This window comes from Ceratotherium simum, chromosome 15 (assembly GCF_057802395.1).
Source record: "Ceratotherium simum simum isolate JZ-2026a chromosome 15, ASM5780239v1, whole genome shotgun sequence".
NCBI lineage: Eukaryota > Metazoa > Chordata > Mammalia > Perissodactyla > Rhinocerotidae > Ceratotherium > Ceratotherium simum.
Window position 1 is genome coordinate 17,697,907 of NC_141914.1, and position 1,153,433 is coordinate 18,851,339.

At 38.4% G+C, this 1,153,433-nt stretch overlaps 2 protein-coding genes and 1 pseudogene across 6 annotated transcripts; 2 read left to right on the forward strand and 1 right to left on the reverse strand.

Moving 5' to 3' along the window:
* The first annotated feature begins 117,993 nt into the window (after window positions 1-117,993).
* Window positions 117,994-217,270, forward strand: GAP43 (growth associated protein 43). Of its 2 annotated transcripts, XM_087439640.1 has the most exons (4): window positions 117,994-118,185; window positions 175,118-175,730; window positions 177,987-178,077; window positions 216,584-217,270. In XM_087439640.1, the coding sequence occupies exons 1-3, from the start codon at window positions 118,156-118,158 to the stop codon at window positions 178,052-178,054; spliced, it is 711 nt and encodes a 236-aa protein (XP_087295766.1). In that variant the 5' UTR covers window positions 117,994-118,155; the 3' UTR covers window positions 178,055-178,077; window positions 216,584-217,270. The 2 variants fall into 2 exon arrangements, with proteins under 2 accessions (XP_087295766.1, XP_004436609.2); XM_004436552.3 differs by lacking the exon at window positions 177,987-178,077 and having other exon boundaries at window positions 117,999-118,185.
* A 57,156-nt stretch (window positions 217,271-274,426) lies between these two features.
* On the reverse strand, window positions 274,427-877,463 carry LSAMP (limbic system associated membrane protein). 4 transcript variants are annotated; one of them, XM_014792226.2, is made up of 9 exons: window positions 876,852-877,461; window positions 552,073-552,305; window positions 486,593-486,718; window positions 322,357-322,491; window positions 312,823-312,943; window positions 312,190-312,338; window positions 305,329-305,364; window positions 288,367-288,399; window positions 274,427-282,494 (listed from the first exon to the last, which is right to left on the reverse strand). In XM_014792226.2, exons 1-9 carry the CDS (start codon window positions 877,004-877,006, stop codon window positions 282,397-282,399), a joined length of 1,086 nt encoding a protein of 361 aa, XP_014647712.1. In that variant the 5' UTR covers window positions 877,007-877,461; the 3' UTR covers window positions 274,427-282,396. The 4 variants fall into 4 exon arrangements, with proteins under 4 accessions (XP_014647712.1, XP_004436608.1, XP_087295768.1 ...); XM_087439641.1 differs by lacking the exon at window positions 274,427-282,494 and having other exon boundaries at window positions 288,254-288,399; window positions 486,569-486,718; window positions 876,852-877,463; XM_004436551.3 differs by lacking the exons at window positions 288,367-288,399; window positions 305,329-305,364 and having other exon boundaries at window positions 876,852-877,457.
* Window positions 877,464-914,832: 37,369 nt separating this feature from the next.
* On the forward strand, window positions 914,833-915,643 carry LOC101401689 (alpha-1,3-mannosyl-glycoprotein 4-beta-N-acetylglucosaminyltransferase B pseudogene; annotated as a pseudogene).
* Window positions 915,644-1,153,433: the final 237,790 nt, after the last annotated feature.

The following is a 1,153,433-nucleotide window of genomic DNA, read 5'->3' on the forward strand; positions in this document are numbered from 1 at the left end:
GTACCCAGGTAGGAGCTGGCCATTTATCAGAGCTTCTAGAGAAGGAATGCCAGCATTGCAGTGCCATACCTTAGAAGACTGATTCCTCCCAGATCCCTCCTGATTCCAAGATTTCATCATTCAGAGAGGACTTTTTCAACTTTTCTTCCCCATCCTCTTTTCTAAGTCTAAGCAAATATTAAAATAAAATAAAATAAAATAAAACCCCCATGCCATAGCCACCAAATTAACATCTTCAGGATGATTACATATCCCCTCTCTCATCCCTACTTTGACTTCACACTTTGCAATGTTGGAGGTTGTTCCCACTTTTCCAATGTATGCATCCCTGTGTGTTATTACTAGTGCTGTCAGCTCCCAGGGCAATGATTAGTCTTAGCTGTGTCTCCAAATCTCATTGTTTTCCACTGTTTTTTTATTTAGTATGAATTGATATGAAAAAATAAAGGACCAGAGTGCCATTAAGAGATTAAAGGGAAGTCTTGCCATATCCCCATAATTCCTCAAATTTCTTTTCCTATCTATCATTTGATCAAATTGAAATACACTTTATCACATTATCTCTACAACTCAATTGAAATACTACATTATGTCGTATTTTTGTATTGAAAAAAGAATCCATTTTGTCAGGTTAAAGGGTTTTTCTTGATTTAAATCATCTGAATATATTTCTTACATCCCTTTTTTTTGCTATGTTCAGCTTACACAATAGTCAGCCATTTTCCAGCCCTCTGAGAATGCTCCACTATGTTCAATATCTTAACATAAACTCTGCTGGTCTAGCCAGACTTTAAGCTCAGTGTGATTAAATTCTTATTCTTACATCTAATATCACATAACAAAAGACAATATAAATTCCACCCAAGTAGTAGAAAGTGTAGGAGTAACACTGAAGTGGGTTTAAGATTGGCCACCTTTGAGAGAAGCGTTATTACTGTCTTGAACTTAAATAAATGTAAAGGTTTCAAGGGTGGAAATTATGTGCTCTTGCAAGGATTTAATGTGTGGCATGAGAGAGCATATATGACCTAGGATAATCCCGATGAGCTGAGAGAAGGTGCTTGGCCACTCAATGTCAGAATGACCTCAGTTGTTAATTAGCCACATAGGATCTGCCCTGGATGTTAAATGTTAGAGTCATAAAGGCTTTCATGGCTAATGTCACATCTAGATTGTTATTGCTAGTACATAGTTTGTGAAATCATGCACGCTCTTTATCAGCCTAGTATTTCCAGGATAATGGGTTATCGTGCATGCAAAATGCCAATGTAGTAACAGGCACACCATAGGCACTCAAAACAAGTCAGGCCCTTATCCCTCTCATCCCCTCAACCCACTCACTAGCTTTCTATTTTTGCCTAAAATCTACAGCAATAAATAACATACCTGGGCAATAAATAATATACCTCTCACCATTTCTATCTTTTTAAGGTAGAAATCTGGAATTGAGCCTCTTTCTTTCAATAGGCTTATCCTGCATTATCTGTTTGAATGCAGGGCCTCTGAAGGGGCTTGCAAGACAAAAATGCTACATCAGCCTTTTATATGGTTTTTGAAAATCATTAAACCTGGAAAAACCTATTTGGCCTATCAAATCTGCATTTGCCTCATTCGTGTTTTGCAAGGTTACTTTCTTTCCCAGAAGTGAAGTTTACTTTGCTCTATTAATGTTTCTGTGTTAAATGAAAAAAACAACAAACATACACATAACACCATCCCCCCATCGTCACCACTACATACATACCTAGACACACGTTTCCACATCTCTCTGTAGATTTCCCAAGATTATTTCATACTTGATTTCTTTTATACCCCCACTAAATCAGCATGTTAATTTATTTTCAAGGCTACTTATGTGATTGAATAGATGAAAGCTTGAGAAAAAGTTGTGATTTATATGTATGTGTTGGCAGAGTGCAGAGAGGCTATAATCAGCCTTGAAAGAAGTTAATGGCACAATACATACTAGACCTCCACAATCTCCAATTCCATCAAATTTCTAGTCTCATGATGGCTGCAAATCTTGGTGAAGTTTAGTCTCCGGCCCCCGCCACCCCGAGCAGGGAGAAGACTTGAAAATGAACTCCTGAGCCAAGAGGATAAACGGCTGCTAAATTATCTCAAGGAATATAGCAACAATATGTGCCTGTTGAGCAATCATTTTGAATAAGTTGTTTCTCCTCTCACTCTAATCCAGTGGGGTAAGAGTGTAACATCTTGCAAAGGGTAAAGATATAAGAGTTCTTTGGGGGGAATTCTTTTAGTGAAATATAGTAAACAATGAAGTCTGGGGAATATAACAATGAGTCAAAATAACAAGTGAGAGCAGTTGCTGAGGAGGGAGAGAGGTAAAGAGGAGATGGTTGTCTAACCTTTAGCAGGTACCCATGCACACTTGTACCTCCTCTTCTTTCTTCCTTTACTCTTACCCAAGTGGAGGAAGATTGAGCATTGGAAGGACAGACACTAGGCTGTTGAAGGGATGGGAGAAGGAGAGACTGAAATCCCTGATATCTGGGGGTCATTGGAAACCTAGGGTATAGGTCAAGCAACTTTCAGAGGCTTCTTTGGGGTCTTAATTTTTTTTTCAAAAAAGAGAATTTTTTGTGCCTCTCTTTTACTCATTTGGGCTGATTCCTCTCCGTTTTCTCAAAACCGTTGCATAATTTTCAGCTCTTACAGAGTCCCCCTTGAGATGCCCCACCCAGGTCCCCTGCTATCCTCTGCCAGTGCCCAAATCTTCAAATGCACTCTCCCTTTCAGAGTACATCACAGCTAACACCCAGATCAGAATGCAGTTCCTTTCATTTATACAGGTATTCAATTAAACTAATTCCCATGAAATTATAAAAAATGGGATTTAACAATTCCTGGATTTCTAGTTTTTTAATCTAAGCGAAATACTAATCGATGATCTGGGTCCAGGATGGATGTCTGGAGGGAGGGCTTTTCCGAAGGTTCTGGCCTCTCCCCACCTCTACTCCTCTCTCTTTAGTGAACCATCTTTAGGATGGTTCAGCTTTGCTTCATCTGCCCACCATTTTGAGCCCTTGTGAAGATTTCTGCATTCCATGGAACTTATAGACAACTATGAGGGTAGGCACATTTTCAAACAGGCAAATCCCAAATCCAAAAGTGGAGAGTGTCCTTTTTTTATATAAATATCTGGCTATTAATTTACTCACACATTACAGAACTCAACTTTTAAAGACGGTAGGAACTTTATCATACCTGTTTAATAAATATTCTTTATTTATGCTGATAATTGAAATGCACAAAAGAGCTTAGCAGAATGTTTTTAAATAATAGTTAAGTAAAAGTAAACAGGAGCCATTGTCTTCTCTCTTCTGTACCTCGTTGTACAGATGTTTGATTTTAATTTTATTCTTTAAATGTATTTTTAACTCTCAAAACTGCAATCTTACAGTAAATGATACTATACACACTCAAACATGTTATATGCATTAATACATTGAAGACCACACCCAGAATTTGTGTTGTCAGGTGAGCTGGGTTTTGTGCAAACCTCAGAATAATACTTTTCCTGTCATCACTCTGCATATATTTAAGCTTTGTGTAACATGTCCTAGATTAGGAAAACTCGAGTTCAATGTTAGTTTTTTTTTTTTAAATTCACACCTGCATGTCTCTGCTGCACATATCTATAAAGCTCATTTAAATTCCAAGCAAGGCTCAAGCACATCTGTTTGGTGCATGCTCTACTTGTGGCTTAAAAGTCACTCATGTGCACAAACACGTGAATATGGAAAATGTTATGTATTACTTGTAGATTTGGAACACATTATAGAAAAGACCTTTAGATGTTAAAATGAATTTCTTTTGAGCCCCAAAAAGTCAGGGACAAAAGAAAGGTGGCAAATTCTGAATTCATAGTCCAAAGTGAGGTGATGAACCATCTTTGCAGGATTAGCAAAGGAGGCTTGAAAACACTGACCCCTGTCTGACCGCATACTTTTAGCTTTTAAAGGGGGACACAGAGGCCTAGAGAAGGGAAGTTGAGAATTTGAGAAAGGTTTTCCTTAGAGAGAATTTTAAATCAAATCATGTGAATTCATCACCTTCACCCTGCCCAAGGTGGAGGATAGGGAAGGTGAGGCTTCATCCTCACTGTACAGGTGTGAGGGACTTGAGTGGGACCAATCAGAGAGCTTAAGTAAGTTTCCTGTAGTTTAAGATGAACTTGTGAACTTGTGTCTGACACACTCTTGAGAATTGAGCAAGAGGCCATGTACGGAGCTGCTTGCTCTCATAAGAAGCAAAAAGAGAGGCAGCTGTGGCTGGGCCAATCTGCATGTCCAGACTTTGGTGCGCTAAATATCCACAAATGTTTCCCCTGGAGCTGGGTGGACTGTCTAGAGAAACTTGCTTGTGGTTGTCTTAGATACAGCTTGAGAGAGTTGTCTAGAAGAGCTAGGAGACCTAAGCCAACAGGCCTAGGGTTTATGGAGGAATAAAATAACCAGATTGGGGAGATGCATTTGTACTGTAAAGAGAACTTCTGGTGGATCTCCAGCAATTAAGAAGAGGGGTGTCTGAGCAGTCCACAACGCACCTGATGAGAGGAGCCGCCACTAAAGTACCACAGCCAGATGAAACCAAGGGCAGATTACAAGAGGGCTAATAAAGTAACACCTTTTCTATATAGCCACACTAAACACACATACACATATGCGCGCGCGCACGCACACACGCACACACATACATTCACTTCTACCCCCAGTGGAGCCAAGAGCCACAGCTAATGACTACTTTTTTTAACGGAGATAAGAACTTTTTTTAATAGCCTTTATCTTTTAGAGCAATTTTAGTTTCACAGCAGTATTGAGCAGAAGGTACAGAGATTTCTCACTTACTCCCTACCCCTACACATGCATAGCCTTCCTCATTATCAAAGTCCTCCACTAGAGTGGTACATTTGTTACAACTGATGAACCTACATTGATATATCATTGTCACCCAGATTCCATAGTTCACATTAAGCTTCTCTCTTGGTATTGTACATTCCATGGGTTTGGATAAATTTATGCTGATATGTATCTATCACTATAACTTCATACAGAGTAGTTTCACTGCCCTAAAAATCCCGTGCTCTGCCCAGTCATCCCTCCCTTGCCCCTAATCCTTGGCAACCACTGCTCTTTTTACTGTCTCCATAGTTTTGCCTTTTTCAGAATGTCATATAGTTGGAATCACATAGTCTATATCCTTTTAAGATTGGCTTCTTTCACATAATAATATTCATTTAAGTCTCCTCTATGTCTTTTCATGGTTTGATAGCTCATTTCTTTTTAGTGCTAAATAATATTCTATTGTCTGAATATACCACAGTTTATTTATCCATTTGCCTACTGAGGGACATCTTGGTTGCTTCTAAGTTTGGGCAATTATGAAAAACGCTGCCATAAACATTAATGTGCAGGTTTTTGTGTGGACATAAGTTCTCAGCTACTTTGGTTAGATATCAAGGAGTGTGATTGCTGGATCATATGGTAAAAGTATGTTTAGTTTTGTAAGAAACTGCCAAACTGTCTTACAAAGTGGCTATACCATTTTGCTTTCCCACCAGCAACGAATGAGAGTTCCTCTTGTTCCACATCCTTGTCAGCATTTGGTGGTGTCAGTGTTTCAGATTTTGGCCATTCTAATGGGAACGTAGTGATACCTTGATGTTTTAATTTGCATTTTCCTAATGACATATAATGTGGAACATCTTTTCATATGCTTATGTGCCATCTGTAGATCTTCTTTGGTGAGTTGTCTGTTAAGGTCTTTGCCCATTTTTTTAATTGGATTGTTTGTTTTCTTCTTGTTGAGTTTTAAGAATTCTTTGTATATTTTGGATAAAAGTCCTTCACAGATTTTTTTCTCCCAGTCTTTGGTTTGTCTTCTCATTCTCTTGACAATGTCCTTCACAGAGCAGAAATTTTTAATTTTAATGAAGTCCAGCTTATCAATTATTTCTTTTATGGATTGTGCTTTTTGCGTTGTATCTAAAAAGTTCTCCCGAATCCAAGGTTATCTAAATTTTCTCCTATGTTATCTTCTAGTAGTTTTATAGTTTTGTATTTTACGTTTAGGTCTATTATCTATTTTGAGTTAATTTTTATGAAAGGTATAAAGTCTGTGCTTAGATTCAATTTTTTTGTTGTTGTTTTTGCATGTGGATATCCAATTGTTCTAGCACCATTTGTTGAAAAGACTATCTTTCTCCATTGTATTGCCTTTGCTCCTTTGTCAAACATCAGTTGACTATATTTATGTGGGTCTATTTCTGGGTTCTCTATTCTGTTCATTGATCTATTTGTCTTCTTTCACCAATACCACACTGTCCTGATTACTATAGCATTATAGTGCATCTTGAAGTCAAGTAGTGTCACTCCTCTAACTTTGTTCTTCTCTTCCAACATTATGTTTGCTATTCTGGGTCTTTTGTCTCTCTATATAAACTTTAGATTCAGTTTGTTGATATCCGCAAAATGGCTTGTTGACATTTTGTTTGGGATTTTGTTGAATCTATAGACAAATCTAGAAGTGACATTTTGAGAATAATGAGTGTGCCTATTGATGAACATGGAATATCTCTTCATTTATTTAGTTCTTCTTTGATTTCATTTATCAGAGTTTTGTAGTTTTCCTCATATAGGTCTTGTAAATATTTTGTTAGATTTATACCTAAGTATTTTATTTTGTAGAGGGGTGCTAATGTAAATGGTACTGTTTTTTAATTTAGAATTCCACTTGTTCATTGCTGGTACATAGAAAAGTAATTGACTTTTATAAATTAACCTTGTATTCTGCTATCTTGCTATAATTGATTATTAGTTCCAGGAGTTTTTTATTGATTCTTTCAGATTTTCCACGTAGACAATCATGTCATCTGTAAAGAAAGACAGTTTTATTTCTTTCTTCTCAATCTGTATACATTTTATTTCCTTTTCTTGTCTTATTGCATTAGCTAAGACTTCTAGTACAATGTTGAAAAGCAGTGGTGAGAGGGGACATTCTTGCTTGTTCCTGATCTTAGTGGGAAAGCTTCAAGTTTCTCACCATTAAGTATGATGTTAATTGTTGTTTTTTATAAATATTCTTTACCAAGTTGAGGAAGTTCCCCCTCTATTCTTGCTTTACTGAGAGGTGTTTTTTTTTTTTTTTAATCATGAATGAGTATTGGAGCTAATGACTTTTTACCTCATGAGATACATAAGGTTTGGTAAGAAAAAAATTAGCTTTTAAGAAGCATATGTCTTAGAAAACCTGTTATTTAATATAAGTAAATTATACAAATTGGTTAGAAAACATATGAAACAACTGTTGTACTTTCACATCCATCACAACCATGTGGGGTTTTTTTGAAAACAAAACTATTATACAATACCTTAAATTTTAAACAGTTAATGATGTGATTACAATAAATTCTTCTGCCTATCAATTCTGCCAAAAATCAGAATTTATAATGACCATTCATTTCCTAATCATTATAAAAAGTGTCATGCAATAAGTTTTTAATGGAATTTCTATTTGTTGAAAAATCCTTGGTCTGTATATTGGAGTGCACCAAAACCATTTACATTGGTTATACTCAGCAGAAACCAGAGGAGAGGATTACGTAAAAGTCCTTTGTAAAAGGTGAGACAGAGCATGTCATGTGCTTGTTCTTGCTCTAACTTTCCTTATTGTGCCTATCTTTTAGTTGCACAAGAGAGCCATCTCCTTCCCAGCAGTAAATCACTTTTGTTCCATGAAATGCAAGTGATTTTCACTGCCTCTGCGAGAGTAATTTTTGATTCGACCATTACTGATTTAGGCCATCCAATTCAATTATATTTGATTGAGCCCTGCTCACTGAAGAGCCAATTGCAGAATCACATCATCAATATGTGCCACGCATTATAGCGAATGGTTTTTTAAACTGTTACAATAGTATGATTATTAAGAATGGATAATCATTCAAATAATTTTAGGACAGTTCTATTGTATGGATAATTTTAGTGTTTATACTTCTGTATAAAAGATTTTCCATTCATCTGCTTTCAAGTTTCTGGATAGATTTAATTGAGAAATAGTCTGATGAAAAAGAAGCAATCTCTAAAAAACAACTATTGTTCTTTGTTACTTCTTTGCCTTGTGAGTCAGATTTTTTCCTACTTCCACATACTAAAATAAAATATGGAAATAAAATCTATTGTCGAGACAAAGATTTTATAGTTACTAATTAATTTTTTTGTGTGTTTTCATAAAAAGCCTTGTTCTCATTAATGGAATTTATAAGTTGTTGTAAATCTAATATTATGAAATCTGGTAATTATCAACTGCCAAAATTATTAAACAATCTATTGTTTTCAGAGGAAGCTACCTAATCTATTCCATAAATTGTTAGATGGAGGAGAGTTCCATATATATTCTTTAAAATGTACAGAACATCCATTTTGAGAATTCAACTCAGCTTTATTTTAATTTACGTGTTTTGGTGACATCTCTTACATAAGGCATTCCTTGAGATACAATGCATATTTCAGTATGTTAAATCAGAATTTATGCATTGTTAACATAACATTAGACTCTCAGATACATGGTCTCTTTTGGTTCATGTGACAAGAAGAGCTAAGAAAATGTGACTAATATGAGAGAAGAGGAGGACAAAAAAGGAGATTTCTAATTTTTGTGGATTCCAGGTTGAATCTAAGTTTTTGAAGTACCACACTGTAGCAAGTAATTGGCAATGAGGCTATGAAATGACAGTAGTGTTGGTGGTGGTATGGAAGGGATATTGGTTCCTTTAGTCAAGGATTTTGAGCTCAGAGTCTTCCCATCTCTTTGCTTTCCTATTCTAATTAATTAGGATGAAGCAGCCTCTCCTTCCCTCTTTCTCCTCCCCTTTTCCCTTTCACCCTGCCAAAAAAAATTCCCTGATTCTTGGGGTAAGTTTCTGTTTCCACTACTTTCTGTGCTGTGTTAATATCTCCTCTGAAGAATTTGATACTGGGACTCAGGGTCTTTCCCCATTTTGTATCTCTTGAGATATCACTGTCTTATGTTGTCTCCCTCAGTATGACAGATTCTATTGTAATGGGCATGACATGACTGTTCTACTTCAGTGCAAGGGAATCTGAGGAATGAAACTATAATTGAATCAAATAAGTGACAGTTATACATTATTCAATTACTAAGTCTATCTTCTTAGCTTTGCAAGCTAAACCTCTGGTCACAACCATGTCCTCCTCTCTGTTTTGTTCAATAAATAACTCCTTTATGAATCCACTTTTACCCCACAATTCCAACATTTCAGCTTTCAGTATTAATAAATTTAAATAATTATCCTTCAAAATATGCATACTGCAATATGATTATAGTATGTACTATATGATTTCTATATGATTACTGTGTAATCTTAGAGATGTCAAGAATATTAGAGATTGTCTAGTCCACCTCTTTGAATATAAAATAGGATGAGAAAATTCAGACCCGGAAAGGCAATAATCACAAAGAAAGTGGTAGTACTGAGATTTGGCAAAAGTCACCTAGCTCCAAACTTAATACTTATACTTACTACTTCTTTTGTCATCAATATACTTGCATTTTCCTTTACTGATAGTATTAAATTTTATAAATTTCAATAATTACTATAGAAAAACTTCACTGCTCTAGCCTGCAGTAAGATTTTCAGAAGTCTGGTATCAATTCAGTCTGGTATTTTGTTGTTTTATCAGGTAATAGAAATTTAAAACGAAGATGTGAATAGCCATTCTGTAATCATTAAAAATAGGTTTTCTTGATTCCATAGTAGGTTGTTCTGAGATTAGACCTCAAAACTTCTGAATCATTCCTAGCTAGAAGCAGGGATAAAAAAGTTACTTTAAAATTTCCATACACTTGCCTCCTCTGGGCCTGGGATGGAAGCAGGAACTTGGTGAACACACATATATACTTGTTTGGTGGAGTGGAGTAATCATCAATAGCACATGTCATGGTTGCTTAGAAAAATACCTTTCTTTCCTTTTCTTCCTTTTCTATAGCTTCCATTTCCCACCAGCTCTGGCACCTGCCTGCCATTTCCTGAATGCCAGTGTGACAAATGAGTGCCAGGGGCAGCAGATGGGAAGGTAAGTTTTCCCTGCCTGCACTCTTATATGAGCCAGTAGGATTTCTTGTTCCTTCCCACAACATTTTATTCAGTTGATCACCAAATAGTCAGATACAATGTGAGAGGCATTTGGTACTTGTTCAATACAAGGGTCTGAATCAGACATTTCCCAGGACTCAGCTGAAAACATGGTTTTGAATTTATTTACTAATCTCATTTAAACCTCAGTCATGAAAGTACTTTTGAGCTCCACTTGTGATGCAGTGCATCCATAGCTTACCTCGTATGTTTTGCCCCAGACCTGACTATTGGAACTTTGTTAGAGCTGCTGCAATTTTACAGTAGATCTACCCTAACTCTGACCTCAAAATCAGCTTCATTATGCTATAGGCCATATTAAATTGCTACCAGATTCATAAAGGAATCCATCCTTCCAATTGTCTGAAGGGATTCTGAATTGTCACTTCCTGATACAGTCAGCTCCTAATTATTCAAGGACTTATTTTCAAGTCAGAGGATCAGTGAGGTCTTTAGAATGTTCTTCTTTTCCTTACAATAGTAGCTTTCCTTTTGGTCATTTTGCTGCTCATTAGAACCCCCAGTAGGGGGTCATAGAAAAAGAAGTAAAAATCAATTCTGTCTATTTTGGTGGTAGTGGATAACAAAATAATCTATTGTGACAACGGAGAGGATGTGGCAGCTACTGGTTATAATGAGACTTATGGATTATCTGCACATCAGTTATGGAGGTTCACCTTATAGCTGTGGGAAAGTGGGAATTGCTTATACAGAAAAAAATTTCACTTTTGTCCTAACCTATATTTACTATCATCTTCATTGTTAATTTTTTTATCATAAAATCAGTGGTAATAAAAATCTAAGCATCATATATGGGTATAAAATAAAAGCAAATTCTCTTTCCCCCTCTCCCACGATCCCACTCCCAAGAAGTAACTCATTTTGAACATATTTTATTTTTAGATCTCCTATTGGTGAGCGCCACCACTCTAAATAATATACTTATAGCTCTATTGTTTTAACAACTCTAAATAATTATCTCTTACCTATCAACTATGAAAGATAAAGATAAAAAAATTAGTCCATTTATACTATCTCTTCTCCCTTCATGCTCATTTTAATGTTTTTAGAACTTCTATTGGTTACCATTATAACTTCAAACAGTCGATTTAAAGCTCTTTTTAAATGTATATGATATATATGCTGTAGCTGTCTCTCATCTATCTATCATCTATTTTCTATATATCTGTCTATCTATCTACCTATCTATATCTATCTATTTGTACTATTGATATTATTTCTTGATTCTTCACCATGTATGGTTAAAAATTAGTGCACATTATATTTCTGTTTTGTTTATGGGGTTGATTTTAAGAATTGAAATTCAATAAATTCTGTAAATAGTATTCATTTAAGATGAAGCAGTGTGAATGTACCAGTGGAGAAGGTAATATTTTCTTTGAGTCAAAAACCAGAGCCTCTTGAAGAATATCTCTAGTGCAAACTCTTTTTACTCTCCATCAATTGTTCAAAATCATGCCACTTTTTAGTTTACTTCATTTATATACTATGACTTTTATATATAGTTTTGTCTCAAATTTTTAATTGTTTTCCTACTTTAATTGTTGTTAAAGAATCATGTAATTTCACTTTATCCCCACATTTCCTAATTATACTGTTTGTTACACAGAATCCATTTTCTTCTTGAAAACATTTTTTTCAGAGTTCTCTAATCTCCTAATTTGGCACAATTACTTTCCAGTTTATTCCTCAGCAGCCATTCTGGGATTTTCCCTACTCATACCCTTGGTTTAATCCCATGGTACTAGAAGCCCATGCCCTGCTCCTTCTCGGATTCTCTTTCAGTTCGCTCTTGTACTTCCACAAGAATTATTTTTCAGAAGTGGTGGATAAAAGATAAAGAGTATTTGCATGCCTAAAAATATTGTGACTTTGCCTTCATGCTTTGCTGATATTTTGGCTAAGTATTGTATTCTATGTTTATGTGGCATTTGTGTGTGTGTGTGTGTGTGTGTGTGTGTGAATTTGAAGGCATTTGCTGCATTGCCTTTGGGTATCCAATGATATCGATTAGGGGTCGGATGGCAATCTGTTTATTATTCTATGTTAGTACCACCTTCCCCTCTTTTTTTCTTGAAAGCTTTTAGAAATTTTTTCCTTCTGTCTTTGAAGTTTGAATTTTTCATTCTCCCTTCTTGGCATTCTACCAGCCCTGAATTTGAAGTCTTGGATCCTACTTCATCTCTAAATAATGTATTTCATTATTTTAAAACTCATTCCTCCCTTCCATTTTCTCTACTCCTTCTTTGTAGAACATGCATTAGATATAAGTAGGATATCCTGGAATGATTTCCTAACTTTCAACTTTTCCTTTAAATTTTCTGTCCTTTTACCTCTTGCTTTATATTCTGGGAAATTTCTTCAACTGTTTGTCACAGCCCTTTTATTGACTTTTTTAAAAAATTTGTTGATTACATTCTAAATTTTCAAAAACTCTTTCTTATACTCAGATTTCTTTATTTTGATATAGCAGCCTATTTTCATTTTATGGAATCAATATCTTCTTAAATCTCTCTAAGCATACTAAGTAAAATATTTTCAAGTTCTGAATTATTCCTGTTTATTTTGAGGTCAGTGGTTTTGTTTATTTTTATTCCTCTTTTGTGGTGTGTGCTCCTAGTTTTCCTCAAATTCTGAATTTAATCAATTCTAAAATGCTCATTCTTTTCCTCCAGATTTTAATAGCTCTGAAATCAGGATGCATCTTAGAATCAACAGTACATCACAGTTTAATTGGCAGTGTTTTTTTTCTTTAGTGGTATATAAAACAATGTGTTCTACAATTGTTACTATCTTAGTTGAAATGAAACAAATGATTTGGTCATCTGTAGTTGGTTATTAATATTCATAGGGTTAGGTCAGCTGGCATAGGTTTCTCATATAGTTATCTAGGCTCATTTTCTCTTAAGGCAATTGCATTCTAGGTAGTTGTGTGAGTGTTTTGGTTGGCAGTCTTCATTTTACGCTGCGCAAGTAGAACAAACAGACAGGTGTGTATGGCCTATCCCCCTTACCCTAGTACCAATTTGAAGAGAGCTTTACTCTGGGGTGTGGCACTCACACCTAAGAGCCTGGCTTTTTCCAAAAAGATTATTCATTTTTTTAAATGTAGTTTTGAGCCTGAAGATAAATGCTTCCACTATTCTCAGGGACAGGGGGTCGAAATTAGGCATTAATTTTCATCACTATCCTCTAGAGAGATTATCATGTTGATTTTTGCCTTTCTTCTCATTCTTCATGTGTATACCATCTAATTGTCCTTAGAGGTTCTGAATTCTTCCTGATCTTACCTGGGTGGTGGCATTTTCTTGTTAGCATTTTGACTCTGTTTTCTCCACTTTGATTTGTTCATCAATATGATCATATTGGCTTGTGGTGCCTCTTCATTTAGGTCTAGATTGGTAGTTCTCATCATAGTCACCTGGGGAGCTTTATAAAGGGCTGATCCCTGGATCCCACTCCCTGATTCTGAGTCTTAGGTGTGTGTGGACTGGCTAAATCTAAGGTACAGTCAAGGTTGAAAGCTATTGGCCTAGAGCAATTCTGAAATCTAAAATGTCAAGGGGAGGCAACATAAAGTATTGATTACCAGTACAACTTCTGTAGCTAAATTGCCTGGGTTTAAATCCCAGCTCTACCACTTAGTATCTGTGTGATCACAGGCAAGGAAATTTCTCTGTGACTCAGATTTTCACATCTGTAAATTGGGGGCTATAACCATAATAACGGTTTATACGGTGCTATTTGGATTCAATAAATTAAATGTTAAACAACACTTAGATCATAGTGTTACATAAATGTAAAATAAATAAATACACCAGCTACTGAACATTATTCTCCTAAGTTTTTAGTTTCTCGTGGTCCAACACTTTGAACACTGCCTTTTCTCTGAGTCCATCATTCCATTCACAGTTTCATTTACTTCCACAGGTACACTAGACTCCGTAGTCCATCACTTAGTTCCTGTCTTGCCAATGTCCTTGATTTTGTAGCCCTATTGTCATTCCAATGATGCAAACCACCCATTGAGTCACCCCTCAGTTCTTCTCCACTCCACTCCTCATTTGGACCTCTGAATGCTGTTGAGAAAAATGATGTCATCTCAAATTCACGATCTGATACCCTACTTAGATTCTCAGCACCGCTCTGATTTTTTTTATGTGTCCCCAGTGGACTCTTTCATTCCTCACAGTAATTCCTCCAAACTTTTCTCTCTGCAAACTATCTATTGGGTCTCTTTTCCATCTCAGCAAACAACTTTGCCTCCTACTTCATTAAAAAGTTAGAGGCCATCAATTGTGGTCTTCTTCACCTTTCTACAGATGGATCAATTAGTGCACTCAGTCCTACTTCTTTTCCTTTGAGTCTCAAGGAAGAGATGTACCTCCTGCTCAAAGAGAATTCACATGTCTGTGCTCTCGGTCATTCTCATTCTCTGTCTTTGTTTCTGTCTCTCTGTCTCTTACTCTCTTTTCTGTGTTTCAATCTCCTTTACGTGGATTCTTCCACTTGACTTATAAATATGTTTAGCTGTGCCATGAAAAAATCCTTCTCTCTAAAAACCACAATCTTATGTCCTTCATTTCACAGCCAAGCTACTCAAAAGAATATTGTATACTTTCCTCCTTTCCTGCCTCAGTTCCTCTCACTCTTCATCCCACTGAAACTAAATGTCTGTCCTTCATGCTTCAAGAAAGCTTTCTGATGCCCTAACTGCCAAATCTAATAAATTCTTTTCAATCCTCCTCTTGTTGGGCTTTTCTATGGCAGTAGACATAATGTACACTTCTCTCTGAAAAGGAGCTTCTCCTTTGACTTCTGAAATATTGTTTCCCACTCGTTCTCCTTTGATAATCTTTTTCAGACTTATCTCTGGGCTTCTTTTCTTTATTCTACTCATTTAGTATTGATGTGTCACAATTATGACCTTAGCTGTGTAATCCTGGCTGTCTCCTCCATTGCCGTGTTCAGATACCGCTAGGTATGAGCCATGGCTCATAAATCTTTATCTGCAGCCTAGAACTCACCCCTGGCCTCTACTTCTCTAGATACAGCTGTCTAATAGAACTTTCCTATCTGAATGGCCTAAGGAAACTCTAAAATTGAGCAAATTTTCTTTTCCCCAATCTTGTTTTCCTTCAAATTTTACTAATTTTAGTAATTAGTGAATGACTAATTTAGTGAATGACTTCCAAAACAGATATCTAAGAATCACTCTTGACATCACCCTCACTTTCACTTCACGCTCTAGATGAGTTTTTAAGTCCAGTTGCTTCTAGCTCTATAACCTCTCTCATCTGCCCCCCCATTACTACTGTATTAATTCAAAATTTGATCTTTTATTGGCCAAGCTTACTATAATTGTCTCCTGTTTTTCAGACCTTCAAGCTTGCTTCTTCTAATGCATCCTTCATAAGAGAATTCTTCCCAAAACTCATGTAGAAAGAAATGAATGTTTACTTGTCTTAAAATGAAAATTACACTTGTTTTGTCTTATTCTTTACCCCATTATAAAAACTGATTTGACCCATTCTGTGGGAGAAGGTGAGACCACTTCATCTCCCTGGGGATGGAGATCAACCGCTTACGTTTTTTGAAGATACAGTTTCATCCTGCTCTGAGGAAAAGAGAAGTTAGCTTTCCTCAGGCTAATAGATTGAACTATTGAACTCCAGTTTTAATGGGCAACTGAGGTTGCTATTATGACAGGAAAAAAAAAATAATATAATTTTCAGGAGAATAGAGATCTTTCTTTTTTTTCTTTTTTTTGTAAGTAGAACAGAGGTTTTCAAGGTGTGGTCCCTAGACCAGCAGCATAATTATTACCTGGAACTTGTCAGAAGCATATATTATTGGGTCTTACCCCAGATCTACTGAATCAGAAATTCTGGCTGTGGGATGCTGGCAATATATACTTTAAAAAGCCCTCCAGGCAGTTCTCATGCAAGATAAAGTTTGAGAACCACTAGCCTAGATTAATGTCTGCCATAGAGTGGGTATTGAGTAATCATTTATTGAGAGAAAGGATAAATATTGGTATAAAGGCATAAAATGCCCTTGGGGTTGCTGAGTTGCTGTGAAAGGCACTATGGAAGCCCCCAGGAACGTTGTTGAGTCAGAATTCTCTCCAGAGAACTGCTGTCTTCCTGTGAGAGGGACTTTCAGATTGCCTACACCTAGGACCTGAGCCCCTTGACGGTCTAGTCTTTAAAAGAGTAGACCTGTCTCTTCATCTGCACCAAGAACTTTCCTTTGCAGTGAGTCTTCCAGAACAGCTGGAACTCCAAGAACAGCCCCTGGACACTAGTCAGGGAGGTTGCAAGGAGTTTTGGCTCAGGGGTGGTGTGAGTAGTCTGAGCTGGGTCAGTAAGGGACAGATACTGTCAATACCTGTGGGCACCATTTGTGATGGTGTTAACATGTGAGTCTGGCTGCAGCTTTGTTACATCACAGGCATCATGGCACACAGACTAGACCCAAACATTTTTTCCCCGTATCACTCTTCCTTAATTCTGGATGGGACTCTTATCACCAACAAACAGAGTGGTTCAGGAATAAAGAAAAAAAATGCTTCCTAAGTGCTTGGGATGGTAGAGTAACCAGCAATCTGTTATTAAGACTAGAAGATAGCAGGCTGATGTAACAGCTAAATTAGAATCACTAAAGACATGAGTTCCTCCTGGCTAATATACCAGCAGGGTAGTGACTCTGATGTGATTTTGTGTTTTTTTTTTTTTTGGTGAGGAAAATTGGCCCGGGGCTAACATCTGTCGCCAATCTTCCTCTTTTTCCTTGAGGAATACTGTCCCTCAGCCAACATCCAGGCCAATCTTCCTCTATTTTGTATGTGGGACACTGCCACAGCAAGGCTTGATAAGTGGTGTGTAGGTCCGTGCCTGGGATCCAAACTTGCAAACCCTGGGCCACCAAAGTGGATCGTGCAAATGCAACCACTACTCCACTGGGATGGCCCCTCTGATGCGATTTTTGTAAGGTGCTCCCATCTGTTGACCCTAATTGGTTTTCCCAAAGGCCATGAAACATGATTCACAAATCCAGCCTTCTTGATTTAGCTTTCTTAAAAAAAACGATGACCTCATTTCTAAAGGGAAAGCCACGGACCCTGGATGATATAGTAAACATAGTATGGGAAAAGGGCTGTATTTGCAATCAGAAATAACCCCCCTCCGCCACTCTTCAGGAAAGTTTTCCTCTTGTATCTGAGGGAAATAATTATTGAAAGTTGAAGTTTGAGGGGGAAGTGCTTTTCTAGTGCTAGTGAGGAAGCAGGTAAACCTTAATTAGGGAATACCTACAATGCTTCAAGAACACCAGGTTCATGAGCCCAAGAAATGCTGAAGGCAAATGGGATGTCTCAGAGGCGCCCGCTCCCACCCTGTGTTGAGGTCATCAGCATCCCCAAACTGATTTGCACTTCAATCTTTGTTCTTAATGCCTGAGCATTGTTGAGCAAGTCTTTGGACAAGATGAGAATTGGAAAGCTAGGCAAGTCACCTTCCTGAATGCCTGTGAGGTTAGTGAGAAGGGTTCTGCATATACCCTGATGCTGGAGGCCTGGTTCAGAGAACACTAGCTAAGGCGGATTTAAACATAGGTGGTGTCAGTTAGGTTCACCTGGGATTGATGTAGGCTGGAGTTTCTAAGTGAGCTTTACATTTTAAACTCAGCTTGCTAAAAACTGAACAGTATCCCCAAGTCTGATAAACATTGGCCTATGTAGAGGGAGAGAAAGTGTAGCTATGTCCTACAAAAAGTTTTTCCCCACCCACCCAGCCACAGGAGCTGATATGGAGAAAAACTAGAACAATAGCTGAAATCCTCAAACAGAGCTCTCTGGACTTCCTGGGAGTCGGCTGCTTGTGTACTTGCCTACAGGCTATCAGACAGCTGCTGGGGCAAGTGGATCCCAATATTCCACTGAGAGGGAACTCAGCCTGTTCTCACAGGCATGGTCCAGAATGCCCACAGTGGGACTGTAATAAGGAAGGTACTCTAAGCCCAATATCTCTGGGGAAGGTAGGGGCATGGGGGCAGAGCATGAACCTTTCCTGACAACTTCAGAAGAGGTCCAAGCTAGGCTGTCTTTGAAGCTTAAATTTCTTCCAGGACTACTGGGGCCTCTGAGGGGAAGTGGTAGGGCAGGGAGAAGGAAGTGGGCTTTCTTAGTGGGTCACAAGAGACCATTGTATTCAAATTGTTCCAGGGAAAACATATGTATTCTGAAGGATAACTTTACTGAGGCCAGAATTAGGTGACTGTTGGGCCAGAATTTCTTGAAGAGAGTGGCTTGTGGTCAGTGTTTGAGTCAGTGAATTGTAGCCAGAACTTGAAAGCAAGCAGGGAGTCTCGCTGTGAACTGGAACCAAGTGTAACCTGTTTGAAATGCTAAGCCCACGCTCTTAGAAGCATGCAAACTTGGGGGCCTTCATGTTTTCTTGTTCACATTCTGGTTTAGATGCCTACAGAGAATCCAAGGTACACGTTATGAGATGTTACCTCTTTTCTACGGGTTGTAACTCCCAGACCACTCAAATTAAGCTCCAAGAGCTTTGGTTTCAGGGACTGCCCAATACCCAAGGAGTGGAAAGAAATGGAGAATGGAACTTTAAGCCAAGGGTAATGTTTTCTTTCACCATGATTGAAATGCGGAATGTGTTCAGAGTGAGAACACAAATAAAACTGAATGACCCTGACCATTTGAAAAAGGTCCAGAAATATCTCATTGTATGAAGTTAAAGACCTGAGATTGAATAAATAAAAGAGCTGCCAATTAGTGGCATAACCTCTGAATCTATGTCATCCTTTTGTGTCCCCCACGATGGCGGTAAGAAAGCAGTTCTGAAAAAATGATCCTGTGACTCTCTGCTCACAAAGTCTTCAGACATGAAGGCCAAAATCCATGCACAGTATACAAGACCTTCTAAACCCTAACAATCTCTGCAGCCTTGGCTTTCATCACATCTGTAGTTGCCCAAACAGTGCCCGGCCTATGGTTAGCACTCAATATAAAGGTATGTAAGAGAAAGTCTTCTGTCTGGATAATACCTCATCTTTGAAGAACCATCCAGGGCTATGGAACCTTTTCTCACTTTCCCCTTTCCCCAGATATAACAATTACCATTATACGCTTTATTCTGTAATAGCAGCCATGAGACTTTGAGCTCCTTATGCAAGAACTATATCATTCGCCTCTGTGTCTCCAGAACCTAGCATAGTCCCAGGTATTCAGGGCATACACAATAAATATCAGATGCATGAGTGAATGAATAAATAAACAAGAAGCTGAAGTAGAAGGATGTGTAGTGCCTTAACCAAGAACATTTTGTAGAACCAAGAGCAGAACTGAAAATTAATATAAAAATTTTAGGCCCTGCTCCCCTCAAAACCCACCACAAATTCTGTTACATGAATCCTTTTTTGCTTTGTTTTGCATTGAATGTCTATACCTATATATAAAGTGAACGCCTGGTGAGTGGGCGGTTGGTGGTGTTCACTCTTATTTAGTGAAATGTGAATATGTCAGAATTACAGAAAATAGAAAGAAAGAGTTTTATGCAAAGCTGTCAGTTCTCGTGTCTGTTTTTTTAATCTGAGATGGTGCCAAGATGGTTCAAACTTAATATTCACATCCATTTTATCACATCAAATTTGATCATTAGCAAACAAGGTTTGAATGGTAGCTATTTCCTGATTGACAATAGCCATCCGGTGGTACCCACTTTCCCATATGCCTGGGACTGATACAGTTCAGAGAGCCTGGAAAACAGTGGGAGGAAGGAAGTAATTAAAAATGAAGGGGAAACTGGGGGCAGGGGATAGGCACCAATTTTATCTCACACAAGAATATCCCTGTACCTATTCTCTTGAAAGTTATGGGTGGGACAGAAATACTATTTTTAAACCTATTTCATATCCTCAAGTTGGCATGCAGTCTTGCCCATAGGATGAGTGTCAGGAAACACTGAGGGTGGGCGCTAGTGTTTAAAATAAGCTCAGGCCATAGACTAAGAAAACAGGAAGAAATTAGCTCTAGAATACTGTGGATGTGGAAGAAGCTAGAAAAGTGGACAGTGGTAAAATTATAAATTCAGTGTCTTAAGCAATATTTTATTTTATTTTTTTATGTAAGTTTTTGTGTTTTTTTAATTGAGGTAACATTGGTTTATAACATTAATATAAATTTCAGGTGTACAACATTGTATTTTGACTTCCCTATAGACTATAAGTGATTACTTACGCCCCCCCACCCTGTGCAACACTTCACTATCACCAGCTTTATCTTTACCACGTTGGTGGAGAGTGGGGTGCTGAATGGGTGGGAGGGAGGCCCGGCCCTCAGGGTTTCTAAGCACCGCAGAGGCTTCTTGGGCTGCAGTGTCACCCAGAAAGATAGAGAGAACGAAAGTGTTTGGCAATCGTTTGTGAACACTGAGGATCCAAAGTGAGGAGGCTTTAATTGCATTCTTAATTTTAGGACTAGCTGGTTGCAAAAACTGACTAGCTGTTCACTAAATTCTTGTCCTGTTCTTTCTAATGTAATAGATTACATTACCCAACCTTTCCCCACCTCCAATTAAGTGGGGTCATGTGGTGAGTTCTGGCCAATGGAATAGGGGCACAAGGGATTGATGCCATTTTCCAGGCCTGGCTCATAATCCACTATGTCTGTTTCCTCACTCCTAGCCTAAATGGAGAGAAATCTGAGCCTCTAGAGGAGGGAGGTGCCCCCAAACAGATAGGATCTGGGACCTCATATGATCTACTCATAGGGTAACCTACCAAACGGAGCATCCCCTCCCCGCCAGCCATTTGTATTTTATGTCATTCTATGAAGCCACTGAGGTTTGGGAATTTATCCTTTACAGTAGAGATATAGCTGCTGCTTCCAATCTTTTCACAAAAATGACTCAAATGGTCTCATATCCCTTGTCCTGCCATGTTCTTTGTCACTCTCAGAAGCGTCTTCTTGACATCTCCCCTCCCATTTTGGGCATGCAAGCAAACTGTTCATTCAGAATGTCAAAAACTCACCTGTGGCTAGAATAATAATGACATTTAAATAGCCAAAGAATCAACAGAGTGATTTTTTGGAGAAAAGGTATAAAGAATTGAAGGACTTGATAAGCATTGCTTTTAGTCATTGTGGCATTCTGTATTTTATTGATGCACACATATAATTTCAATTAAAGTGCCAGGTCCAAATGCATGCAGCCTTCCCCATGGTTCCTGAAAGCTCTGGGATTTAACTAGAATAATGGGGCAATTTAAACAGCTTTGAGCTCTCAATTTAAAGCTAGGATGTTGAAGTGAGGTTATTAAACAAATAAATAGACAAATAATGAATCACTGTCTATCTGGAGTGTAGTCATAGGAGACTGGAAGTTGGACAGGGACTGAGGAACACATAAAACTCGAGATGCTGGTGAGCAAAGAATTTCCTCAAGGTCCTGTTGCATATTTGCCTCTTAATCTAACTGCACAGTCCTCTTATTTACCCAAGTGATGAATTAGGACATAGTACTCCAGGTGAGGGCAAGAGTAACCTCTAAGGACTGATGGCTCCCCCACGTGCATTCTGCCCATCACTTGCTCTCAGTCTGACTTTTCTCTTGTGTCTACTCAAGGATAAGAGGGAAGTTCTTTTTTCCTCAAAGATGACCCCCTGGCTACTACATTTGCATACTTTTCTGCTTCTCCCTTGGCCCTTATGCTATGTAGTAAATATAAATATAAAAGTTCATTTAAGGGCAGAACTATTCATGATTACAGAGTGAAAGAAATAGGTGTACCAGCTCAAGCAGTTGAGGGAATCAGAATGCTGGGCTTCAGGAACACAGCCAGCTAAGAGTTCCCTGCTAGATGGCTGGGACAGAGGGAAAGGGATTCTGTCTACTCATTCTTGCCTGGGGCAGCCAGTGAACTGGTAGGAACAGAAAAACAAATTGTTGGTGCCTCTTCCCTGCCTGATTTATAGACAGGTGTCTCTGAGTGTCTTGAATGACCCAACCCACAGGGCACCATGGTCATGGTCAGCAACTTCTAAGCCATGCCTTTGACCTGTACGTCTTCCCTCCTTTGATGTCTTTTTTTGAACTTGCTTTTGGATTAGAAACCTCCCTTCCCCGCCACACACATCTCTTTACCATAGCTTTCTAGCAGGTTTCCTGCCAGTTACTTTTCTCTCTATCTTAGAGAGACCCTAGACAATGGTGCTACCCTAAGATGGAGGAAAGATCCCTGAGTGACAGTTTGAAGGAGTATTCCCGAGAAAACTACTCATCATACGTTATCTTCTTGTTTACGAGTATATCTACTTTCCTATAAGAACTCCCACCTACGGATGTTAAGCTCAGCTGTATGAAGCACTTGAGGTAAAGGAACGTGAACATACAGGATATAAGCTACCACCTTCCAGAAGATTTAGGAGACATTGTGACGTTCTGCCAGTTCTTTTGTTTCTGCCTCCTGCCATGAAAATGGTCCATCCCACACAGAGATTTCTTCTTTAGCCTGGGTCCAGGAATAAAAAGACACATGGATCAGAGCCAGATGGAATCAAGCAGAGACACAGCATCTGCTGCCAACCTGCAGCCACCAATGTATAATGTGCTCTGCTGTTGTAAGCCACTAAGATTTTGGGGTTGTTTGTGGATGCAGCAAAGCCAACTAATATACCACCTGATTAGGAATGGATTTTGTGAATGAGAGATGAAGTTTATTGGATTAAACCCCTGTAAGGTTTTTGAGTTGTTTGTTATAACTATAAGTAATTACCGTAATATAATAATCCCTCCCCCCTTTGAATAGCTTTGACACTCATTAGTCCCAGAAAAGAAAGGGCTAATGAGGTAGAGGGGAAAGCCGAGATCCTCAAACTGGGTAGGATTAAAAGGAATCAACTTGATATTTCTCCAAAAAGCTGGGACAGTGGTGAACATCCACTCCCCCTCATCTACTGTAAGTCAGTAAATTACAAGTAGAGTGTGGTAGCTTTAGTGTATATCTTTGTAATAGCTACAGAGAGAAACTTGGCTTTTCTTTTTTATCTTTATCCTATTTTACTCCCAGATTTGCTAGGTACTGTTTCTTAGCAACGTTACTTTGGAAGCAACAAGGTCCTTTCAAGCTGGCACTGCAACCTGAAGAAACTCTTTCCGATGACCTCTATATTCCCTAAGAAGCTTCTTAGATTCTCTGTTTCTCACTCAAATCCTTTGAGTTATTCTTTCTCCATGATTCAAGCATATATCAACCTTTATACCTGCTCTTCTCTAGCTCCTGCTTTTAATTAGATCTAGGATTTCTTTTCCCAGCTATGTTAGCTTTATTTTTTGGTATTTGCCTTTGTCAATTTACTCCTCCTTTTTATCTCCTCCTCTTTATGTATCCATGTTAACTCTAACCTGTACAATTATACTACCGGGAGACAGTTCTCCATGAATCCCTTGTGTTTCTGCACATCTCATGAGCAGAGGCACTGACAACTTTTTATTCTGGACTATCTTTTCAAGGGTATTTATAGTAAGCAGCCTTGGAAGATAGAGGTAGTATCTTACTCCAGAGAAGAGGGCAGGTTTGTATGCTGTCCTGTACGATAAAGATAATATCTTCCTCCAGGGTAAATGTTGGGTGAGTTTGCTTGCAGCCTACTATAAAAGATTGGGGTTTCCTAAGCTCAGGGTCTCTCAGCTGGTGATTTTTGGTGACAAAAAACAACTGTATCACTCCACAGCATTCATCTATGCCTACCTGTGTTACCATTGGGGGTTTTAGAGGACACGAGGAACTGGCACAAACATGAAGCTCATGCTACCTGCTGTGCTGTGAGTAATAAAGCCCTTTGTCTCTGACCCAGGAGTCTCATTTCTTCTGGTGGCATCCAAAAACTATGGCAGGCTAATTTTTTCTCTTGCAAGTTGAACAAAATCTTGAGCCCTTCATAGATTTGACATATATCACCTCCTATATAATTACAATTTAAATTATGATATATAATTTATCATAAATCAATATCTGTAGGTATTCATGTTTATATTTATTATATATAAGATACCTCTTCCTTAAAAAAATAGTTGTAAAACAATACACCCACAACACACACAAACACAATTATCGTTGTATCTCCAAATATTTATCACAGTTCCTTGCTTTTGTAAAAGGCTTATTGAATGAATGAATGAATTGAAAACTGGGGAAAGAATTATACATTATTTGCTTTAGAATTAATAGCCCATTTATACCTCTAGTTACTACTAAGTCTCTCAACAGAATGGAGAAAAGTCAACATTGACTTCAGGTCTCCAAAACAGCAACCCAAATATATTGATATCTCCCAGAAGTGAATACATTGGCTTTATTAAGAATGTATGGAGGCATCTCATCTCTACCTGTCAAGCATAGGGTTGGGGCTTTGTCCTTCCCAGTAAATGTTTTTGACCCTCTAGCCCTGACCACACGATATATGTACTATGTACAGCACTGTAAACATTGGTTCTTGAGTACCTCATTCAACATTATTTTTTGAACATCTGTTCTTTGTAAGGAAGTACTAGGCCCTTGGGATTTAAGCATGTAAATAGTCAAATTATAATTCATAAAGTAGTGAAAGATATAATATAATTAAAAACTCTGCAGAACCACAGAGAGGGGCAACCAATCCAGAAGAGAGAGGAGGGCAACCAAGCCTTAGGACTGAGGTAGGGGGTATGCACGGCACCAATATTTGTAACTCAACCCTATTTGGGGGCCTCATCCACTTTTATTTTACTTCTGGCTTCTTAGACCCTGAGTTTACCATATTGATGCAACTATCCATTTCTTTTTTCTCTGTCCTGACATCCTACTTTAGCTTTTCCTACCAGCCTTTTGCTCGTATAAAAAGTCCTTAATTTGGTTTTTATCGTTCACAGAATTTCATTCCAAGTACCTTATTTTCCTTTTCTGCTCCGGCTTTCCATGTGCTGACCATACAGGGTCACCCCTGCTTGGTTCTAATGCAGTCTGGGGCAGGGCGTCTGTGTCTCTAAAAGCTCCTGACGTGTGTTCCAGGATCTCCTACAGCTCCACCAGTTCTGAACTGAATTGGATTATGCATACCTGTGAGCTCGTCCCAGTACCTGCTTTTTGCCCAGTAATTTCTCTCCCCCTCAGCCTAGACTCCCTTTCCTCTCACTCTGCATTTTGACTTGATGGAGACTAGAGGAGCCCTGGCCAAGACTGTGTGTTGTTCTGATTAAGGGTTAACAATGTAGTTCCAGAGGTAGAACTAGAATCCAGGTGTTTCTTGTCTCTATTAGTAGGATTTGTACAAAGTCTCACAACGTGTTGAAAATCACAGGCAGGATTTAGCACTAGCCTCTGTCTATCCTAGACCCAGGAGAGAAGAAAAGAGAGGGGGAGAGGGAAGGAGAAAAGATTACAACTCCCCACCTCTCCTGGTAGAATAGCATGCACAGAAAGTGGAGAAAAGACTGGGAGTTGCCATGGCAGCCTGAAGCTCCCCACAGAAACCAAGACCTTCCTTGTCCAGCTCTGGGAGGAAGAATACATTTCTCAGCAAGTCTCAGCAGATACTATGCTGGCTTCAAGGACTAGGGGTGTACTGCTGCTCCAGAGAAATAGCTATAGAGATGGGCCCTCTTTATTTATACAGCAAGTAGCACATTCCTACCGAGTTTGACCAGACATCCAATGGCTAGGATGCCCAAACATAAGAAACCAACCAATTTCTTAAAAATATGTAACTATAAATCAACCACACTCTTATATTTCAAACATTTTAACATGTAAAGTCAAGCAGCTGAATTATAATCATGTTGCAGCAGTCAACAAGATTAAGTCTTAAGCCTTCTAGCCAATTTAGGAGATAATCCAAAAACCAGAGAAAGTATCATTACACTACAGTATTTATTTGGGTATCCGGGCACTCTTAAAAGCATTGCCTTGAGGATTCCTTCCAATTTAAGTTGCTGGCAGAGTATCAAGTGGGCTGTGTCCGGGGATCCCTATCTTCATGCCACTATAATCTGAGACCTGGGGGCTGCTGTTTGATCAGTTGATCAACAAACTGTCATTTGACTCATTAATTCATAAAACATTTATTGAGTGCCTATTATGGGCTAAGGGCTATGTGAAGTGGTAAGGATGTAGAGATAAATAATAAGAAAAAAATCACCATCTTAGTGAGCTTTCAATATAGACAGCAGTTACAGTTTCAAAACATTGTGATAAGTGTTATAATCATCAGAGAAGAAGTATATGTATATATAAAGAAGTACAGGTAAGGATAAAGGAGTGACTACCCCCTCTCTGCTGGGGGTGAGGAAAGATTAGAGTCAGGGGAAAAGATATGGTGTCTCAGCTCACTTTTGAAGGATTTAGTAAGAATTTATCGGTTGCAAAATGTTGGGGAGAGTGTGCAAGCAGCAAGGATTACACAAGCTAGAGAAGTATGAAGCTACATGGTACAAATGATACATATAGTTCTGAATACATGGGTGAGGAGGGGACACTCGTGAGAAACAGACAAGAAAGAGAGTCAGGGCCAAATCAAGTGGGCATTTGTCACTTTAGCATGGTGACTATTCTGAATATGATACAGAGGTTTTAAAACCAGAGACTGCTTTGATCAAGTCGTGTGTGTGTGTGTGTGTGTGTGTTTCAGAAAGCTTTCAAACATGGGGTGTGGTAGTCATCGAGGGGCTCTGGCATGATTGCGGACAGGGAGCCCAGTTAAGAGGTAATAGATGATATGATCATGACATATATCAATCATAGGTGTTGGAGAAGTGAGAAGATATTTCTGAGAATTGACATGACAAGATGACTATGAAATGTGGGAATGAGGAAAGGAAGGATTTTTATGTTCTGGCTTAGGTACTTGGGTAAAGAAGTTGTTGTTCACCAAAACAGGAAACATGAGGGTGCTGGAGATGATTAGTTAGTTTTGAATGGGGTGAATTTAAAATGCGTGTGGAACATCTAGAGAAAAATGTCTGATGGATAGCTCTATATACAAAGAGTGATATAGGTTGATGATATAAATTTGGGGCTTATGCCTAGAGCTGGAGTAGTAGATCAGATCTTCCAGGGAGTATATTAAAGAATTAAATACAAAATTCTAGACTGGTGTTTCTTAGGCTTTAGTGTATATAAAAGTCACCTGGGGATCTTGTTAAAATAAAAATTCTGATTCAGTAGCTCTGGGGTAGACCTAATATTCATCATTTCTAACAAGCTGCTAGGTGATGCTGATTCCACAGGTATGCAGACCACATTTTGAGTAGCAAGGCTGTAGAAAACAATGGTGTTTAAGGACAGGCAGATGACATGAAGTCCACAAAAAGGATGGAGTAGAGCAAGTCAGAGATGTAGGAAGAGAATGGAGGAAAAAGGAGTATTGTCTTGGTATCCGAGAGAAGACAGAGTTTCGTGAGGATGAAAACGTTCAACAAAGTCAAAGGCTGCTGTCAAGTAGAGTTAAGAACAGACTGATAAATGTCAACTGAAATGGGCCACTTGAAGATAATTTTGAACTTGGACAGGACAGTTTTTGTATCATGAAGGGAGCAGAAACCTGTTGTAGTGGAGAGATAAGTAAATGGTAGGTGAGGAAATAGACATAGGGAATATGGACTAGTTTTTGTAAAAAACAAAACAAAACTAAAACTTGGCTGCTATGGGAAAGCGACAAATTGGGTGATAAATTAAGAGGGACAAAAGGTTGAAAAATTTTTAAGATAGAAAAGACATGCAGCAGTAGTAAGCCAAATAATGGTCCCTCCAAAAGATATTCATACTCTAATCCCCAGACCCATGAATATATTACCTTAGATGGCAAAAGAGACTGTGTACATGTAATTAAATTAAGGATCTTGAGATGCAGAGATTATTGTGGATTAGCCAGGTGGGTTTAGTGTAATCACAAGAGTTAAAAAGAAGGAATCAAGTGGGTCAGAGCCAGAGAAGGAGATGTGACCACAGAGGTGGTTTTAAAAAGGGAACAGGACTATTAGCCAAGGAATGCAGGCAGCCTCTAAGAGCTGCAAAAAGCAGAGAACAGATTCTCCCTTGAGAGCCTCCAGAAGGGACGAAGCTCTGCTGACACCTTGGTGTTAGTCCAGTGAGACTTCTGAGGTCCAGAACTGTAAGGGAATACATTTGTGTTGTCTTAAGCCAGTAAGTTTGTGGTAATTTGTTACAACATACCTAGGAAACTAATACAAGGATCTTTAATATGCTAAGGAAAAGAACCAAAGGAGAATTGGGATGTGTTATCTCAAACAAAAGAAGGGCAAATGGAGATCCAGCAAGATACAGTTACTCTGGAGGTCAAGTCTTCTCCAAGACTTTACATCAGATGTGAAGCTGTGGACAGTATAACTATCCACCACCCTCTCACGTGCATCATTCCAAGAGTTTCTCCCGGAGTACGCAACATCAGATCCACTCTTGGCACTATTGTGGAGAGGTAATGCCATTACAACTGTCCCCAACTCAGTCACTTCCAGAGCTTCATGAACCTCACCCAGTTTTCTTGGATGTCCACTCTAGTCTCTTTGTGAATAGTTGTCATGATGGTTACTTCTTTCCAATGAAGAACCCGGAGAGATTCCCTTACAGTAAATTCTTTAGGAAACAAAATATAAAGCCAGGAAGTTTAGACTGTAATTGGAAAAGAATCTGGACTTTGGTGATCACAGATCTGTGTTCAAATTCCTGCTGTTACTAAACCTCAACTTGGAAGAATAACATAGCTGAGCCTGTTTCCTTGTCTGTAAAATAAAGGTCATAATGCCACCTTCCTGAGGATAAAATGGGGTATCATATGTAGAATGTCTAGGTACCCTGGAGAAGTGCCATGGTGTACGTTCCCACACCCATTTTAAGTGCTTTCAGGGAGGTGTTTTGCTTGAGTAATACGCGGTAGCTGCTTCAATGTAACTAAACATAGAAACTGATTCCCCTAAATACTCTTCACATGAGGCTGAGCTCTTTTGGGTACATGAGAAATAGAGTAGTGGGAGGACCCTGGGATTTCTTGGACTGTTTCCGCTCTGAGGGTTTCTACTGCCGGGGGAAGAGAGAGAATCTCCCTCTGCCCTTTCCCTTAAGGTTCTTCTGGCTGGCCAAATAATCAACAAGACAGGTTAGCAGGAGAAAATAATACCAAGTTTAATAACATGTATACATGGGAGAAAGCAGGGACACTGCGTTTCTTAACACAATAGCAGAAATTCTCGTCTTAAATATCATTTTCAGCCAATGACAAAGGAGGATTTTGGGGGTGGGGGGAGTCAGTAACTGGAGATTACCACTAAAGCACAGTAAACAAGAGTAAGGTTTATTATGTAGCTCAAGGCCTCACCTTCCACATTGATAAGTCGCTAGAAACGAGCTCATCCCCCTCTCTTCTCCAAACAGAGAGGGAGATACCTTTACAAATGGAGATTTCCCTTATAAATGTAAATGATTGTCTGGCAACTCTTCGCAGGGTCATCCAGAGAATGTGGCCAGAGAGACACAACTTCTGATAAGAGGGGCTTGTTGGTGCCTTTCCTATTGTAACATTTACCCTACATTATCTTTACAGCCATCATGATAGATCTGTTCCAGGAAGGAGCCACCATGTCAAATTCTTTAGGCAGTTAGTGGGGGAGGTCAAATGTCCCTAGAGAAAACAACCAAGGTAAAGAGATAGATTTCAGGGTGGCCAAATCTTGATCTCCCACACTGGGCTGAAAGCAAAATTGAAAAAGAATCTTGTCTCTTAGCCCTTTCTGTTTCTACCTCATCTTATACCCTCTCTGCCTGAATGCACTTTATTCCTCACCAGGTTCACGTTAATATTGGGAAAGTCTGCTTGCTGCTCCCCAGACCGTGCTGGGGCTGCGGGAGAACGAGACGCCTCCCGGTTTCCATGGAGACCCTACTTGACGTCAAAGGCAGCTTGGTAGCTGGAGGGAAACCTGAGCGTTTGTATTTAAATGAGGGAAACTGGGGCAAGGGGAAGTAAAAGAAGAAAAGAGGAAACCGGAGTTGGGAGGATGGTGGAGGTGAACCTGTGGATGTTTAAGGACTCACATGGGGGAATAGAAAAATCCCGTTACTCAGTCACCTCACGCTAGCAGGAGAAATCAAAGAGACGGCAGCAGGGGGCAGAGGGGTGTTTATTTCATGTGTGAGAAATATCTTCTCAAGTCTCATGTCTGATTTCAGATCGTAAGGGACAGAATTACCCAGGCAACTGGGAACCCCTTGTCCTTTTAGGGGGTCTTCCGGCTGACAGTGTCGCTCAGTTTCACTTCTAAGAAGCAAGGGAGAGTTTTCACTGGCCCAGGATCCCTTAAAGGTTCACTACTGGTGTAGGAGGCGCCACACCTCCATCTTTCACTCTCCACCCTTCCCCCTACAATGTCACTAAATAAAAGCTTTGGGCTCTGGATTACCTTCTATTTATTGGCTGAATCCCTAGCAAAATGTTGAGAGAGGAGGAGGAGGTAGTGGTTGGGCAGAATATATGCTAAGACTGAATTGCACAAGGGTTCAGATGATGTCAGCTTGAATCAAGGTCTGACCTACTGAATGTTAAATGTGGCTGAGTGATGAATCCTCAGAGGGGATCGATGACAGAAACCTCTGTGAAAGGACTATGCCGCTTCTTTAAAATATTAAGCAGGTGGCTCTGCTGATCTCTGGCTGTAACTCCCAGAGCACTGGTGGAATCTCAGCTTTCAGCTATAATCACTTGAACATTACTTACTGCCCTAGATAACTGTGGGTCACGTGGAGTTTGCACCAAAAAAGGAAGTGTTTGAAAAAAGAAAAAGCCATTATAAGCCATCAGAGTGCCTCCCAGTCTTACAAAGAGAAACCAATTCAATTTAATAAAGACTTTCTCAGGTCTACTATAAACCAAGTGTGTGCAAAATGAGTGAGTTGGTCTTTGCCTTCAAGGTGCGTACACTCTGACTGGGGAGGCAGATACACTCACAAATGACTGACAGTGCCAGGCAGCAGGTAATAAGTACCATGGGAATTCCAAGGAAGGTGAAATTAATTTTAATACAGGAAAGAAAAGAACAGTTTATATTAGATGCCTCTGAGATCTAGCCTTTTATAATAGGTACAAAAGAGAGAAGTACAGGGAAAACTTCTGTAGGGATAGAATAGAAAAAGAAGTTTTATAAATTGCCTGATATAAAATGCCAAATCTGTAAAATTGTCTGTCAAGTGACATAGCGAGCTAATTTTCCAAATTTTTTCTCTCTGATAACATTATTTCTATTGCTGCAATTTATAAGGGATTTCGTGTTGCTCCTGGCTTGGCCTCTATTCCATTTTTACCACTCACTAAACCACAATATTCTGTTATGAGAGGTTCAAGGTTTAATAGTTTCATTTTAAAATAGATCCAGAGGCTAGAAATGAGAGAAAGAATGCTTTAAAAAGTGGATGGGTTCGGGCTGAGTAAGAGCTATATGAGGATGAAGGGCATTGAGGAGCTTGTGCAGTTGAGATGGGACCGAAATAAAGGAGGTATTTATGCCAGTCAGAGCTCCTTTTCAGAGTCACGGTACGTAGGAATGAAGAAATGAGTAACAGCATCACAAATGCTGGAGAAATTTTTGAAATACATGCTGGTTACTTATGGTCTGAGTTTAGCACATGTTGTTCTGTCATGAGCCTTTTAGTTTTCATTCCAAAATTAGGATAAATTCAGAAATAAATTAAAGCACAGGAAGCCAACCCTAATTCTTGGCTTTAAGCCTTTGGATGGCAGATATTAGGAGGTAATGGGATTAAAGGAGGGCAATTATTTCTTAGAAGGGAGAGAAAGAGAAAGCCATATGAGCTGAAACTAGTCATAGTTACTGTGTCATTGTGATATTGGTTATTAAGCGTTTGTTTTTTAGGTCCTACTCCCCGTTGGTTAAGGAACATACCTATACTAACATCTCCCCAGAGTTTTGGCAATGTAGCAGAATATTAGCAATTTTCAGATGAAAAATAACATAGAAGCACTGAATGCCAAGAGTCCACTTATTTTCATTCTTTTTATTTTTTTATTCTCAGTCATATAGTTTACTGCAGAATCTTTGAACACTTGGTTTACTTCCTCTAAGAACTTTTTGCCAACCTTCTGGATAATTGAATAAAACCCTCTGGCTTCTTAACTTCAAATAAACACCCACAGACTTTTGGGCACCTCAGCCATCCAAACACAGTCAAAGGTATTTATATAGGATGTTTTTGCAGTGGTGGTCGGTGTGGCATGGCAGTTCCTAAAAGAGTTTGTAATTTAAGGAGTGCCCATTTGACACCACTAATAGCTGGAAGCAGAGGCAGTGGAAACAAAATAAAATCATAAAGGAGAAAATGAGCCATAAATAACAGAAAGATAGAGAGACGGAAAAAAAAGAAGTAGAGAAACAAGAGATTAAGGGAAAAAACTAAATAGAACAGGATGTCTTAAGCACTTAATGAATAGCTTATGATCTTCAGTTTACTCTTATCTTGATTTAAAGATAGAAATTTTAGAGCTAGAAAGGATCTGGTGATCGTCCAGTCTACTTTTCTATTTCACAGATGAGAAAGCAGGAGTCAGGAGGAGACGAGCGACTTGTCTATCAGAGTTGATTAGAGATGAAACCAACATTAGCACCCCGGTTGCCTGACTCCTGGTCCAGGGTTAGTTCTGCCACATCATTTCCCAGACTTGCAAAAGCTAACTATATCCAAAGTTCCTTTAAAATTTAAATACTTTCCCATTTCTCCTTGAACTTCTGACAAAATTTTTACCTTTATAATGTTGCTTTACAGCTTACAAAGGGCTTTATGTGACTTAACCTTTGTACCAGTTCTGAAAGAAGTAAATATCAGCTATAAAATGACCCACATGGGACTTATCTAATTTCAATTTATGATGTTCCCCCCCCCCCACCAATACTTACCCAGTTCTTATTTGTGGAGTACTGGTGTAAGTTGAAAATAAGTAGACCATATTGTTCTTACCTTTCTCCACCATATCACCAACTGGAACTCACTGTGCTTTAAGACAATGAAACATATAGAAGTAGAAGGATGGACACCCTGACAAAGACAAGCAAGAAAGAAGTAATGATGTAGATGGTAAAAAAATATTTGCAAATTGGTGTTATGGATGATAGTGGTTAAATCTGCTGATGATTCTAGATATTTATGATAGGGGAAGCACTATGTCTCATTGCTTCTGTAATGGCGATCCTTGTTGTTTCAAGACAGTTGTCTTTGAAGCTGATGGATTCAGTTCCCAGAAAAAGACCTAGGACTGATGTTGGGGAATAGCAGCACCTCCTCCCCACCACGAACTGCACTTTCCAAGGCCCAACCTTCCAAGGCAGGATGGTTTCAATCACTCTTGCCATCCAGTCATCGCTGACACTACTTGGCAGCCAGCCTGCCTCTAATGGAATGTGTCCTGCAGCTGGGAATTAGGTCATCAGTAATTCACTTAATAGCATTTTATGAGCTGGGCTCTGACACAAGAGAGTGATCTGGTCTTACCAGCAAGAGCTTTCCTTGATGTGAGAGGAAGGAGGGAGGAAAATATACCATCCTGAATAATCAGATGCTACATTCATTTCCAGAAAGTAATGGGTGAGGGTAAGAAAACTCAGTGTTTCTTCAGACTTTCTACATGATCTGGCCAGCTACCTGATCTTGGGCCAGTCACTTCTCATTTCTAGACTTCAATTCCTTTAAGGTCTCATCCAATGCTGTATACCAACATTGTATACTTCTGACTCTAGAGGACTCTATGGAAGTTAGAGTCTGCTGCTAGTGTGCTTGCAAAAGGAAAGCCCTGATTTGTAGGGTTTGCTAATTTCCATGATGTATTCCCAACATGGCTGGTTTCAAGCTATCAATGATTTAACAACTGGCTGGCAACATTTCTGAAAATTGAACAAATGGCTTTCATGAGCTGGTATGAGCCACTCCAGTACACCCCTGGTGCTCCCCCAGCTAGAAAGAGCTGCATCAGTGAATAGCCTTTCATGCATAGACACATGGCTAGATTGTCCACACACCAGTGTAGCATATATATCCTTGTTTTGGTTTTGGATGAAAAGATATTCACAACTTCTCCTTTTGATTCTATTCCAGCTGCCATTCTTCATTTATCTGAAGTCCTCTCAGATATATGTAGAGAATTCTCATTATAAAATATTCACACTCATACAGCTCTTCACATGAATTCCCATTTTGCTGCCACATATTTAGGGAGCCATTTGACTTTTCTTTTCTTTTCTGACCTCTAGGACCCCACATCCTTCTTGTGGAAAAACCCAATACCTATCTCATGAATTGTTCAGAAGGTTCACTGCTGTACAGGGCTTAAAAGTTGAAAAAGTCACTAAAGCCTTTCCTCCTTTTCACTTCATGTGAGAGAAGCCCTTCTTCTGGGTTCTGGAACATTAGTGCACAAAATTTTCCAATTCCAAAAAAATTTGTATGATTGAGGCTGAAATCAGCACCTGGAATGGTGATGAATAAAAATATGAATCAGTTCTCTTTTATCCCTTCAACTGAATAGTGTATGTAGAAAATATTCAGTTAGCAACTATCTGCTAAGCATTTGCTACATGGACTCAGCACTGCAAAGTATTGTGAAATACGAGAGAAAGTAAAAGTTGTGATACCAGCCTTCAAATTTATAATGTGGTTGGGGAGATAAGATTAACATGCACCAATTAATGAAAATCAATTAAAAACATTTTATAATCAAGTGTTTAATGATGTGGCTCAAATTCTAAGTGCAGTAGGAATATAGAGAAAAGTAAAACTACTCAAAGCAAGTGTTAACCAAGAAAACTTAATGAATGCCAATGGGGCTGAAGCTGTTCTTTTTTTTTTTTTTTTTAATTTTTTGTTTATTGCAGTAACATTGGTTTATAACATTGTATAAATTTCAGGTGTACATCATTATACTTCTATTTCTGCATAGATTACATCATGTTCACCACCCAAATACTAATTACAACCCATCAACACACACAAGTGCCAAATTATCCCTTTCACCCTCCTCCCTCCCCTCTTCCCCTCTGGTAACCACCAATCCAATCTCTGTCTCCGTGTGTTTGTTTATTGTTGTTATTATCTACTACTTAATGAAGGAAATCATATGGTATTTGACCTTCTCCCTCTGACTTATTTCACTTTGCATAATACCCGAAATGTCCATCTATGTTGTCACAAATGGCTGGATTTCATCGTTTCTTATGGCTGAGTAGTATTCCATTGTGTATATATACCATATCTTCCTTATCCATTCGTCCCTTGATGGGCACTTAGGTTGCTTCCAAGTCTTGGCTATTGTGAATAACGCTGCAATGAACACAGGGGTGCATGTATCTTTACGCATTGGTGTTTTCAAGTTCTTTGGATAAATACTCAGCAGTGGAATAGCTGGATCATATGGTAGTTCTATCCTTGATTTTTTGAGGAATCTCCATACTGTTTTCCATAGTGGCTGCACCAGTTTGCACTCCCACCAGCAGTGTATGAGAGTTCCCTTCTCTCCACATCCTCTCCAACACCTGTTGTTTCCTGTCTTGTTAATTATAGCCGTTCTGACGGGCATGAGGTGATATCTCATTGTAGTCTTAATTTGCATTTCCCTGATAGTTAATGATTTTGAACATCTTTTCATGTGTCTGTTGGCCATCTGTATATCTTCTTTAGAGAAATGTCTGTTCAAGTCTTTTGCCCATTTTTTAATTGAGTTGTTAGTTTTTTTGTTGTTGAGATGCATGAGTTCTTTATATATTTTGGAGATTAACCCCTTATCAGATATATGGTTTGCAAATATCTTCTCCCAATTGTTAGGTTGTCTTTTCATTTTGTTGATGGTTTCCTTTGCTGTGCAGAAGATTTTTAGTTTGATGTAGTCCCCTTTGTTTATTTTTTCTATTGTTTCTCTTGCCCGGTCAGACATGGTGCTTGAAAATATTTTGCTAAGACCAATGTTGAAGAGCATACTGCCTATGTTTTCTTCTAGAAGTTTCATAGTTTCGGGTCTTACATTCAAGTATTTAATCCATTTGGAGTTAATTTTTCTGTATGGTGTAAGGTAAGAGTCTACTTTCATTTTTTTGCATGTGGCTATCCAGTTTTCCCAACACCATTTGTTGAAGAGACTTTCTTTTCTCCATTGTATGTTCTTGGCTCCTTTGTCAAATATTAGCTGTCCATAGATGTGTGGGTTTATTTCTGGGCTTTCAATTGTATTCCATTGATCTGTGTGTCTGTTTTTGTGCCAGTACCATGCAGTTTTTGTTACTATAGCTTTGTAGTATATTTTGAAATCAGGGAGTGTGATACCTCCAGCTTTGTTCTTTTTTTCTCAGGATTCCTTTAGCTATTTGGGGTCTTTTGTTGTTCCATATAAATTTTAGGATTCTTTGTTCTATTTCTGTGAAAAATGTTGTTGGAACTTTGATAGGGATTGCATTGAACCTATAGATTGCTTTAGGAAGTATGGACATCTTAACTATGTTAATTCTTCCAATCCAAGAGCACGGAATATCTTTCTATTTCTTTGTGTCTTCTTCAATTTCTTTCAGCAATGTTTTATAGTTTTCGGTGTACAGATCTTTCACCTCTTTGGTTAAGTTTATTCCTAGGTATTTTATTCTTTTTGTTGCAATTGTAAATGGGATTGTATTCTTAATATCTCTTTCTGCTACTTCGTTGTTAGTGTATAGAAATGCAACTGATTTTTGTACGTTGATTTTGTATCCTGCAACTTTTCCATATTCGTTTATTACTTCTAAAAGTTTTCTCATGGATTCCTTAGGGTTTTCTATATATAAAATTTTGTCATCTGCAAATAGTGACAGTTTCACTTCTTCCTTTCCAATTTGGATCCCTTTTATTTCTTTTTTTGCCTGATTGCTCTGGTTAGGACTTCCAGTACTATGTTAAATGGGAGTGGTAACAGTGGGCATCCTTGTCTGGCTCCTGTTCTTAGAGGGGTAGGTTTCAGTTTTTCACCATTGAGGATGATATTAGCTGTGGGTTTGTCATATATGGCCTTTATTATGTTGAGGTACTTTCCTTCTGTACCCATTTTATTCAGAGTTTTTATCATAAATGGATGCTGTATCTTGTCAAATGCTTTCTCTGCATCTATTGAGATGATCATGTGATTTTTATTCTTCATTTTATTAATGTTGTGTATTACGTTGATTGATTTGCAAATGTTGAACCATCCCTGCATACCTGGAATAAATCCCACTTGATCATGGTGTATAATCTTTTTGACGTATTGTTGTATGAGATTTGCTAGTATTTTGTTGAGGATTTTTGCATCGATGTTCATCAGTGATATTGGCCTGTAATTTTCTTTTTTTTGTGTTGTCCTTGTCTGGTTTTGGTATCAGGGTAATGTCGTCTTTGTAGAATGAGTTAGGGAGCTTCCCCCTCCTCCTCAATTTTTTGGAAGAGTTTGAGAAGGATAGGTATTAATTCTTCTTTGAATGTTTGGTAGAATTCACCAGGGAAGCCGTCTGGTCCTGGACTTTTATTTTTGGGGAGGTTTGTGATTACTGTTTCGATCTCCTTACTGGTGATTGGTCTATTCAAATTCTCTACTTCTTCTTGATCCAGTTTTGGAAGGTTGTGTGATTCTAAGAATTTATCCATTTCTTCCAGATTGTCGAATTGGTTGGCATATAGCTTTTCATAGTATTCTCTTATAATCTTTTGTATTTCTGAGGTGTCTGTTGTAATTTTTCCTCTTTCATTCTGATTTTACTTATTTGTGCCTTCTCTCTTTTTCTCTTGGTGAGTCTAGCTAAAGGTTTGTCAGTTTTGTCTATCTTTTCAAAGAACCAGCTCTTGGTTTTATTAATTTTTTCTATTTTTTTTTAGTCTCTATTTCATTTATTTCTGCTCTGATTTTTATTATTTCCCTTCTTCTACTGATTTTGGGCTTGGTTTGTTCTTCTTTTTCCAGTTCCTTTAGGTGCATTGTTAGATTATTTATTTGAAATTTTTCTTGTTTGTTGAGATAGGCCTGTATTGCTATGAACTTCCCTCTTAGACTCGCTTTTGCTGTATCCCATAAATTCTGCCATGTTGTATTTTCATTTTCATTTGTCTCCAGGTATTTTTTGATTTCTTCTTTGATTTCTTCATTGACCCAGTCTTTGTTCAGTAGCATTTAGTTTAATCTCCGTGTATTTGTGGCTTTTCTGATTTTCTTCCTATAGTTGATTTCTAGTTTCATAACATTGTGGTCAGCAAAGATGCTTGGTATTATTTCAATCTTCTTAAATTTATAGAGACTCGTCTTGTGGCCTAATATGTGATCAATCCTGGAGAATCTTCCACGTGCATTTGAAAAGAACGTGTAGTCTTTGGTTTTTGGATGGAATGTTCTGTATATTTCTACTAGGTCCATCTGTTCTAGTGTGTCATTTAAGGCCAATGTTTCTTTATTGATCTTCTGTTTGGATGATCTATCCATTGGTGTAAGTGGAGTGTTAAAGTCCCCTACTATTATTGTGTTACTGTCTATTTCTGTTTTTATGTCTGTTAATAATTGCTTTATATATTTAGGTGCACCTACATTGAGTGCGTAGATATTTACAAGTGTTATATCCTCTTGTTGGATTGTAATGCTCTTCTTGTCTCTTTTTACAGTTTTTGTTTTAAAGTCTATTTTGTCTGATATGAGTATTGCTACCCCAGCTTTCTTTTCATTACCATTTGCGTGGAGTATCTTTTTCCATCCTTTCACTTTCAGTTTGTGAGTGTGTTTAGGTCTGAAGTGTGTCTCTTGTATGCAGCATATATATGGGTCTTGTTGTTTTATCCAATCAGCCACCCTATGCCTTTTTTTTTTTAATTCTTTTTTATTTACTTTTTCCCCCAAAGCCCCAGTAGATAGTTGTATGTCATAGTTACACATCCTTCTAGTTGCTGTATGTGGGACTTGGCCTCAGCATGGCCGGAGAAGTGGTGCATCAGTGCACGCCCGGGATCCAAACCTGGGCCGCCAGCAGCGGAGTGTGCGCACTTAACCGCTAAGCCACGGGGCCGGCCCACACCCTATGCCTTTTGATTGGAGCATTTAGTCCATTGATGTTTAAAGTAGCTATTGATAAGTATGTACTTACTGCCATTTTTTAACTTTTTTTTTTCTCAGTGTTTTAGTAGTCCTTCTCTGTTCCTTTCTCCTTCTATACAGAATTGATGGTCTCTTTAGTTTGACCTCTGTCTGGAAGCTCTACTCTTTAACTCCCCTCCTCCCTCATTTTATGTTTTTGGTGTCATATCTAACCTCTTTTTTGTGCATTTGTATCCATTACCCTCTTATCATGGAAATAGATAATTTTTCCTATTTGTAATCTTCTCTTTTCCCCTTAAATCAGTCCCTTTAACATTTCTTGTACCACTGGTTTCTTGGTGACAAACTCCTTTAATTTTTGCTTGTCTGGGCAATTTTTGATCTCTCCTTCCATTTTGAATGATAACCTTGCTGGGTAGAGTATTCTTGGCTGTAAGTTTTTTCCTTTTAGCACTTTAAATATATCGTACCACTCTCTTCTAGCCTGTAAGGTTTCTGCTGAGAAGTCAGCTGATAACCTTATGGGGTTTCCTTTGTATGTAACTTATCTTTCTCTTGTGGCTTTTAGGATTCTCTCTTTATCTTTAATTCTGGACATTTAGATTATGATGTGTCTTGGTGTGGGCCTCTTTGGGTTTATCTTGTTTGGGGCTCTTTGTGCTTCCTGTACCTGGATGTCTGTTTCCTTGCTTAGGTTAAGGAAGTTTTCATCTATTATTTCTTGAAATAGATTCTCTGCCCCTTTGTCTCGCTCTTTTCCTTCCAGGACACCTATAACATGGATGTTAGTGCACTTGATGTTGTCCCAGAGGTCCCTTAGACTGTCCTCACTCTTTTTAATCCTTTTCTCTTTTATTTGTTCAGCTTGGGTAATTTCTTCTAGTCTTTCATCCAGCTCACAGATCCATTCTTCTGTATCCTCCACTCTGCTTTTGAGTCCCTCTAGTGAATTTTTCATGTCCAGTATTGTAGTCTTCATTTCTGATTGGTTCTTTTTTATATCTTCCATTTCTTTGTTGACATTCTCACTGAGATCATCTATTCTTCTCCCCAGATCAGTGAGCATCCTTAACACTCTTTGAACTCTCTGTCAGGTAAGATGCTCATTTCTGTTTCACTTAGTTCCTTTTCTGGGGTTTTGTCCTGTTCCCTTACTTGGAATGTATTCCTTTGCCTCCTCATTTTGCCTCTTTCTCTGTGCTTGTGTCTACATATTAGGTAGGTCAGCTACATCTCCTGTTCTTGGATAGGTGACCTTATATAAGTGATGCCTTAGGAGGCCTGCAGTGTGCTTCCCTCAGTTCTCAATGTTCCAGGGGTGACCCCTATGTGGGCTACGTGTGTCCTTCTGTTGTGGCCTGTTTGCTCTCCCTGTAGGAGCCCAGGGAGGCCGAGTTATGCTCTTGGCCAGCTGTTGTAATGTTCAGCTGCTTGTAGTTGTTGTGGGCCCTTCAGTCTCTTTATCAGGTATGGGGAGCCCCAGCACATATGGCTGCAAGTTCTAATACCACATTTGTGTTGCAGTATTTCTTTTAAGTGAGTAGGTCCCCAGTGTGGCAGGTTGTTAGGCTCAGGGGCTTACAATTGCTATAAGCCTCCAGCCTTTAGGTCTCTTGTCAGCTCTTTGAGGATTGCAGCTGGGTGGGGCTGGCCTCAGCCACGGGAGCACCCAATTATTTCAGGCCTTGGAAGGTGGGGCAAACCCCCTATGTGGGTCTTTGAGAAGCATAAGTCTTCTGCATCTGACAAGCCCTGCCACCCACAGGTCCACACACACAGTCAACACAATCCTGCCTGGTGTGCAAGCCCCGACCTCCTGAAATGGACCCAGTCTCTCCACGGCGGGAGCCCCACACACTCCGCCACCGCCCCACACTCTCCACCCACTCCTTGTGCACCCCCTGCCCCACTGAAGTGGGCTCAGTTGCCAGGCTGCAGAGAATCCAGTCACCAATCTATGCAGGCCCACACGTTGCCTGAGGGCTTGTTGTTGGGTGGGGCCAGTCTCTAGGGTGGTCTGCCTGCCCTGGCTAATCTGGATTAAATCAGTGCTCTAGTGGCTGGGGCAGACCTGGGCTAGCAGGCCCCAGGGACAACTCCAATGGCGTCTGTGTCAGCACACCTACACCATGCCACAACAATGGCTGCTGCCAATGTCCCAGTCCCTGGAGAGGTCTCACCTCTCACCAAGATGCACTCAGGGCCTATCAGGTGAGTCTCTTTTCACCAAAGCACTGTGCACCTTTCTTTTTGGTGATTTTAGGTTGCTTTCTGAAACGGGTGTGTTTGCGCATGGGCCCTTTAAGAGCCCATTTTAATTTCTTTGTGAACCAGCTTTTCTGGGGCTACTCCCCAATGTTTTAGTAGCAGACAAAGTCAGATATTATGTGACTCATCTCAACTGTGCTGGGTCCACAAAATGCCCACAGCGGGGGCACTCCCCGGCTCGGGACCCGCGCCTCCAGGGAGGGTTGCGGACCTATGGGCTGCTCCCGGCTGGCTGTGAGGGGCTGCGGCTTGTGAAGGAGACATTTTTTCCTCTCCAGAATGGAGTTTCTGCCTCTTCTACCTCAGTTATGATTGTCTGTTGTTGCAGGAGTTCCTCTTATCCAGTTTTCAGTTCTGTCTCAGGGGTAATTTTTCCACGAGTAGTTGTAAATTGACTGTATACATAGGAGGAGGTGAGTTCAGAGTCCGCCTACGCCGCCATCGTGACTTCTCCGCCTGAAGCTGCTCTTGAGATGAGGATAGGGTTCACATAGTCAGGTGAAGGTCCAGGACTAGCTAGGCTGGGGGGATTGTATTTAAAAGGCTGGTGGCAAAAAACAGGGAGGCAGTAGAAACAGGAGGTGGTGCAAAGTGGAGAAAAAAGTGAAATCCCTGGCCTAAAACTGGGTCGTAGTATGGGTGTGTGTCAAGGGGAGAAGAGTGAGAGACAATATACAAATGAACAATGGCCAGATCACATATGATTACACAATTCTGATCTACAGGCTCTGCAGCAATCAGGGAAGGAAACCAAACTTCAATCTCTATAGCAATCAGTCCCGAAGGTTCAGGAATTGGTCAATGACCACCACCTTCCCTAATTTTTCTTCCCCCACTCCCTGCTTCCAATTCAGGACCAACGAGAGAGAAAGCCAAATATGCTTCCCAGACCAGTCACATAGGATGCCTCCCTAGTCCGTCTCCAACTTCCCTATGCCAACAACCTCCAACCAGAGCACACCTGGAGTCGACCCCTTTTTTCACTATAAAGCTTTCCCATTCCCCTGCCTGCCTTTGGGTCTCTGCCAACTGTAAGTGATGGTGGCTGAATCTCTTGCTTTGCAACACACTGAATAGATAACTTGTTTGTTCTCCTTCTCATTTGAATGGTCTTCATTTATTTCCACAATGGGAGAGGAGCACACCTATAATATTCTGTCTCCTATTACTACATGAGTGTGTGTATGCATATTATATGTGTGTGTATATATATATCTTTCTATCTTCCTATCACCCTTCCTCCTTCCCACCTGATAGCTATACTTTATATGGGCTTTCTTACCAATTTCTTAGAATGCCCATAAAAAAGACAGGTGTCAAGGGAGCTATTATCTCCATTTCAGAGATGAATAGAATGAGGTGTTCAGAGTAATCTATGCTGAGGACATTCATTTATTTCCTTTGGATCTAAAGTTAGGGCTGAATGCCTCAACCCCCTCCTGCCTTTTGACTCTGGTTAACCCTTTTCTCAACAAAAGGCCCTTTAGTTATTATTCTTTTAATAATAGTCCCATGTTGTAAAAAGTTCAGTCTAACAATAATTAATGTTTATCTACTATATTTTAATTTAAAATGTCTAAAAAGGTTGATCAGAATTTCTGATCAACACAAGGTAACAAGCATTTCTGTTATGCTAGACAATGCATTTTTAGTCAAATAAAAAAATAAGTGTTTTAAATAGTGCAACATGTTCTCTGATAAATAATGGATTCTATTAGGGCTTTCTGAAATTCTGAAAATAGCCCCCATTGCCATTCATACTTCTGAGAGGTTGTTGTGATTCTGAGAATCCCAAGTTGGGAGCAACCCCTTAGTGATGTTATAATAATTTTGTTATGATAAATTTACTAATTCCTGGAAGCCCAGCCCTTTACATCATATTCTAAAACTCTAAGGCAAATTACCTTCTGGGTTTTATGGGTAGAAATTGATCATTTTGGATATTTAAAGGAATTTGACACTCCTACCTAATGTACATTAATGGACTGGAAGTTGACATGCAGCTAGCAACTAATTCTTCTGAGTAAAATTGTTTTCTTCTCTACCATATGATCAAGGAAGTGGAGGTGGTGAAGTGGGCAGGAAGATTTAGCTTTACCATGCTAAAGCTCTCCATGTCTGTGCTTTACATTTAAACTCTTGGGTCTGGATCTCAGGTTTGTAGACTTAGACACAGTTTTTCAGCTCTTCCTTGAGCAATTATGCTTTGGTTCATTTTATCACACCCCTTAGTTAGATGTTCTTATCTTACCCTGAGTGTTTCCTTCATTACACTTACTCCCAGCACCTTAGTGACACCAGCAAGAAGTCTCTATGTCACTCTTGGATAGGGGGGATATTACTTTAGAAAATATCTCTTATTGATGATGACTCCCTGCCATAGCATGTATGACCTTATTAAATGTAATCATAGAGGCTGGGACTTCCTCACCAAGGGATCCTCTCTTCTTCCTGAACTTTGCTCAATCATCTCTTATCGTAAGTCTGAGGGATGGATTTCAAGGTATGTATTAGTTAGGATGAGCTAGGCTGTTGTAACAAACATATCCAAATTGCATAATGGCTCCACACAACAAAAACTTATTTCTTGTTCCTTCAATAGTCCAAGATCAGTATTCCTTGTCAGCACCTGGCTTTCTCCATGTGGTAATTCAGGAACCAAGACTGCTTCAATATCATGGCTCTGCCATCCTCTAGGGCTTTGCCATCTTCCATTGGCTGAATACAGATGGGAGAGAGAGTATGGAGGAAGCACATCTGCTTCTGATAATGCCTTGGCCCTGAACTGGCACATTTCTACCATTCATGTCTGTTTGTAAGAACTAATGCAAGAGAGGCTAAGAACTTTAGTCTATCTATGGGCCAAGCACAAGAATAAACTAAAAATTTGGTGAACGGTTGGCAATCTGTGTCTTAGGTATTTGTAGCCTCTGCCTACTTTTGCTACCCACTAAAGATATTGGAATATGAGTAGAGTTGCAAAGAAACCATCATAAATATAATCTTCCTTTCCCTCGCCTCGCTAAGTTATTCAGCAGGCAATCATCATTGTCTTTTATCTGGAAAGAGAATTACAGTTGATCAATCACTTCTAACTTTTTTCTAGTTTGCCAGGTTAAAAAACGGATGGATATCTCTGGTGTAAAACGTCCTCAGCCATTCTTTCCTTGGTGAACTCCCAGTGGCTGCTCTCTGCTCCTGTGACAGCTGCTCTTGGCAGAAGCTCCTTTTGACTCAAATCTGCTTGCCCTGAAGTTCCTCAGCGGGGGAACAGCTCAGGGTTATGCCTTCAACTCTACTTCTTGAGGAACAACTCATGACCTCTAGGCCTTTAGATCCTCCAAGACCAGCTACAGTTGGGGGCTCTACTTTAATTAATAATGAAAGAAAGGTGCAGTCAGAGTGTCTGTCCCTGATTCTTCTTGGAATCATAGAATCACAGACCTATCTCCCCCTCTCCCCTTCAACTCTCTTACTGTAGCCATGCCTCAGCTAACAGTCTGGGCAGAAAGAGATTTGATAACCAGATTCTCTCTAAGTTCTAAATGATTGCCAAGAGTCTAATATGTCTTTGCTAGTAGAGAGATATTTACTATTTAAAAGCAGACACTCTGTAATGATGGGACACAGGCAATGTGAAAGATGGATAACATACAATGTTTGGACAAAAGTCACTTTTCTTTATTCTCAGAGAGTAGCTTAGGGTACCACCCATGTTTTCTATATATCAAGAAGACCTTGCATGTAATCATTCATTCAATGATTCATGTATTTTTTCATTCAACACATATTTTGAGCACCTACTATATTTCATATGCTGGAGATATAATAGTAAACAAGACACAGATACAGTCCTAGTTACTTTGTATGATGTTGTTAACAGGGAGCCCTGGACCCCCATAAAATGAAAAGTTTCAGGAATGTGTGGATTATCCAGGAGCTTGTGAGCAGCTCCATCTCTAAGCTGGGCAGGTTGCTCTCTCCTATCTCCTTTGCATCCCTCTATGCTTTGTTGCACAGACTTTAGAGTAACCAGTGAATTACTTTCCTAAGGAAACGTCGCTTTGGTCTTGAATAAATCAACGTATTTAAAGCACCTAGAAAGCTCCCAAAATAGTAGATAAGACAATTAAATGGTAGCTATTATTAATGGTAGCATTATGCTCTTTAGAAAATCGTGGGGGGAAAATTGGTCCAGCTGAGAATTTTAAATTGCTTTTATTCCTATAAAAGCATGCTCAGGGCTCAATAACTCTCTTGTGTGTCTAATGGTCTCTGCAAATGACTTCTCTAATTCCTTACTTTGGGTAGTAGTCACCAGTTGCTTCTGGACAGAGGCATGAGGTCGGCAGACTTGAGTTGATGACTCAAATGTTACAATGCAGCTCAGTCAGGCTTGGATATTTAATGAATCTTATAGGAAAGAATGGTGAAGATGTGTGATGGGAGCTGACAACATAGTATAAGGATGCTGCTGGCCTCTGGCAAGTGTGGCCAAGCACTGCCCTCAGCAGTCTAATAATGACTCTGTAGGACACAGAAAAGGACAGAGGTTCAGAGGCTGGGAGGTGGGAAGGTTGGAGAATGAAACTGTTGTGCTACTATTTCTACATGCTTCATCTTCCCCTCCTACATTACCTGCCACCGTACCCAAGGAGAAGAAGGCCTCTAAATGCGTGATTCATGAAGATTACAACCTCAACATGAAGATGCTATGCAATTATCACCAGGGATCAGAATCATGGATCAATCTAAGTATGCAGTGAAGTTTCTTTTGTGTCCAGAGCTGCGGGAGGTGCTGTGAAAGGAGGCTAGAGAAATTTATGATGCCGTCTCTACCCTTAAAGAATTTATAACCTCCATGTGGAGACCAGACAAACACAAAACACATTTACAGAACAATTCCTAAGCTGTTTGGAACTGACTAGAATGGCAATTTTAAGCGCTAGCCTGGTCTTCGCAGCCACCTGCAGGCAGGCACTGTGGGACAGAAGAGGAGCACAGGTTTGTGATCCAGCACATCTAGATTCAGTCTCACTTGGCTGTTTAATGAACTATATAACCTTGAGCAGTTTACTTAATCTCAGAGCTTCAGAGCCTTCATCTATAAAACAAAGAAAATGCTTCATCCTAGGGTTTGAGTGATCATTGAGTGTGTTAAAATACATCAACTACCTGGAAAATGGCCAGCCCTGTTTGTCTAGTAGTTCAAGATTTGGTGCTCTCACTGCCACGGCCCAGGTTTGTTTCCAGGTCAGGGAACCACAGCACCCATCTGTTGTTTGTCATACTATGGTAGCTGTGTGTTGCTGTGATGCTGAAAGCTATGCCACCAGTATTTCAGATACCAGTAGGATCACCCATGGTGGACAGGTTTCAGCAGAGCTTCCAGACTAAGACAGACTAGGAAGAAGGACCTGGCCACCCACTTCCGAAAAAATTGGCAATGAAAACCTTGTGAATAGCTGCAGAGCATTGTCTGATACAGCACCTGAAGGTGAGAGTGGATGCTCAGGATAGGTCTCCTCTAGACCAACCATGGTAAAAAAAAAAAAAAAAAAAAAAAGTCAATTTTCATTGCTTTTTCAACATAAAACCTCCAAAGAATTTCTTTTTATAAAATCCAAGATTGTTAACCAAAACTCCCAAACTTGCAGCAACTCACTGCATTCCTCAGCAGATTTGATAGCCTAGAGTAGACAGTGTTTGGGTGTCCACTTAGTTGTGGAGCCACTCCCCCTTCTCTGAGAATGTCCCTGTCTACCTCAACACGCTGAGATGGGCCACCCACCAGCAGCCATATTTGCACCATGCTACCCTCTCTTTCTCGATCTTGACTGATTGGACAATGAGTGATACTTGATGCACCCTGAGTCAATCCCATTCCTTCCCCAGACATTTGGAAATGGAAGAGAGGGGTTGTGAGCCAGGCATGACATGCAGCTGGAAGTCTAAGATGTAAGTACCAGGAGCTGTTAAAAGAATGCAAATAGCTATTCTGCAGCCAGAAAGAAGAAAGAAGCAGATAATCTAAAAAAAGTAGAGATAAAAGAAAACAAAAGTGTTCTGATGTCTTTTCAGTTCCTGGTTTCAGACTTCTCAGGAGTCTGGCTCCCTTCCTTTCCTGGGATCTCTGAGAGACACTCCTATACCTCCCCTTCCCACTTGGTGTCTCATACTGGCAACCAAGAATCCTAACTAATACAATAACCTGATTCCAGACTGATATTCTATATGCCTTCCTTTCTTCCTTCATTCAACACACATTGATTGATCATCTATTATATGCCAGAGACTGTTAGCCTGCCTGCAGGAGCTTATAAAGAGAGACAAAGAAGTAATTATAACATAATAAGAGAAATTCTCTGTCAAACATATGTACACAATAGATAGACATGGCAAATAAAGGGAGATTGAGGGGAGGGAACATAGATATTTTGAAAGTAAATGGTGCCTTAACTAAGCCTTGAGCCAAGGCTTTATCAAGTGAAGGAAGGAAGGGTGCCCAGGCAGAGGGAACAACATGTGCGAAGGTGTGAAGGCAAGCAGAGCTTGATCTGCAAGTCACTTCTTACATTTGGAGTCTAGGACTGTGTATGCACATTAGACTTGTCCATGCAGAGAAGGGTGGCAAGATAGTAAGACCTGGGCCAGACGTGGAGAGTTTCGTCTGCCATACCATGGATTCTCTCTTTAGGTGATGGAGGAATTACTGAAAATTTTAGGCAGCAGATTTAAGGTCTTATTTACAATAGCTCAAGCATACCAACAATGGATGGCATGTTCTAATATCTTATCAAGTGCAATCATGTAAAATAGTTTTTGTTATTAAATGCCTTTGGATGCAGGTGTAACTATGCCTGTGTCTTTCTCTGGAGTAATCATTTTAGATACATGGGTAAAATTCCAGTTCTCCTGTATTTTACCAATAGTTAAGTTTATGATTTCCTCTTCAACATGTTCTACCTCTTTCTCTCTCTATTTCTCTCCATACACACCCATATCTTTTCAGTCATTTTTATAATTCTGTATTTTACTATCTTTCATGATTTCTCTCTTAAATAATTTTCTAATTTATTTTTACAGTTATTATTATAATTAAATTTTAATAGTAACCACATAGCAATTAATCTCATTACAATTAAAAATGACGTAAAGCTGGGAAGGACATACAATATTTTGCATATCAAGTCAGGACCCACCCAAAAGGATCAGCATAAACTAGAATGATTACTGGACTGTAAGAAAATCCATGTAGCAAGGATGAAATGTAAGGTCCACACTTGGGTCCAAAAAAAGCAAGCACCCAACAATAACATAGAAAGTAGCCCAAGCAGGAGAGCTTTTAGTTATCTGTAAGCTCGATGTGAGTCAGCAGCATGCTGTGGTCTTCCTTTAAAGCAACAACATCGTGGAGTCCACCAGCGGACATATCTGTCTTAAACACAGGGGCCAATGGTTCCTCCATTCTTGATACTGGTCCTATGACATGAAAATTGTTGGGCTCATTTAGTCTCATCTCACTTTTAAAAAGATATAGAAAAATCTTTACATGTTCAGAGAACAGTGACTGAGATTAGGAGGGGATAAAAAACACAGTGGGGGGTTATGATATTTAGTTTGAAGAAAAGAAGATTCAGTTGTTTTAAAATATGCAGAGAACTTTCATGTGGAAGAGGTAAAGGGGTCAGATTGTTCTTTATAACCCCAAAGGGAAGAAGTAGGACTAACAGGGGGTAGGAGATATATGTAGACAGACTTTGGTTTAGAATAAGGAAGAATTTTCTAAGGGCTAAATGTGCCTAATGTCAGAATGAGCTGCCTCAGACAGGGTAATGATCTCTCTGTCTCTAGGAGTATTCAAGCTCAGGATGCATGACTCCCTGTAGCAGTTGCTACAGAAGGGATTTGAACGTCACCACTATTTGTGCCTTAGGTTCCTAACATTTCTTTGGGATACTTGTTTCACTGACAACAATAACCTCTTACACCATCTTCACTCTTAAAAATCTTTCTATCGTTTGAGACAGATAAAATCCTCCAAATAAGCTTTCACTCTGTGCAATATAGAATCATCCTTTATATAATATAAATTCATATTGTACTTATTTCCCCTTTCTTTTAATATTTTTCACATTGTTTCATGTAGCAGTTGTCAATGTGTTTTATCACCTCTCATAGACTATATATTCCCTAAGGGCAGGGAGCTATCTTAATCACTTGGGTATCTCCTAAAGTGCTTTGCACAAACTAGATACTTAATAAATGCTTGCGAAATGAGCAAATGAATGAGTGAATGAATGATGTTGATTAAAGACAAATAAAGGCAAACATATAAAGAACTTTTATTAATTTTAGTTCTTTAAATTATTTTGAAATAATTTCAAACTTGAAGTATAGTTCAAAGAGCACCCATATTCCCTTACCCAGGTTTCTCCCTGTTAGCATTTCACTACATTTGTTCCATCTCACTCTCCCTCCCTCCCTTCTGCTCTCTCTCTCCTTTGCTTTCTCTCTCTTTATGTGTATATACATTTACATATATATACATTTACATCATATACATATATTTACATATATATACACATACATATATCATATTTCCACTATCATTAGTCTTTTTTTAACCATTTGAGAGCAAGCTCAAACAGTATTCTCCATCACCCCTAAATACTCCAACTTACCCAAAACAGGGACATTCTCCTATGTAACCATTGTATAAGCCTTTAAGTCAGGAAATCAATAATGATACCACACTTCTGTCCACAACACAGACTCTATTCAATTTTGCAAACTGTCCCATCAATGACTCTTGTTCCTTCTGGTCCAGGATGGCCTCCAGGAACTCAATGCATTTGGTTGTCATGTCTCTTCAGTCTCTTGCAATCTGTGTACAGTTCTTCCTTCTTTCCCTTTTATGTTCTCAACGGATAATGGAGGGTCTATAGCTGGGCTGTTTATTATATTATGGCCACTAGCCACCTATGGTTATTTAAATTTAAATTAATTAAAATTAAATAAAGTTAATAATTCCACTTCCCGGTTACACTAGCCACATTTCAAGTGTTCAGTAGCCACATGTGGCTCATGGCTACCAAACTGACAGCGCAGCTATATGATGTTTCCATCATTGTAGAAAGTTCTATTGGACACCACTGGCCTTCAGAATGACCTTCAACCTGGGTCTCCCTAATGTTTCCTCATCACCAGTCTCAGGTCATGCTTTCTTTGCAAGAGTACCACAGAAATGATGCCATGCTCTTCTCAGTGCATCACATCAGGGAATATTCTCTTTAATACCCCTGTTTAATTTGACTCTTTATTCCATAATACCATCAGTAACACTTAACTGAGTTCTGCTCTGTATATGACAATATAACATTACAACCAAGCACATAATCCAGTCCTTGATATCAAGGAACTTGTCAACTGGGAAGCTAGATATAGTGTAGTTGCTACGAGTCCAAGCTTCAGCCACAGAGAGATCTGTATTTGAGTTCCAGCACTGCGATTTTACAGAATAATCTCCCTGTTCAATCAACATGCATGTATTGATTGCCTAGTTCTGTGTAAGCCATTCCAGGAAGGAAGTTTATTGAAGGCAGAGACCATGACCTTCTTGATATCCTTTGCAGCACCTAAGTTAGGTAAGTCTCTCAATAGCAGTGGATTGATAGAATGGAAGAATCTATAAATGCTGTGATGATTTGAAGACTACATAAAGTTTATTTCACAAATAAAGTTTAGGAAAGCTGTGTTGTGTCAACACTCTTGGTAATTTTAAGTGGAAGTTGTATATTAATGGAAAGATTATATTGAACTCATTCATCCTGACTGCAGACCTACTTAGAGCTGACTAAGCCCACCCAGAGTCACCCATCTCTCAGTGTGCAATGAGTCTGGTAAAAAGAACTAGAGGGTTAAATATTTATGTCCTTCCAAAGTGCAAGAGAAAGGAAGGGAAGGATATTATATAGTTACACAAATTAGATTTCCTTATAAGAAATAAATCATACTATTAATCTATCATTAGTACCTACATGCTATGGGCTAAATCTCCATTTTCAGGTTGCTGTTCAACACAGCCATCTTTTTGGGATTGTGATTATGTGAAATCCGAACAGAGCTGTGATTCAAACATGCAAACTCCTTAGTCAGACTACCTCTGAGAACTTGCCCAAATTACTAATCAATCTGCACCTAAGTTTCTCCATGTGTGAAAAGAGATAGCAATAGTTTCTAGATCATAGAGTTAATTTGAAGATTAAATGAGAAAATGACTGTAAAGACCTTTCTTAGCCTGGATCCAGGTGCACAGTAAGGCTTTAATACATGCTTACTGTTGTATTTTATGTTTTATTTCTTTTTTGTCTGCCATCACCCTACCTCCCTCACACTTAACATAAAATCATAAAACTTTGGAACTGAAGATATTACATCACCAAGTGACCCACTCATTTTTAGAAGAATAAACTGAATTTGGTTTATTGGTACATGTGTTAATTGAATCTACTGCTCGGGGGCAGAGCCAAGGATAGAACCACTTTCTACGACATCATAGTCACTGTGAACAGGAGCTATATTCTTTGGTCTGCATGTTTATTAAATACTATTATATGCCTAGCACCAGGCTAAGCCCTTGGGATTAAAAACAAAAAATGATGATAGAGCTCCTTCTTGGGAAGCACTCACAAGGGTTGGGGGTGAAGGGGTAGGGAGGGAATGAAGGTATAAATCCATTAAAATGTTGTAAGATACAGCGGCTAATATAGAGGTGTGCAAAGGGATCTGTGAGACAATTTGACTCCCTTAGATAGTCTGAGTTTTGACAAATCTTCTTTTTCATAGATCCATAGATTTCAGGAGTTCTTTGAAAAACTACCCACAGTCATCTTTTTCAAGCAAAATACCCATTGATACACAAGTAGTCAGTCCCCAGCTAGGACTCAACTCATTTCTTCTAGTATCACACCCCCTCTTATCAAGGGCTGTGGGTCAGTTTACCAATATGTATCTATGACCTCTTCAGTTTCAGCCTAAATATAGTTTTTAATTTGAGAGAGAAAACAGATGGAACAATGACCTGAGGGCATAGATTTGTTTGGGTGAAATCTAATTGTGCTACTAACATGTTGTATGACTTGGTAGGAATTATTTGTTCATGCTACTTTTGTCTACTTATTTCTATCAACATCTCCTACTTTCCAGGGCTACTGTGGGAAAGATTTTTCCCAAATGATGTGTGATGATATGTAATTATGAAACATTTTGCAGTAAAAACACTGATTCTTATGTCTGTCTATTCTGTTTGATACAATTATGTTTGAAAATATGCAAATATACCAGGAAAGAAAGTAATGAAATAGTATTTGAAGGAACTTTAGAATCCCCTTTGTGTCTGAATGAATATATTTAATCTTTCTGCAGGTGAATTAAGAGTTTTCTTCCTAGACGGCTTGGAATGTATATATTCAGCATGATTTTAGCTTAACTTTTGAGGCAAGAAAAGATGGAAGTCCTCAGGATTATGGACAATACCAATTTTAAGGAGCTATCCTCCTGAATCCTATGATGAATTGCTGAATTCACCTTATTCATTTATTCATGCTTCTGTTCAAAAGCAGTGCATTGAATTCTTATATGTCAGTTGCCAGACCAGGCATAAAAGATACAGGGTAGAATAAACACCTTGTCTGGCAGTTAGTTAATGAATAAATGAATAAATGAATCTATGAATATCTGTCTATCCCTGCCCCATAGAGGTCCTCACATTCTAGTAGGCAAGACAGAAATATACATAGCTAACTATAACACGGTGTGATAAATACTGAAACAGAATGACGTCCAGAGTGCCAGGGAAGGAGACATATTAGTTCTGTCTGACTGCTGTGTCAGGAAATGCTTCATACTGGCGATATTTAACTCAGATATTTAAGAATTAGCCAACTGAGACAGCCCCACAACCAATTATGAAAAGTCCATCATATACTGATTTATTTTAATATTTAAATTTTTCTTATTTATCTATAGCATTATGGCTACATGGTTCAAAATTCAAACGCCACAAGAAGGTATACAAGAAAAGTCCCTATCTCGCACTTGTCACCCAGCTATCCAGCTATCCATCGTCCATTCCCTTCACTGGAGGATCTAATGTTATCAGAGTCCAGGGATACTTTATACAGAGATAAGCAAATATATATATTCTTTCCTATGTGACCTGTTTTACTCTTGCAAGCTTTGAGGATCTTGTTTTTACTCCTAATGTTTGAATTTTCATGATGAAAGTATCTTTTTTTCAGTTACTCTGCTGGGGATTCAGTGGGCTTGAGATTCATGTCTTTTGGTTCCAGAAAATGTTTTTGTATTACTTCTTTGAGAAATTGTTCCTCATCATTTCCTTTTTTCTTTTTCTGGGACTCGTACTAATTAGATTTTGGATCTCCTGGTGTGATAAAATGAATGTGGACTCATTCACCAAATGCTGACCTAGATGAATTACATTATTAAATTTGAAAATACTGTTTTCATGAGAGGCACCCAGAAACAGTGTGTCCTATTGTAATAACATGGAGTTTGTTAACACCAAGAGGTGGCTAAAACTGGAACTGTTGATATGTATGTTTTAAGGGTTTTAAATGTATACAGGTCTTACCCATAGTGGTTTAATCAGCCATGCAGGCAGACTGGTCTGGGTTAGGTTTTGGCTCTACCCCTTACTACCTACTTAAATTCTCTGAACCAGTTTCCACATCTGAAAAATGGGAATGATAATGGCACTTATGATATTTAAATGAGAAAATGCACTTAAAGAACTTTGCACAATGCCTGGCATATAGCAGGTACTCAGTAAATGTTATACGTTGTTACGAATGGGATGGGTATTAAGGGGAAGTTGACAGTGTTCAGAATACTTTGCCTACTAGAATTTGGTTTCATAGAGAGCTGCCCTGTGTTTCTCCAAACATCCTAATGTTACTTTGTAAGACATGAACATTGCATGAAATGGGCCATTTGTCTGACTCTAGAGTAGCATGTCTTATATTCTCGTATCCCAAAAGGCCCTTTTTGTTGCCACGCTCATGAATAGCTCAAGAAGTTCTGTATCAAATTATGTGATTTAGTCCCCTAGTTAGATACTCACTAACCTGTAAAGGAAGATGGGCAACCGAGGAAGCAAGAGAAGTGGGCCCAAACAGAAAGAGGTGGTGTGATCAGAGGAGGAGAAACAGATATAAAGGGAACCAAGACCAAAGCAGGAAGTGAGAATAAGAAAGAGAGACCTGAAATAACCAAGGGGTTGAGAAGCTGTTTTAGTGAAATGGTCTGTCGGTGTGATAAGTGGCCTTCCCTGGAATATTACCAGAAGGAGTTTCATGGGTCAATCTTATTAGAGATAAAAATAAGAAGGTTGTTGGAGATGGAGGCACAAATCCATCAGAAGAGTTTTGACGGCCAAGGCCATCCCATGTGCAGCTAAAACCAAGAGGGAGATACGTAAGCTACTGCTGGCTGCTACCTCCATGGAGCAATGGTTTTTCTGGGAAAGCATCTTGCTGACAGCAACAAATGTTACTTTTTATGCAGATGGTCCATTTACTGCCTTGATTCTGTCATCTGGTCTTCTGGTGCCCTGGTTTATCATGTTCTCCCTGAAACCAACATTACAAGAAAGGAGAGACATGAACCAGAGAATTACCTCTGGCTCCTGATTTAGCGTGGTCTGATGTTGACTTTAGCCCACCTGATCATCCCTGAGGCCCCTGTTATGAACTGAATATTTGTGTCCTCCTAAAATTTGTATATTGAGATCCTATCCCTTAATGTGTTGGTATCAGGAAGTGGCCTTTGGGAAGTAATTAGCTCATGAGGATGAACCCTCATGAATGAGATTAGTGCCCTTATAAGAAGAGATACAAGAGAGATCTTCTTTGGCTATGTGAGGATACAAGGAAAAGATGGCCATCCGTAAACCAGGAAGAGGGCCTTCACCAAGAGCCTGACTATGCTGGCACCCTGATCTCATACTTCCAGCTTCCAGAACTATGAGTAATAAATGTTTGTCAATTAAGCCACCCAGTCTATAGTATTCTGTTATAGCAGGCTGAATTGACTGAGATAGCCCCTAACGTACTTAGTTTCTGCTAGAGTTTAGGGACAAAAGTGGTGAACTGGGCAGGGATAGAACTGTTTCCTAGTTGTGGTTCTGCCAATTGTCCTTGGGAAAATCTCCTAACTTCTCAAAGACTTTACTTCCTATATCTGTAAAATCATTTTATTCATCTAGTTAGGTGGTTCTTAAACCCTTTGGGTCAAGGACGCCTAGAGAATCTGATAAAAACACAGACCATCTCCTCAGAATCGTGCATATTGCAGTATTACAGATTAGCAAGAAGTGGCCACACATGCAGACATCCTCTACAAAGCTAGACTGGAATTCTAATTTATTTATCCAAAAATACAAAATATTTGGGGAATGAAGTGCCACACGGAGCAGGAGCAGATGCAGTTGATCCCAGTGTAATGTCTCTCGGGCCAAGGTGCCTAATAGGGGGCTGATGACACTATTTATGCAAATGAGGATCTTACCTGATCCAAGAAGGGGAGTGCTTGCCGTGCCACTTCCCTTTTATGTTCAGGGCTTGCTTCACCGGTGATGAACTTACACTAACCGCCTGTGAGCTTCCAATCAGGGAAATTTTTACAAAGAACTCTTCCTTTATTCTTGAGTCACATGGCATCAGTTCGGCCACATCCTCATGTAGGGAGAAATCAGAGTCAATGCCCTGATTTCCACCTCCAGCTTTCCAGCATCCAGAAAGCACACACACACTCTCTCTCTCACACACACACACACACAATTTGGCACATAATTTCAGAGGGTTCACAGATCCCCCACCGCACCCCATATTTATCCTGTGGACTCCAGGGTAAGCGTCTCTGATCTGGATGATCTTTATGATGTTTCTGACCTCTAAAATGTTATCATTATAAGCAAGACATTTTACTCATCAGCAGTATTCCTTCAGACTACAGTGGGAGGGTTTGGGGGTGGAATAAGCGACTTTCATCTTGTAGCTTTCAGACCAGCAATATAACATTTTCTTTTTGATCCATTTCTTTTCCTATTTTAATGGTAAAGTTGACAGAGTTTGCAGCTATCATGAAAAGTTCAGAACAACTTCGTGTCTCACTCTTGTTTACATCAGAGATTATTGTGTCCCAGAATATTATGTCTAAAATCCAAGCTGAAAGATTTTGGGGAGTCATTCTGTGCTGACTTCAGCTGAGAGTGAAATTAATGTCTATGTCGCAGTTTATATCTCAGCTTAATTTAGCCAACTACTCTGTCTTGAGAGAAGTGAGATATCCTACCCTTCATGTTTCATCTGAAATTTCATCTCTGCAAATTCTTATTTAACAAGAAATTGGTTTCATGTTCATGGTGACAATCATTATCAGTTTGTTTAATATTGTTTAACTAAACCTCCAGTAGAGCCCTTTTTGACCTGTTTAGTCATTCATTCCAAAAATAATTTATGGGAATGGATAACATTTACTGAGCATTTACTGTGTGCTGGACATGACCCTAAGCACTTTGCAAACACCATCTCCTTTAATCCTATTTTGATTGCTTCTTTTCAGGGATCTGGAAGTCATATGCTGCTTTCCCACAGTTTTGGACCAGCAGGTCATAAATTTTTGTGAGGAGGATATGCTTTTCATTTCCCTGAAGCCTTGGGGTCACTCCCGCTGCTGCTGCAGCTACTCCTGTGGTTAGTAAGAAAGAGGAGGTAAGGAGTAAGCTCCCAGCAGCGGTGTGGGAGCGGGGAACCCTGGGCTTCTGAGTGCTGCCAGGAGGTGACACCTAACCTCCACCTGAGGATCCTGGAAAACCTTCGAAGTGGAGAAGGATCAGGGAAATAAAGTGTGCTAGCGCCTACTGAGTATCATGCTTAGAAATATCTGCTTTACTGCATTCCATCCTCACTTCACTCTGTGAGATGGGTGGTAAGTACCTCGCTCTGCAGAGGGGCCTGAGGCTCAGACAGGGCACGTGGCTGATGCATGTGGAGCTGGGGTTCTAGCTAGGCCTGTTAGCCTTCAAAGCCGACCCTCTTTCCACTGTCTCACAATGAGGAAGAGAGGAAAGAGGAGAGAAAGCAGCATGGACCCCAGAAGTTGAGACTGACAGACGAAACCTGATCTGCTGCCCAGAATTCCTGATTTAGATGCTGGGTCGACAGGAGGCTGGGTTGACTCCCTGATAGGAAACAAAGATGTTGAGCAGTGAACAGACAGATAAACAAATAATACGTACACTCGTTTGACTCATTTGAAATGCTCCTGTTTCAATGAATTGTTTTAGCCTGTGAGCCACGTTTTCTCACAATATATGCTATAAACCATTTTGAGCAGCTAATCATGTTTTTTTTCAAAATGCATTTGAGTCTTTTCCTACTTTCCTACTAGACTTAAGGGCCTAATCACATATATCCAAGGGATGATAAAACCTAACTGAGCTAGTTTCTGAAAATTCTTTTGCCCTTTGCAAAGGAAGTCTTGCGAGGGAGGGAGACTCTTCGTATCATAATTTAGGGTCTTTAAATTAGAGCGATGAGAAATCATTTTAATTAAGGAAAATCCCTGTGTCTTCCCCAACAGCTGGTTTGCTTGCAAGTAAGAAAGCCTAAAAATGAATCAGAGAAAAAGAGTTTGCACAATTTCTAAAATAACTTGATATATTTAGAAGTGTGATTCTGTGTGTGTGTGTGTTCTTGTGCAAATGTAGAAAATCAGTAGAGCTTGTGTGAGAGACAGTCTTAACTATGTTGCAATTTTTGGAATCTTCAAATATCACGTGAAATACACAGCATAGTTGTTTAGTTCTCCATGTCATGGTTTATTATGCCTGGCTGTGAGCTCCATATTGCCACAACAGTGTGTGAAAGTATGGATTGAATATTTCTAAATTCAGGAAATACAGCTGCTGAATATGCAGACTTGGTAAGGAGGTTATCTTAGGTATATGATAGTGTGCACCTAAACGTCAGTGAGCTATAGCACGTAAGGGAAGTACTATTTGTAGACAGGTGTCTACACCTGTTTTTTCCTCTGTAATCTGTGATGTTATTCAGTGGTTTGTCCACAGAACAACAGGTGCCTAATGTTAAAAGCTGAAAAGCAGTTACTATGGAAACCAGATGCAAATTTAGATCTGTGCATCCACTGTTTGCTGCATATAGAAAAAATGTGTTATAATAGACGCGAAAAAAACTGAAATATGATTCACATCCATGTCTTCAGAGTCTTAAAATATCTGAGAAATACTGTCAAATGTTGAGTAAGTTACAACTTCTCAGCCTTAGCTTCCTATAAAATCTATAAAAATGACAGAATTAGAGAACATTTCTAAGATTCTTTACATTTCTGCATTTTTCTAAATTCTCTTTTCTAAGTATGTGTCTAAAATAATATCCAATCTCTTTTTTAGAATATATAAAATTCTATGAATGTACACACAATGAAAATTAACATTTAAAATACTAAATACTTATTGTATATGATTTACAAAATAGAGAAAAGTGGAGAGAAATTTAAGTCACTCATAGTATCAAGACTCAGAGAAAACAGCTACTAATATCTTTGTGTCTTTCTTTCTAGTCTTCTCTTTATATAATTATTTAATGTACTTGAGATCATATTGTATGTACATGTACTATAAATACATGCTATATATTCTGGGTTTTTTTTTCATTTAATATAACATCATAAACCAATACATTAAAAATACTTAATGGGCATCATTTTAGTAGAATAACATATGACTATATAAATCGGCCTTAAGGTACTTAACCTTTCTGTTCTTTTGGACAAATCAGGTGTTTTAATTTTTTTGTAATTATAAATAACAATATAATGATTGTATTTGTGCATAAATTTCATCCACATTTCAGATATATGCCTATAAGTAGAATAGCTTGATAAAGAGTACAAATTCTAGATTAATGTATACTTTTTTGAGATTTTATATACATATATTTACATGTATATGTATATAGAGAGAGACTTTTTCAATTACAAGTGATAGAAAACTAATTAAAACTGACTTTAACAGAGAGTTCAAACAATGTTAATAACAATAATAGCTAACATTTATTGAGCACTTTCCATATGTCAGGCCCTGTTTAAGTACTTTATACTACAAATTCATTTAACTCTCACAGCATTCAATAAGAAAAGTCCTATTGTGATCCCTATTTTACGGCTCTCTCTCTCTCTCTCTCATTTGTCTCTGTTCTCCTCTGTATGGCTTCATTTCCAGGCAGGTCCCAGATTCACGTCCTCCTGGATAGAGTCCCCAAGATGAATCTTGCCTATTTTCTGGTTGCTCAGGCAAAAGTTCCAGAATTAACTCTGTTTAGACCTGACTCTTGGCTTGGCCTTGGCCCCATTCTCATCCTTGATCCAATCCCAGAGGACTGCGAGGCCCTGATTGGCCAGATCAGGGGGAAGTTTAGCTTCCTCCCACTGCCAGCCCTGGAGCTGAGAATGGAGTAAACGACACCAACGTACTGGCCTTGGAATGGGGATGGAATAATTCCCCCCAAGACAAGCCAGGTAGTGTTGTCAAAAGCAGAGTGAATAGAAAACAGATGGTCAATTCCACTACAGCAGCAAATTCCACACAATGAGGACTCAGAAATTTTGGCTATATTTAGAGAAGGGAACAGTAGCAACAAACTATCTGGAAGAAAAAATATCTTCCTGGTTCCAGTTTCTGAGCAGAAGTATTATTACTTTTCACATTTACAGTAGAGAGGACTAATTTTAGTCTGAAAGAACTGTTCAGATGCCAGACACACCTAAGATAAATGTGCTTATTCTACATGCAATATTCAAATGTATATAATAATATATATATATATAAATAAATTTGAAAAAAACCCAGTAGATTCACTCCTTCCAGCTTAAAGAACATATTATCTTCCTAAACTTGTGTGGTATGTTCAAGGAACTATCTAGGTAAAGGGCAGTCTTCCCAAGCATAAGACAGAATATAAGATTTCTTTGCTGCTTTGCTCGCGTTTGGGGGTATGACGTAGACTAACTATTCTGCAATTAGAATCTTCAGCCACAACTTCAGTGACTGCAGTAGCACATTACATTTACCAAGTATGTCTGTTTATTAACCTTGGCATTCTTTGCTATGTAATAGAGGTAATGTAGGATAAGCGAGAAAAAATGTCTGAGCTGTACATGGATCGCCATGGAAACAACAGCTGACCAATCAATGGTGAGTACTCAGAATATACACCTCCTCTGCTCGACAGTCTTGATGAATTGATGTTCTGACATTGCAGTCTTTCTGGCTCTCATGCCACTTGCAGTGACAGTTTTTTAACATCTAAATAGACGACAAACACCTGTTATAAAAAAATCAGATGCATAAATTCTTAGTCTTAAAATTTTCAACCTCCATGTATATATACCCACACAGGCAGTTATTTCTCCCTCCAAAATATTCCCTAAATTTCTTACACATTCTCTTCCTCCAATCATTTTAGTCAACATTTCCTCACACCATCCGCTTGTCTTCTCTCCCCTTTGTTATCCCAAACCACCTTAGACTGGTTGGCATAGAGCAATTTTCACAATATGGAGAAATACGTAAACATGAGATAATTTAAAACTGTGTTCAATTTTAGACTGAATAAGAAGACGAAGTGAAAAATATACTCAGAAGAACTACAAAAGGGTCAACCACTAAAAACATGAAAAAGCCAGTTTCGCATTTCCCTACTGAATTCAGGAAATAAAAACAGATCTATTTCTCAGGAAAGCTTGAGAAAAAACCAATGAAGAAAAAAGTTAGAGCCTTTAGGGGCATAGTCTAATTTATAAAAATGAATAAATTATATTTTGCAATAATTTGCTGGTTGTGAGACTAGTCCCACTGATTAGAAAAGGTGGCTGTAGATTTCTCTCAGGTAGTGAATCCCTGATCTGCAGAAAAGTTCAGGCTCTCTGGGCCTTAAATGAATCTCTAGTGGAGTGACATGTTTTCTACAATAGCTTCAGTGAGCAGGAAGGAGTATGTGCCTTGATGATAAAGACAAAATCAGGCCCTCTGGTCTTTGCTATTGTTGTTGCATAAGAGAGTTAAAGGACTGACTTTCACTGAGCAGACTGAACAACAAATAACGCTGGCTGACATTTAAACCTATCTCCAGATCACACAGTAAATCTGTGGGGATGATGGAGCACAAGTCTTAAAAACACTTAGTGTTCAACTGATTCACTGGTAGAACAATAGCTGATTTGATAATATAGTAATGCTCTTATTGTTTGGGTCACTAAAGAATTAAGTGTTCTGAAAAATAATTCTTTTTTTGTAGAAACCAGGGCTCTAAAACTTGTCAATACTTACCTCCTTGACTTTGTTCAGGAATTGTTCTAGGAACTTGGGATCCATCAGTGAATAAAGAAAGATTTCAGGACCTCATGGAGTGTATATTCTAGCAGAAGAGGTAAGCAATAGGGATAAACCTATTAATTAAATAAATTATATAATATGTTAGAAAGTGAGTGTTCCTGTTAAAGGTAGCCAGTAGCCTCTTAACTACTAAAACCTTATCTTTCTTGATTTCCTCAGAACATTTGTTACTGTTGAACCCATTCTCCGTATTCTTTCATCTTTCATCCCGTAGATGGACAAATGTTTTTTGAGTGCCTACTAAACACTAGGCATTGTGCTGGGTGCTGGGGACCCGACAAGAGTACACAGCATGTTTTACTTGTCCCCTTCTCTTCTAGTAGTTTTCTCTATTTTCTTAAGCCACTTTAATAGGCCCTTTCTCTTCCATCTGCTCCATAAATATCAGATTCTACTTCTTCAGAGTTTTACCCATAGTCCTCTCCTGGATCCACATGCTTTTTTTGTGATCTCACTGACTTTTGAGCCTTCAATTATTACTAATATGTGAATGATTCTATCTCTATATCTTGTCACAATAATTCATTCATTCATTGATCATTTAATAAATATCTATCAAGCATTTAGTATTTTCCAAGCACTACTCTAGGAGCTGGGAATTCAAGAATACATAAGAAGGACATGGTCTCTATCCTCATGGAGATTACAACCTAGTGGAGAAGATAGATAAAAAACAAGTAAAGAAGGAAATGAATAAAAATAACTAAACAGTTCTGACAATTTCCATGAATGAAATAAACAAAAAGATAAGAATGAGAATAGAGGAGGCCTACTACTGCTAGATAGGTTGGTTGGGGTGGACTCTCTGAGGAAGTGACATTTGGGCAGAAAGAGAGTCATGAAAAAGAACAAGCCTTGTGAGAGTCTTCAGAGGAAGACCATTCCAGGTGAAGGGAATAGCATGAGCTAAGGTCTTGAGGTGGGAAAATCTTACTGACCTTTGTGACTGGATAAAAATGAACACAGGAAAGAGTGGTGTGAAATTGTTACCGAGCAATGGGCTTGCTCTGCTCGCTGCGATCAGAGCCAATTAATCACAACAAGTTAGGGATCAAGAAAAAAAATTTTAATTTGATTAGCCGGCATAACCGGGAAGATAGTAGACTGATGTCTCAAAAAACCATCTTCAAAGATTACAGAATCTTGAGGCAGTTATATAAGGAAAATGGGCAGTAAGGAGGGGGTCCGGGGATGTTGTTCCCCAGGTGTGACAGGCTCCAGGCATCAACATTTTTCCATTCTTCTGTCAGCTGTGATGGATACCTCGTAGGTGTGTTTCCCACCTATGAGTGGTCAGCCTGTTCCTGGAGAGAAACTCACAGAACAAAGTTTTTAATTTATCAAGCTATTGGGATGTACATACATAAGCGGAGGCCATAAATCAGGAGAGCATGTGAATTTTTCTGGCGTACGTGCAGAGCAGCGAGTAGTCACACAGAGAAGGGGCTGGGGCCATTTAGTGTAATAAGATGGACTCACTTACAAAATTAGTTTGGGGAGAAACACAGTAGCTCGTAATGCAGCATCTTGAAGTCCTGAAAAAGAAATTGGATTTTATTCTAGGTAGAATTGGAAGTCATTGGATTATTTTAAACAAAGGATTGGTGCAATCTGACTCATTTTTTACTATTACCCTTGCTACTAAGGAGAGAGTGGAATTATAGGTATAGAGGCAAGAAGAAAGCTCTCACTGAAAACACCACCACCCAAAAGTCTCTCCTACCTGACAATGATTGCCTCAAACTCTTGTAATAGGAAACACAACTTTTCTCTAAAAATAGCATTAAAATCATCACAAAAAATGAAAATAAGAAGGAGTAAAAAAGGAAGGAGGAAAAATAACCTACTAAATTCCTGGTAGCATGTTAGGTACACTCCTAAATTATCCATATATTATTTTCCCATAAAATGCAATGTGAATATTTTATTCTAAAATTCATGTAGAATAAAGTGAGATTCAAAAAGAATTATTATTATTATTGTCCTAAAGTTATTTCTTGTCCTAAAGAACTGCACATATTTGTATTTTTAGTGAGTGCTGTATGTATCTTTTCTAGTGCTCTATGTATCTTTTCTAGTGGTTTATCGGCCTGAGTAGTGGAATAGTGACCCAGACTTGGTCACTTGGAATCCAATTATCCTAAAACCATTCTAGTTACTAAAGGTAGAGATTAGAAATAGTGGATTGCTTGGGTACATTGTGGGCAATTAAGACATCTGGGTAACCATGGATATTTCTCAATTAATCAGGAATTTTTAGTCTTGTATTAGATTAATAACCTCAGAATTTTCTGGAAAAAGCATCTGAGGTTGAGATTTTCCTTATACTCACAAATTAAAAATATGTTACTCAAAGAAAAACACCAGAATTGTACTTCATTTATTCATTCGCTATATACTTATAGGGACCTAGAATGTTAGCCCTGGGCATGCAATAGTGAACAAACCACAAAAATTTCCGGCTCCCATGGAAGTTACATTCTGGTGAGGATATAGTAAACAAAACAAATAATAATAAATAGTATCAGAGAATGATAAGTACTATAAAAAAAATAAAGCAGGAGAGGGAAATGGAGATGTCAGAGGTTGCAATCTGAAAGGGGTCAAGAAAACCTAAGAAGGTGGCATGGAAGATAAAAGCAAAAGGAGGTGAAGAAGTAAACCATGTTACCTAGAGGGAAGACTGTTCCAGGCAGAGGAAATAGTACAAATGCCCCAAGATGGGATTGACTGGAATGCTCAAGGATTAGTTGAGTGAAACAATGTGGAAAATGGTAAGAAAGAAGGTTGAGGATGTACCGAAGGGCCTTGTAACCATTGTAAAGAACTTTTGTTTTACCTGGAGTAAGATGAAAAGCAATTGGAAGATTGTGTGCAGAGTGATATGATCCGACATATTTTTAAATGATTGCTTGGCTGTTGTGTTGAGAATAGACCATATTTGGTAAAGAACTGAAGCAGGGAGGTCACAGTTAAAACACTATTGCAGTAATCCAAATGAAATCAGTAGAAAGCAGTCAATAGACCATAGTGGGAAGTGGTGAGAAATGCTCAGATTCTGAATACATTCCAAAGGTAGAACGAAAAGGATTTGCTGATGGGTTTGTTGTGGGGTGAAAATAAGAGGAGTCATGGATGACTCCAAGGATTTGAGTCTGAGCAGGTGGAAGGATGGTGTTTGTTGTCATTTATTCAGATGGAGAATTCTGTGGGTACTTAAGTTTGGGGGAAATGACTAGGATTTGGGTTTTGGACATGTTGAGTTTGAAATGCCTACTAGACATCCAAGTGGAGATATTGAGTAGGCAATTAGATATAAAAGCCTGGGATTCAGAGGAGAAATCCAAGCTGGAGATAAAAATTTAGGAATCATCAGTACATACATTATATTTAAAGTCAGGAGACTAGATAAAATTACCAACAGGAGAATGAATGTAGATGGAAAAGTGAAGAGGTCCAGGATATGAGCCTGGAGGCTCTCAAAATTTTAGAGTTTGGTGATGTGAGATGAAACTGGCTAAGGAAGTAGAGAATGTGTGCTCAGTAAGATTAGAGGAAAACCAGGAAAATGTGGTATTCTGATAACTAAATGAAAAAACTGTGTCAAGGAGGAGGTCAAATAACATGGAAATCACTGGCGGCCTTAATAAGAATGGCTTCTGTACAAAGGTGGGGAAAAGCTTCCTGGAATGAGTTTTAGGAGAGGAAGTTAGCTAGAGAGGGAAATGGGGCCAAGAGACATGATTTTGATTTTTTTTGTTTTTAAGATGGGAGGAATAAGATCACTTTTGTAAGCTGGTGGGAATAATCTATGAGCAAGGGAAAATTTGACCCTCCAGTAAAGGGGGAAAAAAGTGCAGTAGTTGATGTACAAATGGAGGGTTAACCTTAGGAACATGGATCATAGTACAAAAAGAAAGTAAGAGTGTATGGGCACAGGTTCTGAGAGATTGGTTAAACATAGTGATGGAAGTTCTCTGCTGATTACTTCTATTTTTTCAGTGAACTGGGAAGCAAGGTCATGAGATGAGATTGAGGATAGGGGAAAGGTGGTAGAGGTTTTAGGAGAAGAAGGTATAAAATAACCATCTTAGAGAGTGACAGAGTGAACAGATCAGGGAACTAGGGGCAGCTTGACAGACCTGTTTGCAGACAGTGATCAAGCAGTTTTTGTGCTTTTCTCCAGTCATATTTAGCTGCAGGAGTGCGGATGACAGGTAGATGGAGAGTTAGAATTAACCAGCAGTGTAATTTTGTTCAGTTGCTGTCATGACAAAGAAAGGGGAAAATGAGTTGAGAATACATGCAAGTGTATGTCTTCTAATGATGGACTATGGAATTTAAGCTGTGTAAGGAGGGAGTATGGACTCGAGAGTGGTGAGAGACAGTCAGAAAGTGGTATGATCCAGTGATGGCCAAGGATTGTGGTAGTCAGGGTGCTAGAGGCAATGAGCTGCAAAGATAAAAGGGATAGGATGGGATCTGAGGGTGAGGTGAAAGGGGGTCATTCAAGGAACTGAGATGAGACAATTAGAAGAATTGTCTATGTGAAAACGAAAATTGTCAAGAATTATGGCAGGAATAGTGTGGAGAATAATAACAGTAATCCAAGAACTAAGATCTCCAAAGAACTTGTTTTGGAGGTTAAAGTGGGTGGAAGAGAATGAAATCTGCCATTCTGTTTTTGTTTTTCTTGTAAGTCTAAATCTGTCCTGAAACTTTTGAGGCGCACTAAGACAGGCTTTATTGCTTTCTCCTTATCCAGATCCCTGTCTTGCCCCTCCCCTGCTTCTCCAGGAGCAGATGACCCTCTCTCTGACCCTTAGTTTCCCTACCTCTTGCTTTTTTTAAAAAAATTTTCCATTTTGGCACCAGCTCTTCTAACATTCCAGCACTCTCTGTGCCTCTCCTCTATACTAGTTCCTCTGCCCATATTTCAAGACTCATCACTCAATGGGAGACTAAATTTTGGGGAAGTCAAGACCAGAAAGAAGGTTAGGGCCAGAGATAAGGAATATGAAAGAAAAATTGGGCTGACCTATCTAATCTGTATCACCTCCTAAAATCTACTCTGCTCAACTACCCACAAAGCTCTGTTCAGGTGTGGTCATGGTGTATTTACATCTTGGACACAGTGGAAAGTTGCATGCATGAGGCTCAGTATCAAAGCATTACCTGAATAGATACAAAATGCTCTATGATATGTGCAAATGGGTAGAGTAAATGTGATTATACCTTCTGAAAATGTACCCAGGGCTTCTAAAATGGATACCTGTCTACAGAATAGCAGCAATAATGATGATTACTATGGCGTCTATTGCAGTAACAACAAATGAAAAATCAGTTCTTTTCACGACTGAATTGAGCCTTTAGACTTTTGACTGCAGCACAACACTGCTTAATAATCAGTAAAACCTATTATTACCTACCTTACCCATGGTTTGCATAGCACAGAGCATGCCAATTAGCATTTTAAAATATTTAGGGCATAGACAGTGACCCTAATTGCAAAAGATTATTTCATGAAAAGTTATAAGAGGTGACTAAATAACAGCTAATAAAAATACTTCTCTAAATACAACGTATGTAGGTTATTGATCTTTGCACATGAAATAAAATATAGGAGAAACAAGATACATTTTTAAAATATTATCTACTCTATAGCATGATTATATCTAAACATTATATTCAACTTCTCCTTGGTCCCAAGACTTTAACTCAATTCAGTTAATTTGACATTCTTTGGTATTAGCAATAAGACAATTAAAGAATGAATATTGAGCTGATCTCTCACATAGCACGGAAAGGTTTTTTTTCTTAATCCTCTTCCAATAGCCAGAAGTCTTCGTTCCTATTGGCAATCTTCCTGAACAATTTCTCCCTGGCCATTAACGTTATTGCCTCTTTGTCATACATAAAAACTTTGTGTCAACATCATTAGTTTGATCTTTAAATGGCAGACTCTCTCATCAGACTTAATACTGAAGCAGAATTAGATTTAATTAATACTTATTTAGCAGGTCTCGATGATGGGATATTGGTAGTGCTGTTTTAATAACTGTATAATACTCATCTTCGTGCATACAGCTTTAGTGCCCCAGGATCTCCTTCTCAAGAGACTGGAAAGTAAAGATCTTTAAACACATTTTATGAAAGGCATGTGCTAATGTTCAGTGGTAAGGATCAATTCAAATGTGGAAGCCCTGTATCTTTTATGGGCTTGTCTATATCCTTGCTGCTGAAAATGTGATCTGTGAACTCCCTGGGCATCACCTGGGATCCAGTTAGAGATGCCGCACCCACACCTAATGAATCAGGCCCCACCCCAGAGCTACTGAAACAGAACCTGCATTTGAACAGGATCTCCAGGTGATTCACAGGCACATTAGAATTTGACAAGCTTTGATCTGTGTGATTTCCTAGGTAGATGTGGAAGAACGGAAGAGAAATATGGGGAAATCATGCAATGAACATTCATAACACTCATTCATCTACTTAACATGTGTTTTTGGGTAATTTGTATGAGCCATTCCCTGTGCTTGGAGCTAAGGACACAACAATGAATAATTCAGACTATGTCACTGTATATATGGGGGTTTCCAGTTGCATAGATACTAGATACTTTCCTATGTGTCCAGCACTGTATCAGGTAATATAGTATTGCAAAAGAAGTGTAATTCATTTTTCCCAATATTTATAAGCAATTAGTACATGTGCAAATACTGTAGGAGCTACAAGGGTTTATAAAGGTATAAGTCCTACCCTCAAGGCGTTTACATGTAGTGGCAAGACATATTCCCAGCTCTTATAACCCAGTTAAGCCATAATATTTACATATGCAAAACAATTTGGAAATAATACAAATATAATAAATTACATGATGTGAATTACTAATGATATTGTAATTAGAACAGGGAAAGTATAGTGTTTGAAGAACTGTTTGGATTAGGTTTCAGGGATGGTTGTTGAAAAATACAAAGAATATTCATGGTGGACTTCAGGAAGGAAGCATTTTCAAATGGATAGTTTTAGAAAATAAAAGAAAAATAAATAAAGCTAGATTTGGAAATTAGGGAGCCATTGAGTTTCTTTATAAGAATACATGCTATTAGATCTATTAGAAAATAAACTGAGATACCTGTACCCAGATTATAGCTTAAAAGATCAGCAAAAGGGAATATAAAGGGCCAATAGCTCACTCCTTTACAGGGGCCCTAAAGATGCCCCACCAACATCTCCAGGTGTAGGAAGGGCCAGTCCGGTGGAAAGGCAGAGGCCAGAAGACCTGAGGTTTTGCTTCCCAATACCTTGCCCAAGTTAAAATGTGATAATGGTTATCATGGTCCTCACTTCCTTTACTGGTGAGAGAATAAATTATTTCATTTCAGCTTCTATCTCAGCAAGCATATGATGATCCCCAGGCAGTGTCTCTTACTCCTCATGCCATCCCAAAAGAATTTCACACATCCAACAAGACTGCCTCTCCTGGAGGTTGGAAATCGAGACAATGTGTCTCTCTGGTATGTTCTTTTATAGTTCTCACAAAGCACATGCAACAACCATAAGTCATGAATTTTCTGAGATAATTATGTTTTCAAATATTCTGTTGCAAAATCTCCCTAAGTACGTGTTTGCTCAATGTAATGAAGTGGGGAAAAGTTGAGCTTTGAAACCAAATGGATGAGTTCAAATCGTCAGACAATTCACCTGTCCTCTCGAGGCGTAACTTCCTGGCCAGTAAAATGAAGATAATACTTACTTTATAGGAATTGTTGTAAAGATTGTGGATAATGTATGTAAAGCCTAGCACAGTACTACACAAGGAGTAAGCCCAAATAAAAGGGAGATTATAGGGGCCGGCCCAGTGGCATAGTAGTTAAGCTCATGCATGGCCTGGGGTTCACGGATTTGGATCCTGGGCACAGACTTACACACCACTCATCAAGCCATGCTATGGCAGTGTCCCACATAAAAAATAGAGGAATATTGGCACAGATCTTAGCTCAGGGACAATCTTCCTCACATACACACAGAAAAAGGTAGATTATATAGCTATATATAGCTACATAGAATACACGCTTCATGTATATGTATACATATATATTTTTCCCCTTAACCACTTTATCTATGTTAAAATTTTCCACTTAGTGGTGCTCAGTGCCCATTCACTTTCACCAAAGCCTCTATTCACTTTTTAACACCATTTTCTTCACCCCTTTTCATTCTGTACCGTGAAATCTGTCATGGGATGAAGGTAAAGAAGCCTCTGTAGCAGTATCTTTCCTCCCCTAGCCATGACCATTTGTGCCCCAAAGAAAGAAACTAAAGTCTAAGCATAATTAAATTAGCTTGATTCTTCCCCTACTTCTCTTTTTTATGGGGCACGGGAATGAAATTATATTTTAGCAGGTGCTCTATAAACCAAACAGGTGAATGACTAAATAATACCATCTTCATGTATTAATTCATAGAGCAAATTTGGTCTCCTACTGTGTGTCAGTCACTGTAATATGCACAAGGTAGCAAAAAAAAAAAAAAACAGTTTTAAATACCTTTGAAAGCCCGTATTCCAGTGGGAGAGACAGACAATTACAGCAATGTGACAAGACCTATAAGAGAAATATACAATTAAGCTAATTCTAGCTTCTATAACAAAAAAAGTACATAATGGTTTAAATATGATAAACATTTCTCATTCATATAAAGTCTGAAATAGGTGACTGATGAGTAGATGAATTCCCCTCCAAGAGACACTTCAGGGCACCAAGCTCCTTCCTTCTTCTAGGCTACACCATATCCTAGGTCTAGTGGTTACCAGCAGGAGGGGAAATGGACAGTGGGAAGGGGCCCGTATTCCATTGGCCATAACTCAGTCAAATGGCCATACTTAACTGCAAGGGAAGCAGGGAAATGTAGTTATGCTCTGTGCTCAGGAAAAGGAGGCATGAGATGCGACAATCACTTAGCCAGACTCTGCCGCAAGAGGTAAGTCCAGAGTGCTGTTGAACCAGGACGTTAAAATTGTGTAACGCTTTTAAAGTCCGTTCCAGGAGTGGGGGTGGAGGTGTGGTGGGTGGAAAGTATCAAAAGGTTAATTTTATTCAAAAAAGATACATTAAGTACCTACATCCTGCCGGTCACTACATGAAACCTTCAGAATCAGCTGCTGCCTTCAGGGAACTGGTAGTCTAGGATCTTGGACCAGCAACTTCAGCATCACCTGGGAGGTTACTGGAAACCCAGAACTACTGAGTCAGAATCTGGATGATTCATATATACATGAGATGTTGAGAAGCACTGGTCTAGGACATCTCATAGGTGCTTCTCTCAGAGAACATTGTTCTGAGGCCCAGCGATTTGAAAGACCTTAAATTCCACATGGAGGAAAGCCTGCAGGCAGAAGGCTGATGGGCACCGGTAACGGCTGCTGGAAAGAAAGGAACTAACTGGAAGCCCAGGGTAGATCCCTGAGGATAGGCTAATGGGGCTTTCTGGACAGGGCATCAATATCCACCAACTTCCACACTACAGACTTATCAATGTCCTCACAAAGATCTGTGTTACACATGTCTACACTCTACCACACAATTACTTATGTGTGCCCAAACAGAATGTTATAGCCAAACCTTTACGCACTTGAAAGTTATAAGCACTAATGAAACTGATTAATTAAATACACTGTTTTCTGTATATTGAGGGGGAAAAAAACCCTCTCATGCAAAGCGGTTACTCAGAAGTCCTGTCCTGCATATTTTGTACCTGAAAGCAAAAATCAAAAACATAAATGTTGGACCAAATCTCATATTTTCTAGTATATACATGTGAACAGAATTTCTCAACCTGCTCTGACACAAATACACTTATAAATGCTTTTAAAATCTGACAAATTTGGACTGAAATTTATACCAGCTCTACTAGGTTAGGACTTATGACTTCACTTGTCTTAGAAGTGTGTTATGTTTTAACCACTTCACCATTACCTTCTTTTTCGCCCAGCCTCTCTCTCTTTTGCTCTCTTTTCTCTCCTTGCCTCTGCCTCCCTCCAGAAAAGCGCTCTTGCTATTCTGATATCTGCAATATATGCCTTGGTAAACAGAGAATGACTGAAAGACTGAGATCTAAGCAGACAGTATAACCTGGTACAAGAGGAGATGACTTAGAATTTATAATTAGAAGCCTATTTCAGCTTCCTTCGTAGGACTGTTGAAATTCCTTTCAGGGGTGTCTTGACTGCCTTGAAATTGAATGTCATTGAGGATTTTTTTTGCCCTCTCTTGTTTCCTTGGCAACAGGTTGGTGATGCAGCAGCTGAAATCCACTGTCTCCCGAGAGATACTGATGTGGGCGGGTCGCAAACCACTGGTAATGCCTGCAGTGGATACTGAACTTGACCAAATCTTTTCATTGCAGTCCTACTATATGCATTATAGAAAGAGATCAGTCTAATAGAAGAAGGGCTTTACAATATAATTCTTGGCATGACTATCAGTGAGGGAGGTATTCATCCTGCTTTTAAAAATAGCTTACCTTTGCACATAAAACTTAATACTGAGTCTTGAAATGCAGAAGTTTCAGGTAATTGTATACATCAATTCAGTGTCAGAGTAATATATTGAAAAAAAATTGTTCTGTGTTAATATAAAGTCTGAGAGAAGGGAGCAAGGAATCAGGGGTCAGGACCCTTTCCTCTGGATTTATGTGAAGCATATGGTCCTCTTTGGGCAGCCACATCCAACAGCCGCTCTCCATTCCTTGAATATTCTGAAACAAATCACGCCTGTGATTTGCAGAGAAAGCATGGAGGGACTGTAATGGATGTCATCTGTCGGTGTTCTCCTCTGGAAGACAAGGAAAAGGGAGCAACTAGAGAAGAAAGGTCAGCTGGGATGGGAGCACCACTTAGGGAAAGCATATAAGATGGCTAGAGGGACAGACAGACACGGCTACTGGAGTCTCAGATGGACAAGGCAGCTGGGATACAGATGGACCTACCACCAAAGATAGGATGGCCCTGACACCAGGGACAGATGAACAAAGGCTTTATGCAAACATGACAAATGGAGAGAGACCCAGGTAACAAAACCAAAGGTTAGTGCAACAGGTGAGCAGAGAAGATGGAATTAGAAGAGGTAAAAAAAAAAAGTTGAATTCAATTAAAAGTAGAGTTTAGGGGCCGACCCCGTGGCTTAGCGGTTAAGTGTGCACGTTCCGCTGCTGGTGGCCCGGGTTCGGATCCCGGGCGCGCACCAACGCACCGTTTCTCCGGCCATGCTGAGGCCACGTCCCACATACAGCAACTAGAATTATGTGCAACTATGACATACAACTATCTATTGGGGCTTTGGGGGAAAAAATAAATAAATAAATAGATAGAAGGATTGTTCCATCTTTAAAAAACAAAAAAAGTAGAGTTTAGGATAGAATTTGTTTCTTCTTTAAATAATTAAATCCAACCAACTGCTGAATTTATGCTGAGAATAGATTCAGAGAAAAAGAAAACAGTAAAGAGAATGTGTTTAACCTGAGGAGTGTGCAGAGGAAAAGAATGCTGAGGAAACTCAGTGAATGTGAGTGTGGGGCTGGGTGGTGTCTGAGAGAGAGATGGGTGAGATTATGCAAAGGAGAAATAGGAAAAGGAAAGATGAAGTCAGATGAACAAGAATACTGATCACAAACTGTCCAAGGAAAGCGAATACCTACTATGGGCAATTCAGCTGAAGGAAAATACACTAAACATATAGCAAACACATTTAGTAATCATGTACACTATACAGGTAACAGTTATTATGAAGCATGCTAAGAAGTATTATAAAAAAGTATACATTTTTCATTGCTCATATTGTGGCTTGTGAATATTCTGGGTAACAAGTTCTTTCTGAAGTCTGGAAAAAATATGCAGGTAACTTGCTTTTTGTCCTCTCAGTGCTGGTAGTCAGTTCAGATACTAAGGAATAAATATCTTGGGAAAAGACATTTTTGTACAGTATGTTTTTTTAAACATGCTCATTGACCTAACCTTTGCTCTCTCCATTGACATAAGCAGCACAGCCCAAATGAATCAACACTGTAGTTTTCCTTCACAGTAAGGCAGAGCACATCGTGTAGGAATATGAAGAATAAAAAGAAAGGGCCATCAGAGAATTCTCTTACTGATGCATTTAGTGATTAATTGCATTGGCTTTGGAATCAGGTAGCCTGAGTTGAAATCACTAATCTAGCTTTTAACAGCTGGGTGACATTGAGAGATAATTAATTTTTCCAGGCATCAGCATTTCTATCTCTAAAATGGTGATAATAATACCTACCTAATAAAGCTATTCTTGGATTAAATCAGGAAGTGATGTAATGCTTTTAACACAGTTCTTGGCACATAAAGAATTCTTAGCTATTATATTTTATGATGGTCAACATACTTGATTAATCAAACTAATTTGAAACCCAAATTCACTATTAAGTTTAACATCTAGATTGGGCAGCTCCGTTGAACAAAATGGAGTAAATGTCTCGTTTCCAATTCTTTACCTGATAGTACCTCTGATTCTACTTTGTATGTACAACTTGGGTTGCCAATGCCTTCAAAATCAGTCAACTTATTAATATTAAAATGTTAGGCAATGATACACAAATTATTTTTCTTCTATCTTCCTTTGGATCTTTCCCTTTTAAAAATAGTATTTAAATTTGCTTAATTCAGTGAATCTAAGTTATGCTAGATTTAGAGAAGCTCTATCTTTTTAATCAAATGATGATTCATTACATAGATTCACTGACAATTTTCAAATCATCATTTTAAAATGCTGCCTCTGATGTTTTTTCTCTATTTTCTCTCTCTCGCTGGTGGTAACCTATATGGATCTTTTTCAAATGAAAAGGGAATAGAATTAAGTCAATCTTAGCCAAGTATCTTTTAATGCAGAACAGATGTCAGATACTTGATAAAATAGGGGTGAATGTTCTAGGTCATGCTGGCACCATCAATGGCAATAGAGCCTGAGGATAAAGCAGGATATTTGAACCAGGAAAGCCAGGCAGAGCCGACAGGATAGTGAACAGACCAAAAAAGCAGTGATGATTCTACAAGAGAATAGAAATGAACAGAACTAGCAACTGGGTAACAAGGGAGCTGGACTCTCCCTACCAGAAAGGAAGGGCAGAACATAAGGATAGCTTGTCAGATAAGTGGACCAAAACCAGGAATCCAGGCTGACACGCAGGTGTGAGGAACTCAGGAGTGGAGCAGATTAAGAAGTGGGTCAGGAAGCCAAATAAACAAGGAGCAACATCAAGTTAGGCCCAGCAACCAGGGAACCATTCATCTCTCCGTTCTATAGAGGGTTCTGTCCCACCCAGGAATTTCTTAGAGATTTTGGCTTGGAATGAAATCTATGGTCTGGACAGCACAGAACTGTGAAGTTTGAAGAGGGAGGTCAGTCACCTCACTAGAATGAAAGAAAGAAGAGGTTACAGCTCAAGACAGACACCGACCCAAAGCTTGTTTGATGAGCTAAATTCAGATAAATCACCAGGATCAGATGGCATCCATCCAATAACTTTTAAGAAATTTGAGGCTGCAGCTTTGGAACTCGGGTTTAAAAAGACTTGGGACAGCCTGTCTTTAGAAATCATTGCTGTGAGGGAAATTTTTGTTCTGTTTTTTCCCAGGACTCTCTCCAACTCTGGGCAAAATACCTTAAAGGTCTGCTGTATTTTCAAACTTGTATATTTCAAGCCAAAGGAAAGTCTCTGGGGGGAAGCAATGCTTGTTAACCAGAATTGCAGGGAGCCAATGTGGGCCATGGTCAGGGGGCCCTGAGGAGAGTGACCTGACCTAAGCCTGCAGGGGGGGACCGGGCCACAGCTCACAGGGACTGAGGGAACCAAGGGGGAATTACAGGAATGAATCAGTACTGTGGAGGCTCTTCTTACAAAGCTTGTTAAACACATGGCTAGATAGTTAACCTTCTTCAAGCTTTACTTGTTAATACATAGCCTTTATTTCCTTCCATTGACTGTGTACTTCAAATGGCTTGGTGAATATGTCCTGTGTGGAGAGGACTCCATGAAGAAAAAGGGTAAGACATGGTCCCACAGGCAAAACCCCTGAGCCCTCAGTTAATGGGAAATAGTGAAGCAAAAGAGCTGGAAAGTGTTTGGTGTGAGGGTGCCTGGGATAGTTCCATTACATGTGAAATTTCTTGTTATATTTTTATGTATGTCAACTCTTTATTTAATCCTTTTAGTGCATTTTAGTCCTTTGGGGCACTACATTTGACTTTAAACCCATTCAGCAAAATTTGTGTGTTCTGGCATTTTTACATTATGTTCCAGCTGAAAAATCAGGCTTTGACTTTTTTTTTCTAAACCTTGATAGAACTACAAAGAGCTGAAGTAGTTTTCTGTCTTATAAGAGAAAGGGACTTGCTCCTTTAGGGCAAACTGGTCCCTGGGTCAACAAAAGCCACCTAAACAACTCTGCAGTTACAGAAATACAAAGGGAGAATCTATGCATTGTTCTTAAAAGCTGAGAGAAAGATGCGAAGGAAGCAAATCTTCTCAGTGAGAAACCAAGAGTTCAGTTTGGTGATATAAATTATGATATGGGTCTGAGCCCAAGAAATATTGCTTCAAATGAGGCTGCTTTGGGGCCAGGTCGGATGGGGGTAAGGAGGATATTTATTTTCTCTACAGAGATTTAGACTACACTGTGCCTATAAATTCTTGCTTAAATTTCTGAGGAATGTGTATATATGTAAATGTGTGTGAATGTGTGTTCCTGGGTGCTTGGGTCATTGAGCTGAGTCCCAGAGGGCTAAGATGAACTACAGGTTGGATTTCTCACTTCTCACAGTAAAAACCATTTGAAGGAAATAACTATAGCAAACCGGTGGAAATTCCATCTAGACTGTGCTTTTGATGACCTGTATTTTGAATAATTTAAAACTGATAAACAGAGTTACCGATAATTTCACTGCTAGATATATACCTAAGAGAAATGAAAACATACGGCCACACAAAACCTTGTACATGAAGTTTCATAGCAGCATTATTCATAATAGCCCAAAAGTGGAAACAATCCTAATGTCCATCAGCTGATGAAGGAATAAACAAAATGTGGTATAGCCATACAGTGGAATATAATATGGCAATACAAAAGAATGAAGTTCTGACACATGCTACGACATGGATGAACCTTGAAAATATTATGCTAAGTGAAATCAGCCAGTCACATAGGACCACATATTGTATGTTTTTATTTATGTCAGATGTACAGAATGGGCAAATTTATAAATACAGGGTAGAGATAGTGGTTGCCAGGGAGTACAGAGAGAAGGGAGCAGAAATAGGGAATGACTGCTAATGGATATGAGATTTTTGGGGGGATAATGAAAATGTTCTAGAATTTGATTGTGGTGACAGTTGTGCAACTCGGAAAATATGCTAAAAAACCCTAAACTGCACACTTTAAATGAGTGACTCATAGAGCATGTGAATTAAATTTCAAAGAAAAAATAAAAACAACACTGAATGACTCAGAGTTTGGGCAATGCACTTCTCTTAGACATGAACCGATCTGACGTACTGGGTAACAGCATGGGCTCTGGAACCACACTGCCTGGATTTGAACACCAGCTCTGCCACTTAACAGTTTCGCGATCTTGGGCAAATTACCTAACTACCTGGTGCCTCTATTTCCTCATCTATAAAATGGAGAAAATAATTATGCATAACTCATGAGCTTGTCTTAAAAATTAGATAAATTAATAATGTAAGTGCTTAGAACAGTACCTGGCACTTAGCACAATATAAACATCTGTTAATATTATCATTATCATCCTTACAGAAGTATTGCCTTATCGAGACCTGAGAACAGGGTCATACTCTGATAGGTAGGAGGTGACATTTCATTTATAAGAAGTGGTTATTCCGTTGGCAGTCATCCCGGTAAGTCGCTGACCTTTGTATAGCTAATGAGATTTTGGAAGGTAAGACTTAACACCTCACCAAGATCCAGCTTCTTCTTCTCTCTGGGCCTATGGCTGTTGGCATCAGAAGTCTAAGGATTGTAGACTTGAGCAGATTCCTGGTGATGGAGTTATTGTCAGTCCCTGCCTCAGAGAAAGGTTTTGAAAGAGGCAGGAAGCCATATAGCTGGTCAGGGAATGATATAAGTAACCTGTGAATGTGCACCTGACCCTTGAGCTCTGAGAACAGCACCTCCAGAAGCAGTCGTAGGTAACTCTACTGATTGTGATTCCCTTTTGTCAACAAGGAACTTCAGTAAAGCCCTATTAAAGGGCACAGAATGGATTCAACTAGGCTTGGGGAGTGGAGAGAAGGGTGCACTCAGTGTTTTCAATAGAGAAGAACAGCCTCCGGCCCCATCTCCATCTAACCCCAAGGCTAGTGGAATGGTTACAGATTCACTGGAGAGGTCAGAAGTCCCAGACTCACTGGAGGAGATCTGCAGAGGTACAATCCGTAGTCCTTCGATGGAGTAGAGATGGGTAAGTCCAGAGCATGAGTTTTGGGGAAAAGACAAAAGGCCAGACTGCCAGAGGAGCCCTGACACTACCTGCAGAGGGCTAGATGAGGGAAAGTGAGGGACTGATGTCTTACCACACTGGCAGGTGTGGCTTAGAACAACTATAATTCAAGCACTTAGGTTACTATCATCTCACACATACTTATGATGCCTAATATTTATTACACAGGAAATAGTCAAACTTGCAAAACCTAAGTGTTGAATTAAGGCAAAGTCTTCCAAAATCAGCTCCACATTATTTTCCATAAGACAAAAACTTCTTGGAACTCTCAGGGTTCTATCTACCCCCAACATTCTGTATTTGCCTTTATTGCTGTCTTATTTACACAATTTTATGGCTATTTTACACTAATTTATGACTGTTTGTCATTCTCAAATACGGGGTTATGGGCTTCTTGAGGACAAAGCCTGGAATTTTTAAATTTTCTTCTCTCTTTTTTTTTTTTCCCTTTTGCTTGTTAGTTTCTGGGTCACCATAACTTAGCTGAGCTCTTGACTTACATTAAGCACTCAGGAAATAGTTGGTGAAGGAATGAATCACCAGTTGAGAATAATTTATATATGAGAATTGTATTAGTCAGATTGAGACCAGCCCTTGATGGTAAGGTGTGATCCAGTCACGTTTCTTCTGTTCCTTTCCTTTCTGTGAGACCCACTGAGCTGTCCACCTTCAAGCTTCGGTGCAGGTCAGCCCCTCCCATTGTCATACCCATTCCCCACCCATTCTCTGCTCCTTTGTGCCTTCTGAAACTCCTGTTATGCTACCAAGAACATTTCAGCTATGCTCAGATCTTTTCTAAGGAACTCCCTCCCATCTCTGCTTGACTAATCTTGGACATTTTACCTCCAAGATTGCTGTTTTAATCCCATGGCCTGGCTTCTCTTTTTTCAACTGACATTAAAATGTTGATGGTTGCAGGGGCCAGCCCGGTGGCGCAAGCGGTTAAGTGCGCACGTTCCGCTGCGGTGGCCCGGGGTTCTCCGGTTCGGATCCCGGGTGCGCACCGACACACCGCTTGTTAGGCCATGCTGTGGCGGCGTCCCATGTAAGGTAGAGGAAGATGGGCATGGATGTTAGCCCAGGGCCAGTCTTCCTCAGCAAAAAAGAGGAGGATTGACATTGGATGTTAGCTCAGGGCTGGTCTTTCTCACACACAAAAAAAAATGTTGATGGTTGCAGAATTGGATCATTTAATTTCTTCTTTTTTCATTCTATTTCTGCTCTTCTTGGGTGAACTGGGGCCGTAGAGCAGGATGAATGTTGGGAGAGTGAGAAGATAAGGCTGGAGTGCTTAAGTTGGGAAGCAGATTGGAGAAGGATGTTGATGCCATACTATAGAGTCTGAATTTTTTTTTTTGAAGGGAGGGTGATGGGTTAAATTTTTAAGCAAAGGAGCCACGCAGTAGAAGCTCTGATTCTGAAAAAATAGTTTGTGGCGTGTTTTAAATGGGCTGTAGCTGGCAGAGTTTGTGTCAGGGAGACCAGAAGATACAAGCTGACCATGGAAAATGGCAGTCGGGCAGGGGCCGGCCCTGTGGTGTAGTGGTTAAGCTCAGTGCGCTCTGCTTCAGCAGCCCGGATTCTTGAGTTCGATTACTGGGCATAGACCTACACCACTCATCAGCCATGCTGTGGTGGTGACCCACATACAAAATAGAGGAAGACTGGCACAGATGTTAGCTCAGGGCTAATCTTCCTCAAGAAAAAAAAAAAAGAGGAAGATTGGCAACAGATATTAGCTCAGAGCTAAAAACAAACAAACAAAAAAAAAGAAAATAGCAGTGGGTATAGCGTGCGGAGATGGATTTAAGACATTTCCAAAGAAGAATGTATACGATTTAGTGACAAAGATGACCAGAGTTTCTGGTTGGGATAAGGCACAAATGGTGACAATGTATTAACAAGTAGGGAATAGAAAAGGACAAGAATAACTAACCATGATCTTACTTCGTGGTATTGTTGAAGCAAGTAATGTCTGTGGGTCTCTCGTGGTCAGTGTCTCACATGGATGGGTGGAAGCTAATCAGTTTAATTGGAACAGGTGTAGGCAGGGTCTCAGGTGACAAACGACAAAAATATATCAACTGACAACATTTTCACCAAAGCTTCCTAGGTCTTTCCACATTAATCAGGATTACCACAGACACATAGCATAAGAGAACTAACATGAAAATAGAAATAGTTCAATCTCAGTCCAAGTTATGCCAGTTACCAGCTGTGGAATATAGAGTATTTCACTTCTTTGAGCCATAATTTTTCTAATCTGTGAAATGGAAAAACAATACTTACCTCAGAGGGTAGTGATAATGACTAAATAAAGATATAGAGAAATTAATTTGTGACTCACCAGACACAATAGCTGGCTTGAAGATATATAACGCCAGTCTGAAGAGTCATTTAGACTCAGTGTTTGAACAGGCAAGATCCAGAGTTAGGAGGATAGTCCAACACTCTGTCATAACTGCATGTCTAGAACTTTGATGGAACTTGGGAAGAAAACCCATTCAATAATCCAAATGTCTTTATGACCTATGATGTTACATTCTCACACTTCATACACTGCAGGTGTGTCTGAGAAGGAAGAGACCTTAAGCATCACTCAGTTTTATTTTTCAGGTTATGAGTCTGAGGCCAGAAAGTTTATAAAACTTGTCTGAGGTCACAGAGACCAATGGGAACCTGGAAAGACTCCACGTTTCTCAATTTCCAGCTCAGGGTTCCTTCACCATATTACAAGCCCTTTCTATTGTTGTTGAAAAAAATACATCTTGGGCCGTCCCCGTGGCTTAGCAGTTAAGTGTGCACGCTCCGCTTCTGGCGGCCCAGGTTCGGATCCCGGGCACGCACCAACGCACCGCTTCTCCGTCCATGCTGAGGCGGTGTCCCACATACAGCAACTGGAAGGATGTGCAACTATGACATACAACTATCTACTGGGGCTTTGGGGGATAAAAAGCAGGAGGATTGGCAATAGATGTTAGCTCAGAGCCGGTCTTCCTCAGCAAAAAGAGGAGGATTAGCACGGATGTTAGCTCAGGGCTGATCTTCCTCACACACAAAAAAAAAAAGAAAGAAAAAATACATCTCATTCTGGCCAAAGAATCATCTTTAAGGGCCTACTTTTTTTTTAAGTTTCAGTTTATTGGAGCGAGAATGATATCTGGTCTAAAATTTATCTTTGCTGGCCCATCTGCTTTACCCTAATTGTACTTTCTTTGGTCTTTCCCTTGAAACTAACATTTTTTTCTCTCTTCAAAAAAAAAGAAAAAAGTAAAGCAATGGATGGAAAACGTCTACACATACTTCAGCACTTCTAAGCCCTGAGGAAAAAACCCCATAGAAGTAGATTTACACTGGCAAGGGAGTGGTGCTAGCCGGCGCTTTCCATATTCCTTCAGTAATGGAGAACTTGCCTTGTTTAAGGTTTCAAATCCAAAGTGATGGGAAATGCACTTTCTCCACTTTTCATGCCATTCCTCCAACCTGTCATAGCATATGTTGAAATCGCATTTTAATTGTTTGATCCTTAGCATCTCCATTCCTATAACTACCACTTCCCAGTCCCTTATTAAGGAGACTCTTGACAGGGGCCACCCAGACATCAGGCTGGGCAAGGAAAGGAAGTGGAATGGGAAAGGACTTCTCCTGGGTCCCCTGGTGGCTAGAGGGTTATCAGGCGATCCAGAGAGAGGAAGCTTGCATACCCTTCTTGACACTGACTCATTCAAGCAAGTTCTCCTTTGAGAGCTGCTGTCTGCTCTAGGGATGTGTTGGATGGTGAGTCAGGACACTAACTAAGCTCGGATTAGCTCCCATTCACATTCTAGGGGCAGAAACTGGGCTTTTTTTGCCTTAGTATCCCCTGCACCTATCTCAGTGCCCTGCACAGACAAGAGTGCACGATACAGTTGTGTGTGTGTGCATGTTTAATTTATTGAGGTATAATTCCTGTAGCATATGTACAATACAGTTTTGCTGAATGAACAAATTCATTCAAAAGCTAGTGGTGTTCTTTCAGGCAAGAACATTAATTGAGACCCCTGCAAATTCTCATCCATTTGCTTGCTGACATTCTTAATAAAGAGTTTTATTTATTTTTCTAAAAGTTTTAATACCTATGAAAATACAAATGTTCCCAAGACTAATAATAACATAAAGTTTAACCTTTAATGAATGCTTATTGTGGGCCATGCTCTGCTAAGCACTTTGTGTGCCTTTTCTCATTGACTCATTACAACGTCCCTTTGAGGGAGGCACTATTATTAACTCCATTTTATAGCTGAGGAAACTGAGGCTCAGAGAGGTCACACAACCTGTCCAAGATCAAAGAGCTAATAAGGGGAAGAGCAGGGTTTGAATTAAGGTCCAGAGACTCCAAAACCTCACTTGTTACACTGCATCAAGAACTTTCTACTTCTCCTCAAGATGGTCATTTACACTTTAGGGAAAAAAAGTAATGAAAAAAGTATTTAAGTACTTCAGAAAAAAACTTTCTTCAGAGTTGAGGATACTGATGTTCAAGTTAGATCAATGGACCAATCAACAAGAAAATATTTGCGGAGCTGAAGGAAAGCGGAGAAACTGGAGCCCAGTCAAGTATTTGTGTTCATGGTTTTCCCAATCCTGCAGGCTGAGATCACGTAGACTGGGACACTGACGGATTTTCTCTCCCTGCCTCTCTCCAAGGTTTTAGGATACATGACATGACTTTGACATAACCATCTCCAAAGCATTTTTCTGACTGAGAGCCAGTAAATAAAATCCTTGCAGTTTCTATTAGAAATAGTTTTGATATAAGCGTCATGTAATATTGGAAGTTGAGGGTGATAGGTGGACTGGAAAGAAAAGGGCTGATGGGGCCGGCCCCGTGGCGTAGCGCTTAAGTGCACACGCTGTGCTGCTGGCGGCCGGGGTTCGGATCCTGGGTGGGCACCGACGCACCGCTTGTCAGGCCATGCTGTAGCAGCGTCCCACATAAAGTGGAGGAAGATTGGCCCGATGTTAGCTCACGGCCAGTCTTCCTCAGCAAAAAGAGGAGGATTAGCATGGATGTTAGCTCAGGGCTGATCTTCCTCACAAAAAAAAACAAAAGAAAAGGGCTGATGGCAAATGTACTTACTTTTAAGATTTTTGGACTGTGCATCTATTTTGTGTATATATATAAATATCTAATATATTTATATATAAATATATAATATATAATAGATCTATTATATATTATATATTTATATTACCTGTAATTTTATGTACTCCCCAGTAGGCCCCTTAACACCGACATAATTTGGATACACCAGAGAATCCACAGGCTTCACCCTGGAGATGAATGGACTTAGAGAACCACACATGGAAAGAGAGCAATTTTTGCTCTAAGTAGACAGATGTGCCCTGAGTATTTTTCCAAAGGGAAATAAAACAAGAAAAGATAAGATTTGGTGGTAGGAGCCAGAGGAGAACAGCATGGACAGGAGCACAAAGGTCAGTGGAGTCAAGTTGAACAGGCTGGTGGGACGGACAGGTGAGGAGATTCACCCCACCCTTGTCTGTGACTTCTACACATTCCTCCCTTGTAACAGTGGTTCCCAGCAGCATCATTATCTAGAAACCTTTTAAAAATTTCAGATTCCTGGGCCCCACTCATGGCTTGGTGAACCCGACAAAGTCAAGTTGTTTCTCAGTTGTGCATCACTGAGTAATCAGAGCACATAGGAGCTTGGGAAGCCATTGCATTTTCTGAATATGAAAAAGAATGCTATCTTATGTTGTGAAGGTGGTGAGTCTACTTGCTAGAGACCTGCACCTGCTAGCAACTTGCTATGTAATGTGTGGCAGATTGAGCAATAGTTTTTAACTTCTCCATCTCTAAAACTGAGACACATAATTCTCAATCCTATGACAAAAGAAAGGGAAGAAGAAGCATATAAAGCAATTTGAGCGTCTTCGTAGGAATAAAAAATACAGATACAATGTGAATTCCACATTTTATTTAGGTAAACCAAACGAATAGGCCAGTTTTGCCTACTTTCCCTGGTTTCCAGAACTGTGTACCTGAAAGGGGTTGATATCAACTTGAGGTATCTCTCTTGTAGAGTAATGTTTCTTAAAGCTTCCACAGGATCCTCGCATCAGTTCTCTGGGGGTACTTATTAAAAATACAGGTTCTCAGGCTCCATTCTACACCAAGGGAATCATAACCTCTGAGTTATGGATCCTGAGTGTCTGGTTTTTAACAAGCTCCCCAGAAGATTCTTATGCACAATGAAGTTTAAGAACTACTGCTCTGGACTATAAATTCTCTGAGACAGGAACTGCATTCATCGCTTAGCTTTTTCAGTGTATTGAATATAATACGTGGTCAAATAACATCTGTTGAATAAACAAAGCCATGAAGAAAGAAATTATTTCATCCTTGATCCTTCTAGTAGCACGTTTTCATAATCAGAGGCCTTGGTAGGCTGTGTATAGAGCGGGTAAGGCAAGCTTTAAGCTATATGTACTTCCTGATGGGGAGGGAGCTTTATACATAGGAAATACCCCTTTCAAAGTGATCCAGAAAGACTTTCAAGAAAAGGCTCTGGGGAGCTCATTAAAGAGCCAGAGGCAGAGAGGCTACTGAGCTCCTTGGTAAGCCCCTGAGCTCAAGGACGAAAATCCCAGAGCAGGAATAGCCACAAAAATCTCTGAGGCCGAGGAGATATACGCTGACAGCAAAAGGTCAGACAACAGATTATGGTCAGTGAACTGGTCGCTAGAAGGGACAAGCCAGCCATACATCCAGTTTCTAGAAAGCATTAGGTCTCTATACAGAGCAAGAGAGAAAATTAGGACTTGAAACACTTCTGAGTCTACCTTTAGTGAAGCTTGGGTGGTGGGGGTGGGGACAAGTGTGGTTGGGGTGGGGGAAGTTAATGGAGCAGAAGAGCTGCCTGAGCAGTAAAGCACAAATCTCAATGTTGCTGGTTCCCCGGTGTTAAAAGGACTTTCACAGTTTGTGGGTTTGGTCCCTTTGAACAAACGCCTGAGGCTTCTGCTGGGCGAGGTGCAAACAGGTCTCTTTGAAGAGTTGTTACAAATTGCTTCTTATGATGATGGTATAATTACATTTTCTGTCCTAATGTTGATATTTTTTAAGCCACATTGTAGTGTAGCCCCTAGTGAACTATGTTCCTTGCCGTTATCCTGCGTGTCCCAACACGCGTTAGCATTTTCCAAATAAAGAATTCCTTTCTCTTCCAGCTTTTAGTTAGCTGGAACCTTCAGACCAATCAATTTAGCAGGAAGAACTTAGGAGATTCTCCCAAGAGTTAGTAGTGTGGATGCTAAAACTTCATAGGACAAGAGCTGTGCAAATGGCAGGGGACTGTGACAGTCTAATCACGCATACTGCTTCATCCACAGCTTCACAGGACGTTGCAGGAGCCCAGCCAGAGTGAGTGATGTAATTACTCTGAAATAGGCAGTAGAGTCCCGTCTTCCTTCCTCTGCACGCTAATGGATCGTCCTTGACCTCAGTTCTCTAAAACCCTCGAATAGCATGAAAGAAACCCTAGAAAGGGGTAGGGCTTCCCCAGAATTCCTTTAAGATGCAAACAATCTGGCCCAGTCCTCCAGACAGATCACAGCCAACTACTGCCAAATAAATTGGCAAATCCCTCTAATTAGAAAGGCCAATTGAGGAATTCAAAGGGAAATGGCGAATCCCTTATTGTGGAAGATGAAGGGTGTCTTCTCTCCTTTATTTAAAATGTTAATCATCTGTGCAGTATTGTCCCAGGATAAGCACCCTCAGGATGGCTTATGACCAGCATTATGACAGAGAGTGAATCATGCAGGAGCCAACACAACCTGAGAGAGCAGGGCCACCCAAATCCTTTGGGTATGTGTTCTTTTCTCCTTTTCTCTCCTCATCTAGGGCTCAAAAATTTTTGCTCAGTCTTCTGAACCAATAGCTCATGTGAACTATGGTTTTCCTATACATGAGAGGGTAGTAGATGAGGAAAAAAAGGATGGGTTAGGCAAACTATGACCTGCTGGCAGTGAGCCTATTGAAGAGCTAGACAACTAAACCACCAGGGGTAAGTGACATGTCCACCTGTGGTGCAGCTTCCCTACTCATATTCTTGACTTAGAACTTAAGAAGATCCTTCCTACTGAATCCATTTAGGTTCTCAAGTAGGGAGAAAATACTAAATTTTCTTATGACGGACGTACAAAGGAAATGTTTCCATTTGAGATACTAGAATGACACTGACCTCTGTCTTTGATCTCCTTCTTTATTAGCTAACATTTATTGAGCAGTTTACTGGATACCAAGCACTGGTCTACACACTTTCCGTGAATCCTCTCATTTCATCCTCACAATGACATTCTGAGGTAGTACTGCTATTATCTTCCTTTGACAGATGATAAAACTGAAGCCTAGAGAGGTAAATTTGCCTAAGGGTACAAATCCAGTAAGTAACAGAGACAGGGAGTGTACTGGGGAAGTTAGATTCCCAGCAGGTTCTCCTAATTAGTTAATGCACTATGCTACCCTTGATGAGATTGCCCTTGCAAAGTGTTTGTTAACTATAAAAATCACATTCATACATAAAATATTCTTGTTATTGTTATTAAAATCCATTTAGTTTTCTGATTCATTGAGATGATGTAATAGACCTATTAAAATTTAGCATATGAGAAAATGTGGTACAAATCAACATATTTCTAGTGAGAATATATCTTCTTTAAGCTCAATCATTGAGGAATAGAAGATCTGGCTGTGATTTCTTCTCATTTTTCATGTATCTGTGAAAAATAAAATAGACTCATCTGGCCTATCCCCTATACTTTTATTGCAACCTAGTGAAAGAAAAAGAATGTATAGATAAGGATAATCGGAGAGTGAAGAAATATGAACAAAGCAGTTTATAACATTATTTAATGCTTTCCCTAAATCATTTGAATGATTCTGCATGGAGCCATAATGATATGCTCTTCTTTAAGACAAATTGCTTGTTTTCTTGATTCTAAGATGCAAATTTTTTCATATCTTGATGTTTTTGAAATTAGTAGATGCCTTATAATCAATGTGAACACTTAATGTAGAATTCTTTACCCTCCTTCCGCTCTCCACGAAGCTGTTATTAAAATTACAGTGCATCTTAGAATCTTAAAATAGAAGAAATACACAGTACTTTAGATTTTTGTTAAGATTTATAACACGAGGTCAGCCAACATTGATTGCCCACTGTTTTGCTCTTTGGACACAGTTAGCTTTGCCCGAACTCGCACTTTAGACCTAACAGAAGAAACACTGAATATCTATCGAAGCATATGTTTTAAAATCTAGTGTCTGCCTACATTTGGAATTCTAAATACCATTCCTCTACTAAAAGGGACTACAGCTGATTTCAAAACTGGAGCAGAGAAAATCCAAGATAAGCTTAGAACATCTTGCTCTGCTACAAAGTAAGGAAATGATTGAAAAATGATGAGGATGTGTCAAATGGACACAAGAGCCGACTTGAAAGGGCTCCATCTGATCAAATTTATGACAATTTGTGCTTTGAAGTGAATAATTACAGTAGTTTATTATAACCCATTGAATAAAATAAGAACCCATGGGTTCATATCGATAATAAATACATAAATAAATAATAGGGGAGAAAGGGAAGCTCTTCTTATAGTAGAATGTTACATCATAAATGTAGAAAGAATGATAGAATTTTAAAATCACCATTTTGCAGTCATCCATAGTAATCGGGTTAAGAATCATCATGGGACGATATAATGATTGGTGAAAGTTTGATGAGAAACAGGATATTTGTATAGTCTCAAAGTATCTTGCCACAGATTTCTTGTTAACATAAAATGGTAACCTTCCAGTGGGGAAACCTGACACATAATACCTCAACCAAGTGATCAAAGTTAACATCACCAACAGTGGGACAACCTGACTTCATGTGCCTCCTTATGGGATGCACTTGGGAGGACACAGCATTTCTCACATAACTATACCTGTTGAAAATGCATAACCTGCATGGGAACAGGAAGAAATATCAGGTAAACTCCAAACTGTTGGTCTGTACTCTTTTAAAAATGTCGATGTCATAAAAGACAATAAAAGCCTGAGAAGCTTTTCAGATTAAAGGAAACTAAAGAAACATGACAACTAAAGGAAATGTGTTATCTTGGATTAGATTCTGAATTGGGAATGGGGGTGGGGAGGATTGCCATAATGGACATTACTGGGACAGTTGGTAAAATTTGATAATGAACCTTCTATTAAATAATAGAACTGTGAATATTAAATGTCCCCTATTAAATAATTATGCTATGTTTATGTAAGAGTACGTCCTTGTTCTTAAGAAAAATTCAAGTATTTAGGGGTAAAGAGGCATCATTTATACAACTTACTTTCAAGTGGTTTGAGATAATACATATAATGACAGAGAAAGAGAGAGAAAGCAAATGTGGCAAAACCTTAACAATTGATGAATTTGTATTAAGAGAATACAGGAGTTATTTTTATCATTCTTGAGACTTTTCTGTAAGTTTGAAATTATTTCAAAATATTAAGTTAAAAATTTTAGATCTATTTGTATTCTGTTTGAATGTATTTTTTAAATTAACTTTTGAAGCTTAACATTTGAAGCGTTTTTTGTCAATGGGTAAAAGGCCAAGCTGGAAATTTGTTTGTAACAGAAAAGTAACAAATAAGTAAACAATATATAAATTGATGTTCCGCCCTAGATTTCAAAAGAGGTTCTTGGTGAAAGAAAAGTTGTTGGATGAAGAAAAATCTATTTGGAAAGAGAATTTTACATGGGACTTGAGAGAGTCTTGTTGTATGACTGTTCTTATTACCAGCTTTTGGAATTTTAAAAAAACACCATTTTGAAATTTAAAGAATTTAAAGAGTAAGAAGAACAACTGAAATATTAGATGGTATAGTCCCCAAGCAAAATGAAATAAAATTTCTTATAAGGGTCTTTGATGAAAAACCATTACACTGAAAAGCAGAATGTGAATCCTGAAATGTTTTTGTCTCTAAGAAAAAGTTCTAGATAAATTGTTTTACAATCTTCCCAAGCTAGAACAAGAATTAAATTAAGTATGCATTAATAACAGTTGAGAGTTATACATTGGTATCTTATTATAATATGTATTTCTATTTCTTTAACATATATGTGCTTCTATTCCTCCAAGTAGCCTATCTTTTTTTATACTGTTTTCTGGCTAGTTCACTGTTCAACTCTGCTCTCGTGATAAAGTTTAATTTTAAAGGAAAGGCAAAGTTGGCTGTAGCATGCACTATGGTCTAGGCCCTCAATTATTTGTGGTCATATTCCATGGAGCCATGTAAAGATACCAGCTTTTGCTATTAACTAACACCATAACTAATACCCTTAACTAACAGAAAGTTACCTGATTTGTATGAAAGTTGCAACATGGTTTGCTTTGGAATCCAAATCTACATAACGGAGGGGAAATGCCATTGATGTCTAATACAGTCAGGCACTGCATAACAACATTTTGTTGTTATGGATGTACTGCATATACGACGGTGGTCCCATAAGATTAGTACCATATAGCCTAGGTGTGTAGTAGGCTATACCATCTAGGTTTGTGTAGGGACACTCTATGATGTTTGCACAACAACGAAATCGCCTAAGGAAGCATTTCTCAGAATGTATCCCCGTCATTAAGCACACATGACTATACATGTCTGGTACGTGTCTTGCTCTGTCTAGTATATGTCTCAGGGTCACATTCAGGTTTTTTTTCCTTCTTGGAGAGGAAGAATGACCCTGAGCTAACATCTGTTGCCAACCTTCCTCTATTTTGTATGTGGGATGCCGCCACAGCCTGGTTTGACAAGTGGTGTGCAGGTACGTGCCCAGGATCTGAACCCGCGAACCCTGGGCTGCTGCTGAAGCAGAACGCGCGAACCCAACCACTACGCCACCAGGCTGACCCCTCATTTTTAACTAAGATCTTGAAAGACCAATGCTAGTAGATACAGGAAGACTTTTCTTTTGGTTCTTCTCAATAACCAGTGATTATGGTGGGTGTCTATGGGGCCTTTAAAGAAACTGACTTTTTTTTTTAACAATATGTAAGGTTATAGAAATGCGTTCACCTCCTACCCTCTTAGCAAAGCCATTTAAAGCTGCAGTTTTGTTATTTGAATATCTAGACTCATAAGAATATCAAAATACTTGATAGGATAATGAGGCTGACCTTGACACAAGCATTAATTAGGCCTGAATTAGAGAGCCCAAAATTACAAAATCATCAGTCCACAAGTAGTTATTGAGTTGTTAGCTGCTCTAGGGGAAACACAATTAAAATAGTCGCTCTGTGCTCCTGGAGCTCAACTGTACTTGGAAGATGATATATTCAGAAAAGTAGCTACAATACTGGCAATGTCTTCTAAGGGTCATGGGAGTGGTAGAGGGTGAGGACCAGAGAGCAGCAGGGCCATCTCTCATATCTCTGGATCCAGACCCATTGTTAAGGAAGAGCCAAAGACCACAGCTCATCAGCCCTGGAAGGAGCTCTCTAATAACACAGATGCAAAAGCTGGACTCAGAGAGTTTGTTATTTGATAAGAAGGACAATGTTATAATTCAAGTCTCCTGCTTTTTCTGAAGTGAATAGAAAGTTTTTCTTAGTCTGGTTTCTTAAAGCAGCTGGGGGCGGGGTGGGGTGGAAGGTGGAGAAGTTGCCAAAATGGGTTCTCGTTAATTACAACTGTGGTGTGTAATCATTTCCAAACTCAATTTTCTAATTGTAAAAATGAGGAGAATACTACATGCTTTGCATCTTGTACCTGGCGGGTTGGTTAGGATAATCATGTGAAACTATGTGAAAGTACTTTGAAAGTAATTAAGTGCTATAAAAATGTAGAGGATTATTAATAGCATCTGACATTTATTAAGTACTTATTATGTGCCAGGCATCGTGCTGGCACTTTGTATTCATTATCTCAGTTAACCCTCTGCAACCCTCTGAGGTAGATACTATTATCAACATTTCACTGAGGAAGAAACTGAGGTTCACAGTGATTAATTGCACAAGAGTCAGTGCCCCAGAGAGATTTCGGGTTCAGGCGACCTGATTCAAGAGTCCCCACATAATCACTCTTCTTATCAGCTCTGAATTATTATGGGAGAAGACAAAATGGATGAATGACCATTGTCTACAGCTGAACAGGAACAAATCCTGCTCACTCTCCTAATGAAGCCCAGATTTTGGCTTGAGGTCAGTGTGGGGTTAAAATCGTGCACCTTGCCGGGGGAGCTAGGAGTACATGGAAAAAATAAGTCTTGGGGAAAAGAGCATTTCTCAGAAGACTCACTAAGTCTCTTTGCCTCACGTATGCAAAGGCATGCACACTCCAGCTCTGGGTGTTTAACCAAGCTAATTTCAAACTAATATTCAGGGCTTGCAAAGAAGGCACTGATTAATCTATTAGCTGCCCTTGGTAATGAGCTGAGGAATTATTGCTTCAACTGCTCTCTTCCTGCTCAGAAGCCCAGTGGGGCTGCCTCAAGTTCTCTTCATAGCCACGGGTTTAGTGGAAGCCCCAAGTCAGTGAGCCAAGCCACTCAAGGACAAAGTTTGAGGCCTAAGCAAAGAGAAGCCAGGAAGACAGCAGCTGATTCCGGGGATCTTGGCTTCTGTTTATAAAGGTGAATTGAAGGCTGCTCTCGCTCCCCAAATCCTTGGCAAAAGCCTGAAGCTGAGAGCAAAAGGTGAGGTGAGATTTGCACATAGAACCCCTAGAGGAAATGTGGATGTGCCTGTGTATTGTGCAGAAGCAGGAAGGAGGCCAGACTAGACTGAAGGCTGACCTTCAGTGAGGGAGGGGGCTTTATATTTGTTGTTGGAGAGAGAGCGTTTCCAACTCTGATGGAGCCTGGCTGGCACCAAGAAAGCTTCTCCGTCACAACACTCCTCTGTCCTCACCTGTACATCTCTTCCTGTTCCAGGCCCCAACAAGAGATAGCAATCATGCCGAATTGTGTGCTGGCTGGAGAAAGAGCAGCTAGAGATGAGAGTCACTGTGCGGTGAGATAAACACCTCAGTGTCATCAGTTTGGAAGAGAAATCTCTGCAGGTTCTAGCCAGGCAGCATGAACAATGAAAGCGCGTCACCTATGCTTCCCTGCCTCGCCCCTCCCTCTCCTTCCTAATCGCTTCCAGAGGAACTAGGCAACAGAGGTGATGATGATTTTCTGACTTCCCTCCTACAAGCCAAGGAGCCCTCCCAAACATAGCCTGGAGCTCACTGCCCTTTGATTTGTTGTATGTCAGGCACTGTGCCAGTCACTCGACATACAGCATCTTATGTAATCCTCACAAGACTCCTAAGAAACAGGTGTTATCCTTTTTTTTTTTTTACAGATAAGCAAATTAAGGCTCAGGGAGATTCAATAACTTGCAGGAGGTCATACAGATAACATAGAAATGAAGTCGGGGTTAGAACCCATTTTGTCCAACTCCAGAGGCTGAGCACTTACCCCATAATGACCTGCCGAGCTGCCACACCTCAAGGATGTCCTAAGCAAGAACAGTGAAGGAGAAGTTTGGCTTTGGTGATCTCGGGTTGTGTGCACATGTGTGTGCAGGTGCGCGTGTGTGTGTGCGTGTGGTAAGTGTTGGCACCCATACTCATTTTTATTCCCTTTTCTTTCTCATTCTCCCACCTTTCTGCACCCTGTATACACTTTTTACCCATCCTGGCGCTTTTCTTATTCTCAGTTCTCTTTGTCACCTACCTGAGAAATTAATTCACATGGATGTGTTAGGAACTTAGTAATTTAACTCTTCCTTGAATATTTACATTTTAAGAGGAAATAAAGAGTGAGACACTGATAAAAATATCCCTAATATCCCTAAAAATAGGAGGGAAAATGATATTTTGGAGACCATGAACTCCATCCCTGGCACAGAATGGGCAAGCACAAAACTCACACTCAAACTTACATCAGAGGCACATGTACTGGCGGGAGGAGACACCAGCCTGATCCTGTTTGAGATTGCCCAAATAAGCACATTCAGGATCTTAAAAAAGAATCTTCCTGGTCCCTAAGGAACAAGGATCTCCTGTGTTGCTGGGGCAGGGGTGGGCCTAAAGAGTGAGCAAGGTGACACACGTGGTCTTCCCTGGCAATGCCACTTCATGCTACCCGCCCGCCCAGGGTAGGTGGGCACAGCCTCTCTCCCTGCACATGCGACTCATTCCATGGCAGCCTCGACGCACAAGCTTAGAATTTATGTGTCATCCAAAACACAGAACCTGCACTGCAAGCTTCAGAGTGAACAGAAAACACCCTTTCTATCCTCATTTTCAGTGTAGAAATGCAGGCTCCAAAGGCAGAGGGGGATGGGCAGAGAGAAGGAAGGGGGAATCTAGAGTATCACCATGGTAACATCCTTCCTGGCATCATTTTTCTCCCCAGTCTAAGCCCATCCCAAATGCAGCCCTTTTAAGAGCTGTAGCCCTGTGCAAGGAAGGCCACACACAGTGAACTTTCTCCTGTATCGTGCTCAGCTGGTCTCTCCTCTCTCCTCTAATCCGTGTGCCTTTGATGTTGGTCTGAGTGTTGTGGTTACCTATTCTCTTCTGTTGAGCAGACCCCCGTCATGGTCTTTGTTTCCTTTTCACTAGCCACTCCTTTCTCCCAAATAGAATATAATAAATTCTATAAGGACTAGGACTTTTGGTAATGTTGTCAATTGCTGTATTCCCAGTGCCTAGAACTGTGCCTGTACATAGTAGGTGCTCAATAAATATTCGTTTAATGAGAGAAAGAAGGACTATATAGGTTTATCAGAAATTACATAGCTTAGCTTTAATATGTGTAGATACCTATAAGCATTTGGCCAAATATTCCTAGTGAAGCACTTGAAATTCCCATTCCTGGGCCACACACTGGGGCACAGCTGTAGCTGTGTTGCTGACTAAGTTCAAAGCACAGAACAGAGGTTGACCTCCCATCTAGGAGGTCAACTTTCTCTTCCTGGAACTTTTAACCCAGACCTTAGCTATCCTACATTCTGAGTTTCTGTTGAGACCCATAAAGTTAAAATCCAGCTTGTTCCTCCATTTATTCAGTTAACATTTAGGGAGACCTGGTGTACCAGGCACTCGTCTTGATGCTGGAGCCCGAACAGTGATGGAAACATAGACATGGAATGTACACTCTAGTGGAGTCATTTATGAAGAAGAAAGGGCTTTTGCAGTAAGACCTCTACTACTCATTTTTTTCTGGAAGATATTTGGGTAGGTGTGTAACCAAAGAGGTTGAATTTGCCTAATAACAAACATGCCAGAGATGGCTGAGGTGGAAAGGACACTGGCCATCAGCCTTTCATTCTTTGGTGCAAAGAATTGGGAGAAATAACCACATAAAGGAAACTGGAAAGAGAGTGAAAAGGAAGGAGAAAGGTACTTCTGAGGGGTCCTGGCATTGAAGGTTCTGAAAAACAGGGGATGGCCAGAGGGTAGATTCAGGGACATTCAAGTATATGAAACCTCATGTGATGTTTGTTAGTTTCTCGGGCAGGTGACTAGAAAGCAGATGTGAGCTCAAATCCTAGTTCTACCTTTCCTTAGCTCCTGGTCTGGACAAATTCCATGAATGAACCTCAGTATCCTCAATGAACCTCAATATCCTCACTTGCAAAATGGTGGGACGATACTATTACTTATAAAGTAGGACTTTGTGAGGTTCAAGGCCCGGTGCCTGGATCATAATGGAAACTGGACAAGGGACAGTTTTTGTTGAATTATTGAAGAATGAGAGGGAGCAGAGATGGAAGGGAGATGAGAAGATCTTCAAAGACAAATCTCAGTTATGAATTTTGCCAAAATCATATCTTGGCCCTCTTCTCAGAAGCCAAACATAAATATTACTTAACTTAGGTTGAGTCGCACATCCTATTTTTGTCTTTCCCTTTACAGCAGTGATTCTTGAACTTTAGAGGGCATGAAGTGAACATGGATCCTTGTCAAAAGAATCCAGTTTCTTGGATTCAATCCTTAGAAACTCTGATGTAGTATATCTGAGGCAAGGTCCAGGGATCTATATTTTAAAATGACACTTCAAGTAACCTCTCAATAAAACAGCTATCAGTTTGGCTTTCTCTATGTGATTTAAAAGCCCAAACGTCTTCCCAAACATAGATATTTGATAGATAGTAGCCTGGATATCCCCCTTTTATCTCAATGATTCAGACTCATGTAGATGACCTTAATCATCTAAGTATTTACAACAATTCTAGGCTTAAGTAAGTTATTTCTGTAATCAAGTAACTATTCACAAATAACCAATTCCACAAAATTAGCAAGACAGGAAACAAGCAAGAGCTGACTGCCATAAGTAGCACATTTCCATGTGGATAATTGCTGAGGACTATCTCTTCTCAGAATGTCAATGTAACCAAAGAAATCTATGTAGGAAAGAGGGACAGGAATAATGACAGCCACGAAAAACAAAATTTAAGTAGAAAAAAATCTCATAGTCCCAAATAGAGTTAGCGATAATTGGCTTCTTTCATAGTAATGGGGATATCAATTAAACAAAAGCTTACTGGCAGTGTAATGCCATTTAATCCTAAATCATGTTCTAGGAAGATGAAAGTTTGTGTCTCCAGAATGCCAACATGTCTAGTTCAGTAGTGAAAACTCAAATCCATCAGGATTGTCTTGTCTACATCCATGTTTTGCAAACCTTTGTCTCCACCACATCACAACATGCATACGTTTTCTGCTATACTCCTTGGGCTATGCCTCAAAGTAAAAAGAAACTTGAAATGGCATTATCATAATAGTGTGGTAGACTGTTACATTGATGGCCACAGAAGACCCATACCTTTTTGTATTCAGCCCTTGGGTAGTCCCCTCCCACATAGAGTATGAGCTAGCTGATGGTTTGGCCAATGAGATATTAGCAAGCATGACTCAAGCATGATAAATATTGATAAATTTGATAAATCTTTGCACATTGGGGATTGTCTTTTGGAATGTTCACTTTTAGAAGCCAGCTGCCATGCTATAAAGAAGCTTAGTCTTGACTACTGAATAATGAGAAGACAAGTAGAAAGAGGCCCGGGAGGACCATCTTGGACATTACACCCTCAGATGAGCTCCCAGCTGAATGCAGCCGATTGAGTAACCTCAGCTTCACCACATGGCACAGAAGAATGCTCAGCTGAGCCAGTCTATCCACAAAATTGTGAGAAATAGAAGATCATTGATGTTTTAAGCCACCGGGTTTGGAAGTGACTGTTATGTAGCAATAAATAATTAATATAGAAATTGGTACCTAGAAGTAGGGTGCTGCTATAACAAAAACCTAAAGCAAGTGACATTGGACTTCTTTAAAATATGCCTAGGATTTTGCTTTTATTCAGGTATGGAGAGGCCAACAGATCAGGAAATGATTGCCATTGAACAGATAGTTTCTTCCCTCACAGTTAGCAAGAGGAAGAGGCATGCTACACTACACAGGGCCACGTGGGAATTCACCAGGGTCTTTCAAGGGACAAGAGTGAGGGGAACGTGTGGGCAAGAGCCTTTATTCTGCTTTTCATGGGAAGGAATGGGCAAGGCAGGTAATCAGACTAAGCAGGTTTAGGATTGGTGAGTGTGAAGAATTTCAGCAGGTGCTGGAGTGTAAAGACTGTCTTGAGTTGTGCGATACCTGGCTCTGCGGTGATTAGGGCAGTGAGTGATGGGTGAGAGCTCAGTAGAGGAGGTAGTTGAGGGATATGGGCTCTGAATTAGTTGCTTTCCGTAATGAAAGTTACACTTGCAGGGTAGTTGTTTGCTATCTCTAGGAATTAGTTAGCCCTGGGCAGGGCGGGGGCAGTCTCTTTTGGGTCAGCAAGGCCCCAAGATGTCAAAGCATCAGAAAATAAAAAACATGATTAATACAGGATTTGGGACTGGATGGAAGACGGAGGCCTGAAAAGTGAGGAGACTATGAGTGGAAGCTGAAAGAACACTAAAATTTCTATAGAGCACTGGAGAAAAAGGGATCTTATATATTGGTAGGAGAATGAACAAAATAGTTACTTCTGGTAACATAGAAGATAGAAAGATTAGATACCTGATAAAGTTGAGAATTTAGCTAAAGAGATTTCCAAGCAGAATACTGAATGTGCCAATTGGTGCTTTAAGCCAATTATGGTAAGATACTGCAAGAGAAACAGAAAGAAACTAAAGAATGTACTGTTCCATTTTTAAGCAAAATTTAGAGGAAATATTTCCAACTCAGGACTTTTTGGATTAGATAAGATAACTGTTTCTTATTTTCAGTCTCTACAGTGGTTAAAATATTTTAAAGTAAGAATTTTCCTTTGGGGTAAAGATCAACTCCAAGATGTTGTCAGTAAAATGAGGCCTAAAGGTAAATATGAAATCAAGGTTGCAGCTGTTTGAGCCCTCATTTAGCTCTCTGAAAGACTGAAGACAATACTTCACAGATCCTCTCACCTAGACAAAATCACTTCTGAGAATCTCAAGGGCATTTTACCACAACACACTTATTCTCAGTTCAAACTAAGGAGAGGCCTATATCATGATACTTGTGGGTGTGGGCTTTTGTCTAATGGAATGGATTTGATAATATAAGAAGACCACAGCATTTTTTTTTTTTTTTTGGTGAGGAAGATCAGCCCTGAGCTAACTTCTGCCAATCCTCCTCTTTTTTGCTGAGGAAGACTGGCCCTGGGCTAACATCCAGGCCCATCTTCCTCCACTTTATATGGGAGGTCACCACAGTATGGCTTGACAAGCGGTGCGTCGGTGTGAGGCTGGGATCCGAACCAGCGAACCCCGGGCCACCGCAGCGGAGCGCGCGCACTTAACCGTTTGCGCCACTGGCCCGGCCCCAGGCCACAGCACTTTTAAAGGAGTTGTATCAGCTTGGACTCAGAGGGATAGGTCAAAATGAAAAGAGATCTCTGAGCCACCAACTTACTATGGGCCAGAAGCAGTCTGAGAGTGCTACTCAGCTGCAAACATAAGACATTTTTATGAGAAGGAAGGCCATCTCAGAAAGTGGAGCTAAGAACACAGAAGATCAAAAAGTTGAGGAGAGGAGTGGATTAAGGAACCACTCTCAGGGAGCACAATAGCCATTCCCTTCCCCCAAGTGACATGGATGGATTACAGAATTGCTAGGGAGCAACAACTATGCACCCTCCGCCGCCTCCTCTGATGCCATTTTTGAAAAGGCAATGTTTACTGCTGTTATCTTTTCTTGTTTTCACCATTGAGTGTTGCATGTGTGGGGCAGAAAACTTGTTTTAGTTCATAGCTCTCTTAACCTGAAGCACCACACCCAAGGGTCCTCAACTACCCTTGAGACTGATTTATATGACAAGATGCTGGACATCAAACCTGAATCTGATACTGAAATGGGATAATATTATGTGGGCCTAGGAAGGAGGTGAGTTTATTTCGAACGTAAGAGAGACATAAATCATTGAGGGCCAGAAGGCAGATGGTGGTTTTCTCTTACATTGGTGGCCCCCAATGATCCATGATTTTGAGTATTCACACCCCTGTGTATCCCTCTCCCACATTGTCTCTGGAATTGACCATGTGACTTGTGTTGGCCAATGAGATTTTAGTGAAATGATGCAAGCAGAGGTTTGATAAGCACTTTTACTCTGGAACTTGACCTTTTGGTACACTCCTTCTTGGAAGCCATATTCCACGCTATAAAAGAGCTCAGACTAGACTACTGAATAATAAGAAGCTATGTGGAGAGAGGATCTAGAGGATGAAAAGCCATTTTGGATGTTTCCTCTCCAGTTGAACTACTAGCTAAGTATAACCACATGAGTGTCCTCAGTTACACTGTCTGGAACAGAAAAAGTGTCCTACTGAGTTAATCAACTCATACATTATAAGAAATGATAAATCATTGTTGTTTTAAGTCAAGGATTGGCTAACTACAACCTGCAGGCCAAATTTGGCCAACGACCTATTTGTAAATAAAGTTTTATTGAGACACAGTCATGCTCATTTGTTTACATATCATTTATGGCTGCTTTTGTACTACAATGGCAGAGATCATATGGCCCATGAAGCTGAAATGTTTACAGCTTTTACGGAAACAGTTTGTTGACCCCTGTTTTAAGCCACTAACTTCAGCAGTGGTTTGTTATATAGCAGTAGATCAATGAAACAGGTGTCTTATCTAATGAAACTAGAAAAAAGTGTAAGTTTGTGCTGAAAGTGAGTATATGTTACAACGAGAGAGGAGAATAAAGGAAGAGAAATAAGGATAGAAGAGAGGACAAAATGCCTAGAAAAGGAGATGAGATGTAGGGAGGAAATTTGATCAGAAGAGTGAGAAGAACAGAGGAAAGGGAAAGAAAAGAGAGGAAAAAGAATAAGTTTCCTGTGAGTGGATATTATAGTCAAAAGTAGAGTTTGAACCTTGGAATTTCTTGGTTAATAGCTATGAAGTCATGTTTTGTTTTGTAGATGGTCACTATTTATATTACAATTAGTGAAAGCATCAGTGCTAGTTACGAGCACAACATTCATTTTCCCTTAATCCATGCCTCAGAAATGTGATTTTGTTAAGTGTACAATATGCTCAGCTAAAATACTAATGACCCCATACTACCTTTAGCAGGGAGTGGTCATGTGTCTTAGTCCCTTGAGGCTGCTGTAGCAAAATACCATAAACTGGGTGGCTTATAAACAACAAAAATTTATTTCTCACAGTTCTGGAGGCTGCAACGTCCAAGACCAAGGCACTGGCAGATTTGGTGTCTGGCAATGGCCCGTTTTCTGGTTCAGAGAGACATCTTATAGCTGTACCCACACATGGGGGAAGGGCAAAGGAGCTTTCTCAGGCCTCTTTTATAATAAGGACACTAATTCCATCTATGAGGGCTCTGCCATCATGACCTAATTGCTTCCCAAAGGATCCACCTCTTAATACCATCACTTTGACATTAGGTTTTCAACATAGAAATTTTGAGGGAACATATTCGATCTATACCATCACGTGACTCAGTTCTGGCCAATGAGATGTAAGTGGAAATCACTGGTAGGGACTTTAGAGAAAGCCTTTTAAACAAAAGACAACTGGTTTATTGCTTCCTTTTGCCTTTGCCTTTTGCCTTTGCTTTTGTCATTTTCCTCATTCTCCTGCCTAGAATGTGGATGTGATTTGTGGAATCGTAACTATCATCTTGTAACCACAAAGATGGAAGCCCTGAGCTAGGGATGGTGAAGCAGGAAGATGGCATGGGTCTAGGTCCCAAAGAGTGCCACTGAATGGCCACGTCAGCCTTGGACTATCTACCTACATACTTTTTGTTATGTGAGAAAAATGAATCCCGTCTCTGTTTATGCCACTATTTTTCAGTTTCCTGTTACTTACAGCATCAATAAATCATACCTAATAGAAATAGCGTCCTACCTTTTTTTGGGAATCCAGACCTATCTTCAAAAAGTTGGCAGATCGAAGGGTGAAGAGGCAGGCTACAACGTGAAAGCTGCTCTCATTTTCTCTTGAGCTGTAATTTAGTGTAGATCAAGCAGCCCCTACTTTTATCATTTTGTACAATTACAGTCTTCTGATATTTTGGCTTGTTGGGAGTGAGAAATAGAAATTAAACTTAGGGCCAGCCTGGTGGCATAGTGGTTAAGTTTGCATGCTCCTGCTTTGGTGGCCCGGCGTTCACAAGATCAGATCCTGGGCATGGACCTACACACTGCTTATCAAGCCATGCTGTGGCAGGCATCTCACATATGAAGTAGAGGAAGATGGGCACAGATGTTAGCCCCGGGCCAATCTTCCTCAGCGAAAAAAGAAGAGGATTGGCAACAGATGTTAGCTCGGGGCTAATCTTCCTCATCAAAAAAAAAAAATTAATTAAACTTAATTACTGGCAAAATTATATTACACTGCTTAGACTAATGTATCATAAATTTCCCTTAAATTGCACATTCCTTTTAATCCATTAAAAAAGTAGATGGAAAATTTTTTCAAGTTTTAGTATGGAAAGATCTATGGTACTGTTAAAACAAAAACTCTGTCCCTATTTTACTTTTTTTTCTTACCTATGAATTGACTGATTGAATTCTGCAATGACCTTCAAACTAATCTTTTCCTACGGGTTTTTTTTTTCTGACCCCAACAGATTGTCCAAGTCTCTGACAGCAACTTGGTGTCCAACAACTCTATTCAATTACGACATTAACTATCCAGAGTTAGCCCAGACTCCACAGGTTAAGTGCTCAGTCCCACAAAACTGCCCCCACTTCAGACACCAGTTGAAAATTCTGGGCCACCAGTACTTCTGACTGACCAGCTATAAATTGGGGTTGCTATGACTCCTTCCTTGGGTTTGATAATTTGTTAGAATGACTCACAGAGCTCAAGAAAATACTTTACTTATGTTTACCAGTTGAGTATAAAGGAAAAAATTCAGAATAGCCAAATGGAAGAGATGCATAGGGTGAGGTTTGTGGAGCTGAGGCACAGAAATTCCATGCCCTCTCTGGGTGAGTCACCGTCCCAGTGAGCGGATGTGTTCACCAACCCAGCAGCTCTCTGAACCTCAATGTTCAAGAGTTTTTATAACCCAATCTCTAGCCTCCCCTCATCTCCTGGGAGGTTGGAGGGTGGGGCTGAGAGTTCCCACCCTCTAATGACATGTTCAGTCTTTCTGGTGACCAGCCCCCATCCTGAGGATATCTAGGGGTCCTACCCTAAGTCACTTCATTAGCATAAATTCAGGTGTGATCAAAAGGGGCTCATTATGAATAACAAAAGACACTCCTATCACTCAGGAAATTCCAAGAGTTTTAGAAGCTCTGTGCCAGAAACTGGGGGACAAAGACCAAATGTATTTCTTATTGTACCACATCCCCCATTCCTTTTTCTTCCTCTAGCTAACCATAACAATGACATATACACAAAATCTATATTTTCACAAGCAGTTAATGACATGAGTATGGACTTCATAAAACCCTCAACTCTTACACCTGTTAGAGGAAGCAATGGTAGCCAATTTTTAAACTCTGTAGATAATCCTTGAGCACTAGTTGATAAAAGTCACATCTGCCCTGTCTGACATTTCCACCACAAGCTCTCCATAATGTCCAGGTTTTTCGCAGGCAGATGGAAAACATTTTGTATAGAGTAAAGTGCAAACATCCTTAACCTGGATCGATCTACTCAGAGAGACGGATTCCCTGAAAGATGGATCGTCTGTATATGATGAGTCAAATTCTCCCCTTCCTCAGCTTATCAAACCTTCCAGAGTCTTTGACATCTCTGAATAGCCCAATTGAGTCAGAAAAAATGGTATTTCTGTCTGACATGGAGATCGACCGCTCTACTATCTAGACCGAGGTTCTACTATCTAGAAGAGACAACATCGGAAGTCTGAGACTTTGAGAACAAAAGGCCTCACAGGACCTTGAGTTTGTTAGAGCTGCTTCACAGGAGCTGCCCAGACTATGGGTAGTTTCTGTCTGAAGCGCTCTCTTACTCACATATCTAGAGCCCACACACCTGCCCCATTGCCTTGCCTGGATGGAACTTTGTGTCTCTGACTTGAAGTACCCTCAATAGCAGCTGTCTACCCTGACCCCATCACACCCTCACCTGCCCACCATTAATCCTTATAATCAGTTCCCTGCTCTAATTGGCTGGACCTGACCTCACCTGACCTCAACTGCCATCTGTTCCTGTAGCAGAGCCTGAGGCACATGCATACTATATCTGTAATCCAGTTATTGCAGTGAGTCCCCCACCACTACCATTTAACAATGATAATTGCCAAGAAAAAAATAACATGGATCCACACACATGCACTCATGTGCATGCACACACAACACACACACACACACACAACTCAACACTCAAAGCTAACTATCAAATTGTTGTAAAGCTAATTCTTGTAAAGTAGAGATGATTCTGATACTTTTCCTTTTTTTTTAAAGCTATATTTTTAATATGAAACTTTCTCTTCAGTCAAAAGCTCTTTCAGGAAATAAGGTTTTACAAAGTTATTTTCTGTGCCTACATCTAGGAAAGCATTTAGTCAATTCTGATTTCATTAAAGTAAAGAAATCAGTAAAGAAAAGACGTTTGGTTTTTTTTTTGCCATATGCATACAAAAAAAACACAGCTATTAGATTCTCAAATATTTAACTTCTGTTTGATGAAGTGTTGTGTAGACCCAGCCTAGAAAAGCTAAAGAGTTCAAAGCAATGGTAAAACTTAGTAGAATCTGACCTCCATAGAAAAATGGGTAAATTAAAGCTGCATGTACAGTTATTTTCAGAAGGAATAAATAGATCAATTCATTTGCAAGATATGAACATGATATATCTAAAGTAGATGGTCTAAGTATTTGGATGTGGATTATAGCTAATCCAAAAACACATAGACAGAGATATATATAAGCTAAATACATATCTAGGTAAATGTTAAAAAAAATGTATCTATTATATTTTTTCTTTTATGTAAAATATAAGTTATATAAGTGTTCTGTTTGAGTTAATGCTTTCAAAGAGAAGTAACACAAATTGGAAGGCTCATATAAATGTAGCAGAAAAAAATGAAATGGAAGAAAATAGTTTTTCTAATAAGGCATAATAAATAACTAGGGATATAAAGTGAATGATGACTAAAATAATGAAGACCCAATTGCTTTAAAAATATGTCACTAACAAGATAAATTGAAGAAAGTAAAGTAAACAGAAATGAATGGCAAAGAACAAGCTGGCAATAAACATTTGGGGAGTTGAATATTCCTAAGTAATCAGAATGGAGGAAATACATCTTGACCACAAAAGGCATAAACTAGGAGCCAGCATATGCTTGCCAATCTTGTCTGTGTAACTTTACTGAACTGACCAGAACACTGCCCATTTGTTTTGTTTTGTTTTCTGCCATCATAATGGATGGTTACTGAGCAATTGATTGTATCATTGTGCAGTTGGTTGGATTTGGTCATTAAGATGGATGAAATGATTGGACCAAGTGTTCATGGTCTGGTGATCTTGGTCACCTTAATGACTGGGTTATGTCGACTGTGTAGAAACCTGACCGCCGTGCATTCTCTCCATCTCCAGTTGATATAGTCTTCTAATCCGTATACTGTACTTAGAGCTGTTTCTATACTGTCTCTATTTTGTGAAAGTCTCAGAGAACTAAGGCAGTACTAAAGAAGATCCAAAATTAACACAAACTAACAACGTAACTATATTAAGGCACGCGAATCTGTAAACATATTGCAGATAATGAATTCATGAACACCACCTACTACTAAGATGCTTTTTTAAAAAGCTGCAAGATAAACTTTTGCTATGGAATTATTAAATTAAGGTTTCTAGATCCTGACATGCCTTCTTCCATCCCCTGCCCCAATATAATTTTAGGTCAAATGTTAAGTGTAAATTGGATTCTAGTAACTGCAGGATGTGGCCTTGATCTCCTGACTGCATTCACTAGTGCTGCAAACCTGCAGGCTTGGTCCTCTCTCCCATCCCGAGCCAGTGTGAGGCTGGGGACGCCTTGAATGAAATCCTGACCCCTAGACCTGAGGTGTGAAAATTCAACTGTGGCTGTTGTGTTTTCTTCATGCCTTACAAATATCCATTATAAGTGCTGGAATCCCTGGATGAGCCCTGGGTGCCCATGTAGCCCATGTCATAGTACTATCCCTGATATTAGCCCTGGTCATGTTATCTCACTTCTGCCTAACTTCCTCCTTCTTGATTTGCAACCAGTCATCCAGAGACAGTCATCCCCTCCCTGTGACCAGGCCCCCACTCTGAACTGCAGTACATCTAGCTAGGGCCTGGGCACCACTGGGCAACCTGTCAGCTCTCCACTCCAGGAACTGGAGCCTTGCCCAAACACAGCCTTCTGGCTGGGATTCTGCAACATATGGGCACATCTCCCAGAATCATGACTGCCACCTGTCTGGCTCCCAAGGGCTCACCCACTGCTGTGCCCTGTCCTACCAGATTGGACCTTGTGCCCAAGATTGCTTCAACCATGCCTGAGCTTGCTCCATGATTTCGAGCTGGGCTTTGTCCTCGCCCTTTCTGGGACTAACTCTATAGTCCATCTCCTTGGCTCTGGCTCCACTAGCCCACTGTTTCTAATATCTAACATTTGTCTCATACAAAACCCACTCACACCTCAGCCTAGTGGAGGAAACATCAAACTAGGGGCCAGGAAACCAGAGTTGCTAGCATAGTTTCAAACACTAACTAGTCATTTTGACTTTGTTGGTCTCTGGCCTATAAAATGAAGAGTGTTGGAGTACACAATGCTGGAAACTCCTTTTAGTTCTGATCTTCTTTAACTTTATGAAAGGCTTAAGATTTGGTTTAGAGTTGTGAAGAAATTATAACATGAGCATGTATACAGTTGGTGAGCAATATTTCCATTAGGATGACTCAAAGGTCAATATAGATTCTGATTTCATTCTATTTAGTATTATATTCATGACCTAGAAAAGGAAGTAAGCAGAACACTAGTGAAATTTCCAAATTACATTAAATTTTGAGTTATTTATCAGCACTGGTAAAGACAATATAAATGGGCTTAAAGAGGTTAGAAAGATGAGTAGAAAAGATTAGATTTTTGCTTACAAAAACTGCCAACAAGTATATCAGGGGAGAAAAATTATTCAAAACAGATGCTGTGCTGGTGGGAAAGGCAGCAAAAACATTGTCCAAAGTATCCAGAGACAAAATCTGTAAAATTTTTGGATTAAGAAAGCAATGGAGTGATGTAAGCTAAAAACCAATACAGACTGGGAAACACAGAGCAGTGATGAGACAATGACACCTGATCTCATCCCCAAGGCAGACAGGTGTTGGTTTCCAGCCACGTTCTCCCTTAGTTTTCTCCCACTATGGAGGCTGAAAAAAAAAAACCCAAAATATTTACTTTTCCAGTCTCCCTGCTCTCTAGGTGTGATCATTCAATTCAGTTCTGGCCAATGAGACATAGGGAAAAATCTGCCTGGAGGATTCTGGAAAAGCTGTTATTTTATTATAAAAGGGATAGATATCATGTGTGCCCTTTCCCCCTTGCACCTGCCTGGAAAGCATCCATAATACCTGGAGCTGCAGCAGCCATTTTACCACCAGAAAGCGCACGTAAGATTGGGGGGGGTGGGGAAGAAGGAGGTAAAGATGGCAGGGAATAAGAAGGAGCCCAAGTCCCTAATGATTCCATTCATGAGATGAATGAATGCGAACAATCACCTATCACCACATTTCTTGTTATAGAATACAGCTCAATTCTTATTTTTAAGTCATCATTAGTTGAGTTTAGTTAGTTACTTATAGCTCTAAAATCTTCCTGATATGCTCCTTTGTCCCTGGTTTTGTATCAGCACACACATACATACACCCCAAAACATTTCACCCAACAATGATGACTCTTACGTAAATGGCAAAGTTGTATCTATAGTACCTTTTCTGGGACAGAAGAGTTGGATTTGGAAAAATTTTATTTCTGCTTTCAAAAATTAAAATGAAGGGCCAGCCCAGTGGCGCAGTGGTTAAATACACACACTCTGCTTTGGCAGCCCGGGGTTTGCAGGTTAGGATCCCCGGCACGCTCCGACGCACCGCTTGTTAAGCCATGCTGTGGTGGCGTCCCATATAAAGTAGAGGAAGATGGGCACGGATGTTAGCCCAGGGCCAATCTTCCTCAAGGAAAAAAGGGGAGGATTGGCATTGGATGTTAGCTCAGGGCTACTCCTCCTCACAAAAAAAATAAAATAAAATAGGAAGAAAAGAAGTTTATCCCATGAACTAACAAGTTTAGCATTGATGCATTTATCTAGAGTCGGATAGTATTGAAATTCTGGATTAAGAATATAGATGTAAAAGTACTGATCTGAAGGAGTCAGCATCAATTCACCAAGAATAAATTATGCTAGTTTCCACATTTCTTTCTTTGATTGAGGTATAAAATATTAAATAAGGGAAAGTTACTCATTCAGTGGAAATATACTGACTTACCAAGGATGTGCTGGGTCGTGTGCTAAGAAGTGGAGATACAAAGATGAAGACAATTCAATTCCTTCCTTTAAGAAATTTGCTATTTTCTTAGTTTCATATAATGATAGAATTAGACAGGTAAATAAATACTGTCAATAACGCGTAATAAGTGCTTTACAAGGACCTGAACAGGAAAGAATATTAACATATAAGAAATGGTGGCATGGGGAGTGTGATCTTGTTTCACAGAACGGAGTTTATTTTAGCTGTTACTTGGAAGAATGAGAATTATATCACTAAATAATGGGGAAAATTATTCTGTGAATTGAAGTCAGCATGTGTAAAGGCACAGAGACAATTAAGGCATAGACCTCTTTGGAAAATGCAGTGAATTCGGTGTTCAGGAGAGATAGGCAGGCAGGCTGTGTGATGGTGAGGGATTTGGACTTTTTCCTGCAGTTAACTGGGAGTTATTGTGGGATATTAAGTATAGGAGGTCCATGATCTGGTAAGGTTGTTTTAGAAAGATGACTCCAGCTGTGGGTATAGAATAGATTAAAGTGAGAGGCTGCAGATAGGAGAAGTAATTAGAAATCCATCACAAAAAAATTAGACAGAGAAGTGAGAACGTAAAGTATTGACATCGAGAGGGTTTCATGACTTACTGTATGTGGGTAAGGAGGAAGAGAGAGGTTTCCAGCACATTTTTGCCCTGGGCAAGTGGGTAAGTAACGGTCCTATAGACCAAAATGCTGCTTACAGAGGGAGGTGCATGTACTGGTGAGAGAAGGCAGAAGGAAGATAAAATGTTCATTTTGGGAGAGCAAATCACGCCTATGGAGACCTGCATTTGAAGCACAACTCCAGCAAGTTCTGGGCTGAAAACACAGAATTGGGAGTCATACAGAAAGATGTGGTGGTGGTGGAAACTGTGGGCAGTGCTGAGAATGCTCAGGCTAGTGGTGATTGAGAAAGAGAAATCTGATAAGGAGAAAGAGAAAGGATCTAGAGATGGAGAAGGAAAATTATATTAAAGAGGTATCTCTGAAACAAAAATAAAAAGAAATTGAAGAAAAAATTAAACAGGAGTGGTTAGTCTTGAAGCCACAGAGAAGTCTTATAAGGTAAGAAAAGATGTGCATGTATGCGTGTGCGTGTGTGTGTGTGTGTGTGAGAGGAAGAGAGAGAAAGAGAGGTGACAACTATGAGGTTCCTAATGACCTAATTAAAGCCAATGGATTGGTGAACAAAAGGCAAATTTCCAAGAACTGAGAATTAAATAGGAGGTGAAGAAGTGAAGGTGGTGGGCAGAGGGACACAATAAGATGCAGAGCTAGGGTTGAAGGGGAATATTTTATTTATTTATTTACGAAGAAGCTAGAGTCTTTTAAAAGATGAAGCTAAAGATTCAGTTGAGAGGAAAGCAGTGAAGATATAAGAGAAGAAATAGGAGGACTCAGGTCTCTGAGGAATTATGAGAAGATGGTATTCAAAATATGGAAAGGAAACTTCCACCCCCACTTTGCCAGGTTTGAGTGCAGATAAGTCTGAAGGTGGCAATGCAGCAAATGGATGGAGTCTCTGCCTGAATGCATCTACTTTCTAAGTGGGAGCAAAGTCATGGTATTGGCAATGCTGAGAATAAAGGAGAGAGATGGAATAGTAAGCCCGGGGAAAGTGGAAAAAATTGAAATATGCAATATTCCAAATGAGAAAAAAGCTGAGTGGAGAAACAAAGATTTTCAGGCACTGCTTGTATGCTATGTTTATATACTAGGGGGTGGAGGTAGAAGAGGCAGATTGAAAAGACAAAAGAGAGGAGGCATAACTGATGAATCCTGGAGAAGGTGATCACCTTTGCATGGTGGAATGTATATAATCTTTTTCTCTGACATGGGAAGAAAGAAAGTGAGAGCTTCCGAACTTTAGTCATGCACTTCATAAATAATCTCTCAAGTGTCTGATGGACAAGGTGGAGAAATTTGGACTGGATGCAAAAGCAGTTCAGTAGACAAATACCTCATTGAATCAATACTGATTAATGGTTTGATGCTTGTGTGGAAGGAGAATTCTATTTGCATGGCCAAGGATTCTGTCCTTGGCCCTGTCCTATCAGGCATTTTTTTTTTTTTCAATTCAATGCCTGGGATAAAGATATATAAGACTTGTTCATCAAATGCATGGATGACGTGAAGCCAGAAGGAATAGAGATGACAGAAATGTGGGATGATCTAAAGAGTTATTCACAGGGTGAAATGATTGGTTGAATCCAACAAGACGAAAATAATCAGATGGCTTCACTGTGAAGAATTTTAATGTAAAGAAGAGTAGATTTGAGTTTCAGACAGAACAAGACCAACGCTATTAAGCTCAGTTCCATACTTGACACAATCACGGTGGAGTGGGGAAAGGAACAAGGAGAAAAATAACCCAAAAGATTGAATTACCCTCTTTAAATGATAGTTGAAACCAATAATGTTTAAGTGAAATCTATCAATGCTTCAAGCCCAGATGAGCAAATCAAGTAATATGGAATTATATATCTGAAATTTCTTTTACTATCCAACTATAGATTGTATAGTATACGAAATCTGCCAACACTGCCCCAGTCTATAGAAAATAGTGCATTTTAGAAGGAGGTATCATCAAGTATTATAGTAAAAGAAGTATCATAAGACGTGGGAGGAGATAAAAGGTGATGAGGTTAGGGATAGAATCTTTGGAGGAGGACACCTCCCTGATTCCCCATGTGGTGGCAGTTAGCATTTAATGGAACCCAAAAGCGGAGCGTCATGTTTGAAGCCCACCAGGAAGGCTGCATTTTGTCATTTCTCCAAGCCATGTGCGTTCCAGAAGGAAGTTTAGTCTGGGATATATTCAACATAGGAGTGGAAATGGCAAGAAACATAGTCATATCTGTGTAGAGCAAAATAATAATTGCAGATTGAAATAATTGGTGATCCTGAAAGTCAATGTTTGAAATTTAGTTCAGTCTTCCTGCCTCCCTTTTTCCTTTCTTCCCTCCCTTTTTCCCTTCTTCCCTCCTTTTTTCCCCTTCTCTCCCTTTCTCGTACCTTTCTATTCTTCCTTAGCAATTATTTATTCAAGACTTATGGCTCTGTACTAAATACTAGAAACCAGAAGCAAATTTACCAAGAAACTAATGCAGCTTAAGCATCAAGGCTCCTCACTTGCATGGACCATGTGCCACATATTTGTACATTTGTATAAAATTTGAAATAGTAAGATATTTTAATAGGAACCCATTAAGACTGCTATGTCTTTCCACTCAAACTTCCCCTCTGCAACACTTCCCCTCATGTCAGGTTGTGCTAAATGGCTGTGGGCAGTTTTGGGAACCAAGTAAGATGAAGTTGTGTTGGTGTTACATTTTGATTGGGTTTAATGGCATATATTTATGTTGCTTCTAGGGGCTTTTATGATTTAAGTTATTGCTAGCCATCCGTGGATTCAAGGAACACAGTGTGCCAACCCACTGGGCATGGCAACCTGAAATGCAGGACCAGAGGTTGAGTTACAATATAAACATCACCCGGCCTACAATATGTGGCACCTGAGTCACGTGATAAAGATGAGAAACAAGGTTTGAAATGTATGAAGCCAAAAGCTAGTCTTAGGAAATTCTTCCAACCATCAGCTGTGCAAAATTTTAAGTGGGGGTTTCAGTTCTCACCAAAGCCTGACCAAAACCCAAGTTCTTTTCTGTCAGGAATAAATTCAGTAATGCCACATAATTCAATTATAAATGTATAGTACATATTATTTCTCTTTCCATAGGAATTGTTTGAAACAGAAGTTCTCACAATTCCTGTGCTTTTGTATTACTGCTAGTGCCCTACACTGAAAATACATCTGTATGTGAAGTTGCATGTTTTAAGCTTCCCAACTATCAATAGTAAAAACAAATCCAGCCAACGGTGTTAGAGGAAAGACTAGAATATCTCTCCATTCTCCTTTAGAACATTATGTTACAAAGTCGTTGTCATACAAAAAGATGATCAGGGAACAGGTAGCCAGAAAGAGTAGGAATTACAGAGATGTGTCAGGCAGTTATTTAAAAATATTACATTTATTTTTCTGAATTTCATGATATTTGTGGTATATATCAAATTTTTAAATATATAACTTGCAATTTCTTATTCCAAATAGATAATCACTTTTATACACTGATACAACCTTTTTCTTAAAGAAGGACCCCCCCATCCCCCCCGCAAATCATATAAGCTTTGGGTCCCATAGAACACGTATATGCCCCTGCTGGAAACACCAGAAACAAAAAGACTAAGACATAGTACTTACTATGTACTGGAAACACCAGAAACAAAAAGACTAAGGCATAGTACATGCACATGCCTTCCAGAAATGTGCATCCCAGGGAGGAGATAAGTTGGTAAACAAATTGTCACAATACTTCTGGGAGAATAGAAAAGAGGGGTGTGAAAAGTTCTATGATTCCTACAATGACCAAATTAAATGAAATGCTCTAATTTCAGCCTCTGATGGCATGTTGGTGGTGGAGGTTTGTGTAATCTGATGGAATTTTTCACATCAGCTGCTTAATACAGTCAGTGCGCCACTGAGTTAGATTTGTTCACACAGGCAATCTCAAGCTTTCTTGAGAGCTGCATGGCTACTGAGTCTTAGCTTATGGGCTACATGCCTTTCACCTTCTCTTCCTGAGCCACCAGCACATGGTTCGCTCCCTGAGATGTCCTTGTTCTGGGCTATTGGCTATTCAGAGATTCAGATGGCCTCCAGGGGGTGCTGGAAAGAGAAACTCTGAGAGGATTTGAATTAAGTCTGGAAAGATGGACGGAGATTTAGAGGGTCCTAAAAATCACCCAGGTCCTGGCTTCAGACTCTTGTCTGCCTGCTGGAAGCAGGACGAATTCTGGCAGTGAGGCCGTACTGAAATGCTATCAGCCTAATTAATATGATGACATCATATCATAGAGGCTCGCCTTTCCCTGGAACCAGATGCAGCCATGTCTGCCTGGAAGACTTTGGCAGGCTCAGACAACTTCTGAATCTTCTTTCTTACAATCTGATCCTGTGTGGCACGTGAACATTTCAGTGCTTCCATAAAATGAACACTTTCAAAACTGACCCATCTCGTCCCCAACAATACCAGGTCTTTTTCTGGACCTCCTCACATCTGCATTTTATATTCTCATTCTCCAGGCTGCTCAGGTTCAATCTCCAAACCACTTTTGGTTCTTCCATTTTTCTCTTCCCCCTAGATATTCTTCTGTGAGGTAAATGAGACAGAATATGTAAAGCATAAAATATGTGATACCTGGAATATTCTAGGCACTCAACAAGTGATAGTTCGCTTTCTCTTTCATCTTCCCTTCCTGATCTAGGCATTAGAGCAATTCCATGTTCCTCTCACTGGGCCCCTTTGGATCCTTCTCTCCATTCCGTACTATACACCATTACTGTAGGCCTTCTCTAAAATGTTCCCGCTCACAAACCTTATATCTAATCCCCTGTGGTGGGTTGACTTGTGTTCCTCAAAAAGCTATATCCAAGTCCTAACCCCTAGTACCTGTAAAGGTAACTTTACTTGGAAAAAGGGTCTTTGCAGATGTGATTAAGTCAAGGATTTGGAGATAAGCTCATCCTGGATTTAGAGTGGACTCTAGACTCAATGACAAGTGTCCTTATAAGAAGAGGAGAAGACCATGTGAAGAGGGAGGCAGATATTGGAGTGATGCATCTTCAAACCAAGCAATGGCAAGGATTGCCCACAGCAACCAGAAGCTAGGACAAGGATATGGAATGGATTCTCCCTCAGAGCCTCCAGAAGGAACTAATCCTGCTAACACCTTCAATTCGGACTTACAGAAGTGTGAGAGAATAAATTTCTACTGTTTTAAGCCCCCAAGTTTGTGGAAATTTGTTATGGCAGCCCTAGGACACTAATGCACTCCCTTTGACTGATCCTTAAGGTCCTTCTTAATCTGCGTGTAGCCTACACTTCCAAGGTTCTTTCTTAATACTCTCCTTTACAACTTCCCCTCTTCTGCATAGACAGTCCCTTGATGATGTAGTATGATTATTCGTGCATTTTGCCTTTTCTAATGTGATCTCTTTCCCTTCTCTAAAACTCATTGTATCTTGTTAAAGTCCTAATCATGAAATGAAAGACCTACCCTAGCCCAGTGATTTCTTTCCTATTCTGAATTCTTGTAACACACATTTGACATTGAATCCTGTTTTGTTCAAACAGCATTTGTTTTGCTTTTCACATGTGTGTGTATCTCCTGGAGGGCAGGATGTTTTTGCAACATAGAAAATGTTGAATAAGTGAGTAAAGTCAGGAAATAACTGATAGAGAATGCAAGTGTTAAGGACTGAGTTATGTCCCCTTAAAAGTTGTATGTGAAGCTCTAACCTCTGGTACCTCAGAATGTCGACTGTATTTGAGATAGGACCTTTAAAAATGTAATTAAGTTTAAATGAGGTCTTATGGGTGGGCTCTATTCCAGTCAGACTAATGTCCTTTAATAAGAGGAAATTTGGCTACAGAGACACCAAGGGTGCATATGTACAGAGGGACCACTATGTGAAGAGACAGTGAGAGGGTGACTGTCTGTAAGCCAAGGAGAGAGGCCTGGAATAGATCCTTCCCTTGTGGCCCTCCGAGGATGCCAACCCTGCCAGCACCTTAATCTTGGACTTCTAGCCTCCAGAACTATGAGAAAATAAATTTCTGTTGTTTAAGCCACCCAGTCTGTGGTATTTTGTTATGGCAACCCAGTACACTAATACAGCAGGTAAAAGGCTAAGACTAAAAGTTAAAAAAATAAACTCCTAGAAGGAGGAGGAAAAAGACGAACATATTTTCTTCAGGAATTGATGACACTCTTCTCTCAAGCATCAGTCGTAAACTGGCAGACCATCTGACAGAGCCCTTAGTAAAACCCGTTGACTTCGGGTTTGTTATGGAAAACAATATCACTTTAGTATGAGGTTCCAAGGTATCTGAGAATGGAACTGGCACCTGGCCTCCACCACTCTTCACCTTCTTCTAGAATGATGTATTGCCTAACCTATAGTCAGGAAATTACCTGATAGTCTTACGAGTTAATCTGTTAATCTAAAATTACATAAGGTTCAATCATAAGACTTAAGCTTAGGCATTTTCTGGGACTGGTTATAAGGGTATATGGATTAGTGGATCCATTGAATAGTTGGCTGGTGGGGATCAGGACTACATTGGTTATTTTATTTATTTTTATTATATATATATATATATATATATATATATATATATATATATTTGCCAAGATCATATCAGTGTGTACTTTTCTCTTCCTCATTCCTTTGCCATCTGATAACATCCATTGCTTAGAGAAAAAAATGTATTGGAGTTGATTCCATATTATTCAAATTAAATCGGCAACCTTGAGCTCCCTTCTGGGAAGTAATTTTTAGAGGCTCATTGACAGAGTGTAGTATGTCCAGAGGGAGGCATCCAAAAGGATGAGGACTCTAAATACTGAGAAACTTGAGGGTGGTTGAAGTAGCTAATATTTGGTCAGAAATATATGGATGGCCCGCTATTGGATGAGGGTATTGGCTTGTTCTCCAGGGCTCTTGAGGTAAGGGCTGGGCCTAATAGGTGGACCTTTCAGAATGCTAATTTCATTTCAACGCAAGAACTTTCACTACATTGTCTAATTTGCTAAGGACTGGGAGCAACGCGGTGTAGAGGCCCACTGAGTGGCAATGTATTTTAGTGGTTAAGAGGGTTTTGGAGTAGTAGCTTTACCTCTTACTAGCTGTGTGACCTAGTCTAGGTACTTAATTCACTTAGCTTTAGTATCTCCGTCAAAATGGGATTAATGATTGCACCTACATCATTTTGAGTAGGACATGAAATAACGTACATAAACTGCTCAGGAAACTGATGCTAAGAGGGGTGGTTTAACGTATTTAGTCATAAAGTTCATCCCGGCCTATGCCTGGTTTTGAGCTCTAGACTCTGATTTCATTATGCCATGTTGTTTCCAAGTTTCTTTCCCACAAATAAAAGGATAAAGAAGATATAAATGGGAGAGCTGGGAGAGTGCATTGAGAGGGAAAGGACTTGGCCATTTTCAATGACCAACCATGTTGTCTTAAGTTAGGCCATGTAATTGATAACATGATCTCATCTAGGAGTCTGTTTAAACAACAAAAGAAGCAATTTATTCTCCCTTTCCCCCAGTCCTCACCTCCATTGTGTCCTCCCGTTATCACTCTCCAGATCCTACCAGGCTAGGTAGGGTGATCCTAATCCAAAACCGGAATGTCTCTGATGAAGCCATTTCTCACTCATTCTTTGCCCTCTTCTATCACTTAAATACATAGAAAGTTGTTTTTGAAAGCCTGGCTCTGTCTGGGCTCATTACAACATTAAGAAAATATTAAACTCAGAACCTAATCCTGTTTTTTATCATTAGATACGAAAACTAAGAAGCAAACTGAGAGAAGTAAAAGACCGAGTAAGGCTGGATCTGAAGCAGGTCCTGCTCAGGAAGACCTCTGGGGATAATTTATAACCATTGCCCCCTGCGTATCTCTCTGAGATTGTCCATTCTGAGATGGGTGTACCTTGAATTTTGTGATCCTGATAATGTGTATGATAATAAGCTGTCTGGTTGACACCTATTAACTAGGCTCATGTCTAAGAGGAACCAGAAAGAATATGAGCTGTTTAATTGGGGATGCTTGTCATCACTAATGAACAACAAGAAATAGTTTGAAAAGTTCTTTAAGATATTCACTTGAAAATGTCACCAAAATTTCTGAAAAGTACAGTCTCTGAGGTAAAGCTACTGTGTATTGAGAACGGCTCCATTGTGCTTTGTATACATTATATTATTTGGTCCTCATGTGTTGGCAAGGTTGGCATTATTATTGCTATTTTACAGATTAGAAAATTAGGTGCAGAGAGGTTCAGTAACAGTCTTAAAATCACACAGCACTATATATCTAAAAATTGTGTTCTATACTCCTTTTTAAAGATTTTATTTATTTATTTTCCCCCAAAGCCCCAGTACATAGTTGTCTGTCATAGCTGCACATCCTTCTAGTTGCTGTATGTGGGACGCGGCCTCAGCATGGCTGGAGGAGCGGTGCCTCGGTGCGCACCCGGGATCCGAACCCGGGCCGCCGGCAGCGAAGCGCACGCACTTAACCGCTAAGCCACGGGGCCGGCCCTATACTCCTTTTTAAAGTAATGTTTTCTTCTACCCAAATTATGAAAGACCACACAAGGAATTGAAGACGTTGGTTTCATGATATATCTTTTCTTCTCATAAAAGATGAGTTTACTTTTATTCTTCTTGCCCAAACTGTAAAATATCATTTTGGTCACCATTTATATTACACAGACTTATTGTTCAAATGTGGTCAGATTTTCAGTAAAATTAGAAGAAATCTCAATTTTCAAACAGGTGTATGTGCAGTAAGAAAAAAACTACCATGTGATTTTAGATATGGATGCTAATTCCTAAACATTAGTTATTATTTCTGAACTCGAGTGCTTAGAATGTTTAAAATGCAATATATTCATGTGGATTTTTTGAGGATATTGGAGAATATATAAGATACGTTTGTGCATATCTAAGCTTATATGTATGTTTTCATTTTAGATTACATGTACAAATACTGAGTACAGTATATATAGAGTGTATGATATTTAATGAAATTTCATTTTTTTGAGAAAACAACCCTCACAATTATTAACTGTGCATAAAATTTAAATAGCAAATACAACATATTGTATAGGTCTGACTACTCATTCAGAATAGCTGTTCTTTGCTTTCAAGATATTGGGAAAAGAGAAGAGTTAGTAAAGAAACACAAGCATTCTTCAAGCCCGTCTTCCCTAAAACACATTCCATCCAGTCTCCTGAACAGGCTGGAATATCCTTCTCTGCCCCCACCCCACCACCCTCTCAATGCAGTGGGAAAGGCGGTGGGTAATTGGGTCCAGATTGGAGATGTTTAAATATTCATGAGGCTGGCAGGGGACTGGGAGGGGGGGACTGGGAGAAGGAGTGGGGGGGGACTGTCTAGAATGAGAGTGGGGGCTGGGGGAAGTGATTAGTCATTGAAAGCTAGTGAACAATTCTGAGAAAGAGATTGAGAGAGAGGGAAGAAAGAGACAGACAGACAGAGTGGGTGGGGGGAAAAGAAAAGAGAGGAACAGGGTAGAGGAGAAAGTGAGAGCCAGGGAGAGAGAGCGGGGGCGGGGGGGGGGGTGGAGAGAGAGAGGGAGCATGTGCGATGAGCAATAGCTGTGGACCTTACAGTTGCTGCTAACTGCCCTGGTGTGTGTGAGGGAGAGAGAGAGAGGGAGGGAGAGAGAGAGCGCGCTAGCGCGAGAGAGCGAGTGAGCAAGCGAGCAGAAAAGAGGTGGAGAGGGGGGGAAAAGAAAGAGAGGAGGAAAGGAGAGAAGGCAGGAAGAAGGCAAGGGACGATACAACCATGCTGTGCTGTATGAGAAGAACCAAACAGGTAGAGCTAAAGATTTTTACTTCTTGCTGCTGTGAAATTACCAGAGTACAATATTTCCCTGTAAGGGCAGAAAAAATATTTTAACTGCTTCTTGCTCTGGCCATGGTGCTCGCGTTTCCTTAGCATGTGGTAACTGATGGTTGCACCCCAGCTTTTATTCTCTTCTGTCTTTCATGCTCTGGTTTTGGAATGCTGCTAGTAATTAGGATGAGGTTAGAAAAAATACGCCTGTTTGGCTAGAAATAAGATTTCTTTTGGCTATTCGTCAATGTTCGGGGTTTTAGGTCTCTGATTTTGCGGATGTGGATATAGAAAGGAGCGTGGGGAAAAGATGTGGGCTCTATCCACGAGGTGGGGAAGCAAGTCTTTATATTATTTGCAAAAAGCGAGGTTAAAGGAATAACATTCAGTAATGAGTATTGCTTGTTCTGTCGTACAATTTTGTCACATGTGCTGCGGAAGAAGCCTTATTTCGTACATGCATGAGCTTCAAATGGGCGCAGGTATTAAAGGAAAAACATGTGAAGCTTTTATTTATTTAATTATTTATTTTTCAAGGAATGAATGAAACTGTGATTTGGGAGATGTTTTTTAAAAAAGAGAATCTAAAGGCAACTGAGGCTGGGGGAGAAATTGGCCTTGTGGAAGGAGAAAATCCCCTCCCCGAGAGCAGTAACCGATTGTGCACCAGCTGGTCGGAGGAGAGGGTGGACCACGCCCCTAGGAGCTTTGAGCTCTGATGGGATGGGAAGGACGAGCCGGGTATTACCTGTTGGAAATCAGGTCTTTTCTCTTCTCCCCTTCCGTTGCGTCTTTCCTGGGATTGTCCGTGACCAGAGACGGGCTAATGTTCTGGGTAATAAGCATAGTGACTCATTTTCATCAGGAAGAGGGATACATACAAGATTAGCAAGAATCCGAGTCCCCTCCTCCCTCCTTCCCCCATTGCCCAGGTTTTTCTTCCATTTCAAATTGCTCACTTATTTCTTGAAAGGCATTTTGGAAACTTGATTGGGATGAGGGCGGGGAGGAACGACAAGTACAGCATTCCGCAGCAACCGACAGTGCCGCGGCATTCTCCAAATGAAGCTTTCAAACATTGATTGGAACACGTTTGAGTGATTTTGGTGAAGGTTAAGGAGAAAAATGGGTGTGGGATATGGGCCAGTGTGTGCTTGTGCATGTGTGTGTGCGTGCCCGTGGGAGGGGAGGCAATCTTGGTCAAAAAAGCCCTTTGCAGATTGATTGCCTTAGGGGTGGGGTGCGAGAGAGAGGATTTGGGCATTATTCCTGTGCAGGTATTGGATACTGGGCAATTTGTAATACACTCGCTGAATCCGAAGGGGGTGGAGGGGGGAATGGAAACAGCCTGCCAGCTTTGCACATTTAGCCAGCGCCCTGGAAGGAGGGGTGGGGAGTGAGGATGAAGGAGAAGGAAGAGGAAGGGGAAGGGAGACAGAAGCAGAGTATCAGAGCAGTGGGCGTAGCGGGTGGAGAGGCATAAATATAAATGAAATAAATAAATAAGTAAGTAAATAAATAAATAAAGTAGCAGGCACCTGGGGTTTTGTGTGTGGTTTATGTAGGTGTGTTTGGGGAAGAGCATGAGAGTCCTATATGCAGCGTTTCCCTAAACTCCTCTATGGGTCCAGAGATTGATGCTTCCATTGGCTGGTTTTTCAAACCAGGACATTTCCTCTCCTTGTCTTCCTTCATTCTAATACATAAACGCAATAGATACAGGTGGCTGGGTTAAGCACACTGTCAAGGAAATGTTCTGAGGTTGCCCCACTGGTGAGCTGGGGAAATAAAATTTAGGAAGGCGGAGCCCTAAGGAAACCAATGCTATTCATTAAAAAAGCCTTAATTTTGGAAAAGAAAATATGCTGGTGTATGACTTTTGGCCACCCTATGTATACACATACATGTATACACAGCCCCTTCGATAAAGGAAACCAAGTACGATTTTTAGAAAGGGAAATGAAGCTGAAGGAATTCCCTTCTCAAAAAGGGGACAGCTGCCTTCACGTGGGTCCTATCTCACTGACAGCCCCAAGCGTTCACTGGGATGTGTGCAAAGTGATGAAGCTGAAATTGTGTGTTTAGGAGTTGTAGAAATTTGCATGTAAATGTGTATAGCATCCACATACTTCATGTACAACAGTCACGCATGTACTCTGTGTGGTTTCCACATGCCTGCATGCGTTTTAGCATAATTTATATTCAAGAAAGAAAATTGTCCTATTTTGCCCATTTATTTTATACATCTGTACTTTTGTGTGAAATTGTCATGTCCACTATTGACCACCGTTATGTATCATTCACATAAGTCAGTATTTAGGATACCATTAAATCAGACTGAAGGAAATGGTGTATTCAGGGCGTGGACTCCACACCACACTGACTGGCATTTATATAGCATGAGAACTTAGGTCTCACACAGGATTCCCACTTGTGGGTGAAATGATCTATATCATTCCGGTTGTGTTTATCCTTCTTCTGCTGTCTGTTCATCATCCTAGTCCTTAACAGGGAATAAAACAAGGGCAAAACCCTGCAAAGGTCTAAACTCCGCCACACCCATGAAATCCAGCAGAAACGTGGGAGGGGGCTGGAAGGATTGCACTTCCTTCCTCTTCCACTTGAGCTGCATAAAGAAGCAATCTTGGATTTCTGAGTTGTAGTACATTGCCCATGGGTGAGAAGAAAGCATAAATGATCTTTAGTAGCCATTAATTACCACTATAGATTATTATGGCAGGAAGAAGAGAATGGGAGTGGGGTGGAGATGAGAAGATAGTAAAGGAGTGGGCAAAGGAGGAATAAAATACAAGAATCCCTGAGATTTTACTGGCTTATAATTTTCAAATATCTTGGGGCTAACTTTAAATAGCTTAATTACCATGCATATCACAGATGATGAAAAACTTGCAAGATGTGATCTGTGTCCACAAAGCAAGAAAACTGAGATGTTTCCTTTGTTTAAAAATAACGACTTTAATTTGTAATTGAAATGTAAAGAATATCTACGCAATCAAGTAGAGCCCCTACACCCACACCCCTCACCCCACCAACATCTGCCTTTTTCTCCATGCAACAAATAATTCTTATCTTAGAGAGTGTGATCTGTGGTTTAGAATTCCCACCTCGCTGCGCCTGTCCTTTGCAGTGTTGGAATGGTGTGGAAGGATGCTGCCTTGCTGCTTGGTGCAGACGATTCCTCCTGGTGATAAATTGGATTCCTCCTAAATCTCACTGAACCACACCCAGTGTCACCCAGGGACTAAGTGAATTAATTAAATGGAGACATTCTACTTAATATAATTGAAACCGTTCATTTTTTTTAATGGTGATTTCTACCATACATTTCCAAATTTAAACAGAAGAAGAAATCATTTAAAGGGCTTTTTTTTTTTTTCTTCCACATTATCGGGACTTGCAAAGAATCTTAAAAAATTCATGGTGAACCTGGAAACGTGTTCATTTCTGGTGACTCTGTAATTCCTTCTCCCAATGCCAGGGTGCATACACAATGAGCCCTGTTCCCTCATGCTGACAGTCTGTAACTCTGGTCCCCCCTCCTTCCACCCATGCTGAGGCAGTGGGATAAGAAAATCTAGGGTTAATTTTCTCTTTTGCTGAGCTGGCATAACTACAGAAACCTCCTTTCATGTTCTATGCTAAAGGGCAGTGCTCCTGTTCACTGAGATGGAGAGTGGTTTAAGGTCTCCTTTGCCTCCCTCATAGTGAAATTGTCAGTATTATGCCTGGGGCTAATTAAGCCACATACTCCAGTTTTACCTAGCCCCATAAGGAAGGGGGGCAGGTTCTTTCAGGCAATAGTAGAGCATGTATACTAACTAAATGTTCCCCTTGTTCATACTGATAAAGTAAGACAAGTCTAAAATTTTTCTCTAATATTAAAGGAGCATTTCAAAGGATGCACAGATCCAGGTCATCTCAAGAGAAGATACAGCATTTAACTAGTCACTTCCCTATTAGCTGTGATAGGGGCATGCAGGCAACCAATCACGTCTGTTGTCAATCAAAGAAGTGATTTTGGGCCAGAATTTTTCCTTTTGAATTTCTGAAGTGTGGTCAGGGTATCTCTGCACCACTGTATTAAAGTTTTCACAACATTCTCTGAGGTGTTGGGAAGAGCACTGTGCTGAGAGTCCTTAGCTTAGGCCACTTACTGATTCTGTGATCTTGAATGAATCACGTAATCTTGGGCTTCAGTTTCCTCCCACAGGATAGAGACTAAAAAACAAAAACAAAAAACAAACAAACAAAAATCCCACCCTGCTTACCTTTAAGGGTTTTTGTAGGGATTAAACAAAATTGATGTGAGAACAAAGATCAACACAAATACAAGAAAATTTTCTCTCCAAGTTTGGCAATGTGAGGCTTGGCTTAGAATTGCCAGTTTTTTCAGGATTGTCAAGTGTCTACTACACAGCCTTTTGCTGTTAGCGAGTAGTTCCTTCTGGTCATGGATGATTCCTCCGCTTCATTACTCCCCATTCACTGTTCCATTGACTTTAATGAGGCTTCTGTTCATGTAATTCCATTGAAACATATTCTGAAAAAGACACCGCATCCAGTGACTCTTCAGTTTACATCTTATTTGACATCTCTTTGGTGTTTTGTATTGTCCCTCTCTCTTCCTGAAACTCTGTCCTCACTTGGCCCCATGATAGGACTCCTCATTCTCCTCCCTCTCAGGTAGGTCCTTCTTAGCTTCTTTGCTGGCTTCTTTCACTCTCTTCTCCCCAGATATCAATTACCTCCTGGTTAATGATCTTGATCCACTTCTCTTTTCATTCTACACACTAATTCTAGGTGATCTCATCCATGTCTAGAGTTTTAACTACCCACGTGAGTCAATAGCTCTTACATGGACTCCCTACCTCCATCTTGCTCTCCTTCAATTCTCTTTGCAAATAACATTGCACTTATCTTTACCTAACATAAATCTGGTCATATTATTTTCCTTGTTAAATCCTCTAATGGTTCCCTGTTAACTGTAAGCTAAAATACAAACTCTTCAGCATGGATGACATGATCCGGCCTTGCCTACCTTTCCAGTGCCATCCTCAAATACCTGCTCCTCTCACTTTATGACATCACATCAGTATTTCAGGCCTTGGTGCCTTTGCTCAAACTTTACTCTCTGTCCACATTACATTTTCCCCTCAGCATGGAAAATTCCCATTTCCCCTATAACAGTTAGCTTTTTGAAGCCATTCTTGACCTCCCTTTTTTTCTACCTTCTTTGTGACGATGCTATATTTTGCATTACCACTATTATATCACTAGTTGCACTATATAGCATTTCTTTTCCACACACTAGTGTCCATGCTGTGAGCTGCTTAAGGGAAAGGGTGGAATCTTAATTACTTTTCTATCTCCAGTGCCTACCACAATGCTTGGCACATAAAGTAACTGGTTTTAACTGAGGATAATCTATTTGCTAAATGAGTATGGAACTAGGTTTATAGTCTTTTCATAAGTTGTGGCATATCTAAACAGATGGAACTACTAGCAGGTTTTTTTTTCATCTATTGGCATCAAATTTTGAAGTGGAGCTGATCATCATTGATTCTTGTTATTGATTCCTAGACACAACAACCATCAGTTTTTAATGAAAGCAGGCACTAAATGAGCCCACTTATACTGTGTTTCTCCAAACTATCAAAAAGTACCATATTATCTGGAAACCTCCCTTCAGTGTCCTCCTACCCCACCAACAAGCACACTAGCCCCACCCTTTGAGGTTAGCAGAGTCCCAGCTTAGACACATGGTTACCACACTCTTGGATCTTCTTGTGCCCTTCCCTTTGGGCCCCACCTCCTTACACATGTTTCTTTGCTCCACAACTATTCCAAATAAACTCTGACTCAATCTCTCATTTCACTTAGTTGATTTATTTCATTATTCACACAAACTTCAAAAAATGCACATAGTATTGGCCCGTGCTCAGGGGCCTGTGTTCAAGAATTAATTTTACCTTCATTTGGGGTTCTTTCCTTCACAATGAAGTATCCACATAATAATAATCCACAAAGATAAATCTTGCATGGAAGTAAAAGGAGATTGAATGGTAAGTAGTCCCTCAAATGTCTGCTAACGGAATGAAAATCAGATCAAGTTTATCTTTCTTAAGTTTGAATAGACTGAAGGGATTTGGATTCTGAAGTAGGCCTATTGTGGCCAATATGGGGCAAACCGCAACCACAGCTTTCCATGAAAATACTCTTTGCCAGACTTTAAGTAGTATATTTTCTCTGTCTGAATTGGCATGGCCTTGAGAAGAGCAGCAAGACAAAATGATTTATAGGTGAAGTTTATCCTCAACTGCTAACATTGGGTAGTGTTTCCCAATCTCCACACCCTTATTCTGTGTTGCTCATTGGTCTCAATCTATTTCCTTGAGTTTTCCTATTTTTCTCTCCTTCCCTTAGGTCCAAGTGGAGTTTTTCTGATTAAGTAATACCAGCTCTTGCTAGTGTTTAGTGGGTGAGGCCATGAAAGGAGGACTTTAAGAAAAGTGTGTCCCTTCCAACTTTCCAAATAGGCATTTTAGACAAAACAGGTATTTTAAGTTATATCTGATACACAGTAGCTTCTCAATAAAACATATTTATGGAGGGAATAAAAGTAGGAAGGGAGGGATCATCATGATGGACCATTGGGGGACAGGTTTTGGGACAGAAGACCATTCCTATGTACCTATTCAGAGCTGGCGCTGTGTAAATGCACACTCAACTCTTGGGCCACCTCACAAAGTGGTTGTGCTCAAAGTTACAATTCCCTCTCCTGTCTGCTGAGATCAGAATGGTACACTTGCAGTGAGTTCAGGTTGTGGTACGGGAGTGTGACCCTCCATATTCCCTATCCTTAGTCATTTACAGATCTTATTTTCTTAGATGTTGTTTGTTTAATGTCCTATTTCATGTCTTTGTAGTGGAATAAACCCTTCCCCTGGGTTCTAGACCTGGCTCTACCAATTGCTTGTCATGTGACCTTGGGTAAGTAATTTAATCTTTCTGAGCCTCAGTTTAGTCGTCTATGTAGTGGGCACATAAAAAAAATACTCCAAATCCTGACTTGCCTTTTCTACTAGGTTGGTGTGAGGCTCAAATAAAGTGATAAAAATAAAAGTGTTTTGCAAAGAATGTGTTTTTCAAGTGTAAGGTATTGTTAATTGAGGAATTCCACATATTGAAACCTAAAGCATTTATGGTTCTATGCAAAGAAATACCCTACTGTCCGTATAGAATATATAAATATCTTCCATTCCCATCCCTTCTCTCCTATTCTCTGCAGAGTAAATATTCATCATGCTAATGGATGGGAGCATAGTATACCTTTATCATTTCCTTCAAAAATTTCAGTGACAGAATTTAAATAAGCAAATATTTAACTTGTCATGAGACCCCAAGGATCAGTTCAAATGCATTCAAAATATCCACTATTTTTCTTTATATCTTTTCCTGTTTTAGTCTTTTCTTCACATCTGGATTTCTTCTCTTCCCCGTTTGCTAAGTTGGCTACCTCTCCTCCATCCCCATCCCCACCCCCACTTCACTTCCAGCCCAAGTTCTCAGCACTAAGATTACCAGGCCTGCTGTGCTCACATCCATCACGTGAAGGCCCAGTCAGGCAGAAGAGTTGAGAGGGAATTTGGGGCTGGTTGGGAGACTGAAACTGGGGATGAAGCGTGATGGGGGGAAGCACACTTTAAAGATTATCACCTGAGGACCATTTCCATACAACTTCAGAGTTCCTCAATGCATCAGGAATTAACCTTGATGAGAAGTGATATATAATCCTGAACTTTTTCCAACTCAACTCTAAATGCCATAAACAATCTTCTAAGCTCTCGGTATCTCTACAAAAGACATTTCAGTTCTCCTGGGTCCCTGGTTGATGGGAATAAGTTACCAATTTAATAAAACAAAATGTATCAAATTCTCATACAAGCAGTGGAATTTTGCAACTCAAAGAATCTGATTTCTTAATATATGGATAATGTTTGAAAATATTTTAAGTATAATAACTGGATCAAGTTTGTCCAAGAGATTCCATTTTTCCTAGAAGCCAAAAGTCTAACAGAAAAATTAATATCATGCATATTTTGAAAAATAATTTTATATGAGAAGCTTATATAGAGTTTAATAGCAAAGTATACTAACTAGAAATTTGGAAATAAGCTGGTGTCCAGAGAGAAACAATTATTTCTTTAATTATATTTATACTTTGTTAATGGTCAGTATCACCTTTAATTCTTCTGTCTAGCCACCTCTGTCTCTGTCTCTGTCCCTCTCCACACACACATACACACACACACACACGCACACATGCACACTTCTATTATTTATGTGTCCTTTGATTGGGCACAAGTAACTGAAATCAACTTTAAGGGTTTATAAAGGGATCTACTGAAAGGAAACTAGAAATTGTATGGAATTAAGAAGTTGAACAACCAAGCTTATGGGAAGCCGAGTAGATCTGGGAACCTCCACAGCAGGAATTCATAGACTTTCTTTCTGGAACCCTGTATTTAAAAGACTCAGTTACTAATAACCCCAGCTTCTCTGTCTCTCAATTCAAAATTCTAAATGAGAGCTGGAAATATCTATCTATGTCTATCTATATCTATATATAGAGGGAGAATATGAGAGAAAGAATGAGAATGAATGAATTTGATTGGTCTTACTTGGGTCAGCTAGTTAGCAATAGACCAATCATCTCTGACTGGAGGAAGGGCCAGGTCACATGGTTTAGACATAATTTGTGGAAGCTCACACCTGTGAATCCAGTGTGAGAGTAAATTGTCTGAGAAAGAGTCTCTTACGTATATACCTGTATGTCCATAATAGGGTAGCTACCCAGATCAGGAGGGACTTACCTCAAATGTGGTGGATCACGAATTTTTCCCTTTGGTTATTTTCAATTTAGTCTGTATTGCACATTCTTGTTGGTAGAGTTATCACCACTAATGATTCTAAAAGGAAAGCCACTGTGGCAGTAGCCACACAGGTAACTGATCCCATGAGCTTTTACACCTAAAAAAGAAAGATTAAGGCAAATCTCCACATCTGGAGTTGACAAGTGCTGGGTTTTCACTGTCTTCCAGAAGCTTAACTCTGGCAGGTACCTGTCTAAGAGGACACTAGCTACCATATATTCTTGCTAATTTGGCATGGTGTAGCTTTGCTCTAACTTTTCTTCTTTAGTTTGTGATATCTCTTTCTGCAAAAGGATTGGGCAATAATGGGTGTAAAACTTCTCCCTTGGATTTATATCAGAGAAATGCTACTCCTTGATATTAGTCATCTCATTTTGAATGTCCTTGAATTAATTCCAGCAATAATCATCATATTTATCTATTTTTAGCAAATTGGCACTTGCTAAAATATTGAGCTGTTGTCTCCATATGCACCAGTTTGCTCTAAATGTAGAATTTTGGTAATTAGCCTTACATCCATTATTTGTAATCGCAGTTCCAATAACTATTCAAAAAGTGTTATTTTTAAATGAAAATTTGAAAGACCCTAATATCTTCCCATTAATGACATATAAAAGAGCTGGATGAGGCAAAGAAAAAATGATCTCCAAAGTTTAAGGAAACTCAGGAATTGGCTGCTTTTCTAAATGGCTTCAGAACTTCTTAATCAGCACAACTAGCCTACGAACTAGATTAGACTAGAGAGCTGTTAGAATGTAAATCCTTTTCTCACTCTTACTTTGCTTTGGTTCAGAAACCAATTTACTTGCTTGGAGTATAAGCCGAGAAGTGAAAGCTCTTCTTAATTGCCAAACTAGATCCTATGACAGCTATTTTCAAAGGATGCATTCCACAGTTCTACTCAAACTCCAGTAGAGGCAAGTGTCTCCATTATTTACCAAAAAAAAAAAAAAAAAAAAAAAAAAAAATCAAAGCAGAATTTCTTTAAACAGGAAATTTTCAGTTTCTAAATAATTAACTTGCAGTTAGATTTCTAGGTACATGCTGTATTGAGGGCAGCCCACTTTGGCTATTCAGACTCGTACAAGGTTCTAATGGGGGAAAAGAAATAGGCTTTGAGTATATTTTGGGTGGATATTGCATTTCAAAGTCCTTTCTCTTTAAATCAGTGAAAAAAGAGTAGTATTTTGTTTAAGAGATATAAAGGAATAGTAAGACTTTATAAGTGATCCACAGTAAACTCCCCCCATTTCATCTTTACTCAAGCACTTGGAGAATTTTTCTTCCAAAGTTATCGGATTAATAGTTCCAAAAGTTTCTGAGATTTTCAAAAGGAAGTGGAGAATGATACTATCTCATTTAAAAAATTTTTGACTCTTACTTTAGTCATATCTAACTTGGAGGCTTGGTTTTTTTCAAACATTTTTTTTTCTGAAGAGTAAGTACCATTTGCAATCTTCCCTAAACCCTTGCATCTCAAGGACTTTTTTACTTCAATGAAAGAGAAGGTGATTCTGTTTTCTCTTATTACCTGGGAAAGCTACTCTGGAGAAATCAGGTTGGTATTTAGTATTTATTTGAATAAGTCTTTCATGCTAATCTTCTTAATTCAATATTCCTCATGGCTTTGGTTGCCTTTAATTGAAAGACACAGGGCAATAGCTTTTGATATGTCAGCCAGATTTGTGCTTCGTACATTTGGCCAGTTAACTGGAGAGCTATAGAGAAAACATCAACAAGCCCTGGTTTCTTGCATATTCTTTCTCCCATCTTGAACTTCATACCTTATATCTCTGGAGTGAAACCAGTATAGAGGAGGAAAGGAAGATTACCATAATTTAAAAGTGAGGAGGAATTATAAAATAGAATTACTCAGTTTGGAATTGGTTCATAACCCTCTAGTAAAAACTGTCATGGGAACGTTAATGACCACAGATGGCTCAGACTTCACTTCTGAACGTCATCTGGAAGACACAATAAGCCCAAGAACAGGAGTATTCAGGAAAGAATCCAAGAAGTATGGGCACTAGTATACTTAAGCATACTTAGTCCCAAATTCAGTTTTTATCCTCACTTAGCGGGAAGAAGCTCTTGATTCTTGGCTAAAGAAAAGAAATGCCAATTTTGACATTACAAATATTGTCCTATTTTATGCTAGATTATATCTTTCAGTAATTAAGGGTTTTCCTGCAAGCCTTTACAATTCTACATTGTCATTCTAGTGTCATTGGAAACTGATTGGTTTGTGTAGGAACTGAAATATATTTTGTTAAGTATGTCTTATCAAAATTTTTACTTTTATTGAACTTGGCTATATTGTTAAAATCCATCCATAAAGAACCAACCCATGAGAACCATAGGAAAACCAATAGAAAAATTAACTTTTCCATAATCCAAGATTTCCAGATATTAAAAATATTATTTTTCCTTTTATTCTTTGTTGTCACCTCAGAAAGTATCATGTTAAACTAATTATTTTCTCCCTAGGTTAGACCTCTGACTCCCCTAATCTTGACAATACCTTTTGCAGATACCAGCACATTCCCAGTTTCCCAGCTCATAACATGGAAATAACTGATTACTCTTCCTTCCCTCATGAAAGCCATACTATCAGTTACCAAATTCTATTTGCGGTGTCTTTCCCATCTGTCCTTTCCTTCCCCTGCCAGCCTTTCTCAACTAGCATTCTAGAAGAGAATCAAGCCCTAACGCCCTCAGGCCCTAATGCTCATAATTGTATATAATGAATTAACCTCTTTCCTCTGCATCTAGATTGGTACTAGTTACATACCATCCTCGTGAGAATGGAGAAAACAGTCACTCAAATCATTTTTTTGTCTTCTGTGGTTCAGCTGAGAAATCCTAGGTGAGAATGGCTGGATAGTCACTAAAATTCCTGCTTTTGCATCGCCTTTGCACACTGCCTGTTGGTTAATCTTACATTTCACTCCCCTTTTCTCAAAATTCCAATGTTTTTCTTTGTTTACAGGGTTAATTCTAATTTATTTATTTATGATTGTTTTTCAAGGCTCCTCAGAGTCTGATACCAATCTCCTATTTTTGCCTTACCTCTTACTGGCTCTGCCATTCGCTAGGCTTGTGATTTAAACAAATTTAATATCTCTGGGTTGTCATTTCTTTTTATATACAACAAACGTATTGAGCTAAGTTGTCTCTAAGGCTTTCCAACTTAAAATAACATGTTTTATAGCCAAGATCCTCCTCCACGTTTGCATTTTGTCCCAGCCAGACTTTGTGTGAATTTAAGTATTAGTTTCCATGTACTTAGGTTCATTATCGTTCCCACTGCTTGGAAAGTCCCCTTTCTGCCTAGCTCTATCTCACCAAACCTGAAGCAAAGTTACCTCATTTGCAAAGTCTTCCTGACTACAACATTTCTCTGTGACTTCTCCTCTTAGATCTTCAGTAGCATATACTACCTTTGGTTTCTTTGGTATTCCTGTTTCTTTGGTATTCATTAAACAGATCCTTACTTAATAATCCATTTGTGTTTGTATGTACCTGATTTCCCCCAATTAGTTTGCAAACTCTTCGAAGATAAGGTATACAGTTCAGTGCCTGGCTCAAGAAACACATTGATTGACATATTGATATCTACTCTATAAGAGCTCTGTATTAGACTAGAGTGTACAAGACAAATAGAAAGCTCCAGAAACTCTCAGAAAGACAAGTAGCACCATCTTGCATGACCTTTCTGGGACATTTGAAACCATGAAACATGCCTTCTTTCTCAAATCTCTTTACTTTCTTGGCTTCCATAACACCTATTTCTGCTGGTTTTTCTCTCCTACATCTTTGCTTACACAATCTTTTTTTCTTCCTTCTTGGTTCATCTTTCTCTACTAATCTCTGAAAAGTTGATGTTACCTAGACTTTTGTCTTTATTCTTGTATGTTCTTACTCAACAGCTCCATGGATAATCTAATCCATGCCTACGACTCTCACATGGACCTGTGAGTCTCAAATTCTCCAGGCTTTCTAATTCCTGGGCTCTAGAGCTGTGTATATAATTCTCTACTGGAAATCTTTTTCTGATGATCCACATGAACCCCAATCTCAACATATCCTAAAACTAAGTCATCATCTCTTGTCCCTAAATCTCTTCCCCTTTCTCATCCAGTCGTCTAAATGAAAATGGAATCCTGATTCATTCCCCCAGTGTTCCTTTTATCATTAGACACTGCTACTTTTTCTAGTTTCTATATGTAAAAAGCAAAATACCCTTTTGTTTCTCCTTTTTCCTCACTCTCTACCTTGAAAGTGTGTCTTGACTCTGTCCACTTTTCTCAATCTCCACTGTCATCTCTAACCCAGTGGTCTCTCATGGAGACTAAGGCAATAGTCTTCCCTTCTAATCTCCCTTCTTTTGCCCTCAACCTCTTACAATCATTCTCCCCTTAATAGCCAGAGCAGTCTTTTTAAAACTGTGTATCAGATCATGTGTCTCCACTACTTAAAAACTTTTGATAGGTTCCCATTCCACTTAATATCAAAACCAAACTCATTATTACCAAGGCCTATAAAATCCTATGTGATCCAGGCCTTGCTCCTTCTCTGACTTCTTCTTATAATCATAACCCCCTGGCCACCAATCTACTGGCCTCCTTTTAATTTACTGGCCTCCTTCTCTCTTCAAGGACTTTGCATGTATTACTCCGTCTACTTGAAATTCTCTTTCTCTGGGTCTTTATTTGAGAGGCCTTCTGTGACAAATGCATCTGAGTGCTGTCCAAGTCACTTATATTTTTTTATTTGCTGGGAAAGATTCACCCTGAGCTAACATCTGTTTCCAATCTTCCTCTTTTTTTTTTTTTTTTAACTCCCCAAAGCCCCAGTGCATAATTGTATATTCTAGTTGTAAGTCTTTCTGGTTCTTCTATGTGAGCCACTGCTACAGCATGGCAACTGACAGACAAGTGGCATGGTTCCATGACCAGGAACTGAACCCAGGTTGCTGAAGTGGTGAGAACACTGAACTTTAACCACTAGGCCATCAGGGCTGGCTCCAGGTCACTTTTTAATACATCATCTCACTTTTATTTTCTTTTAGGATTGCTCTCAATCTGATTTTTCTTTTTTAGTATTTACTTGTTAATTTTCTGGTCCCCGCCTATCTCTCTAAACTTCCAGATTTACCCCTCTTCACATCCCACAGTCCATTGCAATGGTATAATTTCTTGGAATAACCCATATTATTTCATCCTTTCTCCCTTTCTTTTTTTTTTTTTTTTTTTTTGTGAGGAAAGTCAGCTCTGAGCTAACATCCATGCCAATCCTCCTCTTTTTTCTGAGGAAGACCGGCCCTGAGTTAACATCATTGCCAATCCTCCTCCTTTTTTTTCCCTTTTTCTCCCCAAAGCCCCAGTAGATAGGTTGTATGTCATAGTTGCACATCCTTCTAGGTGCTGTATGTGGGATGCTGCCTCAACATGGCTGGACAAGTGGTGCATCGGTGCGCGCCAGGCATCCGAACCGGGGCCACCAGTAGTGGAGCGCACGCACTTAACCGCTATGCCACAGTGCCGGCCCCATTTCTCTCTTGCTAAACTCTGTTCCTTTTGCCTGGAATGTCTTCCCTTCTCTCCTTTTCTACATAACACATTTCCAATTTATTGCCACAATGTGCCTGGAGTTTTTTTCTTCTTTGTGGAAACTCCCTGATCCTCCAGGCAGATATGATGATCCTCTCCTTTGTGCCATCATTGTGTCAAGCACATACCTCTACTACAAACATTCAATAGACTTTATTATAAGTATTCATTTACACATCTGTCTCTTGTGTTATAGTAGGAGCTCCTTCAGGGTAGGAATTATGTTTCATTTATTGCCTATATATAGCTTTAGTTCAACGCTGTGCACATAATAGACTCCCATTAAACAGGAGTTCAGTAAATGAAGCCTACACAAATGAACAAATATCAGTGTCCAGTGAGTAGTATGTGATGGCAAAATTTGGTTAGGTCTAAGGCAAAGGTTGCTCAGTTCCCACTGATCATTCATGGAACCTGCCTACTCTGGCACATTTTATAACTGGGCACCTCATAGATATCTCACACAGAGCTAAGACAACACAGACTTGGATTTCACCCAAGTGGTGCCAGCTGGTTGCTTCAGCAAACAGTCACCATTTTGTAGAGAGAGACTTTAACATGAACAGAAAGATGGCCATACTTGACACAATAAACTTCTTATGATCTGGACTAAGGATGAGTAGCAGTTTAAAAGATATAGCTATTGTCTTCTTAGCTCATTAATCTGCTTCCTAAGCCTGGTGCTAAAGAGTCAGCCCTTTCCTAACATCTAAAACAGTATCTTCTGTGGTTGCATGTACACGCTCTGTCTCTCTCCTTTCACTCTCTTTAATTTCTAGCTAGAAAAATTATGCACTATGAAGTTTAATTGTTGCTGTTGTTTTTCCTGGTTCCTGTATATGTGCAATGGAAGCATCCATCTGTCTGATGTTGTTGTATCTCTCCTCAAACTGATAAACAAAAGGAAAGATACTAGTAGATTTTCCTACAAGGGAATGAAGAAACAAACGGCCAGGTAATCATTGACTTAACAACATCTAGTGTATGTTTCTTACACACAAAAATTTGAGTCCTTCTGGGGAGTGGGGCTGAGAAGGAATGGGCTCCCATTTGGAATTCTGGAGAGGGAGAATATTCTTTAATTTAGTCTATTTCCTTTTTAAGAATACTTAATGAGAATCAAGAAGGGAGAAGAATGGTCCATGGTCATTAGGTAGCCAGGTCTCTTTGAACAAAAGCTAAATAACATAGAGATTACATGTACTTTTTTGGTCTGGATGGGAAACTTAAACTCTCTTAGATTTTTTTCTTCAGGAAATGATATTCTAAGTTTCAAGCTGCTAGCAAAGCAAACTTTGGAAACACATCTCGTTTATAGTTTTGGGGTAATGCTCATTCCAAAATCAAATTTGGGAAGAACCAAAAGAATATAAGTTTCCTGTTTAGGGAACGGATGAGCATAAGGAAGTCAAGATGAAGCAGACTTTAGCTGAAAAAAATGAGTCACTTTTCTCAGTTGTACATTTTTTATTTCGGTAATTATGTGGGAGGTGGAGAAGCTGCATGAGTAGTTTGGGTTGCTGAGAAAGTAGATGAGAGAAACAAGTATTCAACATTGGAGAGGATGGTTTGGTGGAATATAGTGGAACTTTGAAAGACCCACCAGACACAGGTGGAACCCTTGGAGCCATTTCTAGAAGAGAATTCATTTTCCGTCCCAGTGATCTAGCCATACAGTCCTTTGCTTCCACTTTCCACAAATTTTCCATAGGCTGTTTTCTCAACAGAATCCTTTAAAGAGTGGAAAACCATCTTTCACATCAAGGCTCGGAACTTAATTGATGTGTATACCCAGACACACTGCAGTGTCAGACCACTGTAAATTTTAAGTTGCCAATAATCTTATCATACTCCAGGAGTAGCCAACAAATCTGGTTCTGATTAAACCAAATTTCAGCCAAATTCTCTGGAACTAAGAAGGGAGTTTTCTTTGGATTCCAGTGGAGGGTCAACAGGTCAGCCCTGTGTTGGTACAAGAAGATTGCAAACTAGACTAATCAGACTAGAGGATAACAATTTTCTGGGCACTCTCCATACATATAAGCTTTTATTACCTCCTGACATTAAGTGGTGCTATTTTCTCTACCTGAAATGCTTTCTTTCCTACATTCTGCAAAACCATGTTTTGCTTCTAAAAATTCTGCTGAAAAATCACCTCCTTTATAAAAATCATTCCAGACATTTCCTCATTCCCCATCTGGATCCATACTGTAATCACTATAGTAAGCTCCCTAGTAATTCCTCCTTCCCCATATTGTTTATGTATAAGTGTGTGTGTGTGTGTGTATATATATACTTTGTGTATGTGTATATGTATATATACATATACATATGTATATATACACACACATACATACATCTACACACACATACATAGAGAGCATTTATATATGTTTTATACTTATATGTATTGTCCTTTCCTGTTTCCCTAGACACTGTGTAAGCTTCATTCCCGAGTTCTCTTCTTTTTAGGTTTCGCAAGGCACTACACAGTGCTTGCACATACTTGGTCTACAGTTTAAGGCAATACCTTTTCATTTAATCTCCTAGAGAAAAGTTGTCATCATCTTTCACTATACGCCTTATGGTGATAATTATCATTGATTAGTAGAACTAAAGGGATCTTAGAGATTACTTCATTTTTTTTTTTTTCAACTTTTTTTAGCCACGGAAACTTTGTCCTAGATGTTACTCAAAATCCAAATAGATAAAACAGATAAAAAGTGCTGTTGTGGCTAAAGCAGAGTTTGGTGGCCCAAAGCTCTGTCTGGTCAGCCCCCTCCTCTCTCCCCTGAAGCCCCTCGGAGCCTAGGATCAGAGTTTGGGAAACGCTGACCTACATCCAATCCTTCATGGTGCAGATGTTGGGAAGTTCTGTGCTCAAGGTCATTCAACTCAGAAAGGGCTGAGCTGGAATTCCTTTCTGTATCAGTGCTACCTCTTTCAGAGAGGTGAAAGAGGGCCATGCTTTCAATTTCTGGATGTACATATCCCTAAATATTCTAAATTTGTGAAGTCAGCATTTATGTGGTTCATCAGTGGGCAAGGTTTTTTACAAATGAAGGCTAAAAGTTATTTTTCTGTTTTCTACCTTTTGACTCATTCATCTTATTTTTCAATTGGTCTTTTTCATCAGGACTAATTTTGGGAGACAATATTTTTCTCAAATATTATAAGGAAGCCATTTATTCATTCAAAAAACATTTATTAATCATCTGCTGAGCTGGAAACTATGCTGAATACTGGAAATGCAGAAATAGTTTTTTTTAAAAAGAAACATTTTCTACATTCAAGTAGCTCACAGTATAGTGTGATAGAACTATATGCGTCTATTTAAAATCTGTATTCTAGAATGTGCTCTTAGATAATTTTATTAATCTCAGATGTATTTTTCTAATTGTTCAAGGATGTTTCCCATTATAAGAATACACTAGTGTTTCTGCTCATGTAGATGTGACTATTCAACCTGCCTTGGAGGCCTGGAGGGTGAGTTTTGTGAATAAGAGAACATTCATAGATATTAAGATTTAAATATCACAACTCCAAAGGATTTTTAAGGATTAAATGTGTTAATACATAAAAAACACTTAGCACTATACCTGTCATATAGTACGCACTTAGTGTTAGCTATTGCTTGTTCTTGTTGATGTTGTTGATGATGATGATGTTGTGTCTATGTTAAATGAATCATATGTCTAACTATCTTTTGGTAGTAATTCTTCAAGAACTAGTTTTTTTTTTTTTTTTTTGTGAGGAGATCAGCCCTGTGCTAACATCCGCCAATCCTCCTCCTTTTTTTTTTTTTTTTGCTGAGGAAGACGGCCCTGGGCTAACATCTGTGCCCATCTTCCTCCACTTTATATGGGACGCCGCCACAGCATGGCTTGCCAAGCAGTGCGTCGGTGCGCGCCCGGGATCCGAACCAGCGAACCCCCGGGCCGCCGCAGCGGAGCGCGCGCACTTAACCGCTTGCGCCACCGGGCCGGCCCCAAGAACTAGTTTTTGGACTTTAGGTAGTGTGTATGTGTGTCTGTGCATACATGTCTGAAGTTTAATGAACTGGTTAACTGAGAAATGAGATATTAATGTCACTGCTTTAATTTTGAACACCCTGTGCTCTCAATGCTCTTTAGGGCTAATATATATCAGTTCTTAGAGTCTGGAACTCAGAGATATAATTGGCCCATCTTCTAGATGTGGCTAATAAAATAGGAATAGAAATTTGAGCCTGCCTCACACTTAGAAGCTGGAGAGGCCCATCACTTCCAGGCAACAGGAATGTGAGCATCCCAAGACCTAGACTCAACCACTTTGAATCTTCAAGGAATGCTGCAAAGATGTAGTACGATTATAAATTATCCTCAGTGGTGGTGGCATCCAGGGTCTGGTGGCTGTGGTGCCCATGGACTGATGTCCTAACCAGTTGGTGGTCTTGCCTTGACTGTGTTTCCTGGGCCCAGCTTTTCTTGGTTTCTGCCTATTTTTTGAGCCTCGTTCTCTGGCCTTCCTATCAATAATGTGAGCTCTGATATTATCCTAATCCTAATACTATCCTATTGTTTGCACTCAAGAATCTGACCAATACAACTCTATACCCAAGAAATCAGGCCTAAGCCAATTATATTTTTCACCTGGATTATTGCAACAGCCACAGGGCTTTTGCACTCGCTGTCCCTTCTGCCTGAAACGCTTTGTTCACACCTGTTTTCACGACTTGCTTCCTTATTTTCTCAGGGCTCTGCTCAAATCTTACCTGTGTAGATCTCATCAAGAAGGCTTTCTCTCATCACCCTATGTAAAGCAAAACCCCACCCCTACACTCCCTTTCTGTCTCCTTTTATTCTCTTTCATTTTTCTCTCTAGCCTTTGTATCCACCCAAGATATCTAATTTCTGCTCACACCAGTGGCGTGTAAACTCCATGAGGGCTCCCTGACTCTTTTAGTCACTAATATTTCCCGGCACCTATTACAGTGCCTGGCACATGTTAGATGCTCAATAAATATTTCTTGAATAAACGAATTAATTTCAATTCTGCTCAGATGCAGTAACAACAACAAGCTAAAAATGTGCTATAGCTAATTCATCCATCCCACCTTCTTTCACGTCCTTCTTGAGTCCTGTTCCTGCATCTTGACCAGTAGCATCCCATATATTTCTTTCCGCCTGTCAGTCTAAGACATGTGATGCAGCGGATTTCCTAAGAGTAATGAGAGAGAAATTTGGTCCTGCCTCCACTACAAAATGCTTATTTATTTCTCCTTTTACATTTTAATTGTTTAAATATTTGGGGAGGATTTTCCTGCTGTGGTAAATTTATACTCATTAAATTGTCAAACATGACAGTATTATTTATTTATTTATTGCAGGCACTGTAAAGGGAGATGCTTGCCTTTGCCACTGGCACCATCTGGCTTTGACTGATTATTGTATTTCACCTGATAGTCTTTGGACAGGACTATCAGGGTGATGAATGGGTGAGAATGGGAGGAGTTCAGACACTGCTTGAGAAGGGATAACAAACCTGGAGCAATAAGTCAGATACCGTAAGGCATTCTAAACACTGAAGAAGATAGAACATCCATCGCATGTCCTATTTGCATTCCCGGTTAATCTTCAAAGAGTCAACATGGCAAAAACATTCCAAGATAAAAATAGCAAGATCTTCTAGAAAAGATTTAAGTTGCACTGCAAAAAGAAAACCCTTTATGGTTACTGAGTACGCCATGATTACATATGATTGTGGTTGCAGATAGAATTCTGCATATATCTTTTCTCAGTATCTGTGACTTATAATCTTATGGAGATTTTTTTAAAATGAACTTTTTCAATACATTCTGAGAGAAAATTTGATTTGAGAGAATTGAAGAATAAAATGTATAATGGCAAATGATGGCAAATGGCCAGGCACTGGGATCTGTGGTTATAATCTGATCTCAAATCAAAACCTAATCCCCCTGGCATTCTCAAAACTTGATCTTCATCAGAGGCTTTATTGCAGACAGAAGTGAAGTAATAGCTCTGCTAATGTGGGGCGTCTTCAGCATGTCTGGATCCATCTGAGAGTCTTGTTGAGGCAGGAAGCCTAAAGAAGCTATATTCAATCTTTCATCTTTCCCCAGAGAGAGAAATCTTTAAGGTACATGTATGGCTGGCCCCTATATTATTTTGGTTTATCAATAGATCACCTATCACTTTCATAGTATCTCAAAGTTAGAAGAGATTTCAGAAGTCACCCCATCTATGAGTCATTCATTTATTCGTTAGGAAATATTTATTGAGTGCCTACTATAAACTAAAGGATGTGCATTGAAAATATGAATGAGATATGGTTGTCCCCTCTACAAGATGCATTAATTTCTCTTCGTGACATTCTTGTTAGGTTGGAGTTCAGCCTTTGCTAGAGTATTTCCAACATTTTGTGTGTTATTGCTATTCATTTACAACACTCCTCAAATGAGATAAGGCAGGTTAACCTCACTTAAACGAGTAGTGAGGCCCAACCAAAACTTTGCTTACCCCTCATCATTCAAAAATTCAGATGCAGAAATCAAAGTAGAATCCTTGAAGCTCTGAACACTTAATTTAGTGCCCTCTTTCACCTTTGTCTTCTTGGCTCAGTCTCTGTCAATCTTCTTTGTACCCTGCCATTCTCCCTGCTCATCCAGAGGCGGGAGCTAAATACTAAATTTGGATATTGTAACCCAATCAGTATTAGTCGCTTGTTGTCACAAAAAAAATCCCAAAAATGCATTTCAGAACACTTTTCATTTCTTGTTGAATGACGCCTCATCAACTCAGTTTAGTTTTGTTTGCATCCAAAAGTCAAGCTTTGGAATAAATCTAAAGTATTAAAATGAAATTCCCACCACTGTAAAATGCTTAGAAATATCCAAAAACATTTCTTGAGGCTTTTAAGCATTGGCCTTGGCAAGAATTTAGGCATTAAGAGCTCTCACATAATGAAAAATAAAATGGCATGCAAACACATACATATACGCACAAAACCTAAACTATGGAATTTTAGGGATTTTTGAGATTTCTATTTTGGACCTAAGGTAATGGTTAATTGTCACCTATCAGAAATTTAGTTTTAATAGTTTAATAATAATTTTAATAAATTAAACATTGGACTAACCTTTAAAATGTGCTACTAAAACCAAAGTACATTAAATTATGCCTCTTGATATGATAATCCTCAAACCATGATTTAAGATTCTCCTAATATTTCCTCACTGTCAGGGTCCAGAAACTCAGGGCCAAGGGTAAGTCAGCCTTAGATAAACAGATTGTCTGGCCTAGGCCACCAATCTGTCCAACATTTGTGACCTATAAAGATTTTTCCTGTAAGCAGTTCTGCTTATGCCAACTGTTTATATGCACAGTGGAAACTTCCAAAGCTGTCATTTCCCAGATTTGCTTTGCTTATACAACTAATTACTACGGTGCAGGGTTATTCTTCCTTTCTTTCTTTTTTTGCTATTTATTGGAGCTAAGAAAGCCTCAATTACCCCATGCCTTTTGGTCAAGGATAGAAGTCAAAGGAGAAGACCTCAAGATTATAGTGCTCAAGCTTTGTACAGTGTGCTTTGGTGATGTAGCGGGGACTCAGGGATGGTTGCTATAGGTGGAGATTCAGAAAAGGTCTAACGAAAGAGAGAGAGAGAGAGAATGCATGGTTCAAATCATTTTGAAGAAATGGAAAAGAGTAGCAATAATCCAAGACAAAGGAGGGGAAGCTCAACAGGTGTCCCCAATTAAACATAAGCCCTTAGAAATATTTGCAGTGCCCTAAGTTAATCGATTACCATTTCTCATAGAGAAGATATAATTAGGAAAGACCTCAACCACAAGAGACCTCTCTATTGAGACTCTTTTGCAGTTTGGTGCCATATTATGTGTCAGAAACCCACGTCTCACCCTGTTTTATAAATTAATTATCTCTTTCTAGGAAACTAAACAACCAACTAGTATTTCTTGAACCTCTACTATAGACCTAACTCTGTTAGGTACTATGGGACATGTTGTGATGGGCAAGGGAAGGTACACTCCCCATCAAGGAGAGGAAAAAGGCTGATGTTTAAGAAATATGTACAAACTGAAGAATAACATTCATGAAAATAGGAAAACAAGGTAGTCTGTAATTAAAGAATACAGGTGCTATGAGAGCTCAGTGAGGGATCACTGGAGGTACAGGAACATGACGATTTTAAGGATGGGAAAAGTAGGAGAATGTTCAAGATGAGGGCGAAAAGAAGGTATTCCAGCTAAGTGGGATGACACAGGGCATGCTTGTGGAGCCTTGAGGGGACCATCCTGAAAAAAGTGAAAACTGTTTGATGGTAAGAATTAGAGGAAAAAATAGGTGTGTAGATGAGGGCTAGCCAAAAAAATTTAGCCTGCTGTGGTAAGAAATTTGTGCCATTAGCAGCTTTTGGCTAAGAAAGTGACATGATGGAAAGAGGTATTTATGATACATATGCATGCTGGATTGCATGGGGAGACTGGAGACAGGAAGGCAAGTTAAGAGGTCATTATTTAAAAAAAAAAAAATGATTGAGGAAATGAAATCTTGGACTAGGATGTTCACAACTGGAATTGAAATATAAAGCTAATTGTAGATATTTTGAGACAAATGGACCATTTTCAGTGCCTAGGGAACATGAAGAAAAATCTCTGTCAATACATATGGTCTGTGACCCTTCCAATGCCTCTGACCAAGTGACATGTGGTATAGGCAATATGACAAGGCAAGTCATAGAAGCCCTCTGGGCTCTCAGTCCTACTGTCTTCTTTAGCCTTGGACATCCTCTAACATTGAACTCCATAACCCCATTTCAAATCTGCTGAACCCCACAAGCCACACCAATTCCCCTAACTTGCCCTGTGATGGATAAAGAAATGAAATATGATTGTAAGATTTCCAGCTTAGAGAGTTAGTGGAATGGAAATACTATTAACAGAATTCATAAACTTGAAAGGAAGAGCTGGTTTGGTAAGGAAGATAGTGGTTTTGATTTCCAGCATGGCCAGTATGAGGGAGGCATCCAGAAAGAAATGCCTAACTGAAGATTCAGAAGTGACAGGAGAGGAAACAAGTATAAGTGACTCAAAGGATGATTGAAAGCTTATTTAACCTCATGGCCTTCAGTTGAGGGAGAGTTAGATAGAAAAGAGCTAAGTGAAGGGTTTACTCTCCCTTCAGTGGCAAAAGATACATCATTAAAAGAAACAAAAAGATTAGTTGGTAAAGGATCTAACATATGGAATCAGACAAGCCAGTAAGGAGAAAGCTCCAAAATAGAATAGTCAACACTATTAAATCAGAGTGATCAAGAAGGATGAGAATGGAGAATAGACCATTGAATGTAGGACCATTGATAACCTCCCAGTGGCAATTTAGTAGAGTGGCTACCGTGAAAGCCAGATTGTGGGGGCTTAGGAGGGAATTGAGGTAGGAGAAATAAAGGCAATTGGCAGAGACTACACATTCAAGAAATTTGGCACTGAAAGGAGGAAGAGAAATGAGATTGTGGTAAAAAAGTGCTATTTTTCAAGCTAGAGAGAGACCTGTGTTAAAGCAGAGGGAAGAATAGAGAAGAGAGGACTGAAAGGCTAAAAGAGGAAATAAATGTGACATCAATGAAGGAATGGGTTCAAATTCTTAGATTTCAAGAGGGTTCCTTGTGGAGAAATGATATCACTTTGAAATAGAAAGGAAAAAGAAGAGGATGAGAGATGGTGTATATTCAGGGGATCCTGTCAAAATGCTGAATCCTCTTTCCTTTTTTTCCTCAGTGAAGAACTTTGGTCAGCTGCTCAGAGTAACAATCTCTTCAAGGGAGTTTATTAAGCAACAAAAGTGAGTTAAGGAGCATATTTCCAAGTGGTTTATGGATCATCTGACTTAGTATCACCTGGAGAAGCTTTTAAAAATGAAGGTTTCTGCAGGAGGTACTTCATTTACAAGCTCCTCCGATGATTCTTATACATGTAAATTCAGGAGCCGGTGCCTTATTGGGAGGTGGAGCCATCTTAGAAACGCTGTCTAATTTAGGAAGCTAACAAGAAGCTACAATATCTCTCATCCTGTAGCCATTTAAATCTTCACATCCCACATAGTGCTCCCTTCACTAGGTATATTTCCATGGGAAAGAGAGTGAAAATCATTTCAGCATACACTGGCATGAGCTCTTGGTTAGGTCCATACCATCTGGGAAAGCATTAAGGTATGTCTATAACCAAAAAGAAAACCTCAATACTGACCATGGACACACATGAAGTTTAGAGGATGATGCACTTATTTTTTCCACTGAATTTCCTTTCAGTCTGTTAAGAATTTACTTCAGGCAGGCATCTGAGAGTCCCCTCTCTCTGGGCTACCTTTCTGTTCTCTTTCCCCCAACTCCATTTTCTCTCTTTGTCTCTCCTCCTCCTCCATCTCAGTTTCATCCCAGACTTGAGGTGGGATATTAGATCTTTCTGGTTCTGTTCATTGCCCCATGTTCTATCCTAGAGGATCAGCATTGGAAGCTTTAGACATTTGGTCCCCAGAGCTTTCAAAGCTGCACGTGTAGAAGATCAAGTGACATTTGCTAACCTTGATCACTTCTCTTAGTGTAACTCTGATATGTATTCAAAAAGTCACTGTTTCTTAATCTAGTCTTATTCCTCATAAAGAGTAAAGGGGAAAGAAAAAGTATGGGGGAGAAAGTACAATCCAATTCTGCTACACTGGATACCTTTCATTATTTGGAACCCATATGCCAGGAGGCCCACAACTGGGAAGCATGGACATTAGTGGTGGAGTTTTGTGAGTTGTAGCATTCTGAGTTTCCTGCTAAGTGAAGTCTCAGTCTCTCTCTCTCTCTTTCTCACGTACACACACACACACACACACACACACATAAAAGAGCTGTTGTTTTATTCTGTTTGAAAAGTTAGGCTTGGTGTTTGAAAATTATCTTATTAATTTTTACTTTGGTTGGTTGGTTGGGGTTTTAGTTTGTTTGGCAGAAAAAAATTTACTACCAGTTACCTTGGATGAGAGGGAGTCAACATTGAATGTCTGAACATTGAATTGGACCCTGTCATCAAGAGTAAACACAACCTAAACTCATTTCATATGTAAATTCTATGTTTTTCTTTCCTTTCTCTACATTCCGTTTTATTTACCAACGCAGAAATAGGAGGTTTTAGGTTCTCTATTTCCTTCTTCCAATATACCGATATACTCAAAAGAGTATAGTAATTTCCTCCATTTTTGCCTGGCCCATGCTTTTCTTAAACATATATCTGTCCTCCCCTCCCTCCCCCACTGATCTAAAATTGCTCTCTCTGAGGTCCCTAGTGGCCTCTTCATTTCCATTCCCAAAGACCATTTCTCAGTCTTCATTTAACATTTTCACTGCATTGGGCTCTGCTGGACACCCCTTCTTGGGATTGATTCTCTCTTCTCTTGGCTTCTATTCTGGCCTTTTTCAATTCTTACTCTCCTTGTCTAGGTTGGCTTTCACTGGATCAACTTTCTCCTTTTGTCTTCTAAATACAGATAGCTCCCAGAACAAGATCTTAGTCTTTCTGACCTTTTATCTCTAATTTTCTACATCAGAAATCTCATCCACCTTCATAGCTTCAACTGTCACTTTTCCATAAATGACTCTCAAGTTTATATTTCCTGTACTAAAATGCTTCTTACTGGATATATCTAGTTGGATTCCCCCTTCTAAACATTTATACGGTAGCCTCCTCCCTTATCTGCGGCGGATACGTTCCAAGACCCCCAGAGGATGCCTGAAACTTTGAATACTACCGAACCCTGTATAGACCATGTTTTTTCCTGTACATACACACCTATGATAAAGCATAATTTATAAATTAGGCAAAGTAAGAGATTAACAATAACAGCTAAAAATGAAATAGAACAATTATAATAATACACTGTAATAAAAGCTACTGTAGATCTTATTAACCTCAGCATACGATTTTTTTCTTTCCTTATTAAATCAAGAACTCCCACCTTTTCACTTAAAGGAAGCACTTTACTGCGTCTCTTTGGCATATCCAAATTGCCAGCGTCGTTACTCTTGCACTTTGGGGCCATTATTAAGTAAAACCAGGGTTACTTGAACAGAAGCACTGTGATACAAAAAAAAGACAGTCGATCTGATAACCAAGATGGCTAGTAAGTGACTAACGGGTGGGTAGGATATACAGTGTGGATACGCCGGACAAAGGGATGATTAACATCCAGGGTGGGATGGAGAAGGATGGCACAAGATTTCATCATGCTACTTAGAACAGCTGGCTGGCAATTTAAAACTTATGAATTGTTTATTTCTGGAATTTTTCATTTAATATTTTGGACTGTGGTTGACCCCGGGTAACTTAAACCTTGGAGAGCGAAACTGCAGATAAGGGGGGACTACCGTAATTGAAACTGAGTCCATCACTTTTCTCCAAAATCCCTTTTCTCCTTTGAATCCTCCCCTTTCTGTTAATTCTTCCGGTCTCAGTGATGATTTTCTCATCTGAATTTCTAAAGTATATATTAACTACACTAACCATTCAATTCTGAATGCATGCTACTTCACTATTTATTTAATTCTTTCACTTATTTCTTGTTACCAGACCTAAATAATAACTGTTTTAAGGGGAAGAATAGTATTTTCTACATCTCTATGTTTCTGATTCTGATCTAGTGTTCAATAAATGATTTTTATTGTTAAGATGTTTCAACTAAGTTGCTAATATTTTGCATATATTTCTCATTGTGGTCATTTTTGAAAGAGTTGATAGATTTTGATGAAAATTATTAGATGTGAAGATTTAATTGTGGTTCAGACTACCCTCTTGAGACAAAATGGCAGCTAATAAATTTGCTGATAGGAGAATTTCTCCTAATAATAATGTCTCTAATAAAATATTATTAACAGTGGATTCTGTACAATTTTGTACATGTTTGCACTGAATCCGTCGTGCTATTCAGAACCTGGGATAGAGCAAGCTACCAGTCAAAACATCCACCAGACAAGTTGAAGGATCTCCATGTAGGCCAGGTTAAGCAGACACCCAAATGAGAGGTAAGGCTGAGCTAAAAGTCAGACTTCTACACCTCATTTGGGAGAATACCGACATCAGGGGATATGCATTTTTCTTGTCTTTTCTTGACCAAATTATGCGTCAGTTTTTCCAGTATCAAAAGAGGCTAGAAAAAATTTTGAGGAATCGTTTCTGCTCTTTGAGTTTCATACCATTAGTTCACCAAGGCTAACTGCTTCCTCTTAATCTCCTCTTTCTCCTAGGATTAGGTTTACAGATTCTTAGAATTAATGAGTTGGAAAGGACTTGACCATCTTGTTCAAACCCCTTGTTTAGAGATAGGCGACCTGCTTCCTCTGGGCGTTATCTCTGAAGCCCCAACTTTGTACTGGCCTAGAGTTTAGGTAACTCCATTCGAATGAAGATATTGCTGTTATATTAAAGATAACATTTTTGCCCTGTTCGTGTTTAATGGATTTTCCTAGGGAAAAGTAGATTCACTTCTCACTTTTCAGACACTTAACATCTGAAATTTAAAAACTAGTCCTAAAGAATATTTCCAAAACATATGGAACAGCAGTAGGGAGGAAATATTACTCTCCATCACTCTCCTGCTCATTCCTCCCTCTACCTCAAATCCACTGTATGTAAGCATTTACACATTGCTACTGCAGTAAGATCATCCTGCCATCCTGCCGGCTGGAAAACTCAGGTCAATTGACTCTCATTGGTTTGAAGTTTTCTTCTCTAGGATAAAATAGTCTATTTTACAAGTATTCCATTGTTTTCATTTTAATTTATCAGTTGGAAACTACATGTATAAAACAGAATTGGTACTCCAAGTGAAGTATCAAGTGATTCAAATATTGACTATAATATTCAATTTTAATGTGACCTTAAGCAAGTCACCTACTTGTTCACTTAGCCACCTATGGTAGATGAAACAGCACACTACAAGAGTTTATCTGAAAAGTTCTTCTCTGGAGAAAGAGACTTAGGAAATATAAACTCTCCTTATTGAAGAGCCCAGCTCTTCCCAGGAAGATCTGAGATGTTGAGCTACTTCACACACCTCTCTCTCAGTCTTTTTTAACAAGCCCTATTTATTCGAACACTACATTCCCGGTCAAAAGAGTGCTTCAGCAAAATCTGCCTTCCTGGGGGCAAAAGCAGTCTCACACAGTCACTCTCTCACAAAGGCAGATACTGCTGAACATCGACTGGACAAAAGATATTGTTTTCTTCCTCCAGCAAAAATTGCTCAAATTGCTTGAGAAAGAGGCACAATATGATGTTTATCCCTGTTTACAGATGTTTAACCAGTGCCCCTTCAGAGGGTCATGTTCCTCCTACAAACAGCATCGTGGTAATTATATCCATTGCTGCAAAGAACAGATGTGTAAATTGGTGGTTTCTTGGGGGAAAATAATACCAAGTCCACTTTCCAGAAATGTACACAGTGCAGTGCAGCTGGAACAATCTGTGCAGAGGTCTCTTGAGTGCCTATGGCTGCATGTGCTAACATTTAAAGAATATGGAAGTTCAGCGGGGTGCCTAGAAGTCCAGGGGTACCTACAAAATGATTCAGATTATTCAGTATATTTAAAAATTTCTAGTGATATTTGACAAATCTCTATATCCAAAGATGGTAACCAATAAATCTTTGACTCTAAAGTTTTCTAGGCAAGAAACATGTATCAAGTAGAGAGTGGAATTAGGAAACCTCTGATGCTCCATACACCTCTGTGCATCTTAGATATAAACAAGACTTCAGTGAGGCCAGACTGCATCAAGGTCATCATACTTTTGACCTGTGAACACCAAAATATTCCTAAACTCACCGCTGCAGGGTCTCGCAGGGATGAGATTCCCCAGGTCCTCTCCTGAAAACTAGAATTCAATAGTTGCTTATTTTAAAGTCTATGTTACCTTGGACATAACAAGAAGAATTAGATGAAATCATTTCTTCTAATGAATTAATTGTATTGAAGATACAGTAGTTCCCCCTTACCCCTGAGGATACGTCCCAAGACCCCCAGTGGATGCCTGAAACCGTGGATAGTACCAGACCCTATATAGATTATGATTTTTCCTATACATACATACCTATGATAAAGTTTAGTTTATAAATTAGTCATAGTAAGAGATTAATGACAATAAATAATAAAAAAATAGAACAATCATAACAATATATGGTAATAAAAGTTAAGTGAATGTGGTCTCTCTCTCTCTCAAAATATCTTATTGTATTTCGGACCGCAGTTGACTGCAGGTAACTGAAATCGCAGAAAGCTAAATAGCAGATATAATGGGGACTACTGTACATGCTTTTCCTCGGAATATATATCTACGTGAATATATGAGAATCAATATTATCCCTGAAAATTAAAAGAAAACAACCCTAACCAAACAAGGTGAGCTTATTGTCTTGGAATAGCTTATTTAACAGGTCTGATATCACAAATATGTATATCACTATAAGTTTCACTACCTTCTCTCTATATAAATCCTCTTTTCCTCTTAAACTATGTCAAATATTGTGTGCAGAATGTTATATGGTAATCCAGTGTCTGCCTAAAGGATGAGATTTCTCCTGGACCAGGGATATGTGTGCCTTCACACGTACCAAAACTTTGCAGAAGATCAATATGTATCCTATGACTTAGTACATGTGATGAAACATTGGAAGTTAATTTGCATTTGCACTGCATACTACAATATGCAATGACATTATGCCTAGCTTGGGAATTTTGCTTCTGGGACCGAAAAGCATAATCTTCTTTTTTTGGGCTATGTTTTTCTGCTTTTATGATTCCATGCAAACTACCCAGCAGCACCAAAACATGTCTCTATGACTGAAATGTAACAGAGGAACAATCTAGTCTGCTAATCTGGATCTTTCAGGCCCAGAGTGGAAGGATAATAAATGAGACCTGCCAATTGCCTTAGGCCAAAGCATACCTTTTGACAGTAATGATCTAATTCAACTATCTACCTTGTCCCAAATTCAGCCCTCTCATTCTCTGTGGCCGTGGGGACTCAAATGAAAACACAGGAGGTGATGAGGACTAGACCCAGCTCTATCGCTGCCTCACTCTCTAGGCCTCAGTGTCCACGGCTACGAAATGACACGGTTCGATGGTCTCTTCTAGGCCTTGTGTCTTATGTTCAGTATGCATGTTTGAATTTAGAAAAGGAATTTTTGGTCTTATGTGTGGGATAACTCCAATTGTCTCTAAAATCAGGAGGCAATGGGGTAGGAATAGAAAATTCTGACTGTTGCTTGATATAGACATTTTCAATAAAATCAAGGAAACTATTTCCAAATGAGAGTGTGGTTCAGGTTATAGTCCCCATTGTGTCTAAGCCCACTGGGGTACTTATTAAAATGCATTTCAGGCACTCTACAGCTGCACACCAGACTCCCTCAGTCAGCATCATGGGGGGTGGGGCCATGAATCTCATTTACACAAGCACCCCTGGTGGTAAATACCTACACTGAGGTTGGGAACCCCTAATCTAGGTGAATGAGCACTTTTCTGCTAATCTGAAATTTGGTTGGGAAGAGATCATTTAATCTACCCTAAACCTCAGTTTTGTAATAATGGAAGCATTATGTGTCTTTCCCTATTTTCCAGAAAGTAAAAGTATTAGTATCTTAGTGGAACAGCCTCTTAGAAAACAGTTTCTTAGAAAAGCAAGCAATTTCCTAGTTTCAAATGGATTGTATTTCAAAAATAAATTGTTAAACTTGAAACTTAAAATGCTTTCCCCGCAAAAATAACATAAAACGGTGTTAGGATTTTCAGATCTGACTATAAAATTCAGGTAGATCCAATATGTAGCTGAAATTCTGTGCATTTGAACGGGAAACATAGGAGAACACAATCACGTTATTAGGTTTTGGAGAATAAGAGAACCAGTTCTTTACATCTAATTTCACACACACGCACACATAAATCTTCCTTTTTCTGATCTATATCTGCTTTGGTAGCCACACTCAACCAAAGTGAGAATGGAAATTATAGCAAAGCTCTTGTTTATCAGGCGCCTTTTGGTTATAATGGGATTCTCAAGAGGAATGAAAAGAGGGATGGATAAAAAGGAAATTTCCATGCTGATTGCCAAAAGTTAGAATATCTTTGTGGGGGGTGAGGTCAGGGCAGAGAGAAAACAGAGGAAAAGAGGATTAAAGAGGCAATGAGTGGTTTATGTGAGCAGGTGATGACCTGAAGTGGAAGGTAGGAGAGGTGAGTTGCTTAGGTCTAAGGAGAAAGACTTATTGGGTGTACATTCACCCCCCCAGGCAGAAGGAACACCGCACAAGAGATTTTGTTGATTATCCATAGTTACCACCAGATGGCAAAATTGATCCAGGGCCTCTTGGGTCCTGGTCAGTTTATAGGGAGGAGGGGAAAATATGTGCATCCCTTTGTAATTTATTGATTTACTCCACGAATATTTATTCAGTGCCCACCATGTCCCATGAACTATGCTAGGAACTGATGTTGAAATGGCCAACCAGACAAAGTCCTTGCCCTCATTGAACTTACAGTTGGGTAACCGCACACAAGAGTGGCCCTAGAATATCAGTTAGCATTCTTAGTGAGGTACAGGCTTGCTGCTTTGGTGACATGCCTCAATGTCAGCCCAGACAAAACCAAAGATAGGCCCACATTTCGGTGGCAGTGCCTCATGAGCTTCTACTCCACCCACCTCTTGGTCTTTCAGGATCAAGTCTTCAGTCCTCCCTCAAATAGAAACGCACTAGCATTTGGCCCCTTGCCTTCGAAATGTTCATCTTGGCTAGGTGACCTGTATTAATCTGACTAACCAGAGCGGAGGTGTTACAGAATTCCTCACCCCTGGTATCATTTGCATTTTAGGTGGGGACTTTGTTTTTTGTATTTTTCTTTTCCACAATACCGAAGCCTAGTAACGTTTAACCTGTTTTGGGTAATGGACACCCCTTACATTCTTAGTCAAGCTGTGGCCATTCGACAGAAAAATAATCACACAAACACAATCATATAAACAAACTCTATTGCGTACTACTTCAGATTCAGGGACACCCTGAAGCCTATCCTTGGACCACGCCAGACTTTTTAAAAAATTATATAATTGAATGAACTAACACAAATGGTGGGAGTTTGTCGAACAACATGATGGGGGGCAGCGGAGAGGGTTTAAGCAAACTTTTTTATTTTTCCTAAGCAGGGCTGGTTCCGACCGGTCTCCCCCACTCTGTTTCTCCCCAGCGCAGACATGTGACAGCTTGGTCTCCTTCCCCAAGTCGGCCGTGGTTTCTTAGCCTTTGTCTCGCGGCCCCCTCTCCCTGCGTTCCGACTCCGCTTTCCGTCCCCCAGCTCCTCTCCGCGTCTCATTTTCTGCCTCCTTTAGGCGTTCCCTCCGGCCTCTCTTCAGGGTGACCTCATCCCTTTGTTTCTCCTCGTCTGCCACCCGTCGGCCCCTCCCTGCGCCCCCACCCCGGACTCCGGGCCGGGCTGCGGGCGGGGCCTGGCCGCCGGGACCCGAGGGAGCGCAGGGACCGCAGGGGGTGGCTCGGGGCGCCGCCTCCAACGCCCCAGACCTCGGGGGAGGCTTCTCGCTCCCCCGGAACGGCGGGGAGTTTTCTTTTATTTTAACGAACCTCCACAAACTCTTGTTTGGGAGATAATTGCTTCTGTCAGTGGCTCGGCGAACAAAAGCGTCCGCCGGTGCCCCAGGCCTGTCCAAGGTGGAGGAGCGGCGAGGGGCGAGGAGCGGGCTCCCGCCTGCGCCCTGCATTAGTCTGTCGGCCTTCACCTTCCGCCTGCAGCAGCAGCAGCAGCCTGCTTCCAGGGACAGAGCCCTCTGCCACATCAAGGTTACACAGCGGGAGGGGAAGTAAGAGGAGAGAAAGCTGGGTCAACTGGAAGTCGCCTTCTTGTCCCTCCCAGTTTTTCTTGCTTGGAGGCTGCAAAGAGCACATTTGTATTCCTCGGGCTGTTCGCGCTGTTTCTCTAGCATGAGAAGGGGAGATGCAGAGCAGAGGGCAGGAAGACTTTACGTCAGCAGGAAGAGCCCTGTGGCAGCTAAACAGGAATGCCTGGTACCATATAGCAGAGGCGAGAAAACCAGCAAACCAGTTAACGTCAGGGTCAGAGCCAGAGGCAACGATCTTTCACTAAAGAAAAGTTATCTGGGCTTCTTCATTTGAGTTTTCCATTTCCCATGATGAAATGCAGCCTCCATAGACAATTGCAAATGAGTTTCTTTTAGCAGGGAAGGAAGGCAAATGAAGCAGATGGGAAGAAATGAGATGACTTCTGTAGGTGTGGCAGAATCTAGACTTGCTGTGAGATTTTTTTCTTAGCCTGAAAACACATGGCACCAGCATGTATTCATTCATTCATTCGATAATATTGTTTAAAAAGTGATTGAAGAAGACATTTTAGGTGATACAAACAAATTTTAACAATTCATGAAATGGGCAGTCTCTGTTTCCAAGGGTCCAGAGAACAGCAAAATGGGGCAGAAGGCAGGAAGCTTTTATGACAAAGAAGAAGGAACAAGGAAGCACGTACAGAGGCCAGAGTTGGCTTGTGGTTTGGGGATTGGCTGACTGGATTTACCGTGGTTCTGGTCAAGCAGAGCACTTAAAGGGACATGAAATTTTGGTTGACTGACGTGGCCCCCTGGGCAGGAGCAGCTCCATTTTGGGCCTAGAAATTTATTTCAGTAATATGTATTGAACATGGAACTCTTACGCTGTGATGCACTTTGTCTTGGGCTGTAAATGACCTCAGGTCCACTTGAGAGGATAGCGGAAAACAAGAGAAGGAGAGAGCCTAGGGGCCAGGCATTGAGCTACTTAGGGCATGGATGGGCCCCTGGCCCTAGACTCTCATGACTGTGAAAGGACCTGGGAGAATGGAGGAGCCACAGAGGAAGACCAACTGCATTTGCAGGTGCTGAGGGTCGAAGCTGATGGGAGTTAGAGCTTTCTCTGCCTGTGTTCTGACCTCTTTTTCTTAGTTAAATAGGTTGAAACCAACTGTGGCAGAGGATGAGTGATTTTCATATCTTATTTATTTATTTTTAGCAGTCTTGGTCTTTTTCCCCAACTAGGACAGTAGATTTCATTCAGATTTTCCACAGACTGACAACTGGGCTTTAAAAAAAAAATTGTCAAGTAAGGCATTCCTTTAGAATGCCTTTGCTCTCTCCTCATGAAGGCTTTGGGGAAGGTGGGGAGGGTGCAGCTCTTTGCTGACTGGTGGATGATGTGTTCCTGCATTCTGAGAGGGTTGCAATTAGGTGCCTAAAGGAAGGCGGTATCTGCTTTCCTGATCCGGTAGGTCATTTATAGTTCATACAAGCACAAGTGACGTCATCCTGAACTGTGCAGAGTCAAAAGTCTCAGCGCATGGGAGGCTGGCCAACAGACAAATTCTGTGCTCGTGCAGTTTGGTGATCCCCTCTGGGGACTGGCACATTGAAGAAAGTTCTTAGTGTCATGATATGTTCAATGTGTATAACTAATTTTAGAAGGTAAATGACAGTAGAGGCCAAAGAGTGTTGGGGAGAGCCTGTCCATTCTAGAGTAGGATTAGATCACAGTCAACTTTTCTGATGCTTTCCTTTTTAGGGAAATAGGAAAACGGAACATATATACGTTTACACACAATTAGGACTTTGATACTTTGAATGCTTGAGTCTTCAATCTCCTAGTCAACTCCCTTAATGTACAGTCACAGAAACTGAATCCCAGAGACGTGAAGAGACTTCCATGAGGTTGCAGTTAGGTTGGGGCTGGTCAGGTTTTCAGCCCTGGTCTCTTGATTGCTAATCCAGGGTTTTTGCTAATTTATCTGCCACTTCTTATTTCTCTGAATTTCGTAACAGAGGCATCTCTGAAATTGTACTTTTGTTTGAAGAGGTATTCAAAAGGAACTGTGGCTTTTCCAGGACAGGTATATTTAGTCTGAGTGTTGTAGGCCAGTACATTTCACACTATGATGTGCAAAAGATTTATTAAAATGCAGATCCTGATTCAGTAGATCTGGGGCGGAGTGAGAGTGCATTACCACCTAGCTCTCAGTGGTACAGATGCTGCTGGTCCATATGTTGGGTGGCAGAACCGGTGATAGCATCTCTCCTCCTTGCTTTTCCTTTCTCACTGATAGAACAGCCCTGGGGATTTCAGGAGCCTTTTTTTTTCCTGTTAGCAGGTCACTGTGCTCCCTCAGCTAATCTAGATGGCTTTCACTGCTTCGTCCTCACCCAGACCTGAGATTGTTAGAAATAATCCCTAGAGACAGGTATCTCGAGCTGGAGGGTGTGATCTTTTGTCTAGTGACTTAGCACCAACTAACTTGGTTCCACAAAACCTTTCACACATAAGCAACTTGCTCAACTCTGATGGCAAAAAAAAGTCTTTTTTCTCTCACACAAGTGTCCTCCCAGCTGCAGCTCATTTCTCTCTTTCTGGGAGCGCAGCTGGCATGCTGCTGGCTCACAGGTGTGGCCCTTCCCCTGGGGCTCAGCAAGTCTCTTTATGCATTTTCCCACCACTCATTCTGTCCTGCACTTCTCGAGCTGCGTGTCATACCCTGATTCAGGTTTGAGGGCCTCTGAGCACCATCTGAGTTGAGCAGGCAGCTCAATGGTGACAGGGCAGGGGCCCTTCTAAGGCAAACAAGCTTCAGGGTCACCCATTCTCACTTCTCTAAAGCTTGCCTGCCTCCTAGGTGCCTCCACTGTGGCTCTTTATGTTGCCCTGTGAGCTCATTTTCAATCTTTCTTATTATAAGCTGTTTTCAGGAAAGAAACAGAATTGAATCCCAACTATAATACACATTTACCAGGCATGTGTGAAAGCCTTATGATGTGAGACAGTGATAGAGAGACCGTAGAGTAGAATGGTAGAGAGGGTAGGGTCTGGAGTCAGACTGCTAAATAGTCAAATCTAGCTCTGCCACTTATTAAATATGGAACCTCCCCAAGTACTAGTTTTGGCATCTGTAAGAATAATAACACCTACCTCATACATTGTAATTATAATAATACCTACCTCATGCATTTGTTATGAGATTTTCTAGGCAAAACTCTTAGCTCAGAGCCTGGCACAGAGTGATCAATGAGTGTGACCGTCCGTTATTATTGTTAATAAGGCAATATTCCTGCCTTCAAAGAGGTTATAGAGTAATGGAGAGCTTGGAGAATAAGTACTTCAATGCAAAACAAACAAACAAACAAACAAAAACAATAAAACAACCAAGGACGCAGTGGGAGTTTGACATGAAGGTATACTCTGCTCCAGAGATCGGCAAACTACAGCCTGTGGGCTAAGAATGGTTTTCACATTTTTAAATGGTTGACAGAAAATCAAAAGAGTAATGATATTTTGTGGCATCTTAAAATTATGTGAAATTCAAATTTTATTGTTCATAAAGTTTTGTTGGAACACAGCCACAGTCATTCATTTATGTAGCATCTATAAGCTTATTTTATGCTACAATGACAAGAGTTGAGTAGTTGTGACAGAGGCCATATGGCTTAGAAAACCAAAAATATTTACTATCTGGCCCTTTGCAGAAAAAGATTGCTGGCTGTTGACTGTCCATTTGGGGCGATGCGAGAAAACTCTCCAACCAAGGAGGTGAAGATTGGGATGAGTTATGAAGGGTGTGTGGGGTTTCAGCAGACGTATAAGACAGAGAGATGCTTGAGGGGCCACATCATAAGTGAGGTCACAGAGCTCGGGGAGTGAGGAGTGTGTTCAGCGAGCAGCATGTGGATCTACTTGGCTGAAGGAAAGGGTGTGCTCACAAGAGAAGTGGGAAGGGCAGACTGGGTCCATTCCATGAATTCCTTGAATGCTAAAGCAATGCACGTCTTGTTGATAAGCAGTGGGAATATTTAATTTCTTTTTTCTAGCTAGGGGGTAGGGATTTGGGGTGAAGAGAGGGCATGTTATGATAAAACCATAGCTCTATTTTAGCTTAATCTGATCCAAATATGTAGCATAAAGTAGAAGACAGACTAAGTAAGAGAGCTTCCATAGTGTTCGCTTTCAGTGTCAGTTTTAAACCTTAAAATCAAGGAATGATGAAGCTCCAAGGTGGTATTTCAGACATTTGGTAAAAGGAGAATCTTTGTCTAGGTCTTCCCTGCACACCCCCTCCTCTCCCCTATTACACTGATTCCCCATAGTGATTTAAACCTTCTCTGGTATGTTTCTGGGATGCCTCTGTACCATGGCACAGCCAGACTGATGTGTACCCATTTGTCAGAGGCTGCAGAGGTGCTGGGCAGTTTCATTTTGTTAAGCTCACATTGGCTTTGATATGACTTTAAGTGTGAGTTTGGCTTGGGGAGAAACAAGGGAATTATTCTAGCATGGAGGCATGGAGCTGCCCCAACCACAGGGGAAGATGGTTATTGGATTGCCATGGGAATCTTTTATTCCTAGTCTTGCGTCTAGTCCTGAGCTGAGGCAGGAACATGGGGAATCACTGACTTCGGAAAGTAAGTCAGAATTATAGGAAGAGTGTTTGCATCATCCTACCTTCCTGGAACTCTCAAGCTCAAGACAGTCTCCACGGCTTCCCCATGTTATGACACATCTGTAAAGCTCCCCATTTTTTCAGTTTCACAGTGCTCAGCCCAGACTTGGCACTCTGTGTGGCTCTTTGGGTCACATGACATCGCTGATGAGAGGGTTATGGCACATCTCCATAGTTGGCTGTGCATCAAGAAGAAAGGAGGGTAATTTTCATTGACCTCAAGACCTCAGAATCAGACTTAATATTTCCTCATTTTTACTCAATTCAGCCTAATTGTTCTGGCCCAAAGATCAGGTTATCTGAAATCCCTGGACGGCAAGTTCGTATGGATTAGTTCCGAAGTTGTAGAATTTGCCTGCCTGGTTTCAAAAACATTACAATAAGAGGGAATTTTCTCTCCTTGATGGCTCCAAGGGTCTTTCTTGGAGTGTTTCTCCCTGCAGAACTGCAAAGTGAGGGGTGTGCTAGTCCTTTGTACCACGATGAACACTGTCATTGAATTCCTCCAATGAGCTATGAGGCATAAATAGTATGATATTTTTGAAAATATAATCAGAGCAACAAGTATGCTGTCCATGAAAGAGTTCTAGATGAATTTCTCTATCTGCCCCACTACAGTTGTGAAAAAAATAGGAATTATTGGTTCAAGGAAAAGGTACTTTAATTCAGGAACTCTGGCTGGACTTAAATGCTCAGACTGGGGAGTAAATCATAGAAACTGCTCTTACCACCTGCTCAGCCCCTTCCTTCTGATAAGAATGCAGAAGGGTGACTCCAGTTTATCCATTTGCTTTTCTCACTCAATTAAATAGCCCTAATTCCTGACCTGAGGCCTCCTCCTCCCACTTCCTCCAGTATTGCTTCCCCAGCTATCTGATATTTTCTCTCTCCTGCTTTCAGAATTTATAGGAAACCTGGTCTCTGGGCTGTTCTCCACATCTCAAGTGTGAATCTTCCCTGTCAAAAGCTTCACAAGGAGAATGAGTCACAGTATCACCTGGGTGATGAGGTCATGATGCCACAGCCCCTGCTTTGAAAACTTATTTGTACTTTTCTATGATAAAGAGATTTTGACAGGGGAAGATGAAATTGGGGTGACAGCTCTGAAGCCTGGTCCTTTAGACACTCGGAACCAGCCCAGCGATGGCAGGCACTGCCATGACAAAGTCCTGCTCTGGACTGTCCCACCCTCCATTCTACTTTCCCTTTGCCTGAGAACCTTGAGGAAAAACCTACTGAGTAGATCAGCCCTGTGTTCCTAGGGTCATTTTGCCTCACGGGCAACTTATACAAGTATTTTGAGTTCAAATCCTGGCTCGCTGTGTCATTTTGAGCAAGTTACTTAATGTCCCTGTGCCTCAGTCCCTTCATCTCTAAAAGAATATTACCCATTCCATAGCCTTGTTAGAATTAAATTAGTTAATATATTAACTAATTTTGTGTGTGTTTATTTATATATATAAAACATACAACAAAGTGCTTAGAAGAGTGCTTGGCACATAGTACTATGTAATTTTTCCATTTATTATGAGTATTATTTTCTCCAAGGGTCTAAGGGTTTTTACGTCTTTACCTTTAAAGAATTTTTTTTTGGAGGAGAGCATTTATTATTTTTATTAAATGTGCATAGTCCTGAAAAATCCCTCCAGGAGCTATCAAAGAGAGAAAACTATAAAATATTTATCAAATAATGTCCCCAATCCCTTGTCTCCAGAAAGTAGCATTTTTCATTTCATTTGTATCGTCGTCTTCCAAGAAATTATTTATTCAGTTCTTAAGTACCAGGCACTTGACAAATACTATCTTCTTTCATCTTCAAGAAATTCTGCATAGTAGGTACTAGAATCCCAATATGAGGGATAAAGAAATTGAATTCTAAAGAAATTAAGTAGTTTACTCCAGGTCATACGTTTAAGCAGTGGTTGAGACAGGATTTGAACTCAAATTGTTTGACCCCAAAGCCATGCCAGGGAACATGTAATCAATGAGTGTCAGTGACTGATGACCGAGAGAGAACTGGATGCCAGAGATGAAGGAAGAGTCAAGAAAGGAAGAATGACAAGGACAATAACATGAGCAAATTTAGACTTAGTTGTGATTTACAGATTTTTCTAGTGTCTTATGTATTTGCCCTTAAACTGTCTAGCAGCTTGGGGATAGAAATCCAGGTAAAATGAAGTCTATTTGTCTTCAAGCTGTGTGCCCTTTACCTGACACCCAACCCCCCCCCCCAACAAAAACATTCAATTATTTTTCCCACCACGGAAGAAGACAATGATATATCTTCTAGAATCAGAGAGAAAACATTTGCTCTTTTTTTTTTTTTTTTTTAGATTTCTCAAGTACTGTTCTAAATGGGCAATCACTTACCTGGTGATTGATATAAAACATTAAAGCATGTGCAAATCATTGCTGATAGCAGTGTCCTTGCAAAATCATCCCATGGGCCACCTAATATAAATAAGTGTACTGTTTATTTCAAGTGCAGTTTCAAGAAAAATCACCTAGCTCCCCCTTCCAAACACGTTCCTGACCCTAAATCCTCCTACATAGAGATTCTGGCCCCACCTCTGTCATAAGATCTGAAATGTAGACCACTTCTGTTAATTAAAAAGTACTTCAAATAGTCTTAGTGCTGATATTAGGATTGCTACATATTCAGTGACAGTTTTTGAGGGTTCAGTATTGAATTCTTAGATTGAATTCTGTTAGGTTCCTTAAAATGAAGAAGATTGGAGGCTTAGGTTTAAGACTTATTCTACCATTTGTAGGGCTTTCCACCAACCTCTTTCAATTTCTTCATTTTATAAAGGAAATAGCATACTTGCTTAGCATATTTCATTTTGATTCTTTGAGGAATAATTTTATTAATTTGAACATACTTCATAACCTGTAATATAAAAATTCAAGCTACTGTCTTTTTTTTTTATTTAGCAAATGGAGTCCTAAGTTCTTTTCCAGCTCGCATCAACTAGGCTTTAAAATGACACGCACTCTGATGACACGTATTATGTACCCTCATTAGATATTAGTCACAATGACACTCAGTACATTGGTTAGAGTTGGAAATCCCAAACCATGATGCCCCTCTCTCCTCAGGACCAGATGCTTCTAAGTTAATCCCCCACAAAATATCGGGCAGCTGCATTCACAGCTTTCACTAGACAAGAGTATCGTCAGACATGAGTAAGGTTCTGAAGCTCTCAGAACCTTCACAGGCAATAGTTTTACTGGATGTGTAAGGGATATATTAGGTCAGTGAGATGATAGATAGATAGATAGATAGATAGATAGATGCAGTAGAAGGTAAAAGAGATTTTGTGTGTGTATGTGGGATGGGGGCTTGTCAGGTGAAGGGCATATATTTTGAGAATGAATAGACTTCTAGTTTAAGTGAGTTTCCATCAACAAGATGCTGGACCATGTGGAGGTTTAAGGATGGATAAAGATAAAGATAGGGATAGATAGAATTAGTGTGTGTTAGGTGGTAGAGAAGTGGGATTATGATTTATCTTGACAATGTGGAAAGATTTGCCTCCTTTCTAAGGATAGGAAAGACTGGATTGAGTATTGTGGCACATTTTGGACAGTTTGCTGATCTCTTTGAGGCCAGATTGCTCAATAGTACTATAGAGTTAAGGAACTGGACTCTCCCCTCCCGCCCTCCCATGACTCCTAAAAATCACAGAGATGAATAAGGTGTCATGGCAAAACCTCCTCTGGTAGTTATCTTATTAACATGTCTTGACTTAGTCTAATGATAATGTAGAAATTACTCTGAGCTGATAGTGATGATGACAACGATTATGATGATAAAAATAGTACCAACTCTCCCTTTTTTAGCATGTACAGTGAGTCAGGGACTGTGCTAAGAACTTTATATATGTTAACTCATTTAATCCTCATAACAACCCAATGAGATAGCCCTGATATTCCCCCATCTTACAGATGAGGAAACTGAAGCTGACTTGCCCAAGGTCAAGAGCTGGTAGTTAAGTGGCAGAGCTGAGATTCACACCTACACACGTCTAACTCTGCAGCCTGTGCTCTTACACACCAGGGGATATTGGCTTCCCACATTCTATCTTTAAAAGCACTAGATGAGGAGTAGGATTGAGGGCCAGCTCTGTCGTTTAGAAGCTGGATAATGCTGGGCGCCTTTCTGTTCCCTCAGTTGTCTCAATTATAAAACAGACACAGTGATGTGGTCTTCACATGGTTATGATGAGGATTGGATTGACAGACTAACTGTATGTGCTGTACACTCATAAATGTAAGAGAATAGAGGATATGACTGTGGGAGAGTGGCTTGAGAAAGACCCCAAGCACTAGTTTCCCAGAGAGAAGTAGGGATACCCAGCCTGTTAGCTGGGTACTGCCCATTTATTTACATGCTCTCTGATCACTAACATTGTGTGGCATGTGGTCACTTGACAATTACAAATAAATATTTTTGGATCCTCAACCATGTGCCAGCATTATTTTAGCTACCAGGGCTTTGAGGATTGTACAAAACTGACAAGGTCCTGCTCTCAGAGTTTATAGTCCAGGGGAAGGTTTATTTAATAATGAAATAAAAATGTGTATCAGGTGATTATAAGCACAAAGAAGGAAAAACAAGGTAAGTAGACCAAAAGTGACAATTTTTGGGTAAGAGTGCATATTAGAGTGGATGAGGAAGATCTCATTCATTTATTCATTGAACAAAATTTATTCAAGTACTACTGACTTAGAATGTAATTTATGAAAGAGGTTTAATTAAGAAAAAACAAATCAATAATCATTATTCAGTATAGTAGGAAGAATATAGTAATTTAAATAAATACTTATTTCATCGTGTCCTGTATTCTTGAGCATTCAGGAAGAGACATTTTGTGGAGGCTTACCTGGAAGGAAGACAGTTTTCTACCAGGTTCCCTGGGCTTGGGCTTCTCTTCCTGCTGGTTGGCTCTGAGCACCTTCTCCAGCAGCTAGGGTGTGGTTTGCTCTTGGGAACTCTCAAGTGAGAGGAATTCACCTGTGATGGTGGTACGAGGGGCCGTATGCTGGTAGCCGGCTTTTAGGTCTTTCCCCAGATGTACTGACTGCCTGCTGTTCTCTCTCTTTCTCCTGTTGTGAGCAAAGAAGCCTCATGGTCCCTCTCATGGTCCGGTGTGTGATTTCAGCCTTTTCAGCAGCCTGATGGGGAGTCCCTCCCTTTTGTTCCCAGCTCAGTGGCTGCGATAGGCGCAGAGACCTCTCCAAGAGCAGGGTTTAGTGTCTCCCTCATTTTGCCCACCTTTCCCTCCTTTGAGCGTGCCACTTCTAGTGGTAGTGAACACTTGTAGAGGTGGCAAACACTGGTAGAGGTAGTGAACTGCAACAGACAATGCTAGTCACAGGATCTGCTCCTGCTGCTCAAGAGTGGAGCCCCTTCCTCCCAGAGCTGACTCTCAGCAGGTGTTTGCTTGGGCATCAGTGACTTTGACCCTTGATTCAGTCAGCTGAGTTACACTTATGTCTGCCATACCCAAAGGTTTTCTGAAAGAGTTTAGTGAAATTATCCTGTCCAGCATATGTCCATGCCATACCCAAAGGTTTTTGGAAAGAGTTTGGTGAAATTATCCTGTCCAGCTCATGCCTTGTGGACAAGCATAAGTGTGTGCCTCATCTCAGCGCTGGGCTCTTCCCAGCCCTGGTTTGAGGAGAGGGGGCTTCCTTCTTTGAATAACTAAGGGGCTTGTTATCCCCAGCCTACAACCTTAGGCCCTGGGGCTCATTATACAGATTAAGTATAAATTGAGGGAAGAGGAGAGTCTCCAACAATCCCCCATGAATATTTTCACCTTGTTTTACTAATAGAGAAGCAGATATATATATGACAAATAATTTGATTGATATGACTCCAGCCAATCTATAGATAAGATAAATATGTCAGTTCTCTTTATCTTAGATTTATTACCATTTCAAAGTGCTTTTTAAAATTATTATTATCAATGCCATTTCTATAGCTTTGTGATGTCTCTTCTTGTCTGACCCCTGCTCATTCATTTCTATAATTGGTTTTTGGCTTCAACCTCAGCATAGGAAGTCAGTTATCCAGTTAGCGACTGGGGAAACATATTCCTGTCTTAGTCAGATGCTCTTGAAGTCCATCCCTGGGAAATGAGAGATTTTAACAAAAGTTGGCAAAATGGAATCCCAGACTTCTTTATCTGTCATCGTCTTCCTGAAATGGCACTAAGTGAGATGTTAAAATTTTGGATTCATTCAACAAATATTAATCAAGCATCTACTATGTGTCAGACACCATTCTAGAAACTGAAGATTCAGCTGTGAACAAAATGGACAAGGTCTTTCATATGCTGACTTTTGTCTGTGAGAAGGTGTCAATTATAATATGCTCTTTGCCTCTTCTCTATCTATCTTTGTGGAACAAATAGAGTTACAAATATACAAAATAAAAGATAACACTTTTGAATGGAAACTGAGTTCTTCTCAATTAGTGCTTTATACTATGATGAATATGCCATTTCTTATTCTTTTGGAAGCAGGGAAGCTGTACATGTTAAATAAATAATATATGAAATTAAGCTGAAGACCCATGTCTTAATCACCAGCTATTACCTGAAAAAGTTAATATTACTATTCCAGTTTCCAATACAGGATATTTGGTTTTGTTATATAGCGAGTCACTCAATGAGTATTTCTTGCCCACTTATTCTAACTCTGGAGCTGTAGCAATATGCTGCACCCATTTGGTGGAAAAAAGAGAGTTCCCTCACTACCACTCTGCCAGGATTTGCAAGATCACTCGTGATGTCTCACATTCTCCTAGGGAATTACCTAGTCATCATATATTTGTGCTCCCACCTGCCCCGGAACTGAAAAAGGACTTTTCACTGGACTGAAAATCAGAGTTTAAAAAAGTGATGGCAATTGCTGGCAAAAGCACATAATTTCATTCCTTCTACCTGCATCCTGCTCCCCATCCCTCACACACTTAGTTACATCTTCAAACCTGATTGAGTGTTGAGGAAACCTTATGTATCCCAGCTGTGCTGATTTATCTTTTAAATGGCACCTTCTTCCCTACAATGGCCCAGAAACCTGAAGATGCTTCATCTAGAAACTGGAGGAGGTTGACTCATTCTCCTTTTTCTCCTCCATAAGGGGAATTTCACTGGATTTCTGATCTTTGACTAGGTTCAAAGAAAGTACAGAAGCTCCATTGTGAACTCCTTTAATACGTGGACATTTTCCCTAAAGTATATGCTATCAATTGTGTTTAAAATCAGCTATTCTTAATAATAGAGTGAAATTTTCTTATGCGAATTGCACCTCAATAAATTATCAATAAAAAATAGAGTGAGCCATAGTGATTTCATATGTCCTCAACACTTTATTCTGCTTCCTTTATGAGCTGCATAAGATTCTGTTAGGAATGAAAACTATAGTGTGTTAAAGAAAACTTTGCTTAGGATATTTCTGGCCCTTCAATTTTGCTTCTCAGAAATAGCTTTTGCTCAATCAAAATGAAAATATTTTGGTTTACTAAAGATGTTGTTATAAAGAAGAATTGCTGTATACCAATGATTTTTTTAAAGCATTTAAATTTCGATCTTGTTTAAGAGAAAATTTGAAGTATTATTATAGTAGTATTTATAGCTGACAGAAGTAGATACAGGGCCGAGTTTTTCTGTGCTCAGAGGGATGAGGTAATCCTATGATAATTGGAAAACATTAAAGGAATCAAGGTGTCCCAGGTAAATGAATGATATTATGTTAGTTCTGAAAGTCAGGCATTCATAGACCCTTGCCTAAAGTTCCTTTGTAACATAATGAATGCAAATGTTTGGACATCTTAGAATGAATGCTAAGTTGTCCACCTCCCCTTCCCCCAGAACATATTGACCAAAGCAACAATGTCGGGTATTAAATAACTACTGCTTATATTTGACTTTTTTATCTTTAATTCTTAAATATTGATGAAAATTATTGCCCTTTCACCAATGGATTTAGAAATTTGATTAGGTTCCAACAAATTAGTATAATGGTACTCTTCATCTTCTTCAGACCAACATTCATCCGAGATTTTAGCCTTGGTTAGAAAGTAATGGTTTCACGTACACTGGTTTCCTTTAAAACTTCATAAATTACAGAGCTCTCAAACAAATTGGTCAGTAAAAATACAAAGCTATAGAAATGAAGATTCCTGAAAAAGTTATTGCAACTTATGGTGATATTCTTCCTACATATAATGCACTACATTGGAATGGCCTCCTCAGTTAATTCACAGATAGCAACAATCCTACGTAAAAATGAAAGAATTTCATCAGAGCTCAACACAAAGCTTATTTGTGGCAAGACTGAGTTTAAAAAAATAGATCTAAAGAGACTTATGAACCAACTTTTTAGCCATTAAATAACCAGGATCCTCTTTTTCTGGGTGTCCTTCATCTATACCCACATATTTAGACTATTGACTTTACTTTATGAGTGTAAGATCAGATGTCTACTGTAAAGTTATTGATTTTTAAAGTATTATGAGGGCATTTTAAAAAAAGTATATTTAAGAAAGAATCCTGTGTGGGTAGATATAGTTTCCCTCTGCTCACTAGTGTGTCTATAGTGCCTAGCATAGGCACTGGGTGGTATTGTTAAATGAATAAATGAAAGAATGTGACATGATGCTTTATGGATTATCTGCTACAAGAAAGACTAAGCTATCCCATGTTGTCGATGCAATAAAATCGGACTTGGGGTTGGATGGGAGGGGAGAGGACCTGAGTTCAAATACAAGCTGGGCCACTGACTCACTCACTCAATGAATTTAGGTAAGTTGCTTTTTTTTTTAATTTATTTTTTTTAATTTTTTGTTTATTGCAGTAACATTGGTTTATAACATTGTAAAAATTTCAGGTGTACATCATTTTACTTCTATTTCTGCATAGATTACATCATGTTCACCACCAAAATACTAATTACAACCCATCACCACACACATGTACCGAATTATCCCTTTCACCCTCCTCCCTCCCCTCTTCCCCTCTGGTAACCACCAATCCAATCTCTGTACCTATGTGTTTGTTTATTGTTGTTATTATCTACTACTTAATGAAGGAAATCATACGGTATTTGACCTTCTCCCTCTGACTTATTTCACTTTGCATTATACTCTCAATGTCCATCCATGTTGTCACAAATGGCTGGATTTCATCATTTCTTATGGCTGAGTAGTATTCCATTGTGTATATATACCACATCTTCTTTATCCATTCGTCCCTTGATGGGTACTTAGGTTGCTTCCAAGTCTTGGCTATTGTGAATAACGCTGCAATGAACACAGGGGTGCATGTACCTTTACAAATTGGTTTTTTCAAGTTCTTTGGATAAATACCCAACAGTGGAAGAGCTGGATCATATGGTAGTTCTATCCTTGATTTTTTGAGGAATGTCCATACTGTTTTCCATAGTGGCTGCACCAGTTTGCACTCCCACCAGCAGTGTGTGAGAGTTCCCTTCTCTCCACATCCTCTCCAACACATGTTGTTTCCTGTCTTGTTAATTATAGCCATTCTGACGGGTGTGAGGTGATATCTCATTGTAGTTTTGATTTGCATTTCCCTGATAGTTAGTGATTTTGAACATCTTTTCATGTGTCTGTTGGCCATCTGTATATCTTCTTTGGAGAAATGTCTGTTCAGGTCTTTTGTCCATTTTTTAATTGGGTTGGTAGTTTTTTTGTTGGTGAGATGTTATATATTTTGGAGATTAAGCCTTTATCAGAAGTATGGTTTGCAAATATCTTCTCCCAATTGTTAGGTTGTCTTTTTGTTTTGTTGATGGTTTCCTTTGCTGTGCAGAAGCTTTTTAGTTTGATGTAGTCCCATTTGTTGATTTTTTCTATTGTTTCTCTTGCCCGGTCAGATTTGGTGTTTGAAAAGATGTTGCTAAGACCGATGTCGAAGAGTGTACTGCCTATGTTTTCTTCTAGAAGTTTCACAGTTTCAGGTCTTACTTCAAGTCTTTAATCCATTTGGAGTTAATTTTTGTGTATGGTGTAAGGTAAGGGTCTACTTTCATTTTTTTGCATATGGCTATCCAGTTTTCCCAACACCATTTGTTGAAGAGACTTTCTTTTCCCCATTGTATGTTCTTGGCTCCTTTGTCAAAGATTAGCTGTCCATAGATGTGTGGGTTTATTTCTGGACTTTCGATTCTATTCCATTGATCTGTGTGTCTGTTTTTGTGCCAGTACCATGCTGTTTTGGTTACTATAGCTTTGTAGTATATTTTGAAATCAGGGAGTGTGATACGTCCAGCTTTGTTCTTTTTTCTCAGGATTCCTTTAGCTATTCGGGGTCTTTTGTTGTTCCATATAAATTTTAGGATTCTTTGTTCTATTTCTGTGAAAAATGTTGTTGGAACTTTGATAGGGATTGCATTGAATCTATAGATGGCTTTAGGAAGTATGGACATCTTAACTATGTTAATTCGTCCAATCCAAGAGCACGGAATATCTTTCCATTTCTTTGTGTCTTCTTCGATTTCTTTCAGAAATGTTTTATAGTTTTCAGTGTACAGATCTTTTACCTCTTTGGTTAAGTTTATTCCTAGGTATTTTATTCTTTTTGTTGCAATTGTAAATGGGATGGTATTCTTAATTTCTCTTTCTGCTACTTCGTTGTTAGTGTACAGAAATGCAACTGATTTTTGTATGTTGATTTTGTATCCTGCAACTTTACCATATTCATTTATTACTTCTAAAAGTTTTCTCATGGATTCTTTAGGGTTTTCTATATATAAAATCATGTCATCTCCAAATAGTGACAGTGTCACTTCTTCCTTTCCAATTTGGATCTCTTTTATTTCTTTCTCTTGCCTCATTGCTCTGGCTAGGACTTCCAGTACTATGTTAAATAGGAGTGGTGACAGTGGGCATCCTTGTCTAGTTCCTGTTCTTAGAGGGATAGCTTTCAGTTTTTCACCATTGAGGATGATATTAGCTGTGGGTTTCTCATATATGGTCTTTATTATGTTGAGGTACTTTCCTTCTATACCCATTTTATTCAGAGTTTTTACCATAAATGGATGCTGTATCTTGTCAAATGCTTTCTCTGCATCTATTGAGATGATCATGTGATTTTTATTCTTCATTTTATTAATGTGGTGTATTACGTTGATTGATTTGCGAATGTTGAACCATCCCTGCATGCCTGGAATAAATCCCACTTGATCATGGAGTATAATCTTTTTAACGTATTGTTGTATGAGATTTGCTAGTATTTTGTTGAGGATTTTTGCATCGATGTTCATTAGTGATATTGGCCTGTAATTTTCTTTTTTTGTGTTGTCCTTGTCTGGTTTTGGTATCAGGGTAATGTCAGCTTCGTAGAATGAGTTAGGGAGCTTCCCCCCCTCTTCAATTTTTATGGAAGAGTTTGAGAAGGATAGGTATTAAGTCTTCTTTGAATGTTTGGTAGAATTCACCAGGGAAGCCGTCTGGTCCTGGACTTTTATTTTTGGGGAGGTTTGTGATTACTGTTTCGATCTCCTTACTGGTGATTGGTCTATTCAAATTCTCTACTTCTTCTTGATCCAGTTTTGGAAGGTTGTATGATTCTAAGAATTTATCCATTTCTTCCAGATTGTCGAATTGGTTGGCATATAGCTTTTTATAGTATTCTCTTATAATCTTTTGTATTTCTGAGGTGTCTGTTGTAACCTCTGCTCTTTCATTTCTGATTTTACTTATTTGTGCCTTCTCTCTTTTTTTCTTGGTGAGTCTAACTAAAGGTGTGTCAATTTTGTTGATCTTTTCAAAGAACCAGCTCTTGGTTTTATTAATTTTTTCTATTGTTATTTTGGTCTCTATTTCATTTATTTCTGCTCTGATTTTTATTATTTCCCTTCTTCTACTGATTTGGGGCTTTGTTTCTTCTTCTTTTTCCAGTTCCTTTAGGTGCACTGTTAGATTGTTTATTTGAGATTTTTCTTGTTTGTTGAGATAGGCCTGTATTGCTATGAACTTCCCTCTTAGAACCGCTTTTGTTGTATCCCATAAATTCTGGCATGTCGTATTTTCATTTTCATTTGTCTCCAGGTATTTTTTGATTTCTTCTTTGATTTCTTCGTTAACCCAGTCCTTGTTCAGTAGCATTTTGTTTAATCTCCATGTATTTGTGGCTTTTCTAATTTTCTTCCTATAGTTGATTTCTAGTTTCATACCGTTGTGGTCAGAAAAGATGCTTGGTATTATTTCAATCTTCTTAAATTTATGGAGACTTGTTTTGTGGCCTAATGTGTGATCAGTCCTGGAGAATGTTCCATGTGCATTTGAAACGAACGTGTATTCTTCGGTTTTTGGATGGAATGCTCTGTATATATCTACTAGGTCCATCTGTTCTAGTGTGTCATTTAAGGCCAATGTTTCCTTATTGACCTCTGTTTGGATGATCTATCCTTTGGTGTAAGTGGAGTGTTAAAGTCCCCTACTATTATTGTGTTACTGTCTATTTCTGTTTTTATGTCTGTTAATAATTGCTTTATATATTTAAGTGCACCTACATTGGGTGCGTAGTTATTTACAAGTGTTATATCCTCTTGTTGGATTTTTCCCTTGATCATTATGTAATGCCCTTCTTTGTCTCTTTTTACAGCTTTTGTTTTAAAGTCTATTTTGTCTCATATGAGTACTGCTACCCCAGCTTTCTTTTCATTGCCATTTGCGTGGAGTATCTTTTTCCATCCCTTCACTTTCAGTTTGTGAGTGTCTTTAGGTCTGAAGTGTGTCTCTTGTATGCAGCATATATATGGGTCTTGTTGTTTTATCCAATCAGCCACCCCATGCCTTTTAATTGGAGCATTTAGTCCATTGACGTTTAAAGTAGCTATTGATAAGTATGTACTTACTGCCATTTTTTAACTTTTTTTTTTCTCAGTGTTTTAGTAGTCCTTCTCTGTTCCTTTCTTCTTCTATACAGAATTGATGGTCACTTTAGTTTGACCTCTGTCTGAAAGCCGTACTCTTTAACTCCCCTCCTCCCTCCTTTTATGTTTTTTATATCATATCTAACCTCTTTTTTGTGCATTTGTATCCATTATGTTCTAATCATGGAAATAGATAATTTTTCCCATTTGTGGTCTTCTCTTTTCCCCTTAAATCAGTCCCTTCAACATTTCTTGTAGCACTGGTTTCTTGGTGACAAACTCCTTTAATTTTTGCTTATCTGGGAAAATTTTTATCTCTCCTTCCATTTTGAATGATAACCTTGCTGGGTAGAGTATTCTTGGCTGTAAGTTTTTTCCTTTTAGCACTTTAAATATATCGTGCCATTCTCTTCTAGCCTGTAAGGTTTCTGCTGAGAAGTCAGCTGATAGCCTTATGGGGTTTCCTTTGTATGTAACTTGACATTCTCTTGCGGCTTTTAGGATTCTCTCTTTATCTTTAATTCTGGACATTTTGATTATGATGTGTCTTGGTGTGGGCCTCTTTGGGTTTATCTTGTTTGGGGCTCTCTGTGCTTCCTGTACCTGGATGTCTGTTTCCTTCCTTAGGTTAGGGAAGTTTTCATCTATTATTTCTTGAAATAGATTCTCTGCCCCCTTGTCTCGCTCTTCTCCTTCCGGGACACCTATAATACGGATGTTAGTGTGCTTGATGTTGTCCCAGAGGTCCCTTAGACTGTCCTCACTCTTTTTAATTCTTTTCTCTTTTACCTGTTCACCTTGGGTAATTTCTTCTAGTCTTTCGTCCAGCTCACAGATCCATTCTTCTGTATCCTCTACTCTGCTTTTGAGTCCCTCTAATGAATTTTTCATTTCCAGTATTGTATTCTTCATTTCTGATTGGTTCTTTTTTATATCTTCCATTTCTTTGTTGACATTCTCACTGAGTTCATCTATTCTTCTCCCCACATCAGTGAGCATCCTCAACACTCTTAGTTTGAACTCTCTGTCAGGTAGGTTGCTCATTTCTGTTTCACTTAGTTCCTTTTCTGGGGTTTTGTCCTGTTCCCTTACTTGGAATGTATTCTTTTGCCTCCTCATTTTGCCTCTTTCCCTGTGCTTGAGTCTACGTATTAGGTAGGTCAGCTACGTCTCCTGCTCTTGGATAGGTGACCTTATGTAAGTGATGCCTTAGGAGGCTTCCAGTGTGCTTCCCTCAGTTCTCAATGTTCCAGGGTTGACCCCTATGTGGGCTACATGTGTCCTTCTGTTGTGGCCTGTTTGCTCTCCCTGTAGGCACCCAGGGAGGCTGAGTTATGCTCCTGGCCAGCTGTTGTAATGCTCAGCTGCTTGTAGTTGTTGTGGACCCTTCAGTCTCTTTATCAGGTGTGGGGAGCCCCAGGACAGTTGGCTGTAAGTTCTAATACCACATTTGTGTTGCAGTATTTCTTTTAAGTGAGTAGGCCCCCAGTGTGGCAGGTTGTTAGGCTCAGGGCCTTACAATTGCTGTAAGCCTCTAGCCTATTAGGTCTCTTGTCAGCTCTCTGAGGATTGCAGCTGGGTGGGGCTGGCCTCAGGCACAGGAGCACCCAATTGTTTTAGGCTTTAGAAGGTGGGGCAAACCTCCTATGTGGGTCTTTGAGAAGCACAAGTCTTCTGCAGCTGACGGACCCTGCCGCCCACAGGTCCACACACACAGTCAACACAGTCCTGCCCCTTGTGAGTGCCCCGACCTCCCCAAGCGGACCCAGTCTCTCCACGGGGGGAGCCCCACACACTCCGCCACTGCCCCACACTCTCCACCCACTCCTTGTGCACGCCCTGCCCCACTCAAATCGGCTCAGTTGCCAGGCTGCAGAGAATCCAGTCACCAATCTATGCAGGCTCACAAGTTGCCTGAGGGCTTGTTGTTGGGTGGGGCCAGTCTCTAGGGTGGGTTGCCTGCCCTGGCTGAGCTGGATTAAATCGGTGCTCTAGTGGGTGGGGCAGACTCCGGGCTACCTGGCCTCAGGGAGAACTCCAATGGCGTCTGTGTCAGCACGCCCACACCAGGCCACAACAATGGCCGCCACCAATGTCCCAGTCCCTGGAGAGGTCTCACCCCTCACCGAGATGCACTCAGGGCCTATTAGGTGAGTCTCTTGTCACCAAAGCACTGTGCACCTTTCTTTCTGGTGATTTTAGGATGCTTTCTGAAATGGGTGAGTTTGCGCATGGGACCTGTAAGAGCCAGTTTTAGTTTATTTGTGAACCAGGTTTTCTGGGGGTACTCCCCAATGCTTTAGTAGCAGACAGAGTCAGATATTATGCCACTGGTCTCGATTGCGCTGGGTCCACAGAGTGCCCACAGCGGGTGCTCCCCGGCTCAGGGCCCTGCGCCTCCAGGGAGGGCTGCGTACCTATGCGCTGCTCCTGGTGGCCGTGAAGCTGGCGGCTTGTGGAGGAGACGTTTTTCCTCTCCAGAAGGGAGTCTCTGCCTCTTCCACCTCAGTTAGGATTGTCCGTTGTTGCAGGAGTTCCTCTTATCCAGTTTTCAGTTCTGTCTCAGGGGCAATTTTCCCACGAGAAGTTGTAAATTGGCTGTGTCCACGGGAGGAGGTGAGTTCCGAGTTTGCTTACGCTGCCATCTTTCTAACCAACTAGGTAAGTTTCTTAACATTTCAGGACCAGGCTTTTCCTTTTAGAAACTGAAAGGGTGGTGCTGAATGTACTGAGCGATCTCTTGTTTCTCTGGGCTCAAATGTTCTTTTTCTTAGGTAAGCTCTTCTATTTTCAGTTGAGAAAAAGTCTATGTGGCCCAACACCTTGGGGTTACCCCACACCAGTCTTGGGAAAAGTTCTCTTCCTTTTTGTCTCCTCTCCCAACAAAATATACTCCCAGTCTGACTACCTCTAGTACTGTGAAAGGAATTTTACCAGAAAATAACCTGTAGTTTAAGCCATATTAATAGAATCCATTACAAGTACACACACACACACAAAGACACAAATGCATTCATAAGCCAGGACTGTCTAGCTCAAGATTTGGTTTTTACTTAAAATATTTTTGTTTCTGGATATCTCTGTTCAGTCACTTAAGTCTGACCTGATCTTAGGCTGGTTTCTCCCCTCCCTTCCCCTCCTTCTTTCCCTCTGCTTCCCTCCTCACTCCGCTCTCCTCCTCTCCCCTTCTCTCCGCTTCCCTTCCCTCTCTGTCTCTTTTCCTCTGACTATCTGAAAAATTTGTATTAGTTGTCTTTTTTCAATGAATCTATAAAATCCAGTTTCCCTAAATCTTTAATGATATTAAATGGTCCAGCACTTCCTCCAGAATGAGCTGCACGCCCATGGAGTACTTTGAGCACCTCTTTGGATGTATCCACCTATCTGGGTACCTAGCTCCTGTAAGGTTGTCTTCATCTCTCTCTCTTAACTTCGGTCTTCCATGATTCTCTCCCTTCCTGCCCATCCCTTCCTCTCTGGTGTCCCTTACCCTCCTGGGTTGTTGAGGTGAGGCTGGTCTGACAATCTTGGCATCCAAGTCTAGTCTGAGCCATTCTAAATAGTCATTTTAGCATTGATGCTGTGTACAGAAGCTTAAGTCCTGATAACTTGCATTTGGAAAGTTAAGGTACCAGGTGATCTGAGAAATCGAGAGAGAGAGGTGGGTAGGAGGGAAAGAACTGAGAAGAGCTCTTGCTTTATCCAAGTAAAGTTTCTTTCTTTATATCACGTAGACTCTCAGCTTCCTTCTTTTTGTATTTTTCAGCTTTTTGAGAGTTTTATCCCCCTTGCTTTGTGTTCTTAAAGAGAAAAGGGGGCTCTAAAATTGTAGCTTTTTTGAGTCATCAGAGGGTCTTTTCTGCACACCTGCCCACTCTGAAATAAACGATTTGTCTGCTTTCATACGGAGCAGTATTGGTGTTAAAGAACCACTTGGCATCAATGCCCAAGTGCAGAGGTCCTGTCGTATAAGATGGTGCCTCATTCAGAAAACTCAAGTTAGAGTAAAATATATTAACATCATCTTGGCTCCATGCTCCATTCACAACTGTTAATTTAACAGGGTTATGCTTCCATCTCTGAGCAGAGAGCTCCTGGCAGGGACAGCTGCTCCTGTGCCCCAGATTGTGCTGTGTTCATCCCAGTAGGAGTCATCAAGAGCAGCGGGATAGAGGGAAGGTGGGAATGCATCAGAGACCTGAGCAGTGTCGTATCATGGCACTGGGAGGAGGGCGCGGAACGGAACGGGCTTCACCAAAGTGCTTTTCATCCGCTCCTTCATTCTTTGTATGGATACATGCGGTTCACTGAGGAAGGAGAAAAGCTCATCTTGAATTTTACTGGAAAATTGTCAATCCAGCTTTTACTTTCACATGTAGCTAATTTTCAAAAATACTTTTGTACATCTACTAGCATGTAGATGGACCTACATAGCGACAGGCCCATATGCTTGTCCAAAGAATGTCAAACAGGCCAGCATCATGATTAGCAGGATCTGGGTCACTGGGGCAGAGCTGGTATGACAGGTGGAAAACGTACCCTTGTGTTGGTCTGCTGTGGCTCACCTCCTAGACAGAAGCAAAGGCCAAGACCAGGCCAAAGTCAAGATTGGGAACAAGCACAGGATGTGGTACATGATAAGCACTCTTTTACTATCAGTCTTTTGAAGGAAATTTACTGCATTGTTCACTGCTGTATTTCCCCCGTGCCTAGAACGGTGTTCAAAAGAGTGAATAAAAGCTAAAATGCTCCAAAGTTAAAGGAAGAAATGAATGGAGACTATAAGTAACCACATCAGGGCACCATGATGAGCAATGGAGCTACAGAGAATTTTGTATACTTGCCTGTACATTTCTTTCCATGGCTATACCTTCTATTCTATCCTCTGATTTAATTTCCTTGTGGAAAAAAGTTATTGCAGCATATATTATGCTGTAAATGTTGTGAGCAAATTGTAAAAATTTTGTATTCTGGTCTCTTGCCTTCCGTACTAGGTTGGCTCTATCAATGATACTATAAAACTAATTTTAGGTTTAAATTGCTTTGAGAATAATAAATTGTGATTTAGTGAACATATACCACTCTTTCAAAAGTGGAAATGGTACTTTCCTTTTTCTTTTTTTAAACTCAAGGATAATGGCCATTTTCTGTATTCAAATTTTGAGAGTCTGATATGTTGATTACCGATGTTGGACCACACAGAGGGGAAAGTAGATGTCATTTTGTGACAAGCATTCTGAGTTGCCCCTTTCTGAACAAAACTTTCAAAGTCCTGCAACTCATTTGCATTCTTTACAAAGCACTAATGGAATTTGTTGTCTAAACCTTTATCATACTATTTGCCCAAAATCTATTGGTTTCCTGACCAGACTTGAAATCTTGGGTAAAAAAAAAAAATCTTGGCTAAAGACTTTTCCATAATATTTTTTAAATCTTGAAGTTTTGTGCAGAGTCCATCTCAGACACTCTGAAAAAACAATACCTTTCAGAGCTCTTTGATTAAAACATAGGGCAAATGTGATTTGAATTGTCAAGGTACATTTACAAAAAGGGTGGCTTAAGTTTGGCAATAGGGAGACATTGAGCTGGGGAAGGAAATACGTATAAAATAATGCCAATGATTCTGGAAGGCCCAAAGGACATTAGTTTTCCCATAAAATAATGTGTTCTCTACTCAATTCTCCACCACGGAGAGAAAGGAAGCTTGATTTGAATTTCCATAATATTGTTGATTTCTGTGCCTGGCACAGAATAAATCATTGAATAAATATTTCCAGAATGCTGTGGTTTGAAGGAAAAGAATATTACTCCATCTCTCCTTTTTCCCCCTTTTATCCACAAAGGTTGAAAAAAATGATGAGGACCAAAAGGTCGAACAAGATGGCATCAAACCAGAAGATAAAGCTCATAAGGCCGCCACCAAAATTCAGGCTAGCTTCCGTGGACACATAACAAGGAAAAAGCTCAAAGGAGAGAAGAAGGGTGATGGCCAAGCTGCTGAGGCTGAAGCAGATGAGAAGAAGGATGAAGCCCCTGTTGCTGATGGCGTGGAGAAGAAGGAGGGAGAAGGTCCAGCTACCACTGAAGCGGCCCCAGTCACTGGCCCCAAGCCTGAGGAGACCGGCAAAGCAGGAGAAACTCCTTCCGAGGAGAAGAAGGGGGAGGGTGCCCCTGATGCTGCCACAGAGCAGGCAGCCCCCCAGGCTCCTGCCCCCTCAGAGGAGAAGGCCGGCTCTGCTGAGACAGAAAGTGCCACTAAAGCTTCCACTGACAACTCGCCGTCCTCCAAGGCCGAAGACGCCCCAGCCAAGGAGGAGCCTAAACAAGCCGACGTGCCTGCTGCTGTCACTGCTGCTGCTGCTGCCACCACTCCTGCTGCAGAGGATGGTGCTGCCAAGGCAACAGCCCAGGCTCCAACGGAGACTGCAGAGAGCAGCCAAGCAGAGGAGAAGATAGGTGAGCAAATGTGAGGGTCAGACGCCATGGGCAGGTGGGCCAGGCATGGTGGGTGAGCAGAGGGGCCCTATGTGGAAGGCCAGGCTACCTGCACCACCAAGGGAGAGGGAAAACGTCTATAAGGTGTTTTCAGGAAATCAAGGGACGCTATGCTTAATTCCCCAAATTAAGCAGGACTAAGAGCTAACTCTAGCCACTTACATTCCCAAATAGCTCCAAGCCTGAGAGAGAACCCAGGCAGGTCTGTGTAGCAGCCAGTACTAGAGAGATCTGGCAATTATCTTGTTAATTGGATTGGCATAAACAGTAAAACTAAATAATCCTGGTTTAAAAAAATATTCTTTATGCTGGGTAGACTTAGTTTAATGAGTAATTACTGAGACTACATATATTTTATGGATGGGAATTAGCTAATGTGATTATTTGGCTCTAAGAAGTGCCTGGTATAAATACAGCCAACTCCCTATTGATCCAGATGATCTAGTTTGTGAATTGCCAGCAGCAAAAACATAATCTCAGACCACCTTTCCCTATCCCACAATATGTTTCTGGGCATTCTCCCCACCATCATTTGGTGAGTAGTGTGCGTATGTGTGTGCATGCTCAGAGAATGTTAATTGTGACATTAATTGGGGTCAAACTAATTAGGAAAATAAGTCTGTTAATATTGCCAAAAACAAGAAAAAACCCAAATATAGAACATGTTGTGAAGTCAAACATAAATTATCATTTTATTATTGAAGACACTACTTTCTACCATATGCATAAATAATTGAGGGTTGACTATCATTACAAAAAGGTACTGGTTTGGAGCTCTAACTTGAAAGTTGGAGTGTTTTCACTATTATTGCCCAAAGAGCCTGTGTGGAATTGGAATAGAGCATTCCCAGAGCAAGAGAAATTGAACAGACCCTCACCCCTGGAGACTGGACCTGTCCCTCCCCACAACCCATCCATAGTGGTGAAGGAGGCCAACAGTCTCCAAGCTCTTTCTCTAACCCCATATGACCCATGAATACCTTCCAACCTTAAAGACCCTGAAACATGAAGTTTCTTCTGTGCCAGGTTAAAAGATTAGTTTTACTCCTTTAGACTTCATGGACTTAACCCATGATGTCCAAGGACCCAAATTAGGACTAGACCACATCGTACCCTTGGGAAAGTCCCTGCTCCATGAGAATGCTATGGGAAATGTTTTGGCATCTGACCATTAGATTGAGAAAATAAGTATTGGACATTTGCCTTGATATACATTTCTCCAAATTAGATACTACAGGATGCCAGATGATTATTCTAGATATTTTCGGGTCTACTTCTTTCATCTTACCCAAAATTCTGTGAGAAGCCAGGCTTTATTGTTTATTATTGTTATTAGTATACTCTAGCTCCAGATAAATCACACTCCTCTTTCTACCAGTGGCTCATTTTAAATATTTATTCTAACTACACACCTGCCCCAGAGGCCAGACCTTGAGTTTAAGAAGATGGGAATATTTCCCTGGAAAAGGTAAGGTGTATGATAAACAATGGGGTGTTGGTTTTAATTTACTCAGCAAAACAAACCTTGTTAACTACTTCTCTTTAGGTTGAAGATTCTAGCCTCAGATATCATGACTAGAAATCACTCTGCTTATGACAGATTACCTATTGTGGCATTTTCATAAATCTTAGAAATTAATCATACTTTTAAATAGAGAAAATATTTGACATTGCTCAGACCATATTTTTTAACTGGGATTTTTAAAATTGTGAGTATAGACAGAAAGACACGATGTGATTTTAGGTATATGCTCATGATTTGAGTTAATAGAAAGGACTGCTTAAATCAACGAAAAGTCTAAAATATAACATGTTTAAGGAAATTCAGTTTTATTATTTTTAAATTTATGATAATTCCAAATAAATTAATAAAGTATTTTACGCAATATGTGCTCAATATATGTCAAACGTTGAATGAGTGAAAATTGGCCAGATTTAATTTATAGATAATAATTTGTTCATTCATTCACATATTCCTCCTGCAACCTTGCTTGTTACATTCGTTTATTTGATTAAAAATGTGTCTGGTCAGTGAAAACAAATAGAAATTATGCTCTGTCCTAAATTTTACAAATTCCAGCTGAACAATGTCTCAATTAGGCTGATTTTATTACATGCATTGAAAGTGTAAGTGAGGTTCAACTTGAAGATAATCACAAAGGGCAATTTATTGTACATCATTTCTGAGCTTTGAGTAGGTATTGTCCTCTTGGTTAGATCCTGAAATGCTGCCTGTACTTTCCTTCTGGACTGAGGTATCTATTAGCCTTGCCTGCTGTATGTGACAAGCACAAATTACCCAGATATGGTGAGTCTCCTGGAATCACAGAAACTAGAGGTAACAAGGAGATCTATCACAGCATATCAGGCCCAAATTCCCAGGCGCCCTGTATCACATTTTCCTCTATCTCCCATTGGATTTAGTTCTAATCCAAGTTAAAATAACAGTATTTCCAATTGGGTTCTACTGTTTAGAAATACATGGCTACTCTGGGTTGCTTTGGTATTCTATGGCTGCCTGGAGGGGTGTAGAGAGACAATCTGAGAGGGCAGAGTGGGGTTGGGGGCAGAACAAGTCAAAACGAGAATTTAAGACAGTAATTTCTATCAGTGAGAGGGTCAAAAATGTTGGATCAAAACTGATCATTGCTTATTAATACATATGGAAATGCTTTGTAAATTATAAGTATGTTGTTTATTTTACTTCTTTTACTATTTATGGGTTTATTACAGGTATATGCCATTTGCATTACAACCTTTAGAGTTGGTTAGTTTTTTTCCTTTAAATCCTGCAACTATATCTCCCTCCCCTGCTTTGCCACTGCCTGCCCATTTCTTGATATGCCTATGACCAAGAGATTTCAGTGCATTTCTGACAATGATTCCTTTATAGGAGGAGGAGTGTTTAAGTCTTCTCTAAGACATTGCCCTCCTTCAGCCATAAAGGCAAGAACTTTCAAGCGTCTTTTAGCAATTCTGTCCTTGTGGTCTCCTGCTGATCAGGGTCACTGTACTCATTAGGCTCTCAGTTAAGGAATTTTCTGCTATGTCTCTTCTTCTCCATGATATCCTATTGAATTTCCCCAATAGATGACTGCAAAACTTCTACTGTGGCCATGTTGAGTGATGTAGTATTACCAAGGTAACACATCCAGGTGGCTAGAAATCAGAGATGTTGACTGGGTGGCTGCCACGGGTACTTGAATGATACTAGTAGGAAGTGTAACTCTGAGTTATTCTAGATTTTCTGTATGTGGATCTAGCCTGCATTTTATTTTCATGTTCTCAGGACCTCTGTCTAATTGGGGGCATCAATAATAATCCAGGAAAGAGAGGAGTTTTATTTACCATTCTCTGAATAGAAAAATTAACTTAGTGTCTCTCTACCTCTCTTCCTCTCTCCATTTCTTCTTTCTTTTATTCCTTCCATTTATATTAACTTTCTAATGTGCTAGGCATTAGTGTCACAAAGATCTATAATATATTATCACTGTTCTTAAGGAGTTCTGATTTGGTAATGGGGGTGGGATGAAATTTAGGGAGTGGTGTTGAAAACAATCACAGTAATAATCTCAACTCAATTAAATTCTGCAAATAGGTATGGAGTACTTCCATATGCCAAGGCACTGTGGGAAAAAATATGAATGAGACAGTGCTTCGTGCAGTTTGATATATGCTATAAAAAGTTTTTATATAATGTGGGTCTCTTTAGCCAAATTATTAGCACAAAGAGTAGATGCAAAATTTATTCTTTCTGGAATGATAATTGTGTGTGAGAAAATGAATACCCAGCCCATGTTTCTGGATTTGGGGAAATTATTTTTCTCCCCACAACTAAATTTTCCTAAGGCCCAAGCTAACCATCCATAGTATTTTTATCTCTCCCCAGCATACATCCACTTCCACCGAGCTCTGGGTTAGATGTGAGATTTCCCAAGGATATTTACACTTATTTGGCAGGGGGCCTCATAAGCGGTTTTGACTTGAAATGTGGTTTCAACCACTTCCCAAAATTTATACACGACTCATAAAGAGTGAAAATTTGGGTTGTGAAAGTCCGTAAATGTTGTCTATAAAACATGGGCACCCTGTCAGATATTCAGTGGTGTGCTGCTTAAATACTGTTGATTATTAAGCTTTTATGGTGCACTTTTATATTGCTAGAGTAATCATTTTTATTGGCTTTTCTTGACAACAGTCCAGTGGCATTTGATAATATTTTCCTTTCTATTTTTACATTCTGAGAATAGGGGCAAAGTAAATGAATATTCTGCCCACGGAAATAGTCAGTGACAAAACAGGGGTCAAATTGATAGACCTCTACATCCTCACCTTAACTTTAGCCCTGCAGTTCTTTACCTCTCTCTTCGGGTGCTATGTTTTATCTCAATTCCTACATTTTCTCTTTCTTTATCTTAGCAGTTGTGACAATTTCTAGTTATTGTTGGGAAATACCAACCAGGGCTTTCCTAGGGCACTCTCTGTTCTGCTTGCTTGGTAAGATAATACAGTAGAAAGAACACTCAACTGGAATAAGGAGACCAGGGTTCTAGTCTTGGTATTTCTACCTACCAGCTGTAGGATCTTAGGGAAGGCACTGCTTCTCTCTGGGCCTCAGTGGTCTCATCTTTAAGGGGAGGGGCTAGGAGAATTGGTTTTTAAAGTTTGTTTCAAGTTTTAAAATGCAAAGTTTCTGTAATAGGTAGCACTTCATGAGCATGTATTAAATGTCAGGCTCTGTGCTAAGTTGTAGGTGGGGATTATCCCATGTCATCATCATAATCACTCTGTGGTGTAAGTGCTATAATTCCCCTTCCCCTTTTACAGATGAGGAATCTGAGGTTTAGAGGGATCGTGGCACCTAATCATTGTCAACAGCTAGCAAGCAGCTGAACCAGGGGCTGAACCCTGACAGCCTAAGTACAGAGGTCACGTACTGAACCCTGAAACCCCTGCAAGCACTATTCTGGAAGAAAGGAAGATGAGAGGGATATTTAAGAACAACAACATCGTGTCCTAATCTAAGAACATCCCCCTCATTTGAATAATTGCATACTCCAGACTCTTGTCTGAAAATCGTTGGTGATCACATTTACAGATGGGTATCCAGTAACCAGCCATACTCCCTGGTCATAAGTCCCTCACAGCTCCATCACCCCAGTTTATTGGGAATATTAAACTAGTTCTGAGTCTTGGGTTCTTAGTTTGAAAATGCTTCAAGTTCTGTTTTATTAGGCCTAAGAGAGCTATAAAGATCAATTGATCTTTATAGCTGAAATTGATTGCTCTTAACAGGAGTACTACTGACTCCATCAAATATGCCACGAGGAACTGGGTATTAAAAATTGAAATTTTCAGATCTCAATCGGATGAAAGTCATTTTATGTATTGTAGGAGATTCCTATTAGAATTAGTATTTTTTTTAAATTCTTGTTCACATCTTTTTTCTTCCCCTTTTGGCAAGTGCATTTCCAAAGTACCCGATACCTTTATGTTTATAACTAAAATATTGAAGAACTTAATAATAAGGACAATTAGAGAGCAATCACTATCTCTTCAATTTAAAAAACGTAAGCAGACAAAAGATAAGAAGAGATGTGTGTTTTAGAGTCAAGAAACTCATATTGTGAGGTATTTTATCTATTTTTTTATATTAACTCATATTAAATAACTACTATCACCTTATAAAAGAAGCTAATAAACAGAAAGGCGTTTGAGTAAAGCCCCTATTTTCAAGTTGTGGAACTATATTTGGAACTGGAAGTAAAACAATATTTCTTAAAATACAGAATATTTTTCAGGTATTAAAGCATATTAATCAAATATTTTTTCTCTTTTTTCTCCACACACACACGCGTGCACGCACACATGCACACACAATCCCAGAAGGATTAAAAGGAGGAGGAGGAAGAACCAGGAGCAGCAAGGGTTACAATCAGTCCATTTGGCTAAACATGGAGAGAGAGCAGGGCACTCAGTCTAATGGACGAGAAAGCTCTGAGTGGTCGTTGCTCTCATTTTGTTCTCACAATCACAGCTTCATTAAATAAACAATAAAAAGCTCTCTATAACCAGACATAAAAGGAAGGGAAGAAGGAAGCCAATGATGCTGTTTAAAGCTACAAGACCTGAGCCCTTGAAAGTCCCCCAAGATTATATGGTTTATGGCATGCATGAAGAAGAGGGAAAGGTTTGAAAGGATGTGTAAGTTTTGCCAGCCCTCTTAGTCATATTTGAATCATAAGAAAATGACTGAATCAGGTGCTGAACCTCAAACCAATTCATATAATCAAGAAAATTTGAAGCTTTAGACAGTCCAAAAAAGCTTTAGACACTTACTGATCTCACAGCAATAAAGCTTGGCTTTCTAAGCAAATAATTTATTTCTGGACTTATTTAAGAGAATTGCTCATAAATTGTTTTCATAAGAATGACGAATACTGTCATCTTTTTAATAGATCCAATATCTTATAGGATGTATACAGTACAAATGCTCTGCATTTTCAGCATAATAGACTAAACACTGCCTAAAATCAAGAGACCCGGGTTCTTGTTCAGACTCTGCTGATGATTTCAGGCCAGCTCTTCTACCCTCTGGACTTAGTTCCAGTATCTGTAAAGTAAGTGCATTCAACTAGGTCTTCTCCGCCTTTTAGCTGCAAAAGGCAAGTACGCAATGGTGGGCTAAAGAGGAATCTTTGAAGTATGGGCATATACTTCTCACTCAAACATCCTTGCTTTCCTGTAGTTCCTTATTTTCTAAACTATTAGTTAGTGGGTTTAGGGGATAAGGCTGATAGTAGAGAAGTCTGGACAGAGGGGCAAAGAATACAGGAAGAGTCAGCTCTAAGAAAGCTTATGGTTACACTGGAGCCCCAGGAGACTGCAAGGAATCTCAGTGGAGTTTTGTAACCCCACCTTACCCTTCAGATTAAAAATAAAGAGTTGACAATGATGTTTTCTGATATGCCTGGACTCCTGCTTGTAGCCTTCCTAACCCTGTCCCTGAGATGCAAAACTACAGCTATAGTGGCCATAATTTGCTGCAATAGTTTCACGTTCATCTTAGACTTAATACGTTATTAATTTATTTTTATACCCATCTTAGTTCATTAAAGTACTTAAAACAGCTTCAAGAGTGCATAAAGCCTTGGATTCTTGTGTAGAGCAATGGATGCATCTGACAGACAGTTATGGTTGACACAATTTTTAAAATTTAAAATTTGTAAAATTACAATAAAACATAAGAATTATATGGATAGCCCTAATACAACTTTGCTCCCATTCTTTTATTCACTCTACAGTCACAGTAATTGGATCTTTGACCATTAGTGAAATTGGCTCACAGGCCTAAGTGTCTGGAATTGGGCTATCAAACATCCCGAGAAAAGATTGTGCAGATGATTTGCAAGTTGGATGTGATTACTCAGCAATTCTCACACGTATTTTCAATCTTCAAATCACAAATTAGTGGATTGAGGAAGATGAAGTATCAGTTTGATCATCTCACACCATTTCGTTTAGAATGGAAACTACAATTCTTAAGGTATCTTCAGAGGGAAAAAAAAGTAGCTTTCCTAGGGTACTTGCTCAATACTCTAGGTCATGCTCAATATTTATATTTCTTCCTGGTGCCATATATATGGTTAAGTAAGTTTTAAAGCTAGATTTTTAATTTTTTTTTCCAGTATAAGTTGGTAGGCTCTTTTGAATTTTGGAATAGAAACGAGAAACCATTCATCTAAAATGGTCCCTTCTTGCTGGTGCATGGTGAATGTGTGTGTCTTTCAGATACGGTGGAGATAAAAATTTTTATAGCCATTCAAGAATCTTCTTTTTGCCTTGGGGTATGAAAAAATGAAGAACATAATTTAGAATGTTTATCTGTATCCATGGCTGCAGCATACACTTCTGCCAACTCACAAACACATATGTACATACACACACACACACAGACAGATTCAGTATATAGGGAAAGGCCTGCACGAGAGTTCAGGCTGTCAGAGAAAATCCAGAAGAACAATGACCTACATATTTTCTTCACTCCTCAAGCCAACAAGAAGTGGAAAATGGCTCCAGGAACATCTCTCTGTCTCTCTGAGGTATGTGTGGAGAGTAATGCCCCTTTCTCTGCTGGTTGTGTTATTGGGATGTGTTTGTATTTCTACAATGAGATGAGGAGAACTAGAAGTTAGGATTAAGGCCATCTAAGATGAAATTTGTAGTGTCTAAGAATTAAAATCCTGCTCAGGCTAATTAGGGGAAGATAGTCTAAGAAGATTTCTTGATGTAGAGGTTACCTCAGCTGAGTCTTGAAGGACAAGATATATTAATGAAAAGAAATATCCTTTATTTAAAAAACTCGAGAAACCCCCTTTCATTCAAATTAATGCAAAAATACAAATAATTTAATTCAAGTCATAATTCAGCAGCAGCTATTGAAAATTAACGCTTGGTGGAAAAAGTGGCTCCATGATATGTTTTGTTTACTGTTGAATCCTTGCACCTATAACAATGATTGAGAAATACAAGGCAATCAATACGTATTTGATGAATGAGTTAAGAATAAACAATGTTATTATAGTAGAGAAAACCCTAAGCTGACGCCAGAGACTGGATTCTAAACTTAGAACTTTGTGCAGGCAAATTCCTTGAGCTCTGTGGGTGTGAGTTTACCCTTTCAAAACACAAAAATGTTGGACAGAGGATCTCAAAATCACCACCATTTCTAAACTAGCTTGACAATGCCCATGTTATGACTCATCCCAACCTTATGCAGATTTTAAGTGACTAGGGGAGGCAGATACTGGCTCAGACAGAAAGCTGCACTGCTGTCAACCTTTCTGCTATTTTGGAAGCTGAATACAGAAGCTCACTGGACAGTTTTGTTGCTACTCAGGGAGTACGTCATTCCTGAGGTAGCCAGCATTCAAACCAGTTAGGGCTTCATAGACCAATGTGAGCATTTTGCATTAGGTTCAGAACCATATTGAGAACTAGAGGAGACCAAAGCTGCCGCCTTCTGAAAGCAGGTGATTAATCTCATTCCAGCCCCACGAGTGACCTGTGTGTGGCTCTTGCCAGTGTGTGACAGGTACACCCAGGGAAGGAATGATCTGCCAGGTTCCTTGGCTCCTTTTCCTCATCTGACATATTTAAGTAATTGTTGCAAGGTGTGTAACAGTCTACTGCACCTGCTGTGCCCCACTATAGGATGAATTGTGAATATGTTTCCAAACCAACAGTGTTGGGACAGAGACCAGAAAATAGGCTTTCTCACTTCTGTTTCCTATTCTCCTTTCCCACAGCGGTATCAACATAATTTGTGTGCAGCTTGTGAACTGTTCAGACTACAGACCATGGGGGACATCGGAGTGGGAGGTTAAATAGATTTTTCCCCACATATAAACCATAACTTGAAGAAATTCTCATATATTTGGTAAAAAGACAGACAGGGCCTTAGTTTGTCAAACTGTTTCTAGTCCAATTTAAAGGGCTGAAAAAGCCTAGAGTTTAGCGATGTGGTTGCCACATTATCCCCATTGGTGTAATCAGATCCTTTTAGAAAGAAAAGCAGCATTGGAAGATGTTTTTTCCCTCCTTCCTTCTCCTTTAACACAGATGGCTTAACCATAGTAGGTTGATAGGAGAACCTGGCTTCTATTGGAAGATATGTCAGTTTCCTTTTACTTGCCAGTTTTTAAAAAAGGAAAACAGGGTAAAAAATGAAGCCAAACCTTGTCACTTTCTGATTAGCTATTTATTTATGCTTTTCACCCTAGCAGAAAAGTAGACATTTAAGATGTCTATATTTGTAGTACATGGATAGTGGTCTAGATACAAGGTTGGTGCAGTTGTCAAATTACACATTGCTTTTGAACTTCTGTGAAGAGAAACTCGTCTCTATTTCCCTAACATCCTGCTAAAGCAGGTTTTTACAAGAGTACCATACAATAAATGAAGAAAGTGTTTTTCATGTTCAAGATTAGGCTGGAACTCTGGTTACATGTTTATCACATTAGGAGTCTCCACCATAGGGTTAGTTTGAAATATGAGTTAGAATGAGCATTTATCATATTTTCAGGAATTATTAAATAATATTTCTCTTTCCCACTCTCTCTCAATATTCATTTTAGTCATTGTCTGGCCATTTGCCTTAAGGTGCATGATTGCACATGGATATATGTTACAATGCAAAAAAAACAAACAAACATAAGTAATGTATGATTAATGGTTTTATCAGATATTTTCAGTGATGTGCTGGTAAACTGGCTCTCAAAAAAAAGAAAAAAACAAGCTCAAAAAGCCCTGACCTGCAGCGTTTGCCAATTTCTGTAGTCATTGTCACTGAACACACAGTTGGGAAGTGATGCTAACAACTAGCCCTCAGTAGCCAATGTGAGCCAGCTCCATCATACCCCAAATCAATATATTTTAATAATTTAATAAAATTGACTTTTGGTAACTCTAAAATACTGGAACAGTACTTATCAGCTCCCAAACAATGTATCAGTATGGGAGCACATTCATGTCTATTGATGACACTCACGTACTTATACACACATGCGTGTGATGCCGTGGGAACTAGTGTTAACATTCACAGCGATTTATGTTATGCACTGTGCACTTATTAAAGGTTAAAGAAGAGGGTAAAATTTAGAATTGTACCTGCTATTCAACTAGGAAAATAATTGCTACTGAAGGGATGGATACATTGTCCTCAAAGGTATGAGCTGAGCTGCATCTTTTTAATTGAAAGGCTTATCTTTTCAGAGATGAATTCAGAACTTGGATTGAATTGCGACCATTGCCGACTTTTCTCACCTCTAATATGGAAGAAGGATTGTCTCTTTCCTTTCCTCCTAATAATTTTTACTGAGAATGATGCTTTTAATTCTAGGTGGAACATTGTGAAACAATGAATTTACAGAGGGTAGGGTAGGATCAGATTAGTGAGTAATTATTGAAGGCAGAAGTTTTCAAAATTTTTAGCCTGGGCATCATTTGTACAAATGAGTTTCAAATATCTATATTAAACCCCAAAACAGAGCTGATCTGGTAGGGGGAATGGTAGGGGGAATGGAGGTGGCTGGAGAGGCCCAGAGCTCCTTTTCCTCTGCTTCTATCCCTGCCTTCTAAATGGACCTTCTCTGGGCTCTGAAGTATAGTTTGAAAAATACCAATTTAAGGAATTTCTCTGTCACTGACTTTCTACACATGGCCAGCAAAATGGTCAGCATTAGGTCTGAACCTGTCAATCTCACTCACTGCAGCTGATCTTCACCATGACAATGGATAACTGCAGCCATATTGATTAAATAGTAGATTCTGAGTATTATTTAGAAGGTCAACAGAAACCTCCCCCCAAATTACAGTCCGATTGTTTAGTCACAGATAAGATTGGTCTGAGTAACCTCTAACCGTGACGTTAGGTACATTAAACAATGTGCTATTTTATTTTGGTTCCAAATAGTATTAAAGCCATGCAAAATTTGTTTTATAAATAATAAACCCAAGGAAAATTTATTTTCTAAAATCTTGTTTTAAAACCAGAAATCAGTGGATTTTGGATTGGGTTCCTTGGAGCCCTGAAATTCCGTGGAGTAGCACCTCAGAAGTGGTTTCTGGGAATTGGCAGAGGCCAGTTGGCAGACGTCTGGGTCCTCCACCATACCATAATCCCCCGTTCCTCCACTGACTGTTTCTGGATCTTGGTAAAACTTTGACATTTTAACTAATAATAATTAAAAATTACTGTTCTAAACTTAAGGCCAATTTCAAAAGTCCTTGAATTTTGGCACAATTAAAACTCATCTGAACATAATTCAGAACTCATCTTTTCATGCAGGCATCCACTCTACACTTAGCTTGAATTGGTGGTTTTATGAACAGATGATCGTACCAGATATATTATAGGAATGGCTCAAATTCTAATTGTTCAAATTCAAATAGGAATTGTTCAAATTGTATAAGAATTTGCTTATGGTGTAAACTGTAAACAAATGGAAGATAGAAGATAGGTGACTCACCCAGGGTTGCAAACCAAGGCTAAGTAAAATCACTTCCTCCATAGCTCTGGGTCTTTAAGAAAAAGAAACAGACTAATAATGCAATAATATTTTTCAGTTCTCCAATTTGCAACATAATTGTATAAACAAAACATTATGTCTGATGAGATACCACTTAAGGAATTCCATCTATGTAATTTTGAAATATTCACAACAATGAGATTTCCCGAAAGCTAAAGTCCAAAGTCTGTCTCAAGAATTCTAAAAGTCTGTCACTTTTCTTTCTTTCTCTCCTCAGCCCGAGTGGATGATAGCTGTTTGTGCCTCTGTCTAAAAGGATGCCTAAAAGGGAAACACCCATGGGCAATGGGGCCAGTTCTTATTCAACCACAGAAATTAATATCCTAAATGTCACTTGAATGATTAACATCACAACAACCCAGCCCGGTAAAAGGAGTAGATCCAATAATCTTAGGCTTAGGGTTTGGGGGCTTTGACTTCTTATAATTTCTAATAGACTACTCTGAGACCATTCATACAAAGCTACAAACTTAGACCTATCCATATAAATATTTTATGTAAAACTTTCCAATGCTTACCTTTGGAATGAAATCTAAATTATTACCATGGCCTACGAGGCCCTAGATGATCTGACTTCTGGTTCTCTCTCTGATCTTATGTCCTTCTCCTCTGCCCTTCCTCACTCTTCTCTAGTCACACTACATTTCTTAATGTCTCTTGAACATGCTGAGCTTGTTCCAATCTCAGGGCCTTTCTCCTTGACCTTCCCATAGCTGCCTCCTAGCCCTTAGGTCTCCATTGGGATGTCACTTGCTCAGAGAAGACTTCCCTGACCATTCAACTAGAATAGTGCCACCCCCGCCAGCCCCATCAATTCTACCACATTACCCAATTTGTTTTCTTCATATCACTCTCAGTGCCTAAAACGACTGTATTTATCTATCCAAAATGACTTATTTATCTATCTAAAATGACTTATCTATATCTCACTAGACTTGCTGTTCCTTGAAGGCAAGGACTTGGCACCCTTCAGTACAGTATTCCCAGTGCTCAGAATAGAACCTGGCATATAGGTAGCCCTCAATGGACATCACTGATTGACTAATACAACTAATTTCACCTATGGAAAGATTTCTCTTCACAAGCGGCTTGAGAAAGGGAAAGAATCATTTCATTTTTCAAATTTAAAGACCCACAAAAAAAGCTCAGAGTGTTTTAGGCAAGAGTCCAACTTTATTGCTTGCAGCCCAACTCCTTTAGACTTTATAAATCAGCAACCTCCTTTCTGCAACCTTCTTCTGAACATTACCTAGGCACCCAGACACTCTGCATCTGGTTGAAGGTGTTTGGCTCAGAAGAAAAATTGGTCAGAATGTGAACACAAGTGCAGGCCCCTAGGAAGAACCGGGTGGGGTGTGGGTGGGGACTCTGCACTGAATAAAGAGGAAAGAGGAAGTAGAAGGGAAGAAGAATGGGGTAGAAAATGGGAGAGGGATGAGAAAGAAGAAAAGTAGAAGAGGACCAGAACTGAAAGTATCAGAGGAGGCAGAAAGAATAAGGAAGAGAGTAGAGAAAGAAGAGAAGGTAGGCAGAAAAAGGAGGAAAGCATGAGGCATGGGAGAAGCAGGATGGGAGGGGCAGGAAGAACAGAGGAAAGGCCCTGAGCTGGGTACCAAGAGATGTGGGTTCTCTGCAGCTCTGCTGCCATCATGCTTTCCGGCGTAGGCAGGACAAATTTACCTTCCTCTCTGGCAAAAGGATATGGTTTTTAAGGTGTCTTCCATCTCTAGCACTCTCTGTTCTTGACTTCACAAATAGCAGGCCCTAAAGGGCTCTGATTTTCCGTCTCTGAGCAGATCTACGTGGCAGATGGGGCTCGGCTCCCCAAGGAGAGACCCCGCCCCCAGGCTCACTATTGTCAAAGCCCTTCTGCAGCCTCAGCAAACCAAGAGATGCTACCTCTGCTTGCTTCCAGGCAGGAAAAGAAAAGACGAGTTGAGCTTCATTCCCCTGCAAGTTTAAACATAGGTCTATTTTCACACCAGTAACTTATGGATTCCAAGGCATGTTTCGGAAACATTTTTTACTTAGAACACCACATAGGGAAGCAGCGTTGGAGATGAACAGACCTGGGTTCAATTCCAGGTTTCTCATTGTGTGGCTTTCACAAGATGTTTAATCTTCAGTCTCCTCATTCATGAGGTGGAGATAATAATGCTACCCTCAAACAGTTGTTGTGAGGATTTAATAATGTAACATTTAAAGAACCTGGTACAGCCTAGGTCCTCAGTAAACCTCATTTTGATTTGCCTTTCTTCTGATAATCTGAAATAAGTAGTTCTCATCCTCCCCTCTCCCCATATGGAGAGCCTCTGGGCAGATCTTCAAGCTAAAGATGGTAAAAGCAAGGACTGTCTGTCAGCATTCCACAAGTAAATAGTTAGTAGAAGAAATTCTTTCATCCAGTAAATAAAGAGAGCCTTTATTTGGGGGGAGGGGGAGTGACCCAAAGTACAGTATTTCAAAGAGTATAAATTATTACAAAAGAAAAATGTATTACTTAATGGATACTGCAACAGTAGACAGAGGATTGCAACAGCCACAGATTTAGCCGACTCTCTTCCTTGGAGGCCTGCCTTGCTGGGGAAAGATCACAGGTGTTGGAAGTGGCCCTATCTATGTTTGAATCAGAAGCCTGGGTCCCTAACCACTAGCTCAGCATCGGCTTTGTCATCTGTGAAATAATATAATATCCTCATTGCAGAACTTGGTGGTTATTAGTATTAAATAGATCACATGTAAAGCGCCTACTATAGTATTTTGTTGAACACATAGTAAGTGCCTAATAGAAAGTCTCTATTGCTTTCGGTTCCTTTCAACTGAAGCTATTGAGAAACTTTTTTTCCTTGGCACTACACTTCTGATTTTATTAAGGAAATTAATGTGCAAATAGGACGTGTTTTATGGCCAACAAGAGAGACACATAATCATTTGCAGTCTCTTTTGGGAGTCAGAGACTATTCTATTTGGTCTACCTTGCAGCTCAGCAAGATTACCAAGTTCTTACATTATCAGTAATGATTGAGCCTGGAAGTCAGCCAAGGCCACCAGGTAGTGATGTTAGGATTAATTTAGCCTCCATGTAATTGGTCCCTTGGAAACTACGATCTAGGGATTCAATAGAAAATGTTTGGGTCCCTTAAGGGAAATATCTAATGCACTCTTTCTAGGTAGATACCAGCTATAAACTGTCATATCTTGGATTTCAATCTTATAGTTTTAGACCTAAAAGGAAACTTAAAAATTGCCTAGACTTGAGAACTGGGTGGGCTTCAGGGGGGTCCTTTAATCTCTTGAGATTATTTGCAATGTGTTCTACTATGTGTGTTTATGCATGATATTCTTGCGTCCTTGTCTTTCATCAGATACTCAGCTGGGACCAAGACACAAAAAGATTCAGATCCACTGTAGTTGAGCACTCTCCAGGAGAGGTTGTGTAGATGTGTGTTTTAATGAAAGATGAAACATGGTGTTCAGGTGCATGGTCTGTCCATGGTCACACAAGGAGTTAGTATCAGAACAGACGACATAAACTGAGATGTCCCAGTGACTGTATTTCTCTGTCATTCAACTCACCTTTATTTATTAATACATATAATTTCCACACTGCACTAGGCACTCTGGGGGATATAGATGTATAAAAGTGAATATCTGTTGTCATGGAAGCTACAATCTGGTTGAGAAAAAAAGTAAGAGTCTTAAAAGAAAGAAAATCCAAGACCAGTAAAGAACAATGTAAGGGCATGCCTGCTTGCAAGCTGCAGTTGTAATTGTAGAGAAGGAATTCAGAGGTCAGGGTGGTGGGCAGGGTCCAAAGGAAAGAAATGAACACCACCATGGGGTATCGGGGAGGATACTGGCCCCAGGGGCTTGTGTCAGGGTGGGGAAGGTGGGATATGCTGGACCTGCTTCTTAAAAGCCTTCAAGTAGTCAAAGGACTTCACTCTTAGTGCGCTAGTGAATAGAGGGTGGTTGAAGTTTTTACTTTATTATATTATTTTTGCTTCTAGAATGTTCCTACAAGGTCTACACAAAGCACAATCTACACTTACTAGTTCAGTTCTAAGACTAATCATAATTTTAATTTACTGGTTAAAGCATTTTCAATGAACAGTATTTAGACTGAGTTTTTAATCATTTCTGAAGGACTGAGAAATAAAAATTAATTTCGGGACAGTTTAAAAGTAGGACCCAGTCACAATAGGCTGTCCCAACCCTGTTGCATCCCTTGCCTGGAGTAGTTTCTTCCTGGAGAGCGATTCCTGACTGCCTGCCCCCCCCCCTCCCCGCCCCGGGCTCCACTGCTGGGAATGGAATTACGCTGGTGCCCTCTGCTGGGAGGAGATGGGAAGTTTAGCCGGAAACAATGGTGTGGTCTTTGCAATGTAAGGGCTGAGTCCCTCATTCCGGGCCCACAGCAGCCTCCAGGCTGGATTCATTTAGTGCTCTTTACAGGCCTCCCCGTCAGGTATGCTCTGGCATCGTGCCTGAATTCATTAACCAGAAGGAGTAATCAGATTTTTATTGTAAGGAGGTTGTCAGCTAATTTTTACAAGTAGTCCAAGAAAACAGTCCCCTTCTACTCTGACAGTTTGAGAGCTGGACACTCTTTTCACTGAACACAATACCATGACTCGTGGGTGGTGGCCATCTTGCTACAGAACAATACCTCTTGGGAGGTCAGTGAGAGACTCTGAGGCCATTTTTTATCCTGTTCAATTATTGTTTTATTAATGGTGGGGAAAGCACATTGGTATTCATAGCTGATTTCTTGGCTCAAATTATCAGACTGAATGCTATGGTGTTAAATTAGATTTAGAGTGTCTACTCTGGTGTTCCTGTGGTACCTTGCCCAGCTGATTTTTTGCTAGAGGTGAAAAAACATTCAGTTGTAATTAAGAAAGGGGTGGGTAGTGCTGAGAAGAAACTAAAAGAGATAAGAGTTGTGAATTCTCATGTGTGCAAATTGGAGGCGAACTTCTAAAATAAAATGATGGCTAGGGAGGGGGAAGGAGAGGATGAATTGAAATAATCCTTTCCAAAACTCCACTTTTATTTTATTTTATTTTTTGGGGATCAATAGTATGGACATGGACGTCTGCCTCTGGTTTCCATAACAACCTGGCTTATTGAAAGACTGCAGGCTCCACAAATCCCCAATTATCAGCCTTGCCGGGCTTATTAATGGAGCTGAGGATCCCAGTGAGGTAGGCAGCTCATTGCTGGCACGTGCCTGGTGGGCTGTCGGGAGGGTGGAGGAGAGGGGAAGGGGAGATGTGTGGTGAGACAGCAGCTATTTGTCCCCCTGTCACTTCAGGGGGGTGCAGTCATTCAGGAGGCTGTGTGAGCATCTCTTGGAGAGTTGAGTGGTTGCGGCTGCTGTTGCAGGCAGCCTAGAAATTGAAGTGGAGATTGTTTTTACCAGCCCCATCCCACAATCCATGTGAATGTATCACATGTCCAGTATGTTTAGTGAGCTCCTATAATTACTTGAGGCTTCCTCACAAAGACAATGGTGACTCTCTATTTCTAATATTAACTCAAGCCTTAATTAACATGTGAAGCCAAACTAATGTGTATTTGATAGCTTTGAATTACTCAGTCTTTGGTCTGTGTTCACTTATTAGGTCCTCATCACAGGATAACTGAAATAGCAACAACATACTGATGATGATAATCTAGATAACATTTATTGTCTTGTGCCAGGCTCTCTGTTAAATGCACTATACGGAGTCTCTTGTTTAAACCTCACAATAACCCTATGATGAGGGGTATCATTGTCCCTTTTATGGAAGAGAACTTACACGACTCATCTTCAGTCACATGGCCAGTGAGTGTGAATACGTCAGGGTCTCATTCCTGCTCCCTCTACATAATTACATTTATTCTCCCTTTATTATTTAACTTAGGTGTCCTCAAGATAGAAAAGGAGCAACACATTTACAGTAAATTCTGTGTTATCCAATGTGATTGGAGAATAGAACATTCTGGTTAATCAACTGTTTTGATTAATAATTGCCATCCATGTCATTATTGGATTTCCAATTGGAAAAGGTTTGGGATGTAATAAAATATACACAACATTAGAAGTATAGCAATCATAGTCATAAAATGCTTCAGGACCATTATACAAATGTCAATTTTTATGGTAATGCAGAAGCATTAGTTGATAAAGATGTCTGTTTGACAGAATGTCAGGTGAACTGTTTTTGTAGCACAGAAATATCAATGCTTTAACACTTTGAATTTTATGTATTTCAAAGTACTTTATGTGAACTGCCGCTGAAGCGCAATGTGATCAGAAAAGAAATCTTTTGGGGTCTTTCAGAGTTCAAGAATATTGGTGCTTAGAAAACCTCAAACTCATTAAATACTCTGGATCACTAGAATGTGTTTTTATTAAACCAGAACCTTACACTATTATAGAGTATGAAATATGACACTCCCTTGAGGTGGTTCAAGCCAAATCTGTCCTAAAGCACTGTGAGAGTAGATCAAGGTTGGCAGAATTTTCATCATAGCTGCTTAAACAACAATTTTAATGATTTTAGTCTACAGAACCGATAATTGAATTTGTTCATAGGACTCTATCTTTTTAAGGATTAAGAGAAGTGACAATTTGGACTGTTTTAGTTAGTACTTACTGAGCATATCATTTAAGCATTTTATATGCATCATACTTTACAACAACCCTATGAGGTAGGTACTATATCCCCATTTCATAGATAGAGAAATCAAGGTACAGAGAGGTTACATAACTTGCCCAAGGTATCACATTTGGGAAGTGTTGGGTTCCAGATTCAAACTCAGGGAGACTAACTCTTGAGTCTATATTCTTTTTTTTAAAATTTTTTTTTTATTTTGTTTGGTGTGGAAGATTGGCCCTGATCAAACATCTGTTGCCAGTCTTCCTCTTTTTGCTGAGGAAGATTGGTGCTGAGCTAACATCTTTGCCAATCTTCCTCTATTTTGTATATGGGATGGCGCCACAGCATGGCTTGATAAGTGATGTGTAGGTCCACTCCCGGGATCCGAACCTGTGAACCCCGGGCCGCCAAAGTGGAGTCCGTGAACTCAACCACTATGCCACCGGGCTGGCCCCTTGAGTCTATATTCTTAACCAGAGTTGTCTATGCTCCCTGTCTCCAATTTGTTTCTTCCTATTCTCTCTTAAATCTGCAACAACCACACCTACCCTCCCACCCTTCACTGAAACAATTTTTCCCAAAGTCACAAATGACCTCCACGTTGCTAAAACTCAGTGGCCAATTCTAAGGCCTCGTCTTCTTTGACGTACCGATGGCATTTGATAGTTATTCATTTTCTTCTCTTTGAAATACTTTTGTTACTGATCTTCAGCATATTACCTAGTCCTGATTTTTCTCCTAACATGCTGGCTGTTCCCTTTCAGTTGCCTTTGCCCTTCCTTCATCTCCTGGTTTCTAACTGCTGGAGTACCCCACAGCTCAGTCTTGGACCTCCTCTTCTCTATCTACATTCACTCCTTTGGTGGTCTCTCTCAGCTCATGGCTTTAAATGTTGTCTACAATCTGACAAATTCCATCTGTAGCCCAGACCTTTCTCCCCACTCCAGATATCTGCTTCCTCTACATCTCAACTTTATATCTAACATACAGCTCAAACTACACATTTTGAAAACCAAGCTTCCTGTCTTTTCTCCATGAATCTACTTCTCAGCTCCTCCCCATCTCAGGCAATGGCAAGTTCATTTTTTCCTGAGGCTCAGGCCATATATCTTAGAATTATCCCTGATGCTTTTTTGTTTTACCACATTAAATCTGTCAGCAAATCTTGTTGGCTCCACCCTCAAAATACGTCTAGAATCCGGGCACGTCTCAGTTTCTCTAGCACCCATCTCACTTCAATAAAAGCCAAGTTCTTAAAATGGCCTCAAAGCCCTCCATGATTACCTCTCCACTAGGTCTCTTGGATTTCATCTTCTTTTAGTCTCCCTTTCTTGCTCCATTCTAGCAATAGTGATTTCCTTGCTACAACCCCAACAACCACGTGTGCTCACTTCTAGGGCATTTGCACTTACTGTTCTCTCTGCCTAGAAACCTCCCTCCTCTAGATGCTCATATGGTTCATTCTCTTTCTTCGGCTTCTGTTCACATGTTACCTTCTCAAAGAGACTTTCTCTCGGTTTCAGATTGTACCTCCACCCTCATCCCAGCACCCTCTATTCTCCTCAACATTATGTTTTTCATAGCTCTTACCACCACCTAATATGCTATACATTTTACTTATTTACTTTATAAGCTCCATGAGGACGGGGTATTTTTTGTTTTATTATTGTTTTGTACATTGCTGTATCCCCAGCAACTAGAACATGTAGTTAATGCTCAATAGACGTTGTTGATTCAACAAGTGAGGAAGAAGATAACCTACTTAGTCAAAGAGAGTAGCTGAATCAATCCTGATGGTCAAGGCATAGGTGGCAAAGGTGACCCCAAAATACTCTCACATTCAATTGGTTTACTTTTTATCACCACTGAAGAAACCTCCCCTCTGCCACCTGGGCAGATGTTCCCCCATCTTCCTTTGCCCCTGCAAGTTCTTTGGTGACTCACATAGTTCTTACATGTAATGCTACCCCTCCTAATGACCAGAAGATGTTGGCAGCTGGACAGTGACTGTAACTGGGCTATGTCAGTGGCACCAGAGGACCAGATCATTGTCCTAGTCTCACTGCTTTGTGGTCACTCCCTCCATGGAGCACAGGTCATAGGGAGGAAATCGACTTCATCTCTCCAGGCAAAGGCTACGTCTCTAAAGCAGAGAATCATTCTAACAACTTCAGAACCACTAGATATTCTGCCCTGACTGGAAATAGAGGCAAAAACATGCCTTGGCTTATCAACTAGCTGTTTTTCTCTCGTATTAAATCATCAAATCAAAGTCATGGAAGCTTTAATGTCTAATAAAGAGTTTCTGGTGGATTAAAATGTTCTACTTATCATAAATTATAGTTAACTCAGCATTTACCTATTACTAGCCCTTTTTTAGTATGTTGAATTTGCCTACATGTTGATTATAGCTCAATATGATTGAGACATTTTTTCATACAAGAGCATTTCTTCAGAAAAAGCACTGCATAAAAATCCACAGACTTTGTGTGTGTGTGTTTGTGTGTGTGTGTGTATCTCCAGACATCTCTGTTAGTTTTGATCAGAGTCCAAGAATTAACTCTTACACTATCTATTAGCTTTGCACAATTGGAAAACAGTTTTGTGACTCAGATAACTCCAGTAAAACTAGGTCTTCTGTTGGAGTCTAACCGTGGTGGGTAAAGCTGCCTAAGCAAAGGTAAAACTCTATAAGAGAGACAATAAATTTAGTCTCTATGGCTGTAGGCAAACTTTGGTAAGAAAGGACTGCCCGGCATTACCAAAGAGCCTGGGTGTCTGTGGGGGTGTGTTTGTATGTGGTGGCACTTAGTTAAGGAAGTGGAGTGGAGAGATGTGGGTAGGGGGTAGGAATGGGCACACAATTAGGTGATGAGAAGGGTGGGAGGTAGGTGTGCCCCTGCTCCCTAAAAGTCCCAATCTAAAAGGAATGTGTAGTCAGAAGGGACCAGTTACAGCAAGCAACTGTAATGCTTTAAAATCTATGGATTGGAAACCTCTGATGATAGGAATGATGATGATATGAATAAGAGAACAAAATACGTAAATGATAGATGATTTGGCCCTGAACTGGCAGCTCTTCGTTTCTTACTCATTCCCTCAACATTCCCACCGCCATCCTCTTTATTTGAACAGCAGCCTAACACTTGTATATGACAAGGGAAAAGGGGAACAGCAGAAAGGGGGGATTTTTTTATACTTTCGGTATAAAAAGCCGTGATTAATCTTCATTGTTGAGTGTTTGTAAAAGTGGCAGCCATTTGTGGGAATTGGAATTTCCTACTCCTGAGACTTCTGCAGGCAATTGTTGACTGTCTGTTTACCGTGGACAGCTTTGGTTTACTGAGGAAGTACTTTGGCACTGGCGGGAGGTTGATGGGAATATAATCTTTCCAACTCAGCTATTCATCTTTAGCAGCTTGTGTCCTGACACCTGCTGGGTATGGCAGATTTGTACCTTGTCACCCCGTGTGTAATGTGCATGAGAAAAATGGTAACAAGGTCAACGCCACCCTTTCACAAAGAGAGTTTTGTTTTCTCTTGCTCTCTTCCATGTTACTCTAACAGTCTCTGACATCACTCCCAACCTTCCTTCCTCTGCCCCCACCACCATGCTCCCACCCAGATCTCCTGAGAGTCATTACTCCTCAGCCCATCAGCCAAAGTTAGTGGGTTACCATGGTTACCAGGCAGCTGGTGTCTAGACGCTCTGAGAGATGCCTTGCAATTGAGCTGCAAGTCTAGCTTCTATCACACACACTCTGTCTTCCCTCCTCCTCTTTCCTCCCATTTCCTCTTTATTTACAGCAGGAATTCATGCCAACACAGGATGGAATTTCCCTTTGACAGGCCATTAAAGGAAGGAGGGGAAGAGAGAGAGGGTGAAAAACCCAAACTTGCTGTCTTGTCATATCAGTAGAGTGAGGAAACCATTGAGGTGACAGACCCCAATCTGTCTCATTCTTTCTTCCTCATGCAGAATTTTATTTAATTAAAATATTTTAAATTAGAAAGCAGTGCCAGTAGTCCACTGGGAGCCATAAGCATCTTTAAGAGCCCGTAAAAGCATTTTAGGATAGGGCTTCAGCTGGTGGCTCTAGGTTGAGGTAGAATCTTTTCACTGTCTCTGGGCAATCAATGTAATTTCTTTTTCTGTGATGCTCAGGGGAATCACACGTCCATAAGTATTACTAGACAGAAAACTTTGGAGTGGGATACAGGAAAATACAAGGGAGGGCCTTAAAAGTCAAGTTTAATCTCCCCTATTTCTCCTGAGAAAGAGAAAAGCAGCCCCTGACAGCCAGGAGCTGGCCTGGCACTCAAGATAGGTCTTAGCGTTCTCCTGTTAATGTAAACCATTTCATAGAACACCAACATCAGGCTTTGTGTGATGGTTCAGGATAAAAGACCACCATAATCATGTCTGAAAACAGACTAAGTATGAACATTGACTGAACCATTAAAAAGACCAAATAGTTCCCTAGCCTGGTTAATATGAATGCTGATGCTTGCCTCACTTCTCCTTCCTTCTAGATAATATTTATTGAGACGCCTAATCATAAAATGACACCTGTTTCATGACAACATCCAATCCAGAGCAAAGCTCTGCTTCCTTGAATCCACCTCCAAATTACCTAGCTCAAGCCCAAATAAGCCCTTATAAGTCCCTCTTACCGTGATGCTTGAGCATTCCCACGGTATATGTTCTTCCTTATGGGTTCCCGTGGTATATGGTCTTCCTAGCTGCAACATGTCAATAAACCCAACTTTGTTCGACTACAGGTATGTTCCTGTAGTCTTTGGCTAGAAAGTGTTCAACACTCCACAGAATTTCTTTCTACATTATTATTTATACTCAAGTTAACTTCAATAAAAAATCTTTTTCTCGGTGCCAGCCTGGTGGCGCAAGCGGTTAAGTACGCACGCTCCGCTATGGCGGCCCAGGGTTTGCCGGTTCAGATCCCGGGCGTGCACCAATGCACCGCTTGTCAGGCCATGCTGTGGTGGCGTCCTGTATAAAGTGGAGGAAGATGGGCACGGATATTAGCCCAGGACCAGTCTTCCTCAGCAAAAAGAGGAGGATTGGCAGATGTTAGCTGAGGGCTGATCTTCCTCACACACACACAAAAAATCTTTTTCTCATTTTCCCCCACATCTTCTGAATATTTTCAATACTATCTTTATCCCCAAATTTGTTACTACATCTCCCTGAATTCACCAATTCTCCTTCTAAGATCTCATAAAAACCTAACTTAGAAAACAAAATTAACTCCTAATTTATTTTTCCTAGCCCTAATATGTTCTTCTTTTTGGTCTCAATATTAGACAAGATGGCCCAGGCCCAAGGATGAGTTTAAAAGCCTCTGTACTACTCTTTGGGAATTCTATGACCTGATTCAGCAGTGATGGCAAAGATACGTGGGTCAAAGAGAGAGCAGACATTAGACATGTCCAAGCAAAATTACAGTAAGACTATGACAAAAAAAATTTTATTTAGTACACTTTCATTTAAATCACAAGGAAAGCCAGGTGCCCTGTTTCAGACTCAATGATGTCAGACAATTTGTTGGGGCAGCAACCATCTCCTCTCCCTTTTCACATTGTCATCTGTCAGCTTTAAATAACTATTTTAGCTACCATTACCAATGACAGAGAGGAAACTTTCAAGAAGGCCACCTTGGAAGCGGAAAGACATGTTAAGAGATGACTGCATTCGTTCGGACGTTAGTGTCTGCACCACCCCCTGAAATACCAGCATGGTGTCCTGCCATATATCCCTGTAGGCCCCGCTGACGGGGACACTCACCATCTCTCTTTCAGGTTGAGTTTTATGCCTGGTTCTGGAATCGATGTCATTCTCATTCCCAAGACTAAGATAATTTAAAGACCCCTACACACTATTGGCTCAACATCAAGTCAACTTCTGCCCAAACCCCAATAATTGATCTCTTACTTGGGAGCAGTTCACTAACTAGACTCTACTTGGTTTGCTTTACCTAAATCCCTGTCTCATTCATCTCATTTGTGCTTTGGTTTCTCTGAGACTAAGGCCCTGCCTTATTCTCATGCATCCACTTAGAGATGGGAATCTTATTCTTGGACCCGTGATTAGGGGGCCTTATTGCCGGCTGACAGACTTCCACACATGTCCATGATCTATCTATACTGGTCTCTTTCTACCTCCACCACTTGTTGACTACTCCTGCTTTAACCCCCTATTTGACTATTGCCCTTAATGATGTACTTCAGATATTGTGTTATCCTTACCCACCTGCACTGCCTTCCATTGCCTCTTCCTGGCTCCATGCCCAAGTGTTAGTAGTATGTATGGCTAGTCTCTATTCCCTTTGAGTCTGGCACATTTTTCATCAAGTGTATCCAGACAGTTCTTATTTTATTTTTTTCTTTCCATTTCATGGCCTCAATTAGAAAGAAGTGTTGTTGAGAAAGAAAAATCAACAGATACGGATAGGTGCATATGGAGAGAGAAAATTTTAAACTTGGATCATTCACTGAGAGAATGATAAGGGCAATCTGGTTATATTTGTAGTGAGAGTGGTTGTATGATGTTCAGTACAGATTGAGATATACGATTGGAGCCAGGAGTAGAGTCAGGGATGTAGAGAAGTATTTGGCAGTAGAAATTGGAATTTGATATATATGAGACCAAGAGTCATTAAAGTTTTGTGATAAAGAAAGTAATACGCTTACAGTGATATATAGGGATTAACAATATGACAGTGATAATATAAATTTGGTGGTTACCTGGTTATGGGGTCAGGGTTGAAGTCATTAGAGAGAATGAGTTTTCTGATACAGAGTCAACAAAAAGAATGTAGAATTGAATCTTGGGTTGTGGTCATCTTAGGGGACAGGGAATAAAAATTAGACCCACAATGGCAAAAGAAAAGCTAGGAAATAGCAGAAATAATCCAGAACATGGTCTTCATTGAAGTTAAGAAAAAGAAATATTTTAAGAAGATGTCAAAGACAAAATGCACCAACAATTAAGGAGATGATTTCGTTCACGCTATTGCAATACGGACCCCAGGTCCCAAGATCATAGTGTCTTGGTGGGGTGGTTTTCCCTTAGACTTTTATAGGGGGAAATAGACAAATTACAGGTGGAGTGATTTACAACTAGGGTTGTTTTGCAGTCAGAGGAATTCTAGTCAGTTAGCTGAACAAAGTTTATTTATCTCTGTGTCTAGCTTGTTTCAAAGAAACAAAATTCTAGTCTTAGCTACTCATTCATGAGGTAAAGAATGGGAAGTTGAAGGGTCTGTGTCGGGCTTCATTAGCAGGTTCAGGCAAAGGGGGAAAGATCTGTGTTTGGCCTTGTTACAGGTAAACAGGAGAATCACCTATGAGTCTTCTGGAAGTTATGAGAAAGAGCGGACAGCACATCACATGAAGAAGGGTGTTCTTTGCAGTAAGCCATTTCTTCGAGCACAAAAGGGTGGAGGGACTTCAGAAAACAAAAGGTTGGGGGAATTTCTGAACTGTCGCCCTTTTCTGGAGCATAGAGCTCAAGTAAAGGTCAACACTGTCAAAAGACAGAGTAGTCAAAGAAAGATCAAGAATAATGGTAAATGAGAAAAGCCTTAGGATTTGGAATATAATTTTTTCTGGTGAATTTGAGGAGAGCATTGTTAGAAAAATTGTAAGGTTAAAGTTAGCTCAGAGAGAAATAAGGAAAGTGAAATGAAGAAAAGGTGGCATAATTATAACTTATTCTTCATGAAATTTGTTGATTGAAGAGGAAAAGAACAAGTTTGCAAAATTCTTGAGGAAAGAGGCTATAATCTTTGCATTTTTGGACTGTCTTGTACAAAAGAAAATATTGAGGATATATTTTGGTGTGTATTATTCTGGAAGAAAGAACTCCATAAAAGCTTAGGGGAGGTAGATTTTAGCTGAATATCAGTTAGAGCTGGAGTGGCCTGTTGAAACAGAGGCTGTCCATCTGCTAGGAGTGTTGTAGGGGATTCCTGTATTAGGTGAGGCATTGCTGGAGGATCTCCAAGGCCCCTTTCTACTCTAAGGTTTCTGTACGTAGTCTGATTACTTTCCAATAAGTAGGGTTTTGAAAGAAGGAAGACAGTAGGAGGTAGATACTAGACATGAGGTATGTCTTGGAAAATATGATATGTCTGGTATGTTTGGTATGTCTCTTTACTAGAGAACAAAACATTGAGTAGAGAAAAGAGAGAAAGCCTTCTGTGGCGTGATTTTTATTATGACAGTATTACATGATGGGCAGAACATATATGATTCTACAGTTCTATCCCAGATAAGCAACAGAATCAACAGGAATCATTATTCTTTAACTGCTTATTGTCCCAATGTCCCCAAATAGCCAAAGCTATTATATTCTTTGCCACTAAATATAAATAAAGAGCTTTGAGATCTTTGACTAAAAAGAGAAAAATCAGTACAAATACGAATATTACTTTTTCAATATAGTTCTGGTTGTGTTCCAGTGAGTGCTATTGATTCTTAAAGCAATTTTTCACTCAAAAGCAGTGCTGTAATTTGACAGGCCCCAGGAAGCCAAAACACACAATGAGTACAAAATGAATTGTCCCAGTAAGAGATGGGGATTGCATTTATTTACCCACATGCAAGCATATAACACAAACACCTTTTATAGGACTTTCTTGTTACAATACTATTTTTTTAAATTAATTTCAAAATTGAGTTAAACCTTCTCAGTTGGTTTTTTTTAACATTCTGCTTTCATTGGACAGTGGGGGGGGCTGCTCCATGGGGGAATGACATACAGTTTTATTTCCTCTTCTTCAGGACATAGTAACGATCTCTTATAGATTCCTAGATATGACAGCATTTGTAGTAATTTTAGCTACTTCTGGACTTTCATTATCCAGTAACACTTTAATGATTTAGTTTATGAGACCTACCATAATTGATGATAACTATTCAGCCTAAGTTACTAATTTTAGAGGTCCCCACTTTTTTTTCCTCTTTGCATAGGATATCCACTTCCTCTCTCACAATCTGTACATAATATGTTGAAGTTTGATACAGCAGTAATCTTCAGCCCTGGCTCTACAAACCTCCAGAGTGTCTAAAATTACTTCTGGTAGTCCTTAAAGCAAAGTTATATTGAGTTTACCTTTTATTACACAAAGAAGAAAAGAAGGGATGGGAGACAGGAAGGGAGTGAGGAAGGGAGGGAAGAGAGAGGGAAGGAAGGATGGAGGGAAGAATAGATTTATACAGTTCATTTAGGACTACTGGGGAGAGATGCCAGTTAGAATCAAGTAGTAGAATCCACTCATCCCCAAAGGCTGTAAGAGGCATTATGGTGTGATGGGAGGGTCACTGAAGTCTAATGAGCTGTGTGACTTTGGGCAAGTCACAGAAACTCTCCATCTTCAGTTTTTCTCAGAGGGAATGAAGGGCCAAGATCAGATAATCTCTAAGATCTCCTTCAGCTTCCACTGTTTTGCAATTTAAGAACAATTACAAACCGACTCTATGACAATATACACACATTTTGTATTTTTGTCTTAAAATATGTGGTTTATCCATTTGTATTGTTAAAATTAGCAAGACAACTGCCAAGTCTTTAGTTTTCTTTGTGCTGTGTAGATACAACCATAAAGGAAAATTAAACAATGACCAATAATTGTCTGACTAATCTCAAGTACTACCCAAACATATCATGGCGAGTCATGGCAAGGCGTCAGCTGAATATGACTCATAAGTGTAATGCTTTTATTTTAAAATTTAAATATTACCCAAGGAATAGATATTCATAAGGAAGACAAATTTTTAGGCAGCTGTAGTCACTATTGGAGTGACTCTTACAGAGTTAGAAGTATGTCTAGTTTGGGTTTCTGTATTTTAACCCTGGAGTCAGATAATCAAATCATTTAATCATCAGATTGTGGGATTTGACAAACCTAGATCTGCTTTTGCTTTTCAAGACAAATGTTGAAAACACAAGCTTTGTAATAAGGCATAGTAACTCAATATATGTTAACTCCACGTATGTTAAAACGTTACAAATGGTTAGTTAACTTTTTAAATGAAAACCAGTATAACCTAGGAGATTGTTCATTAACTTTCTCAATGTCTGACAGATACAAATTACTACACTTTTGTAACGGATCACTAGATAAGATCTATTGTGTGAAAACAATGAGTATAACAGAAATAAGTAAGGAAAACCAAACTTGAAATGGCTGGTACAATGCCTAAGCAGCCTGTTTCAAAAAATGTGCAAAACTATGAGAAAGAAAAGCTGAAAGTGAAATTCAATGAAAAAGGACCAACAAACATGATTAGCCTGTTTGATTTTTCCTCATCTCCTAAGTACGGACCCAAATAATTAACTCAAATACCCGAGGTCTGATTTTTTGAAAATTATTAACTTTCTCCAAAATGCAACAGGAGAAATTATAAATAATCCTTAGGGGGGAAAATTGCTAATTTCAGTCATGTTTTAACAAGATTCCAAAAAAATATGGTATTTCTTTGCCTGGAATTCTTTTAAGAGAACAGTCACTCCCTACTCCATCTTTACTTTCTTTACTCTTCAAAGTCTGCTGGAATTCCTTGCTTCAGAAGACCCAGAGAGGAGAGAGTGTTGTGCATAAGTAGAAAGAATGATCCCATCCGAGCAGTCTTCTACACAGCCCCAGGGATTTCTCTCTCAACATATACCCTGTCCCCAGATCACTGCATGTCTTCTTAGAAATGAAAAGATCTTTTTTATAATGAAGTTGAAAAATCTCACTGTATCTGATTGTTTTCCTTAAGAATAGGGGACAAGAAGTCTTAGGTCTCTTTCAAGTCTTGTATTTGATAATAATTATCAAATAAGGAAATTTTTCTTAAAATTGGATATGGTATCTTAAGCCTGGAGAATTGCCATTCCCCCGTAACGTGCCTACTGGACACAAGATTTACGACACAACTGAGGGCAGGAGGTGACCCGGTTCTTGCTCATTCAGTACGGTAAATTTTTGCTACAAAATTTAGGGAATCAAATGGAGCTAAGGCCACAGATAAAGTTATTTCCTTTTGAAATCAACTGGCTGCTCTTCTTTGGGCATGAAATAGAGAAGATTGTTTTGTTCTTAAGGAGAGACAATAGCGGAGAAGTTCTTTGAGACATTACTGTTGAGCAGTCTTGATTCTTGCAGCACAGAATCATGCCTTCAAGTTTAGTCAATGGTCATCTTTGCCCTTGCAATCGTTTCTGGACTTTGGCCCTTGACTTCAAAGCCTTTTTTCAAAGAAGGATTTTTTCCATTCTACAATCAAAAAGTTCATGTCACAGACTTTTCTTTCCCTTTCTCGGGATCTTTAAAGAAAGTTTCTCTTCAGCTGTAGACTAAGATTGGATAGCATGGATTTGTGAAGAGAGAGAGAAATGATGACTCTCATTTATCAGGCACATAGGTAAGCAAGGTAGTGGCACTGTGTTCTTTTTTTTTCCTCTCATGTAATGCTTATCACAAATCTTTGAGGTAGGTATTATTATTATTCCCACTTCACTGATAAAGAAATGGGAAAGCAGGGAAGATGTGTATTGAATACCTATATGTGAAACCCCTTAGTACAATGCTTGGCACATAGTATGCATTAAACCGATGTTAGTTCCCTCCCAGTCACTAATAATAATTGCCAACACTTACTGAGCACTTGCTGAAATATGCCATTTATTGTTAAGTACTTGAAATAATTAACACATTTAAATCTGATAATGACCCCATAAGGTGGGTACCATTACTACCACCAATTACAGATAAGGAAAATAAGGCAATAAAAGGTTAAGTGACTTACTCAACGTCATGGTAAGTGTCAGAGAGAGAATTTAAATGCAAATAGTTTGGGTCTAGAACCAGTTCTCTTAGTCACTACTCGATGCCATCTAAAAATAGTTAGGCTTATAATAGATATCTATTTTTTACATTTGGGTTTTTTATATCTGAGTAATTTGTAATAAAATTAGAAGATAGACATAAAATTAAAACTATCAAAAAATGGAGGATGATGGAATAATGCTTTCCATGGCTGTGACCCAGATTAATATTGGAGTTCTTTTTTATAATCCAACATTCTAAAGTTCAGACAAACCTCTGCCTCTTTGATTGTGGTAACATTACAGTTCCATGCTTTTTCTGCTTGAGGAAATTGAGGTTTTTATCTACATATCACAAAGAAAACTTGGGCTTTTCCCCTTTTTCCTTTACTTTCTTTCCTCCTATAAATATTAAAGCCTATCTTGTGATAAGCATGAAGCTAGGAGTTGGGGGTAACATAGATGAAGTGATTCACTAAAACAATACATAGTTGCCAGGCACTCTTCTAGGCATTTGGGATTCATCAGTGAACAAAATAAAAAATCTCTGCCTTTGTGAAATTTAAATTCTGGCAAAAGTATGCCGTTCCTTTGAGAAGTTAGTTCACAGTCAAGAAGACTAGAAAGGATGCCACAAACTAATATATAAAGTAAGGAATATAACTTTCATATAAATAAAGAGAAGAAAGTGATTCATTCTGTCTGGGATAGGTTTGGAGGTGTGGAAACAACATTTGAGCTGGGTCATGAGGGATGATTAAGTAGTACTTGCTATGTACATTGACTAAGGTAATTGACTGGCCTGCCTCCCAAATCCAGTCTTTAAATTTTGGTTAACGGAATGACTCTGGTCCCAATCCCTAGAATCATAGCCTGAGAAGGGAATCTTGTGCAAATGCTTTATTGGTGGAAATCTGTGAGGTAGTGAGGAAAGAGGACAGGCTAGAGGAAGAAGAGAGGCAAAGATGCAGGTTCAGGAGAAGTATGGTCTCAGCGTGATTCTACAGAGAGCTCTGAAGCACAAATTGAACCACAGAGATTGTTTTGTCCAAAAATAAGGTCACTAGAGTCATGGAGGGTGGGTAGAGAGGGCATCACCTCTCAGGCACCTCAGGTGATGTGATTCACAATTCATATCCTCTGCTCAAGGTGCAGGAGTGGGCCATTGGCAGCCAACATCTGCAGCAGCTGGGAGATGGGCACATGGGCCTGGTAAAGGGGATCTGAGAGGGTATCAACAGCATCTGCAACAAGGAGCATAGGGCACCCAGAAGGCACAGGTAGGGAAGTAGAAATGTAGGGAAAATTTAAATGGCAAGCAAAGTGAGAGATAATATTGAGAACTGATTTTTTGCTATCTTTCTTTGCTTTGATAGACCATTTATAAAATCTGAAATAGGCATTATTTACTTTTTACTTCATTTGCTAAAAAAAATCTTGAAATATGAGTAATTTAAAATTAGCAAAATGGAAAAGGCAGCACTGTTATTCATGACTCCTGATTTGAAGTTAGTCCTTGAAGACAAATATGACCATCTTTTATTCTGATTAAAGGGAAGCTCTTCCATTTTGAAGTCAGAGTCCACAAATGTATCTTCCTGGTACAATTGAAGACTATTACTCCAGACACCTACCTGCTTTTATTTTTCCAGTGAGAATGTTTTAAAATTTTTGAATGCGTTTTGATCCCACCACCTGTTTTACCTGTGGCAAGATTTTCACATTAATGTCATCTGCCTGGCCTCTTAGACAACTGAGTTTGTAAAGGCTAGAGAGATGCAGCTAAGATTTTCTCCTAGCTAGGATTCTCCTCACCTGGGATACTATGAAGTGAAAAGGAGAGATGCAGAGTTGAACTCCTGTCAGATGGGATTTTAAACTTTTTAAAAATTATATAATTCTACAGAAAAGAGGAAAACAAACAATTTCTAGGCTGAACTGGTTCTGATCATCACTGTTAGCAACACTCAATATCATAACATTACTTTTCTATCTCTGAAATGGCCCTTCTCAAAATTTCTCAGTGTCACAGGAACCATCGTTGTTTATGCTGACTCCCATTCTTCCATTCCTCCCATGTACTAACAGTAAGCAATGCCTCAATAGATCTATGGATTCATCTGCCAGCTCTGCACTTAATTTAGCGAGGGGGAGGAACGAAGGAGTGAGTCTACTTGACTGTTATGCTAGAGTGAAAAATACCTGCCAACTTTTTTTTTTATTTTAACCTTTAAAAGTTGACTTATTCATTGTGATAATGGTAAAAAATAATGTTACCATTTAATTTTATATATGTCTCCCATCTTGTTCCAAAAATGATTTAGGGCAACTATGCAAGCCACATAAATTATAATTTTTGATCTTTCTGCATGTTTCTAATGGGGAAAGAAGGTAGAACACTAATTTTTGATGGTTTGGCAGGCATTTTGTATAGAGACTGGTTAAGAAGTTTTCCAGGCCAGTCAACTTGTACCTTCTTTGACTTTATTTTAATTTAAAAAAAAATCTCAGGGTCATTTTTCTCTTTCAGAAAAAAACACTAACTTTTGTTCCAAAGATCAGCAATCCTAGATTCTTTCCCAACTTCTGTAACTAAGTAGCTCTATTTAATTAATAAGTCACTTGTATCCTTATTTTCTGATCAGAGTCAGAGAGTTTACAGGAACATTTTAGAGAAGTCCTCTTAATTATTTATCTGGGAAAGAAGGGGTTTTTTCCTTTGAGAAATTGTTTTTTTCTCCTGGGACGAGAATGTTCAACTTGATGGATGTTCTTTACCCAAATCCCATAGGTTGTATTAAAATATCAACATAATAACATTCTACACTTTAAATTATATAAAGTTCTTTCAAATACCTTTCTTCAACCGCCAAAAACCATGATAAGGAGGGGCAGTCATTATTATCCATATTTAGTATAGATTAGAAAACCGAGACAAGGAAAGGAAAAGTAACTTCTCTGAGATCATATGACTAATTGGTGGCAGAGCCAAGGCTAGAATACACATCAGCTTGGTCCTAGGCCTAAACATTTGAGAGAAGTAGGCACGTGTATGTGTGTTTCAGATATCAGTGGACCCTGCCATGCTGCCTCTGAGTTTCCTCCTTGGTTAAATTGTTATTTGTTACTCTTTGAAATCCTCCAGTGAGTAGTGTTATAAACAATAGGATTATTCGCTCTTTCAAAAGCTCAGAAAGCAAGGGGTGGGGGCATATTTGCACCATTCTGCTGACATCAAAATGGTATATACGGGCTTTGTACTTTGAAAGGAACTTAAAATGTAAAACATGGTGAAAAAAAGAAAGAAAGAAAAGAAAAGAGCAAATTGTGGATCCCAGTGACCACCAAAAGCCGTGATCTAGGCTCCAGATTGACATCTGGTACACAGCTCAAGAGGAAGACCATGTAAGTAACAAAGGGACATATGTGACTTAGCTACAGAATTTTTTATTACTTTCCTTTGAGCCTTTGAGGTGATGATGCTTAATATTCAAGAAAAGTGAAAATAAAAAGGGAAAGGAAGCAAACACCCCAACCCTCTGGTGATTGGAAGAGTAATTGTGGACATGGCCCCAGGATGATAGCAGCTTCTATTTAATCAATGTTGACAAGGCTGGGGAGAGCTGGGCAGGTCCCAAGAGGTAATGTTTCACTCGGAAATCCACTCAACCTAATTTCAGTAATGTAGGGCTGTGAAGGGGCCTGGACCAGAGCCAGTAAACAGGGCCATTATAGCTCAGTGTAGGCGATGGCAGCTGGGAACACCGCCATCCCTCCAGCAGCATTGCAGCCGGGCTGCCTGGCTGAGCACACAAGCAGCCGCTGCTGCATATGCTCCTGGTATTTGCTCACCAACAGAATGCACAGACATGCTATTCTCACCCTTTCGAGGAAATGAATAGAATGCATAAAGGCAAGAGCTGCATCCAGAATCTATTTCAGCAAGGTTCAGGCAGCCAGTTCGGCATACATCTTTCAAAGGCCACTCTGAAATCATCCACTCAGGACCCCTTACTCTTTTAAGGCTACCACCGCACTGTTCCAAATGGATATAGAAATGACTTCCATCTTTATTGGTATCTTAATGTGGTCTTGATCTTTCTTGGAACGGTGGTTGTGGATCAAGAATGTGAAAACTAATAGGGTTTTCCATATTTCAAAACTCGTGAGATTCATTAAAGATACTTAACTTTGCAAATCCAGAAGTGGCCCAGGAGAAATTATGCCCCTCTGGGCTGAGTTCTTGTCTAGAAAGTACTTTTTTCTTTACCACTTCTTCTCCAACAAACAATACCCATGACAGTAATTACTAGCATTTGAATATATATGCTATATTGTATTTATATATAAATAGTAATTTATATTATATTATATATGCTAGTAATTACTAACATATAAGTTCCAAAAAGGTAGAGATTTGTGCTTAGTGTTTTCCTTGCTATATCACTGCTGCTGTATTTGTAGTGTGTAGAACAGTATATGGCACATAGTAAAGCCCAGGGCCTTTCACTGAATAAATAAATGAATGAATGAACATATTTTTTGTTTCTCTTTTGAAGCATCCTTCAACTCTAGACTATTAAGAATACATAACTTTACTGTCTATGATGTCAACTTTCTCTTTTTAAGCTAATGCAGAAACGATGAAATTCATGGAGGTTGCTAGTGAACATGGTGATTTCTAAGAGGTCTTTGGGTGTGGAAGAAGTGATGTTTGTGTCAAGGCTAAAATACCAAGGCCAGGGAAGGTTACTACTCTTTACTAGATTCTGACATCATCTGTTCAAATTAACTGAAAGTAATTTTTAAGAATTTAAATATTTAATATAAATAATTATTATAAAAATCACCCAATTTAATTTTTAAAAAAACTTTTTTCCCCCTTTTAGACCAAACTGCTAAAATGCATCATCAGTTTTAGGTTTTGGGGGATTTTGGAGGGCACATTCTGTCTCATAATAAAATTGGATTTAGGGGGTTGATTTCCCTTGGACAAGACTGATCTGGGGGGAGAACCATCACTAGGTAGAATAATAATGATTTTTAGTGAGGATAAGTTCACTGGTGAGATAGATAGACAGAAGATAGATGATAGATGATAGACAGATGATAGAGAGAGAGAGATAGAGAGCTAGCTAGATAGATGACAGACAGATAGAAAACACCTGTGATTCATTTAATCTTGCTTTTCTTGTAATATTTTAACCATAATATTAGAATTCCATGTTTAATATAAGCAAAAATACTGTTCAGAGCCGAAATGAAAAAAAAAAAGAGCATTTTCTACTCTTTGTCTTGCTGGATTTCACCTGTCACAGCAACTCCAGGCTTTCCTCCTTTGCCAACTCCAGGCACATTTACTTCCACTCACTTGTTCTGTGTCAATTGGTACCGAAAATCGCATTCAATCTTTAGCTTCTACAACCTCTTCTTAAGCAATAAGTGTCTCAGAGGGAGGTTGATCCTCTAGATGGGGAATGTGATTATTTACCCTAATTGGATCATGATCATTGAAGTGACCAGCTGGCCTCAGCCATTCATCCAGCTTTAACACTCACCATGATGATCAAAGTTTTTGCCCAAAATACTAAAGATTACATACTAACTCAGCTCTAGCATTTACAATTATATGACTAGCACCAGAAAGTGCCAAAACCAGATTTCATATTATTCAAGGCTAATCAAGATTCTTCCTTCCATTCTGAGCTGCTTTTATCAAGACCAGTTTTTAGACCTGGTAGGCCCCAGGCCTGCATAGCTATGGACTCCCTGTTCTAGTTCTCACTCTAAGCCCACCCATCCTTCTTGGGCAAAGATAAAGTAGAGAGAGCAATCTAAAATAGAAGCTGCTTAGATGGCTCTGCCCTAGGTTGAAATTCACTGCTGCCATTTACAAACAGTATGGCCTTAAGTAAGTTGCTTCATCTTACTGTGCCTCAGCTTCTCCAGCTGTAAAATGGGATGGTTAAAGTAGCTGTGAGGATTAAATGAAGTGATGCAATGACACTTAGAACTGTTCTTAGCATATAGTAAGAGCTCAACTATGCTAGCTATAGCTAAACATTTTATACAAGGGATTAGAAAAGTCATAATTTCTGGTTCTTTCCGGCAGTGAGGCTACTGAATAGAACAGCTAAGAAAATGTAGACATACAGCTAAATGGTCAACATGATTTATTAACCACGGTGACTTGTCTAGAGTTGGCATCAGTAGGAGAAAGAACAAGTTAGCAATATGCAGAAATTCTCTCCGCCATTTAGGCTCAAATGGACCCATTTATACGTAACTTGGATTCTGTTCACAGTAAGTTCCCCTTTGTCTGAGGTTAAAACCTTTCCCAAACTCATACACAGTCTCCCATCAACGTAGATCTAGCTACAGCAGGTATGTGGTCCACATCTGATTCCCGTTTCCTTCATTTGCATGTAGGTTTATTTTTTCAGTATTATTGTGGGTTCTTAGCTTACTCACTTTTGTTGTTAAGAAAGATTGTTACTTTAGATTATTTCCTTCCTCCATATGTTTTCTCCCCATAATTTCCTGGAGACCTATAAAAATTTCACTGACGTGACACATTTTATTCCTACTAACTAGTCATCCCTTCATCTAACACAAAGATGACCCCAGAGTTCATTATTCAATAATATCAAACAAATAAAAAGTTACTCTCATCTCTTATAAAATATAATGTATATATTATTGTATGTGTTTGGCTTAATTGGGCTTCAGCTGATTGACATGTTCCCTTTTGTGGTCGTCTAATTGAACTTCATCAGTTTTGATTTTATGGTTTCTATTTTACATTTTGGATCCAACAATTTGTTTTTAGTCTCAGAAGGTTTCTGGGGTACTAAAGCCTGTGGACCCTAGCTGCTTAATTACTAGTGCTGAATTGATATGATAAAATGGATTTGACCTTGACCTCTTCTGGTCAAGCTTGGCCACCTGATTTAATGAGAAAACCTGGACAAGTTGAAGACCTAGGTTCTAGTCCACTCTTGGTCATGAGCAAATCTTATGATTTAGGAAAAATATCTTTATGTATGTGGACTTCAGTTTCCTCATCTATGAAGTGAGGATGTCCATTCATTCTTTCATTCAACAAATACTTATTGAGGGCCTTCCCCTCCATTAGGTTCTGTGCTGGACGCAGGGGCTTCGAAGTTGAGCAAAAATAGATATGGATGTTACCCTTGAGGAGTTATGGTTTCGTGACTGGAAGATCTCAGAGGTCCCCCACATTGCTAATATTTTATGGTTATGAATTTCATTGTCTGTTAAAGGTATATTTTGAAAAGTTTAAATGAGAGCGAGGATATTTTCTGTTTTTTCACTGCTTCTTCTTAATACCTAAAAGAATGTCTGGCATGTTGCAGGTACTCAATAATAATTTACAGAACAAGTAAATGAGCAAAGAATTATATTTCAAATACTTCGAAGCATTTGAGGGAAGAAATGTGTAGCTATTGAAGCTCTTTTGATAGAGAATAGACAGCAATAACTTATTGTCACAATACAGAGATGTATGCCAAGTCTTACCTGTTCTCCTAAGCCCAGGCAAAGGATAACAAGAAGTGGGAGAACTTGGGAGGATTTAACCTGATTCCACTCCAACAAGGGACAGAAAGTGTGGTGACTTCTCAGAATTATCTGAATCTTTGTTCTCTTGTTTTTTCCTTTTTCTGCCCCCTTAGTCCACAAATACACAATTCTTCTCACTTCACTCAGCCTACTTCCACCTGATCTCTTGAGTTTCCTAATCTCCCTCAAATCTGTATAATAGCTCCTAAGCTTTTATTTTAGGAACAGAGGTTTGAAGTCTTTTCTTCTCCTACAGTTGATCCTTCTATATGCTTCTGGGCTGTTTAAATCAATATTCTGTTTCTTTTGCAGTTTGAAGAGGGCAGTAGATGCGTTGTTTCTTGGAGCTGATAAGGATGTGAACCACTTTGGGCATTCCTGTGGTATCCGAAGGTTTGGGCAGGGCTAGGAAACTAAGTGAATTCTCTGAAAGACTTCCAAATTGCTATAAAAGGACCTCACTGAAATAAATCTGAAAGCTTTCTTCTGGCAGAAAATTAAACAATTCACTAGTGCACCAAAATTCTGTAATCCACGAGGAACACTGCTGGTACGTAGAGTATTATGGTGATCAAAATTTAGTTAGTTTCATCCAAAAATTTTTGCTGAAAAAATGTGATTAGTTTGCTGGTTCTTCAAGAGTTAATAATGGTCACCTTAGAAGGCTATAGCCTTAAAAAAATCTTTATGACAAGTAGCAGGTAGCCTCTCTGGAATAACTACATTTTGGAAATAATTTACAGTCAGTTGCAAACCTCCCAAATAAGTCAGACTTAAAAACTTTGGTCAAGAATGAGTCATTGTAAGATAAAATTACTTATTGTAGCTGCTACCTTACTTACCAGACCAGCCTCATTTAATTCTAGAAACCAAATGTATTTTCAAAGAGATAAGCATTTTCTGCTGCTGAAGTGATTTAAAATAATATTATATAGGTGTTCCAAAGAAGGAATTCCAAAAATATGGTTTGCAGTGGTGGTCTTATTTGGATATAAACGTTCAGCTTTATCTGAATATATATATGTATCTGACTGATTTGAAAGAGACGTACATTTTTATGAGCTCTTCTAATGGTCGCTTAAAAGGCCCCCATTTCTCTAATCTCAACATCTCTCAGTTCTTAGAAAGGCCTGCTTGTTAAATTGACCCTTGGCTGACATCTGGGAAGTTGGATTTTGAGAGGGTTCTCAACATTCCCTAAATAAGAGTGCTCACTGTGCCTAAACTCTTTGTGCAAACAGTGTGGTTTATGCTGGACACCTGTTTTCCTTCTGGGAGTCTGGATTTGGTACATGCTAGGTAGAGGGTACCTACATGATCAGCCTCCAATAAGCTCAACTGAGCTACCCTAATAGATGACATCTCATACATGTCACAATTCATTGCTGGAAGAATTAAGCACATCCTGTATGACTCCATGGGGACAGGACACTTGGAAGCTTGTGCGTAGTTTCCTCCAAACTTCACCTCATGCAACATTTTCCTTTGCTGATTTTGCTTTGTATTCTTTCACCGTAGTATATCATAGCCATGAGTGAGACTATATGCTGAGTTTTGTGAGTCCTCCTAACAAAAAACTTTGAAGCTTGGGTAGTCTTGGGGACCCCCGACACGGGAAGGTTAGGTTAGTAGCAGATGATTTCAGGGCAAATGAATTCTCTTTCCACTAACTGTCATATTAGTAAACTATCTGTAGCATGCAATCAGTTGACTGACTTCTATCAGGAAACCAGGCAGAACAGTTATAAAAGTCACCTCTTGCCTGAGGATAAAATGACCCTTTAAAAAGACACAAAGTCTTCCTTATTAAGCAAAGCAAAATTGCCTTATGGATAAGTGTATTCATTAGGAATGTTTTGGATGCAAGAAACTAAAAACTACTACAATGGTTTAAAGAAGTTATTTGTCTCAAATAATAAGAAAAAGTCCGAGGAAAAGGTGTCCAGGAATAGTATGGTCTCTCGATAATTAGTTTTTTCCTATCTTTCTGCTCCACCATCTTTAGTGTATAGTTTTTGTCTTCATGGTCACAAGATAGCTGCTACACTACCAAGTATTGTTTAATGTCTTAGTCATCAGGAATAGGAGAAAGAAAAGAGTGAACACCTCCTCTGGAGTCTTCCCCAGGGAATTCTGTCTATTTAATTGGCCATCACTGTGTTACATGGACACTCCTAGCTCCAAGGGGAGGTGGGAATTCAAGAATTTCACTTTCCAGCCTTTATAATACTAGAAATAATGGGTGAGAGAGTTGCAATGGATGTTCAATGATCCACATGAAGCTTCTGTCACATTATGTCTGACATTGTGGAAAAGAGATAGATTGTTGTCGCTTCCCGATGGTAAGAGCCTGTGTGTGGATACCTTGATTGTAGGCCTGAGAGATTAAAGACTGTGGTCATTTCCGCTTAGTGGACTCCTTGCCCACAATCTCATAGCTTCGTTCCCCAGCTCTTCCGTGTGTCACTGAACAACCTCCTGGAGGTAAACTCTTCTGAACTTGGAAATTACGTTACTGAGATAGCAGTAATCTCTTTTTTATCTTAAATCTCGTATAAGATGATATGAAAAGAAGAAATTCATTGCACTATCATATGAACAAATGAGACAAAATACTAACTGTCCTTTTCTCCCCCCATCCCATCTTGTTTTCTTCCTCAGAAGCTGTAGATGAAACCAAACCTAAGGAAAGTGCCCGGCAGGATGAGGGTAAAGGTGAAGAACGCGAGGCGGACCAAGAACATGCCTGAACTTTAAGAAATGGCTTTCCACATCCCCACCCTCCCCTATCCTGAACCCTGTCTCTCCCTACCCTCTTCTCAACTCTGCTCTGAAGTTTCCCTTCCTGTCCCGCTCACGTCTGTGAGTCTGTCCTCTCCTACCCACTAGCCCTCTTTCTCTCTGTGTGGCAAACATTTAAAAAAAAAAAAAAAAGCAGGAAAGATCCCAAGTCAAACAGTGTGGCTTAAACATTTTTTGTTCCTTGGTGTTGTTATGGCGAGTTTTTGGTAACGATGATCCGATCATTTTGGGAAATTCTTGCACTGTATCCAAGTTTTTTGATCTGGTGCGTGTGGCCCTGTGGGAGTCCACTTTCCTCTCTCTCTCTCTGTTCCAAGTGTGTGTGCAATGTTCCGTTCATCCGAGGAGTCAAAAATATCGAGTGAATTCAAAACCATTTTACTTTTCCTCCTTTTCAATGTGATGGAATGAACAAAAAGGAAAAAATTCAAAAACCCAGTTTGTTTTGAAAATAAATAAATAAAGCAAATGTGCCAATTAGCGTAACTTGCGACTCTAAGGCTCCTTTTTCAATCTTAATATTAATAAATCATGAGAGTAATCAGACTCCAATGGCTCTGTGTTTCTGTTCCACCTTCTCGTTAGTTGGTTTGACACTGGGGTCTTACATTTCATCTTCTCTCTGGCCTCCCAGTCTGACACCAACAACTGTAATAAAGAGAAGATGGATGAAGCCTAAGGCCCCAGTCAGGAACAATGGTTTTGGTCCTTGATGGGATTGTTTGGTGCTGTATTAGCTTGCTAGGGCTGCTGTAACAAAGTACCACAGACTGGGTGGCTTAAACAACAGAAATTTATTGTCTCACAGTTCTGGAGGCTAGAAATCTGAAATCAAGCTGTTGGCAGGATTGGTTCCTCCTAAAGATTGTAAGAGAAGGATCTGTTCCAGGCCTCTGTCTTTGGCTTATAAAGGGCCATCTTCTCCCTATGTCTTTTCAGATCGTTTATGGATATGTCTATATCCAAATTTCCCCTTTTTGTAAGGGCACTAGTCATGTTGGATTGGGGCCCACCCTGAAGACTTCACCTTAACTTCATTACCTCTGTGAAGACCCTATCTCCAAATAAGGTCACACTCAGAGGTACTGGGGATTAGGATTTCAACACATGAATTTGGGGGAAGAGAGGCACAATTCAACCCATAAAAGGCACTAAGACTTGCTTTTACTAAAATTACCTCAAGGTATTTTCATGACTCAGGAGAAATATCCCATGGAAAGCTATTCTAGGCTTTGCTAACTTAAATATTATAGAGCTATGCATAACTCTTAGAAACGCCCAGTGTTTAGATAATTTAGTTTAACCCAAGTATTGACCTAGTCCATTCTATCTTTTTCAGCTATTAACTTCTGTTAGACTTATCCCCACCCAAGGCAGCTGTCAGATTCTTGATTAGTTATCATCATTGTTTCTGCCGATGGTGATAGTATATAAACAAAAGGTTTACATTTAGCACATCTGTCCTTTTCAAATTTTCTTCCAGTTCCTGTTTTCTAAGTACCCTCTAATAGAAGATAAACAGTTTCCATGAGAAACAAAGTGATGTCCCTAAATCCTGAAGTATCTGATGCCATTCTTTTTCCCTCTAAAGTTCCAAAATCTATCCTGGTGCAAATTGCTAACAAGTCATACTTTGTCCTGAATCCTTCCCATAGACAAGCATGGCCGGTGGACTCCCCTCAGCTTCCTACACTCATTTGCACACAGAAATTCCTAACAAGGAAGAGAAAATTGTGTCAAAGCCTTCAAAATAATGAAAATCATGGAAAAATTGATCTTATGAGGTACAACCTACACCTTGATAACTCTACTCAGCTCTGTGCAGAGCTGGTGCCTTGTTAAACCTTTGAAGAAAGCTGATGTCACAAGAAGGATGAGTCCTTACCGGATCAAGGGGTCTTTCTTTGTCACTGACACTAAGTGGAATTTTCATTGGGAGAAACAACACCCCCGAAAAAGATCAGAAAGCATCAATAACATATTAAAACAATTTAAGAGTTTGACTTCATTCTAAGTTTGTGTGATTTCCACAGAAGACTTTGGAGCAAGTATCTGGGACTCAGTCATGATCTGATAAGGGACTCCTTAGATGTGAGAAAAGGTGTTGGAAAAGGTCATCCATGGATTGGAACCATATTGGCAGTATATTGCTTTAGGGATTCTATTTTGTCTCAAAGTTTTTTTTAGAATAAATGCTTTACTTTCTTTCCCAAATCTATACTTCAAAGCAAATTCTATGACATGGCACAGTTCAACTTCATCAAAGTATAATTCTAAACTTCTTCCACTAAATCCATAGTCATAATGAAAACAATAGCATATGATCTTTTACGTCTATATTAATATACATTGTTTAGTGCTCTTCTAGTTGTGTCAAAGTTGAGATTTTGTCTTTTACTTATGAATATCTACTTTTGGTTTATATAGTCTTGGCTCCTCCATAGAATTTTAAAGATAAGGGAAGACACGTCAGAGAGGACTATGTTGATCCTAAAAGGTGTACCAAGAATAACTGCACCCCTCACACTGATACAAAACAATGTGATTCAAACTTACACACAACACACACAAAGTCATGTGATCCTGGGAAACATGTTTACAAAACAAATACATTCTAAATTCTGTTCAGAAAGTAACATAAATGGCTGGATTTCATTGTTTCTTATGGCTGAGTAGTATTCCATTGTGTATATATACCACATCTTCTTTATCCATTCGTCCCTTGATGGGCACTTAGGTTGCTTCCAAGTCTTAGCTATTGTGAATAATGCTGCAATGAACACAGGGGTGCATGTATCTTTAAGCATTGGTATTTTCAAGTTCTTTGGATAAATACCCAGCAGTGGAATAGCTGGATCTTATGGTAGTTCTATCCTTAATTTTTTGAGGAATCTCCATACTGTTTTCCATAGTGGCTGCACCAGTTTGCACTCCCACCAGCAGTGTATGAGAGTTCCCTTCTCTCCACATCCTCTCCAACACATGTTGTTTCCTGTCTTGTTAATTATAGCCACTCTGATGGGCGTGAGGTGATAATTCATTGTAGTTTTGATTTGCGACAACATGGATGGACATTGAGGGTATTATGCAAAGTGAAATAAGTCAGAGGGAAAAGGTCAAATACCGTATGATTTCCCTCATTAAGTGGTAGATAATAACAACAACAAACAAACACATAGAGACAGAGATTGGATTGGTGGTTACCAGAGGGGAAAGGGGGAGGGAGGAGGGCCAAAGGGATAATTCGGCACATGTGTGTGGTGATGGGTTGTAATTAGTATTTGGGTGGTGAACATGATGTAATCTATGCAGAAATAGAAGTATAATGATGTACACCTGAAATTTATACAATGTTATAAACCAATGTTACTGCAATAAACAAAAAATTTTAAAAAAAGTAACATAATTCTTTGATTCTAAAACATCTACATCTGGATTACTTTTTAAAAAATAAAAACTAGGTTGAGGACAAGTGAAAAAACCCTCAACCTGGACAAGTGGTTCTTTCAAATGGTAATAAGATCACATTCTGGGCACCAGATCCAATATCACGTTGATAGGAAATCATGGCCATCTCTGCATGAAGTAAAGTCTTTTGACCAAGCTGTATTATTTGGGTCTAAAATGTTCAGTCATGATGTAATACAATTTGATCTCTTTGAAGATGAAAGTATTTCTAAAATAGAACCCTTTATTCCCATTACCCTATTCACACTTTGCTCATCCTTCAATCTTTTCCGCCATCAGTGGCTTAGTTCAGAAATATAGAAAGCAGCCTGATTCCTCTTTTCCTCCTATAACATTTAATGCATGAACAAACCTGCTGATGTGGATTCCAGAAGAGAATGAACATAAAAGCCTGCTGCTCTGACCAAACCTTCACTTTCCTTGGTCAGTTTGAGGTGACCTAACGTCTTTAACAGTGCTCCATTCCCATATTCAGCAGATAAGAGAGAGTAGAGAGTAAATACCAGACTCTCTGTCTCAACTCACTAGGGAAAATGCTCTTTGGAGCTCTCAAAAATGCATTATTCCCAACATCAGCCAGCCCCAGGAAAGCCAGTCTGCAGTTGGCATGGAAGCCTGAGTAATGAGAAAATCAGATTAATGAATGATTTCCATAGAGCATTATTAAAATCACCACAAATTCCATTAACTTTTTTTTTTTACCTTCCCATACATTGTCTGTTGTCATGGAAATACAGCTTCTGCTAAGCTTGCCATAAAAATAATCTAATGATTGGTGACCCTTCTAGCTAAATGTTAGCTAATGAGCATTGGAAATGTGGGCTTTCTTCACTAAAAAAAAAAAAAAACTCACCTAACTTTTTTTTCCTGGGACATTAAAACTCACGCCTGCCTATCATGTAGGCAAGGCCTCCATCCACACCCACTACTTCCTTCATTCACATATTTACTCCTATATAATTGCAATGTGTCCTTCCTTGAAAGAAATTCATAGTTATTGGGAATGAGGAGAGGATTATACCTATAAGAATGATGGGTCATTAAAAGCTCTTGGAAAATACTATTAACCCGCCCAGGATATTTTGAATGTACACTTTCTAGCAGATTGGTTACCTGATTTGTTTTTTTACAGGTATATGTCACTGTTGGTAATTACAGCATATTTAGTGTCACAGATGGTACCATGCTAAGCACATTTTTGATGAAGTGAGATGCCTCTACACAAAGAAGAATGTTGCTGGTTAACATTGCATCAGTATGATCAGGCTACAAAATCACATGGCATTGTCATAAGAATCTGAAAATAATTTTATTGTTTAACTACCCAAGTAATACTGTTTCACTGTAGAAAGGTAGAAAATATAAATAAGTAAAAAGAACGTAAAAATAATCCACAGTTTACCACCCAGAATTAAGCATTTTAACTTTTAGAGACATAGCTTTACATAGTCTGTCTGCTTGCTTTTCTGTCTTCCTCCCTTCGCATATCATCTGCTTATCTATTTTCATGCGTATATATGGATATATCTATGTTTAAGATAAAAATGGGATCATGGTGTACATACTATTTTGTAAACTGCTTTACACTTTGCAGACATTTTCATACAGATTGCCAAAGCAGAGACAGAAGACTCTAAAATTCGTGGTTTCCATTGCTGCTTCCCAGTGCTTTATGGAAGCCTGAGACAAAAGGAAAAGTGTGTAGCTCTATATACAATTATTAAAATATTACCCCATATTTTGAACTAAGTGGGAAAGTTAATAAAAGCTGTACAATCTAAAACATGAATATGTATAAAGCCCCACATTGGCAACCTGTTGGCATGCCGTCGTCAGCCCTCATAAACCTGCCTGCCGGTGGACATGGGTGTGCGGCCTTGCCAGGCCAGGGATCTGAGGGCTGATTGGAAAGGACGGATACCATTGCACAATATTGCAGAGTCATGAAACAAACAGTGACCTGTCTTTATTTGAAATTTTGATATTTTTTTGTCAGAGATATTTTTGCATTAATTTTAATTTATAATGTTACATTAAAATATTATTTATCTTGATTTCTGATTTTTTGGTTGTGCTCTTAAATTTCACATTCGAGGCAAGTGCCTTACTTGCCTCACCCTAATCCTGGCCCTGCTGCTCCCAAAGGGAATGCTAGAATCCTTGTTTTCTAGACAAACTTTTTCTGATGACTGCTAGCAGCTGTGATTATGTGAGGTCTTAGTGATACCCAGGGACTGTAAGACTTGAGAGTGGGTTGACCCATGAGGACCTGGGAAGTAAGTATTTAATATTCCTAGAAAGTTAATAGACTAAGTTTTTTTGCTTTCTAGAGAAAGCACAGACCGTGATGCACCTGGATGTAGACAACATGGAGTTTTTCATAGCTGATTGGGGCTGTGGCAAAATGAAGAACTCATGACCTACCTAAACATTCTTAAAACAAATTAAAAATGAAACAAGGATAAAGCCAGACCTGTGAAACCAAACCACCAGTTTGTGATGCCTGGTTAGGCTTTCAAGAGCCCTCACGGTTGCGTTTGTCTGGGGAGAGAACGCTTATGAAACTAGACTCGGTCACTTCAAACCTCACGTTCATGAAGAAGCTGTTAACTTCTTACAAACTAGAACTGCTTCTAAGTGTTGTGGGAACTAAGTACTTATTTATTAACTTACCCTGGGTGCAAATTTAAACTATAGATAAGAAGAAGATGGGGCCGCCCCGGGGCTTAGCGGTTAAGTGCGCGCGCTCCGCTGCTGGCGGCCCGGGTTCGGATCCCGGGCGCACACCGACGCACCGCTTCTCCGGCCATGCTGAGGCCGCGTCCCACATACAGCAACTAGAAGGATGTGCAGCTATGACACACAACTATCTACTGGGGCTTTGGGGGAAAAAAGGAGGAGGATTGGCAATAGACATTAGCTCAGAGCCAGTCTTCCTCAGCAAAAAGAGGAGGATTAGCATGGGTGTTAGCTCAGGGCTGATCTTCCTCACAAAAAAAAAAAAGAAGAAGAAGAAGAAGATGGACATTTCATTTTATACTTAGTAAACAGAAGGTATTGTTTTCTCTTGAAAATTAAAAAGAAAAAAAGAAATATCTTTTTTAAAAACTTCTCTTCCACCATGATGGGAAAAAAGGACACAGAGTAGAAACAAAAGGAGGAACATTGGTATCTGTCTGTCTTTGTTTCTCTACCCTCCATATTCCTTCTCCTCCTTCCTTTAGTAAGCAGAGTTAGGGAAGAGCCGAGAGACCCTGGAGGGTTCTTTATCAAGGGGGATGTGCAGTGGCAGCACCTCTGTCCCAGCTCCTACAGTGGCAGGAGGGACATCAGTTCCACCTGGGGAGTGTATGGCAGCATCTGCCTTAGCGTGGGAGGTCACCCATAAGACGACTTCGTGACCTCTGCCAGCCTGGACCTATAAATCCCACCTTCCTCTCCTTGACATCTCCCTCCTTGTCTGCATAGACGGCTCCTGCTAGATGGTAAACTGCTTAGGCGTAGGATTTTTGTACCTGCTTAATTTTGTACCTGAGTGTCTGAAAGAACCAGGCAGATGCTAAATAAATGCTTCATGAATGCGTGAATGGATGAATGAATAAATGAATGAATGAACTTTGAGTCTTGGCTGTCAATCCCTATTGCCTTTTTCCTTCCTTTGGTTTTGCAAACTTCCCACGGGAGCTCCAAGTTGCAACACAGGCCCCATGTCTAATAGGAGGGAGAAGTATTTCCCTGAGAACTCAGCACTCTCACATATCACACCCAATTATGAACTTGGGGTGACAATGGCCACATGAATCTCACAGGTTTTGATTCAGTGACTAAATGGTGCCTGAGAGATTCTCGTCACCATGGCCTCCTCATTGTCCCTGCTTGCCCGACTCCTGACTTTGCCTCTTGGCTGTCCATTACTTCATTGCCGCCTTTGCACTTGCTGTTCCTTCTGCTTGGAATACTCTTCCCCTAGACTCCATGTGGCTCTTTCAGGTCTTCTCTCAAATATCACCTTCTCATTGAAGCTTTTCATGACCAGCTCACTCAATATATTCTATCACCCTTTTCTGTGAAAGTATTTCAAGCAGAGGTAAATCGTACCTCCATTTAAAATACCATATCATTTACTCACTAATTTTATTCATCTATATAGAATATAATTCTACATAGATTATATTATTAGAATATAATCTTCATGAAATTAAGAACTTGCTCTGTTTTCTTCCTGTCCCCAGCTCTTAAGACACTGAATGGCATTGAGCAGGATCTCAATAAATGATAAGTGAATAAATCCCAAAATTGCAACCACAAATTTTACTTTAAGTCTTTTACTTGCTCCTTGAGTTTGGCACATACTTTTTGATTTTCTTACTTTTAAAACTGGCTCCTCCTAACTATAGCATTCATCCATGGACCGCTGTCCCGTAATATTACTCAGAAGTGGACATCTGTTCTCGCCCAATCAGCATCTTTTCACATTCCTCTGGTAATAGACTACCTCTTTCTTATGCTGAATCTATGCCATTTAGTTTGAATAGAGCTGACTCTGAATCTTTTCCTCTCTTCCTCAACATAGAGTGGATATAAGAACCAGGCCTGGCCATTCAGACCATCACATCTCCTGGCTGCAGTGATTGGCTTAAACTCGGGCATATGACTTAAGCCAGGTCCTCTTCTGGAATTTTCTGCCAGAGCTATCAGGAAAAAACTTTCCTCCTGATAGAATTTCTGTCTTCCATAGATAACAGCTATTTGCTCATTATCTGGAGAGAGCCTGCCCAAGAAATGGAAAGAAACAGACTTCTGGTAACATTGTTTGGTCACCTACTTCTAACAATGCCTGAAGCAAGTACTATTCTTGAACTTTCCAGTTATGTGTGTTAATACCCTTTTTCACTTAAGCTTCTTTGGATTGTATTTCTGTCCTGTACAATTTAAAAGATTCCTGACATATCAGCCTCTCCATGTTTGCCCCAGCCCCAGTAACTCCCTACGTGTACGTAATCCCCTGCGTAATGTTCCCACCCAGCTGGTCCCGTTTTCTCGGCCCCTGGACATTTTCACAATATCTGTGGCATAAGCGTGGTGATTTGTTGTCCATCGTATATAGCATATCCTCATTCTTTCCCCACACGTCGATCAGATATTTTCAAGATTTAACGCACAAACTGAAAATGCTGAGCAATAGCACCATTATGTCTACAGAGGAGGAAAACATGGTAATACATAGCTAAGGTTGGAAGTGAGGTTCAGTGATGTCAATGACATTTTCCCATCTCCCAACTCTGAGTGAAAGTCACAAAGCACATTACATACTTAGAAGAACAGGATATCAGATGTGATCTAATCTTGAAATCATAGGTGTCTCGTTCAAAAATTGAACCTTATTTTACATCAGAACAGCATATGGTATGAAAGTAATTATACGTCTTAATGATCACGAAGACTTTCCTATTAGCAAACTGTGTTGAACAAATATTTTTAAATGTTTAATCTGAGTATATTACTGTTATGCTACAGTAGTGTGGGTGTTTAATGAAAACAATTAGTATAGTTTTGTTGCCTGGAGTTGAAAACACTGCATATACACACACACACACACATATACATGTATATATAGGCATATGTTTATATGCCTATATGTATACACACATATGCATGTGTATACATATATACACACGTATATATACATATTTAATGTGTATATATGTATACGTGTATATAATAATTTGATAAGATGTAAAAAATTAGATAAGAAATTAAAAATTGGAACAAAAACACTGGAGCCTCATGTTAACAACAATAACACAGAATTAATTGTCACTAGTATCTATCCTGGATCTTTTCCAAAGGAATTAGGAGCTAGGAGGAGGAGCTCATTTTTCTGGTGATGACTTAAAAAAGGGATGTTTAGGCAGCACCCAAGGCCTGCTCTGAAAACGGGCTTTATTGTATTCCTGAACAAGCAAAGTCTGGTTGTTTTTTTTCTCCCCCTTGCTTACCTTTTCCAAATAGTCTATGTGAGGCCTGAGCTGGAGCTATGCTATCATGTTGTATATTATTAAGTTCAAGTCCTCGTCTGCTACTTTAAAGCCATTACCAGGACAACTCAGATGCACTCACTTCTATTTATACATGCTTAATCTTTGTTTTCTGGCTACTCCACAGGAGCCTAGAAGCTACTGCAGGTTCAAGACATCATCAGCTGACTTCATAGAAATGCATTAAACAGTTGCAGTGCCCTAAATACAGAAGATAGCACAAGAAATGAGACATGGCCCACACAATTAAAGGGTGCTAGCATGAAACAAGGGCGGCGCAAGGTTGTGATGTCTGCTGTAGAAAACTAAACAGTGCTGTGGGAAGTATGTAGAGGTGCACCTAAACTGTGCAGAGAATAAGGAAGGCTTCCCGGAGGAGGGGGAGAAGTCAGAAACATTTAGTCTTAAGTGATGCAGAAGTTTGTTGGGCAAAGAAGCAGGAGAAAGATATTCCAGCCAGAGAGACAACCCTGACACAGGCATAAAGACACAAAAGAGGCTGATGTCATTGGAAATGGCAGGAGGTCTGTACATCTGAAGGTTAGAGTATAAGGGGATACATGGTTTTGTACCCAGAAAAGGCTGGAAGAAAGTGTTGGAGATATTTGTAAAGAGTTTAGAAAACTAACTAAGGAGTTTGGACTTCATTGTATAAACAATGGTATATAGAGACCCAACTACTAGAATCCATCTGGGATAGAATTCAAGGGGTCTATAGCCTTGGATGGAATATAAAATAAATCTTTATTTTTACTGATTGTTAGGTGAAACATAGTATTTCCTTCTGTCCTGGTCTGCTTGGTATCCTATAACAAAATACTATAGACTGAGTGGCTTAAAAAACAGACATTTATTTCTCACAGATCTGGAGGCTGAGAACTCCAAGATCAAGGTGACAGAAAATTTGATTCTTGGTGAGGGACCTCTTCCTAGCTTACAGATTGCCACCTTCTTGCTATACCCTCATACGGCAGAAAGAGAGAGAGCTCTGGTGTCTCTTCTTCATCTTATAAGGCCTCTAATCCCATCATGGGGGCTCCACCCTCGTGACCTCATCTAAACCTATTTGTCTCCCAAAGGCCTGACCTCCTGAAACCACAATGTAGAGAGTTAGGGTTTCAGCATATGAATTTTGGGGAAAAACAAACATTCAGTTATAACACTTTCAATTATGAGTGTAGCTAACAAAACACAGTGGTACTAGCGTACCTGTAACTTTGTCACCAAAAGAAATCAGGCATTTTCATTTCATATTACAATTGTTGCAGATACGTTGAAATGATGTTTTTGTTAAGCACTTCTTCAAAATTTTGGTAATGAGATCTACTGCTACATTTTGTTATTAACAAAGAAGCACATTGACAACTGTATCATAAATTTTTGAAAAAAATTTAGTGACTATATTTCACAATAATTTGTGCTGAAATTGTATGCATATTATTTTTTTTTCAGAAAATATGCTGAGAAGGATAATGGGTGCATAAGCTTAGTTAGCTGCCAAGGGAACTATGGAACAAAAAATGTTAAGAACTTTGTATTAGAGATATTTTAGAGACTAGATTTGTGGTTTAAAAAAAAAACTGGCCGGGTCGGCCCCGTGGCTTAGCGGTTAAGTGCTCACACTCCGCTACTAGTGGCCTGGGTTCGGATCCCGGGCGCGCACCGACGCACCGCTTCTCTGGCCATGCTGAGGCCACGTCCCACATACAGCAACTAGAAGGATGTGCAACTATGACATACAACTATCTACTGGGGCTTTGGGGGAAAAAAGGAGGAGGATTGGCAATAGATGTTAGCTCAGGGCCGGTCTTCCTCAGCAAAAAGAGGAGGATTAGCACAGATGTTAGCTCAGGGCTGATCTTCCTCACAGAAAAAAAAAAGAAAAGAAAAGAACTTCAAGCAGGGGAGTCAATGTGATTTGATTTATCTTATTAAAAAAAGGAACTCCAATTGTTGTATAAAGTGAAGATTAAGGGCAAAAGAGAACGGAAATGGGATGCCAAGTGAGAGATGGTGGTGGCTGGGACAGGGGAAATGGTAGTGGAGAAGGAGGGTAGAGGTCAAATATAACATGATGGTTAATTTTATGTGTCAACTTAGCTGGACTGTGGTGCCCAAATAATTGATCAAACACTATTCTAGGGTTTCTGTGAGGGCGTTTTTGGATGAGATTAACGTTTAAATTGGAGTACTCTGAATAAAGTAGATCACCCTTAATAATATGGGTGGGCCTCATCCAATTAGATGAAGGCATGAATAGAATTAAAAAATTTACCCTTCCTCAAGTAAGAGAGAAATCTCCGGTAGACAGACTGGACTCACACTGGAACATTGGTTGTTCTGGTTCTCCAGCCTGATGCCTTCAGACTCCAACTGGAACATTGGCCCTTCTAGGTCTCCAACCTGCAGCCCACCCTGTAGACTTTGGACTTGTCAGCCTCCATTATCATGTTGAGCCAATTCCTTATAATAAATATTTTTCTCTATATCTATATATTCTATTGGTTCTGTTTCTCTGGAAAACACTGACTAATACATATGGTATGGTTAAGGGTCAACTCAACAAAGGTTGCTAATAGACTATGTGGAGATTGAGGGAGAGGGAGGCATAAAGGATATTTCTAAAGTTTTTGTCATGAACAACTGAGTATACAATGATGCTATTTACTGGGGTAGCAGAAGGAGGGAGAAACACGTTTGAAAGATTAAATAAGTTAAGCTCGGATATGTTAATTTTGAGATGCCTGTGGCACATTTAATTGGAGATGTCAAGTAGGAAGATGAATTTATGGGTCTCTAACACAGAAGAAAGAGCTGAGCTGGAGCTATAAAAGTTAGCTACTATAGACAGTATTTCAATGGACTGGGAGAGAGAAGAGACAAGAGGGCTCAGGACTAAGCCCTGGGATACTCGCAGATGGAAACCAATAAAGAAAACCAAGAGGCAGTAACCAGAAAGGCAGGAGAAAGACCATGAAAGGGTAAAATTCTTGAGAAAGAAGTGTTTCAAGAAGGAAATAGGGGTCAACTGTATTAAATATAAAATCTATTTTATTGATGTATAATATACATATAATCAAATGCACATGTGTTAACTGTACTGTTCAATAGGCTTTGACAAATGTATATACCTGTGTAACCCTCATCACAATCAAGATATAGAACATTTCCATTCCCCCACCAAAGTTTCCTTTTTTGCGCTTTCCCAATCCATTTCCAACCTTACCCAACTCCCCAACAACCACTGATCCTCTTTCTATCACTACAGGTTTGAATTGTCTTTTCCAGATTTTCATATAAATGGAATCCTATAATACGTATTATTTTGTATCTGGCTTCTTTCAAGCAGCATATTTCTGAGACTCATCTATATTATTTAACATACCAGTAGTCCATGCCTCTCTACTGCTGAATATTATTATTATACAGATATACTATAATTTACCTACTCACCTGTTGTTGGATATTTGTGTTGTTTCCAGTTTGAAGGTATTATGAATTAAATTGCTATTAGCATTTATGTACAAGTCTTTGTGTTAATCTGTGTTTTTATATCTCTTGGGTAAATAACTAAGAGTGAAATTGCTGGATCATATCGTAAGTGAATATTTAATTTTTTAAGAAGCTGATAAACTGTTTTCCAAAGTGGTTGTACTATTTTTCATTCTAATCAGCAATGTAGCAGAGTTTCATTTGTTTCAACTCATCCCTAACACCTGATGTTGTCAGTCTTCATAATCTTAGCCCTTTTAGAGGGTGTGTAGACGTATCTCACTGTGCTTTTAATTTGCCTTTCATTGATGATTAATGATCAAAACCCCAGCAAGCTTTTTTGGGAAAAATTGACAAGCTGATTTTGAAATTTATTTGGAAAGGCAAAGGACCTAAAATAGGCAATATAATTTTGAAAAGGAACTAGCTCGTACTACCTGATTTTAAAATTTATTATAAAGCTACTGTAATCGAGACAGTATGATATTGCCACATGTCAAAAGAAAAGAATAGAGAGTTTGGAAATAGACCCATAGTTATATGTTCAATTGATTTTTGATAAAGAGCTACAGTAATTCCATGGCGAAAAGATAGTTGTTTCAATAAAAGACACTAGAACAATGTATATCTGCATGGAATAAAGTAAACCTCAACTCTTACATCAAGTCATACACAAAATTTAACTCAAACTGCATCATAGACTTACATGTAAAAGCTAGAACTATAAAACATCTAAAAAATATAGGATAAAATCTTTGTAATCTTGAGATAGGCAAAGATTTCTTATATAGGACATAAAAAGCATGATTTATAAAAGAAAAAATTGATAAAAACGAATGTCATCAAAATCTGAAACATCTGATCTTTGATGGTATAAAGAAAATGAATAGAAAAGCTACAGATTGAAAAAAATATTTTATATATTATAAATATTTTTATATATTATATATATATATACTCTTACCATTGACTTGAAAGAATTTTTTGGTATATTCTGGATACACATGATAAAAGATTGTATCCAGAATATATCAACTCAACAATAAGAGTATATATGCAAAATATATATAGTACATAAATTAGCCAGTTAAACACTGGCCTAAAGATTTTACCAGACATTTCACACAAATGGCCAATAAAATAGGTCTAAGCAACAGCTTCTTTTAGAAAAAAAAAACAATAACTAAAAAAAAGATACTATCACATTAAGTATATGCATTGCTTGAAGATGAATCTCATTTTAGAAACATTAACATATGAAAAATCCACATTTTAGGAATCAGGAAATGTAAAATATGTTCCTGCCCATCTCCAAATTGTCCACCTTCCAGACTGTCGCTGTCTTGTCCCTCAGGGAGCCTCTAATCCTCAGTTCCTCTATAAATCTTTTTCAAATATATTAGAGAGGACCTATTTTTCTTCCTTCTCTATGTAGATTCAGAACTGATACTCTTGTTCTCATTACTCAAGAGTCCCCAAAGTCTCATACTGGAAAATCTTTCAAACATCTCCAACCTGTGTAGAGGCCATCTTCCAGGTTTATTATAACTACTTTATTTTCAGTTAAAATGAAATTGCTTAGAAAATTTGAGTAAATATAATACCACCTGCAAAATTGTACCTCCCTCCACTTCTTTAGCATTCTGCTGGCTAAAGCTTCCTTAACGTGGGAAAGGCCTTACCTGAGAGCATTCTCAAGTTACACACAAAAAAATAATAGTAAGCTGAATCATGTGCCATTGACAAAATTTCCCGATCATGACTAATTGCTTCATCTTTATACTTCATCATAAGTAGAAGAAAGGATATCTGGATTTTCCGCTGACGATAAAATTTATAATGCTGATCACTGGAGAAAAGAAAAGAACGTGTTCTGATTGGTATGACCAGGTTGAATAGTTAAGAGAGTAAGCCAGGAATAAATCCAGAGTCCTCAAAGTACATATTAATATTCTATACTTATTCTTTTTTCATCTCTCTCATATTAAGTTGACTCATTTAGCAAATGAAAACAGAAATTTTAAAGAGAGAAAAAAATCTTCCCTTACATGTCTATAGGGAGCTAAAAGAAGGAAGTATCTGCAGGGACATGCTGAAGCATCATTGTTATGAGCAGAGTTCCCTTTACTGTTAGTCCAGCTTCAGTGTACACCTTCAGAAACAATCACCTTTCATTCTTCCTCCTTCTTTTGCCAGCATCAGGCAGAGCTAAACTGGCAGTTGCTGAAGTTGAGTGAGAAAAACAGCTTTGCCCTCCTCCCACCATATTGACTTCAGCTCTGCTGACGATGGGGAAACATGTCTATTTCAGCGACGTCAGCAGACAGGAGGTCCGTGATTACACCAGGCAACATTCCTCTCCTCCAGACAACCACCCTCTTTGGGATTTGGTCATGTAGTGGAGTCCTGAGAAATAACACAGCGAAGAATTTATCAGAAGTTGGTGATAGATTGCCAATGAGATGTAAAGGGTGAAAACAAGAGAAATGGAGAGTGTCTGTAGGGTTCTGAGTCTGAGAATTTACAAGGATGCTGGTGGCAAGGAAGACAGATGGAAACGTGTGATTGCAGGGACATTTGACATTAGATAAACAACTTGGCTGTTTGCCTCTTTAAGCCCCATTTATTACTACTTAGACTGAATTGATTTCTGCATGGCAAATATTGACTCATCTTTCAAAAGCCCCAGCTAAAATGTCACCTCCATGGAGAAGCCTTTCAGACACTCCCCAAGCATTTAGTTGCCTCTCCAAGGCCCACAGAGTACACAGCACGTAGAGTGTTCATGCTGCTATAATATTTCCCATGCTGTAATTTGTTGCTTATACATTTTCTCTCTCTGACCAACGAATAAGCACAGCATGGTGAAAAGAGCACCGCTTTTGGAATAGACAGACCTCGTTCCAATTCCAGCTCTGTCACCATAACATAGGGACCTTCGAGATGACTAGGTTGCAGGTAACATGGGCACACTAGCAATTTTGTAGGATTGTGGTGAGGATTAAATCGGAAATATACCCCAGAACTTGGCACAAAGGTGGCACTTAATTCATGCTCTTCTTGTCTCTTTCTTTATCTAGTCAAGACCGTGTGCTCCTTGAAGGGAGGGATTGGGTTCTTGAGGGCCCTGGCTCCTGTCACATTGTAGGTGTTCAATAAACATTTCTGGATTGAATGAATTGGTCCACTCTCTGTGTCCCTTAGCTCCATGAAGTCACCTCTTCTTATCATCACTGTGTAGTCTTTATTTGCCTGTCTTTTTCACTACACTGTGAGCTTCTCAAAGGCAGTGGACCATTAATACCCTGTACCATCAGAACACTCCTGCTGTTCACCAATACTTTATAGCTCTCTGCCTTCTGGCCACATGCTAGGATTACACTTCTTGTTCTCCTTGTGGCTGTGTGAGAGTCATGTGACTAGTTCCAGCCTTTGCTTTGTAAGTAGTAGTGATTTCCTGGCAGAATCCAAGTGTTTGCCCATGTGCGACTCCCAAATTCTTTCTTTCTGCCTCTGTAGCTAGTAGTACTCGAGATGGTAGCTGGCCAATTGCTTGTGTTCCTGAGTGACTATAACAGCAGAGCTCCCATCATGCACCCACAATCTAAGGTGGACAAGTTAAGTAATTGAGAATATACCTTGGTTGATTTAAGTCACTGAGATTTGGGGTATGTTCGTTATTACAGCCTAATCTCACCTTTCCTGGCTGATACAGGCAGCAATGGATAGAATGCCTAGCATTACATTCAGTAAAACGCAATTATCAAGAGGCATGTTTAATAAACTAATTTTACAGTGTTCTAGTATTTAAGAGGCATTTTAGAAGTATTCTATCACTAACATTACACAATCCCATATGGTGGCTGGAAGGGCAATATTATCCCCATTTTACAGATAGGGCAACTGAAATTGATAATTGTATCTATGAGAACTTCAGCAAATCATGCAAACACTTTCAGAGTTAGGAGTAGAACCCACGGTTTTTGCCTTGCAGATAGAGAGCATTTTGACAAAACCACACAGGAAATATTAAAAATATATAATTCACATTGATAAAACTCCTACTCTTGGGAAGCCTACAGTTTCAGTGGGAGTGAAAAGACTTGAAATAGTTGTAACTATTTACTGAAACAGCAGTGCAAGGTTTGGTTTTGTTTAAGTTCTAAATTATAGATATAAGTGAATGAGCTATAGAAGATCAAAAACAAGAAAGATTAATTTGCAACGGAAGAGTTGGGCAGGAGTCTTTATAAAAAGATGGGATTTGAGATCAAGTATATGGCATTTTATTTGAAAGAATTTGCTCCGATGAAACTGGAAATTATGCATTGTACCAGACAATTGGTCAATTCTTACTCACATTTCAGGACTCAGTTCAGATGCTGCGGCCTCTGAGAGGTCTTCCCTGATGGTCTCCATCTGCTTTAGGTCTCCTCCTACATGTGTCTTGCCCCAGCTTTTAACTTCTGTGTTAGCACTCCGCTGTATTGTAATCACCCATTAAGTTGTCTACCCAATTAGTTGCCAATTAGATGCTAAATTCAGTTGTCTATTAGACTCTAAGACACTAAGGGCAGGGATCAAGTGTTCTTTGCATAGCCAACATCTAGTCCTGAGACTGACAATTAAGTAATCATGCAATAATTTTTGTGTTGTGGACTGAAAGTTCGTGTCCCCCCTAAATTTATATGTTGAAACTCTAACCTCCAATGTGATGGTATTAGGAAATGGGGTCTTTGGAAGGCGCTTAGGTCGTGAGGGTGGAGCCCCCATGAATGGAATCAGTGCTGTTGTAAAAGAGGGCCCACAGAGCTCCCTAGCCCCTTCTACCATGTGAGGACGCAGCAAGAAGTCAGCAGTCTGCAACCCGGAGGAGGTTCCTGTTTCACTGGAACCTGATTATGCTGGCACCTTGATCTTGGGCTTCCAGCCTCCCGAATTGTGAGAAATAAATTTCCATTGCTAATAAGCCATTCAGTCTGTGGTATTCTGTTAAAGCAAACTCAACTGACTAAGACAGTTTGTGAGTAGAAATTGAAGTATTTTTCAATGGCTTAGAAAATTCTGTAATCTGAAGGATGCTTTACAGAGCAACTGATTCCAAAACATCTTTGTCAGTGCCTACGCCACCTCTGCCCTCAACGAGTTTACACAGAGATCATCAGTGGGAAAATAGTTCCCTTTTCTTCTACTCCAGCAATGCCAGAGTTCAAAAGAGATACCCACTTGGGCTCTGAGTTGATAATGACAAACATGGATGATCTGACAATTCAAACGTGATTCGTATATTGTGTGGAGGTAGCTAAAGAAAGGGAAAGAAAAGAGGTATATTTTCTCGCCAGACAAGAAAGCAGAAGGTATTGCCTGTTACACACCTACTGATTTAACTGGTCCTGACAGCACAGGGGCCATTAATAAATGCTTTCTAGCCTGTCGCATGCACGTGTGGGCTTAAAAGCCCTGTTCCCCCTGGGCCATTAGAAAGAGGACTGGGTATGCTACAACATATGTGTCTGTCAGGCGGACTCTGGCTGCTTGCCACTGGAAATGCCAGGGCTGGCCGCCGACCTGACTGATGGAGCAGGGGCCTTGTACAGCTGTGGTTTGAAAGAAGTTGGAAGAAGAAGATCGTTTCCGTGAATGTAGGAAAAAAACATGGAAGAGGAATACTTAATTACAAGAAGAAACATTTAATAACAATTAGTCTGTGCTCTGAGATGTATGTGCCTGGCCTTATTTAATTCTCATCACAGTATTCTAAAGTAAGTGCTGTATCACTATCTCCCTAATTCTGAATTTCTTCATCTTGACATGGAGATAAAGTGCCTTCCAAGGTACTGCAGCCAGTGAAGGTGAGAAACCAGATTCCAACCAGGACTCTTGGACTAGAAATGTTTGTCTCTAACCGCTGTGCTATTTGGCCTCCTGTGCCTTTCTGTGGTGATAGGCACAAGAATGTTGGATATCTGAAAAGAATTGCCCAAGAGAGAATGATAGAGAGGAAATGGAAATTTTGTCGTGGTGAAAAGCATTTTATTTTATGTCTGCCTGTTTTGCTCTGAAATCGCCTTAGTACCTCTGAGCATTTCATTATTCAGCCTGCTTCTCCATTTACAGAAGAGAGTACAAGGTTTAATGGAGTCCCTTGGCTTTTCTCTTTGAAATATTCATGGGCCTTTAGCAGTTTCTTTCATGCCCACCTTCCCCTCCATTAAGGAAGAGACCTTGGAGGAGCTAAAGGAGAGGAAACTGATGCAGGAGAAGATGTGTGTGTGTGGCAGGTGCTCAGTCTCAGCTCCAGGAGGGGAAGGAAAGTGCTCAACCCCCTGAGGGGAGGAGCATGCCTGCTTTCCCCAGATCTGAAAGAATGGAGAAGTAGAAATGGCACATTCTGGGAAAAGAGATTTGACTATGTCACTCCCTTCCTGTGTCTGTCCTCTCCACTAGATAAGAGTCTACGAAGACTCAAAAGAATAATGAGAAATTGCCTCCATGGAAGGGCTTGGTGAAGGGTCAGCCAACAAGAATACAGCAGGAATTGACCTCACACTTCTCAAAATAGCACCTTCACATTGCCGCCTTTGGGCCCCTGCTCCACTATCAGACCCACTCACTCACCTTCTTCCCTTGCTGTCATCCATCTGTCCCCTCTCAATCATAGGAGTAACAGAGCAATCACATAGTAGCATGGCAGGGCCCCTCAATGATTTTAATCCTGGTTTATCTTGGTTTACTAAGGTGAAAACAGGAAAAAAAAGAATATATATATATATATATATATATATATGGTATCATTTCATTTAACAACTACTGCTTATCTACCCAACATGAATACCTTTCTAGAGCAAAGTCTAGCTCTTTTAATAGCTGTCCTTTAGAGAGTACCATTATGTGCCAGATACCATAACAATCTTGTCGAGTGAATACAATCCTCTTTGAAAGAAAAGGAAATTGAGGCTCAGAGAAATCAAATAACATTAAGCCTCTCTTGGGAGAGCCAAAATCTGAACCCCACTCTAATTCCAAAACGCAAGCTCTCTTCATTTTGCTATCTTTCTTGCTAAAGGTAGTTTGAGCTCCAACACTTAGTATTATTTCTAAAAAATATACAAAAAATACTTTTCAAGCAGAATATAGACATTCTAATTTTAAGCTTGGGGGTTCTATGAATAACCCCAATTAAATGAATAAGTTAAAAATAAATTAAGAACATAAATTAAATAAAAACCATAATAATTGCTCATTGTAAGCTTATATAAATATCATGTAATCAGACTCTAAATCATGTTAAGTGGAGGAATTCCTATGGGAAGGAATTATTAAACTGCGTTTATGTTCACAAAGGAAAAGCTAGATAAAACTTGGAGATGCAATAATCAGGCAAGATAGGAAAACAGTGCAAGAAAAAAGAAACAGGTTATTCGTTAATACTGTTTCTTTAGGCCATAAAAATTGTCCTCCCTTCGCCTAGGAATTCTTCCATTTAACATAATCTATAGTCAGATTATATAATATTAATATAATATCTCTTTCTATTCACTGAATATGTATTTATTGAGCAATGAAAACTAATATTTATTAAGTACTTATTATGTTCTAGGCACTGATCTAAGTATTTTATATATATTGCCACATTTAATCCTCACAATGATATGAAGCAGACATCATTTTTATTCCCATTTATAGGTGAGCACACAAAGACACAGAGAAGTCATGTAAGTTGCTGCCCAAGGTCACTCTGCACATGGCAGAAACAGAAGCCAAACTCAGGAAGTCCCATTTCATACTACAAAAGATACATGTTCTAACATTCTACCCCACATACACAGATGTATCTTTCGTAAGAAGTTTGTTTCCAGATCCCAGTTTCTGATCCACTATCCTACACTACTTCTCTGCTAAGTTTCAGATACTGCACTAGTCCATGAGATGACGAAGGTACATGCAGAACTCTCCTAAGGATCTCACAGTCTCACAGGAAATAAAGCCTTGGGCCAGACCTCTCACCTATGACCTCTGACCCAAGCCCCCAAATATCCAGTGCTCTGTTAATATCTCAGTGAAGGCAGGCCCTAGAAACCCAGAAAAAATAAGTTCACTTCCCAATAAGAAGCTAATGTTGAGTTGCTACAGAGTTAATTGTGTAAGAGATGTCAAATAAATATAAAAGAGCATTGAAGTATTTTATGACATTCTCCTATAACACATCTCCTAAGGTAGAAAAGTAATAATTGACATTAGGTCTGAAAATGACCTCTGATTTTATCTGAGAAACCATTTGGCTTGCTTGCCCTGGTATGCTGAAAAGGCAATTCTGCCTGGCCAAATAAAAATAGAGCTTTTCCCCCTCAGTTCTATAAGGAGGGGGTCGGGCTCCTGCTTTAACTACAGAGATAAGAGAAGCAGAGATGAGAAATGGCACAGCAGGTTAAACGGGGCTGGTGCAGGGCCAGAAGCATAGTTCCTGTCTCTCATTGCCATGTATTTTTTTCTCTTTACAAAAGTTAACTTTTCTTGCAGACTTTAAAACACAAAACGATATTACATAATCATCCCAGCTGGGATAGAGGTTTGATAGTCTTCCTTGCAACCTCAATTAACTAGATCACCAGGCAATTTCTCCCCAAAGGTCAAATGAATGTAATCCTCCAGCTTCCCATCTCTAAGGCCTGACCAGGGGCTGAACATAAGCATCAGGCATCAACTGCCTGTGCCCCACTGTGTTAGAACCTGGTAAAGTAAATCAGGGTTAGGGTCCAAAAGAGGGCTGTGAGAGCTAAATAAAACAACATTTTGAATGCCACCTCTTCTTTCAGGAAATACCTCCATCACAAAATCAGCACATTCACTCTTTAATACAGTCTCACTGCCAAACTGTTAATGACCTCTTCTGCTGCTCATTTAAGTTAAAATATTTATTGGCAAATTATGTCTGAAATCTGTCCCTCTACATCATTAGCAACTGTTTTACCATCCTCTGGGATCCCTGTAGTCCTTTGTTTTCACAAAATGTAGCTAATACCACGTTTTATGACAATTACGTGAAATATTGTATGTAAAAATTTTAAAGAAAGAGCTGCCTGGACACCATCAGTCCATTGCAAAAATGACTGCAGTTCGTGACCCTCCTTGTGTCTGCATCCTTTGTTAAATGAGTTTGGAGCTCCTCCCCTTAAGAGGTGGAGTCTGTTTCTCGGTCTGGGCATATGGACTGGCCCTGTACTTGCGTTGACCAATAGAATGTGGCAGAAGGGATGGAGTGTCTTGCAGGCTTTTGCTTTCTCTATTGCTCTGCTGCCTTTGCCATGAATAAGCCTCGGCTAGCCTGATAGAGAGATGTAGGAGAAACAGACAGAAGAACCAAGGCTGTTCTAAACCAGGCGACAGACAGCCGACAGCCAGCCAGCCCCCAACATGTGAGGGAATCCAACCAACTTCAGCAAAGCCAGTACCCAGATGACCACAGATGGCTGAATGAAGCCAGTTGAGACCAGAAGAGGCACTCATAGACTTCTGAGCAATAATAAACGGTTGCTATTTCAAGCCATTGAGTTTTGGGGTAATTTTTTTATGAGACAAGAGCTTACTGATCTATTAAACCTTACCTTGATCCTCTGGATCATAAGACTTAGGCTTAGAGCCCAGGTTTCTGCAACTTTATAATGTCCCAATCCCACACCTGGGAGGTTGGTTAAAAAAGGCATATTTCTAAGATCTATCTCAGGCCTAAATCAGAAATTAGGGGTAAACGGACCTGGAATTTGCATGTTTAACAAACTCCTCAGGTGATTCTTAATCGTCGGTAACAACCAATGCTCTAAGGCAGCCCTTTTCAAACTTGAAAGTACACAGCACATTTCTTTTTTTTTTTTTTTTTTTGCTGAGGAAGATTAGCCCTGAGCCAATATCTGTGCCCATCTTCCTCTACTTTACATGTGGGACGCCTGCCACAGTGTGGCTTGATAGGCGGTGCATAGGTCCACACCTGGGATCTGAACCTGCGAACCCCAGGCAGCTGAAGCGGAGCGTGTGAACTTAACCACTATGCCACCAGGCCGGCCCCACACACAACACATTTTGAGTGAACTCATCTCTGTCTAAGTAGGGTCATGGAACTTAGAACTTCAGACTTAAAAACATAGACTGTTTCAATTGAATTAGGAAGGAAAAACTTTACAGATAAAACTATGCAATAGTTGACAAACACGCATCTTTACATATAAAAATTCATGAATCAGATTTTGTCAGGATTGAGTGGCAAGGTTCAAACGCCCTGGTTCTAAAGCTGGGCTGCACACTGAAATCACCTGGGGAACCTTAAAAAACTACTGTACTTGAGAGGCTGGCCCTGTGGCCGAGTGGTTCAAGTTCCACACGTTCTGCTCCAGTGGCCCAGGTTTGCAGGTTTGGATCCTGGGCATGGACCTACACCACTCATCAAGCCATGCTGTGTTGGTGACCCACATACAAAATAGAGGAAGATTGGCACAGATGTTAGCTCAGGGACAATCTTCCTCAAGTAAAAAAAGAGGAAGATTGGCAATGGATGTTAGCTCAAGGCGAACCTTCCTCAGCAAAAAAGCAAAACAAACAAACAAGCAAAACTACTGTGCTTGAGTCCAAGCCCCAGAAACGTAATTTAATTGGTATATGGTATGGCCTGGGTATTGGGATTTTTAAAACATCCCCAGATTATTCTAATGTGCAGCCAACTTTGAGAATCACAACTCTAAATTTTGCTGTGCAGCACCATTTCCAGTAAAATATTTTAAAAAATTAAAAAATTAAAATAAATCATACAAAACAGGTGTAGTCATTAAGATTCCCTGTGATGGTCCAAATTACCTACTCTTCAGGAAGCCTCGTAGCTCAGTTAACATCATTTATCCTGATATAGATGTAGAATGGAAGGAATCATGGGACACAGAAATCTGGCCAGATCCTTCTTAAACTGCTAACACATTAAATTCTGCCACAAGGTTGGATGATTTGGCACTTGGATATTCTACACATTTTTTTTAGAAATATGCACTTATTCTGGAAGTATTTTTCATAGTCGTGGTGCTTAACATTAAGCTTGCTGTCAGTAACTGACTGGGGCATACATTTGATGACAAATCTTAGTTTGATTGAACAAAGAGCGACCCCGCCATGGCCTTGAGTGGTTTTTGTCTGAATTGACAATGGCCCAACCTTACAAACATCATCATGAGTAGATGCCTTAATTAAATGTCAACACTATCACTAATGCAGTGTGTTGATGCGATGCATAGTGCTTCCCACTCGCTTCCCTTATTACCTGAAATTCAGACTAATACAATTTCTTAAAGTAAGTAAGAATGGGAGGAGAAAGAACATAGCACAAATGTTGATGTTAAAAATTTTTGCCGACTGATTGGCTGTTAACTAAGCACTTTTAAAGCTATGATTTTAATTACTCAATCAAGCTCAGTCTGAAGCACACTTCTTCTTCTACTGTACTAGTTCTTTCCTACTGAGTCCTGATTGTGAAATAGGAGTTTAAAGATATCAATGCTCATAATTGCCTTATCTATAATGATTATGATAATATCACCACCAACAAATACAAAACGATTATTGATCACTTACTGTGTTCTAGGAACTATGTTATGGTCTTCATAAGCATTAGCTCATTTAATTTAATTCTTACAATTGACTTGTACAGTAGGAGCTATTAGTATTATCCGCATTTTATACATGAAGAAACTAAAGCACAGAAAAGTTATATAATCTCCATAAGGTCCCTCAATAAATAAGTAAATAAATGCAGTGGAGTCAGGATTGAATCTTTGACTGATGGGGTCATTAACCACTAGACTGTGCTGCTATATGTGGCGTGCGATGTCTTGTTATGGCACTTAAAGTTGGGTAAAAACTTAGAGATATTTACATACCTTATGTTTTATTTTATGGATGAGAAAACAAAATCCTAGAAAGATAAAGTGATTAGTTCCAGGTCATTGTGCAAGTTTCTGGCAGCAATAAAATTAGGATCCATGATTCCTCAGAAAATGTACTTACAGCTCCACATTTTTTAAAAAGTTCTTAAATCTTGCATTATTTTCTATAAAACACAAATTCAGGGAAGGTCTATAAGTTCCAACACATATGCGAAGTGATTATCTCAGTGCTTGGAACGCAGTGGGTACTGAAAAAATATTAGTATCTCCCTTGGCATTTTCATTAAGATGCTTTCTCTCTTTATTAATTATTCAGAAGAATAAAAAATATACTTGATCTTTACCCAGTATGCCCTCTTAAAACCCTCTCTCTTCTTGGTTTCTCCTAATTACTTTCCACCTCTGAAAAGATCAATTTCAGTCTTCTTCAGGACATCTTTTCTATTACCTATTCCTTAATGCTAATGTTTCTGGATTTTGTCCTCAATTCTCATCCCTTTCTGGTTTGCACCTCCTTCCTGGGCAATCTCCTCCTTCCCTATTGCTTCATCTAGTTCCTGTGTGTCAATGAGTTCAAAAACTGTATTTTAAAGTGACATCTCTACTGAGCTATATAAGTCTTATAGTTTAAGCTATCTACTATATACCTAGATGACCTCTTCTCTGAGGTTTAGGGACAATAGGATTCAATGTAGAACATTTGAAGGGGTGGTGGTGGTGGCAGATATTTGTTTGGGACAACTATTTTCAATCCAGTTGTCTGAAATGGATCACCTGCCCTCCCCGACATTTATCAGCAAAGCAGACTATTTCAAATCTACAGAGATGTCCAGTGGGTTAGCCTGTCCTGCTTTCAGGTAGCGTCCAGAACTTATCATTTTAAAGATTTATTTTAAAGCCTCTATATTGGGATATGAAAGTCTTTTCTTTTTCTTTCACTTTTTCCTAGGCACAACTATATATTTACATATATGTGGAAGCGTGTGTGTGTTTATACATACATATATACACGCACCTACATATTCACATATATTTATATACATACATAAACATTCATATGTACATACATATACATACGAGTATATATCACCCCCCTTCTTATAGCATGATTCAAGGGTAGTGGGGTGGGATAGGGACGGAGGCTACAATACTCACATTTTAATTCATTGCCTGAAAATATCCACCCGACTGCCTACACACTCTCCAAGAGTGAAATGTTTACCAATGTGTTCACAGATTGGGCCATGCTGCCATGAAATCATCCTAATGTGCCCATAGTCATCCCAATTACCAAGTATTCATATGCCTCCCACAGAACTTTCTACACGGGCATGCCATTGAGTGAGGCATATTGTTTCTGTCCACCTGCCTTCCACAGACACAGGGCCATACGGAAGCCAAATAATTTGAGTGGTTATCCGGAGGAGGTGGAAAGCAGACAGAAGGATGCACTTTCCTGATGAAGACCAGCATAAACTCCCTCCACTGCTGTAGGGCCTTAGTCCACGAGGGTGGAAATGTCCACTTCCAGGTGGTATTTAGCACATGGATTTAGTTTTATAATTTATGAGGGTATTATTTCTGAGTTAGGTTTTCATTTTCACTCTGTGGCAGTGCATCTTCCTAAATTCCATGTCCTATGGGCACAAAATATATTATCTTTGTTTTACCATCCTCTGGATATGGAAAAACATACAAAGGAGGGAGACAATTTTTATTTCTACTTCCCATCTCAATTTATCAACCAACCTTCCTATCTTAAAACAGAATTGTCTTAATATTAGTATTATTTCAAATTCCCCTTGAACATGGATCATTGCCTATACAATTGAGTGCTTAATTAAAGCTATTATTTTATGAAATTCAGAAAAGTGCATGTATAAATTCTATAATTAAAGATCTCCATGAATTAGCATTTGCTATATGTATGTAATTAAAACTTATCTCTTCATCGGGTTTTCAATTTTTACGTATAAAATTTTACATTCATTTTAAATCTTAAAATCAGTGTAGCGTTGTAGACTTGGATTTTAAACTTCTTTTGCATTTAGTAGCTGGGTGACCTTGGCCAAGTTACTCTCTATCTTTTAGCTTTAGTTTTCTTATCTGTAAATTGGTAATAATGTCTACATCTAAGGTTGTTTCTAGGATTAAATCAAACATCTTCTAGAGATTAGTTCAGAGCCCCTCACCTCCTCCAGGACATGAGAGAAAGGGTGAAATGAATCCTCATCCTGTTCAGCATGGCTGGACTGGATGTTAGAGGTAGGAACTGAGAGCTGAGGGAGAGAGAGGGCTTTTGTGCTGGTTCAGCAGGAGCTCTGTTAGTAACAGTAATAGTCATTTGCTTTACCCGTGAGTCCTCAGGTCCTAGCACGGCTCAAAATCCGTCCTCTGCTAATCTCTGAAGCTCTCCAAGGTGCTGATCCCTCTGGCGCTGCCGATCTCCACTCCTCGTTAATCCCAATAGATTGCTAATTTTCACGAATGGCTGTGGACGACACTGAAGAGCCACCTCTTTACTCCCCCCCCCCCCGTCCCCCACAGCTGGAGGGAAAGATAATGCAGATAAAACCAATTTGTAAGAAAATTTCCAGAGCAGCGGGATTGTTTTGTTGTAAAGGAGTTTTGCTAATGTGGACACATTGAGAGCAAACACCAGCTTAGACCATAGCAAGAAAAAAGGAAGCAGTAGGTTCAGCCTGGAGTTGTAAATTAATATCTGAAAAGCTGTCCTGCAGAGAAGGAGGTATCCAGACCCAGCTCTGAGCTTCCAACTTCTTTCAGGTTTTGTCCTTTTCTGGAGGGTGAGTTACGTGTTAGCAAGACAGAAGAAGTATAAACAGCTCAGCTACCACTCAACCGATCCTTCCCTCCCATCCACAGGGCATAACACAGCTTCTTCAAAGAGTTAGAAGCACCAGAGAATGAAAATCTGCAAAGGAAAGCATTGGAAAAGGAACTTGGTATAGCGCCCCATCTACGAAGCTGATTGTCCCTGCTGTAAAATGCCCCCATAGTGCAAGGCTTTTTATTCTGGATGAAGTAGACTGTAGAGACGGTACAGATGACTCACCCACCCTGACAAACGGCAGCTGATGACTCGATATCCTGAAGTAAGTCAGAAAAGATAAAAAGATGGGGAAGGTAAGGCCACGTTAATTCACTGCAGGGGCTGAGGAGGAGGATAGAAGGGGCCAGAATCTCAGTGAATTCTTTTTCTCACGGTAGCCACTTGTACTCTCATTGAGCCCTGAGACCAAGGAGCAGACAGATGAGAAAAGCGATTTCTCATCCCACTCTATTCAGCATTAATGGCATAAAATCCCATTAGTGCACTCTAGGGGTTCATTTCAAAACAGACAATGGCCTCTGAATCAGCCTGCCATGCATAATCATCTGGCAATAGGGAAATTACACAATCAAAAATTTAGTGAAGGAACATGAAAAGCAGCTATGTGAGGTCATGCTCATTCCTTCTTTTGTGCAGAGGAGAGGAATCACTTTAAGGCCAGCAAGATAGACTTTTGCTTCCTAGCCATAGCTGAATTCTCATGATTGGGCTGGAAAGATATCCTATACTCTTTTGGAAGAGAAAATAAGAGGAAGGAGTCTTGTAATTATTTTATAAACAGGTAAAAATAATTGTACCTCCCTTAGACATTCTTGTGTTTCCCACCAACCTTTTGACACAAAACTCTCCTATTTTCCCTTATCTTATGATCGAGTCCAGGAGGCCTGTCCTTTGTCCCTGTCTTCACCCTATGCTGTCTCCTCAGCTCAAGACCTGCTTTTCCAATAGTTTGTCAGACTTTATCACATGGATTTCCTTCAAATGCAGGTCTGGTATCAAAATATCATCATTATGCTTCTCATCCTTTATTCTCAGACACATTTCTTGCTACATTTATACATTTCCTTTCTGTTCTTAACGTGCATTCATATACATTATCTCGAATCCTATAACTAGGGTATAACAAATTCCATCAGGATTCTCTCAAATCCTTCTTTCTGTTTCTATTTTCACTGCCATCACCCAGCTTAAAATCTTATTATGCCAAATTAAGGTTATTGCCATCTTTATTCTGGTCTTCGTGTCTTCAGTCATTCCCTTCTTCAATTTCTCCTGCTGCTAGAGTAATCTTGTAATAGCAATCCTTTGTTTAGCTCTCTTTTGCTTAAATGGCTTAAATTATTGACTGATATAAATAGATTAAATTATTTACCATATAAAAGTAAAAGCCCTTCAACCTAGCATCTAAGGACCTCAATGAAAAAGGCCCCAGTTATCTTTTTTTTAACTTTCATTGTGTTCATCATTTCTCAGCTGCCTCCATACTTCCTTCTGTAAAGGGTCTTTGAAAAGTTCACTATGTGCCATCTTCCTGAGTAGCCCTGTGGCCCCACTCATCTGACCACAGATGATTGGACAATGGGTAAACAACTGACCCAGCTGGACCAATCACATCCTCTGTCCAAGAGTTTGGATTTGGCAAGCAACTACTCAGTTGGTTACCTAATATTACTGGGCCTAGGTGGTAATGCTGATGCAAGAGTGTGTGGCTGTCATTTTACCACAGCTATTTGGGATCTATGGATGCTGAGAGCTGGACGAAAGTAGCACACTGCAGAGAGAAGCAGGTAAATGGAAACAAAATTCACAAAAGGGCAAAAATGAGAGGCCCAGAAAGAAAGAGAGATGGAAAGTAGATGCCTTGGTTCTTGAAAGCATACCTGCTCTTAATTCTACATAAATATGAGGCTTAGCTAGTCTTCCTGCCCTTGGGTTCCATGAATAGCCCCTGGTTAATAAATATTCCTTAAAGACAGCCAGATTAGCCTTCCTGCCAGGCCTGAGTTACATCTTGCCATTTCTCACATCATCTGTCAGAAAGGTCCTCGATTTTCATTTTCTCATGTTCTTTAGGATTCACTTCAATACCATTTCTTTTATCCACACTTTCATAATCACCTTTCTCTCAAAGATAAAACAACTTTTAGCAATTTTGCAATCCAAAAGTGCCAAGAGAATTTCAGGAATTGACTTCTGCTCTATTGAATCTTTACATAAATTGTTCAGGAGAGAAAAACCAGGACAATCCTCTGTTTTGTTTCAGAAGAAGAACAAAACAACCCTCTCACTCATACTTAGGGAATCCAACAAATTCAGAGACGTTTGGGGGCATGAACTAAACCTTCCATCTTTGGCCTCATTTAGCCAGTGCCTGCCTCTACCACTGCTTCTCTACCAAAACCTGATTTTCAAGTTATTTTTAATAATGTAACCCCATGACCCCATTTTAGTGTTGCTTAAAGTCTGGAGCGGAGCACACTTTCCCAGTTACAACCTCCCTGGCTGGACTAGAGGCTCCACACTAGTCCCTCTCCTCTTGTGTTATGTAGCCCAAAGTGGCCACTTTTGACTACCAATTCACACTGAATTTGCTACCCACTGTCACCGCAAGGTCTCTTTCATTATTGTTATTGTTCCATGTGCTCCTGCTCATTGACTATATGGTGCTTTGGATATTTTTCTCAGATGATTTAGACAGCAGTGATTCAAACTGAAACTCATTTTCTCCCTATTTTCACAGATCCTGTTTTGTGCTGCAGAACGATTTCTTTTTTTTTTTTTCTTACCTCACATGTTAGAGAAGCCTGCTGAATTTTGTGCTTTAAGTGTTTGGCCCTGGCTTTACCCTGACAGTCCAGTTATAACCTGGACCAGTTTTGAAGCTGGTTGTTGTAGGACTTTTTTCTTCTCAGAGGCCTCGGTTGAAGAAGTCTCATTTGATAGCAAGCATTATTCTGATTCTAAGATTCACTATATTTGGAAGATACTTTTAAAAATCACTTATACATTTGTTAATTCAAGTTTTGTTTTTGCCTTTCTCTTCCGGATAAGTCTTTAATTGTGTAAAAGTTGTATTAAAGATTTCTGATGTGATTCTACCACTTGTTCTACTGGGGGCTATTCCCGGCCCTCATAGATCTTGATCCTTGCTGATCGGTCTAGAGTTGATATATCACTTCTAAATACTTCTTATTGACTTCTTGGACTCAGGAACATGCCTTTCTAGTCCTGTGGTACCTGCTAGACCCTCCTCTTTATCAAAGCTCCCCTTTCTGTTTCTTCCTAATCATCCTGTTCTTGAAACTTCCCAACATTTGTTATGACCAAATTCTTTCTGAAAAAAGTCATATAATACATATGTTAGTGGCAACTAAGCAACATTTTTCTCTAGTCTTCTAGATTCCTATTCCATGACCTTGCTCCCTTTGGCATAGCTGGGCAATCAATTCAAGCTCAACCATTCATCCTTTTTCTCTGGGGGATTTGACCTGAGAGATACAGGAGTAGAAACATGTTTATATACCTGCAGGAACAATTCAGTGGAGAGAAAATATTTGATGAATTAAGAAAGAGAAGGAGACTTGCTTGATTAATGTCCTTGAGTATATAAGAATGAAGAAAATCTAGTCCACAAATGGAGAAATTGGCTTTGGATAAGAGTATGGAAATGCCATCTATTGTAAGAAGCAGGGAAGCGGTGTACCTGGGTACAGATGCTGGTAGATGGGTATATGTGATAGTGTAGTGGGAGTGTTTGGATATTCTCTACTGACTGTTTCAACTTTCTCAGGGAAGTGGGAAATAAGCCATCAGTTGAGGGTAAGGATGGATAAGGAGATGTTGGACCTTAGAGAAGAAAAAATCTGAATAGGTGCACAGGAGATTGGGAGAGTGACATGAATTTTACGGTTTGCCTGCCAGTGATAAGAGCCTGCTTGGGATTCAAGATCATAAATTTGAAGTTAGAGTGGTTGTGTATTTTTCTCCAGTTATGTTCAATGACACAGGTGCAGTTTTGAGTAAGCAAAGAATGAGATTCCAGCATGGAATTTAGCTAAGGATGTACAAGGAAGCAAAAAAGTGGAGAATTAAGAGAGTAATTTTAATGACAGACTAAAGAACTTAGCTGAGTAAGGAGAAGAATGAGGCTATCAAGGGGGCAAGAAACAATAATGGTGTGGTAGGAGAAAAGTTTGGAGATTGCCCTAGAGTCAAAGCATAGTGCAGATTGGGATGCTGGAAGGAATGAGCCAAAAACTTAGAAAATGATGGGTCAGAGCATGGGAAGCAAGAAGGTAAGATTGTAGAGCGCCTGCAGTTATCGGTAATGAAAGATAATGTGGGAGTGAGTGACTGAAATTAGAGAAGAACAAGATATCTGGAGGGAAGGAGTTTAAAAAACTGAGAAGTGAGGATAGTGGAAGGATCTCTAGATGTATATAGAAATCACAAAGAATAAAGGTAGTCATATTATTAGAGACAGTTACAATGAGCCAAAAGTGCAAACTGTTAAAAAATGGCAGAAAATGGCTTTGTGTTGGTAGATGAAAAAGGTAATGGGGGATATAACCTAATGTTATGGGATTCAAAGTTGGGGAGTTTCAGGGAGAAGGAAGGGAGAATGGTCTAAAACTGGCAATGGGGATCAGCTGCTCAAACTCTAGGCTCAGTGGTACCAGCTTCGTGGGAGAAAGAACATTCACCACTTGAGAGTGCAGCAGAGGAAGCAGAATCCTCAAGAGAGAGTAAGGTTTACATCAGAGAAAAAGAGGAAGGGAGCATTCATAGAGTAGGTTGATAGTAAGGGGACTTCTCTCAATAATGACCATGAATTCCAGAGGACCTGGTAAAAGGATTTCAGAAGGTGGAGGGATAGTGTAATGATTAACTTTATGTATCAATTTAGAGGGTGTTTTTTGGATGAGATTAACATTTATATCAATAAACTTTGAGTAAAGTAGATTGCCCTCCATAATATGGGTGCACATCATCCAGTCAGTTGAAGGCCTGAATAGAACAAAAAGATTGGCCTTCCCAGCAAAAAATTATCTATGACTGCTTTCAGTCTTCATATGCACTATTGGCTCTTTTAGATCTCCAGCCTGGGGGCCTACACCGCAGATTTTGGACTTGCCAACCTTCAGAATTGCATGAGCCACTCCCTTACAATAAATTTACATGTAAGCTGCAGAACCTGTGAACACAGGGGGCCAACTGTATCCGCGGGTTCCGTATCAGCAGATTCAACCAACCATGAAGTAAGTACTATGTTTATTATAGGCTATTGGTTGAATCCACAATTGTGGATCCTGGAAATACGGAAGGCCAACTAAGGGCCTTGAGCATCCGTAGATTTTGGTATCTGGGGGGTCCTGGAACCAATCCCTGGGAGGATACCGAGGGAAGACTGTATATGAATATAAATTTCTATTGGTTCTGTTTCCCTGGAGAAATCTAACTAGTACAGGTGGGGAGTGGGGAGAAAAGGGGACTGAATGGGGAGTGTACAAAGCCTTATATGCATTAGTGTTTGAGAGGTGAGAAGTGGCCTGGATGTCTGGGAACTTCGCGTGGTCACAGACATAAAGAGAGATAAAGGGCATGATGAGATTAATCCCAGGGGTGACAAGGCTCTGTGATTGTGGAGTAGAGAAGAATATGTTTCTGGGGCTCACTCTTCACCCATGATGATGGGATTAGAAGACCTGCAGGGTTCATGAGCTTAGTCTCAATTCACATTTCTCTTGACTCCAGATGCTGGGATGGAAAGCTTGGGAAAGGTTTGATTGTACACCTATTGTTCAGACTCACTTTTGATCCCTTGGTGGTGGAGAGATGATCTTTCCCTGAGTGTTCATGGCCAATAGATGGACTGAAGGAATTCTGTGGAAGCTGGGTATAATACCAAGAACATGAGGCTGGGTTCTAAGTTCTGGGAGGAGAATAAGGTAGACAAGATACCTGCCCTCACAGAGCTTACATTTTAGTGGAGGGAGAAGGGAAATAGATAAGTAAAGCACACAAAATTTGTAAAATTTCAGATAATATTAAAAACTATGAAGTAAGTAAAATAGGTTGATTTGCTAGTCAAAGATTAGTCAAGATAGGATTCTTTGAAGGTATGATATTTGATGTAAGACTCTTGGGGGATTCAAACATATATTACACCTCCCTTTGCAGAGAAGTGTAAATGTTAAGTAAGAGAAAAATATAATGAAGTTGAGAATTTAATTCACTAGATATTTCTCGTAAAAAAAATCACTCAGAGAAACTAAATGCAACAAGGGTACCAGTTGCCTTTCTCCTCAAGAAGCAAGGGAGGAGTGGTACATGGAGTGATTGTGTCCTCCAGACTTCCTAGACTGGCTACATACAGGTCAGGGCAGAAGTCCCTGTGATGACTTCCTTCGGGGAGACGGGGCAGGAGAGTGCAGGGGACAGAGAAAGGGGATAAATGAGAGAGCTGGACTGGAATTAGAGGGAACGATGTTTAGAGGCTGTTGGGAGTTTGGAAATCTGGGGAAAGGAAAAGATGACTACATAGAATATTTGAGAAGGGGCCTGTGTGTTTGGTGGCATAAAGCTAGGATGACCATATATCTAGATTTGCCTGAGTTAGTCTTGATTTATGCCTGTTGACCCAGCATGATTTTTAAGAGCATCTCCATTTCAAAAACATCCCAGGTTGGACAGTAGTTTATACGGTCACCTTATCATATCAAACCCCTCTACTGGGCCCTATATGAAAACCTACAATAAGAATCTATGTCATTTTTCAAGATTTATGATTCCTTTGAATACCACTCTAGGTAAGACTGGACTGTTTGGGGCTCTGACTCATATGTGGATTATAAAAGCATTTACTGTGAAATCTTAAAATTGGAATTTGTCAATCTTTATTTGATTTTTTAAAGAAGTAGTTTATGATCTTCTTGCAATGGAGTAAAAGTGGAAAAGGTCTAGAAATAAATAAATGCATTTTTATACTAAACTGAAATTTGGCTATATAGGGAAAACTATTATTCTTGCTTTGATCTTAGTCTGGGTTATTATGTTAGAAAGAATTAATGCTCACTCAAATTAGCTTAAGCAAAAGGGGAGAATGTATTTGGATTTCACTATATTTCCCTATATCCTTCCAAGGGCAGGATGTGCAGCCAGACCTTGCAGTAGGTATGTAGTGAGAACTACAAACTCGTCGGGGGCCAAAGAAGCTGTGCTCCCTCTGTTTCTCTCCCCCTCTCCTCTTTCTCTTTCTTTCTGGGGACTCAGTCCTACTGCATTCTTCTGTTTCCTGCAGACTGACTTTTCTCTGCTCTTCTTACGACTCATAATCTCTGTTCTAAAAAGGTGATCTCACTCTCTGAGTAACAATATACTCCAAATCCAGCCTCTAGACTTAATTGATACAACCTCTCTGTTTCTGTATTGTAAATTATTGGAAGAGCTTGCCTGATTGGCCCATCTTAGCCTTGTTGTTGCCTTCCCCGCTTGGCTTGGAATGGGGTGGAAATCATATTGTCAGTAGGGCTGAAACCTCAGGCACTAAATGTAAATCTGGGCCACATTCCTAAAAAAAAGAGTGCAGGATTAGGGAGCAAATACAACTTCTGGTCTACCTATCCATTTTTAAAAGCACTAATTTACATTTACTATGTGCATAGCGTTGTGCTGGTCAGAGTGTGTGTGTGTGTGTGTGTGTGTGTGTTGAGAGTGAAGGTTCTAGAATGAGTGGGGCCTACTAAGATGAATAAGATGTACTATAGTTTACTGGAAGGAGTGAAAGTGGAAACAGAGCTAACATGTATTGAATGCCTTCCAAGAGTCATTGGGCTTTGCTAGACACTTCACATACATTATATCACTTAATCTCACAAAGCCATATGGACATTATACTAATATTCATTTTTTCTTTCTTCTTTCTTTTTTTTAACATCTATGTTGATATTTAACTTGCCTAAGCTCATGTACAAGCACAAACCTGAGCTCAGGTAAGTTTGTCTCCAAAACCTAGGAATAGTCTGCAATATAAGGCCAACTATGTGTTCAATGATCTGATAAAGAAAGAAAATACATATTATGGAAGCACGGAGGAAGGCAGAAATCATAGAGGGAAAATGATCAAAATAATCAATGCTTACTGAGCTTATTAAGTGCCAGGCACTGTCTTAAGGCACTAAAATGTTTTAACTCATTTAATCCTCATAACCACTCAATGAGGTAAATACTATTATTACCCCTGTTTTAAGGATGAGAAAATCGAGACACAGAACCATAACTGGCCCAAGGTCGTACAATTAATGAGCAGTAAACCAGGATTTAGATCCAGGCAGACTGGCTCCAGGGGATGTGCTGGGTTTTTTATCTTAAAAAATTTAAAGAAGTCTTTTCATTTATAAATAATTTTAGACTTACAGAAAAGACGCAAAAATAGTACAGAGAGTCCCCATTTTCTCTTCAGTTGGCTTACTCTAACATCTTGCATAACCACAGTGTGCTTAGGAAAAACCAGGATGTGGATGTTGGTACAATATTATTAACTAAACTGCAGACTTTATTAGAATTTCATCGATTTTTACCCTAATGTCCTTTTTCTGGTCCAAGATTGAATCCAGGACCACATATTGCATTTAGTTGTTATGTCTCTGTAGTCTCCTCCAATCTGTGACAGATCCTCATTCTTTCCTTTTCTTTCATGAAGTTGACACTTTTGAAGAGTACTGGTCAGTTATTTTGTGAAATACCTCTCAATTTTGGCCTGTCTGGTGTTTTCTCACAATTGAATGGAGTTTATGCATTTGGGGAGAGAATATCACAGAAGTGATGGTGTGTCCTTCTCAGTGCATCATTTCAGGGGTACATGATGTCAACATATCTTATTACTGGTGATGTTAATTACCATGAATTTTTTTTTCCTTTGTAATTGATAAATATCTTGGGAGATATACTTTGAGACTATACAAATATCCCATTTCCCCTCAACAAAGGATCTACTCTTAACTGCCATTCTATACTTCCCTTAATCAGAATAATCCTATTGGGGAATCAGGGACATGTTCATAGAAAAGGAGGCATTTTATCTGAATCAGAAGCTAGATTTTAATAGGCAGAAATGAGGAGGAAGAGTGTTACTGGCTGACAGAACAGAATCAGCAAAGGCTCAGAAGTCTAAATATGCATGTTGCATTTAGTGAGACTGGTGTGTAGACTGTATGTGTGGAGAAGTGAGAAATGGGGCTTAAAAGATATAGAGGCATAGATCATCCATGCCTTGAATTCTCTGCTGAAGTGTCTGGACCTTTTCCCACATGCCTCATATTGCTGTTTACAACAAATTGCGATTTTTTGTGGGGAGGGAGGAGTCGTACTTCTTAGAGCCTCTATCTTCATCTGTAAAAGGCCATTAAATAATCTCTAAGGTCCCTCTCACTCATGAAACTTTATGATTCTGTGAATTGGTAACATATCGATTCTTTCCATGGCATTGTATATAGAAGACTCCAAAGTTCATAGCTTAGTGGTTTTCAAAAATCTATCCCATGAGGTCACTTTCTGTTTTCCTCTCATGAAATCATACTTATAATCTGAGCTGTCTCAGCTGAAGGGGAGGCAAGAATCTGATTAGCCAGACTCTCCTTTCTCCTTCCCCATTGTCTCCTATCAAGAATAGGGGAAGAGAGGGAAGGGACTTGGTTTATCAGGGAAAAAAGATGGGCTCAAATTTGGACATGGCTGCATTAAAGGGATAATAGGGTACAGTACGTTCTTTAGTCAGATGCAAAATATAGATTAGCTGTCAGGATTCCATCGCTTTACTGTACAGTCTGCTGTGTGTAGGCAGCAATAAAGCCAGAGACCAGGAACAGATTCCTTCTCCTTGTACCATGGATTTAAATAATTCGAAGATAGTGGTAGACAGAAAAGAAGAGAAAAATTTACAGAGGAAAATTGGAAAAGCAGGGCGGGATGTCAATAAATTGAAGGAAAAATATAAAAAGCATTAGTTATCCCCCGGAATTAGAGAGCCTTCAGACAGGTAACCTTGATCCTTTCTTTAGGCATTGGAAAGAAAAATAAAGGGGTGATCAGATCAGCAGTTAACACGGCTTCCTAAATTTACTCAAGTTTATTAGCAAATGGAGCTTTGTAGCCAGACCATATTGATAAAAATAATTTTACATTGCCTTCTTTTAATTACTGAATGCTGTTATGTTTTATAAGACAGTCCCAGACTGATGTTAAGATTCCAGATCAATGAGAGACAAACTATGACAGATTTTCACTGGGTTCTTGATGGCCTCCGTGAGCTTCTTCTGTAATGACTCTGTATACTGGGTGGTGCCTTTGCTAGCTCCCTGATGTAGAAATATACAACAATTTGGAAACTTATCCAATTCACTGGACCTGTTTCCTTAGGTCTAATATTAAACACTTGTCTAATATTAAAAACTAGTTAATAGTTTGTGTGAGTTAAACTGTTATAATTTTTTAAGTGCATTATCATAAATAATGTCAGTTTTTGCTTTCTGGGTTATCAGAATTGGGGATATTTCATTTTACATCTGCATTACTCCAGAATAGATTTAAGATGGCTTCAAGAATACATGCCATACATCAAGATAACATAAATTAAAAGCAAATGAGAAAGAAAAAAGTTAAACAGCAGGTCAGGACATAAATTAGAATCAGAAATGAAACTAATGCAAAAATAAATTCCTATTCTAAGCTTTCTAGCATCCATTATATAAACTCTAAGACTATAAGGTCTTAGCAAACAAATTTTTCTCATCAAAGAATAGGTTTATTCTATTCTAAACCTATTAAGAATAGGTTTAGGCAGTAAACACATTTCTCCTGAGGGTTTTTATAAAAAGGATGCCACATCATCGTGAGCAAATTCCTCAATAACATTCTTATGTTCGAGGCACTGTATTTGGTGGGGCTGCTTCTTAAAGATTCTCACAAAAAAAGGCTGGTGGTATCGTACTAGACACAATTTAGAAAAAGCTGTTCTATGGGGCTTGGAAAGGAGTTAGTAGTAAAAAGCCCATCCAGTTAGCAGCTCTCTGCTGGCTTGACCTAATCCAGAGGCAGATTTGTATAGTATCTGGAGAAATGGATGTACAGCAAACCATCAGGCGTCACCTGCTCTCTCAGCTGAGCTTCTGATAGATACTGGGTAGCAATTGTGCTTTAGTCAGGGACATTGTTCGTCAGAGGGAACAGACACCACATACGTTGGTCCAAGAAAAGGATGTAGGGATACAGAGAGACTTTCTATTATTTGAATAGGAGAAATAAAGAGTAGCTGGGTTTTGTGGGAAAGGTATCTGGGAACTGCAAAGAAACAAAGGCAGCTGATGTGTCAGTCTCTCCCTCTTGGCTTACCCTGCTGTCTCTACCTTTCTCTCATTTTGTGTCTGCTATTTTCTTCTCTAGAGAGGCTTTGCCATCATGGCCCAAAGCAGCCACTCCAGCCCTCAGAATTAACAACTCAGCACCTACAGATGATAAACATCATTCATTTGAATTGCCCAAACCCAAATTCCCAGGAAAGGAACCTGACCTTTGAATCGTGTCTTTTGGTCCAAAGAGTGTGGTGAGAGGTGTGGGAACGCTTGGTACAGATCTCAGCTTGACACTTCAGCATCAGAGCTATAAGTGATCAGAGGTTTCTAAATGTGACTGGACCATCACTTCAAATGCAGCTTCTTACCAAGCTAGCCACACTTCTTAAGAAAGCAGCCTATTGTTTGGTCATGCGAGATGTCTTCTAGAACAGGGAATGTTGGTCCAAACTAACTCAGAATAGTTTCTTGGGGGAAAGAAGAGAGACAGATTTATCTGCTGGCTCCTCTCCATCTTCTGCCTCTCCTTAGTCAAAATTAGCCCCATAGAGTACTAATTACCTCACACTTCCAATTCAAGTCACCCAAGCGCTTGGTGCAGCTGCTGGAAGCCAGATCCCAGGCTCTGCAACTTCTTTTAAACTCAAAAGCAGTAGCAGTAGCCACAGTCCTAACTGATACAAATTTGTATCATAACTCAGTCCTTAGCCCATTTGTCCAAACTAGACTCCCTTTTCATTGTCTAGTTATGTAAAGAGAAAGTGCCTTATATCCAAAGGGAATCTGTGTACAGTCTTCATTCATCTTATCTTTTTGCTGCACTTTCTCCCTATATTAATAGGGGTGGGTAATAGGGGTGGGGATGGGGAGAAAGACCACAGATCCACTGTTCCCTTCTCATCCATTTTCCTTGGTCATACCAGAACCCAGGGCAATTTACTTGTATAATTGCTCATTTTGTAACATTTAGGATTAACTTTTCTACCAGTTAAAGTATTTGAAAATAAATAGGTCTATTCATTCAACCAGTGGTCTCTAAAGTATGGTATGTGCAAGCTGATCCAACAGAATGCAAAAAGAAAATATTAGAATTTCTGTTTATACTTTTATTTCATCCTTTAAAAAGATTTGTTTCTGTTTTAAATTATATACAACACATTAGTACAGAAATGCAACTACATACTTTACAAATAAATATACATGTTTGAGGGTACATGCTCAAATTATTTTTTCTAGATTGGGTACATGATCTAAAGTTTGGAGCCCACTGGTATTGAGGTCTCAATGAATGGGCATTGCAGTTTTTAAATCAATGGAAAGATTAACAGTTCCCATTTTGGGCTTGTGGTCAGTTCTGACTCTAACTTACTCATAAGGACCTGGGCCCATAGCACATTACATTATTCAGCATGTTATGCTTTCAAACCACTCACCCTTTATTTAAATATGTATTTCGTATGAGACACTAAGAGACAGATTGCATTATGGTAATTTATTTAGGTGTTTAATTTTGAATCAGAAAGTATGAAACAACATACAAGGCCATGATCACCACAGGGTGAAGACCAGCCTCTGAATATCAGCTTATATCAGCTTACAGAGTTTCTTGGGATCCTGGGTAAAACAGTGAAGTTTTGAACAGGGAATCAGAAATGCAGACGTCTGTTTCTTGTGCCCACTCCATTAGGTAATATGTACCTCATGCTCTGGAATTGCACGATGTAGGTCTTCCACATGTACTACAAATAAGTAGATGGTCAACAACTGTTGAATTGGGTGAGGCAGGACATCAGAGAGGACTCCAGGAGGACTCTTTCCGTGGTTAGTAAGGGAATGGACAGTAGAAGGCTATGGGTACGGGACGAAGAGAAGGGCACTGATATTTAGGGGGGCACTTTCCATTTTATTCTTACAAAGATCCTATAAGATTGGTGTTATTATCCCCATAAGACAAGTCACTCCTCTAAGAGCCTCTAGATTTCTCATCTATATAAGGTCATTCTGCTAGTAAGTGGTAGAGTTGGGATTTGAACCCATGACTCTCTGACTCCAAAGCCCATGTACTTTCTGCTATGGCACCTTTCCTCTCTGACAATTTAGCTCTGCTCAGAAATTATCCTATGTTGACGCATAGGATAATATTAATAAATATAGATATTATAAACTTAAAGCTTAGCATGATTCATCTTTTTTATCAGCATTCTGGCTGCTGTTTGGGGAATGGATTAGGAGAAAAATGGAAGCAGGAAATGAGTTAGAAAGCTAGAGCAGAAGATCAGGCTTGTGCCATGGTGGTGGCAGGAGAGTTGAAAATATTCAAGATGTACTTTGGAGATAGAGTTGACAAAGCCAGTTGATGGGATGAGGGAAAGAGAGAGGACAGGGTTGACTCTTAGATTTTTGCCTTAAGAAATCGAATGGATGGTGGGTCAATTTCAGAAATGCAGAAGTCTGAGAGGGGGGCAGGCTGTGAGGGATTAAAGTGAAGGGCAGAATTAAAAGTACAGTTTTCAACATGTTAAGCATCATCCAGCATCACTATTGGTGGCTGGTCTTTTATGTATTTGCCACTTACGCCAGGCAGATGGGAATAGGCAGTTTTTCTTCATGTGTTATTTTTCTTTACAACTCCTGAAGCTGCTATTCTATTTATCTTGTAGGACCTTAGTGAGACTCCTTGTCTTAATTTCTGTCAAAAGGCCCAGACTATGTGACCCTACCCAAGTTGGCCTGTCATTTCCTCTGGAGTCCATGCTCTAAAATCACCTACAGCAGTTTCCTCCTTCCTGATCATTCTCCCATTGAATTCATGGCTCCCAAATTCGGAAAGTCATATAATAAGTATCTAAAAAGGATATTATTGGGGCCCATAGATATGTGATTTATTTTTGAGTCGTCAAAATACACTGCTTTCTCCCAAGTGATACAGAGACTTTTATGCTACAATAGTAAAGATTCCTGTATATGTGTGATGGCTTTCTGCTGTGTCTACTTGGCTAAGCTGGAACCACATTTCCAGGAAGTCTCTTTGTTTCCAGGTTAGGGCTGGCCACAAGAGAAAAGTGTCTGAGATTTGGAAGCAGAAGAGAAGTACCAGCCATCTTTAAGCTTTGGAGGTGGGTGTAGGACCAGGTGTGGTTGCAGCTCACACAGGTTGTTGCTGATCTGCTGGCTCCTTCAGCTCCTGCCAGCTTCTCTGGACGCTGGGCTAAGTGTGTGTGCAGCTCTACGGTGAAGAGCATCAGTTTATCCTGCAAGTCACTCCTGTGGAGGCCTTGAAAACAGGCAAGAATCCCAGTCTGTTCTCCTCCACTCATTTCACAACCATCTTTCCTTCTTGACTACTAGCCCTGCTGACTCGGGAACAAGAGCAGATGCTTAGGCAGTAGCCTTAGATAGACTGCTTAATCCATTCCTCCATTCCCGTAATTGCATATATGGGAATAATAATAATACTAATCATCCCTATGATAAATTCCTGATTCTATATCATTCACAGCAGTTCTGCTTCTCCAATAGAACCGTAACTTATTAATACGCAGTACTGCATAGCTAGGTTTTCTACACAGTATAAAAGAGTATTAATTTTTTTACACTACCATTTTGATTTATATATCAGATCACATCTCTTTTACCTCTATAGTTAGGCCTAAAATTTTCCATAGATTGAAATAATTGTAAAAAGGGCATTTCAGTTAGTTTTTAGTATTTCTCAGACTATTGCTACATCTGATTATTAAGGAATAAAAGTGTTTATTTTTATCAAGTCCACATACATTAATTTTGCTGTACATTTAATTTACTTTCAACATCAAATTCTGCTTGTGCATGCATGTATGCATAGCAGAGATAGTATGCCTTATATGAATGTTTTCTTAGTCCTTAAAAAATAACAGAGGCAACATTTCTGGTAATCTGACACTAAATAATGTCCTACTGCCCATCCCATTCAGTAAATTTCCATTCAACAGTATTTATTGATACCTACAATATATCCAGATCTATGAAATTCTGAGAGTTTCAAAAGAAATGTAAGACACAATTCCTACTCTCATGAAATTTATAATCTGTTACTTTTATTTTTATGCATAACATGCATTTTCAATTTTTAAACAATTTTAAGTTTCCAGAAAATTTGAGAGTTTAGTACAAAGATATTTTTTCCCTGAGCCATTTGAGAATAAGTTACCAACACAGTGCTTCCTCATCCCTGAGTCCTTTATTGTGTATTTCCAAAAAAAGTCTTCTGCATAACCACACTACAGTCGTCAAAATCAGGAAGTAACATTGATACTTCACTCCTATGCTATTTCTACATCTTACTCAAGTTTCACCAATTACCCCAATAGTGGTTTTTATAGCAAAAAGATTGAGTTCAGAACATGAGTTGCATTTGGTGGTCTTGTCTCAAGTTTCCTTCAATCTGGAATGGTTCCTCAGTGTATCTTGGTTTGTGACCTTGACAATTCTGAAGATTACAGGCCAGCTATTTTGTAGAATGCCCCTCGATTTGGGCTTATCTACATTTCCTCTTGATGATGCGTATTACAGAAGTGAGGCCGTGCTCCTTTCACAGCATTGTATCAGGTGCCCATGATTTTGATTTGACCCATTATCGATGACGTTCACTTTGATCCTTGATTACAGCAGTGTCTTCCAGACTTTACTGCGTAGTTCCTCTTTTCCCTTCGTAATTAATGAGTCTTCACTGTGTGTGTGTTTGGGGTGGGGGAGGTGGGGGTCACTCTGAAACTATGTAAATATCTCCTTCCCCATTAAACTTTCAATTTCTTCATTCATTTATTTATATCAGTATGGACTCACCTATTTTATTCAACAATTTGTAATCTATTGCTATCATGATTCATTTTAACGTTCAAATTATCCCAGATTTGGCCAGCGATAGCCCTTTCAAGCTGGCTTCTATGTTCTTTTCCTATGTCTCTCTCAGTTTTCCAGCTCTCTCTTACATTTTGACACAATAAAATGTCACAGGTTTATTTTATACTTCCTGTGCCCTAGCCCTGGAACCAACCATTTCTCCAAGGACACTGGTTCCTGTTATTGGAAAATGGGATTTAGAAAGCAAGATCTAGGAAATAAGTGAGCTCACTATTTTGGGGGTGTTGCTGCTGTTAGTGGATAGTGCTAGGATATATATGTGTACACACACGTATATGTACATACATTCACTTCTATATGTATCTACTATCATCAGTCTATCTATATCTCTCTATCTATCTATATCTACTACCTCTATTTGTATCTGTCTATATTGAAAATTATGAGTTCACACCAACACCTCTGATTCCATCCTAACGCTATAGAGTTCATTATTTTTTCAATATTTCCACCTCCCTTCTCCGGCAATGAGAAACTTAACTCCCATTGTGCTTAATATATTTATTCACTTGATCAGTTCCTCTCGTGTTACTACTTCCCACTGCTGCTGCCACATTGTGACACTAAGCTTCAGGCCCTCTCACTTGCATGGATCCCTATGAATGCTGTGAGTTGCTGGGGGTTCTAGCATGTTCTTGATGCGGAGGAAAAGTCCGGTCATAATCAGGACAATTTTGCACGTAAGCATTTTTGGTAAATTGCCTGAAGAAATCTCAGAAGAAAATGACTTGGATCTCTAAGGCTCCTGTTATTTGTTGGGATTTATTTTTTTTCTCATTCTAGATAAATATTTACTTTAAGCAGCTAGTTTTTTTTTAACAAAAATTTTGTATTAAAATCCTCTAATGTAAGATGTACAATTTAGAGGCTATAGGAACCTCTAAACTGAATAAAATTTATGTACTCCAAATTCTACATATTTACTTTCAGCACCTACTTCTCCAATAAAAATTTTATGTTCTTTTTCTTAGAGAGGGTCCTGCAAATTGAATAAAGTTTAGGTACCCCAAATTCTGGATTTGCCTGCCTATCCTATATATTTTATGTGCATTATCTGATCTAATGCCCACAGTTAACCTTTGAGGGAAGAATTGTGATTGATGAAGACACTGAACCTCTGACAACCTAGGTCATTTGCTCAAAATCACACAGCTTGGAATCTGAAGCCAGCTTTTCTCATGTCAAGCCCACTGCTGTTTCTAATATACCATACTCCCTCATGGAATATAACCTTGATGTAACAATGGCTGGGGATTGAAGAGCCACTTCTTTAGGGAGTGGACAGTTTATATGCCTGTTGAAACGTGAGTAGGCAAAATGTCTTTGATTTTTCTCCACTAAGGCTGGCTAGTTTAGGTCCAGAGGCAGGAAGTGCCTGCAAAGTATACACATTAGTGTGGATACCTGAGGAGGAGTTGACAAACTACAGCCCACAAGCCAAATCTGGCCTGCCACCTGTTTTTTTTCCTGCATGTTTTCGTACAGGCTGCAAGCTAAGCTAAGAATAGCTTCTACATTTCTTAATTGTTAAGAAAAAATTTTTAAAGAACAATATTTTGTGACAAACAAAAATTACAAGAAATTCACATTTTAGTGTCCATAAAGTTTTATTGGGACACAGATATGCTCACAGATATGCTCATTCATGCAATAATACAGAATTGAGTGGTTGCAACAGAGATTGTATGGCTCACAAAGCATAAAATATATTTACTATTTGGTTCTTTCCAGAAAAAGCTTGCCAACCCCTGAACTGAAGTCACACACAGGCTTGCATTTGAGCCTTGGCTCCACCACGTACTACAGATCTTCCTTGACTTATGATAGAGTTTTGTCTTGATAAACTCATTGTAAGTTGAAAAGGCATTTAATACACCTAATCTACCGAACATCGTGGCTTAGCCTAGCTTAGGTTAAACATGCTCAGAACACTTACATTAGCCTACACTTGGACAAAATCATCTAGCACAAAGTCTATTTATAATAAAGTGTTGAACAACTGATGTAATTTACTGAAAGTGAAAGACCGAACGCTTGTCTGGGTACAGCATGGTTGTAAGTGTAGCAGTTGTTCACCCTCGTGATCACGTGGCTGACTGGGAGCTGTGGCTCACTGCCGCTGCCCGGCATCGTGAGAGAGCGTCGTACTGCATATCCTAGCCTGGGAAAACATCAAAATTCAAAATCTGAAGTACGGTTTCTACTGATTGCACATTGCTTTTGCATCATTGTAAAGTTGAAAAATCATAAGCTGAACCATTATTAGGTCGGGGACCGTCTGGAGTTGCATGATTATGAGCATTTTATCTAAGTCTTAAAGTCTTATTTTCCTCAGATATAAAGTGGGGATAACAATGGTGTCCACTTCAACAGGTTATTACAAGAATCGAATTTAGCATAAGAAGCCCTCTGTAAATGTTAGTGTTACAAGTATTTGGATGCTGAAAAAAGTACATTTCTTTATTTGTCCAAGACAAATTAAATGATAGTTCAACTCCTACATATCAGGATTGGCAGATAAACTTACCTCAATTATCTTGAGCAGGGGGAGAACTTCCATCTCCCTTAGAAAGAATACAAGAATCCCAGGGGCTCAGGAGCATCCCTAAAGAGGTTTCTGGTATGTGATCTCTGTTTGTGTCCTTGATCAAGCCCACCCAGCCTATCCCAAGGCTGGGAGCCCTGCTCATGACTCCCCCTCCACTGCTATCACAAGAGGCTGTGGGACCCTCACCACAGCTCCCATACCTGGGCCCCAGGTATCACAGCACTCTTCCCTGCCAAGGTTTGGCCACCTCTGGGGCACTGTGTGGCAGCAGAATGCAGGTCTGTTAGTGACACTTTTTAATCAGTCTATTCTTCCCAGACTTCTGAATCCAACTCTTTCCTCATATCAGCCAGTCCCTTCCTCTTTAACCCATGGAGCCTCCTTCTTCTCTGATACTTCAGTTCTCCATCTCCAAGAACCCCTAGTATACCAGGAATCTCATGCTCAGATGCCTCACAAGGCCATGCAGGTGAAAAAGCTGAGTGTAAGACAATAGGGCCAGGTGGGTACTGTGGCAAACTTGCCTCCTCTAATGGTAATAAGAGCTCCTCAGCTCCCACTGATGGTTGCCATTTAGGTCCAGTGTCTCCAGATGTTCTACTTGTTCAAGAGAAGCCCTAAATCTGGAAAGTTACATACAAATTTCCATTAAAAAAAATACATTGTTGAGGAAAACAGTCTGGAGGCCGAATCCTCTCTAAAGGTAACAAAATAATCCTAGTTTTTCTAAAAATAAATAAGGCTTCTTGCTCCTCGGAAGGTAGGGTGACCCCAGACCTAGCTACCTTCTTGGAAGGGAAAAAACACCTGTTATGCTTTCCACCTGAAACCAAGGAAATAAGATACAGTTAATTTCTCAAACAACATTATTTCGGCATATTGCTATTAATTCCTATTATTTTACTACCGATCATGTAAAAACAGTACATGACTGGCACATAGCACTCAATAAACGTTTTACTATTTTATTAAGGTTAATACCCTTCTCCACTCTATTTTGGAATTATGTCGAAGGAGTGGAGTCCCAGCGGGACACAAGGACTCTGTGTGCGCCTGCGTGGGCGCGTGTGCGTATGTATGTATGTGTGTGTATGAGAGTGTGTGGGGGGGCAGGTGGGCTGATCTATGACAGACACATTCGCAGAGCTCCAATTCCAGCTACGAAGAGGCTGAAGGTTGACCGGTAGCGTTACCGCCACCTGCTGCCCAGTTATCCAAACTGTCACTGCTCATAGCGGCGCCCGCAGTGGAGGGCAGCTCGCCGGGCTGCCCCTTCTGGGTTGCAAATCAATGTTTTGCCCCCAACACACACACTCTGCGGGCTGGCTCCATCACTGCCTGTCCCTTAGGTGGCCAAACCACGCTGTCTTTTAGATTCCTCCTGACCTAGCGACAGGCGTGACCCGTGCAGGTACCAGGGGAGGCGGACTAGGAGGAGGGCGAGCGGGCGCGGGGGCCGGTTCCGGGGGCGGCCGGGATGCGCAGACCACATGGGCCAAGACTGAGGGCAGCGAGCAGGAGCGTCGGAGAGACGCAGAGCTGCGGGGGTCCCAGCGGGCTCGCCCAGCTTTGCCTCTTTTCCTTCTCTAATCAGAGGCAGCATGACTCACTCCTTTGTTTCTGGAAAAGATATATCTGTATTAGCCCGGGGCGGAATTCACCCCTCCCGCACTCATCAGGAATCGCTTGCTTATTCGCTGCGCCCATCCGTGCCCGCCCGGGACGCGGGCAGAATCCTTACGTGGGCTGTCAGCCGCTGTGATGGGCGACACCGAAAGAGCAACCTTCCGAGCCCGCCTTCCTAGCACTCCCGGGTGTGCTTGACAGAGGCGCTCCCCTGCTGGCGCGCACCTCTGCCCTCTCGTGGCGGGTGCGAGCATGGCAGCAGAGCCCACACCACCGCCCACCCGCAGCTCCCCCAGCATCACTTCTGGGTGATTTTCAAAGGGAGCGTTTTAACGGCTCCGTTCAACTGCTAGGGATAGGAGATGTGGTTCTCAGGTTAATTACTGATGAATGAGAAGATGCTTGTGTGTGTGTGTGTGTGTGCGCGCGCGCGCGCGCGTGTTTGAAGGAGAGAGAGAGAAAGCAGGGGAGAACAACTCTAAAAGCATGTTTGTGACAGGATAATGGAGAGGAGAGGAAAGAATAGGAAAAATGAAGGAAATTAAGAAGCAAGAGAGGCAAAGTGACAATGATGAGGGAACAGAGTGACAGCAAAGGATGCAGAAAGAACGCAGGGAGCAACAGTTTGATGGGAAATGGGAGGGGAGGTATGCATGAAAGAGAGGGGAGGATTTGACATCCGTGAGAGGTAAAGTTTCATTCCGGTGAAGTGAACCTTGTGAACGTTTCAATATACCTCTCTCCTATTTTACATCCCATTTTGTTTGGCAGCTGCTAGAAATGAGTTTCCATTTTTCTGTCTTGTTTTAATATTCTCATGTCTCTCACATCACTGGATCACTAGAAGCAGAAGCACACATTGCCTGTGTCTGACAGAACCCCCGGTGCATGCGGCTTATTAACTCCCGCCTCGTGCGCCGCCATCAGCCACATTTGCTTTTGTTTTCTGATCCAGGTTTTAGCTCGCTCTGTCTCCGCTGACCTCTGTGGGCTAGCTTGTCCTTTGGGAAATAGACCAGTAGCTGCTCAGAATCCAAACGTATGTGACAAACATTCTCACAAAGGCTTCTGCCACCCACTCATCAACAAACAAAACGAAGCCCAATAGCAACAAATAGTCTCAAAAATGGGTTGTTTTAATCGTATCTGTAACTCCTAATCCCTTTCGTCTTCTCTAGAAGAACAAAAGGAGAGAATTTGTGCAAGGTCTGTGCCGGCTAGAGCTGGGGACAAGGAGTGAAGAGGTTGAAAGGGATTTTCCACGTCACAGTCCCAGTTACTATTTTGCCAACATTACTCAATCTTGTTCCAGATTTGGGGGAGGGGGTCACATTTCGAAAGCCTGGACAGGATGATAAAAACTGTTTTGGCAGGAGATAAATCATTGCATATGGACGTGGGCAATAATGCCCAAACTCATTCACCACAACAAATGGTTTCATGAAATGTTTTGGTCAACACAGCTTATTTACCCACACGAGGAGTGGTTGCCTATCTGAAAGATTGCATGGAGGGGATGGGCATCTCATGGGTCACTCAGAGGGAGCCTTCAGGGGAGTGGCCATCCTGGGCATTTCACCCTTATTCTGGGACACGCTGGGTCTATTCCAGGAATACAGTTTGGAGATAAACCATTTCTCATGGTGCTTAATGGATTGTGATGCAGATAAGCAATAGGAATTGCTATTCCTATTGAGAAATGCACTGGGCCCTCAAAATATGAAACCTTTCTGTAACATGGTTATTATCAAATGCGGAGAGTTATGTGATTCTTGTCTTAATAAGTTGTTGTGAGGTTCAAAGGTGATAATGTCGACATGCTTTGCAAACTCACAAGATGCTCCTCAGAGCCAAGGCAAGACAATGCTGCAGGGGAAAAGCAGGTTTGCAACAGGTTTTTCAGAATCAGTCAATGATGTATCCTCAAATCATTAAATAATTATTTAATTATCCCCCTAATATTCCACCATTTACCTTTTATTTCCTCAGTTTCCTTTTCACTCCTTTTTCATATCTCTTTCTGCATGAATCTGTTTAGCGCATTTTCTTATGATCCTCCGTTAGGGTTTCAGCCAAGTTTTGTACTTTAACTGGGTTTCATTGAAGCCGTGTCAAGTTTAGTCTACAGTAGTGGTCAATGAGTGCCTCTCAGTTCCAGGCTCATCTGCTGGCCAGAAAGAGAGCTTATCACAAACAATTTAGATGAATCCCTGAATTTATCCTACAGAGTGGGGGTGGGAACTTCTCTAACTGTATTTTCGATTGAGAGTGAAAGTGTAGTGAGATACATATATATATATACACACACACACACATACATATAAAATCTCACAGTATGTATATTACCCCCTCCTCTCTCTGACACACAAAAATCTTTTAGTTTTTCTTACCTCCCCACACATACTAATGTTTCTTACCCCTACCTGCAAGATTTGCCACTTTATAGGACTCAGTGGTTTGTTTTCAAATTTGGAGTAGGAGTAGAAATACATGTCCCTATAGTAACTGTCACCCTAGAATTGAAAAGTAAAAATCTTTAGCAAAATCTCACATAGACCAATAACCTTGCTCTCTGTACTAGATTGCTGAGCCTGCCATAACAAAAGACCGCAGAGTAGGTAGCTTAATCAGCAGAAATTTATCTTCTCACAGTTCTAGAGGCTTGAAGTCCAAGATCAAGATGCCAGCAGGGTTGGTTTCTCCTGAGGCCTCTCTTCTTGGCTTGCAAATGGCCACATACTTGCTGTGTCCTCATATGGTCTTTCCTGTATGTGCACGTAACCCTTCTCTACCTCTTCTTGTAAGGACACCAGTCATATTGGATTAGGGCCCCACCCTTATGACCTCATTTAACTTTGATTCTCTTTTTAAAGGCCCTATCTCCAAACACAGTCCCATTCAAAGGTACTAGGGAGTTAGAGAGCCTCAACTATGAATTTTGAGGGGACACATTTCAGCCCATAACCCTCTCCAAGCATATTCATGTAGGCCACTGAAGCTGGCAACTGAAAGTTCTCCTCCAGGTTCTACAGGGAGAGACGTCTAAAACCATGCTCATCTTAGACCCAGAAGGTTCAGAGATGGGGTGCTGGGGTGCCACTATTCAGCTGGCTGAGTGACCTTGAGCCAAGCAGTTAATTATCTGAGGCTTAGTTTATCTATGAAACATGGACTAACTGTTAGTGTTCCACCATTATTTATTACTGCATTTATTATTATTATTTGGTGCCCTAGAATAACTAGGTAAAGAAGTTCTGTGAAGTGATATGTGCTGCTTCAATATATAGTATTTTGATAGTGAATCTTCTGACAGGTAACTTGTTTTCTTTGCGGCAGGAGATAGTGTAGTGGTTACAAGCACTGCCTTTAGGGGCACACAGATCGGAATTTGGATTCCAGTCTCTCCACTTCCTTTGGGCTATCATTTAACTTTGAAAGATTCAGTTTCTTCCTATGTCAAATGGGACTAATAATATAAACAACCACACAGAATTCATATGAATGTTAAAGAAAAAAATACACATAAAATGTGAAGGCTTGAAAATAGTTTATTTGTCATCATCATCAACAATTTACTTCTGTAAAGTCTTTCCCTTGCCCTTCTCCATACCACCTAAGCCTTCAGATGGAGTTCAGCCCTACTCCTGACTTTGGTTCCCTCAATAACCTTTGTGATATTCTTTTGTGCTAATGACAGCTATTTATTCTTCAGTAGTTTCTCTCTCCTCTTGCTCCTTTCCCCAAAACAGCTTTCAGAGGCATGGAGCTCTGCACTTTTGTGAAGATGGAAAAAGCATTCATGCATTTTCTTCTCAGACCTGTCATCTCCTCCGCATTAGTGCAATCCTTGGACATGAGTGTCATAGCCAATTCTTTCATTGTGCAGTGTGATTTACTGCCACAATTTCTTCTCACTTCACACTCTTTCACAACATCATTCTCACCTTGAAGCTTAGGTAAGTCGGTAGAGATAAGGATCAAAGAGCAGGATTCACCTTCACTCACAAGGGCAGACATCACCTAGCACAGTGCTGACAAATAGTAAGGACCCACAAATATTTGGGTAATGAATGAACAAACGAATGGTGTGTTGACAAGAGGGTAGCCAAAACACTAAACCCATTTTTCAGTGACAGATAATGAGTGGGGAAAGTTCCAGAGGGAATAATGATGGAGGACAGTGTGGAGCTTAGAGTCGAGGAAACAATGATATGGAGGCAGATATGTGTGTGTGTGTGTGTGTGTGTGTGTGTGTGTGTGTGTGATACATTCTGAGAGAGAAGCAGGAAGTACAGTTCAAAATCAAATAGCTTAAAAGAAAAAGGAGGAATTAGGACATTGCACACAGTAAAGGGCTCTGAAAAGCTGCCCCTTTGATTCATAGAGAGTGTTCACAGCTTTATTTTTAGTGAACCCAATTCCACCTAGACCCAGCTCTAGGTGTGCATAGTCTGTTTGGCCAAATGGCAGGACTATAAAAGAGTGATTAAAATACCTTGTGTGCATCATGAAAGGATTGACTTATAAATCTGTCTTAAATGTCTGTCATCCCAGCCAGGCATAAACTCCAGGACAGGAGCTTGCCCTCAGGGAGCAAGTGAATAATCCGGCATGGTGCCTGGCCCCCACTAGTCTCTCCATGATGATTTGTGAATGAACAAACAAATGAGTGAATGAATAGCACAGTAATTGGCATCTGTGCATTCACACCTCTCCAGAGTCTTTTCCACCACTCCCATTGAACAACTTGTTAAGTACTGAGAAATAACCCCCGAATCTGCAGCTGCCACACAATTCTGTGTGAGCCTCCCTTTTCAGGCTGCATTTTGCACCATGCCAACAAGTGGTGGTTTTCCATTGCCAAATTGTCAGGCCACCGATGTCATCATTAGCTTTCCTTTCTTCTCATCACCACATCACACATGCCGATCTCAAATTAGTTCTATTGTTACTTATGTACTAATATTTTAGGGTGTATTTATTTCAAAAAGGATAATGTATTTAACAAATGTTATATATACAGGAGGTTTTAAGTGGGACTAAATGCAGCAATTAATGCTAATGAGTCTGCTGTTAGCATGTAATATTCTTGGTGTTATAACCACGCATCGCCGGATATGGAGCCTCAGTTTGTTCAACAGATGCTGATCTTAATGGCTACATTCTCTTCCCATGGATAAGTTAGCATTAGTTAAATGTACCATTAAAAATAACTATTTAAAATGTTAATGAAAACTGACTGTATCTACCAGGAATTTTTTGTTTTAGCCTCTGCTGTATTATTCCTTATTTTTAAAAGAACTTTGAGAAGGTGAGGAGTCTATTGCCTATTCAGGATGCTTTAAGCAGGAAAAAAAAAAAGAGCTTGGTTCATTCCAGTTACAATCTGGTGTGTACAGGGAAGAGCAAGAAAGAGAGACTCATGGGGAAGCCAATATGTCTTCTATTCCCAGCAGCCCAGAGACTGCAGGCCTATGCTGTTCACCCTAACCACACTTGGAAACTAAATCGCCTGGGTTTTCATCTCTTGTTTCTTCTCAATATTCATTTAGGATGTGAGGCAGAATTGGGTAATTGGGGTCCTTGGTAGTCCAAGTAGTTGATATCCAAATGTCTTGTCTTCCTGAAAGTACCATTATCCTATCACAAATTAAGATTAAAGAGGGAAAAATACTAGGATGTTGCTACCTAGGAATCAGGATCTGATCCTTCCAGAACAACAAGAAACCTGGTTTGGGCTTTCTTATTGGAGTTATTTAGAGTTTGTAAAATAAAGGATTAATAGAGGCACAGGAAGATCTCTGTGTCTTTACACATGGTATCACAAGTCATGCCCTGAGACATTCTCCAGGTCTTAGAACGTGGCTGTATGGCGAGTGAGGATAGGGTAGAGGAATTGTCTGTGTCTTGGGAGCGCCCATGTGTATTTGACGGGTATGACACACGTCTCCTCTGGACTCCCTTCTTTCTTGTCTATGCCATGTAACTCTCCAGGTCTGGCTGAGTTGGTTCAGGGCAGTGTAGCTGGTCCAGGCTGGGGAAGGGCTAAGAGGGGAGGGGTCGACTAGACCTGGGGAGCATGTTTATGAGGAGCTTTTTGGAGTGCACAACTCAACTCGCTTACATGTAGGAAGTGTCTCCATCCAGAAGGATTCTCAGTCCTTTCCCTGGTGAGTTTTCTTGGTTCTGGGAAGACTTGTTTTCTTTTGTTTCAGAATTCACTCAAATATTAATGAATCTGGGTGAATCAATGCTACCTGAAAGTTATGCTATCTCATGATTGCTGGTATAGAGCCTGGGAGTTTACACATCAAGAATAAGGCAAAAACTCAGTAGCGCAATTTAGACTAATTGTCTAGGAGCTAGAAAATAATAAGAGGACAGAGAGGTATGTTCATAGTCCCAGGATTTAAAGTCAAACTGTTACTACAATAGAGGTCAATGAGTAGAGCATGTGGTTGCAGCAGCTGAGAGAGTGCCGAAGCACTTTCTTCACTGACAGTTGCTTAAGGGCTTCAATGGCTCTTAAGCTGGAGCTGCTTGGGGCTATGACTGTACCATCTCTCTTAACCTGACCAGCATGGTTTCCCCATTCCTGGGTTTCTGATCAGGGTCCCTCTCTGGTATTTGCTTCCAGCTCTAGTGGTAGGAGCATCATCTCTGGGCAGACAGAACTTGAAGTAGAGGCTCTTTGGGAAATAGGAGATTTTACTACTAGATCAGCGGATCTCTAGTTTGAACTGGGAGGCCAGACAGAGGCAGGGTGAGCAGCAGGTAGAATGAAATAAAGATAACATGAGTAGTCAAAATTTCACACTACCTTATGGAGTAAAAACTGTTTTGTTTTAAAAGCACATGACAAGTCAGCCCGCACCTTCTTATTGAGAATGATTGGGTTGGTAAGAGGTGGTTAAGTTAGATGATGTCCCTCCAATGTATGTAGTCAGACACAGGGTTCACTATAGATCCTCAACAGTTTGAGAGTCTTTGGCCAGGAAGTAGCTTTGACTGATAGAAGGCTATCCCAACTGGCCATTGGCCAGTCTAGGGAGTAGAAGAGAAGAAGTTAGAAAGGAAAGTGGAGAGAGGGCCTTTTCCTCTTCACACTAAAGACCATAAAGACTCCAGTCTTGAGCTTATAGGCAGCCAAGGTTTCCATGTTTGTGTAACAATTTTTTGAGTGTGTGAGGGAGGGATCTGCCTTTCGTTCCATAGACTTGAATTCAGAAATCTTCCACAGCTGTGGTGAGGTTATCCTGACTGATAGAAAAGAATTCCACATGTAGCAGATTTGTTGGTTGCATTGAACATAATTCTATTTTGATAAATGTTTGCTAAGCCATTAGCCTTTCACTATGCTAGGTCTGAAAGGATCACAACGGTGAAAAAGACAGGGCCCTGTCTTCAAGAGATTAGAATCAGACTCACCTTCTTCCCAGCTCTCACATGCTGTTTTGGACATAATTCTAAATAGATGGATGTAAAGGGAGTAGAAAATGGGGATATGCTAGAAGGAATTTCTTCTGAAGCACTAATAATAGTAAAGCCTCAAGGTAGTGTTAACTCTTTAAACCTTAAGTGTCCAAGGCTTGGCGGGGGGTGGGCGAAATGGGTAAAAGGCACATATATAATGACAGATAAAAGCTAGACTATTGATGGTAAGCAAGGTGATGTCTATATAGAAATTGATATATAATAATGTACACCTGAAATTACACAATGTTATAGATCAATATGACCTCAATAAACTAAACATTTAAAAAAGAAAAAAAAAAAAGAAAATCTCAAGCCAGCTGGGGACAATACTATTAGAGACTCCAAGTGTTTTTTCACAAGATTGGTAATGGGAGGTATATAATAAAGACTTTGGCTAGCCTTTGTTGCCCGTTCCTGGGAGGTAACCTCTAATTCCTTGGAATTTTCCAAGTAGCCGGTGTTTCTTTGTTATTTTTGTTGGGTCCTCTTGGGCCGCACTTGATAGTTTATGCTAATGTGGTGACTCCTGGTGGGCCCCTAGATAGTTTATGCTAACGATGGAGCTGGCCGTGACAGAAAGACCAGCCATGTGGTTAGAGTATTGGGACTTTGAGTCATGTGATGGTGATATCAGCCTGATCTCTGGGAAAGGGAGGGTGCCTGGAGATTGAGTTCAACTTCTTTGCCAGTGATTCAATCAATCATGCTTAAGTAACGAAACTCTAATAAAAACTCTGGACACCAAAGCTTGGGTGAGCCTCCCTGGTTGGCAACACTGTACATTGTCACACATCAATGCACTGGGAGGGTAATGTGTCCTGAGTCCACCAGGAGAGAAAAGTGGAAATTTCACATTTGGAGCTCTCTCAAACCTTATGTGTCTCTCCCTTTGGCTGGTTCTGATTTGCATCTTTTTGCCATAATAAAACTATAATCATAACACTATCCTGAATTCTGTGAGTCATTATAGAAATTTTTAAATCTGAGAGCATAGTGGGAACTCCTGAATTTGTAGCCAGCTGATTAGAGATGAGGGTGGCCTAAGGACCCTGATTTTGTAGCTAGTGTCTGATGTGAGGGCTGACTTGTTTGAGAACTGTGTCTTTAGTCTTGAGTTTGGAAAACTCATTGAAGAAGGGCATTTTCACAATTTTATATAAAATTCAAATTTAGGGCTGTTGGGCCCTTAAGCTGTCTCTTTGAACCAGGGGCGACCAGGGATTTTGCTTCTTTCTGAGACCCTTTGCTGATTACTGAAGCTGATCAAGAGTGCTCATTCCCCTACTGTCTCCCCCAGCCACACACCCCAATTCGGCATTAGTTCTCTTGGTTTTTCCAACCCAATTTGGCTCCTAAGAATCAAACTTCAGACCCTCCCAGTCACTTCTGATGTACGGTTAGCCAACCTCCCTCTTTGGATTGTGGATTGCTTATTTCTCATTTTCTCCTGCCATCTCCTCTCTGTCCTGTGCAATGCTATGGGGATTCTACAGAGATTCTGGAAACATTTTGTGAAGGTAATAGCTCACAGCAAGAATAAAAAACAAACTGCTTTTTTCATAAGTACAAATAGAAATTTAGAGATAATTTAGTTCCTCCTACTGCTATCAGGTAGGATCTTGTTAAAACCAACCCTCAAAGATAACCTCTATTATGGAGACTTTAAAGAAAGGGTATATACTTCCTAACGTTTTTTGGTATCATGTCCTAAGGTCTCACTCAAGTCTAACAATCAAGAACTTCTTAATGCTTTATCTATAGCTTCCCAATGATAATTTGTTCTTATTTCTTACGATCTCTTAAGGGAGAACAAAGAAAACTTTCAGAGAATCTTTTTGCCTAGAGGAAGACAATTATTGTAAATACCACATTCTCGTCTGTGATAGAAGAGACATTGATAGCTTTCCAGTGATTTTTCAGTATTTTGTCCACCCCTTCCTCACATAATTTCCATGATCATTGGCTTCAGTTCTTATCTTATTCATGAAAACTTCCAAGAAGCAGTGTAGTCAACCACAGGATCACTGACTCAGGGCAAAGAAGACACATCTTTTCACGTTTATTTCGTTTTGTTTTAAGATCACAGAAGAGCAGAGCATTCATACGTGTCAAGTAACAGAAGAGAGAAACAGAATTTAAATACATTTAAAAAGAAAAAGGAAAAAGCTTTTTTTAATTTTAAATTTTTTTTTTTTTTTTTTTACACACACTGCGCTTTTTTATATTCCTTCACAGAGCTAGTATCCAGGGAAAAAAATTCACCCAATAAAAGTAAAAAACCTTGAAAAACATAAAACCCAAACAAAAAATGGCCATGTGTTTGTATCATCAAGGACAGTTCTGTTTATGTCTACAGGGCTGAAAAAAGGAATATATATATATATATATATATTTATATGTATATAACACTGTTAATAAGGAGAATTCTAACCAAGAGCAGGATTTATACACCCTTCAGTAGAGCAGAGAGAAGGAAGGGGTGAAGCAAGGGTGGGGGAAGGAAGGTGGAGGTTTTCTCCTGTGCTTCTCTCCCTTGTAATTTCCTCCCTGTAACCTTCCCCCACTCTCAGTAAATACTTAGGGAGCAGAACTTGACCATAATTCACCAGGAGGAACCATTTACATTCTCTGGTGAAGAGCAAAGACTTAGGGAAGTGGGTTCAGAAAAGGCTCCAGACAGCTTAGAATGACTGCCGCGTGCCATGAAGCTAGTAGTTCCGTGTATTTTCTTCATTTACAAGAAGCAGATTTTTACTCTGTGCCTGGCTTTACATAGAGAGGGCTTGCACAGTGATGCATGTGGCTGTAGAAGTAGATCCAGGAGCACCACTCAAAAAGAGGCACCTCTGAAATAACCATGGAAATGGAGAGCTCGCCGATGGGCAGGTCATTCTCCCACTTAAAGAGAGCTTCGTAAGTACTCTAAGCACATTGTATATCCTTATTTACATAAAATGATACTGATGCTGGGAAGTTATGAGTAATCTCTGCCTTTCAGTGTACAGCAGACTCAGATTATTTCTGTTCTCTTAGGCAATGCATGAGAAGCTACCGTTGGACAAATGCTAAGTTGAGCCTCAAGGAGGGTGTGGGGCTATACTTTGATGGGTCAAGACATGTGGGCCTGTGCTCAATCCATCCAGAACATGGCACAAGAAAGTAATTCTTCATTAACCACCTGAGAAACCATCCTTTCTGCTTATCCTCTTCGCACAGAATTTAACTTGCACATTTGATTTTGGCTTTCATAACTCTTACTCTATTCAGCTCTATAACTTCCTAAAATGTGTTGATTTTTGTCCTCTTTTCAACTTGCCTTCTTTAAATGGAACGGATTTGTACTTTTTGAAAATGAAGTTTGTTTTCACTCCATCCACTTGCTTCACTTCACAGCCTAAAATTCAAGTTTACGGAAACTTATGCCATGAGAAATTCCTTCCAAAGCAAAACATTTTATCTTGCCTGTTTCTCACAGAACAGCCTTTTGAACCTGCCTGGGACCACATGCTTACTGCTATCAACACAAGCAGAGTTTTCAAGGACACACATTGACTATAATGAGCACTTGGCCCAGGATGAGAGAAAACTGATGCTTCCTTTCATATGCACAACTTCCTCACTTGATACATGCATAATACCCAATCTGGCTATTTTCCTTCCTTTGAAAAGTTATTGGGATATAGTTCAACACTTAGATTTTATATATAAATAAGGAAACAACTCCAGTTATTTCAATGCCTTCAGTATAACCTGAAAGTGTCCCTTCTCTACCTTACTAAGGAATTTTGATCAGAAGAGAATTATAGAACCAGTCCAGGGACCCTGTATTCTAGGAAGTTTTGGCTTTTGAAATGGGCATGTTGGAATGGTGGTCCTAAGAAATGAGGCTAGTACGGAGACTGAACTAGAGACAACAAACTGCTGCATGGAATGATTAGCTGGGCACAGCATGGCATGAGTACTAAATTCTTATTCAGAATAGAGTTTAGAGTGGACAGAGGTTTGAAAGACGTCATCCAAAGTCCTCACTTTCAGGATGAGAAAACCAAGACTCAGGAAGTTTAAATGACTTGCCTAAGGTGGCACAGCTTGTTTGTGGCCAGACCCAGGGCTAGAACTGAATTCTTCTGACTCCCAAACCAGTACCTTTTTCCACCTCACTTTAAAGTTGTTGTTTATCTTGGGTGGAGGAGTATGCTTTAAGCATAATGTTCATTTTACCTAAATTTCTTCCTATAACAGTTCTTGCAGAAAATTCATGTGGTCCCTGAAATCATCTCTTGGTGACTCTTTATGTACCGGTTGTTCAGACTGTCGAAAAGATGTATATGTTACTCTGTTAAACACACCAGATACTTCAAAAAGACTCCAAGAGAACATGCCTGAGAGAGCTATTCCCCACTAAAATGATTCTCTAATTTATTTGCAATGTTCAGGATAGATATGCAGAAATATGGGTCTACCAGATGAAGTAAAAGTAGTTATTTTCTAGGGTGACTTAGCAAGATATTTCTCAAGGATATAATATATTCCTTATACCCCACATTTCCTAGGATCAAGACGACAGAGAAGCTTTCTCAATGTCTTGGTTGAATGGAAAATAAAAACTGAGTAATATTTTGCTCATCAAGGTGTAGGTGACTTCCTTGGAGCTATTTAAATAAAATGTCTTAGGTGGTAAGTAAGAAATAACAAGAAGATACTTGGGAGTTGATGCAACAGACACATGAGCCCTGAAAACTCCTTCCTCCCTGTCTCTTCATTTCCCTTGCTTTGGGGTCAGGTGTGACAACTATGACAACAGTTGGGAGAAACTCCACTTAGATAGCGAAGGAACAAAGAGGTGGCCTCCTGTGACTTGAGCAGGATGTGACTCTCTAACAGTTCCTGTGGGTCTGCTTCCTTTTGCTGAGGCAACTTCTTGTTCAAGCCATTAGTCATACTTCTTCCCATTCTGACCTGTGAAATGCTTTGGTTTTTATTTATTTTTAAATTTTTTTCTTTAAGATTTATAGGTTTAGCTGAACTTGGGCTCTGCATGAAAAATGAAGTTTACATAGTTTATATTATGTACATAAACTAGTGATTTACATTGATTCACACATGATTGGTGCCTAATTTATTAATCAGCACACAGTATGCAAATGCGCTGAAAGGAAATCAAGATTTTAAAATAAGTTTTCCATAATATCCATAAACATTTGCACTGGCATAAATGTTAAACCTAAACCTAATGTTAACACCAGCTTCCTTGTCAAGAGGAAAGTGATATACATTGCCGGGTGAAAACAAATTCTTTCTTGAATTTCAGTTGGGCACATTTGACAACATAGCTACATGCAAAGGAGAATACGTAGTTTACTTCTCTTCCGCTAGTATGCACATAAATGTAAACTCCATTTTGCATTTAGTGAGATGTTTATAGATATTATGCCAACCATGATGGAAAATTTACATCACTGGGGCAAATGCAGTCTTTGGAGGAGAAATATTTTAAATACTTAAGAAAGGAGGATGCGGTGACCTGGATTTGTGTTTCTTAACTCAGGGTCTTATCTCACCATTTTTGTGGTATGTTTAACATTTGTCTTCAAAATATTAATCATCTTTATAGATCAGATATAGTATTATACTTACATTTCTAGAAAAGTGATAGTTTTTGGGAACCAAGACTAAATCCAGGCTAAAGGGTTATGAAGATGAAGAGAAAAATAAGGCAGTGGTTAATTCGACGGAACATTGTCCATAAGCAAATTCCTCCTAAATAAATAATTACAAAGTGGAAAAAATGGGGTTTCATGTCTTTCTAAATGAAGCATAGCTCTCTTTTTTTAACCAAATTCAGTACTTTTCTTCCCTTTAAGTTTAAACCATAATTCTAGATTTGTCTTATAATACATACAATATTGTAAATATAGCATCTGTAAAGATAAGATTAAAAAAAATACATACACATATATATTATTTTTCCACAGATAATTATTCAAGGCCTGAAAAAACAAAATGAGAAATTCTGGGAGACAAGCCAATAGACAGTCAAATTCCAACCAACCTGGGGATGGAACTTGTGACTCTGGGGTAGTTAGGAAGCTAATAACAACTCGGTAAGTAATAACTCAGAAACAATTTCATGCTGAGGAGTTTAGTTTTTGTGTGCAAAGGAGGTAAGTCCATTTTTGGAGGAGAAACAGATTTTTGTTTCTGTCCTCCAAGAACATGAAAATCACGAGTACTTTTACAAGGTCTCTATGAATAGCCCAGTTGTCTGAATATGCAGTAAAAAAAATGTCCCTGGCACGGGAGAAGTCTGACTTGGAAGAGAAGGCAAAGTTCAATAGGACAATTCTTCCTAATCTTCCTAAATCTTCCTAATCTTCCTAAAGTAAAAGCATCGACTTTTCCCTAAGCCTTAGTTCTTTTAGGGCAGAGGGATTTTAGGTCTCAAAACAAGTAAGACGTTCCTCAAACAAGGCCAAACTTTCTGATGAACAATTGCACAGAGGATATAATTCTGCAGTTGAAAAACCTAGGATAGCTCTCATTCTTCAGGAAGTGCCCTTGGTCAAGGTCATTTCTGCTTTTGTTAACTGAAATTAGAGTCTGAGATTTTGTTTTATGAATGGTGGAGTTTCATTTTGCATACAGAGGACATTAAATATATTAGCCATTCAGATTAACTGATGCATTTCACTCCTCTCAGTGTATTGTTTCCAACCAGTGGCTCTTTTCAGTGCAGCGTTTCAAGCTTTGATTACCAGTGGACAAGACTCTTGAAGGGATTTATAGCAATATGATGAACTAAATTCCAAGAAGTCCCATGTTCAGACTCAATCTCTTGGTGTCAGTCCTCTGATCCCTCACCATGTCCTTTTTTCCTGACCTTTCTCCAAACTATGTTCTCCATTCTTCACATTGCTTAGAGACATTCTCAAACCTATGAGATTTCTGGGATCAACGTTTGCTCTGAAACAGGAGCCAGGACAAATTTTTAAAATTCCCAGATCCTGCCAGAGATATATGCAAACACCACAGTATTCAATATATGTTTAATTATGTTTAATATATGGTCCATTATATTAAAACTCAGGGAACAAATGGTGCTGACATGGCAAAGACATTCCTTTCCATGGAAAATCTCCTTTCATAAAACTAAAACTTTGTCCTTATGATGAGGTGGAGACAATATGAAATCTAGGTGTATGATTAAAATCTGTGATGTGCCCCAGGGATCTGTTCCTGAAACTGATACTAAACTGAATTAACTCCTGTTGGTATTCTCTTCTTATATATCTTTAAGTTAGCATGCCCTCCTCTAAAGCTTCCACTTAAGAATGTGGCTGGCCCTTCGATATATGGGGAACATTTATCATCAAGGATGATAAGTTTTTATTCCTGTACTAAAAAAACCAAACTGTTAGAGAAATTCCTGATTGTCGATGGACTGATGCTGCATAGGTATATGGCTCATTTTCCCTATATTTCAGTAGCTACCTCCTTCAATAAGAATTTCTGTCCTCCGCTAGGATCTGTCACAAATACATTTACCCATCCCCAAGCCCAATTTGTCCTTCTGTTTCAGGTCTAAACTGCAAAATCATGAAAGGCTGATAATAAACTTCTAAAACAAATAGAAACCCCTGGAAGAGATTAAAAATGCTACTTATTAAGGAAATCATTCCTTTCAAAGAGGAGACTCAGTGCAGAGTCTTTAATTAAAATCTATCAAGAGAAATTTCAGATCTTTCTTTCTTTTCTTCCTTCCTTCCTCCCTTTCTTTCTTTCTCTATTTCTCCCTTCCTACCTTCCTTCCTTCCTCTCTTTCTTTCACTCTTCCTTCTTTATTTTTGATTTACCGTTATCAAGTTTCCTGTTTTATATTATGTGACAGCTATTTTCCCGGTTCCAAAACTTGGTGAGGTACCATATTTGGCTCTGCTGAAATACATTCAATTATGACCTCAATAATAATCCTCTATCCTTTCATAAACTAAGCCACTTCCAATGCCTCCTATAGTCTAAGTGAAAGCTGTCTTCCTGACAAAGGTATCTACACACAGAGAGCCAGCTCTCTCTGCAAGGCCTTTCCTAAGAAACACCTTCTGGTGTTGTGGTGATGCCAAACTTTGTGGTATACATACAACTTCTGCCTAAATAATTACAAGTTTCCCAGCTCTTCTGGTTAAGGAACAAACTCACCTTTCAATATTAATGGCAAGATGACTCTTATAGATGTAAACTTAAACACCGTATACCCACTGTACCTTTTTCAGGAGACTAGAAGCCAAAAGTGAGCACGGATGGTGGAATATAATGCCATTCCTAGTGGCCTGGCTTAGGATAATGATGGACTACTATGAACAATGGTGCCGCAAAAATCATCAGTGGAACAGAAGGGAGATAATGTGGGTAACCAAATAAAGAATTAGCCTAGAACACCAGGACAAAAATCTGCAAAGGTGCACAAGGAATGGATTCCTTTTTGTTATGGTCAATGCTTTGTATTAAAGCTCTGACAGTATATCTACAATATGAGGAGGGACTTGGACATCTGTCTACTTTTCCTGCCCTGCTCACTCTCACTGTCTTCTCTCACCGTCTTTTATCTGCAATAGGAAACAATCTCTGCTCAGGGGAATCCATGGAGCCAATGTAGTGTTATTTGAAGATTTGGGAGGGGGCAAAACAGGGCTGCTCAGGATCTCCACGTGGCTCATCATCCTTTCATTGGGAGTTAACTCTTGGAGACCTTTCTGCTTCTGAGATTCACTCAACACATGCTACTTGCTCCTGCAGCAGAGCAGGACTAAACCTGCAAAAAGCCAGGAAATATACGAATTCCTCAGACTCACGAAACTAGAGTGAAATCAGAAGTCTTCTCTCCCAGGTCACCTCATCCATGTCACTGATTCTTTCTACTGTTTGCTCACCCCATCAATAGTAGGCACTTTCATTTACAGTGATATTCTGAGTGACTCTCGACTGGGTTCTGATGATTGGACTAGGAGGAATATGAGGTTCTGCCCTTAGAAGGGGCAGAGCTTTGTCTGAATACACACTGATGTCATGGGACAGCCATGGATGGGGGGAGGGACTCTGGTCCTTGCCTCCTTCCCCACCAGGTCCCTCAGCAACTTGTCACAGCCGCATCTCACAATTACAATGCGGGACAGTATCTACAGCACAATGAGTCTATGTACACATGGACCATTCCCTTGGCATGCTTTAGAGAGAGACACACACGCTCACACACGTACACCCACGTGAGAGGGAGAGACTTGACCACGCACGCACAGTGGAGAAAATTAAAATGGCACTTCCTAACATTTGCGGCATGACTAGTGCTGGGGTGGGTGGGCGTGAAGAGAAGTGGGGAGGTGGGGATAGAGGGAGAATATCTGGGTTGGAGGTAGGGGAGATAGAATGCACTGGAGGGGGAGGAGATGGTCTTAAAAGTTGGAGAGATAGTGGAGGCAGGAAAGCCAGATAAAGGCTCAACACAGGACTCCAGCATGTATTCCACTGATAGTGTGAAATGGCTACAAGTCAGCTCAAATGAAAAACAGAATAAAAAGATGATGGAAATATAAATACCAAAGGCAAGACCTTATTTTTTCTTTCCCCACAGATGAAAAAGGATGAAGGAAGGATAAAGTGTGTGTGTGGGGTTAATATCCATCTGGTACCTCTTCACATGTCTTATTTTTACAACATCTGGATGTCCTTAGCACAATGTAGTCTTTATACAGCATACATTTGCTTAGATATACACATATCCTGGTAGAACTTTTCCCACCCTGAATTATACTCAAATTTTTATTGACAGACTTTAAAATTGTTTTAAATGTTGTATTTTCTTCGTTTTCTTATATCCCCCTTCATTTATAAACACACAGAGCTGTGAAATCAACGGTCTCCCCCCATCTCGCTCTCTCTCTTTCTGTATCCCGTGTGACGCATTTTTGTGTTTTTTTTTTTAATTATTTTTAAATTTTTATTCTATTAACATTTGCTGAGAAGGCAGAGCAGAGACGCTGCCAGCAGCCACAGTGGTACGGCCAGACTGATGGATCCGTTTATTCCTCTCACCGACCCAGGTCCTGCAGTGCAAAAGAGAGAGAGAAGAGAGAACAGTTACAGCCAGCCCACTCTATGTTACAGCCAACTGCTGATGGCGTCAGAGGTAAGATGGGGCTGGGGACCAGTGCCTCAAAGTCAGTGCCCTTATGTACAGCCCAAGAAGGGCTCACAATCTTTCCTAAATCCTTCTCCTTAAGCTATAAGTATCTAAAGGGGTATCATCGGTTGAAGCACTTCTAAATACAAAATTCTGCTGCTGAAGGAGGCTCTAAATTGGCTATCACTGATGTGGCTGTTGGTAAAGCAGGCTTCCCTTCACCCAACCTCCTCTTGCATGCTCTGCTCTGCACAGCACTGCGATGCCAGCACTCAGGATTCCAAACTTTAGTGAGGGTCCTTCAGCAGCCAGACATGGACTCCTCCAGCAGATTCATCACAGCATCTCCATCAACAAAACATGGAACCAATCTGTGACTCTCATTTCTCGGGGGGGAGCAGTAATTATTTATTTGTTAATGGGGAGGCGAATTGTTTCAAAGTAACACTTATGGCTGGGTGGCTCCTTGGCTGCAAGGTAGAAAATAAGTCAACTCATTGTAGAGTCTTAAGAGGCAGCAGGGGGATCATCTGGTCTGAACTCTTTTTTCATCTGACACTTTAAAAATCAAATGCAAAGACAACAACAACAATAACAGACAAACAAACAAACCTAGAGAGGTTAAGAGGCAAGGCCAAACCAGAAGCAGAACTGAGACTTGAATTTGCTCAGAATTCAGCCTGGAGTGGCAGTTTGTGTGTTTCCCACGGCCACCCTAGCATTCCCAGTGTGGACATGATTTGGAGGATGTGGGTGTGGATCTAGGAGGGAGATTGGAATGGAGAGCAGAGTGGAGAAGAGATTTGTGTGTTGACAGAAAGAGGAGGATTGGGACAGAACATCTAGGCCTGAAGAGCCTGTCTCCCATGCTTTGTTTGTTCCATTTTCTCCTTTTGTATAGTTCTGTTCCTATAGATCCATTAAAAGAAGAAAATAGTATTATTTTTCACAAATACTTTTGGATTTAGGACTGCATGCTTACACAATGATGTTCAAAAGAGAAATTTATGTGACTAAAATTATGGATCACTATGAAGTTTTGAGGGCACACATGCAGATCACTGTGTGTGATTGAGTGTGCATGTGAGTGTGTCTGTGTGTGTGTGTGCATGTGTGTTTAAACCTATGGTGGTTTGCAAGTGCAATGGAAGCATCCTCTGGCATGTGAATGTGTCCAAAACTATCTACAAATACACCAGATTCGAGTAAAACAACAAGGAAAATGTCAAATTCAAGAATGTTCTCCTAATCTATGTTTTATGTAAATAATAACAGCAACAACAACCAAACAAAACTAACAATTACATAGCACTTACTACAAGGCACTGTTATAAACGCTTTACAAATATAAGCACACAACACGCTATGGGACAGGTGCTATAAAGAACCTTGTTTTACAGTGAGATAATGTAGGCACAGAGAGGTTAAATCCATTGCACAGGTTTACGCAGCTAGTAACAGAGGAGCTGAGGTTTTTACCAGGTGGCTGGCTCCATTCTTTGCCTGTCACCATTGCAGGGTGAAGTCACACAGTGAAGGGGTGCTGGGGAGTCTCTTGTCAGACATTCGGCAAATGAAATTTGGGTTTGTTTAAAACAATAGCCAGAGCAAACAGAACAACATGGAGGCATCCATTATCTTTGAAAAAAATTATTTTCAATAGAATAGTTTTGACTAGAATGCCTTCTTAAGAATATTAAAAATATTACTTAACATAAAAATATGAATATATACAAACTTTGAACAGCATAGTTATAGTACAAAAGAAGCTTTATTACATGTAAGGCATGGAAATACAGAATAAACAATTTAAATATTCAATCAATCAATTCTTGAATATTCTAAATGGCTAGAGGATCATATTAATAGAAGGCACTTTAGCCACATTCAGGTTTGTGCTTTTCATGAGGAATTGAGGTTCAAGTAGATTATGGCTCCTGCACAAAGCACCCGATTCCTAACTGTTGACCAGGCACTAGAATCCAGGTGTTCTGAGTCTCGGCTCCACGCCCTTCCTAATCCACCCCTCCCTGATCCCATTCCCACCCTTTTTGGCCCTTTGGGACCTTTAAGCTCTCTTAATGGTCACTCCCTAGGGCTCCCAGCCTGATGGCAGTGTGTTTCCTGATCATTTTAGTTCCTCTAGATTCTTTAGATGGCATGAGCTCTGTGGCACATTCGTTGAGATTAATGTGTCTGTGAAGCGTCCATAACAGAGAAAGACTACACACGAATTGACGCCATACAGGGTTGAGCAAAAATGATTTGTTTTTCCCTAGGGATAGTGTGAAACAGGAGGTTGTCAGAAAGAGTCTAATTCTGCCTATTTCCTTAATCTCATTTTTAGTGCTGGGACAGGCTGGATTATCTTTCAGACATCTTGGAGTTGGGTGGTACCTGGGGAAGGCTAAAAAGCCCAGTCTTATCATTTTATTTGAAGGGTAGTAAATACTTGAGAAAGCAAAAATTCCACCACCGAAAAATATAATAAAGACATATATGAACCTAGGTAAGCATGTTCGCATATAACATTCTTGCTAATGTATGTACACACATATATACGCAGATACAAAGAGAATTGTGTTACATACATATTCATATAGACACATAACGATATCCACACAAATTATTGGCCTTTTAATACACACAGTTGAGAATTATGTTACTTTCACGTGCTATTCTATGTTATCTATAGGGAATCCCAATATGACTGTGTTAATAATCTTCAATTTTATCCTTAACAGAATTGTTATTACATATTTGAAATGCATTTTGTGGATCTGTTAAAAGTAGTTTCATCTCTATCAATTATTACTTATTAAGTGCTCTCATATAGCTATTTGATGTGCTTATATGACTTGCTCTTTTCATAATTGGTTTTGAGAGTAAATAAATAGGCTTGAAAAAATGCAAGGGTAAATGGGTGCTAGTGGGGGAATCATCACAAGTGTGTATGCAATTATAGATATATACGACTGCATAGGAGACTACTTCAGTTAATGGCTATTTCAGGGAAGAATAATCAGCAAAATCATTAATTATGTTTTAGTTCATAGTTATGAAATTTCTGCTTATTTGTGGAAATGCAAATGATAAATCTTATTTCCCATACCAGATGGCCAGGCTCAGCAAGTGCTTTTATATACTGACAGAGAAAATGAAAGCAAGAGTCTGCAAACATAAATTAGCCTTAAGAATAGATGAGCAAATAGAACCACAATTCAAAAATTGCTACATGTTTTTCATATAAGAGACAAAAATCACATCTCGGTATTTAGCCACATTCTACATGTGTGTATGTGTGTGTGCACACACTTATATGTGTGGTCTCTAGTAAACATTCAATAAATGGTAGCATCATAGTTATTGTTATTAACTGTAGAAGTTTGGACTACAGAAAGGCATGAAATACCCCTGAATCAAAGGCATTGGTTTGTGAATTGGGTCAAGGCTTTTAATGTTTGATCCGAAGGGGCAAAATTCAGCTGCGGCAAGATTGGGAATCTTGAGTTGACACACAAGTTCAAGGTTCTCAACCCCAGGACAGAATGGTGAGATTCTGTATCAAGGTGAATGCCAGACCGCACTTGGTCATAACGATGCTTATAAAGGGGAAGTTGTGATTAAGGGCAAGATTGATAAAACATTCTGAAATTGCTGGATATGAGAATTTTTTGGCAAGTCTCTACACTATGAATCTGATGCAGGATGGTAGCCCAATTGATTCGTCTTTCAGTAAAATCTCAAAGAAAGGACAAGTGATTTTTCAACACTTGCTCTAGAGATCAAGGGCTTGAGACACTTCGTGATTCAAACCTGGCCAACACATTTCTGTTGCTTTTCCTGAGTACTTGGGGCTCATTTCCTGGATTTGGGACTAGATTTATTCAAAATAATCATTAATCACAGCCTCAGTGGTCCTTGGGCATTCCTTTCAGCCACTAATGAATCGAGGTCAATTGTAATTTTATTCCTGTACATAGTTCAGCCATACAGGAAAAGAAGAAAGTCCCGGCGAGTTTAAATTTGAATTCTTAGAATTATTAAAGGCTGACTTAGTGACTGAAAATAAAACAAAAACCTAAACAATATACAAGACAGTTAAGTGAAGGAAAAAAATAATCTCCTAAATCTCTCTTAGATATGCAGACTAAGACACATCTGTGTCCTGGGAAGCCATGTTTAAAGGAAAGCCTGATCAGACAGACTTTGGCGCCACCTACTCTCCATTTTCAGTCAGTACGGCTTCCTCTGGGCGAATGAATCGGGAATTAAAGCCTATAATCTCCAGGCTGGAGCAGATTAGAAGACGGGACATATTGATGTTTTCTTTGAGCAATTTGTCTTAGAATTAAATTTGGGCTCCTCCCGTGTAATTCTTTATGCATTATCTCCCCTCTCTATCAAGTGAGTCTTGGGTAAGGCTGAAGCATTCTCACAGTAAAGTTGGAATTACATCTTTTCAATCAAAACAGCATCAAATATTTTGGCATGCAAAATTTTGAAATGTTAGGCCAATACTTAGAATTCCTTCAGGTGACACTAGGAATTTATCTAGATGGTCTTTGAAATTAAAAAAACGACAACAAAACCCCTAAACCCTATTTCTCCATCCACGCTAAAGCCCTGAGGTATTATGTGTTCCACTAACACTAGACACTTAAGATTCAAATGTAATTGATAATCATGGCATTGGGGAGAGGAGAAGGGCTAAAGACGACAGTATTTTATACCTTCTTGCCCCAAATGACCTTGGTCCTATGTATATATTTCTGGTTGCCTCTTCCGTGCTGCCCTCTGTGAGGACTTGCAAGAACTGGCCATAAACAAGGTGCTGGCTCTTTCCTAGGAATCAGCAACAAAGTGTCTATAATCTCTGTGGCTCTTGGTCACTGGTAGGGTCTAAGTCCCGCAAGAATCGATTTTCACTATTGAGAACAGTCTTGGTTGTTTCATCCCCTTTGAGGCTTAGAGAGGCTATAAGACAATTATCCATCCAAGTGGGTGGCCGTGAGGACTTAAGGAGGGTGGTGTCTGGCCACACAGATTTCTCTGTGGACCTGGTCTGGGGACAGACACTGTTAGAGAGTTCTGCTGGACTTGTAAAGAGGGCATCTCAGGATTGGTCATTGTTTGCATCTTAGGGTCAATTTCATGAAGCTTTAACTTTTGATTGTACTGTCTTTGTAGGAAAAGATATGTGGATTATGAGCCTCATGGTTGATGGAGATATGTGGGGCAGTTGGAGGGCACAAAAAGGCAGTTCCTGGGAGATCCCAGCAGCCCGGGTGTATTGCAGAAGGGAGAGGGTATATGAAGACCTGCGAGAATGCTGAGGCAGGAGGGAATGTTAAATGTTCAAGTGCTTCAGTTTAGAAGACCCTGCTCTATTTCCTTTAGCAATGTATCTACTTGACTAGCCAACAAGGGATGATAAAGTAGGCTCTATGTTTCTTCTGAGAGCCCTGTCGTTGGGCAGTGGACATTTCCAAAAGTGCAGCTCTGCAAGAATTAACCATGGACATTTAAGGAAAGTGTGGGGTGGGAGATAACTTGCTCAGTTCCAGAGATTTAAAAATGAATAACCATCAAGAGCAATGAAGGGGTCATGGGTTGCATCGGACATTTTTGTGAAAGAGAAAGTTCACAATTTGGGAAAAATAGTGGCAAATGTGTTATGGAAATTATTATCACAAATTATTGAGATGAAATAAACTCAAGTGCATAAAACCCGATATATTGCTGTGAAATCTTAATTCTAACATATAGAATGTAATTGGAAATAAGAACCATACCTTTTTGCTTGAAGTGCACGGTGGTGCCAATTTCTAAAAAAGAAACATTTAGCAAAACAAAAACAGGTAAAAAATTCTTTATCAATTGAGAATAAAGCACAAAGCTAGTCCAGCACTTTCCACTGAAAGGAGAATGAGAGAAAAGGTGGAAAGAAAATTCTAATAATAACACATATTGGTGGAGATTGAGAGAAAGGCACATGGAAAGATTGTTTTGTTGGATCAAATATTGTGCAGTTGGAGGTGGCAAAAACAATTTGCACCTGCAAATACTTGATGTTACATGTTGTGTGTGTAGACAAGTACAAGAACTCTGAGTTTGGCGTGTAAAAAGACCCTTGACTGCAATTTAGAGGAATGATAGAGTGTCTAACTCCCAGCCTCATCCTACCATTTTGCCCCTGGTTTGCTCCGCTCAAGCCAATGGACCTTCTTGCTTTTCTTCTATCACACTAGATCCATTCCAACTTTAAAACATTTGCACTTTCTTTTTCATCTGCTGGGAATGCTCATCCCCCAGATCACTGCATGCCTCACTCAGTCACTTCATTTATATTTCTGCTGAAATGTCACCAACTCAGGAAGGACTCCTCCCACGGCCTTATCAAAAATGGTGCCCTCTGTTACTTTCTATTCCTTTACTCTAATTTCCTAATATTAATAGCATTTATCACTACTTGGCATCATGTTATACATTTACTTATTTGCTTGTTTAGAGTGTCTCTTCCATTAGCATATATGCTCTATGAGGGCGGCAACAGTGTATATCTTGTCAACCATGGTATCCCAGGTGCCTAGAGTAGAGCCTGGCATGCAGTAGGTATTCAATAAATATTTGTTGAATGTATAAATAAATCTCAGGATTGGAAGAACTCATATAGGTCAAATACTTGGATTCCCTTTTAAGTATCCTTATCAACTAAACTATAATACTCTTAGATCTTTAGAAGTAAATAGGGAACATTTCCATAGGATACCACTTTGAATCTCAAGATCAGCTGAATCGTTGGTCAGACATAGGAGCCCAGACCATGGCTGTGGGATATGGATTTTCTTCTCTGTGAAGATCAGAAATAGCCTTGCATCCCTGAATAATATGCTTTCACTAAGGAAGTAAAGTGACGGGACTCTGAAGCCAGAGAGAGCCTTTTGAATTGAACATCAAGTCACTTCATTATCCTCCTTGAAACTTGTTCATGCTTTCCTGTGGCTTCCAGGATAAATACCAAAGTCCTTACCATGGCATCCACAGCTCTGCCTCCTCACATCTCCAGCCTCATCAATGTTTATTATCTCTGCATTCCAGCCCACAAGCTTTCCTTTACTCTCCATGGTACCATGTTTTCTCTGTCATAGGGCCTATGGCCCAATGATATCTCTACTGGAAATCCCACTCATCCTTCAGAATTCAGTTATAACTTCCACAGGGAAGTCTTCCTTAGTCTCCTTGGTAAGATTAAGTCCCTTTATTATAAGCTCTGCTCTCCATAATGCTCATCTCAGTTTTAATTTCAAATGCATTTGCCTGAGGTTTTGATTAACGCTTGTCTTCACTACTGGACTGTGAATTCCATAAAAGCAGGGCCTGTGTCTGTTACTGTTCCCTGTTACAGCACAGCCAACGCATGAAGGCTCTCTGAATGCACAATGGGCCAAAACAGAGGATCTAGAGTCACTGAAATATGAGGAAAATCAATATATGCCAAGCATCCTCTTAACAGAGGATCTGAGAGTCCATTAAAACAACAGAGAATCTGGGTAGCTAAATTCTTTATTCTCTGATTTAGCACAAAGCAGTCAGATCTTCAGAATCAGATATGCAAAGTTTCTGAGGTTCAATGCAATCTATTAATCCCTCCTTCACAGATTTTCCATTTGTCCATCCAAAGGAGGTCACAAGGAGAAGCCTTCAAACAGCATGCTGTTTTCTGGCATTCTCATGACAGCTATGAGAAGGGCCCAATTGTCCTAGAGTCTGAAGCCTTGAAAATGTTTGGCTACAATTCAGCATTAGCAAAACTATTGTTGGCCAGGCTGTTCGTAAGAGCAAGGTATGTCTACATGCAAAGACAGTTTCCTGAACTGATCAGATGCATGGGTCGGGGGAGCCCAGCGTGAATGTTCTTTTGTATCATGACTGCTGGTGGACCTCCAGATTCTGCTGAAGATGCTCAAAGTCACTGGCACCTGCCCTTCTGTCCTTGAAGAGGTAGTCCATTACTTGCAGAGGTAATGGAAGTCTTCTGTACAGAAGTCCATACAGAAGGATGGAGCGAGATTTCTGCTCCTCTCCTAGCAGAAGCCAGCAACTGATGTCTCTCACCCCAAAGGGAAGCTGGGTTCTATTACGATATAAAACACCAGTCTCTGCCTATTCACCACACTGATCATCTGACCGCTAACGTTTCAATTGTATATTAAACACACTGCCACTTGCTTTCTTTCATAATACCTGCTCTGACAACTTTTCTTTGACATCAGCATATTGCCTTAACAATTGTTGAAAAGGCACTGTAGAGAATGTGCTCATCATAATATGAAGAAACTGAGGTCGAGAGAGGCTAATCAGTTATCCAACATCACATAAACGGCTAGAGGCAGAGCTGAGACTGAAATTCAGGGCTCCTAGTTCTCCTGCCAGAACCCTACCCATTATTCCACAATACCGCTCTGGTATTTTTATGAAAACAAGGCTATATAACTGTAGCCTATGTAACTCTGGGGTTATCACTGGGATGTTTAAATGATTCAATATCAAATGGGGAGTTTGGCTCTGCTCTTGTGCAAAGTGCAACTTCCCTTCTTTCTTAGGTCAGGCCTTTTGTCTTATCACTCTTTAGAATTTATAAATTTGTGATTTATATCTCAGGTCACAGAGTGATGCTCCTCACTGACAGAGGCCTAGATCCCTGATGGGACCATGTTCATGTAAAGAACACTTGGTTTCCTCTGCTCCATCCCTGGTCCACAGGCCTCATGGGAATAATTCCAAACAATTGTCCAGAAACCTGGGCAGGCAGGAAGACCAACGGTTCTGCTTAAGCTAGAAAATATCACTTCACATCTCTTTGCTTCAGTTTCATAATCTGTAAAATGAGTTTAATGAACACTCCTCTTATAAATCTGTGCTACAATTAGATACATTAATGGTCATACTGTACATAGAATGCTGCCAGACACATAGCAAGTGCTCAAAAAATAAGAGTTGGAATAGAACATTCTCTTTTCAGGAGCAAAATCCTGTATTTTTTTTGAGGCTGGCTCTTTGAAAACTTGGTTGTAGGCTGCCATCTTGTGGTAATACTGAGACATGTTCCTATGTGCAGTCTAAAGGAATCACCTTTGTCCACCAGGTGGCAATAGTGGGAAAAAATTTAAATCAGAGCAGGCATGAAATGTTTCTTTTCAAAAAGGAGTCTTTCTTGTTCTCACAGATAAGAAAATTTTTTTTTTGGTCCTTAACAACTGAAAATTATTATTCTTTTTCTAGTGACGGTGATCTCAAGTTTTGAATAAAACTGCCTTGCCAGGGATATTATTTCTGTAGAAATTCCCTGGGCACGCTTATTAGAATACACCTGAAACCTATGATTTTTATTCCTTCCCATAATACTTCTCTTCACATATTGATCTTGCTTTAGCAAATACATTTAACAAGTAAGCATGGCAGTGCAGGTCCAAAGAATAAAATAAAAAGATAAATTTACCATAGCCATACAATGGACAAAACTTTGGGAGAGTCTACTACACACAAAGAAAGTTCTAGAATTCTCTGGAAGCATTATTGTCATATGCTTAGATCTTAGGTCCTGATGGGGGGGTACAAGGAGGTGATGGGGAAAATAATTTAATACCAGAAAAGGAAATGTCCTGACAAATTTATTTATGCTAACCTGTTTTTGACTTTTGACTTTCAGATTCTTTACACCCAGCCACGTTAGACAAACCTGCAGCATCGAAAAGCTGATTCAGCCTTTCTCATTGGCACTGACAATGTCTTCCTTGTTCTGTAGCTTCAGCTCACTATGTCTCTAGCACAGAGTAAGTGTCCAATAGATTTGAATAAATGCCTGAGTGCATGAATGAATGAATGAATGAACTCATGAGTGAGTGAATGAGTGAGTGAAAGAGTCAATTAATACCTCAAAAGCTGCCCTAGCTAAGATTCTAGATAGGGGAAGATTCTGTTCTCCTTTTGGAACCACCATGCCTTAACGCAAAGGCAAAATTATTGTTGGGAATTCACAGTCATGTGAAGGCCCATATGGGGCCAGGAGGTTATTTCATCATTTCTGGAGGGTTGAGCTTTCTTTAAGAATCCTCACAACTAATGAAAATTTAAACCTTAGAAAATAAAAACCCACGTTACTTTTTTGTTCAAAGGCCAGAAGATTTATTCTCTCTCTTAGCTCCCATCTCCCATTGTGTAGTATGATTAAGTCTCTCTGCAGAAATTAGAGTGAGTGTTGGGAAGGTGTGAGATGCTTCACTGGAAACCCTGAAGTGTACAGTCTGGTAACTCCCTCATTACCTAGGGAAATTCTCATATCTATTTTTATGAACGATTTGGCATTTTGCTGTCTTTGAGTTCTGTCTGAGAGAGGAGATGATGGTATCACAAATCCATAAGGAGAAGAATTGATTTTTAGTGCTTTGACTCTTGACCACTTACCTCTCTAATCCTCTGCTTATAAGCACTCCTTCCAACGCACAGGTAGGATACGTAGAGTTTGGGGGTTTATATTGTTTGTGCAGTTGTTCTAATTCCAGGGGGCTTACCTGAACATAAATGGCTCACTTTTTAACCTGCCACAGCCATTTGAACAAGGAAACATCCTCTCTTCTGTGGAGTATGGCACAACTCTTTCTATAAGACCAGTCTTCTGATGTGCCACAGGTTTTGAAAACAACATATTAGTAGAGGATTTAAAATAATTAATGGCACCTTTTTTTTTTCTGGGCCGGAACTAGTAAGAGTGTATGTTCAGGGAAGGGGGAGTGTTCAAATTCAATAGGGATTTTATCCTCCAGTTGCCTGGAAAAAGTGAGAGAGGGACAGGGTTAAAATCATTAAGAAATTTAATGAAAGAAATGAAGAAGAAGATTCAACATGCAGCTTCTTCTTCCCTCACGGATGCCGAGGACCCGAACCACAACCTTTGTAAGGTCCCTCCATGGGAATTTATGCTTTTTGCGCTCTGACTTTTATTTTGTTGCCAAGGTTTTGAAAAATAAAACCTTTATTATTATAGTGGCTTAAAAGGGGGACATTTTTAATAATTCAATTTTCAAAGCCACACTTTGAAAATTATTTCTTTTTTTCTCAAAGTTTTCTCCACTCTGCTCAGAGGCTTTATGGGTTAGTGGCTTCTACTTAAAAGTATTATTATTTTTTTTTTCTTCTAACATAAAGAAAGACATGCCTGTGATTTCTATTTGGATTGTCAGAGTTTTTGGTTTTCTCCTATGTACTATATTCATGTTGTATAAACCCTAATGCCTAATATTTCTAGAGTTGTGTTGTCTGAGAATCACAGTAATCATTCTGGGTCTAGTTCAGAATGGCCAAAACAGAGAAACAGTTCTAAACCTCAATCTTAAGGTTATTCCTGTTTTCTTAGTTCATAGGTGGACAATTATCCTAACTACTAAGAGTAGGTCCAACTGGCTGGGAAAACTAAGAAGTCTTAGCATGTCATTAATATTTGAGAAAGGAAGTTAGCCTTCCTTAGCTAGACTTAGGTCAAAAAGGAATCCTACACTTTACTTTCAAATACTTCTAGGGGCTTTTCCTCTTATAGTTGACTGTGACCAGAAATGGACTTCAGATGTTAGGTGTTATTTCAGTGTGAGTCAGACACATGATTTACCAGGATATTTGCCACCCTAGACATATGGTGAAAACTCCTTGTTGAATGAATGAATAAATCCAAACAAAAACCAAATGCCGACATTATTTCTCATTATATAATGTGAATAAACTGAGATTCACTCCTTATTCTCATCAATTAGTGGACCAACTCTCTATAAAACCTATATTAAAGCCTATATTAAAGATAATCAGAAAAAAATATTTTTGAAAGAAAAGCTCATTTCATTAAAAGAAGACAAATTTATAAGGGAAAATATTAATACACCAGTTTAGAGAGAGAATGTAGGAGGCCCCATATGTGAAAAGGGGGACTCTTACTGAGAGCCTGGAGGTGACATGTGAAGGGAATCTCTTGTAAGATGAGTTGGATTTGACTTAGGAGATGGAAGGGCTGTGAGTTTGCTGGTCACTGTGGGGAGAGCACTGGCGGGGGCAGGAGGGCCGCTCCTGGACATGCTCTGCTGCAACCCTGGGCAAGTCACCACAATACGCCCAGCCTCAGAGAGAGCAGAAAATAGACAATGGTTTAGGTGTTTTAACTTGAATATTTTATAGTACACTGACAGCTCAAACATTCAGACAAAAGGTTTGTTTATATCATATTAATGGCATTATCTCTGAGGAGAGAGATTACATATGATCTTTATTTTCTTCTTTATAGTTTTGTATATTTTCAAATTCTTCCATAATGAGAATGCATAACATTTATTATAAGAATAGAAAAATATTTATAAAAACAAATCAAAGCATTAAAAAAAACCCTCTAAACCTGGAGAAAAGAAAATAATCAGTTTCTGATTATTTGACATTGAGTTGACAACATTACAAGGAGACTAAATTCTTTTCCCCACTTTTTAGTTGGCTGCTTTCATATAGTAAAATCAAAGAGAAGCTAAGACAGGTGAGGCCTAATTTCTATAAGGAATATAGTCTTAACAGCATGAAGTGACAATGCAATAAAAAATGAATTATATGGGTTTATGAGGTCCTTGTGACTGTAGGCTTGATGTAATTGCCCTGTAGAGTAAGCATAAATGTGTAGTTTGACTTGAACTGCTATGGGCTCTGCTTGGTGGTGATATGGATTGTTACAGAAAGTGCAGACTCACTAAGCCCTCCCAACATAAAGAAAGGGCTTCATTAAGTCACTTATAGCAAGTCAGCTTTCTCAAATCCTGCAGGTTTCTTATGTAGCCTGAGAGGTTTAATTTTTAATAATCAATTAATTAAAATGTTAGAGAATGCCCCAGGGGCAAAGTTTAATAAAGGGGCTTCCTTGGGCCACTCCACCTAAAAATGTGTATAAGATTAGAAAAACTCCAGAAGTAAATTTATTTAACTCACCTCTCAGTAAGGTAGTGGAGCCAGACATGCAGTTTCTGTCTTAAAGAAGAAACAAGTACTTCTGCAATTGTGCCCAGAATGCACCCACTGCACCTGTGGGTACAGTCCTGGCCTTTTGCCCCTTGGTGGAATTAAAGACCAGTCATCTCATTTAATAAAGAATTACCTCACAGACCCAAATCTACTTAGTTCTTGGTATAAAGTAGATTATATTTTCTGTGTTTAAAAACATACATTTTATGTATATTTTAAAGCTTTTTGTGCCTTCATTTATTTGACTTGCTAAAAAGGATTAAAAGCACAGGTTTGGGTCGGTCTCTAGAGATTTTCATCCTTTCTGGTTTTCTTCCTCTCTTTCTATTCTCCAGCCCTAAGCTGTGAATTGCAGATCCGTTTTAGAATACATTTTAGATTTAAATCCTAAGGGATTCAAGACTGTTTTTAATCCATGTAATGTGTGTTTTCATTTTGTATGTTTCAAAATAAAAAACATTCAAATACCATGAAACAAGGTAACTGGCCTGCAGAATTCGAATGCAGAGATAACAAGTGAATTTATGAGATTTTCTGGGATGTTAAGGCTCTAGGAAATAAGAAGATAAGGGATTAAAAATGGCGGCATGCTCTGAATTACTCTTGACGTACGTCTATGGCACTAACCACCACAGTGCAGAACTGGGTAAAGGTGGTTCTGATTTGGACCCTTCCCAGGGACTTTATTATTTGGGTGCCAGGATGTCTCAGTGATTTATCTGTAACTCCTGCTCTGTCACTGCCTCCAAATATGACATCATTGCCAGGTTCTGAACCAGCTCCTGGAAAATACTGATGGTTCCTTCCAACCTGACCATCCCCACAATTAAAATAAAAGCCTATCATCAAACCTCCTTGTTGAGAGGTTGAAAGTTTTCTTTAGATGTTCTGCCAGATAATAGGCTCTCAGTATCCCTCAGAAAAGTCATCCTGCAGAGTACCTCCTACCACACAGTGTACAGTGTGAGTATGTGTCTGTACGGTTAAGCCAACAGGTGCTCTTTCTTGTCCTAAAAGTGTAACAGAGGTGGGAAAGCTGATCCTCTTTCTTTTAACTCCATTAGTTTATCACATTTCTTTTTTAAACAGGCCAGATGCAAATGAGGAGAAGTATGAAACTGATAGGGCAAAAATTGTGTTTTTTCAGATTTTTAAAATTAATTAGACAATGTTTAGCTCTTGCTGGATTCTAGACCTTTGTATGTACTGGAATGTTCTGCCTCTCTCTCCCTCCTCTCCTCTCTCCCTTTTAAACTTCACTTTCACCTGGAAGCCTTCTCTGACCAGTCCAGGCTAGCTAAGTTCTGTGCTCCCCAAATACTACATAGGTATCCTAGATTTAGTAAAGTCTCCTGTGATTGTTAATTCATCATCAATGGCCTGGTCTGGTCAGTAAGCTCTATTAGTGCAGAGGCGGTGTCTGGCTTGTTCTCCAGTAGTTCCCAAAACCCAGCTCAGAGCTTGACACATAGAAAGTACTAGGTTAGTATTTTTCGAGTCAATGAATGGTGTAGTCAAATATTGTGCCTTATCAAATAAACTTAACCTGGGCCAGAAACTAGTTTACACTGCCCATCAAGAATGAAGGCTCTTTCTTGTGTTCCTAATGATTAGAAATCAGAGGGAAAAGAAAATGTGAATTCTAAAGGAAACTCTACAAAGCAAGAGCAAGTGGAGACTACATTTAAATGCAGAACAAGAAGTCACACTATTAATTGAAGGACTTACTGTGGGAGCGTTGATCCTCTAAGGGAAGACCAACCTCTAATGAGTGAGATCAGTTCCTCTTTCTCAGCACCTCAACACTAAGCAGCTTTCAACGATGAACTTACCTGTGCTCTGGAACTCCAGAGAGGAAAGCAGAATAAATCTCCCAAGTTACTCTCTAACTTACAATTCAACATAGAAGTGCAAGCTACTGCTTGTTTATTTTCTTTCATTTTTTTTTTAAGTTGTTTCTGCTCTCCAAACATCTCCTGCCTGCAAGTCATACAAAACCCACACGTGTAGTTGAGAAAGCATTTTAGAGTGGCCAAGCAACTTTCCAACATAGAACATGGCTGGGGATGCTTGGTGCTGTGTGGGCACCAGAGGATGGGATGGTGCACAGAATGGACACTCAGCCAAGGCACAGTTATTTCCTACTTTTTTTTTTTTAACCACAAGCTGCTACTCTTGCTCCAAACAATATCCTCTTAGGCAGTTAAAAAAGTCATTAAAAAGTCATACTGCAAGATTTGGAAGGTGAGTGGTTGTCAGAATCTTTGTTGTGAGTATGGGGCAGATAAAGTAGAACGGATGAGAACTATGATTTATAGTAAAGATACTCTGTTAGTGGTAATATCTAGGTGTTAAAACGCACATATGTGTTACAGAGATGTGGGAAGCATTTTTTTTTTTTTACAATCAGCACAGTGACAATCAAAACAGTGTAGTAAACTATGGCGGTGCTTGGGTCCCCAGGGTCCAATTAGGAAGCATGATAAATGACTTGTAAGGTCTCTTCCCCCATTTATTTGTGGTGGCTAAAAGTTGACAGTTCTCCGTGGGGTCCTAGTGAGTGGTCTGCCTACTCCCATTGTACATCTGGGTACATATGAACACCTTAAATTGGAATTCCAAACTCATCATGTCATGCTGTGTTCTTACTTGGCAGATATGTTTCTTCACAGCAGTGTACAAGGAGAGATAGAAGGTGGGACCACTTAAGCTGATATTTTTTTTCCTCATTGGAGGTGCTCGTTTAATTTAATACCTACAAATGACTTGCGATGTTGAAAGACCATTGTGAGGGTAGAGTGACTGGATAAGGGAAGTTGTTACTGAGGTTAATTTGTATCTTGCCTCTTCAAAAGTAGATGTTTCTTCCAGATAGATGGGAATGGCTTTGTGGTGCTTGCATGGCTGGTAACCAGTGTTTAGAAGTGAATGCTAATACTATCAAAACTTTTCCTTTTGTTTTATTTGAAGGATGTCAATGAGAAAATATATATGTAATGCAAGGTGAATATGATGGCAAATGCTGAGAAAAAGAAAATCAAGAAATACAGATCCTGGGACTAAGAATTTGAGGTGAAAAAGAGAGATAGCCAAGGGGCAGACTAAAATTCAAGTTTATACTTTTGGGGGGCTATAATATGACATTTGTCAGGGGCTGAGACTGTACTGATGATTGAATTCTTGGAAGAATATATATTCTTGCATTCTTTTTTTTTTTTTTTTTGCTGAGGAAGATTCATCCTGAGCTAACATCTGTTGCCAATCTTCCTCTTTTTTTTTTTTTTTGCTTGAGGAAGATTAGCCCTGAGCTTACATTTGTAACAATCTTCCTCTATTTTATATGTGGGTCACCGCCGCAGCATGACTGACGAGTGGTGTAGGTCTGCACCTGGGATCCAAATCCGTGAACCCAGGCTGCTGAAGTGGAGTGCACCAAACTTAACCACTATGCCACAGGGCCAGCCCCTTCTTGCATTCTTTTTAACTCTAAGTAGTGCCACTTCTTTTAAGGATTCTTGCTTCATACAATGTCTCTGAACCTAGAGCAAAGCTCCCAAAGAAAGGATCTCCTTCCTGGCCACACCCAGCAATGCTCCTCACAGTAAATTGCTACCCTCCTGCTAAATGGCATGCTGGTGCAAACACCAAGGCAAACTCTGCTGGGGGTGCACTCTGAAGACTAGAGGGACCCATCAGCATTTTCTGTCCATTCAAGATCCTGGTCTTCTCACCCTTTGGGGCAGCATGCCAACATTTTCTGCTGCAAATCTTATTGAGCTCTTCTTAGGCAGCTTTATTCCTTTTAATTAAAAAGACAAGACTGTCAATTACTTAAACTTAATCCCCAAATGTAATTGTGACTTTGAAAGATATTTTTTCCCATAAATCTCATAGAAGAGACATATTTCCATCAAATTAAAATTTAGTGGGAGCGTGGTTATTCAAAAAAATATTCATCTTCAAATCCCTGCTGGCTCTAGAAATCCAAATAGCACAGCACAGCATAAGCACAGGGAGATCACCAGGAAAGGCTGACTGGTGTAGGCAGATCTGACTAAGAAAACGGGAAAGGCATTAGAAAAAAGTCTCAGTACTGAAAATTCTCCTACCTTTAAACTGACACTGTAGAATTTTTAGCCATTTAGCTTGAAGCTAAATGTAAATTCAGAGAGAGGTAACACTTCCAAGCCATTGCTGGACATTTAAATAATAGTGTGAATAAATTCCAGATTTCTTCTTGCCAGTGAATTTTAACAGAGAGAGGACAAGGTCTGTTTAGGAAACAGAGCAGAAGGAAGAATGGAGAGAGGAGTAGAGTAAGACACAGAAACAGCTTGAACAAAGACAAGTGCCTGATACAATTGGGTCTAAATCATTGGGTTGGGCCATCTGTTAGAGGAGGATCTAAATCACTGGATTGGCAGGTGAAGTATTGATTCCAGGTGAGGTATTGGCACAACTATCCCACTTCGTTCTCAGCCACTAAAGAAAATGAAGAGGAGATCGGACTGTTGTTCCTAGTAAAGGAGTCGGGGGATGGTTATCAGGTATTCATGTCAACTCTTAATTATCTTCATGGGTATTAATCAGGGCTCACGATTTTGCTGTAAATTTGTGTTGACATGGCTGCCTAAGTTCTATTAGTAAAAACAAGGCCCTTATTTCCACCAGCTAGTGGGAAAGGAGAGATGTATTTAAAAACTGAAATCTTTCCGAGAATATGGTTTACACCTTTGACCAGAAAAACGGGCAGCTTCTTTAGACTGATGACTTTGGATTAGACTGACTAGCGGTACTGTGCATGACGGGCATCCACTGACAGTGCGTGAGTGTGTGTGTGTGCGCCACACTATAGGAAACTGTGCAACCTGCAGTGCCTCTTAAGTGTAATATTATGATATTGGTGACAAATCATGAAAAATCTTTTATTTGGCCTTGGGATACTTCTATATTTCAACTTGTTAGTAGTGTGGGCATTTCAGACATCCCTAGAATCCATAATATGTCAAACTATGATGAAGCCACACTGAACTCATATCTAGTTAATACTCAGGCAATATGAAAGAAGCACATCTTTAAATACCAGAACTTTTAAAAATTATAAGAAATATGTGTATCTGAATACGATTATTTTAAATTCAATATGCTATCTTTCTAGTAACTTGAAGTTCTCTTTTATATATTATTTAAAATACTACTTTGAGCTTGTAGGCATGAAAAATATAATTTCTTTCCCATTTCACAGTTGGAAAAACTGAATTAAAGAGAACAATGCTAGTAATTATCCATGATTAATAGAGGTGTGTATGTAAATCAGCCTGAATAAGTGTGTGAAATTAGATGTGCTGATGCCAGATAGCTCTGCTCATGTTTTTTAAAGATGAATGCTTTCATATAAATCTCTGTATGAGTTGAGCATCCATCTCTGTGTATAGAGTATATTTGGCAATGGCCTTTGTAAAAGTGTATGGATAGTAAGGTAGCTGAGTATTATATATTATAAGCATTATAACACATAAAATAAATTAGATGAGTGTTTAAAATTCATTAGACAGATACATAGCTAGTGAACAGGAATGCATACATAATGGTTATTTATAATGTACTGTAAGTTTATATATGTGACTGGGTGCAGCATGGGGTAGATTGGAATTTGGGTGTACTTTGATTATTAAAAAGTTTGGGAGAAGGTGATGTTAGTTTCCTAGGGTTGTGGGGATTAACTGAGTTAATACACGCAAAAGCCCTTAGAACTCTATTGGTACATAAGAAGCCCACTATCTATGTTAGCTATTATTATTATTATTATTAATATTACCTTTATTATTAGACAAAGTAAAACTGCTGTTATAATAAGGAGCTGAAAAGAGGCATTTTCTCGTTAATACTTGGGATAACATCCCACAGAAAATAAATGAAGCTGTAGAGATTGTCCAGTCTTCTTCACAGCATGGGATATTTTTAGGATTTTTCTCCCAGTTTTCTTTCCATCCCAGTGGAATCTGATTTTGAGAATCCATTTCTGGGAGTACCAGGTGAGGGCAGGTATATCTCCTCCTCCCACTGTCGATAGAATCGGGATGTTCTGATGCCAGGCCTGCCCACAACACTACCCTTCTCCCACCGGGAGGACTTCAGATTTCTGCAAGCCTGGTTTGTTTGTGGGTTAGATTTTAATTTTTTTTTCCAACTTTAATTTTGGGGGGGTTTGTTTTGTTTTCAGAGAAAGCTTTAGACAGCTGTATTAATCATGCAAACCCAGCCATGTGCGATGTGTTTTATCAATGGAAAAACAGGAGCTGATGGCAAGCAGCTGTGAACAAACCCAGCGCAAAGCCTGAACCTGGAAGATAATCTCAACATTTCCCAAACCCACTCGCCACACGGGGTTAGTGAATGGAAAGGCTGTTCACTTGGGATAAATAATCAGATGGGAGGCGAACAGGTGAGACGCATTCCGGGGTTATTAATTTTTTTTTTTTCAAGTTGCAGTGATGGGAAAAGGATGGGCTGATGGAGACCAGAGTGCCTCAAGCTCAAGGGAATTCTTCACTTGAAGGTGATAAAAACAAAACAATGGTGGTTCGTCCTCTCCTTTTCTCTTCTTTCACTTCATTTTAACTTTCCGAGGCTGGTTTTGTCGCCTCATTCTGAACCTGCAGTCTTTCTAAATGTGAGACCATCTCTAGGTACACTTCCATCATGAAGCGCTATGCACAAGCAAGCTTATGGGGAGGAGAGGAGAGCATTGTTATTGTTTCCCAGGATTCAGAGGCCTCAGGAAATGATTTGAGCCCAACAAAGTGGGAAAAGTTCCCTCAGACATTTAGAGCCGATTCTTCCTTCATTTTACAATTCAGTGGATTTTCTGCGGCTATATAATCAGGGGTAGTTATGCAAATATATGCAATTCAGGATCATTTCAGAATAAATAAACCTAAATTAAAATTAATGGGAAAAAACACCTATCAGAAACAGATCAAGAAGGGAACACTCTTCATTTTATTTTTTTTATATATAACTTTTAAATTAAGGAGGAAGGAAGCCCACTGATTTTTTTGCTTGGTTTTTGGCCGAATAGGAAACGACATTTGAAAATTTCTGATTGGCCACAGACAATACAAATTATCCTTTGGTGTAATTCCAGTAGTATTATTATCACTGCAGAAAATCAAGCAATATGATGAAGGAAACCCAAGGGAAATACATTTGATTTATTGAGCCTTGTTTTTGTTTAATCACAGCTTGAAGGGGTTTAGGACTGCATTCCTGCTGCGACTCTGCTGTTTCTCCCCCGTCAGCTTGATGAGCCATGGAGAGTGGGGGTAGGAGGGGAGAAATATTAACAATGAAGAAAAGAAATATTAACAATGAAGCAGCTGAAATTAAACATGTATTTCTGTTCTTGGAAATCAGGAGGGCAAGTTCTCTTTTTCGTGATGGGAGGACAGAAAAGGACCTATGGGACATTCTCTTACTTTCAAAACACCTTAAGGAAATTGGTTCAAAATTCTTCAGACCATTTGCATCAACCAACTGCTTATAGACATCTGAACACTTTAATGTTGAAATGTTAGGATTCCACATAGATGATGATGATATACAATATTTAATTAAAGAAGGTGTTTTGTGCTATGGTTATGACCACAGTGAAGCAGGCATGTTTTTCATAGGTATTTTGGTACTTAAGTGGCACTATAAAAAGAATTAAAGATGCTATATGTTAGTATTTTTTTCCAAGGGAAGATTGCATTTCAGATGAGTTGCCATCTTGATTGGAAAGAAGAGGAGAAAAGGGATTTGATGTCCACAAAGTTAAAGTCCATGGAAGAACCTGGGAACTTAAGAGGGCACTATCTTGCTGTACCAACCTCTCACACCAGCTATCCCATCTCCATGAACAGCTTTTCAATTTCTACCAGCAGAAGCCCAAAGTATTAGTAGTAAGATAAACTATATTCTCTAAAACTATTGGATCTAAGAAAGCTATATACAGTCTATCTACAATGTAAAATCAAAGTAGGGTCATTCTCCAATCAACAATTCAGTGTGTGGGAAAATATCAAGTTCAACAAAATCCCACATGCTCCATCCCTGATCCAGACTCTTTTTCGATATCCAACAGCTGTCCTTTGTGAATAGTGTCTGGCTTCATTTTGTTCAATGTTACATATATCATAAAGTATGATCAGATAAAATATTTGAGTTTGTGGCTGCAGAACTGCTCTCACAAAGGACACCTAGAATCATAGTGACACTGTACAAAGTTCATCTTGGATGGAGCACGACCTCTTTGAAAATGTTATCCATTGGGACAAATGTGTATGTGTGTGTTTGTCACATCTAGATATTTGCAAGATGGCAACATGATAAAGTGGTGTCAATCTCTGCAGCAACACTAGAAGATAAAGGTATTAAAATAATTGTGGCATGTCAGGAATTCAAAATGGGATATTTTCCATGAACACTAAGTTTCATGTCAAGCCTAAAAAACAGCCACATTTTAACAGTTATTTTTAGTGGCTGGGAAAAGAAACAGATTTCATTAATGTTTTAGGGAAGGATTTTATTCAACAGAGTTCTTCTAAAAATAGTTTGGACCCTTCTTAAAATTTAAGAATAACTCTTTTATTAAGATGTCTAATTGATCCATGAAACCTTGCAATCCTCATTTCAAATATAATTAAAATAAATTTGCATATATGTGAATATATACATATGCAAAACGTTGTATTATTGACATTCTGAATATTTACACCCAAGTCTGGCCTAATTTTTAGTTTGGACAAATGTTAATGAAACATGATCCGTCTTCAAATTTATAAAATAGCAGCCTTCTACCTTTAATTCTGAGCACATTTCCTTTATAGTGTATACAATAATCTTGTTTAATTGGATTTATTTTTTCTGCACTAGGCCCCGCATGGCCTACTTTCCATTTTTTCTCAGGTCTTTGAGTGTTATTTGCAAATCACTTTTCTGGAATTTAATTTCAATGGTCGGTTGGTTTCATTTCAGATTTTTTTGTATTGTTTTAATTTTATTTGCCAATTTGCCTTTAAATAGCCTTAAGCTAGAAGGTTGGGGCTGTAACTTGCATCTAAATGTGATGTAGGAGGCAAAATTTGGTTTGAGTGTGTGGAAAGTTTTATGAAAAGGAATACAGAATGACCACCTTGTTTTTTCATTTGTGTTTTCTAAAACAGCTACTTTGAGAGGAAAAGTGCCCAAATTGGCCAAGACTTTAAGAAAAAGTAATGTCCTTGTAATCTGGTTGAGTTCAACCTTTGGCAGCAGATAAATTCCTTTTTACAAGTAATACCAATGACCTCAGATTTTGATTGTATAAGCTTTCAAACGTGAGGGTAGTCAGAGGATTCATGTCTTTACGAGCTACAGAATTTAACTGACTGTTCCAAATATGTGAGTTCATAGTTACCTATAATACATACTAACGGAAGAAAAAATCGCTTTCTGAGTTTAGCATCATCTCCCCAACTACTGACCAACTTGAAGTTAAGTCAGATGACAGATCTGTTACATGCTTATCAATGGTGTGGGGCAATTGACTTTCTTTTGAAGGTTCAAGGACAAAAATGATTTCTATTATATGTGAATTTTCTGAATGTGTTTCCCCCTTTGTGTGTTTTCCACATTATAGATGATGGAGAATGACCCAGCAACAGAGCTACAGTGATAAAAATCATACTGACCTTGAATGGGGTGGGGGATTGTGGGTAAAACACGCTCTAAAGGGGAAAGAATAGTAAGCATCATGGAGAGTTTATATATAATATAAATATATATGCATATATATCTATCTTACTCATGTTTAGCTACTCAGACAATTATAAAACAGATGGACGTCTATGCCTATAGGATTACATCTCCGATAAAGCATTAGTCTGTTCTTCTTGCCAACACTAAAGTATCAGTGAGCTGTTAGTAAAATTCAAAATCCAAAGCCTTTTAAAACAACGTAGCTAGAGTAGGGGACAACATCCTATTGTGATAACCCTACAAACAGGATCCTACCCCGCACTGGAAAAATCCACTACCAAAATAATAGATTTTTTGGAGGGTTGGAGTTGACAGTATTTAAACTGGTAGTGACCAAATTCAGATCATGCATCTTGGTCCTGGTTCTGGTCTCTTTAACTCATGACAGATGGACCCACAGTAGCTAAGGACTCCTTTCCTCTCCCTAAGCCCTACAGTTCCTATCAGCTTTAGCCAAGCATCTGAAAAATTTGTTTGGAGAAATACTAATTCAACTTTTCCCACAGCTTTTTGCTTCCATATTATTGATATCAGGGCAAGAGTAATGCCAAGGTAATAAGTTTCTTGGCATAATATAATTTTATTTTTAGTCTTTTCCTTAATCCCACATCCTTGTGATAATACAAACTCACTTGAAACGATCAGCTGATCAAATTCGCCTGAGGATACATCGTGTTGAGTAATAAGAAGTGCTATTCTCTTGAACACTAGGATCTTAGGTTATGAGTCCCTCCCAGTCCCATCCTCAAGCTACTGACCATAAACTGAATGTGCTGGCAGAGTTCAGGCTTTAAAATATCCTCTATTTGTCTCATCAAACCCAGGTTTAACTCTAAATCTTCCTCTGAGGCTCTTTCAGAAAGGTAGAATGGTGCATTGGGGATAGGATGCATTACATGCTATCCTCAAACCCTACAGTGTAATATAATCAACACACACCTTTCTACATTCCTCCTAGCAGCTTGGATAAATAAAGACCAATGATAAATGAGAATCAACAAAAATCAAAATCATAAAGAGAAAAGCATATGTGCACATTCAAATTTAATCTGCCTGCCATCTTGTACCATACGCTTAGAAAGAGCAGATTTTGTCTGGAATTTGGGCACTCAATAAATCTGGACACTGAGAGAACCCAGTCTCCTTGCAGAGTGAACTTTTCTCTAGCTTGGCTGAAAGTTGTAGCTTAAATGCCAACGTTTCCTAAGTGCATTAAGATGGAACAAGTCAATAATAGCACAGTGAACAACTGTGTCTTAGTCACACAAGTGTCAAGGAGAAAAATGGTTTAAACCTCCACTGGTTATTTGGTATTAAGTTTCCAGCTTTGAAAATAAATAGCCAAACTGCGTTCAGCATTTATGTAGCAGTTGGAGATTACTGTCCCACATTATACTGTATTTTATTTTTATTATTACCATTATTATTCAGACTGTTTAAATGACTCAGCTTAATATTTTCTCATCATACTGTTCACAGCTGGGTAAATGCACTCTGCCCTCATTTCCACAAGACCGTTTATATTGTTAAACCATCTCACCCACCCTCCTTTCATTGCCTTTTCAACTTTTTTCCAGCTTGTTATTACCATCGTAGCTCCACCCTGTTATCATCTTCTTAGCTCTATCATGCCCCATTAGTTGTCTCATTCTCTTAATTCCATCCTACTGCCTTATCATTCCTTAGATGCTTCCCTATCCCAGCTTTTTAATCCTTATTCTTCCACCATCATTCTGCTGTATTTTATAGTTTATGCTAGGGTTTGTGGGCTCCTGTAAAAGTGTAAAGTAAAGTAAATACCACTTAAAATGAAAAAGAAATTCTCCAGCTTTTGATATTCAAACGTAGGGGAGGGCAAGGACCTTGCTGCTATGTGTTTTGTCTTTTGGCTGCTAATACTTGAGGAGGTCAACATAGCTAAGCAACGGATTGGGAGATTTTAGGAACACAACTCTTAAGGGTGACCCCAGTACTATATGCTGTGGCTCTTTGTAAGTCGCTTAACTCTAGGCTTCGGTTTCTTATCTGCTAAATGGGGTAGGAGGGTGTTATTGGCTGATTCTGCTGGGACACCATGAGAAACAGTTAAATGGGCATTAACAGTTTACAAGAAAACCCTCTGAATTAAAAGCACCTAAATGACAAAAAGCTGGAGTTAAGGGTAGGGCACATATACAGAAGTAATTTATTAACTCAGATATGGTTTTCTTCTATTTTCCAATGGGTAGTGCATATATTCAATGGTCTTTCTGAAGTTAGTATATTCGATGCCTATTCTTGCAAGTAAAACTAATCCCAGCACCCATCTATCTCCTATTGTACCCACAGAGAGCCCTTATAAGGAGTTGGCAGCCAGTCTTTCAAACTACATGTGGGTAGTTCAAATAGCTGCTCTAACTGTTTTATTATGTGGCATCCAGAAGTAGCTGGTTAAGAGGCTTTGCCAAGTCTTAACTAGCATCATCAAGTAGTGTGTTTAAATGCTGAGCCCCTAAGATAATAATTTAAAATGGTTTCTAAAGAAGTGGGGGAGGCCCTCCTTTTAAGGGCTCTCTCCAGCGCTGGGTAGCTTAGGTAGTACTTGAAATTTAATGAAGTATAGGTTTACAAGTTAATGATCTTTTAAAATTATAAAGGAAATTTAAAAACCTCCTACACACTGATATGGTATGGCCCAGTGTAGATTTCTTTGTATTTTTATTCTTTTGCACTCAATAGCTTCAAAATGCCTTACCAATCCACACATTTCTCTAAAGCAGAAGGCAATGAATCAGTAGGACTGTCATTTTTTAACATGAGGGAATATTCCTCTCCTAGGAATGTTGACGCTAACCACTAGGCTGGGATATTAGTTCAGAATCTCAATGTGCCAAAGGTAAGCCAATGGTCTAACTGACCTAGTGGACCCAGGCTGATGGGGGCCAGATGAAATGACAGTGAGAGGTGGCAGAAGCAGTGTTCCTGGCTGGGACGGAATATAATGATATTTAGTCAGTGGAAAGACCTCATTAAGTGAAAAAAGGGGAAAGAAATTAGATGTCTCCTCATCTCCAAACTACAAAAGATACATCTCCTAACATTTTCCCTACATATGCAAATCTAGATATTGTGGACTGTGGAAACAGCTTACCTGAATTTAAATCTCAGCAGCTTACTTAGCTGCATTAGCTGCTTAACTTCTTTGCATAATGAAGAAATATGAGTACTTAATAGGGTTGTCCTAATGATTAAATGAGATCGTGTACATTAAGTGTTTAGCACACGTACAGGGTATCTTGTAAGTACTTGCTTGATAAGAAGTGATGACATTAAAATCATCACCCTTATTCTTCCTCCCTATCCATTGCTTTAAAAGTAACTCACTGTAAGGATCAAAACAAGATAGGTTTCCTTTGTGGGTGCACTGCAGTCATCATTGTGAAAACACGGAACCTGTTATGCTACATGTGCTCACAGAGGAACTTCTTGTGGCATCACCAGAAGTCCAAGTCTTCATCCATGTGATGCATATTCCCACATCTGACAAAGACTATGGAGCTGAATCCTTACCCATACACACTGTACTATTGGATTAATGTGTTCAGAAAAATGATATAATGTAACGCTTTGTCCAATGATATAATGTAATGCTTTGTCCAGGATGAAGAAAAAGATGTAAAAGGCATTACTTGGACATATAGACTAAGGTAGTATGGATCCTTAACAAACAGAGTGCTAGAATGTGTGGAGAATAAGACAAATGAGAAAAGAATGCTTCCATTGGCTTAGAAAAAGATTACTATGAATACAATGTATTCTTGAACCCTCATTCAATTATTTTGACTCCTTTAAAAGTCCATATTTGTAAAGAGAATGGAGAAGTATATGTATGTATGTGTGGAGGACAAGATATATCAGTGACCGCAGATTGACACTATGTAAGAAGTCAGCACACCACTGCAGTGGACACTGAAAATGTGCTGATGGACCAATGAAGATGAATAATCGTGAACTCTTCAGGGGCTCTGGCTCTGCGTTTCTACCTGCTGCTGCCTCTGGCCGGCAGCAGCTCACCAGCTGCTTCGTCTTCTCTGGACTGGCTGGGTCAGCAGACCACCCCGCTGCCCACACAGTGCTCTCCATCAGGGCACTGGCGGCAACCACCCCTCCCAAGCATCTCTCCCCTCCTAACCCTGTTCTGAGGAAAAGTACCGCCACCAACGATGTCTTCCTTCTTCCCACTAGACCCATCTACTTTAAAGCTAGGTGATGGGCCATCTGTGCACACGTGTACTTTTTTTTTTTCCATTTCTTCCCTTCTTCTTCCTTCTCTCTCTTTCTCTCTTTCTTTCTTGCCTGTGTGAAACAGGCTACCACAGAGCCACATTCCCAAGGGTCCAGCTATGAAGGCTGTAACAATGCACCTCCCAAACCTAAATGGCGGCGGTGGGGTGGGCATGGTAGAAGTGCATTCCTGTTACAGAAGAAGCAGAGTTTCCCCATTAAAATGTTTGTACTTGACGTTGGGTTTAAGAAATAGGGAAGTAGAATCACTAATTTTCCACAACTATAATGGCTTCTTTTCATCTCAAAGACTAATGACCTTTCATTTTCTATTCTTCTGGAAGTATTACACCTCCTAACTTTCCCATAAGGTGGGAAATCAATTCCAAACCGAATGCTGATACCTGTGCTGCCTCTGCAAGCTGCTCAGTGCAGAGCTAGCGCCTGTATGGGCCCACAGGGAAGTAGTACATCATAATCACGGCCATGTGCACTTTTCAAAGACATAATTCAGGGTGACTTCTGTGAAGTCATCAAGGGCAATAGGAATATGATATACTTGCCCAATTCCTTGATTCTCAGTTTATAAACAGAAATTCTGTAAGATTCTTGACATTTCTTAATGTCACTGGGTTGAGTCCTTTAAATGGACTTTTGTGAATAGGGCGGTGGTATTACAGAGTTTCATATTATCTTTCATCACCACCCACGAATTAGCAGTATCTCCACTATCTCTGACCAGCTCATGCACTCTGTCTCCTCTTCAAGTATCCCATCGTTCCATCCTCCTTTCCCTTTGTCTCTCTCAGTCTATAGGTATCATTTTATTTATTGTTTGAAATATTTCATTAGCACGCTTCTTCCTCTGGTTAGGATAGGATGACAAGATACTTTAATGCAAATTTATGGTTGTTCAGTTTCTCTAACTAATCCAATTGTTTCATTTTCTCTTTCCCAATCCCTATAAAACCTCTTGTTAAGTGTATGTTGTTCTACTTAACCAGGTCATCTTAGATTTGTTGGAATTTCAAATTCATAGTTGAGGCTGTCTCCCCCTCCCCCCCCCACCCCCGTTTATGGAATCCCTAATGTCAGGAATGAAACAGGTAACTACATTTCTTAATAAATATCTTCTCAAGGGTTTTTGAGATATTAATATCTCTAGCTGAAGCAAAGAACATTTGTTCTTTGGAGACAAGTAAATGAGAATATGCATCTTAAACTTCATATTGACACAGCATTTGTATAGCTGTATCCCAGCAAACCACTACAGACTGAAGTCAATAGGAGTTACGATTGAGAAACTGAAGGTCAGATTTAGAATAGTTTGTGGTGGTTGTTTTTTATTAGTAGTGTTGGATCTTGAGCAGTTTAAAAATGGCTTTAATACTACATTTCAAGAGAATTCTCACGTAAATTGAATTTTCTCCTAAAAATCCTTCTTGAAGGCTCATCTAAACTGAATAAAGCAAGATGGAGACATCTCTCCTGGTCATAGGATTTCTAGATTTCCCAGTTGAACCTGTGCAGAAAAAAACCTCCTTGCTATTGCAAGAGTAGCTTGCTACTCCAAAATAATAATAGTAAATTCTTTGGACTGCCTCCTTTAGTGCAAATGAACTTTCTGGCCCAGCATGTGCTAACTTTTTTGTTTGTTTTACTTATTCTGACAAACATTTCCCTATTCCAAATGTTATCATTTTCCCCTGATCTTACCCATCATTCTTCTGTTTCTCGGGGGTCATTCACTTCTATGCTCATAGCCACGAGGCCAACAGGGCAGGGGGTCAGGTACCTGACAGTAACCTGCTGCTATGGGCAAGGCTCCAAGGTGGGCTCTCCTACTAACATCGGTAACTTAAAGTGACTGATCCCTCCTCAGTCTGCCTGTAGGATCTTCTTGGTCTTCAGAAATGCTCCTCCCTCCTACCTTTCCATCTCTCTTCCAAAAATACATCAGACAAGTAATGTTTCCCGCTGTCATATGGAAACCTTTCTGCAACCATTTTTCTTCCTTCAGATTTTATATTATGTTTTCATCATTCATTCCACCTTTCCTCTCGTGTTGTTAAAAATACACCTTCTTTTTCCAGCTTCTCCCTTCTCCCAGGACCTTATTCATCCTCACTGAATGTTTCTTCCTCAATCTCTCTCATCACTGCCATTTTTTAACCACCATCCTTTTTCCAGGATCTTACATCACATCTGCTCCTTAAAAAGACCATCACCAAACAAATTTGTGTTCTCTGAATGTTCTTATGTTTTAACCAACCAGAGAAAAAAACCAAAACTAAACAAATAAACAAAAAACAAAGACAGTTATCAAAAGTAAGCTAGGAACAGAGAGAGGTTATTCAATTTGTACATCTTGCCTTATGCATAGGGATTGAGAACCTGTGTTTTTGTCTCAGTGACTACATTCTGACTTTTGTACAAGTTTACTTTTAATAGATGAGGAATGATTTGCAAGTTTTCCTTGGGAGAATTCAATCCACTTGTTCTCCCAAGTTGGCCCATTTTGGCATACTTACTGAAAAGGACCAGGCTGGCATTGGTGACCCCCAGGTTGTTGGCAGCCACACAGGTGTAGTTGCCATAGTGTTCCTCAGTGACGTTGGTCACCGTCAGGGAGGACTGGCCTTCCGTGCTTTTAATCTCAAGGCCATTGGCACTGGTTATCCTAAGAGTTCAAAAACAGAAGAGTAAAAAGAAACATTGATGAAGATTTGGAGTAGTAATTCCTTTGTCATCATTATATTGGAGGAAAAAGGAGAGAAAGGATGAAGTTAGCATTTGTCATTCCCTGCTCAATTTCTCATTTTAACCATATAATCGCATGTTGTCAGAATCAATGTCCATCGACAGAGAAGACTCAGAAATGGATGTGTTTCATTGGGCTTTGGTTTCTGCACTCAGCAAGAAAGACATGCAGGTGGAAGCTACCCACTGAATCAGCTACCTCACTCTGCATGCAACCTGAGTGATTTGGGGCTTCAGCTTAAGAGCTACAGGCTCCAAAGCACCTGATAGGAAGCTTTGGAAAAGGAGGAGTCTAATAGAATAGGCCTGCATAATTACAGCAGGGCTTGGTTTTGTCACTAAAGCTTCTAGTGCCCCTAGGCCCACCTAGCAGAGCAGTGGGGGAAGGCAGGTTTGGCACATACCTGGTGTCATCTCGGTACCACTCAAAGTCAGGTGCAGGCACTGCTGAGGCCTCACATTTGAGCGAAGCTTGTCGCCCTGTAGTGGCTTCATTGCTCTTGGATTCTGTGATGGTGGGAGGATCTGTAGGAAGGACAGGCATATAGTTTACATGAGAGTCAGAGGGCGCTCCCAAATTTCCACGCGAGAAAGAATTAGAAAGGACAATCTGATTGGAGACAAGCAGGAAAAGAATAGTCTTAAAGCTCCATTTACATGAATTATGTGGCCAGCTGAATGAGACTATCACTAGAAAACTAAATAAAACGAAGAGATTGTTAATGAAACCACAGACTTGGTTTACTTAGATGGGGCACTTAACAGGGTTTTATGGAAATGGAATCCAGGATTTCTTTTTCCCTCCTCCAATAGATCATCAATTATTCCAACCATAGATGGTAATATTTGCATAGTTGTTTTCTTTTCATAAATTAAGCAGTGATACTAGAGGACTTGGGATTTAAAAGGTATGAATTTGAGCATTTTTATTTTTCATTATCGTTATTATTATTGTTATAGTTTGAGACGGGAGCATGAATTCTGATGAAAATAACACAGGGCTGAAGTTCTCCCAACCCAAGCTTAGCCTGATATTTGTGCAGGAATTCAGAAAAACCAACTAATATTAGATGATTACTTTGCCTTTTTTCCTCCTATGTGTTCCCTTACTGCTATGACCCAGGTAAACTGTGCTTTTATGTGTGAGGGTGCAGTTGGAAATCTATTCTGGTGCACAGAAGCCTTCCTGGTGCATCAGTCTTCCACTCTCTCTGGAAGCTGTGCACTTGATTTTTTCTGCTTAGCTCTGTACCTACAAAACTGTAACAGGCTTGAAATGAGCTAAGAAACACATCTGACATTCAAATTTCCTATGATTCTTTCAAACAGTCGTACAGAGGGTGGAACAAGTGTTTACAAATCCACATGACTGAGCTAGGATGGTAGACTCAAGCTCCTTGCTTGGTGATTCTGGGTTTGTGCAGGTTACGGACCTTCAAGGAGAAAAGGACTTTTCTGTCCAAAGGTCATTTGCAAGAAAATGACAACTTGGCTGTGTGCTCATGGGAAAAATAGACCCAAACAATCTCTTTAGACTTTGTATAGGAAAAAGCTTATTTAGGGAAAATAGTGAAGTGTACTCTAGTATATAAAATTCATTTAAATCTCTGCTCTTCAGCACCTGGTTCAACTCATTTATTTCTGAATTTTTTTCTTCATATTCAAAAACTATTTTCAGAGTTTTCTGCCTATAGAAGACTCTGATCTTAGTTAAAAAGGATGTACAAAAGCACCAGGTTAGTCTGCAAGTTTTTCCCCCATTTCATTTTCACATCAGCTCGGACATCTTTAAATCACTGTCAGAGAGAGGAGGAGTTGGAACTCATTTGGGTAAGCACTGCCAGCCCGAGAGTAGACAGACGTGCCAGATGGGCTTTTTGTTGTTGTTTTCCTTTAGACTTATCTGCTCGTTTTTTGCATAGGCACAAAAAGGCAACATAATGAATGGAAAGGACCCTGGATTGGAAACTAGGAGTCCTGGAGTTTGATTTCAGTTTGGTTGTGCAGACCTGCCATCACACACTGTCTTTCTGAGCCTTTGTCTTATTACCTATAACATGAGGGAACCACACTTTAGTGACCTATAGCGTCCCTTCCAGCTTTAAAAAAATACCAATGCTAGTGAAAACTGCCCATTCTTCACAAATGGGCAGTTGGTATCATTATGACTGAAGTATATTTTCATACTCATAACTCATTTAACCCTTAAATTGCTAACTTTCAAAATTCTAACTCATTTATCTAGCCTATGGGCTAGGAGTCAGGATTAGCGGTCAGAAATAGGAAATCTGAGGTCTGATTTGGACTCTTCTCTTAACCAGAACTCTGATCTGAACAAGTGTCTGCACCAGTTTGAGCTTTTTCTTTCTCATCTTTTAAAAGACAGAGTTAGCTTAAAACGATCACCAAAGTACCATTTAAAATTCTTTCTTTGTATGATTGGTTATATAGATCATTAGAGCACATTAGTTCAAAGGATAATGCAATAATTGGTAGTAGTGGTGTTGGTGGGAAGGTATTTGTATAGGGATGGGGCATTGAATAGAGGTTAAGAGCTTGGATTTAAAGTTTGATAGACCTGGGCTCAAATCCAGGCTCTGTCCCTCAGGGTCCTTCCTCATTAGAGAGTTTAGTACTTTGTCTAGAGTCACATAACTTCAATTTCCTCAACTATAAAATGTTGGAACCAAAGGCAGGGAGGTCCATTTGGAGATTGTGGAAGGAATCCAGAGATAGGCTGCACTAGGTTTGTGATAAAGGGACTAGAAGAGAATGGACAGGTTTGAGATTGAGAGACAGGAAGCCTCAGAATCAACAAGATCAGATGTGAAGGGTGACGGAAAGGAGGAGTCTGGCTTGATAACACCAGTGTCTGGCTTGCGCATCCAAGTGATGCCATCCACTGAGATAAGATACATAAGAAGAGAGATAGGTGACAAACAGTAAAACACTGAATAAATATTAGTTTACCGTCCTCACCTCTTTACTGTATCAGGTTATTATTTTTTTGTATTTTATATTTTGGATTGTTGTTGTTGTTGTTGGTGGTGGTGGTGAGGAAGATTGGCCCTGAGATAACATCTATTGCCTTTCTCCCTCTTTTTGCTTGAGGAAGATGGTCCCTGAGCTAACACCTGTGCCACTTTTCCTCTACTTTGCATATGGGATGCCACCACATCTTGGCTTGATAAGCAGTGTGTAGGTCCACGCCCAGGATCCAAACCCTGGGTCGCTGAAGCAGAGTACATGAACTTAACCACTACACCACCAGGCCAGCTCCTGTATCAGGTTCTTAAGCAGCCAGTGACGCCACAAAGCATGTTGGTCAGAGAGATAATTCTGCTTGTGATTCTATTGGTTTGTTCAATTTCTCAATTTATAAAATGAATTTTAACCAGTATTTGTGATTTTCTGGATCCACGTGGTTATGAGTGACAAGTCCTTAATGATGACTACCGCTTTGCTAAACCAGTCTTTACTTGGGCAAGATTCCACACTTCCCATCCTCCACCTCTGGCACTCATAGCTGTGGCACCTCAACATAATAAGGCCATGGCGATGCCTTCCAGCCCCTTCACCATGGGACCAGGAATACTGATCCCTATTTTATGGCAGAGTTCTTCCTCACTCTAGATGTTTCCTTTTATGTGGCAGGAGCTTATTTAGTATATCTCCTTGCCCTGGGACCCAGAAGGAAGGAATGATTTTTTTATGACTGAAAATTTTGGGAAGAACAAACTGGGTTTGTTTGGCTCATCTCTTCCCCTTCTTCCTTTTGGGACCAAGTTTTTGGCAGGGAACAAAGGTTCCTCTCTGCTTCTTCATACTGAAGTCTGACTCAGGCTCTTTCCTTCCCAGTCTTATGTGGGCATGCCTACCCCAGCCCTGGGCTGCCACATTTGGGGAGGTAAGTTGACCACACTAAGCTACTCCCTCTAACCATCTTGATCTTTAACAATGGGAGCAATTGGGCCTCCCATATGTCTCCTTTACTTATTTCTCAATTTGTTCAGAGGCTGAATAGCTAAGTAGTAAGCTATTTATTAGCTCCTCAGAGATGCCAGTACGGGAAAGGTGGCAGTGAACTAGGGTTGAACCCTTTTTAGTGTGTGTGTGAGAAAGATCAGCCCTGAGCTAATATCCATGCCAATCCTCCTCTTTTTGCTGAGGAAGACTGGCCCTGGGCTAACATCTGTGTCTATCTTCCTACACTTTATATAGGATGCCGCCACAGCATGGCCTGACAAGTGGTGCCTCAGTGTGCGCCCGGGATCCAAACCCTGGCCCCCAGCAGCGGAATGCGCGCACTTAACTACTACACCATGGGGCCGGCCCCTAGGGTTGAACACTTTTAAAGTGCATTAGTCTTGGGACAGGATGATACTGGTCAATAACAAAGGCCAAATATTTGCTTCTCTTCTTGAAAACCCAGGAAGTTTCTCATACCAGGGTAAATTCACAGATAATGATAAATGTATGAAGAGCTCGATGTTTCTAATATTTCTCAAATGACACAATGGTGCAGGTCTGTTCATTCATGGCTTATTGAAATGAACATTTCAAAATTCATTTGTAATGAATTCTGTATAGGTGAGGCTAAGGAAATTATTGCAAATCATATTTCACCATGCCTAGTGTAGTTAAAATAATAGATGTCCTTGCTCAAAATATGTTTACAGTGAAAATGTGGCTTACCAAAATGCTGCATGGACGTCCATTGTTATTCTTTATGTGACTTTGGAATAGCTTACGATTGTCAAAGGACCCTTCCAGCTTTTATTACTTCAAAATTCTGGGTTCTGAAAATATTAATAAGGGCTTTCTTCTTCTTATATCACCAATAACAAGACTCTTTCAATTAAAATGAATAAGATAACAATGACATTGTTCTAGAAAACAGAATGTAATTCATTTAATCTTCCTCCTATTTGGAATAATAGTATAAAACAACAAAATTCTTAATAAAGGATTCAATTTATAGGCATTTACCATGTGTCAGCACTCTACTAGGCTTTAGACATTCTCTTCACCCAAACAGTAGCCCTAGGAGGCAAGGATTATTAACCTCATTTTGTGAATGAGAACACAGATCTACAGAGGGTTACTAACGTGTCCAAATTCACATAGTCAGCATTTGATGGAGTCTAGATTTGAACCCATGTTCCAAAGCCCATGCTCTGAAGATCTCTGTGCTTCCATATGAATGAGTTCCTTTAGAGAGAAGTGAATGCCTAACAAGGAAAAATACCATTTAGGGGAGCATGATGGTAGCTTGAGAGGTAACTGCTACATATCCCTGCTATTACAGGGTACCAAAAATGGCACAATATGCAGTGACATAGTGGATATAAACCCACATTAGAAATCAGGGGATGTGGGCTCAATTTCTGCCTATGCCACTTAGGTTGTCACCTCCTGGGGATGACATGTTGACTTCCCGGAGCTGCTCACCTATGAATGTAGACGATGACACCTGCCTACCTGTCTCCCAGGTTTAATGTAAAGATCAAATGAAATCACGTATATGAGATTTAATTTAACACCTGAAGTGATTACAGTTATTATTTTTATTGCTATTATTCACGTGGTGTCTTGAAAAGAAAGAGGGCTTTGGAGTTAGGCTCGGGTTGGGTTGGAGTCCCAACTCTATTATTCACCTGTTCTTTGATTTTGTGGCAGAGAATGCTTACATTCTCCGAGCTTTATTTTTATCCTCTCTGCGTGAGGATGATTCGATTATCTCCCAGGGTTAGTGTGCAATGGTAGACTAATGGGGTGGGGGCAGAGAATGCAGGCAATAAGAAAGGCATTGTCTCTAGAGAATTTAGAAACAATAAAAAAAACTGACTCAAAGTTGTCTTTTTTCTTAAACACCATGTACCAGCAATACTAAACCAAACATACAAAACAATGTCAGCGATAAAGTAAATCCTCCTCCTCGTGGGGGCAGACCAGGATCAATACACCTCCCTCTTTGGTTGGCTACTGTCAGTGTGATGATTACAGTGAATCATACAAAATCTTCAGCATAGTTTTGATATTCTGAAGATACTCAGAAAATTATGGTTCTTTTTCACATTGCAAAGTTATGGTAGATAATTGCAGTAGTCTGGATTCGTACTGAGTATTTCCGTTGAAGATCCCATAATAGATTCATAAGCATTAGGATGGGTCTTTACTGACAACCATCCCAAATACAAGAAGAAACAAACAGTTGGCATGGAGAATGGATAGGTATAGCTATGAATAGCTAGAGAAGGTAGCCAGTCTGGTTCCATATTGAGCAGTTATTTTCCTAAGGTTTCATTATTAGGTGATTTTTGAATCAAAGCACTGAAGAGTCCAGTTAAAATACATATATATTATCTGGAGACAACAGATTTCTCCAGTCCCAACTGTGGATTCTATGGCAGGTAACCTCTGCTTCCTTTAAATAAATGGCTATCAAATGTAAGGGTGAGCTTTAGAAATGCCAGCATCCCATGTCTCCCAGCATCTATGCTGGGTTGGTTAGCTCTGGACACCAGGGTGAAGGCAGAGCTGAGTTCAAAGAGAGACAAGTAGAGGGAAAAAAAGTGATAAAGAGTGACGATGTTAACCTAGTTGGAGAGATAGCTGTGGGAAGGCAGAAGGTAGGAATATTGGCTGGTCACTACGGCGGGGGGCAGGCTTGAGAGCTGGGGGCAGAAGAATTTCTCCAGAAATAGGAAAAGAGTCTAGTATAATGGGAGCCCAAATAAAATTAATAGCCTATATTTATTGAACATTTGCTATGCACTAGATCCTATCCTTGAGACACTGGGCGCTAGGATGAGACAAACCACTAAGTAGCTACTTTTAGTGCACTGTAAGAACTGAAATTGAGAGATTTCACCTAGAACCTGTAATGAAAGGACAGTTGTCCCAAAGGCTGATATCTGGAAGAAATTAGCAGCTATTCTATAAGTAAGGTACAAGAAATCAGAAATCCTGTCTATTGTACAGAATTTTATTAAGTTTATTTAGTAGAAGAGATTTCAGATCAATAATTTAGCTTCTGTAAACTCCTGGACCTCCTACCACTTAGAAAATAGACTTGGCATGTCAAATGACTATGTGCAATGCTGTAGATCAACTGTGGAGAGGGATTATCCAAGAGAAATAAAAAGGAGAGACCGGAGAATCCAGCTTGTGAGCTAAACAGGAGAAACTGTTATGTCTCTCTTGTTTACGGCTCTTGCTTCTCAGTGCCCTGCAACAAATATCTGTTGACAACTGAGTAAATGACATGCTGGTAGGAGAAAATTACCGGCACTGGGATATATTTTAAAGTGGTACTCAGGGTCTGTTTCATTACAATAAACTATTCAGCAATTAATTATCTTAGCCATTCAGATCCCCTGACCTAATTCTAAACCCTGTGTTTTGAAAAGGAAAAGGAATCAGTTTAAATAAAGGGACATTTTCTTAGTAGGCAGGCTTAGATGAAGTGACAAAGGTGATCCTGGATATTTCTCAGTATGAATGAGTTTTGCTAGCTAGACCTGGTTCTGTAATTTAATCTCAGAGACTTCATCTACTTAATAAAACCACATTTAAGTACGACGAATTGTTTGAACAGGACAACAGGTGCAATGGCTGATTGTTTTAATATAACACAAACACAGCTTATGAAGTGTTGGTAAAAAGGTGATTCCTAAGGAAATAGATATTAGAATATACCTCCTGATTTGTGACTAATATCATTTGCAAAGTTTGGAGAAATGTTGAGAGGACAGAGTTTACCTGTGGGTTTTTCGCCTATTCATTCAGTAAACATTTACTGAGCAATTTTTATAAAGTCAGGGATGTGCTAGGTGCTGCTGGTTAGGACATACCGGATATTTGACTAAGCTTATTACATATTTCCACATAATTTGTTATGAGGTGTCTTTTTAGAATCTCAAGGTTCTGTTCACATTCTTCTGTGGTTCACTCATCACTAGGAAAAGCTCACATTTTCATAAAAGCATTTTCCTTGAAAATTATCAGTATTTTCTTCTGTTCTAAGTTACATTTTGGGGACAGTCAGGAAGGAGCAATGTCAGACTAATTACGATAATAATAATAGGGCCCAGGCGTCTGACTTTGATCTTGGGAACCATCTGCAATGCAGACCACTTTGATGTTTCACACAATGGAAGCATAAATATTTTCTATGTACTCCATGACTGGACTTTCAGAAATCTAATTAAGATGAAGGTCAATTAAGAGAAAATGAAATTTTAACTCCAAAAGTCAGACAAGAGGTGGAAGATGATGGCATGGCTGTGTGTACATAAAAGAAGCTAACTAACCTAATTATAAACTTATATAAACACCCGGAGAAATTGCCTTTCATGTGGAAAAAAGGTCCTAAAGCATTTTATAACATTGAGATCATTAATGTGTCTTTGAAACACACCCAGTACTGGAAAAGAATAGTAATACTGGCATTTCAAAACTCTATTACAAAAAGTTCGCAGACAGCTATAGGATAAAAGGACTTCAGAGCTCGTGAACTGCAGCCCCCTGCTTCTGGGAGATGAGTGCCCTAAATGTCTAGGGCAGAGTCCTATGTGTTGGATTCTCCTGGGTATGGTGTGAAGGAGACTTCGCTGTCTGTTTCAGAAGGCTGCAAGGCTGGAGCAAGGCCACAGGAAGCAGTGCGGCCCACCATAGATGGGGCACCTAAGGCAAGTCTCCTCGGCTCTCTATGCCTCAGTTTCCAAACTTTTCAAGTCAGACTAATGATGTTTATCTCATGAGTTTACTATGAGGACTAAATGACAAATGTAAACCCCTTAATCCAGTGTGGCACATAGTAGGTACTAAGAATTGAAAACTCCTCCTTCTCTTCCTCGTTCTCCTGAGAGCATGGGATTTAGAATCAAACTGGCTGGAGTCTGGATCCTTTTTCTTACCCTCGCTTTCTGTGTCACTTTGGAAAAGCAAAGTAACTCATCACAGTCAAAAGCATATTTTCAAATATGGGTTAAAATGTCTGTGCATGTGTGTTTGTGTGCCCATGTGCACATGTATACGTGTGTTATATGTGCATATGTGTGTACGTGTGTGTGTAAGATGCATATTTGTGTGTGTGTATGTATGTGTTAAAGATATAAGAAGGAAGAACTGTCAGGACATCCTTTGTCCCTGCCACTAGCCACAACTGTGTGATGTGGGAACTTGAATTTGAATGATGTGGAAAGTCACTCCTAACTGAACAGGATAAGCGAATTCTCTTTATTCCTTTGCTGGGTGACACACATCATATGGATCTGCCCTGCCCCCCATCTTTTGAACTACATCTAAGGATCCTTTCATCTGAGGAGTTCAAAGTATGCCCACTTACCTATGCATCTTAGTGAAATTTTCCTTTCTAATGCCCATACTTTGGGACAAATAGATAACCAAAATTAACTTATCAAGTATCCCTGTAACCATTGGGAACCCAGGGTATCCGACCACAGTGGCTTGAATTTATTCCCAAGGCCAATTAAATAGCAGAGGATAAAATATGATCTTGGATTATTCCCTTCTGACAAACAATGCATTAAGATGGAAATTCCAGTTAAAGCAGGTATGAATTGTTGCTTTTTCCAAAGTGGTATGACCTTGGTCTCCTCAAAGACCAGAATAGTGATTGCCAGAAATGCTAGTGCTGTCTGATCATGTTTTCTTAATTCTGTAGTCTGAGTAACAGACAGAGTGTGTTGTTAAATGCATTATGGCTTATATTTAGAGTTGGTAGAGTTGATTTATCAAATTCAAAGACCAACTCCTGCCCTTGGATGTGTCCAATGTACAAATGTGCATCCCTGACTAGAGGGGCATCTGCTTGAAATGCAATGTTCCTTTGCTACCAGGATCTTTACAGCTAGCTGGAGGTAGAGGTGGGTCCTGAGCACACAGCACCTGCTGGCTCCTGCCATACTCACAGTTCACAGTGACCTTGACTTGTTTGACGTCCGCCGAGGAAACCTCATTGGCAGCTTTGCACTCATATTTGCCTGACTGCTCCCTGGTGATGCCGAGGATCTCCAGATATTCTTCTTCTCCTTCAAATTCTCTTCCTGAAAAATAGAGGTTTGCATGATTGGTTTTTAAAGTTTAAAATATGCAGCAGATCACCTCTTTTTTCTTTTTAGAAGCAATAAATCTACATGGCTTTTCAATAATTTGACAATGTGCTTGTCTGAGGTCAGGTTCCACAGAAGCAGAAGCCAAGACAAAAAGTCATGTGAAAGTGATTAAGGAGGAAGCGTTCTCAGGAAAAACTGGTAGCAGAGTGGGAAGATGGGACCTGGAAGAGAAAGAAGGCAAGTGAGGGTGCAAAGCCAGGTGACGTCCCACAGAGGGCAACTTGCCTCAATCCCTCAGGGAGCTCTGGGGACGGCACATTTCCCACTTTGAAGTTGTCCTGACTGAGAGTCAAGAAGCCAGAGTGTTTATATATCTACACCCAGCTTTATTGGTTAAGGGCTTAGAACAAAGAGGGAGTTGGGGGGAGGAACATACAAGTTTTAAAGGACTTGGAGGGGCTACCTTTGAAGCACTAATATCATCAACTATACCATGCTGCAAAGCACTCTTTCAAAAAGTTGTTATTAGGACAAATGGCTTCCTTTTGAGAAACTGTCACTCTTTTCCCCCAGATTATGTGGAATACTGTACACAAAGCTCATGTTCTAAACCCCGTCTTGTAGTTATGGTTTCCTGGTTCAGTGTCAAACTACATCATCATTGAGGCTTTCAGGCCGTGGACCAGATCCATGAGAATGTGCTGCTGGTGGTGCATTTTGTGATAGACTGTGTCAATGGGGGAAGGGATAGGGAGCTAAATAGCATTGGCTTAACCAGGTGGGATTAGGGGTCTGGAGGCCCTTTTTGGAAAGTTCCACAAAGTTAGATATGTCCATTTTAGTTAAGAAATCTCAAGACAGGCAGGCTTGTTTAATTCCCCTTATGTAGAGTATAATTGATTAAATGATTTTCTTCTGAGAGAGAGTGCGAGAGAGAGAAAGAGAGAAAGTAAGGGGAAGTAGAGGGGGAGGGAAAAGAAAAGGGGAAAGAGAAGATGAAGAGGAAAAGGGGTTGAGCAGGGGGAAGAGCTTGGACTTTAGCTAAATTGAATACCCCTCACCCCAACTTACAAAACCCCATTGCTGTTGAGTTAGGATAGAGCAGCTGGGGAGGGTGCAAAAGAACAGTCTTGCCACCATGAAGAAATCTTGCTTCTAGTCATCCTACACTAAATGGTACCAATTAATAGCTCTGCTCAAATGCCACAAACTGTTTTCCCTTTCTGCAAATTCCCTGATGGCCAAATCAACATAACAGACAGTGAGCACAGAGACAAATTCACTGTCTAAATATGTCAGCTAAGCCTGTTAACTAGGCTCCCAATAGAACAAAGGGCCTCTTTGATAACATTCTATAACACAACTGTCACGAATACTCCAAGCTTCAAGTCTTCTGTCAATTGTCACTATCATTAGTTCTGAGGAAACTTTGCAATACCAACAACAAAAAGGCAATAGTTATATACAATTATTTGGTTCTGGAGTCCTGCATATTATCTAGCACATGCTTCTACTGAAAATGTTTTAGAATTAATCTATAAGTATATAGCTGCATATTATTTATAAAAGGATAATTTATTTTCCTGTCTGTGTTTTTGCCTTTTTTCTTCTCCACATTCAGGCAAGTAGTCAGACGTTACTTCACATGCCACAGAAGTAGAATGTGGTAGGAAAGTAAACAGAAACCTTAGAAAGGGTAATAGTCCACTTTATTGGATTAGCTGAGGAGAATTAGGACTTGGAGGAAAAAAAAGATCTTTCCTGCAACTTGCAACTATGGACTGAGAATCATGCCAACTAATTGATGCTAAGAATCTTCTAGCTAAATATAAATACCCTGAAGCCAAATGGCAACTTTGACAATTGCAGGCCAAAATAGGTATAGGCTCATTAGAAATCTGGAATGCAAAGGTGGGATTTACAGTAAGACAGCATTATTGATTTTGAGAATAATGGTGGATTATAATGAAGAAACAGTTAAAGATGATTTCAGAATGGTTTAGGATTTCTGCCCCACCCCCACATTCATCAACCTTATTCCTACTTAAGCAATTGTCAGTAGAACAAAGAGGGAACAAGTATAGTCTTCTTGGAGATCGTTAACAACACTAAATTATTTTCAATTCCCATAAAATATCTAGATATGGTAGTAATGGATCCCTACCTTGCATTTTGAATATTCGAAAGATTTAAACCAGTTCCAGGAGAAGGAAAGATGATTTTTAGCAGCATCAACTGAGGCCCTACCAGTTTGGGAAGATGGCACCTATGAGAGTAAACATTAAGAAGAACTGGAGAAAATAAAGTAATATTTATTGGGTTTTGGACCTGGGATTCTTATATGCCAATGTAGATATTAATAATCTCGTTTTTTCCTGAGAAGCAGATAATAAAACAGGTCATCATGGGATGAATTTTCAATCCCACATCTCTAGGAAGAATTTCCCCTAATACTACCTGAGGATGAAGGAGGAGTTTTCGATTAAGTGCGCCCCCCTCTCCCCCATAGGCAGAAAGATCTTGCTTTTCCCATGATAGCTCTCCTCCACTCTGATGGCTGCCTCGCTCCAGCACACAATGTACACAGCTGTTTCATCAGATGGAGGAGTCTCAAGGTGCAAACCACACATAGGCAAGAGAAAATAGATGGTCTTCCCTCATCCAACAAGCTTGACAAGATTTTAAAATAGTAAATAACATCTCTGAGCCCTTCTTCTTGTCATTCTTCTTCTACCCCTTTGATCCTCCAGTTGAAACTCTTATACTTCCTGGAACTTCTTGCTGGTCTATTTTTCTTGCACCCACAGGAGACTTTGCCCACAATGCATTCTCTCTCCTACTTCACTTGAACATTTCTCATTATTCTACAGTGATTTGAGAGGAAAAGGGAACTTTTCTCTTGCTAGAAAGCCAAAGAACCAGATTGTAAATTCCTCAAGGACCATGTCTTACTTGCAATATCCCCATGAACCAGCACGGGGTTTGGCACAGATTACTTAATAAATGTGTATTGAGTTAGCTGAACTGAATTAAGAAACACAAGCAGAAACTAGAGTCAGATTCAATACGTCATATAGCTTAAGAGAACAAAGTATTGAAAGATGGCTAAGAACTTCTGTAAGAGAAGTTGCTGTATAAATCCACTCCCTTTTAATGATCCTAACCAAGTACCCTTTTACTAGGGAAGAAAGGGTGTGCTGAGTACTCTGCTGTTGAAAGGCTGCATGGGGCATCTCTGGCCATGTCCTAAGGATATATCTGCTGTGTGCAGTTATTGTTTCAGAAAAAAGTGTAGAGACACCAACAGAGCCCCCGGTGGAAACAGGCATAATGCCATTCCTTTCATCTGATCAACCGCAGTTTCTTGTTTCAAGAGATGGAATACACCATGTTAACCTTGAGTCACAGAATTCTAAAATGCATTCAGATCCTCTAGCTCCTCCCCCTTGCCCCAATGTGTCTGTCCCCATCAAGGCACCTTTTCTCTCATTCTTTCAGTTCACTCTGACTAGCTGCTCTCAACCCACATGTCCTGTCACCGTTTCTCTTTACTTTCTCAACCTTGAGAAGACTCTCAGTCCAGAACGTGACACTTAAGCTGTTGCTAAGTTCTCTGGTGGAATAAAGCCCTGTGGCTACAATGTGGACTTTTCTCTCATTCCTATCTATTATTTTCTGCCCTTGTATAAATGTTTACTTGAAATGCAAATTTCAATATTTTGGCATTTTAAACATCTCAACCTATTTCCACAAGCTTGCTCACATCGCTGAGTGTTATATTTATTCTGAGATCTGGTGTTTAGTTTAAACCTCCCTTAGCTTAATGTGCTTTTGTGTCTCCTGGCAATATTCACTACCAGGCTAAATAACTCCCCATCATCCTTAGCATATGCACCTTTCAACTCTGGCACATAATTAGCATATCCCCTCTTAGTCATTGTTTACTCAAGTTGTACATATTAGTTCTTTTAATATTTCTTCATAAGTCAGGAAGAAGGGCCTAGCGCCAATGGTAGGAGGAACGTATTCTCTTCTGTGTTCCCTAATGTAAAGGCAAATCAGCCAGGAATAACTCCAATTAAAGTATGCCAGGTGCTACCTTCTGAGTATAGTGCCTTCAGAGCACTGAGCTTTGGTGAAACTTGTAGAGTTCACATTCAAAATGTTGATTTATTTAGATTTCCAAGGTCAACCAAGCATTTGAAAGCAAGCAGCCATTTGAAATTAAATGTATTTCCATGGATCTTCTCTCTCTTTCTCCCTTTCTCTCCTCACACCCCCACCCCCCTCTCCCCTACTCCCATACATGCAAACAGCTATTTATTTACATGTAATCATTCACTCTAACTTTTAGGCAACAGCACACAAATTCACTAACACCCAAATATTTGCTCGCTAAACAGAGCCGGTCTATTCCTGAAAATTCCCCAGGACATGACAGCCAGTGCCCTATTTGGAATAAAAAAAAAAAGACTACACCCTAATAATCATTATGATATCTGTCTTTCTTTTCCTTTATTTGAGATACAGGCAATAACATTCAGGAAATGTATTAAATTTGAGTGTTTTGTGACTTTAAAAATGTAGAATTCCAGGGATTCTTACATGTTAGGAAATGGATGAGTCATGTTTTTTTCACTATTCTGAGAAGAGTCTTATAACATCTCTGTAGATTATTCTTTCACAGAAGGGAAGGTGAGCTTGAAATGGGGTTGAAATTCCCTTTACTCACCTAAATTTGAGTATTTACAAGTAAGTGGCTGTAAACACATTAGCTATAAATACAAATACATATACAGTTTAATAAAAAGCAAAGAAACGGAACTTGTCTTGCAGGGTATGTGTGTATGGACGTGTGTGTTTGTGTGGGTTTATAGTTGGAAAGGGGAGTGAAGAGGGTGAGCAAAAGCAAGCTATGAACTTCTACCTCTAAAAAGAAAAGAAAAAAGGATCGAGAATCAATGATGCCATTTGAAATTTCCTGTGCTCACTTCAAAAGCCGTAACAAGTTTCTGTTCTTCTGTTCTTATAGCACATTTCATGTTTTCTTTTTTTTTTTCCTAAGGATATACTCACCTGTTCCTGCTTTTGCTTCCTTCCCTACTTTTTTTGTACATCACGTTCTACACAAACATGCTAAAAAAGAGGAAGAGAGAAAGAAACACAAAAAATCTAGAAAAAATGCCTGCGATGGGGTTCTGTTTATATTTCCAGCCATGTCTCTCTCCAGATTCTTTGAAGTTTTTGTTTCTCCGCTTCACATCCCATCTGAGAGATCCTTTAGTGTTTGACAGTGTTTCTCTCCAAAGGTTGAAACGAATTCTCATCCCCATCTCTCATCACCCATCAAGGGAGGGATGAAGAGTGGTAAATGATCCGTGGTGGAAAGAAGGCAGGGGTGGAGGGCGGACATAGTTGCCAGAAGCAGCAATCACAGGAGAAGGAGACACAGGGAAGAACAATGCACTGAAGAGAATGAGGGGGGAAAAAACTGAGAGAAGTGATACAATGAAGATGATTTTAAAGAAGAGTTAGAGGAATAGAAATGAAAGAAGAGAGAGTTCTCTAGAGAAAGAGGCATTTGACTATTAAGATATTTGAGCTACACGGAAGGGAAAGGCTTGGTTACCCTGCTGTAGAAATGTTTCCTATTTGAATAGTAAGACACAACAGGGTGTGGATTACGCAAATTGGCCCCATGCCTTCTGCAGCCCCAAAGGGTGTAGTTAGTACCCAGAAACCAGAGGCAAGCTCAACGCCAGGAAAGATTCACAACTGGCGTTGGCTCTATGAATGAGCATGAGCCAAATGAAGAAGAACACCCTGCCATTATTTTTCCTGGCATCCAGAGAGATCCAATTCATTATGGTTTGTATTTTTGCTTTCACACACACAAACAATCAGCTAGCTGATATAGTTTGAGCTCAGCATCCAACCAGAACCTGTCATCCACACATCCTTTTCAGTCCTGGGCCATGACATTCTGTTGTTGTACTCATACTTAGCTATTACCCCCTACTTGGTGTCAGTTTTTAGAAACAGTTCTGCTCTTCTAAGTGCTAGGCTTGAAATTAGGATCCCCTGTGTTTAGTTCTCTGAAGGGGAATTGTATTGACAATAGCTAATCTTCCATTGCAGGGATCACATCTGGTTTTGCTCTTCATTGTACCCCTATGTGCAGCACGATGCTGGATGCTGGAGTGCTCAAGAAATATTGCAGAGTGACTGTTGAAGGTGCTATCACTTAATAAACACATGCTAGGCACTGTGCTAAGTGACTCAGGTATTATCTTATTTAATTCACAATACCATTGAGATTGCTTACAGATGAGGAAACAAAGGAACCCAGGTTTAGAGAGGACCCCTAAAGAACTTGCCCAAGTTTACAATGTTATTAAAGGAGAGCTGAGGTTTGAACCACCTCTGTTGACTTTTGGATCCCATGTTCCCAGTTAGGCATGACTACTTTTATCATTAGAGTGCTGGGAGATGTTAGATTAGCTGAATTCTTAGCTCTCAGAATCTGCTCTATTACTGTCTTCTGAGTATAAACTGGGAGATTGGGAATGGGACACTAGGGGAATTTCCAAAGCAATGCAGTTCCGTTATAGATAAAAAAGAAAGTAAAGAGACAGCCTTCAGCTTCTGTAAGGTTTTTACACTTAACTTCCTCATTGAGAGAATCAAACAATGCAATAAATGAGAAAGAAAGTTGGTATTTAAAAGTTTAGCCCCACCCATTTATTTATAGAGGCCTCTCCAATAGCAATATGAAGCCACTGGTGCACACAAATGCCAATAGCCAGCAAAGGAGTTACAGGAACAGCGTAGAATGGACTTATCATATTTGAAAACACCAATGCATAAAGATACATGCACCCCTGTGTTCATTGCAGCATTATTCACAATACCCAAGACTTGGAAGCAACCTAAGTGCCCATCAAGGGACGAATGGGTAAAGAAGATGTGGTATAAATACACAATGGAATACTACTCAGCCATAAGAAATGATGAAATCCAGCCATTTGTGACAACATGGATGGACATTGAGGGTATTATGCAAAGTGAAATAAGTCAGAGGCGGAAGGTCAAATACCATATGATTTCCTTCATTAATTAGTAGATAACAACAACAATAAACAAACACCTAGAGACAGAGATTAGATTGGTGGTTAGCAGAGGGGAAGGGGGGAGGGAGGAGGGCAAAAGGGATAATTCGGCACAGGTGTGTGGTGATGGGTTGTAATTAGTATTTGGGTGGTGAACATGATGTAATCTATGCAGAAATAGAAGTATAATGATGTACACCTGAAATTTATACAATGTTATAAACCAATGTTACTGCAATAAACAAAAAATTAAAAAAAAAAAAGGAAAGACTTACTGGGAGAAGAGGGTTTTCAGGAAGTTGAAAAACACAAGTGGAGAGAATCAGAGCTGGCAAATTATAAAAGGGTGTGGCAATCTGGTTAGCTTGCCTGAAATAGAGTTCTCCATGCAGGAGGAATGAGCAGCGGGATGTGACAGCAGGACATACAGTAGGTGTGAGGGGTGGTGTAAAGACTCTGCATTTGCAATATTCGGTACCTCTGCGTCTCAATGAAGATACAGTGGAGCCTTCTGGCACCCACAAAGCACAGAGTAAAATGGCTTTTTTTTTCCTGCTGAGGAAGAGTCACCCTGGGCTAACATCTGTGGCCAATCTTCCTCTTTTTTTGCTTAAGGAAGATTAGCCCTGAGTTAACATCTGTGCCAGTCTTCCTCTATTTTGTATGTGGGTCGCCACCACAGCATGGCTGACGAGTGGTGTAGGTCCACACTTGGGATCTGAACCCATGAACCCATGCCACCAAAGCAAAGCGTGCTGAACTTAACCACTAAATATAATGGCATTTTTTATAATTTGATTCTTTCTTCGTTCGTTCGTTCGTTCCTTCCTTCCTTCCGTCCCTCCCTCCCTCCTTCCTTCCTTCCTTCCCTCCTTTCTTTCTTTTTTTCATAGAGAAAACGTGGTGTGTAAGCATGCGATCCCATGGAAATTCTATTTCTTTAAAGTCCTTTGTATATCAATACCACTTACATTTGGTACTAGTTTCTTGGCACTGAGTCCTAACATGTACTGTGATAAGCCACCCTGAGAACTGCTGTGAAAGTGTAGATGGTTCTTCGAGGATGTCAAATAGCCATCATCAGTCCTGACTAATTGGCAGTGGCATCCTAGAGCATGATGGTGAGAAGGATTCTGAGGCAGAATCTGGGCTTAATGCGAAAGAGTGGCAAAGTCTGTGAGGGCAAGAGAATGGATTGTGTGCCACATACTTGGACCCTCAAGTACCCTGTGGTCTCGTTTAGTCCACTTGAATTTTCTTGGGTATGAAGAAATGTATTCTAATTGCAACGTGTACGTTGAAAGCTAGTGGCTTCCTGGGTTTGAATGCAGTTGATACCACTCGGGAAATTAGGAAGGAGTGCTAATTTTGGAGTGAAGATAATGAGTTCTGTTCTTGACATGGTGTCAAGATCATGGTTTCATGATCAGGTTTTCTTGGAACATCCTGGGGAGTACATTCCATAGGCACTCAGAAATATGGAGTTGCTAAGAGACTGGGCTAAACGTGGATTACATGTGCAATACATACATTGGTGGTAATTCAAACCACTACAGCAGGGACTACAGAACATTTGTATGACATAGCATGATGTCATAAAGCAAGGACTCACTGTCTTGGTTTATTTTATTATCCCAGAGGTATGAGGAAGAAGAGGAAAAGAGGTAAAACTGAAAAAAAAAAAAAAGAAAAAACTAAATACTTAGAAGAGTCCTTTGAATAAAATAGAAGTAAAAATCTCTGCAGGTGTTGATTGTTTTCTAGACTATTTCCTAAGAAGGAGGCGAGGCAGAGATTAGAGTTGTTGGTTAGAGGCAACAACACCAAGATCTTTCACTGTTGTCTTCAGAACTGTAGGGGTATTAACGCCACCTGTCATTAACAATTCTGCCATGGCTGAGGATTAAATATCAAGAGAGATGAGAGCAGTGGTTGCTGTTTTCAAGAGTCACATAAATCAATTGGCATTTTGTAAGTGAATGTGTTAAACTCAGCAGAGCAGTTGCACCATGGAAGGACTGCTAGGCATAGTTTTGTGGCTGCCACAGAAGCCTTTGAAAGGTTATTAAAACAAAGCAGGCGATAACCCCATCTGGCCCTCCGCCCTTTCATTACAGGCCCCGATGTTGCAGTGACCTCGTTTGGGCTCACCCCCAAATCCCAGCCTCACTTCTTCAGCTAGCTTCACTGCTGAATGAGTTGTTTGATCCAATTTAGAGAACTGTTCTTGCTTAAAGTTAATAAATAAGTAATGAGGAGAAGAGTGGGGCTAAGGGGAGGGGTTGGCCAGAGAAGGAAATGGTTTAAGCATAAACTCAAGTGATGTTCTTAGAATGTCCCCATTTGACATAAGATGGGCAGCCTTCGGTTGCTCAAGGGTCAACACAAACCCAGTAAGGAGTCCTGCAATTTGCTTCTTGCTTTTAAACCAAAATGTATGAACTAGGAATTACCCCCATCAACACTGAGTTTGGGTTGCAGCCTTCTGTGTACCAGCACCCCTCAGTCCTGGCCCTGGGTTTTTTTAGCCTTTCTGTGAAGCAGATGGATTGCAGTGGGAGTGAGGGTCCCAGCTGCACTGTTGGGAGTGTATGTGTAGGCGGAATGGGAGACCAGGAGCGAGCTCGTGCCTGCTCTTGAAGGCAGTACCTCTCCCAGGCTGGGCCCACACACTCTGGGAAGGCTACGAGGTCAGTTGGCCAAAGCTTAATAGGAAAACAGCAGTGATTTGTCTCCACTGCTATTTACGTTTCAAGCGCGTGACAGGATGTCACTGCAAGTGAGGGTCGCTAAATTTACTGCCTTTCAGACTACTGCCACAGTCTCTGACTTGACAAGTCACTTCATTTAAAAGGCAGTACATGAGGATGTTTCCTCCACTTCTTTTTAAATAAAAACAAAGGGAGGGAAAAAGGCCACCACAGAGGTTTAAACGGTTGAAATGAAGAAAGCCCATAAGACTGTCTTAGCCTGATGGAAGGGCGCTACTTTCACAAACTCCCCTCTAATTAAAGTGGCATATGAGGGAAAGGGATGACCCTGAAGATCTTGGTTTGACTGAATTTGTGGCTGGATGATATTTTGATGTGTTTGGGGTGTAATAAAATGAGCTTTTATACTTGTTGAATTTGAACGCTTAAAGGATATTCAAATGGAGATTCCTTCTAAACGACTGGATATAAAGGAAGAATAAAATGACTTATTTTTTTACATTTCATTTCTTTATTCATTTATTTTCTGAATTGAAGAAGATAACTATAGACAAAAAGAAGGAATTAACCATCTAGAGGGTAAAGGAGATAGAGATGGGGTACCTCCAAATGTTGAATAAGATTAACAAGTCAAAACACAAATTTTTAGTGTAAAAAAGCCTAAATACTTAAAAATATATATGCAAGTGGATTGTGATCTGAATAGTAGAACATAGCTTCCGAGTACAATTATAAACAGTTATGTGACTAATATCTATTGCTACCATGTACCAGCCAATAATTTAAACAGGAAGTATAAGAAATAGAGGAAGTAGAAAGAAGAAAAATATTATTCCTAACACTTTGGAACTTCCATTCTCATCAGTGATAAATGCAATTAAACAGCTCTGGAAGGCCTTGACTTTATTTCATGTGAGTGGAAAATGCTTTGGGAATTATACTTGCACTAGTTTCTATTAAAAACTATTAACCATATTTTCCTCAATGATTTTAAATGCCACTCCTATTTACAACTTGGTTTGTTTCTTGATTCTATTCTGTTTCTTGACTCTTTTCATCTATTCCTAGGCCAGTCTCCTACTATTTTAATTACCATAGCTTTTAATATATTTTAATTTAAGATATGAATAGTCATTTATCATAATTTTCCTGATTAGTTCCACATATATTTTTTAGATGAACTTTAGAATTATCTTCTAAATTAAACAAAAAATAAACATTCAGTCTTTTGATTGGGTTTATATCAGACTTATAGGTTAATTTGGAGAAATAATCTTTACCATCTTGATTCTTTCTACCCAAGAATAAGATATCACATTTGTCTTCTTTATTCATCCATCCATTGTTATTTTTTCTTAAGTCCTGAGAATTTTGCATTAAGCCTGTTCTAACATATTTTATATTTTCTTATTTCTAGTGAGTAGGGTCCTTTTTGTCATTATCTAACTAGTCATATTTAGAAAAATCATAGTTTTGTATGTCAATATACTAACTACTGAATTATCTTTTTCTCTTATTGTTGCAAAAATGGTGTTGAAACAACAGGCTATCCCATTTTGAAAAAAAAATACCCTCACACTATTCACCAAAACAAATTCAGATGGATCAAGTGATTCAATATTAAAAATTACTACAAGAGTAGTAAGAGAAAAGACAATACTTTGATAATAATGAAGAAAGGAATACCTTTCTAAGTCAGTCATGAAGCAAAGAAGCCATAAAAAAAGAGATGTATTAATTTGACTATACAAAAAGTAGACATTTTTCCACAGCACAAAACCTTCATCAACAAAGTTAACACATAAATGAGAAGATCAAAAATGTATTTATAATATAGATGACATAAAAGGGCCAAACTCCTTAAAAAGTTGAATTTTCAAAGTCAGTAGGCTGGTCTGACGATTTTGGGAGAAAATTTGAGAATATCTACTAAAGCTGAGGACGTGCATATGATCCAGCAATTCCACTACTACGTGCACAGCAGCACTGGAAGCATCCACATTTGTGTAGACAGTAAATAAATTGTTGCATATTCATATAATAGAATACCGTACAGCAAAGAAAATGAATAGATGACAGGTATAAGTGGCAACATGGACAATCTCCCAAACATAATGTTGTGTGAAATAAATAAAACAGGATAAATAGAGTATATATCCCCTCATGTGAAAATTACAGACAAGTAAAACTCATCTATTTTTTCCAGGCATACTATAGTTGTAAATTTATAAAGCAAAGCAGGGAAAGGATTATCACAAAATATTTAGTATTGTTATATCAAGCATTTATTAAGTGCTTACTATGTGCCATGCTTTTTATATAAATGTATTCACTTAATTAATAAAATGTTATTCATGTAAGGTAATGTTATCTAGTCATAAAAATGTTATATCGGTTATAGAATACTATGTATGGTACACCTCCTTTGTGTTAGAAAAGTTATATACACACATGGATGTGTATTATTCCTATATATGCTTTTTAACACATGGGCTTGCATATACACAATGTCTACACAACACCAGTAGCAGTCTTACTTCTGGATTATGGAATTAGGAGTGCCAAAAGTGTGTGGACAGAGATTTCCTTTCATTTTATGCCTTCCTATACTGCTTGAATTTTTGACATAGATCATATATTACTTTTATATTAAAAGTTTTTTAAAAATGGAATTGGATTTAATAATTTCAGTATAAAGGAAAGACATACCCACCCCTGTGGCTGTATCCTCAGGGCAGGTTTCTCATAATGAAAAAGAAAATCTCTGAGATTTTTCTATTTCTGGCATAAGGAAAGAAGAATTCATACGGAAATAAGACACCAGTACGAAATGACAGGAGGAATAGTAGCTAGGAAGTTGATATGATATAAAATCTGAACAATTCTCTAATGAGCTGGACAATAAGGAGTTTTAATGACTGTACGTGTCATGTCTGTTCCACCCTGCCTCCTGTACTGTCCAACTGTGGCTATTAAAGACTTGTGACTTAAAGGCTCAGCCCGCTCTGCCCTGAAGCAGTGAGACTCAAGCCTGGAGATTGTTGACAGTTCTTTCCCCACTGTTGAGAGGGGTCTGGGCTTCAGTGCCGACCCTGAAGGTGGCAGGTACTTGTGTGCACACTCAGATACCTTTTCTCTACCTGTTCTCCACTCCATGCACCAGTTTGCTTGATTGCTCTTTGGTCCTTGTCATTGGCGCTCAGATTGCACTCCAGTCCCCAGCTGGGACTAAAGTTGGGCTAACCCATGAATTTGACCCATCACCTAGTTGTCACGTCTCCTTTCCTCCAAGGCTGGATGCTTTTTACTGTATTTCTATCACTGACTAATAGCCTGCTAACCTTGATACAGCACCATTACCTATATCTTCATAGCCCTTGGACCTGAATATTCTGAGAATGATCCCAACCTGAGTTTCTTAATGATGTGAACTATGAGTCTTCCAGGAAAAAAGAGATATGAACTGTGGATAGAAAGAAACTTTGTCCTGATTTCTTTCTTCTTTTATATTCCTTCGGCCCAAGCAAAACTCAGCTTATTCCTTTCTCAATGGGAACTTCTAAGTTCGCTAGTGGTGTAGGCTTCCCCAGGGCCTAGTGGGCAAGAACCACAAAATTATTTCCTTAAAAGTATACAGTCTATAAGGTCTATATGGAGATCTTTTATGGATGGAGAGAGCAGGTGATAACTAATGCCTGTCATACAAAGATATCAGACTCAGGATTTTTTTCCACATTATATAGCACAGAACTTTGTATTCCAAACAAGTGCTTAAATGCCCTCAATCATTTGTTTATACCAGACAACTTCCCAGCCCTGTGTTGGAGCCATTTTGTCCTGCTTTAGGAAGCTGATCAGTATGCTTAGAAGGTTTGCCTCCCTCACTTCCCATACCTAACTTATAAAGATCTCACTGCAACCACACTGAATGACTATGCCAGAGAATCAATTGCTAATGAATTTCAACCTAGGACCTGTCAAATGCTTGTTTAAAACACTCGATAGGGCCGGCCCAGCAGCATAGCAGTTAAATTCACGTGTTCGGCTTTGGCGGCCTGGGGTTCACTGGTTCGGATCCTGGGCGAGGACCTACTCACTGCTCCTCAAGCCGTGCTGAGGTGGTGTCCCACACAAAAGAGCCACAACTCTACAACCATGATATACAACTATGTACTGGGGCTTTGGGGAGAAAAAAGAAAAAGAGGAAGATTGGCAACAGATGTTAGCGAGGGGCCAATCTTCCTCAAAAAAAATGCACTGAATTGTTAAAAAAAAAACACAAAACTTGATAATTGCAAGGTATAGGTTATGTAGTGAATATCTGTGTCCCCCCCATAATTCATATGTTGAAATCCTATCCCCAATGTGATAGTATTGTGATGTGGGGGCCTTTGGGAGGTGATTAGGTCATGAGGATGGTGTTATCATGAATGAGAGTAGTACCCTTATAAAAGAGACCCCAGAGAGCTCTCTCATTCCTTCTGCCATGTGAGGACACCAGGAGAAGACTGCCATCCAAGAACCAAGAAGCAGGCTCTCACCAGATACTGAATCTGCCTGAGCCTTGATCTTGGATGACTCAGCCTCTAGAACTATGAAAAATAAACATTTGTTGTTTAAGCCACTCAGTCTATGGTACTTTGTTACAGTAGCCCGAACTGACTGAGACAGCATACCTACTCAGCACACTACTATCCATTTAAGAGTCTCTGGAGTCTATCCAAGGATCATGTATTACAAAGCAAGACACTTGGACCATAATTATTTATGCACTTCCTAGAAATGGTATCACTGAAGTGAGACCACAGGCTTTTCTATAAAGACTATAAAAAATTACCATTTTGAACACATTTTTCTGTGTATTTCATAAACTTCACTCACATATATCATCTAATACATTACTCAATACCCTTTGTAAGTGGCCTCCATGCATCAGATATTTGAAGAAAATAATGTCTCCTCAGATGAATTTTTAAACTCTTGCTACTGTTTTTGAAATTAAAAAGTAGTTACTGTGAATTAATGTATTTTCCCTTTTGCTTTCACTTTTAAAAATTATGCAAATATTGTGCCCAGGTGTAGTGATTAGCTTATCTCAGGTTCCTGTCAGCATCTATTCCAGTGTTTCTCAAGGTGTGCTCTGTAGACCACCTATACAAGAATCACACTGGGAGCTGACTCTACGTGCAGATCACTGGGCCCTTTCACAGACTCACTGAGTCAGAACTGCTGGGGGTGAGGCCCAGGAATCCATGTGTGTATAAAGTTCCCTGGGTGATGCTTGGGCACATCTACAATTGGGAACCATCCATTTGATCTTAGTAGTCTGACATTCAGAGGCTCATCCTTTTTGTTCTCTCACGGGACTTCAATTAACTCCAGCTGACAGGTTTAACCTTGGCCTGGGATCAGGACTCAATCCAGCTTTTATGTCAGAGGAGACTGAAGAAGAAAAGTTAAATTATCATTAGAAGAATCAACATCCTGCACTGAACTTCACACTCAATTCCTAGTCCTGAGCTAACAATTCAGCATCCATTTGTTGGTAACACTGTGTGTCACACGGGCTGCTTACATATGCTAGTTCATTTATCTATACAGGTGTATTCCTTTCTCTTTCCTTACAAATGAAGCTACTTAAGTTTAGCCAAGTTAAGAAACTTTCCCAACATCACACAGATAATAGACGGCAAAGCCAAGAAGTCTGTGTGACTCTAGTGTTTTTAACCACTATACCATATTTTAAAAGTCTCAGCTCTATTCCTGAGACTGATCTCCATGTTGCCTACCAGTTCCAAACACTAGGTTCCTGACAAAAGCCAATGCTGACTACCTGCCGGCCTGCCTGGAACTCTAAACAAAGCCGGGGTCCCAACTCCCAATTGTCTGCTGTCCTTTCCTTTCCTCTCTGTCCTGCAGTTTACTGCGTTTTGCCCGGGATGGTCACTAGATTTTCATATTGTAAAAATCACCAAGAATAGGTCATTTACGTGCAAAGTTGGACAAGAAAATGCAAATTGTCTTTCCTGCCTCCATTATGCATGAATTTTCTTATAAAATCACCTTTGATCAGTGGATAAGCTGTCAGTGAACTTGCAGAATGACAGATGGATGGCTGCTGACTATCTGAAGTATTGGAAGATCCTCTAAGAGTAAATTAATTTGTAAACAGACAAGAGATTTAATTTCTTTGGATCATGTTATGTAGGATTTGGAGCTATCCCACCCCACACACTAGTAGACTGGTTGCAGAGTTACACTGAAATTACACGTGGCTAGCATGAGGTATAGGCAGAAAAGGTGACGCAAGGCTGGGGCCGCCTGTGTGGGAGGATCTGACAGGTTGCCAGGCAGGATAAATTGACTCAAAGACATCAAACTTTGAAGACTGTAGTTGGAATCCAGAAGATGGTGCAGATGCTGCTTCACTCATCAGATTGTTTTCAGTAGTTGGGAGGCCTTGAAGCCCCCTCTCCCTTGATCTCTTTTCTGCTCTTCCTAACCAACCTACTCCGCAGTTCTCTGGTTCTTCAGCAGAGAACCCCTGCGGGCAGACAAGCCTCTCTCTTGAGGGTATTGCTAGTCTTTTAAGTGTAGTGACTCCTGCCGTGCTAAAGTTTGCTGCTCTACCCTGACAGGGGTGAGGGCAGGGCAAAGGGCACAGAGGGGACCTAGAACGCCATGTGCCATGAGGGATTCCCAGAATTGTAGAGCCGGAGGGATGGAGCATCCTGTTGTCCGTCCCCGACTGTGTGGGTGAGAGGACAGCAGCCCACAGAGAGGTCAGATGGCTCCTCCAGGGTGCCGGAGCAAGTCCAGTGGTGGGCAAGGCTTCTCAGAGGGTCTCAGTCCTCCAAGACTCAAGTGCTGTTCCCTGATGACAGGACCTGGCTGTGGGCATCCCATTATGAATAGTCCCTAAATAGGGTGGTCTAAAAATTAGGCTTTCAGCGTTGACTCTTCCAAAGCACTGGACAGTGGGGGACAATTGCTAGTAAAAGAGCAAGTTTACAGATCCCCTTCCTGATAAGATAATGTCCAGGCTTCTAGAAGATGAAATGACAAAATAAATGATAAAAAGAAAAAAAAAAAAAAAAAAACTTAATTATTTTCCCATTAAGACTCCTTTTGCAATGCAAATATTAATGCAAGTGGTTATACCTTTTATCAACTAATGTCTTAATTCTCAGTTAACACCTAAGAGACTTGTCAGCCTACAGGCAATCAGGATAGGTGCTTGTGGGAATAAGTTCCAGGGAACTAGAAGGACTAGAATGGAAGAAGAGAGGCTCGCAATTCAGATATCCCATTTTTCACGACTCTGGTTTCCTGTATCTAAAGGTTTGAGGCAAGTAAAAAGGAAGTAGTAAACACTTACTAATATCTAAGTCTTGATGTGAAATTATTTGCAGATATGGACAAAAAGGTCATGGTTTATGATATATATATATAAATAAGTCAGTTCTGGAATAGGCATAAAACATACTAAAAGTCTTGGGTGCATTTGAAGTCATGCTAGGTGGTCTTTTAAACTTGCTGATCCATATCTTGATGAGAACAATAATAGCCACTTTTTCAGAAGATAATTGGGTAAATTCTCAGTGGGAGGTCTTGGAGTGTCTTCAATAAATCACTAGGCTTTCACATGTCCTCAGCTCTCCCTTCCTTGTGTACTATTCTAAAATACTGCTCATTTCCAGAAGGCTAAACCTGGTTATAGCAATACCTCAACATAACATTTACTGATGAAATTTTAGGTTCCTGGTCTAAGAAACCTTGCAATTTCAATGTGAAAAGGTTAAGCACCTCAAATTATCCCCTTTGGAAAGATGGTTTCACCCAAAGGCAAACTTAGCAGTGGCTTTCAGGCAACACCGTCTGACCTGCTGTGTTCAGGGGCAGAGGAGACCACAGGGAAGATGTGAAGGCAGGAAAGCATGAGGGGGACGTCCTGAAGCAAACAAGAAGGTAATAGAGTGGGGCACAAGGAGAGCATAGGAAGAAATCAAGCAAATCAGACCCTGGGAAGAATAAGAGCATGAAGAAAGTGCTACCAGAATTGCAACAGCCTGGAATAGACTCACAGATTCCTACAAAATCAGCCTGTTGGCAGTCACGGCAGACAGAGGTTTGTTTTGGTTGGTTGAGCCTAAGCCTATTCACAAAGAGACTTCATTTGACTTAAAATAACCATGGTAAGAAGTGGTTACTTGTCATTCTACACATCTCAGAGGAAGTGAATAGAAAAGCATATGATTGCAAAGGTGGCTGGGTAAAGGAAAGCTTAAGAGTCACAAAAGTTTGGAGTGGTCTTTCTTTTTTTTTCCCTTTTTTTTTATTTAAATGATGTTCTTTTTTTTTTTCTTTTGCTGGGAAAGATTCGCCCTGAGCTAACATCTGTTGTCAATCCTCCTTTTTTGTTCCCCTCCCCAAAGCCCCAGTACATAGTTGTATATTCTAGCTGTAAGTCCTTGTAGTTCTTCTATGTGAGCTGCCACCACAGCATGGCTACTGACAGACGAGTAGAGTGGTTCTGCACCTGGGAACCGAACCCAGGCTGCCGAAGCAGAGCGCACCAAACTTTAACCACTAGACCATCAGGGCTGGCTCTGGAGTGGTCATTCTTAACGACATAGTGATAACCTTTAGTCCTTTTTAAAGGACTGGAGGCCCAAATCATTTTTTTAACCAATATCCATGGTCCTGATATAGTTTCATGTGGTCTAATGGTTTAGGTTTAGGCTTGGGCAGGTTATCACGGCACTCTCTGCACATCAGAGATAATGAAAAAGTTTTGTCCCTATGTTCAACTCTTATCTAATGTTTGACTCTTATCTAATGTTCAACTCTTATCTAATGGAATGTCTACCTAGAAAACTATCGACTGCTGTCATGGATGAGAACTATTGGCCACTGGCATGGGAAATGAAAGTGCTAGCTACATGTGAACAGCATGTGCTGTGGTGGGTCTAGTAAAACCTTGGTTAGAGCATGGCTAGGTTGGATCCATGCTAATCAAAACAAGATGCAATTCTGAAATAGTCAGATGCTTGACCTCTCCCTCCCCCAATCTAAGCATTAGCCATTGAGAAATCTATCCCTCTCTTCATCAAGGAGTCAAAGTTGGAATATCATAAAGCAACTTAAGAAGGAGAGGCATTTGGAAGAAACTAAGGGTGTGTGTCTGTAAAATATGTTCAAGGACAGCTGGAGAAAGGTAAATGATGGAATTTTGGTTAGCAGGAACATGGAATTATCCCCTCAACTAGCAAAAACATATTCTTCACTAAAGAGTCAAAAATATTAAACTTGAGACATAGATATTTATAATGAAGTTCAGTTGAAAGAAAGTTTAAAAGTAATTTTGCTAAATTTAATCATATAAATTTAACTCCACCTTTTGGAGAAGACATTAATAATTTCCAAATTACAATCCAAGACAAATTTTTTTGTCTACTCAAATTTTTAAGTAGCAGAGTACCTGAAAATCATACTACTACTAGGCTAAGAATAAATCCAAATATAAGAAGCTAAATATTTGATTATGTGATTTTGTGTTTATTCTACATTGAATTGTTAGATTTTAATTAAGAAAAAAATGGTGTAGAAATAAAAAAATTTAATGTCTTAGGAAATAACCTTCAATCAATAAAATTCTATTCAGTAATATTTTCCTTCTATGAATCAGTAAAAGAATACCAATATTCCAATTTAGCAGACGAACCACTAAGTTCAGTTTCTGGAACACCAGTGTTCCTTAGCGCATAGTTTGAAAACCATTGAAATAGATTCCAAAGGACAAATCAATGCAATCATGCTCAAGGGATAAACTAAAATCAAATAATTTAAAGGGATAGTAGATCAACTGCCAGTTGTCCAAACTTTGACAGTCATAAGTGAAAAGTCAAATACAGTAAGGAGATTGACATCCTTGGGTTCTTCATAAAGCTGAACCCTCAATCTCATGCAAGAGAGAGAGGCGGGGGGGCGAGGTGGAGAGAGAGAGAGAGAGAGTCTACAAGTACTGCCTACAAATACAGGAAGGGTGGCTCTCCCTTTGTAATGAGTACCAGCTTCTCAGAATAGAAAGTATAGTAGAGAATTTAATATGACAACTATTACACGTCCAGCACTGTGCTGGGAAGATACAACAAAGCGTAATAAGACAATACTAAAATATAAAGGGAATGCAACTATTTAGGAAACCATTATGTTGATAACAATTAATTAGTAATAACTTAAATTAGCTTTTACTGTCGATATTCATTACTTTTAGATGTTCTAGTTCCCTACTTTTGAATATGATGAACAGAGGAGTGACATCAGCATCATGGCAGAATGAGTTGTTCCCTTTGTCTCTCCCCTCTAAGTTACAATCCATTAACCAACAGGATTCCCTACAAAGCACAACAGGATGCCTGAAAGATCCACGCAGCTATACATCTGAAGGTGGGTGGCCTGGACCCCCGGGATGAAGTGGAATTAGGGGAAGAGCCCCCTCCCTCTCCTTGGTGGCAGCAATCCAGGTAGCAGATCCTCACACAGTGGCCAGTGAGACTGTGAGTGGAGGTGGGGGCAGCACCAGCCTACATGTGAACACTTGCAGAATGATGGTAACCCAGCCCTCAGGAGCACCCACCATGCCATGGTGGCCCCACCTGCACAAACGCTCCATGCTGAGAGGTGGCGGCCCAGCCTGTGCGAAGGTGCCCTGCTGAGGGGCGGCAGCCCTGCTTGCATGAACACAGAGCAGCCCGACCAGCATGACTATGAGCAGAAGGGGCAGGAACAGAAAAAACAGCCCCTGCTCCGCCCCCAACAGTGGCAGGTAGAATCCGTGACTAGAAACAATAAGAACCACAGTAGAACCAGTGACCCAGCCCCCAGTGGCAGCAATCCCACCGCCAGCTCCACAGCAGCAGGGGCTGTATACAAGTCCCTGGGTCCCAAGGCCTCCACCAGCAACAGTGACATCCACAAACCCAGCACCCCTGGTAGTGGTGCAATCAGCACCCCAAGACAACCCAGGTGGTGCATGAGATAGCAGCATCCAAGCCCATGGAGAGACAGTGGAGGAACATGAGACCCACATGACCAGAACCAAAGTAACCAAAGCTATACCCAAATAAGAACAGGTGATGCCTACCACAACCGCACCAGCAGAGGATCAATTCATCAAACATTGTGAGGAACTGCAGTAACACTGCAGATCAGAAGGAAAATGACAGCACTCCAGAAACCAAACCTGAAGTCACAGAAGATTACAATCTAAATGACAGAGAATTCAAAATAGCTATCATAAAGAAACTCAGTGAGTTACAGGAAAACTCAGGAAGATAGTTCAATGAGCTCAGGAATAAAATTAATGAAAAGAAGGAATATTTCACCAAAGAGATTAAAGCTCTAAAAAAAAAACCAAACAGAAATTCTGGATATGAAGAACACAACTAATGAGATAAAAAATAATGTAGAAAGCAAAAAAAATAGAGCAGACCTTATGGAGGAGAGAATTAGTGACCTTGAAGATGGAAACCTAGAAATGCTTCAGGTGGAGGAGGAGAAAGAAGTAAGATTTTTTAAAAAATGGAGAAATTCTTGGTAAATATCCGACTCAATTAGGAAAAGTAACATGGATTATAGATGATGAACAGTGCCCAGACACAGCCGACACTCATTAAATGCTAATTTCTTTTTAGCCTCTTTCTCTTTCTGCCACAACCACCTTTAAGAGCTTTTACCTCTTAGACTCTGAATAACCTGATCTATATTTGGTGAACCACTTATAAAATGTAAGACTGGAGATTTAACACAGATGCCTTTTCTGAACAAAAATCTTTTATTACTATGCATAGCTAGCTAGTTAGAGATATAAATATATAGATATATAGATATTTCCTATTATTTTATTGATAACCAAAAATGTTTTTGAAAAAATAATTATTTCCTGAGATTGTCGTTTATTCTTTTCCAGCTTTGTGTTAAGTTAGAACCAACAAAGGTACAGAGAGGGATTAGCAAACTATGGCCCATGGGCCAAATTTGACCTGCTGCCTGTTTTTGTCCTGCCTGCAGCTAAGAATGACTTTTGCATTTTTAAATGATTAAAAAATTAAAACAAGAACAATATATTGTGGCACATGAAAATTATATGAAATTTTAATTTCAATATCCATAAATAAAGTTTTATTGGGATACAGCCATGCCCATGAAGTTACTTATTGTCTATGAGTATTATCAGCTACAACAGCAGAGTTTAGTTGCAATAGAGACCATGCACCTACAAAGCTTAAAATATTTACTACCTAGTCCTTTATGGAAAAAGTTTGGCAACCCATGGTGTAAAGGAACAAACTCTAACGCACAAGTTCAAAGAACTGCATTTTTCATTGGGCTGTTCTGTTTCCCATTTTTTAAATTTGAGAATATAATAGATAACAACAAAGTTGCATTTCAGAAATATCATTTTATGATCTAGGATCTAAGCAATTATTTTCAAACAATTATGGTATCAATACCTAGGAGTCCACTTTCATTTTTAGGTTATCCTAAATATTGCTCTAAAGCAGCAGTTCCCAAACTAGGAAAAGTCATCTAGGGAACTCCTTAAAAAGGAAGATTCTTAGGCCCACCTCCAGAAGTTCTAGTCCAGTAGGTCTGCAGTGAGCCCCAGGAATGTGCATTTTAACACTGTCGGAGTGATTCAGATGTACACTTCCACTGTAAAAGCTTCATAAAGTGCCCTGATTCACTGGCTCCTTTGCCCTGGCCTCAACACACTAGCCACGGTGTAAAGAAAGCTTTCAAAGCTCTGGCTGTGGGTATGAATGGAACTATTTTAGCTTGCATCCTGAGACTTGCCAGGCAAGAGATTGCTGCACTTGCTGTGGAGCTGCTCGCAGGAGAAATGCAGTAAACGTTAGAATCAGACTAACAGCCTTATACTTGTTTCTTTCTAAAAAAGCTGGAAAGGCCCCAGGCATTTCTTTTGCCTGCTGGAGAGCCAGTGATCACAAACCTGTAAGGGGCACAGCATTTTGGTTCCCACAACAGAGAAAAGCCATTATATAAAATCACACACAAACGCCCACCAACAAGATGGGGGAGAAATGCACAAGAATTGGTCACGGAGTTTTCAAATTATGAAACTAGAAATTATATTTTCAAGAGTTGAAAAGTTTTCCCCTCCGAGAGCAGTATTATCTCAAACCTCTTTCTCTAGCAAACCTCTTTCTCTCATTTTATGATGCTTAGGAGTTCTTAAAATTGATGGACCATAGAGGAAATGGCATGACATTCTCATAGGGACTGGAAGCTTGGAATTCCCACATGGTTTAGATCCTGAAACACAGATATATTCATTTCCCATCCTCCTTTTAAATTGTCATCTTTGCCCTGAATCAAGGCTCAAAATGAAGATTAAGTCTATTCAATAGGGAGAGATAAAAAATGTCTACAGGGAATCAGAGGACAATCATCCTTAGAAAGATGCAGCCCTGGGAAACCAATCTTACCATCGAAGGCTACAAAGGCCCTAGAAGGTTTCCAGAAAGGCAGAGCCTTAAACGAAAAAATATTAGCAGTGCAGTGCTGAAATAAAGAAGGTATAAAAACAGGGTACCTTGTTTAAATTATTCCAGTGAACAAGGAGCAACTCCACCCAAAGAAAACCAACGTGAAAGTAGTGCGTGTGTGTGTGTGTGTGTGTGTGTGTGTGAGAGAGAGAGAGGGAGAGAGAGAGAGAGAGGGAGAGAGAGGGAGAGAGAGGTGTCTTCAACTTCCTATTCCTTTGCATTTTTCTCTATATATCTCACCTGAGGGTGCCCTATTGCCTGACTTTCCTGGGGTACTATCAAGGCTTTGCAAGATTCTAGGAAGAATTAAACATGGGAAGAATTAAACATTTACGTGAATGAGCAGAGCACAATAGCATCTGCTTTATACCAGCTAGAAGAAGTATGGCACACATCATCAATCCTTTTGCCTCGGGTCATAAAGCAATCACCAGCTGGACCCAGAAACATCCCTATGCCATGTAGCAGAGGGCCTTGTGGGAAAGAAAAGAGACTTATAAGATGCTCAGAACAAGTGTGCAGCTTGGCTGGTATAGTTAAGAGGATGTTGGCTCTAAAAGAATTAAAATGTTCATGTCTAGTTGCCATTTATATTTCAGCATCTCCCTTTTTATGTCCTTTTTTCTTTCTTCTTAGATTTCTATTGATTTACATATTCAGTTATTTCTGAAGCTCTGAAAATGAGTGAAGAAGAATTAAATATAAATACAAAGATGAAAGGACCCACAGGAATGAGTGAAGAAGTGATCACATGCATAACTCTTGGGTAGGCTTGTGTGTGTGCACTCACGCAATGGGGAAGGTAAGGGATCAAGAGGATCTCTACTGTTAAATATGTTTTGTTGTCTCCATTCTCCCAAGTCAAAGATATCTAAATCATTTATCCCTCAGTGCTTGCAACAGCTTGAAGAGTCCTCTGGGCAGGTGGGATTTCTCCATCTTCCACCTCTAGACATCACCCCGTCTCTACTCTAGCTCTCTCTTGGCAAAGGCAAGCGGAAGGCATCATGGATTTGAGAAGGGGGAAGTACAGAGCAGAGTCCAGGAGAAAATAGGAAGAAGCCTGGAAAAGAGGAGAGGACTGAGTGCTGGGAAAAGGGTAGCCAATGGAGCTGGGAAATAGAAGAGAATTGAGATTCTTGAGGATGGAAGAATGAAAAGATTAAATGGTTGGCAGAATGAAAATAAGAAAAGGAAGAGGAAGGATCACAAGCATTTATTGAGCAAAAATTATGTGCTAAGAACTCTGACAGGAATTGTATTATTTAACCTTCTTGAAAACTCTGTAATACAAGTATTATTATCTCTACAGATGAGGAAACTGAAGCTCAGAAGTATTAAGTATCTGGCCTAAGATCACACAGTAAGGAATGAGAAGAGAACTAATATTCATTCAGTCAATAAATATTTATTGACAGCTTATTGTGAAACAGGCATGTGCTAAGCAATTCCACACATACTAACTTATTAATTCAGGAAATATAACATTATGATAGATAGATAGATAGACAGACAGACAGACAGATAGATGTGGGTAGAGATCTGAATTAATTTTTCAAGACTATAAAGCTAATAAGTGGCAGAATGAGGATTTGAATTCAGCTTTGGTTAGCTCTGAAGTTCATGCTTTTTTAACTAGAGCATAAATTCCATTTCAGAAAGAGAGAAAAGGGACTAGTCTGAAAGGAGATCTATGGCTTGAGACAGAAGAAATCTAGAAAATAAAGAAAAACAGAGGAGTAGGTATCCTAAAATATGAGATATCTGGTGATTAGGTTAAAATCTGATTAGATTAGCTTAAAAACTTTTTGAGACAGTAAGAGATTCAGAAGACTTACTTTAAAATTTATATTTCATTTTTCTGCTCATTCTATCTTCCTTATTTTACTGTTTTGTTTCAGTTTGTTTTACAAAATAAGTAAGCTTATGTAGTATAAAAGAATCTTGGAACTGGATTTAGAGAACCTGAGTTTATAGTTCTGCCATCAACTTTGGACAAGTCATTAAAAATCTCCAAAATTCTCTTTCCTCATCTGTAAAATAGATGTTATGATACCTTTTTTGATGACCTTATAAGATTGCTAAAAAGTTCAAAAAAGGTAATACATGCAAATTACAAAGTACTAAATATTTGTAAGTAATTGCACATAGTTAAATTTCACAGCACTCTTGCCTTAGGCTGCTGGAGAGCCTCCAACTTGCTCCTCCTTTGTCCCATCTACATATCATCCCAGGAATCAACCTTCCCACAAGAATTAGTCCATGAAGGCGCATGCCCAAAGGAGCTGACCACCACCCATTTGCAGAATGTCAGAGCCCCCATGCACTTAGAAATATTTTACACTCTGAGCTTCTGCCATCTTATAGGTTTATTCTTCCCTCTTGAAGCCTTTCCAGAATTTTTATTGTGTATTTAAATCTAATCAAGCCTCGAATATTGCCTTTGAATATTGCAAAACATCAATTTGTTTTGTTTTACATGATGGAGTTGGAGCTTTTAGATTTCAGTGTACAGATTAATGCAAACAATACATGTTGTCCCTTTTCCTCCAGAAAGACATTCCTCTCCTCTCTGTCTGGGCTTTTTCTACTCAACCTTTGAGAACCAGTCCAACAGACTTTATGAAGTCTGTCTTAGCATCTTCCCTTCTGCCTCCTCTTCCTAATCCCTGCTTAAAAGTACCCCTAATTCCCAGCCCCCAGTTCTTTTGGGTCTCCCTATACTCTCCAACAATTTTTTTCACCCAATTATGGTGGCCTAGATCAGGTTGCACTAACATCATTTGTATACATTTCTGTCTCCCCAACTAGCCTATAAGATTCATGAAGTTAGGTCTCCAGGCCTATTCATCCTTATATGTCCCCACTCATTCATTGACTTGTACATCTATTTATACACTCAACCAAACATGTTACTAAGTACCTACTACACGCCAGACACTGTGCTAGGTGCTGAAAACACAGCAGTGAATAAAACCAGCCCATTTTCACTTCCATGAAGCTTGCCATCTCAAACATGTGTGTGTGTGATTATTTGATTAAGTCTGAGTTACAACCCTGTTCAGTGCTAAGAAGGCAAGATAATCTAAGAAAAAGCCACTCAAGTTGAGATCTCAAGGATAAGTATTTTATTAACAAGTAAGGAGTTCACAGAACAAAGCAGGTACTTAAACAAAACAAAATAAAACAAAACAAAAAATGAATGAAGGGCTTCCTCAAATGAAACAGAAAAGTTTAATAAAAATAACTATATTTAAGGCTTTCTACACACTTATATATTATTTCCGGTAATTCTTACAACCACCATATGAGAGAATATTATTTCTTTTATTTTTTATAACAACTTCAAAAGATAGATGAGAAATGAGACAGTGAGTGAAATGTAACACAAACTGTCTACTTTCAGTACAAATCACAAATTGTTCTAGAGATTCTCTCCCAAATATTTTTCTCAGAAGAGATGTTATCTTTTTCTTTTCCGTCAGAGGAAGCAAACCAAGTCACCTTAATCTATCATTTGAATATATTTGTTCCAATTTTATCTACACTTCGCAAATAAGATTTTCTTCATACCGTTACTCATTTCTGTACTGAAACATTTACTTGAGTGAGAGATTAGAGTGGGGGTTTTATAAGTGGTTCCTGTATTTTAACAAATGTGATGGGTTATCAAAATTGTTGCACTGTAGCCATATCTCTATAAATAGAAACCTATTGCTAGAGAGTACAGAATAATTATAATATTATCCCAAATACCACTATGCACTGTGCCTGTCACATGGTGGATACTTAATACACGTTGACGTGGTTTTTTTGTTTTTTTTCCGAGGAAGATCAGCCCTTAGCTAACATCCATGCCAATCCTCCTCTTTTTGCTGAGGAAGACCGGCTCTGAGCTAACATCTATTGCCAATCCTCCTTCTTTTTTTCCCCAAAACCCCAGCAGATAGTTGTATGTCATAGTTGCACATCCTTCTAGTTGCTGTATGTGGGGTGCCACATCAGCATGGCAGGAGAAGCGGTGCGTCGGTGTGTGCTCGGGATCTGAACCTGGGCTGCCAGTAGCGGAGCACGCACACTTAACTGCTAAGCCAGGGGGCTGGCCGCAATGTTGACTTCTTAATGATGAATCTGAAGTGATTTTTCTTTGACAGGCCGTTGCTATTGTGACTGAATATTCATTTGAGTGCTCACTGCCAGAGTTAAAGACTATGGTCAACAGGCAAAGCAAAGCTCGCTGGATTACGGAGACTGTGCTTGTTGTTCTGGACTCATTAGCTTCATTCCCAGGGTTCTTGGACTCAATACCAAAAATAGGCCTCATGACTGCATTAAGGAAAATCACGGTTCCTCTTTACAGGAGCACAAACATGGAAGGGTACAAATATGCATATATATTGAAGTAACTTTGCAAAATGTGATCCCGGATAAGCTTTACACAACAGTGTTTTTCATCTGAGGTTTAGGAGCAATACTCCTAATTCTGTAAGGAGTATAACAGCAAGCTGATGGTATATTTATATAAAGGTAAAATCCTTCTTAACTTCCACAAACAGTTGATTGATTTTTTTTTCTTTCATTTTAATTCTTAGAGCACTGAGGAATTCCTTTTTGTTCCAAACTATAATGAGGTCTCTGTTTGGAAGATTTGTGTCTGTAGCTACTTTTTTATGCTCATCAGTCATATGGTTATCTCCACTTTAACATCCCTACTGATCCAGATCTTTTGCATGAATTATCCACATTAGCCCTGTAGAGGATTTCAAACTCACTCAGCAATGCCTCGAGTTCCTCATTCACTTCTGCTAAAAGAAATGGTTCTGATAAATAAGGTGAATTGTTTTTTAAGGCAACAAATAATACCCATAGTTTGCTTTGTGCTTGTTAACTTTACCTTGATGAAGGTTTGATTTCCATCATATATTTTACACACACTGACCAATAATGCCTTCCGACTTTGCTGATCAGTACTGATAAGAAATGAGCACGTGTTGGTAGCGTTTAACTGCAAGGGGAACCAAGAAGCCACTGCTTTCTGCCACAGAGTATGAAGTTACTATTGATTTCTCTCTTACCCCTTTGCTCCATTGATGTGATTTCTGTTGCAATCCTGCCACAGGTTCATTCTCTGGACCAAGAATCCTTTATCACAACTGTGTGCAGAGTGACTTCACCCATATTTCTGTCATCATGATCTCACTCTTAAGGTGTCACCCAGGCCTTCCCAGTTACCCTGTGCTTCTCATTTCAACCACCCATTTTCCCGTTCCTGTGAGGAACAACATGCTGGGATTCCATAACACCATGTAAGTCCCTGAGTTATGATTCTGAGAAGACATGGCTAGTTCCCCATCATCAGGAGAGCAATTTTAATTAGCTTTTTCTTCTCACAGTTCTTCCTCATTCTGTCCACACTCTTTCCCCTCCCTAACTCACCCCTTCTCTTTTGGAAGCTTGCCAGCAATAAAGCAGGAGGAGGCAGTCGGAGAAAGGTTAGGCAAACACAACCATATTACCCGAATAAGTAACATATTGCTCATTAAACATTTAAAATCAACAGTTGCTCGCTCGATCTGCCAATATTTTGGGAAATGCCAGTTTTACTGCTAGGTGCCACTTGGCTTGAGCTGCTTAATTCATGATTTGTGAACTGACATCCGGGATAACAAAACCATATTCCAGTTAGGATTTGCCATCAGGAGGAAAGCTGAACTATCACAACACAAAGCTCCCCGTTTTCCTCTCCTTCCTGCCTCCCTCCTACCCTCCCTTCCTCCCACCCTCGTGCCTCTGCCTTCATTCCAGAAACAAATGTGTTTGTGGAAGATAAATAGTTTATCTTAAATGTACTGTTGTAGTGTCAAACTGAGTCTCAAATACATGTACATATTTTATTCACAGACATAACATTTCAAAATGAGTCGTTTTTTTTTCTTTTTCAAACATTTATACATGAATGCAATGTCTACAAAAAATAAGAAAAGAACAACAATGTAGCTCAGATCTTATCAGTATTATGTGCCGATCTCATCAAGAACACGAGCCCAGAGTGTAGTATTTTGTTCCATAAAAGGCATCACTTCCCAACTGGCAGCAGAAGGAAGTCTCTAGGTTTTTAACACATCCTTCTCCTTTCTCCCATTTTGAAGTTTTGTTTTATTGTTGTTTTGCTGCCACAAACATGTGATTTTGTGGCTAAAGCTCTAATCCTATGGTCATGCTCTGTGTGTACTTTAGCAAGGGAATCCTTTGGTCAGTTGAAACATTGGGAACTATTCCCAGGTCCTGTGCTATTTTGGGGAGGAAGTTGCAAAAATAAACAAAATGTGGCTCCCATTCTTAGGCAGATCACAGGCTACTGGAGAGAAAGCTAAGCAAACAAATGATGATGACATGCAATAATAAGTGCTGAAATAGAAGTGTTTTGATCTTTTACTACAATACAGGCTTTTAAACTCAATGGGTTAGGGTGCCATCAGGCCAATGAGCTCCATCTCCCTGAGCCATATTCAGAGGCAGAATCATTCTACCAAATGTGTAATGTGTGTGGCTGCCAATGCTGATGTACTAAAATGACAATTCTCAACATCCATAGACTCATGGAGAGAGAATCATGACTTAGAAGGGAGACTCTCACAGGGAAGTGAGACTCTTCATGAGTGTCCTCTCAGAACAGTAGTGTGTTTCAGCAAGAGACAATCCAGATGGAAATGGGTCAAGGGAAAGGTGATGGAGGGCACTTTGCACAAAGCCTATTTCATTGGTCATGGGATCCAACTTTGTATTAAAAAAACATAATGATGAAGGTTTTTTGTTCCGGTTATAAAAAATGACAAATGAAGGCGAAGCAAAAGAATGCATCTGCCTTAGACGTTATTACCCAATAAAAGATTTACTTTGTACTTTGAGGACATGCTTTCTATAATAGAAGTGTAATAATAATAACAATAGCACACATCAACAACTCCAAAAGTAAATGAGAATTACTTGGGAATGGATTTCCATGTGTGGCAGCTAAAGAGGATTTGGTGAATCCAATTAGTTTTGGTGAATTACAGGGTCAAATTGCATAGTAGAGACTGATGCTTCCAAAGCCTTGGTACTTGCACCATCCACAAGTTGAATATGTTACTCCAAATCAGCAGTACCCATATCTCAAAATTTTGAAGGCTACACGACAGTGAATTTATGATAGGCCCTAAATAACCACTCTGATGCCTTTGGGCCTGCAAGTTCAGTCAAATTTGCATCATTATTACTATTCCTTGGCCTTACGGAGGGCAAATTTTATTATCCAAAAAGTATAAGTACGGCCAAGCAGGTAAATGGGTTCAGATTTATTGTGAAGATGCACTAGTCTATTCTTTTCTCCTGTCCATGACACAGGTCCACAAGTGTGTGCATTTAAGAAAATTAATGGAAATTGTCAGTTTCAAATTACCCAAGCCATTGGATATTTGGAGTATCATAAATGAGTAAGTGAAACCCAAAGATAAAGCTCAAACTTCATACTGCTAAAGAATTTCAAATTCCACTTCCATCACTGAAGCATTTATTAGTTACTATCAGGTGGAAAATATGACCAATCTAGGCTTTATATGTCTCTTTAGAGTTTGTATACATTAGTTTATATTGCTAATAATAAATAAAAAGCTTACATTAGAAGGTAGGGAGAGCAAATGTAGTCATTCATTCACTCACTCATTCAACAAACATGTCATTAGTGCCTGTAATATGCTCCACTAAGCATGGGGCTATACAGATGAAGGGCAGGGTTCCTGCCTTTCAGGGGTTCACATGTGAGTGACAATTTTAAGATTATACAGAATCCCTGAACAATTGAGAATTGGTTGATTGCGTAAGCCAATGTGTAGATGAAAAATAATGGCATCTCATTATGAAAGGGGCCAACTTTTCAAAAAGGAAGCCTGGGTAAAACTAAGAGCCATGACATATGAGCACAGGGTACTGCAAATACAGCCTTTCTTTTCTGATCCTTCATTTAAAAAAAGTTTATATGGCAACCCCTGTATCACAGATCAAATGCTTAATTTGACTTTAAAATGCTAGCATTAAACATAATCTTGGTGCCTGTGAATCTAAATTCATTCAATGCCACATTTTTAAAAAAGTTCTGATCAGGTATAAACATTAAAACCCATAAATAAAAATAAATTTAAAAGCTCTTGTGGATTTGAACATGCTGATGACCATAGACATCAAGGGACCAGCTCTAATGCTTAAGCCAACATAAACTGGATGGCTGCCTGGATATCAGTGATTTCTCTAGTGACCATTTCTGTGTCACTAGCCTCTGGACAGGCTGACTGATCCCAGGGGAGAAATGACTTAGGTTAGACTAATAAAATTCTCTCCTGGAAATGTGAAACTTGAATGGAGAGTCTCAGGATGAGATGAGTTTCATTAATGGCATCACACCAAAGAGAAAGTCACCAAACATCTCCTGCTGAAGAGTTGCCTTATTTTTGCCTTACCAAGGACATATTGTTCAGCTTTTCCTTTAAGTATATGATTTATTCCTGAAAATTTCTAACAAATTCTCTGTTTTGCCCTATGTTAGGTCAGTTAGTTTCTGTTACTTACCACCAAAGGATATTAACAGAGATAAATACTTGAAAACCAACTTTCCTCTTGAGATACTCAGAGTCTCTACAAAATCAAGGGCCACAGTGAAAATTCTGTTTATTTACCAAAACTTATAAATCATTGGGAAAATATAAGGTCAGGATTGTGAGTAAAATTTATGAACTCACTTAGTAGCAAATGGAGAATATTTTTAATGACTTAGAAAATCAGATTAAAAGATCATGGTTAGATTGAAGCCTAAACATTTGAAATCTGCTGTGTTAAAATAACCTACATAATGCTTTATGTGCCATTTCCAGTGAGATTTTATCATCCTCACACCCAAAATTATTAAGGTCATACTTGAACAAGTAACATTTTAAGAGTTACCATTTGTATTCACAGATGTTGCTGCTAAAGGTGGCTGTATACCTGTGTTCAGGTAAAGAGTTAACACATAACCATTATGCTTTGTCAGCCTGGGCATCCTTGAAAACTTCCCCAGGATCAGTAAATTAAGGTGTTACCCCTGTGCCTTCTACCATTTCAGGCCCTACATTAGGCCTATCTAGAAAGAGCAATGCATGTTTGGGTGTCACTTGCCTACCCTACATTTTCAATTATTCCTTTTGCCCAGGATTATAGAATCATTCTGCATTGTTTGAGGCCTTGCTTTAATGTGCTCTGCTAGTACGTCTTCTGCTCACCTTGTTTATGGTCTCACTCATCTAGTTGCTTATGAATTTTGTTGCCATTACCCTGTCAATGAGAGCTACATTAAGAGCAAACATTCTTTTACTGCTTCTTGACTGGTTGTGTTCTTGGACGTGGTCTGTTTATATTCACTTGCTACTTAAATGTGGGTTAAAATGACACTGATTAAGCCAGAGGGGACATGTGTAGTATGCTGAATAAGATTCATGGCCATAAACAAAAATTGGAAAATATCCAATTCCTATAAAATGTGAAGTTGGTTTAGAGTCAGACTGGGCTATACTCATCTCTTCACTTCGCTGGTAAATATTTATTGACTACCGCATTCAACACTTTAGGTAGACAGTTCAGATTCCATTTCTAGAGGGTGTACCTATTTCCTAGCTGCTGTGAGAACTATGGTTAGCAGCTTATGCCTGCGGCCTTCTCCAGAGAATTTTTGTGGAATGAGAGCCAAGATGTCCAGAAAATCCTGTGTTACTACTTACCTGCTCCCAGGTGATTAGTGATGGACTGATTCAGGATTTAAAAAGCCCAGCCCTTCTGTCTCAGGTGGGACAATGCTACGGTGCTGTTTATAATCCAGCACCTTGCCACAGACCAGGACAAGGCAAGAGTTTTCTTGAGGCACTATTCTTTTTGGCCCTTTCCCCTTTCCTATCCCTCTTCTCTCCCACTTACAGGTTTTTACTGAGGAACACTCCTCAATAAATCTTATAGCCCTAAGTCCCTGTCTCAGGCTCTGTGCATAAGGAACCTACTTAGTGCCAGGTACTAGGGCTAAAAATTTGAAGAAAACATTTTTCCTTCCCCTCAAATGCTTGAGGTTTATTTATTTTCTAGATTTCTCCAGACACATTGTGGTCCAATAATTTCTGGCCCAATAAATAATTTTCTTGATCATACATTTCCTGTTTCTCTGAATCCATACATTCTTGATACATCTTACTGTATTCAAGAGACATGCTCCTAAAAGTTACATAATAGAGTTTCTGCAACTAGAGTTATATTTTAAGTGGCATACCAGAATACACTATTAAAAGCATTGTTGTTAATCCTTTCATAAACTGAATAATCATGAAATTACTCTACTTTGAAATTTGAATTCCCGTATATTACATTAATATAAAGAAGGTACTGCTTTACTAGGTAATGTATTAATACCAAAGGAATTTGCTGGTGGCTTCTCCCTCTCCTCCCGCCTCCCACTCCAAATTCTTACTTTTGGATTCCCATTCCTGTTGTTTTTATGGATGTGATATTCTGGTCCCAGTGCTCCCATCCTGCTGAGTTTACCTTATGTTGATCAAATCCAACTCTTTTTTCTTCTCTGTTTATGCTGGGCATTTGGGTGGATGACTATAAGCAAGAAATTATGCATGACATTGGGAGAATAAGGCACATAGACTGAATGAGAAAGAGAACTAGAGGTCAACTCCTATTACACTAAATTACAAAGGATTATTTACATTTTTTAAGTTCCTAAAATCCTCTTTCATCAATTGCCACTGGAAACAAGTAGTCCACTGGCTAGGACTTGGGAATATCCTGATTAAACAGCGGATTTTGTTACATTGTAGTCTATTAGAACACATTCTGGTAAGAGAATAGAGAAGTGATTTAAAAGGATGAGAAGTGTGAAGGTCAGGAGGCAAGAGGATAAGTAAAAAGGTAAATGGAAGAAAAAGTGGTTGGGAGAAGAGAGTCCTAATGTAACTATACTTTGATGGAACTAGGGCTGGGAAATACTCAATAATAAGACTGTGGGTATTCCATGGGCTGGAGGAGATGGGTATATGATTGGGCCTACAGTGTAGATGGCATAAGCAGTGTATACAGGTACTGTATGCATATAAATCAGGTCCAGAGTGTAGCTGATTAGGTCCTTGAACAAGCACTAAGTCTACATTTGGGTATCTGCAGGAATCTCTGATCTGAATCAAATGTAGGGTAGTAATTCTGGCTATTCTCTATTTATTCACTATTAAGCCATTGATTACATAAAGAAACAGTAAAATATTGTAACTTAGAAGTGAAAAAAAAGAGCACTACCAAAGAAGAATGAGGGGCCGGCCGGGTGGCCTAGTGGTTAAGTGTGCGTGCTCCACTGTGGCAGCCCGGGGTTCGGATCCCGGGTGCGCACCGACGCACCGCTTGTCAAGTCATGCTGTAGCCGCGTCCCGTATAATGTGGAGGGCACGGATGTTAGCCCAGGGCCAGTCTTCCTCAGCAAAAAGAGGAGGATTGGCGACAGATGTTAGCTCAGGGCTGATCTTCCTCACAAAAAAAAAAAAGAAGAAGAAGAATGAGTCAGGGTTGGCACAAATGGTTACAGCTAAAAGGAACTATTTTTAAAACCTCTTGAGGGGATATGAGGAGGGAGAAAATAACTGAGTGAATGGAGTCAAAAATAAATGAGGGACATGACATTAATGATAAGTCCAAATGACTGAGAGACTTGACTAATTTCTTAAATCTTGTTTTAATAAGAAAACAATTAATGTGTATGATTAGGATATAATTAAGTTCCTGCAAAAACAGCTCCTAAAAGCAGAGAATGGAGGAAATGGAAAATTTTGACCTTAAGAAATCAGTGACTCTGGGTATATGATGCTTACAACTGACCTAACAGTTGGATGTCACAATTATTGAATTTGATTTTTGCAAAAGTATGAAGAAAAAAGAGAGCTCTATCTATATCCAAAAGATGTAGTCATAACGGGTGAATGAAAATAATTCTTATAATAGGTAAAGAGAATGATTTTGGAGGCTGACTTAAGTAGTTTTTAAAAGGAAACAGATGTTCATAGAGAACAATCTTAAACATGAAGATGAGAGGTAAGCAATATTATCTCAAAAAGAACAAATGGTGGACATCATTTCTGATAGCTTTCTTGTGGACAGAATTATAAACATGTAATAAAAGTCAACACAGGACAACTCATATAGTTGAATTTCAATAGATATGAAATAGATATTAAAGATTCTAATTAAATTCAAATTCAATTTGAAATTAATGCTATTAGTTTGTCAATTAGTAAAGATTTACCATGAATGACTAGAGATCTGGTTCTGGTGATCTCTTTTGTGTGGGTGCTATAGAGTTCATCATTGTATACAAGAATGACTATAGAGATATTGCAGATGGTACTATATTTAAAGATACTGCAAATGCGGAGAACAGAAAATAATCCAAGGAATGCCAACACATTTACAAATATGAACAGAAAGCATCTAAAATAAGATTGAACTTGGAAAAAATAAATGCTCTAGCAGAGGAGAAAACAAGCTAGCAGACACACATATTCAAGAAGAAGATGAACCTGGAAATAAGCAACATTGAAAAAACAACAAGCATGAATGATTATAGGAAATACAAGTATACTCTGAGTACAGCAAATATAAAAAAAAGAGCTATTCCTTTAGATGCTGAGTATAAGGAAGCACTCTTCAAAAGTCACAGAGGTGCCTGTAGGTACAACACAAATTGAATAAAAAAAGAAATGTTATTTAACACCCAGTATGTGCAAAATACTAAGCAAAACTCTCAAGTAGAAAGAATATTAAACGTGCAAAATCGAACTGAACATCTTAATGACCCAAATATAAAAATTGAGGAAATTTACAGAAGAGAAGGGCAAAACCTAATGAGATAGAGAACCTGTAAGAATGTTGCAAACTCCATTCAGTAAGTACTCAAATTTAACACGTGCAATGTGCAGTGCAATGTGCTAGGTGTTCTGAAAAAATAAATAAAGCAGAATTTGAATTCATCTGTTCCTGTTCTCCAGTGTTTTATTCTTCTTTGAGAGAGAGATTTATATACAACAGAACCTGCCTTGTATTCAATAATTTTAAGAGTTGTAAGTGTGGCACAGTGGAAAGGACAGTAGAGTGAGCAGAGATCTAAGATCTATTATGATTATGAAATTAACTGGTCTCAATTTCCTTCTGTATGTTACAATTGCATGGTTTTCAATTCTGAAGAAAAGACTAGAAGACTAGAGGGGAAGTGAGGATATATCAATCAAGGAAAGAATAAGGGTGTGTTGAAGGAGATAGGTTTAATAGCAGCTATAGGCATGAGCAGCTGATCAAAATTAAGGCTGGACTCATAAAGCAGTCACGCTACGATAAGCATAGGTCAAGTTTGGAAGGTAAAACAACATTTTGGGGGGATCAACTATCTGTCACAAAATGAAAGATACTCTTTTATCTCATTTAGGTGCTTTTTTTTTTTTTTTAATCAAACAGGATATTGGAAGCAATTTAGAGAAGCAAGTCTCAAGTTAGAACCAAGAATCATGCAGGCTGATGCTGCCAGGATCTGAAGCAGAACCATGGAGAGCTCCCACTGTGCCAGGATCTGGGAAAGTACCATGGAGAGCTCCCACTATGCCAGAGGGTCTGAAGACAAGCTTGCATCGAGTTCCCCATCAACTAGAAAGTAAGCACTTGAGTTCTTAAAGCACCCAATAAAGGGTAACTTTGGAGTTTTCATCTGTAACAGGGCTTTGTCTGTCCAAATATGGCTTTTAATGGAGGATACGTTTCCTTAAGTCTTTGGCAGAGATTTATTCTTTAAGTCTTTTAGGCTTTGGTGGAGTTTTATTTTCTGAGATCACAGATTCTAAGTCTTCTCCTTTGACCCAGTCTCTCTTGGTAGAGGAACAATTTAAAAGAGCATGAAGGAGTTACTGTTGAACATGAATAGCAGGGTGAATATGTCAGATCTGCCAATTCCTTCCTTATTTTTATTGAATATTTTATAATTTCACTATATCTATATCTTAAAATATTAAAATTAAAACTATAAAGTAGCTTGTTAATTTCTAACCTATAACACACAATAAAACGGGGGTCTTATTTTAACAAATACTAGGCAAAATGTTGATGGTTCAGATGTTTGCTATGATATGATATCTTGTGATGTCTTGCAGGCATCAATTTTAAAGGTTAGTAAGGATAAATGAATGAGGGAAAGTTAAGGTGAAATATTACCAAGATATATTGAAAAGTCAAAAGCATATTTAATAGACTCAAAGAATGTTAATTATGGAAGGGACCTTAGAGATTTAATTTAAGTCCTCATTTTACATTTGAGGTAACTGAGACCAGAAAGGTGAAGTTAGTAGACAGTGGCTCCAATTAAAATTTAAATCTTCTGACACTTATTGCTTTGCAGTCTTTTATTTATTTATTTATTTTCCCCCCAAAGCCCCAGTAGATAGTTGTATGTCATAGCTGCACATCCTTCTAGTTGCTGCATGTGGGACGTGGCCTCAGCATGGCTGGAGAAGCGGTGCGTCAGTGCGTGCCCGGGATCCCAACCCGGGCCGCCAGCAGTGGAGCGCGCACACTTAACTGCTAAGCTGCAGGGCCGGCCCTGCAGTCTTTTTCTTAAACTGCATGCAAATCATCACTACTATTCAAAATGTGGTCTGTAAACGTTTTTACCGGTTCACCAGGTAAGTATGCTTATCCAAACATTTACTCTAAATTTCTATATTTATCTCATGAGTATATACATATTTATGTATGTATAATATATATGCATAAACAGTTCACATTTACCAACTGGCACTGGTCTGTGGACCACACTTTGAGTATCAGTGATGTAAATGACAACGTGCACCATTTGAAATTAGAACAGCCCAAGATGGTTATGGAGTAGAAAAATGCCATGTCCAAGTAAATGAAGGTCCAAAATTCAACTCTAAATTCTCCATTTTTTCCCTCTGAAATACTAGTGGCATTTTGTTCCTGGCTTTTCCCTAAACAAAATCGTTGATGCTGCTTTTAGTTCTGACTTTTAGTGTCTCTAGCTAATCTATTTCTAATCCCTTTTTGAATGCTTGTCGGAAACAAAGTGGGCAAATGGGGCTGGCTGAATAGGCTAATGCTTCATCTCCACAAACTCACTTCACTTGTGACCCAAGATGAAATGGAGCAGTGGTCTCTGAGGATGGGATGTCATTTGCAGGTTAACAATGTGTTATCTTTTCTTATGTATTTTGGAAATTGGAAACCACTTCTAGATAGTAATTCAACTTTTTTGTCCGAACTGCTGAATGTTTCATTGGTGCCTATGTAAACAGAGTTCAGCAATAATGTTCTCTCAGATAAATATGCTCAACTTTAATCATTTTTTAAAAACCAATCTCCTGTGACGAAAGCCTAATACAAATGCCATGCCAGCATCAGCAATAATTAACATACAAGGAACTTTATATGTTCTTGATATTAGAACAACAGCTTTTGTTTGAACCATCTTGACCTTAAAACATGGGGCAAAGTAACAGCCTACACAAATAGGAATGGCTTTCATAAGAACCTAAATAACTTTTTATTAAAATTCAGCAAATTCAATTAGTTTTTAAGTGGCTGTTAATGCTTTCTAATATTAAATAAATACTCTATCGTAGAGCTGACTATGATTATAGGAGTGACTATATGAGAACTGTCTTTCTCTTTTCCATATGTATATTATTGGTATAATACTTATGTCCATACATTTATGCAAGTATCAGAGACTGTAAGAACAGCTTGCTGATTTTTACCTTAGAATATAAATCAAAGTAAAGATAGATTTTATTTTAATAAATAGCAAAAAAACAAAGTTCTGCATATATTAAGACCACTTCACTGCTCTTGGTAAAATGAATGAAATGCTTTAACAATCTGCCATTTAATAATTTCATTTAACTCAGATGTCGCTCTTTTGGTTTTTTCATTAAGTGGGACAATTATGTTAAGTGAATTCATGTATGAATATAAATACTTCAAATATGTTTAACCCATTTCTCCAAATTCCAGTCAATTCTGGGGGGCAGGGATGGGATGTGTTGTGTTTTTCAGAGCCATGGGCAGAAGCTGAGGCCACCTTGACATTTAATGAATTATCGTTTCAGCAAGCATTTAGTATCTATACGTATGCTCAATATTTTAAGTGACAAAGGAAAGAGTGGGTGGAAAATAAGTAGGAATTTAGAGTAGATGATCTCAGGGAGATCGGTGAATTATGTACTCGCTTTGTGAATTGCAGGTGAACTAGGGTCTGCTTCACCTGGCTACAGTGAGCTTAATCATGCTCAGCAACCAGAGTGAGGTATCAATTAATGTTTCTCAGATTTTAAGTACCTTAAGATACCCTTTTGGCACTGAATATAAAATCTAGACCTATTTCATGGGCAGTAAGGGAAGCCATATCTCCCATGTCTCAAGGGTCTTCACTTTACAAGGGGGACATACCTGAAGCCTCAAGGCCCCACAGATCAGAAGTTATCTGGTATCCTTTTTGCCTACAGCTGCAGCCGTCAATGCTAAGGGTGCTGCAGTGAGGTAAAAGATACTGGCTGCTCTTCATTACTGTCAAAAATTTTATCTGAGATGAAAGGCCATGAATCCTCATGGTTTGTAAGCCGACTGCACCAAACACAGAGAAACTCATGACAGAAGATTGGAAATTAGAATGGTGATTATTAGGCGGTTTGCTAGATAAAGAAATTCTATACCCCCATATTTAGATTGAAATGTGTAAATATGGAAAACATACAGTCAATCCTATTAAGAATTTAATAGTAAGTACCAAATACTACCATTACTTATAAAGAGTATTCTTATAAAGAGTCCTTGCTTTGCATAATCTATGCTGTACAGTACTCTAAGCACCTTTATTTATGCTGTATTTATGTATTTCAGCTCACTTTCCCAGGCTCCTTCCACTTGCCGTTAGAATAACATGTTTTGCCCCTGAAGCCCGGGCTCCACCATGAACACACGTAAAGTCGACATGAACCCAAACTACAGTCTGAAGCCAAGCCCACCTGACATGCAGCCTGATGCGTAGTCACACAGCTGAGCCTAGCCTAGGTCAGTTGAGACACAGTTAACTTGAAAATCTATGAAAAAGAGAGTGAATGCTTATTTTTAATAGTGAAGAGTTTGAAGGTGGTTAGTTACACAGCATTATTGTGCCAAGAACTGACTGATATACGTATTAAACCTGAATTACCTGAAGTAATCATTCGCTAAATAGTAGACATTCTTTTAGGAAAGTAAAGTCTTGTCATCTCGTCATTTGATTGGATTTAGATCAGGCATTGATGAATAAAAAGGGAAAAATTTATCCTTTCATATTCTCACTCAAAATACATATACAGTCATGAGCCACACCACGATGTTTCGCTCAATGATGGACCACACATACAACGGTGGTCCCATAAGATTGGTACCATATAGCCTAGGTGTGAGGTAGGCTATACCATCTAGCTTTGTGTAAGTACATTCTACGATGTTCAAACAAGGACGAAATCACCTAACGACACATTTCTCAGAACATATTCCATCGTTAAGCAAGGCATAACTGTATGTGTGGGGATGTGTATATGAGTATTTACACACACAATTCTGTTGATTTAGAAAGCAGCATAAAAATTGTTATTCCATTTTTTCCTCACAAACCATGAAATACCACAGCAAGACTTAAAAGAAGGAAAAGCTCTTAAGCGCCAATTAATTATCTTGTCATTGACTTAGCTGTCCTAAAAGCTACTTCTTCTAACACATTTGTGTTTATCTTCCTATTACCACCCAGGCTCTTTCTGCAGCTTCTAGTCCCATCTGTTCTAAAATCTAGCTTTTATTTAGAATATAGTTGTTAATTACCTCTTTAACACTTCTCTGCTACTCTACACAGCATCTGACCCCACATCACATTCAGTGTCTTCTGGTATATATCATGCCTTCTGTTGTTCAGAGTTGCAAGTCTCCCCATTTTCTCTCTCAAATCAATATCTCCCTAATACATTTAGAGAGAAATAAGGAATATACTGAAACTGACCCTAGTCCACTCCAATCCATCCACCATTTCACTGAAACCCTACTCTCCTGGAGAACCAGATTTCCATGCTTCATGCCTGGTCTCTTGAAACTCACTGTTCTTTTTGGTGTTTTGAAAAATTCAGGCAAAGAATGCATAGGTTCAACAAATTTCTATTTCTTCACAATCCCTTCCCCTTTTGTTACCCTTATCTTAGACTGTTTGGAAGTATGATAAGTTTAGAAAAGAGGAAAGTCAACTAATTGGTAAAATGGGATTGTTGAGATTATTTAGAATGGAAGCCTTGTCTATTCTAAGTCTATGGCTGGAAGAAGCGAATTCAGAAGAATAAGAGACAGCCACCCCATACTAGCCTTCTGAGCACTAAAGATCTCAGTCACTCTCAAGGCTAGGCTCTGCCCTCCATCACACAGTGAGAATAAGCAGGGAGGGAAGAGAAAGCAACTAAATAGGACCATGCCTTCTTTAATCCCATCTTGAGACTCTGTGAGTGTTCTCATTTCCCCTAAAGCACTCTCAAAGCACACAGGCTCCAGTCGGGTTTTCTCAGGATCCTCGTCTCCACTCTGGGTACAGCAAGCTAGAATTGTGTGTGTGTGTGTGTGCGTGTGCACGTGCGTGCATGTTTGTGTATAGTGATTACTAAGGAATGAATGAAATTTGGATTCTGTTGCTCAAACTGGGGTTGTGTTTAGATGAGGCCTAGGAACTTTGGAGAGAGTCAAACTACAAAGTCTGGATGTAGATCCAAGTCCAGGAAAAACTGGTATTTCTAATACAAACAGATCACTGAATTAAGTCTCAGAGGGCCTGGTTTTCAGCCTAGTTAGATGTAACTCATAAATGGAGAAGGTGGCATTTAAGTATCAATGAAATGGCCTTAGAGAGAGAAAACACAATGGCCTTAGAGATTAATATTCTATAACTCTATATGATAATCCTATAAGAATACTTTACTTCCTTACTATATCAGAACTCTCTATAAACAATATAACACTAATATTTCTGTTTAGGCATGTCTACCAGGCTATTGCCTAAGACATAGTCCTAAAAATTGAACACTATGAAAAAAACCCTGTCCATGCCTCCATCACTACTAAAACAATGTGAAAAACATACAAATCATATTAAGAGCATCTTATATTGCATTTAAATATAGTTACAGTGGAAGAGATAATTTCAGGTATTCCCTCAGAACTGGCAGGAACATCCTCTTTTGCATCTCTCCCATTTTTTGTTGTTTGCAGACACAGTGCATACCTAACACTTGTTTTACGTAAACAAATAAAAAACTCAATAAACAGTATATCCCTTCATACTCCGTAGTAGTAAACTTCCATTTTAATGAGATTTGGATTCAATACAGTAATTTTGATTTCTCTTCAAGTTGGTTGAAATAAGAATCTATATGTATTCCTAAATCTCAAAAGCATCCATAGCTCTATAGACAGGCTCAATACAGAAAATGTTAATGTCCTCTCTCTGGGACATTTTGCAAACAATTCCTTGATCTTATAAAGACAGTACTGGAGCATCAACCAGCTAGAATTATTAATGACATTACAAATTAATAGTCATATAGCTCTATGTGATAATCCAACAAGAACAATTTACTTCCCTACTCTATTTAAACTATCTACGAATGAACAATATGGCACTAGTCATTCAAGTTAGGCAGCTCTTCCAGGCTACATTAGTAGTTTGGCATGAGGATACTCCTCACTTTCCCAGTCAAAGATAAGATGTTCGCACATGTAGTGGAGGTTGCACCCGAATTCTGAGGGAAGTTTGATTTCTAAGCCCTCTCACTTCCTATCTACTGTTTCTTTTCTACATTTCCAAAGCACATCTCCTGCTCTTTCCTGTGAGTCTTTCACATGTCTATTTTTCCTCTTTCCCAGAAAAAAAAAGAAAATGAAATCTCAGTAAAAGATGTAGCAATTAAGCCTTTATGTACTCATGTGTAAATGACTGATGAGGCTGACTGTATTACATCCCCCTAGAGGTGCTTCCATATGGAAAGAGTTTCACACACCAAAGGGATGAGTATCTAGTGGTGAAAGCCTGAGCAGCCTCAGGCCTCTGATGAAGACTTTCCCAACTATTGTGCTAGATAACACAGATGTGACAGGAATTGGTTCCAGGTGTGCAGAGATATGGAGCCCCTCACCCCTTAGAGGACCCACTCAATTTGCCCCTCATCATGAGCAACCCAGTCCAGTATGCTGTGAAGATATCATGATTTTCTATGCCTGCCTTGTGAAAAGAGTTTGTGGGCAGCTCAGTTAGAGAGAAGGTAGACTTTTTGGATGGGGAAAAGGTGTTTCCATTTTGACACAAATTATACCACAGGTGTACCCTCTATATTTTTCTGACCCAATCCGAGGTTACTCCTAAAAATACTCTCAGTTATGTGTGGAGGGAAGACCGGGAACCAGAGGTGGATTTACTTGATACCTAATTGTCATGAAGTCATGGCAGGAATGGCCCCAATCTTTCTCCTTTTACTTATCCACATGCGTTGCTATGGAATTTTGTAGGCCCAATCTCACTTCTGACTCGGCTCAGCGAGATGACTTGCTTTGACTATAGAGATGTCAGCAAACATGATGCAGAGGTTTAAAATGAGCTTGCACACTGATGCTTGTTCTGCTCACGCTCTTTGCTACCGCCATGAGAAGAAATATGCCTGGGCTGGCCTGATGGAAGATGGCGGACATGAGAAGAGTTGAGTCATCCCAAGTCATCCCAATCAAAGCCTGCTTGGATCAGTTGATCCCTCCCCCAACATATGAGTGATCTCAGCCAAAATCAGCAGAGCCACCTTGCCCATTACCCCTGACACATGAGCCAAATATGCTTATTGTTGAATGTCACTGAGTTTGGTTGTTTGTTATGTGGCAATATTCATGCAACAGATAATGGATAGTCTAATGAAGCTTAAGCTTCAGGGTCCCTAACTTGTTAGGGCCCCTTTCCAAGCTTCTGGGAGAAGCTTTAGTTGTTTGTTCAGTTTGGTCAGGTTTTGAAAAATTTGCAAAAATGTGATATTTTAATCACAACAGATTGCAGCTATTGCCTCCTTACACCCCTCTTCTCCTCCATCATACTTCTCCTAGTTGTAGGTGGCATTGTAGTGGTTTCAGTTATCTTGGGAATCCTGCTAAAGGGAAATTGAGTTGGTGCTGCACAAAGTTAGGTTAAATGGAATATGTTTATGAGATTCACAGATTCCTTGAATAGGTTAAATGGAATATGTTTATGAGATTCACAGATTCCTTGAATAGGTAAGTTATTATTAGCAACGTAGTGTAAAAATGTACCTACATCTTACTGTTCTGTCTCACTTAGTATTGCAGGGACAAAGGTCATAACATGGCATGAACATATCTTATATCACTCACTACCAGAATTACATGAATAGTGGAGGACAAGTTGGAAATGTTCAGAGCCAGAAGCTAGTCAATGGAAAATTGTTCCAAATATCAGATCTGTAAAATTTAGCCAGAGTGGTTCAGCCACTTGTGAAAACTATTTGGCAGTATCTGCTAAAGCAGAATATTTGCCTACCCTAGGATCTTGTAATTCCACTCCTAAAAACATAACCAATAGAATAAGGTTCATATGTTTCTTACATGACATATATGAGAATGTTCTCAGCAGCACTATTTATAATAGTATCAAACTGGAAACTGCCCAATGTCCATCAATAGTAGAATAAACTTTAAAAATTGTGGTATATTTGCACATTGGAAAACTCTACAGCAAACTATCTAAACTCTGTGTCTGTTACCACCACACACAAAAAAGAGTACTACTATATAGGTATTCCATTTATATAAAGCACAAAGGCAGGCGAATATTGGCTACTCCGTGGGGAGTAGGGACTAGAAGGCAAGAGTGTGGCTTCTGGGGTGCTGATAGTGAATACCTACTTCATGGAAGTCTGTTTGTGAAAGTTCATTGAGCCATACAAATATGATACGGGTGCTTTTCAATATCTATACACTTCAACAATATTTTTGAAAAATTGTAAACAGAGGATTCAGCTATCATCAAAATGGAAACGTTTCCTTTCAGGAATATATTTGATGATGCAGTATATATAATTATGAATATTATATATATATATAAGTTACATATTATATATTATTTTTTATGTGAACGGTGTGAAACAGCATTTATCTCATTCCTCTTTTTAGGGAAATATTCTGTCACGTTACTACAAATATTGGGTATGGTGGTATGGGAAGTTGTATGTAAAATCCCACAGTATCATTGAATCAAGCAATACTTAAATTTCTTGTCAACTTTACACAAAACACTAAAACTAACAAGGATAATATAAAACTCTTAGTTGGCCACTAGAATGAGAACATTGGCAACACACTGGTTGAAGATTGTTGTCAACTCAAAGAATACTTAAGAGTCGTCACTATAAGAGAAAACCAGGAATACCCTGATATCTTACAGCTCATAGATGAGAGAATCCCAATAGAGGTTTCCTTTTCCCCAAGATGACAACATTCCTAAACATTTGGATGATATTGCCAATCACAGTTGTGAAACACAAAGAAAACTATTAAAGTATTTTAAAGTATTATCAATACTATAATACAAACTTTGATCATCTATAGTAGATGAAAAATTGAGTTGTCTTTCTACTTATTTTTCAGAAAGTATTATAAAAGTGTAGTCTTTTAAAGAAGCAATCAAAATACAGACAATCAAAAAAGTGGGATAAAAAGTATTAGATGTAAATCAGGCAGTTAATTCATAAAATGATAAATTTTGAATCTCAATTTTATGTTTATGGTATGTACCAATTTTTAAAGTTTATAATTTGCTGCAACTTTTATTTTTACTGTAAATAAAAATTCACTTTTATACACTAATTGTATTCTTTTTCCCAGAGGACTCCCAAATTATAGGAGTTCCAGGCCCCACAGAACTCCATGCCCATGCTGGGAACCACCATGCATATTCCACAGCTGTGTGCCCTAAATGCAGGGCTGTCTCCCGTCAGGCAGATTGTCATTGCTCCAACCCCCTTCTGCCTTCTGACTCCTCCTATCCTATAGGTCAGGCCTTCTTATCCCTTTTCCCACTTCCACTTTCTCCCTTTTTTTTCCTTTCTTACACTTAATTTAGACAGTCCCATTCTGCACTATAACTTGAATTAAAGAAGTATGCATGGATACCTCTTTATTGCAACAGCCCTAGCCCGAGAATTTAGACATCTTTCTTTTAGTGTAATTGGACAAAGGTCTGTGATGCACCCACTTATCCAGGGCAATCTTGCCCAGATCTCTGATTCATCCAACAAAGTCCTAACATTTTCCTCATGACCTACAATTTCTTGACTCTGGCCACTATCGATACCCTAAAATTCCCTTCCGGACTCCCACTTTACCCCTATTTACATGCAGCACCTAAGGGCAAAGGTGAGAAGCTGAGAAATAAAGTATGTGCTAACCATACATGAGTTTGTGCAAGACCCTCAGTGCTCTGTGGATGAAGGAATATGCTCATAGTGAAATGCTATATGAGTAAGGAGGGACAATGAGCTCATTCTGAGCTTTCTACCTTTATGCTGGAATTTGGCGCAACGGACAACACAATAAGATAAAAAGTAAGAGGCTTCTTTGGTAGACCATCTTGTTTAAAACTACCATCTTCTGAGTTAGGATCACTAACACAGCATTCAGATTTAATTCACTGTTCATGAAAAACGAAAACCATTGATATATAATTTTTTCTATAAAGAATTCAGAAAAAAGTCTCAAGCCTCGGAAAGAAGGATTAATTTGCCTGCAATGAAACTGACACGCAGAAAAAATTTAAAATCAATCTCATGCTTAAAAGCAGAACAACACTGACGGTGCCTCCATATTTTCTCCCACTTCCCACTGCTAGCTTGTTACCAATGAACACATATTATGCATATTATCCACAAATCTTTCCTCTGTTTAAATTAAAAAAAGAAACACCACGTTTTTAATCAATCTATTTGCACTTGGCTGTCAAAACTCATAAAGGCATTTTGATTTCCTTTCATTATTCTCAAGAGAACCAAATGCAGATGAATAAAAAAGAGAATGAAAAGGAGGGCAAATTAAGGGTTAATATACCTTGCTAAATTCAGAAAAACATGAAAAAATGGAGAACTGTGTTTATTCATGGCCTTTAAAAAAATCTGTGCTCTGCTTCCAAAGACAATTACCAGAATCATCAGGTATAAATACAGGCTTTTATTTTCTAACTATCAGATCATTCTTCCACAGTTGTTTTTCCTATTTCACAAACCACAGCTCCTGACATCAAAACAGTCCAGTCTCTTGACTATGAATTACAAGGTCCTAGAGGCTGGGTAGGACCAACCCTAAGAACCACAGGGATGTATCATTTTGATGTTGTTGGTCAAAGCCCTTCTACTGACAGTTGAGAGACCAAATGCTCATCAAGGCACCAGAGAGATTGAGACAAATGACTCCTGGCAAGTTCCAGGTACTGGGAACAAGGTGTCTCCACAGGGATAGAAGAACCTCCGTTAGTCACAAACTGGCTGATGATTAGAACTTTCTGAGAGCAGTTTCCAAATGTAGCAAATAAAATACAGGATGCCCAGCTAAATTTGAATTCCAGATAAACAACAAATCATTTTTTAATATAAAACCCCCTTTTTGGGAGTGCATCAAGAGGGGCTGCTTTTCTTTGAATGGATCTATGGAATGTGAGAGGAGCAGATGGATGGAGGTAGTATGAAGAGGGATATATGTCTTTAACACACAAAAGGACATGTGACAAATTTGTAATTCCCTTCCAGTGTATTTATTCCTGGCAGAATAAAAATATAATTTGTAACACCATATTTATCCAAGACTCTGTGGAATTGATTCATTCTGGAGAGCCAAGTTTTTTTGTTTGTTTGTTTCTTAATGGCTGAGGGGTTCCATCTTTAGGCAGTAAGACATTTTACATTTTAACTTCTTTGGGTGGAAATCTTTCTTAAATGTGTCACACATGTATTTCTGCCATTTTATACAGAAAACACGGCTATTAATTCAACTTCTTTCCATGAAGACCCAGGGTTATAATTATGAGCATTTATTATTGTAACAGACTTTGATATCTTTAAAATTCATTGAAGGATCTGTTGGGCTATTTGCCCTTTCACTAAATGTCTCTATTCTGCTCTGAGTTTTAAATTTTTGCATCTGCTTTTGTTGTTTTTCTGTCTTCTCCTGGTCAGGCTATTAACTGTTATTCTTGTTCTTTTCTAATTTTTCCAAAATTCCTTCTCCCTTGAATTTGTTTCTCCTTGTCTCCTAAGGTTTAAAAATAAGACAGCATGGTATTTAATTCAGTTCTTAGGACTGTGTGAAATTTAAAAGAGCCCCATATTAAGGTTCTAATAGGGTTTCCTACGAAGAAAGTGCATTAATAGCTAAAAAAAATGACCATAAGCTGTCAAAATTGTTACCACATAGATTTTCTGCTCAAATTGACTGCTAGCTAGTTCCAGGTGGGTGTGGTTATAAAATGGGCACTTATCTATCCTAGGTAGATAAGTGAGATGTAATATACTCCCTCTGGATATACACAGGGGTGCCTGAGGAAAAATTATCATGAGAGTAGAAAAAGATGGGACCAGTAGCTGCAAGGCAGAGGGTTCTGGGTCTGAGACAGGGGACACTGGGGCCATTCTGCCCTATCAGAAACAGGGTATGGAGAGATCATCTGATCTGCCACACACTAGCTTATATGACCTTGTATTATTCATTTAATCACTGTGTGCCTTGGTTTTCTCATTTGTAAAATGATGCTGATAATTAATACCACCTTTAGAAGTGAGGAATATTTCTGCTGCTCTCCTTATTTTTCTTCACTAGTCATATGGGATGCAGCATCCAATATTTTTCCATGTGATCCACACCTCATTAGCCTCAGTGGAAGGACTTTCTAATCTGATGGAACAGAACCTCAGTCCGTTATGGTCATGATTTGCAAGTGCAGAGTTTCTATGCTTTGAAGATGGATTTCTAATTTCCACCTAGTACTTCTGGGCTCATGCATGGGGGCACCTCTTGCATTCCCTGGAATCACAGCCTGAGCGAGGCCTGCCCTTTGGCATTGGACCTCCATGTCTGCTTCTATTCCCACTCCTTGCCTCTGTCACTGGTTGGGTAAATGCAGACTCAGATTTTTAGATGTAGAGGGCAGGATGGAGAGGGAATAAGAAGTCTCACTTTTGGTTCCAAACCTAGGCTTCCCACTGGTGCCTCTTACTAGACAAACCCGGAACTGGGTAGGGTTGGGCTATGGTGTGTGTGTAGTATTCCTCAGATGCTTGTCCAGCTATTAATAAAGCCAACAATTTGTCCCCTCTTTTGGCCAGTGTTATTGTTGCATATAATGTTCTCTACACAAAACTTGGAGGAAGGAGAGCAGAGCAGCATGAATCTTAGTAAATCCCATCCAGAAATCATATTATTTTTAGAGGATTATGGTGATTACATGATAAAAAAGCTTGACACACAGTAGGTCTTCAGTTATTTACCTCTTTCTTCCCTCCACGAAGAAAAGAGGAGAGGAACAGAGTAGAGGAGGATAAAATGGTAAAAGTTGTAAATCATAGTGCTCCATCTAACAGGGAGGCTGTGAGGAATAACTAATGAATGATTGTAAAGCCTTTTGGAAAGATAAAGTCTATAGAAACGCAAAATAATAATATCAAGGATGTAGAGGTGTCAGTTGAATATAAAAGAGACAGCTTTTATTTCCATACAAATATCTTGGTCACCATCAGCAGCAGTGGAGAAGAAAACAGAAAGAAGTGTATGTGACAGTTTAATAGTGTTTTATTAAAAATAGAACACATTTTAAGAGTGTCTGGACTTTCTTTAAAATGAAAAGATGAGCACTGACTCACTGCCTGCTAGAATAGAGTCAGAAGTGCCACTGGCAAAAATCACTGGCTTTCCCACCTCCAATTTCTTATGTAAATTAAACTGGAAGGCAAACTTGGTTTGTGAGAGGAACATCAGGAAGCCATACAGATGGGCAAGTGGGAGCAGTTTGTGAGCTTCCAGCTCGGAACAGCTGGGCCCTCTACTCTACCTTCAAATCTCAGTCCAGATCCAAATCTCTGGTCCATCATGTTCCTCCTGAGGACGTCCTAGGGGTTGAGATAAGCTCAAGGCAGACCACCAGCTTAAGGACTTACATTTAGGAACATGGGACAAGAGGAAGCCCTTGGCTCTTCCTGTGAGTGTTTAGCGTTGTTTGAGGGAGTATTGCCCTAAATATTAGATGATAATAGTTGCTATAAAAAAAATAGTTTTTGTGGCAAAATAAATTTGGGAAAGACTGAATTAAAAAACATTCACAGATTATTTTTAACTGTAAGAGTTCCTAAAACCTTTAATATATTAATGTGTATTGTGAATTTCTAAAGGAAGAAGGCGGAGTGTTCCCCAAATTTATTTGACCATGAAACTGTTTTCCAGAGTGTTTAGCAGGACAAACTATGAGGCACACTTTGGAAACTATTGTTTTGGGGCCACTTACAGATTTTCCTTTTTGACTTGGGCCTCCTAAGAATTTTCTAGAGAGAGGTGAATCCTCCAAAAAGCCAAGAAAGTGGAGTTGAGGATTCAGTTGAAGTCTGAACAAGCTATTTAGGTTGCATCTCAGACCACTTTAGTACCAACATGTGATTGTCTAAATTTGTGCTAGAGTCTGCAGGCTGATGCATACATTTAGGCACCCAAAAGAGATTTCTCTGAGCTTAACAAGATACAATTAGCTTGAGACCCACTTAGTGACCAGCTAGTGGTCCATCCTCCCTTGCTGGGCCTGAATCAGGAAGAGCTCACTTAGTAGAAAACTCAAAGACATGGGGAACACCATGTTTCCTTGTTCAAAGATTGTGGGAAATGTGCAGTGGTGACCATCCCACTAAATATCCATGAAGGAAGCTGGAGCAAGGTAAGGAGGAACTAGCATGTGTGAAATTTTCTTTGGCTTCCCTGAGTGCAGCAAGTGTGGGCTTCAGAGTCCAAGGGTTGACATGGTCATCTGTAGCCATGATCCACGTGTACAACCAAGGGAGGCTCAGATTGCACCACAGTGTAAGTATAGACAAATTAGCTCAGTATCCAGAACCCAAAGGAGAGAATTGTGCTGAAATCGCGGAAAAGGATAAGAGAAGCCTCATTTTAATATGTTAAACACACACACATAACTAAAGCTGCCAATCTGAAGCAGAAGCAGATGTATTCAGGGTACAAAGAACAACATTTTTAGCTAGCTCGGCTTCCTTTCAAACAGTTTTTCTCACCAGTGAGAGCTTTCTGAGAAATGCATTTACATAGGTACAAAGCTTGTGTCTCTGTGACAGCAGGAGCCCTTATTTGCATCACGTTTTCTTTAACACCTGTTTGTTTCAGCGGGCACTGCCTTCCCAGGAAACACTCCAGAAAAGGAATTACATAAAGGAAAGATGCCTTACTTTGGAAAGAAGAGGCAGAGCAGAGCATTCACAGTTCCTATAAATCACAAGTCTACTTTCCTTGGTGAATAAGAGATAGGTAATTTTAAAAAATTATTATTAGGAGAGCTGTGATTACCCTTGTATGTATAACTGCCTGATGCCTATTTTTAAACCATGTCTCTGGAACACAATGAGTATTCAATAAAAGGTGTAGACTGAACTATTTTGATAACTCAATCCCGCACATCCACTAAATCTTATTTGTCAAATTGCCAGGAAATCTAAATGTGATGCTGTTTTATTCTGTTGATTAGAATGATTTGGTATCTATCTCTATACATAGTCCAAACACCAACTTTGCACATTCAGCAACAATCTGGATTCTCAAACATCCTGAGAAGGGGACATGGCATCTGGCTCCATTTTAAATTGTGCTTACTACCCACAACAGAACTCTCTAAAAATGGCATCGGAGTCTATATTTATTCACATCTAATTTATTTCAGAGGGACAGACCCAGTTTCCAAACTGAAATATGGTTTTCCTGATGACCACTAGGAATGTCCTGCTTTCTTAAGATGTGAAAGGCAGGAAGAAGATGAAGGACCTCTATGTATTATAATCCCTTACTTCCTCATAGTGGTGCTCTAAGCATGAGAAATAATTTGGATGTAGAATTGTACTTAACTATTTACTCCTAGGATATCTGTTTCAATACTAGTCTTCCCTAAATTCAACAGATTAAAGAATTTCAGTATGGGTTGTGACCTTAAAGATGCTACTTTCTAAGCCTAAATTCTACAGATGAGAAAACTGAGGCAGGACAAGAAAAAGAGCTTCATCTAAGCTCACATTGCTATTTGATATCAGAGCCAGTTTTTCCCACAAACTCTCACCCTAGGGCTCAAAGACCAGGGATTTGAGGATCATCTATGTCTGCTAATTTTCTGCATGGTGATAGGATTGAAGGGTAAATGAGGTATACAACCAAAAGCAGAGAAATTGGCTGTCCCGCTGATTTGATTCCTGTCCATTGTCTTCAGCATCAAGGGAAAAGCTGAAAGTGAAAGAACCATGATGAACTGGAGAAAAATGTTATTCTCTGGCTAGGTACCTTCCCCGGGCCCACGGCACAAACACAAATACAGTGGATTCTGCCTCGGGATGAAAGCAGCTGGTGTGGATGTACGGCTATAGGTCTGGAGTCTCCCGTAGTGTAAACTATTTTCTTATTTATTTGGAAGCATTCTTCACTAAGATTTTTACTTTCTCCCTTCCCAATTTTGACAAGGCAAAAAATTCTATTTCTCCGGCTCACACATATTCTCTCCATGGCTCTGTGTTCAACTTTGCTATCATGATGAGTAGCAGACTCCTCTACACAAGCTTAGTAAGAGAAGGTAAAGCAGGAGGAGCACGTTTTTGGATGCATTCACTGCTGTTAGCTGCCCTGGACAACCCTTTGGAGGCTCTGCCGCTAGAAGCATTCAGGGTCTAAGAGTCCGACTTTAAACTATCAGTAATGGCAGCCAAAAGCAACTTACATAATTGCTGCCTTTTGCCAATTTAGCAGCAAAATACTAGATAAGAAGGCATATGTATAATAATACATTTTTATAGGTTTCAAAGTGTGTCCTTGGCTGCCTTCTCTTCTCATTCTACTTACTTCGCTTGAGCTGCAATTGCTCCCTTGATGTGGATGCCTCCCAAAATAGTATGTCAAGGCCAGGTCTCTCTGCTGAGCTGCAGATACCTATTTCCAACTATCTCCTACACATATTAACCTAGATTTCACACCAGCATTTCAAAAGCAACATGTCAAACAACCTTCCATCCCATTCCCACAAACCAGCTTATCTCCTTGTATTTCCTATCTCAATGTACAGCATTCAAATCCACTCAATAACATAAGTCAGAATATCGTTACATCTTCCTAGATTTTCAATTCCAATAATATCAACATCCAATTAATTACCAAATAAAATCTTCTACATAGATCTCCAATTCATCCTCTTCCTTTCTCCACTATCATGGCCTTAGTTCAACACATTACCTTATCTCATAGAGGCAACTAAAATTAATTCCCAGGCATATACAGAATATCATATCTAAGTAAAGAATACGAATTCTCCTAAACACATGTGGATTGTTACAAAAATTGAACACATTCAGGAATGAAAACACAAATTTCAATCAACAGGACAGCTAGCTATAGATCACAATCTCTGTTCAAAATGCAATTAAATTAGAAATCAGTGACAAAATTTAACTAGACAAAAAACACTGTCCATTTAGAAATTTTAAATAAATCAAGTGCAACAGTATAAATCCTAATAAAATAAGAATGAGCAATAATAAAAATACCACAAACTAACTCCAATGGGTTTCATTTAAAGCAATTCTTAACCTATAACAATGTATTTATGTCATAAAGAAATAAACATTGAAGATTAATGAGCTCAGCATGTATTTTTGGAAGTTACAAAAAGAAGAACATAATAAGCGCATAGAAAGGAGGAAGGAAATTATTATACAGATAAGAGGCTAAATTATTGGAAAAGGGAACAATAGGAAACCAACAATAGAAAAGATCAACAAAGCTAAAAGTTTATTCTTTAAAAAGATTAAAAAGTATCTGTCAAGAGTGGTCAAAAAAAAAAGAAAAAAGAGAAGAAACAAATAAACATTAGGAATAAAAATGTAGGTATGACTATAGATGCTAGTGAAAATTGGATGTCACTGTAGATTAAAAAGGAATTATACATATTTTAGGAATTATTTATTGGGAAATTAGAAAAATTTATGTCAAATACTTTAAAAAATTTATATGAAAATTTCAAATTCCTAAAAGAATGTAACTTAGCAAAACTGATTCAATAGGAAATAGAAAATATTTATAGTTTTATAACCATTTTAGAAATTTATCTGGTACATTCAAATCATCCCACAAAGAAAACACCATGTCCAGATAATATTGTAGGAAAGTTCCACTCAGCATTTAAGAAAAATAATAATAAAAATAATCCAAATTTATCATACTACTCCTGCATTTATGAACAGAGAAAATATTTTACAATTCATGTTATTAGGCTAGCAAAACTTTGAAATTACTTCCTCATCTGCATCCTCGTCTCCTCTCTCACTTCTCTCTCCCAGATCTACTACTCATCCTCAGCAGGATCTTTCTGAAATGCAAATCTGATCATTCCAGTCCTTTGGGGACACTCTCTCAGTGGTTCCTCATTACCACCAGGATAAACCATAAAAGCTTCTTCCGCTGGTCTCCTGTCTCCTCATTCATTTCATCTCTTGCTCGCCTTGTCAACCTCATCATTCACCATTCCCCAAGTGTTGTTGCACTTTTCCAAAGATGCCATGCTTTTGCACTTCTCTGTATCTTCACTCACACATACTCTGACCTCACATTCTCATCTTTCAAAACTAGATATAGTTGGTCCCTCCTTTGGACTCCCAAAGCACTTTTGTACGTCTTTACAGCATCTATCCCATCATATTGAACTCTGCTCACTAGCATGGTTAGTCTTTCTCATAATAATGTGAATTCTTTGAGGAAATTTATTTGTGGGCCTTCAGGGCACAGTACATGTCTGGTACATGGTGGGTACATACTATACTTCAGGCATATCATGGAAGAAATGCTATTTTGTATAGTTTGATCTGGTAACAATCATCAGGTAGAATATTATTTTTGTGGGAAAATATATTCCAGGGTACAAAGAACAACCAAAAATGCACTTTTGGAATACAACCCATTGCTAGGTTGGGATCTTTTCTATTAGCTATAAAAAGCTTCTTAAAAGTTTGGGATATGGGGAGACAATAAAAGCATCATCTTTCTCTTCTAGGTACTTCAAAAGACAGGAAATTCACAGTTGTTCTAATATGAGATACTGATGATATTGGGATGCATTCTTTAGTGCACAGACACATGGCATCCTGAAAAAAATCAATGTTTTACTTTCCTCCCTGCTGGGTTTCATTTCACAACACAGAGCTGTCATTACAAGCCTCCAAAATATACCTGTCCAGTTTTTCATCTGTGAACAACATTACACTGATTTCAATTAAACTCCAAAATAGATACCCCAGAGTCCTCCCTAGAATTTTTTATATTTGGCTTTTAACATAAATTGATCCTTTGCTTTTGAGTCAGTAACATAAAACCAGGAAAAGGTTTTGAGAGTTATTAAAGTCACAAGCTGTGCAGCTGTATAGGGCATACCTGGGAACATGTGCCATAGAAAATACAGTCCTTCAGAGAGAAGTCACATATTTATAATACATCGGATGCCTGGCATGAGAACCCAAGAGAAGACGCCAAGATGTTCATTCCCCTCACCTGCATTGGTACTTGCAATTCCCAGTGAAAGAGGAGGTCTCATCTTGGCTGCCTCTCAGGAGCGTTACCCATTCAAGGGTGTCAGGAAGTCAAAAACCTGGAGGATATTTTGTTAAGGGGCACTGGGAGTTGGAAAATACTGGGCATTCTTGTTTTGCAGAATGCTGGGGAGATGGATGAGGTAGGGAGAGCCACAAGGAGAGTCACGAGGCTATGGCAGAACTGGAAATAGTAAACACGACTTTTGGCATATAGTCTGTTCATTTGACCACTGGACCCTGGAAACAGGTGCTGGAACCTTATGGAAAGCAATTAGAGTCCCCATCCAGACTACAGGCTTTTGCCAATGTCAAGAGGAAGAAAGAGATGATGAGGTTACCAGCCCAGGGAATTTTGCTCTGTGGCTCTCTCCTTCAGTATTATGCCAGAAATGCAATCAATGATGGAGTTCTGCCATTTATAACATGTGTCACTTTGTCTTTGGGAGAGCAGAGATAACTAAGTGAAGTTACTTTTATTTATTCCATTTCGTCTATCCGAGACCAGCATTTATTAAGCATGGTACTGAGATTACACTTGATTTCCCCTCAGTTTTCTTTTATTGTTTTTGCGTTTAAGTCTTGGGGAAAATAATATCGCTCTGGAGAGCAAATGACTTAAATGAATCAGATGTTGTCTGGGTGTAGGTATTGCTATGAGACCAACTTTATTATTAGTTGTTATCATAGTTATTGCAACATGTAGCTATCTGCAGAGTACACTTCAAAGAGCAGGCGGTTCACAGCTCTGTAACCCAAAGAGGAGCAGAAACAGCGTTAACTTCGGAATCCCATTTCTCTCTCCTCCTAGTTGCGTATCCAGGAGCAAGTGACTTCAACCTCAAAGCCTTAATTTATTCAGCTGTAAAGTAAAGCTAATAGCCTTGTTTGCTGGAGGCTTTAAATAAATTACCGTGTATAAAGAGTTTGGCACACTTTTTGGCACACAGCAGGGACTCATTGCATGTTAAGTCCTGTTCCTTTTTTCAGACATGCTTTTCCAAGAGAGTTCAGAGATAAGATGTGGTCCAATAACCAGGTATTATATATTAAACTGAATTAGAGGAGGCTCATTATATCTTTGCTAGTTAGATTTCAAAGAATGAGCAAAACAACTTTTGTGGCTTATTTGAATTCTTAGTCAGGTTCTACATAAAAAAACTCAAGTAAAAAGGAAAACAATAGGGGCCGGCCCAGTGGCATAGTGGTTAAGTTCGCGAACTCTGCTTCGGCGGGGTTCGCAGGTTCAGATAGATAGCGAGGACCTACGGACCGCTTATCAAGCCATGCTGTGGCAGGCATCCCACATATAAAGGAGAGGAAGATGGGTGCAGATGTTAGCCCAGGGCCAATCTTCCTCAGCAAAAAAGAGAAGGATTGGCAACAGATGTTAGCTCAGGGCTAATCTTCCTCACCAAAAAAAAAAAAAAAAGGTAAATAATAATCCTAATAATTTAATGTTAGCACCAAATCAGAATAATTTGAATATTAAAAACAAACTCCCTTTTCTTCAAAAACTGCACCAGGGGATTGGTTTCCCATCTCAGTCTTGTCTTGTTAAACAACTCCAACACAGTCCAACACACCCAATATTATTTGCTATAGTCACCCTTAAGTCTTGTTGCTTGCTTCCAGCTTGTTCCCACTTGGATCTAGTTCCTGTTTAGTTTCTGACTTTGGCTCCAGTTTTCACTCCTGATCTTGCTTATCCATCTTGTGACTTTCTGCTCTCCCTCAAGCTCACTGCAGTCTACTTCCCCAGTCAGATCCGCCTGATTCCACATGAAAGAAAACTCACTTAGGAATAGTAAAATAGCAAAAGGTAGTTCCCAAATAATTGGGAACTGGTTTGTGAGTATAATATAAACTCAATAGTAAAAAGTTTTTCAGTGAAATGATTTAGCTTGTAATAAAGCAAAATCACAGATTTGTATCTGAAGCATTTTGCTGAAGAAAAAGAAAGGTGTATGTAGCTGTCTACTGCTAGGTAAGACGTGATACTGCTTGGGGGCTATTCAAAACCTTCTTATCCTGAAGATCACCGTGACACTTGCTGGGCAGTTTCCAATCAGACAACATAGCTTTGTCTCATGTCACTGCTGACTTCAACTTCCTATATATGGATCTTGAATGTTAAAAGAGAGCTAGCGACCTATACTTAGTTCATGGGGAGATTTGAGGCCAGCATATGAAATCCTGGTGTTTAACCGTAAGGGGAAGATTCCATAAGCCTTATTTTTAAGGTGCTCATAGCTTCACCTTTCTTCCTTTTATTTTTCAGATATGCAGCTTCTGATATTTATAGAGAACTTACTTGTTACCATGACCAGAGCACAAAAGAGGAAGGTAAAAGTAAAGGGACAAGAGGTTGCATTATTACTCTGATTTCTGTTAATATTATCTCTTTTAGTGCAAAAAGCATTATTTTTGAGTCATCTTAGACACAGAATTTGCAGGAAATAGATCTACGTCAGAGCCTTTACAGCTTTCTTTCTGAAGTCCTCTCCACTTAGGCTTGCCTATCTTTATGTCCAACCTACCTAGATGATCAACCTTGCCCCAGGCACTGAAACCCTCCTGCCCTCAGTCAAAAGTGACATAAGGTACTCTAGTTCATTCTTTAGGATTCTAAACCAAGTCATCCTTGCAGTTTGTTTTGTCTCCCATGAACTTACACAAATTTAAATAGTATAACTTTTGCCTTTTCTCAAAGTCTTGGACCCTAATTCTGGTAAAAACTGGATTTCTATGTTCTTGCTATACACACTTTCACTGTCCTAATGGCCTGTCTAGGTTCAATATCTGTCTAGGAGCAGGGAGTGACCTTATTCTAGACAGTCTTCTCTCCTCATCCCTCCTTGGCCTTGGTTTCCCTTTCACCATTCCAATGACACAGATTTCCAATGCTAAGCATCTTCTGGAATTCCAAGTGTTTTGGTTCTAGATTTCTGATTCTCTGCCCACCTGCCAGATCCCACATTTCTGCTAGTTCCTCATCTTGACTTTTCTGAGTCTCCACAATCATACAACTGGTCCTTTCTTCCTTGTCTCTGTCATGAGATGTTAATGTAAGGACCAGTTGAAACATCTCCAAGTGAATGATTCAAGCACCAAATGCCCAGGGGTTTATTTTTGTTCCCTTGGTGTAGTCATTCACTTAGCTTACATTAGCATTTGTCTTTTCTTCAGGAGCAGTATAAGATTCCCACCCCACCCCGCAACCCCCTATAAATACACCTTGGGTTGGAAAGTCCTATTCCTAGGTGTTGGCTCAATCTGTAGGTTTCTATTCCCTAACTTTTTTTTAAATCAAGAAATGCACCACTTCTTAGAATGGGCAGTATCAATTCAATTGGTTGAAGCCCTCCCTCTGTTTGATTTTTGGGAGATGGTACCACAAGGATAAAACTTAAAATGTTCTAAGTAGCTAAAGAGATGTAATCTATGCTCCATCAGTTTTGAGTGGAAAGTAGTAGGGACTAGTCAAGAAAAATATACTTTAATGAAAAGATACTTTATTAGAGAGGAGGTAATTTTGCTTTTGTCCAGCTCAATCTACATAAATTTATAGTACCTGTGTTTCACTCTTTTAAAAAGCCAACACAAATATATTTATCCTCCTGTTTGCAGTAACAGGTTTAGGTTAGTTATTTTTTGCTTGTTAAGACATATCTAAATCCTTGATACAGTGTGCGTACATCAGTGTTTGTGTTAATAAATAACAGTGCTTTTCAGCTTACAGATACATTTTGTGTCATTTGATCCCTATTAAAACCTTGGGAAGAAAGTAAGAAAGCATTTATATTATTCCCAGTTTACAGAGGAGGGGGCAGAAGCTCAGAGAAATTAAGTAAAATATTTAAAGCTCCATGGCTAAGACAGAGAAAGACAAACACCATATGATTTCACTCATATGTGGAAGATAACCTAACTCATGGACAAAGAGAACAGATTAGTGGTTACCAGAGGGGAAGAGGATTGGCAGGGGGGAAAGGGGTAAAGGGGCATATTTATATGGTGACTGACAAATAATAATGTACAACTGAAATTTCACAATGTTATAAACTATTATGACCTTAATAAAATTAAAAAAAAAAAAGAAGTTCCATGGCTGATAAAAAGTAGAATCAGGTATTTCTCTAAATCCTCCCTTCTTTCCACCCAGCACTCCTCAAGGCTTTTCACCCAAGTACACTGGGAAACAGAGTTGTGCAAATTCTTGTTCCTAGGGGTCACCATTATAGTTTCAAAAATCTATTGCAAATGTCTTTGATGTTTCACGTTTTATAAAAAATTCAGGCAAGAATTGTAGTCTACCCATGATATATCAGTGTGTGTTTTAACGTAAACAATGCCTCCTCTAACCTTTCCATCCTCTCATTTGATTTTTTTAATTAAACTTTTTTATTTTGAATTAATTATAGATTCACATGTAGTTGTAAGAAATAATACAGAAATCTCTATGAACCTTCTACCCACTTTCTCTCAGTGGTAAAACTATAGTACAATATCACAACCAGGATGTTGACACTGATATAGTTAAGATATGGAACATTCCCATCACCACAAGGATCCTTCATGTTGTTCTTTTACAGGCACAATACTGCCCTCCTGCCCTCACCCTTTCCTTAGTCCTGGAAACCAATAGTATGCTCTTCATTTCTATAATTTTGTCCTTTTAAGAGTGTTGTATAAATGGAATTATAGAGTACGTAAATTTTAGTGTTTGCTTTTTTAACTCAGTATAAGTCACTGGAGAATCATCCAGGTTGCTGTGTGTACCAATAGCTTATTTCTTTTTATTGCTGAGCAGTATTCCATGGAATGATACACCACAGTTTAACTTATTCACCCGTTGAGGGACATCTGAGTTGTTTCTGGTTTTTGGCTATTATAAATAAAGTTGCATAAACATTTGTGTACCAGTTTTTGTGTGAACATAACTTTTCTTTTCTCTGGAATAAATATCTAGGAGTACCATCAATGGAGCATATGGTAACTTGTATGTTCAATTTTTTAATAAAATGCCAAACTTTTTTCCAGAGTGGTATGCCATTTTACATTCCCACCAGCAGTGAATGAGTAATTCAGTTCCTCCACATCCTCGCCATCATTTGATGATGCAATATTTGTTATTCTAGCCATTTTGACAGGTGTGTAGCAATACCTCATTGTGGCTTTAATTGGCATTTCCCTAATGGCTAATGATGTTAAACATCTTTTCCTGCTTATTTGCCATCCATATATCCTCTTCAGTGAAATGTCTGTTCATTTCTTTTGTCCATTTTCTAATTGAGTTTTTTTGTTGTTTTTGTTTGTTTGTTTGTTTTTTAAAGTTGAGTATTGAAAGTCTTTTATATATTCTAGATACTGGTCCTTTGTCAAATAAGTGGTTTCTCCCACTCTCTAATTTGTCTTTTCATTCTTTTCACAGGGTCTTTGAAAAGCAGAAGTTTTTAATTTTGATGAGGTCCAGTTTATCAATTTTTTTCCTTTTTATGGATCATGCTTTTGGTATCAAGTCTAAGAACACTCTGCCTAGCCCCTAGCTTGTGAAGATTTTTTTTTTCTAAAAGTTTTATAGTTTTATAATTCACATTTAAGTCTGAAATTCATTTTGAGTTAATTTTTGTATAAGATGTTAGACTTCGTTTGATGTTCAGTTTTTCTTTTTGCCTGTGGATATCCAACTGCTACAGCACCATTTATCCCATTTGTCTGACACCAACTCACCTGTGGATGTGGGGGAGCTCACTACTGCCAGGTGAGTGTGGAAGTCCAGGCTCTCATGTGGACTCCACTGACACCCAGGGAGTGGGGTGGGCGCCCATTACTGGCCAGTGGGGATGAAAATCTCAGCTCCCTACTCGGCCTTCTCTGATGCCACCCTAGCAGGTGTATTGTGGTGCCTCATTACAGTCACTTGAGTGTAGAAGTTGAGGCTCAGTGCTTGACCTTTGCTGGCATGAGTGGGTTGGAGACAGTTTTTTCTGTGCTATTTGGCTGGAGTAGGGCAGCTATTGTCTGAAGTCTTCTGTCTTGGTATTCTGTCTCTCTCTTGGTCCTTTGGTTAGAGAGAGTAGGCTTTGTTGCGGCTTCTTTTGTCTATGTCCATTGGTATTTCCAGGTTGCCAGCTTCTGTAACTCCAAGTCTTGGATATATAAAACAAACAAACAAGCAAAGAAAACCCCAGAGAACTTATGACCATATTATTCCTTGCATCCCAAGGTCCCAACCTAGTCTGCCTCTTCTCTCCAACTTTTCGAGGCTTCTACGTTTTTTTTTATATGTAATATGTAGAGTTTCGTAACTGCATTTTTCTGGAAGAATAGGAATAAATATATCTACTCTGTCTTTCCAGAAATGAATATTCCCAATTTGATTTTTAAGTAAAACTTGATGGTCTAGGAAATATGTCATGTTTATTTTGGACGTCAAGCTGTATTATTTTAATATGCTCTTCAAAGTCCATAGTACAAGGCTACAGGGAGGACAAATGCTTCAGTAAATTACAGGATTTTCATGTTGATGATTTAAAAAAAGACAGGGAAAACTGATCTTCATCAGTTGTGTAATTTGCCCATTTAGTGACCTCTAGGGGAGAGAATACAATCGATATCATTTTTTTCCCTCTTTAATTTCATATTCTTCTAGACTTGCAGCAACTCATTTTCCATTGTTTCCTCTCCATCCCACTCAATTGGTTGTATTGACATCTCCTGCTCACCTGGCTGCATGATGCAGCCACATCCTCACTGACCCGCAGGCTTCTGTCAGTCTACAAATATTTATTGAATGCCCCCAGGGGCAGAGACTTGTGTTGGGTGCTTAGCAGGCTAGCAGCAGCCAGCGTCCTTTGGCCTTTGGCATCCCCAAGGCAAGGACTGTGAGATAGCGGAAGGGTGCACAGGTGTTTTAGGTTAAAAAAAAAAAATTGCCCTGGAAATGCCTTTCTTCAACAAAGCCATTTTGAAGTTTGGTCTGAGTATTATCTTAAGAAAACGAAAAAAAAAAAAAGTAAACTCCCCTTTTCAGTGAAGAAGAATCTCTCTTTGACATGGAAATGGAATAGAAAACAGAGTAATGCATCATTTATGTGAGCTATGCCACAAAACATCAGATTATCGGATTTTTTTAACATTATTTTATTGAGGTCATATCAGTTTTATACCATTGTGTAAATTTCAGGTATACATTATTATATTTCAGCTTCTGTGTACACTATGTCATGTTTACCACCAATAGTCTAGTTTTTATCCTTCACCAAACCTATGTGCCCCTTTACGCCTTTCACCCACCTCCCACCCCCCTTTTCCTCTGGTAACCACCGATCTGTTCTCCTTATCTATGTGTTTGTTTGTTCGTTTATTTTCCACATATGAGTGAAATCATACTGTATTTGTCATTCTCTGTCCAACTTATTTTGCTTAGCCTAATACCCTCAAGGTCCTTCCATGTTATCGCAAATGGCACAATTTTCTCTCTTTTTATGGCTGAGTAGTATTCCATTGTATAAATATACCACATCTCCTTTATCTATTCATCTGTTGATGAGCACTTGGGTTGCTTCCACATCTTGGCTATTGTGAATAATGCTGCGACAAGCATAGGGGTGCATACATTTTTTTGAATTAGTGTTTTCATGTTATTTGGATAAATACCCAGAAGTGGAATAGCTGGATCATATGGTATTTCTATTTTTAATTTTCTGAGAAATCTCCATACTGTTTTCCATAGTGGCTGCACCAGTTTGCATTCCCACCAGCAGTGTATGAGCGTTTCCTTTTTTTGACATCCTCTCCAATACTTGTTATTTCTTGTCTTTTTAATAATAGCCATTGTGACAAGCATGAGGTGATATCTTATTGTAGTTTGGATTTGCATTTCCCTAATAACTAGTGGTGTTGAACATCAGTTTTTCCATGAGGTTTTTCCATGAGGACAGGAGCTGTGTCTTTTTCATGTATGTCTCCTAGCATGGTGTCTGGCACAGAGCAAAGGCTAAAATCCATCTATGTCACACTGAGGCACAATCATGTGTAAATCCCATGTGAACCTTGAGAATAGAATGTCCAGGGAAGTGAACTCCACAAATTCAAAAGCGCAAATTAAACATTTCGAAGAAAGAAAGAAAAGATACAGAGACAGAAGACCGTTAAACTATTAAGTTTTGTAAGATCACTGTGGGACTGTGGCAGCTCTGCAAATATAAGAGTTAGAGTGATTAAAAAAACTGAAGGCCTAGGGCTGGCCCAGTGATGTGGTGGTTAAGTTCACGTGCTCTGCTTCAGCTGCCCGGGGTTCACAGGTTCGGATCCTGGGCATGGACCTATGCACCACTCATCAAGCTATGCTGTGGCAGCATCTCACATACAAAATAGAGGAAGATAGGCAAAGATGTTAGCTCAGGGCTAATCTTCCTCAGCAAAAAGAGGAAAATTTGCAATGGATGTTAGCTCAGGGCTGATCTTCCTCATCAAAAAAAAAAAAAAGAGAGAGAGAGAAGGCCCTTAAAGACACGGAAGATTCAGAGAATTGACAGAGACTTGTTAAGGAAAAAAGTATTCATGACACTTTTTAGAGACAGTAAGGCCAACTTCATTTAAAACCATTGAGACAGGTGTAGGGACTACTGCAATGAAGTTTTGCAGAGGGAGATAGAGCTTGGGCTCAACTCAGAATACAACAAGGAAAAGTGGGAATTTATAGCCAACGAGCAGCGTGGGAGTCAGTGGATGGAAAAGTACTAAGAGGAAATATCAGGGATAAGGGAGGATTCTGGCTTAACCAACCTAACAAGATTTCTTGCTGAAGGCAGGCAAGGGGGATCAGACATCTCCTGGGGGATGGTGGAGGATGAGAAACTTGATCTATTGAGGGTGATCATATATTGAGGGTGGGGGATTCTGGCTAAACTGACTTACCAGGATTATTACTGAAATTAGGCAATGCAGAGAGGTATACGGATGCCCAAAAGTTAGTTCCTCATCAAAAAGAGAGCTAAGAAGAGATGGACTAAAGTTTGGTCAAGGAGAGAATCTTTGTCAGTCTCTCTCCTTGACCAAACTTTAGTCAGACTCCTCTAAGCCATAGTCTCAACTAGGCCTCAACCTTGGCCTCTGTCCTTGCTGGGACTGCATAGTCGAGTTTTAGCAAGAATGTCACTAAGTCAGTTTAGAGAGAATTTCTCTACACTGATCATCCTCAATATCTGATCAAATTTCTTATCCCCCACTATCCCACCCTTGATATCTGATCATCCCGGTCTGCCTTTAGAAAGAATCCTTTCTGTTAGGTCAGTTTAGCAAGTAATCCTGCTTAACCCCTGTCTCCTCTTAGTAATTTCAATCTGTTACTGCCTCCCACCGCTGACTTCTTTCCAAACCTGGTCCTTGGCTATAAATCCCCACTATTTCTTGTATTCCAAGTTGAGCTCTACCTTTCTCCCTTAATGGAATAGCCTTGATATCTATCACAATAGTTCTGAATAAAGTCTTCCTTATCATATTAACAAGTGTTGGAATAATTTTTTTCTTTAACAGAATCTAAATCTAGAGGAGGACTTGAGAGGTAACTTCTTTTCTCCTCCTCCTCCTCTTCTCTCTTATTCTATTTCTTTCTATTACCTCTAAACGTTAGAAAAACAGAAGAAATAAGCATCTTTCTTATAGGCAGACAGAACTGCTCACTGCTACCCCAGATCTGTCCTTTTAAGCTGCATACCACATAAAACTGGATCTATTGTGTCAGGAAGAATGGGACACTAAGTACTCTCAGGCACATAGATTTTAGAAGCTTCTTCATTCTTCTTAACCTCTTAGGATTTTTCTGCCCTGCTGGGAAGTTAGAACTGGGAAGTACATTTTTATACTTGAAAGGCTTATATCCTGGGTTGGACTCCTGAGGGGGTGAGAGAACAATCACCTTGAAAGGGGCTAGGGTGAGCGGGGTATGGAAGGTGGGGGCTGTTTACTTCTTTTATTTACCAGGAAGCCAGAAGGCAGTGAGAGGCTGGTGCCTTGCTGTGATATTGAAACTGTCTGAAAAGGGATGTCCTCTTACCCTTTCCTTGTTATTATGTAAGTTAAGCTGGAATTGGGACAGCCAGGATTTGCTGCACCATTCCATTCTCTTTGGTTTTCTTCAACTGTGACCAAACACCTGAGTGAAAGGTTGACGTTCCTAACTTGGCTGAGACAACTTTCACACTATTAAATATGGCTAACTCAGCTCCCTTATATTGGTCAATGTCTTGTTGACAACTGAAATGATAAATTTGGAAGTGGAGAAATGAGATAGGGCTTCTCCAGTGTCTGCCTTCCTGGTTGTAAGAGGTTTTGCTGACTACAGAATTTTGCTGCTGGAAAAGATTTTTGAGATCAACTAGGTCAACTCCTCCCTTATTTTAGAGACGAGGAAGAGGAATTTTAGAGAGGTGAAACAGTATGACTTAGGTCATCCAGCTAATTAATAGCTGGGTGGATCTTGATTCTACGTTTTCCCACTCCCAGCTTTTTCTTCTTCATCCCTGTATACAAAACTCCTGAGTTCACCTTGCTGCAGCCTTTCAATGTTAGTCTTTGGAAGTGATCTCCAGATGATAATATCTTATACTAGATACAACCCCAGAATATTATGCTAACTTTAGCCCAGAAGGGAGGGTGGCCAACATACAAGACACCAGAAATGCCTTGGAAAGATGACCCTGTTTCCAGTCATTCTCATTTGGCTGGGCATGAATGAGATTTTTCTTTTTAACTTTATAGGTGAATAAAGCACATCTGAAATATAGACTATTAAAGCTTTGGGTCCAACACCAATCATCCAACAGATCACTAGATGCAAGCAGACGCGGGAGGCCACACAGGATGCGTGGGGATGCCTCCTACCTCCCTCTTCTCTTCAAAGCCCACTGCTTAATCAGCTGGGGTCTGAACCATGAGGGATTCAGAATGGAAAAAAAGTAGGGAGCTTCAAGGAGCTCAGCAGTCAAGAGACAAAGTAAACAGATGTTTACACAATGGGATATGAAAGCCAAAACATATGAAATATACAATAAGCAAGCAGAAGTTTAACTTTCTATAACATCTCTGTCAAATATCACCTCTTCTCCTCAAGTGTAAATTTCCATCTTCTAACAGATCTTAATGGTTCTGTACAGCATAAAGACGATTCAATCATTTCTAATACTAGCATATAAGATGTATCAAACTAAGGAAAATTTCTATAGTGTTTGGTGGTGACTACCTTCTCTTACACTACTTTATTTTATTTTTTGCTGGGAAAGAGTCACCCTGAGCTAACATCTTCCTTGCCAATCTTCCTCTTTTTTTTTTTTTTTCCCTCCCCAAAGCTCCAGTACATAGTTGTATATTCTAGTTGTAAGTCCTTCTAGTCCTTCTTTGTGAGCCACCACCACAACATGGCTACTGACAGATGAGTGGTGTAGTTCCACGCCCGGGAACCAAACCCAGGCCACCGAAGTGGAGTACGCCAAAGTTTAACCACTAGGCCATCAGGGCTGGCTCTCTTTTATTTATTTATTTATTTATTTACCTATTTATTTACTTTTTAAAGAAAGCTCTTTCTCTTTCTTTTTGTTAATTTTTTTTGGTGAGGAAGATTGGCCCTGAGCTAACATCTGTTGCCAATCTTCCTCTTTTTACTTGAGGAAGATTGTCTTTGAGCTAACATCTGTGCCAATCTTCCTCTATTTTGCATGTGGAACACTGCCACAGTATGGCTTGATGAGCGGTGCGTAGGTCCATGCCTGGGATCCAAACCTGCGAACTCCAGGCCACGGAAGCGGAGTGCGTGAACTTCACTACATCACCATGTCGGCCCCTCTCTCTTACTTTTTAACATGTGATCTTTTTTACTCCCCAGCCTTATTGAGATATAATTGACATATAACATTGTGTAAGTTTAAGATGTACATTGTGATGATTTGATAGACATATATTGTGAAATGATTACCACAATAAGGTTAGTTAACACATCCTTCACCTCACATAATTACCATTTTGTTGTTGTTGTTATGGTGAGAACATTTAAGATTTACTCTCTTACCAACTTTCATTTTCTTACACTAGTTTCTTTCATTCATTCATTCCTTTAAAAATCCAACTTTCCAGGCGTTTTAGTTAATAGTAGGAGCTTGAAAGTATTTCTAGAATGAGGAAATAGATGAATGTAATTTTATTTATTTCTCATGACAACAATCTGATGAAATAGATACTATTCTCATATCGCAGATGGGAAAACTAAAGTTCTGAGACTGTAAGTCATTTGTCTCAGGTCATAACTACACTCATGTCTGTCTGTCTGTCATCAGAGCATTATACACATTGCATGTACACCTTTATATTGCTGGAGACCTGGGGATGATAATGACAGAAAGCAGTGGAATAGAAAAGGAGTGGGAATACTCTCCTTATAAAAGGTAGCCTCTCTTTTCTATGAATGAGATCCCCAACATGTATGTTATTAAAAAGTATAAGTAGGAGACCCATAGTTCTGCAAAATACCAAGTAGAGGAACAAGGGCCTCTGCTAATGATTTCCTGAAACTTGCCTCGGGCTTGCAGCTGAGAAGGAAATGATTGCATCCCAAGGCACACAACCTACTGTGGATGGTTTCAGATATTTCCTAGGCTGGAAAACTTAAGGGAAAAATAAAATATTAAGGTGAGAGTTGAACTAGGACATTAAAAAATGCTCAATAGCCTTGAGCAGTCCCTGGACACTTGCTTCCACATTTCTAACTTGCAACCAACCCTTTGGTTCCACCACTTTAGCTGATTGTTTATTACTTGCCTTTGCTCATATATTATTGCTGCCTTCTGAAATAAAATGCTCCAATCCAGGGATCACAGACCCTCAGTAGCAACAGGACCAGTCTCTCAGTGATTTCTTCTTTATCACTTTTCCAGAGGTAGCTCCCAAAGTATTGTTATTACCACCCCTCTTCCTTCATGATGCTTCTAAGACATATTTCTCTTTATTTTTTTCCATCCTCAAGAACTACATAGTCTATGTCTCTTTGTTTTGCACCATCCCTAATGGTCACTATATTATTTTCATATTCTCTTATCCATTTGTTCTATCCCTCCTTGTTCTATCAAACACTCTTTTAAGTTAGTGAACACCTTTTTGAATTTCATCATAGATACTAGATATCTGAAATCTTGCTTTGGACAAGAATATCATCCCTAGTAGGAAGAAGGGTTAATTTGGTGTCTATGGGAAATTCAAAATGGAATGGAATTTTCTTCATTTTTCCCATTTTTACAATTTGCCTGAAAAATTATAAAACACTTTATTTACTTTATTAAATACAGTACATTAACCTTGCAAATATGCTAATGACTAAAAATCTGCTGCCTCAGCAACTTCTCTGAATATAAAAATTATCTCTGTTCATCAGAGAGATTTTAATTATATATTATTATTTCCTAAGAGCACCTCCTGTGCCAAACTGATGCAGTCTTCAAAACGCTAGTATCGTTCAGAGACAGCTGCCTGAGAAGCAAAGCAGGACCCGGGGTCAATGGCTGCAGGCAGCAGTCGGGTTCAACTGTACATATCTATCTGTTGACCTCTCTGGCTCTCTGATGGTTCAGGTCAGTGGTCAATGACTCTTAGCAGGGGATAAAGAAGAGGTTTTATTCTTTGAGTGCCATTAAGACCCCAGGTCTATTGGTGGATTCTTATGTAGGGAGATTACTAGCACAGGTCTAGGATAAGATCATGTTATTCCAAGCAATGCAAAGGTTAGGGATTACTCTCCCTAGCCATGGTAAAAAATCATCGAGTGAAATCAAATGCTCAAAGATTTCTCCCGAATCTGTGAAATGAATGATGCTATCTAGTGCGACATTACGTGTTCCTTCAGTAAGACAAATCCAGATTCAATCATTCAAGCAACACTTTCTGAGAGCATGATAACCTCTTATGATAGCCTGCTAAGTTTTGAGGTGGAGGGAGGGCTTTTTATTTAGTCTCTGGCCAAGGCTCCTACCTACATTAGTCTCCTACTGGCAGGGCTGTGATGAAAGACACAGTAACGGCCCCACGGTCAGCTCAATTATTTCGGCCCTGACTGTGGCTTTGGCTGGGTGATGATGAACTGCCTCTCTCAGTGGCTGCTTTGCTCAGAGTAAATCTCCAGATGGCTTTATTTTTAGAGTAGGGACAAGATCCAAAAGACAGCATGCTGTCCTTACTTCCATGGTGCTTATAGCTCAAAGAGACGGGTGGTACTGTTAACTGTAGTTTGGAAGGAGTTAAATTTCACCAGGTTAGATAATAGCTACCAATTATTTAGTGCTTTCTGCATGCCAACCATTGTGCAACACTCCCTACGTGCATTATCTCAGTTAATCTCATAATCTTACAATCTACACTGCCTCCCAGGGTAGGTGAAGAGAGGTGAATTATCTGCTCTAGAAGAGTTGATGCTTCCCTATTTCCTGTAGGACAGATCACACAGCACTCAAAATTCTGCTCTTTTTTTTTCCTCCAACTGTCCCGCTAGATGCTGGGTTGTCAATAGGACATTCTAAATTTAGCTTCTTCAATCTAGAAATTAAATGCCTACACGATCCATTCAGATTCCTTTCTCTATACCCCTGGGTTTGTTTAGCCCTGAGGGAAAAAGTTGCAGGTGACCTTTCTTTCTTGTGCTTAATAAACTCAAAAATATATGTATGTAGTTAACGTCGCTTGACCAGACCAGCTGAGAAAGGCTATAACGGCCTCATAACAGGCCAAATTTCTGTTGGCCAACACTTTGTTTTCCACTGCAATTCTAGAGGGCCATTTTGGGTTGGATATGCATGTGAAGTATGTGTGTGAGTGCAAGTGTGAATTCTAAAGGGCTGTTTTGGGTTGCGTGTGTGTGTGTGTGTGTGTGTGTGTGGATATATGTGGTCTATATCTGTGAACGGAATGTCTGAGATGTGAATAGTTAGCATCTTCTTTGTTTACCTCTTTCATTCTTGCACCTGAAAATGCTACAAAATAGGTTTTATTTTTTTCCCAGTCCAATTTCTCCAGAAACCCCAGGTTGCAAATATAGATTGAAGTTGGTGGATTCTCTGGAGCAGTCAAATCTGGGATTAAAAATTGAGTATACATACTATAATCATTTATCTCTGAAAAAGAAAAATGTCTCCCTTTCATATATATTATGTATAATGTGCTACACTTCAATCTATATCAGAAACTACTACCTCTCTCTTCTCTCTCTCTACCTATGTATGTATAGTGTGTGTGTATGTAACCTCGGTTACATATAACATATGTAATTTTTGAAAAATGCAAACTTCTTAGCAAGGTATATGAGATGTTTTATAACATACTTCTTTAAACTCATTTAAGGGAAAGAGAAGAGAGTAGAATAGTGGTCTAAAGCATCTTGGAGACTAACTGGGTTTAGATCCCTACTTCCTCACTTGCTACCTGTGAGACCTTGCAAAAATTTGGCCTAAGCCTCAGGATTCTTATCTGCAAAATTAAAGATAGTAATAGCGATTCTCAAGGTCATTGTAAGTCTTTTCTTTTAATTATTGTGGTAAAAAACATAATATGTGATCTACCTTCTTAAGAAATTTTTAAGTGTACAGTAGAGTACTGTTAACTATAAGCACACTGTTGCACAGTAGATCTCTAGAACATTTCCATTTTGCATGACTGAAACACTATACTCATTGAACAGCAACTCCTCATTTTTCCCTTCCTGCAGCCGCTGGCAACCATTAATCTACTTTCTGTTTCTATGGATTTGACTAATTTAGATACCTCATATAAGTGAAGTCACACAATATTTGTCCTTCTGTGACTGGCTTATTCCACTTAGCATAACATCCTCAAGGTTCAACCATGTTGCAGCATATCACAAGATTTCCTTCTTTTTTATGACTGACTAATATTCCATTGTATGCATATATCACCTTTTCTTTATCCATTCACCCATTGATGGACATTTAGGTTGTTTCCACTTCTTGTCTATTAGGAATATTGCTGAAATGAACATGGGAGATCAAATATCTCTTAGAGACCTTGATTTCAATTCTTTCGGATGAATACACAGAAGTGGGATTACTGGATCACATGGTATTTCTATTTTTAATTTTTTTAAAAACCTCCATACTCTTTTCCATAATAGCTACACCATTTTACATTCCCACTAACAGTGCACGAGAGTTCCGATTTCTCCACATTCTCTCCAACAACTATTTTCTGTTTTGTTTATAGTAGCCATCCTAACAGGTGTGAAGTGATACCTCATTGGGGTTTTGATTTGCATTTCCCTGATAATGAATAATGTTGAGCATCTTTTCATATACCTATTGGCCATTTGTATATCTTCTTTGGACATATGTCCATCTTTAATTGGGTTATTTGGGTTCTTTTTTGCTTTTTAGTGCAATCTTCTTAAATTTGTTAAGACTTGTTTTGTGATCTAATATGTGCTCTATCCTGGAGAATGTTCCCTGTGCACATGAGAAGAATGTGTATTCTGCTGCTGTTGGGTGGATTGTTTTGTATATGTCTATTAGGTCATTTGGTCTATAATGTTGTTCAACTCTTGTGTTTTCCTACAGATCTTTTGTCAGGATGTTTTATCCATTATTGAAAATGGGGTACTGAAATCCCTTCTATTAGTGTTGCTGTCTATTTCTCTGTTCAGTTCTGTCAATGTTTACTTATAATTATTATATCTTCCTGGTGAATTAATCTTTCTATCATTATACAAGGTTCTCCTTTGTCTCTTTTGACAGTTTTTGACTTAAAGTCTGTTTTGTTTTTTGTGTGTGTGTGAGGAAGATCAGCCCTGAGCTAACATCCATTGCCAATCCTCCTCTTTTTGCTGAGGAAGACTGACCCTAGTTTAACATCTGTGCCCATCCTCATCTACTTTATATGGGACACCACCACAGCATGGCTTGACAAGCGGTTCATCAGCGTGCGCCCGGGATCTGAACCAGCAAACCCCGGGCCACCGCAGCGGAGTGTGTGCACTCAACCGCTGTGCCACTGGGCCAGCCCCTAAAGTCTGTTTTGTTTGACATGAATATAGTTACCCCTGCTCTCTTTTGGTTGCCATTTGCATAAAATATCTTTTTCCATACTTTCAGTTTCAGCCTATGTGTGTCCTTAAATCTAAAGTGAGTCTCTCATAGACAGCATATAGTTGAATCTTGCTTTTTTATCCATTCAGCCACTCTATGTCTTTTAACTGGAGAGCTAAATCCATTTATATTTAAAAAATTATTGATAGGGAAGAACTTACAATTGTCATTTTGTTAATTGTTTTCTGTATATCTTGTAGATTTTTTTGTCCCTCTCTTACTCTCTGGCTCGGTCCCTTTGTGTTTCATTGATTTTTTGTAGTGATATGCTTTGATTCCTTTCTCATTTTCTTTTGTATATCTTCTATAGGTATTTTCTTTTTGGTTACCACAGGGCTCACATAGAACATCTTAAAATAATAACAATCTACTTTAGCTGATAACAGTTTAACTTCAATTGCATATAAATCCTCTACATTTTTGCTTCTCCCCTTCCACACACACTTTGTGTTATTGATGTCAAAAATTACATCTTTTCATATACATATCCATTAAATTTTTTATAGTTATAGTTTTTATTTATAATTTTGCCTTTTAACTTCTATACCAGAAGTAAAAGCGATTTATCCACCACTGTTATAGTATTACAGTATTCTGGATTTATCTATATATTTACCTTTACTAGCAAACTTTATAGTTCATATGCTTTTGTGTTGCTGTTTAGTGCTCTTTCATTTTCACTTGAAGGACTCCCTTTAGCATTTCTTATAAGATAAGTGTATGTAGTGGTGACAAACTCCCTCAGATTTTGTTTTTCTGGGCAAGTCTTTATTTCTTCTTCATTTTTGAAGAGTAGTTTTGCTAGACATAGTATTCTTGGCTACATGTTTTTTTTCTTTTAGTATTTTGAATATATGATCCCATTCTCTTTTGGCCTGCAATGTTTATGCTGAGAAATATGCTTATAGTCTTATGGGAGTTTCCTTGTACATGAGGAGTTGCTTTTCTCCTGCTGCTTTCAAAATTTTCTCTTTGTCTCTGATTTTGACAATTTAATTGTAATGTGTCTTGGAACAGATTTTTTGAGTTCCACCTAGGTAGAGTCTGTTAGGATTCTTGAATCTGGATGTCCACCTCCTTCCTCAGATTTGGGAAGTTTTCAGCCATTATTTCTTTAAATAAATTTTCTGCTCCTTTTTCTCTTCTCCTTCTGGGATTCTTCTAATGCATATATCGGTCTGCTTGATGGTAACCCATTCCTCCCTTAGGCTTTCTTCACTCTTTTTCACTCTTTTTTTTTTCCTTTTTGTTCCTGTGACTGGATAATTTCCAATGGCCTATCTTTGAGTCTGCTGATTGTTTCTTCTGCTTGATCAAGTCTGCTGTTGAACTGCTCTAGTGAATTTTTCAGTTCAATCACACTTCAGCTTCAAAATTTCTGTTTGTCTCTTTTTTATATTTTCTATCTTTGTTGACATTCTTGTCTTGTTCATATATTGTTTCCTTGAACTCACAGAGCACCTTTATGATGGTTATTTTGAATTTTTTGCCAGGTAATTAATACATCTTCATTTCTTTAGGATCAATTTCTGGATGTTTATTTTGTTCTTCTCTTTGCAGATGTTTCCCTACTTCTTTGTGTGTCTCATAACTTTGTGTTGGAATGTGCACATTTGAAAAAACAGCCACCTCACCCAATCTTTATGGACTGACTTCATACAAGGAAAGACCCTCACCAATCAGCCCAACTAGAGATTCTGGGGGCTTCTGAAACCTCTATTGGGAGGATGAAATTTTTCTGAGTTTGTACATTCAATTTCTCAATTAGAGAAACATGCTAGTTTCTATTTCAAGAGCTCATAATCTCCTGCTCCCTCTACTGTCTGTCTGTGGCACAGGAAATTCTCTGGTTCTACAGTGGCAAGTTGTCCTGCTCTCCCTTGTTTTCAGCAGCCCCCAGGCATCCAAAATCAGATGGTTTCCCATCAGCACCCAGAGTCAGGAGAGACATTTCAGTCCTGTGAGCAACCCTCCAACAATCCGGAATGCTGGACACATGCTCCACTCCTTTTCTTCCTTCCCAAAGAAGAAGACTCGAATTGTGTGCCTTCTCTCGATCATGGTGAGCTGTGCCAGCCACAGCAAGCCATCTTCGCTGCTTTTCTTTGTTCTCAGTGGCCCCTAGGAATCCAAACTATGTCTGTTCCATCAGCATTCCAAGTAAAGTGAGCCAGAAACCAGTCCCTCAAGCAGCCCTCCAAAAAGCTGGAATATTGGGCACACACTCCATTCTTCTCATTCCCCCAAGGGAGAAGTTGCAAGGTGGTGCATTCTCTCCCTGTGCTGAGCTGTGTCAGCTTGCGGGAAGGGCTGATGCAGATAAAGTGAAATTGCTCTTTTTACCTCTTTTGATGCAACTGTTCTTGGCTTTGTGCTCAGCTGGGGTACTGAAGCTTCTTAATTGGATTCTGGAATTCTCATAGAGGTATTCTGGTCCATATATCATCATTAAATCAGTGTTTCTGTGGGACAACAAGGGCTAGCACTTCTCATTCCACCATCTTGCTGATAGCATACCTCTGTAAGTCTTAACTGAGATAGTCTATATGAAGTGCTAGGCATATGTTCTGGTATATAGAATGTGCTCAATATATCCCATTAACTATTACTATTATCACAATAATCTTCTTTTACTTTACTGAAAATTTATACTATTTCCTAAACACATCATGTTTCCATATCTTATATTGTCCCTTTTGCCTGGCAGAGCCCTTTCTTCTTTTCCACTCAGTGAACTCCTACTTAGCCTTCTAGAAGAAGCCTGAATATCATTGTGAGTCACCAGAGAAAAACTTCCCCTTCTAAAATATTCACAACACTTTTTTCATTTCTACATTAGACCCCGTATCACATTGTATTATAATATGTTTCAGCATTATCTGTCTCCAAACTTCTTCAGGAGGGGGGCACTACGTAACTTGATCTGTGTGTCTATTCTTAACACTTGTCTTCTGTTTTCTGTCCAGTGACTAGCAAGGTGATGGGCAGGAGGTGCTTTAAAATGTTTACCAATTGAACTGTATAGGGTCGCCATGCTGCTTTCACTGAATCCCTAGGAACCTCATTCAGTTTCGCATTAGCAAGAAATAATAAAGTTTTGTTTTTTTCCTAATTTGAATTTTTTGGCCTTGATTAAAATTCTCAGCTAAAATGAAATGTCAATGGACTTGTTCTGTATGGCTATAAAACAGTGAATGCATAAGCATGGCAGAGACGATGTAGAAATTGAAAGGGACCTTACAGATTGCCCAAACATTGCCCTCTCATTTACTAGAGAGGTAAAGCAACTTATGTAAAGACATTTAGTCTTTTAGGAAGAGTAAAGACTGCCTCATATTGGGATCAGGTGGAAGGCAATTTTGAAAGATTATTTCATTGAACATTACCTAGGCTGATGAAGCACGAGAAAAAGTTTTTTGTTGTCCTGCAGAATTATTTATTGAATCTCTTAGGAAAGTACTGTAGGGGAAATAATACTCTTTACAAAAAAAAAACTACATCAGAAATTATCCATAAATAAATGTTGGGTCAAATTGATGTTAACTGGAAACCCATTTCACTTTAGTCTTTGCAACTAAAATCCCTCTAAAATATAGAGTTCTACTAATTCTCTTTTAGTTCTATACTGTGCTTAGAGCCAGGCTAGGGAATATGTGATGTGGGTCCTACACTTCGGCAGGCTCTGTTCTGGCCTTTTCTCTTGGCATTATCCTCCTCATGAGACAAGGAATCCATGGGGCCAAAGGAATATGTCTTCCCACAGCCAGTGTCTACCCCACAACCTTCTAGACCATGCTCTAGGTATATGGACCCCTAAATTACCTGCCCCAACAGCTTCTAGTTTGCTTCCAGGCTCTACCTGGGCTTCTTTCCTAGTCCATTCTTTGGAGATAGGCTATGTCCCAGGTGTGTGTATTCCTAGGCCCAGGGAGTGGACAAGGGACAACTGTTCACGGGTAGGGGGTATGGAGCCTGGACACATGGGCCAGAGTGTCCACACACGTATTCAGAAAGCTGCTTGTGCTATGAGACAAAGCCAAGTGAGGAAAGAGGAGAAGGATGGGCCACAAGCCAGGATCCAGGATTCAGCCCTCAACACCATCACATTCTGGTACAGAACTCTGAGGTATTCAAAAATCTTAATTCAAACTTTGCTTCCATGCCATTTTAAAATAATTTTATCAGTTATAAGATAGAATTTTTTTAAGCTTGATTTGTAGTATTAAAACATATATCTATTGGGTTAGGGACCTCCACGTGTACTTTTGCTCCAGGACCCACAAACATTAGGGAAGGGCCTGCCTGTATTGGTAAGTATGAAGTATCATGAAAAAGACTAGATTTGTTTTGATAATTACAACCTGTACAACAATATGGACCAGAGACATTGCAAACATTTTTGGAGTGTAACTAACGTGAACTGACCCTGAAACATACCTTGAAAGTTCTTCTTAATTAACTCTCAGTTATTGGCTCATTTATTTAAAATTTCCCTTTTTATTCTAAAAGTAGAATGTCACTGATTGAGTGTTCCAGTTAATTGGGTCAATCAACATTTTTCTGAATAATATTAGATATGAATGGATAGAAGATGTTGACATGCATAGTGCAGGAAAACAGGAAGAGGAGAGGCTGAATCAATGGGAGGGGATTTATAAGGCAAGTCAGATGCATTTAATCATGCTATTTGAGGAGAACTTTAGGTCCAAAGGACAAAATGATGAAAAATAACTGAACAACATAAATGGTAAATATATAAGATACAAAGAAAATAACAGAGAAAGATCACAGTACATCCTAAAATACATTAAAAAGAACTTGCAAGGGAGTATGTTGAACTATTGTGTGAGATGTATGAGGAAATGCGGAAAACAGGTGCTTGGAGATGAGCAGGTGCTGCCTCACGATCACGGACAATGCTATGTTAATTCTAGGCACTGCACTTAAAAAAGAATGTGGGCTCTTAGAGCATGTCTAGGCGAGAGTGACTGGTAAAGGTATGATATCTCATACAGAGGGATCAAAGGAACTCATTAGAAAAAATGCTGTCTTCAAATACCCGAAGGACTGCCACATGCAAGTGTGATTGATCTTCTTTGTAGTCCCAGGGGATATAAGGCCAAAGGACAGGAAGTCACAGGGAAATGGGTTTTGAACGAACATATACATAAACAAGCTTCTAGCATTGGGAGCTCACCTACAGGATTCCATGAGGATAGAGAAAATGCTCGTATTGTTCACAGCTGGATCACTAGTGTAATGTTTCTCAAACCTGGCTGAACAACTGGTGGAGCCTTTTGAAAAAACAGCCATATTTAACTTCCATTATTAGAGATTTGGATTTAGGAGGTCTTGCAGGGGATGGCGTCCTGAACTGTTCCACAGGGGTGCTGATGTGCATCAGGAGCCAAGAACCATTGTCCTACCGTGAAATCAAGGCCTGGCGTGTGCTAAGAGCTTATTCATTTCTTGACTCTGGACCTTTGCACTTGCTATTCTCCACACTTGGAACATTATTCTCCAGAATTCTGAAAGTTTTGCTCCCTCAATTCACTCAGATCTAAAATAGGCCATCTCTCATCACATCTCTTTGCCTTGTCTTATTTCTCTTCTTTGTACTTCTTATCTGAAATTCGATTTGTTTATCAGTTTATTGGTCTCTCTTCCAGTAGAATATACGTCTCATGAGGACAGTGACTTATCTTATTCCTTGCTGCATATCCGTTGTTTAGAACAAAGCCTGGGAAATCATAAATGCTCAACAAATATTTGTTAAATTAATGAATAGATAAATGTATGAATGAGCGCTTATTGATTGGTTGAGAGTTTGAAAGATCGAATGGCACTTCCCTTTGTGGGAAAGATGTTCAAGCAGAGGCTAGCCGAACACATTTTTTGAGGATGCTTTGGGGGAAATCATGCATCCTATGGAAGGTTGATCTCAAAAGTTTCTTCCCAGCCCCAAAGATTAGATAGGGGATGGTGAAGAAGAAGGCAAGGAGAGAGCTGGCATACAAGACAGCAGAATTAAGGAACTAGCAAGCACTGGAGCGAAACAGCTTGCTGAGAAGCTGGCTGCAGCAGCTGACTTGTTGAAATATTCACCAAACTCTGAAATACCACATGTGCATTGAGAGATCTGTGTGAGCATTTGTAATCTGCTGCTCTCTGTGCCTTTTTCCTCCTACCGGCCTCCCACACACAGCAGGTTGCTGCATGGCTGCCCACTCCCAGCAGGCCTTCTTCTCCTTTCCCAAACAGAGGACAAGCCCCACCCCCCCAACCAAGGTCATGTATTATTTCATTTCTGAAGAAAAGGATCTGCAGCCTTCCTTCCCTGAACTCTTTGCCCTCCTCTCTTTCCTGCTTTGCTACTCCTGTTCTTGCTTGGTCTATCTCAGCCACTGTGGTCTTTCTGTTCTTCTCTTTGTTTTTTTTTCTTAGTGAGGAAGATTAGCCCTGAGCTAACATCCATTGCCAACCCTCCTATTTTTGCTGAGGAAGATTGGCCCTGGGCTAAAAACTGTGCCCATCTTCCTCTACTTTACATGGGACGTCACCACAGCATGGTTTGACAAGCGGTGCGTATGTCCGCGCCCAGGATCCGAACGTGCAAACCTCGGGCCACCAAAGCGGAGCATGCGAACTTCATCGCGACACCACCGGGCCGGCCCATTTCTGCTCTTCTTTAAATGCACCAGGCATGCCCCCACCTCTGGGCTTTGCACTGGCTGTACTCTCTGCCTGGAAAGGTCTTCCTCCAGAAGGCCACTTGACTCCTCTCCCCTGCTACCAGTCTTTGCTCAAATCTCACCTTCTCAGTGAGTCTGACTTTGACAATTATATTTAAAACAGCAACCTTGCCCTCTCCATATACTCCTGAGACCATTATCCCATTCCATTTTCTCATTGTTTCATGTATTTATTACTTGATGATATGCTTTTAAATTTTATTTATTATGTCTAATTGATTACCTGCGTTCCCACACCTCCTCACATTAGAGTATATATGAGGGAAGCAAAGAACTTTTGTTTGCTTTGAAATTGTATTCCCCATGAGCAGAAAAGTACCTAGCATATAGTACCTGCTGAATAAATATTTATTGAAAGATAAAATGAATGAATGATTTATTAAAATTAAATAAAATTCAAGAAAGAGTTCACTAAACACTTCTCATTCCAATAAAAGAACTTGGGAATCTCTAATCCTTTTGAATTCAGATGTCACCTTGCATTCACATTTGTTTCTTTTCTTCAATGATTAATTTATTCAAGAAGCACTTATTTAACACCACCGTATGTAGAGCACCTCCCTGAGCTCTTGAAGGAGGTCAAAGCAAGAGAAGACAGCCCTAAGTAGCTCACAATACAGATATGAAGAGAACACATTGATAAAAATGTCCTCCGCCCAAAGACTGTGGGTTATAAAAAAGGCCTACATCATATTTCCTTTGCTACATGTAAATGTGAGAAATGTAGTAGCTTTAATTGCTTAGTGGAAACCAAGGATTCTGGGGGAAGATAGGGAGCTGCCTTTACAATACTTAAGTGCATATTGTGAATTGCTGGATTTGTTTTATAGGATTTGTTGAATTATATCCAAGTGAGATTACCCCGGCAAGAAAGGCAGAGTGCAACAGAATGAAAGTGTGGGGCAGGAAACGGCTGGAGTGGGTGGCAGAAAGGAGGGAGCATACAAGAAAAGCGTGAGGGAAAGAAGAGTATGGGTCCAGAATATTCAGGAAACTTGACCTCAGCATGTAGAAATTACACTCTGTAACCATGGATCTCACGTCATAGGCCAGCGAAAGGAAATGGAGAGAAAACGAGAATCCCGGGGGAATGTCAAGGTATTTTCATTTCAGATGTTAAGGGAGGAGAGAGCAATACAGAGGTAAGGATTTACTTGGAAGAAGATAGTGTCATGAACGTTAGTGTGCCTTCTGTTCCCTATTTGACTTATGATTTATTGTGTAGTTTTTTGATATCTGTGTTTGTACACTATAGGAAGTTGAACATGGCTAGTTACTTACCTCTTAGCTGTAATAATATTCTATAGGAATCTTGGCTGATTATTGTGAACCCTGAATATAACTTTTCCTGGTAGGGTCCACAATATATAACTTATAAACTTATAAAATATAAGTTATATATTGTTATACTTTAAGTATAGGTTATACTTATAAAATATATAACTTTTCCTACCAGGAAAGCATCTTAATCTTCAGTGCCCCAAATGGAAACATAAAGGAAGATGATTAACTCAGGAATGGACAGTGGAAAGCATGGCAGAACAGTCAAAAACAAACAAACAAACAAACTTTAATCATAAACAGTCAGAAGGAGGGACACAGAACTTTTAAGAGGCAAGAAGGGTCTGTAAAGATTGGTGAGAGCTATAAATTTTGGCAAAGCTAAAGAGGTCATGTGGGACTCTACTTATGACATTATCTCAAAACTCAGGTCTCAATCTTCAAATAGGTGGTATTTGAACAAATTATATATTCTGCACAGAAGTGGAGTGGGTGAGAATATGAAGAAATATCTTCCTTTAGTTTCTTGGTGCTGGTTCTGAAGAGAAAAATTCTGGATCTACTGAGCAGGTAGGTGAAAATACACACAGAAGTGCAAGCACAGTATAGTTTATAAAATTTCTTGGCAGGGAGTTAAAGAATTTGGTGTTCTGCAGAAGCTTAGCCATTAACCAGTTGTGTAATCTTAGATAAGTAAATTTCATCCATTGATTAGGTGGATTATAAATTCCTTTCCTAATTAAAAATGCTACGAAAATCTGAATTTGTTTTATAAAAGAAAAATAATGTCATGAAGGCAGAAAAGAGCCCCTCCTGAGATATACAGGACTAGGTCTACAACTTGGTAGTACAAGTTGCAAACTTCAAGATAACTTGAAAGGACTCCGTGGTTCCCTCCACTTCTGCATCCTTTAGTACCTTGAAATTCTACCCTTGGATTCAGTCTTTAGTGATTAAACATAGTTTTATTGCTGGGTCATCTTAAAAACATCAGCATTCCTGGAAGGGGCAGTGCTTGACACATAATAGGTACACACAATAAATGTTTATTTACCAGATCCTTCTTTCAGTGACATGTAAGATAGGTCTGGTGAAGTACTAGGACCTATGGGTACAGAATTTAGAATGGAGAAAAGGGTTAGTTATGTAGTTAACTACATAACCAGTGGCTTGGGGTGGGACTCCAACACCGCTCCATCCATTTTACAGTTGGGTCTGATGCATGTTGAATTAAGAAAAAGCCCCATTCAGTCAAAGTTACAGACTGATTTTTTCAGCGTCAGAAAGCAGCCTTTTTACCTGTGGTTCTACAGCTAAAAGAAAAGAATAAACACCTAATAAGCATCTATTATGAGTCAGGCACAGTGTTGGGTGTTGTGTTTTCACTTTTGTTATTTGAGCACCTCCTCTAGGAGGGATATTAGGAGATTCAAAAGTAACAATATGGCTATTTATGGCTAATTTGCTACAAGGAAAAGGAAAGTTTTCTTAGGTAGGACAGTCTCTTAGTCAGCACATTCCTAGGGAGAGCCGGTTGGGAAACCCAGTCTATAGCAAGTAAAAGGAGAGAGAAATGAAGGAAGAAAACCCACTCTAATTGAATGAGACTAGCATTTATCATCTTTACTTCTTAACCTTGTATCACGGAACAGCCCACAATCCAATGAACCTTTGTGAATCTTTCGGCTTGAAGGGCTTTAAAGTGTAGCAAAGTATTTCATTGGTGACCTGGGTGCTAACCTTTGCATTTTCCACTTTGAAATATGAGAGGAGACTAACAGTTACCTCTGTCTTTGGAAGTTTCTCCCCCAAACACCCTGATACCACAGGGCTTTTCCTGGGTTTTTTGCAGTCATATCTGGTCCTCCATGTCTAGATACATGAGATGAGAATGTGAGCATGAAAAGCTTAATGGCATAATCTGTTGCATTTTGTTATTATTATTATTTTTGCCATTACATTTTATAAAGACAACAAGATAAAAAATTATATAAATTGGTTGAAAAGAGTCTTAAATCAAAGCTAGTCCTAGGTTCTTTAATGAACACTTCTGTTTGCGTACAAAATGCGATAAGGTCAATGTTGACTGCAGGTGATGAGCAACCCAGGTGTGTGTTTGTTCTAAATATATCACTGCCAGTATCACCCTTGGCAGCACCCCGCTTCCTCCTTCCATCCAGGATTTCCCACCAGATGGGGAGAGAGCTCATTACTAACCAGGAGGGGAGAATTGATGCTAACACCCACAGCAGCAGTTCAGTCAACCCCTTCATTACTCTTCCTTCTGCCCAAACTCCCAGCAGCCTCTGGTGACAACCTTGGCCACGGCATGCTGCAAATCCCAGGGCCCCTCACTAACACTTCACTTTTCACAGAGGTCACGACTAAGCCGAGCAAGACTTTCTTTGCCTGCCCCCAGCTGAGTGACCTGCTCTCTCAGCAGCACGATTTCTCTAATGAGATTGTTTCACAAAGAGAAGAATGAAGTCAAGTGTTAGGGGCTTGGATCAAAATGATTCTTACGCTCTGAGGCACAGGGTCACACTACAGGTACAAATGAGCTCTTGGACTAGAGAGGGTCTTGTTGAGAGCACCCCTTCCCCCATCATGTCTCTCCTTTCTCCTGGTCAGACACCACCTTAAAATCGTGGAAAAGATCTCCCAAGCAAATACTTGAATTGATTTCAAGAAAGATCCATGGAATGTCTAACATATAGCTATTCTTATGAGCACTTAGCTCGTCCCATACACATTCCCATATTAGTCAGCATTACCTTATTTAACAACAATCCCACGAGGTAGAAACTATTATTACTCCAAGTTCATTGAGGGAGAAACTGAGGCTCAGAAATGTTGAGAAACTTGCTCCAAAACAGAGTGCTAGTAACTAACAAAGTGGAGATTTTAACCCAGTTTTATTTCTAAAATTTATTTGTCTCCAAAATTTATGAGCTCAAACCCCAAGATACAGCAAGTAATATATACCTACCACTGAGCTGGGCATTGTGGGGGATGCAAAGATGAAACAGGTCAGTTTGTGGCTTCTAACAGTTACAATGTAGTGGTTGTGACAGACCTGAACTTAAATTATAGAAAGACAATAGAAGGAAGAATGTGAAAATTGTTTTGCCATGATAGAGGTACAAAGGAAATATTTTGGTAACACTAAGGTGGGAGTAAGATGATAATAAGATATCTATCATTTATTATGTTATTTTAAATCTGACAACTACCTATGTGGAAGATACTATGATTATTCTCATATCATAGATAACGAAACTACGTCTTACCCTAAATCACTGAGGAAATGGAAGAAACAGAATGTGAGCTTGGGTCTCTGACTAGTGTCCATAATCTTAATTTCTATGTAATCCTAATTGACTGATGGGGAAAAATTTTATAGAGAAATTGTAATTTTAGCTGAGCCTATATGGACACTTTTTTTTATAAGAAAAGGTTTTTTTGAGGGAAGGGGGTGAAGGTCATTCCAGGCAGTGGAAAAAAATTTGTGCAAAGGGACAAATGTGCGATAAGATAGCAGGATGGATTCCAGAATCACTGAATAGCAAACTACTGTTAGAGAGGAGAAACGGTTCATTGCTAAAGCTAAAGCCTAAAAAAGTCATTACATAGATCTTGCTTTGCACATGTACTATAACTTTATACATTAGGAAGATCATAGAGTGGTCAATTTGGAAGAAAAATTATAACAGAGAAAATGGTTCTGTAGATCATCTCTAGATATTCTATTTTTATCAATTCTTAGTCTTTTCTAACATGGTAGTCATTTTTAAAAATCATATCTGTCTCATGACTTCATTTACTAGAGAAATATTCATTCAATTAAAAATGTTTTCTGATTACTAATGATGTGCAAGTCACTGAATAAATAAGAGAGTAATAGCCAAGAAATGCATATTAAATTGAAGAGATACAATTCAATTCAAATGAAGAGATAAAACACTGGCATAAATAACTTTCCATGCTGAACAGTGGGCATATGGTGGAGATAGGAGGTGACATGGCTATTGGACGAAGGAGGTGAAACTGAACTAGTCCTTAAGCATCCCTTCAACTGATAATGACTTGGGGAAAGGAGAAAATAAGTGGGGAATTAGAGTGAGCAAAGTGAGTAGCAGTCAATGAAGGCTGGAGCACAGAACTCACAAAAGGGAGTGATTTAAGTCTAGACAAGTGTGGGGAGGCCCTGCCATGGCCAACCTGAGTCTGGACTCTGCTGGGACAGCAATGGAAAACCACTGCAGGTTGTTTAACAGTGTTGTGACAGCAGCAGAGCATCATAGCATTAGAAAAATTTTGACTCTGCAGTGGTAATTTTGAATGGTTTGGAGTGGGAAAGACTGGACGTGGGAAAGACTGGTTGGAACTCTACAGTTCTTGCTCCAGTAAGTGGTAATGATAGTGACAATGAAAAAGATGGCATGGGTTGAAAAATGTCACAGAGAGAAGATCAATAGGTTTAGTGAATGACTAAATTTAGGCAGCAAAGGAGAAAGAAGAAATCAAGACAATGCTAGATGAGTAGGGAAAGAATTATTAGCATTAGGAGAAACTAGTTGTCATGAAAAAGAAGATCTACTGACCATGTTTAAATTGAGGTACCTGTAGGAAACCCAAATAAAATGATCAGCAGGCAGAGAGCTTAGAATCATCTGCATTTAAGCTCTAGTCTATATAGGCATAAAAGCAGCCTTGGAAGAGTGTGTAGAGAGAGAAGATCAGTGGAAGGAAAACGAGAAGTACTCTATATTCAGGTGAAAAGGAGATGAGCAGCCATCTAAAGAGTTAATGGAACTTTGGTAAGGTGTTATAGGAACTGGAGAAGAGAGTCAACAGTGTCAGATGCTGCAGTGCCATTAATAAGGATGTGCCATTTGGTGTTGATAACCTTCTGGGGAGGAAATAGTAGAGTGTTTGGGACAGAAGTCAGTAAGTAGAATTAATATGGGCCAAGGAAGCAGAGGCAATAAATGTAACCCATTTTTTTCACCATCGTTGGCATTGAGAGGAAAGGAGAAAGATGGGCAGCAGCTTGAAGAACTAACAGTGTTAAAGGAAAGTTTTTACAATGGAAAATATAATTTTATCAATGTCTTTTGGATACGGCCTTGGAACTCAAAAGCTTAAATTTATTTACTCTAAAATAGTTCCCTAAAATGGTTTCCTTAAATATATAGTCTACACTGTTTTTTAAAAGTAGTTTTGAACTGAATAAAACTCTTATGTAAAATACAAGTGTATTATATTTTATTTGAACCTCTAGACCATGAGAAATTGGACCTTGTGTTATGTAAGATAGAAGGACTTGATGGTTTGAGCAAATAGAGTATGTGTTTTGACATTGTCAGACAATTTATTTTCTTTTCTGCACAAATTTCTTATGTCTAGCTTTGCTTCCGTATGTAGAAGACTTATGTAGGTAATGGTCCTGGGTGTGTCTGCAGCCTGGGGCAAATTAATTGGCTTGTCTGGGCCTCTACACCATTTTCTAAAATAAAGATTCCAGACTTGATGATCTCTTAGTCAGATTCCAGCTAGAAAATGTCGTATGTCTTCCCTTCCTGTCTCTAGCTATATTTTGGGGAGGGTTTTGAAAACATTGTATACCTGCGATGGGTAGGATTAGAAAATTGATCAAGCTTTAAGAAAAAAAAGTTTTAAGAGCTGAGCACTGTATTCTTTGGCAATAAGGGCAAGGCATGGATGAAACCAAATACACACAATTTACTAATGGGAAAAAAAAGAATGACAGTTTCTGAAATGTCAAATATGATCTTAAAAAAAAGGAAAGGGTAGTTTGATAAATAAAATATGAAAGTATAATGTTTTATGTGGTCAGATTTTACTCCCAGGCATGGCTTTTCTTTTGGTTTAATGAATAAGAATCCCTGTAGTAGTCTTTCAAACCATAATCATTTTGCCAGACACTTGACAGTCTCTTTGGCTGTATCCTATTTGGGAAATGGGGAAAAAGAGAAGAGAGAGGAGGAAGGGAGCAGAGGAAGTAAAGCTCATTTAATGCAGGCAATTTTGTACCATGCTCAGTTTCAGAAGGAACAAAGTCTTGATTCTGAGGATGATGAATGAACTGGAGGCATGAGAGGCCCTGAGAGATGACTTCTCTGCTTTCTGAGAGAGTGATGTGGGATAAAATGCCTCTTGAGAAAGTCAAGTGGAAAGAACCACAGACAATGGCAAACCGCAATCTTGCCATCATGGTCCTCGGGGAGGCACTGGACAGAGTGTGTGTGCTGTATTGCACCTGCAGCTGGTCCCTGCTGAGTGGAAGTCCATTAGGCATAGGCGGTGCTATGGTCTGAATGTTTCTTTCCCCCTCCCCCAATTCATATGCTGAAATCCTAACTCCCAAGGTGATGCTGTTTGGACGTGGGATCTTTAGGAGATGATTAGGTCATGAATCCACCTTCATTAATGTGATTAGCACCCTTGTAAAAGAAGCCCTGGAGGACTCCCCTGCCCCCTCTGGCACGTCAGGTTGCAGTGAAAAGACAGCTGTCTAGGAAGCAGGTCCTCATGAGACACCGAATCTGCCAGAAATTTGATCTTGGACTTCCCAGCCTACAGAACTGTGAGAAATAAATTTCTGTTGTTTGTAAGCCACCCAGACTATAGTATTGGGTTATAGCAGCCCTAACAGAGTAAGACAGGTGGCTCTGCTATTTTCCACCAAGTTATCTCTTCACCCCCTTCTCCACTGCCCTGGGACTTGATTTCAAAAGCCCTGCCTTATTGGGAGTTGGTTGGGTAGTTGCCACTTCGTTTCTTTCTGATTGTGAGACACAGTTCTACACCTGTTGTATTTTATATGAGAAGAGACACCCATCTCAGAGTGGCAGGATGGGAGATGTCTTTGGGGAAGTAGGAAAGGAAGAGACAAGGATTTTTCACATCATGACAATTTCAAGAAATAGCAAAATGTTTTAGTATCTGTAAAAGCTAGCAAGGTGTCATGACACTTCTTGGCTGTAAATAGCACTCTTTCAGAAGCTGAAACGTAATTCGAGGTGTCCTGCCAGTCTCCTCTCTTTCCTTCCCACCACACATGCTATAATACTTGTCCCAGGCAATCTCGTCAGCTGTGACTTTGTGATCTGACCAAACCTTCACTTTTTTGGTATTAAATTGGATTTGAACTTGGGTCTCAATTCAATTCAGTTCAATTAACATCTATTGAACACCCACCAGGCAAGGTCTTTAACTTTCTCTATAAGTTACATCCAAGCCTCTCTAAACAAGAAAATTGAACTGGAAGTCTGAAAACCACACTTTTTTACAACACTTCCAGTATCTTTCAGTGTTTTGCTACTTAAAATATCTCAGGTTTGCTTTAGAGAGCAATATTACTCGGTAGCTGGGATAGTTAAGAGACCAGATTTGACGCGGACCTTTACTAGAGTCTGCAGAATGAGTCCTACCAAAGATTCTTCAGGTCAGATTTACATTCTAAGTAAAGACTAGCACGGACACAGATTTGAGTTGCTGCTACTGGCAATTCAGAAGTTCAGAAGAAAATGAATCCTTCACTTTGAGCGCTTCATGCTTTTATTAATTTGGTGGTATTTTTTTTTTTCTTACTATTTGTTAATCCATTTTGAAAACACAGAAAGAACGAGGTATCATGGAAAGAGAGTCCTGGATCAGCCATATAATGGTTGTAGGACTCTGGACAAATTACTTGATTCTACCTGGAGTTCCTTATTTTAGTAACATCTCTGTCATTTGTCACACAGTACCTGGCAGAGTAGATGATCAATTCTTCCACTTACAGTTATACACTGATCATTACATGACATGATGTCCTTTATATATATCTTAAGAGAAAATCATTAAGTGTAAAAATTGATTTTATTCTCTCTATTCAAATGTGTTTTAAATGTTTAGTTTGCTTGAGACAGTGACAATATTATTATGATAGTAATATTATTGCTGAAATAATAATATTTTCCTGATTGAGGTCAGTGGTCAGAAAAACAACAGATGATACGTTTGAAAGCCTCCTTTTGATTTTAGTCTTGACAGATAATTGGAAGTAATGATAGAATGTCATTTTTGCTCTGACCTTTCAAGGAGTTGACAAAGACCAATCACTATTTTCCAGAGTTAAGGAGGAAAAGTAAGACTTCTAGGTGATAAGGGAAAACAGCAATCTAAAAAACTAGCCTTCGGGAGCCTGGAGGGGATCCTCAAACCAGAGAAAAAGTCATGTCCCAAGTTCATTTATTCAATTCATTCATTTAAAATTATTAGATTAAGGTCCTGGGCACAGTTCTTTTGTGAGGAAGATCGGCCCTGAGCTAACATCTGCCAATCCTCCTCTTTTTGCTGAGGAAGACTGGCCGTGGTCTAACATCCATGCCCACCTTCCTCTACTTTATATGGGACGCCACCACAGCATGGCTCGACAAGTGGTCTGTTAGTGCGCGCCCGGGATCCGAACTGGCGAACCCCGGGCTGCCACAGCGGAGCGCGCGCACTTAACTGCTTTCGCCACCAGGCCGGCCCCCTGGGCACGGTTCTTAATGTTGGAAATACATAGAACAGAGTATATAGCAGAGTTGCCCCAGTGAAGTTAGCCAAATTAGGGGAATTCTGACCCCATGAAGGAAATTTTGGGAAATGAGCAAACTGGATCTGAGTACCTTCAGGCTTAGATAAAGCTGCAATTAATAGTCATTGTCATTTAGTTAAGCATATAAACTATACTCAGATATTTTAATTAATTTAAATTTTTCTCTGCAGTGTATCTCTTTCATATCCTCCTGAATTATACTAAAGTTGCCATTAAGATAATATTCATCTTTAAGAACTTTTAGGTCACAAAGCATAATTTAACCTGAAAATGTGTGCCCTATCTACTTACTTTTTATATTTTCTATATAACATTTTTCTTTAAGGAGAACCTAACCAGTTTATCTTCCAAACCATGAACGGCAGTACCTGGTGTCGGTTTCTGAAATTTTAGGAACAATGAACAGGGAATATAGTTCAATGCAATAGAATTTTATGTAAATTATAATTTTAAACATTGAAATATGGTGGCATAAAAACATAATGTCTTGCGTTATATTCAACTTTTAAAATAAAGTGGTTAATCTCTTCACCTGCCTTCACTTGACCACATCTGGCTTACCTAACACTATTCTTCTGTTAAAATGGATGCCCATGGCATGTTGAATGGTATTGGCTAATACTGTATGGCTACCTACTTCTTCCACAGTTAAGTTGTATGCTTACTATGACACAGTTGTGTTTATTTATTTATTTTTTTGGTGAGGAAGATTAGCCCTGAGCTAACATCTGTCGCCAATCCTCCTCTTTTTGCTGAGGAAGACTGGCCCTGGCCTAACATCTGTGCCCATCTTCTTCCACTTCATATGGGACGCCGCCAGAGCATGGCTTGACAAGGTGCGTCGGTGCGCGCCTGGGGTCTGAACCCTGGGCCGCCACAGCGGAGCACGCACACTTAACCACTACACCACCGAGCTGGCCCTGGTTGTGTTTATTATTAAACCTGTTTCCCACAGTTGTACTAGTAATTGTAATTAATTAGTTTAATTTACTATCATGTAAACTGCTGAAATATACGTGCGAAAGAAAAGGTTTGTATTTACACTATATTTGATACTTTAGAAATATCTATTAAAGGAAAGTTGCTTTAAAAGTACTGTTGTATTGGATGTGGGCAAGGCAACTGTAAACGTATGAAAGCATCTGTAAAAAGACTGCACTCAGTTTACTTTATAAAGGTCTTCAGGTTTTCATCACACTTAAACAAATCTAAAACAGAAAATTGCATAGAATTTATTATGGGTGTGGTTTATGGGAGAAAAATGACATTGAACTCTAATGAGCAGAGAAACAAAAATTACCATGATCCTAAATCTAGAGATAAGGGTATGAACGTACACCCATTTGTGTACATTGAAATATTGAAATGTTTATGGAATATATATTTTTTATGATTTCCGTGTTTGAACTGACTTTTCCAATAACTAACCATTTAGGTTTCATATTATATCAGGTTCCTTCTGTAATAAGTATCTCCCAAAATACTTAACAAAATGTCAAGAATAATATTTTATCAGAGATGGCATATTGAATACGCTGTAAACTGTGTTTATGTTCTTATAACATGGAGGCAGCACATTAGCTAAACAAAATATTAATCCACGCCATCTTTGGTAGACTTAGTCCTGAGTAATGTGAGTTTTGAATTATAGAAGGTATTTTTTTTTTTTTTTTTTTGGTGAGGAAGATTGACGTTGAGCTAACATCTGTTGTCAATCTTCCTCTTTTTGCTTGAGGAAGATTATCCCAAAGCTAACATCCATGCCAATCTTCCTCTCTTTTGTATGTGGGACACAGCCACAGCATGGCTTAATGAGCACTATGTAGGTCCGTACCTGGGATACGAACCTGTGAACTGCAGGTCGCCAATGCAGAGCAAGCAAACTTAACCACTACACCACCAGGATGGCCCCATGAAATGCATATTTTTGTTTATGTGAATATCCTTCTTATGAAACACTGAATTCATCTATTTCATTACCATGCCTAATTTTCTTTGAATTCCTAGCATGAGGAGAGCAGGTATTCAGTAAATATTAATTTATTGTAAGAACATAGAACTTGACAGTTTTTATTCTATCTGTTTCATCTGCTTTCAGATTCTGGGTCTGTGAATTTCACATATATAGAAACAAAATAAAGGCAATGCTCTTTGACCTTAAAAGCAGGTATAAGAGGTCACAAAATGACTTAATATCTGTCACAAGATTAGTTTGGGCACAGTTCTAGATGCTTGAAATACATATAACAGAGTATATGTATCTGAAAAGAGATGTTCCACTAATAAAAAGCTGGGTTCTCACAAATAAAGAAATAAGTTTAGCATTAAGATGTGTTTCAATGAAGTCCCAGTCTTAGTTTCTCCATCTTAAGAAGACAAAATAAAAAGTGAGGAGGAAATAAATAACATAAAATAGAACAAAACAAGTAAGCATTTACCTTATCTCAGGATTTAGCATCACCCTTCTTTCACAACGTCAAATTGCTTCCTGAAGGATAATGTTTTATTTCTTTTTAAAAATTATTTTATTTTTCCATTCCATTTTTCCTATTAGTTGTGTAATAACTTTATATTTATTTAACAAATTCTACGAAAATAAATGTATTGCAAAAAGTAATCTGGCTAGTTAATAAAGGAAGAAATAGTAGATTCATGCTACACAAAGACAGAAATGGAAGGGTAGGTTAAGGAAAGAAGACAAAAAAATAAATAGCTTTGCAAAGAAATTTAATGTCTTTTTGGAGTTCCATTATAAATGTGGTCCAGCTTCAAGTGTGTGTCTTTATTATTTTCTTCTTTATATGAAAACCTGGCTCCTTTATAAAAGTGTAAGTATTTCCCATCACTAAGGGTCATAATTCTATCAATATCCCAAGGAGCAAAAGGGTCAGCTTGTAAAAACCCAGACAAAGCCAGACCATGATGACTGTGTTGGTTTCCCCTCTATAAGCTGATAATTATCTCACACTGCTACAGAAACCATCGTGCAGTGGAGAATATGTACTTAAAGAGAGTGCAACACTCAGAAAAGTGTTCCATTCCCTTGTTTACAATTTGAACTGCAATGTTTCTAGTTTCACTCTAGTTTCTAGGTGTTTTTTTTTTTTTTTTGGCTTCATCTTATAATCATAAACATGATGATTCCATCATCTCAAGTTTTAGTATGTACTAGAAACTCTTGATGTGCTTGTTAAAATGCATATTTCCAGGTCCCCCTTCTCCCGCCCCAGAGATTCTGATTAGTAGGACTTGTGGTGAAACCTCCTAGTAATGGGTATTTTTAAAGCTCTCCAGTAAATTTTCATGCAGGCGATCTGTAGATCACATTTTGGAAAATTTGGATAAAGATCTCTTGAACTTTCAGGTTTATGTTAAAGGTGAAAATAGAATCATACTGCCATCCATGGGTTTCACAGCCTTCTCATATATAGTTGTCAATATTAGTGACTTCACAGATTGATTTTATAGTCTAGAGGAAGGAGATGAGAATAGACTCAAATAAGCATAATACAATGTGGTAAAAAATACTCAGTAAATTGCATGAATGAATAACATAAGTTAAGAAGTGTTCAGAGGAAGAAAAGATTATTTTTAGTTGTAAGGTTTAAGAGATGAATTCATTTGAAATGTAATTTGAAAGGTGTGCATTTATGTGAGGAAGAGATGCACTTCAGTAATGGAGCAAGTTATGAAAAAACACCTGGGTGAAGAAGGTTCCACCTGTGGTGCAGTAGGTGAGCACTGGATGCGTGTCAGCGAGTCCTGGGAGGAGAGTTCGGGGAAGTGTGCTGGGCTAAGAATTAGATTATGGGTCTATTCTCATTCTTCCTCGATTTGTCTCTGACTTCTCTTCAGAATACTTCACCCTGATTGGCTCTTCCTCTAGACCAGCTTCCAGGGAGTTTGGAAACTGTCAGTTCCTCCCTCTTTCACTGGGAAGTCAAAATGAACTGCATTTCCCCCTAATTGAGGTGTCCACCCTCAATAAAAGAATAAGTTGGATACTGGTTTCTTACTGCCCTGCTCTTAGTGTTAGACTCACTATGATCTCCTAAAATCAGTTAGACCCTGAGCACATTGCAGGAGGCTGTCTGCTCTTAACTCCCTAGGATCTTACTTCCTTAAGCCCCCATTGAGGAGATTTTCCTTAAGTAATAGACAGCTGCACATCTTGATTAAGCTGTTCTCACTTAAATAGGCTCCTGCCCGAGAGATGCTACTTCACCTTCTCAGGTCTAATCTGAAACCAGAACTAAACTGCACATATGGAGATTTACAGCTTCCTGCTCTTCGTCTGCCCTCACTGCTGCCTCCAGAGAGCCTTTGGCAGGATCTGGGGTTGCGGTAGCTCTTAGAGGATCCTACTTTGCCAAGAATGTCTGAACCAGTCCTCAAACAAGCCTTTGGGGAAATTCCCAACTGCTTCTAACTGCTTCTCACTGCTTCTTTCTCCCCCCGAGGAAGAATGCTTCTCTTGGTAACAGGCTTATTTAGGAACATGTTCCCAGAGGCCATCCTTCTGGTGGCTCAAAATCTAGGAACTCCTTAAGAAGAAAATGATACGTAACCAAATCCACAGATTTCCGGTGTAGTATTAAAAACAATCATTAATATAGTTTTCCCACAGTACTTAATGAGGATGACAGCTGGTGGTAATGATAAATTTCTGACTGTACACTCTTGCCAGGGGCCCTCTGGGGAAGGAAGCTGCTGCTGGCTGAGGCATTTAGAATTTGTGCAAAGCTCTTCTCGGTAGGAATGTCCTTGCCGGTGCCGCTGAAGAGGTGAAGGACTGAAGGTGAGGTATTAGCTGTCATTGAAAGTAAGAACATATCGACCCTAGGCTATTAACCACAATCTCTTTGGATACGTGCATTATCATCAATAACACAACAGTTTTGCCTATTTGAAATTCAGCCCCATGTTTCACACTGAACCCTTGGGTGACTGTCAATTCAAAAACTTTATCAACTAAGTTTCAGCTCCTGCAAGTCCACCATCTTACAGTTTAATTGTTCCTCATGGAAACCAAACATGATGGGTTCCAAAGGCTCTGAGCCCCCGGTGTACCTTGTTCTGTAATGCTGAAGTACCCTTAGCTACCACTTATGGAGTGCTTATGTGGAAAATGTTTTATAAATTATCTCAGTTCATAATTGCAATAGCTCTTTATATTACCATCATTATCCACGTCTTGCAAATAAAGAAATTGAGGCCCAGAGGTAAGATATTGTTCAAGGTCACAAATCTTATAAGTGGCAGAGTCAGAATTTGAACCCAAGACTATCTGACTCCACGGCCAGAGCTTTTCAACCTCCATAGCATAGTGCCTCTCTCCACTCTAGCAGGATCATCCATGTCCCTCCTTCTGTGCATTGGCTCAGATTATTCGTGCCATCTGAATATTTCCCCTATCCGCATTCTCTTTCTTCCCCCATCTGCCTATCAGAAGTCTATATATTTCTTTAACGCTGATCTTAAATATCGTCTTCTCTATGAAGCCTATCCTAATTGTCTTTTCCTCTTCTCTACACTTCCTTAACCAGATATGGGCTCCATCTTTGAGTACTCTCAGCAGCTTCCTCATAACTGTTATGGTTCTTACCTTATTTTGCCTTGTCTACTTGGCTATTTAACTGTAAACTCCCAAATTATGGCTCACATACATCTCTAAAAGACTTAATCAAATATTTTCCATATGATGGTTGCTCAATAAATATCTATGAAATGTAATTTGCTGAAAGCATTCCTAAGATTAATCTGGGTCAGGGCTCAGACTAAGGAACTGTCCTATTAGGTATTCACCTATGGGGGCCTGGGATCATGGGTCTCTGTCTCCCACGTGGAGGACTGAGTGTGGTGATACACGTTTCTAGGTTTTACCAGGCTTCAGATATTGTAAAGGTGTGGGGGACGAGAGGAAGAAGAAAGTGCTCACCAAAGGTCACACAACATTGAAGCTTCAGGGCCACTGAACTGTAATTCATGTCACTTTCATACTACTGCAATATTTGTTTTACTACATCATGCTGACACAAACAGTACAACCAGTGACATTTCAAATATCTTGCCATCAATTTTTCTGGTCCTAGAGTCCAACAACTTTTCCCTTACCATGTGCCTGGAAACTAGAAAAAATCAGACCTCAGCTTTAAGAAGTAAAATTATTTAACAGCTTTTTAAAATAGTTTCAATTTAATAGAGTCTTTACTGTCATAAAAACTCTTTGCTCAAGTAGACACCTCTCAATTAGTCATAGATGGATCATCAAGAAGAAATTTTGCTTTCAAGTTCTTATTGACATTATCACCTACTCAATTCAGTTAAATCCTTTGTTAAGGCAACTTTAGTGTACTCTTCTTCCAAAGTTTTTAAACGCAATAAGAGTTTGAAGCTAAGACTAGTTTAAAGTTAAATTCTTAAACAGAATATTCTCTGAAAACTCTACTTACATATTTAATACATTTTGATTGAACAAAGCATCATAGTCAATATAAAAATTAATGCTACAAGAGTTCCCATTGCTAGGTATGACAAAGTAATTGGTATTATATTAATTCTTATGTTGAGAAAAATTGGAAAAGCTGATTTAAAAAAAAAAACCATAAAACTCTTTGAATTCATCAGAAAGCAGCCAAGACAACTGGATTTCAGGGGTGCAAGATCCCAAAAGGGAGGGCAGCCATTGAGGTAAGTCCATATTTGCAGTTGTTTTGTTTTGTTTCTCTGTTTTTCCCTTTGGAACATTTGTTGATTTGAAGTATGGGGCAAAAAGGCCAAGAAAAAGCAGCAGTCCCTGAGCTGGAGAGACATACATACATACATAGCGCTACCAAAGCAGCTAGGACATGAGGGGCCACAATCGTGGGATCTGCAAGAAATTTCCCCTAGAGGTATATGTCAATTTCCAAAGGTATATGCATGGAACAAGATGCCAAGAAACCAGGAAGACAACAGCTGCTAAGAGGCTAGAAAATCTAAGCAGAGATTCTTGTCATTCTCATGGTGCTGAGCAATGAAAAGTGAAGTTAAATTTGCTAAGGGGTCCTGTTAAACAGCATAGAGTTTCAGCTGAGAACTTTGAAAGATTATTCCCCAAGTGTAATAACAAGCCTGAAATAGCCCAGCTTTGATTGGGTCAAGTTGATCTACCCATGCTCTGACTGCCTGAGAGTGGGAAAACAAAGTCTCGTGGAAGAAGACAGCATTACCCCAGGTCTCTAACTAATATCGTTTAATACAATTTCTGGTCTTCAATAAAATATTACTAGACAGGCCCAGAAATAGGATTCAATGACTAGAGACTGAGAGAAAACATATACAGAAAAACAAATCCATAGGTGATCCAGGTATTGATGCTATCAGAAGCAGACTTGAACACATTGTAATTAAGGTGTCCAAGAAAATAGAGGACAAATCGGACAACTTTAAGAAATAAAATCTCTAAAAAGCAATATACTAAAAATCTCAGAATTTGAATTAATAATCAAAAGATAGATTTAACAGTAAATAGGGACATCAGAAGACAGGTTGATCCAGATTTAAGTATAGAGAAATTTTTTTAAATGAAAGGAATTATAGCAATAGGTATACAAGATATCTGGAACATGATAGAAAGTTTGCAATAAGTGTAATTGGAGTTCTAGAAGCAGAGGTGAGTAGGAAAATAGGACAGAAGCAATATTTAAAGAGATAATTACCATGAAATTCCCTAAACTAACAAAAGATAGCAAACACTAAATTCAAGAAGCTCTATAAACGTTAAGAAAGGTATATTCAAGAAAACCACACCTAAGCATATCATGCTATCACTACTGAAAATCAAAGGGAAACTGAAAGTTTTAAAACACCTAGTAGGGAGACACATGACCTTCATAGGAGCAACAATAAGACTGACAGATGAATTCTAAACAGAAAGTGTGGAAGCAGAAGACAGTGGAATGGCATCTTTAAAATGATGAAAGAAAATATCTATCAATCTAGAATTCTATAATAAAAAATATCATAATTAAAAAATGAAGGCAAAATACAATTTTTTTTTTGAGCAAGATTGGCCCTGAGCTAACATCTGTTGCCAATCTTCCTCTTCTTCTTTTTTCTCCCCAAAGCCCCAGTACATAGTTGTATATCCTAGTTGTAGATCCTTCTAGTTCTTCTACGTGGGTCGCCACCTCAGCATGGCTCGATGAGTGGTAAGTAGGTCTGTGCCCAGGATCCAAACTGGTGAACCCCAGGCTGCCGAAGCGGAATGCATGAACTTAACTGCTGCGCCACTGGGCCGGCCCCAAAATACAATTTTTTAAAAACTAAACTGAGAAACTTTAACAGCAGAAGAACTACACTAAACACTAAAGGAAGCACAAACAGGAATTCTTCAGTCAGAAGACAAATGATTCCACACAGAAGCACAGTAATTTAGAAGAAATAAATAACACCCTAGAGGATAAATGTGTGGTCAATGCAACTGAATATCTATAGTTTAAAACAATAATAACATCTTGCAGTGTTTAAGATGTAAGTGGCATTAAAACATGCTATAGAATAAAAGTGGGAGCTGGGCAAATGGAGGGGAAGGGTTGCTTCATCTACAAAGTGGTAAAAGTACTAAATTATAGTAAACTCTAATAAGTCAAAGATGTAAGTTGCAATCTTCATGGTAACCATTAATAATTTTTAAAAGTGTAGAATGAACAAACTAACAAATGTGGAATAATTTTTAAAATACATGATTAATACAAATAAAGGTATGAATAAAGAAAAAATAAGAATAAACAAATAGATGGGCCAAAGATAAAACTAAAAATATGATGGCATAAAAATGTCAATAATTATATATTATATTAAATATAAATACATGGAATATTGCAATTAAAAGATATAAGTTGTCAGACTGGATACCAAATTATTTACTGCTTCAAAGAGATACATCTTAAACATAAAACCACAAAAAGGGCGAAAGTTAAAAGAAAAGCCATACTATGCAAACACTAAAGAAAAGAAAGTTCACGTAGCTAATCTCAGAATTAAAAAAAATTAAGGCAGGAATTACTACTAGAGGTAAGAAAGACATTTCATAATAATAAAATAAGAAAACATATACAACTTGAATACACCTAATTGCTTAGTCTCAAAATATATAAAGCAAAAGTTGTCAGAACCAAAGGGAGAAATAGGAAAATCCACAGAATAGAATGTTCAAACATTTCTTTTTCAGTATCTGATAAAATGAACAGACAAAAACATAAATAAGGATGTGGAAGATTTGAAAAACAACTGCATAGTGACCTAATTAAACTATATAAAACACTCCACACAAATACAGCATAAAACGTTTTTTTTTTCAAGTGCACCTGGGACGTTTACCAAAATTTACCATATACTGGGCCATAAAGCAAGGCTGGAACACTTTCAAAGGATTGAAATCTTTCAGAGAGTATGTTTTCTGACCACAGTGAAATTGAGCTAAGAATCAATGATGGAAAAGTAACTAGAAAAGCCCCAAGTATGTCAAATTAAGCAACACATTTCTAAATAAGCCATAGGTCAAAAAAAATTACAATGGAAATTAGAAACATTTTAAACAGTAAAACAATGAAAACAGGACATATCAACACTTGAGAGATGCAGCTGCATTAATATCTGAAGTAAATCTCCATCTTTAAATATATTAGAAATAAAAAAGGATAGAAATAATGGCATAAGAATCTATTGCCAGAAGCTATAAAAGGAATGACAAATGAAACTCAGATAAAATAAAGGAAAGAAATAATAAAAGGCAGAAATTAATAAAATAGAAGGCAGATATACTATAAAGAAAATAAACAAAGCCAAATATTAGTTCTTCGAAGAGACTAATAAAATTGATAAACCCCGTGTGCGATTTTTAGCACAAAGAAACCCACCAAAACTTCTGAATATCAAGAATGAAAAGGTGTACAATACTGCAGAGTTTACAGACATTTAAAATATAAAAATTAGATGTAACAACTTAGTGCCAGTAAATTTGAAAACTTGGATGAAAATAATGTATCTCATGAAAAATAATTTACCAAAATTGGCATAAAAGGTATCAGAAAATATAAATAGCCCAATATTTATTGAAGAAATTTAATGCATAATTAAAATCTTCTCACAGAGTAAACTGCAGGCCCTTCGCTGACGAATTCCTCCAAACATTTAAGTAAGGAAAACAAAAATCTGAAGAAAAAACCCTTTCAGAGAATTAAAAAAAGGGGGGAACATTTCCAAAATCATTTTTTGAAGTCATTATAACTTCAATAACAAAGCCTGACAAAAAAATTCAAGAATGAAATAATGTCAATTTTTCTTATAAAGGTGGATGCAAAAATAAAATATTAGCACATCAAATTCATATATAGTATTGTAGATATGACATTTTAAACCTAGTTAGTTTTTTTTTCTCAGAAACACAAAGTTGGTTTAACATTTGAAAAAAATCAATGTAATTCACCATATTAAAAGAATAAGGAAGGAAAACTATACGATTTTCTGTATTTATGCAGAAAAGGGATTTATCAAAACCTAATAGTCATTCATGACAAAAATTCTTAGCAATTAGAAATAGAAAGGAATTTTCTCAATCTGATATATGGGGTCAACAAAACATTTATAGTAAACAATTATATTTGAGAATGAAATATTGAAAGTTTTCCCTTAGAAATAAGAAATGAGACAAGGATTTCAGCTATCCCTTCCAATCATACTATACTGAAGCTCCCAGGTAATGTGATAATGGAAGAGAAATAATGAAAGTTATGAGAATTATAAAGGAAGAACTGAAACTGTCATTTGCAGATGACATGATGGTGTAAATGTTATACACGCATAATATTGAGTGAAAGATGCCAAACATGAAAAAGTACATATTAAGGGGCCCCATTTTATTTTTAAAAATAGAGGGAGAGAAAACCTATTTTTGGTGAAAGAAGTAGTCATGATGGTTACTTTTGGGAAAGATAATCCTGAGAAAAGGCACAGGGGAGTCATCTGGGTCTCTGATGAGGTTTTATTTCTTGACATGAAATGTGAACATACACTATGAACATACACTAGTATGTTCACTTTGTGGAAAGTCATCAAAAATGTATAAGATTTTTAATCTCTACTGTATGCACATTATAATTTAATTAAAAGTCAATAAACATAATTGCCTAATAACTCATGCCTATAACAGGCTTAGATTCAGATTGACAAGTTGGCAATTAAGTGTGATACAATTTTTGAATGAACTGGTGTGAGAGTAGAATAAACTGAGATGGGGATGAATGTGGAATGAGCCAACCTCAGCAGGAAACATACTACAACTGTGTTTCTGTGCATTCTTGTCATGTAACAGCTACTGAGGCATCTCCAAGCAGGGAGCTGGCTGACAGGAGGGCCACTGTCAGGGGTCTGTCCCAGGACTGTACATTTAGGAGAGTGTTCAGGAGCAGGCTCAGAGAGAAAGCACATGGATGCGTAGGTGGAGCCTTTGATGGAGCTATGCAGAAAGGAGATGCTCATTTGACTGTAGCACTTGAGCGTGAAATGGAGAAAATCTCAGGGCCAGATAGTCAAGTCCAAAAGCATTTCAGGCTCTCCTGAATCAGGTCTTAACAATAAAGACATCCTAACTGAAATGATGTGAATTTACAATCCTCATTAGTAACAAATCATATTACAAAGATAAGATTTTATTGAATAGAGATTTCATCCATTTGGTTTCCAGTTCATTTCTACCTCCCCTCTCTGCTTATTCAAAAAGTTTGGTTTTCTCTCAGGGTCAATAAGCTTGTGTAGGGCCTGATCGCTTCTGCAACAGATTTAGGAAGAGGGTAAGGTAAAGCAAGATATGTAAAAGCAAAGAACAACAGGCAAAATAAATTCGAAATATAAAGGAAATTATTGTAATAGTAAAAGCCATTATTGAATACTTATTGTATACTGTCTTTGTGTAGAATGCTTTATTATTTAATTTAATCTTGACAAAAACACTGCAAAAGGCATTGTTAACCCTATGTTACAGATGAGGGAAATGAAGTTTAGAGAATTAAAGTAATTTATCCGAAGTCATAGAGATAGTTGGCAATTGGTGGAGCAAAGATTTGATCTTCTTTTGGTCTGACTCAGAGCCTCTTTTCAACTACTGCATCTCCAATAGAGACTGCCATAGGGGCATGTCCTTTGTGTTGGCTTCTCAGATCTCCTCATCCAATTCCTGCCCTTTTTTTCCTAAAACACATCGGTTTTGTTTTATTGTATCTTTAGAGAAGTAGTGCAATCAACTCTGATTATCAGGTTGAAATTTTCATCCTGAGCCATTTTCTACACATCCCAGTCACATATGTATGTATGTAGTGGTATCAGACCAATGTTAATTAGCAAAACTGATAAGTGAGACAAATCCCTTTTGGGTCAGCAATTTGGGGTTTTATGCAATACCATCTCCAGTCATGCTTTCCCTTTCCCCAACTTCTCCCTCATCATGGTACTAAGCTCAATGATCTAGCTAGTAAAACTTTGGTACCAGGAGAGGAGCTACCATAAACATGACCTAAAGAGAACTTGGAAATTAAAAGAGTAAGGTCTTAAGGAATCCTAATAAAATAGGAAGACCTTGAAATATGCAAAATTCCCTACCTTGGTCTACAATCCCTTGCAGAATCTGTCCTCTGCCCATCTCTCCAACGTCTTCTTATGGCAGGGTGCCTTTCTCCCACATTGCCCAGCTTTCTGTTGCTTTAGTCCTGGCCTGCTTTAGAGCATTTGGTCCTCCTGATCACTCTGCCTGGAATGCCCTTTGCTCAGTGCTTCCCATGGTTGGTTCATTCTTACCTTTTGGGTCTCAGGTCAAATATCTCCTTCTGTGAAAGGCCATCCCTGAGCTCCTTTGTTAAAGCAGTCACGCATGAGCCCTTGACCTTCTCTTACATCACCCCAGTTATGTTACTTATTTTGTATCACATACAATCATCTAAGAATATCTTGTTCGTTTTCTTTTTAATTGTTTATTTTCTGCCTCAATCGCTCTTCCTTATTCCCAGCTGGCATGTTATATCCATAAGGCACTGGATGAATAGTTGTTGAAGGTTTATTTATTTACTTATTTAACTTTATTTTCTGAGCCTCCCTGTTTGGAGGGTCTGCTTCTTTTCTCCATCCATCTCTGGCACAACCTGGGAACACAGTTTTACTGTAGACAGCCTACAATGAGCCTCTGCTGAAGGACAGTGTCTTTCCTCTACTCCCTCACCCTCGGGCATTCGGGAACTTAGCTCTGTGAGATCATAATGACGAGATGAAATCGACCTGCCTGCTCCTCCAGATACGTATAGGTACAGGGATACTACCATGGGGAGCCGGAAAAAAACAAGTTATGAATATGCAGGGACTATTTCAGCAAGGAGCCAGAGAAGTTGAAATGGACATAACAAAACGTAGAGAGAAAGAGAACTGGGAAAATGCAAATGTCTGACACATTCCTCTTAGATGCATCAGTTGCAGCACTGAGATTGACATTCAGCTTCACTAAAGCCAAGCTCTTTCAATGTCGGGGCCAAATACAGACAAGAATAAAAGGGAAATGTGTTTTTAGCCAAACATATGACTTTAAGATGGTTGGCAAAGAAAAGGCATTATCTTTCAGAGTCCAGCATTTATTAGATGCTATCTTTATGATAGTCTCTGATCAAAGAGGAATACACTGGCTCAGTCTCTTAGAGTAGCTCCATAAGTATTTCCTCCTCGATGTACCATATATCCTGTTACCACATTGGCTTCTGCTGGTGCCTGATTCTGTGGATCCTCCTAGTCCTTGGTAACTTATGCCAGGCCCTCTGCGCTTGACTTTGGCATTACCCTCCTACCTATTTGCTTCCTAATGTTTCTCATGTTTTATCTTATAACTTGGTGGTAAATCTTGACCTCATGCTTAATCCTTGCATCCTGAATAGGATTTCTCTATTTTCCAGCTGCTTCTCTAGCATTACAATTGTTCTACTCATGCTTTTGGTTTAGTCTTAATAACTTCTTTACTAAAACAGCTCAGCAGACCATGTTCACATCCCATAAAAATAGAGGTGGTATCAGAATTCATTCATTCTTTTAATCCATTCATTTACAGATATTTATTATCCATCTATTCTAGGCTGATACTATACTAAGTGCTAGGGATACAAGAGTAAACAAAATCAGCATGGTACTGGGAACTTGGGCATGGGAGACAGGTATTTAAACAAGTCATTGTAATAACTGCTAATGGAAAAAGAAGGAGTGCTAACCCAGCAGGCAGCTGTGTGTTATCAGATAAAACTTTCTGGAGGAAATGCTAGGTTGAAGCATATGTCAGCATGAGCCAGGTACTTTGTAAGAACAACAGCAAAAGAACGTCTCTCTGCTTGTTGCTCTTATGGCACCCACACTGTGCCTGCTTGGCTGGTCAGGGAGCTCATATGACTCTGGAGCTGCCTCCAAGACAAATCTCCAACATAAATGCTACTGATCCTAAGAAGGTCAGTGGTCTCCTTCATTCAACTATTTGGGCAGGTGAAAGGGATGAGATTCTGTGCATCAACCCCAAAAGCCCTCATTAGGCTGGCATCAGATCTTGTTTTCAAGAGTTTTATTAGAAAATTCAAGCTACTGCCGAGGAGAAAAATGTAAACTGAGTCATACAACAAGGTCACTAGGGGTGTAATCTAGTTCAAATTTAGGCTACCATGATACACCTTCTTGACCAGAACCTCACCTGGAGACATACTACCCTCTATGATAACTTTTAGGAAGAGCTTGTGACCTCTTCCATGATTATTATCTCCATATAGCTATACTGGAAAACTTACAATCTGACTGGAGCAGAAGACTCAGCAAAGCACTGGGGCATCTGAGATCAGGGGCTTGGGGCCTGAACCTGCACACAGAATTCTGTAAGAAAGATCTAATCTAGTAGGCTTCTCATCCAAGAATGAGTGACTCTGTGTCATTCAGGGAAAATAACCCTAAAAGAGAGAAGCTTCTACTGTAGTCCAACTTCCAAATGACCTTAATGCAGAGGGGAAAAGTTCCGGCTTGCCAGATTGATGCAACTGAGTATCTACCCCCATTAAATTCACTATTTCTGCACCATGGACTTCAATTGACTCTTGACATCCAACTGGTTGCCCACCTGTATTCTTAGATTAGACCTATTTTTAGGTAGAAGATACTTATGTTCTAAAGATATCCCCCATGAAAGTGAAGACAATTGTACTTATCACAGAGAAAATAAGTCACTAAAGATTTGGATTTAGGTCCATGTCAGCTTGCTTCCATGATAGAAGAAATTCAAAAAGCAAGAAGGGAAAGAAAAAGTTGGGGACTTATAGTTAAAACTTTTACAATTCTTTTAACTACTTCCCAATAAAAGATATCAGTGTAGATTTAACTCTAGCACATCAAAGTTTTTTAAAGGTTCCTCGGATTTAAGGTATTCATCCCTTCAGCCCCAATCTCCCCTAATAGACTTCATAGAGAAGAAGACAACATAATATTCTTCAAATGCCATAAGCCTTCTCGAACTTGTAAGCCTACTTTTATTCAACTTTTTGAGAGGCCCAGTTCAAAGGTACCCTCAACAAACATTTATGGTCAAAATTAATACCCTAAACATTTACAATTGTCCAAATTTATTTTAATTACCATGGTGCTATCTCCATTCCTCTTTCTGAATATTTTCTAGAAATTTAACTCAAATTATCTGAATAATTTATGTGGGATAAAATACCCATGATAGGCATGAGAAGCCTGACATTTTTATTTGAAGAAGTCTAGTACCATAAGAGGTCAAAAATCATATCAGACAGCCAGGAAGCTCCATCGATGCTAAAGGCAGGAGTCCTTTCCACACCACATTCATTCCCAAGGGCTACAATCACTACTCAAATGGTGTATGTTGGAAAACAGAGCCTGTTTGTTTGGGAAATTATTACCTTGAACACTTTTAGGCCATAGACCAACCTAACATTCAGTGATACCTTGTCAATTCTATCCTGGGCCAAAACTGCATCCTGAGCATCCTAAGGCCCCATCTCCAATATATTTACTCTTTATTTTTAATCTCTTCTTTGGGAACACCTAAGCCCAAATGCATCTGTGGCAACTGGATGGAACCATTTGACCCTCAAAGGGACACGGGGGACTATAGATAATAAACCAGTTTTCTTGCTATAACCTGACAAGTATGTCACCCATGTGAGTTCTGTGCCAGGATAAAGGAGCGGAAGAATTTGTATTTTCCATATCAGCCTCAAATGTTTGTGTGGTGTAATTTCAATGAACTTAATGTTTCATTTGTTTCTATTTCAAAGCCCTGGTACCAACTTTGTAGTTTTAGTGTATTCTGCAAGACCATTTTGTATGTGTTTCTGGAAGACATGGTGACCCTTTTATGCAGAAGAGCTTTAAAAACATCATAACCATATGATTTCCAACTGTAATTGAACTATCATCTCATTAAGGAAGGTCCTTATCTACTACCTCCATATCACCTCCATCTTTTGTCCAACATTTTCAGGTGTGCGCTGCTCAGGTTTCCCAAGAGTAGAGTGAGAAAGGGAGGAAGCTCCTCTGGTCCCTGAATGGAAGGGGATAAGAAAAATTCTACCTTTGCCAGGAATGTAGTAATAACCTTTTCTGAGCCTGTTATATTTTTTGAGACGAAAATATAATTTTTTGTTTATTTATTCATACATATATGTATACACCCACATACTTTGGTTCATTTTATGAAGGATTTGAGGTGTGGCATAAATACATTGTTATAGGAGTTGTGTAACGTCTTTCTTAATGTCTTCTTAATATAACTTTAAATTAAAGAGGGAAAATAATTGTCTGTAAGTATTGAGATGTTGATTTTAACAAATATTATAAATATATGTTTTATTTTCAAACTAGATTACAAACAACTAAAACGTAGGGATCATTTCCATAAGGATCTTTGACACATTCAGAAGAGTGTTTTTAAATGGTGGGCATTTAAAAGCTTCAAAGATGTTTGTGAAATTCTATGCCGACATTGTTAGTATCTCTCTTCAATTTGTTCAGACATTGTAAGTCATGTGTGATAAGTAAGGAGGAAATGGAGGGCAATGCGAGGTTGATATAACTTCTCTGAAGGTCAGCCAGCAAGCTGGAGGGAAAGACGGAATTAGAACTCACACCCCTCCATTTTCCAGGCTGTTGCTTAGCCCACTGAACCCCACTGCCTCTGACTCAGTGCATTAATATAGACTGTGAAACACAGATTGCCTGAACATATGGCAGAAAGGATGAGAAGATAATATTCCACGGCAGGATTCGTTCCTGCAGACGGGTGGCTGCAAAGGCTGTTTTCTGCAGAGTATTCAGTAAGTGAAGCGTTAAGCGCTTTTCTTATTTTTGTCTCCAAATGATATAACTTTTCCCCTTGAATGAGATCAATTTCTGGGCGTTCTTATTGTCGAGAAGCTGGTGGAAGTGAGGCCAGGAGGTGTGCAGGGCTCCCCATGGGCTGGGATGGGGAATAAATAATAAGGCCCATGCTGAGCATTCAGCGTTATACCTGGAGGGGTGCGTAATATTGTCGTTCCCTCTCCTTCCTAAGCAAACCACATCCTGTATTTAGGACACAGGTTCTAGAAATGTGTCCTGATCTAGATGCTCCTATTTTCCTTAGCAACAATCTACAATATTCTATGCTCTTAATATGGCCTAGCTATTTCTTTATCACTATAACTAGATGCCACTAATAATCTGATCTAAGGGCTTCATACAATGCATTGGGCAAATTATTATGGATTTTAGCTCCAGATCCTTTCTGGAGCAGGAAACAGCAATTTAAGGTTTGTAGGGAAGAGAAGCAAATCAGAACAGATGAGACAGAGTTCAAGGATTCCAAGGCAGACAGTCCAAAAGTGCAAGAACTTTAGGCATGATTTAGGGCTGTGGTTTTCAAATTGGTGAATACTCCAAGAAGAGAAAATGGGGAGACAGCATGAGCAGGATTCCGTATCCCTCTCCTCGAGCTATATGCTGTACATCTGTGCTATATAATAGACAATGTCAGAGTTTGGTTGGAAAAATAGAGGAATTTATAACTAAAAGATAGTTTTAAAAACCTGATTTAAGAAATGGTTGGTTCTATGTAATAAAGTGAGGTAGTTAAGAGCATGGGCATTGGTTTTAGGCAGAATATAGCTCTGTATCTAACTAACCCTTTGAACTTGGACCACATGCTTAGCCTTAGTTTCCTCATCTATAATAACGGGGTAATAATTGTGTGTACCTCACAGGTTTGTAATGACACCCAAATGAGATAATACACGGAAGTACTTGGCATTGAGACCGACACACAGTAGACACTAAAATGTACCTGCTGTTATAATTTTATCATTGCTATTACTATTAATTTTGCTTTTATTATTAGATCTAGTCCAACAAGTTGAATTCATTGCCTTATTCTAGTTTGGAATTTAGGTAGAACGCCATGGGACTCTAATGATCTGACCACGAATGATAGGTCCCCCAGTCACGGAGAGAGAGAGCATGAAACATTCTGGCAGCAACAGGAATAGAAAGATTCTATGGGGAGATGGTGTTTCAGGGTCTGGGCCATGTTGACTCGCTGAACATGCCCTATGCCAAACTGTTATCGGCTGTTATGGGCTGAATTGTGTCACCTCCCACCCTCACTCTACCCCTGGCAAATTCATATGTTGAAGTCCTAACACCCAGTACCTCAGAATGTGACTGTATTTGAAAATGGTGTCTTTAAAGAAGTAAGCAAGTTAAAATAAGGTCATTAGGGTGGGCCCTAATACAATAGGACTGGTGTCTTTATAAAGAGAGGAAATTTGGACACACAGCATGCAAAGGGAAGATGACATGAAGACGCAGAGAGAAGACAGCCATCTACAAGCTAAGGAGAGAGGCCTGGAACAGATCTATCCCTCATGGCCCTTGAGGAACCAGCCCTACCAACACCTTGATCTCAGACTTCTAACTTCCAGAGCTGTGAACAAACAAATTTCTGTCATGTGAATCACCTAGTCTGTGGCACTTCTTTATGACAGCCCTAGCAAATCTTGGAGATGTTATATTTTAGTTTAATTCTGAAAGGTGGCTTTTCTTTACCAATCCAAATGCAGGGAAAACAAGCAGGAGCCTGGCACTTCCCTGGAATTCCAGTTCCACTCTTCCTTTTTCCTAAGTAAAATGCTACTGGTATACACTGGAATCTTTTAGGCACCCCTCAAATCAGCATTTAATTTTTTCAGCCAACATATTACAGCCAGTTTTTCATCTGGTATTCCTGCCACCCTTATCCTTTCAGACTCATTGTAATGGCATCTCTAGCACGAGGTTGGCATTGCTTTCCAGCTGCACCCTGGGGCCTGGCATATTCACCACCTAGAGGAAGGACATAAAGAGTTATCAATCCAAGTTTTAATCAGACAATATAATCCCTGCCAAGATAATGCCTCTAGAATACCCTGGAATCAACTGTTAATGAAAGGCAAACAAATAAACAAAAATCAGTAAATTTTTTTTCCCATCAAAAAAAAATTAAATCCAGCTGCACCCAAAATGAAATAGCTATCAAAGAAAGCTCCCCCGTTAGCTGTCAGCTCACAGCAACTTCAATCAGCTGGTGTGCCTGAGCCTGCGGTAATATCTCCCCAGCAGCCTCCCACATGCCAAACTTGACTGCTCTGAGCGAGCCACATTAAACCTGTCTGCCAGCAATCCCCGGGTCTCCTCTGCAGCAGCAGCCTAGCGAGATGAGGGAGCTGGCATCACCAAGAGGCAAATGCTGTTTTAGAGGGACTGAGAGAAGCTGAGAGAGGAGCAGTGGTGGAGAAAAGCTAGATATAGGCCATTAAGCAACAGGGTTTTTCTTCTAAGATCTTCTCATATTGTCATTTCTATGCAGATGTGTTGTTTTTGAATTTTCTGACGTCAGAACAGGCGGTGGACGATGAGTTAGGAAGCACGAAATCACAGCAGGCTGGCCACCGTCACACGGTTTTATCGTATGGAGAAACTGGAGGACACTATGCCAGTTTCTCTCCATGCATCTCTTAGTGACTGGAGACTCATCACCTCCCAGGATGGGCTACAGCTCTAGGTCAGGGGTTTCCTTTAGAATTCAGAGTGAGAAACACTAAGAAAAGCACAAGTTTTCTTTTGCCCTCCCGGACAAGTCTGGCTCGAAGCATATTCAAGTGTATATTACCATTGGGGGAGCTGATCTAGCGCTCTCTCATGCTGCCAATGAAGGAGGCCTGGCCTCCGGCAGTAAGACCAGAACGAGAAGTGCCTCAGTAACTAAACAGAGAAACAGTCTCCCAACCAATTCTCTGCGCTAGCAACCATAACACCATTTGAGGCAGCTCAGCCTTCTCCCTCACTCCCTTCGTGGAGGCCAGTTTCACAGAATGCTTAAAGACCACAGCAATGCTGGATCTGGAGGGGCTTCTGGGAATAGAAGCTGAACTTCTATTTGAAATGCCTCCCTCCTGCTGTTCTTAAATAACACTGACAATAATAATAAGCATTTATACCAAGAAGATCCCTCAGAACCTTTATTAAATCTTTCCAAATATACTCTCTTGCTTTTACCAAGCAAAGATAATATGCTTTGTGACAGGTGCCCAGAAGATAGCTGCATAGCTTTTGGCTACTGGAACTACCTGCTGTCTAAAATAACTCCCTTATTTGTGTCCAGGCTCTGACAAATGCCCAGCAAATGCACTGACCTGCAAATTTCTTTAACCCAGTAATGCAGTATGCTATGTTGTTTTTAAAACAACAGAAACTCAGCAAAGAAACCTTAATGATCCACTTGCCCAGCCACACACACATGGTTAGCATCGCAACCATATAGCCATCCAACCTCAGCCTGAAATCCTGGGATGAAGAATATAGAAGTTACTATCTCCTGCATACTGGCTCTCACTGAACACCATTTCCCCCTTAGTATGCTTAAACTCTCTTCTTATTAACTCCATTTAACCTACTCCTTTCCCCAAATACCGTGAGTATAATGGTAGTTTGTACAGAATATGACCAATGTCGAAGAGTAATATTTTCTTCATGTCTTTTATTATGCAATTTGGGATAATTCTATGATGATGCAGCATGGCATAATGAAGATAGCTCTGACCTTGGAGTAAGAAGATACAGGTGTGAGTCCCAACTTGTGCAATTACTATCTTGTAAATTGGGAGGCCTATCAACCTCACTATCTATTCATAAAATGGGAATAAAGCTGTCTGTCCTCATGAGGGTTGCTGAGAGAGTTAAATGGGATAAAATATGTGAAAAGAATTTGTAAATGGTAAATAGCTACATACACATACATTGTGTATTCCTTTTTTATTTTTTTTAACTTTTACGTTACTCCTTGGAAAATTGTGCCAACGTGGGTAAAAAAGGCAAAAGAGCAAGAGCGTAGTGATTTAATTAGATCCACAGGACATTGCCTTCACGTGGGTAGATGGAGCCCCCAGCCCTTCGGATTTTAGCACATTGACATGAGGCAACTTAATATGCAAATGAAGGGCCTCAGAGGGCACCCAGTCTCCACATGTGCCAATTAATCAAAGGAAACAGTATCATCCTCTAATTCTACTAATTAGAGGATCATCCACAAGCTACTAGGTTTCTGAGCTACCGAGGTTTAACAAATTTGCAATAAATTACGAGTAATACTAGACAGGGACTAATTGCGGAGCGATATGATGCGAGAAGGGCTCAGGTTGTCTATGTATTTAAAGATGTTTTTCTTAATTTTTTTCTTATTATTTTCCATCCTGAAACGTTCTGAACACCTAAGTTGTGTGAGTAAATCCCCATAGTTCACTGTAAAATGGGGTCCAGAAATAATAAAAAAAAAAGTGCAACTATTAAATAATGTGGTTGGAATTTTTAACAAACGTATAATTCATCCGAATGGTTGTTTGCTTTAAAATAGTCACTTTGTGAACTTAAACACTTGTTCTAATGATACCACCATTGCTAAAAATTAGAGAACCCTTTGAGAATTGCCCTCACGTACTCATTTATTCATTTGAATCTCCTCCGGGTGGCAACTTATCCTCTGAGGGTAGATTTGAATTTTGAGGCAGCGAAAAGATGTTTGGATCTACTCTAGTCACTAAGGTAGGTGATCAAGCAGAATAATCCTATCTGTTGTCACTTGAAGGACCCATCTCATCATCCATGTGCTTGTGTGAGGGGATTAACAGTGCTAGAATAAAACTCTGGCTATTTGATTTGAACTCCAGAATAAGATTGGATTTGATTGAGGGTATATTGGATACACCTAGTTTAAATCTGTTTAAGAGGCTTTGGCTTTTAACTTCACTCAGAGTACAGGTGCAAGAGATGGAGGCCTTTGCTCATGCTGTCCTTATGCCTAGAACGTTTTTTCCAATTCATACCCTACCCATTCTTTAATGTTCAGCTTACATGCCATCTCAATTACAAACATTTTCCTGTTAGTCTCAAATTGGCACTTTTTGCTCGGTTCTTTGAGCTTTCATTGCACCCTGGTTAAACCCCTCTTATGGTACCTAATACTTCCTGTGTTTTATTGTGTTTGGTTTTATACAGCTCTTATACTGCTTACAGGTAGTAAACTTTTTGGGGGTAGGATTTGTGTCTGATTCTTCATCGAATCTCACATGAGCAGATTAAGCTTTGAACATTATATTTACTCAATTAGTGTTAGATGAATAATGAGTTGTGGAGCAGTCTAGAGATTATATCTATACTATACCTAGGTCTAGAGCTAGTAACAACCGCATATACAGAAGGATATACAAGTAAGTATCTAATTTACTTACGTAAAATAGCACTCTCAATGGTGACATGTTAGAAAGCATTTCCTTTAAAATTAGAACAATACAAGAATGCCTTCTATCGCCATTTCTACTCAGCATTATGCTGGAGGTCCCAGCCAGTACCACAAGACAAGAAGAAAAAGTATAAGGACTAGCAGGAAAGAAACAAAAATGTTCATTATGCACAGAAAATAAAATTACCTATATAGAAACCCAATAAAATCTATATGTTTTTGGACTTAGAATTTAGAAAATTGGATGGATACAGAATAAAGAAACAAAAATCAACTGCATTTCTATATGCCAACAAAAGAATCAGCTTGAAAAGAATATTTCTAAAAAGATAAACTAGCAATAGCAAAAAAAGTATAATAGACTTAAGGAAAAACCCAACACATTATGTGCTGGATCTTTATGTATAAAATTGTAAAAATTTTAAAAAGCCATTAAAGAAGATTCCTACAAATGAAAAGTATATCATATTCAGGAGTAAGAATACCCAATGTTATAACGATGTTAGTTCTTTTCAAATTGACAAATAGATTTAATGTAAAACTATCAAGTGTGAACTGTATTTTTCTTGTTGTTGTTGAATTTGGCAAACTGGTTCTAAAATTTATGTGCAAGGACAAAGAGCCTAGAGTAACTAAAAAATACCCGAAGGCAAAAAATAAGATGTGGAGAGGGTTCTGATTTATTTGATAGCAAGTCTACTTATAAATATTCGGCAAATAAATAAATAAATAAACATATTTAAATAGAGAAGGTATAAATAGACATAGGAATAGAAAACTAGTTCTTAGAAACAAATCTCTGTTTGTAAGAAAACATCTATATGATTAAGCTGACCTTTTAGATTAGTGGGAAAAAGTTAAACACATATTATAATTGTGCTGAGACTATTTTAGTTATCCATAGGGAAATAAATGAAATTGTAGCCCTACCCGAAAACATATAAAACATATCAATTGTAATCCACTGAAATGCATACAGTAGTCCCTCCTTATCCACGGGCAATATGTTCCAAGATCCCTGGTGGATGCCTGAAACCATGGATAGTATTGAACCCTAAATATAATACGTTTTTTCCTATACACACATACTTATGATAAAGTTTATAAATTAGGCACAGTAAAAGATTAACAACAACTAATAAAATAGAACAATTATAACAATATACTCTAATAAAAGTTGTGTGAATGTGGTGTCTCTCTCTCTCAAAATATCTTATTATACTGTACTCCTCCTTCTTCTTCCTGTGATGATGTGAGATGATAGAATGCCTACATGATGAGATGGAAGTAAATGACGTAGGCATTTTGACAAAGTTAGGCTACTATTGTAACATTGTGACAATACTTAGGCTACTACTGACCTTCTGACAATACATCAGAAGAAGGATCATCAAGCCGTGATGACCTCGATGGTTGGATGTCAGGAGCAGTTGACCGCACACACAACTGAAACCATGGAAAGCGAAAATGTGGAAAGCAAAACCACGGATAAAGGGAGGACTGTATATGCAAAAATAAAACTTCAAAACTTCTAAAAGAAATTGTAGGAAAATCTTACAATCATGAAGTGAGAAAGGATTTCTCAAACAAAATATAAAGTTTAAATCATAATGGAAAAACTGATGAATTCAACTATATTAAAGAACTTCTTTTCATCAAACAATATTTTGAAGAAATAAAAGGCTAAGACACCAACAAGATTTTTCTTTTTTGCAATTTATATAACTCATGAAGGGTTATTACTTAGAATGAATACAAAACTCAGAAAATCAATAAGAATAAGATAAACAGCACAAAAATAGGAAAGATATGAACAGGCAGTTCATAGAAAAGATAATCCAAATGACTAATAAACATAAGAAAAGATGAAACTTTAGCATTAATTAGATACAATTTTTTAAATGGTGTAATATTTAATATCTATCATTTTGACAAAGTTTTAAGAGTCTGATAACTTTAATTCTGACAAGTATGCCGAGAACCAAAAAAAAACTCTCTTAGTCTTCAAGTGAGTGTATAAATTACAGAGAGAGTGTATAAAATAGAGAGAGATACCACATTCACACAACTCACACAACTGTTGTAGAGGCTACTAGTTATCTCTCAATATTTGTCTTTCTCTTCTTTCTCAGTAATAAGAACTCTATTTTTAGCTGGATCTATGGCCAAGTGGAAGAAAGACTTCATTTCCCAGTCTCCCTTGCAGCCACATAGGGCCATGTAAGTTCTGGCCAAGGAGATACAAAAAAGTGCTGCATGCATCTTTGGGGAAGCGGCTATGCATTTCTTGTTTTTTTCTCCTTCTTGCCAGCCATAATGTGGATATCCTGGTTGCAGCTTCAGAAACCATTTTAGACCTCAAGATGACGTTGTAGATGAAAACTGCACATACGGAGTGACCTAAACAATAGAAGAAGCCTGGGTCTTTGACACTGTGGAGTGCCTTACCGACTCTGGACTGGCCACTTCCAGACTTCTTAAACCTGAGATAGAAATGCATGGCTGTAAACTACTGTGATTCTGGATTTTTCATTACTCACTGCAGCCTAACCTAATCCTAACCAATACAACCTCATTAGGAAAAGATTTGGCATTATCTCACTAAGTTGAAGATGAGCATATCCTACAGCCCAGCAATTTACTCTCCTAAATGTAAGCCTTGAAGAACCACATCCTGATGAGCACCAGGAGGCATGTACAAAAATGTTCAAAATAACCTGATTCTAAGACTGAATATTGGATATAATATATGGAGAATAGATAATTCATTGTAGTGTTCACATTCAATGAGCTACTAATACAGGTAGGAATAAACTCAATCTCTAAGGAATCCATCAGCATGATAAAATTTATAAAAATTCAACAACAAAGAAATTTAAACAATGTATTTGTTGGGAGTACATAGATCTATACAATTTATAAGTAAAAGCAATGGAATGATAAAACCAAGTTTAGGATAGTCATTATCACTAGTGCGGGAGGGAGAGGGGCTGCAATCACAGAGGGGCATAGCAGGAGCTTCAAAATATTGATAAGTTTCTGGGGTTTTTTAATAAATAATTTTATTATTTTTATTTTTAACTTACATCTATGTTTAGATATTCTTTTGAATGTATAAAAAATTTTATAGTAACAGTGGGAAAAAGAGTAGGGAGGGCAAAGTAGTGCTTAGACTTTGAGGTGTGTGTGTGAAGTAAATCTATCTCTGGGGACATGAAGAGATTTAAGCCTGATCATAACACTTAGACTTAAGCACAATTGTTACAGCAGAGCACGTCTTTCTCTGCTTTTAAATACACAAATGATTATTAAGGACTTGCAGTCCAAATGGACGAAGGTGACTGTCCCTTCTGGCAAAGAGACTCTGAAAGCTCATGTCTAGTCACCACCATCACAACTGTCTCCACCATTCCTACCACTTTCACCACCATCTTGATAGCATTGCTTTGTATTGAGTCTTTTATGTTCCTGACATTTTACTAGGTACTTTATATAATTGTCTCAATAATCCTCAACAATCCAGTGAGCTAGATATTATTGACTCTCCACAAGATCTACTTGAAGTTAAGCTCAGAGCGGTGAATGAATGAACTAGCCTTGTCATCGCTAGTAAACGTTTGGCAGTGCCTGGGTTCAAATGCAAACCCGTCTGTTTGCAAAATGTGTCCTCTCAACCATCATACTGCTTCTCTACAGCCCTCAGTTCAAAAATTTTTAGTCACCACTTCAGGTACAGTAATAGGTACCATGGCTTCTCAGAAGCAATATTCACAGGGATGTTTTCAAGGAGTAACAAAACAGGAAGAATATAGTGAATATATGACTGATTACTGACAATACTTCTGAGAGGTTGGAAGATGAGACACCGAGAGAAAAGAAGCAGGACATTCTGAAAAATTGAGGGCAAAAGGATAGAAACAGAGTAAGACAAATTAAAACCAGGGAAACAGGCAGGAAAAAAAAAAGAATCCGGAGAATGAACAGAAAATAATAAGACCATCCTAAAGAATTTATTTTTTCTTTTCCCCAGAAGCCTCTTTCTTCACCTTGGAATAGGTGTTTCATCTTTTGAAATGAGTTGGATAAATAAGAAGAAAATGTTGAAAAGTAATTTGAAGTCCACAGAGCAAACCCTAGGATAGATTGTTTTTCCCTCACAAGCCTTTCATCCGGAAAGCTTTAAGGTCTCATGGTTCTGGCAATAATTATAGCAGTAATAATAATAATACTGGTGTTTTCTCCCTGGTAGCATGCGTGCATCAATCAGCTTGTCACAATAATATCTTCAAGTTCACATACTAATTTGCATGAATCCATTTGTTAGTCTACAGAAGTAAGGGATCTTCCATGCCCTTGGACCTCAGTGTATTTGGGGCTGTCTATCTTGGACATCTGTGCTAATGAGGTACTTTTAGGTCAGAACAAAGAAGTTCTTGCTTTGACTTATTATATATGTTTGAATATTTTAGCTGTGCATTTGAATGTATATATCACAGATATATGTGGAAATTTCTATGGGGTGTGAAAATTCAGATTGTGAGGGTGGGAATATGGCACTTCACACTCGCAAAAGTTCTTTAAAAATAGGATATTTACCTACTTATTAAAAGAGATAATTTTGGTACTGCTGGTTAGCAGGTAGACTGAGAAAGAGAATCCTTTCTCCTCTGAATTCTGTGGTATATGTGTTGTCGTGAGATCTATTATCTATATGTATTATGTGGTTTTTACAGCAATCACTGTACATTTAATCCTTTTTATTTTAATAATGTTATGGGATTTGAGGTTGGGAGAGAGGTGGGAAGCAGAGAGAGTAATGGCAACAGTTCGTTTAACCTCTCCACGGCATGCCAGGGGCAGAAAATCCAAGGCTCCATTCAGAAATTCTGAGGCGTGAGAATTAATCCGATGGTGGATAGGCAGTGTATATAAGGGCTGGAGGGGAAGCTGTGGAGAAGTGGGGCTGGACTTAGGAAAGGGCTACAAAAGAAATTTCTTCCTCTTCATTTTAAAAGTTCAAAATTATGCCTATATAGTGTTGATAAGAAATATATTATGATGAAATTTGCCTGTACATGTTTTTGTTTGAAATTTTCTCCAAAATTTCACAATAAACAGAGAGATCAAAACCCAGATGATTTTCTAAACTAGAACAATGATGTGTTTAGACTATAATGGCAGGAAAAACTATTGTTAGAACTTCATGATAAAGCTCTTTAAAAGGGCTTTATCTTACCTTCAAAAGCCCTAAAGGGGAATATTTTCTCATTTGCTTTCACATTACTGAAAGTACTTGCTTTTATATGAAAACTAGTCCTCTTATTTCTAATGCACTGATTGACCTAATATTACTGAAGCTTTAAAATCATTCTCAATGTCAAGTCTTGTTTTCCTAATTATTGTTATTTCATTGCTGCTGAGCATCAATCGCTAGATATTATCATCTTAGCTCTTCCTAAAGTTAATAAAGAATGTAAAGGTTTTCTATCCTTTTGGTGACTCCAACACATAATTAACTTAGCCATTAACTCTTGTCAAAGTCATTATCACCTGGGGATTTCCTTTAAATTCTATGTACAAAAGTAGCCAATTAGAATATCTATTAAATGGTAGGCTGCTTAAGGGAAAGTTTCATAATTTTTCACATAGAAGGTGCTCAATAAATGCTTACTGAATGAAAGAATGGATAGATCAACTATTTGTACAGGTTTAACTGAAATTTAGCTTTTGAAAAAGTGTATTCCATGCCTATATTTTCTCCTATGATTTCATTCTGAATTACATTGAACTATCATTTGAGAAGATATATTTTCTAGATTTTTTTTGTGGCTATATAACAACATAAATCCTACAAACTCTATACATCCACTGGATAAAGATGAAGAAGATAATTTTGAAGAATATAAATTTCATTAGGTTTAGGACACTAATAGGAAAAATCTAATGGGAGAAAAATCTGTAAATTCTAGCTATAATTATATATTTAGCTCTTCTAGAAACAATGTGATAACGTCCAACATTTCCAAAGAAATGTAGGGTATAAGGAAAGCCAAAAGCGGTTGAAACTGAATCAAACTACTAAGGAGAACTGCAAAAATAAATTGTCTGATTCTAAAGGGAGAACTTTCAGAAAAATAAAGGTAGAAATGTCAAATTAATAGAACTATAAACTAAAAAGGGTGAATTTTACTGTATGTAAATTATGCTTTGATAAACCAGACTAAGAAAAAGGCATTTTTATAGGTATCTAATATGTCATTATTAAAAATTTTCCCCCATTACTAGGGCTTCAGTGAAGCCTTGAGACTCATTAATCTACCTGAAGGGGTGATGCTAAAATTTAAAATATTTAGACTACGGTTAAGAGCACTGACTTCGAGGTCAGACAAATATGGAAAGCTGAGTTATGTTACGTTACCTTGGGCTATTTAAAAAACTCACATAAACACCAGCTTATTCATTGGTAAAATGTAGAAAATAATAAATATATGAAAGGGTTATTGTAAGAATTTAGCATGTTAATGTACATACACAACATATAGCCCCAACATTTTCAATTATGTATTACTTTCTCCTGGGGCAATCAACAAAGGCTTCACAGAGAAGGGTGAGGAGAAAAGACATTACTGGCAAGGAGGATAGAATGAACAAAGGGACTGAGACAGACAGGAAAAGGACATGCTGTAGTTTGAATGCAGTATTGGATCTCTGAAAGGGAGAAATGGAAGATACAGCTAGAAACATGGGATATCACCAGATGGTGGATGGTGTTAAATGTTTTTTTAAGGAGTTTGGATTTTATTCAATGGGTAATAAAAAGCGATTCAACATTTTGGAGTAGTAGAATGACATGATTTAAATTGTACTTTGGGAAGATTAATTTGGCAGCAATCTATAAGGACAGATTAGAGGTGAGAATGGCTAGATATGGGAAGTCTATGTAGGAGATTAACACCATACATGAGTGACAATGAGGTCTTGAGTTAGAATAGTGGTGGTGGTGACAGTAATAATGCAAAAGGTATGGATTTGGAGGATATTTTGTAGGTAGAATTGATAAGATTTGCCCTTGGAAATGGAGGACAGTAAGGGAAAAGACAGAGAAACAAAAACAAAGCTGTTTTCGAGGTTTACAAGCTGGGCATCTTGGAGTGTTCCTGAGTCATTAGAGAGACTTTATTGGAAGATTATGGGTTCTGTTTAGGATACTTTGTGTTTGAGACACAATCATGAGAGACATCCAGGTGGGCTTTTTGGCCAATTTATTGTAAAAACAGGTCTGGAACTAATGAAAGAGATTGGGATATAGTTTTGCATTTTTCTGATTTACAAAGATGACTGAAGCAGAGGACTGAGGACAGAACTTTGGGAGATTCTTGCATTTAGATGACAAAAGGAGGAAGCTAATGAGACAGAGAATATGATCTTTTCTAAGAAACCAAATTCAATAGCTCTATAAAGGCAGGAGCCTGATTAATAGAAGTTCAAGAGAGCAAGAAAGAGGGGAGATGACGGTGTAGAGACAGTGAACAGAGATAACCTATTCAAGAATAAACACTAATCTCTTGGCTTCTGCACTTCTGTGCCTACCCAGTTATCTTCCTACTTTTCTTACCATAGAGATTTCTAAACCACCAAACCATTGACTTTTTCTTGGTCATCATCGTAGATAATCTCTCAGCAATATCCTGTTATTGACTTCTTGAAAGTCCTTGACTAATACCTTCTATGTATATAAAGCATAAATCTATATTTCTAATCTTTATTTCTTTCCTGGGTTCTAGCCTATCTTTTCTAACCATCCACACAGTCATATTTTCATGTCTGTCTACTTGACACTCAAACTCAGCACATCCCAATAGTCCCCTCTTTCCAAAGCAACTTCTATTCTGGCTTCATCATTTCACCATTCTCTCAGTGTGATGGTTAATTTTATGTGTCAGCTTGACTGGACCGCAAGGTGCCAGACTTTTGGTCAAACCTTATTCTAGGTGTGTCTGGGTGTTTCTGGATGAGATTAATATTTGAATTGATAAACTGAGTGAAGCAGACATCCACCCTAATGTGGATGGGCCTCATCCAATTAATTGGAGACCTAAATAGAACAAAAAGTTGGAGTAAGAGGGAACTTGGCCTGCCTGAGCTGGCACATCAGTCTTCTTTTTTCATTGGACTGAAATTTATACCATTGGCTCACTTGGTTCTCAGGCCTTCAGACTCAGGCTGAAACTACACCATTGGTTCTCCTGGGTCTTCAGTTTGCCAACTGCAGATCATGGGACTTCTCAGCCTCCATAATTGTGTGAGCCAATTCCTTGTATAAATACAAATTCCTGGTTTCTGTTTTTCTGGAGAAACTACAGTTTGAAACCTTTCAAGGAACTTTGATTTTCCCTTCTCTTTCATGTTAATCATTAGTAAGTTCTGCAGCTTCTGTCACCATGCTTAACCTTCTTCTCCATTTCCTTTGACATCACTCTCAGGGTCAATTGAAGTCTTCTCCAAACTGAATTCCTGTTTCACTCCCACTTTAATCTGTTCTATTTGTGGCTACCAGATTAGTCTACTTAAAGAAAATTTTGATCATGTCAAAAATTCTAGAGGGCTTCTCACCGTCTACTTAATTAAATGCAAATTTATTAGCCTTTCAATAAATATTCTCCATAAAATACCTCCAGTTTGTCAGAGGGAATAAAAACTCTTTTATTTGGGCTCAAACAATTAAGTACACAAGGACAAGATAAGGGAAGATGGTAAGGAAAAAGGGGTAGAAGGAAGAAACTGATTTGCCAGCTACAAAACCAAGTCAACTCATTTTATTGGAGACATAATATATACATGAAAAACAACCCTCAATCTGATCAAAAGTGGCTGAACAAAAACAACAAACAAGAAAGGTCATCACCATTGAAGGGACAGCTATCTGAAGAAAAAGATTTCAGAAGATATTAGAAAAAGATGATCTCTAGGAGATGGATAATACAGTATTAAATTATCCTATCTGATCAGGATTCATAGTGAATTTTTCATTCGGTACTAGGTATTACACTATGAGATGAATATAGAGAAATTGGAGAACATTCTTCGGAAAGTGAGCATAATGTTGAGTAAAGGAAATGAATTTTATGTTATTCAAGTCCAAGTTATATTTCATGTTATATGAGATATTGTTCAAGGAACTGCTGTTTTCATGTTATATGAGATTTCATGGAAGGAATTGATGATGTTTTGCTTGGAAATAAGATTTAAGAGGACCTGAGGTGTCTTTAAATATATAAATAATAATCTAGAGAAAAGGTAATTCAACTTGTATAATATGGCCCAGATGCACATTAGGACCAACAGGTGAAAAAAAGATATATGTTCAATGTACAAAGAAGCTCCTCAGAGTCAGTGCTGTCAAAGGTGGATAGGTTGCTTCAGGAAAGAGTGAGTCTTCTGTCATGGTAGACTCTAAATTTATTCTGAGTAACTACTCAAAATGAATATTACAGGGTTAATTCAAGCATCAAGAAAAAAGTATTGAGTCACATGATCTCTAGGGGACCAAACCACGGTATCTAGGATTCTATCTTTCTAAAGCAGATTTAACCCAATCTCTTTGATTTTACCATAGGTTCCTGCTAAACATGGCTACCCACTATCCACTGTGTTTACATCTCCTCAACTCAATCTCTTTTCTCAGGTTTTGTCCTTTTTTGGAAATGCTTCCTGACAGACATACTCCACTAGCTAGAATTGTACCTAGATTATCCTTCCTTACTGAATGTCTCCCATCTTAAATATCTCCTTCCTTCCTTCCTTCAATAGTTGATTGGGGCAAGTTCCACTGGTTCTAGTTATGAAGGAAGGAAAGAAGGCCAAACTAAAATAGAAAGAAGACACCCTAGGTTATTTAAGAAATTAGTAGATGTTATGACAGACTCAATAGCTATCATTTTTGAGTAGTCATGGAAGGTGAAATCTCCAAGGACATAGCTCTGGGAGTTGGAAGGGATTTAAAGGGGCTTAGCCCTCTGTCTTAAGGCAAGGGGGTTACAGTCATTTCCCTCTTATGGCAGAGGAAAAACTATGCCCCCTGTAAAAGAGAAAAGTAAAGGACAACTTTGGTAATATGTGGATCTGTTTAACATTGGTTCCCAGTAAGAATGCATGATGGATAGAAATAGTGCTTTAACATTTACAAGGTGCTTTTATGCACAATGTGTCATCTAATTATCACAACAATGAAGGAGGCAGACATTCTAATCCTCATTTGCAGATAAGGAAACTTGAAGTCAGTGAGGCTGTCATCAAGATCTTTAAACATTCTAATCCAGTAATCTTCCCACCATATCAAAAATGATTCACCAGTAATTTACTAGGAGTTTTTGGAAAACAATGGCACCAAGCAAGAAATTTTCTTCCTTTTATGATAGTGACAAATTACAAAGAGAAAACAAGCTCAGAAATGCAGTATTATTAATAGTATTCCTACTAAGCCAACAAACTATCCTTTGAAGATCTCATCCAGAGTAACAAACAAACAAATCTCATCCCATTTCACAGATAGGAAAATGAAAAAGAATGAGTGAAGAAAAAAGAGGTGTGGTCAGAAAGGAAAAAGAAAAGAAAAATAGGGCCCAGCAGTGGCCTTGCTAATGGAGGCTTGGGTTTTAAGGAGAATGAGATTGTTGAGAGACTGAGTGCTGCCATGAAACAAAGAGAATTAAAATGATGCCAAGACCATTTGATTTTCCAATTAGGAAGAAAATGGTGATTGCCAGATTTAATTAAAAGTAAAAGAGGTGACTAAGGAGATGAAATCTACTGTTTTGAGAAATTTGGCCCAAAAGAAGAAGAAATTTGTTTATTGGTAGAGATGGCAACATGGAAAAATTTTTAAAAATCAATAAAATTGAGTCTTATGCATTTAAGGCAGAGAGCTAAGCATGAATAGAGAGAAACTGAAAAAGCAAAAGAAGATCAATACACGAGGGTTAAAGAAGTAGAATTTTTAGAAGATAGACAAAAGAACGCACAGATGGAGAGGGAGGAAAGGAAAGAGTAGAATAGGGGGTCTCACTGGAGCTCTTCCATCAATCCCAGAACAATGTTCAGCTTGCACCTGTGTTCGTTTTAGGAGGAGTAGTTTGAAAGGAGAAAAGGAAAGACGAAAATGCTGATGCCCAAGGGCTCTAGCTTATCAGGCAGAAGAAAGTAACAAAAAACCAATAATATTACAAGCTTGAAAAGAACGGAAAACTCTTGTCATATCCATTATGGAATGTCTATAAAATATTCAGAAAGAGTTAGATACAAGTATGTCCTAGCAGCAGCAAGAATTCAGTTGATATTAGTAAGCATGGCTTTGAAGATTCTATGATTTTCTTTAGAAGTATCTTTGGGCCCCAAAATATAAACAGAAATTAGATAGTGGCTATTATCCTGATTGGAAGTTTAGAGCATAGTTTCTTGATATAACCTTGGAATGAGTTTCCAAGAGAGATTAACAAATCTCCATTCCCTAAACTCTCCAAGAATAGAATAAACAATGAAAGTCCTTTGAGTACTGTAATTCCATGAATAATAATTTTGATCACCATATATCAGATTTCTCTCCTCTAAATAGATAAAGAAAGGACAAAGATTGTTCCTTCTAATCATGGTGAATTTTCCATTAGTCCAAATATTAATTTCTGCATACAACAGGTGTTTCATAAATGTTTGCTAAATAATTCTAAGTGCAAATAGGCTTTGGAGAGATTGAAGTACCTTTAATGAGGCTTATGATTTTTCTGCTTAAAGATGCTCCTTCATCGTTAGCATATTTGCCTCACTATTTTCCTTATATATCCTATTAAGTTAAATTCATGTTCTCTTTGGCTCTAAAACCAACTTGTATTTCAACTTCAGTAAGATTTGATACCTGCAATTCACTGCACCTTATTTTAAGTTAAGCTTGTCATACAAAATACATAAGATACCCTGTTAGACTCTAAGACTTTATATTAGAATTGGGAGAGATTTTGATATGTAGAAAAATATTCTTTTAAGTTTTAGACTATTAATCCTTTGCCAATTCATTTCCCCCTTAAAAAATGATCGCTTAATTTAAATTGTAAATTTGTTATCATCTAGGGTTTCATAATAATACTAAAAAATGTAGATTGTAACTTCTTTTCTCCTATTGAATTTAGTTATTGAAATCTTCTCTTTATAATTTGGAAATTTTTCACAGTTCTCAGAACTTCTGAATAGAGAATATTTTGCATTCCTCAACTTTTTTTCTTTATAAAAGAAATATAAGCCCTATAGTGGCACCTCAGTTTGGAGTTTGTCTTTCTACTAGCGTAGAAAAAAAGAGTCTTAATTTTTACTTTGAAACTGTAGATAGTAGGAAACATTTCCAAATTAATTTTCACATATATTCCCTTCAACCTTGGTTTTATGAAAGCATAATGGAAAATATTGGAATATAGCAGGTTAGCTGCTCCATTTTGGAACTCTTAGATACGTTGAATAATTATTGAGACCTTTGGGTTATTATCTGTACCAAGTCTTTTGAGGTTCATCCACTTCTATTTTCCAACTAAAGGAGACGATCGTTGTGACTTCAGAAAGGACAGACCCCAAGGACTCAGCTGCATTCCCTTTTTATCCCCTAATCTGAGTCATCTTACTCACCTCCTAAGGCCACGCATCTCTTGCTGTTCTCTATTGCATGAAGTGGCCTTTATGCTTCAGAAAACTTAAAGGTCATTTTCCTTTCTTTGAAACCTGACTACATTTTGTTATTTACAGTGTCAGTTTCAGTAAAAGAAAACAGAGGGGTGAATTGTTATTTCACTGGTGATAACCAGAGCTTTGGGGAGTACCTCCAAGAGTTGTTTTCAAACCTGGGTCATAACGCCAATGTCCCAGACCAAGTTCCCTTCCCATTTAAATTCCATAAGCTGTAACGCAACAATATCATGGTATTCTTGGTGTGAAATGCAAGTTGTTCCATAAAAAATTGCTTCATCATAGAAAATATTTAGAAAAAAGAAATGAAGTGAGCTCATTGATCAAACAGAATGAAAATTAGGATAGGGCTAAAAGATCCTGACCTTCAAAGCTGAGTTCTTATAATGATATTGGGAAATTAACTCTCACTACAGCTTTATAGTAATATTCTTTCTCAGACAAGTCATAAGATATTTATTCAAAGTTGAGCCTTTTGTGATAAATAGAAAGCAACAGGTTTGACGTTATAAATTCCTCTTTGTTTGCCTTGGTCTTCTATTCTTTTCTACTGTTGATAGTAAGATCTTATAAAAAATTGTATCTTTTCTAAAGCTGCAAAATATATTTTTCCAAGCCTGTTAACCCTGTAACCTTGTAGAATTGCACTCTGGTCCATTATTTTATAATCCTTACATACCTGAACGCTGCCTTTCATCCATTTTCTAACATCAGCTGGTTACTAATCACATGAAATGAATACTGATTGGATGGTATCTGCTTTCCCAGAATTCTGATTGGCTAGTAGCTCAGAAGCATGAAGGTCATTTGCTGAATTGTTTTGTACTTTGGTCAATATTGTCCCATGTTCTCTTGCAGACCTGATTTCTGAGAGCATTATTTAACAACAACAAAACAAACTCCAAATCTGCACATCAGAATGCTAACCAAGAGCCCTTGTTTCCTCCCAACCTCCAAAGCAGAACTCCAGCTATGGAAATTATACTATTCTTCATGGCACTTTCCTTTGACTAGTCAGTCACACAAGAAAACCTTCACAGATATCTAAAGAAGCACAATCTACGAGAGACTAGGTGTCTAATGGTAGGTGTCACTGACGAGGGAAAAGTGTGAATTGGAGGTCTGCAGTATACCCATCTCAACCACTTGTATGCTCTTGGTAAATTTTTTTTCTCTTTAGAAAAAAAAAGGAATTTCAAAACATCAACACCTGCACATTTTATTAGTCTTGGAAGGAGGGGGGAGCTATAGAATAAAACTTAATTGTCACTATCAATCCATTCTGCAGATTGAGAAGTGATGGAGTTGAGACATTCTAAGGCTTTCATCAACTGTTTTTGATGAGCAATTGCATAAATAACCTTTATGCAATTGGTGGATGTGCAAGGATGAACTGTGCGTAAAGAAGAAAACATTGATAGAAAGGCAAGGATGGGAGGCAACTGCAGGAAATGCAGACGTTATGACTCCTGCTCAAGGAGATACACTTGCCAAGTTCTCTAAATTCCTACTTTAGGAATGGAGATTCCAAATCATCTGGACATCTATTGTTAGCTCACACTCATTTTCCACTTTGTCTCATAAGAGATTCCTTATTTAAATATTTATTTATTTTAAACAAAAGGAGGGAAAGCCCTCCATATTACCCATGATTCTTCTGGTAGAGAAGTTAACGGAACAGCTTAGAAGTAAGACCCAAGAGGTTCTCAGTGTCTCAGATTACCATTTTCTATACTCGTTGACCAGTTTCTCAGTTTTTTAAGCCTCTCGCTATGTTCCTTTTCCCCCTTTATTGCACATTCTCTGTCTTTGCTCTTCTTTCCTCCTCTGAGCCTCCATCCCCCATTCCTTCAGCTTCTCCAATTACCAGCAGTGTGGATTGCATTTCTCTTCTTACTCTTTTTATCTCCCTTGCTGTCTTAACCAGGGCTTTCAGGTACTTGAGATTTTTTATTTTTAACTGCTGCCTCCTTTTCTGTTTATCTGCCTGTCACTGTCTTTGCTTGCTTCAGCCTCCTCTTGTGGGTGAATTGTTATCGCTTTTCTCTGTTTTAACCAATCATTACCCATGGAGGCATTTTTTTTTTCAAATACAGTCTAAGGCAATGTATGAATAGTTTGCCAGAGAGGTCATTTGAGATTCTATTTAAAAATGAAGCTATGGAAAACCAAACTTTTCAATATCCTTTTCTTGCTGCCCCCGCCAAAACCAAAATACAACAAAAAACCTAAACTAAAAATCTGGCTTAGTGAGATACAAAAAGGAAAACAGAGATGGATCATCTCAGTCATTATAGTAGGATCCCAACATCCAAGGTGACATTTAGCAGTATAAATAAATTAATTAATGGCTAAATTACAAAATACATTCTGCTTCTAGGTTTTGTGCTCCTCAGTGTTAAGATTTCTGATAATCGTGTATTGAGTCAACACACACTTACAGAGAGAATGCCTACAAGGATGGTTTTCCTGAATAAGTAGCTAACATTTAGTCAGAGAAAGAGCCATGCAAAGGGAAGAGCAGAGCACAGCAGAGGATGGTACCCCCTAGAGACTCTGAATTACTAGGTTAGTTAGGCATGGCTCCCCACATTTGGGGCCTGCAGAGAGAAGGAAGGCAGGTGAGAGACATGCCCCCAGATAGGCAAGGGAAGAACCACAGAGTGTTCTCTGTGTCAGCACAAAAGCAGTAATATTAACATGAAGCAATGGGAAACTAATGACAGTGTTTAAACAGAATTGGCACATGGCTAATTTATGCTGTAGAATAATCATTTTACGGCAGTGTAGAAAATAAACTGGAGGGACATCAGACAGGAGGTAGGGAAACCAGTTAGGAAGCTCTCATGGTATCCTACACAAAACATGATAAGAAGTTGCAAAAAAGTAGAGAAATAAAACCAATCAAAGATATTAAAGTCACAAGCTTAGTGACAAATTGGGTACGGAGAACAAGTAAATAGCAAGAGTCTGGGATGACACTCAAGCTTGTGGCTTAGAGGAATGGTGGTGCCACTCACAAAGAAAGAAAATTCAAGAGTAAAAATGGATATTAATGGGAAACATGATGAATTTTGCACATATTGAATTCAAGTCTATTTGGGGAATTATAAATGGAGATTTTTATCAAAGAGTTAGCTATATGGGTCTAAAACTCAGGGTAGGGGTCTAGTTAGGAGTTAAATTTTTAGAAGGAGTGGAGTATAAATGGAGATGTAAATAAATTGGATCATCCAGAGAGAACAGGCACAATCAGAAGATCAGCCATTTTCATCCATTTTACAATTGTTAAACATTTATTGAGAGTCTACTATAGGTACAAAGAGATTAGCAAGCTTAGCTTTATGGTAAGGACAGAAAGAAGAAGGAATGATCCTTGTCAACTCACTCATATATTCATTTATGTATTCAATAAATATTTATTGTATGATTATTACTGGGAATCTAGTAAGTCAGGAAGTAAGATTGATAAAGCCTCTATGATAATGGAAAGTAATTTCTAGGGAAGCTCCTTAGAGGAGTAAATACTGTAGTTCAGAAGACAAGGAGATAGAACATTGTAAAAAAATGCTATGGTACAAGTATGCATACATTGCGTTAGTAGTCTAATGAAGGAGTAACTTGAGGGATCTACACAGGTTTTGAGGGAAGGCAGGTAACCTTAGGTAAGGTGATTGGCAGGTACGAAGCACAGAAGCATAAAAGTGCTTGATATGTTCCATAGATAGTGAGCAGTATTGTGATTACAGGTGGAGTATGTACGGGAGTAGTCGGAGAGGCAGGTAAAAATATAGACGAAGGTTGGAATGTAAAAGGCCTTGAAAGCAACAGTAAGAAAATGCACTTTGTCGTGAAGGCACTGGAGCCAAAGAACTTTCACTAATAGACTGATATGCTCAAACAGGTATTTTACAGAGGAAATTCTGATCACATTAGGGAGGATGGGTTGATTATAAGAGAGCATGGAAACAGAAGAAACATTTAGTATAATTTAGGGATCTTTTGTGATAGCTATTATTTAAATATCCTGGCTAATAAAAAATAAATCAGCACCAGTAGTAGAGTGTTGGTGTAGCAAAAATACAAAATATGATATTGGCTTAGTGGTTAATTGGTGAGTTAACTCAAAGTTTCATGGCCAGTTGAGGACTAGACAAATGATCTACGATATGAAGCAGCAAAATATTTGGTAAAACCGTCACCTGTGTTAACTTGTGAGGTAGGCTACATGCTTATGAAGTAAGCAGATTGAAAAGAAATTTAAAACCTTTGTGTTTGACACTATTGGCTGCCTATGGTAACCAGCCTCTAAGATGGTCCCCAATAATCCTCATCTCTTGGTATTCATACCTTCCACCCATGTTGCACTAGGGTTAGTATGTGTGACCAGCAACATATGGCAGAAGTGAGGGCACGTCACTTCCGATATTAGGTTATAAAAGACTATGGTTTCAGTTCTGGGTGCCTTCTTGCTCACGCTCTCACTGTTTTTGGATCATGCATGCACTAGGAAGCTATGTTATGAATAGACCAATGGAAAGGGCCAAGTAGTGAAAACTTGAAGCTTCTTTCTAAACAGCCACGTGAATGAACTTGGAAGCCAACTCTCCAGCCCCAGTCAATTTTTCTGAGACTGTAGCCTCAGCTGACAGTTTGACTGCAATCTCATGAGGGACCCTGAGAAAGGAGTATCCAGTTAAGCTACTCCTAGAATCTCAATCCACAGAAACTGAGATCACAAATGTTTGTTATTTTAAGCTGATAAAACAATAAATCGATTTCGGGTCAATTTGTAATTCAACAATAGGTAACTAATACAGCTGCCTTCAGAAGAGATGAGTGAAGGAGAGAAGCAGCAAGTTTGCAAGCAGAAACAAAAGAAAACAGAGAGTCAAGAAATTTGGAGCTTTGCAGGCTTAGAAAATCCAGCTGCTTCTTGATCCCAAATAACAGGAGATGACATTTTAAAAGACTTTGAATGAAAAAAGGGCCAATAAAACATCTTAGTTGATTAAAGAGACTCAGGGTAAAAATCATATTAAGAGTGGGGCCTCAAGACAGCTACCATTAAGTTGGTGGGGGCAAGATGTACATCTTAGAAAGCAAAAGGAACAAAACATATTTGAGCACCTTGTCCCCAAAAGAACATCAAGCATAGTTATTAGCACATGTTGATGACCAGAGGCAAACAGATCAGAAGCCTACTGAGACGTTGACGGAACTATATCACCAAAGAAATCACGAGCTCAGACTGAAAAAGCCAGAATTTCTGGAAAGAAAATAATAATTCTTGGATTTGTATTTAATTGAGAAATTAGCTGAAGAATTTCACTGTTAGATGTTTTTTAAAATCCTTGGGCCACCATGAGCAGAAGTTGAGCTGTAAAGTTGTGTAGTCTCCAAGAAGAGTATATTTTCAAATTCTTACTTCAGATGTCATGAAGAAAATGGTGGTTGAGTGATAGCCTCCCCTCCCCCCACAGAGGGCAGATCTAGGAACCACTGAGAAAAAAGTGGGTAAGAACATAAAATCAGAGGCTTACCAACCACCAGTTGGTGGGGGGCTTTTATAATATAACAGCCAGTGAAATTTTGGAATTGCTTTGATTCAGTGACCAATACGCATCTCCCATTCATCCCTTTCCCCAGTGAAAGAGTTTGCTGAAATTATACCATCTCTGCTCCATCATCATATATTAGATATATACGTGATGGGAGAAGGGAGGAGACAGACAATTTATCTTTTTTATTTCTTCATTTATTGGACTAGGAAGAACAACATCTGGATCTCATGGGTAAGGCTGTGCTTTTTGGGTACGGCTGTGGAATTTGAAGTGCCTACAGCGACCGAGTTGCCTCCTTTAGGGAGGGGTGATGGTATTCTGCATGAAAAAAGAAGTATATGACTGTCTGGAGGCCAGAAGGGCTGACTGTGGTGGAGAAAATGCTTTGTGTTTACCATATCTCGTTTCATTTTCTTCTTCCTGGGCACAAATGAGACCCCCTTCTGAGCCTTCCCTGCCATTAAGTAGGGCCATAAGAGTGAGTTCTGGCCAAGAGTTGTGAGCAGAAGTGAAGTGTGCTTCTTCTGGGCTGAGGTAGTTATGAGCTGTTGGCCCTCCCTGTCTTCTCGCTCTTCCCTCATCACCTTGAGATTGGAGGCCATGTTTTCAGGATTGCAGCGCTATAAAGTGGGGAAGAATGATACAGACAAGACTGTAATGTGAGGGAGGGAAACAGTTTTATTGTGTTAAGCCACTGAGCTTTCAGGGACTAGAGTGGCAGCTATGGTTAATTATCCTGACTCATTTAGATTCTCTTCCCTTCTCTTCTCTACCTACCCCACATAAGAATAGTCAAAACATCTACTAAATAAATAATCTTATTAGGATCAACATTTTCAAAGTTTAGGAAACATTCACCAGATAGCATATAGTATTACAATGTTTCATTTATAGAAAAGTTTCTTGGAGGATTTGTGAATTCATGTTTATGCTAGTATATGATTATATTGCAGGACGTAGTTTATCTATATACTGAGTTCTGCATCATACCTACTATTGATACTCCTGATATGGGACCTTTAATACAAGTATATTTTGCAATCAGGAGAAAATGCTTGAATACAGAGCTTCTTTCTATTTAAACAATTGAATGGCATGGCTCCCTTATCATTGTGTACATAAAAATCTTCAAACTCTTCAAGTTTTTCCAGCAAGCCAGAACTTCTACTTTCTTTCTAAGCTTTTCCGTACATAAGGGCCCTAAGAAATTGTATGTCTGTGATTTTTCTAAAGCCAAATATGTACTTCCTCTCTAATCACTCTCTACCTGGATGACTTTCTATTCTGATCATGCCTAAATTGTCCCTTCTGTACAAATATTGAAACGATTGATCTCATTCAAAAACTTTCTAACTGCAAGGAAACCAGATACACTGTGTGAACCACTGCAATTAATAACTCCTTTATTCCTTAACTTTAGTGATAACAAAATCACATGAAAATTTTCACTTCAAGTGCCCCCATATATTATATGGCTAACTTATTTTCATTCTGATCTTCTGTATTTCACTTAAAATGACATAGTTAATTCTCTTTATAGAGCATTTAATTTGATTCCATGTGCACATGGAAACAACAAGCATACCTAAAAGCAAGAACACAAATAGTGAGTGCTTTCCCAAGCTTGCTTCTGGGACAAGTCAAACATTGGCTATCAAAGCAGAGAATACAATGGCCCCAGGTTAAGGCATTCTTAATCTTGATTAATTGTGGGTGGATTTAGCATGAACCTTTTAGAAAAGACATAATCTTGAAAATTAGAGAACTACCGATTTAAACATATTGACTTCTTTATATACTTTTCTGGTTTCCTCCATTTTTATTAGTAAAATAATACTTTCAATTATCAACATGGCTGATATTTTGTAAGCTCTGAGTTGATAAGGTTCTTACAGCTGAGTTACAAAAAAAACTCATCCAAATACCCTTGCTTATTCTCATCAACATCATCTATCTTGTTCTCCTTCCTATGTTGTTATGACAGTCTAAAAAGATGTTTTGACTCCCTTTCTCTTGCTGTTTTCCCTTCTCTCCAATAAAACTATAGCATTTCTCTAAATAAGAGGAGCACAGTGATAGCAAACACTGACAATTCATTTCTTAAAGGGCATTCAATTTTCAAACTAAATGAGTTGTTCTGAGGAGGAGAGTATAGTTCAAGTTACGTGGTAAATAGAACTGAAGAAAGTGAAAGAAATTCATAGAGAGAGAAGGAAAGAAAAAGAGGGGAAAGTGAATAGCTTATGTTCTGTATACAATATAAATGAACAGAGAAAATAAATGCTGGCTACATTACTGGTGATTTCAAGGAAACATCAACCACCACAATTATAGTTTGCATCATACCTCATACAACATATCTAGAAGGGACTTCTTTCCAAGAAGATATGGGCAATTTGACAAATATCACTATTCAATAAATAGTATTTTTAGTTTGTACTAATGACAAAGCTTGATACTGCAGATGAAGGTTAATACTGGATACTACATTAGTTTTATATCTGGCTACTAACATCCAAAAGGACACAAATTGTCTTGTTTGAGTTATTTTTTCATGTTCTCTTTGTCCATCTGTCAATAATGGGAAAGTATTCTATCAAGAAACTGGATTCATATGATCTGTCTCCTCTACTGTGCTAAAGAAAAATAATGTTTGACTGTGTGCTGGAATTTCCGGGTGCAGCCTGGTATATCCTTATCGTCAGTGATCCAGGAATGTTTTATAAGGGTTGGTAGCATGTGTATTTCCAGGAGATAACCATTATCTCTTGGGCAATGTATTTAGCCACCACAGTGATTTTCTGCAATTCTTAGATGTAGAATAGACTGGATAGGACCAGCTTATTTTGTAGTCCTGGCTTTTAGCCATTACTATTAGCAATGCCAAGTGGATCAAATCTAGGATGACGACTTAGAGCAAGTTAGCATGACTCAGAATAAATCCAAGATCCTGTTAGAGGCATCTAATACTTAGCAAAACAATCAAAAAGAGCACCCCACATATAATGCAGGGCTAAAATGTAGGTGGAAAGAAGATGTTGCAAAGGATGGACATTTAGGATAAGCGTTAAGATTGGGAGGGGTTTCTGAACTGAATGTGTTGAGATGATGCTTGAAAGAGTTTCACGTGAAGATCAAGAGAATCCAGTTCCGCAGCAGTTTCCACACAGCTGACAGTGGTTTTAAAAACATTCCTTCATTGATTCCTCCTTGAAATGTAATCCAGTCAGTGAGATAGAAATCTCCTTGCACTTGAGTCTTATTTGTCATAATTATGCATCTTTAGGGTTTCGTAATGACCAATTTAATCACTTTGCAGTTTAGAGGACTATAACAGCCAATCATGATAATAGGTTTGGTATTTGGTAGGAACCATTTAACACCCAAGAGCCCTTATTCTGAGCCTCTTGATGCTACTTCAACTTGACAGACAGCTTCTGATTAGCACACGTTGCAAAACCTTAGGTAAAATGCTAATTTTAAAACTCTGTGACCTAGTGTAGGCAGGTTGGCTTGCAAACAAGGTCACTGTGTGAAAGTTTTCTCCAAAATGCTTATTCTCTTCCTAGTGGTCCATTGTAACAGTCTGAACATACCAATCAGCTTCTACTTCCTCAGGAACTCATCAAATGTAGCTTAGCTCTAATTGGCTGCTGATAATGCACCCGAACTTCCAAAACCAGCTCTCCCACTGTCACTGAGTGATACTGGAAAAGTCAGGAGCTTATGTTCACCTAAAACTTACCATTTTCAAACCATCAATGGCACTCTCTAATAACTTGTCACACTAACACAATGAGAAACAACGCAAGGTCTTAGGGCACTTGTTCTCCATCTTTAGTGGACATTGGATTACCAGGAGAGACTGCTTCAAATGTGGATTCCTGGGGCTTAACCTCAGAGGCTCTTATTTAATATGTCTTGGGTGGCCCCAGGAAACTCCATTTAACAAGCACCCCAGTGATTTTGATATAAGTAGTCTTGGATCACATTTTGAGAAATATTGTACAAGGCCAATTACTGGTAGAATGGTTACTATAAGTGAAGACATTTCAGCATTTTGTCTAAATGCATTGATAAACTGGTTTTCCTTTTTTTTTTTTTTTTTTGCCTGTGCCTCCATTTCCTCTATATAATCACTTTTCTGAAGTATCTTGTAAATGAATGTTTGAGAGTATTTATTTCTTTGGGAAAAAAGAAGGTAAAAAATACAGAGCTTTTATGTTTTTTGTTTTCATAGCATGATTTTAAAAATGAAGATTAGACTTTGGAAAGCTTTGTCAAGGTCTAAAGTCACAGTATAGTGGTTTGAGCACAAGATCTGGCTTCAAGTACCATCTATGGCACTTACTAGATTTTGGTCATTTAACCCTCTAACTCTCAGTATCCTCATCTATAAAATAGGTATAATAATATATATCTTATAGAGTTCCATAAAAATTAAATACAATTATATATGTATATACGTATGTACATATGCACACACATATCTTAACAAAGTACTTGATGCAGAGTAATTTATGTCTTCATTATAATCATCAAGGGACTAGAGAGAAATGTTAACATCTTCAAATATGTTATCTGGGAAAAGGAAACTGTGGCTTCTAGCCACACTCTCTAACCTAGTCTTCCTTATAGGTGGAGTAAAAGTAGCAATGAACCAGAGAAGGAAAAAGTGTCTTTTAAAGACAGGCTGCAACTGTGGAGGCAATGTCACAGGCCTGCACTGCAGGTGGCTGAATGTGCTGAGGTTGGCCCATGCCCAGCAATACCATTGCAAGCTCAGATGACAGGAGTAAGGCAATGCTGTGCTCTAGGGTAAAGCAGATCATCTGGAACTGTCTCCTTTTCTCCACCCATGTTTGTTCTTGCATATGCTACTAGATTTTTTTTTCTTCACAAATAGCCCAGTGTCTTGTTCTCAAAGGGGACAGGTAGATAGCATGGCTGCAGGAACTAAGTTATTTTCTTTGCCGTCAGTATAGTTCGAGAAGAAAATGTGCAGCACACACAATTTTATCGTGACATACTTTACAAAGTGTTAGCTGAAGAGTAATATTTCAAGTTGTTTTTCCCAGATTAGATGTCCTCAGCCCCCAGCTCCAACTTTGTACCAGCACCAGCCTAGCGTGACATAGATGGGGACCCAATCAAGACGGCTGCCTAAGCCCTCATTTGCAGTGACAGCTGTAGTTAACGAGGGCCAGAGGGTGATGCAGTGATGATTCACGGAACTGCAACTCTCTCCAGGGTCAATTTTTTTTTTTTTTTTTTTTTTGCTGCTGTGGCTACTGGTCTTCTTGCTTTATAGTTTTGAAGATACATGTTTGGGCTCCTACAAGCGAGTAGGATGCTCAAAGCCACTCATCCTTCCTCTATTATCAGGATTAAAGTCAGCATGCAAACCAGATGATTCGACTGAGTAGTTTGGTCATTGGAAACCGCAGAGACAAGTCTTCTCATATAATGCAAATAAATGTAAAAATGATTTATTTTGCAAAATGTTTTCTTTATATAAAACTTTTCAAAAGTGCATTGATTTTTTGTATTGATGGCCTTTCTTCCTTTGTGAAGGTCTATGACATGATGGTGACATAGTTCATCAAGACGACTAAAGAGTAATAATGGAACAGATTGAGGTAAAAGTAAATTTACTCAAAAAATCAAAGCTGTTTTGAGAGTGGATAATTAAGAAGTTGCCTTGATGTGACTACTCATAAATTTATCTGCTGCCCAAATTAATGCTTTGTGTTGGGATAATACTGACCTCCCTCAAGGCTCTGCCTCTTCAGTCACAGGACTCTCAGAACTCAGTGGAGCCCTCTTGTCTGCTTTTCCTTCCCTCTCTTCCTGGCTGATACTGGTTGTTTGGATGGTGGGAATTTCTCCAGCACTTGTTTCCAGCTTTCTAAAGCTTGATATAACATACAGATGTCTGGCCTCAAACTATGTAGCCTCAATGTTTTACTCTGTAAGCAGGGAATAATTTGTATTTCCCCTATATACCATATAGAGTTATTCTTATTATTTATGTCACATCTTTGTAAATCACAGAGATTCTTGAGACAAGATAAATAAATGCTTAGAAAAAGAAAAACAACAACCCCCCTAAATTTTCCCAGCAGCAGTTTGGATATATGACATAAATTTGAGCTCACCCCCACTGTAAAGATAACACATCCTTTCGACAGCCTGGAAAATGTTAGGAAAAATTCATCTTTTGTTTTTCATTCCAACTGCTGTGTAACTTATGGCCATGTTTTCCTCTGATTTATAGTGCATCTAGGAGATGTGAGAAATTTAGTATTCCATAAAGAATCAATTCCTCAAAATTTCTGACTGTACTACACAGGTGTAATCATTAACATTTAATGATTACCTAAACTAAATTCACCTATTCCTCTTTTGAAATCTGTTAATAACTTGTCTCTTGAAAGTTTTCTAAGTCATGACACTTCATGCTACTTTCAGTTTTTATTTTCATGATTGTTTCCCTTTGTGTTCTTAAAGGAACAGGCTTTATTTTTAATTATACAGATGAACGTCCATTTTTTACCTTTGCCCTGAAAACTGTGACACTTCTCTAATGGGGGTATTTTTAAAATTTCTAATGTAAAAAATGAGGTATCTATGGGGCTGGCCTGTGGCATAGTGGTTAAGTTCTGCGCGCTCCACTTTTGCAGCTTGGGTACGCGGGTTCAGATCACACGTGAGGACGTACACCACTCGTCAGCCATGCTGAGGCGGTAACCCACATACGTATAGAGGAAGATTGGCACAGATCAAGCAAAAAAAAGAGAAAGATTGGCAATAGACGTTAGCTCAGGGCAAATCTTCCTCACCAAAAAAAAAAAAAAAAAAAGTATCTTTCTCCCATCCCTTTCCCTTTTCTGACTCGTAGGCAATGTTTTATTCCCGACAAATGAATGAATCAAAATGAGAATGTTGATTTATCTCAGCAAAGGCATGTTATACATGAAAAGAAAGGTGCTGATACCTCCTGTGAATGCATCTCTTAGAAAAAATGCAGAGATTGTTTTGAGCTCTGTTTTGAGAGTCTAAAAATTAGGAGTTCAAGTCCTAGAGCTTCCATAGGGTGGAAGTTGGGACAAATGAACTTTTGTTGTTTTTTCCCCCATCCCTGTGATTTGAACTTGGCCTTTGGAAATGACCAGTGGCAACCCAGCATTGCAGTAGTGACAACAGCAATCAGGAGAGTGACTTCCTGAATGTCAAAGTAACATCAGCTCCCCAGATCTTCCACTCTTAATGGTGGCATATTCAGAAAAAAACAAACAGTCAGCTTCAGGGCAAGAGGGAGGAACCAGGATGGAATTTCCTAAGTTTAACACTGGGGAATTGTGAGGAGTGACTGTAAAGAAGGAAAAGGATAGTCTCACTATAGGCAAGAAGGAAGCTCTAGTCATTATGCTAAAAACCACCACCACTACTAAAAATGCAACTTTATTTGGTAACCCAACTTGGGAAGTGGGTCATATCAGTTACAAAATCATTTAATCATAAAAATGTCAGGATCCTGTGACTCTTTCATTAGGCTTACTTTGTCTTAATATTTTTTTAGTCCTTGTCTGTAACTGATGTGTTGTGCTGTTGACTAATCACTAGAGTGTCCACATTTAACTACTGAAAGGAAGCTTCATCTCTGCACAGAGTAAGTGATCCCTACATACTGTTAGTGGAATGTCTTGGGATTTCTATGGATAAGAGAAACCACATCAACATAGAGTCATTATGATTGAATCTTCCCTTTGAGAGGCTTATTTTATACTAGAATTTAAAATGAAATTTGGCCAGAGGCGACCTCATTCTTCCTTTAGCTTCAATCTGTGTCCCAAAGAGAACTATAGTCAACTTTAGCTATTAAATCTTTGCATTCTACAGTGATTGGGATTTGGTTAATAACAGGCCATTTGCATGGAGATGCTGGGGTGATCACCAATTAGAGAAAGCCTTCCCCCCATCCCTCCCTGAAACAGATGTACCAAGTGTGATATACGTGCAAGTGAGAATGTAGAGGCCTGGGCATGGCATAATGTCCGTATTTCCAGAGACAGGTGGAAATAAAGGTTTATGTAAGGCGTTCCTAGAAACTCCACTTGTATATCTACCATCAGTGGTCTTGCGAGTTTAAGCTTGTCAACTTTCCCCACATAGAATTCAACTAAAGGACGTTTCCATAAATTCACTTAAAAAATAAGGGAAAAAGCCTGTCCTACCCCCAGGGCTATGCATTTTCTGTGTGATGTCACCATTATTCCTGTCAATATCCAGGCAATTAAGGATACACATGATCAATAGCTTGCCTCTTCCAGAGCTTTGTTATATCTTCACCCAAAAGTGCCTGTTCACGGTCAGGTGGAGGTTGGTGCTGCTCCCAGACAAGGGGCCCTTGTTCCTTTTATTTAATTTAGTGCTCTTCCTCCCCACAGTATTCAGGACCTAGCTGACTGCTTAGCAGAGGACACAGGCGACTCAGGGAATATTTGTTGATAATGATGGTGATAATTGTTTCATACCACAGACCATTAATGCCTTCTCTGCTTAAGAAACATCAAACTCTTTAATTATTGTGTTTTTCTTTTTGTTGTTAGTGAATTAAAGGAACTACATACATTCCAGAGGGCATTCAGGAGGTAGATAGACTTAGGAACAAATTCAGATTTTTTTTTCAATCACCTATTTAATGACCAATGTTGTAGTAGGTTTATGGAGGTGAAGAGAAAGTAATAAAATAGAAAGGTACATGTTTTAGTTCACTTGACTTTACATGTTACTCATAGGACAGAAGAGTCATTCAATGCAAAATTGAGACAAGCAATAAACATTACAGTTAATCACCAATGACTAACCCCCAAGATCAAATTTTCCCATGAAATTAATGGGCATTTATTAGCATATGGTGGGGAAACCTGTATATTTTAAAATTTTCCAGGAAGCATTGGTGATTTGTCTCTGGCGACATATGAATAATCATCAGAGAAAGCTTAGCTCGAGACACAATATCTTAACAGAACTATAGATTGAATAAATACCTGGGTTCCATGGATTATGATTACTAAAAAACTGGTTAAAGGAATACTGTAGAATATATCAGAATTTAAGCAACACATTTGTCAAAACTTATTTTTGTAAGCAGGATGGAATATGTGGACTGGATGATGGTAAAGTGGATTCAAAACTGATTGAAACTTTTCCCAAAGAATTAAAGGACTGATGTCAATTTGAGGACCTTAGAAAAGAACGTGATAATCAAATTTATTGATTCTAATCAATTAAATAGATTAAAATAGCTAAACCACAGAATTACAGTAATATTAATGATCAAACATCTAATTTTACTACGTTAGGAATAATTAGATGGTAGAATAGTATCCAAAGGGTGGGTTCTACTTCTGAACCGATGTATGCAGATAACACCCCCACCATCTTTTATTTCAAGGGAAATCTTCAGGGAAATGATGTTTTGTTTAGACTTTTGTAACAAGAATTTCAATGGCTATAATTAACAAGACAGGTAACAACAAGTGTTGGAGAGGATGTGGAGAGAAGAGAACTCTCATACACTGCTGGTGGGAGTGGAAACTGGTGCAGCCACTATGGAAAACAATATGGAGATTCCTCAAAAAATCAAGGATAGAACTACCAGATGATCCAGCTATTCCACTGCTGGGTATTTATCCAAAGAACTTGAAAACACCAATGCGTAAAGATACATGCACCCCTGTGTTCATTGCAGCGTTATTCACAGTAGCCAAGACTTGGAAGAAACCTAAGTGCCCATCAAGGGACGAATGGATAAAGAAAATGTGGTATATATACACAACGGAATACTACTCAGCCATAAGAAACGATGAAATCCAGCCATTTGTGACAACATGGATGGACATTGAGGGTATTATGCAAAGTGAAATAAGTCAGAGGGAGAAGGTCAAATACCGTATGATTTCCTTCATTAAGTAGTAGATAACAACAACAATAAACAAACACATAGAGACAGAGATTAGATTGGTGGTTAGCAGAGGGGAAGGGGGGAGGGGGGAGGGCAAAAGGGATAATTCGGCACAGGTGTGTGGTGATAGGTTGTAATTAGTATTTGGGTGGTGAACATGATGTAATCTATGCAGAAATAGAAGTATAATGATGTACACCTGAAATTTATACAACGTTATAAACCAATGTTACTGCAATAAACAAAAAATTTTTAAAAAAAAGGAATTTCAAGATCATCGCCTTATTATAATACTTCAGCAATAAAACACGACTACTAAGATTGCATATACCAGGGATAAATGTAAAGTCTTTTCCTTACGTTTAAAAAACGATGTAAATTCAAGATGGGAAATAGATGGCTCATTAGCCTTGTGTGTGAAATCGCTCTGAAGTTTTTTGGTTGACTGTGATCTTACAGCCACTGATATGGCTGTGTGCAAAAAAATCCCACCAATTTCTTAAAGTCTTCATGAAACTCATTATCTTGAGATTAAATTCATATTGTTTTTGCTTATCCTTTATTCATTTCTCACTTTATTACAATTTTCTCAGGAAAGGTCATTTCCTCACCTCCCCTTAGGTTCCCTTCAACTTTCAAGAAAAATAAACCAGGAAGGATGGATTGGGTTCCCGGTCAGAGTCATGCTCTGGACCTTTCCCCCCATCTCCCATTTACAGAGATAAAACCGAAGACAGGATTCCTGGCCTTTTCCCAGCAGGACAAAAGAGGAGAAGTAGATCTTCTGGCAAAATCCATGCAGGCTGGGAAGTGAGTGTCTCCCTTTGAGTCACAGGAGTGAGTTATTTGATATTATCTAACCCAGTGGAACTCACACTGCAGTGTATATAGAAATCAGAAGGAAAGCTTGTCAAAATGTAGAGTCCTAGACCCTACACCTAAGAGATTGTGTTTTGGGAAGTCTGGAGTGGGGCTCAGATTTTCCTCTTTTTTTTTTTTTTTTTTTGTGAGGAAGATCAGCCCTGAGCTAACATCCGATGCCAATCCTCCTCTTTTTGCTAAGGAAGATTGGCTCTGGGCTAACATCCGTGCCCCTCTTCCTCTACTTTATATGGGACGCCGCCACAACATGGCTTGACAAGTGGTGCCTGTGCCTGGGATCTGAACCTGCGAACACCAGGCCACCAAAGCAGAGCACGTGCTCCGCTGCGCCACTGGGGTGGCCCTAGAATTTTACATTTTTAAAAATATATACCCAAGTAGATTCAGCTGTTTGTTCATTCATTTGTTAATTAATTCTACATATATTTTTGAGTGGTAAATATGCCCTGAGAACCCTTATAGGGTAGAGCAGTATCATTGAAGATATGGGAGTGAATAAGATGGACACAGTGCACACCATCATGGGACTTATATCCTACTGTTGGGCTACAGATAGAAAAATCTTATAAATAAGGAAATAATAAACTTTCAATTAGTGGCAGTGCTACAAAGAAATAAAATAGCACAATGGCAAAAAAAAGTAGCACAGAGTGATTGCTGTTTGACCTAAGGTGATCAGGGACAGCTTTCCTTAGAATGCTATATCTGAACTGAGGCTTTAATGATGAAAAGAAGTATGCGTGCGTGCATGTGTGTGTACGTGTATATATATGTATGTGTGTGTGTGTGTATATGTATGTATATGTGTGTGTGTATATATATATATCTGGAAGAGTCTGAGGCACAGGATGTATAACAAGTGCAAACGCCCTGAGGTAGGAGGAAGCTTGGTGATCTTGAGTAATAGAAAGCAGGTCAGTGTGGTTTACAGCAGGGTTTCTCAACAGTAGAACTATTGATATTTTGAGCCAAATAATTCTTTGTTGTGTGGGGCTTTCCTGTGCTTTGTACGACTTTAGTGGCATCCCTGGCCTCTACCCGCTAGAGGCTGGTTATACTCACCCAGTTGTGACAAGCAAAAATGTTTCCAGCCATTGCCAAATGTCTCCTGGGGGGCAAAATCATGCCTAGCTGAGAACCACTAGGGTAGAGGTAGTGGGAGAGGGAGAATGGTAGGAGATGAGGGTGAGAAAGTAGAAAGTGGCTAAATCATGTAGGGCTATAATGATCCCCGGATCTTATTCCAAGAGATTCCGGAAGTTATTGGAGGGTTTTAATTGGGGTTGGGGGAGTGGTATGATCTGATTGTTTTCCACAGGGCACTGTGGTGGCTGGGCAGGGAATGAAGGGGGTGGAAAGTGGAAGCTGGGACTACTGAAGTGTCCAGCAGAGATGATGGGATTGAAATAGTGTTTAGCAGCAAGGATGGTGGGAAGACGTTGGATTCAGAAAGTGTATTGGAAGGAGCCCTGGCAGGACTTTGGGTGGTCAGTAGACCACACTTAGAGAAACAACATTCTTGACCCTTGATACTGAAAATGGGATCCATGGACCAGCAGCATGGTCTTCACCTGGGAGCTTAGATGTACCATCCCAGGCCCTACCTACCCCAGACATGCCGAATCAGAATCTGCATTTTAATAAGATCTCTCAGGTGATTGCTATGTAAGTAAAAGTTTGAGAAATCAGCTCTAGGCTAGCTTCTCACTTCATTTATAAGGAAAGAGACACTTTGAGAGGAAGAGTGGTCTGTCCAAGGTCACGGAGAGTCAGGGGCAATCAGAACTGGAACCTAGTCCTCTCGTCTCCTGGTTCCACGTCCCCTCTAGCAGCCTGCTTGGTAGGATAATGTGCATCTCCTGTTAGAGTCCTTCCTTAGCCAGAAATTGCAAGTTTGTCCCTTAATTCTCATAGGACAAGAAAAAGTTACCCTTCAAAAAATGAAAGATTGAAATTCCTCCAGGGAAGAAGAACGAAAGACTCATGGTATCAATTTAAAGCAAAAAAGCGTTTAAAAACCAATTACCAAGCTGTGTTGCTGCTGCTCACAGGGCTGGCATCTTCTCCCTGCTCAGAGTGTTAACATTGCAAATATAAAACAAATCCCTTGAAAAGCGATGCCAAGATTGGGGTGTGGGCAATGACTCTGAGGCTTTCAGATCAGCCGCTGCTCAGAGAGCTGTTCGGCTGCTATTCAGCGACAGGAATCTTCCGGATCACAAGCAGCAGGATTTGCAACTTGAGCCATCTTTCTTTTCCCTCCATGTAAAGAGCGATTTGGGAAATCTCAATATCATTCTGTGTTCCCGTTGTCTTTATCATCCTCTTCTCTGGCCAGCCCAGACTCGCGACTTTCTCATCTCCCAGGGAAATAGGCCATTTGTCAAATTCTCTTCTCCTCAAAACCTAAAGCGCAAAATAACTACTGTCCTTTTTGGCAGCTCCTACAGAGCTAATATGCTGTGTTTATTCCAATATGTGGGCCCCATCGTGTCATAAATTAGAGATCCTGCTTCAGAGGATGAGTTTGAGGGGAAAGAAGGGTAAGAAAAGTGATACAAATCCTCCAGGCTGTCTTGCATTTGATAACACACCAATCTCTATCTCTAAGCCTTGGGAGTGCGAGGGCAGCACTGCTTCTTTCGAAGCCTGGAAGTGATGCAGTGAACCACTTCTGCCGAAGGGTTTTTCTGATTTCCTGGAGTTAGTGGGTTTATCAAGGGCAGATAAGCCAACTGCTGTATAAGCACAGTGGTTGGTGGGCAGGGAGAGGGCCACAGGCTCACACGAGAAGGAGGACAAAGCTGAGTGCCTTTCTAGGGCTGGATGTGAAACCTCTCCTCTCTTCAGGGGACTGGCCCCTGAAGCACACAGCTTCTGTCATTGCACAGCTGTCATCCGCCACTAGCAGGTTCTTGACGGGGACATGTGGAGCTTCCCAGCGCTTCTCCCCAGCAACCAAAGCAGGGCAGTGATGCAGGTGTGTGTGTTTGGGGGGGGGCGCATTTAGAGAGAGTGTGTGCTGAGAAGAAACAACAAACAAAAACGAAGAGAGATTAAAAAATGGATTCTTAACACTCAGATATTTAGACAGTATAGAGGGAAGACAGCAGGGTGTGAGCCAGATTTTCTGTTCTGTTATTAGAGACTTTGGGTAAGTCATTTTATGCATCTAGTCTTCATTTTCCTTCTCCACCAACTGAGAATAGCAGCAACCTACGATTTATAAACTCCTTAGTAAAAGCCAGGCCCCATGGTAGAGCACACGTTGTAAGGGCCACCTCACTTAATCTTCACAATAACCCAACGAAACAGGAGCTAACTCACCTTTTTTTGCAGATGAGGAAACTGAGGCTTGAGGAGATTAAGTAAATTTCCTTCACAACCCTCAGAGAGGGGGTGATGCAGCCAGGATTCCACCTCAGGCTGTGCGACTCTGGGGTCAGCACGCATCAGCATTGTGCCTTCTCAAATGATGATGCTCACCTCATCCTGTGTCTGGTGGTCAACTAAGCACGGATGGGAAGGCACACTGTACACTGAGTGCTGCACCAAGTTAGCTCCTGTTACTTAAAGGATTCAACGTTAACTTATTTATGCATTGAGTACTAACTGCAAACCTGGTTCTAGTCTACAATGTACAGTTGGTTGTAACATACAGAGAAAGAGAGTGAGAAAAGAAGCTATTGGCTCTTCCTTCAAGTAACTTACATTTGATCAAGTGTTGGGAAGAAAAAGAATGTATCTCTATAGCAGATTCATAACACCAGAAATCAAGGGCATCCCACACGCTCACCAAGTGAGACTGAAACAAAGCAACTGCTCCCCTAACCTGTGCTCCATTGGAGGTCACCAACAGCGAGTGCTGGCATCAGCATTTTAAAAGTTGCACATAATAGTAACCACGAGACCTCCGTTTATCTCTTATCCTGTCTCTCTCCAGGAAATTTCAAGGCAAATATCTGAAATGAGTAAATTTTAATTCTGAAACAGTTATGCAGTATTCCCAAAGCTGTAGTTTAACAGACATAGTCTAGGCACAATATCATCATAAATGGTGGTTTATCTAGTGTTCACTGGAAATGTTACCACCAGTGGGTGCTTCTGTGCTTCAATGGTACAATGAAACTAGATGTTCACAACGATCACCCCGAGGCAGTCCAAGTTCCTAAAGTGCTTTGTGGATTAAAAAAAAAAAAAAGAAAAGTTTCCTTTGGCATATTTTTGCATTATATTTTATCATAATATAATTTTTTGAATATTAGACACCATAATAAAATATGTGATGACATCATTGATCAGAGCACCTCAATCCCCCATTATGCCAAAACAAGTAATTCTGTACAGACATATGTCCAGTATCTTTTTTTCCCCAAAAAAGCTCAAGCCAATTTTATATAACTGTGTGTCTGGCTATGAGCAACTCTAAGGGGTCACTCCTTGCATTAGTTTCCTATTACTGTTACAACAAATGGCGACAAGTTTAGTGACTTAAAACAATAAGCCGCTTACAGAGTCTGGAGGGTCTCACTGGGCTTAAAATTAGTGTCAGCAGAGCTTCATTCTTTCTGGAGCCTTTAGGGGAGAATCTGTTTCCTTGCCTTTTCTAGCTTCTCGAAGCTCCCTGCAGTCCTTGGCTTGTGGCTCTCTCCTTTATCTTCATACCACAGCATAGCATTTCAAATCTCTCTCTGACTATAAGCCCTGCTTTCGTCATCATATCTTCTTCTTCACTCTGAGCCTTCTGCTTCCTTCTGATAAGAACATTTGTGATTACATTGGGCCCACAGATAATCCAAAACAATCTCCGCATTTCAAGATTGTAACTTAACCACATCTGCAAAGTCCCTTTTACCAAGCAAGGTAACATATTCACAAGTTTTGGAGATTAGAACGTAGATATCTGTGGGTAGGGCATTATGCTGTCTACCACACTCCCTTTAATAATAACTCATTCATCATAATGCTCTTCTTCTCTATCTTTTTCCTTTGGCTTTGAACTTTTGGAAGCAATAGCTTCTTTTCATATATGATTGTTAGGGTGATCCTGAAATGAAAATTACTGAAGTCCATAAGATTGAAGGAAGTAAGTTCATACAGAATCTCTATTAATATTTGACCAAGGGGTCAAAGCCAGCAAGAAAGGGGCAAAGCTGGTAATTGTCCACTGCTACATGTTGGCCTTTATGGGCCTTTATGGGACCTCTGGGACCTTATGCCTCAAAAATGGGAGTTGCTTAGACTTCTGTTTCTTAAACCTTTGACTTAAAGATTAGAACAACTTGGACTTAGAGCATAAAAGGAAGGAAGAAAATGATGGAGAATATTTTCCTGGTGCCAGACAGTGAAGAACACAAGAGGAGATTAGGAAGCAGAAATGAGGAGACAGAAAGCCATGCTGAAAGAAACTTTAGACGCCATCTGACAAGCCTTTTGAACGTGCAGGTTTGGCTGCCTGCCCAGCTACACCATGCACCCATATCCCTCTGTGCATTGCTAGAGGAACAGGAAAGCATCCCTCGGAAAAAACATCCCAGTGTACTCAGAGAATAAGGGAAAGTCATGACTAAAGTTATGAGAGAGACACTAGCCAAGGCATAATAGAGGTTATAGCTGTGTGGAGAAAATGTTCAGATGGGAAGAAAGTTTATGCAGGTCAAGCCAGATGGGGCTTCTCTTTCTCAGCTGTAGACAAACGTCCTCTCTGCTAACCTATTGCCCTAAACTCACATTGGCTGCTTGCCTCTGAATTATGTTGCATATTTCTTTTTTACCTCAATTTGGGGTGTTTCATAAGCCTTGACATTTGCAAAATCATTAGGGTTTAAATAGGACACCTGACAGGTCTATTATAAGCAATGTTTGAAGGAACAAGATCCATCATTTCACTGTGTTCAAGCCCAGTTAAGGCACAGAAAAATTCCTCTATAGCTAAATCACTGGGATGAAGGAAACATGAAAATGTGTCATTGTTAGCTGGGTGTTTGTTTTCTTTTTTTATTTTTTTTTTGGTTCTTCATACAGGAATGGTCACCTGTGGATTGGTACCTTTGCACACAGACCACCCTTTTTTCCGTTAGAAATTTTAATGAAACAACAACAATAGCAACCATCTTTATTAAAATTTTAACAGGTCGATACTGTGGGAAGTGCCTCATGAACATTATCTCTTTAATTCCCACAACAATAATGAGAAAGTCATATTATCCCTCCATTTTGTAGGTCATTATATGGCCGAAGGAAGTCATTATGCCATGGTCACACAGTTAGCAAATCATATCTAAAATTCAAACCCACGTTAGCCTAATTTTATCCTCTTAGCAACAATCCTTTATGTTTCTCTACATAGACCTTTGTCTCTATAGGTAAACTTGAGAACTGTGCAGTATGGAAAATCTCCTCTCCTCAGATTACTTGACAATAAAGACAAGATCTAATTACATTTGATTTGAACACAGCAACACTTGGAGCTTCCCACACTTTGCCTTTCAAAAGTCATTTGGGTTTGTTCCATTAGAATCTCATTATTCTCTAATTGTTTTCTCTGCAAAGCAGATTGTCGTGGGTTGAAGAGTGAGCCCCCAAAAGATATGACCAAGTTCTAACCCCAAGAACCAGTGAGCATGACCTTATTTGGAAAAAAAAGATCTTTATAGAGATATTTTATTTAAGGATCTCAAGATGAGATCATCCTGGATTTAGGGTGGAACATAAATCCATTGACTGATGCCCTTATAAGAGAAAGGAAAGGGAGATTTGAGACACCCAGATATGGAGATCCAGAAGAAACAGCCATGTGAGGACATAGGCAGAGACCAAGGCTATGCTGCTACAAGCCAAGGAACACCAAGAGCAACCAGAAGCTGGAAGAAGCAAGGAAGGATCCTTCCCTAGAGCCTTCAGAGGGAGTGTGGCCCTGCTGACACCTTGATTTTGGACTTCTGGCCTCCAAAACTCTGAGAGAATAAGTGTCTGTTGTTTTAAGCCACCATGCTTGTGATAATTTGTTGGAGCAGTCCTAGAAAACTTACACACAGATGTATTTTGATGGTGCAGCTATCAAGATAGTTTGATAAACATTACTAAGGAAAACTGTATGATTTGTGACTGCAACTGGGTGTCAGGAATGCAGCTTTGTACCTTGGTTTCTTACTGATGCAAACTAAGAAATCACAAAGTATTAGAATATTTATTTTTAAAAACCTAAAAGGTCCAATAATATAAAATTCATACAAATAACCTAAACAAAATTGTGTATATATATGCATATATATGTAAACGTATATATATGTATAAGCAAATGTGTATACACGTGTGTAATGTAAGTGTGTGTGTGTGTGTGTGTGTATATATACATATATAAAATCTTTGTATCATTTGTTGCATGTTTGATTGGTTTCTTATGAAATGCCAACAGGAAGACAAATTTATATAAAGATCCTATTAATATTTGCTAGATTTTCCTCTGTCCCTGATCAAAGCCAGGAATGACCCTTCGGCAATGCTCTTGGGCCCAGTTCTCAATTCATAGGTGATTGCCTGTAGAGCTCTGAGCTTGAGATGGGAATGGGTTCTGAAGATTCATAGAATCATTCATGGATGATTGGCTAGTAGCTCCTATAAAAATTAGAAATTACAAATGGTGAACACTGTGGACATGCCTGGCATGGAGTAGGCACCCCATTATTAACAACAGCAGTTGAAACTAATAAGGCTGTTACTAGTGGTTGCGATAATAGTAGCAATAATGGTAATAGTAATGGCACATGTGGTGAGAAAGACCTGAATAATCATTTTTGTTTGTCTAAATCTCACGGAACTCTCTCATATAAGATAGAAGCCCCAAAGAAAGGGAACAAGCTCCTTATATTGGTGTTTTGATAAATATTGAGAATCTGTTCAAACTCAGAAAGGGACCACTTTAGGCAGCTGAGATCAAAAATGGATCTTCTGGATCTCATAAGACAACTCTTAGTGTATCTCCACAGGAAGACTCTATTTAGGATTGGGGTAGAAGCAAGATGAGGCGCTTACAGGCTGCCCACGGAAGCAGCCCTTTCTACATCCTCCAGTCACCAATCACCCACCTTTACACAGCAAGAGAGAATGTTATTGCTGTTGCCAGACACTTCCTTGGCAGAACCACACTGTGGACAAGAAACAGACCTGAGTGAAGAGTCACATACATTCTTAAAGACTTAGCACCATTGCACACTAGCCTCAGCAGAGCCCCTGATCCATTCTGACATCCAGCAGCTGATTCAGCCTTCTGTGGAGACCCGAGTGCTTAAATGTTCCTGGGGAATTTTCTCCTCTAGCAATGATCAGTAACAGAACTGCTAAGGGTAGAAAGTTATAGCGACTCACTCATACTTAAAACAAATTTTCCTTTCAGCCTAGCCTGGATGTGTTACAGGGATAACTGAAGGGGACATGCTTTGAGTTTCCTACTGGTTCTCTGGCATTATGGAGAAGACACTTGGGGCTTCCTCCATTGACAGGACATTTGGACTCGGAGGGGAGCAAGCAATAGAGTGGTAACGCCATTCCCATTTTGGTGTCTGGATTATGGCTGCATATCCTGAGTTTAAGAGAGGATTTAACTCCAGGATATATCCAGTCCTAAAGAAATGTGAGAACAGAGCCATGGCAAGTCTGTGACCCAGGAGCTCTGAGAAAGACAGATGAGCCAGGTGGTCAGCATCATGAAATCAGATACTTATATGCTACGGACTAAACTGTGTTTCCCACAAATTCATATGCTGAGGCCCTAAGCCCACTGTGACAGTATTTGGAGATAGGGCCTTCGGGAGGTAATTAGGTTTAGATGAGGTCATGAGGGTGGGGCTCTCACGGTGGCACTAGTGCCTTTATAAGAAGAAACACCAGAGTTTGCTTGCTCTCCTTCTCTGTTCACACACAAAGAAGAGGGCTGGTCAGCACAGAGTGAGATGCCGGCTGTCTACAAGCTGTGAAGAGAGCTCTCACCAGAACCTGACCGTGCTGCACCCTGATGAGGGACTCCTGGCGTCCAGAATTGTGAGAAAATTAATTTCTGTTGTTTAAGCCCCGCAGTCTATGGTATTTTGTTATGGCAGCCCAAGCTGACTAATACATTGTAGGGACAGTTTTAAAAAAATAAGTGGGCTTATAGAAGTCATTACAGGTGCAGCAAGCATAGTGACCACAAACAATTACTTTCCCCGAGAATAAAAGATGTCTACCTCTTCTCTCTTCAAGGAACAAGGGCAATCCACCTATCTTCTCCCAGATGGCTCCTAAAGGAAGCTGCCTAAATTCCAGAGTTACTGAAAGAACTGCCCACACCAAGTGACCCTAAGCTACGGGCAGCCCAGTCCTCAATGCCATGTGTTATATTCAGAATGACTTTTGGTCTAAGGTGAAATTCTGGAATTTGTTGCAATTTGAAGCAGTTTTCCCATGGCTTTATTTATTTATTTATTTATTTATTTATTTATTTATTTACTTACTTATTTTTTGGGTGGCAGGAATGTTTTTTTTGTTTTTTGGTGAGGAAGATTGACCTTGAGCAAACATCTGTTGCCAATCTTCCTCTTTTTGCTTGAGGAAGATTGTCGCTGAGCTAACATCTGTGCCAATCTTCCTCTATTTTGTGTCTGGGACACTGCCACAGTGTGGCTTGATGAGCGGTGTGTAGGTCCGTGCCCATGATCCGAACTAGCGAACCCCAGTTCACTGAAGCAGAGTGCGCAAACTCAACCACTACACCACCAGGCCGGCCCCCAGGAATTTTTTAAAATGCAAAATGTCTCCTGGATTGCCTAATAAAGACTAACTTATAGTAACTATCTTCCTGTCTGCTTTTCAAATCTCTGATTCTCTGATCTGCATTGGTCTTTCCACAGCCAAAACAGCAGAAAGCCTCAGTGCCCAGGCCAAAAAAAAATTAAAAAGAAATAAAAAACCCGATGTCATTCAAAGACTGACATTTCAGTTTTTATTACTAGAATACCTTGAAGAATTAGATCTGATTTGCATTGATATTTACCAACTAAATTATTAAAGTTTTTTGTCTTTCTCTTCCCTTCATCAGATTTTAACACTTTAGTCAACAGAGGAGCAAGTCACGATTTAACAATCACGTGACTTCACAGAGACTTCTGGTCTTCGAGCTGTTGACCAGCTTTAGAAAAATACTTGATTTGATCCATAATGAAGGTAGATGGTGACACATAGAAGTAATGGCAAGGTATTTTTTGTAAAAGAGCCTGCTTCTCACAGATGTTTCTTGAAGCAACATTGGGTAATTTTCTTGGCATGTCTATCGTGGGCAGTGTGAGCCCATTTGAGTTCCCTATTGAGGTTTCTCTGTTTTATTAGAATTAATTGTAGCCTTAACTTGAAAATGAATATGCCTAGGAAAAATTAGGATTTCAGAAATGTGTGCACATTTTAAGTGATATGTTAGCCTCAAACATCATTAGACTGTAGATAGAAAAAGACAAAGTGGGCATTTCTGTGCAGTTGTTACTTTTGAACCTCTTCATCTAAAGTGATAGAAACGCTAAGCATAGAAATGTGATAGTGCATTTATATATCAAATAGTTTTAAACACACACACATACATACACACCAGGTCATCAAAATATTTCCTTTTGATTTATTATTACACAGAAAGAATCCTAAGTGTTCCTCTAGTTGTGCTTGGTAAAAATAGCACACAAACTGGACTATCTCAAAAAGATGCATTTTCTTTAGTGCAGGGGTTCTCTAAATTTATTGTGCACTAGAATCATCTGGAGGGTTTGTTAAGCTACAAATCCTGGGGCCTTGTGTTTCTGACTCATGTAGGTCTGGAGTGGGCTCCCCTAATTTGCATTTCTAATAACTTCCTAGGTGATCTTGATGCTGCTGGTTTGGGGACCACACTCTGAGAACCACTGCATTAGACTATCTATAGACTGGTTTTATGACTTATTTTGGTCAAATAGAGTGCTTCATAGTGTTGCAGTTAGTCCTTCCTACTGTCTAACCAAAATGACTACTGTAATTTAAGTCTACATTTTGCGTTGCAGAACCTAAGATAATAATGACAACAAACAGCTCTTGACTAATGCTTTCTCATTAATCAATCATTTTCATATACATTATCTCACTTGAGACAACACAGGAATCCTGGTAGATGAGTAGGCATTATATTCATATTTTATAGGTGGAAGGTAGAGAACTTAAAGGATTTACCAAAAACCTCCAAAAAAGTAAATGGTAGAGAGCAGAGACTCGAACCCAGGCTTTCTGACTCTGAATTCTGTATTCTTTCTACCAAGTCACTCTTCCTTTTAATCCTTTACATTTGTAAAGAGCTTTACACTTTTCAAACCACTTTCATATTCATTATCTTATTTGATCCTTCACAGCAACAGCGCGAGCAGGCGGGGCACATATTGTTGTCTATGTTTTGCAGATAAAGCCATTATAAAAGATGATGAGAAAAGTGGCTACTGTCATTCAGATGGTATTTCTTCATACATTAGGCTAAATTTTTCCTGCAATATTTAGCAGCAGCATCTGATGTAGTAGATAAAGCATCAGATGCTCTCCTTTCCAAGTGATAAATATTCAATGGCACAGTATTGTAACCCCACCCCCACATCAATTTTTCTCTTTTTTTTCTGTTTTCTTGATAGGAATACATTTGGAGGGAGGGCAGGTGGGGATAAAGTTTAGGATTACTAGTTAGTAGGAAAGTGGAGAAAATTCTTTATCTTCTACAACTCGAACACTTAGGAAAACAGCTTTCTCTGTACACAAAGACTCTTCACCTCTAGTCCAGGGCTTTTCAAAGTTTAACGTGCATACAAACCACCTGAGGATCTTGATAAAAGGCAGATTCTGATTCAGTGAGTCTGAAGGGGGGCTTAATATTCCGCAGTCCTATAAAGCTCAAAGGTGATGCCAATTCTGTTGATCATGGTCCAAACTTGATAGGCAAGGATCAATTCTACTTCTCAAAATCATAGTTATTTTTATTATTCTCTGAACCATCTCTGAATCATTAGGGTGGAACAAAGAAATTAAAATATAAAACATTGTAACAATATTTGGTGAATACTGTGTACATTGTAGGACTTACCTAGGTCTCTGGGCTAGGCTATTTATACATCCCAGTATCTTCCAACTTATTTTGAGCTCAAGATCCAGGATGATGCTTAAAATGTGGTCTGTGGACTCGCAGTGCCAATATTACCTGGGTGCTTGTTAGAAAGGCTGAATTTCAGGTCCCATTCCAGACCTAGTGAATCAGAATTTGCATTTTAACAAGATTATCCAGATGATTTTCCAGCACAATACAGTTGGAGAATCACTCCTTTAGATCTTTTTGCCCTCCCATGCTTTCATAGTCATCATTCTGCTCACCTGGCTGGTCATCTGATTCACTGTGAGGCTTTACTCCTACAGAATCCTGGAATTCACCAAAATAGATGATTTAAGTGTGGGGTGAGCCAGGGAATCTGTGTTTTTAATAACTTTGCTGATAGGTAATTCTGATGATCAGCTAGATTTGGAAATCCCGTTGATTATCCAATAGTGGAGATGAAAATTATGCCACAGATGGCTACAGCCAAAAGGGATGATTTGTAATGAATCACAGAAGGTATTATAAAACCTACAGCTCTGCAATGGAGGTTCATTTTTCAGGTTGGCTCAACCTGTGAACTGTTCTCTTACCACCAAAACCAGGTGGGTGTGAACTTCTGCCACTCAATCCTCAACCCCCAACCCCCAACCCCAACTATAGCGCTAATTCATTGGAGTGACAGTACTGAGAGCTTTGTTGCCACACATATAAGAAAAAAAATTCCTTCCCAGATGCAGAAACTTGCAGTAGACATTTAAGAGTATCTTATGAAAAGAAAATGTCCTAGATATATTTGACATGTATGTTATATAATACAGCAAAACTATAGTTTATGAAGGTTCTGTTCCTCAAGTCTAAACTGTAAGCAGGTTCTAACAGAGAGTCTGACATTTATTCAGAATAAATAATTCATTTGTTCATTCAATAAATTTTTACTGAACACTTACTCTGTGCTAGGCACTATAATGGAACCAAGGACATGTAGTTACCTGCTTTCATGAGGAAAATAGACAGTAAAAAAGTAAACAAATGTTTAAGACAACTACTGAATGTGATAATAGCTGAGACAGAGAAGAACAATTGCTGATAATAAATGAGTGATAAAGAGAATATCAAAGGATCTGATACAAGAATGTGAAGATTTCAGAGCATTCTCCACAGCCTAGTGGATAATGATGTGAGTCAGATGGAAGTGAATCAGCACATCAAGGCAACATAAGGAGAAAAGGATCAGAATAGGACCTAGACAGAGAACTTTCTTAAAATTTCCAAAATGTCTCAGCAAGAAATTAATGAAACTATCAAGTGGATAGCCTTAGTTCTATAATTCTATTTTATCATTTGCAGTTTGTTTTCTATTCATTCATACTTTAACTACTTCTCAATGTGTATTTAGTTTACACTTCATGATGTGAGCTAATTCCCAACAATAGTAATTTTTATAAAACCCTTAATTGAATAGCTCAATTAATTGATTGATTGATTGAGGACTTATGCTAAGCAATGTGCTGAGAATACACATATGAGTAAGGCATAGTTTCTGTATTTTTATAGGTCTTACAATCTAGAGATTGCACATAATTATAATATAATTTTATTAGTTCTATGATATGGCTTCCTGGAGGAACTGTCATCTTGAAGGTCTTGTGAGAAGAAGTTATACCGACAAAATGATTATACAGGTGGGTTGGGAAATCATGTTTCAATAAGTAAACCAGGATGTGTCAAGGCCCAAAAGCAGGTGGACAAGGCATATTCTTGAAATATAATTTACCTCCTGCATAAATTTGAATAGTTAGGGGTTTAGGAATAGGAGAATAAGTTGAATGAAGTGCTTTAATGCCATGCTAAGTAGTTTGAACTTTATCCCAAAGGCATTGGGGAATTGAGAAATTAAGTAGGAAAATTAGCTTGAGTATTTTTTATATTTAGAAATAGTGTTTTTGTAGTAAGGGTAAATATCTAGTAGCAACGGGTCCAATTGGAAAACTGTTGAAATACAGGTGAGAGAAAATGTTGCTTTACCTACATTGTGACGATGACAATGGGAAAAGGGGAATGAATTGGTAGCTAAGGAGGTAGAATTAAGACAATGTGTCAAATGAATTATTGCTGGGGAAAAGGAAGAGAAAGAAGCCAGGATCACTCTCAAGTTTCTGGCTTAGACAATTTTTATCTCCTACTTTGGGTATCTCTTGGAATTTGTCCTCTGGCCCCTTTGCTTCTGACTACCCTAGGTAAATGCCTTGATTCATGGGAGCTAGGATTGCCCTCCTTAGCAAGGACCTACGTCAGACCTACTCTGACATCTCATGAGGGATCTTAAGATAGATCCTAGCTGACGTTGACAGTAAAGATCCTAAAATTAATTGCAGGTGGTCCATAAGAGTTACATAACCTATCCTGACTTTTTCTTGTGTAAGTAAGCCATATCAAATACATTGTGAGTCCTCTTGTCTCCTCTTCTATAGTGGTTTGTTTGGCTCCTAAGTAAATCAACCTGCACTTATTTTAATGAATCATTATGTTAATATTTGCCATTTCAACAATTTCATGATCACTTTGATCTTTTTAATATGCTTCTCCAAAAAGCTGTAATTTAATATTTTCTTTGTTTTCTTTTTATTGTGTAGCCCCTCTATAACTGTTCAGTGGCTTATCCTAAACATCGCAGGTCATTTTTTGGTGTCATAGTACAATCATCACCTGAAACACCAATTTTGTAAGAAAATAATAAGCATTGTAACTTACAACCTATAGGTTCTATATAGCTACAGCTAATAAAGTTACTATGACATAGCCAGACTTTAGAAAAACTGTCCTCTAGAAGAAGCATGAACACATAAATAAGCCACACTAGAAAATCTCTCCCTAACAAGAGGTTGTCATTTCCTTTTGAAAAAGAAATACCTCAAGTGGGTATGTTGAGATAAGATGCAATATAAGATATAAAATATTAAGACTGGCCTTATAAGAACATTTTTAAAATCTCCCTTGTTGTTGTGTTGGAATGGAGGATAGACCTGGATAAAGATGGTATTGAGGTTGTTTTCAAATTATCACTCTTCCCCAAAATTATCACTATAGGAAGGTGATGTATGGATAAATAATAATTAAAATAAATAATAAACATAAGAATATCAATAATAGCTAACTCTCTACTAAGATCTTTGCCTACATGTTCTCTTTTAATTCTCATGATAACCTTTGACAAAGATTCTATGTTTAGACATTTTAAATATTTGAAAACACAGACTATTTGGAATAATGGCAAAAAATATTTGAAATGATGAGATGCTAAGACATGTGGACTCTATGTCTGCTCTACTAGTCTATGTGTAAAGTTTGTGATTAAGCTATTACCCCTCCTCCACCGAAGCTTCCAAAATGTTCTGGAGCATTCAAGCCTGAGCTAGTCCCCCAAGGACATATCCAAGGTGGTTCACTTCTCTTCATAGAAAGTATTCTGGAGATCTGATGACAATGGATAGAGTAAGAGTGGAGTGCTGAGGTAGTGGTAGGGCATTTGTCCAACACTCATCAGAATGGCCAGCACATCTGGTTGTAGAGATCCTCCCACAGCTTAAAGGTTGACATTGGGAGTTGTGGGTCTCTCCAGGATTTTTAAGGTTTAAAGGCCAGTAATCATGCAGTTAAGTTCTATAGTTTTCTTTTTCTAAATTATGCATTTGTTTTAATGATAAGGTTACTGAAAAAGAGTTTGGATTTACTTGATTAGGCTATTATGGAAAGAATATGTTTCTGATCCAAATTTCAGATATTTACATACACACAAATAACAGTCCATATACCTGCTACACTGGGAAAGTAAATACACTGGTATGTACTACATTGTATATTTAAAACCAATATGCAAGTAAGATACTGAAAAGAAAGTATAGCAAAATTTGCCACTCTTTGGAAAGGGAAAAAAAGAATATTAGAAAGTAAAAAAGAAATAATGTATGCTAAAAAGAGAGATTTAAAAATTTTTTAAAGTAGCCTAACTAAACACTAACACGATTTCACATAAAGATATTCGCCTGGATTCTTAAATGCATTATCATATATGCTTTTTCTCTGCCTAGGATACTCTTCCCTCCCCTACTTTCCTGGCCAGGTCCTATTCATCCTTGAGGTCTCAGCATAAATTCCCCTCAGGGGAGCTTTGCTGGCCTTGCAGATTTTGCTATACAGCCCTGTTTTATGGCCTTATTGAATGCTATAATTTTCCTTTATACTATATAAATCTAATTAAGTGGTTATTCACGCTATTATTAGTTTAATGCTCTGCTTTCTTGTTGAACTATAAGCTCCATTCGCGCAGGGAGCATGTCTGTCTCGCTCTTTACTTTGTCCTTTTACAGAGTAAGCATTCTATAAATATTTCTTGCCAAAAGAACAAATTGTGAGATGGAGATCAAGATTAGTCTCAATATAATTCTGTATTGGTGGATGACAGATTTTAAAACCAATATCAAGTAAGATAATAAAAAGAAAACATAACAATATTTTTCTTTATTTTTCTGCTCTTTGTAAAGGGAAAAGGGGAACATTAAAAAATAAAAATAGGGGCCGGCCCCACGGCGTAGCGGTTAGGTTCCCGCGTTCTACTTCGGCGGCCTGGGGTTCGCAGGTTCGGATCCTGGGGGCGGACATACTCACCGCTCATCAAGCCATGCTGAGGCAGCGTCCCATATAGAAGAGCTACAACTCTACAACTATGATACACAACTCTGTACTGGGGCTTTGGGGAGAAAAGAGAAAAAAGAGGAAGATTGGCAACAGATGCTAGTGCAGCACCAATCTTCCTCCAAATAAAAAAATGCAAAGAATAAACAAAAGAAATCAATAGAACAGGTTGAACCATTGTTATCATTTAAATTGTCACTATATGGTCAAGACCCTTTACCTGCAAAGTGCACAGGTTTAATTCTTCCACATCCATATACTACCAAGATTGACGCAGAGAACTTTCTGGAAAGTCCATACAAGAAAACCCCAGAGAAAGAATTTCCTGAAACTTAAACTGTAGATCATATGTTCTCTGTGTGAAATGTGAAGTCATACTAATTCTAACACGCTAACTAAAAAGAGCTGATCATAGTTACCTGCAACATGTACTTCTGGAATTCAACTTAAAGAAAGAGTCTAGGCTGAACATATTAATAATTGCTTGAGTTATAAAATTAGAAGTAAGACAGATGGGGCTATAGCATTAGTGGAGATCAAGCGTACCATCCGGCAAGGATTGAAACTTGGAAATGAATTGAAAGTGAATTTCCAATCAGGTGATCAAAACCCAACATCCAATGAGAAATGCGATTTCAGACCCTCTGGAATCCTCTTAGCTCCTCCCAGCACAATGTTTTTCCCCCCACCTGATCAACATACAAAATATTTCTTAAGCGAGATTTCTGTACTCTGTGTTGATGGGAAATCTGGCCTTTGGCTTGGACAAGAGAATTGTGCAGCACCTCCTAAGTTGTTCTTGCCCTAAGAGGCTAAATCATCAATGTGTCTTTTTTTTCCCTCAGGTATAAAAAGCTACTGAGGTTGTAAAAACCTTTGTAGAAACGAAATACATAGAAACTCTTTCTGTAACATGAACAATCCTGACACTACATGAGGCACACTTGAGAAAGGGACTTCCTCTAGAATATGCAAAGAAAGATTTAGAAACAAAGTTAAATGAAGATGGGAGCAGCACTGCTCACAGAAGGGAGATCAAACACACCATAGAAAATACATGTTACGGTGCAATTGCCCTCTGGGAGTTACAGGATTATGAAAGTCTAACTTAATTAAGGGAGAAAATAGGTCACATTTAACAACCACATATGTGACACATCATTTTGACCATATATAATAACTGAGGAGGAGAGAAAAATTAAGAAATCAGAAATATAAGAACGGCAACCACAGAATGCATCAATCTCTTCTCCTCCATCCATGTCAGGTATATGTTTTGATTTTGTATATATGAAAGATTCACCATTCTTCTAATTTCGCTCCTTAAAAACACTTGCAGTATACTGGAAAAATAAATTTCAGGTGTCAAAAGAAACAAAATGGCCCAACCAAAAAGAAAAAAAAAAAGAAAAAATTGAATTAAGAGGTAAAAAATATTCTTCTCCTCATAAAAACATACCTTGCACCCTCTTTCTTTTCTCCCCCTTGTGTCATCAAATGACAGATAATCAGGTACTTGTGAACTCTGCGTGGAATCTTCCCCCTTTCAGGGCTCGATGTCCCTGTGGGGTCGAGCTAATTACAGGTACATTTCCTCTGCAAGGCAGTCACACTCTGTACTGTTGAAGGCACAATTAATAATTGAACAAAGCTAGCTGGATTTTTTTCCTCACACGGCCACGGGTTGCAGGTAGCTTTGCTGTCACACAGGGAGCAGAGCCTCTTCTTTGGGCGTCTCCTAGAGAGGCTTTGCGTTATAGTCTGAAAAGGATCGCCCTCTATTTCCAAATTTTGAAAAGAAGGAAAAAAACCCACAAAAACAAACAAACAAAAAAATCCTAGTTTCCTTTATAGAACAGTAAAGAGAAATTTTCTCTCTGGTCACCAAGAATATGATGATGATCAGGTGGTTATTTAGGTCAGATGTGAAAGAGGCGAAAGAGCAGGCTTGGGAATTAATACCTGTTGTAAGGGAGAATTGCAGTCTGCCCTTGAGGCTGTGAATGCAGCAGGGAGCTAGTTTTGCATGTGCCAGAATAGAATTTGACCCACAGAGAGGGCCCAGCTAGAGGATTATAGAAGAATAAAGTTCTTTCCCTTGAGAAGCCTTTAGGAACTTAATGGAGAATATCCCCAATGCCCCATGGAGTCATAGATGAGCGCCGAAAATCCTTGTCCTGTGCCCCAAGCCATAGTCTGGAGCAGGAGTCTGCAAACTATTCCGTAAAGGACCAGAGGGAAAATATTTCAGGCTTTGACGGCTAAGCCATCTTTGTTGCAACTACTCAACTCTGCTGTTTTAGACCAAAAGCAGCCATAGACAATATGTAAACAAATGAGCCTGGTTGGGTTTCAATAATGCTTTATTGATGGGCACTGAAATTTGAATGTCATATATTCTTTGCATGTCAAAAAATAGAATTCTCCTTTTGATTTTTTTCCAACCATTTAAAAACCATTCTTAGCTTGCAGGCAGTACAAAAGTAGGGCAGGCTGGATTTGGCCCAGGGACTGTAGTGTGCTGACCCCTGGCCTCACTATTGGGAATCCCTGTGAGTGCACTTATTTTTCTAGTTGAATTTGAAGTCTCTAAGGTTCTCTGAGTGTATGTGAATGCTGCCTTTACTCTGGAAGATCTGGCTTGCCCTCTGGTCTTTTATTGACTTGAAACATCACGGGTAACCAGGTTATTCAAGGTTCAAATCATATGTTCATTATCGTTAAAAAGTTTACTAGAGTTAGCCGTGAAAATCTAAACTCCTAGACCAAGCCTGGAAAGGCTTTGAAACTCTGGTTCTATCTCATTATTTTTCTGAACTCAAGGGATAAAAAAGAATATGTCATTGGGTTCAGGTCACCAATAGCATTTTTTCCTGAAAAAAAAACTATTTAATAGTCAATAGTGTACCAAAAGAAATAAAGTCTTACTATTAATGCTATTCATTTCTTGATTATAACTTGAATATAATCTATTTTCCTTCCTTCTTCCTTTCTTTTATCTACCACTTGTTCCACAAAAACATTAAGAGATTATAAGTAATATATGTATATAGACATTTAAATTATATAAGGTGAGACAATATAAAAATAATGGTAAGAGAACAAGAAGAAAGCAAGAATGTGGTCTATTTATGGATTTAATGCCATAAAATCCCACACAGTTTGTTTAAAATCCATTTTGTTAACATGTAACTTATATATGATTTCCGATATTCTTTTACAGATGGGCCATAAATGTGGCTCTAAGTTTGGTAACAGTCAATACAATGAATGACTCATGATCACATATAAAAATTCACTGAGTTCATTCATAAAAACAAACCATTGCTTGGAAAAAGGACAGTAGAAATAATGAACAAAAAGAGGAATTTCCTCAAAGTGTCCTTTCAAAAGGAAACTATGTCATAAAATTAACAATCTTTCGAAAACAACATTATAGAAAATGCAATGATTTCAGAGACTATCTGTTACTACATCTTTAAATATAGAGTCAATAACTTTTATACCAAATTGTCATTCAGTAAAAGGAATTCTACATGGGCCAGGGGTAGGTGATGTGGGATTGGGAGATAATATAATTCCATCCAAATAGAATGTGCTCTGGAGGTTTAATTTAATCCAGAGGAAAGGTATGCATTATCCAGAGGTTCACGCCTCAGATAATCCTCCGTATGTATTTTTTTTCCATATGAAGTATAAAATGGGTCTACGAGGAAATGAATTTGAGGGTAATCTCTCAAATTAGTGCCTCATGTACTGCTTTTATGCATTATCAATAAATGACAGTTGCATGTGTCAACAATAAGAATAGGTTTTGAGTGATATTCTCTTAAGAAAATAGAAGCCTCTAATAAGAACAGCTGCCTAAATAAGAGACCACTCCATAGAGTGGTCCACACTTCACCTGAGAAATTAATGTGAGGTCTAACATAAAATGGAGGCCCCTATTCTCACTCCACAAAATACAGAGTTTTTTAAAGATGTTATAACCAACCACGACCTTGGCCTTTTAGAAATATCACAGGATAGCTCCTGTTGCATGTCTAGCTTTGCACAACAATTTTTCGTGGTGTTCATTCCAAAATGAATATGTTGTAAATTAATTCTCTAGATACTTGTATGAAGAAACTTTAAGAGACTATCAGATATAAATTAGTTAAACGTTGGGGGCTATGTACCAAAATACATGACATTTTATAAGAATAATTGATCCACAGCTCCTCTTTCTAGAAAAATTAAATAGCAGGCCCCACTCTACAAAGACTGTGTCATTTGCAAGGCCATGGTTTTGCATACAAGAATATATAATCTGTATAGTAAGGAAGTATGCAAGCAGCTAGTCCTAAATAATTTGGTAAAATATTTAAATGAAACTCAAAAAGAAGGAGGGCCTTAGGACCCAGTTACGGAGATGGTGGTGGGAAGGGGGAAGGAAGGATGCAGAAGACATTCCTGGGAAAAGATTTTCTGAATTTTACTGAATTAGCATCAATAGCTGGGGATCCATAATGAGCTCATGCAGCTTAGTCCATGCCTGATGCCCCTCCACAGAGCCAGATGCGAAGGGCAGGACAGTGGAAGTCACAAACAATTTTGTACTATTCCTGAAAGATTTCTTCACAAAGTGCTACATATTAGAAAACTATAGTTAAAAGCAAAGCAGAACAAACAATATACAAAGAACCATGTAAATTTAATCCATACAAAACATTGCCCCAAGACACTCAAGCACCAAACTGGCATACATTTTAGACATAAAAAGTCATTTACTGCATTTAATGCTTCTATATTTATTGCCTTGGGAGAGTATTCTATTGAAAATGAAATAAGAGCTGTCTATCTATCTATCTATCTATCTATAATATAGTACTATGGTTGAAGACTTTATAGAGATGAACACATTAGCAAAGACCAGGGAGGACCCTAAACAAGTCTTATGTCACAATTCTATTAGTGTTTTAATAACAAGATACATGCTTGTCCTTTGGATCTAATGGAATCTCAGAAGCATGAGGATATTTTAAATTGCGTGTGGTACCTTGGAGACTGGAGAGTTGCTTACCAGTTGGTGTAAGGTGTCTCCAGGTAATAACAGGTTCAGGACGGCCATTGGCCATGCAGACCAGGGTCACATTGCTGCCCTCATTCACAGTGACATCCGAAGAGATGTTGGAGATCTTTGGTGGAACTGTAAAGACAAAAGCAAACAGAATATGTAACCGTGTCAATAAAAGCAGGTTTGTAGCGTTGGTCCACACAACTGAAGTGGCAGATTTGACGTAAGTGCTTTTATGCCTTAAACCATTTGAATTTTTGTCTTAAGAAGTCGGAGTGCTTTAGGACCCCTTAGAGACTTAGTGAGCAGATGAAAAGCACGGGTCTTAGTATAAGGTGAGAATCTCCGCACTATGGCCAAGTACGGTGGGAAGTACACAGAGTAGTATAATGAAAATGTCAGCTCTTTTCTGATTAGAATGGACTTTATTTGGATACTAGAGAGCATGCACATTTATACATACTAAGAATAAATTTTCTTATCACTAAATATTATCTACATTTATTTTCCTACGTATATAAAATAAATACAGCCCAATCTTTTCTCCAAATGTTGGGAAAATAAAAATAGTGTTATTTAGTTTAAGATTGCATAGTTGTGTTATAAGATGTGGTAATACCTGGTTAGTTATAATCTAGTCACATAAGGAAACCATTGGTTAGCCTCTACCACCTTGGTGTGTGACAGGCTGGACAATGTACCTTAGAGCTTAAAAACTGAATCAATAATGCCTATGTCATAAATAGATAGGTATTACAAAAATACTGCTATTACTCCAAATACTATCACAACCATTACTACTAACAAGTTAACAATAGCTAACTTTAATTATTTACTATACATAAGACCCTATGTAGAGGGTATTATTTACCAGTATTATCTCAATAACTCCTTACAATAAGGAAATAATATCCTATGAATATTTTGTTTATGGTTAGGGAACAGAGATGTAGATGGGGCTAGGTGAGAGGCAGAAAGCAGATTTGAATCTAGGCAGACTCCAGGGCCCACACTCTTAAGCACTACTTGAATGAAACTTCATCTTCACAATCTAGGCTACCAGACGGCCAAAAATGACAGAAATTACTTTTTGGTGATGTGAGAAACGAGTCCCCAAGGGCTAGCTGTACTGCCGCCTGACTTCCTTCATTAGTGTTCAGGGCGGCAACATTAGATCTCATATTGGTAAGCTTAAGTGGGAAGTGAATTACAAATTTCATCAGAGGTTATGCACTGATTACAAATAGCAGAGTTTATGGTTTGACTGTGATTTTCCTTTTTTTACTCTGAGTAGCTTATGCTGTCCCTGAGAAAGTATGTGTCAGGGAGAGGGAGGAGGCCAAGAGAGCATGAAGGAGTTCAATAATCAAAGAATCTTATTTTTTCTCACTCTTCCTGCCCATTAGGGACTGTGGGTAGTGACGAATAAAACAGGAACAATTTCTGCTTGTAGAAGCAGCTGCCTGACCACCATGCAATTCCTGTAGATCCCTGTTAGGAGACATTGATGGTACTTAGGCAACTGACCAGGGCAAAGTGTCACAAAGATAAGTGGGACAAGGACTCTCGTGACCTTAACATCCCTCTCACAATGACATCTTATATGGCCTCTGGGTAGGGACCAGGGATACCAAATCAAACCCAATGGCAGAAATGGAATGTACTTGGTTCCCATTATTTAGCAACTTCTATTTATAGATTTTTCTATTTCCCCTTTCGTCTATTGGGGTTAAAGTTCATTTTCTCATATTCATAGAGTGACTTGTAATATATTCTCCCAGACTGTTTCTATGAACACCTGAAAGGTGATACCCATGTTATAGGGAAGAACATGAGGCACAGACAGGAATAATGGCTTGTCAAGTATGATCTCATCGAGAAATCCAGCTAGGCTTAGACCTCTGAGCTCCTGATTGTCCAGTTGTTCTATTGTTTAATATTCACAGTTTCTAAGTCCCAGCTCAGGAAGCCAAGGTTCTGAATATCTCCAAAAAACTATAATAAAATCTAAATCTATTTTGGTACTCAAGGACAAGATTTACACATTGTAAGTGCCTTCCTCAACAATCTAAAACTTGTAACAGGAGGCTATATAGTAATTATAAGAGCTCACAGTACTCAAGTTGTAGTTAGTTCTGAATTGCAAGATAGGACATGGCATAGAAAGAATACAGACGTGTTCTGATAAAAAAAGAAAAAGTGGAGGAGGACAGACTCCATAGCCCTAATATAAAAACATGCAAATTTACAAAGCATAAAAAAACTCTAATGGTCGAGGTCCGAGAGAGTTATTACCTAGGATCACATTTACTCCTATGACCTCTCTTTTATAAGAAGCATATATACTAAGGACTTTGCTTTTACGTGGCCGGCAAGTTGAGTCACTTGCTCAATGTTCATAGACAGGTGGTGACAAAACTAGGAATAGAATCTAGAATAATTGACTGCAGGGCTATGTTGTGGACACCAAATCATATTGTTTCTCCTAATTAAGGACAATATATTCAGGTCCTGGATCTCAGATACTGGAGATGCAGGAAGTATTTGTGTTGAACTGCTGGAAATGTAATCGTGTTGACGTTGTATCCCACCTTCCTCTGGGTCACTACCAATGGGTTTCACACCATCATTTTTCTTCCTGCTTTATTGTACTTTGTACCAGCTTCTTCCCATAAGCATTTATATATGATGTAGTTGTTTTGTTCCAGAAAGAAATCCTTCTCCAAATCCCATGTTATCCTCTTATTAACTTTCAACCTCTCTCTTCCAAATTTCTTGAAGGAATTTTTCTATACCACATCTTCATCTCCCATTCACACTTCAATCTTCAGAGCAATCTAAATTCTCTCACTAATCTCCAAAGAAACTACTCTCAGGAAGCTTACCAAATTGTTTGAACCAAGTTTCTAGGTCTAAAGAACAATTTTTGTTATTATTCTATTTTTCTCTGAAGTATTTGACTTCGTTTTGAGGTTATTTGGCCATAACCTTCTTCTGTCCTTTCTTTTCTTGATTTCTAGGTCATCAAACTTGACTGCTTTTCCTCTTACCCCTCTGGCCAGCCTTCCCAGTTTAACTTTTGGGCTTAATCTTGTCCTTTTCCTTAAATATCTGTATTCCTGAGGGGTTGATCATGTCCTCTTTCTTCACACGGTTCACTGTGAGTGATCTCATCTACTCTCTAGCTTCAGAAGCTAAGGCCATGTTATTCATGATTCCCAAATAAGTACCTGCAGCCCAGATTTTTCTCATGACCTTTATACCTACATTTCCAATTGACTATTCTACTTCTCCATCAAATGTCTCGGATACCCAAGATTCAGCATAGTCAGAACTGAGGTCATTATTCCCTTTCCCACAGAACACTTGTAGTCTTGTGTACGACCTTAGTGAATAGTGTCATCATGCAAACAGTTGCCCAAGCAAAACAAGAAAGTTATCTGCCTTGACTGCTCTCTCTCCTTTACTGCCCCCATAAAAAATGGACCCCTAAGTTCTGTGGCTTGTGTCTTTTAAATAACTCTCAGATTCATTCATTACTCCAATCCCTATTTCTACCAGTCATCAACATTTCTTTTTCTACAACTTTTTTTTTTTTTGCAGAGAAAGATTTGCCCTGAGCATGTATCTGTTGCCAGTCTTCCTCTTTTTTTTCTTTCATCCCCAAAGTCCCAGAGCATGGTTGTATATTCTAGTTGTAAGTCCTTCTAGTTGTTTTATGTGAGCCGCCACCACAGCAAGGCAACTGACAGACGAGTAGTGTGATTCTATGACCAGGAAGCAAACCCAGGCTGCCAAAGTGGTGAGAGCGCCGAACTTTAACCACTAGGCCATCAGGGCTGGCTCAATGTTTCTTTTTTGCCTGAAATACTGCAAGAGCATTACAACTAGTTTCTTCGCCTCTAGCCTTCCTCTCCTTTAACTCACTGTCATTAGTTCACCATACTGCAATCAGAATTTTTTTTCCTAAATTGCAAATGTGAGTATATTACCCCTTGATTAATCTCATTGCCCTCAAGATAAAATCCAAACTTCTTAATATGACTTAATAGGCCATTTCATGATTGGCTCCTGGTTCTCTCTCCAGCCTTATTTCCTATTCCCTATTCAGTGTATCATCCAGTCAGATCAAACAACTTTGGGTTCCTGGAATATACTATCCTCATTTACTCCCAGGCATTTAACATTCTATTTTTTCTACATGGAGTAGTCTTCTTTCAGCTCTTCATGTGGTTGACTTGAAGTTTCAGCTGTCAGCTTGCTTTCTCACTTTTTCCAGGAAGACTGTCCTGTCATTCCCCAACCCCATCCTGGGTGAAGCATCCCTCTTGGGTTCTCGCACTGTGCCCTGTGTTTCTCCACCACAGCCCTGAATCGTCATCGCTGGATTACTTACCTGTGCCTGTCACTAAACTGAAAGAGCCAGACAGGAGGGCTTTTGTTTTCTTGGCCAATGAATCTTATAGAGCAGGTACTTGAACATGGCAGGTGCTCACAGAGTGTTTGAAAAAAGATATTAATGAAATTTTCCCTCCGACTCTTTTCTGAGCTCAAGGAAACATCTCATTGAATTTTTGTCAGAAAGGAGCAAGCTTTTATTTTGAAAGGGTAAAACACAGCTTTTATCAACATTTCTAGAGCTACCCCTGTAGTCATCTATTTCACTATGAACTTCTTTGACTCGTAAAGAAAAAAATTAACCACAGGGCAGAGAAATTTTTGTATATTTTAGGAGCATAGGAAGCAAGATAAACTTGGTGTCCAACTTTCCCAATGATAGATTTTCAGGGTTTTAACTTTTTTTTTCTTTTCTATGAGGAGTCATTCATATATATGTGTGTATGTATAAGTATAAATATATATGACATTTTTAGTTCAATCGTTTAATAGTTCTGGCTTAGTTTCTTGTAGCAATTCATGCAGTGTACATTTATACCATCACAGATAACATATTATTAAAGTGGCAATTCAAAGTTTTTATTCTATTATCTTGTAAAATCTTTATAGAAGATTCGGGTAAGTAAAAAGTATTCTTATTATTACTGCCATTTTACCAGTGTGAATATAGGAGACAAAATGGGTTAAAAAATCACATAGCTAAGGAATTATACAACTAGGACCAAAATCTAAGGTTTATAGATTTCCCAAACTTAACTGTTCTTTTTTTAATTTTTTTAAATTTTTAAATTTTTTAATTGTTTTTAACGCAGTAACATTGGTTTATAATATTGTATAAATTTCAGGTGTACATCATTATACTTCTATTTCTGCAGAGATTACATCACGTTCACTACCTAAATACTAATTACAATCCATCACCACACACTTAACTCTTCTTCTAGATCACATTCAGTTTTGCAAAAGTGATTACAAATAGTATTTTTTGCTCTATTTTAATTCTCAGTAAGAATGACTACTTAGAAAAAACTGTTTAACATGATAATCTTATTTGCACCTGCAAATATAAGTTGTTTATTTATCAAAATCACTGGAATATTGATTTATGCTCAATTCTTGGGGCATCACAGCAATCTGGGTAGTTTTTTTTTTTTTTTCTTTCTGGAGTATTCTCTAATAATGTTTATTCACAAGATATTAGTGTGATTTATCATATTTCCCCAAATGTAATGCCATAAACTATTTATTTGATGTTTTCCACCTATTTAGTTTCAGTGACCTCTCCAATTTGTCTGGATTATTTTGTTTTTCTTACTGATTAATGAGCCCTCCTCATACCTTAAGGAATTGACCTTTTGCTGCCATGTTATTTGCAATTTCCCCAATATATTCCTAACTTCTTAATTTTACAATCATTTTTGTTTTGCAGAAGTTCAAATATCTTTGTTATCTCTATTTTGTGATTTCTTTTATGGCTTCTGTGCCTATTAGCTCCTTTCCTAATATAAGATCAATTAAATGCTTATCTCTATTTCTGCTTTTTCTTTTAATGATTTGTTTCTTTTTTTTTTTATATTGAACTCTTTAAATCATCTGGAATTTATTTAGGGTGTCGGGTATAACCAGGTCTTTTTCCCTTAATTTTTTAGTCAATTTCCCCAATACCTTTTGTTAAATAATATAAAATGTATATACCATTTTTATTTTCCAGATTACTCTACAATAGTGCTACCAATTTGGCCAGAGCAATATTTCTGGGAAATGTGTAAATATAAACCTTACTTACCATACCAAGTAATTTTATCAAATTATTTAAAAATATAAGTCACTAATCTTTCGGATACCACACTATTATTATATGTTGTCAGTTCCAAAATTAATTGTTTATTAGATGAACACCTCCTGGTTGAGTAAAAACATAATTTAGATACCTTTCTTTGAGTGAAAAACATAATTTAGATACCTTTCTTTCACGACATTAGCAAAATTCATCATTCAAAGGAATCCTTAGGGTTTCCATTGTAAAAAATAATTGTAAAATGAATATGCCACACCTAATTCTAATTTTAAAATCTGAATTATTAAATAGGCAATATTCTTTCATTGAAATATACACAAATTCTGTGTTAAAGAAAGGTAAATTTTTTTCTGTTCAGTACAAATCGAATGGCAGTTTCTAAAACAATGCTAACATCTAGATGCACTTGGATACATGGATTCCTTCAGCTGTGCAATGAACTAGCATTAAGTAGGATTACAATACAGTCAATCTGGCTCTGCCACTCATGATTTTATTGTCTCTCTCATTCTGTTTGTAATTTCTTTTCCCACTCTCTCTACCAGATCTGCAGGGTCTGCCCTGGCTTTTGTGGACCTAGAGCTGCCTGTACATGTTTGTACAGTTCTCTAGGTTCCAACTCATTCTTCTTTCTCTTTTGTATAAGACTAACATCTCTTATGAATGACTAAAAGTGGAAATGCAGGCAAAGTCAGGGACATACGTGGAGTGGACATCTATTGTTTTACCTGTCCAAATCCATGCCTCCTTCTGGTAAGACACTCTGGTTTTCCTTTGGGGAAACCACCTCTCACCCCCTGCCATTGGTTTGTTGGGACTGTCAATCAAGTGACCCATTCATCCTTGGCCAAGGAGTAGGCATATGACCTAAGCTGAGCCTTTCAGATTTTCCCTGCCTGGAACTTGGTTTTTATAAGGAATGACTCAAGAGAGGTTGGAACTGATTCAACCTGTGGTAGACTGTGTTAATGACCCCAGTTCTCCACTCGTCACTGTATCCACATCCTTTGCCTTCCTTCAGTGGGTGACACACACTTTTACATCCCTGGACCATGTTACTTGTTTTGGCCAAGGATATTAGCGTAGGGAACACAAGCAGAGTCTTGAAAAGTGCTGGCATAATTGGACTCACCTGGTCTTGTGCCTCTGCCACCAACATGAGAAGAATACGCCCAGCTCCAGCTAGGCCTGATGGCCCCAGGAAAAGGAGGATGGGAGATGGCAAATAGGATTGCCAGAGAAAATATAGTGTATTCAGTAAAGCATGAATTTCAGACAGACAACAAATACTTTTATTTAGTATAAGTATGTTCCAAATATCACATAAGACAAATTTATACTAAAAATTATTTGAATCTAAAACTCAAATTTAACTGGCATTCTATATTTTTATTTGATAAATCTGACAACCCCAGGAACAGAGTCATCTGTAGTGAAGCCCAGCCTAGATCTGCTGACTTGCACACTTGTGAGAAGTAAAGAATAACTGTTGTTTTATGCCCCTGAATTATGGAGTGGTTTGTTCAGCAGCAATAGTTAGCTAATACATATCATGAAAGGGCAGCCATCTGAAAGGACTATTATTTTTCACTAGTGTCTGCAACTTGCATCCCTAGAGATGCATGACTTCCGTGCTTTCCTGGCAAGATTTTTCGGCTTTTCATTTGATTCTGTGAGCTATTCCATAGTCTTCCAATGAATCACTCTTTTTTTACATTAAAATAGCCAGCCAATTTCTGTTGCTTAAACCAAAGAATTCTAATTGTTGCAAACTGAGAAGCAGTTATCTTAAGGAAAAATTTGAAGGGGGGTGTTGTTCAGAGAGGTAAATTGTTGTCATCTCTGCCTAGGTACTCATTGGGTTTCCACAAAACCGACTTAGTCGTATGTTTAGCCTTGGTCCTTATCTGTCAGTACACATTGCTTTAAAAATAACCTAGGTTTGCAAGACCATCTAATTCTGGCTCTGAATGTTTTAATGCCTTTATGCTTGGTCCCTACCTGACCAGCCTACAGAAGGAAAATAATCAGTTCCAGAGTAGGGAAGAAAAGTGGTCAGTTGGCTCATTTCCCTAATCTCAAATAATTACCAGTTATTACCTGTATTCAATTCAAAATGCCATTCCTAATGGTACAAATTAGCAAGAAATTGGTCTCGTTAGCTATTGTTCATTTGAAGTTGAGGCAAGGTGTATGTATTACTGTGTGTGTGGTGGTAAGGGGGTGTTAAAAACACAACACAACACTATCAACTTCCTAATTTCTAACCTTCCTTTGGTACCACTAGAGAAGCTTAAGCCCTATCTTTTGCATATGTAACAGACTATGGAACAGTATGTCCTGTTTGCCGGGTTCAGAAATCTACAGGATGTTTTTTGAGCAGCACTTGGCTTTAATAAGCATGATCTAAGAATTCAAGAATAAGAGTAAAAATATACACTGTAACACATAAATGCCATCTTGTGAAACATCGAATATCCATCCAGCCTGGCATTTTGCTTCTGAAAATGCCACAGAAGCATGTTTTGCTGCATGGTGTGGTAGTTTCCAGGATGGATGACAGGATTGGAAATGTAGCACAATGAACTAGATTGAGAGCCAGGGGATTTTGATCTTATCCTGCCACTAGCTCACAAGGCAACCATATATTCTCTGACATTTGCTTTTGAATCCCCATCATCAGGCACAATGTAGGTGCTTAACAAATTCTGAATGAATAAATGAACAAATTAATAAGAAATTATTTAAATCTCTCTGAGTCTTAGTTTCCTCATCTGGTAACTGGAAGTAAAATGCAAAGTTGATATTAGGCAATATTACAGGATTGCTAATGGGGTCAAATAAAGAAATGCATGTGAACTTGCTCTGCAAACTATAAGAGGTTCTATTATTTATTACATGCTAAAACTAGCTAATAAAGCAGTGTTGGCTTAATTCCTCCTAACATAACATAATAAAATAGTTAATGCATTTCTATGGCTAATGGCCTTCTAGTTATATATTTTGTGTGTGTGTGTGAGGAAGATCAGCCCTGAGCTAACATCCATGCCAATCCTCCTCTTTTTGCTGAGGAAGACTGGCCCTGAGCTAACATCTATTGCCAATCCTCCTCCTTTTTTTCCCCCTTTTTCTCCTCAAAGTCCCAATAGATAGTTGTATGTCATAGTTGCACATCCTTCTAGTTGCTGTATGTGGGACGCCACCTCGGCATGGCCAGACAAGCAGTGTGTTGGTGTGCACCCGGGATCCGAACCCGGGCTGCCAGTAGCGGAGTGCGCACACTTAACTGCTAAGCCACGGGGAATGGCCCCTCTAGATATATTTTTGCAGGCACTATTACTGCCAAAAGGTGTAGGTAATTATTACAATTCATAATTAATCATTAATATTGGCATTCACAATAAATCATCCCAAAGATATGTATTGAGTTCTTATCTACTAATGGGCAGATCTATGCCAATATGTTCAGCCATTTTGTCGATGTCTAGACATTTTATACCCATAATAAAAAGTGACACAAAGATGTGAGAGTGTACAACCATAAGTGAAATAAATCTCACCAAAATTTTTAGAAGCTTAACTCTTGGGATCCCAAGAAAAAGCTCTCCAAGTAGAATTTTGTCATCATTACATAATTTGTAATGTAAGTCTCAGTAAAAGGGAGATATTCTTTTATTTGTTGTTCTTGTAGACAACAGGTGTTGCCAAGTGTTTTGTCTCTGGAATTTGAGTCTCTGATGCCTTAGATCTTGCAGTAGAATAAAATAACTAGCAGTGATAATTTCTTTTCCACTAGTACTATTTTCCACTCCTATTAGCATCCATTTATCAAGCAAGAAACACCAGCCTCTGAAGTAGGTATTTGAAAAGGAGCACTCTATAGGAATGTGATTCCTTTTAGACACAAATTTCATGGGTGAGTAGGGAAAATATGGAAACTATAGATTCTTTGAGTGTCAGATGAAGCTGAAGGTAGGAGAAACTCATTATAAGTACCAGTTACTCCAATTTCTCTGCCAGGAGTGATTACAAATGCTGCACTTATGCATGCATTAAACAATGAACAAAGTGACTTAAGGAAAGAGGGATACTATGCTAACAATTTAGGGGAAAAGGTAAAATACAATGCCAAGTGCCATATGAGTAGTAATGGAGCAAAGTCAGGGAAATTGGAGCCAAGAAGCTCATGAAACGACACATTAAAACAACGTGCAGTCAAGAAAAAGTCGTCCTCTTGCAATCAGACAGGAGCACTTTCTGAACTGTACATGTAACTGAAAGTCAGTTCCTGAAGACTCACTCCCCATAGTCATCTGAGATGGAGCTATCATTTTACTGTGTTGGCTAAACGTATAAGCTGGGTAAGACACACTCTTTTGGGCCTTTGAGACCTACATTATCACATTCTCAAGTGGCCCTACGAATTCCTGGCACTGTCCTAGAAGGTCAGATTTATCAGATGTATAGCAAAACAGTCCCTAGAGACTCAGCCAGACAGTAGCCACTACCAAAAGGGTTAACTTGGGTCAGACTACTCTAAATAACTCAAATATGGTAGCAATGGGACAAAGAAATGCTAAGAGCTCACTTACACACCACTCAATGGTAGATGTGTACTTATGATGATACATGTGTGGCATGCATATCTGTATCTGGCTGAGTCCCCTAGTCTACCTAAGAATAAAGTATATTAAATAGGAATTTTTCTATATTTATTAAATGTTCAGAATTACAGTGTGGTCTGGTTTAGAAAGGGGAAAAATTACTCAGGCACCAACATTTGCATTCATGACCAGCTAAAGGACATGTCCACTGTTGCTGCTTCAGCAATAGGTATACTCTGTGGGATGTCAAATGGCTGTTCCCATGTACGGGTCATTGCCTTGCTACATAAGAGCAAACAGGACTATCCTGACTCTGTTCACTGAGGCTGCAGGTACTCAGCAAGTCAGCAGCTTCTCCAGAATCTCATATTCCCAGACCCTTATTCCAGCTGTTTGCATATTTGCTTTTGCTGATGTGGGAAAGCATCCAGAAGCTGATTTACTCAATAGGTGGAAGGAATGAATCTGCCATCTTCCCTTTCTCTAGGCAAAATAGCTTTCTCACTTGTACTTAGCGAATCGTCTTTAGATACTGTCCAACCAGAACAGATGGTTTTGTTATTTGGCAGAAATGGGGGTATTGAGCAGAGGGAAGCTCAAAAATATCAGGCTAACTAGGGTAGGTGGCAAATACCAACTGCGTGAATTCCAAGGTCTGAGACTTTATCAGGGAAAAGAGGAGAGCATCTTTTCCCCCTGTGCACTCAAAAAGACATACTTTCCTATGTTAAAGGGAGTTGTTAGGTATAATTATTAGAATAGATGAAACCTCAGGCTGTATTCCTGGCATCTACTAAAAACCCACTCCTTATTCCATGAAAAGCCTGTAAGATTTAGTCCTAAACCATGACACATCCTTAAAAGCTACAAAATACTTTATAGGCAACTAAAATATTTTTTTTTCTATTTTCTATTAGTTTTCTTAAAAAAAAATTTAAATGTGAGGAAAGCACTGCCTGTACCCCATGGATGAATTCTTCAGTTGTTAAAAGAATATTATAAACAAGTGCTTATATCAAAAGCAGAGAGGATTTTAAATCAGAGAGAAAAGAGCTGTAAGTGAATAAAAAATAGAAATATAAAGAGTTCAGAGACAAATCTGTTGTCTATTAGGCTTAAGAATAATACAAACCAACAACACTTATTGAGAGCCTACAACACGTGAAGGCACTGTCCTGGCATGGGCAGAGGTGAGGAGAGGATAAAACAATGACAATTATGACCTAGATCAGCCAGTTCTTATTGTTTCAACAGAAGTGCCAGCAGGAGGTTACGATGAAAATAATAATACTTACTCTAACATTTTCAAAATGGCTTACTCTTCATCTCATTTCTTCATTTCATTTTGGGAATCATAAATATGTACAGATAACTATGGTGCCTGTAAGATTCTCTTAAACTTAATAATTTCACGCCCACATTACTAGCCTAAATTCTATTTTTTTAGTTGCTTAAGGCATATAGTGTTCTTTGTGTGTAGGGGAGGTAGATTCTAATAGAAACCAACTAGGGTGAACTAAAGCATGCCTAGACTACAATGAAAAGAATAAAAGTTGTTTCCTGCCACTGCTCAAGGGCCCAGAAGATAGAATATTTACACAAAGAATAGGATTGACAGGAGGCTTTTAGAATTTCTTTCTTTGCATTGCCCTCGTTCCAAGCTTACCATGAACCATTGTGAACAGAATGTGGAACATTCACATTATTTCCTTCTAAATAAATAGAGTTACTATTGTGAATTAATTAATACATTCATCCCAATTATAATTTTTCAAAAATTATATATAATGATAGGAAATACAGTAATTGTTGCAAGTTTAAATGCAGCTGGGAGAAACAGAATATTTTCTGCAATTCTAAGTAGGTTTGAAAATTCCAAAGGGGGAAATAGGTGTGCAGCATTTGTGTGTGTGTGTGTGGAGGGGGGGGACAAAAAACAAAACCTTGAGTTGATGAATATGAGTTAGATCTCCATTTTATCTTTGCTTACCCTCTGTTGGAGGGGCAAGAGAACATTAATTAATGAAAGAAGACACCAACAAGTAGAAAAGTAAGAAGAAATAATAAAGATAATGAATAATAATAATATCTGAGGTAGTATAACATTATACAATTTACAAAACACTGGCATATGCTTTGCCTTATTTGATCCATACCCTACCCCTGTGCAACAGCTTGGACAAGTATTACCACCACCTCCCACCTATACATAGGTTGGATAATTGACGCTCAGCGAGGTTCATTCTCTTGGCCAACGTCACACAGCAAGAAAGTGAAAGTACGAAGTTTATAACCAGCTCTTCTGATTGTGTCAAGAAGATCCAGGAAGGCCTTGCTATTTCACAAACTAGATTATCTACCTTTTGAGATGTGCGATGCTGCCATGTTGATTGAATTAAAGAGCTTCCGAGATTGCCAGGGCAAAACTAGAGACAGGAAAGTCTGGGTAGGTGGGTAGTTGTGTGAAAGTACAGTGATGGAAATGCCACTGATTGTGTAGAGGCTCTGCAAGTTTACTTTACTGAAGCTAGTTTTCTCTGCATTATTCAGTTCAATTAATATTATATGGTTAAGAATTTGACTTTCTGGTTTTGAAGTATTTTTTTCAATAATGCTGATCATATTCATATCTGTAACTTGAAAAGCTTGAACAATTTTACAGTGGCAACTAAAGCCATCATCATGGGCCGTATTTACTGCCTATATCACATTTCTTCTCCCTCAATTTGGCCAACTTGAAATGGGATTTCTCTTCTCTCTGCCTCTTCTTCTTAAAACTCCAGAGGGTGGCATGGTGGTCGTGGTGAGAAGGAACGTCCCATCCCTGCTTCCACAAATGAATTTGGATGGGGTGAGTCTCTCATTAATCTTGAGCCAAATGTGAAGGTAGACATGGAGGCACTTCGGGTCCCACCTGTTTGTTCACAGCCCTAGGCATGTTATGGAGGAAATGTCAAAGATTTCTCTTCTCTTGCATCTGCACCCTGCCGTGATGTTTTATTCAAACCTCTATGTCCTAAGGAAACAAACACTGCCTATCAAAATCTCCCCCACCTGGCTCCCAGTCTCACACATAAACATGCACAGCACCTGTGTTTAGGAGAGCTGATCAATTCTCGAAAAAAGCGGTCTCTTGGTAACACGCTGCGAGGCCGGAGCACTCTGGCAAATGATTTCTGAGGCAGCGTGACCCTCTGTGACTGTGTTTGTCTCCATCTCACAATGCTTGTGTTTATACAACATGATGTGTCTGCTGACCCTGCCTTCCAACAAGGATGTTTTTAACTACGAGTGAAACTCTGGCTCATATGGAGAAAAACTGACTGCTGGGAAAATAGGGCAGAATGGAGGGGGACGGTGATGCAGACGTGCGAGCGGGGAGAATCAGCAGCACTTCCACACAGGGAGCAGGGGGGATTTCTCCCACTTGGCTCTGCATCAGCTCTGTATTTGGTATTGCCCTGGTGGCCAGCAGCGGAAGTAGCTTGTCCATAGGGCCTAGGCTGGAATGCTACGGAAACGCACCAGAGTTTCTATAGAGACTCTACGGAAAGTGTGAGCATTAGAGATGGAGAGTGAGCAGCTCCCACAGTCTCTGTCCATCCGATGTCTGTCACAAGCACATGAGCCAAGTTACAGAGAGGGAATTAGGAAGAGGTGGTTACGGTGGTCACGTAACTGGATGCACAGTGGCCCAGTCAGTCCTCTGGTCTATTGGCACTCAACTGACTGAGGGCAGCCAACACGATGGCTGCTTTGTGTTCAATAAGCCACAGACCGCACAAGGCAGAGGTGCACGCTGTAGCAGTGAGTGGGATTCTTATGTTTTTATCGGTTCCGAACAGCTCCAGATGGACTGAGAACCAGGCCTGTTGGTCACCAGAAGTATTCTTGATTCTTAGCCCACACTCCCCCTTTTCAATCCACCGGGAAAGGGCAATTGCTCCCTCTATTACTCTACCCACTCTCCCTCTGCCCTTGGGCAAGTCACTTAACCTGATCTGGAAAATGACTTGGCCCTGAGAGACTTTGGCCATTGAGAATCTTTGATTCCATGAGTCAGACTCACTCATAACTGTTACTCCAGTGTGAAAACACAGTGCCTACCCTTATGTGGCTTTTCAAGAAGTATACGTTAAGAGAGTGAATGAATAACTTAACTGAATCTTCAATACTATGTATAAAATTACATGGAAACAGTGAATACTCAGGGCCACATGTGATTACTTTGCTCTCAGCCTTTTGCTCATGCTTTCTTCCATTAATTATACAGCCGTCACATCTCTCTTGATGGTAAAATAGTCCAAGTGGCTCCAGTCCAAACAGCAAATTTTTAGCTATCTGCCCTTCCTCTAATGATTAGAGGCTGTATGAGGGAAGAGAATATCAGCCTCTTTCTGTGTCCTGTAAATTGAATGTATGCCCAGAGAAGCTAAGGTTTAAGTTTAAAAGAAAATCTTCTCCAACATATTTAACATATATACATATACATATAGTGTTACCGAAGAAATGTAAAAGAATGTAAAACGTCTCCCTCTGTTAACTTTCCATGAAGCTCCACAATACATTAGGCTTCCTTATGCTGGCCCCTCTGATAGCTTTGGGAGTCAGATCAGGTTTCAGCTATAAGCCAGCTGGTGCCATTCATTTAAAGTAAAACAGCTATGTAAGTGAGCAAGATTCTAATCACTAAATCTAATTACAAAGTAGAGTAAATTATTATAAATGTTTTTACAAGTGTCTTGAAACACTATAAAAAAGAAAAATTATCAACCAAACAAATCTGCTATGCTGGTAGTCGATAGCATCATTTGGAATTAGGACATTCCTGTGTGTAAATGTTATATGCTCTGCCTATTTCTGACACCTGAATCTCACATTCACTCATTAAAAACTTTATAACTTTTCTCTCTCATTCAATCAGATGCTAAACTGTTCGACTCAAAATACACCTTAGTTTATAGGTCCTAATGGGAGTAGTAGCAAAATTTCACTTACACTAGACTGAAAGGAACTCTAAATCGCTCCATTAAAATGGTAACAATTTGTCAAGGGAAGGAAAAGGCAGTGGGAAAATGAAAGAGAGACACTTTACAAGGATGTGTGTATTTCCCAGTGCAGATCTATCCTCTTCTATTTAACATGCTTCATTAAAATATTTCAAATGCTGCACATTCTCTGCATCACAACGCAAAACCAAAGATAAACACATTAACATTTAACTCTTGGCGTCCAACCTAGCCGTCTGCCCACATTTCTTACATCAGTTGTGTTCGTACGCAGTCAGGGCATCAGACCTCATCCTTTAGTCCATCTGCTTCCTCGAGGGATGAATGTGGGTGCTCGTAATGTTCAGAGATCTTCAGAATGGTCTTCCCAATTCATTGTCTATTATGTCCTTGCGGGTTGTGGGGAGGCTGTTAGTGCTCGCCAAGTGTCTATGTGCTTCTCTACATTTCCCAAGCTTTTGTGGTTAGTTTGGGAACATATAACTGGGCCAATGGAATGTAGAGGAAAGTGAGGTAAGCCACATCCAGGCCTGGCCCTTAAAAAAAGCCAGCATGTCACTCCAGCTCTTTCCTACCTTGTCATGGCAACTGTGGGGATATGTGATCCAAACAGCGTAGCTGCTATGTAGCAGGGGGCTGCCTGACCTGCACTGGATTTCATAGGCAAGAAATAAGCCATGAGAATTCAGCAGTATCTGCTGTGGCAGCTAACATTAATTACTCTAATCAAAACATCATTAAGAAGAGCAAACTATACAACTTTTATTTAGAAGCGTACTGGCCTAAAGTTGGAAACTGGATGTGACATTCTCTTAAGGTCCCTCATATTTCATGCTTATGACTTGAATGGAAATCCTCTTCTCCATTCAGTGAAGACTTTGGCCGTTGCTAATGACTATACAATTGATTTTCCAGTCTACTCATCCGTTTCTTTTATATTTTCTGACCAATTGTAGCCTCCTGCCTGACAATGGCCATTGCCAATAAGAGGTGTGGGAACCTCTCCTCTGCTCTGTGGTACCAAAGTCACTGTGCAGAGTCAGAGATGGATGTCTTGGCCTAATTCTGTGCCTCACTTTTGTCTTGGCACCTATCAGAAGTGTCCTACCTGCACGCCTGCCTCTGATTACAAGGCTTTGGTTTAAGAACCTGGAGGTGCCTGCTTCCAGACCCCTGATCTATAAGTCACATATCCTAGAAACTTGGCATTCTCAAGTTTGAATTTCATAATTTTATATAAGACACATAGTGTGAAAGTGAGTGCTCTGTAAAATCTAAGCAAAGATACTATAAAGGAATATTATTTGAATTAGAAAAATGGCATATCCCATCATGAGTCACAATTTCTATTCATAACTATAGAGATAATGAAACAGTACCAGAAATTCTAGAAATTGCCTGAGGAAATATTGTACTAAAAATGCTTATTTTATACTCCAGGTACTGTAACCAAGTTTCTCTCTATTTGCCTGTGCTTCTTAGTAAATAGCACAGCTGCCTGGAAATACATGAGCCCTGGGTTATATTTTTGGCTTTCCCACTGTCTTGTATTTTTTGTACCTGCAAGGTTTTTTTTTTTTTTTTCTCCCCCTAGCTAGATGAGGAGGACAATGCCTCAGGAATTATTTAAGGAAACTGTGTTACATAATCAATGCAAGGACTCAGAGACCTATGTATTCGTTTCCCTTACTTAAATACAAAATCATATTTTATTAGAACAAATAAGGTTTCTAACTTGGGGGGAGTATGTCCTCAGCTTTCCCATAGTGAAATGGTTCTATATTTGGCATTCTGCAGACCTCATTATTATATAATCATTTCTCCATAAGAAAAATATAAAGGAATTTCACTGAATATATTTCTAGTACAAGAGTTATTTTTAAGGGAGAATTTCAGGATCACAGTGAGGGAGACATACTGAAAGTTGTGACTCAATAGAAAATAAGAGCTGACCCACATAAGTAAACAGTTATCTAAGAGTAGCCTCATTCACTAAATACAAGGCTTCAAGGAGACCTAGATTTTGAGCCCCATATTTCCTCTCACTCCCAGTGGGGCTCCTTCAGGCCACAAAATCTCTCCATACCTCCGTGTATTCATCTCTAAAAATAACAGATGCCAATTTTCTAGATTCTAGGATAGATACAAGGATTAACTGAATCATTTAGGAAAAGTATATTGGATATATATACTTAGAATATTTTCTTTCAAGTAATCTTTTTTTCAGAAGCAGAAAAAGAAGATAAAATTGAGTCAGGATTGTACGGTAACATGACTGATTTTCATGTGGGGCTGTAGAATATGTCCCATGACTTTGTAGTTATACTTGGCCTAGCACATGTTATACCACTAATTAGGGACTTAGGGATTAACCTTCATAGTTTGTATATAGGTCAACAATATCCTACATTAAAAGATTCTACCCAACCTCAGCGGTATAAGCTTATCCTATTGAGAAGATGGCTTTAGAAGTCAATCAGGAGGACTGCTCCTTGAGTTGGGCCACACAGCCCAATGGCTAATGCTTCCCTGTATCCACGAATCTAAGAGGTCAAGGGTCTAATGTCAAAGGTGTGGGGGTGATAAATGCTCTGATCAAAGGAATAACTCAGAAATGTTTGAATACATATGCGGGTAGGAACCGTCTCTTTCAACATGTATTTATAGAGTATAATTTAGTGGCTAGATACTGGGCTCTGAAGACAGACAAGGTTCCAATCATTTTCTTCAACTCACTAGCTGTTAAATCTTGGGGAAACTGTTTAGTCTTTTGTTGACTCAGTTTTCTCACCCACAGAATGAGAAACTTAATCCATCTCACAGGATTTTCAAGTATTAAATGAGATAATTAACACACATGAAATACTTAACCAGTTGCATGGAATATAGTAAATGCTTTAATAAATGTTCTTGATCTTGGAACATGTTAGTGCCACCTGATTGGGATATTGGAGATGGTGGTTTAAAATATTTTTTTGGAACAAAAGAGAATGAATGAATGAATCAGTGAAGCACAGCAGATTTCTCTTTGGAAACATACTTTTGGGAGGTAACCGTTACCAGCAACTTTTATTTACTTTCGTCTGTGACGTCTCTGAAGAGTAGACTAAAGAAGCTACATAGTATTTATCTCTTCAACAGTGTGATACTTTGAATGTTTTTTTTTCTATTTCTAATGTCTTTGCTCTCAGATGAGTAGAAACCAGCTCCCCTTCTGAGATGTATGCTACAGTTGCTTAGCACTTCTACTTTTATTTGAAAGCAATTCATTTGGTAGGCCTACAATAAGATAGAGAAGTCCAAGTCAGAAAGGCAAAGGAGAGCACCAGAAAAGAAATGTTGCCCAAATACTTCTCATTTTCTCCATATCCTAAGACTAACGACTGAGATCTATCCCTTATATTGTGTAAGAGCTACAATTGCTTGAGAAACCACAACTGAATAATTTCTCTTTTGTGCAATTAAAATACCAACCTCAAGGCAGCATTATAACATTTTACATAAAATTTACTTCAGGTTTTCATGAGAGAGGGGAAAAAATACTTTACTTGATGTAGTTCTAAGGTCTTTCTTTCTTTCCTGCTAGAGTTTGAAATAGCCTATATTTAAATGTATAGCAGTGTCTTCAGAGAACCACAGGCATAGAGAATTAGAAGTCTGTAACTGGAAGCATCTTTTGGGGTTGAGAAATGTAAGCTATTGTGAAAGCTCAACAATACACGTTGAAATAATTAAATCTTTTGGAAATGATTGAACTGGATGTTTTCAAATACACAAATCTGCATTTGTCATTCTGAATTCTTTTTGTGGAAAGATGGTGTTTCTCCCTCTTGTTTAGGTAATTAAAAATAGTCACCTGATGATCATTCATTATCAAACATTTCTGCACGTGGAAAAAAATGTTTTGGGGCTGACACCTTGCTTGTGAAATTTCATCCTTCAAAGCAAGTCTTTCTCTAGAAGCTTTTATTCACTACTGGAGAGAGGGCTTAAAAACATTACTTGACGCCTAAGTAACCTGTTCCCAGCACAGAACGTCTCTCCCTTGGTGGCTAAGCTCCAGTGCCGACATTTTATGTAGATGCCATGCACCATCCTGAAAAGCTGGACAGGTTCCATTAGCATTAGGGTTTGGAGGAAGAGCTGTTGCTCCTTAGAACTTTACTTCTCTTATGAATATTATTGTCACAATTTATTTTAATGTAACGAGTGGGAGAGAAGGTGGGAATAAAATTCATACACAGAAGCCTCTATCTAACAGTCCTGCTGGTTTAGGCATCACAAAAAGAGGCACAGGAAAACCTTTGAGAGTTTGGAGCCTGCTGCTTGAGAGAGATAAAAGTAGAAGCAGCAAATTGGCTGCAGTACGATTGGCAGGTGCATTTGTTCACCGGTGGCAAGTTGGCAATTTAGTTTTCAATGACTAGCTTGTCTCTCTAAGGTTCACCTTTCAAAGTCTTCCCTTTTGCCCTCAACTTACATCGCCAAATCTCTGCCTCATCTTGAGTCCCTATGCTCCAGGTAACAGCGACTCTTTACCCTGCTTCTTTGTGAAAAAAATGTCCTGGTCCCCTTCTCTGCTTATTTGGAGTAGAATTGAAAAAAAGGAAATGGAAAACTTGCTGAAGCTGGTATAGCAGAACAACATGCCCAAAGAGAAAGCAAATGTATATTGTGTATGGATGATGTTGTCCTACCTGTGTAAACACAAGCTGAGGGGAGGGCAACTCTCTGGCAAAACACTGTGATTCTGACCTCACTCCAACATTTCCACAGATAGCAGATAATTCAAAGCCTTTGTTCCTACTGCCTGGATGGGACTTAAGAGAGGCAGGTCAGAGAAGAATTCAGAACAAGGAGGCTGATGAGAGCAATCTGTCTTCACTGAAAGGAGATGGAGGGAGGTGACAGTTGTCCAACTCCCTGCCTCAGATAAGCAAGGAGAAACGACTGCTTTCTGGGTATAGCTCATCTGGACAAAAACCATTCCATTTCCCTTTACATGAAAGCACACATAACCTTGAAATGTACATGACATTCATGTCAATCCCTGTTTATTTTTGTATCCACCATTGTTATTACATTGCTTGGTTCTTCATCTCTATGTTTCTATCATTATTAACTATCTTAGCAATTCCTATAAAGACCATGACAGTGCTCAAATCAAATATTAATAATAATCATAATAATACTCTTTTGAACACCTTTGGCAGATATGGAAAAGATCATGGCAGGATCTTCCAGGAGACTTCATTTAGGACTCTAAAGTGTCTGCAGTGAACTAGGTCACATGATTTTAAGGCCTATTTTAGTCAACAAAATGGCAAATTGATCCTGGGCAATAATCAAAAGAAGAGTGTATAGCAAATAAGTGCTTTCTGAATTACACAGTTGTGTGGTAATGAACATCAATTTATCAAATACGCTTGTCCCAAGTTAAGCCGAAAATTGATGAAACAACTCTATCTCAAAATCGTCTCTCCCTTCATGAAATCAAAGGTATCTGAGTTTAGGTCTCTGAACATGATTCATCTTCAAAATTCAGTTTGTTTGCAAATGAATGACTAACATTTGATTGTCCCCTGGGATGGGACCTCTTCTGCCTGTTCATACAGTGGGGAGAGAGGGGGTAAAACTTAGATATTTCGCTTTTAAAATGGCATTGATCATGCCATAGAGATGTGTACTATAAAAGAGTTGAAACAATAGAAATGGCAGTAGAAGTTAATGCTTGATACCAACAAAAAACGTCTCAGTATTCCCAATAGATACAGCTCCTGAGATATCATTTACTTTTAATTCAGCAAGAAACAAAGTCATGCACATATTTTGAGTGCCACAGAAGTACTTAAAAAGTAAACTTTGACTTCCAAATGGAATACATCACTTTATATAGTAACCTGTTTTGAAAACTTCTTGAACGTGGGAGCATTTCCTCTACGGTTGTTGTACTTGAATATACTAGGAGCATTAATTTATGCTTGAAGTAAACTATATTAGTTGCTTTTCCTTGCCATGGACCTCCACACACTGCTACAGTAGAACCAACATATGTACATATGTACACAATTTACTTAAATTGATTGATGTTGATTGTACCTTAAATTTATGGGCAATGCTAGGTGATGAACAGGACCTTCACTGCTTAAAAATTTTATCTACCATTCTGAAGCATATGTCACTTTATCAAGTTTAGGATTACCTATTTTTATGTTCCCACTATGAGAAGATGTGAAGGGATATGATAACAATATCTAAAATTTATTGAGCACTTACTAAATGTTTTGTACATATTGATTCATTGAATCCTCTTTACCACTCTAGGAGGTAGGTATCATTAATATTTATTCATTTGATAGATGAGGAAACTGTGTTACATAGTTAGCCTGGGTTAGAATCCTAGGTCTGCTACTTTCTATGTTTTAAGACCCTGTGCTCTTAACCCCTATTCTATATTCCCTATCAGCATCTGTCAATCCATTAATGAGCTCTGAGTCAATTAACTTGACTGAATATTCTCTTTCTTTCTCCCTACCCTTATGTGTGTCTCCAAAATACGCATGTTTGGTAGCAAAGGATAATCTTATAGAACAAGGAGGATAATCCTTTAGTCAAGACTTGTACAAATAGCTATGTTCCCCTGCTAGAAGCTCTAGGAGGGTAATGATCCCACATATTTTTCTCAGTCTATCCTTGATCTGTTTGGAAATTTTATACCTTTCTACATGTCTTTCTAGTGCAGGGCTTCTCAACTTTGGCACCACTGACATACAGGCTTGATAACTCTTTTTCTGTGAGAGTTGTCCTATGTATTTACAAAATGTTAAGCAACACCCCCTACCCACTAGATACTAGTAGCTCTTCCCCGCCATCTCTGGCCAGTTGTAACAGCAAGAACATCTTCAGACATTGCCAAATATCCCTAGGGGGCAAAACCACCCGTGGTTGAGAATCACTGCCCTAGAAGGTTGTGTTGGATAGACTAAAGAAGGACAATGATGTACCAGGCTACGGGTAAATGTAGAGGGCATGACCCATCTTTCTCAAAGATAATGGCAACTCCCACAATAGAGAGATTGGCCCTAAAATTGAATTACTCTTGTGTCTTTGCTCAAAGAGTAAAATTAACTGTGGAATCAGGTTCTTAAATAGCTCCAAAAGCATATCAATTTCATTCCTTGAGATGCTGCTCTACTTAATTAAAAAATGATAAAGGATGATTTCACCTATTACCATTATTTTTTTTTATTATTTTTTAAACACTCGTCTCTGGTTACTGCATCCTCTTTTAATAACAAATTAATTAAATAATTAAAAACCTTCTAATTTATGTGCTTACAGAAGGTTCTAAGACAAGCATTCTGTTTATCTTTTTCCATGTAGAATGTGAATCATGAGGATTCTGGGAGGCTAATATATAATTCTTAGTGTCATTTTAATGCTAATAGACATGAAAATGTTGCTTCTGATTCTCCACTCTGCTTGAGGGAGGAGTGATGCCACTATCTACCTAACTCAGAGCAGAGGTCACCTCAGCACAAGGCAACAAAATGGCATTTCCTGGGCACAGAAGCAGCCTCACAGTGTGAAATACTATCCAACAAAACTTACCAGGAACACTATGCTAGCTTGCTGCTACGCGTAGCAGACTTTCCCATAACACCTGGCTTGTGTGCAAATGGCTCTGTAGGATTGGAGGGAAATGGAAAGAGTCCATTCTTCGTGTCTTTCTACTTAACGTTTTCATAGGTTCCTCTACTTTATGTCCCAGATCCCTATTTACCAACTTAAGGCAGAGGCAACATTATTCCCCATTTAATTCAGATATTACCAGTAAGAATGCTTTAGATACATGGACAGACAGGATGTACTCAGGGGAAATGCTCAGGGTTGATTACCTGGCAGTGTTATGTACTGAGAGAAATGCTGCTCTGTTCTCTGGATGGAAAGCAAGGGGAATAATAATATGTAAATTGATGTAACAAGATTTTTGAAAGCTCAGCGTTATTTCCCCTTGCCGAAAGATTTCACCTCACCTTATTAACTAGTCTAACAACGCTGCCTTTTTTTGTTTGTGTAATTCTTGTTTCCTCCCATTTAGCACATAGAAAAAAGCATTAGTAACACTCTTGGTTTTAAATGAACCCTATTAATATTCGCCTCTGCAAGGGACTCTGGGATAATTTTGATAAATGTGGCCATGAAGCTGATCTGACAGAGCTGAGTGTGATGTTTGTGTGTTCACGGGGAACTGCTTCATGCACAAAAGGGAGACAAATGGAGATGAGGAGTCTGGCAGGTCTCTATTTCTAAGCCACAGCTAGCAACCTAAAGTAGAAGTATAATTGTAGTTAAAAAAAATCAATCTAATCCAAAACAAAACAAAACAAACATTTCTTACGAAGATAAAATGAGTCCACTACTTTCTGAATAGGAAGTTATTCACGTACCAGCGTCCTCAGCTCTCACAGCCCTGGCTGGTCAGATCCAGGAAGCTGTGTGGGAGGGTAATGAGAACAAAATCCATGTATGTAGGAGGAGAGGTGAGCACGGGGTTCAGGCTGCATTTCTCTCTGCTGCCCGCCAAGCAGTGGAAGTTTTCCCTGAAAGACTAGATGCCTCATGGGGAGGTGATTACATTTCCAGGATGAGAGAAAAAGAAAAGACAGGCTGCCGTTTCTGAAAAAGCTTTATAGCGAGTGTCAGAGGTTCTTGGAAATGGGATCATTCCGTATACATCGGTTGCCTGAGGAGGCCCTCCTGAAGGTTGTTAGCTTTAAAAAGGAATACATAAATAAGTGGTGCGGTGTTGGAGGATTATGAGCAGCATAGAGACAGTTATTAATTATGGTAAAGGATCTTGTAGCCTGAGCAAGCTGAAACTCCAAATATGGGCACATAGAATAAAAGAGAGAAAATTCACTTCTTTCTATAACTGCTTCCAAATATTTCCCTTTATTCTCTTTAGGATTTCTGTATTAACTTTTATTATGAGGTTTGATCCTATTTTGGGAAACAGTGTCCATTTTCTCAACAAAGTCCCCAGACAATCACAGGGAGGTCTTTGAAGAGGACACTGGCAGGAAACAAGTAGGAAGTAAAGGTAGTGGAGGCAGTGGTTTGGTGATTATATTTTGAGAAGAAATGGCAAACCTGGAAGAAGATGGTACTAGGGTAAAAAAAATAGTCTTAAGCCACAGTCAGCTCAGAAAGCTTGTTCTTGGTGGGGTGATAAAAAAAAAAAAATACATGAGGTTAGGATTCTTCACAAGTTGGATGTCCCTTAAGTGTTTCTGAGAAGCAGAATGGAAAGATTGATGATTACATGGCTATCTTTTACTGAGCATGTCCTGTAATAGCAAGTCTTGTTCTAAGAGTGTTTTATTTAATTACTAGATTCTTCTTGAGATGTAGATATTATCATACCCACTTTACACATAATTAAACTGAGGCTCAGAGAGATTAACCATATTGTAAAGTAAATGGTGTCACTCTCATAAGGCAAACCCAGACTCAAGTTTAGGGATCCCCAAAGTCCCACAGCCTAGAGGGTCCAGGCCTGCCTAACTTCAGAATAGAAGCTCTTTTTCTCCACTTACTCATGTTCTTTATGAGTTGGCCCTTGTATTAAGAGATGAGAAATAGAAATACTTTTTGAGAGGTTAAAGTAGGGATGTTTGTTACGCAAGCCATTCTCCATCCATATAATTGTCAGTCTTTCTCTAAAGACTCATAGAATGCAACTCTGTTAACATAACATTTCTTAGAATTTAAAAGACACAAGAAAGCTGTATTTTTGAAACTGACATGGTTCTTATTCTGCACTGCATTGCCTTTGGGGTGAATGCAGCCCTCCTGTTCTTAACTTGGTTGCTGGGAGCCTGCACCTGGTAGAGGCATCTCCATCTGGTGGTCCAATCAGAAACCATTAAGCACTGAGGTAGACTGCCTGGAAGTGGAAAATACGGAGCAGGGAAGCTCAGCTTGGGCTACATGACTTTACCTTTGGAAAAAAGAAACAGAAAAAAAAAAAAAATACAGACCACACAGCCTACAGAGCGATTGTTTTTGCACAGCAACTCTGGTCTAATTGATTTGGACACCACGGCTAATTTTCCCTCAGACATCTGTTAGCACACATTAGTGGATGTCGTTAGGTGGGGAGGCACAGAATAGATGAGGAGCAGAGCTCAAAGGCCCTGGTTTGGGAGACTGGAGCAGACGGAGGAATGGCAACAGATAGAGTCTGCCAGCACCCCAGCAATGTCAGATACCTCTGCTGCAGAAACCCTGAAAAGAAACGATAATGGCTGGGAAGCCACGAAGTCGCGTATAATTGTCTGATCCTTTCTTGTGTTTGCCCAAATGATAAGTGTTTTCTGAACTTCCAAGGGCAAAACAAAGTTGCCTCAGACATCAACAGAGCCAAAACAGACATAAAACATAGACAAGCACTGTGAATGCTCCTTCTCTCCTCTCCTCATCTTGTTCATTCTTGTATTTCAGACATTAGCATGCAGTGACGACTCCAGGGCTCACTCATATACCAGTCAGGCAGGTGATAAAATGCTGGTCAGGTCAGAGTTGTCTAAATCATCTCGCATTGCAAAGGGCTGAGAAATAAGTCCAGTTTTATCTATTCTTTCCTATGCAGCTGTTCTCGGATATTTAAGTGATGCCAGAATGCAGTTCCCATCCTTTGGGACATGTTTTGCAGTTGAGCAAGTTGGAAGAATCATCTGATGCCCTCAAAGAAATCCTCCAAGAGCTGGTCTATACTGATGACTACTCTTCCGATGAAGATATTTAAAAGATTATGATCCTTTTTCAGAAGTAGTGCAATGTTATTGCACATAAGCTGGATAAAGAAAAGGCTCCATCTCAGTCCAAAACAGAAAAATCTTACATACAGGCAAATATTTCTCTATCGATATAGATACAGACTCAATCTTTCCCTCACTGCTCCTAGCATCCTTTATAACATATGCCTCTAATCAGTTCACTCCCTTCTGAAAATCTTTACTTACTAGTCTGCGAGGTAGAGTCAAATGTCTTTCACAGGGTATTCAAAGCCCATCATATTCTGGTGTCAACTGATTATTCCAGCTTCATCTCCCCAAATTCCTCTCCAAGTTCCTCTTACTCCATTTAAAATAGCCTACTTGCTATTTCCTGAACATCCAAGCCAATTCTACACCTATGTTTCTCTTTCTTTTGTTACTTTTGACGGCCTGGACAACTCAGGCTTATCCTTCAAGACTCTGCCCCACATCTCCTCCTCATGGAACCTTTCTCATATTCCAGGGAAAGAGCCATTCCTTCTCTGGGTGCCAGCTGACTTTACTCATGTTTCTATAGATTTTTATCATTTAAAATCTTTATATAATTATATAATACTTATATAAATTATAATTTTTGTTTGCATTTCTATTCTTCCTTCTCCTCAACTTCCCTCCTTGCCATCCATGCATATTTAGCCCTTGAAGGCAGGGCTATGTTATTAACCATCTTTGAAATTCCAAAATCTGGCACAGTGCTTGGCATATGGTAGGCCCTTAATAAATATCTGTTGAAAGGATAAATTTATGGATAAACTTTGCCTCTGCATGTAACTGTCTTGGTAGCAGATGGTGGAGTGATTCATAGTTGGAGAAGAGTATCAATGATAGGACTTCTGAATGACCAGGTATCTTTCACTTGGTAGAGTTGACAAACGTATCCATCCTGAAGAACTTTGTCATGCGTGTGCATTCTTTACATAAGATGGCAAAGAAGGAATCACCAAACATAAGGTCCTGGATTGCCACCAGTCTGCCAAGGAAGGAATATTTTGTGCAGTACAGTTCTGAGAGCTAAGTCATGGTGATTTATATCTGAGACCTTGAAAAATGATGAATTAAACTGGAGTGACAAAAGATAATGCATGAAGTACCCACAAAAGCATATCTCTGAATAGTGTGACTTAGCAATCGACTCACCGTCAGAAGAAATATAAAATAAACAGAGTCACATCACTTACATTGTGAGCAGATCAAACAAATATAAATGTAACAACGGATTCCTGTGAGCTGCTTTTGCTTCCACACAACTTAATGATAGGAGTGGGAGAATCAAACTGAAGTATTTATTTAGCGCTTATTATATCTTAGGCACTATGTCAAGTCCTTTTATGTTATTTAAGACAAGATATTATCATCTCCATTTGAAAGGTTAGGGACTGAGGTTTAATGAAATGATATCACTCGTCCAAGTCACACATCTAAAGCTGTATTACCAAAATCAAACAAGTGTTCTGGTTTCAAGGCCACAACTCCTTTCACCATGTAACAACTTTCTGTTTCTTTTCTCCATTATGATGTGGTACGAAATAAAATATGATGCAGAGAAGACACAGGAATTAAAAATAAAGAGGGCTAAGGAGCTACTGGAAAGAGGAGGTGAAAGGCAATGCAAGAATGGACGAACTGAGGTTCACAGCTATAACTCTACAGGAGTTGATGCTCTAGAACGTCAGTTGAGCACAGAACCTCCTCTTGGTTCACTCTCAGACTATGATCAAAAGACGATAAATACAGTGTCTGCGTTATAGAGGATTGCAGTGCCCTACTGGAGCTTGAAGCCAGGGGTGCCCATCTGTCCTAGCTTTAGTGGGATTGATCAGGCTTTGCTATCTCTGCTTTCTGCCAAATAGAATCAGAAGGCATCAGTGTTAGTAATTTGGGAGCAGTTTTTGGCTACATAAGTGGCTGTTAGTAGAATTTATGGCCAGAAAAGCTCAATTCAGGGCCAGGCTGTAGCAAAACCAGGGAGTAGACAGTTCATCTTCTCTACGTTCCTAAGTGTTCCATTCTTCCCGGTGACCATTAGTCAGGAAAGAAAGCATTTGAAACATTCTAGTAATTTATAGCAAGGTGTTGGTGGCATCTGTTACCTCTCTCCTCCACCTTCTCCCAACAAAGAGGTATTTGCCTTTTAAACTCTGTCCTAAGTTCTGCAACTGTAGAGTAGTTGCAATAGATGTGACAATAGGGTGGTTACTTGTATAACTACCTTCACTGACTACTCATGAAACTGCTTTTTTTTTTTTCCTTTTGTTGACTGGATATGAGGGACCTCTAGCTGCCTCGTGCATTTCCCAACTCTTATCTTGGACCAATTAACCAATTTCTTCTGAAGAAGGATAATTCTGGATGCATAAAAATGCATTCTTAATATCAATGATCAGCTTTCAGAAATTAGGTAAAAATACCAGTGTTTTCACTTTATATTTCTATTGCATGTATATTTTAACCAACCTTGGTTACTGAACCAAAGCAGAAAACCAGGTAGAGTTAGCTACTATATATGTATTTCATTTGAGGAGGAGTCAAAGGTCCTGCTCACTTACCCTACTTAACAGAGAATCTGTCTCTTTAAAGAAAAGATAAAGGGTTCCATGCAGCCCAGGAATTATTCCTTTGCTGGATATCTTCCATTTGTACACTGCCTCCCATCCCAGATTCCTCTGGTCTGTGCCCTGGAAGGCTGACTATATGAATTATGTCAACGGCATCCTTGCCTCTGGCTTCCAGTTAGGATCGGCCAGTGAGGAACATTGCTGAGAGATTTGAAGGACAGGGGAGAGTGCGGTCTAGGCGTTTATTGCTCTGGCTCATGCACCAGTGCCTCCATGGGCTGGCTGCAGTCTCCTACTACATGTCCCAGCTCTCATCAGAGGTTCTCTGCACACAGCTCTCTCTTTTTCTAGCTTCTAGTAACTGCTCCCTCCCATCATCCTCTTCAGACCTAGATGTGATAACAGCTTCCTGAAGTTACTTGCCCCGGGGCACTGCACTGTACCCCGTGATTTCCTTACCCTTTGCCTCTTGCCCAAATATTAAAAAATAGTCTCTATTAAACTCCTTTGAAATTATCCAGTTTAAGTTTGCCATCTGTTTCCTGCAGGGACCCTGACTGATAAAGCCTGATAACTCAGATTTACCTGTATTCTGAAGCCTAAATATGGTCCTTGGGGAAATTAGAAAAAAAATGCATCCACTAAGTCACACGGTTGAAAATGGGTGGTTTAGCCTAGAAAAACACCAGGAAACCAGATGAATTTCCCATGCCCGATACTGTCCGTTAGAATGTGGCTCACATTCACCCACTAAAGCATGCTTCCCAGCCAAGGTTTTAATTGCAAAATAAAAGGTTTGGAGTCAGTTTTGCTCTCCCCAGGCCAAGGGCATATTTCCCAGTTACTTCTAAATGACTTCTTTTTCAAAAGATGCAAAATATGAGTTGCCATGAAATGCTGTCTTTTTTCCAACAGCCATAAAATTCATTTGTATCAGCAGTGTGATCAATGATATCTTGTGAAAGATAAACTGTGCCTTAGAAGGCCCCAGTGCAGGGCACACTGGAGTCCAGAACTCCAGCATGGCTCCCAGCAACAATTCCAGAAATTTTGGGTTAAATAATAAAAAAAGAAGCACAAAATATATATTTTTTTTAATTTATGGAAAGGCTGTAAAGATAGTACAGAGAGAGCACATTTATTTCAGTCTAAACTGAGAGGCATCATTCTTTTTTTTTTAAGATTTTATTTATTTATCCCCCCCCCCCCCAGAGCCCCAATAGATAGTTGTACGTCATAGCTGCACATCCTTCCAGTTGCTGTATGTGGGACACAGCCTCAGCATGGCCGGAGAAGCGGTGCCTCGGTGCGCGCCCGGGATCTGAACCCCGGGCCGCCAGCAGCGGAGCGCGCGCACTTAACCGCTAACCACGAAATGGTGCTAAATGGAATCTTCTTCCATGACTGCCTCCAGCCGAAACCTGGTGGCAGTAAGCAGTGAGGGACTATTTGGGAGCCTCATTTTCCCCTCCAGAGGTATGGAATGTGCAACTGAAAAAGAGCGAGCTAGCTTGGGCACCTGACACAGCTAAGGGCTGTGAATCATCAAGGCCCGCCCAGGAGCAGCAAGGTGAATGACGGTGAGCTCCCTTGTCAGGTTTTACCCTCCTATACATTTGGCAGGAAAAAATGAGGGTTTAAAATAGCTTTCCTGCAGGTTCCATGTGACTCGTCACTGGACCCAGACAGCACAAAAGGGCTGATTAGTGAGGCAAAAAAAGAGGATCTTCTCCTGAGATGACTTCCAAAAGCTGCTTCTTGTAGCACAAATCTCCCTTTGAAAATGCAAAACTTGCTGGGAAAGGCAGCAGCATTCTCCCCTTCAAATGACTGAATTTTGCTTGGAAATCCATTTTTTTTTTTTTTTTTTTTTTTTTAATGAGGATCACCTTTCAGCTCCAACGGTCTTTACTTGAGGAGGAAATGAAAATTCAAAGGACAATCTCTCCCCAAAGCCATTAACCTAGCTTTCTTTCCCACTGGCCTTCAGGAGAGAACCCAGCCTCTTCTTCACAAAGGTCTGAACAATGGCTTCCCGACCAGCTCTGGCTGCCAGCAGAGTCACAGAGATGTCACTTCTAGTTTGGGTGCCCACGCGGAATGCAATGAGGGCCCCATTCATGTCAGGGCTGCCAGTTGAGAGGCACTGGCAGGTGCTGATCGCTGAAATAGTGCAGGGGGCCGGGAAGGGAGTAATTCCATTTTCCTCTCCCGATGGAGTAAAATTGCTCCCTGGGGAAATACAAGCGGAACAGCTGTCATCCTACCAACAATTGCTTCAGAATTTCCTTGCACCCATTTGTTCTTTAAATGTTGAGCAAAGTACAGAAAAATAAGGGGAAGTGCTAAGATGTGAAGCGAGGTAAAGAAAATAGAGGAAGGTGGGATTTAAAAGAAGAAAAGGGAGTGGTGGGGAGAGGCATCATGAGCTGAAGAACTGCCATCCCAGGCTGGTGAGTGATCCAAGTGGTCCAGGATGGTGGATAGCGGGCCAACAAGGGATGCTTCACAAGGATCCCCTGACTGATAGCTTACGATTGTGGACAAAATCCTCTGTGCATAGAGCTGGCAATGAAGAGAAAGGAGAGGAAGAAGAAGGATGATGAAAGAAGGGGAGGAAGAGAGAGAGAGAGAATGAGTGGGAGCGGGAGAGAGAGAACATACATGCTAATTAAAAACTTAGAGGGATATAGAAGAAACATTATATACAGCTTTTATTTTATTTCCCTCTTATTCCATTGAACATCTTGGGTTGTGGCTTTCACAAATAAGTATTTATTTTAAATTAAGGAAGCAATTATAGAGAATTTACATTTTCTGTATAAATTTATTATAAGGATTGCTTTCTCCCAAGACCTGGCACAGAAAATTCCTGACTGGCTTTATGCCTCTAGGTCCTTGGTAGACGGACACTGTGCCAGTGAGGCTGAGAAGTTCAATGTTAAAGGATGATGGGGCAGCAAGACAAGACATTCTGCAAAAGAGTTCTAGTGTTTAACCTCCCATTAAAAGAAATTATTGACCTGCTAGCTCCCAGTTCCCAGGCACTTGGGCTCCATTACCCGGGAAACTTCCTTCAGAGAGGGCCTGCACTCGTGCATTGTGGTAGTAAACAAGTCAGTGTGATGATGTTCAAGGAGCTCACGTGCCCCCAAACCAATTTCACATCTCATGCTTAGGTGGATGGGATTTGATTGTACATGCTCTTTGGTCTCTCTAAGCTGGTGGAGAGGATCAACCAGTTCTGGAGCAAAACTCGGCTTCGTTAGAGAAAGCAGAGTGGAATGCAGAGTGAAAAGACTGGAAATGACATCAGGGTAAAGTATCTCTATTCGCAAGTCAACCTGGCTCTGAGTTAGTCGAGAGGAAAGGAGGATGTTCAGTTTGAAGCGTGTGGCACTGCCCTTCTTCTGTTGCTCATTGTCACCAAAAGTAAAAATTCTTAATTTACAACTGAAAGTATCAATCTCCACATTATATCTGAGAACTACATATCCAGTCCTAGACCTGCAGCCCTAACAGCAAGGTCAGATGTTCAGTTCAATTACATCATGGTTATTGAGCTCCTAGCTCAAGGCAGTTTGGGGAAAAACAGGCAATTTACTCATGATTTTTTCCTACCCTCAGTGTTCTTACGACCCAGAGAAGGAGATAGGCATATAAACAATCACAGATCAAGGAAATGGGTGACACTGTGGAATAAAAACAATGAACTAAAAGAGTTCTGAGGAAGGAGAGATCGTTTATGGATGCTGGAAAGTCTCCTTGAGGACACAGCAATTCAGATGAACAGGAATGTATACTGATGGGGTGAAGAGGAAATTCTAGGCTGAGGAATACTTTGTGCAAAGGTGGCGAAGTTTATGAGTTTTCAGGGGTTGACAAGTAGTTTGATATGACTGAAACATGGGGAATGTAAGTAAATGTAACAAGAGACATGGTTGGAATGTAAGATTATAGGAAATTCATGGAAAAGATGAATGTCAGGCTAAAGTGTGGTACTCCACATGGTAACATGGAGTCATTCAAGTGTTTTGCATAAAAGAATAACAGGCACTAGCGTGTTTTTGAAAGGCACCTCAATTAAGGAGGTAGATTGAGGGTTTTAGATTAGAGGCAACTGGTAAATCTGCTTTTCTTTCACTATATACTTCATGTTTCATTTTTGAAACATTGTGTTAGATTTCTATTGCTGCTATAACAAATTACCACAGACTTGGTGGCTTAAGGCAGCACAAATGTATTATTTTTACAGTTTTGGAGGTCAGAAAGTCTGAAATGGGTCTCACTGAGCTAAAACCAAGGTGTTGACAAGGCTGTGGTCCTTTTGGAGGCTCTAGGGGACAATCCCTTCCTTGCCTTTTCCAGCTTCTAGAGGCTTCCCACATTCCTGGGCTGCTGGCCCCCCTCCATCCTCAACGCCAGCAGCGTAGCATCGTCCCATCTCTCTCTGACTCTGACACTCTGCTTTCGTCATCGCATCTCCTTCTCTGACTAATTTAAGGACCCTTGTGATTACACTGGGCTCACCTGGATAATCCAGGATAATCTCATCTCAAAACTCTTAATCATATCCACAGGGTCCTTCTTGCCATATAAGATAACATGTCACAGGTTCCTGGGATTAGGATGTAAACATCTTCAGAGTGGAGGCATTGTTCTGCCTACCGCAGACATACTTAGCTCAGAGTATAACGCACAAAAGGAGAGAGTGAAGAGCAACCCTCCAAGAATGGACTCCTCAAGACCTGTCCTAGATTCCAGCCAGTGAAACTGGCCCTATTCATAGTGTCTCACAGACAAATCAAAATAGTCCCGGAGGAAAGGGTTTCAACTAGTACTTTGCTGCCCCACCTACATATTCAAACCATTTCGCATTAACACTTCCAATGAACATTGAATAACGATTTAACAAAAATACAAAAGATTGCGTTCCCTTAATGTCAGGGAAAAGTAGAAAAATAACTTTTGCAAAACATTGGATTAAACATTTGGAAAACTAAGATCATTCTTCTGCCTTTGCCTGAAAAATTAGCAACAAAGAATCTGACATTTATAGTCACATTTACCACCATGCAATAATTTTCTGTTGCAAGATCACAGACCAATAGTGCCCTGTGTTGGGGCTATTCCTTTCTAGGGCTTCAGGCTTCAAAAGGTTTATTTTTTTTCTTATTCTCTATTATATTTTCCGTGCTCCAGGTACATGAAAATATATTCTGAAGTACAAGTATAGATGATAACAAGCATGTAGTACAAAGATTCTTGGCCTAGGATTCAGGAAAACACCATACCTGTCTCTGATTTGCTGTGTGATTAGGATGAGACTAACAAACATTATCATGTCTCAATTTTCCTGTTTGTTACTCAGTATTAAAAGATATTGGCTCTGTGTATGCTATGGAGATGTTGTGGGATGAAGAGAGATACAGTACGTGAAAGTCCTCTGAATGAAGTTCAAAACCAATGGAGGTTACTGTCCATTCATTGACCACATGCTATTTGCCATGTGAGGTGCTATACTGGAGATACAGTGATAACACCACGTGGTGTAAAGCCAAGAGTGGATGAGCGTAACCTGGAAACAAGTACAGTGAGGTGTGATCATTGCCATAAGACAGATATAGAAATTGTGTGTTCACTTACCTTATTTGGTAGTTGAGTGGTTAGAGATGAACATGATGATTTGAGGAGTCTATTTAGAATGTTGTGGGCAAGTGTTCTCTAGAAGTCAGAGTTGAAGGTGGGGTCCCCCTCCCCAACCCTTGGAAGATACTGATCTACCTGACATACAAAAAAAATGAAATCGACTACACTTGGCAGTGCCTTCAGCTCACAACCTAATAAAGAGGAATAGGGCTCTTTGGAGTTCCTTGCAGACTATATTTCTCAGTCCTGGCTATTGGCAAGACCTATTCCAGGATCAGTCATATTTGTCATTCTTCAAATGTGTGTGGAAGGAGTAAAGAATGATTGGAGAAAAGTGACACTGAATTCCATATGCTTCCTTTTTAAATAACTTATACATCAAATCTGCTTAGTCTACATGTCAAGAGAGGATTTTTCAAGCTAAGGTTGCAAATTCCTGTAGGTTCTGAAATTCTGCCTGTTCTTACATCATCATTATTTTCAAAGAGTTTGCAGTTGGAGTATAACTCACATTATTACTAAGCAAAAGATGGAAAAGGGCCCCTGTTTTATGTTTGTTTGTTTGTTTTCACAGCTCTTTTAACAGGACTATTGAGGCAGCAGCTACATTAAAACTGGAAGCTTGCCTTTTATAAAATAATATTTCCTACCCCATGATTACGAGAAAGATGCTACCTCGCCATCCTCACTCTAATACCAATTTTATTTATTTATTTTCATTTCTGGGACTTATACCTGCCACAAGAAAAAGTATAAACTAATAATAGCATAATTCTTTGCACATTAACACAAAGATGGTCTACGTGGCTGAAGGATAGTCATTAGGCCCTGTCTTTCTCATATTGTGGAGGAATCAAATTGGATCATCCACATTTTTGTCCATTCTCTTCCATGACCAAATATACATGTTGAACTAATTTGGGCTATAATGAAATCTGATACAGAGGTAACCAGTCATGTAGGAATATGACCCATAACTAAAAATATGATTCCAACAGATAAACTGACCTAACTAACCCAGATATATCATAATTGTACTTATTATTAACAGAAAACAGAGCACAACACATTTCACAATAATGTTAGCCAGAAACAAAATTGTTGGAAGAATAATAGTTCTAATTAACTCTCTGAGCACAAAAATTACTTTTTAATAACAAAGTTGTCTTTAAGTTCAGAAAGGTAACTCTACAAAATATGATTACAGTACCTCTATTTTCCTTATTGTCTTTGCTCTGTCAATGTCTCCTTCATCTGCCAAAGATCCCAAGTGCTCAGAACAGACCTTTCTTTTCTGTTATTGGAGGAAATGCAACCAAAAAACAAATCCTCACCAAGTCATTAGGGATCTTCAATACACCATGCCCTGAGCAGTTTTTTTCATTGATTTGTGGACGCACTAAACAAATCTTTAGTGAGTATCCACTATGTACTGAGCACTGTGCCAAATATGGCATTCACAAAGTAAAGGACAGAGTGATAGACTGAAGTGCAATATAAATGAATGCATAGTAAAATTGAGCTAGGAAGAGTTCTGGGTGCAGCCCTATAAAGTTAGTGCACGTCATTCATACCAAAGTCTGACCCAGGCCGTAGCACCAGCTGAGAACACTTCAGAACAGATTTCCCACTGAAAGTCAAGATACATTGACAGACTATTTTATTTGTGGATGCTACAGATCCACTGGTTCCTAGGAACACACATTTTGGACATTGCTTTGTCTATTGGAGCTTCTACCAATAAGGCAAAGATAAAACCAATAAGAAACTCAAATAAGTCAGCCAGGTACTAGATTATAGGTAAGAGTATTTCAGTATGTAAAAGCCTATTTTGGTATTTTTATCTACACGTGCCATATGTGATTCATCTTCATGTAGAGTTGTCTTTTACTTTATATCTGCCTAGCATCTTTTCTTTAAAGAATTGTGCCCACCTGGTAGGGCTATCATACAACTGATACAGTGCTGGTCATCTGACAAGCTCCACTGACATGGCACTTGGTCATCTGACTCAAGCTAGCCAATCGGAGTACTGTTGCCCTTAAAAGAGTGCTTGGTTAATGAGTGGTCATATGACTGCAACAGGGCCAATTAGAGTCTTTTCATGGGCTGAAATGGCTGGAGAAAAAGAAAGAGGAAAGGAGAGAGGAGAGGGAGAGAGAGAGAGAAAAGGAGAGAGAGATTGATTTGTTCAGAGAGAGATTGATTTATTTATTCTCCTTCAGGGTCATCTTGCCATTGCATGTAGAAACCCTGACTTAACATAGCAGAAATCATAGCCAAGAGGTACAGAGAGAAATGGAATACTTATGACATCATTTGAACTTCTGGATCCAACCATGTCTGAAATTAACACCTGTGTTTTCCAGTTACATGAGCCGTACCTTCTCCTTTCTATTTAACCTATTTTGATATGAGTTTTTGCCATTGATTTATTCACTCAAAAAAACTAAAAGACTATGGTTGTGGTTTGAACATGCATACACACACATATACACAAACATATATATATATATATACATATACACATATGAGCTGAATTAAATAAAATAGAACTGACTTGACAAAATGAATCTGTTTTAGAGAAAAGAGCATATTGTGTGTATGTAATGTACCTATGCCTTCTATGTCATGTATTAACACAGGTATTTGAAAATGAATGGCATTTATTCCAGCAAAACTGTAATGAGGTGTCATGGTACAGTGGGAAGAACATTCTACTGGGAGTTAGAAGGGACATGATCTGCTGAATAGCTACAGTGAATATGTTTTACTTTTTTCTTTTTTTTTTTTGCTGAGGAAGATTTGCCCTGACCTAACATCTGTGGCTAATCTTCCTCTATTTGGTATGTGAGTTGCCAACACAGCATGGCTGATGAGTGGTGTAGGTCCGCACCAGGGAACCAAACCCAGGTTGCTGAAACAGAGCATGCTGAACTTAACCACTAAGCCACCAGGCTGTCCCCTGTTTTACTTTTAAAATCAGAAAAGGAATGAAGGCAGTTCCATTTTGGAAGTGAATCAAGGTAGGTCTGGGTTCTAGTTTCAATTCTGCCACAAGCTGGCTCTATGATTACAGTTTCCTCCTTTGTAAAATGAATGGGCTGGAGCAGTGGCTTTCACATTAGACTCTGATGAATCCTAGGTGTTTTATGGAGCACACTGAGGGGTGAAATGTGAGATGGGGGCAACATAGTAGGGCTTCCATACCCTTCCACACTACTTTCTAAATAAGAAGAGCTCTAAATATATTTCTCTTATCTACTAAGCTTGAATATCAGCTTTCAACTGAAGGGTTTCTGTGGATTCAAATTTTGGGAGAAAATGTTTAAAACCATTGGGATTGATGATCCATAAATCCCTTTTGTTTTTAACATTCTTTGAAGTTAATCTTGAAACTAAATTTTCTACCAGAAATGCAGTACCCTACTCACAGAAAATAACAATTTTCTGTAATTGCTTTTACTTAATCCAAGCCTGTTGGTCACATTTGAATACTCAGAATCTCTACCTTTATGAAGTATGGTATATAGAAGTTAAAAAATAAAACTTAGTTTGAGAGTTCAAATTAGTGTTTTAGATACTCAGATTCAGAACACTTAAGGACTAGAGAGAGCACGAACCCAGTTATATTTGTGACATAAAAGATAAAGTAAAAAACCAGATAAAGATGACTAAAGATCAATGACTTATGTTTTTCTAAAATATGTATGTTTTTCATAAGACACATAGAAATCTTCAGCCTCTTAGCCACTAGAAAATGAACTAAACACAGATGATGAGTGTTTATAAACTAGTAAAAGAGTTTTTTGTTTGTTTTATTTCTATCATTTCCAGTAAACACTGTCTCTATGTCTACTCTGTCCTACACACCATGGCACATGACTGTAATATATAAAGGGCCATGACATGTTCCCCATCTAGTTAATAACAGGCATGACCTTAAACATAAATACAGGTGCAAATGGTAAGTGTCCAGAGATGAAATTTTCTATATGCGAACAAGAGCATAGCTCATTTAGCACCTGGCTAGCTAAAGTTTCAAATGATTTAAGTTCTACCCTAAAATCTTATTTTACTTTTGGTGGAGTGGAGAGGTGAATTATTTTTATTGGAGGATGTTTAGTATACTACAATGATAAGGCATCAGAAGTACTAGCCTTTTGCCTTACCCAACTCTCTCCAGCCGTTCACATTTTTAAAGGGACTAAAAATAAGAAAAATACAGTTAGGAAAAAATATTTCCTTCAACTCTGCTTACTTTGGATTCCCTTGTTATTTTGTTTATCCAAATGGAAGAGTTGTGGGAGAAGATATCTAGCTCTTGAGCATTCTGAAGATGGAACAGTTATCAATTTTGTTCTACTTTTCTGAGCTCTCTTCCTTCTTCCTCCAGCATTTCCTACATCAAACATCATAGTTCACCTAGGGAAAGGTACAGCATATTGCACCAGAGGAGTCAATGGGCTAAGTCTTTTTCTTTTACCAGGCAGAGCTGGTGTCTTCTAACATGAGGGTTTTCATTCAAATCTCAGCTCTGATAACCTAAAGGTCTTGTACACACAAGTAACCAAACAGATATAAATGAGGTCTTTTAATTAGATGTCTAGATTTCCATTGGCTTACTTGGCTGACTCAGCTTTAGATGATGAAAAATCACTTTAACCCTCTCTGATAAAATGCCCCTTGCCCTGGTATGCGGATGCTTGTGTGAATCACCAGGAAAGGTAATAAGGAGCCCCTACTGATCCACCTGCTGAGGAATGGCTGGCTTGCCACAACCACTTGGGGTTCTCCATGAGTCCCCCATTCCTGGCTGAGCACAGCCATTCTGTGATTTATGTTACATAGCAGTGCCTCCAGGCAGAAAATGCTGCCAATAATTACTCAGTATGGAGGACCAGGAAAATGTAAAGGCCTTCTTTGGGTTTTTCTCTGCCTCTCTTTTCCCTTCCCTCTCCTCTGTTTCCATCACCCTCACTTTCTCCTCTCCCCTTCTCTCTTGCCTAATTCTTTCCAGCAGAGTTGTGAAGGTAGAAAAACAAGAGCTGCTGTGAATTCTTCTCTTTTCCTTCTCTCAAATCAAAGCACAAAGTTGGAAAAACATACAAAAAATCTTCTTTAAAGAGGTAATGCAAATACTCATGAAATTTTAATAGTTAAGAAAACTTGAGCGCTAATGAATAGGTTGTTTCAAAATCTGAGAGAAGGGATCTCTAAAAAGTAGAGATTATTTTTTTTTAAAAACTCATCCACTCATTTCAAAAAATTTTAATGCCTTTAATATCCAAGGCACTAGGCTATGAGAGATATCCAAATAAAAAATAAAATACCACAATAAAAATAATGAATTTGTAACATTTAGAAGTTTGCTTTCTAGTAGACAAGAATATATAGGAGACATGAGACTACTCAGTCTCACATTATAAGGGAAATGTAAGTGTCAAGAATAGAGTCAGGAGGGACTGGCCGCATGGCCTAGTGGTTAAAGCTCTGCATGCTCTGCTTTGGTGGCCTGGGTTCACCAGTTTGGATCCCATGCTGTGTCAGCGACCCACATATAAATAGAGGATGATTGGTACAGGTGTTAGCTCAGGGCTAGTCTTCCTCAAACAAAAAAAAGAGGGAGCTTGGCAGTGGATGTTAGCCCAGGATGAATCTTTCTCAGCAAAAAAAATAAATAAATAAATAAAGAATAGAGTCAGGAACTAGGAGAGGGCCTGGACACTTAGCATAGGTACTTTATTGTATTTCATTTAGTAATGCTTATTATATTCTCACAAGAACTTTTTAATATTTATATTTCTATTTTGCAGATGAGTAAACAGAAGCTCTCCTATATTAAATGTGTAGCTAGTAATTAGCAGAGTCAGGATTTGAATCCAGGTCTCTTTGCTCCAAAGCCCATGCTCTTTCTAGCACATTACACAGAAAAAAGAACCATGCATAATTCACTCAATGGAATATGATTCAAAATGAAAATTATGTAATTAACTACAATAAACTGCTAAGGTCCCTTTTCTTCAGGGGGTTGAGGGCACAGCCTTTCATGGCCAGGGCTTAATTTTCCTCCAAGCACAGATGTGGTGCTTGTGTTATACAGTCCAACGTGTAGCGAGAGGCAGTCAGGTGGTGGTGATAAGTACATTGTTATTACCTCATGTCCTTCAGGTCTTTGCTCAAATGTCACCTTAGCAGGGAGGGGTTCTTGGTCACACTACTGAAAATTGCAAACACCTCCACATACACCTCCAACACTCCTTATCCTCTTCCCTCCTTTTTTCACATAGCGCTCTCACTATCAGACATACAGTGCATTTTCTGGTTTGTCTTCTTTGTTGGCTGTCTTCTTTTCTGGAACCTAAGTTCCACGAGGGGAGAGTTTTGTTTTTTCTTAATCGTTTATACTCACTGTTCTATCCTCAGCATCTAGAAGGCATATACAAGATTTTAAACAAATATTTATTGAATGTATTAACCTTTCCTAATTTTAGGCAGCATGGTATAGTAGAAAGAGTTCAAGGATATTATTCCTTTTTCCATAACATATTTTATTTGTTCTTCTCAACAAACAATGTGGCTGTGTGAAATAAAGACACTGACCCAAAACAAATGACAGTAGTTCCTTCTGAGGAGGAAACTGGGTCTGGAAATTGTGGTCAAGGGAGCTTCCACTTTCTCTGTGTTGTTTGAAAATTTTATAAGAGGGCCAGCCTGGTGGCGTAGTGGTTAAGTTCGGTGCACTCTGCTTCGGTGGCCCGGGTTTGCAGATTCAGATCCCAGGCACAGACCTACACCACTCGTCAGCCAGTCTATGGCAGTCACCCATATACAAAATAGAGGAAGACCGGCACAGATGTTAGCTCAGGGCTAATCTTCCTCAAGCAAAAAAAAAGGACGAAGATTGATGGCAGATGTTAGCAGGGCAAATCTTCCTCAGTAAAAAAAGAGAAAATTTTGTAAGAAAAATATATTCATAAACTACATATAAAATTTTTAAAAAAATAAGTAAAACCAAGGCAATGAGATGGAATCAGCTTCAGTACTGTTACTCCTGTTTTCCCTAATGAAATTTGCATAGAACTTTCTAACATGCTTTGCATAAGATTGGTGCTAAATGAATCAATGAATAAAAGATTTTTTCAGTCAATAATAACAAAACAGTTGTGTGTGAACCACAAAACAACGTTAGAATTAAAAAATACAAGAGCAAGAAACATTGTGATAAGGGATTTGTTGGGATATAACATACTACGAATATTTTTATATAGCCCTTCCAGAAAATTCAAATGACATAAATACAGTCTCATTTATTCTCCAAAGCCCAAGATATAGGGAAAGCCTTGTGTCACTGCTTTTCCCTTTCAGAGGTCAATGAAATAGTAATCACAATAACAGTGATAATACTAATAATACTAATAGCTAACTCTTATTAAGTTCTTATACTATATGAGGCATTGTACAAACCATATATACATATATATGCAAAATATATATGTATGTGTTTATCTACATCTATCTCTCTATCATTTATCTAATTTGATTTCTAAAATAATTCTAGATTTCTTGGATCTGAGATTTGTGTGTTTCATTAATTTTGGAAAATTCTTGACCATTATCACTTCAAATATTTTGTCTGCCTTACTTCTGTCTCTTTTCCTTCTGAGATTTTACCATTTCATGGTCTTACACAGATCTAGGATGCTTTGTTCCATGTTTTTTCACTCTTTATTTTCTGTATGTGTTCATTTTGGATAATTCCTATGATCTGTCTTATTGTTCACTGATTCTTTTCTCAGTTGTGTCTAGTCTACTGATAAGATCATCAAATTAGTTCTTTACTCTGATGTGGTTTCCATTTCTAATATTTCTCTTTGGGTCTTTCTTATAGGTTCCATCTTTCTGTTGAAATTCTTCATCTCTTTATGCATGTTGCTGATCTTTCCCATTAAATCGCTTAGCATATTTATCATAGTATTGAAGTCTTTTTGGATATTTCTTATATTTGAGTCATCTCTGGGTTTGTTTCTATTGACTATGTTGTCTCTTAATGATGAATTCTATTGTCTTGCTTATATTGCCCCATAATATTTTATCACATACCAAAAACTGTGCGTAACAGAATAAAGACTGAGATAAATAATGTATCTGCATTTAGATAAAGGCCCATCTCTTTCACTTCTGGGCTGTTAATGTCAAGGATTGGGTCAATCTAGTTTATAGTGGATCTGAATTTGGGTTTTGTTGCTTTAGTTTACTACAGTACATCACTGAGGATAAATTCTCCCCCTGATACAACGGCATGCCTTGGCCTTAATGTAAGGTCTGGAGTGCAAGCAGGCTTTTCTCAGTTTTTCTGCTCTGATCATGCTTAGCCAAGATTTGTATTCTTTCTCCTTGGAATTGAGAGGATGGATCTCAGCTCTCCTGCCTTTCCCTTAATTGTAGATGGCCATTGACTTACACTCTGTGTGAAGCTCAAAGTGCAGAGGGTTTGTATGTTTGGCTTATTCCTCGGACATAGACTGGGCCTGTGCAAGTGCACCAGAATCTTTTGCAGCTGGTGGTTAGACTATAGCTGCCTGGTGTGTGGTATGAAGCCTGAAATGCCTCCTCCCAAACAACTCAAGGACCTTCGATTGTTTACACAAACATCTCCTAATTTTTATAATTTCCTTGGTGTCATTATGTTGTATTACATAGTTCTCTCTTATTTTTAATTCCCAAATTAGACATCATTTTTAATTCAATGTCTATTTAGAATTACTGAAACATTTGCTAATGTCTTTGTATTCCTGTATTTTTACTTCTTATATTTTACTCCTTCCTTCCAGGTTTACATTTTCTATTATTGAAAAACATTTTCCACCCAAGAGATCTATCAGTGAGGTATGTGAGTGCTATATCCTTGCAGTCTTTATTGGTTTGAAAATATTTTTATTTCGTCCTCAATCTTGAATAAATGTTTTTACCTGGGTTGATTTCTAGGTAGCTGACAGTTATTTTCCCTCAACTCTTTAAAATAATTATTCCATTATTTCCTGGAATCTACTGTTACTGAAGGTCTTCAATCAGCCTTTGTGTTTCATTTGCAGGCAATCTGCTTTCACTATGGATTTTTTGATTTTTTTTTTCCTTTGTCTTCCATGTGTTTCAGTTGTGTAATAACATATCTGGACTTGTAAATATTTTTATTCTTGGTATTTTTGACTGAATAAGATTCTTTAATCTACAATTTACATTTCAAGTTCTGAAAAAATTTTTCAGACCCAATTAAATGTATATCTCTCCTCAATTCTTTCTATTCTCTCCTGAAACTCCTATTAGATGTGTTTTGCAATTTATTCAACCTTTTGTGTCTCATAACATTTTATTTTTCAGATGTTCCATATGTTTACCAACCTAAGATTCACCCTTGGTGATTTATTTTGATCTATCTTCTAATTCTTTAACACTACTTCTGCCGTGTCTTAGAACTTAACTCTTTCATGGAAGATTTTTTTTTTTTTTTAATGTGCCTTTCTTTTTTCATCATATCCTGTTCTTGCCTAATGGATAACTTGTTTGAAAATTTAAGCTTACTAATTTTAAAATCCTTTTTATATTATTCTATAATCCTACTTCATCAAGTGTAATCCTCCTATACATTGGACTTCCACATTATATTTAATGACATCAAATTTTTTCATGAGCTTTATATAGTTTAAATCTATGAACTCATCTTGAATGAAAACTATCACCTTAAAGAAGAAGCCCCAGGTTGAAGATACCCCCCATGGAGTAATCTCATGATTGTTTTTGCTAGAGATATACGATAATCATTGGTCTTGAGTGTATTTTTTATGTACATTTGAATGAACAATGTCAAAACATGGCAATCCCAAGCCCAATATCTATTTATTTTTTAATTGTTTCTGAGTTTGAAAATAAAAAAGACCTGTGCAGGTATTGGTAGGTTTCTAGTCTCAGATCCAGATGTTATTCAGAACTAGTTCTATTCTGGGTCCCAGGACAAGGAGACGGAATCACTCCAGAGCCATTGCTCATAGCGACAGCTCTTTCCTGGCTCCTAGCTTTATGTGGAGATCAGTCCCAGCAATTCCACTCTGCACAGAGGCTCACACTTTACTTAGTTCCAACTGTCACTTTGACATTGAAGTCTTGGCATGTAACAGAACCAGTTCTGCTACTACTGTGAACTTCTACTTGTAACTTCTGTTCACCTCAATGTGTTTTCTCTTAATTTTTAGCATCTGGAGAATAACCTGTTAGTTAAGACTCCCAAACATATCTTTTCCTGATGAATGTCTTGGATTAACTTGAAAAATTCCATCTTAGACATATGTGTTTAGCTTTGTGCCATTTGTGGAGAATTGTCAAGGAATAAGAACATTCCTATCATTTTTCTATTTAGCCCAAGGAGTGAGACAGGACATATAACATCAAGAGTGGTTTTATAGTTTTATTAACAGCCACTATTTTCACTTCTCTTATCTAATTAAATAAAAATGGTATAAGATCACAAATAATATGTTTTTTTTAAATACAGAGATCATAAAATAGGATTTATTCTATCATGGTGCATCGATAATAACTTGTGTGTATGTGTGTATGTGAGTTTACACAGACGTATCTACTATATTTACATTATGCCAACACAGCTACTTTTTTAGCTTTTATTTTTGAATTAAATATAAGTATACTATAGTTATCCACGAGATTTTCAAAAAATTTATTTTAGAAAAATATATTCTTACTTCAATAAGGTAATTGTTCAAATTATTTCCGGAAATTATTTTTGCAAATGACTCCTAAGATCTTGGTACCTTGGTACTAAGGCAACAGATATTTATTCACCAAGACTGAATCCCAACGTTAATTATTGAAGAGTGTGACTGAGCAGGGTAATACTGTGTTCAGTAAAGAAATAAAACAAAACAAACATTCATAAAGTAGTAAAAATTCTTCTCTTGTTGTTCATAAACTTATCAGTAAACAAGAAGTTCTCCGAAAAGGTGAAAAGATTACAATATTTGAAGAAGAGTATACCATTTAAATAGAGTGGAATATTTTGAAAGATAAAAAATATTTTAATTTATAAACAACTCAGATTGTTTATAAATTAATTTCATTATTTATTATCACTCCTTGTATCTGTACATGTTCATGTGTACAAATAACCACCTTGAAATTAGAGTATAGTTGTGTAATTTAGTCTAAACGTTAAATCTGGATATCCATTTATGGTGTCCTGATCTTTGGATTTGGCAAACTATATTAAGCATTTTACAACTGAAATTACTACACAGTTTCTAGAACTCCTTCTGAATTATAGACGGTACAATTCTTGTGGTTTTTTACCCAGTTAAGTTGCTGGAACACACTGAAGAGGTAAAACACACAAAACTTAGCCTAAGCCATTTTACAAAAATGAGAAAAAGAGATTGTCCTCATCCATTGTTAAAGGCAACTCAATTCATATCATGTTTCCAAAGAATTGACTCATCAATTCCACAGGCAGAATAAACAGAATAGTTGTGTATCCTGCTCTGAGAAAGTCCAACATTGCATTGAAAACATGAATGCAAAATCAAAGATCAACTAGGAAATGAAAATGTTTTAAATAATGTCAGTTTATGAAAAAAATCAAATACATATTAACTTTAATATCGACCTTCCAGTAGGTGTCTGTTGCAAAGAAAAAAGTAATAATAAGCTTTTTTCTTCAGAAGGTGTGGCATCCTATCAAAACTATTACGTTTCTTCTAATGCCCCTTCTCTCCAAGCATCTAATTTCACCCCATACTTTTAAGCATCCTTTAATCTACAGTTTTTTTTTTTTTTTTGCTTTTTGCTGTTCCTTTGGCAAAATTCTAGATAAATACAATAAATGAGTGCTGATGTAGAGGAGTAAATCAATGAATTATAGTCATATTTTCTTCCTTTTTTTTTTTGGTGAGGAAGGTCAGCCCTGAGCTAACATCCATGTCAGTCCTCCTCTTTTTGTCAAGGAAGATGCCATCTTCCTCCACTTTGTGTGGGACACTGCCACAGCATGGCCTGACAAGCGGTGCATCAGTGCACACCCGGGATCAGAACCTGGGCCGCCAGCAGCAAAGCGTGCGCACTTAATCACTATGCCACAGGGCCGGCCCCATGTTTTCTTCCTTTTTAGGGTTTGGTCTCAGAAGAAGAAGGTTCTAATGAAAATCAATAATTTGGTAAAGTAAACTTCACTAATAATTTTTAGAGGGATAACCTTCTCCTCTTCAATATCATAAGCATTTGGCATTTCCTATACAAGATAAATATGAAAACTTTCAGAAACATAGAAAATGCATTTGTACCTTTTTTCTGCTATGGAGATCCAGGTTGATGAGTTATTTAAAATATTTTTCTTAATATGAAAACTGGTAAGGAATAGCCCAGATGTGGCTAACATGTTTTTAGAGTAGATAAAATAAAAACTAACAATAATATCTAATATTATTTGAGCACCCAGTATATGTCAGGTAATGTGATAAGGACTTTGGATTATATTTTCTCTCAATGTCTACATATGCACACATATATATACACATAACTAAAAGAATGTTGCTGTTACATTCTCTTTTTACAGACAAAGAAAATCAATCACAAAAGATAACATAATTTGCACCAAGTCACATAGCTAGTAAATAAGTCAGACTGGAATATCATTCATATATTCTTACCTTAGAACCTATGCTCTTAAGCCACTATGTGCTAAATCTTTATGGCTAAGTTTGGGGTTTTGGCTGGTCCTTAGTCTAATATTCTAAATGTCAGGTTCAAGGTAATATAAAATAATAATAGTAAAATATTAAAAAAATTTTTACCATGTATGAGCTGGTTTTTCAGATGCACATTTACCTGAAGTCTAAGAACAGGATTCAGCAACAGCACCTTGTCAGATATTACTTACAAGATGACACTTCCAAAAAAAGAAATGTCTTCTGTAGATGGGTGGATAGCATTCAATTTGGAATTTGTGACCGAGCCAGGGAAGAATTCTGTGAATAGCTGTTCACTAGGACAAAAAGTGGGTCCAAACTATGCCCACGCCAAGCCAAATAAGAGAGATAATGATGATTAAAAAACAATTAGCTTTAAATAGCATTTATGATATTTTATTATTTCAGGAGATATTAATACCTCAAAGAGAGTCATATCTTTATTTTTTTTGGAATTAACTATATACTCAGTTTTGTTTTCTATATCTGGTTGATATTTGTGATAATTGCTATTTGCTGTAGCTGTTTAGGCAATCAAAATGCTATTCCAAAGGCCTAAACTGTACTAGTAAGTGATATTTGGAATAAATGCAGACTAGCCATGTGGAACACCCTCACATTCAGCACTGTTAGCATGAACTAGTTTTCTTATCATCATCAAGTCATTTGTCTACTCCATTACTCAAATAAGGACTGTAGTACCTAACACCACACATTACGCAGGTACACAGAGAACAAACCTAGCAAGAACTTTGTCTAAGCAACGTCTCCAGATGGCCATTTCCCTGCCAACTCAAGTTAAATACTCCCAAGAGAACTGTTCACTATCTTTTCATATTCCTCCTCTGTGCCCAAGGAGGCAGCATGTTAGGAAAACAAGCAAACAAACAAATAAACAAAAATGACTTCTGGAATCAGACAGACCTGAGTTTGTATCATAGCATTACTACATATTAGCTGTGTGAACTTGGGTGAATTATTTAATCTTTTCTGTCTCCATTATCTCATCTGTAATAGGGCTGATAATATTGACTCTAGAAGGTTTGTGTGATGTTTATAGATGGTGAATGTGAGTGTCAGGTACCTATAGTATGTTCTTCAAAATGGGAGCTATTGCATTATCACAACACTCCACGCCACTGTAGTGGAAACAGGCTTATGAGAAATCTTAGGTTCACTTTTAAACCCCTTATTGTTTTTCTGATACAATTTGAATATTTCTGCCAGATTTTATAGTCTTCATCTGCTAAAAATATTGCCCCATCCTCTTCATCCATTAGAATTGTAATCTGGATAACTTCTTTCTGATCCTGTTTTCCAGAAACTGCCTTCTAAACAACCTACTTCAGATTATCTTTTCCATCACTGAAGATCCTGCCCATCAATTTTACCAAATTCATACCTTTTAACCTTAAGAAACTTTCAATCTCACAGGGAATAAAGACTAAAATTCTCACCAACTACCTTTAAAATTCTTTATATGACGTCCTCACCCTAACATATCTCCTCCTAATCACCCACCACTCTCAGTTCCTAAGATCACTTCATTTCCACGTAGTGATTGTCTGTTTTATCCAACTTTTGTTTCCTTCAAACCTTTGTATTCTTTTCCTCCCAAACCCTCCCCCATCCTATATCTGAACTTTCAAACAACTGTGGAAATCCCACCTGTTCCAGGAACCCTGTGATATTACTATTAGAAAGAGAAGCCTTAGCTGAATTCCTATCTGCCTTAGTAGAGCAATTCTTACCTTCTTAAGTCCTCCTCAACTTAGGGAAAAGCATCAGTAACTCCCTTCAATATACAAATCTCACAATTCCCTCTTTAGGCTTCAACTTGACTAAATATATTCCTTTAATGTTTTCCCTTCTATCTGTGTATGATGCCTTAATATCTGAGCTTGTACCCTCCTAGAGAGCATAAAATGTGTCTGCCTCAAATGGCAGCCCATGCAGAGAGATGCTTCAAAAATATAACTGATGTTGATGAAGAGAGAGATGAACAAAAATGTGGTATTACTGGCTAACTTGCAAATACAAAACCCTAAAATTCTAATTTTACGCAAACCAATTCTACCATCCCATGCCCAGAGGCACTCAAGAAGCAAGGCTGTACAGCTTACACACACTGCTGTGAAATGCAGACCTCATACAGGAGCCGAGGTATATAAATATGCAAATCATAGATGTATACAGACACAGCCTTCCAATAGAGAACACCAGCTGTCACAGGCAGCAAAATCACTCCGAGGACTTGGCACTGGTGAATTGGCAAATACCCCCTGGTTGTTGTTGCCCCATCAATCATGGGCCATTTGGCCAGAATGAATTCTTGAACAGGTTTTCTCCTCCTTTTAACTCAGTTTAACTCAAAGAACTTTTTTTAAGGTGATGAAATGCGCTGCTATATAATTTGATCTGAGTCGGATGCGGGGAGTTTATTGTTCTCTGGACATATCCTTTCCTGTATCTCACCATTTAAAAAAGTCTACACTTCCCCCTCCATCCTGCATCAAACAAAACAAAATAAAAACATTGAGCTAATGTTTTGTTTCTCTTTATTCAAGAACTATTAGGAAAGATTCTGCTGGGGTATGGATGATGGACAATGTGCAGAGTTTAATAGTTTGTTCTTTTTTTTTTTTTTCAGAGACTATTGAAGACTATTAGCCCAGAAAACTCTAGACCTTCAAGTTATCACAAGTGATTATGAAATATAAGTGAAATAGGCAAGAGGATGAAAAGATAGAGTGAATACTGCAAACCTGTGGTACCCCCCAAGTCTATGAAAACTCCAGTTTAATGGGGGAATGAATAAGAAATTTACTTCTCAACAAACAACGAAGAATAGTTTACAACCATAGAGGCATTCTGAGAGAAGTAAATAAAACATCGATTTTAAATAGCAGTATTATCCAGCAGAGAGCAGATCAATGAAAGTTGCATAGGTTTTCAGATGCTTCAGGATATTAAAGAACAATCCCATTTCCCCCCTCTATAAACCATTCCATCCAGAAGGATAATTTAAAATGTGCCATAAATCATTATCTGCTCAGCAACCAATCAGCATTTAGAAAAGTTATATCTACCCCTCTTCTGCCTTTAGAACCATCTAACATGCTCTCCTTTTTGTTAAATCATAAGCCTGGTAGATTTCTTCTGACTGGATATGTGGTAGAAAATAATAAGTTTTCTTTCAGATTTAATATTTTCTCATTGTAGAAAATACCAGAAGAGAAAACTGATATTTTTTTTGGAAAGCTTAAAGTACTCAATAATTATTAGTTGGATGATGTTCATTACACCCTTGTAAAGAAGTCGATGAGATTTATTGCTGTTTCAAAGATAGAGGGAACAGGGTACAGACAATTACAAAGATTTGCTTCTTTCATACAAAGGTGGAGTGATGAAAAATCACAGGGAATAAAGACTAGGATTTTCATCAACTGTCAACATTCTCTATGATTCCAGCCTCCACTGTGAAACAGGATGTTACTCTCCTGTGAACCTGGATGTTACTGTTAGAAAGTAAGACTATTAATCCAGTACCAAGTGTTTTCTGAATCTTCTATTTTCCGTGTGGTTTCAAAGAGAAACAAGGCAGAGTCTGTGCATGCTGGCAGCTTATACTCTTAGAGGGTAATAAGATGTATATTCAAATAGCCATGTTATAAAGTGGAATGTGATATGTGTTCAGAGAGAGATAAAGTGCTTCTAGTGTAGAGAAGAGAGAGCTTGCTTATGGAAGGTAAGGTCGAATAAGCCATGTTAGAGTAACCATGCTACATAGAGTGTGCCGGATGATTTTTTAAAACCTCAATGGGAACATGTTACTCCCCTGATTAAAATCTTCAATTGATTCTCATCACACTTGGAATACCCAAATATACCTCCAAAAAATAAAGCAAAATAAAACCATAACATAGGTGCAAGGCTCTGTGTACCTTTGCAGCCTCTTCTTGTTTCCCATTCCTCCTTACTCACCATGTTCCAGCTTACTGGCCACATCCCTAATTCTGCCTGTAATCCTCTCTCTCACACTCCATGCCTGGCTAAGTCTACTTTCAGAACTTTGGGGAAGAGTTTGATTATCCAGGATATAGAGTATTTACATAAGAAGAAGTTAGTTTGGAACAATATGTTGGGGAAAAATCACCAGAACTAGACTATTCTGTGTGTAGTTGTGAAAGGTTGAAAGTTTTTGAGACAAGGAATGTTAATATCAGAGCTATATTTCACAAATATCTGGAAGTGATAATCAGGCCATTTTAGAATACAGAAAGATGGGAGCTAGAGATACCACTTTTCTTGGAAAAATATGAGAAAGAGGCAACGAGGGCCAAAATTAGAGAATGTAAGAAAGCGTGATTCACAAAAATGTGTGACTAATTGAGTGGAAAAGCTAGATAGGATGGAGAAGTTAGAAATAACCCTGCTTTCAGGGAGATCAGTTGTGCCATAATCAGAAATAAGAAAATCAGAAGGAAGAGGAAGAGATGCTTTGGAGGGAAAGATTAATTTTGATTTGAGTGTGATAAACATGAAGTGGCTGGCAGATAGAAAGAAATGTTTATAAGGTATTTCTGGACTAGGATCCTCCACCCCCCAAAGAAAAAGGGCAAGGCTGGCAATGGAGACTTGGAATCAAACTATATAGATGTTACGTTAAAGATGAGGTCATCAGTGGACGAAATCTGAAAAGGAAGAAGCAAGGAGAGCTCTGATGAAACATACAGAAATAAGATCATACAACTAAAGGATTTCAAGTTGATATAGTCTGAGAGACACAAAGAACACTAAAAGAGGGCATTATTTCAAGAAATAAGGAGGAAATAAATTGCAAGAAAAAAAAGGGAATTGTTAGAAGTGTGCCTAAGGAGAAATCAAAGAGAATGGCAGGAAAAGACTGGCTCATTAAAAAGGAAGGGGCAGTGGCAGGTTGTATATACAGAATAGGAAAAGATTAGGAAAAGCTGTTTTAGGCAAGTGAGTTGAAAGTCAGCCAGTGATGAATGGAGAAATTTCCAAAAAGCATGAGGACTCAGCTGAAGTTAGCATGACTTTGTAGGGTGCTCAATAAAATGTTATGATATTCCATTTCCTAGCAACCTTTAGATGAGAGGGAGAAAAGGAATATTGGAGCTACTCACAGCTGGGGACTGGAGAGGTCAAAACAAGATAAGATCAAATAGACTTGAATTTAGGCAGCCAGTAAGGAGGCCACTGAAATGTCAGACTATGGGCTCTAGCTTGGGTAAACAGGCCAATGAAGCCAGTACGTGGTTAAAGCAGCATCCAAGAAATCCAGAAAAAAGAGTTTTTTATCTGGTTTTGTTTTTTGTTTTGAAATCAGGATGAAACTTAGAAATTTTACGCAGGAAATTATTTATTCTACAATTTTACTTGAGTTGAGGGAATTGACAAGGTTCTACTCACTCAAAACGTCTGTCTTTGTTCCTCCTTCCCAAGACTTTGTAATTTGTGTGTGTGTATAGCATTATCTTTATAATATCACTTGAGCAAGAATATGTCTTTGCAAGGTGTAAGAAATTAAGGTCACATCATTTTAAGAATAGACCATTTTGTGAATTTGTTTCCACCATGGGAAAAAAAAGAAGATAGAAAAACACTCAGGTAAGAGAATGATGGAGGATTGAAGTAGGAAAAATTAAAATAAAATGGAAGTAGAAGGCACAAAAGAGAAATTTTGCTCTCTAAAAATTTTTCTGAAAGTCTGTCCTTTCAATAATCATGAGTTTATTTTAACAATTTTAAGCTATCCTCCAGATATAATACATATATACACACACACAAACACACACACAACAAAATTTGGAAACTAAATAACATAGAATTTTACCCAGAAAGACAACATTCAAAAAACTATTGTAAAAACTATTCTGGCATATTTCACCCTCTCTTTTTTTCTGATGAGTGTATGTGGAATGCATATGATGTGAATGTACATTTAGCATAGTTTAGAAAATTGAGGTTATAGATTATACTGTTTTGTAACCTGCCACTTCATTTAACCATATATTGCACATATTTTTTCATGTAATAAAATGTTTTATAAAGCACGCTAATTAATGCGTATAATAAGTCATATAACTCAGCGTTTTTAGTTGGAAGAAACAGAAAACATCTCTGGCTGTCTTGTGCAGAATAGGAATTCACTGCAACTCACAACATCACTGGGAAGCCCGCAAAACCAGATTCATGCCAAAACAGTCATAAGAGGGGGGCATGATTCTGCAGAGGAGATGACGTAGCTTTCACTGCTGCCAACATGGCCCTAGATCCAGGCCTTAGTGAAACATCAGTGAGTCAACATTTCCAGTATAAACTCACTGCTACAGGTGCCACCAACTACCTGAAAAGATTCTCTTTGGTGCTGAGTTTCTTGTATCAATAATATGTGCTAATAATCCTGAGTCTGGGGCAGATGCATTGGAGTTTCAAGGCCTGGATCTCACGTCCAACCCCTAGTTTCGAGGGTGTCTGGATTTTATGTCAACTTCGACAATGGGTGGTAATGTCTGCATGCCAACAATACTGAAAGGAGGGAAATTCCTAAACATGGGGAAGAGTTCTGAATGTTGAGCAGGCACTCTAACGTCCATTATAATCGTATTTCTTCTTATAAAATGACCGCAATTTAACTTCCTCATTCTTTATTTGGAATATTTGGGGTATTTTCCGTAATTTTCTTTAGAAATAATTCTGTGATGACCACTTTGTACAAAAATCTGTGTTTTCATTTCAGAGAATTTTCTTTCTACACATTCATTGAAGTGGAGTTACTAGGTCAAATGATACAAAGATATTTTAAAACTTTATAAACATCCCTACATTACCCTAGCAAAGTTTCCATTAATTTACACTCTCAACAGGGAGATATGAAAGTGTCAGTTTTCCTACTGACTTGCCAATTCTGGCTAGCCACATTTTGTTAACTCTTTCCCAGTATTATTGGTTTAAAAAATAACAATTTATTACTGCTTTACTTGACATTTCCTTGATTATTAGTGAGGTTTTAACAGTTTTCCATGTGTTTGCTGCTTCCACAGATCCTTTTCTAAGTTGGCAATTTATGTCCGACAAATTTTAGTCATATTTTCTGTGTTAATTTTTTTCTCTCTTTATTGATCTGATGAAATCTACTCATATGCCAATGACATTAAGGCTTTATCTGTTACATATTTTTTTTAAATCACTTTATCACTTCTCTTACTTTTAGATATTAATATATGTGGATTCAAATTTATTCATTTTTTCTTTATGCTTTTTTACTTGTTTTTATGCTATGAAAGCCTTCCTCATTCTGTTGAGATATATATTTATTGACGGTTCTCTCAGCCTTTTTTTCTTTATTTTCTACTTTTAAATCTTGAAGAGATCTGGTATTAATGTTCATGAGTGGTTGTTTACTAAAAATGTAATTTTATTTTTCTTTAATTAAGTATTCACAACCATCTGTTGAATAATCATACTTTACCCATGATTTTAAATATTCCTGGATCATATGTCCTAATTATATGTGGTAGTGTTTCACGCATTTCATTTATACCCACAGACTTGGTCATTCTTACATCAAAAATACACTGTTTTGATAATTTTATCTTTATAAAATATGTTAGTATCTAGCAGTACAGTAGAAGTCTTCCTGGCCCAATAAAATAATTTTAAAAAATTTATTAGCTATTTATGTCCACCTATTCTCCATAATTAACTTAATAAATTTAACATATTTTCAATCAAAAATCTCCCAAAGTAATTTTTAGATACATAAAAAAATTCTGTACCTTGGGGAAAACTGTCATCTTTACATTATTTGTGTTGTCATTCAAGAATTAAGTATTTCCCTTCCATTAAAAAAACAACATAAAACAAAAAAAGACAAAACAGCTCTTTTCTTTTATTTTTCCATGTAAAATGATATTGATTTCTGCATTTAGCTTCTCCATATTGCTTATTTAATCTATTCTTAAATGTTTTTATATTGTTGAAGTTTTGTCAATGGCCATTTTATAGTACATTTTATGTGTTTATAATAACCAAATGTAAAAAGTATTAATTTTATATATTTCTTCAGACAACTGGAGAACTTATTAAATTGTTATTAGTGCTAATTTTTTGTCTTTAATTTATGAGAGTTTTTTTTAGTTATTAATCATTTTAGCTGAAAATATTGTTTCTTTCTTCTTTTCCTGTAATTAAATCTTTTTGTTTTATTTTCTTGTCCCATTGCATTGACTAGGACCTCCAGAATAATGTTAAATAATAATAATGAGTGGTGGTATCCTTGCCTTATTTCTGAACTAATTACTGTTGAGGCTATCCATCTTTTTCATGTTAAAAAAAATCATCTATATTTAGTTCACTAAATTTGTGAGTATTTAAAAAGATCAAGAATAGAGGTTGGTTGAATTATATGTATTTTTGTTGTTATAAAATGGTTATAACTATTTTAATTAGTTATTTTTTGTTGGTTATTCATGATTTTTCTCCTTTGACTTTTTGATGTTTTATATTTTATTCATATATTTCTTTATAATGAATTATGCTGAAAAAAATTCTGCTTGATTATGCTATATTTAATATTTAGTTGGATTTTATTCACTAGTATTTAACCCTGATACCTACCTTAAGTATTATTGTGTCTGTTTTACTTTTATTTTGAAATAATTTCAAATTTACAGAAAAATTGCAAAAATAATACAAAGAACTCCCATGCACTCTTCACCCAGAGACTCCATTCAAGTTTCATCAATTGTCCCAATAATGTCTTTTCTAGCAAAATGGTCCAATGTAAGATCATGTATTATACCCAGTTATCACACGTCTCTATTCCCTTTCAATATAGGGCAGTTCCTCTCACTCTCCTGACTTTCATTACCTTGAAATTTATGAAGAGTACAGGCCAGTCTTTCCATGGAATGTCCTTCCATTTGAGTGTGCCCAATGTCTTCTTATGATTAGATTCAGGTTTTGATAGAAATATCGCAGAAGTGATGCTGTATTCCGCTTATCGCATCCTATCATTTGGCACATGATGCCAATTTGTCCCATTGCTCGTAGTGTTAACTTTGAAAGGTGTCAGCTAAATTTCTCTCCTTTTTTCTTTTTTATTTTTTTTTCCCTTTGTACTTAATAAGTAGTTTGTGGGGAGCTACTTTGAGATTATGTAAAAATCTCAGTCCTTATTTCACTTTCACCTACTAGTTTTAGAATCCATTGATGTTTCTTGCCTGAATTAATTATTTCTGCAACGGTTGCCAAATGATAATTTTCAACTCCCTTATTCCTTCTACATTTATTAGTCGGCATTCTATTACAAGGAAGAGCTTTATATTCTATTTAATAACTATTGTTTAATTTATACCAGTATAATATGTTGTTATTCTTTATTTCTGATACCCAAATTGTTCCAGAATTTGCCAGTGGAAGTCCCTTTCAAGCTGACTTCCGTGTACTTTTGGCATGCCTCATTTTTCTCTGAGGACTTCTATACTTTAGGACACAAAAGATGCTCCAAGCTCATATTATACCTTCCTTGCTCCAGTCCTGGAATCATCTATTTCTCCAAGTAAACTTAGTTCCTTTTAGTGGAGAGCTATAGTTTAAAACCAACTTCTGGATGCAAGGTATGCTCCTTGCTACTGGAATGTAAGTATTCCAAGGCCCTCTTAATGGGCAAGGCTATACAAGCACACTGACATCCATATTTCTATCTATCTATCTATCTATCTATCTATCTATCTATCTACCTATCTATCTATCTATCCACCTGTCTATCTTCTCTTAAAACTCATGAATAAATGCTAATAACTCCAATTTTAATCCAACACCACAGAGTTCATTTTAGCTTTTCCCCTTTCATATTTATACTGCTCCAACAGTGAGAAACTGGTTATCATTATCCTCAATATATTTACTAACTTTCTCAATTCTCTGGAATGTAGCCAGAGGTCCTAACCCTCCGTGACTGCCCTGGGCCCTGTAGTGGTTGCATCCCACTCAGAAACCCTCCTTGGCTAGGCCTTGGCACAGCCTGGCTGCTTTCTCACTACACTCCAGCTTGCCTAATAGATTTTTGACTAAAAAGAAGGAAAAGGGTCTTATTGTGTTATGTATACTTTGTCACTGAGGTAGACCTAGGACTTGAGAAATTTTAAAGGCAACCCAAATCATCTTGTCAAAAATAAATGTTACCTATTTATAGAAAACTTTAGTGTGTGTGTATATATATATATATACACACTATTATATATATATACTATTATATATATATATATATATAGAAAAAATATATAAATATATATGCCATCGTTCCTGACGTTTAAATATATGAATTCAAAAAGTTGCCTTTAGGGCTGGCCCAGTGGCGTAGTGGTTAAGTTTTCATGCTCCGCTTCGGCAGCCCAGGGTTTGCTGGTTTGGATCCCGGGTGCCGACCTACACACCGCTTGTCAAGCCATGCTGTGACAGTATCCCATGTACACAAAATAGAGTAAGATGGGCACAGATGTTAGCTCAGGACCAATCTTCCTCAAGCAAAAAGGGGAAGATTGGCAACAGATGTTAGCTTCCTATAAAAGTTCCCTTTAATATTTTCAAGAGTACACAGGTTTTTTTCTTTTTTTCCTGGCAACGTATAGAAAACATAAATGCTATAGTTGATGACAATTTATGATGGCTTATAGTACTATTTAAAAATATTTTAGAGGGTAGCTATCCTTATCTTAATAGGTAAAATCTCTGTGTAAAAACTAGCACATCTCTGAGTAGCCACATATTCATTATGTAAATATAAATAAAAATAACTTGTGGCACACACTAATTGTAGCTAAACTATCTAGCAGATGCCTATCCAACATGGAATAAATCCCTACCCCCAAATTCTTCCCAATCAGCATCAAAATTCTAACCATAAGGTATTAAAACCCCTATTGGTGTAAGGATTCAAGATTCGAATACAGCTGAACATTTATTGGTGTCTGTCTTCAAGTAGCTTCCTTCCTTTCATGGAGTCTGAGTTTTTACACTGAGCCACCTCTGGACACTAAAATAACTTTGTCTCTCTTCCTTATTTTTTGTCATCTTCAGGAAGGATAAGTGCAGGTTAGAGTAGAAAGTATGTGGGTAAATAGTTGATTTATTTTAAGAACTAAAAGATGGACTGCAGATACATATAGAGACTTAGAGATAGTAATTAATTATGAGTGGATGGCCTTAATTTAGATAAAACGTGAAGTCCTTCCTGCAAGAAGAATATCAAATTAAAACTGCTCGAGGTAATATTCCCAAATATTTTAGCCCCAAAGTTTCACCTCTTCCCATTACATTAGCTGTCTGATTGCTGATGTGGATAGTGATGTCTTTAAAGTGAACCTGACCTATTAATGGCCAGTCAAGGGGCTACTGTCTGAAAAATGAAGCCAAAGAGTAGGAAAATTAGTAGACTTCAGCATGTAAAATCCAAATGAGAAGTCCAGTGAATCATTAAGATTCTCAATAATCAAAAGAAGTAACCCTCAGCTCAAACCTAACTAAAGATTTTAAATTCTTTATATTACTACAACGCTTGAAAAATGTAAAGAGCTCCAGGCTAACTTCAATTAGAATGAAGTGATACATGCACCCCTGTGTTCATTGCAGCGTTATTCACAGTAGCCAAGACTTGGAAGCAACCTAAGTGCCCATCAAGGGATGAATGGATGAAGAAGACGTGGTATATATACACAATGGAATACCACTCAGCCACAAGAAGTGATGAAATCCAGCCATTTGTGACAACATGGATGGACATTGAGGGTATTAAGCTAAGTGAAATAAGTCAGAGGGAGAAGGTCAAATACCGTATGATCTCATTCATAAGTAGAAGATAAAAACAACAACAAACAAACACATAGAGATGGAGATTGGATTGGCGGTTATCAGAGGGAAGTGGGGAGGAGGAGGGGATTGGTGGTTACCAGAGGGGAAGTGGGGAGGGAGGAGGGCGAAAGAGATGACTTGGTACATGTGTGTGGTGATGGATTGTAATTAGTATTTGGGTGGTGAACATGATGTAATATATGCAGAAATAGAAGTATAATGATGTACACCTGAAATTTATACAATGTTATAGACCAATGTTGCCGCAATTAATTAATTAATTAATTAAAAAATAAGAATGCAGTAGCGAACCTTTTGTGTGAAATTCTGTTGGCAATGTTAAGATATTGAAAAAATAATCAATGCAACATGATGTTAATTAAGAAAGGGAAAGAAGAAGGATGGAAGGGAAGGGAGAATGAAAGAAGGAGTAAAAGAAGGAAAGAGGAGAGAGATTAAGGGAGGTAAAATGATACCTGCTTGGCGTTCTGGGTAATAGAATTGAGTCAGAATTAGGAATATTTAATAGGACCGTAAAATGCTTCTAAGAATTTAAATCCTAGAAACAACAAGTTCTAGACTAGTATTCATGAAAAAAATTAAACGTGTGCTTCCTAACATTTGAGTTTTCAATTGTTAAATTAAAAGAGAATCTACAGACATTGCAATTATAAGTCAATATGCATATTCTACGATTAATGAGACAGAGGAAATGTGGCTTATTAAGTGCGTAGATTTGGAAAGAAAGAGCAAACATGTTTGGTCTTACAAAGAGTCCCACTTTCATATTTCTCCCATAATTGTATTGGTTTAATTAAGGTAATTATGCAATAAATTTCTTACAAGTAATGGAGAGATTCTCACAACGCATGTATGTGACTTGAGTCATCGTGTGAGAAAAATTTCTGGGATTCTATCAATATTATAGTGAAATTTAAATATTTACTTAGAAGTAAATTTCAAAAACTCCAAAATGTTTTTTAAAAATTGTCTCCAATTTTAGTGCATGCAGATTTGGCCATTTCTAAAACAATATTAACCAAATTAGAATAGCATAAAAAAGGAGAAGACTCAACATAGAAATAAACACTTTAGTATGGCTAACGGACTCAAGAATAATGTAATAAATAAATTGAAAATATGATAAATGTTGTAAGGTATTGTGAATGACATATTTAAAAATAAGATTCACATTTAAAAACACTGTCATGTTCAGATGTCCTTTGTATTCACATACACATGGAGAAGCTTAATGTTACATTAAAAAAAAAAAACGTCGTTTTTGGAACCACTGTTCTCAGGGCTCAAGAACATGAGCTTAATCTCTTTTTGATGAGTACACAGGTTTATTTTATTCTATTTTTAATTTTTCAATTACAAGGCTCTAGTACCTGCTCCACAGAGTTTTAGACATAATTTGGTGCTGTGTCATGCAGGAAAATGAGCAGGCAGCAGCAGCAAATCCCTCTCACTGATTGCTTAGATCTCTAGAACAGTAGTTCTTGGTTTTTCACATGTATCTGCATCACTGGCAGAGCATAGTGTATCTGCAAATTTTGGCCACATTCCCAGGGGTTCTGATTCTATTGTTCTGGGAATGGTTCTCATTTTGACACGTATAATAAACCAAAATCTTGCCTTTGTTGCAGGTTATGCAAGAATCACATAAAGAGAAACATCACCTTAACAGATGTGACTCTCTCTGTGACATGAACAAAAAACGCAGGAAATCTTTGGAGAAGAAATGGACATTATTAATGGGAAGGAAGCCAGAGTACTCTGTTGATTTTATTGAAGTTAAGGGTGATGTTTTCTTAATCTTTTATCTTAGAATTTGTAAAAGAGGTGGCATGAAAACCAAAATATCTGGCTTTAGAAATGGGCCCCACCATTTATTAAGTATCTCAAATGCATGTTTATATTTGACTAGCCTTGGCTTCCACAGATGCAACATTTAATACCACTAATCACAAGTGATCCCAAAGGTCATTATTGATTTGTATATTTGCTGATGCAAAACTTTCACCTGTGTATCTCACGAGGAAGATGTGTGGAGATGTCATTTAGCTAAAGATTAGGTTTAGTGAACCATGTAGCATATATATTTCAACACAGGATATTTTGTGTGTAATGACTCTCATGAACTGATAAAAACTTACTTTCCTTCTGAAAAATAATCACCATAATAAGAGAGAAAACTTTGGAGATGTTGAAAAATCACTAACATGGTGGGAATATGTATAAAAGGAAAGAAGGCTTCCAGGGGAAATGGCATGTAGGAGAAACGTGAGGGTGCACAAATGCTTAAAAATTTATAAATTTGAGATTTGTGAAGTCTAGAGCAGTTTTTATGTCTCAATAATTTTTTTTTCTAGCTTTGATACCTGAAAATAGACAATTTGGGAAGAGAGAAGAAGATTTTATTTCCGCAGGACTAGGCTAGGTAAGCAGACTTGCAAGGCCTAAGATGTTATCATGAAAGTTAAGATATCTGTCAATCTACCTGTTCTCTGTCTCATGTCCAACAAGATTAGTTTTAGGAGTATTCGAGGGTGTAACACTACCTGAAATTGAATGAAATTATGAAGGATTATTTTCCCAGATGTTCTGAAGGTACACAATTCTTTTAAAGCAGTAGTTCTTAAAGTGTGGTCCCTGCCCCAGCAGCATGAGTGTCACCTAGGCATGTGTTAGAAATGCAAATTCTCAGGCCCTAGCTCCAGAACTATTTAATCAGAAATTCTGGGGAAGTGCCACCAATCTAAAATTTAACAAACCCTCTATGTGTTTCTGATGCACACTGCATTTTCTCCTCAAAGACATTTAATAAATGTAGCTGAGAACTTAAAAGTGATGCTGGTCTAAGAAGCCCTTTAGGATCCTAAAGAAGTAAAGCTGAAGACTGAATGCTAAGGAAAAGGAGAACTGAAGAAAATGGACTAGAGGGACCCGATATAAAAGCTGAAAGAGCCTACCGCAAGGTAACAGGCAATGAGTGGATGCTGCAGTTGTTAGACTCTGGGTAGCACCCCTAGGGCAAAAGTGAGCCTTCTGAGAGACACTAGAGCAGCAGCAGTATCATGGTTGTCATTGTCATCGTCGTCATCATCATCATCATCATCACCACCATCATCTTATTGGGTAAGAACACAAGATCTCCAGACACCAGGCTAGGGGCTTACATAGATAATCTAATTTAATCCTTAGGATAAATTTAGGAGGATTTAAAAATTTAATTTTATCTCTATTTTACACATGACAAAACTGAGCCTTAGAGAAATTAAGTGGTGTACCCCAAAATTTAAGTAGCAAGAAAGAAAACTGATATTTGAAGCAGGCAATATGACTGCAAAGCCTGCCTTCTTAACTGCTATTATTTAGTGATATATCATACCACCTTTGAGCTAAAAGTGGCCTCACCATTGGGTGAGGAAAACGAATACAGTATTTATTTAATGACTAGTTAAGTTGGATTTGCAGAAACCATAGAGGGTGAACAAGGCAGAATTTGAAAAATTCAACAGACCCTTATATTCTGAAGGCAGGTGCTGTGGGGTTGGAGGAAAGAGGGATGCCAGGCATATCTAGAAGCAGAAGCTTTGATATGGTGAAAACATGCAGAGTTGAGGCTTGGAGCATGAAGTAGTGTGAACAAACAGCATGAAGAGATGGAACCACTGACATAATCACAAAGTTGAACGTCCTGAGGGAAAGTGAATCAGCCATCTGGTGCGAGATATCAAATGCCAACATCCATATAATTGTCCAAAAAAATCCCCCTTCGTGACTCAGGCTGAAAGAGGAGACAATACTTTTTTCCTCTCCCTTACAAGTAGAGGCTTTGTTGCTCATTTTTTCTTTCAAAGCAATATGGTTAAAAAGAAAATACAATAATATCTTGATTCAAACAGATGTGGGTTTGAAACCCTGTCCTAAGCGAACAGGCAGCCTTTGGTAGGCTCCTTATTGTCTCTGAATTTTAAGATTTTGAATATTTATAATAAAGTTTTTAACACCTACTTAATAATAATATTATTAGAATCAAATGAGACAATGAACCAACAGTACCTGGCACTTAGTATTAAGTTAAATTTAATTTCACTTGTGCTGACACAGATTGGAGGTGTACACAATGCGATCTAACCTAGTTCTAGCTCTAACCCTCTCAGGATAGTCATGTTTGTAGCTAAAAAGCACAGAGATGAATAAGAAAAGAAAGAGAAGGGCTTTGGGCATTTGGTGCTAAGAGCTCAGACTTAAATATAAATCTGGCAGTTCTTAAAGTCATAAAAAATTTCCATTCCAGTAGAAAGTGCTTCAGATTTGATTCCTGGTCTGCCTGGCTCCAAACTGCTCCCTGAACTCTCTGTGTGATCTTGAACAAGTAACCTAAATTTAATAAACTTTTGTTTCCTCACCTAGAAAGTAAGGAATATAATACTCAGATTGCCCAACTTTGCTTGGTATAAGACAATACACATTTTCTAGTTGTGGTCTCTAGTGACTTTCCAATGACATTAAAGACTGTAAAGGTATTAAAATTGTGTAGGAATCTCATAATACAACATCGAGCTGGACATTAGATAAATCTGTTCTAAGTGGCCTTAAGAAAACTAGTTATCTCCCCTCCCCCTGCCACTGAATGAAGTATGATTTCTTTTGTTTTGAGGTGTGTGTGTGTGCGCGCGCTCGTGGTTGTGTTTTGAGGGAGGTGATAAATTAATCCATTTACATATTTACGCATCTGTAGTAATGTTTACACATTTAAGTGGGCTATCTTAGATCCAAGTCCTGGTGTTTTCTTGTAATGGAGCTCAAGTACTCTCTACTAAACTATAAGGAAAGCATTCTATGCTTTGACTGTGATAGGAACTTTGCGAGTCAGTAGACATGCCTTTTACAAGCAATAAAATGAAGCTGTCAGCCATCACAAATGGACCAAGATAGAGGTCACATGACTAAACCACCCTTGCACCAGGCAGTCTCTGATGTATTTTACTCCAGTTTCAATCTATTAGTCAGAGGAGTTGGGAGAGCAATAATTTAAACACTGCAATAATCAATTGCATAACACATTAATAGAGGCTACCATCAAACTTTGCCACACCACTGACTGCAGTGGAATCTTGACAGGAGCTCTAGGGCCATGCCTAATCTGCATTAAATTTACGCAAAATTGTAAATCAAGAATACATGAACATAGCCTTAATATTTGTTAGTGCTTAGATCTTTCCTAATAGATGGATTGAAACTGCTGGTGGTTTGACTTCGTTTGCAATAAAATTGTGCAGCTGATCAGCTTTGTTCTCATTCCGCGATTATGGGGAAAGGGACCCAAGAGAGCTATAGTTTGGGGGCATGGTTATGCCATTTAGGATTTTCATTCTGTGAAACCGTGACTCATATATGCTCTTGGAAACTCTAATCTAGAAGCAGATTGTCCCCAATGACTTTGCAGATCCTTGTCACTGGATTTGATCAGAAATAACTTGCCATTAGATGGAGATACAAACTACAAAGAAACCTGGCCAGCTGAGAGGCTGGCAAGGCCTCTGGAAATTTTTAGTTTTCCAAACAACATTTACTATCATAAAAACAGATAATTAGTGACATTCTTTAAGCTGAGGATACATAAAAATCAAACCTTCAGCAAAGCATCCAGTTCCTAACAGTGTGATAAAGTGGGCTTCACAAAGTTCTAAGCATTCTGTGTGTTCTTGTGTCCCCATTTCAACTTATCCCAACAGCTGTGGTCTTTACTGTGTGTTTTCACACTCAGGGCTAGGAGAAAACATTCTCACCAAGGGTACTGCTCACAGCGGCAAGACTCCTCTTTCTACATTCTCCTTAGTCCTCTCATTTTAAGTCTATTCTTTTAGAGAGAAAATAGATACTTAAATGCAATAATGTATTTGGAATTTTCTTTTCAGAAAGGATTTTGCAAATACGTTGTTCATCATGATTATTATCTGACTACCAGCTCTCTCACCCTTTTCTTACCTTGCACGATCAAGTAAACTTGAGAGGTCTTGGGCTCATGCTGTGTCTGAACCGAGCAAGTGTAGGAACCCTCATCATAGACATCCACTTTCTGGATTCGGAGGCTGTATTCCAGAGAATGGCGCTTCTCCAGCTCAACCCGGGGGTCCAGAGACCACTTGTCATGCCCAGCAAAAATGATGCCAGAACGGTTCAACCAGGCCACCTTTGAGTTCTTGTCTTCTACAATGCACCTGGCGGAGCAGAATAACAACATTAGAGCCTTAGCCATACATGCATCTGCAGTCATTCTCCACATGATTGGACCAATCAAGAAAAATAATTATATGCAGGGTGAATTATTACCATGCCATTGCTTAGAGTCCTAAGTATCGTCACTATTTCTCCTTTAAGATCTAATTACCATCCAATGGATGGATGTCATTATATTAGACTTAATTTAACAATCAGTATGAAAAATGCAGGCAAATAAAGTTAAATAGGTTAAAGTTAAATTCCCATGGATTATTTTCTTCCTGTCTAGGAAAAGGTCATTCACACAGAACTCCATCTGTTTAAGTAACTCTGAGAATTAGACGATTCATAACGTGGCACATTTACTCAGTTTTGAACTGTATTTATTCTTTCATAAGTCTTAAATTCTTGTGTGATGGTAGATTCAAGTTATGTTCCACTGCCGTAGGAATCAGACCAGATTTCAGAGTTTGCTTCTGATCCTTGTGAGTTTAGAATGCTTACTCCCAGGAGTGGAAAGTATGTGAGCAGGTCCAAGAGAAAGTAGAGAGGTATTGTGTCAAGGAAATCAAAGCTAATGTCATCTTGTCTAAGTCTGGTTCCAGCTGCTGAGGGCAGCAGGTTGTCTGCTGGTGAGACAGCTTGCTACCAGCACTTCTGGCATATTAGAATAAATTCAATTCTTCACGGGAAATGAAGAAACCAATTTTGTAGTTCCTACTCCAAGGAAGGGGAAGAAAAAATGTTTATTTGAATGACTACCTATTTTAGAAACCTAAAAGGGTCTCTTTCTGAAACTTGAAAGAAAGAGGCAAAGAACACAGATTAATGAAGAGGAGTAAACACTTCATGGTGAGTGCCGTTTTCTCTTTCAATTCCAGCAAGAATCTGGAAATGGAAAAATCAAGCAAAAAAACTTCTCTCTGTATCTCTTTGGCAAGATTTATGTCTGCTCCACAGGGAGATTGTCCTAGACCCTGTTCACAGCTGCAGAGCCAGCTGCTCAGTGCTCTGGGGCATGAGGGATGGACAGAAGGAGCCAGGAGCATGACAGTCAAACAATTAAAACACCCTGCTCCCCTGTATCTTCCAAACCGAGTCAAATCCAGTTCCTCTCTCAGGTCAAAACAGCCAAGAATAGAGATTCTACACCCATGTATAGGTAGAAAATGGATGCATAATCACCAGGTTGTCCACTGTAGGGATACAAAGGCCAACTCATCTCTTTTAAAAGAAGGAGAAGGAAAAATCTTTTAAAAATACCTTACCTATGGTACAAAATATTTCCTTATCCCATTATTTTCAGGTGAATTGTATATTTTATTTAGCATGAGAATTTTATTTAATTAGTTAGGTGCCACGAGATATAGGTCTTTCTTTTCTTCTCCACCTATTAATTTTTATAAACATAGGTAGATTAAGGTATTATTTAGTATCTCCATTACCCAATACGTATTTCTCTGCCATGCAGATATTGCTGAGATTAATTATATGCATTTGATAATTTAGAACTTCTCCATAGGGGAGAGCAAAGCTAACTTCATGGGTGCTTGTTGCTTCTTTCTAGACTCAACTTTACTTTTCCTGTTCTATCTTTCTGTGGTATCATTTCTCTGTCCTTCAGGGTGTTTGCAGCACTTCTCAGCTTAGAATCAATTACGAATTAAGTAATAGGCTATTTGCTGTCTTCTTCTAGATCACAAATGAAGTTGTCAATACAGATTTACTGCTTTTCTTTTCTACTGAGAAGAATGGAAATTTACCTCCAAAAATGCATTTTAAATCTCCTATCACATTTCTCCTTGCACTTTTCTCATCTATACAGCTCAACATAGCAGCAACCAGATATGCTCCATCATACAGAGGTACTTTGAATGCTGTTTAGTCCAGAATATGGCCCTAATATGTTCATTTTGGAAAAAAATACTATATAATATATTTTACATAAATATGGCCTATAAATCAAATAAAGACAGAGATTTTGCCTTATTCATTAAGGGACCTCCAAAAACTAATCTGATGTTAAAACCAGATTAAACCTGGTGAATGCCTGTTGTGTGAACTAACAGTGTCACACGCACAGACAGAGGACATATGCTTACCTATACTCCGCTGCCCCTATCCCAAGCCCTACAACACCCACAAGTGAATTGGGCAAATTTCCTTATTAGCACAAGATAGAGTTTCTAAGTCTGGTCTTTAGGGTCCTTCGGACATTTTAGCAATTTTTGTCCATGAAAAAGTTAAAATTATCACACAGATCATTATTCCAAATTATTCTCTGGGAGTGTTCAGATCTATCTTACCTAAAGAAGTAATTGACTATTTCAGGAAAACTGCCATACTCATAAAAATGCATCTACTGAAACAATGTATTATGTGAAAATTTTTCTATGACAATCTACATAACATCTTTTTTTCATATTGTGTTTCATCCATATCTAGTTTTTGAATTTATCTTTTACTTCCAAATAAGTAAAAGGTATATTAGAATACACACACTTACACATACACTCACACTTTTTACTAACACAGTATGGTTAGCCAACTCCAAGCACCAGAGCACAATCTATATTTTTAAAAAGGAAAACACTCCCTAGATATTTAAGGGTTCTTTTTTTATGCAGTCAGTAGCTCCAAAGTAAATGTATTGACTCTACAACTAGAAAATAATCTTTCTACAGTGTGACTAAAACTTTCATACTGAAAAATGAGCAAAAGAATAACACAATTTCAGAACTAATTTAAGAAATTTTAAAGTCTTGATTTAAGGTGGCAACTGATTTAAACCATAAGAAGTACACAAAAGAAAAAAGATGGTAAGAGTCAAAATAATAGTCTCAATTTGTAGAACTTATGTTTGCTAAATGAAAATAACCAATCACACAGGGTAGTCACAGAACTCTTAGCTATTCAGAAAAGAGGAAATGCTGATTAAATGCAGATGCTGCTTCCCAGCACTCACTGACTGGCCAGTAAGCATCATGAACTGGCATCTAGAAGGTAAGTTAGCTTAACTGTGCACTAGGCATACCTGTAGAGTAAATGAGAATTTTCATACCGTGCCATTATAGTATAATAATGAAGTATCCCCCGCCCAGGATGCTGCTTCAATACCAGGCAATCTAGCTCAAAACCGGATACCTAATGACTTTATCTTCAAAATCAGCCTTGGCTAAAGCAGGAAACGTGTGAAGAGATGTATTTTAAAAATCTGTAAGTGCTATGTGTTGTTTGGATTTAATAGACTGTTTCCTCCAGGAGCTCATCATGTTGCAAATCATTCCAGGATTTAGAAAGGACAGCACCCTAAAAAGAGCAGGTGTTGGTGCAAAGAGAGAGGGGCAGACAATGTTCCCCACTTTAGGTGGGATTTCTGGCAGGCAGCTGAGGACATGAGGATATAACACAAAGTGCCACCTCTCCAGGAAATCTTCTCTCATCAGCATCCCATCTTTTACTTGGCTCCTTCTTATGAGCTCATCAGACTCCACATTGCATTACAGTTATTTGTACTCATCTTTCCTCATAAGCTTATTAATGACAGTGACCCTCCCTATAATTCACCTGCGGAGCCCTCACAGCGCCTAGAAGCATAAACTCATCATGTACACATACAGTAGGCACTTCCTCAAGTGTGGAATAAATAAACTCAATTTAATTTAACAAATTGCTATAGGTCCATTATCAAATATTTGTTAGTTATCTAAGAGATGCAGAATGGATGGATAACCACTTTAACATTTCTTATGAAATAATTAAAAGTATTAGATACAAAGGAAAAATTTAAAGAGAATTGTTGGATATGGTATTAAAATGAAAGTGAAGGAGAGAAAAAAAAAAAAGTGCTCAGTGTTTCCACTATGCAGAAAGATCATCCCTGGGAACTAAATACCCCATATCACATGTGAAAAACAGCAAAAATAATGGGGCTGGCCTGGTGGCATAGTGGTTAAGTTCGCACGCTCCACTTCGGTGGTCCAGGGTTTGTGGGCTCGGATCCCCAGTGCGGACATACTCACTGCTCATCAAGCCATGCTGTGCTGGCATCCCATATACAAAATAGAAGAGGATTGGCTTGCATGTTAGCTCAAGGATAATCTTCAAGCATAAAGAGGAAGTTTGGCAACAGATGTTAGCTCAGGGCCAATCTTCCTCACCAAAAAAACAAAACAAAACAAAAACAGCAAAAATAAGCATAAAGCACTAGATAAATGTTTAGTGGGTTGCCCACTGTAACCATGAACCCACAAATATCAGGTGGGTTACTTACCTTAACTATGAACCTATGATTTTTTTAAAAATCAGTTTTAAAAAATTACAGGTGAGGCGAGCAAATAAATTTTTATCTTCTCTGTTCAGTATATTTCAATCCATAAAACTGTCACAAAAAATCAATGCACCCATAACACTCTCAAGCATTGGATCTCTGCAAACACTTTACATCAAGTATATTATGCACACTTATACAAACAGGTACATTGACAATTCCACTCATACTGCATAAGTCTGGGGATTATGCTTCCAAAACGATGAATATAATTGGAGGCAGAGAAGAAACGCTAAATTCAGTTTGTATCAATACATTACTTAATAACATATTTACTGACAGTATATCCATGATATAAGTGATACACATCTACCAGATATTAAGCCTGTTCAATTGCTACTAGATACATCTTTTCATATTTAACAAGCATTGCTGGCTGCTAAAAATATACCAACTTAGCATTAGATTTTATCCAAACTTTTCTCTATTTCTCAAGAGTATAAACTGGTATTTATTCATTGATAACAAATAAATACATTTTACTTAATCTTTCACCAATTAGCTATCCTCATACTTTTTAATTATAAAAACTAGGGGCAGTAGAACTGAATGGGTAAGAGAGACTTGTTTCTTAAATTAAGAAAGAACAGTTAGGTGAGTGGTTCTCAAGTTGGCGCAATCTGTGCTTCCAGACGACATTTGGTGATATCTGGAGACATTTTTTGGTTGTCACCACTGGAAGGGGGAGGTTGCTACTGGCATCTAGTGAGTAGAGGCCAAGGATGCTGCTAAACATCATATAATGTAAAGGATACCCTCCACAGCAAAGACATACCCCATCTAAAATGTTGACAGGGCCAAAGTCGAAAAATCCTGAGTTAGACCTTGGACTCTGGGTGTAAATATCTGGAAACACAGGGCAAACATCTACAGTACAATAGTGCTTCCATGAGCATATACTTCTTAATTTACAGGCACTTAATTGCCAAAGTCTTTGAATTATAAGTCAAGTTCATGACAGAAATACTACAATGAAGTCTAGTGATGCTCTGGTTATAAGTAGTTAATGAATCATGCCCCTTTGTTGTTTCATTTTAGTATCAAAATTATACATCAATATAAACTTGTACACTGTTGATGGTGAATGAGAAAGCTATAACTTGGTTGCTTCTTGATTTAATACTGGAGAAATCATTTAATGTTAGCGTTTTGGGTTTTTTCCCTGTATATAAATGGGTCCATAACACCCAGGACAGATAAGGGAGAATCAACTCAATTGGCGTAAAATTGATTTTTAAGGAAATTATTCGCCTTTAATCAAAGGAAAGCTATTTTATTTACTAGCCTTTATTATTTTTTCACATTATGATTCTCCTTCTTTCATAGGATGTGGGATGATTCAAGATGTGTATGTGAAGGAAGTTTTCAAGAATCTGTTGGGCCTTTATTTTGATTCTGTTTGCTTTGTAACTTTAACCCTACAAACAAAAACCTTAGCGAATCAGCAAAACTATCATAGAATCTAGAAGGAAAGATACTTGGTCTAATTAATGCTGTTCATTCCCAGTGTTAATGTGTGGAATCAGAAAAAGTTCTAAGCAGAGGATAGAATAAAGGATCATGGAAATATCCCAGATTCTCCTGAGTCAGAAGTCCTTAGTCTGACTTTATCGTATTATTTTAAGTATAATGAATTCCAACCACACATACGCAAACACATTAAAAAAATAAATACTAAATTTAAAGAGCTTTGAATTATTAATCATTTTGGGTCATCTCTGCTTCATTACCATGTTCTAAGATTAAACTGAGCAAGAAATAAGAGAATTGGGGATTCACTGCTGCCTTAGGTGCTTCTGCTAGCCTTGCCTACAACAAGAAGCTTCAGCTCTCTGGCTGCCTTGCTCCCATCTCTACTTCTTTCTAGACTTGACTTCTGGCTTTGACCCTGCCTACTCTCTTGGTCTCATTCTCTTGTTCTTGTGCATATCTGCTTTCTTAATCTTGATCCTCTTGAATCAGAAAGTGGTCTTAGTTTGATGATGACTTATTTTTCTAGATTCATATTGAATTGTAGTCCAATTAACACCAAGACAGCATTTACATGGTATGATCATCTCCCCTCACCCTGGTTCCTTTGCACACATTCATGTACAGGTGCCTGCCTGCACACGTGTATATGCACACACACAGAAGTCATGATGGATTTTCAGGGGAGGGTGAGAACACAGAGGTAGTAAACCATAGGAAGCAGATTCATGTGAATCTATTACTAGTCACAATGATTCAGGACTCTGTACACTGCGGATGGAGTGTCAGGGTAAAAGGCATACTATTTAGTTCCTGAAGATAATTGATTTTAGTTCTGGTCTTCAGCCTATTTCCTATTGGAACACAGGTCAATCACTTAGCCTTTCTGAATCTTAGTTTTTTCATAAGTAAAATGAGGCTAATGATACTTGACCTAACCTCTTAGAACTACTCTTAGGGTAGTTCTATGAATCAAACGAGATGATGCAAATGGAAACATTTCATAAGCTGTAAAACAATATCTATGCTTATACTCATACTTCTCATGGTAGAGTATGGTAGACAAGAAGCAAATAGTCATATACAGGGATGACTATAAAGGAAAAACACTGATTGCCCTAAGTCATTCAAAAAGTTTATTTCCTTATAGAGTGTGATGACACCCAGTAAATATGTATTATTACCTAGACTCTCTGATCAATCACATATTTCTTTAAATTCTCAATTCGCATTAGTTATTTACATGTGCTATACTGACAAAGCACCCTTTCTGTGAATGGGTTGCTCCCTAATAGAATGATTCATCACCTATTAGAGCAAAAAAGAATCCACAATGGCAAATGGTAAAGCCAGGACAGTCTGTGTCATCCCTGGAGCAATGAAAACTCCTCCCTAGACATGCTTCTGTCTCGTACCATCAATAGGGAGCACCTTGTCCATCTATATCTGCATTCTTATGCAAGTGTATAGATGACATACGTTTTGCTGTATTTTCAGGTTCATCTTCTTGAAGAAGCAGAATAAGTGCACATCCATGCAGACGGTACAGGAGAGAAGAATGGCATGCAGAGAAGGAGCAGAACCACCAAATTAAGTGATGAGGACATCTCAACAAACACTTAACTTTAGGACAGTTAGTGCTCCTCTTGGTGTCACATCAATTGTATCATCTCTACATTCACATAGAAGAAATAAACAGAAAAAATTCTAGAAGCCAGAAATTCTAAAAAGAGAACTGATTTCTATCCCAGTCACAGCTGGAGTTAGGATCCATCCCAGGAACATTCATAAGTGGTTGAAAACAGCTTTTCTAGGTTCTTTCCAAGAGTCTCGATCAGTTTAGAAAATAAATCCTCATCTTAATCACACCATAACTCAAGATTCTCCATTTTCTTGTCAATGGTGAAGTGGAAAAGTCATGGGTTCCATAGTTCAGTAGCTTTAGGCAAGTTACTTAGCAAAGACAGGCAGCATGGTGGGGTGGTTATGGGTTCAGGCTGAGAAGCCAGTTTCCTACTCTGCATTCTAGCTCCGTCACATACTCTGTGATCTTGGGACATTTGCTTAACCTCTCTGTGCCTGGGTTTCCTCATCTGTAAAATGAAGACTATAATAGTATCTATTTCAATGGGCAGTTGTAATGTTTAAATTGGTTAATTTTAAACACATAGAACAGTGCCTAGCCCTCAATGTGTCCACTATTACTGAAGAGCTTCAGTGTTTGTCTTCCTCAAACAGAAATAATAACTACCTTCTCATATGCTTGTAATTATTAAACAGGCTAAAGTATTTAGAGTACCTAGGAGCTTTGGAAGAACCTAATAAATTTTGTCTCCATCACTTGTCATAATTTGAATCTTGGACATTCTGTAGAAATACCGTTTCTGGGCTAAATCCAACAACCTCCAGATATTGTTTAATCTAATTCCTTGCATATTAACAGGCATCTCCAGGGAAACCTCCTTTTAGGGGCCTGGGTTCTCTTGCATCTGATACCCCTCTGGTCCCTCTGGTTCCTCTGGTCCCCTTGCTCAGTAGTTGGTCCTCTAAAGCCAGTAAATGTTAAATTGGAAGCAGGGTGATGTGGGATAGTTATAGTGCAGCAGTGTAAATTAAGGCTCTAACACCATCTCTGGAACATTTTTAAAGGATTTTTGGCATATTGGACATAGGCAGTTCAGGCCTTAAATGTCTCACCACTTTCAGTCAGATCCAGTTAGAGCCCACACATGGCTCTCTTCAGGGCAGCCTGAACAGAGGACAACAACTGGTCCATGCTGTACTTTGTGATCTGCTGAGATCTGCTTGACAGAAGTGGGGTTCCTCCTCTATCTGAAGATGCATACTCTATGATTTGTGGGCTGTTGGGGTACAAGAAGAAGGCCCTTCCTTTTCCTTCTCAGTGCATGAGTGGTAACTATATTCTCATCAAAGTAGCAAGAATGTACAACCTTTCTTCTCCTTTGAATTAAGGATTCTCCTCTTTCCTCTCTTCTCAGTTGAGTGAGGATGAGAAACCATTTTAAATCTTGCTTTCGTTTTGATTCTTGCTATGAGTTTCCATTCTGTGTGAAAAACCTCTCTCATTTAGAAGGGAAAAAAATTTGCCTTGAGTTGTGCCTTTGAAAAAGTAAAATTACTTTTGGAATCCTGGCTCAAATTTCTAGTTAAAACTTTCACTCACTGTGCAGTTAAAAACAATTCCACAGGTATTAAAAGAAAATTTTGTTACCTTCTGAGTCATTACAAAGTAAATATCAAAAGTATGCTAAGTTCTAGAAAGAAAAAATTGTGCTCTATACCATGTACAGTTTACTCTTTATTTCATTTCAGCAGTAAGGAGAAATAAAAGTGCTTACAATAAATTATAATGCACTTAGTATAAACATTCTGTTGTATGAGACATGGCTATAAAGCCAGGAGACTGTTTTCCATAAGTCTCACTTGAAAACCCAGCCCCTTACTTTATAGTCTTATCATATACAGTATTATGTAAATGTTATCATTGGAGCAGAACCATGTTATAATACGACTCATCAATGCATCCATTTAGATACAATTTGGATGAAATTATGCCCCCTAAGACATGACAATTAATACATACAGCATGTGTGATGTAACAGAGTTAACGTATAGTAAATAAATAAATAAATAAATAAATAGGTAATGCGACTATCACGGCTACCATTAGAAAAATGTTCTGCTGTCTAGTTTGCCTTCACTGATAGAGGTAGAGGTAAAAGGAAGGCATATAAAATAAACAGCGAACATTATTTTTTAAATGTACTTTGTGGATGCAAATGTGAAATAGGAAACTTTAGTAGCTGCAAATCGAAGGAGCACATATTACCAAACAGATTCATCTTAGGCAAAGGCAATGGTCCCCTCCCCCAGCTGACAAGAAGCCGACAGACCACTGATGAATGCTTATAAGTCACAGAACAGTTCTCACATGGAGAATTATAATCATAGGGATTTTTCTGACTTCCATGTTTGTTTTTCCATCACCCACTTTCCACCTACCACACCTCCCATGTTTCCTATATCCCAAATTATTTTTTTCCCAGTACTTTCTTCCAAAGGGTATTGGTATGAGGAGTACTTCATTCTTGTGTGACAACCCAGTTTTGTGTTTTTCTTCTTTGTCTCCTCACCACTTTTTTTCCTCACCTAAATCTTTCCTTGAAGGCCTGTCTTGAACACATCAACAATCAGGACTTGAATGGGACTTGGAATGAAGTGATCCAAAAGAGCTTCAGAAGTTACTGAGAGAATAGAGATGAATGCAAGAGCTGATAAGTTTGAGAAGAAAGCCCTTCTGGAGAGCTCTTGTAAGGAACTGAGCCTACTTGAACTGGAGAATGATACCTGAGACTACAATCCCCAATTTACAGAAAGCACTGACCCTGAGAGGGCCATAGTGATGAGAGAAAGTAACTGGAGTCTGGACTTGGGAGAGGGAGAAAGTCAATCACCTCTTATACTACTACAACCACCATATAACTTAACTCTGGGATTTCACAACCAGCCTGAGTTAAAGAGGGAGTTGCAGATACTTCAAGGTGAAGGTCACACTCTGAGTTCTAAGAAGACCCCTATGATTCAAATGCACCATCTCTTTAGCCTGAGAGCATTTGTACTCCACTTCCACCTTCTCTGTCCCCAGGGCACTCTAGCTTTGAGAATGTATTACAGAAGAGGCATCTTCTCTCGAAGTGACTCTCAAAATATGGTTGTTAAATGAAAAGACAGGAAAAGAGCTAAATCTAAGTGGAGATTAATAAGGCATTGTTTTGAAATTGTTCCTCTATTTTTCTAGATTACTTATCACCATTTATGGTCAAGACCTTTTAACATGGCACCAGGGACTCTGATGAAATCTCTATATGTGCTCAGGAACTGACCTGAGTAGCAGCAAAACTATGTTGACTAATTTTTAGTCCACATAATGTTGATATTAATTATGGTGATATTAATCATAATAGTGATATCAATAGTCAATATTATATTGACTAATTAATGTCCATGCTCCCTCAAGAACACACCACCTTCCTCTCACTATACCAACACCACTTTTAGAATGATGTTGTTAATCCACTAATTGCTAAATCCAATGTCTTTAAGTATTTGTCTTATTTAATCTCTTAATAGCTTTCAACACCATTCACCACCCATTCTTCATTTTCTTTTCTCTCCTCCTAACTCTTCTGCTATTTCTTTTTTTTTTTTTTTTCTTTGGTTCACAGGGAAAGATTCACCCTGAGCTAACACCTGTTGCCAATCTTCCTCTTTTTTTTTCCTCCCCAAAGCCCCAGTACATGGTTGTATATCCTAGTTATAAGTTTTCTAGTTCTTCCATGTGAGCCACTGGCGCAGCATGGCAACTGACAGACAGGTGGTGTGGTTCTGCTACCCGGAAGGGAATCTGGGCTGCCAAAGTGGTGAGCGCCAAACTTGAACCGCTAGGCCATCAGGGCTGGCTCTCCCCTATTTCTTAATTTCCATAATCAGCACCTCCTTCTCCACTCACATTTTATATATTGCTGTTCTCCAGGATTGCATTTTTTTCTTCTCTCCTGTCCTCACTGAGCAGTTCTCATCCATTCATCAGTTTTTTTGCCTTTAATTACATTTCATCAGATTAAAATCTAAAATGGCATACTTAGCTGTTCCACATAGATATCCAAAGGCATCTCAAATTCAGCATATTTGAAGTGAAACTCACTTCACATCTCACTTTAGTCCTTCTAAATTCCCAGTTTCAGTTAATAGAATCAAAATCCATCTATTAACTCAAGCTAGTAGCCACAGAGCTATCCTTGTCTCATTCTTCTCCTTCGTGTCATTTATGTGATCAAATATTACTTTTATATATATATTTTTCCCCGAAATTGACTTTTCCTCCCCATCCTCACTGCCACTGCTATTGTTCAGAACCTTCTCACCTGTTGTAAATATCACTGCCAACTGGTGTTATAACCTTTCAAGTGGTGTTCTGGCCTCTGATATTATATCCCTTACCTACAATTATTCCATTCTTCCTTCATACAGAACAAAACATACATGAAACTGATCATGCAATCCTTTTGTTTAAATGTACTTTTTATTTGTAAAAGTTCAAATTGATTAGCATAATGTAAATCAACTCAATCTACCTTTCCAGCCTGGCCTCTTGATATTACACTCCCTCTCTGCCATAGATCTTATTCTTTACTCAGACTCCAACCTCATTCTTCCTAGCCCTTATTTTCCTTTTACCTAAAATATCTTTTGCAACTTTTTTCATTTGGCAAGCTCCAACTTACTACACAAAATCCATCTCAGATTTGTCCTCCCTCGTAATCTCCAATTTCCCTAGTTGCTTTCCTGCTTGTGCTAGCATTTTCATTCTTTGTTTTTCTGTCTCTCATCACTCTCTTTTGAGAGTGAAGCATGACCACGTCTTATCAATCTTTGCACGTCTATTGCCTCACAAAGTGCCTGACACATAAGATCCCTCAATAATTGTTCAATGGATGAATTAATGCACCAAGAATCCTTCTCCTCTCATGTCACATTCTTAGAGATGTCTCCTTCCTAATTCAGTCTTGCAGGTGGAAGAATCTTACTATCCCTAGCGATTTCGAAAGAGGAGAGGTGTAGCAGATCAAAGGCCATCTGTCTTTTCTAAACCAGCCATCTTATTTTCCTTCATTAGCTGCTATTTTCAATGTCTCTCTTTGCTGGAAAGGATGATGATATCTTTTAAATGATACATCTGTGATACACTATAATAGATGTGTAAATACAAAGTTTTAAAAAAGAAATAAAATACATAATAGAAACTTTGTAACTCAAATAATTTCTGAAGATATGCTGTATAGTGAAAATATAAAATGTTTTCAAATACACCAGTGCCCCTCCCCTTGTCTGGACTTGAATATGATCTTTGATATTACCTTGTTGGTGTCTCTTGCCCTAGAGGTTCATATTTAAGGATCCAAATGAACATTTTTAATCTGTACCCAGATGTCACATTGAGGACTAACCACCTGCAGCAACATAACCTAATCTCTGAGTTTATAGAGGATCTGTGACTAAGTCATAACCAATTTTCTCACTGCTCATCTCTACAAATAGGTTAATTTGATCTCACAGAACTTTAAAAATTTTTCTATCCCCATCGTGCTTCACTGTGAAATTAGCAATTATTTTTTTCCTTCAAGATAAAAATATAACCAAGATGACAACCAGAAAGAGTTATAAAGAGGTACATAGAGTGGGATTTTCTTCACTGATGCTTTGTTGCCTGGGAGGCCACTGAATTTAGACATTCTAGAGTCTTCCAGCCAATAGGGGGAACTATAGTTATTCAGCTATGTTTATTCTTTACTATTGGTAAATTTTGTCCCACATTTCTTTTCTCTGATTAGTATGAGACACAATCTCCTCATTCTGGATGTCAGTGTCCAAATCAGCAATCAGGATCAAGCAAAACTTCCCCAACATACAGAATGAGAGAAGAATAAGCAATAACAAAATTTTTTTAATGATTTAGAGCTGACTTATCTAAGTCAAATGAATAATAATGTATTATTACTTCTCATATCCTGCTCTTTCTTATCCGCTAAGGAAAGATTTTCTAAAGTTCCTATTCTGTTACCGTCAATTCTCCAAAAGAACTGTACTAAAGGAAGTAAATAATATAGCTCATCAAGATATGTTATTATGTTCAAATATACTGGGAATAGTGGTATGGATGGCCTTATTCAGAAGTGGACTATTTAGATCCTTTACAGTATTAATCACTATATTTATTCTGTTTTGAGACTAGAATATAGTGACCTAATAGACATGGTATAAATCATATATTTTTGTTCCTATTTTCTGTGTCACTTCCTCTCATTCCATCTCTTTTTTGCCACACTTTGCACTGAGAACACAAATCAAGCTAAGCAAACTACTTATTTGTATGCCTTTCCCTTCTGTTCTTATGTAATGTGAGTCCCTTAATCTTTATGAACATTGTTCTGTCAGTATAAGACCTAGTGTCATGTCACACATGTTTCACATTAAAATTATACCCCTGCCAGACTATAAAGTTAAGCAAGTCAGAGTCCCTAATTTCTCTGTTCTAAGTATATCAGTACAGAAATGATTTGAATGCATCAAAATCCTGCACGTATTCAATAAAAAAATTCTCTAACAATAAAGGTAATTTCAAATATACAATTTCCTGTGGATCACTCTACCTCTGTATAAGGCTTAAATCACAGAATACTGTGGAAATAGGAACTTTAAAAAATCTGCTCTTAGAGGCCAAAATTAGAGCTCAAGATTGCAAAGAAAGTATTTTTCATTAAGTAGATGCTCCTTTAAGTGAACCTAAGCTGATTTCTTTCTCAATCACTGAGTTCCTTATAGGACCTCGGTGGCCCCCACAGAACTCAGTGTGAGCACTGGCCGGTGAATCCAATCTCATCATTTGGAAGCCCTTTGGCAGTTTTCACTTACAGATTCCTCCTAATCATCAGCGCTTAGCAGCAACAAAAATGGCAGGAGGAAAATAAAGCAAGATCAAAAGATACATATTCAATGCAAAACAGCTCAGCCTGTTAGCCTCAAGCAACAAATAAGTGGAGAACATTCTCCATTGTGTAGTAAAGTGTGTTTCTGGGAGGCTAAGGTTAGATGCAAATCTGCCTGAGGCAATATTAAAAAAAAAAAATTCAGCAAGCCAACAACAAAAGCAAACCAGGCCTGCATTTTCTGTTCTTCCCCACAGCTCACCCATTCTTTGTCCATCATGTAGGGAATTTAATATTATTTTACAAGGAAGATTAGAAGAGATTTTACATCAGCTATTAACCCCTTCTATTACATTATTTGTGCCTAAATCCTTCATTTTTTAACAGCACAGAAGGTCAGATACCAGGGTTGCACAGGACAAAGATATTGTAGAAAATAACATGTTTGCTACAGAGTGATCTTTGCAGACCACCCACAACTGAACTACTGCAAATTTCTTAAAATGGGAAAATGCAATTAACTATCGTCTGTTACTCTACAATACTAAACCTGCTCACTCTACCTCTCCAGTGGGTGATGCTGGGTGTGAGATCAGACCAAAATCTCCCCAAAAGACCTTATAGATAGCTATACCATTTCCATTCAATGTCAGATGAAAAGCTAGTAAGAATATATTATAGGCCAGAATCGTTCTTGACTTAACAAACACATTTTTACTTTCCATCCTCATGAAACATACTCACAACCATAGCAGGAGCTTAGCATTAAACAAGCTGTTACCTGGGTGTTCCAGATGCTTTCATAGCAGACTCAAGTGTTAGAAATAGGGCAAGAGATTGCTTGAGCACCAGCAGGCACAACCCCAGAAGAGCCATCTATTATCAAAAAGCCTTTTGAAAGTTGGACTGGGGTGTGGGATAGCTAGCTCTTGGCTAAGGAAGAACTATTTTTCAGTTTGACTAGAAAATATTTTTTGCCACAGCTGGTGATACACAGTATGGGATAAAAGAATGAGAATTGCCAGCCAATCTTTTAACTCTATTCCAGTCACAGTAGAAGCATGATGTGAGAGGACTAACCGCCACCAAGACCTCCCGGCTTCTCATGTAGTCTACTAACTGCTAGGCACAGCCCTCTCAATATAAACAGTTTTGGAGCTGACTGTAAGACAGCTGGTTGTGGACTGCTGTATAGCCGAGCAGACATCACCCTTGAGAAATGGTAGCACAGGTAGTAAATGTCTTCCTTTGATCAATAAGAAGTTTTATTGTCTCTGATTGGTGCCTAACAGAAGGCAATACCTGATACCTGTGGGTTCATGAATTTGCACTGAGCCGGGAGTTAATTCTTCCTTTTCATCAATGCTATTAGAGTATTCAAAAAGTTATTTAGAATCACAATAAATGTTGATTTCAAAATGTCCCTGCTTTAAAACTTGGCGCTATAATACCCTATGGAAAAGTAGATTTTTACAAAGTGATACAGTTTATGATCTTTTCTTTTCCTTCCTTCTCCCCTTTTTAAAAAAACTCTCATTTTTTTTGCCATAGGTTATGAAAAATTTGTTTAGTATGTTATTTGCAAGACTATTTGTTTCTTTTCTGTTTCATTAATTCTGCTAATTTATCAATTAATTTGGGTAATGACATTTGCTCCCTTTTCACTGCTCTTCTGATAAGAGTTTTCTAATGAAAAAGATAGATTGACTGGCTGTTTTAAAATGTGTTTTCAGTGAGGTTGAGGCAGTCTCTGTAATGGATGTTGATGCAAAATCAAGCGGATTCCAGCAACAAGTTGGCAGCATGTGAAAGCCACTCTGCTTCTTCTAAGTAGCACTGAATTTTCAGAGGCAAAGATAGGGAGATGAATAGCAGGGTTTAGATAACACAAGACAGCTTCTCCTCTGGTGTGTGAAAGATAATTACTCAGTGGAATCTACCTGGATAGAAGCCATGTGCTCTTGATAAGGCCTGCTTTCTTGCAGGGATAAGACTTCCGTAGCTGGATACCAAAACAGAAAGTTGCATTCTAACCTGGAATGCTGAATAACTAAAACAGAGAAAGCAGAGCTCTGCAAATGCATTTAACAAGGAAGTGCAAGATCAGGATAGGGATACTCCTTAGAAATGTGGATCTTGGAACCACAACTGATCAAAACCAAATTCTCTTTTAGTTATAGAGAGTATGCAAATATGAGCACCTTAACAAAGGGCTCAAATATACGATGGAGGGCACGATGGGAGAGAAAAACAGAATTCGGCCTGACTACACAGTCTAAAACAGCTAGTATATCCTTCCCTTAAAACTCAAAGGAGGGGTGTGAGGATGGGCAGTGAGCTTCCAAATGACTATGACAAGAAACCTAATAAAAGATCTAGGAATTAGAATGGCTGACAATCTGAAAAAGTCATTCATTTAACAATTAAATGTTACAATCCCTACTCAACCTTTTAGTATTTTAATAGATGGATCTTTTGATCCACAGCTCGTGATATCTTAAGATTTTTAGAAACATAGGAACCAACCTAGGAAGTTTGCAGTTAGAAAGACTGGATCTAGTGGAATCCACAAGGCAGGTTTGGGAACTCCTGGAAATTGTTAGTAATTAGAAAGGACTTAGGAGAGAATTTGGTTTGAAAAGAGAACCATCACAGAAGTTAACTATGCTGTCTTTCCAGGGAATCATCTTTCAAACACCTGGGCTAACCCACCCCATACTATGTCCATATCTATATCTATATTTCTCCTCTACTCCACACAAGGCTATTTCAATAACAGAAATTTACAGTCTATTGGATTTATCAATAATTGATTCAAGTAAAATGTTTTTTTTTTTTATACATTTCAATCAATCATTACCTAAATAGCTGCCACGACTTAGCCTTTGACATTTTAAATTTGAGTTTCAGTGTTATATACATATCCCTGATAATTCTGTGGCTCTGAGAGGAGATTTTGAAATACTTTCCTATGTACTAATGAGTTCAAGCTTCTGAAATTCCAGTGTTCAGACGCCTTTTGTTTTTCAATGCATTCAGGCATTCAGGTGGATGAAGCAAAACAGAAATGTATCTACAAGAAATAATAAATAAGGGAAGCATGAGAGAGAGTGTGAAGCAGAGAGCAAGAAGCATATAAAATCTCAGTGTGAGAAACAGTGAGAAAGAGATAGAGGAGGAGAAAGACAGGAAGAGAGAGAGAGGCTGCAGAGCATCTAGTACAGAATCAGATAAAAGAGCTGGTATGAAAAGCCAAAGGAAATTCTAGAATGGATATTCAGAATGACTTGTTTTTAAGTAGAAGATATAGAAAAAAGAGTATTTGTATTCAGAAATGTTTAAAATAAAAGTCATGCGCTCTCTCTCTCCATCTCAAGTCACACCCTACCTCTCACCCCCTGCGAAATAGCAAACTTGAAGGATCAGTAAATGATGTAGGGTAGAGAAGTCTAGAAACAGAAATATTTTCACCGTATGTTTTACGAATATAAAAAAACACCTGTTCTGTACCAAAAATTCAGAAAAGAGAAAAGGATAAATGAAATAAAAGCAATTAGAATATTGACAATTCTTATCTCTGGTGATTTGTATTTAAAGTCATACTTGTTGAATTGGAATCATAATGAGCCTATAATTTATATATTTAGACACATAAAAATGTATATAACTTTGAACTCTGCTTTTAAAAATGATTGTATTAGACAAGTAGTGCATACTAATCATTGAATAATATAACTTCCCTCTTACTTAATTACCATGGAGCTTTTGAAGGTGTTTCCATAAAATAGAAATTCTGAGACAACCCACAGGAATGCCTGAGTAGTACAGCACGCACGAGGCCAGACTTTGACGTTAACTCACTCTGCTCCATAAAATTAAACTTAGGTGGGAGAGTTGTTTCCCTAAGCCACAAAGACTTTCCCTCACTACCACTCTCAGCATTTGTAAATGATTCCAAGGCCGTCCCTAACTAACAGTGGGCTGTGTCCCCAAGGTGCATTTGTTGTTGTGTGGTATGGGATTCTGAAGTTAGGACAGTGTAATTGGCAAGAGTAGACAGAGGAAGTTCAAATCTCAGTTTCACAACACATCAGCTATAATAAGTTAGGCAAATTATTTCACCTAAGTCTCAATATCTCCATTGGATTGTTTTTAGACGTAATAAATCACTACATGCAAAGGTGTCTGGCATATGGAAAACAATCAATAACTGTTACAAATTATTCTTGATATTGTTATTGTTGTTGTTATTATTATTACTGCAATTGCTATTACTATATTTACTAGGCACAAAAATGGAATAAGGAAGGATAGGATGTGAGACTTTTTTTTTTTCCTGAATCAAGTGGGCTAATAATTGCAAGATACACGGAATAAAGAGGAGGGTCCTGGGAATGTCCACTCCGAGGAAAGCACTGATTGAGGTATAATTTACTGAGTTAACCTTCTAAGTGGGAAGAAGACCACATTGAAAATGTTGAACTTTATCTAAGCCCTGAGTTCCTGGAAAGCAAGAATGGTTAGTAAATCCACCCCTCTTTATGTTCCAGGAAATGGCTGACTGCAAAGGGCCCAGTGCCCTCATATAATATGGGGTAAGACTCATCCCCATCCTTCCTCATGACTTCCATAAGGTGCTGATGACTCCCTGTCCCCATAAAAACCTGGGTTCCCTTCCCTCTTCTTATTGCTATAACCTGAATAATATCATTTTCTGTAATCTATCTTTCACATGTGTCACAAAGTTCTCCGTGCTGGATTACCCTTTGGAAACACGGGTTGGGAGCAGTGCCCAGAGCAATCCTGAACAGTGCATGGGATGGCAGGAAGAAGGTAGAAAGGGAAGTTTTTATTTCTATTTGTGTGTGAGCCTGCTCATTATATTAGCCCTTATTTCACAAAATATATGCATTTTAGAAATGCGTTGTTACTAGTGCCTTAGGGACTGCTATTAGAAAACCAGAGATCCCTGGGTATAATAAAACCCTGAGATGTAATAAAATCAGACACTTAAGAAAGCAGTGGTACCAGTTTTTACACTCACATATTTAAGAGAAATACCAACTCTGCTTTTATGAAACACTAACAGTAATACTCTCAACATTTATAATCTTGTGATACCCACCAAATAAGTCACACAATGAAAATACCGACAGTGAACCCCTCAGGTAGATTTCAGACTCCAATGGTCGTCCTACACTTTGGCTCATTCCTCCATGCGGGTCATAAAGTTAGGAATTTGGCCTTCTTTGTCAGTTTGACTTTCTATTCAGTTTAGTTATTATGTCAGCAGGGTGCAGAATCCCTACATTTTATTATGTTTTCCTTGTATTTTATGCTACTGGGTTAACAGTCAAGTATCACTGCTTTTATTATCTAGGATAACTTGCAAATGTAGATGATTTCAATGGTATTTTACGAAGTGGAAGGAATTGTTTTGCTTATTATTCATCTCTTTATAATTGTTTGCAGGTTTTGAAGGCTTTAGGAAGCACTTTAAATGGAATCTTTAGTCTAGCTCAGATTTATGAATTGATAAAATGGAAACAATGTGGCTTGCATTTGGGGAAGTTATAAGCAAATACATTCAGGTTACTTTTAATAGAGACTGAATAGAGAGAAAAGACGGAAGAGGATTCAACAATAAATGGTAAAGGCCAATGTTTGTTGACCACCTGTTTTGTGGCAGGCATGCCTCAGATATATTTACGTGTGTTATTAGATTGACTTCTCACAACAATCCACGCAAGGTAGGTACTCTGAATGTCCCCATTGTACAGAAGAGGAAAGTGAGTCACAGATGGGTCAATTACATTGCTCAAGGAATCTCAGTTAATAAATGGCGGTGCAGGGAATAGCATCTAGCCCATTCTAAACCATTTGCTTTTTACATCTGTTGCAGGGTATAATCCTGTTACCTCTCTTTCCCTCTGTCCTGGGTTCAGTCTTCTATTTTATCTAGTCCTTCTCTTTCTCTTTTTCTGTTTATTTAGTTGTTTTGATAGAACACATCTTCCAGTAACTTCTTGATTAAGATAAGAGACGTGTAAATTATTTTATGAATTTTATGTCTATCAATTAAATATGAGAGGAAGAAAAAAAGTCAATTTTGTTGAGTAGAGAATTTTAGATTGGAAATAATTTTCCTCCAGAACTTTGAAGATATTTCCCATTGAATTCTAAATCCCAGTTTTGCTATTGAGAAGTCCAAAATCACTTTATCTGATCCTGTGAATGAGACTTGTTTTTTCCTTCTTTTTCCTACTTGGATGTTTACTGGTTCTTCTCTTCATCCCAATGTTCTGAAAGTTCAAAGTGAAGAGCCTTGGGGTCGTCTACTTTATTCTACTGTGCTTTTAACACTTCCAACCTGGAAACTCATTCTTCAGGTCAGGAAATTTTTACTGAACTCTTTCAATGATGACTTTCTCCTTTCTCTTTCCTCTACTTTCTTTTTCTGTAATTATTTGGATGGTAAGTTTCTTGGACTAGTTCTGTAATGTAATCTTTCTTTCTTCTATCTTCCATCTTTTTCTCTTTTGCCTCCACTTCCTGGGAGATTTTCTCAGCTTTTAACGTCAATACGCCTATTGAGTTTTTCATTTCTACTAATATGTTTTAAATTTCCAAGACCTCCTGTTTTATGGGTGCAATATCTTCTCTTGTCTAAGAATATTAATAATATTTAAAAGTTTTCTTCTATTCAAATCCTCTCTCTTTTCGTCAACTTGCCTTCATCAGTTTGTTTATTCTGGTTTCTCTCTTTCGTGTTAGAGGCATTCCTTAGATATCTGGGAATCTTCATATGCTATTCATATTTAATGTTGGGAATAAAATATAAGTGAGTTCTTGGAAGACTTTCTAGGAGCCATGTCGGAAGTCTGACTACCATGAGAAGCCATGTATGGGTACTCTGGCCAAGAATTCTAGCTGAGCCCAGCCTTCCAGTCATCCTGTCAAGGTGCCAGACAAGTGAGTGAAGCCCACCTGGACCCTCCAGACCAGCCTAACTGTGGGCTGAATAGCATGGAGCAACCTCAGGCAACACTACATGGAACAGAAGAATCACCTAGTCAAGCCCTGTCCAAATTCCTGGATTTTGAGATATAATAAAATGATTGTTGTTTTAAGCCAATGAGGTTTGGGTAATTTTTTATAGAGCAAGGGAAAATCAAAACATTAGATTTATATGGACTAACATGGAAAGGTGATTTCTAAAATACTGGCAAGTTAAAATAAATGCAACTTGTATAATGACGTAAAAAATGACGTTTGGAAATTCTGAGTGTGTAGGTGGAACTCCTTGACTGGGAGCTTTCTTGTAGGATAACCTGGCTGTGCTGTTTCTTGGAGGAATATCACAGCTCGTTTCTCCCCATTATTTAGTTAGTTACTTACTTAGTTATTATTTTTAAAATAAGCTTTATTTTTTAGAACAGTTTTAGATTTCCAGAAAAATTGCAAAGACAGTACAGACTTTCCATAAACTCCACACCAATTTCCCTCTATTATTAACCTATTACATCAGGATGGTACATTTGTCACAATTAATAGGCTAATATTGATACTTTATTATTACTAAAGTCCATACATTATTCATATTTCCTTAGTGTTGCCTAATGTTCTTTGTCTTTTCCAGATCACATCCAGGATATCACATTAGTTGTCACATCTCCTTAGGCTCCTCTTGACTATGACATTTTCTCAGATTTTCCTTGTTTTTGATGACTTTGATAGTTTTGAGGAGTACTGCTCAGGTATTTTGTAGAAGGTCCCTCTATTGGAATTTATCTGATGCTTTTCTCATGATTAGACTAGGGTTAAGGGTTTTGGGAGGAAACCACAGAGGTAAAGTGCCATTTTTTATTACCTCATATTAAGAAGGGTACATGCTATCAACATGACTTGTCACTATTGACACTGACCTGAGGGGTTTGTGTTTGTCAGGTATCTCCACCATATAGTTACTCTTTTTCTTCTCTCTTTCCACATTGTCCTCCTTGGAAGGAAGTCACTATGAGCAGGCCACACTTGAGTGGAGAGTTATGTTCTACCTCCTGAAAGGTACAGTATCTACATAGATTATCTGGAATCCTTCTGCATTGGAGATTCATCTCTTCCTACACTTATTTATTTATTCAATCACTTATTTATATCAGTATAGGCTCATAGATATTTATTTTATGAAGACTTTTTTTTTTTAGATCTTCCTTTTTAGTTATCTTCCCCAGGAAAGAGTCATACAATATTCTGCACAGATGGTAAAATCTGGCTGCCAATACTCTGAAGTCTCAGTGGAAAATTAGGGCTGGGGCTGGGGTATTATTATTTAATGTGCAAACATCATGTATCTGACCCTCAACTGTATTTGTTATCCCCCAGTACAGAGACCTTGTTTTACTTTCTCCAGAGAATGACCTAAATTATTGTGCTTAGTTTAGTCAAGAAGAGTTGGAGAGGGGCATAGAGAGAGGAAAGGATCTAGGGATTACCTCACTTTTAAACAGCATTCAATTTCTCTTATCTTATTGCCCCTCCCCCTCTGATTTTCCTCCTCCTTCCAGTAGTATAAGTGCTGCCAATTCCTCCACAGTTTGGGGACTTCGTGGGAAGAATTGGTTTGGTTTTCAGCTTTCCTCGTTACTGGCTTAGGCTTCAGGGGTTTCATGTCTGCTAAATCAGTTTCAGTCACCCATGTGCTTTACAGCTTCCAAAATTGCTTTTGCCATGCTCTCCTGTCTTTTCTTCCCATCTCCCCTTGTATGTTTGTCTTTAGAGAAAAAAATCCCTTTACAGCAGGTTGACTAGAGTTTAGGGGAGAGTAAAATTGGATGTGTGTTCAATCCACCATCTTTTCACAGATTTGCTCAGGATTACAGAGTTAGCTCTGTGAGACCAGAGGTTCTGTCTTATTCATCTTTGTATCCCCATCACCTACACACATGCCTGATAAAGAGTAGGAGGTAAATACTAATTGAATCTTGTATAAATGAAAATAGGAAGCAGAGTCAGTACTCAAATACAAATCCAAGTCCAAGTTAATTTTTATTTTTTTACGTTACATATGTATATACATGTATGTATATATTCCAGTGGGAACTAGATTCCATCAGATAGCCAATAGATTGTTATCTATGGAGAAATGGTGGTTGGGACTAGGAATTATTACATGACTACATATATGGATCTATTTATATATACTTTTATACGATACTTTTTATCTTACACCAAATTGGTTATACCTTATATCTTATGTCAAACTGATTTCAGATGGCTTAACTATGCATGCAAGTAGTATTTATTAAAAGATACAAAGAAATCAGGGAAAAGGGAAAATGACAAAAAAGGATGACAAAATAAAACAAATGTTGAGTTTTGTCATGATTTCTGTACACTAATGACAGGGATATCATAAATATGGCTCTGGGCAGTCAGCATAAAAAGGGATAGATACACAATTATTTATATAAGTCACTATGGCTAAAAAGACAATTTCTTTAGTTTACCTTTACAAAGAGGAGTCCATGTAATGTTCCATACAATATTGTGAAGGACATCATTAGAGTTATTTGGTAACCCAGATAACATACATTTGTTCAGGCATGAATTTAGGTGCTGGTGATGGAGAGATAAAAAGACATAAACTTTCTCAAGGTCTATGGAGAGACTAAGAAATTTCAAACAAGATGTGTTATGACAGAAGTACAAGGTATGCTGGTAACCCAAATGAGAAAGAAATTAACTCAGCCAAGGGAAGGGTGGAGGGCATGGACTGGTTTATGGAGTAAGAAATAGAATCATGTCTGAACAAATGTATATTACATGTTGCCAAAATCTCTAAGAATACAAGATCTTAATCTGAGTGGGCTCTGCATTGTGAACAGTAGAAGTAAAAACAAACAAACAGTGAGAAAACATGTGCAGTTAGGGAGTTCTGGCAACAAATGTGTGGAAACCAATCTCTGGTAGCCTGAAGTTCTGGGAGACTGGGATTTTAATGCAAGGGCAGTCCCAAAAGCAAGGCTCACAGGCAGCTGATCCCAGCTTCTGGAGCAGTCCAGCAGGCTAGATGAGTAGTTCTTAGCCAGCTTTGGTTCCCAGATATTTTTGAAAATATGACCAACACTATTTAACTTCTACTTGGAAAAACTACAAATATACACATACACAACGTTATGGTTTGGGCTCAGGGGTTTTAAGACTATCATAGACCTTTTTAAGCTTTCCTTAAACCCTGAGTGAAAAAACAAACCAAATTTGATGGATGCATCAGGCTATCATCACAACTTGAGATTGAGAGCCATTTAGATATTCTTGCTAACTCCCTTTACCTTAATTCTGCACTCATAAAGTGGCCTTCTGATTACAGAATATCAACGATTTCAGGTGGATGACAGACTCCATGAAGCCCATACGGGAACCCCAGGTTAAGAACACTCAGGCTAGAGGCAATATGATGGCCTAGAGTCGCAAAGGTCACAACAGCTTCAATTTTTTTATCCCAATCACGTTTCATCTCTGCGCACTTTTCTCATTACTTGAACTCACTGGCCTTTCTGCAGACCTTTTCACCCCATAATAGTTGCTTACTGTAAGACCTAAAGCTAAAAACTGAAATATTGCATTCTTGCTTAGCATTGAGACCTCAGTGAGTAAAAGATAAATACTTTATCAATGTACAAATCTTGGGCTCGGCAACAAGTTTGAAACTTTTCTGACCTTCCCAGGAAGGTCACAACCACAAACTTCACAGGTCATGAAAATTTATTTATTTTTGTGTCAGTGCCGAGGGGGTATCACGGACTGTTTTTAATCTACACAATTTTGACTTTGTCTAAACTTTCTTACAGCTTTTAAAAAATAAATCACAAACCTCTGCCACAGTTAAAGCAATAACTGACAATATTTGATTGGCACAGTATATTTCATTCTCTACCAAGTTCTCTAGAACTGAAAAATGGTAGCTCATATTTAGTGAGATGCTCAGGTGGTGCCAAACATTCCTCTGTACACAACACGAGTATTATCTCAATGAAACTTTCTTCCAGCAACACTTTGAGGTAGGTGCGATTAGGATGCCCATTTTACAGATGACAAAACTGATAGGTTGATGACTAAACTGCTAGGTTAAGTGATTTGCCAAAGTTTATACAGCTAATAAATGGCAAAGCCAAGTCAAAACTCAGGCAGGCTAGCTTCAGAGCCTGCACTGCTTTTATTTCACTATCCTCCCTCTCAGAGGCCCTCGCTGTGTGAAAATAAAAATCAAGGTATCAAAACATCGGAGACAAGATAAATGTGGAAATGATAGGGGAAACTGATTAAATAATATTACTTGAATTTAATGGAATTCTATATTGTCATTAAAATGTAGATTGTAGAAATAAATTTAACGGGCTGGTAAAATATTCACAATATATGGCTGAATAAATAAAGCAAATATACGGTACAGTAAAGCCCATTTATACATACACACACATACACAGAAACACAGAAAGTCACACACACAAATAAAGGATATATATCAAAACGTTAACTATGATCATTACCAAGTGGTGGGTAAATAGGTAGTTTTCATTTATTTTCTCAATAACCAAAGGTAGAGTGAGCTGCCCTCCCATTGGGATGTGATTGATTGTGTCTTAAAAGGAGTTTTGGGAAAGTAGTGTATAACACCTCCTCCAGTCATGGGCCACAGCAGAAGCATTTTTTTCTCAGAGATAGAGTTTATTCTCTGCATGTATTCTAAACTTAATTTGTACTTCTTATAATACGTATGGAAAGAAATAGCAAAGAATATCTAGGTTTTTCAACTTTGATGACATTTCAACAATAGGCAAAGCTATATCACGTGGGAAATGTTATGATGTGGAAGAAAGTGGGAAAATTAATAACAATTATTAATTTATCACTGAACTTGAAGAACAAAAGCCATTCTGCTTTAATTGTTACACGCTCTCCTTTGTCTCTTTCATTAAAACCATTATGAATCAAAAGTGTTCTCTTGGATTATGTTTTTATTTTAAACGAATAAGTGTACCCAGGATAATAGATCTGATATGCTAAATTTTAAAGGAAAAAAAATCACTATCCGCCCTGAGAATTTGTTAGCGTAGTAGATATCAGTCAGGTTTACCGAAGCCATCTTTGGAGAATGTCTTAAGTACCCTGGCTTTGAGGCTGTGCAATATAGTCCCATAAATTTTGAGATGACTTAAGTCATTGGGTCCCAGGTAATATAAGGTATGATTTGGAAAAAAAGTCTATTCACTAACTAACTATAGGACTACAACTCTGGAACAAGGAGCCATATACCTTCCTTACCACCAAGATATGATTTGGAGAAAAAGACCTATGCAGTCAGGAACTATAAGAATACAAGTTTGGGGCAAAAACTTCCTTACCACTTTACATGGTCAGACTGCTCGGCATAAAAGCAACAAATATGAAATTCTTTTCATATGTCTGGTGGAAAACGAACTTCTCATCTAGAAAGAACAATGGAATCATTCAGCATTGTCCACTGATGTGCAAAAATGAGAGGTACCTGAGCAACATGAATGGAGAAAGGCCCACAAAGGTTGTAAATTTTTATCCACGGAAACTTTTGCAGTTTGAATAGAAGACCTACCACTCTCATATCCCAGAGAACCAAGGACATCACTGCTTCTTAACGCATGAAAATTATCTGTGGGTTCTGAGGCCTTCTGAGTTGCTCCAGAGTTATACCAAAGTATTACATTCTTGTCTTAAACTAATCCAGTTTTGGGGGAATCATCTAGGGTGCAGTCTTTGTCTCAAACCTTCAAAAGTTTATTCGGATTAAGTCATTTGGGAAAAACCAAATCTAAAAAATATATCCTTAGCATTTAAGCATTTTAAGTTAATTAAAATGTAAGTAACCTTGAAAACATTTTAGAGACTGATTTACCACCAACCATATTTATAAAAGCAAATTACAGCTGTGAACAAATTTCTGGCCAAGAGAGATTTGAAAACACTAAATGAAAATGTAAAAATGTGAGAAAAAAAGAGGATAAATATTCTCCATTCAACTTTAAAACTACAGAATATATGGAGTTAAGAGCCAGTTAAAGAAATAAAGTTGTTCATAACAGTTACAGACTCTGTAGACATGGAGATGGTCACACACACACTCAAAGAAGAAAATACAATTGGGGTCATAAGTACTTCTTGGAAGCTTTAACAAAAATATTCATTTTACACATGTAGAGGGTTATTGTTTTAAAATAGGGGGTTACTGAAAACTCTACTCCTAATCTTGCACAGCAAAGAACTGACTGGCTTTTGCTAATTTGGGGGGAACAAATCAGATAGCAGTGTCTGGAAGGATGCAGAGATTTTGGGTTTTGAAGAGAGCAAGTTAGAAACAGAAAATCCTCCCTGCAGTACTTCAGGGTCATTTATTTCCGAGGGACCTCTGGCTTAGCCTGGTATGCTCCTATTGTGATTGGTGTCCTGGCTCCTGTTGTCTCTTTCCCACTTGAAAGCAGAGAATGATTTCTGCTATAGGGAGCAAGACAGCGACAAACTCATTTCCATATCTAAAGCCAGCTCTGAAATATCATCATTCAGTGAAGTTTTTACGAGAACAAAGTAAGACTTCATCTGTTTCGTGCCTATTTTTTCCCAACAATAATCAAGAGATACCATCTTCTGGGATACTCGTTTGTTTTTCCTTTCTCTACTTCTCTCCCTTTCACAGTTGTTAATTATTCATCATAGTTTTCTTCCTCTGGTACTTTTTCTCTTTTCTTCAGCATGTTCCTTTATCTTTCCTTGGTGTCTATGTTCATTGTTTGTGATTCTTCTTTCCCAGCTAAGAGAGTACATCCAGTGGCATTCTCTGCTTCATTTATCTTCCTTCACTGACTTGACTATCTTTGCTGGTTTTGCAACACCCTCCGCAAACCTTTTCTTTAACTCCCCTCGACTGGACCCTCCTAAGCTCAACAGGAATTAGTCTCCCACAGACTGACTGCGTCTATTTGCTGCTCTACTTCAGTTGGAAGAACGACGAAATAGAGGAGCATCTCGTACGCTAATTCCTAAGAGTTTTGTTCTGAAGTCACTTTCAATCCACTGCTCCTAACGGGCTTGACAAACTAGGGCAGTTCAATAAATAATAGATAAAACAAAAAAACTTGGCAGAGTGTACTTGATGCTATTTCTTCTGGCAACAATAAAAACTCGTAATGATTATATAATTAGTAACCAAAAGGGAAAAGAATTCAGTAAGGGTTAGGGAATTCAGATCTGTGGTTGTACCTGGGCTCATTTCTCTTTCATGGTAAATAATATTCCTTTGCACACTAAGAAATATATAGCTCAGGGGAAAATGTGGATAATAGAATCTGGACTCTGAACCTGAATCTGGACCTTCAAGCTGCAGCATTTTATATCCATTTGCAGACAGGATTCTTCTGCAGACCCCAAGGATGAAGAGAAAGGGTTTTGGGTTTTTATTTGCTTTTTGTGGGGGATGATTGGGAAATTGAGATAAACATGGCTTTGGACTTTGAATATACTGATCCAAAGCTTCTAAACTTTTGTCTAGGTGAAAAGAAAAATCATGACAAAAACAGGGAAGCTCAAACAAGCAGCTAACACATCTGGATCTCAGACTGTATTTTCTGTTTGGCAATGTGTAAACTCAATTTGAATCTCAGCTGGATCATATGAGTCAAGATGCACCCTATCTGCCTCACTGTAACTGGTGAGATTTGAGGGTATATGGAGGCAGAAAGTCAGAGCACCAGTCCCTCACAAGAGCATTCAAGAGCATTATGAATGGGACACATCCAAGGGATATCAATCCCCGTGCCAAATTTCTCTTGGAAGTAAAGCAGGGTTGGTTCAAAACCTAATGAATGATAGAAAATGGCACCTTGGATTATGTCCTTCATTTATGTTTGTTAAGCATCTAAGTCTAGAGTCAGAGCAGATGTTGAGTGCTTGCAGATACAAATAGGATTTTCATCTATCCCTTAAGGGGTTAAGAATCTAGCTGGGGAGATGAGGAAAGCCTGTCAATAAATCCTACTACTTGCAAATGAGATTTGTCTGGATCCTAACTCTTTTTTGCTCTATGGATATTTAAGTCATTCTGTGAAATAGAAATCTAGCTAGAATGAGAAGTGCTGGTTTAGATATTAATTAATCATTTCTGTAAATTTCTCAAATGTCTGGATTCATTTATAGTGATTTATTTATAGGGAATAACTCAAATGATATAGTAGCCATCTCCAGAATTTGCTGAGACCTGTCTACTAATGAAATGCAAAATGCATAGGCTTTTATTATTTAATTTACCATACGAAAGCTCAATTAATCTGGATACCAAACAAGTTTGGTTTATATGTTGAATTATATAGTGGCTGATCTGATTGTTTGAAAATTTTTCTGTGGATATTGATAGTCATACTCAAGTGACACATATGTGACACATACATATCCCACCCATTTCTTTTGCGTCTATAGACCCCACCTTAGTCAAATAGTAGGAATAAACTAACGTTCTTTTTTTTAGTGCAGTAAAGGCATTTTGAGTTAAATGAAAGGTGGAAGAAAAGGCAGAAAACACATGTTCAAATTAATACTATCAGAGTACATTTGTAAGTCTTAAATCATCTTCAGGAGATGTGCAAATTCACAAGTACAAAAATACATTAAAAAATAAAAATTGAGAAAGAAACTTCCTTTTAATATACCTTCTCTCAAAGTGGGAATTAGTGACTCCAGAAAGGCTAAAAGCAGAGTAGGCAAATGTTTTCTTTTCAATGTTTGTGGATATTTCTTGTAGAAACATTGGCTCATGAGGCAAATAGTAGTGAAAACCCTTCGACTTTCCTCTTTTTATAATGAAGACATACTAAAAAATGAGACATTTCTATATTTCTGCTTTTTATTCATTAGGAGAGTTAATTTAATTTTAAGCAACATACTTTTCTTCTAAAATTACTATTTTTAAAGACCAACTCCATGCATGATGCTGCTGAGCATCTCTAATAGAAGTTTCAAAGCTTCACTGTCAATTGTTCAACAGCTTCCTCAAGTCTTAGTTTTATCTTCATTATCAGAACTGGGCCAAACAAAGGAATCCAGGTCCTTGGAGTATTTTTATTAGCTTGTTTTAGTTTTTAATTTGAGTCTCTGGTGTGATTGTCTGCAATTGTCAAATTTTAAAATTCACACATTCATTCAATAAACATTTATGGAATGTTTTCTAAGTTTCAGGAAATGTTCTAAGCTTGGGGGATACCAAGAGTAAAGATATAATTATTGCTGTAATAAGATCACAGCATAGTGGAAGAAGAGCATATTGATTGAACAACTATTATCAATTAGACCTCTTTTTATAGACATCTCTTCATTTATTTCTCCCAAGAAAACAATGAAGATGCTCAGAGAACTTGGCCAATTTCACAGAGCTGGAAAGAACCTGCAGTGGAATTCAAACACCTGAGTTTCTGACTCCAAAAGTCAGACTTTTCCCCAACTAAACTATGTTCCTGGAAATTGGTAGAGCTGTTTCTCCCTTTATGCTTAGTGAACACACACACTCCCACCATGTTCATGGGTGAGAGGTTAACTGGATTTATGTTATTCACCCGAAAATAAATTCTCATAATTGCATTGTGGTCTGCATCACATGATATAATGGACAAAGTTAGGAAACAGCTGTGCTACCACCTATTCAGATTGCACATTGGAACACCACTTCAATATTCCACAGAACAATATCACGTAAGTGACCATCGTCACAATATGTGAGATCCATCTTATCATTATAATTGCCTGAGGCATTCCTCCCACTGTTTGGCAAGAAAACTTAGAGAAAAGATCCAGACAATCTATTTCTTCAACTAAGATTAAGAAGTAGAATAAGAACACAATGTAGAAAAAGGGGGAAAATTTTAATTCTCACTTTCATGTGACCTCTGCAAAGAAAAAGAACATTGAAACAATATGTCACTAATATTTTTGCTCAATGCCATTCATATGTCACCTGAGTTAACTAAACACTTTTCAGCAATGTGACAACATTCCTGGGTATTTGTCAAAAACAAATGTTCAGGCTAGAGAAAAATATAAAATCACAAATAGACTGGATTTGGTGGGTTCATACATGTGCTTGGTAAGGCAAGAGTGTGTAACACTATGTGACTATATTTATATTACATCCGTGATATCTCCTGAAAAACTTAACAAAATGTGAATTCACAGGACCTTGAAATTTGGCAATGGGAAATGTAGATAAAAATTTATTTGGCAACACAGAGAAGTGTCAGATAATAGACTAGGTACATAATATAATTAGAAATACTGAACTTTCTTTTCATACACAACAGCTTGTGGCAAAGCTCTGGGTAAATCATGAACATAAGAGTGGAACTGCATTGCATTTCATAGAACATCCTCTGGCCAAAACAGACAAATAGAAGAGGTTCTGATTAAATATTTGCTCAGAAAATACCCTCTGATAATATACTGCCAATTTTCTACCTTGGGTAAATAGCATCTTCCTCTCCCAAAGTAAGTAGGTCTGTGCTATATTAGATTTTATTTACAAAAAGGAACTCTGGCCACAAAACACACAGCAGCCATATGAAGAGTATGGACCAGCTTGTCTCAAAATATTGTCAGTGTGACCTTTGGCAAGGACCCAGTAGAAAATCACTTTCCCTAAAGGAAACCGACACTCCTTTTCCTATAATCCTGCTAGCAGGATATGGTGTTAATGAAGCAATTCCTACTTCCAGTGGGCATAGCACAAATTGCCTCATTTGGCTTGGCCACTGGAAGGACAAATGCCAGGTGGGGATATGCACACATGAGCATATGTAAGGTTTCCATGGAAATACTACTTGTTCTGCCTGAACGGCCTTGGGGATGCATCCAGCCTTGCAGGGACGGGCTGTCTCTTTCTGGAGGTCAGCCCAGTGGAAAGTAAAGCCTTAAGAGATGCATCAGACTCCGGATCCTATCTGCTCATCTGGAGGGTGATTAGAGGGATTGGGTTATCAATCTCACTTTCAATATTCACTGTATTCTGGACACCAACCCCCAAAACAGTAGCCTGGTATTCTTTTATTGCAGAGTCCAAACATAAAGATGACAAGCTTTCCCAAGCATATCAGGGAACATTCTCAGTAGTTTCAAGGACAATATTTTAAGGAGACAAATGTTCTAGGTAATTGTGGCCAAAAAACCATGCTTTCTAGCCCATCACATGGCTGTCCTGTCTAGCTGACTTTCTCTTTTCCTTCACTTCATACATCTGCCATTGCCTCCTCCCTCCTTGTTACCTGTCTCCCTTATTTACAAAATTGTTGGTCTATTTTCCAGGGAATCCCTTGGAAGGTAATTTGGCCGATCAAGAGTCCTACTAGCTGGTAGGGTGATTTAGTATACAAAAGCCACAGTTATCAACATCTGATTAGAGAGCTGGGGTTGGCTAAATCTCAACGGTATAGGTACAAATGTAGGTAGCAAAAGTTCTTACATGAACTGGTTTGTCCTTTCAAACATAGCTCAATCATCCAGTGCCTGACTGGAAAAGAATAATAATTATTCAATAGTAAAATATGACTATAAAAGTTGCCATTTTAAATATAAGACTTCAGAGCTGGGACGAGATACTTATAGCTATACATTGTTGAGTATGTAGGAAATGTAATTTGAATAGGGTCATCTTTTTGATGATGATGAAACAAAATAGTTTATTTTTATTCTTACTTTTTATTCTCACTGTTCCTCTTTTTAAGAATTTTGTTAATATAAGTTTTTTAAATAAAATATAGAAAGTATAGTCTTTTATATAAAGTATAGTCACAGGTTCTTTGACATCAATAAAAAAATTACTTGCTTAGAAATTCTGAACATATATCTAAATACAGGTCACATCTGTATAGATACTTCCTTACCCATCCTTACCTCTTCTCCATCATCGTTCTCTTTCCTCTTCAAATCTTTCTACTTCTTTCACTCAATCTTGCTCTAATGAACATGTATTGTTCTTTAGCCATTCAGGCTTCATTCACTTAAGGATCTGTTTAAGGATACGCTCTTTCACCTCTCTGCCTTTGTAGGTCAGCTGCGAGCCACTTGCTGTCTGCAGGGATAGTGCCCAGGGCTAAGGCAAGCAGTGTATCTGCTATTGGTTCAGAGATAGGGATGTGACCCAATCAGAGCCAGTAAAATGGAATGAGGTGGTTTGAGATCTTTCTGGACTTCTAGGAAAGAGAGGCTTGCTCTTCCCCAGCAGATTTATAGCCCCAAAGATACAAGGTCTAGAGCTGCTACAGCCATCTTATGACCACTATAAGAGAGTCTATCTGGGAATAAAGTCAACATGGATGTAAATAAAGCAAACTGTAGAGATATTGCAGATAGCCCTTCCACTGTGCTTCTCACATATGTGAACCAATAATCTTTCTCATTGCTTAAGCCAGTTTAAGTCAGGTGTTCAGTGACTTGTAGCCAAAACGTCCTTAATGATAAACCCATCCTATAAAAAATGCCAAACAGGTAGACAAAGATTGAGTCCTATACCAGTAGCCCCCAAATTTTCAAGTCCAAGAACCCCTTTGAACAACTGAGGCTTTAATCCTTTGTAGTTCAATATCAAGTTACTGATACAGCTATCCAATGAAGAAAATAGTCCAAATGCCTCAGAATTAATGTCTCTTGGGGCCTTGAAAGATGAGCATCTTTAACCTGATAGCACATATCATTCCCCACAGGACACTCAGCGGCTGTGATAAGCCTCAACCAGCACCACTTGGCAATAAGGATCAGGATGGAGAGAAGGCAAAAGGCCAGGTTGCCTTCACTTCGCTGCTCCACACCTGATGGATTATTTGGAATAAGACACAGTTGTGCATATTTCCTTTGTGAGATAGGGACTGTAAGGACTTGAACAAAAATGAAAAGCATAATCTTCTAGTACATAACGTATTTCTCACGAACTTCTCATGACTGAAAAGTCGCCAAATTTGTAAGACAAAAAAACTTCAGGCAATATTCTCTCTCATTTTGTGTTTCTACAAATGTCCCCTTTTCTTCCTTTCTCCTTTCTCTCCTTAGTTGTCTCCTTTCTATCTCTTACAATAGTTTGGGCACCTTTATTTCTCCTTAACTGGAATAACAACAACAACAACAAAAATTTCAGTCAATTAGTAATCAATGACTTGGTATAATCAGTGAATTATTTCATAGTTACTTTAGCCTTAGGATATATATCTCCCCAAATACACTTTCTTGAATTATCCTGTAATGTTTATCTGAGAGAACCTCCAACCCATCCTATCAGTTTCCTATTCCTTCACAACATCTCCTCCACCTCCATGTTGGTATAAATATAGTATAGGGAAGGGTTTGGCACTGAATGAGATCCTGATCATAAGTGGTTCCTCATCACTAAACCAAAGTTTCCTGACAGAGCCATATCTCTTCTCTGGGTTTGACTGAGCTCAGATATTTTCATAACAGGAAGCCTCAGACTGGAGATTTTAAAGATGAGCACTTTGCCTTTCTGTCCAATCAACTGCAGGAGGTGCAGAAGAATACTTAATGAATTCAAATTCTGGCTCAGTTGCACAATTTATGAGAATCGGAGCAAGTGGCTTAAACTCAGTGGGTCTCAGTTTCCACATTTAAATTGAGGATAGTAATACCTGCCTAATTAATTAATTCAACACATAGGTTTTAGCACCTGGCTAGGCATTATTCTAGGGGTTCATGATACACTTTGATTAAATTAGTCAAAATCCTATTTTAATGGAGTTTATATTTCACTTAATAGCCTTGTTGAATGAACTAAATCATGTAATTTAAATAAATCCAGAGCACACAGTAAAATTCAACACATACTATACAAGGTCAGCTTTCATTTCCAAGTAGGGCATTCCCACCTCTTTTTTCTGTTACAGATTCCTCCAGTCTCTTTACGGTTTTTGAAAAAGCTAGGTAGGAGGATTAGGCCTTGGAATGAGCCAAAATATGACTTGAATAAGCCAGAACATTCCCTTGAATAAAATACCAGGGCTGATTTGGGGTTGATTTGGTCCAAGTTGAGTAAGAGAGGGGCCAATATTGTTTTAAAGAAAGACAAACACTATCTAGAATAAATTATTTTCAAGCCATCCTTGATTCCCTTTTTAAATCTTCTTTATGAAATTCATCAGCAATCCTACTCCAAGAATATATTCCATATATATTTCCTTTCCCTTCATCTCCACTGCTACTGCCCTGGTATATGTTTCTGTAATCCTCGTATAAGTGACCACCAAATCTGTCTTCCCAGCAGCAGAATTACCTTTAAAAGGGGAAATCAGACCATCCTCGCCAGCTCTAAAAATCTGATGCCTTTTCAGTGTGCTTAGCATAAAATTCAAACTCTCACTATGATCTACAAAGCCCTTGCATGATCTTGCCTCTAAGTAACTCTCAGACCTCATATTCTGCCAATCTGTCCCTTGCTCACCATGCTCCAGACACCCTGGCCTTCCTTATCAGGCCTGTTTCTGCCTCAGAGCCTTTGCACTTGCATTTCCCTTTGCTTACAAGATTTTTACCCTCCCCTCCTACATTTGCATTGCTTCCTCTTTCTTAGTTCAAACTGCATCTTTCAGAGGGGCCTGTGCTGACCAATAACCTGTTCCTTTCTCCCAACTACTCTCTTTCACATCACCTTGTTTTAATTACTTTATAAGGGAATGAGTCTGTCTTCCCCATCTAGATTATAGGATTCATGAACAGAGATTTTACTATCTTCTCCTCTGTATTCCCACTGTCTAGCTGTAGGAGGCACTCAATAGATATTTGTTAAGTAAATGTATAAAATCTATAAAATTAATAATTCTCTGGGCATGCACATAGATATATATTTATTTCCAAAAACTTGCCAGGCTCTCAGTAATCAAATAAAAATGTTATTGATGGAATGTTTATGGTGTGTGCGGCAGGACAGACAGATAAAAAGCACTCAACATACATTATCAACATGCGTTTTCTATTTGGTCTTCACAAAAACTTTGAGGGGGTGGCATTATTATGTTCATAACCATTTACAGCTTAGGGAACTAAAACTCAGAGAATGTAAGTTTATTACCCAAGAATTCACAGCTCGTAAGTGGCAGAGCTAGGATTCAAATCTAACTCTGTCTGACACTAAAACTGGTGCTCTTAATCTTACAAATATCACCATCAACCACATCTTTTCACACCAGTCCTAGATATCCAACTAGAAGTGAGAAGCTGTCAAAACTAATAATGTTAATAGAGAGTATTAACTGAGTGCTTACAAGGCACAGGGCCTTATCTGTGGTAATTCTCACAACAACCCTAAAATGCAGGTCCCTTGTTTTTCCATTGAGAAAAATTCAGCTCAAATAGGTCAGATGGATTTGAACCCAAACTTGCCTGACTCCTGAGACTGATCTGTTAACTACTAGGGGGTAGCATGTCCCTGACCCAGTGAAAGACAGCATTACTTGCCAAGTCACAGATGACAGAAACCACTAGTCTAGGCCTATGCCACAAGCTGGGTGCAGGCCTACTGCATGGCCAGTACATCCATCTTGATCAAATGACAGATGCATTGTGTCTCTAACTATGGAAACCAGGAATCACTCTGCTGGCTGGCCACCAACTCTCTGTCAAGTAGGGGAAAAACAACCAGAAGCCTAAACTTTCATTATTACATTAGTGGTGCCTCCTTCATTTATTTTATAAGCAATAAACTGTGTTTGTCCTTTGTTTCCATTAGGAAGTTTCAAATGAGATTGAAGATAATGCATCCTATAATTTCTTACACTTTCGTGTTCCACAGGCTCAGGCAGAGCTGATTCCAGGGTGGAATTTGCACTCTCCTGATTGATGAGGCCAATAAAATGCCTTTATTGTTATATAAATAGCCTTAAAAATGTCTTAGAGAGTCAATATCGGTGCTTGATGGTCTCACACAAGTAAGGTCCTTGTCTCAAGTAGCACTAAAGCTTAATGAGTTACGTTTTTGAAAAAGTTTGTCATTGAATTTGGATATTGATTTGTGAGGCTAAAAAGTGGCAAGACCCACATCAGTGACACAGATGGAACAAACTATTTAAAAACCACCCATTTCCTTCACATGCCGAATATATCAATAATTTTAACACTCTGCTAGATCACGCAGCATTGGCAAGGGATTGGGGCATGCATAGAACAAATCACATAGGTATTCATTCAACCAGACCAATGACTCCTGTCCTACCCACACTTTGATTGTGAAAGAGCAGAGTAGACACTTCCTAGAAGGCAAGAGTGTGCTTCTTTCAAACTCCATCTCTCAGTCACACACACACACACACACACACACACACACACACACACACACACTCTCTCTCTCTCTCTCTCTCTCACAGAATTCACTCCAGGTATGATAACAGAACAAAATGTTATAACTGTAATGACTTCAAAGCCCTCAGGGTAAACTCTAATGGTTGAATTAGAGGGTAAATGCTATTGATTAATTTTTCTGTGTATGGGGAAGATCATAAGCCAAAGCTTATGACCCTTTATAAACATAGCTATTCCAGATCTTTGTTTATTTAAACCTTTGCCCTCACAGTTTCAGAAGTTGCTTTAAAAATCTCACTTTGCTTTTCTCTTTTCCTGCCAATTTTCTCATTCTCGGTAGTATCATATCATCTCTTCTTGTCCACTGGTCCATTTTGTACTGTTTTCTCAATCTTTATCCACGTGTGTACATTTGTCTTGCCTCCTGTGCATACGCGTGTGCCTCTACACTTGCAGAAACAGAATCAGAATATGATACGTGAAGTGAGGTGAGGGTGTTACGACTTCAGGTAAGGGGGTTACTATGTCAAAGCCACTCACTCAGTTAGTACATTCACCAAACAGTGGATTTATTTAGCCCCTTATATCAGTTTTCCAGGATGCTGTACCAAAGTTACACAAGGTTGATAGCTTAAAACAACAGAAATTTATTTTCTTATAGTTCTGGAGGCCAAAAGTCCAAAATCAAGGTGTTAGCAAGGCTCCAAAGGATCTGGGGAGAATCTTTCCTCGCCTCCTCCAACTTCTGTTGACTGCTGGCAATTCTTGGGATTCTTTGGTTTTACAGACACATCACTCCAATCTTTGCTTTTTTCTTCATATGGCTTCCTTCCCTTTGTCTCTCTCTGTCTTCTCTTTTTCTGTCTTACAGAGGCACTCTTCATTGGGTTTAGGCCCACTCTAATCTGAAGTAATCTCATTTTGAGATCCTTATCTTAAATATATCAGCAAAGGCCCTACTCCAAATACAGGTTCATTTTGAAGGTCTGTGTAGACATATCTTTTGGAGGGAATGCCATTCAACTCACTATACCCATTTATAGACTTTCAGTTTAATTAATTAAAATATACTGAGAGTGTTCCCTTTTCTAAACAAGTAATAAATATTTTATCTGGTGATGATATATATTCTAAGAGTAAGCACAAGTATAAAAATTTGGCTAATGACAAGAAAATCAAGAAACTATCTGCACTAGTTTCTTTTCTTTTTATCCTTCCAATGAGGTTACATATAACATAACATCTTTCAAGAAATGGTCAAGTATAGTCTTACATGGTGAGAAAAATAGCAAGGTTTAAGCTGATTTTTTTTATAGCTGTCCCAGCTAAGTAATTTATTTTGGAATTACCGATTGATCTTCAGAAGAGTTTGAAATAAGACAGAAAAATCTTAAATACTTATGAAGTATTCGACATTCTAGTACACAGACCATTGTGCTTTATGTTAGAGAAGATCAGGTTCATATTATCCTAGATAATGATGCCCTTATCAAATGATAATGAATACCTACAAAAGAGGAAAATGTTTGTGCCTGTAGGCAATGGATACAAACAGATCTCTGTCTTTTTCAATTGAAGATCCTATTGGAATAAAAATAAAACTAAGAAATACATTTACAGGGCAAGAGCTTAGGAAAACGAAGCCTGACCATCCTAATAAAGGGACAGGATATATAGAGAAGCAGTGCTTTCACATAAGAAAAACCTGAGGATCTTGTTAAAATACAGATTTCAGTGCAGTAGGTCAGTGGGATGTCCTGAGATTCTGTATTTCTAACAAGCTCTCAGGTAATGACCAAGGACCACACTTTAAATACCGAGGTTGTAGAGAATCAAGCTATTCCAACAGGGCTGGCAAATAATTATCATGTCACACAGGCTAAAGATGATAAGTCTTTTAGTCATTCAGCAGATGTTCATTGGGCTCCTATTCTGTACCAGTCATTGTGGCAAATACAAAGATATAAATGATACCTAATTCATATCCTCAAGAGTTTCTCTCTCAGCTATGGATTTTTTTTTCTGATGTAACATTTGGCATCTACTTTATGTTTTAAGCAATATTAGGGAAATAACAGAAATGAAATATTTTATGAATAGGAAAAATTTAATCTACATTTAGTGATTTTCGAAAGGTTAATGCAATTCGTCTCTATTGGAAAAGGCACAACCTCTCAGGAGTGAGGGTGATGTCCTTTCTAAGGACTTCTCAGAGAGATGCCATGGCAATACAACTCTTGCTAGGATTTTGGGACCAACAATTAGAATGGTGCTATGGGTTCCAGGTTGGAAGCAGACACAATGATGAACAGGGAAGACTCACAAAGAGAAGATAAGATATTCACAGAAGAAAGTATTCAATTTATAGAAAAATCGATAGGTTCTTATTTTTGAATTAACTTAATTCTATGCATTGCTAAAGAGATGCGCTAGAGAGTAATGGCCTTGGATGTTGAAGTCTAAATTTGTGCAATTGCCTCTTTGTTCATGTTGGCTTGGGGAGTTTGGGGAGTTCACGGGCAGGTAGCAGCCAAGGCAATTTGTTTATGATTGTTGTCAAGTCAGTTTGAATGAGAATCCTCCAGGGGCTATTCTGATCAGGACAGTGGTCTAGATGTCTGCAATGTCAGGTAAAAATATATACTGAGCATTATACATATATGTGTGTGTATATATATATAATATATGTATATGTATTATATACATTATCAGGAGGCTCTTTAAAGTGCTGGGAAACTTGCCCTAGGAGGAATCTGCTCATATTTCCTCTGCTGTTGAAGGTAGCAGTAACTTCCTGATCTTCTTCAGGCCTGAAGCCTCAAAGGAAGTTGCAACATCATGACTTTCGCCCAGTAAATTCTCACAGAAGGGCAATTATTATGCTGGTGCCATCACGAACATGGCCTGTTATCAGTGACCAATTTTGAAAGGATGACTGTTCACATTTAAACTTATTTTGATCAGAAGCATTCAAGACCACAAAATCTTCCGCTGTGATATTTGTCATGAATCTTCACCAATTAGTGGACTGAGGGTTCTGAGGCCAACCTGCCTCAGACAACACGACATCAAAGAAGATGGCAAGTGGCTATTTTAACTGCCAGAACCAAATCTCACAGCGTAAGGTAAGGACTAAGTTCTGTCTTCAAAAAGTGTAGCTGTGTCTCTTCACCCCCAAAGCTGACATAGTAGGTAGAATGTTTAATTTTGCTATCTTCATTGATCAAACAAGCTAGCTAATTGCCAAATATATGTTGCATGAGTTTTATGCACAGTTGTATTGCCTAAGTCATTCATTATCAACCTATGGGCCTTCATTTTCCTCCTTAAAGGCCTATCCTGACCAATTTATTACAGCACATATGGAGCCTATTTTTAGACCTATAATACTGGTCATGGTTCCTGCATTTGGGGGAACGGGAAAGATGCAGCAAGAGACAACACACTGCTCTCTGTTATCCTGCCAGCCAGGCATTCTATGACTCATTTCAGTAAAGAGAAGGGAGCATTGTGATGGCAGACAGCATTTTCTATTGGGTTAACAATATCTTGCCTGTGGTTTTCATAGTATATATGGCCTACTTTTCAGAAACCAGCAAAGGGGCACAAGAGAAGAGAGATGGTTTTATCCGTCCAAAATGTTACCAAGATTCCTTCAACTTTTTACAAGTCACAAATACATGTGATGAAAGACATAGGAAGGGAGACGCCAAGGAACACCAGGCTGGACTCCTCAGAATGAGGAGTGGTCTGAAGTCTTAGAGTCTTAAAATCTTATGGCAGCATGATGGAAAGAGTTTGCGTAGTTCTCACTCTGAACTACACTTGGTACATTAAGATGTGCTGTTTAGTGTCTTAAAGGTTGATTCATTTCTCCTATAGACATGGACACTGAAGAAACTTGAGAAAAAGACAACTGCAATAACTCTAATCTACCACCAGGTGACAGTGTTTCTAAAATTAATCTTGGATTCTAGAGCACCCAGACCTGTTCTGTAGACGGGACCACATTCTAACAGACAGGTGAATGAACACTCACAGGATTATTTTTAAACAGTAAGTCAAACCACTAACTGAATTTCTTTTCCTAATTACAACTATTTGAATGTGATGAGATCACATACCCAAGTGACAATGGTGGAGGGTTAATCTTGTGCTGAATAGCCCAGAATGACTGGATCACCTTAGAAAAGAAAAGTGGTTAAGCATTTTGAAAAGATAATTTTCAGTAATCCCTCTGAAGATTGGAATCAGCTAAATTGAACTAGAGAAGGTAGAAAATAGAATGCATATTTGTTATATATGATGGCAACAAAACACAACAACATTGAGACTTTAAGGCAAGAGGTAGTAATTGATCATAGCCAAATAAACATTTATGTAATTTATGTTCCAAAAGACATATCTTCTCAAGAGCGTATATAACTAATACAGATAAAATGAGTATTTGGGATTCATTTGCTGACATGGTCATAATTTTAAGAAAGTGGAACTATAGAGGAGAAATGTTTAAACTAAGCCAAATAAAGTGGGGAATTCAGGTTGTTGGGAAGAGGAGGAGGAGAAAAAAGAGAGGGAGAAAGAAAAATGATCAGTTGTTTTCTCCATAGGCTTGGTGTTTGATAACTAAAAAGGATTTACCTTGGCCTGAATAGAAGAGTCATAAAAATAAAACCCTGTGGAGCTAGGTCAAGCAACAAGCTATCTCTAGGAGCATGCATTGCCCAACCAGGTAGAGCTGATGGCTTAAGTTCCATTCATTTCTACTAAAATGTCTCAAATACATTGACTGCCATGGTGACTGAAATTCTATTTATGGTTTATTTGAAACTATATGTATGTTATATTAAAATTTATTTACAGGAAGTGGCAGAGCTGTGATATCCATCCAGACCCTCTGACTGTTAGCAGAGTTCTCTCCATTACATACTTCTCAACTGCTGTCTACTAGTTCTGTTTTGGGGCAGGTTGAAGGGAGATGAATAGAAGGGGATGGGGAGAAGGGTGAGAAGAAATGGAGGGAGGGATGCTTTAGAAAGGTGTACATTAGTAAAGAAAAGTGAAAATATAATTATAGCTGGAAAAAGAAGCAGCTCACTCTCAGCCTTCTATGTCACTTTCCCCACTTCCTCCCCTCCATTTCCAGTACATCCTCCTATTCTCATTACTACTTCCACTTCCGCAAATCCCAAGTTAAATTACAGAACAAGACAGGAAAAGGAATGACTCCTTAACACTGTTGAATGACTGTAGCAATACACGTGTAACGTGAGAGTCCTCATGTGGTCATATGTGTCAGCCCAGTCTACATGCCATAAAAAGGGACACTAGAGACCTAAGGGATGACTTTATACTTTATGTCAGATTCCCCAGGAAACAGTCTGTGGAACTGAGATTTGCTTGCAAAAGCCTGGAGCTAAAATGGCCTTTCAGAGTTGTATAGCCTTTAGGCAAGGGAAACTTGATAATCTTATCAACCAGTCGTTAAATTCAAACAGTCCTCAGGGAGAGGGCGTGGCTTTGGCAAGCCGCTGTCTTTGGTTGAAGGTAATTCCCAGAAAGGGAATAAGATGAGAGTCATAAGCCATCAATATTCACACAGCTGGGGAATGATCTTGGCAGTGAACTACAACAGCCACTACTACAATCTGGATTCCCTTGGTGAGCAAACCACTCACTACTAGAGTAGCAGGGTGAATTGGTTGTTATGACTGAATGAATTCTTTGGGAGATAAACACTCACAGCATGGGCACTACTGATTGTAGGAACTTAGTACATTCATTCCAGACATTTAAAAGTTGTTAATCTCAGAATGTGCCAGAGATTTATTTTACATCTCCCTATGGCAAATCACAAGGTAGCATGTGGTGAGTGAAAACTATTTCCCAGGCATGTTCCATTTGTGCAAACCTGGAAAGTAGATATAGTTTTCAGGTTTATAAAATTAAACCTAAAAGGACATCTTGTCTACCTCTCATCTGATGCTTTTGCCGCCTCAGCCACATCCTCCCTAAATGACTCCAGCCTGTTTGTGGGCACCTCAAAGATCAGAAGGCATAATCTCCAGCAATAAGGTGTTACACATTCTGACAGATCCATCCGACTGCTAGATTTTAGTTCAACATAAAGACATACTATCTGTTTATCCATAATTTTCGCACATTGGTCTTAGTTCTCTCTTCAGGGAGCACAATACACATATTTAATTCTTCTTTTGCATGTTATCTCTTCACATATTTCAAGACAGCTCATGACTCTTAGGACATGATTTAAAGTCCCCTCATCATCTCAGTCATTCTCCTTAGAAAATGTGTACTCATCACCAAATTGAACACAATAGTGAAAAAAATAGTAAAAAAATTAATTTTTCATTTCCTTTTGAATCAGTTTTGTCATTTATTTTTTTTCTAAAAACGTCCATTTTATCTAAGTTTTCAAATGTGTTGGCACAAAGTTGTTTATTTGTTGCACTTATGATTTTTAAATTTCTACTATATTTTAATTATGTCCCCTTTTATACCTATTACTTTTATGCCTTATCTTTTTTACTTGGTCAACCATTGCATAGATTTTTCTATTTTATTAGGATTTCTAAAAGAATTAGCTTTTGAATTTGTTCACCTTCTCTACTTTTTCCTTGTTACTTATTTGATAAAGTTGTTGCCTTGTTATTTAATTATTTCCTTCCACAATAGGTATAACTGAATACTTAGCTCATCAATTTTCACTCTTGTTTCTCTAAATTATATTTATTTATAATATATGCCAAAATTTCCTTCTAAAATTAGTTTAGCTGCATGTTAACACTTGTATATAATGTTTTCATAGTCATGAAGTTCTAAGTATTCTGGACTTTCCATTGTGAATTCTGTTCTTATACATTATTTAGAAGTGTGTTTTTAGTTTCTCAGCATATCAGATTGAGAAGTGGGGAAGTCATTGCATTGTTATCAGTGTCACCTTTAAGACTTATTATGTGCTCAGTTTTTAAAATGACTGATTTGTGCTTGAATAGAATATATATTTTCCAATTGCTCTGCTCAGGGCTCTATACATGCTCATATTTAAGCTCCTTAATTGGATTCTTCAATTCTCTATATCATCATTTCTTTTTTGGTCTTTTTCATCTAGAGGTTTAAGTGAGGGTATATTAAACTTCCCACTATGTCTACATTTGTCAATGTTTTTGAGTAATTTGGTCAAATTCATCTGGATATAATTTAAAACTTTCATTTGGCTACATACCAGCTCACGATTATTACATTCTGTGGATAAAAATCTATTCTGTCACATTTCACTGTTACTACATCATATTTCTTTTATTTGAATTTGCCTGTTTTTTTCCCATTGTTTTGTTTTCAACCTTACTATGCTCTACATACATCCATGATTTTAAAAAATTATATGTATATGCACTCACATATACACACACAAATACACATACAGAATTGAACTGATTTTATATAATAATAGTATAGTTGGGTATAGAATTGTAGAAAAATGATTTTTTTTTTTCATAGCTTTGAAGATAATATTCCATTGCCTTCTGGTTTGTATTGTTGCTGATGAGAAGTCTACTTCAACTAAACTGATGTTTCTTTGTAGGTATTCTGTCTTATTTTGTTTTGTTTCTTTTAAGATTATATTTTTTTCTTTCGTATCCTTTAGTTTCCCTACAAGATGGCTTCATGCAAACTTACTTTTGTTTATTTTGCTTGGAACTTTTGCTTTCTAAACCCTTAAGACTTTCTCGTCCATGATCCCTTTAACATTTCTTCTTCCCCATTTTACCTACTCTCTTTTTCTGAAACTCCTATTAGACCTATTTTAGAATTCTCATTCTGTGTTAGTCAGCATTCTTTAGAGAATGAGAACCAAAATATATATATATGGATAGATAGATAGATAGATAGATAGATAGATAGATAGACAGACAGTAGCCCTTCGATTATTTGAAAGATAGCTTTCATACCTTCCTCAAGTCTTTTTCAGGTAAATAGCTCCAGTTCTTAAAAAAGAAAATCTCCTATGCCAACTATCTTTAAAAAAAAGTCTCGTGTGCCACAGGGCAATTGTGAATGAATCTTTTTCACTGAAATAGTAAACAGCAAAATAGTTTCTGCTTTTTCTTCTGTATTCCCATACTATTCACTACATATCTCTGTTCCAAAACATATAACACTGAAATGTGATTTTTGGCTTATATACCTCCATCTACCACTAGACTAATGATCTTAAGAGTAGGAGACGTACCTGGCATATAATTGGTCCTTAATATAAGCTAGTGGTTTGAATTTAGAAATTTTAAGAAACTTTATATTATCAGACCATGAAGCATCTCTTTTTCAGAGGGCTTGGAACTGAACTATTTGCATGGGTAAAATAGGTGAGACGTGGCTTAGCAGCTGCTATTACTTGCAGAAACAAAAGGAGCCTTAGAGATCTTAGTTGACAAAAAGCCCAATAAGAGTCAATAATATGTTGTTCCCTTTTGGACAAAGTGCTTCCTTGAGTGAAGAGAAAAATTCTTATTTTTCTTTCCATCACCAATACTAGCACATCAGTTGGAACAGTAACTATGTGTTGTATGGTATGAATGAATGGAAGTACTAACAAAGGAAGAGATGTTGACAAGCTAGTGTATATTTCACAGGGAAATACAATCTGACAAGTGTAACGAAAGAGATTCCCAGATACCAAAAAAGTTGTCAGGTAGAAGATAGATTAGGACTTTTCTGTGTGGTTCAAGTGAAGAGAATTATATCTATGTGGTAAAAGTTACAGGCAAATCAATTTGGGCCTAAAAGAAGACATTTAGGACAATTTTAACTATATATAAAAATGGAATGGCCTGTTTTTATGGTATTGAAGAGGCTGAAACACAACTTATTAGAAGTATTGTTGAAGGAATTCATATGAATCACAAAAAAATCTGAGCAAGATGACTATTCAGGGTCTTACCAAACTGGATTCTAGTGTTTCATGGTCCAGAGGTATACTTGGATCATTATTCCCCTAACTCTATTGTAGCCTACACCTTACTTTTGATATAACTTTGTCAGACTATTGACTTGAATTGGAAATTATAGTCAACTTGACAGCTGAAGTTTTTTACACATACTTGCCATATATCCTTATGGTCTTATTTTCTGAGGTTTGTATCATTATTTTAGATTCCTAAAAACTTTTAAAATTTCAGGTCTACTATTCAGCATATTGTGTATGTTAGTCTACATTCCTGTTACACACCCAATCTCTGCACTTTATATCCTCATATAATACAATCACAGAAACAATGATCCTTACAACATGCCTTGAGAAATTCCCTCTAGGTGAACTCAGCTTTATTAAAATTCTATTCATTTTTCTCCATTCTGTCAGCAATGGTATCATGGCATATATTCCGCAAAGTTTTGCTAACATTCATCTACGCTACATGTACTCCGTTCTTCTAATCAACAGTTTTGTAAGATGGTCAGAAAAGCGCATGAGTCCAGTTTGACACAACCCGATTTTTATTGACCCTATCCCAGCTCATAGTGATCACCACCTTCTCTTCTCACAATTAAGTCAGTAACTTGTCTGTAATATTTTTCAAGAATTGGTAACAGGCCCTACATTATATGGTTTGGGATATCCATCTTCTTACTCTTTTTCACAAAATTGAGGCCCGGTTTTCCCATCTCTAGTCTTCTGGTTTATTATTATCCTTGATTTTTTAAAATCCCAGATTAGTTTTATTGATTTTTATCATCAGGCATTACAGCATATTTCATCTGGCCAAGGAGAATTGAACTCATTTAAGTTAGTTAGATGCTCTCATTACTTCTGCAAGTTCTGAGCTTCATCTTTTCCAGTTTGAAAATCTTTCTCCATTACCCAAATAACAATTTCAAAATGGGGAAAAAGTGGTTCTATTTTTTCCTTTTTGTCTGAGACTAGCTCTTTTTTATTCTTTCACTTAATTTGAGTGAAAAAAAAATAAAATTTTTTGTCCTTATCCATTTTTCCCACAGTTCACCTAATTCTAATTTTAAAAACTCCAAATGCTATTCTTGGAGGTTTGTGGCATTTTTTGGTATTTTTTTCTTGATCATGTACTAAGCCTTGACATATATTTTTTCCTACAAAAATGTATGCTTCTACTCATCAGGAATGGTGTCCAATTTCCATTTGTACCCTCAGTGCTGGTTAAAAAACAATGACAAGGGGCTGGCCCGGTGGCATAGTGGTTAAGTTTGCATGCTCCGCTTCAGCGGCCCGGGTTTCACAGGTTCAGATCCCGGGTGCAGACCTACACACCACTTATCAAGCCACGCTGTGGCAGCATCCCACATATAAATTAGAGGAAGATGGGCACAGATGTTAGCCCAGGGCCAATCTTCCTCAGCAAAAAGAGGAAGATTGGCAACAGATGTTAGCTCAGGGCTAATCTTCCTCATCAAAAAAAGAAAAAAAAATACAAAAAAAAAAAATGACAACAACAATGAAAAAAAAACAAAGAAGAAGGAATTATGTTAGAGTCATTGCTTATTTATTTACACAAATCAACCATTTAGCCAATGTCCTTTTAAATGGACCATGGAGTCACTTTGCAGACCTTGATTAATGCTTAGATAATGTCACGCAGGTGGTTCCTGCTCCACTTTTCTGGATTATAATTATTAGGAAGAGTAGCACAGTGAGGAGTAATGCAAGAAATTTACCCTGTCCTCTTATATTTTGAAGCAAAACCTTATATGTTGTTACAACATAAAGGACTTTGGTCATATTACCTTTATAGTCACACTTGATTCCAAATAAAAGGAGTTCTTAGGGGCACAAAACAGTGTTTGAGAAGTAGATACTGAGCCCCTAATAAGTTCAAGGCAGTTTCTAGCCATGTGAGAAAATCACAGATATATGAGTCCTAGTGAGTTGACACCAAAAGATAATGATAAGCCATCCAACGTCTTTGTTCCATGTAATCTCAGAGACTAAATTTACTTGCCTTTTATAATGCATCTGTCAGAGTAATTTAACATGCAAGTGGGAAACAGAAAGGGGTCTATTCCAGATTCAGAATAAATGAGTAACTGATATTGGACAATAGTCCCCAGTATGTTTCAAAAGAATGTCAGACATTTGCTAGATGCATATAGCAAACTGCTGATTTTGGACAACAGCACCTACTCTCCGCTATCTGCAATCACAGAAGTCAATAGAACAAATGGCGCAGGCTGTGAAAAGACCACTTAGACCAGGAGGCCCACTGCTCTGCTGAGGCTCAGCCACAGAGCAGCTGATTGCATAAGCTCATCTATTCAGCCCCTAATGAGCTGTTGTTAGTGTTCTGTTCAACCTTCCACTAGTCACCAATTATGTTTACAGTTAGCAGTTCGAGTACATATTTACTTCTCTGGAGACTGGGTTTATGTGCAGAATGGTGGTGAATGGATCACAATACGGCCTTCATGCCCTCAAAGTGCAGACTCCAGGAGACCCTGCAGTGTAGTTAGATTTGTGCTAGAAGAAAGAGAAAGATAAGAGGAGGAGAAAACAGTATGGCGAATGGGGTTGGAAAGCAGGGTAGGGTAGGAGTGGAGGTTGTGTACTGCCTTTGCTGTCCCTAACAGGAAATTACAGCAAATCCAAAAGGCTTGGCCTGTGACTAAAGAAGCATTTGTTCCCGACCATTAAGTCTGGCTTGCTCACCAGAAGGATTTTACAGTCCCTTTGACCATGCTGAAAGTTTGAGGGTGGAGATAATCCCTTTCACTCCTGTTTTTGTTGGTCTGCAAAACTGTTGGAGAGATTGAACCTTGGGCATTTGTCAGCAAGGTCTAATGCACATTTTGCTCTCTTTCAATGGGTATTCAGCAGACTTCAGATCTATAAAAATTCAACTTAGTCGTTGCCTATTTCTCATCTATGGGGGCTGGGCAGCTCAGCGTTATCTGAGAGGTGCCAGCTGTTGCTGTTACAGACAGCATTCAATGGTTCATTTATCTGAATATGTACTGTTACTCGGCAAGATCTCAGGGAAGGAGACTTTGTGTGATGGCGATGGAGACTTTTTTAATGGAGCTCTTGAATTAATATCATTTTTTTAAAAAGGGAGCTCTCTGAGTGACTGGAAGCGTTTCTTATATACATACGGACTTCAGCAGCTGAGAGATATACGAAAATGCCTTGTATATCCACAACTCTACAAAAAACATATATTGTTGAAACAGCAAATATCTTTCTAACTATAGCATTGAATATTACTCAGGATACGTATGAGAAAGAAATAACTACATTCACTAATCTGATTGCAATTAACATGTTCAATTATTAGATGACTTATGTTGAACTGAATGTACAAACCTGATTCAAAAGTATACGGACTTTATTAAAGCCATTTAGTGTACTTTAATTAGTAAATTACACTCTTCTGACCTCATGAGTGTGTTAGAATTTCACAGACTTGCTTTTCACAGCAGGGGCATGAGCTTAGTCATCACTTTCAATTAAACTAACACAAGAAATCAAAGCCTAGAGTTTATTTAAGTCAACAAAATACTTTTTTAAATTCTCAACGTATAAATAGATATCTAATTCATAAAATAGCTAAGTATTGTCCCCGATAGTGTACTCTAGTTATTGTTTGATAATTGAGTCTAATATCTGTACCTGTACCTGACTTAAATATCCTCACACATTTGGTTTAAGGAACTTTTTAAACGCTTCAAGAATTAAGGAGGTATTTTTTTAGCAAGACTATTATGACTTTTTTTACTACAAATGGATGCTTTAGGTGAAATAATTCAAATACCAATGACGTGGCAGCAAAAAGAAAAGAGAAAATGGTGTTTCTATTATCAATAAAAAACAACTGGCCAAAGAAAAGCTAGAGATGGAGAGAAAGCATTGGAGACAGCATGGGGTGAGGGCCAAGCAAAGGATTTGATGATGAGTGATGCACAGTTATAGAAGTCAGAACGATTAAAGATGTGATGAAAAGAGGCAAATCGCTATCTACCTCAAGGGCTAGAAAATGCCCCAAGAAAGGAAACAAACAGTTTTAATTTGACCCAAAAATGTTAGAAGTAAGTTTTAAAATATAAAGAAAAAATATATAGATGTAATGGTATAATAAAAACTACTAATTTGGAGAGAAGAGAAACCTGCTAAATAGGTAAAAATCTAAATTGCAAAATATACTAAAGAAATGCAATTTAAACACTTTAGCATATGTTAAGTAAACTATCTTTGGCTCATAAAGTATTTCCAGGTAGTGTCCTACTGGATCCACTTTAAGGATTAGAAGAGTCAATCCACACAATCTCAGAAGAGCAGTTAGATCTCCTGGAGGGTGCATATCCAGCTGGTTTAGTTAGTCAGAGGTCATTCAAAGTTACAATAGGGTTTCTTTTCTACAATATGGCTTCCCTTATGTCAACCTTGTCTTGAGCCGGTATCAATATGAAGGAGTTATCCTAGTATTAGTAACAAGAATGGGTATTTCAAGCAAAGGTAATAGTATATTCAGAAGCCTTAGAGACCTGAGGGAGATTGGTGTGATTAGGGAGCACATAAAATTCACTGTAACTCTAAATATGAAAGCCAGCTATCCTTCCCCTCTTCAAATACTTTTTTTTTACTTTTATTTTTTAGTATTAAAATATCTATTATGCCTCTTCTGTGCATCGGTTAAGTCTCTTCCCCTAAGGTGCTTTGTAGAGGAGGAAGAAATTTTCCTCTACCTTCTAGGTTCTTCTGGCTGATCTAAGAATTAAATTGACAGGAGAGAGATGAACAGGAGAAAATCAAACAAAGTCTAGTAACATGTATACAGGGGAGCAACTCAGGAGTGACACTGCCAGATGGTCAAGGCCACGACCTTAAATATCATCGTCAGCTAAAGACAAAAAAGGATGCTGGGGGTAGTGGTTTGAGACTGTAAAGGGGAGGAAGGCAATTCACCTGGAGTTGGAAAAACAAATGTTTGGTAAACAAATGTTTGCCTTGCCCTGCAGAGACAAAGACAAGGAGAGGACACTGATCTCTAGGCCTTCCCAGGTCTCCCCACCTCACTTAGCCCATATTCTTTGTAGTTATCTCTGGTGATAGTTCTGTTTCTGTTAGAAGCCATTTATTTAAATTCTTTTAGGCAGTTAAGGGGGAGATAACAAGAAAAGTGTTCTGCAACTTTTGTTTCTTAAAAATAATCACCCTAAAATAATCCTCATGTTAAAGAGAGACATTTTGGGGCAATAAATTTTGTTCCCCTTCAGCTTAAAGTTGGGGGTGATAAGGGGGAGGAACAGGGAAATCTCACTTTGCTATTGAACCTCAGAGTGGACACAGTACCTGGCATGTTCTGGCATTTGCCCTTCGAGACTAAACCCCAGGAACTTGATCAACTCTACTAAGAAGTAGCAGATCCCCTACTTTCTTCATTTGTTCATTATAATGCAGTCCAGAGAACTCCCTTCACCTCTCCCCTCCACAAACTCTGCTAGCCACCTGCCTTTAGATACATTGAGAAGGGTGAATAGGTACATATTGCTTTTTTGTGTGTGAGGAAGATCAGCCCTGAGGTAACATCGGATAGCAATCCTCCTTTTTTTTTTTTTTTTTTTTGCTGAGGAAGATTGGCCCTGAGCTAACATCCGTGCCAACCTTCCTCTACTTTATATGGGGCGCTGCCACAGCATGGCTTGACAAGCAGTGCGTCGGTGCACTCCCGGGATCTGAACCTGTGAACCCCAGGCCGCCACAGCGGAGCATGTGCACTTAACCACTTGTGCCATTGGGCCGGCCCTGGTACATGTTGCTTTTTAAGGGAGACACCCAGAAGTAATGCGAGACTGCAGCCATAATAAGACCAGCAATTACTTGGGGAACAAAGGAATAAGAATTTACTTATATTTCTGTTCAGTGTTTTCTTCTTTCCTTTTTAGTTTAACTGACCTCTCTGGACCTGACCTCAGGCCCTCCTAACTATCCCTTACTTCTAGTCTTAAGAAAATTCTTGGACTTTGCTTTTCTTCACCAAGCTTGTTTAGTTCCTGCTCCAGATCAACTCTGATATAAACTCCTGGTGCAAAAGGTATTTTAATTTTATTATGCTTTAAAATTTTTAAATGCCAGGACGTTCTTCGGGCTTATTCTCATTCACTAGACTTGCAATACACTCTATGACTAATGACTTACTGAGGGCTTTACTAGGTGTCAGGCACCTTTTTAAGTGCTTTCCAGGTATAAATTCATTTATTCCTAATAATCACTCCATAATTTATCTGCAATTGTTACCCACATTCTAAGATTTAAACAATAGCACTAAAGCTAAGGAATGTGCAAAAGGTCATAGCTAGTAAACAGAAGAGCCGGTGTGTACTTCCAGGCAATCTGCCTTCCGAGTCTGCCCTTTTAACCATGACACTGCAGTGCCTCAGCCAACTTGCTGTACTGTGCCTCAGCTGTACCAAGTTGAGCTTGTATAACTTAGAAAGGCTATTGATTGCATCTCCACTTAGGTCTTTTATTGTAACAATTAATTGATCGACAAATATTGAATGAGCGAGATCTACGTGCCAGGCTCACTGTTTTAGGCATCAAGATACACAGGGAGAAAAATCCTGTGGTCAATATTCTCATGTAGATTAAATTCTAATGGTGGTAATTGAAATTACAGAAGATCATGTGAAGTGGAGCTTGTAGGAGATCCAGAGAACATTAAGTCCAATTTACTTAACAAAACAGAAAAATAAGACTCAAAATAAATTCATTATGAATACACACACACATATAAAATTTATCTAAGGTTATAAACACATCATTAGAAAAGTGTGCACTAAAATCCAATCTCTGTATTCCATCCCACTAGTTTTGCCACTTATCCACTAAGCAGTGCAAGAAACAATGTCTGTATTAAGGAAGAGCCTCTGAGTGTGGTCTCAGCTCTACAGACAAATAAATAAATGCTCAAAAAATGATTAGAATTTGCCAAAATACTATTAGTGTTTACTTTTCTATGACATTATGGATAATTTTTTTAAAAACTATCTTTTCTTCTTTAAAAAGGACCTACATTAAGGATACACAAATAGTCAGAAAAACTGTTTAAACTGAAAAAAAAAAATGTTTAAACTACCTTTCAAAAAAAAAAAAATCTGAGTGTTGGAACCGCTATATACACTGTTGCAAAATTCCTTGGAGTTTGATTTCACACTCTGCTCAAGTTCCTCCAAAGCTGAAGCCCCTCTGATATCTTTTGAACAGTCCACCATCCGAGAACTCAAACGGATTTCTCAGACGGCACCTACGTGACTTAGCTAATGGCTCAACCCAACTATAGGAAAATGAGAGTGATTCCATATTTAGGAACTCAGCTCTGCAGGGTTTCTCCTGAATAATGGATCTAAATTATGCCACATGCTATGGAGGGCTTGCTTTTTCCTAAGAAAAGATGACTTAACCAAACTGTGCCATCTTTTTAGTAAATTGACTAGGCAAGGAACTCAACAAGAATGAAAATAGCTTTGGTGCTCAAGAGGCCACACACATTTCCCAAAAGTGATTCTAATGATTAAGGAGAAGGAATAAGATCAACCTGGAAACCTCAGACTGTCCCATTTTACTAAATGAATGACAGTCCATTTTCCCAACTTCAGTTCAGCACTGTGTATAAAATTGTTTTTTATTTTTGTACAGAATGATGATGGCACATAAAACCAATAGTGGATTCAATCCAGAACAATGAGGATTTTTATAGGATGGTAACCACAATGTGGTTACAAATTCATAGAAAACTACGCGTGGGCCGTCATATGATTTAGAGGGGAGTTGGCATTGGGTCGATTAGGTTGTCTCTCGCTCAGCTTTTGCTTAGGGATGAGAACCAGTTCCAGAGGCAAAGGGGCACTCGACCTAGAAACCTCTTAACTCAATCTCATGAGATTTCTTTAAGAGTAGTTTTAACACTTTGCCTTTAACTAAAACCTAGTCTAAATTATCACATTTACAGTAGTTAGCAACTACTCATTCATTACCTTAGCTAACGAGATCTGGTAGATTTGCTCTGTAACTAAGAGAAAGGAAAACCACCTTAAATTTTACATAAAATTATTGTCAAATCATTTTTTTTAGAGCATCAAAACTAACCAACCAACTAGAGCTCTAGCAAACCAAGCATTCTAAATCTGTGTTCACTTGTTCAAAAAAATTGACAAATCTCCCAAAATAGCTCATATCATGGAATAACCTGTAATGATAACCTGTAACATAAGCGGCCTAATGGTTTTCCTGGGCCTACGTACCTCATAGTGTGGTTGTGAGGATTAACAGAGTTATTGCACTTACTTGCTATTCTATTATATATTTTCAGGCAATAAAGCAATATGCCAAGAGAAATGTGATTCAGAATGATGATGATGATATGCACTGTCATGATAATTATCAATCACAAATATATATTGGCCTACCTTGAGAAACTGCAAGACCAGAAGAGATTCAATTACATTTGTTACGCCACTTGGTACATTATGTACCTTGAACTAACTTAGAAAGGCATTTTTAATGACAAAGCTTGGAACACAAAAAGTATTCTCATAAACTTTAAATTATCTTAAGCAACCCATTCACTGACAAAATCAGTTGCTCAAGGTTTAATATGCTCTGGTAAAATTCATTCTCCACAATTAGTTAAAATGATCTTTTCAAAACTCAGATGGAGTCTTCTCACCTACTAATTAAACTTTTTACAGCTTCCCATTGGTCTTAGGATAATGACCTAAGACTTCACTGGGTTTGACAAAGCCCTGCCTGATCTGCACCTAAGTTCTTCTTGAGTCTCCCCTAACGGCCCCCTCTCCCTCCCATCAACTGGGCTCCTTTCAGCTTTTCAAACACCACTTGCTCCCTCATTTTCAAGGCCTTGACACATATTCTTCCCCCACCCCTACTCATTGTGCTTAGTCAGCTTATTGACATTCTCAAAGAGGTCTCCAAAGTAGGATGGGTGCATCCTATGAGGAATGCCAGACAGTCCTTTGGGGACTTGGAAGAAGAAAAAAAAAGCTTTTATTTTTATTTACTTTTACCTAAACTCAAAGGTAAATTATGCTTTGAAATATTGAAATATCCATAGGCAGGAACATATACAGGTAATTTACACATAATAAATGCATATTTGGAGTATATGGTATCAAGAATGTTTGTGGGCCATGGTCTCAGATCTCAGCTCAACTGTTACTTCATCAGAAATGCCTTCCTTTATCAATCAGACTAAGACAAAAACTCCCCCTGTAGACTCAGCACAACACACTTCTGTGAAGCATTATGGTAGTTATAATTCTACATTTATCTCTGAGACTATTTGATTAATGTCTGTTCTCATTCACTGGACTCTCTCATAAGGGCAGGCACTGAGGTCTATTTTTGATCATCTTTTTCTTTCATAACGCCTAGGATGTTGCCTGACTTACAGTGAGTAGTTGACAAATATTTGATGAACATGGAGGTGTGTGTACATGAAACATATAAATATATATATTTGAAACATGCATATGTATACATAGATATATTTGAACCATATATGTATGTCTGTATACATATGTAAATTAGCCAAAAGCTCTATAAAGGGAAAGTTGAAATTTTTCCTTCTCTATTTGTAGCCAATCAACCCTTTCTCCATTTCTCGAGTTCCTTTTTCCATTGATTTCAGTGGATTATCTTTGTGTCATATGTTTATTTGCTACAGACTTGTCAGGACAAAGCTCAAATATCAGCTGGGTCCATGACGCCCACAGTAATTGCAAAACTGTTTGCTGTAAAACAGATTAGGAGGCCCTACTCAGCAAGCACAGAGCCAAGTCCTTCCCTGGCCGCTCCAGGAACATGTGGCAGGGCTCTGTAATGTGATGGATAACATATGAAGTGCAGAGGGCTGCCCATATGCTGCTGCAATTTTCCTGTACAGGATGTGCTCTTTGGACTTAATAATGGTGATTTAGGACAGTGGTGAAAATTCCAGTTCTCTTTAGGTCTCATTCAGAGTTCCCAGGCAGGGGGTGGCAAACCTATAATTCCACACTGCAGGAAAGAAAATGAAAGAAGGGAAAAGAGACCTCCAGGACTGACTTGTATTAGAACTGATCAGATAGGTTTGTACTACCTGTCATAGAAAGGAACAGATATAACTGCTGAAATCCTAAAAGCTGGGTAAAAGAATGCAGGAGGTCACATAAAACTCTTCTGATTTGGGTTGGGGTTGGAGGAAGGAATGATGGTTATCCTTCTCTGAATACTTATTGATCTATATCTATATTTAGCTATCTATCTACCTATCTATCTATCTGTATATCTATCTAGCCATTGGTGAGATTAGCAAAACACGTTTGAGGTTTGGAAGTGGGGAGAAGATGAACAGCAGTGCACATAAAAGGGTGACAAGGTTTTGATGGGCAGGAAGTATGATGTGGTGGATATGGCTACTAAATATTAGGAATTAAGTCAGGCTTTACTGAATAGAAAAAAAAAAATAGTTCAGAGTGCTACATTTTAAAAGGATACAAACAAACGGGACATCTTTTGGAAGAGGGAGACCAATATGAAGAGATGATACAATACCGTACCTAAAATTGATTACAAAAAGCAAGTCATAATCAGGATGTAACCAGGGGAAAAGAAAGCTCTGGAGGAATGTGACAAGTAGCATCAAGTGAAAAAGTGTCTTTTGTGAAAGGAGTATTATGTGGAGAATTAGGCACATCCTATATAGCCTTAAAAAGCAGCACTGGGACTTACGGATAGATGCTTCCAAGACAAGTTTAACTCCATTTAAGGAAGGGTATTCTTAGGACTCTGTGATGACGGGGTAGGTAGCCTCGGGAAGTAGGGTGAATGTGGACCACTGCAGATGATCAATCACAGTCCGGATTATCAGAGTCACTTGAGGAACCTCCTAACAATGTCCAGACTCAAAACAAATGATTCTTAGGACTAGGGAAGTGTAGGACCCCAGGGCTAGATGATCATTCCGTGATGGTATACACATAATTCAAGCAGGATGGGGAAGATGCTTTCTAAGAATCCCTTCATCCCTGAGACCCTAATTCTACCTTTCTTTATAATTTCTAGTGATAGCAATAATCAAAGAACTGACAAAAGGAGGATGGCATCCCTCAAGATTTGAAAAACTTTATGATTTGTGAGGTTTTCAGTGACGATTTTTAGTTTCTTCAGGTGCTCCCATGCGCTATACTATATTCTCTGGTTATGTTTGCTAATGCAGTCATTGGTAAAGAGATGAGACAAAGGTTCTTGTGAGTCACTTCAACCAAACCATTTGGTCATTACTCTCCTGATGGGAGTTACTTTATGACCCCAAAATACATGGGGAACACATATCTCAATGAAAAGAGAGAGAGAGAGAGAGAGAGAGAGAGAGAGAGATAAATAAAAAAATAGAAACAAGCAAGGGAGAACTATTTAAAATACAATATATTTGGCAACATTTTGGTGACTGGTGTGTGAATGTGTAATGGATGTGAGGACATACTCTATGAAGCTTCTCAAACTTCATTGCAGATAGAGAACATTTGAGAAGTTTGTTAACACGCAGATTTGAGGGCTGCACCCCAAAGATTCTGATTTAGTAGGTCCTGAATGGGGCCAGAAATTTGTGTTTTCCATAAGCGGAAGGAACAATTGCACAGACCACATTTAGAGAAAGAATACTTTATAGGGCTCTCTGATAGAACTTTCTGCAATGATGGAAATGCTTTATATATGTGCCTTTCAATGAGGTAGTCTAGCCACATGTGGTCATTGAGTACTTAAAAAGTAGCTAGTGTAGGTGAGGAAATGAATTTTCAATTTTATTTAATTTTAATTGTTTTAAATTTAAATAGCCATTGTGGCTAGTGGCCGCCATATTGAAGAGTTTAGCTTTAGAATATCCTTTGTTTGGGGACAAAGAACATGTAGTTTTGCATTGTACCCACCACAGTGAGGAAACAAGAGATACTATATCTCAATAAGAATAGCATGAAATAACATTTTCTGCAGGATATTTCCATTCAATCCATGCGTGCTTATAGCAGTAAGATTTTATATTATCAGCATTATCAGAGTAAACATTTTTATTCCTATCCCAGTCTGTAAATAGCAAGTAATACCATATTCATAGGGCGAACTAAATGAACCATCTGTGGTTATCTCCATTTATTTGTACTTAAAATTACTGAACACTAAGCAGTGGATATGTTGTTGGACCATGTGACAATCCTATCAGATAGCTTCATAACTGTTCTTCCTGTGGCTGATCAGGTCAGGCACATAAGCCTTGATTAGGTGTTAGAAAGGGCTACACCATGGGCTTAAGAAGCTCCCCAAATCCATAGACCTAGGATTGCTGAATCCTACACTGAATCAAACACTAGGAATGCTGAATGCCAAGAAAGTCACAACGGAAGAAATTGAGATTCCAAGCTATCTCATGGATGGGTTTAGTGCCAATAAATATTCTAAATCAAAGAGCATCAGAGTGTAGTATTCATATACTAAAAAGAGACAACGTAGCAGATTCTCCTTCAAAAATTAGTTGGATTCCTATGCTAGGCTTAGCAGGGATATGAAGCTTTATCTTTATTGGACCTGTTCTGAGAAGCATTTAGATAGAAAAGCTAAAAAAAATACAAATACAAACACACACACAGACTAAACAGATGGAGTTTGGCAGGTGAGGGTGGGGAATAGTGGATTTGGGGGCTGGAATGAGAGTGCATAATCGTGTCAGAATAACTTACCCTGAAGCAGAAAATAAAATAAAAGAGAAGTAGGGCAGAAAAGGAAGAACATTAATGGATCCACCTCCTTTGCCCCCAGAGACAAAGGTTCTTTCGCACATTCACATTAGCATTTTGGCATATGAAAATGAATTCTAGTGCTAGTCTATAACAAATTATTGCTCTCCTAACTAAAGTCTTGGAGAACTTCACGTGGCTGGCAACAAGTGGTCTTAGAGAATTGTTTTTAGAAATTCTGTAATTGGCAGTACACGTCTTGTGTATGGGTTGGTGTCGGCAATATTCTATGAAGCGTGCAGCTTGGTAAATTTGCCTGGTTCCTGGGAGAACCTCCCCTAGAAAACTGGTTCTGTCCAGAAAACAGGGGAAGGGATGGATTCCCGAGCCAAGGCCTCTAAATCTTTCCCCAATGATGTTAGGATATAGTGAGAGCTCAGTTAGCTCATAAATTTGTTCTTTAAGATTCACTTTGTAATCAGAGTTGGGAAACTATTCTCTATCACAATGTTTTAAAAAGCTATCCTCTACATGGTACATCTCAGTTTCCCTTCATGGGTAACACTTTGTGGGCTCAACTTCTTTGATTGTCACAATTTTATAGATGAAAAAGCAGAAGCTCATCTAATAAGGTCACACAATAAATCACTGATTAATTTGGGATTAAAATCCTGGATTTCTGATCCTTAATTGCAGGGACATTTTACAGTACCACACTACCTCCTATCTTAATACCATGTTTCTCAAGAATTTAGCAAAAGAAGTTACAAATTTCATTCAAAAGAAATACAAAGATTGGCATTGCCTGGCTATGTGTGTTACTTTTGCACTCACAATTTTGTCTTTCTGTCCATACAGGTGTGGATGTATGTATGTGAGTATATATATTTTGCCATCCAAGGCTACAATTTTGCTGGATGTCCCGGCCTTGATAAATCTCTGTGACTTATAGTTCTGGCAGCAATTCTAGGCTTTCTTCTACCTCTTACGGTGCTTCCTGCACAGACTTCCTTATGGCTGTCATGTCTTGGCTATCAGCCCACCTGTCCCCCATCCCTGGACTTCTTGCTCACTGGCTCCATTAGGAACAACAGGCGATTGAACTTTCTGGGTCAGTAGGAAAAGGGAGGCAGCTTGGTGGGGAGGGAAAACAACAAAATGAAAAGAAAAGAAGGAAGAAGAAGGCCACACATATACAGTTTACAGTTTTCAAATGCTTTCACATTCGGAAATAAGAATCACACATGCATCCCAGGGAGTCTCCGAGTCATCTAGACAGATTCATAGCTGAGATTCAAGTTTGCTAGAGAAGGTTTCTAAGTATTACTTACTTTTGTTTTGCATTTTAACGTTGTTCCTGCTAGATTCTCAGCTTGAGTTGGGTCCTTTGTATCATGAATATGTCGAATATTTACACTAATGTTGGATAACAGTGCTTTTTTATCTCAACTACGCATGGTGCTTCTTAAATCCCTGTCCTATTTAGTTACACAAAATGCAGTTATCAACAAGCATATGGTTTCCACAGTCAGATTATTTAACACCAGCCATGTCCTATTAGGATGAATAGAGCAAGAGACGGTCTACTTAAATTCTTTGAAATTCTAGCCCATTCTCTTTCCCTTTCATTCTTTTTTTTTTTTTTATTTTTTTTTTTATTTTTTCCCCCAAAGCCCCAGTAGATAGTTGCATGTCATAGCTGCACATCCTTCTAGTTGCTGTATGTGGGACATGGCCTCAGCATGGCCGGAGAAGCGGTGCGTCGGTGCGCGCCCGGGCTCCGAGCCCGGCCCCGAATGGCGAACCCGGGCCTCGAACCCGGGCCGCCAGCAGCGGAATGCGCGCACTTAACCGCCAAGCCACAGGGCCGGCCCCTCCCTTTCATTCTTGACTCCATCTCCTAAGAGTTGTGCCATATAATAATGAAAATGAGTGAGGACAAAGAACAGGTTTTGAGGTGAAGATTTGGGTGTGGAAAAGATGTTTTATTTTAATTAATCTCGTCTCATCTGAAATCAACATGGGGTCACTAATTCAACTAACATACGTGGAGCACCTTGATGTCTCAGATCCTCTTCTCATCACTTTAGATATAAGTGTGTGCATGATGCATTCTCTGCCCTCAAGGAGCCTCTAGCTCAGTAAGGACGATACCAGGGAACAGTGGAACTGTCATGTATATGTCATCGGGGGAAGATGAAGGAGCTGCCCCTAACTAGTACTGAGGTATCAGCAAAGGCTTCCTGTAGGAAGAAAACTAATTCTATTACTTACAAGTAGGTGGCCTTTATCAACTATTAATAAATAGTTGTCTGAGCCTGTCTGAGCCTGACTCCTGACTTGTAACATTTAAAAAGATCCCATACAGCTCTAACATAGCAGGGATAGCAGATGTAAACATTCATTGAATCTACCCTCCCATATTGATCCCTTAATGCTCTGTGCAGGCATAAAGTTAGTATGTCTGAGCAGGGAATGATCCTAGGTTGAAATTCTGTACACTCAACACATAAACCAAGTCTGCCTACCTTCACCCTGTGACTGGGGACAGGAGCTGGTTATCTGCAGTCACCAAGACCTCTCCTCGGCCAGAGCCCGGCTGCACACTGCAGTTGTGCCCCATCATTGCAGCTTTCTCCTCTTGTGTTAAATCAATAGTTTATGACATGTACAAGGGAAAGCTGTAAATTTAATTTTGTCCCCTGCAGTGCAATTCCTATCTTGTTTGCTGGCAACATAATGAATGTATTTGCCCTCCGGACCCCCCACCCAGTGGAGCAATTGGAGGATAAAGAAAGAGAAAACGGCAAAGCACAATTAGATAGATGGATTAAAACTGGATTAATCTGAAGCTCAGCTAAAGATAGGCATATGCCTTTTGTGTGTATATATATATATTTTTTTTTTCTTGTTTCAGAAATCCACTAAACAGAAGATGGTAATTAAGAAAAATTTGGGCTCTATCTATTCCTTGAAAATTTAAGGGAGGTTCAGATAGGTTGTTTTAATTATGAGGGAAACATGAGCAGAACAGGCTGGTTCTACTCGACCCCACAAGCCTCATCTGCTGTCACCACTCCTGCCCCTTGCTTCTACGCTGTAAAAATGCAAAGTTCCTTATCATCAGGGGCCCTGCACTGCTGATCCCTTGAATGCTTTCCCCAGCTCTATGCGTGATTGGCTTCCTCCCATTGAGCTCTCACTGCTTTTCCACCTTGCACAGGCTGTCCTGATCCTTTTAGCCCTTTGCATAATCTCTAGGGTCTTAATTATCTGAAAACATCTTGTAGATAGATAGGTACATAGATAGATACAGATATAGATATAGATGATATAGATATAGATGACACAGATGATATAGATATAGATAAAGACATCTTTATAGGGAGCAGGGAACTTGTCTATTTTATTCCCTAGGCAGCCCCAGTGACTACCATAATACCTACCACATGTCAATGCTCAATGACACGCTGAATCAATGAATGAATGATATATTGAGGAAACTGTTACTCAGATGAAAACATACTTTCAGCTCCTTTTGCTATTGTAGCTATACCCCAATTGATATCATCAGACCTGCCCTTTAGATAGCACTTGCCACATGCCAGGCACTGTTCTAAGTTCTCTGCATACTAATATATTTAATTCTTACAAAAAACTTCGGAGGCAGGCACTATCATTATCCCTATTTCTTAGATGAGAAAACTGGGCACAGAGAGCACAGAGAGCTTCAGTGACTTTCCCACATTCACAAAGTTTCTCAGTGGCAGAACTAGTATTTGGACTCGGGCTGTTTGGCTCCAGAGTCTATGCTCTTAGGAACTATGCTATAACATGTCTCAGCTCATATCATTATCGAAAGCAACTACAGGCACTCAGTACAAATAAAACAACAATAACACCAAAAGGCCAAGTATGCATATGTGTGTGTATATGTATTTGTTGTAAATGCAGTGAAGCACAGGCTCCCAGAACACATAACCATTGCTACCAGAAAAAAAAACATCTAGCGTAGATAGTCAGAGTCCATCTGCAAAGTCCTGTGACCTGAGTCACATCATCAAACCTATTCAGCTTAGATCTTAAGCAATTTATGCAGTTGTATTGCATATGAGTGAAGACATATTTCTTCACAGTATCATTTGGGTTGAGAGGTTGTTACAAAAATCTACTCCTCAAGAAGGGTAGAGAGAAAGGTGTGTGTACATGTGTGCAAATACTATCAAGGCGAATTGAAATGAGAAAGGCCTCAGGATCTTATGAAGCATGTATAGCCTTTATAGCTGGTCCATATGTCTCCCCATCCTTCCATCCATCCATCCATCCATCCATCCATCCATCCATCCACCCATTCGTCCATCAAATGCCTGCTATGAGCCCATCACTGTGTAAATGATGTAAACAGAGGATGTAAGTAGTGACCAAGGCATGTACCGCCCCTGCCCCCATGGAGATACATTCTGGCATGTGTTGTTATCAACACTCCCCAGTCCTCGTTTCATATATAGAGTTATTAAGCTGAGCCAATTCGTAAACAAGGCAGAGAGAAATCTGTGTGTGGGTGTGAAGATGGGAGTCAGAGAAGAACAGCTGCACAGCCACCAGGAGGAGAAACACTGGGTAATGGGTGAAGGAGTGATGAGAGGAAAGGAGCAAGCACGAAGCCAGGATATGAAAGTAAGGGGATCCAGGGAAAGGCCAGATTCAAAGAAGGAATGACAACTTTGTCCCAATAGACTTCGTACCTAGAGCAAGTGGGACTGTTCATCTTAAAGTATTTTAAGATATATGAGTGGAAATAAGTTGTTCAAATTGCTCCTTTTTCTAAAGAATACAAAGGACTCCACCAGCCCATCAGCACTGTGTTTGTTTTGGGGACGGTACCCTGAGAGCTTTTATTTCTTTATTGACCGATGGGTCTATTAGGGTACAGGAGATGACATCTCTGGAGGGGAGCTCTCTCTGTGCCATGTTGAGTGGATGAACTATGGTTGCATTTCCCAAGAATCAAAAGATGTTAATTTACATTTGAAATGAGGGAGAAAAAACATCATCATTTTACTGTCAGTTTTGTTCCAATCAATCCACCCCTCACCATGACTGCCAAGTAGAACTTTGATAAAAATTCATCCCAGAAATAGGATGTAAAATTTTAATGAGATTATTTTGATGTTTACAACCTCTAAGAATGTCCCCCAAAAGTCATGTGGAGGGAGGCATTTTCTTCTGCTTTTCCTTTGCATATATCTGATCCCTGAGCATTTAATTTACCGAGTCCTGAGAAGATTGATTGGAATACCCCTGGCTATGCAATATGTGTTCACCCCTGTGGTGTGAGTTGACAGGGTACAGCACAGCCTCAATGACCTGAACATCTCCCCTACTGAGGCCTAAAATTCCCCCATTAGTGATTAATGCTTAGGAGAAATCAAGGAGCCATTATAGATTAGGTAAGATATTCGCAGGTTCATCTTCTTAATTTAATTACCAAAAAGCACAGTACAATTTATTATATGTTTCTAAACACGAAATCTAATTCTACTGTCTTACTGCTGTCTCTTTCTAAAATGGAAATTCTCTTAAAAGAGACAGCTATAGAAGCTTTTAAAACTGATTTGTTGATTAGTTTTACTCTCTTCACTTACGAGTTGGGAAAAGGCATATGAGAAAAAATAAAAAGGCAAGAAACACCAAAACTTAAGTTGCTTTCTTTCCTAAACCACCTCTAGTAAATCTAATAGTGGCACAGTTGTCCTTGAAGACCCTTTGCTATTTTCCAGTTTACATCCCAACCAGAGAACAAAATGAGAGTGAGAGGCTTAGTCAAGGGCTGACCACAGGGGCTGAGGCGTTTGCCATAGGTTAAGCTTCCAGAGTCTGCTTCTCTTCCAATTCACACCCTTTTCCCTCTTTGCTTCCCATGATGAAAGATATAGCCACGAACAACACAGTCCTTTTGTGTGTTTCCAGGAATACGGTCCTTTCACGTGCTTCCAGGAAGTCCGGAGCCCAGCAATGCCAACAGCACGGTCTCCACTCCCTGCAGAGAAAGCCATCACTGTTCATGAGGAAGGCCTCCCAAAAATTAAACTTATCTAACCTTGTTCTTTGTCTTAAAAGCACACTCCCAAATGACAACTCTGTTTCTTCAAACTGATTCCATTATTTGTAGGATCAGAAAAATCATTGATGATTTCAGTTGAAAAGGTTTTAACGGTCTAATTTGTTTTTCTCTACATTCATGCTGTTAATTACTGTCAGTGGGTCTCGTGAAACTAGACTCATCTATTTTTAACACCTGCCACTCAGTAAATTTGTTAAATAAATGGATGTGAGTTTGAGTAAAGCTTATGCCTCTTGTTACACTTGTTGTAACACCAATGGTGGGCCCTGGCAATTTTTTTAGCCAAAGCCCATAGCTGTTAACAGTTAATGGGCTTAAACCTCATCTATGAGAAATCATGATCATACAGCCAGCTCTCCTGTCGGCCTTTAATCTATTTCTTGTGTTTGTCTGTGTGCTTTACCAGAATGTTTAGATTTCTAAGACAGCAAAATGTTCCTCTTCGATAAGGCAATGCAATAAAAAGCACGTATATATTCAAGACTAGTTATATGCGTAAGCAAAACTAAGTAAAATTCAATTTGGAAATTCTTTCAACTTGCATTAAAAGCAAGAAAAAGTAAGAAAAATCTTAAAATTTCAGCTATCAATTGCCGTAACTTATTGTATAAGCCAATCAGAGGAGACCAGTATTTATGATTCAATCTAATTGCTTAGTGCCATAAGGTAGATAGTGTAAAGCATTTGCTATATGGCTGCTCTTTGACTAATTTAAGAGGCTTTATAGATATAGATATAAATGTAGATATACAGGTATGTCTATATCTATATATATCTGACTTTCCTACTATCAGAGGTAAAACCTGCTTTGTATTATAGGCACTAAATAAGAAGGTTATTATTATGGAATAATTTTATAATTGAGAAAGACAGTTGTGCAGGGGGTTTGAGAACATAGGTTCTGAAGACCAGTATACTGGCTTCTGCCTCTTACTTGTTATATAATTGTGGCAAATTAGTTAATATCTCTAACCCTTAGTCTAGATAAGGGTATAATAAGATCTATCTTAGGTTGGGAGGGTTACCTAAGATAATATACATAACACACTTGCTACGTGACATGGAGTGGCATTAGCGTTCAATATATTAATAACTGCTTGGATGTATTTGACTATAAAAAAGAGAAAATCCTGACATAGGATTTAGACAATGAGGATGTTTGTTATCTCACATAACAAGAAACACAGAGGTAGGGTATGCTCCAGGGTAGCACGTCAGATCGTTGTTTTTTTTTTCTGTGGTTCTTGGAAGTTCTCTCCTCTCTGTGTTAGTCCAATTCTCAGGAGCAAGGAAACTCTCTAAGAAATTCTGAACAAATTTTTTATCACATCTCATTGGCCAGAATTGGGTCATGTGCAGAATAAAATAGTGGTTAAGAGCATAAAAATTGGGATAAGATGGTTTGAGTTTGAATTCTAGCACAGCCACTCATAGCTGTTTATTTTTGGGCAATTGCTTTATTTCTCTGTGCCTCAGATTCCTTTTCTATAAAACGAGATGTCAATTCTACCTTCCTCATTGAATTGCTGTGATCATTACATGGGTTAATACAAAGCAAACACTTAGAACAGTACCTGGCACATAATGAAAGTTTAATAAATATTTGCTATTTTAAATTCTAAACAAATCACCGAGAAGAAGAATGAAATGACCGTTGTTAGTTTAGATTACTTGGAATGTATTAGCTGGAGAAAGGGTCACTTTTCATTGGGAGAATGGAAACTTTAACAAAATTTAGTTGTATTAGAAGGTGTGCAATCAAGTCTCATCACCACACTCAAGACACTAATACCAGTACTGGTAGGTGAGCCCTACCAGATGGTTTTATTTTTTATTTATTATTTTGAACATGGAACATATTTTTGTCAGCAAGTATTTTTAAAAAGTATATTTTCACAACTACTTGTCACCCATATATCACTGAAATAGGACTTAATTCTAGCCTTGAGTCATTTTAAATCTGCTGTAGCATCTCTGAGCCCAAAAGATCCAGAACCTCTGAACCCTCTCATTCTCTAAGGAACCATGACATGGACCCTAGTAAGGTAAGGTAAGAACAAAAGGTAACTATGAGAGGTAGGAGTAAGGAGCAGGTGAAGAAGAGAGGACCAACTCCTAGAAGGGAGGGGAAGAGATTATTTATCTGTATATCTTTGGAGTTCAACCCAGTGTCCAGTGCATTGTGGTTGCTCAAAAAATGACTGATGAATAAAGAGAGTGAATGGGTATAGACACATCCTTTATGAGGTGAGCATGTATTCACTGAAAAATATTTTATTTACATACAATAAAATAAATTCATTTGGTATACAGTTCTATTAATTTGACAAATGCATACAGCCATGTAACTGCCAACACAATAATAACACAGAATAGTTTTATCACATGCTGCCCTCAAATTTATTCAATAAGTATCAATTGATCTTCTACATCCCGTCAGGTACTGGGAAAGTATCTAGTTATAGGCTGGTGAATAAAGAAGATTTGACATCTGACAACGTAGCAGTTGTAGCTGGCTGTTCATATGTTCACAATTCTCTGTAACTTGATGGCAAAAAGGGTTAAAATTTCACCAGGCAGAATAGATGAGAAATAAAACTGGATGTTTAGCAACTCCATTGTTTTAAAGTTTTTCTTTCAAATTTTATTGAAAGCTCTTAAGTTCTTTTAACCTAATTATCAGTGTCTCTGACTCCTGCTAGAGGTAAGAATATCCATAGGAATCAGATCTGGAATTGGTTACCAGGCCTTTCCAAACAGCTGATTTTTTTTTGCTTGAGCTTGTAACAGAGAGGAGAAAATGTAGTGAGGATAAAGACAACTTCAAACCTAGGTTTAGGGCCGACTCCGTGGCTTGGCGTTTGGGTGCGCGCGCTCAGCTGCTGGCGGCCCGGGTTCGGATCCCGGGCGCCCACCGGCGCGCCGCTTCTCCGGCCATGCTGAGGCCGCGTCCCACATGCAGCAACTGGAGGGATGTGCAACTGTGACATACAACTATCTACTGGGGCTTTGGGGAGAAAATAAATAAATAAATAAAATTAAAAAAAAAAAAAAAAAAAACCTAGGTTTAAGAGCATTTGAAAACTCCCAGGGAAGATGGCAGCAATACTGTAGAAAGGATTTGGGATAGAAATGTAAACACCCAGTTGCTCTCAAAGATTTTCTCAAGAAGTCCTGCTTCCAATCATTAGTGTTGTGTGTCATGATTCAAGCTTTGCTCAATAGCCTAAAAGCGAGGATCAGTTTACATATATTGGCATTTGCTGAGTGAACAGTGTTTCTTCCCCTGCCACCCCTCGCCCTCCATCGTGGTAGGAAACAGAACAAAGTCTCTACATCTACAGTGACTACTGGAAAATAGGGAGAGGAATGATTGAAAGGAGAGAAAAGATTTCTACCTTCTCAAATAAGACATAAAGAGTCAAGTAAATTGTCAACAGTGCTATCCACTAAATTCTCAAAAATCTTAATCTCTTCTCATCTCAACATGTATGAATTTTGTGTTAGTTAAAAAAGCCAAGGGCCAGCCCATTGGCATAGTGGTTAAGTTCACGTGCTCCACTTCAGCGGCCCACTTCATGGGCCGGGATCCTAGACGCGGACCTACACTGCTCATCAAGCCCTGCCGTGGCGGCATCCCACATACATAATAGAGGAGGATTAGCACAGACGTTAGCTCAGTGACAATTTTCCCAAAGCAAAAAGAGAAAAATTGGCAATAGATGTTAGCTCAGGGACAATCTTCCTCCCAGGAAAAAAAAAAAAAAAAAAAAAGAGCCAGGTTAGCTGTCCCGAATACTAGTTAAACAGAGGAAGCCCCTATTTTGGTAAATCCCACCGCATTTCTTTTCATTGCCTCTCCCAAACCTTGGAAAAACAGAGCATGATGCATACCGTGGCCTTTTCAGTCTGTCAATTACATTGCTAAACACTGATCAACTTGTATCAGTGGATAACAAGATCCATTAAAAAAACATTAATAGTAACTCTAGAATTTACAGTCCAGTGCCGTATGTCCACTAATAATTCAGGAGGTAAAAGATTTATAAACTATTTGCCATCAGCTTCTGTTAGCACTTTATAGCAAGAATAGGACTGTTTAAACTTCCAGATGGAAATCTCTCTTTCTATGATGTGAATAATATATTTTTGATCTGTCATTAAATATTTTGAAAACCCAGAAATTTGGATTATTGGATTATAAAATAATTTTAAAGGCAAGTGTTTTAACTGAAGGGAAACCTAGAGTTCATTTAACAGTTGACGTTATGTCGGGCATAATAGACGAAAAAGACAAAGGGGGAGATACATTTTCTTTTTCTTAACCGCTGGAAAAGCAATATCCGGTTTCTCTTGCCTTCTTCCTCTTTTTCCATCTTTCCTTGTTCTGAAGATGCATTTCACACAGTTACACTATTATTGGACAATCTATTTCCTACCCCTTTTGAAAAAGTATCTAACACTTTGATTAAACAGTTTTTGGTCCTCACATTCCCATACTTTTCAACTCTGACAGTTTAATTTCCAGATTCAGAACTTTTCCAAATCAGAAAATGCCAGATTTGTGCATTGTCACAGGTAAAAATCAAAGTAGTCTCACTTATTTCCAAAGGCTGTTTAGCTGCGTTTGGACATATTTAATACTATTACTCAAAAGATTATTCCTTACAGCTATGGCTGCAGTATGAGCTACCATTGCAATTAGTTCTTATAAACTTCCCAAGACAACAGTAACAACCAACACTGTTATGACTATTGGTAATGGCACCTTGCATTTATATTGTGCCTTTTATTTGATCTGATCCCCAAATATTTTACAAGCTATATTCTTGGGTTTCACTTTACCCGTCTTTAGTATGCAGCCACCTTAGGGTAAAAAGTAATAGCTGTTTAACATAGCACTGGCCCACAAAACTCCACATTAAGACTATTATTCTCTCTTCAAATCTTCAAGGGGATTTTATAACAACAGCAATCATAATAGCTATGTCTTTTATTATGTTCATTCTTTTGCCCTACTCATAGATCAGAAGCATTATTCAGTAAAGAAAACGTTCACTAAAAAGAACCAAAACAATTAGACTATAAAATTATTGGTTATCAAATCCAGTCATATCTCATTATTTGTCCCTTCTCTTTCACTTCCACAACCATGATAATGAGTAACTTTTTACACCATAGGGGGATTTTTGTGTCCAATTTTCAGGCGGCTTTCTTAACTTTCTGCTCCTCCTTGACACATAGCTAAGCCTATCTCAAATACAATATTCACTTAATCCAAATCATGCAGAGTGGCTCCCTGCTGTCTATGACATCATATAGAAGCTCTATCAATTTCTTTGCAAAATCACCCATCATCTTGCCCATCTACAACTGTCTTTTCCATTCGTGTCTTTGAACTTGACTACGTATGTTATCCTTTGCTTCAACCCATTTCCCATCACCTTCTCTTATTCTTTTGTATCTCACCTTTCTTCACTGGCTTACGCCACCCCTCCACTGCCCACCTTCACAACCAGCCTCCCCATCAATATGAGGACAAGTCTAGACTCCAAGAAATCTTCCTTAATAAATTCACCACTGGAACCATCGGTTAGCCTGTGTGGTGATCCTTTTTCACAGTATATCAAACTTGTCCCAAGACATTTGAGATTATCATACTCTAGTCATTTTTTAGGTCTCTCCAGTTAGACTATGCTCTGCAAGGCCAAGGGCATGCCCTCTTATTTCTTTGACTCTACTGAAGCATCTACAGCAGTGCTAGGAAGCCCGGAAGTAGTCAATAAATATTGATTAAATGACTGTATGAGAGGTATATGCCCAAGGAATATGAAGAGGAAACAAATCTACGGCAGGACACGTGCATACCCAAACAGAATCACATGTACACGCACCTTAGAACGACTGTCTTTTTTTCTGGGAAAAAAAAAAAAGACTGAGTCAAAATGAATGTCACAGAGGTGCAAGCAGACATCTTTGCAGGATGGCTCATGAAGGCGGCATTTCTGTGATGAAAAGCAGAGCAAAGTTTCCTTGTACTTTCAGTACAATGCAAAAAACATTGTGCTAATGGTTATAGTAAATCCAATGAAAACTCAAATTAAAGGATGTGTAAGTCTAACACCCAAAGGCAAACTTATTTTTGTTTAAAAAATTGCACCCTTGTGCAATAACACAGAATCATAAAAATTAAGAGAGGGAAGGAACTTGGAGGTCACCCAGTTTAACCCTTTACCTGATGTATAAATTTCTGATATAATATCCCTGCTAAAAATAGTTCTCCACCTCGATAGAGCTTGGCATGAGGCTCAAAAAAACCTTCAATATTTCAATCATTTTCCTCAGCAGTCAAGTCAGAAATGCAGAAATATAATAACTGGTATTTTCAGACATATTATTGAGTACCCTATATGTACAAATAATTGCACTAGAAACTGTAGGGAATGGAGCAATTTACAGATGGATGAGAAATAATCTTTGCCCTCAAAAGAGGTAGGACGGTATAAGTGCAGAAAAAATACATAAGAGGAAAATGAAAGAGAAATGCTAAGTATGGGACCAGGATAGAAGTAACCATTCAATGTTTAAAATTGGAACACAATGCATCATTGACAAAGATTGTTCCATATCTAAGAACAGTTAGCACCATTTCGTGATCTACCCAGTCTCAACACAACCACTGCCATGATCTTACTTGCCAAATTAACGAAAGGATGCACCAACCAACCAAACAAGCAAACAACTAACCAATCAACCAGGAAACCAAAGGCTCTTCCTTAGTATCAGAAATGATGGATATCAAAATGTAACACTCACTAGGCAATAAGGTACATGAGATCAGGAAGTACCTTAGTGCATTCAGGTTCAAGCTGCTATAACAAAATACCAGAGACTGGGCGGCTTATAAACAACAGAAATTTATTTCTCGCAGTTCTGGAGGCTGAAAGTCTGAGATCAGGGCACCAGTATGTTCAGGTGAAGGCCTTTTTCCACGTTGTAGACTTCTCCTTGTATTCTCACGTTGTAGAAGAGACAAGGGATCTATCTGGGGCCTCTTTTATATAGGCACTAAACCCATTCATGAGGGCCCTGCCCTCATAACCTAATTACTTCCCAAAGGCACTACCTCCTAATATCATCACCTTTGTGAGTTAGGATTTCAACATATGCATTTTGGGGGAACACAAATACTCAGACTATTGCAGGAGTCATATCTAATTTTTGTTTGTTTGTTTGAACTAATTATAGCTAGCAACATATCTAATATGGGGCACATAGAGGGACTCAATAAATACTTATAGAATTTTGAACCATGTTATGGGGGGAAGTGAGTGTGAAAGAAAACAATCATATTCTGCCTCTATAAGTGACTTTCAGATGTGATGGACATTAAGAAAGATGAGAAATGGGTGTTAAAAAGCTTTTACTATTTGAAGGATTGTTTAAGGTTAGTATCAGATTTCTAGCCGTTTGTATTTATTCCCTAATATTGTTGATTTCACTTTTTTTTAAGCTTTGGAAATTTCATTGTTGTTATGGATGCTGTTTTCCAAAGTAAAATCTTACTTAGAACCTAAGTTATACAAAATAGATATAAGAAAACTTGGCAAAAGTTGTAGTTATTCTCATAGGAAACATCTTGCAAAGTCTTTTTTGAATGCTAGGAGTTTAAAACCTCTGCCCCGGAAGATTGAAGAAATGCATTGCAGCTCTAAGGTGCAGTGTTCTGGTATGTGTGCTGCAGTTTCGTACGTAACAGTGATGAGAGGACAGAACACTAATTTCCAAGGCTGACATTTCTGAATTGTAGTATGTCTCAGAGATTTAGGATAAGGAATGTTTGTATCCCACATTTTATAAGTGACAAGAAGAAGTAGTCCAGAATCAAAGGGGAGACACCTCACTCTGATCTAAGTTAATAGAGATCCATGGACTATAGAGGATATGAATACATAAGAAATTTCTCACAAGGGAGGCATGATATAGCCTTCTTGAGATTCAATAATTGTAAAATAAGTCTGGAAGTTTTTACAATGTAGCCAAAGGGGTTTTGTGTACTTTATGCCCACAATGTGAACAAGATCAAGACAGCATGTAAATAAAAAAAATTTTTTTTAATTAAAACAGTTCTTTCAGAATTATCCAGGGAAGAGATGTATAATAGATCTTGTTAAAGGTTTTTGTAAAAATTCATCTCACAGGGAGAAAAAAAAGAAGAGGGTGAAAATTTTATCAGATTTGTCTTATGGCCTAAATGAGATAACCCTCAAAATCACTGAAAGCAGTCATTCATTCATTCAGCAAGTATCTATTGAGCACCTACTATGTGAAAATTGTGTCTTAGTTACTATAGGAATGCAGAAAACCACAAAATGTTGTCTCTGACTCATGGGCATTCACAATCTAGATGGAGAGGATTATGCTTCCATAACATGCCACAGCATGCCACAGAATATACGGCAGATCATGCGAAGTTCCATCAGGGATACTGGAGTGAAATCAATGGAGAGTCTTAAAGTGAGAAACTTATATTTGAAATGAGGAAATACTGAAAGAAGGGTAAATACATAATAATATCTGTCTTTAAGGGCAATCATTCAGACAGTCCTGTGTATACGTGTATGGTGGAGGGGGATAGGCATACTTGCACATGCTTCCACACTGCACACACATGATGCAAAAAGGAAGAGATTTCAAGCAGGCTGATCAGCTAGGAGGCAACTGTAAATTTAGGCCTTATTACCTAAACCAGGGAAGTGGTAGAGAAAGTAGGAAGGACAGAATGGACTAGGGGGTGCATACTATGATGCTAAGGAGTAGTAGGACGAATTAAGACACGTAGGTAACAGATATTCTGCTCCCTTAAAGAAGGCTACCAATGAAAAAGGAACACATTCTTGTCACTTAGGAGCCCAAGATAAAGCAAATCCATTTTTCATCTGACTATTTTAGCCTCAAAAACAGATAATAATTAAAAAATCAAATTTAAAAATTAAACAAATAAAAGGTATTGGGGGGCATTTTTGGACAAAACTGAAAGTTCTTGATAAAAATCTCCTACCTGAAGTTCCTTTAAGTGCAATCTAGTCTCACTGTCTTCTTTCCACTGTCCCTTTCCTGAAGCAGTCTGAATCCTTGGGATTCTATCAAATCGAGTTTAATCACTTTACAGTTCATGAAAAGATGTTGCACCCCAGAGCCTCTGTAAGGATCTGAGCTACTGAACTTTTAATACTTAAAAAAAAAAAAAAAAAAATGCCTCTTGACAGCCTTAGCCTCCTCCTGTTTCCTGAAGAATGACCCCTATGATTACACCATAGTTTAAATTTCTCTGAGAGTATTATCAAACAGGTTAAAAACAAGGACTTACAGACCAAGGCTTCTTCCTGCCTGCTCCTGTGGCTCCAGGCTGCAGCCTCAGTTGCCACAAACCACAAAAACCTTTGCAAACATCTCCTTGAAACAGTTTCATCTACCGTCACTTCCTCACATAATTCCTCAGCTCAGCAAACAAAAACACTAGTAAGATCACTGGGGCGCATAACTTCTGTACTTAAGCACCTCCCATGGGAAAACCATGTCTATGCTTGATATCTGAGCATTGGAGGATGAATTTCAGTAGATGGAGGTGGTTAGAGAGGGAACAATTGATTAGATGAACATGCTTGACAGTTCTCAAGGATATTAATGTGAGAAAAATGTAATAAAATTGTACCTAACCAAGTGCTGTTAGAAAGAAATACTTTTGACCTCCCAGTCTCTTTACTGATTTTTTTTTTTAATAGCATGCTTGCACTTGGCCAAAAAAGTTGTATTTGTTCTAAGTACATCTGGCATATTTATGATAACATTATAACAAGCAGCTTGGGCTCAGGTCTGGAGATGTTTACTCACTTTCAGTCAATCATTTTTTCATGTGACAAATATCTTTAAGATTATACCCACATATTTAGTCCCCAGGACATCAGAGGGGATATGTACAATGAAAATATGTCAGGTACCATGCTTTTTGTTGGGGACATACTCCTGGATTAGATGGACATAGTCCCTGCCCTCAAGGATCTCAGAGCTCACTTGGGGCGAGTGACAGACATTAAACAAATAACTGCTCCAATGAACACACGATTACAACTTTGATAAGGGAAAGACAGGAAAAATACAAGATGCTACGAGAGTGCATTACCAGAATCTAAAGATATGAGGATTTGAAAATTTAGATTTCTTGTCCTGAATGTTTTATACTATCATATTTTCTCTGAAAACCCAAAGCATTAGAGGGGCCTGTCCTGTGGTGTGGTAGTTAAGTTTGCACGCTCCGCTTCAGCGGCCAGGGGTCACGGTTTTGGATCCGGGGCGCTGACCTACTCATCGTTCATCAAGCCATGCTGTGGCTGCATCCCATATAAAGTAGAGGAAGATGGGAACAGATATGAGCCCAGGAATAATCTTCCTCAAGCAAAAAGAGGAAGATTGGCAATAGATTTTAGCTCAGGACCAATCTTCCTCACCAAAAAAAAAGCCAAAGCGTTAGAGATGGTGTTAAACGTGTTAAATATCTGTCATGGCTAAGAAAAGAGCTATTCCATAGAGAAGACTTCTGCGAGGTTGCTTTTGGCAATTATAGAAGAGGAATGGTCACAAAAATCCCCTTAGGATGTAATAAGTTACTGATCCTCATGGTTGAGGAAATGAAGGGGAAGGAGCAAATATGAGATTGACTGGATTTGACGACCAATAGTTTTATGGGCTAATTCTTTTAGTACTTATAAAAGTTATCACATTTTTCTTACTGAATTGTGCCTCTAGTCTGTAAGTAGGGCAAAGCAGCCAGCATAATAAAATGCATAGCTGTTATGATTGCTATTATTATAAATCCCCTTAAAGATCTAAGGAGAGAATAATGTCTCAATGTGGTGTTGTGTGGGCCAGCGCTATGTTAAACAGCTATTGCTATTTACTCCAAATGTGGCAGCATCCTGAAGATGAGTGAAGTGATTCCATGAATATGATTAGTAGAATACTGAGAGATCTGCTTGGATAAAAGAGAGCAGGTTCTGGTTCAAGATGGCATCGTAGGAAGAACCTGAACTCATCTCCTCCCGTGGACACACCGAATCTACAGTTATCTATGGAACAATTTCCTCTGGGGAAAAAACTAAAAACTGACCGAGTGACCCTTTCATACAGGGCAAACCAGAAAGAACCCACATCAAAACTGGTAGGAAAGGCTGAGACAGAATCTCGCCACCCCACCCTCAGCGTGGCGAGCCACAATCGGTGGAGAACTCAAAATCAGAGCTGTTCCCTGAGTGAACGGTTCACACCCCACATTAGGCACCCCAATTTTTAAGACTGGCACGTGAGAGATGAACCCCCAAAATATCTGGTTTTGAAGACCAACAGGGCTCATGCCTACGAGACCCATGTACTGTGACAAACTAAGGAACGTCTCTTAAAGTGCCTGTGCTGACTCACCCACCCCAGGCCCAGCACAGAAGCAGCCCTTTGAAAAGCGCCAAGACTTTCCATGAAAGAGACACATTTCCTGATTTTAAAGCATTAGTCTAAGGGGCAAGGGCTTGCTGGGATATTCTCCGGGAATGGAGGCTGGTAGGTGCCATCTTCCTTCTCTCCCTCGATAAAGCCTGCAGGTGCCATCTTTTATTTTTTCTTTCTTTTTTTTTCTTGTTCTTTTTTGTTTCTATTCTTTTTTTTCTTTTCTTTTTTTTTTTTTTTGGTCTTTTCCTCTTTTGAGCAAGTGCCATCTTTGCACTCCCTCTCTGCCCTGCTCTAGCCAGTGGGCGCATCTTCACACTCTCCCTCTGCTGTGCTCCAGAGTACGAGTATCTCTCAGAGGGGAGCTATACACATGTGGTGCCCTAGTTTTTATGTATGGTGGCCTGGTTTTTGTGGCTGCCACCCAGGGGATGCCCCTTGATCACCTGGCTCTGGAGGCCAGGGGGCTTGTGTTCCTGGGTCCCATGGGACTGTAACAGTTGGAGATACAGTCCTTGGCAGACTACCACCCCAGGGCACTGTGTAGACAGCAGACTGAAACACACCCCCAGTCTTTCTGAAAAAGAGGCCTATTTGCTTGTCCAGGAGCGTTGGTCTGAGGGGCAGGCTTCTGGTTTGGCACACGTACAAAGGCCTACAGAAAAGCTCTGAAATGGAGATTGGTAAATGCAATCTTTGTGCCCTCCCTCTGCTTCACTCCAGCTCACTGGTATCTTACAGAAAGGAACTAATTCCCTTCTCTTGTGCCCTGAGTTTTGCGGCTACTGCCACAAGGCACTTCTATATTGCCTAGCTCTGGTGGTCAGTGGGGCTTATGCTCCCAGATCCCACAGGACTGTAACCAACAAAGAATGACTTCTTAAAAAGTTACCATTCTCAGGGCACAGCAAGAGGCAACGATCCCAGGAGCTCAGTCTTTCTGGAAAGAGGCCCATTAGCTTATCATCATCGTTGCAGCCTGAGGTGCAGTCTTCTAATTAAACAGACATCTAAGGGCTGCCTGTAAACCTTTCCTGAGACCTCAGAATGGACTTAAGAGATATACACAGAACATTCTATCCAAAAGCAACAGAATACACTTTCTTCTCAAGGGCATATGGTACATTCTCCAGGATAGGTCATATGTTAGGCCACAAAACAAGTCTTAACAAATTTAAGAAGACTGAAGTCATATCAAGCATCTTTTCTGACTATAATGTTATGAAACTAGAAATAATTTGCAGGAAGAAAACTGGAAAATTCACAAATATGTGGAGACTAAACAACATGCTACTGAACAACTATTGGGTCAACAAAGAAATCAAAAGTGAAAGCAAAAAATACCTTGAGACAAACCAAAATTGAAATACAACATACCAAATATAACATAGCAATAGCAGTTCTAAGAGGGAAGTTCGTGGTAATAAATGCCCAATCAAGAAATAAGAAAAATCTCAAATAAACAACCTAACTTTACACCTTGAGGAACTAGAAAATGAAGAACAAACGAAGCCCAAAGTTAGTAGAAGGAAGGAAATAACAAAGATCCAAGTAGAAATAAATGAAATAGAGATTAAAAAGACAGTAGGAAAAGATTGATGAAATCAAGAGCTGGTTCTTTGAAAAGACAAAATTGACAAACATTTAGCTAGACTCACCAAGAAAAAAAGAGAGGGTTCAAATAAATAAAACTACAAATGAAAGAGGAGATGTTACAACTGATACCACAAAAATATAAAAAAATCATAAGAGACTACTAGGAATGATTGTATGCCAACAAATTGAACAACTTAGAAGAAATGGATAAATTCCCAGAAATATACAAACTTTAAGACTGAATCATGAAGAAAGAAAAAAAATCTGAACAGACCAATTACTAATAAGGAGATTGAATCAGAATGTAAAAACTCCCTAAAACAAAAGTTCAGGACCATACAGCTTTATTAGTGAATTCTACCAAACATTCAAAGAATTAATACCAATCCTTCTCAAACTATTCCAAAAATAGAAGAGGAGGGAACACTTCCAAACTCATATTTTGAGGACAGCACTACTCTGGCGTAGAAACCAGACAAGGATACCACAGGAAAAGAAAATTACAGGACAATATCCCTAGTGAATATAGATGCAAAAATCCTCCACAAAATACTAGCAAGTTGAATTCAACAATACAGTGAAAGGATCATACACCGTGATCAAGTGGGATTTATTTCAGGGATGCAAGGATGGTTCAATATCTGCAAATCAATCAACACCACATAAGCAAAATGAGAGATAAAAATCATATGATCATCTCAATAGATGCAGAAAAAGCATTTGACAAAACTCAGCATCTATTTATGATAAAAACTCTCAACAAGTGGGTATTGAAGGAACATAACTCAACATAATAAAGACCATATATGACAAGTCCACAGCTAATATCACACTTAGCAGTGAAAAGCTGAAAGCTTTTCTTCTAAGATCAGGAACAAGACAAGGATGCCCACTTTTCCAACTTTTATTCAACATAGTATTAGAAATTATAGCCACAGCAATTAGGCAAGAAAAAGAAATAAAAAGCATCCAAATTGGAAAGGAAGAAGTAAAACTCACTATTTGCAAATGACATGATACTACATATAGAAAACCCTAAAGACTCCACCTACAATTGTTAGAACTTGTACTAATAAATGAATTCAGTAAAGTTTCAGGATAAAAAAACAATATACAAAAATCTGTTGTATTTCTATATACTAATAACAAATGATCAGAAAAGGAATTAAGAAAACAACCCCATTTACAATTGCATCGAAAGAATAAAATACTTAGGAATCAATTTAATCAAGGTAGTGAAAGACCTGTACACTGAAAACTATAAGAAATTGATGAAAGAAATTGAAGACACAAATAAATAGAAAAATACTCCATGGTTGTAGAATGAAAGAATTAATGTTGTTAAAATGTCCATACTACCCAAAACAATCCACAAATTCAATGCAATCCCTATCAAAATTCCAATGGCATTTTACACAGAAATAGAACAAACAATTCTAAAATTTGTATGGAACCACAAAAGGCTTTCATTTGTATGTAAGCAATCTTGAGAAAGAAGAACAAAGCTGGAGGCATCACGCTTCCCAATTCCAAACTCTATTACAAAGCTATAGTAATCAAAACAGCATGGTATTGTCATAAAAATAGACTAATAGATCAATGGAACAGAATAGAGAGCCCAGAAATAAACCTATGCATATATGGTCAATTAATTTATGACAAAGGAGCCAAGAATATACAATAGGGACAGGACAGTCTCTTCAATAAATGGTGATGGGAAAACTGGATAGCCACATGTAAAAGAATGAAACTGGACCACTATCTTACATCATATACAAAAATTAACTCAAAATGGATTAAAAACTTGAATATAAGACCTGAAACCATAAAACTCCTGGAAGAAAACTCCTTGACACTGGTCTTGGCGACGAGTTTTTGGATTTGACACAAAAGCAAAGGCGACAAAAGCAAAAATAAACAAGTCGGACTTCACCAAACTAAAAAGCTTCTGCACAGCAAGGAAACCATCACTAAAATGAAAATGCAACCTATTGAATGGGAGAAAATGTTTATAAATCATACTTGTGATAAGGAGTTAATATCCAAAATATATAAATAATTCATACAACTTAATAGCAAAAAAAAACAATCTAATTAAAAAATGGTCAGATGATCTGAATAGACATTTTTCTAAAGAAGACATACAGATGGCCAACAGTTCATGAAAAGATGCTCAATGTTGCTAATCATCAGGGAAATGAAAATCAAAACCAAAATGAGATATCACCTCGCACCTGTTAGAATGGCTGCTATCAAAAAGACAAGAAATATCATCTTTGGAGAAATGTCTGTTCAGGTCTTTTGCCCATTTTTTAATTGGGTTGGTAGTTTTTTTGTTGTTGAGATGCATGAGTTCTTTATATATTTTGGAGATTAAGCCCTTATCAGATGTATGGTTTGCAAATATCTTCTCCCAATTGTTAGGTTGTCTTTTCGTTTTGTTGATGGTTTCCTTTGCTGTGCAGAAGCTTTTTAGTTTGATGTAGTCCCATTTGTTTATTTTTTCTATTGTTTCTCTTGCCCGGTCAGATGTGGTGTTTGAAAAGATGTTGCTAAGACCGATGTCGAAGAGCGTACTGCCTATGTTTTCTTCTAGAAGTTTCACAGTTTCAGGTCTTACATTCAAGTCTTTAATCCATTTGGAGTTAATTTTTGTGTATGGTGTAAGGTAAGGATCTACTTTCATTTTTTTGCATATGGCTATCCAGTTTTCCCAACACCATTTGTTGAAGAGACTTTCTTTTCCCCATTGTATGTTCTTGGCTCCTTTGTCAAAGATTAGCTGTCCATAGATGTGTGGGTTTATTTCTGGGCTTTCGATTCTATTCCATTGATCTGTGTGTCTGTTTTTGTGCCAGTACCATGCTGTTTTGGTTACTATAGCTTTGTAGTATATTTTGAAATCAGGGAGTGTGATACCTCCAGCTTTGTTCTTTTTTCTCAGGATTCCTTTAGCTATTCGGGGTCTTTTGTTGTTCCATATAAATTTTAGGATTCTTTGTTCTATTTCTGTGAAAAATGTTGTTGGAACTTTGATAGGGATTGCATTGAATCTATAGATGGCTTTAGGAAGTATGGACATCTTAACTATGTTAATTCTTCCAATCCAAGAGCACGGAATATCTTTCCATTTCTTTGTGTCTTCTTCAATTTCTTTCAGAAATGTTTTATAGTTTTCGCTGTACAGATCTTTCACCTCTTTGGTTAAGTTTATTCCTAGGTATTTTATTCTTTTTGTTGCAATTGTAAATGGGATGGTATTCTTAATTTCTCTTTCTGCTACTTCGTTGTTAGTGTACAGAAATGCGACTGATTTTTGTATGTTGATTTTGTATCCTGCAACTTTACCATATTCGTTTATTACTTCTAAAAGTTTTCTGGTGGATTCTTTAGGGTTTTCTATATATAAAATCATGTCATCTGCAAATAGTGACAGTTTCACTTCTTCCTTTCCAATTTGGATCCCTTTTATTTCTTTCTCTTGCCTGATTGCTCTGGCTAGGACTTCCAGTACTATGTTAAATAGGAGTGGTGAGAGTGGGCATCCTTGTCTGGTTCCTGTTCTTAGAGGGATATCTTTCAGTTTTTCACCATTGAGGATGATATTAGCTGTGGGTTTCTCATATATGGTCTTTATTATGTTGAGGTACTTTCCTTCTATACCCATTTTATTCAGAGTTTTTATCATAAAGGGATGCTGGATCTTGTCAAATGCTTTCTCTGCATCTATTGAGATGATCATGTGATTTTTGTTCTTCTGAACAGACATTTCTCCAAAGAAGATATACAGATGGCCAACAGACACATGAAAAGATGTTCAAAATCACTAACTATCAGGGAAATGCAAATCAAAACTACAATGAGATATCACCTCACGCCCGTCAGAATGGCTATAATTAACAAGACAGGAAACAACATGTGTTGGAGAGGATGTGGAGAGAAGGGAACTCTCATACACTGCTGGTGGGAGTGCAAACTGGTGCAGCCACTATGGAAAACAGTATGGAGATTCCTCAAAAAATCAACGATAGAACTACCATATGATCCAGGTATTCCACTGTTGGGTATTTATCCAAAGAACTTGAAAACACCAATTTGCAAAGGTACATGCACCCCTGTGTTCATTGCAGCCTTATTCACAATAGCCAAGACTTGGAAGCAACCTAAGTGCCCATCAAGGGACGAATGGATAAAGAAGCTGTGGTATATATACACAATGGAATACTACTCAGCCATAAGAAACGACGAAATCCAGCCATTTGTGACAACATGGATGGACATTGAGGGTATAATGCAAAGTGAAATAAGTCAGAGGGAGAAGGCCAAATACCGTATGATTTCCTTCATTAAGTAGTAGATAATAACAACAATAAACAAACACATAGAGACAGAGATTGGATTGGTGGTTACCAGAGGGCAAGGGGGGAGGGAGGAGGGTGAAAGGGATAATTCGGTGCATGTGTGTGGTGATGGGTTGTAATTAGTATTTTGGTGGTGAACATGATGTAGTCCATGCAGAAATAGAAGTACAATGATGTACACCTGAAATTTTTGCAATGTTATAAACCAATGTTACTGCAATAAACAAATAAGCTAAAAAAATAAAAATAAAAAATAAAAAAATAAAATAAAAAAAAAAAAAAAAAAGACAAGAAATAAGTTTTAGCGAGGATGTGGAGAAAAGGGAACCCTTGTTTGTGCATTGTTGGTGGGAATGTCAGTTGGTGTAGCCACTAAGAAAACAACATGGAGTTTCCTCAAGTAATTAAAAATAGAACTACTATATAACCCAGAAATTCCATATCTGGGTATTTATCCAAAGAAAACAAAAACACTAACTCAAAAAGATATATGTACCTCTATGTTCACTGCAGCATTATTTACAATAGCCAAGACATTGAAACAAAATAAATGTCCATGGATGGAAGAATGGATAAAGAAAACATTGAGTGTATATGTGCATATATATATACACTAGAATATTATTCAACCATACAAAGAATGAAATCTTGCCATTTGCCACAACATGGATGGACCTTGAGGGCGTTACGTTAAGTGAAAGAAGTTAGACAGAGAAAGACAAATATCATATGATCTCACTTATATGTGGAATCTAAAAATAAACATATCAAGCTCATAGATACAGAGAACAGATTGGTGGTTGCCAGAGGCGGGAGTTGGGGGGGTGGGCAAAATGGGTGAAGGAGTCAAAAGATACAAACTTCCAGTTATAAAGTAAATAGGTCGTGGAGATGTAATGTACAGCATGGTGACTATAGTTAATAATAATGTATTACATATTTGAAAGTTGCTAAGAGAGTAAATCTTAAAAATTCTCATCACAAGAAAAAAATTCTTTAACTAAGTATAGTGACAAATGTTAACTAGACTTATTGTGGTGATCATTTCATAATACATACAAATACATTATGTTGTACAACTGAAACTAATATAATGTATATCAATTATGCCTCAGTAAAAAATACAGTTAAGTTAAATTAAAAAGACAGCAAATGAGTACTGCTGAAAATGAGCCAAGAACAGTCCAAGATAATTTTCACAGTATTTTCTACTTCAAATAATTATTTAAATCCTTAGTCTGCCATTTATGTAGAAGTTTCCGAGTTAGCCTACTTCATCCAGTTATAACTTATCTGTAAAAATCAGAACACTGCTCAATAATTCAAGCAGCCTTATTTGAATCATTATTTAACCTTCATTGATTCCTTCCTTTACTAGAGATGTGCTAAAGTAGTAACAAAGATCTCCAACCCAAAATGAAAGGTGCTATTCGATACACAGTTTACCTGTTGTCAGCCTTAAAGATAAATGTTGATGCAAGGGACACTGATAATGAGTTTTGAACTGGCATAACTGCAAAAATATTTGATTTCATATCTATACAGAAAGTTTACGTTTGTAACGGCTCAGGACATCCCAAATGAACCTCCATTCTCTAAACATGCCCATCATTCATAGTATCAAAAACCCTTGCAAATATTGCATGATGAAGACATCAGTATGACTGGCAAAAGTAAAAATATTAACATACTCCAAAATGCTTGGCATCTGCATGTCCCCTTACTTTCACAAAGCATTTGCAAATTGTTTCATCACACTATCCTGAGGCAGATAGCCACTGATGTTCAAACACCTCACTCCCAACCTCATAGCCACTGTGACCCAAGACTGTGATTTCCTGTCTATGCATCTGCTTTCCTTAGGCGGAAGTTTAAAAATTTAGATTTACACATCCTACCACAGACTTTCTGAATGAAAATCTTGTACGGAATCCAGGAATATGTGTTTGTGTGCTTTCTCCATGTGATTGTGATTGTAGTTTAGTCTATCCAATGATTGCATTTAGGAACCATTGTTATAAAACCCTCGTGGAAGAAATTTTAAAGACGATGAGATACAAACTTGATTAAAAACAAGTAGAACTTGTTGTGTTTCAGCTTTGATGAGAATTGCCAGCATGCTCTGTACAGGTAGGACCTGAATGTGTTATGTTTGAAAGTCCTTTTAAATTAAAGGAGCTGGAAATCACTTTCCCATGGAAATAACCTGGCAGATGCTGGCTGACTCCTAGAACATTCATGAAACCTCTGTAGACAATGACGCAGTCAAATACCAGTGCCATGAGTTACTAATTCATTTATTCCCAAGGTTCTTTTCATAAATACATTTTCTACAGGAAAATAGATACAACATTCTAGAAATTAATTACCTCATTTATCTGTTCATTAAAACATTCCGTTTTTTATTAAATATATATTGGACTTCGTATGTGATAGGCATTGTGCAGGGCACCAGGGATAAGACATTGAACAAAATGGAAATAGTCTCTGCCCTCATGGACCTTGCAGTCTAATGGAAGAGTCTGCCAATTAAAACGAGGAATTAGAGTGAAGTATCTTAAGTGCTATGACAGGATACTATAGAAATGCCTATGGATGGCATCTGATTCTTTCAGGGTAGGTGTTTATGTGTGTTGAAGAGGGAGTAGGAGAAAGGTTAGAGGAAACAAGAAGACTCTCTAGAGCAAATCTTGTTTAGTGTCATTTCTAAATACAATGAGGATAAAAGGCACTAAAGAGTCACCTGGGTTTTTACTGTTGGTGATGTTTGTTTGTTTATTAATAGAGATGCCAGAGCCCCACACTAGATCTATTGAACCTGAGTTTTGGGAGGGGGAGTTGAGCCCGGTAACATATATTTTTATATATTCTAATTATAAAATATATTTCTTGAGTTTTTAATTATATACCAGGCATTGTGCTATACATTGGTATTACAAAGAAGAACGGCTCAGACCTTATCATCACAATGACTATTGTCTATTTATTGAAAGAGATCTATAAACAGACAAGGAATACAGGGTGGGGTGGGTACATAGTTACTCATAAGCATAGGTCTAATTGTTGCTCTCTGAACGTTAATACCTGCATAAAATAGAACGCTTCTTTTGATCAGTATCTTCTTTGAGTTTCCAAATTGGACTCCATGACTGGACTTTAGACTGAGGTAGATGCGGGCTGTTAGTTTTGATATATTTTGAAGTTGAGGACAATCTATAAGAGACCTCTAGGGACAGAATAATTGAGGCAGTGGGGATAAAACTAAATTCATAAATAGATCCCCTTTTAAGTAGACCCCCTGAATTTCAGACTGAAGAAACACAATATAGTATCTCATGCCTCCAGCACGGCCATACACACTTTTGGCTGCACCAGGGAAAGTCAATTCAATTCACCAGAATTGCATGCTTATTGTGTGGAAGGCAGAGCATGGGGTGCTACAAGACACGTACAGGTCAGACACTGACCTTGGAGGAATTTTTAATTTGGGGGAACAGAGTAATGAATGAGAAATAAACATAGGCACAGGAGTCAGGGCTGTGTAACAGGTTAGTGAGAGCATATGGGCTTTGCACTCAGATAGAACTGGGTCTTCCCAACTTTCTGGTTAGGTGATTTTGAACAAGTTACTTTACATTATAGAGTACAAGCTCCCTTGTCTCTAAAATGGTGATAATGATAGTGCTTACCTCATAGGATAGAATCCCTGGTATATTGTCAGCATTCAATTAATAAATGGCAGTTGCTGATTTTAGTATTGATATTGAAGCCATCTTTAGATTTCAGTGAATGGACAATATTTCTGACCAAAAGACCTGGAACGGATTCCAATAGGTAAAGATTTGATAGGAAAGTATCCCTGATAATAAGAATAGTAAGAAGAAAAATAAAGAGATATCATTATTTAGGACACATTTGGGAAAGAACAAGTAGGACACATCTGGGGTGGGGAGAAAAATGGGCATATGAGTAGAAAGAAAGTGTAGTAGGATACTGAGTTGATTGAGTCCCAATAAAAGAGGACCTTAAATACAATGTTAATAGGCATGGGAGCCATTCTGTAAGCAATGAGCAGGAGGAAAATCATTACCAGATGTGCTACAGGATGCCAACTCTGGTAGAAGCACGAAGGCTGAACTTGAGAGAACAGAAAGTGGAATCTGGGAGACCCATTAGAAGACTGAGTCTTGTGAAAGATTAGGAGACTCTGAAATCATCATGTTCATCATCATCATCATCACCATAATTACAACTAAATTTATCAAGCATTGCCTGTATCAATTAATTTAAACTTGAACACAATCCTATGATATGATGCATTACTTATTTCTAGTTTACTGATGAGACAACTGAGGCATAATAAGGTTCAGCAACTTGCCCAAGATCACAGATGTAGTAAGTGGAAAGACAAGGATATACAGGCAGTCAACTCTAGATCACTCTTGGTCACTGCGTTACACTGAATCTCAGAGGAAAGTAAGGAGAGACATAAAGGGTAGTTTCAAGATGATAGAATCAACATGACTAGGTAACTGAATAGGAAATGGAAACTAGGAAAAAGAGGAAGTCAAAAATAACCCAGACATTTTGAACTGGGGTAACTGGGATTTCAGAGTGCTCTTAAAAATATGAAATTTGGGGCAGTAGTGTTTATTTACTGGCAGGAGGGTTTGAGGAATATGTTGACAGTACCTTCAGGGGAGGCTATGTAGATATAAATACGCAGCATTTGGAAGCATTTTGAAATATGGATCTATGTGTTAGAAGAGAGGGAGGAAGTGAAGAATGGCGGTAGGAAGATGGGGAGAGACAGAGAAATTGATTAGAAATATGGACTACAAACATACCAACCCAAAAACAATCTTGTAGAGATGAAACAATAGACTTTTGGTTCCCAAATCCCTTTTTCTATTAGCCCTCCACATTACCTGGAACACCAGCTTTTAACCAGGTAACTTTATGACTGATCTATCACCTATCTATCTATATATCTATTCATCTATCTATGTTCTATAAAGTATATATTACAATATCACATTTATTAAGTTATGGAAGAAATTGTATAATTTTTTCATGTTTTAGTTGGCTTTCCTGTCACTAAACAAGTAGGCAGCTGTCCAAAATTATTGTCTAATTTTGTACTTTATGGCATAATTTAAAGGCTGGAGACTGAAGAAGGAGCTTCCATAGGACAGAAGGAAGTACATAAAATATTCTCTTTTGTTAGTGGAGTCCCTCATCACCTTCACCAAATAGTACATATGAAGCTTCATAGTGTTGGTCATGTGACCTCTTGATATTTCTCCCCTGCTCCTTTGGGAATTCAAACCCCAAAACAACAAAACAAAAGTGAAATCCCAACTCAGTAGAAAATATTCTTCAGTAGACAGAGGTGCCAAAGAATTGAATGTAAGAAGGCATGGTTTTCAAACTTACACTAAAGTTTTTAACATTCACATTTTTCCACTTACCACTAAAAACCCATTTTGGAACTAGCGTCCTTGAAAACATATACATCCTTTATTATGCTATTCATATATTTAGCATCTACCACTTCTAGATTTAAAAGTTTTACAAATTTAAAGTCTACCATGCAAAGTGGAACTTCTTTGTATTTGTCCTAAAAATTACCTTTTTCAAATTTCCGGTCGTGCCCCATAATGCTGATATATCATGCTCTATCAACAGCTAAACACTTGCTTCGTGGTTTGATCTCAGCTCAGCTTTCCCCTGTTCTAACTAAAGAGTTCTATTCTTTCCAAGCTGTCTCCACACAGCTGGGCTCCCATCCATTTGGTCTTTTAAGTTACTTACTCTCCACTTTCTGTAGCTCTATTTTGTCACGTGCAGTTCAGCTGAACAAGAGCAGGGTTATGTTGTGTTTAGGTTTGAATCCCCATCTGATGATACTCAAATTTGGATGACTTTACTAATATTAAATACAGATGGTATCAGTTGAAAATAACATGTAACAGTTTCCAGATCCCTTGTTGTACTTTGTTGACCCCTTATACTTGCCTGTATCAGGTCTCACTTATCCCTTCACTGATCAATTACAGCTTCTCTTAGAAGTTTCTTTCAGTTTATTCCCATTGAGCTGGCATTTCACAACCCCAGAAAGTCTGGCACCATTTGGGAGACTTTACCAGTTGTTGCTTCTTTTTGATTTTTCACAAAAAGTATAATACGTATTGTCATATTAATAAACAGAAACCTCATTAAATTGGAATCAGGAGGCCAAAACGGGGAGGTCGCACGCCTTATGTCTATAGCAGAACCCAAGAGGAAGAAGAAAGACTCCCTCTTCTTGACTCGCAAGAAGCTCAACCAACGAGAGACTGTCACAACTCAGTCAACAAAAAACCACTACACCTCAAACTCTTTGTTTGCAATAGTCCTCCCAACCTTCTCTTCCCCTCTATGAAAGAGTTTCTCCTCCCTTTCTGCTGAGGGGACTCGCAGGGGGCTTACCATGGTGCAGATCCGGAATTGCAATTCTTTGCTGATTCTGAATAAACCCATTTTTGCTGGAGAAACAACTGGCTGTCTTTGTTTAAGGTCAACAGTACACATTTGTATTGAGCCAATTTCTGTGTGTTATTCTTTACGTTTGATTTCCTATTTTTAAGTAAGATCCTTGTCCATATTAAAGGAGCAAAATATTTTCCTAATATCCATTTCCAAAGGTTTTTAAAAAATAATTTTAAAATGTAGTAAATTATAAATAAATTCTATTAAAAATTACATTTATATTAATTATATTTAAAAATCAAATTAATTAAAAATAAATTAAATTATAAATATAAATTATTTCCCTGTATAGAAGCTGTGCTGTCTTTCTCTCAACAAACGAGGATTTGTAAGCATTTAGGGAGTCTTCTTTTCATTATGCATCCACCAGTAAGACCAGTATGGAAGTAAGATAGCCAATGATTTTGTCATTATTTTATCGAATTACTCTGAATGGAACACTGGCTATCAGAAATTTATTGACCTATTTTATAAATAAAGGAAGCCAGTATTGCAATCAGCTTCTCTAGTTTTCCTTTCTCTCCTAAGCCCACTATTCATACACTGACCATCAAATGGTGCTTCCAATTCCCTGAAGCGTTCTGTCCCTTTAAGTGAGGGCCTAGTTGAGCTTAGGGCAGGCTACTAACAAGGCCTCAGCTACCTGATTGAAAGACGTTTTTAGTATTTATTTTGAGCACCTGTCATGGGATCCTCCTATGTTGATTTGTTGTGTGCTTGGTGCTTACTCTGGTTGGTTGATTTTCCAGTTCTTTTAATTGTTTTTCTCTCTCCCAAAGATGCTTTTTTCATTCCTTCCAACAGGAGATTCTTTGACTTTTCTGGTTATTCAGATAGTTTTGTTTCACTTTCACCAGCCCTTGGTCTGTTTGATCCTCAGAATACTAGATTTATTCTGAATTTCCAACGAGGTACCTTAAATGTTTCCAGGTTTCTTGTGATTTATGTAACTTTGCAGATCTTCCCTTTAATTTTTTTCAAATCCCACATTTTGGCACAGTGTCCTTTCTGGAGTTCAACAGCTAAATGATAGATTTCTTAATTTTTTCCTCTCCTTTTAGAATTGTGCATGTGGTTTTTTGTTTTGGTTTTACACATTTACACTTACCTCCAGCATCAGTTCTTGTTCAAATCTAAGAGTCACCTCCAGATATTTCCTTTTTATTTGAGTTCTAAACACCTGTTGTAGAAGCAATTGTTTATCCTGTCTGGAAATCTTATCATTTCTTATTTTTTCCCTATGTGTGTATTCAGACACTCGATATCTGGCTAACTCTCGTCCTTTAGTATTACTACTTGCCCTTCTTTTATAGATTCTCCGTGTCCCTCCATATTTTAACATCAGGCTTATTATTTTGGAGAGACATAGATAAACATGTATCTATGGCCACATTTTATTACTTAAGTAAGTACTTCCACATATAGTGTTTCCTTTGTACTAAGTTTTTACTCTATTTCTTTTTATACCCTTCCTTCACATACAATGCTTCAGACTTCTCTTACGAACCCTTCTTATAGATTCTGAAGGCTATAAGCATTATACTCTGTTGGTTACCTTTTCTCCTCAACACCACCTAGTTTTAAAAACAGCTATCTCAACCAATGTTTAACAGATGTTGAATATAGTGCAGTGCTTTAAAACATTCTAATGATCTTTTGTCATTGTTTAGCAGTAAATGAATATTCAGGCTTTTTTATTCACTGTTGTGGTATAAGTCCTTTCCAGGAGACAATCATTTCTCTAGCCCTTTCCTGCACTACACCCAGTGCTATTTCTTACTGCTGAAAATGGGAGAGTTGGGGTAAAGAGTGGGAAGGGGGAAAAGGAAGCAGAAACATCTCTCTCATTTCTCCTTTAAAGAAAAGTAATGATTTTCTCCTAGAAGGAAATCAAAGGCTGCATGAAATGTCTGCTCCTTTAAAAAATGTAAGCTGATTTTTTTTTTAATGCCAGGCACTTTTATCCTTGTAGCTTAAAGGCAAAGAATGAATGAAATGTAGAAAATGAAGGACATGTGACAGCATCAAAGAAGCAAAGCAAAGCTGGAGAGTGTGTGTCTTGCTATGTCAGGCCAGGCTGGGCCTTTTTAGGCAGACCATTAAGGCAATCTGGCTGCCAGATGAAGTCTTTATGAAAGGGCAGAAAAGATGTATAAAGTCTTTTTGATGTTTTAGAGGAACCTCTCCTTTATACCTCCCCCTCCCTTTTTTCCCTCATCATCTTGTCCCCACCAGTGCCATCCCACTTGCAAGGCAAACCACAACCCTCTGTAGAAGTGTTTTATGTTTTAAAGCATTTGGATCTTGGCTTGATCTCTGTCATGAGGGATACTGGAGCATTTTTCATTTCTCTGGGAGAAAATGGTGAATTGCTGGGTAGAATGAGTAGAAGCCTCTAGGACATTTTGAGAAGCATTGGTTAATCAGAGTAGAATTAATCAAGTCCTATTTACCTAATCAAGATAAGGATTATTTCTTGAATAGACTTAATTACATCACATTGGCACCATTAGCACATCATGACAAATCCCCTCATTTTATAAAGAGGAAATCGAGCTTCAAGGACTCACAATTAGTCCAATGAAATTATAGGACTGCAATCCATTTCTCACACTCTTGCTTCTTATACCATATAATCTCTCTCTACTCTCAGAAGACCTCAGTTACCATCTCTATTCCTGCCTTTTCTTCCTTGTATTTGACTCCATCCCTCTATCTGGAAAAATTATTTGACTAGCAGGGTTTGCATCATTTGGATATGCCTCTGAGTACACTGAAGCCTAGGGCTTTGAGCATAGCCTGGTCGGCGTAGGACAATGGTCCCGTATCCATGAGAGTATTTCTGATTGGGGTGGGGGGGAGAAGGACAACTTTGGGGGTGGGGGGCTTGTAAGTAATAATGATCATGTTCCCTGTGACAATAAAAGCCACAATGGAGAGTGCATCATGCCCTTACCCTGACCTTTCTGATTTTCATAGTTCTTCTAAATGTCTTCAGCCCTCCTATCTTGTAGATCTACATCAACTCTTTGGCCCATTTAACACTTTTTCCATATTGTACTTGGTACGTTAGTTTAGCTGAATATCCTAGTGAAGTACGGTACAAAAGTGGACTGGCTTAATCGGGAAACCGAAGACCTGCTGGGTTCAAGCCTTAACTGCCAATATCCATCTCTGTAGCTTTGAGCAAATTACAGATGGAAAACCTGGCCCAGAAAGATGAAGTAAAACGAAGAGATCAGATATCAGACCTTTTTTTTTTTTCCGGTGAGGAAGCTCAGCCCTGAGCTAACATCCGATGCCAATCCTCTTTTTTTCTGAGGAAGATTGGCCCTGGGCTAACATCTGTGCCCTTCTTCCTCTACTTTATATGGGACGCCGCCACAGCATGGCTTGACCAGCGGTGCATCGGTGCGCGCCCGGGATCTGAACCTGCAAACCCCGGGCCGCCAAAGCGGAGCACATGCACTTAACCACCAGGCCACCGGGCCTGCCCAGATATCAGTTTTAAAGTGCTTTTCCCTGCTAACTTTCTCTAAGAACCAGAGGGAAAAAAAAAAAAAAACAGCCTTTCCTTCCTTCTTTGACCTGGTCCCTACCTCCTACTCCTCTTTCTCAGTTGCCTCAAAATGTCAGCAGTGCATTTTTCAAAGAGTCAAGGACTCAGCAGAACATGAAAGCTTTGTATTCTTTCTATTCCTTTCCCTCTTGAGAGGAAATCTCTCCCTCCATAGTTATTAGTATGTTGTTACTTTATGAAACTTCCCTCAGACTCATCTGGCGTCCTTCTCTTCCCAGCACAGAGCTTCCTCTCAATACCCCCTCACCCACACCAAAGGTACATCACACCTGGAATTTTTTTCACCTAGTTACAGAAGGCATACCCTTACCTCTGCACACGTCTTTTTATGTAAATCGTCCTAACACATAAAAACAATAGGCTCTTTACAAGTTTGTTGGAGTTTCTTGCTATGTCAAACATGATACCTGCATGTACTTAAATGCCCTCCTTATCCTGAACACTTGTCAGAAGTTCTTTGCCTCATTCAGTGATCCAGCTGGGTTATGAGGAAAAGCAGATGTGGAAAATCCATTGCCTCAATAAAGCTTTCTATCAGCTTCATGTCTTTTTGTGGCAGACTCCCCAGGAACAGTTAACTTTGAGACTATCATAGGAGGCTCAGTTGATGAGAGGTCTAATATGACATCTTATCATATATTTAGGAATGTCTGGCATCTGCTCATTTCCTGAGGCTCCCATGGGAGCCATTTACCTCTTGAGCCTCAGGGCTTCTTCTTCACCCTGAGACCCCTGGGATTTTAGCTGCTTCTCATTGGCAGCTGCCAAAACTCACTCCATCCCCCGATGTTGTCGTCTCCCTCCAGCCTGTTTATGGAGCAAAATATAGTCTCTTTATTGGCTCTCAAGTTTTTGCTGGACCTGATAGATGCACAAAGGCCCCTTTTATTCTAACCTAAGGATATACTACTGTTAACCATCCCTGAGAGATAGGAAATAAGAAAAATAGAAAATGTGATGAGAAATAGAAAATTCACTCAGTCAACACGTATTTATTGAGCTTCTATTACGGTCCAGGCATGAGGAATTCAAAAGTAAATGAGAAATGATCCCTTCCTCCAAGGCGCTCCCAGTCTGACAGACAAAACTCACATATACTCAACAGATACCATAATAGAAAGACGAATAAGAAATGGAGAAGGCACAGCAGGTTGGACAGTCCTGTTATATGTAAAGTTAAAAATATTCTAGAATTATACAGTCTTTGCAGTCTTCATCTCATGACTATTGATTAATCATATATTTTATTCATTAATTCAACAATTATTTCTGAGTGTCTACTACATGCCGGCTTTATTCTAGGTACTGGAGACATGCTAATAAAGAACATCAACTAATTTCCTAGTTTATACTCTAATGGAAGAAACTAATAAGAAACAAGTAAACATAGTTTCAGGTGGTGGTAAGTGCTATGAGGAAAAATTGTATAAAAATTAATGTATGATCAGTGTAGGCCTCTCTGAGGAGGTGACATTACAGTGGAGGCCTGAACGAAGTTAGGCAGAGAGAGTGAGGTGATGCCCTAAGGGAAGAATTTTCCTAGTATGAGAAGGAACAATAGCAAATTTCTAAGGTGAGAATGATGTTGACAGTTTGAGGATCATGAAGAAACCCTGAGTACATACAGCAGAGCCTTTCGACTAGCCATAATAGGAGTATTTACACCATGGAAATTGGCTAACACTATAAATGAGGGGTTTCCTGGTCCGGGTCACATTCAGGAAATATTCTGTCTGGGCTTGGGCTTTGCCACAGATCCAGAGAAAAAGCCTACTTCTTAGACCTCTTAAACCATCTTTGTTCCGGAGAATATCTCCAAGAAAGATGGACAGTCAGAGCCTCAGCTTTGTAACCACAGTGCCTGGAAACTTCTAAAGTTGCTTGGGTCTAGGATAGAGGGAACAAATAGAGAAGGTCCTCACAGGCATTTTGGTAAAGGTTATTAAATTGCCTATATTATTTTGGGGGGAGCTATGACCCCCGTACCCTTTTTTTCAACGCAGAACCCCAGTTTGCCTTCTCTAATTTTTGTCCTATGTGGTTACATCAGATACGGCATGTATAAATGCTAAGTGTAAGAAACATTGGCCCATACAAGAAAGGGGACACAAAGAAGCTGAACAGAGGATGAAATAATTATTTCATAGTTTAAAAATACTGAGAAGGGTTCTGAGGGATAATGTAAATGAGTATTAGGCAATGTGAGATTCAGAAACCAGACACCAGGAAGAGCTCAGGTGCAGTAGGGGAAGCATGCACACACTCACACACACACACACACACACACACACAAACACAAATGCATTAAGAAATCCCTGCTATATAAATCTTCATAAATCTACTAGGTTATCTCCCTACCCCTACCCCAAATCCCTGGACTGTGCAACTGTCACACAAGAGACTGAAACAATTAAATGTGATACTTAATTAAACATCTATACTTCCAGTGAGTGGCAGATTTACCTTCTTTTTCCCCCTTTATATTAGAGGCAGCCCAGAGATAAAACCTTCAAGTTATGAGTAATTATACCCTGCTGAGAAAAGTGATGGAGTGCTACACTCAGGACTTATCAAGCCCTGAAAATGTGGAGTCAACACTTAAGACATTTTTTCTTATTATTATTTTCCCCAACACTAACAGTTTCCCAGCTTGTTCCCAGAGGGAGATAAACAAACAGTATGTACCTGCATTTTAATGGGAATAAACAGAACTGGCTTATTCACTTTTTTACTCCACTGGTTTCATATTCCAAACCAGAGGGCTAGGGTGAAAAGTGCATGTGTCACAGACAGTGGAAAGCTACAAGGAAGGTGATATTTACTGTTATTATGGGTGGAGTTTTGAAATAAATGGGATCATAACATTTTGTAAACAGTACTTAGAGGCTTAGAATACTCTTTCTGATGGGCTAAGAAATGAGGAAGCACCCTCAGATGCCTTCTGAGACTATTGCTAAGTTAGATGCCCTCCTATCTTGGGCACCTTCAGTGGAGAAAAACACAAGAACTAAGAACCACTGGCCTTCCTAGAGGCAGTGTCCATCCTCGCTTCAATATGGGCTACATGGCAACACTGCTTCAGATTGAAACAGGGATGGCTCAGTTTGTGGGGTTATCTCAAATTTATTTTTCTAAGACAGATGATTTCATCTGGGCTCAATCGATACCTAAAACATGGTTCTCAAACTTTAGTCTGCATAAGAATCAGATGTAGTGGCAAACTCCTAGCCTTCATACACAGACACTGTTTTGATGGGTTTGGAATGAGAATCAGGAATCTGCACTTTAATAAGCAAGCACTCTAGGAGATTCTGATGAAGTGGTCCAAGGGGCACACACTGAGAAACACAGTCCACAGATGGAATTTAGGAAGTCTGTGAATGCCCAATATTAAATGATACAGTCATTGTGCGAGTTCTTAGGACTGCACATTTTTCTTGGGATTCCTAAATGGGAAGGTTAAGAAGCTTAGGGAGACAAGATGATTTTGAGCAGCTGGGGATTCCATTCAACTTGTAGACCCCAACCAACCTCATTGCATCCCAGAGTCAACCTGGAAGCTTGGCTTGAGAAATGGAACTGATTTCCTCTGCTAGTCTGATTTCTTGGTTTAGCTACTCTGGTCTGAATCTTGTTTTTTGTGCTATCTCATTGTCCCAACATTCCTGCAACTACAAAATGGCATATTTCAGGGCTTTTAAGGGGCCCCTACGGTCATGTTTTCTGAACTACGAAAGTTTTTAGAAAGAATGGTAAATTTTAAAATTGCCAGATAACATCTCTGGATCCAGTTGAACCATATCCTGACTATTTGGCTCAGGAATCATATTTAAGTCTTGCATAACTTAGATATACATTATTAACTTGATTTGTGGTATCCAGTAAGTTACTTAATATCCACAGGCCTCAGCCTCTTCATCTGTAAAACAGAGACAAAAATATCTGTCTAAATTTCTGAATTTCTGTAAGGAAAAATAAGATAACAGACAGGAACTAACTTTAAAATTGTGTAAAATATTCTATGACAGCAAGGTATTATTTTTGTAACAAAAACATTAGCATGGCCTGTGGCTTGATGATTGTTAAATCCATGAGAACAGATGACATTGTACTGCATATTGATACAATAATTCATGGGCCAAACAAACGTTTTAATGAGACTTGCTGATTGTTCCTATCAGTGGCTTGAGAACTACCTCTTGCTGTGATGGTGACATAGGAACAAACGTGAGTTGGAAGGAAGTGGAACAAGAACAGGTATATGAAGAAATATCAGACATCAGTTCTAAACTCTAGCACTCCATCTACTTTCTTTTAGTCACTTGCCTCTCTGCCCAGCCATCCTCATCACCACTTTGCATTCCATTGTTCCCTAAATTTCTCGAACTTCTCCAGTAAACCTTTCCTTCTTTTGCCTTTTCTCTGAGTCTTTTTCTTTCCCAATTTCACTCTCTTTCCCTTAAGTTCCCAATATGCTGGGAGAAAGGAATTAGAGAATGAATTGGAAAATATGAAGGCATATGAAAATATTATCAATAAGTGACACCCAGAAAGATGGACAGTTAAAGAAGAGAATTAAGTGGATGAGTCAGCGAATAGAGGCAAATGGATAGCATTTGTGCCCCCTACCCAAAACCATTTCTGCTGCAACTTTGGTCATGATTCATGCTGTGCTACTCTTTCCTAGTTTTCAGTGGTTTTTCTTATGAAGCAATTAAGATATCGGAAGAGAGGACTGCTAAGAAACTTTTCACCTCTGAAAGTCTGGTTGATGAACAGGGAGATGTTCAAGCCAGAGACTAAATCTCCAGTCTCATTTCCTTTACCTGGTAAATGTAATTGGATTACACGGGTATCAGAGGTGCTTCCACTACCATTTAATTAGATAACTTTTGTAGTGATAAGCCAACCACCGCACTGTGACGGAACAAACTCATGGTAGATGATTAGTTTCTTGTGCAATTAGAAAAAAGGATGAGGGTGATGTTAATATTCTTTATTTTTATAATGCTTTAGTGTTTACAAAGCACTTTCACACCCGTGAACTCACCAAGTCCTCACTAAAATCATGTCTTGAGCTACAGGCAGTGTTTCCACATTTACAAATGAGAGTGCTGAGCTTGCAATCGTTTGATTTGTTCAAGGTTGACCGGGAACTAGAAGGCAGTCTTCCATCTCCCATCAAAAAAGGTGAATTGATTCTTGATTGTCTCAATTTCTCCTCTGTTGTTCAGGTAACTGGAGGATTTGAACTCAGGCAATCTCTTCCTCAAAGTCTCCATACCTACGGAGTTATTTGTCACAACAGACATGACCCATAAGGCTTGGAATCATTAATTCCCAGTAGAGAAGGAGCTCATTAGACCATTTGTTTTGGAAAAGCAGGGAATCATTTGTCTTGTAATGTGGTGATTTCTCAGGTTGAAATGAAATTCTCCTCATCTGAAAGCCTATATGTACCTTGCAAAAAGAGGTACATTGCCAGCCAGATACTTGTGCTAGACAAAGCTGATCCCATTTTGCAGCAATATACTTCATTTTGGGATTGGAACAACCCTGAATTCGTATTAAAAACAGAAGCTGGAGAAGACTCTAAAGCCTGCCCAACAGAATGTAGGAAAATACACCTAAATCTTTCCACCCTTTGGCCCACTCCATCCAACTAAATAAAACATTAAAGTGAAATGAAGAGTCCAAAACCATGAAAGCAAAACACTAAAACCCTGGCTAAAACAACAAAATAATAACTGCAATACTCTTTGGGGATTGAATTAAATGCTATAGTACCACCACCTCCACTCTCTTATCTTTGCTGACCCCAGTTCAGCCCAACATCCACTCTTACTGGTACAGTGTTTCCTTTTCTGCTGAATTTCAGACAGAAAGCTGAAAACCTTTTCCAGCTACACTCAACTTGCAATTGGAACTGCCCATTCCTAAAGCTTACCAGTTAAAGCAAGCCCTCTCCCACAGGAGAGAAAGAAGTCAGCATGAAAAATGCATCACACTAGGAAGAAGGAGGGAAGTGAGAGAGGTAAGGGGTGAGAAGTGATGATAGTGGTCAGAAAATGGATATATGATCTTTCTGCCTGCACCAGGGTATACTGAGCCGAAGATGGCCAAATGCATGTGGCCACCACGTGAGATAGACCCTAGAGAGAAATGCAGAGAGCTGGCAAGGAACAACGTCGGCAGTAGAAGAGAGATGCAGAGGAAAGCCATTTTCTTTTTCAACGTCTCCTATGGATCTCAAGCACCAGATTCCCAAGGAATCAAACTGCAGTGCTGATGTGGGTCATTCTTAAATGAACACCCCTGCCCCATCCCTCAACCCTGCCTTATGCTCAACTAAATCATTGTTTAAGGTTCAAGCTTGGTACAATATAAAAAGGGGCTTAAAAAGAATATCAGAAACAATCAAAGTTCTTGGCATTAAAGTAGATTTGGGGGAAGATACACCTGTCTCTGGTCCTCAGTCCTGTTACTCTAAGAGTCATTCCTCACTCTTCCCCTTCTCTTGAGTCCCTGTGGAGCTGTCTAGTACACACTGCATTTCCCAGGCTCCCCTGTCAAGCTGAGTTCATTCATTCAGTGAGAAACACTGGCAGAAAATTAGAGGATGGGGGCATGGGACAAGCCAGAGTATTTCTCTCCCTTTGTCTCTGCCTTGGTCACTTTCTTTGCAGTGGCAATGTCTCTTCCAGAGATCAATCCCTTGGATCTGATAACCCTAATCCCTCCCATTGTCTCTCAAATTGATGCTAATCTCTGGATTGCCTCATTGCCCTCTGATTGGCTTCTCCCAATTCCACCATCTGTGTAACAAAATTTTTAAATTTTAATTTCCTTTATTTAAATACTTTGAGTGATTTACATTTCTCTGGTTGTGCCTTCACTAATTCAACCATCTTTTTTACAGGCTTTCTGTTATTAAAATCTATTTTAATATTTCTGATTAAATCATTTTTTCATATTAGTATTAATTAATACAACACAAATAGAATTAAATTAAGTAGCCATTATATACAATCCACCTAAATCTCTATATAGTTTTGCTAAATTTCTCCTAAACTGGTGTGACAATAAATCAACATCAGTATATAATCTACTACAATCCTATTGTCTTGAGCATGAATAAGGAGCAAAGTAAATTAACAGAAAGAAAGTTGAACTAGTACACCATATAATAATACTTACTCATTTTTGGTAAAGATGGAAGCCCAAAAATAAAAGTATGGATTTTTAAAAATCTATTCCAGGAGAAAGGCTTTTTAGAAAACAAAAATGAGACGACTTTTCAAAGAAAGATTTCTCTATAAAGCAGTGTTTCTCAAAGTATTGTTCATAGACCAATTATATCAGAATCACTCAGGCAGCTTGTTAACAATGTTAGATTGTTCCTGGTCCCTTCCTAGATCTACTGAACTAGAATCTTTGGTGGCTGGGATCCAGGAATCTCATTTTAAAAACAAACACACTAGTGATTTTTATGTGCATTAAATTTTGAGAGCCGTTGCTCTAGAAAGGAAAATAGAATGCTATTGGTGATTAGAAATGATCGAGCCAGTAATAATTTGATAGTTGGAGCAAAGCTCATATTTCAGAAATGTAAAGGCTCTTTTTTTTTGGCATAATAGACGTAGCCTTAATGGTCACTGACTTTCCCAGGACTGCTGGTGACTTTCAGCTAAATTTTGATATGATTTTAACTGACTACTAGTAAGTACTCAAGGGGACAAAGTTTGCTCCTTAGTGTGGATCCTTAGGCTCTATCTTATTATAGCAACTAGAATAATTCCTGGATCTAGTAATTCCTTTGTAAATATTTGATTATGATATTGTCTTATTCATCTCCTTATCCACAGAACCTAATACAACGTGCAACTATCAATAAGTATTTGTTGACATGAATTAAATGGACAACAATCCGCTAAACCAATTCATTTCATGCAAATTTACCAGTGGGCAGATGGAAACATTTGAGTCCTGTCTTAAGTAAATCATAATTAATATTGGTATTGATTTTATTTCTCCCCAATGTACTACATAAGTCATCATGTTCATTTTCAGGGACTTGTATTTCAGCTATTGTTGCCAGGATAAAATTTTGATTTTCTATGAAAATTGTATGGGGGTGGGGGGGATTTAGGAAAAAAAATAGCAGAAATTTTTCCCTTTTATTAACCTGGTTTATCCTGTGTAGTCAAAACACAAAGCCAGTGCCCGCCCTGGGGAAAATTTTAAAGAGTGAAGTATATCTTTCTTCTATAATCTCACTTTCCTCTCCTGTCTTTCATTCTTTCTTTCCAGCAGTCTTCTCCTTTTGGATCACCCTCTCTCCAGGCACTCTCTCAGTCAAAATCCTACCCCCTTCTTAGGCTTCCACATCCTTTCTGGCCATATCTCTGTTAATGCTGATTAACTCCTGCAAGCCTTCCATTGCCTGGGTTTCTCATTGCCCTTGTCTCTCATTCTGTTACTCTCTTCACCTGGGGGCCAAGCTGTCTGCACCTCCTAAAAGGTTCATTAAATTAAGGGGAAACTAGAGGCCATTCAAAATCTCTTTCAAATAACAAGTGCTTTTTAGCAGCAGTCTCTGATAAAATAGGGTCCTCTGGCCCGACGTAAACCCAAAGTAACTCTCCCTCTGACACGCACACACACACACACACACACACACACACACACACACTGACACACAAACACACATACACTCTATACGGGTTCCATTCCCCACCCCCTGCTGCTACTCTGTTTGTCCTTTCCATTCTGGAAAGACCAGGATGGGTTTAGGAATGACACAAAATGACTGCATGAATGCAGACTCTAGGTGTGGAATTTATAACTTTGTCCTTGTCACTCCTCCTCCCAAATGTCTCACCTCCAATATTCACATACAGTGAACTGCTTCAAGGTACAGACAACATCACTGTTTTTAACTACAGTGCCAGGCAATCATGGTTTACAAGCTAGTATGAAGTATACAAACTCACCTTACTCAGCTAGATCGGATAAGTTACAACTCTACAGACTCAGCGTATTAAGTTAAAGATTGCTTAAAGTACTGCGCCAACTCTTCAAAGCCTTCCCTATTTCACTTTCTAGGCAGAGCAACAGATCTTGTAACCTAATCATTTGGATTATTCCCCTTTCCTCTCCGTACAATATTAATTCCTCTAGTCCAATATTAAGCCATCTACCCCGGATTATTCTTTTTTTTTTTTTTTAATTTTTATTTATTTATTTTTTTCCCCCAAAGCCCCAGTAGATAGTTGTATGTCATAGTTGCACATCCTTCTAGTTGCTGTATGTGGGACTTGGCCTCAGCATGGCGGGAGAAGCGCTGGGTCTGTGCACGCCCGGGATCCGAACCCGGGCCGCCAGCATCAGAGCGCACGCACTTAACCGCTAAGCCACGGGGCTGGCCCAACCCCGGATTATTCTTAATAATGAGAACCTCTGGTTCTTCAGAAGAACACTGGGAAACTCAGAGTCGGGGGAACCATACTTTCATTCTGCAGATGTTTTCTGGGCATCTACTGAACACTAGTACAAGACCCAGTCCTTGTTCCCAAGGAGATGCAGTCCAATGGACTGACACGTGTATGGCCAGCTTTATTATAACATGATGCACGCTATTGTTTTAATATCTAGAGATGGATAAATGGATAGATGTATCTATCTATCTATCTATCTATCTATTTATTGGTGGATCTATCTATCATCTGCCTAGAAAGTAATTAATTCTTCCTAGAGAAGTGCAGGAAGATGGCATTTAAGCTGGGACATGAAGAATAAATTGAATTTCACCAGTCAGAGGAGGGGAGACGTTACTTCACAAGAAAGAACAGTGTGAGCAATGGCACGGAGATACAGACAAAAATGACTTATTCAGGTCAGCAGGAGCCATCTGGTGTGGGTGAAGTGCAAGATAGGAATAAAAGAATGAGGAAAGATGATGTTGAAAGGTAAGGGTGGAGAATAAAATGTTAAAAAAAATGTGTGAACTTTCTTGGCTAGCATTTCAGGGAGATCAGATAGAAAGTTGTCACTATTCACAATGAGATATGATGATCATGGCTGTAGGGCTCAAAAGGAAAAAATAGATTTGATGTTCCTTTGGGAGGTAGAATCTCCAGAAGTTGGTGACTAATGTATTGTGTAGATTAAAGGAGAAGAATGAGAATTTCAAAGCGTCTCCACAATTTTGAGTTTTTGTGACTGAATGAAAGAGTTTATTATTAACTGAGATTGAGTACTCTAGCCAAAAAGAAGATTTATGGGTAGGGGTGATGTTTAGGTGTGCAATTTTGAGAAGGAAATTTAGAGAAGTTTCCACAAGGAAGTTAGAAATCCTGGCGGAAATTTCTACCAGAAAGTCAACGCTCACTATAAAAATTAATGTTGAGTTGTATGCTAGTGAATCATCAGTATTTTTCCAGGGTTAAAGCTACAGGAAGTCTGGAGCTGAGTGGGAAGAAGACAAAGCAGGAAAGTCTGGGCAACATCTACTTTTACGAGATGGTTAATTTGCTTTTAAAAACTTAAAACTCAGTTCAGTCGTCACTTCTTTCAAGATGCCTTCCCCGATGCTCAAACCCACCAGTTACTTGTGCTTTCTCTCTGCCTCTAATCATATCCCATTTGCACTAGCATTACACTTAACTCGCTATATTATGTCAATTCATTTGCATTTGTTTTATCCCCATTGACATAAAGTTTCCTTAAAACTGGGACTGTGTCTTCACAATTTTGTAGTCCCAGAACATACCACAGTTCTTAGCACAGAGAAGAAGCCTAATACACGTCTACTAGAATAAATGAATGAAGTAATGAGTGAACGAATGAATAAATAGAATGAAGAATAGTGAGACAGAGAATTATCAGAAAGATAGGTTGAAGGCAAGTCAAAGTTTCAAGAAGGCTAACTGTGAAATGCTGTAGAGCAATCAAGTAGAAGCCGATCAGAAGGACCCAATTAGATTAGGCAAATAATGCTTCGCCGGACTTTTTTTTATAAAAATTATTTCAGGGAGCAGAGATCAGAATCCAGTTCTTTGATGAATTTATGGAAGAGAGGAGGTGGTTCCAGCAACCATTGACTATATTCAGAGAAAAGTAGATGGTTAAGGGAAAGTAAGAGTATAGATGTTGATGTTGGGTGACAGGGATTATATTTTTGGAAGGGAGAGGCTTGGCAAATGATAAAGATTTGCATGTGAGGGAAATGGAAAGGGTGTGTATAAGGAAGCAGGAGTGAGGGATATGGTAATAGAATAATCAAGAATGGGGAGAAAGACACCTTATATTTTAACTGTTGTTCATAGTCTCACTTTCCATCTCTCTCTCTCTCCCTCTCCCTCCCTCTCTCTCTCTCTCTCTCTCTCTCACACACACACACACACACACACACACACAGAGCTAAATGCATAGCGGGTATTTTCTAACCACTTGTTGATCAACTAACGAGAGGTTGAACAGTTAACAAATGCCAAGCAGGAGAGAGGGCACCATTTTCTATTGAAACTCTGACATTTTGGAAAGCTTCAACCACACTATTGGGAGAAGGGGAATACACTCATTTATTGGGACTTTAGTAAGGAATATTGTCAAAACTATTTCTGGCAAGCTATAAGAGGGGGCTTTTTGCCACATGCTCAAGTTGAGGACAGCATCATTTGGGTATTGTTCCCCTAAGTATAGAAATGTGGAAAGTGCCATTCCCAATTAAGAATCTGATGCATCATATCTGGTTTCCTAATGACAGCGGATTTTTCAGAGGAGGGTAATTGTGACATTCTCATCTACTGTGCAATTCGGTTTATTGAAGACAAAGTCCAGCTTTCTGGCCTTGCTTCTGTCCAGCTGCAAGACAATCAGCTCACGACACCAAACAGGAGACACAGCCCCAGTGGCTTCAAATGTTATTCGTAATGACATCACCCAGTCTCCTTTAAAATCCTGCCAGAAGACTTGATTCCCTGTCCTTCTGCAGCAGTGAATTCAACAGGTTAAAGCTGCATCTTGTGAAAAGTGTCCATTTGTTCTAAATTTACCACCCACTAACGCCATGGAGTGACCCTTTGTCCTCCTATGAAGCAACCGAGGAAAAGCAAGAAAATCAGCAGCACAGCTCAGAAAAGCCTGGTGCTGCAGTGTTTTCCCTTTTCTTGTTCCTCTTCTATTTGTAGGTAAATAAGCATCCAAACTCTTGTCTGCAAAATTCAGTCCAAGCTCCCACCACCTTGTCAAACTCTTCAAGGGAAACATTATTGCCTTAATTGCTTAAACCCAATTTGCATAATATGGAGTTCTGACAGCCACAAAAACAGGAATGCAAAAAAGAGATTAACAAGTGAGGTGCACGCTCAGCCAAGCCTGTGCAGTTTGGAAACGAGAGCAGAGAAGAATTCATCGGATGGGTGGGTTCGCTGTTTCATCCGCTTTCTGTCCCTCCCCCCTGTGCCTCCTCCTCTCCATCCCACCTTCAGGTTTGTTTGTTTTTCATTTGCATGCATTGGCTCCTAGCATGTGCCTAGACTGTTAATTGCCATTCCCAGCAGAGCCTCCTTCAGGCCCCCGTAATGTTCAGGCGGCACCAGTCAGTACAGATTTAAAAACAGCCTTGCCTCTTTACACCAGGCTCATCCAAACATTCAAAATGTTAACGCTCCTCGGGAAGGCAGGGACTGGATCTTCCTCATCTTGGTGCTTTAGTGTCTTTTCATAAAACTAAATTGATTTTTCTTTGGCAGAGTCATGGACAGTCAACTCCTCTCTGTGATTCCCATCAGGACCTTCCTCTGCATGGCTACCAGAATGTCCCCAGCCCCCAGGGCAGAAGTCTGTCTGTGCCATTCTCTTCTTGGAGCACTTCCTGTTGCCTACAGGTTAACAGACCCCATAAAATGGCTTCTAATCTAGATCCAGTCACCCCACATTACTATTATAAAGAGAAAATGTTCCATTTACTGAGGCATTTGCCCAGGAAATACAGAAACTGAATGCTATTTCACTGCAACTCATCTAACCAGCTGAAGCTGCTAAAGTACCATGAACTTTGAGGGGCTCCTTTCCCCCAATCTCCTTACCCTTAGCAGACCAAACTGAAGATCGAAGTGGGACTTATTTTAATGATGGTGATTGTGGAGAGACCAATGGACTCAGTCTGTCCTATCCAGGGTGCTAGCTTTTCATGTTGAGCATAAACACCATGAATTCCTACCTTCCCCACTTAGAAATCCCTACTATTTCCCCTGCAGTAACTATTCAGTAAATTTCTTCACTAGTGTTGTCTGGCAAGTTAATAAACTCACCACCTCCCCTGAGGTCTTTGATTTATTCTCTGACACTTGAAATTCTGTGTTTGCCCTAGCCTCCATCTCTTTATTACACATCACTTCAGCTAAGATGACCCCGGTCCCACCCATCCACATCCTTTCCCTGGCTTATTCCTACCCACAGTGAATATTAATTCCAGCAACTCCTGCTCCAGAAAGCGTTTCTTACTCCCAAATAAACCCCCCTTGGATGCTGCTACTTCTGCCTTCTGCCCTGGAAGTCTCCATCTCTTTGCAAGTCAAACATCCAAGCCCCAATCATTGTACACAGCACCGCTGAAGTTACTCGAGGAGGAGAAATAGAGATGAGTTCTTTGTTGCTGAAGTATACCAACACAATTGATTTTTGTATATTGATTTTGTATCCAACCACTTTCCTAAACTGTTTTATAGTTCTAATAGTGTATAAATCCTCTTGTTTTATGTAGACAATCATATTTTCTACAAATAACAAGAGCTTTGTTTCTTGCTTTTCAATCTTCATGCGTTTTATGCTCTTTCTTGTCTTGCTGTACTGGCTATGAAGCTTTCAGTGTGACGTTGTGATATCAAGCATCTTCATCTTATTACTGATTTTCAAGGCAATACTTAATATCTCCATTAAGTATTTGGCTATATTTTTAGTAGATTTCCTTTATGAGGTAAAAAGTTCCTTTTAATTCTAATTTACAAAAATTTTATTATGATGTATATAAAAGTTTATCAAATGCTTTTTCATAATTATTTTTTACATAAATTTGTTGTTAGTGCCATCGAGTCAATTCCAACTCCTAGTGACTCTGTACAGCAGAGCGGAACCCTGCCTGGTCTTTTTGTGTCATCGTTTCACCTTCCAATGCTGTATCAGACAATGCTCTGCTGCTATTCATAAGGTTTTCATGGCCAAGTTTTCTTTTTTTTCAGAAGTGGGCGGCCAGGTCATTCTTCCTAGTCTGTCTTAGTCTGTAAGCTCCACTGAAACCTGTCCACCATGGATGACTCTGGTAGTATTTGAAATCCTGCTGGCATGGCTTTCAGCATCACAGCAACACACAGCCACCACAGTATGACAACCGACAGATGTGTGGTGTGGTTCCCTGACCAGGAAACGAACTTGGGTCATGGGGGTGAGAGTGCTGAATCTTAACCACTAGACCCATCAGGGCTGGCTTTCACATAAATACCCTCCTCAAATTCTACTCTAGTTTTAGAAGTATGTGTACTTTTATATGTTTTTTTCCCCCATACATACAGTTTTCCAAAATTTTTTTGTATATGTGTGATTGTTTAAGTCATTAAGGTTCAAACTGAGGTGTCTTTTGCACACACTGTGGTTTCAATGTGTGTAAATGTTCATATGTGTGGGGGGGGCGGTGTTTTGATTTTGGAGAACTAAGAGTTCAGGTAGCCTCCAAAGAAAAGCAAACGGTGATCAAAGAGCTGGTATTTAGCCCTAAGTGTAGAGTCCCAAATTGAACAGGTAGATCTTGGGACTTCATCTTTTTGACTGTTCACCTAACAGGAAACTGTTTAGAAATAAATAATATGTGTTTGACTTCAGTGTCTCATGTTTTATTTGTGATGGTGATGATGATGATGATTTGGAAACACAAATACACGGTATAGTCCAGTAGTAGAGAAAACTTCTAATAGTGAATGACTGAATGAAAAGTCGTAGACAGATGACCAAAAGCAATAACCAAGACTGTATTAAGCTAGATTGACTTTACACTCTGCCAACTCAGAAATATGGGAAAGCCAAGGGCTTTTAGGGTATTTAAAATAAATACTGAGTATCTAAAAAAAGGATAAGGTGGGCTGATTCATTATTCACAGCTCAAATATGGTAGTGGGCAGCAATGTGTTGACTTTATGTGCATATGATGAAGTTCTTATCAGATGTTCCAAATTTAGGCCCTGGATTTAAAAGAACTCGTCAATCTGGCAAAATAATGACAAGTAATTTGGGATCAGAATTTATCTTGAAGAAAGGAAGAGTGATACAGAATTTATCTTGTATCACTTATTGTTTAATAAGGACTCTGTTGTCTACTAGCCCATATTTTCAGACACAAACAAAACATGAGGGATGAGCAGGAGAGATATCATAGCAGGAGGCCTTGGTTTTATGGGTTGAAGCTTGTGTCAGTATTCTGATTGTGCTTCCTCACATGTAATAGAAGCGAGAAGCCCAGTTACAATTGGATTCTGATTGCGATAAACACTATGAAAAGGATGCTAAGGAAGGAGGCTTTTACCCAAGTCAGTGACACAGGATTTTATTGCTTGACACAGTTTGTTGAGCAGCCATGAGGCAATTCACAGTCTAGTACTTCTGAAAAATAATGAACCATGTGTGCTGTGATATCAAATAAATGGAAGTTGGAATTGAGTGAATGCTTATGATCAGCCAACTGGAAAGATGTACAAAGTTCAGTTCTAGGTGCAAAAAGATTCAGGAGTGATGAGAAAGTTACCCTCTGAGCAAAGTTTAAAGATGCTAAAGGTGATGCTTTTCTTTCCATTTATGGCAATACCATAATATTTCCTGATAAAGATCAGAATAAAAGGAAAAGCCAGTTTTAAACAACACAGAGAGGGAAGTAATTGAGAAACTAATCCACATAGACTGACATTCTTCTGAGCATTTTCACTATGCAGTTTCACTTTTACTATTTACCCTATTAAGGCAGAGATTTAATTTAGAGAAATTTGTTTAGAGCAAAGTAAAACTTCAAAGAAACTACAGAAGGAAAATTAACTTCAAAGATATCCTTCTGAGTTGATTAGATACTACAAATGTTTATTTAAACATTTAATGACCATCTAACTAATGTTTAAAGCTTATAAAAATCAAGGAAACAGATTTTGGAGTTGCAAGTTTATGTAAGTGCTAATTCCTTGTAGCATTCTTCCCTTCTCATCAGCCGGGTGAGTGAAACCCTACGTACACATACACGGGAGCAGCAGGATGCATGGAACCTGACTTATTTGTCTCTTTAAGCACCAAGTTCTGCTGGTTTCCTGCACTAATGGCCTAACCTATGTGAAAATGTAAAGATTTTAAGTCTCATCAGTAAGTGAGAAGTTCCAGTAATAAGAAAATTTTCAGTGGATCATTTTATAATTTGTTTATTTTTAAACTATATTCAAAGATTCTGAAGCTTCACTGTTTGCTACCAATTCTCCTTTTAGAAGAATTGTGGGACATGTATTTTAAAGCATAGAGATTTCATACTAAAAAAAGACAATGTTAAAATTATTGACAGATCACGGGCTATAGATTTTAAATGTATGATTTCATCCCTAACCTTTTAATGGAATTTAATGACAAATTATGATTCAAAATAAAGTTGTTTGCTTTCTAAAAAGGAAAATATACTGTCACAAAAAGAAAAAAAATAAAGCAACAAACCCCCCAGTAAATAATTGCTAAGGGGTTCCTATGGTCAACTATGAGATTTTCTCCAACATCCATTCTCCCTTTCTTCTATAATTGAGTTATAGCTCGTCCCTGGTCACTCAAGGAAGACTCTATTCCCCAGTCTTTCTTACAGTTGGGTGCAACCATGAAAGCAAATTCTGGTTAATGCAATGTGAGTGAAGGTGATATGTGCCACTTCCAAGTTTGCACTTTAAATTATTGAGCATCCACTGCCTTGGCACCTTTCCAGGAGCCTGCTGCTGTAAGAAGGTGAGAAGGGGAAAAAATTGCCTGGATAGGAAATATGAAGGCCACTTATTGAAGATGCAAAACACCCTCATCAAGACTATCTACTCCTGAGCTGTTACCTGAGAGTGAAATGACCTTCTATTGCATTTCTGCCACTGTTTTTTCAATTGGTTTTGGGCTTTTTCTTTTCCTGATATATTTGTTACAGACTCAGCCTGAACTCTCATTCAGCTGCCAAGCAATCAGAGAGCTGAGTTTAATTAGAGAAAACTCCTTGAGTTGACTTTGAGAGAGATGATGGGCATGAATTGTCCAGGTACAGTCCACATACCAACTATGTGCCGTGGTACAGCAATCAGGATAACCCATGGTAAGTGGGGATAACTGAGTTGGTTAAAACAAAAGGGGTTCGCTAAGAAAGTGATAAGTAGCAACCAAGATGTCTTTCAGTAGGTGAATGGATAAATAAACTGGAGTACACCCAGACAATGGAATATTATTCAGCACTAAAAAGAAATGAGCTATCAAGTATGAAAAAGCATGGAGGAATCTTAAATGAATATTACTAAGTGAAAGAAGCCAATCTGAAAAGGCTACACACTGTATAACTCCAACTATATAAGATTCTGGAAAAGGCAAAACTATGGAGACAGTAAAAGGATCAATGGATGCCAGGGTTAGCAGAAGAGATTGAATAGGTAGAGCACAGAGGATTTTTAAGGCAGTGAAAATACTCTGTATGATACTATAATAATGGATACATGTCGTTATGCATTTGTCTAAACCCATAGGATGTACAACACCAAAAGTGAACCCAAAGGTAAACTATGGACTTTTGGGTGATTATGATGTGTCAGTGTAGATTCATCAACTGTAACAAATGTACCACTCTCGTGGGTGATGTTGATAATGGGCAAAGCCAGGCATGTGTAGTGGCTGGAGGTATTTGAGAAATCTCTGTACCTTCCTCTCAATTTTGCTGTGAACCTAAAACTTCTCTAAAAAAAAGTCTTAAAAAGCTCCAATGTTCATTTAAATTGGGTGACTTTTATGTAAATTATACCTCAACAAAGCTGATTAAAAATACAAATGGAAAAGGAAGAAAATGGCGAATAACAAGTCTCAAATGATTAAAGAATGCCGGTCATTCAGCATTGCAGACAGTCCAAGAGGTCATGTGGTCTATTTCTCTTCTCTATACAGAAATATATCTTATGAAATTTGGAATAAGTAGCCATGCAACAGCTTCTTGTACAGGAAACTCACTACTTCACAAAGGTGTTCATCTCTTTTTACATAGATCAAACATTAGAAAATTCTTCCTTAGACGGATCTGAAATCCACCAATCCTTAGTCTCCAAAAAGTGGTTCAAGTTTTATCCTTGCAAGTGAAAAAAAAATAAGTTTAATCCTTCTACTATGTAACATCCCTTTAAATCTTAGTTTTTCATGTCTCGCTTTACAGATTTTTTTTTTTTAATTTATTTTTTTGTGAGGAAGATCAGCCCTGAGCTAACATCCATGCTAATCCTCCTCTTTTTGCCGAGGAAGACCGGCCCTGAGCCAACATCTGTTGCCAATCCTCCTCCTCCGTTTTTTTTTTCCCCCCAAAGCCCCCATAGATAGTTGTACGTCATAGTTGCATGTCCTTCTAGTTGCTGTATGTGGGACGCGGCCTCAGCATGGCCGGAGAAGCAGTGCGTCTGTGCGCGCCCGGGACCCGAACCCGGGCCACCAGCAGCGGAGCGTGCGCACCCAACCGCCAAGCCACGGGGCCGGCCCTCATGTCTCGCTTTAGCCTCTTTATTTTCAAATAAACTTCCTCAGAGTTTTTAACTTGTCCCTTACCTCCCATGACTTCCAGGCCCATTGCCATCTGGATCACTCTGTAATAGATCTTCTTCAGTTTGTTGACATTCTTTAAATGTGCGCAGAATTGAATGTGCTACTCTAGGTACGCTCTGATGAGGACAGAGAAGAAAAGTGACATTCACTGTCTTTGTTCTGGGCACTGTACATCTTGTAATAGAGCATAGGATCAAATTAGTTTTTCAAGCTTTTTGGTTTTTTTCTGGTGTCCCTGCTTTATTACCTAAAACCAATTACTCTTACCTCTTGTTTGAGATGGGCATGAGAGAATCTAGAAGCAGAGAAACAGAAAAAAAGATTTCTGTAATAATCTAATGCATGAGGTGAAGAGGAAGGGAGAGATACAAGAAACTATTTAGGAATAAATCAGTAGGCATAGTAATGAATTGGATGTGAATAGTAAAAACAAAAGCGACTTCACTGAAATAACTGAGTTTCAAAGAGGAGATTTAGGAAGGAGTGGTGGGAGGAGGTATTAGGAAGAGGTCGAGATTCAGTTCTGTTGAAATGTTCACAGCTAGTTTCTGCTTTACTTGGTGGGGAAAGGAGAGAAATAAACTACTTTGGAAATAGATCATGTTCAGATGCAAAACGGGACAGGGAGAGGAATGCTTGTTCTTATGTACTGTTCAGAACCATGATGGGAAAAGAACAGATGGCTTGGTGGTTAAGATAAGCACTTAAAGTGAGGCTGTTCTTATCCTAAGCTTATTCCAAACACCCAAGTTTCTTGAATCTGCATATGACATTGGAAATATCACAATCAGGAAGCTTTCAAATGAGATTTCTGGCACTTTCTGAGGCAGTTGTATTTTCCTAAGACTGTTTTAATTAAGACTCAGGAGATTAATTCTCACTGCTGGTGGCTGTTGTGGTATGAGCCCGCACCTTCACCAAACAGATAAATTCATGCAGGTAGTTGAGCCAAAACACTTTAATATCAAGTCCTAAGTATTTATGGTTGTTTTCATCACCAAGCCAGTAGAGCTCAAGGAATCGTGCTTGAAAAAAAAGCAAGAACTAACCCTCTACAAAGTAAAGAATCTAAAGAAAGCATTTATATTACAGAAGACTGACTGGTAGCATATAATACAATATATCTGGCCTCAATTCCAGCTCTTCTAACAATGGATGACTTTAGGCAAGTTATTTAGTCTTCTGAGCTCTAGTTTTATGATTTCTTCATAAATGCTTGCATTCTTGCACCCATGACTTCCAAATTAATTAAGTGCCTACTATGTTGTGCACAGATATTAAGACGTAGTCTCTGCTCCAAGGAGTTTACAGTCTAGTGGGAAGAAAATATTGGATTACAGTATCCTGTTCACTTGTTTTAAAGTGCTGCCATGTGCCAAGTGCTGTACTAACATTTTACATAGTACTTGCTTATTTATTTTGCACAAAAGCTCTATGAAGATATTAGTATCTTCAATTACAAATGAGAAAATTAGGGATTAGAAAGTTTAAGTAATTTGCCCAGATTAATGTTTGAAATCAGTTATTTCTAATCCTGGTGCTTTTGTTCCCAACGTCTGTACCACGCTACTTATATCTGCCTAAGTGCTGGGGTGCGGGATGAGAGGGGACCGTGGGAAAGCCTCAGGGGCTCCCACCCGAGGCCATAGCCTAGGGAGTAGTAATATTCAGTTCATAGGGTTTGGGAGAGGCTCTTATTCACATAGGTCAGGTGAAAGGATATCACACCTGAAAACTGGGTGCAGAGCATGTCTAGTCTTCAACTCTTTCAGGATTTGAAGATACTACGGAGCAATCAGACAATGCAAGAAAGAATAGGGGATGTGCATCATGTGGTCCTGGTACCCAGGAATGGGAGGTAAGTGTGGGGAGTTGGGGAGGGGAGGAAGAAGAAGAGTGGGAATGCTTCCTTCCACGTAGTCACCTTCCAAGAGCAGTAGGGTCTATTAGATGTTGGAAAAAGCAGACTTACAGAGGGAATTTAGGAGAAAGAAGATGCAAACCAATGGTATAATCAATCCCAGAAGGAAATAATACGGATCAAATGTCAACATACTACCTATGGAGTGCAATAGATCATAAAAGGCTTTACCTGATGAGCTCTGTTTTAGAAGGTACAGAAACAGTGGGTTTCTCCTGGTTGTTAACAGAATACACACACAATTTTGTTGGTTAACTTAAACTGCTCCTTGCCACCACTGCATCTCCTTTATCCCACCACCACCTTCCACCTGCCAACAGCTTTGACATAGATTTGCCAAATTCACTTCCCAATGGCACAGCACTAAGGTCTTCTCTGTGCGCAGCAATACTGCATAGAGTTCACTGATAACCTCCCACGACCAGGTGCTTCTCTCCTAAATGGGCTGGATCTCTCGCTTTTCTCCTTTCATTTTTAATATCATGTAATCAGTCTTCAGCTTTTTAACTTCATTCTGAGCAGATTCAAAATTTTTATTGGTTACAGCTTATGCTTTTGCCCTAGTAGCAAAAGAACTACATACATTTTAATAAAGTATCTTGCCATTGTGCCCTGCCATTTGCATATATGTATGTGTGTACATGTGTATGAATACATGTGTGTATACAATATGTATTATGTATATTGTATATACACACACACATAAGATAGTTCTAAAAGGAACAAAGAACCAGAAGAAGAGGGACAATGACAAGAGACTGAAGGAGCTGAGGTTGGAACAGAAGTGAAATGTGGGGAAATGTACAATAGAGGATAATTTATCAGTCATTGGAAAAGAGAGTATTGAGACTTAGGGACATTTTGTGCTGCCAAGCATTAGAAAAGCTACACAGTTTGAGACACCAACTTCTTATTCCTATCAAGTGTCAGGATTTGTGAGCTATGGAACAGCCATTATGGATTCTCGGGCATCATACCTTTAGGAGTTTCATGATTTGTATTTATCAAACTGGAACCTAGGAATGAGATGAGGGATTTGGGGGCCACTTATCTACTGCTGTAATCAAGCACAGTGGATAGGAAAACAACTCTGACGTGGGCAAGATAAGCAGCCATTCTCTAGTCAACAGGGTATTAAATGGGATTCTGGAAGCATGGTTCCAGTCTTGACCCTCAGGCTAAGAAAAAGGGAAACAACAAAAATAATCCAAACATTTATATAAAATACTGCAACGACTTGTTTCCGTATACTGCTACACTTTACCTTAAAACTGGCCTATATAAAAAATGAAATTATTTCATTTTATAAACAAAAAAATTGAGACTCCGCAAGTTAAGTAACTTGCCCAAGTTAACAATTCTGATAAACTAATGGAGGCAGGTTTTGGACCAAGAACCTCAGGATTCCAAATCATAGTCCTCTCCACTCTCCCACCTTACCTAACTAGCTAGGGAGGTCACTCAGCCATTTCACCTCTCTGAGCCTCCACAGCTTTGCCTGTAAAATGAGATAGCTCGTCTAGATCAGTGGTTGCCAAATGTGTGTGTAGATGCATGTGTGTGTGCATGCGTGTGTGAGAGAGGTAGAACCTCATGATCACAAAATCTTACACAGATCTTTGCTGTAGGGAACAGACACTGGCAAAGCTATGCTGATCAAGGCACCAGTAAAAGCCTTGGTGCTCACTCCCTCGACATCCACTGTGACCCTGAAGAGATGCTAAGGAACACATACAACTTTACAGAGAACAGTTTGAAAACCTCTGTGTAACATTCTGAGAACAAGTATGTGTGTGTGTAGTTGAGGGGCAGTAAACACACTGACATGGCCTTTTTCTATTGCTCTTCCTCAAAAGACTTTTTGGTCACAGTTTCAGTGTAGAAATTCATTCAAAAGACAATTATTAAGCATCTATTATGAGCGGGGTCTGAGGACGCAATCTCATCTCATTGGGCTCACCTCCATCACTTGGAATTGGCAGCTGCTTCTCTTTCTGGAAGAAAGATCCATAAAGATGGAGTAGTACACACCCACCAATCAGAGTTCCAGCTCCAACACTAAGCCGTGTGATTTTGGGAATCTTGTCGCCTTTTGGACGTGGTTCCTCATTTATAAAATGAGAGTGATCCCTAAGACCCCTTCCAGCTGTAACACTCTGTGATGTTATGCCTATTTTATAACTTTAGAAAAACAATTAGATACTTTTTTATTTCCATAGTGCTGCATCCTATGGGTTGACAGTCGCCTGCCATGGATGAAATTACTTTTTATTAACTACTTATTTGGTGCTCGTTTTAAATTTTTAAGTATCCTCTTCAGGGCATAAATACATTTCTATATCTGGTTATTTAAATGTGAAGTAGGAAAAGGCTTAAACTCATAATTTTCTATTCTAATTTTGTCAGTTAGACTTTTGGTCTGGGTGTGAAGTCTGTGCAATGAGAGCTATGTTTGAGAGTTTTGTGCTGTGAACTGTGTATTTTGGGGCATGGGGAAAGGAAGAGAAGAAAGGCCAATGTGCACCACTTTATAGAAGACGGGTGGGCTCTGTGAAGGAATTGAACAGCTTCCTCACTTCTGCTGCTCTTTTTTCTCACCTTTTACTTCGCACCCATTTTTGAATAGACTTTTGTGTTTTTTCCATAAAAATCTCTTTTCAAAATACGTAGTCTACACAAAGGGTAAAATATCCTTCTTTAGTGTAATAGACACCATGCAATGCATGCAAACTAAAGGAACTATTAACCTAGCTTTGTTTTTAAATGTTTAACAGATAATAAATACTAGAGAGGTTGAGAGCAAAATGTAGTCATACAATTTGGTAACACTGGAAAATATATGACCCTTTGGAAAAGTAATAGAAATTCCAAAATCAGAATGACATTCTTGGTAATACTAGCCAAGAAAGGACAAAAATAATTATATTCATCCCTTCACCAAATATTTATTAAGCACTTACATTATGCCAAAAACTGTTTAAATTGGTCAAAAATTAATTGAAATTTATCTATAGTTATTAAAAATTAGAACCAAACTAAATGTCCAAAAATAGAAGATTGATCTAGTGTGGCACATTAATTCATTCAAATATTATGAACCTACTTAACATTAAAATATATAAGAATATGTTTTAAGCCAATTTGACCTCAATAAAATAATTTAAAAATATATATATTTATATATAAATATAAAAAATATACATATAAATATTTACATATGTGTCAATATATATACTCATATATATATGAGTACAAAAACTACTGAAAATGTCTATGCTATCATGTTAAATAGAAAAGCAAACCATAAAATGGTTTTGCACACTAGTATCTCAACCAAGTAAAATATGTGTTCATATGGACAGAAAGTTGAAGGAAATATGAAAAAGCAAAACTTAGAGTTTTTATTAAAGTGGTGATATTGTGCGTGATCCTTTTGAAGATGGTATTTAATGTTGATTTTATAGTACGTTTGTTTAACAGTAAAAAGGGGCTGCATTCCCTAATGACACATTGTGGGAATGTGATCGTATTTAACTACAGGAGAGACTTCAGGTTCACAGCGATTCCAGTCCCACAACGTGGCTGCCTGAGGTCTGACCCTTTGTGTGTGCTAACTGAAGAGAAGATTGGATAACCCTTTGGAGACTGCTGATACTTTCACAGCTCTAATTCTTTCTCTAGGGGAATATTTGAAAGTATCTCCTTTGCTGATTTTATAAATTTTAATTTTCAGACTTTTCCCCTCAGTCTCTTTCTAATGAACTTTCTTTAAAAAAAAAATCCTTCCTGAAGTTTCAGGTAGTACTACTACCTGTGGGTATGATTCCCCATGTGAGGATGTCAAATTTAATTAGATTGTGCTCTCTGTTACTTAATGACTCAACTAAGCTTACAAGTCCAAGATCATAACCTCTCTACTAGGCTGCCAGGTTAGCTACTTCAAGGAACAACTATTCATATTATCCAACCATAATTATTTTACACCATGCCCAGAAAATAATAAAAATAGTAACGCTCACTTAATTAGACCCTTCACCCCAGGATAACCAAGCATGTTATAAGATTTCTTTACTTAGTCATTTGCACAACACATTCAAGAAACAGGTGAGCAATATTAAAAATCATACTTCTAAGGGTTTCTTTAAAAAAAACATGTAGATTCATCCTTGATTCCTTCTTTTTCTTTCTAATAACTTTTCAACTCACTGGCAGATTCCAATGGAATCTGACAAAAGGATACAGAATCCAGAACTAGATGACACAACAAACATTTTTTTTTTCTTTTTTAAAAAAAGGCAAATAGATAAAGAGGATATATTTTTCTGGGTCCAAAAATGTTCCTTTTCTTCTGAGAATCTTCACAGCCTGTTCACTTTCTAGCTCCTCACTGATCATTCTGGTCTATAGAGTGCCTATAAACACGTAACAAATGATGCAATGCATGACAAAAATTCTGAGACCCGAGAAAAAGCCTTGTCAACCACATAGAAGTCAAAAAGCACAAAGGAAAAAGCAGCCTTACATCTCTGCATGACAGTCACACTCCTTCAGCCCATTCGGCTTGAAGCAACACTATGAGGTCATGTTGCTCTGTGATAGTGCTTCCAGCCCTAGAATGATCTTGGACATGACTCCCTATCTATTTTGTTCACCAACATACAGCCAATACCTAGGACAGTATGTTTTACTTATAGTAAGTGCTTAGTATTAATCCACATTTGTTAAATGAATGACTCTACAGTATTTTTGATTTATTGATCAGAAACAGACTTTTCTCAGCTTATAATTTAAATACTTTGTCTAATGAATGGACTTGGATAGTAATTTGAACAAATCAGCTGTAAAGAGTATTTTAGGAAACATTTGGGGGAACTTTGAATATGGACCATGTAGTGGATATAATAGTGGCCCCGCAAAAGATATATCCAAGTCCTGATTCCCAGTACCCGTGAACGTGACCTTCTATAGGAACAGCTTCTTTGCAGATGTAATGAAGAATCGCAAGATGAGATCATCCTCGATTTAGGGTGGCACCTAAATCCAATGACTACTGTCCTTATAAGACAAGATACAGATGGAAAAAGGAACCCCACAGAGATACAGTCAAGAAGGCCATTTGCAGACGAGACAGAGATTGGAGCTATGCAGCCACAAGCCAAGAGATGCCTGGAGAAGTTAGAAGAAGCTAGAAGAATCAAGGAAGGGTTGTCCTCTAGAGCCTTCAGAGGAAGGGGATCCCTGCCACACCTTGATTTTGGATTTCTGGTCTCCAGAAGTGTGGGAGAATAAATTTCTATTGTTTTAAGCGACCTAGATTGTGGTAATTTGTTGTGGCAGTCATAGGAAACTAATATAGACCTTATAGTACACGGTATTAAGGAATGAAGGAATTATTGCTATTTGTGTTAGGTGTAATAATGGTATTGAGGCTGCCTAGGAAAACAAATTTTTTCCAAATTAACTTCATTTTTTAGGAGTGAAAAATAATGATATCCTTAATTGACTTTAAAATACATCACCTAAATACAGATATGTGACAAAATGATAATAATTGTTGACCTAGGAATTGAATATTTGGATGTTTATTGTATTATTCTCTCTACTATTTCCTAAGTATTTGAAAAAAATAAAATAAAATGCTGAAAATAAACATTGGCTTAAGCTGTCTTATATTATGTTGTTTGGTTCTTTAAAATAACCATCATTTCTCCAAATATACACTCGATTTTACAAATCATCTTCCAATGTCTAAAAGAAAAGCTTTAATCTCCATAATTATTTCTTCTATGTTATGTGACTGGCTTATTTAATCTTTTCACAACTAGGCTGTATGCATCTAGCTGTCCAGCTTTCAAAATCAGATTGAACACTCTTCGTGGTACCTCTTCAAATCTTTCTTTTTCTCAGGTTAAAATTACTGATTTAACTAGTGAACAATCGATAGGCTTCTCCCAAATTCTACCTCTAATTTCCCCCCAAAACTTCATAAGCTGCTATACAGAACAGCAACCACAAATCCCCACATCTCCTCCTCCCATTCTTCTGAACATTAGGTGCCTGGTTGGTAATCATTCTCATGCTTCATGATCAATCAAGTCCCCTCCTCAGATGATAGCCTGTCTCCTCAGCCTCTGAAAATAGCTGATTGTCTACCCCAGAAGGACGAGCTCAAAGTTCGACAAATTGCCATTTATTTCAATCTACTAGAAGGTGATCCCAACAAATGAAATTTTCTTTCTGCTATTCCTTGGGTCTCTCATCTCGTTGCTGATCTTTGCTAGAGGGATAGAAAGTCCATTTGCTCTATTTTATCACCAGAAGCTAGTCTTATAAGTGTCTCTCAGTGACACCATCCTCCGGCCTACAGAACATATCTTTTGATCACTGGAAAATCCCTCAAGGCCCCAATAACACCATGAGCACTCCCTTGTCTAGAGTCAGTGACATTTAGTATTGGCTGTTTTTAATCCCTTTATGACACACATCCTTGCAGAATTATATATTAGATGATTTAATCCCTTCAAGGGTTATTGTTCTCTCTTTTGTTTTTTGGGGGGGAATGTGGACATGTCACAGATGGGCTTCATAAAGTGCATGGCTGGCATTATTATAATAGGAAGACTAACTCTTCCAACCTCCCCTGCAGTGGATTCGGAGGAACCAGGCTCCCTGAACTCCTTTCTCCCACCCCACCCCCCACACCCCACAACCGAATTCTTTGGCAGCCCTTCCTTCCTTCACCCTCCACTCTGTAACAAATTTAAGTCATGGATTTTCTTTTTTTCCCAAAAATATGCAACCACTGTTTTATCCTGATTACTTGTATCCCTATCACCAAGGAATTAAAGGAGTTCTCCTCGAGAGGGAAACAGGTTTTCCACTCTGCTCCAAGTTCCTCTAAAACAAACTCTCCTTCCTAGTGAGCCATCTAAATCACCACAGAGTCACTTGTTTAGGATTCATGAAATGACTCTGGCATATTACACACAGTTTCCAGTATAACCTACGTACATGCTTGTAAATTACACCTATGTAGATTCTATTACACTGCTCTTCATATGGGTAGAGACTTCTCATCTTTCTGATCTCAATTTAACCACTCCTTGGTCTTTCTCGACCACTCCAGCTAAGGAACATCTCCAAGGTATATTTTCATCGTAGCACTAATCAGAATGTGTAAGTGTATAATATCTGTGGGTTAAAACTTCTCTCACTTGGCTTCAAGCTCTATGTCCATTTTCTTCATTACCGTAAACCTCGCACAGCACCAGATACATATCAGGTTAATAAATATTTGTTAAATGAATGAGTATAGCATACATTCAAAGCCCAGCTTTACCCTGTTTAACTGATGCCGATATACATTTTTAGGTCCAAATTATTTTTCTCTCAGAACAGAATTTTTCCTCCTCTTTTCTGTTTTTCTTTCTCCTCACCTATCTCTTATCTCTCCTCTTATCATCTCATCGCTTCTTTCCTCTTTCCTTCTCTGCCATCCTATTTGTGAATCTTGAGGATGACAGCTCACATACGGAAGAGATATCCCTACTTGGTATCTATTAGGTAACGAACAATGGAAATGAAAGAGTTTATCCACATTTTAAAGGGTCATAACTTTAACCACACAATTTTGCCTAGCATCACAAAGATTTTAAAAGGGTTATCAAAATTCAGTCATACTGCTATTGGTCCAAAGGAGACTGAAGATAAAGCATTCTACATTCTGCTAATTCATATTGATCACATACAGGGATGTAGCTACCTAAACACATTGATAGATATTTGTACATAGTGAGCACATGTTGGTTTTTGTGGAAAAAGTAGTGTAAGCCAGGCTGAAAATGCAAAACATGGGATGTGCAAGATTAGTAGAGCCTGCTCTCAAGAGAAAGAGAACATCATTCCTGTTGGTTTCTCTAAACATAGTTTTTTTAAAAAAAAGTCCTCCTTATTGTATATGGGCCTTAATTTTTCCTACACTCACCAAAACCTTCTTGAAGAGATTGCAAAATATTAGAGAAGGCTCCCCTTCATAAAGCCTCCCGTGATAGTACTTGACGATAAATCAGTGTTGCCAAGGCTAAACAGTACATTAGTCACTCTTGAAAGATACACAGTGTGGAATAGACACATCTAAATATACAATTTCATGGTTGGTACTACTAGAATAGTTACAACTCAGGTTCTAGAATCAGACAGACTTAGGTTTGAGTTCAGGTTTCACCCCTACTAATCACGTCACTTTGGGAAAAGCATTGATCTCTCTGAGCCTCACTTTCCTGATATGTACAATGAGGGTAATAATAATCCTTACCTGATATGATGATTAAAAGGGCCTGAAAATTGATTAGTGCCATACAATAGCAGGTATATAGAGTAAGTACTTGAGTAAATGATACCTGTTACTCTTCTTATGATTCTCATTGCTATGATTGAGCAATAGCTATGATTGCTATGTTGTTGGGGTAACAGTGGTGATCACTTCGTTCTTGTTAAATATGAAAAGAATTTGGCAAAATAAGGGAGGCCAATTCTAAGTGCTGTCATATGGTAAATATGTCAAGTAAAGCAAATGTGGGTACCATAAGAAAACACTCTCAAAAGGAGATTAACATTAATCCCCTCTTGACTCATGAAGGAAGCTAGGGGCATTAGGGCAAGCAGGTAGTCTATTCAAAATTGCCTCTAGTATTTCCTATAGGCTCTTTCAAATGAGGAGCACTTGGGAAATATCAGCTCTATCACGTTGCTCTAGGGATCAGTGAACCCATTTGGATTAAAAAAGGAGTAAAAATGTTTCACAAATTCAAATCCAAATAAATAGGTTTCATAAAAATTTGAATAAATTCAGCAATTAATTTTCCCTAAGTTTCTTTTCATTATGGTTGGAAAGCTTTCTCACGGAAATTTCACAGACAAAAGATACCAAAATTTCTTTTGATAGTGTTTCCTTGGGGGGAATTATAGTCTTATTCTACCAACTTAAGATATTCAGAGAAAAATGAACAGAAATATTTGCCTTTCTCTCAGATCTTCAAAGAGAACATAAGATTCATTTCCTTATTTAAGGAAAACAAAAGGAAATCTAGAAGTTATAATAAATCCTCAGAGCAGTTACGAATAAAATCTAAATTCAGATCAATGTTAATACCACAGCTAAAATTAGCTGGAAATTCCTGCTTATTTTAAATTTTGATAGGCTAGAGATAAATTTGCTATGTGGCTATCACTGAGTTGCACTCCTGAATACCAATAACTACAGGCAGTTGCCAACATACAAAGCACACATTCCAAAATTTCATTTATAATTCAGTAGTTTGGAACTGGCAACACGCTTTTCCCATAGAAACACTTTTATAATTGTGGTTAAGTTCATCCATAAAGTCACAAATGCTACTTTTACATAAAATCATTATGAAGCATTTTACATCTACAGAAGGAAACTAATTAAAATATAGTCTTTCAATAATAAAATATAAAATAAAATAAAAATAAAATTATAAACTGGAATAAAAAGTATTATTTTGTCTTTATTTAAAATTTTATGCATTGGAGAAAATGATGGCAAAACTCAAAAGGGAAGAGAGGTGTGATGTTTTTGGGAGACTTTCCCAACAAGGCTTAAGGGCATCTTCAAGGCCTTCAGTGGTTGTTAGCCAGACTCTCTTTTTCCCTAAACAATTTCAGATCTTACAGATAGTACAAGTAGGCAAGTAGGTTTTCAGAACCACATTTAAATATTACCAGTTATTGAATAAAAAATGTAATGGAGAGAGAAAAAGAGAGGGTAACTGAATTACAAGGATATGGGGGGGCGGCTGGTGGGAGGGGAGGTTTTAAATAAGCATATAGAAATTTCTGGAAACAAAGGAGATTGCCTGGGAGGAAATTACTGAGCTGTAGGCAAAGAATGATAGAGGTGCAGGATTGCGTATAATCCTTTGGCAGAAGATTAAGGAAGTGTTGGGGCAGAAATAGGTGCCCACTTGTTCTATGAGCTTTCTATATATAAAGGGGCAGAGATGCTTCTTCATGACATTTTGGTTGCCAAACTGAGAAGGCACATAAATTGCAAGAAGGCAGACACTTGGAGAGTGATGTACTTATTGAGCCTTTCAGGCTTGTGGGTAGAACACTTTTGCTTGTCTTTACCAGGTTAATACGCAAACGTCTGATCCCAGAAACACATAACATTTGCCAGTCCTCTCTACTAAGCTATTTAGATTTTAGCTTTTTAGTGCATCATGAGACTGGTTCTTAATCAGTAGAGCAAAAACTAAATCGGTGGTAAAAAGGATATTTGATATTATATTCATACATACTGTAGTGCTATGTTATTGCAGATTTTTTCATATATTTCTAAATTGGTTTGATTTCTGGGTTCTCATCTGACAGTAGACCCAGCAAGAAGTCCAGAGAGACCCTCTATGAATAACCTTTTCCCTGTAATGCAATAGTGCTGTCCCTAGTTTGTAGGCTATGTCACCTTCAGTTAAACAGTGGCTCCACCAGTATGAAGATAGCCTTCGTATTGTTACCATAGAAAGGTTTCTCCTTTGTGACTAAGCCTTTTCCAGCTGTTGAGATGTTCACCAACTGCTGCCTCAGCTCCTTGGAACCCACTCGGCCTGCGTGCACCGATGCATTTACTGTACGAGTAACTAATGCCGTTAGCTTTGTAATTAAAAAAAAAAAACTTTTTGCCTTTATACTCAGGGTGATAATGCTGCAAGTAAAAATTAATTAAAATGAGATGAACTGCCTTCAGTTAAACGAAACGTAAAGAGAAAGGGAGGGGTGAGGGAGGAGGAAACTGATGAAGAGTTTGTAGCCTTATTAATGAAGCAAACTGAAGAGGTTGGGCTTAGATTTTCTCCTGATTCTTTTTCCTTCGTGTTACAGTCTGGGTTAATGATGCCAAAAACTATCAGTTGGTGAGGGAACACAAAGAAGTTCCACTTTTCCTCGATTTGGCTACGGGTCACTGTGAAGACCACAAACATGAACGCCCATGTTTGTTCAAGCCCCCCTTCAATTTCCCCATATCAGTCTGTGTGAAGTAATGGGCTGTAAAATTGGCTTTTATATTATTATTAATTAGCTCTGATGCCTGAATTTTTTTAACATTTGATGTAGTGAAAAGGTCTGGTTCTTTTTATGGGACAAAGTCCTGACAAATTCAATCACTGATTACAACAGAGCTTGAGTGAGAAAATCTGACTTCTTCCCAGACTGAAGCACAGGCTTGGTGAGAGCCAAGTCCTTCATCTCCCCCTCTCCTGATTTTTCTGAATTTAGCCTCCCATTTCTATCTGAGGGGTACAGCTTTTTCTAAATTAGCGTAATGCACCAGTGTCCTAAATTCCATAAAGGAATAACAATCAATTAATCAATAAACATGTGCTTAATGAAATCCCAGTGTGTACCTGAGGATTGGCAGTCTAGTGGTTAAGATCAGGCACTCTCACCGCCACAGCCCAGGTTCATTTCCCTGTCAGGGAACCACACCATACAGCATCATACAGTGGTGGCTGTATGTTGCTGTGATGCTAAAAGCTCTGTCACTGAGATTTCAAATATAAGCAGGGTCACCCATGGTGGACAGGTTTCAGCAGAGCTTCCAGACTGAGACAGACTAGGAAAAAGGAACTGGACATCCACTTCTGAAAAATTTGGCCATGAAAACTCTATGAATAGCAGCAGAGCATTGTCTGATGTAGTGCTGGAAGGTGAGAGGATAGTGCAAAAAGACCAAGCAGGGATCCGCTCTGTTGTCCACAGGGTCACTATAAGTCGAAATCTACTCGACAGCACTAACCACCACCACCTTAGGATTATGTCAGGTGGTTCAGGGGATACAGAAACAGTGAAAAACATAACTCATGTCTTCAAATAATTGATACACTCACTAGAAAAATCAAAAGCTAAGTTGCATAACTTACAAATGGGAAATTGAAGGCTAAAGGCTCTGACACTGAGCAAAAAGAGAGTCTGTGCAACGAGAATGGACACTGTGGTCTGGAGAAGTCAGCAATGACTTCATGGAGAGAATGAACCAAAAGAAAGGAGCAGAAAAAAGGAACAGTTAAAAAGGAAAGAATTTTCACCACAGCTCAGAACATATCATTTCTATATATCTCAGTCATCAGTCAAGAGGGGGAGAAAAACTTTCAGCACATAAATAATTGTGGAATTTCTTTAGCACACTAGGAGGCTTCTTTTGTATTCTAGTATCTAGAAGACTCCTTTGGTTATCTTTGGTGTTTATAGATGGTCACATGCTGGACATTCTACCCTTTTAAGCCTTGAATCTCTGATATGCCTTCTTTACATTTTCAGGCAGAAATATATTCCCACAGCTTATAGATGGGAATCATTCTATGGTTCATCTTTCAAAGTCGAGGCCCTGGTCTTGGTGCATGAACTAAGCCCATTGAGAGAAATACGCATTAAACCAACAACTCTCCACATGGGTTTTAAAATTAGCACAAGAAGAGGTGCTGGGGAGCCTTTGGATAATCTCTTGGAGGTACTAAATATAGTCCTCCAAATTCCACAGTCATTCCATGTTTGCCGGCAGTTCACTAGCATCTCCAGGTAACAGCTTTCCAAGAAAACAGTAGTAAGTGTGACCATCTGATGGACTTCTTCAGTGCCTGTTCTCAGACGTTACAGTCTGTAAAATTAGATTCCTCAGATTTAAGAACAAAATTGATATTCTCTTAGTGGAGCCATCTGTATTTGTGCAAAGTGAATTTGTAAAAGTCCCTTCAACCAAAGACGTTTAGAGAAAAATGTTCACTTGGTCCATTCAGTATCTAGATGGAAAGCCTGCTGACAGTCTGTTGAGCCCTACAGAAGCTGCCCAGATGCTTTATAAAGGCCTTGGCTTGGCGTCTGCAGTTTCCAAGTGAGGAAAATCAATCCTAGCTCCAGCTAGTTCATCTGAGAAAGAGACGGTTTGAGGAGACTTTTTTTTTTTTCTTTTTTTAAACAGCAGGGTAGATTTGCTGCCTGAGGCAAGGAAGGTGCTGAGTCTCAGATGAGCACAGATCTTAAACACCGAGCAAGTAGAGCTATTAGGTTAAATGAACCTGGCTGGGCTTTGATGAATGTCAGATGGGCTTCTGAGCAGCTGCTGAAGTACTCAAACTAGGGAGAGCTGTACCAATCGGAAGCATCCTTTTGCTACATTAGGAAGAAATTAGCAAGCAACGAAAACTTATTTATCCTCTTTACCCCCTGCCTGCCTTTATGATGTGTGACAACGTACTTTCAAGGTGTGGCATCGACAAAGCAAAAGTACACAGTTGATTCTTTTTCTAGCTTCCTTTAATCATTCCTTAGAACCTTGTAGAAAAGGAAACTGTCATTCAGAACATCTGAGAGCCTGCAAGAAAAAACGTGCAGCCACATTTTAATTAAGAAATGATGAACTAGATTATACTCATGGCACAAGAAAAGATGGACCTTGCAATAATGAAGCAGTATGGGGGAAGATGGGTAAGAATAGAAATGGTAGGAAATTACTAGTTTAAGGTGAATTACTGATATTCTGTGACCTCTATGCATTCCACATTGCAGTTTAATTTGTAGTGGTCACATGATTTACTTGATTCTCCCCTCCTATTTCCAGAAGGCATAGCAACATGCTCTGCGAGCAGCAGAAAATTCTCCTGCTGACTGGTTCAGAGACTCTCCACTTGACGTGCTGGACTTACAATCTGGTTCGAGCAGAGAACTGCTGACTGGCAGCTGGCACCTGCACAACCACTGGCTCAAATACTTTAAGGCTTGGCTCTTAGAAACAAATACAGTGAGATGGGGGATCCTGCAGTTGGCTGCACAGGACACAGCGTATCTCGATGCACACTCTTCCTGCGATAGTTCGGTCTTCCTCTGTTATGTATGTTGAATAGTGGCTTTTCTTAAGTTTTTACAGGTCTGATCACAGATCCCACAGATTGGAGAATACAAGCTCATTCATTTTTCATTTTAACTTCTCTTGGGATATGAACGTTAGGAGAAAGAAGAAAGAATGAAAGGGCATACACAGAGAATAATTCATGAAATGACCAAATGCTGCCTGATAGATAAAAATGTGTAACTTGGCAAAAGACAAACATGGTGAACGACATTGTAGTCAGCTTTGAGACTTCATTCATTCCTTTATCTATCTACCTATTTATTTAAGTAAGGAATTCTATTCTACCAAAGGAAAATGATTTCTTATTTAAAACTCAACCATAAAATTAGCATCAGAGCTGACTGCATTAGTCCTGATACAGTGTGCTATTAGAAAAGAAAGAAATTTTATTCTAAATGTGTTAACTGAAAGATAAACACAAGGCCTCTTCTGAAAAGTGAAATTTATCTTTTCTTCCACATTCCAATTTTTAATTTTCTGCTCTTAAATTGAGAACATGAGTACCTGGATTTTTTGATATCGAAAATAGAAACAGCTATTTTGCACAGACCCTTATTCCATCACTTTCAATTCTGAAGTGTAATGCACATCCTGAAATTATGTTTCATGGAACATGTGGGTTCTTTGGGAAATGTTTGGGATATTCTAGATAATAATATACTTTTGGGAAATTCATAGCCCATATAAACAAGGCTCTGAGACTTCCTGTAAGAAAAAAGACTTTAAATCTGTATCCACCAAACTTTTTGACATGAACATATATTTTTTTAATGTAACAATTATTTTTCTGCAGAACAAATATTCTAAGAGACATGATTTGGGACAGGCCATTATAGTGCAAAGAAAATAGACTGGCACTCAAGTAGGCCAACACTCAAACTTTTGTTTTCCTGCTTAAATGTGACCTTATTTACTTTAAAAATCACACATGCACATGCATGAATGCACAGAGAGGGAAGGCCGGAAAGAGAAGGAGAGGGAATGTGGAAGAGAAAGAGAGACAGAGACAGAGACAGAGAAGAGAGACAGAGAGACTGATTTTGACCTAAGCCTTAAATAATTTAATCTCCAAATATTTGTTTTTCATATGTAATAGTGAAAGTAAAGTTGTACATCAGCAAAAGAAAAGGAACTGATATTTCAATATCTACTATGTGTCACTCACTTTTAAAAAGTACATTATATATGTTATTTCATGAAGTTACTAGAATAACTATTGCAAAAAGCATCTTTTTCTCTGAAGAGATCAGAGTAAATCCAAGATATGGCCTTCCTATGTAGGGAAAATAGTATACCTCCATAATTCCTGTGACTTCTATACACTACTTTTGAATTTGGATTCATTAAAAAACTGAAGAGTAAATCTTCTCTGCATTACTTTAATCCAGATACTGTGATCAGATTTAGACCAAAATGAGTCTTACTTTCCAGCTTTTAAATCTCACTTCCAGACACTACTCTTTCTCACGAGTCAACACATGTGAAAATACCAGCAGGGATATAGTAGGTGTTCAGTAAATGTATGTGGTGCTTTTTATTATTAAAATTATTAGTGCATCTGCACACTGCTTGTGTTTCTCCATACTATATTGATTATCATCAAAAAGCTCAAAATAAGACATAACGGAGCCTGATTCACTAGTAACTAGAAAAAGGAAACACTTGCTTTGTAGTGAAACATTACTGTTTTCCATTTTATTTTCCTGCAAAAAAAATTTTATTATTCTAGAGGCATATTTGACTTAGAACTAGATTTTTTGAAAATTATTAATTTATGATTTTAAATTTGCTGTGCATTTTCTTTAAAACACAAAAATGAAAAATGACCCAGGTTATACTAGTCAGAAGGCTGGGCAAAGAATTTATTTCCAGCCCATTAACGTAGTATAAAGGTTCAACTCTACTGTTTCCAATATCTATGTTTTGAGATTCATATTCATTCTAAAAGAAAAGAGTACTAAATGCCAAAAGAAAAAATGAAGAAGATGATTCTCCTTGCTCCTTGCTCCCTACCCTGACCTTCATCTTGACCCTCACTTCAGTGCTGGTGCCCACCTTGATTTCACTTGTGAAATGCCAAACCACACAACCTTGAGTCACGGCTTCTTGATAACCCCTAGCTATTAAATGGGCAAGATAAAAAGCCTCCCCCAGGATCATAAAATGAATGATTATAATTGAACAGATTATTGAATGCTACTTAAATGCTTAGTTAACAACTTTTGGGCCCATATCTTGCCTTTACTGTTATACTATTTGGAAAAGGTCCATTGTTTAAAGTATTTATCTTAAGATATTTGAATGAAAAGTAAGATATGAATTCAAGAAATATTCAGACAAATGTTCCTTTGAGCTAGACTTTGAGTATGATACTCCACCTCTAGGGGCCTTAAATTCTTTACTTGTAAAGGTAAAGAGCTATACTACATGATTTATAAGGTCATTTCCTATTCCAAAAATGCTATGTCTCTACAATTTAAACAATATATGTCTTCTCAGACATAAGATTTGCCATTTGCAATAAGCCATTTAAAAATCTGGAATCTAAAACTGAAGACACTAAGATCACTCTCTTATGGTGACGTCGAAAACATGCCTGTAAAAGCATAATATAGTTGGAATACAAGATTTAGTCCTATCTTAACATGTTATAAAATCCACTCTCCTCTCTCTATACTGTTCCTCACAAAGACTCAAGCAAAGGTGAGCCTAACATCATACCAGTAACAATATACAGATCCTATAAGCAGTGGGCTCCTTTTATCTGAATACGTGCAACTCTTTGTTCAATGTGCTGGAAAGCACAATATTCAAATCAGTAGCAATTTGGTAAATTTTACCCTTTGTTTTCTTTCTTCTTTTGCTTAGTCTCTACAGTGGCAATGCTAAAGATAGTTGATAAGTGAACAATGCAGGGGAAAAAAGGAGATCAAGAAGCTTTGCCATTAATACAAGATAACGAAGCATGGAATAAAATACCTAGCACGGTGACAGATATATGAGCTTTATACACGTCTCCTGACCCAATTAATACAGAGGTATTATAGCTACAAGATATCTACTTCCATCCTCTTCATTTATTTTCACTGTCATTTACTAAATACTCATACTAGCATTTAATCCGTACAAGAAACCTTAGAGATATTGTTAGCCCTATTTTATACATGAAGAAACTGAGGTTCAGAGAGGACTGTAAGTGGTTGGAGGTCACACAACTCACTGACTGGGACTGAAACCCAGGCGATTTAACTCTGAAGCCCAAGCTTTTATCACTGCATAATTCAACAACACACTAAACCAAGTTCTCATGTGGGTCTTTGAATTGATGGAGGGATAGAGTATCAGGGGGCTGATGTACAAAGGCCAGTCGAAATAAATTGCTTGAACAGGGTTTCTCAGCCTTGGCACTATTGACATTTGGGATGCGTAATACCTTAATGTGAGGGACACCCCTGTGCATTGTAGGATGCTTAACAGCATCTCTGGCTTCTACTCACTAGATGTGATTAGCATTCATCCCTTCCTCCACCAAGATATGACAACCAAAACTGTCTCTAGAACTTACTCCGTGGCCCACAGCTCAGGTGCCAGATATCCAGGAAGGGAAGGCATGTAGAAGAGGAAGACTATAACTGTGTCTAACACCTTTCTACAAAACCTATTTAATGGATTGTACTAGAGCCCCTTCCTCATGTTGTCATGTCAGTTTTCTAATCTCTCTTCCCTGTGTCCAATAAAATCAGCCCATGAGATTCCAGCCCACTTACCCCTGCTCTAAAATTTGCTAAGAAAATATAAACCTGACATCAAGGCATTCCATATGTATTGGGATTTGCTGACTTCAGCAGAAAATGTGCTCAATATAAAAATGAAATGATGATGTGGTTATTTTTTGGAAGTAGCAATGCTAAACCACTCTATCTGCAGTCTTAGAAACAGACTGAGCTTTGTGCTTTTATTTTTCCCCTTACCCCATATGCATCATCAACACTACATCCTATAACCATAACCCAACTGACAAGGTTTTGATGATTCACAAGGTGAGAGTGAATTCAGCTTAGTTCTCCCTGTGTGGCTAGGTACAGCTATGCTTTTACAGACTATGAGTGTTAGACTTGCATTTGTGTCATGTCACCTTTGATAGTCTAAGTCTAGAATAAAGGGAATCTATTCCAGTTATTCTTCTGTGAGGGCTGCTGACCTCACCACAGGACTATGAAATATATATAGTCCTCCATGGGAAGAGTAAAGCGGATGACTTGGGGTCCCTATCGTGATAGTCTGCTGAATGAATGTTCAAGGAGGAACACACATGCACACACACAGCCTTATGTCTCTGTCATGATAAGTTCACTTACTAAACTACAGAAAACTGAAGTGATTTCCTGGCTCACTAGGCTTTAGAATTACAAATTGAGTTCCAAAAATCCCAGAATACATGATCCAGAATGTATGTTTAAAAAGAAGGAAAAAAAAAAAAAGATTAATGAAATCAAGAAAATCTTTTGAAAACCAGGAATCTATTCTCAAACTCCTGATTAAATTTAAGACAAGGTACTATATTAAGGAACATGTTGTTTGTTTCATTGAATAAATTAACATGTACCATAAATAAAAAATGATTTAAATTTTTAAATGATTGAAGCAGAGAAGATAAATTAACTTGCAGGAACAATCAGGAGGGACCAAAGTATTAAAAAACGATAGACCTTCCAATTATTGGTGGAATACAAGGTATATAACAGTTATATAAGAGAGTCACACATTTTAGATTTATAATAAATCTTAAAGTATGATTCCTACTTTACCCATATGTAGAATACATTTAACAGGTTTCCTGACTAATGTTCATCTAACCTCTGCCTGAACTCTTCCCCAGATAGAGAGATCACTATTTAAAAGATCCATAATCTTCTGTTGGATGGATCTACTTGCTTTAAGTCGTCCTGATATTAATCTGATATCTTTCTACCTCACCCCCTTCACGTATCTCATGCTCACTAGCCCTAATTCTGACCCTTGGATCAATGCAGAATTAAGATACTCCTTCTTCCTTATGCCAGTTGTTCATGAATTTGGAGAGAGCCATGTCTGTACTCTCTTTTCTAGGTTAGATTTCATCAGTTAGGTCACATTCCATGCTTCCTTGTATGAACATGTTTATGATCTACAAACTCTGCCATTTGAGGTCCCCTCGGTTGGACATACACTAGATGCTATTGTTCTCTTCCATTTTTTTCTTCATTTTTGTGATCACAGTGTATATACAGTTAGTTATACATAAGCCATTTAGCATCATATCATAAGTATTTCTTCATCTTTTTAAGACTTTACTTTTTAGAGCAGTTTTAGGTTTGTAAAAATATTGAGAGGGAGGTACACAGACTTCCCATATACCCCTGCCCCCACACATGCGTATCCTCCTGCATTATCAACATTACTCACCAGAATGGCACATTTTTCACTAAGGATGAACCTACACTGACATATCATAATCATCCAAAGTCCATAGTTTACCTTAGGGTTCACTCTTGGTGTTAAGCATTTTATGGATTTGTACAAATCTATAATATCATGTACCCATCATTATAATATTATATTTTCACTTCCCTAAAAATCCTCTGTGTTCTGCCTATTCATCTCCCCATCTCTCTCTGGCAAACAACTGCTCTTTTTATTGTCTCCGTAGTTCTGCCTTTTCCAAAACGTCATATAGTTGGAATCATACAGGATGTACCCTTTTCAGATTGGCTTCATTCATTTAGTAATATGCATTTAAGGTTCTCTAAGTTTTTTCATGGCTTGATAGCTCATTTTTTTTTTAGCACTGAATAATATTCTATTGTACTGGATGTACCACAGTTTATTTATCCATTCACCTGCTGAAGGACATCTTGGTTGCTTCCAAGTTTTGGCTAATAGGAATAAAGCTGCTATAAACATCTGTGCGCAGATTTTTGTGTGAACATGAGTTTTCAACTCTTTTGGGTAAATATCAAGGACCATGATTGCTGGATCATATGGTAAGAGTATGGAAAGTGCCAAACTGTCTTCCAAAACGGCTGTACCATTTTGCATTCCCAACAGCAATATATGAGAGTTCCTATTGCTCTACATCCTCGTCAGCATTTTGTGTTGTCAGTGGTCTGGATTTTGGCCATTCTAATAGGTGTGTAGTGGTATCTCATTGTTGTTTTAACTTGCATTTCCCTGATGACATATGATGTGGGGCATTTTTTCATATGCTTATTTTCCACCCATATATTTTCTTTGGTAAAATATCTGTTAAGGTCTTTGGCACACTTTTAAATTGAGGTTTTTCCTTTCTTCTTGTTGAATTTTAACAGTTCTTTATATATTTTAGATAACAGTCCTTTATCAGATGTGTCTTTTGCAAATATTTTTTTTCCTAATCTGTGGCTTGTCTTCTAATTCTTTGGATATTATCCTTTGCAGAGCAGATTTTAATTTAATGGAGACCAGCTTATCAATTATTTTTTTCATGCATTGTATCTTTGGTGTTGTATCTAAAAAGGCATCACCATACCCAAGGTCATTTAAGTTTTCTCTTTCTGTTATCTTCCAGGAGTTTTATAGTTTTGCATTTTACATTTATGTCTATGACTTATTTTGAATCAATTTTTGTGAAGAGCATAGGATCTGTATCTAGATTCATTTTTTTGCACGTGGATATCCAGTTTTTCCAGCACCATTTGTTGAAGAGACTATCTTTGCTCCACTGTGTTGCCTTTTCTCCTTAGTCAAAGATCAATTGACTTTACTTATGTGGGTCTATTTCTGGGCTCTCTATTCTGTTCCACTAATCCACCGTATTTTCTTTCATCAATACCACACTGTCTTGATTACTGTAGCTCTATAGTAAGTCTTGAAGATGGACAGTGTCAGTGCTCCAAATCTGTTCTTCTCCTTCAACACTGTGTTGATTATTCTGGGTCTCTTGCCTCTTCATATAAACTTTAGAATCAGTTTGTTGATATTCATAAAATAACTTACTGGGATTGTGTCTTCATGTTTTTGCAAAATCTTCATAATGTAGAGAATATTCTCAAATGATATAATTAATGGCTGTTATAAGAAAGTGTGTTCTGAGAACAAGTCAAGAAGCTCTACAAAAACAAATATCGTTTAATCTTCTCTTACGAAGAAGATATTCATGATATGAATGCTTGATTGGATAAAAATATCTCTCATGAATGTTATTTGTAAGATATGTGGAGGTTGGGTCTCTTGGAGCTGCCGTATGACCCATGTGGTTCCATAACTTCTTCCATAAGACCTTAATGAGAAAACCACATCACGGGACCTGGATCTGCTGCTTTTGGGGGACCAAAAAAAAATGTTGTCACTTAGCTAGAGTGGGGCTCAGGGGGAGGGGCAATCCACAGTAGCAAGATTCAAAAAAGATGTACACTAAGAATGCTATATTATTATTATTTTTTGTGTGTGTGAGGAAGATCAGCCCAGAGCTAACATCCATGCTAATCCTTCACTTTTTGCTGAGGAAGACTGGCTCTAAGCCAACATCTATTGCCAATACTCCTCCTTTCTCCCCCCAAAGCCCCAGTAGATAGTTGTATGTCATAGTTGCACATCCTTCTAGTTGCTGTATGTGGGACGTGGCCTCAGCATGGCCGGAGAAGCGGTGCGTCGGTGCACGCCCGGGATCCGAACCCGGGTGGCCAGTAGCAGAGTGCGCGCACTTAACTGCTAAGCCACGGGGCCAGCCCAAGAATGCTATATTATTAATTTACATTGGGAAATACATCTGCCAAGTAAACCAAAACATTTAAACTAGATCTGGTTGGCACAATATCTCCCCTAGAGAAAACACTTATAGAAGAAGGAAAATTGAAATTAGAAGTTCACTTGATGAGCATGAGATTAGGGTAAAGCCAACATGAAAAATGATCTATGGAGCTAGCAACACCAGTTACAGAAGTTGCATCAAACATTCTTAACTCACATCCATGGACTCTTGGGCATTAAGGCATCTGTGAAACCCAAGATACTATAAGGAAAAAAATGTGTTTATATGCAAATGTTTATTTTTCAGGAGTGAAAGGCAATAGTTGCATCAGATCCTCAAGAGGATCCATAAAACAATGTTAAACATTAAATAATATGCCATGCCAAGTAAACAGGAAATCTTATGTCATCTTTATAGAAATTTCTTTTCCTAACACAACTTGCAGATGCACACATTTTTCTCTTTCACCCTCTTTGTTCTAGGTTTTTTACAGACTATCGTTTCTGTTAACATATTCCTTATGTGGACAATTTCTTAACGTGGACTCTTCTCAATATTAAAAACTTCCCATAAAAATATATAAAATTATGACACAAATAACATCATTTGGGGTCTCATTGCTTCCCAAGTTCCCTAGTCACATATTTAAAGACCATTTCTGAGGGGTGGGTGTATCTATAATCAGCCAATGTCATCCACTGAATATCTCCATGTTCTAGCAGCATCATGAGGAAGCTCCCAAATATATGCTCTCACCACTATCACTAATAGAGAAGGAACATTTCCAAGGGCATATCTATTGATGTTGGGGATATAATCCTATGCAAAGAACAGCAGATTTGGATTCAACACCTTTCCCCTTTACATATCACTTTTGGTAACTCAGGATTCTGGAAATTTGACACAATTGCCCAATTACTTTCTAGAAAGAAAGTAGCTATCTCTAGACCCAACCCAACCACATGGGTGGCTTTTCCCTTCCTCCCTCAAATATTCAGACTGCACATTCCCTCCTATGTATTATTTTGTTCAATAGCTTCTATCCCTGTGGAATACAAGAGCAGAAAACTACCAAAAGAAAGAAGAGTAAAATAAAACAAATTGCCAAAGAAAAACATCCAAAAACTTATCACTGAGAGAAGGGAAAAATCGAGGTCTCCACAGATGAGTGCTTTTAATTAGGAAGAGGGCTGAACGGCAAAGAACTTATGCTAATAAGCAGCCTCTTTTAATCAGCTTATTAAAAAGAAACATTTTTAACAGCCAAAATAGTTTCAAAAATGGTAATTATTAGAAAAGCATTAGCAGGTTGATGGTAGGGGAAGGAAAGGGCTGGTCACGAACCGAAATTAAAAAGCTTTTTGCATACCCAGTGGTCTTGCTGAAGCAGGGCGGTGCCAGCGCGGGCGTGTTTTGTGTCAGCTTCACCTCTTTCCTAATGTAAGAGACTGTCTCTTTTCTTTCCCAGGTCCCCCAGTTTCCCATTTTTCCTTCTTTCTTTTGGGTTGTTTTTTCTCTCTGCTGCCCCTTAATCATTTCTAACACGTTTTCCCCAATATTTTTCCTCTTCCTGCTTTTTTTGTTCCAAGGCTTTGGTTCCACTTTCTTTCCCCTTATAAGTATGCTTTCCTAGTGTACTGATCTTTTCAGTTCAAACAAGTTCAACTTTTCTAACTTGAATTTTAATATGAAAAAAATCTATTAATATTTGGCTTCTAAGGAATAGCTCTAGCATTTTCATTCTGTTCTGCATCTAGTTAGGAAAAAACCTCCAAATACTTATTGAATTCTATTCCAGTATCGATTAAAATATGAGGATCTCTTACCCTGAGAGAAGGTCCTAATTTACTGTTAGTCAAGGTATAAGCAAATATAGTCCTCTACGAGTCTTTAAAAGAAAAGGGAATTAATGTAGGGACCTGACAAAGACATGATAAAGGAGGATGAGAAGCCAACCAGGGGACACTGAGCCCATAAAGTGATTAGCAATCCCAAGAAGCTCCTCCCACCTCCTAGTCATAGAGATAGAGGAGATGGTATTGCTTGAACCCAGGGGAAAAAACAAGAAGTATGCAGACCTGTCCTAGGGATCTGAAGTAACAGAAGAGACTCAGCAGCTGCCTAAGATACCAACTGAAGCAAAGAAAAGAGAGAGAAAAATACTCTAGCTGTTCCCTTTCTCCTTGCCCTCCAATTTCTCACCATGCCTTCCACTGGCTGAGCTCAGCAATTGGCCAACTTAACAGGGGAGCCTTGGAACCAAAGCTTGTGGAGGTCAGACTCCTGCTACAAAGAGAGGAGCAGAGCACTGTGAGGACAGGATCTAAGGAGCAACTGCCCCAGGGCCAGTACACTTCAGCTCTTAGCATAGGAAGGAAACGGATTATTCTATTTTTTCATTTTTCTTCTCCCATATGCTAGCAAATTGTCAATGCCTGAGTTGAAATAGAATTCAAATATCTATAAGAGACTCAAAATCTCAATATTTGGAAATTTGTAAGTTCTCAAAGTCTTAACTACTCAATGCATGCTTTAGCTTTGAACTAGCTACCTTGAAACAGTGAAGGTTCAAGAACTCCTATGCTTGTAGACAAAATCTTCCCTCGGTATCCACACAATTAGGGGGAAGTCAGGGTTAGGAAAAGAGGCAGTATCTGGGCAGCTGCAATCTCTATTTATTTTACAAATTATATGCTGCTACTGAACTAAATGTGCACAGGGATTTGGTAAGGAGATATGGAGGAGTAGATGGAAATAAAATTTACGACAAGAATTTTTGATTTAAAGGCCAGATGATCTATTACAAATTATCTGAAGAGTCAAAATTTTGAAATTTTTATTTCTATATTATAAATCTGGTGAATGGCAGAAAAAGAAGAAACAGGTGGTCTAATTTCAGTGGAACATTCTCTGTTGCTTGGCAAATCTTTTCATTGTCCCCAGTTCTTAACTCATGTCCATGGACTCTTGGTTGGTCCCCAGTAAGTTCTCTTGTGCACTCCCTGTAGTTGATTTCCTAAACTTCTACCACTGTGCTTTAAAGTCCATATCCCAAACACATTAAAAACAAATTCCTCTAGATGAGATCTTCCTCAACTTCCCTGCCCACTGCTTTAACACTTACAGGTTGATTCATCTTTATTTATTCATTTACAGAGGAAGCAGTCTGTCCGTTCTCCCTGGAGTCCCATGCTACCTTGGGATTAGGTCCTATCCTCTCAAGAACTCTGGCAATTGCTTATATCAGTTAGGTTCTTTCCTTGAAATTGTCTACTTATCTCTTTCTCAACAATAGTCATCACTTCACTTTCCCTCTACAATTTGGTTTTTCTCAAATTTATGCTCATTGATCTAATCACTTGTCATGTAGCCAGATATATTTCCAACTGTGTCCCAGGCAAATTCATGTTTTCACACCTAACATGTCCTCAATGAAGGCCTTATCGTCCCTTCCAAACATTCTCTGCTACCTTTACTCTCATCTATTTAAATTCCAAAATAGGAATCTACCCCTGTGCCTAGTATATTCTTCCTCCTAACCTTTATGCTCCTAGATCTTTCCAGTCATTCTCCTCTTTGCCTCAGTGAGATTTACCTAATCTCACCAACTTTAAACAGCTGCCCTGTTGCTCGGACACAGCATCCTGTGTTAATGATCTGCAGAGCATTACCTCGTCAGATAATGTTATTTATTTGTTTATTCATGCATTGTCTATCCCCTCCTCATAAGAAAATAAGCTCCCTTTGGGGCCGGCCTGGTGGTGTAGTGGTTAAGTTCATGCACTCCACTTTGGCGGCCAGGGGTTCGCAGCTTCGGATCCCGGGCACAGACCAACACACCACACATTAAGCCGTGCTGTGGCAGCATCCCATATACAAGAAAGAGAAAGATGGGCACAGATGTTAGCTCAGGGCCAATCTTCCTCAGCAAAAAGAGGAAGATTGACAACAGATGTTAGCTCATAGCAATCTTCCTCACCAAAAAAAAAAAAAAAAAAAAGAAAGAAAAAGAAAATAAGCTGCCAGAAAACAAGGACTCAGTCTTATTTACTGCTGACATATTATAAGCATTCAATAAATATTTATTAAATGAATAAATAAACAATGAGTTCCTGATTCCTTTAGATATCCAATCAATAACCAAGTTTTGTGGATCTTACCTCAAAAATATTTTTCCCTACCTGTTTAGTTCATATTCTTAGCACTTTTTTTCCTGGACTATTTCAAATGGTCTTGGCCTCCACTCTCTCTCCAGGTAAAACATCATCTAAATTAGCATCAGAATCATAACTATTACAAAATAAGTAATCTGATCACGATACTTAGTTTTGCACATAAAAATCTCTAGTTTTTTTTATTGCTTAAAAGGTAAAATCCAAATATCTTAGATAGGAATACAAAGCCTTCAAAATCTAGTCCAAATTTTCCTCTTAGCCTTTAATTCCTACCTTTTTCATCTACACCCTACATTCAAGCCATATAAAATTTCTCACTTTTCTCCAAACATGTCAGACCTTTTCATGACCCTTAGCTCTAGTATATACTGTTCCCTGTGCATAAAGTGTTTTTCTTTTCTTCATTGGAGAAATTATAACAATTCCTCTAAAACCCAACCCCAATATAACCTCTTTTGTGACATTTTCCCATATCTTCTTAACAAAATTGGTTCTGCCCATTGTGTTTTATTTTAGCACTTACTACGTCACACTACATACATAAGTAGGTGGTGTGCCTCCCGCTGGACCATCCATTCCTGTAGGGCGGGGAACATGGCCTCACCATCACTGTCTCTCAATACCCTTGCGCCTGTCTGCAACAATTTGTTGAATGAATATGCGAATTTATTAATTCAAACACATGAGAGACTATAGCCATTTTCTTGGGAGTTGTCTATTTTTTCAAAGGAAATCAAAATTGAGGCACAGAAATATTGATTCTCAGGGATAAAAAAGCAAGAAGGGAAGAAAATGTAAAGTGTACTTGAGAAATGAAAGGCATACAGAGTTCTGTGGCCATTTTCGTTGTATTCTGTCTCCTTGCACTCCATGGTCTTATAAACTAAAAGAAAGAAGAAGGAAGGAAGGAAGGGACGGAGGGAGGGAAGGAAGGAAGGAAGGAATGGAGTGAGGGAGGGAGGGAAGGAAGGAAGGAAGGAATGGAGTGAGGGAGGGAGGGAGGGAAGGAAGGAAGGAAGGAATGGAGTGAGGGAGGGAGGGAAGGAAGGAAGGAAGGAATGGAGTGAGGGAGGGAGGGAGGGAAGGAAGGAAGGAAGGAAAGAAGGAAGAGAAAGAAAAGCACACAAGTGGCCAAACGGTAGGTAGCCTGCGTTACTGTTTTATCAGTTCTCATAGAAATAGTAAATCATAGAAAATTAGAAATAGAAGAAATTTTAGTAATCATCCAGTCCAAACTCTTCACTCTCCCAATTAGAAAATTTATAAGTCCAATAGGTTTGACTTGCTTAAAATCACCCAGTTAATAAGTAGTAGAACCTTAATTCGAATTTTGTAAAACAAAGATTAATGAGCCTTCAACACATCATATTTTTCTTTCAGACATATGTTAGTTCCCAGAGTTTAAAACACATTCTTATTCTTTCTACCATCGCTTTTATTTCTATTTTTTCAAACACACTCTGCATGCTTAAATGCAATCTTCTGATCCATCACTGCCCAAATACATTTATGAGAATATATAAGAAGATAAATACAAAAAAAATTTCGTATATAAAATTTTGCTTGGTAAAAAATGTTAGAAGCACAACCATGTTGCATGCACACAACAGGGGCTAACAACACTTAAATGCGTCTAATTTAAAATCTCCATACCTTTTCTGCAAAAGTACCTTATTTTTATTGTTATGTTTTGATGTGAGTGACTATAGCAGGCAAATGCTAGTATTCGCAGCCCTAGTTCTAGTTTGTCTGAGAAAATTATGCCAAGCGTGCAGTGCCATCTGCTCCTATAGCGATGCCATCCTTCCATTTTTCAGCAAGGTGATAAACAACCCAACTGCACGTCATTCTCTGAGCTCCACAAGCACCTCCGGGGCAGGAGAGGGGAAGGGATGTGGTCCCCCTATGTTACATCCGAAGTAATATATGTGGTAGGGCAGGGAGAGGGAGATGCAATAAGTGAACACTTGGAGAGATGAATGGGAGGGCAGTCCTAGAAATACTTAAGCAGCTACAAGACAGAAAGATTCTCTGCTACTTCGCAAATGTCTTGCTAATGGAGATGATAGGGCTGAAGAGAGGTGGAGTAGAGATGGGGCTGATGTTCATTTCAGAACATTTTGAAATTAACAAGCCTCATATCAGCTTTTCCATTCTCAATTTTTTTGTGATTATGGTCATCTTCTCACTAATAAAGAAATGGTCAGGAAATGGATATGTAATTAGAAAAGAAGCTGGAAAATTATATAGAACAGTGTGGTGTTAACAATTCATGCAGGGCTTACATACCATTTTCAATAAGACATACAAGTGAGGTCACAGAACTCCGATCTTGACAAAGTGATGTGAAAGTTGAGAAAATTTTAAGTCTGGGAGTGACCGTTATCTAATATTTAAATTGCTTCTGTAATTTCCTGCCTCTCAAGTGAGCTGGCTTCTGTTTGTCTACAATCAGTAATAGGAAACTATTACCTTTTTCTATTAGACCAGGACCTTTCTATACACATTCCAGACTTTACAGATCTGTTTTGATGTCACACAGTTTCTTAGTTCGTGAATAAAGCAAATTGTTATATGTCATCAATATTATCCTCTAAGACACTAAGAAATAGATTTAAGAAATATTTTTAAAAGCTAACATGTCAAAAGATATTTTGCTGTTTTCAAAATGAAAATCCTACAAATAAGACATAGAAAAAATAACACTATGGAGATATTTGGAGATATTTTTGGAGAAATCGAAGTTTATAATAACATTTTGGGAAGAAGTTTTGGGACGAGGGTAAGCTTACGGGCGTATTCAGGAGAGGAGTGTTTCTGTGGGTAGAAACCAGGAGGCAATATCAAGCTGAATTTTGGTCTGGAGCCAAGTATGGAATCCAGAAAGAAGAGAATTTAGTAACTAAGGTCTATCTCTATTCTTTGACTACTTAAAGTACAGGTGAATTCTGTAGTTAAACCTAAAGTGGCAATAAAAACCAACCAATGGGAATCTTTCTCAGGCCAAATTAATTCATATGAGAGACTTTAATGTGGATTTAGTTTTTCTTTCCTCAAATTATATTGAGACAGCGTGTGTGCACCAGAGACCTACAGAGCATGATAGGTTTGAGTCCACACAGCATAGAAGAGAAATCACAGGAGAATAACAAAAAGGATGGTGACCTCAAGGACAAATTCTCATGGACATATTCTTAAAAAGTGATACTATTAATCATCTGAGTAATGACAGCTACCAAACTCTGTGCTAGGTGATGCGCTGGGTTTTGGAGATACTAAGATGAAGCAGACAGAAGAAGCTATCTCAAGAAGCTCAAAAATTAGAAGGAGAGAGTGATGCACATCCAACCAACTCACTTGGGAGCAGGGGGGTGGGCCCATCTTCTGGGGAAAGTTAGAAATGGCACCAGAAAGGAAATAGGATTTTAGCCTCCAGGGCCTTGAAGGATGAATTGGAGTACAACAGCTAAAAATTGAGAAAAGGGCATTCCAAGCAGCTGTGATATCTGGACAGGAACTGAGGCAAAATAAGCCACTTTGTCTATATCCTCCATTCTGCAAATAGTAGGTTGACTTTGGCAAAAAGTCAGGCAAAGGAGACAAGGCAGTCTTCTATGTCATGGCCAACCTGCTCAATTTTCAGGCCAACTACTTTGGACCCTTTTGGCTTTGAGCTCTCTGCTCTTCCCTACTCATGCCTCATCGGGGTTCCTTGAGCAAGAAGCCAAGCCAAAGATGCCTGTGTATGTACGTAGACATGAGTACACCCACATGTCTGTATGAACTTATGTGTGAAAGGCTGGCATTTATTCTTCAGGCTGATACAATCTCCATCAGAATAATCTTTTGAATGGACTAATGTTTAATAACACTTCTGATACTAGGAGAGTCAGGGGATATGTTGACCTAAGCTGTGTCCAAAATAATAGCCCTTGATTTCAGGATTAATAAATCATCTAGTCCTTTTATCTGATTTTCTTTTTGCCTTGGTGCCTGGATGACATGGCAGTTTTCTGCTTAATCGTGGGAGCCAGTAGTTCTCAGATGCTTCTGGAAACTAGCAGAAGATCCTTTAATATCTAGTCTTCTGGGCACTACATACCCAAGAGAATCCCAGAAAATATTGCTGTAACAAGCCCCTTTAGATCATACTTAGCCAAAGTTATGGGCTAGTACTACTTTGTAGCATAAATTTATTATTATTGTTATAGTTTTACCATTGACAATGCCAACAACTCCTGCCATTAAAATGACCATTTATAATTTACAAAGTGCTTCCAAGTGTATTATCTCATTTAAGTCTCCTGTGAACTCTAGGATGAGTATTATTATGAACCCCATTTATAAACAAGACTGAGATCCAAAGAAATAACTGACTTGCCCAGGATCACTCAGCTATGAGTGATAGCAGTGCCACAGAAAAACCCAGATCTTCTTCCAAATCCTATGCCTTTAATAACCCAGAATGACAATCTGTGCCTTACAGAATCAAATTCAATAAAATGAATAATAGAGTGCCTGACAATGAAACACATGCTATATTTACTCCCCAACCTTAGTTTAAACAGAGATATCATGGTATTGTTATTTTGCCTATGAATACTTGTTTCATGTGAGGTGACATCTTTGCTGTCTGAGACACGATGTCAAATACAGGGTAGCAGGAGTTTCTGGAACTTTCTATTTACCCTAAATTCTCCTATTGACTCTGCATTTGGTAACACTTCCCTTGTTAAAGAGCTGCCTCCTTTACCCTGACTTCCACTCATTTTCAAATCATCCTACTCAAGAAAATATCCAGGAAACAATCATATCTGTGTAGAAATTAAACATAAATTATTATCAACAGTGGAGCAGCTATTTTCTACTTCCTCCTTCAGATGCTCAAAGTTGTGACTGAAAAAAAGCAAAAAAAAGGGGGGGGGGAATGCCAAGAAAGCCATAAAAGAAAAAAAAAAGGGAAAGGAAATTCATTGTGTCCATATGCCCACCTCTACACTAGAGGTGGGACAAAATATTCAAGCGGAGAATGGGTGACCAGCTCATTCCCGAGGTGGGATTCGTTCAAGGGACACAGGTTAGCTGTCCACAGGCCCACCTTCATTTTGTTGCCATAAGTTCAGACCCCCCTTACCAAGCCATGCTGCCCCATCGGGAAGAAATGTGGTCCTGAGCAATAGTTTCCATTTTTGTAAAACATGTCCCTGCCGTTTACATGGATCAGCTGAAACAATAAACTACTGGAACAAATTATTACTAATTTAAGGTAGAAATATCTGATCTGAGCATCAATTTGACTTATGATTTCTTTGATGAAATCCTCATTCAAATTTCATAAACTCTAGAATCTACAATTACTAATCCAGCCACAAAGTTTAGTGTTAATTTTTTGAGGAGGGCATTGGTAGTACAAAAGGTAGAGATGGGAAACACCTCAATACCAAGACAACCTTTTTAACAGGAGTCGGTCCTGGGGGCCAAAGCCACCCAGCAGGTGCTTTACCCATAAGGTTGATCGCACTGAAAGCAGGTGAATTGATTAGCAAAGGAGCGGTCACAAATGCAGATATAGGCGGGTAAGATAAGATAGTTCTGGTCTGGTGAATCATTCCTTTCATCTCAAGACTGTAGAGGGCAGCTTCTTTAAAGGAACTGAACTAGGCAAGGCAAAAGGTTCAGCAAGAATAGACAGCTGATCCACTCATCAGAAAGGATTATTATAAGGGGTAGGAGCTTAGGCTAAACAACATCTGAGAACAATTCCTGTTCTAAAATTCTATGAAAGATTTCAATTTGCAAATACCTTACTTTCATCTTATAGGAGTCTTTTTTTAGACATACCAAAATTCAGTGCTTATATCTTAAATCATGTTGTACCCTTAAATTTAAATGGATGGTAAACAGCATTATTTGTTAAGCCTTAAGTCCTCAAAGCTGAAAAACTCATTCTGCTTCTCATACATTTGACCAATAGTGACAAATCACCAGCTGCAGGCAGCCCAAGCGGCCAATGTTTATTAAATGTTTCACTCAACCCCAATCCTCATGAATTGTTTAACATACAAGAGAGACAAAAAGCCAGTATTTTTCCTTGTGTCAGCTCTCATTAGGAGCGTCTCTGCTCCTCTCGCTGCTGGCTAGAGACAATATTAACATTCATTGTTCTTAAACACATGGGGGCTTTGGGGGCCTCTGCATAAAACAGCTAACCCTGTGCCAGGTGTCTACAAATGCACACCCAGTCTACAAACACAAAGAGGCAAATGCGAGGGTCACACCGATAGTACACACTTAGGAGAGCAAGGCAGCTGGCAGATGTGCTAGAGAAAGAACTCAGTAATCTCACACCAAGAAGAAACCCTCATGAAATCAATCAAGACAAAATGAGACTTTTCAAGTCATCCATTTAAAGTTAGCCATAAGGGAATTGGCTTTAGGTAGCCTGTTGTACCTGCAAGATGAAGACTCTTATCCAGCCTTTGGAGTAGCTAGAGAATTTCATCATTGTTGCTTTTTTTTTTTTTTCATGCTGCTTCCCTCAATAGTTTGTGGGGAAAAATTGGAAGGCACACCATAGGAGTGGTAGATAGTTCACTTGGAAAATCCCCAAAGGCACTTGTAATCACGAGTCCCTGTGATTCTAAGTAGCTAAACATTTTTAATAAATAACTTGGATTTTTCTCTGAGAAGAAAATATTTTAGCATTATGAATGTGAATAATTCGAGGAGAATGTTACTGCAATAAATGCCTACTTCACAGGTATTCAATGCTACCATTTCTGTAAACAGTATGGTTTCAACCAGCCCCACAAATATCATCATAAAGTTAAGCTGAAGGAATTTTTTTCTGCTTTGTAATAGCCTCCAGAAAGGCCAATTTCATGACACCCATCATTAAGAATTAGGGGATGACTTGAGTAAATTGGAGATCTATGTCCTGATCAACAAACACAGAGGCCTCTTTGGTCTACAATGCCTGATCAATGAAAAAAGGACCCTAAATACTGAATAAGTCTATCCTTCTCTAGAGTTTTTTGATCAATATGATCTTGAGCTAAACCAGTAGTCCCAGAGCTCTTCCAGATTTGGAGAATTATCAGAGCTATCAGCACATGGTCTGACCCTTTCCCTCCTCTTTCTTCTTAAAGAGAGAGCTAAGGATCTCCTTGAAATATTACTATTGCAAAGGGGTCTAAGAAATGGATACATTTTGCAAATTGAATAAATACAGACATAAAACACCCTTCACCATCTGCATATACCGACCAGCCATATAACATAATTTGCAGTAATCAGATGTCATCCATGGAAACACAGAAAATGAGGGGTGGTATTTTCCATTAGCGACATCCAATCCCCAAACAGAGAGTTTCTATGGTGGTTGTAAACATCAGCTAAACTCCCTGGAGAAACACATTTTTCTGGAACACTGCATATATGTGATACATACAGCAAGTTTTTATTACTATTATTTGTCTTTTATCTTTCACATATCTTTGCAGATGACAATTCACAGCAACCCAAAATAAGACTGCAGAGGCAAGAGAAAAAGAGAGCTCTAGATAACATTAAGTGTAACAAACCTTACTAATTCCCTCTTGCTTGTTCACATAGCCAAAGCTAGCCTACAGGAGGGCCTATGTAGGTTCCTTTTGCAAGTATGGACATTTCTCATTTGTTGTTTTACATAGGACATTGGCAGTTGCTGTGCTTCAGTGAACTCAGAAGTTTTAAAGTAGCAAGAAAAAAATAAATAAAACCAACAAAGTTTGAAATTTAAGAGTGGAGGTCAGTGCCAGGAAGACAGAGTGGAGGTGTATGAAGTAAGCTGCTATAAGGGTCAGGGTGATAGCTCTTCTTTCTCAAAAGGGCCCGGCAAGAACACTCTCATTCCCCACTCGTCACAGCATTTTATGAAGTGTATATTCACTTTCAGACCACCAAGTTCTTCCCAATTTAAACACTATATGCTTTTTCCCTTTGCTTCCTTTCCCTACAGTTCCATGATGGTCCTCCATCCTCAAAAGTCCAGTAGCACTGACTGCACACCCTGCATGGGGGACATTTAAAATGATAACCTGTAGAGAAATTTCTCTTTTAATATACCCTGAATATACATGGAATATTCTCTGAGGACAGGGACCATGACACATCTCTTAGTATCCCAATCACTGTACCATCCAACACACAGAAGGAGGTATAAGACTATCCATTGATGATAAAAGTTTCTGTATCCATTTTATAACCAGCAGTCTATCTATAAATTAGATCTGGATTTGATAGTTCTTATACTCATTCATGCAACAAATAGATTTATATAGAATTTTACTCACCACTGCCTACTTGTTTTGCAGAAAAGGACAATGGCATAATGTGGCCAGAGCAAAAACGAGAAGAGAATAGACAAAGATAAGAGAGATATTGAGAAGGAAGCCTCACATACCACAGTAAAGACAGCTAAGTTGGTTTCCTCCATTTCTGCCTCTCATGGGTAAACAAAACCAGGTCTTCTATTAACACCTTCTCCTTTCAGTAATGTCATAGCCTGATTTTATTAGGACTCGAACTTTAAGCAAGTGCCATTAACTTCGCCAGGACTAGAAAAAAGGCAGCCTGTGGCTTTATACAAACCTCTGACTACAATATGTTCAGTGGTTTGACTGGATGGTTCCAATCTTTTTGGGAGAAACTCTAATGGTTGGTATTAATTCTTAAGAAATTTCCCAGAATTCAAAAATCATCCCATAATGTATTTTTCCACAAAGCTCCCTTGATAAAAAAAAATCATAACTTTGCCAAGGATATTCACTTTCGCACTGGGTGTTTTCCAGTCTCTCAGACATCCCCTTTCTGTTTCCCTGAAGAGGATTTCTGATAGAAAATTTTCTCTCATGCTTCTTCAGACTGGAGGGGGACTCTTCACCAATTACTGAGGTTGGACACCAGGAAAGCATCTTTTTCCTTTGCTTTTTGGTCTTAATGTATCTTTCTTTACATAGCATTTGTGTGTGAAACTGCGTCTTCTCTACATTTCCATCTCATCTTGGACAACAGCTCTATTTTAGATTTTTATAGACAAGGTCTTCCTCTTTTTGATCCACCCATTATCACAGGTGGTGATGTTTGTTTCAGTAACATGTTTATGTACTGACATGACAATTATGGAATTTGAATGAAAGAACTGAACAATTGAGTGCACTAGATTATGATGCTTTAGATGTGAATTTATTGACAAGTTTGCTACAGGGTAAAAGTCTTCAGTTAGAGCAGACACAGTGTAGGAGTCCACATGCTAGAACAATTTGATTACGTGCCAGAAGTCTCTCAATAGCCACTTTGAAACATGCATATTTATAGACAAAGAGAAGCATAAAAATTGCATACGGTCTTCTGACTGCTTGAGCACTTAACTCTAACTAGAGAAGTGAAGCGGAAGTCAATTTAATCTTTTTTCTTTCATTTTTTAATACTTGGGTGCCACAATATTCACCTACTGTTACAATTCGCTACTCTTAGTTAAATCCCTGAAGGCCGTGCTCTATGATTCCTAAGACTAGAAGCTGGAGGATGTGAGAAGGCGAAGGGCTGCATTCCATGACAATTAGATGAGATGTCCCTCTGGGAATCAAATCAGCTTGGGTTTTAGGGGAAAAAATGTATGCTTCCAGGAAAAAAGGAAGAAATTTGTATTACAACATAGCCTAGAAGCAAAACCATACTTAAATAGGAGGTGCTGTTTGAAAGTTTCCTGTGTTTTTATTTATTTTTTAGGTGACACATTGAGTCTTAAGGGAAATAGTCAGACACCAATGGGTTGTTTATAGTGTGACCATTTTCCTTCTCTCTCGGTTTTCCTTTTTCTTTCTGGTGCTTCCCTGTTTATCCGATCTAATGCAATAAAATGCATAATTAACTTCTAAACGCTTCCGTTGAGCGGTGCAATTTGTCAAGTCGAGTTGTTAATAGAATTAAGCTTTTTATCAGCGATTAGCAAAAGAAGGTAAAAAAAAAATTAATTACAGAATTGTATGCCTCCCTGGTTCAAAGCCAGGTTTTGGATTAAATGTTCGATAAAGGTTTCCTGACATGTTATAAAACATTTAGCAAAAGCTGCTTTCCACTAGTGCGTTTATAACTCGTCTCTGCAAAACCAACCAGCAGGGCATGAGCATTTGGGCAAACCTTTGTGCACAGCAGCGTGGGAATACAGAAAATCACTTTCACAAAATACTGAGGAAAACATTGGTTCTCCTCACACTGTTCAAAAGAAGAGACAAGCTATGACCTCACAGGTGTTTTGCATCTTTAATTTTTAATAGTGTGATTTGCACCTTGAGTGAAGTTGGAGAATTGGTTGGAGGGAGTAATAGAATAGTGCATTGATGACACAATTAATATATAATATGCCTTCATCTGTAACTATATATAACATACCCACAAAGGTTAGTATGTAAAGGGTCAAAGGTAAAGAGCGGAAAGGCTACTCAAAATATCTGATCCTATCTAAATCTCTACTATAATTCTCTTGTGCTTGGTACTATCTTTTCTTCTCTCTTCTGTGTCCTCATCACCTCATTTTCCAGTAAAGTGGAATAATTCAATCCATTTCATACGCTCACTTTCTCCAGTCTGAGCGAGGAGGAAGGAGAGAAAGAAGGAATCTGATGGGTCAGATCCTGACATTCATGGAGTCACTTACGAGTGGCACAAGTTACTGTTCCTCAGTAGCAAGAAACAAGCCATATTTTACCTTTTTTAAACTGCTTGCACTCAGGCACAGCAAGCACTTCTTGTCTGCTCTTCTACATCTGGGGCTACTGTGCTTTGGGCTGTCTGTTTCCAAATCCCAATGTTGGGGGCACTTTGGGGCAAGGCCTAGGGTGTGGTTTCCATAGGAAAGTTGTGTTCTTCAAAGAAGGCACTCCCAGTGTGTAGGTCTCAAGTTCTAGATTTAGGATGGAAGGTCAGAGGTTGCCCTTCAGACTCAGAGTCAAGTCATGTTCTATAATCCCCCTTATAGCAGAGAGCCAAGCATTGGAGTTACAGAGAACTTTTACAGACTAATAAAATTGATACACATTTACAAATGGAGTATATCCAATCTATGCATATATACTCCATCCCTTAGAAACCTGAGAGGAGAAGGAGTGGTAGGCCCCAAATGCACAATAGGCAAAGCATTCTTCTTTTATCACGGACACCGTCTTAATCTGGGCTGCTATAACAAAAATACCATAGACTGGGTGGCTTAAAAAACAAACATTTATTTCTCACAATTCTGGAGGCTGGGAAGTCCAAGATTAAGACACCAGCAGATTCGGTGTCTGGTGAGAGCCCGCTTCCTGGTTCATAGATGGCTGTCTTCTTGCTGTGTGTCCTCACATGACAGAAGGGGCAAGAGAGCTCTCCAAGGTCTCTTTTGTACGAGAACTAATTCCATTCATGAAGGCTCCATCCTCATGACCTAATCACCTCTCAAGGCCCCATCTCTGAATATCATCACATTGGGGGTTAGGATCACAACATATGAATTTGGGGGGGAAACAAACATTCAGTCCATAACAGATGCTTACGCTTTTCTTCTGTTTTCTTATTCCTCTTTCTTTCCTCTCACTCTTGTCTATCTTTTCTGCTTTCCAACATTCTTTGGATAATTTTTTGAGTAATCATGCAGGATTCAATTTGTAAGCATTCAAAGAGTGGTACAGTATGACTACGTTATGTAATAAATTTGGATTATATGAAACAATAGTGTTATTGTACTTTTCTATAGAAAGTTGTAGACTTGTTCTAAATATTTGCTGCTAGTTATAAAATAAACACCAATAATAAAAAATAGAACATGGATTCAGCTTAGATATCTGGTTGAGAATTGTAATGAGCAATGTAATTTTTCTGGTTGTTTGAATTTAAGCTCCATGACCTCTAGGGACATTTTTAGTCTTGCTTATTATCCCTATAACCTCATTACTTAGAGGAGTTTCCGATACATGGGAGGTACTCCATAAATATTAGTAATATTAATGAATGGTTAAGTGAATGTTATACTTTGTGTCTTTTATCTTGTTTCCACTCTTCTACTGAAATTTTTTAAAGTATTTTTTGCTTCCTCAGTAAACATGGAAACATACTTCGACTTTTCTTAATGACTCAGAATTTTGCAGTGCCCCATTAAGTATGAGTAATAATAATTAGCACTATAATTAATAACCTGACAATTATCAGGTAGAACAGGAGGAATTAAAACTGATCTTCATCGACCCTAACTTGTCACTCGACTTGCTTTTGACTGATTCTTTGATTCCAGCTTTTCCTTTATCTCATTCTCATAAAAGAATGAATAACATGCAATTCTGTGGCCTCCTCAACTAAATTTAACATGGTTACTTTTCTACAAAATTAATGAGTAAATCTAAGGATGAATCTATCTTCTCCCAAATTGTTTCCCAACTCTCATTATAATATTTCTTACCATTTATATTGGTCTCCTTTGAATTTTCAGTAGCTTTTGAAATATCTTTTATTAGCTGAGCATTAATAATAACTTAAATGTGGAAGCTTTACTTCATTCTTCTGTCTTTTTCTTTTATTATTGAGTAAAAATCCTCTCCATTTAAAAAATTAGTATATTTGAGAATTAATCTTTAAAGTACTAAACACAGTGTCAAGGACAATTTTTTCCAAGCTTTTCTTTTTTATTAAAATTTAACAGAATTCTAGAAGGAAGCAATAGTTTTAAAAATCTTGTACTAAAATGAGGTGATGGAAATCTCTTTTATAGAAATGTATCATATTCTAATTAACACATAGGTCCATAGTTTGAATTAAGAAAGCAACAATCACAAATAGTAAAATGCTAAGAAAATATTAGGGATGTCTTAGCTCTGCTTCCTGAAAGTGAACAAGTGCCTAACAGTAAAACAAGAGTTGTTACTTTCAGGTGAGCATATGCTTCTAGAGTGATCTCTTTTTGCACATATAATAATGCAAAGGGACCACTCAATAAGAAAAAGAGAGAGAGTGACATTCGTGCACAAATTTGTACTTTCTCAACAAATGGTTTATGTCTAACACTCTTGAAAACTACTGGAATGATATTTTCCATCAATAAAAATCTTGTTTTTTTAAAAAAGCCCATGCATTAATGTAGTCATTCTGTCCTTATTTCGCCTACTCTGGAGATGTTTGAGTATGGCTTGAGCATACACAAGGATTGTCTTTTTTTCACCAAAACATATCAATTCGTTTGTGCTCCAACACTGTTCAACGTATTTAGTAATTAGGACAAGAGAAATTTGAAATTCTGCAAAATTATTCAGTTGCTATGCATTTAGCTGATAAACTTTCACAACATACATTTAGCTATTCAATAACACATCAATCTTAAAATGCTACTGCTATCTTACCAACAATGCATGGGCCTCAATCCATTGTATTTACTCAAAAACATTTATTTTACCTGATTCATGACACATTGGGCTACAGACAGCAGTTAAAAACACCCCAATAAAATGTGGTTTGTATGTTCTAATATTGCTATATGAGTATAAGACAGTATTCAATGGCTAAATTCTAGAAGAATTTAGACTGGTTCATTTTCAGTTCTGACAGACTACAATATAAACTAAAATTGGAAAATTTGGCCAAGGCTTTTTCTCATGTTTATTGTTCCTTATAATTATACACGTGTTTTCCTATTTTAAGGCTTATACTACTTTGATAGATTACTTCTCTATCTTTCACAACTAGAAGCCAAAACAACTAGACTTATCATGTGCAGTATCACTGCTACACACTCTTTACTCTTTGTTCTCATTTTGTTTCATCTCAAAACACTTCCTTTTTTCTACAGTTTTTCTCTTCAGTCTTCTCCCTGCAATCTCCCAGGTATGGGGTGTTGTTGTTACATTTCCAAGTTTAAGTTCTTGCCTCACAAACAGGGTCAAATCTCTGATTTGTGTTCAAGAAGATGTTCTCAGGTGATTGTCTTTCCCCAAGGAAAGGGATGCTAAATTTTTCTTCTTTCTAATCCTTTCAATAAAGATCCTTTTTAACATTTGTATAGCACTTTTAACACATTTTATCTCATTTGATATTTACTGAGACCCCTAGTGGTAGGTAAGTCTCTTTAACCTCTAGAAGTCTCTCTCCTATCCAGTAATACACGGACTTTTAAAAAATTTAATTAAAGCACATGACTTCACTATAGGTATATTTATTTATTTTCAAATACTATGCATAAATTGCTCTGGTAATATATTATAAATCATACTGATATATAATAAGTGTAAAACACTATACAAAAATAGAAATAAAAATGAGTGAGATAAAAAATATAAAGATGCTAATCATTTCTTCAAGATCTCAGTGCACAGTCTTGGAACCCTCTTCGAGACCACTGCATGATCTGCCAGGCCATTAGCAACTGCATTTGGACACTTAGAGGGAGTGCCATCACCTTGGGGAGGCTCTGGGGTGGGGCTGGTGGAACATTTGTATTGCTACAGTAGCATAACTCCTAGGTTCCTAACTCCATTTTCATTTTTTCTGGCCTGAGCCAGATCAACATTTGTGAGGCTTAGGAAAGTGGAAGCTAATTAGTGTGCATCTGTGCCTTGGGGAGGGAAAACGTGGGCTCAAGGCCCAAAGTCCAAGGCAGCATTTCCTGCGGGAGATTCGGCCTTCAGTGAAGTGGTTCTCCTTGAGTGTTTGTTGATGGGAGTAGAGGTGTAGGCAGAGATAGAGCATCACCTGAGGGAGGATGCAGCTGATTAACATTCTGGGCAGGTGAAACAGTTTGTGCAAAATTAACTTTTCTGAAGCATATTCCAGAGCTTTCAAATTATGTTTTGCGTAGTGTAATTCTATCCTATTACCCTTAGCCACATACATCTTGGTATCACAGTATTGTAAATTATTCTTTTGCCTCCTTAGTGTTTACCACGTTCTGATACAGCACTTGTAGACAGTGATCATGCATACTCCTTCCTAGTTATCACAGTGAAACTAGAGCTATTTTATTCTTCCAATCTTTCTTCATGCATCCTAAAGTTCTTTAATCATTTTTGTTGTTGGTTTCTTCTTTCATTTCCAGTTATCAGTATCTTTCTGATCCCGGGGCACTCAGCCTTAGAAAGGGAATGCCAAATAGAGTCTCACCTTACCGTATAAATAGGAGCTACAGGCTACAGCTTTCCTGTTCTGTGATAGCGGGTGTCTGTTTATGAAGCCATTGCTCTTATGCATTTTTATTATCTTAGCATCACATTGAATTATCAGCATGTCCCCTTCCTATTTAGAAAGCTGTCATCTGATTCTCTCTTCTTCATGGCATCCTTCCACTTATAGTTCAGTCTTTCCTATAGCTTTGAATTCCATTTTTTTCGCAGTTTTGCTTTGCTCGAAGTGATCTGTGGTTTGCACCATTTCCTGTTTAGGAAACAATTGCCTACGTAGGAAATTATCACAGAAATTATCTTCAGAAAATTCTTAGCTGTCTGTGGGCAGGTTCACAAAATGTACTGATCTTGGAAATCTCCTTTCCGAAATGCACTAATTTCGATCAGTCTCTTTGCCACTAGAATGTGTTGCTATTCTCGATCTGAGTATATATATATCTGCATTCACATCTTTTTCCTCAACTAAAGTAAGAGAGGGTTGAGTTAATATTTTAATACTCTATGTGGTTGAGATATACAACAGAAAAATAATTTGAGAATGAAACAAATACTAAATTACTTCCCTAATAAGCCTAATGGAGCCTCTCCTTACCATTTTCTTATTATTTTTCTGACCCAAATTGAGGTAGAAATACTCATATTTTATTTGCCACTTTAGATGTTTCTCACCTAAGTATAGGGACTATTATGCTAAAAAAAAAAAAAAAAAAAAAAATTTCCAGCATCTCTTGCATTGGCTATGTAAAGAGAATCAATAGTTAACACCTGCTGTTGTGCCTTTGACTTGGTGATACTGAATCTGAAATTTGATTTTAACTGTCAGAGAAGTAAAAGTCATAAACTATAGATCCTAGATTGTGGTATGAGGAGAAGATTTCACTCTTCTTGGCCTTCTAGGTTTTAGGGGATAAGTGATATAAGTGCTGATAAATTTCCTCCCTGACTCCATAGTGAGGTCTTCAATCCTCCCATAAATGCATCTTTTTGTGTTGATGTTTTGACCACTTTTGACTCATCAAAATGTTCAAGGTCTTCTCTGGGATTCTAGGCTTTTGGGCTGGAGACACGTGACTTCTCTTCACTCTGTTGTTCTTGGTGGGCACCAGAGAGATGGCAGGCACTTTTTGATGCATGCAAAAAAGAGCTACTAAAACTTGTTTAGACTATTGTATCAGGAAAGCTACCATCACACAGAAAAGAATGCAGTAAATTTCTGGTCCGAAATCACTTAGCTCATCTTGTGAAGGGAGCAGGGAAAGAATTCAAAAGGATATCATGTGCCACCCGTTAGAATGGCTATAATCACCAAGACAAAAAACAAAAAATGTTGGAGAGGATGTGGAGACACAGGAACCCTCACACACAGCTGGTGGGAATGCAAACTGGTGCAGCCTCTACGGAAAATGGTATGGAGATTCCTCAAAGAATTAAAAATAGAAATACCCTATGATCCAGCCATCCCACTACTGGGAATCTACACAATGAACCTGAAATCAACAATACAAAGAGGCTTATGCACCCCTATGTTCATGGCAGCTTTATTCACTACAGCCAAGAAGTGGAAGCAACCTAAATGTCCCTCGACTGATGATTGGATCAAGAAGATGTGGTATACATATACAATGGAATACTACTCAGCCATAAAAAAAGGCAAAATCGTCCCATTTGCAACAATATGGATGGGCCTGGAGGGTATTATGTTAAGTGAAATAAGCCAGAAAGAGAAAGACAAATACTGTATGATCTCACTCATATGTGGAATATAAACCAACACATGGACAGAGAAAACTGTATTGTGGTTACCAGGGGCAATGGGGGTAGGGAGTGGGCACAAGGGGTGAAGGGAGACATATATATGGTGATGGACAAACAAAAATGTACAACCCAAAATTTCACAATGTTATAAACTATTAAAACATCAAAAAAAAAAAAGGATATTATGTGCTTAAGAGGGCAGTGAGAAGAAGGCAAAAGACAAAAATTTACTGGGGATGCATGAAATCATTAAGATCAAAGCAAGCCACATAACTTCCAATCTTCTGTGCTTGGAATCCTCTTTTAGTTCCCTCCTGAAGCAGGTATAGGAATTGAGGGGTTCAGATGCACTCACAGAAACTGGTTTGGTGAGCACTGAGTGAGTAGAAGCCCAGTGATCTCGTTTTGTAGGCTCCTAAAGCAGTGGTTTGGTCATGGAGATATTCTATGCGTTGGGCTGTCACTCTACCCATCTGCACTGGGGAAACCTGTCTGCTCTCTAATGGTCAAAGAGAAGATAACTCTCTGTAGGAGAGGAAGAAAAAAAATATGTTAGCATAAGGTCCCTTTAATTTATAAATGACAAAGATAACAAAGAACGTGATCAGGACAGAGGTAGGAAGGAGATCATAATGAATTATGTATGCTCTCCATTGCAGGAATTCGTTAATCTACCATATAAAAGGATGGATATTTTTATAGTCACATTTGGTACCAAGGAACCAAATATTTGGTAAGGAACTACATATTGAATGCCATATTTAAATAATATTTTCAGCTTCACTTCTATGAAGTGAAGAATACTTCTATGAAGTACATATCAAGATTACAACAGTTTTTAGGTTGCCTCTCATTAAATCAACAGTTTTATGTTTTTAAGTACAGAGTTCTAGAAATATGGCCTTGTATTTATGACTCAATCCAAATAATGACTTGATCCACTAATATCACTAATATTAATCTATATAGAAAAATATCTTCTCTTTGTTGTATCCTTTTACTTCTAAAGAAATGTGGCAACATGGTTTTGAGGCCAGAATTTTCACCAAAAGTGGAAGGGTGTCATCTGTGGTCTTTACTCAGATGGGAATAGGACACACTCAGCTGCTTGGGAGAATGAGAAGCAAGTGCAGAGGAAAATACAGACGAGTTCTGAGAGGCATTCTCTGGAAATGATGGTGTATTACTACCAGGCAGGATGGCACTGGAACATGTCTGCACATCAGCCTGCACTTGGCTGTTACTACCCACCTGTCTCATTAAAGGGAAATATCACCTTTTAATATTAAGTCATCTGCTAATTCTGCAGAATACTAGTTAGGTATACTAGCTCAGCAAATTAAAGTGGAAGATGCTTAGTATATTCTGCTACCTCCCTGGTCTCTTCCTTTGTATCCGGTAGAACCTTAAAAAAATCACTCTTCTGGGATGAAGAGATAAGAAAGTTCTCCCTCTGCTCTTCTTCCAGTTCACATTCTTAATCTGGATTTCACTTTGGACCAAGGTGGAGAGTTATGTGGAATTTATTACCTGCCAAGCTTGGGCAATTAAATGGCCCTGTGACATTTGCCATATACTGAAAGGGGGTGACTTTCAAGACACCAAATCATAGCTCTAGTGCAGCCTAGTTGAACGCTGGCACAGCTCAGCTTCTGACGTCAAACTCTCTGGGAGGCTCACAGGAGGTAAGGGAGATTGTTCAGTGTTTCTGCTTTGCTATGAATAACAAGGGAGCAAGAGAGGAAAGGGATAAAGAAGAGTCACAGAAAAGATGATGGCAGGGATGGGCAAACATTTAACTCTTTGGCCCTAGTTCATTTTTTTTTCATTTGGTGAGGAAGATTAGCCCTGAGCTAACATCCATTGCCAATCCTCCTCTCTTTGCTGAGGAAGACTGGCCCTGGACTAACATCTGCGCCCATCTTCCTCTACTTTATATGGGACAACACCACAGCATGGCTTGACAAGCGGTGTGTCTGTCCGCGAGGGAATCCGAACCCGTGAACCCCGGGCCCCCAAAGCGGAGAGTGCACACTTAACCACTGTGCCACCGGGCCAGCCCCAACCCTATTCTATTTTTAATCCATTCATTTTCTAAGTCTCTATTTTAGAATCATCTATTTCTTTGACAATATCCCTGGTGACTTGACAACTGTTTTCTAATGTTCACATAATATGTGTATTGTTACTTCTCTACATGTTGATTTTCAGTTGAAGGTGGTTGATTGGAGATTAGTCTCTCATTTTAAACAGATTTATAATGTTGTACGTATTTTACTGAAAACCATCTTTGGTATGAAAAAGCATACACTCAAGAGCACCAGAGCTGTCATTTTTTCCCTTCCTGAGGAAGGGTCACCTAGAGAAAGGCTAAAGTTCATATTAGAATTTTTTTTTTAATTGGGAATTTGGCACTTGTTTGAGGTTGATATGATTTCCAAGAGATTATGGGGCTGTATTACTATTAATGTTCAATGTGGAACTGTATTTGGTGCTTTATATCATAACAGGTTTACACCTGTCCTTTTGATGATACGGTAGCTTTTCAAATCCACATATAGAGAGCTCACAGCCCTGCCATCTGCTTCCCCATCAGAAGAAACCCAACAGTTTATACTCTGCCAGAATAGGGCTTTAGTTATATTATCTACTGCTCTGGCCATAGTAATCTAAATAATTGTTCCAGGGTGATAGAGTTCTTAAGAGGGGAAATTTCCCCCCACCCCCCATGCCTTGCCTCACACCAATGTCATGACAGCCTTCCAGAGAAGTGGTACATCATCTTTCCTACAGGTGAAAAGAAAGGATTATATTCAACAGTATAAGTATCTTGGTTATTCTTTGGGGCTCCCATACAGGCTTCCTGAAATGTTTCTATACTGAACAAGCAAGGCTCCACTAGGGTTCCTTAGTCAGCTTACCACTTTGGCGGCTGTCTTCCCCTTGTCCTCTTCCCCTGACCTGGGCTAGTACTATAACATCAATTGTGCTCTCATAACACAATCAAAGACAACATATGCTTTTATCTTCAGCTTAATTTTTTTTTAAGTTTTTTCCTTCAAATAACTACCAGCAAGAATGAGGAGAGGGAATTTTTTGTGTCTTAATTTAAAAAAAAAAAATTTTTTTTAACATAAGGGAAGTATTTTATTTTCTCCCCTTGAGATTTTGCTAGCTGTTTTGTCTCCAGGGTCACAATTACTTAAAACTTTATACTTAGTTTTTAACCACCCTTTCCATCACTAGCCAACCTCGTCTCTCCCCTTTTTCCCCACACAAGAGGAAACTGCAGAGAAATACTACTTAATTATCACCCCACGTAACTAATTAAAAGCAGGATGCTTGTGTATAGTATGCTAATGAGCTATTAGAGATCCAGCATGCTTTAGTGACAAGATATGGGTTCCTATGCTACCCTTCACCTGGCTGTGGATTTCCAGTTGACAGTTAATGATGATGAGATAGGAATGTATTATGCTGCTTGCAAGCCAAGAACTTTGGGAAAAGGCAGAAAGGTCAAGCAACAAAATCACTCAAGGGAAGCAACACCTGAGCCGAAAAGAAAAGCCAGCTCTGAAGATCTGATTTATAGGAAACCATGGGATGTATAGAGCACATGGCAGAAGATGTTCAACAAACAGGGAGCTTTCATTACTATTTTTTGTGGGCCCTGATCTTGTATGTATGCCATCTGTCCAGATTTAAGTATATTCGTTTAGAAGTTCCCCAAGACAGCCTAAAAAGTTTGGCATTGCATGTAGAGGTGAGGTCAGAGGCATGCAGAAAAGCATATAGAGAGGAAAGAAAGAAGATACAGGGAGAGAGGGAAAGAATAAGTACGTATAACTACTTTGGTCTGATTATGAGAAAAAGATTACAACTGGAATAAGCAGGGATGTTAGCAAGGAGCAAGAAGATAGCAACACTAACGCTGACAATGATAATAACCAGCACTTACTGGATGTCCCCTTCCTGGGAGGCAGGCATCTGCTAAGCACTTTACATGCATCATTTCACAGATACCACACCCTAGAGAAGACTATGGTAAGACCAGTGTAAGGTTCTGAGGCAGTGTCTCTGACCACTATCTCTAAATAGAGATTCAAAACTAAGAAATTCTGCAATACAACAGGCAAAATGGACTCCCACCGAGTACACTGAGCTGGAACGCAAAGCAAGTGCTGCAACTATTGAGAGCCCATACTCCATGTGTCCAGAATGTAATTGGAACTCATTTAAGTGGAAATAAACAATGGAATGTTAACAATGTAAGCGAACTTTGAGATCCGTCTCTTTTTGTTAACAAATAGTAATGGAGGTCAAAGAAGGAGAAATGGCTTTCATGAGTTAAAGCTGCCACCACCATGTTTTGGATTTAATACTTAACCTCTATTAAGGGATGCATTTTGAAGCAATAGAATTAGCATAGCAAGGAATTTTATTTTGCTGTGCCCTCAATGTATTTGCACGTTTCCTGATTTGCGTCTGCTGGTGTTTCCCTTACGTCGGGAAGAACTACTCCCTTTCTCCTTAAGTCTTATTATCAACTGAAAGAAGAAAAGCAGCAGTCAGAATTTATAGGGAAATCCCTTACTTGCAAAGGGGAGAAGAAACTGCCCGGCTCACCCCTGCCCCTGTGGGAACCCCAGAGCTAAGTTGGCAGAGATACCATCACCAGAGAAGCAACTCCCTAGGGAACTGCTCATTAGGTTAAGAACCTCAGGTTTCTGTCTTCATGTGCATTTCAATAACAAAAATGCAATCTCTGTCTGTGTTCTCCCCAATATTTACTCTTCCCTTTTCCCTCCATAAGAACATATCTGTATTATTGGTAATGAGCCCAGCTAAAAACCTCCATTTTTGCAACCTCCCTTGCAGATGGAGCACCCCATGAGTGTAAGTAAAGTCAATGGATAGAGGCTCCAGGGACATTCTCTGAAGGAGAGATGGGAATATAATGGCTGAACCTCCAAAAATCTCCCTGAACCTTGAAGATGGAAGCCACACATTAAAGACGGCAAAGTCAAACAATGGGTCCAGGGCAGTTCTGATATAATTTCAGCCCTGGATATCTTTTCGGGACTATTTTACATTAAAGAAAACTCAAAGCCCTCACTTGTTTAAGCCACTTGATTGGAGTTTTCTGTAATATGCAACTAAATCTAACTGTAACTAATATATCTTTTCTCCTTTTTCCTTTTACTAGTCCTAGACTAATAAGAATGGCCATTTCAAATTTTTCTTTGTGGTAGACAAGAGACAGCCACCTCTTCTTACTCTTGTTTATAAAGAGGAATCCTTTTGGAAAGCAGAGTAGTCATGTAGGCTATCAATGTTTCCTTTGCCTGGCTAACCAAAACTCCTTTTCCTTGCTACAATTCAAAGATTAGGCATAAATCCATACCTATCTTTCATGTAAGGCATAACAATTTTTTCTTTCCTTCTTCCTTAGCTATATCTGAGGAACTCATAGGGTGGGTGGGGGTTTAGAAGGGAAGGACAACAAGCTTCTTTATATGCTGCTGTTGCCAGATGGGATCCTGGAGGTTCATGGAACCTCTTTAATATCCTTAGGGCCCTGTAATTTGTAGGGGCATCAGGAAGAAGCATGGCTTTTTGGAAAACTTGACAACCATAGAATCTTTCTGCCTTTGGTTTGACGTCAATGTTTTGTGTGTGTTTCAGGATTTCTAAAGTTTTTTCATCCCTTCTCTCTCTATTTCTATTTTATTTCTTTTCTTTTTGTTTTGCTTCCTTTGGATTTTATTCTTAATTTTAGAAACTGTTGCACATTTAAAGAAATGTTATTCTTCTTTTGAAGGAAGAAGGACAGGATTGGTAAGAGGGCAGGAATTTCTGTGGAGTAAAGCAAAGGAAGTAACTTTTCTTGGGGTTTGAATAGTAAATGAAATGGCAGTCCAGCTAGATGGAAGAATCTATGTAACATCAGATCATTCAGTGGGCTGGGTGGCCATGCTGTCCCTGTTCATGTATCCACATGGGTCACAATTTCCCTGGTAGAGCCTAGACAAGCCCTCCGTTGGATGGCCTTGACAGCTCAGAGAGCTGCTGTGCTGAGTAGGACTCTACCCATTCTTTTTTAATAATCACTTCTGTCCATTCCCTCCCATATTCTAAGCACAAGATTCTTTAATGCGTCTCTCAGTTAAGCCTAAAAGGTAAAATGATGGAGGGACAAGTGCAAAATTTTATAATGAGTGGTTATCAATTTCAACTCTTCCATGTATGAGCTGTGTGAGAATAAGCAAGACAAATGTGAAACCTCTGTAAACTCATTTCCTCATTTATACAATGTGAATTGCAGCCTCTCTATTAAATGATAAATGAGATATGCAACACACATATTATATACTTGGCTCATTTACAACTCACATTTGGATCTCCAGCACCCTACACACAATGTTCAATAAATTGCTCCAGAATATTTACTGACACACAATGCTCGATAAATGTGTGCTCAAGTTTGAATAATACATATGACCTAATGGATGAATGTCCTAATGGCACTGCTCTGAGTTCTGGCTGAATTTTATTTGTGTAATGCCATTCTATATTCAAGCTAAGATTGAGCTGATTCCATTGTGCAGCAACCCTATCAATAAGGTGACCATATGATTTATCATCTAAACCAGGATACTTTTGAGAATGGCTTACAACACTGTGTAAATTTCAGGTGTACATCATTATATTTCAGTTTCTGTACAGACTGCATCGTGTTCACTACCAACAGTTCAGTTTTTATCCATCACCATATATATGTGCCCCTTTACCCCTTATGCCCTCCCCTAACCCCCTTCTCCTCTGGTAACCACTAATCTATTCTTGTCTATGTGTTTGTTTGTTTATCTTCCACATATGAGTGCAATCCTATGGTATTTGTCTTTCTCTGTCTGATATTTTGCTCAGCATAATACCCTCAAGGTCCATCTGATATGATCACATCCTTAAAAAGCACATGGCTCTTTGCTTGATCCCATGGTCAGGATCACAAATGAATTTGTAATTTTGAAAGTAGACACAGGTTTGATTCTCTCAATGTTTGAGCCAACAGAATTGCCCAAACATTGTACAAGTATGCTTTACTCTGCACAATGGATTGCTTCCTGAACAATTGTGTTCATTGGATTTTTAATAAATTAAGGTATAAATACATTCCCATGGGGGTACTCTATTTAAAGAATCTCAGTACTGAACCATTTTAAATGATAAATTCTAAAAGTTGAATAATCAACTCTCCCACCACAAATCTTGATATCCAATTTATTTGCTTATAAATTAAATTTTGCTTTGTTTAATTTTATATGGAGTTTTCCAAAGCAAGACACACATTTAGGCCAGTCTTGTATGAAACACGTCCTAATAATATGCAATTGGCCAATTAGTCACTGAGAACCATTTTAGTCACACAAGACCTTTATGTGTCGTGATATGTATGTGATGAAAACTGTCACTTTAATGGGGTGATAGACACAAATGGTAGAGGACTGCCACTGAGCAATGTGAAACAGCAATTTCGCTTCAAGTTAGCACCCCATTTCCCTAAATGGCCACAGAATTAACATCCTTCTGCCCCATGCAATGCAAGCAAGGTTGTCTGCAATTGAAGTGGGATGAGGTGGAGCCCAAAGATTCTTTCTTGCATTTGAGATCTAGATTATGATTGTCTTAGAAGTTGAGTTTGTCCAAATGACTTCAATAATACTAGAGATGGGTCTGGCGCCATCAGCAGCAGCCTTGGCTCTTCAGCAGCCAATAAGGACTAATCATGAAATTAAACATTGGTTAAGTTGCTCTCAATTGGGTCCAAGACAATGGATTCCTGGAAGTACCTGCGCACTGTAATTGTTGGGCCTGGGATAACTTTGACTTGCTGAGGGAGCTTTAATGTTTAACATATGTTGGAGGGTTATAGAAAAACTTTCAGCTGTGACTTTTATGAGGTCTCCCTGTTTCTCCTGTTTGAGCTGCAAACACAGAATGTTACTTTACAGAAAATGTTAAGTAATCTCTTAACATGTTAAATCCAGCCCCTCTATACCCACCCAAACAACCCACTTGAATAGTCATATATAATAAGCGGTAATAACACCACAGCTTAAAGTCAGGAAAAATTAAAGTGCAGTCCAGGCTGTGTTAGTCACTATTTCTGAGAGCTTGACAAAGCCAGTTTACTTCTCCAGACTTCAATTACTTCATTGTAAATTTAGAGGATTGGACAATATATATTACAGATTCCTTTCATAACTAACATTTTAGGAGTGATTCCTTGAAGCATTAAGTGATAGGATGATACATAGAATGTGATAAGATGATACCATGATGTTCCATGGTTCCACTGTGAAGAGTTGATGGCAAGAAGGGAATTAACTTGATACTTAAGCCAATTAAAAGAGAATTCAGCCTGTCTGATACATGATATAGCTTATTTTCAGCATGCAAACATAAGGTATCATGCTATTACTACCATAAGATATTTTTCAGTTTAAAAATTACTCTCTGATGGATAACTTAATTGTCTTTATCTTACAGAAGAGGAAACAGATGCAGAGAGGTTAAATCTCTTCCTCAAGTTTGCTGGAACTTAAATAGTCCAGATTTGCTTATTCCCAGTTAGTTTCATATTTTAGATTCCTTCAGGTGGAAAATAACAAAACTGGATTATGTTAGTAAACAGTTGATGCTAGGTGCTCTAGGATTATTGAACAGGAACATTCTGCTTTACAAACAGTAGCAAACAAATGCAAACATTTTTATTTAAATCTCCCATTTTATACCATAGAAGTATAATCTACTTTACAGACAGAACATAAAATGCAACTTGCTGAGGGATAATTAACCAAGTTGTAGTTAGTCTGAAAGAGAAGCTGGACTTTTATTACTATTTTGTAAGAGGTGTAATTCAAAAAATACACAGACTCATTCTTGGGCTCCTTTCTGCTACAGAGAAGGACAGCTAGAAACTAAGGAGAGAAGTAAAAAAGTATACTGGAGTACTTTCCTATATATTCTACCTGAAATGAGTATGGGAAAAAACAAAACAAAACAAAACATGGGCCATGATGCAATTGTGAAAGGAACAAAAGTAAAACGCAGTGATGAAATGGAGATGGGATTTCGAAAAGGCAAGCAGAGAGAGAGGAGATGACGTAAAGATGAGAGGAGTTATGGAAGCCCTTTTTCTCTCTTTGTCTTTACACCATTGACCACTTATTCATTCACATGTCTTATGAATTATAGAACCACAAACAAATAAACATACATATAACAAAAGCAAATACAGGAACCATGTATGCATTAATAACCCTTCTGAGTAGTAATGCATTTGTCCTGTTATATCATGAGTCTCGCTGTTATCATGGAACTGAAGCCGCTAATTAAGTGTTTGGAGAAAGGCAAAAGTAACACCAGAAAACAAAAACTGAAACCTACAACACCAAGACTTTGAATTGGCATTCTTTGAACGGCAACATAAGTTCCACTGTCCAATATAAAGACCATATGGAATGGTCTCATTTCACTCATTGAATGATCATTCCCAAGCTAACAATTTGATAATGGCTGGAGGGGCAGCAGTTCAGTACTCCTCCTCAAATTTGTCATATGATGTCCCACTGGCTAATGAGGAGATGCATTTTTTTGATGAAGAATTAACCTAATTTGTCTTGGCTTTCTGTTTTGAAGCAAAGAGCTTGACCTACGTTGATGTTTTACGTTTCTGCTGGTCATGGTGTTTTCTTGTTTTTACTTTGTTTTGATTCAAAGACAATAGGAATAACTATTCATCCCCTGGCTAATCCATTATTTTCTGCATGATTTTGGCCTCCACAGATGCAGGGCACATACAAATAATATCCTTCTCTATGTATAGGAATCTGTTCTAAATAGATGGTAGAAAAGTCTATCAACGTGGAAAAATTTCAGAAATTTTGGTTTGCTATTTGATTCAAATATCTTAGCTATAATAAACTAACTTTTCTGTTTAATTTTCTACTCTTTCACGGAAGCAGCACTTTGAGTATAAATAGCATCTCAGAATTAGGTAAATTATTTCTAGAGTTTTATGACATGCTAATGTGTTCCCTTGGATTTCCCGAGTCTTTCTGGCATTATTAAGTGCTGTCATTCACTGTTTGAACACTACTTAGAATTGCTCACTGTTCCCCAAAAGGTCATCACAGCACTTAATAATTTCAGAAAGAGATAAGCAGGACAGAAGACCTTATCTGTATATCAAATGTGAGTTCATGTGTGACCTGCTACACCAGCCAAACTGCTGTCCCTATCAATCCTACCTCCACCTCACCTTATCCTTGAGTAACACAGTACTGGTAAGGACTCCCAGGATTTCCCATTCTCATCGTGGCTTCTAAATTGATTTGCTATGTAACTAACTAGTCACAGACGGAAACCCACTCCCATCTTAATATAAAAATAAAATCGAGAGAAGTGGGATATTCATGTAAAATGTCTTCAAGGAGAGAGAGAGCACTCTTGTCTATGAAATAGAAAATATTAACTCCAAAAATTCTTTTGGATTTGTAGTTTGGTCCCCGATAGAAATTAATTACTCCTCTCTTGGAGAAATCTATTTTAGAATACGGAATTATGACCTTCTTATTCTGAATTACATGTATATGTAATGTGCTCTCTCTTTCTGTCTCTCTCTCTCTGTTTCTATCCCTGTCTGTCTCTCTGTCTCTATCTCTCTGTCTCTATCTCTCTCTCCAGAAGAGCCTGGATGACCACCTATCACAGATTTGTAAAATATGTTTTACCAGGGGCTGGACGAGTAGCCCCAGATGACCACTAAGATTCTTTCTAAGTTTAAGATTCTCCTCTGTTTCCCATCTGTTATTTTCTATCTACTTCCTCTCTGTTTTCTTATCAAACTTCACCTCTTCATTGTGAATCAACTCAGAAGAGTCTTCCTGCCAGGTCTGTCTCACATTTAGTATACTATTTTCAAAATTTGCATTTCCTCTTCTGACTGCCTTTGAACTTCCCTCTCAAGAGTTTCTGCATTTAGTCCGTGTGTTAGAATTTGGAAGACAGGCAGTTTGTATTGGAATACAATTAAAAATAAATTGTTATTGTATTGCATAGCTTGTGCTTCTGTTTTTTCATTATTATCTTGTTGCTCCTGTTGCTAGGATTTAGATAATAGAAGAATAAATAAATGTCAGGGGTTGTTAAGAACTGGGAAGATAAAGGGAACAATGTTCATAAAATTGATGCTTTTCTATGTATTAAATGCTGTCTGACTGAAATCTATACCACTGTATTATTTGTTTACTTTTTAAATATTTTTTATTATGTGTTTTTTATGCTTAAAATGCTGGTCTACATGAAATAAACATCCTCAATCCTGTGCTATAATTTCAGTAATTAATTCAAAATACACAGAGCACTTACCGGGTGCTGAACTAATAGGTTTTCCTCATCTCTTAAGCTACTTAATACCATAGCCTAGATGAGGTTAAAACTGATGAAACAATGAAACAAAAGATACTTGTCACTAGATTTGGTAAAGGAGTTTTTGTTTGTTTTCTTGTTGGTTTTTTGTTTGTTTTTACCATTTCCCAATCAAAAGATTTTTGCAGGAAAAGATGAAATTTACTTGCAATGCTGTAGTCTTTTTTTCTCAATATTAAATTAGATGTGCAAAATTTAGTTAATTCATTAGGTACCGACACAATAACATATATATATATATATATATATGTGTGCATTTCCCTAATTGATAGGAATAGCATCAAGTAATAACATCTAAGAAACTGTTGCCTGCAACACAGGCTTTTCTTTTTGAAATCTGAAAACACGCCTTGTCTGTCTTATAAACATGGTCACAAACTCATTTTTGTTTTCTCTCTTCTTTTTCATAAAATTATATCTGAAAAATATCTATGTTTAACCAGCTCAGTCATTTTTGTGGAAAAATCTAACATGTTTCTGGGGGAGGCAGGAGTCTACAAGTTAAAGAAGTGCTCTTTATCTAACTAACTATTAAGCACGACAACAATTGAAAAAATCACACAGGATGTCATTGCATTTTCTATTTTTTTAAACCTCATTTTCTTTTTAGGCTCTTAGACTAATGCAGAAATATCATCAAGGCAAAAGAAGTCTTCCTAGACTTTGGAAAGAGGGATTGTGTGTAAAAGTTTAAAATCTGCTTTTTAAGAGGATTAAAACACCACTAGCAATAATGAGGTAGTCAACCCTTGCCACTCACCTCCTCTATATTTACATCTCTTATCCACCCCCACTCTTCCGATCCGAGACCTATATACCAATTAATTTTATTCCCATAATGGAAAAGAGAAAGAAGTTATAATAAGTGGTAGGGTGATTCGACACTTAACTGAATAAAACCAAATTGGGGAAAGGCACAAAGATGAAATTATGTAAACTTTAAGTTCCTGAACTACATAGAAGCACACACATAAGGAGATAAAAAACAACCTCAAGACTGTAGGTTTTAAGAGCAATCAGACTTAGACGGGGCTGTGATTTAATATTAGAGCTAATTGATTTGGTGGATTCAAAAAGCTTCTCCTTGGAGGTATAAATGATGGATATCCTTTATACCAGGGACATATTTCTTCATATACGTTAACTGTTCTATAGTTTTGGACTTGTGTGTGTGTGTGTGTGTGAGGAAGATTAGCCCTGAGCCAACATCTGTTGCCAATCTTCCTCTTTTTGCTGAGGAAGATTGGCCCTGGGCTAACATCCATGCCCATCTTCCTCTACTTTATATGTGGGACACCTGCCACAGCATGGCTTGATAAGCAGTGTGCAGGTCCGCACCAGGGATCCAAACCTGCAAACCCTGGGCCGCCGAAGCAGAGCACATGAACTTAACCACTACACCACCGGGCAGCCCCTAGGACTTTTTTTTATTATCTTGAGAGAAGGTGGTGCATAGAGAGCATTATCTATAACTAAGAAATATTTGGATTAGAAAGAAAATAAATACATCCACCTGCTCCCTTGCTGTTACAGTTGGATGAACCTCTAAAGGCTCTCAAAAAGATGTATCTGAAATTTAAGAAAATACGTTATTTTATGCATGATTAGTCAACAAGGAACTTAAGGATTACTTTAAGAGTTACTTTAGGGAGAAAATAAATGTATTTCAAAAACGAGTTAAGAAGCTTTATGGGTAACAGATATACAAGGTAATATTAAGAGAAGAGGGTCTTTGTGGTAGACGTTAAGCTTAAAGATTGAAGTCTGTAAAGAAATCCCATGAGGAACAGAATATGAGTCCAAACACGTGGAGCTGGCCTTATGGAGCAATTCTCCCTGAGAACATCCTAGACAGCCTGCTGAGAGAGGCAGCCAGGTAGAGTGTTTGCTTTGAATGGGCTGACCACCAATGGTCACCAAGGAGGAACTCGGGAATGAACAGGGCTCCAGTGCACTCATGTTCCTCACGTTTGCTCACAGTCATGGTTGTGGCAGATGCTGTCTACCCACAAGTTACTACACACGGAGCAGCAGACATAAAGTTAGACGAATTGAAAGGGAAGGCAGTAGTGACAGTAGGGTTTGCAGTTTTGGAAACAGTCTGCACATCAATGAACACTTGAATGATCATTAAACAACATGCAATAGAACATGGTCCCTGATACGAGAAGTCAAACAATATTAGATCTGTAAACAGAAATGAATCATAACGCTCCAGTAGGAAGTTTCGTGTGGTTAGCATGTGGCTAGTACTATCAGCCAATAGTTGTTGATTCAGATAACACACTGAACTTTGCAAGTATGTAGCATCACTCCAGATACAAAAATTTCCAGGATTATTTTGTCTTGATACTTGATCAACACCTGCTTTTAACATATCAATTCATTTGTTCTTCCTGCGCCAGTTTTTACACATCTGCAAAAGAGTGTAACCATAATCTGCCTACCCGTGTCAACATATGCCAGAGTTGTAACAGTCACCTGGTAGAAGGGTTGCACATGGCCCAGGATAAAGATACCAATTGTTTACAGAGTCGTGATGGACTCAGCCTATTCTTATTTTCGTCATACAAAAGAAGAAAGTCATGTTTGTTGCTTAATATAAGAAGTTTTTCTATCTTTAGGACACACGCTTGATATTGGCTGTGTGATGTACAAGATGTCGCTGTGATGTTTGACAATCATTGTAACCCTATTTAATGTTATTTATCTGTATGAGATATTGTGCTGACAGAACTGCATATTTAGAAGAGGAGCCGAAAGCAATAATCCTATAATAAAAGTGAAGTGTGTTAAAGATGGAAAGCACTATTACCACAGGTAAAATCCTTTGAGGGCGCTGAACGTTTCTCTTATTTATAATTTAGTCCCAGCAGGACAACCCTTCTGTGTGCTGATTATCTGAGCAATTCTAGCTTTGGGGAGCAAAAAAAAGTCACATGCATACCCAGAAGCTGAAATAAGCTTTTCCTTTCATGTGATTTAAGAGGTATTGTCACTCTGTGGAACTCTGAAAATTATTCCGTTCAAAAATAATTCAGCTCCTAGATTATATATTGTCTAGGTTTCCTCTTCCTGCTCTTTACTACTGAGGACATTTAAAGGAAACTATTAGCTGATTTTTTTACTGCTTATTCTCCACCTGAAGTTGTTATCCTCAATTCGTGATGTCACACTCATCTGCAAAGCAATCAAACAGGACCATGAATTCAGTTGGGGAAATAAACAAGAGGAATGGAGGGATTTGTAAAGCAGGAGCCGGGAAGAGAGGGGTCTCTGGGGATTCATGGGCACAGGTATGGTTCTTGTCACCTCTAAGTTGCTGATTTAACTTTACCTGGGTCTGAAGTAACTGAGAGTTGCTTCTATTGTGACATAATTGTGGCCATGGATAAAGTAAGGAACCACTTGTCTGTTGGACAAATATCTACCAAAATCAGTTCCTTAGATGACAATGTTGTCCATGTTTGATGAGAATCAAGTCAAAACTCAACACGTGATACCAAGCCTAGCACTTGCCTGTTGCTCAATTGATTTTTGTGCAACAGATTTTGACAAATAATCTTTATTGAATTAGAATGTATATCTGGCAAATTGAATGCTTTGTTAATCCTTTTGTATTAACTCATCTGCTTCAAACAAGATGGGTGGCTCTTCTGGCCTATGGTCACCCCCCCGGGGACAGCTGAGGAAACCTCTATTCTGCCGCTGCCCTTGGAGAGTGTACGTAAGGCTTCATTATACAAAACTGTCAGCAAGTCTTTGTACATGGTTTTTGCTTTTGCTGTAGAAGAGTTTCCATTAAGATTCTTTTTCTAGTGCTCACCACACGAATAAAATTTGGACATGAGTCACAGGAATGCATTCATCATTTTTTTGTCCTGTGTTTTAAAATTATATTAAATTTTATGTGTGCCCAGGAAAGAGAAATACAGAGGAAACCCTGAGAGAGGGGGAGAGCCTTCTGCTTTGCCCTCAACACATACATGTCACCTCTTAGTAAATTACCGGCCACAAGAAGTCTGCCTTCCAGAAGAGAAAGCAGAATCACAAAAGCACTGCTTAAAGCAGAATGGTCTCCTTCTCACAAAAGCCCTGATTTCCAGCTGGGTCTTTTCAAAATGATGGCATCCCTGATACTAGCTTTCTTGGCTGCCCAGAAAATATACTTCTCTCCCCACATAAATACCTCTTCTTTATTTTAACTATGGTCTCTGACTAAAACTAGGTATAGAAGAGCAGGAAGTCCATTACCCATTAGTAACTGTGTCTGTGTCACGTGAAAGATTCTCTGTGTTGATTTATGCTTGTGCTAGTCTCAAATCTTGGAAAATGATATAAATTTTTCATATTTTTTAAAAAAATTATGTGCTTGTCTAAAGAAAAGATATTCTTGGTTATTGTATTTTATTGCTTGTAATTATTGAAGAAACAAAATTATGCTCAATAATACTGTTACTTGTATATTGCCAACTGTTGAGTATATATTATCTACATTGAATTTTGGAAATCTGTTATATAGCACATTAAAATTTCACCTAAAATGGTAAGCATTTCTGAAGACACATTTTCCCAAAATTTCACAAGTTAATGATTATTGAATTCTGTTGTAAATGAGTTTTGCATATGCTGTGATAGATTAGCTGCATTTACCCTTTTTCCCAATATCTTCTGTTATTGGGCCAGTCCTGGTTAGTAAAACAATAATTCAGAAATTTGATTTGGTGCCAAATATGGAGCCTATAATACAGGCATTTACAAGGGATTCTTTATATTTAAAGAACTAAATATTGGTAGCTTCAATTACTGATGATCCTTGTAAACTCTTTGTTTTGGTGTAACAAGACAAAACAGAATTTGAGTAGAAACATTTACACCATAGAAGACAAAAGAATAAAAAGTGATTAAGTATTAAATCAATATATAACAACTTTTCAACCTTCACATATTTCGTCTAAATCATATTGGTTCCCCACCATGGCAACTGAGTGAGGAAAGCAGAGTAGATATTTCCACTCTAGAGAGGAAGACATGGATGCTCTGAAAACTGAAGCATCTCTGAGTCACATGACCAATGATTGGACCTGAAAGGACCTGGACCAGGTTCCCGAGCCCCAGTCCTCTGCTTTTCTCCTGCTAAACTGAGAAAAAGGGGGTATTTTCAAGGCCTTGGAGACTGAAACTTTCAACTTATACGCCATATTGTTCTCCTGTCCTAAAGTAGCTTGGCTGCAGGTCAGGATTCAATCAACCAAAAAAGAGACTTAGTACTGGCGTCCATTTCCATGGTGCTGGCCGGGAAGTCTTTAAATTGTTGCACTATTGGATGATGCTAAAGGGCTGGGGCTTCTAACAAACTTGTATAGACTTGGAAGTAAACGTTCTTTTGAGAATGTGGTTCACTTGCAAGAGGGGGCAACTGACAGCATTTGCTAGGCGACTGGTTCTTGTTCTGCAGCTCCTTTCTTTCCAACAGTCTCACCTCTCTCCTTCATGATTCTGTTTAGTCCCCTCTGGCCAGCAGAAGTGATCACTCAGCACAAATTCAAAGAGGGGAATGAGAATGACATGCTGCCTCTTGTGAAAAGCCCAGGAAGGTGTGATTTTTTTTTTTTTCTTGTCAAAATACCCATCTAATAAATAAAACAAATGATTCCACCCTAAAGAAACTGGAAGACACTGAACACACAAATGAAAACTACAGGGAAAGGGGAAGTGAAAGGGAGGAAAATGCAGGTAGTAGAATAAATATTAAAGAAAAACCAGCAGTCACAAGCTTTGAAACAATACAGACTTGAGACTTACGGGATTCTTGAAACAAGGGAAGACAAGAAGCGCAGGAAGTCAGACTGAAGAGGCTTTGTGGAGGAGATTTTGAGGAGGTTTAAAGAGGGACAAAAGAAGGACATTAAAGATGCATGGAAGTGAAATAGAGTAGAGGCAGAGCAGGACAACTTATACCGCCTTTGAAACTCTTACAATCTAGTTTTCAAGCTTCACAGGAGCTGACATCTTGCTGTTTTCAAAGAGAAGTACTTACTAGGAAAGTTAGTGAGACAGCCCATTTCCTCAGTGTTCATGACAATTACCCATTTTGTAATTAGATGAGAAAGAATGACAGCTATCATAACTGATAAAGGCAAATGGAAAAGTCCTACTTTATCTCTACCATGGCCATATTCACACATGGCCATTAGAGTGTGCATTAAACTACAACCCGAAAAACAGGCATCATAACACTATCTTACAGAACAGTTGTGAGGACTAAACTTGAATATGAACAACTTTTAAACTATAAGACACTACACAAATAATAAAATGCTATCACTACTATTATTTTTAGGATGAATGCAAATCCAAGGGCCTATCTCTTCATGTTGGATAAAGGCTCTGTTAAATCTAAAGACATTAGTTAGATTTTTTGAGAGAAGATGATTTCATTTAGCATATCACACAATCTGGACCATATTTCCCCCCATTGTGTATGTCATCTTTTAGTATTAATCAATGTGTTAGTTATACTTATGTCTTGAGAGGTGTCAATCTGAAATGAAAACATCCTTTTTCACATGAACAGCTTTCTTAATTAACCTTCTGACACTGCCAATAAGAAGGTTCACTGTTGTTATGGAAAATGATGCTCTTTAAGTGATTATGCATGTGATGCTGCTTTGTTTATTTTCTATAAAAAAATCAAGATGCTCTTTAAAAATATCTTCACTCTTTACTAAATGTGAGGATAATTTTGATAAATTTCCATGCTCAGAACACTGACTGGGCTCATGCTGGGCAGGATTAAGTTGAAATAGTGACAATTTGGTTTGATGTAACTAGAGGCAGAGGATAAAGATGTGGAGGGGCTACAGGTGAGGGTGAGAGCCATTGCCTCTGGTTTCTCCCATCCACAGTTTTACAAGGGTGAGAGCACCAAGTAATACTAAAAATATCGATTGGAAGGTCAGCCCCTGGAAACAACCCATAGTTCAGGGATTTGAAAAAAAAATCTCTGTTCTTTTAGCCAGTGGTAGATAAGCTCTTCTTAAAAGTAATTTATTTGGCATCAGTCTGTCATTGTAATGTTCTTTTTTTCTCTTAATATTCTTTTCTTATGAACACCTCCTGGGACAGCGCAGTGGCGCAGCAACTAAGTGTGCGCGCTCTACCTCGGCAGCCTGGGGTTCGCGTGTTCGGATCCCAGACGTGCATCGACGCACCGCTTGGCAAGCCATGCTGTGGGCAGCGTCCCATATAAAGTAGAGGAAGATGGGCACGGATGTTAGCTCAGGGCCAATCTTCTTCAGCAAAAAAAAAAAAAAAAAAAAAAAAACAAGAGGAGACTTGGCATTAGATGTTAGCTCAGGGCTGATCTTCCTCACAAAAAAAAATAGAAAAAAAAATGAACACCTCTTTATGCAAGAGAGAGTTATAATATAACTTTCTTAAATGGCTTCAGTATAGCAGGAATGGGGGTTACATCTTACATATATTATACATAGCTGTGCTATGAGCCCTGTCCCCACGCTCCTTAATCTGTACATATGTATGCCTCCAGTCTCCGAAACTTACATATTCTGGCATGTGGATTTTAACTATGTTGAGCAGATGATACAGAACAACCACAACAAACATGCTCTGGAATGTAAGTAAGCCAAAGATGTTGTGATATCAGAAGATTTCTCAGTAACTCGAATCCTGATGATATCCCTATGAAGGAAATATGAGAAGCAGACATATGTGGCTCATTTTACCATTGACATTGAGACCTAAACTGAAGCCAATGTCTTTCTTCCGGTTAAGACAAACCTGAAGCAAACTCATGGAAATGTTTGGTTTGGACTTCTTGCTGGTTTCCTTTTCAGTGTCTCTTACTCCGTCTTCTGCTTCCTTTCTTCCAATAAGCTGCTCATTGCCCTCATCCTACTTTTGGCTACCCATGACCCCATCAATATTCTATAACAATTTGCCCTTCCTTGACAGCTGGCCACCTCTAGATACATCTCTCTGCTCTCCCTCCCATAACTGGAGTGCAGTAGTAGTAGTTGTGGCAGTAACAATAGCAGTAACAGTAGCAGTCATAAGAGTTTACATCTGGTGAATACTTTAAGCTTTTATTGACCTTAAATATTCATCAACTTATTTAATCAACATGACAAACCTGTAAGGGGGATATTTTGGACCACATTTTACAAATGAGTAAATTAAAATTCAGGGAAGTTATATCTTGCACTACTGGCAATAAAATCCCATAGGTGCTGAGTGGGGAAATGGAAATTGTTCAAGCTCAGGTTTTCTGACTCTAACGCAAAAGCAAGTGCTCTCTTATGCTGGACTTTCAAAGACCTTAGTTATTAGCAGAGGTGGGGAGACTAAGACAGTTACTAAAAGGCATAAAGGTCTTCTGAGCCATTAAATTATGCCACAGAGAAAAACTGACTATGGATAAAGCCATGCACATTCAGGTTATCCATCTAGGTAGATTGGGTGAAATAAAACTAATATTTTCCAATTATACACCTTGGTAAAACTTTTTTTTTTTTTTTAGCACAAGGTCTTTTTTTTTTTGTGAGGAAGATCAGCCTTGAGCTAACATCCATGCCAATCCTCCTCTTTTTGCTGAGGGAGACCGACCTGGAGCTAACATCTACTGCCAATCCTCCTCCTTTTTTTTCCCTTTTTCTCCCCAAAACCCAAATAAATAGTTGTATGTCATAGTTGCACATCCTTCTAGTTGCTGTGTGTGGGACGCTGCCTCAACATGGCCGGACAAGCGGTGCATCGGTGCGTGCCCGGGATCCGAACCTGGGCCGCCAGCAGCAGAGCACGCGCACTTAACCGCTAAGCCTTGTTGTTGACCCCAACTTCGGTAAAACTTAAGCCTATATTAGATGATATGCAAGGCTCCTCAATAAATGAAGCATTAAGGACAATTTTCTAGCTGATTTTAATGAACATACAGCCTGCCACATATTATATGTGGTGTTGTGAAAGTTACATTGTAAGGTTTGGTGGAGAGAGATATCAAATACCAAAGGGAGTTGTGAGATTCATGGTAGGAAAAAAGAGTAGGCTAGATGACTTGTAAACCTCTCACCAACATAAAAAACATAAAAGGGTTGAAAGCTAAAGGATATCAAAACAGAAACTCTTTGGAATAAGTTGTGCTATGAGCCCCGTTTCCAACTGATTGATGGCTCCCCAATCCTCTCAAGAGAGCTTCAACAAGACTCGCTGAGAGCTTTACAGGCAGTAAGGGTTATAGTGGGCTTGTATCTGACTTTCACCTGAGCATTCAGAAGGGCAAGAGATGGGCTTACAGTGGAGCTAAGATAAAGTGATTATATTGTATGGCCCTCACCCCCAATGTCTCCAAGGATGTTTGGATATTTCCTGTGTACTAGACATATGCCCCACATGGCAGAGAGCCAGCATGAGGTCCTTTTAGGTCCTTTTCAATAGAGTGACCTGTAGAGGAAAGCGGGATTAAGCAAAGATCAACTGAATTTATATAACTTGATTACTAGGACTTTAGAAGGAGCCAGGCATCATTGGGAGAGTGGATGCATTCAGTGTGGTGAAAAGAGCTGCAGGTGAGTACTTTCCAGAGATGGATGGAGTCTCCTAAGAATCCTTGAAGGCATCCATTATAGAAAGAGTTAGTTTAAACTTTTCCCAGGATTAGAGAGGATAAAACTGATTTATGATAATACCGATAAAGTAAGGTATTTCCTGTTCTCCTTACTCTTTCTCCCTCCCCAAAGCCCCGATCCCTGACAAATAAAAAAAGAATAAAAAAAAAATAATAATTACTGGTGAGAAGGAAAGAGAAAAGAAGCTGGAACCCCTTTTCCCCAACTGAAGTAGATCTTGAGATAAGGGAGAAACCTTTGAATAAAGATAAAATTGTTGAATAACTAATAGAGTTTGACAGTTCCTTTTTAACCAAATCTATTCTTTGTACTTAAAGTAACCTTAGGGCTTTGTATTATCTGAGTGGCCAGGAAAGCCCTGGTCAAGGGCAGGGGAAAATATCCCAGGGAATAAATTTTAAAGAGATACTGGGAATCAAAAAATAAAGATGGTTTATAATGAAATCCATGAGCCTTGTTTTTTTTCAAGATCCAAATTGAGGTTATGACAATATGAGGAGTCTACTCTATGGAAAATCACACTTCCCTCCTCAATTCTCCCTAGTTTTTATTTTGTTTCTCATTAGGATGGTCCCGACTTAGTTAAGACATTTACTTTTATATGTAGGATTGTGACTTTACATGTGTTCAGAAGAAAAGGTTAGAAGAATGGGACAAGCATGTGGAAAACATTTTCATTATTTGTGTCCTTCAAAAACAAAGATGGAAAAGGTAATGGGAAGTCTGATTTTAGAGCTCCATCACAATAAAGGTCATTTGCTTCATGCCTGAAATTGCTTCTCTGTCGTCGTGTTTCCTCTTGTGGAGTAATTCACTACCTGAGTCCTTTAATTCAGAGTTGTGTGCCCCCCAAAATGGTCAATTTTTACGTATTGATCTTACAACGCTATCAGTATAGTTTTACGATTCCTTTATTTTTTTTAAATAACTTTTCCTAGGAGAGAACATATACATTCTTTAGCTCTCAAAAGGACCTACAAGGCATGCAATTTGGTAATAATGCATTTGCATGTTTCTGGTTCAATAATTTAAAATTAAATTTTATCTTCTCTAAGGCTAGTACATCACAGAAGCTGTGGACCATTTCTGAGAAATTCAGCCTATCTTCTTTCTTACCACCAGGTGAGATCTCTATATTCCATTCTTGACTTCAGCACGGGGTGTTGCTACTTTGGTACTGAAGGAAGGATAGCCACTGAGTTTAATTCCCTCATGGCTGTTACCCTGCTTTATATAAGACAGCCCATCAGCAGCATCACTTCTACCACATGGGCTCCCAATTCAAAGAATCCAGAGGACAGTTTGCAAACTTCAGAATCCCCATAAAATGATCAATTTCATCTGAAATGCAAATAGCTGATTTCTGAAATGAGTAAGTCCATCTAGAATTCCAAATTATCTGCTCATGAATGCTATTTGAAGAAATCTAAAATATGATAACAATTATGAAAATATAATAAACTGGGACAAGTATATATCCCAAGAATTCCTCACACTGTAGTACAGTATCCTGCTTAGCAAATGGCTGAATTATCTAGCTACTTTCAGGACAGATACCAGAAGGAACAAAGAAAGCAAGTATTAATCTCCAAGTTGAGACCACACTCCTCGATCCCTGAGTAGGGGTGGTTTGCAGCTTAAGCTTTAGGGCTGGCTTAACCCCAAATTGGCTGAGTGGTTCACGCAACTGCCTTCAATTTCCTGATCCTTAGTTGTACCAGGTGACCTTTTAAAATGTCAGTCGTCTCACGTCACTCTCCTGCAATGCCTTCCCATCACACATGGGATAAAATCCCAACTCCTGATTGATCTACAGCTCTACAGGAGATGATCCTCACGTAAAGCCACCAGCCCCCGCTTTATTCTTCCTCCTCTAGATACACTGGCAATACTGTCCATCCTTAGGCAGCCCACGCTTATTGGTGCCACCGCCATTTCCTTTTCCTGGAATAGGTGGCCTCCAGACTTTTGCATGGCTCATTCTCTCTTCTTTTAGAACTCTACTCTAAGGTAACTGCTCCTGAGAAATGTGTATTTTTAAGAAATAGGATACATTGTTGAAAATATCCCCATCCCTCGAGCCCTTACCCTGCTTCAGTTTCGTTCCTAGAATTTACATAAAAATCAGGTGCTTGTATTTATTGTCTTCTCTCACCAAGATGTAAGAGTCACGAAAATAGAAACTTTGCTTCCACATCATGGCATCTCCTATATCTAGAATAGGGCTGGTGCTTAATAGGTGCTCATTAAATGTCAATGGAAGGTAAAAATGAATGTCCTCTCTCTTTCTACAGCTCCTCTCCTCACACTAATATTAGCTATAAAACCCTTAAAAGAGAAAAGGCTTGTGCATTTGTGTGAGTCTATCCATTGGAACCTGGGAGATAGGGAGGTTATGAGCCTCTCTGGAGTAGTTCTGCCGGGAAAAGAGTTAGAAGGAGTAGATCTCTTTTCAAGAGAAAAAGAAAGCAGGCTTCATCTCTAGAGCTTACAAAAAGGAGGGCAAAGACTAGGGGAGAGCCAGCCTGGGTATGAGGCATGACCCAGAGTGCTGAACTGTAGAAAGCTTCCTGTGGTTTGCAGCAGTCCTAGACTCTGCTCTGAAATTCCAAGAGGAGAAGAGGGCACTTGAGGCAACGTCCTCTTCATGTCCTAGGAAACAGGGGCACTTTACAATGCACAAGAAATATACTCTGCAGCCCTGGCAGACATCCTGCCTTGGGAATGACTTTCTTCCTTAAGCCAAAGACCTTGAAATGGAGACCTCATGTGTAAATATGTGCAAATGTTGAACTAAATTTATCCCATAAAATTTTTAGGAAACAACCTTGCCACGGATACAAGCTGTTGAATACATTATCTGCTGGGGTTAACAGGGTTTCCTTCTGCAGAAATAAATAAATTAAAAGAAAGCACTGAAGGGTTCACTACTCCAGATTTGTCTTTAATAACATTCCATTAAAAATGACGGAAAGGCACAGCTCTCACAGTAATTCAGGCTCAGAGTGACACTGTTCTCTTTCAGGCTCATGTCCTCAGACGAGGCTTCTGTGGTTTTAATCACTTATCTTCCTCTAACCCACCCTCCTTCGGCTTTTTTTTTTTCTTTCAATTTTTGGTCTATCTTTCCATCTATCTGACTATGGCTCATTTACCTTGATTAGCAGAGGAATTGGTATCACATTTTTCAATGAGGACTAGTGATTTTTAAACTATTTAGACCAAAAGTTACATAAATTATCTGTCCCCTGCAAAAACAGGGATCTGGGATTAAAAAAAAAATTGTGTTCGGCATTTGCTAGTTTTTATCAGTACAAGGATCTAATGCTGAATATCAATGCCAGAGACTCTTCCCAGTTCTGCATTTCCTACTTTGATGCCATATCTGTTATCCCTAAAGTTAAAAAACAAAAGGAAACCTGGCCTAAAAGGTCTATTAGAAGACACTGTCACCTCCAGCTGTGACTGCCTGATTCCTTTCTAACTATGCCTGCCATCTAGATATGAAATGGAACATTCCCCTCCAGTCTCTCATTGCTTGCCTCATAACAGCCACTTACAGATGTAACCAGAATGGGCTGGTTTATAACGTTTTAGATATTTATGTGTAACTTGTTTTAAAAAAGTTAACTGTTTATGGCTTGGTGATGTGAGTGTGTGTATGTGTATATAGAGAGAGTGGGGTGGTTCTCAGGCAGAAAGCCATCCAGTCATCCTTGCAGATAAGATGTTGGTGTGCTACTGTTTGCATTGTGAAGATGAGGTCAGACCTGCTGAGCTTTTCCCAACGTGACCCTGTAACAGGAGAGGATGCACTCCCAAGCACAAAGCCTTAATTTGCAACCCACACAAATCCCGCTGTCAAAGTGGGTTGAGGGCATAATCATCAGGCTCTCGTACAGTACCTGTATGTTTGTGCATACTGGTGAAGAGAGGCTGCCTGTGAAATGTTTATTCCTTTTTCTGTGCATTATATCTGGCTCCATCGCCTACTGCAGGTTGATTGATTTAACATTTTCCAAAGACGAAAAACGTAAATAATAGTAAGTTCTACTATTCAATATTCTATACGATTCTACTATTTGATGCTACTCGTTTAGATGTAAATGCTTCTCAAATTATAAAAATTATTAGATTTAAAATATTAAGGACTTCGAAAGCAAAATCCACTGGAAAAATAAACTTGAAAAAGTGAATGTTGGAAAGGGCAGAAATTTTAAAATGTTCCTTCCTTATCAGATAAAAAAGACAGAAACCAAAAGCAATGGCCATTTATCTAACTTTACCATTCTCATCACCAGCATGTCCCAAAGTCCCACCTCCAGTCTGATCATTTCGTGCTCCAATCACTAACCCCACTAGCAGATTTCTCTGCCAGCTCTTATGGAGCTCTTAGTTTGCCCTCGACCACAGTGTTAATGGGTAGCCTCCCTGGCTAAGAATACTGTGCAAGCCTCAGACTTTATGTAATTCCAAACCAGCTGGCTTAGAATCAGGAAGCGTGATATTTCCTCTTCATTTCTAATAACTTTGACCTTGAAAGGGAACAGACAGTGCTGCCTCCCCAAAAGAGCAGAGGGAGAAAATTATGTAGGATACTATGCCCATGTAAAAGGACAGGGTGTGTTTCTTTTCTTTCTTTTAGGGGGAAGCAGGTAGATTTTATGATCCTGGTGTCTTTGGTGGTATTGTCTACATGAGGGGGAGGGAATGGGGAAAGGAACAAGAAAAAACTACAAACAAAAGCACATGGCGGAGGTGGCACACAATGCCGTCTTAGGAGTGGATGCAAACCACTCTTGAGAACCATCCTTATCTTCCTGCCTTTTCCCATCTTTTGTGTCTCCTGTTTCCTTCTCTGCATGGGTTCCTCAAAGAAAAGACAGATGAAAGGAGACACGTTTAAATGTGGGCAACACAGTACAGTTGTTGGAGAAATGGCAGAGCTGTCATTTTAGTCTGTGTCCTCCCCTCACCATGACCATTACAAGCAGTGGATTAAAATGTGTGTTCATTGCTGCACATGGGATGACTCTCACGTTGTTGATTTCTCACCGGGGACCTGTAGAGTGAAGGCTGGTGTAATTTCTAACTCTGTAAACCTTAAATAGCTAATTGAAAACTTCACTGCATTTTGTTGTTCCCTCTCTCACAAAATCTCAAGGTTTTTTGTGATGAGGCCCTAAAAATACTGCGAGTTTCAATTTGCCAACTTCCCCATTACATTCACTAGCTGAATTTTTTCTAACCCACTCCAATCTCTTGGGTCTCTAGCACAGCACTATTCATTTTCCTGGCATAAGGCAGTGAGAAATTTCTTTTGCTCCCAAGTCACCCAGTAGAATATTTTTTGTAAGGGTACCTCAAATGAGAACTGGGCTCTTGCATTAACTACCCCAGTATTTAAGACATGTCAGGACCAAGAAGAGACAAACAAACAAACAGTGGGCCAATTCATTTGAGAATAAATGAGGTGGAGTTAAGTTCAATTTTCTATAAATGTTCAAGCCATTTCACACATGGTAAAAACAGTTCTGTGCTTTTCCAGTCTTAAATCCCATGGGTTTATTAGGTTGGCTTGAAATGATTTACTCTAAAATACAGCGTGCACTTAGAGATGGAAACTAAACACATAGAACCCTGAATTATTTGTTTGTTTATCTATTTTATAAAATTCCATGAAGGAAACAATCAGTAGCATCTACAGCAATCAGAGAAAGCCTAACACAAAAGAGAACACACCAATTTATGAGAGAGAGGAGCAAATCAAGACTGGTATTCTCTTGAGATATAAATAAATAGTTTCTCAAAAATTGAGCATAAGGGCTTTCATTAGCAAACATTTGAAAACCACGGCACACTGTACCATTTTTTATATATTCACAATGCACCATAACATATAAAAAGCTCTGAAAAGTCCTGCTTTCCCAAAATCTGTTTAATTTGGTTAACCTGTTTAAACAGCAATTCCTATCTTTATTTAACTTAGAACAGACTTCCTTTTTTTTTTTTTTCAGGAAAATAGAATACTTACTAACATTTATAGGATACCCTAGTTTGTCACAACTCACTTAGGAACATGGTTAGTTAGATGAATAGCCAAATGATGCAGCAAAGGCTGTTGAAGAGCCATTGACCTTGTGATCAAGTCTTCCTACCTTTCTACTCTGCTCCTTTTATATATGCCATTTACCAACTGCAGGTCCAGAAAAATCATCTATTTGACTTTTTTGAATTCAAAGTAGCTCAATGATAATTTTCTATTAAGTCAAATACACCATCTAATAGTTACTTGGTGGGACATTCTAATGAAAATCAGTCCACGGTCTCCAACACAAACTTCATTTATTAAGTATTTAATTGTCAACTTGGCAATGTTAAAAATTAGCTCACTATACTTATCAGTTTGTTGCAAAGAATGGAGATTCACTCAGGCTACCTTAGGAAAAGAAAATTTATTGTAAAGACGCGTAGCCCGAAGCCACACCTGGACTAGAAATCTATCACAGTACAAGGCAGCTGTATGAACCAGTTACTTGCCCCATTTCTCTCTCTCTTTGGATTTCTTCTATCTTCTCTTTTCATTACCTGCTGATCCATCCTCATATATTTCCTGGGACAAATACCAGGGGCAGCTACTCTAATTGATTAGCAAATCATTAATGACCCTATTGTGCAGAGATCTTTGTATCAATCGATCTCATGGACTCTAGAACGGCACCTTTGGGTCAGCCGTACAACTCCCTCTTTCAGTCAAAAAGACCTCTGCTCAAGCAGCCTCTAGGGACTCTCATAAGAAGGAATTGGGTTGGTGGCATTTACTTCATAAGAGACATTGTATGTGGCAGTTTTTTTAAATGGCATGTCCCTGTACACTGCCCCTTGCTATACCGATGTGGGGGAAATATTAAATTTAACTATCTGTGCTGTTCCACATTCAAGAATAAGTGGACATTAAAAATTGTAAGCTGTATATGGAAGAATTTCCTCCCATCTTCCCCAAGTTACACATAAAATAATCGAGACACAAAAATACTTTCCTACTTGGTCTCTATGCCTCTTAATTCTCCCTGATATAATCAATCTAATTTTCTGCTATTGTATTAATCTAATTAGTAATGGTTAGGACAAGCCACTGTTCTCTTCAAAAATCTCCAGTACCTCTCCTTGCACCCAGGATCCCATCCAAACTCTGAAACTTCACTGAAGACTCTACATATCCTGACTCTGAACTATGTCTCTAAATTTATGTGCCCCTTGGGTCTAACAGGAAACTGTTAGTTTTTGCACTGGTTGCTAAGGACACCAGCCAAATTCTCAATTTTGTGTCTTTTCTTAGGTCATTCTCCCTGCTGGGCATGCTCCTCTTTGCCTCTTTACTTTAATCTAACATACCTACTCTTCTGCACATACATGCTCTAAATTATAAGCCTGTGCCTTACTAATTAGGATTGACATATATGGGTAGGTGAATCAGAAGCAGAATTAAAAATAAAAAAATGACCAGCTCAGATTTTCTGGGGGCAGAACGAGGTCTTTGAGGACTCTGCCATATGGCTTGGCCATATGGACAGACTATATTGAATTTGACCAAAAGCACTGGCCTAGCAGTCATGAGATCTGGGCTCTAATCCCAGATATGGTACTAACAAGCTCTTTAACCTTGGGCAAGACACTTAACCTCCTTGGGTTTCGGTATCTTCATCTGCAAAATAAGTGCTTTGGCCTAGATGATACTTGGAGTGCTTTCAATTCCTCACATTCTATGATGCCATGATGGATGTTTTCATTCTAACATGAATTGGCTTCAAGGATTTGCCACACCTAACATTTGGTTGGGAATGACCTACATTACAATTGGGGGATGAGGATTTATCCAAAGGCTCATTTCAGATATACAATCAAGCCTTGATGGTTTCTTTCTTTCCTTCCCCAAAGCCCAGGTATTTCTCATGCCCCACTGCAACTTCCTGCACCCACCATGGCTTCAGACAGACTCTAGGTACTTGAAACTTTGGCAGTATTACCCAGTTGTGAAATAGACACAACCACTTGCAGACCAGACTTCAGAAATTGCATTAATCTACAGTTTTCTTGGGGAAAATAGTCCTTGACTCATACATGAAAGTGCCTGGCAGAGCTCCCATCGTTACAGAGCAATCTGCCAGGCAACAACTCTTTGGACTTTTTCTCATCTCTCTTCTTACTCTCTTCCACATCCCTACAAATTTCCTCAGCTCTAAGGTCACCACTCAGCAACCTTTTTAAAAGTAAATTGTGTAACAGTGACTCTAGTTTAAAAAAAAAAGGATAAATAAACTGAAAAGACTTAAATAGTTTTTCACCTTTTTAAACATTACCTTTCTGGGAACACCATCCATGTAAAATTACACCCCTCAAAAAAGATATACAGGAGAAGGTATATAGGAATATAGGAAATAATATCACCCTCTCAAAGCTCCTAATCTCCCCAAGACATTAGTAGTCAGTACGTCAAGTCAACTCATCTTTAATCCTGGGTCTCACTATGCAAAAGCCGTATATGAGAATGAAAATAAGATGATGTCAACCATAACTTCTCAAATGGAGATTATAGGACACAGACTGCGTATATGTGATGCAAATAAATTGTGAATATGAATAAAAAGACATTATGTGCCTATGTGTTGTCTACCTCTGAGGGTAAGTGAGAAAAAATTCTACTAGGAAAGAAGAAATCGGGTTTCTAATCTCAGCTCAGCCACTATCTAACTACAAGATCTTGGGCAAATGTACCCAGTGCATTTCCTGAGAAATCAATAGGGCAAGGTGAACATTTGAGTTTATAATTTGTAGTGTGCTTTTACAAACATAAAGTATTATTCACAGATTGTATACTCAACCTCAATGTATCTTGGTCTAGCCTCCTGACTTCTGATCTACAACATAAAATTTAACACCAAAACATGACTTTACAATTGATCTTGTTCCCCACCTTCATTTTCTAGAGAAGATAACTGAAGCTCACAAGGTTAAATGGGTTGCGCACATAGTTTGTTGTCCTAAATGTGTTCATTTACAAGACAGGGAACCTAAGGGCAAGTAAGGGTAGAGCTAAGAGTAATATAAATGTGCAAAAACCCAAAGGCTATCACATTTACCTTTTTAAGGCCGTATCTTATGGGAGGGTTACCTCTTGAACTCTCTTGTGTCAACCTTAACAAAAGGAAGAAAAACTATTTCTTTCTCCATTTGTTTTCTCTTTTTGTCACAAATGAATACCAACCCAGAGGCCTTCATTTGTAACACCCTCATTCTCTTATACTCACCATCATTTTCTTCAAAGAGTGTTCATTTTATATCTTTTTGCTTTTTTCCTGGAAGCTGGAACACCTCTTCTGTTTGTTCCTGTTACTGGCCACCAAGGTGATTTCCCTTTCAAAGGACTCAATAATCAGTACCATCTCCAGGTCGTAATCACATCAGGGAACCTTACAAAGGATGTAGCTAACATCCATATATGAATACCCCCTTCATTTTCACTTCTAATGGAGGCTACATGTAGTCCTGAAGATTAGCCCCCAAACCTGAAAAGTTTGCAAACTATGTAGGGCTATACGAATATAGGACAATAATGCTTTATTTCCTATTTCCATTAAAAGATTTTTTTTTTTTTGTGAGGAAGATTAGCCCTGAGCTAACAGCTGTTGCCAATTCTTCTCTTTTCACTGAGGAAGGTTGGCCCTGGGCTAACATCCGTGCCCATCTTCCTTCACTTTATACGTGGGATGCTGCTTCAGCATGGCTTGATGAGCAGTGCGTAGGTCCATGCCTGGGATCCGAACCTGCGATCTCCAGGTGACCGAAGTGGAGTGTGCAAGCTTAACCACTATGCGAACAGGCCGGCCCCAAAAGACTTTTTTTTAAGGTGGGAAGCAAGCTAGAGGAACAGGCAGAAATTCAAATGTCCTTAACTTAAAAGATAGAGGTTAAAAAATATTGTCTACGGTTCATGGAACAAAAAATGGAGGCCTAAATCTGGCTATGAACAGTTCATACAGAAGTTACTAGTAAGAGGATTAAGAATAGATTTATAATAATATTGGACTGGGAAAACTAGGGGATGGTTTGAATAAACAAAATTATCTATTATAACATGAAATCAATAAATAATATCTAAAATTTATAAATCTATTAACATTATTATAAGCATTATATTGAGATATATAGAGCTAATCAACATAACAAAACAAAAACTGTAAAAGTAGGAAGTAGGATTTGGGGGCGGGTAAGGCAAGTGATTGTTCTATATTTTAATGTTTTTGGCTATTTGCATGTACTATTGTGAACACACACACACACGAAAACTGACTTTTTCTCCTTCCAGGAGATCTACAACACAAAATCAGCGCTATGCAAATGTCCTCAGTAGATATTGGTTGGTTACTTCATTGGTTGTTTACTTGTTTAGCTGAGGAGTTGAATGAATGAATAATTGAATACCTGATAGAACGAATATTCTTCATCATCATCATCATCATCACCATCATTTGAATCTATACCTCCTGCACATATACCCACTAACACCAGGGTATAAGGATCCAGGCCCATGGTAGTTAGCTGAGGTACAACCACTTGACATTGAAAACCGGCTACAATCAGTCCATACGGTGAATTCTTCACATGAAGATTATCAACCATTAATGGTTTACTTTCACAAAATAGGCCAAAAGTACAATGTTTTGGGAACAGTATTTCTAAGCAATTTTGAGTCTTAATATTACTATAATTATTTCAAGTGTTGATTGCTGAGTCTTACTACAGTCTACCAAAGCATTTGAATATTCTAGCATTCAGACAGAAGGAGCAAAACAAATATCACTTCTATTTCAGAAAAGTCATTTTATATGAAATGAATAAAAGCATGTGGAAATCAATCTAAAGTGAAAAGAAAACCTTTAACAGACTCTTTATAATAGAGAATAGAGATTTTTTTTTTTTTGGTTACCATAGCGGCAATGATTTTTAACTACTATTCATACAGATTCAGCATTATAGTAATCAGTGTTTCCTATTGTGCTTCAAGGTATTAAAAGTAACATACAAAGTTATAAGCTTAGATTGCCATTTACACTTAAATATTAAGAAATCTTATGAATCAAAGGTTAATTTATATGTTCTGTGGATAATACCGATGTGGGATATTACAGGGATGGCCATTTCACTATTAACATCAAATAACATAAGTAACCTGCACTTAACTTTCAAGCCTGCAGTGACTGGGCATGGAGGGTAGTGAGGGAGGGTGACAGAGGGTGTAAAAATCCAATTTATTGCCAATAGAACTTATAGCTTTATACTGATTACAAGTCAGATCAGAAGAGCTGCAACGGTTGCACAGTTCTTCCCTACCATGTTTTCCCAAAGGTCAATTAAAACTCATTGGCAAGGGGGCAGGGAATAAGAAACAAATAGAATAAGTTTTATCATCTGGCCTTAGAGGATATAAGAATGCCCTTCTGTGGAACACAAAAGATTGATGGAATACTAGAGGGAAGAGAGTGACAAAAGAGGACATGAAAATTGTATCTTTATAGTTGAGGTAAAAAGAAAAAGCAGCCAGAATTGACCTCATACAATCAAGGAGTCACACATCTTGCCAACACTAAAGGAATTTTTAGTTCTAAATAAAAGTAATGCTGAGGAGAGGCTCCTTTCCCTGGTTTCTATTTTCCACCTACAAGGACTTCCAGTACAGTAATACCTCAGCCTTCTGACTCCAAAATTGAGTTATTCCAATGTTAGGTGACATCCATGGATCTATACATTTCTTGACTGGATGGAGCTAATCTCCACTTAAACTTGTAAGCTATAGGAATTTATTTATTCTTTCTCCATCTTGAAAAGCATACAGCTATCATTTGAGGTATGTGTGACTATTCTCTAGAGTTAGACTTTCTATTATGTGGTCGGTCCCAAGGTCTAGACATTAGGGATGGAGGAAGTTGGAGAGAGACAGAGGGGACAGAAAGTGTTAGCATATCCTTTTAGACACAGTTCTATAGCTTTATTCTTTAGCTGGCATTGTCAGTAATAAAGAAATCACCATCTCATCATATCAGAGTAGATACTTGTCTTCTGTATCTTATTTCTTAATTGGATCAGTACTCAGAAGGGCAACAGGAGTGTATTATATATTGACACCACTAAGCCCCTCAAAAGAAGATTCTATGAGTATTTCCCTATGAAAATAGAAGCATCAATGAGACTGTATGTGAGGAAACATAATATACTCTGCAAGTTCCAAACCTCAGATTAATAAGGAGGCTAGAGGATTTTTTGTGCTTTTAGAATAGCATACTAGGAAACCTACATACTTGCTTACATAAATTTGGATGGGACATTAAGACCCATTTCCACTGAGCTTATAAGGGCTGCATCTGTGTGTGCTGGATGCACTGAACCATTCTGGCCACATAATGCAATGAGTATGAACATAAGTATGAGTATGAGAATGAATATGGTCATTGCAGCCAAATCACATATAAACAAACCAAACCAATTGCTAAAGAGTCTGAAATGAACAAATATTGCTGCTTCTATCTACTCTCTTGGTTAATTCCCTACTGAACTTTGAATGTAAAGATGATTTTCTTCTTAAGTATTAGATAAGACAAAACTGCTATATTTTGTGGATTATTTAAACCATAAAGGTTTTACTTTACTATAAAAATATCCTACAAACAACCTACACTAAAAGGGATTTGACAAGAACAGCCCAGAACTATGTTGTTTGACTATAGCAGTGTGTGCTCTGTCAAAGTCAGGTAATTTCACGTCCAGAGAGTTCTTCAGGTGTTAGGCTTATACCAAAATAAGGATTGTTTTTGAAGAAATCCATAAATACTGAGAATCCATTCCTACAGGCACCATATTAGACCAAGCATTCTGGGGGATTCAAGGAAGATGAAGACATAGCCTTGTTGCCATAGAGGCCATGGAATTGAAACCATAAAAGAACCTGGAACAATAGTCCATGCTCCTCATTTTATAGACAAAAAACTCAAATGACAAGAATCCAGAGAATTTACATGACAAGGCGCAGATCACATAGCCAGTAGAGGCAGACTTGAACTGAAAGCCACATGTCCTGAATACCCTCATATAATTCTTTCCTTCATATTTATTGCCTCTGTTTGTGAAGGTAAAAAGTATAGCAAGAAAGATGTCAGGATTCTGGGAACCATGTAGTATGCTCTTTCCCAATTTTCTGCAAAGTCTACTAACAAAACGAAATGTTGTTACTGGATTGCTTGTGGATCCTAGTGAAGAGACTGAATTCTGTATCTAAACTGGAAATGAGTGAGGAAGACATGGAATACATAAATGGAAGACACAGAGGCAAAGCAAATTATAAGACTAAAGTCCACAGAAGTTGGCAATACTCTTCTAATTGTAATCACCAAAATCTTGGGGAGATCATTGAACTTCCCCATGATTCGATATCATTGGTGTGGTCAAAGACATTTGCCCTAGGTAATGAAGGGTAATGAGACCCCTCGCTGACATCAAAGATATGATATAATATTGTCTGCTAAAGAAAATGCTGCTTGATAATTTTAAAAAATAAATTCTATTTGATACATGAAGTCTTTATGTTATTTCTTAGGGGCCAAAAAAGAGAATTTTTCTTGTATAGGTGATGATGTACAATATGATACTGTCTATTAATTACCTGAAATCTAAATGCTAAGTTTGGGTCTGATGATATAGCATGCTACATTTCTATACCTTTACCTTATTCTTTTCAGCTTCATCCTGGGAAATGTCTCTCTGGAGAGATTGGGAGTAAAAAACCACGAGATTATTGTAAGCCACATTAACCAAATTGATAAATTCAACTAACTTCTCTGTACATGGGTTTCATACATATTAAGAATAAAATGGTTGCAAACTATCTTTTTCAGAGAAAGTGTGTATCCTTTCAGCTCATAGGAGGGGAAACAAGCATAGTATTTCAGTTTTGCTCCTGTTTTCTAATTTTATCTTCATTATTCTTCTTCAGCAATATCCCCACTACCACACTTTCTCTTCTTCCAGAATCCACCCGCTCTGTAGTCATAATAGATTTCCTGCGTATTGGCTCTATCTCCTTTATCTTCTTTATGTGTGGCATCTCTGGCAGCCAAATAATCTTCCAAAAGGCATTCTGTGACACAGTTCCTCAATGTATGTTCTATTTCTCTTTATCTTCCATTGAGGAATCTATCTATAAATCCATCTAACTCTCCATTGTGCTTTTGTTGCAGACGCAGATACCTAAAATATAATGCAACAATTGACTTACTAGCTCTTGGAAGCTAAAGAAACCTTCTGTCTGATTCTCCACTTTTGCTTCCAATAGAAATCCCTGCAGAGCCATGGACAGAAGGGAGAGACCCTCCTTCTGTTCCCCTCTCTAATTTTCTGGCCAAAATCATGCCCAGTTTCAGCTAAATCACGGACTTAAAACCCACAGCTTTTTATCTGCTGGCTCCAACATGTCAGAATATGTTTGAGAGATGTGTGTGTTCAGAAGTGAGAGAAACTCCGAGTTAGGAGGCTTTTCTCTGATTTCTGGAGTTTGCTAGAGAGAGAAGAGAGAAGGGGAGAGCACAGAGGCACAGAGAAATGTGGGCAGTATTGTTCAGTAGAAAATGTGTTTAAGTGCTCTCTTCTCAATCCATAAAGATGCGGTCATTAATCTGTGGCTTTGGGGAAAAATAGCTCCATAAAATTATTTCCTTATCTATCAATTAAAGTATGTTGTATATGTTTTTGAGAACTATTTTAAGACATAGTTTAGCTTTATTTTCTATTCTTCTTCATTCTGGAGATGAAAATGACTTTCAAGTCTGGCTTAATTAAGCATTTACGATTTTTGAATCTTCAAGAGCCTATCTAGTGATACTGGTTTACTTCTTGATATATTTAGAGCTTCCTCTCCTGTGCCATGTTCTTGGTACAAGAAACAGAACACATACAACCTTTCTTTGTAGAGGTTTTCCAAACTGAGCAGTGCCTACCCTTATATATGGTATATATCTGCCAATCATTTAGGGACTTTGGAGGAAAGATGTGTGGGGAGTGGGGAGATAATGGAATCAAAACTTTAAAAAAACTTTTAACCGGCAGGAGTGGCAGAGCAATATGGCCTTATGCAAATGACGCAGAGCACAGAGTCTTGCCAAGTAACAGACTGTAGATCACATTTTGTTTTGACCATCCAAGTATTCTGACCTTCTCAATATCCCTAGGGAATGACCACCCATAAGGCCTTGAACTGGTGGAGCAGAAGTTGAAACACAATGACTGAATTCTTCCAAAACAGCAGCTGTGGGTAGGGAAGGATTACTATTGACACGCTCAAAGGTCACTGATACATAATCTGTGACAGGTAGAGCCTAAAGGAGACAGCATGTCACATACTGGAAACAGTATTGATGGAGAGCAAATTCTTAGCAAATATTATGAAAACACCGTAAAAGGACTGTGCAGTCCTTTACCACAGGACATGCTCATTCTTTCAATACATTTGATTAAGAAAGTGCATGGTGATGAGAAGTTGCTATAAATTTAGAAAAATGTAAACGAATTTGAATTTTACTCACCATAACGGGTATTTACATTGGGAAATGATGGCAATATGTATATGAGTTGGGCTTGCTCTTTATTCCATGTGCAGGTGTTTCTTGGTGTGCATATGGTTTTGAGACTCTGCAATATATTTCCCTGGCTCTCCACGTATCTGGAACCACTGAACCATTGCACCAGCTCAGAGCTGGACCCAGGCTTAGGGGTAGAGATTCAGAGATCTCCAACTGCGGCTAGTTGTGCTTGAGGCATGAAGAGTTATGAAGCAGCCTACAGCTCAGAAAAGAAACAAATGGTCTGTGGAGACATCCAGTCCTGCTCTGGGGAGGCCTAGAGAGACAGGGCCCGTAGCATGTCTCAGAAAACCGAAAGCCAGCGGGGAAACCCACAGCTTGCTGCAACTACAGCCACAAGTCAAGTAAGCACTGAGCCTGACAGCTCAGGAAAATGACCCACTTCTTGCCGACGCAGACAAAAAGGCTTCACTTAGGCCTAGGGAAAGTGTCTCTAATAAGGCTATCCGTTAACTGCGTCGCCTGAGTCCCTCTCAGCAATTCTTCATTCCCTCCCTCCTCACCTCCCACCCTGAAGCCAGCCATTAAGGCAGTAGGGACTGAGGAAAAAGAAGCTGTTGGGCTCAGTAAATATTACTGAGCTCCACAAGGAAACGCAGCCCCATTATTTAGGCTCCTGTGTCTAAGGCACATTTTGATCACATCCATTTAGCAGAGAGGTGAAGGAGGCTGGCTGTGCAGCAGCTCTCAGTCATCCATCCACTTGCTCAGGCAAAGCCATTGCAGAGAGTAAAAGAAAGAGCTCAGCCCCAGGTCCCTAGCGTTGGAACCCAGAGCTCATAGGACATGAGAACCCACATAATCACATGGAGGGAGCTCTGGGCAAGTATTCATGGGTCTTGGAATTCATTCTCTGCTCTCCCATTGACGTGATTTGTATCATGCACAGAGTCACAAACTTGTAGCAATAACCTGTCCTGTTTATAATGGAGATATTACTTGTTATCTCATTACATAAGGTTGCACGTGATAGTCATAAGATAAAACACCAATCTAACTTCTGGAAACAGGATACTCACTTTGGGGAAATGACTTAACTCTTTCAGGTCATCTGTGTCTGTCTCAACAAAAAACAACAACAAAAACATAAAATAAATAGTATCTTTTAATACTGTTACTAACCTAACATCTCAGAATTACTTCACTTGAAAATGATAAAAGTTAATATACTGAGTACATTTTTCACATATTTGGGGAATTAAAACAATATCTTTAATATTTGGAAATGAAAGGGAAAAAAGGAAAATTTGATATCATCCATAACCAGGATCATAAGTGTGTCTATTGAAATGAAAATCCAGGAATGAAAATATGCAATTAAGAAGCCACACCCATATGCTTGAGAATTAAAAGTACTTCACCCAGGCTGAAGGACAGACCATCAAATTACTTGTAGGCTGCAGCTGAAAATATGATCTTCTGACGACCAAACTGATCGTTAATGACAAGTGGACTCAGGAGAAAGATTAACTTGACCTCCCCCACCTGAGGTCAAACAAACAAACAAAAGAAATAAACTAAAATCAACAAAGGAGACTTTAACAAAAACTTACAACTCAGTGATGGAGGTGAGGGAAGATGAATGAAGATCACGTCAATAATATTTTTTAATGTTCACTTATCCTAGAGAGAGGTAAACTGTCTGCTGATTTCCAAGACTATACCTCTTCCCCAAAATGGTTTCTTGAGAAAGCTGTCTACCCTGAAGTGACTGGAAGGTATTTCCAATAATAGCCTGAGATTTATTCATTTGATTGCTTGAGTCACTGGAGAGATGACTGGGCCTCATTCCTCAGACATATATTCATAGTAAAAAAAGTATTCCTGCTAAACCATAAAATTAAGGCTTTATAAGGTAAATTAAACAATTAAAATAAAAATATATTTTAGAAATTATAAAGACAGATAGCAAGCAAGATATTTCCTTGATACAAAGCCATCATGATAGCACTGGCAATTTGATCTTAATTCGTGGTTCTTCCCTCCTCCTCAGTGAAAAGCCCGTCTAAAGAAAAATGGTTGCTTGCAGCTGTGTGGACATGGTGACAATTCACCCACATTTCCACCCACCCAGAGCAGCTCTACTGGGCAAGGACAGGTAGATTCTCTAGCTCAGGTCTCTTCTTTGCAACAGACAGTGCTCAGGGGCTCCAAACATGAAGTATATACTCATTTACTCTAGACCATGGCAACCTGTCAAGAAGGAAGAATGTGTTCCAAAATGAAGGCAACAATAATTGTGACCCAATAATGCAACAGAAAGGGTCCACTTGTTATGGTAATCGCCAGCGGCATTCTAAATAATGTGTTCAGTTTGTTAATTGTGGCACGTTATCAGAAAATGTTCCTTTCCAAATAAGCATGCCTAGGGTAGCCCTAGGCAAAATTGTACATAAGTAACATTTTTTTCCCTATAGTTCGCCATCCCTCTGTGTGTATGCTCATTTTACCCGCTCTTCCTTCCATTACCTGGTTCCCAGCCTTCATCTTTCCAATCCGCTAAAATAATTTTTTCCCAATAGTTATTTATAACTGTATATTTACACAGCAATCACCTCTATAAACTTCTCCTCACACAACCCAATTTATGTAAAGACCGCCTCCATTCTGCTAACTGTCTAAAACAGGACGGATAGCACATCAATGCTTAAGGTAGGGCCTAACACAGAGGAGGTACTCCATAACTTTTTGTGGACTGTTGAATAAGTACTTCTCAATTCAAATATGAATAGTATTTGATTTATAAGTCTGAATGGCTACCCTGCTTTACCACATATTTGCTCTGATAAAACATAATGGCCGTTCAAACAGGTCTTTTTTTTTTTTTTTTCTAAGCAATTCTTCTATAATGTCTTTTGTGCATGGATCACAGTAGGAGATCAATAACTAGTTGTGGAATAAAAAGAATATTTGGATGGATGGATAGTTGGATAGACAGCGGATATTACTGTAGGGAGAAAGCTAACATTTCGGTAGGAGCTATCTCCCAATATTTCCATTGGGATATACAAGATGGGAAGGACTAGTCTACAAGTTAATCACACATATTTTTCTCAGACTATCAAATAAATATATAATTTTTCTAAATCAGAGAATCTAGAATTCTAAACTATTTTGACATTTGGTGGTCAGTGGTTCTAAATTCTAAATTACATATATCCTGAGTTTGTTTTTGTTTTTATTTCTATTTTTCATGATCTCTGGAATTAAAGTGTGCCCATAGACATTGAAAAATGAAACAACTAGAGAGGCCTTCTCAATCTCATGCAAATGCCTGGCGTCATCTTCAAAGAGGGTAAATAGTAACTGAAAATGTCAAGTTGTCTCTGACTTGAGTTAAGCAAACTACAGAAGTCATGCCTCCTGCAGAAGATATTTGGGAGAAATAAAGATTTTGAGAAAATTGCCATATGTCATTACAATTTAGAAAATAAATGAAAGATATGCATCATTTTGCTTATTTCAAATTAAAAACATTGAAGAAGTAGACTTTAAAAGTATTGGCTAGGAGTCAAGATGGTGGCGTAGGCAGACTCTGAACTCACCTCCTCCCGTGGACACAGCCAATTTACAACTACTCGTGGAAAAATTACCCCTGAGACAGAACTGAAAACTGGATGAGAGGAACTCCTGCAACAACGGACAATCCTAACTGAGGCAGAAGAGGCAGAGACTCCCTTCTGGAGAGGAAAACGCCGCCTTCACAAGCCGCCAGCTTCACGGCCGCCGGGAGCAGCTCACAGGTACGCAGCCTCCCTGGAGGCGCGGGGCCCTGAGCCGGGAGCGCCCCCGCTGTGGGCATTTTTGGACCCAGCACAATCGACACCAGCGGCATAATATCTGACTTTGCCTGCTACTAAAGCATTGGGGAGCACCCCCAGAAAACCCGGTTCACAAAGAAACTAAAACTGGCTCTTAAAGGGCCCGCGCACAAACTCACCCGTTCCAGAAAGCATCCTAAAATCACCAGAAAGAAAGGTGCACAGTGCTGGGGTGAAAAGAGACTCACCTAATAGGCCCTGAGTGCATCTCGGTGAGGGGTGAGACCTCTCCAGGGACTGGGACATTGGCGGCAGCCATTGTTGTGGCCTGGTATGAGCGTTCTCCCTGAGGCCTGCTAGCCCAGGGTCTGCTCCACCCGCTAGAGCACCGATTTAATCCAGCTCAGCCAGGGCAGGCAGCCCACCCTAGAGACTGGCCCCACCCAACAACAAGCCCTCAGGCAACGTGTGGGCCTGCATAGATTGGTGACTGGATTCTCTGCAGCCTGGCAACTGAGCAGACTTGAGTGGGGCAGGGTGTGCACAAGGAGCGGGTGGAGAGTGTGGGGTGGTGGCGGAGTGTGTGGGGCTCCCGCCGTGGAGAGAGACTGGGTCCGCTTGGGGGTCGGGGCGCTCACACCAGGCAGGACTGTGTTGACTGTGTGTGTGGACCTGTGGGCAACAGGGCTTGTCACCTGCAGAAGACTTGTGCTTCTCAAAGACCCACATAGGAGGTTTGCCCCACCTTCCAAAGCCTGAAACAATTGGGTGCTCCTGTGCCTGAGGCCAGCCCCACCCAGCTGCAATCCTCAGAGAGCTGACAAGAGACCTAATAGGCTAGAGGCTTACAGCAATTGTAAGGCCCTGAGCCTAACAACCTGCCACGCTGGGGGCCTACTCAGTTAAAAGAAATACTGCAACACAAATCTGGTATTAGAACTTACAGCCAACTGTGCTGGGGCTCCCCACACCTGATAAAGAGACTGAAGGGCCCACAACAACTACAAACAGCTGAACATTACAACAGCTGGCCAGGAGCATAACTCAGCCTCCCTGGGCGTCTATAGGGAGAGCTAACAGGCCACAATAGAAGGACACACGTAGCCCACATAGGGGTCACCCCTGGAACATTGAGAACTGAGGGAAGCACACTGGAAACCTCCTAAGGCATCACTTACATAAGGTCACCTATCCAAGAGCAGGAGACATAGCTGACCTACCTAATACATAGACACAAGCACAGGGAAAGAGGCAAAATGAGGAGGCAAAAGAATACATTCCAAGTAAGGGAACAGGACAAAACCCCAGAAAAGGAACTAAGTGAAACAGAAATGAGCAACCTACCTGACAGAGAGTTCAAACTAAGAGTGTTAAGGATGCTCACTGATCTGGGGAGAAGAATAGATGAACTCAGTGAGAATGTCAACAAAGAAATGGAAGATATAAAAAAGAACCAATCAGAAATGAAGAATATAATACTGGAAATGAAAAATTCATTAGAGGGACTCAAAAGCAGAGTAGAGGATACAGAAGAACAGATCTGTGAGCTGGAAGAAAGACTAGAAGAAATTACCCAAGGTGAACAGGTAAAAGAGAAAAGAATTAAAAAGAGTGAGGGCAGTCTAAGGGACCTCTGGGACAACATCAAGCGCACTAACATCCGTGTTATAGGTGTCCCGGAAGGAGAAGAGCGAGACAAGGGGGCAGAGAATCTATTTCAAGAAATAATAGATGAAAACTTCCCTAACCTAAGGAAGGAAACAGACATCCAGGTACAGGAAGCACAGAGAGCCCCAAACAAGATAAACCCAAAGAGGCCCACACCAAGACACATCATAATCAAAATGTCCAGAATTAAAGATAAAGAGAGAATCCTAAAAGCCGCAAGAGAAAGTCAAGTTACATACAAAGGAAACCCCATAAGGCTATCAGCTGACTTCTCAGCAGAAACCTTACAGGCTAGAAGAGAATGGCACGATATATTTAAAGTGCTAAAAGGAAAAAACTTACAGCCAAGAATACTCTACCCAGCAAGGTTATCATTCAAAATGGAAGGAGAGATCAAAATTTTCCCAGATAAGCAAAAATTAAAGGAGTTTGTCACCAAGAAACCAGTGCTACAAGAAATGTTAAAGGGAGTGATTTAAGGGGAAAAGAGAAGACCACAAATAGGAAAAATTATCTATTTCCATGATTAGAACGTAATGGATACAAATGCACAAAAAAGAGGTTAGATATGATATCAAAAACATAAAAGGAGGGAGGAGGGTAGTTAAAGAGTACAGCTTTCAGACAGAGGTCAAACTAAAGTGACCATCAATTCTGTATAGAAGAAGTAAGGAACAGAGAAGGACTACTACAACACTGAGGAAAAAAAAAAGTTAAAAAATGGCAGTAAGTACATACCTATCAATAGCTACTTTAAACGTCAATGGACTAAATGCTCCAATTAAAAGGCATAGGGTGGCTGACTGGATAAAAAAACAAGACCCATATATATGCTGCATACAAGAGACACACTTCAGACCTAAAGACACTCACAAACTGAAAGCGAAGGGATGGAAAAAGATATTCCACGCAAATGGCAGTGAAAAGAAAGCTGGGGTAGCAGTACTCATATCAGACAAAATAGACTTTAAAACAAAAACTGTAAAAAGAGACAAGGGCATTACATAATGATCAAGGGAACAATCCAACAAGAGGATATAACACTTGTAAATATCTATGCACCCAATGTAGGTGCACCTAAATATATAAAGCAATTATTAACAGACATAAAAACAGAAATAGACAGTAACACAATAATAGTAGGGGACTTTAACACTCCACTTACACCAACGGATAGATCATCCAAACAGAAGATCAATAAGGAAACATTGGCCTTAAACGACACACTAGAACAGATGGACCTAGTAGATATATACAGAGCATTCCATCCAAAAACCAAAGAATACACGTTCTTTTCAAACGCACATGGAACATTCTCCAGGATTGATCACATATTAGGCCACAAAACAAGTCTCCATAAATTTAAGAAGACTGAAATAATACCAAGCATCTTTTCTGACCACAACGGTATGAAACTAGAAATCAACTATAGGAAGAAAATCAGAAAAGCCACAAATACATGGAGATTAAACAAAATGCTAGTGAACAACGACTGGGTTAACGAAGAAATCAAAGAAGAAATCAAAAAATACCTGGAGACAAATGAAAATGAAAATACGACATGCCAGAATTTATGGGATACAGCAAAAGTGGTTCTAAGAGGGAAGTTTATAGCGATACAGGCCTATCTCAACAAAAAAGAAAAATCTCAAATAAACAATCTAACAATGCACCTAAAGGAACTGGAAAAAGAAGAACAAACACAGCCCAAAATCAGTAGAAGAAGGGAAATAATAAAAATCAGAGCAGAAATTAATGAAATAGAGACCAAAAAAACAATAGAAAAAATTAATAAAACCAAGAGCTGGTTCTTTGAAAAGATCAACAAAATAGACAAACCTTTAGCTAGACTCACCAAGAAAAAAAGAGAGAAGGCACAAATAAGTAAAATCAGAAATGAAAGAGCAGAGGTTACAACAGACACCTCAGAAATACTAAAGATTATAAGACAATACTATGAAAAGCTATATGCCAAACAATTCGACAATCTGGAAGAAATGGATAAATTCTTAGAATCATACAACCTTCCAAAACTGGATCAAGAAGAAGTAGAGAATTTGAATAGACCAATCACCAGTAAGGAGATCGAAACAGTAATCAAAAACCTCCCCAGAAATAAAAGTCCAGGACCAGACGGCTTCCCTGGTGAATTCTACCAATCATTCAAAGAAGACTTAATACTTATCCTTCTCAAACTCTTCCAAAAAATTGAGGAGGGGGGGAAGCTCCCTAACTCATTCTACGAAGCTGACATTACCCTGATACCAAAACCAGACAAGGACAACACAAAAAAAGAAAATTACAGGCCAATATCACTGATGAACATCAATGCAAAAATCCTCAACAAAATACTAGCAAATCGCATACAACAATACGTTAAAAAGATCATACACCATGATCAAGTGGGATTTATGCCAAGGATGCAGGGATGGTTTAACATTCGCAAATCAATCAACGTAATACACCACATTAATAAAATGAAGAACAAAAATCACATGATCATCTCAATAGATGCAGAGAAAGCATTTGACAAGATACAGCATCCATTTATGATAAAAACTCTGAATAAAATGGGTATAGAAGGAAAGTACCTCAACATAATAAAGACCATCTATGAGAAACCCACAGCTAATATCATCCTCAATGGTGAAAATCTGAAAGCCATCCCTCTAAGAACAGGAACCAGACAAGGATGCCCACTCTCACCACTCCTATTTAACATAGTACTGGAAGTCCTAGCCAGAGCAATCAGGCAAGAGAAAGAAATAAAAGGGATCCAAATTGGAAAGGAAGAAGTGAAACTGTCACTATTTGCAGATGACATGATTTTATATATAGAAAACCCTAAAGAATCCACCAGAAAACTTTTAGAAGTAATAAACGAATATGGTAAAGTTGCAGGATACAAAATCAACATACAAAAATCAGTTGCATTTCTGTACACTAACAACGAAGTAGAAGAAAGAGAAATTAAGAATACCATCCCATTTACAATTGCAAAAAAAGAATAAAATACCTAGGAATAAACTTAACCAAAGAGGTGAAAGATCTGTACACTGAAAACTATAAAACATTTCTGAAAGAAATTGAAGAAGACACAAAGAAATGGAAAGATATTCCGTGCTCTTGGATTGGAAGAATTAACATAGTTAAGATGTCCATACTTCCTAAAGCCATCTATAGATTCAATGCAATCCCTATCAAAGTTCCAACAACATTTTTCACAGAAATAGAACAAAGAATCCTAAAATTTATATGGAACAACAAAAGACCCCGAACAGCTAAAGGAATCCTGAGAAAGAAGAACAAAGCTGGAGGTATCACACTCCCTGATTTCAAAATATACTACAAAGCTATAGTAACCAAAACAGCATGGTACTGGCACAAAAACAGACACACAGATCAATGGAATAGAATCGAAAGCCCAGAAATAAACCCACACATCTATGGACAGCTAATCTTTGACAAAAGAGCCAAGAACATACAATGGGGAAAAGAAAGTCTCTTCAACAAATGGTGTTGGGAAAACTGGATAGCCACATGCAAAAAAATGAAAGTAGACCCTTACCTTACACCATACACAAAAATTAACTCCAAATGGATTAAAGACTTGAATGTAAGACCTGAAACTATGAAACTTCTAGAAGAAAACATAGGCAGTACACTCTTCGACATCGGTCTTAGCAACATCTTTTCAAACACCACATCTGACCGGGCAAGAGAAACAATAGAAAAAATAAACAAATGGGACTACATCAAACTAAAAAGCTTCTGCACAGCAAAGGAAACCATCAACAAAACGAAAAGACAACCTAACAATTGGGAGAAGATATTTGCAAACCATACATCTGATAAGGGCTTAATCTCCAAAATATATAAAGAACTCATGCATCTCAACAACAAAACTACCAACCCAATTAAAAAATGGGCAAAAGACCTGAACAGACATTTCTCCAAAGAAGATATACAGATGGCCAACAGACACATGAAAAGATGTTCAAAATCACTAACTATCAGGGAAATGCAAATCAAAACTACAATGAGATATCACCTCACGCCCGTCAGAATGGCTATAATTAACAAGACAGGAAACAACATGTGTTGGAGAGGATGTGGAGAGAAGGGAACTCTCATACACTGCTGGTGGGAGTGCAAACTGGTGCAGCCACTATGGAAAACAGTATGGAGATTCCTCAAAAAAGCAAGGATAGAACTACCATATGATCCAGCTATTCCACTGTTGGGTATTTATCCAAAGAACTTGAAAACACCAATTTGCAAAGGTACATGCACCCCTGTGTTCATTGCAGCGTTATTCACAATAGCCAAGACTTGGAAGCAACCTAAGTGCCCATCAAGGGACAAATGGATAAAGGAGATGTGGTATATATACACAATGGAATACTACTCAGCCATAAGAAACGATGAAATCCAGCCATTTGTGACAACGTGGATGGACATTGAGGGTATAATGCAAAGTGAAATAAGTCAGAGGGAGAAGGTCAAATACCGTATGATTTCCTTCATTAAGTAGTAGATAATAACAACAATAAACAAACACATAGGGACAGAGATTGGATTGGTGGTTACCAGAGGGCAAGGGGGGAGGGAGGAGGGTGAAAGGGATAATTCGGTACATGTGTGTGGTGATGGGTTGTAATTAGTATTTTGGTGGTGAACATGATGTAATCTATGCAGAAATAGAAGTACAATGATGTACACCTGAAATTTTTACAATGCTATAAATCAATGTTACTGCAATAAACAAAAAATTAAAAAAAAATAAAAAAGTATTGGCTAACCTGCTACCGAAGAATGGACTATGTGTCTATGAATAAACAAATTTTGGCATGTAGGCATAAAAGAAGTAACCTCTAATGGAGTTTTCCTTTTTCCTTTTCTTTCCTTTTTTTTTTTTTTTATTTGTAATTCAATGTCCATTATGTCTGAGATGGAAACAAATAAAACTAGAAAAAAATGCTGTTTTGACTCTCCTTGAATTTGAGGAGCGCTGAATTATCCCACACTGGTAAAAACTATATCAACAGATATCCAGCAACATCTCAGTGATTCAGGGCACCTTTATGATCTGAACATGGCCCAGAGTAAGTGCTTGTGAAGTGTACAGAGAGGTTAATCAAAAATGTTACAGTCACTAACCCTGCGAGTGAATAATCTGTATATGCAGACTGGCACGAGCATACAGAGCACAAGAGATTTAACAACTGGATGCACAGAGCAATCTGCTACATGGTGGGTGATATTTGGGTTGTTATCTCTTATATCATTGTGAAAAGCAAGTGTGAACCGATGGAAGTGTTAAAACAGCCAAAGGAATTTAAGGGATGGCATCACTTGAAGATGGATGAAAGGGTATTAAATGACAGAGCTGGGGTAATACCTATGGAGGAGTGAGATTATGGGGCAAAGCAGGTATAAAACCTCCCAAGAATAATCATGAACAAGTCATCAATGATTTTTATCTTACTAAAATAAGGCATGGCTAATAATACATATGATCCCTCGTTGGCTGTGCCAACTTGGCTTGGTCTGCCTATCTGGTAAGATGGTCTATGCAGTTCAGCAAAGAGATTGAGCTACTGCTATGTGCTGCATCCTGAGAACTTGAGGACCAATAAGAGACAATCACTGCCTCAAAAAGTCAAGAGTTAATTGGGAGGAAGCAGACACATAAATGGTTTAATCCAATGTACTTACAATCACAGAAAAACAGACAAGATACAGGAGTATACAGAAGAAGAGTAAGTAATGATTTGGGGCCTGGAAGGGAAGTTCAAAATTATGGAGGCCTCTCGTAGTAGGTGAAAGCCAGTTGGACATTCAGACATGAAGAAGTTGTTTCAGACAAAAGAAACTACAGGGACAACGTTGTGAAACAACATGGAGTCCATGAGGCAACAAGTGAGCCACATTTGTTGAAGTTCAAAGTATGAGGGATGAGTGTAGGGATGAGAGTGGGGAGCTATGGGAGAGGAAACTGAGCAAGGAGACATGGGTCTGTATGACATGCTTGTAATGATCCAAAATGAAGACAAAACAAAGGATTTCAAGCAGGTGAATGAGGTCAGATGTAGACTTCAGAAAGAGTTCTCTAGCAGCAGTTAGAGGAAATGAATTTTGTTGTGAGTCTGAGGTATAGAGAACACTAGGGACGCTATTATAATAGTCCTGGTGAGTGCTGATAAGGACCTAAACTAAGGCAATGATGTTGATAGTACCTAAAGGAGATACACACGTGACGCTGAAGTAAAATGTAAGAAATTTATGCTAGGATGTGATTGGTGGGAAAGGTAGATAATAGAAAGCAAACAGCAAAATATTACTTCTGCTTTTGAATGATTTCCTCATGGAGAAGGGGAAGAAAGTCACAAGCTGAGTTACAGAATCGAGGATGAAGATCAGGGAGAGAAGTTAAAGTACTCGACGTAAAGTGTTGTTAAGACTTCAAGATGGTACTAGATATCGAGAGCTAATTTGATATAACAAGTTGTATTTTAAAGAAATATCAAGGACAGGACAGCCTCCTTTTGCTTCAGCACATAGTTCCAATGTCTGTCCCTATTTCTATGGTAGGGCCAAAGAATTACAGACTGTGACACAGCCTTGTGAATAATTATATTTTAGTTCCCTCATAATATATTCCAATTATAGCTCATAGTATTTACTGTAACAGCAGACTTAATTTCAGTACTAATTCTTTTACACAAATGGTCAATAAAAAGAAAACAGAATTATTGGGTTAAGAAAAGATGTGAGAGCAAGAGGACAGCCACAAAACTTCCATGATTCTAAAATCTAGGACTACAGCACTGTATGGTCTACCCGATGCCAACTCATCTCATCTTGAATAAGAAAGTCCTAAAAACTCCAAAGCCTGAGCCAAGATGCCTTTAAATCAAAAAGAATCTGACTCAAGTACAGTCTACCACCTCTAGTCTCCTTTCCCATGTCCTTCTAATCCTTCATCTCCTTCTAGTTAGTGTATGGGCCAGCTCACAAGAACAAAAGGAGGAGGAGAAAAATATACATTAATATGAAAGTGCAAACATCAAAACCCAATGAAAACAACCGCTTCTTAATTTCACAAAAATAATTGTATTATTTATATTCATCACTGTTCTGTATGTATTCTCAAAGTGCCCTCATAAGAATCATTTTGCAACAGGATCCTGAAGAATGAAATTATCTAATGTAGTGAATATAACAGAAAGAAACATCTTTCCAGAAGAAACTGAAGAAGTTAGAATAATTTGAAGTATGATCACAAATTAAAAACTTCTCTCATCTCCCACCTTGAGCAAATCTGAACTTCTTCTGAACAATATTTTCCCTCTGTATCTTATATTGAGTTTATTTCTTCACTGTTTTTTAACATATATTCATTATTTCTTCAGTTAATATTCTGTGCCCAGCACATGTCTATGCTTCTGTATTGGACTATTGGCTCCTTTAGAGCAAAATTCATTCATTCATTTATTTATTCAACAAATATTTATTGTAAGACTGTCATGTACCAGGAATTGCACTAGACCTTGAAGACCTTGAAGAAACAATGGTATGTGAATGTAGGTACAATCTTTGCCCTCGAAAGAGTTTGAAGTCTGGGGGGAGGTGAAGTGAAGGGATTATCCTTAGACAGAAGGTGGCACACCACCCTCTGTGAGATAATAGAAAATATACATTGGTCTCTGGTCCCAGTTCCTGGCACAGAACTCCTGAAACTATTGTAATTTGCCAAGTGCTGAGCACTAGAAGCATCTTTTGTTCTAATATTTGGTCCTTGACCCTGATTCAGGGTTCCTGAAACCCTGTAATTTCCCGGGTAATAGGCGTGTCTTTTGTTCTAATGAGGCGACTCTGGGTGGGCTCCTGGATGAGGGCTAGTCTCCGGAAAGACCAAGCCATAACTAGAAGCTTGGAATTTTTAGGCCCACTTTTCTGCTCTTGAGAAGGGAGAAAGGCTGAAAATGCAGTTAATGATCAATCACGCCTATGAGATTAAGCTTCCACAAAATCCTAAAAGTATGAGCTTTGGAGAATTTATGGGTTGGAGAACACATCAATATAGGGAGGGTGATGCACCCCCACTTCATGGGCACAGAATCTCCTGCATTCAGGACTCTCCCAGACTTCATCCTATGTATCTCTTCATCTGGCTGTTCATCTGTATCCTTTATCATATCCTTCAATAAACTAGTAAACATAGGTAAGTGTTTCCCTGAGTTCTGTGAGCCACTCTAGCAAATTAATCAAACCCAAGGAGGGGGCCATTGGAACCTCCAATCTATAGCCAGTTGGTCAGAAGCACAGGTGACAACATGGGCTTGCGACTGGCATCTGAAGTGTGTGTGTGGGGGCTGAGGCAGTCTTGTGGCACTGAACCCTTAACCTGTAGGTTCTGATGCTTTCTGATGGGTAGATAGTGTCAGAATTGAGTTAAATTGTAGCCCCAGCTTGTTGCAGAGACTTGCTTGTTGTTATGGGGAAAAACACACACACACTTGATGACCAGATGTGTCAGAAATGAAGTGTTTTGTGTGAGTAGTAAAAGAAACACAAAGAAGATAGACTGAACTGAGGTTTTCCTCTACAACAGTAGGGAAAGACTGGGTTTTTGTTTTACTCCTCTACATTGTAAGCGGAGGCAGGAGGATGAAGGGATGGGCGAAGTTGTAATCAGATTAGAATGTTTAAACTCAGGAAGTGGAGAATGTTCCCATATGTAAGAATCTACAAGGGATTTGCTGAGAGTTGGGGAGGGCAGGGTCAGAATCTTTATTCATGTGTGCATTCTTGGCAACATGTAGCACAATTCTTAGCACATACCTAGTGCTCCTGAAATGTTGATTGTATAGATGATTTTTAACGAGAATGAAGGAGCGAAGGATTGAATGAATGATTCTGTTGCATTTATACCTAGAGGGCTTGACTGGTAAAAAGTTCATGAGGGCTGCAGAAGTGTCTTTCAAAGTAGATATTGCTAGGTCTATAACTTGGGAATCATCCCTGGGCTTAGTGGAATAAAGGCCCAGAATATTTTGCTGTCCAGAATCCACAGCTGCAGGGAAAAGAGATGAGTTGGAGAAGTGAACTATAAAACAAAAGTTGTAATACACGATAATAGGATCATTGTTTTCTGCAGGTCTCTTGCTCTATTTTCTGAAAGTAGGCACATTTTGAGTGAAAACAGGTTTTATGTCCCAGCAATAAAGAAGTATAACTATAAAAATATATGTCATATCAGCAAGCATGTCTCTAAATAGAATGTTTTACCAAGTTTCCTATGAGGCATTTGAGGCCCTTTAAATTATAGGGTATATGAGATTCCCTGCAGGGCAGCCTTTGAACTACAACTCATTGTCAGTCTAAAGTGGGAGTAGGAAATGAACCTTTCAGAAATGAAGAGTGTGTGTTCCTCACTCAGCATTTCCGGGTTTTTCCCTTAAAATGGATGCCATCACCAAGCAAGGAAAGAGATGTATAATCAGTATGGGTCAAGTGAAGCTTAGTAATTTTAATTGCATTCAATTAGGTAAAAAAAAATTCTCACATTTTAACCTAAACCTTCACATTTTTCTCTGCCAAGTTTGACTTAGGGCAAAGCAATCAAAAACTGCCAGGCCTCACTTAAATGGACAGAGCGAGGTAATAAGTAATTCAGAAGAGGAGATAATCCAAAGATCACCTCTATTTGGGTTCGTAATAACATTTTCAGCTAATTTGCTTTCTTAATTATATTTTTCTTAGGTTATTATTAAAACTAATTTGCAATCCTTCAGAATATACTAACTTGATAGCAGAGGCCTGCAACTATCCAGGTCTTTGGAAGGAGCCAACTTGGGTTGTCCAATACACTAGGGATAATTCCCAAAGAGAATAATCCAAGACAGAGCGCATTTAGTATATGCTCCAGCTTTCTAGGACTGTTCTCACTCATGGAGATAGTACCAAGGAAATCTCATGGGGCTTTCTACTGTAGGTTGGGCCCGTGAAAAAAATCCTGATTCATAAAAATAGTCATGCACTGGTTATTCAAAATAGTAAAAAAAATGGAGACAACTTAATGCCCAATAATAAAAGACGAGTTAAACAAATTATAATACATCAATAAGATGGGTTCTTGTACTATTAAAATAGCATTTATAGAGAATTTTAATGACTTGGGAAACAGCTTATGATATACCATAAAAGGGAAGAAAAATCAGGTTATAAAATTGACTATACGGTACTATCATCACTGTGTGATTAAGAGCACAATTGCTGGAATCTAACTGCACACTTCTGATTCTTGACTGTATCAGTTATTAGCCATTTGACCTAGAATAAATTACTTCACCTTTCTGAGTCTCAGTTTCTTTATTTGTAAAATGCAGATAATAACAGTACCTATCTCATAGTGTTGTTAGGATGATGAAGAAATGTTTAATGTATTTATAAAATGCCTTCAACATAGGAAGCACAATAAAGAATACTGTTTTTATTTGTTTTAAATCAAAATAACTTTGCTCATGCCGTTTCTTCTGCTTAGAAATGCTTCTCCTTTTAAAATTTACCTATTAGTAACTACTGTCCCTCTAAGGTCCAGCTCATATATCACTACACAGAGTATGGAGCTTTTTCTCATAACCACCTCCCTCTCAACAGAATTAATCACGCCTTGCTTTTCACTGTGAGAACATTTTGTAATAAACTCTATCCTAGCATCTATGCCACATGATGGGAATCAATGTATCTCTTTCCCCACAAGAATGTGGGCCCCCCCAAGATCAGGGCCATGTCTTGCTCCTCTCTGCATCTTCACAGCCTAGTAAGTGGCTGGCACATGAGAAGTCCTCACGCATGGGAGTGCTCCATCCACACTGGACGAAGGAATGAATGAATGCAAGCTGAGTTCCATGAGAGAAGCGGGTAGGAAGAAAAGATGAGACAGCAGTTTCCTTCCCTGTGACTTCCTAAGGCTCAGGTGTACTCTGGCCTGGAGGAAGAATAAGGAATATTTTCAGTCTGTATTTCATGACTCCAAATCCTCGAAATTTCTATTCTTTCTATTGTTGGCTTTCCTAAAATATAATATTTGTCCTGATAACTGAATCTGGGTGGTAGAAGAGAATCAAAAATGAACTTAGTTACTTTTAGGAGAATTTAGAAGAATTTTTAACTTAGGAGTTAAAAGCTGGAGTTCTATTGCTGACATTCATATCATATGATCTTGAACAAGCAACTTAATCTTTTTGAGCATATAAAATAGGGATGATAACAAACACCTTGCCCCCATCTACCTCACAGGGTTATTTTAAGTTATCAATTAGGGAATGCATGTGAGAGTATTTTGGAAAGGCAGCATACAAATATAAGATATCATCATTAGTTCTTTTTCTGGTAAAGCTTTGCTCATTTAGAAGTTCACATTTAATATCAGACATTTTACAAATTTATAGTAGCCTATAATTATTTGACAGGATTAAGGACAACCTTTCAGTATTTCTTTGCCTCATTTTACAAAGAAGTTGTTGGAAAGATGGAGAGGTTTAAAATTGTTAAGTAGAGTTCCTATGGAACATGAGGAATGTGAGTCACATTAATATTTAAATATACAAACACTCTTCTTTGTTCTATTTATAATGCTTCAATTAGCAAGTACATTAAAATGCCCACATGATTCCTATTTGGTTGACAGTATCCTTCTCCCATTTCACAGACAAACTGAGGCACAGCTAGGTCAAAGTGTGTTACTGCAGATTACCAAGTATGACCTGGCAAAGGAATTGAGAATTATTTTCTAACCCAAAGCTGCCCAATAGAATTTTCTGTGATAATGGAAATGTTTGATAATCTTCATTATTCAGTATAGCTGCCACTAGCCATAGTGACTTTTCAGCATTTGAAATGTGGTCTGTATGACCAAGGAGCTTAATTTTTAATTTAATTAATTTAAATTTAAATAGCTATATTTGGCTAGTGGCTACTTATTACATTAAACAGTGCAGTTTTAACCAGTCACTGTATTTAGCATGAGGATTTGCTCATTAGCCAAATTAACACTTAAAAAAGAATAGCAGTTTATTATTATATAATGCGACAGAAAACTCCCAAACTGACTGTCAGCATGGCCAGTGTCTTTTCTCCATCTGAAGAACATTACAATCAGAGGTTGGTTTAAGGGGCATAGAATCAGAATAAGGAGGATGATTGGATGATTCCAATGTTTAATGGCATCCAGCTTCAATAACCTGGCTAACAGAACAAACTGGTCTTACTGCCAGAGTATTTCGTCCACCCGCCAAGATTTTCCTTGGGTACTGCTCTGGCAGGCACACTTGCCCTTGCTCTGGTGACTCTCCTTTCCCTGGCCAACCCCGTTCCTGATTGACAAGTCCTTCCTTCTCTTTTTCTCCAAACTCACACTTGATGTGCACTGGCAGAGAGAAAAGTTTGTCCCATCTCTTTGCATTTGCTTCCCCGTAACTCTCAATCCAACATACAGATCTCCCCTGTTATCAGCCAGAGAAATGTTGAGAAGGCACAGAAGGGGAAGAATATTTATTTTACCCTTCCGATAAGGAAAGAACTCAACCTGTCTGGGAACAGCCATTCCTTCTTTTCCTTCAGACATACTGTCAAGAGCATCTTAAGGTCAGACTGTAAATCATGTAAAATATCTTTATCTTTTCAAAGCTGTTTTTTGCCTATATTATAATCAAGGACAAAAGAGATCACAGAACTCCAGCAATACAAGTCCCCACGGTGGCAGGTGGGAGTGAAACTTTTAGCTACTGAAACTGCTCTCAAACAACTAAGCGAGGTTCTGGGAGGGGCTCATTCCCAGCCAAGATGAGGTCCTTGGCTTCCCAATTTGGTGTGTGGGTGATGCTGATATTCATTAAAATGACAAGCTGACAGAATGAGGCATAGGCAACCTTTACCCACTCATCAGCTGTCCAGTCCTGAAATGCTCTGGACTATTTCAATCCTCTAGGCTTTCTGTATATATAGCTTTTCAGACACCAGCCTCGAATCTGCCCAGCAAGATTCCTAGTTATTCAAGAGCTGGCCGTTGAAGTAGTGATTCTGTATTTACTGAATTGTGAAGAATTTCCCAATCGGAAAACAAAATATCTCAAGATAATTGAGTGCTGATTGATGACGGTCCAAGATGTTAATTTCATGGATTTTCAGAACTTTGAGTTTACTTAGTCCAACTCCCTCATTACATAGATTGGAAATTTGGGCCCAGGGAAGTGAAGTGACTTGACCAAGAACATACAAATAGTGTCTAAGCAATAACATTGACAGTTATAATTTAAAATAATGATGATGATGATGATAAATTGTTTTTTTTTCTCTTTTTTGGATACAGTAACTAAATTACCAGAATAAGTAAACTGAGAGGTTAAAAGATCAAATTATGGTAGTGAAGTACATCAGTTCAAGTGCACTTGAAAACAAGATCTATTCAAGCCAGCAAGGATTAAAGATAGCCATTTACAGAATTAGTAGGTGCTAGTCTAAAGCTACTGACAACTCTTTTCTAGAAATCATGATGTGATTTCTAAGACTTAAATAACCCTGGAAATTATAAAGTCAACTAAACAACTTCAAACAGCCTTCCTCGATCTCCATTCCCTCTGGTTGGATCTATTTTACCCCTTCTTGTAAGAAGGGGTAATTTATTACCCTGGCTACTAAGGATTAATAGCAGTTCTCAAAGTTGGCTGGACTTTGGAAGCAATGGAAAAAATGATCACATTTTTTCTTCTTAAATTATAGATTCCTTGGTCCCAACCCAGAGTTTCTTGGTTGCAGTCTGGAATCTATATTTTTAATAAATTCCTCAAATGAGTTTGATGCATCATTTGAGAATCACTGTTCAGAACATTCAATATCACTGACACTGAATTAAAATTATTTATATATCCATCTTCTTATCCACTAAATTTTACAGTAGGGAATAAGGCTTAATTTAATTCCATTTTTTTCTTTTTTTGGTCTGGCCCCAACCCAACTCTATTCCTTGCACAATCAGCTGCACAACAGTTTAGAACCAGACACGTCTCAGTTTGAATTCCAACACTGCCACTAACCCTGAGCAAATTACAAAACTTCTGAGATCCCTCATTGCTCGTATAATGGTACATACTTCCAAGATTTGTTGTAAAATACAAATAAGATGATGTACTAGGCAGGTAAAGCATAATAATATGGGTTTCTGAGGAATGGTAACTAGTGGCTGTAGTAGTAGAGACAGTGGTATTAGCAGTAACAGCAGTAGCAGTGGTATATTAGCAGCACTTGCTCAATAAACACCTTTAGATTTAACTAAAGAAGAAACTAAAACAATCTATTTCAATAATTTAGAACAAGTAAGTCCCTGAGCAATAACTAATGCCTATGTGAGGAGTAAATGATGCCAAGTCCTTTAATGTTCCTCTCAGATAGAGTGGCAAGCCATGCAGAAAAGGAGAAGCAATAGATACAGTCTATCAATCAACAATGTTTTTGATTCAGTTCCATTTGATGTTCTCATCAGTAAGCACGTGAAAGGTGGTCTAGAGCTGTGCAGCTAAAACTCTTTTGCTTCGTCACTTTAAATCCCCCTGTACATTCCTATTTGTCTCTCCTCATCCCCCTCCAAAAAAAGCAAAAAAAAAGAAAAGCCGTTGTGCCAGATCATGAAGGATGTGTTTACATGGGGATTGGGTACAGATGGCAGGGAAGGGAGTAGATCAGGCAAAAAGTCCTATCTGGCTCAGCAACACTGATAGTCTCTGGACTTCTCTTTGACCTCTCTAGAGGATATGACATAAAATCTGAGCAATACTCTTCCAAGATCCAGTCTGGGCACCCTTTACAGCGTAAGCCACTATTTAGCACCACAGATGACGGTTGGCGGCACTTACACTTCCTGACTACGCTCACTTCCTTCTCTTTCCCTCTTTCCCACTCCAAGTTCTTTATTTGTAATCCATTGTTCTTTTCTCATAATCCATTTTGATTTTTCATCTTCCATGTTTTTCTTCCATTTTGTATGGCTTTTAAGCTGTCCACAATTCTTGCAAGCATTCCTTAGGCACACCAGAGTTGTTTAGCCCTGTTTATACTCCTCACAAGAAGAGGTATGCATCTCCAGCCTCTCTTTCTCTGTCTCTGTCTCTCTCTCTCTCTCACACATATACACACACACACACACACCCCAGAGGATTCCTCTCAGAAACAGGAGGTCAATTAGAGGGATGAAGGACACCACAATAAGAGAATAAAAAGGTTTTTATTCAAGTGGTCTGAAAAAAAAAAAAACCCGAAGTGTGTCTTTGTGTGTATGTTTGTTGATCTGTATAACCAACACACAGAATATGTGCATTTCACTCATGCCATTGCTTCCGAACAAATTTTTATCTAAAATGTGATTTCCCACTTTCCTTTGCAGTGCTAGTCTTAGTCAATATTAAGGACTCAGTAACAAAAATACAGACTCTGAGCTCTTTGGAAGAAAAGCATATTCTAGTGAGGATATCATAACTAAAAACGACTTTGTGGGTATTTTTTTCTCAGGTGTACTCCCTAACCTCCTGCTTTGCTTAACCATGCAGGCCTGGCCATGGGGACAACATATTACTCCATGACTTTCTAACTCGTCCTTCAATTAATCACCACAGCTTTCTACCACTTGGCAGTGCTCTGCCAGAGTCACACGAAACAAAATGTGCCCTTCTGCTGATGAAACTTTGCTGTCTGTGGAGATATTTTAGCCTGCTGCCTGGATAATTACATGTGTAACTCACATTAGAGATACAGTGTGACTTGAGGGCGGTGCACCCAGCATCGTCACATGGAGCCCTGCACTGATGTGATGGCCCCTTGCCATCATCGGTCATTGAAGTGGCAGCTGCAATAACCTCACCCAGTCCTGCCCTCTCAACAATCATCTGGCGCTGCCTGTGTTTTCCCTCGTTCAAGCGAGAGCAAGGGCCTTCTGGCCCATGGGGGTTGGGCACAGATTGAGACAGGATGTCATGTGCCTTAGAAAAGTCAAGGTTGATTCAAAGGCCTCTTAGGGCAAATAAGGGTGAGAGACAATAGAAAATTAGCATTTATAAAAACTTTTAATATACTAGGCCTTGTGCTAAACCCCTTCACACATGTCATGTAACTTAATTCTCTCAATAATCCAGCAAAGAAACGAGGCTCAAAGAAGTTAAGATATTTGCCCAAGGTCACTCAGCTGGTTTGAAGCAGACCTGGGACTAGAGATCAGGTTTTCTGTTCCCTATACAATGTTCTTTCTACCAAAGTGTGCATAACAGCATTGGTTCCATTAATTCACGTATTCAGTCAACAGACATTCATTTTTGTATGGTGTGATACTGAAGAGCCCAAGCTCTGGAATTAGATTGAGTACAAATCCTGACTCCAACATCTACTAATTATACAACTTGGATAATTTCCTCACTCTCTACATACATCAGTTCCCTATTTGTAAAATGGGATTAATAATAGCATCCACCTCAGAAAATTGTTATGAAGGTGAATAAACTACCCACGTAAAACCCTTAGCGCAATGCCCGAAACATGACATATTTCAAGAAACTCCTGATAGAGCTCATAGGCTGGTGAGGAAGACAGATGCATAAACAGATAAATTATGCCACAACATGCCATGAACTGAAAGTTAAAAAACAATTGCTGTGGGATCTCAGAGGAGAATCGCTGCCTAGCACCCTCTATCTTGTAAAATGTGAAATGAGTCTACCTTAATAAAAGGAAAACAAAGCTGACGTTGGTGTCAATGGAAACTGGCTGTGCCAGAAAATAGTTATGGGTTTAACTGGTAAGGACAGACAAGGTAATTCCAGGGGCCATTTTTTACTCAGAGCTCCCCTGCCTGCTTCTGGAAGCCTGCTGGGGTTGCTGTATCGAGAGCTTAGCTTGACCATTGGAACTGCTGTTTTTAGAGCTGTCAACATTTATATAAAGCTGAACTCATCTTATTTAAACATGCCATATATAAGACCTAAGAATGAATTATTTCCCCTTAAGAAAATGAAGAGTCCTACAATTCCCAGAAAATGGGAAGCATTATCAATTTCTAGTTTTTTGTTTAATCTACTGAACGGTGATAATATTTAAGCATATAATCAGATAAAAATATCACTGACCCTTGAATAGAATGACCCTCAAGTTCAGTATTTCATCCCAGTTTTCCAATTTTCTCTCCAATGCTGTGCTACACTAGCTCAACTGAATGATTTGCGATTTCCACAAACACATCTCCACACTTTCTGGCCTCCAGACTTTGCTCATTCCAGCCCCTCCATCTGGATTAATCTTACCCATATCTTAATATCTCTCTCTCAAATTCTGTTTACCAAGCCTCCAAGATTCACCCAGAGGCCTAGTCCTTCCTGAAGCCTCTTTACGGACTCAAAAATGTCCCCAGGTGTAAGAGAGGCCCAGTCTCACCTACATTGTCTTTTTCCAATGCCCCCTGGATCTGTACTAGTTCTAAACAGCTTCTTAAACTGAGACCCACAGCATGTGGGATACATTTGTAAAAAGCAGGAGAGACAAATCTATGTTGGAGGTGAGGATAGAATCAAATGGGAAAAAAAATAGTCATTAAACAATTCAACCAGTCAATTTAGTATCCCTCATGTAACAAGCACCAAAGATAGATAGTTCTCCACTGGCTACAGAAGAAATAAAATATAGTAATTCCACCTTTAAAGAATTTATGCTTAAAGAAATGAGACATATACGAAGAAATTAGTTATTTACAAATGTAAATATAAAATAACAGCATCTAACATTTTGCTGAGTGTCTACTATGTTTCAAGAACTGTTCTAAGTAATGAAGGGATCTATTTATCAACTATCTAGCTACCTATCTGTATACCTATCTATCTCCTCATTTTATCCTCTCTATAACTCTAGGAGGTAGGTACTATTATTATCTCCATTTTACCGAGGAGAAAATAAAAGCATTGAGCCATCACTCAATTGGTAAATGATGGAACACCGACTCCAGAATTCATGTCCTTGATGTACTGCCTTTGGTATATGATAAATAGCTAAAATTTTGGAATTCCAGCTACATGTTCAGAAACTAATGGCATTCAGAGGGGAAAAAAGTCAGTGTATTCAAATAAGAACCTAAGAATTCAGAGAGAGGGGGACTGAAATAGAAAGTACTGCTTGAACGGTTAGAGAAGATCAAATGTAACATTTGGGACACAGGGAGAAACTTCAACAATGTCACAGAAATGAGAGCAATCGCGGTTTGTGTGGAGACACCTAGTGACAAACAAGGACCAACAGGAGAAAAAGGTCACTTGATGCAATGCCTTGACTACAGGTTAAAGAGTTGAGATGTGATAACTCAAGTAATGTGGATCCATCATGGCTCCTAGTAAAGCAGCAGGATGCTGGATTGGAACTACCGATCATTTGAAATTACTTGTGAGTAGGATTTCACACTGTATCACACAATCCTACATTCTCTACAAGGTTCTGTCCTTGTTATGCTCCTTAGGTTGTTTTATGAATTATTTATTATTCATCAGTGTACCCTCCATGCCTAGCAAAATCCCTAGCAAATGGTAGGTGATCATAAATGGTTGTTGAATGAATGAATGCATGAAAAGAAAGGTGGGAGCAAATAGGATAGGGCAGTGAGGACAGGCAAGGAAAATAAGTCTGCATCAAAAATGAGGTGGTAGGTACAAGAGTTAATTCCAAAATGAAGTAAAGGAGGATGGAAGCTGACAACAGGTCATTCAATTTGGCTGGAGTGTTGTTTGGGTGATTTTCAGGAATACTGTTCTAGTGATAGAAAAAGCCCAATCCAGTCTGCATGATATTAAAGGAAAAAATGAAGACAGCAGACACAGTCCATGATTTTTGTTTCTAATTAGTAGCAAGAAAAGAGGTTTGTAAGTCAGCAATTGAATGAAGAATCCATTTTTTTTCAAGAAGCCAGGAGTCCCTTCATTTAACCTGTTAATGCAGCTGTCTTCTGTGAACCCAGTAATGAAACTCTCACTCTCACCTCTGATGGTGGCAAAGTTGTATCAAGTCCTTTGAGACCCTTGGACAACCTGCATGACACGAATCGAAAGTTAGGGTATTAATAGCAGATTGTATGAACCAGGCATTGAGAAATTAAATTATTCATCTAAAGATTTCATAGCAGGTCATAGGTAGACACAGAACCTCATCTCCATTCAGTCTCCACACCAGCAGAAGGAAGGGACGGGGCACGATCATCCCAGAAGCTCTTCCAGTCCGACATTCTCTAAGTCTACACATACTCTGTCCTCTCATTGCCGTTCTTTACCCACTATGCCCCCTGTTTCTCCTGAGCCAACTGCCAGTCTGCCCTTTACAAATGATCTTCAGTTGTCTAATTAGCTCCAAGAGAGGTTTCTATTATCCTATGGTTATAATTTTAACTAACAAAATTACAAGAAAAGTTAAATAGAAAAGTAATTAAACATAATGCAGTTAGCATTCAATGTACACATCTAATTAATGCCAATACCCACATGAAGGCAAAATTCATGAAAACAAAACTCAATGCAATATATTATATTTGGATACTCTAACAAAGACTTCTTTAAATATTTTCTCTGAAAGGGGAGCACTTTGGGATGATAAAGATAATTAAATGCTATAAGAGTAGTGATCCATTTGACAGAGAGAATTAAAGCTGTGAATGATTTCTAATAGAAATGTGAACTCCCAACCTTTATTCTATCAGGCTGACACTCTTTCTACAAGAGGCAAGAGGAGTGGAGAATGGGAAAAGCACAAGGAGGGGAAGGCCGAGTTCGAAGCTCAACATTTTACATCCTAAGCTAGTTATAGGCAAGTTCCTTCGCTGAGACCAAATAGTGTATAGAATTGGGGGGGTGGGGGGGAGTTGGGGAATAATCCAAACAGTAATTTGTAAACTGAATTCATGGATCATAGCCCATTTTTCTTTAAATAATGGTATTCATTTAACGCCACAGGAATGCACTTGTTTTACGGAAAAGTCATACGCAAATTAGACTAAACGTATTATGCTCCCTTTCCTCTATAAAAAAGTGAACAGACTAAAGAATGAGATTTCCCTGCAATTTGGGTATACATATTCCCAGTTACGAGTAGTATTTTGTCAGCCATGGTGTAGTAATTAGTTTCACTATGTCAGGCATCACCCCAGACTCCCCATTTAGTAGAGTCTTGTATAGCGATGGGTATGTGATTCCTCTTTCTATACTTTAAATCCGCATCATCACCATTCATATTATATATGGAAATCCAACCATACCAGCGGGCGTAGCACTCGGAAGGATTTCAACCATCTCACCAATTCATGAAACACAAACATTAATAAGTAAAGATTTTTAAAAAATCGAATGACTTTTCCCTTTTAAATAAATATATAAAAAAGAATATTAGCCGGAGAGTGTGTACATGAGAAAGAACAGCAACGTGTGTTAAAGTCCTCATCTCCCTCTGGATCGGCACCCCTCTAAAGGTCAGCTCACTAGCCTCAGGTTTAATTCCCTTTCTTGCTGCTGCTGTTCAGAGGTAAATGCTCGCTTTTTACTAAAAATCAAAAGCACAGGAGCTTGTAATCCTCTGGACTCGAAGTTTTTTGTTTGTTTTTTTTTTTTTAATAAAAATGGAAAGTTTAGCTCAAAGCAATAGCAGCTAAAATTAGAGTGAAATCAGCAGCTGCTCCCCAGGGAAGATGGAAAACCAAACAATGGTTTGTTTTTCTCTTTGACTACAATTTAGGTTTTATTTTTTTCTCCTTTAAATTTGGAAGACTTTCCAAACATTTGCATATGTCGGCAAAACTATATGTTATGTTTGTAACCGCCAACCTCTACTCCTCCCAAACGATGTCAGACACCAGCCTTTCAGGTAGATGTACAAGAAAACTGCTATTGCATTTCCATTGTTACAGCCCTTGGAAACAATGGCAGTAATTAATAGCATTAGTGAGGCATTAATCTGTACTGCCAGTTAAACTTTCCTCCAGTTCTCCCTTTGTATAGTTATGTCAGTACACATGACAGTTGGCACAAGCCAGAAGTACTAGATTCTCTGAGGGTGCTGTGACATCTAGCTGATTATGTTGCTCAGAAATCAAAGAGAATGGGTCAGGAATCTAATATTGAGACAAGGCTTAGATGTCATTTATCCTCACTCTCACCTGCTTCTCTCCACCCTCTTTTCTGCGTCTTTTGTCTGCTGTCCTCTTGACACTGAATGTTAACTAAACTTATTGTGGTAATCATTTTGCAATATATACACATAACAAGTCATTATGTTGTATAAGTAAAACTAATACAATGTTAAATGTCAATTATGTCTCAATTAAAAAACGATGATTTTTCTCTCCCTCTCATTCATTTACTACTCCGAACCCAACCCTCATTACAGTGGCAGCACCAGCGCACGACTGGCATATCACAAGCAAGCAGTGAAATCCCACACTTGGGTAAACTTACTCTCAACTTTTTTCCTGCATCTGCCTTCAGTTTTCTCTTCTTGCCTTCAGGGTCAATGTGAGGGCATCTGGCCTGTGCATTTTTCTTTCAACCTTTTTCATGCAAGAGCTTCCTAACCCATAACTGTCCCTTCCCTCTCCCGATGATTTCTTTGTAAGAATATCGTTCCATGGGAGACATTAAAAAAGAAAATCCTTCTCTCTACTTATAGGACCAGGTTTAATCCCTGTGACTCCATAAAGAAGAGCCATGGCCATTATGAGTGGTTCACCTTTACTGGGTGCTTACCATATGCTAAGTACCACGTGAGGGGCTTTTCAGGCTTTCTCACTGAATCCTCACATCAGCTCTAGGAGGAAGGTGCTATTACTGATGTTTTACTACTGAGGAAATTGAGTTGAAGGATTAATTAGCTAAGATCATACAGCTAGTACGTGATGGGAGCTGGGTTCAAATTTAAGTACTTTGACTTTCACTTTTTCCTATCAGTGTTAAACGTTTCAGGGCTCATCTCTCTCCCCCTCCTTTTCTCTCTCTTTCTCTCTCTGTTTCTGTCTCTCTCACACACGCACACACACACTCATTAGGGCCTGGAGAGAAAAAAGTAAATGGCTTCCAAAACTCTCCTTCTCCTCCAAAACCAACCAATTGAGTTGAGTCCGGGGCTGGTGGTGAGAGAGGGTTTGGCATTTGAATTTGGTCCCAGTTATTTTCGACAAGCTTCCCTGCTCTGAAGCCTAGGTCATTTTTAATAGTTGTTTCCTGAAGTTCATTCATTCTGTATACAGTTTAGTGATATTCAATTAACATGTGAAATAATGACACTAGAAAATAATTTGAGGAAGACACATGATGAATGCAATACAATTTCAAGGGAAGACGTAGTATTTATAGGACAATAAAAGAGATGTGTAGTTATATTATCCACTGAAGCAAAACTATGTTGTAAGGATCATCAACCCACATGTTTCATAACATAAAGTGATCAACAGAAATGGTTAGGAGAATATTTCCCTGAGGCGGTACAGTTTGGGATAATTAGACACATTTGAGGAATTTTATACCTTTCTCAGTCACATCCTACACTGGCCGTTTTGAGAACTGATAAACTATTGGCCACCTCTGGTATAGTAATTTTATGACCAAATATAAAAATAAGTTTTATTGTATTGTATTATTGAAGTGGCTATAACCATTCCATTGAGTTGTTATTTGGAGATGTGCTTGCCTCCTTTATGCAAACTCAACTAAGAACAGATCCAGATTTTTTCTTCAATGTATTTTTGGGCTCTGTAAGTAGGCTCATGCTTTTTTTAAAAAAAGAAAATATTAGTAGCAGATGGATTGTTGGTACACAAGTCACATGCAAACACTATCCCCGTCTTAACACTATTTGAGTATGTTTATTTTATGTTATACTTGGAGGTATATTGTTTACTCAGAAGATTTAGGCCTTACATATTTGGGCATGCAAAATTTTTGAAATTGTCTTATTTCTTTGGACAGACAGTAACTTTAAAAGACTTATTATAGGTAAACAAACCTTATTAAACTCCAAACTCACTCAGGGGAATTTGCTAACCACTTATGGATCATATTATTCCTATCTAAAGCTTTCATTTTTTTAATATTTACTTCTTTCAGTCTCCTTTCTCCCTCCATCCCTCCCTCTCTCCTGTGCTTCCCTACCTTCCTTCCTCCTTCTTTCTCCTCTTCCCACTTCTCCGCAAACTGTATTAGGCAAGCTAAGTGTATAGCATTCAAACTTTTCCAACCATGAATAGAACCAACTTAACTAATTTTGTATGAACAATGAGACAGAATAACTAAAATTGAGAATGTGTCAAGGAAAACTGACTACTTGGTCATCATACAGGTTTTAATCTGGATACTTTGGTCATTAAGTAGGTTTAGCACAAAGAACGGGGTCTTACTGTAAAGATATACTGTCCAATGAGCCAAGAAAGACTGAAAACTCTAAACTGAGTAAGAACAGGAATTTTAACAGGGCAAGGTTGCAGGAAGAGCCGGAATTGGTTAATATCTCTCTACCACAAATATGACTTAGTTACTCTCTACAAATCTCCATCTCTGAATGTCTGCTTCTCTTCCTAGCACCAGTTGGACTGTGGATTCTTTCCCCTTCTTTTGCACACCTTTTTTCAACTTCAAAGTTTCTGGTTAATCACATCTTCTATTTTCTCACAACTTGAGCTTCTTATAACTTTAACCCATGGGTTCTCTGCAGGATTCACCTTCAATTTCCTTTGCTAACTAAGCCATTTTGTAGTAACACCCCCAATTCAAAGTCCAGAGCAAATCTCTTCAGCCTAGTTTATCATTTTACATCAGCTATACCTTAGGCCAGTTTATAGATTTTATAGATTTGTTTCCTAGTTAGCAGATGCCCGCTCCATCCAGTGAATTGTGGTAGAGTCGAAGTGAGAATAGTTTGGGCAGGAGGACACAAGAGAGGGCAAAACTTGGTAACTTAGATAGTTTCTCAGCAGATGCTGTAGCTGAAGGGTGGGACAATTTCCTTCAGAGGGGGCTGTGCTCATTGTAGACACCATGGTGGAAACTGATAGTAACTCTTCCAACAAGAATGTAGCCCTACTTGCAGACTATGATTGTGGTCCTCAAAAATTCTTAGAACATACTGTCCTGCTCCTGAGCATAGAGACCACTCAACTGCCTTGTTTAGAACATTCTCTCAGCTTCATGAGATTTCTTCCCTTCCTCTCAGGCTCAAATTGCAATTGTACAAAGAATCATTGCATGGCCCTTGAGTTGAGACATTGTTTCTTTTCACACATCACCAACAGTTCAATCAAATAATGATTTATCTACATTGAGGTCACTTGAACCTTTTCAAGACGAAGAGAACCTAACTCCTTCAAGTAACATTTGGAGAGATGTTTTGGTATTGTTTATTTGATTAAATTTTTTATGCGTTTGTCTTGCGGGGAATTGATATTGGAAAGTAAAGATAATTGATAATACTTCTTTCTGAAGTTCTTTATAAATAAAAGAGACAGTTTTCTTTCTAGAGATAGCATATGAGTAATACCCCTAGAGGCAATAACAAATTTGAGGGGGTCGTGATATCTAAGGCAGTCCTTAAATTCTTTAATTCTTTGCATATCACCGGGTATAAATCACAATGACACAAGACTATTCCTCACCTCCCTACTCATCCCATATCATCAAGCATAATATTCACTTTTTCACTCACTCAGCAAGTACTTGTTGAGCACCTACTCCTGAGATCCAGAAATTGTGGATACAGAAAAACACAGTTCCCATTCCCGCTCTCACAGAACTTAATAGCACAATATGCCTGTTTTTTTTCTTATTTTTAAATATTAATAGTTATTCCATAGTTATTTTGCCTAAATATCACTAATCCTCAAATTCACCTTGAAAGGTAGTGGGATCTCCATTCTATAGGTGAGAAAAGTGAGGCTCAGTTAACGTACCAATTAGCTCAAGCCTGTAGAGCTAGCAAGTTGCAGAGCCAGGATTCAAACCAGTCTGTCTGGCTTTAAAGACTACCCTTTTTCAGTTCATGGCACAAGAATTAGCTAGCATCTACAATTTATATATGTGCTAAGACTTAGCATTCTAAAGAGGCATAAATAATTGGCTCCTATCTTAATGTATTTTACAATCTAATTGAAAAAAATTAACCTATATTAAAAGTATGTTCTCTCTTTTATTGTTATTTACCTAAGTATCATTTGAATGATAAGGACAAAAGTGTTGATTTAAGTCATATCTCATCTTTGAATCAACACTGTGAATCACCACACAGGGTTACACTTTCAGGATCAGTACTCTTATACCTGATTTAGGCAACTGAGTGGGGTTACTTGTGGAATGAGTAATAAGGAATTTTGGAGTCTTTGAACAAGAATCATAAAAACAGAATATGATCTCGTTAAACTCAGTTTCATTCTTCAACCAACAAGTATGTATTTAGCAACCACCATCATGAAACAAATTCCATTCCTTACGTTAGCTGGTCTTTATTGAGCAACTACCGTGCCTATTGCACTGTATAAAACTTAAAGACAATTCTTTGAACTCCAATGGGACTGAAACCAGTCTGAAAGGATACGGAAGACTAGACATGCTTTGTGTTATGCTTAAGAAACATATCAACTCCAAAAGACAGAGACATATGACCTTCAGGGTCACATAAAGAAGAGTTGCCAATTTCCACTTTTGAGAGAGACAGAGGTAGAGAGAGAGAGAGAAATAGAGATAGAGAGAGAGAGAGACAGAGGTTCTCTTCCTCTTAAAAAATTTAAGGACATTACCATGTTAGCGAATAATTATTTAATCTCTGATCTGCATATTCTGAAATGTTACATATTCTTTGTACTCCGCTATATGTATGTATACTGCTGATGTAGCCTGGCTTCTTCCTATCATGAGTCTCAACTTAAATGACACCTCACAGAGGCCTTCCCAGACCACCCTACATAAGCAGTCTATCCTCCTTACTCAAGCAATGAATCTCCATAATGTCATCTTATTCTCTTCCTTCATAGTAATGTTATCATTTGAAATCATTTTGTTTATCATTACTTTTGTTTCTATCTTTCTTCCTCTACTGATCTATAAGCTCCATGAGTGCAAGGATGGAGTCTGTGTGGTGACAATTGTATCCCTAGCACTCAGAACACTGCCTGATCCTTTAGTAGGCATTCAATTATTATTTATAGGATGAGTAAATATATGAATGAATGAACGTATGAATAAACAAAAGAATGAATGAACAAGGGCGGTGATCAACAAGTTGATACTATAGCTGATACTCCAGGGCTTTCCCTATTTTTTTGTAATTGTTAAACATGAGTCCAGGTATAGGCTTCAGCTGATTTATTCTCTTTATCTGCTAGTTGTGACAAGGGGCTTCTCACCACCACACTCTCAGCTCTGAGTTCAAACACCCTTTCCTGCTTAATTCTGTCTCAGTGATATTCAGGCTATAAAAGGTCTTTCTAAACTTTGAGTTCTGTCTTTGGAACTTAGCAGATAGAAGTATTCCACAAATTATCCATCCTAGTTTTTACCTGAGACCCATATCCCAGAAATTTGACAATTTTAGATTAAATATCCCGATCTATATAGACATCTACATAGTGCATAGTCAATAAAACTTTTCTTTTCATTAAAAATCCTAGTGTCATCATTTATTCACTCTGAGCTCTTAGACATCTGAATCACAAGAAGCAATGCTTTGTTTTCCCTGGATGTTCTTCTCTTGGTTTCCTTGAATTCATTTTTTTGCTGCAAATCACGTTAGATGCCCACAGCCCCTGTGTGAATAGTATTTTCCCTTGAATTGAGAGAAATTACTTTTCTCTTCTACAGCTTGTCTTCTCTAAGCTGGCCCACAACAACCAGCCCTGGTATCTTGTTAAAATCCAGATTTTGATGTAGAACGTCTGCTCAGAGGAGTTGCATTTCCAACAAGCTCTAGCCAAGGCCAATGCAAGGGCTGGGGATAAAACTTTGAGTAACAAGGTCCTGCATGATTTGCTGCCTGCCTCTCCCACCACGTGTCCTACCGGTATTCCTGCACTTTACCTTCTAGTAAGACCAAACTGTTGTTTCTAGGAACATTCTAGAGGCTTCTTACTCTATACTTTAGCTCATCCTAATTTCTATGTCTAGAATATCCTTTTCAGATCTCTTCTAGACTCTGCCAAGATTATCATCTCCAGGATTTTATCCTGTAAACTTCCAATCTTAGTTGCTACCCTGTTCTCTATTCTACAATACCCTCATATCAAGGTTTAAGTTTATGTGGCTACTTCTTCCCACTAGACCCCGAAGTTATCAAGGACAAGAACTCCATGTGATTTTCTACATCCCCAGCTGTCAGCACTTTTTGTGGCATACTAGAACACTTTGTAAATATCTGTTCAACTAAGTAGTGTATAAAAAGCACACTGACTTTTAGACCCATACCTGACTGCTCAGGCAGTTGAGGATCAGGTAGAATGTCAGTCTCTAATAACAGCTTATTATGTTTCTTACTATAAAATAACATCCAGTCAGCAATGAGTGTGATTGAGACAGGTATTAAAGAAAAAAAAAATGAATCTTTAAAAAATTTTAACAGGCAGAGTGGATTAGGCTGGAGTCTGTGTGACATGCCTTGAGGACATCAGTGAGTCTCTCTCAGACCCATCCTATTTGTGCCGAGACATTACAAAGGTCCGGACACTTGAGGTATGGTTGTGCAACCAAGCTCCATCAGTTACTCAGTTCTGTTCCGTATTTCTGATGCACTGACTCCCTCACCTCCCTTCCTCTTGTATTTTCCTTTCCAATGCTTTGTCTTTGGTCCTCTTGGTGCTCATTAGCTGAGAACCCAAGGGTCTAGGCCTGCTCCTCTGCTCTCGTCCTCAGCTCCCAAAGCTGCCTAGAAGGAGGAGTGGTAATCCACCATGCAAAGGAAGCAATCGCCCACAGTCACTTGGGCACTAAAGAGATGCCAGGCTAAGAATATTTCCCATCGTTTCATTCCCTCTCTTTCCATCATGAATTTCACCTCTTCTCTGAACCTCAGAGATCTTTCCTGCAAGCCTGACATTGCTAATGGAAAATTAGATTTAGAATTCTTCACTGACTTAAGTTAATAGGCGTAAGATTGAGAAGAAGAGGTATAGAGATGCATTTGTGCTCCTATCGTGACCTCTAAATAGCATATTCTATTCCCAACATACAACAGAAACTCAAATTAGAGATTAACATTACAGGTAATATATTTTGGCATTATGCGTCTAATATGCTTCTATAATCATTAATTATTAGAATTGTCATGTAAAATGAGAACCATTTGTTAATATTTGATATACTGAACATGGGGGAATCAGTAGTAATAAATGAAGGTGGTTAGGAGCTAATGAGAAGAGCTGAAGAGTGATGGGGGCATCATCATTACCACCTTGTCAACAAAGAAGACCCATCTGTACAGTGACACACCAAAGCAAAATGAGAAGGGAGGATGCTGTTATACGTAGCCAATGAAGATAAGCTAATTATCATTCTTCTAAGATGGTCCATTTTTATCTAACATAATTTCTTTTAAAAACTAATGTATATTTTTCTATATGCTTATTGTAGAAGATTGAGTACATTATTCTTACTTTTTAAGATTAAAATAAACCTCTATGACTCTACAATATAGGACAACAGCTTGACGTATATAGAAATAAAAGCAAATGAGTTTGAATTTCCAGATCTTTATAATGCAGAATTTCATCGTCATCAAGATGGTTTTATACTTATGAATAATGTAAAATCTCACCCAATTCAAAGTAATGCAGGATAAGGCACTTTTTGCTTACTAAAGTGTATGAATTATAGGATAGTTTTTAATAAAAATAGACTACTGCATGTAGGTAGAATTTAATACACACTATAAATTTATCTATTTAAATAATCATTGGAAACATGTATCGAACTTAAGCTCTACGCTAAGCACTGAATGTACATTTTCTAATTTAGTTCTTACAACATCCCAATGAACTTGATCCATCTTTTATCCTCATTTTAGGGTTAAAGAAACTAATGCACAGTCACCCAACGTATATTAGCCATAAGTGGAAAAATCTACATACAATATCTTTCAACATTGAGTTAAAATTTTTCTATGAAGATTGTTAAATCAAAAGAATCATAGTTGTTTATATCTAGCTTTATGAAATTCTTTGAAATTAAAGTAAATTCCTCTATTAAGAATAAGACTGAAAATTGATAGCAGGAAAAAAAATTTTAATGAATATGATTTTTGGACTTTGACTTTTTTTTTTTTAAAGATTTTATTTATTTATTTTTTCCCCCCAAAGCCCCAGTAGATAGTTGTGTGTCATAGCTGCACATCCTTCTAGTTGCTGTATGTGGGACGCGGCCTCAGCATGGCCAGAGAAGCAGTGCGTCGGTGCGAGCCCGGGATCCGAACCCGGGTCGCCAGCAGCGGAGCGCGCTCACTTAACCACCAAGCCACGGGGCCGGCCCTGGACTTTGACTTCTTATTCTAAAAAGTAAATGTTTTAGCCAAATCTAAAATTCTGTGATGCTATCTATGCAAATCCTTAGCTATCAAAAAAGTCACAAATGGAGTGATGTCCAAATTTTCAAGATTTAACAGTAATTCTGCCAACACCATGTGTTCATAACATTTTCCAGATATTATGAAAGAGGACTTTATGATATAATGGTAAAGACTGGACTAGAATAAATGTACCCACGACTAGAATAAATGTACCATTTAGCTTCACTTCAAATGTTAGAAGGCATTACATCTAAATCATGTTTTTCCAATCACTTCCATTTTATTTTCAGTGATTTATTTTCAGTGTAGGGGGTGGAAATTAGTGTAATATTCAATGAATAAGCAGTAAGAGTCTGGTTAACTTATTTAAAATGATACTTTTTAATATATAAATATAAAACCTACTGCATTGAATTAAATGAAATTTTGGATGTCAAGACCTAACACAGTGCCTGACACATATCAGGTGCTGAATAATTACTACTTTCTGTTTCTCTTTTCTACATCATTCTTCAAAGAAATTTAGTCAAAAGAGCAATCAACTCACATGATCTTTGTACAGTATTCATTTATTAAAGCACATCACACAGTTAATTTGATATCTGTTGAGACTTTACATTTATTAGAATATTACACAGCCTCTACTGGCTCTTCCAGGGCTGGGGAAATTTAGTAGTCATTCAGACAAGCAATTTTACTGCCTTCAAATATAGAAAATAATCTCTAACTTTTATTCAAAAATCAAATAGGCATTATTACTGTATTGTGCACTGTAGGTAGCTCTGTCCTTTAGAATGTTTGCTGACCTAATGACTAATTAATATCAAAGAAGACTCTAACTACTTCATAAACGTTGACACTTAACACCATCAAACTTCAAAAGCCCCTCCTAGTGCCTGTGGGTCCCCTTGAGGGACAAGGTCAGAGAAAGAGTGTACGTATATGAATAGAGACCTTTGGCAACACCCTTCCTGGCTCCCCCAAGACTGGCAATGGCAGGACCTAGGTTAATGCTTCTTGAGCTTGAGTGTGTATCAGTCATTAGGCAACTTTTTACTAAGTCTGATTCCAGGGTCCCCCCCGTAGAGTTGCTGATTCCATAGATTTAAGGTGGGCTCTAGATATCTTCATTTTTCATAAAACTCCTAAGGGATTCTGATGCAGACTGTTCAAGAAGAACTTTTGAAGATACAATTGCTGAACCCAGTCTGAAATTACCAGAGGAAAGAAAGGAAGAGAAAATGTTACCTATTTGCATCTTGCCCTCCACACCCTTCACTCAGTCCTAGAAAGACTATGACACGGTTTTCATTGGTTTTTGCTTGTTTTATCTACTTTTTCCAAACACTCTTACCTCTATGGAAGATTTGGAGAACGTGATTCTTACCGATCATCATCTGTTTAGTCTCCTTCAGGTGTAGTTATGAAGCAGTGGCTAGGATTTGGAAGGACTGTGGTCCAAGAACCTTAGCAAGCTGAGTTTGACTTTCTTGCCCAGTGGATGCATGCAGGAGGGTTCTCATCATAGCCTCTCTAATTGAACTGTGTGGCAATCTCCTTAGTAAATTGTCCGCTTACTGAAGATAACTACTAAGGGCCCTCCAGCTTCAAAGCTACAAAAAGCTCTTCCTGCAAGCCCTCTTTCCTCAAATCTCTTCAGCCTCCCCAGCTGGTCCTTTATAGCTTCTTCTCGCACACTCCATGCACGGATGCTACACGAGTGAAACTCCTGATAATCTGAAGACTGGAAACCAGGCAGGTAAAATAGAAGCATCCTTTCTCTTTTACCTTTAACGTACACAGTGTTCAAACTCCCACAGAGAGGACTGGTTGCTGGTCTAGCTGTGAGATATAATGTCTAAAGGCAGAAAGAGTTAATAGATCTTATAAGCCGTTCCTCCCGAGGTGTGGACTGCCACCCTCCTCTGGTTCTAAACCTCAGAAAAAATGCTGAAGGAAGCTGACAAGGCTCTTTGAAGAGGTTTTCATTGGAGTGGAGCTGCTGCAGCGGCACCCCAATGTGGCACTTCTGTGCACACATCAAGTTATAAATATGCAAATGGTATCACTGGGTGCTACTAGCCCAACCATTCACAGTAGACTGATTACCAACTGACAGCTTTAAGCTGGTACCCCCTGCTGTGATAGCTTCAGCAGAGTTTTGCTTCAAGTCCTGTCATTCATCTCTGATGAGATGAGGAAGGGAGTTCCCAGGAATCCTCTTGCAAACGTAGAGGTAGTATTTTGTAAAGCTTCAGGTGCCTCTCCCAGGCAGGGAGAAGAGGTGGGAATGACAGACAAGCAGCTTTAATAGCAGAGGTCAACAAGTTTATCAGGTTGGGGCAGCCCTACAAAGAGTGGGCCTGGCTTTTGAGAACGTTTCCGCCTGTAGAGGCATTGTAAGTAAAACTTGATGCTTAGGTTAGGCCAGCTATCTAAACAACTACAGATTCCCAAGTTCCCCTCCTAGAGATTTTATTTCAGAATATTTGGAGTGGAGTCCAAGACTTGATAGGTTTATTATGCTCCCCAGTGACGATGATTTGTAGCCATGGTTGAGAACCATAGTAAATAAACCAAAGACATAAGAAAGAGTGCTTCAATAACCCACACCAAAACTTGAATTATAAAGGTTTTAAACATGTCTGAAAATTGACACTTCTATGGAGAAGTGAGGTTTACATCCCCTCCCCTTGAACCTGGGCTAAAATTAGGGAACAATTGACCAAAAGAACAGAGGAAGTGATACTAAATGATTTCCAAGTGTAGGTCATAAAAGATGATGCAGCTTCTGCCTGATTTTCCTAGGACATTTGCCTTCAGAGCCTTGATTCACCAGGTAAGAAGTCTCAGGTTGCCATGCTCCACAGGAAGGCATCACTATAAGTGTTTTGGCTGATTGCCCCAGCCGAGGAACCAGCCAACAGCCAGCATCAGTGGCCATATATCTAAGTGAAGATACCTCCAGATACTACAAGCTCTCTACTGTGGAGAGCCAAGCCATCACGTCACCCCCAGCTTTGGGTCTTCCCAGTTAAAGTCCCAGGTATTGTGAACCAGAAAAAAGTTGTGCTCACTAGGCCCTTCCCAAATTCCTGATCTGCAGATTCTTGAGCATAATGGTTGTTTTACACTGCCAAGTTGTGGGGTAGAACACACAGCATGGCCAGAAATCATGCAAGGCATTATGGGTGGAGCAAGGATTATAGAATCTGATAGTCCTGGCTCTGTCATTCAATCATCCTTGTCATTCAATTAAAACCTGTGTGTCTGGATAATTTACTCATGCTCTCAGAAAATCAGATTTCTAGTATGTAAACTGGAGAAAAAAGTATATCTCAGGATTGTGATAAAGATTAAAAGAGGCAATATGTAAGAATATGTCCGGCACAGTGCCTGTAACATAGTGAGAATTTAATAATTATTGCTATTGTCTTTGTTATTGTTGTCACTGACATTGTTGTAAACAAATATCAAAGATCCCTAGATATCTCAGTGGCGGTCAAAGCCATTACGCCTTACAATTGAGGGAAATCAATAGAATGCATCCAAGTCATGGCAAATAAATCTTATGATGGGAAAGAGGATTCCAGAATCTGTCCTTCCCAACATACTCCTTGTACAGATGAGACACTGTGTTGAAATATTTTTTCCAGATCAGTGAACCCAACATTTTGCAAGACTAGGAATTTTTTTTTAATGTTAAAAACAACCACTGGGGCTGGCCCCGTGGCTTAGCGGTTAAGTGCCCGCACTCTGCTACTGGTGGCCCTGGGTTCGGATCCCGGGGGCGCACCAACGCACCGCTTCTCTGGCCATGCTGAGGCCGCGTCTGACATACAGCAACTAGAAGGATGTGCAACTATGACATACAACTATCTACTGGGGCTTTGGGGGAAAAAAAAGGAGGAGGATTGGCAATAGATGTTAGCTCAGAGCCGGTCTTCCTCAGCAAAAAGAGGAGGATTAGCATGGATGTTAGCTCAGGGCTGATCTTCCTCATAAATAAATAAATAAATAAATAAATAAATAAAAACAACCACTGGACACTCATATGATAGTAGTATTCATGTTAGAAAAAATACTATTTTGTTACTATCCATAACTTCTATATGCATATTAAAAATAGCAGCGTATATATGTCACACAGCCCACAAACAATACTGTGCAAATACAGATCTAAAGCTCTACTGGAATAATTGTCATTACTGCTCAGTAAACCTCAGAACCTAGGAATTCTTATGACAAGTCAACGTCCCTTTCCAATTCCCCATGTCTAGACTCTCCAAAAGTGATACTGTATAACCACACCTAATTAGAAACATGCTTTGTAGTTTTCTTTGGCTCTTTTGACTTAATAGAAGGGAAATATTCCTGATAAACTCTGTACACATCATCATCAGTACTCCTTGAAAGGAGAAGTTGATGTGATTACTCATGTGGCATATGGAGGAAAGAGAAGCTAAATGATCCTTTTAGGGATCCAGATGGCCTCCAAGTAACTGAGATAATGACATTTAAACACTTTAAACAGTGATTTTCGTTTTAACAACTCCAAGTCATGCATGGGTAAAACATAGTCTCCGTGAAAATAAATAAGTATTAGCAAACTCTCAAAATCTCCACTAAGGAAATAATCACAATTAATTCACTTAATTCAAAATGGAAAGGAGTAGAAAGAATATTCTTGTTATGTATGAAAATGGTGCTAAACAGTATTTTTCTTGTTGGGGTATTCTTAGCTAGGTCCTAATATATCTCTTTAACAATGACCTGGAAGAAGGGTTATTTTCATTATATTAATGATCTCTTGGGTAAGGAAAGAGTGGAAATAACTCATTAATGGAACTTGCAGGTGATAAGTTAAGATGTACGGCAGGCACCACTGAAGCTCCTAAGATGTTATATAAATGGACCCTGAGAGGGTAGCGATATGAGTCAAAAATAACAAAATGAGATTCAGCTTAGAAAAATGAAAACCAATACAACTTGAGCAAAATAATTCAATGGACAGGAGAAACCTGGAAAGTAGTAACACTGAAGGAGACCTGGAGCTGATAAAGGAGGACAAATTAGATATCAGTTTGCAATGTGATATGGCTGCCAAAGGGGCTGATGCTATTCCGAACCAAGTACAATGATCCATTATGTTAGAGTAGATCAAAAATATAGAGAAATGACTCCCACCTTTCTTGCCTCTGGTTAGACTAAGCTACAGCATCAGGCCTCTTGACACTCGAAATGTCTTGAGAAATTGAACCGAGTATGGAAGATAGCACTGAAATGATTAAAGAAATGGAATGATGTATTTATGGGAAAAGATTTAAAGGAGCTAAATATGTATTGGCTGGATAAGCAATGACAAATGAAGCAAAGGTAGCACTAAGTCAATATTTGAAGGTATAATTTTCCTCAGAGGAAAGGGCTATATAAACATAAAATAATAGCAACAGTATTAAAATGCCATGAACAAGTGTCTAAGATGGATGATGTAGCCTTAGTATAGGGTTAGTGGTTAAGATCACCTCATGGCATCAGTTATCCTGACAATAGTCCTTTCAGTCACCATGCTGCTGTTGGAGCACACTGGACAGACCTTCTTCTCAATCTCTTGGGAGAGAAACTTGAGCAGTTGAGAGCTGTTACCTCGAAGGTCAAATTTTGTGTAGTGTGATTTTAGTGCCTTTCTTAACATTGGTCTCCACTATCTTGCTCTCCAGGCCCAATTTAATTTCCTCATCCTTATTTCCAGAACCCCATCAAATCTTCCTTTTGATTATCCATCTCTCTAGGAACTTTCTCTTTCTAAGTGAAACAATAAAGGAAAGAAAATGGAGGCTCTAAACCAATTTATATCAAGATGCTAGTCTGTGAGATAATAGTTTAATATACTTCTCAAATACATCCATAAGGGATAATTCTCTGTCCAGGAGATGAGGAATATATTTGATATGGACCATCCCTGTGTCCTTCAAATCACATTCTCTAAGCTTTCAAGTGGCAACTGCTTATATTTGGAAGGGCCCCCTGCACCATTTCGAGCTGCTAAAATAGCTGCAGCATAGTCTTAGAGATTGAATGGGCCCAACTTAACAGATGTTTGGGGTTTGCATTAAAACCTCAAACATCAGGGCCGGCCCCGTGGCTTGGTGGTTAAGTGCGCGCGCTCCAATGCTGGTGGCCGGGGTTCGGATCCCGGGAGCGCACCGAGGCACCACTTCTCCGTCCATCCTGAGGCCGAGTCCCACAAACAGCAACTAGAAGGATGTGCAGCTATGACATACAACTATCTACTGGGGCTTTGGGGGGAAAAAATAAATAAATAAAATCTTTAAAAAAAAAAAAACACCTCAAACATCAAGAGCATGTGACATGCTTTATGACATATGAAGCTGCATGGGGGAGATTTTCATGAAGCTACGATGAGCCAGGACATGCTCTATGGGAAGCATGGATGCAAGAGAAATATAACTTAGCTCCCTTCCAGCACTAACATTCTATGACTCTATAATTCAGTGTTTGTAGGGTCATTTTCATGATTCAAGAGTCAATATTGATGGATTCTTTCCAAAGTGAAAATGCGAGACAGAAAGAGAGATGAAAAGTTGTTCCATTATGTGTTAAGTATTTACAATACCAGGGAGATACAATTTGGGAACAAAGTGAGTGATGAAGTATGTAGGGTTAGCAAACAAAAGGAGGGAAATCTTAAAAAAAAAAAAAAAAAGAACTGCAGCGACCATCCATTACTGATCTCTAGAGTGGAAGGGAAGAAAATGTGAAATTCCTGCATCTATTCGTGATGTATTTGGAAAGACAGGATATCTTGCTTAGGGGAAACTTTAAAGAGTCAGACATCTGCTGTAGAGCAAACATAATGAAACATAGGTCACTAAAGAGCCCCTAAATTACAGAGAGGACAGGTTTGTGACCCTGAAAGTAGGCAATGCGAGCAGAGTAAAATCCCACCCTACATCTGCCACAGACCGGCCTGAAGGGATTGATGAGGAATGTGAAAGCAATGTAATAATCACCAGGGTCCACTTGTTATTTATATTCTAATAGTAAAGAAAATAGCTTCTTAGGTTTCAGGTAATTTCCTAATACAAGTGCTTTAATGGAAACAAGATAGTCACCTGAGGCAGCCAGTTTAGCCAAACATGGCCAGTAAAATGCATCACTACAGGTATAAAATGGCCTGTACTGTTGGCCACAGGCAGTCTTTATGATAGATTCAGGTCACCCGGGGTTTACTGATAGCGTGAAGCTGTGTGTTGATTATTAGTGGCCAAGCATAAGAACTATTTTAGCCATGTCTCATAAATATCTTCAGCTTCCAAGAGGCACAGCCTGGGTCAACACAACAGAAGTAGAAGACAGATTGCAGGTCACTCCAAACTTCACAGATGGGCTGGATGAGCCAGCCTGCAGAGTCCGCTTTGGTTTCAACCATATCCAGTTAGAGATTCTTTAGCCACCTGATTTCTTCAAATAAATCCAGACAGTGTTCAATTACAGCTTTACTGTATAGACACTGTGAGAGTGTAAGTTTATTTTTTATAAGAGAGAAGCTACATAACATGTGAAAATCTCGTCACAATTTTAAGGTAATAGTTGCGCAAAAAGCAATATTTCAAGAAATACAAGGATTTGAACTATGAGTGATAAGCTCAACATGTAAGTACCAAACCAAGCAAACAAATCATTAGCAGGCTCCTGTGATCACATTTGAGTAGTGGTGCCACCGTGCCTCACTCAATGCCAGGTAGTTTTGTCATATGGATTGGCTACAAGCATTAGGTCATAAGTGCACTGTACTTCCACTTTTAGTCCAACCCAGCTGTGATTTCATAGATACTGACAGTAGGCACTCATAAAGATGTGAATGAAAGAAAAATTATAAAATCCTAACAGGGAAAGAAAATAACCCAGAATTCCCCTAGTCATTTATGGCTTATGGGACAAGATAAGTCCAAACACAGGGTAGAATAAATGATGGATAGCTAAGTAGAGGGGTAGAGGGTGAAAACATTATACTGCAATTCAATGTAGACTTGCAAAGAGATTTATTATACCGATAAACCTACATTAACCATGTGATATTTACTAAAGAAATCTCTACCTCCAGCCTCTTCCATTCCACCTCCTATAATCGTCATATCTGAAACACAGCTAATGCCAACATCTAGAAAACCCACCCACGTGACCCCAACACTAATTATCATGCAAGCTCTATACCAATTGAATAATGACTATTTATTTAGACACAAAATATGTCAGGGACCTCATAAGTATATTTAATCAATACAAAAACCCTAATAAGTGTTATTATTCTGATGTTAAAGAAGAGGAAACTAGGAAGATACATATTTATATAGTCAGTTTAGCATTCAAGGTTCAAAGCCAGGTCTGGCTGACTCTATAAAGTTTCCAGCAGAGAAGCAGATAAGAAAAAGAGATAAATAGGTTTCCTTAAATTCATTTAGACCCCTCTCTCTGATTTCTATCCCATTCACTGTGGGTGTTCCTTAAAACTTGCTCTAGTTTCTTTTAGGCTATAAGCAAATAGATTGTGATACCAGTGTCTGTGTGTATGTGTGCACACGCATGCATGTACATATTTTATTTGTTCAACAAATGTCTATTGTATTTCTTCTTTTTTATTACAAAAACCATATAAAGAATAAAAATACTTAGAAATTACAGAAATATTACTTATAATTGCTCTTCTCTAACAACACTTGCTTGTGTGTGTTCTTTTCTAGCAGTTCTGTGCTAGGCACTGGGCCAAGAACTATGGATAAAACAATAGACATGGTCTCTGCTTTCTATCAGAGATTTCTATCTATCTGCCTGCTCTGCTTGATGAGGTAAAGTTATTTAAAATCAAATAGCAGCCAGTGCACTAAAATATGGAGAAGGTTGATTCCCAGTGACTTATAAAGGGAAATATACAAGCTATGTAAGGGATCAACTATATGTCAGATCAACCTTCTCATACTATTGTTGTCATTATCATCACCATAGTTATAAAATAATTTTATTATTGTAAAATTGGAGAAATTAGAATTCTGCGGGGCTGTGAACCCTCAAAGCAAGGGGCACCTGGAGAAATGAGAGGAACTAGATACCCATCCCAAGGTTCAGGACACAGGGTACGTCAATGTTCTCTTTTCTGTAAATGAACAGAGAAATAATTACCTTATTTGAATGACAATCATTGAAATGGGATGTCTCCAGTGACATCCAGGAATAGGCAAACTGGGATGGATACCTAGTTACATTCAGTAATAAAACTGTTCTCATAATTTCATTGATTTCCATAATGTCAGTTGTTAGATTTTTATTTTTCCAATTTCCAAATACTGTTACTGTTGGAACTTGTTTTTCTTTTTTCTTTGATTGATCTAAGAGAGAAAAGAAATACTTTGTTAATACCTAGATACCTAGCCCAGGAAGATGAGCAAATGTTCCCTAAAATTTGGTATAGCAATGTCAGTTGCTGGTCCAGCTGCTAAGCCTCGAGGAGCTGGGATAACGATCTGAGGAAAACACAAAAAGCAAAACAAAACAGAGAAGTAGAAAACAGAATCGGAGATAGTAATAACTACTGGTTGCTTTCTACTGGAGTGTTCCTTTACTACAAATGCCATACTGGGTGAATAAATAAATACGGTACGCTACACACATAATCTAAAGGAAGAATGCATTTTGAAATGAGATGAAGGAAGAAACCAGGAAGTACTCTACAAATTAAAACATCTGAGTGTAAATTATTTAAATTAACACACATCCTAAAAGGATTAGACTCTGGAACCTCAGTCAAAACTTATGAAAAAGAAAATTACCTTTTAATTGCAAGTAACCGTATCGCCAGATAAGGATTTCATGGAGATGGGTGCTACTTTGGGTTGTTAGATGTTCCTACTAACGAGATTTTTAAATGTAATGTGCACATGTATGCCCAATGAGTTTTTCCCCCTATAACCAGAACAGATGATTTATTTATTTAAAGTTAATTGTATCTTATTAGATAGAGCTCTAATAACTGTCTATAGTTTGCCTGAGAGTTGCGGGCCTTTGGAGCTAATTCCTATTATTTTTTTCATTGTTTTTAATTATCATTATGAGTCACAGAATTTTAGAGATGAAATCGTCCATACAGATAATTGTCTGACACCTTCATTTTGCAGAGGATGATACTGGAACCAGAGAGGCTATATGTGGTACCACCTGTCACACAGGTGTTTTAGACAGGCCTGGGAATTTATTCATTCAACAAACGTTCATTAAGAACCTACTACGTGTTGGTTTTGGTTCTACACATATCCTAGAACAGTGGTCTCCTGACATATCCTCAAGTTTCTCCTTTTCTCTCCCAATACCTTTAAATCTCTATGTTCATTTACTCACCAGAGTACGATTAAACTATAAAACAAATACCTCTATCCCTAAAATCAGTTCCTGGACTTGATAAATAAACTAATAAAAATTATTTGTATATATACAGTTTTGGAAAATATCCAACTGATCTCCTTAATTTATATTGAAACAATAACATAGAAAATCAACTTCCCACAAAGGCAGGAAAAATCTAGAGTACTGCTAGAAGAATACTGGGCAAGTACATTTTCTAATTTTGCTTAGAGCTATGCATCAAGCGCTAAACTGCTGATAATTTTATACTTACAAGACAGAACAAAGTCATAATAATAACAGTCTTTCCTTTTACTCACTCTTCATGAAATGAGCTTTGATGATGGAAGTCAATCTTTTGCTGTTTTATACAGAATTTGCCTCTTCTTCCCTATCCTCGCTCTTACCTTGAAGACGCATTTTTACAGTTGGTAGATCACTCAAATAATTGCTTCAGAAAACAAATATTGGCTCTCTTTAGACTTATAGGCAAATTCATTTAGGTCTAATTTAGTATGGTCAGGCAGTTGTAATGTGTGCGTAGAGAAATGACACTACCTATGGTTGAAGGATTTGATCATATATATCAGGAGAGTCTTCTCACCCTTTCTTCCTTTTTCTATCTAGTTCAGTCTCTGCCTTTCTCCCTCTCTCTCTCTCTGTTTGTCTCTGTCTCTGTATGTCTCTGTCTCTGTCTCTCTTTCTCTGCTTTTAAAATATTCAGATGTATTTGTTTTCACGGATCGCAAGAGTTTCTATTTTAGAAATAACCCATACAGGGGCCGGCCCAGTGGCATAGCGGTTAAGTTCACGAGTTCTGCTTCGGCGGCCCGGGATTCACCAGTTCAGATCCTGGGCGTGGACCTACTCACGCTCATCAAGCCATGCTGAGGCAGCATCCCATGTAGAAGAACTAGCAGGACCTACAACTAGGATATAAAACTATGTACTGGGGCTTTGGGGAGGAAAAAAAAATGGCGGAAGATTGGAAACAGATGTTACCTCAGGGCCAATCTTCCTCAATAAATTAAAAAAAAAAAAAGCAATAACCCATACAATGGATTTTTGAGAACAGAAATTGCAGGTAATGAGACAGAACAAAAATGGCAACCACAGTCAAAACCAAGACAACAGGACCATTGTTCCGTTGCTCATCTACACTAGAACCCAAGAAAATCAATGGACTTTGGGTGACTTTTTTTTCCTATTTATAATCTTAATAATTAGAAGTAGAAATATTGTATTTTGAGGATGGAGGAATATAACAATCTGGAAAAATGAAGAAATATCAAATGAGAGAAGGAAAGAGGGACGGGGAAGACAGATACAAAAAAGCAAATGAGATGGAAAATGTTAGTCATCATTTTCAATAATTTTTATAAGTAGACTTTGAAGCATGTATGTGGGAGAAGTAGAAAATGAAAGTCTAGGATATGTACAGTGATCATAGATATCAGTTTACTTGGAAAGGTCATGGCGTACACCTGTTACCCCAGCACGATTATTGTTAGGACTCTTTCCACTCTCAAAAGTTTCACAGTTCAAACAAATTATACCATCACCCTAAGGATAGAAATTATTCACAATAGGTTGGCAATTCTACAAGTGAATACATTTTATTTCATTTCTCATTCATAGCCCATTATTTATAATACAGACCCATTTGCTGAAGGATCATATTCTCTTCATGTCTGAATACAACAAGTTTGATCCCAGTCATAATAAACTCAGCCACAATTGCATTCTTGGAAACCTCTTGATGGTGGAGTAAGCGAGTGCCTAACCCAGCACCAACACATCAACAGCCCAAGTGTACTTGGTATATGACTCCACTGTCTTGCGTTCAACTTGCTTTCTTTTAACAAGACACCTCACATTCAAGGTTTGGTTCATCGTATCCTATGTAAGGGAAAGGAGAGTGGCGGTTAGAAACAGCTCCACTGCTAGGAATAGGCATCCCCAGTTCCTGAATCCTTAATGGTAAATTAGAGGTACATGACTGTGCAATCACTAGCAATTAGCCTTCACTCCCATTTCACTGAAGGCATTTGTTACAGGCATTTTCTCTGGGTAAAGCAATATAAACAACACTGGTATTAATTCCCAACCACCAGATTAATCCTGGCTAGAAGTAGTTTTCAAAACAGCTTTTCTGTTAACCCATTACTTCTGCAAAATTTTAAAAATTAACAAAACGACATATGAAAACCAAAAATTTCCTGATGAGGAGACAGGAAAACAGACGCTCTTATTCGTTGCTGGTGAGAGTACGAACCTAAAACTTGATTGGAAATTAATTGGCAGTAGCTATTACATTTAAAACACATATTACCTTCGACAAGCCAATGTCACTTTTGTAATTAGCATAATGGTTAAGAGCAGGCTCTGGATGCAGACTGCCAGCGTTTAAATCCTGGCTCAGCTCCCTTAGCAGAAGCGTGACTGTGAGCCAGTTACTTAAACTCCCTGTACCTCAGTTCCCTCTGCTGTATCCCACTATATAGAGATAAAAACTAAATCTATTGGGGGCCAGCCCAGTGGTGTAGTGCTTAGGTTTGGAACACTCCGCTTCGGCGGCCTGGGGTTTGAGGGTTTGGATCCCAGGTGCGGACCTGCACCACTCATCAAGCCATGCTGTGGAGGCGACTTACACACAGAATAGAGGAAGATTGGCATGGATGTTAGCTCAGGGCAAATCTTTCTCACACACACACACACACACACACACACACACAACAAACTAAATCTATTGCATAGGACTGTTTGGAAAATTAAGTGAATTAATGGATGTAAATGCTTAGAAAGGTTCTGGCCTAAAAGCAATCAATAACTTAGCTATTATTATAATGATTTAGAAATAAAAGCACCAGCACATGAGGATAACTTTGAAAGTATATTATACTGTTTCCCAATGGAAAGAACTGGATGTCCATCGATATGAGAATGGTTAAATATAAGACAATCCATATTGTAAAATGCTATATACTTAAAAGTTTTAAAAGACAAATATGTACCTGTTGTCCTTGCTGGGTTGTTCAATACAAAAAGCAAACTGTTGACTTATTTGTTCAGTATCATCCAATGTTTTAAGAAACAAAATAACCAACCGCAAAGAAATGCTCTCTCTATATATATTTATATTCATTTTATAAGCGATTTTTGAGAACTGAATGTCAGGCAATATTACAGCACTGAATCACAACAGTAATAAAAACAGACACCAAATTTGGTCCTCAGGGAGTTTATATTCTGGTAGTCAGGGACCCAATAAAAACAAATAAATAAGTAAAATATATAGTATGTCCAATGGTGACAAGTGCTAGAGGAAAAAATAAAGCAGTGTAGTTGCATGCAGGGAGGACCTGAGGTGGTTGAGAGGCTTCTAACTTTAAATAGGGTGTTTAGGACAGTTCTCGCAGAAAAAAAAGACACTTGAGCAGAATCCTAAAAGAGGTGAAAAGGTGAAGCATATTTCTATATTTTCTGATTATGTGTATGTATTTATATATTTTGTATGAACACGAAGGAACGTAAAAAAGAGAATATACCATGGTATTAAATTTAAATACTTCAGGGAGAATCGAGATGGGGAGGGTGCAAGTTTGGGGGAGGTAATTAATGTGTTCTTTAGATATTTTTTTATTGGCACAAATGTTATCTTTAATATTAAAATAATTACGAAAATTAGAGCACATAAGTAAAAAAGTAAATGGGGGATGGGAAATAGCCAAAAATCTGATTAATAAATTGCCTGTCACAGTATACAGTAGGTTCTCCATAAATACTGGTTGCACTGAAATATAAATGTGCCCTTGGATCACTCAAGTACTCTCCAGGGCCTATAAAGCAACTGAGGCCTGCAGAGGCTGAATGTTGGTTAAAGACACACAAGTATTAATTGCTAATGCCATGCACTCTCTACCCATTTATCTCCACGGGATTTACCAATAGAACATCCTCCTTCTTTACTTTTTGTAAAGAAGTTTCCTCTTGTAGCCCTGAAGACTGCCTGGGAGTCTGTTGAAACAGTTTGCATAAAGGAAGGAAGGATTTGGGAATTTGGGTTTGGGGGAGGAGAATAAGAAAGAAAGAGCTGCCTTGACAGTGAAAGCAGCACACCTGCTGCATCCTACACACAATACAATTGATTTGTTTGACTTTTGCCTTTGTTTCTTCCCTATCCCCTACCTTCCCGTGGAGATGCTGTTAAATGGGAAAATGATCAAAAGCTAAACATTTGAAGGGAGAAGAAACAGAATGAGGACACTTCAGCAGCATCAGTCCCTGAATAATGGAAAGGTGGCTTCAGCACCTGACAGGGGAACTGCAGAGAGGGTTGGCCTCTGCAATGCTGGGAAAGGAGCCTAAGGAATTTCCCAGAGTCAGCAGCATCCTCACGTATGTACCCATCCATCCTTAGCTCTCACATTACGTGTAATTATGTCCCTTCTCAACTGAATACAGTCAGATCTTATCAGCCAGGACAAAACAGACTCTTTCTAATGATTAGAAGAATACTCCACTGGAAATTACAGAATGAATGGCAGTGATGAACTAATTAAATAAATAAAAGCATAGCCCCAAAATCTGTTGTGTGTTTATCTGGACTGCTGCTGAAAATGTGAAAGATGTTATTGCTCTCCAGTACCATTCCCTTCAAACTGGCTGCTCTGGCTCACATGTTAGGAGCTCTTGAAATGTTCAAGGACAGTATTACCTAGAAGCCAAGTAAAGGCATTATCTCCTTTCTTCTCAGAGACAAACACCAACCAGCTCTTTATTTAAATATACCAATATCAGCAACATGTGACTATTGTCTTCTCTCACGTAACAGACTGTGAAAATATCACAACGATGTCAGAGTAATCTTAGCTAACCCTTCAGACACTGCAATGCGATTCTTCCTTAGCTCTGCAATTAAAAAGGTAATCAGGATTCACCCCATGTACGGATAGAGAAAACAGACACCTACTCTAGGTATTTAAGCAAAAAGTTCCACTTGTCTTACAAATACTCCCTGACTTCTCTGAAATTTCCACCATCAAGGTTAATTGTCAACAGAGGGGATCCTTTAAAAGCCACACATCACTCCATTAATATCCACGTGACATTAATGTAGGGTTGGTTATCAAGGTACCTGGACGAGAACAGGGTTCTGAGATGTATATAATGAGAGATTTGGAATGGGAAAGGCGAAAACGAGACAGATCCAGAGCATGAGACTTGCCAGTCAAGGCCAGCTGGAATGGAAGTGTTTAGTGAGAAGCTAGGGGCCTCACATGGAGAGTAGTGCAAAGAGATACTGAAGAATAGCAAGAGAAGTCACAGGTGGAGACAGGAGTGGGGAAAAGCAAACTAGCCTTGTTTACTTTACAGTCAGCTAGAGACAGCTCTGAGACTAAACATGGGTCATTAAATAGATCCCCTTTGAAGTGTTGAGCTCTAATATGTAAATATTCTGTTAGATAAAGATACAGTAATAGTTCCTTTACCTCCTCTCTCCAGAGAATGTGGTTTGCCTCAAAGTAAAAGATTCAAATAACTGAAAGTTATCTCTTTAATCTTTAAAACATGCTTTCATTTTAACAGTCTTTCTTGTAACTAATTATAAAATGTATCAATCACTTATTTTCTTTAATTCACATGTATTCATTCCAACAAGCATCAATTGCTTCACTGCATCATATAATGCAGTAAAAGGACTTTCTTGAGCTCTCTTAGTGGATGTACATAGGTTATTTGCTCCAGTGTGGAATGGCTCAAACCCTGTCCTAAGTTGATAGCTGTTTAGTTTCTTGCCTTTGTCATTAGTTGACTGTACACAGAAACACTTGCTTCTTTTTATAGGATTTGGAATTTCATGTCCAATGTGGGTTAAGATTGCACATAGAGTTCACCTTCTAAAATTCATTCAGCTGGGCTCTGTACCCTCAGAGTCTTCTCTACTTGTTTTGTGTTCAAAATACGTTCTGGATGGTAGTGATTAGGTATAGTATGGCCTCTGGTTAATCTGGGTACATTTAAGCAAAATCATAAGGATCATGAGACAGAGACACAGCTGCAGGCAAACCAAGAGGAAATGAGGGTTAATAATGCCACATGCCTGGGAATGTGACAAAATTATAAAAAGGGTGGGTGACCTAACTGGGAAAATTCAGACAAAGATAAATTATATTCCTCTCCTCTTGCTAAATTATTCAAAATGATCAATTAACTCTGGCTAGTTCTGCCCATAAGAGTTGAGCTACAGTTTGAACCGTATAATTATGGTACTTGATGATATTTAATTTATCACTTTATTATAAACTGTCTTGGTATTGTTATTTAATTGCTCCATGTTCACAAGTTTTATTTCCTTAACAGGACTGTACACGCCTTAAAGGCAGGGATCAAGTCTTCCCACCTAATTTGAGTTTCTCCACAGTGGCCCAGATAATCCAGTGCACGTAGAGGACATGCCATAATTCTGTACTGAATTGAATAGTTGCATATGAATCTTTAAAATTAAACTGAAATTAGGATAGTATAAACCTCCTTCTGCTACAATCTAGCCCAATGACAAAACAGAAATGGAAGAAGAGAAGAGGAAAAGTGCATAAGGATGTGTCTTGGGATATTATGTAATAAGAGTCATATAATTCATTTTCCATCCCATATTTTAATATAATGGAATGTCTTAATTAGGTAAATTCCTCTGAAAGTATACAGATATGAGCATATTCACACAAACACTGGATTATACATTATTACACCCACTTCAGGAAATAATCATTTGAATCTATTAACTATTATGATTCAATTAAGAGAAAGTTCATGAAAATCACTGTAGAAGAGCTTCTAAGATACCTCAACTGCATATCCATTCAATGTTTTACTTTTTTCTGAACTTAACAGCTAAGAGTATCACTAACAGAGTTTGGCTGAAAAGAATATTATCAGGATCTGTTAGAACTCTCCCACCCTTTTCTTTTAACCTTTGAAAAGCCACTTAACACCAACATTTACATTTAAACCTGAACAGAGAACATTTAAAGGGATCTAAGCTAACAGAATAGTCTTGCTTTAATTTCATACCCAAATTTATCCTATCCCTTCCAGCCATACGTCCCTCATCCTTTCTAAGATCATCCCTGAATCAAAATCCAAAGCAGGCATTTCCAGTATCAGATACTTCGATGCAAACTGCAAATCTTGCTGATGCTGCCTGCTTCTCTGCCTGTATCCTGTTTATAACCACCTTCTTAGAAACACCTTAACCATCAGGCCTAGCTGTGCCAGGCTTGACTGTCTCCACTACTGTCTGAGCCATGGCTCTGGCAATTGCCAAAAATCTTGCCATGTGTTAGTTTTTGTTGAAATTTTAGAATCATATCTCCAATGGCTTTCACTTGGCAATGAGGGAGCTTAAATATTTCCTTGTACCTAGAATCACAGAATCATAAAAATTTTAGAGCTCAGAGGCACTGAAGAGATCCTTCAACTTTAAAGCTGCATTGGGCATTGCATGTAATATGCTAGGTCGCCTTAGAGTCTGCCAGGGAAAAGATCAAACATATATCTACCACCCATGCATTCTCAAAGGAAACAGAACCAGGGTAGACATTGGTGGCATCATCAATGGTTTTGTAGTTCCATAAGGGAAGATGGAGAAAGCCATCAATGACTTCTCAGACTGCAGAAAAAGTGCCCTTTGTGTGTGTGTGTGTGTGTGTGTGACATTTCCTTGAAGAAGAGAGGATTCAGAAGACTGGGTAAATGCACCCAACACTTACATCTAAATGGCATGACTAATTGCCCAGCATTCTACTATAGATGTTGTTTGTTTCTTATATAATAATATACAATTGGCTTTTATATTAATACTAATAAATAGCTGACTCTATTAGCTATTGATTCTATAAAATGAAATCTACTACATAAAGATAACTTGGGTTCAGCACATATATTTGTTTTCAACATTTATATGTGCATATATATTCTGAATTTTAAGATTTGAGTAATATCTGCAATAAGGGGGAAATAAGCAAATTCATATAGCCTGCTTTGAATTTCCTTTTAAGATAATTCTTTTTTTTAAAAATAAGCATTCCTGCTCATTAGGAATGACTATATAAAAACACCTTTTTAAAATTTTTTCTATGTGAAGTCAGTTTCTTATAATTATACACCTAATCAAGAGTTAAGCCCTTATTTAACCTTGCAGCAAGATAATCAAATTGCCAAACAAGATCACTAGGTCTTACTAACTCAATATTACTTTTTAGAGTTAATGTTAAAAACTGTAATTTTATAATAAAATAAAAGCAGATTTCACTCATTTAATTAATCTCTATGTAATTAAATGGAAAAATTGGTTATATTTTATTAAAAAGTAATTATTTTCAACATTTGCCCTGAGAAGTAAATTACTAGAATTTTTTTTGACAAATATGAATCCTTTGTGAAATTGCTGGAGCCTTTATGGAATCAAAGTCTCTTCAAGTTCAAAAAAGACAATGAATATCCTGCTGAGATCACCCCAAATATTGACAATGGATGACACATGTAGGTTTAAAGAGTAAAGTTGACACTCCCAAACTATGCACAGTGGTAACTAAATCATTCCTGGGAGATTTGGTCTAGATTTGAAACCATAATTCATCCAGACATTACCAGACAATGAAAAGAAATGTTCATAGACAGAGTACAGCCTTCAAAGAGATGGTTGAGTATGCAAACTGAATGGTTTGTTTTAAGACCGATTTTCAAATATCCTGCATGGATTTTAGGTAAGGTTTACAATCATTGGGCTCAATTATCTTGTTCCAAAGCTAATATAAATAAAAAATAAATAAACCCTGAAAACAGAGTGCAAAAAGAATTTATATCAGTTCATGGTCTTCATTAAAAGCAACAGAAAATTTCCACTAGGGCTAACATGAGGGGGAAAAAGGGGAACTGACTGGCTTCACAAGCAGGACACAGAATCAAAGGAAGAGTTGAACACCCAGGCGTTAAGAAAGTAAAACCAGGGAAGCTTCAGAGAGCTGGAGGCAGGCACTCATGGACAGTCTCCTTAGGTGTCATCTTCAGAATGCGCGAGTTCTAATCACTTTCCTTCCTTACATGAGCACACTCCACATTCAAACTGCTGAAAACAGCTGTTCAGTCTAGTTCCCCTAACCGAGGTGAAGAAGGCTTCATGGTTGACCATGCAAATAGCACCAGGTGGAATGCAGGAGTGGCAGTTCCCCAAAGGAAAAGCTAACGGCTTTTACAGGAAGGAAGGAAAAGGGATTCTGGCAGGCCAAATCCCTTCATTCACTGTAGGCCTTCATTCAATGTAGCATTTGCTGGACTTCAGTAGTGAGCTAATATGTGAGGATACATGAATATAGGAGAGTTGTTGAATGACAACAGTCTAGATGCCATGGGAACAAGGCACTAAGCTCAACTGCAAGAGCATACAAGAGAGAAAGACATAGAAGCCTAAGACCCTTCCCACATTTGGAAAGAAAGAAAGCTTTGTTAGGCCAAGTTACATCAGATAGGAGGACAAAAAAAAAAAAAAGTTGAAGCCCATTAGGTAGACTTGTTACTAGAATACAATAATAACTTCACCAGTTAGAACGCTTTCTTTTAACTTTGATATGAGTGATGTATTAGATGAAAGACATTCTGTCTTTATGCACACCTGTTTCTATCCAAAAATGTTGACTAAATCAAAGTCCTTACTATAAAATAAAAATGTGAGATGTTCAAACATTATATTTTAATGATAGGTGCTACTGGTTTTAATGAAATTTTTAAAAAAGTAATATGTACAAATAAAAAGCTAAGAATCGTTAATAGAACAAATATGGATTTGAATAATGTGTTTGGTAATTATTCCTCACCAAAGAGCATTTTTGGAGTTATGCAGGATATAAACAAATAAATAGTCCAGTTATAAACTTTGGACTGCATTTAAATATCAGCCTATCTGCCTTTGATATTATCATGCATAAAGTCTCTTTTGCCATACAAAACTAAAGGAAGAAAAATCTAGCTTCCAGGAAAGAAATTTTGGGTTATTTTGAGCCTTTTAATTGTGGTTACTATGAAATATCATATTTCAAATTACGTTGTAGACTTATTGAGAATAGAAACTATGATATATATTACTTTTGAGTTTAGTTCTCTTCTAAGTGAGGTACGTTTATACTATGTGTATAATATATTTTTAATTAATTAATTAATCCATCAATCGATGTGTAAAGGCTATTTCCCCTTGAATCAGTGGGTGCCGAAAGTATAGAATTTTTTGGTGTGATACAAACAAATAGGATCAAGACGCTGAAGCTTTTCAAATGGTGAGAACAATAAAGGCATAGACTTGGCCTCTCTTCAACATAGCACTGCGGAACTACTCTGTATCAGACAAGTGATACCATCTTGGTAACGCAGAATAGGTGTCAGAGGTTGACCTGGTTCCAAGTACCTACATTACACAAAAGTTACCTAGCCTCTGCCCTTATGTAGATTTGGGAGAGGACTTGAACACTCAGGCCTGAGGAAGGTAAAACAGCAGAGAAGAGAGCTTGAAGGCAGGAACTCAAGGAGAGTCTCCCTAGGTTTCATGCTTAGGATGATGAGTTCCAAGACAATATCCTGGGTAATAAACTGCAGTTTACTTGAAATAAATGTTTTCTTTCTGTTTTTCTAGTGAAGTGGGCCGGGAGAGACTAGATTTCCTTGAGGCCAATATCTTACTTCTATCAAAATCACCTCGGGGCCGGCCCCGCGGCTTAGCGGTTAAGTGCGCGCGCTCCGCTACTGGCGGCCCGGGGTTTGGATCCCGGGCGCGCACCGAGGCACCGCTTCTCCCGCCATGCTGAGGCCGCGTCCCACATACAGCAACTAGAAGGATGTGTAACTATGACATACAACTATCTACTGGGGCTTTGGGGAAAAAAAGGAGGAGGATTGGCAATAGATGTTAGCTCAGAGCTGGTCTTCCTCAGCAAAAAGAGGAGGATTAGCATGGATGTTAGCTCAGGGCTGATCTTCCTCACAAAAAAAAAAAAAAAAGCATCTCTTTCCAAGACTCATCAACTTTTCATGAAGGTGAAGACCAGGATTGATAAGCAATGAGAATCAGTGTATTTTTCCACCTGTAGAGATAGTTTTTAGCACGGACTACTGAGACTATTTATCACTGTTTATGTCTTTAATGGCCATTCATATTTGTCTGCACATAGAACTGCCATTCAGCATCCTCCCCACACATATTTTTACATATGTGAATGAAAAGTTTCAAGGAACATGGAGGAAAGTTTCAAAGGATCAAAAAAGTCCAGGCATACGGTCCCCAAGGAGGTATGGAGGATGTGTCTGAGAAGCAATGGATTTGTTCATTTATTGATTTAGAAAATCATTTATTGAGTAGCTACCTGGTGTTAAGGGCTGGGCATTCAGAATGATAGATCAATTCTGTTTAAGAGTTATCCTCTCTGCTTTGCCTTAATAATGGTGGCTAGGATTAGGGAACGATTCTAGGTACCAAAGCCACAGACCTATTTATTTGGCCATATCATAATCTTTTTTGAATCTTCCTTATCAATCACACACACACATACACATATCATACCCTGTTTTCCTGAGTCACTTTCCAGCCATCTGTATTGCCTCACCTTTCACAAAATATGAATGTGGGGCAGGGTGGATTGATTTGATTTACCAGACTTTGGGAATAAGACAGCTGGCATACCTGAAACCATTACTCCTACGCCTTACCTAAATACCTTCAATTGGCAATCAGACATTAACAATCTGTTCAATAGCGATTGATTAGATTAACGCTAAGTCAATTGGATTCTTTTGTTAGAAGAGTCAAAGGTATGGACATGGCCTGATAAGATCCTATATTTCTTGAATATGTGTATCTGAGGCCTTAAACTAGAGAAACCACAACCACTGGCATCTTTAAAATAGTGTCATTGATCTATTTCTTAAACTAGGCGTGGAGTATGAATGTGCTAGACACTTCACAAAACATAAAAAGAGAAATCAGCCATCCATTACGGAGACATTAGGACTTAAATATATCTTATGTTTTTGTACCCCTTTTATTTCCTCACTTCTTATCACATCTACTTCTTTCCTACCTAAGTTTCTTCATCTCTGATCAGGGTATTTCTTTCTCTTTTTTGCATTTATTCACTTCCTGCCTTTCCTTTTATTTCATACAAAACCCACTGCTTACAAGCAAGAGTAATGATTCACTATTTCTTTCATCCGTCTCCCCACACATCCCTTCCAGGCCTAATGCCTGTGACTATATGCTATCTCGGAATGTGCTGGTCTGCAAGCAAATACGAACATTCTCTGAACCTAAGGACATGAGTGGCAGATTAGTGAGTGGGAGTAAAATTGCTTCTGGTAAATGCAGGTGGGCGGAAAATGTTAGCTGCCTAATAGGTTCTTTTAAATGCTGTAATAATATTTCTCATTTAATTAATAGCATGAGAAGAGCACTGGTAAAGGCTCAGAGGGATGCCCACAGTGTTCCTCTGCAGCCGTGCACAGAGGAGGTAGACAAGATCCCCTTATCGGTTAAAGCCATGCTAACATACAGCAAAACAGGACTGAAGGCAACCTTGTAGTCATCATTCCAGAAGACGTGATGGCCATGAGCAGGACAGGAGTCATGCTGACTCTTCTGGAGGTCCCCCCAAAACACTTTTCTTAATATCTATGTAGCCCCTCTGTAGCTCAGAAGACACATATTTTTAAATACAGAAAAAGATCAAGTGGGAAGTTATAACAAATCTCTGTAATTGACAGTGATTATCCAGATTCTCTATGAAGTAAGAGACCAACTGAAGGAAAAAGAATTTAGATTTGTTCAATAAAACACGCTTAAGTTTAGGTGAATAGTATTTGGAGGTTCTGAATCTACTTTATAAGCTTTCTTTAAAAGATGACTAGTTTGAAGGAGTTGGCTCTAGTCAAATAGGCTTCTTGGTTCCTAAACCTAAAGGAAAAACAATGCCTACAATCATGTTGGGCACTTTTGATAGGATTTACTCTCTATGAGTATGACATAATGAAGGAACAGTTCATGACTGAATGCTTCACCAAGACAGCTTATAACAGAGGCCAGTACTTCTATTAATTGTGGGGTTATTTTTCAGATAAGTGACAAATGTCTCCATCATCACAGACAGAAGTCAGAATATAAGAATTGCAATTATTCCTAGAAAAAATATTTGTATTTTCAAGACCTATATCATATGTATGTATAACTGTATGCACGTATGTATGTATGTGTGTGTGCACGTGTATATTAAATTATATATATATATAATTTAACTGAAAAAAAGTCATCCAAGTTTTGCTCTCTTCCCCATACAAAATTTCACAAACAGGCAGCATTTTAAAAGATGGAACATAAATTCCTGGTCAATACTAGAATTTTATCTCATCAGGAAAAAAATGCTTATTTTTGATAAACCTAGGTAGCTATGAGATTAATAAACAAACATTCTAGAACTGGTATATGGTAATTTCTACTAATGGAAGTAGATAGGTAGGGTTTAAGGACAAATTCAAGAATAAAGCTTAAGACCTAAAGTGGAAAAGTTTAGCCTGAAGTTTTAAAGAAGATAGTAGGAAATTCACAGCTCTTCCATGAGCATCAAGAAGAAAGCTAGAAAAAAGAAGATAGATCCTATGATATGAAGGTTTTAGGTAGAGCTCGTGAGGAATATAGTAACAAATAAGACAGAGCCTCTGCCTACAAAGACCTTACAACCTACAGGTTGAGGCAGACAAATGCAGCCAATAGTTTTAATAAAAGGCTGAATGTGATACACAGAGTGCAGTCAGAAGAAAAATGTTATTTACAACACTAGCTGCAATTTGAGCCACAATAATAGAAGCATTCGTTTCAAGGAGGGAATTACTCTTACTTTCTGGAAAACATCTTTCTGAATCCTTTGGTTGTATTCCCTCTCCCCACCCTGGTAGGTCTATCAAAGAGAAGGGAGACCAAGAAGTAATAAAATAGAGGAATGTGGCTTGCCCTCTAGCAGCCCTCGAATGAATAAGTGTTTTACAGAGTGGCACACGGATCTGGAGAAGAGGAGCAGGAGGAGGGTGACTTGAGGAACATAAAGGAAGTCTGGGTTCTTAGGGGAAATCAATTATAATGGGTTGAATTGTGTCCGCTTAAATGCCACAGGTTGAAGTCCTAACCCCCAGTACCTCTGAATGTAATCATTTTGGGACCTTTAAAGACCTTTAAAGAGGTTATTATGTTAAATTGAGGTTCTTGGAGTGGGTTTCTATCCAATATGACCAGTGTCCTTATATAAGAAGAGGAAGAGACACCAGGGTCATGTGCACACAGAGGGACAACAATGTGAAGAGGCAGCAAGAAGGTAGCCAAGTGCAAGTCAAGGAGAGAGGCCTCAAAAGAAGCCACCCTTGCCAGCACCTTGATCTTGGACTTCTAGCCTCCAGAACTGTGAGAAAATAAATGTCAGTTGTTTAAGCCTAGTCTATGGTATTTTGTTATGGTAGCCCTAGCAATTAATACATAGAACTGGTGAAGCCAGGATGAAGAAAGAATATGAAAATAGAAAAAATGTAATTGTAAGTGCTTTTATTAGGTGCTATATTCTATGCCATTTATTATCATCAAACCTTTAAAAAATTCTATTTACATAAACAATTTTGTGTTTATAATGTTTTGGGGAATAGAAGAGAAGAGGTGTTTTAGGGAACACAGGGCAGAGAGAAGACACCAGCCAAAATGAGGGAGTCTATAAATACACAATTAAAATATAAACACACAATTAAAAATTCAACAAAAGCAGGAATTTAGTATGAAAGTTATCAGAAGACCAGGAGGATTCTGGGAAGATGCCGGAAGCATCAGAAATCTGTCTTCCCCACCTACACAACAATTGCCCTGGCAGAATCTGTCTGACATAAAACTATTTTGGAACTCTGAAGTCTACTGAAGGCTTGCAACTTCCAGTAGAAGGCTCGGTTGGTAAATTGTGGTTAATTTTGGTCAATTTCAGCTCTTCACACAGGAGCAGCTACCCACCCCCCTCCCTCAGCCCCATGGCAGGCAGCTGTGTACATGTTCCTGAAGCAGCTTGCACACAGCTTGCAGGATCCAGGGTAGGCAAAAAGGACCCTGCCCTCCAAATTCCAGAGATCTGTGCTCTGATTGCCCCTCCTCTTTTGGGAGCCAGACATCGAAGACCAAGACATTTAAAAGCAACCACATATATGGGGGAAATCAGAGAGTCACCATACATGCCCAGAGGAAGAAGTAGGCTCAGAAAAGACCTGAGAACAATGTAAGTTTACCCCTCAGACTCATCCTTGGCACAGAGATAGTCTACAACAATCACAAAAACTCTCCCATCAAAAGACAGAGACTGGCAGAATAGGTAAAAAAACACATGATCCAACTATAGGCTGTCTACAAGAGATTCACTTTAGATCAAAAGACACAGACAGGTTAAGAGAAAAGCATAGAAAGGGATATTCCCATGCAAATAGCAACTAAAGGAGAGCAGGGTGGCTATACTCATATCAGGCAAAATAGATTTTAAATCAAAAAAGGTTCCGAGACACAAAGAAGGACATTATATATTAATAAAAGGTTCAGTACAGAAAGAATATATAACAATTATTAACATTTACACACCTAATAACAGACCATCAACATGCATGAAGCAAAAATTGACAGAATTGGAGGGGAAAAATAGACAGTTCTACAGTAATTGTTGAAGACGTCAATACCCTACTCTCAATAATGTATAGAAAAACCAGACAAGATACGCAAGGTAGTAGAAGATTTGAACAACACAACAAACCAACGAGGTCTAACAGACATATGCAGAACACTTAACCCACCAACAACAGAATACACATTCTTTTCAAGTACACGTGGGACATTTTCCAGGAAAGACTATATGTTAGGCCACAAATTAAGTCTCAATAGATAGATATCACACACAGTATCTTCTCTGACCACAACAGGGTGAAGTTAGAAGTCAATTATAGGAGGAAAACTGGAAAATTCACAAATTTGTGGAAATTAAAGAACACACTCTTAACAGTCAATGGATCAAAGAAGAAATCACAAGGGACATTAGAAAATACTTAGAGATGAATGAAAACGAAAACAAAACATACAAAAGCTAGGACACAGTGAAAGAAGCACTAAGGGGGGAAATTTAGAGTTAAAAAAAAAGGTTACACTAAAAAACAAAAAAACCCCTCTAATCAACAACCGAATTTTACCACTTAGGGAACTAGAAACAAAAAGGAACAAACTAAACCCAAAGCTATCAGAAGGAAGAAAATAATAAAGATTAGAGCAGAGATAAGTGAAGTAAAGACTATAAAAATAATAGAGAAAATAAAAAAGCCCCAAAAGTTAGTTAGTCAAAAAGATCAACTAAATTGACAAAGTTTTAGCTGGATAGAGTAAGGAAAAAAAGAGAGAAGATTCAAATTATTAAATCAGTTATCAAATAAAAGTGAGGATATTACTACCAATTCTACAGAAATAAAAAAAAGATTATACAAGAGTACTATGAGCAATTGTACACCAACGAATTGGATAACCTACATAAAATTGACAAATTCCTAGAAACACAAAACCTACCAAGACCAAATGATGAAGAAATAGAAAATGTGAATAGACCTATAACTAGTCAGGGGATTGAATCAGCAATCAAAAATATCTTGGCAAAGAAAAACACGCAACCTGATGGCTTCACCAGTGAATTCTATCAACATTTAAGGAGAACTAACCCCAATCCTTTTCAAACCCTTCCCAAAAAATGAAAAGAAAGGAATACTCTCTAACTAATTCTATGAGGGTAGCGTTACCCTGATACCAAAGTCAGACAAAGACACTATTAGAAAACTACGTAACAATAACTCTTATGAACATTGATGCAAAAATTTTCAACAAAATACAATCAAATTCAGTATCTCACTAAAAAGATTATACACAATGACACAAGTGGGATTTATCCCTGGAATGCTAGGATGGTTCAACATACAAAAACTGATCAATATAATACACTACATTAACAGAATGAAGGGAAAAAAAAACACATGATATCTCCATTGATTGAGAAAATACAACACCCTTTCATGATAAAAAATATTCAACAGACTAGGAATAGAAGGAAACTACCTGAACACAATACAGTCATATGTGAAAAACCCACCACAAACATCATACTCAATGGTGAAAGACTGAAACCTTTTCCACTAAAATCAGGAAGATAGCAAGGATGCTTGCTTTCACCACTCTACTCAACATAGACTGAAACATGTAGCCAGAGCAATTGGCGAGAAATATAGATAAAAGACATCCAAAATAGAAAGGAAGAAGTATAATTATCTCTCTTCACAAATGATATGATCTTACATGTAGAAAATTTTAAAGATTCCATCAAAAAATATGTTAGAACTAATCAATGAATTCAGCAAAATAGCAAAATATAAAGTCAACAAAAATATCAGTTGCATACCCTAACAATAAATAATCCTAAAAGGAAATTAAGAAAACAGTTCTATCTGCAACAGAATCAAAAAGAATGAAATTCTTAGGAATAAACTTAACAAGGAGGTGAAAGACTTGTACAATTAAAACTACAAAACATTTCTGAAAGAAATGAAAAAACATTTCATGTTCAGGGATTGGAAGATAATGTTGTTAAGATGTCAATTATAGCCAAAGCAATCTACAGATTTTATGTAATCCCTATCCTCATCCCAATGACATTTTTGCAGATATAGAAAAACCTATCCTAAAATTCGATGAAATCTCAAGGGACCTTGAATAGCAAGCCCCTCCCCCCCAAAAAATGCTGAAAAAGAAGAATAAAGCTGGAGAATTCACACTTCCTCATTTCAAAACTTGATACAAAGATACAGTAATCAAAAGTGTGATATAAATCTTAAAGATAGACATACAGCTCAATGGAACAGAGAGTCCAGAAATAAAGCCTTACATACATGGTCAAATGATTTTTGACAAGGATGCCAAGACCATTCAATGAGGAATTGACAGTGTTTTCAAAAAACGGTGCTGGGAAAACTGGATATCCATACGCAAAAGAAAAAATTGGATCCTTACCTAACACTATATGCAGAAATTAACTCAAAATGGAACCATGACCCAAATGTGAGACCCAGAACTATAAAACTCTTCAAAGAAAACATAGGGCAAAAGCTTCACCACAACGGGTGATGATTTCTTGGATATGATGCCAAGGCACAGGTAAAAGAAAATATAGATAAACTGGACTTCACGGAAATTTTTTAATTAGATTAATAATTTAATTTGATAGTATCTAAAGATACTATCAGCAGAGTAAAAAAGCAACCCACAGAATGGGATAAAATATTTATAAATCATATATCTGATAAGGGATTAATATCCAGAATATGCAGAAAACTCCTAAAACTTGACAACAAAAAATAAACAACCCAATTCAAAAATGGTTAAAGGGCTTGAATAGACATTTCTACAAAGAAAATATAAAAATGACCAATAAGCACATGAAAAGATGCCCAAGATTACTAATCATTGCAGAAATGCAAATCAAAACTACAATGAGATACCACCTCATGCCCATTAGAATGGCAACTATTTAAAGAGCAGAAAATAACAAGTGTTAGTGAGGATATGGAGAAGCTGGAACCCTTGCATACTGTCAGTGGCAATGTAAAATGATACAGCTGCTTTGCAAAACAGTATAGCAGTTCATCAAAAAATTAAAAGTAGAATTACCAAATGATCGAGCAATTCCTCTTCTGTGTATATACTCAAAAAAATTGAAAGCAGGATCTTGAAGAGATATTTGTATACTCATGTTCACAGCAGCATTATTCATAAGAGCTAAAATGTGGAAGCAACCCAAGTGTCCATTGACAAATGAATGGATAAGCAAAATGTGATATACACATACAGTAGAATGTTATTCAGCCTTAAAAAGGCAGGAAGTTCTCACGTAACCTAAAACAGGGATGAACCTTGAGGACATTATGCTAAATGAAATAAGCCAGTCAAAAAAAGACAATACTGTATAATTCCACTTATATGAGGTACATACAGTAGTCAAAATCATAGAGACAGAAAGTAGAATGGTGGTTGTCAGGAGCTGGGGGAGGGATGAATGGGCATTACTGTTTAATGGGTATAGAGTTTCTTTTTTATTTTTGTGAGATCAGCCCTGTGCTAACATCTGCCAATCCTCCTCTGTTTTTGCTGAGGAAGACTGGCCCTGGGCTAACATCCATGCCCATCTTCCTCCATTTTATATGGGACGCCACCACAGCATGGCTTGCCAAGTGGTGCGTCGGTGTGCACCCAGGATCCGAACCGGCGAGCCCCTGGCTGCCGCAGTGGAGCGCGCGCACTTAACTGCTTGCGCCACCGGGCTGGCCCTGTAGAGTTTCAATTTTACAAGATAAAAAGAGCTCTGAAAATGGATGATGGTGATGGTTGCATGACAGTATGAATGTACTTAATATCATTCAACTGTAAACTTAAAAATGGTTAAGCTAGTAAATTTTATGTCATATGTATTTTATCACAATAAAAAGTTGAGAAGAAAAGTTACCAGAAGTACATATCTCCCCAATTCTCCTATAATTTCCCCAAATAACACACTGGATATTTTCAGAAATGTTAAGGAAGACTTCTGAACTTCTTCTGTTAAATGGAATTTGTGAATAATTTTAGATACTGACGAAAAGGGGATTCCAATAATCTGGATAAATAAGGAGCATCTGGATTATCACACAATCTAAAGTTAGATTCTGTGATCAACATTGAGGTCTAATGGGGTAGTTAATTTTGGGTTGGTTTCTCATATTTCAAAGGTGATGAAGAACAACATTCCAGGTTGAGCAGACCAACATGATCAAAGACAGTATCTGCAAACCTCTGAAGAATCTCAGAGCCTGGTGACACAAAACAAGCAAGAACTCTCACATTTTATTATAGTGACCTCTTCAGGGTCCTCCATTTAATGTCTAGTTCAATGTTTCATCATTAATGCCTTATACAAAAGAAAGCATCATCTATATAGTGTTCAAATCATATGGTGAGACAGGTCAGCAGTAAAGAGATTGAACTGTGGAATTCATTTATGGTCACTTAAAAAAAAAAACAAAAAACATGATCAATGCCTTGCAGGACAATGAAAATTTCTCTATTCTGCTGAGCATAGCAAGGGTTCCCTAGTTCCTTTCAATAAAATCACATTAAATTGTAATAAAATAAGAAGCTAGTCTTGTATTGCATTCAAGAGAAGACTATTTTTTGCACGTAAACATTTGATTTTCATGAAAAGCTTTGAGAAAACTGGTAAACAGTTGTCATTGCATGGGTATAATGCTACTTGACACTTAGTGTCTACCTTATGAAAGTTTTAATAAGCTTGACAAGTATTATTAAAACATTAACTGCATTTTATTGGAGAAGAATTGAGGTACGAAGAGTTTAAGTGCTGACCTTAACGTCACTATAGAGATAAGTCAACTATAGAGATGAAAACCAAACTCTGGTCATGTGTGCCATAGTTTCTAGATTTCTGGTTGTATTTTGCTCTATTGTCCATGAATTGTAGCATTTCAGCAAAAACCAAAAAAATAGAACAGAGGATGACCAGAAAATCCTTGTTGTCAATCACTTCTTACTTTTCAAAGCCACTGTTAACTCTTCATCTGCTGATGCATTTTTGATGTCCCTCAAACTACAATCAGCCTACAAATTTTTCTATAGGCTATGCAACTGACTATAGACTTAAGCACTGGAAGGTCACAAGTTGAGCCCTTCTAGGACCCCAAAGTATGAATTGCTACCAATGGTAGCTCTGAGAACAAGGAAATAGTGATGAGTATACTCCCTAGGTGAATGTATAATGGTCAGCCAAGATGCGGGATGCCTCCCCTGTCAGTTGTATAGTTCCTTTAATCCTTCTCCTGCCTTGGGCTCAGCCATAAAAAGGACTGATTCCCTTTGGTAAATAAGTCCTCTACTTCACAGAGTTGATATCATGAGAAAGGACTGAGTAAATCTATGTGAAAATTGCTTTGAAATATGTTATGCTTTTCAAATACATGCTATTTTGTCTTCTTTGTCTACTATTACTATCATGATCATCATTATATTATTACTGAGAGAAGAAAGGGAAGCTATTTCAACCATTTTTGGGGAAAAGGACTTTAAACTGCATTCCATGCTGAACGGTTTTGGGCTGCTATTTGTTACTGGGACAGTATTTGAAAAAAATAAAATTTAAAAACTAAAATAAAAAAACTTTCATTAAAAAAACAATTTTAAAGTATTTTTAAAGAAAATGCATTCATTAAATTTAGGAAAGTCATAAAACACCTAAAAACTAAAAATAGTAAAAATAAAAACCCTGAGTCCCACCATCTAATGCTAAATACTACTAACAAGGATGTTTTTTTCTATGCATGAGTTTGGTTTTTGTTTTATACTGTGAACATCATAGTATACATAAAATGTTGCATCTTTCCTCTTTGCTTTTCATTTTTTAACACATATTTTTTGTTATTTATAATAACAACACTTAATGGAACATTTCATTTGCAATATCTACAAGGCATTGTCTTAACTTTTATAGCTGATAATCATAAGATCATCCTGAAATTGTGTTGAAAAGAAACTGAACATAATCAACAAATTTACTTTGAGAGCATTCTAGATTATTCCTTTAGTCATTGAATCCTCTAGCATTTTCAGGATTAAAATCTCAACACATTTTCTATACACTAAAGTCTCATTTCGTATAAAAATACGTCAGAGTGTAGACATTTATGTGAACTACTTATCATTTATGACTACTTTATGCGATAATAACTATTGTGCCTATTTTTACCATGTATATAATTTACTTTTTATAATTTCTATTTGACTCCAACAATACGCTAAGTTCATTAATATTCAGGAAGTTTTGCTACTAATATAACAGGATTTACTCTTCAGAAGTTTAAAATAATTGGTTAGAATAAAGCTTGCCAACAAACTTTTGGAACACAATCTGTAAGTTGAACAGGTGCTGCAATTAAATGTTGCTGTCTTATCAATTCCTTATAAAGAATACTCTTTGAATTCTGATAAATATAATCATAATAAGGTAAAACACTCCTGGGTGGATTAATTTTAAACATTGCTGATGAGCTATTCTTGCATCTAATTACCTATTTCTGAAATACATGGTAAAAGACTTGAAACTGTCTTAGAAATACCACAAATAGATAAGACAAGTTCTGTTGATGGCTGTCTTAAAATACAGAGCTAAAGAGTAGGGTTTTATTTAATATCTGTGGGGAGGTTATTGAACGCAGAACTGATTGACAAAAAAAAAAGTATTTTAGAAAGATTGATTTGGCATTAAGTGATGGATTATATAAATATTTATAGGTGCTAATGGAACCCACAGGGGTGTCTTTGAAATGTGTTCTTTTTCACCTTCCTTTAAGTTTGTTTTGACATCAGTAAAAATACCTAATCTGGAGATATCTAGATATATAAATCAAGATATTGCTCTTGTTAGTTAAACGTAAAAACGTCTCTAAGAAAAAATGCTTAAAGACAGATTGATTAATAGTACAGAAATGCTCTTTCTTTGGATGAACCCAAAGACCCATTAACAGAAAACATTGAACTACGGCTTTCATGAAGTGAAATACACCCTACCAGTACAAAAACTATTTTCCCTATCATACACAACCTCAATATTGACTTTATTGACCAATATCCTACATCTTCTTAAAAGTCATAGCCCATTCACCTCTTTTATGTTCACGATTTTCATGACTGCTAATATTTAAATTCCATCGAACCCTTTCTATTTCATAAAGAATATGTGAACCTATGATACATACACACACACACAACATTGACAGATAGTTTATAAAAACATCATTGGCCCCCTTTAACCAATAAGGAAACAGAGAATGCAGCTGGCTTGAAAATAACTAGTTAATTGGGAGCCAGAATTTGAGCCAGGAACACAGGTTAGCACATCTCTCTGAGTGTACCATGCTCCAGGTGTCAGCACCACTCTTCCACTCCAGAACCCAGAAAGCAGAGCCACGACCTGGTCCCCGTGCCTCAGAGGGACTGTAACTTTGGAGAGCCTTTCTCAAAATCTCTTCGTGTCTCTCTAAGGCCTAAATAGCCAGAGCTGTTTCTCCCCTTCACAGTGCCCTCCAAACCTCTACTCTGTGCAGGGTTGATCAATGTCTTAAAGAGCTCACAACTATGGAGTCAACCTGGGGTTCCATGGCCAGGCCCAGTTCCAACTGAGTGGTCTGATTAGTGAATTGCTTCTGATGTAGTACTTCCTTCAAGGGATCATCTGAGATTGGGTTACCAGAATGGTGCTGATAAACTAGTTTTGAGGGACTTTATAAATTCACATAGACACAGGCCTCCACAAACATATTTTTCCAAAACCATTTCACTCTAAGTGTGGCCTTCCTTCTGTGTGTACGAAGAAGAATGAGAAGAGTTTACAGTGGTGGAGAGAATAATTTAATACTGTACATTTGGAGTATATTTTAGAATTCATAAAAAGCTATCCCACATATCATCTTATTTGATCCTCATAAGAACTTAAGCATTAATTAATTCAATAAATTTTTATTAAGGGTCTTCTAAGTTTTGGCACTGAATTAGATGCTGAGGATTCATAGATTTACAAGATATGTACTATCCCTGACATCATGAGACTTATAGTCTAGTGCTGTAAACAAAAATTAAACTAATTACACAAATAAATAATTATTGATTACTATTTTAAAATTGCAATAAGACTGACAATGAGAACTCCTGATCCCCTCAATTAGAAGACCACCTCACCTAGTCTGTATGGTAGATATGGCTATAAAATAAATAGTAGCAATTTATTTTTACAGATGATTAAATTGAACTTCACAATATTAAACTGACATTGGTCAAGGTCACATAGTGAGTATGTTACCTGTTGAACACATGTAACAGGACTTGTGCTTGTTTGTTCTTTTTACTATCAGTAATCACATAGACCAAAAAATAGTGAATCCTACCATGACATTAATGAGTTCATTCTTACTGAGAAGAGCATTTGTGTGTTTTCAGGAATTCTGAATGCTGTTATTACTTAATGTATATTTAAAGACATAAACATCACAATCAGTGAACAACTTAATTGTATTATTGACTATAGGTTTTGTTGCTATGGTAATTATAAATAAAGATGATCATTTTTTTATTGATTTAACCAAGGATATATCCTTATATGCTCTCAGTGCCGTGCTGAGAATTAAAACAGTCTGCTGGGAGAGAAAGTGATTGGGTGACCAGAGCAACCTCTCTGAGAAGGTGAAAAAGACAAGAAGGACCCAGACTCAGAGATATAGGGATGGGCATCACAACATGAGTGTACAGCTAGTCTGAGTCATGGAGAGTAGAGTATATATTATTAGAAATTAGGAAAAGGCCAGATCATGTGTGGCCTTTGTAGGGTGGGACAGAAATTTGGGTTTTATTTTAAAAGCTATAAGAAGACTTTGAAGAGTTCTAAGTAGAGAAGTGACACGATTTGATTTACATTTTTAGAAGATTGTTCAGATCAAAGTCTTGGAATCAAGTGGGCATGTGGAATGGAAATAACAATTGGTTCAACTGGAAATGATATTTAAGAATCCTTTATAGGAAGTCAGAGGGTACAGAAGAAAAAAACAATCTCTGACCATAGGGAGAAGCCATAGGAATCAGCACAACCGGAAAGATTTGTGGTAAACAGGGGAAGGAGGAATTAGGAGAAATATTTTGACAAACAAGGAAAATAGTCATATATGGATAACCTGATGCAATGTCATAATAGAAGACATCCACTTGCAGGGAAATGTGGAATTGAAGGATGGAAGCTTAATCATTGTCATAAACTTTGGGTCTCACCCAGATTCCCTCATGTTCAGAATTTCTGATTCAGCATTTCATAATCACCAGCTCTCCTATTTGTAAAACTCTATACGCTTGGATCCTTTTTAGGGCACTACTGTCCACTTTGTGTGATAGCAACACTTTGCAGAGCACAAGAGCTTTAGCCTTAGACCAGAGTTTAAAATCCAATGCAACCTCTTTCAGCCCAGATGAGTATGAGCAACTTAGTCAACCTCACTGGTCCATGGTCTTCTCATTGGTAAAATGGTGTTATTAATAGCAGCTACTTCCTACGGTTACTGTAGGTGGCAAAAACGATAATCCATTTAAAGTGTTGAGCACAGTACTTGGACTATATGAAGCCACTGTTAGCTATTATTAATATTATTATTAGTTATATGTCATATTGAAGTTATAAAAATGACTATGAAAATTAATTAATGTTTCTTATATGTCGATTGGCATGAATTGATTTATACCTCATTAACTGATATCTAAGATTAATGATAGATTTACATAATTATGCCCTATATTTCGTTTATCTATGTGCTTTTCCCTATCTTTATTTTCTTTGTTAACTTGATGAATAAAAAAATGTTTCACTGTCTCTACCCGTCTTTGCCTGCCTCCCCCATTGGGGAGGCAACCATTTATAACAAGCTGGATGTATGTTTGTTCTCATATTTCTCCACGCTTATATAAACCTGTACACATATTATATGGGTTGTGTTTACAAAGTGGGGGCCACGCTATATAAGTGTCTCTATGGCTTAACAATGCATCATGGAAGTCTTCCACATCAATAGATTCAGATCTAATTCATTCTTATCAATGACTGTAAAATATTTCATAATATGAATAGACCCTTAATATTTTCAAGTATTATTCTATTGATGGATATTTGGATTGATTATAGGTTTGTTTTTTGTTTTTATCTGTTACAAGTATTGTTAGAGTAAACACAATATGGACTCACATTCTTATGACTAATAGGATTAATTCATCAAAATCAGAATGCTAAACCAAAGGCTGCTTCCTACCTTATGTTCTTTATTGTACAGGGGTATGCATGTTGAACTGAATTCTGACAAAATGCACTTAGCTTTTCAGTCTTCACTAGCACTCATATGGAAAGGGACGTTTGCTTTATTTTAAAAGAGATATTTACTCCCTTTCTATTTGTAATTCCCTTTTGATTTCATCAGATATAAATGAGTGAAGAATATTAAAAAATTGGTGGGATTTTTTTCTAGAAAGCATTTCCACTTGTCTCTCTCAACTAAGGATTCTCTATTGCAGATATACAAGTTCTATGTATGTATCATTGGGAATGCCCAACGAAACAGGTATTAACCACTTGACATATCTAGCACTGTGTGTTTGTGTGTGTATACACATGCATGTGTGCATTATACGTGTAGGAAAGATCACACATATTGGTTATCTCTTGACTAACTTTTCCCATTGATAGTTAAATAGGAGAATGAAGTGAATACAAATTGTTCATTGCCAAAAGTGAAGGGAATATTAGCATTATAAGGAGCATACTCTTCACTACGTCTCACAATAAATATTTTTTCCAGGGGAAGCCATCGCTCAAGTTATACGAGAAAGAAAAGGAAAAAAAAGATTCACCCCATAAATTTTCAATTTTAGCATTACTTTTCAGAATCATTTCAGTTGTATAAGCTGGAGATAGCTGGGACACAACCTTTACCTGGGGTCCTGATGAGCTTTTGACAGAATTTGGAAATCTCCTAGTCAAAATTTCATGTTGCTATTGGAGAGTTTATCCTTTTCAAGAAATGAGTCTTGTTTTCAATAGCTGTCAAGTTGACTAGCATAGAGACCACCTCTTAAATGTCAATTTAATGCATCTTGATATGTTAATGCCCTGTTATGAGCACCTGCATGTGAACATCAGGGTTCCTGATGGCCTAAGTGTCTTAGGACCATACAATATGGACACGACTGTAAGGCAGGGGTTGGCAAACTATGGCCCAAGGGCCAAATCTCAATCATGGCCTGTTTTTGTATAGGCTTCAAGAAAAAAAGTGGCTTTTACATTTGTAAAGGGTTACAATAAGAAAAGAATATGCAACAGAGAATCTTTGTGGTCTACAGAATCTAAAATACTATCTATCCCTTCATAAAAAAAAAGTTTGCTCCTGTTCTAAGGTAATGTTTAAATATTTAAAAAAAAATCTTTAAAAATCCTCAAACTTGTTATTGGTTCCAGCTTTTGTCTATGCTGGGATTAAAAGGTGCATTCTTTCTCAATTTGACTCCAAGTGAAAAAGGGCAAAGTGCCTTATTATACTGAGTTGCACTTGCTGAAAAAGTAAACATACATACACACACGAAAAAAGAAAAGTCTTGAAGGAAACATTGCTTAAAAAATGGAAATTGCATAATGCAAATTTGTTCTGTGTATAAATGCTATTAATCTCCCTTTGCTTGCTTTCCATCTACAAAGAAAGGATAATTATTATCTGCCCCAATTATCTCACAGGGATGTTGTAAACTGAGATGAGCTCTTCACTAGATGCTATACTGATCCAAGGCATTGCTATGATAATTTACTGTTCAAGAGATTATTGACAAAAACTTCTTCCACAAGAATAACTACCCTAGAAGAAAGTTTGGAGGTGGCAGTGTCACCTTGCTATGTACTTGGAAGTATGTTTTCATATCTAAAGTCTCTAACAATTTTCTCCTCCTTCCGCTAAATCTCTATAGCTGGTGAACTCCATTTCCTGTGCCATTGATTACTAGCAGGCACTTTGCTTGTATGTCCTATGGCTCAAAAATGAGTCAGCATGGTGATAAATAAACTTGATTAAAAAAATCATGCTATGGACACAAAAATAGAGCAGACATGCAAGGAAAAATCTGGAATTCTATTATTTTAAAGCAAAAAGGACATTATGGTTTATCTAGTTCCTTTATTCCTACACTTAAGGAACAGACTCAGAGAGATGAAATGATTTGCCCTTTTAGTAGAATCAAGATTACATCCTAGGGCTCTTGAGTTCCCATCCAGTATTTTTGATAATAAAAAGAAAGAGGAAATGAAAGAAAAAATGAAATGGGAAACAAGAAAATGAAAGGAAGGGGGGCCAGCCCCGTGGCTTAGCGGTTAAGTGCATGCACTCCGCTACTGGCGGCCCGGGTTTGGGTCCTGGGCGCGCACCAATGCACTGCTTGTGGGGCCATGCTGAGGCCGCATCCCACATACAGCAACTAGAAGGATGTGCAACTATGACATACAACTATCTGCTGGGGCTTTGGGGGAAAAAAAAGGAGGATTGGCAATAGATGTTAGCTCAGAGCCGGTCTTCCTCAGCAAAAAGAGGAGGATTGGCATGGAAGATCAGCTCAGGACTGATCTTCCTCACAAAAAAAAAATAAATAAAATAAAAAAAAAGAAAAATGAAGTATATAAGTACATATGTACAAGTATATAGAAAATGACATAAAGAATCTCAATGTGAGGAGAAATAGGAAAAAAGATTCAAAGTAGGTGACAAACTGGCAACTCATGTTCTTGTTCACCAATGCCAGGATTATCCCAGTGAACTTGGGCCAAACTGCCATGACAATAATTAGCTCTAGTACTTTGACAGATCATTATAAGAACATTAGCAGGGCATTAGTAAGAATTACCCATTTTTCACACATTGATTACATGCCATAGTTGGCTCATTAGTGTATGGTGTCTAATAGCTGCACACCAACTAGTACTTTCCTTCTTCATCTGAGATCTAAACCTGCTAACCTCAGACCAAGCCATGTAAAGGGACTTTGTTAAATCAAATAAGTACAAATCCATTTCACTTGTTTAGGAAGAAATTTATTAATTAAGCCAGAGAATTATTTGGCCCATCTCTGCTCAGCACAGCACGGTAATCTACTATCTTCCTCTGATTAAAATGACATGTCATGTATTTTGTAAAGCACAAAAAAAACACAGAAGCATCCTCCAGACTTTCTCTGGTTACCTCCCAGGCTACTACTATCTCAGGTCTCAACTCAGGAAGAGGTTGCCTCTCACTTAATTGTCTCTATTCTGAGGAATATTCTTATATTTCATCCATCTGTCATGAATTGCCTTGGCTTATGGACCCACTAAATCAGCTGTCCTCAACAGTCTGTATATTAGAATCACCTGGAAAGATTTCAAAGAAATACTGATGTATGGTCCACATCCCAGCCCAAATGACTCAGAATTTCTGGAAGTGGGACCTGGACATCTGTGTTAGTTTATTTGTGTTAAGCTCGCAGATGAGTCTGATGCGCAGTGGAGGTTGGGAGTTACTGCATTTTCAAATATATATTTAGGCCCATTAACCTGGAGTACAGGGTGATGGTGGGAGACACAGAGTGATAAAGTTAACATAATCATTTGGATTATTCCCAATATTGATGACAGATGGTGCACTGTTCTCTGTACTTGTGAACAACCTAAAAATTCTAAGCAGAGAAAAGGTAAATTTGAGGGTGTGTTTTGTGATTTTTTTTTTCCCTTTTCTTACATATCACCACCTGTCAACCCACACAGAAAACACATTTAATTTTGAGTCATATATTTTAGAAGGTACAATTCTCTCACACTATTTTATGTAATTATGTTTTCCTAATTTGAAGAAGTCCAGCATGGATACCCAGGAAAAAACTCCCTTCACCCTCCCTTCCCTTCACTTTCAAAAGCTGTATTTCAAAACAACACCAACTAGAATATGTGAAATGAATTATTGAGATGCTAGGTACTAAGAGTCTCCGAGGCTGGCTGGATTATAGGACAAGCAGAGGTGCGTGTAAGTCACTGAGCTTCTCTCAGTCACAGGGTCAGAACCTAGCTCCTTTTGCTTCCAGAGGAAAGTCAAGAAGGAATAATAAAAGACAAAACCAAAGAGAAAGAAGATGAGGGGGAAATACTGTGTTTATATGACTCTCTAAGAGTCTAAGAAAGAAGATTGAAATTAGGGAGAACTGAAATTAGCCTCACTACCTTGGCCAAGATAGTTCCCGTCTCCTGGATTCAGTTTCTATATCTGTCATATAAGAAAGTTGATTAAAATCCCCCCCCCTTTTTTTTGAGGAAGATTAGCCCTGAGCTGACATCTGTTGCCAATCCTCCTCTTTTTTGCTGAGGAAGATTGGCGCTGGGCTAACATCTGTACCCATCTTCCTCTACTTTATATGGGAAGCGGCCACAGCATGGCTTGATAAGCGGTGCGTCTGTCCACGCCCAGGATCCAAACCTGTGAACCCTAGGCCGCAGAAGCAGAGCGCACAAACTTAACCACTACGCCACCGGGCTGGCCCCTAAAATCCTTTTTAATTCCTAGCAAGCAGTAAAGTGTTATGATTCTACAAGATAACTTCTTCGAGTCCCAAACAGTAGGATACACATAAGCCGACTTCAGCAGTGTAAGGCAGATCACTGACATTCAAGGATTTATTTTTATAGTTCCCACTACTTGAGGGCCCTCCTAAAGATGCAAACAACATAATAAAATATGACTTGGTCCTGGCCAAATCCAAAGAGGCTGTGGTGCAGGGAAACTTTAATCCTATTCAGTCTCTATATCAGTGGAACATCCCCATTCTCTCCTCATCTTTACAAATTTAAGGATTCACAAGGATCTTAGCTGTGTCTCTCATGATTGTTAAGAGACTCTCTTAAGTCTCCCTGCATTTTAAAGGAATGCTTTTTTTTAATATGGCTGCCTGTCTGTTTTTAAATATCTACCCTGTGCAGTTATCACTTGGGGCACTGAATGGAGCAAGTAATTACAGGATAACAAATGCCTTGGGAACTGTGGGGGAGAGAGTATTAGTTTACTAGGGCTGCCATAACAAAGTAGCACAGATTGGTTGGCTTAAAGAACAGAAATTAATTTTCTCACAGTACTGGAGGCTACAAGTCTGAGATCAAGGTGTCTGCAGGGTTGGTTCCTCTGAAGGCTCTGAGGAATGGATCTGTTCTAGGTCTCTCTTTGGCTTGTGGATGGCCATCTTCTCCTTGTGTGTTCACATCAACTTCCCTCTGTACATATCTGTATCCAAATTTCCTCTTCTTATAAGGATAGCACTCATATTGGATTAGGGCCTACCCTAAAGACCACATTTTAACTTGATTGCCTCTGTAAAAACTCTATCTCTAAATAAGGTCATATTCTGAATAACCGGGGATTAGGACTTCAACATACGAGTTTTCTCTAGGGGGTGTGAGGGCACTATTTAGCCCATGACACAAATTGTTTTATATAAGCAAAGAGAGCTTTAGCCATGGGTGATTTCAGTAGGTATGTGTACACTGATCTTGTTGAAATGTGAATTAAAGAAATCACTCAAGGACAGTTATTATTATTGATATCAATACTGATACTACTACAAATAGATACCAATTAATGAGTACTTACCATAGGCTGGAAACTGTCTTAATTACCGTACATGTATTATCTCATTTAATCCTCAAAACAACTTGGTTAAATTCCTATTATTTTTCTCATTTTATAGATAAGGAAACTAATTCTGAGAGAGGTCCAGGGACACATGGTTAGTAAAGGAGTAGAGGTAGGTTTCTAACCCAGATCTGTTTGAACACCCTAAAGCCCCTAGCACAAAGTGCCAATACTTGGTAGTTAGTATAGCACAGTGGATAAGATAGGACTTGGAGAAAAAAGAGTATCTGACAGGTTTTTCTCCAGTGGGTCTTATACTCAGTCATAGAGTTAATTTCCTGAAGTTCTGTTCTGATAAGAAAAAAATCTTCATGATTTTACATCTCTTACCTCCTAAATTCAACTATCTCAGGCAGACATTCAAGGTAACCCCATCACTTGGTTACAATCTATGTTGCCCCTCTTAATGCCCACTAACCCTCCACAGTATTCCCAGTATAGTCATATGACACATATTCTTTTTCACTTATCTAAAATGCCATCTTCCATTCTGGAGCCTCCAGATCAGGTGATCAGGAAAGTCTTACTGGGACAAGTGACATTTAACATGGATATTGAAGGATGACTCGAATTTTGACAGGTGGAGGTTGGACCTTTGGAAGAAGGGAGGTGAATATCTGAGGAGAATAGATATGAAAAAGAAGATGTGGTAGCAGAGCAAATATTGCAGAAGCATCACGAAAACAAGCCAGACCACTTGACTCAGAAATTAAGAGTCATTAGGAAGACGCATATATTGACTCTACGTTTGAGGATTCAACTAACCTTTTGGTCAATTTACTTGAAGGTAAAGGTGAAGGGACAGATGTTGAGTATTTTTTCATTTAGGTTTTGATTCTCAAATACTCCTGCCATTTTACATCTCTGGACAATTGACATCCACGGCCACCTCTATTGCCCAAAAAGCACTTTATCCTGCCATTGGCTGGATCTAACAAAAGGACATTTCTACTTTTTTTTTTTTTTTGGTGAGGAAGATTGCCCCTGAGATAACATCTGTGCCAATCTTCCTCTACTTTTTGTATATGGGACGCTGCCACAGAATGGCTTAACGAATGGTGTGTAGGTCCACACCAGGGATCCAAACCTGCAAACTCCAGGCTGCCAAAATAGAGCATACAAACTTAACCACTATGCCACCGGGCCAGCCCCAGGACTTTTCTACTTCTGTAAATCTTTTCTAAAATGAAAATAAGGGCTATGAGATACGAAAAACTCTTTTAATAGTTGCCAACAGAAAGCTATGTAGCAGAGGAGGCAGATAGCATATGTATACTATATAACATCTTCTTTTAACCTCTCTTCCAAAGTGGCAATCCAGAATCTGAGAAATATTTTAATTTTCAGCTTCACTGTCTTCTCTCTTTCTCTGCTCCTGATCTCCAATAAACAAAGTAAACAGACAGAAGCACATGAAATTTTCTTTTGAAGGTGATGCCAAAGTGATTTGGCAAAAGACAACCGCAGGTCTTTTCACCAGCCCTAACGTTCACTGGGACTACAGATCTGAAAGTTGTGAGCACAAGCACATTTGAAGGTAAATCAACGCTGACAGCAGGCATTTTTTTTTTAAAAGAAGAGATGAGCCTAATAGAAAACACATTGAGATGAAGAAGTAGGAGGCCAGGCCAGAGAAAGAAGAGGTGCTCTTGTGAATTTCCAGTAGAGAGTTGCTAAGCAATAGCCAGAGGAACCAGTCAAGGGACCCAAGTTCTAATTGCAGATGTTACATTCCTGTCTTGCAGGGATGGGGAGAAGGCTTTCAACGGTCAAACAGGTTGTGGAGACTTCTCTCCTGACCTTGGGCCAAGACAATCTGCTTTTTAACTGGAGGCAACTGTAATCCATTCTGTGAACAGATGGCATAGAGGAAAAAATGCAAACACAGGCTCTCTAGTGTCTATTCCAAAAGCTAGCCAACTTCCAGCTGTGATAAGATAGGCAAGGGATGATAAAGGTCCTAGTGGGTGGGGGAGAGTTGTATAAAGAGCAGAAAAGATACTTTCTAACAGTGAAGGATGACAGGCAGAGAGGGCCTGCTTTGGTTACAGTGGATAAATTCACATTGCAATCACTTTTATATCAGTTATACCTCATAACTCTCCTGGATGACCTATGATTTCTGCCTCTAAAATAGGCCCGGGTCTTGTCCAAACTCTATATTCTTTGTCCCTCTGATGATAACAAAGCACTATTCAGTTATTATTTATTTTTCAATTCTTCTTCACATTGAACTATTTGAGAGCCAGAAACTGCATTGCCGAAGTTTGGTCACATAATTTACAAATGCACGGCAGGGTCACAGGAAAAGACTCAGCAAGAGAAAACCCTTCCCTTGACATAATCAAGGGGAGAAGACACAGGCAAGAGAGAATGTCCATGAAGTGTCCAGTGGTAGGATAGTGTCAGCTTTGAAAATGATGTTAATATATCATCTGTGTTGATATTCTTTACTTTCTCAAACTAGAAAGTGTTGACTGCCAATGCAAACATTACTAGGCCTGTGAAAATTTTATTTAAAGTACTAAAAAATGAATTTTAGGCACAATATGAACTCTAATTACTTAGAGAAGAGGGTGAAGGTTTTGGCCCCAAGAAGCAAGCATTCCCATAGCTGATTATTACAGCTGTATCCTACCGAGTTAAACAAAGAGTGACAGTCTTAGCTGCAATATTATTTAAAATAAACAGACCAAACATCCACCAGTTGTGGATGCAATAGATAGAGATTTCTATACTAGGTGGGAGCTGGACTTGATTACTTCAAAAGGATCCTCCAAGTCAAAAATTTAATGTGTCTCCTACATTCAAATTATTTGTTACACATTTAGCCTCATTCAGCAACATTCACTGATCCTGACCATGTGCCAGACATGGATCAAGGGTTCTAGGTTTTCAAAGATAAATGAAAATGTAGACAACATAACCAAAGTAAGCAGTCAAGCAAATTAAAAATTACAATCCAGTGGGATATGTCCTATGTTACAGACTAACAGTGCTATAGTTTTATGATGAAACTGTGTGTCAATTCTTCTCTCACTTGCAATTCTTCCCCTCCAATACTCACTTTCCTACCCCTCTACTGGTTTTTCCTGGGAATGCTTCCTGATAAATCACTTTGACACAATTACTCGTTTCAGGGTCTACGTTTTGGGGAGTCCAATCTAAGATACCTTTTTAACTTATAGCTGTGAGCTATTCAAGTGCGTCTGTAGAGAAAATGTCTCATTGATAAACTAAATATAAAGCCATGATGAAATGGGAAATCTGTTTCTAATTAGCTTTTGGTGTATTGCAAGGTTGGTGTCATTAAGAATAGATGAGATTATATATTTATACGTTTGCATGGAAGAGAAGGAAGTGAGGCTTCATTTGCACTGAAGCACTGTTTCATGCATGTGTCCTGGGCTGGAACTGATGACATTATGGCTGGACAACTAGTGAATCTGGTCCTCCAACTGCACGTGCTGAGGGCTCTATGTAACTAAGGTACCTGTTATGCAAATGCTTTTGTTTCCTTTCCATATTTCTCTCTTTATTGGGGAAAGTTCATTTTAACCCCACATATGTCAGGTTGGAGGACACCCAAATAATGGGGAAGCTTATTACAGTGGCAAACATCCAGGTTCTTTGTACATCAGCAGCATCTCCCTAGTCTCAACCCATCCTTTATCTTCTGGTTATTTCATTGTAGGCCAGAAAAGGCTCAAATTCCTCAAGCACGAGAGGCAACTAAACGATAATTAGTTTTTGATGTATGTACACAACATTATCCAAGATTATAATAATAACATTGAGAATAACATTCGCAGAGTCCATTAATGCACCTAAATCCTGTGCTCCCTCTGCTACTCCTGGCCTAGGCCCATGACGAATTCTGCCAAGACACCTTCAGCTTTAGTAACGTTCTCCCCTGAAAAATGACACGTTGCCCCCCACCACCCCCAACACACATAAGTGCTTCCATGTAACGGATGCCAGCCTGCTGTAATTTTGACTCATTACAGCTCGACTTAGAGCAGCCCCCTCATTATACTCCCTTTCTAATTACCAGGACTGGACAATTTTAGTCAAAAAGAAAAACCACACACTGAGATCTTTGATGCTTGATACTGAGAGACTTTTTATTCTGGTCGTGACTCTTTCTTCCTCACAACTCCTTACCCCATACCAGCTTCCCCAATTTTTTGAAGTAATATGTGTGTTTCCTTCCAAATCCATAGCCAGAGGACATAATCCCTCAGCAAGTTTTGATATGTAAAGTCTTTTCCTCTCATTCTTCATCCTTTCCTTCATCTTTAGCTCTCATAAGCCCCATGGCTGCCAACATACAGCTGCAGTTATATCAACTGACAATGACTTAGCAAAGAGATCTCAAACCCACTTATTTCCAAATGTTATTGAGAGCTATACACCAGCTTCTCCCAGGCAGGCTCTCTCTGTCCTTTGTTCCCATTTTGACAGTTCCTTTCCTCTTTGTAATTACTATTCCCCTCTATTTTCTACTTCTCTGTCATTCTGTTCCTTTTTTTGCCTTATTACCCTCACTATCTACCCTGCTTCATGTGTAGTAACTTGTACATTCATTTATTTTCCTGAAAATAAAATAAGAACTTCAAAGAGGCATGAATGATCTCTCCTGTTTTAATAATTAAACATGAACCCACCACAAAGCTCGCTCCACTGTTCCCAGTGTTCACATTAGATCAGAAATGACATTTTTTAGCCCCAAAAGAAATATATCAGAGTAGTTCCCATCCTGAAATATACGGCATGGAGCCCAGCTCTTCCCTGGAACCAGCCTGTTACCAATGGGTCTGTTTCAAAGTAAGTATAGTTGGAATATGGGAAGGAGGTTTTGATAGTATTTGATAATTCACAATTTAACAGCTAAGGAAAGGCGGCTTATTATTAAATGCAAATAAAACGAAATGAAGTCTGGCTGTCTGGGTGCAGATAGAAGTTACACAAAGCCCATAAGCCACTCTGGAGATCTTAACTACGAGACAGAACAGAGCTCCAGGAGCTGCCAGCAAGCACAAATCCCTTCTTTGAAGGGGCTTGCACCCTGCATTATCTCCAGAGAAAGACTCGGAATATACAGTCTGCTTGGAAAACTAAAGTGAGACTGGAGACAGAGCAAGTACAGCCGCTTCACAGAAGGTGAACATGTTTTGAGTTTTAAAGTATTGCCACCTCTTTAGTTCCTATTGTTACCTTCCTTTTCTGTAGGATGGTCTTTACTGGCCAGGGGAAATTGCCTATTTTCTTAGAAGGTTGAAAGACACCCTGGCTAGAGCAAAAAGATACATACTGCCCCAGACTGTCCAAATTCATAACATTAATATGACTGCTTCATGACAGTCATAAGTATGAACTTGAGAACATGATAATAATTTCATATGAATAGCATTTACATATCTTTGTCGGGTCTATTTATAATTTAAAACTGAAAGTACTTCAAAGCTATGGAATTAGACATTTTTTTCTGACTCCAGGGCTCTGATGAACAATATTTTGCCAGAAGTACAAAAGCTGGATTTGCAAAACTGAACATATTCAATGTGGCCACCAGATTCATTTACCAGAAACTGTGCATTACCTATGTTATTCACTAACTCAAAAGTCTCTAGGGATATTTTTTACCAGATCATGTTCACCTCACTTCTTATGCAATTCTATCCTTTATAATCTAATTTGGGACTTCGATACATAGATTCTTAGACAGGTGAGAAGATCTCATCTGTGTTTCAAGAGCTTTGTGTTGTTCTCACTCCCTACCTTTTGGGCCCGGGATACCTCTCTCCTTTGTAACTACTGACATTCAACACTCGCCTCTAGGCCACTTCAAACCCCGTCCTCTCTCTGGACCCTTCCCTGAAGGTACGTCTCCTTCTCTGAGGTGTTATTGTGCCTAGTTTCTCCAGCACTCATTTTAGCAATCACATACTTTGTAAACATACTACATCTACTGCTTTGCATTGCTTGTTAATTACTGTCATGTGTCTGTCTGTCATGTCCAGCCAGTAGATTATACATTTCTAGAAAGCAGAGATGGTATTTTAGAACTAATTTGTGTTAACCGTAGGATCTAGCATCATATTCAACATATCTCCATCCTGGATGTCTTCCTTGGACTCTAGACTTGTTTATCCATCTGTCTACTCAGTATCTCCCCTTGGGAGTCTATTAGGTGTATCAAACTTACAATATACAAAACAAAACTCTCAATTTTTCTGCCCTAATATCTGTCTCTCACATTGTTTTTTTATCTCAATTTTTGGAAGCTCTATCCTTCTAGTTGTTCATGCCAAAACACCTCATATTCATCTTTCTGTCACACTCCGTGTCTCATCCATCATGAAATCATCTCACCTCTATTGTGAAAACAAATCCAAAATATGATCATTTCTTCAACTTCCATGGTTATCACTTTTGCTAAGCCATCATCATCTCTCTCTTATAACAATACTATTACGATGTGCTAATTATGGTCTCCTTGCTTCCATCCTGCACCCTGCAATCCATTCTCAACATAGGAGCCAGGAGGTCCTTTGAAAATAGGTCTGATCATGTCACTCATCTTCCCAAATCTCTCTAATGACCTTGCATTTCAGAGTAACTGTCAAAATTTTAACAGGGTAAGTGTCAAGTCTTAACAGTGACCTATAAAGCCCTATAGACCTGGCATTCCACTATCTCTTTGACCATATCTCCTTCTCTTTCCACCACTTACTCCACTCCAGTGCACTGGCCTCCTTGCTATTCCTAGAATACTCCTGGTAAGCTCCTGCCTCAGGGCCTTTTCACTTGCTGTTCCTTCAGCCTGGAGTGCTTTTCTCTGTTTAAACACACTCATATACACCTTTGGCAATATACCTTTGGATACTCCTTTCCACTAATTTTTGTTGTCCATAGTACTTATCACCATCTAACATATTAAAATGTTTACTTATTTGTTTCTATTATTGTCCATCTCCCTCCACTAGAATGTAAGTTTCTTATGGGTAGAGATTTCTGTGTGTTTTGTTCACTGCTCTATTGCCCGATGCTAGAATATTACCAGGCAAAAAGCAGATGGTCAATAATTATTTTGATGAATACATGAATGAAGGAACAGGCAGGCAATAGTTTCTTTTTTTTTTTTGATCTTTCTACTCGTCTTTTATTTATTTATTTTTTTCAGGTGTACATCATTGTACTTCTATTTCTGCATAGATTACATCATGTTCACCACCAAAATACTAATTACAACCCATCACCACACACATGTACCGAATTATCCCTTTCACCCTCCCCCCGCCCCTTCCCTCTGATAACCACCAATCCAATCTCTGTCCCTATGTGTTTGTTTATTGTTGTTATTATCTACTACTTAATGAAGGAAATCATACGGTATTTGACCTTCTCCCTCTGACTTATTTCACTTTGCATTATACCCTCAATGTCCATCCATGTTGTCACAAATGCCTGGATTTCATCGTTTCTTATGGCTGAGTAGTATTCCATTGTGTATATATACCACATCTTCTTTATCCATTTGTCCCTTGATGGGCACTTAGGTTGCTTCCAAGTCTTGGCTATTGTGAATAACGCTGCAATGAACACAGGGATGCATGTACCTTTGCAAATTGGTGTTTTCAAGTTCTTTGGATAAATACTCAACAGTGGAATAGCTGGATCATATGGTAGTTCTATCCTTGATTTTTTGAGGAATCTCCATACTGTTTTCCATAGTGGCTGCACCAGTTTGCATTCCCACCAGCAGTGTATGAGAGTTCCCTTCTCTCCACATCCTCTCCAACACATATTGTTTTCTGTCTTGTTAATTATAGCCATTCTGACTTGCGTGAGGTGATATCTCATTGTAGTTTTGATTTGCATTTCCCTGATAGTTAGTGATTTTGAACATCTTTTCATGTGTCTGTTGGCCATCTGTATATCTTCTTTGGAGAAATGTCTGTTCAGGTCTTTTGCCCATTTTTTAATTGGGTTGGTAGTTTTTTTGTTGTTGAGATGCATGAGTTCTTTATATATTTTGGAGATTAAGCCCTTATCAGATGTATGGTTTGCAAATATCTTCTCCCAATTGTTAGGTTGTCTTTTCGTTTTGTTGATGGTTTCCTTTGCTGTGCAGAAGCTTTTTAATTTGATGTAGTCTGGGCAATAGTTTCTTGATAGATGCCTAAGTTCTTATTAAATGAGTACAGTATAAAATAAATGGGAATTACTCTGAAAAAAAATCTTACAGAAAGGCACTACTCAAAAACAGCACATTTCTCCTCTGGCACGGATAGCTGTGTGTCACACCAGGGCTAGGAGTGAGCCTGTAGGCTCCAGGCTAAACTCAGCCACTGGTTACCTACAGAACCTCAGGAAAGGCCTGAAACTCTTCTCACCTTGGGCACACATCTGTAAATTTGTTATGATGCCTGGACGCCTGCTTTTGACCTGAGTGCTTTATGCATTGCTTTGTAAATTTTTCTCATGCTGTCTTCTCTGTGAATATTTAACTTCTAAGATAGAGTTGAATATCTCTTTTACATAGCATTCTATATCCAGTGGTGGACTTCTGATACAGGATTAGTAAATAAGATAAGCTCTATCCTCCCAAAGTTTACACTTTGACAAAGAAAAACAAGTAAAAGACTGTGAGCCATAAATTTAAAACAGCAAATAAAGACAAAATTAGGTTCTAAATACTACATTATAATCCTGAGCTTGACAATTATATCCTCAATATAATAATACTGCCTAGTTCACAATACCTGCTCAATAGATTTCACTGAGCAAAAATATAATAAATATATATATAACTTACTGTTCAGAATGAGTGCTCATTGAGGAGCGGAGAAATGAAGATAGAGACGATGCTATGAGATGACCATCTGTGATCAGGGATATTGGCTTTCTTACCGGGTTAACTCATTATCTCATAAAGCTCCATGAAGGATACCGGATCTTAAGAATTTTTGTTTATTTTAATGAAAAAAGAAAAAGATGGTCCTCAGATCATGGAATTCTTAGAAAACATGGGAAAATCATGTTGGTCTAAGAATTAGACCATGGATGACAGTATTGGAGAAAATTTAGAAACGGGCATTTAAGGAGGGTGAAAAATATTTGGTAATTGCTAGAATCATAGAAGAGGTCTTAAATTTAGAGGGTAAGCATCTTGAATATTATCCCAGTACGAAAGGACTATTCATGTTTTAAGCACCTATACATACCAGCCTCTACACTAGATGCTAGAGATGAATAAGACATCACTGTTCTCAAGGAGTTGGCAATCTTTGGAGGGAGAAACAATGAAATAAATGAATCTAACAGACAGGGTTGAGTATTTAGGGTTACTTAACCAAGACCACTGGTGGCTGACGTCAGGGAAGGCTTCCCAGAGGGAGAAGAAACTGAGATAAAGATGAAAGAAGAGTTGGAATTAGACAGAGGAAGGGTTGGAAAAAGAACTGTGAAAGACAAAATGGCACATTGGAAGACAACGAAGAAGTTCAGCGTGGTTGAATTTCAAATGGATTAGAAAGCAAGAGGAAGGCAGAGGTGGGAGGAGGAGGTAGGCTGAAAATAATTTAAAAAGAGACTGTGGAAGTAGATAAGTAGGGGAAGGTCACAAAGAGAATGTTTGCCTTTGGAAGAAACTTTAATTTTATTCTAAGAGCAATGGGGAGCAATTATAGTATTAGAAGAAAAGCAATGATATCATTAAAGTAGAATCTGCATTTAGAAAGTTCTGCCTACATTACGTAGAATAGATTGGAGGGGCAACATTAAGCATTGAAGCCACTTGGACACTCTTTCAATGATACAAACAAGAAATAATATAGGTTTGAGTACAGGTAGTGATGATAGGGGAGGAAAATAAGGGGGATAGACATGAGAGATGTTAAAGAAGTGAAATTGGCAGGAGCTCACTGTAGAAAACATTAGAGAAGAGAGGAAAGGTAATGAGGCAAAGTGGTTAGGATCAGACAGAGAGGGGCAGCACTAGAAATGGGCAATCCAGCAAAACTCCAGTTGAGGACTGGTGAGAGAACAGAGGCTTTGTCAATAAGGAGAGAAAAAAACTACCGAGTGATGAAGAATACAGTGCCTGGGTCTTCCCTTCTGACTCTGCAGGTTGAAGTTGTATACTCTGTGGAGTCACGGAGAGAAAGAATTCCTTTTGATCCACAAGTTTACACCTCATTGAGCAAAAGCTACTGACCAGCAGCCCAAAGTCTTTGTGAATTACCTACTCTGACATCTCATTGCACTTCATGTCCAAACTTTGTCTTGGGTTCATTTATGTAGAAAGCATTGGCAAGATAACGGCAAGACACCATGTATCGAGTGTTGGGAGTATATTCTTTGATGGCCAGAAGTGAAGAAAGGAGACAAAAGAACAAAGAAAAGGTGCAAAATTAAAGTATCAGAACTAAATTCTGGCTTGAATCGTTTTTCTATACTTCATTCCTTCTGAACCACTCAGGAAAATCTGTGGACTAAAGATTAAGGACTAAAGATTAATACTTTCTACAAATTTCAAAAGAGCTCTTGAATTTCTTTGCTTCCCCCGTATATTTTCAAAAAAAGCTAGCTGGCTAATTTACTTTGTTCTTACTTCGCATTGCTGGCATACAGTCTTCTGATGAGATTTCCCTTTCCTCTAACAGCCTTAGTTCACCACTGGAGATGTGCCAACATTTGGCATTGTCATTAAGCATCTCAAAAGTCAGGTGCTCTCCCAGGCCTGGCTTGCTAACATCAGCACCACTTTCAGTCATTTCTGCTCTTGCTCCTTTGAGATACCACTTTATTTTCCCTGAGTACATATTTTTCTCATTTTCTACTTTCAACTTCTGATTTAGTCATTTATTTGCTTTTCTTTAGATCTCTGCAATGTTTGATGCTACTGCTGTAGTCACCTGTGCATATGCACTAAGTGCCATGGGATGGACCTACAAGCAAATAGTGTCCTATCTCCTTACTCTCATCTTTAGAAAGGAATTACATATGATAGATCCAAGAGAAGGCTCACTGATGGCAGTGCTGTAGTGCCGCGCTAGCCTTGTATTTTCCTGGACTCTAGGACATCTGGGGCATGAGCAAGGTAAGGACTTATGATAAATTATTGCTCATTTAACATCCCTCTGCGCTGTGCCATATGTTGAATATTTCAGAGCTTCCATATAAAAATCCAGGAAAGATTGGCTAGGTAAAAGCTTGTCACACTGCACTCTATATCTTGAGCAATTTCTTTTTATCACCCTACACCCGCCCTTGCTGACTTGATCATCCTTTCTAATCCTTCAAGACTCATGTATAATCTTCTCTTGCAATTCATACCTAACCAGCCACTGACGCTTCCTTGGTGAAGAATTAGGTTTCTCTTCCTCTATTCCCACAGCAGCTCCTACTGATAATTAATTCACTATTCATGGACAATAGATCAAGTAAAGGCTACATATGTTCTGCCATATAATATCATATATACATATAGAGATATAGACACATTTATTAAGTTGTGCAAGTCTGTTCACTCTGTAGATTGTGATATTAAGATCAGAGGCTTGGTCTTGTTATTTTTATGTCCTCACTGCCTAGTACTATACCTGACATGTAGTAGGTAATTAATATTTTTTAATGAAAGAAATTAAAACACTTGCAACTTCATGAAGAATCTTATTTCATGCTTCCATTGCCCAATAGAGAAAATCAAAATAGAGAATTCAACCACTGTCATTTTTCAATAACACACTTCACTCTCTCATTGTAGAAAACATTTGGTGACTCATAGCCTACATATACTGTAAAAACATGATGCTGACATGATGCTATTTTAAAGTGATAATTATGTACTTTGTGATTTCACATATTAGGGCGAAAATTTAAGCTAATATGTCTAAATAGCAGATAGACATTAGCACATCCACTCCTTAAGGTACTGTGTGCAATTCTATTATGATGAATAATCACTTTTCATTTAAGAAAGATCTTGACTTTTCCTGAAAACTGTCATCCTGTGGAAGTACTGACTGAGGATAGGCCCGGCTTGGAAAAGCAAAATATGTGCACGTTATTTATACCACTCTAATTCAAAAACAGCTTATCTCAATATCTCAATGACTAGAAGTAAGGAAATTTTTAAATAGCATACAAGCAAAAACACAAGATCTTTGTTTAAACAAAAAAGTCATTTTAGTTGCCTATAGAAATATAAACATAATTGTGTTCCTAGATTAGTTTTGTAATGATTAGATTACTATTTATGGACATTAAACAAAATTAAGGCTGTATATATATGTACATGTATGTATGTGCATATGTTTATGTACACACATATATACATATATAATTAAACATATATATAACTGACTGAGTTGATTTATTTATAGTATGTACTATGATTACCTTCAGTTTTAAAACATAAATCCGCTACACATAATACTAGATGCCATAAAACCCTATCTAATGCTGATTGTATCTCTATTCAGTATTCTTTGCATATACCTTGCACTCTGTCATAACATAGTGGACATATGTGTGTTTCACCCGTGCGGTAAGTATATCTTGACACATTTCGTCTGGTAGAAACCACTCTTACCTTCAGGGACTGCTCCTTTCTCATCCACCTGTATTTCAAGTGGAAGCTGCCAATCACATTTCCCCAAGTCTCTGGCCTTACCCGTTAGCATAGGATCCAGATAGGGCCAATCACTGATCTCATTCCTCTAATCACAGTGATTACTCCAGAGAGGGCATGGAACCTAAACCGAGTTAGTCAGTCTCCTCCAAGGTAGGGTAATTAAGTAATTTGTTACTCAAACTTGACTTTTGAAAGTGAAAGAGTGTTATTAATAGTTATGCTGGGACAAGCGGCTGGCAGACAGTGTCCTGGACAATAAACAGAGGCTAATGGTAACCTTCCCAGAGATTGTCTAGAGGGTGTTGGCATGAGAAGTTTCCTTTCCTTTATGGTTATAACTCCATAATTATGGGTGTAAGCCCAGTGCTGCCAGCAACACTGTAATCCTCTGATATGTGGAAAAAGCCAATGAGCAGTGCAGAAGAAATGAGAAAAGTGGAAACAGGAGGTGGAGAGAGAGAAAATAAGAGAGAGTGCACATAAGTTAGAAACCCTGAGGTTCCATCGCATCCTGAGGCCATTTTCATTCGCATCCCTAGACAATTACTTTTTCTTAAGCTAGTAAGAGCTGGATTTCTGTTGCCTGCAAAACTCTGAATAAAAGAGGAATTGTAGAACATCTAGCTCAAGTCCCTTATTTTATATATAAATAAGCAGACTGAGGCCACACAGGTCAAATTGCTTATCCAAGGGCCCAAAAATATTTGCAAGTAGGCAAATAACTCAAGTTTTTGTCTTTCCTTCCATTTCTTTTTATAGATGTAACATCTCTTCTATAGTACTTTAAATTATGATTTTATTCTTTCATATCATGCATATACTTATCATTCTAAGAGAAGCTTGTGTATCCTTTAAAGAAAAGTTTTTAATACACTTCCTATATCCCTTTACTCAATGAAAAATTTAATGAACAATTCTAGAATCAATAACAGATAAATGAATAAAATTCAGCATTTCATGGTCTGCCTCTAATGAGCTTCCTTTGTAATGACAAAAATGGACAAATAACCAATAATTTCTATTCATGTACACCAATGTGTAAATTTTCATTATAAAATTTTAATGCCTCCAGATACCCATACTTCTATACAAGTATTAACTACGTGCATATGTGAATAATTATGAAATTATAATAAGAACAACCAGCCTCCTAGAGGTAATGATGCTCATTTGGGAGATGAAAGACATTTCATCTAAGGGATAGCAATTTAGGAAGGTTTTAGCGACATAAAACATCTAATAGAATGAAATCTCCATGAGGATAGACTCCATTTCCATCTCAATAACTGCTGTCAGGAAAGGTAGAAATAAAGACTAGAGAACTATCCTTGCATGAATGGTAACAACAGGAGCAGCCAGGTGAGTTAACATGGGGAGTGCAAATGAAAAAAAAAGGAAATCTAAACCTGAAACAGTCAGAGCAACACTCTAAAGAGAATGGTCAAGAAGATGCTGAGGAATTGGAAACAATGAACAATGGATTTCTACTTCCACAAAAATCACTATAAATGCATTTAGACATCTACATACTCACCCTAGAGTCTGCTTTTACAATTCACACTTATTGAACATTTAAATATCCACCACTGATGCTAGATTAATCTGGGAAATATTCTGTTTATTTTCAAAGGCTATTTAGAAAAAAAACAAAGAGAGATCCTTTGGTACAAATCTGATCAATCTACAACTTGGAAAGCATGTGTTAGCCAAGTCCACATTAATAAAATTTAGCCAAAAGTCTAATTGAAATGATTCTGCATGCTCTCCAAAACTTATGGGTTGAATACATATGGGTTCATTATTTTACATATTTTCTCAAGATTGATGCAGTGAATGTCTCTCATACATGATTGATTAACCACAAGAAAAGTATCAAAGTTTAAGTTTGGCTTACAATAATTTAAATGTTAAAAATAAGAGATTTAAGAGAGAAGTATTTTTCCTCCAAAGTTTTAATTCATAGCCAAAGAAATAAAGAAAGAGGGGCCAGCCTGGTGGTGTGGCTGTTGGGTTCATACACTCTGCTCCGGTGGCCCAGGGTTCACAGGTTCGGATCCCAGATGTGGACCTACACACTGTTTATCAAGTCATGCTGTCACAGATGTCCCACATATAAAGTAAAGGAAGATGGGCATGGACGTTAGCCCAGGGCCAATCTTCCTCAGCAAAAAGAGGATGATTGGCAACAGATGTTAGCTCAGTGCTAACCTTTCTCACAAAATAAAAGAAAGAAAGAAAGAAAGAAAGAGAGAAAGAGAGAAAGAGAGAAAGAGAGAAAGAAAGAGAGATAGCAAAAGAGTTCGCTATTTGGAATGTTACTGTGGATTTTTTAATAGCAAGAATGAGTATGAATATTCTATCTGTTCCATGATTATATTGATTGCAAGATTTAGATTCAGCTTCTGCAAAATCAGATTTAAGTGTCTAGTTCTTATGATCCAATGATGAAAGCTGGAATTCTATTTTTAATGTATCAGACAATATTAATTTCTGCCTCCCCTGTTGGAGTTTCTAATAAAGTAAAAATATGCCCAATTATTACTAGACCTAATTGACTTGAATGGATAGTTATTGTAAATTCCTTGAGGACAGTTCCTGGTTCTTTGCACTGTGCCTTACACAGAGTGTATGAACAGAAAACGTATGTGAAATTAATGGATGGATGCATGGATGCATGCATGCATGCATGGATGCATGGATAATGGGCGGATGAATGCAAATAAGCTGTACAGTCAAATAAGATATGTTCTCATTATTATTACAATGATGATAATAATGGTGTTGACAACTAACTATTCTGTAGCTCTACAGATCACAAAATAAGTACTCTAATTTAGTTGAATAAAACATACTTTTTTCCTTCTTATCAGCTGACATCAGAGAAAACACATGATTCCAAGGAAGGGGACAAAATTGTCTTTGTTGGGTCAAAAGCCATGCTCAGAATATACAGGAGAAATATACAGATTATACTTTTTCCTATAAATTTTCTTCATGTTGTCTTGTACATAGTATTTAAACATATGGCAATTCTGTTTCTCTCCCTCTAAGTGTCTCATTCTCTAGCATCCGAGGTTGGTGTAATAATGCAACTCAGGACTTTAGACGCGTTGACAGTGTACAAAACAGAGATTTATTGAAAAGAGATGAATCAAGGGGAAATGGTAATAAAAAGAGCCCCAAATCATTGGAGTTAGAGGCCAAGAGTTTTTATTCAAATTGGACTATATATAAGACAGGTAGCCACAAAAATAATGTATTACTTCCTGGAGGTAGGCAGCTTAAAAAGACTTAAAGAACAAGCATAGATGAGTGGTGCTGATCACAAGAGTTCTTTGAGTAGGATGCCAGAGTAATTTACCACTCTTAACGATAGGGCTGTCTGCGTTGCGATTTGGGGGTGTCTTATATCCTATTATATTACGCTATCAAAATTGCAGGAACTGTGAATGCTATGCCATTACCTTCTAGACAGACAAGCTACTAAATTATTTGTATAGGGAAGATGAGCCATTTACTTATCTTCCTGATAAGGGCAGAAGATAGGTGGGGACTGTCTGGGAGACAGACCGTGGTGGGGACTCCTCTGTCTGGGTTGCAAAAATGCCACTCTTTGAGATGTTCTATCTGGCTGACACACTGATTACTATTACTGATTACAAACATGTCAGCAATATGAAATGTTTCCAATATGATAAATCGTGGGAGAGGAGATGTTGCATCTCCATTTTAAACGCACAAGTAAACAATATGCAAAACTCCATTCAAATGAGCACTTTTTGTAATCAATGAGAGCACTAAGTGTAAAATAAGAAAGAGGAGAAAATTTTTAATGACTCTCAAATATTTAGATCTGAAAGGCTCATTAGAGATGATATAGAATAACTCTTTTGTCCCCCCTCAAGTGAGGATACTGAATCCACAGATGTTGAAACCTGCATAAGACCATGAAGTTAGTGAATAACTGAGAAGGAGTAGAATTCACTCTTCTGATCTGTCAGGATGGATGTATATGTGACCCATAGTAGGGAGAACACAAAGAACTACATGAAGCTGGATAAACTAGAAAGAAGTAAAATTTGAGTTTATTATTGGTGCCTGAGCCTAGAAAATTACCTAGAATCTCAGGCAAAAATTTTACGAGATTTCTGGGTTTTCCCTATGCTCACTTTGCTGCAAATCCAAATGACAAAATTTTCTTATGGCAGTTAAATTTCTATCTCTTTTTACACTCTCTTTTAGTTCTGGCTAAAATCTGGGAGTGTACATCTGCCGAAAAAATGAAAGGTCACCAAACAACACGGTATCCAAAATCCTATCCTACCTGAAATAATCATTTATTTGAGGTCTGGGGGACTCTAGGGATTTACTGCATGAAGCAGTACAGACTATGAACACCAATGCTGAATAAATTAACATACCAAGAGATGTATCCAAATATCCAACTATTCCTAGGCCTTGGAAATCACACTATAGATATAGGTTAAAGTTTATAACATAAAGTATAGCCTGGAATTAATACGTGGCATCAAAGAGTTATTAGTTTTAAATTCTTGGAGGCATGGCTCTCTTTCAGGAGGAATGGTATTGTTATGAACCCTTTCTTGGTTATTTCCCTCTGGATTATGCCTCATTGAACCTCTTACTCTGCTCTCTCTACTGGCATACATTCACTTCTTGCCTCTCCTATTTTTTGAATGATATTTAAATCAAATAATTCCACTTTAACCTACCATTTCTCTGCATTTTCTTTTCATTCCTTGATTAGGAGGTGGGTAGAAATGCTCCTCTATTGAGGAAAAATTGAAAATCTGGAAAACACTCATACTGATTCTCTAAAGGCCTACCTCCTGTTCTCCTTCTACTCTGTACCCCCATAATAAAAAGCAAAAAGTAAAATAAATGATCATTTTTTGACAGACATTAGGTGGAACAAAATAAAGAGAGAAACAGGGAGATTGAGAGTAAAGATTAGCAAATAGGGCAGTAGAAAAAATAAGTGTAAAGAAAAGAAAGATGAAGGCTAGAAAGAGGTAAAAAAAAAAAGGGGAGGGAAAGGAAAGTTAGAAGAAATTTTAAAAAGACAAGGATATAGAGAATGAAAAAGACAAGTGATGGCTCTTTTTAGTAATTCTTAAGCCACCTGCCTTTGCTTCTCAAAGCATCTGCTGTGAGAGTGTGAAGAAAATTTAACTTTCTGCCTTCACTAATTGAATTTTTTAAATTTAAATTTCAAGTTCTTTAAGACGACTGATAAAAAATAGCCAAGCTTATTTGTGAAGGGAACACACAGTACATTCCCATCAGTCCATCATCCGTTCAGGTATCCCTCTCTATTCATCTTCCATCTACTTGTCTACACCAGTACATCATTTATGTATGTCTTTCCAACCACGCATCCATCAAACACCTATGTGAAGTAGATAAAGAGGGGAGACTATCTTGAACAAAGCAGAAATAGCTTTGCTATTAGAAGGAAAAATGTGAAGGTAATTAAAATTAAAGTCAAATTTAAAAGACCTTAGTCAATAGGAACTGAAGAGCCTTAGTTGAATCTCAATACTGATTATTGCAAATCTTAAATAATATTGATTCTCAATGGAAGCAAGCCTCTGAGGAACCCCTATGCCACCTAGTTTTGTTTTGTTTTGCTTTTGTTTTTTTCCAGTAAGGACACAGTAAGATTATATTCCCTATCTTCAGGCTTTTGCAACGGATACTTACGTTATAAAGAAAGTGTAAGTATAGCCTGAGGATTTGCACAAAAGCAAATGGTGACTTATGGAGGCAAGCCTAGGCTTGTTCAATCTTAGGATATTGTTGTTTATGGTTCCTGCAGCACTCTTCATGACTGTGGTGCATGATTTGCATGCCTGATTTGCCCTGTCATGTAAAATGATGAATTTGCATGCTAGGATCTGTAAATTGAGCATGACAGGAACAATCCAGGGGCCAGTGCCTACTAAGTCCAACCTCCCAGGTGGCCACTGATGGTATCTGTGCTTGAGTCCAGGTCCAACTATCATTCGACAGGATGACCCATTCTAGTGACACTCTGCCAAGCCATAAGCTTCTAGGAACACAATTAAACTATAAGCAAGTTTTGTTATATTTTATGTAATGTTAAAATATACTATTATATGAACCATGGTGGATAAGAAGGCAAATATCAGAGCCTCATGTAAATTTATTGAGGAGTAGCCTTTGAGGTAACCATCACACAAACTTCTTGTCATAATATTTCTTATAAACTAATGATGAACAAAACATGGACTCTGAGAAATACTGTCCTTGGAAGAAATCTTAAAGAAAAACATACCAAATACTACTAATGTTTTCCTTCTTTACACATATCTGTGTTATTTAAATTTCATATAATGGGTATATACTGTTTATAATTGGAAAATGTGATTTATATAAAAAGTTACACTTGTAAAGTGGTAAAAGCTACTATAAATAAGTAAATATCAATAATATGTGTTTGTTTTACAAGTGCAGAAAGAATGTCTCTTTCTTCCTTTGGAGAGATTCACTAAACTAGAGAATTTATTTGAAATTGACAAACCCACAGTGTGTGACTTCCAAAAATGAAATCTGAATTTAGCGTCCATCCATATTTGGCATTTTATATTGAGAAAAAGCAGTGGGTATTAAATTAAGCTTTTCTGTCTAGGAATTTAATCACACCTGAATGACTGGTACAAACTTTACATTTGTGTTCAATACATTGAGAAACATCCTACCTTGACTATGGGCATAATAAAAATAGGCATGCAATCCTCTTAGCCACTATGCGTGATAGATATTATTTTCCCCATTTTACAGGCTCAGAGGGGTTAGAGAGATTGCACAACATCTCACAGCTAGTTAAGTGGCTGAGTCTATCTGACTCTGCTTAATGGTCTTTCAGTCACACCAGAGCATAATAACTGCCTAAAAGCCTAACAACTGGCAGTTTGAAAATGACTTAGCTTACTGATTCTCAGATACACAACAACTATAAAAGCATAAATCCTTCTTTGCTTTAGTTGTAAAGAGAGTCTTTCTCACGGAGAATTCCTCATTAAGTACGTGGTCCAGTGCCTACCCATATACACAGTAGTCAGGTGACATACGTTCTATTCCCAGGACTGCTGCTGAGTCATTGTGCAGAAATGCAAAAAGGCTTTTGCCCTTCTTCTACATAGGTTTCCCCATCTGTGCACCAGAGATCACATTTGCTTCCTAGATACCTCGGAGGGATGTTGGGAGCTCTAATGAGTTATCATGTATAAAGCTCTTCAAGTTTCTTGGATGAGAGATGCCTTAAAGTACAAAGCTTTAGGTTATCATTGGCATTGTTACGAGACACAGTAAAAGCTTAACCACCAGCTGTTTGTTTAAGCTTTTTCCCTCTGGATCCCTCAGGCACAATATAAGACAGGTGTGGAAAAAGCATAGTTTTTCAGGCCAAATTTGGTGCAAAGGCACTTTACAGCGACCCTGGTCATCTTCCTCTTTACTGATGAGGAACATTTCAGGGAGATGAAACATCTCTTTTTTTGGATCAAGGCTAGGAAGCTGCTTTGCATGCACACCTCCCTTTCATGTTTATTTATTTATTTTTTTTGTGAGGAGATCAGCCCTGTGCTAACATCTGCCAATCCTCCTCTTTTTTTGCTGAGGAAGACTAGCCCTGGGCTAACATCCATGCCCATCTTCCTCCACTAATTTATATGGGACCAAGCAGTGCATCGGTGCGTGCCCCAGCTTGGAACGGGCAAACCCTAGGCCGCTGCAGCGGAGTGTGTGCACTCAACCGCTTGCGCCACCGGGCTGGCTCCCACACCTTCCTTTTAAAGATGAAAGTTAAAGTCATCTGCTCAATTTATACCTATGGGAAACTGCCCTGGTAACCTGGAGAAGTAAAGGCAACAGGTGGAATCAGCCCCCTCCTCTCTATCCTTTAGAAATAGCACGAATGAAGACTACAAAGGTGAGCAAAATACATCCATTGCTATGCCGATGCCACTAGCTAGCTCTGAAGCACTTCTCCTGCCATCATTCAATTACTCCATATTAATGTACAAACACAGGGAGACAACCAAAGACGAGGTAAGTAGAGAAGGAGCTGAGCTTATTTAGTTAATTATTAATTACTAGGAATTTTCAGCAGTGGGACATTAACCATTTGCCCTTTTAAATGGTAATAAATTGCAGACATATGTCTAATTAAGGAGCTGTAAACGCTTTAGAGGAGCTGAATGGAAGGAGAAAGACATTTATTTGGAGACCTATTCTGACTGAAAGAGAGAGTTATTGGTGCGTTTAAAGCTAGTTCTCAGTAGGTATCTGCTCAGATTCCTAACTCTCTCTGCCGTCTCTGCCAAGGCATTTCTCACTGAGGCTAGTGCCAGGGTGAAGAGGACTCATGGATTCTTTAAATGGTCTTGTTCAAGAACAGTCTCTCAGGGGACCTCAGGAGGATCTCACTTTCTAATCCTTCCTGAGTTTTCATTATCAGGCTATGATTTTCATCACATTAAGACAATTTCTTCTGCTTCTGTTGCTAAATCTCCATATAGCACCAAAATTGTAACTGTTAAGTAATAGGATTCTCAGCACTCTTCATAGATTGTTATGCTGAATAGGAAGAATAGAATTTTTTTATAAGACCCTTGATTCTTGGCTCCCACTAATGGAGGCTTAGTTAAATATTGAAGGGCCAAGAGGAGATCATAAAAAGGAGTTTCACACAAAGACTTCCAGTGTCATGTTATTCCAACGGATTCTGGCGAAGCTGAAGGACACTGCAGAGCAGGATTAGTGTTAGAGGAAGCTCTTTGAACCTTCCTCCATCACCCCCTGGAATTCACCTCTAAAAGTACCTACTGGTTTTTAAAATCTTTCTAGGATTACCAAATTAGTTAGTTTTTTCTGATCTTGGCACAAACTTCTTTTGCTTTCTTCTATTTCTAGCTTCTATTTTGAAACACCCTCCTCAACCGCTTTTCATACCAAAACTTTTCATAGCAAAATTCAGGTCACAGCAAAATGACATGTGATCAGACAAATGCACAATGGTTGTCATTTGGTCCATCTGGGGAATTCTGTACCAACTCCTTATCCATATCAGCTCTCTTGTCTTTACTCCCTACCCCCCAAAATTGGTAACCCTGCCAGGAGAGATGGGGTTCTCTCAAGCCTTACCTTCTTTGGTCTAACCTGTATTTCCAAAGTGTGAGCAACAAATGCTATACAATGACTTTCTCAGTTTATCACAGGGCCTTCCTTCTTGCAGTGGTCCCCTCTCCCGTAGAGCAGCTCTATCCCCCTAGCCCATAGGTTGTTGTCTGTAAGGTTATATTACTGAGACTGTTATTACCACTACATCTGCCCTCCTGGAGCTATTCCTGCAGAGGACTTGGATGAACACAGCTAGAAATCCTAATTGTTCATACATGATTGTACTACCTAACAGCCAGAATGGAGAAGAAAACATGAAATGAACAGGGAGACAAAGTGATAGATTACATTCAGTTAAAAAGATCCACTCCCTAGGAAAAGTCATAGAGGATTCTCTTGGCTCTGCCTGCCTGGAACTCCCTTAGGACATACAGTTCTAATATTGCAGGCTCCACATTAAGGGCATTGCAAATACTTGCTTTACTGATGACCGTTTCTATATCTCTGGCAACTCACTTGAACTCTTGTCTTCCTTTATAGGAAGTGTTTTGAGAAACTAAGGACCTGTGTCAATGAGAAACAGGTTTTTAATGAGAATATAACCTACTACGAAGCAAGAATTAAACAAGTTCCTAGTTTAGTAGCATCTTTAGAAACCACTAATTACATCATATTTTGGGCTTGGGTCAAAAGAAGCAGTCACACCTAAGGAAGAACTCATTTCCAAATTTAAAAAAAAAATAGGGAATTTTATTGTTTAACATTATTATTTTTTGTCTGGTTTTATTGAGATATAATTGACATATAACTAACATTATTGTTTAACATTGTTATGAGTTGGTAACTTTCTAAACATTACGGAAAATGAGATAAACCTAAGAATCAGAGAAAAATGAGAATCTTTTATTAATCTCAACATGAAGGGACAAACCTAGGAATAAGGTGCAGGTACTTTAAGCATTGGTGAAGAAACAGAAATTCACTCCTTGAAGTTAATACTAAAATCTTTTCCATGTACCAGGTAGGAAAAATTAAAGTAACTGAATACTCAGGGGTTGTTCACCACCAGTATTTGACTATAGTGGTGATTCTCAACATGTGGATCCCTGGACCAGCCACTTCAGTGTCACCTGGAACTTGCCAGAAATGCAAATTATTGGGCTCCACCCAGAGCTACTGGATCAGAAACACTGATGGTGTGGTCCGGCAATCTGTGTTTTAACACATCCTCCAGGTGATTCCAATACAGACTAAAGTTTGACAATCACTGGTCTATAGTGGTTACAGTGACCCCAGGACTATCCCATTATAACCACTAATTACTAAAAAAACTACAAATGATTGCAAGTTCATCGTGCTTTTTAGGGAAAAAAAAGCATACTTTTGGTAACATATATATATTATAACATCATATAACTTAGAGATACATAAAATCATATTTCTATATGTCATTTACAATAAATTAGATTCTTCCAAAGAATAAAGAACTTACTTGGAAATCCTGAAAACTACTATAATATTATTAAAAAACAAAGAAACACTTCCTCACTTATTGAGTACCTATTTTATGTTAGGCACTGGTCTAGTCTTCACCGATATTCTGTATAATCCTTAAATTATTTATACAAGACATTCAAATGCTCTCCCCATGTGTTTATGTGCCCTCTTACTTACTTGCCATGAAGGATGGAGAGGTTTACTCTGATTGTTCATAGATTAGACATTCACTGAACCAAATAATTCAGTCACCATGAGCAAGGTCACTATACTTTAAATTGGATCAGCACCAATATCCTGTACTTTCTCGTCCCCTGCTTCCCATATCCAAGAAGCAAGTAGAGAGAGGCCACTCTGCACCAGAGTGTTGGTACCAATTATCCAGAGAAAAAGTCTCAGACATCAATTGTGGTTCAGCGTATCCTGGGTAAGTAAACACAGAGGAAAATTTAAGATGAAGAATGTCCAATGAACGAGGAAAGGCTTCCCTGGCAAACTGGTGGCTGTGGTCAGCCTGTGGAAAGGACAGGGAAAGCTTTTTGAAAACAGTCACTTGCTAATCTCACAGAAAACTAAAAGAAAACATAGAAAACTGGTTTTGGAAACGAGTCCTTTTTGTTCCTTTATACTACATGCACGTCTCAAATATTTAATCAATTGTAAGGAGGTGGAAAAGGAAGCAGGTAGGAAAGGGGGCCGGGGTAAAAAATGTCCAATAAAAAGAATGCACATGATTCTCTTTAAAGACAACTTTCTTCATTTTAAACTTACTGTCCTACACTATCAGATCATCATACCAATTTTTATCCTGAGGAATTTATATTTTTTGGAGGATGAATTTTATAGCTCATCTGAGGACTGTCATCATTGTTTGATATGAGCACAGTAAAAGCAGAAGTGGTAGAAGTATTCACTACAGAAAAAAAAAATTAAGTAGAATCTTTATCTTTCCCTAAAGTGCCCCCTACTCCTTCAGTAGCAGGTTTCTCAAAATGTTCTACTCTGCAGTACAGAGGATTTCAATAACGCACCCCTCCTCTGTGGCTTACTGCACGATTCTTTCAATATATCACAATGCTGCCTGGCCTGTGACTTCCAGTTAGCTCGTTCATCCATCCATTCATTCACTCTTTTGTTCATTCATCAGATATGTATTAAAAACATAGGTCTGACCTCAAAGATCTTACATCTCAACAATCTGGAGCAGACAGAGCGATCATCCAACCTTGGGGCCTTCTCATCTCAGTGGGAATTATATTTCAGCTAAAACTCATCTAATTTACTAGAAAGCCTGACTAGACTCTTACTGTGCCTTGAGGTGGGCCCTAGAAAGAATTGGAGTCTGGGAGGAATCCAGCAAGTGTTGTTGGATCCTATTTCTATGGGCTCACGGAACTTGAATGAGTTCTGTGAGTTCTACTCTGTGGTCTGCTGCAATCACCGTGCTCAACTCTTTGTATATGCACTGCCATTTAATTCGCACAATAATCTTGAACGGTAGGGATCAAGTGTTCACAACTGCCCATTTCTTACCCTCTGCTTTGTCTTTTTCTGACCAAACTTTTGTCAAGTTTCTCTCCAGGGCCCCTGAACTTTGCTTACCCCCAAGCCTGAGCAAGCACTAAAAAAGCAGACAGTGCCCCCTTATCAGTTTCTCTTGGGAATCTCCTGGGATGGAGGTGAAAGGAGCAGGGCTGGGGTAAATGTATTCCATAAATTTTAAAATAAAATGTTTATTCCAATCCAAACACTTTCTTAAAGCAATGACATTCACAAAGGCTTCACTGTACATTCTCCCAATTCTAAGCAAAAAAGTCATACATAAATTCAAAGAAGCAAAAGTTCCTGCCAGCCCCTGATGGTCATTTCCCCTTGGTTATCCAGCTTCCCCTCCAAAGATCCTGCTTATCTCTGCTTGCCTCTCCTTTACTCTATAAAAGAAAAGCTTTTTCTGTTTGATTTTGAGACACGACACTTTCTGAGACCATTGCTTTCCCTATTGCAATAGTCTTGCTTTCTCAAGGCTCTTCCTAAGTCCATATTTATGTTTCTTTGACAGTAGTTATTATGATGACCATTTTACAGATGAAGAAAGTGAGGCTTACAGCGTGGCTTGAGGTCATATGATGGTCATCTGAGGTCATAGATGATAGAGTAAGGATTTTTAGAGAGATGTGTCCAAAAAATGGTTGCTGGACAAAGTAAAGACAAATATTTCCTGCCTCCCAATATTGCTGAGGGAGGGTTCTGGATATACCAGCCCAACCTAACAAAGGTCAGAGGACAGAGTTAAACCTGCTATAACAAATATAGGTAGGTCAACGGGCTTGAGACCAAGAAATAGGTTTCTTGGTGCTTTTCAATATGCATAACAAAATGATCACGGTAGGGAATTGTTCTCTTTGGGACTGTGGCAGGAAGACTTACCCAGATTGTCTTAGTTTTCTTCTTCTATCTTGGAGACAGAGCTGACATGCCCTCAAATTACGTGATAGATGATTACTGCAGACTGGCATGATGTAGGCATTTGAAACTTCCCACAGGTAAAGTGCAAACTCAAAGTATCATAATAAATAATAATAGTGCTTTACCCCTCATACTGCATTGTAATGCTGCTGATGTCAAATTAACATAGGCCCTTGCAGAGAGTGCAAATGAAAGACTCTGGACTATGTCAACAGGGCTTTGGGCAAAGGATGGGGTGAGAAGCTTCCAGAGGGGGGAAAGCAGGTGGTCGAGTGGGGGATGTGGGTGAAAGAAGCAGGTTGGGGGCACATCTATTCTGTAAATTTTAAAATAAAATGTTTATTCCAATTCAAACATTTTCCTTAAAGCGATGACATTCACAAAGGCTTCACTGTATATTCTCGCAATTCTAAGCATAGAAATCATACATAAATTCAAAGAAGCAGAGTTATAATTTACATGGGTTTTATTTCCATAGATTAAAACTTTCCTTTTTTCTGTAAAACCAAGGTAGTTGTGAGAAACGGTTCTAGGCCATTTGTCTTCAGTCAGCATTATTGAAATAAATGCTTCAACAAGCACTAATTGAGCACTTCTATGTGCCAAGAACTGTGTCGACGTTGGGACCACAAAGCTGGACAGGACGAGGTCTCAAGGAACTCATGCTCTTGGTTGTTCTACTCGTCTTCTCTACTCCTGGCACTCTCTGCACCAAGCCCCAATACATTTCTGGGCTCATCTCCTTCTCAAGATCCACCTGGGCTAGCCCTCACTCTTCTTCCAGACTCACTTCCCCCTCAAACCATGTGGAGCCCCTCCCTGGTAGGTGCCTACGCATGCTTTGTCCCAGGACTGGAAAAGGAGTAAGGCATCTTTACTTACAGCTGTAGCAACATGTAACTATTAAATAGAGGGTTTATGAGACAGCACCGAGATCAGAGCTGGAGGAAACTGAACGCTAGATCGCCAGTTCGAGATGCTCCATTTGGAATCAGAATGAGGTACAGAAACCAAATGAAGATAAGAGAACAGTGGCGTTGTGACTGAATGCACCAAGGCAGATGGTGGTGGAGCTGCTGCAGTTGTCCAGGTGCAGTACACACTCTGAGACTGCGATGTAGTGGGGCTGGAATAGAGCTGACACACTGCCTCAAACACACCACGCTTTCTGCACGAGCTTCCTTCTCTTCGGAATGCTCCTCTCCTTGCCCTTTTGGTGAAGACCTAGCCATCCTTCAAGGCCCAAGACAAACCTGCTCTCTTCCAGGAAGCCAACCCTGGTTTCTTCTTGCTCCCACAGCACACAGTACTCTGTTATGGGCTTCTCACATTGCCCTTTTGTGATTTATCTACCCCCTGGGCCCCTGCTAAGTTGGAGGCATGTCTGTGATGACAGAGACTTTCTTTTTGTCCTTTTTGTGTCCTCATATTTAGAAAGTATCTTAATATATAATACATCATATTGTTAAACAGAATCAAAGAAGGAGATTAGAAGGAAGGGAGAAGAGGTAGGCAGGAAGGAAAGATGAGAGTAGGGAAAAGAAGAAAGGGAGAAGAGAAGGCAAGAATAAAAGTGGAAGAATGAAGGAATCTCTTTTTTCCTCAAGCAGTCTTGTAATTATTTGCTTTTCTATTTTCACTCTTTGAAAATGTGCATCCCTCAAATTCTTGAAGTTCAAGAGATAAAGGTCCTTGTTCTTTGGCTCAACTAAAAACGCAGAGAAAAGACATCTTTATTCCTTTATTCTGAGCACCATAAACTAAGCCCAGAATCTGGCCTTCCACTACAGTGGATTTCAAAACAGAGGTAGGCAAGCTGGGTTTAATTCCCTTGTCCTCAAAAGGAAGGGATTCTACTGTGCTCTTCCCAGGGCTGTTCCTCTGAGCCAGCCCCAGCCAGGCAGAAACCCATTTGGAATGGGGCCAAGGGGCTGTGCTGTCCACGCTGGACGATGGCTACACTGGAGTGAGAGCAGAGATTAATCAATCCAAGACAACATCTGTCAGGATATTGAGTTTGGCTCTTGTTATCAGCTGCCTGCACTTCAGAGGCTGTGTAATATTCAATTTGATTATCTCTCACCTGCAAAGACTAAGCTTCTCTCTTTGCTTAAAAATCATTGGGACTAGCTGAAGAGGAATTGATCCATTGGAGAAAATGCTGACAAGAAAACACAAATCAGAAATAGGACAAGGAGATAAGAAAGGAAGAGAAAGAGAGTTTGGCCTATATCCTGGCCTTTTTGGGTTTTGGGTTTTATTTTAATGAACTGGCTTGGTTTCCTGTTGTTTTAAGAGAATGAGTCTCTTTGTTTCCCTTGTCAGTCCTGATTACGATAAATAAATGATGACAAGAGGGCAACACAACTCTTTTGCATTTCTTTGAGATTCCATTAACCAAAAAGTTTTGCTCTTTGTCTCTAAGTGTCAGTCCTGTAGGTCTTGTGGATTTCCTGCTGGAGGGGTCACAGCAAGGACCTGTGGCACTTTCATACATTGGAAAGGAAAATATTACATCCTAGAGAGACAGGAGTTTCATGTTTGAGATTAATTACAGCAGCTTTAATAACCTAAACTCCCTTGATATATCACTGATGCAAGCTTGAAAAGTTATGCCATCTTGAGAGCATTTGTTTCATAAATATGTGTTTACTCTCTCTCCCTCTCATTGGTACCCAGATTTTCACTTGGTCATTTTCTTGTACAACTACAGTGAAATTGATGTATTTTTATGCCATGTATGTTTATTTTGAAGAATGACTCTTTCTTCCACTACACTGTAAAACTTCCCAATCCAATCTTCAGCACTGATCTCACTCATGAGACTTCGTCATTTATCTCAGTTGGCGAGCAGAAAAGTTACATAGATATTTTAATGTCATCCTAAACTCAGCAGGTCTAGAAACCCAATTCCTCATCTTTTCCTCACCAAAAACGCTCCCTTCTCTTAATTTTCTATTATTTGCAAGCTTGTAACTTCAATGCCAACTTTAACTCCTCACTCATCCTTGCCATGTTAAGTCAACCAGCCACAAATAATTATTGATCATTTCTTCAAGATATTTCTCATGTCTTTTTATTTATTTCAGTAACACACTCACTACTCTAGCTTATCTCTTTGTCATCAAACACATACTGCTGCAACACACTTCTAGATGATGCCCCTGTTGCCAGCCTTTCCTCACCTTCCCACTATCTTATAGGCCACAGCTATAACAATGTAAGTTACCAAATCACTTTGTCTTGAGTGAAAAAATTAAAATTAAATTCAGACTCTCAAACATGGTATTCAAGGTGACTCACAACTGATCCATTCTACATTTCCAGATATATCTACCTTGATTCTCTTCGCAACCTTCATATTTGCCCAGCAAAGATTCACCATTTCCTAAAATCACTTGGAACTTTCCCAGTTTTATTTCATTGCTCATGCTCACATGCATACTATGCTTCATCTCTATCAACCCACTCTCAGGTCCCTGAATTCCCCACACACCTTTAAGTGTCTCTGTCTTTGCACATGCTATTTCCTCATGCTGAAATATCTATCCTTCTTCCTTCTAACCATTATGGGTTAACTCTTACTTGAATGTTAAATAGTCAATATTGATGTCATCTTCCCAGCAGTGTTTCCCCTTGTCTCCCATTCTGTGTAGATGACTCATAAATATTCTTCGAAAGCACCCTATGCTTTCCTTTTCTGTAGCATTATACCTGGTGATGAGTGAACGGATGAACGAATAAATAAAGGAAACTATACTGTCTAGAGTTGTGTACCTTTCTATTCTTCCCACATCTGTACAAAGTTAATTTCACCATCCTTCAAGGATCTTCACTTGCCACATATCTTTGAAGCCTTCTTTGACCATGACAGATACAAGTGATTCCTCTCTTTTTAAATTCCCTAATTGCTTATTCAATAAATCATTTACTGCTTTTACTTGGAAGTTATAGTAATTAGATTATTTCTTGTGTTTCTGGAAGGATTGGGGACTAGGTTAATGAGATTTTAAGTAATATTGGTTTTAGAATTATTTAAATTTATTTTCTAGAAAACTGGTTCTCTGGGTTTTAGGTCTAGACAATGGTACTAAGAAAATAGGAGAGGAGAAAGTGGGGCAGAATGGGTCAAGATTCAGAGTATGAAGACAAGTAAGATCTCAAAGACACTCATTTGGGAATAAAACAGTAATCTTTAAACAATCCAAAGCAGGCATCAACAGGAGCAAGGCAAACTTGTGGATACTCCAGTGTATAAATCAACACGACAGAGACAAGCAACATCAAAGCAAAATGAGCCAACTTGGGGCAGCAAAGGTAGGGTAAGTTGCTTATTGTCCAACATGGAGATGGATATAACTCTTAGCATTCATTTACTTGTAGTGGCCATTTAAAAAATTGGAGCAAAGCATTTTGGATATACAATTAAACAACCAGTAACATATTTATCATAGTGCCTTTGATTAAAATAACTCTCATATGTCGCTTCTTTTAACTTAAAAATTCTAACTTTGCTTCATTTTGTTCTTTATAACATCTCAAAGTGACACCGTACCTACTCTTGTTAACATGTATGCTAGGGCATATATATATCTATCACTCCTACATTAAAAACCTTTTGAAAGCAGAGAAAGACTTCATATCTACCTGTGCTGAGTCCTGTAGATTCTCAATGAAAGGACCATATCTCCTACATCTTTTAAAAAACCAGGTAGTAACAGGAATGGAGTATACAAATTTCAGGCATCCTATGGCAATGACTGTTCTAAGGACAAAACAATAGATTTCAGCTTCATGGGCCATTATTCCCTCCTGAAATAGAGCAATTTAAAAATAAAGACATTGGTAAAGGTGCCAAATCAATTTTACAGGGATAGGATAGTCTTTTCAACAAAGGATTCTGAACCAACCAGATATCCACACTGAAAAAAACGAATTTAGAATCTACCTCACACCATACACAGAAATGAATGAAAAGTTAATCATAGACTTAAATGTAAGAGCTAAAACTATAAAAATTTTAGAAAAAAAAACTTGGAATAAATCTTTGTAACTTTGGGCTAGGCAATAAGTTCTCAGACCTGATACCAAAAGCACAATTCATAAGAGAAAACCTTGATAAACTGGACTTTATCAAAATTAAAAACTTTCGTACTTCCAAATAAAATGAACAGATGAGCCATTGAATATAAGAAACTATATGTAAATCCATATATCTGATAAAGGACTTGTATTAGAATATATAAAAAATTCTTACAATTCAATAATAAGATAAACGTCCCAATTAAAAATGGGACAAAATATATGAATAACATGTTATCAAAAAAGATATACAAATGTAATAAGCACTTGAAAAGATACTCAACATTAGGTATTATTAAATACAAATTAAAACCACAATTAGATTTTAATTACACACCTACTCGAATAGCTATACCAAGAAGACAGACATCAATAAGTTTTGCTAAGGATGTGGAGAAACTGAAATTGTCATACATTGCTGGTGAGAATGTAAAATGCTGTAGAGACATTGGAAAATGGTACAATAGTTTCTCTAAAGTTAAATAAAAATTTCCAATTCAATCCAGCAATTCCAATTCTATTTATCTACAGAAAATAAATGAAAATGCATGTTCACATAAAGAATGGGTCACAAATGTTCATAGCTACATTGTTCATAATAGCCCCAAAGAGTCTATCAACTGGTGAATGATTACACATAACATGATATATCCATATAATGGAATACTGTTCTGTCAAAAAAAAGAGAAGACCACTGATGCATACTACACTATGGATGAACCTGGAAAACATGCTAAGTGAAAGAAGCCAGATGTAAAAGACTATATATTGTATAATTCCATTTATATGAACTGTCCAGGAAAAGCAAATACAGAGAGACAGAAAGTAGATTGGTGATTTCCCAGAGTCTGGGGTGGGACTAGGCATTGACTAAAATGGCATGAAGAATCTTTTGAGGATGATGGAAATGTTCTAAAACTGGATTGTAGTGATAGTTGCACAACTCTGTACATTTACTAATAATCATTGAACTGAATAATTTACATGGGTGAATTTTATGATATATAAGTTATACCTCATTAAAACTGGTAAAAATAAATAAATCGTGCTGATAAGCTTGCATAAGCAGCTTTTATGTCTCAGTTTCAATATCACCCCCTTCAGAGAGCCTTATCTGGAAACTTTATCCAAAGTACTCCCTTCATAGTTTCTGTTATTATATCTTGTTGATTTTCAACTACAGCACTACCACAAGCTATAACTCTTATTTATGTATTGAACACTTGTATATTGTCTTTCTCCTCAATTGGAATGTAAGCCCCATGAGGGCAGGTACTTTATTTCTCTCATTTACCATTTTATTCTCACAACTTTGGACAGTACCTGGCACAAAGACACGTTTAACAGCCATTTATCAAATATATGAATAAATAAATGAATGGATAAATAGATAAATGGCTGAGTAAATGAATGGTCCATATTTTCTAAGCAAATTAGTTTTAGGAATTTTTTAGGACACACAGACAACAATCTTCCATTTTGAGAGGGAAAAAAAGACACAACAGAAGGGAAGCGGTATTTCCTCATGATCAGGAAAGCGGAATCCCTTCCCCAGATCAGGCATCTGAGATTTTTATTCCCAAAGAGTTCTGTGCCAGAACCGAGCACAGCCAACTTCCACCTCTCTTTTTCTTTAACTATCCCATTAACAAAGTGATTTTCTCTAGGGTCTAGATCCAATTAAGAGCAAGGGCAGCAGAGAGGAGAACATTGAGTGAAGCAATGTTAAAGATGTTTGCGCACATTCCTCTGGGGGATAGAGAAAGCTTTATTGACATTCCTACCCCTCCTCCTCCTTTCCCCTTTCATCCTCACCCCCTAAACTCCTTTGTAGAAGGCATCAGGACAAAGGAGCACCCAGCATTCAGCTCAGGAACAGAAAATAAATACACTGGGAATACACTCCATGGTCCCTGGCTGAATACAAAGCAGTGATTCAGCAAAGAAGCTGCAGCCTCAATGAGAACAGAGAGCCTGCGCTGAACACAGCACCAGAAATGAGAGAAGAGAGAGAGAGACAGAGAGGGAGAAAGAGAAAGAGAGAGAGGAGAGAGAAAAACAGAGGAGAGAGAGAGAGGGAGGGAGGGAGGGAGAGAGACAAGATCTTAATGTCTTCACCATCTTTCCCTCTTGTGGTGTCTCCCAAAACAACGACTTTAAATGCAACCATAAGTGAAAGAAGAAAGGGAAAGGGAATGTACTGATAACAATGCTGCACAAAGGGAAGAAGAATACAGCAAGATAAAAAAGAAACAGTGTTGTTAAAAATTTAAGACGAGAATGAACTAGGGTCTAAAAAACATGGTAGAAATAGTTGATTTAAAAAAGGAAAGTAGAGTAAAATAAGTAAAGTCATTTATTGGCTAATTCAGAATGAATCAGGGAGCTGTGTCCCATTCATGTCCTGTGGCCACTGACTTCAGTTACCTTGGTAAAAAGTCTGAGCTTTATTTCCAGTGTGTGTGGCAGGGATAATGTTCATGTCCTCCTTTCTTTCTCTCACTAGGGTCTGGTGAGTACTAATTAGGCAAAGTAGGTGACACGTCTTTAGAACTTTAGAGTGATAGATAAACAGAATGCTTTTTTAAAGTGGCTGTACACTGTTGGTGCTGAATAAACATTAAATCACACTCAAGTTCTGAGGCCGAGCAAGAAAGAGCAGGTTATAGTTCCCTGGGGAAAGATTTAAATTGCATTCCAGCGTTTTAAGCTAGTGACAAAACACTACTAATTTTCCATTGCCCTACCTTCTCCAACGGACAATTATCCGTGAGGGGAAAAAATCAGAGAAAACTCTTACTAATGAAAGCTGAATGTTTTATAATCAAGTGAGGGTCACAGGATGATGCCCAGTATAGTGGTATGTGAATAAAAGGTGGAACTCAGATAACTACGGGGCAGAAATTATGAGGAATATCTCTAGGTTTTACATAGAGACTCAGCCTTACACAAGACAACAGAGGAGATATTGTGGATTAAATATCATGTTATCTACCCAATAAATCTACAGAACCTAGTAAGTCAAATGCCCTAATAAGACTCTTGGAAAGCCAGGCTTTCCATTCTTCTGATTGATGGAGCTTTGTATGCAGCAAATAAGGCTGGGTGCCAGGTTAATGCTCTACATATTAAGAAAACTCTGGGGACTCTGCCATTTTATTATAATTTCATTTCTCCTGTATGCAGACTTCCATTTTTCTTGCCTTTCAACTAGATTACATACTGTAAATCACAGCTTTATTGATAGGAAAGGAGGTATTTGCATTACTCTTGAAACTGCCATCCTCAAGACGCCAACTTCACTAATGAAAAGAAAGAGTGGAGTTTGCCAAGCCAAATAAATTGCCTACTGTGGGGGGCTGGGCACTTAGATCTGGTGGTGACACTAAATATTTAAATCATAAAGCTTTTGCCAAGTCATCAACTCTGGGAACACAATTATCACCCAAAATCAGAAAGAAAGTAATTTGAAAAGAATTGCTCACCTTTGGTACATTGACCCTATAGTTTTCGCCACCCCATACTTACTCATAGCAAGGGAAAAATGGAGGTCCTCTTGTCACTCCATATCTTTGGTCATATGTGATCCATAAAATGGAGCACAGCAACAAATATACTCTACTCTGTATCTACCATTACAAGAAATTATTGGCACTTGTCCAGCTCCTGCTACTTCTCCAGCTCTGTTTCAGGCAATAGGTGGGGCATGGAAGACAAGGCTTCCTGGAAACAGCAGTGATCTAGACCGGAATCTGCTAATAACTACTTGTTTGATCATATGAAAGTCATTTATTTTCCCTGGAGTTTTATTTCCTCTTCTTTAAAATGCAGAGAATGTGCTATACATGAGTAAGTATATCAATACAAGTATTGACAGAGAGGTTATCCAGACCAATGTACTCGCGTGGTCTCCAAGCTTCCTGGATTCTATGACTTGGGGAGCTTGCATTCTAGTTGAGGATACAGAGCTAAAATGCACCACACCATGAGCAAACACTTAAACGCTAAATTGTTTGGTATTGCCTAGAAGTCCCAAAATAAATAAACAAATAAACAAGCAAATAAATAAGGAAAAATAATAAACTGAGGATGGAATAACTAACGGTTTCTTACAGGAGGAAGGGCTTAAGGTGAGTAGAATTTAGGTAAATGGAGGAAAAAAAATAAACCATACATCCCAATGGAAAATAAAACATTAATATAAAAACAAAGGAAATATGAGCCTAAGGTAACAGGAAACATTCCTGATAAAAAGATAGGGTGAGTATTACAGAGAGATACACTAAGGCCTGACAGTGTTTTGAAATTGAGGCTGATGGGACTAGACTGCAGGCCATTTATAGTCTATTGAGCAAGGAAAGGGACTGATGAAAAGCTGTATTTGCAGAAGAATCCAAACAGTGGTGAAAATCTAGAAGGTTAGCCTCTAAGCTCATATTATTCGCTGCTCCTTATCCGTACTCAACCCAGTGCCTAGCATAAAGTAAGAAGTCAATACAAGGAAAGAATGAGGTCAGTCATGTACTGACGAGGGTTTGGAATAGAGTGATAGTAGTGGGAATAAAGAAGTCCCGTTACTTAGAGGTAGCTCATTAAATTTACCAAGTATAAAGAAAAATAAAAGCAAGATGACAATCATAATAATAATAAAAACTGTAACAGCACTGCAGCACACTTGGAAAACCAAATCTGAAATGTGAATATATCTTCCGTGACTGTCCTGTGTCTTCTCTCTTCATCCTGAACCCTGGAGCCGTCATCACCATATTTCCTAACTTCGAAGCAACAGAGAGCTGTCAACAGCATAGTAAGGCTGTATCTCGTGGTAAAGAATGATGAGCCAAAGTAGTCTTCAATACAGTGGGCTATAATTATAATTACTAACCTGCCTCGAGGTAAAGAAGTGTGCCAAGAAGTTTGAAAACAAAGATCTCCTGGGGTTTTTTTTTTGGTAGCACACAATCTGATATTGGTTTACTATATAGTAATTATTGTGTCCCCATTTCTTTACTGAAATGCCTGCCTTTCTATTTTTCCTCTGTCCCCGTTCAAGTTTCACCACAACCCTTAAAACTCAGCTCTTTTATTTAAAAAGTCCATAGTAACACATCAGCCCACAGCAATTTTTGCAGAGGCATCTGAACCACCATTAGGCATATACTGCTTTCACTGTTACTTAATTTTTCATTTGTACAAATTTCTTGAGGGACAAGAACAAGTATGGATTCACATTTTTGTGAGGCCTGAAATTTATACAACGTGGAGTCTTTCTTTAAAAAAAAATACAAAATGATAAATTAAAAATTAGAGACAAAGATTCAGAGTAGCCGGCCCATGCAAGTGAAGAGCCCCAGACCTTAAGCTTCGCTGTAAATCCACTTCTGTTGGACATTTATTTAATCCCCATAGAATGTCCAGCACAGGGTTATGCATACTAACTACCCATGTTATACTCTTTCCCTTGGCAATTTCATCTAAACTATAGTTTAAACTATCCCCTAAAAGTAAAACAGTTGATGATCCTAAGTAACTCAGATCTTTTTCTGAATAACAGGGCCTCAGATTCACTCATCCATGGCCAACTCTACCTGAATACCTGATGGCCCCTCAACTCAATTTAACCAACAAAATTAATGTTGTTTTGAAAATTTATTTCATTCCATACATCCTTTTGTATCTGTTCCCTGTCTTTCCCACATCTGTATTTCCAATCATACTCTACCTTATTTACTTAGGACTCTCCCACTCTCTCTAACATCCTGTCAGCCTTCTCATCTCCATATTTTAATTAGATCTATCCTTACCTGGTCTAGAATGGTCTGCAAACTTTCTAAATGAGAGGATCCTTTTTTACCAAACAAATTTTCTTACCTCTTTGTAGTTGAGAAACTGTCCAACAACAACAAAAGAAACTACCATAAATTCAGAAAAATTCTAACGCTTGGGAACTGACTGCCTACACCTTTCCTCTGGGGACTAAGATTGAATGAAATTGAGACTTTATCCACAAGGAATTAACTCTGACATATTTAGGACTTTGTTAGACAATTCTTAGGATCCGTTGTCATTATCTTTTAACAAGCTCCATTTTTACTTTAGCATCCGCAAATTTTCCGTTTGGAAATTGAGACATTCTTGGGAATATTTTCAGCTTTACACACAGATAACCCACTTTGGAATGGGGCTATCTGTGCTTTCCTGAAATCCTGACACCCGATCCTTCCCTAATCTGTTTGCCCTAACCTGTCTCTGTCTTTTCATTTCTCCCTTTAAATCCCCACTTTTGTTTGTTTGAACTTTCTGAGCTCTTTCAAAACTATTACCCAAAATGCCACATTATGCATTTAAAAGTCACCTGGTTCCACAGGCAAAGCTGTGCATCAATGTTTCTTAGACCATAAATACTACTAAGGCAATGATGAGGTAATTGGCTAAGTACCTGTCATCTCAACAGGAAAGGGGCTGGTTTCGTACTCTGACAATTGCTGTTTATAAATTTTAACAGTTGAACTTTTAGGTAAATTAAAGTCATTTTACAAAAAGAGATAAAATAAGGCAACATGCATACAAAAATAAGAAAGCAAAAATGCTGAAGTTGGTGAAAGAGATTGGGTTCAGCAGGAGGTGGGAATATGTGTTTACCTAGACACATTGATGGATGCCATTTGTTCGTTGACCTCATATTTAATGGCAACAGAGTTTACCTGAATTATAAGAACAGAGAATCAGACATTCAAGTTCTTTTGCTTCATTATATCTGGAGAAGGCACTTGATATGAAAAGTAAGAAAGTAATACAAACAATGCACTTCTCAGTTTAGAAATAGCAGATTTACCCACAGGCAAATAAAGTCCACGGCCACTGCTATCCCTTTCCCATCGTACTGGAGATCATCTTTGACGATATGGCAGGAGTCAGTAGAGGGAAGGTGCTTCTATCAAATAGCTGGAGAGGTGACTGAGTCCTGTCAGGGCTCAGAGGGAGCCAGGACTGGAGAGGTCCAAGGCCTAGGATATCTAAGCCCTCAGAGTAGGCAGAGAGCCAACAGAAAGCATGGATTTGGAGGTAGCCTCATGTTTTACTCTTTGGGGGAGGAAACAAGGTAACAATTTGGGCCATGTTGACCAAAAGGCTGAAATAGGGTGAAGATTTGAGGGTTAACATAAGAAATCTTGTTTTCATAATTTTCAAATTCAGATGGCAGCAAGATGTTCAGTTAGAGATGAACATCAGTGGGATGAAGAACCACAGGGTGGAATTCAGGCAAAATTATATTTACATGTGTGCTGAAGTAATAGAAGCAGTTAGAAGATATAAGAGATGAGGTCACCATTTGACCTGATCAATCTTCTCTATCTCTGTGAAGCTGGATGAATCTAAAAGTATCTTTCTGAGACCAGATTTATCTTGATATTATTCTGCATAGAAAGATGAAAAGCCTAAATAGATCTTCCATTTTAATGAAACACAGTTCCTCTTTGACATGTTTGCAAATTCTCCAGTGGGAAGAAAGTAGTAGAGGTATGAATACTAAAACTCCCTGAAAAATGATTACAGCACATATTTCTGAATGCAATTCTTCATTTGCAATCAAAGTTATAACTGGATGCCAGCAAAAATAAAAAATTAAAAATAAACACACCAATAAACTAGAGTGGGAATTCAGAATATCACAGCATGATAGAATATTAGTGGTAGCCAAGATATGAGAAATCATCCATTTCAACCTTCTACTACATGAAGGGTTTGTTTTTTGTTTCTTTTTTAAATAGCATTTCCTAACAGTGGTTACCTGGCCTTTGCTTAAATACTAAAATGACTAAAACTTTACTTCTTTACAAGGAAACCTATTCTACTTGGCAGAATAGCAAATGGCATTTATTAAATAAATACACCTATTGGGGCAGGCCTGGTGGCATAGTGGTTAAGTTCACATGCTCCACTTCAGTGGCTCGGGGTTCGCAGGTTCGGATCCCGGGTGCAGATCTATGCACCGCTTATCAAGCCATGCTGTGGTGGCGTCCCACATATAAAGTAGAGGAAGATGGGCACGGATGTTAACCCCGGGCCAATCTTCCTCAGCAAAAAGAGGAGTATTGGCAATGGATGTTAGCTCAGGGCTAATCTTCCTCACAAAAATAAATAAATAAATAAATAAATAAATAAATAAATAAATAAATAAATCCACTTATACCCATAGATATATATAACTGTAGATCCTTCTTATTTCATTTTTATACTAACTTTCGGAAGTGAGAGGGTAAATATTATTATCATTTTCATTTTATAAATAAAAGACCTGAGGCCCAGCAGGGATAAGTGCTTTGCCCATGTTTACAAAGCTAGTAATTGGTAGAGGTGATACTTGGAGCTGGGTCTCCTGGTTCAGAAGCTGCATTATTTCCATTATGCCATAAAGCTATTTGATGTTCATTTTCAAAATAATTCAACCCGGTTTGCTTATTTAAGTTATGTTCTATTTAAATTCTAAACTACCCTAAATTCTTTGCTTTGCTTTGCTCTTTCTTTCTTTCTTCTTTTTTTTTTTTGAAGGAGATGTGATGTAAACACATATACGTATTAACATTCTTTTTTTATATAGAGCTACAATTTGCCTCCCCATAGCTTTCATCCATTTTTACCTTATAATTCTGTCAACAAACGGATTCCTCTTATCTTTGTGTCATACATATGGTAGAAAGTTTGCTTCCTGTGTTTCTATCCAAATATTGAACAAAGACAGACTGAGAGAATCCTTTCTCACCCTCAATCAGTATTTCTTTGGCATGATTATCCAATCTATTAAAAAAAAAATCTAGCTCATTACGGACCCGTAACCTGTTCATAAGTCTACCAGGAGAAAGTTGTCAAAATACAGATACTCAGAGGGAATGGCATTTCCCTGATCTACCAGTCTGGAATCTTGTTTGTTTTAAAGAAATCTATTTACCATGTTACAATTTGTTCCTAGGGAACCTATGTTGCTCCTAGTGATCACTGCTTCCTTTTCAAACTGTTCTAGTACTTAAGATTTTGTTGTTGTTGTTGTTGTTGATTTAGTATTATTTTCCCCTTTTATTTATAACTAGGACAATACTGTAGGCCATTAATACTGTGAAAAGGTTTCTGTTTTCTACAGGGTTTCAAATGTTATCAATAACATTTCTACAATCATGTTAGCAAGTTGTTTTAGTGCCCTGGGTATAATGTATATGAGACTTACAGCTGAACTTGTTTATATTCCTCTAATCATTTCTTCACATGCTTTGGGTCTTTAATATCAAAAATGATATAAAGGCATAATTATGATCACTTTAATTAATAAACAAATTAAAATTCTTATTCTTCTCTTTCAGTGGCCAGTCTCTCATCTTCAGCAAGCACTCTTGTGAACAGATCGCTAGATCTCTTGGTGACTTAGAATGAAAGAAAATATAAATTTAGTCTAGAATTGAGATCACAAATATGAAGAATTGACTTCATGTTTTAAAAAAAAGTTATTTCTCATTTAGCTAAGGTAGCATTAGTGTCTATCCTATAATACAAATAAAAAAAATGTTACAAGACTTTATTTCACTCTTTAGGGACTATATGATAGCCAAGATGCAATAGAAACAAGAAACAATAAGTCTTACTTCTCTTACAAAATAATTTTAGCACTTGCATAATGATTAATTAAATATAAAAGTATTAATCAAAACAAATTAAGAAAGCCATCATATGATGCTTCTTATATATTGTACCTGTTCACATCCTTGATAATCTGGAAAATTTGGTTTTCTGCAATAAACTCCCTCATCATTGGTGCATCAAATTAATTAGGTTCCTAGTAAAGTGTGCTGTGACCCAATTTCACAATAATATTCACATTCACATTTTGTTTATGTAAATTTTATGTACATATAAAAAGCGTATGTATGCTTTTACTTTTTATATACAATTATAAATATATGCAAAAGAAATTAAAAATAAAATAAAAATCTTGTGTTCAAACACATCCAGACAATACAGATTAAGTACATTCATGACACAAATTGTTTACACATCATAACAGATTCTATATAAATATATACTCTTATTTTTAGAACTGGATTTTGAGTTCTGTTATTTTTATACAAAGATTAAGGCATTAATGCAAAAATATTTTTAAGTTTCTTATGCCATAAAATTTATAAGATAACATAGGAATTTATTTTTTTTTAATTTGAGCATATCATCATCCTGCTTATAATATCATATATTTCTTCTGATGCACTCAACCATATTCGAAAACGTAACGTCACTTTCCAGCCCAAAACGTTAAGAGGCAAGTAGGAATTACACCCATTTTGGCATTGGAACAATGGAAACTAATTCCCAACTTTATATAGTTAATAGTTTTTGTGGAACTAAAGCCATTTAAATCCCTTGGTGTTCAATCTAGAAGTTTATCTTATCTAGTGATATCCTATAGACTTCAGACAATTCCTTGTCACAGTGACAATATTAGATATCAGTTCATCATACTAGAATCACAAAAGGGACAAGAATAGAGAGGAGAAACGAAGTCAACGAAAAATCTATTCATCTGCTAAGTTAACGATTCAGCAATACGAAATGCTGATCTGAAGATATGCTCATACAATTACATCATGAACATGTAGAAGATGACAGCAACTTCGGTTACCTCAAGATGAACATTAGCCACAAGTTGGCAACCGTTTGTGACTCAAACCCCATAAAATAAATAGGCCTGATATAGATGTGCTAGAATGAGGTATGACTAAAGAAGCACAAAAATTAGAAATCAGGAGACCAATTAATTTTCCCAATCAATGTTCTCACATGTAGACATTTGGCTCTGCATGACTTAGCATTGAACTACATCACTTTCGTTTATATCTTTTGTTCCTAGCAGGGTACTGTGGCACATAGTAGCATGACTAAAGCACAACTTTAGAAAGGATATCAATCATTAGCTTTGGATAATGTCGGAATATAGAAATTCAATATAGAAATGCATCATCGAAAAATTATAATGGAATAAATAGTAATGTGTTACTGTATGAGAAGCTGGGTTGCATTTTTCCTCAGAGTTACAGGCTTTTCCTCTGACCTGATATAAATAATACCTTTGTGCATTATGGCAAGACATACAGAAGGGAATTTGAGATTATTACAAAGTCCACTGTACATTCAAGTTTGAATTTCTCCAGGAGTGAGTAATGAGTTCTACACTGCAAAACCCAGGTAGGCATCATTGTTCAGTATGAATAATTACTTTGAGTCAAATGAGTGCGAGTGATCTGCACCTTGCCTCATTTCACAAGAAAGGAAAACTAATGAGGTGAATATACCTGTTGCACAATTCTGCCACCTTAAGTAACTCCTAAATCCCCAACTTGGCCCCTGAAAGTTCACAGCCACCACTAGAGGGAGAAAGCGTCAGCAGCCCCCAGAAGATATATTCCTTCTTCTCTTACAGCTCCCTGGGATGCTGAGCTCTTCTCAGACATTGGACATGCATCACTGCTAGTGACTCCCAGTTTTATCAGAAGCTAATCTATCAGAGAACGGAGGGTACTTTGTCTGGGAACTTGTGGCTGAAGCTTTGGGATCCCCCTAATATGTCCCCATTTGCCCTTCTTATTCCCTAGAAAGCTGTGCTTGAAAAGAGTAGCTGCATTGGAAAATGTTGAGAGTGTTTCTAGTCTCCTACCCCCCACCACTGATCAGAAAAGAATCAGTCTCTGATTTTACTACTTTACCTTCTTCAACTACACATCCACAATTACTCCAGCGGCAGTTGCTTTCACCACTAACATATTTGGCTTCACCCCCGTCTCCTTCTAATTTGTTTCCTCTTTTATATACCAATTTCTGGTCTGCTTGATTTATGGTATGACTATCCCTCTGCTCAATTCAGTGAGCAAATATTTATCTGAGCACCTACAGGTACTAAGCTAAATTCTGGGATGAAAACGTAAAGTAGATGAGATGCCTGCCTTTGAAGGGCTGATAGTACATTTGAGGTAAGACAAGAGTGAACATAATTCTTTAAAGTGTAGTAAGTGCTAAATTGAGGTATACATATGATCCAGCAATCCCACTTCTGGGTATATATCTGAAGGAAATGAAATCAGTATCTCAAAGAGATATCTGCACTCCTGTGTTCACTGCAGCATTATTCACAATAGCCAAGATATGGAAACAACCCAAGTATTCACCAATGGATGAATGAACAAAGAAAATGTGATGTATATCTCTATCCATATCTATCTATCTATCTATCTATCTATCTATCTATCTATCTATCCACCTATCTTTCTATCTATCTATCTATCTATCTATCTATCTATCTATCTATCTATCTATCTTTCTATCTGTACACACACACACACAATGGAACATTACTCAAATGGAATATTATAAAAATGAGGAAATATTGCCATTTGCAACTATGTGGCTGAACCTGGAGGGCATTAGGCTAAGTGAGAAAAGCTAGATAGAGAAAGAAAAATCCTGCATGATCTCACTTAAATGTGGAATCTAAAAAAGTGAAAGTCATAGAAACAGAGAGTAGAATGGTGGTTGCCAATGGCAGGAGGGTAGCTGAAACAGGGACATGTTGGTCAAAGGATATAAACTTTCAGTTATAAGATGAATAATTTCTGGAGATCTAATGTACAACATAGTGACTGTGGTTAATAATGCTGTGTTGTATACTTGAAGTTTGCTAGGAGAGTGGATCTTGGGTGTTCTCACCATATGCACAGAAAAAGGTAGCTATGTGAGGTGATGGATGTGTTAATTAACTTGATTGTAGTAATCATTTCACAATGTATATGTATATTGAATCATCACATTGTACACTTTAAGTATACAAAATTTTATTTGTCAATTATGCCTTAATAAGGCCAGGGGGAAAAGATATGCAGAGAGGCTACCAGCAATAATATATAGAGTACTTAACCCAGTCTGGGAGAATTAGGGAAGATTTCCCCAATGAGATTGTACTAGGACTAGCCTTGAGCCTGGAAGCAGCAGCAAGGAGATAATCCAGCAAAGAAATATGATGGGGGGCCGGGAGAGGGGACAGAGGAGGTTCCAGGCAGAGAGAGCATCATCAACAAAGTTAAGAACCAGCACTGTGTGTGTACACACATTCATGTGCTTATGAGCAGAGGCTGTAAGTGGTTCCAAGTTAGTGGACGCAATGAAGTAGCAGGTCATGGAGAGTTATTCAAGCTAAGGATCTCTGACTTTCTGTTGTGGATGGTGAGAAGCCTTTGAAGGATCTGGTGACATTTCTAAATTGATACTGGAAAACAATAGGCCTGGGATAATCAGATGAACTCAGGTCCCTGGTTCTGCCAACTACATGAAGTCTGGAAGGTCCAAGTAGACTACATATATAATCCAGTAAAGCTAGCTAAGACAGGGAAAAGTGAGTAGTGTTAATTCTTACTTCATTTCAGGCCATTGTCTCTATCTTTTCTTCACCCAGCCGGACCAGGATTTATGATCCTAAACTTATACAGCAAGAGGTTTAAAAGATGGAGCTCAATGCTCTGAGATTCATCTTCATGTCACCCCTGATTACAACAGCTTTGACACAGAGCTTCACTTGTATCCTTCACCACGTTACGGATCTTGGTAACTTGTCTGGGGTATAAGATCCTTATTACTAAGGGCTCTGCTTTGCTTAAGCCCGCCTTTATCCTAAGGACTCTTAGCCTTTTGACTGAGTCTCTACTAGGAGCTTACAGACCTTTCTGTGACATATGTCTGCCTCCCCATGGGGCTCACCGAGAGTTACTGACCTGTTATTTTCCCCTGATTGTGCTCTGCCCTTTTCTTGGTATAACATGTTAGACTTCCCTTGGCTCCACCACTCACCTGCTAAGAAAGCTTCATGAGACCTTGTTCTGCATGCTTTACCACAACCCCCAGGCAACTGCAGTAGGGCTTATCATACAGTGCCTCCACCATCCCAGGAGTCTGGTCTAGATCTATGTCCAGTTCCTCCCAGTTTGCCACCATCAGCTCCATTGTTAGCCCAAAGTAAATTTTGCGCAAATTAGAAAAAAAAAAAATCTACCTTCCTCAAAGAATTTTAACTACAATCTACAATCACTTCAATGTAGAGCACCCCTTAAGGTTGCGCAAAGGATAGCCTGCCAACTGAAAGCAGAGACTGTGACCACAGTCTCGCTGCAGCCATCCTAATCAGGGTCTCTAGGAGGGACAAGTAGTAGGAGACATAACCAGGCCAAAGATCATAAGTAACAATAAGAAGGTAGTAGGATTTAGGAACTCAAGTGAAGTACTGAGGGCGAAGACTAAATATTTAGATAAGAAATCTGAGAAATAGGCAGAGTACCAGAAGCAAGAAAGAAAGGAATTAAAAAGTTGTATAGGTTCTGCCAAATACAAGAATGGCTTTGAGAATATGATAAGACAGAAGCTGTGTGAAGGAAAGAAAACTCACTTGGTTAAGATAGGTAGTGGACACGTGACAGATGAAGCATTTCCTGAAAAAGTCCTCCTTGATCAGGTAAAAGACCTACACAATGAAAACTGTAATACATTATTGAAAGAGATCAATGATGACATAACATGGAAAAATATCCCATGCACATGGATTGGAAGAATAAACATAGTTAAAATGTCCATATTACCTAAAGCAATCTACAGATTCAATGCAATCCCAATCAGAATTCCAATGACATTCCCCATAGAAATAAAAGAAAGAATACTAAATTCATATGGGTCAACAAAAGACCCCAAATAGCTAAAGCAATCCTCAGAAAAAAGAACAAAGCTGGAGGCATCACAATCCCTGACTTCAAAATATCCTAATCAAAACAGCATGGCACTGGTACAAAAACAGACACACAGATCAATGGAACAGAATTGAAAGTCCAGAAACAAAACCTCACATCCATGGACAGCTAATCCTCAACAAAGGAGCTAAGAACATACAATGGAGAAAGGAAAGTCTCTTCAATAAATGGTGCTGGGAAAACTGGACAGCCACACAGAAAAGAATGAAAGTAGACCATCTTCTTTTGCCATACACAAAAATTAACTCAAAGTGGATCAAAGACCTGAAGATGAGACTTGAAACTATAAAACTCCTAGAAGAAAATATAGTCAGTATACTATTTGATATGGGTCATAAAGTGATTTTTCGAATTCCATGTCTACTCAGACAAGGGAAACAAGAGAAAAAATAAACAAGTGGGACTTCATCAGATTAAAGAGCTTCTACAAGGCAAATGAAACCAGGATCAAAATGAATAGACAACCTGCCAGCTGGGAGAAAATATTTGCAAATCATATATCCGACGAGGCGTTAATCTCCATAATATATAAAGAACTCACACAACTGAACAACAAAAAAGCAAACAACCCAATCAAAAAATGGGCAGAAGATATGAACAGATACTTTCCCAAGGAAGATATACAGATGGCCAATGGGCAAATGAAAAGATATTCAACATCACTAATCATCAGGAAAATGCAAATCAAAACTACACTAAGATATCACCTTACAGCCATTAGAATGGCTATAATCACCTAGACAAAAAACAATAAATGCTGGAGAGGTTGTGGAGAAATGGGAACCCTAATTCACTGCTGATGGGAATGCAAACTGCTGCAGCCTCTACGGAAAACAGTATGCAGATTCCTCAAAAAATTAAAAATAGAAATGCCCTATGATCCAGCTATACCACTACTGGGTATCTATCTAATGAACCTGAAATCAACACTCCAAAGAGGCTTATGCACCCCTATGTTCATTGCAGCATTATTCACTATAGCCAAGAAGTAGCTCGACTGATGATTGGATAAAGAAGATGTAGTATATATATACAACGGAATACTACTCAGCTATAAAGAAAAGACAAAATTGTCCCATTTGCAACAACATGGATGGACCTGGAGAGTATTATGTTAAGAAAAATAAGCCAAAGAGAGAAAGACAAACACAACATGATTTCACTCATATGTGGAAGATAAACTAACACACGGACAGAGAGAACTGTTTGGTGGTTACCAGGGATAAGGGGGTTGAGGAGCGGGCACAAAGAGTGAAGGGAGGCCTTTATATGGCAACTGACAAATAATAATGTACAACTAAAATTTCACAATGTTATAAACTGTTAAGACATCAATAAAAAAAATTCCTTCTTTATTAGCACTTAATTGGATGATCCTCCACAGGTAAATGCAGCTTTGATTTGCATGGAAGAGAGAAAAGAGAGGACAGGAAGGAGAGGGTAAAGGAGGAGAGATGACAGAGAGGAAAAGAAAGGAGGGGAGAGGAAGGGAGAAAAAGGAAAAGAAAGAGGAGGGGAGGGCAAAGGTGGGGAGAGGTGGAAGAAGAGATGGTAGCCTAAGGAAGAGGAGAGAGAGACATTTTTAGCATAATTTGGGGTAAAAAACCAGCATATCATGGGATAATATGAAAACCAAGATGATAATTTCAGTGGTACTGTAGAATAAAGAGCTCTGAGTGAGAATCAGGAGACATGAATTCTAGTTCTCAGATAGTCACTCAAATCTTTGGACAATTAACTAAATTTTTCTCTTCCCAGTTACATCACTTTAATATGAGATGGTGGACTGCCTAATCTCCAAGGCCTTTCCTACTCTAAATTTCCACAAATTTATCCTGTAGCAATTAACACAATCTAAAGCACAGTGTTTTCTTTTGTGAAAGTTAATCACTCATTAACTTGAGACTACGTTTTGATTACAGGTGACTACAAAAAAGTGTTCACTCACCCTGCACTCCTGAAAAGAAACTCAACTACATTCTAAGATATCTGTGACTTTAAAGGACTTGAAATAAAATGATACAAACATCTGAGAGCAAATGACCAAACTTGACCACAGAAATAAAAACAGAAAGCTCATTTTATTGAATTTTCTAATTTTCTAAAAGTTATTTCCTACTGTGAATATAATGACAGTAATCTTATTAAGATCTTATGTTTTATACCATTTTATAGTTTATGAAACACTTGGATACATAGTATCTCATTTGATCATAAAAATAGCTTTTTTAGTAGGCCAAGTAATTGTCAGTTATCCTCATTTAATAGCTCAGACTATTTCAAGCTATTTAGATCCTGGCCTTCTGACTACTTGTTGAGTATTCTGAACTTATTATATCCTTGAGGATATATATAACACAAAGACTTATCTATAAGTTTCAGCTAAAGTTGAGATCCTTGATGAAAAGTCTTTATTACCTATAACACAAAGATTTATCTTTAAGTTTCACATAAAGTTGAGATGAACTCTACAAACATACAACTATTATCTTGTAAATCATATATTTGTGTATATGGCAACATATATGCACACAATTTAGCCTGTTTGAATAAGGTAACACTGAAGGCATTTTTCTTGCCTAAATATTGTCTCTTTTCTCTCTTAGAGATAGTATTTAAAAAAAAAAACACACAAAACTAGAACTGTTTTGTGTCTTGCCTAACATAAATGAAAGAGAGAACACAAGACAATATGCTTAATAAAAATCAAGCTTTAACGCTATTTCAATAGATATTATGTAAATTGGATCCATATTAAAATAAAATCATTCCATGTTCCATGACATAGTTATGAAATAGTGTGGTAAAGAAATGAATCTATGATGATCTTTTTCCTCTCTCCCAATTAAACTTGTATATCTTTGCTGTTGAATGGTTTCCCAAACCATTCAACATGACTCTAATTTTTTACTACGTATCTATTAAGTGTTACCCCAAAAATGGTTTGTAAAAGAGATTCCTCAGCCAGTAAAGCAGTGGTTCTCAACTCTGTGTACACATCAGAGTCATTTTTTAAAATATCTATGTCCAGGCCCTACCTCAAACTAATTAAATCAGAATTTGAGAGTAGAATACATGTGGCTTCAGTACTTCTTTAAAAGGTCCCCAGTTGATTGTAACGTGAAGCCATGGTCAGGAACCATCTAAAGCAGTGCTTCTCCAACTTTAATGTGCTTATGAATCATTTGGAGATCTTGTTAAAATGCAGATTCTGAGTTAGTAGGTCTGGAACAGACCCTGAGATTTTCGATTTTAATAAGTGACTATGTGATATTTAAGTTGCTCATCTGCAGAACAGATTTGTAGTAGCAAGAGTCAGTGGTTCTCAAAGTGTGGCCCAGTCCTGTAGAATCAGCATCAGCATCATCTGTTCGAAAGCATATCTCAGACCCTACCAGAGACATATTGAACCAGAAACTCTACAGGTAAGGACCAAGAAGCCCCTTGGGTTTTAACAAGCACTCCAGGTAATTTTGATACATCTTCAAGTTTGAGAAACACTGGTTTAAAAAAAAGAGCTCCCTAAAGTCTGAACAACTGGGTACACCACTAATGCTTTATGCTTGTGTAGCAGTTTACAATTCAGCAAACTTTCCTACTTTACCTCTTCTGAGCTTTCCTAAAGCAATCCCACAGAGTAACTAAAATAGATAGGTTCAGCATTTTATAAATGAAACTGAAGCTCAAAATATTTAAGGGATTTGCTCAAAGTCATGTAGCATGCAAGGACAGATCCAAAATTAGAGCCCAGGTCTTCTGAGTCTTAGAAACAGGCAGGCAGGACCTTCAGAGAACAGGGCAAGTGGCTGTAAGCACTAAGTAATGGCCTGAAGGGAAGAGCTCCCTAAGGCTCAGATGATGACAGCGAGGGGGACCAACACACATTCAGGCAACCTCCTAGCAGGTGACTCACGGACATTTGTACTTGGAGCTCTCAGAGACCACAGCAAAATGCACTAACCCTTTTTTTGCCTGTTTGCTATTATGTGAAACCAGCTTCAAGAAACACAGATATTTAACCCTCACCAACTGATTTAGTGAATGAGTCAGTCACCTTTTGTTGTTTGCTCCACAATTCTACAAATAATTCATTTGAAGTCAAATTATATAGAACAGAAAAATCACCTTAATATGTGGGGGGGAAGCTGTGTGTGTGGGTACATAACTTATGTGTTTTGTACTTATAGAGACAGAAATTATCATAATTTGCTTTTGTCACATGAGAGTTGCATGCTGTGTTCCTCAGGCCATAAATGAATTCACAGGTGCATAAACATCCTTTAAAAAATGTATATAATATGCCATATTCCTAGACAATATATAGTATGCTATACTCCATTATTTACCAAATACATTTAATACAAGATTTTACAGGCAATGGAAGGTCATTCAAGTATCAGTAATAACCCATAAGTTTTGACTACTTTTAGTGATTTAGTTACAGAAAAAAAAACTTATAATTGTCACAAACTCTCCCTATGGACTCATGCCCACAAAGTTTGTTTTCAAATAGTGAATTATAAGTGGTAGAAAACCACATACTGTGTCAGAAGTTTGTTGGAGTGTTGACACTTTCTTAGTGAATGTAGGCGTTCCAGATGCCTTATAGAAGAGAAGCCACTTTTTTCCTTGAAATTTGCACAAAATTTTCACATTTTACAAATAATGACATCTTTTGTGTTGTTTCTTCTTCTTTCCCTTAGTGTAGAAACAAACAGGGGAAAAAAAGACCTAAAATTTTGAAAAATGAAAAATTTAACTATCTAAGATAATTAGTTGCTTATGGCTAACACTTATTAGGTATATTTAAATGGAAAAAATGATATCACTATAAAAAGTATTATAATATCCTACAAACATCAGTTAGAATTGTGAAATAAATAAAATTTCAATACCTTGAGTTTAAAATATTTAAAATGGCAATAGTGTGAAGTCCCTGCATTTTATCATATAGGTACTTATGCTAGATATGTTCAGATATGCATGCATATGTAATTTTTACAAAGTTACTTTATGAACAGATACACTGGGATCAAGTATTTTATAATTATCTTTACAGACATATGCTGCTGATATTGAAAATATAGTCAATGGACTGTTAAAAATTAAATTTTAAAGGTTGAATTGGAACACTATCTATTTCCACTTTTCCCTTGATTTATCAAGAGAGCTACATGGTTTCAACCTGCCGAGATTAACCAGGAGATGAATCTCTGTGGGTGCCTGTGTGTAAGCGTAGAGGGTTGGAAGGACCAGTGCTAGAAACTCATCCAGTAATTGATGAACTCCTACACTTGTGGGGATGGCAGGGAGGCAGGTGGGCATTGCTCAGGAAAACACCTGAGACTTCCCAACAAGTAAAGTCCTGTGGGCAAGTGTGTCTCACACTTTCCTATGCATATGGATAGAAACACAGATTCCGGTTCAGTAGATTAGGAAGGAGCCCCAGACACTGCTGCTGCTGCCACTGATCTGTAGATCACATTTTGATTCTTTGCCTTAGAGATGGAAGATGGTGTTGTGGTTTCCTTTAGCTCTTAAAGGATCATAAAGGGCCTCATAAAGATCTAGAATCTTCTCTGGGAAACAACTGAGTTAGGTTGGTATACATGAGAGTATCTCTCTTTCCGTCTTGTTTTGTTACCTTCATTCTATAGTCTTCATTTTTCTCCCAAAAGATAGAATTACAGAGCAGTACCCCCAGATTAGTATATGCTCTATCAAGACGCACTTTTACATCAAAGATCATAATTATACAAAAATGATCATCAGTTCCCAAAAGAAACACTTGGTTCATGGAAGTAGGCAGTGAAGGTAAATGTTGTGGGGACAGTCAGCCAAACTCCTGTCACCGAACCACCAGAATTACAAGCCTCCCTTGTCTCGTGTTGCCATTTCAGATTATTCAGGGCCACGGACTCAGTGAGAGAGGATTTTTCTTCCCCTCGCCATTTCACTTTCTCAGTGCCAAACATCTACTGTGGCTTCCAATGAATCAAGTTCTCCTTCCTCTCCTCCCATGGAAGCTCACGTTCCCAGTAAAATGCCACAAATAAAGTGGAAGCAAGTCTTTCCCAGGCTGGACTTGTAAACAGAAAGCAAGAGCGCCATTCTTCCCCAGGAAACTGACCCACAAAGCTTACTGGATTCCATTAAAGAGACTGAGAAGAAGGTCAGCTAAGAAAACAAAGGGAACTCTCTCCACAGTTACTTCTGATAGAGTTCCACCGACCCAGAAATAAAGCCTTGTCCAGGGCAAAGGAAATAAAAAAGAGGGCACATTAGGTGAGGTTTGGGGAAGCAATGGACTCTCACAGGTGACTTCTTTGGATGCTCTGATAGTCTGTCTTCTCTTTCCCAGGGAATAACTGCTTCTATATTTATTCTCTTTTCTCACTATCCCCATTTCCACATTGTAATGTCTACTAAAGGGTGTTGCTTAGAAAATCCATTTATTTGAGCCATAGACACACAGAAGCACATATATACCATATACAGATACTTATGTAGGTACTGAGATATTGATGCCACTCATAGACATAGACTTCTATGCATATACTGTATGAAATATAAAAATACCTTTTTTCTTCTGAACTAATATTTAGATGCTTATCTAACTCTTTAATAACTATAGCTTAAGATATAGGTGATGCTGACTTAGAAAGATCTCACAAAGTTCATGGACATTTAAATAAAAACTTATATATCCAGGGTATTCACTTCTCTCATATTCAATCTTATAATCAGTGAAACTATTTTTAGGGATAGCATAAATTTATATAGAGTGCTTCACTAGTAAAGGGTTAATGATGTTAGGGAGTAAGAATGTTAGCAATTGAGATGGCATGCTTATGTGTTTGCAAAAACATTTTCTGCATCATGTTCAAATCCCTCTGCAAATAGATAAATTACTCCATAAATCTTATTACTCCATGTGGATAAATCATACAGGCAGGTTTACAGGGCCGGAGAGCTAGAAGGGAAAATCTACTTTGGATAGAAGGATCTTTGGGATTCATCATCACTCAATGCTCAGGAAATGAAGAAAGGGGTACTTACACATTAGCATTTTCTTAGTTTTTACAATCTGCAGCAACATACACGCACACAACACAACACACACAACACACACACATTCCTCTCTAACAAGGCTAGAGATCCCAAAGCAGGACACTATGACAGCCAACCAAATTTATTTCTGAGAAAAGGAAAGAAAACTTTGCTGCTGTAGGCAGCTCTGCCACAGAACTGCTCCCTGATGCCCCAGGGTTTATGCACTATCAGCTCCTTGCACACAGATTAGAGGTTTATTTTCTATTGTATACCGTTTTTTTTATCGCCACAACAAGCAACATGAGCTAGATAGACAGACTGACATTGGATTATCTCAGCTGGATGAAATGAGATTTTAAAAGATCTCCAAAGAGAACATTTTCTCTCATTCTTTTTTTTTTCTTTTCTTACTCTTCTTCTTCTTCTTCTTCTTTTTTTTTTTTAGTATCTGATGGAAATTCAAAGAAAGCTAGAAAAAAAGACAAGGGGTATGTGCAGTTGGTGGAGGGGGGAAGAGAGAAGAGAAACACAGGAAAAGAAGCTTGGAGCTTTTCAGAGATAGAATCATGGCTAGGTTCCATGCGAGTTTCTCTAGCTCACTGCCCCTTATTGGGGTCAAACTCCCAAGGACTTGGGACTCTTCTTTTCCAAATTTCAATCCCAAATTACATTTCAGAGTACGGCAGAGCTGCACAGAGATAAGACTTTGAGGTCAATAATCAATTTGGAATATCCATTTTATGCCAGGTTAATTCTTTCCTAACCTCTGTGCTTAACACTCCTATCCTTAATATCAGCAATTTGGCAAGTTTCTTTTTTTCCCCTTCTCTTCATTCTTGTATTGATTTCTATCCACATTCCAGAAAAGGCTCGGTAACCAACCAAAGTTCTACAATTGATTTATTGCTCTCGATGTCAATTAGAAGATCCTTACAGAAACTCTCCTATCTGAACTACTGCTGGGGCAGAGCGAGAGCCTTGATGTGCATATTCACACACACACACACACACACACACACACAGAACAGAGAATGCAGCACTGTGTGCCACTCTCTGAGAGCCATAATTCAACATCCCTTCTTTCTCAATTAAGGGACCCCAACAAAACTCTGAAGTGCAAAGCATCTTCAATTACAAAGGCGAGAATATTGCCCAGTGTCACGAATACCACAGGCGAAGTTAGGCTTTCTGAGTAAGAGAAACGAGGTCCTAAGACCCAAATAACATTTAACTAACCCTGCCGGTCCTGGACAGGGACCAGAATTCCCTTGAAATTTGTCGGCAGATACCTTGCCAGTCAGTAAAAGGCATGCATGTGCACACACACACACACCAGCCTGCAGCATCAGCAGCTGGAGTTCAAGGAGATCACACACACACTCACGCAGCAGAAAAGTTGCCCGAAAGCCCTACCTGAGGATGGCCGTGTCCCCCTGCCTCACGGTGATGTTGTCCGTGCCTCGGTTAAAATCCACGCTGCGAACAGGCAGTCCTGTGGGAAGAAGGCAGAGCAATCTCAGTAGGACCAGCGGCAACTGTTTCCGATCAGGCTGAACTCTGCCGACCATGGTGGCCACGCCGAGGTGCGGGTCCGTGTACTCTGGAGGGTGTGCGCGTGCTGCTCGCCGAGAGGGCTTTACAAACAGCGGGCTCTCATCCACAGCAGAGGCAGCACAGGCTTTGCCAGTTTGTGGTCCTTTCCACTTTGCCTCTTTCCCTCGCTCAGTCTCTTTTCCCTCTAAGTCTTAACAAAGCCCTCATAAAACCCAAGCAGAGGGGGGAAAAGTCGAAGCAACACAATTTAAAAAGAGAGAGAGTACAAATATAAAACCCTTGAGAAAAGGTGAAGAGAAGGCTGCAAAGGGAAGGTGTTCTCCGGTCTGTCTGTAGCTGGATGCTCCTTTGCCAGTGTCGGCGCTGAGCTCCTTCGCTCCGTAACCCACTTTCCCGGGCGGGCGAGTGAGCCAGCACCCAGCCTGCCGGGGCGAGTCAAGAAAGCCACAGAGCAGCGCCAGCAGCCCAGAGCCTCTCTCTCCCCCTCCTCCCTTTCCTGTTTCTCCCTCCAGTCCCTCCCTCTCTCTGCTCGCACCTCCCCCGCCCCCGCGGATTTCAACAGCCCCTCCACGTCATCCCCTCCGCCCTCCCCTCGCCGTGGCCCCTCGCTTTGCACAACTGCCCCCTTCGGCAGCAGCCAGCCTCAATGAAAGCCTGATGCGCCTTTAGGTTGTCAGGACAACAGCTCCATCTGAGGCCTGGCTGATTTCCTTAAGAAGAGGGAATGGAGCTTGGAGGTACTGTGCGAGAGAGAGGGAAGAAGGAGAGAGACTTAAGCTCTGAAAGAAGAGGAGGAGAGTCCTGGACAGGGGAGGAGAAGGTTGAGGAAGGAAGGAAACGGAGATGGGAGGGAGAGAAAGCCGGGAAGGCAAACCTTGGCAGACAGAGGGAGTGAAACAGAGAAGGGCAGGGAAGTGTGGGGGTGGAGGGGCCCAGTGCTGAAAGATGGAATGAGGAATGGAAAACAGCGAAGAAACTTGACATTGGAGTCGGAGATGAAAAGCCAAAGTTGATTTCAAAACTAAATGTTCCTGGTAACTGGCCCTTCATACTCACATCTTGTTCATTCTTTCTCCTGCACTTTCTTTTAAAGGATTAAAAAGGTTTATTTTCTCTCCTTCCTTTATCCCTTCCCCCTCTTGGAGCCCCCTTCTGAAGGATGGATTGGAGACAATGCTGGTATTGAGTGGTCTGGGGTGTGAATGCTTGGTTTGTCTTTTCCAAGTACCAGCCTCAGCAGCTGATCTCTGATCCCTAAATCAACCTCTCTCCAGGAAACCCTCACTCAGTCCCACACGTGAAGAATGGTATTAAGGATTATTATTTAAATGTCACGTTGCTGTTGCTACCCAAGTTTATACTGGCACTTGCTTCTCAGAATGTTCATGTGCAAAGAAGGAGATTGGTATATCAGAAAGCTGGTCATTTACAGGGCGACTCTAAGGCTGCATACGACACTCCAGGGAATGGCAGACAGGTTACCATCATCTGTCATTCCTTCTACTCCATGAGCCAAGCCAGGTGATAAGGGCCACAAGGGGCCAACACTGTGAGTCCCTCATGTGAGAGCCCCAAACTTTTAGACATCTCCCTCAGTACTGATGCTGAGGATAAAAGATGGAGGTGGACCAGCCAAGGACTTTTTACATTTTATTTATTTGAATAGTTAAGGCATTCACATGGTGCAAAAATCAAGCGGTACAGAATGTGGTAGAGTGAATTATAGTTTATCTTTTGTATCCCTGTTTTTAGGCAACCCATTTCTCCTGTTTGGAGGCAACAAATATTTCCAGTTTCTTATACATCTTTCCCTAAATATTCCATGTACACACAAGTAAATACACACACACACACACACACACACAATATGTCCACCCCTCTTATTTACACAAATGATTGGCCAAGGACATTAAAAAAAAAAGGAATAGGTTTAGAAATCCTTATTAAGCCCCACCAGAGTACAAGCCCTAAGGAAGCACTTCCTGTGCTGACCCCTGCCTTGTCCCGCCAGAATATTCAAAGAATTTATCTGCTGCATTTTATCAGTTTAAAAGGTAGATACACTCTTACAGATTATGTGAAGAAAGAATGGAAGACCTTTTGTTTTTTAAGAAAAGAATTTTAAGTATTGAAATCTTAATTGTCACAAATCAAGATTGGTGGAGTTCAATTAATTTTGTTTGTACTATGCATTAATTTTATATAAATCAAGCTGTCCTATGTTGGGGCTGATATGCAGTCCCCGGATAATAAGCTAATGATGTTCCACCACTAATTCATAACTCAGGTAACTCAGATCATTTGTCACAGAAAAAATGGTTAAGTGAAGTAGTTAGTCAAGCTACAAAACCCATAATCCTGTGATTCCCAATATCAAGGGAAAATGAGCTTCAAGTACCAAGTGGAGATGCAAGGATTACATAACTCTCTGCCAAGATTGCAGGGGAAAGAGCACCCACCCCCACTCACCACTGCCAGTAGGTTTGACAAGCTCTGGCAGGCTTCTTCTGAGCTTTCAGAGATGAAGGGTTGGCTTAGACAAAGACTTAGATATAACATCTTCTTTGGGTGGGTGGTATTTCTTCAATGTCAGGAGGAGGAAAAGAAAGACATAAAGGACTGGGGCCACTAGAACATCTATTTCCCTTGATGAAGCTAGGTGAATGATGTGACCACCCAATGGGACCTAGATACTCTGAGGGGAAGGATCAGATATATCAAGAGCATGAGTATCCTCTTGTATCAGTGGACTACATATTAAATGAAGGAAAGAAGAGGTTTTTCTGGGGCAAGGAGGAAGTATGGTGAGGAGGTAGCATATTATTTGCAGGAGATGCTTATACATGGTTGTTGACTAATGCCTATACCAGTAATCTCAAGTCACCAGTAGCACTTGTCTGGTCCAAGGATGAAGCATAAAGTTTAACATACTGGGGTAGAAAATAATTCATACCAAAATGGTAGAAATGTAGAATTTGTAGAAATCAATCAGATCTGGAATTTGTCTCTATAATCACTCTGAGAGAAGGATATATGAAGTTAATCAGGATTGTAATCAGAATTATAATAGACATGCCTAACCTACCTAAGAGGATAAAATTATAAGTACATATTTATGTAGAAAAAATCATGTAATGCAATTAAAGTTTTTTTTTAATACTTTCATTAAATAAAGTCCATTTCTTGGCAACTTTTGTTAAACTAAATTGACTTACTGTGTGCACTGAAAGTAAAACACAAAAAGAAGACTACATTTTAAAAATTCTCTAATTTAGACTGATAATTCAGACTAGAGTTCTGAACAATCTGAAAATCATGAAGTTTATTATGTAGGTTAATTATTTAATATTTATCATTTACATCCAGGTGGCACTTCAAATACAACTTTCTAACCTAACCCCTGACCCAGAGGGAGCACTCTCTAATTGATTAATATAAGAATAGAGGAATGATCGAATGCCCATGCCCACTCACGTGGCTTATCTCATCATTTACAAACTAATAAATCTATTTGTGGGTGTACTACCTACTTCCATCTCAAGTTTATGTTGTCTCAGAGTCCTTCCCCTTTTCACTACCTCATGGAGTCCTTCTGGTTTTCTCTCCTCCATGATCTCTCACTGAGATCTAATACATTCTAATAAATCCAATAGTCAATATATACTGAGTATAGTCAATTCAGTAGTCAATATATACTTATCTCCTCCTAACGGTCACTCCCTCAAATCTACTCTGATATTAACTCCTCTGCTTGCTTTTCTAAGAAATGTAGAGAAAGAAACAAATAGCTGAGTTACTGAAATTTATACAGGCTATTTTTCTGTAAACCACTATATCCATTCTTCCAAGAGGGCTGGCAAAAATGAACATAGTTTCAGGTTATTTGTGAGGCAAGTATGGCTGTTAGCCATGTGAAACAGCCATCATCACCCAAGTAAGATGATCTTAACTACTTCTTTAAAATAACATACTGCCTTTCTAAAAGAGGCTTTAGAAGATTCTGGCACTCTCCAGGGACAAATGCTGCAGGAAAAACAAAAACTGGCTAACGTCTGAGCACCCTAAAAAGCTTGAAAGGTTTATTCTTCTGTTTAGCTTTGTAAGGTAATAGACTCACAGAAAATCCAGATGCAGACTGGAATGTACAACTAATTGAGCTATATTGCTTGCATTTTATGCTAAACACGTCTATATATTATTAATACACCACTCTTCATTTCTACAGTTGTAAGGTCTTAATTATAATAATGCTATGCCTGTACTTTACTTTCATAAGTGGAATTAGCATTTCCATATGAACTGGAAATGCAGAATTGTTAATACTTCTCCTTAGGATTCCTACTATGACATTCTCAATGATTTCATCACAATTTAGTAATATTCAAGTATCTCAGTTTATGCTCATATGCGTGGCACTATCTCTTGTGAATTTCCTTTGGAATTTGTCTCCTTTGAATACAGTTGCTTCATTCGTATGTGTGTCACTGCCTAACAAAATCAATCAGCTTCAAGTCAGTTAAACATTGTTCAAATCCTTACTATAGAATCCTCAGTGATATAAAGCCTCAGTCCATACTCTGCACAACTAAATCACTCTTTCATGGTTTGCTTTTAGTTCATGCCTTTGTGGTTCATTGTTACCATATTGGTCTTCTGATTATTCGCTTACTCATTCTGTTTTGGTAGATGTTAACGCTTGGATCTGTCCAAGTATTCATAAGGTCTTTGAGATTCTTGAGCTGCTGCTTGGGTCCTCCCACACCAGCAAACTTACTCTCATATATATGCCTTATTATTTCACAGACATGTACTCACTAACACTTGGACTTTCCTCTTTTCTAGATTGTCCACCCTGCCACCATGTACAAGGAGGTGGCGATTGCCAAGTTATGTTGCATCTGCATTGCTGTTGTTCTTTTTGATTTCTCTCTTACACATGGAAAGACCACTGCAACATCTGGAAAGATGGTGGTAGCAGCATCTTCAGTATAGCAAGATGTTAGTACAAGCAGGTAATCAGGCAATTATATCCTCTATTTGTGGTTGCCATAGTGACCTGGATTCCTACAATCAGAAAATAGGCCAAGGAGAAATGAGGAAGAGTGGAGGCAGATGTGCAATTCTACACTCTGACATGCCCAGTAGGTTTATGATTCATTCATTCACTCGATATACTTTTATTGATATGGTTGTGAATCAAGACAGACCAAGACTCTGTTCTCATAGAACTTATATCCTTGATGCAGAAATAGACACTAAACAAGTAAACACACATTAAGATTACTTTGGAGAGTAAATGCTATGGAGAAAAATATGTGTGATACAGAGAAAATGGCCTGGAAGTGTGATGAGGGGAACATATGTCCTGAAATCTAAGGAGGAGGGCATGCAAATATCTAAAAAGAACATTCCAGATAAAAGGAATGGCATGTGCAAAGACCCTGAGGCAAGAATGGGTCTGTCATACATCAGGAACCAAAACAAGAACAATAGACCTGGAATGTAGTTTGTGTGTGTGCTGTGGCAAGTAGTTGGAAAAAGCAGGTAAGATCAGATATTGAAGAGGGGTCATAATGAAGAGATTCCAAGGTAAGGAATTTAGATTTTATTCTAGTGATTTGAATGGTCAGTAAAAGATTTTAAGCAAGGGACTAACACGATCTGATTTACATTTTAGAAAGATTGCTCTGAATACCATATGCAGAATGGATCATAGAAGGACAATAGTGGAAACAAAGAGACAAATAAAAGGAAATCTTAGTCACCCAGTGGCAATTGGCTTGGACTGGGGGGATAGCCATAGAAATGGATGGAAGATTGAGTTAACTAGACTTGCTCATATTGGGAAGACCCTCCCCCAATAGGCCACGTTCTATCACAATTGAGTAAGATTTCCCACATACCAGCGTTCTCCCTTACTGTACTAGTTCACTGCTGCTGTTCCCTTGCAGCAATCCACCACTCATCAAACAAGAACTGACGGAATGCCAAATAGACTGTCATTATATCAGCTAGTCAGAAAAAACAAAACTATGTCCCAGTTGGTGCTTCTCTTCAAGTATAAACTTTGCTTACCCTTAATATGGTTATTACGTGTTAACTAAATGTCACTATAAGAAAGTGTTTTGTTATAGATTAAGGAGTGCCTAACAAGATGAGAGATACTACTTAACTGCTAAACTTTACTAAATATTTTCTTACATATCTATATTTATTTAGCAGGCAATAGTTATCCTGCAAAATCTAAATGGAATGCCTCGTTAAATATCTTGAGGCTATAAATCATGTAAATAACACTAATATGTTTTCTCAACAGTTTACTGACAATATTGAGCTGCAGGGCAAGTCTAGTGTTAGATCATAATATTATTCAAAGGGTCCCAGAAGTTTACCTGCTTAAAAGTATCTTCCTTTCCTATCTGTAAATTACATTCTCAGCCCTCTCTGCTTTTAGTAATGAATGTGGGAGCACTGCCTACGTGAGAGGAAAAGGATTCACAAGATGGGTCTCATTAGTCGTGTTGCCATGTATAAAACAATTCATTAAAATAATCAATATTTTTGAGACCTTCCATATGACAAGCACTGTGCTAAGCTCTGGAGAAACAATAATGTACAAAATTAAAACCCTGCCCTCATGCAATCTAATGAGGGGTATGCCATTCAAAGCCCCTCTTACAGAGGGACCAGATATCATCTTTGTACAATTATAAGGCAGGCCTTTCAAACCTGCTTTCCATTATAGAGCAGGACCAAAATTAATCAATACCTATGCCCAGTCCTCTCTGGTGCTGAGCAGTACTGCAAAATAATAAAATTCAGAGTTCTCATCCTCAGGAACCCAGGAACTCAAAACCAAGATGGAGAAGTAAGGTGAACACCCTTGAAACAGAGAATAAGATGGACCAATGAGTAATGGAGGACTAAATTATGAGGGAGCAGAATCAAAACACAGTGGTAGTTCAGAAAAGGTAATCGAGAAAAAGGCTTCTTGGAGAAAATGGTATTTTAGGTAACCCTTGAAAGACGTGTAAGAGAAGAAAGGAGGAAGGCAACATCTTACGCAAAGGATGCAGAGGATGGCCATGAGAACCAGCCTGTAACACAGAATGGAACTAGAGAAGACTTATCAGACTAGCAGCAGGGAGGAGAGAGAGAAGGTTGGAGAGAGAATCCTGCATAATGAAGAATCCTGAATGCCTGAATGAAGAATCACACTTCATCTCATCATCTCATATTTAGAAGGCTACTTTAGATTGTGGAGGAGTGAGGTGAGATACTGACATCTTAGGGAGATTAATTTGGAAAATTAGAGGTTAGAAGGAAAATGAAGTAGAGAAACTAGTTAGAAGACTAATAAAGCTGCTGGTGACATGACGAGAAAGGGATAAACATTATTGATTATATACACTATTGCTTTCTAATAATGGTGAGAAATGACGTCCTGCCCTCAGGGAAGGTAAGTTGCAGGGAAGGATGTGGGGGTAGAGATGGGAAAAAGTTAGAATGGAAAATGACTGTTTTTTGTAAGTTGGGGTCAGTGAGGCTCTTGACAGGCATGTTAATGAGTTTAGCTTTATTCTGTATGCAAAAGGAAGCCATTAAATCTTTGAGTAAGGGAGTGACATAATCAGACCTGTGTTTTAAGAAGATAACTAACTGGCAATGGAGTGGAAGACAGATTGGGACAAGTCAAAGTCAGGGAAGACCAGTTATAAAGTTTCTGAAATAGAACAGGCAAGAGATGATAAAAGCAGGCCACAGGGCAATGACAGTAGCAAGAGAAAGGAGGCGAAGACTTCTAGAGGAATTTCTCAGAAGGACTGATGGGACTTGCCGACTAATTGGATATGGAAGTTGAGGAAACAGGAAGGACAAAAGATTTCTTTACATTTTTTTTTCTTCAAGTCCAGGCTGATAAAATGGGAAAGTTGAGTTTAGAAGCTAGTTTCGGAGAAAATTTGGAAATTCTACTTTTAGAATTCTGGATTGGTTCCTAAATTGGTACTCAAATAGCCTGTACCTCCAGATGGACATGCTCACGAAGTTGTCACAGGAATATGACATTCTTCACAGGAGGGCTGTCTCTGAGTTCTGTAATAAACTAAGCCTGGAAATCAAGATTCTCCCCCCATGTTTTTCTTTGTGTTTTCTCTTTCTTTCTTTCTTTTGTTTTTGTAATTTCAATATGTAAATATAGCACTGAGTGACATATCTGCCAATAATATGAATCTCATTTTGATTTCTAAAAACACACGTGCACATAGCAATTAATTGATTCTATGTTTCAAGAAGAAATATAATCTGAACACGTCTCCCTCTGCTGGTTGCACATTGAGGTATCATGGGTCTTTTTAAACCAGAGCAATTGTAGAAATAGAAATATCCAATTATAATTTGTTATGCACAAGTATGGGACTTCGCAGTTAACAATGTATAGTGACACACATAATTTTATGTTTTGTCTTCAGTGCAACCCTGTAAGATAAATAGTGAAAGTATTATTACCCCACTTGTCAGGAAAATACTTTGAGACTCCGAGCCATTAAGCTCTCATATGAAATTAGAGGAAAATCAGAAACCATGTGTCATTAGAAGAACTGCATAACGTTAAAGCTGGAAAAGACCCAGAAGATCCTCTTGCTCAATCCCCCCATTTTACAGCTGAAACATGGAAACGTAGAGTTTACACAGTTATTTAGGATCACTGAGATTAGTATTCAGAGAACCCAACTTTCAAAACAGTGCTCTTTCTATTGTACCATGCTGCCTGCCTAATACTGTCTCAGGATGTTAATTCTTTACACCATAGCTGAAACATTTACACAAGTAGTCTAGGTTGATCTACATTGCATCAGAACAATCCATAGCTATGTTAAACTTATAAGCAAGTAAGAAACAAAAATAAAAAGGAATGCACTTCAATTGGATAAATAGATAATAGTGAAGACAAATCCACAATTACCTGTTTGGATGGACTTGTGATCTGTCCAGCCTGGGGCTCTAGAACCATAGGCAAGACTTGAGATGATTTTCAAGGATGCCAGAGTATTGTAGATTGTGTCAGCAGAAGAACTGGAGAGGAATTCCTCACCTCTAACTGCCTGTGGCACTCTTCTTCTTCCCTACATGCCCTCCGTAGACAATCTACTGCAGCTCTCTGGTTATTCATCGGACATCCTATTCTGCAAAGTTGTCTCCATTCTTAATAGATCTTCCCATTCGCTCTTGGCAGGAAAAAAAAGCTGATTAAGATAATTTATACTTGTGGATGAGTGACTGGTAAATTCCAACCTCTGAAAGGATATGAATGTTATACAAGGGAGTTTCCTAAACCCAGTAAATCTCTAATAGGTAAAATATACAGAGAAGATATTTTTGACTGGAAGAGTCCTTTAGTAACTTGTTTCTTACTGGCAAGAGATAGAGGCCTTTGGGTCAATAACTGTGAAAGCAATTTAAGAGATCTGAAATTAAGATAAAAAAAGAATCTGCATGATCTTAACCCATTAAAACGTAATATTCTCTCACACAAAAGAAAACTTAGCTTAGAGCATCAACTCAACGCATTGTGCCTATTAAAAAACTTTTTAGGGGCCAGCCCGGTGGCGCAAGCGGTTAAGTTCGCACGCTCCGCTGCGCCGGCCTGGGGTTCGCTGGTTCAGATCCCGGGCGCACACTGACGCACTACTTCTCAAGCCATGCTGCGGCGGTGTCCCATATAAAGTGGAGGAAGATGGGCACGGATGTTAGCCCAAGGCCAGTCTTCCTCGGCAAAAAAAAAGAAAAAAAAGGGGAGGATTGGCAGATGTTAGCACAGGGCTGATCTCACCAAAAAAAAAAAAAAAGAAGAAAAAAAATAAAAAAACTTTTTATACAGGTAATGTATATTGGTCGGGAATAGAGAAATAATACCATTGTGAAATTTTATATAATACATATATACAGATATAAACAAATATAGACAATATAGCAAATTTCCAGTACACTTGGTAAATATTCCCAATACCCATATCCAACAATAATTTATCAGTTACAATTTTCACACAGCTTTTTTTTTTCAAAAAAAAAAATCAAAATTAGAGTCTTTTTTCTTCAATGGTGTTCTCTTTTCCAATTGCAAGAAAGCATGACAGAGTATTGATCTTAGGGTAGAATCAGGTTGGTAAGTGGCTTTAGAAGCCTTTTGTGATGTTTGGAAGCAATGAGAATGAGCTGATACAAGGACTATTCACTGTTTCAGGAAAAATAGGTTATAGGTAGAGCTTTAATCTAGGAAATATCTAACTTGGATATAAGGACTAGACAGTTTTGGGAGGTAGGAGGGTGGAGAAAGTGATAAGCAGGTGTAAAGATTTGGACTGTGATAGCACTGAGCGAACAAGAGGGAGTGTGAGCCAACATAGGCAATGAGAGAGGAAGACATAAGGAAGTAAAGGGAATTTGAAGTGTGATCAATTATTTCTTAAAATAGAACATTTTTACTCATTAGCTGATGTGAGACAGTCTAATCCTGGTTCCTGTTTTAATGCATATAGCAACTGAGTAAAATAGTTTCTCTTGGGACGAAAATGACCACCTTGCTATTAAGGAACAATACTAAGTGATGATTCACAACTTCTTTCCACTCTTACCAATTTGGTTTACATTATTTTTATGATATTACTGCCGGTAAAGTCACATTAATGTTGTGATATTACTGGCAATAATGTTTGGTTATTTAAGTAAATAACAAGAATTTACTCATCACCCGCTGTGTAAGTTGGGCATTCTGAAAGATCTGTGGAAACCATTTAGTATGTTTGCTACGATAAGGTCCCTCTGTAATAAGAAATCTTCTACCTTGTTAGGAAAAGAGGATCAACAAATGGATTGGCGAATGATTCAAAAACAGTATAAATTAAGTCTGAAATTTTGAGAAAAGTGCTTTAAATACACAAAAATTCAAACACATGGAGATCACTTCAACCTTCTATGTATTAGTAAGGATACTAGGCACCGAGGTCACAAAGAAGCACAAAGAAAGATCTCTGCTCAAAAAGAGTGAACAGCCTGGAGAGAGACACAAATAGTTGGAGTAGTAGGAAACTCATTTAAAGAAGAGGGTGGAGATGGATTGTTAAAGGTCTTAAGAGATGGGAAGGGGAAAATCCAAACTTAATGCTTAGTAAACAAGAAGTGTTTTATTTTCTTGGGCAAGTTCTTGAAAGTGGCATTTAGTGTAGCATTTGTATAAAATAGAGGGCTCAGCTAGGACATTGTCTCAATAACTCAGGCTTGAAAGGTAGTGACTTTTCTGACAGTGAAGGTGGAGAAAAGGATAAATATAAGAAATATAAGATAAAACCAAAAAGGATTGTTGACTAACTGGATGTATGAAATGGATAAGTGGAAGGTATCCAAGATAAGTTCCATTAATCTCACCTGAGTTTCCAGAGAATGGGCTCATCATTGGTAGACATCAGGGAGTTGAGAAAGCAAAGTGGAGTATATTGAGATGGGGGGAGGGGAGAATCCCTCCTGAGCATCAGGCCTGCTATTTGGTTAGCTACTGCTACAAAAGAGAGGGAGGCAGTGTGTGTGCTTGTGAATGGGTTTGGCTGCATGAGCTCAATCGGTATAAATTTCCCAGATGTGCATGATTAAGAAAAGAAATACTCCAAAAAGAAACCACATGATCTTTCAGTGTTGATGCTTATATTTATAATTACCCACAAATAAAATAGCATTAATTATTTTCTAATGTCCACTGTCTAAATAAAAATGTGATACACTCTTTGGATGGAACATATCTAAAATACATGAACACCTAGGCTGAAGTGAATCTTACTCACTAAAGTTTGATTGTCCTCAATTTACGTTTAGTATAACTCTAGAAATTTTCTCTAGATCTCATCCTCAAACTCTTAGGGAGTTCAAATATTCCAGGCTATGCTCACTGAATTTGATTGTTCATCATAATCCTCTGCCCTTGAGCTTCTTATATCTTTATTTTAATCTATTTCTAACTGGGGCCAGGCCATTTTCCTAAAAAAAATCTGTGTGTTTCAAAATGCATTTTGAATATCAAACAAAGTTGTAAAATAGTTTTTCTAATGATAAATAAATAATGAGCTTTATGTTGAGAATGTTAGATTTGTTTAAATATTAAAGAAGAAATGTACACAACATGGTTATAAATATGGAGCTGGGCCTTAATAAAGGATCCACTAGTGAAATACAGATTGAGGAGTCATCAGGACAAAGGTAAGAGTTGAAATGCAGGTGTGTGTGCGTGTGTGTGTGTGTGTGTGTGTTTGAGAGATTGAGAGAAGAAAAAGAAGAGTAGAGTCTAATAACTGCACCTTGGGTAGGGTTTACCATGTTGGAGCAAGAAAACCAAAAGGAAGCAAGGAAAGTTGTTCCTGGAAAGCAGCAAGTCCAGAGCGAATCTTCTTTCATCTATAGAGCACAAAGTGCTTTCACATTCGTCTTCACTTGACACCCTATTGCACTCCAGAGAGCCCTTCGAAGAAAGATATTATAAATGTCAGGTATTAAGATAATAAACATAAAAACAATAATAGATACTCAAGACCTTTAAATAGAAGGACAGTGCTGCCCGTATTCATCACTAAGTGGTCTGGATCAATATCAAAGGATAATGAGAACCGGGGGTAGAGAAAGCTTGGGACATCCTTCTGTATGCAATGAGGTGATAAACACCGTGAGGGAAAGGGGTGGTCTCCTCTCCAAACGTGCCCTCTGTCTTATCCAAGGTTCCATTAGGCCTGCCATTAATTCAACAGATGATTAGAGAGATTCATCAACAGATGAATAGAGAGATGATTGCTACATGTATAATGGGACTTCTACATTTCCAAGAGAAATTCTAACAACACAGACCCTAACTTTATCATTAGCAGATGATAGAGCTTTACGAAGGGAATGGTTTAAGTATATGTTTGATGTTTTTTCTAGTAAACAACTGAAATGGAATCTATTCCCTAAAATGCCATTTTACAATAGTTACTCCAATTTGCAAATACAGTTTGAGATATATGATGTTATCCAAGCATTTTACAAATGAAAAACATTACCTTTGGTAACCAGCACTAAATTTTCATTTTTCCCAAGAAACATTTTAAATCCAACTTTAAAAGATATAGAACATCACATATCCTCCACATATAGAGACACACGTGCAAAACTATGCCCACCACGAATATACCAAAAATCGGACAGTTGGTGACTTATTAACCAGTTAGTTATTTGTTCAGTAACTCATTATGAATTCATCTAAAACAGAACTATGTAGTTGGCAGAGTTTAAATTTCAAGTTTGCTTCTTAGTTGTGCTCATGTTGCTTCCAGATCCGGCAAATGAGCTACCAGAGAATTGAAGATTAAAACCTTGCGCTCCAAGTCTTGGAGAGATGTTTGCAGAAGCAGGATAATGTGTCTGCTGCTATCTTTGGTATTATACATAGTTTCTGAGCTCAAGTCTTCATATTTGACAAATGCAAATCCTACAGATATTCAGATATGAGCAGAAGATTTGGTACATCCTCACTGTATTTCCAGCCATTCAATTCTTGCTGTCACCTGGAACTTGGGGCTGTGTACAGGGCTGATTCTTTATCATCTCCACTTGCCTAGGCAGAGCCAGACAGAGTGTTATAATGCACTATATGTCAATGTCCTGACTCTTAGCAATGCCTTTTCTTATCTGAAATTTAGGAAAAAGTGTCCTTAATTTTTAAAGAAAAATGTCAAATTTATATCCTAAGATTTCTGTGTTACCAAATAGCAAAGATATTTAGAGAAAAGAAATATGTAATTTGCAATTATTTTCCCTATTGATGAGAGTCTAAAATGTTTTCCTTTATACGAAATAAAAAGTAGCTTAGATCACTTCTCATAAACTATTCTTGTATCCCCTAAATCATGAGTTTTAGATCAAACAAGTTTAACTGTATCTTCCTTTTTTTTTCATTGGATGGGTCCCTAGCTATCGCAGAATCTAGCCCTTTCATTTTACAATTGGAATAACTGAGATCCAGAGACTTTAAAGGTCTTGCTCCAGGTCACACAGTACATCCTAGCAGAACCAGGATGAGAAAGAATTTCTTCTTAATCTCAGTTCAGAACTCTTATTGAAATATGCTGACCGCCAGGCAAAGAGGAATACAAATGAGTGTGTGCACAAGTGTGTATGTGTTTCTGTGTGTGGGTGTCCCTTTGCTTAGTCTGTTCCCTTGGGTAGACTATCCCTTTCCCCCACTCTCTGCCTCCAACTTTTCTTTATGCAGCAAATTTTTACTCCTTCATCAAGACCCAGTTCAAACACCATTTCTTCCTGCCTTCCTGCTCCATCTCGGGCAGTGCCCACTGCTTTATCCTCCTGGAAAGCACTTGAGTTATTTTGGTAGCACAATTGTTAAACATCTCAGAGTTCTTTGCAAATACTTCTGTCTACTTCACTGGAATAGATTATGAACTATTATCACCACATCACCAACACCTCAGGGATAGAACCATAGCCTACTTGCCTTGTACAAACCTACAAGCACTGTGCCTAGTGCAGTGCTTGATGGTGATGAGTGCTCCATACTTATCATGGAGTTCATAGAAGGGGTTCACAGAAAAGGCTCCATTTCATTTAGACAAATTGAGCATAAACTTTACTCTTGAGTGTAATTAGTCCAACTAAGAATTATACCTCTATTGCAGGCATCATATTGCACTTCATTTAATTTCTCTGGAGTGTTTAGAAAGTATAAGGACTTAACTTTAATAAGTACTTTGTGGGATGTTGGAGGTGGACCAGATATTGTTTTTCAGAAGCAACATTGGTCTATGCCCACAAATTTGATAACCTAGATGAACTGGATCACGTCCTTGAAAGACAGAAACAACACTGGCACCTATATTTCCCAAGTTTTATTCTAAAGAGACAGAACTGTAAATTCTCATGACCTATTGAAACCTGCTACCTCCCTGTGTGAAGATGATGTTTGTCCTCCATTTACATCTATTTTGTTAAAGTCATCAGAGACAACCTGACATTTCAGGCCTCATCTTAAGTGGGTGATGCTTCAGTTAATGATCTGTTCACTTGCCTGAAGGTTTGCTATTGAGGAATATCAGAACTATCACATCTATTCCTATAAGACTAAATGGATTATTTAGAGAAGGCTACAATTTTGGAACATGTGAATGAGACCTTTGAGGACAAGACAAAGAGCCAGCCACCTAGTTCAGCTGTGTCTCCAATGACAGATTGTGGAAGATCATTTAACCTAAGCTATGTGCAAACCTCCACAAGCTGAAATACAACAGATTTTGATCAGCAGGGAACTTAGGGGCATCACTCACAGGGTTTGGCCTGTTTAGCATGTAACGTCTCTGTCTTTGCCCTCTGTCTTTCTTTCCACTTTTTGTCCCAGCTTCCCTACTCCTCTGATTTATATTCAGTTTAGCTCCTATTCCTAAAATTTCCCTTCTTTGCACTCTTTTATCTTTTTCTTAGAACCATCTCATTTTTCCCCTTTATCCTCACCTTTTACCCCATGTCCCACACTGGGTCATAAAAAAGGGAGTTGCAAGTTTAAAAATTATCTAATATATGTTACTGAACACATTTTTTGATTTTTGTTCTTAATTTCCCAGTCTTCAGTTACCAAGCACTCTTAATTAGGAGTGTTTGAAGATGAAAACAGTAAACTAACCCTGAATATTTACTTTTGACAAAAGAAAAAAAAAGGAGCCAGACACTATGCTAAGTGCTGGGGAGAACATTTGAAAAGGACAAAGTCCTTGTCCTCAAGATCATCATACTGTAGTGAGTAAGGCAGACACACACAAATTGCTTTTTGCTTGTGTGTGACCTCAGATTGAATTTCAAATTTTTGTTCTGTAAGTCATTGGCTCCTAGAAATTCAAGGGTTCCCACTCTGCATTTTGATATATTAAGTGAGACAAAGAATGGAATATTAAATAGGAATACTAAATTGGGAACATAAGGTAATCCTTCTAGACTTTTATTAAAATTGGCATAGACTTTGAAGACTTGAGACTTTGTGAGAAGGAGGAGATTTGGAGAGGTTCTGAAGCAGAACCCCCAAAATGATTAAAGCAGTTAGAAAAATTAACAGATGCCTATCAATTTGGAGCCAAGCAGATATTGTTGCTGGATCAAATTAGAATCTTCCCAAAGGCCTTAGAAAACTAGTTCTGTAAAGTTAATGTTTTAAACTATGAATGTCACCACAGCTTCATTTTCTTGACACTGTCTCAATCAGCCCCAGGCAGCTCAATCCTCTTCCAGGCCCCTTATAGAAATTCAGGCTGCCTCATTCCTAACGCCATCTCAGCAGAGGAAGGATGTGATCATTGGTCTTTACTGCCATTCCTTCACCCTCTAGATTTTGTGGTGCAGCCACAAGTTCTGGCCTCTCATACGGTCCTCTCCCCTCCCTGCTTTGTCCTTCCAGCAGTAGCCTTGACAGCCAGCCAACCTTAAAGTTCAGTGTATCAGGGGCAAAACTCAAATAATTAGCAAGCAACTAGATGCTCTGAGCCTTCTGCAAGACTGAGATGTCTCATGATATTGTGTGCATATATATATATATATATATATATATATATATACACACACACATATATATACGCACACACACAGTAATATTAATATAATATTATATATAGTCTATATAGTAATATACTAATATTACTATGTTATTTTATATGTATGTGTGCATATATATTTATATAAAATTTCTAGGGGCCAGATACTTGTCAATGGTGGAGAAACAAGGAGCAATTAGATATACTCCTACTCTCATAGTTCAGTAGAAGACGAAATATCATCTAAACTAACCCGTTAACACACTAGAAATTTGAGATGCTGAGATAGACATTTGCAAGAGGAGTAGTAAAGGAACAAAGGTGGGACTGATTAAGTGTTCTCAAGATTTCTTAACAGGGCAAATAATTTAAAGAAAAGCACTATGGTTAAAAGGATGCTGGAGCTAACTATTGTTAAAAATTGAGAAGAGGAAGGAGTGGGAAGAAAGTCATACATTCTTCTACTCAACTGTACTGCATGCTGTTTTGTATGTCTAGAAGGCAGCTATTAGTAGGAGATCTAGAGAGATACAAAGGAATCACATCACAAAGAGCTTACCCTGAGTCTTATGAGCAACCAAACAGAAACAAAGTGAGGATGTTAGGGGACAACCTAAACAATCATATGGCCACACTTCCTCTGTAGCTACACACAGACTTATCACACACTCCACATATACTGCACACTTCATTTTCTTTCTAGATTAGTGAGGTATAATATCACTCATTTGTCCAAATTAAATACTCATTTTAGGGTCTGGCCCAGTTCTGGCCATAAGAAGGACTTGAAATAATGAAAAATAGAATTTAAATGCTTCTTTCTGTTTTCTCCCCAAACCTCTAAGCCTAGTACCTATCCTTTTCTTCTTCTGCACCTCTTCACACCCCACACATGCACACACATACACACTTACAGGGATATTTGGTAAAGTCAAAGGGCGACCAAAAAAAAAGGGAAAACAGAAAAAAAAATGGGAAGAGACTAGATACGAGGTCTTCAACTGCTTAGACAAGAGGAGCTAAAAAGTGTTAGAATGCCATTTCGTCTTAATCATCATTTGCCCCTTCAGATATTAGCCATAAAATAACCTGACTTTCCAAGATCATCAAGCATACCAAGTGAGATTTCAGCTAAATGTCTGATTTATAATCCTTAATGAGAGCATCTGATCTGAAAACCAACAAAATTTGGTGTTATAGAAACTTGAAATATTTATACTAATAGACTTTTAAAATTCAGAATATTAAAAATTCCTTTCAAGATAAAAATAATTGTTTTAACATCAAATTTCACAGGCTTGTTACCGCACCAGCAATATACGGAGTTGTCAGAAGACTATTGTGCAAATGTGTGTTCCCACCCAAAGCTGCATTTCTCCATTTCCTCTATCAACTCTGTAGCCCATCTGTCAGTGCATGTATAGACCACTAGGAGAATTCAAACTTGGAAATTGAAATTTCACCCTTAAAAAAAAGATTAAAATGTTCAGGATTTCCCAAAAGCTTTAAAACCCCAAACAATAGCAATTCTATTCTGAAATGCAGGAAAGAGTTGTGTGAACTTTTTTATAAAAGCACTGTTGATTAGCATTTTGCAAAAATCTTTGGTAGAGAATGATGACTTCATTGGAAATGCAGGCATCGCCTTCCCTACCTGCCCCACAAACTCTCCTTTACTTTTGTTGCAAATGATTGAATGAACCTCGTCAGATGTCTGTCCGGCTGCCTCTTGTTAGAAGTGGGCCACTCCATTCAATATTTCCCCATAGAAGCTTCACTGAATTATTGGGCGATGGGGGAAAGAATGGAACAAAGTAGGCTGAGTGAACAAAACCTGGCTGAGATTATATCTCTGACAAGCTTTTGCTGGGATGTGTTGGGGCGTTTCACCCCTCTGGGTTGCAAACTTGATCAGACTGCATTAGATATCAATGAATATGGAGAGTTCAGTCTTCTGATCCAAGTTATTTTCATGGCTTCTCTTCCTACTCGACTTATACAACTGTTTCTTAGAACCGTATTGATTTGGGGGACATTACTTCCCCATGAACTCATCTTTCTTTTATGGTGAATATTGTTTCTAGATGTTTTCAAACCAGTCAGTCAACAATAAGCATAGTCAACAATCAGCTACCTTTTCCATCTTAACATTCACTTTAATTCCCTTCTCAAGAGAATTCAAATTTCTTTAAGAGTGTTTGAATCTCAAAAGCAAGAATGATACTATTAGAAAGACCATTAGACACTATCCAGTTTTCTGGTTTTCAAACTACGATCCTCCAAATTCTTGGATTTTTCCTCCAACGCCACGGTACACAGTGGGAGCAAAGAAAATTCCAGGAAGGTTTCAACAAAAGAAACACGACTCTAAGCTGCTTTTATACACTGAGGTTCCATTTTCAATTTCATTTGATAAAAGATCTTCTTGTTAGTGGATGAGAAATTCCAGTCTGAGAGAGCTTCAGTAACTTGTTTCAGATCACTCAGCTAGTGACAGAGCTAGGATTAGAACCAGGTCCCCAGAGTCTTCATCTAAGTATCTTTTCTGCCAGTCTACACGGGACTCTTCTAATTCCTCTTTCCATCCTGTTGGCATGTACTTATTCTCTTTTAAAAATTTTCCCAGTCTCCTTTCTTCTTTCAGCACTGTTTGGTTGTGTCTAGAGCAGTCATGTTTACTTTCTCTATGTATTTTATTCAATATCCTTTTCTCATCAATTCTGAGAGTATTAGTCCACTGCCAAAAGACAGGAGGGGTCGTTATTATCATTAGTAATATCATCTTCCACAATGACAATATTTTATTTAGAGACATTCAGCTTTCATAGATTTACACATTAATTATATTGGTACAGACTCATACATCCTTATACAGTAAACAGAGAGAGGTACAAAACTAAGACTCAGAAATGGGAAATGACTTGCCCAATGGTTCACAGCTATTTAGAAGCAAAAGCAGGGCTGGAGTCCTATTTCCCAGCCTCCTCTCTTTCCCCTTGACCACTCCAAATGAAGAGAAGGATTGAGGAGGTGGGGTGTGTTAAATTACCACCTGCATGGGAGATTAGTCTGCTTTCCCTTGACATTTCAAATGACTTGGTTCCTTATTAAATCAGTCATGCATACACTTACAAATTACTCCTTCACCTTGCCAACCTCACCACCAACCTGCTCAAGCAAGACCAAAGGGCCACAAGTTCCTTCATAAACTTTTCTCCACAATCCACATGGTTGATTGCCCTTTCATCTAGGCATTCTTTGTAGCCTTTAAATTTTGACAACGTTTTCAACACAATTGATACACATTTGACCTCTCCTTGGTCCTACATTTTCTCTTCCACTGGATTTTTATTCAAATAGTCATCCTATTCATGCCAGAATATTTCATTTGGAGGACAACCCTGTTTAATACGCTACCCAAGATCTTGACCTTATCTCTGCCCCTTTGTGCAGACTCTGAATCCCTATCTGAACATTCACATTAGGAAGCACTGGAGATTGGAAGACGGACTGGTGGGAGCCAAACATGAAGTGCGTACTCTTCATAGAAAGTAACAATGGCAAGAGAAGGCAAATTCCCTAGCACTGGCATAATGTATAACTCCAGGGTAACATGTGCCTATATCTAATTAGATATATAAAATATACAGATATAGATATACAGGTACATAAAATAAATCTCATGCAGCCTATGAACCCCTACCTCCTCCATAATATAATGGATACAGAAACCAGGAAACACCCCAAGGTGGAGGGAGCAATATATCCCCACTGCTGGCATAATTGTCCTCAAAATTTAAAGATTTGTAAAGAACTGCATCCATTTCCTTGATCCTCCAGCTGAGGGGAGGCATATATATGGTTGTGATACTAACAAATCCTAATCTAAAGCTCATGCTCTTTGCCTTACAGTAAGCATTTGGAAAGTTACAGGTATCAATTCGAACACCTGCTGAAGGGTAAGGAATTTCTTTGTGGTATCAGCAATTCAATTTTCTATTGAAAACTAGTATCCTTTAGAAGTCATGGTAAAAGCCATTTCTGGGTCAGTCATGGCAAAGTGATTACAATCACATTTCTCTATTGCTTGATTAGGTCACTGTTCACTAATGCCCTGCAACCATCAGCTTCTTTGACCTGTCATCTCATACCCAATACTACTCGTGGTGAGCTTCCCTAGTTTGGAAAACCAGTTGAAGGCAGAAAGTGGTTTTCTTTCTCTATTACAAAAAGTGTTTTGGGTCATGGGTGGTTGCCTTCTCACTGTGCTTTTAAAAGAAGAGACAAAATGCCTTCAGTCTGTTGGGAGCAAAAATATGTTCTTTTTCATCTGAAATCATTCCTTGCATCTCACTAAATATTACTGAGCATCCCACAAGTAGCTTATCATCTTATCTATTTGCAACAGCAAACTGAAGATATTAAGAAACCTCTTCAGACTGGTGGAGCCTAGCAGCCCAGGAAGCTTTGGGGAATAAAATATCTGACAGCAGGTGTCCTGGATAGACCAGCTGTGTGGCTGTACATAGGAACTGTCACTTAACAAGCTAGGGCAGCTTGTTCCCATAGCTCATGGGGAGTTGGACACAATTCTATTCCCTTTGGACACTCTGGGCTTCAGCAGGAAAAGCAGGCAGTTCATCATGTCCTATGCCTCCTTTTTCATGTGATTTTAAGTTGTACTTGGACAGAACAGTTTCATGTGCGGGAGTGAAAATGTCAGTCTCAGGAGATACTGGACCATTGACCGGGAGTCCATATGTCAGTAGTCTCCTTCTCCTTTGGGACATGGTCAGTTGCCATGGTAACTGGCAGCTAAGGCTTATTAGTGCTTGTCAGTGTTTAAAGGTGGTTTATAAACATATAAATAATTGGCAGCTCATTAACAGGTGGGGCTCCTGAACTCAGCTGCCTTTGGCAATTATCTACAGGATTCGAGTGTTGTGCTCCTGTCCTCTGCAGCTGCTTGCCCGTCTGGCTCAGAAAGTATCAACCTTGCAAACAGGGCAAACAGGAAACAATCCATCAGTGAGGTGGGTGGAGGAGACCGGTGACCGATGGTGGTCGCTCGTCTAGCAGAGTGCACACGGACAGATGGGAGGGAGTATAGGTTGCCTGTTTTCAATTTTTCCTTCAGAAAATGTACATATGCTGAAAACCCTTGTTTCTTGGCAAATTCTTTAGGAATGGAGCAAGACTTACATATAAGTTGTTGTTTATAATGGAAGAGCCCCTGTCTAAAAATACCTCCCTGAGCCAGCAGTCACAGAACCTGCAAGTGCATCAGAATAGATGTATTGCATTATTTTCAGGTGTGTGTGCATGTGTGTGAGCTAGAGAGAGAGCGAGCTATGTGTTGTTTGGGGGTGTTAGAGGAGGCTGAGAGAGAAATCGTGTGGTTCAATACTCCCAATAGTACTAAACACACTAACCTTGCTATTGATCATATTCTTAGTAACTGGAGAGGCCCAGGACAGCCTGAGAAGACCCAAGAAAACAGAGCTGTGAATGTCAGGGATTGCAAGAGATTGTGGATCAGGGCCATAGTTTTTCCAGATTGCAATTTGAACTCGCTAGCGCTGACTTAGGTGATTCTGGGGTTTGAGTTTTTGTTTTTATAACTTTTAAAGACCTTTTTCAATATCTAATATTTTTCTACAGTTTGGGAGTCCTGACTAACTATTACTAAGAAAATATATTCATTGAAGAATATCTTGATCATGTATTCATCTCTCTAATTTATAAGAAACACTAGAATGATGATGATTATTATTGTAACCTTTTTCTTATTTTGGCTTGAGGTACATGAGAAGAAAGGAGAGGGAACATGGGAAGATAATTGGAAGATACCACAATGGTAATAAGAAGTAGGAAGAGAGACTTTGGAGAGGGAAAGACTTTGGAGAGAGAGAGGCATAAGAAGAGGGAAAAATTGGAATTTAAAAAGATGTTCAAATTGGTTTCTGCAGCTTATTTCTCTCATTTCTAGACAAGCTCAGGAGACTAGACCCAGGCACAGTCAGCCAGTACTGCTTGAGGGATGGCATAAAGAAAGGTAAGAGCATCAGCTGTGCATTGCCCTGTAGGGTATCCCATCAACTCCAGGAGGTACACAGACCAGCAATGATGGTGTATATCTCAAAGCCAGAGGGGCTGATTACCCTTCAATTACTTTAATTTATGTAACAGCATATTTTCTCCCCAACTCAACTAAGTACCTAATTCCACTGATGAAACTCCTAACTCACCAGCAACTTGAAAGTGTTATTCAGGTTAATTAAACACTATTATATTTATGGAAATAACTTTTGTTTTAATAATTGGTAGTGATTTTTAATTCTACCCTCTACAAAGTGAGGGGTAATTATCATGATCCTTTCTCTATCTTGCTGAGATTTTTTGAGGACATTCTATGCTTTCTGAAGGAAAACTTTATTTCCAAATAAAAAATAAAAATCACAAGCACTTGTATAATTTTTACTATGTTTCAGACATCATTCTTAGTGCTTTACATATAATAACTCATTTAATCCTCCCCCAAATTTTATGTTAGGCCTTGTTATTCTCCTCTTTTTACATGTGAGGAAATAGAGATGTTAAAAATCTTGCTCAAGAATATAGCAAAGAGCATATTAGGAACAGACCCGGAATTTGAAAAGTTAACACGGGAAAGACCACCCCCCTGCTTCCCTCCGTCCCATCAACAAACATATCGAGTGATGGTTCCACCTCCCAATATGAAGTAGGAAGTTAAAAGAGAGTGTAACTCTCACCATAACAAGCAAAACAAATCAACTGAGGTACAAAATCAGTTTTTCTGGACCCCTCAGAGAAGTGACATTGAAAGAATCTAAATAAACTAAACTCCAGTGATGAACACTTTATAGGAAAGATGACATACAAAGTTGCTTTCTTCCCTGGCTGACTAGCAGGAACAGAAAAATGTACCCATAGACAGGCAGGGATAAGGAGATATCAGTAAAATCTTTAACAAAATTTTAAGGCCTCTGAGTGGGCTGCCAAGAAAGACTTGAATTCTGGCCCTAGGCTGCAGAATAAATCTGCATTCTCTCACCAACTTTATTGCCTTGGTCTTTACTGAGTGTTTAGGGAAGTTTTCTAAAGGCTTGAAGGCAGGAGGCAAGAACTGAGAGGGATCAATTTCAACTCAGGATTTCAGCTTCTAAGGGTTGGGGGCAGACAGCAGTTCTGAGAGAGACTGCTCTGAGGCATTCTGTGAGGTGAGACCTTCCTAGGCATAAAAAGCCTAGGGGAACTGGAGGAGTGCATAGAAAAATCCCCAGAAACACAAAGAGCTAGAAGCCAGGCTGCAAAAGCAGAGATCTTCATGTTTTAAAAAGCTAGCACTTGGGCAGAGAAACATAGAGATCTGTTAATTTCACTAGTGTTCAGACCCCAAGCCTACAGAAGATAAATTCTAATTCTAATTTCAAAACATTTAAAGCTTATGGACCAACTAAAGTTGCAAAAAAGCCCAAACACATCTCCACTAGAGATCAGATTTATTTAGCTCTCCATGCTAGATCTTTTCTGAAAATAAATACTATTTATATCCATTTCTACTGTTTTCTTATACAAAACATCTTTACTGCCATAAAGTTTACATGACACACCAAGAAGCAAAAAAATGTAAATCCTGGCCAAGAGAGAACAAATGAAGAGAAGCAGACCCAGAGATGGCCCAGATTCTGGAATTATCTGTGAGAGACTTTAAATAAAATACGTATAATAAAAAGTCTAAAGGATCAAGTAGAAAAAGTACACAACATGAGTGAAGAGATGGGGAATTTTAGCAGAGACATGAACATTATATTAAACAAAAATCTATTGAAAATTCCAGAAATAATGCAATATCATAAATGAAGAGTACATTACATCAATTTAACAGCAGATTGGAATCATAAAAGGAAAGAATAAGTCTCCTTAAAGACAAGTCAATAGAAGGCATCCAAACTGAAGCAAAAAATAGTGAAAAAATAGAGAAGTGCTTGAGATCTGTGGGACCATATCAAACCCACCAAGAATATAAAAAGAGAAGATAAAGAGTAGGGTAGAAAAAAAATATGTAAAGAAATATGGCAGAGAATGATTCAAAATAGTTGAAAGACATTAACACATATATCCAAAATGCTAATCAGACCCCATGCAGAGTACTACAAAGCAAAACATAGCTATGCTCTTCATAGTCAAATTTCTGAAAACCAAATTTAAAGAAAATAATTTAAAAACAGTCAGTAAAAATGGCCACATTATCTGCAATGGAACAATAACATGCAAGATGGCTGATTCCCCACTACAAATAATTGGACAATATATTGTTGGAAAAAACAATAATACAAAGTGCTAAGAAGAAGTCAACCTAAGAGTGTTATATATAGATCTATCTATATCTATCTATCTATCATCTCTCTCTCTCTCTCCTTTAAAAAGGAGGGCAGGGCTTGCCCTGTGGCTTAGCTGTTGGGTGCACGCGCTCCGCTGCTGGCGGCCCGGGTTTGGATGCCGGGCTCGCACCAACGCACCGCTTCTCTGGCCATGCTGAGGCCATGTCCCACATACAGCAACTAGAAGGATGTGCAGCTATGCCATACAACTATCTACGGGGGTTTTGGGGGAAAAATAAATAAATAAATAAAATTATAAAAAGGAGGGCAAATAAAGTCATTTCAGAGAACAAAAACATAGAGAATTTGCCTCCAGCAGCCCTGACTACAAGACATACTAAAAGAAGTTCTTCAGGCTAAAGAAAAATGATATCAAATAGAACCCTAGATCTGCAGGAATGACTGAAAGCCATGAAAAAGAGTATATATCTGAGAAAATACAAAAGACCATTCAGTCTGTATCTATATCTATCTGCCTATATCTCTAAAAGACTACAAAGCACTTAAAAGAAAAATAATAATATATTGACCGTTTTCATTGAGGTTTTTTTTAGCATATGTAGGACTAAAATATAAGAAATGAAATGCATAAAGGGCAGGAAGAAGGCAAAAAAACCCTACACCGCTTATGAAGTAGTATAATATTATTTGAAGGTAGGCTGTAATGAATCTAAGATTCATATTGTATTCTCTAAATCTATACTGTCCAATAGGGTAGTTAGTAGGTACATGTTGGTATTTAAATTAGGTAGAAATTGACCCAAATTCAATAAAATTAAAAATTCAATTCCTCAAGTGCACTAGCCACATTTCAAGTGCTAAAGAACTACACATGTCTAGTGGCTACCATATTGGATTGAACAGATATAGAATATTTCCATCATTGAAGAAAGTTATTTTAGACAGTACTGCTCTAGATAGACCACTAAAATACAACATAAAAACCTATATCTAAATATTAACAATAGGAGTAAAAATGGAAAAGAAAAATATGTGATTTACCTCAAAGAAGGCAGGAAGGGAAAATAGAGAAATAAATAACTGAGATAAATAAAAGCCAAATATGAAGACAAGAGATTTAAACAGAACTATGTCAATAATTACATTAAATGTTAATGAACTAAACATTCTGTGTAAAAGTCAGAGACAATAAGATTGTATAAAAAGAAAGACACGACTCTATAAATTTTATGTGTAAAGACAGAGAAGTTGAATACAAATGTGTAAAAAAATACCACTTAAACACTAAGATTAAAAAATCTTAATTTTAAGATTACAATTTGTTGTGTTAAATATACCATTTAAACACTAACATTAGGATATTGCTGTGACTATGTTAATAGACTAATTTGACTTAAAGGGAAAGAATATTACTAGAGAAATAGAGGAACATTTCATAATTATAAAGGGGTTGATTCATCAGGAAGTCATAACAATTCTAAGTGTGTATGACCCCAATAACAGGATTTCAAAATACATGAGGCAAAATTTGACACACTAAATGGAGAAGTAGACAAATCCACATTTTTCTTGAGAGATTTTATGTAACTGTCACTCAACAACTGTGTGTATATAATTCCACCCCAACAACTGCACACAGTCTTTGCGTGTGCACATGAATCATTCACCAAAATAGACTATATACTAGGACATAAAATATGTTTCAAAAATATTAAAGAATTAAAATCATATGAAGTATATTCTCTGGACACAATGGTATCAAATTAGAAATTAATTTTTAAAAAGCTATATAGAAAATCATAAAATATTTGGGATTTAACAACAAATTTCTAAATGACCCAGGGGTAAAAGAAGAAATCACAAGAGATATTAGAACATATTACAAAATGAATTATAGTAAAAATACATTATATCAAAATCTGTGTGATTCAGCTAAAGCTGCACTAGGGGGACATTTATAGTTTAAATGTCTATAGTAGAAAAGAGGAATGATTTGAAATAAATGATCAAAACTTCTACTTTAGAAGCTAGACAAAACAGAGTAATTAAGCCCAAAGTAAATAGAAGAAAAGAAATAATGAAGACAAACAGAAATCAATGAAATATAAAACAGATAATCAAAATGTTGAAAGTGGGATCATTAAAGAGATTAATAAAGTTGGCAAATTTCTAGCAAGACTTATCAGGAAAAAAGAGAGAAAATGAAAATTACCAACATCAAGAACAAAAAGGGGATATCACTAGAGATTCTACAGATAATAAAAGGATAAATATACAATGTTATGCCAATATATCCTACAAGTTATATGAAATGAACAAATTCCTTGAATAATATACTTATTTAAACCGACATAATAAGAAATAGGTAATCAAAATAGCCCTCTGACTACAAAATAAATTGAGTTCAAAATAAAAAACTTTCCTACAAAAGTACTCCTTGCTCAGATGGCTTCACTAAAATTTTATCAAGTATATAAGTAAGGAATAATGCCAATTTTACATAAATTCTTTCAACAAATGAAGGAGGAAGAAACACTATTCAACCAATGTAATTTGATATCAAAACTTGGCAAAGACACTGTTAAGAAAAAAATTATAGATCAATATTTATTATGATCACAGATGCAAAACTCTTAAAAACATAGAAAAAAATTGAGTACACACATACAGAGTGATGCATCACAGACAGATGGATTTTACCTCAGGTATGCAAATATGGCTCAAGATTTTAAAAAATCAATTAATACAATTCACCATGCCAATAGAATAAAGCAGAAAAACCATGTAATCATCTAAATCGACATAGAAAACTATATTTGACAAAATTAAATATACATTCTGAATTAAAACTCAGCAAATTAAAAATAGAAAAAAACTGCCTCAACCTGGTAAAAGACATCTACAAAAATCCTACAGCTAATATCATTCTTAATTGTGTGAAATTTTGGACGCTTTTCTCTTACTCTCCCAAAGGTAAGACGGCCCTCTCTCATCATTTCTATTTAATATTTTCCTGTAGTTTCCCTCCTGTGCAATAAGGCAGGAAAAATAAATAAGAGCTTAAAGATCTAAAGAAAAGAATTAAAGCTGTGTTATTTGCAGGCGAAATGATAGTATCCGTAGAAAACTTCATGGAATCTACAAAAAGACACTAGAACTACTAAGTAAATTTAGTGAGATGGCAAGATTCAAAGTTAATTCACAAAAATCAGGAGTGTTTCTATATATAAGCAATGAAAAATTAGAAAATAAAATACAAATAAATAATTTACAATATTATCAAAATATATTAAATACTTAGGGGAAAAATATATTGAAAAATATGCAAGATCACCACAATGAAACTACAAAACATTGTTGAAAATTTAAAAGACTCACATAAATGGAGAGCTATACCTATATTCATTGACAGGCTTTAATATTTTAAGGATTTTTTTCTCCCCAAATGATCTATAGATTTAATACAATACCTATCAAATTTCCAACAGGCCATTTTGAAGACAATGGCAAGCTGATTCTAAAATTTGAGTAGAAATAAGAAAGACCTAGAATAGCCAAAACAATCTGTTAAGGAAAGTTGGAAGACAACAGAATCTACTTCAAGATTTACTATAAAGCTACAGTAAGCAACACAGTATAATAATTGACTTAAAAGATATAATATATACATCAATGGAAAAGAACAGAGTCCAGAAATAGACGCACACATACAAAGTCAATTGATCTTCAAGGTAAGGCACCAAGTTCATTCAATGGAGGAAAGGAAAGTCTTTTTAAAAAATAGTGCTGAAACAACTCAACTCTTATACTCTATAAACAGAATATTAATTTAAGATGAATCTTAGGCTTAAATTCATAAAGCACAGAAGAAAAATAAGAATAATATCTTTGTAACCTTGGGAGGAGGAATAGATGTTTTCAACAGGGCACAAAATCAGTAACTCTAAAAGAAAAAAAATGATAAATTGAACTTCATCAAAATTAAAATTTACATCTCATTAAAAAACATTATTAAGAAAATTAATAGGCAAAAAACAGATTGAGGAAATGTTTTCATAATACATATATATGACAAAGAATTCATATGCAGAATATATAGAAAACCCCTATAAAGCAATAATAACAAGGCAAACCCAATTACAAAACAGGTAATGACTTGAACAGATACTTGACAAAGATATACAAATGGCCAATAAGTGCTTGAAAGAAAATGTGTTCGAAATGTCTAAAACAGATTGTAAAAGAATGTTCATAGCAACTTTCATATTCATAGTTACACCAATACCTATCAATGAGAGAATGAATAAACAAAATATAGTCATGCAATAAAATGCTACTATGTAATATAAAAGGAGAAACTACTGACATAGGCAACAATACAAATACATTTCAAAGACATTATGAGGAGTAAAAGAAATGAGCCACAAAAATATATTGACTCAATTATTTTTGTTATATAACTTCCAAGAATAGACAAAACTAATCTATGGTGAGAGAAATCAGAAAGCAGTCACCTCTGTGGGTGGGCAGAATGAAGGGGAGATGTACCATCAAGTGGAATGAGAGAACTTTCTGGGATAGTGTAAATCATGAAGAAAAAGGATAGGCAAGCCCCAGACCAAGAAAAAGTTTTCATAATACATTGATCTAACAAACAACTCATATACAGAATATTTGTATTCTGTACATGGCTGTATATGTATGTAAAATTGCTAAAATTCTTCAAATTGAATGCTTAAGACTTGTGTGTTAAACATTGTATGTAAATTATACCTTAAAATATATGTATTGACAACCAACCAAGTGTCAGATTCTGTTGTAACTCCCTGGAGATACAGTGATGAACAAGACTCTGCTCTCATAAAATTAGAATATCCAATAAATGCCCTTTTTTTAGGCTATTCAAGGACTTAGACCTCAACTATATCCTTCTCTTTATCATTAACATAATCAACTATTTTTTTTCTCGGTACATAATATAGTGAAAACGTGCTACCTAAGAATCAGGAAACCTGAGTTTGATTTACATTTTTGTCCTTGACTAAGTTTGTGACCTGGAGTAACACATTTAACCTTAATATCCTTATCCTTTTGAGCCTTGCATCTTTATTGGTTTTTATTCTCATTACGTATGCTAACAGTGATATCTCTACTATGAAGCTGTAAACTTAGGGAGGACACTGTTCATCGTGGAAGGAGACAGCTCCAAGTTCTTGACCATAATGTGATAACTGCCATCTCTTGACATTCTATAGTACTCCCACTGAGCCATTTCTTGCGAGTTAAGCCAAGAGTTTGACAGAGATATTGGAGAAACTGAGATGTGACTAGTCTTGCCTTTATTTGAATTCTAATCGACTTTTTTATGGCTTTTTAAATTATGTTAATTTTGAGAAAGAGTGACCACTCCAGAACACAAATCTTCAAATCAAAAGACCACAGCTGTAAAAAGACCTTCTTAGTTTGCCAGGTGTAGAAATTTATTCTGTTTTATTTTGTTTTTTAAGTGAATTAGTTAATATTCAGAGATGGGAAGGAATCTAAAATCTGTATGCGCATAAAACATTCTCTGTTGTAAACATTTAGAGGACATGCAAGAGTAAATTGCTCTTTTATGAGGTCTGCAGAGAAACATAATACATAACTTGCTTTTGTTGTGATTTTTGAATTTTGCCTTTCTCCCAAATTGCTTGAACTTTTTGGTTAGAGAAAATAAACCCAAATTCAATATCACCAAACCTTTACACAAAGACTCCTTACCACACCCCATGCTGCTCACTTTCTCTTGGATCTGCCATCTCTTCTTTTCACTCTTCCTTTATAGCCATCCAATGTCTTTCCTTCCTTTCTGTGCATAGTTTACAATTTACTTCAATCCTTTTCTCCATCAGCCTATACCCATAACTCCTTAACCTTTTGCATTATTCTTAATACCTCTTTCCAATATCATTAATTCATTCATTGACTCATTCAACCATTGACTCATTCAACTAAAACTTATTGAAGCACAAATAATATATGGAAGATGCTGTCTAGATGCCAGGGATTCCGGAGTAAAGAATGTCCCTGCCATCCTGGAGCTTATAGTCAAAGAGACATTAAATAAAGAATTACAAGTGCGGTTGTTCTTCCTTATTAAGTCCTTTCAAGTGTGTGCTTAGATTTGCTGTTCAGTGGCCTTTGGATTCAAGGTATCATAGTCCACCAAGCTTCTCTCCAGGCTGCCAACTACCACTACAGTCTTCTGATTGACATGTTTCTTGCTTAAGAAACAGTTTTTCAGCATTCTAAAAAATCTATCTCCCCAGGGTCTCCCCGTCTAAGTAGCAAAAAGAAAACAACTGGTAGGAAAAGGACAGGTATAGTTACCATTAGTTACTTTTGTAGTCCTCTGCTTCCAACATTTTGCCTCTCATTCTCCCATTCAGGTATTCACTTATTGATTGATTGATTCATTCATTCATTCATAAATGTGTATTTAGTGCTTACTATTAGGCAAGGAGTATGGTGGATGTGTAACACCCAATCCTTGACTGAGAGGAACTCAGAATCAAAAACAGTATCTCAAAACTGTTTTGGCACAAAAAACATAACTGCCTTTGCCAATCAAAACAGTGGATTTTTCCCACTCTGTGTAAATAGATGTTTTTAAAATATATTGAAAAAGTAAAACAAGACTTTTTTAGTGGTGAGGTATCTACTAGATAGTACTTGATGTGTGTGTGTATGTATATAGATATATTTACCTTACATGTCTCTTAGTATCATATTCCCACAGAGGCCTTGTCAAACCACCTTTGATATAAATTGCATTTTAAAACAGCCTCTAAAATACACAAAAGATGATAGTTAGAAAAACATTTTTAGAAAAGACACTTCATGAAATTTTTAAAGCACAGATTTAAAATGTTGTCATTGCATCCTCCAAAAAGACAAATACAAATGATGCCAATGCAAACACACACACAATCATTCAATTTAAAGAAGTTTTGGCAACATTTTTGGTGTCTTTAATTCATATAAGAAATTATGATTTTATTGTTATAAATCATAACAGCTATTCCCATTCCTCAATGAGTATTTATTATGTTTGAAGCTCCTTTTAGCTAACAATTCATTCGATCAAAGCTACTCTAAGAGCTACTTACTAGTATTATCTACACTTTACAGATGAGAAGTCTCAGGAAAATAGAGGTTAAAGAACTTGATTTATCAAATAGTGCAAAATATATACAAGACGAAAAAATTTGATAGAAGACACAAAACTTGCCCAAAAGGACCTTGAATAATTGACAGTTATTTTTAAATACTGAATCATAGTAAAAAGCTATGGAAAGCTGTTTAAAGAACATGACTTTTTCCTGACTAAAACATGCCTTGGAGAAATTTTCATCTCCTTGTCTTTATCTTCCTCTCAGCATTTTACCAATTCTGAATTTCTCCTTGTTTCCTTCCTTCTTTTCTGCAATTGAAAAGTTTTAAATGACAGCTGAAGAGCCCATCTGTATTCTATAAGAAAGATTCGAATAGAGCATTTTAAACTTTAAAGACTCCCCTTGCCTGTTGGGAGAAATACAGTTTTACTCAATTGTAAACAAAAAAGGAACCATTTATTTACTTTTCTGTAATTATAAATAGTCTTTCAAGTGACTGTATGAAAAGTTTTAAAATTATAACAATCTCAGCTGTTTTTCTGTAAAGCCCCACGCTATCTCATTTTGCATTCCTCTGAGAATTTTGTCCTGTGTCATCCTGGGGAGATTCTCTCTTCCCTTTGTCATTTTTCCATAGTGTCTTTATCTACTCATGCTATGCGCTCCTTTCTCTTAATCCTTGTCTTATACATGTTATTTTTCAATATTATTAGCCTGGTTTCTTTTGACACAAAGGTTTAAAAGCCACTGCCTATTTCTGTCTATGTTGCCAACTTTTCATGTCCCTGTCATAGTGACACCTTAAATCTCTGACAGCAGATGTCAAAATCTCCCAAACTCCACTGTAGACCAGCTTCAGCTAAATTTAATAAAGTAGTGGGCAACACTGATTAAAACAATTGGTACTCATGGGAATAAACAGTATTGATGGGGTCTTAATCCAAGGTACTGGCTATCTCAAAATATAGGCTTGACTTTGCATATCATGTTTAAAACAAGTTAGTTAGTCCTTCTTAGTATTTTGACCACCAGTTTTAGTGACTGTCTATGGGTTATTGGGGGGAGTAGGCTTGAGTCACTTCTCCTAAAAGTTTAAGTATTTTCCATAGTTCTATAGCAAATAATGGACCTGGGATATAAAATAGAAAAGGTTAGCATTTAAAAAGTCATTAAAAGACTACTTAGTCCTTGTTCTTTACCAATTACCTACAAACTTTTGACTTTTACTTTCTAATCTTGATATACTTACCTTGGAGACAAAGCCCTCATTCTCTCCTCTATTTTTTTATTCCTTTGGCATTTTAAAATAGTCTGTCTCTTTTTAATTACCAGTAAATATTGAATGAAATTCCTTTTAGAATAGGGATTGCAGCAGATTTGTACAACTTAGCTATAAAATCTCAAAACAATCTTCTAAAATGTTTTTTGAACCTTGGTTCAAAAATTGGTTTTTCTCTTCTTAACCTTTAAAAATGGCTTGAAACATAAAAGGACGAAGCGATTTTTAAACATGGTCACAGTGACATCTGCCAAAAGCTAAAAATATCTCATTGGTTTAACAGGCTAAATTTGTAGCCACTGTGAAGTCCTAATGTTATTGTGAAAGCCCTATGATGGGTTACATGGGTAAAATAATGTGTTTGTAGAATTACATGGTAACTCAAAGAGACATTGATAAGCTATATTTTGCACTTTTGTTCCAGATGCAGGAAAGAAACATTTAGTCCATCTGATTTGATCCAAAAAACTGTCTTAATGACATTTGGAAGGACTTAATGACATTTTCCTTGGTTCCAGCTCTACTATTCAGCCATATTTCATCCTATATGTTTAGGCTGTGCCTTTGCAGATATAGCCATAGTGCTGAATCTATCAAGTTCATGATTAAAATGCCAAAAAAAAAAAAAAGAAGAATTTTATAAAGTACCCCTTTCCAAATAATTGTGAATAGAAATTCTCTCTCTGCTCCCTGCTGGGCCCTGATCTGTGAAGCAGTTGCTTGGCTGGGGGCTATAAGACCTGACTCACTCTAGGATCTGTTCTAACTGCTTTCATCCCCCAAATTCCTACCAGGATTCAGAGGTTACCAGATGTTGCACAAAGTAACAAAGGCATAAGAATATAGGACTCAGCGGTTGCAAAGTAAATCAGAGGGGGCTACACATAGAGCACTGGGCAAATAATGGGGCAGTATTATGGGTGGAAATGTGTCCCACAAAATTCCTATGTTGAGGTCCTAACCCCCGGTACCTCAGATGTGACCTTGTTTATGAATAGAGCCATTCCATGTGTAATTAGTTAAAATATGTTCATTAGGGTGGGCCCTAATCCAATAACGTGTCCTTATAAAAAGGGGGAATTTGGAACAGACACACACACACACACAGAGAACACCATGTGAAGATGAAGGCAGTGATTGAGGTGCTGCTTCTACAAGCCAAAGAGTGCCAAAGATTTCCAGCAAACCACCAGAAGCTAAGAGAGAGGCATGGAACAGGTTCTCCCTCATAGCCCTTAGAAGGAACCAACCCTGCTGACACCCTGATATCAGGCTTCTACTCTCCTGAACTGTAAGATGATATATTTCTATGGTGTAAGCCACTCAGTTTGTGATACTTTGTTATAGCAGCCGCAGCAAAGTAACACAGGTCCAACTCGGGAAGACGGCTTGTACACAACTGGTGCAGGTACAGGTGTCAGAGGAGAAGGATAGCTTGGTATCAAAGCCAAAGAGCAGGTGCCATGGCAGAGACTCAGACATGCTGACCCCTCTTCTCTGTGGCAGGGTGAAGATTAGATCCCGATTACCCAGAAATCAAGGTGTTCACAAGGTAGGAGCAAAGTCTCAGACATTGGAAAGTTTAAGTTGTTCTGTGGAGAAACAGCAAGAGAAGAAGATAAAAGCAGCAGGTTCCTGTGAGAGAGTAGAGGCCAATGAGGCAGCAAAGTAGGGCGCTGACTCCAGGGTCTTGAATCCATCGCTGAGCTTTAATATGCAGGCAGTGAGGATCACTGGGAAAAGTCAGTAAGGAGTTAAGTACAGATCAAAATATTTAAGTATTAAGTATTTAAAAACTTAAGCATTTAAGAAGGTTTCTCTGGAAAATGTGTGCAAAACACAGAAAAGACTGAAGAGATTAGATGCAGAAGCTGTGCAGCCTTGAACTCATTACTTAACTCCAGCGTCCTCATCTGCAAAATGGAGCCAAGCATACAATCATCTCATTAGATTTTTGTAAGCATTGAAGGAGATAATCCACGCACAGTGCCTGACACAGTAAGACCTTGGATGAATGTCAGAGGCTGAGTCCGATGTGTACACAACTAGAACTCACATATTCCTTCAAATTAAATGTGGATATTAACATTTCCCCATGTCTCTTCCTGACTGTCAGCTCCTTGAAAGCAGTACCTGTAACTGAGGCTTGATTTTATCCAGGCAATTCTGACCCAATTATTACGTACAAGCAAGAAACAGACATCTGAGGTCTGGGTGAATTATAAACCACATAGAAGAGAGGTACATGCTAACTTCCCTTTGCCTTTCTCCAGCCCTAACCTCTGTCATCGCTCAACCTAAATCTGAGCTCCAGGCTGAATCCATCACAAGAGAGTCAAAACAGGCTTATAAATTTGGACCTGATTTGCTCTAATGAGGTCTTGCTTTTCCTCAATTTCTAGGGGAACATAAAGCACTGAATGACATGATTCAGAGGGCAGATAACACCTCTTTAACATCTCTCCACATGCCGACCCACTTCAATACTGTGCGCTTCTCAGGGATGAGAAGCTATGCAAAATCTAGAAGAAAAATACCTGAGAGGCTGCCTCCTCCTGGGAACATTTCAGCTTTTCAAGATTCTAGGTCACCCCTCTCCCGGATATTTGGAGTTCATTCCCACTGGGTGAGCAATCTGTTCAGACAGCTTTTTTTTTTTTTAAACAATTATTGTTTATCCACAGTCTAATAGAAACCACATTTAAAAATAAAGCCTCATATGGAGTTTTTCTTTTTAAATTTCATGAAGTAGAAAGAGTAAGTACATTAATTTAAGATAATTTGATTAATTTTGAGTTAAATAATCGAGCCACCTCCTGAGAAAGTCATCATTTAACTGTTCACAAATGGCCACATAGAGAAACTGAATGTTGTTGATGACAGTCGTTAGGGATGGGTAAATTCGGTTAGGAACGGAGAGGTGTCCTGTGGCGACAGGAAGACTGCCAAGGAAACATCCCTGGCTTCAGGTGGCCCAGCAGCTTCCTGTTACAAAGAATGTTACTCCTTGAAGTAACTGGACGGGAACTTCATCCTGAACTGCCTTCAAGTGTCAGGGAACCTCCTCTTGGTAAGCATATCAGGAAACAGATGCAGGAAAATATGGACTGAGAGTCCTTAGGATCAGATGCACGTTCCTTCTGCAGAGATGACAGAGAAGGTGTCTTCATGCGAGATCCGTGATTAACCATGGGCCGAGTCCTGGCGACAAGAAACTCTTTCCCTACATTAGCTTGTCTTGCAGGCATTTCAAGTTATAATCCCAAGCAAGTCCTTATGGCTCTCAATCTTGCCACACTTCTGCAGAAAATATACACGTTTTCTAGAATGAGGGACTATGTTCTCCAGGCTGTGGCCTCAAGGAAAACCTCTATTCAGGAGACATGTGCAAATTTCAAAAGTCTGAAAGAATGAAGTAGCTTCAGAATGTGGTCTCAAGACTACCCAGATAGCCCTCTGCCTCCACTTAGTTTGCTTTCCGGATTTCTTTCTAATTGGAGTGTATGGGTGTTTGGTGTATCTTTGCATGCAGGTGTCTTGGTGTCCAGGTGTGTATGTGTTGGGTTTGTATAAATGGTGTGTATGTGTGTTTTGCACCTGTGTTTATGAATAATATCATTGGTTCTTTCCAGATAGAATTTCTTACGAGGGTACTGCTTTTTTCTAAGCTGTGATGTGACACGAGACCATTCCTGATAGCTGCCTGCATCTGCCATTTAAAAAATTGTTAATAACTACCTTCTCACCCCCTGTTACCCCATCACAGAGGTATATCAAATGGGATTAATTTAGAAATTGAGATTAGTTATGACTCCACTTGCCACATTTTAAAAACACTGCAAACAGTTACCATTCCGGCAATTTTAAAGGGCCTAGAGTTCTTTTAAAACCAGGGAGACTTGACTTCAGTGCAGTTCACAAAACATGTATCAATCAGCACGTGCAAACACACACAAACGTGAAAGCTAGTTTCCAACATGACAGCAGGTGCTGTGATCATCCGCGTATTCCCACTGCTGTACAGAGCGCCGCACAAGTAGTGGGGGTCCATCGCTGTTCGTCTGAATACAAAGCTGTACAGATAAGCTTGGCAGAATTTTCCATTAGAATAGAAAGGCTAACTTCCTAAAAGATCAAATGGTTCAAGGAAGATGGGAAATGGCAGCTAGATCAAACTGGAAAACTTGTTGCTTCACAATATCCTACGTTTCTTGTATCTACAAAGAGATCTGAAAGAAACTGCCTCAGGTAGATAAACGCTCAAGCACACCCACTGTGGTAGGGTTGGCAATGGGTGAAAGGCGACTCGTAGAGCACATTTATATATAAGTGATATCAAGGGGCCCTAGACATGAAATATCCTGCAGAAAAGCGTGGAGAAGAAAATTTTAAAGGAGAAAATGGTAAGAGAACCTTGATTACTGCTTCCTCATAATGCTTGCACAGTCCAAAAGCATCTACTCCCTGGGGCTGCAGGATGACACCGTAGCCAAGCCCAAGTACCTGAGCACCGCGAAGTACTCGGCACTCCAGCAGCCCTCAGAGGACTGGATGAGCCTGGAGTTCTTCCAGCTGGGCTTCGTTGGTAAGATGTTCAAGTCGCTGGACCTGAGCTTGATTGTGGGGTACATCCTCATGTCCTACCGTGACAAACCCCTCAACTGGCTCCTGGACCATAATCTGTGGGTGAAAGTCCGCAACCCGAGAAGGATGCGAAGCACTGGGAGCTGCAGAGCGGCTTCAAGCCGACTCCCTTCCAGCACGTGGGCGCTCCTCGCTCGCTCGTGGGTAAGATCCAGAAACTGAAGGATAATGACTCTGAGAAGCAGGCGCTGCAGCAATCGCATGTGAGCCCGCAGGCCAGGTGAGCACGAGCACTTCCCCTGCAGAAGGCCTACCTGCGTGAGGATTCCCTCTGGGCCTTCACGCACCCTGCAGGGGACTTACCCACCTCTGCGTCTTCCAGCCGCTGCGTCTTGAGGGGTTTCTCTTCTGCAGCAGGAACAGTAGCACCCAGACGCCACGCAACGTCACACGTCCGCGGAGGTGCTGCCCCTTGATAACGCCCAGGTGGACGAGGAGGCCCTGCAGAGGGGCCGCTCAGCCAACCTCCGGTACCCTGGAACCCCTGACGGCCACCTCTAGGTTGGCTCCTTCTCTAGGGTGTGGCAGGGGCGAGGTGGACGCTGCTTTTGGGCCCCGGGGAAGCCATGCGCATCTCCACGCAGAAAGACTGGCTGGGTAGGTACTTCTCATCGCAATCTTCCTGAAAAAGGCCGACTAAAAGCCGTGGGCTTCTGAGTGTGCAGGAGACCTGGGATGTCATGGCTGCTGTCCCCGCAGGACCATGCACGGCTACCCCAGCCTGAAGGTTCTACAAGGTGCCCCAAACAGCAGGCCTGGGGTCACCAGCTGGCTGGAGGCCCACGGAGCTGGTGCTGCCCTGCCCGCAGCCTTGAGCCTGTGGTTCCAGAAAAGATTTTCTGGGCCCGCCAGGTGGCTTAGTGGTTAAGTGCGCCTGCTCAGCTACTGGCAGCCGGGGTTGGGATCCTGGCGCGCACTGACCCACCGCTTCTCCCCCCATGCTGAGGCGGAGTCCCACATACACCAACTAGAAGGATGTGCAACTATGACATACAACTATCTACTGGGGCTTTGGGGAAGAAAAAAAAAAAGGAGGAGGATTGGCAATAGATGTTGGCTCAGAGCTGGTCTTCCTCAGCAAAAAGAGGAGGATTAGCATGGATGTTAGCTCAGGGCTGATCTTCCTCACAAAAAAAAAAAAAAAAAGAAGAGATTTTCTCTGGGCGCCGTCTATCCCCCAGGCGAGCACTGGAATGCGTGTACTACTTTATGTGCTGTTTTTATTCTTGGATACATGTGCTTGTTTCACGTAAGTCTACATTTACTTCTATAAGAGCATGACTTGTAATAAGGGGTTAATGAAGAAAAAAATTGTTTCATAGTGGTAAAAACTACATATGGAAGATTTATCTAGCACATCTAGGGTCTAAGTCTTGCTTAAGTCACCGAGTCCCAGGGTGATGTCTCTCCTGGTCTATGGGCTCCTTAAAGGAGAACAAAAGCTGAATTTAAAATCAGAGGCCGCATCCTGCTAAATCTAAGATTTTCCCAATTCAGGATGCAAATCATTATCCTGACTTTTTTCCCTAATTTTCCTCTATTCCTGTTGACTTCTCAAATCATTTTAAGAAGATGAGAGGAAGAGAAGGAAGTTAAGGTTAAATATAGTTTTTAAAGAAGTTTGAAGTTGGAGAAGGTAGAAGCTACGCTTGTTTTAATATAATATTTACATTTTTAAATTTTATTTGCTGTATTATACATGTCTCAAATGCCATAGATAAATGTAAGAGTACCGTATTTCAGGGACAAAGTTCATCTTCAGCTACAATTTATTTAGTCAAAGTTGTGTGTGTGTGTGTATGTCTCTTCTCTTGCCCAGGGAGATTGGAGAGGGGGTCAGGAAGATAAGAAAACTTTTAATTGGTGCATTCAACCAAGCAGTTCAGCAACAGAACATTAATTTTTATTTTAATAATGTGATTTTAATTGAATACTTTGCTAGTACTGCACTAAATAGGGTCTGTTATTTAAAATTACATTAAGAAAGATCACCCCCTTTCTGCAACTAATGCCACCCATACTCCCAAATAACATGTTATTCATTTGAGAACAGGCAGAATTTTAATTACTATTCCTGAGGGATTCTTCAGCCAAATGGGATAAGTATCAATAGACTAGCAAGTTATTGTTTTAGAGTGAACAAAAATACAATTGAAATACAGCTTCTCTTTCATACACCGTGGCAGCAGTCTCTCACTATTCATAGAATTCAACGATGATGCTTTCTCCTCTAGTAATAGCACTGTAGCTAGGCACCTCCCTTTGTCGCTAGGTGTATCTGTATGACTCTGTCTTGCTAATAGATGTGAGCAAATGTGATGTGGGTCACTCTCAGACGAAGGCTATTATAAAATGTGGTGTGTCTCCGTCAGGATTGCTTTTTACTATTTTTCTAGCTGGATCTTCATGATGACATGGGTCTATGAGATGGTGGAACAACAAGATGGAAGGAACCTGGTCCCTTAATGACTATTTGGAGTAGACTTTTTCTGCTCACCTGAATACCTATGCAGGCATATCTGTTGTGTTAAACTATTGAAATTTTGGTGTCTGCTATTGCAGTTGAACATGCCTTACCTATTACATATACCCTTTTAGTTGCATTACATTTCTGTCTTTTTTTTTTGGTGAGCAGGATTGGCCCTGAGCTGCCAATCTTCCTCTTTTTGCTTGAGGAAGATTGTCCCTGAGCTAACATCTGTGCCAATCTTCTTCTGTTTTGTACGTGGGATGCTGCCACAGCATGGCTTGATGAGCAGTGTGTAGGTCCACGCACAGGATCCAAACTGGCAAACTTAACCACTATGCCACTGGGCTGGCCCCTGGGTTACATTTCTTAATAAGTGTATAAAGCAGAAATATCCATTGGTGTGGTGTCTATTTCTTCTGACATTTTCAAGAAGGAACAGCTTTTTACAGGGCATGCCTAGTAGCACCCAAACATTCTGGTAATGATTGGAAGCCCAAAACTTTGAAAATAAGAATATTTTCCTGCTCATAACCACTTTTTAAAAAATGCTAAGTGTTTTGACTGAAAAAAAAATAAGTTGAAGAAAGAAGACTGTAATGCAGTTTGGTAAATAGCAAATTAATCAATGAATGAATGAATAAATGAATGAGTGAGTAAGATGGATAGAAGGATGGACAGAGGAAAGGAGAGAGGGAATCCAGGATCTAGATGAGGATGCAAGAGGACCAGCTCTTTTCTCAACTTACAAGTACAAATGATACAATAATGGTGGTGCATCTTCCCATAGGTCAGCAAGAAGTGTATGGAATTTAGCATCAGACAGATGGAAACTGGCATTTGTTGAACAAGCACAATATGTCATGCACTGTGCTACATATTTCCACACACAAGCTTGTGATTCCATGTGTATGGCTTCATAAAAACCCTGCAAGGGAAAGATTATGCTATCAATTTTTTACAGTGAGAGACTACTGAGGCTCAGTCTCACCATCCCTGGATTATATTGCAGGTGTGTGGCTGATCTAGAATTAGAGTTAAGCATTTCTAATTTTAGAGCCTATGTTGTCCAAAGTTTACTACTTATGGGAACTTGGCAGGTAATTCTCTGAACTTTATTTATCTATAAAATGAAAATAATAATATCTATTGACATTAACATAATGTATACATATTTACAGGTATTGTTAAAATTCAAAGTGATTACTCTTGTCCATACATTGACTAAATTTTGCTGTAATTTAGAAACATCAGGTCTCCTGTGTTTCATATGAGAGTATTTTGGATTAGGCAATACTACAGTCATGTGCCACATAAGGATGTTTTGGTCAACAACAGACCACATATACAATGGTGGTTCCATAAGATTAGTACCATATAGCCTAGGTGTGTAGTAGGCTACACCATCGAGGTTTGTGTAAGTACTGTAGGGGAGGAAGAAATTTTCTTCTACCCTTCTTAATTCTTCTGGCTGAGACAGATTAACAGGACAAAAACAAACAAAAGTTTAATAATATGTATGCATGAAAGAAACCTAGGAAAACCAAATAACTCACCAAAATGGCAAAAGCCCTCACCTTAAATACCATCCTCAGCTAAAGACAAAAGAAGATGTTGTGGGTGGGGAGAGTGAGGGACTTCAAAGTGAAGGAAGGCAATTCACAGGAAAGTGAAAAGGAGCACACGTTTGGAAAACAAGTGTTTGGCCACACAGAAACAGAAGAACACAGAGGGGAGCCCAACAAACAGGCTTTTCTAGGTTCCTACTTGTCTACCACCTAGTTCATGTTATGCTAAAGTGATAGCTTGCTTCCTGAGACAGGATTGTTTTTTCTTAATCTGAATTTTTTATCTGGATTTTTTTATCTGAATTCTTTTAGGCAGTTAAGGGGGAGGTAACAAGAAGAACTTTCTGAGTGTTTAGTTTCTTAAAAATAATCAGCCTAAAATAATCCCCGTGTTAAAGAGACACATTTTGGCGTGGCAAATTTTGTTGCCCTTGAGTATACTCTATGATGTTCGCCAATGCCGAAATTGCCTAATGAGCGTTTCTCAGAACATATCCCCGTCGTTAGGCAAAGCGTGACTGTAGGTACAGGGATTTCAGGAGAAATGGGAGGAGTAGAAAACAGGAAGGAAAGTAAGTCTGCACTCCAGGCATCCTGGTCTTGCTGGGTTTCCAGGACTCAGTTGCCACACTTCCTCCAAATCCTGTTCTCTTCTATCCTCACGCCATGTTCTAGACTTTCTATATCCTTCAACCTTCTCTTTTTATTAAAATGTTTCTCTGTTTTTTGTGGCTACTTTGTGGCCATGTTCAAAAGTGAGGTAAAATCTGCTAGTCTAACAAGTTAAATCACATTAATTGGGTGATGTTGTATTACTATTCAATGCCTTTCTAGGAGCAGTGTCTTAAGCCTAAGAGTTATTATAATGGAGATATTTCAGGTAGTAAGAAGGACTATGGGGAGCATGTTTTTGGACTATGATGCTGGCTGTGATTAAAAATAAGTATTTCTGTCAGTGCTGTTGAGTAGATTCTGACTCCTCACGACCCTGTGTACAGCAGAGCAGAACTCTGCCTGGTCTCTTTGTGCCATTCTCTCACCTCCCTGTGCTACATCCGACAATGCTCCACTGCCATTCATAGGGTTTTCATGGCCAATTTTTTTTGGAAGTGGGTGACCAGGTCCTTCTTCTTAGTCTGTCTTAGTCTGGAAACTCTGCTGAAGCCTGTTCACCATGGGTGACCCTGCTGGTATTTGAAATACCAGTGGCAAAGCTTTCAGCATCAAAGCAATACAGCAATATGCAGCCACCACAGTATGATAACTGAAAGACAGGTGGTTTGGTTCCCTGACCAGGAAATGAACCTGGGTCATGGTAGTGAGAGCACCAAATATTAACCACCAAACCACCAGGGCAACTAATAAGTATAGTTATTATGTATTGAATATCTAACATGTACCAGGCCCTACACTGAGTGTTTTGCAAGCATTATCTCCTTTAACATGAATAATAAACTGTGAAATGGTGTTATTGAGGAAGGAACTGGAGAGGTCAAGTAGCTTGCCCAAGGTCACAGTGAGTTTTCAACTCAACCTGTTTGTCTCCCAAAATCATGCTCTTAACCACCATGGGTTATTGTATGTACTGTGGGTAAACTGTCTAAGAGTTCTCTTCTAGATATTGGGATTAAAAATAGACCTTTTAAATACTTTTAGCATAGAGAAACGTTAGCTATAGGTAGGAAAGGGGGTGGGGGACTTGGCTACAGAATCTTAAATCCCATGAATGAACCATAAATAGTAATAAACGAGGGTGGTAAAGCTTCTGCGTACTAAGTACATCTGTGAAATTCAATAAAATAGTCAAAGGAACTATTATAAAAATGTTTGTATTGATTCTTTAATGTAACTGGACATACCAAATCTTCAAAATGCAGGTGCCAAAATGTAGGAGCAATCCTGTGTTCTGAGAGAACAGCACTTTGTGGTGACTCATTGTTAAACATAAAGAGAGACATTTGGCCTCTGCCTTCTGAAGGAATAAAGATCCCACTGGAGTTAGGATGCCAAGGTCAAAGAACTGTACTTTTCAAGCATCTGCATATGCAGACTATTTCAGCAGGGAGCACAGGAGTCAACTTTTAAAAATAAAAACAAAACAAGCACCCTGTATATTTTTATTTGATTTGCATAAAAGGTGTTGATGCCTTATGGCCTTTCAGAATATGTATGGAGTGGAAATACAATATTAGATTAAAATAGAAAATAAAAGCAGTCCTCAAAAGGATAGGTCAAAGGACTATCAACCTCTGGGTTAGAAATGACGAATAAAAAATAAAACTTCATGTTTTTAAGGCTGCTTTGCTGGGCAATAAGTGAAGATTTTGACTATAGTAGAAAGGGAACGCTATTTAAAAACTATCAGGAATAACAATGCCTTTTTATTGTTGGTTCTATTTCATATTATGACATTTTTTTCTCTCTCCCTGTAAAAGCATCTAATATTTACTTTAAAATAGAGGCATATTAAAGTTTGGTCAGTAATTCCATGACTCTCCATCTTATGACCTTTGTCTTCTTTCCATGAAAAATTTTGATCCTCATTATTCCTCTGAGACCCAGAATCTTAGTGTAAAATAATTTTGATACTGTACATATATGGTTATAGGATGCTAGACAGTCATATCACTGGAGATAATTAAGGGCAAATTCAGCAAAGAGAATGGGAGAAGTATTAAGAGCTGGTAATCTGAGCCAGAAAAACCTAATGATTATTTGGACAAAAAATGTCAATTCCTTCTTTGCAAATGGACAAGGATATAGAGGCTATTCAGATGGACCCTAAAACGTGGTGGTCAGAAAGATAATAAACCAACAATTGCAAATATATGGTGATTCCTCCCACTAGATTATAAGCACCTTGGGGGCAGGTACCATATATTAGTTATTAAGGCATGTGGTCTTAATATCTGGCTCTTAGGAGTCAAATTCTTGCATTGGATAAGAACTTGGTAATGGGAGTAGGGGGTGGGAATATAGGAAGATGATGTGAGGTGGACTTACTCGCAAGAAAGGAAGTTGAGGGGCCGGCCCCGTGGCGTAGGGGTTAAGTGCACGCACTCTGCTGCTGGCAGTGCAGGTTTGGATCCCGGGCGCTCACCGAGGCACTGCTTGTCAGGCCATGCTGTGGCGGCATCCCATATAAAGTAGAGGAAGATAGGCACAGCTGTTAGCCCGGGGCCAGTCTTCCTCAGCAAAAAGAGGATGATTGGCAGGGATGTTAGCTCAGGGCTGATCTTCCTCACAAAAAAAAAAAAAAAAGAAAAGAAGTTGATCCATCATGAAGGCCACAGAGCTCTTACAAGTGAAGCAGAGGTAAATACCGCTGGCTACCCCAGAGAGTAGGACCAGTCCCGCCAGCAGGTTAGGTAAATGAAATAGGAAAAAGAGCAATGAGTCAGGTTTTATAGAGAACCCTGTATACAGAACCATCGGAGAACAGAGAGTTTGGTCTTAGGGAAATAAAGATCAATAAAGTCAAGGCCAAGCAAAGATCATGACCTTCCATGATCTGGAGTGAAAGAGATAACCTGGGAATCTCTGCCTATAGATAAAAATGTAATATAGGTTGTAAGAGAGCCTGAAGACCAAAATTCTTGTTGTTAAACCAAATGAACCTTGGGCAGCTGTTTGAGGGTCTCAGTCAACTGTGTATTCCTCTACATTAAATTCTCTTATATTTGAGATAAGGGAAATCAACAGCTTCCTAAGCCAAGCCAAGCTACGTCTATTTTTAGCTAATCATTCAAATCTGAAATGTTTGTTCTTTAAATCAACTTATTGCCCTTATATTTTGTTGCTATTTAAACTTATTTTTCTATTCAAGTAAAGCCTAATCATATTTTAGTTAAATGCTAGAAAACTATTTTTACACACACTATTTAGGATATGCAGGGAGATCAATGGGGCCCTGAAAGTCAGAGGTGGTAGTATCCGGGGGAAGGAAGGGACATTTAATCCGGGCAGACCGTGTCCAAAGACTCAAGGAAGGGAAGTGTCTGAACATTTCTAAAACTTACTGAAGACAACTAGAAGTCACACAAAAGAAGGGTGAATAGTCAACGGATAGAGAGTGCCAAGGCAGAAGGAAGACGTTGTTGAGAGCAAGGCCCCAGAAAAAAGAAGCAGTTCCCATTTTTCTTCCATTAAAACCTGGGCACAGTAGATTGAAACTTTCTCTTTATGTTGTGCATTAAAATGAGCTGCAAATGAACTGATTGTGTTTAAGGAGATAAGGCAAAGAGGGATAAAGCTCCAAAGAGGAAAGATTCATTAAGACTATAAAGTTGTTTAGTAGAGAAACTTCAGCTAGAACTGTGCCGTTTTTATTGAAAAACTAATGTATGGCAGACAATCAAGTCTGATTCAGAAGATACTTAATGAAATCTAACACTTCTGTAATAAACACAGATCTATACACTTTCAGTCATCACTTATTTAAGCTGATAGTCGAATCACCACCATCATCATATGCAATAGATAATAAATATTAACTAAACACAGTTGGTTACAGAAAACAAATAATTTTCCTCAATACTGATGTGGACTCAATGTTTGTGTCCCCCTTAAATTCATATGTTGAAATCCTAACTCCCAATGCGAGGTGTTAGGAAGTGGGGCCTTTGGGAGTTAATTAGATCATGAGGGTGGTGCCTTCATGAATGGGATTAGTGCCCTTATAAAAGGGGCCCCAGAAAGCTCTCTCACCCTTTTTCTACCATATTAGGATACAAGAAGTTGGCAAACCCAAAAGAGGGCTCTCACCAGAACACAACCATGCTGGCACCCTGATCTAGGACTTCCAGCCTCCAGGACTGTGAGAAATAAATTTCTGTTGTTTATAAGCTACCGAGTCTGTAGTATTTTGCTACGGCAGCCTAAACTGACTAAGACACTAACCTAATAGGAAAAATTTAGTAGTACAGGCAAATTCATTAGAGACTAAAATTATGTGTGTGTGTATACATATGCATGTATATATTATATGTATATAGGATGCATATATATGGCGATATTAAATTCAACAAACATTATATCAAAAAGCATTTTAAAAATTAGAAAAATGAATATTTCATTTTGACAAAACATTTTTTAACCAAGTAAAAAATTTCCTACCCTCCTCAGATAAATTCTTTCTTATGTCCTGGAGTCTCTTGCCACATTTTCTCTACCTCTCCTCACACTTGCCAGCACATTTAGATGAATATCAAATGGATAAAATGAGGGTTCTTAGAGTCACCTACTTGAACTAACTCCTTTTTTGAGTATGTTTCCCTTCTCTTACAGTCTCACTGTGCTGGCCTAATTTTATCAGCTCTGTTCTTCACTACTCTGTTAACATACCAGCCAGTCCTCTGCATGGCATCTCTTTCACCATTACTCTCCTAACAAATACTGCCGAATTAATCATGAAATTAAATCTCTTGCTTAAAAATCTTCCATTGGCTTTCATTGCCTCTGGAAGATCAAACTCCTAAGTCTGCCATTCCAGGCCCTCCCTAATCTGGCCCTACCTTACATTTTCCTCAGTTTTATTTCTTCCTTCACATGTACCCTTTCCCGACATGACATACAAACTGACTCATGAATACACTTTCGTCTTTGCCACATTTTGTTAATACCCTTGGTTCCATTAACACACAGTCACGTTCCCCAGTTCATGTCCTTGCTGATGCCATTGCCTTTGCCTGGAATGCCAATTTCTGTTCCCCACATATATATCTGTTCAATTTGCAGACTTTCTTCAAAACACAGTTGAAGTGCCATCTCCTTCAGGACTGCTAGAGGTGATTTCTTTCTTTCAGGTTTTTTTTTTTTGAAATGTATTAATTATAACATTTGAATAATGTTTATCACATGTTGTCTTGTACCACAATTCTTAGTGCATTTGCTTTATTTCTTCAATTTGGCTTACATGCTACTTGAGAGTAGCGACTTTCATTTCTCTTATTTGACCCTGGCAAATTACACATGAGACATTCTTAATAGACATTTATTGAATGAATGAATGGGTCTTTGTAATCTCCAGTTGTGCCTAAGACATGGTGTCTGACACCTGGTAGTTATTAAGAATTTAATTGAAAGTTGGAAATGAATTGAGTGGGAGACTCTAGAAAATAAAAATCTGTGTTCATTTTTCTACTCTAAAAGTAAGAACTATTATGGGAGCAGATGCTGTAAAAGGAATGTTTCCATGGTGTGACTGAAACTGTTGTGTACAAACATACCATCTATTTCGCATGTTGCTGTAGTGACCTAACTTCGGATTTCCATGAAATGTACACTGTATGACTTACATGACAGTGCAATGAAATGTGTTAGACTAGTGGCCACATAGAACTTTATCTTTCTACTCTTTAGTGGATGTTTATTATGATTTCAAATATATTTCATATTCTCATCTTTTATGTTATATTTTTCTTGCTCCATAATTGATTTTACCTAAAATGGTATACTCTTCTATAAAAAGGTGAATTTAAGATTGTAAAATTTCTCTAAGTTTGTATCATTAAAGATTAGAAAAGTCAATGATTATTTACTTTCTCTTGCTTACAATTCAACAGGCAAGGTGATCATACTGGTTGAAAAGGGACTGAGTGAGTGTCCAACAGCACTTACAAAGGACTTGAAATAACGCTTTTAAATTTTGTTGTTCAGCTACTGAGAGACTTAATGTCCTACAGGATTTCCATCAGTCAACTCTTAGCATTCATTGCATTCCTACTAAGTGAACTTAGTTCACTCCTAAGAGAATCAGAAGGAATTGATATATTAGCTTCATGCCCTCAAGAAACTGATAATCCTCTATTTGGGACATTTGTAAGTGTTTCTCCCTAATTACTGCTATCGATTTTACCACTTCGTTTACCATATGTCAGATTCAGCACGACTTCTCTAATGTAGGTGATTGTTCCCTATTTGCCTACATCATTCCTTAGCTTATCACTAGTGTCTGATTATCCAGTGATGGGTCCCATTGGAACTGGCTTGATAGTAACAATGATTAATATTATTGAAGTGGCCAATATTGCACTTTGTTCTAGATTTCTTTCCAATAGAAAAGTTTGTTTAAAATAGTTAATAAAAGTCAAAGCTCCAGAGACAAATTAAAAGAAAATTTTTTCTGAAGTCCAAGAGAACTGCAGAACAATTTGCTTACAGACCTGGATTGCTATGTTTTCTCTTTTCTACTCAAGTGGAATTAAGTATTCAAAGGATACACATCACTGTATGGGGAAGACCAAATGTGACTTGGAAAAATAAAGTGGCTGTGCATTGAAGAGAAGAGTAAAATAGAAAATGATAAAACATAGTAATAACAGTGAAATCTTGAATGATGACCTATTAAAGTGTCCTGCTAAGGATTAAAAATAGGGATAGTTTTCAGGGTAACTGAAGAGACCAATGCATTCAAAGTTAAGAAAAAATGTTTTTCATCTTGTGGACAGTTTTCATACACAAACACACACACACACACACACACACACACACATACACCACAAATAACTTTTTCAAATGCTATGGCAGGCCTAGAAAAGGTGATGGAAAAAATAACTACAGGTAAATGACATACCCTCATGGAAGTCAAGACAAAAGTCACATTATTAAATCCTTTTTTTAGAGATGTGCAAGCTGACTCTGCATAACAATGTTGGATTCTAGAGAGAATACTTCTCTACATATATGAGGGCCTTTGAAAGTCTGATTAGGATTTCAGATTCCTCCGTTTATGAAATATCAAGAATAATATTTTTTGACCAGGATATCTGACCAGAAAATACCCGGGGGATATATAGAAGCTATCTTCCCATTGAATCACAGCTTAAGGCTGGCGGGGGTGGATTTTTTTGGAAAAGTTCAGAAAGTAAATACTTTTGACTTTGCAGGCCATGGGGTCTCTGTCCCAACTACTCAACTCTGCTGTGGGAGCACAGAATTAGCCATGGACAACATGTAGATGAATGAATGTAGCTGTGTTCCAATAAAACTTTATTTACAAAAACAGGTGGTGGGCTAGATTTGGCCCAAGGGCTGTAGTTTGCCTTCCTCTGTCTAAAGCAAATAATAGTGGATGAGATTTTAATAACAATATCACACATTATTTAATTTTTTTGCATAAAAAGGAACCAAGAAAATGAATCCTCTACTTTTTAGCACATTGAATAAAAAAACTAATTTAGTTCAGGCACATGTACTCTACATAAAGAAATGCGCTATGGTATTTGGTTTTACACTCATCTGAAAGAAAGCACTTTAAGTGACCCATGGTCATGAATTTGTGGGCTAACTTTGAAAAAACCTAGAGAGGAAAAAAATCATGAACACTATTTCCTAAAGATGCTTGAACTTTTTGCTGAGTTTCTTAACTCTTCACGAATTAATGACAAGACTAGTTTATAAGATTCAACAAAATTATAAACTCAAATGTATACATTTCTTACATAATAGGCCTTCCTGTCCATCAACTATTGTACAAGGCCAAAGACTGTGAGATTCCAAATAATGGCAAATTGTTTCGTTAACCAGTTTGTGAAAAATAAATCGGAAAAATTTTAAATTTAAAACTTCAAAATTTGTGCAAGGAAAGGCTCTTATCTTCAATGGATTTATGGAATGAACGTATCGTAGAACTCCAGAGTTGGAAGTGTCTTTAGTAAAGGGTAAAAAAGTCACCATGTCTAGAGGTCTCTTTTGACGACTAGCTTCATCAAAGTGTGTTTTCTTTTATGTAGAGTGGGGCTGGGCCCACTTGTGCCCCAAGTACCTCTCGATAAGCTGGGGGCATCGAGGCAGTAGGTCTGCTTGATGCTGTGAGAAAGAACTTGCTCCACTGGCCCAAAGGAACCATCGGCAGGCTTGGGCATGGCCCCTTGGAGATGCCCAGGCTAATACAGTATGGGAGCCAGGGAGGAAGGTTCTCATTATTTTGTAAAAAACAATCATTCCACAGTCATGACCCTAAGAATGGCTAAATGTCAGGAACTCCTTTGGGCACTTCAGAAGGCATTTCAACCTTGGCAACAAAGTAACACAAGCAGATGAAAAAATGGTGACAATTGTTTCTTTATCTAAGATCAGAAAACTTTCTGTTTGGTACCAGTTAATGTACACACCATTTATTCAATACTAAGGAAAAACCATCAGGTCTCCCTGTGGTTATTCTAAGGCCTCACACACTGATGGTAGTCAAGAAATTTTAGATATTACTGCATTAATCATAGCTTATTAAGTGACTTTCTCAACTACTTTACAAAGGACTTTCACCTTGTTTTCAAAATATTCTACTGTGATAGGCAATAGGTCCTATAACTGCTGATAAATAAGTGCAATTTATTAATCATACCAAACTTGCTTTTTTCATCTTGATTTTCTTCATAAAAGAGTTAAACATATTAAATATGGAAAAAATAAGCAAAACTCGATAACTTTTAAATTGTACTTTGTCTTGCCCTTCATTTTTCCTCCATTTTAATATTTCTGCACTTTATAGTCATTTATATTTGATTTATGTTTCTCTTAATAGAGGAAGAACTTTTAGATTTAAGCTAGGGTGGAGGGAAAGGATTGTGATTGATTGAAGATCAGGGAGGGTGAGTATAAGACGTGAGCTCTGCTATTAATGAGTAGTGTCACCTCAAATGTCTGGGTCTTGGATTCTTTATCTGTAAAATAAAGCCTCTTGACTTCTAGGAAGCCTTACACCTCAGAGTTATGTGAAATACTTTTGATACTGGAATCCCTGAGGCCGCACATGGAGTAAAAATGCTGAAGAAAATCTAAAATAACCTCTCCCTCTATTGTAGTCTCTCCCTCTCTCACATACACACTCAAACACATGGAGTCTACATGTGGTAGAATTTGCAGGAATTCAGTTGCCTTACCTCTGTAGATGCTGTACCAAAGACAATGGCAAATTTGTTGGGTTTCCAAACTTGTATTACATACTACACATTACACAGGGTAGATAGATGAAAGCTAGGTAGATAGATAGATAGATAGATAGATAGATAGATAGATAGATAGATAGATAGATGATAGATCAATGAAAAAAAGGAAGGAAGGAATGAAGGAATGAAGGCAGGAATGAAGGAAGGAAGGAAGAAAATGAATAGAAAACGGGGAAGGTGGAAGAGACTGGTGAAACTTTTTGGGTACTAGACCTCTTCTACCCATGATGTTGCACAAATAGCAGTCTCTCCGTGATGACTCTTCTGTGATTCCAGGAGAGTCTGCTCCTTCAAATTTAGTAGTTCAGGAAATGTGCAAGAGTGGATAGATGGATCTAGAAATCTAATCTATTACTAATACTTTAAACAGCTCCACTGTATGTCCAGAATACTTTCTATGTTATAGATACATAGAGAAGAAGATAAGGGCTATTCTATTGTGTCAGGTAATGTGATGGTCAGTTGTAGGACAGGCATAGAATTCCTTGGTACACTTTGCATGTTCTGAGATGTTGGCCTTGACAATTGGAGAGTAGGATGATATACCAAGAAAACTGAATGGAAACTAAAATTTGAGGTGCGACAAACACAGTAAATATTTTTTACTTATTCTTTGTAAGTTCTTAGGGAAACATAGATATAATAAGTAATGGGACAGAAAAAAACCTTCTTAAGACTCTGGCAAAAAGAATCTTCTTTAAAAGATAAGGAGAAAACCACCAGCTTAGAATACCTCTTATTTTTAACTAATAAAACCATGTACAACCAGAGTGAGCAACAATGGGAATCTGTCTTAAGGAATGTTTCTTTTGCAACTAAATTTCACAAATTTGAGGTGGATTGAAGTATCTGAAATCCTGGAAGACAATCCTTGTTAGCCATTTCCATTTATCTTAAGTAAAGAGACACTTTCTCCATTATATAGATCTTTCTTCGACAGGCTATAATTCATAATCAAATAGAGCAGTGCTTTTATCTCATCAATGAGGCACTGTGAGATATTCTACTACATTCTGAGAATACTTCCAAGGTTTTAATCGGTAACATTTGCATAGTTTGGGTCCTAAGTACCTTAGCAATTGTAACTTTATTTTCCTTTTATACTGTAACAAACTCCCTGCCCCCTGGAAAAAAAAAAATGACTATAGCTAATTCTGTCTAGATTTAGAAGACCAGAGGAGAGGTAATTTTCTACAGAGATCCCTATCCTCGCCACCTACTACAATAAAGAGATAGCTGTTTGACTTTCATAACATGAAACAAAATCTATTTGTTTAACTTGGTTTACTCTCTTGTGTACTTTCTTTGCTGTGTTTTTTTCCTCCTTATTTTTTATACCGTGCATCTCTCTAATGGTTGCACAGTCATCTGGAAAATATGATGAAAGGGGGAAAAAGCTTCTGCCACATCAAAGGTAAATGAGGTTAAACTGCCCAAGGAAACAAAATAATAAAATCATGTACTAAACGAGACCTTGGAAGATATTAATTTAGAATGGCCACTGTCTTTCAATCCAAATTATATCTAAAACACTTCTAGACTAGAAATACTTATTATTTTGAAAGCCTTGTAGAAAAAAAATAGAACCCTACAACCTCCTCAAATGTTTAACATTTTTAGAAAATGATAATGTATTTCAACATGGTAACAACCCTTGTTGTCAAGACAGTCTTCCTTATGTTCAGCTCAATTCTGACAGCCTGTTTTTCATGTTCTTTCTTAGTAAAGCCAGGGTATAGTTAGAATTAATACTCTGGGCTATATGTGATTCTTTTAGTGTCTCCTATCCTGTAGGAGCAGAGAAGAAAAGTCAGAGAAGACTTGTTTCTCCCTGTCGAATACACAAAGGACGGCATTCACTGCCTTATGAGGAAGAAGACGCAATGGAGCCTGGGGTTTCTTGACTCTAGCAGCAGTCAAGACTCTTACCTCCTCAAGAGGAGGCTCAACAATCAAGGGTCATGTTCCTCCAACTTAATCATGACTGATAGGCTGAGTGAAGGTCCACCTCATATCCGATTTTGGATTCAGTGCTCTCCATAGCTTCAGTAACCCCAGAAGAGCTGATATTTTAGTTCTTAACAATTCCTGGGACTCAAATGCAGGGAAAAAAATTAGAAAGACCCTGTATAGGTAGAACTTCCAAGGAAATGGAGTTAGACACTAATTGGCTGGGTCGGAGCTTGAAAGGTGATCCCAATGCCTTCCTTTGGGAAAAAATTATGTTACTAGCTTGATCGTGTCTTGGTTCTCAAAATACAAAAATTATAATTTGTTTCTCTAGTGTTACCACTTTTTATTATAGTTCCAATTGTTTCATGTTAATTAAATTTCATCATTCTCTATGTGCTATTTACCCATGACCTAGGACCTAGTGTTGCACTACTTCTCTCTTCCATCTGTTCTTAACCCTCAGGTAATCTCATCCAGTCTTTAGGCTTTAAATGCTGCCTAATGGATCCCAAATGTATATGTCCACACAACACCTCTTCCTTTATCTAGAATCTTACAGCTGCCTGACATCTCTACGTAGTTGTCTAACAGGCATTTCAAAAGTAACATGTCCCAAACACAACTCTTCATTTCAATCCCTGCCACCACTCAAACTGATCTTTCCCTCATTTTTCCCGTCTCACTAAATAACATTTCCATTATTCTAATAGCTTATGTTTAAAACCATGGAGTGATTCTAGAGTCATACCTTTCTTTTATACCTGCATTCAATACATGCACAGATGATATTGTCTTTTCTCTAAAACTATATCCCAAAACTGACCACATCTTACAGCCACCATACCTACAGACCTGGTCCCAGACACTATCTTATTTGTCTGGATTGTGGAAATAATCCCAACTGGCGTCTCCTTCCACACCGGATTTCCTAGCCTAGAGTCTATTCTCCATTCAGCAACCAGGCTAATTCTTTAAAAATACGTCAGGTCTTGTAACTCTGTTTAAAACTACTCACTGGTTTCCCATTTCAGACAAAGTCCTGCATTGTCCACCTCTTGCTACCTGTCTCTGACCTCATCTCCTATTAATTTTCTTTCACTTACCCTCTTCCAGACACACTGGCCTCTTTGCTAGTCTTTGCCTTCTGCCTCAAGGCAATTTTACCCACTATTTTCTCTCCTTGGAAAACTCTTCCCAGGTATCCTAAATGGCTTGCTTCTTTACTTTTAGATCTCAACTCATACGACTTACCAAAAAGTCCTTCTCTAAACATCTTATTTTAGATATGCTGCTCGTTATTTTTATTCATAACACTTTTTACAATATGCTATTTTATTTAAACTCCATAAACTCTTCAAGGCACGGATTTGTTTGTTTGTTTACTACTGTATCCATAGCACCTAGAACAATGCTTGAATGAATGAAATGGTATTTGTGAGATCTTCTCAGGCATTGCCTCTGGAACAGACATGGCTGTTTTCTGGACTGTAGTTATGACAAAGTGTCCCTCAACATCAATAGCTACTTTTCTCTGCACCAAGCAATTCAAGGAACAAATGAATCCCATATCCTAAACTTGTAATTCTCAACTTTGCTTACTTGTAATTCTGGAAGTTTGGAGAAGGATTATTAAAGGTAGCCAAGATTCTCTATCGCATTTATTGGCTAAATAATTCATTTATTCTTTCATTCACTCATTTGGCAAATATTTATTAAATCCTTTTGTACAAAATGCCTGGCTCTGGAAGAATGTAAAATTGATTCAGAATTTGTCCCCAGCTTGCTTGTCTAATGCAAAGGCTGTGATTTGCAATAATCTGGTTTCACTTCACAATGGCTACTTATTTTCTAGATATTCCTAATGCAAATCAGTGCTCCAGAAATAATGAAAACTCAACACATTTCATTATAAAATAATAATAACGGTAAAATCCTCAGCTGGATTGGAACTCAAAAGTGCCTCAGAATCCAAACCTTAATATACTCTTTACTTTAGACTCCTGGAATGATGGCACTCCTTGAAATTGTTTAGTATTTTCATTTGCCATTTACTAATTAAAATCTGAGAATTGTGTCAAAAACATGCTAGAGAATATTGTTGATTACATTTTTTCTAAATGATCATATTACACAATTCTTTAAAATTGGGAGAAATAGCTACCATAAAATCACTTCACCTTTGAGAACTTCCATATCCAGCAATAATGAATGCCCTGTCTGCAATTTATTATTGCCCTACAGGACATCGATACCAAAATTATGTTACTTAGTAATGATTTAATTGTGAAAATGGGGGAATTTATATTTCAAAATTAGAGATCAAAACATAATTTATTAAATTTTATTAAATCTTGCAGAAGTAGGCAAAGTAAATTTGAGCTATAAAAATAAAATAAAGATGTATAGATTACTTTAGAAATAGAAATCATATCTAATAAATACTGAAGTGGACCAGTTAGAGAGATGAGACCACTGAAACACACTAAATGGTGATTAAAACAAGATAAATATTTATTAAATGTGATGACTTATTAGGTTATCTTGGACTAAACAAATTTAATTTTACGTCTGAATCGTATCTCATTCTGATACAGCCTTCATTAAATCTGAAGTCTCCAACTTGAAGGGATATCATATGTTCCTTCAGTTTTTTCTTTTTTTTTGTTTGTGTTTTTGGTGAGGAGATCAGCCCTGTGCTAACATCTGCCAATCCTCCCCTTTTTTTGCTGAGGAAGACTGGCCCTGGGCTAACATCCGTGCCCATCTTCCTCCACTCTATATGGGACGCCACCACAGCGTGGCTTGCCAAGCAGTGCATCGTGCGTGCCTGGGATCCGAACCGGCAAACTCTGGGCCGCCGCAGCGGAGCGCGCACACTTAATCGCTTGCGCCACCCAGCCGGCCCCATCCCTTCAGTTTTTAATCTCTTTGAAATATCAGTTTGATTTTTGGGAAGGCTCTGAAAGTCACAGACCGAAGTCTCTTGATTATCAATGAAGTTGTTCTGTTCTGTCAGTACTGGCCAGAGAAGACAACCTGTCACGGGGAACACCAACTTCTATAAGGGCAGGGATCTGTGTCATTACTAAGGACCTAGAATACTGCCTGGCCCATGGTGAGGACTCAATAAATATTTATATTTATATCTCTATATTTATATCTATATTTATATATGAATTACCTCTTAATTTCTCCATCTCTAAAATGAAGTGATTTAACCATAGCAATTTTTCCCAAAATGGGATCTAAGGTTCACCAGTTAGATATTAAAAGGCATTCTCTGGGCCGGCCCCGTGGCTTAGCGGCTAAGTGCGCGCTCTCCGCTGCTGGTGGCCCGGGTTCGGATCCCGGGCGCACACCGACGCACCACTTCTCCCGCCATGCTGAGGCCGCGTCCCATATACAGCAACTAGAAGGATGTGCAACTATGACATACAACTATCTACTGGGGCTTTGGGGGGCAAAAAAAAAAATAAAAATAAAAAGGCATTCTCCGAAAAAAATAAATTCTGTAGGTCAAATATGTTTGGCAAACAGATGGTTAAACACAATAAGTAGGATTTCTTTACTGAAGGACTTTTCGGGACTTTTCTATGTAAACATGCATTGAAAATATCTAAGAGAAGAAATGCACATGTAGCATTTCTTAAAACTTTCTTTTTTCCTATAAAGCATCTGTAAATTAAAATACATAAATTAACCTATTTTCCCCCCATCCATAGACTTATAAAGATGGTCTCTGCTCATTGTTCAGTGTCGCTCCATTCAAAAATACTAATCATGCTCTTCTTCACCTCCTCTACAGCTACCTGGATTACGTAGCAAAAGAAAACTTGTTGTTGTTGCTCTGTTCTTACCAAGATGGACAAATAAAAAACAATCTTTGAAGTAAATTTAATGCAAAACCTCATAAAAAGCAACAGGCTTACTGCCCCGTGTTCAGTAAGCATGGTCAGGATGACTAGCCCTGCCCTTTAGTTTTCTTACTCTCCTAGAAGTGAGTCTGCAAGTCAGAAACAAGCCAGTGTTGAGAAAGACAGCAGACCTAGTCTCAATAAAGAAGCTATTCTTAAGTTGCTTATGACATCTAGAAAATCCATTCATAAGACAATAAACAAGTATGTGCAGATATTATTATTATTTTTTTTTTTACTTAGTTGATATATAAGATGTTTGAATACCTGACTTCGATGCCTAGACCCAAGCCATTCCTGATCCAATATTTGTTGACCTTGGGTTCCTGGGAAATCTCTTCTTTGGCAATGTTGGAAATTCTGGAGGTGTTGGAACACATCTTCTTCTCTTCAGACCCAGCTACTGAAGAGTTCTAGATTCCTCTTGCTCTTCTCTCATTTTGTAATGAGCTATCCATAAGCCACAATCACCTGGCTCCCTGAGTTTTGGGGTTCCTTTGAGACTGTTGGTTCTGGATCAGTTTGTCTGTGTAAAAATTCCAGCATTTCCATTTACTCTCTGACAACTAATCTCTCTGCTTCAATACCCTCACTTGTAAAAGAGGGATAGTTGTAGTTCTTACCTCAAAATTATTGGAGGATTAAACAAGGAATGGCATAAAGGAGGCTGAGTAGTGAGTTTAGCAGTAAATGAGTTTTCAGTGAATGTTTATTCTTAATAAAATCCTCTATAATAGTTCTCCCACTCTTCCAACTCTGTGCTGACCTCCATCCCCAGGGACCGCTATTCCTTTAATCTACTCTTTTCTAAGATCCAGAATAATATTGCCTTACCTAAATTAGATAGAGGCAACTGTTGTTTCTCCATTAACATTTGGCTGTAGTGTTTACCATATATAAACAAACTGACAGCTTTGGTACCTACCAAAGATAGCACATATTCAGACGTGTGAAAGGGAGGATTGCTAAGGAAGGGAGAGCAGAGAGGGTGGTAGGTGTTGAGAAATGCTGAATTTTCCACACTAGTGGTTTCCACTGATTAGTCACCACTTAATTATTCCACAATATATTTCATTTTGAATCTATAAACCCAAGTTTTTGCTGTGTCTATATGAAATGCTTAATCTACAGCAGCACAGTTGATGTGGTTTTTTTTTTTCCTTTTTTTTACCCTGCCATATTAGCAAGTGATAGCCAAACAATTAATCACAGCTAGACTACGGTGCTTTGAACAAGCTGTCAAAGAAGCTAAAATAACTAGACCAACTATGACACACTCTGCTTATTTTCAGTTGTCTAAGCTTGGCCTGAATCTCTCACTTCATTCAATTCTTCATTAACTCTTTCTTCCCTGGAATTTTGTTTTCCTGTTTTTATTGAATATTCAGGAAATGGCAAAAGACACAGGGATATAAAAAAAGTTAAGCACAGTTACTTGCCAGAATTGTACAGTAGATGCTTAGGAGACATGACAACTAGTTGTGTCCAAGGGAAGCAGATACACAATAGACTAGCACTGACCATCAGACTCCTGATCAAAACTTCTAGGTACATTAATGCAGTGTCTGGCTTAAGTTTTCAATGTGTCGGCACATCATCCTTTCCTTTTTCATTTCTTTTCTTCCCCAGGGAGGAAACAAAGGAAAGGCTGCTCATCTCCACAGTGATCATGCATGACAAATTTTATTCTAAAAGGTAAATTTACAGGGAAAATGTGTGACACCAAATATGTGGAAAAACTTGCAGAGTGAGCAGCATGTCAGCCACAACTGTGGCAAAGTAGCTAATGAACAGCAACCTTCTAATGAGTAAAACCAAAAAGTGACAAAAGTAGATGAGGGTTGGGCTGGAAATGGAGTGGTAGTCAAGGGACCAAGGATAGAATATCCCTAATCTTAATTTAAAGAGAGTCCAGAGTAACGAGGAGGGAGTTTTGTTTTCAGCTTTCTGCAGCTGGACTAAATAATGTTCTTTTTCCTTTCTCAGGCTCTTCTCAGAGTGAAAAGCCTTCAGGATCATAGGATAAAGAGACATTGCCTAATCAATATCATCAAAGATGTTTTATACATCACCCACTGCCCACTTTAGGAGTATCCATAAAGAAGCTTCTTTTTGGAAAAAAGAAGCCCTCAGTATTGGGGCTCCTTTGCGACTTTCTTCCTGCTGATATGGCTTATTGTATTCTTGTCATATTTGGAATCTCATTTTGATTTACATGTCTATCTTAATTTGGCTTTTCCAAGCAACACACTCTGAGACAAGGATTAGAGGAAAAGTAGTTTATTTGGGAAGGGCAGGGAGTACTGGCAAAGAAGTGGTGAGATAATACAGAGAATGGAAGGAGATGAAAAGGCTACCAGAGTGGGATACTGAAGTGTAATCCCACAGAGAGACTCTGGGAAATGATCAAAAACACGTCTTAGAATGGTCACCTCCAAGTGGCGGGAGAGTAGGGATATTTGTAGATTATCTATTGCAAGTCTTTGGTTGAGGCTGATCTGGGGTGTTAACTTCTCAGCACTTCCATCTGCTTTCCGAAGTGCTGTGGGAAAGAGTCCTGGGCACAGATGCAGGTGTGGCCAGCTGAATGTTGGTTGCAACACACTCACAGGTTTAGGCAGTATGGGCAGAGCTGCTATAGATTGAAAGCAACGGCTACAGTGTTACTGGTTTGTTTTTTTGTTTTGGTTTATTTTTTTGACATCTATAAAGTGCAGACTAAGAAAGAAGCTCATGTCTAACAACTATACAAGACCATATCTCATGTATTTTTGTATACTTGTCTTATCCCTTGTTCCAACCTATTCTTTGTACCTATTTTCCCATTACCCCATTTTTAATACCCCATTTTAAAATTTATTTCTATTTGTACCATTTATGTAAGGTTCCCCATATCATTTTGAGAAAGAAAGAGACTGTGTGTAAACCAACAAAAAGTTTCCGTGATTAATTCAACAATTATATATTAAGTATCTACTATGTGCCAGGCACCATTCTTTGCACTGCAAATAAAGTGGTTGGCAAAATATGTATGGTATCTACCTGTACTGAGGTTATAGTCTATTTAGAGTTTCCTCAAGAGACTAGAGGAGATGACATAATTCAATTAAGTAAAATCCATAAAAGATTATATAATCTTCCCAATATCTTCCCAGAAGGAGAATACTAAAAGTTGTGTTAATTTTATTTCCTCCTTGATAGTTCTAACCAGTTAGTATATAAAGTTATGCAAAGATTTTAAACATGAAGAATAAATCAGATATCCACAGTCCCTCTAGACTCAATCTAGGAAGTTCTGGCTTATTGTTTCTTTAGCTATAGCCTTTTAATTTTTTTTTAATTCATTCAAAAAATATGAGATCCTACTTTTTCCAGGCATTAAGTTACACTCTTGGGATACAAAGATGAACAATATGTGATTTCTACCCTCAAGGAGCTTACAGACTATCTAGGAGAATGACAAGCAAAGAGACAAGAATAACAAGATAGTGCCAGAGCTAGGATGTGTAGTAACATGATACATGACTTACATTGTTATTTATACAGCATCAGATATTATTTTTGTCAGCCCAAAATTTGGGGAGGCAATATTTTAAAAGCAGAAATATTTACTACCTGTGGTTGAACTGGGCTAGCTGTGACTGTGTTCGAAATGATATGGTCCTGTCAAAATAGTAATTGATAACTCCCTTTCAACATCCATCTGGGTGGTATGGATGTAACAACTCCCCACCCTGTTTGCACAAAAATGAATTCAAAACTACCATGAACCCTCCAGCCTTACCACAAATCGTCCTCCCTAACAAGTCTCTGACATGGCACATAGACGTAGAAAGATTGGGTAAAGCTCTTTGTTACACATTAAGCCAAAACTACATTATACTCTTCATTTAAAGAGTCTTAGCTGGGGTCCAAGAATGATAATGTCAAAAACTCAGACCTTAGCACAGCTTTTTAATTGGAAGGAGCTCTTCTCCATCAGTGTTACTTCTGGATATCTAGGAAAGGACCATGTTCCTCCCACAAAAATAGGTTTTTTGTGTTTCAAGAAGTTGAATATGCATTCTGCAGCCATTACATTTCAAAATAGGTATAGGATGCCGTTTTTAGGCTAGCTTTCAGGAATTATTTGGCTAATTATTGGATCTACATATTGGACAGCACAGCCTGAGTTTGTCACATTTGGGTAACTTCTGGGGTCCCTGGATACAATTTAAGAAAGAACTAAACATTTTTATAGACCTGAAGTGGAAATGGTTGCCTCCCTTCAAGATCTCAAAATGAGTATATACATACTAGTTTTCAAAACAGACAAAGGATTAGGAGTACTAAGGATAAAGTAAGCTCTGAGTGAGGTCAACATCATGGTGGCGTGAGTTCTCTTTCTCTCTCCCCTTTGATTTACAACTAATTGGACATCCATAACCGAAAAAGAAAAAGTGCTTCTGCATAGGATACCGGGACACCTGAGAGATCCATGTATCTGTGCACCTGAAAGGGGGTGGATTGGACCCTGGAGGAGGCAGGGGAGCAAGGTAAGTGGTGGTGGATCTGGTGGCGGCAGAGGCATGTGGCAGAGAAGGCAGCAGCCAGTCAGCAGTGAGCCAGTATGACCTTTCTGACAGAGGAGGCAGGGAGTGAAGGTGGTGAATGGGAGTCGACCTGGCCATGCCCGCAGTAGCTGGAGGGACGAGTTGCTCTCTCTGAAGAGAAACTGCAGTAACTGAGGGGAAGGAAGGGAAAGGGAAGTCGAAAGGCAAAGAGAAATGAAGGAAAGCCACTCTTGCTGTTTGCCCTGGAAGGCAAGAGGAGCCCCCTGGACTTCTGGGACCCCCCATTTAAGGATCCCCTACCAGGCCATGGGCAACCCAAAGCCCCACATACTAAATATACATCCATTCCCACCGTCTTCCCCCCACCCTTTTGCTTTTTTTTAAGCACAGACTCCCAATCTTAGCCGTGGTGAGTCAACTTTGGTAAGAGAAACCAAAAACTGTGCTATAGCGCCATCTTCTGGAAAACAAAAGGAAGGCTCCTAACTACCAACCTGATTGAACTGTTAGAATAAAAAACAACAAAGCCTTGCCTAAATAAGAAAAATGTCCACTACCTCAAAAGCAACAGCAGAGCTGCTTCTCACCAAACACCATGAAAAATCGTGGTAATATGGTATCACAAAAAGAAAACAAAATTTTCCAGAAACCAAACCCAAATACAAGGAATATTGTGATATAACTGATAAAGAATTTAAAATAGCTGTTATGAAGAAATTCAGTGAGCAATAAGAAAACTCAGAAAGGCAATATAATATCTCAGGAATAAAGTCAACAAATAGAAGGAGTACTTTACCAAAGAGTTTGAAATTCTAAAAAAGAACCAAACAGAAATTCTACAGCTGAAGAACTCAATAAATGAGATGAAGAATGTGTTAGAATGCATTGAAAATAGAGCAGATAAAACAGAAGAAAGAATTAGTGAGCTCAAGGATAGAAATATAGAAATGATTCAGGTGAAAGAGGAGAGAGAACTAAGATTTAAAAAATGTGAAGAAAGCTTATGAGAACTATCCCACACCATTAGAAGAGCCAACATAAGAATAATGGGTATCCCAGAAGGAGGAGAGAGAGAAGAAGAAAACATAGTTGAAGAAGTAATAGCTGCAAATTTCCCAAACCTGGAGAAGAAACTGTATATACAAATTCACAAAGCTAATAGAACACCTTATTATCTCAATGCAAAAAGACCTTCTCCAAGACACATTAGATTAAAACCTTCAAAAGTCAAAAATAAAGCATTTTAAAGGCAGCCAGGGGAAAAAAGACAGTAATCTACAAAGGTACCCCCATTAAGCTACTAGCAGATTTCTCAGCAGAAATTTTACAGGCCAGGAGAGAGTGGAATGACATATTCAAAATACAGAAAGATAAAAACTGTCAGCCAAGAATACGCTATCTGGCAAAGTTATCCTTCAGAGATGAAGGAGAAATAAAGGCTTTCCCAGGCAAACGAGCTGAGGGAGTTCACCACCACTAGCCCTCCCTTACAAAAAATGTTGACAGGAGCTCTTCAAACTGAAATGAAAAGACAAAAGTACACAAAACTCTGATTAAGGTGATAAATAGTCAGAATCAGAATACTGTAACTCTTGTTTTAGAATGGTATATTAAACTCTTAACTTTAGCATAAAGGTAAAGGAAAAGAGCATTAAAAATAACTAGCTACTAAAACTTGGTAACAAAATAACAGCATAAAAAGAGATAACTTGTGACACTAAAAATATAAAAGAGTAAAAGGATGGAAACTTTATAGGTGAATGAAGATAAATTGTTATCAGCAGAAAAAGGACTATTTTATCTATGACCTGTTTGATGCAAACCTTATGGTAAGCACAAAGCAAAAATTTAGAGCAGAGTCACGTAACATAGAAAAAGGGGAGATTGAGCAAATCACTATGGAAAACCATCAACTTACAAAGGTAGACAGAAACAAAAAGATAAAGAAAACAATGGAGATACAGAATAACTGGAAGGCAAAAGATAAAAAGGCAGTAGTAACTCCTTACATATTAATAATCACCCCAAATATAAATGGGTTGAACTCACCAAAAAGCACAGAGTGGCTGGATGGATAAAAAACAAGATCCAAGTATATGCTGCCTAAAGGAAACTCACTTCAGCTCTAAAAACACACATAGTTTCAAAGTGAGAGGATGGAAGATGATATTCCAAGCAAATGAAATGAAAAGAAGGAGGACATGGCCATACTTACATCAGATAAAATAGACTTCAAGCCAAAAAAAGGTAACAAGGGACAAAGAAGGTCATTATATCGTGATAAAGGGATCAATATATCAAGAAGGTATAACAATTGTAAATACATATGCTCCCAACACCAAACCACCAAAATATATTAAGCAATTAATAACAGATCTTAAGGGAGAACTAGACAACAATACAATAATTGTAGAGGACTTCAATTCCCCACTATCAGCAATGGGTAGGTCATCCAGACAGAAAATCAACAAGGAAACATTGGAATTGAACCTCACTTTAGAACAGATGGACTTAGTAGACATATACAGAACATCCCACCCAGCAGCAGCAGAATACACATTCTTCTCAAGTGCACATGAAACATTCTCCAGGATAGACTGAAGGATTGGCCACAAAAAAAAGTCTTAGCAAATTAAGATGATTGAAATCATACCAGCTATATTCTCTGATCACAATGGAATTAAACTAAAAATGAACAACAAGGGGAAAGTTAGGAGACTTACAAATATGTGGAAACTAAACAACACACTTCTGAACAACTATTGGGTTAAAGAAGTCAAAATGGAAGTGAAAAATTATCTCAAAACAAACGAAAATAAAAACAATATATCAAATATTGTGGGATGCAGCAAAAGCAGTTATGAAAGCAGTTATAATATAGCAATAAATGCATATATTAAGAAATTAGAAAGATCTCAAACAATCTAACTTACACTTCAAGGAACTAGAAGAAGAACAAATTAAGCCCAAAGTTAGCAGAAGGGATGAAATAATAAGGATCAGAGCAGAAATAAATGAAATAGAGATAGAAAAACAATAAAAAGGATAAAAAAACTAAGAGCTGGTTCTTTGAAAAAGATAAACAAAATTGACAAACTTTTAGCTAGACTAAGAAAAGAGAGAGTACGCAAATAAAATGAGAAACAAAAGAAGAGACATTACGAGTGATACTACAGAAATACATAGAATCATAAGAGACTACTCTTAACTACTATTATATGCCAACAAATTACATAATCCAGAATAAATGGATGCACTTCTAGAAACACACAATCTACCAAGACTGAATCAGGAAGAAATAGAAAATCAGAACAAACCAATAATGAGTAAAGAGATTGAATAAGTAATCAAAAAACTCCCAAGAGGTGTCCGGCCCCATGGCGTAGTAGTTAAGTGTGAGTGCTCCGCTGCTGGCGGCCCAGGTTCCGATTCTGGGCGCACACTGACACACCACTTGTCAGGCCATGCTGTGGCGGCATCCCACATAAAGTGGAGGAAGATGGGCGTGAATCTTAGCTCAGGGCCAGTCTTCCTCAGCAAAAAGAGGAGGATTGGCATGGATGTTAGCTCAGGGCTGATCTTCTTCACAAAGAAAAAACAAAAAACTCCCAATACAGAAAACTCGAGAATCGGATGCCTTCACTGGAGAATTCAACGAAACATTTAAAGAAGAATTAACACCAATCCTCCTCAAACTCTTCCAAAATATCAAGGAGGAAGGAACACTTCCAAACTCATTCTATGAGGCCAGCATTATTTGGATACCAAAACCAGATAAGGATACCACAAGAAAAATAAAACTATGGACCTATAACCTTAATGAATATAGATTCAAAAATTCTTAACAAAATATTAGCAAACCAAATTCAGAATGGATTAAAGGGAATATATGCCATGACCAAGTGGGATTTATCCCTGGGATGCAAAGATGGTTCAATACACATAAATCAATAAATGTAATGCATCACATTACTAAAATGAAAGAGCACATGATCATCTCAATAGACGCAGAAAAAGCATTTGACAAAATACAACATCCTTTCATGATAAAAACCCTTAACAGACTGGGTATACCTTCAACATAATAAAGGCCATATATGATAAACTCACAGCTAACATTATACTCAATAGAGAGTTACCACAATAAACAAAAAAATTAAAAAAAAAAAAAGAAAGTGTTTGCTCTAAGATCAGGAACAAGGCAAGGATGTCCACTCTCACCATTCCTATCAATATAGTACTGGAAGTCCTAGCTAGAGCAATTAGACAAGACAAATAAATAAAAGGCATCCAAATCAGAAAGGAAGAAGTGAAATTGTTGTTATTTGTGATGATATGATCATATATAGAAAAACCCAAAGAATCAGTCAAAAGCTTTTGGAATTAATCAATTTCAGTAAAGTGGCAGGATACAAAATTAACATACAGAAATCAATTGCTTCCTTTACACTAATGATAAAGCATCTGAAAAAGAAAACCATTCCATTCACAACAGCATCAAAAATATAAAATACTTAGGAATAAATTTAACCAAGGAAGTGAAAGATCTGTACAATGAAAACTACAAAACTTTGCTAAAATAAATCAAGGAAGACACAAACAAAGGGAAAGACATCCCATGTTCATGGATCAGAAGAATTAATATTGTTAAAATGGAAAACTACTGAAAGCTATCTGCAGATTCAATGTTATCCTCATTAAAATACCAAAGGCATTCTTCAGAGAAATAGAAGAAACAATCCTAAAATTTATGTGGAACCACAAAAGACCCAGAATAGCCAAAGCAATCCAGAGAAGAAAGAACAAAGCTGGAGGTATCATGCTTCCACATTTCAAACTATACTACAAAGCCATAGTAATCAAACAGTATGGTACTGGCACAAAAATAGACACATTGACCTATGGAACAGAATAGAGAGCCCAGAATTAAACCCCGGCACTACAGTCAATGAATTCAATGTTCAATATTCAACAAGGGAGCTAAGAATACCCAATAGGGAAAGGATAGTCTCTTCAACAAAGGGTGCTGGGAAAACTGGAGAAACACATACAGAACAATGAAATTTGACACCTATCTCACACCAGTCATAAAAATTAACTCAAAATAGATCAAAGACTTAAACATAAGACCTGATACCATAAAACTCCTAGAAGAAAATGTAGGGAAGAAGCTTATCAATATTGGTCTTGGCAATAATTTTCCAGATATGACACCAAAAGCACAAACAACAAAAGAAAATATCAATAAATGAGACTACGTCAAACTCAAAATCTTTTTTACATCAAAAGAAACAACAAAATGAAAAGACAACCTACAGAATGGGAGAAAAATTTTGTGAACCATGTATTGGATAAGGGGTTAATATCCAAAATACATAAAGCACTAAGCCAAGTCAATAACAAAAAGCAAACAATCCAATTACAAAATGGGCAGAAGAACTAAATAGACATTTCTCCAAAGAGGACATTAAAATGGCTAACAGACACATGAAAAGATGTTCAACATCATTAACTATCAGGGAAATGAAAATCAAAAATACAATGAGATAGGGCTGGCTCCATGGCTTAGCGGTTGAGTGCGCGCGCTCCACTGCTGGCGGCCTGGGTTCGGATCCTGGGCATGTATCAACGCACCACTTCGGCCATGCTGAGGCCGTGTCCCACATACAGCAACTAGAAGGATGTGCAGCTATGATGTACATCTGCTGGGGCTTTGGGGGAAATAAATAAATAAAAATTAAAAAAAAATACAATGAGATATCACCTCACACCTTTTAGAATGGTCAAGAAGGCAAGAGACAACAGGTGCTGGCAAGAATGTGGTGAAAAGTGATCACTTATACATTGTTGGTGGGAATGTAAACTCGTCCAACTACTATGGAAAACAATATGGAAGTTTCTCAAAAAATTAAAAATACATCTACCACACAATCCAGCAATTTCACTTGTGGGTATATACTCAAAGGAAATGAAAACAGGATTTTGATGAGATATATGCACTCCCATGTTTATTGCAGCATTATTTACAATAGCCAAGATATGGAAACAACCCAAATGCCCATCAGTGGATGAATGGATAAATGGAATATTATTCGGCCATGAGAAAGGAAGATATCCTCCCATTTGCAAAACATCGCTGGACCTTGAGTACATTATGCTGAGCGAGATAAGTCAGATAGAGAAAGACAAGTACTGTATGATATCACTTATATATGGAATCTAAAAAAGTTAAGCCTGTAAAAAACAGAGAGTAAAATGGTGTTTACCAGGGGATGGGGGGGATAAGAGTGATGGTGCTTAAATGTACAAACTTGTAATGTGTAGTCAAAGCCATAGAGAACTAAGGAACAGTATAATGAATATAGACAGTAACATTGTACTCTAAGTATGTAATGTGATAAATATCACTACATCAGCATTCAGATTGCAATATGTAAATGTATCAAAGTAACAGACTGTATACCTTAAACTTATACAATGTTACATGTCAAATTCATTCAATAAAAAATAAAGTAATATAAAGGAGAGACTAAGCTCCAGATCTACCTATCAATGTGTGACTTTGGCCAAGTCAAAATGCCCCTCTGTGAGGACTGGGCTAAATGGTTCCTAAGATCTCCTCCAACTCTAGTATCTTATTTCTTGCTGATTTGCAATACAAAGATGTAAAAATCAGGATTTTATTATGTTCATGTAGAAGAGAGTAAATTGTTTTCCTCAAGTGTAGTAGAGAGTCCATACCAGACCTGACTTAGAAAAGGTGAAGGCTGGTTGGGAAGGGATCTAAGCAGAACAGCTCTCTGAAGGATCCAATTAGGAATTTAACTCAAGGAAACAGCCTTTCATAGGTCTAATAACTAAAGAGAAGACTAAGAAAATGATGTGCCAAACTCTGTGAGGTATTTCTGCATAGTGTCTCATTTAATCCTCAAAATGGTGAATTTGTTATCTCCATTTTACAAGTGATAAAATCAAGGCTCAAAAAGGTTAGGTAATTTACCCAATATCACAAACTAATGAACTGTAAAACTGAGATTTAACAATGGTGTTCATGATCCCACTCATTACAACTAAAAACTTTTGGTAAAACAAAATGAAAAACCACAACTATCTGAGGAGTCAAAAACTACACACAAAAGCAAGCAGAATATGAAGAGGAAGCAGAGGTTGGAGAGGAAACTGCATGGGGATGATTTCCTTTCCTCATAGCTCTGCCTCAAGAAGAGGTCTCATTTGTACAGTGGCATGGGAAGCTAATCCTCTGATAAAGAACCTGCTGTCCTTCCAGCCAGGGAAACTGCAGAATGGAACCTGAGCATCGAGAGAGTAAGGAGGAAATCCTAGAAGCATTAGAACAGCAAAGGGGGACCCTCAAATTCTGTACAGGAATCCAGACAAATCTTAGCCTGGACCATGAACCTCACAGGTGTGAACTACATGAAACAATGTAACAAAGGCTGAGAGAGCTGAACTGAGACATGAACACCATCCCACTGAAAGGGAAACCAAATTTACAGTCTTAATCTAACCAGATTGCTGCAAAAACAAAAACTTCAACATTCTCCAAAAGATTATATGAAGACTCAGAGCCTACACCACATCACATTCAAAATTACTCAACATATAAATAACCAGAAAAATATGACTCATTCTCAGAAGAAATGGCAGTCAAAAGAGGTAAGCATAAGCGAACTTGAAGATAGAGCAATAGAAATTATCTGATAAGAAGAACAGAAAGAAAAATAATTCTAAAAAATGAAGAGAGATTTAAGAATTGGTGGAACACTAATATATATGTATGTATATAGTCAAAATTAATAACTGCATAGAAGTAAATGCATAAAAGGTGAGTAAATGCATAAAAGATATGAACAGAACTAATCAACCATCTTTATCCAAATGATATTTATAGAACAGTGCATGTAAGAACTTCAGAATACATATATCTTTCAAGTTTCCATGGTACATTCACTAAGATAGGCCATATGCTGGACCATAAAACAAATCTCAATACATTTAAAAGCATCAAACACATACCAAGAATATTCTCTGACCACATTTGGAATTAAATTAGAAATCAGTAACGAGATATCTAGGAAATCCCTACTATCTGCAAATTAATAATACCATGCGTTAAAGAAGAAATCACAAGTTGAAATGAAATATTTTGAACTGAATGGTAATAAAAATATACAGAAATTTGTGAAAAGCAGCTAAAGCAGTAATTAGAGGGACATGTTATAACCTTGAATACATATTTTAGAGAAAACAATAATCTAAAGTAAATGACCATATATCCACATAAAGAAGTCAGAAGAGTAAATTAGCCCAAGGTAAGTAAAAGTAATAAAGGAAATAATTTAAAAAATAAGAGCAGAAATTAGTGAAAGAGAAAATGGATAATACAGAAAGTTTCTAAAAGCCAAAAGTTGATTCTTTGGAAACATTATCAAAATCAACATTTCCCTAGTTGGATTAAACAAACAAAAAAAAGGGACATAGCATAAATCATCAAAATAAGCATGAAAAAAGAGGTTATCATCAAAAATCCTATGCACAAAAATGATAGTAACAACATAGTAATAACTATGAACAACAAATTCAATAACTTAGATGAAAAGGACAAATTTATTTAAAAAATTTATCAAAACACAAGAAGAAATAGAAAATGTAACTAGCTCTACAGCTATTAAAGAAATTTATTTTCTTATCAAAAAACTTTTCTAAAAGAAAATTCCAGGCCCAACTAGTTTCATTAGTGAATTCTATCAAATAGTCAAGGAAGAAAAAAATGTCTTATACATTTTTTTTCAGAAAAATAGAGATGGAATAAACACTGCCAACTTGTTTTATGAGACCAGTATAAACCTAATACAAAAACCTGACAAAGACATAATGAACAAAAAAATCTTACAGGCCAATATCACTTATAAACATAGATATAAAACTTCTTAGTAGAATATTAGCAAATTAAATCAAACTATATATGTATATACATATATACTATATATATATATATATGTATATATGTGATAACAATATCATGAACAAGTGAAGATTATTCCAGAAATGTAAAGTTGTGGAAACATTTGAAAAAATCAATCAAAGCAACCCACTATATTACAGTATAAAGCAGCAAGATTAGAAGGAAGAAAGTAACACTATCCCTGTTTGCAGTTGATATGATTATTTTCACAGAAAATCCCAAGAAAACTACGAAATAATTTCTAGAACAAATAAATAAATTTAGCAGTATCACAGAGTTCAAAGTTAATATTTAAAAAAACTGTATTCTTATAATTAGGGACAGAAAATGACAAAGTAATTTGCTTTTAAAATCCCATTTACAATTCCACCAAAAAATTAGCATACTTAAGCGTTCAACCTTTCTCTACACAGAAAACTAAAAAACATTTCTTGGAGAAATTAAAGATCCAAATAATAGAGAGATACACCATGTTCATTGATTGAAAGACTCAATGTTTTTAAGATGGCAGTTTTCTCCAAATTTACCTTCAGAGTCAACACAATTTCAATCAAAATTCCAATAGATTTTTTTTTGTAGAAATTGACAAGTCAATTCTAAAATTTATATGGAAATGCAATGGACCTAGAAAAGCCATAACAATTTTAAAAAAGAAGAACTATGTTGAAGGATTTACTCTGCCTGATTTCAAAACTAATGTTAAGGTTAATAGTAATCAACATAAATCATCGACAAAAATCAACATACTTGTGAAAAGATATATAGACAATATTTATTATGGAACAATATGGAATGGAACAGAGTGTTGAAATGAACCCACACATATATGATAAAATGATTTTCCATAAAGACGCCAAAGCAATTCTGTAGGGAAAGAAATGTCTTTTCAACAAATGGTGATGGAACAACTGGATACCTATATGGGAAAAAACAACTCTTACTTCACACCATCTACAAACATTGACTTGAAATGGATCATAACCCTAGTGTAAAACCTAAAACCATAAAACTTTTAGATGAAAACCAAAGGGATAAGCTTTGTGATCTTGGAGTAGTTAAAAGCATCTTACATAGAACACAAAGTACATAAAACATCAGACTTGTTAACTTAGACTTTACTGAAATTAGAAACTTTTATTCTTCAAAAAATTCCATTAAGGGGGCCGGCCTGGTGGCATAGCGGTTAAATGAACGTGCTCCACTTCGGTGACCCGGGGTTCGCAGGTTTGGATCCCGGGCACACACTGATGCACGGCCTGTAAAGCCATGATGTGGTGGTGTCCCATATAAACTAGAAGAAGATGGGTACAGATGTTAGCCCAGGGCCAAACTTCCCCAGCCAAATAAAAGAGGAGGATTGGCATCGAATGTTAGCTCAGGGCTAATCTTCCTCACACACACACAGACAAAAATTCCATTAAGGGAAAGAAAATGCAAGCCCCAGATTGGGAGAAAATATTTGCAACACATATATTAGGCAAAGAACTTGGATGTAGAATATATAAACAAATCTTACAACTCAATAATAATAAGATGAACGCACTAAAAAATAGACAAAAGATTTGAACATGGCCATTAAGCATGTAAAAATTTGCTCAATATCATTAGTAATTAGAGAAATGCAAACTAAATCCACATGAGATACCATTGCACACCTATTGGATTGGCCAGGATGTGAAGCAACTGGAATTTTCATACATTGGTGGTGGAAATGTAAAACACTAAAACCATTTTGAAAAACGCTTTGGTAGTTTCTTAACTACTTAACTTAAACATAACTTCCCATATGGTCCTCACATTCTACACATAGGTATCTAACCCAAGAGAAGTGAAAAGATGTGTCCACATAAAGCCGTGTACATGAATGTTTATAGCAGCCATATTTGTAATAGCTTAAAACCAGAAGGAACCCAATTTCCATCAGTAGGTGAACAAACAGATTATAGTATATCCGTGCATGTAATTGGTGGTCTAGTGGTTAAGATTTGGTGCTCTCACCGTGGCTTGGGTTTGTTTCCTGGTCAGGGAACCACACCACCCGTCTGTCAGTTGTCATATTGTGGTGGCTGTGTGTTGCTGTGATGCTGAAAGCTATGCCACCTGTATTTCAAATACCAGCAGCGTCACCCATGGTGGACAGATTTCAACGGAGCTTCCAGACTAAGACAGACTAGGAAGAACAAACCTGGCCACTCACTTCTGAAAAAATTGGCCATGAAAACCCTATGATTAGCAGTGAAGCATTGTCTGATATAGCGCTGGAAGGTGAGATGATGGCCCAAAAACACTGGGCAGGGTTCCACTCTGCTGTGCACAGAATTGCTAGGAGTCAGAATTGACTCAATGGCACTAATAACAACAAAATACATATACTCCTACTCAGCAATAAAAAGGAAGAAGCTACTGATACACACAAAAACATGGATAAGTCTCAGAATCATTATGTCCAGTAGAAAAAGCTAGACATAAAAGACTACATTGTGGATGGGTTCATTCAAACAAAATTTTTAAAAATACGAATTACTCTATAGTGACAGAAGGTAGATCAGTGGTTGCCTAAGGATGAGGGTGAAGAGAGGAATGTATTACAAAGGGGCAGTAGGAAACTGTAGAGGGTGATGGAAATGTTAGTTATCTTGATTGTAGTGATGGTTTCTTGGGTGTATACATATGTCAAACCCAACGAAGTGTACACTCTAAATATGTATAATTTATTAAAAATCAATTATACATCAATAAAGTTGCGATATGAATTCAAAATCAGATATGCCTTTCTATATCTAATAATTTTTTGCTGAAGCTAAAATATACTGTTACCATTTTCTGAATAAGTCCCATGCTCTCAGGAAATAATTTCTGCAGAAGCTCACCCCAATATTATGGCATTATTTCCATTTTTAGAAATCAAATATATATTTTATGAAATACAAAAATGCAAGTGAAATTTAAGTTTCCAAGCAGATAATTCTTTATAGCTAGCCACTTAAAAAGAATAATAACATAAATCTGTGTTTTTTCTTACTAATTTTTAAAAATTTCTTTTAACAACCTTGACCACTCATCAGCTCATAAATAGACATTGCTGAGAATACTATCCTTCATAATTTATTTAGAAATGTGAAGCGACATCAGTCTCCACCTCTCTCAACTTTTGGGCTACAGACAACAAAATCTCAAGTGGTTTCTCTGCTAACTGTTGAGTTACTTTCTTCTTACAGGGGATTTTTCTGCTTATCCTCTGATCCATTAAGAGCCAGGTAAGAACACCAGTGAGCAAGAAACATAGAAAGAGGATAGAGAAATATGAAGACGCTCAGAAAATTATTTAAGGAGAACTGGAAAATGTCAAAGAACTGTAAATCCCGGGTATTTTTGACCTGTGCTTTTGAAGTTTTATGGTGTTTTCTTTAGTACTCACTGGAGACCCTAAACAGTATTACCCACGAACTTCTGCCACCACCAGCAGCTGTAAAAGCTTCCCTAGGCCTAGGTTTCTGCTCTTTTTTTCTTTGTTTACTCTGTAGTTTTCCACAAATACATATCTGTTTTTCTGATTATCAAAGTTATATATATATAGTTTATATGAATATATGTTTTATATATATATACTTATTTATTATGAAAATAAAATGATATAGAAATGTATAATGGGGAAAATTTAATTTTCCTCCGTATAATTTCACTAGAAATTATTTGGTATAAACCTCTTCATTTTTTAAAGCAGTTTTCTGTTTTTATAAAACAGTATATATACACTCATGCATACACCCTTTATCTTTTTAATTTTACAAGATAAGATAAGACTATACCTCCTGTTCTTAGTTTGCTTCTTTTCACTTAATAGTCCGTCTTGGAGATTCATCTACATCTGGACATAGATCTACCTTATGTTTTATATCAACTGTTTAGTAGTCTATTGTATGCATCTTCCAAAATTTATCTAGTTATTCTCTTATTAATTGAGGCTGTTTATAATTTGTTTTGTCATTGTGATGAATGCTGGAATGAATATCTTTATGTGTATGTATGTGTGTATGTGGTTGTGTGTGTGTGTTTGTGTACTTGTATGACTATTTCTGTGTGACTGCTATATAATAGGAATTGCTGAATCAAAGAAAACACATTTTAAATTTTAACAAATATATTTAACTTGTTTTCAAAAATGATTGTACCAATTTATGTTTCCACCCATAGTAAAAGAAAATGCCCATTTCTCCACATCACTGTCTGATTTTTTAGGTGTACACTAGACAATTGAATGAAGTTAAGTCACTGTCTTCCTTTGTGCCTTTTATACAAAGTTTAAAGTAAATCAAACTCTCTGGATAAAATGTCTACTGCATTGCATACTTGAACTCTACAAAATCCACAGGTGATTATGCTAATGTTCAAAGGATACCACACATGCCCTGAGATGTAAGTGGATCTCCCCTGTACAATCAGTTCTAGAACACCAAATGACCTTCATCTTCTTGCTTCTTTTTTTTTTCCTTAAAGTGTATTTCATGTACCAATATATAGAAGAACCACCAAATTCCATATTTCACATAATAGTACATGAGACCATTAAATCTTGCCTTAAACTTTCATCCTTCCACATTTTGACATACACAAAAGAAAGGATTCAAGTAGTGTTATTTCATCAGCTTCTCTGCTGGACAAAGATGTCTTTGCTGATGGAGCGGAAACACTTTGCCAGCCCATATTCCATTGTCTTCCAGAAGTTATTCTGAATGGGAGCCACTGCCATTATGTGAATAAGTCATGCATGATCCCTGGGTATATTATCAGCCCCTTGTGGAACATTTTTACCAATGATGAAATGTTATTGTTGTCAGTGTCAGACATTCAGTCTTTATCAGTCTCCTTCATGACAGCCCTCGTTATTCAGGCAGACTTGGGACAACTTCAAGGTGAGAACTTTCAATACAAGGTCAAGTGGACCCAATTTCTTTCCTATCCACTGCTCAACCATTTCCTTTCCCTTTCATCATGACTTACTAGAGCAACTCATCTTTCTCGAGGACTGCAGTTGGAGGAATGCAATGGTAACCTCATTCTGCTGGGACCCTAGAACCATCCAAACAATAGAAATTTACATTTTTTCACTGTGTCTTCCCTAAAGACTTTAATTATAGCCTTAAATGTTGACACACATCCTTATCCACAAAATTCCTGTGGAAGCAGTGCTGTGTATTAAAAATACTTGTGAGTTTTAGAACCAGAAATAATTTTTCAGACTTCAACAATATGAACTTTGGCCAGCTACTTAACATGTCTGGGTCAGAATTCTCATCTCCAAAATGTGCCCAGTGCTACCTGCCTTGCAGAACTATTGTAGAGATTTAAATGTGATAATGTATATACAAATACCTTGCTCATTATCTGGATCATTATAAGACTCCAACAAATGTTTGCTTCTTACGTTCACTACGTTCTTACAATGTTTTGTGGCACATACTGCCTCAATATCTTTCTGATTATTTTGACTCCAAAATTAGTGATATCTTTGGGAGTGGAAAAAGCATAATCTTTACCCAGGTGTTTCTTGTAACTGCCTAAAACCTGAAGCCTACATATCAGAGCTAAGACCCCGGTGTAGTTGCTCCTTTGTCCCATACTCCTACTTCCTTCATGCACCTAATTCTGACTCACAGCTCTTTATGAATTACTCCATAGCTGTGCTGAGAGGCGCCCACGGGGTTTGGAGGACCTGCTGGAATACACACATGAACATGCCAGAATGTCAGCTCTCCACATTTAGACAGGCATATTGGGCATGCATTATGTGTAATTATGCAAGCATTAGAATGATGATGATAGCCCTTCAGTCTCAGAGGAGCAAGGCAAAATTATTGGGGTTCACAAAGATAGAGTGGGACTGAACGGGAACAGGTCTTCCATGGCAACAGATCCTTCATGGGAAAACACAGAACCAAGGAAAACATTTATTTTCTCACATAGTGTAGGTGTTCTACCATTTTCTACTTTTAATCATCAAAAATAAAAACATACATCATAAACCTAATGGTATTCGGAACTGTATTCTCTGCAAGAAGCTTCTGATCAATGAACTGATGCCTATACCAACAAAAGGCTATCTCAAAGAAAATACTACACTAGGCGAATTTAGTTAATAGAAATATATTTTAAGAGCATATTGTCTAGGAGGGAAAAGATCAAGTGACAGTGTCTGATAGCAGTTATTGTTACTATTGATCAAGAGTAGTGTATATAGTATTAGTGTCATGTCTGCTATGTGTGGGTAGTGTATTGAGCACATCACATGGATTATCTCATTTAATTCTCACAGCAACCCTTTGAAGTAGCTACTGTGATTGTTCATGGAGGGAAGATGAGGAAACTGAAGATGAGGAGATTATTACCCAGCTCGCAGCCATGAGCTTTGAATTTACATCTACGTGATTACAAAGAATTTTTTTAAATTTTGCTAAGTTAAATGTATACACGTGATAAAATTAATGTTGCAACAACAGTTGTATTATCTGAGGCGGCAACGGAGATAGATTTCTAAACTGTGAATTCCACTGAGAAAACGCAAGAATTTATCTGTCACTTATGCAACTCATTTATTCCTGAAAATAATCTTGAGTTCCTACTGTGTACAAAAGACTCTGATAGGAATCTCTGAATTAGGGTCAGAAAAATCCAAGATTAACAATCACAAAGACCCAAGAGAAGGCATAATCAAAATATTCTTAACGTTCAGGTATTTCGGTTTTGCCATGTGTTATTCATTGAAAAAGACAACCCAAACATCTGTTATGGCAAATGTTATTATAACTATCACATGATAGTAACCACTTTATAAATAGAGCCCTTGGAAATTTGTCACATAGAAACATTTCTCTGGGACTCAACAACCTAGCAACAAAGTTAGAAATAGAATTAAAGTGACTCAATTCTTTCCTAGTGGAAAAAAATGAATTCTTATTATATTACTCGAAGGTACCTGTATAAAGAGTATACTCTCAACTCCACCATAAGAAAATGTGTTGAGAGCCAGGGTCACCACGTGGTTAAAATCCCAGGCTCTAAATCCACACTGTCTGGGTTTGAATCCTGGCTCCAATATTAACTAGCTGTGAGACCCTGGGCAAGTCATCTAACCTTTCTGGGCTTCAGTGAAGGTTGTTGAGAACGTTAAATGATTTAATACATTTAAAGTGCTTAGAAAACACTTTAAATAATGGACACAAAGGAAACACAATAGATGCTCTCTGCTGCTGCTGTTGTTATTATTATTATTATTTCTTTAAATTCTTTTCCTTGCTAGGGGTCATATTACTACTCATCATTCTAAAATACTCCTTCTGGTTCTAATTTTAAAAAGAGAGAGAGAAAGAACTAAATACATATCTCAAAGGTAGTATCTCCTGAAGTGTAAGATAATTGAGTAAGTAAAACCTACTGGAGGCATGTGCTCATTATTAGCTGGGGTTTTCATAAGAAGGTAAGTAATCATATAATTAAAGAAAAATAAGTAACAATTATTTCTATAGATTTTCTTAAAGCCTCTTAGAATAATTTTTAGTTCACTGAAGGTTGTTCAACAACAACGATAACAAAAAATGGAATAATGATGAAAGGAGGCACGTGTAGGTAAATAAAGATAGGAAACAAACCAATCGATATACATTTGGGTGAAGAAGTATAGTGGACTTACCCGCATATCTTTGTGTGTCCTGTTTTAAGTACTGTTTATTATAAGTTAATTATAAGTTCAGACACACACACACATACAAAGTAGCTAATAAATAACTTCTACTTGACTATGTTCAAAAACTTTTAGGAAAAAAGTGTGCAAGAGGACAGTATGGGCCTTTCATTAAGTGTAGGCCTAACAGCTACAACCTAGAAAGGGATGTTAGAATCTGTCCTGATTAACCCTTGAAAAATCTGAACTAGTGTTCTGTAGGATAAAAATATAAGCAGCAAGAGACTGGTCTTCATCAGGAAGGGGACTGAAAATAAAACCTAAATCATAATTTTACCTATAATGACATTATACTTTTTTTCTCACTTAAAATGGCATACTTAATTTTTGCCATTTTTCTTTTCAAGAATAAAACATACACCTGGGTGGTTAAAATTGCCAAGGGAATGGAAGCAAGTAGGGATGTGCTTGTGGTGTGATGGCAGACCCAAACGCTAAGAACTCTTCTTGCTGCCAAGATGAGCTTGCTGAGGGATATGAGCCCTAAACCAACGAAAGTTATGGATCAGATGAAAGTGACCTTACCCACGAAATTCCAATAAAACAGAGCATCTCTCTTGAGGCTTGGAGTAGTTTGTCTCTGAGCTAGTTAAAGGACGTGCTGTCTTACAGAGGTAATAGTAAACCTTCCAGCTTATTTCCCTATAAATGACAGACTCATAGAGTGTTTTTAAGGAGTTACAGATATTTAGAACATATCTCACACTTTGAAGCAGACATAATTAAAGACAATAATTATATTCTTCTACCTACATGCACCCCTCCTGTCTTTTTTTTTTTTACTAACATTCAAAATAAGCACTGAGATAATAGTGTAATCCACTGTGGCATTTGTTATATTGCATTTCTTGCTTGTTCACTTATATATCAACTCATTTTAAATATTTACTATATATAAGCCACCACGCTAACTACAGAGATGCCAATATGAAGTGGATAAATATCTGTTCTTTAGAACCACATATATTAATGGAGGAGAGAAACAGAAAAGTAAGCTGCCAAGAAATTAACATTAACACAGAGGTATGGTACATGTGGTATAGAAATATAATAAATTATATTTTACTTTGGTTTTCCGTGCGTTTGGAAGTAGAATAGATGTTCATCAACCATAATGTGTAATCAGACTAGGGTTAATGAGGCTGAAACATGGGGGGAAAGCCTCTAGCAAGGCCTGGGTGCAATAGCAAGAGTATTGGATGACTGGTGGGCCAAGACTTTGCCAGTATTATTACTCAGCATGAGAACAGGAGCAAAATAACTCAGAGTTACTTCATAAGGTCTCCATGGAGAACCTATTTTAAAGCTGTAATTGAATTCAGGTGTAAATTACTAGGCTATATTTTAATTACAGGGTAAATGTCATCAATATTCATGACCAATAAGTAGAAAGCAAATGAATGATATAGTACAACATTTGCATAACATAAGTCCAGGCCATGACCATATCTCCCTGTTTAAAACACAAACATGAACCAAGGGAACTATGAGAAGCCCAACATTCCCAGCATCTTTTCTTCTGGGTTTGCTATTCTCTTTTGGTTATTATAGTGTTTTCCGCAATGGCGATTGTTCAAACTTCCCTCCAGGCATATATTAGCTTCTAATAAGGCTTCATGTCTCAAAAAAGAGTGTGCTTGATAAACTTAAGAATAGAGAAAAAAGCTTTTTTACGAAATGTTTTGGTGACTTACTCCTTTGACACCAGAATTCAAAAGACCAAATGTATAACTTGGAAGAGAAATGAAAAGATTGAGGAAATTAGAGAAGGCTCAAATTTTATTCAGGCCACTTTATCATTTAAAATAAGATGATTTTATGTAAAAAGTTTACCATATAGTGTTAAATATTAATAGAAGCATGGGGGCTTAATTATACATGTGTACAAGGCTGATATTCAACAAGCACACCAATACAGTCCTAGTGGTTGATAAATATTAAGATACTTCCAGATAGGTGGGTGAATAACCACTGTTCTGAGTTTCTCAAATGTCATACCCTCAAGGACCATTAAAGTCCAGTCCAGGAGCCCTAGATGTACACTTCCAGAGAGCCACACTGTTGCTTGTTAATCCTTCCCGACCTCCAGCCAGCCAACTAACGATGAGAGCAACAGCATTTCTGGAGGTGCCTAGTGTCCCGGTGGGCAAGTGTTTGATGCTCATCTGGCCTATCTCTGAAGGACTTGGACTCTGGAAAAGCTAAGAAAGAAGAGAGAACAGGGAAAAAGGGAATAATAGGAGCTGCTATGGGCATTGACCTGGTGTTCCAGACACCGATGTAATGGGCAACACTCCAACAATAGAAGGGAAGCTGAAAGGGATAGATGGAATCAGTGAGAGTCTACCCCACTGGGACCAGTGGAAGCCTCATGTGGGAGTATCCTATTTACCATCCTTGTTGAATATAATATTCATTATATTGATAAGGAAACTGAGATAAGGAGAATTATTTAAAACTGAAGTAGCAGAGCAAGAATTTTAGTCCTAGAAACCTAGCTATAGATCTCAGTTCTTATTGCCCCACTGCACCACTTCTTGTCTGGACTGAAAGAGCAGGTCCCATATATTCAACTATAGCTTTCCAATAAATGATGCTTGTGATTGAGTCAATAATAAAGGTATATACCACATTTTTAAAATATCAAGCAGTATTTTAAGGGTGAGCATATTTTTATTGTAATTTTTGTTAGTTGAGTAGAAGGTGAAGTGGATTAAGTGCCCTTCACATTATAACTGATGTTAAGAGAAACTTGTCAATTACTGGAACCCCAGTCACCCAATGACTATCACTTCAATGGAAACATCACTGGGGGACTTGACAGGGTTTGCTATGTCAAGTCTTAATGCAGATTGGAGCATCATTTCCATGTTGGCAGTAGTATGATTTCCTTCATTAAGTAGTAGATAATAACAACAATAAACAAACACATAGAGACAGAGATTGGATTGGTGGTTACCAAAGGGGAAGGGGGGATGGAGGACGGCAAAAGGGATTATTCGGCACAGGTGTGTGGTGATGGGTTGTAATTAGTATTTGGGTGGTGAACATGATGTAATCTATGCAGAAATAGAAGTATAATGATGTACACCTGAAATTGATACAATGTTATAAACCAATGTTACTGCAATAAACAAAAAATTGAAAAAAAAAAGTAGTATCAAATAAAAGATCACACCTGAGTGAGCAGAGGAAACCAGTTATTTCTAAAAATAAACTGATTTGAGGGGCCGGCCCGGTGGCGCAGGCGGTTAAGTGCGCGCGCTCCGCTGCGGTGGCCCGGGGTTCGCTGGTTCGGATCCCGGGCGCGCACCGACGCACTGCTTGGCAAGCCATGCTGTGGCGGCGTCCCATATAAAGCGGAGGAAGATGGGCACAGATGTTAGCCCAGGGCCGTCTTCCTCAGCAAAAAAAAGAGGAGGATTGGCGGATGTTAGCACAGGGCTGATCTCCTCACCAAAAAAAAAAATAAATAAACTGATTTGAAAATTAAGCAGATTTGTAACATGTGCAATTGAATATGTTTAGAAACTAAAGTGGAATCTAAAAATTTTAGATTTATATATTAATTTATATTGTCACGGTGATTGTTAAACAGTATTAATAGCACCAATACATATATGCAAAGAAAAAGGGTTAGAAACTATACACCATAATGTTATTGGTTATATCTAGATGTTGAGATTAGATACATATTTTACACACACATGAATAAACATGAATTACTAGTGTAAGCAGGAAAAATATATACGTTATATATTTAAAATAGTTTCTATCCAGTTTATCTATTCTATTTTTCCTAATAATTGAAAACTCATTTATGCTTTAATGTTAATGTAAGCTTATTCTTAAATAGCTCACAGGCTAGACAATAACTTTTCTTGAGTTTTCAGTAAACAAGTTCCTTAGCCCACTATATTTGTCACCTTCCTTAACCCAATATTGACTTCAGAGGTCTTAGTCTCACCTGGAGTTCCAACACAAACGTGAAACAATTGAGGTGATTTTTTCAGAACACTTTTAATTGTCCCGTTTCCTCCCTTTCCCTATCAATCCTTACTTTTCCCAAACCACTTACCCATACACACCCATCAAGTAAACAAAGACATAAAGGAAGGGGCTCTGTTTTAAGGCTGTTTCTCACCTTGGTAAGCAGAATATTCCAGAATGTGATAAGGTGTGGAAGGACAAAATTGCCACTCTCAGAATAGGCTCTTTTCAGAAGATTGTCATTTAAGGGGTCACCTTGGATTCTGTTTTATATCTGACTGGTAGCATGTTCTCATTCTCTCCAATTAGAATCATAAGGTATTCAAATGACCTGAATTGTCATCCCTGTTTTCCCTAGAAAATTGTGAGCTGACCTGAAGAGACAGGAGTGGAGAGTCAATGTTATATCCCATCTCTCTATCTCAACTTAACAGAGCCTGGGATCCTCCCCTGCACTTGTTGAAAGGTCCCTGCTTGTTCTGAATAGAGAAAATCTTCTTGAAGTCTCAATTCACCCAGGATACAAGAGTGCAGATAATTCAATAGTTAACACTTATATAGCACTTACTATGTGGCAGGCCTTGCTTTAAGTGCAACATAGTTATTCAGTCATTTAATTCTCACAACAAAACCATGACGTGTCTACTGTCACTCTTCCCACCTGAGTAACTTGTTCAAGACCACATACTAGTAAATGATGTAACTGGGATTCAACCCCAAGCAGCCAAGTGCCAGCCTTTAACCACTATGCTATAGTGAAGTGGGCCTGGGAAGGGGTCCAGTTCACACTGCAGAACCTAGATCCAGCCTGAACCTGTTGGATAGTACTTTTGTTGCTAGGTTGTGCCCAGAAACCTCTAGTTGAGAGGATTGTAGTAGAGCATGTATTAACTCTCAGGTAATTGCTGGTTTCAGTGAACCAAAGCCTCACTCTCTCTTATCTCAATATTGAGCAATTCCTTAGGAATTCAAAAAGCAAACTTTCCCTCACCTTTTCGGCATCTGTAAAAATGGGGATATTAATAAAAATTTCTTCAGCGTGTTATAAGAATTCACCAAAATCTTGAACGTCAATACATACAGTGTGGTGGCTGTAAAAATGGTTGTCATACACAAACACAAATGAGAATGGATTATGGCACAAAGTTAAGCATTTAGGAGCCATAGAACGTGAAATCTGGTTCCTGCCCTTAAGAAATTCATAGTCTCACAAACCTGAAGAAAGTCAGGCAGAAAACCAACATTTTGAAAGCCAGAGAAATAATTGTCAAATATGATCAGGCCTATAGAGCCGCTGTCTTGACCTCTGGTTATTAACCATACCTCTATGTTATCTCTCTTCTGTACTGTTGATAGCCAAGGGTTACATTATCCTATTGGTTCTTTCAGGTTACCTCAGCATCTAAAGATTTTATTTATTTATTTATTTTCCCCCAAAGCCCCAGTAGACAGTTGTATGTCATAGTTGCACATCCTTTCAGCCGCCGTACGTGGGACGCGGCCTCAGCATGGCCGGAGAAGCGGCGCGTCGGTGCGCGCCCGGGATCCAAACCCGGGCCGCCAGCAGCGGAGCGCGCGCACCCAACCGCTAAGCCACGGGGCCAGCCCTACCGCAGCATCTAAATGCCACTTTCAGTCTTCTCCCATTGACAGATATCCCAACTCATCCTTGTGAGAGCTTACACCACTCATATTAGTCCAGAGCCATTTTCAGATGGATTTCTTATGCCCAACAAGCTCAATATCTTTTAATTATGCTTAATTCACGTGTATATCAAGCCTGTCATAAAATTACACACCTACAATTACAATTACTACTAATAGCAATTATAACTATCGCACTCTGACAATTCCAAATGGCTTATATCTGTAAATTCATTCATATTATATATATATCAATGTTAATATATACAATATCTTATATATATATATATATACACTATTTTCTATCCTTTTTTTATTGTATACCTTTCTTAGATTCAAATTTGTTTTTCTTCCTTTCAAATATCTTGCACACCTATGAAATACTAGGATATTGAGTGAAAAAATACCTTTAAATGATTGATGATGAATAATTCTTGGCCACCAGCACACTCAAGTTTGGAGAAAATAAAAACCCAAGATTATATCATTTGGGTCTTTAACACCTAAGAAATTTGCTAGGGAATTAGGTGCTCATTTCAATACTTCCAATGAAAATCTACTTTCTTCCTCTAGGGCTTTTCTGTGAATTTTGTAGATAGGGGGTTCCTAGTCACTCCTGTTTGTGAAAGATACGGTACTGATAGATTTCCATGATGAATTCTCCCACTTCTGAGTTTTGAGTGATTTCTAACACCAGGATATGGAAACAAAGAAAGCAAGTAAGGAAAGAATTTTGAAAAAAGGTTATGGAAATAGTTGGGAGTCTTCGTGCTGAGCCATCGCAGAACTAGAGTTTTGAATAATGCATGTTCCATAAATCTAAGTGTCCCACTATGCCACATTTTAGAACAGGGAGAGAAAATAATAGCTACTGTCCACACTTATCACCAATAATAAATTGCAGGGCTCCTGTGTGTGGTGGCGATTAATACAAAATGCAACCCAAAACACATAACTAAATAAATAGATAGTTTGACTTTCTTGGGGGTTATCTCTCTTCCTCCTTCTTTCTCTCTCTCCTCTTTAAATAGAAAATACATTTTTTAAAAATCTCTAGAACACTTACCCTATTCTCTTTGAGACAGACAAATGGGCTCTTTTTTTTTCCCCAGGCAAGAGCAGGTGAGTGTACGCGTATGAGTTTGTATGAGACAGAAAGAGAGACAGACTGAGAACTCAGTGGAAGGGAGTTGCAGTTCTGCAGAATTCACTTGCACTAGTGGGATATAAAGGGAGAGTGGTAAGGGGCAGAGGGGCTGTACAGCTTCGGGGGTCAAACACATGTACGCAACAAGCAAATTTTTAAAGGATGAATTTGTGAAGGAACATAGGCTCTGATTGCTTTCAGTTAGATTTTGAAATATTTCACAAAAACACAATCCCCCAATTCCTTTGGAAATTAAAAACATATTGAAATTTACATGAAAATTAGATATTGATCATGCATCTAGACAATGAAAACCTTCAGAAGGTGAGAAATTAAACTTTGTCATCAATAACTATTATCAGTTTTTACAGGACTCCCTGAATGCTGCTATGCCCCAGATAGAGCCATCATTTATTGAAACCCTTCAATTTTCAGTCATTCTGCCACACAGTTCACATATTAGCTTATTTAATCTTCTCACCAACCCTGTGATAGATTTAGTATTATCTCTGTTGTCCAAAGGAGAAAACAAGCTCAGAGAGACTAAGTCAATTCCCTAAAGGCACAAAATTGGGATTTGAATTCCTCTTCTGCTAAATACCAAGACCTATGCTCTTTCCAGTCTGCCATATATGAGGTTGCCAGATAAAAAACAGGCCATCCCATTAAATTTGAATTTCTGGTGAATAACATAATTTTTTAGCATAAGTACGTCCCAAGTATTGTGTGAGATATACTTACACCAAAAATGTATCATTTATCCAAAATTCAAACTCAACTGGATATCCTCTATTTTTATTTGTTAAGCCTGGTAATCCTTGCCGTATATCTTCTCTGGATCCAGCTGTCTGTCTTTGAGAGAAAGTAAAGCAATGAAAGGGAAAGCCATTCTTCATGGAAGAGAGGAAGGAGATAGTTGAGTTCTCTTGCCAGTTACTTGGCATTCTAACCTCAGAGTAAGAGCCTAACCTTATTTTCACATTGTTCATTAGAACCATATATGGGGATATATCTGTTCCACAAGCATTTATTGAATGGGCAGGGCAGTGAATGCTATACATAAATTGCATAAATTTCCTGACCTCCAAAACCTCATAATGTCAGGCTAGCACCTATCCCACTCAGTGTCAGCGTGTTCCTCAAGGTGTATTGTGCTCCTAGGAAGGTTATCGAGTTTGCAGGATAATGTCTGGCATCAAAGGCAGCAAAAGTGTGGCGGTTACAACATGAATTGAAGGGACAACTGAACTGACAAAAATAACCCTGGATTTCAAACCTGCCACTCACTGGAGGGAATTGGATGGTCTCTAAGCTCTAACATTTTGTTATCTTCTCTACTATACATTTAACCAGTCAAGGAAGAAATTTGTACCCAAAGATTTGTTTGTTTCCACCCTGTCCCACCCCTTTGGGACGTAGATGAATGTCCCAGCTCCCCATTCACAAGAAAGAAAAAAAATTTCCCCTTCCCTCCTAGAGCTGTGTTTGCAAGGTAAACATTCCTGGGCATTTGAGTGCAACCTGTGGCTATCCAACTGAGACTTCAGTGTTGCCCCTGCCCACATCTCCTGCCATGACTACCATTGCTTATCTTGGTCTGCTATAGCCCCTAAGCTGTGGACCATTCTTCCTGGTTTACTTCTTCTCTCCAAATTCCACCAGTCATAGGTTATTTGTCCTCTGCCTCACTTGCCTAGCATTCAGCCTTTTTGCTCTCTGCTAGGGAACTGATAAATGTAATGTGAGCTAATGACTTAATAACCATCAAAGGACTTAGCCTTTCCAGATAGCATCTGCCACCTTAAATGTTGTAACACTAAGGCATAGGTAGGCTGATAGTGGAAATATTTTAGATCAGGTAGATGTTTTCTTATCACTTCCATATTACATCAAATCGGTGACGCCCCACCTCACCCCACCTCATGTAATTGATCAAATAGGGTATCTATTTCCTCACTCCATCACACTATTCAATATATTTAAGCATGGTATATTAGGAAAACCAGTTTTTTCCCTCATTCATAACTGAAGCGTAGTTGATTTAATGGAAGTAGCCAAATCACTTGTACAGCAGCCTTGTTTAGTAAAACGAGAAATCATTAACAAAAATGACTCTACCAGGAAAGTAAACTCCTGACTCTTTCCCTCACTCCCCCACCTTCATTTTTACATGCTTTTTAAGAATCAATTCAAGTTTCTCCCTCTCTAGGACACCTTTTGTTAGTCCCAACAACTTCCTTCATTTATATTCCCATTGTGTCCCATATGTTTTTCCATCATAGCACTGTGGCTAAAATTACAAACTAAGAAGTGAAACTGCCTAGTTGTAAATCCTGACTCTACCATTTAGTAGCTGTGTGACCTAAATTTCTTGTCTGTAAAATGGGATAATAATGTTGCCTTTGTAGGGGAGGAAGAAATATCCCTCTACCTTTCTAGGTTCTTCTGGCTGGTCTAAGAATTAAATTGACGGCCGGCCCCATGGCTTAGCAGTTAAGTGCGCGCGCTCCGCTGCTGGCGGCCCGGGTTTGGATCCCGGGCGCGCACCGACACACTGCTTCTCCGGCCATGTTGAGGCCGCGTCCCACATACAGCAACTAGAAGGATGTGCAGCTATGACATACAACTATCTACTGGGGCTTTGGGGGAAGAAAATAAAATAAATAAAATTAAAAAAAAAAAAAGAATTAAATTGACATGAGGCAGAATGACAGGAGAAAATAAAACAAGTTTAATAACATGAATACATGTAATAATCCAGGAAAACTGAGTAACTCGCCAAAATGGCTGAAGCCACCACCTTAAATACCATCATTAGCTAGAAACAAAGAGAGTGTTGAGTGTAGTGGTTTGAGACTTGAAAGGGGAGGAAAACAATTCACATGGAGACAGAAAAGCAAATGTTTAGTAAATAAATGTTTACCATGCCTTGCAAAGACAATGAGACATGGAGAAGACTTTGAATAAATGGGCCTTGCTAGGTTTCTCCCTGTCTACCACACCCAATTCATATTATACTATAGTTATCTATGATGATAGCTCCTTCCTGGAACAGGTCTTCTATCTTAAATTCTTTTAGGCAGTTAAGGGAATGGTCAAAGTTTCCTCCTGACTCTTTTGTTCTTAAAAATAATCAAGCCAGGGGCTGGCCTGTGGTGTAGTGGTTAAATTCAGCGCCTTCTGCTTTGGCGGCCTGGGTTCACAGGTTCAGATCCTGGGTGCAAACCTACACTACTCACCAGCCACGCTGTGGCAGCAACCCGCATGTAAAGTAGAGGAAGATTGGCAAGAGATGTTAATTGGCAAGAGGGCTAATCTTCCTCATCTAAAAACAAACAAACAAAAAATAATCAAGCCAAAGAGACACATTTTGGGGTAGCAAATTCTGCTCCCCTACACTTTCCTCATAAGGGTGCTCTGGGGATTGAATGAGTATATACATATTGGGGGGTGGGGAGAGGTATAGATATCTATGCGCATAGAACAGGGTCTGGCTCACAGCAAGCATGGCATATGTACTTACTGTTATTATTTATTATATATATTTGTTTATATATCTGCCTTCCAATGAGACGAGGTTTTGGAGGTCAGGAAATTTGTGCAATTCATGTGTCACATTCAGTTCCCTGCCCATAGTAGGCACTCAATAAATGCTTGTGAAACACATATATACCCATATATGGTTCTAATGAACAATGTGAAAACAGGCTTGGGCTCTTATTCTGAGGTTAAAATGCCAAGCAACTGGCAACAGAACTCAAAAATAACTGTTTTTTTCTGTGGAAGTCTCAAAATCTATTGAGACCTCCAGACTGCAAGGATGAAAGATAGTTGGCTGACTGATTTGCTTATTTATCTATATTTGTGTACTGTCTGGTCTGAAATGGCTGATTTTGATTATGAGTCACTTTGCTTCTATACAGAAAATCCTTTTCTAATCTGGAATTGTTTCTCTTTATATTATCATCATTTTCAGTCAAAACCTCACCTATTGAAAGAAAAATATTTTGAACCACTCATTACCTATGCATGTGTGTTTATATATATATATGTGTGTGTGTGTATAGATATATATTACATATATACGCATGTGTGTATATATGTTATAAATAAATATATATAAATATATATGTAACAGTCTTTCTCTGACTCATGTTTTCTCCCCAATATTTACTGCGAAAAAACTTTATAATAAAAGATTCAAATTTCTAAATTCCCCAAAACGAAGTCCCACGGATGCCCGCCTGAGGTATAATTAAAAAGTAGGTCACATCTGTCTTCCCTGCTCCCTTTGCATCCAGGCTTTTTACCAAGGGGCACCCAAGGCCTTCATATTTTCCTTCTCTTTCCCCACCCACTTTGCCTGCCAGCTGCCTCAGCCACCACTGCAGGAGTCCAAGATCGTTATCTTTTTTGCTCTATTCTTTGGGGGCTTTCTTTTTATCAGAAATGGAATCCACCATTGTGAGCTAATGTGTTTATGGCTGACACTAACTTAGTCTTCCCACATAAGGGACACATTAAGGTTTACATAACATCCAATCATATTTCCATCACAAAATGGCAATAGAATTTTCACCCTGAGGTGGGAGGAAAAGTGAGGTTAAGAAGGGAGATGAAAGACTTAAATTACCTTCAATTTCGTTAAATCAACTTAAATACAACAAATATGTTTGTGTTCTGCATGATGGCAAGGCAAAGATGGCTGCCTCCTCTCCAGGAGTTGGGCACCTAGTGGGAATCTACGTGCTTGACCTGGTCTGCTCAGTAAGTGATTAGACTCCGACCCAGAGTGAATGACACCATATAAACGTCTGCAGCCTGGGATTTCACACTGGTAAATAAGCGTTCTACTGGCCCATTACTCTTGATGGGGGGTGTGGGTGAGGTGCCTACAAGATGAAATCATGGATATTTCTTTTGTGAATATCAAGTATGAGCTATATTAATATTTCCTAGGTTTAACTCTCTCCCCCAAGGCCAGAAAATTGAGTAAAATATACTTCAGGTACTTATGTAAACCCTCCAGGAGGGTACCTTATGCACTTATGATAAAGACTTAATTTGCATGATGAATCTGGTAGTGTCATTTACGCCCCATCAGAGCCTTTTCAGACCCCAGGACACTCCTCTTTGTAGGATGAAATGGTGCACAGTGCCCTACTCGTTACCACCATAGAGAAAGATTTTGTTCTATTGTAAAAACACAGCTGAGCATTATACTGTCTTTTCTTTTACAGTGAATAGGAATGAACAATTAATTCACTCCAGGATTTTTGTGGAGTGGGGGTGCTTTTGTAAGATAAAATGAATAACAAATTTCTCTCATTATAAGGGACTAGTAAAAGTTTATTTACTCTTGAAAAAAAAAATCAGCAGTGGATAGGCAAATATATAAATTTTCAAAACCTAACAATAAGAAAAGAATAAAATGAGAAAAGATTCAAAATATAGGGGAAACCAAATAACTCTCAGTCTGTTGGCCTATTTCTCAGTGAACTAATTATGGATAATTATGCTGGATCCTGAACACATTTTATAATCCTGATTTAATCTCAGTCTGGGCAAACTTCAACAGTTTTACATATCATGATTACAGAAACCTGTTATTCCCTAACTCCTAGCTTGGGAAGCACAAAAGAAAAATTCCAATATTTCTTTTAATACTGAGAAACTTTGACCCATTTCCAGGTAAGTGAGCAAACAACCCAAGAGTTATCAATGAGATTTTCTTCTCTTCAGCAAGAGCCCATTCTTCTTTTCTGGTTCATGTGCTCTAATCAAAGACACCACTCAGTAGTGCACTGAGTGGTGTGTGGAGAAGGAGACAGAAGATGGAAGGAGCATGAATGTGGGCACGTTTCTGTTTTGTTTTTTTCTTTTTTCATTTGCCTAAGAGAAATATAACATCATTTGTCAGACCAGCGATTTTGCACTGTCATATGCTATAACTGCCAACACACACACACACACACACACACACACAATTCCACAGTAGAGTACTATGTAAAACTATCAGGAGCAGTGTGATTGAACAACTGTGGCTAATCACAAGCATTTGCCAGCACAGCATTCGCATTTATAACAGTACATCAACATTATAGTATATATATCAAGAGTGAAGGTGGTGGTGGAAACGGAGGTGAGAGAGAGATTTGAAAATTTGAAATTTTATATTTTGCATGTGTATATGGTTTTAAAAAATTTCTACGACAAACTGCATTTGTCAGCAGAGCAGTATTTGGTACCAGCTGCCCAGTGTATATATTTGCCCTTATTTTTCATTTGGAAGATGCAGACCTACATGGATGCTACCCGTGCCCCTAGTAATATAACATTAGTATATGACTCACATGACATATTTTGGTTACCATTAAAGATATTTAGTTTTTAACTTTGGAAAGGGTACATGGCATTTTTTTTTTTTTTTTTTGGTGAGGAAGATTGGCCCAGAGCTAACATCTCTTGCCAATATTCCTCTTTTTGCTTGAGGAAGCCTGTCCCTGAGCTAACATCTGCGCCAGTCTTCCTCCACTTTGTATGTGGGATACCGCCACAGCATGGTTTGATGAGCGGTGTGTAGATCTGCACCCAGGATCCAAACCCGTGAACCTCGGGCAGCCGAAGCAGAGCGCACGAACTTAACCACTATGCCACTGGCCTGGCCCCTGGTATTTTTTATATTTAGTTGGAAAGTCTCCTCCTCCGGTGTCCTAATATTTTCACTCTAATTTGGATGGGTTAAAGGAGAAGGAGAGTCATATCACTTTTGGGCTATATTCTACTATAGTCATCAGAAAACTTCATTAGCCTTTAGATTAACAATCCAATTTATTAAACAATATTGGGAAACCAACAAAGTAAATCAGAATCTAGAACTCTTTAATATTACCCTTTACTAATTCTTTTAATTAAAAAAAATGTGTAATGTAGAGAATTTGTTTTTTCAGAGAAAGTCTCTTGTGGTGGGAGAGAATGATTTGCAACTGACGACAGGTGGTGTTTGCATTTATAATTTCCTTATTTTTTATGTTTGGGAATGGAATCAAAGGGAAGAAAGATCAGACAACAGTTGCAGCCCCGGATATCATTTATGGCATCTTTCCTGGACATGTAAAATAGACTTGCAGAACAGTCATCCTGCTCAGTGGTGAAATGAGATCATTCAGGGGCAGAAACTGGAAGGCTGGGGCAAGAGGGCAGTGCTTTGGTCAATAGTTCTTGGAACTGGCCCACTCTCGGTCTTCATCCTCTTAAGGAAATACCCTGTGCAATGTGATTCTCTTTGTTGATCACTAGATCATTATGTGAAATAAAGGCTGTAAATCCTAGATATAAAGCTGGCTAATGGAATTTCATATGGAGCAGGAAAAAATAATAATTTGAATGCAATAATTTGAATTTAGGCACTAATGCTATGTGTTTGTAAAACGATTAGTGAGTTTTTTGCCTTAGGATGTTATAATCTTCAGAGTCCTGAGCATTCATCACCTCTAAAGAGCTAGTCAACCTCCAATGACTAGAATGTTTGACTGTCAAGTGCTGTCCTCTGGCAATAAAAATCAGACTCTACCCTGATAATCCTATGAGAAAGGGGAGATCTGATGGTTTCTCTCCAGTACAATCTGAGGTAAATAGATGTACACTTTGATCATGCTACTGCTACTCTACCTTCCTGGGACCTTACAGACTTCCTGTCTTTCCTCTGACTTGTGGTCAAGGGATACAACTCTCTGAGGACTCTTGGCTTCCTTAATATTAGCATGTGCTATCCTAGACTGGATAGAAACTATAACCCTTAATGTCAACTAAGGCATGGCCTCCTCCATTTCCTTTTCAATGGGACTAGGATGTCAGCAGGCAGCACTGAAATTTCCTTGTGTTTTTTTCACTTCTCCATTATCTGTGAGTAAATGTCTCAATGTAAATAGCCATGTATCTAAGCAGAAAGTAACTTATTCTAAGCTCCACTTGCTTTTTGAATTTTAACATTTTAAAGTATTTTTTTATAGCATACACTATGTACCATACAATCCACCCATTTAAAATGTACAATTCAGTGGGTTGTAGTATATGCATAGATGTGTGCAAGTATTACCACAGTCAATTCTAGAACACTTTCATCACCACAAAGAGAAACCCTGTACACTTTAACCACGACTTTCTTGTCTCCAATTCCTTACCCCCAGCATTAAGCATCATCAATCAATTTCCTGTCTCTATTGTATTGCCTAATTCTGGATATTCCATCTGAATGGAAGCACATAATATGTATTATTTTGTGACTGGCTTCTTAGCATAGTATTTGCAAGGTTCATCTATGTTGTAGCGTATATCAATTGGCCATTCATTCCTTTCCTGGACCAATAATTTTCATTGTATGAATAAAGGACATCTTGTTTATCCATTCATCCGTTGATGGATATTTGGGTTGTTTCCACCTTTTGAATACTGAAGGTAGTGCCGCTATGAACATTCATGTACGTGCTTTTGTTTGAATACCTGTTTTCAAGTCTTTTGGGTATATACTTAGGAAGGCCATTAATGAGTCGTATGTAATTCTATGTTTAACTTTTTGAGGAACCACCAAACTGTTTTCCACAGTGGCTGCAGCATTGTACATTCCCACCATTAGCTCCATTTTGAGACTAGAAAATTAGTCTTTATTCATACCAATGCAGGTAGGGTTAAATTACTGGCTTTTCCCTTTTCCAATCCAGGTATTAGTAAGCAAGTGGTTTTCACAGATTCTGGTGTCTTCTCTGGTAAGGGAAATATTTACCTTTACATAAAAAGATTACCAATGGAGGGTCTAGGATTTGCAGGTTATCTAATGGAATGGAATGGAAAATAGAGCTAGAGCAGTCATAGATGGGGGGAGGGGACAGAGTGATCAGACCAAAGTAATTTACTACTACTATACCTTGAAATAGTCCAGAAATGGAAGAAAGGAAAGAAATGATAGCAGTGATTATAGGGGTATGACAATGGGGAATTTAAACATAGTGTCACAATTTATTAAATTATATTATCATATTTAACAAGAAAAATGCACAAATATGAACCAATATCAATTTTTGTACCTTAAAGCTACAAATAGCCAAAATGCCTATGCCGATGCTGATGCCTTATTTCCAATGTTCAACATCTAAATAATGAATACAGTTTATTTGGACTAAGATAGTTTTAATGGAAATTAGAGTATCTGATTATCACATCTTTTTTGATAATCTTTTTTCATCTATACATCCCCTCCATTGCCTCCCAGCATTTGGCTAGGTGATTCAAGAATGCAAGGAAAATAGAAATGCTGAGTAGTTTTTAGATTAGTTGGTACACAGGGGAAATATTTACCTAATAATCTAAGAGAGAATATAATTAACTGACAGAAGTAATGATAAAGGTGTGAGTTATGGAATTACTCTGTGAAGTTCTGGTAGAGCAGGCTTCACGGAAGAGGAAGGGGGGCATTTGTTCAATGTATTTAAGCAAAGGGAAGAGGCAGGAAAATTCAGACCATGAGCACACTGTGAACAGAATCCAGAAGGCAGAGGGTGATGATGGAATGTTCAGTAGACAGTCCATGGAACATTCTATCCAGAAATAAGGACTCATGTGGAAAATTAATAGGAAGAAAGATTGGGAAAACAGGTTGTGGTCAGATAAATTTGGGCCTTACATGTCAGGTTAAAGCATTCTACCAAAAGAAAGGATCTCCTGAAAAGCTTTAAGACAAGGTGAATTATCATCAGAATGTGTTTTAGAAATGCCCTTTAACTCTGGAGAGCAGGATATATTGAAGACCACATAGAAAAGAGAAAGAGATAGGGGTTTAGGGCCATTGCAATAATTCAGGACTCTGGTAGTGAAAGCCTACTTTGAGATAGGAATTAGGATGGAGTAGGCAGGTTATGGCAGTATTTGGTGGGTAGATTAGACATAGTGGGTGGAAAAAGAAGTTAAAATACCTCAAATTTCAATAATGATTAATAAGAGCAGTATTGTGGTTATTTTGAAATTATTATAGAATAGAATTAAATTGATCACAAGTCATCAAAGAGAGAACATTGCTGTAAAAGTTCATAAACTAATGGCATGAAAAAATTGGTTATTAAAAGGATCTCTCTGCTATTTATGTCTGAAAAATATAAGCACAAAAACCCAAAGGAGGAAGGATAGGGTGCAAACCATTCCAGATTAAATTTTGATGCAAAAAAAGGATGATTTTCTCTTTAAATCCTGAATACATAAAACATGTGTACATTTCTCTAAGTACCAAGGCAAATAACGATTTCAACGTCCTGAAATCCTCAAACAAGTCCCATAATATTTCTCTATAGATCTATTTAGAATAATGTCAACGTCCTCCAGCAATTCTTTGGTGGTGGATTTTACTTTATTTTTCCTTTTCAAATCTTCTTAGGGTTATTCAGTAAATACTATGACATTCCTGGGAGGTTGGAATTTTTCCAGAATAGTCAGAGGGTGTCTGGGACCATTATTCCTTTCCACATTGGCAGTAAGCTTTAGTGACATGTAGAAGCCTTGTACTCAAATCCACTCCAGCTCTGAAGCTAATGAAAGGGCTGTGGTCAAGCAGGAGGAGTCAGCACTAAACAAGTTTTAAAAAATTAAAAATTGAATAAAAGCTTAGTCTTTGGGAACATTCACCACCTTCCCTATGTCCTTATATAGACCCTTCCTGTGTATTTACCCGCATTCATTCTTTGACATGCCAAAAGAAAGGGCAGTAGGTGGGTTTCAAGGAAAGAAAAGGAGCAGAATTCAAAGAGATGCTTTGGAAAGCCTCACAGTGGGTAAAGCCTCACAATTTTAGCCGGTGCCTGGTGCAATTAAGGACTAAGCAGGTACAATCTCAGCTTCATTGGCATACCTGACAGGTGGTGGAAGGATGCCTTTTTCTCTTCAGCAGCACCCTAGAAGACTATCTTATTTTCTTTTCCCATAAAGGACAGAACTGATTTATATTGATACATTAAACATTCCTGGGGCAGAATCAATGACTCCCTACCACTGGTAAAGCAGTTGTGGCCACTTGAATACCCTGAATTAAGTTTCATAATCCAAGTGTTACTTAACATTATGAGTGCAATCATAAAATATCAATATTTTTTCTTTTTGTTCTGAATTCAAACTGATAAAGTAAAATCTGCACATCTCAATGAATAAAGCCATCTGATTTTCTAATTGTTGTGCTTGAATATTTAGGGATTTAGGTAATATTTGCACTACCTTCTATCTTTTTAATTTTACAAATACTTTTATAACTGTAGAAACTAGCAGTGAATAGCGTACCCAGGTGAGCATCTGCTGTAAGTGCGTGGCAAATTAACCTTCTAAATTAACTCCTATTGCATCTTAATCTACCTTTCTTTCCTGTTATCTGTTAGACACCTCTAAACCAATTTGAAAAAATTGACACTCTGTTACAAAATACGCAATCACAAACTTTTTTTTTTTTGTTAAAGGGGGTATTTTAGCTCTAAATCTAAAGTTGCATGGCATGTGACTGTTTTTGTTTCAGGACCAAGGAGAGGGATACAAAGCTGTCTTTCCTGGTGTTCTGGACAGTGAGACTATCAGAAGGGCTTCCACACTGGTGAGGATTTGTTTGGCATCTTGCTATAATGTGGCAAGCAGCGGTCCAGAGTTCTCCTCGTTCCTATAATCCCTGCTGCCTCAGAAGTAAAGACTATAGGAAAACAACCTCAAAAATGAACCAGGCCATTAGGACTCTAATAGCTATTTTGGTCCATCAAGGATATAGAAACACACATTACATATGAATTTAGAGGGAGTTATTAAGATTAATATTTACTTCCTGTTGGGTCTGAGAGTGCAGTTCATGTTGAATCCAGTGGTCCAGCTAAGTCTCCCGCTGAAATAACCTCTCCATCCACAACTCCATCTATCACGAAGGCAGTCTGTCTTTATGGCCTTTAATTTGGAACATCTCTGGAAGATTAAATCCAGCTTGAAGATATCCAGAATTTATAACTATTTAGGGCTCTCAAGATCTCCCTACATATTGGAGAACATTGGAACCTTAACAGATGTCCTTCATAAGTTCTCGTGGGAGAATTTATTTTTTGCTCCCAAGAAAGGGAAATTGTCTTTGGTGAGCTTTAAAGTGAAGTAGCATCAATCTTAAGAAAACCAGAATAGGAAACATAGGCACTAGTTCCGTTTCAGAATCCCAACAGTGATTGTCGTATATAATGAGGGTTATGCAGAAAAAGATGGGTGAGGAATAGTGGGTGTTTATTTATTTTTTAAATCATTAAGCTACTTTGGATTCTTTCAAGATGGGCACAGTATTAGCTAGAAATAAAGGGTATTACTGTGCTATAACATTTTAAGAAAGTTTTATTATTTTTTTGCCATTGGGAAATTTTAGTTAGATGGAAATCTTAGCTTATTCTATTCATCAGTGGGGGAAGGAGAGGTAAATGCAAATGAAGCAATAATCTACTAAAACATTTATTTTTAAATTTTTTCCCTCTTTTTTTAATATACTTTTTTGTCTTCTGCCAAATGAAAGGGCCTCTGTGTCAGTGCTAGGAGGAGCCTGGTAATGATTATTTGATTTAGTGGTCAAACTAAGACAATGTGTGTATAAGCAGGAGAATTGCGTGAGGGGCACAGGCCATGTTTTTATGGGGAAACTGTTTGGAGCCCCTTTGTAATAAGGAAAGGGTGGGGGAGGATGAAGAAGGACAGATAAATGACTGTACAAATGAATGTGTCCACAAAGTGCATTATTAATGGAGATTTCAGGCTTCCAAATATCTCCTAATTCTTATACATATGGGCACAAATTTCCTTTACCTTTTAAAGATTACCTCTTACCTAATTACTAGAAAATTTAGACTGTGTCAGTGTACATTCTGACATTGTCCATTGAATCTTTCTCTTCTTTGGTTCTTCTGTGAGTTTGGGAAAGTTATTAAATTTGCTATATTCTGATTTTTTCTGAAAAGGGAAGTAAAACCTATCACAGAGGGGTGCTATGAAGAAACACACAAGTAATAATCTGACTTAAAAATAATATGCAGTCACGCTAAAATGGAGACTGTGTGAGATGGAGTCTCCATTGTGTGGAGGAAGAGCTCCATAACAGATATAGACCGTTTCAGTCAAGAAGGTCTCCAAATACATCAGGGCTGGAGTTGTTCAACCTTCTTGGTCTAGCAGACCTTTAAAATGATGGAAGATGCAAGTATTTTGCTGTGTTTTTGCTAGGTTGCCAGTCCCTTGAACGTGTTTATGATAAGACTGCTAAGACTCAAGTTACAATACTGATTTTTTTCCCCTTAAAAATAACCTTGTTATTTCAAGTTGAACTGCAAATTCTATACCTACTGACATGCTGAAAATCCTGGACTTTTCAAAAGCACCATTCTTATTTCTTTATTTTCTAGGAGCTAGGGAAGGGAAAGGGAAAAATGCAAACAAATCTTAAGTCTAATGTTTTGTAAAGATATGGTTATAATTCAGGGGTCTTATCATCTTAAAAAAGGGCATTCAAAGTGGTGAAAATGTTGACAGAGGGTTCAAACTTTTACTTGTATATAGAACTAAGTTGAGTTGCGTGAGTTTGTATTCACATAGAAGTTATTTTATCATGCTTATCCACTGGCAATGGAAAGAGAAGTATTGCTCGAATTTAACCTTTTCTTTTAACATATTGATGAGCTATGAATCTAGAACTTTATCAAATACTTAAACATTGAAAATTTAAAACAGAAAATACCTACTTCTTATATTTAATTTCATGAAAACGACGGTTCATCATTATTTTATTTCATCAAGTCACTGTATCTGACAGTTTGTTCTGTATTAAAGATATTACCTTCTTAAAAGTATAAATTATATGCAATAATAATTGCATGCAGTGAGAAAATGAAATGTATAAGTATATGAATATCAAGTGTGTGAGTACATGAATTTCTAGTAGCACCTCTATGTGAATATTTTTTAACAAAATTCTATGGATTTAGTCCTCAAGAATGTTGCTAAATTAAACTGCTAAGATAATGGTCATATTATTACATTGCTTCCACTAATGAATTTCGGATCTTATCTACTCTAATGATGATAATACTTAACATTTATTCAGCATATTTACTTATGCCAAGCACTTAAGCCTCATAGCAGCCCTCAGAGGTAGGTTTCATTTTCCACAGGAGGAAACTGAGGCTAAGAAAGAATACACTGATTTCCTAAAGCCACATGACAAGTCGCTGACCTGGAACTAGAAACCAAGTCCATCTGATCCTAAAGCTCATATCATAGTGCCCCCTGCCCCAGACATTCTTCGAATTCAGCCCTCTGTGACTTCTGCTTCTAAGTCTCTAGTTCTCTGTGAACAAACATAGCTCAAGATTGTTCTTCTTTGTGTCATCCCAACTCTTTGCATAGATAAACATTACTAGAGAGTTCTACATGTCTGTTCCAGGAGACATGCTTCATTTAAGGATCTTTGCTTTATATGTTTTCATTTTCTTCTCTAATTTACTGTTAGAGTTTTTCTTAGCAATACTGGATTTATGCTCTTGGTAGTCTTTATTTGATTTCCCACTCAACAACTCTACAACATTTTTATGAATGCCTTCAAAATTTAATAAAATCAATAAACAAAATCTTTTTGGACAGTTAAAGTATACTAGAAAATAGGCTGGGAACTCAGGAGGGTTTATTGAAGCCCAGTCCATAAAGTAATTACACCAAAAGAAGACAGGACTGTAAACAAATACATTAGAACACAGGTAATAAATACAATGGTAGGAACACAGTAAGCTGTGGAAGAAGCTTTGAGAACTAATTAATTTTATGGAGGTGGAGGTAGAGGGACAAAGAATTAGGAAATGATACCGGAGTTGAGTCTTGAAATATGAATAAGAATTTGCCTGGTGGGTGAAGTGGAGGCTTAAGATGGTTATGGGAGGAGGAAAGGATCCTGGGCTGAAGGTAGATATATCGTGAGTGATCCAGCTACCCAGAGCATAAGTTCAAATCACAATTTCCCAAGGATAATTCTAAAAAATGTACTTCTCTCCAAAGCCATCATCCAAAAAACACCAATGCCTGTTTATATACATCCTTCTTGTCAAGAGTTCAGAATACTATACTGGCAATTTAAACACTAGTTACACTTATACTTTGGAGGTATATGTTCTGTATGTTCTCTGAAGATCTTATTTGACCTTATTATTCATTTTTTGTTATTTTATAGACTAATGTTCCTGGATCTGGTTATATAAACAGGATAAATCATTAATATCATTCTACAGAAAAAGGAGCATAAGGCACTGTTAGTACTACCATTTCTTTACAACACTTATTCATAGAAAAAGCTGCAGAACAGAGCGTGATTATCCTAGCCATCGAAGATGAAAGTTGAAAACTACCCAACTGGACTGCAGTGCTTGATAGCAAGATGCAATAACGAATACCTTTTAGCAATCAGTGCACACCAGGCTTTTTTCTAATAAATGTTTTACAGCATTAAGTCAATTTAATCTTCACCACATCCCTGTGAGGTGGGCATTATTGTAATTTCCATATTACAAATGCCTGAGCCGAGGCACAGAGAAGTTTAGTAACTTGGCCAAGTCACACAGCTCATACGCATGGAGTTCAGATTCAGACCCAAGCAGTTTGGCTCCAACACCCATGCTCCTAACCGCTAACTGTGTTAGCAGTTTACTGCCAGAATAGAATAGAAGTGTCTTGCTTCTTTTAGGGCCATTCAGCGAATTATTACTCAATACCTACTACTATTTCAGCTCCTCTTTTTCAGTGTTGTATACTATAAAGACACAAGCACAGAAGTCAAAGTTACTGCCATAAAGGAGTTTACAAATTCCTTTCAGATAATATTAATATCCAAAACAATTAGAAACAATAGCAAGATGAATTACAGAAGCAGTAGCAAGAAAGTGATGATCCTTTCCATAATGAAAAATCATAAAATATATTTTCGTTATTTTACTTTAGTATTTCAAGAACAATTTTGATTGCCCATTGAGTGCCGAGCTCTACAAAAGAGTTAAAAATCTACAGTTTCAGGGAGTTTGTAATCTAGCTCGGGAGAATTTTTTTACACTTACATGAAAAGAAACAAGGACAAAGGGAATATATCATTAAGGAAGTGAGGGAAGAATTATTAAGAAACATTCAACTAGTGCCTATTATGTATATAATTCTATACCAGGCATAGCAACACGCAAAACGTTTTATAAACAAGGTCAGTGATGAGCATTAGTTTATAATTTAACAGCAAAAAAGAAAACACATATATCGAGTTACACACATATATAGAGTTATATATACAGAAAACACACACAATATAGAATTCCTTGAGAAAGACTGCTGGGTAGCAGAGCAACAAATGAAAGCTGAGTGCAGCTATGTTAATACATACGGTAAAATGACATAAAGTAGAAGAATGCACATAAAGATCTGGCAATCTCCAGAAATACTTCTGGGAAGGTGAGAGCTTTGAGCCACTGATAAGGAAATGAAGCCCAGGCATTGGCAGAGGGCTGACAGAACATACTGTGCAAGTGCTCCAAAACACGATGAAGGAAATGAGTCAACAGTTTGAGGGGGTGTGAGGCAACAGGACTTGGCTGGAATAGAGGTAGGCCAAAAGTAAGGGTGACAAGTGGTGTCACAGGGAAAGAATGGTGGGGGCAGTTGACAGAGGGTCTTGAATTCTGGGTTTGAAGTTAAAATGTGACTCAAGCATTCAGGAACCATGTTGATGGGTTGGGGTAGAGATAGAGAGAAGAGATTGTTTGCAAGCTGCATGAAGAATGAGTTGTATGTAGCGGAGACTGAGGTTGACAACTAAAAGTGACAGGACCCCTGGACTAAGGTAGAGGCTGTAGGATTAGAGATGGAGCTGAATTTGAGAGAGATGGAGAGAGAATTGAAGCAAGGGACTGATTAGAAATTATCAAGACATGGGCCAGCCCCGTGGCTTAGTGGTTAAGTGCGTGTGCTCTGCTGCTGGCGGCCCGGGTTCGGATCCCGGGCGCGCACCGACACACCGCTTCTCCGGCCACGCTGAGGCCGCGTCCCACATACAGCAACTAGAAGAATGTGCAGCTATGACATACAACTATCTACTGGGGCTTTGGGGGGAAAAAATAAATAAATAAAATCTTTAAAAAAAAAAAAAAGAAATTATCAAGACAATCCCAAATTTGCTATCTGAAATAATTTAAGGTAAAAGAAATATCAAAGGACCAAGGAAAAAGGCAATTGTTAGAAAAGGAGGTTAAGGAGGCTTAGAAAGAGGAGGAAGGGGATGAGGAGGTAGAGAAGGAGGGCCAGGTAGAAAAGAAAAATTGTGACTGTGCATGTGTGTGCATGTGCATGTGTGTGTGTGTTATGATTCATCTAAAAGAATCCTCATAGTCATCACTAATGTCAGTAAATCAATTCTACAACGTTTTCTTTTATCTTTCAATTACTGCAATAGTAGAGGCTTAATATTTATTGTACATTCCCAGTACATTGGGTACCGGCAGGCAAATCTCTCATTGGTGGGAGTATCAGAGGATGTATATTGTATAGGTAGAACCAGCAGGTGCTAATCAATAATTGGGCTTTATAGAACAAGATAACATTTTTACTGTGCAGATTTGCTTCCATAATATCAAGAACATGCAGATTTTTTCCACAGGTATTGTAGAGATTTTTTTTTTGAAATACATATGTGTTGCCTGCACTTAGCATTTCTCATGAATATTTCTAATACTCATTCACAACGCATGCAGGTGTTAATGACAGCCTGACAAATGCACAGATGGGTATGAACACACTGTTTGTAAATCGTAGGCTTTGTAGAATGCCTACATTTTTCAAGGCCCCGTAGCACTGAACCTGAGACAGGGCCCACTCTGCTCTATTCATCTGTTGACAATGCATCTGAGGAAAATAGAAAATGATGGCCTCCCGAATCTCCACATTAGTGAACACAAACTCAGCCACATAGTGACATCTCTCTCCTTAAAAACAATGGCTCAGGCTGTCTCCATTACTTAAGGAAGCCGGAGCTCACACCGAAAGGTGTCAAGAAAACACTGTATTATTCCCCTTTGCCTGGAGTTGCCTTGACAGCACCTTTCCTGCCATAAGAGTGGATTATAGGCAGGGTGGTAATCAGCCAAGAAGTTAGTAAAAATAGGTTCTTTTAAGAGCAGGGTGTGAACCTGTGAACATCATCAAAAGAGTTTACCACCACACTGACTAAGGGAACAATTAGCTCCCTGCTGCCTTAAAGTAACCAGGAACAGCTTGGCCCCTTGCCACAGGTTGGTGAAGGGCAACAGGGAGTTAATTGGTCCTTTGATGAAAGCAATGATGAATGCTCTACAAAGCCTACTAAATAACAGCTATGCTGAGCTCTGAGGATCTTTGGTGAAAGGTGCCATAGGAATGTGTGGAGACAAACCAATATGGGGAAAAGTGAGAGACAAACAGATGGAAAGTGAAGGAGAGAGAGGCATGAGAGGAACTAGATGATGCTTCGGGCAGGCAACAGAAGGATAAAGCAAAAGTCAAAGACAGAAGGGAGAGACACCCAACTGCATTCAAATAATTTAGTTCAACAAATTCCACACAGTCCAATTCAGCAGGATTGCTCTGAGTGCCCACCAACTGTGCACTATTGCAACAAAGGATGATCCCCAGGTGAGCGCTGAAGAAGTTCCCTAAGGGTCCCAACAATAGCAGGTGTTCTATTATTTCTCTAGGTTTTCCACCTGCTTCCCTAATTAACTCACCAGCTAACACTGAGATTCTAATGAGACACAGAACTCAAGGGAGACCCTAGATTAAGGAAAGCCAGTGTTGCCATGCAAGTCACAGTGTTGTAAGAGGAAGAAAACCCAGGAAGGAAAAGAGCCAAATTGGAATTCTTCCTCGTCTCTTAGATTTGTCTATAGAGACCAGCAGATTTCCTCTTGGTTCTCCAACCGGGAGGATGACAGCTGCCACCATGTTGGCCTCCCAGTCACTATGTTCTTCTTTATATTCTTGTACCTTTATAGTACAAATAAGGATGAAAGCTACTTATTGAAAACTTACTATGTGCCACTCATTGTGCTAGATGCCAAAACTATGTGATCTCCTTTAATCTTTACAATGATCCTATGAGGAAGGTATTATTATTAGCCTCATTTTTCAGAGGTTGGTGCTGAGAGCTCAAAGAAGTTAAATTTCCCAACCCTAGGTAAATAGGAGGTTGCAGCCTGACATTCGACCCAGGAATGTGGATCCCAAAATTAACTTTGTTTCACTCATCTGCTATTACTCCTTGTTTTTCAGTAGAAAAATGTTGGAATTTTACTAAGCAACATATTCTTTAAAGCAATTATAAAAATAGATTTAAAAAATCGACATGCCAAGCATAGAGTTCATAAAATAGTGTAGACTGGGAACATCAACTTGGCTGGATAAAAATACTAGCTCACAGAATCTCAGGACTTTTCCTCACTATTTCAACTGGTTCCATTCTTCTGCAGTACATTCACTGCTTAGGCATACAGGCTGTTCTCACTCTCCAGAGAAATTCTGCTCCTTAATCCCTAGTTTTAAGCTGGTATCTGGTGCCCAGATAGGGAATCCCTCTGAGCTTCTCCACCAGAGGTCCTGGATATTGACATCTTGTCTCTCAATTCTACTGCTTCCTAGGACTTTCCATCAATTTTATCTTTCCTTTCTAAGAAATGAATGGATATCAGCTTAATTGCATAACAAACATGATTGGCATACCAGAGAACAGTAGAGCCTTTTAAAAATTGGGTTGTATACAGCTTCTTGCTCTCAAGGACTGTAACTTTGAAATATACCAAGAATCTGACCACTTCTCATCAACTGCATTGCAGCACCCTGCCCTTTAGTCAAAGCCACCATCATCTTTTGTATGGGTAATTTCAACAGCTTCCTCCCATGTTGCTCTGCTGTCATCACATCTCCCCTACTGTGTATTCTCCAGAATGGAGAGCAGCCAGAATAATGCTTTGACAACCTAAATCAGATTGTGTCCCTCCTCTGCTCATAACCTCCCTTAGCTTTCCTTCTCACTCAGAGTAAAATCTGAATTTCTTACCATGGCCCAGAAGGCCCTACAGGGTCTACTTCTTGCCTGTTCCACTCCAGCCGCACCAGCCTGCTTGATATTCCTCAAACATGAGCATTTAAAGTATGTCCCCATCTCAGAAACTTTGTACCTGCTGGTCCCTCTGTTTAAATGCTCTTCCTCCAACAGTCATACATCTCTCACCCTCCATTCCCCCGGGTGTCTGCCTAAACATCACATTATCAGGAAAGCTTTTCCTGACAACCCACTATATGTACTATTTCTTTGATTTAAGATGAACTTTTCTGTTTTTAATTCTAACATCTCTGAGAATTGGATGCATCTTACAATTGATGGCATCTTACCATTATAATTGTCAGCTTTTCTTTCCTTTTTATTGGTAGATAAACATAGGGGCATATTTGCAATTTCTCATGTGTTTGGTTTGATGAAATATAGTAATAGGGCCCTACGTGCTCTTTTGCACATCATCGCTTTTTATGCCTCATTTTATTTTTCCTCCATATCACCCTGTGGTATACTATATATTTATTAGTTTAATTGCTTATTTTCTTTTTCCTTCATCTAGAATGTAAGCCCCATGAAAGCAGGAGCTTTGTTGCTTTGGGTCACAATTGTACCTCCATATCCAGAACTGTGCTTGGTACATATTAGACACTCAATTAAATACTTGTTGATGAAAATTTCTCTCTGATACTTCATTCAGATATGAGCCCTGACACCCTATGCACTACCACCATATCCCTAGTATTAAGGGATAGTTAATAGAGAGACCCAGATTCCTATAGACAGTAACAGGGGGATACAGTCCCTCCCTAAGTCATAGGTATAAAATTTGGAAACAAACCACTAGCCATACAGTGAAAAGTCATAGTCATGTCTTAAAATAATAAAATTTCACAATACCTCTACAGCCCAGATGGGGAAAAAGTAAACATCAAACATTCTAATTGGCTGGTGAACTTGGACTAGACGAGGGGCTCTGTCAGATCACGGACAAAGTTTTTTCCAGAACCATTCCTAAGGTCATTCATTCAGAAATTTGAAGAGTAAATCCATTTTAATAACTGATTTCCATTGTCAACATGTTCCTGAAGATTTCATGACTTTACTCAGAACACCAGCCATGATGGAGAACAATTCGTCTTGTGTGTGTGCGTCTACCAAGCGGGAGGAAGAGCTGCTAAAACCCTGACACTGCCCAAGCACATCCATTAGCAGAGGATCTAGTCAGTGCACAGATTTCCAAAAAGTGAGGAATATTTCACACTATTTATATTTTATGGGTTTTTAAGGGTTTTTTTGTAGTAAGCCTCTGTAAATAAATGACTTGCTAGCGTAGCCACTGAACCACAATTCATTCCCTTTGTTTGTGTAACTCAGTGAAAACTTTAAGATTCTATGAGTTAGGGCCCAAGGGAGCAGCTCCCATTTGTTCAAACAAAGGAATCCGTAGCAAATTCCATGAACTCATCTCCTAACAGTTGGCAAAAGTTGATATGTTCTTCTATGGGCATGAGCATTTCAGAGCTTTATGGACAATAGACTTGCCTGTGGAAATACCATTGCTTTGAGTGGCAGATGTCCCTGTAAATGTATCTCCTTCACTGAGGTTATATTTGTCTTCTAACTTAATAGCCAGACCAATATTAAGGAAAATTGGGTTGAGAGAAATATTCTGAGACTGTAGCTTTCTATGTCAAAAACTGCACCCTGGGGCCAATTTATACAGCTGGAAGAGAATGGGCGCGGAATATGACTGACAGACCCTCGGGAATAAGAGTGCTTCCCAGTGTCACAATCATCTTTATATATTTTGTCTTGATTTCCAAGACCCTTAAATAGAAATTGCCCCCACTCAAAATAATGTATTTATAGTGATTCCAGAAGATACTATTTTCCTTTGAAAATAAAAACAAAAGCCGTGCTCTTCTCTTTCAACTCTGCATCCTAGCTTTCTCACATTTACACTTGAAAGTTTCCAACACCTTTGAAGTGAGAGATTCAAGATTTTTCTGGCTGCTTAGAGTACATGGTTTGGTAGTCCTCAATGTTCCCAGGATGGTTGATTTTTTTCCTGTCCTTTCAGTCACAGGAAAAGCTCCTGTGTTACAACTCAGTACCACGTCAGAGAGATACTGCTTCAGTGACTCCCTTCCTCCTGCTCACTGGCTGTTTGGAATCTGCTCAGGCCTACAGGAAGGCTTATTTCATCTCTTGTCTCCCATATGGTACATGAGAGGGATACTGGAAAGGTCTACTTTTAAAAATAAATAATTTTGCACATTTATTAAATTGTTTTCAGGGAAAATGAAAATTATGAGAAATAAAGTTGCAAGTGAATCAATTAGCCATCCAAATGTAGTTCAGTGGAGCAGCTGGGTTTGTTTGCATTACTGGTTGATTTCAGGAAAGTTGTTATCATACCGGCTCAAGACAAGGTTGACATAAGGGAAGCCATATTGTAGAAAAGAGACCTTATTGTAACTTTGAATGACCTCTGACTAATTAGCCCACACATGCTCTGTAGATTTTATGGCCCCTCCCAGCTGCTATAAGTCTATAACTTTGTCCTTTTGAGTTCCTTAGGAATGTGATGACCCCCGGGCAGAAAGTCTATGCTGATAGCCATCATCAAGGACAACTAAAAGATCAGGGTATAGGGCATTGCTCCAGTCTCTGATGCATATCCAGTAAAATCAAAGACTATCAGGAACTAAGACCAGATGTTTACCCCACCTGGAGATCAGATGGATGTCCCCACCCAGAGACCAGATGCCTCCCCTACCTGGAGACCAGCCCTCTATATAACTGGCCTGTAATCCTTGTTCTGTAAGATGGTTTTTTCAGACATTAGTTGGCCATCTTCCCTCTTGCTAGCAAGCTGTAATAAAAAGTCCTTTCTCTCCTCCCACCTTGCCTCTTGACTATTGTCATGTCTCACGGCTGGCAGATAAAGCCCCCTTTTTGGGTGGTAACAGTTATGTAAACCAAGACAAGACAATGTCATTTGACCCTCAACTAGGAAAAGGGCCCTTTTAATGAACAGATCATTCTCTATGTTTCACAACTCATCTACTCCTTCATGCATGAAGCACACAAACTTTTTCAAGTTGATATTATGCTTATCCTTGATGGTCAACACACTTTTGAGCAAATTGGCCCTGACATCCCTCATGGAAAATACCTACTAATATATAAAATTATCTGTCAGATATTAAAGAGTGGGATCTATAATTAACTCTAGAGCAATGGGCATCAATCTATAGTGTGCTTAAGATTTAACTAAGGATCTAGTTAGAGCAACTGAATCAGAAACTCCAAGTGGGGTCTGAGAGTCTGAATTTTGATCCTACATGCTGGATGATTCAGGTGCAAGTGGTCTGTCGGCCAGACCCTGAGAAGTCCTGGCTCACAGAGTTGACTTCTCCATGGGAAGTTTATGGAAGAACCCCACTAACTTACAAATATTTTCCCACTTAAGCTTACCATGTCATCTAATAGAAAACCATTTTTATTGAGGTATTGGGAAACATTATTAAAATATGAATATGTTAACCTGAAAAATAAATATATTTAATGTATCAGGCACTATTAATATACTGAGCATAGAAAACACTTTGCTAGACTTCAACCAGGACCAGAACTCTGAGAGACTGAAACAGGGAAGAATTAATGGATGGGCAGAATCTGGAATGAGTCACTGCAATAGGAGCTCAAGCATGCTAGGGAACAACAGGACATCAGCGAGGAGTGAGAGGAGTGAGACTTCTAGATTTGACTAAAAATAATGGATTAGCCATAGCCATGCATTACTTTCCAGCTTACAAAATGTTTTCACGTATATTTTTAATTGTGTGCTTGTGATCATCCTCATAAAGACATCAGTAGCATCAGAAGTAGAGTGTAATGATTAGCAAAAATGTCTTCGAAGTCAAGTTTTTCTGGGTGTAAATCCATTTCACCACTTGCTTGGCACCTCTGTGAATTTAGAGAAAAAATTTAACCCCTATGTGTCTCAGTGCCCCCATCTGTGTGGTAGGAACACCGATGATGCCTATCTCATGGGGCTGTAACAAAACTCAGTGAGATACACACATGAGATTTAGTCGTCACAGAGTCTGACACTTAGCATGAGATCAAATGTAAACTTTTCTTATTTTTCATTTGAAAGGGAAACTAAGTTTCAGAAAATTAAGAGGCCGAGTCATCATCACATCAGTGATTAAGCTCACAGGGACTGAATTCAGTGTTTCCAGCTCCTAAACCCACACGCCTACTCTTTCTTCTGCGGTATCTCTTTTCAAAAGAACAAGTTAGAGATCAAGAAGTGAAGCCCTCACTTACTTCACAGTTGCTTTAAATTGTACATTCATAATTTATACCTTGTTTCTTGTGACCAAGGCCTCTACGAAACTAGCCTAGTAAGTTGTCTGAACTATGTTTGAAATATGTCAGAATAATTGTGAATCACAGAGTTTGCAAAACACCCTGATCTGTGGGACTGTCCAACAGCTGCTTTAACTGCCAGACTGCAAACTAATCCTTGAGCGTCACTAGACTCAATGAAGTCCTCGGAGATGTCCTGAAGAGGTCAAATTAGAGTTTATTCTTAGCAGAATATGACTCCTCCTCACACATCTAGGGCTTAGATCTGGGCTGAGATACCCCTTGGTGGCATGTGAATCCCTAGTTTTCTGTTTCCTGGGAGCTGCCCTAGAGATAAGAGAGCCCTAGGGTACAAATGGGGCCACGCTGAGCATGGTACTGCTTCATAGTAGCACCTTCAGCTCCTCTTTGGAGAAAACCCAAGAAAAATAAGGTAAACAAAGCTTTACTGACTCTGGGAGCCAATCAGGTGATGCCCTAAAGCATAAGACTTACTTCACATAAAGGACTACCTGATTTACAGTCTAATTGACCCCCCAGGTACCTGTGCAGTGGTGAATATATTACAACTATCAAAGTAGATTGCTAAATAGTCTATCAAGTCCTTCCTGCTATGCATATAGAAAATATATGTGTATATATATTGTGATTAAAAGAAAAACAAACAAAAACAAATAGTGCCAATATTATCTGTTTATGCCAAATCAAAATGAATAGACTCTATAGCAGTTTGTGAGTAAGAATGCCAGAGACCTACAGGCACCCTCTGTCCCCAACACAACTAGCCCCACAACAATCAAGCAGAGTGTGACACTTTCTAACACACGAGTCAATGACATCTATTACCATTTGCATGGGGTATAAGCTATAATAGGAATAAATCACCTCTAGCCACTCCTGCAAAAGCAAAATGCACCAAAGGTGTGATCACGGTAAAGCTTTTGATCTAAGTGTTAAACAGCAATGGTTATAAAGCATAACGTGAGATTTTCCTTCTCTCACTCTCCTAAGTATTGAACTCCAAATTACCCAGTTAGCACTTGAAGCGTATGCTCTGCATTATGTATGGAGGAGAAATATTGACAGTGACTGCACTTAACTAAGCCCTGTTAAACTCTGAGGGTAAAACCAGAGAGTATCTGTGATCAATTCCCTTGTGGAGCTGTTAAAAAGCCAATGTGTACAAGACTCTGGTCTCCAGATGAGCCCCACAACATGCTTATTAAGTGAAAAAACCACTGGACTATTGTACATCAAGTGGCTAGGTGCAAAGGGAACCTGATCGGGAAAGGATTTTAACCTCTGGTTGGAAATGTCTCTTTCCTTTGTGTCCTGTGGCTTTTTAGTTAAAAGCTTTGAATGAATAAGCACTGCGACTCATCTTTTTTCAATTAAGTAGATAGTTTTGTTTTTCCTTAGGCTTTGTTTTATATTTACAATTCAGGATACCCATTTATCTCATGCTATTTATACATAAGTCATTACATCCAGTACTGTTTGTGGTTAAATGAGGTAGAGGAGTAAAGGTATAAGATTAAACTTTAGGCCTCCAAGCACAGCTCTGCAAAGGACCTACTCCCCTCAAACTGTAGTTCTCAGGATAAACATAGCACCATTTCCTGCCATAGACCAGGAGACATTGCAAAATTTCGTATATCGTGGGCATTAAACTCATGCTTATTGCATTTTTTTCTATATCAGTAACTTCAACTCGCAGTATTTCTAGCTAAAGTAATTCCAACCTCTAGCTACAGACACAGCCCTGCTCATTCCGGCTGAGTAGTCCCATGGTAAGTGTTACCGCTATCCCAGGCTCTGAGCTCAAATCTCCATGAAAACTGTTCCCCTGTCAGTAATCTTAGAGCATGGTGCTAATGAAATCAGAGACTGTTGCAGACCTGATTTGGAATAATAGTGATACGATCACTTAAAGAGATGGGTGGAATAGGATTAGCAGGTGCAGATTCTATATCCCACCGAAGATACAGCCAGGCTGCAGCTAAGCCAGCTTCTGGTCTGGCTTGCTGTATAATGACATTTTGACCATATTCTTAAAAATGTTTTAAAGGACAAGCCAGTTTCTGGAATTCATTGTAATTTCAATTTTGCATATTTGACAATATACTCAAAATTTCAAGGGAGGAAATCTCAACTCCAACTAGCTTAAGAAAAAAAGAAAAAAATTCTTAGCAATAAAATCCAAAGATAGATCTAGGATCAATTACAGCTGGGCCCGTCTCCTCAAATGATTAATAATCTCTTTGTCTGTCTCTCTCTTTCCCTCTCTCTCTCCCTCCATCTTTCGCTTTGTTTCTCTCTCCACTTGTTTCATTCTCAGGCACGTTTTCCTTCCACATGGAGGGAAAGTTTGTTATGTGCAGCCTTAGAAAGCATTTTCACCCCCATAGCTTTCATAGGTGGCGAGGACTCTGAGTATCAGGCTGGGTCACATGACCATTCCTGAACCAATCGCTGTGGGTCAGGGTCGGGGTGAGGTGTTCTAATTGGCCAGTTCTCGGTCAGATACTTTCTCCTGGGCCCATATGAGTCAGAGGAGTTCTAAGAGGATGGGACATGATGATTCCTCAAAGAAAGGAATGGCTGAACAGACAAAAAATAATTAAATTTAACTTTACTGGCCATGGTCAATCGGTTCATCACTGTCCCGACTCAGCCTGGTTTTGTATCTCAAACAGAAACCACGCTTTGTATCCATTTTCTCTCGCGCAGGTTAGTGTAGAACCTCCATTTTCTTCAGTTGTGCGTTGAAGCAGTCTGCTTGTTTTCATGTTATGGTGCATGGACACTACCAAAGAGGTCTGTTGTCTACAGAGTCCCCTGGGGAAATGTCTCAAAGGTTTATAAAGCTGCTCATAATCTTATTGAGCTAAGAAGGTTTCCAGCCGCACAGGGCATGTGTTCTGGTATTGTCCTCCAAGCTTCTTGTGGCTTGCGGCACAGTGGTGTAAGTACTAGCATACTAATGGCTCTATTGTGTTGGTGCCCCACTTTACTAATTATGGGGACAAGGCAAGCCTGACATCAACAGTGCTGAAGGAGAACCCATCAAGTAGCCTTGGCGAGTTTCTTGGGGCAACCTAGCTTGTAGGAGAGGTGTAGTTTTCCAGATCTTCTAAAGGTCTCTGAACTTTTTAAAGTGAATTAATAGACTGGATTAGTCCTTCCATTTTCCTACAATTGGAATTTAGGAAAAAACCACATAGTAAACTGCAGCAAAAACCATTCTGTTATTTCATGGGTTTCTGATTGATGATATTCTACAGAAGTCTATAAGGATGCTGGCCAGGATTTCCCACAATATCCAATATGGAACATGATTTCAATCAAGTTAATGCACTAAACCAAACCATCAGATGTTTCTTTGGTGTGTTGGTGATTAAAATAAAAGGTAAAGTTGTTCTAATACTAGATGTCTTGAGCTTTAGGAAAATTTTGACATTTTTTCCTATTTATGAATCAAATTGCTACGAGACAGTTCAATTTTCAGAGAGATGAGTATCTAAATATTTTGAGACAAGTTGGATCATCTGTGTCTATGCTCCTTATCAAGAACTCTAAAAGTGTGCATATCATAGTCTAACTTCTTTGTAATTCCAATGCTCAAGCTGCATTCAGTGTTCTTCTGCTATTCTACACCTATGTAGAAGACCGAAGAAGAAGGGAACTAAAGAAATACATCCTAGACCTTTGGGTAATATAGATAGATGGTTTTTCCTGTTCCAAATATCTTTCTACACATTCCACCCCCCGGCTCCCGGCTGTCCTCTTTTTTGAATACTAGCTCTTCCTCAAAATCACCTTTTAAAGTGTGTAACTAGAGCAGAATCCTTATCACTCAAGCACCGTGTACTGACCACATAGAAGCTGTTGCATATACCTCTATGGATACAGACAGAAACTGTCAAACTCATAGGTAAATGCAATGAAGGGCATGACTCTATTACCTTCATCAAATGTGCAGGAAGATTTTATGCACACAAGTTAGCCTGTACCTTTCTCCTCAAACCTGTAAGAAACACAATATGGGTTCTTGCCATATTTACAGATGCAACTAAGATACATGGGAGTCACAGCTGTTAATTTGCCATGTTTTCACCATTTTATAATTCCTCCAGATACAACTACTAATAAGCTACTGTTAGTAAACTTGGATGTGTGCACAAAGTCAATGCCATGCTGATCTTGTTCCTCCTATGTGCTGATTTCTGTAGTTACACACATATCAGAAAAAACATGGTTTGGACGGTTTCTGTTCCAAGAAGCTAAATGTTCCTCAATTAGAGTAACTAATTAGAAAAGCCAATTTAACACCAAATGCAGTCATCCTGTTGGAGAGCTGGCATATTTGGTAAATAGAAACATTTCAACACACCAGATGTTGGTGACTGAAGTCTCAATGTAAAGAAAATATTGGTGCCTGATTGGGGAAAATAATTCAACTTTAAATTATTTCATTGAGGTTTTAGTTTTTGGCAGATACTGTGAGTCAACTGTCCAATTTTCTTTGTCTCTCCCTTCCTTGCTAAAAGGCCCAAATTAAGTTCAGAGCAGCCTTGTGCTTAGGTAAAAACTTATTCTTTTCACTCATCTTTGCACTGAGAGAGAGCCATAATACCTTCTTTCTAGTCAACGAGGTGGAAGTGGATATCTGCTGAAGGTTCCTGGAAAGCTTTTGCTTTACTGATAAAAGAGAATATTTGTGGCTGGCGTACCCTACTCTTCCGTCTGCCTTGAATAGAAGCCAATATCTGAAGTCAAGGCCATCATCCTACAGTCATAAAGGGAAGCCCAAGAATATTACAGATACATCAGCCCTGGCAACAATGAGATATTGAATGAAGAGCTGCAGCCTCGTACATCTAGGCTACTTGATTTATGAAAAAAATAAACCCTTATTTTAAAAATCACTACAAAATGGGTTTTTTGTTACTTGCAACTGAACACATTGAACTGGCACCTGGACTTCACTTTCTCTCATACCATTCAAGAGCACCACTAAAGTCTCTAATCACCAGGTGAAAAGGTTGAACATCAGCCAAGATAGTCACAAAAACAGCCTCTGAATTCCATTCAGCTTAAACCCATTACAATTACACGAACATCTGAGTTGTAGTTTTCAGACGTGCATGGTACACTTGCGGATTGTTTATTTGCAAGCTGTAATTACCCTCTTTTTCTAAGTATAAAAAACTAAGGGGCAGAGAGACCAAGTAACGTTTTAAAGGACACAGAGCTAATAAGTGGTAAATCAAGACTAAAGCTCAAGTTTTCTGATTCCAGGTCTGGTTTTTCTCTATAATACGCTGCACCTGGGTCAAAGAGGAATGACAACGAGAATGGAGTCCAGACTTCAATGCCAGCGGTGGAAAATTTTGCCTACTTCAATCCTGTAGGTAATGTAAGTTACATGTTAGATAGACTGAAATAAGAGGGTTGGAATCTAGGTAGGGGTGCAAGTGTGTGTGTGGGTAAGTGGTAGGGGACAAGCTTCCTAAGTTAGAGCTCTGGTATGTCACTGTCTATGAGTCTTGGTGATTTTATGATCTTACTTTTCAGCAGTCTGACCTCTTCCATGTGTGCAACTCCTGCTCATTGGAGCAGTACAGAAAACACTATTGACTCTTCATCTCATTTATAACTTGAGCTGAAAAATATGCTCCATATTTCTCAGTTTCTTTTCTTTTTGGCCATTATTTGTTATTGGGGAAGTTAACTACATTATTGAATTCTGGGAAGCACTTTAGAGATCCAGTTTACATAAACGTATAAATAAATCAAGCTGAGGTACAACAAATTATGTTAGAATTTTCTAGCATTCGTGACCAAAATCATCAACAGATATTAGGGAGCATTTATTACAAGCAGCAGTCAGGTGCTCTAAGCTAGGTAATTTTGTCATACCCAGAGGGTTTTTAGGTCATGATTCTTGATTTATGATACCTGTGCTTTACCTCAGAGACAAGTAAGTGATGGTCTGAGGACATTCAGTATGATGTGTCAACCCAGCAGCTCCTCCAAAGACAAATCACTAGAGGCCATGTCATTTATGGCCAGTTCCTTATTCTTAGTGTGCTCATATCACTCATAGGCAGGCTTGGTGGTCCTCAGCTGCATATAATTTGGAGAATACCCTCCCACTGTAAACTGGCTCTCCTCAGGTAATCTCATGCCAAAAATGATAGTATCATTAGCTATTTCAGTCACGAAAGTTTATTTTGAGAAGGATGGTATTTTATAACTCTTTGTATCTCCTATAGCCTTCCTCACAATGTCTTGCACAGTGTAGGTCCTACGTATTAAGGAAAAGCCTAACCAAGAGGAAAGCGATACAGAAAGACAGAAACCAAAGATCAACTTCAGACTTCAACTATTTTAGTTTTGCCTAAAGTTGACTCAGGCTAAGAAAAAACACAAAGACAGCTCACTGAGCCATTTCAGTCCTGTATTTTGCCTGAAGTAGAGCAAGACATGGTTCTTCCCTTTGTAAGTCAGTGACCTTTGTGTGTCTGGCATTGACCTGAAGGTATAACAAGGCTGTCAAGGATGATGTCTCTCTTGAAGAGTCACATTCCTTGAATAAAAGAGAGAGAGTGCCCGAAGGCAGGGTGATGGGAATGAAGACAACAGAGCTGCAACACATAGGAAAATAGCTCTACTGCAGACACTTCTCTATCAATCTATTTAGTGCCACTTCTGGTCCACTTGGCCCTATTCCTATACTAAGAGAGAAAGCAGTTGTGCTGGAGGAGGAGTATTCCAGAGCATTAGCCAAATCCCAGTTTGAATGCTTAACAACTTGCAGGGTTTATTAAGAGTACTCCATGCACTCCACAGAAGCACATTAATTATACATTTCTGCTGATGATGTCGCCCCAAATCTCCATGCCATTTGAAGTGGGCATTAGATCCTTCTTACACTCCTGTGTGAAGCATTTATGTAGTTGTATATCTGTTAAAAAAGGGCCATGTTGTTCCCTAGAACTGGCTGATGTCAGAGAAATAAATCTAAAAGAGAATATACCAGATCATCTACATCACTTAATGAATGATGTGTGAATCTAACTTGGAACACAATTTGGCTATGAATCTTTAGCATGATTTCTCCAACAGATTGAAAGGTATTGCCTTAATGACATTTTAATTAATACACAAAATGGATTGACCATTTTATTACCCATGCATCAAACATTATTTTACAGATTATCTATAAAAAATGTTAACCTTAGACTGAATCTCCTTACCACTTAGTGGGCGTCTAGGTCATTATTCCTGACTCCCGTTGTCTCCTTCCTCCTAATAAATGCCTAAAGAAATTTATTTTGTTTTGTTTTGTGTTGGTGAGGAAGCTTGGCACTGAGCTAACATCTGTGACAATTTTCCTCTATTCTGTATGTGGGACGCCACCACAGCATGGCTTGATGGATGATGTGTAGGTCCGCACCCGGGATCTGAACCTGTGAACCACGGGCCACCAAAGTGGAGTGCGCAAACTTAACAGCTATGCTACAGGGCCAGCCCCAAGAAATTTATTTTAAAATCAGCTTTGACCACTTAAAGCTGCGTGAACTTGAGCAAGTATTGTAGCCTCACAGAATTGTTGTAAGCATCCGATGGCATCATGCATGTGAAGGTATCTTATAAAATTTAAGCCTTGTGCAAATATGAGTGGTTATTCTTAGTGCTAACTTCTGTAACTGTGTGGAGTGGTTGTTAGGTAACAGATATTGTGCTGAGTGCTCTGCATATATTATCTCATTTAATATAATTCTCACAACAATCCTGTCAGGTAAGTACTATTATTACTCTAGTTATACTGAAGAGGAAAATGAGACTTAGGGAGGTTAAGTAACTTGGCTAGTACGATACAGCTTCTAAATGATGAAGAAGTTAACCCTGATGCCAAATCAACATAATATAGTTAAGAACCAAATACAGATGAAATTTTTCATTAGTTGCTGTTTGGGATTATCACTACCACTTTTCCCCTGCAAAAGCATGGTGAATGGGATTTTATTTAAATAAACTATTTTTACTCTGAGGAAGCTTCAAGAAAACCCATTCTGTGCTGATTAACAAATGGAGAGTAGATCTGTCTCCTGGTCTCTATGAAATACTGAAGTCTGCCAGCTTCCAGCACATATTCTTTGGGAATAAAGGTGTGGTAGGTTGTTGGACCACAGCCTGTTGAAAGGCCATCTAGTGCTGGAAATGGTGACACAACATCATCAAGCACAGCCCACTCTTCCCCAAAATGATCCAAAAATTCCTCGTTCAGTGGCTCTAGAGATTTTACCTAAAGGGCTAGAGTAAAAATTCAGATTGCCCTAAGGCTAAATGGCACAGCTCTTCTCTTAGATCAATAACTCACCTTGCCTCATCCCCTCTGTACAATAATTTCCCCTCTTCCAATGGATCTGCTCATCCTAGATGCAAAATGAGCATGAAATCACAGATAGTGGAAGTCCTCATCTCAGCCTACCATGTCTAACACCTGCGGCCCTGCCAACGTTTCTGACATCATCTCATACCTCTCTCTCACTGCTGCCTTTGGTACCCTGGCCTTCTTTCTATTCTTTAAATGCACCAACCTGTTTCTGGCTTTAGGATGTTTGTATCTATACTCTCTATGGCAGCCCCCTTATTATCCAGGTCTCCATTCGGATGATACTTTCTCTGAGAGGCCTTCCTTGAATACCCAATCTAACTACTCCCGCTGTACCCCTTCAGCCCCTCGCTTTCTCACACATCCCCTTGTTTTTGTTGCTTTTCTTCATAGAATTTATTACTACCTGAAAGTACTATATCCATTGTCTGTTCACCAGTGTATTATGTATATGTCCTTTCCTATGGGATAGAAGCTTCTTGAGAGCAGTGTTTCATTGACCGCTGTATCCCCCACATCTAGTTTCTAGTTAAAACAATGCTTCATAATTTTATGCTCAATATATATTTGTCAAATGATGTAACAAACTGGTTGACACAACTAGTTCAACTTCTAGCACTAAAAGATCAATAATTTCCCTGAATTACTGTAGTATGAGGTTGGCTGTATGCAATATTGCATTATGTGGAGTAAAGTTAAGTGAGAAATTGTACCAAAACCTCTCGGTTATGTTTGCCTACAAGAAGCCCAGAGCCCAAGCTTCAGCATTCACCTGGTAGCAGTGTACTTCATTATGGGAAATTAGCTTTTGTGCACCATCAACAAACATCTCATAATCAGTCCTCTAGTAAATCTCAGTGTAAAAATTCTGGACCACAAAATAAGAAATGAATTCACAACATGATCTATAGGGGAAAAATGTATAAGGACTTCAGTGTTGAAGCCCTGTTAAAATAACTATTCTTAACAACTTTGGAAATAAAAACCTTGAAGTTACTCCAAGATCATGGCATTCTTGCTATATCTAGAAACTGTGTGTTGAAGAAGAAAGCTAGACCAGGGTCAGACTCAAAGATTCGGTCTTTAGTCTGAAGGAGGAAAGGCAGAGAGAGGAAAATACAGGAAGATACAGAAGCTCAAATAACACTCAGAGGGTTTGAGAAGAAAACAGTGTGTGGCAACTGAATGAGGCTGAAAAAAGGGTGAAAGAAGAAAGTGAAATCAAAGAGAGCAGAGAGAAAATTAACATTACTAATAAGTTGTGAACAAAATGTAGAATCAAAAAATTGGAGTTAACAATGCTTGAGACCTCTAGTGAGATATATAGGGAAAAAATGAAGCTTGTTTTTACTAAACATACTAATTGATATTGGTGATGACTCCTCTTTCTACATTGTGCTCACACTGTCTCTTCAATCTCTAGAATAATGAAGAAGAGTGTAATCTTCGTGTAAAAAGGATCCTGCTAGAACGAAACGTATTCGATGGCTGTGTCTAAAGTTCCTCTCAGCTGTACAACCATGCAGCATTTAGAAACATCTAATGTCTGCAAAATCTAAAGCAAAAATGATATATTCCATAATCTCATTATCTTCCTCAAAGAGTAATCACATTAAAATTGTTAGCAGGACAATTAAAACATGTACACACATACACATACACACACAGAGCATTGCACCCTGGAAGTCATATGTACACATGAAGACTCCATTGATGCTATCAGGTAGTCCATCAATGGTCACCTGAGATGGATGCATAATAATACTTTTAATTGTTTCTTTTTAATTATTAGTTTATCTTATAACTGCAAAAGGATCTTTCAAAGCAAAACTTTGTTGTCCAAAGGATGAAATGTTTCTTTTCTGAAGAGAAGTCTTTGTCGGGCCTATGAATAGTGTACATAATAGATCCAGGCACTGGTTCTTTCTTTTGAAAGATGAGGCATGTGATACTTGTGCCTTCTCTACCTCTCAAAGACTGTGGGTGAGCAAATGAAATGATGTCCCTAAAGCTCTCCCAGCTGCTGGTGGCATCACACATGTGAGGGGGTATGTAATTTGGCTGGTCAGGATTGTTAATCCTCAACAACTACACAAGAAGTAGAGTGAGTTCCTCTTAACTGGCAGCCCCCTGGAGGCTGAGAGAGCCATCTGGTTGCTTACCTTGAGTGAAAAATTGGATTTGGAGCTGAAAGGGAAAAGGGTCCCTGGAGGAAGGAATGACCCAGAAACCTGCTCAAGCCTGTGAGGCGTTTGTCCACATACCCACTCGGGCTCTTCTGGGGCCTCCTTTGGATTAGAACAGTGCAAAGGATGCAAATGAGGAAGCACACCCGTGACTTGTGGGAATAGTACACTAGAAGGAAAGAAGGAATCAATCTGATGTGAAAAGGAAAGATTTTAAAGCGGTTTATTTAAAAAGGGATTTTTAATGAAGTGAGAAACTCCCTACCTACCTTGCCATCGCCAAGAATTTAGGGGACCATACCTTGGAAGTTTAGCCCATCAAATTCTTTTTAAATTTTTACTTTGAAATAATTTCAAATTTATAAAAAGCTTGCAAAATTAGGATAGAGAGCTTCTGTGTGCCCTTTCCCAGTTTTACCAGTTGATACTACTTTGCTGCCTTTGTTTTCTCTCTCATTAAATTAAATAATTTAATGTTGATATATATTATATATGTATATTAAATGTATATAGGTATATGTCAAATTCACAGAATTTAACAATAATGCAATGCTTATCTAATCTATAGCTTATATTCTAATTTTATTAAATGACCTTAAAATGGTCATTTTATTAAATGACCAGTTATACCCTTTATAGCATTGTTTCTCTCCATTATAAGATCCAGCAGTTCATGGTTATTTATTGCATTTGGTTGTCACATCTGATATTGCCTCTTAAGTCCATTGAGGTAACATATGCCTGGCTGGAATATGACATACGTGATGTGTCCTTCTTAGGGTGTCATATCTGAAGGGACCTTGTCCATCTGCCAATCATTGGTGATGTTAATTTTCATCACCAGATCAAAGTCTTGTCCAATTTCTCCACTGTAGAGTAACTTTTTCCCCTTGCAATGAATAAGCAACCAGTGGGGAAACAGTTTGGGATTATGCAAATATTCTGTTTCTCACCAAAGTCTTCTCTCTAGATTTGGTATCCATTGATAAATCTTTCTTAAAACAATTTGTTCTTTGATGGTTGTAAATAGTGTTTTCCCAAATTCACTATTCTCTCTGCATTTATCAGTTGGCATCAGTTAGGAAGATCCTTCCTTTCCTCCTCATTTAATTGTTTGTTTACCTATTATTTATCAGTATGCATTCACGGATTCCTATTTTATTCACTGTGTTATAATCCATCATGCTTCTTAATTTTGGATGCTGAAATTGTCCCAGATGCATACACTAGGAGTCCTTTCAAGCTGGCTCCTCTGTCCTTTTAACATGCCTCCATTTTTGGGGGGAGGGGGAACATTTCCTAAACCATTAGACTTCCAGGCTCATCTTATACCTCCCTTGCCCCAGCCCTGGACTCAGCCATATCTTCAATTAGCCCTGGTTCCTTTTAGTATGGAATGACATTTAGAAACCCACAGCTAAGCTTTAAGTACACTCATTATTCCGAGGTATCATTGCTTCTTGCACTTTCAACAGACACAGGAAATATATGTTCCTACTGATTTCTCCAATTCCAGTCTAACCCTGTAGGGTCTTCTTTGTCGACCCTCATTCCATATTCCCTTTTATCACAGTGAGAACTCTGGCTTCCGTCAACATCACCACATTTACTTATTTGTTCAGTCCTGCAATGCACACAAAGTAATTTTAGAATTGCTACACCCACACCACTACCAACAACAAACAAACAACAAAAGGGTAAAAGCAAGAGTTTAAAATTTGTTTGCAGTTTTTCCCTCTAGATTGAGGATATACAGTCAAGGTACTATGTTCAAAAGATAGTTGTAGTCACTTAAAATGGGTGAATTTTATTGAATATAAATTATATTGTATACATTATATCAAATATAAATGATAAGTATATAAAACTATATTAAAATATTTGGATCAGTTCTTTGTTTTTTTCCTTTAAATCTGACTATGCTCTTCATTTAAAAGATGGTTGGGATTGTTTGTATCTGGTCGTAGCCAGTTATCCATTTTCTTCTTCCTATTCTTATTGATTTCACTTTTATTTTTGGATATGTAGAACATTAACAAATTTCCAAAAGTCCAAACTGTACAAGAAATTATATTCAGAGACATGTCACATTCTCCCCTACCCCTTCTACTTTGTTGCCCCTGCCAATGCCTTGTAGATATAAACAATTCCTTTAGTTATTTAGTTTATATCGACTACATTTCTCTTTTAAAAGTAAGCAGATACATGCATATTTTATTATTTCCCCCTTTTTCTTACATAAAATTTAGCATGTGATATATATGTTATTATAGTAACCCACTTGTGGGTTGAAAATTGGGCTTTCATTTTCAACTACACTTGCTCAAAATCTTCCTAGTTTCATTAAAGCAACAGTTTTCGCTAATTTCCCCACCATCCTTTTTTTTTAACTTCCACCCAAACAATGCAATCCTGGGGTGCTCCACTTGAGTCCCTAAGCAGAAAGCCCCTCTACCTTCCATGGAACCTTCTCTCCACTCTTTACCTCTTTGTCTTTACTAACAGATTTGTCCTGAATTGTTAAACTACCACCCTCACTTACAGGAGGTCATATAGGCAAATTAAACCCTCAGATCTAAAAACAATAATCATCCCTCCATTGTCTTATAAATTTTATTTTCAAGATATTTTACTGTAATAGTTGCTATAAAGTAGATTTCATATTCTAGTAAACATTTTGGTTAGTGGGAAAAGAAATTCTGGACAAAGAGTCAGGAAATAGTTCCCTGATATCCAGTTCTTTCCTCTAATGTATTTGAACTTTCTTAAACCAAATCAGCAATCTAGGCTGTGTATGTATGTGTAGTAAGGTATTTGCTCTCACCTAAAAGATATCGAGCCACTGTCACAGCTCCTGGGAGGCAACCTCTAAATCCACAGAATTTCCCAAGTAATAGGTGTGTCTTTGTTATTAGTGATGGGTTCCTCAACCACACTTGATAATTTATGCTAACAAGGTGACTCATAGTGGGTCCCTAGATAGTTTATACTAACAAAATGATTCAGGATGAGGGCTAGCCACTCCGGAAAGACCAACCATGTGATTAAAGGGTTGGTGCACACGGGTGGGGGTGGGGCTGGGAGCCTTGAGACTGAGTTCAACCACATAGGCAATAATTCAATTAGTCACACCTATGTAACAAAACCCCAATAAAAACTCCGGACTCCAGAGCTTGGGTGAACTTCCCTTGGTGTATTGCTATGCATTGATGCTGGGAGGTACCATGTCCCTGAGACAATGGGAAGTTCACATTTTGAAATCTCCCAAATTCCTTCCTATGCATGTCTTCCTTTGAATGGTTCTAACTTATATTCTTTCACTGTAATAAAACTGCAATCATAAGTATAACACTTTCCTGAGTTCTGTGAATCATTTTAGCAAGTTATCAAATGGGAATCCTTGAACTTGTAGCCAGCTGGTCTGAAATGAAAGTGACCCTGAAGACCCTTGAGCTGTGGCTGGTGTCTTCAGTGATGGCAGTATCGTGGGGAATGTCCCTCAGATGGTGCAGTTTGCCTATTTGTAATGTATAAAAAAAGGAATTAAAATATGATCTTTAAACTCCTTTACATCACTAAAATTCCAATTCCATGATTCCATGCTACTTTCCATTGCGATTCCCATTTTTCCAATTTCTTGGCTCATTTGGAACCTGAGGAAAACAACCTATTGGAACACACACATATATACATTTGCAAATAAACCAAATCAACAGAATGCCCATAAAGCACAGTCTTGCTCATGGAGACAGAAGTGTATTCCCAAGAATGGGACAAAGAGAGAAAAGAAGCTTCGCTTCCAAATTGTGTTGACAGTTTCCGAGTGATCTAAAGTGGTAAAACACATGCCTTTCAAGCATGCAACTCCCTGCAAGTGAGTGTCTATTAAAGGACATCACCACTACTCCTCCAAAATCATGAGCCTTTAATTATTCCTGTCCAAAAAGCAAGAGTCCATTTTCTGTCTAGTTATGACCTTCCTGTGTTAAACAATGCCCAGGACCATAGTCTGTTCTGCATAATTACCTCACAGTGAAAAGTTAGTAGATGAAAACAGAGAGCTGCTTTTCTCCAAAGCAATTCAAAACCTGAAAATTAGATGTCAATGTTCACTCAGACCCCGCTCTGTTTGCTGCAGTGCAGTAATTACTAAAAGAAAAAAAAAATTAATCCAATGCATTTTTTTATTCACTGCCTCATACTTTTTCTAAACTAGTCCATCACCCAGGCAGAGAAATGAAGTACAAAGTGGGAATTTGATTGTGGGTAGTAGCTATACTAGAAAAGCTCGCCTTGGTAATTCCAGCCCCTACTCCAAAGCAAGTCTTGCTGAGATGCCTCCCAGTGGGGTCCATCAGGTGGGGCACATGCCAAGGTTTCTGGGATGGCAACCACTTCCAGGAAAAGAGGCTGAATAAAGGAAGAAGCAGGATGTGGGAGGAACATTACTGAATATTGCAGGAAAGAGTACATAAAACCATTTTTCCTTAACAAGGCTATAACTATAGCAAGGTTCATGCAAATTAGTGCTAATTACTAACCTTTTTCAGGTTAATGGTATTTCTAGAAATGAGGAAGAAAATTGACCAGCCAGGACACAATAAATACTTTCCTGAAGCTCATTCATTCATTTTTCCTTTCACTTATTCTACAATATTTATTGAATATTTACTATGTTCCAGGCACTATCTTAGGCACTATGGATACATAGTGTTTAACTAGATAGGCATGTTACTACCTAGAGAGTATGCATTCAATAATTTATAAGTATCCAAGTGAACAGGTCTATGGAAAACAAACCCAACGCATTGACCCTCAAAATCCACACTGGTAATTTTAAAGGTAGAAAATTTCGGTTCAGTATGCAATCTCAGAGAATGGACAAGGAATTCATCACTTCAGTGGCTTAGATGGTCTCTATCACATTGGTTTTCTTGCATGAGATGTCCTAATTATGCATAGACATAGTAAAGAAGCTTGAGGAATATTCCTCTACTCTCACATTTACTTAAAGAACAAAGTATCCCTAAGGCCGCCTAAAAGAAACAATACAGGTGGCAAACAAATAATAATCTTGCTAGACAGTTCTGAAAGCAGAGACATGAAGGCAGAGACCAAGTCTATCTTATTCACTATTTTATACGCAGTGCCAAATAAAATGGCTGGAATTCATTAGGAGTTCAATATCTCTTGGGGAGTGACTGAATGAGTAAAGGAGATTAGTAGTGTTTTAAAGGAAAGATATGACACAGACAATAGGGAGAAAAAATCTGTAAGTCACCCTCTAGTTTCTGCTGGGATTGGTTCCAGGAGTCCTTCGGATACCAAAATCCACAGATGCTCAAGTGCCTTATATAAAGTGGTGTAGTATTTGCATATAACCTATGCACATCATCCTATATACTTTGTCATCTCTATATTACTTATAATACCTAATATGATGTAAGTGCTTTCTAAATAGTTGTTATAATGTATTATTTAAGGAATAATGACAAGAAAAGAAAGTCTCTGCATCTTCAGTACAGACACAACCATCCTAGGCCTTTTAATCTGTGGTTGGTTGAATCCAAGGATGTGGAATCTGCGGATAAGGAGGGCCAACTGTATTACCTAAAATAAAGTCATTATATGTCTTTTCCCATAGAACTTGAAGAAGCAGCTACTTCCCATGAGCCACATTATATTAAGGAGGATTTATAGGCACTAATAAATTCAAGGCATCTTATCACAGACCTTGGAGGAAGATATGAGCACAGACACTTATAGAAGTGTCTTTATGTAGACTGACAAGGCTGATTGAGAGGTTTATTATTTTCCCAGAGCACTTAGCCAAGGGGTGATGCTGTGACGCCCAAGACTCATCAAACCCACCATTTGCTACCCACTCTGTTGATCCAAGTGGGAACAAGTGGCTGAGCCAGAAGAAGCCTGGAGTATATCTTTAGCGACTTTGACCTTGGACAAGTCATTTCCTATTTCCAGGCTTCATTTTCCATATTTTCAAAATGACAACATTGATGCTGTTGATATTTAGGGTCCCTTCAAGAACCTCAATTCTATGATTTTAAAACCTGAGTAGCAATTATAGGTACAAGTGGAATTTGCATCTACATTTGAAGATTATTGTTTTGTAAGAGATTTTTAAATGTAGATATTCAAAGGGAAGTTTACTCTGTGGGTGTTTCAAAGAAAAAATATCAAACAGCAGCTTTTCATACCAAAAATATGGATTTCTAGAAAGTATACAGTACATCTTACAGAGTGGGGAAGAATGCCTGGCAGAGGACATGAAATCTTAAGAGGATGAAGAAGAATGTTCATACAACATGAGATATAATAGAGAACTATAGAGTTGACAGAGAAAAGAGAAAAACAAAAAAAGAGGTGGACTTTTACTGTGATTCTCCAAGAATAAAAAGTGACAAACAATACTTATCATTTAAGATCCTATTATTCAATGCACAGGGTGTGGAAAATAAAAAGTGATCTTGGACTTTCAATAGAAGGATTTAAATGTGATCTTAGTTATCAAAGAGTAAGACCTATGGTGAGAATGTGAAAATGCAAGAGAATATTTCTGATCTGGAAACATGGTGGAAACAATTAAGATTATTAATTGAAGCAATATTACTATATGCACATATGTCTGTTATTGTGTATATTACATTGCATTGTAGCCACTGTTCAAATATCAGTTTCCTCTGCCAGATTACAAGTTTCATGAGGGTTGAAATTTATTTCTCAAGACTTACTCTATGGGGCCAGCCCGGTAGCGTAGCAGTTAAGTTCACGTGCCCTGCTTCGGTGGCCTGGGGTTTGCCAATTTGGATCCTGGGCGCGGACCTATGTACCACTCATCAAGCCATGCTGAGGCTGCATCCCACATAGAGCAACCAGAAGGGTGTACAATTATGACATACAACTATCTACTGGGGCTTTGGGGAGGAAAAAAAGGAAAAAAGGAGGAAGATTGGCAACAGATGTTAGCTCAGGGACAATCTTCCTCAAAAGAATAAATAAATAAAACCAACAGAAGAGCTGAAGCTTTCTGTGGTATCGGTTCTTAAAAAAAAAAAAAAAAAAAAAAAGACTTACTCTAGTTGCTAGAACAGAATAACTCAATTTTTATGGAGTTAATGCTAAGCTGCATATCAACTACTTATATGAAAACACAAAACATAGACAAATACTGTGTAATTCTACTTATTTGAGGTATCTAAAGTAGTCCAATTTATAGAAATAGAAAGTGTGGCCATTGTCAGGGGCTGGTAGTAGAGGGAAATGGAGAATTGTTGTTCAATGGGTATAGAGTTTCAGTTTTGCAAGATGAAAAATTTCTGGAGGTCTGTTGCATACCAATGTGAATATATTTAACACTATTGAACAGTACACTTAAAAATGGTTAAAATGGTAAATTCTGTGTTGTGTGTTTGTTACCATAGTTAAAAATTTTTTTAATTATATTTTTAAAATACAAAACATAATCTATAATAAAGCTACTTGACCCAAGATATCTAAATGTGTTATAGACACAGATGGACAGCTGGTCTTAGAAGCCAGAGGAGAAATTATTTACTCAGAATGTCCATACTCTTTCTTACTACAACCACTAGAGGAACAATGTTTAAAGAATGAGTAGCACCTGGCTGTCTAGAGTGTCACGTGTATGCTGGAAGCACAGCTCCAGTGTCTTGCTGCCCAAGGACTCCTGCCATCTGACCCCTTCTAAGGAGGCGTGAACAATCTCTGCGAATAATGCTCTTCTCATCCTCCACTTCACTGGTGTCCATAGCCATGAAGGACAATGTATCTGTTTATAATTCCCTTGTGACAACTAGACTCCCATGTGTGAAACAAATTGAAACTCAATTAAAGAGGATGTGACGCCTGCAATCTTTCATTAAGTCCTTTGGCAGCAAACACAGCTGTAGACATTCCTTCTTTTCTTCTCCCTGAGAAGCACCTCCTGAGTTTTAATTCTGAGTGAGGAGAGATGTAGGGACTTCTCCAGAATTCTATCCTGAGAAGTAACTTTTTGGATTGAAATTTAGAGAATGTCAATACGCAAGCTCATGCTCTTGCAGGAAGATGAAGAAGAATGGATCTGATTGCGTTTCCTATCGATACTGTGAAGGAGAAGGAGAGGCAGGAGGGTGGTGGTAAGTTTGACAGTAATAGTTTTCAGCAGGTCTGACAAGCCAAGAAACTTCATCGTTCATCACACTCTTCCTTCTTTACTGATTTTAAATGCAAGCCCCTTACCTCAAGCCTGACTGACTTTTCTCTTGATTCAGAATAATTGCAATCCTCAGAGGCTTCCCAGAAGGAAATGTTTGCTGGTTGTATCATCTCTGGGTGTTAACACTGGATAGTGGTTTGGCTTACGTTCAGTATCTTTGGTATCACGTTGGGGACTGAGAGTGTTGGGCCGCTGAAACCCAAAAAGCCCACAACAGGGGAAAAAGTCACAATAGCAGCTTCTCCTCTCTTACCTAGATCATCACCCATTTCAGTTACATCATATAATAGAAACCATGATGAAATCTTAGGAGATCAAAACAATCTTGAAATAATTCCAACCTCTCCACACCATGCCACATGCGTGCCTGTGTTGATATACGAAAGCATTAAGTGCACATTGCAATCACATTGATTACTACCTGTCATCATTACAGATGGGCCTGGAGAAGTCTAGGATTTTAATGAGCCAGGATGGATTTCCTGTTCTACTTTTGGTCTGAGAGACAGCAGTAGCTCCTCTAAGATTGATTCCAACAAGCCTGAAATTTTAAGGTCAGCTTGTTTCCTTTTGGATGAGATGCTTATCTTATTAAATGGACAAAACACAAGAATCAGATCTTTAGGGTAAAGTAGAAGGAAAGAATGACTTTCTAGGGAATCTGATTTATTAGAGAGTTAGCATGGATAATTCAGAGCTTTTTCATCAACAACTTTCAATATCCAGCTGCTTCGGCTCTTCTCTTCACTTTGTATAAAATATTAGAAGAAATATTACTTATAGTATCCTCCAGTCTCCAGAACACATTTTCTTTGAACTTAGCAGAATGCTTTTCTTGTCTCTTCACTTATCTGATCACATATTTCAGCAATAATATTCATATGGATGTCTTGTGTATATTTCACGGGAGGAAATTTTGTAGATGTAAAAAATCATCAGTTTTGTGTTTGTCCAGTAACAGTAAAGTTGAGACTCTGCCCAATGCCAGCTTGGTGTGATTGCACTTTCTCACTACTTCTTTCTTGATTTTCTTTGCAAGTAGTTTAGTAGAATTGACGAATATGTCCTCATCCCTACAGTGTTAACAATAAGCCTGAATCTTGGAAAGGTTTCAGAGTTGAGGAGGGAATATGTAATAAGTGAAACTCTGAGGTTATAGATCATGTGAGCACATACACACAGAATTATATATCTTTTCTCAAAAAATGAGTGTACAGATGAGATGGTGTAAATTTCTATTTTTCAGGAGTCTGGGGGAATTGAACTTTGACTGTGAGCTGACAGTCCCCAAGCATTTGCATCTCCATGGCCCTAGCAAGCTCCAAACCTGGGAAAGAAGAGGTTTATATTATGGGTTCGATTGTCACAGCAATCAATCCATCAAGAGGCTATTCTTTTTTCTTTAGGGGAATAAAAAAGGATATAAAACTTCTGAGTGAAGGTAGGAGCAGCTGAAAGTTGAAAACAGAGAATCTGTATCAGAGTTGTCCTGTAGCTTTTCGCCAAAGCTTACAGACCTTCGTATTTTATTTCCTTCTGGCTTTTCCAATCACCATGCACTCTGATTCTTGCTTCTCTTGCCAAATGAATTTGTCTCTCTTTTTTATTTATTCTCTGACTAAAATGAACTCTTCATACCTCTTCCTCACTCCTCCTCCCATTTTCCAAGCACTGTTTTAATTAAGGTGGAACTATATAGAAATATCATATCTCTGATAGAGACTGTGGAAAGAGCAGATGCAAAATAAAAGCCCTCAAGACACAAATGTTCTTGTCAATAAGCTTCAGAGACTTATAAAAAAAGACTTAAAGAAACAGATTGCTTTTATTTCCTATTTCACCTTTGATTCAAAATAGGAGACAAAGGGTTCCATTTAACAGCAAAAGAATATTTTCTTTTCTAACTGATGATCTGGCTTTTGAAATGGAGTTTTTAATAAAAGCTCAGCAGAAGAATCTAGGGAGAGGGGCAGTGAAAAGATAAGGGTAGCAATAATGTTTATTTTATTGTCTCTAACCATGAAAGGAAAGAGGAAGCGTGCATATCTGTGAGTGTGTGTGTGTCTGTGACTACGTGCATGCTCACAGTGTGTGAGGTATGTGTGTCTATATCTGAGACATAGTGAAAGAGATGGATAGAACCGATAGCTGTAAAAACATTTCTCAATAAGTGTTGACTTCCTACCATCAATATGTTTGTGATCTCTGATTCTAAAATGATTTCAGAACTCTAAAGTCAGCATATTTTTCCTTGCATTACTCTCATATCTCTATAGGCGCTTTCTTCTTCCCCTAATTGCTCACAGATGCCCCATTTCGGCTTCTAACTCTGACCCAGTCTTTCCTAGCCATGCTAAACACTCTACAGAGTTCTGAACCTTTGCATGAACATTAGCCTTTCCATTGTCTAATGCATGTTGTTCCTGTTTTCTAAGGCAAGCTTGTCCAATAAAATAAGCTAGGTTATAAAGTACAAAATATTGTGAGGAAGTAAGATCTGGATGGAATTGCTTTAATAGACAGTGTAGTTTGACCACCTGCCTAGATCGTCACCAGAATTTTAAAAGAAAGACTCTGGAATCTGTACTCAACAACAGCCACCCTGATGGTAAGTTGTGTTGAATACAGTGAATGTACAAATAGGCCAAGAATGTGTCATGGCTTGCTTGGAAGTGCAATATTACTAATTTGCATATTTTGCGAGTTATCACTGAGATTTGATGATTTGTCCAAGTAAAGTGCTTAAAAATATAGAAGTTTAATAGGTTCATAGTCCATTGCACTTTCTGACATTGCCTGTTGACACATCCTAGTATATTTTAATGCTTTTTCACACTTGACATGGCACTACTGTACAGTAATTAAGTTCCCATAAATATGTTCAGTAATGATTGCTATTTAAACTGATTAGCCATTGATTTGTTCATATCAGTTCAACAACAACTCTGCTTCTCAAATTAAACAAGTCAACACAAGTCAACAGGATTATGACAGTCTTAACTTACATCTTTTAATTTGAAGTAGAATAATAAGAACAGGAATATACGAGGACAATATGCTTGGCATTGATCACTGTAAATTCATTTTTAATGTGTTGAGTCTTATACCATATATGTACTTAAGTTTTCTTACATTACAAGGATGAAAAATCAGGATTCATGTGAAAAGTACTCAATTTATAAAATGTCCCTAGGAATCCAGAAATAAATTGTAAAATAAATGTGAAGGGCATATCACACAGATTTAACTCATCTCAGAATATTTACCTTGGCTAAGCAGATCAGAAGAGTTTATGCTGTTTTACATGTACATAGCTCTTAAGATAAAAAATAAAGGTAATTATTCTGTCTAAAAGCATCCCCTAATTGCTTCCCTTCACTCTGAATTCTTCTGAAAATGTCCCTATCCCTCAAGTTTCTATATAGCCTAGGAATGATATCCAAACTATATAGTCTGGCATTTGGAGACCCACATATTTGTCACCAACCTTGTCATCTACTTCTCTCTAACATGATATCTCTTTCAGAGGATCGTGTCTGCTTAGTCTCCTCCAAACAAAAACTTCCCAGAATCTCCCGTACAATTCTCTCTAGTCACTGATTCCTTTGCCTGATCTGTCTGTGAAATAAATATTTTGGGATTTTCCAATAATTGTGTTTTGTCTTTCTGCCTATCCTTCCTCCACATTAGAGAGTAAATCATTCAGAGATGATTTCTTTCCACCCTAGACTGTTACAAATGGTCACACTTATTCGTGTTGCACAGCTCTGAGGAACCCTATCCAGATGATATCCCCCTATCTAGGGGCCCACCGTGTAAACAGTGAGCCCTGGAGATGTGTCTGCTTCCACTGACTGTAACTTATAATCAGCAAGTGGCTGAGCAAACACTGGACACACATCCAATGCTAGGAAATAACAAACTTTGGCATCATTTTAAAAAGCAGAAAATGAGAAGAACAAAATGAATGAAGAAAATATTGACTCTGCCCATGCATCTGCCCAGATCAGAGAATTTTCTTATCTTCATGTCCAATTGCTCTGTTTCAAATGGTGCAATGGTGAGCCTGGTTGATGAGCTGAAACAGAGAGTTTAGTGGTTAGATCTTCCCCTTGATCCACCGGAGGTATCCTGCAACTGGGAGTTTGGCCTCGGTGATCTTTCTAGACCGCTCTTTTACATTGCTGACAACTTCATGCCAACCTTTTTGTTTGGTATTGTTGTTCCTATGAAACAACAAAATTTAATTTCTCTTTTCCAATACTCTTGATAAAAACTCAGAAAATTGTTTTTGAAACCTTTCCTCTTTTGGCCTTTCTAGCATTATATGACCCGTTCCCCACTCCCATTTCCCAATCCTTTGATCACTCTTTCCTCTGATCTTTTTTTTTTTTTAATAATCTTTTTCTGATTTCTTTCCTTTTTTGGTTCCTCCAATGATCATCTTTTAAAGTTCCTATCTCCACCTTCTTTTCTCTTCTACTCTGTCTCAGACACCCCATCCAATTATTACATTTCCTGATCATCTCTATGTGGAAGATGGACAATAATACTTATTTATTCATATATCCCTGACCCTTTGTCAAGCTTTGCACCCATATTTCCAATGCCCCACTGAACATGATCAATGGGATATGCTGCGATCCACCAAAATCTAATGTGTCTAAACAAAACCTTACTCCAGTGAATTCTTCCTTCCTTCTGTGTATCTGTTAATGATATTACCAGTATTCTTCTCATCAAGGATTGAAACCTTGAAGCTATATTTTTTTAATTTCCTTCTACTTATCGCCCCTAACCCCCAAATCCATCAGTAATCAAGGCATGCTAATAATTCGTTCAAAATTACTTCTCACATCTGGCACTTTTATTGTGTTCACACCATTACCACAGTGTCCTTATTATTTCACATCTGGATTCAGACTAAGATACTGGAATCACTTAGTGAGCACCTGCTAAGTACCAGATACTGAGAGTTGCTTTCACAAACATTGAATATTTCTCTAGATTCTCTCTTTTCCAAACTATCTTCAACATGACTTTTAGATTAATATTCACAAAATGTTAATTTAGTCACCTCTCTTTCCCCTGGCAAAATCCCTCCAGTGGCTTCAAGGGCACCCAACTATATTTCTTCACTTCTTTTCAACATTAACTCTACTCTACTGTAGCTACATCTTTGCTCACTGCTTTGCATACTGTTGTATATTGAAAAAATGGCCATAGACTTTCCCCATCCTCACATAAATACCACTTTGCAGTGTGAATTTGTAGTTCCTCCAGTCAAAATGAGGCATATATTTCTCCACTTTTCTCATGACTAGCCTTGGCCAATGGGACAATAGCAAATATAGCTCAAGTAGAAACTTGAAAAGTGGTTTTACATTAGGACTTGCGCACTCTTGTTGCATTCGGAACTTTGAGAACATCATGTTAATGAGCCTGAGCTAGACTGATGGAGGAGCACTCTAGCTGACAGTGAAAAATCAGTCATGGGAATGAGGCTACCCTGAATTACCAGCCATCAGTCAATGCACCAGCAGCTGCCCGCACATGCAAGAGAAACCTCATAGAAATCAACAGAACCAGCCTGGACTAGAACAATCACCCAGCCATCATAAAATAAGGAACTAAATAAATTTGTTGTTTTAAACCACTAAGTTTTGGTGGGGTTTGTTATGTAGCAAAACCTAATCAATACCTTGGTTTAGTTGCCTTCTGTTTGACGTCTTTCTTAAATACACTGGTTCCATGCTACTCTCTGTCTTTTCTGAGTTCTTCTGCCCTTCTGACTATACCAGTAGTTCTAGAAGATCTTGTTATTTTCTCATGCAATGCTACCAGTGCCCCTTTCATGGGAACAACTGGTCTATACCATTGTTAATGTCTTATGAGTCTATTTTCTCCAAGTAGGTAATAAATCTGACCTACCTCTTAAGAATTTTGGTATCTGTTCAGAATTTATCAGCATGCCATGGCCAAAATATGGTTTCAATAAATAATTATTGATCAATGAAACTTCTTTCCACAATTAAAAAAACAAACATTAAACCGTTTTAGTGCAAAAGTGGGTAGATAGTTTATGACTGAAAAGACACATATTCAACTAGCTTGTACATTTGAGCACAGTTCTCTTCCCTGCCCTCCTCCTGTGCTCATCTCAGAAATCTGACTTTAGAACTCCCTGCCCAGAGAGATACACACAAGCAGAACAGGGTATTGAAAGAGTAAGACCCCAGCTTGCCCTTGATATATCTTTCTAATCCTTAATAATAAGTAGTAAGATGAAAGTGGTTTATCCTATTTATCTTTCAGCTTTACGTCAAATGTGCATTTTGATATGCATAGGATACACAATGAAGCTGAGATTTTTCTTCTGCAGGACCATTAAGTTAGAAATTTCTAGCTTTTATTTTCTGGAATGCCTACAGCATTTTTACTTCAGTGCTGCATTAAAGTAATTTTTATGTTTAATATGGAATAAAGGCAAAGCTGTCTCACAATGCCCTAACCACAGGTACGTGGGCGAACAGTTGTCTACAGATTATAGCTTGGAAACAGATTCAAAGGAAAGCTAAGAAAAGCAAAACAACTCAATTTGGAATATGAATCAGCCTTGGAATTGGCATGCTTCAATGACGATGGTGTGTTTTCTTTTTTGCTTCAGAGATGGTGCCCCAATACAAATTCGGTTTCCAAGATATAAGGGGTGTTGCATTCCATCTGGAGAGGGTTTGAGGCTCTCTGAGCACAGAATTTAAAAAAAAATAGCATAACATATGCATTTTCCATCAACCTACTATTAAAGATAAATGCTTACATATAATTATCATTTCCAGGTATTTTATCTCCTGTCTACCTATCAAGCTTCATACCTTAAAGTCCTGGTCCATGAGAGTCCAGGAACGGGGAACTTTCACTGCAGCATTTGAATAAAAATATAATAGTTGTAATCTTTTTGTAATTATTCGTGTTGTCTATACATTTTGTTTGTTTTTCCCTTTTATGTCAATGGGCTTTGTCCAGACAATGTTTAGGGCAAAGAATATGATAATGCAGCCTTCTTTGTTTTTGGATGTCTGATTAATTTCAGGCTATGTATAATAATTCTAAAAATTTTCTTTTTCCTTCAAAAGCTACACCCCTCACTGATAAGCAGTTAGAAATAAATTCTTGGTTAAGCAGGCATAGAGTTGGCAAGGAAGAAGCATCAGAGAAGTTGAGGTTGAAATAAATGAAAGAAGTTAGGTTCTTTCCCTTTTCTAAATCATCAAGTCTAAAGACATTGTTTAGCTCACTCCCTACACTCCATTCTTTTATTGATCAAATAGTACTGTTCTCAAAACTAGAAGGAACAAGATGTTGCTTCCATAAATGAATAGATAAAATAAAACTGAGCTATAGCCATACAAGGGAATAATATTCAGCAATAAAAAGAAATGAATGATCAAGCCACAAAAAGATATGGGTGAGGGCCGGCCCCGTGGCTTGGAGGTTGGGTGCGCACGCTCCACTGCTGGCAGCCTGTGTTCGATCCCGGGCGCGCACCGACGTCACTGCTTCTCCGGCCATGCTGAGGCCGCGTCCCACATACAGCAACTAGAAGAATGTGCACCTATGACATACAGCTGTGTGCTGGGGCTTTGGGAGAAAAATAAATAAATAAATAAATAAAATTATTAAAAAAAAAAGATACGGGTGAATCTTAAATGCATATTGCTAAGTGAAAGAGGCTTCTCTGAAAGGCTACTTATTGTATGATTCCAATTACATAACATTCTGGAAAAAGCAAAACTCTAAAGACGGTAAAAAGATCAGTGGTTTCCAAGGATTCTGTGACAGGACGGAGAGGTGAAGCATGGACGTTTTAGGGTGATGGAATTGTTCTTATGATATTGTAATAATGATACATGCCACTATGAATTGGTTAAAACTCATAGAACTTTACAGCACAAACAGTGAACCTTACTGTATGCAAATTAAAAAAGAAATCATTTATGAGGTTGAGAATCCCAGATGGAATACAGAAAGTAAAAAAACAATCAAACTGTACTACAAACATTTGAAAAACCCTCATTGAAGAGGGTTGGGGGGAAAGGTGAACACCTAAGTAACTTTGGAAGCTGATAAAGTTGCTTCAAATGGGGGTACAGGCTAACAATTCTCAAACCACTATATATAGATATAGTAGAATTGAAATTTGTAAATTGAGGGCCAGCCCTGTGGCGCAAGCGGTTAAGTGCACGCACTCCGCTGCGGTGGCCCGGGGTTCGCCGGTTCCGATCCCGGGTGCGCACCGACGCACCTCTTGTTAAGCCATGCTGTGGTGGCGTGCCATAGAAACTAGAGGAAGATGGGCACGGATGTTAGCCCAGGGCCAATCTTCCTTAGCAAAAAAGAGGAAGATTGGCATCAGATGTTAGCTCAGGGCTGGTCTTCTTCATACACACAAAAAAAGAAATTAGTAAATTGATGGTAGATGGTAGAAGCCAGCTTCCTTATTGCTGGAGTAGGGGTCTACAGATAAGCAAGAGTAGGAGGCTAGGGTGATTTATGTGGTAATGGATTGAAGTTGAAGAAATATAGAAAAATCTATAGGTGTCTGTGTATATATATTGATTAGTAAATACACATATTTCCTTGCTCTGTGAGTTGAGAGGGTTAGAAGCAATGACATTCCGATAACAATAAGCAAATCTAACATCCAGATTTTGGTTTGTAACACTATTCTCCGGTAGAAGGAACCAGGGCTCCTTGGACAAATGGCTAATCCTAGGACTGGGGCAGGAAATATACAAGATGAGTCTGGAGCATCTTGTAGTGCCAGAAAGGAAGAAAGTGATAAACACACACACACACACACACACACACACACACACACATACACAATAGTGGGATTATGTCAAAGAGACACAGTAGGCAACTACAAGAGCTCCCAATGGCCAAAGCTGGAACAATTTGAGCCACAACATAAAGTAGTGTTGGATTATAACCAGAAGAATGAAATAAATGTCCTTGAGTCCACACTGCTATAAATGAATAATTTAATTAATTAATGAGAGAGATGATATTATGATGGTTAATTTTATGTGTCAACTTGGCTAGGCCATAGTGCCCAGTTGTTCAATTAAATTCTAATCTAGGTGTTGCTATAAAGATATTTTGTAGATATAGTTAACATCTACAATAAGTTGGCTTTAAGCAAAACAGATTACTCTTGATAATCTGAGTGACCTAATCCAATCAGTTAAACAGTCTTTAGAGGAAAACTGAGGTTTCCAGAATAAGAAGAAATTCCACCTCTGATTCTCTGGGCTACAGTATCAGCTCTTGCCTGAGAGTGTCTATTGTGCCAGCCTGCCCGACAGATTTCAGATTTGTCTGCTTCCATAAGCATGTAAGACACATCTGTCTGTCTGTCTATCTATCTATCTATCTATCTATCTATCTATCTATCTATCTAATCTATTTAACTGTGTACATATATCCTGGCTCTGCTTCTCTGGTAGAACCCCACAATCTTCCATGCAGAACAATTCCAAATAATATTTAGACACTCTACACTCAAGGATGTGAGGCACAACTCCCCACTTTTTAAGTGTGGGCTGTGCATTGTGACTTCCTTCAAAAAAAGTGAAGTATGGAAAGAGGTGAAAAAAAGTAAATTTATGGTTGAAAAATCTGAAAAACACTTCCTTAGCCAAGGTCAACATCAACAGTGATAAATCATTTGATAGTACATGCCCCTGATATGATATGATGAAAATGGCCCTTTATCTCCAAGGTCCTCCTCCCCAAAGCGTGTACTCTCAGCCTAATCACGACAAAAACATCAGACAAATAATCAGAAAAGCATCAGATAAGACACATCAAACAAAGGTTCTGTGTTTTTGTTTTTGAGGGACATTCCACAAAATACCTGACGAGTACTTCTCAAAACTGTTAAAGTCGTCAAAAACAAGGAAAATCTGGGGGCCGGCCTGGTGGCGTAGTGGTCAAGTTCGTGCGCTCTGCTTTCATGGCCCCGGGTTCACAGGTTCGGATCCCAGGCGTGGACCTACGCACTGCTTGTCAAGCCATGCTGTGGCGGCATCCCATATAAAGTAGAGGAAGATGGGTACGGATGTTAGCCCAGGGCCAATCTTCCTCAGCAAAAAAGAGGAGGATTGGCAATGATGTTAGCTCAGGGCTAAGCTTCCTCACAAAAAAAAAACAAGGAAAATCTGAGAAACTGTCATAACCAAGAGGGGCCTAAGGAGACATGTTGACTAAACGTAATGTGGTATTGCAACAGATAAAAGATATTAGGTAAAAACTAAGGAAATATGAATAAAGTATGGGCTCTAGTTAATAATATATCAATACTGGTTCATTATTTGTAACAAATATATCATACTAATGTAGGATATTAATAATATGGGAAATTTAGTGCAAGGTAAATGGGAACTTTCTGTACTGTTTGCACAATTTTTCTATAAATCTAAAACTGTTTTAAAAATAAATGGGGGCCGGCCCAGTGGCTTAGCGGTTAAGTGCCCACACTCCGCTACTGGCGGCCCGGGTTCGGATCCCGGGCGCGCACTGACGCACTGCTTCTCTGGCCATGCTGAGGCCGCGTCCCACATACAGCAACTAGAAGGATGTGCAACTATGACATACAACTATCTACTGGGGCTTTGGGGGAAAAAAAAAAGGAGGAGGATTAGCAATAGATGTTAGCTCAGAGCCGGTCTTCCTCAGCAAAAAGAGGAGGATTAGCATGGATGTTAGCTCAGGGCTGATCTTCCTCACAAAAATAAATAAATAAATAAAAATAAATAAATGTATTAAAAATATTGTGCAGATACTTTGTTATGTGCTGCTCTAGACTAAAATAAAAGAACCTAGAAATTTATAATCTAGTGAAAAGGACATGGTAGACCAGTGAGGTTTATTGAGCATCTAATATATCTTAATAGATGCTATCTGGTTTAATCCTGTATGTTATTATCTCCATTTTATAGATTACAAAAATGAGTCTTCAGTAAATTATATAATTTTCCAAAAGCCAAATAACCAAGACTGAAAATCTGCATGACTCAAAGCTCATGCCCCATGCACTACTAAGAGTTCCTCTCACCTGAGTAGATAACATACCTGTTTAGACCTTGGAATTCAGAACAGCTGGTATCAATGCCATGAGTGGAACCAAGAAGACAGTGCTATTGCTGTTCAGGGAGGGAGAGATCTACTGAGCTTCCTGGTAGAAGGAGCTTTTGAGTTGGATATTAAGAGGCAAGTGAGATTTTGATAGATGAGGAAAGCAGAAAGTAATTTCATGAGGAAAGAACAGATGAAACCCCATGATATAGGGCCTGGGAATTAGAGTAGGTTCTAGTTTGGACAGAGGGAGGTGTTTATCTATGAGAATATTGGGACAAAACCAATGAAAGAAAGTTTATTTCCCTTCATTGTCTTTCTTCCCCAAAATCCATACTGAGCCTCGTCAAAACTTTTTAACATTGAGATCCCTTAATCCCTCAGTGAACATAGCCAGGTCCTTTAGGAAAGACCTGGTGGAAGTGCTAAGGATGTACACATGCACAGAAAGCTTATACACATTGGGTTCTTACCCATTAGGAGAAAAATGAAATTGGCCATTTATCGAACATCATTATTGTCAGGCTTATACCATGTCCTTTTAAATTCATCTAGCAAGTTCCTACTCTAAACGAGGCACTGTTTTAGGCAATGAGGACTCAGTGACGTCATCTCAACTCTTTCTCATTGTATTATGATTATTTGTTTATATGTCAAGCTTTCCTGCTAAATTATGAACTCTTAGCATGCAAAAGATCGCTGAGGAAGACAGCTTCCTTCTCTGACACTTAAAATACTGCCTCCTTCTATTATTTAGACATGAAATAATCAGACTGAGAAGTAATTATTTTATACAGAAGTAAAATTATTTTTCTTTTCTGTCTTAAAACAAAATCAGTTTGGACTAATTATCACTATAGACAAATTATTTCTCTGGGCAGTTTGCTTGGCCTAAGAATGTAGAAAAAGTTGTATTCAAAGAAGATTTAGGAAGAGAAAAAAAGTATGTGTTAACCTTGCATTTCATCCTCTTGAAAATTACAGAGAATCTGTATAATTTTTCATTTACTGAAAAAATATTATGGCCCATTTACCATGTGTCAGCACTATGCTTCAGGCTGTTATCCCATTGATGGAAAAATAGTTGGTCTTCCCTCAGTGAGAGTGTAGTCCAGTGGAGACATAGACACATGAATAAACAAATATATGGAAATAAATCAACTTTTTATTGAGCATCAACTATGTGCTAAGTACTAGCCTAGGCAGTAAGAACACCCTGATGAACAAAATCAACTCAACCTTTCCTTATGGAGGGTATAGTCTAGTGAGGAACATAAATATAAAACAAGTAATTATGACTTACCAAATATATTGTAGACTCTACACCAGAGTTTCACAACTTTGACAGTATTGACATTCTGAGCTGAATAATTCTTTGTATATTATAGGACATGTAGCAGCATCCCTGATCTCTAACCCCACTAGTTGCTAGAGTACTCTCCTCTCCAATCCCCTGCAGCTGTGCAATCAAATAAGGTTCCAACATTGCCAAAGGCCCCTGGGAGGAATAGTGCCCTAGGTTGCGAACTATAGCTCTATAATATAAAGTGTTGAGAAATCATGTAACCAAGGGACTTAACCTATCCTCAGGGGTCAAGGCCAGCTTTCTTAAGGAAGGGACATTTAGGTTGAGAACTAAATGTGAAAGATTTAATTAGGTGAAAGAATAGTGAGAGGACCTATAAGGGATAAATGCCATCATAACTGGGCTGTCAGCAAGAGCCTTCACGCCCCTTGAGCTCTAAATAAAATGCGGCTGAAACCTTCCCCCAGCATCCCTTTCCTCTGTATCTGAGCTTTTCTTTCTCTATATGTTGTCTCTAATTCACACTGAATTGTCCCTGCTGTGAAAAATCAGTCCTTCCTTGATTGTTCCTAAACTCCCACCCACTTCACACACATGCCAGATACGTAAGACAGCATATAGCAAACTTTTTTGAAGATGTGGTGGGGAGGCAGAGGAGAGGTTCAAGAAATGCAAACATCTTCAAACTGAACACTTAGCAGATCTGTTCTTAAATGTCCTTCAGCCTCCCCCACAAAAGTGCAGGTCCACTGGCTCATCACCCAGAACATCCCTAATCTCACACTGGCTGCTTCTTTCTCTCAGGACCCAGTTTCGAAAAACATCAGTTTCTCAGCAGTGAAGCTTTGTGTGCTCCTTGTCGCTTGGGTTCCTACTAATATCTAGACACTCAATCTTCCTTCTTCTACTGAGGGCAGCTTACTAATTGCTTTAGTTTGTTTTTTTCAAATGAGGGTCATGTGTAAAAATAAACTCTGAGGCCAACTCTTAAGATAAAGACTTTGTCTTGTTGTGGTGTAGTAGAGTCATATGAAGGCTACAAAGAAGGGACACGTGAAGGAAAGTGTGCCCAAGTTGGTTTGTTATACAAAGACAAAGATTTTACAGAATCTTGCAGAAGAAACAGCAGTTTTTTAGGATGAGGAGGTTGGACGGGCAAACAGACATTTGTAAGTACCTGAGGGGAGACTAACCAGCAGTGTGACTTGAGCATACCATGGGAGGAGGCAGTAGGAAATGAGGCTGGAAAGGGATGAACTGGAGAGAGAGGAGGATAGCAAGATAAGATTATAAATGCCACACACTGTGTATTGGAATTTACCGTATAGGTGATATTAGAGTCATTGCAGGATTTTTATTCAGTAGAATTAGTTGAACAGGTTCTCATTTTAGAGGAAAAGAATCACTGTCAGAGTTTGCCACCTGGCGTCAGGCAGGCCGGTTAGGACCACAGTGCAACGAGTATTCCAAACGGGAGATGATGAGGCTGAACCTAAATGGAGGATATGGTTAACCATGAATGGTTAGAAATAATAAAAACAAGAAGAGCTAAAGAGCTAACATCGACTGAGCGCCCTGTGCCGAGAACTAAGTACTCTACACTTATTAACTAATTTAATCTCCCCACCAATCCCATGAGGTCATGCCAGTGTTATCTTCATTTTACAGAGATGGTTCCTAATTTGCCTAAAGTCATACAGCTAGGAAGAGGTACAAGAACGATTCTGACCAAGGCCTGATTCTAACTCAGGCCACCCAACATGTGCTGCATTTACTGCTCTTCAAAGGAGCCAGATTTTCTTAGTGAGCAAAAACAAGGGAGTAGAAATTAGTGGGAATTTTATGAATGTAGTCTCAAAAATTCTTAGGCAAGACCTATTAAGGGGATATAGCTGAAAGGTCATTTTTTCATACATATTTTTAACATATAGGTTGCTAGGGCTTGGCAAATAAGACTTAGATATACAATTGTGTGTCACTTAACAATCAGTATGCATTCTGAGAAATGCATCGTTAGGCAATTTTGTCGTTGTGCGAACATCAGAGTGTACTTACATAAACCTAGATGGTATAGCCTACTACACACCTAGGCTATCGGGTATAGCCTACTGCTCCGAGGCTACAAACCTGTACAGCATGTTACTGTACTGAATACTGTAGGTAGTTGTAACACACGGTAAATATTTGTATATCTAAACATACAAAAGTACAGTAAAAATATAATATAAAAGACAAAAATTGGTACACCTGTAAAGGGCACTTACTATGAATGGAGCTCGCAGGACTGGAAGTTGCTCTGGGTGAGTCAGTAAGTGAGTGGTGAGTGAATGTGAAGGTCTAGGACATTACCGTACACTACTGTAGACTTTATAAACATTGTACACTTAGATGACACTAAATTTATAAAAAAATATTTTTATTTTTCAATAATAAATTAACCTTAGCTTACTGTAACTTTTTTACTTTATAATGTTTTAATTTTTTTAACTTTTGACTCTTTTGTAATAACTCAGCTTAAAACAAACACATTGTACAGCTGTACAAAAATATTTTATTTATATTATATTCTATAAGCTTTTTCCTATTTAAAAAATTTTTTTTTTTTTTTTACTCTTTCAACTTTTCTGTTAAAAACTAAGACGCAAGCACACAGATTAGCCTAGGCCTACACAGGGTCAGGGTCATCAATATCACTGTCTTCCACATCTATATCTTGTCCCACTGGAAGGTCTTCAGGGGCAATAACACGCATGGAGATGTCATCTCCTATGATGATAACGCCTTCTTCTGGAATACGTACTGAAGGACCTGCTTGAGCTCTTCCTCAGGAGGTGTCACTCCTCTCAGAAATATGTCCATCGTGATTTGCTTGATTAGGTTATTTTTTTCATCATAGATTTGCTTGTAAGTGGATAATGCACCATGAACACTCCTCTCTACTAATGAAAACCTTTCAGCGTTGGGGTCCACGTTTTCAAACTTTTTAAAGAGCTTGTTGAGGTCTGCAAAAGCTTCTGCTAAACCCTTCTTTGTGAATTTTCTTGAGGATTCTTCTTTCTCTTCTCCTGCAGTTTCCTTTTCTCTTGCCTCTTCTTCAGCTATGTGTTCTTGTTCTAGTTTCAACAACTCCTCATTAGTCAATTCCTCAGGGACCACCTCTAGGAGCTCCTCAATGTCATCCTCATCTACACCCAGGTTAAAGTTGTTTGCCATCTCAACTACAGCCTTCTTGATTTTTGCAACCTCCTCATCCTCGGCAAATCCTTTGAAGTCAAGGATGAAACTCGTGAGTATCTTTTTCCAGATGTCATTCATATACTCCCTGGTGACATCATTCCAAGCCCAAACAAGGTTCTCAGTGCAGTCAAAGATGATGTAATCCTTTCAGAATTGCATCCATGTCTTCCTCAGTCGTAGCAATAGCTTGGGCAAAAGTCCTCCTCACGTAGTAGGCCTTAAATGCTGCTCTAACTCCCCGATCCATTGGTTGGATCAAAGAAGTGGTGTGTGGAGGGAGAAACACCACTTTGATATTTGGACAAAGATATCCCAATGCATATCTTGGGATATGCATTATCAACAATAAGCAAAATCTTGAAAGATATATTATTCTCCAAACAGTACTTTTCCATTTTGCTGGAATAGCAATTCAGGAGGGCATCTTGAAAGAGGAGCTGGGTCACCCAGAACTTCTTACTGCTCCTGTAGTACACTGGAAGTGTATGCTTATTGATATGCTTGAAGGGTTCTCACTGTGCCCAGGGTTCTTACTGTGCCCGATCACAAAGGGTTTCAATTTATAGCCTGCAACATTCCTCTAACCAAGACATTATCCTGTCCTTAAAAGCCTTGAAACTTGGCATTGACATGGCCTCCATACGGAGGAAAGTCCTTTCAGGCATCCATTTCCAGAATTGGGAGGTTTCATCCATATTGAATATTTGCACTGGCAAGTAATTTTCTTCATAATCAGCTTATCGAGAGTTTCCAAAAATTCTTCAGCTGCCCTCAGCTGTACTCACAGACTCACCACTTACTTTCACATTATGTAATGAATAATGATTCTTGAATTGTTTAAACCACCCAGAGCTAGCAGTAAATTCAACATTGTAGTTGGGTCCAGCCTTTTCTTTCAGGATTTCAAACAACCTTTTTGGTTTGGCCATGATTGTCATGGTGCTGAGAGGGATATGCTTCTGTGTCTGGTCTTCAATCTAGGTCATTGGAAGTTTTTCCACATCTGGTATAGGCTCTTCTTGAATTTTTGTTAGTCTTGTTGCCTTCAATGAAGGCTTTAACAGCTTCTGTCACATTGTTCTTGTTCTTCAAGATCATAGCTATGGTGGAATGGGACATGCCTGACTGGCGAGCAATAACCTTCACTGATTTTCCACCTTCATAGTCCTTAATCACTTTTAATTTTTTTTCCAGGTCACTCACTCAACATGGCCTCTTACTGACAAAGTTAGCAGTAGATTTTGTACACTTAGGGGCCACGATGAACACAACAACAAGGGATTAAATCACGCACAAGAGAAAACGATGCCATCAAGAAACATGGTAAACACGAGATGTATGAGGCGGCTGCTGGTGTAATATGGCATACTGTTTCACAGTAAACTTTTCTTTTATAAGTAGAAAGAGCACACTCTAAAACAACTATAAAAAGTGTAGTATAGTAAATGCATAATCCAGTAACATAGTCATTTATTATGACTATCAAGTATTATGTACTGTACATAATTGTACGTGATATGCATTTATACAACTGGTAGTGTAGTAGGTTTGTTTTGTTTACACCAGCATCACCACAAACTTGTGAGTAACACATTGCACTGTGATGTTATGACAGCTACAACATCACTAGATGACAGGAATTTTTTAGCTCCATTATAATTTTAAAGGACCACCATAATATGCAGTCCATCATAGACTGAAATGTTGTTATGCAGTGCATGATTGTAATAGAAAGAGAGAGGAAAACATCTGGAATGACTCCACATTTTTTTTGACTTGAACATCCTTCAGCCATTAAAAGAATTGTGGAGAGCAAGGGTGGGGCAAGTTGTTAAGTCTAGTTTTAAACATTGTGGTCTTGAGATACTCGAGTGCATTCCAGGTAAAAATGTCTAGTACGCAGTTGGATATAGGAATCTAGATTACCATAAAGATCCCTGAGAAAATGTAAAAAAAAAAAAAAAACTAATGGTCACATCACAAATGGCTTCCACAAAAAAATTGTAATTGTAGTGAATATTGTTCACATCTGAGAACATCTCCACTTGGAGACCAAATAGGCATATGTATATCTCCAGGTTTTGCCATTCAAAGCTATTTGCACAGAGTCTTCCTCATCTTAGTAAACAGCAACTTTATCTCTCCGTCTTTCTACTGGTTGCTCAAGCCAGAAAACTTGCAGCCATGCTTGATATCACCTCTTCTCTGTGGTTGCAGCCAATCTATTAACAAATCTTCTTGATTTACTCTCAAAATGTGTCGAAAATTAGACCTACCATCACTGTTGTCCAAGTGGTGGTATTGGATTATTTCAGTAGTCTTTTGACAGTTAAGTCTGCTTCTTCTGTTCCTGCACCTCCCATGGTGTGTGGTCAACACAGGAACCAGTGATCTTTTTAAAATGTAAGGCATGTATAGTCAATTGATGTTCAACCAAGTCATGAGCCAATACAATAGGGAAAGGAAAGTCTTTCTAGCATGTGGATCTCTACATGAAAAAAAAACCCTCCTCAATCCCTACTCCATTTTATACAAACCTTAACCTGAGATACATCATAAACCTAAATGTAAAAGCTAATATTATAAAACTTCTAGAAGAAAATAAAAAATAGCTCTGTGAATTTGTAAAAACATATTAAACAAGACACATAAAATACTGATCTAAAAACAACAAAAATGATTAATTGGATTTCATTGAATGGAAAAATTTCTGCTCATCGAAAGATTCCATTAAGAAAATGAAATAGGAAAACTATGCACTGGGAAGAATATTTGCAATACATATATCTGAAAATAACACTTTTTATGAGAATATATAAAGAACTTCCATAAATCAACAATACAAAGATGAGTAACTCATTTACAAAACAGTCCAAACACTTGAACCAGCATGTCACAAGAAAGATACAGGAATCGCCAATAAGCACAGGAATGGTGTTCATCATCATTAGCCATCAGGGAAATGCAAATTAAAACAACACAGATCATTTCACACCCACTTGTATGAGTAAAATAAAAAAAATACTAGCAATACCAGTGAACAGTAACCACAACCCTTGTACAATGTTGGAGGGAGTATAAAATGATACAACCAGTTTGGAGAACTGTTTGGCATTTTACTGTAAAATTAAACATACGTCTACCCTATGACCCAGCTCCACAGCTAGGTATTTACTCAAAAGAAATAAAAGCATATGCCCTCAAATAGACATCATAGCAACCTTATTCACGACAAGCCCAAACTGGAAACAGCCCAAATATCCATCAACAGGAAAATGGATACATAAACAATATCAACAAATAAACATTAGAATACTACATAGTAATAAAAAGAAATGGACTATTAATTTAGGTAACAGCAGGGATGACTCTCATAGACATTACATTGAGCAAGAGATGCCAGACACAAAGAGTTCATACTATGTAGTTCCATTTATATAAAGTTCAAGAACAGAAGAAGAGGAAAATTGAATGGGAAAGGCATGAGGGAATTGTCTGATGTGATATAAATGTTCTACATCTTGTTCTGGGTGGTGGTTACATGGGTATATACAAATATATAATTGTCAAGACTGTTGCAGCTGAAAATGTAAGACTAGTGCATTTTTGTTTATAAATTATACTTCAATAAATTAAAAGAAAGAAAATTAAAAAACACAAGGCAGATCATGCAGTCTTGAAAGAAAGTCAACTTTTTTTTTTTTTTTTAACACTCATCATGCCTTTAGTGAGGATACAGATGAAGGTGGGGTCTGGGACACATTCAGGTCACGTATAGATGAAACTACAATTTTGAATCCTCATTTGTATCCACTTAACATTACAATGGTATGATTACCCCATTGTGAAATATTTTTTTTATTGATGTTTTCATGGTTTATAACATTGTGAAATTTTGGGTCGTACATTTTTGTTTGTCCATCACCATATATATGTCTCCCTTCACCCCTTGTGCCCACCCCCTACCCCTATTGCCCCTGGTAACCACAATACAGTTTTCTCTGTCCATGTGTTGGTTTATATTCCACATATGAGTGAGATCATACAGTGTTTGTCTTTCTCTTTCTGGCTTATTTCGCTTAACATAACACCCTCCAGGCCCATCCATGTTGTTGCAAATGGGATGATTTTGTCAAAAAGTCAACATTTTTACAAAAGACTTAGAGGTCTGAACATGATCTTCTTTCCCTCAGCCCGACCCTGTTACTTTCAGACTTCATCTCCTACCACACTCCCTTCCTTCATTCTGTTCCAGCCACTCTGGCCTCCTTGCTATTCCTTGAACATACCAAGCAAAGTCACCCCTAAGGGCCTCCATACTTGCGATTCTCTTCTCCTGGAAAGCCCCTCTCCAGAACTTCTTCATTTGCTCCACTGCTTCCTTCACTGTCTGCTGAAATGTCATCTTATCATGAAACCTTTCCCGCCCACTCTATTAAAAATAAACAACTTCACACACACACACACAATGAGCATACACACACCTACACACCTGTACAATACCATCACCATTAGAATCCCCATTCCTCTTAAATGTCTATTTTTATCTGCAGTGTTTAACACCATCCTACTTGCTATAAAGTTTACCTATTTAGTTTTTACCACATATCTCCCCCAAGTAGGGCTTATTAGGGCAGGGACTTTGTATTTATACTTATTCATTCCCAGAATCTAGGATAGTGTTGTTTATAACAAGCTCTTGATAAATATTTGTTGAGTGATAAATATTACTTCAATATAAATAATTCTTTTAAACCTTAAATAAGTCATGAAATCTGAAAAAAACAGACTGTGTGGCCAAGGAACAGAATGGATAATGAAAATATAAGTAACTATGTAAATGTGGAATTAATAATGGGACAGCTAGTGTTTTGCAAAAGTTTGTGAGTTAGGTAGTCTAAAAGTCCGAATAAACTAAACTCATGCACATTTACAACTATTCCATTTAGAGAAACATTTTACTGTATCATAGCCTTGCATGTGATTGTATTCCATGTTGTTAAAAGACCTGTTAATTGTGTCCTAATGAATTAAGAAGTAGCAAAGCATGTGAGGCTACTGAGAGAAGGTGTTTTATTTTTTCAATTCATCTAAGCTTTATTTATGTTCATAAAATAGTAATACAATAGTGCTAATTTTAGTGAAATAAAACATTTTAGTTCTGAATAGAAAGTACATTTAAGTCTATTTAGAGCTTTACTTTATAACATTATGTATTATTTTAATTCTCTAAATTAAATTATGACTGTTAGAGTATAGCTAATCCATCTTTTTTCTTTAAGAGTTTAGCAAGAAGTATGCTCCTTTCACCTCAGATCTACTTCATAATGGGCAAAACAATTGGGCAAAGCAAAGATGGAGATTAAAATAAAAGAAAGGCTCTTAGGAAGATAATAAATATCAAAGATAAAGATAATACTGGAATTTGAGAAAGAAGGTAAAGGATATTATGAAGACACTTGATAGAAATGCTGTGACAGCATCTAAACAAAAGTAATTCTTTCATATCCATCTAGTTTATTCAACTAGAACCCAAAAGAAAAGCTAGCCCAGAAATTGTAAGAATTGAATTAGAAACCCTGTAGATATAAAAGGAGACAAGAAGTCGTCCCTGAAACACACAGTTTTGAACAGTTTAAAATTATAAGGAAGCTTACCAAAAAGAGGGCTGGGGTGGGCTGGGTGACCTGCCAAGTGTTACACTGACGTTAAGATCTCTCTGTGGCTGTCCTTGATTGTACAGTCAAAAAGCATGGAAGAGAAAGGTCTATGTCTACTAGCTACTAAGTCAGAATCGTTACTGGAAATTATTGTGCCATATAGGAGCTGAATGCATGAGACTTACTGCTCCCCATTACATATTTCATCATGCAATCTAGGTCACAATGTACTGATCCTCCTCTCTAAGTCTGAAATTTATAAAGTCATTTCATATGCCATATGCAGGTCATTAAATAGCCTCAGATTAAAAGAAAAATAATATGATACCTTCTATAGAAATTTTTAAGTAGATTTTAAGTGTATATACCTACATACACAGAGAAAGAGAGAGAGAGGAAACTGAGGGTGTAGAAAAGCCAGAAATATAAAAATGAGAAGGGAAACTAACATATACTGAGTGTCCTCTATGTGTCCAACACTATTTTGAGCTGTACATGCATTATCTCGTTTGATAAATGTAATGAAAAACCTAAGGCCATCCCTGGGATCCTGGCCAGAGAACTTCCTTATAGGTAAGACCATGTTTCCTTAAGCGTTTTTTGATACTTTTATAATTAATATACTTTAGCTAGAGTCATAGATTTGATCTTTAATGACAAATTATTTTCACTCTGAACAGTGATGATGAAAAGTTCTAGCACATACGTTATAAACACCTCGAAAAATGCCACTTCATGGCACCTTCTGATGTGGTGTACTTCTTCTAAGTTCACATTCTTTGTAAGCCTTTTTCCTTAGCAACAGTTCTACTCTTAACAAAAATGTGACACAGGATATGTTTTTTTCACAAAGTGAAAGAGCAGAACAAGTAAGTTATCTGGTGGGTGGCTTTTCCTTTTCCCTACTCTCCAGCCCGCATGAGTGAACTGACAAGTGACACTTGACTTAAGGATTTGCGAAAGAAGGTAGATTTAGGGATTTAGGAATTCTTGTAAAATCCTTGAAGTTTAATTTAGAATAAATGAAAAAAAGCACAGCTTAATCTGAAGACAAAGGGATGGGGAAAGCTTTGCAACAGGAACTTCTAACCTTATGAACTTCTTCGTCTTGAGTTTAGAAGTCATTAGTCAAATGGGAGACCCCTGGGGACATTAGCCAGGAAAGACCTAAATAAATACAAGGAGAAAACATGTGTCGAGGCATGGGGAAAATAAAATGATATTGAGTGGAGGGGAGAGGGCTAGTCAAGGAGAGAGGAGGAATCATGAAAAGTCAGAGCAAGAATGGTCTGATTGTGTTGAAACCAGTGTGTACATTCAGGATATTAAAAAAGATAGGGAAACTCTTAGGGCAATAGTGGATTGTGCTTCCAGAACCAAGAAGCATAAGTGACCTACATATAAGAATCAGAACACAATTACAAAGGGCCATCATTGGTACTTTCAAGAATTGCTTAATAGAGCTCTTCCCCTTTATAATTATCCTATAATCACTATAAAATAGATACACTATTCTCTGGTCTTCACTTTTTGCCTACTTATGTTTGCCTACTTGTAAATTACAAAGTCTTGTGGTTTAGCTAACGCCTAGGTATCCACTAGGTGACATCTAGGTTATGGCAAAAGTTTCATAACAGAGTATAATTATTCTTGCTAACATCGTGTAAAAGACTTCTTTATTTCAGATGGGTAGAAAATATTAAGAAAAATCACCTGAATTGAAAAAGAGTGCAAAGTTTATTCCAATTAGGGAAGCATTAAATATTAGCAGAGAATTCAAGGATCTCAGAAGTCAGTCCTGCTCTCTTTGACTCTATCTTTGTACAGAGTGCGATGTATATTCTTAGAGACAGAAAGGAAAGATTATCTGTCATGTAGGATACAAATCATGCTTACTCAAGAATGCTGTCTTAATAGTAAATCAGTAGAAATTACTGCCTAGAAGAAGATATTATTCATTTTCAACAAGCTATCATTTGCAGGTGAGAACATATTTATCTTATTAATATGTACAGTACAAGCGTAATTCACCTTACTGAAGAGTTTATGTTCAGTCCTAGACAAAATGGATATCTTCATAGCTTCCTCTTTCTGTCTGAACCACCATTTTCATACCTTCTTCACTTTTCAGGTCACCAAACGCACCCATCCCGTGTTTTAACCAGCTCTGAGTTTGCATTTTCACATCCAGGCCTGCCTTCAAGTCGAATACTCTGATCCATTTGTAATTAAATACATAACTCCTAATCTATCTTTTCACATGTCAACCCACTAAAGTTTATGTCTCCTGTCTCCTTTGGTAGGAAGGAAATCTCTGGTTATGATGAATGGATCCAGGCTAAGCTGTTAAGACCTAACAATGGAAGCCAGTGTCACTCCTCTTAATATTTTGATCGGGGGATAATTCCTTAACTGAAAGGTAGAATTATAGCTATCTGTGGCAAACTAGGGCAGGAAACTTTTTTTGCAGAACTTTATGAAAGAATATGATTTTCTCAAAGAAAATACCTAAAGAGCTGGGAGTGTATCTCAAAAGGATAAATTTTTTTTTAAAAGAGTAATGAAGACAGTGGTAGTTGTGTTTCAAATGTACAGTTGTATTCTATAACCATTTTGAAAGTAAACTCAATGATCATTAGCAGTTTAACCATTTTTGGCTTGAAATTGTGAGTTTCTTCCTATGTCTGTACTGGCAAACTTACTAATGCATTAGTCAAAATACTCTTTATGGTTTCTTCACAGACACACACTCCCCCCTCCAAAAAAAGGTATTGCTAAATATTACACAAAAAGGATATAACAAGAGTGGAGAATCTACTATAATTCTACTTTGTCATAGGTCCTGGCATGCTTGCCTATTAATTTTCATTCATTCATTTCATTTATTCATTCAGTTGACACTGAGATTTCATTATATGTCCAACACTAAGCTTGATGCTGAATATGGAAATTTTTCTCCTAGAGTGATTTTAAAGGCCAAAATTCCATTAAGGAATGAATATGTGCATGGCGTGGGGTCATATATAGTCACATGGGAGAAAAGCTAGTAAATGATAGCCAAAAAAGGAATCATTTTTAGAGTATAGCAAGAATATATATTTTAAAAAGATATAAATAGGATAAATCAAGGAAATATTGAAAAAGGGAAAGAACAAGATCTGTTTCCTAAGATACTATGTGGGTTAGAATTTTATTCCAAAATCTAAGTACAAATGTGGAGAAGGATGGATTTTACCATGATTGATTATAGAATTTCTAAATATTCTATTAACCCAAACATTTTTAGGAGTGATCCAACGACATTTTGCTCACGCTAGTCTATCCTGAGTAGCTTGTTTATGCTTCGCAGCGTATGAAGCATCCTTTTCAAGACAACAACATTTATGCTATCGATGTTTTATATACAAATGCAAAAATATTATTTCTTTTGGATTTAGAGAAGAGAATGAAAGAGAGCCTGAAGGTGGGTAATAGGATAGTCAGGGTAAATTGGCAGCAGTTCCGTTGAATAAAGTGAATTCTAGAAGAGGAGAAGATAAAGAGTGATTTCTCAAGTGTAAAGTTAAGTCTAAGCTGAAACTGAGGCAAGAAGGCCAATAGGATTTATATATAATGACAAGTGACAAGAGATCACCATAATGATTTTCCTGGAATGGAGTTCTGCTAATCTCTCCTCCAAGTCTCACACCAACTGCTGTGGTTCTTTCAATGCTCTTTGAAATGATATGTGTGTTAGCGCAAGCAACTGTACTGTCAAGAAGGAATTTTTTCTTATGTCTTTAAAAAACCAAAACAACTTTTGGTTAGTCATGATTAATATTTGGAAAGAGGATTGTTTATACTTTCATTGTGATTTTTATTTATGATTCAACAAACATATTGGATGTGGATGGGTTTCCTTGTGTGGTGGGGGATCGGGGCGGGTGCCTCCAAAATAAGACTGCAAACCGCCTTGTCTCCGATTCAGAAATATGTGCCTCTTGAGGGAAAAATTGATTTCATTAAGATTTTATAAATGCCTTAAAACAACAACAAAAAGAAGAATTGAACTGTTAGCCTTCTGCTTGCTCACTTTGAAGTCTCTTCCAAAGTCAAGAGAGAAGCAGCAAAAGAATATTTAACCAAATTGTTCTGAACAAATGCTTCTCTTATATCCAGGTCTCAGCACACAGTCACCATTTTGCTGATGTCACTCTTATGACCTGACAAGTTAAGGCAGGTCAAATATACTTGACTGTGATCACATTTCCTGTCTTTCTCTCCTTCCTCTATTCTCTATCATTAAGCAATCAGTGTTAGTCATTCAGGAGTTGGCTCAAATGGTACTTGCCGTGTGAAACCTTCTCTGACACCTCCCTCCCTAGTCAGAACCAATTTCTCCCTACTCAGAAGTCCCATTGTAATTTTTTTATACTTCTCTTCTTCCCACCCTTGACACCTTCCCAACCCCAGGAGCTGGAGGACAGAGATGATCCATTATTCTATTATTTTATCCCAAAGAGCCTAGAAAAGGGAGGGGGAAATTGCAAAAGGGACAGAGGAAGGAGAAAGGGCGAAGAAGCAAATATGAGTAATAGCTAAGATATATTGAGTGCTCATCCGTGCCAAAATATTGTATTAAGTATTTTACATATTTATCTCATTTAATCAAATGATTGCTAGCTAGTGCCAAGCACTTTACATATACCATTGTTTTTAGTCTTCACAGAAACTTCTTCAATTGTAGTTATTAATATCACCATTTTATGGGCAATGCAAGGAAGACTCAGTGAGGTTAAGAACCTCCCCGAGGTCAACCCACCAGCAAGTTAGAGAAGGGATATGAAGCCGAGTCAGACTGATTCCAAAGTCCATGATCTACACAGCCATGCAACACTATTAATTTGTGGAGATTTGAGAAATTTGGCAGATGTAATCTGACTGTTAACAATACACACTCAGGATAGATGACGATGGAGGCAGGTAGGATAAAATGCCTAGTGGAGACTGGAGGGATGAACTACAGTGATGAGAAAAACTAGAGGAGATGCTGTATAGGCAGTGACAAGATGGAGAGGTTATTCCCATGTGTGATAATAGATAATAACCCCAGGCTTATGGAGTATGGCTCAGAGTTCATTCTGGTTCAAAGCTTAGTTCCAAACCAGGTGTAATTTCACATTCTCTATACACAGATCAGAACGGTAGTTAACTCAAGACATGGGCCTGCTCTCATGTGGACCTGCAACTGTGAGACAGTAGCAGAATCTCCAAGGACAGCTTGTGAGAGTCCTTTGGGCCTCATGAAACTAAAGGAAAAGCCCCAAGTGAGCTTCACTGGGACATCTCCTAGAAGCCTACTCTCTGAATCCTGCTAATATCCAGCCAGACTAGAAACTCATCCTCCATGGAGAGTGCTTGTTCAAAGATCACTAGAGAGTCATACATATTGGCCCACATTCTGAATGGCCTGCAGCTCCTTCCCGGGAGATAGCATCAGAAATAGAGCTGTCAATCATGGAGGAACCTTTTAGAGTAGAAGATGCCAGCTCTTGAAGTGAGAAGAAGTACTGCTGTCTGGGGGAGAATTAGTTAGGATGTCTGTGGGTGTGTGATGTGCCAATCTAAGAGCTGCTAATCATGCAGGTTCCCTTCAAATTGCGGTTCATACTTCCCTGGGAAGGTTATTATGTCATATAACAACTATAATGCAACGACAAATGAAACAACAGTAACAACAACAGCAGTGGCAGTTAATAATTATCCAACAGTTACTATGGGCCAGGAACTCTTTCATGTGCTTTACATCTATTAATTCATATAATGAAGATGAATATATAGAGATGTGGATATGTAAATATAGATGTAAGCCATACATAGCTCAAACTCACATTAATTCTCACATATAACCTATGTCCAAATTATCCAGTTATCTGACAGAATCCAGGAAACCTGCACCCTGGAGTCCACAGGTTCCAAGTTTGGGGATATCTATGCCTGTAATCACGTGACAAAACCTAGTATAGAATTGGAGCAAACCTTTTAGGATTTTCCTAACATTGGACTAGGGCAAGAGTCAGTTCATTCAAAGAATGGCATTCCACATGTAGAATTTGAGACCATAAAATCCAAGATTGTCCTTTTTTTTTTGTGAGGAGATCAGCCCTGAGCTAACATCTGCCAATCCTCCTCTTTTTGCTGAGGAAGACTGGCCCTGGGCTAACATATGTGCCCATCTTCCTCCACTTTATATGGGACGCCGCCACAGCATGGCTTGCCAAGCCATGCCTCGGTGCGCGCCCTGGATCCGAACCTGCGAACCCTGGTCCGCCGCACGGGAGCGCACACACTTAACTGCTTGCGCCACCTGGCCGGCCCCCAACATCGTCTTTTAACCTAAAGTAAATTTTGAAGGAAATTATTGTTGGTAGAGAAGTATTAGGTTATAATCATCACTTTATACTGGAAGGGTTCTTGGGAGGACTTAAAAATTAATGAAAGAAATTCTAATAAATGGATGTTTGTGAGCAGGAAAAAAGTTGTGCCAATTATTTGACAAGCATGAAAAGTATTCTGGCAGCTAAATGAAATGTTTTATTGGCCTCTCACCCATTCACCAACCAATATCTCTTCTTCTACCTAATGTCACCTACTTCCAAAGGAACCGTCTAAAAATACTGTTTGATTCACATCCAGGTAGGAAAACATGTCCCTCGGATTCAGACAACAAAGGTCTAATGCTCTAGGATACACCGCAGGAGGAAATGTGACAATATTGCTTGTTGCATTAGCAAAGTTTCTTTGCAATCTCAATAAAAATTCATTTGTGCCAAGGTAGTCTTTTAATTTCCCTATCTATACACAATAGAACATATTTCATATTCTTACTGTCAGTCTCCAAATATCTGTTCTGACATCTCCTAATGTCGAATCTATTTACTTCATGCCTATAAAAGTCCTGATAAAATTTTCATCTCCCGTTACCTATTCTAAGATCAGCCTCGTTCTTTACACATATGTTCTAGTCTATGCATACCTGCTTACAATTTGGCCTCTGAAGCACCTCTTGCTCAATGGTCTTTGAGAGGAAAATATAGCAAGGTAACACTGAGATGAAGTTAGACTATTAACTCATGTGTATAGATGTTATCGCCTCCTGCTTCACCAAAACTCTAAACACAGACAAGCCTTTAGAAATAAGAAGGCAATAGAAGAAATAAGAAGGCAATGCAGAAACATATTGACACATGGTTGCATAACACATGAGACTCTCATCTATTTGTTCCTCACATAAAGATCTTAAATGAGAATAGTTTTTGATTGTCTTATGTTGTGTGCATATATATATTTATATTACATATATGCATACTTATGATATATGCATGTACATATACATACCTATACTTATATGTGTGTGTACGTGTATCTCTATTTTTTTTAAACTTACAAAACTGAATCCAGTTGGTAGATATCTAGAAATTGTTAAAGAAAGAAGGAATAATTTCACTAATTACAATCCCTGCTTTTAAAAAAATGACTTCCATAAGAAAAAATTATTTTAAAATTTGACCTGGAAAGACACCACTCTACAATGATATTTTTAGGTGTTATACATTATTTGGAGGAAAAGAGATCTTCGGTGTTTGAATTCACAACGGCAACCTGTCTTCCTACATGTAAAATAATTCAAGAGGTGTAGGATATCAAATGAGTTCAAGGACTAGGGGATTGGGTTGACAGCTGTCATTTCCAGTTGTTTCAACCAAAACCCTATTTAAATCCCCCAATGCAGCTTAGCTTTTCCACATTCTAGTTTTTAATTTGTAAATCGGGATTTAAAGTGTTTAACCTCTTTGGAGCATATTTAACAATTTCCAGTGACATTAGATCACAGTAATTAGTATTTGTAAAGAGATTTGGGATTCTGGATGAAAGCATTTATAAAAGTGCAGAATACTAGCGTTTCGGTATATCACGAGATGACCTTAAACAGAACAGAAATAGAACAATGCAGTAATCTAAGAGGAATCAAAGAATCATAGGTACATTAAGCACCTTCACCCTAACAACAACAATAGTTTTTCTCTGGTTTTCAGGCAGAGTTTACTTTAACAAATATAAGAAAAAATATCGAATATATTAAGTCAACATTTTTGTAGATAGATGCATATGGGCTTTTTCTTTTTCTTCCCTGAAAGATGGGATTAGGCTGAGCAGCGGTAGCTGTTGTAAGCTCAAACTCCCTGCCTCCCAGAATGGGTACTTGTAATTAAAAGCTTAGCTTACCTTATCCTTCCAGTTTCCCAAGCGAAAAGTCCAAGCCTACATTTAATTGCATATATATGTGTGCATGTTTCTAAAACCAAAGCTCCAAAGAGAGTCAGTGCTTAGGAGGCAAGAAGGCTGGGCACAGACAGATATTTGACACAGAATCAAAAATAAAGGAAAACAGAGAAAAGGGGATGATGAGACAACAGCAATGTGGTGCTTGCTCGTTCTCTTTTAGTTTGTTACCAGCTAGAATAGGGAATGCTTGCTGTTTGGCGTTTCTATTTAGATAAGCAACAAAAACAAACCACGCTAAGTATGCTGTATTTGCCTGAAGATTTGCCGTGAGCATTTTCTGTTTTTCTGGTTGGTGTATTTAATCAGAGTTCTGTCAGAACTGGGATTAGAATGTGGCAGAATCATTCTGTTGAGGGACAGCCAGCACCAGGTCTGCCCAGCGGGGCCTATCTGTGCCATGGAAGTGAGGCTGGGTGGATTATTGGAAGGATGGCCATTCAGCGATCAAGACTCTGACCAACCTACCGAGAAAGCAGGATGTAAATCTCAAGAACTCTGGGCCAGAGGCCAAAGTGTCTTTTTAAGCAGAAAAAAGACAGCAAGAAAAGAGTTTCCAATAGCAGCAAATAAGCCCCTAGCAGGTGGGGCATAGTAGTACCAATCATGGGGATCTGGAAATTAAACAGAGAAAATGCAATCTTTGAGAGAGTTGGATATAGAGCCTCTAATACTCATTGAAAAATAAGGAATCTTTTGACTGGATATGGAGACCATATCATGAACAGCAGCAGCAAATTGGGCTCAACGATGAGCTCTGCCCTGGGCTGAAAAACAAAGCTTGAGGATTAAAGATCAGAAAAGGAGTTAAGGATTGTCTAGACTCACAGTGCCCAACGCAGGTAGGTTCTTAGTAAACTACTGCTTGATAAGAATAAGTGGATCCTCCTTGTACAAATGGAGAAATTTAGCCTGGATGAGGAAGTGACCTGACAAAGTTAAAATGTTAGACAGTGCATCAGCACAGCTAGAATTCAGCTCTCTCCCAAGGCTACAACTCTCAATACTACACTCTGCTCCCTAACCCTGAAGAGCAATTTGGAGATTTCCTGGGGCTGAGTGTCAAGGAAGTCCTGGTGCTGAGGTCAATGGCAGTCAGCAAGTCCAGGCAGGCTTTTATGCACTGACACTGAAAGTGGACGAAAGACAAAGCAGTCACCCTTTGTATCAAGGCGATTGTGAAAAATGCTCGAGTCATTATTTGTATGGCAGTGGAGTTTTCTATGGTGTCGTTTTAGAAAAGATGATATTCAAGAGCCTAAACTACTTAAAAGGCATAGAATTTTAAAAATATAGGGGTCGCTGAGGTGGAATGTGCCTGTGGAGACCAGAGCTACAGAGCACTAATTCTGTACCGGATAAGTCACCAGCCCAAATTGGCCTCCTACGCTGGCTATTTTAATTTCCTTTCTGGCCTCTCAGATTTATATGATCCTTAGAGGTCTGGCCTGATTGACTTCTGGCAAAACTACTGAAGTAAGTAACCTATTTCTCCTCTCAAGATCTCAACCCTCATCCAAACATCCATCTGGCTGAGGCCCCTGCTCAGATTGTAGCAACTAATTCCTCTAAGGTATTTGCTGATAAGACTGAAATATTACCTTTTACCTAGGTCCATCCACCCTTCCTTCCCTTTCTTTTCTTTCTTCCTTCCAAATAGTGTGTGCTTAATATGGCACAGTCTTTTAATGGGCAAGGAAATGAATCTATAATTGAGGAAATTCAAGTATAGACAGAATGAGTGAACACACAAAAAAGTGAGGAGCAGTATAATCCTTTTATTACTCCTCAAATCACACAATGAAGGTAAAACCTGACTTCAGCTTAGCCCTAGAACTGTGGACCACTAAAAACGGAACCCATACTCCAAGCCCCAGTGCATAACTGCTTTATTTTTTGAGGGGTAGAAGATGAACAAACTTTCATTGGACTTAAAAATAGGGAAATGGAGGAAAGCTGCTCTATTAAATTAACAAGCGAGACAGAGCATTCCTTTCTTCACAGCACTGCAATTTGGACTGCAAAGCATCTTGTTAAGATGCCCTAAACCAAAAACCTCACGCATCCCTTTGTGAAACTTCTACATGGATTTACAGAAAGCAATTTCTTTCTTTTAATACCAACTCTTGTCTTAAGTTCTGCATCAAATTCCAGTTTTCTATTTCATCTCAGATGGTCTTTCTTCAGAAAATCGTCTTTGTTATTCTGTTTTCTCTCATTCTCTGCTAAGAACTAGGAGATCTTGTCTCTGAGTAGTTTGTTCAGCCCTCTCTAGTATATTCTCTGCTGCACAGGGACACACTATCCCTCTACTTTTAGGGAACATAAGACTACAGGTTTATTGATTTATAGTTGTTTAGCTAGTGTTTCCTAGCAACTGTTTAAGATACAGAGAGAGTTTTTCAAGTCATAGAATCCTTTACAACACAAAATAATATAGGACTTTAAATTCTTTCCTTCAGCAAATAAAAGGAAACAACATCAAACGTTAGAAAGAGGTTGAGGGAAACAGAAAACAGGAGTAGGGATGGAAGGTCTTCCCCACCTAAGTTCTGTATGAGTTTATCTCTTTTTGTTGTATGTGCGTTATTATGGCTGTATTATATAGAAACATGGCTATTCTTCTGATGTCTGTGTAGAACTAGGGCACTTACTGACAGATGAGGTCAGGAAAGAAACTGTGAACTGTTGGGGGGGGCTAAATTTAGTAAATAACGTGTGTTAACCTCTCTTGATCTATACTTTAGAGAGTCTAGGTGTAGAGGGATATAGTGTTGGGTGCTGGCTACTAAGATCAAGAAAGAACAAATTTTTTTGAAGAAATCAGCAGTAACCCAAGAAAATAAGATTTAGTTTTTCAAATCAGATTATCTCCAGCAGAGACTCTAAGATTATTATTGTGGCCCATGTATGTCCTCTAGAGAATCCATGAATTTTACTAATTATTATACAAATGTTTTTTTTTTTTTAGTGCTTACCTGTAGTTTGATCAGTAAAAGAATCCATAATTTACATTAGATTCTCAAATGTCTATAACAGCACAATGACAAATACAACAAGACATGCATCCTCTGTTGATTTTCCTCTAATAGTGTGTTGCTTGAATATTCCAGACGTCTCAGCTACGGTATGGATATTAAGCAAAGGGTTATTTATCCAGGCTATGCCCAGAGTATTAAAAGATTCAAGTATTATGGGCAGTTTTGAAATGGCAGCATTATCAGTAAGAAGATCCTTGGGAAAGGTCGCCCTCAGAGGCAAAGCAGCATCACATGGTTCAGCTCCTCTTTCCCAGTAATAAAGGATCTCAACAGCACCAGCATTACAGGTTCGAGTATTATTTTTACCAAAAAGGTGATTTTTCCTAACAGGGACTAAGAGCATTTCTGTGCACAATGACATCCAACGAACTAGATGCAAATAATATGTGAATGAAAGGCCAATTGGCACCTGCTATTTTCTTTTAACAGAGGTTGCAGATTTTTTAATAATAGATCCGAACTATGAATATACTCAACTATCATCCTACCTCCACGAAGAGATGATAATGAAAAGCAAACTGCAAGCAGCACTTGTTGGACCATGAGGGAAATGCATGTACTAGCTTGTCTCAGTTTACTCAACTGTATATCATAGCTGCGTGCCTACCTCACAGGACAGTCACAAGGGCCAAATGATTCAACGAATGTGTAAGTGTTTTATAAACAGCAAGGGTGTTTCGTTATTACCGGGTATATGTGTCAGCACCTGGATCCGTTAAGCACTTTTCTAGTGGAGAGGAAAAGTGGCTCAAACATCAGGCAGTCTGACAGAATGAGTCATAATTCTAAATACATCCTCTTTTAGACCTAACAATTCAACTAAGAATATAATCCAAAATGATATGTCAGAGTATAATCAGATTAATATCAAAGTTGGATTTTTAAGGTCCATGAGTATTGTTTACAAGAATATAAAACTTGAAATAATCAAAATCCTCATTAACAAGGAAGTGATCAAAGAAATAATGATATTAACATACAACAGAATTCTGTGCAGCGACTAAAAATGATTATATAGGTCTATCTCTGTTGACATAGAAATCTCTCCATAATATATTTATTGAAAAAGGAGAGTAAAATATGTTATATCACATAATTCGGTTTTCTACTACATTATCAAAGAAATATTGAAACTGTATATAATCCACAATGTTGAAAGTGGATATCTCAGGGGGCAGGCCCCGTGGCTTAGCAGTTAAGTGCGCGCGCTCCACTACTGGCGGCCCGGGTTTGGATCCCGGGCGCGCACCGACGCATCGCTTGTCCAGCCATGCTGAGGCTGTGTCCCACATACAGCAACTAGAAGGATGTGCAACTATGACGTGCAACTATTTACTGGGGCTTTGGGGAAGAAAAAGGAGAAGGATTGGCAATAGATGTTAGCTCAGAGCCAGTCTTCCTCAGCAAAAAGAGGAGGATTAGCATGGATGTTAGCTCAGGGCTGATCTTCCTCACACACACAAAAAAAAGATATCTCAGAATAGGGGTCTTATAAGAGATTATTTTATCTTTTTTTTTCTGTACCTAATCCATACTGGTATAATATGTGTATGGATTGCCTTAACCACCAGAAAAAGTGAATAAAACTATTTTTGTTTTGAATGAGAAAGAGTACCCTCTTTAGAGTTTTTAGCTCCTTGAAGGCCCAAACAACTAGATCCCAAACAGCTCCCACCAACCACTGTCAAGATTCCACCATGAAGAGACAAAGTAGTACAGGGCCTTATATCACCTGCTTCACACCTTTACCTGACATCCTTGGTGCTTATCGTTGGCATTAAAGCAAGCATCTCCAACAGTCCCTCGCAATTCCAAAGGCCAAATCAACATTTTTCTCTCTTTCTTTCCTCTCCTTTCACTGCCTACTCACTTTTCCTGATCCTAGGCAAATTCTCTTTCCACCTTTACATCAAAGGAAAGAAAGACTGTTTGCTAGAAAGATTGGAGAGCTCTGTATTAGCAAGTTTCTCTCATTTAGACTTGAATTCCAATTCTGACTGTATCGATGTAGAGGGTGGGAGGGGAGAAAGAAGTTACATGTTTTGAGCCCTGAAAATGTGATGTTCTTTTAATGTAAATTATTTTTACTTAAACTTCAAAATTACACTAAGAAGAATTTTTTTTCCTCATTTTTTTCAGATGCTAAAACCATTGCACAATGAAGTTGAGTAGCTTCCTCAAGATCACCCGGATCATATATGGTATAACCTGTTTCTGATCTTAGGTCTGTATGACTCCAGAGCCAAGGAGCATGCATTCTTAATTCAATAATCCTTATTGAGTGTCTACCATATGCCAATCACTACGTTAGGTGCAGAGAATATATAGTCATGGTCTTTGCCTTCAGGAACCTCACAAACTAGAAGAGTCTGTGAGAATAATGTTATGACACAATAATTTACCAAGGTTCTTTACACAATTTTCTATAATAGTATGGAAGTAACAGTACTTGTGTTGTTATCAGATCTTTATTTTACAAACATGCAAACTCAGAAAACTCAAAGACATTCTCTGAGATCACAAATCTGGCCCGGGGTTGGGAGGCCCTAAATTAATTACCTTTTATCTTCAGCTCTATTCCTAGGTAAGATACCCACCCTTTCCATTTCTGTGCCATTTGTGAGTAATACACAAATTAGTAAATGTAGGTAAACTCAGATCATTTGAACAGTTTTACATTACATATGCAAATTCTGTTGTGCCAATTTGTTTTTTAAGGTAAATGTTGATAAATTTGATATTATATTCTCTTAGCTAAATTTACATCTTGATCTAAGGAAGTTGGTTTGAAACACATGGCACTTTTTAAAAAAGAAGCCACCTTTAATTAGGGAAAATATGGAAATCCAAGGAATGTGTTTCAATTGAAGAAGTAAGCATATTAACCAGCAATTAGAAATATATACACAATTTTCATGCAGGATCATGGCAATATGGATCATGCTCGCTACACTGAATTATAGATTAGCCATCATATGTCTTCATTGCAAATCTGTAGCTTGGATTTCACAATGTTCTTTCACAACATTACAGAAAAATACTATTTATTTATGTGTGTCTTCCTTAAATGATAGAGTAAAACATAAGGAATGAATATTTGTGTCATATTCAGCTACCTTTTACAGATGGTGGTAATTTCTTTCTTTTAGTCTGATGGTGGCATTTTTGCATTTTGTATCTGCTATCCTAGTAACCCTGATGAGAAGATATAAGATTTTCAAATGAGAGAAAGACATATATTCCCATCTATGTATAAATGAACAACTACACGTGGCAGAAGAAAAAAAATAAAAGCCTAGAGGTGCTTTTCATTTTCTCTTTTTCAAAGCTTACTGTACAGAGATGAAATACAAATGAAGGTGGGGAACCTGGCTGGCACCCTCCCCTCCTGAATTTGTAGCTGCCCTGCACATCTGCCTGTCATGTTGGCCAGGGGTCCCCACTGTGAAAGCTCTGGACTGAATATTAATGGTACTCAAAACCCAAGTCCATTTCCTTTTCTTTTCTTTCTAGGTTGTGAATACATTAGCATCTCTGGCTGACTGAGCCAGAGCAGCAACCTCACAATATATCCAAGGCAAAAATAAAAACACAAGAAAGGTACTTTTGAACGCTAAGTCAACAGTGTTGCCCACATGGATGGAATGTTAAAAATTGCACCTGGAAACATTATTCACTCTTTCATTTCCCCCTTAATTGTGGTGTCTGTCAGAATGAACGCTGCTGACTTTTGCTTAGACTACACCGAGGGTCGCGTGGAGCCTGACACAGGAATCAACACAGACCTAGAAAGCACCAGAAAGGGCGGGAGAGCTTCACAGCTGCTATCAGATAAACTCTTTACTTACTTAATAGCACTTAAACCCAAACAGCCCGCATGATGTCTCTAACTGCTCGGTGTCAGTACATTGTCAAAATGACTGGTACTGGTCGACATCTTTTAATTTGCAGTTTTCTAGTGCTATTTGGGAATTGGAATGCTTTTTCTATTATGCAGCTATTTTCCTGTAACAAACTTGTTTTAATTTCATGCAAAGAGTGTGCAAAGTGTGCACAAAGGAAACGTGCAGTGTGGCACTCCCAGGCTAGGGAGCAACACCCTGCAGGACAGTAGTTTAATCACCACTCTCAACTCAAGATTCTATCAAGCTTGTGACCTGCCGAGTTCCAACCAACTATTAGGCTACATGACTTTTACAGAGGCAGAAAGGTAAGAGAAACACAAGCTACCGAATGATTTACTGGAGTTGTAATGCTAGGACAGCACAAAAAAACCCATAAATATTCTTCTTAATGTTTTACTTTATTTGACAGCCTTCAAGTGATATATTGTCTGACAATTTTCAAGATGGCTATATAAACACATTTTTTGCTGCAGCCTAATATACGATGAAGTCTCTGCAGGCTAATATATGGACCCAGGGTGTGTTCTAGTGTGCACGGTCCTGATAATAGAGATTTCTACACCTAAAAAACCTATCTTGACTTTGTACAGTGGGTTTCTTCTTAACACCTTAAAAAAAAAAAAAAATTGAAAGCAAAGAAGCAAAGTCACCAGTACTATATGACATGTGTTTCCATTCTTACTCAGCCAACCCGAGTACCTGTGATTTTCTGCATTAACGGAACTCTCAACATTAAAATCTCCTTTCTCATCTTTATGAGACCCTATACTATAGCCAAAGCTTTGATAGTGCCTTTGAAACTAGATGTTTAAAATTAGATAGATGATTAATTTTTCTTGGTAAGACAGCCATCAGAGACACTAAAAGTATAATAATCCTGCAGAAAGACTTCTAGTACCCATTGAAATGGGATACTATAACAAAAGCAAGTATTTATTATTCTGTTTCTGAACATTGGCCAGAATCTGATACTCTGCGTAACTTCAGCCTGAACCGTGCTGTGCCTTGCATCAGAGGGGTGGGGAGGAGGAAGTTTTCTGGAAACAAGGAAATCTAGGCTTGCAGGAATAATCCTAGGCTAGATGTGATAACTCTAAGGGAAGAGAGTCTGAAATCCAAATTTCTAGATCTAGAGTAACATAGGGAATCCTCTAGGTTTGGGCCAGGTTTCCAAAAGGTCTGATTTAAAGGAAGAGAAACAAGGGAGACCAAAGGAGGGACTGGCTTGAGACCCAGCAGTAGGTGAGGGAACTGAGCTGTGCTGTCAGGGAGTTCCACTGGGGGTTAGGCAGGGCTCTAGCCAGCGACTGACGATGCTGAGAATAGGATCTAGACCCTGGAGGAAGAGATCTGCAGGAGCTAGAAGGAGGCTCAGAGCCCTAGACAACTGGGCTTGGCCTTGGGGTTTGCTGCAAGGGGCCCAGAAGGCACGCAGCTCAGTAGAATGGAATGGAAACACAGAGGGAAGATGGGGGGAGGGTGAGTAGAGAAAGAAAGCTCACCTTGGTGCTGATGCAGTGCTTGGGAGAAAAGGGACACCTGGCACAGGGCTACAGACTAATTTTCTTATTCCTGCTGGTAGAGAATTAGTTTCTAATATACCACCAGGCCTGAATCTTAATGATTCAGGAATTAGGCAAAGCTGAGCAATCTTTTGGGAGCTCTTCAGTAGCCACAGCTGGGAGTACAGTGGCAGGAACTAACAAAGGAGTCCATACATAGCGGGAATCTTTTTTATTTTAGGAAATTTAAAATAAATGGGAGAATCCATTTAAAGGGACACATTCGATGCTTCAAGAATACATAAAGCTTAACTATTTAAAGGAAGAGAATCTGTGCAGAGTGATTTTTCGTCAGTCGCAAATATATAAGCCACATGTCCAAGAATTATTCTGTAGGGGATAGCATACATTCCATCTGGTCTGACCACACTTTTAAAGGAAATGTGTTTCTAGGGAAGGTCTTTATGCAAGGCCTCAATTCTGCTTTCAGCATTAGAAGAAGTGCAACATTGATTACTTCCTCACTTGGAAAATAAGAACTTGGGAGAGGAGAGTGTGGAAGTGTGAATAAGATGATTTTTAAGGTCCAACCCTAATATTCTATGATTCTATGACTTGTTCATTCATGTAGCACATTGGCATTACCAGGGGCTATATCTCTAATAAAAGGAGACTTCATCTAAACAAGGACTATTTGGAGAGGAGAGAGACTCTTTGATGCTTATTTGCTTCCCGAGTGTAGTTAGTCAATAGCGGGGAGCCTGCAATTCCCCAGTCCCTCCACTCATCCAGACCATCCACCTGTCAGAGAGATGGGAGAGTTTACTGAAAAGAAGACAAACTGCTCTAATATCAAATCAGATGAATTTGGTATTAATCTATACTCACTCAGTAAATCAGAATCTCTTCTGGAAAGACAAAGTTGGAAAGCCTGGGGTATAGCAACTGAGACTGATTTGGTCACAATGCTTCCTAATCCCATCCATGCTGCACAAATGAACATAGCATCATTTCCCTTCAGGAAGATGAGCTCAGTTTCCCAAAGGCCTTTGAAGAAAAAAAGATGACTTTTTCAGTAGCAAAGCTGACAATCACTACATAGGCACTGCTGATTTTTATTTACTGGCTCAGTTAAACATTCTTTAAGAAATTCTTGAATATCCTATGACTACTTTGATAGATGTTCTCATTTTATGTAGTTTCAATTCAACAACCACTGAGTGAACAAAAGAGATTACAAGTGGAGGGCTATCTGCTCTCACAGTACTTATCTATATCTATATTAGTATCTGCTCTCACGGTACTTATCATCTATATCTGTACTGTCCAATACGGTGGTCACTAGCCACAAGTGGCTACTGAGCACTTGAAATGTGGCTGGTCATTACTGAGATTTAATATAACGTTAAATACACATCAGGTTTGAAAGGTTTTGTACAAAAAAATAGAATGTGAAGTATGTCATTAGTTTTTTATGTAAATTATTTGTTGAATGATAATATTTTGGATACATTGGGTTAAATAAAACATATTAAAATTAATTTCTTCTCTTTTAACATCTCTTATTATGGCTACTGAAAAATTTAAAATTACATATGTGGCTCATATTAGTGGCTTGAATTATATTTTTATTGGACAGCACTGATCTATAATCTGATTGAGGTAGAACAAGTAAACCAAAAACCTATGAGATGATATGGCAAGACCATATGGCTAAAAGAGGCCATTAGGGAAATTTGGAGAGAGTATAGTCATCAGGCATTCCCCCAACTCTCTGCCTCCCAAAACTGTACATTACTGGGAATCCACTCCTGACTTTCTATCTTTCCTCTTGCTACAAATAATTAATTAGCCTCCTGTCTAAGGCTAATGCTTGGCTGTGCTTTATTTACTTTCTTCTTAGGGACTTACTTAACAAGAGTTTTCTCTCGCCTGTATTTTTCATTTTGACCTTCCTACTGAACCTTTCTCTGTACTATGTAAACGTATGTCTCTTCATAACTTAAAACATCCTTTTTCAACCCATATTTACCTTTAGCTACCAATGTCCTTCCTTCTACTTCTTCGTGGCCAATCTTCTTGTAATAATTCTAACAGTGTCACCATTTTACCTCCCACTCACATCTCAACCCGCGGCAGTTTTGCTCTGCCCCCACGTGTCCTTTGAGGACACTTTTCCCAGAGCGCCCAATGATTTCCTTTTGGCTAAATTCAATGGACACTTCTCATTCCTTACCTGACATAACTTCTTAGGAGATTAAGCTCCATTGATCAGCCTTGCCTTATTTCTTGCTGGTGCGCTATCACACCCTTCAGGTTTTTTCTCCCACTTCTCTGGCCATTTCTGCTTAGACTCCTTGACCATTCCTTAAATATTGGTATTCTTCAGGGTTGAGTTTTAGGTTCTCACTTCTGCATACTCATCTTGAGGGATTTCATACTCTATTACTGATTTAGTGACCATCGGTATACTGAAGATTCTCAAATCTAAATTTTCAAACTCTCTCTCTCTCCTTTCTTGTTCTGTAAATCCAATTTCTTACTGGATAAACTTTCCTATTATAGCTCAATAACAACTATTATAAGTCCCTACCTTCCTCCCAGTGCCAGCTGTCATCAGTTCTTTGATCTGTCCTATGCTCAGATTATTTGGAAATTCTGTGTGTTACTCAAATATTCTGTGCCTTTTTTCATCTTTAAGCCTTAACACATGTTTTCTTCTGCATGGAACTCTCTTCCCTCTATTTATTCATCATCCTGATATGTGATGAATTCTTATTCCAGTTTTGGCATAGATATTACTTTTTCTTAGAATCCATCTTTCATTGCAAGACTGGGCTAAGTTCCCTTTCTGTGTGTCCCCATTGACCCTTGTGTTCTTCCATTATAGCACCCTTTGCACACTTTTGGGCTTCTCTTTCGCCTCTTTCTGGGCTTAAAAATCCTGAAGGCAGGACATTCCTGTTGCTAAATTATTCACCATTGTATTTCCAGCAACTAATGATGTGCCTAACATGGTGGTTCATCAACAAAAGTGTATTGTCCTTGGAAAGAAGGAAAGAAGTTCAAATGGAAAGAATGAGTGGTTTTCTGGCAGAGATGGCATTTGAGCTGGATTTTGAAAGACAATGAAATTTTATCAGTTGAGATATTATTTTAGACAGTGGAAATAACAAAAGCAATTGGCAAAACATTGATAGAGATCCAGGAAACACTTGATAGGCCAGTTGGGAAGCAGATCAAACATACATGGAAGGAATAGTATAAGATTAGAGAGAAATTTTGTTATGAAAGACCTTGAATGCCAGGCTAAATTTATACTTCATTTTCTTCAAGTTAATGAAGGGTAACAGGAGATCATAAAAGATTTTTGAGAAGGAATGACATGATTGGTGATGTTTATGAAGAAAAGTGAAGAGCAGTATTATGTAGGATGAATAAGAGTGAAGATTTCGATGTTTTAATAATATTAAAAGCTAAAAATCTCTCAGTATACTTTAAATATCTGAGATGATAAAAAGTAGAAGGAAAAGGAAAAATGAATGGGTGATGCAGAGAAATGAGAAGAAGGCTTAGCATCTGAATGAGGGAAGGCAAGTAGAAACAATTGAAATCAAGCCAAAATAGGCCTTGAATATAAGCCACAATTATCTCCAAGCACAAATGATCACTAGGAACCTCATAATCCTTCTAATGTGTAAATATGGCCACATGTGTTTCTGAAAGCAAACACCAAGGCTGGCTCATAAGTGTCTTCTGCAGTTGAATCAGCAGAGAGAGCAAGAAATTTTTCTCATTTAGAACAAGAGAGATAAGTCCAGAAAGGGCAAGCTATGTGCCATTTTCATCTAGACATTTGGATTAGATTAATGGATTCTCAAAAAATGGAAGATGTTGGTCTTTCTCCCTTGAAAAATGAAGGGAAAGATGAAACAGCTCTAAATAGTGCATCATCAAGGACAAGCCATTTTCTCTATATCCTCTTGAAAATCAAACCATTATGTAGGATTGTACATAGGAATTACTAGTTTGAATAAGAACAGCACAAAATGTCTGATAGCAGAAACTAGCAAGGGTCATTCAAAAACTTAACTTTTCTCATTAGAAAGTTGGGCAACCCTTTTCCAAAAAAACATGCATTGTGTGTGCTTCAACAGCTCTGCTCCCCTCAAAATGTTTACCTTTAAGAAGCTGTCTCTCTGTTTTGACAGGATAAAGGGGCTCTGGCTGTTGGACAGGAAGGGAGAGACGAAGAGGGAAAGCCCTACTCCATGTTGAATTACTTTGTGCTTAATTTCAAATCTGCTATTTCAATATGCATATGATAGAGACAGTTCTAGGAGGGCATTTTACTGTAAACTAATGAAATGAGAGACATGGGGAGCACAAGACGTGGTAGACAGCCACAGAACCTAGGTTCTAGTGCTCATTTTATTTCTACCACACAGGTTTTATGATCAAAGTGAGCTTACACTCTTATAACTGTATAATATTTAAGATCCATCTAGATCTGATATTGTTGTATAATAAAAAAACGTGTTTGGTCTTTGTCCTGGGTTCCTGGCACAGCTTCTGAAACCTTTGGAATTTTCTGAGTGATAGAAATGTCATTGTTACTCATGAGCCCCTTGAATCACACCTGAGATTTCACTAATGAGACTCATGGTGAACCCTTAGATAGCTGCAGGATGGGGCCTGGCCACCAGAAAGACCAACCACATGATTAGAGAGTTGGGACTTTGAGCCAGCCTGACCTCTGGAGCAGGGGAAGGAAGCTGGAAATTGAGTTCAATCATGTGGCCGATGATTTAATCAATCGTGCCTATATAATGAAACCCCAGTATAGCCTCTGGACACTGAAGCTCAATGGGGCTTCCTGGTTAGTGGATGCATTGATGTGTCAGGAGGGTGACACGCCCTGATTTCATAAGACAAGGGCACTGAAGCTCTGTGTTTTAGATGCTCCAAAACCTCGCCTTATGTGTGTCTTCATTTGGTTGGTCCTAATTTGTATCCTTTATAATAAAACTCTAATGATAAGTGTAGCACTTTCATGAGTTCTGTCTAGTGTCACAGAGAATCATTGAATCTGAGGGGTCAGAGGAACAGTGGAATTTGCAGCCTGTCAGTCAGAAGTGTGAGGCTTGGCAGCCTTGTAACATTATTGCATTAGAGCCCTCGAAAAGATTACTGTTGTTAGTACACGCCTTAGAAATACATTGAGGGTCCGGCGCCACGGCTTAGCGGTTAAATGCGCACGCTCCGCTACTGGCGACCGGGGTTTGGATCCCAGGCATGCACTGACGCACTGCTTGTCCAGCCATGCTGAGGCAGCGTCTCACATACAGCAACTAGAAGAATGTGCAACTATTACATACAACTATCTACTGGGGCTTTGGGGAGAAAAAGGGAAAAAAAGGAGGAGGATTGGCAATAGATGTTAGCTTAGGGCTGGTCTTCCTCAGCAAAAAGAGGAGGATTGGCATGGATGTTAGCTCAGGATTGATCTTCCTCCCCCCTCCCAAAACAAAGAAAGAAATACATTGAATAGATTCTGGTCCAATGCAGCATCTCATTTGTACCTCGCAGAGAATTTAAGGCCTGTAACATGAAACTATACTTGTTACCTGATGACCACTTTCATTTTCTCTCTCATAAAACCTGTTTAATCATACTCCAAATTCACAAGATTTAATTCCCGTTCTGCCCAGAGAGTTTGGGTGGAGGAAGGGAAAGAGGAAGGGGGGGGCAGGGGTGGACATGGTATTAGGTTCCTGGTCTCATGCTACCCACCTTTCAAAAGGCTCCTACATCAAACAGTAGTGAGTGATGAGAGACAAAAAAGCACCATCACGTCTCTCTCTCACTAAAGGAGTTTAGACTTTCAACATGATGAATTCTCTTTGATAAAAGAATAAAGAGATATGTTGTCTCTAGAGGAAGCTGCTGGGGTTCCCATGGTCTTCACAATAGGTAGAGCGCCAGCTATCCCTATCTCCTGTCTCTTCCTTGTTTTGTCTCTTCCACTTGGCTAAAATGAAAGACAGAGATGTCCAATTCTACTCAAATATTTTCTTTTAAACTACAGAGATAGACTGCTACCTCGCTCCATTGGAAGGATTGAACTTTTGTGAAAAAAGAAATCACAAAAAGACAATGTCGTTAGAAGCTGCTGAATGAGGCCATGAGGTATGAATGGGACACGTGGCCCTTTAAACATCATCAGAAGTGTCAGTACTGTAGTCACTCAGCCATCTGCCCAAAGGAGAAAAAACCAGATCATTCAGCTACACCATGGTCTTTCTTTCTCCCTTTCTCTAAATTTTTAAATAAATATATAATCTTTAAGTGATATCAGGAGCTTGAGAAAATTTAATCCTGGGTCAGTTAGTGTTAGCTCTCCTGATGAGAAAATGAGTTCCCCTGCCTGCTTCTGGGTCCAGCAGGGATCGCATGTGACCCCAGGGCTTCGCAAGGAAGTTGCTTGTATCCTGAGAGCTGAACTGTCCTTGGAATCCCATCTTACTGTCACTTTAAGACTAAATGCATCCAGGGCCGGCCTTGTGGCTTGGTGGTTAAGTGCGCGCGCTGCGATGCTGGTGGCCCGGGTTCGGATCCCGGGTGCGCATCGAGGCACCACTTCTCCGTTCATCCTGAGGCCGAGTCCCACATACAGCAACTAGAAGGATGTGCAGCTATCCACTGGGGCTTTGGGGGGAAAAATAAAATAAAATAAAATGAAAAAAAAAAAAAAAAAGACTAAATGCATCCTAAAAATAGGAACTTAGAATTTGATTAGTTTGGTTGCCTTTCACTCAACAAGCATAGCTATTGTTTGGAAAATTTTACCCATTCCAGTTTTCCAGTTCTTCCTTCAGCCTCTTTTTGTGCAGAGAAACACACTTCTAGATAGATGCAGACAAATTCACACATCACATCCAGCCAAGGTCTGCAGTAAACCACATTCACACTCTACTCCTTTACTCATTAAGTTTCAAAACATTCACAGCATTTGTGAAGTCACAGTTCCTAGATTCTTGTTTACACCAGGAAACCCCAATTCCTGGCCTGTATACATATTAAAATTCATGATTGCATCAGTTTATTGGGTGACAAATTCAGTTGACTGTGACTATGAATATGTCAGTGTACATAACGGAAATTCAAAGCTGAGACTCAAATTCTATAGAGTGGCCTCAGAGTCTCTATGTATGCTGGTTAGAAGTTATCTGTATGCTCCCTCCAATTGCTGTACAATATTTGTGCATCTTCTTCTGGATAGCTTCCGTGTTGATGATTGGGAGTCATTAAAATAGATATGGCAACTGTTTTTAGTCTTTAGCTGCGCTCAGACACAAGCTCATGCACAAAGACATTGGCCATTCCTTGGTTTCCATACTGGACATATCTGTCTCTTTTCTTCTGTGGTGACAATAGTACATAATTTATCAAACAGACTCAAACCTTCATCTCTCCACTTTCTAGTCAGTGGTCTTGGATATGTTAGTGTTGGATACAGGGGATCACCACATTTTAGTTTTTTCATATGTAAAGATGAGGATAACAATGCCTACTTTAGAGGGTTATTGTGTGGATTAAATGGAGAATTATATTTAAAAGCTCAGCATAAAGGTTGGCCCATAAAAAGTGCTGAAAACATGTTAGGTTCCTTTCCATGCAGAAAAACCACAAAGCCTAAGGCATCATCTGAGTAAAGAAGGAACCATTTAGAATATTGGAGCCAAGGTCAGGAATGTTTTCTTTCCAAGGTAGAGAACTGGTAAGCAGTTGTGTATGAACTTTTCCTTAATCTTCAACTCCTTGTCCAAGGAGTTATAAACCGTTCCCTAGAGAGCCATAGAAAAGAGACAGGGTGGGGAAGAAAGGGAATAAATATGTCCCTCCTTCTTCTACTACACTGTCATTTTGTTTTAAATATCATCATTTGCATATTTTTTATCTGAACTGAGAAAGGCCACCTTCTTACACCTAATCACCAAGAAGCAGCAGGCAGCAGCCTTGGAAGCTTTTAGCAATATGCCAATTTTTATTTTAGTTTATAATTTAAAAAGTGAGAGTGAAGTGACAGAGATGGTATCATTTCAAAGGTTTTTTTTTAACATATTAAAAAGCTTTCTCTTTTTTTTTTTTTTTTCTTGTGAGACAGAGTAGTAGGAGGAAAACATGGAAATGAAGTGGGAACATAAAATGAGAAATAATCAGGACCCAGAGAAGGAAAAAGTAACAATACCATCCATCCTTACCTCCTTCTGCATATATACAAACTATCAGACTGGCTAAGGATCTTAAGATTAGATGAAGCAAAAAACAAAATTAAGGTGGAAGGGCATACATTTGAAATGATAAAACAATATGAACAGTCCCATTACTTTAGTTAAAATCATCATTGTATAAAATGTTTGTTAAACTTGAGTCTCTATAAAGTTAAGTCAGAAGTTAGAAAATTACATAGAACTGGCTTCAACATGCCTTTTGGGAGCAAAAATTTCCAATGTGAATAATAATAATAATAATAAATTTTCTTTAATTTAAACTATAACCAACAACATTTATTTGAAAGTAGAATTTGAAGTAGGTGTCTGGAAATTGAATGGGAGTGTGATAACATCTGTGAGCTCTGCTGCCTATAAATAACCAGTAGAATGAGCACATTTAACCACAATGCCCATTTCCTATACAGCCTTTCCATATGTGTTCAGAGTGACAAGACAGAATTTTCTTTTCACTTCATTTTCTTTTGTCCCTCCATCTTCATTCCTTGAGTAGAAGGTGTCTTTGGTAAGACAGAATAGAAGCCAGACAGTTTTTGGCATAATAAATCATCAAAGTAATGCTATGTGTGTTGGCCAAAGTTATCAAGAGAAAGATGCCTTTGTCCAGAGATGTACTACTCTGAAGATTAGATCTTTCAGAAACATCTACCAAAGATGCACAATAAAGACTTGACACCCCCTTCCAGGGTGATCTTATGGCCACAAAGACCTCAAGGTGTGCTTTCTAGGATGGAGCCAGCCCCTGCTGGCAGAACTGGGGATAAAAACAAATGACCAAGGAAAATATGAAGTATAAATAGAAAGGGAGGTCCAAAAATACACCGTAGATGCACTTTATTTCAATGAAGAATTTAAAAGAAACGGAAAAGAAGATTTTTCAATACCCTTGGATTTCTCTACCAAACCCAATGTCATTCTGTATTCTTATCTGGCTCCATTTCTTAGCTGATCCACTCCTACTTCATGGTTTCCATGGAATCATCCTTTCTTTTATTTTTTTTTTGTTTGTTTGTTTATTGCAGTAACATTGGTTTATAACATTGTATAAATTTCAGGTGTACATCATTATACTTCTATTTCTGCATAGATTACATCATGTTCACCACCCAAATACTAATTACAACCCATCACCACACACATGTGCTGAATTATCCCTTTCACCCTCCTCCTTCCCCCCTTCCCCTCTGGTAACCACCAATCCAATCTCTGTCTCTATGTGTTTGTTTATTGTTGTTATTTTCTACTACTTAATGAAGGAAATCATACGGTATTTGACCTTCTCCCTCTGACTTATTTCACTTTGCATAATACCCTCAATGTCCTTCCATGTTGCCACAAATGGCTGGATGTCATCGTTTCTTATGGCTGAGTAGTATTCCATTGTGTATGTATACCACATCTTCTTTGCTGGTGGGAGTGCAAACTGGTGCAGCCACTATGGAAAACAGTATGGAGATTCCTCACAAAATCAAGGATAGAACTACCATATGATCCAGCTATTCCACTGCTGAATATTTATCCAAAGAACTTGAAAACACCAATGCGTGAAGATACATGCACCCTTGTGTTCATTGCAGCGTTATTCACAATAGCCAAGACTTGGAAGCAACCTAAGTGCCCATCAAGGGACGAATGGAATCATCCTTTCTATTTGCTCTTTTTAAATCTCCTGTGCCTGCTCTGCTTCCTGTACTTACCCCTTAAATGTCGGTGTTTCTCAAAGTTTGGTCTTGGTTCTTCTGTTTTTCTAACTCTTAGAAACTTCTCAGGACAGTTCCTTTTAGTCCCATGGCATCAATTGCCAAATATATGCAGATGACGAACATACAGACACACACACACACACAAACACACACACACCAGATGTCTCCTGAGCTCCAGGCATGAATATCCAACTGCCTAATTAAGTGCTTATACACAGGCACTTCTGAAAATCAGCATGTCAAAGCTAAAATTCTCTTCTCCAACAAATTTACTTCTACTTATCACCATCCCAGTAATTGCTCAAGTCTGATATTTAGTTGTTATCCTTGACTCTGCTCACTCTGTCACCCCCTCAGTCCGATCAATAACTGAATCTCATGGAATCTAGCTCATAAATCTCTCAAATCTTTTTACTTCTCTCCATTGTTACTGTCACCACTGTCATTCAAGGCAACATCATATTTCTCACAGAGCACTACAATACCCTCCTAATTGGTCTCCTTATTACTAGTGTTACTTTCCTCAAATCCATTTTCTACTTTGCAGTCAGAGCAGCATTTCAAAAACACACAATTTTACTTGGCATTCCCATTTATACGTCTTCAATAGCTTTTCATTTCATTTCAAACATAGTCCAATCTCCCGCCTCCAACACACACTCACACACAACACACACACACGCACACATGCTACTGCCCTGCTCACTTCTCCAGCCCCATCTCTAGTTTCTGTCTCACTAATAATGTAATCAAGCAATAATAAATGCATTCCTTATCCTCAAAGACACCGTATAGTCTCTCTCTTTTTTGCTGGGAACATTTGACCTGTCAGCATCTGAATATTGGTGTAGCACTCAAAATTATGAAATTTATCCAAAGAAGACAACAAATGGCCACCAGTTACATGAAAATGTGCTCAACATCACTAATCATCAGGAAAATGCAAATCAAAACCACCGTGAGATATCACCTCACACCTGTTAGAATGGCTATTATCAAAAAGACAAGAAATAGCAAGTGTTGGCAAGGCTGTGGGGAAAAGAGAACCCTATTGCACTATTCATGGGAATGTAAATTGGTGCAGCCACTGTGGAAAACAGTATGGAGATTGCTCAAAAAATTAAAAATAGAACTACTATGTAATCCAGTGATCCCACTTCTGGGTGTATATGTAAAGGAAATGAAAATAGGACCTCAAAGAAATATTTCCTCTCCAATGTTCACTGCAGCATATTCACAATAGCCAAGACATGGAAACACCTTAAGTGTCTGTTGACGGATGGATAAAATACAATAGAATATTATTCATCCATGAGAAAGAAGGACATCCTGTGTTTGCAACAACATGGATGAACCTTGAGGACATTGTGCTAAGTGAAATAAGTCAGACAGAGAAAGATAAATACTGTATGTTATCACTTATATGTGGAGTCTAAAAAAGCCAAACTCATAGAAACAGAGACTATAATGTGGTTACCAGGAGCTGGATGGTAGGAGAAAGAGGGAAATACTGGTCAAAGAGCATAAAACATAAGTTTTGGGGATCTAATGTACAAAATAGAGTTTATAGTTAATAATACTGTGTTATATACTTCAAAGTTACTAAGAGAGTAGATCCTAAATGTTCTCACCACAAAAACGAAATGGTAATTATGTGATGTGATGCAGGTGTTTTGCAATATAAAAATGTACCAAATCAGCACGTTGTATACCTTAGAGTTATATAATGTTATATGTCAATTATATCTCAATAAAGCTGGAAAAAATTGAAGTTTAGAGATTTGCTCTGGCTCTGCCCCTTACTAAGTATGTGACCTCTAGAAATGTACCTGGCCTTTCTGAACCTCAGTTTCCACATTGGTTACTTAGAATGATTTATAACTATCTTAGTGTGTCTATTTCAGGGCATCAAGTTCATAAATTAATAATTTAACATTATAATTTCCAATTAACATTGCTGTGCTTCAATTTTTGTACATGTAAATGAAAGACAATGTTATTTAAAGAGTAGTTGAAGATTAAAACACAAATTTTTCTATAAACTTACATATTATAATGAATTCTTACTATTAAATATATGTAGTATGTAACAATATCAGCTATTATTAATTTCTTTATTTTATATCAAACAAACGATATGTGCTCAATAAATAGTCCTGAATAGATTTATGAATTAAAAAGAAATACGTACTAGAAAAAAAATGTAGGTTTATTAATTCATTGCAACAAAAAAGTAAAGCCATGAGGAACTATGGAGTGTCTTAGTAAGAGGGTTTCAGAAAGAACTTCTTATAAGAACCAGGCTTGTATTAGATGATTTGAGGGAAGATTAAATAAATGAGATTTGCTTAAATTAGATGATGTTAGGGAACATTTTATTTGTCTAATCAAATGTTCTTTTATCACCTCATTAAAAGTATTCACAAAAACACATGTATTGTACTTTTTTCACCTTGTGTTATGAGAAGGTGCAGTCATACAGAGAGAAAGACACATATGAAGAAAGAGAGATCACTTCATTAAATAATAGAACAGGTAGAAACACAAAATACCTTTTAATATTGTTCACTTAAAATAATTATGTTGTGTTTTCTTATAAAAACAATATTAATATTTATACACTACTATATGTCAGTTATGTCTCAATAAAACTGGCCAAAAACCCAATAGTAATAAAACTGACTTGGAAAACTACCAGACTGCAGAAGTCTGGTTGAAGATGGCAGGATAGGGACCACTATCTGCTCTCCACAGAGCCAACGAAAAGCTGTAAGACAAATGAAAAGTGGAGAAGGAAATCTCATCTTCTGTGAAACTAGCAGATAGCAACATTTCAACACAAAACTTATGAAGAATATTTCATCTATGCAGTCTTGGGACCAAACCAAAGAAGGTTTACTGTATCTGATGCAGTGGTCTATGGACTCCGTGTGGGCTACAGCATTCTTCAGAAGCAGAGAGCGTAACCCTGAAGATCAAACAGCAATCATCTCTCACTGAAATTCCTCTCGTGTGGGCCATCCCAGGCCCCTTTCCTTGGAGATGAAAAAAGCAAAAAGAAGACAGACACCACTCAGGTGGTTGGTATATGCCATCTCTTCGGGAGGCGGGTAAGATTTGTTTCAGGGTGGAATGTAGTAGAGAAAAGATGGATAAGAGTCAGGTAAAAACAGCTGGGTAAATGCTAACCCACCACACAGAAGGCTGTGCATTTGCCAAGCTTAACTGGGAGCATGTGGACCTCCTACTGATCAAGAAGGCAGAACATAAAAGAATGAAGACATGCCACAGTGACAGGGAATGTGGTGAATTTGATCAGAAAAATAGTCTGAGACCACCTACCTGAATTGAAGATTTTGCTTTTCTAAATTATTCTTCCCTTCCCACTATTTTTAAACCAATAGTTACTTTATAAAATAATGATTATGAAGACATTATCTATCCTATCCAAGGGATATGAAGAAAGCTGTGCCTGAAAGAACATTTGTATAATTAAATTCTTACATCTCTTAAAAAGAAAGAATAAAAATACATGGACTAATTATTCAACTCAGGAAATTAGAGCAACAAGATATAATTAACAGAAACAAAAGGAATGTATTAATACAGATAAAAGCCAAATAAAAATTAATAAATTAAAAGCTACAAAACTAATAAAGAAATTCGAAGACTATTTTTCTGAGAAGAAAAAAATATCACTGATACAATACTAGTTAACCTAGCCAATAAAATAAGAGAAAAAAATACAAAAACATAAAATTAGAAATAAGAAGAAAGAACTATTCACAGATATATAAGACACTGAAAAATATACAAGAAACATAGTAAAAGACTTTTTCCTAAATGTATACGGATACTTACAAGACTTGGATGCAATGCAAAATTGACCCAGAATAAAAGCAGTGACATAAAATAAAAAATGATATGTGGTACCATCAAAAAGAAGATAAAATGTCAACCCACAGACAGGGAGGAGATGTTTGTAATACATTTATAACAAGAGGTTCAGAAATCATAATCATAATATATAAGTAACTCCTAGAATCAATAAGAAAAAGACAGACAATTTGGTCAAATAATTTAATAAAGCTTCATATAAAAGACTATCCAAAGGGCCAATAAATACAAGGAAAGATGTTCAATTTCATTAGTCATTCTAAAAATGCAAATTAAAACCACAATACTTAGCAATACCTACACAATAAAACGACTAAAATTAAAAAGATAGAAATTACCAAGGGTTGGTAAGGAATTGGAGCAATGGGAAGTCTCATACACTGCTGGCAGAAATATAAATTTGTATAGTCATTTGGAAAACTCTTTGACAGTATCTACTATAGCTGAATAAATACACACTCTACCACTCAGCAATTCTGCTTCTAGGTAATATATATTCAACAGAAATGAATTCGTAAGGAAAGACAAATCCTAGAATATGAAGAACAGAAATATTCATAAAAGCCTCTAACTGAAAACTATCCAAAATGTTTGTCAACAGAAGAATGGATAAATATATTGTGGTATTTCTACAATTCACATAATGGAATGCTATATGGCAATAAGAATAAATATCACACTAATATGAATGAATCTCACAATTATAATGTCAAGAGAAAGAATTTAGATGCAAAGAGTATTTACTGCATAATTCCGTTTATATGAAGTACCAAAATAGGCAGAACCCATTCCAGTTGCTACCCTACTCCCAAGGGTAACTTCTCTTTATCTGTATTGGGTACCAAAAGGCTTCTGGGATGCTGGTAAAATTCTGTTATTTGTCTGCATGCTGCTTACAAGTTATGTTTAGTGAAAATTCATTGAGTTATGTTTAGTGAAAATTCATTGACCTTCAATTAAAAAAAAAAAATGACCCCAGAGGAGGTGGAGAACCTAGCGAGCTATTTGCTATAGAAAAAAATTGAAAAAGTTGTCAGAAACTACCCAATCCTTTTCTCATGGAGCAACCCCCCCCACACACCAAAAAACAAAAACAAAACAATGCTTCCAGTTCTTGCCTCTTAGAGGAAAATCCTTCTGATGCTATTTAATTGCTTTTGAGCATAAATGAGAAGAGAGCTTTCAAATTCTCCTTACAAGGCTAGCAAAACATTGATATTAAGACATATCAAACCAGTGCCAAAAAAGAAATAAACCATAGATAAATTGTATGGATACAGATGGAAAATACTAAATAAAATATTACCCAATAACATGCAGTGGAACACGAACTGGGGTTCACAGCAGGATTGCGAGGGTGGTACGAATGAATAAATCTATTAATACTGTTCACCATATTAAGAGGTCAAGGGCCGGCTCCGTGGCTTAGCGGTTAAGTGCGCGCGCTCTGATGCTGGCGGCCGGGGTTCGGATCCCGGGCACGCCCCAAGGCACCACTTCTCCGTCCAACCCGAGGCCGAGTCCCACGTACAGCAACTAGAAGGATGTGAACCTATGACATACAACTATCTACTGGGGCTTTGGGGGGAAAAAAATGAATAAATAAAATCTTTAAAAAAAAAAAAAAAAAAGAGGTCAAGTATGAAAATATATTGAAAAATGTTAAACGTATATTCAAAAAGTATATACCCCTTTCTCATTAGAAAAAAATCTGAATAAAATACATGGATAATTAAAAAAATTTTTTTTTTAATCAGTTGGGATCATGTGTGCCTCCTGTCAATCACTTTTTTTTAATTCAGGTAAAATTCAGATAACATATAATTCACCATTTTATCCATTTTAAAGTATACAATTCAGCAGCATTTAGTACATTGACAATGTTGTGCAATGATCACCTCCATCTTCTAGTTGCAAAATATTTTCATCTCCCCTAAGGAAACTCCATACTCGTTAACCAGTCACTCTTTATTTCCCCCTTCTGGCCTATGGTAACCAGTAATCTGCTCTCTGTCTCTATGGGTTTGCCTATTTTGGGTTTTGTGTATAAATGGAATCTTCTGACTTCTTTTACTTAGCATAATGTTTTCAAGGCTCATCCACATTGTAGTATGTATCAGTACTTCATTCCTTTTTATGGCTGAATAATATTCCATTGTATGGAGATACTACATTTTGTTTAACCATTTATCAGTTGGTGGACATTTGTGTTATTCCTACCTTTTGGCTATTGTAAGTACTGTTGCTATAAATATCATGTACAAGTTTTTGTTTAAGCATCTGTATTAGTCTGCTGAGACTGCCATAACAAAATTATCCTAGATTGAGTGGCATAAACAACAGAAATTTATTTTCTTACAGTTCTGGAGGCTCAAAGACCAAGATCAAGGTGCCAGCAGGATTGGTTTTTCCTGAAATCTCTCTCCTTTCTTTGCTGATGACTGCCCTCTCACTGTGTCCTCACATGGCCTTTTCTCTGTGGGTATATCCCCCTGGTACTTCTCTCTTCTTATAAGGACACCAGTCATATTGGATTAAGACCATACGCTTATGACCTCATTTAACCTTAATTACCTCTTTAAAGTCTCTATCTCCAAATGTAGTCACACTGGGCATTAGGGCTTCAACATATGAATTTGGTCGAGGAAGGGGACACAATTCAGTCCATAACAACATATTTAGGTTGAAGTATATACCTAGGAGTGGAATTTCTGGGGCGTGTGGTAATTCTATATGTAACTTTTTGAGGAACTACTGCACATTTTTCCACAATGGCTGTACCATTTTACATTCCCACTAGCAATGTATGAGTGTTACAATTTCTCCATATCCTCACTCACACTTCTTATTTTCTATTTTTAAAAAATAATAGCCATCCTAGCTGGTATGAAGCAGTATCACATTGTGGTTTGTTTTGCATTTCCCTAATGACTAGTAATGCTATACATCTTTTCATGTGCTTGTTGGCCATTTGTATATCATCTTTGGAGAAATGTCTATTCAAGTCCATTGCCCATTTATTGATTGGGTGGATTGTCTTTTAGTTGTTGAGTTATAAGAATTGGATACTTGGTTAATAATGCATTTTATGCATATGTATATCTTACAAGCTCATATATAATAAAACACACACATACATAGAGATTTTTCTCTCTCAAACTAAAAGCCAGTATAATGTTTAGAAGTGAAACATTTCCATGTATTCCCATCAAAGTTAGTACCAAGAAAAGAACATTCAATATGACAAATATTTAACATTGTTCTGTAATTAACGATCACTATAAATACACAAGATAAAGAAATAAGGTGTGTACTAATAGTAAAGTGAAAGCAACATTGTCATTATTTAGAAATACTATGTTCACGTGCCTACAAAACCAGAGGAAAAAATTAAGAAAGCATTAGACTAGTAAGAGAAGTTTGAGAGGAATCTGAGGGCAAAGTTAACATATAAAAAAACAATAGCTTTTCTACATACAAGCAAATGCCAATATAAATATAAAGGAAGAAAATATCCCGTTTACAGCAGTATTGTGTTGTGGATAACAATGCAGTAGAATTATTCTTGAAAAGCCATTAACCAACTTTAAGGTTCAGTTTCCTCATCTATAAAATGGGTATAATAATCCCCATCCCATCCTACTTCACAGAGTTACACTAAGGATCAACTGAAGAGGAGCTTGCCTGGTAAGATAAGGCAACTGTACAGACATTGCTGCCACTAGCACAGCGGAACTGGCTGTGTCCCTAATGCTAATTTCACTGGACAAACTTACATACATTCGATCTTTTTCAAAGTCTTCATAAGCTCCTAACTCAAGAGACATTTTGAACTCTGATTTGTCTCATGAATTAACATGTTGTTTTCTATCTAGGTGGCTGTGCAGTCATCCAAAAAGAACTAAAAATAGGATTAACTGCTATGACAAGATTTAAAATAGCTGGGAATTATAGTAGTCTTACAAAAGAAAGGAAATGCAGCACAGAAACAACCTAAGAGTATTAATTGTTATATCTATGAAAAGAAGGTAAGAATGTCTTGGAGGAAACTTAGCATGGTTGCGTGGTTATGAATGTTTAGGTTAGGTTTAATTATACAGAGTTTGTATGTTCAATTTAAGGCATTATTTTCTCTAAGGCTAATGCTGTAAAATAGGAGGTAGACAGATAATTAGTGATACTCATCGAGTCACTTGAGACAGAAATTCTATGAGAGTACTCAATTCTGACTATAGACTATAATCACCCAAAAGCTACTTTAAAATCATAACGCTCAGGCTCCACCTCCAGAGTCTCATTTAAATGGTCTAGATTGTGACCAAGGTCTTGGTTGTGTTTAGAGCATGGTGGGTGATTCTAATGTGCAGCCAGGGATGAGAGAGAAAGATGAAAGTTATACCATCTTTCAATTAAGTGACTCAAACATCTTTCATTTTATGTTTTTCCAAGTATAAATTACCTAAGTTTCGTATAACTGATGAGGAAAGTGAGTAATGGTTAGAGTCCATGAATTCACCACTCAGATAAGCTCTAACAAGTGTTTAATAGAGTAACAGAACCACCACCCAGAAACAGTGAAGAGTGCTGGATCCAAGTGAAATTGTTCGAAGGAATTTAGAGAAACAGACAATCATTAACTTGCATTTGGATTTGGCTAAGGGGCCATGAGTTAAGACCTGAAAATTATATGCCTAAAATAGGTCTTTAATATTGGCAAGCATCTGGATCTTGACTTGATGTATTATCCAAAAATCATTGTACTCTTAGTAGACCAAATATCCCTGTAAATGAGGGAAGTATTCATTTCTTCACTTATGGTACAGCCTGAAGTGCACTGTTTATGCTGGGTAAACAACAAAAAGGAGATCCATTCAGAAAAGAGTTTAGTAATGGCACTGATTGCTGGGAAATCAGATATTCTCCAGTCTTTTCCCAACCAAATTCAGAAGAATTTCAATTTACTGTAATCACAAACCAGGACCAAAGCCGTCACACACACACACACCTTTGTTTTTTCCAAAAACTAAATCAATCCAAAATTTGGAGTTCAAGAAAAATTGAATGTTAAGAAAATAATATCTATATTAAGTGTTTTAAAGAATTCCTCATAGGGCAAATTGTGATGGAGAGAAAAGGTAAATTCCTAGGAGAATCTTTACCTCTTTCTTCCCTGTTTTACGCAGTGGCTGGAGCTTGATGCTCTTCAAGGGTAGAGACTTTAGAGGCTTTAGTCACAAATATGCATTAACTGATGCATTAAAACGAGGCACATTTTACCTCTGCCAGCCCAGCCTTGCCTGACATCTAGTAGCTAGAACATGAACCTCTATTTTTCCTTCTCAACAGAGGCAGCCCTGCTGAGGATCAAAGTGGCTTTCAGTTACTGATCCACCTCAGAACTTATTATCATTCCAGGGTCTCTGAGCGGGGGCATCCGGCAGAGCTAGGAAAGCTCAGGGAATCCTTATCATCTAGAGCGGTCCCTCAGAATGTACTCCAGGTCTTGAGTTACCTCTAGCCCCAGGGTTCCCTCTAGTGAGTACTCCAGCTTTATGACCAACCTAGGACTGCCAGGCCACAAGAGGAAGACATTTATGATGATACTTCCAGGACCCAACGCTGAATAGATAAGACAACCTTATAGTCTCACAAGAAAACTCCTTGCCTACAATCTGCTCTACTCAGTTTAGCCATTTTGGCGCCAGAGTAATAGCTACTTTGAATCTGGTCTCACTGAGATCCCATGGGAATCAGACTCCTAGGGACTTGTAAATTCAGTATTGTATTAATCAGATTCCCTAGGTTGTAAACAACAAAACCTGACTTTGGTACACTTTAGGGAAAAAAAGAAACAACAACTTTAGAACAATATATTGAATGGTTTGCACAAATACGGCTTAGGAAAGACAGGGACGCAGGCATCCCCCAGGATCTGATTTGCAGAAACCTACAGGAGATCTCATTAGGGCCTCTCCAACCAAACCATTGATCTTCAGCCATTTTATGCCTTTAGGTCAATCAGGTTGCCATGGACACCTCTAAGTAGTCTCATTTTAATCTTTCCACAACTCCAAGATCTTATGGGTATCATTATGTCATTTTATACTTGAGAGAAATTTGTCCAGATCACCTGACTAGTTGGTGCCAGAATTATACTCAAAACCATATTTCCTAAGTCCAAATTTTATGTTCTTTATCTTCTCATATTGCTTTCATGACTTAGAAGAAAATTGCTGGAAAGACACTGAAGTGAATATTGTAGTGCTGTTCTCTTCTCCTGGGAGAATTTGCTGTGAAATAGTAAGAACGCTAGAATAAGGTTTAGAAGAATGAGGGGAAATGCATGGCTTTTTTAAGAAGCTGTATTGGTTATAACAAAAGCATAGCCTTTGGAATCCTATAATCACAAGTTGAATTCTGGCTTTTTCTAGTATTACCTGCATGACCTTGGATAACCTTCTTGCATCTATAATATAGGAAAAGAAATACCTACTTACAGAGTCTTGAAAGAATTAAATACAGTGAAGTAAGCAAATCTCCCAGCAGAGTGAACCTAAGTGATTTTAATAGAATAGGGAAGAAAGAGAAGTAGAAAATAATAGAAACTAGTAAAAGAAGTATAGAAATAGGGAAAAACCAGATGGACATAGAACAAACCCACCTAGAGAATATATGTCACCAAAACAGAGGCTGGTGTAGTGGGAAGATGATACACAATAGAGATAAAAATAGGGCTGTTAGGGTTTGGTTGTAATGCCATCTTTTGACTGGTCTTCTAAGAAGTAGAGGATACATAACTTAGAGACGATTTCAAGAAGCAAAAGATAGCTGATGGGGATTCGGCGCTGTGATTACTCACCAAGGAGGAGATGAGATTCCATGCTACGCCAGAGATGGAAATATCACCTTAACAAGCATGGACAGCCCCCAATGGACTATAAAATTCATTTGGTGGCTGTGATAATTCAAAAGAACCAGGTGGCACATCAGTAACAAGGGGAGTCATAAATTTTAATTCATGAGGCTCATCAGTGTCCTGGTCAGAAATGGACAAACCCTCTACTTTCAGGCTCAGTAATCCAATCTAATGGGAAGAGAAAATGTTTTGAAGTGATATCCATCAGTACTAGAGAACACTTTATAAAAATTACTTCATGTGGGTGTGTGCCTGTGTGTGCACGTGTATATGGAACTGGTGGCTAAATTCTTGAAGGGGTAGTGTGGGTGGAAAACAATCAGTGAATTTTTGAATTACATGTAAGCTAATACTTCTCATCCTCAAGGCAATTGTTTCTTTACTGAAAGCCTGATGGTTTTGTTACTACCTTCAGTAAAAGTAGGGCTGACCAAGCTTTGTGTCCTGCAGGGAAAAGAAGACTTGCTTATGTAATACAAACATGATTCTAAAACGAAAATACATTTTCCTTTACTAACACACTCTGAAAAGTAATTATCTTTTTTGAGAAGACACATAAAACACGACAGGCACAATTCAGGAATTTGCTAAGTGTTCTCTGGGGCAGACACAGTTCAAGTTGTTTCATACATAACAGACCTTCCTATGTACAAGATTGTGTACCTACACCCATATACCATGTGTCTGAGTGTCTAGCACATTGCCCGAATTAAGCGGCTGCACAATAAAGATTTAAAGATGACTGAGGTTTGAGTCCACTTTTTTAACATGGCTAACACTTTCTCTATACTCTTTCTCTCTTTCTCTCTCTCTCTCTGCCTTCCTCTTTCTCTCCTTCCCTCTCTCTCTTTCTTCATATCTATCTATTATATATATAGATCAATATATCATATCTCTCTCTATATGTATATATTTATAGATATGTATATCAAAAGAGAAATATATAAGATATATTGACATTATCTGTCTATCTATCTATACACTCTCCTTTCCACATAGAGATCTCTATCTCTCTACACACCTATATTCATCAATATATAAATGTATATCTATATATCAAAATACAGAGAGATCTATATGCGTATATAGATTTATCTATCTATCTACCTACCTACCTACCTATCTGTCTATCTATCTACCTATCTATCTATCTACTTATACTCTTCTCTACCCATTGCCATCCCCTTAGCACAGCCATGGTCATCTCTGCCCTGTTCAATTACAATGATACCTAACCTCCAGTCCCCATCTCACCACCATCCAAACTGACCCTCACATCTGTCACCAGAGCTATCTTTCTAAAGCACAAAACCACCCTGAAAAATAATATCCCCATTTGTTTCATCTCCGATTCATCTCCACACCCTCACCCCTTGCTCCACTCCACGTACCTGGCTCTATTTTCCACTGTAGCACTTGCTAGCACCTGGTGATATTTTGTGTGTTTTTGTTTTAGTTTACTTGCTTATTGTCATTCTCCGTTCATATCATGTGAGCTCAGTGGGAGCAGAGACTTTGATGTATTCACTTCTCTATCATTAGTGCTTGGAACAGGGCCTGGCACTAGTAGGGACTCAAAACATATTTTTTCAATAATGCATGCTTCCCTATATTACCCAGGTAGAGCTCAATGCCTGATACAGAGCAAGCCATCAAAAAATGTTTGTGCAATAAATGAATGAACATAAGAACATATAGAAATTGAAAATATGTCTAAGAGTTTTCAGATTTGTGAAGAGTCCAAGCTAGTCTTTCACTAAAGACTAAACCTCTCCTCTCTGCGTTCTCTCTCTTCCTGTCATTCAGTCTTGTAGTTTTGCAATTTAATAATAAAATGAGGTGTTCATGAATTCTCAGGTTGAACAAGATGCAGTAGGGCTGAACTGAGAGGGCACAGGGCCTCTTCTGCCTACTTAACCAGCCCATCCTGGTCACAGCATGCCTTTACTTTCCACTGCCTTAGAAAACTGGCATGAACCAGAAGTTAATAAATTGACATTATTCTGCTTATATGTGTAATCAATTAACACTCTGCCTACTCATTCATTTCTTTCTGGGCTTCCTCCAAAAGCTTTAAATCTAACAGACAGTGGGGGAACAACTGTGGGACTATTATCCAAGCAATTCCAATGAGAATAAAAATCTTCCAAAAGCAGAAGCAAAATATTCACAAGATCCCCCCACTTAGGCCATTATATGTATATTTCCAGGACATACTTCACAAGAAATATAAAGAATCTTGTTGGAAATCTTTTAAAAACCCATTTTTCTAAAGCCAAGAATCATAAGAGAGTTACCTTAAATTTGTCTTTCAGAACAGAAAACTCCCTTTTTAAAAAAAACCAATAGAGATCCTCTAGGATCCATTACTGAAGATATGTCTCATCTTTCTTATGATATTAGCCCTTCTGTTCACAATTTTATGGTTGTACAACAATTTTAGTACATTTTTTTAAATGTAAGGAAAAAAAGGATGACAATAAATTTCTTAGAAAGAAAATATTGAGAGAAGCAAATAGTTCTGAAACAATTGCCCACTCACTTATTTAGCAAATATTGTTTGAGCATCTACCATGTGTTAAGCACTGTTCTATGGGCTGCAGATACAGACAGCAGTGAGCAGAAGACACACACATCCATGCCTCACAGAACCTACATTCCAGTTGGGCAGGGAGAAATGGACACAAAACAAAATAAAATTAAACATGTATTTTGTTAAATGGATATGTGCTAAGGAGTCAAATGGAGCAAAGAAAGAAAATAGGGAGTGTTGAATGGAGTAGCAGGGCAATTTTAAATAAAGTGGCCAGGAAAACCTCACTAAGGTGTTATCTAAGCAAAGACTACATGGAGGTAAGGGAGGAAACTAAGTGGATATCTGGAAAGAAGACTCAGATACCATACCCCATCTTTGATTTCATACATCATTGCATGGTGTGTTACTTACGGCAGGGTTTTGTGACTGAGGGGCAAAATGATCTATCTAAACAGCTTAAGTTGAATTTTGAAAGTTCACCTTCTCTTCTCAAACTTGTACTTCCCCTCTTTTGTTTCTAGACAATTCATTTTTCCTCATTTTACCTCTATTATTCGTTAGTGTTTATAATGAGGAAATTTAAATCTTTGGATAGATCTGGCACGGGATTGATTCCACTGTGTAATGATCAAGGTATTTGTTGCATAACTATTAGAATACCATAATTTTTAGCACATGATCCAGAGACAGGTGGTAGGTCTGAACATTAGCTGCTCTTTCTGCCCCGAGGCTCACTCAGTTCCTTCTCTTAATCTCTTTAAAGGAAATACAGAGGCAGAACTGGAGGTGAGTTATTAGCTTTGGGCAACTTGTTCAGGCTTAGATGCTCCCAGGTTGGACTCTTCCTATAACCAGCTTGATACTGAGCAGGCATATCAAATCATCTGCAAGCAGAAGGTCTGATAAGGGTAAACAGCATTAAAAATCTAAGAAACATGGAATAAGAGATTGTTTGAGTTGGAAGAGACCATAGCTGAATCTCTAATGCTAAAATTTAGCCTTGTGGCATAGACAAGGATGCTAAGACGCAAGAGGTAAGTGGCATGTGAAAGTTATACCTGAAAGGAAAGTGAAAGTGTGGACATTACAAGGAAGGGCAAAAAAATGATAAGAGGATAAATAAAACGGGACATAGAAAAAGGCATGGAAGTTGATAATGTCAATATAGTATAGTTAAAACACATTTCATTTAGAAAGAATTGAAACGTATGGGTGGCTAAAAGAAAAAGGGAATGCAATGTTGTTCAAGAGTATTTTATCATGTTATTGTTGTGTGCCATCATCCTAACCTCATTGGTATTCCTCTTCTCTTACCTTTTTTCCTCCTCCAAGCAATACTTCTTCTCCACTGTTCCCTCTCTTGGCAAACACCATCACCATCCACCCAGCTGCTCAAGCAAGAAATGAGAGTCATCCTTGACTCTTTCCTTTCCTTTGCATCCCACATTCCCAGCTCTTCTTTTCTAGATTAGACAACCATCTTCTGGGTTCTAAAACATCTCTTATTGGTCTTCCTGCTTCCAGTTTTGTACTATTCCCCAACATCAATCTATTTTCCATAATGTTATCAGAGTCATTTTTCTAAAACTCAGATCACATCACGTTTTGCTACTTCTTAAAACTCTCCAACAGCTACCCTGGAATTTCAGATTAGAACCCAAACTACCAGTGTGTGATACCAGGCTTTTCATGACAGTCCCTTTGCTATCTCTTAAAAACTTTCCCTTGCCACTCCCATTCCACATACTGAAAACTCCATTCCTGTTCAGCTTTCCCACTTCTCAGAATGGCCACCATCTTATCCTCAGACCTTTCTGAGCTAAGCTTTGAAAGTCCTCCTGTCTCAAAGCTCAGCTCAGAAATCATCTCTTCTAGGAAATCTTTTGTCGTTCCCCAGGCTAGGCAAAGAGACTGTCCTACATTGTCCCACAACTCTTTCTACATATCTCTCCTTACAAGAGGGAGCTACGATATTTATTTCTGTATCTCCAGGCCCTAGAATAGTCCTGGTATATAACAGGCATAAATTAATGTTTGTTGAAGGAATAATGAAATGCATGCCAGACAATCTACTGGGCTCCTGAATAACAAAGAAAAATAAAACGGGGTGACTACCTTCAAAGAGCTAACAATTCATTATATTTGGTTGTGGATTTCTCTAATAGCTGATATAATGATTTAGGTTCCTTGAATAAAGATACTTTTGAGTTATGATTTGAACAGCCCTTATGCTTCATTTGTACTTAAATTTGAAGGGGCTTGTTTATTTCTGAGTTGGATTTGAACTCCATTTGATACAACATTACCGAATTCAAACGATCCAACCCGCCTTTCAATTAACTGAAAGGAGCAGTGACTTACAGGAACTGTAAATGTATTAAAAATGTCACAATCACTTTATTTATAGAGCAACATGAAAATGTAATTCAAGTACTTTAAAAAAAATTGACACAGACTAAGCAGAGAAGATGAGCCAGAGGGGATTACTTAGTGATCTAAAACTCAGCTGTGCAATATCTCGAACCTCAGCTTCAAATCCAGCCCGGGTCAAGACAACCTGTCATTCTTCAGAGACTGAGCAATGCCTATCTCGTAGTTCACTCTGTGTGTGCTTTTCGTATTGCTCGAGGACTCCATGTACTTAAAAAACCTCATGGAATTTTCTTATAAATGATAATGCTATCCCTAATAAGCTTAGCCAAATTCAGAGAACTCCTTGATATATAACTGGCAGCTCTGGATAATGCCCTCGAGTTGTTAGCCATTCTACAAAAATCAAATTCTGTCAACAGTTCAGAACTTGAGTTTGCCAGAAAGCTACCTCATGTACTTTTTCCCGCTCACCCAATGTCCCATAATAAAGTGAGTGTCTAATTACTATTAACTGATTTTGCATGAGTAACGATCTGTTTCTTAAAACCAGTGAGAAACATGTCTTTGACTTTTCAAGTATATGGGGGAAGTGACCCGATAGGATTCTCACTTCTATGCTTCTAACTTCTTTTTTGCACCATTCACAAATAACAATACAAACAGAATAGAAGGAGATATCTGCATAAGTTGGAAATTTTATGATTGATAAGGCATTATGTTGTCAGTTGAAGACATTTGCATGACAGGTATTTAGATATAAGGTGGTTTCTAGTTATAGAGAAGAATTTAGTCTGATAAAGGACTTTCAAGACTCCAAACACCATTCCCTTCAGGGCAAGAGGATTAGTGCTGATATTTCAGAATGTAGTCTTATTACATCCTGTATCCAGATATTAAGTGGGAAGAGAAAAGACATTTGGTTTCTCAGTATACCAACACACACACACATTTAGAGAATTTAGAGTGTAGGTATAGAGAGGGTCAATGAATAGGGACAAGAAGGGCCATCAGATTTCAATGGAAAAGAAGCAGAGAAACTAAACAATTGTCTGACTGACTCACAATTGTCTATCAGCCAAGGAGATGGAGGTGTGCTGCAATAGCATCAGAGGAGCTTCCAGCCATGCACAAACAAAACCGTATTTAAAGCTAAGCCAAACGACTTGCGACCTTAGAGGAGAGATGGATAATCTTAAAGGTAGGTGTGTATCATTGGGCAAATTGAATTTCAGGCCATGAGGATGCTTGGAATCAATCCATAGAGTTTTCCTGAGGCTTTTCAAAGGAATAACAAAGCATGTAACTCTTTGGAAAATCACAACCATCTCAAACCAAAGATATTCACATTCTCCCCTCAATTTCTGAAAGTATTTTTGAATAGCAGAGATCTGAGTGTCCCTTGTCATGTCAAGAAGACTGAAGTGAGCTTGCAGAAATAGAAACGTTTACTGACTTGAGCCCTGTCTAGGTGAGAGGCAGCTAAGGCAAATCACCTTCATCCAGCACCATAACACACGACATCAAGCTAAGGTTCACCTTCACAAAAAGTTTTAGAAAAAACACAAGGACAATGTAGAGTCCAGGGAGCATAGTGGAAGGCTTTCACTTGGAGATGAATCAGGAAATATTATATGTGTGGGTACTTGCAGGTATATATATATGCCCACTCTGTGCGTGTGTATCAGCCTGTAAACTTGCCTGTGAACCTCAGGTGGTCTTTGGGTTTTTTTGCTTTTGTTTTTTTTTCTAAGTTCTTTAATACCAGCCATCTCCTCCCTGCAAGGCAACTTTCCATCTTCCTTTCAACTCACTGGGCCTGGAAAGTGTTTGTAATATCCAAGAAATGGCTTGATCCTGGGTGTGGTAGACAGAACAATGGCCCCCAACCATCCCCCAAAATGTCCACATCCTAATCCCTAGAATCTGTGAATATGTTACTTTGCATGACAATAAGGATTTTACAGGTGTGATTAATCAAGGACCTTGAGATAGGGAGATGATCTTGAATTACATTAGTGGGCCCAATATAATCACAACGTCCTTAACAGATGGAAGAGGGTAGTAGAAGAGTCAAGGAAGGAGATGTGACAATAGAAGTAGAGGTCAGAGTGATGTGGGGCTACAGAACAGTGAAAGCAGGCAGCCCGTAGAAGCTGGGAAAGGAAAGGAAATAGAGTCTCCTCTAGAGCCTCCAGAAGGGAGGCAGCGCTATTGACCCACTTTAGACTTCTGACTTCCAGAAATGTAAGATGACACATTCATGTTGTTTTAAGCTGTGAAGTTTGTGGTAATTTGTCACAGCAGCAATAGGAAACTAATACAATGGGTTAGCCGCTTCTCAGATATTCTTCCACAGGGGTATCGCATTTTGACCATTCATTTCTCATCACTTGTTTGTCATTCATTCTTTCATTTGCCTTGTGATGACACCTGCTCTATTCAACTCACTCTTCCAGGAGCTGGAAAGACAAATATCTGGATCCCATCTTTAGGAGCTTACAATCCAATGAGAGTAGATATAGTAGGAATAAGGATAGAAGTGTGTTCACTCTACAGAGTGGGACCCAAGGGCAAGGAAGCTCAGTTCTGCTTAGAAAAATGATTGGAAGATATTTTCTTAAAAGGAAATTTAAAAGGTGTTTTGTTAGTTGTCAAGTGGAGAAAAGATGAGAAGAAAGAGCATTCCAGCAGGGAAGTAGGATGAGTAAAACTCAAGATGGTGAAACAGCTGGATGTGGTCTGGTGGAATGTAGGGTATCAGTATCTATGCTGATAGAGACAAAACTGGAGGCCTAAGTCTAGAATAGAGGGTCTGGATTTTATCTGGTGGGTGATGGGGAATATTAATAAAAGCAGCATCAATTTTAGATCTATATTATAAGAAATTGCTTAGATGGACAGCCAGAGTCAGAGATATCAGTTAAAAAGTTAAAAGGGTATCACAATGGTCCAAGCCAAAGGTAATGCAGGCTAATCAAAACTAGCAGCATAAGAGATGGAGAGAAAGATATGGAATAAACAAATATTAAGAAGGTAGAATCAACTGGACTTGATTTGTTGGATACAGTGGGCAAAGAAAGGGAGGAGTTTAGGATGAAATCCGAGTTTGAGGATTGGGTAGCTATTGTGCTGCCTTCTAAAAGAGGATCTGCAGGAGGACAACCAGCTTAGTGAAAACAGGTAATTACTTAATCTGTATATGCAAATCTCCATTTTATATATTTTTTTGAGATTTTCTCTAATTATTTCAAGAAATAATGCATGAGCTGTACAGAGAGAGGGGACTATATTTTCTATCTTTAGTATTTCCCTTCCCTACCATAATGCTCGGCACATGATAAATTCTTGCTGAATTGAAAAGAATATTGTGCTCAGCAAGAAAGATGTGTGGTTTGATTCCAATTCAGATGTGGCGCTCGGGGTTTAAAATTACCCTGAAGGTCAATCAACATAGCTCTAGGCAAAGGCATAGCTCTTAGAAATGGATTAAAGAACTATTGATGTTAGAATTTTTCTTCTAGCATGATGCATTGTCTTCAGTATTAAGGAAAAGAAACAATTCCCCTTGTATTCTGTTTCTTTGATTTGGGGCATAACTACTGAACAGGGTGGAATTTCAATATCTTTATTGATATCTAAGAAATAGAACAAGTATTTTTGAGCACCTACTGTGTTCATGGAGTTCCCCTGACACAGAGAAAGAGCTATTTTTTATTCTGGTAAAAACCAATTCAAATTTCTGCAAAGTTGATCAAATCCTCTGCTGTATAATTAATGACTAAAAGTTAAAAATACTGAATCAGGGACACCACAGCTAATTCAGTCATAGTGGTAGACACGACAAAGTGAAAGAAATTTTAATTCCCCCAGAGTCGAATCTACTCAGCCAAAATGGATTTTTATTTTTATTTGAATCATACGCTACCCCAATTCACCAGTTAATGTACTTTATTTTGGTTTTATAGTCAACCATGGAGGGAAAAACATCCTAAGTTTTTCTTGTTCTAATATCAAGTGGGAGTAAGACCTTCAACAAACAAGCCCTTGTAACTGAATACTGAAAATAATATGCTAGAGAGACCATAACACCACAGCAAAACACTCGAGGACCAAAGCAGGTCTGAGCCTTAATTATATGGTAATATGCAGAATGAACCTAGTGTCATGGCACTTGGGGAGAACAGCTGGTGAGAATTTTCTAGATACTTTCATTGTGTTTTCTTGGCATAAAGCAATAACAAACAACAGGTCAAGTTATAGGAGCTCATTATTAACCTGTGGTAACTGGCAAAGAATATGGTGATATTTCCTAGCGAAGAATGTATCAGCAAATATCATTTCAAAAGTTTAATCTTGTGACCAGAGTCAGTAATCGCTTCACTATTCCTTGAGCACGAAGGACTCAGAGAGTAAATGATTTATTGTTCTGACAACATAGAACAAATTTTAATATTTTGAAAAAAATTGAGACCTATTAATCCTGGTATCTGTTACTCTTAAACCCAAGGAAATGAAGGAACATTGATCTAATTTCTGCCTCTCAAGAATGAAATTATGTATTAACCACAGAGCACCCAGCAGCATACACAACCAGCACCCCGAGAGATAGTTAGCCAGACAGCAGAATTGTGTTTTGCTAGCTAAATACTGATCCCCTTTACAACATTATGCAATTTATTACAAACAGTTTCCTTGATCCAACAGCCAAGAAGTCAGATGGCAATCCTCAGTAAGGATGTGCTGAAATAAAGGGGCAGGTACAGGTAAAGGGGCCAGACACAAAAAGGCAGGAACTGTCAGAAAGTTAGAGTGAGTATCAGTTGCCCTCAGCAGTGCCCAAGAGTTACGTGGCATTCGTGTAAAATGCAGAATCTGATTCAGTAGATCTGAGATGGGGCTGAAGATTCTGCAATTCTAACAAGCTCACGGGAGATGCTGCTTATCCCAGGAACCGACCCCCCCCCCCCCCCCGGGCAAACAGTAGTACTTTTTTGTGTTTAAGAAAGCTCAAACTGCCAAAATAAGACCTGTACTACTTCTGTGCCCACGATTTTTCCTTCATATTCTCTTTTATGGGATATAGTTTTGTTTCTCTTTAATATCACTTCGTTTGTTCTTTTTTCAGCCCCTTATTATGTGTGGTACATTACGTACTGACCTGGTTTTTGGACAAAGACTAAACTCACTGTGCTGAAAACATTCCTTCCTTTACCACTGCTTCCCAGTTAGGCTATGAAGCAGGCATTGCATCTTTTTGCCACCGTCTCTTTTAAAAGACACCGGCATGATAACCAAGAGTGGGACTTCCTATCTACCCTTGAGAAAGAGGAAAAGAATAATAAATGACAGAATTCTGCAAAACTCAAGCTAGTGAAGAGAAAAAACAAGACTGTCAGTCTCCAAGGAAGAGAGTACTGTGATTATTAAAAATAATTTTAAAACTTTTGAAAAACATCCTTCATGCTTCAGTTGTCTCATGTGAAAGACTGGATCGGACCAGAAGGTCTGCCGTGGGTGGGGGATTCAAGTCTGTCTCTGCTGCTGTCTAAATATTTCTTCAGCTGAGAAAGAAACATTTCCTGTAAATCTTATGCATAAAAGCCAGACTCTCTTGCCAACTAGGAAGACGGGGGGAAAAAATCTGGAGTAGGGCAAGGATAAGGAAGAGAAGAGGCACTTGAACACCTGTTTCCTCCGTTAAGAGGTGCTCTTCTTACTAGAAGAAAAACATCCAAGCCAGCTCTTTACTTTCTCCGTATACCATTTCTGCAGGAAAAAATCCTAAGTAAAAAAGAAAAAGTTAAGGAATTAAATAAATATCATATTACACAGAGGTGAGAGTAGTCTAACTCAATGGCATTCAGCTTACCCAGATTTGTAAAGTGGTGTTCTAAACATTTGACCTTGATCGGGAAAATCATATTTACTCTCGGGTAAAAATTGCTGTGGCTTGCATGACGAGTCCACCTTTTACGAAATAGGGTGTCATATGCATTCCAAGAGTGTCCGTCTTCATTCTCTTTGACAAGGACAGCACTGGCACAAGGGGTTTTGCCACTGTCTGCTTCAGTGTCAGCATCTGTGAAATGGGGATCCTAAGAGTAAAAACATCCATAGCTCTGGTGTAGGAATTAAGATGATGGAGGTTATGAAAAAAAAGTAAAGGATTGTTACCATCATCATTACAACCACCACATATCCATCCTTTTAGACATATAAGGAGACATAAAAATTGTTGAAATAGGATAAGTCTTTTTCTTTTTACTCAATCAGCCAGTCAAAAATATTTATTAAACATATATGACTTCAATACTGAGTCAAATACTCCAAGAGAAACAAGACAAGCATAAGACAGAATGCCCATCTTGGTGCGGCCGATAATCTGGTTAGACAGAATAAACTAACACGTATGAGTGATTTATGAAGTAATTTTAGAATAGCCCTAGACAGTATATAGTTAAATATTAAATTACACAGTCAGGTATAAGTACTAAAATAAATCAGAGAAGGGAATGATCAATACAGGCTGAAATGGAAAGACAGTAGAATTTTGTGCAAAGGATATATTATCAGGAATCAGAATACCTGGTAGTCTCACGTGATGTGGGGACTGGGGTTGGTTTTCTCATCTGTCTGATGGGAATGGCAGTAATATGTACCTCACAGGATTATTTCAAGAGTTAGATGAAATGTAACATGAAAAGAAAATCTTGGTTTGTAAAGCAAGACACATTTTCTGTTTTATTATTATTAATAATCAGCATATCTGTTATGAAATGAAGGGGACTTATGCTGTCCTGGAAAGAAGTGTTAGCTCGAGAAGAGGGGGGACAGTTGTCTTGGAAAGGAGGAAGAGCTCAAGAAAGAGCAGAGAGGGAAATAACCCCGGGACAAGAAACGCAAAGACCTGGGGAGGAGAGCAATAAAACCATAGGGGGTTGACTTCATTTTAAAGAAAAGTCCATAAATACATGTCATTTGAGTGGGAGAATTTTGGCAGTCAGCATGAATGCAGCAGCAGGCGCCTCAATACTTGCCCATCCCTCTGCTGTTTCCTGCTTCCATATTATCAGCCTCTCTCATCATACATGCCTGGTTCTCAGTCTTCCACAGGCTGACAGCAAACAAAACAAAATAAAACAAGGCAGGAGAAAGGAAAATGGAAAAAAAAAAGATTGCCTGATTCTCAGTACTTTGATACTAAAAAAAACCAGAGAAGGGGCACTGGGGAGAAGAGATTAGGAAATGTATTAAATTCTCCCCTCGCCTCAGACACAGCGTTTCTGCACAGGACTAGATTTTCTCTCGAGCCAGAGAATATATTTTACCCCATGGTCACAAGCAAGGTGGGCTGGAACATAAGAATATTAGGGGATGGCAATTCTGTAGTTGTAAAAAGTACAAATTCAAAGGAAGGAATGAGAGAAAATACAGGAACGGAGTATAAAATAGGGGATTAGCAAGAGCCAGAGAAAGATAAAAGAAAGTGCAAGAGAAAAATGGTTCATTTGTAGAACTGAAACATTAGGTTAAACTCTAACACATTGTCCCAGGTTTCAAAGACTTCAAGGGAATTTTAAACGAGAACAAGCATACCAGGGATCTGAGGAGATTATATAATATGTAAGGCGGACTTGTGAAATAAGAATACTAAAATCTACCATTTGTTAAATTCCTACCATGTGCCAGGCTTTCTGTTGAGGTTTACGTTCATTAAATCCTTACTGTCTGTTACCATCATCTATAGGACATGGGCTGCTCAGAAAGCTCATATTCCCTGAAACTGCCTCCCCATCCTCTGCAATAACCCTCGCTTCTGCTTCAGCCTGAAATTGCAATTGAAAGTTAGTCCTTGATTTCTGTGATTACAACATAGGAATGTAAAATTTAATGCCACATTTTTCAGAAATCATTTAGCCTGAGTTAGCCATCAGGTAGCTGGGAGAAGCTAAGATTTTTTCGATGAAGGGGATGGGGGGACAGGGAAAGGAGATACTGTGGAATAGACAGCATTCTCGTAATTCAGGATCCAGGGTTCTGAAAGAAGAGACGCATAACTGCAGGCACCTGTTTCCTGTTTCCTATTCCATCACCTTGCCTGGAGCACGTGCCAATGACAGGCGTGTATGGGAGGATTTTAGAATTAATAGTAAATATGTATCTCTGAGGAGGGAGGAGGGCTCTACTTCTGTGACAATTCAGAATATTTCCAATATTCAGAAAGAGTTGGGCAGTCAGATATCTTAAAGTAAAACTAATCTAAATGTGCACCCACCCCTTGAGGACCTGGCTCTCTTGAGCTACAGGGTATTACAGATCATCTAGTCCAACCTTATCTCATTTCATAGATGCGGAAACCAAGGCCCAGGGAAATCAAGTGACTTGCCCAACCTATTGCATGCAGCCAGTTAGTAGCAAGCTGGAAATAGATGTCTGATGACATTCTCATTCTCTCTCTCTCAATATCTTCTACATCACCTCATGATGTTATCTTAGGGAGGTGTCATCACATCAAATAGCTCCACATAATACTAAAAAAGGTATTCTTTGGATTGAAGTGAAACAGAGCTCAGGCAAACACTTTCAGACCCATATGACAATGGCTAAGTAGGTATGATGACTCTCACTTACGATGCAGTGGAAGAATATGGGCTTCCTAGTCAAACAGGGGCAAAACATGCATAATCCAAAATTATACTTCAATTGTGCGTGTGTAGGTTTTTTTTTTTTTTTTACCAATTTTATATTGTTTATATTTTGTATTACTGGATTGCATCTTGTAAGAAATAAATGAAATAACATATATAAGAGACCTAGGAAAGTGTTGATGCTCATTTCTTCCCCCAATTTTCAACAGATCATTCTCTTCTGGCAAAAAAGTAAGTGATTTCCTTGTCAGTCTTCCTGCATGCCTTCAAGATCTCCTCCCAACAGCCTAATTCTGTTTAAACTCTATTCTCTTTCTCAGAGATGATGATCAAAAGAAGATACAAGATTTTTTTTCTTGATTAATCACCCACCACCAACCTCGCTCCTAGTGTGTAGGAAATTAAAGGCACAAGAATATTATTCTGCCTTACAATTGTGATGTGAAGAAACAATGACAAAGTGAAATATCTGTGATATTTCTCTAACAGCCGTAGAAAAATTTGGAAATACAATAATCTTGGGGTTGCTTCTGTATTTTATAAGGACGAGATTGTGTATGTTGTTATGGGAAAGTATGTAGGTGGAGGTGCTTGCACACGTCCCCTTATCGTTTTGCATTACCTACCTCATTCTGGCTGGGCACATACGAAAAAATTATTTTGGATTTTGACTGGTTATTAAAAATTTCACAAAGTCATGTTCTTGGCAGTTTATATACTTTTCTTTTCTCAATCTGTACTGAACCTTGTGAGCAAAGATTCTCCGCGTTTTAGGGCTTGGTTTTGGAAAAAATAGGATAGAAGAGGAAAAAATGAATATTATTGAGCACGCCCTCTGTGCCAGAAACCACTGCATACATTTATTTAATCCTTAAACCTATTTTGCCCTATGGAAGGTCAGGTAGAGCATTTGTTTTCTGGCTCTCTACTACCATTAATAAGAACATCTGGTACATAGTAGAGGTTTAATATGTGCTTGTTCAATGAACAAATGAACAGTCCACCAAGCTGAGTAGCATTATCTTCATTATATTGGTAAAGTAGCTAAGATTCAGAAAGATTAAATTTCCTGGTCATGGTCTTAAAGTTAAACACTAGGCAGACTCAGAACTTAAATCAGAGCTCTCTACCTTCTATTACCCGGGCTCCATTCTCTCTACTGTGTTGCCTTGGTAAAAAGAGCAGTGGATTAAACTCAGTTCATAAAGTCTCATGGCCTAACAGATCCGGAGGTGAAGCATTCTACAGAAATGAAAACTATGTTAACTTGATTCTCCCTAGTCCATGATGTGACCATCATTCCTGCCCACCGATCAGCTTAAGTCTTACTGAAAAACAAAAAGAGGTACATCTTGTAGTCTGTGAACATAGAAGACCAATGCCAACTGTTTGTGCAGAGATAATTTCTAATGATCAAGGGTAGCACCATTTCTTGGCTGAAGATCCTGTGTTCCAGACCTTGTAAAAGATGAGTGGTGTGACTATGGGTCAGTCAGCCGGCACTTCTGCCTCTTAATTTCTTCATCTGTAAATGTTGGGTCTGGGAGAAGATAAATGTTAGTAAAGTTCATTCCATCTCTAATCATCTATGATTCCCTCTCCCTCAACCACAATCAGACAGCTTACATTTTAAGAATTGAGAAGATGTGAATTTTGCTTTGCTTTCTCTCTCCTTGAGGAATCCCACTCCATTTTTAGAGTTGTTACATATTTGTCTGTAGAGTCTACTCAGGACATTATGAATGGGGAAAAAAATGGAATATGTTTGTCCTTGTCAAAATACGTGAACAGTTAAAATTGTTTTCCCTGGTGGTCACCTATCTAGTAGATATATCTTTCTACATCTTTACCCCTTGTTTGTTTCGAAAATTATTATTTTGATCAGATAGATTTTTATAGTTTTACTCCTTATTTATGATTTCTACTTTATGGTCCAAAAATGTAAGTTTGCTATGGGAAAGTTTGTTATGGATGAAAGCATGACAAATTTGAACTGTAGTTACTGCCACTGAACAGGTTTAGCCAAGAATTAGAACATTTCACTACTCAGAATTATGGGTTCGACTGTGGTCTATAATACAGAGGCAGATAATGTTAATAAGTGAAGTGGGTCAGAAATAAGAAAAACAATGTAGTAATGAATGACAACTAGCATGGTTTCCATGTTGGAGAAGTAACAGGGACTGGTAGAGACTGTAGCTGAATGAAGACCACAGGTCCTGTCTAAAGGAGGCAGCCACCACTCAATTTAGCCTAATTTTGCCATGCACAATTGCAGGTCTAGTGTATTTAGATCTTATTATGTTTTTAAGAAAAGAAAGAAATCTGGATTTTATACGAAATATGTCAGTTTTTACTGCTGGCTCAATTTCTAAAAATAAACAAAAACTGTATGGGCCAAATAAAATGTATTTGTGGGCTGAATTTGGCTAGGGGATTACTAGTCAGAGCACTCTCGTTTAGAAAGATCTGTCTCCGAGAATTAGTGTTTCCTTCTTGAGCAAGCGAAGTATGTATCTGTGTGTATATGTCTGTGTCTATCTGATTTAGCAATTAACTGCTAGTCACACACACTCACAAAAGGAGCATATTGATGAAATAATCTGTGATCTCATGGGAAACACAAATGGAGCTCCCATGACACCCTAGATTGTTCTGTTAGACCAAAGCTACCAAAGTCTACCCTGGGCTGTCTCTCTGGAAACAGATTCCACATTAAAGGCAGAGAAATATCCTGCTAGGGGTAGGAAGATGGTTAAGATTAACTCCTGTGGGTAGAGGATGAAGTCCTGAAATGTGAGTGGAGATATATTTGACAGTGGTTTAAACAAGAAAGTCCTGTCCTAAGGGTGGAGAGATCAAGGAACAAAAGAGTGATGTTGTAAACCAGGCTGCACCTGCAGATATATCCCCAAGCCAACCCTAACTTCTTGAGTAGGTTTCTCTTACACAATGAACACTCTATTTAGTGTACAAGCTACATTTTTAAGTTTTTAAATAGTTTTCCAATGTTTCAGTGGTATGATGTATACGCACATATAATTTTTTGGAGTACTACTGTGGGGGGAAGTAATTGACAAGGGTATAACAAAAGAAGAACTACCTTGCGTTCTCCTCCCTCTCTGTGGAGGCCACTTTGAGGGTCTCAGCTTTACACAAAGAGTCCTGTCACTTATGACCCTGATAACCCAGCAACAAGTGTACAGTGGGCCATGACAAAGCAAAGTATGGCAGAAGAGAGAAAATATCATGCAGAAGAGACAATTGAGATGAAGAAGAAGGAGAGGAGGTGGCACAAACCCCTTTTTATCCCAAAAACATTAAGAAGTGATCAGAAAAGTGATGGTAACCATACACTTGGGTTACCACTATACATTGAAATAACAGAGCCCCAGTTGAGATTAGAATAACCTCTGTCCCTTATTTCTTTACTAAAATTTTTAAAATTCCAAATATGAAATCTATTATGAAGGAAATTCTAAATGTAAGTACTACTTTTCATGCAATGCAGGCTAATTTCCCATTCTCTACTCTGAAACTTACTAGCAAAACTGATATGTTTTCAGAGTAAGGAGATATGATTACCTTTACCACAATGAAGGTAATAATAAGGTTATTATACTTTTCCGTAGAGCACTTCCCTTACTACTATCCCATGCTATAGTCCCTTTGGATATTCTCAACTACCCTGGGAGATAAAGAGAGCATGGATAATTACTCCATCTACAGACTCAAAGTCATTTCCCAAGGTCACATTGTTGGGTGAACTGAAACCAAACCTTAATTCCTATGAATTCAATTATGGAGCATTGTTAATTGTGCCTATAAATCTTGACTTTACATTCCCATCTCTCAAACTCTCATTTTAGGATAAAGGTATCAAAGGGAAGATATGAATTAATAATTAAACATAGCACTCTGACTAGGCCTGTATTTAAGAATTACCATCCGTGTAAATGTAAATGGATAGTATGCAGGCTAATACAATCTAAGGAATGTTCTCAGGGTTCTAAGAAGTAAGGACATGTATACTTATTTTCTCTGGCACTTTAATGCTAGACAACGTATGTGCTCTGAAGGAACCATCTCTCTCTTCTTCCTCCTTACAGCACAAAGTAACAGATGGGCTATCTCAACTAAAAATGTCAGCACTTTATTGACCAAGCTTCTACTAGGTTTCATAATAGCAATATGTGAATTATGATTTCTCCTTTCAGAGACTAAGGGGGCATAATGATTATTGAGGAAAACCTGTTTTTTGTTTTTTTTTTCATTTTCCCATTTCAAATGTTATTCCATTTTTTAAGATGCTTGTATTTTTCTCATTCTATAATATAGTCCTATATAAGAAGTATTTTCTTTCTGACTCATAATTCAATGCTCAGACTATTAGACCATACCACCTGCTAGAGGGTGACATGCATCTCATTAGAGAGAGCTGCCATTATTAATGATCAAGCACAGTTCAATGAGTACAGTAAAACTTTAAACATAAGCATAAAGCAAAATGCTAAAGATAAATTAGGGCTACAATGAAACTCAGCTTCAATAAAGCATCTGGCTGAAATATCTATATTCAGCTTCAGTTGAATACACTAGAAAATAGTGTATTCTGGCTGTTGAGTATTAACTCAACATTCTACACAACAAATATTCATACTTTAATCTCATTCATCCTGCAAGTAAACCTAAACCTAAATCTCAGAACTAACCCAGAAACCTTTCATGGAAATTCTATATAACTATAAATTTACAGGTTTTATCTCTTTTGGGGGGCAGATTTTATGAATCAGGGATTACCTGCATTAGCATGGTACAAGGAATATATTAAATGTTTTAAATTACTTGATCCAAATTTCCCTTCTGCTGCTATATTGAGTAAAAAAATGAAAAGCATTTCTCAAGATAATATTGTTCATAGTTTACCATTGTTTCCCCAAATGTGAGAACGGGTCTAATTCATGGCATTATGCTACTGTGTTTCCTTATCTTATTAAATGATGCCATTTTCTGCCTTTCTTACCCAAATAGCATCTGCTAGTCAGAAAACTAGAAACACATCTTTTAATTAAATGCTTATTTTATTTTCCCTAGGGACAATGAATTGTAGAATTGCTTTCTCAAGATTTACTGTTTCCTTTCCCTTTATCTCGGCTCCCAATATATATTCAACATATCCTCTGAGGTAATAACCATCGCATCTGGCTGAGAAGTGATGGACATGGCTCCTTAATCACACTGTACACTCTGTTCTTGGCACCTCCACACCCCAAAGATATCAACAAATTGGATGGAATTCAGAGAACAGCCAGAAAAATGATTAAAGAAACGGAGGCATTGACTTATGAGGAAAGATGAAAAGGATGAAATCCGTATAGCTTGGCAAAGCAACAACTGAGGCGGTGGATGATAACTGTCTACAAGTGTTTGAAGAATGTAAACACCAAGAGAAGAGAGAGAACTTTTTAGAATGGTCTGGGGAACAAGCAGAGCAAGAGGACAGAACTGAAGAAATGAGAGCAAGATGCTAAGAGGGGTTGTTTGCTCATCGATTGCAGATTCTGATAAATAACAAAGTGAAGTCTAAAGAGGAGGACTTGAATCTCATGCTTTTAGGTTACAATCAGGGTTGACCTACATTGAGAAAATGGCAAGTAAGAGGTATCTGTTTGTATGTGTACATATAATATTTGTGCTGTCTTTTTCAGTTTACCAACTGCTTCCACATGCATTATCTCATCTAATTATCATAATAACCCTATGCCGTTATTAATTCGTCTTAAATAAGGAAAAGCTTAAGCTTACTTCTGAATAAATATTGAGGCAAACAGGAAAAACACAAGTAAAACATTTCTAACCTTGAGTTTCTGATCCATTTGCTCTCATAACATGCTATATTCCAGAATCCCAAAACAATTTAGACTATATTCATTCACAATCTAGATAAAGAACTTAAGGTTATGTTTTAAGCAATAATCTGTCTTCATTCTACCCATTCTCTTGTTGTTCTTTCCTGAAGTATCTTAGATATGAAGTGCTACCTGGCCAAAATTTTGAGCTGAGTAATCTTTTAATGTTATAGATGACCCAGTGTGAAACTGATTCCTGCTTCAGTTGTCTGGCTACCCTTTTCCCTTGGGTGATGGGTTCCATCATGCCGTCACTCCCTAACTCTGTTAACTGCAGCCCTCAGATCATTCATTAATGGAAAGGGTTGAGATCCACTTAATATGACACCCCACCCCTTGCAAGGATATTTATTCTGTAACCAGAATCAAAATCTTAAACAGATGGAGCTCAAATGTGCTAAGAGATGTCATTTGTGTTTTGTTGCCATGTTTCAGGTTCCTGAATCCTTTCAACCACTCACACATGCTAGGTCTGCAATCGGGATCTACATGGAGAATAAACCAGGTGTGGACACTATTGTTTCTAACTAGAGCTTTGTGTCTAAATCCAATGAATGTTTCTAACACTGAACTGTACTGGAATATGGATGAGCTGTGAAGACAACTTTTGCGTAGATAAAAGTCTGGATTGCATTCTCTGTTTCATACTTCTTTTGCCCTAGTCCACAGAGAGATTTCCCATTAGCCTTCTCCAAGTTGTTGCTGGAAAGGAAAGAAGGACACATTTCTTACCCATTAGGAAACGCTTAAGTACCTATACCATGATAGCAATGGGGAAGAATCAATCCAAAAGAAATAACCCAATGAGAACAAAAGATCTCCCCCAAATCAGGAGAGTCTTCCTAGTAGAATTAAGAGCTTTTAGAAATTTTTCTCTTCACCCTGGAATTTGTGGACCTTTGCACAAAACGTGTGTCCTTAATGTAGAACATATAAAACTCTGATCTCAGGAGTAAAAGGAAGTTGGGAACGGGGAAGCATTGACCTTCACTCTAAAAACTATACAGTTTACCCTAAATACAAGAAGAGTTTAGCAGGCAATGGGTTTGTCATGACAGCCCTTTTGAAATGCTATCATTAAAATAGTGAGATAGATTTTAGAGTCAGCTCTGCCTGTTAGATCTTAGATGACTACAGATTTTTGAGCATATATGTCCTGGAGCAGCATGTCTCAAAATTTAGAGTATACATGAAAACTGGGGGATCTTGTTAAAGTGCAGGTTTTGATATAATAAGTCCAGGTGAGGGCCTGAGATTCTGAATTTCTAATAAGTTCCCAGATGATATTGATGCTGATGGTCCACGTACTACATATGGAGTAGCAAGACTCTATGAGGCATTTTCATTCTGGCTGTATGACACAGCAGTGGAAAATGGTGACCAAGTGATATACATTTTAGGGAAAATTTACATTTGATTTAAATTTTCCATTTTATATGGCATTAACAGAATGCATCCAGGTAATAAAGCAGGCACATATATTTGTAGTTTTATCTACATTAAGATTGTTCTAACACTTTCCTTCTTTTAATTCAAAGTCAGTTTTTATAAATGAGTTTCTAAGTATATGCCCTTATGATAATCCAATTTTGGAAAAGGGCCCTGCAGAAGAATAGCCAGAAGGGTCAACTTGCCATGACCCTAATGGCAAAGGCATCAAATGTAGACCACTGATGCTTTTAACAAATAGGGTTAATATAGAGTTGTTTTATTTACTTCTGATGAAAGCATTAATTTCTAAAATATTAAGAGACATTATTTAGCATTTCCTCCTTTATTCATATAGAAGGCACCTCAAAAAAAAAAAAAAAAAAAGAAAGAGAGAAAGGGGTTCTAGCCTGGTTTGACCTCTGAGAAATACTTTTTGCAAGGAATTTTTAAGTTTTGGCCCAAAAAGTGGTCTTTCATCCTTCTTCCTGGAGGCTGGAATGGAAACCAGGCTGAAGAACCCATCAGTGGCTGTTTTGGGGGTGGAGGAGGGGCCATCCAGACTCAGTGAATCACCAAGGAAACATAAGGCCTATTTTTCTGTGAAGCTAAACTTCAAAAAACAAGCCCAGAGATACAAAGGGAAAAGTGTGACTGCTCTGACAGCAAAAACAAGCAGATATCTCCAGAGGGGATTAGTCCCTCTGCTTCAAAGTAACCAAAACAAAGAGAGCTGAGCCAGCTTCACTGGGAACACCTGTCCATCAGACGAGGATGAACTCATCAAACAGCAAACAGCGCCTATGTGCACGACTCAATAACCAGGATGGCTAATACCAAGTAACTTACTTTCACTATCAAGAGTTAACTTTCTAAATCCAATATCCTCTCGTGGAATCAGAAGGACGTTAGAGATCATCCGTGTCCAGGCCAGAACCCCACTGAATGCCAGTGTGCCCTTTACGTCCAGCCTACCATCCTCTCTTCCCAGCTCTTTCTAGCGAGGTGTTCCCTGTTTCACAAAGCAGCTTTAATTCTGGAACAGCTTTAATTGCTGGATATACTTCCTTAAATTGGAGCCAAAATTTAAGTCTAATTTATGAAGAAAATTTTGGCCTTTGGAGAACAAGTCTAATTTCACTTCCACACGGGAACACTTCAAATAAAAGGATGGCTATCATATCCTCATAAAATATCCCTTCTTCCAGTTTAATCATCTCATATGGTGGTATACACATATAGTTTTTACCGTCTGATAACCTAGTTTTCAATGGCTCCTTTAAAAATATATTGGGTAAACATAAGACTCCAGATGTAATCTAATCAGTGCAGAGTAAGTTTGGATTTTTACCTCCCACAATCTGGAGGCTATATTTCTATCAAGTCAGTGTAAGATCACTCTGCTCTCAATCATAAATTGTGTCAACAATCAATGTCTATTTTTACATAAACTGATATTAAGTTATGGTTCTCCCATCCCGTCTTGTGAGGTGGAAGTTTTAGTCTGTGTGGGACTTCACATTTATTCCCGTTGATTTTCAGCCTGTTAGCTTTAGCTCACTGTTTAAGCTGAATTTGTTTTGGTCAAATTCAAATTTTGAATTTTTATTATTCAGAATATTAGATATCCCTCACAAATTAGACTCTTGAAAATTTGATAAGCAGGCCTTCTATTTTGTTATCCAAGACACTGCTGAAAATACCAAATAGAAAAAGGCCCAAAGCAGATATAAATGCAAGTTGATAGAGACTTTCAGTGTATTTCACCAGCCAAACACAGATTTGCTTAACTGTTTGATCTCCTCTTTTTTTCATTATTCCATTTACTGGCCTTAAGCAAGGCTCTTTTTTTTTTTTTTTTTTTAATAATTTTATTTATTTATTTTTTCCCCCAAAGCCCCAGCAGATAGTTGTAGGTCATAGCTGCACATCCTTCCAGTTGCCGTATGTGGGACGCGGCCTCAGCATGGCCAGAGAAGCGGTGCGGCGGTGCGCGCCCAGGATCGAACCCGGGCCGCCAGCAGCGGAGCGCGCGCACTTAACCGCTAAGCCACGGGGCCGGCCCAAGCAAGGCTCTTTCTTGTATTTGGGAGAACACACCAGACCTAAGAGAACTTCACTTTGGCTGTTGGTTTCTCACCTTTCCTTCCGGCTTCCTCCTTCCTAGAGATGAGATAATACTCCAGACTAAAGATAATACTCAAGTAAGATAAGACTCAAGCATAAGTAGGACTTGCTCTCAACCCCATAAGTCCCGGAACTACGTATACTGCTTCCCAGAATATAAAGGATTCCAGTGGACACTGAGGTCAGATTAGACAGTTAAGTGACTCTCATCTTGGGAATTTAAACAATGATTTGAGATCAGCTATTGCGGTAAGAAACGTTCTTCATGGATGGACTCAGAAGTGTGTTCCTTAAACTAGAAATAAAATAAAACAAAATTTAGAGAGTTGGTAACTTTACTTCAAAGGACAATGTGGTATCTCAGTAAGTCAGCAGTTTAGGCTTTCAATCTGCCCACAGAGTTAGATTTTGTTGAAGGCAAAATGTTCAGCGTGGTAACTAATCAGCAGAATCTCTCCAAACATCCCCTGCCTTTATTTTCAGTTGCTTGTTACTTCAATTCACACCGATTTATCCTCCCTCACAACTCAACCCACAACTTTCTCATTGCCTGACCTGAGGCATGGATAGCAATTTTCAGTGTAATCAGCCAGAGGATGTAATCAGTGCAATTAACAGATGGATTGGGAATACTACATGAAACCTAAATTAAAATCCCAGTAAAATTACTGTACTGTATCTGTAAATACCCACACTAAACAAATATTTCTTGGGATAAGTTTCTGGCAGTGGGATAATAATTTTAATACAAAACTTTTGATGAGCTCAGCCCCCATCCCCATCCTCAATTCACTGAATCAGTATATTTCATTGAGCACCTACAGTATGCCTATTCTTATGATGAAACAAAAGTAAAATAGGATGTGGTGTCTCTCCTCAAAAAAGACTGTTGTGTGTTGAAGAAATAAGTCTTAAAGTCATGAAAAAGTTCTGAAAACAATACAAGACAGTGGTAGGCTAAAAATGCAAATAAGAATACAGTCATGAGCTGCATAACGACATTTTGGTCAACTACCCATTGCGTATACGATGGTGGTCCCATAAGATTAGCACCAAATAGCTTAGGTGTGTAGTAGGCTATACCATCTAGGTTTATGTAAGTACGTTCTATGATGTTTGCACAGTGGTGAAATCACTTAATGATGCATTTCTCAGAACACATCTCCGACGTTAAGCGATGCATGACTGTATTAGATTGGGAAGAGGAGTTTTGTGTTTGATTCTACTAGTAATCTGTCCTGAATTCCATGGATCATCATTATAATCACCCTTAACTCCCTTATCTCTCTTCCTCTCCATCTTATATGATTCACACAAATCTCCAGGCCCTTCCTTGTTGATCCTATCTCCTTTGCCTTGCCTGTGCAGGAGCGGCTAAATGATGCCTGGGAAGGAGGGAGAAAGCAAAAACATACAACCAGTCTGACTGGTTTCACTTCAATTCATGACCATAAACTCATCTGGACCCTGACCACTGCCAAAATTCTATTGATTTCTTCAATAAATGTGGTTTTCCCCTCTTTGTATATGTTATCTCATATCTCTTTCCTCAAATCTCCCACTCCCGCTCCACTCCTCACTCTAAGTGATGACCTGCCTTATACTTTGTTCATAAAATGAACTATTTGAGGGAATTGTTTTGTATTCTCAGTAACAAATTGGAAAAACCAACTTGCATCTTTGGCCTTCCTAATTCAGTGTAAAAACATTCCTTCACCTACAAAAGGGAAAATCTCTTCACCTGTGTACTGAATTTCATCCTCATATGACTTCTCGAGGACTTTGCTCCTTCATTTATTCTTTCTCAACTGCTTGATAAATCTTTCCTTTACCACTAGATCATTCCCATATGAATATTCAAACATACTTATATTCAAACATTCTTAGTATTTCTCATCTTTAAAAAGAAGAAAGAAGAAAGAAAAAAGAAAGAGAGAAAGAGAGAAAGAAAGAGAGAGAGAGAGAGAAAGAAAGAAAGAAAGAAAGAAAGAAAGAAAGAAAGAAAGAAAGAAAGAAAGAAAGAAAGAAAGAAAGAAAGAAAGAAAGAAAGAAAGAAAGAAAGAAGAAAGAAAGAGAAAGAAAGAAAGGGAGAGAAAGGGAGAAAGCAAGAGAGAAAGAAAGAAAGCTCCCCTAACCTACCATCTCCCTGGGATCCTTCACTATATTTCTGTTCTCCTTCATAACCTTTCTCATCTTTTATTCACCTTTTTTAACTCACTCTAATCTGTTTTCCAACTTTACACTCCAACAAAATGGTTTTTCACTAATAACTTCCATGTTCCATATTCCCAAACATGTTTTTATTCTGTCATAGACAGCATTCCACACACTGGACTATACCCTCCTTCCTTAAACACTGTCTTCTCTCAAATTCCATGATGCTACATACCCTCCTGGTTTCTTCCCAGCCCACTAGTCACTTCTTCTCAGACTCCCTTGCTGGCTTCTCCTCCACTAGACTTAAAAATACGAAGTATTTCAGTACTCCTTCAAAGCCCTTTTTCTCTATCAACACCTTCTCCTCATTGATCTCATCCAGACTTATGTCTTTAAATGAATTTCTATGCTGAATATTCTTAACTTATATCTCCAGCTCAGATTTATCCTGTGAGCTCTGAACTATCTGTGTATAACTATACTTAGATTTTTACCAGGAATCTCTCACTCTTAATATGTTTACATTGGAATTCTTGATTCCTCATTCCATCTCTAAAATAAGAGAGAGCTGTAGAGAGAAATGGATAAGTTAAAGGACCAGAGGGGAAAATGAGATCAAAGATGATATAGTTGGAGTAAAAGAATGAGAAAGTTGAAGGATTTTAATTGTGGTTGTGGTTAGAAAATGGGATTTTGAAGTTTAATGTGTCAGAAAAAAAGAATATAAGAGAGGAAAAAGTTGGATCCATTATTAAGGTGAGTACGGAGAACTGAAGTAAAGTTGATTTGAAACTTAAAAGAGTCAAAGAGGCCAAAGAATTAGAAAATTAGAATGTTGCAATAGTCAGTCACATGGAACCTGAAATCACATCAGATGATGACAGGATTTGGATGGAGCAATGGAAAAGAAACTAGCTGGAAGGATAGAGACCAAGAATGGTAGAAAATAGACAGATGGCATGAAGATTGAAAGATCTGTTTTATTTTGGTTGTTTTTTATGTGGTCAGAGAATATTGGTTGAAGATAACCAATGGTGGTCAGGGATAATCTGAATCCATTAGCAAAATAATCATTCTCCACTTCTTGAAGGGTTTCCTGGGTAAACAGTATCCTTGGGAGTGAATCAGCCTTCAATTAAGGCAAGTGGTGGAAGGAAGGAGTTGAGGACGTTTGAGAGTTAAATTATCACTTGTCAGACATTCCAGAACACACAGAGGAAAAAGTTGAGTGATAGAAAGATAGATTAGGTGAGAGAAATTAGATTATCAAAATAGGAATGAAAGTATGGGAGACAGCAGATGACCTAAGAACTTTACCATCAGAGATTAAAGATGGCAAGGCTATGAGACAAAGTACATTAAATTCACTTCAAGATTACAAATGGAACTTCAAGGTTATTGTCTCCTCTGATGTAGGTACAGAAATTTCCAATGGCTGTGTGACTGAGGTGCTCAGACCTCAGCAATGAAAAGCATATTGTTAATCTATTTCCTGTTGAACTTTACAAAAAATTTTAAACAATAAACACATGGTGTAGAAAAACATGGTAGATTCCATTCTCAGCTTATTTTTCGTAGTGGACAAGATGTCTCTCATGATATCAGTAGTCAAACAGATTCATGGGAACCAAAGATGGAAAAGATATACATAGGATGTGTGACACTTGATCCATTACTTGTCATCTGGAGCATCATTCAAATTGGTTTGCCAAATGCATGTAATTGTTCCAAGATATCCTCATTCCTATCCCCGGATTATTTCTTTTTAAATAATCAGTGTAAAAACATAATTGAGCATTATGAGTGTAGTTGGTTGGGATACAAAATACCATTTCAACTGAAAAGTAGAAAATTTTTAGAATTTATTCAAGAATGTAATTTCTATGAAGCTTAAATTCAATTAATTCTTCTAAGTATATCCAGTGGTTAATTCTCTCTAGAATGGGATGAAAGAGGTAAAATATTCTTGGACCAGGAAGAGGTGGCTTCTAAGATTCTTCCTGGTGTCATTACTTACTTAAAAAGAACTTAAAGTTCTTTCACTACCTCACAGCCCTAAACAACCAGATTAAATGATGTCTAAACTCAGCTCTCTAGCATGTAACCCTCCATCTGCCTGATTTCTCAGCTTTTGTCCCAATGCCGTATGACTCCCTGTTCTCCAACATCTTCAGAAGATTGAGCTGTCTTTGAATGGTCAACTTCCTTATTATGCCCTCTAACACCAGAAATTTGTTTCTCCTGTCTCTGAATATTGTATAAATGAAATCATATAGGTTTTATGCACATTATTGAGCATTTAGTTATAATTAGGCTGACAAATATGAATTTAGACATGTAAGAATATTCTAGCCAAATTTCACCAGGGGAAATGCCAAAAAAATGCCCATTTTGTTTTTTTGCATTGAAAATTTTTCAACTGAAAACTGATATCGGTATGCTAGTAGAAGAGGTATATTAGTTAGAATACAGGTTAGGCTGTTATAACACAGAAATAGAAAAATATAGTGATGTACACAACAGAGAAGTTTATTTATATCTCACATAAAAGTCCAGGTAGATGATTTGGGTATGGTATGGTGGTTTGATGGTGTTGGGTCTTGTCAATCTGGCATTCTCAACATGTGGCTTCCATCTCATAGTCTAAGATGTTCTTTAGGTCCAATCATTATGAACATATTTCAGCCAGGACAGAGGAAGGAGAAGGGATGGGAATGTCTCTTCTTTAGAAAACAGCCCCAAACTTGAACACAACACTCCTGCTCACATTCTATTAGCCAGAACATACTCACTGCACCATACCTTTCTGCAAGGGAAGCTTAGAAATGTATTCTTTATCTGGGTGGTCATGTGCCCAGTGAAAAATTCTATTACTGCAAAAGAGAGGAGAATAGATATTGAAAAACAACTAGCAGTTAATACCACCCATATCCATCATTTGCTCTAAAAAAGAATGGTTGGATTTGTCCTATAGTATCTTACAAAAATTGTATTATTGTGCAACTGATACAAATGCATATTTTGTACGTTTAGTAACTTGATAACTATGTATTTATTTTACATGTTTGTTTGTTTAATGTCTAAGCCTTTCACTAGACTCTAAGTTCCAAGAGGGTAGGAATCATGTCTATTTTGTTAAGCATTTTGTAATCTTCTTTCTATCACAAATAATTATTTGTTGAATAAATGAATGCATGAAGCACTCCACATTGAACAATGTTGACCCTTAGCTTCTTCCCCAGGATCTATGGGCTCCCAAAAGTGGTGGTTATTATAAGAAACCAAAATAGTGAAGTTAGTCTCATAAGAAAATTTTTACCCTCCAAGACCTATAGCTAAGAGTTTTAGGCCCATAGTGTGCTCAGAGGAAAGCCAGATTCAGTCAGGTCATAGGAAGCTTCTGACTTAGTCTGTTCCCTCATACATGAAGCTTGGTTTCTGTGTCCTGTTCCTATCACACACATATTTCTACCAATTTCAGATTCTTTTTTCAATGGAATGTGCCCATTTGCTTATGTATCCATGCCCGAAAAATGGAAATATCTCTGCATGCATTTGCAAGCCGTAGTGGGTTATGAGTATGAGTTTTCCTTCAAAGCAGAAAGTAAGCCAGTAATTTTGTGCACATTGTAATTGTCTTCAAAAAAAAAGTGTTTTAAAACAGTCGAGCACCTAAAGCTTAGAGTGAATAATATAAGTGAGGTCATCTTTTGTAATAATTTTCTTACAATTTTCCGAGAAATATATCAAGTGTCCAATGCATGGGTGTGGGAAACCATATAAGAATGCTGCCTAGTACTCACTTCCATTACTTCTAGTCACAAGATTCCCTGGTTTAGCTTAGAAATCGTTCTTGCATGTCATTCAGGCAGAGGCTGAAGCACTGCTGAATGGAAGAGAAAGAGAGAGAGAATGAAAGGATAACTATCTTGCTACATGCTATTGGCCAGGCTCAGACCAAGCACATTTATATATGGAGACACCATTCCTATTCATCAACCATTTCAGTGCTATGTGACTTGGAGAGGGGAAGCAGCAGGACTCTAGAAAGCTACAATTGGGCAATGCTTCAGCCACTGGTTTTTTTTGATCTAGATATTTTCCTATTCTGCTTCAATGTCTATGAAACTGAATGTATTTCCCAGTTCCTAGCATGCACTTGGTCCCTTCTCAAAGAGCCCAGGTAAGATGGCAGAAGCACTGTGTATCCACAGCCACAGCTGGCAGCTTGGTTTCTGGACCCATAATCATGCCAATCAGTGCTTCCTACACAAAACCTTTTCAACAACCCCAAAGCCAAAGGCCCCAGTTGATGCCACCAGATTTCTCTTTCAACTCAAGTCTTACAATTGGGCAGCTTTGTGTTTTTTCACACTTATGCATTATGATGTTTATTTAGGCTGCGCACAATAGTCTCCAAGAATATGCTTCCCTGATCCATGCCTTCCTCCTACTCAGCAATGTTGCTAAAAAATGCAGAAACGTTCAATGAAGGTCACAAGCAATGCTGGTCGTTAAGGCAATAGGCAACAGTTTATTTTCCTCCAGCTCTCCACTAGAAGAAAGCACAATACAGAAGCTCCATGGAGCTTCATGCCCTGCTCTGCCTTTATAACCTGGCCCCTGATCCCAATACACAAAATATCCAAGCATTTTGTTCATGCATCTGTGTTTTCAAGAGAAATTGTGTGATCAAATCCACCCATAACAAGATACATATCCCACCCACCTTATATGGTTAAAAAAAGTCTCAATTAAAGGAAGTGGTCATTTCTGTTGCAATGTGAAAATAGAAATTTTATTGTAGCATCTGACAGCTATACAATAACTAGGTAAGAACATTTTACAAATAAGTAAAAGCTCTGATCATCTTTTTTCCCCATACAAAGCAGTTCTCAAAAGCACCAAATACCCAGCAGTCAAAGTGAAAATAAAAACTCAAAATTGAGCATGAAATTATAAATCTCTCACCCTTGATGGAAGAATGACACTTAAAGATTTAACACAGGAAGTATCATGGCATCCACATTTCTACTCTGTGGGGGTGGGTCAGAGGAGACAAGAGAAGGATTTGTGTTTATTTTGCACTTCAATTAAGAAATGAAGGTTTTTTTGTAGCAAGGTAGAATCATGGATAGGAAGCCATGACAAAGGTTGCTAAGGATCTTCATGGAAAAGTAAACAAAAACAAAGTATTCTTAGGATATTAAGTAATGTAGACAATCAGCATTTTGTAGAATATTGAGGGTGCAAGCATCCATAAGAATCCATAGAAAACAATTCTACTTAAAGTGAACTTTCAGCATTCGAAGACACAATGGTTAAGAATTTTCTTCAGGTTGTTAAAAGAACCCCCATAAGTGGAATGAGTCCATCCCAGTACACAAAGACAGGGGTCCAGAAAAATATGGGACATACATGAGGGTATTAGAAGAGGCCACATTGGACCAGAATATTCTTTTGGAGATGCTAATGAAAACTCCTCCTTCTTACTTTGGTAAACCTCACTGCTTAATTTTCATATTTTATTGTTCATATAATTCAGTATTGAATTTGCAATCTAAATAACATTGGCTCAGAACTCATCCTATCACATGTGGAAAATCCCATGGACGTTCTCCAAGCTTCCTGTGAATCTATGGACGTTTTATTCTCATGATCATAACCCTTTCACCTCTCTCTACTGCTCTTGTGGTCTCATGCTATCTTGCTTCCTTTGACTCGTCTTGTGTCTCTGTCTCACATAGACTTAAACATGAAACACAGACCCTTTTCTATGATACCCCAGACATCACTTTCACAAGATAATAAGACACTAGATCCAGGGGTAGCAATTAAGGTGGGAGAAAATGTCACTTTACTGCACATGATAGTATATAACTTAACACTTCCTTAAATGCTTCTTAGGTAATAACCACTACATTTAATTTCTCACTGGTTGATTTTCATTCTAAATCCATTTGACCCTCCCATGAGGCTGAATTTCTAAACCCACCTTTCAAATTCCCCTCACATATTCCCATTTCATGTCCCAAGAGAGGTAAAATAGGAAAGTAGCAACGACTACAAAGTGTTGCTATGTCTGTCTGGGTGGATAAGTGATGCCTGTACAGTCCCGTGGTTTTTCACTCTCAGCTACACCTGCTGAAGACAAGGAGCCCATAACAAGGAACATGGAGGCAGAAATTGTCCCTGTCAGGCCTCATACCAACACTGGCAGTACAAGTCATCTTTCTGCATCCTTGATCTGTCCTGCCTTAAAAATTTGACTTGAGACAGTCTATGAACTTTTAAAACAACTCCTGCCTTTCCTTCTGGAGTAGACAATAAAAGGCCAATTCTGACTATGCTTATGTGCACTATTATGGACTCAGAAATTAAATAAAGTATCTTTAAAAATCCTTCTGACAAAGTTGATCCTCTCAAGACTTTAGTGAGTAGGTAGAGGTAATGTAAAGTGCCTCCAAAAATATGGAAATCGGTTTACCCACTGAGAGTGAAATTAGCAAGAAACAACATAGACTAGAAGAGATTAGTCATCTGTAGAAGTGCCAAAGAGAGTTTATAAAATGTGAAGCTAAGCAGATTTGGAAACACCAAAGTTTAAGTAAGATGACTTGGGCAAAAGCTTACAGAAGCAGGACTAGAAAATGAAAGGTGAAACCCAATCACGTTATTTTAACCAATCTGAAGAAAAAGAGGGGAATAGTTTGCATAGGTTCATGAAGAAAGCCAAGAGGCAATAAAATGATGTCATTGTGTCTTCAGTATAACCCAGGCCAGAGGGTTCCTTGATGAGCAAACATGGATCTCCAGTTGGCACTTTTATGTCTAAGATGGAATAGAGTGCAAATTGTACCATTATATCTTGATGCACTTCACCACCAGGAAAATCTACCTAAATTGCATTGCTCTTGCTTCATGCTCACCAAGCAACCTTCTGATTAACATAACTGGCTTTCCGTGTAGGTTTTCTAACACAGGAGGGAATGCAAGGGCAAGCTGACTTGAATTTTTGGTCAGCTCGGGACTTCTATTAACTTCTCTATGCCTTAGTTTCCACATCTATAATAAAGTGGAATTAATAAAAGTGTATGAGAATTAAATTAATCAATACAAGTAAAGTATTTAGAGCAGTGCAAGAAATACATTTGAATTTCAAGTAAATGTTAAATCTTATCACTGTTGCAAATTATTATGCTGACAAGAAGCTGAGTTAGAGAGGTAGGAGTGTGTTCCCAAGACTTGATCGATCACCTTTGAGCACAATGGTAAAGCCAAGTATGTATAACCTTAGGGACCTGAGGTAGTAACCTTTCCAAGTTACTTCCACTTTGTGAAGCCTGAGCCAAGACTTCTCCCTCTTACATCTGTTTCTCTTTCACGTCCCTCCAAAAGAGCTTGTAGTTTGTAGGATGCCATTTTGTTTTTAAAAAGGAGGAGAGTGGCATTTCTTCTATAGCCAAGCTTGGTACTCAAAGCATGTATGACACTTATCCTGAATAATTTTGCATTTCAAATGAGATGAAAATGAGTTGCAGGGAACCATAGATTAGGAGTCAGCAAACTTTTTCTGCCTGGAGACAGATAGTGAATATTTTTAGTTTTGTGGGCGATACAATCTTGGTCACAACTACTCAACACTGAAGTTGTAACATGAAAGGAGCCATAGAAAACATGTAAACTAATGAGCATGGTTGTGTTTCAATAAAATTTAATTTACAAAAGCAGGTTATAAGCTGTATTGGGTCCATAGGCTATTTTTGCTGATCCTCCCCATTGATTAAAAGAGACTGAAGAGATATTCTTAACCAGTCACAATGGAAATTGAAATCACTTGGAACTTGATTCAGACAAATTGTGATTATCTATCTATCTATCCATCTATCTGTCTATCTACCTACCTACTTACCTATCTATGAATTAGGGGAATGTGAATACTGACTGAATATTTGCTATTAAGAAATTATTGCTAATTTACAGAGTGACAATTATATTGTGGTTATGTTTTAAAACATCCCTATCTTTTAGACATGTGTACTGAAATATTTTCAAATGAAATGATATGCTGCAGATTTACTTCAAAATTATTGGAAGAGAGGTGGGGTGGGAATATGGGTGAAACAAAATTACTCATGAATTGATAATGGTTGAACTTTGTTGATGAATACATAGTGTTCTTTATACTATTCTATCTACTTTTAAATAAGTTTGAAATTTCTATAATAAAATGTTTATTTGAGGTATAAAATATATAATGCAGAATCTCCCATATACACACAGACACCCACACCCACCCACCCACCCACACACACACGTATCCACACAATGAAATGCAAAGTGACAGCTCCAAGAAAGGAGGCAAAAACAAAGTTCAAGACAGAGCTAAATGGATGGAGTGTATGATATAGGATGCTTCATGTTAACTACAAAATTATTGTCTTAAATGATATAAAATTATAGTTTCATGAGAGGTGAAATGGAATACAATTCTGCTAAAAAATGAAGATTCTGGTCATACACCTATTAGATAGGGTACCACTTTCTAATTTAGGGCAAAGGAATCAACAGAAGGTAGGAGAAATGGGCATAATTTCCCCTCAGAGATCTTCAATGTTGGAATCCAGCCCATGCAAGGAAAACCAACAATGGAAGTTGGATATGGGGTGTGGGATCAACATCTCATTATGGTTTACAGAGATAGACTGCAGGTCTTTCCACATGCTGTTCTCCCACCCTGGAATGTTTTCCTCCACCTGCCAAACTCCTCCTCATCAATTTAAGCCTTGTTCAAATGTTACCTCTAGGCAGTTTTACTCCCTAGTGCTCTGACTGCTTTTATCAGTCATATCTGGTTGTATCAATAATTTATCTGTTTACTGGTCTATTATCTCACCCCAACTATACTCAGAACCCTTTAAAACAGAGATAGCATCTTCTTGGTGTCCCAAGTAGCCTGCACAGGACCTAAATCACTATCAATCATCCAAAAAAAAGTCTTGAATGACTCCATGTTTATTAACAGAAAAGAAGCAGTACAAGGCACTGTTGACCCTGGACATATCCACAGAGCCGCACCTGGTCCTCAATGATTGCATTAGACTCTTCCCTTTCTCCCTGTAAAATATACCTACATAGGCCAGTTCAGTGCTACATCTATCATTAAGTCTTTCTCAACCATCTTTTATGTCTCCCTCTGCAATATCCCCTTGGCATTTTGTGTGTGTGTGTGTGCACGTGTGTGTTCTAACATTGCAATTTTAGAACCCTGCTAGTTTAGGATATTTCTCTTGCCTTCACTGAATTCTGATCTTTGGAAGGTAGGGGCTATGTTTAGCCCGGTATCTTATGTGGTATCGATTCTCAATAAAGTTGTTTGAGTGAATGAATTAATGAAATGGATTGCTTTATTTGTACACCTCAAGCTTCAGGTTGGTATCATGAGTTTCATAGCAAACCTTTTAATCAATTTATCCAGTCTATCTTCAAGGACCTGCCTGACCTGAAAAAAGTCCCTTAAGAGGCTTCTCTCCACTTTTAAGACGTTTTCAATCTACCTGCCTGTTGGCAGTTAATTTCTTTCTCTCTTGCTATCTCAATAATAATAAAATAATTCCAATGTCTCTTTCCAAATTTCCCATGCTTCCTAACTTTCTGCTTTTCTAATAACTACTACTTTTAAATTCCTTCTCTCTGCTTTTGCCCCCTGGGCATATCTCTGTACTTGTCACTTCAGCCTTGGATAAAGCCAGTCCACCATGACCCAGTAAATACATTTATGTTCCTAAAATCAAATGTGCTTTATTATTATTCTTGCCAAAGCAGACTTGCAAGAGCAAATTCATTTGAAAGAAGAATGCTTTTATTTTCCTAGTGCCGGTGAAGGTTTTTTTTTGTTTTTTTTTTTTTGGTGAGGAAGGTTTGCTCTGTGCTAACATCTGTGCCTATCTTCCCCCATTTTGTATGTGGGATGCTGCCACAGCATGGCTTGATGAGCTGCATGTCAGTCCACACCCAGGATTTGAACCCATGAGCTGTGGGCCACCGAAGGGGAGTGCATGAACTTAACCACTGTATCACCAGGCAGGCCCCATGAAGGTTTTTTTAACTCTTCTTTCTAGTGTCTCCATCCTCACAGTTGATCTTCTTTTTCTCCATTAGTTATTTTTATGTTCCAGGATTTCTGTGACAATTCCCTATCAATTTTATTTTGAAGTCTTTTCAAATAGTTTGTTGCTTTTCAGTTTTGGATTTTCTGCCTTTTTAAAGCTAGGGAAGAAAATTCCTAATGTTCAGAGTTCAACTTTCCAGTTTTTATAGTCTAAGGACAATGCTTTTTTCCTGATGACAAAAAAAGGAAGACAAGGAGAGGAAGCAAGCAATTGACAGAGTCCAGTGCCCGTCAGTTACCTGACAGCCTGGACACGAAGTTACCAACGAGTTGCACTGCTAGTTATTTATCCCCTGATCCCATTCTGTCATTGCACACAGCAGTGTTAGTTGGGTCCAAACCACTATGTAATAAAACCTAGGAGCTCTAAGACACTCCTGCACAGTTGCGCAAGTGAGAGCTGTGCAAAAGCTTAGGCAGGAAGAATGTGACTTCTGAGATTAAATACAGTTGAGATGCAACATAACATTAAAATCATAATATAACTGCAAGCTGGGCTCATTTTAGACTTTAAGAAAGGCATCTATTAATAAAAGTTTTACTGTATTCTAAAAAAAAAAAAAAAAAAGAAAGGCATCTATAGCATAGTGTTTAGAAGCACAGACCTAGAAGCCCAGCTGCCTGACTTGAAAAGCCAGCACTGCCACTTAGTAGACCTGAGCTAGTTACTTAAAACTTCCACACTCAGTTTCCTCATCTATGAAATGGGGTAATGAAAGTACGTATCTCGTGAAGTTATTGTGAAGATCAACTGAGTTAATATAAGTAAAACACTCGGGATAGTGCCTGTCACATAGAAAATGTTAGCTATTGTTCCTATATAATATAAACCTCCGCAGATCCACATTTTTGGATCATGTGCAGACTGAGGGGATCAGGTAGCTTATTGCCTAAGGAAGTTTCCACATGAGCTGCTGAGGGGTGCCCACTGCAATTAGTAATAATTGTTATTTGCAGGTCTTGTGATCAAATTATTCCTTCTAAGGCAGGAGTCTGTATAATTTACTGTAATTCAGTTGTATGACGTTCTCTCCCTAGCCAGCTATTGTTCTCAAATTATTCTCATATTGGTTTAGAATAATCCGATTTGACCCCTACTTACTGTTGCCAGAAAGATTAAACTAAAGTCTTTGGCAGCCAAAAATGCAAGAGCTCAGACCAATAGTCCTGGACTAATCCCTGTCATTCACGGCCTTAGGGCAGATCTGTACTCTGCCCAAGGAACACCTTGGTAGGCACTTGGCCCAATTCCTTGAATGCTCCGTGACTATGCTATTAAAGGTCTCACTCAGGAGGACAGAAGCTCAATGCGCAACTATGACTTCACTCCCAAACAAATACTTGGCAAGATGAGTTTATTTCTGGTTTAACCCTCTGAAGTGTGTGCATGTTAAGGCTTTGAAGACTGAAGCTATTAAAACAAAGCTTTTCAACTACTGAAACCTAGATGGTATATTCCTAAATGTCTCCAAAGCAAGCATAAAGCCACAGTTGGTCGTTCAACAAAAATGTGGGATTATAGAAATTGCTGCAAAATATGGGGAAAGTAAAATGCTAGTAACCTTGCAGTTTGATACTTTAGGGCAAGCATTTGAAAAATATGCACACCTGTGAACTCCGAAGCATTCCATACCACACATAATGTTTGATTAATCACCAAAGTGATTATGTTAAGTGGCATCCACAGTAATTTAAACAGGTATATAAATGGTTTGTAATTACAGGATATTGGGCTCTATAATTCATTGCTTAGGAAAGAGGTATTTGTTGTGTAATTACTGTATCTTTGTGAGATATTTGCTGTGCATTTATGCTGTAGTTTATGCTGAGTTTGCAGGCTACCGACTATTTTTGATTCCCTCATGCCTAAACTCAAGAAGTCTTTAATAAAGGGTAAAGCCACAAATACCTTGGTAAATGAAGCTCTCTATACTCCTTGAGAAGACCGAGAATATGGAGAGATTTATGATAACAACATTCACAAAGCAAATACAGTTTAACACTTGATTTTTCCACATCATCGAAGGGTAGCATTGGTGTGACTAGTAGTGTAGCTCAAAAACTATGTGCAGTTTAACTCAAGTCATAGCCCACAATGGACTCATTTTGTGGCTTCCAGGAGTGTACATCTAATACGGCTTGGCAGCAAGAAACCATGCCCAATGTACACTGGAGAATACATATATACCCCCCACATAGATAATAATGCAGAACTGAGCAGAAGTGAAAAGTCGACAGGGAAGAATGAAAAAGTTTTTAAAAAAATCTAACTTTTATCTATACCCTATAAATATAATGAATAGATTTATTCACCCCTGTGAAACTGGCTGCTATGTAATTGTGTCCAATTGTCCATTTCCACTAAAGTAGAGAGCAAAAAATAAGTGCTCTGTGAAAAAAAGAGAGAGAAAAAGAAATAGCGAAAGGAAATTTAGATTAAATATAAGGACAGCTTCAGATGAGTATTTGAGAGTTTTTTTTAAATAATGAACAACAATAACTGAGATCCACATACAAATAATCCAGTTAACAGAAAGAAATAAACGGCTAAGTGAGAGATTTTCATCTGATGGTAAATGGAAATTTCGAGATTTCTGGATTGCCATAATAATGACAGTCCTGCAGATAGAGAAAGAGTGTAAGTGCATAGAAGAATGCCGGGTTTTAGGAAGCACGGTTGGCCTGGAGCAACCGGAACTATTTGGTACTGTCTCTGGGAGTGATAAAGACAATGAGCAGCTAATCTTTTTCATACATGAGAATGTATGAGATTCACAACTGTGCTCATACTCAAACGTCGCGCATGGATTACATCAAATATTTTGAGGAAATTATGACTTCCGAATTAAATAATAATAAATATCTAGATAATAGTAAGAGAGGAATGCAGTTAATAGGAACAAAACATATAATGAACACTTTCAGGCAAGAAAGACAAAGATATCCATAAAAACTTCTCATATCGAGAAATTTGTTTGGTTAGGACAGGAGATATAGTATCTGGGCATATTAAAATAATGCCATGCTGGGCATTCATAATCTTATTACTTTAGTTAGACATATGTCAAAAATAACATAAATAAATAGAAAAGGTTAACACTTTCCTTGAGTTCTATGGAAATTAATCACAAATGACCACAAATTTTGTTTTTCCTTGTTACCGAGAAGTAAAAATTAAATTATGTCTGCACGTTTTTTAGTAAGGTTAAGCAAGGTTTATGATAAAAAGGCACACAGAAACCATTAAGGTATTGGAGATGGCATGCTTTAGAAGTTTCTGGGCATCTCTTCTATGACCTTTCCATTTCAGCCCTTGTGGAGTATAGAGTTCCTTAGTATTACAACCTGGTGGAAGGCCATTGTAGACTTGTTTAGAGAGCAAAAGCATGAACTTAAAGACAGGATCCAAAGTTACTTGAAGATGTATACAGATAGAAAGACACATGTTTAGATATATAGACAGAAACTACATGCTAGAATGATTTTCTAAAACACCTCAATTTCAAATAATCCTCTCTCACTGTTTAAGTAAACCTCCCAAATTTCTGGTAATTTCCATTATTCCAGCAATTAATATGTATTTTACACTTAAGGCATAAAAATGGTTTTCAGGTTACATTTCCATTTTAAAATGCAAATCAAAACTGCAATGAGATATCACCTTACACCTGTCAGAATGGCTATAATAAACAAGACAAGAAATAACAAGTGTTGGAGAGGATGTAGAGAAAAGGGAGCCCTCACACACTGCTGGTGGGAAAGCAAACTGGTGAAGCCACTATGGAAAACAGTAAGGAGATTTCTCAAAAAACTAAAAATAGAAATACTATATTATCCAGCTATTCCACTACTGGGATATTTATCCAAAGAACATGAAATCAATAATTCAAAAAGATATATGCACCCCTATGTTCATCGCAGCATTATTTACAATAGCCAAGACGTGGAAGCAACCCAAGTGCTCATCAATTGATGAATGGATAAAGAAGATGTGGTATATATATACAATGGATTACTACTCAGCCATAAAAGAAAAAACAAAATGATGCCATTTGTGACAACACAGATGGACCTTGAGGGTATGATGTTAAGTGAAATAAGTCAGACAGAGAAAGACAAACACTTCATGATTTCACTCATACGTGGAAGATAAATAAACACATAGATAAGGATAACAGATTGGTGGTCACCAGAGGGGAGAGGGCAAAAAGGGTAAAGGGGCACATATGTATGGTGATGGATAAAAACTAGACAATTGGCGACGAACACAACGCAGTCTATACAGAAACTGAAAAATAATAATGTACACCTGAAATTTACACAGTTATAAGCCAGTATGACCTCAATAAAAAAATTTTAAAAAATCACCAAATATACATTGCAACTGCATAAAAAATTTTTGAACACTTTTTTAAGCTTAAAAGAGATTTGAAAACTTACATCATCAGGTTTTCCTCCCATCTCATGATTTCAACCTTACTCTTTCTACCAATGACTATAGAAGCTATTGTCTCTCTTTTTGTCTTTGCTTAAATGCTACCCTCTCAGTGAGGTCCTCCTTGATTGCGCTTTCAAAAATTGTAAACCTTTCCATGATTACCACCCCTGAACTCTGTGTTCCTCCTTTGATGCTCTATTTATCATAAGTTGATATATTGTACATTTTACCTATTTACTATTGTTGGCTCTCCCTGCAAAAATGCAAGTTCTGTAAGAGACTGGAATTATTTTCTACTTTGCTCACTTCTAAATCCTCAGCATCTAGAAGACTCTATGGCCTATAATTGGCTTCCATTATATATTTGTTGAGTAAATGGATCTACTCCCATGATTTCAAGTGCAACTTTTAGATGGTTTTCGACTATGTTTCTCGAGCCTAGGTTTCTTTCCTAGGTTTAAAATCCATATATTCAACTGTTTGTTTGAATCACCCCAAAACATCTCAAACTCAGCATACCCAAGACTGAATTCATTATCTTGCCTCCCCACATCTCCTAATCACCCCTTCTGCCTCCTATAATCTCATGTAATCTCATCTGTGGTGAATCTCAACCATCCCTCCAGATACCAAGTGAAAAATCTTGAAATTATGCCACAGATTGTTATTGTTAGGTCCTTACCTGCTCTTGTATCTTCTCCCTTTACTAACTTGTCTTAGTACCTCTGTTGAGGTACCCTTGGCCATGTAAACACAGTAGGCCCTTAATTGGTCTTCTTGTTTCTGGTATCACTTCTCTATGATCTCTTGTTCACACTGCCCAAAAATCCAAATCTGGTCATGTCACTCTCTCTCTTAGAAACAGTCAGTGAAGACTACAAATTACTTAGTATAATAAAGAGACTCTGCCATGATTTAGCCTCTACTAATCTCCACAGCCCTAATTTTTCCATGTATTTTGAGCTCAATCTCAATGTCAACCTTTCTTCCAATTCACACGTTGCTTCATTTATCCATGCTCCTTCTGACATTCATCCTTTAACAAAGAAAGCTGTTCTTTAATTTGTAAGCTTCAGCTTATTTTTAAGATTTGCCTAAGCTCTGCCTCTTCTGTTACTTTTATTCTCCTTTGCTCAGAGATTTCACAACTCTTTCCTTTATACTGTGTCCTCTATATACCCTATCACAGCATTATACATTTATTGTACTAATTTTTGTATATTTCCACTCCATATTACTAGACCATAAGCTCTTAGAGAACAGAGACTATATCTTACTCATCTTTGCAACCTCAGTACTTCTCATAGTGGGGGGAAACAAACACCTTAGCTAAATAAATGAATGAATGAAGAATTATGAGGTTGGGTATTGACAGTGAGAATGTGGAAGGAACTTAACAGTTCAGTCTTTGTAAATTCATAAATAAGGAAATGACAGAATTAAATTCCTGTTTTAGAACATTTGAATCTATTATCAGCATTAAGATGCTTCAGGTGGAATGAAGGCAAGGTCTAACAATTAGGAAACCACTGAAGGAATCTAGAAATAAGATAGAAAAAAAAAACTAAAACCCCTGTCCCAATCTACCAGTCTGAATTAGTTGCTACCATTACATCTCTCCATGTCATTACACTTAAAATTCTTGAAGAGCTTCTGCTCTCTTCACCAACTCTCCCATCAGATGGTAAGCATCCAAGGTCAGGGCTGTGTATTATTTGTCACCATGTTGCAAATATTTGCCATGTCTGACAAATGGCAGATATGCATAATTTTGCATGAGTGAGTTAGGAAGCAAAATAACAGCCCAGATTGGGATAATGGCAGTGGGAAGGAAAGAAAGGAAGAGAGTGTGCAAAATTTCAATGGGAGATTTTCTGCCGAAGTGGCTCGGTCTTGCCTCTTGGTGTTCTCAGCATGGGATCAGTGCTCATTCATTACATACTATCTCTTCATTTCATCAAAATGTCTTCCTTTATCTCCTTCTTGATTGCTAAATCTCTGCTTCAGTGCTTGGCTGGCTTTTTGGTAAATAAGCATTCAATAAATCCTTACTGAACTATATTCTAAGTCTAGGCTTTTGACAGCCACTCTTCCCACTAATCAATCCAAGTCATATCCTTAAAATCTATACTCATCTTCTACCAGATCCAAGTCTCTCTAAAATGCTTTCCTCAGCTCATCTCTATTCCATCTACTTCTACCTGCTTTGCTCTCAGCATCCACTACCACATCCTCCCACCCCACACGTTCCCAATGCCCTTTTACTCAAGTTATGAACAAATGCCCAGGCTCTTCCAGGTCCCTCTCTACTCATCCTCCTCTGAAAGTATAACATTTTGAAACTTTGGGCCTTAAATCTATGATCCCTGAATCCCCACTCAAGTGACTTTAAGTAGGATTCTATTTTTACTTGAGGCCAATAAACTGTCATGACCTGGTCAGAAAACAAAGGCTCCAGTGTTGAAGTGTGTGAGCTTTGACCATGTCAGATTCTGTGGTTGCTGTGTATTTGCTGTAGTATTGAAAGACATCAAATTAGGCATACATATCTATGTATATATATTTATGTATTATGTATATACATATATTTGTTTTAAAGCAATTTAATTTATCTTTTTAATAAAGAAAGTGATATATAGTTATTGGAAAAAATTCAAATGTTACAGATAAAGCATAATGAGAAAAATAAATATTATCTGAAATACCATCCTCCAGAGATAATCATTATCAATATTTTATAGACATCTTTCCAGACTTTTTTTTCAAGTTCTATACAAATGTAAGCATATACATATGATTATATACATATCCATATTCTCACGTTAGACCATGTTCTGTATTCAGGCTTTGAAATTTGTATTTCTTATTTAACAATGTATTATGAAACTCTTGTGACAAATGATAAATATATATCTAAATTATCATTGTTAAATGCTGTTTATTATGGTGTTGTCTCCATATTTAGTTAGCCAGTCTTTATTGTAAGGTATTTTGTCCATCTCCAATTTTTTTCTCACATTATAGTCTATGCCATGATGCTTGTTTCTGCACATATATCTTGGTGCCCTTGTCTGATTAGATGCTTTGGACAAATTCCATGAAGCAGAACTTCTAATCCAATGATCCATAAGATTTTAGATTCTAAGTACCTGACTATTTTAATAACTTCCTTTCCCTTCAGGTCATTGATGGCAACAGACTACGGCCAGGTGTCCCTGTGGATTGCTTTCTAGTACCAAAGAATGGACCTGGAATAACATCATCAAAAACTAGAATTACATGGATTTTTATAGTGACTATAAAATATATTGTTTATCATGGTTCTTTTTTTGTTTTGGATTTTAATTACATGAGGTGAACAGAGATTAGAGGACTTGAACAGTATATCCTAAAGTAATTTAATAGCAAAAGGGCTAGTTGTGTCTGTCTTTCTTAATCAAATAAGTACATTAGGATAGGACATGGGCTGTGAATATTAATGATAGCAAACTTCAGGGCGAGTTCTTCCAAATACCACTTTTCAACAGAAAAACTGTGGACTGTGGTGTTGAACTTAATCAATATTGATTGATGGTTTTTAGGGCCAAGTAGGAAGTTGCAAACTGCAGGACCTGAGCATTGAGCATAAATTTTCGATTAAAGAGTACAGAATTGGGTTTTGCACATAGTGTGTCCCCAACTCATGCACAAAAGAAATTAATTATTGTAACGTCTCTGATATATCTATTGCATCGTACAGAAGCTTGAGGCTGCAGGCAGTGACATTTTCAATATTTCAAAAGAGGACTCTAAAAAACTAACATAAAATAAAATCAAAATAAGAAGAAGGAAAAAGCAAAGCAACACTGAGACTTAAATTCTCAAGTACACAAATGTCAGGAATTTCACATCTCTGGTGCCCATCGTGACTGTAATTCGGCCCCATTGTGCATTTATAATAATTTCCAGTTAAGTGCATATTTGGTAACATGAAATGTTACATACACTCAAGGGGGGAAGAGTTATGGTTGCTGTGGGAAACAGAACACTGCATTTCCTGATTTTCGTGTTGTGAAAATCTCAGCCATCAGGTGGCATTAGCATCATTTTCTACGTTTAATAATAGATTGCTCCATTGTTGCTTTCAAGAGAGAAAGACTTTTTCTGCCTTCTAATATATTTAAAGTGATGGGATTTATTTTAAATTGAATTAACCAGAAAACACAGGTTCTTTATCAGATATAAGTGACAAGCAATAAGCCTGCATTCTGCCTCCAATTAAACAATTTAATGGAAATAGTAGTTAAAAGGTTCTTAATTTTTAAAGTGTGAAATATATATTAACTGGGTTGACAGACATAACACCTATAAATTATCTTATTCAAAAGATATTTAAGCATATTATTTAAAAAATCTTTCACACAAAACCCTTTCCCCTAATGGCTACCCATAATACTAGACTCTGCAGCAATAGGTAGGCATTGTCTGAGTTCCCTGTATAAGGGAGTCTGCTATAGCTGTGATTGCATTTCAAATCATCATCATCCTCCTCTTTATCCTCAAAACAGCTTTTCTACTTTGAGGAAACTGGGGCTTACAAAGGTTAAGTAAAACGCTCAGAGTCAGAGAAAAAAGCTGAGATTGAACACAGCCAGGACTAAGGGATCCCAAAATCTATGCACTTTCTATTATAGTCTGTGGCTCCTGTCCTGCCTTCCTGTACTTGACCTGACTCAAGTATCCATACCCACTAAAGGACAGAAAATCGTAATAATGATCATTATCATCACAATATGCAAAAGCCTTAGGAACACTTATCAACGATAATAGTGAATTGGCCGTTGCATCTGTATGCAAGAAGGTTGGAACTTTTGGGGCTTAATACCTAGACTGCAGTAGAGTTGGACTGAGGAAGAACTAGCCTCTTTTGTATTGCGACAATGATTGGCATGGCATGTGCACAGCTTGAATCACAGAGGGCTTACTATGTGCCAGGTGCCATTCCAAGCACATTAACTCATCTAATTCTCATGACAACACTATCATGCAGTGATTATAATTACCTTGATTTTACAGATTAGAAATCCGAAGCACAGCGAGGTTATGTAACATGCCTAAGTTCCCCCAGCTATTAAGTGGTAGAACTGGGTTGTGATTCAGGCTGCTTGGCTTCAAAGTTGGTGCTCTTAACCACTATGGAAGAAGATCAGAGTGTTGTGAAGTACAGCAAGAGGACAGCACATGGACGAGTGTATGCTTTTTCTCTGTTCGTGCTTGGCAGTCATATACACCTCCCCACAAAGCACAGTTGTGCCTGCTCGAGATACCATGAGATCTTGAACAAAATAAACATAAAAAAATCACAAGAAAATTTTGACCACCATTCCCATTTATAAAGATCAATTTTTAAAATACTAATTTTCAAGTCATTTTGTTGATATGATTCCATAAGTTGCTCCCAAACCACTTTTATAAAACCCTAGTTTTTATGTCTCTAGCAGCTCATCTGTTTCTCTCACAGTGACTTGACTGTATGTTCTTCTACTCTGCCTTCCTAGAGACTGTGGCCATCTTGTCAACATCCCCTTCCAACAAACCTATCCCATGCCTTAATTGGAACACTTCATTGAGCCTCAGCGTGCTCTTCTGCAAGTTCAAATGCTCCCATGGATTTTCAGCTTCCTCAATGAGATATATATACTACAGAGACATTCCTGAGTACTAGAAAAAGATAACGGTAAATCAAGTAATATACTCATTCATATTTTGATCGTAGCACTAAAAACAAAGTTATTTTCCCCTTAAATATACAAATTCATCAAATCCTGGAAAGCAGAAAGGAAAGAATAAGACTTCTTTTTCTTATCTTAATTTTAAAAAGCCTGAAAAACAGCCTCTATCCCCTTCCTCCCATCCTGCCAAATTTTTCAATTCATCACCTGAATTAACCTCCTAAGCACTGAAGCCATCAGATAGTTGAGGCGCTATCTGGTCCATCAGCGGAGCCCAGCCGCTCCAACCAGGCAGCGCGGAGCTATGTGCAGGGCCTCGGCTGCGCGAGCTTTGATAAGCAGAGCAGAGCCTCCCGCAGACACTGCAAAGCAATTAAAACCGCAAAAGGGCTTCTCTCCCCCCTTTTCCTCTTTCTTCTTCTTCCAAAGTTGAATAAAAATGACTTGATAAATTATTCTTTTCAGAGCTAACCACTCAAGGAAAAAAAAAAAAGAAAGAGAAGGAAAAAAAAAGGAAAGTCGCTCTTGAGAACTCATTATTAGCATGAATTCCCAGCGCTCCAGCAATCATTACAGATCCACACAAGAGAGAAGGCAATGGAATAAAAGGACAGAGGGGAGTTTTATCTCAAGGCATGCAGGAAAGAGGGAAATGTTCTCCACAGGCTCAGAGCCCAGTTGGCATTGGAGGCCTTGTTAGGCCTTATGTCTTTGAAAGGCAAACCTCAAAACCTAAGAGTTAATTCAAACCTTGAATGGGAGGAATGGGCTCTATATTCTCCACTAAGACAAGGGGAGTGCCCTGAAGCCTGGCCAGGGCAGCACCTTCACAGTGAGTCAGAGCACCAGGTAGCAAGTCAAAAACCAAGACCCCCCCTTATGAGTAAAAGGGAGGACAGCTCTAGAAAGTTGAGCAGGGACTCTAGGGAGGGCTGGAAACTGCCAGACAAGAATGTCAGAAAAACAGGGAAAGTGGGGAGAGGAAAAAAGAATTTAAGACTTCAATTAAGGCACAAATTTAGAAGGTACGCAACAAATATATTTTGCAAGAATTAATAGTTTTCTTGCTAAAATTTGCATGTGGGAAAGTTAGATTTGTGCAGTCTCTAACGTGTGAAGATGAAGCAGAAGTGCCTCATATTCTAAAACTACTGGAGGTATCATGACAACCACTAAAACCATCAGCCATATTTGAGGAGATGAAAAACTAAGGATGAAAACTTGCCTTGCCTCTGAAAGGAAACATGGGGGACAATCTTTAGACTCTAATCTTAACTCAGTGAGCAGGAGGACTGATGGATTACTAACAATCTGGGTCATGTAGTTAGCCAGGGATTTTGATTCATAAATATCCCATACAAAGCAAATGACAATTATGACATATGACATTATGACATGGTGCCACAAAAAGAATCTTTTCCCCAGAATATTTCTTCTCCTCTGTCCTCAATCACACTTCACCTCACCAATCCTGTCACTCTCCTGTACTTGAGGCAAATAAAAAATTAGAATTATATTGGTGTCTCTGGCCCAATGGAATTGTGAGACTTTGTGAAACAGTGATAAAAAGGCTTTCTTCATGTAGCCAAGTTTTGAAGTTTGAGGGCAGCACACTATGAAAAAGGCTGAATAAAGAAAATGTGGACAAAGAGCAAGAGAGAAACAAGGGACCTGAGTGACAGAATGCAGCTGGGGAAGTCCAGCGCAGAAAGAAATGGAGATACATTTCCCTTACAGTGGAAAATGATTTCTTCTAGATCTCCAAGTTAAGTGAACAGCCCATGGCTCTTGGAGAGTGTTATTCTTTCCAGCTCCTTACCACATGTATTCAACCAATCATGTTTCAGTGCTCTCTGCCACCTGAATATTTGTAATATGGGGTCATGAAAAGAAGCAGTTCAGTTAAGCACAGACTAAGTGCCAAGCCCCTTACTAGGCATTAGGGCTATTGGCATGGATACAGTGCAGTAGCTTTCTTGAATTAGCCTAATTGAAAAACTAGATACATAAATAAGAAATTTCTATATACTAGGTATACTGGAAGCTCACAGGGGTGGCATCTAACACAGACCAGAACGGAGATAGGAGAGGAAGACAAAGAAGACTTCTTGGAGGAGAGAAAATTCTAAAAGTTGAAGATGAAAGGCACAAAGGGTTTTTCATATTAGGTGAGTAGAGGAGTAAAAGTTCACAAGCATGCAATAACACAACACAACTGGGAACCACAGTGAATTTCAGGAAGTGCAAGATAGAAGAATAGAGAGGTAAGCAGGGGCTAGATTACAGAATAATATCTCTGCACTTGGAGATGACCTTGCCTTGTAGACCTCACTTCCATTCATTATCCCACTGCCTTGAGCTTAGTCAAAGGGCCAGGTGTGGCTTAAAGGGATGCTGGGCAACGTAGTGTAGTTAAGTAGTTAATGTTCCAGGAACGAGGGAAAGATGGACACTGAGAGCACAACTGGCAGTCTACAACAGATTTTATCCTATTGACTAGAGAGTGATTGAAGGATCTAGACATGGAAATGTCATACCTATATTTGAAACCCAGAAAAAGTATTGTTGTAGAAATATAGAGAATGCATTATACAGTGTAATGGAATCAAAGAAATTAGCTAGCAGAATGACTCAGGTGCTGATAGGAAACGACCAAAGTGGCAAGACTGTGGCCTGGGATTGAGATTAAGTTCATTTAACGAAAAAAAAAGAAAAAGGAGTCATTTTTTGCATGCTTTGTTGATTAAGATTTACTCTTGCCATACATGTCTCCATCATTTCAAATTCTTTTTGCCAAATCAAACTCATTTGGCATTATCAATGAGGGTTCCAGGCAAAGACAACTTATGCAAGACCTAGACAAGAGACAGAGAGAATGGTTGGTATCAAAGAACCAAAATTTTATAGCCTGTGTAGATAGGTTTTGGTGAGAAAAGACACAGGAGTGGTAGGCAGGTTACACATTTTGCAGCTTCTCGTAGGTTGTGCTAAAGATTTGGGATTTATCAGGTAATGCGGAACCACAGCACAGGGGTAAACAAGGAAGTTGCATCATCAACATTTTCCTTGTTGGAAGATCACCTGGATGCAGAGTAGGAACTGGACTGGAGGTGAGAGGGGCAAAACTGGAAGCAAGGAGGCCAGTTGGGCATAAGAGGATGATGACTGAATTAGAGTACATGTGATAAAATTCTCCTCTAACCCGAAAAATGGGCAGAATTATAGGTCCTGTAAGTAATTTACAGTGAAGGTAGGAAGGCTGACAGAAGTTTACTGAAGAAAGCAGATATCCTGCACTGACTCAGGAGCCAGCAGAAGGAAGATTATCAGAACACAGCACGAAGGAAGTTGTTAAGAAGGGGCGAGCCAAGGGTAGTGTTTTAAAGACAGACTCTAAAGGGCCATCCATCAAAAGTCCCGCTGCTAACAGGTGATGAAACCTGATCCATAAAACATTCCCAGGGTGTCATTGAATTGAAGCATCGGAGGGTTTTACTCGCCCTGAATGAGAAATCACTTCCAGTGCTTGAATTTTAACAGATTATCTTCTCCTCCCACTTGTCTGACATCCACCCACACCCACCCACACACATGCCTGTTTATGTGTATAGGTGCATTAACTACAGACAAGGTGGGAAAGGTGAGAGACCACTCACATCATATTTGCTGCTGTTATGACTGATCAACCATTCATTTATTCATATATTCATTTTCAGTATCCATAGAGCTCGTTTAGGTAGTTTTAGAAACCGTAGCGGAAACAAAAGCAGTACGTGATACAGAGTCTCTTTTCAATGATCATTGAGCTTAAAATCATAAAATCCCAAGTTTGGAAGGAACCTTAGAGTTTATCAAATTCAACTCTCTAAATCATGCATGATATTCCACCACAATATTCAGTTATGTGGTGGACCAGCCTCTGAACAATTCCTGTGATAACGGATTTTCCACCAGCAGGTAGCTACTAAGTACTTATTTATTTCTTGAATCAAAATCTAGCTTCTGAATCTTATTTGGTAAACTAATTTTTGTCATTTAGAATTTTAAAAAATACATTCAATCTCTCTCTCACACTACAGCATTTCAAGATTTTGAAGACTTTCTCATCCCCCATCATTCTAATGTCTAGGTTAAATAATCAATAGTCATTTCAGTATTTTCCCCTATGTCATGAATTTCAGACATCCCATTGCCTTATTTACTTTTATCCATGCGCATTCTACATGTGTTAATGTATCTTTTAATTATGTAAAGAGAACTGAATATAATACTTCAGGTGTGGTCAGAGTAGCTGAAATAGAGCTATTTTCTTGCCTTGATTGCTCAAGAAATTTTATCTCAACAACTTCCATTTGGGGCAGTATGGCAAACCAGACACTTTGAGAGACCCATCTACTCCAATACAACCGTATTCCAGATAAATTACAAGGGTTCCTTTAAAAATGTGAGGTAAACGTCCAGTTCAAAGTATAGAAAAAGCATCAGAATAAACCCAAAGAAAATAGAAAAACAGATTTAAAAATATAGTAGAATAAATTAATAAAATAGGAAATAATGATAAAATAAAGACATTCAACAAAGGCAAAATATACTTCTATAAAACACTAAAAAATAGACAAAACTTTGTCAGAACTGATGAAGAAAAATAGAGAAATAGACATATAGAGATTAAAATTATAATAACAAAAGTATGTGAATATCTTTATGCCAATAAATTTGAAAGTTTAAGAAAATTGGACATGTCCTATATAAATACAGTATATCAAAATTGATTCAAGAAGGATTAGAGAGTTTGAAGAGTCCTATAATCAATCATTAAAATACAGAGTGAGCAGTTTAGACTTCCTACAAAAAAAGATTTAGCTTAGATAGTTTCACAGAAGGTTCTATCAAACTTTCAAGAAAGAGGTTGTTCTAACCTTACAAATTTTTTTCTAGTGAATAAAAAAAGAGGAATCTTGTCTAATTTCACGACCCTCGGGTAACATTGATACCAAAACCATGCAAGGGTCATATTAGAATGAAGAAGTACAAACCAATCTCAATTATAAATTTAGATGCAAAATTCCTAAACAGAATACTAATTAAAAAATTCAGAAACGTGTGAACAAGGTAATATATCAAAACCTAGTTGACTTTATCTCAGGCATCAAAGGGTGATGCATGATTAGAAAATCTACAAATTTAATTTATTCCATTCACAGATAAAAGGACAACAAATATGTGCTTGTCTCAATAAATACAGAAGAAGCATTATGATAAAATTAAACATTCCATGATACAACATTTTAGCAAGTTCTGAATAGAAGGGAACTTCCTAAGCTTGTTTGAAGATATCTACCAAAAAAGAAAAAGTCCAGTAGGCAGCTGGAAAGGAAGAACTAGTGCTTATAAAAGAGAACAAAGCTGGAGATACTAATTCGTAGTCATCTGGGCAGAAGTGATTTTTGACTATACAGGAATGAATGTACTTACTCCATCGTAAACGCAACTTCACACTGATTTCAACATCAATTAAAATCCCTAAATGTTATCCATACCTTGTACTATTTAGCTTTTCTCCTCTCCCTCCAGGATATTTATCCCAAACTTCTCTGACTTTTAGAAAACAAAGGCCAGGGAAAGACATACCTTGAGGGCAACTTCCCATCTCCTCGCTGCCTTGACCTCCCCTGAGACCAGGGAGCACAGAGCCTGCTACTTGCCAAAGAAGAAAGGGAATGGTAAGAACATACTGGGAGGAAAAGAAAAATAATATCTCAGAAAATTGGCCACATTAGGTACTTTAGGCAATGACGAGCAATTAAAGAGCTGTTTGATTTTTTAACAAAGTGATATTATTAAACCGAGATTTTAGGAATATTCATTTGTAGGAATGGAGGAGGTAGAAACAGAAGTGAGAAGATTAGTATATTATAGTAAACAGTTGAATAGAAATATAAATAAGCATTTTTCATATTTTTTCCTCTTATGGGCATTTTTGTTTCTAGTCATTCACAGTTTTGCAGCTTTTGTCAGATTATTAAAAATAATGGATGAAGTCAGTTTATCCCAATTGACTGGCTGTGATGGTTAATTTTGTGTGTCAACTTGACTGGCCGTGCGGTGCCCAGATTAGACATTATTTCTGGGTGTGTCTGTGAGGGTAAAACGAGATTAGCATTTGAATGGGTTGACTGAGGGGTAGATTATTCTACCCGCCTTGGGCTGGCACCATCCAACCCATCGAGGGCCTGAATGGAAAAAAAGGCAGAGAAAGGAGGAATTTGTCCCCTTTCTTTTGCCTTACTGTTTGAGCTGGGACATCTCATCTTATCTTCTTCTGCCCTCACACGGAGATTAAGCCTTTGATTGGTTCCCCTGATTCTTAGGCTCTAGGACTGAATTACATCACTGGCTTTCCTGGGTCTCCACCTTGCAGACAGCAGATCGTGAGACTTCTCAGTCTCCATAACTGTATAAGCCAATTCCTCATAATAAATATAAATAAATAGATAAATAAACAAATAAATAATAAATATTGGTTCTGTTTCTTTGGAGAACCCTAGATACACTGGCCAAGGCTATGGAAGTGCAGTTGAGTGATATCGACGAGGAAGGGATGGGCATTGCTTGGAGTGGGAATGTGAGCTGCAGGGCAGCAATAAGAAAAGAATTTAAGAGAAACTTCTACAAATTAGAATTTAGTAATACATCTAGAATATCAAAACTTAGTCTCTGCCTTTTAAAAAATATTTACCATTTTTCTGTATAGTTTTTCAAACTAAATTCATATATATTAAAAACCTCTTTATCTATCACAAAGTCCGGATAATCATTTTATCTTTGTTTTTTTTTTTTTTTTTTTGGTGAGGAAAATGAGCCCTGAGCTAACATCCATGCCAATCCTCCTCTTTTTGCTGAGGAAGACTGGCCCTGGGCTAACATCTGTTCCTATCTTCCTCCACTTTATGTGGGACACTGCCACAGCGTGGCTTCACAAGCAGTGCATCCGGGCGCCCCCAGGGTCCAAACCCTGGCCGCCAGCAGCGGAGCGCGAGCAATTAACGGGTCCACCACAGGGCCGGCCCAATCATTTTATCCTTTAATGATTTTTTTTTTTTTTTTTTTTTTTTGGTAAATGGTTGGTCTTATTGTGGGAAACAAAGTGGAAAAAAGAGAATAAAACTGATACCTTGTGTAGTTGCCTACAGTTACTAATGTTTTTCAAGTTTACATAAGGCAGCCTTGGAATGAGGTTCCACGCATACTAAAGGAAAACAAGCCATCCTTCAAATTCCCCATCTCTGCTGGTGGCATATCCATCCTCCAGATCCTCTGGGTTCCAAATCCTGGAAATCTTTTCTTTCCTATGTGCACCACATTCAGTCAGTAAACAAATCCTTCCAGGACTTCCCTCACGTGTCCCTAATTTGTGCATTCATTTCATTTCTGCATTCCTCCCACATTTCTTAGTTCATGTCTGGATTCCTGCAACTATTTCCAGATTTGTTCTCCCTGGGGTCTCTCTCCAGCCTATCCACGGATGACAGATGGCCAGCTAAAATACATTGTTCAATTTGCTTTTCCAAAAACCGATCTACATGCCTTTCGATGGATTCAGATCCAAAGCCTTCTAGCAAATGATTCTTTCTTATCTATTCAGAATCACCCCTGTCTTATTCCTCAAAAGAATCCTTCTGTTTCAGGAAACAAAATCCAATCTGCTTGATGCTCTTGACTTGTTAACTCACACATCTGTGCCTTCTTCATTCATAACAACACCTTCTCTACTTTCTGCCAATATGTTTTTATCTTCCTTCAAAACTCATCTCCAGGGAGACTTTCCTGACTCCTTCTGTGTCAGCTAAATGGTCTTACACTCTACCTCCCCTGTGAGTGTCCATGAATCTTTTTTTTTTTTTCGTGAGGAAGATCAGTCCTGAGCTAACATCCATGCTAATCCTCCTCTTTTTGCTGAGGAAGACCGGCTCTGAGCTAACATCTATTGCCAATCCTTCTCCTTTTTTTTCCCCAAAGCCCCAGTAGATAGTTGTATGTCATAGGTGCACATCCTTCTAGTTGCTGTATGTGGGACGCAGCCTCAGCATGGCCGGAGAAGCAGTGCATCGGTGAGCGCCAGGGATCCGAACCCGGGCCGCCAGTAGCGGAGCACACGCACTTAACCGCTAAGCCATGGGGCCGGCCCCCATGAATCTTTTTAAAAATTATTTTGTTAATATTTTTATTAGCAGTTTCATTCAATAAAAATTCAAAGCTGAGACAAATAATTTTTATAATAGATGGGAGACTCATGACCGAATATAATTTCAACAGGATAAAAAAATGGTGAAGCTTTAAGAGATGAAATTCATGAGAACAGACGGAGTTATTGCACTTGGGAAGTAGTAGAAAGAGCACTGGTGTTGTCACTAAACAGTGTGCAACCTTGGTAGGTCTATTTACTAACTGAACTTCAACTTTCCTTCCTTGGAAAATAATGAGATTTGACCAGGTGGTCCCCAGTATTCTTTTCAACTCTAATCTTCTATGTTAAAGGTGGCAGATGTGTCTTCAGTGATGCTTTTCATAGAAAAAATTATGGCCCCCAATAAGAATTCACACTCTAATCCCCAAGATTGTGAATATGTTACCTTACATGACAAAAAAGACTTTGAAAATGTAATTAACTTACTAACAAATAGACCTTAAAATAGGGCGATTATCCTGGGTTATCTGGTGTGGCCCAAGGTAGGCACATGAACCTTTAAAAACAGAAAAGGAAGTCAGAGAGATTGGAAGCATGAGAAGGACTCTATCCACCATTGCTAATCTGAAGATGAAGAAGGCCACAGGAAGAAGAAAGCATAGAAGGAAATAAATTCTTCCACAACTTTAACGAAGTCCACAAGCCCTACATGAGAACCACAGCCCAGCAGACACCTTGACTACAGTCTGGTAAGACTCCCAACAGAGAATCCTGCCATGCTGTGCTGAGTTTCTTACCTATAGAACTGTGAGATAACACATTTGCATAGTTTTCAGCTGCTAAGTTTGTTACAGCAGCAATGGAAAAATAATGCTCACTCTAAGACATTAGGTAATGCATTTCTCGTTTTTCTGAACCATATTGTAACTAACATAGAGTAATCGTGAAGTGTCCAGAGGGCAGCTGGATGTAAAAACCTGGAGCTCAGAAGAGAGAGCAAAGCTGGAAATACTAAGTCATCTACACAAAAGTGATTGTTGTCTCTATAAAATTGGGTGTACTTACTAAAACATTTGAGTAAAGCTAGTAGAATAGAAGCACTTATGACTAAGTCTTTAGTAATGTCCACATTTTAGTGATGGGAAAATAAAGGAGACAGAATTAAGGAAACAGAGAAGAAATAGCCAGATACTAGGTTAAGAAAAGTGTGTGTGTATGTATACATATATATACATACACACAAAGGTGGAGAATTTTTAGAAAGAAGAGATGGTCACACAAAATTGCCTTCATTATTTTAGTGAAGAAGGAAGTTAAATCACTTAAAAGAGCTTATTGGAACATTGACAAGAAAGTTCTGCAATAGTCTTTGCAGAAAGGGTTCTAGATCATCTGTTAGAGATAAAGTAAGGGTGCCTCATTGGCAGTAGGGCCAGAATGATTTTGCGGTGAGCCAGGAGTATGATAGTGCTTACATCTTCCCCCAGGCTACATGGTGATTTAGAACCAGGAGAGCCTTTTGTGACAGGTGATTGAGTCCCAAGCTTGGGCGTTGGTACATTGCATACAGCAGAAGATCAATAAAGAAACATTCAACTGGAACAGTGGCTAGAACAGAGACTAGATTTTGGAGAGCTTTTACTACAATAAGGAGCAGGCTGTGTGCCTGGTTGAAGTAATTGAGATTTCTACAGCGGTGGGGGGCGGGGGATGAAAAGGCTTTGTGGTGCTGGAGACTAAAAGAGGTGACAAGCAGCCTGCCTTTCTGACTGCAGCACTTTCCACGTGGAGCATCATATTCAATCTTGTCACCCTTAAAGTAGGTACTATTCATGCTTATTTTTCAAATACAGAAATAGAAACTCAAAAGTTCGTGTGGCTTATCCAAGATCACAGAGCTGGTCAGAAGCAGAACTTAGGTTTGAAAACTTTGCATCTGCCTCTAAGTTCTGCCAGAGGTTAAGTGTCTGGAAGGTGCTGAGCAGGGACCAGAGGCTCTGACAGCATAGCATAGCCTGTGCCCTTTCTACATCATCACACCATCTTTGAAAACCATACTCCTAGTCACAACCAAGTTCCTTAATGGGCATTTTTATAGGCATTGCTCATTTTATTCTCTGTGGGTGTGTGTGTAATATGAGTATTTTTATTCCCATTATATAGATAAGGAAACTGAGGCTTAGAGAATGTAAGAGACCTAACCAAATAACACAGCCAGTCAAAGAGAGAGTTAGCACTTTTATACTAGCTTTAACCCTACTACCAGCGATTGTTTTCACTAAATACCAGATACCTATGTTCTTTTCATCTTTTCCCCTTAACTGTTTTCGCCTCTCTTCCTGTCCTGGTTCATGTACATCAAATCCCAGCACCACTGTGTCTGTTTCTCAAAGAAAATAGACAGAGGCAGGACATCAGAGGCAAGACAAGTGACACAGCCATCATTTGGTCTCCTACCTGAGCTCAGAAGCTGCTACTCCCTCTGAGAGATCACCTTCTCCCGTGGAATGAGAAGTGGGATTTGATATGTCCTTCCTCTCACTATTTCAAATCATATGGAACTGATGCAGCACAACGGGGGCACTTTCAGAAGACTGACAGCTTGAGCAAAAAAGCTGACTAAGTTAATTTGTGAAATGTGAAATGGCAGAATGCCTTGGAGAACATGAAGCAGTTAGAAAGTGAAAAGAGGAAACCAGAGATGTTTTAGGGGAGATGAGAAAAGAAAATGGAGAAGAGGAAAAATAAGATAGAGGAATGGAGAAGAAATAAAATTCAGGGGACAATATGGGAGCACGTCACAGGGAAATAAATTCTATGAGAACAGCTAGATCATCATCATCACCATCATCATCATCAACCCCTAAAACGCAAGCTAAAAAGAATGCATGTTGTCCCTCTCTCTCTCTCTTTCCTTCTATTCCCTCGTTTTACTTATCAGAGAATTTGTTAGATAAAATACAACTAAAAAAAAAAAAACAAACGACTAAGGTTTGCTTTTTCTCTCTGATCTTGGGATATTTCTTTATACCCACATTTCCATACAATAGGGATGTAACTACATAAGTGTGAATAGTTATTATTTATTTTATACCTTTTCCTAATCTAGCTCACTCTCTCCTTCAGGAATCAGATGAAATGAGAACAGGGGAGGACAAGACCCACTGAAGGTTAGTGGGTGCCATTAGTCACTGTATTAATGAGGCCAGGAGATGCCACAGCACAGCCTGGGGGAATAAAATGCCTCAATAATGGCCAGGATAACCCTGGCCATTTCCAGCCCCTGAAAAATACAATGAATCAGAGGCAACATCAACCACTCCAATGGATTTCAGTAACTCTACTTTAAGTAATGAGGAAATAATTTTATGCATTCTTCTTTGCATCTAGGCAGTGAAGTGCTTTAAAATAGGAGCAATTCTTCCCTCAAATACACTTGAAGATAATTTGTTTTCCTGGACCTCTCAGGGCTCCCTTAGAAAACACGAGTTTGCACCTTTGGTGGTAAGAGACTTAATCGTGAGGTGGAGGCTCCCTCTACTGGACATATGGTTAGTTGCAGATGTGAGTTCTGCTTTGAGTTGCTAATTCCTTGTGACTAGTGTGTGACTATGGCTAACGAAGTGAGCACCAAGGATAATGTCTAATTAACACGCACACACCATTCATCTCTTGAAAGTCTAGAACGCAATAATATATTATGAATAATTTAGCATTTGTTCTCTACTTTGTGCTTGCTTACTGTAGATATCTAGGGTTTTTTTGTTTTTTGTTTTTCTTATTTCTGTAACTAGATTGTAAAACTTAAGGGTTGAATTTTTACGTCATATTGACTCAAGTTCAAATTACAATTTTCTGCTTGCTGTATCGAAAGTATGATTTTTACATTTATTGTTTGTATTTGTGTAAGTTAATTAAATTCTCAGAGCCTTGGTTTCTTGATGTTGGTAAATAAAAGAAAATAATAGGCTTTCCTAGGTTTGTGAGAATTAAAAAGAAAATATATGTCAATATACATATATTTTTTTCATGGTAGAACATGATTCTCTAAGTAGTTAATAAATGCTAATTTCATGTTCATTCTCTGAGCTCTTTTTCTGGCTAGGTAAGTGGATTTAACTAGAAACATGTGACTCATAGTAACTAAAACAGTAAGAGTTGAATTTGTCTTAATATTGATAAATTTTACCCAAATGAACAAATATCTATCTGGTATCTTCTCTGAGCAGGCAATACGCTGGGAGCACAGGCTGTAAAAATGATTGAGACGATACTGCAGGATTCTCCTCCCATTCCCTCCAGGAGCACATGGAGAAGAGAAAGGTCTGTTCCCTGCCTCTGCCTCGCTTCCTGCTCTTAGGTGTCCCTAGTACCGCTCACTCTAATTGCTCAATGGATGTTTATTGAAATAATCTTTAGCCATCTATCTTGGTCTCCACCTTCCCCTTTGTAAAGTATAAAATACATGTGCTTCCCGTCCAGGACAGCCTGCCATTAAACACAGGCTGCTTTTCTACTCCACATCGCTTTTTCCCACTCCCTTCTGTCAGCCCTTTGAAGACACTGTAACGGCGCTGCTTCCTCGCTCTTTACCTTTCATGCTGGAAGCTCAACATACCCTCTACTGTTAATCCGTATGTTCTATTAGTGTTTCTCCCTTTTTGAATATCTTCTTCCACAACAAAGATCATTACATATCAACACAGAGAAATAAACATGTGAGATTAAGACTCACACGAACCTAGAGAACACAGTTCATTTTCTTTACCTGCCTTGACCAAATAGCACCAAATACAACTAAATCTATGAGAAAGAAACAAGAAATCTCTTAATTAGTGTATTGCCCCTGGGACTTAGGAGTTTGTAATGTCTGAAGTAATCAAAATCATGGTCTGATACATATTTCATTCCTAGTAACTTTCCTTAACATATAACATGAACTGCACCTTAGAAATGCACCCTGTCTTCATGTGCTGTACAAGCAAAACAACAACCACCAAATAAAAATTAAATAAAATGTAGACTCTGTCGCCCATCAGAATAACTCGTTATCCACAAAAGCCTTTAACAAATCAGATAGCTTTCTCCGTGGACTGAATGTTTGTGTCCTCCCGGATTTAATGTTGAAAACCAACGTGATGGTATTAAGAAGTGGTGGTCCTTGGGAAGTAATTAGGCCACGAGGGTGGAGCCTTCGTGAATGGGATGTGTGCCCTTATAAAAGTGACTCCAGAGAGCTCTCTCGCCCCTTTTAACATGTGAGGACTCAGCAAGAAGACAGCCTTATGAGCCAGAAGTGAGCCCTCACTAGACACTGAGTTTGCTAGCACCTTGATCTTGGACTTCCCAGCCTCCAAAACTGTGAGAAATAAATGTTTGCTGTATAAGTCACCCAGTCTGTGATATTTTTGTTATAGTAGCCTGGATGGACTATGACAGTTTCTTTCCTGAGAGCTTCAAACATGATAATATGAATAATAACTCTCCAGGAAAGGTCAAAGTATATATTAGTTATTAATTTAACAAGTCCCAGAGCCATTTTTATTTTACACATCATCTCACTTGACTTGAATTTTCTCCCTTGCTAACATAAATCTCTCTAGAAATTATATCTTAAATGCTATCTTGCAGATTGAACCACAAGCTTCATGAGGGCAGGAATGGTGTTAGTCTTGAGCTCCGAGGCATTTCTAGCATTTATTACAATGCCTAATACACAGCAGACACACAATCCATATTTGTTGAATTCAATTGAACTAGACTGAGTATCTTTCGTTAAAATATTTTTTAATCCAGGTACAATTGGGTGATTGTGTTAAAAAGCAAGATTCTGAAACAAACCAGTAGAAGCCCCTAGGACTTCAAGATAATTCGAATCTGTAAATTTAGAGGGGTTGGTTTAAATGGCGGCTTGTGGGGCGGTTGCAGGGAAAGAATCGGCTATTGTAATGATTTTCTGCCATTCCTTTCCTAATGTCTTTCTCTCTTCTTGCAGCTCTTTGAGTTTTTATATTTGTTTTTCTTAGTCACCTGTAATAACTAAAAGAGAACAATTGAGTCAGACACCCTCTGCCACAGTTAGAATTTCAGCACAGACATGCTTTATATATGGGTCTCAATGAAGAGGAAAACGATTCAAGCTCACAGTCACTCTTGATATCCATCTAAGTCTCTGCCTAGCCATACTTCTGCAGATTGACTATGTGTCAGTTCTGATGTATCTGGCTAGTAACCTTGCTTGGCTGGAAAGTATTACATTTTCTGGCATTTTATCACTGCACAGAAGTCACAAAGTATCTTCCTTACTGCCTCCTCACCTAACAAGGATAAGATTTGGGACTGGGAGAATCAGGGAAGCGGCCAGGCACCCCACAAGACTATCTGCCATGAGAAATTGTGAATAAATTCAAAGATCTGGGCCGGATGAGGGACATTGCTGACATAGCGAAGCCAAGAGCCTAAAGCCTGTCTAAGAGCTACGCCAAGACCCAAGATTAGTACTAACAAGGCACGATGCAGTGTTCTCCATATAACAATGAATTTTAAAAGACCTGCTCTAAGTTGGGGTACAGAGAACAGGATTAAGAGGATGGATTCTCCAATCCATTTTTGACTCATTGGTATTCTATTTGTCTTTCCACTGATATGCTTACTTTTCTTCTCTGAGTTTTGGCCTCTCAATTTCATATACTCTCTGTAGTTCATGCCTCCCTTTCTCCCTCTCTCCCTCCATCATGCAGCAGTCATTGTCGGAAATACCATGCCAATTTCAGCCTCAGGCTGACAGGGGTACACGATAATACTTCCTTCAGAGACATTCAAATGGCTGGAATAGCCATGAATAAAAAATAATCAGAACTCTTAAAGAACAACTTCTGTTAATTAGAAAAGTAAGATATGAATATACAAGAGAGGCACAATTATTTGTTGGTCCATTAACTATGAAAAATTCCATTAGCATCATAGCTGAATATTACAAAAAGGAAGAAGGAAAATGGTAGAGTTGCACCAAAGAGAAAAACATTCTCCTTTTATTCTCTGTCAAAGTCATTGTTATTTACTCTCAGAATTACACAGTGCTTCTAGCTGTCTACTCGCAGTGGAAATCTTCAATTGTCCAAACAGTTCAGAGCATTGAAACTCATGTAGCTCATGTGATGGTGATGGAGGTAGATATTAAAGGGGTTTTACCTGTAATCTACAGTGAGCCCCTGTATCCAAGTGGACATGTCACATAACAACTGGAAGTATGAACCTCGAGCTCCAAAGGGAGCTGAAGAAGAAAATGCAGTGTATTCACGAGTGCATGAGATGGCCTGATAGGCGATACGGTATGAAAAGGAAAGAGGACCCTGAATTGAGGCCTGAGGCAACCCAACATTTAGAAGTTGGGGGGAGACAAAGGAGCCAGCGAAGGAAACTAAAGGGCAGACAAAAAGATGGGAATAAAATCATGAGAACATGGTGTCGGGGAAGCTAAGTGAAGACAATGTTGCAAGAAGACAGGCAAAAGCCACTTTACTGAAAGCTGCACAGCAGTAAAACAAAATGAGGATTAAAAAGTGTTTCTTGGAGGCCGGCCCCGTGGCTTAGGGGTTAAGTGCGCGCACTCTGCTACTGGCAGCCCGGCTTCGGATCCCGGGCGCACACCGACGCACCGCTTCTCCGGCCATGCTGAGGCCGCGTCCCACATACAGCAACTAGAAGGATGTGCAACTATGACATACAACTATCTACTGGGGCTTCGGGGAGAAAAAGGGGGAAAAAAAAAAAAAAGGAGGAGGATTGGTAATAGATGTTAGCTCAGAGCCGGTCTTCCTCAGCAAAAAGAGGAGGATTAGCATGGATGTTAGCTCAGGGCTGATCTTCCTCACAAAAAAAAAAAAAAAAAGAAAAATGTTTCTTGAATTTGGCAACATGTTGGTCACTGGTGAATTTAGCAAGAAACATGTCGCTGGAATGGTGGTAGATATAAGCCAAGTTGCAGAAGGAAGGGAGAAAATCGTTCATAATTCAGATTTAAAATAATAAAAAAAGAACATTTACAATAATGAACTGGAAGTGAGAGAGTGGGGGACAGCATGGGCTTTTTGTGAAAGACAGTAAAGAGGCAGGACTGTAGCTTGAGGGCATGGCATTGTAGAATCTAGTAAAAAGAGAATGAGTGAGAATTTAGGAGATTGTACGTGTGTGTGTGCATGTGTGTGTATGTGTGCATAGTAACTCATAGAACTGTGTCTCCCAGAAAGAGGAGGGGGTTAAAATTCAGAAAATTTGGCGAGATGCACCTTTGGAAGGAAGAGGAAGGCTTCCTCCATAGTAACAGAGAGGAGAGAAATAATATAAATGTAGGTAAAGGCAGGTTTGTAGCTTAGGCAATGGGAAGGCAGACAAGGAGAACTGCCCTGTTTGCTAGCTTGTATTTTCCTTATGGAGAAAGCTGCTTGGAAGAGCACTGTATTCTCCCATGGACACACATGCCAACACTTCCAATGCAGGTAACAATGCCATATGAATAAGTAGAATAAAGTTATTGGAAATTATAGGTGGCTGAGATGTAACTTCAGAATTTTGGTTTTAGCATGTTATCAAAATATATAGCACTAAAAAGGGAAACATAATAAACGTTATTTAGTGGCTACACTGCAGTACAGCTATCTGAGCTTTTCAGAACACTTACCTTTGAGCCCAGTCTATCCCCTTAACAGTTTCCCAGAACTAGGTCAGGATCTCTTTCGGTGATATTGTCAAATGCTATTCTAGTAGGTGCTCGTTAACCACACTGCCCCTTGGTTAAAGCAAAATAGCAGCACGCAGTGTGTGTGTGAGTACGTGTATGTACTTTTTAATCATGTGCTCATATGTCAGCAAACAAAGTTTCAGTACCTGGAAAATGTAATCATAATGTAATAATTTCTGCTTATAGAAAGTTTTCATGGATGGACAACTACCTATTTTTTCAGGTTTGTTCAATTTTTCTTAACTTGTGATTACCATCAATTTACTCAAAAAAGAACAGTCATGCTGTTGCTTGCAACGCTTATAATGTGGAAGCACAGCGAGTCATTGTTAATCTTTTTACATTTTTATTTTGGAGGATATCATCTCTTATATTTTTCAGAGAACCAAGATATTATTAAAAATATCCAGTATTTTTATAAATAATACTTCACAATACAAAAATTGTGATGTCATTGAATATTCAACTTTGAGTGTTGCTTAACGTTTAGAATTCTATCTAGAGTTGAACATTAAGAGTCAGCTCAGGAGTAGAAAAACTACCCAGGTCTTGTGTTTACAGATAATTCTGATGAAGGTGGTAATGGTGATGATGTTGGAGATGCTACTGCTAGTGATGATTATACACATGGTGTAAGCTCAGAGTAAACACTTTTTCCAAAGCACTCTCATAAAAATGACCCATGTGCTGAAGGGCAGTCTTCTGTCACTTCCAAATCACCATCTCTAAGCCAAGGAGACAGAGGAAGGAACTGAAGCCCCTCCCTGTGCTCTGTAGATTTATACATAATAACATTATTTTCATGCTGCTGGCAAAGGACCATTTCTGCCTCAATGACTAAAGAAGAAGAATACTTTTTCCTAGATCACAAAAATATCTCTTGAAAGAAAGATGCTTTTGTCTTTGATTTAACACATCATTCTCTAGGAAGGCTGCCCTCTATACCACCAAGGGTGGACTACAGCTGGTCTGTCTTTACTGGGCAAATACGGGTAAGAAGTGACTGGCCAAAGAGTCAGCTAATAGGAGAAATATTTCCAGGAAGAAAAATAATAGGTCAAAACTTAGAATCAGTTCTGAGACATATAGTGTCAATATCTATACCTATAGAGAAGTAGATTCAGAGTCTAGACATTGTCATATTTTATTTATTTATTTATTTGTTTGTTTGTTTGTTTATTGAGGAAGATTGGCCCTGAGCTAACATATATTGCCATTCTTCCTCTTTCTCTTTTTTCTCCCGAAGTCACAGTACATAGTTGTGTATCTTAGTTACAGGTCCTTCTAGTTCTTCTATATGGATGCTGCCTCAGCATGGCTTGATGAGTAGTGAATAGGTCTGCACCCAGGGTCCAAACCGGCAGACTGCGGGCCACCAGAGTGGAATGCGCGACCTTGACTGCTACACCCCTGGGGCGGCCCCAACACTATCATTTTTAGATGATGAAAATGAGGATAATAAATTATCTGAAAAAATGCAATTGAGACATTTGCATAACATTCATACTGGAACCATTAGAATTTTAATGTCCACTGACAAAAGAATGGATAAATAGATTGTAGAATATTCACCCAATGGAATATTATGCACTGATGAAAAATAAACATAATGCTGAGTGAAAAGAGAAAGTCCCAGAAAACTACATATACTTAATGTTACTTTATAAAGCTTAAAAACAAATAAAACAATGTAATCTATTATTTCAGCATATATACATATATATATATATATAAAACATAGCTATTTTATCAAAAAGCAAATGAGTAGTACATATGAAATTTAGAATAATGATTACCTCTGAGGAGAGAAAAGGGGGTGAGATAGGAAAACAGCATATAGGTAGGTGTAAATTTGGGTAATATTCAAGTCCTTGGGTTGGGTTGGTTATTCATTATAAGTTTTACTTTGTAATTTATATCATATACGTGTGTCTGTATGTAATATATATGTGTGTATAAACATAAATATGTATATATCCATAAATTATCATTTAAACAAAAAGTAAAGCAAAATGAAAGTCTCAGCATTAATAGGTAGTATTTCTTTAAAATATGAAAACGAGGTATGTTTAAAACACTAGAGTCACAATTTTCATTAACTGAGGATTTATTGTATAGGAAGCAATCAATAAGCACATTGCATCTGGAAGGTAGCATTTACGCCCCAATCTGAGTTTTGGATCATTCAGTTGGCATTTTTTCCTAAGTGTCTGTAGTATCCAGTATATAACACTTAGTACTATATAACGATACCAAAGAAATACACATTTCATTGGTTTTTCTGATTAAGGACCTGGCAATCTAGATGTTGACATAAAATATTCCTACCAGTTTATATTACAAACCATTTATGTAGCAATAAGACATACTCCAGATTAAGCCATCATACTGTTTTGAGACTGTTGGCTTTCTTACTATTTTCTAAAACATATAGCATTTTGCTTCCTCACAAGAAACAAGTTATATTAGTGTAGAAGACATCTCAATAATCTAAATTAAGAGTTAAGATAACTGGACTCTGCTGCTGTGTTGTGTCTCGGAAATTCCAGCAACTCCTGATTATACCAAGAGATGCCAGCCAAATGTGCATTTTTCAATGCTTCTAAGTTGCATCACCAAAAGACTCTATTTCCAAAATTTTATGAATTGTTGCTTAAATTCTGCCAGAAGAGTCATGATAATTACCACTGCTTCTGCAGAGTTACAAATCTACTACATTGATTTCAGCCAAAAGATACATGTCTCAAAAAGTCATTTCTCTTCTATGTAAAGCCCTGACCTAATTATCCAGGAAGACTGCATTTCTCTGGATGGGGTGTTAGGCACTAGAGAAACTGGCTTCTAGTGCAGTAGCTGTTAAAAATTTGGGGGTCTCATTCCTTTGAGGATATGCTATGTCTGTCTTCTCAGTTAAGTGTACATACCCATGCTCCAAATGTCTTTTCTCTTTCAGGGGCTTATGTATTCCTGAAGCTCATCCATAGACTAAAGATCTGTGGACTTACCTTGTCATCGATTGTATGCCTGATGGCCACATTTTCTTTTGGTCAACATGAGTAATGAGGATGACATTTAGGTTGAGTGTTTATCATCACTTGTTTGCATTATGACAACAATCTCCTGTCTGGTCTACCTGCAGTCCCATCAACCTCTGTCCTCTACAACGGTACGGTAATGATATCTTGAAAATGAAGATTTAATCATTTAACACACATGTACACCCACCACTCTCTACTGAAAAATTTTCAAAAGCTCCTTATCATCATTAGGAAAAAACAAAAACTGCTTTGCAAAGCATCCAAGACCATTGATGATCCAGCCCCCACCTACCTTTTGCATTTTATCTTTCACGTGCCCATCAGACTGTACATCTTATGCGCTTTGCCATGCAATCTCATACTCAGAGTCTTTGCATGTTTGTTCCCTCTGTCTGGAATATCATCCTAATGGCTTTACTCTCATGTACCTAATTAACACTTATTTACCTGTTCTGAGACCCAGAGCGAGTTTCTCCTCTTTGAGGGAGCCTTCTCTAGCCCTCCCACTGTGTGTCAGATGCTCTGCTATTTTGCTCCCATATAAACCTAGGCAATCTCCTATTATAACATTTATCCAACTGCCCTAAGACAGGCAGTTTCCTTCTCCAGGCTGTAAGGTACTTAATAGTAAGGACTGGATTTTTGTTACTTTATCCATAGTGAGTCAAAGGTATGCAAGACACAGTAGAAAAAACAGTGTTTGGGGCCGGCCCCGTGGCTTAGCGGTTAAGTGTGCACGCTCTGCTACTGGCGGCCCGGGTTCGGATCCCGGGCGCGCACCAACACACTGCTTCTCCGGCCACGCTGAGGCCGCGTCCCACATACAGCAACTAGAAGGATGTGCAACTATGACATACAACTATCTACTGGGGCTTTAGGGAAAAAAAAAGGAGGAGGATTGGCAATAGATGTTAGCTCAGAGCCGACCTTCCTCAGCAAAAAAGAGGAGGATTCAGCATGGATGTTAGCTCAGGGCTGATCTTCCTCACAAAAAAATAACAACAAAAACCAGTGTTTGTGTGGAATGACTAAGTGAAAAAAGTAGCTGTCAGCAACAATGAAGTCCAGAGGAAGAAGAACTGAACTGATGGTCTGAAGACCTTGTCTGCTCTGGGATCTGCTACTAATTCACTGCAAACCCTTGAGAAAGTCATTTTCTTTCTGAGTTTTCTTTTCCTTTATTGAAAAAAGAGGTGGTTGGACTAGATGCTCTCAAAGGTCCTTTTCAACTCTAATTTTCAATTTTTATAAAGCTTTCTGCTTAGTTTCTCCATCTATTCAGGATGTACATTATTGTTGTGTTATATGATTTGAAAAGAGGGAGGAAGAAAAAGTTTGAATTACATGCACTCAACCAGAAAACACCCAAGAATGTCCTCTGGGAACACTGATGATAAGCTTTCTTTTCAGTTATTTTTTCCTGCTGTGAAGCAAAATTAAAAATAAATTTTCATTATACTATTCTTTGTCCTTTTATAAATTAGAAGGAAGTAAGCTGAGGAGGGAAATTTTACCAACCAGCTTACATTCCTTGATTCTTTTTTAAACAATTATTTAGGTTCCTAAAATGGTATTTCTGACAGAAAATAAAAGGCAAAAGGCATATTCTCAGCATCAAGCTTAAAAATGAGGACAAGGGGGCCGGCCCTGTGGCTTAGTGGTTGAGTATGCGTGCTCCGCTACTGGCGGCCCGGGTTCAGATCCCGGGCGCGCACCGACGTACCGCTTCTCCGGCCATGCTGAGGCCGCGTCCCACATACAGCAGCTAGAAGGGTGTGCAACTATGACATACAACTCTCTACTGGGGCTTTGAGGAAAAAAAAGAGAGGAAGATTGGCAATAGATGTTAGCTCAGAGCCGGTCTTCCTCAGCAAAAAGAGGAGGATTAGCATGGATGTTAGCTCAGGGCTGATCTTCCTCACCAAAAAAAAAAAAAAAAAAAAATGAGGGCAAGGACCTTGTCTGTTTTGCTAACCACTATTTCCCCGGTGCCAAACATGTATTGGCTACTCAGTAAATGTTTATCCAATGATAAGTATCTCATCACGATTCTGTTCAAATGAATCAAGGAGACCACAGGTTAGGTGAGATAAGTAATGCATAAGAATTCCATTAATTTGATCTCTAATATTTCAAAATATGTGTTTGGATATGGGCTGGACAGAGTATTTATAAAGAAAGGATTTGCTAAGCTTACCTGGTTGCTCTTGATAAGTTTCAGAATGCAGTTTAGAAACAATCAAGGAAAAAAAATTCCAATTGTTATTTTTAAAAGTACTTATTTACTTATAAGTGATCAATATGTTAACTGTATTTGATTTTCACCTGTTCACTGAAGCAATCGCCCTGAAGAATTGCTTAGAGCACTCTTTAAAACCTATTTCTATATAAAATGCTAGCATATTCTCCTTTTGGCAAGATACTTAGTTGAAATTCCTGATTTATATAAAGGACAAGTTAAAGTTTATGTATTTTTGTTTTCTGTGAGGAAGATTACCCCTGAGCTAACATCTGCCAATCCTCCTCTTTTTGCTGAGGAAGACTGGCCCTGGGCTAACATCCATGCCCATCTTCCTCCACTTCATATGGGACGCTTACCACAGCATGGCCTGACAAGCAGTGTGTCGGTGCATGCGGGTCCGGGCCGGCAAACCACCGGCCACCACAGTGGAGTGCGTACACCCAACCACTTGCACCACCTGGCTGGCCCCAAAGTATATGTATTTTTTGTAAGTGTATTTTTTCCTAAAGATACATGTTCAAATTACTAACATAAATAGTTATTTCGGATTTACAGAGCGCTAAATGTTTGGGTGGTTGATAGAATATAAGGATGAATGAATCATTGTCTCTGGCCTCAAACAGCGTACAACTTAGGAAAATAAATGAGAGATATACTCAAAGGATAAGATGTACCATATGTAGTGGCAAATATTACCCTTTTGTTTTATAGAAGGCTGCATGAGGGGAGTATGGGATCTCTTTCTTGGCATGGTATTCAAAGAAGTCATCAGAAAAGAAGCAGGGTGTCAGCCTGTGCTTGAAAGATGGGTATAGTTTCAATAAGTGAAAGAGGAGGAGAAGGCATTTCTGGTAGAGAGAATCTCATGGCAGAAGTCTAGAATCCAGCTAACACAGAGCACGCATGAAAGACCAGCTCACGTACAAGTGACATCATAGAGTAGGAGCTTTGGCAGCAGAGACCAGAGCCAGACCCTAGACCACATTGAAAGCCACATTAAGAATACTGACCTTCATTCAGTACTCAGTGAGCCTCCAGTGAGAATGGACTATAGAATGGAGAGACCAGAGCAGGAAACTGAGTTACAATGCTGCTGCATAAGCTAGTTATGAATCAGGATGGAATTATAGTGCGAGTAGCGTGAAGGGAAGAATAATGAAAGGAAGAACATTTGAGAAGAATCAATTTCAAAAAGGATGGAGGAAAGAATGATGAAAAATAAACCTGAGTTACTGAGAAAATGATGCCATCAGAGAGAGAAAAGACAAGTCAGGAGGGGAAGTGGGGTCACTGGGAAGATGACAAAAGCTGTTTTGTTCATTTTGTAAATGTTAATTTTCATAGTGCTGAATTTCAGGTAACAGAGGTCAACGAAAAAAACAACAAAAAATGACAGTTGGAGGTTGTGAGTTTGAGTCTAAGTCAGGGCTGGTTATACCAATTCTTCAGAGATTTCTGATAACATGCTTGTTGTCACAGCCTCAGGACCAATGACACAGAGCAACATAAGTATTTGTCTTGCAGGGAAACATCTCTAATTGGAGACCTACCGCCCCTTACATCTACTACCACTCTTCTCCCTTTGGTCACCGGATTTCTGCTTAAATTAGTTGAAAACATTGTAAGCCCAAATTAATGCATCATAATTCAGAAATTTGAATTAAAGCATAAATGCAACATTTGAAAGGTAAAATTGTGAATGGCTTTTCAAAAAAAAATTTTAGCAGTTGATAGATTACTTGACGTGAGTAACTGAGACTCCGAATGTCTGGCTGCTCTTAATGACAGCCCAGCTACACCCAATTAGTCCATAAAGAAAGTGTCCGTGGTTCCCTTTCCAAAGCAGCCTGAGCCCATGGGCAGAGATCTGATTTCTTCCACTGTTTCTGCAGCTTCTGAGTCCTCTTGGAAATAATGCTGCTCTTCTCCTCTGGGGAAGGGGCTGGCTTGGTTGCTTGGGGTCCCTCAAGCTGCAGGGAGGACCCCCACCCTCCTTACCACAGTCAGTGTATTCAGTGTCCTTCTTGAGTAGTAGGAAATTATTTTCTTTCTTCCCATTCAGTCTGCGGATGTCAGGAGGAAGCATCAAAATGCTTACTCCTGTCTTTAGATTTACAAAGTACTAAATCAGTTTAATGCTGATTTCCTCCTAAAAAGCAGACAGGTGAATTAGAGAGACAAATGAAAAATAGTTATGAGTCACTCATCTCTTCCAGATATTTTTATCACGGGTCTGCAACACGCCTATTAAGAACTTAAACATTTGTTGTCTCCATTTAGCTGGCAGTTTGGAAAATGCCAGTCACAAGTAGTATTCCTTGAGGAGCTCAGCGTGTATTCCTCTTCTCTTCCTTGATAATTCCAGAAATACCATGGAAGGGGTAATAATATTCACAGTAATGAGTGTGCCTTGGGAAATCGCTAAACTTTAGAATTCACAAGAAAGCACATCTTCATATCTCAAAATAGATTCTCTCTTTTAGCCTCTCCTCTGTGATGCTCAAACTCAGGGATTCTCAAAATGTAACCACTTCTCTGACCAGTTGAGGGCGCAATTGCTCTGCTTTTGCAGATACATCACTCCTAATGCCTTTGGAAAAGAGGAGCCAACAAGCCGTCTGCAGAGAGGGGGCACGCGGATTAAAAGGGGCTGGGAGCGGGGTGTGGTGGGGGGGCAGGCAAATCTAAAATCTGCAATACAGAGCAGCCCCAAACAGTTTTGAGAAGTGAGGAAAAAAATGGCATTTCATGCATAAAACTCAAGAGATTTTGCGTGATGAACTGTATTAGGTTAACAGAACAAACAGGGTGACTTTTCCGTTTGTGTGGGTGGCTTTAATAAACATTTATTTTCTGTAATTTTTAATACCTACCTAACTTCCACAAATCTGCATCAATTAAAAAAAAAAAAAAACTAGAAGGCTGGCTGAATTTCTCAGCCCAGTAATACATTGATAGAAGCTGTATTGGTTTTGTAATTAATTTCTCACCTTAGTTTAGGCAATAAATAATGTGAAAGGAAAATGATAGTGTTTCCTTGGGAGTGTATATTTTCTCTCACTTTGAGTGTACACCCTAACTATTCATAATTCATTAATATGAAGCTAAGACAGCAACTTTCCAGATCTCACCAAATAACTTTGTAATGTACGACACCTAAAATATTTATTTGCTGGATTCCTTTCCTATAGGAAAGTCGAAGGTTATTTGCAGGATGTCAATATTTACCCAGCGTATACATGACTTCCTCCATTCTGAGATTCAGTTCCAGACTACAATCTGGAGCAACTTGGGCTTGCTACAAATCACCTCAACTACTGGAAACTACGTGTTTCTGCAGAGTGCTGACATCTCTTGATTTTTCTCTTTCAGCAGTTTTTGCAAGTCCGTGGTATACCTCTTGAGTCACAAAGTGTACATATAACTGAGTCATACTCTTTCTTCCAAGGAGTTTATCTGTTTAATCTAATTTGTAACCCTCCAGACAAGTCCCTTCACTAAGGTGGTCATGGATCCTAGGGCCCTCTCTTATTTAGGAAAGCAACACTGCCCAAGAAATTCCTGCAAGTCTCAGGGCCCAGAAGGGGTAAAGTCCATAAACAGACCAATTCATCAAAGTCATAGATGTGAGACGAGAAGTGAGATTATAGACAATTCGATTTATACTCGTGCCAGACTAATCTTCTTAAAGCACAGATCGACGCATCTTACTTCTCTTCCCATTATGCATAGCATAAAACCCATTCTCCTCAGCCTAACATTGGTAGCCCTCCTTGAACTGGCACCAGCCAGCTCTTCCAACCTTCTTCCTGCTGCCCCCTTGAGCTCTAGTTCAATTGAACTAAAGGGGTTCCACATTCACATCCCTCCACCTGGACCTCTGAGCAAGTCTTTCTAGAATTCAACCGGAGTGAAGACTGACCAGGTTTCGTAAGAGCAGTTCACCTCCCCAGCTCTGCATGTCTATGTGCATCTTTGTTGACTCAACCTAAATACAGCTTCTGTTGGAAAGTTTCCCTTGATGCCCTCTAAATAGTCCATACTGTTTCTCAACATGCATCACCTCTAGCTTCTCTTTGAACTTAATTCTTTTTTTCTACCTCAAAATGTGGTCTATGGACATACGTTTTCTACCAGCCATAAGCTGACTGAAAGTAGAATCCATATCTGATACATATTTTTATCCTTTAGAATATTTAGTACAATGCCCAGCACACATAGGCACTCAATAAATGCCTACTGAATAAATTAACAAACAAATTAATTCACAGTTTCTGCTAAACCAAAGTTCCTTTCTGGAGGGATATCTAATAAACTTAATGGTGTTCAAGTAATTCCCTTCTATACAAAATTAACTACAAATCAACCATCTAAACACAGAGGAGTTGGTAACTTGCTGAAGAACAGTTGTTTAATCTAATGGGTAATTGTTTGTGTGGCTCCCTTGAAAGGAGAGGGTTCAGAATGTAAGAAAAAGCCTAAGAAGCCCCTTTACTAGAAACTCTCAGCCTTCTTAAAAAAATCATGGAGAACTTAGATGAAATACTACTTGGTGCCCACAAATCCTAAAAATACTTCAGTCCTCAATCATGGAAGCAGCAATAGTTGCCTCCTTGAAATTTCCTTTCTCCAGGCCCTTTGCTTGATTAGATAGTGAGGTACAGAGATAGAACTCCAGGGAAGCACAGAGAGTCCCTATAACATTTAAGTCATGTACACATGTGTCTGTGTGTATAGTAATATATATATATATAATATTAGTGAGATAGATATATTTCTCACTAGTATGACACTACCTACAATATATTTTTATGTTAGATATTTATAATGAAGACCAGAGGTTCAGCTATGCAGTAGGATTTGAGATTCAAAACACTCCAACTTTACAATAAGAAATAAGAAAAATAGCAGATTTTTATTTGGCAACAGAGTTGAGTTCTGCAGTTTTTTTCAAGTCTACCATTAGCACTTTAAGAGAAATTGAATAAGTATTTACTCTCATTCTCTACCTTCTTATTAGCTGAATATATAGTTTTGTGAGTTTCTCTAGAACCTTCGAAGTAGATGCATATTTGAACACATAAAAGCAAATAATTGATCCTGTCTGTTCAATAGTTATTGAACACAGCAGTGGGTAGAACAAACATGCAAGATACGGCCTCAGCCCTCCTCATTTAGATGGAAAAAAATTTTACCATGAAAACAAATTTGTACACATTTATGTCAATATATAATTAAAAATTAAATAAATGGCATGGATCAATGTGTATTCAGGAAAGGAAGAGTCAGTGATGACTTCAAAGTTTTTAAGAAAATTGACTGGGTCAAGTCATCTGAGTGAAGATGGATCTGAGTAGGTGAAGACTGGGTAAAAATAGCCTATTTATAAAGTGTAGGCAACTAGACAAGGATAGGGTTGAAAATGGCATATTTATTGGATAATAAGGAAATTGAACTGATACATAGTAAGCATTTTTGTGTGTGTGTGAGGAAGATCAGCTCTGAGCTAACGTCCATGCCAATCTTCCTACACTTTACGTGGGATGCCGCCACAGCATGGCCTGACAAGTGGTGCGTCAGTGCGAGCCTGGGATCTGAACCCCGGGCCGCCAGCAGCGGAGTGCATGCACTTAACTACTACACCACGGGGCCAGCCCCTGTAGTAAGCATTTATTGAGTATTCACAATGCGGCAGGTATTACACTAAAGCATCTGAGTGAGTAGGTTGTATTAGGGTTACTCGTTCTAGAAGTGTGGTGTCCCTGGGCCAGCAGCAGCAGCAGGACCTGAGGACCTGTTACAAATGCAAATTCTTGGGTGTTACCCCAGTCCTAAGGCATCAGCAATTCTATGGTTGGGGCCTAGGAATCTGCATTTTAACAAGCCTTCCAAGTGATTCTGATGCTGCTAAAGTTTGAGAACTGCTATGTTAGAGGGAAGGAGGAAATCACCCTGACTAGGTGGTATAAGACCTAGAATTTCAAGCAGTAGAGTTGCATTCGATGTATCAGAGACAGGAAGTCACAGATTTAATAAGACCAGCAGCATCAAGAAAGTGATGTTTATTTAGTTCAGGTCACTAAGAAGAAATAGTAACAGAGGCTCAATGTCTGACCAGAATTATTATTGGGATGTCTGAAATCTTTGTAAAGTTTCCCTTAAGCCATAGAACTTCTGGAAAACAGGAGACAAATAGAATGAAACAATTCCATCTTTTGAGAAAAACAGGTCACTCTTCTTAAAGAAGTTTAAATAAGATACCTCTCTAATTCCCCCTCTCTGGCTCTGTGTTCTCTCTGCCTTCTCTAGAGACTAATTCAGCAGATGGAAGAACTCTGCCCTTTACCTGGAACTATTGGGTAGAACATCTAGTCTATCAAGTTTTTTTAGCATTCTTGACTTTTTTACATCAACTTGAGCTACTAACATGAGAAGAAAGGACTCACATTACACTGCCTGGATTTTATATGTTTTTATTTTAAAATTAAATATTAAAATAAATCCAAACCTCGCAGCTATTTATTGCAAATATATCTCCCTTCTTTATTATATATATATTATATAATAATAATATATAATATCATATAATATATGCCTCTATATATGTAGACATAAAGTAATTTCTCCTTTAAAATGCTCTGAGGAAGGATGAAGCTCTGCACTCAGTTCAGGTGCCAAGAGTACCTGGGCTGGAGAGGGCCCCCTTCTGGAGAGCCACAAGGATGGGGTTAGTTATTGGTTATTTCAGGTAGGGAGGAAAAGCAAGGTTTAAGATAGCAATAGGCAATGCAATGATGAGCAAGATTTTAGACAGTTAAGTAGGAAAAAAGAATTTAAAAAGCTAAAAGCTGAATATTACTGCTACAAAAACTAAGTTAAATCAAAGGCATCCACAGAACGATGGATAGTTCCAGGTACACTGTGGTCTGCGACACTTGATGAACTTTCTTTTCTTTTTTTTTCCATAATTTTATTGAGATCATAATGGTTTATAACATTGTGTAATTTCAGGCGTACATTATTATTTATCAATTTCTGAATAGACTTCGTGCTCACCACCAGTAGTCTAATTTTTGTCCCTCAGAAAATGTGGTATATATATATATATATATATATGATGGAATACTACTCAGCCATAAAAAAAGACAAAATAGTCCCATTTGCAACAACTTGGTAAACTTTCTTTGCTAGCCTAGAGCTATTTGGAGAAGCGTCTGCCCCTTGGAAGGGTTTTCTGGAAGATAAAGGAGATTGACCAGAGGGTGGAGGTCTATGGGGTAGTAATTGAATTCTCCAGAACCCTGCACTGTCTGACCCTTCAGTCTAAATTACAAGTTACAGTTGATCCTCGCCATTTGGGGATTCCATTATTTGCAGATTGGCCTCCTCGCTAGAACTTATTTGTAATCCCCAAATCAATACTGGCTGTACTTTCATGGTCATTCGCGGACTTGAGCAGAGCAGTGAAAGATTTGAGATGCCCAACGCACAGGCACATTCCCAGCTGAGCTGCCTTCTTAATTCAGCTCTCATACAATAAACAAGTGCCTTTTTGTGGTCTACTTAGTGCCACCTTTTTCCTATCTTTGTGTTTTTTTATTGATTATTTTGCTGTTTAAAATGGCCCCCAAATGTAGTGTGAAGTGCTGCTTCTTGTTCCTGAGTGCAAAAAGGCTGTAATATGCCTCATGGAATGTGAGTTAGATAAGTTGCATTCATGCACGAGTTATAGTAAGTTAATGAATCAATAATATATATTCAATAAAGTGTCTTTAAACAGAAACACACATACTGTGATTTAGAGCATGTGTGTAGAATACTGTTGCCTTTCCTGATTGACCAATGAAAAGAGGCTTGTAGAATAAATTAAGCTGCACAATCAGAGAGCTCTCTCACATTAGGAGATAGTGGTGAGGGGGAGGCAGAGTTAACGACTTTCTGCCTCCTGTCGCTCCATCTGCATTAAGGATGCTGAGACAAGAGGACTGTAGGTCACATTCCATCTATTGAAGATCCAAAGTCAGGGGGATTAGAAGAATGACATAGATAAGTTTACAGGGCTTTGGGCATTTATTTGGTCTACTAAGTCATTTTATATTGGAATGAAACTCTTAGGATGGAAATAGACTTTTTGAAATGATTAAAGAGGGTGATTTTCTACTGAAAAGTTTCTTCTCACTGCATTGCTAGACTATGTTGTCTAGCCTACCCACACCTGATGTGCCTCTGGAATTCTACAGACAGGAAGTTAACCTACAAGTAAGTAGTAAGACAAGAGAAGGGATTCCTGGCTCTATGAGAGGTGGTGACAGAGTATGGATTCCAGTGTCTAAGAAACAGCTGCTGCTCTCTGAGGCGCAAAAAGAGAGCCATATAAACTGGCAGAACACTGCAGCTCAGAGAGCAATTTACCCCACAGGAGGTAGAGGTATCACCCACGGTGGCCCAGTGGGAGTGAAGCCTTTGAGGTGTTCCAGATAAAGGGAAGAGTCACCTCATTAGTTGGATGGGGGGAGAGGCAAAGATATGCTTCATCCACTGCAGAAGCACTTGGATCCCTGGAGCTTCGGAAGCCGGGCTGCCATCCTGGCTTATTGATAGGGATGTGTCACATCAGAGGACTTGGCCACCTAGATCTGTTTCAGAACGTAGGCCAGTGTTTTTCAAGCAGTAGCAAAAATATCAGGATTTGGAGAAAGGAAGTAGTGACAAGTGGCCTTGGACAGATTTTTTTTTTTTTTATCTTTCAGGCTTTCCACAATGGCAGAAGAACAACAGACATGGCAGAAGTGGGTTTTCCTTCTACTCCACAAACTGCTTCTTCTATTTGAGGATATTATCATTACGTAGAGGGGACTTCTTCTGGAGATACATTATTGATATTCACAAAATTACAAGTGTTCCTTCTTTACAGGGAAAGAGATATAATAGAAAAGAACTAAGAAGCCTATGTTTGAGAATCATTTTTAAATTATATTTTACTTTCAAAACATCTCTAAATCCAAACCAGGAATCTCCTACCCCTTGTAGTTTAAATCTGAGTCCTCATAGATACAGAAAGCTGTAAATGCACATGTTCACATAACTGTGTGTTGTATGCTTTATGCAGGTGTTAAAACATACACAAATTTAGCCCTCAAGGAACTTGCAGTCTACGAGCCATATGATCTACGTAATAAAGAGATGTTTCCATAAAAAGTCAATATCTAACAAAATATATTTTTTATATTAATGAGGTCTGTCATGAGAGGGTGTTTTGACCTATGAGTAAAACAAAAATGAAGTAATAAGCATTGTCCCTTAACTAGTCAGACGGAGTTGATTTCATGCACCATGCCTAATTGGTAGAGTGTTTTTAAATAAAAGTAAATAAATAAAGTAAAAGCAAATAATTTCAAGTCTAGGGGAGCAAGTATGAAAAGAAAGGAGACATGAGTGACTGTGAATGTCAAAGCCGTGTGATGAGTGGGCATACCAGAGGACAAGGAGATAAAACGTGCTGGTTGATACAGAGTCCCCTGTTAGAGGTTTTGAAGGTGAGCACAAGGAAATTGCTCTTAATACATTAGGCACTAGAAACTAGCAGTGATGTTTTAAAAGGCTGGAGAGAGTAGCACATCTCTATATTCAAAGTGGTGAATAAAGAGGACATTTTAACTCAGAGTTCAAAACAAGAGAATGTGTAGATCTTTAGCTATAATACATGGGTATAAACAGAGACATTGATCTAGAGCTACAAGGGACTTTGGCCTCATCTGGCCCAAAGGATTCATTTCATAGTTTGAGATATTAGGCCTCAGGTGAGTAAATGGTTAGTATGAGGTCACAAAGCTGGCTAAAGGCAGAGGCAGGACTAGAACCCAATTTCTTGATTTAAAAACCTGGGCTTTCTTCTCTTCTAAAGACTATTAAAAATTTTAGAACCATAGAACTTTGTCTATTAAAAAAGCTTACACAGGAATCCAAGATATAAGACAGATGACACCTTGCTTTGTTTAAGGAGGTGAGGTGAGTATGAGGGGCTGAGGGGGAGTTTGGAGGGGAAGCGGAGCCCCCCCAACCCTACTAGCTCTTTCAGGGCCCCTCAGAGGGCTCCCCAAGTCCCTAAGATGATTGAAAACCCCTGAAATGTAAGACTTTTTCTCTGTCTTCTGTTCAAATGAAGAATAAGACAGAGTATCTTAGGTAACAGCTTCTAAAAAGTATAAAGCCTCTGAGAAAATCACTGTGTTAACAATTAAATAGGCCACATCATCTTGAAAAAAAGTAATTTACAAAATTTATCTTTTATTTTTCTTTCTTCGAATTTTCAATTAGTTTGCTGTATTCAATCCTTCATTCTTTCAGCTGATTCAGCAAACATATAGTGTCTATTATGTGCCAGGCCTTGAGCCAAGTACTCGGGAAACAAAGCCAAGTAAGAGGTAGTCTTGCCACCAAGACTCTTATACAGAAACATGTCTATGATGTGGGTGCGAAGGGTGGGGCTCGACATCAGAAGAGGTTGTCCTGGGAGAATAGAGAAGAGGAATGCAAATCAAGGAAGACTTCCTAAAGAAGATGGTGCTTGGACAAGGATTTGAAGGCTAGGAAGGAAATAACTGATTGGGGAAGAAAAGGGTCCATTCCAGATAGTCAGAGCAGCAAGTGCCAAGACAGGGAGGTAAAGAAGACACAGTGTATTTGGGGAGCTTGTGAACAGTAGGGAATATTGAAGCCCACGTGGTTCAGTATTGAATACAATGCTGAATACACTAGGTAAGCGTTGACACTTCACCGAATAAATTAATTAATGATAGGAGGTTAAAGAATTAAGCTAGAGAGTGTCCTGACTCAGTTTCCTCCCTATAAAGGGGAGAACAATAATAGCACCTATCTTCCAATTGTTCTGGGAGACCATTGGCCAGGTTCCCCTTTATATAACCTCCCTCAGGTAATGAGAAATGCAAATTAAGACTACCAGGTAATGCCGTGTCTGACCGGGCAAGAGAAACAATAGAAAAAATAAACAAATGGGACTACATCAAACTAAAAAGCTTCTGCACAAGAAAGGAGACCATCAACAAAATGAAAAGACAACCTAACAATTGGGAGAAGATATTTGCAAACCAGACATCTGATAAGGGCTTAATCTCCAAAATATATAAAGAACACATGCATCTCAACAACAAAAAAACTAACAACCCAATTAAAAAATGAGCAAAAGACCTGAACAGACATTTCTCCAAAGAAGACATACAGATGGCCAACAGGCACATGAAAAGATATTCAAAATCACTAACTATCAGGGAAATGCAAATCAAAACTACAATGAGATATCATCTCACGCCTGTCAGAATGGCTATAATTAACAAGACAGGAAACAACATATGTTGGAGAGGATGTGGAGAAAAGGGAACTCTCATACACTGCTGGTGGGAGTACAAACTGGTGCAGCCACTATGGAAAACAGTATGGAGATTCCTCAAAAAATCAAGGATAAAACTACCATATGATCCAGCTATCCCACTGCTGAGTATTTATCCAAAGAACTTGAAAACACCCATGCGTAAAGATACATGCACCCCTGTCTTCATTGCAGCGTTATTCACAATAGCCAAGACTTGGAAGCAACCTAAGTGCCCATGAAGGGATGAATGGATAAAGAAGATGTGGTATATATACACAATGGAATACTACTCAGCCATAAGAAAGGATGAAATCCAGCCATTTGTGACAACATGGATGGACATTGAGGGTATTATGCAAAGTGAAATAAGTCAGAGGGAGAAGGTCAAATACCGTATGATTTCCTTCATTAAGTAGTAGATAATAACAACAATAAACAAACACATAGAGACAGAGATTGGATTGGTGGTTACCAGAGGGGTAGGGGGGAGAGAGGAGGGCGAAAGGGATAATTCGGCACATGTGTGTGGTGATGGGTTGTGATTAGTATTTGGGTGGTGAACATGATGTAATCTATGCAGAAATAGAAGTATAATGATGTACACCTGAAATTTATACAATGGTATAAACCAATGTTACTGCAATAAACAAAAAATTTAAAAAAAAAGACTACAAGGTGATGGTATTTTTCATTTATCAGAGTGGCAAAAATCAAGAAGTTTATGTGGACAAGGAGACATATAAAAAGGCCTTTGTACATTACTGGTGTGAATATAAATTGTACAACCTCTATGGAAGGTAATCTGGCAATATATTTCTGATTTGTAAGATCATACAAACCCTTTGACTGAGCAATTCCCCTTAGAAATTCATCCCATAGATAGACTCAGATATGTGATAAATGACATAGGTCTCAGCCTGTTACATGGGTAATATCTTGATATTGCTTAATATTGTTTTGGATTGAAACTAAAAAGACATAAGAATACCATTGGATTGACTTTTGTCTCTTGGTGTCCTGAATCTTACAACTCACTCCTTATGTTAAAGGATGCAAATTAGTCCTAGCACCTAAGACAAGGAAATGGTGAGGATTCAATGAGCGAATCCATGTGAAAATGTCTAGCATGGTATCTACCACATAGGCAGGGCTCAGTAAAGGATATTATTGTTAGCTATTAGATATTAGGTAAAGCTATTAGGTTCCACTTAGTGATTTTAAGCAGAAAGTGATTCAACAAGATCTGGGATTTAGAATAATCACTTGGGCAGAAATAGAAGGATAAGGTAGAGAGAGGTGACACAGGTGGTAAGGAAGTTAGTGGGAAGGCTATTAAAATTGTCTAGATAAGAAACTACAGGGCCTGAGTGAAAGCATCAGGGACAGAAAGAAGGCAACAGATTGGAAGATGTTAAAGATAAAAATTCTTCAATATGTGCACTTGACTGAATGGAAGAGAAAGTAAGGATGAGAGACATTTATATATCCTGTAAATATTTTGTAGGCATCTTTAACATTAGTGAAAAACATAGGGAACGTTGGATAAAATTGAATCAAGTCAATGGAGGAACATCCTTGCCAGCACTTTTTTTGGCTGAGCAGGATTCTTTGTTTGACTTCTACTCAGACTCTTTCCAGCCACCATGAAACACACACCCACACCCACACATGCATGTGAACACACACACGCACTCATTCACTCACAGAATATATTCTCTTCTTTGAGCTAGGAAGGCCGTATTGTCATAACCTCAGGGTCATCCTTGCCAAGAAATGTCATCTCATCTCCACTCATGTCAACAGTGGCAGGGAGCTCCCTGCCTGCAAGGGGCAATGCACTTGTGATGTTCAGCCACCAATCCTAAATCCATAAGCCCAGTGATTCCTAAAGGTATGTCCTGCCAATATCACCACGGACTCTTAAGCAATACTTTTTATCTTGAGTCTTCTCTATTCGTAGCATTCTTCCGACAACAGGCATCGGCTATGTCCACTCACTGTGAGAAGGACAATTCTGTAACATTTGAAAAAATATAAAACATGTGACTCTTAACCTGGTCATCCAACCTACCCACTCTCAAAACCATCCCAGATAGTTAGAAAATTGCATTGATGATTTTATGAGGGTAAAAGAGACTGACTCGTATTTATTTCTATTTCCAATCATGATTTTAAACACTATTCTCAGGAAATGTTGCCTTGATTGCTTTCTACCTCTTAAATTTCCATATGCCTCCTCAAGCAATTTTCCGGTCTTTAACTGGCTCTAGATAGAGTATGCGTGACAAGAAGGCAATGCTAGTCTCCCACCCAACCTACCCTGGGGACCCTTAAATAAGCTTTTAAATCATAAACATTTGCATTCAAAATGAAAAACCTCCCGTAGCTAAGTCATGTTAGGAAAAGTATGGCTCACAGAAAAGTACAGAGGCTGCAACCAGACCGGGCCTCAAGAGGGCAATGCACTCTGGGGTGTTTCATAAATACTGCCGGTTGGCTGACTCTTGGCCTGTTTCCAGTGCTGAGGGGCTGCTGTCATCTCTGAGCACATAAACAAGAGGAGAAAACAAACCAGCTAGAACCCTGAGCGGCAGGGCTGGCCTCCAGGCATATGGAACAGCATTCGGCTCTGCAATCTGATTAGACAAAGGTTGCTCAGAAGACAATTGCCCCCAGGTAACATTCTCATCAGCCTGGCCCTAAGACATTTCACCACTAGAAATTTCTATCTTTTAGGTTACAGATCTGGGCTCTAGGAGTCTTCTGTCATAATGCAAAATCCCCACAGGAGTCACATTTTAGGCTGCAAAGACTCCTGAGTGCTTTAAAATGGGGGCTAATCAGGTTGCTTTCTAAAGCGACTACAGTGTAGCTGAAGTAGGATCCTGCAGAAGCTATCATGTTGGAGGTGGCTGAAAGTGAAGGTTAGACCACAGGCTGTTGCCCAGAAAATGCAAACCAACTTGAGACTCCAGAAGAAGCAGGGGATATACTGTCCCAAGTGTTCTCACCTACTTCATCGTTTTGCGTTGACGGCATAGTTCTGCCAAATGCATCTTTAGCAAACACATCTAGCATACCCATGTTTATATTTAAGTAGGAAAAGCTGTTACACTCATCTCTCCCATTACTTTTCTTGGGATAATAGGGTAGCATTTTTATTTTCCAGATTAAGATGCTGTGGTGGGAGAAATAAAATCCATTTTTTTAAAATCATCTAATGTCATATAATTTAGGAATAGTGTTTATAAAGAAATAGCCACAGGGCAAAACAACATCTATACTCCTCTCCTCCAACCTTATCCCTGACACTTATATACCAGTGTTTTTTCTGGAAAAAACACTCAAGGCTGCCTTTAAGGGAAAGGAAGTCACAAAGGGTATATGCAGCCAGAGAGAACTAGGTGACAGCAGCTACCTACTAATTTTGTCCTGGTAAAGGTGGGTCTACTCAATTACAGGCTGCCTTGGAGTGATTGCAGTGGTCCTCACCTCTGAGATACTTTCCCCCAACCAGGTAAAGCTGTAAGGATCTGCCTCCTCATACGTTAATGGAAGACCAGTCCTTGAGTCATTTCCACTTACCTTGGCTACCACGCTAGTCTAGGCAACCAACCCATTGTGTCTGGACACCGCAGTACAATACTGTTTACTGTTAGCCATATAGCCTTCTCCTTTTTCAACCAGCAAAAGTGACCTTCTTAAGCCTGCTATTCTCTGTATTAAATGCTTTAAAGGGTCCCCATAGCTCTTAGAATAAGATCCCATCTCTCTACAGTGGCCTGCAGTGGCCTTCCTGGAATCTCCAACATTTCTCAGGCCACTCTCCCTTTGCCCACAGCATTCCAGACACTTTGGCTTCCTTTCTTTCCTCAAATATGCCAAGTCCATTTCTTCCTCAGAGCCTGCTGAGGGACATGCAGCCCATCTTCCTTCTTTTTTCATGCTCAAGCTGTCATCCACAATCAGGTCTCATCTCCTCAGAACTAGTGTTGACTCCTCTTAAGAGGCTTGCACCATCCCCACCCTTATTCTCTATCAAGATACCCTGGTCTTTTCATTCAACTACTTATCAAAATAGTAAGTTGATATTCATCTACTTGTTTCTTGTTTAAATTGTACCTCTTGTTTAGTTTGCCCTAGACTGTAGCTCCTAGAGGGCAGGAATTGTCTAATTAATATACTTCTGTTTAGCCCGTGTCTAGCACAAGCCTGGCACATCTTAGTTATTTATTGATTATTTGGTAAATGAATGAATCAACTCTGATTTTCTAAACAGCTGTTCTTCATGATGTTTGGTCAGGATACAAAGAGTTAAGAAAAAACAAGCATAGTGTAGTGCTCTCCACAGAATAAGCAATGGGCTGAGATGCTTAGGATTATTTTTCCCAAATTTTGCACGTTATAGTCAATTTAAGACAGATTCTTATTAACTTGGATCCCACACCCAAGCACAGTAATTTATATTCTGCTCCTTTGTTCTGAGTTTTGATCTGTGACAGTTTTAGATAAAGGAAAAAGAAATTAAGACAATAGAGGAGGCCTGGTGAGGGAATAAAAAATCATCTTCCTTAGCAGTCAGGAGTTCACAGGTACCTTTAAAATGTATGGTTTTTGAAAGTTCTTCACTTAAAAAGTAGAAACAATACAAGTTAATGCCAAATTTTCTAAATAAGTCTGATGTAATTCTTAAGTATATATATGCCAAGATTTTCTGATTTGATGTTTATATGATGTCTAGTTTTGTAAAAAAGTGCATTTTCGTGTATCAGATCTGTATAGAGAATAACTGCGACCAAAAACAAACTAAGACTTGGGATTTTAGTGAAGGATGTTTGGCCTTCTTACTCTGCCACTTGACAGCTGGGTGATCTTGAACGAGTAGGTTTTGGGTATTTTTGCAGAGTTTCAGGTTCCTGGGCTGGAAAAAGTGAGTTTCCATCTGCCTCACAGAATTATTTTGCAGTTTATATATATGATAACATAAAAACCTCCAGACCAATATCTGGTGTATAGTGGGTGCCTAATAAGGGGTAATTCAATTTAAGTCTAAATCTTTTCCCACTTGCCAGGAGATTTTAATTGATCCCTCTGCTAAAAATCACCTCAGTCTCTCAGTAAATCCAGTCATGTGTTTGGATTCCTTTGAGCCTCCGTATTCTTAATGGGATAGTTCAGTCCAAGGTTTATTATAAGAGCCTGGATTCTACAATTGAATTACAGATAATCAACAATTACATGAAAACAATTAATGGCCGCCAATGGTTTTGATGATACAACTGTAGTCTTGCTTGTGTTGCTTTCCCGGACATCAAATTTTCCCTCTGAGATGTCTGCAAGAGCTCAGAATGCTCTAAATAGTCCCCTTTCTTTACTGAATGGATCCATGTGGATGTTGTGGGAGATCAAGATTTTGCCACCCTGAAATCTCTCTCTTTACCTTGGTTGTTTTCTCTAGGGACATTTGACCTCCCCCACTAACTGCCTAGAGAATCTGGCATGGTGGCTCATTCCTGGAACAGATCTTCTATCATGATGGCTATAAAGATAATGTAAAATAGATGTTGCAATGGGAAGGGCACCAAGCCCCTTTTATCAAAAAACTCTATCTCTCCCTGACCAAATTATCAATAGATAACCCTGAAAAGGATTGTCCTTCTGCCCTCTGAAGTCCCAGGCCACTACCCACCCCCAACACGTTCCTTTGCCTTTAGCTGCAATACTTAAGCAAGCAGCTTAGACAGAGGGACGAGTTGCTCATTTCTGAGTTTCTCCCATGTATAGATGTTATTAAACTTGGTATTATTTTCTCCTGCTAACCTGTCTTGTTAATTATTTGGCCAGCCATAAGAACCTTAAGGGGAAGGGCAGAGGGAGATTCTCCCTCTTCCCCCAACAATGTTCACCAATGAGACTCTTTCATGATGCATTTTATCTACCAGGTGAGCAGGAAGGGAAGAGGATGTCTGTTATCATTGGTGGGTTCTTTGAATAAAAGGAGAACTTGGGTGATGGGCTGTGTCACTTCAGAGCATACACTCTCGACAGGGCACCCAATGGGGTGAAAAAAATCCTAGCTATTATAATGATCTGTAGTCCCCCAAAGGACCACTGTACATTAAAAAATATACAGTGTATTATTGTATTAAAATTTCATGAGAGGGGGGCAATTAGGAAAAATTGTTTAAAAAGGCTCTTGGGGTATGATAATACTGAAAAAGGTTGGGAAATATTGCCTTAGAGGAAAATTTTCTTCTCCTCTTGGGAGTCTCCTTTTCCTTTTTTCTTTTTTTTGTTTTTATTTTTTGTTTATTGTGGTAACATTGGTTTATAACATTATATAAATTTCAGGTGTACATCATTATACTTCTGTTTCTGTATGGATTACATCATGTTCTCATGTTCACCACCCAAATACTAATTACAACCCATCACCACACACATGTGCTGAATTATCCCTTTCGCCATCCTCCCTCCCCCTTTCCCTTCTGGTAACCACCAATCCAATCTCTGTCTCTATGTGTTTGTTTGTTGTTGTTATTATCTACTACTTAATGAGTGAGATCAGCATATGCATTTAGAGCATAGCTACTTACAGGGAGTAGGAAGACATCAAAGACCTATGGGTTGGCTCCACTCTCCTTTTGAGTCACAGAAAGAGCAGAATTTGAGCACGCTGACCTATGTTTGAGTCCTGGGTCTGCCCACTGCTACCTCTGTGACCTTGGACACGTTATTTAATGTCTTTTTACAATGATACTATCATTGCACCGACTTTGCAAGGCTAAGGGAGGGATTAGAGGTAACAATGCCCCAGGCTTGGCACAGGTTAGGCATGCAATAAATAATTGCCATTGTTATTGTCATGACTATTGTGGCCAGGGGTGATGAGATGGCTAGGAACCTGCAGCTCAGAGTCCTGTAGGGGGAGCAGCCCTGGGCAATGCTAGATGGGAAAAGGTGATAAGAACCTGGGCTTGCCTTGTCTCCTTGATGTTTTCCCCTGTGATTTAGTCTTAGCAAAATTTGACAGCTTTAGGCCATGGAATTACTTTGTTACTCACAAATAATTATGTTTTACCATTCTTTCCTCTGGGCCTATAACCTTGCCTCTGTGTTAGTTTTATAATTGTGGTATTGCTGTATATTGCATGAGGAAATTATTTGAAGTGCTCATTCCTACCGAAGGCTGTAGCAAAACACTATTTCAGCCCAGGAAAGGCCATCATAGTAAATGAGGGGGTGCCACTGCTAGCATGTCCCAGTGTCACCTGAAGACTGGAACAGCTCCGATCTCCCAGACTTCTTCCACGTCTTGATTTATAGAGGACACGCATAGCATAGCAAAGAGATATATTTCATGCTTAAAAGGTTAATTCTTGATTTGATTTGTTTTAGAAGTCCTGGAGATTCAGCAGAGGACAAGAAAGACAAAGAGAGAAATTACAGGGCTTGGGTCTTCAAAGAGAATAATGAGAGGAGATAAAGAAATGCATGAAAAGAATTATTTGGTGTTTCTGTAAATTTATCTGTTTAATTTTCTCATAATCCTCCCCCAAGACTGCTTCCCGTTGGCACGTCTTTCCCGTTCAGCTACTGGGTATCTTTTCTTTCCATTGTCATTTCTCCTTAATTTCTCTCAAAACACATCCATTTGCATAAATATAGCTTATTGAAGGGTGAAAGAAGAGGAAGACAGAAATAGAAAAGTCAGGAAAAGTGAATTTTTTATATGTAACATAAGGAAGATATTCCATAATGATAGCCAAATACCGTTCAAATGCTTTAAGTCTCCATTAAGGTTGATGACTGCAAATTTCCTGCAGAAAGCAGTATGCACAAATGCTTTGGTGAATTTCAGGATGCATTGTTCAAGCTAAGTAAAGTGATAACAGATTTTAAAAAAAAGAGCATGCTATTACAATCACCACTAATATTTTATTTATGTGTTTACTTCCTTGTGTTGGGAGTAATGGCACCAGTGGATATTTTGAGTGTAGAAAGAGCACTTTTTTCTCCCTAAAAGGCCAGAGGTTAGGCTATAGGTTTTCACAGAAATACAGCAGTAACCTAACATCTCTGCAGAGTCTTTCAACCCCCTGGCTGTCAAATATATTTCTCAACAAGTGCATTTTTGCCTTCATGAATCCAAATGAAAATAGTAGGATAGGCATTCACAATTTCCTGAAGTAGAGAAAGAGGAAAATTTCTTGCCTAATTGAAACTGTTGGAGAAATTAATTTTGGAAGCCTAATAGAATTTCCTGGCTTGGATTTAAGTCAAGATATTGGAGCACATTTCTTCCATTGTCGTAAGTTTTAGAAAGAAGATGACTGGGAGGTAGAAGATAAGGTGGAGTTTGACATCATACTTGAAAGTTCACTGTCAAGTATACTTTGAAAAGAAAAAGTTCTTTTAAAAATTTACTTTCCACTGTTAGTGAAACCAAGATGCCAAATGTATATATATTTCTTTCTCTGCCCTTGATGTCCTTTGTAAGTTAGCAGGCACCATCCCACAGCTCTCCTTAGTGAGGAAAGCCAATGTAGCAGTCTACAGCCAGCTTTTCTGTTTGGGCACCAGGATGTCAGTGGGAACAGACTGGAGGCCACTCTTAGGTACATCTCCAGTGAGCAAAGACAGTTCATTGGAAGAAGCCCCAGCAGAATCATCTGAGCTCTTTTCTTAAGGATTGCTTCAAGGGCAGATCTATCCTCCAAACTCCTAATGCATACTTCCCTTATAACCTATGATGGATACACTCTAATCAGATGGTAATTTTTGAAGTTTTTGTAGACTAAAAACATTTCTTGTTTTGCCTGTCTCTCTCTCCCTCTCCATCTATTGAATTCTCATTGCACATACTATCACTGGCCTAATACGTGTAGACTTCTTAAAGAAATAAGAAAAAAAAAGTCTCTTTGTTGAGGAGCTTCATGATGTGACAACAGGCTGACCAATGCTCTGTAGGTTATTATTGACAAACAAGTCAGCCTCACACACTTACACTCCTTTTTACCAAGCTTGGGTCTAAATTCTGCTTATGCCGCTTATTAGCTTGAGGCCCTGGGCAATCATTTCACCTTACTGGCTCTTAGGTTCTTCTTCTATA

Excerpts from the sequence above, each read along its gene's own strand:
- GAP43 (XM_004436552.3), top strand. The coding sequence starts at position 118,156 with ATGCTGTGCTGTATGAGAAGAACCAAACAG. Across the intron at positions 118,186-175,117 it reads GTATGAGAAGAACCAAACAG|GTTGAAAAAAATGATGAGGA; the intron begins GTAGAGCTAAAG and ends TTATCCACAAAG. Across the intron at positions 175,731-216,583 it reads CCAAGCAGAGGAGAAGATAG|AAGCTGTAGATGAAACCAAA; the intron begins GTGAGCAAATGT and ends TTTCTTCCTCAG.
- LSAMP (XM_087439641.1), bottom strand. The coding sequence starts at position 877,006 with ATGGTCGGCAGAGTTCAGCCTGATCGGAAACAGTTGCCGCTGGTCCTA. Across the intron at positions 305,365-312,189 it reads TGCCAGCCTGGTCCTTTTCA|AGCGTGTTTTACCCACAATC; the intron begins GTAAGTATGCCA and ends TTTCCCCTTTAG. Across the intron at positions 288,400-305,328 it reads AATCCCCCACCCCATTCAAG|AAATTGGCACCACCGTGCAC; the intron begins GTCAGTATGATT and ends TTTCTTTTTTAG.